This window comes from Prenolepis imparis, unplaced genomic scaffold, assembly GCF_030444845.1.
Source record: "Prenolepis imparis isolate NDT839.2.m4 unplaced genomic scaffold, iyPreImpa1.0 SCAF_5, whole genome shotgun sequence".
In the NCBI taxonomy this organism is placed as follows: Eukaryota; Metazoa; Arthropoda; class Insecta; order Hymenoptera; family Formicidae; genus Prenolepis; species Prenolepis imparis.
In genome coordinates this window covers 10,472,666-11,522,086 of record NW_028141163.1, presented here as the reverse complement: position 1 = coordinate 11,522,086, position 1,049,421 = coordinate 10,472,666, and the positions used below count along the sequence as shown (strand labels likewise).

At 33.4% G+C, this 1,049,421-nt stretch overlaps 25 protein-coding genes, 3 long non-coding RNA genes, 1 other non-coding gene and 1 pseudogene across 112 annotated transcripts; 11 read left to right on the top strand and 19 right to left on the bottom strand.

Moving 5' to 3' along the window:
• Window positions 1-14,796: 14,796 nt before the first annotated feature.
• On the top strand, window positions 14,797-27,223 carry LOC145936395 (uncharacterized). 3 transcript variants are annotated; one of them, XM_083038593.1, is made up of 5 exons: window positions 14,797-15,149; window positions 19,030-19,293; window positions 21,731-21,844; window positions 24,547-24,672; window positions 25,766-27,222. In XM_083038593.1, exons 2-5 carry the CDS (start codon window positions 19,128-19,130, stop codon window positions 25,864-25,866), a joined length of 507 nt encoding a protein of 168 aa, XP_082894719.1. In that variant the 5' UTR covers window positions 14,797-15,149; window positions 19,030-19,127; the 3' UTR covers window positions 25,867-27,222. The 3 variants fall into 3 exon arrangements, with proteins under 3 accessions (XP_082894719.1, XP_082894722.1, XP_082894721.1); XM_083038596.1 differs by having other exon boundaries at window positions 21,731-21,832; window positions 25,766-27,205; XM_083038595.1 differs by lacking the exon at window positions 14,797-15,149 and adding an exon at window positions 15,171-15,326 and having other exon boundaries at window positions 25,766-27,223.
• Window positions 27,224-29,203: 1,980 nt separating this feature from the next.
• On the top strand, window positions 29,204-50,165 carry LOC145936778 (alkylglycerol monooxygenase). 3 transcript variants are annotated; one of them, XM_083039330.1, is made up of 10 exons: window positions 29,209-29,628; window positions 30,436-30,554; window positions 31,038-31,195; window positions 31,297-31,400; window positions 31,637-31,799; window positions 31,892-32,043; window positions 32,324-32,458; window positions 32,637-32,744; window positions 34,077-34,140; window positions 50,078-50,165. In XM_083039330.1, the coding sequence occupies exons 1-10, from the start codon at window positions 29,473-29,475 to the stop codon at window positions 50,095-50,097; spliced, it is 1,179 nt and encodes a 392-aa protein (XP_082895456.1). In that variant the 5' UTR covers window positions 29,209-29,472; the 3' UTR covers window positions 50,098-50,165. The 3 variants fall into 3 exon arrangements, with proteins under 3 accessions (XP_082895454.1, XP_082895455.1, XP_082895456.1); XM_083039328.1 differs by lacking the exon at window positions 50,078-50,165 and having other exon boundaries at window positions 29,204-29,628; window positions 34,077-34,624; XM_083039329.1 differs by lacking the exons at window positions 32,324-32,458; window positions 50,078-50,165 and having other exon boundaries at window positions 29,204-29,628; window positions 34,077-34,625.
• LOC145936789 (uncharacterized) lies at window positions 32,594-34,074 on the bottom strand. Its single transcript, XR_014425441.1, has 2 exons — window positions 33,462-34,074; window positions 32,594-33,146 (listed from the first exon to the last, which is right to left on the bottom strand). It is a non-coding gene; the product is annotated as an uncharacterized LOC145936789 (long non-coding RNA).
• Window positions 34,684-68,325, bottom strand: LOC145936773 (uncharacterized). 6 transcript variants are annotated; one of them, XM_083039308.1, is made up of 28 exons: window positions 68,211-68,325; window positions 62,132-62,233; window positions 61,690-61,822; window positions 61,454-61,617; window positions 61,033-61,188; window positions 60,801-60,929; window positions 60,153-60,350; window positions 59,014-59,310; window positions 58,232-58,429; window positions 57,161-57,307; window positions 55,805-55,954; window positions 55,299-55,439; window positions 54,776-54,931; window positions 54,141-54,437; window positions 53,514-53,697; window positions 53,310-53,429; window positions 52,898-52,982; window positions 52,633-52,650; window positions 52,317-52,541; window positions 52,049-52,194; window positions 50,370-50,578; window positions 50,082-50,286; window positions 49,215-49,404; window positions 48,986-49,124; window positions 48,239-48,518; window positions 47,566-47,715; window positions 36,012-43,524; window positions 34,684-35,530 (listed from the first exon to the last, which is right to left on the bottom strand). In XM_083039308.1, the coding sequence occupies exons 1-27, from the start codon at window positions 68,250-68,252 to the stop codon at window positions 36,026-36,028; spliced, it is 11,760 nt and encodes a 3,919-aa protein (XP_082895434.1). In that variant the 5' UTR covers window positions 68,253-68,325; the 3' UTR covers window positions 34,684-35,530; window positions 36,012-36,025. The 6 variants fall into 6 exon arrangements, with proteins under 6 accessions (XP_082895434.1, XP_082895435.1, XP_082895433.1 ...); XM_083039309.1 differs by lacking the exon at window positions 68,211-68,325 and adding an exon at window positions 63,698-64,162; XM_083039307.1 differs by lacking the exons at window positions 58,232-58,429; window positions 68,211-68,325 and adding an exon at window positions 63,698-64,171.
• Window positions 45,589-47,055, bottom strand: LOC145936780 (uncharacterized). Its single transcript, XM_083039335.1, has 2 exons — window positions 46,941-47,055; window positions 45,589-46,645 (listed from the first exon to the last, which is right to left on the bottom strand). Exon 2 carries the CDS (start codon window positions 46,557-46,559, stop codon window positions 45,657-45,659), a length of 903 nt encoding a protein of 300 aa, XP_082895461.1. The 5' UTR covers window positions 46,560-46,645; window positions 46,941-47,055; the 3' UTR covers window positions 45,589-45,656.
• Window positions 68,326-68,646: 321 nt separating the features above from the next.
• LOC145936779 (bifunctional peptidase and arginyl-hydroxylase JMJD5) lies at window positions 68,647-71,778 on the bottom strand. 3 transcript variants are annotated; one of them, XM_083039333.1, is made up of 8 exons: window positions 71,585-71,778; window positions 70,688-70,821; window positions 70,342-70,483; window positions 70,045-70,228; window positions 69,796-69,945; window positions 69,366-69,583; window positions 69,125-69,289; window positions 68,647-68,948 (listed from the first exon to the last, which is right to left on the bottom strand). In XM_083039333.1, exons 2-8 carry the CDS (start codon window positions 70,816-70,818, stop codon window positions 68,691-68,693), a joined length of 1,248 nt encoding a protein of 415 aa, XP_082895459.1. In that variant the 5' UTR covers window positions 70,819-70,821; window positions 71,585-71,778; the 3' UTR covers window positions 68,647-68,690. The 3 variants fall into 3 exon arrangements, with proteins under 3 accessions (XP_082895459.1, XP_082895458.1, XP_082895460.1); XM_083039332.1 differs by lacking the exon at window positions 71,585-71,778 and adding an exon at window positions 70,902-71,037; XM_083039334.1 differs by lacking the exon at window positions 71,585-71,778 and adding an exon at window positions 70,902-71,037 and having other exon boundaries at window positions 68,725-68,911.
• On the bottom strand, window positions 70,902-71,402 carry Alg14 (ALG14, UDP-N-acetylglucosaminyltransferase subunit). Its single transcript, XM_083037924.1, has one exon. It carries the CDS (start codon window positions 71,400-71,402, stop codon window positions 70,902-70,904), a length of 501 nt encoding a protein of 166 aa, XP_082894050.1.
• Window positions 71,779-71,956: 178 nt separating the features above from the next.
• LOC145936775 (uncharacterized) lies at window positions 71,957-78,165 on the top strand. 3 transcript variants are annotated; one of them, XM_083039318.1, is made up of 8 exons: window positions 71,957-72,220; window positions 72,569-72,814; window positions 73,047-73,173; window positions 73,289-75,296; window positions 75,409-75,467; window positions 75,583-75,651; window positions 75,909-76,027; window positions 76,865-78,165. In XM_083039318.1, exons 1-8 carry the CDS (start codon window positions 72,203-72,205, stop codon window positions 76,868-76,870), a joined length of 2,652 nt encoding a protein of 883 aa, XP_082895444.1. In that variant the 5' UTR covers window positions 71,957-72,202; the 3' UTR covers window positions 76,871-78,165. The 3 variants fall into 3 exon arrangements, with proteins under 3 accessions (XP_082895444.1, XP_082895442.1, XP_082895443.1); XM_083039316.1 differs by having other exon boundaries at window positions 76,112-78,165; XM_083039317.1 differs by having other exon boundaries at window positions 75,909-78,165.
• A 2,997-nt stretch (window positions 78,166-81,162) lies between these two features.
• LOC145936776 (solute carrier family 35 member F3) lies at window positions 81,163-97,293 on the top strand. 6 transcript variants are annotated; one of them, XM_083039319.1, is made up of 12 exons: window positions 81,163-81,639; window positions 83,449-83,598; window positions 85,165-85,421; window positions 86,626-86,778; window positions 87,651-88,001; window positions 88,353-88,481; window positions 88,560-88,749; window positions 88,842-88,931; window positions 89,290-89,419; window positions 91,058-91,087; window positions 92,849-93,189; window positions 95,439-97,293. In XM_083039319.1, exons 2-12 carry the CDS (start codon window positions 83,463-83,465, stop codon window positions 95,489-95,491), a joined length of 1,860 nt encoding a protein of 619 aa, XP_082895445.1. In that variant the 5' UTR covers window positions 81,163-81,639; window positions 83,449-83,462; the 3' UTR covers window positions 95,492-97,293. The 6 variants fall into 6 exon arrangements, with proteins under 6 accessions (XP_082895445.1, XP_082895446.1, XP_082895449.1 ...); XM_083039320.1 differs by having other exon boundaries at window positions 92,849-93,248; window positions 95,439-95,535; XM_083039323.1 differs by lacking the exon at window positions 83,449-83,598.
• Window positions 97,294-101,417: 4,124 nt separating this feature from the next.
• Gfzf (GST-containing FLYWCH zinc-finger protein) lies at window positions 101,418-104,632 on the bottom strand. The gene is made up of 6 exons (XM_083039341.1): window positions 104,514-104,632; window positions 103,855-103,999; window positions 103,714-103,772; window positions 103,076-103,217; window positions 102,886-103,003; window positions 101,418-102,121 (listed from the first exon to the last, which is right to left on the bottom strand). The coding sequence occupies exons 2-6, from the start codon at window positions 103,987-103,989 to the stop codon at window positions 101,883-101,885; spliced, it is 693 nt and encodes a 230-aa protein (XP_082895467.1). The 5' UTR covers window positions 103,990-103,999; window positions 104,514-104,632; the 3' UTR covers window positions 101,418-101,882.
• Window positions 104,633-104,979: 347 nt separating this feature from the next.
• Window positions 104,980-108,569, bottom strand: Tango10 (transport and golgi organization 10). 2 transcript variants are annotated; one of them, XM_083039327.1, is made up of 4 exons: window positions 108,190-108,569; window positions 107,881-108,112; window positions 107,669-107,809; window positions 104,980-107,571 (listed from the first exon to the last, which is right to left on the bottom strand). In XM_083039327.1, exons 2-4 carry the CDS (start codon window positions 108,001-108,003, stop codon window positions 106,315-106,317), a joined length of 1,521 nt encoding a protein of 506 aa, XP_082895453.1. In that variant the 5' UTR covers window positions 108,004-108,112; window positions 108,190-108,569; the 3' UTR covers window positions 104,980-106,314. The 2 variants fall into 2 exon arrangements, with proteins under 2 accessions (XP_082895453.1, XP_082895452.1); XM_083039326.1 differs by having other exon boundaries at window positions 108,257-108,568.
• Window positions 108,570-110,538: 1,969 nt separating this feature from the next.
• On the bottom strand, window positions 110,539-370,667 carry N (neurogenic locus Notch protein). Of its 2 annotated transcripts, XM_083039314.1 has the most exons (14): window positions 370,189-370,667; window positions 327,563-327,641; window positions 270,875-271,146; window positions 267,911-268,106; window positions 249,784-249,917; window positions 210,859-211,215; window positions 208,629-208,784; window positions 184,521-184,703; window positions 119,138-119,681; window positions 118,351-118,881; window positions 117,742-117,974; window positions 115,704-117,534; window positions 113,713-115,535; window positions 110,539-113,629 (listed from the first exon to the last, which is right to left on the bottom strand). In XM_083039314.1, exons 1-14 carry the CDS (start codon window positions 370,280-370,282, stop codon window positions 112,617-112,619), a joined length of 7,446 nt encoding a protein of 2,481 aa, XP_082895440.1. In that variant the 5' UTR covers window positions 370,283-370,667; the 3' UTR covers window positions 110,539-112,616. The 2 variants fall into 2 exon arrangements, with proteins under 2 accessions (XP_082895440.1, XP_082895441.1); XM_083039315.1 differs by lacking the exons at window positions 267,911-268,106; window positions 270,875-271,146; window positions 327,563-327,641; window positions 370,189-370,667 and adding an exon at window positions 251,001-252,150.
• Window positions 186,727-188,865, bottom strand: LOC145936786 (uncharacterized). The gene is made up of 3 exons (XR_014425438.1): window positions 188,436-188,865; window positions 188,266-188,377; window positions 186,727-187,827 (listed from the first exon to the last, which is right to left on the bottom strand). It is a non-coding gene; the product is annotated as an uncharacterized LOC145936786 (long non-coding RNA).
• Window positions 188,974-192,108, bottom strand: LOC145936782 (retinol-binding protein pinta-like). The gene is made up of 5 exons (XM_083039337.1): window positions 191,873-192,108; window positions 190,691-190,850; window positions 190,124-190,226; window positions 189,627-189,999; window positions 188,974-189,362 (listed from the first exon to the last, which is right to left on the bottom strand). Exons 1-5 carry the CDS (start codon window positions 192,033-192,035, stop codon window positions 189,286-189,288), a joined length of 876 nt encoding a protein of 291 aa, XP_082895463.1. The 5' UTR covers window positions 192,036-192,108; the 3' UTR covers window positions 188,974-189,285.
• On the bottom strand, window positions 192,598-195,354 carry LOC145936783 (retinol-binding protein pinta-like). 2 transcript variants are annotated; one of them, XM_083039339.1, is made up of 6 exons: window positions 195,121-195,354; window positions 194,131-194,290; window positions 193,574-193,676; window positions 193,427-193,479; window positions 193,107-193,246; window positions 192,598-192,850 (listed from the first exon to the last, which is right to left on the bottom strand). In XM_083039339.1, the coding sequence occupies exons 1-6, from the start codon at window positions 195,281-195,283 to the stop codon at window positions 192,774-192,776; spliced, it is 696 nt and encodes a 231-aa protein (XP_082895465.1). In that variant the 5' UTR covers window positions 195,284-195,354; the 3' UTR covers window positions 192,598-192,773. The 2 variants fall into 2 exon arrangements, with proteins under 2 accessions (XP_082895465.1, XP_082895464.1); XM_083039338.1 differs by having other exon boundaries at window positions 193,107-193,479.
• Window positions 196,092-199,571, bottom strand: LOC145936781 (retinol-binding protein pinta-like). Its single transcript, XM_083039336.1, has 5 exons — window positions 199,343-199,571; window positions 198,351-198,510; window positions 197,091-197,193; window positions 196,615-196,987; window positions 196,092-196,374 (listed from the first exon to the last, which is right to left on the bottom strand). The coding sequence occupies exons 1-5, from the start codon at window positions 199,503-199,505 to the stop codon at window positions 196,274-196,276; spliced, it is 900 nt and encodes a 299-aa protein (XP_082895462.1). The 5' UTR covers window positions 199,506-199,571; the 3' UTR covers window positions 196,092-196,273.
• On the top strand, window positions 333,012-382,470 carry LOC145936785 (uncharacterized). 2 transcript variants are annotated; one of them, XM_083039343.1, is made up of 3 exons: window positions 333,012-333,050; window positions 381,475-381,627; window positions 382,252-382,470. In XM_083039343.1, exons 2-3 carry the CDS (start codon window positions 381,511-381,513, stop codon window positions 382,468-382,470), a joined length of 336 nt encoding a protein of 111 aa, XP_082895469.1. In that variant the 5' UTR covers window positions 333,012-333,050; window positions 381,475-381,510. The 2 variants fall into 2 exon arrangements, with proteins under 2 accessions (XP_082895469.1, XP_082895468.1); XM_083039342.1 differs by lacking the exon at window positions 333,012-333,050 and adding an exon at window positions 378,988-379,172.
• On the bottom strand, window positions 371,287-384,010 carry LOC145936788 (uncharacterized). 2 transcript variants are annotated; one of them, XR_014425439.1, is made up of 7 exons: window positions 383,979-384,010; window positions 382,193-382,480; window positions 381,522-381,660; window positions 374,514-374,687; window positions 373,870-374,082; window positions 371,921-372,445; window positions 371,287-371,321 (listed from the first exon to the last, which is right to left on the bottom strand). It is a non-coding gene; the product is annotated as an uncharacterized LOC145936788 (long non-coding RNA). The 2 variants fall into 2 exon arrangements; XR_014425440.1 differs by having other exon boundaries at window positions 373,982-374,082.
• LOC145936787 (outer dynein arm-docking complex subunit 3-like) lies at window positions 377,186-378,730 on the top strand. The gene is made up of 5 exons (XM_083039344.1): window positions 377,186-377,525; window positions 377,619-377,720; window positions 377,787-377,972; window positions 378,062-378,177; window positions 378,370-378,730. The coding sequence occupies exons 1-5, from the start codon at window positions 377,385-377,387 to the stop codon at window positions 378,728-378,730; spliced, it is 906 nt and encodes a 301-aa protein (XP_082895470.1). The 5' UTR covers window positions 377,186-377,384.
• Window positions 384,011-384,268: 258 nt separating the features above from the next.
• LOC145936563 (ribosomal RNA small subunit methyltransferase NEP1) lies at window positions 384,269-388,946 on the top strand. Its single transcript, XM_083038819.1, has 4 exons — window positions 384,269-384,467; window positions 384,682-384,925; window positions 385,652-385,860; window positions 385,976-388,946. The coding sequence occupies exons 1-4, from the start codon at window positions 384,321-384,323 to the stop codon at window positions 386,087-386,089; spliced, it is 714 nt and encodes a 237-aa protein (XP_082894945.1). The 5' UTR covers window positions 384,269-384,320; the 3' UTR covers window positions 386,090-388,946.
• LOC145936559 (bromodomain-containing protein 3) lies at window positions 387,615-419,639 on the top strand. 14 transcript variants are annotated; one of them, XM_083038804.1, is made up of 24 exons: window positions 387,615-387,635; window positions 392,125-392,412; window positions 392,891-392,939; window positions 393,439-393,480; window positions 398,404-398,649; window positions 398,827-399,021; window positions 399,211-399,819; window positions 400,337-400,414; window positions 400,762-400,857; window positions 401,017-401,118; window positions 401,417-401,562; window positions 401,650-401,806; window positions 401,907-402,477; window positions 402,877-403,035; window positions 403,338-403,457; window positions 403,599-403,748; window positions 410,411-410,493; window positions 410,673-410,787; window positions 411,122-411,490; window positions 411,693-412,310; window positions 412,847-412,974; window positions 413,518-413,667; window positions 414,316-414,624; window positions 415,097-419,639. In XM_083038804.1, exons 2-24 carry the CDS (start codon window positions 392,402-392,404, stop codon window positions 415,160-415,162), a joined length of 4,569 nt encoding a protein of 1,522 aa, XP_082894930.1. In that variant the 5' UTR covers window positions 387,615-387,635; window positions 392,125-392,401; the 3' UTR covers window positions 415,163-419,639. The 14 variants fall into 14 exon arrangements, with proteins under 14 accessions (XP_082894930.1, XP_082894928.1, XP_082894927.1 ...); XM_083038802.1 differs by lacking the exon at window positions 387,615-387,635 and adding an exon at window positions 387,861-387,993; XM_083038801.1 differs by lacking the exon at window positions 387,615-387,635 and adding an exon at window positions 389,171-390,030.
• Window positions 419,640-420,835: 1,196 nt separating this feature from the next.
• Ass (argininosuccinate synthase) lies at window positions 420,836-424,083 on the bottom strand. The gene is made up of 8 exons (XM_083038818.1): window positions 423,827-424,083; window positions 423,690-423,758; window positions 423,240-423,485; window positions 422,845-422,990; window positions 422,256-422,520; window positions 422,046-422,184; window positions 421,840-421,941; window positions 420,836-421,697 (listed from the first exon to the last, which is right to left on the bottom strand). Exons 1-8 carry the CDS (start codon window positions 423,932-423,934, stop codon window positions 421,534-421,536), a joined length of 1,239 nt encoding a protein of 412 aa, XP_082894944.1. The 5' UTR covers window positions 423,935-424,083; the 3' UTR covers window positions 420,836-421,533.
• Window positions 424,084-424,224: 141 nt separating this feature from the next.
• On the bottom strand, window positions 424,225-431,773 carry Rop (Syntaxin-binding protein Rop). Of its 4 annotated transcripts, XM_083038816.1 has the most exons (12): window positions 431,399-431,669; window positions 430,979-431,262; window positions 429,441-429,737; window positions 428,169-428,272; window positions 427,594-427,742; window positions 427,247-427,462; window positions 427,066-427,164; window positions 426,768-426,975; window positions 426,443-426,691; window positions 426,134-426,321; window positions 425,733-425,887; window positions 424,225-425,628 (listed from the first exon to the last, which is right to left on the bottom strand). In XM_083038816.1, exons 3-12 carry the CDS (start codon window positions 429,730-429,732, stop codon window positions 425,567-425,569), a joined length of 1,722 nt encoding a protein of 573 aa, XP_082894942.1. In that variant the 5' UTR covers window positions 429,733-429,737; window positions 430,979-431,262; window positions 431,399-431,669; the 3' UTR covers window positions 424,225-425,566. The 4 variants fall into 4 exon arrangements, with proteins under 4 accessions (XP_082894942.1, XP_082894941.1, XP_082894940.1 ...); XM_083038815.1 differs by lacking the exons at window positions 428,169-428,272; window positions 430,979-431,262; window positions 431,399-431,669 and adding exons at window positions 428,659-428,762; window positions 431,707-431,773; XM_083038814.1 differs by lacking the exons at window positions 430,979-431,262; window positions 431,399-431,669 and adding an exon at window positions 431,707-431,773.
• Window positions 431,774-432,675: 902 nt separating this feature from the next.
• Raskol (Ras GTPase-activating protein raskol) lies at window positions 432,676-802,946 on the top strand. 20 transcript variants are annotated; one of them, XM_083037551.1, is made up of 16 exons: window positions 594,569-594,841; window positions 607,568-608,074; window positions 627,355-627,467; window positions 641,600-641,641; window positions 647,204-647,390; window positions 673,879-673,950; window positions 717,399-717,458; window positions 784,700-784,794; window positions 793,537-793,820; window positions 794,693-794,979; window positions 795,124-795,456; window positions 795,551-795,955; window positions 796,044-796,210; window positions 796,287-797,915; window positions 798,195-798,331; window positions 799,851-802,946. In XM_083037551.1, exons 2-16 carry the CDS (start codon window positions 607,840-607,842, stop codon window positions 800,134-800,136), a joined length of 4,332 nt encoding a protein of 1,443 aa, XP_082893677.1. In that variant the 5' UTR covers window positions 594,569-594,841; window positions 607,568-607,839; the 3' UTR covers window positions 800,137-802,946. The 20 variants fall into 20 exon arrangements, with proteins under 20 accessions (XP_082893681.1, XP_082893682.1, XP_082893677.1 ...); XM_083037555.1 differs by lacking the exons at window positions 594,569-594,841; window positions 607,568-608,074 and adding an exon at window positions 432,676-433,451; XM_083037557.1 differs by lacking the exon at window positions 607,568-608,074.
• On the bottom strand, window positions 471,800-471,947 carry LOC145936893 (U12 minor spliceosomal RNA). The gene has a single exon (XR_014425447.1). It is a non-coding gene; the product is annotated as a U12 minor spliceosomal RNA (small nuclear RNA).
• LOC145935871 (uncharacterized) lies at window positions 707,820-979,015 on the bottom strand. Of its 4 annotated transcripts, none has more exons than XR_014425293.1 (9): window positions 978,124-979,015; window positions 972,018-972,976; window positions 953,303-953,431; window positions 941,504-941,731; window positions 932,362-932,422; window positions 886,274-886,393; window positions 834,607-834,665; window positions 803,772-803,809; window positions 707,820-707,923 (listed from the first exon to the last, which is right to left on the bottom strand). XR_014425293.1 is itself a non-coding variant. In XM_083037596.1 (9 exons), the coding sequence occupies exons 7-9, from the start codon at window positions 834,647-834,649 to the stop codon at window positions 727,408-727,410; spliced, it is 321 nt and encodes a 106-aa protein (XP_082893722.1). In that variant the 5' UTR covers window positions 834,650-834,665; window positions 886,274-886,393; window positions 932,362-932,422; window positions 941,504-941,731; window positions 953,303-953,431; window positions 972,018-972,976; window positions 978,124-979,015; the 3' UTR covers window positions 727,158-727,407. The 4 variants fall into 4 exon arrangements, 1 of the variants encoding a protein (XP_082893722.1); XR_014425294.1 differs by lacking the exons at window positions 707,820-707,923; window positions 803,772-803,809 and adding exons at window positions 727,158-727,647; window positions 753,972-754,115; XM_083037596.1 differs by lacking the exon at window positions 707,820-707,923 and adding an exon at window positions 727,158-727,647.
• Window positions 728,031-730,317, bottom strand: LOC145935967 (uncharacterized; annotated as a pseudogene).
• Window positions 818,213-993,450, top strand: Hr4 (nuclear hormone receptor 4). 13 transcript variants are annotated; one of them, XM_083037577.1, is made up of 14 exons: window positions 818,213-818,355; window positions 820,111-820,382; window positions 823,453-824,752; window positions 911,490-911,587; window positions 960,740-960,844; window positions 969,117-970,118; window positions 974,357-974,930; window positions 979,363-979,573; window positions 981,125-981,463; window positions 988,547-988,681; window positions 988,996-989,259; window positions 989,716-989,908; window positions 990,372-990,499; window positions 990,815-993,448. In XM_083037577.1, exons 5-14 carry the CDS (start codon window positions 960,745-960,747, stop codon window positions 990,893-990,895), a joined length of 3,027 nt encoding a protein of 1,008 aa, XP_082893703.1. In that variant the 5' UTR covers window positions 818,213-818,355; window positions 820,111-820,382; window positions 823,453-824,752; window positions 911,490-911,587; window positions 960,740-960,744; the 3' UTR covers window positions 990,896-993,448. The 13 variants fall into 13 exon arrangements, with proteins under 13 accessions (XP_082893703.1, XP_082893700.1, XP_082893699.1 ...); XM_083037574.1 differs by lacking the exon at window positions 818,213-818,355 and having other exon boundaries at window positions 818,384-820,232; XM_083037573.1 differs by lacking the exon at window positions 818,213-818,355 and having other exon boundaries at window positions 818,384-820,281.
• A 5,923-nt stretch (window positions 993,451-999,373) lies between these two features.
• Window positions 999,374-1,003,848, bottom strand: Ppv (Protein phosphatase V). The gene is made up of 7 exons (XM_083037595.1): window positions 1,003,604-1,003,848; window positions 1,003,331-1,003,426; window positions 1,002,907-1,003,114; window positions 1,002,735-1,002,814; window positions 1,002,551-1,002,656; window positions 1,002,224-1,002,385; window positions 999,374-1,002,115 (listed from the first exon to the last, which is right to left on the bottom strand). The coding sequence occupies exons 1-7, from the start codon at window positions 1,003,670-1,003,672 to the stop codon at window positions 1,001,925-1,001,927; spliced, it is 912 nt and encodes a 303-aa protein (XP_082893721.1). The 5' UTR covers window positions 1,003,673-1,003,848; the 3' UTR covers window positions 999,374-1,001,924.
• Window positions 1,003,849-1,004,367: 519 nt separating this feature from the next.
• Shi (dynamin-1 shibire) lies at window positions 1,004,368-1,025,657 on the top strand. Of its 11 annotated transcripts, none has more exons than XM_083037590.1 (18): window positions 1,004,368-1,005,084; window positions 1,006,416-1,006,489; window positions 1,007,145-1,007,294; window positions 1,007,381-1,007,584; window positions 1,007,670-1,007,862; window positions 1,007,953-1,008,162; window positions 1,008,882-1,009,081; window positions 1,009,160-1,009,305; window positions 1,009,446-1,009,603; window positions 1,011,455-1,011,481; window positions 1,013,309-1,013,480; window positions 1,013,610-1,013,855; window positions 1,014,095-1,014,127; window positions 1,014,825-1,015,031; window positions 1,015,372-1,015,550; window positions 1,016,167-1,016,295; window positions 1,018,154-1,018,249; window positions 1,024,336-1,025,657. In XM_083037590.1, exons 1-18 carry the CDS (start codon window positions 1,004,921-1,004,923, stop codon window positions 1,024,397-1,024,399), a joined length of 2,652 nt encoding a protein of 883 aa, XP_082893716.1. In that variant the 5' UTR covers window positions 1,004,368-1,004,920; the 3' UTR covers window positions 1,024,400-1,025,657. The 11 variants fall into 11 exon arrangements, 10 of the variants coding, with proteins under 10 accessions (XP_082893716.1, XP_082893710.1, XP_082893712.1 ...); XM_083037584.1 differs by having other exon boundaries at window positions 1,004,369-1,005,084; window positions 1,016,104-1,016,295; window positions 1,024,336-1,025,652; XM_083037585.1 differs by lacking the exon at window positions 1,014,095-1,014,127 and adding an exon at window positions 1,014,526-1,014,537 and having other exon boundaries at window positions 1,004,370-1,005,084; window positions 1,016,104-1,016,295; window positions 1,024,336-1,025,647.
• Window positions 1,025,658-1,049,421: the final 23,764 nt, after the last annotated feature.

The window sequence follows — 1,049,421 nt, the reverse complement described above, 5'->3', positions numbered from 1 at the left end:
CGATTATACATTTTAATAGTACATTGATTACAGAATCTTTTCGTCACATGCAGACACCAGCGTACAAATTTTTTAATACGATAAGCATAAAATAAGGATGCGTCGCACAGGGTCCGCGTCAAAAAAGTATCGATTTCTAATATTTTAAGACGAGCCAAAAATTCATCGATTATACATTTTAATAATACATTTATTACAGAATCATTTGGTACCAAACAGACAACAGCGTACAAATTTTTTATCTTGATATACATAAAATAAGGTTGCGTCGCATAGGGTCAGCGGTAAAAAGTATCGATTTCCAATATTTTAAGACGAGCCAAAAATTCATCGATTATACATTTTAATAGTACATTTATTACAGAATCATTTGCTACCAAACAGACACCAGCGTACAAATTTTTTAACTTGGTATACATAAAATAACGTTGCGTCGCATAGGGTCAGCGGTAAAAAGTATCGATTTCCAATATTTTAAGACGAGCCAAAAATTCATCGATTATACATTTTAATAGTACATTGATTACAGAATATTTTGGTACCATGCAGACACCAGCGTACTAATTTTTTAATACGATAAACATAAAATCAGGAAGCGTCGCACAGGGTCCGCGTCAAAAAAGTATCGATTTCTAATATTTTAAGACGAGCCAAAAATTCATCGATTATACATTTTAATAATACATTTATTACAGAATCATTTGGTACCAAACAGACACCAGCGTACAAATTTTTTAACTTGATATATATAAAATAAGGTTGCGTCGCACAGGGTCCGCGTCAAAAAAGTATCGATTTCTAATATTTTAAGACGAGCCAAAAATTCATCGATTATACATTTTAATAGTACATTGATTACAGAATCTTATGGTACCATGCAGACACCAGCGTACAAATTTTTTAATACGATAATCATAAAATAAGGATGCGTCGCACAGGGTCCGCGTCAAAAAAGTATCGATTTCTAATATTTTAAGACGAGCCAAAAATTCATCGATTATACATTTTAATAGTACATTGATTACAGAATCTTTTCGTACCATGCAGACACCAGCGTACAAATTTTTTAATACGATAAGCATAAAATAAGGATGCGTCGCACAGGGTCCGCGTCAAAAAAGTATCGATTTCTAATATTTTAAGACGAGCCAAAAATTCATCGATTATACATTTTAATAATACATTTATTACAGAATCATTTGGTACCAAACAGACACCAGCGTACAAATTTTTTATCTTGATATACATAAAATAATGTTGCGTCGCATAGGGTCAGCGGTAAAAAGTATCGATTTCCAATATTTTAAGACGAGCCAAAAATTCATCGATTATACATTTTAATAGTACATTGATTACAGAATCATTTGGTACCAAACAGACACCAGCGTACAAATTTTTTAACTTGATATATATAAAATAAGGTTGCGTCGCACAGGGTCCGCGTCAAAAAAGTATCGATTTCTAATATTTTAAGACGAGCCAAAAATTCATCGATTATACATTTTAATAGTACATTGATTACAGAATCTTTTGGTACCATGCAGACACCAGCGTACAAATTTTTTAATACGATAATCATAAAATAAGGATGCGTCGCACAGGGTCCGCGTCAAAAAAGTATCGATTTATAATATTTTAAGACGAGCCAAAAATTCATCGATTATACATTTTAATAGTACATTGATTACAGAATCTTTTCGTACCATGCAGACACCAGCGTACAAATTTTTTAATATGATAAACATAAAATCAGGATGCGTCGCACAGGGTCCGCGTCAAAAAAGTATCGATTTCTAATATTTTAAGACGAGCCAAAAATTCATCGATTATACATTTTAATAATACATTTATTACAGAATCATTTGGTACCAAACAGACAACAGCGTACAAATTTTTTATCTTGATATACATAAAATAAGGTTGCGTCGCATAGGGTCAGCGGTAAAAAGTATCGATTTCCAATATTTTAAGACGAGCCAAAAATTCATCGATTATACGTTTTAATAGTACATTGATTACAGAATCCTTTGGTACCATGCAGACACCAGCGTACAAATTTTTAATACGATAAACATAAAATAAGGATTCGTCGCACAGGGTCCGCGTCAAAAAAGTATCGATTTCTAATATTTTAAGACGAGCCAAAAATTCATCGATTATACATTTTAATAATACATTTATTACAGAATCATTTGGTACCAAACAGACACCAGCGTACAAATTTTTTATCTTGATATACATAAAATAATGTTGCGTCGCATAGGGTCAGCGGTAAAAAGTATCGATTTCCAATATTTTAAGACGAGCCAAAAATTCATCGATTATACATTTTAATAGTACATTGATTACAGAATATTTTGGTACCATGCAGACACCAGCGTACTAATTTTTTAATACGATAAACATAAAATCAGGAAGCGTCGCACAGGGTCCGCGTCAAAAAAGTATCGATTTCTAATATTTTAAGACGAGCCAAAAATTCATCGATTATACATTTTAATAATACATTTATTACAGAATCATTTGGTACCAAACAGACACCAGCGTACAAATTTTTTAACTTGATATATATAAAATAAGGTTGCGTCGCACAGGGTCCGCGTCAAAAAAGTATCGATTTCTAATATTTTAAGACGAGCCAAAAATTCATCGATTATACATTTTAATAGTACATTGATTACAGAATCTTTTCGTCACATGCAGACACCAGCGTACAAATTTTTTAATACGATAAGCATAAAATAAGGATGCGTCGCACAGGGTCCGCGTCAAAAAAGTATCGATTTCTAATATTTTAAGACGAGCCAAAAATTCATCGATTATACATTTTAATAATACATTTATTACAGAATCATTTGGTACCAAACAGACACCAGCGTACAAATTTTTTATCTTGATATACATAAAATAATGTTGCGTCGCATAGGGTCAGCGGTAAAAAGTATCGATTTCCAATATTTTAAGACGAGCCAAAAATTCATCGATTATACATTTTAATAGTACATTGATTACAGAATCATTTGGTACCAAACAGACACCAGCGTACAAATTTTTTAACTTGATATATATAAAATAAGGTTGCGTCGCACAGGGTCCGCGTCAAAAAAGTATCGATTTCTAATATTTTAAGACGAGCCAAAAATTCATCGATTATACATTTTAATAGTACATTGATTACAGAATCTTTTGGTACCATGCAGACACCAGCGTACAAATTTTTTAATACGATAATCATAAAATAAGGATGCGTCGCACAGGGTCCGCGTCAAAAAAGTATCGATTTCTAATATTTTAAGACGAGCCAAAAATTCATCGATTATACATTTTAATAGTACATTGATTACAGAATCTTTTCGTACCATGCAGACACCAGCGTACAAATTTTTTAATATGATAAACATAAAATCAGGATGCGTCGCACAGGGTCCGCGTCAAAAAAGTATCGATTTCTAATATTTTAAGACGAGCCAAAAATTCATCGATTATACATTTTAATAATACATTTATTACAGAATCATTTGGTACCAAACAGACAACAGCGTACAAATTTTTTATCTTGATATACATAAAATAAGGTTGCGTCGCATAGGGTCAGCGGTAAAAAGTATCGATTTCCAATATTTTAAGACGAGCCAAAAATTCATCGATTATACATTTTAATAATACATTTATTACAGAATCATTTGGTACCAAACAGACACCAGCGTACAAATTTTTTAATACGATAATCATAAAATAAGGATGCGTCGCACAGGGTCCGCGTCAAAAAAGTATCGATTTCTAATATTTTAAGACGAGCCAAAAATTCATCGATTATACATTTTAATAATACATTGATTACAGAATCTTTTGGTACCATGCAGACACCAGCGTACAAATTTTTTAATACGATAATCATAAAATAAGGATGCGTCGCACAGGGTCCGCGTCAAAAAAGTATCGATTTCTAATATTTTAAGACGAGCCAAAAATTCATCGATTATACATTTTAATAATACATTTATTACAGAATCATTTGGTACCAAACAGACAACAGCGTACAAATTTTTTATCTTGATATACATAAAATAAGGTTGCGTCGCATAGGGTCAGCGGTAAAAAGTATCGATTTCCAATATTTTAAGACGAGCCAAAAATTCATCGATTATACATTTTAATAGTACATTTATTACAGAATCATTTGCTACCAAACAGACACCAGCGTACAAATTTTTTAACTTGGTATACATAAAATAACGTTGCGTCGCATAGGGTCAGCGGTAAAAAGTATCGATTTCCAATATTTTAAGACGAGCCAAAAATTCATCGATTATACATTTTAATAGTACATTGATTACAGAATCATTTGGTACCAAACAGACACCAGCGTACAAATTTTTTAACTTGATATATATAAAATAAGGTTGCGTCGCACAGGGTCCGCGTCAAAAAAGTATCGATTTCTAATATTTTAAGACGAGCCAAAAATTCATCGATTATACATTTTAATAGTACATTGATTACAGAATCTTATGGTACCATGCAGACACCAGCGTACAAATTTTTTAATACGATAATCATAAAATAAGGATGCGTCGCACAGGGTCCGCGTCAAAAAAGTATCGATTTCTAATATTTTAAGACGAGCCAAAAATTCATCGATTATACATTTTAATAGTACATTGATTACAGAATCTTTTCGTACCATGCAGACACCAGCGTACAAATTTTTTAATACGATAAGCATAAAATAAGGATGCGTCGCACAGGGTCCGCGTCAAAAAAGTATCGATTTCTAATATTTTAAGACGAGCCAAAAATTCATCGATTATACATTTTAATAATACATTTATTACAGAATCATTTGGTACCAAACAGACACCAGCGTACAAATTTTTTATCTTGATATACATAAAATAATGTTGCGTCGCATAGGGTCAGCGGTAAAAAGTATCGATTTCCAATATTTTAAGACGAGCCAAAAATTCATCGATTATACATTTTAATAGTACATTGATTACAGAATCATTTGGTACCAAACAGACACCAGCGTACAAATTTTTTAACTTGATATATATAAAATAAGGTTGCGTCGCACAGGGTCCGCGTCAAAAAAGTATCGATTTCTAATATTTTAAGACGAGCCAAAAATTCATCGATTATACATTTTAATAGTACATTGATTACAGAATCTTTTGGTACCATGCAGACACCAGCGTACAAATTTTTTAATACGATAATCATAAAATAAGGATGCGTCGCACAGGGTCCGCGTCAAAAAAGTATCGATTTCTAATATTTTAAGACGAGCCAAAAATTCATCGATTATACATTTTAATAGTACATTGATTACAGAATCTTTTCGTACCATGCAGACACCAGCGTACAAATTTTTTAATATGATAAACATAAAATCAGGATGCGTCGCACAGGGTCCGCGTCAAAAAAGTATCGATTTCTAATATTTTAAGACGAGCCAAAAATTCATCGATTATACATTTTAATAATACATTTATTACAGAATCATTTGGTACCAAACAGACAACAGCGTACAAATTTTTTATCTTGATATACATAAAATAAGGTTGCGTCGCATAGGGTCAGCGGTAAAAAGTATCGATTTCCAATATTTTAAGACGAGCCAAAAATTCATCGATTATACGTTTTAATAGTACATTGATTACAGAATCCTTTGGTACCATGCAGACACCAGCGTACAAATTTTTAATACGATAAACATAAAATAAGGATTCGTCGCACAGGGTCCGCGTCAAAAAAGTATCGATTTCTAATATTTTAAGACGAGCCAAAAATTCATCGATTATACATTTTAATAATACATTTATTACAGAATCATTTGGTACCAAACAGACACCAGCGTACAAATTTTTTATCTTGATATACATAAAATAATGTTGCGTCGCATAGGGTCAGCGGTAAAAAGTATCGATTTCCAATATTTTAAGACGAGCCAAAAATTCATCGATTATACATTTTAATAGTACATTGATTACAGAATATTTTGGTACCATGCAGACACCAGCGTACTAATTTTTTAATACGATAAACATAAAATCAGGAAGCGTCGCACAGGGTCCGCGTCAAAAAAGTATCGATTTCTAATATTTTAAGACGAGCCAAAAATTCATCGATTATACATTTTAATAATACATTTATTACAGAATCATTTGGTACCAAACAGACACCAGCGTACAAATTTTTTAACTTGATATATATAAAATAAGGTTGCGTCGCACAGGGTCCGCGTCAAAAAAGTATCGATTTCTAATATTTTAAGACGAGCCTAAAATTCATCGATTATACATTTTAATAGTACATTGATTACAGAATCTTTTCGTCACATGCAGACACCAGCGTACAAATTTTTTAATACGATAAGCATAAAATAAGGATGCGTCGCACAGGGTCCGCGTCAAAAAAGTATCGATTTCTAATATTTTAAGACGAGCCAAAAATTCATCGATTATACATTTTAATAATACATTTATTACAGAATCATTTGGTACCAAACAGACACCAGCGTACAAATTTTTTATCTTGATATACATAAAATAATGTTGCGTCGCATAGGGTCAGCGGTAAAAAGTATCGATTTCCAATATTTTAAGACGAGCCAAAAATTCATCGATTATACATTTTAATAGTACATTGATTACAGAATCATTTGGTACCAAACAGACACCAGCGTACAAATTTTTTAACTTGATATATATAAAATAAGGTTGCGTCGCACAGGGTCCGCGTCAAAAAAGTATCGATTTCTAATATTTTAAGACGAGCCAAAAATTCATCGATTATACATTTTAATAGTACATTGATTACAGAATCTTTTGGTACCATGCAGACACCAGCGTACAAATTTTTTAATACGATAATCATAAAATAAGGATGCGTCGCACAGGGTCCGCGTCAAAAAAGTATCGATTTCTAATATTTTAAGACGAGCCAAAAATTCATCGATTATACATTTTAATAGTACATTGATTACAGAATCTTTTCGTACCATGCAGACACCAGCGTACAAATTTTTTAATATGATAAACATAAAATCAGGATGCGTCGCACAGGGTCCGCGTCAAAAAAGTATCGATTTCTAATATTTTAAGACGAGCCAAAAATTCATCGATTATACATTTTAATAATACATTTATTACAGAATCATTTGGTACCAAACAGACAACAGCGTACAAATTTTTTATCTTGATATACATAAAATAAGGTTGCGTCGCATAGGGTCAGCGGTAAAAAGTATCGATTTCCAATATTTTAAGATGAGCCAAAAATTCATCGATTATACATTTTAATAATACATTTATTACAGAATCATTTGGTACCAAACAGACACCAGCGTACAAATTTTTTATCTTGATATACATAAAATAAGGTTGCGTCGCATAGGGTCAGCGGTAAAAAGTATCGATTTCCAATATTTTAAGACGAGCCAAAAATTCATCGATTATACGTTTTAATAGTACATTGATTACAGAATCCTTTGGTACCATGCAGACACCAGCGTACAAATTTTTAATACGATAAACATAAAATAAGGATTCGTCGCACAGGGTCCGCGTCAAAAAAGTATCGATTTCTAATATTTTAAGACGAGCCAAAAATTCATCGATTATACATTTTAATAATACATTTATTACAGAATCATTTGGTACCAAACAGACACCAGCGTACAAATTTTTTATCTTGATATACATAAAATAATGTTGCGTCGCATAGGGTCAGCGGTAAAAAGTATCGATTTCCAATATTTTAAGACGAGCCAAAAATTCATCGATTATACATTTTAATAGTACATTGATTACAGAATCTTTTCGTACCATGCAGACACCAGCGTACAAAATTTTTAATACGATAAACTTAAAATAAGGATGCGTCGCACAGGGTCAGCGTCAAAAAAGTATCGATTTCTAATATTTTAAGACGAGCCAAAAATTCATCGATTATACATTTTAATAATACATTTATTACAGAATCATTTGGTACCAAACAGACACCAGCGTACAAATTTTTTATCTTGATATACATAAAATAAGGTTGCGTCGCATAGGGTCAGCGGTAAAAAGTATCGATTTATAATATTTTAAGACGAGCCAAAAATTCATCGATTATACATTTTAATAGTACATTGATTACAGAATCTTTTGGTACCATGCAGACACCAGCGTACAAATTTTTTAACTTGATATATATAAAATAAGGTTGCGTCGCACAGGGTCCGCGTCAAAAAAGTATCGATTTCTAATATTTTAAGACGAGCCAAAAATTCATCGATTATACATTTTAATAATACATTTATTACAGAATCATTTGGTACCAAACAGACACCAGCGTACAAATTTTTTATCTTGATATACATAAAATAAAGTTGCGTCGCATAGGGTCAGCGGTAAAAAGTATCGATTTCCAATATTTTAAGACGAGCCAAAAATTCATCGATTATACATTTTAATAGTACATTGATTACAGAATCTTTTCGTACCATGCAGACACCAGCGTACAAATTTTTTAATACGATAAACATAAAATCAGGATGCGTCGCACAGGGTCCGCGTCAAAAAAGTATCAATTTCTAATATTTTAAGACGAGCCAAAAATTCATCGATTATACATTTTAATAGTACATTGATTACAGAATCTTTTGGTATCATGCAGACACCAGCGTACAAATTTTTTAATACGATAAACATAAAATAAGTATGCGTCGCACAGGGTCCGCGTCAAAAAAGTATCGATTTCTAATATTTTAAGACGAGCCAAAAATTCATCGATTATACATTTTAATAGTACATTGATTACAGAATCTTTTAGTACCATGAAGACACCAGCGTACAAAATTTTTAATACGATAAACTTAAAATAAGGATGCGTCGCACAGGGTCAGCGTCAAAAAAGTATCGATTTCTAATATTTTAAGACGAGCCAAAAATTCATCGATTATACATTTTAATAATACATTTATTACAGAATCATTTGGTACCAAACAGACACCAGCGTACAAATTTTTTAATATGATAAACATAAAATCAGGATGCATCGCACAGGGTCCGCGTCAAAAAAGTATCTATTTCTAATATTTTAAGGCGAGCCAAAAATTCATCGATTATACATTTTAATAGTACATTGATTACAGAATCTTTTCGTACCATGCAGACACCAGCGTACAAATTTTTTAATATCTTAAACATAAAATAAGGATGCGTCGCACAGGTTCCGCGTCAAAAAAGTATCAATTTCTAATATTTTAAGACGAGCCAAAAATTATTCTTTCATATATTTTAGTAATAGTACATTGTCTACACATAATGATGGTACCATCAGCATACCAGCGTACAAACTTTTTGGTATAATACACGTAATATAATCGTGCGACGTATGGGAATCGTGGCTTAAAAGTTTTAATTTACAATATTTTAAAACGAGCCAAAAATTATTCTTTCATATATTTTAACAGTACATTGTCTACACATAATGATGGTACCATCAGCATACCAGCCTACAAACTTTTTGATATTAAATACGTAATATAATTGTGCGCCGTATGGGATCCGCGGGGACATATTGTCGATTTTTAATATTTAAAGGCGAGCCAAAAATTATTATTTCGTATATTTTAATAGTACATTGTGTACAGAATATTTTGGTACCAAGCAGACAACAGCGTACTCATTTTTTCAGTTGATATACATAATATGAATATGCGCCGCATAGGATCCGCGGCGACATATTGTCGATTTTTAATATTTATAGGCGAGCCAAAAATTTATGTATTGTATATTTTAATAGTACAATGTGTATAGAATATATTGGTACCAAACAAACAACAGCGTACTAATTTTTTTATAAAGTATACATAATATATTTATTCGCCGCATACGATCCGCGGGGACATGTTGTCATTTTTTAATATTTAAAGGCGAGCCAAAAATTATTATTTCGTATCTTTTGATAGTACATTGTGTACAGAATATTTTAGTAGCAAGCAGACAAGAGCGTACTCATTTTTTCATTTGCTATACATAATTAAAGTATGCGCCGCATAGTTTCCGCTGCGACATATTGTCGATTTTTAATATTTGAAGGCGAGCAAAAAATTATTATTTCGTATATTTTAATAGTACATTGTGTACAGAATATTTTGGTATCAAACAGACAACAGCGTACTGATTTTTTTATAAAGTATACATAATTTAAGTATTAGCCGCATAAAATCCGTGGCGACATATTGTCGATTTTTAATATTTAAAGGCGAGCCAAAAATTTATCTATGATATATTTTAATAGTACAATGTGTACAGAATATATTGGTACCAATCAACCAACAGCGTACTAATTTTTTTATAAAGTATACATAATATATATATGCGTCGCATACGATCCGCGGGGACATATAGTCGATTTTTAATATTTAAAGGCGAGCCAAAAATTATTATTTCGTATATTTTAATAGTATATTGTGTACAGAATATTTTGGTACCAAGCAGACAAGAGCGTACTCATTTTTTCATTTGAAATACATAATATAAGTATGCGCCGCATAGGATCCGCGGCGACATATTGTCGATTTTTAATATTTAAAGGCAAGCCAAAAATTTATATTTTGTATATTTTAATAGTACATTGTGTACCGAATATTTTGGTACCAAACAAACAGCGCATTAGTTTTTATATAAAGTATACATAATATATATATGCGCCGCATAGGGTTCGCGGCGACTCAGTGTCGACTTTTAATATTGTAAGGCGAGCCAAAAATTCATCTGCTGTATATTTCGATAGTACATTGTGTGCAGAATATTTTGGTACCAAGTAGACACCAGCGTACAAATTCTTTTATAAAATATACATAATTTATATAATATAAAATATACATAATGTATGCATAATATATATATTAGTAGATAGCAAATGGTGCATTTTATACGTTTGTTGTTAGAGACAATGTACTTATAGGGTGTGTCGGAATAAAAGGTATTCGAAGCGTAGTAGAGTTGGGCTCTCCTTCTCTCGCTTTTTTTCTCTGTCTTTTTCTTTCTTTCTGGCGCACCCAGGATAAATAAAATACAATAGTCGTCATCATACGTTCGATTTACATGCGTGATGACGCGCATCAACGATTTGCAGCTCGTTTGATGGTTAAATGATCGTTGCGTCATGGACTTAATTAATTAAACAGCGTTTAATTACAGTTCAAGAAATTATCAAAGCAAATCTTAATTACAAATTCAGATTAATTTCTTTGGTTTTAAATGTCAGTCTAATTTTGCTCTAATTTGGTTAATCTTAGATTATTTTTGAACACAATAAACAAAATAGATTAGAATCACACAGAATTGTAATGAGAAAAGAATTGTAACATATGTAAAATTTAAATTAGATCATCACATTTAAATATGAAATAATTCGAAGAAAATCAACAGTTGCAATATAATTAGCATTTTTGTAACTGACGATTGTTCGTTATTCGTTGACAGGTGATCGAATCATTATCAAGTGTTTGTCATAAGAGATGCGGGTAACCGAACGATCCACTCTATTGAAAATCCAATTTAATTTAGAAAAGTGGCAAATGAAAATTCGAGTTTAGCTTATAAGATGTGCTCAACATCATTAGCTAAATGATGGGAGGACTTCTGAGATCAATAAAAGGACTTTCGCTCAAAAGTAATACAAACAAAAAAATTTCGAACTTACATTACTTACAAAAATATTTAACTGTGTCTTTTTTATTGTATTTTTGATGATGATACTGATCATTATATATTATAATAATGCATTTCAATCAATGATCTATTAATTATTAACGATACGAAATTTTTGATCGCATTTTGATCATCAATTTTTTCTTCAATAAAATGTCGAAGCTTTGATATTTTTTGATATTATAATAATTTTTATTATAAATATGATTTATCATCACTTTTGATATTTTATAAATTTTATTAGGTTTATTAAATTAGAATTGCAAATTGATTTTTCCAGATTAATTTTATTATAATAGAGGCAAAGAAAATTAGCTCTGGATTGAAATTTTGTGCACGAAATTCGATCTTGACCGAGCAAAATCACAGAATCAATAGACTAGAATAAAACGATATCACGAAACTATCACCGCAACATCAATTTTCTCTTTAACGAATTTCTCTCCATATCAGAACTTATTCTGCTTTGCAAATAAATTTTGAAATTTCATCCAACAAAGTTTAACGAGTATAGTATCACATACGTTATATCGAATTATTCTAAAAATAGAAAGAAGAGAAATTTTTACATATATATTTTAAAAAATAATACTTATTATTAGAGTTTCTTCTGCTGGCTCCATTTTATCTGATTAATTTAAAAGAATCTTTCACATACTTTCACACATAACAGTTAATATAATATTAAAAACTCTCTTTTTTTCTTCATATCATTTTATAAAATTTTCTAAAAATTAAAGAATGTATTTATTTTTAATTTTAAAAACTATATGTTTTTGCAAAAGCATATTCAGAGTCTTATAATTGTACAGTTTGCACAATTACATATCTTTACATGATCTGAAAGAAATATTTATATGCTCGAGCCTAGACATATATCTTTAAATATATATATCATATAATTTAATATACTTGTAATTTTTCTAAAATAATTTTATATAATTTTAAGTAAGTAGAAAAATAAAAACATGCAATATACATTTCTTTAAATATAATTTTGTATACGCATAATATAACATATACTTTATCTCTGTTTAATGAAGCGCACAAAGAAACCACGTCGGCAGGAGCTAACAGGAACGTGTCTTTCCTTAGGATCGAAACGAAATAAGGAGTCTCGTCAGGATCAATAGCGTACGTGAGGGGAACCAAGCCTTCCTCTCTCCACGAGAGAGTTTCGCCACCATAAAGCGATCTATACACACCGCACGTCTCCGATCCCATCGTGGGGCCAGGTGTTCACACCAGCATGCATATATACCTACGTGCATTTTTCTGTGTCTGTTGATCGTCCCCCGTCCAGAGAGACCTACGCTCTGCCTGCTATTCATAGTTTTTTATTCGCAGGTATGTCCTATAGCTCAATGAGAAAGGTATACGCATGCGTGCATATCGTAACAACCCCGTAACATTGACCGTTGACAGTGTACGAGGTGGTCCACACCAACAATTATCGCCAAATTTATTTTTAAAATATGCACCTCACGCAACATACCTAAAGGGAAAATTTTTTTCTGCACTTTTATACAAATGTGCGCGGTTTTTAAAATTTTTAAATAATAATAACTGATTATATATATATATTTTTTTATACATTATGTAAAATAACACAGGCCTGCAAAATTTTAACTCTTTTGTGCATTTTGGGAAACAAAAGTCGTTTCTTACGTAATTTTGCTCGCAGAATCCAAATTTGATCGCAAAGTTCCCGAGATAAATGAACTAAAATAGAAAAAAACAGCGATTTTGTGTCATATTCATCTGTCTTTTGCCTGACGTGATCAAAGTAATTTTGCGACTAGATTCTAATTCTGCGAGCAAAATTATGTAAGAAATGACTTCAGTTTCCCAAAACGTAAAATCATGCAGGCCTGCGTGTAATTAATGAATTTTGCTATCATTTATTCTATCATGTTAGAAATTTAAAAAGATATTTAAGAGTAGAAAAAAAAATTAAATATATAAAAACACTAATGAGTTAAATTAAGTAAATAATTTAATTTAAAAAGTAAATATTATATACACGAATATTAATATTCTTAATAAAATGAAAAAAACCAACATTTTTTGTGTCGAACTGCTATTAAATTCTCGTAAAGTCGAACTTGCAAGAGAACACCAGTGCCTTTTTTGTTTACATTATTTTGCACGTACAATTAGAGAGACGCTATTTTGGTAACACGTGCTCTTTTCTTTCTCTTTCTTTCTTTCGTTGCGATCATCCCAATTTCGCGTTATTATAGAGTTTAATAGATTTTTGTACGGAGATATTAAAGTCAGAATCCATTTGTCAGTTTGCCGAGTATTAATAAAAAAGTCTATTTTCTAAAAAGTTAAATAGCAAAAAATTACAGTTTTATAAACAAAGTATAAAGTTTTAAATTTATTTCTTGAAATAATTGCAATTAAATTATATCGATAATATCAAAATAATTATAAATATTATATAATATTATAAATATATTTTAATTCTCTCTTTTCTGCTTTTATTAATATTACTATTTTTTTCATTTTAGGTATCAGAATAAACGTCTACATAATTTTATTGTAAAATTAAATATATAATATTTTTTTGTGCATAAATATATATCTAAAAATGAAAACAATTGGCAATCATAAAGCTTAAATAATATGAAAGCAAAACTTACGAAACATCGTATTTCAAAGATAAAAATGCAAGTGATCTCGAACAAAGTAGAAAATTCAGAAATGCAATTATTACGAATTACAACAAATTTTTTTGAAAGATTTGAAAAACTTTCTATAGAATAGAAAGAATTTTATTTTATTTTGAGATATATTAATTTTCATTCTATATATTAATTTGCAAATTAAAATTAAAAAATTAAACGTCTCTTTTTTTCAGATTTTTTTTCTTAAAACATACTTTGAATCTTTTTTTACGAAATCGTTTTTTTACACATTAATGTTCATTGACGACTCGTTACTTTATGTTTACAACACATGTGATGTTAGGCAGACACCGGCATTTTGATGTCTGTACAGCGTAACAGAGGCGACACTCGAAGGTGGTGTTGCGGCTATTCGACGCTCCTTTCAGCCCTCCAGCTGCAGTTGAACGCGATCCGCAGTCTTCGACGGTCGTCCGTCCGCCAGCTGCGCGTTTCCGACGTCGCCATTTGTCGTGAATTTTTGCCTTTTATTTCTATTCCGTTATTAATTCGCATTAATATTAATATTCAAAAGAGAATACATTTTCGGAATATAATCCAGACTGCTGCAAATTAATGTAATTGTATTTGTGGGCTAATTGCGTAAGGATATAGTGATTCCGAAAGGGAATTTTATTTTGATGATTATTATGGATATAATTGTTTGATTTTAATTGTGCATATTGTGCAAATTTTTCAAAGTGAGAAATGTTTCGAAGCAATTACGATTGGATATTTTATAACTGAAAGTCAGTGTAAAATACTGGTAAGAATTGCGAAGTTGATATTATTTTATCTGCTTTATTTATGTAATCGCGAGTAACAAAGTATGTATATAAGTCGGCAAAAAAAAATGATATCGTTTGATGTTGTTTTGATGTATCGTATGGTGCAAGAGGAATTCAAATCATATGACTTCTTCTTAAACGTATATCGTTTCCCGGTATGTAAACAAACTCGAAGAAATGATAGTGAGTTGATATGATAATGTATGTATATATTTCATGTTATGATATAATAATCTGTCAATGATAATAATGAAATTCTTAAAATACATTTTATATAATATTATTGAAAATCTATGAGATATTTGATTAATCTTTTCGAATATTTTTAATAATATTTATAGCAATAATATTTTATGTAATTTTCTTTCATTTCTGATTTAAATAAAATTACCTGAGAATAAGGAATATATCGCTCATATTTTAATAGAATTTATTTAAAAACAATATTTACTTATTTATTAACTAATAATTTTTATATAAAGTGCAATGAGATTACAAAATATTGTACAGAGATTAATATTAATTTTTGAACATATGGTATTTTTAGTTTATTTTTAAATTTAATTTACTTTATTATTTCTTTTATTTTTAAGTAACAAATCTAGATTTTTATAATTCTTGATATATGACATATGTGTGTTTTATTAAGATAAATAGGAACATTTTTCATTATTATATATGAAATCAAGCGGAAGCTGTCTTATTATTTTTTACAAAATTATTATATTCAGTCTTGAAATTATTACATACATATACATATATGATTATATACACATTACATAATATACACTCTTGAAAATGTATCACATTTTGTTTCCTACAGTCTTTTTCCTTGAAAAAGTATTCTCAGTTACGCGATGTAATTTTCTAAAGTGGAATAAAACGTATCCTGTTTTTCGTTAAGACGTCAAATGGCCCTTAATTATGTTTCTGGTCGGTACTTCATTACACTTCGTTATACACATCGAAATAAAAGCGGCTTACAAAAGACGATAGCATCGACAGGAAGAGACGCCGGGATGTCACCTTTTTGTCCCAGAGGGCAAGACGTCCACGTTTCGCGCTGGTCGCCCTTAATTGGCTTTAATTAATGACCGGCTGTCATCAGGCCTGTGACTCACGCGTGCAATTCGAGTAGATTTCTAGCGTTATCGCCTTTTTACGCCAGGCTACACATTTGTTGAGATCCTCACGAGAGAGACAAGTTATTTAATGTTTGATAATCGAACGATTTCCGCGAACATTTTAAATAACAATAAGCTCGAGAGAGAAATTATAATATAATTTTTGTAGCTGATTATATCTAAATTTATTAATAAATTAATTGTGTCACGTTTTATTCTGTCTCGCATATAAACTACAGATTCTTTTTCCATTAGAACATACATAGACTAAAAGCCAATTTTATACACAAGGATTTTTTTATTCTGTTTTATAAAAATGTCTTATAAATTTATTTTGATCATTTTAATCTGTTTCGTATGGCTTTATAATTATTATATACTTAGACCTTTTAATCAACTAAAATATTTACACATGCTTCACATTTTTATTTTGCTTTAAAAGTCTTTAATTCTACAGTATATATATGTGTGTATTAAAAATAATTATATATTAGCAATTAAATTTTTCTTAAGAAAAAATATATTTTGGATTTTCAATATAATTTAAAGATGAAAGAAAAATTAGAAGAGTTTTGAAAGATATCTATAATAACAAATATAACAAAAATTACATATTAAATTAATAAAAATTCATTAATTGCAATTCTAAATTCAACACTCGCTTTATCATTCATCTATCAATTAAAAAATTTAAGCATAATATATAAGTATAAATATAATATAACAAAGGAATAAAATGTAACAAAACTTTTTAAATAAAAAGAAGAAAGAGAAATGTCGATTAAAGAAATGAACCTTTAGCTATCTTATTGTTAGTAAGCCTGAAGAAAAGTAATTTTGCTTGAATTTCTGAGAAGTGAAATTCTACAATAGAACAACGCGCCCACATCGTTTTTGCGGTGACGAAATTGTTTGTTTGGACGATTAAATTCGAATTGGAATTGCGTTATAATCTTCTCCGAAACCGCTCGAAATGATCTCTCTTAAGTTAGGAAATATTTGTTTTGTAAAGTAAAACGAAACAATCGAAAAACTCGTCGCCGAAACAAGAGGAAGAGGGAGTTCTGCGGGTGTGTCGAATTAAATCGCAACCAGTGGGGGATGAATCATCTCCCCTTTTCCTCCCCTCGTCACCTTCAGGACGAGACGAATCCAGGCGATCGATATCAAAGGTTTTCCTCGTGTCAGTACCTTGTTCCGTGCGCACTCTTAAATATTAAAACGATATCGATTCTATGTAAAGCGGAAACAAATTACGATTAATTATGGGGTCAATGCGAAACAAGCACGATCGAGTCACATTTTGCATAATGCGATGCCTCGCTAATGATTAAGACAGAATTTTAACTATCAAAATTTAAAAAAAAGTAAGAAAATTTTAATTTTTAATGAAATGTATGTAATTTGTGCGTGGCATAATTAACATCGAAATGGGGTGATCGATAAGATATTTAAAAAAAATTTTTTTAAATAAAGGATTAAAAATAGTAAGAATAATATTTTTAAAATTTAAAATTGTTTTGGAAAAATTTAATAACTTGTGTTTTAATGTGTTTTATATTTAATTAAAAACTATTCAAAAATTTATTTAAATATATAGAAAATTATTTCATAAATTATAATATAAAATTAATAATAATCAAAATTTGACAATAGGAGCCTTTATCCGATTAAATTCATTAGACGCTGGCATATAAAATTAATTATGATAATATTAGTATAATATGAAAGAATAAATTTTAAACTTAAATATACGTAAATAAATATATTTTTTACAGAATTAGGCAATTAAATATATTAAAAATAAAAATAAAAATTTAATTTATTTCATTTTCGTGAGATTGACTTTACAAAACAAATATTTCCTAGCTTAAGAGAGATCATTTCGAGCGGTTTCGGAGAAGATTATAACGCAATTCCAATTTGAATTTAATCGTCCAAACATGATTTTTTACTTATATTTTAAAATTAGTTCTACTATATCTCTATGATTAGATATGAAAATTAAACAGCCGCAATATGTTGCTTGTGCTAAATAGCATAATCAATTTTGTAAACAAAGGCTGAAATGGAGGAATTGATAAAATGGAAAAACTGTATTAAAATGATAAAGTTTAAGTTTTGAGTAAGAATTCTTAAATAAAATTTGGAACACACATAAAGAATTAGAACACAGAATTTAATATAATTTTTAAAATATATGTGAGATTAAAATAAAATTCAAAAGTTATATTTTATTGGGAGAATAATATTGAATTTAAATAAATTTAAAACTCATTTTTTGTGAATTTAAACATTGATTTATGAAAAATTGAATAATTTTTTAAATGGTTATACGGTATAATCTTTATCGCGTGAACAGCATCGTCGCGTTTATTTTCGTATCACGATATCTTTCGTATACTTCCGGTTGCGACAGTCTCTTTATTGTGTTGCCCTGTTGAAATTCCGGATGATAAAAGAGACGAGTGTTGAATTTAAAATTGTAGTTGATTTTTGCTTTTCGTTTCATTTAAGATTGATATATGTGTAAATATTTAATGTTATTATCGATAGAGACATTTATATTTAATCTAGTCATTTAATTGCAAAATAATTCAAATTGTATTAATTTTGCTAAGGAACATTAAATTTATGTTGAACTGACCGGAAGAATTATATCATGATTATAAGATTTGTAAGGTAAATAATTTTTCCTTGATATGTGACACAATCTTTATTCCCATTTCAACAGAAATTATTTCTGCGAAGAAAAATCAAGACGACTGTCATCCATTGTCATTGAAAGGATAGCGATTACTTATGGAAGATGAGAAATAAGGCGATGCTAGCATGATCGACATTGGCGCGATTAGTATCCTGACGATCTTCTTGATCCTCGGCGATCTCCAAGCAATCGTAGTCATAAACCATCATCCTGATGATGAGTACGTCCTTGAACATGAAGTCCTTCGCGAGGAAGCGCTCGCTGAAGCAAAGAAACTGAAGATATATCCCGGTAAGAATTCTTTTTTTAAATAAAATAAAAAGCATAAATTTGAAATAATAAACTATAGCATCTAAATGCTGTGAAACAAGATTTATGAATATGTAGAAAAATTCCTTGATAATAAAAATTTTTCTTTGTATGTGAAGTTATTTTGTTTATATAAAAATGAATCTTGAGAGAGAAAAGTATTTAGAAAGCAAATAAAATAATCAATCAACAATGAGTTCCTTGTGAAAATTAAAGTTTGCAGAGAATATATAGTTTCTTCAACATATATGAATTTTTTAGATATATATTTTAGCAATCCATCATTTTTTGACTAATTTTTTAAAAATCTTTTTTTTTAAATTTGATCAGAGAAGATCTTTTTCATAAAATTTTTTTATTTTTAAATATCTCGATACTTAAGCGTCTTAAATAATAATTTATATAATAGTGTTAAATCATATTTCAAATAATTATAATCATAGTAGGATTAGTTTATATATAATAATAATTATATTTTAAATAATAATCATAGTATAATTAATTTATATATTTAAATGAGAATTACATATAAAATTCTGCTATATATCTATTTGTATTTCTCAAGCTTAATTTGCAAAAAGATATTCATTTTTATAATCGCTTGTACCTTAAAAACATTTTGACTAAGGAAAAAGCCAAAGGTCAAAAAACTATTCTTAAAGTGAATATTTTGATTGACATTTTTGATTGAGGCTTTTTCTCCAATTTAGTCCAGTTACTAAAAACATCGCATTAACGCTTCTGTTTGACTTCCATGATCTATAGAGCTTCCTTAGGCGCGATATACAGAAATGTATTTTTCTTTCCGCCAAGAATAGCCGCTTTGATTCATCTAACTACGTGATTGACGTTTCGAAATTTCTGTTCTGTCAATCACACACACTTTAATTCGCATGGACAAAAAGGATATACGTAAATAATTTTTGCCGACAAAAATGTGCTAATTTTTTAGACGTAACTCTCAAGCATTATTCGCTAATTTATTAATATTATAAACTTTGTTAATATTATTAATATTATTAAATTATATTCTTAATGTTATTAAATTATTAAAATTATTTTTAATATTTTGTTATTAATTATTATTAATATTATTAAATATTATTAAAATATTAATATTATAAATGTATAATAATAATTTAATTTTACTCTTTTAGTTTTTACATGTATAAGACACTCTAAAAGATTTAACATACAGTAATTAGTATTATAGTAATTATAGTAATTAGATAGAATAAATTAAGTAATAATTCGGCAATATATGTGCGATTTAATTTTCTGAAGTAAATTTTTAAATCAAGAAATCGATTTTTTTTAACAAATTGTTACAATTCAACACACTTTAATCGTTATATAAAGATAATTGCATTCATGGTCAGTATTAAACGTTGATTGAAAAAATGACAATGAATGCAAAAGTGTGTCAGATGTTTTTTTATCCTTAGTATAGCATAAAAATTCGATTTTCCGGTTTCGAATTATTATATAAATCGCGTTCTTTTTCAATGTCTACAACACATTGTAGATACATCTAACGATGTAACTCATAACAGAAATCGTCCACGCGACTCTCATTACAATAAATATCAAATATTTAAATGTTCGAGGAAGTCGATGGTTACCATTTAATTTGCGTCAAATAAAATCTACTTGTAAGTAGTCTTGTAAGCAATTTGCGATTTAATTAATTAATCAGCTGACAAATCAAATCTTGTAAGAAATGCGAGATACATCTGTTGCTTATTAAATGTGTAAAGTAAGAACGGATTAATAGGATTAGAGTTGTAATTACATAATTATTTATCAAACTAAGTTAAGGAAGTCAATAATTATCGCTTAGTAATAGTGTCAACATGAATTGAAAATTAATTGTCACTCGACAATGTGTACGCACAAAGTTTTCATCCTTTAACTTAATTAATGACATCTCTTTATCAAATAGTATAAATGCAAAGAGGACACGATCTGTTGATCGTGATACACGTGGCTTCAATCTCTCTCTCATAATCTCAAAAGTTACACAATATATTCGCGATCAATGTCGATACGACACCGGGATTGCTATCATAGGTAATTCGCTTCGCTTATGTCCGCGACACGATTTCAAAAAAAAGATTACGTAAGAAGCCTCTAGAGAGAGAGACGCCAATTATCGTGAATTGCAGATGCGGATCCGACACGATTGTCGTGTATTTTAATCGCAGCGGCCGGCATCGAGGTTAATGAAATATAATTTTTAATTAATAAGCAGCCGAGGAAATATGATGTATCATCCTCTGCTCTTATCCTACCTACATAGATAGTATAACAATATACAAAGCAATCTTTTTTCTGTTTATTAATTAAATTTTTTTTTATAATTTTCATAAATGTCGTCTTGTTTAAAAATTTTCAATTTACGTTATTTATATAATCGCAGGACCTATCCCGGGATGCAAACCCTGCACCAACTCCGAGATGACTTACTGCAAGGATGGAAGTGTCATCAACGATCATTGTTGCTGCGATGGCAACTTCAACAGTAAGTATTCCAGTATGTATATTTTATAAAAATATTTATATATATAATATATTTTATATATTATATATGTGTATATATAATATTTATATATATTATTTATATATTATAATATATTATTTATTATATAATTTAATTATATATAATTTGTTATATTATATTTGTTATATATAATTATATATATTATTATTTGTATATATTATATATAAAATATATTTATTTATTTTATAGTATATATATTTTTGTATAAAATTTTGCTATAATATACAAAAAAATTGCCTTAATAAAATTACGCTTATAATTCGCTCCACACGAGGAGGAACCATCGAAGCGGAACTCGATCTCGGGCGATCTCGAAATCGGCTTTTCTCACGGACGACGGAAGTCGTATTTTCCACTCCCGTCCTTCATTTTTATTTTTTACGCGGCAATGGAAATTGCGAATGAAAAACAACGTGGTTCGGTCCTCGAACGTCAGCGAATTCGTGCGTGAACAATTGTGCTGCAGTTGTGCAACGCGCGCTTCGTGGAGATTTAGAGCAACGGCAATGATAGACAATGGCACACACAATGGCAAATCGCGCCGTTCCGTAATAACAATTTTATTTTTAGTATTCGATGTATTCGCTATACGTGCCGTTACGGTTCGAACTCGTATGTTCGAACTCTCCGAATAACCGTGGAAAATCGACAAAATGCTTTTACATTTCGTCAGATTTTATTCTACCTGCAGGTTCTTCTCGCGAAGGCATGCCTTTGGAAAATGTGGAAATTACCTGGCTTAAATATTTCGTGAAATTTATGCAGTGACACGAAATGCGTTTAACTGTTGCAAAATGTTGTGCCTCTCTGAGTTTTACATGAAAATCCTGTCTATAAAAAGAATTTGTTGAAATTAAAAGATATATATAAGATACGGATTTTAAAATTATTTTTATAATGATTTATAATACTTTACTTTGCAAAGTTGTAATATTTGTCAAAAATTAAAATTAAAGAAGAATATTAAATATAAAATTTTTTTAAATATTAATAAAATATTAATATAAATAATTTAAATTGCTAATAATCATAAACTATTTTAATGATAATCGATATTGTGAAAATAAATATAAATAATATTTGGAAAAGAAACATAAATATTGCCATTTGTACGATTTTTCGCATTTCGTGGTTTTTTTATACGCGAAGAAACCTGATGACGTTTCTTTCCAACTGAACGGAAGTTCAGTCACCTGTTTAAGAAATCATCGCTCGTTGCAATGAGTTATCCTTATCTTCGACACGTGCGTTAATGCGTTAATAGCAGAATCTAGCGGGTGATGCACTCAGCGAATCGCTTGATAGCAGAACTATCGTCCATTGACTGCGGCACCTTTGCTCGAATTTCTAATTATATTTATAGCACGCTACTTGGCATTTGATTTCTATGCAACGGGTATTGCTATAAGTCATTTTTACATTAATGAAGAATTATGTCGATGCGATATTAATTTGTAATATTTGACACAAGTTTCTTAGAAAAAATAAATATGAAAGAATTAAACAAAGTATATAAAAATCGTCTTAAAAATTTTAAAATAATTATTATATATCATATTATATGTTGTACCTTATATTATTTTTAAGAACAAAAAAAAATACAAAGGCATCGTCCTAGGATTAAAAGTTTCTTGAAGAAATACTAGTAAATTATTTACATTTTTGTTTACCCTTTATTCGAGAGACGCTGAATCCACTGTCATTGCGCATGTAGACTCTCGATGGTGCATAGAGTTGCATTGCCACACGTGCATTACGCACATGGAATACCTAATTTCCGAATCACCTTTCGATCACGTCCGTGAAACAGTCGCTCGTTCGTTCTGCACTCTTTTCTAATCACTCGTGATGATTAAGAACCGGTTACACTTCAAAATCATTCTCTAATTCGATCAAAATAAAATATAATGATTGATCGTCATGAGATATTTTTTTTTCTTTGTGTATTCCTTGCATAATTATTGAGTTTTTAAATTAATTAATTTTTTAATTAACATTTAATTTGCTACATGTAAATCCGTAAGTGTGTCGAGATGATACGCGTAAAATTATTTGTATACTTCATCAAAATCATATTTTTTCATCTTTCTTTATTGCAATTTCACAATTCAAGTGATATTAATCAATTATTTATAATAACAGTTTGTTCGCTTCTGTGCTTATTTTGAAAAGTCGAAGTCGAGAATATATTTGAGCTATTCGTCTTATTATCTTCTCCAGAACTGATAGTGCACCGGAAACCTTCGGTATCTCATGGATTAATTCTCATTGCATATCGTACAAAACCGGTTAATTATCACAATGGTGCTTTACATGTATAGATAGATACATAAGCGTGTAAAATTATTTTTTATGCTTTATTAAAATCAAGTTTTTTACCTTTCTCCATCGTAATTCTTCAAGTGATATCAATCAATTATTCATAATAACTTTTATAAATTAATAAAAAAATATATGTATAATAGCAAATTAAATTTTAAATAAATTTAGAAACTTAATAATTCAAGAAATAAAGAAAAAGTAGGTAAATATTTCATGACGATCGATCATTATATTTTATTTTAAAAATAAATATTTAAATTTCAAAAAACTAAGAAAAAGTAAAATATTAAAAGAAAATTGCCGAGTGAAATCCTTCCGTTCACATATTTATTTGTCTTTCTATTGTGTTTCAGAAGTGTTTCCTTTCGTCGAGCACACCTGTCGCGTGGGACCAGAGGAATGCAAAGTGCAGGCTGAGGACTGCGCTGAATATACGAGACTGCGAGAATGTTGTTGCCATTCATACTTGGCCTCCGTCTGTAAGTATTGGTATTTGTCTGAATATATGAAACACATTATTTTTAAATATATACATATATATAACATATTTATATAAATTTTTTAATAAATAGATATGTATAATATTTATTTGTATGAATTTTTAAATATATCCCAGACAGTATCATGTTCAAAATTAGGACATAAGACATCTTTAACAAGTCTTTAAGACATTTTTAAGAAGTCTTATATGATATTTAATAGACGTCTTAAAGACGTCTTATTTGTTACGTTTTATGTTATGATTTTGGATATGTTTCGACTTTGATGTTGCCTGGGATATACATATATATATATAAAAAACTATAAAACGCAGAGAATATTTTATTTTTTTTTGTTGTAAACAGCAAGCAGTTATTAATTATTGTCTAATTTTATAATGATGTAATTATATATATCCTTGAAATATATATGAACCAAGCAGTCTTGACAGATGTAATGCAAATTTTAATAGATCGCATTTCTATTATATATATAAATATCTTTAAAAAAAACTTTTTCAATCAAGTGAACGACTATAAAAGGAAAATATTTTTTTATAGTAATTGACATATTTACATAATATCTATATTTGAAAAATACATTTCCTTCCTTATTTTAAGATAAGATAGTTGTGCTGTTGTCAAACAATTTTTAAAAAATACATATCATCTCTTTATTGTAATATAATGATGTGGTATTATCATCGTTTATTATTTGTCAAAATGCAAAAATATATATTGGTATCACTTATTATTGTTAGATCCGCAAATTATGCTCGAAAGACTATCTCTTATCGCATGTGATCAATTTTCGAAATGAATCAATTTTCATGATATTCTTAAAGTTCGATTATTATTATTATTTTTATCATTATATTTATACAAACGTATAAAAAATATTTTGTCCAATCGCAAAAATCCTTTTAAACAAAAAAATTTCTTCATCAAACACTTTTATCATTAAAAACAGCAGAAAATATTTGATAAGGCTCCTGTATAATTGTTATTATTTTAAAATACTAGTTTATCTGTATTATTTACTTATTGTTATTATTTACTGTAATTGTTAATTAATTATTAATTTTCTTTGCAGGGAAATATCGGGCGACTGGCGCAGCATCGCACACTAGGACGAATCTCACAAAGTTCCTGACGATTTTAACAATACTCAGGTTGCATTTGTTGCTGACTTAAACCTGACTTAAACCGAGTACACCCTCGCAATGCCAAAAAAATATTTTGTAATACTATTATTTTAATAAATTATTTTTGTATCGACCAAAAGAGAAACTGATAATTCTTCACGACAAAAATAATTTTTATTCTAAACTTGATATAAAATTTTGAAAAAAGTGGTATTGAAATTGTACTATAATAAATGTTTGTAAAAAGCGAATACAAATTAATACAATAAAAAATTGTGAAAACTTTTAATTTTTTAAATACACTTGCAATGTTTTTGAAACAGGCGCGAGGCTTAATATGTGATACTAAATTATGACTAATATTAGATGAAATGTAAATATATTTTACGAAAATTTTCAAAATTTGGATTGTAAAAGAGAAATTTTAATTATGCTGATTAATAGTTTTTATAAATAAGGAATTATTATATATTATAATCTGCACGGAACGTTATAGGCCTAAAACAAGAAATGTACTTCATGAAATATTAATGAAAGTATAGAAAAGATTTAATGCGATGTTGAGAAATGTTTTATGATAATATGCCAGAAAAAAGACAAAATTATTATGATATGCTATCTATTGTCACGAATCTAATTGCCATTACAATGCATTTATTGCATTCGCACAAAAATGCGAGTTTAAAGCGTATAAAAATCTCGTCTAAAGAAATACGTCCTTCATCTTACAACACTATTTAGAACATATGATCGCATTATACGAACGCCAATAAAATGGAATTTGATAAAATGTATACTATGCAATGGGTCATGTTAAGAATATTTTTGATATTCTTTCATTTCAGCATTTTGTATCATAAGATGTAAATACACGTCTGACTAAGTTTTAGGACTTAGGACTACTTGTACTAAAAATATATGTAAATAAGTCATTATATTTTCAATATCATTATTTATTTTTCAATATATATATTTCTTCTAACTCTACACAGAGCGTTTCTTCAGCTTGTATAAAGCGTTCTGGAAGATCGGAACTAGGACGCTGTTTAATATGTCTTGTAACATATTGCTTTGAATCTGCTTCACATCAAATCAGTTTCCTTTTAATTTTAATTTACTAATCAAATTTGCGAATTTTGCGATTAAAACGCGTTTTAAACGAAAGTCACACTTTGAGTCGACAAGATACCATATTCGTGTAAACGTATAGCTTACATTCGTGTGAACGTATTTCGAGACCATTAATATATAGGTTTATTTCATTTATACATATATAATATAGTTGGATTTATTTCTTATTTTTATTTATATCAAAAAGAAAACGTTAAGTATTTTTGGAAAGAATACAGAGAGAATTTTAATCATCGTATTATTTTAAATATTCTTGAAAAAAGATAAACGTTATAAAAATGTTGAAAGATATTATAAAAAGAAAACAATGGAGCATGCTTTTGCTCTTAAAAAAATTTAATAAATTAAAAAAAGATATCGAATGTTTCAAATTTTAACACCCTTATCCAGTATTTCAATTGAAAAGTGTTCTTAGCAGTGGAAACATATCGCTAGAATAAGTGCAGAAGAAATTCTTACTTTGAATTAAATAATGTTAATTCGGACAAACAAGATATATGTATATAAGTATATGTAAGTTTCTATTATGCAAATTTCTAGATCATTAGAGCTTCAAAATGTAAAAACTTGTAGTTGGCTCTGTGTTCGTAATAATGACGTTATCTATATGCCATTTGTATAATGTAATGTTTAATAGATTCTAGATATTATTTCTGCAATAAAATTTTATATATATGTATATACGTATATACATACATATGCATATAGGAAATTTCGCGTAATTCTTTGTCTAATCTAAAAATGATTTTTTTTACACAAATATTATACACATATATCTACATATAAATATATTAAAAGCAAATTAAAAAAATATGTTTAATTAAATGCTTAGAGCACGATTAATATTCTTATATACTCTCTATAGTTTTATTTATTCACTTTAGTTGTGTGTTATTGGAAACAATCCCAGCGAGAAATGATTGGTCGAATCGACGTCAATTCGACATTGATTCGACCACCATTTTTCACTGGGATCTAAAAAATTTGAGAAACGTTATATTAAAAATATTTTAAGTATTTTAAAATTAATGTCCAATTTAAAAGAAAGCAGATATTCAGTTTCTTATAAATATTCTCGGTTTAATGCACCTATATATCTCTTTTGTGTGAAGAAAAGTTATCATATATATATTCACGATAAATAACAAATTCTTCACATTCCGATTCACGAAATAATTGTGCAAACGAATCAAGCTTAACACTAACACAATTTGAGCATGCATGAAAACAGACGTTCTGTATATAAAATCTCTTATCACAGAGAGAGGAGAGGGAAACGTGTTGATTGTGCAGCTGTTGCCTTCAATTATAAATCCGTTTGCAGATCTGTCGTGTCTTGTATCTTGCTATCGTGCATCTCAAAATAAGTGTCGTATAATTACGCAATAATTTATTTGATATAAAATATAAAGTAAAGACAATTTCTTTTATTATTAGTGCAATTGTGCGTTATATAATTAAATAATTCATGTTTCTCTTTTCTACTTTGTGTTACCTCTAACAGTTGTATTTTTTTTATTTACATATGCTGCTGTAGTTTACGCGATAATTAGAGTCAGTATGCAATCATTATATTGATGCCGTAAACGCTTGATTAAGAAAAGTGAGAGTTTGCCGAAAAATTTACAATTGTACTAAATCAGTGCGTTTCTGTTTATTATTTATTTTCTATTTATGTAGAGTGTGATTATTTTATTATAAAAATTGCTTTTTGTTTTAATAGACACACTCTGAAAGCATTAGAGATGTTTAAAATAAAAATGCACTTTTTCTTGGATATTTCTATATTTCCTTAAAATTTATTCGTTAAATCTGAAACATTCTCTATTTATAATGACTATCTTCTTAGTGTTAAAATATCTAATTCCGAGCAGATTAGATAATATATCAATAAATAATCTTCTCGAATAGAGATAGTATCTTTGTAAGTATAGGATATATTTTTTCAAGAGAAATGCAATTAAAAATTGCAAATTTTTCTTATAAGTTATTAAATTTTATTATTAAATATTGTATATAATATATAATCAATTTTATATATTTAAGACTTTTTAAAAATAATCTAATGTTTTATATATATAGAAACAGTTTTAAATTAAAGTCAAAGTCTGCAGAGATAACTGTTTAAAATTTAATTTAAAAAACTTTTTTTTAGAGTTTTTTAATTTATAATTTTAAAATATACTAGTACGCTTTCCACCTTTTTTCAGATATATATATTTTTATATATAGCTTTAATTCGCATCGTATTAAATCATAAAGAAAAATTGAGTAGTTAATTCTATTTGGATATGTTGTTAAAGAATTTTAAACTTGCGAGTTTATAATATATACATACATATATTGGTTTTAAGTATACAATCTATTTGTGTGTGTGCTTGTCTAGTGGACTTAGTATATAAACAACACGAGCATGACACGCGCGATTAAACCGGCGCCGTCTATTGTCTGAAACGTTTGCTTTTTACCTAACGTGTGCTTCTGAAAAATCATTAAGATATTTTTTTTTATCGATTTATGATTTATGTATATTTGCAAATCTGACATGAGCGTAATATTAAGTTTGCTCGCTGAGACCGTTAAATCTTTTTCAAAACATGTCGGAAAACTCTGGTATTTTGTCAACCCTAAGGAGACAACCTTCGAATTCCCACATGAAGTACCGGACTATCACCAACAGGTAACGTTATCAATATAAGAGAAATAAAAATAAAAAATAATTTTTATACTCGCAAATTTTTTTCTTAGCCCATTGAAATTTAAAAAAGTATTTCTTTTTATTGAATTAAATCGCATTTCCATTTTTTCATGTTGCATGATGTTGTAATTTGCATAATTCATTTGTTAAGGCATTCTTCCGTTGCCAAGTGTACTTAAAATTTTTATATTCTATCTTATCGAAATAAACGTCTAAAATAAGTGTACTAATAGACGTCTTTTAAACGTTTTTTAAACATCTTATAAATGGTTAATAGACGTTTTCATAAACATCTTAAAAGGTTGAATTTAAAGGACACAAAAACGTCTAATCGACCAAATTTTAGATGTTTACATCAATCGATCTCTTTAATTGAAAAGTCATTGTGATTCGACGTCTTTTTAACTGATTATTTTTCACTGAGTTATATTTATATATATGACACATATTGATGTTTGACAAATAAACTAGACAATTTACACTAGAGAAACGAAAGATTTCAGGAACAGTTTCAACTTTGAATAATTTTATAAAATATTTATTCAATGTTTTTACAAAAGTAGCATTAATTATTTATACAAAAGTAGCATAAACCGTGTCAAATGCATCGGGGAAATCCGTTAATGTAAATGCGCAGCTGGCTATTACTTTACGTGACGAGTTGCTTGAATTGTTAGCATGTGCGCTATTTTTGTCGAGACCTCCTTCGAGAGTAGAACTGGTACATAAAACGACGCGTTAAGTTTGAGAGAGAAAGATTTTTCGTAAACACTTTTCATATATTTATAGATATGGGTGCCGTTTTTTTTTCTGTTAATTTTTGAGCAAATAATATTGAGGGAAAAAGGATTTCGTTTGAATGATCAAATTACATCATTATCTCACTGGATGTTCCACGAAACTGTTCGGTAAGTAACGATTTTTTCCCTTTATTATATATGTAGAAAAATATATAAAAAGATATATTAATTATAAATAATATATCTTTATTGTAAAAAAAATATACTCAAGACAAATAAATTCTTTAATATCTTATTAAATGATTTTTTTCGTAATTGCGTTTTCAAAATAAGAGTCAACTTCTAGTAATTATTATTATTATTAGAAACTGACAAAAATAATTATCACAATATTTAATTTTTTTAATAAGAAAAGTGTCATTTAATTAATAACATTATTATTTTATGGATTATACATATCATTTTATCCATTTTATAAGTATATTTTTTAAAAAAGAAGAAAATTATTCTAAATTTTAAGCAGATGTAATGTAACAAATAAAAAATAGACATAAAGATAATAGATAATAATAAAAATATTATAAAACAAATATAATATACAAAATTTTGTTTGATAAATTTTGAAAAATTGCATTTGTTGACTATTTGTAGAATCTTTTCACGTGGTGCCGAGTACTATGCATACATCGCCATTCATGAGAGATTTGGCAAAGGATGGAATCTGCTAGTCTGGGATTCACCATGGACATGGTATATTTCCTTCATTGCCGTGGACTTTTGTTACTATTGGGCTCATCGCAGTAATCATGGTTAAATTCTTAGCATTAGCCATCGTTGATGTGTCTCTGTATATATTATTTTTCCTCTTTGACAATTTATAATGTATTAATGTGTTTATTTATCTTTGCAGAAGTCCATTTTTTGTGGGCTCACCATCAGGTGCATCACAGCAGCGAGGAGTTTAATCTCGCGGTGGGTCTGCGACAATCCATTCTGCAACATTGGTGTAATTTTGTTAGTATCAAAACTTTGAAAATTTTTTTTATTGAGTTCAAACTTCAATTATGAAAAGAAATGAAAAATTTCTTTTAATGATTGCTATAAGACTAGTCAATATCTATTAAAAATAAGATTTTTTATCCATTAAATTAATTTAATTAATTAATTATTATAAATTTTTTTAATAAAAGAAATATCAATATAAATAATAAAATAAATTAAAATAAATATAATTAAAATATTTTTTGCAGGCAGTCTACTTACCTCTGGCCCTCTTTATATCTCCGTCGCATTTTATAGTACACAATCAATTCAACTTGATATATCAATTGTGGATTCATACGACACTTATTGATAACCTTGGACCACTCGAGTTAATTCTTAATACACCTAAGCATCATCGCGTTCATCACGGTAAATTATAGATACTTAAGTACTTATTAGCAACCATGGTTTTTTGCGTAAATTATCTCATGAAAACATGCATATTATTGTTGCATCTATAGGCTGCAATCTTTACTGTTTGGATAAGAATTATGGTGGTGTGCTTATAATATGGGATCGATTGTTTGGTACGTTTCAAGAGGAAGAGCGTAAAGAAAAAATAATTTATGGCTTGGTGGTTAATGCAGAATCATTCAATTCACTCTATCTTCAGGTAGAAGTTTTTGACAAGCTTTTACATGTATAACCAATTGTACCCAATAGATAATATTTTAAAGAAAATTATTTTTTTTATGTATGCAGTACAAAATGAAATTTACAATTTTAACACGCATTTTTAGATATTTATCGAGATTATTGCAATTTGTTAATAACTAAAAGAACAAAATTAAGAATTATCTAAAAGAGAAAATAATAATAAAAATATATTCATGAAATTTTAATTGAAAAATTAATTATTATTCATAATTACTCTTTTTCTTGAAATACCGTAGATGTTCTATTTGAAGGATTTAATTAAAAAAAGTATAAGTATGGTTACCTGGGCCGACAAACTTGCTGTCTTTTGGAAAGGTCCTAGCTGGTTTCCAGGTGTACCGCGTTTAGGTTTAGATGAATTTAAAATAAAAGTAAGAGATAATATGTGTGTGAGATAATATGTGTATGTATGTGTAAAAAGATAGTTAAGAGATATGAAATAAAATTAAAGTACGTCGCATGTTTTAACGATGCTTAATAATCAATAGAATTTAATTCAACAAAAATTTCAATATAAAAGATACTGCTCCCTTATCTTATATTTTTTAGGTGGAGCCTAGAGCCGTCTACGATCCTCAAATATTAAAATGGCAAAAATTATACATAACAGTGCAATTTTTGACGATTTTTCTTAATCATTTTTATCTATATTACGAGGTGAGTTTTTTGATTTAATTTGCTGTTAAATTTTAGATACAACAAAGAATTTCTGAGCGATATATCGCACTTTTAATTATAAATCTTGAAATCAATTGTCAAATTAACTGGTAATATTGAAAGTTCTTACTCATTATCAGAAGCATATTAATTTAAACGGATAAATAATGTGTATTCGAATTTAATATGCATAATCCCTTTATAAAAAAAAGGCATGTTTTAAGTCGATTCTTGAAAGTTTCGAAGTAATGTTGCATCTTTTCCGCAATGCTAATTGACTGTGTCAATTCGCGTTGTGCGTTATATTCGTAGCATCGAGATTATCAGCTGGCTAACTGTCAAAAATATTAACCGAGTTTAAAGTAACTAATTTCTATCAAGAAATAAATAAATCCTATCGTCCTAAAAATTAACAAATCCTTTCGTCAATATAATCGTAATTAGTCTCGATGTTGTGATTATCTCGATTATCAAAAGATTCTTGTAGAAAATTCTATTTTTTTATTCGCACTTTCCGTTCAAGATATAAATACTAAATTTTTATTGCATTTTATAATTAATTAATAATTAATTAATATATTTTTTTATGCGTTGATTGCAAATACATGCATGAAAATATGTGAATTAATTATGCAATGCATAAAAATTTATTGTGTTAATCTTTAACAGAGAACAAAATTAATAGAATTTTCTGCAAGAATCTTTCGATCAAAATACCTGCGCTTCTATTAGCTTCGCGCGTTTGTACATATCCATCACGCTGCACCTCTTGCGCGAGACTGACCACAAGACTCTGAGCAGCGGTATCGCCAAGCGCAACCCATACGTCCACCACGCTGCGCGTCTCGCGCGAAACTGATTCTCGAGACATTGCGATTGCGAGACTGACCGTCAGTCCGTCAGTCTCGCGCGAGACGCGCAGCGTGGCGGACGTGTAGGCTGCGTTTGGCGATACCGCTGCTCAGAGACTTGCGGTCAGTCTCGCGCGAGACGTCTTTGCATTTTGATTTATTTAGATCAGCTGTTTTGTGTCATTGAAGGATAATTTGATTAGCAGCATGCTATTCTGCGATAATTTAACTATGTATTCTTTTTAAGTCAATATGATAACAATCGGTATTATTTAAAATAATTTTAATAATATATTGGATTTGACACGCATTAAAATTTTCATAAACTTATTTTTAATTAAACATATATCTTATATATATATATATATATATAATTTGAAATATCGTGATTTAAATGCAAATATAGTTGAAAGTAAAAAAGTACTTTCATAAACTTATAAATCCATTCATACTAATTTATGGTTTATTTTTTATTTTTCAGAATTTAAACGATCCTTGGATAAAATATGTATTGGCAAATAACTTAGTCATTCTCATCAGCATCGGTTTGTTATTTGATAAGCGTGCATTTATGTATCCTGGTAGTATTGAATTTGCACGCTGCGTGACTTATGTGTATTTCGCACACAAAAGAAATTCAGATAATTTAATCGATTATTTGATGTATTACGTATACACGTTTCAGCTGTTCCTCATTTGGATACCTTATTTCCTATATCAAATTTACGTATTTGTATATACTCTTATTTATGGTCGCGTTCGTGTTGTCGAAGATTAAAAGGAGAAAATGTTGAAAATTTGCATGATGTAGTACTAAAACGTTGTATATATAAAAATATTTTCGACACAGCAAACGTTTGCTTTTTGCATCGAAATTATGTGAACCTATGAATAAAACTTTATAGATAAATAAATGTTTATCTTCATAGATTTCAGATAATGCACAGATGTATATTTTCATCGTTAAGGAAACAATCTTTTTTTTCAAATGACATTATTAACTCGTAATAATATACAATGCATGTGTAAACATAATTGATAACATTGTAATTCTGCGTTTATATAATAATAAAAAAAAACAGATACAATAACTTATAAAAAACAATTATTATTGAATCATTCAAAGAGAAATGTATATATATCCTTTGCTGCCTTCCATAAATGTTGTGTATGAGTGTGTCCTAAATATTATATTCGTATATAAAATTTTCTATTTTAGATATAATATATGTATCTGTTCTCCCCTTTGTGTAAACATGCGCTACAGCTAGCATTATTATTGTATTTTTGAATTTCGCAAATGTCATCGTTTGAAATCATTACAAAGGGATTCCATCAAATATAATATATTATAAAATTTTACGAAAAAGCGCGCATCCACAAAGACATCTCGTAATCAAAAACACGTTATAAAACACACTACAATAGTACAGTGTCATGTACGCGTTATAATACAGGTAGAACATGTAATAAGTAGCACTTCAAAATATATATGTACGTTCAATAAATGCAACTCAAAATTCTGCACAGTAAAGATTTCGAAAATAGTTAAGCAAGAGATAGTTCGTATTTCTTTCTTTTTTTTATAAACAGCAAGAATCGTTCATAACAAACGTCCGTTCAAAATTTAATAATGAAAAACAAGCAAGCCACTTTCCACTTCGCATTCTTATCCCGCGCAACAATATTATATCTTGAAGAATAGCAACTATATCTTTTATAATTTAAGCATAATATAAATTGTTTTTAGAAGACATCGCGTAAAACAAAGACAAATGTATAATGACATTCTCGTATATCCACAATGCACAAGTTCTTTAGTACATTATACAATATTTAATATCGTGTTTTACATGTAAAGCTTCTCGAGTTATTCGATATAATATATTTTTTATGAAGTCGTGGCAAAAATTCTTCCTGATGATGGTCCGCTATCTATGAAATGCCAAATAAAATATAATTGATTTATTAATAACAAAACAATCTAGAAATTGGTTTTTTTAAATATTGTTGTATATTACAACTTATTAATTATTAATAGTAATAGTGGGTCATTTTCAAGGGTAAGATTAATGTCGACAAAATTTTTTGGTAAAATTTTACAAAAATGAACTCAATTCCAATGACCTTGATTTTGACTTTGACTTTGACTTTGTAAGAATCTCTTTCGAATTCTGACAGTTCTATATCTTCTTTAATACATTACATTAGTTTTCGAAGAAGTCTTCTTGTTTTATTCTTTGTAATAAAATATTTTAAAGACGTTTGAAGTAATCTTTTTTGAACCACCAAATAAATTTCCACAATTCTTTTGTCAAAGTAAAAAGAATCAATCAATGTGTATAATGTAGGAATTTCTTTTATACTAGACACTGTAAAATGACGTAATGTTGAATTTTATTAATTTTTATCTTACCTACGAAAATTATCCTATGTACCGCTACTTGGTGACGTTTTCGTTTTGCCATTTCTCGTGTCGGTCTCCGTCGAAGATGCTTGTCTGATCGCTGATTCTTCTTCACCACGATGGCCATTGCTGTCGCTGCTTCTCTCTCCGACGTCCTGCTGTTCCATCAAAGGCATTTCGAGAGAGTCCGAAGAGATGCGTCTCGCGCTGCCGGCGAATTGTCCGGCGTCCGATGGCGTCTCCTTCGCGTCCTTCACGTTGTTCAACGAGTCCGAGCTCAGAGACGGATAATCCAGAGTCGTCTTCATCTCGAGGGAATCGGAGCTTCGGCACAACGGATGGTACTTCTTCTCCGCGTTCTCCTCCAATTCCAAGGAATCCGTACTGGTCTCCATGATATTGCTCTCTCTCTGGACCGCGCGAGCCTCGCCGGATTCCTGCGTCTCTTCCGGAAGTGTCTCCGGAATCGGTTGAATCGTCGTTCCGAGTCTCTCGGCGTCGGTGCCCTCGATCTGCGAGATGTCCTCCGTGGTGTCGTCCTGCCGATCGAGCTTCTCCACGTTGGACTGCGCGAGCCTTATTATCTCGTCGATCTCCTTTATCCTCTTCTCGTAATCGTCCGATCCGGAAGTGCTGGGGTTGAACGAACCGGTCGCGCTGGTGTCCGTCCTCGAACGCGGCAGATTTTCCATTTTGTACTTGTTCTCCGGACTCTCGTGCTCCAGTAGTTCCTCCTCCTCGCGGGCTCGCAGTTCCATCACATGAGCCTCCCGGCAGGCTTTCTCCAGACCCTCGAAGTCCTTTAACGAGGACAACGAGATGTCGTCGCCGTGGCCCGAGCGTGTCACGTATTTCTTTGGTAGACTGCCGTTGTTAACGGAATCCTGCGAACCGCACTGAACCAATTTTCGCGAGTTCTCGGCCGTCACCGTGCTCTCCAGGTGCTCGAACTCCTGCAGCGAGGTCAAGGACGCGGTGTCGTGATCCGCGGACTTGTTGATGTACTTCTTCCCGAGGACGTCGTAATCCGGGGTGCTGCCGAAACTGCCGCGCATACTTCCCACGCTGCCTATAGACTCTTTGTGACTGCCTAAGCTGCCTAATCTGCTACTGCCGGCCTCGAAATCGGTGACCTCTTCCTCCTTGATGTCCTCGAGCGGTCCGCGATCGTACTCGATGTCGTAGACCCGCGCGTCCGCCTGGAACTGCATCTCTACCCACTTCTTGCCCTCGTATTGCTCGTCGTCGGAGTAAGACTGGGACTGATCGTCGTTCGACGCCTGCGGCGGACTCTCCTCGGTTTCGAACTCGAACAGATCGTTGTTCTTGGAGGTCTGGCTCGTCGACACTTGCCCCTCCTGCTTCTTCGCGATCAGATTTTCCAGATCGCGGTCGTATTGCTTACTGGTAGTCTGAGGAATCGAGCTAATACGAATGCTCTTGCCCTCGGAATCGAATTCCTCTGCCTCCCGTCCGACCTCCTCGATCACCACGAAGTCGTCGATGATATCGGGCTTGTCTACGAGCTCGAACGAATCGCTGTCGGGGGACTGACGCTCGGATCTGTCCTTTTCTATCACCGTGTCGAAGGACATTCCCGATGCCGAAGATAGAGACATGCTGGCCTGCTGCAGCATCGAGTGGACGGATGTTGTCTGTAATGCCGGTTCGAGACCTTCGTCCTCGGCAATATCCAAGTTTGATCTTTGTTCCAGACTTTCCACGTCCGTCGTCTCCACGTCTTCTATTTCCGCCTCTAAATCTTCCTCGTGCTCTTCGCTATCACTGGGCCTGGTGACTTGCGTCGAGATTACTTGCGTCTGAATCCCGTTCTCGTACACCGACTCAGAAACTGCGGGCACTTCCACAAAGGATATAGCCGAATCCGCGACTTTAGCCTGATCTCCCAATACCTCGTCCATAGATTCCGCTTCCAGACTGACGTTATCGTCCATGATTTGTTGAAAAATCATCTCGGACGAGCGCTTCATGCGACAGGGTATATGACTGTCGATCTTGTCCACAGTCTCGTCCATCGGTATTTCCTCGCTACCTGAAGAGTCTGATGCCTCGGGCAGTTCTTGATCCGCATCCAAAGCGCTCTCCAGGTTCTCGTCTATCTCATCCACGTCGTCGTCCGCTTCCTCGGATGGTACCAGCGTCTCCGACAGCTCGCTGGTGCTGTCGATACTGCCGAGATGACCCGAGCTAAGGGAATTTAAGGACTTCATGGACTCGCGAGAGCTCAATGAACTCGCCGCGGTCTGGTATTCTTGCGACGTTGGTAATGTCTTGGAGCCTTCGTGGTCGACCGACATCATTGCAGTCTCGTACTCCGAGGCGGTTCCGGATTGCACGCCACCGATGGCAGATTGCATCGCCTCGACGTCGGACGAACTAGGTCTACTTCCGCTCTCGTACTCGCAGGATTGATAGTTACTGCTCTCGCCGGAGCTCGAACCGATGTCAGCCTCGCTCTCAGAAGTTTTCACTTTCTTCGATAATCTGGCCGGCTTGTGACGTCTTCTGGGCGCCGGCTGAGGCGGCGCCAAGGAATAACTATCATCTCTGTTGTCGATGTCAGAACTAATGTCCGATGATCTACTAATGGGAAGCGGACTGGGACGTCCCTCGTCTTCATCTTCTTGTTCGTATTGAACGGTCTCCTCGTGCTTTTCGATATCGATTTCAGGTGCTTTCATCACAGTGATTGATTTATCCTCGGCAATTGCGGCTGTTTGAACGATGGATTTGTCATCGATAGTGTCTCTTGCTTCTTCCTCCTCGAGTTCTCGAGTTTTTATAACCGGCAATTCGCTCTGCGTAGTAGTTTCAGTCTCGACTTCCGGTTCAATCTCCGCAGGAACGTGTTCAATGGACGGTGGTTTGTACAAAAATGGTAAATCATTCGGAATTGATTCCGGTTGGAGTTTGAACTGAAATTCTGAAGGCGAATCCTTGATCTGAAACACCGTCTGGCTGTTTTCACTCAGCTCCTCTATCAAATCCTGCTTAGCCGCTTCCAAGGACTCCTTTACCTCGGCGATCTCTTTTTTTACCGCTTGATCTAGCACCGTTATCGCGTATCGCGCGCTCAGATCGACGCTCTGTAGATCGTCTTTCTTAATTTTCAAGGCACAAGTATCGGAGGGAGGTGCTGTTGATTTGCTGGGTTTATCGTGCTTATCGGTAGTCTTCTCCATGTGTCGTTTATATTCCTCGCTGGGAGGTTTGATTTTCGTCAGGTAAGTCTCCGTCCATTCTTTCAGCACGTCGTCAATTCTCGCACACTTCGATATTTCCTGTTTCTTGGAATCTTTCTCAGTTCCCACGGTTGTTTTTATTTCTTCTCTTTTAACTTCCGACTCTTCTATTTTTGTATCCGCAGACTCAATATCCTGTTGTTTTCGTGTTTCTTCAGCTTCAAGCCGTGCAGCATCTTCCATTTCTTTCTTTAGCGTAGATACTTCACTAGTGTCTCTCGACTCGGCAGAAACGTCTCGTTGAGAAGCTTCTGAATCTGCCTCTTGAAGTTTGAGCTCCACAATTTTTGCAGATATATACTCAGTTAAGTCTTTCGTTTCTTCTTCTTTCATAGGCATCACTTCCGTGACAGCTTCCGTAATACTCGTTTCCAGGTCAAAATTCTCGCGAGATATCGATTGACGTAGACCGATTGCGTCTTCCTCCGTCGGCGTCTTAGCGTCGTATTCTCGTTGCAGGGTATCGACCAACTCTTGACAAGTGACATCTAATTTATCTTCTATCAGTTCGCTGTCGAAGTCCGGTTCGGTCACCGACTCAATCACCGGCTCGGTCACCGGGACCACGGTGAACTTTGTGACCTTGGTCGTGACAGTCGACGTTACGTTAACATCGCTACTGATAACGGATTCTTTAACAGACTCGATCACACTGATATCCTCTGAAGATTTCGTCACGGATTCTTGCTCCAAATCCATGGACTCGTCCTGAGAGGAAGCGCGAGCACGTTGTATGGACGACTCGTATTCTTCCAGTTCTTGATTAAACACCTGCGAGGGCTCCAAAGTTTCCGATATCTCGATCTTTTCGTCGCCGATCATCCAATTGACAGGCTTGATCTCTAAGTCGTGCACGAGCTTTGTCCTCGGCGAGACCAACGGCGGACTCTCGATCTCGAAACTGTCCGCTCTTCGTCTGTCTCCCGCGTCGTATTCTCTCGACGAAATGGCCGCATGCTCGTGAATCGGAGGATCTTCTACATTAGCGTCTTCGGACACCGTGCTAGAACTAACGGTCGCGTCTCTCTCCTGGCCGATCTTCTCCAAGGAATCTACCGCTGCGCTCTCGTGCAAAGACGCTACGTCTCTGCTAGTTCCTTCGGACACCTTGTGCTCATCCAGCTCCAAAGACGGCACGTCGACCGAATCCTGACGATTGTCTACGCCCGGCTCCAGGATCTCTAACACTCTAGCGCCCGAGATTTCCGACACCATCTTATCTTTCGAGAGAGTAGTATCACTATACACGTCTTTCTGAAGTGGTTCAATATGACCACTCGATCTGTCGGAACGAAGCTTTTCAGATTGCGGACTAGACGTAGGCTTAGATAAGTCTTCAAGATCTCCAGTGTCAACGTCGATCGTCTCTTCAAGATCAATCGGCTCGGATATACTGCTGGGACTCATAGTGATGTCTCTATCTTGAAGTCTAGTTTGCGAAGACGGCAAGCTTTCTTCTCGGTCATGCGATGATTCTTCGTCTTTGGTTATATCCTCGCTGAAGCTTATACTGTCTCTTGTAGATCCTTTCTCAAATGATTCTTCTTGTATATACGTCTTCGACAGCACTGCTTCCGTAATTGGATAATCTGTTTTGCTTTCTGTCAATTGTTCGTCCAAAGATCTTTTCATTATACTTTCAAACTTTTTTGTCAAATCATCGGCCAGTTTCTCGTGATCCGCAACGCTGCTCTCGGAAATCAATTGATCGAGATATTCTTTACTCAACATCTGAGGTTTTAATCCTGATGTGGACGATCTCCTCTCGATCTCGCTCTCAATCGATTGTATCAGATCCTCCGCTATATTTCGCGCTTCCATTTCTTTAGCGATTATTTGCTCTCTTTTCTCTAAAGATTCTGGAACTGTTTTACTCGGAGATTGTTTATCTCTTTCATCTTCTTCAGTCGAATCCGTCTTGTACTTTTGGCTAGGAACAAATTCCTCAACTTTAAAACTCTCTAAATTCTCTTTGTAAGATTGTCCTTGCGCAATCATTTCAACCTTTCCTATTTTTTCGTCTTTAGCAGCTCGAGGTGACTCCTTAATGTCTTCCACTTTCTTCGTATCGTCTTTTTTAATTCTAATAGCCACGTCTACGTCGCTTTCTCTGATCCTACTAGTTCCAGATTTCTCCGTCGCAGTCCCTTCTTTGTCTTCTAATAATTTGAACAATTCTTCCTTTTTACTCTCCGCACTGGACTCGGAAGCGCTGGCATCTATCACTTCCTTACCTTCCATCACGTTCATCGACATTTTTTGCACTGTACTTTTATCCACCTCCTCGCTTTTGCTCTTCTTCTCTTCTATCGTTTCAGCCGGTGACTCCTTAGTCAGCTTAGATTCTGAAGATTTCTTCCTTTCCACTTTCTCTTTCTCTTCGTGAGTTATAAATTTATCCGCTCCGCTGGAGATCTCCGACGAAAGCACTTCCTTCTTCTCCACTTTACTCGTAGCCTTGGTATCGACCTTCGAAGTGACCGTAGCGAAATCCTTGTCCTTCATGGCGCTTAAATCTTCGAACATCTTGAATGCGTCCTCCGCGTCGGTGAAGGTCTTGGAGAACGTTTGCGTCTTGCTCTTCGTGGTCGAGCGTTCCTCGTGTCGCGAGGTGACCTCTTCGCTAGATGTTTTCTCGGTGACTGTGATAGTCTCGCCGTCTTTCCGTCCTGGCAAATCCTTCCTCGCATCCTTCTCCTTCATCGCAGTTCCTTCTACGATGCGTTTGGGTATGCGAGATTCGAATTCCTTCTTCTTGCTGGACGGTGAAGCAACGTCCTTCTCTCTCTCCGGAATCGGACTCTTTATCGATTTCTCCTCGGGTTTGTCCGATAATATTTTACTCTTCGTTTCTTTCTGACTCTTATCCTTCTCAGCCATTGACGTGGAAATCGGAATGCGAGACTCCTTTTTCATCTGTTTGATCTCCGTGTCAACGATGGATTTCATCTCCTTTTCGAGATTAATGTCAGCTGCTTGTTTGGCAATAATCTCTTCCACTTTCTGCAACACTTCCGATGTTTCTTCTTTCAATAATTTATCTTCGAATTTTGTATCCTCTTTTTCTTCGATCTTAGTGTCCGTTCGTAATTTCTCAATGTCATCTGTAGCTGGTAAACTCTTTTCAAACGTCTTCGTTTCCACACTAACTTCCGGAATCTGCGTAACCGGTTCGCCGTTTGCGCCTTCGATTTGTATTGATTTAACGACTTGTTCCTGCACCAGAGTTCCGTCTTTCTGCATTGTGTAGGTGATTGTTGTCTCTTCCGTTATTATTTTTCTTCCAGACATCTTTTCTTTGACGATCTCTCTGCGCAATGTATCTGGTGTTTCTGGTCTTGGTTCTTCTGCAATTTCTTCCTGAAGCGTTTTTATCGGCTTTGTAATTTCTTCCTTAATTTTTTTTTCAATTAGCTGCTGAGTATCTTCTTTCACTTTGTGTTCTCTCTCGGTTTTCTCCGCATATTTCAGCGATTCCGATTCCTCAGCGAGCTCTCTCTCCTTATTCAATAACTCTTTGCAGATTTCCATCACTGGCTGAGCTACTATCTTCTGAACTTCCTCACGTATGTCTTTATCTTCATCCTTATCCTTCTCCCTTTTATCGATATCCTTCGGCTCTTTCCACGTCTCCTTCTTCCACTTGATATCCTCCGTAGCGAGCTTCAAAATTTTTTCAATCTCCCTCGATTCCGCCACGTGCTTCTCCTCGATCTCGATGCTCTTCTCCGCGCCGCGACTCTTCTGATCGTCGGTCGACTTGCCTATGAAGAAGGGCAAACTCTCCTTCTCGGACTTGGCAGAATCTTGCTGCTGCAACCTCGGTGCGCCTCCCTTCGCCTCCTTCATCTCCCTCTGTATCTGCTCTTCGAAGTAGTGCGCCTTCTCCGCCACCGAACACTCCGAGATGTCCGGCAGATTGATGTCCTCGATGGTCTCCGACCTCATGACGTCCGACATACCCTCCGTGGTCCCGTCACCCTCCTCGGACACGATGTTCGGCAGGCATGACTCGCTGTCGCTCTCGTTGATGGTCAACTGGGAGGCCCTGGAAACCTCGGATTCGGAACGCTGATAACTTTCGCGCTTCCTCGAGATATCCTCCCAGAATTTGCGCTTCTCCGAGTACGTTTGCTTCTCGAACTCAGGCGATAGATCCGATTCCGATTGACCGACGCCTACTTTATTGGGATAACTAGCATCTACGGATTCTAGGGGACAAGCCGCTTTTTGTGCAAGGAATTCGTGGATAGCGGCATCTAGAACAACCAAGAATTATGCTCACATTACTTTTTATTAAGCATGTCGTTTATAATAGCTGGGATACATTTGTGTCTCTATCTTTACAATATATTGTTCCTTTTTATATTCATTCACAGCGAGATCTGGCGATCGAGAACTTTCGTATCGCAAACCCCCTTTTCATTTTCATTTTATTTTTCCTCATTTTCTTTTCTTTTCTTTTATACGCAGTCGTCGCAGGTACAAGATGTACTAGAGCCGTAAATTGAAGCCGCAAAATTCAAAACAGGATCAGTCCATTAACTGGAATCTCGAGAAGTCTCGAGAAGTTTCAGACATAAATGTAATTTTTTTTATTTATAATACTTTCATACTGAGACAAGTACAATATAATAGCAATAATTTATATAATGTCGAAAAATAAATTTTTTCTGTTTTATATTCGACGGCTTTAATTCATTGTAAAGTACAGCTTTGCAAGTTTCAATGTTAGATGTAACATGTAATATGTAATATTACCGCGCGCATGTATAATGACTATTATTTTTATTATTATATATTTATTGTATATATTTTTGAGATATAAGAGAATAGAAATTATATTAGATTTATTATATGAACGATATAATTCGAATTTGTTTAATTATATCTAACCAAAGATGTATAATATCCAATTATTAACGAATAAATTTTTCTATTATTCTTGCACATACAACGACTTGATTCTAAACAAAAGAAAAAAATAATACTATTGCAAAGAAAAGAAAACATCGACATAATTATCTATATATGTACGTATTTACATATTATATCATATAATTATAATTATAATTATACGTATATAGATATATATGTATGTATTTATATTTATGTATGTGTGTATTTGTTTATATCGGAAAATTTTTCTAGACTGCGGAGACATACTCTTTTGCATTAATATCCCATACGGTTGTCTATGATAATGTTGAGGACGGCAGTTCGGTCTGCAAGTATAACAAGTACACATATATTGCGTTATTATCGGTTTTACAACGAAAACATAAAAATTAATTTGTCGATAATCGCTGCCGAACGCATCGTATCGTTACTCGATTATTTATAATAAATAAACGAATAATTTATTTTCGATATATTTATAATTGTTATAAGACGGACTTCTTTGGACAACAAACGCTTTTTAAGTTAAAACGCTTTTAAAACGCAATTGATATTTTTTTCCAAAAGTTAATTCTATCGTATTTTTCAAACCTCTTTGCATAAATTATTGCATTTGCCCCATCAAAAATTTAATTAGGCACGGTGCAAAAAGGAAAACGTAAGAATCTGCGACAAACTACATACGGTATTCGCATATAGGAATTGCCCAGAAAATAATATTTTTGTTATTTTTACACGATATACATATTTATACATATTTATTCCGAGAACACACTTAATGAAAAAAAGTATGTTTCTTTTCGTTACATATTCTATTTTTAAAAGGTTTTAAATATTTTTAAACAATTAAGTTAATAAAATGTTTCTTTATTCCTTCCATAAAAGAAAGATATGAGAAATGTGAAAGATATGAGAAGGATAAAGAAAATAAAAAAAAAATATTAACGTAAAACTAATTTAAAAATATGCTAATATAATTTAAAAACAATATATCGATTTTTCGATATGAAAAGCATCACAATATTGAATGCAATTTATCTACAAACTTTGTATCGCCTAGCTCATTACACTTTCTTTATTTCTAAAGCATTTAATAGCTGCTCTTGGATGTTATAGAAACTCTTTTTGTGATGGGAAAGATTTCAATATATTATATTTATCTTCCTATTAAATGGAAAGAAGATTTTTCGCATTTAAATAATGTTATGCAACTTTGCAGTAGTTGTGTAAGTGTGTCAAATCCTATTAGACATCCTTAGTGACTTCATCCAATCACAGTTGTGATCTGTAGCTCCTTAGACAATATTTCATTAATCATTTTTAACGATGATATCTTGATATTCCATTAGCCGCATGTTAGTTCTTGCTATGTATATACATATAATCGTAAAGAGACCGTGGAAATCGCTCGAGGCCTTGATCCCAAGGATTGTATCCATGTAATGTTTTCAAACCTGTTTTTTTTTTTTTTTTCTCAGTAATTCAATTCTGCTTAATCGATGTCCTCAACATCGGTGTGCCAGTCGTTGATAGCCTCTTCCGCAGCGTCCGGCACGTATAGAGTGTTCTCCATTTTATTGCTCATGACAGTTTGAGATGCGGTCAGAATATCCTCATACATGTTGTCGTACAGGTGATTGCAAGCTGCTGCCTCGTCCAGCTTATCCTCGTCTTCGGATGCTTCCATATCTTCGCTATCGGTGTTGGGCATATTCGGCACATTGTCAGTGTCCCCTTTGTCAATGGAGACCTGTTCCCGGGACAGTCGATTTCGCACCTCCACGGAAAAAGGTCCGTTGCCCTCCTTGGTGATGATCATCTCGCCACCGAATTCGCTCAGGATGTCCGATCTCAGGGCGACGTAGATGGTCGGTTGAATATCCTCATCCACGCCCTCCACGTCCTCCAGATCCGTCTCCCCTTCGTAGTCATTGTTGATCAGCTTCAGGTTACTCTTAGTATCGTTTTTCTCATCGCCATTCTCGTCGCTGCAGATCTCATCGACGTCGGTGATATTCTCCGCGAAGCTGCCGCGTCTCGATCGTGATCTGGCCTCACCGTCAGCTATGAGGTAGTCGAGATTGTCGCTGACCTTCGCCTCGGAGGTCTCGGTGTCCTCCGCACCGGTGACAGAGATTAACGGGCTAGGTTGACTGTTCATTTGTAAGGTTTGCGCGTAACTAAGCTTGCCCATCTTGTTGGTGATCGTCGTCAACTCGCCCTCGGAATCCGTATCGGAGAAATGGAACGACGCGTTGCTCATCATCGCGTTCAAGCGTCTTCTGGCGGATTTGGATTTACGTTTGACCTTCGTTCCAGAGGAACAACCTTTCTCGTTCACTTGACTATCCTGTTTCGTTATAGCGCGATCGTGCTCTTCGACTTTCGTCGCCATTTCGTCTGCTCGATTTCTTATTACGATTTTTTATGAACGTGTCGACCGTAAGTACAAATTACTAATGAACTTAAAAATACCTGAAACTGAAAATTGTAAGAAAGGAGAAATTAACATCAACGGAAAATAAAATTTTAATTAACTAAATCAATTTTATTTAATTAAATTATAATCATTTAAGACAAATAATAGAACTGAAAATTATATAAAAAGAAATTAAGAGTTCGTAAATTGTCAAGATCTATTTTAAAAATACGTAAATAAAAATTTTGTAAGTTGCAGATTTAGCTCATAATTTTTCGTCAATTTTAATCAGAAAAATGAAGAGAAAAAGACGAAGAAAAAGAATAATTAACAAGTGTCAAAACTGTAAAGACTCACGTTTTGACAATTGCGTATGTGAATGCTTGAAAGAAAGACAGATATGGAATTTGCACCATTCCCTTCGTCAACACGGATTGAACTAAAGAAGTCCGCCACCGGCTATTTTTCGAGCGCATGATGCTGTTACGTTTTATAATTAAATTAAGGAAACCTCTCATCCAACTCTTAAGCCGTAAGCCGATTACCTTTCTCCCCTTAAATGAAAGTAGAATAACAATCGAATTTCATTTCGTTTTTAGGCCTCGAGACGAAATGATACTCGACGACTATCTTCCTCCGACTTCGTCAAACATTTTTTTTTCTTTCTTTTTTTTCCATCTTGCACACGAACGACCTACGTCGCCAGATCTTTCTCAAGATAAAGCTTTATTCCTTTTGGTGGACATAAACGATATAAATAATCTTGTCGTAACAAAACATTTCTTGACGACATATTAATGTTTCATTACGCAAGTTCTCTTTTTGCACCTTGCATTATAGGCGAAACTGATTTTGAAGTCACACAGGATATTTATATATAATTCAAATAATTCAATTTTCTCGGAATATTTGACATTCGCAAAGATATTTTGTGAAAGAAAGTATTCTATTTTTCCTATTTCCTACGATTTCGATATCATACCTGTTTGTTCCTTTTGTAACGTGTCGGTTATGAATTTCTTTTCTGATGGCGATGTCTCTTTAGGCTTGTCAGTTTTCTCCATTTGTTCCATTTTGTACTTTGATTTATAATAATCTAATTTTTGATTTATGATATTAGAATCTTCGTAACCTATAACAACAATAACAACAACAAAATTATTAGTAACAATCAAGCACCAAGTGTATCATTTAGAAATACTCTTACTTATTTTCGATTACAGATAGATAGATAGATAGAGCAAGAAAGAGAGGGAAGGGGGAAGGAAAGAAGAAATTTTCTTCGATAAATCTTTTTTATTATCAAGAAAAAATTCTTGACTTTCCTATCAAAAATTCGTAATTAGTTTATAAAAAAAACACACATAGAAGAGAGACATTAAAATATTATAAATATTATAAAATATATTTGACATTTTTAAAAATATTATTACTTAAGTAATCATAAATTTAACTACAATTTGTTATTTATTAATTTGTTACAAATTGTTTGATCTTAGAATAAACTAAATAAATAATTAAAGCGGTTATATTCAAATTATTAGGATTATTATTTACAAAATTATTTTGTCATATATTTTTAGGAAAAATAAGTGATTACGGATAAGTTTCGCATATTTTTCTTCTGCATTAGAAAGAATATTCAATGGATATACCTTTTAGCTTCTTCTGTAGCGCATCTTTAACAATAGTTTCGGGAAGAACAATATTTAACACACAAATAGGCTGTTGAGGTGGTTCTCCTTTAGCGACTTTTGGTTCTCTCATGAATAACATCCTCGCTACCGGATCCAATAATGGATCCTTTACTTTAACATGGAACGACAATCGATTCTGTCGGAAAGCCTTAAACGTGAATTTCAGTTGCACTCCGGATTTCGTGACTGGCACTAAATTTCCACTAAATTCGATATAAAGATCTTTTCCGTCCAGTGCCTATTAAATAAATATTACAAGAATAATGACATTGACAATACAATAGATATTTATGATTCTTAATCAGTAATGTTATAATAAAAAAAAAGTATTTTAAAAAAACAGAAAAATATATTATTATAATATATTAATATACTAAAATATAAAAAAAATGTAATCCATACAATTTAAATAGAGAGAATTTTAATTTTAATTTTAAAAAATTTATATATTATATATATTATATAAATTTATATTAATATAATTAAATTATTTATATAAATATATATATTTTTTATAATAAAATAAAATTAATAATAAATTGATAATAAATTTAAATTTAAATTAATGATAAATTAAATTTAATAAAAATTATATATTATTTTTCCTGTACAATAAATTTATTTATATCATTCGAAGACTTTTACCCAAATTTTATATTTTAATCAAAATAATTTAACAATTGCTGTATTATATTATAAAGATACCTCAACGTCACGACTCTTAACGATTTCTGTGAATTCCTCTTGTCTTTCCAAAGTGTGCATGCCTTCCTTGCCATCTGTCATGCATAATATCCTCAATGTAGCTTCCAACACGTCCATCCTCTTCGAATAAATTATGAAACTGTATAGAAAGAGAGAAGCATTTGTTTATTTTACTGAAAATTAAGTGATTGCTATTGCGAATCATATTAGAAATCGAAAAGTTGTTTACTTCGTTATATACGGCACGTGTAAGGATTCCATATACAATTCCGTTGCCATTTTTGGCACCGCGCCAATATTTCTGCAATCCATCAACCAAAACCTGGCTGAAACGGTAGTGGTGAATGACACTCTATCGTTCATGAAAGTTAATGGAGTAGAACCAGTAACGTCTTCCCATTGCGACTCGTTAGTTCCACCTTAGAGTTAACAAATTTTTATTAATTAGAACAACACAAGCGCGCGCTACGCGCGCATCATTCTTTAATTTTATATTAAAAAGAATGATATTTAAAAAAAAATAATATAAAGTTTGTTTGAACTCGATTAATATTTTTTGATAGAGAAATCAGCTGATTAAAGCATTAATTTGCTAATTAAATTTAAAAATATGTTATAAAAATTAATATAGTAATATGTTGTAAATAATATGTTATCATACTTTCCCCGTTAATATTTTTTGACAGAAATCAGCTGATAACTGTCAAAAATATTAGTTGAGTTTAAAGTATTATACATATAACCATAGACATATAATAATATCTATGTATATATAAATCTACATTTCTGAGTATATATACATATGAGTATGTACAATATGAGTCGTTCGTTCGAAAAATGACTTCAGTCGACTTTAAGTTTTTGCATAAAAAATTGAATTAAAGTTTCAACTGTGTGATTCGAATAATTAAATATTATGCTATTCAGCTTTTATATTTTTTAATATACACGTTCCTATTTTGTTGAGTAGCAAAATGTTCAATAACTTGAATTATATAGTTAAATCTTCAATTTTTTTAAATTAAAGATATTAAATTTAAAAGATATATTTCTATTTCCTTTGCTAACTTGTTTAAAATTTTAAATTTATAGATACCTGCAATGCTGCATAAAAGGCGCAACGTAGGAGTTTCTCCACCATACTGATTGATCATCCCTTTGTTTGCGGCTTGTGGCACAGGAATCGTAAGGGTTATCGGTTTGTGAAACTTTCGCCTTCTGGGTTCGATCGTGATCACTGGCGACACGGCGACGCAATTGCCGAGTAATTTGGCTGTGAGTTCGGCTGGAATAACGTGCGCCTGAAAAATAAAGATTGACATTTTTATTATCCTCCTTCTTGCGATCGTAACTAATTGCCGAAAAATCAGAGTTTTTTACTCGCCTGCAAGCCAACTTTGATTTTCTTCGTTAACGCTCCTGCGGGAAAAACGGCTTGCACGTGGTTCGCCACGCTGGATATCAAAATACCACCCTCGGCACCGATAACGTGAACCTCTTGTTTAATTCTGCTCACAATAGCGAAATATTGCGGAAAGTCCGTAGTGATTATGCGAGTAATCCTGCCTGAATATGCGGCACTCATTTGAGGATCTAAAAGCAAATATTATAATTAATTAGTAAATTTTTGCTTTATTAATATTTTTTGACAGAAATCAGCTGATAACTGTCAACAATATTAATCACAAGTTATTATAGTATTATAACATATTATTTAAAACATATTACTATTTTAATATTTTTAACGTAATATTATTTTAAAATTTAATTAGCAAATTAACGCTTTATTAATAATTTTTGATAGAAATCAGCTGATTAAAGCATTAATTTGCTAATTATAATATGTGTTATAATACCTTTTCCGCAATTAATATATTTTGACAGAAATCAACTGTCAAAAATATTAATTGAGTTTATATGTATAGTATTATAACATATTATCTAAAACATATTATTATTTTAATTTTTATAAAATATTTCATAACATATTTTTATAACATATTTAACAGTTGATTTCATTAGTTATCAGTTATCAGTTGATTTCTGTCAAAAAATATTATTCGAGTTTAAAGTATTATAACATAATATTTATAACATATTATTTTAAAAATTAATTATCAAACGAATGCTTTAATCAGCTAATTTTTGTCAAAAAATATTAATAAAGTGTTAATTTGCTAATTAAATTTCATAGTAATGTGTTATAAAAATTAAAACAGTAATATGTTGTAAATAATATGTTATAATACTTTATTCACCACGCTGCACATCTCGCGCGAGACTGACCGCAAGCCTCTGAGCAGCGGTATCGCCAAGCGCAGCCTATACGTCCGTCACGTTGCGCGTCTCGCACGACACTGATTTTCGAGATATCTCGAGACATGCGATTGCGAGATTGGCTGGCGCGCTAGCGCTGGCGGTCAGTCTCGCGCGAAACGCGCAGCGTGGTGGACGTGTGGGGTGTGCTTGGCGACATCGCTGCTTAGAGTCTTGCGGTTGCGGTCAGTGTCGCGCGAGAGGTGCAGCGTAGTGGATGTGTATGTACAGACGCGCGAATCTAATGAAAGCGTAGAAATATTCTTGTAGAAAACGCTACTTCCCCGCACGTGCCATTCTTCTTCTTTGTATTTAAAAAATGATGTTTAAAAAAATAATATAAAGTTTGTTGTTAAACTAGATTATCTAATATTTTTTTAAATCATCTGAATAAAGCGTCAACTTGCTAATTAAATTTTTAATTAATAATATGTTTTAAATAATATGTTATGGTACTTTAAACTCGATTAATATTTTTTGACAGTTATCAGCTGATTCTGTCAAAAAATATTATTTTTTTAAAATATCATTCTTTTTAATATAAAACCGAAGAATAGCGCGCGCTTATGTTGTTCTAGTAAGATTTAAAAAAGAGAAAATAATTAGAAACTTTGAAGAAACACAGAACTAGATAGTATCTATGATATAAAAAATTAAAATATAATTTGTTTTAATTATAAACAATATAATTAATTATATAATTATATAATTTTATAATTAATATATTCATTATTAGAAATTATGTACCATAAGACATATTGAGGAGAGTATCATCATTATCCACAGAATTATCATGCTCTTTCCACGTTTCTCCATTCTCGCTCCTCAGGATAATAATTTCCCTTTCTTTCCCGCGAACGGACGCAAAATTCGGTATGTCGATTAAGACGGGTCTGAAATCGATTTAATAATAGATAAAAAATCCATATACAAAATCAAACATGTTCGAAAAAAAATCTTTCCATTTATTATATCTAATATATATATATTTTATAGTTTAATCTTGAGTTCTTACCCTAAAAATCTCGCCCCTACCGGACCCATCTCGATAATTCGCGCAGCAAGGGCCTCTCCTTCCATCAAAGGAGGCGGATTCGCCACCTTGTTTAGTTTTACCAATCTGCATGTCACGCGGATCGGCATCGTCGCTCTTCGAGGCGGTACAATAATACGCACTCCGCTGTGTCTGCATCCTTTCATGGTACCGCCACGTGCGTCCACCAGAAAGCTTATTAAAAATCTGTAAATGCAGATTTTTTTATGACACTTTTTTATTCGTCTATATTTTTCTTCTATCTTTACATTACATATGCGCATAATTTCATACTTACGATCTGAAATGCAGCTTCCTGTACAAAAAAACATACATTTTTAGATAAAATCTTTTTTAAATAAAAAAGAGAGTACAGATTTCTAAATATAAATTTATTTAATTATTATAAATATATTTAATTAAATTTCTCTTTAATTATTATTAATTAAATAAATTTATTTAACATAATTAACAATTAATTTTTTAAACAAATTTATGTTATACTAAAAATATATAATTGTATATTATTTTTTTTAAATAAAAAGATTAATCAACATTCTTACCCTAGATTGACTCCATCGCTATCAAAATTTTCTGCTAAACAGTAATTATTGCTTTGTGTGAATTGTTGCTTCTCTTCTTTGGTAACTAAAAGAAAAATAATTGTGAGACTCTAATATAGGCATAAATTCTTTGGAGCCTAGTTATTTTAGAAACATCTGTATAATAGTATTTTATTTAAATAAAATTAAAACATGCAAATTGAAAATATTACGAAGATATGAGATGAGAAAATAGAGAGATAAGATGCCGAGCTCCAGAAATTTCAGTCGTTTATCTTGAAAATAATAGTCTTATTTTTGAAAATGTTATTAAAATCGTGAATTAATTTGTGCGGCTATTTAATTGAAATTCATAATATTTTGTTTTCAAAATATAATCAGTTTTTTAATTAAAAATACGCAATTTTTCTACCTGGTCTGTGTACCGGGTCATCTCTAGTAACGTCAATAGGCAACGAATCATCTCTTAGACTCTTCATCAGGTCTGCCGTGAGATATCGATAAGGCTGCTCGCTAATTAGCACGTCGGAATCTGAAAGACAAAAAGATTCTTTTCTACAATTTATTTTATTCATTATTTTGCTTTAGTACTTTATTCGTGCATATATATACGTACTTCCTTCGTCATCCGAATCGGACATAAAACTAGTCTCCTGCAAGCTTTCGGGAGCTATCACTTTGTACTTTTCCTCCCAGTTTTTGTTATCCGGAGTCGCACTATCGTAAGGTAATCCTTTGAGCACTTCCATCACAGAAATATATCCTAATTTTTGTGCTATATTCAGTGCCGTTAAGCCATCCTGCGACGATAAGTTTTATGAATTGATCAAATACTGCAGAGTTATATATCTTTTAAGTTATTTTACGCTAATCTTTCGTTTGTACTTTATTTTTACAACAATTTACGACATTGATATTATCTATACGTCATATCAACATATAATATTTTAAAAAGATGGGATGAGAAATGCTCTGTTAATTATTATAAAAATATAAAGATTTGTAATATTTTAATATAAAAATTAATATTTAAAATTATATTATATAATTTATCAAATTAAAGAATTAATAAATATTATTATAAATATTATAATAATACTTATTAATACTTATTAATGTTTTAATTTAATTTAATATAGATTATATAATATTTAATATTTTAATTATAATATTTTAAATGTAATCTTTTATTAATATAATATGTAATATTTATTATATTGTATAGCAGTGTTGAGGCACTTACGTTAGTGCGCGCTTTATGTGAAGCATTTCCCTCCAATAAAGCGGAGACAATATGAGCGTGACCCTGTTGGGCTGCCTGATGAAGAGAAGTGTAATTCTGATTAGTTCTGACGTCTATCTCGGCATTATGTTTCAGCAGAAAACGTATCATCGATAGATTTCCGAAGTGAGCGGCCACGTGTATCGGTCTGTAGCCAGTCTCTGTCTGGCTCTCGACGTTAGCCCCGTTCTTCACCAGAATAGAAGCTACCCTGATGAAGTCTTCTTGCGCACATAGGTGCAACGCCGTGAGACCGTTCTGATTCAGATATAAAAAAAAATGAAAAGATAATAAGTCTATCATCGTATATGTTACATTTCGCGTTGCACGTGAATTGAATATTTAAAAAATAAACACTCTAGTCTGAACTATCAAAATTGAAAAGTATTTAAAGTATTGTAATAGAATTGGTTAAATATGGTGAAAAAATTTAAAGTAAAAAATAATTTAGAAAGATAGAAAATGCATTCGAAAAAAAATCCAACAAAATTACAAAAGATTTAAATTTCTTGCAACAGTACAACAAATAGTAATTGGATAAAGCAAAATTTCAGATTATATGTGGAAGACTTATTTGTGGAAAAATTGATGATTACCTTGGCTTTGTGATTGGGATCGGCACCATGTTCGATCAGCAAATTCGTCATATCGTAATGGCCCTTCTGCGCACTCAGATGCAACGGGGTGAAACCCGCTTTGGATTCCGCATTCGCGTTAGCTCCATTTTCCAAGAGAGTGGAAGCGATATCCATCTAGTGGCACATGTGAATAACGTCATTTTCGCGAAATAATTACTCGGAAATAATACTACATATTTCCAGCGTTACTTTAACTCTTTTGTCAATGCATATATAATGATTCATCTTTTCATCAATGTATAGGTATTCGGATACCAACTGCGTGTTTTCGACATATTGTACTGTGATAATTTCTTTATAGCAGTTACTGGGCATTAAATATTCTTTCCCATTATATTTCAGAGATTTCCGAATACAAAAGATTCCCTTTATATTTTGTTTCGGCCAGAGAAAAGTTCCGACACATTTTTAATGTTTAAAGTTGCTCTGGGTACTCGTTCATTGACAAAAGTATTAAAATGTTTTTCGTTAATTGATTTACCTGATTTTTACGAGCAGCGATATGTAGCGGAGTGTGTCCATTTTGCGAAGCAAGATGGGAAGATGCTCCCTTTTCTAATAAGAGATTCGCAACGTTAGGATGATCGTAATGGCATGCCAAATGCAAAGGTGTGATATCGTTCTGAAATATTAAACATTCCGCATAATTCGTTCGAAAGCCGGAAGATAATTGACAAGGCATAAAATATCGCGTTGTGTAATATCCTCTTATTGTTAAATTTCTAAATAAAGAGTTAAAAGAAAATAATACACTTATTTTTCATTTTAACTTTTTCGCTCAGAAAATTAGGAAAATCGGAAAAGAATAGCGTTTTTAAAATTATCGATATGTTACGAATATTAGAAGATTTTTTTAAGAAAAAAGAAGTGTAGAAATAGAAGAGAGAAAATGTTATAAAAGAATTTTTTTTTTCGCTCTTATCTAAATATATGATTTTTACTTCTTTTACACAACTCGATATAATTTGCGTACAGACGCGCACAAACCTTTCCTTGGACATCAAGTTTACTTTGTTTTTGCAAAAGTATATTTGCGACGTTCATATTTCCGTATTTGGCCGCGATATGTAAAGGTGTGAAGCCGTTTTTCGTTGTAGCTTTGAGAGAAGCATTATTCTCCACGAGAATCGCCGCCACCTGTTCGTCAGAAAAATTTTATGTTAGAAAAAAAAATTCTTTCGGCCATGTTTTTTACTCTCTCATTTTTTTTGTGTACGAGACAAAGGTATACTTCTCTTCCAGCACAGAGTATACTTTTGAATATTTTTAAGTATATCAGTTATCTCCTCTTAATATTTTTTAAATATGTTATAATAAATATTTTTTCACTAAATTTTTAATAAATATTAATATTTAAATTTAAAATATATAAATTGTAATAAATATTAATATTTTTAATAAGTATTAATCTTTTTATAATAAGTAAATTCTATTGCGTATTAAAATTTACAAAAAAATCGAAATAATGTTACGCATATCTTCAAGTTTAACAAAAATATTACCTTCTGCTAGACAGATGTCCATTAGAAGAGAGAAATTTGAGAAAAATCAATGTATTCGTGTGTCCGAGCGACATGACACAAATGTGAAAATAATGACGAGTCTTACAAATTGGTATTATATTATATCAAAGTTAAGCTAACGCTCGTTTAATGACTTTGATCACGTTTGTAGAGGTATATAACTCTACGAAAGTGTAAATAAATTATTTATGAGACGCGGAGGAATGTACATACATAAGAGAGAACGTGGACACGTTTGGCTTGACGCAGTGCTCGACAATCGATATCGAACCTCGAGGAGGAATAAAACGATTGCCAAATGTCACGGGGTGAAATTACGTTCACAATCCGGCTATACCTTCGCGTGATCACCTGATAAAAGTAAAGAAAGCGCGAAAAGGGGAAACGGGGTGATAAGAGATGAGCGGAGGATGCATGCATTTTTTTTTTAGATTACATATGAAAAATTATTCCAATACATGTGCATAAAAAAACGAAGAAATAAGGTAAAACATAAAGAGAAAATGAAAACAATGTAACGAAAAAGTTTATTAACATAACAAATACATGTGATGCGGAATAACATGATGTGTAACATAAAATATATATATAATCGAACGTAAACAAAAATGTCAACAGAGAAAAAAAAATATGCGAGATAGAGGTGACGAGATATTTTTAAACAATGACGTGTGAACAGGTGAATATAATGAAATAACGTGTCCGCAGCGGCTCGACTCCCATCCTAAATAAAGTATTCGCGTTGCCGGCTCCAAAACAGGTACACCCTGTTTTGCATGGCGATGTGATCCGCTATCTGCGCGAATTCTTTGTACATTACCTCTTCTTGACCCTCCTTTGCCGCGATATGAAGCGCCGTGTACATATCTTTCGTGGCAGTGTCCACAGCAGCCCCGTGTTGCAACAGCAGCATAACAATGTCGATATTTCCTAATCGAGACGCGATATGAAGCGGTGTCTGTTGCTCCTATAAAATAACGACGAAAACGAGATTAAAAAAAAAGGAACAAAATTGATATTTCATTTTTGCGAAGCTGTCAGTTGGAAGCGTGAAGGTGCGATTATATAGAAAATTTGGAATTACAGAGTAGCGACGTGTTAACTGTTCAAGGCACAGACAATTTTTTTAATTTAAACATAAAGTCATAATTAAATAACATATTGAATTTTTCTAAAAAAAAGAACGTATAAAATATGTGTTCTTCTTATTTATCAAATATTATTTTTGAATTTCTTCATTTAACAAAATTTAAATAAAATAAAAATTAATTATATAATTTTAAATAACATTTAAATTAAATTTAAATTAAATTTAAATTAAATTTATAATTTTAAATCAAAATAATGTTTATTTTTATTTCTTTATTTAACAAAATGTATTAAATTTTGCTCAGAGGGATTTTTTTAAATTAAAATAATATAAATTAATTTTTACCATAATATGCAATTTAATTGAATAGCTAAACATGACTTTTCAAACAGAATATTAAAATGTTATTCGTGCCTTAAAGAGTTAAGTGATTTAAAGAAGAAAGCGTGTGAAAAGAAAAATGCTAGATTCGTCTTACTTGTAAGTGGAAAATCACACACTTCGATTGACAAATCGCCAGTAAGAGAGACGTTAAATGTCGATATATGAGACTGGTTAATGGCTCATGCTTTTGTAATTTAAAAAGGGGGTGCGTATGAGTGATCATTTGTATGTATATGAAACTTTCTAGACTCTATAATTTCTTTTCTGTCTTTAAGAAAGGTATTTCGCTGTCGTCAAGCAAGCTCTATTCACTGACTCGAAAAAGCGGCGAAGAAAAGGAAGAGACAGGAAAAAGGGTGAAGAGGGTGGAAGGAAGTAGAGCCGATTTTTTGGGGGAATGCAACACGCTTTACTTACCCTTGCACGAGCATCGACTTTGGCACCATTTCTTAGCAAAATTCGAATAATGTCTGTTTGATTAGCTCTAGCTGCCAGATGCAGGGGTGTTTCGCCCCTAACAGTTGGCACGTCGGGATTGGCTTCATGTTGCAGTAGGAATATCACGATATTCATACACCCCATAAAACTGGCCACATGTAATGGAGTCAGTCCGGACTGCAAAACACATGTATATTTTGTCTGTTAATATTATTTCGACTTCGACGACGACTCCGGAATTAATTCCCGATAATTGATCCTTCACTTTTCGTTTTCGTGATGATCGACAGTGTCTCTCTCTCGGAAACTGCGACAACGAATAAGCAAATACATAAAAATGATCGTGGTACAAAATTACGATTGATTGATCTTCGTCTCAGTTTTGTTCTGGTAAAACGCACGACCCTTTAACCAGTCTTCAAAATTAATCAAATCAAATGTTTACTCTTTCATTAGGGGCGACGGATATATGTATATAGATTTTTCTTAATATCTAACGTCAATTATCATTAATTGTGCAACACATTTTAATTGTACTCCTTTTTAATATATACACCGGAAAACGATCATTTCTGTGCAATTTTTTTTCTTTTGCGATATCGATATTGACGAATGTATCGTTATGTTCCATCGAACGTTGAACTATTGACACTGTGTGAAAACATATCGTGATTTACAGATGTGAGGAGACATTTATGAAGACATGATTCGATTGCGAGATGCTTGATTCGAGCCTGTGCAAGCCGGAAATGACACGTTACCTCGGTCGTCGACTCGATGGACGCCCCGTGCTTCAGCAGGAGCTCCACGACCTTGATGCGATTCTTCTTGCAGGCGATGTGAAGGGGTGTGAAGCCGTTCAGAGCTCTCGCGTTCGGATCGGCTTTTCGATCGAGGAGCAACTTGGCGACCCTGACGTGGCCGCAGTGCGCAGCAACGTGGAGCGAGGTCAGGTAGTCGATGGTCACCTCGTCCACCGGTGCGCGATGGTACAGCAATACTCTCGCAGCATCCACGTGGTCTCCTTGAGAGGCCATGTGCAAAGGTGCGAGCCCATTCTGTGCTCAGAAAGAGCAGTTTGATTGTTCATTTAAAACAAGAGTATAGATAAAATGTAGAATGAAGACTGAAAACAAGCCGATCTTTAAATTGCAGAAAATTAGAGAACGATTATAAAAATATTTAAAAAGTCGCAACTCTCCAAATATAACTTTATATAATTTTATATGTCATTTGATATAATTTTAAACAACATTTTTTAATAATTGATTCAAATGTCAAACGTAAAAATAACGAGAAAAAAGCTACAAAAAAGTTATTTAACATTAAAATAAGAAAAATGCAGAAAATTATATAATTATAAAATATTCAAAATTGTAACTTTCTAAATATAACTTTATATAATTTTAATCTCAACATCTCTCGCTCTTTAAATTTCAAATTTTTCAAACAGCATCTTTTTTTCATAATCTAAATGTCAAACGTAAAAATAACGATATAAAGCTGCAAGAAAAGTTATTTGATAATAAAAATAAAAATGAGGTTCTAATAAATAATATAAATAAACAGGAAGAAAAAACGGACTAATGAGAGCTAGAAAATTAGAAAAATTTTCAAAGTCATAACTTTCTAAATATAATTTTATATAATACAGGAAACAGAAAGCGTGTGAATAAATAATTGTCTTTAAAAAAAATTCTTTAATTAAACATTTTGATTCCTTTTCGGACCATCTTCAGCAACTTAACAAAATTAACAAAATTAATCAAATCAATTAATTTTGTTAGCCCTCTTTATTTCTTGTTTTTTTTAAATAAAATTATTTGAAATATATATTCATTAATCTCAAGATATAAAAAAAAACGGCAGATTCAACGAAGAAGAATATGCTAAAACATACCTTGGTACGAGCACTGATCGGTGCTGAATTCTCAAGTAATGTGCTGACGACCTGCTCATGTCCCGATCGTGCTGCACAATGAAGCGGAGTCAAGCCGTCTCTGGTTTTAGCATCGATTTGCGCCGAATTCTCCAACAAAATCTTAACCATATTGTTCTTGCCCCATTTTGCCGCCACGTGTAGCGGGCTTATATTGTGCTGAAAAAAAAGAATACGCCGATCCGGCCGATTAGAAATATTATCGATAATATAATCAATTAATAATAAAAATAATAAAAATAAAAATAAAATAAAAACTGAAAAAATTATCCATTAATCATAAGATTAAAATGTACTATGTAAAAATACAACTGCGTTGTATCTTTGTTAGATCGAAAACATCATTTAAAACTTTAGAAAATATCTAAAGCGATTATTTCTAAATTATAAAAAAAAGAACAAGTCACTCATTATTAAACGCGATATTAAAGACGCACATATAATCTTACATTTTGCTTTTGCATAGATTATAATTATTATACGTTCTCTCAGAATGTATGCATTATGTGTTAGCTGTCTTTAGTTTCGAAAATTCGAATTTCTCAAGTTATATTTTTAAAGTGACCTATTCAATTATTTTTGCCGTAAAGATCACTGGATGTACCTTACCTTAGCTAAGTAATTTGCATCGGCTCCTCGCTTTATTAATAACCGTGCTATTTCCTCGTTTCCATAATGAGCAGCGATGTGAAGAGGGGTGAAGCCACTCTTCGATGTCACGTCGGGCTTATGATCGTTCTGTTTGACATTTGACCATTATAAAAAATTTAGCCGTATTTTAATTTGCTTAATTATTATATATCGATTAATTTTTATATATAAAGATCCACCGAAAGCTTACCTGCAAAAGCAAGTCAGCGGCTTTGCAATCGTCTTTCTTAGCAGCAATATGAAGAGCCGGAAGTCTGACCTTGCCTTTGGAATCGTTCTCCAAGAGTACACTGACCACCTTGTCGTGACCTTGCTGCATCGCCACGGCAAGTGGTGTAAATCCATCCTATAATATCAGAATTGCAATTCAATGTAAGAATTTAAAGAATTGAAAGTTTTTATATAATTTGTTGTATATAATCACATGTATCATATATACATATAATCATTGTATATATAAATTCTTATAATTTAATAAAGCAGTTGAGGTTTTTTTAAGACACAAAAATTATTTCGAGGTAGAAATAAAATTTGAATTCGAGGATGCGTGATTGAAAAATGTTTAATCAAATTTAAATAATTTTAAGAAAATATAGGGAGCTCCAACTTACCTCTGTCGCGAGACTTTGATTAGCTCCGTTATTGAGCAGGAGCTTAACAACCTGATCGTGATTCTCCTGTGCAGCCATGTACAGAGGAGTGAATCCATTTTGCGACTGGATGTTGACCGCGGCACCGTATTGAATAAGTATATTGACTATTTCGGACTGGCCAGCTGGGTAATATTCGAAATTATATGTGTGAAACTAATTTCACAAAAATGTTTTATGCAGATAGAATTATTTACCTAACGAAGCTATGTGTAGGGCGGTATTTCCTTTCTTCGTCGCCGCGTCCACCTTTGCGCCTCTTTTTAATAGTTCGGTCACTATTTCGACATGGCCATCTTTCGAGGCTAAATGCAAGGCATTTAAACCGTTCTGCAAAAAAAACGCAAGTATTAAACATTATCCCATTATTGTGTAATAAAATAATTTAATTTAAATTATATTAAAAAATTTAATATATTTAATTTAAATTATAATATTTATTTTAATAATAATATTTAAATAAAATTTAATGATTTGTATAAATAAAAGTAAACAAGACATTGAAATAAAAACAAGGGAAAAACTTTTATATATGTATTATGTATATATGTTATGTATATATATTATATACACGTATGTATATATAATTTTATATATGTATATATATATAATATTTTTTAAAAAAATTAAAGTGCTTACCGAGTTGGCTGTATTAATATCTAAGTCGGTATCGAGAAATTCGACTACCCTTTCAAGATTGCCGGATCGGGCAGCGCGAAGAAATGCCGTTGTGTCATCAGCCTAAATGCAAACATGTTTTTTTTTTAATAAACGTCTATCAGAGACAAGGTACACACAATTACCATTTTGTAGAAAATATAATATGACAAAACCGAGAGGTAGCATATAAAGATAATAAAAAGGATAAAGGTGTGTGATATTATTTATATATATGCGATATACATATAAGAGTAACCTAGTTTGTAACGATGATGCAACCCTGTTCTTTCTCCTTTCACCCTTGCGCACTTTATAACACTCGATGTTTATCGTTATTATTTTTATTATTAATCAACGTTACGTGGTGCATTTGCACTCTGAGAAGATTCGTAAGACAATATGTGCTATAGAAAAAATTGCGCGTCTTAAATATATTCAAAAATTTATTTATTTTTTATTTAATCAAAGACAGTCGAGGCTCTTACAAAATGGAATTAAAAAAAAACAAAAACGAAAAATGAGTTATTTAATTTTTTTGTTCTAGTTATTCATCTCTTTCCTTTTTGAGAGCCTCAGCTGTTTTTGATTAAATAAAAAAATAAATGAAGAATATAACGTTGATTAATAATAACGAAATAATAATAAAAAAACAAGAACAAAAAATAATAATGAAAAAAAACCAAAAATGTATTATCTAATTCATTCTTTGTTTTTATTTTTTTTGTTCTATTTTCTGAGAGGTTCAGCTGTCTTTAATTAAATTAAAAAAATTTTAAATATATTTAGAACGCAGATTAATTTTTTCTATAGCACAGTTATAAGAAGGCTTTGGTTAAATAAAAATCATCATCATCATTATTTTTAGATAGAAGTACTTCGCTGTCTGCATCCCTGCAGACTACGATTTATATCACGATAAGAAAGCTATTACTAGGTTGAGATCCGCTATTGTATGACGCTATAACTCCGTTATCGTGACCTTTTTAGCCATCATCTTGCCGGTTTTCATCGCATCTCGATTTTCTATGTCGCCGCATTCCTCCGACATCGATATGCGCCGCATTCGCCGGTTGTGCGCGCCTAAACACCCTTTTCCTCCCCTCGAACAACTGGTGCATTTCGCCCTGATATTCTATAGCTCGATTATCCCATCGCGCTCTAATTAAAACCAGTATAATTTCGAGAGTCAAAATTTCTTAAACGCGGAAGTAATCTCCTAGTACTACGATAAAAACGCAATTGTGCTGCGAGATATATTCAACCACGCCACGCACCCACCGGAAATCGCAGCCCCTTCCATCCCCCGGTCTCGACCTAATCATCTGTCACTTTTGACGCTCGCTCATGAATCATCGCGAATCTCGCGATTGATCCTAGAGCTCGAAATATCCTCTTGTCTCCTTCGATCGGTCAATTCGGAGAGGGCGAAAAAGAGGGTGCGAAAGGCAGGAAGAGAGAAAGAGAGAGAAACCAAGGGGGAAAGAGAAAGAGAGGGAGAGAGAAGGTGAATGCCGGCTTCGAATTCCCTTCTACTCGAGACCATACCTGACTCGTGCTGTCGGTGACCATCGTGATCGACGGCTGCAGCTTCCAGCGGGGAAAAAAAACGGTTCTTCGAGAGACTCTTCGGGAGAGGCTCCTCCGGGACCCGGGCGCACGAGAGCCTCTCTTAAGGGAAGCGCGGCCACGCGCGTCACACCACCATTTGTGACACACACACCGCGTTCGTGCCGGAGGTGCGCACGAACGTAAAACGCCAGGACGAGGGTAGGTATCCGGTGGTAGGAGCCGCCCTGTACGAATACACGAACCGCGCAGAATCGAGCGACAACGATCTCGCATATAGAGGGAACACTCGGGGAACTGTACGGCTTGTATGGGGGTGAAAGTAAGGGTGGAATGGGGGAGGAGATGTGTGGGGGTTGCCGATGTTTCTCTCGCACCCTCTTCCTGTTTCTCCCTTCTTCTACCCACCACATTGCATTTTACCACCGCTTTTTCAGCAGTGAAAATCTTTTTTTGCTCTGCACACTCTTTCCTGCTTACTTTTTTGGAACTTTTGGCGAACCTTGAATTGCCTGACTATACGATGCATTTATTGAGTTCTACAGAGATGTATAATATATTCTGAAAAATATAATATACCGCATTGAAATATAATTATAATTAGAAAGTGGAATGTGCAGTGTAGAGTATACAAAATTTTCAGATTCTTTCCCTTCCTTTCTTTTTCTTAATTACTTTTTTTTTATACAATAGTAATTTATTAATATTATTATGGTAATTTATTATAATATTATAATAATATTAATAAATAATAACAAATATAATAACAAAATAATATAAATACAATAAATTATAATTAACAAATAATCTGTTAATAATATTTATATATATATATTATATATATATAGGGGCAATTTATATATATTAATTTTATTAACAGATTTTTCTCTTTCGACGAATTCAAAATCGATCTTGTTTGACAAAAATTTTATTGAATATTTATTATAATTTTTATACGTAAAGATGTTAAAAACCTTGATCACTAATTAAATGAAATGTCTTTAGAATTAAAGACATATTCTTAAAGATATTGACTTCACATGAAAGTGTGTCAAGGCGAGCAATCAAAAAGAAATTTATCAATATATATATATATATATATATATATATATATATATATATATATTATATATATATATATATATATGTTCGTGCTTTACAAAATAAATTTCGCTTTAATAGAAATCGGAAAGACAGAGAGAGTTTGCGAACATTTCTCGTATATCTCGTTTTTTCAGAGAGTTCCTCTACGATAAGCCTATCCTTTCACATCCCTCCTCGCTCTCTCGCTGCACCAAAATCCTCTCCCTCTGATCTCGCGTATGGGACGGTTTATAGGGATGTCATAAAAAAGATGTAATGCGTATTCGCCCTAAGATCGTTGCCATCGGGGTTGGATTACCAACAGGGTAAAATAGATGGAAAGCATCCCTTACGAGAGAGAAATTATATGTCCGGCGCGCGCAAGACATGAGGGGATTGTAAGGCGACACATTTCGCGCTTTCAATGCAAACAATGTCTATGCCTGGAGCTATCCTCCTTTTTTCTATCAGCAAATGTAAAGACAGCTGACCGCAAATTTATTCTTGCCAAATATTATTTCAAGCCGTACAAGATCGATACAGCTATACATAGCGCGAGAAAAATGTATAAAGTTCTTAAAACACAAAAGTTTTATGTATACATATTTGAAATAGAGATGAGACTAAGTGCTCCTCCACCCTCACGATTTCGAGATAAATAATAGATAATAGATAATGGAACAATAGTATTTGAGATAATTGAGATTTTGTTACACATCTTGGATGTGTGGAGTTTCTTTTTTGTTATCAACTATATCCTTTAATATTTAGCTCTCTTGTCTTCTCTTTTAAAATCTTCAAATCTAATTTAATATTGAAATCCAAAATATCGTATACTGATAGATTTATTTAAAAAAGCTTTATTGATCATAAATTTTTAAAAAATTTCATGACATATCTCAGTTAATATCTCAAAAACTGGTAAATAATAATTAATAAATAATCTGTTAATAAAATTAATTTATTAATATTATTAATAGATTATTTATTAATTTGTATTTATCAGCTTTTGAGATATTAATATGTTATATGAGATTTTTAGAAAATTTATATAATCAATATTATTTATTATTATTTTACGTATTATAATTACGTATTATAATTAATTAGATTTATGCATGGCATATATAATATTTAATTTATTAATTTATTATTAACAGATTTCTTTTTTTTTATAACTTCAAAATCGATCTTATTTGATAAAGATTTTATTGAATATTTATTATAATTAATTCAATTTCAGAGTGATAAATTTGAAAATAGATTTACTCCAGACAGGTTTGTTGTATACTCTAATATAAGCTCTTAACTTTTAATTTTAATTCAAAATTTGCTATGTATTAAATCTAATTAATTATCACGTAAAATAGTATAGAAAATATTTAAGAGCTAGTATAATAATTCTTGTTTTAACATTTAGCTCTCTTGTCTCCTTTTCAAATCTTCAAATTTAATTCAATATTGATCTAATATCATATAGATAGACTTATTTAGAAAAGATCTATTAATCATAAACTTTCTGAAAATTTCATGATATATATATATTAATATCTCGGAAGCTGGTAACTCTAATTCAATTTCAATGATAAATTTCAAGATAGCTTTACTGTAGATTTAATATAAACTTTAATTTAAACTCTTTTAATTTTAATTCAAAATTTGCCATATGCATTAAATCTAATTAATTATTACGTAAAATATAAAAATATTTAAGAATCAATATATGATTTTTTTAAATATTTAGCTCTCTTGTCTCCTTTTCAAATCTTCAAATCTAATTCAATATTGATTCAATATCATATACTGATAGATTTATTTAGAAAAGATCTATTAAACTTTCTGAAAATTTCATGATATATTAATAATATTTCGAAAGTTGATAACTCTAATTCAATTTTAGTGATAAATTTCAAGACAGCTTTACTATAGAGTTTAATATATAAACTTTTAACTCTTTTAATTTTAATTCAAAATTTGCTATGCATTAAATCCATTTAATTTTATATATATATCGCTAAATATTAGAAAAAATATTCAAAAGCCAGTATATATGATATGATATAAAAATGACACAATTTGCTCTCCATGCATTAAGTATGGATCGGCGCAGATCTCGGCCAATCGATCGATTGTGCCAATTAATCTAAGACGATGACGATTATGTTGGCTTTTTTTTTTACTGAATATATATTTGTGCAAAATGTTAATTACCCCTACAGATGACGAGTTCGAAGGAGAAATAATTGCAACTGTCTTAATAATTAATTCTCTTGACGAACTTGGGTCAACATCCCTAAATCGCGTCTCGAGAAAAATAGACAGCCTGCACATTGCGATCAATAAAATCTTTACAGCCCGTATAAGCGAAATGAACGGCGCTTGATGCATGTGTATGCGTGTCACTCCTCGTGTTGCATACATCCCTTACGATACAACCTTGCACTCGCGTGACTTCATCCAAGGTCGCGACCCCTCCGCGACTTTAGCGCGGAGAGCTGCTTGTCGTACCCTTAATTCTCCTGCCATATCAATCGGCTGTAAGAATTCACGGATACGTGTAGAAAAAGCCTCTATATTATTTCACGTCCAATAAATTTATGTTCCACGTGCAACGCTACATCATCGCTTAATCGAGTCGCGCTGTCAAAATTAGATAAAACTTCAAAAATGATTAAAATAAATTAAAATAAATTTATAATAATAACTGTCACACACACACAAACATACCATACATATAATAAAAAATGTATTATTTATAATATATAATATTAATTTTAATGTGACATGTGTGCCGTGATTGAATTTAAAATTGATAAATTATTGTTGATAAAATGTTCTATCTTTAAATTTTTTGTTGATATTTCGGCGAAAAAAATGTCGATACATTATTCGGCAATTATTATAAACTTTATCGAAAAAAATAAGAAACGTTTCCGAATACTGTAACCGATTTTTCTAAAAATAATGTCGAGCTATCGCTCATTGGACCGTGTCCAATAATCACTGTGAGCGTTAGCAAGAAACGAGATATCAGCTGATTCGATATTAAATATATTAACAATTTACGCTTTGTTAATTTATATATAAAATATATGTACGTAAATACATAAATTAAACTATTACTGTTAAAGTGTATGGCTGATAATAATGTTGCATTTGGGCTGCATTTATCCAAATATGTCATTGTAAGGCTCGTATTATTATCAATTGACAATTTGCTAAAGTATTTATTAATATCAACATAATAATGTTCAGAGATCTTGTGGCAGAGAAATGCTCGATTTTAACAGATCGATCTCTGCAGAGAATATAGGTAGGAAAATAGAAGGAAATTCAATATTTTAGGAGTCCCTCACGTTCCGTGAGAACGACCTGAATGTTAGGATGGCACGCGTTTTTTTTCTTTTACCTGGAGCCTAATGATCGGCGGGAATGCGTCTTCTTCCGTCATTACTAAATAATAAACTGTGTACTCTCTTTGACAAGCTCTATATACACGCACGCTCTGTAAGCACCATGCTGAAGACGTAGACCGGCGGATATTAATAGAGGAGTCCTATGTTATTTTTGTTAAACTCCTATATGTATCGTGTCTTTGTTAGCAATTTCGCTAAATTTTATATTGATATTCAATACATAAACGATCGGTCAGATATTTACAAATTTAATTTTTAATTTAGCATATAAAAATATATCTTTTTTTATTGTATATTAATGATTATTTAATATCTAAAATTTTAATAATTTAATAATTATATTTTATCAATTCGGATAATTTTGTCTGGTTCAAATGGTGATTCATTACGATCGGATAGGATTTTAATTTTTATATAGGGCGCTGTAAAGAAAAAATTTTTTAATAAAAAAATTTTATTTGAATTTTTATAAATTAATTCCACCAGAAACTGATCGAAAAACTCGGAGTGAGGGCGGTTACGTGATGCCACCACTTTGGTGGAATATATAACATTTCTCCAGGTTTTAAGTGAAATGTCATGCCATCAGTTTTACGAAAATTTGGCCACTTATCATAATCTGGCCTCACCGGATCTACTTGTGCAGTATTGTTAAGTAACTTAGTATCATAAGGATATAAATTATCTGTCTCGTCTGGAGAGTATAAGATAACTCTTTTGTAACCAAATATCTGAGAGGATGAAAAAAATTTTTTTTTAGGATACATAGGCTGAGTTTCGATATTCACTGCCAGTACTGTAAATCTATAGTTTACATCACGTACATTATAGATTTTCAGTACTGGCAGTGAATATTAAAACTCAGCTATAGTAACTTGAACAATTTTAATCACAAGTATCTTTTTACCTGAGAGAGGAGATTATTTTTCGGATCAAAGTGCAAAGGAGAAACTGTACCACCAGGACCGAACCAAGCATTTATGTCAACTTCTGATGATTCCACATCTTTTTCTTCATTATCCGAAAAACAGCAATATTCCGGCACTTCAAAATCTTCTTTTAATTCTGGTATCTAAAATTGATAGCGAGATTCTGATTTTATGAAGCAAGATTGTGTATTAAATTCATTGTATAAACTACAATACTACCTGTTCAAACAATTGATGTTGCGCTAAATAGCCAACTTTGCTATTATTTGCAATAACGTGCTTTTGCAAAAATTCAGAGAAATTGACAAGATGTTGAGTCCAATCTTCTTCAGTATAACTAGATCCAATTTCGATCGGTACTGTCCGAGATCCCGCGATCTTATTCAGATAATTAGGGTTTTTCCATAATGTTAATGCTTTCCAGTGACTCATACAATCTAATAAAATATATAAGATTAATATTTTTAATATTTTCTTTCTGATATAAACTGTTAAATATCTTATTCGCACAAATATAGACTTCAGACTTTTGTCTTGCGACAAATTACAATATAAAAACAAATATTTCTTATTGTGTGAACCATAGCTAAATTTCTAATTTCTAATATTAATTATTAATTAAATCTATTAATGTTAATTATGAATAAACCTGTTAGTATAGCCGGAAGTTTGGGCACAAAAATTTTATTGTAAAATGTCTCCATCGAAGGTCTCTCAAAATGTCTATCCGGATAATTAGAGATTAAATCAGTCTCCTTGTAATTGATTGAAATTTCTTCCAGATTTATAACACCAGAATCTATTAAAATTTCGAAAAATAAATTAATTTAAAAGTCAATAGATTAATATATGATTTATTATTATATTAGTATAAATTTTCTTATGAAGATATCCTTACCAGCGCAATAGCTATTTAACTTTGTAGCGATAGTTGTCAATAAATTTGGTACATTAGGAAGAGGTGCACCTAGCAGAATGCCTTTATCAATTTGATTAATAATATTTCTTAATGCAGTCTTTTTCTTCTCTTCCTTATCACTGCTTTCGGCATTGATTTCACACCAAAGCTCTAATAATGTTGCCTAAATATATAAATTACCCCCCAAAAAAAAATATTTATAAGTCATTTGTCATTTTATCAATTATAAGTTTTTAAGAAAATATATATAATTGTCTTAAAGTTAATATTTTATACCTTTACAGCACTGCACAGAGAATAACAATATCTATGTTCTATTGGAACATCTTTCCAGTAACCCGAGTTTAATATTTCCCATGTGCGATCTAAACAAGCTTCCACTCTTGTTATTGAATTATTTATCCATGCTTCTGATATTCTTGTAAAGAAGAACATATTTATAAATATTGAATATTTTTGAATATTATATTGTTATATATATTATTTAAAGTGATTAAAATGGAATATACATAATTTATAAAAATAAACTAAATAAGATGTTTATTTTAAATAAATTTATTCGTTAAAATAAAATATTTAAATTTTTATATACAAGATAATATTGCTGAAAAATTTTATTTACAATTGTTTGTTAGATGTACATAGCACATCGATTATGGGCGCCAAGTGTACTTTTATTTCCATAGATATATGTTCCAATTCTTTCGCTAACAAATCCCAGGGTACTGTTACCACAGAAGCATCGTGACTCATTTTCTGTAAATCACACATACATAAAAATTTCAGATGTAATAATGATAAATTACCATAATTTAAAAAATCAAAGAAAGCTTTACTTATATAAGGACACTTTTGCTATATGTAGGTTTACTCAAGTATGCCCACTGCACAATAACATGATCGGCTAAGTAATACAAGATCTTTCCTGTTAATGAGAAACTTTTGACTCTGCAGAAACTTTCTATGAATACGATAACGTTCTGCGTGACGCATAGAGCTTTAAACAAAAATGCTATGATGCACAAAGGGACGCAAGTGCCAGGACCGTTGCATAAAATGAGTTCCGGACTTTCCCTCCATAAGATCGGAAGACAATTTAACGTGGCAAAGGCAGTGGTCCAAATCGAAGTGAGATACGACTGCCGGACCTCCCGGCTTCTGTAAATCTCTACGAATTTGTAATCCTCGTTGCCGTCCTCCAGGTCTCTGACCTTCTTCGCACTCAGCTGATCTGTCTGAGCATGAATGTACACTCTCGGCGAGTAATTCTTAAAGTTCAGATGCTCGACGACCCGTAGCATCTCGGCTGTGTGTCCTCCGGATCCCAATATTATCATCGTTCTAGCCGGACGGGATCTTTCTCTGGGTTCTCGATCCCGTTTGACAAATATCAGATAACATATTCTAGCGAATATGCAGCAGGCAAGAATGAGAAGGAAGAAATATAAATATTGTGCAGTAGACATCTGGCTTTATCACGCGTATCTGAAAAGAGTATTATCAAATAAAATATGTTTACCAAGTTGTTTATATCGTAGTATTAGGTTATGTCCGAAACAATCCTCACTATCTCTCCACTTTTGCAGGAGCCATGAAGTTTATAATATACTGAAGCAAATCTTCTCTATAGAAAATCAGGAATTTTTTTTTTTTTTTTTATTTCATTTATTATTTATTCTAAAGTTAATGATCTATATAGTATATGTGTATCCTTTTCTACGAAGTCACCACCAATAATTTGCTCGGATCTAGCTGATGGTAGCCAATCAGGCTCGAGCGCGTTCGCTTCTTGTCCAGGTGTCAAAAATTCATCTGGAATTTTGTCTGTATGAATTCTCGTAGTTCATGTCCGATGAGCTTCACGAGTGTACGCTCGCCATTTTTATTTATATGTGTGGGGGATCACTGGGGTTGATACGGAGAGTGTGTGGACAAAATAATATACTTATGCGAAACGAAATTTTTCAATAACCCGAGAGTCGACTAGAGAGATGTGTCGTCTCGCGATATTCACATGACCGTGTTACATCGGTTACATCGTTACATTTACATGACCTTTGCGTGAGGACTGTCTCCACGCGAATGGTGATCTTCGTGAACGCAACTTTCTTTCTTTCCCAGCGCTCCTGTTAATAAGATGGATCATCGCCAAAAGGTAACATTACCTGCACCAATAATTCAGACACAAATATTACGCTCCTTAACATATTTTTTACTCCACACGAAAAAAGATGCACTTTTTCTCGTCGACAACCTCAAACAGATTCGATCGACATTTATCGAAATGGAAATTTATTCCTTTCCGCGACAAATAAACAAGCAAACACTATAGCTATTTATATTTTCCAATTATTTATTTTGTGTTCGTGCTTTTCTATAAAAACTGTAGTTGTGTTGCAAAAACTCCGTTCTTCCTTTTTTTATTATCTTCCCCTTCGTCCATTCTGCTGTAAAATGTCAAGTGTTGTATAGAATTTCATCTATTGTTTGTGTCGTTTGTCAGATGGTTGTAGTTCCTCAACAATCAAAAATTAAAATCGAGGACGACGACGATGAGGATGTTGAAGCGCTGAGATTAGCAGCGCTCAAGTCATTGCGAACTAAAGATGCCACGCATAAGAGAACAGCTCTGTCACAGGTGCAGAAAGTTTTTCCGCAAGTGACACAACCGTCTCGTCACCCATATAAAGGTCAACGGCCTATAAAAAGGAATTTCTATCACAACAGATCGCAACAGAGACAAAATGGGGTGAGCTTTTAATTTGTGCGATATTTTTAAGTAACTCTAATAGCTGTCTTACATAGGAATATAAAGATAAAGAGCTATTATGTTTTTTCTTTACAATACTTAAAATATGTTTGAATAAATGATGTACCAAGTGATATTTTTAAAAAATATATGGAGCAAGATTTATATTGTAATTTGTAAATGATATTAATTTGTAAACACATATTTACACATTTGTAATTTATATTTGTAGAATGTGTATTATCAGAGTCCTCGTAATCCAAATCTGATAGCGATAGTTCCTGTAGACGAACCTTCTCCAGTTCAACAGGTCCAGGTAATTCCTGTAGAAAAGACTGAACCATCTGTAGAATCGCAAGGTAGGTTTATCATATTTTTACACATAATTAATATTGATTACGTAAGATTAATATTGATAATCAATCATTTTTTTCTTTAAAAATAAAATAATTAAAAATAATTATATTATTTCAGAAATATCGAAATTCCATCGTTTTAAGGACAGTGGAAGTGCTTCGGAAGATGAAGACGCAAAGGAGCAAAAAAGTCGTATAACTTCTGCGAAGATAGAAATTTTAGCAAAAGAGGAACCGAAGGAGTCTTCGGTAGAAACGGAAAGTCAAAAGGAAGCTGCAGAGAGTTCGCAAAAGAATGGAGATAATCAAGAAGAAGAAGAAGAAAAAGATAATAACGACGACGATGATGATGTACTCTTAATGGCTGATCTCGAGGAAGAAGATAGTTTGGAACGCTTAATGGACGAGATGGAGAGGGAAATGAATGACGGAAATAAACCGTCTGAAAAGAAGGAGAAAAGATTGAATAAAGGCGAAGCTAGGAATATAGCGAAAAGTAATGAAGGAAACAAAAATTCCGATCAAAAGATGAAATCGGACGAAAATTGCGGCAAAAAGGATAGAAGCAACACAATTATCTCGTCTCTGACTGCGATCGTCAAGAACGACAGACGATCAGTTTCTCCGCACATGACGAACCGGGTCGGTCAGAAGCGCAAGTCACTGTCTCCAAGGTCACGATCACGTAAGAAATCGCCAAGAAGATCTCCCAGAAAATCCCCGCTCAGACAGCCGAAAAGATCTCCGAGAGAACCAACGAGATATAATAGATCACCTCGCAGATCGCCGTTGTCGCGTTATTCCCCGAGATCCAGATCACCCAGACTCTCGCCGCGCAGATCCCCGAACAGAACCACCACGAAGAGGTCGCCGCTGAGAAAGTTATCCCCAAGAGGCAGATCGCCTAAGCTGTTGTCGCGCTCCAGATCGCCCCGGCCGCACAGATCACCGAGATCACCCAGACGATCGCCTCGATCGAAGTCTCCGAGGCCGCGTTCACCCAAGATATCGCGCTCCAGATCGCGATCAAGATCACCACGTTACTCGCCGCCGCTTAGATCGTCCAGATCCAAGTCTCCCAGATTATCGCCGAGAAGAGTGTCGCCTCGTCGATTGAGATCCAGATCTAGGTCTCCCGTTCTGTCCCCTCTCAGGAGAGGCTCGCCTCGCTTGCGATCGCCGAAAGTCTCGCCACGTAGAACGCCACCTCGTCTGAGATCACCTCGACTCTCGCCTCGCAGATCACCATGGTCATCCCCAAGACATTCCCCTTCTCGTCACTCACCGCGACGGAGGCGATCACCACCTAAGTGGTCACCTAAAGAATTACCCAGGAAACACGGACCACGTTCTATTACTCCCGACATCGATCGGGAATATGCGAGAGACCCGTCTCCGATTTTCAAGGGTACAGCATCACCGGAAATGTCCAGAGCGAGGACGAAGCAGAAGGACGAAGGGTACGAGAGACCAGCAACGACGATCGAAACAGCTAAGGAGTCCGTTGACACGATCAGCGATCCCGTACTCGAAGCGAGGAGAAAAAAGTTTGAATCCACGCGGCCTATCGATCCTATAAATGCCAACAAGAAGATTAAATTATCCAAGAAACATACCGCTAATACGAAAGTGGAGTCCTCGGAAGGAACAGAGATTCCATTAGGTGGTGGTAGAAAAGCGAACAAAACTGTAGAAGAATTTGAAGTTCAGGAGATGGATCTGACGACAGATTTTGAGTTGGAAGAGTTTGAAGAAGCGGTGGAGAATACATCCCCGACTGTTATTACAAGTTCTGTAAATACGTGCATGGACGTGGAACCGCAGAAAGCGGAGAAAGAGAAATCATTGAAGAAGAAGAAAAAACGCGACAAGGAGTTGTATCAAGTGGGTAAACTGAAGAACGAACTACCGCTTTCTGAACGTATCGGAAAGGATAAAAAGTGTAAAAAACGTAAGGAAATAGTATCTGAGGAGGATGTGGACGTTGTATTTGAAGACATAACAGTAGATGAAGAAGGAGATTTACGAACGGAACTCAGCAGGAGGCGCGCGGAAAGATTGAATAGAACAGTACCAGTCCAATCTGCTAGATTAGTGCAGTCAGCTTTCAAAGGCGTTGTTAATGAGTAAGTATCAGTACGATGTTATGTAATATTATTTTTATTTATTTTTTTATTTATTTTTATTAAAAACATCTTTTTGGCAGTATTACTTATCGTATTTTACGTTTCTTTACAGGGTTGTGAAAAATAATGCAAAAGCTAATCAGAGACATGTCATGAACACTGACGAAAAATGTAAGTAATAATAATATATTTAATTGCTCAATATCTATGCACATATTTTTGTTAACTTTTTTCCCGGTTGTACAAATCGCTTCTAATAACGAATATGTTTCTTTTTTTTTTACAGCTAATCCAAAGGAAGTGAGAAGGGTTACTGTGCTACATAGATCATTAACAGAATTACATGATTCTGAAGGTATTTACATTTCTTTGCACATTAACAATATTTGTAAATTTCAGCTTATAATTTGCTATATTTATTAATATTTATTCATCATTTGTTGGAAAAATTGTAAAATATTTAATTTTTAAAGATGATTATTAGTTCTACTATTATTTTTCTCTTATATGTATAAAGAAGATATTTTATAGTCACGAAACACATTTATAAAAATAAAATTTTTTTTTAAATATCTATCTTTAATCTGGTTATGTTTTTATTTTTATTTACAGATGAAAGTACTCTTGATTCGAAAGTACCTGTGCGTTTCAGGCTGGGGCTCAACAAACAAGTGCAAGAGTCTAGAGAATCCAAGGTTACTCGAAAAGCATCCAAACGACAGGGTCGTAAGGTAAAGCACAAAAATCATTTGTCTTTAAAAGATCCTGAGCATATTTTGTAGTGTATAAAATTTATGCCTTTATATCTAATCTAGATTTGTAAGTCATATGGTAACCTCTTATCAATCCGGTCGATATTTTGTGATACTACCAAAAGTTAAGTATGTAAAAAGATACAATTTATGAAATATTCATACTTCTATCGATCATAATGGAAATGATGGCGGATTTAAAATAGCAAACAACAAAAGCTTTAAATTATTCCATGCACAATATTTCATTATAATTTTGCGAATTAGAATGATACAATCTAATATAATTTGAATAATAGGATCAATCACTACAATTCTGTTAATTTGATAAATAATAATTCTTTGAATAATATTAATTAAAAAATAATTTTAATAGATATCATTTTTTTTTTGTTTATGGATGTTTTTTGTTTTACGAATGCATTTTTTTATTAGAAACTAATTTAAGTAAAAATAGTTATACAAAAATAATTTATTAACTAAGTTATATAAAATTATCTATGAAACACAGTGTGAACCAATATTGTGTGCCTTTCAATAATAGCCAGAAGGAAATATGAATGCCGCGAGATAATTTGCATTATTGAATTTTGTTGAAAAAAAAGGAGAATATTGTTTTCGTGAAAATCAAATATAGACACGAAATAACAATACTAGAAAAAAAAAAAAAAAAAAAAAAAAAAAAAAACAGGAATATGAAAAAAAAGGAAACGAGCAATTGTATAGAACATTTTCCAGAAATTGTTTGCAATTTAGTATTGCGTAAGTCTAGACTCGAATTCAGTAGAAAATAAGAGTGATCTGTTTTTTGTTTAGGAATAAAATAAATCCGCGTTCGTCCGATTGCATATTTGTATGAAGAGAGAAATAGCGGTTCATCTCTTACTGCTCATTATGTTGTCGACACATAGGAAGATGCGCTCATTAATAACGGTTATATTATTATGTCGTATGAAAAGCATCTCTTTTTCTCTTTTCAACTATAAAGTACAATAATAATATTAATAATATTTGAGGATAATATCCAAAATTTCGATACAATTACAATTTAAATGTACTCGACTGTTTATCGTTTGCTTAGGAAAAGTTGATTACGTGTAATTAATATTAAATCATCTGTTGTATTAAAGATTATTGTGTATATAACTTACTTTTGATCGCTCACCTAATAAACAAGAAATCATAAATAATCCCAAAGCTACCTACTGCAAAACCTAAGTATATTTTATATGAGAATTAGTAGAATGTGTAGGGACATATCTTAATTGTACATAGCACTTAAATACTGACGTCAAACTTAATAAGAATGAAGTATAACTTGTAAATTCGGTATTAAAACGACGCGTCACCAAATAATCCTGTACAAATCAATAATAGCGATCAATAATCCAACAAAAAAATACAAAACTTTCATTAAAATTTATTTAACGTTGTTAAGTCGACATATTTTTAAGCGGGATGCAAATCTTCTTTAAGATCTGATAGACGATGTTGTATAAATTTATATATTTTACGCTCATTTTTGCAATTAAGAAAATTAAATACAATAAGTATATGTATATTAAAACTAATGAGATGTAGGAAGAGGAAAGACTAATTGTTCTCTTAATATCTCCACCTTTCTTTTTTAAATACGCTGGTAGAATATATGGCATTTACAAAAAAATGTAGCTTACGATTTTTCAAAATTGTATAAAAAAATTGTATATGTTAATTTTATGTGTTTTTCGACGATAGATATTATTACATATCTATGATCTATTGTTATATATCTTTTTTATTGCACTTTCCAAGGAAGATGCAATTATTTAATGTGTATTTTACATAATTGTATATTTAATTTTAACGAGTAACGTGTATCTCGTTACTTTTTTAATTATACATATATATATTTCCATATTGACAATTAGAATATATAACGTGCATCAGTACAGCGTATGTATAATCAATATGCGTGAACATTTTTAGACTGTTGTGTGTACAGCTATGTATACATAAATTCAATCTCTACTTCGGAAATGATGTTCGTATATATCAAGCTAAATACCTCATAGTATCTATGAAGGTGTAAACGCTTCTTTTACGTCAATAAAAACTAATATTACATTTTATAGAAATTTTCTTCCATAAAATTGTTGTTACGAGCACCACAGTAGGAAATTTTATATATATACAATATGTGTATATACATATATATGTATACAAAATGAAGCATTAAATAATACATATATATGTGTATATATGTGGTATAAAAGCGATGATATTAATAGTTACATGCGTGCCTTTCTTTATGTTTAATTAAAAAACATGGGTGTAAATAGACACATTTTTTTTTCCATTACGCTTAAATAGAGTGAAACGCGTTTACACGTCGGCCAAAACAAAACTTTTTTACCATGCCATTTTATTTACACATGGTACGTGTGTATTTGTGATGTCAACTCTAAGAGTTGCATATAATAGATATCTCTTATAGTTAGAGAAATATATAAACGAGAGACTGAGAAAGAAATTATGAGCCTTAATCAGTGCATAAATAATAATGTGATATTTGGAGAGATTTTTATACTTTACCTTAGATGCGTTTCGATTATCTTAGAATAACACAGATAGTTACACAACACACAATAATAATATTTAAAAAACCTTTGTTGAATAATATATAATATTCTTTAAACGTCTTATTATTGTACGCTGGAAATATTTTATCATTGTATAAATTTTAATTTATGAATAATTTATACAATATAATTATATTTACTATTGTTATTATTATTATATTTATACAATATAATTTCTACACATATAATTATATTTTAAGATATTTTGTTATTTCATTTTTCAATTATTGCAATTTTTTAACACTCAGTAAAATTTGAGAATAATATTCATTACTTATATTAAACGAATCCGAACGAATCTCCGAATTAACTTCTGTGTTATTCTACGATACAATCGCGATTAGATCGCAACTTTCTGTGACTGTTACTGATTATTTAATTTATTAACTTAATTTCTGTCATAGTGGTAAAAATATAGATGGAAGTAATTCGTCGAAAAATCTTTTGACAACAATCTTTCTGTTATATTGTAATTTAATGACGCAACGTATATTTATTATTAAACATCTATTACTTTCTTTATTACATTATGATTACCAATTATAATTATAAATAATGATATTATAAAATTTTTAGAATTGCGTGTGTATGAGAGAGTATTATATAATTGATCTCTTTATATCCGAGAGAGAATATAATTTTGCTTCTCCGGCGGAATAATTTTTTATTTTGCAAATTAATTTTGTATATTGTTTATTTTTGTACACATACAAAAAAAAGTTTGTATATTTATTACTGTAAACTGTAAAACATTCAACCATCTGTAATTTACCACGCGAACACATCACACACAATGTGTATGAATGTATATATCTATTTATATATCTGTATATATTTGTACTTATACCTTCTTACAAAAAAAAAAGAGGAAACACGCGAGAGATTATCGCATATCTTCCTACTTAGATGTGTAGTGATGCTGAAATCAATAGCAAAGTAAGATAAGTAAAACGTACATCGCTTTAGAATTAATTGAATCTTTTATTTCAGAAAAAAAAGATACGGAATAAAAAAATATATTTTTTCAGCTACATATTTGACGATTCTTTTTTCCATACTTTAAGTCCCTTCCAACATTCGAGGCTTACATTCGTAACATTTTCTTCTCTTTTGTTATTTTCGTGAGTCCTTTACAATATCATGCGACATATTAGTGGACGTTGCCGCATTTTATGAATATGTATAAGAAAAAAAAAGCTCTTTCCGTCTGTATCACGCGAAATAGAATTGTAGAAACTATTGAACGACTCACGAGAAGACTTGGAATATTATAATGCGAGCAGAGAGTTAGCTTTGCGTCAATTACGATCGATTATATATGATTATACTGTTCGTGCGCTACTTTAAATCGTTGTAAATATAAGCGTACGAGAAAATAATATAAGACTCTCTCTTTATACATGAAAAGGAGAAAGTGAAAAAATAATATTGTTATATACAGTTTTAATAACTACAATAATATGTGGCACACATATTTTTATTTTATTTAACAATATTTTATTTAATAATATTTTATTTTATTTAACAAAATAACATTGACAGTCAAGTACTTTTTGCAATTAATATCTTATTATTTTGATTAAAAATTTTTACTTGAATTGATTATTTAACGCAGTATTTATCATTATTTTCATATTATTTTAATAAGAGGAAAGAAATTATGAGGAATGTAATTGGACTATTATTTTATTTTATGATGCGTTAAAGATTCGAATATCATTTTATCACGAATCTTTTATGCAAAGTATCAACAGCGTGGCTTGTTCAATATTTTTTGTTAGAATACACAAAGTTATAAAAAATGTTAGAGTGTTGATTTAATTGATATAGAAAGTTTTTATCAAAAATAATTTTTGTATGGCCCCGAATAAAATAATATTTTTTGGCCAGGGTAAAATATCAACTACGTGGCTCGTTCAATAGTTTTTGTTATAGAATTATATGTAAAAAATTATTTAAAAAATGTTGATTTAATTAATACAAAATGTAAGAAATTTTTATTAAAAATCATATTTGTATCGAAACACCGAATAAAATATTTTAAAATATCAATTACGTGGCTCGTTCAACATTTTTTGTTACAGAATTATACAAAAAATTATAAAAAATGTTAGAATGTTGGTATTAATTGATATAAAATATAAGAAATTTTTATCGAAAATTATTTTTGTATCGAAGCATCGGATAAAATAATATTTTTTTGGCTAGGATGGTAAAGTATCAACTACGTGGCTCGTTCACACAATTATCTTTTTTGTTATAGAATTATATATAAAATTATTTAAAAATTAAAGTGTTGATTTAATTAATGATTAAGAAGTTTTGTTTTTTTTGTCACAAATCCTTTTTGTAGGCATTCGATATTTTGAGGCACTGGATCGAATGTTTTTTCGGCTAAGATGGAATTTTGGAACACTGTATATCGCGTTAAACTTCGAGAGGAGGGTTGTAATTGGAACAACGACGATAGGAGGGTAGTTGCGGGTTGAACATCAGGCGCAGACGCGAAAGGCCTGGTGAACGAACGGGCGCTTACGAGGGTTTGCTCGGCAATCAATGGCATAGTAGGGTTGCTTGAGACACCATCTCCGACGACCACATTTATTACGCGTAAAAAATCACCGTTTCTTATTCCTGCGTGATCCGCTTACGAAGATCGCGAATACTTCGAAGTAAGATCGCGTGCAAAATAATTCGTGATCGGTCACAGTAAATGTTGACAGCTGACGGACCGCGCTGTTGATTAATTAAGTACGTCGCGAGTTTCTCGTGATATATAATCAGATAATAATCGCTGGATTGTAACGAGCGAAAAAGTAGGTGATGCCATCGTTGTGACATCAACCTCGTGGTGGATCAAGTTCGTCGAGTTCAACGAAGGAAATCAGTGGGATCAACCGAGTGGACCATGAATCATGGATACGTCACAGGTCGAAAGCGGCGCGACTTCCGAAGAGAGACGTAAGGAAGGTACGTGATCTTATCGAAGAAATTCGATTTATTTTTAAGCTTAATAAAGTTCGGGGGTGAAAAAGGCGCGCGGTTTCTCCAAGTGTTTTATGTAATTTCATTTATTTACACACAGAGAGAATTTTCTCTTAGAATTTACCCTGAAAATCATGGTAATCGTGGGACAATATAGTATAGAAAGAATTTTATGAGAATTTCTCTGATTAATATTTATCACAATAAAAATAATATCTATTACAATAAAATATAAAATATGTTTGATCTATTTTACTATGCAGTTTAGTAAAATTAATCAAATATGTTTTATATTTTATTGTAATAGATATTATTATTTTTACTGTGATAAATATTAATCAGAAAAATTCTCATAAAATTCTTTTCATATCATATTGTTCCACGATTACTATGATTTTCAGGGTAAATTCTAAGAGAAAATTCTCTCAGTATATATAAAAACGGGGAAAAGAGATTTTTTTGGTACAACTATGATTACAATTTTATATTCTATTTGTATTATTATTGTCGCATATAAGATGCGTCAGTTTCTTTAAGATCTTTATCTATGTCTTGATGATAATTTAATTATTTAGTTTTTTACTTTGAAAATAGCCAAATACCGAAGTCTACCAATTTCGAAGTTTCATTAAAATCGTTGAAACGAAATTTGTACCTATATATTTCAAAGCTGATCTTATACATTACTTTCAAAGTGAAGATTTTTACCCGATTAACTTATTAATTTAATTAATTATATAGTATAATTTAATTAGTTTAACGAGGAAAAGTTATCGAAATTTTGATACCTTTTGATATTAGATCTCGAGTTATCGAGATAAACTTTATATGATAATTTTCGAATCTAGAAAAATTTATTCACCGAATTGCATGTCTTTGTTTAATGTCAGCTTTTTTAATTTGGCTAATTTTATGCTTTTGGTTCTAGGGGTAGAGTGCACAGTAAAATTCGCATGCTTATGTAGTTTTTGTTAAATTAATACTTAATGTCGCTAATTAACTGCAATTTGTTCGCGCAATTTCAGAGTTCGAAACTGGATATACATAATTTATATTACAAATATATTCCAACTATTTTAATAACGCGCATCACAAATTTTAAACACAGTGAAATTAATTTAATACAGGAATGAATGCGATTTTATTTTCGCCAGATCAGATATCGGATTCTATAAATAATTTTTGCATTTATTTAATCAAATCAGAAAACAATTAGTATGTATTTTTGAAAGCTTATTTTCTAAATTTATATTTAGATTTATAATATATAAATTCAATAATTTATTCATAAATTTATATTAAATTTATATTTTGAAAATTATATTTTCGAAATTAATACACCAGTTTCAAACTCATTCGTTTCGAGATTTTGCAGAACATTAATTCATCTTCAGCAAACATAAAGCAGAGATTGTATATCATCATTCACCTCCCAGTGCACATCGTTAATTACTATTGATCGTGAGATGCACTTGCTTGTCAATTAACTGCGATAGAGGAGAATGGAATTTGTGAAAGAAAGAAAAAACAATATCCCCGATAGAGTATCTCCCTGAAATGCGGGCGCCGCATGTTGTCAATGAGATATTTATATCGCCCGCGAGCACCTCTCAGGGGATCAACAAGTCATGCATTCGTAGCGAACTCGTCAAGTTGCAAGTTGCACCCAAGTGTCCCCCGCATGATGATGAATCTTTTTCGAAGTAACGTAGCCGGTGTAGCGTGGTGAAAACGCAAAGATCTCTCTATCTGTCTGCCTCTCTCTCTCTTTCACTCTAATGACATGTTTTAAAGAACGCGCTTAAACCATGGGTAGCGGAGGGGTTGATGAGGTACCGACGATATTTCATCCCCGACGATCGCGTACGTCAAATATAACTCTCAGCGATGATCAGCCGACTCATGGTCCCTTCATCACACCTATCCAGGTTGCGCTCCATGCAGGTAAGTCGACAGTTGCGCTTTTATATACGCGGATTGTGTTGATACCTCTACGCCCCGAATGTTTTTCCTTGGAAAAACACAGGCATCCTCCCCCCAAAGAATAGAGTGACAATTACTTAATTATACTGTTGTTTATTCGATGAAAATTAGAAGATTTTAATTTTGTCTCGGTAAAAATTGTGATTTAAAATTCTATTTATATATGTATAAAATAAAACTAATTCGGGGAAGAAAGATTCCATATTTAATCAAATATATATAAATCTTAAATTAAGATTTAAAAATATATATATATGTATAATTAAAAGAATAATTTTTATATTAATTATTTATTAGAAAAAGTAAAATATGAAGAAATGAGAAAAAAATTGCCTATATATATAATTATACATACATATAATTATATATAGAATATATTGTATAATCTAATCGCAATTTTATCTTTTCTTAAAAAATGCAATCATTTCTCTAATTATTTTTCTATTATTCTTCTTCTTATTATTTTTTTTTGAAAGAATAAACAAACAGAGAGTATACATATAAGAGAACATACGTGGACATATTTTATATATATTTATATATTTAATTATTATTGCATATTTGATTATATGGATTTTTTCTGGGATTTTAATTGGATGCCATCATAATTCCAATTTAAAATGATTATAAAATTATTCACATGTTAACAATATTAGAAACAAATGATGATCCGTATTTCATTTCAAGTTTTCTGAAGAGAAACCGGTTTTTTTTAATGCTGGAATCTGTGATTGGAAGGAGATACAATGTCAGTTTGATCTGTATGATCGTCGACTTGTTTCAATATCGATTGGAGAATATAACATATCTAACACCGGTGGATTCATAGCGTTTTGTAGCGTATTTATGAGAAATTTAGAGGCCTATATATATATATTAGCTCTTTATATTAGTTATTAATATTAATATCAGCCTCTTTACATTATCATATAAAGCGCTCGCATAGTATACGCGCGTAATATTTCAGTTTGCTGAAGTTAATTTGCCTCTAGTATATGTAAAGATAAGATTGCAAAAATCTCGAAATTAAGACATGCTTCGACGAAAAGCTCTGCGCACATCATATCATTTGGTTTAAGCTATTAAAAAAAATATGCCTGATGTATACTCACATACACACATACACACCTTTCGTACACGGCTTTATTCGGATAGAGAGCGGATAAAAATAAATTTGATCTCATAGCTTCTTCCACTGGAGCACAAAATCCATGATAATATATATAATATATAAAATTATATATCCTATTATAATGCATATATATATATATATAATATAATATAATATATATGTATATATAATATAATATATAATATATATAAAATAATATATAAAAATTTATATTATTATATACTATATATAAAATTGTGGATGGTAGTCCAGTTAGAGAAAATACACGCTGAGTACACCTATATCTATGTCTAAAATTCCTTTTGCAAATGAATACAACTTCAGACAAAAGTATCTCCACCAAAAGATGAAGATCCCGCGAGATAAAAATTCAGCGGATCATCAATATATTTCAGGATGCGAGCAACAGCAAGGTTGCACCGTCGCCGATGGACGCGGCGATTCTGCATCCAGTTGTCGCACCCTGGAGACCACCGGAAGTGCCGTAACAAGCGGAGGCGGTGGCGATAGCGGAACCGGAAATGTGCAAACTCAACCGACGACCCAACCTCGATCGTCGATTCATGTGACCTCGACTCCGACCCCGGTCGTTCAACGACCGAGCTCGATCTCGGCATGTTTCGCTTCCTGCTGCGCCGAGAGCGCGAAGAAGGTCGGTTACAAGCTTTATCTTGTAGTTAAAAATTATTATTTAGAAGTTTGTTTTACAATGAATAATATTAAGTTGGAACAAAAATGTGTAATTGTAAAAAATAGTGAATAAAGACAAAGTTAAGTTATACTATATTTAGACATATAGTTGAATTATTAGACATAGTTGAATATATTGAAGATCGAGATAATCTTTTAATATCTTAGAATTATTCTATAGCATCCTGTATATTTAAATATAATAGATTGATTACACGATTTAATAAAAAAAAAGAACACAAGAAAGAGAATATCAATTTTGCGATTAAAGTTGCAAAAATAAGAAGTTTTGTTGCAATCAGAACTAAGTATGTTATTATGATATTTAATATTAATTCCTAAAAAAGAAATTTGTTTCGTCAATTATGATTAATAAGATATTCATGATTAAATATGAGATTTATTGCTGAAAAGTTATAAATTAGATTGAGATAGATTAAAGATCTATAATTTTCAATTAGGTATGTTTATTCAAATTTAAATATTTTTAAAGTCGCTGAATATAAATGACCTGACGTCAAAACTGACAAATTTAAAATAATGGATATCAAAATATTTAAAAAATCTTCACATTCAAAAAATTGTATATACATATATAAAAATTCATATTCACTTTGTATATATATATGTAAAAATTACTTATATGTTTTAAATTTAATTTTATATAATTTTATATAAAATTAATTAGTAAGTTTACTTTTATAAATCATTACATAATTTTATATTAATATATTTTAATTCAATTTTGACATTTGATTGAATGATTTAAAAAAATAGTAGCTTTATATAAACATAATTAAAAACTATTTGATAGATCCTCAATAATTTAATTCGCAATTTTTTCGCAATAAATTATATTTAAATCATTAAATATTCTATTCATCATAATCGACACAATTTCTTTTGAGAACTAAAAAAGCTCTAATTACATATATAACTTTATAACAAAATTTCTTTAACGAGTCACGCACATGATAAAATAAAAAAATCCTATAAAATAATTCTTTTTCTTTGCAAACATTTTTTTAGTTACTATATTCTCAACATTGTGACGGAGCAATTTGGAAACCGAAATCGTCAAAAAATTTACGTAAAGAAATAATTGCTCTCTTTCTTGTGTTCGAAAAAAGTTATTTTTTATCGAATCATGTTATTCTTAATTGTAGATATATTTCGGGGTGTGCGTGACGATATGCGTGACAGCGAGTTGGGTCGGGGCGACTCATTGCATTAAGTATTTGTACTTTCATAAGGCCGACAAAATCTCACAGACGTCCGTCACCACAAATTCCTCCGCGGACGACCTGCCTCATCAGCATGTGAGCTTATTTATCTCACAATCTTATTAAGTTCTTTTTCTCTTATTTTTCCTCCTCTTTAACGATTATATTTTATGATAGAAGAAAAAAATTACTTTGGCAGATAAGCATATTAAATTTAGAATTTAATTATGTACAGGAGATATTTTGAAATTAGTATAACAAGTAATAATTAATATTGTTTTTACCAGTAATAAAATAAATAAAATAAAATTTAATATTTTAAGTTCAATAATTTTATTATTAATTTTTTGAGATAGGCGTAGCTTTTTAGACTACACTAGAGTATAAAATTTTAAAGTATATTCAAACACGTAAAGGTCCTAATAAGGTTGATATTATTAGGATTTTACAATCTTTTGAGATGCAATTAAATTGATTAATAAAAAGTTATTTTATGTTTATTAGTCTAATTATAATTTATTTTATGTTTAATCGTTTAATTATAATTTATTTTATTTATGGTCTTTAATTAGATTAATTTTTATACACAGAGAGAATTTTCTCTTAGAATTTACCCTGAACATCATAATCGTGGAACAATATAGTATGGAAAGAATTTTATGAGAATTTCTCTGATTAATATTTATCACACTAAAATCAATATCTATCACAATAAAATATAAAATATGTTTGATTAATTTTATGCAGTTTAGTAAAATTAATAAAACATATTTTATATTTTATTGTGATAGATATTATTTTTATTGTGATAAATATTAATCAGAGAAATTCTTATAAAATTTCTTTTATACTATATTGTTCCACGATTACCATGATTTTCAGGGTAAATTCTAAGAGAAAATTCTTTTTCAGTGTATTAATAATATATTCCTCTTCTATCTAACAATGACATTTTATGATAACTTCAGATCACCCTTGCGTACGACGCACCCTTTTTCACGACGTGGTTCTGTACCAACTGGGAAGTCCTGTACTTCCCGGTGTACTTCATCTGTCGGGCTGTCAGAACCAAATGCGCTACCCCTTCCGAAATAATCGCCGAGAGCCTACGCGGTTTTCGCGATAAGGGCTTCACCGGTGGCCGTTTCTTACTCAGGTGTAGCCTCTTTTGCTGCCTATGGGTCATCATTAATTACCTTTATATACTTTCGTTGCGAATACTGTTAGCTACGGATGTAATGGCATTATTCGCGACCAACGTTTCCTGCGTCTACCTGCTCTCGTGGGTCATTCTTCACGAACAATTTGTGGGTGTAAGGGTTAGTAATTTTTTTTTTAAATTATACCTTTTTTGATCCTTTCGATATAGCAGAAAAAGAGAGAGAGAAAGAGAGTCGAAAATAATTTTGCTAACAACTAATAAAATTTAGTTAGATGTTATTTATGCTATAAGAAAAAAAGAGAGATATTATTTATTAAATATTGTAAAACTCAATATAATAATTAATTTTCTATATATAAAGGATATTAAATTTTTTTATATAAGATAGCACCGCAAATTAAAAATTTAAAAATGTTTCTTGTGTCTGATGTCATAGAATGCATTCTTCTTGAATTTTCATAATAAAAGGCTTTAATTTCGTCATCAAACTCTTGAAATCTTGTTACAGATAGTCGCGGTGATCCTGTGCAATACCGGCATCGCGCTCTTAGCTTATATGGACGGTATAACCGGAAGTCCGACTCTCGGAGGTGTCGTTTTAGCTACAGCAGCGGCAGCTGGCTCTGCCGTTTACAAAGTAAGCAATGTAATACCTATATTATGCAATTGCAAGAGATGTTGATTTTTAATAAATTATTCGACCCCTTTCGTACAGGTTCTCTTTAAGAAAGTAATAGGAGAAACTTCGTTCGGTCAAATGTCTCTATTTTTCTCCCTCATCGGTTTATGCAACGCTGCCTTGTTATGGCCGATTTGTCTGGCTTTGTACTTTTCCGGAGCGGAAACCATGCATTGGGCAACGCTACCATGGACAGCGTTATTCTCCGCTAGTATCCTCCATTTAGGTCCGAACTCACTTTGAGCTAAACTACTTAATTATATGTAAACGTGTGTATTCTAGTGATTAATAAATGCACTTTGCACGATTTGTTTGCAGTTGCGAATATGCTCGGCAATTTCAGCATCGCTCTCACTTACGACCTGTTCATCACTCTTGGATTAATCACAGCTGTACCTGTGTCCGCTGGTACGTGTAAAATTATTAATTCAATCAATTAATATAATTAATTCGTAAATTATTAATTTAATTTAATAAATTTAGTAAACTAATTTAATTAATTTTAAATAAAAGGGATTAATTAAATTTATTAAATTAATTTGTAATTAAGTAAATTAGCAAAATTAATAAAATAGATTAAAATAAATAAATAAATTGTAAATTAAACGGGAAAAACTACTTATAACACGCTTGATAAAAATGAGCACAAAAATAAAAATAGAAATATTCTCTATTCGCCTAAATTTCGAATGCAATAGAGAGTTTTATTTTTTTTCTTCATATATTATTCCATTATCTTACTAATCGTTATATATAATTAATGCAGCACTGGACGTTATTTTCTACGGGGCGCACTTTATGGGTATGAAATTGGCGGGCATGATCTTCATAGCGGTCGGTTTCTTCCTTGTGATGTTTCCGGATAATTGGCCCGATTACATAACGAGGCTCCTCCGGTACGTTTTCTTAACTTGTATCCCATATACAATGCGGTTCTGTGGTATGCACTTTTAATTCGGAGTTTATTTATTTTCTCTCTTTTAGTCTTTAGTTCTTCTAGAGAGTTCTCTATCCTATTTTTGTCTATCTCTCTCTCTCTCTTTCTATTTTCCTCTCTCTTTCTATTTTCTTTACTCTTGTAACGATACGGACTATCGTTTTTTACCTTGTTTGGCATCAGAATAGAGGCAGCGCGTAGTCTCACTCAAGTAGAGTGCTTGACATATATATTTATGTATATATGTATATATATTTATATATAAATAATATATATATATATATACATATATATTTATACCATTTTACGCTGCCTTAGTTCTTTCGATTTTTTGAAAGCGTATAAGATATATTTTACAAATTGCTTTGGTAAAATAACACAGAACGCGTTTCCTAAAAGAGAAAAAACTTTATTAACCCGTCTTTTTTTGCACAGCGTATAATTTCAATGAAAAAAAATCTCCCTTTCGTCGCTAAAAAAGAGTCGCCTGATCAAACGCGATCGTTCAAAAAATACGCAAGAAAATTAAGATTATTTTTTACAATTTCACCATTTTTAGCACTTGCAATCGTTTTTCCTTTTTTTTTTTTGAGAGATCCTAATCGATTTCGATTATAATTTTTGTGTTTCGAAGCGCAAATTCTTTGAATTTATTTTGCGTCTCATCAGCCACCCCTTTGCAGCTTTGCAGCTCCATGCGACAACATATGTCAGATTTCATATACAAAATATTTTATTTCGCTGCATAGATATATCAGCCGAAGCGAATTTGTGCCGTGCATTATGCGATTTTCTTTCGCATTTAGAGGCAAAACTCGTGCACACTCGTCACGCTTAATACAGAAATTAAAGACCAGCACTAATATTGTTTTACAGGATGCCTGGAATATGCGACAGGTTTAAAGTATATAATTAAATGAGCATATTTTATATACATATATAGCAGCGCACATATATACGTGAGATGATAATGTAATCGGGGTAAAAAAAACTTTCGCTTAAATGCCAGTGATATATTTAAATGCAGCGTAAAATATTAATCTATATATGTGAGCCAAACTACCTTATGTTTAGTTTTTCCTCCCCTATTTAATATTTTCTAAACCACATTTCAAAACAGTGTCTTCGAAGCATATATGCTTTCAATTATAATTGAAAAAAAGTTTTGCATTTTTTTGCCATTTTTTTATATAATTCTGCCAACAGTCAGCACAAGATTTAAAAAAATAAATTTTACAAAAAAAGTAAAAGTCCATCAAGAAATTTATTTAGCACGTTGGAATATCTGTAACGTGATACGTAAAATTTTCTAATTTTTTAATACTTTATAGCATATTCGTCATAATTTATCTAAATATTAAGTTTTTATTCTTGTTAAGAAAATCATGCAAAAAAATTATTGCTATTCTCGTGAAACACTTGTTCGTCAGATTTTTAACGTATACATTATTCGGTAAAACTTGAATTGTTTAGATTTAAAAAAATTGAGAAAATAAAAATGATTAAATCGCTTAAGCTGCTTGTTGTCTGTGAAATCAATGTCGACACTTTCATCACTCGCTTCCCAACAATCAGGATCCATTATATGCTGTTACAGAAACGTAGTCCTCATGAGTCACAGTACAAGGTAAGAAAATACATCTCATACGTCTTGCTCTTGCTTTCTACCGAAAATTCATCCTTTTTTCGGATAATTTCATGTGTAAGAAAAAGCCCAAAAATTGAAACATTCAATAAATGTATGAGATGTGTTAATTCTCTAATAAACACTACTTGTTTAAATTTATTTTATCGTTCAAATTTTTTTTATTGTTTAAATTTATTTAATTTGTAAAAATGTTTAAATTTATACGGCAGATTATATATTTCACTGTTTTTTTTTTTTTAACTATACGTATATAACACACAGACTAGCAAAAAAGTTATTTCTGAAAATAAAATAGTCGTGATTTTTCACTCATTATATATCGGATAAACTATTATTTAGCTAAATAGTAAAGAGGATAATAATAATAAAAATAATAAAAATACTTATAAAAATGAGAAACGTATTGAAGAAATTAATTGATTTTCCGATGAATTTTCTGTAAAAGAGCAAGCGGTATAAGTGTCAATAGGCGCATGATTTATAACATTTTTTCGATTTTCTCCATTTTGCATGCACACGTGTGAGCTTGGCTTAATTTTCATCGATTTACTTTTCTCTTAAAAAGCAAAACGGTATGCCTCTTCTTCACGCTTCTTTTTCTGTCCATAACATTTGCTTTTTTGGGACATTTAGTTAATTTTGATGCATTCGATATATTTTTGTATGCCAGCAATCATTCTTATTCATCCAAAAATTTTATTCAAAATTGGATCGATAATAAAACACATGTTAGATTTATGATTTGATTCCGTTATTTTGTCGGAAATCTTAAGAGATTGCTTGCCTTTTGACGATTGTCTCTTCGTAAAGCATCCTGAACGGTGTATCTATTTTATCCCTCAATATATAATTTATTCATGTTTTTGTATGTTTACCCCAATGTCCCGCCTGATTAATTATTAGTGATTCGACCGTCATAGAAATTCTGCGACATTTGTATATCATAAGCTATTTAAATCAAAATTAATTACAATAATTCTTTAGTATTTCAGAATTTGCAATGTACATTTTTTTCCTATAAAGTACAAAGATAAAAAAAGAGATAAAAGTCGCTAAAAATATAGGATCGTTCACGTATTTCTTTATACATAATTATATTTTGGAGTAACAAGCATTTTAGATATTTTTCTTGTTATAAAATTATAAAAGACAGACTGCTACTGTAGAACAGATTTAGATTTTATATAATGTAAGTTATCCTTTTTTATTTTACAAGAAACGAGAAAAATTCAACAAAAAATAGCTTTTTTCATGACATGAAAAAAGAGTAGCCTTAAATTTTTCAAAATTGTAACGCGATGAAGCAAATTGAAAACCGGAGCTGTCGATTATTTTAATTTTTGTGTTTTTTTTTTATTTTATTGAATTCATACCGCTTGCTGTCAAATTCAATTATACAATCGATAGCTTGATAAAAAAACCGTTTAATGACAAATCGCCGAATTTCTACGACGGGGATACATTCGTGCCCTTTACACACTTCGAACCTCGACTTGCCCCGATCGCTGAGACTTAACTTAAGCACGAAGGAACGTAGTAAGAGACGTTTGATCGCCAATCAACGCGCGACCAGTTTCTCTCAATTATATTTTTAAAAAAATCAACGACACCTCGCGCTACAAGACATATCAGTCGAGAGGAGCCATCCCCCATCAGCAAGTGTCCACCCCCGCGCGACGAGATAATCGAGAGATGATAATCGATTGATGAGAGTCTCGGGCTTGATGTATATATATGCAGTATCACGGGGGGCGGCCAGCGGCAGGGCAGCAGGACTTTCCTTAGGGGTCGCGCAGCCTCTCTTCAGCAACGTCAGCAACGTCTGAGGAGCTACGGCGTGATCGCCGCTCACGGAGACGGCCAGACTCTGCTGCCGATCAGTAACAACAACAACAACAACAACACTGGCAGCGGTGGTAGCCAGCCAGCTGCTCATCGTCACGTTAACAACTCCCAACAGTACAGTTCGATCTCCGAAATCCAATCACGCCGTCTCCCTCCCTCGTCCACCTCGACCTCCAACACCACCATCAACGTCGTCAGCAACAGCTACTTGCACGATCCTCGTAATCAGCAGCAAGGTATGAGAACTATCAGGCTGGTGGCGAAGCCACGCGCGATGCGGTAAGAGAGAAATCAGGTAGGAATCAGGTGATTCAGGATGATCGAGATGATCGGATCGAGCGCGATGGCATAGTTTTGGCTGGCGACAAAGTAGAGCGTCGTTATATAGCGGTCTTGTTATTCTGTGTCGCTCGAGATTCTGTGTATAGGGAAATGCTGGGTAATTAATTAAGCAAGGATGATTTTGTTTAGAGCGAGTGTGGCAGTCGAAGGCGCTGAATATATTGAGCTGCATAATGTCATTATTATCGTTCTGATTGACCTCCCAGCTAGGCGGCTAAGTGATTGATGCTATAATGTAGCGTAAAGGCGTTGATAGCGAATATATACAGGGTATATTCACCACTTTCCCTTTTGTTTATAATATTTGATTTAAATATTAATAAGAAGGTAGTAAATTAAAATTAAAATTAAAATTCTGTGAAAGCAGAATCTAATTAAGATTGAAAAATAAGGCTTTATACATCTCTCTTCGTCATTTGTAATTTTAAAAGTATTGCGAAATTCGTATACTTTTGATAAGAGAGGTTTTAATGGATCAAAACTTGGTTAGCATGACGATAATTATTGAGATATCCTGTATATAAAAGCACGATGAGGAATGTCTTTGTTAAAACTGTACTTTAAATCTTTCTTTCTCTCTCTGTATCTTTCTCTTCGCATCTATACTTGTTCGTAGTGGTTCATTTAGTTATTCTGTGTCTCGTGTGGATGTGTTCCAAATAAAAAGTTTATTTTTATTATATATATACATCGTTCTCCGTGTGTGCCATGCAAATTTTCGGAATGAAGCATTGCAACATGTTGTTCATGCTGTTCGATGATACAATTACTTGTTATTATTGTGATTCAGCTCATTAATTGGATATCTTGCAAAAACGGACGGTCCCATCCCATATCGTGACACAATCGGTTATATATCAATGAGAAAATATTTTTCGTTTTATTAAATAAATTGTATAAATTAAAATTTTATACACATTTTCACGTAATAATGGGACATCTGTGACTGTTTGCGATAGATATAAATTTGATATTTTCGCGTGAAGATTTTCTGATATTTTATATAAATATATGAAAATTTTAAAAATATTTAAAATATACAGGTAACATATATAATTTTCACGCATAAGAAACATCACGCATTCTAATTCCGAATTCGAAATACACAACAATAAATTAAATTCATTATCTTTTCTTGTTGACATTGTGTGCTATATTAAATAAAATGCTATACATATACAAGATGTTTCTAAATAAGTGCGAAAAATTTTAGGAGATGATTCTTTGTAAAAAATTAAGGGAGAGTTTTTTCATATAAACATATACTCTTCTTATATCCCTCCCTGAGGAATTACATTTTTCCAAAAAGGGAGGTAACAATTAGATTTTAATTTTTTTTTATTGAAAACTATTGATTTTACGAAAAAAATAAATAAAAAAGTTTCTACAAAAATCAAGTTTTCTAACACATACTTTTAGATGATCACATTCCAATCTGTTAAAAATTTCTAATAAAAAATTGAATAGAACTTGTTAGTTTCATCCTCATATAACGATACGGAAAGATTAAAAGAATATCAATAAATCTTTTTTACTAGTTGAAAATATTCACCAAATTTCATTTTTTAACTTGCCCAAAATTTTAGAAAAAAATTAAAAGCCTAATTTTCATCTTCCTCTTCGGAGGAGTGTAACTCCTCAGGGAAGGATATAGGAGTGTTTATATGTTCATATGAAAAGCCCTCCTTAATTTTCGATAAAGAATCATCTCCTAAAGTTTTTTCGCACTTATTTAGAAACATCCTATATTGCATTTTATTTAATATAGCATCATAAGAATAAATGTACGATAAGTATATTATTGCATTTCAAGTTATTAAATTTAAAAGTTAAAATATTTATATATATGTTATATATTAAATATTTTAATTTTTAATAACTTGAAATACAATAATATATTACATTTATTCTTGTATTTTTAAATGAGAATAAAAATAAAAAACAACAATTATAGAAAAAGAAATTACTTTTAGACTCTTTTCACAATTGTATCTACTTTTCTATAATTAGTGAAGGAAATCAGAGGTCTGAAAGTTTCCACGCGAGATTTTTCCGCCGAAAGTGAATCGCGTTCTGCATGCTAATTGATGACATTACTAGTTGAAGACTGTCAGAATACGAATAACACAATTTTCGTTTGCAGGTGGAGCAGGAGACACAGGCATGGCATGTCAGACAGATCGTCGCGCGACATGATCGATTATCGAACCGGTTATATAAAATCGCATCTACGCTCGCCATCAGGCAGAGTTCGGTGACTAAACTCACTAAGAATGGAAGCAATAATTATGGGGTGTATAGATTTCTTTGGCAGCGGCTCAATTGCCAAATCGTTCAATTATAAGCAAGATTTTTATTCGGCCAGCAAATAATCATTTTACTAGTATCATTTTAGGGTCCTTTTAAAAAGCTCCACTCTAATGCGAGATACGCCGTTTCATCAACAATCATCAGTCATTTTGTAATTTAATTTACTTCTCAGTCCTCTTTTTAATTTTAGTCCTAACAAAGCGAGAAATAATCAAATCAATTAAAGTAGGATTAAGTGAGAATGTGAGAGACAAAAAATCTATTGTAAAACAAATACTTGCTAATATCGAGTATATATATATATACTTCTTTAAATTTTAAAAATTTTTCTTTATTAAAAAAATGAAATAATTTGTTAACACTTTGTTAACAAAATACTTCTTCTCTTAGCGATCGAAACTATTTAAGGCAAAGAAAAAGACTTTATTTCGAAACGCGAATTTATTCAGAATTAATTCTAGGCAGAATTACATTCATGAAAAATAGCTGTGTATCTAACATCCTTCATTATTGATGTTTTCCCCTCTTTTGCTACACAAATTCATCTTTTCTACAATTTAAATATTCACATACAGATCGATTCGATAGATTCTAAAATGCGTCCAATATATATGTATGTATATATTTCTATGGTTTTAACGTGTTGATATATGTGAATGTTTGATAGTTTATAGATCAATGGTTCAGTGTACAGTTTCAGATCGATGACACAATTAGACAAAGTCTATAAGTATAAAACTTCAGTAGACTTATCCCATTGTAAAAAGCGAAAAAGAGAACTTGCTATTTATTATTATTCAATAACAAGAAAAATAGAACAAAATTGAATATCAGTTTCACCGAAAATAGAAACGATTTGCCAATCGCCAAAATATCAATGGGTTCAATTTTCCACGCAATAGAATTGTCAGGAATAATTCATCGGAAAATTGGTGTGTTCAACGAAATTTATCGAGAAATTCGTTTAAAAAAAATCATAGAAAATACATTTTTAGGTGTGATACTTTGAATCAAAATTTTCTTTCGACAGTTTCACGTATTGTATATCGATGCATTTTGATGAAAGTTAGAGACAGATACGTAAAGACAATCAGAAATAGTTATATTATCTTCGATAAATACCTTTTTTTCGTCGTAAAGATATCGATGATCCATATAATAAAGGTGTAGCAAAAATATTTATATTATAGCGAGAATTAATGCGCGTTTCATTAAAAAATGTCGTTGTTACAAAGGTTTAGAGTAAAATCCTTATACCACGGAGTTAGTGTAATATTACAGGATTGATATAGTATTCTATCTCTATAATTCGAATTCGAGTAAATAAATATTAAACCTATTCTACTTACCTACCATAGTGTTCGATGGTATAGAAATTTGTGATGATTGTAATATGTGAAAGAGGAAATTTAAATATGTAAAGATTTTGGAGAAAAAGGGAGAAAGAGAAGGATGTGGCAGCTCAATTTAAAATATATATCTTTCTCACATATTATCTTAAATCTTACTTGAATAAAGTTGACCTAGCGAAATTTGAAGATTATTAAAAGGTTCGTGATTTATATTTTTTCCAGGATCTGATGTGTTTATACGATGAAACTTGAAAAGTTTCATCGAAGAATTCAAATAATAATATCTATGATATATACATATGTAAACTTTTAAATAAATTAAATCTTAAATATTAATTATGAAACTATTTTTGTAGTATCACATAAGAGAGAATTTTTATAAAATTATTTCATTGAGACAAGTATAAATAATCATCTTCATTTATGTTTTATGTACTACGCGATATAACGATACGCGTTTTGTACATAATAATTATGACAGGTATAACTTATAAGTTTCGTGATATAAGGGGCTGCGTACAATAAAAGAAATAAGGAAGAGGAAATAAAGAACAGAAAACAGAAAGAAGGAACAATGAACAGTTCAATATAAAACATGAAATATAATTTAGTAACGCAAAATAGAAGAACAGAGGAATAGCACTAAGGTAAAGTGATGAAATTTCTCTCTTCTGTGTAATTAAATTACATTTCATATGTTTTATATTGAACTGTTTCCTATTTCCTGTTCCTGTTTTCTGCTCTCTATTTCCTGTTTCTTATTCCTTTTATTGTGCGTCCCTAAATTTGTATATCTTTTAATATGTAACACAAAAATAATCGCCAAAAAACGAGAACTTTTAATACTTTTATTTGCTGGCATATATATTTTAGTTTTTTAAAGAAAATTATGTAATTCATATTGTTTTAATGAAAAAGTTAATATATAATTTCTTAAATTTTTTTTATATAAAGTTAACATATCATTTTTAATTCTTTTTTCTGAATTGCTCTTTAGTTAATCTTTGGTGATTAATACATATATAGATAATGTTATGATATATGTATACATACAATAGACTCACCGATACGATGCGCAACAGCTCCATAGTACAAAGCGTTGATCTATATCTATAACATATAAAAAACACAAATTATATGTAAATATAAATAATTTTCAAAATAATTAATATTTGAAAAAATCATAATATAATGCACAATTAAACTTTTATTCGTATCGTAAAATATATTTACTAAAATTACGTCATATAAACAAAAATATAAATATTTGAAGGCCTAAAACAAGCGTTTATTATAAAATAATTACAAACAACAGTAAGATCAAATTACTGTCGAAACGTCTCGCTTTTTGTAAACAATCAAGTAATTTGATGTTTTTTTATAATATGTATGTTAAGTCAATCGTAAATTTTATGTAATTAATTTATAATAAACGCTCGTTTTAGGCCTTCAAATATTTATATTTTTGTCTTATTGTACGAGCTTAAATTTTATTAATTTATTACGTCATATAAATTATTAAAGTTTTTAATGATATTTTTTTAGATCTTTTATACATATAAAATATAATAAAACTTAATTTTTAAAAAGTGAAATAATTATAAATTGTATAAACAAATATTAAAGTTATGTACATATATATATATATATTTTTTTTTTATTATTAATAATCTAATTATAATAAAGTTTAATGTTATTTAATATTTTTTTTATTCTTTGTAAATTTTACTTTAAATATCCAGATTTATTTTCTTTTTGCAAATTATATGTATACATTTTTTTAAAAATTTTATTCCAAATTTCTTTCTAAAATTCTTATATTAACTTATTTTCAACTTTATTTTAATAAAAATTTACATAATAAATTTATATAAATTATATAATATATAATTATATAAATAATATATTTATATAATATTAATTTATATAAATTTGTTTTAATTATAATCTGCTTACCACATGGTTGCTTCGTCGATGCCCGATGCTTCCTCGGGCCTCCTCCTCGAATCCTCTTTTGTTCGTACTTTAGCGTCTTTTTGGCAAAATACGATAACGCGCGCATTAAATTAGCAAAATAAAATAATCGCACGACAATTTGAACGACACTCCCGACGTTAATCATACGCGACTCTATATACGGCACTCCCGATTTTAATCGTATGCATATTTTATGCGCTTTTATTAATTATATGCGACGCAGTGATACTACCTGTAAAAATAATTATAAAGATTATAGTCTTTCGCGAATAATCGAATAAATCATGTAAATTATATATTTCGTTGAATAAATTCGATCTAAAAATATATACATATAAAATATGATAAAATATTTCATATAAAAAGTTGTGTTTATTATTATGAGAATTTTATTATAATTTATTTAAAAAAAAAAAAATTATTAAAAATTAGTGAAAGTTACATTTATGTAAAATAAATCGTTATCGTGGAGATAACGAGCAATAAAAATAATATGTGAAATATAAGTTATAAATCTACTTACGACAAGATTGCTCCCCCGCTCTCTCTCTCTCTCTCTCTCTCTCTCTCTCTCTCTCTCTCTCTCTCTCTCTCTCTCTCTCTCTCTCTCTCTCTGCTTCTCTTTTACTCGTACTCTATATAGAATCTATACGTACTTACACAATAATACGCGCGTCGCGAAAACACGATTAATTACGACAACACACGCGGATTTATCAACAAAATAAAATAATCGCACGACAATTTGAACGACACTCCCGACCGTTAATCGTACGCGACTCTTTATACGGTATTTCCGATCTCTCTTAACCGCGCGACACTTTGTGCGGAACTCCCGATATTCGTACGCGACTTTACATCCGGCACTTCCGCTTTTAATCGTGCGCATATTTTATGCGCTTTTGTTAATTATACGCGACGCATATTTGAGAGAACAGCACGCAACAATTATTAAACGAAGCTACGATCCGTGTGGCACGTCACGAAATTTACGCGGGATGTCGCAGTGATGCCAACTGTCTAATCAGAAATGATCAGTCTCTCGCGATTAATCGATCGTTGAAAAGATCGATTAACATAGAGAGCTTTACTCGATCGACCTAAAGTCACTAGATTTACACTAGTGACTTTAGATGGGCCAATCAGGCGCCAAAGCGCTCTATGTTAATCGATCTTTTCAATGATCGATTAATCGCGAGACTGATAATTAGACAGGTGGCGCCACCGCGGCGACTTGCCGCGTAGTTTGCGACAGTTGGCATCACTTCGGCGACATCCCGCGTAAATTGTGCCTCGCGCCCGCGGATCGTATAGCTTCGTATAATTAATATAATTAATATAATTGTCGCGCGTTGTTCTCTCAAATATGCGTCGCGTATAATTAACAAAAGCGCATAAAATATGCGTACGATCGAAAGCGGGAGTGTCGTATAAACTGTATAAAGTCACGTACGAATGTCGGGAGTTGCGCACGAAGCATCGCGCGATTAAAATCGCAAGTGCCGGGTAGAGTCACGTACGGTTAACGTTCGGGAGTGTCGTTCAAATTGTTGTGCGATTATTTCATTTTGCTAATTAATGCGCGCGCGTTATCGTATTTTCGGGAGCGTGTGCTGTGTAAGTGCCAAAAAGACGCTACAAGTATAGAAAGAGGAAGAAAAGAGGAAGAGGAAGAGGAGACCCGGGGCCCGGGGAGGCATCGGGCAACGGCGGAGCAACCATGTGGTAAAAGCAGATTATAATTAAAACAAATTTATATATAAATTAATTATTATATATAAATAAATAGTTATATATATATAATTTATATGAATTTATTATTTAAACTTCTATTAAAATAAAGTTGAAAATAAATTAATTTATTAGAATAAATTTGGAATAAAATTAAAAAATACATATAATTTGCGAAAAAAATGAATTAATTATTTTGAAAATTATTTTGTATACATATAATTTGTGTTTTTTATATGTTGTAGAATCAACGCTTTGTACTAAGAGCTTCGCTGCTGCGCATCGTATCGGTGAGTGTATACATATATAACATTATCTGTATATGTATATTAATCACCAAAAATTAACTATAGCGCAATTCAGAAAAAAGAATTAAGAAATTATATGTTAACTTTATATAAAAAAAATTTAAGATAAATTATATGTTAACTTTTTCATTAAAACAATTTAATGAATTACATATAATTTTCTTTAAAAAACTAAAATATATATCCCAGCAAATAAAAGTATTAAAGTATTCTCGTTTTTTTGTTCATGTACATTTATATATATATATTCATGAACATGATAAAAATTTTTTAGCGATTACTTTTGTGTTACATATTAAAATATACAAATATATAGGGGCGCACAATAAAAGGAATAAGAAACAGGAAATAGAGAACAGAAAACATGAACAGAAAATAGAGAACAGTTCAATATAAAACATATAAAATGTAATTTAATTACACAGAATAGAGAAATTTCATCACTTTAGCACTATATTACTCTGTTCATCCTTTATTCTGCATTTCTAAATTATATTTCATATGTTTTATATTGAACTGTTCCCTATTTCCAATTCCTGTTTTCTGTTATCTATTTTCTGTTCCTTTTATTTCTTTTATTGTACGCAGCCCCCAAGTTTTAACATTTAGTTATAAAAATCTGCACATCGATTAGTCTCATTTGCACATATTATTATCAATTATACACAAAACAATTAATACAGGACGGTTTTGTAATTGTTGTAACACTAAATATATTGCGATAAAATTCTAATTAATGTTGATGATATATACAAAAGTATCGTGGAAGTATTACAAATGAATATGACGTATATGTCGATAACAAAAATCTTAGTAAAAATCTACTTCGTTCTCATTGTCATTTTCTTCATAATAATATCACATATTAAAAAAACCTGCCGAAATATCTGCAATTGCCACAATATTCCTTCACGCGCTCTTGCGCACCGGATGTATTGGATGGTCCATGCCGGATAAATCGGGCGGATGTTTCTCGAAGTAGCTGATCTCTCGCATTCCACTCGCCGCAATTTCCCAAAGATCGGGGTACTTCCGTTTGAAATTTTCATACCACTTTGTCACGTAAGGCCACGCGTCCAACTTAAAGTCGATGGCCTCCAGACACATCGTAGCGGTTATCAGTGGAAAATCGGCGATTGTTAAGTCATCTATATATAAATAATAATATAAAGACAAGATAAATTTAATCTTTAACTTTTTTAAATTAATTTTTCGCAATGATAAATACATAAAAGAAGAAATAAGAAGAAATATCATAATATGCATTTTAAATCGCGGGTGTCTCTCTCAGGATTTTTTTTTTTTTTTTCAATTGATTATTACTCTTTTTCATTTAAAGTAATTATTATAATTTTCCCAAATATTAACAATTGTGTGAATATTAATTATGCGCTATCAGCTATTTCATTGCAATGTCTAGTAAAAAAGCTTCTTCGCCAAACTTTGAATCTTATCGATTATATTGTTCGCCAAAAAAAAGTTTATACTGACAGAATTTTAGCGAGATAATACGTATATATATTAATTTTTAAATACATTTATATATTAATTTTTCGTCGAAATAGTAAATACTACATTAAAGAAGAAATAAAAAGAAACATCATTATATATACATGCATTTTTAATTTTCTATTATCGCGCGCGCGGATCTTTTTTCAATTCGTTATTAAAAAATATTACGAAAATCTTTTCTTTTTTAAATATTACGATTTTCACAAATATCCCGTGCCATTGTTTCGTGAATGTTAATTATGCCCTGTAAATGCACTATCAGCTGTTTCACTGCAGTGTCATAGTTGTCTAATAAAAAAGCTGTGAATCTTTGAATCTTATCTTATATTGTATTGTTCGCAAAGAAAAAATTTATTGACAGAATTTTAGCGAAATAATACATATACATATATATACTCACTGCCTGCTGCATACATGGAATTTTCGCGTTGCAAATACGTGTTGAAAATATCCAGTGCAATTTTTGTTTTCTTCAGACCCAAGGGCGTGCGTTGATAATCAAAGAATATCGGTGCCATCTACAATATGCGATTGAGAATAAGTATTCTTGACAAAAATATACGAGAAAATTCAATTAAATATGCACTTACAACGTATTCGGAAATATTACGATAATAGAGTGCCAAATTGAAACACAGACGATGATTGACAATTGCTCGCAATTTCGGTTCCTTCGGATACAGTTTTCCACTCGTATCGTATCGATCGGCTAGATATTGCAGAATAGCATTGCTGCAAGCACGATATAAATTAAAGAATTTATAAATAAATAACATACGCGTCTCTTGATTTTATCCTTCACAACGAATTACATCTGCATAAATTTATACGCTTGCGAGAAATAACCATCTATAAATAATAGATCTTTTTCTTATAAGGAAACCTCGCAAATTCAAAAATACTGATTTGGATGAAACTTTACACATATATATTTCATCATTAATAACATTTTGATTTTTGTATAAAACATTTTTTGATATTTCGAATACTTTTCGAGATATATCGAGATTTCATTTCTCAGAATTATTTTTGGGCCGCAACAAAAATTTCTAAATTCATCTATTTATTTTCTCTCCTCCTATATATATGTGTGTAAAATTTTATCAAAATCAGAATTTTTGATTTTGCGAGCTTCTCTTATTGTTAAATGTTTTCTCTTAATATATAGGGAAAAAATAGTCTCTCTTTAATTTTTTAGAATCGATAGTAAATGTTTTTAACTTTTCACCTTTCGCCCATTATAAGATCATCATCTACCAGAGTAGGTATCTCCTTTTGTGGATTCAGCTGCAAAAATCGATGCAGTTTTAACGTTTCCTCTATGCGTTATTTATTTGAATAAAATTTTTTTTTTTTTTTTTTTAAATACCTCCTCGTATTCCTCAGTCATATGTTCGCCTTTTCCAAAATCCACATCTATCAATTCATACTTGACATTCAAAGCCTTCAACAATTGACGACATGCGAGAGATGGTGGACCATCCGAGACGGAATATAGCTTCATGTTATTGTATCTGGGACATGCAAATATTATGAACAAAGATCTTGTTACGCAAGATCTTGTGAACAATACAATAAAAATAAGATTCAAAAGTTCACAACTTTTTTATTAGACGACTATGACACACTGCAGTGAAACAGCTGATCTTATTATGAACAAAGATCTTGTTATGCAAATATACAAAATTTAATGTACTAACAAAGTGTGAATAAATTAATAAACTACGAATAAATTATTTAATGTTAAAAGAAAATGTAATATTTTGAAGCTAAAAATGTTCAGAAAAATTTAAAAATTAGAACTTATTCAGAAATTGTTTTTTTAATGAACAAAACCGAGCGTATTATAAAAAATTTTCTTAAAACTGTATTAAAGAGAGTACAACTACAGGCTTTTAAATGTGTTCTTATATAAGCCCGCGATAGCCTCGATGAATGATATTAAAATTTACTAATATGTTATTCTATATAAATATAAACAAATCATATTATTTAATAATTAAGTAAAATGTTACTTTAGTTACTTACATTTATTTAATAAAGCACAAGACGATATGCGTGATTGCTGTGACTGAAGTAAAAGATACTAACAATAAGACATATGACACCAAGTCTGCCTTTCACTATTTGTTCAAGGCTTATAACACGTATAGTGACATATACATAAGACGTATATATATGTATGTATAACACGTAGAGTGACCTATTTCACAAATTCTACTGTGGTAATGTATGCATATTTATTATCACAGGCACTCGATAAAATTATAATTTAATTTATCATTGCAACTGTTACATTGAAATAATTCGTTATTAATTTTTATAAACATATTTTCAAAAAAATAGCTTATCTTTGATATTAGATTTAATAATTCGAGTCACATTTTGTGATAAGCCAAACGAGCATATTGTTATAAAGAAATATATAATATAATGATTTTAATAGAATATATGTGGGATTTTAGAAATTAAAATACTGCCATATAACGCATTTAAGAATAAAGATTACATGTTTATTTATTTTCTCAGGTCTTAGTCTCGCTACAATATTAATTGATAAATTAAGAAATCCTCAACGCAGGAACACGTAATATCGATGGTAATGAAAAACGATGTCAATTTTGATGTTTCAGTAACTCATCGCAAATCTCTCGTATGCAGAGATAGAGTAAAAAGAAAACAAAATATTATCTAATAAGAAATCCTAAAACTTATATACAGACATTCCATATCTCAAAAGTGTGATAATAATAATAAATATAATAACAATAATAAATGAAGCAGCATTTAAAGCTACGTCTTATCACGCATATCGTCTTGTGCTTTATTAAATAAATGTAACATTTTACTTAATTATTAAATATATAAATATGATTTGTTCATATTTATATAGAGAGTAACATATTAGTAGATTTTAATTATTCGAGGATATCGCGGGCTTATAAGAACACATTTAAAAGCCTGTAGTTGTACTCTCTTTAATACAGGAAATTGTTTTTGCTTCGCCTTTTTAACGAGATACGGAACATCTGTGCAAGTTCTGAATTCTCACAGATGAGATAAGAGGTATCTTTTGTCTCTAGAATTAAAAATTTTTATAGACGCTAAAAATCTTTATAGACATTATATTGGCAACTTTGTTACAAAAATGTAATATCGGTTCGCGAGTCAGAACTCTAATATACAGAAGCCTATATATTATAAATTATAACACGTATATATCTATATATGTTCATAAAGTGTGTTCGCATTCTGCATCGTCACATGTTTTGCACACAATAATCACGTAATTTACTAAACTTAAAATAATATTCGTACCTCAGCTATATATTATAGTATATACAGTACACACACTCACACCTTATACAAGAGATTAGACAAAATCGTAACAGTTTATACGTAAAGAATCACATTGATAGTGTGGCAGCAGGGGCTACTAAACTTTTTTGCCGAAGTACATCGCATTTGATATATCCGTAATTAATGTAATATACCTCGTTAAGATATTATTTTCTTTTTTGTATCATAAATGTGTGTTTCCGTAAGAGAGCGGATTGATATTTAAAATTTCGAAAATAGTATATCCTAATACATAGAGAGGAAGCAATTATACGTGTGTGTACTACATTTTAACATTTTCTACGCTCGTTTTACATTGGAAAAATATTTGCGCGTAAAAACAGAAAAAAGAAAACGAATGCAATTGCATAGTCAAAAAAACAAAATTTGTAATATCTATATAAATTTTGATATAAAAACATAGAATATTATAATAAACATCTTTCTCGCTGTGATTTTTCGCTTCGAACATAACGTCACGTCATAAACGCTAATTGGCTGGCGATATAACAATATGTAATTTGAGCATGTCTTTGTTGGGACCCACCAGAAAAGGAGACACCACGTTCTCCGATACTGAGCCCTGTTGCGGATTGAGTTCCTCGAACGGCAGGAGATCGTCCAGATTCAGGACGCGATCCTTCCTGCTGAATCTGTGAATGATCTCGGTGACTCTCGCGATATGTTCCACCCCGTCCTGCAAACCATAAATCAGGACTCCAATCTTCACGCGCATGTGACTGTTGAACGGTGGCTCCTTGCACGTCAACGACAACCTCACCGATCGCTTCACGTGCTCGGGCATCTCTACCGTGCCTTGCCACACTATGAGGAAAAATTTCTTGAACCATACGCCCTTGGGATATATGTCCACCACCCACTCGCACGTTTTGTCGCCGGCGTATTCCGCTAAATTGGAGTGACTGGAGAATACGAGAGTTCTCGTGTGATACGACGGTAGACCGTGGAAGTTTTCTATGGTCAGTAGCGAGCTACAGGTGTCGACGGTGTACAGTCTAGGCTCGAACAGCAGAGCACCGTCCTCCTCGCTAAGACTCACTTCTCTCACTCTGTCCGTTTGACCCGAATGGAAAGACATGCCGATCGACATACGTTCCACGAAGAATTCCTTGTATTTCTTCGTCAATGGTGATAGCAGCAAGTCCGCCAATTGTCGCGGGGACATCATTGGGAATCGAACGGGCGACATCACCGCTATCACCAGCTGATGCAATGTCGCCTCCAACTCGTCCGGCGATAGCTGCGCTCTCAATCGTTCTGCCTGATGATCCAACCAAAATTCTAGGCACTTGTAGAGCGTCATCTCGTCCTTTATGACTAAACTGCTTTGATGCAACAACGATACTAGAATATCTAAGTCGAAGTTCCCGAAGTCCGCAGTCTTGGCCACTAGCCCCAAGTTCCACTTGATGAAGTTTTGGCACGCTTGGCTGATGTCGTGGTGGCCGCAGTTCAACGTGTATTGCAGCCATGACACCAGAGTGCCGTGTATGGCAGCGAGCGCAATATGATTTCGCATGTAGTCAAGGCACAACAATATCAAATCTTTGACGTTGTACTTATCGGCTAGAGACAGTATTGGTAGAACGACGCTATAGTTAATTCTTATTTGACCGGTGTAAAAGTAACGCAAAAATTCGCTGAATATTGGCGCGCACTGAGGCGTTTCTTGAAGGGTTACCCTGCTTTCTTGAGACTCGCTCCATTGCGGACTCATCAGCATCACCTGAAAACCAGTCAACATTCAGCATCATTCTGTATTAAATCTTAAATATATATATTAATACAATGTTACAATAATACAATATTTTTTTTGCACTTACTTGGAAAACATCGCTAGAAGCACAGAGTATAAGTCGATGTGCCGGATATTCCACACCATCCACAACAAGACAGATGTCATTCATAAGACGTTCCGCATACAGAGTTGCTATCTTTAACAAGACTGTACGCGAATTGTCTACCTGCAATATCAATAAATTAGTAGATTGCATAAAGACAAGTCCTTAGGTTTCTCGAAACACTCAATATGTACCTCAATAGAGTCCGAGCTTTCAGATTGTGCAACTGTGCTCTGACTGTTATTAACAGTCTCTGATTTCTTACTGGGATCCATCCTTGAAGAGCCTGTCATCCACCCGATAGTAGTCCGCAGCATCTGCACATGTTTCCTCGACGTATTTACAATTTAATCGTCGCTTTCCATGATCAACGATGAAATTTTAATCAAGGCGACGAACTATTTCCATGGAGGTTTGCATCATCATCTGGAATAAGGCATATATTAGAAATATCTCGTTGTAGGGTCGACGAGTCCAATTGAATCGAGGTTGAGAGAATTTACAGCATGTAATAGAAGTCTAATTTCGGTTAGCGAGACGGTGTCTCTTCTGGTTATTGCGCGTTATCACCTTTGAACAAGCAGCAGTTTGATTTCTTAGGACACTGTCTGTGTTGTACGAATATTACAAGTCGAAATCGACCGACTTGCGTGTAAACTGTTCGCAAGTAATTTCGAAAAATCCTCTACATATATATATATGTATATATATACTAGTGCAACTCCTGTGTTAGATGTCAGAGGCGAAGAGAAGCTGAAGAGCGATCACGCCGGCGTTCTCGGTGCAAAGTGTAATCAGAGGAGGCCTTTTTCTGATTGTATATATACACACACGAAACTGCTGTGGTATGCAAATTAATCAAATCGTTGTTTCTAGAAGAGTTACGTGAGACGTCATCTACGTCTATTCCTTTCCTCTGGTTACAAAGTTGACATTTCGTATCGATAAAATAGATTGTACGGGTTTGCATCAATGCTAATAGAATATATATATATAAATTTTTTATTTCAAAATCGTAAATTGTCAGGAATAATATATTTAAAATATAATTAAATTTTATTTATAAGATTAAAATTAATAATATTAAAAAATTATATAAAATTATAATACTGTTAATTCTATCAATGAGAATTATCATAATATTAATTTATAATTATAAAAGTTTTGATTATACGAGATGCACAAATATAATATAAAAATATGCAATATATAATATAATACAAATATATAAAATGTAAAACATAAAAAATGCATGTGAGATATAAAAACACAGAAAAAGCAGTTGTATTATATGGATGTTAGATTATCTTTATTTAATTACATCTGTTTAAAAGACATAACTTATTTATAAAAATATGGGAGCGGATAGCGCGGGGCTAGGATATAATAGGACCGAACAAATCCTTATAATTCGCTTATTGTGAATATAGTTAATGCTAATAAAATTCAGTACTTTTTACAGATTATAAGGAATAACAAGATCTATTTATAAAATAATCGGTGTGTTGCTTAACTTACATCGTAAATAATTGTTATTATTATATCATAATGCCTAGAACTATACCGCTTGTTTTAACACAGAATGATATGGTGCAGCAGAGAGCAGTTGAATTTCAAACACATGATAAAATTGCCCAACACTTTACAACGTTACGTATAATGTCTTACGTATTGCTTATCTTTTTTTTTATTTTTACAAACGAGAGAATCGATTACAGATCTTTACTCTTACTTCTGGATTTTATTACGCTTTACAAAGTTGTACTTTTAGTTGCATTTGTGCAATTGGTTTATCTTACTTGTGACACCGTATATTACGACAAAATAGTTAAAAAATATATATAGACTTCTTATAAAACTTCTTATACTTATATACTCCTTTCTCTTGTATGCATACATTTATGCTCTCATTCATTATTATTTAGCAGACTCTGTATGATTTTGACGATATGTATGGGCAGTTCTGAAGAGATATGTATGGGCAGTTCTGAAGAGATATGTATAATAATTTCTTTTAAATATCTCTTAAATATTTCTTTAAATAATATGAGTAAAAAAAAAGACATCCTTTTCTTATGGAAAATACATTCGTAGAAAAAACAGGCACTGAAATTACGTTGGACCTATATGATACGTTTTTCATGATCATAAAAAAGAAAAGCTCCGTCTCACACCGTTATATGTAATCTAAAATTGCATTAAGTATCTCACACATGCGATCCTTGATGCAACAGCAAATTACATACGATATAAAATACAGTTATGTAATAATAATATAATGAAAAGGAGACGTGTGTGATTATCGTACGCGGTATACATCTTACAAAAGTAAGATATAGTACAATACATATAAAATGTAGCAATAATATATATATATAGATAAACTTATGTAATATATATATAAAAAAATATGTAAAAACGGGGATGTATTTGTACAAAAATTCAGGAGAGAAAAGACAATTATATATAAAAAAAAAGTACTTAAACGGTACAAAAGATACGAGCGGATAGAAGATGAAGAGTATTTACATTTTACATTGTCATCTTTCGATACAAGATTAAAACAAAAAGAGGGATTCGACACGATTCTACAAACAAATTATACCGATGATATTATTGCAAAAGCGCGCGCACGAACTTTCTTCATCCCGCAACAATAATTAATTCTTTTCTCTCTCTCTCTCTCTCTCTCTCTCTCACTCATACGTACATATACACACATAAATTCTCTCTCCTTTTCTCACTCACATTCGCAAACAATTTCTACAAGTGATCATTACGTCATTATTTATTACTCATCATTACGCGTACAGTATTATTCTGTACGTATCGTGATCGTTTATTATTACTTAAAAAAAAAAAAAAAAAAAAAGATGTTTTGGCTTTGGCAGAGAAGAGACCAGAGAACTGTCCTACCGCTCCGCGCCGAGTACTTAATTTAAAGGCGATCGATACACACTTAAAGATTAACGTTAACGATTTACTCTACTTTGTTAGTGATAAAATGATTTTCCGACGGACATAATAGCGCGAAAAAAGGGATTTAAGGGGGGGAAGAAGGAAGGAAGAATTGTTGGCGCGCCATGGAATGTCTATGTATGGAACGATGCGAGCTGCGAAGGACGAATTCTCTGAAGCTCCCGTCGACCGTACACATTATTAGATGTCCCGTCGTCGTCTCTTCGCCTTACATTACATTACGCTACATTACATTACATATTACATGCGTGTCGCCGATAATAAAAATAAAGAACTGGCATCTCTAATATATATATATCAACCAGTCATTATAAACATTCGATCCGTTTAGAGGCCATTTGGAAACGCTGCGTTTCTTCTCTAATATAATTTAATAATAGATTCATCTATAAAAAAAAACCCGCGTGTCTTGTACTCTACGGAACTCGAAGGCACAAATTCTTCTCATTTCACATTTACATTATAGTCGGCGATTATCCTACTATTCAGAATCCAAAAGAATTAATCTATCAAAAAATATATACAGGGTGTTTCTAAATAAGTGTGAAAAACTTTAGGAGATGATTCTTTGTCAAAATTAAAAGGTTTTAATTTTTTTTTCTCAAATTTTGAACAAGTTAAAAAAATGAAATTTGGTGGATATTTTCTATTAATAAAAAAGATATTTATTAATATTTTTTAAATCTTTCCATATAAGTTATAAGAGGATGAAACTAACAAGCCCTATTCAATTTTTTATTAGAACTTTTTAACGGATCGGAAGGTGATCATCTAAAAATATGCGTTAGAAAGCTTTCCTTTAAAAACTTTTTTCTTTTATTTTTTTCGTAAAATCAATAGTTTTCAAGAAAAAAAATAAAAACCTAATTTTTACCTCTCCCTTTGGAGGAATGTAATTCCTCAGGGAGGGATATAGTATATGTACGTTTATATGAAAAACTCCTTTTAATTTTCGACATAGAATCATCTCTTAAAATTTTTCGCACTTATTTAGGAACACCCTGTATATAATAACAAAGATCGGTTCAATTCAATTCCTTCGTGTATAAAATGTGCACCGGGTGCATTAGGCACTAAATAGAATATTACATGTCACCTAAATGTCTCCGTGGAATAACAGACACAGCGGCGAACGATAAATCTATTACATAGTATATACAATTATTGTGCGTAGAGTAAGCAAGGTCTCGTTCCTCCCTTATAAATTATTATTGTCCATCGGGGATATGTTCACACTGGCAAGTCGAAGGCACTGTTCATCATTCATTCAGAGCTGTGTATATATGACGCGATGAATATAAAAATCGATAGATATCAAAAATATATCGGCTATTTTTTTTATAAAGTTGCGATCGTAATTTTCCTAAATGTCGCGTCGTATTAGAGAGGCACAATCGGTTTTGTAATTTGAGTATGTCTTATAATATCTTTGATCGTTTAAAATCTTTTTTCCCCTCCTCCTCATATATACATGCATACATTGTATATATTTATTTATCTATATTTATACGCATCAATGTTGAGTAAAAAATATATTCAAGAATCTGATTAATAATCATCAACAAACAATACATAATGACGAATACGTTTCTTCCGTACTCGTAATTATATATCGATATTTTATTATAATCATTCATTCAACCTAACATTGATACGCATTAATATACATATAATAATAATAATAATAATAATCGTGGCGCGAGCGTCGTGGTAGCTCTTCACACAAACACAAACGAACATGAAGAAAAAAAAAAAAAATACCTTCTTGCCACTATAATTTAATTAAAAAAGAGCCCCTTATCAATATATTAGTCGTCCATGTCTCGACACTTGTATATAGAGAGAGACGCTCGAACTCGACGAGCTGATCACAGTTCGTATACCTATTCTCTTCTCATCCCTCTCTCCCACGATTCGCTCGCGCGAGGAGGAGAGCACCGTTGCACCAGTCTCATATGTAGATCGCCTCGGAACCCTTGTTGCTTTGGTGAGCGCCGCCACCGGCGCCGTAGGCGTTCGTGGGCGACGCTATGCACTCGGACCAGTCGCTGTTGGAGTGGGGCGAGCTGGAGGACCAATGACCCGGACTATCCGGCGACGGCGTAGGAAAGCTCTCTGGAGCTTGCATGAGATGCTGGGGCGTGACATCGGGTCCAGAATGATGGGACGGCGGCGTCAAGTAGTACTGTTGCTGAGGCTGCTGCTGGACTTGTTGCGTCTGCTGCATCTGTTGTTGCTGCTGCTGCTGCTGTTGTTGTTGTTGCTGCTGCTGCACCTGACTCGACGTGTAGGGCAGATTGTCGAAGTCGAAGCCCACCGGCGGCATGCTGCCGTGTTTCTGATGCGTCGCCTGCCTCATGGCGGCGATGTGAGTGGGCGAGGTGGGTAACGAAGGCCGGCTCTTCGCCGGCGAGGGCGAACCCATGTAGCTAGCTTGCGGGGAGAGGGTCATGTTGGATTGCACCGAGTGCGGCGGCGATTGGTTGCTGTAAGGGGGCGACAGGGTGTTCACCATACCCTGTTGCTGCCGTTGATGCGGCGCTAGGAGCTGGTCGTGAAACGGCAGTCCGTAATTGAAGGTGTCCAGGCCGAGTTGCTGCAGACCCTGCATCGACTGACCCTTGATGCAGTCCTCGTAAGGCGGAGGTTGCTTCGCCGTAGCAGTATGCGCCACCAAGGGTAACGCGTTACTATATAGGCTCGCGCTGTCGTACGGACTTGTTGGCAGGTTGCCGTCGGCACCCTCCGCTCCTTGCGGGATCTCCTGGTTTGGGGGCTGAGCGCCACGCTTGGCCGGCGGTTTCTTCACCGACGGTTTTCGTCTTATCATCACTACCGCGCCGCCTTCCGATTCCGGGCTGTTCGGGTTTGCGCCTGCCTTTGACCGCTTCTTCGACTTGCTCTGCTTTGGCGCCGAGCCGATTACCGTGGGATGCGTGATTAATTGCGGATGATTCGGGGAGCCTGCGAAGAAAAGTCACGTTACGTTACATATGACGTTATATATACATATATATAAAATAGAGATAAAGAATAAAGACGCTTACCCATGAGAGGACCATTCGGAATGACCGTGACCATCTGCGGCGACCTAGGCACGTGTTCGTCAAGTAGTCTGACGATATCGTGATGCAGTCTCTCGCTGGCGACGTCGCGCGGCAACCGATCCATGTGATCCGTGATCTCCCTGTTGGCAAACGTGTCCAACAGAGCTTTGCACGCCTCGAAGCTACCCTCGCGGGCGGCGAGGAACAACGGGGTCTCATCTTTGTCGTCTTGCGCGTCTCTGTTCGCGCCGTGGACCAACAGTATATTCACGGCATCGACGTTATTCACCGCCGCCGCCCAATGCAACGCGGTCTTGCCGCTATTGTCAGCGGCATTGATATCCGCATCGGCGTTAATGAGATCTTCGACCATGCGCTCGGTAGCCAGACGAGCCGCTAATATCAGCGGTGTCGTCCCGTCGTGCATACGCGCATTCAGATTCGTCGCTCGATTGCGCAACAGAATTTGAAAGACACCCATGGCGTCAGCCGCGACTGAGGAATGCAGCGGAGTACGACCGGTGTTATCCTGGAAATTCGCGTCGGCGCCGGCATCCAGGAGTCTCTTGGTCGCGTCCGACCTGGCGTAACGCGCCGCCAGATGCAGCGACGTCTCGCCGCTCTTGTCCGTGGACTTGGCGTTCAAGTCGGCGCCCTGGGCGACCAGGTCGGCGATCTTCGCCGCGGCGCCGTCGCTCTCGTCCTCTTCCTCGCCAGTGTCCAGGCCACCACCACGCATCGCTGCTACCATCAGTGGCGTCATGCCGCATGGACCGCGAGCGTTCACGTCCTGGCCGTGTTCCAAACTGGGAGGTGTCAGGACACCAGCCGCATCCGGCCGACATATCTCCGCTGCGTCCAGATGCTGTTGCGTCCACATGCGTGGCTCCGTCTCCTCATAATCAGTGATGACAGTATGATCACTGGCGTAACCCGGCTCGATCGCGCGCATTCGCTTCGACGGCGGCAGATCGGACTCGTCGTCGGACCACTGAGACTGAACCCGACCGGTCACCACGTCCAGATCCATGCAGTTCACCGATGGTTGCTTATTGAGATTTCGCATCTCCTGGCCGTCCGGACCGCGTCGACGCGAGCGACGCCGTTGACCGCTGCCGCTGTTGGTTCTCAGGAAGCCCTCGGGGAACCAGGTAACTCCTACAGCGCGTTTCCGTTGCGCGGTCACCAACACGCCCATCAGCAACGCGGCGAGCACCACGATAACCACGCCGATGAAGACATACTTGTAATTGGTCGCACTGTCGGGATACTCTGGACTCTGGGGATCTACGACACCTCGTACTTGCTCGATGGGGAAGTTTCGCAGCAGGGTGTGCTTCGACGCAGTGGCGGCCAGGAAATCGGCCGCTTCGGCGGCCGATGGGAAACATCCCGTGGCATCTCGACGGGAAGCATTGAGCGTGATGGAAATCGGAGTGCACTTGCGGTTATCGATCTCCAGATAGATGATTACGCCGTTTTGATTGTTCGTCTGAATTATCGTCGGCCGGCCGAAGATGCTGGTGTGAATGCTGGTGGGGTCTCTCTCGGATTTCCAAGGGTATATCATATCATTGCCCAGTTCGTCCTGCTTCACGCGTGCCGTCGTTCTCAGTTCGTTGCCGAGTTCGCGCAGGAAGGTCACGACGTTCGAGCGAAAGGTCTGCATGTCCATCCTTAGAACAATGGACATGGCACCTTTGGCCAACGACGGTGGTTCCCTGTCGCAGTCCAGACCGTCCCAGTTGCACTCCTCGTTGTTGCAGCCGTAATCGCAGTGGCCGTTGGCGTAGTGTTTCTTGCAATACGCGTCGTAAACCGGACTGTAAAAAGCAAAGAAAGTAATAAGTAAAAATGCAACAAATATAAGCACACAATTTATTAGAATCTTGATCTATAATCAAATAATTTAAGTTTCGTAAAAGTCTTATAGGAACAGTCAAAATCTATAAAACATGCTAATGAATTAAGAGTCTGTTATTAATACTCACTTGCAAGGGGCGACTTTTCGCTCGCAATCTCTGCCATCGAAGAGACACTGCGGATTGTTGCAAACCTCGTCGCAGACGCCGTTCATAAACACGTCCCAGCATCTGATCGGCGCAGAACAATTGCGCCACGGATTAATGCCGAGCGAGCAATCCTGTCCGTCGAAGTTGCACGCGTGCGTGTTACACTCATCGTCGCAGTGATTATTTCCGGCCTTCTCCTCGCAGCGGTTCTCCATACACTTTCTCCGCTCGCGCTCCATATTATAATCGTAAGCGTTCGCGATCTTCGGCACGTTGGACCTGCCGAACACCCCGCCGGGATAACTCGGATCGTACATGTCACAGTTCTTGCCGATCCACTTGGGTGGACAGTCGCAGGCGTAGTCGTCGATCTTGTTGACGCAAGGAGCGCCCTGTTGACACGGGTTACTCTTGCATTCGTCCCGGGCGTCGTACTCGCAGTGCGCGCCCGTCGTACCTGGTGTACAGTAGCAGCGATAACCGATCCCGGTCACGTGACACGTGCCACCGTTCTGACAAGGCTCGGTGTCGCAGTAGGATCCGGCGAACTCGCAATTGGTACCGTGATAATCGGTGGGACAGATGCACGTGTGTCTGTCCTGCTTAGCTGTGCATACGCCGCCGTTTTGGCACGGCGAGCTGTCGCAGAAGTTCACCTTAATCTCGCAGTGACGACCCATGTAACCAGGCTTGCAGTTGCAGTGATAGTTGTTGATCAGTTGAACGCAGTCCTGAGTACCGGGCGCGATGCAAGGATTCGACAGACACTCGTTGATGTCGCCCTCGCATCTCTTCCCGACGAAACCGTCCGGACACGAGCACGCGAAACCGCCGACCTTGTCGGTGCACGTGCCGTTGTTGTGACAGGCGCCTATCACGCAGTCGTCGACGTTAATTTCGCATATGAAGCCGAGGGTGCCGGGCGGGCAAATGCAGGAGAAGTGGTTGACCATATCGTGACAGGTGCCGCCGTTCTGGCAGGGACTCGGTTGACAGTCGTCGATATTGAGCTCGCAGTTCTGACCTTGGAAGCCCTTGGTGCACTGGCACTGATACGAGCCAACGAGATCCTTGCACGTCGCGCCGTTTTGACAGGGCGCCGAGTCGCATTCGTTGATCTCCTCCTGACAGTAGGAGCCGGTGTAACCCTCCAGGCAATGACAACGATGACTGTTGCCTATGTCCTCGCAGGTGCCGTTGTTGCACAGATTCTTCTCCGGCACGCCCTTCCGTAAGGCCGCGTCCTTGCAGGAAACCATCTCTACGTCGCAAACCTTGCCGGTCCATCCGGGAGGACAGTTGCAGTGATACTTGTTCTTCGTCTGAACGCAGGTCGCCTGATTCTCGCATGGATTGTTGGCGCACCAGTCCACGTAAGTGTCGCAGTGCGTCCCGGTGTAACCGTACGGACAATGACACGTGTAATACTGCACGTGATCGTGACAGGTAGCGCCATTTTGACAGGGCGAGCTGTCGCACTCGTTGATGCGGTACTGACAGTTGAATCCGGTGTAGCCGCTTTTGCAGATGCACGTGTAGTTGTTGATGCCGTCGATGCATTTGCCGCCGTTCATGCAGCTACTGTCGGTGCAATCCTCGTCGTTGGTCTGACAATTGATGCCGGAGAAGCCGCGACGGCATTGGCACGTGTAGGAATTGACGTACTCCTTGCAGATCGCTCCGTTCTGACAGGGCTGCGACAGACATTCGTCGATGTCGACCTCGCAATGCTTGCCGCTGAAACCGTCCACGCAGAGGCACGTGTAATCGCCGATGCCGTCCAAACAGGTGCCGCCGTTTTGACAGGGAACTGTGAACAGACGAGAGAACAATGTCCTTGAATAGCATTTGGATGTTTGAAAAAAAAAAAAAAAAAAAATGCGTTTAATTTAATCTGTCCAGTCGTCGCGGACGATAAGACAGATGACGTTCTGCGGATTCGCATTAAGGCTCTCGAATGGGAGCGCAAAGGCGGATCTGCATCTGTAACGAACTGTAAAGAACAGCCGGTACTCACATGATGCACAGTCATCGGTATTGATGATGCAATCACGGCCCTCGTAGCCCTTCGCGCACACGCAATGGTAAGAGCCGTTGGTGTTCCGGCAAGTGGCACCGTTCCTGCACGGAGATGTCATCACGCATTCGTCCACATCCTCGTCGCAGAGTCTGCCCGTGTAACCGACCGTACATGTGCACGCAAAGTCGAGGAAGTTCGACGATGGCGAGCATTTCGCTCCGTGAAGACATCTGAAAATGACGCAGCAACGCGATTACAAAGTCGTTATTGTATATCTATAGATGGTTTTGTCAAACGAAGCTCTTTAAAAAAAAAAGCGAAAGCTATATTATGTAGTAGAACCACAATACTATACAAATAAGTTGAAGTGTAAGAATGATTTTGCGCAAGTAAGTTGCAGGGTATAATATAATTGCATTTTATATTATATTAAACAAATAAAAAGATGCTTGTTTCTTCTTTTCAGTAATATCGAAATTCTGATTCTGATTAATACAACAGATTGCGCAATCGCAATAATAAACAATAACTTTACAGTTTCACAGTATTACGCAAATCTCTAATTGACGTTTCATGCAAATGAATTTTCGGAATAGAGAATCGTACTTGTTCGGCGAGCAAGGGTCCAGCTTATCCTCGCAATTTCTGCCGGTGTGAGGCAGTTCGCAGACGCATTTGTAATCGTTGACAAGATCGATGCAGGATCCGCCGTTCTGACAGGGGTTGTTGGCGCAATCGTCGATGTTGGTCTCGCAGTTGGTCCCGGCGTAGCCAGGCAGGCACTTGCAGCTGTAGCCATTGAGATGGTCGTTGCACGTGCCACCATGCTGGCAGGGATTCGAGCCACATTCATCGATATCCGCCTCGCACCTCTTGCCGCCGTAACCGGGCAGGCAGTGGCAGAGAAACTGATTCACCCCGTCCTCGCAAGTGCCGCCGTTCAGGCAGGGCGAGCTCGAGCACTCGTCCACGTCGCTCAGACACCTGGCGTCGTAGTAGCCGCGCGGGCATTCGCATCTGAAGCCGTTTATTATGTCGATGCAGCGGCCGCCGTTCGCGCACGGGTTGCTTGCGCATTCATTTATGTCAGTCTCGCAGTGCTGGCCAGTGAAGCCGGGCTCACACTCGCAGGAGTACCTGAAAAACGAGAAATTTTATAGAATTTTTAAATTAAATTCGCCTTATAATTATCAAAGATGCTTCTTTTTACAATAATAATTTTTTCTAGACTTATTCATAGACGTTGATTTAAATTGATATAAATTTGATGATTTTTTTTTAAATAAAATAAAAAATTATATTAATGCGTGCATTATTTATATATTTTTATATACAGGGTGTTTCATATAATTATATCTATTTTTTGACAGAAAAAATATATATAATTACTCACCTGTTGATTCCATCGATGCATCTGGCCCCGTTCCGGCACGGATTGCTGTAGCACTCGTTGACGTTAACTTCGCAATTGATACCGGAAGTACCCGGCCGGCAGATACACTGATAACCGTTGATGCGGTCCTCGCATCTGCCGCCAAACTGGCACGGATTGCTCTCGCACTCGTCTATCTGGGTCTGGCAGAGTTTGCCGGTGAAGCCCGGGAAGCAGTTGCAGACGAAGCTGTTCTCGCCGTCGATGCAGGTTCCGCTGTGACATGGATTTGACGCGCAGTCGTTGATGTTGGTCTCACAGGAGGCACCGGTGAAGCCGGGTGGGCATTCGCATGTGTACCTCGCTATGCCGTCCTGGCACGTACCGCCGTTCTTGCACGGCGAGGAAGCACAGTCGTCGATATTGATTTGGCAGTGGGAACCGGCGAAACCATCGGCGCATCTGCACTTGAAGGAGTTGATAAGGTCGCTGCAGATGCCGCCGTTCAGGCACGGTCTCGCCGCGCATTCGTCTATGTCGATCTCGCATTGGGTGCCGGTGAAGCCTTGAAACAGAAAAATATCATTTATAAGAAAAATATAATATATATGTAGATAGATAAATAAGAAAACATGTAATGTCTATGCAATATGATGTATACACGGGAAAAAAATATTAGCTACCATAGCTGAAGAGTTAGGGGTCCCTATATTACACCTGAAATTTAGTTACCATGTCTAAAGTTTAGCTATGGTAACAACTATAATTTAACACGGGGAATTTTCTACTAAATTATATTATAATATCTTATTCTCGATTAATATTTTTTGACAGAAATCAGCTGATAACTGTCAAAAATATTAATCGAGTTTAAAGTATTATATAACCTATTATTTAATACATATTATCGTATTTAAATTTTTATAACATTATTTTAAAAATTAATTAGTAAATTAACGCTTTAATCAGCTGACGCTTTAGTCATATATGTCATGTAGAGCTTCAATTAATTTTTTTTCAGTAGTAATATACGACATTAATCAGACGTTGTGATTGCTCGGTAGATACACTGACAAATTATCCAAATTAATTATTATACAACAAATTAATTATATAACAAATTAATTATTTTTTACAATAATCAAGCTTCAAATACACAAGACATCTCGAAAATATTTCTATGAATACGAGAGAGAAAATATTATTGCGGAGAAAGAGACATTCTCTCTCTCAATGTCTCTTAATCAGCTGATTTTTCTGTCAAAAAATATTAATAAAATTTGCTAATTAAATATTCTAGCTTATCTATTTATATTTATATTGTGTATGTTATAATTTGCTAATTAAATTTTAAAATAATAATATAGTAAAAGTTAATATCATATATAAAATAGTAATACGTTGTAAATAATATGTTAGAATACCTTATTCTCGATTCATATTTTTTCTTTCTAAAGCTATATCTTTTCGAACGAATCTCCTTCGAGTTTTAATTAATTTTATTAATATTAAGTCATGTATACATATAGTATCGCGCGCGCGCTATTAGAGTGAAGTTGCCGATGTTTGTAGAATAGCGGCCATTACCGAAAAGCCGCGAGTATCAGGCAGTTGGAGCTGCGTCCCGCTGTGATTAATTAGTAAGCATAATCGTTAGAAACGATTTCTAACTTTTGTATTGTAATATTTATCAATCGCATATCATAATTTCAACGTTAATATGTAGTCGTAATTGTTCGAAACGCATATTTCGCGAAAAATTCGATGCAAAATCTCTTGCCAACATAACCCAACATAATCTGTTTTCGCGCGCGCGAATGTGTTGCGATCCGTGGATATATCTATCGTTAATTCTAGCTTACATATTTATATTGTGTATGTTATAATGCGAAATAATAAGATTATTCTAATATATGTATGTATTTTATTTGTTACAGGTAGCATTGCGATACACAGTGCGATTCACGCGTCGTGTCGGGAGTGCCGTGTAAAGTTTCGCGCGTCGGGAGTGCCGTGTAAAGTTTCGTGTGTCGGAAATGCCATGTAAAGGACAATCGTAATTATTTGTATTTTCGTGAGTGCTACGAAGGAGCAATGACGGTCGACCAAGAGAGGAGGAGGAGGCCCGGGGAGGCATCGGGCAACACTGGGGCAACTGTGAGGTATGCAATATGAAAACATTTTTTCTAAACTGCATTGTTTATAATATAAGATATTCGACACACACATATGTATATATATAATTTACATAATTTGAATATTTTGATTTCAGATCAATGTGTGCTGTACTACAACTCAGCTATTGCACGTATCGGTGAGTGAGAAATTGTTTATTTTATAACATTTTTGTATAGCGGTAATATGGAGGTGTATAGAATATGTTGAAAATATTAAAATAGTAACACACACACACATTTTAAATAATATGTTATATATTATCTTCGCGATTAATATTTTTTGACAAAAAATATTATAACATCCCTTTCCAAAAAAGGTATATTTATTAGTCGATTCTCGCAAGTATTGTTGCATCTTTTCCGCGATGTTGATTGACTGTTTCGATTCGCATTGTGCGTTATATTTATAGCATGGAGAGGCTGCCATCGTGAGGGTTAGTAGTTTAACAGTTTGTTGAAAATAAAATAAAATAAAATAATATGTTTTAAATAATATATTATAATAATACTTTTATCCGCGATTAATATTTTTTGACAGAAATCAGCTGATAACTGTCAAAAATATTAATTGAGTTTAAAGTATTATAATATATTATTTAAAACTAATATCATTATTTTATTTAATTTTATTTTGAACAAATTGTCAAACTGCTAACCCTCGCGATGACAGCTTCTCGATGCTACGAATATAACGCACAACGCGAATCTTGACAGCCAATGAGCATCACATAAAAGCACCACAATAAACTTTGATATATGAGAGTATCGACTTTATCTTTTTTAGAAAAGGATTATAATTTTTATATATGTATACTAATAATTATAATAATCATTTTATTTTATAATCATATAAAATAATTATTATAATTATTAATATCACATATAAAATTTAATGTAATCATAAAAACTACAATTATAATAATTTTTAATAAATTTGAATAAGCATTTATTACACACAGATACACATATATAAGTAAATAGTTATCATTTTAACAATTTTATGCATTATTGAGTTTATAATTGAACAATGTTTCCACGTCACGTTTATTTCGGTATTAAAATTTCCGCGACTGACTTCAAATTTATTTCTCAACCATGAAAAAAGCGAATCCACGTGTTTTACCGCGCTTCCGCATGATGATATTTCTGGCGGTCCCTGCACCAGGTGGTCTTAATGGCTAGGTTTCCTCCTCGTTTTTTTTTCCAACATCGTGTAGATATATAATACGTGCTCATTCATATACAAATTGAGCCGGGACAAGTCGTGCAGTCCCGGCTCAATGTTGCATCGTGTACAACGCAAAGTCGCGATGGAGGAAAACGAGGAAAAAAAAACGAATAAGAAGGAATGGAATGTATTACGCACGCGACGTATCTCTCACCGCAGGTGGTTTAATTATGTTGTATTGAGAGAGATAACCCTGAAGAAACGAGGCAACTGTGTGCCAGCATGCAAAAAAAATTGTGTACTTTTGCATTAGAAATTTCCTTAAAAAATTTCATAAAATATTCAGCAGCAGAATACTATTGTTAAATATTGTAAGCGTGGAATTATTGAATATTCGAGAAGAAAAAGCGAGAAAAAATAAATTGCAAAATAATGTCTTACCTTGCAGTGCGAACATTTGACTTTATTTCGATCGGATTTAAATAAGTAATCGCTAAACAAGTTCAGAGCAGTATATTACTAAATTCCTCTTGTCCTCTGTTATATATATTTTTGAATTTTTATTTACTAGACGTTATGTGTTGACGTCTCGTTGTTTTCAATTATCTTTATGTACTCGTATGTACAAGGATTGTTTCACGTGACTTGTCAACAGGCACCATAAACATCGATCAGCTGATCAGCTGATCTTCCTATCATTCTCCTCGAGAGACAATATTATCTAGTCTTCGAGTTCGAATTACAATAATGGAAAAAACACTATCTCATAAACAAATGTTTAAATTGAAAGCTAAATTGTCGATTTCCTAACAACTACTCGTGTATAAAATCCTGCTCGCGCTGTTTATACGAATGACCTCGAAATAGGAAAAAGCCCGAGCAAGAACGACAATTGTTAACGTCGATAAGCAGTTTACGACGCATATCGAAGAATGATTCTGCAAAGTCGCGCATAAGAGAATCGCCTTGAGGAACATTCCTCGTCAACTGGATGACGCGCGGATTTTTATCATATTTACATTCAACCGATTTTTATTTTTTTTCCCCCGTTTGTCCGCGCGGACAATGATGCAGCTAATTCTTGTGAATGCACGTACACAAAGCAGCCGATCTTTCTCGCTTGAATCTTGAAGTCTTTCTTCGTTATTTGAATCCATGCGTGATGATGCATCGAGTGTTGATCGCGTTATATAATAAATGTAAATGTAACTTTTTATCGCCATAAATTAATTTTAAAAATAAATATATAATAAAATAATTTAAGAAAGCACGAAATAGTGTGTAAACGGCCTTTTTGCCTTCAGAAATTCAAAAAGTCTTTGCTTTCTGTATAATTTGAAGATGTCTTTCATAATAAAAATTTTCTTTTTTTTTTAAATCCGTTTTACTTTTTCATTATATTAAAAAATTAGAAAAACTCGATTTTCAGCGGTCAGCTCTTTGTTCGGTTATTCAGCTTTAGGTTGTTAAAAAAACCAGCTCATCTTAAACAAGCTTCCTTGATCGATGTTCGAGAAAGATCGCTCTCGCGTGTATTATTTTTAATTTACATACCAATATGCCTGTAGGAATGTCGGAATTATTAAAACGCGCTTCAAGACGCGAGATCACAAAAACATTTTTCAACGCTATCTTATTGTCTCTCACGGGAATTTTCGACTAAACAATTTCCTTAATAACTGCGTTAATAATAATTCCTTTGAATAAAATATCACTTTTCCTTGAGATATATTAAATTATTTATTTTATTAAATATTATAGTTATAGCTCAAGATTTAAATTTTAGACTATATTTTATCGTGTACTTTCTGTGCTGTTTTTTATTTAAAAGATTAATTTGATGTAATTATAATCAAAAGCAATATAAAAGCATTCTCAGTTGCAAAGTTCCAGCTGTGAAGTTTTTTTGCATAAATAAAAATAATAATTATTATTATTATATACAACACGGTGGATTTTATTCTGAAAAAATACAGATGAACAAAGGGTTGTGATGTAAAATAAACGGCTACAAACTGATACGATAGGCCATATAATTAATCTCAAATAATCTCGATTTTCTCGCGGTGCTATTATTAACAAAAGGAGGCTCTTCGAAGACATTAATTTACTTAAGGATCGCCGCTAAGAGATCCTTACAACAATCCCCACCGAATCTCACAAAGAAGGGAGAAGAGATATTCGCTCTCGCGAGATAAACATCCCCCTTTTTTAGCTTCTCCACCTTTTTACGCATCTCCGTTCGCCACGCGAGTCTGGACTTAGGTTCGGGAGCTGCTATTATCCTTCGTCGAGCGAAAATACGTCTATCCTACGATAGACGCCGCCGATCCACGCCTCTCTACTAATGCTCGCTTGTCAATTCTATCCGTGGACCAAATGAATAGTTGCATCCGATTCATAAATATTGCTGTTGCACCACCTGATTCGGTTGCAACGATTTCGGCTGTCGGATAGAAACTCGAGCAGTATCGACTTTTTGCAATACGATTGGATACTATTTATTAAGTCTGCGTCTCTAGCAATCATCTGCAGGAGCTATTAATTCTGAAGTGATCGCGATGACATTAGTCATCCACGTGCACTTTGCAATGTCTTTAAATTTTAGTTCGTCTTTTAAAAATAAACAGATGTCGAACTTTTAAAAATGACAAATGTCAAACTCGCATCTGTTTGATGTCAAACATCTATTTACATTGATCAATAAAATTATATTTTATGTAGACAATTATCGTTTATATAAAAATATAATTTAAATATAAACTCTTTATATTTTACATAAAATAATAAAAAAGTTACGCAAAAGAGCTCTTTTACTTAATTATATCAATATATTATATTTTAAAAACGTGTATGCAGATCTAATATAAATATACTAATATAGATGACTGTCTAATATAAATGACGCAAAAAAATCGCAGCTTGCAGAATCACGAATTTGATCTCAAAAAGCATCTTTGAATCAATTCAAACGGTACGTACGAACAATGCACTGTGAGAGCAATTTATTTCCGGGGAGGAAATGGGCAAGGAGAGTGTGGGAGAAGCAAAGCGAGATCACGTGTGCGCCGGAATGATAATGAAGATGATGAGACTGAGACTCTTCTGCCGTTCCGCATTTCGAGACTCGTTCGCGGAGACTGCAGAGTCCGTGCCATTCGCTGCAATTTCGACTCGGATCAATTCCGGGTTCGACTAAGCGACCTAGCGGTACCGAGATTGTGGAGCAATGCGAATTTTTATTCCGCTGGATCATTGTCAGAAATCGACTGATCGATATCGGTTTTCGGTAAAGATGAGACCGCAGATTTTTATTAAATTAGGGCGGTCGAATTAAATCGATTCTTTCAACCCTTCTGTCAACAGGTATCCAGGTACTCAAAGTAACTTTAAATGTGTCGGCTTTTTTCTCTATACAAAATAAAATTTAAAAAACCTTTGTATTCAAAAAATCTTCTAAAATATAACGGGAAAGATTGTTCGATGTCCAGCAACTGCTGCTGACAAAGAAATTGTCGCAGTAAAAAAATATAAAATAAAAACAAAAATTATTTAAATCAATAAATTAATTAAATCAATTTTTGAAAAAATTCCCTGAGTATAAAATAATAATATAAAATAAAATTCCATGAGAATTTCCGGATTTTTCAAGGTAAAAAAAAATTCCTAACAATTCAGTTTTGCAGAGAGTATAGACACCCTAATGTCAAAAACACGCACGTTTGTACCTGGGAACCATTCGTTGATGAAAAATTATGCATTGATAAAAGGGTTAAGAGATTCCTTTCTCTCGAAGCACTCGCGGATCTTGCTGTGCAAGATCTCGCCAATCGATCGCGAGATCGATCGATGAGTAAAGCGCGAGCAGCTAAAACGGAATAATGCAACGTGATTACGGCGAGGAACGGTATCGCGCGAAGACAAGGAAGTTCGTATCGCGCCATAATTTCGATCGAGAGAAGCGAAACTCGGCGAATAATAAAGAAGCGGCATCGTCCGTTTCGTTTGATCTCCTCGTGGGATATACACACAGAGTTACTCTCGACGAGAGATGAGAGAGAAACAGCCTCTGTGTGCACTAGCTCGTTTGCTGGACCGCGTTATAATAGGGAGATTATAATCGATCCGATCGATCCATAATAAGCAATTTGCACACGTGCCTCGAAAGCGTCTGATTTTGTTGGAATTTTTATTGCAAAAAAATTCTCGATACCTTTTCATTTTCTCAAAATATAGATTTTTCATAAAATTTTTCTTTCTTTCTTGTGAAATATTTTTTTTTAATAGACAAGATAATATTATTTTGCCCAATTTTATGTCAATATTTTTCATACCATGCTATCATTAATCGTTACATTACCAATATTAAAAATATAATAAAATTAAAAATATATAATTATATTGAATATGACAGCTCCAACTAAAAAGCCAAAATAAATTTGTAAAAAAAGAACGTATTGAAATATGGACATCTAAAAATTCAAGTTTAGTTTCAAATGACGTAATTACACAATAATGACATACTTATGTTTCCGCATAAAAAAAAGATCTAAAATCAAGGTTCAAATTCCCTTGACGTAATGGAAATTAAACCTTGATTTCAGATCTTGTAATTCCAAAGTGTTCGACTCTATAGCACGAGTCTACTTGGCAATCATCGGCACCCGCTAATGAACAGTTAATCCGGCTTCGTCGCTTGTATGCGAGATAGAGAAACGAAAGAAAGAGAAAGAGTAAGAGAGAGAGAGAGAAAGCAAAGAGAAACCGATCTGCCTGTAACAGCCGTTGGTGTTGCACACTCCCACGTTTGGTCAGGCGTGTTGAGATAATTGTAATCTATGGCCTCGCCATGGTGTTCTCGTAGCGAGCCTACGCGCGCATTGATAAACTATGCGAAAACCCAAGTGCGGTTCAACCCATCCCTTCTCCGTCCCGTGTCTCCTCTGCTTCTATATGCTGTGCTGTATCCGTGTATGAATACATCGGGACATACATCGACTATTCGTTCGTTTAAATTAGAAAAGCGATATTTCGTTGGTGAACAGCGTCTTGGAAAAGCGCTTAACGTGGGAGGATACATGAAATATCTCCTTTTGATTTTGGAAAATAAGTTTCCTTAGCAAAAATAACATGGGAGATGATATAACAATTTTGTTTCATATATAAATTTATATTTAATTTATAATATGTAGTTATTAAAAAAATTATGTCACTGAAGAAGCATTTTATATTTACGTCAAAGTGACATTTCAGCAAAGAGCGACACTCTGAAAATTCGATTCTCTGGTCTTCAAACATTTATGGTAATAATTTTCTTCTCCCATGTTCTCTTTTCTTTTATTTATTTTTTTTTACATTTTATTCAGCTCAATGTTATCTCTGGCCCGCCGGGTATTGTTTAATCACTGGTCCAGCGCATGACAGCGCCACTTTCTCGACAATTTTTTCGCCTCCACCTGCGAGAGATTCGTGTTATTATTACTGCGAATGACCCGGAGGAACGTATCTCAAAGAGGCGAGAGGATGTAAATTCAATTCATTCTCTACGCTGCCAGGATTCGTGAGAGGAGTACACAGCGGTTTCCATAAGTGGTCCCTTGATACGTCAGCGAGATCCGCCACTTCTGGCCCGCGGCGGAAACCGGCGCCGATATAATCGCCAAGGGAAGTTCGAGGAGAGTTCTGTGTTTCTCGAATTTTTTTACGGAAATCATGTTTTACTTAAGAGTTTTACGTTGCGTGACGCATCGTGCATTTATTACCTCCCCGAATGTGTCCATCATATTTGATATTTGATAGGAACAATTTGACAAAAACAGTATACTTGCAATTAAACGATAAAAAAAATAGATCGTTTTCATAAAAAGAATTATTAATATCGTATTTTTTCGATAGAAAATAATTAATTTATAGAAAAATTTGATATATATAAAATCTGATTTTAATAATATTATATACAGGATGATTCTAAATAAGTGCGAAAAATTTTAAGAGATGATTTTTTTGTCGAAAATTAAGGGAAGTTCTTCATATATAAACATATAGTCCTATGTAGACTCCCCTTAATTTTTGACAAAGAATTATCTCTTAAAATTTTTCGCACTTATTTAAAATTACTGTATATATGTGACATCATAGAAAATAGATTCCTCAATCTTATCTCTAATTCATAGATTAAAGTAAAAATTCTTCAATTGTTTCACTTTCATTATTGCACTGCAAGATAATTTCGAAATTTATTTTGACACGTTTCTTTTATCTCTTTTTAGCATTTTTCTTTTATATTCTATTCCATATTTAATCTTCTTTCGCGGTTTTATTCCATTTTTTATTCATTCGAGTATCCTCCTAGTAAATTCTCAAATTTGACGAGATATAAAGTCGAAACTTTCTGTTCGAGAGTCTCCGTTGACAGTAAAGAGCTCGGGTCACATTTTCAGTAATAACTGGAGGATGATTTTAAGTTATCGCGAGGCAGAGGTCAAACCCGCGAGAGGAGAAGACGAAGGCGAAAGGTGCTGAGCACCTGCAGGTGCTCAGCTGATTTTCACGATTAACGGGCGCTATCTGAGTAAGCAACATTCGCGACATTGCCCTCCCTCGTTCCTGCCGCAAAAGTCATCGGCTCTTCTTATCCACCGGTATCCTCCTCCTCTTTCTCCCTGTCCTCGTGATGACGTTAATGCGCGACGACATAATGACGAGTCGCGGCGCAGGCCAAGAAGTCGAATTGCTGGCGATGGTGTAGCGGCGGCCTGTGTTATTTACCGAATCGAATGAAAAAGAGGGTCCATCAGGCCCCTCATCAAGGAAATGAGAGGACACCGTAAGATCGAAGTCCTCCTTCTTGCCGCCTCCTCCCTCTCTCTCCTTCTTCTCCTTCTTCCCCCTTCATCTCGTCCTCGTCCTTATTCAGGCTGGTGCTTACTTACGGAACAGCGGACTATACTCCGTTGCGAAGGGGACACAAAAAACAGGATTGCTATATGGCGCGGCGCGTAATGCGCCAAATAAATATCGGAGCTTTACAAATTGTCCACGCTTAATTGCGCCGCCAAATCGGCCGCTTTAATGAGCCCGATAATTACGCCGTATACCCGAGGGGTATCGTTTCTCACACGCACATGCCAAGGTACTCTGTCTCCCCTTAATGCAAAATGCCATCAAGTTCGAACACGCGAGAGCGAGCATATAAACGATATTACGCAAAAATGAGTTAACTCACGTACGGTAATTGTAGTCGCGCGAGTAAATTAAGCTCAAAGTGCGGAGATTTTCCTGCTTGTCGACCTGATTATGCATTTCCGATCTGTATATTATTCTTCGTCTCTTTGAATTTCTTGAAACTTTCGCAATGATTTTATTTTGGTTGATTAATTTTTTTTATTTATTTTTATTCAATAATTTTATTTTATTTATATTTATTATTTTCTTAATATTAAATGTTTTTTTGAAACCTATTGATTTAATCATCACGTTAAAAAAAATAATCCTCCTCGGAATGATGACATTTAGCATTAAATAGGTGAGAATACGAGATGCGATAATCTTGATTGATATCTCGAAATTGTTAGTCTCATTAGTATTTTTCTCGCCCGCGTCTCTCGAAGTGATTAAACCCCGTTATTAAATGAACATTACACCTCTAACACATCCCTGCTTACGGGTCCGGTATAAGAAAGGATAATGATAAAGAAGGTCGCAACAACGCGTAACCCTTACGTTCTCCGAGGTCAGTATTCATAATCGAAAATAATCATGGACATTTCTCCTCCATGGACTTTAATTGAAAGCGTAATTAATTTTAGATTCGTATTCATCAATCTCTCGTGATCGATGCATCATCCATCAATTGTCGATTATCGAAACAGCCTTGGTATGAATCGTTGGCTGAAATTATTTGAGGATTTATAAATTTTCTCGCAAAAAAAAAAAAAAAAATATATAATCGAAACGAAGAGAGAGATACGAAAACCGAAAATAATAGACTCGTAGAACAACGATTCGCCGTGAAATAATAATCGATTACGAGAGCCAATCTCGGTCGCGAGAAAGAGAGGCGATTGGCTATTCGTTGTTCGTTATGGAACCGCGTCGTGCCTATCGGCTTAACAGTAAAATCTTCCCGGGGAGCGAGAATCTCTTCTGGTACACACCGCGATTACTCTAGTCGCGGCTGATGCTGCGCGCTAACGGTAGAGGAGATTCTTAATCGCGGACCCCGAGTGATCGATTCGCGAACCTCGGATTCCGCGCCACGAATTCTCACTCCGGAAGGCCCCGCTGCGTTTTCTACGAGACGTTAAAAAGTTTCACGCATCGACGCGTACGAGAGAGTCCAGGAGAAGCGTGTTGCATCCTGGTGGTATGCGACGTCATCGCGCATGATGTATCGCGTTTCGAATCTCTTGCATGCTTCACCAAAGTGCTTATCTATTGGTGGTTGCATCGAAATTTTGTAGAGAGTGTGTGCACTATTAGGATTTGCTTTTGTGAAAAGCATATGATATGTCAAATGCGTCTAAGATATTGAAAATTGTCCTTTCATTAAAATTTTGCTCCTCGAATAAATAATTATATAATTGTAAAGAAAATTTCTCAAATTCTATGTTCAAAAATTTTCATCAATTTATCTCAATCTCTTCTCCCCTTTCAAATTATTGTATTTAATCACTGAACTCATCTCTTAGAAGCGCGCACGTTTGTCTGATTAACTGTAGCTCTCTGTTAAGAGAGCGAGGTACTTCTTCGTCGGCTCCGGAGGATGATTCGCTTCGCTGGAAGAAATGAAAAATCCGGAAACTTCAACGCGCTCGTAAAACCGCGGCAGAACGCTGGAATTTCCTCGTGGATTCCAGCTCCGCGATGTTCGACGATGCATTACACTGCATCTCAACGACATTAGCCAAGAAACCTGCAGCTAGATTTACATCGTTCTGTCTCCTTTCTAAGAATATATCGTCTTTATATTTGCGTAAATTTGTCAAAAAAATTTTAAAAATTCCAATCTGAAAGTATCCTTTTCATATTTGCTATAATCGCTTTAATTAAATAATTAAACAACAAAATTGTTTAAACTGAATATAAATACAATTCAAATTTCGTTTTCAATCAGCAGAGGTGAAGATTCTCTTTGTTGGCATTTTTAAAATGCACAACGAAAATCATTTCGCTTATTTCCTCTAGGAGCAATTTAACGAATCTGATAATTGATCCCACGCGATTCCGCGAGCTTGACGACGACATTTCCTGAAAGTCTGAATAAGGCGATCGATCGACGTAACAGTGCAGTAGTAAAGACTCTGAGGAAAGATAAGATGACGTATCTCTCGACCAACTAGTCAACGCTATTCCCAAGACGGTTGTTTCGCGCAGGTTTCTACGACGACGACGACTTCCTAGAGTCGTACTTTTTTTCGCTACATCCGATTAATCGATCGTAATTGGCCAGTCCGTTGTACGATGCAGAAAACCGGCGCGGATATGAACGAATCGAGAAACCAAGTCGTTTTTCCAGTCGATCAGCTGATTACTCTCGACCGATAGGAAAGTATCTCAGGACAAGCGAATTTTCATTGTAATCTAATTTCATTTGTGAAAGTATTTTGTGCAAATAAGGGGATGCATTGTTCTGAAGAGAGGATGAGTATTTATGCATTTAAGAAGCTTGGAGTATATTTTTTTTATAATTTTTGATTGCCATAAATCGATTCATATTATAAAAAAATATAAAATAATTTTATATATATATTTCTTATGTTATTATATTCAATATAATTAATTTTATATTAATTTAATATATCGATAAATATATTTTGAAATATATTAAATAAAAATATCGATAAGAAAGCAATCAAAATGATTGCTTTTTACCAAATAAATTTGTGTAATATTGAGTTTTCTATTTCTATACTATAAATTTTTATTTTTATTTCTATTCTATAAAACTATTAAAAAAATATTAAAATATTATTTTATAAAAAATAATAAATTATAATTTTTTATAGAAATAGAAAAATTAATATCAATTTAACTATCATAAAAAAAAATCGTTTAGTCCTGTCAATATTGTACGATACATTAACATCTGAATAATTATCGGCAATCAATATTATAATATTAATATACAATAGAATATATTTCTTATGGCCGGACATTTTGCAAAGTATCGCGATGCTCTGTAGCGAGTCATTCTACAGATTCAACATGTCCAGAGCTGAATGTGAGGGAAGTGTTCAATCTTTCTTGCAGAAAGAAAGGAAAGGAAGTGAATTTCGACGGGAGGACATTCGTCGTCCTGATGTATTCGCGTGCTATGACGGGAGGATTATGCAAATTGCGCGGATTCCTCCTCTTCTGCACGCCATTCAAGTCTCTCTCGCGGAGACTAATTGCGGCGCGCATCTGTCCGTTCGTTCGAAGATCGTTTTTCCCTTCGGCTTGTCAGCGGGTTCTTTTGCGGCCAAGGGCCGGTCGCGAAACTTCCTACGCTCGCGAAACTCTGAGCGAGTATAAAATCAACTGCCCTTTCCCCCTTCCTTCCTCCCCCAACACACACACACACACACACACACACACACACACACACACACACACACACACACATGTCAACAGATACCTGTCAACCGTGAATTCGTCTTCAGCCATTTCCGTGAAATTTATGCTAACGAGCACAAATATAATGACGCGAAAAGCATCCAAGCACACGTATTTAATCTCTTTCAAGTATAAACCTGCATATTATGTTTCATCGATATACATCATTCTAAATTTCATGATGTTATTAATAAATCTTCGTAGAAATTATAGAAATTAAATTTACAGCTAAGAGTAAACATTTCATAATTTATTTTAATGTAAAATTGTTTTTAAATTGTTTTAAAAATTAATTTAAAAAAAGATGTCATAAATATTTGAAGAGGATTTAATAAGGATTGCTGTGAGATAATAATAATGATGACAAATATAAAAAATTATTACATCACATTTAGATATTTGCAGAATAGAATATTTATGACGCGCTAGTTAAGAGAGTCGTAAATTTTAACGACTATTTTATACCAAATGCAAATTAGAACGACTTGAAAAAAAGAATCAAAATTCGAAAAATGGTAGATAGATTATCTCGATCATCGTCTGATCCATTCGTTCTAGAAGAAAGCGGAGAAGATATCAAGGGAGATTCGCACATTATCGAATCGCGAACGCTTAATTAATCGGGTCCCATGAAAAAAAATTCGTCGTCCCGTTCCAGGTTCCGAACTGTTTGTGCACAGTATAGCGTAATCTGATCTGCATTATGCAAATTCGCGGCATTTGGTATTTTTTCACTGGCGTACTAATTACTAATTATCGCGCTACAGGATCAGCTGAAAGAGGAAAGAGCTTTAATCCTCCGCGATCGAGCCGGACTTTTACGTTTTACGACTACAAAGCAGTCTCTCTGCTTCTTCACGCGCAGTCGAGCTTACGATCAGTGGCTGGACAAAGAAAACCCGCACCCAAATAAATCCATTTTATAATGATTTTTAAATATGCGGGAAACTTTTTCGTTCTCCTCTATCCTTTTCTATCGCATAAATTCAGATCTGCCATCGAGTTTCCAACGAAACGTTCGTTCCATCTTCGTCCTAAGCTTCCGCGTCGCATTGTGTTTGTACGCAGGTGTGCGGCCACCCGGTGCTACCTGTCACGTGGGCAAACAACGAGGAGGAAGGATTTATGGCATGCCGCCGGCTAGAGTAGGAAAGAAATCATTCTCTCTCGCGTGGATCTCCCTATCGAACAGGCTTCGCGTAGGTAGGATAAACTACGCGATTGAATTGAGTTGAAGACAGTCAGGTCCGATGATTCGGGCGAAAACGAGTCTCGCAAGGACATACACGTCAGTCGAGTTTTCGATCATTCGGAATATCTTGTAAAATATGTTTGAAAAATATTATTTTATATTTTTTATATTATATAGAAACGTAAAAAATATTTTATTATATTATATATTTTTTTTATGTTATATCGAATCATTAAAAATTCTGAAAAATATATACGAACATTTCATGTCAAGCGAGCCATTTATTGTAAAAATGTCGAGTTAAATATTATATATATATATATATATATATATACAGAATGTAACTGAAGAAACATATATTGAGCACATCAGATTCTCTGGCAAAGGAAACGATTTTTCCTCAACGAAAATGTCGAGGAAGGTCATCATTTTTTGCATGTTCCCAATTTTTGCCATCATGTATCTTTGTAAGTTAAATTAAAATTCTATTGAAGTAAACTCCTGAAATTAATTGAAGAATGTAATTTTGTTAATATTTTAACTCCACAAAGTTTAGTTTGCGAGAAGCCCTTCTTTTTCAATCATTTATAACTTAAAAATTATTAGCGCCTCGATACTTTCACTGAGAAAAAATCGTCTCCAAATTGGCCAGAAAATTAAATCATATATCTTTCTTCAATTACATTTTGTATACTCGGTATTTTTCTATATACTATAAAAAAACAAAATATGTTTTAAAAAATATATATATTTTATATATTTTTTTATATAAATATTCCTGTAATGTCAAACGCCCTGCTCTTCTTTTTTGGTCGCTGTGCGGGGGAATAAGACGATCAAACCGCGCAATACGTCTGCAAGTGACTCAATGCTAGGGATGGTGTATCGATATCTTTTGCAGGAGGGGAATCCCCTCTCTCCTTTCCCCATAAAAAATAAGTTCCAGCGCTGAAATGCTGTGACCTGGGTGTGGCGCGCGCGTTGCATGCCCGACGTGTGGAGACAGGGCCGGCTCTAAGCAAATGCGAGGTAAGCGAGCGCTTAGATCAGCGAATTGCCAAGTCTTTTTCTCACGAGTACCGTTTCCTCGTCATGATTAAGCAAGTATCCCTCCGCCAGGAGATAGTCTCATTTCTCGATATGTAGGTAGCCGCGACGTTTCTTTAACGTGCCTCTTGTGTATTTTTTTTTTGTTCTTTCGGCGGCCTAAATGATCCGCGATTAAGAAATTTCGACACAAAATTCACTCGCATTCGCGTGGATGTCCGGGTCGCGTAGAAAGCACACGTGTATCAACGCCCTGGTGTTGTGCACTATGGGAATTAAGATAAGTTTTACGTAATCGAGGAGCGCTCCGTTTTCATCTTGCAGGTGGGAATCAGCGAGATCTCGCGATTGTTCGTATATTTCTGTCACTCGTTCGCTTTATCTCATGTTTTATTCTCTCTTCACAATTAATAAAATATTACTATTATTATTATTTAATAAGAAAATATAATGGATCATTCTAAATAATTTATGAGTTTCCAGGAAATGATACGCTTCACAGCTCTCCACAGACACATACACAATATAGTTACATAACAAAATGAGATCTCCGGATAGCATTTATATGTATATGTTACTCGGTAAATAAAGATTTCTCGAGAGAAACGACTATGAATATTGCTTTAATATATTATAAGGAATGTGTTTTCGTCGTTAATAATATATGATGTAATAGTATAGTGAGAGAGAAAGAAGAATACGAAGAGAGGATCTCATAAGAGTGGGAGTCTGTCGAAGATGATCGATGTTGAGATTATAGATTCAATGTATTCATTCGTTCGAATATAATGAAGATGTCGAAGATGCATGTCAATTCGATGAACTAATTTTAGTACTCAACGTTAACGCTATCTTATGCCTTTGTACAAGTCCACTGAATATCTACGGACATCATATGGAGCTCATTAAGATACACGATTCGAAATAATCTTTCTTCTCTCTCAAACGAGTATAAGCTTTCTCCCTTCTTTCTTTCGCTGCTCGAGAAAACACAAATCAAAGAGCGAGAAACACGCGACTGCTTTATTAGAATCTTTTCTAATCTAATATATTTTTTAGTATCGAATTCTTATATATAAACCGTGATATCAACTTGAAATGTGAAACAATAAAATTATTGGTATGGAACAATATTAATCGAAGCTGATATAATTTCTGTGTTTGATAAGTCAATTGTTACCGTAAAAATTACTTTTAAATGCTACTAAAAAATTCTTTTTTGGAAAAAAACTTTTAATTTATTTCAATTTTTAAAATTATTACTCTAAATTCTAATTATTAAATTATTTTAAATTATATTCATCACTTTTAATTATTTTAATTTTTAAAATTATCTTTACATTCAATTATATCAGTTTCCATCTTTAGTCCAACATTCCTGCCTTTCTAATCTTGAATAAAGTATTTGCATCGAGAGAGATGAATCGCGGCGTCTGTTGAGGCTGCGTTAGATTTCAGGGAGGGCGAGGGAGGGATTTTGACAGTTCTAAGAGAGACGGTGTCGCGCGAGATTTATCCGCCGATTCCTTCTTACAAGTGCAACGTGTTACTTGGATAAGGGACTCTCGATTTCCCGATGGAATCGACCATTGATCCACACGATGCGTATCCCCCCTCGTATGGCGCTACACGCTTCGCTCGACGGTTTCACAGCTGATTTATCGCCTCGACTACTCGGTAATTGTTTGGGGCGTGGTGGACGGGCGCAGACCGTGTGTTACCGGCAATCTCTCCCACGCGTGAATGTCGGGGACCTATCGATATACATCTCCCGGGCGCTCTTTTTGACGGCCGCGTCTCGTATAGGATCCCGTAACCCGCATCCCGACATCGAGAATTACGAGTCCGGTGAACTAAGTCTCTCGTCTGTTCGTTCGTTGGAAAAGAAAAAAAGGACAATGTACTCTTCGTATTTAAAAAAATTGTATTTTCTTCTGAAAATACGGAAAGTTGAATTTTAAGAAGCAAACATCCGCTGTTATACAGTTGCGTTATGGAAAGAAATGATGATAATACGGTTCCAAAAAGAAACATAGAAAAATGAATAATTTTGAGAAATTTGTGATCAAAGTTAAGTAAAACTTTCAATAAACTTTCAGTCCTCAAAAAGAATTTATTATGTCAATTATAATTAGTAAGATATTTATAATTAAATATAAAGTTTATTACAGAAGAGTTGCAAATTAGATCATTAAGGATCTATCAAATAGAGCTTTCAATTATGTCTATTCAAACTTAAGGCTTTTTTTAAATTACTGAATCTGATGTCAAAATTCAGAATTAATATGACGGATCAAAAAATATTCGGATATTTGCAAAAAAATTTACATATGCATTAAAAACTTTATACATTCGATATACATTTTAAATTCGTCAATTTTGACAGATATACATATATTTGGCGACCTAAATAACTCTTAAGTTTGAATAAACTATAATTGAAAATTATTTGGTAAATTAATAATTAAATTTTCAAATTTTCCGGAATAGATTCTACATTTAATAAGCATCTTATTAACCATAATTGACATAAAAGATTCTTTTTGTGGAACGAAAGTCCTAAGTATTTAATTTTGATTGAAACAAAAAACTTCTTCAACATCTAAATATCGTAATTATAACATAATAAAATATACATTAGTAATAACCTTCTCTTGCAACTATAATCGCAAATTTCTCAAAATTTGGAGCAATTTAGAAGCCGGCATTCAATGTAAAAAAAATGTGTATATAACTCTCTTTGAGGGAGGAAAAAAAAAAAAAGATTTTTGCTAACTGTGTGTAATCAATTAGGATTGTATATACTCAGATACTTCTGACAAGTACATGTATTTTCTTCACGACAGAAACATAGTAAAAGCGATTGCGACATTGGCTGTTGCGACAGCTCCAATGAGATTGGTTAGCATTAAACCAGCTTGTGCTAACAGTATCGAAGAAACCAGTTCACACACAACACACAAGACAACGCTGAATTCATACAGAAAGTTCGCGCCTTCAGATATTCTATATATCTCCCCGCGCGATATATAAAGGAGCGTATCGTATTTACGATGTCTGTCGGACAAGTTAAACTTTAATGCGAACTGTAGGATTTCCACGGTTGATGTTAACATTTCGATCCGGCCATCGTTCTGGTTCACACATATGATGAAGGCACCCAGGCATTGGGTAAAGAGGGCATATCCCAGTTATGCATGAACGTTACGGATAACGCGATTGCGTGTTGTATCCTATATAAGGCGCGACCTTTCCAACGGTTCGCCATCGCGAAGCGTTTTAGAGAGAAGACTCCAATGAAGATGCCAATGCCATGGCATTCGTTATTCACCATAATGTGTGCTCACATAAAAAAAGTAAAATAAGAAATGAGGTTCATATGAAGCTCAAGCCGATCTGACTTTTCGATCAGCTATTTCTAGCTTTAAAATTCTATCTATAATATTAATTAATTTTTATTTTTTTTTATTTTTATATTATATGATAGAATACACACACATATGCTCTCAATTTAATTATTTTAAATCTAAAAGGGGATTTAAATTAGATTAGTTAAGTTAAAAAAATATCTTTCGTAATAATGAGATAAGAGGATGTATCAAATGTCTAATACGTAATGTGATTGAAATGGTGGAGAAGAAAGTATTTGGATCTTTTTAAACCTATGTTAATTCCTGAAAATCAATGGAAATTGTAATCTTTCATGATGAAAAATTAAATTTCGATAAAACGAGATTTTGAAAGAAATCTGATATATAATGTGTATTATTTCTATCAATTTTCCTTCAATTCAAGAACGTTTCAATAATGTCCGCGAGGATGGAAAACGCGTATGATTTTCGCCGGAAGTCGCAAATTTCTCTCTCTCTCTCGCTCTCCTTGCGTTTATTAGCAATATCCGGCCCCGCATTAGACATGAACAGTAATTGCGCGATGTATCGGCGGATGATGAAAGTTTTCAGTATCGGCATTAACAGTCTTCTTGACAACTGAGTGTATCAATTTTTCTTCTCTTCAGTCTTCCGATCAGTGAAACCCGTTCTTTAGAGCGACGCTATTATCGAAGCTTGCATCGAGACTGGTTTGAAAGTTATTTTCCGTTATTTCGAAATGATACCGCGTCATTAAGCGCACTGAACAAGTATTTTGCGTGCCAAGGATCGATAAATCATAATAGCGAGATATATCTTACGCAAGGCTGATTTAGAAAAAAAATTATAAAAAAGGATTTGTAAAAATTACAAAAAAATGATATATAAGAAAGAGAATAAATTACAATATGTATGTAACTTTGTTAGAGAAGAGAGTGGAAACGAGCGTCGTTTAAAATTGGGTCGATCGCACTTTGCATCATATTTATTTTCTTTTATTCCTCAAATTATTTTCTTTAATATTCCTTAATTTCACTTCTAATTCTAATTCATTAAAAAATTTTTCATTTATAAAATAAAAAATTTTTTAATAAATTAAGATTAGAGGTAAAATTAAAGAATATTAAAAAAATAATTTAAATAAAAATTAAAAAAATAATTTAATAATAAATTAAATGATAAATTTAATGTTTTTCTACACATTGAATATTCATATTTCTCTACAACTTCTGTTTGTCTACCCCTGTTTATCTCTCATTATTTAAAAAAATTTTCCAAACTCCCATTTATTTGACACAAGCAAGAATGCATGTCATGAAAAGACGAACGAATCTCGGCTCTCGCAAGTGGAGCAAGCGTGTAGGGATGCAAATGCTCTCTGATCTAGCGCTGCCGAGATGTCTGAGAACGAGTCGTTTCTCTTCTTATCGGCGAGAAAGAGAGGAAAAAAATGAGTAAAAGGATAGAGAGAACGTGGGTGTGGTCGTCGAGGATATCGACAAGATCGTGCAAGCTGCGGGCTTCTCTCCTGCGCTTCGTAACCTCTATAAGGGGCCCGAGGCGTGCTGCGCCACACTTATACGTCCGAAGAGCTCGCGCCGGATCCTTTCGCTTCATCTTAGGTCTTAGACCATCATAACGGTTCGCGTTCTTCGTGCATCCTTTATCCGCTCGCACCTGGAATCTCGCTTACTATAACGTCGCGGGGCGTCGCGAGTCCGCGAGAATCGCGGCTAATAAAACAAGAGAGATCAATAGTAACCAAACAACGCAGAGAATAAGATTCTAAGCAACAGAGAATGATTATAATAGAGAGAGAATGATTGCGTCATTGAATGAACGCATCAGTCACGTGAAAGATACGAATGTTCTATTATCTTTAATAAGATAATGATTAAAAATAATTAAAAATTATAATAAATAATAAATATTATATAATAAATTAAATTAAAAGTTATAATTATTCGAGAAAGACTAGCTGCACAAAAATCAACATTTTACAGCGGCTCGAGCTCTACGAGACCATCGTCATAAGAGAAAGAAAACGAGAGCACATCTCTCTGATGCTCGAAGAGCTTGATGCTCGCCGTCCCTAGGACCCCCCATTAAACCAAGCCTGTCTGCACTCTCAGCAACAAATCATCGGTCAGCCGATTCTTTTGATATCCTTGACACGACGAACCGAGCGAAGGAGCAGATCCTTACACGTCAGGATAGGGGAAGAGAGAGAAAAAGAAGTAAAAACGAGAAGAGCACGGGACGATTCGGGATGATGACGAATGGAAACTAGAGAGGCAAGGCGCGGCCTCTATAATCCAATTAGATCGAAATCTCGTGATTAATCAACACCACAGATTTGCGTACGGATCGCATCTCGACCACGTTCCGGACATATCCGTTCACCAACGCGACTTTTAGACCGTAATTGGCTCTGATCATCAATATTTCATTTTTTTGTTTTTTGATTGAATAAAGATGTAGCAAAATAGCATTATCTTAAACAGAATCAGTAAAAATGTCCGCGATTTAAACAGTGACACGATATTTCACCGAAGATTAGTGAGTATTTCACTGATCTTCAGTTTGCTCTTCCATTTCGTCTTACTGATTATAGTAAAAAATTTCATTGAAAATCAGCAATAATAGTACATATTTGCAAGATGTAATTTTACAAAATTTTTTAAGCTTTACATTACTATCTTTTGGAAAACTTCCATACACACACATATATGGAATAAAATACATATAACTAGTATTCGAAAATTGAGGATTATACATTTTACACTTTTTTATTTTTAAGATGTGATAAATCCACAAAAAAATAAACAAGACTCTTGATGATCAAAAACTCAGATATTTCTTTAACAAAATATATTATAAGATTAATATAATATATAAATCTATATAATAAATTTTAAAAATAAATTATAAATAAATTATAAATTATATCTAATATATAATATAAATACATAATTTATCTCATTATTATAATATAAGATGCATTTTAAAATATCACTGACTAAAGTCATTACCATTAATTATTTCTTTCAATGAGATTTCATGGATTTGTATATTTATAATTAAAATCATCTAGTGACTATTCAATGATATTGCTTTTCAATGATAATACACTGATTCCATTTAAAATGAAGTAAATTGATGACAATTGAACCGTTAAATCGAGGTAAGAGAAAGAGAGAGAAAGATACACCATGACATACAAAATAAGCGACGCAAGACATAAATACAGCGACAAAAGTTCCCATCCTCGTCTCTCTATTACTTTTTTACCACAACCTTGGACGTGATGAAATTCAGTAAATATAAATAACACTTGTTGCAATTATTACGATCTGTTACGAAACTTTTTTTCGTGACTCCGTTATAATCAATACAGCAAAAACGTTATTCGCATAAATAGCAGATTTGTTCTGCACGAAACTTCCAGCTTTAAGAAACATTGCATTCCTCTCTGTTGTTAAATATTACATTTATGTTATTAAATACGTTATTTAATGTATATGTAATTTAATACAGTTCTACGTATTAAAAAAAAATATAATGTAATTAGATTGCTATATATATTATATACAATAATATATAATAATATATAATATAATAATAATATATATTAATATATAATATAATAATATATAATATTATATTATATATTATGTATATGTATATATAAAACTAAAAAATTTTTTAAAAATAGTGAAATTTGAAAAAATAATATATAATTCTGCAACTTATTGTGTATGTAAATAAAATATGGTTTGCAGATCTTCGCAATAAATAAATCAAAAATTATAAATAGAAATTCGTGCAAAAACCAGCCCATATTATGAACATATTTCTGTGTCATTTCGATGAAGTACCGCGCAGCGAATAATAATTGAACGAGTTCTTGATTATCGTTCGTTCTTCATCTTCGTCTCGATCGATTCTAACGGGAATCTTAAAAATTCCAAATTGCACCTGCTTCACGTGCGCACACAGATATACGTTCGATCGATCCGTCACTGCTCGATAGAATGAGACTGAAGCTTTTATCGGATGTAACGGCCGCGTCATTACTCTCCGCTATTAGAAAGACTATGTCACTCTGATAACATCATTGCTACGCTCAAGTTATGATTATCTATCTCTATCTCTCCTGGTTTGATTAACCCGGTATTATTAACCCCTCAACTACGGTACGGTTGAATTTGGGAAGCGTAACTATCGCGATAGGGTCAGTTTGACCTCGATAAGTAAACAATGTAATAGTCATTTATATTAACAAGTGGGAAAGCAAATAATATCACTGTCTTCTCAATTGATTTCGCGCAAAGAAAAAAAAAAAAAAAAAGATAATCTTGAATAAAAGTGCATACTTTATAAAAATAATTCACTTTCAGCTTATCCTTTTTTTCTTATGCTTTATAAAATATTTAAATTCAAGTTAAATCAGGAATTATATACTACTAGAATTTAGTGAGTTTATAATGGGTTTGTGTTTTCCAAACATCATATTTCTACCACTCGTTAAATTATAAGTCTAAATTGTAAGAGATAGAAGAAATGAACTTTCTTCAGCATCGCGATTACATATCCCCACACGTTTTTACCTGGTTATTGACAGAACGGGAATAAGGCTTGGGCGGGTGCACTCGACATGACGTTAACGACGTACGTGCATTACCGAGTACGAAGGAACGAACATTCCTGGCTATACTGTTGGCAGGTGAACGATTTGTTGCCCCGTTGTAATTTAACACAAAACCGAGCGGGATAAATCTCGCGGGAGCGCGAAAGCCCCGTTCGCTCGTAGAATCATTCGCGGTAGAAAGAAAGTTTTACGAGAGGCAACCGACTTTTCTTACTCCTACAAGTAGCAAATTAGAAATATCTGACCTTGACTGGGCATCGCTTTCGATCCGTCAAGCGTTTCCGTGAGACTTACCTGTAACAGAAAAACAAGATGCAATTAGTATTAACCAATAAATACATGAAAATAATTAATTGTATAAAAAGTGTTTAACGATACAAAGTTTTAAAAATCTTGTTCTAAGTCTGGACTCTGTGTATCTTCAGAATCGCACATAAAAGGCTTGTTTTCATCATTTGTAATCTATGTAAGAAGCGACATAACGGAAGTAACTTGCGCTAAAGTATGTATACACACACACACACACATAACTAAAAAATTAATATATAATTTTTCTGTATGTAAATAAAATATAGTTTGAACCACGCAATTGATGAATCAGGATATTATCGAGTAGGGACTCCGATTATGTAAAACCCATACGCGAGTAGACAGGATGGAGTAAACAAAGTAGCCGATCTCTCGGCGACGGATCTGTTGAAGCCAGTGACCTCATGCGCACAGCTGCTAGCTGAACGCTAATCGCCGATTAGAAACGCCGGTTTGCTCGAAGGGAAGGAAAGAATGTCGTACAACTAAGGAGACAGAGGGAGAAAGACGGGGTGATAAACATGTTTATTAGCGTGCGCCTCTATACTCCTTGGTCAATCGACGCAATACGTGACGTATAAATTTCTGCGCGTTCGAAGACGATTAATCAGAATGTGACGTTAAGTCGCGACGGTATAGTGAATTTAGCGCTAAGAGATGATTAAATTACCGGGATGACGATATAAAATTATTCATCGAAAGCAGAGATAGCAATTTCTTTGAAATATTATACGCATATCGTGATATAAAGTAATATCTATTATTATGATAACGTTTGATTTAAACTTATTTAATCTCTGTATTAAGATATGTATTTCTCAAACGTATAAATTATATGTTCAGTTATTTGACAAGTTGTACAAATAATTTGACATTTCGATGGCAGAAAAAATTATAATACAAAATTATGATAAATGATAAGTATTATGATATTAATGTATCGCAGTGATTTACGTATTTTGTGAGGGCTTTAAAGAAGAGAGAAAAAAAAAGAAGTAATCGAATGACACGCGTTTCAAGAACCGCACCTGAAAGGAACACCTGTAAAATTAGGTTCTCGACCTTTGGACCAATCGTGAGGAAACCGGAAAAAAAGAATTACCTTCTCGAAAAAAAGAAAGGATAGCGAACGACAGAGGCCCGGTCTCTCTCGGTTCAGGATTGTAATTTATATCTCGTTATGTGGCAGGACCTGGATAATTACCGTCCAAAATTCTCTGGTCTCTGGTCAGAGAGTTTCTGTCCGTTCCACGTGGATGCTTATCCATCCACGGCAGTACTTATAGACATTTTTATAACCGTGAAATTCTCTGTGAACGCGTATTTACCTACAAACTTGTCCCAATTCTCAATTCTATTTTATTATGTATATTCACGTATATATATTTAGGATGTCATATATAGATAGGATATTATATTAAAAAAATAAGCATTTTTTTCCCTTGGCAAAATTTCCGGAAATGTATCGTTTTCGAGATTTTATTTTTCATCTCTATTGCAAAGATTTCGATAATATTAAATTGTCACTTATTTTCTTTTTATTAAACATTTTGTAATATTGAGTAATTTAATAAAATAGAGAACCATCGTTAGAAATTTTATTAGCAGGAAACACATTTTGCTGCCATAAGAAAATTTCTATGTCAACTCGAATAAATTTCTTCAAGTATTTCTAAAGTAAGACACTTTATAGTCTACTTTTTATTTATCTAAAATGAGATTCAAGTTCAATAGATAGAGAACTAGATAATCGCGTTTTTTTATTAAATGTACGGTGTTTCTCAGGAGTCGCAGGATGTTGTAATAGAGCGATCAATGACCGATGAAAGGAATTTCATTCATAGCATAATGAGCTAACCTGACGGGTGCTTTAATTTATGAAAGAGACACGTGGATCGCGGCGTCCGTGCCTGGGAATCGAAATGACTCTAATTAATGAAAAGCGTCTCTGAATCTACGGGATTGATGCCGATAAAAGGCGATAAAAGCGCAACTTTTATAAGAAGCGATTGCTGCTATTAATTTAATATTCTATATAAAAATTTTTTGTAAATTTCATATAAATTTTTATGTAAAAATTTATTATTCTGTTATTATTAAATTTCCATTTTTACAATAAAAGACTTGAAGAAATTTTATTCTATCATGATACAATTGTTATTTTACTCTTATATTCCATTTGTTGAGAAATTAATACACCGGAGATCTCCGGATTCTTGCAAAGAAGAGATCCCCGAATCACCTTCGTCGGTCGATCGAAAGTCGCTAAAATAATCAGAGATAATCGACGGCGATTTGTGACGAGACTAGCACTCTCTGATGAGATTATTGCGGAATAATCAAAGTGGCTTCGCGTCCTTCTTCGTTCGTTGAGGAATGAATGAACCTTATCGGCGATTATCGCGTGCGTTTTGCATATTTAGCATCGGTAGCTCGCTGATTGAAATTGTCGGCTTTCTTGCTCGCGATACCAGCAAATGAAATTATGCAAACGAGCTTATCGTGCAAATCCTATGCGCGATTGAATTCAAATGTAATATTAAACTGTTGCGGAGCTGACCCTATCCGTAGAGCTAGTTATATACATCTATACGTAAGATTCTCGAGTCAAGTTGGTTGAAAATAACTAGAGAAATTTTTTTATTAACTTGATAGCTGTTTTTTTAAAAGCGTATTGTAAAATCGTAAATATAAAGATATAATTTGATATAAATTGTTAACAATTTCCCCGTAATAGATTATATATAATATCTTAATATGATATTCCATTTATATTTTATTGATAAATTTTATTTTATTATAATTATATATTTTATTTCACTTTTTAAATTCCATTTAACGAAAACTCGCAAGCGAAAAATTATAATTGCAAAATAATTTAGCTTTTTCGAGAAAAAACAAAATGACATTTACCTGAAGATATAAAATGTTTCAAAGTCGTTTTGTCATTCTATTAACTCTTACAAGCGAGAAATATATTGGCGGTGGATTTAGGTAGCAACCGATAATTTAGCGAGGCCGGTTTCGAAGTATCAGCAAAAAGATTCTTCGCAACAGCTCTCGTTAACTTAAAGAGTTGACAAACCTGTTCGCTTTCGATCCTGCGAAATGTTAATTAACCGCGATGTCGCTCACAGTTAATGAGGAATTGGTCGAAAAATTATCCTATCAGAAATATTCTGATTGACACATTGCCAAAAGGATCAAACTTACATCACGACGAGTTAATCTATTAATACACGGTGTCACGAATATAAAAAAGTTATTGCATACATGTTCTTTGAAGCCATAATTTTACAAAAAAGTTTTCCTATTGAATGACATTTTAATCTGAGTTTTAATCTATTTTTTGGAGAGTTCATTAAATATATTATATAAAAAAGATAATTATGTTGCCACTCAATGACATTTCTTCTGTAAAATTATTATAAAAGAGATTAAAAACAAGGACACTATTTTAAATTGCTGTATAATTTAAAATCAAGACGTTCACTTGAAAATTTGCATAATTTAAGAGAATAGATTATTTTATCTCAAGAGAGTGATGATGAGACAATAATCATTCAGAAGATAATATAACTCGTGATGAGTACAAATAATAATAATAAAAATTGTTATTATCCGCCCGTCAAAGAATAATTCTCTAGAGAGCAAATACACTCCCGGGGATATCGCGGGAAATCCAATTAAAGTGGGAGCATCTAACCCGAATACCGATCATGTGAACCCAAAGTCGACCTGCGGCGATCGTATGCGAGAGATGCGCGATTGCAACGGTTTTCCGCGTTCACCATTTTTCACAAATCGCAAGAAAATAATAGAGTCCATTTCTCATTCAAAAATTTCCCTATTTTTACTTAGCCTTAGAATAGATTCTAAATAATATTTTTAATTATTCTCTTTATTTTCCGATCATTTTTAAAATTTTATAAATCAATCAAAATAAACAGGAAAAGGTAAAATCGTTCATTATATAATATTAAAAATATATGCAATAAAGAATTCGCGGAGTCTTCGCGATCCAGTTCGGGGACCATGACGGAAAACTACAAATAATAACCGCGGAGATAACTCTTTAGACTGGCTCTTCGAATATGTAGGGTAGCGATGCCATTTTATGGCATCGCTACCCGCAGAGGAGGGCGGCAGGAGATAGCGGTACCGTAGATTCAATCCGTGCCGGGCAACCACACCGGGCCCACAAGAGAGGCCGAAGGTCGCATCGGACATGAACACGCCCGAGAAAGAGAGAGAAGAGTCGGTGGCGACCTACCTATCTTACTTGAATCGCCGCCGACGCGCGTATCTCTCGTATATACATATATACTTATCCCTATCTCTTTTCTCTCCTCTCCTCTCCACCTTTTACTTTTTCCTTCGACGACCCCATCCCTCATCGCAATGGCGATCGACGGCGAGATATCCATCCCATCTCGTTTTCCGACCTCCGCAACAACGATAATTAAGTTAACTGTCTTGAAATCGGATTCGCGAGACGTGAGGATACGGCACACACCCGGTACACACGCTCGACCGACACTTGCGGAGGCTGACAGATGAGAGATCATCGAACGAAAGTCACGTTGCGCGAGATTTAATTTGCCCGAGACCCTGGTTACTTTTGTAGTTCGGAAGAGGTAAGCTACTTGAAGAGAGAAGATGCATTTCTCTCTCGCATTGAATTACAATTTAATTAAAATTGATAGAATTCAATTTATAAAAATATTAATATTCATTAAGAAAATATTTGATATTAATAAAAAAATATTTAATATTAACCAAAAATGTTAATGAAATAAATATTAATAAAACAAACATTGCACATGCGCGATATTTCTTGTCAAAGTTTCAAAAATTAAATTTTATTGGAAAAAATTGACGCCGGATCAATCGTATCGAGGAGATTATCAGGCTACGCTTTAATTAATCATCGATATCGCGAAGAAATACATCATGCGCGCTTTTCTCTCGTCGAGATTACATGCTGTGAAATATAAATACCGGTTTCTGGTAAAGCGAATCTTTTAGCGAGTCGACGACGACAGACGAAGATACTTGGAATAATTTTGAATAATTTTCTCTTTGCTCTCTCTTTTATATATTGAATAAATTAACGAGAGAGCTTATCGAGCCTATATACATTAATTAAACGACGTCCGAGAAAGAGAAATGCAAATCACACTCGCTCACCAAATATAGATTCTCTCGTTTCGCACTTAATCGTATGAGAAAACCATTCGCCGAAGAAAGGGAGCGAAAAAATAGGCGCGAAAAGAGAGCGGAAGGATGGACAAAAAGTTAGACGGTTCGAGGGAGTCGGCTGAGAAAGAAAGGAGGGAGGAGGAGCAGCAAAGACGCGATTTGGCCTAAACATAAATTAAGGATAACGAGACGATCCCCGCTGCTGGACCGATAGACACCCATTAAGACCGTTAGCCGACATAAGTCGGCATAATGGCGTTCCGTTCTATGGCGGATAATTACAGATGCGAGCGCACTTCCGCCGTGATATATCCCACGTAATACTCTCCTTCTCGCCCTCTTCGTCCCCGAGCCTCGAAATATCATTCGAAATTATATAGCCCGCTTATTATGTAATTGTCATCTTTAAGCGCTACTGAAAGCGCTGCTCGCGATCAAGATGTTAACACGCGTGTATTTGCTGGTTAATTAATTAGCGGTTATTACATCGCAAAGTTTCCATCAAATAAAATCGGGGAAATGTAAGCGCAATTATTTTTGCATAAATGTATGAGATGATTTAAATAAAATAATCCTAGCAAAATGATTATATTGAAGATAAGTTCTTAATCTAGCTACTGTCTAGCTATACTCAATTTATTAAGAATAATAATATTAAAATAGAATTAAATAATATTTGCTTTACCTAATACATATGTTTTATGTCAAACAAGCAAAGTAAACTGGATCATAAAATATTTAAAATTATTAAAATAAAATCAAATATATTTGCTTCATCTAATATATATATATGTTTTATGTCAAACAAAATAAATTATTAAATTGTAGAAAACAAATTAAAAATTTGAAAAATAAATATTTATAAAATGAAAATATTTAAAAAAAGATTTAACAAAAAAAAGGTCGATGTGTTGTTTTGTATGCTTTGATACTTCTCTTTTTCTCTCTTTAGTTTTGTAATCTTTCTCGTCGAATGCGTAAGATATCTTTTCACCAAATTATCTGAAAACTGATATTCTTCCAAGGAGAAGCGTAGGTAGTCTCTCATTAGGTCAGTTACGAGCGTTTGATCATCAGACAGATCCTCGAGTCTAACAGTTTCTATGATGAAGTTTGCGGAGATAAGATAGGGAGAGGGAGAAAGAAGGATACTCTGTTTAGGGACACTATATAATGCCTTCGTTTGGGGCACCGTTCTCCATTAAACTTATCAAAGACTAGTAAAGGTCCTTTATTATTAGCCAATCAGATAGACTGACCATTAGATAGACTGAAGTCCAGCGAGACTGAACCGGTCTCTTTCTCTCTCTCTAGACAGGTTGCGTTTTATAATCTCGGATTCATTCACGGTATCAATCTGTTACTCCAGGAGTTCACGTTGCTCGCAATACCTTTCTTCGAGTAATGAAATCCGACGCAATAACCGTACTTTCGGTTCCCCGCGCAGAGTCAGCTTCGATGATGCTGACAATATGAATCCTGCGTGAGGTCGAAGCGCGGGTCATCGTCGATAATTAAACCGTGACCGCGGGACTCGATCACGAAGGCGTCGACGACTTACAAATCGCGAGGAGATTCTACTTATAACTCGTTAATCAGCGCCGATGACGACCGCCGTAGAGCGATATATCGTCGGCCAGAGGTTCGGGCCAGTTGCATACTCTCAACATGAGACGAATACGAGAAAGAAGGAAAGAGAAAGAGAGAGAGAGAGAGAGAGAGAGAGAGGAGTCACGTAGAACCTGAAGTGACCTGACCCGACCTCCAGGAAGGCGGCGCGACTCCGCCAAAACCAATCAAGTGTGGCTCGGAATGCCGTTTCGCTCCGAGGTCTTCGACTTCCATTCGCGGAATGAACTCGAAGATCCTTTCTCTCACTTCCCTTCTCTTGCACCGGCTCAGTTTCGCTCGCTCCGTCTTATTAGGCACTCGCCACTATGTTCGCACTCCATTTTCTCCCCTGCACATGCAATTTTAGGCCTTAATTGAGATTCTACTAAAGCGCGTCCTTGATGAGTTCATCCCGGTAGATGCTGGTCCAGGCTCAGCTGGATGCTCTACGATTAGACGTGTGGATTACGTTCCTAGCAATTTTCCTACAACTTGCGTACGAAGTCTTCGGACGAGAGAAGTATCTACTCGCAAGAAGAGAGACTCGACTAAAGTCTCAAAAGTCGGCGATTTCGTGACCGAAAAAGACTCGACGAGCAATTAAATAATTGGTTCATTAAAGCGGCGGCTTACTTTACAATCGCGCGATGTAAAGCCACACGTTTTCAAGAGAGTCCCGAAGGAACGGGAGCGACATGATGTCGGCCTATGTATGTATTCTCAGGAGATTGAGAATACGAGATAACGAGGCGAGGCCAGGTCAATTAGGCAGGCGCGACAAGTTTAATTCGCGCGAATAAATCGACTAGTCGCGCGAATTAAACGGAACAAATAAAAAAGAAATATGCTCCAATTCCATAAATTCCCAGATAATCAGATCTCTCAAAGTCCTAAGATGCGGTGCATTTTTGGGAAATATCGCATCAAAGTTGATATTATTAATATGCTTATTATTTTCCAACGTATAGTTTTTGTCATGATATTTTAAGGTTTTTAAATATAAACAGTAGAAAATTAATTATAAAGTAGAAATTGCCAATTATTTTCATAAATTGAAATACATGAAAATAACTCGTTTTTGCAACTTCAACCACAAATTTCTCAAATTTGATTTAGTGTAGCAATTTGAAAGTTAAAAAAAAAGAAACTATAGAAAATATTTGTTCTCTTTCTTGAGTCTTTTTTGTTAAATTGTATAATAAATATTAAAGATTTATAAAGTTAAAAAAAACAGTCTAAATAAAAATTCCGATAAAAGTAAAATCATCTCCAAATATAGATTGCTTTATATGATGTATATATTATAATGAAAATATATGGAAATGTATACTATATTGGTGCAACTAGTGATCCTATACATACACCTTGGTGAAACAACTTCATCTTCATTCCATTATTCCCACCATAATTCTTTGCCGAGTGCGCTCGACCGTATAAATTCTCGTATCGGCCATTAGTTCGACCATATACGCGACCGTTAATTAATCGGCAATCCGGATAATGGAGGTCGGCGATTATATTGCCCGGAGGTAGACACCACGCCCCAAACACCGTTGTGTCTCGGCGGGACACAAATCGGACGAGGGGAAGAAGCGCGCGATGACTCGGGGTCATTATTACGCGGACCGCGATAATAATCGACTATGATTGCGACCCGCGCTAAATATCCTATCGCGCCCTATCGTGGATCGCTATCCTCCGCGGGATAAGACCGTGAACTTTTGCGCGGGGGCGCGCGCGAGCATTATTATAAATCACTGTGATTTCCTTGACAATCGATGCACCGCCGCCGGCGAGGGAGAGAGATTATCGAGGGGACCCCGTGTGCGTCCGCTCCGGGTCGCGATCAGTGACCGATACGTTGGCTTACGTAAGGTTCCTTTAGAACGCTGACGTTAAAGAAGGAATCCTATACAAGCGGAAGAGAGAAACGTAATTTTTTTTCCTTTTAGAAAAATGCTATTAAAATTTTTTCCAAATGAGATAGAGACTAATAATAATCAATCATATCATTAAGCAGTATTAAAAATGAGATTTGTGGAAAATCTTGAATAATTGGAAAGTACTTTTGAAGATAAGAGCAATCAATGATAATATATACAATTAGATGTAATAAAATATTATAAATACTATAAATATTATTATATGTTTTAGTAATTCTCTCTATTATTTAATTAATAATGTAATTTATAAGAAATAATAATAAATTTATATAAAATGATAATATAGAAAATAATTTAACTATTTCTCGAATCAAATCTGCAGTTAATAATTCTGTGTCATATTTTTCAAGATTGATAACAAGATTATTAATTTTATTATTATGGAAAGTTATTATTGCCCGATTTAATATTTTCAATTGTCAAACCTTATAATTCATTTTTTAATTATATTTCTCTGTCGAATTGGACGATAATTGCAATTGTTACAATCTCCTTCATAATTCTTTAAATACCAAGCACATTTCCAATGGTTGTTCCAAAATAAAACTTTTAAATAATTTTAAAAGGTTGTAAGTTCTGCCTCCTCTCGCGGAGGCCTCTCTCTATAGGTGAGAGGATATAAAGTATTTATTTTATGGCAAACGCACTCGAAAAAGAGGGCAATCCGTATACAACCCCCGGAGGGCATGATTTATGACGAGTCCGACTAATTACCATAAGGCCGGTCCGGATGCGCGAGTAGATATCACAGATATTGATTCAATTATCGAGATTAATGGTCGCGAGATTGTGACGACGATGGAGATCCATCGTGATTTATCACGGCGAGGAACAACCGTCATCGGCATCGTCTTCGAGAGTAAAGGGACTCCGGGAACGAAAATATCGCGGCAGCATGTATATCGGACCTGCGAATACTTAGGTATCCTGGAGTATCCGGCTAGATGTGTCAACGGGCGAGGGTCTGATTTACTCTCGTTCGGTTTACTTCTCCCGGGGAGTCGTGACTAATCTCCGCGATCGAGTAACCGTGAGACTCACGACGACGTAGCGATGTCTTTCAGGGAGAGGAAAGCGATAGATAATCGAGATAAAAGATTCTCAGGTAGCGCCTGAGAGTCGTCAATAGCTCGAGAGCTCCTCGGCGAAAGTGAAAAAAATTCGCGTCAAACAACTTATCCTTTCGCGAGAATTAAGATTTTGCGGCTAAAATATTTCTCATAATTGAGTCTGATAGCTATTTGCATTATAATTGCAACGATATTCAAAATAAAATTATTAATTAAATTATTATATAAATAATTTTATTTAAAATCATTAATATTTAGTTTTACTTAAATAAAACTTTAAATTTTTTATTTCAATAAAATTATTTAAAATTTTATTTAAATAAAAAATGTTTAATTTTATTTAATAGAAACTTTAAATTTTATTTAAATAAAATTATTACAAATGCGCAGTAAATTCTCCATATATTTAATTTTATAATTATAATATAAAGTATTATTTTTCATCAACATAATGTAAAAAAAAGAATTAAAAAAGTTATGTGTGTATATACATGATGTGAGGGGGAGAGGGATTTAAGACTGCTCAAAAGAAAGATTATCATCATTACAAAAGTAGCGAATACTTATATAATATTCAAGCGAGAAAAGTTCACCATATCAATTATCCCTCGCGGATTAATTGCTCTTTCATTTCTTGTCGCGGGAGAGGCCTACCTCGTGTTCGTAAAATCCGCGCGATAGATGACGGTATCCGGGATCGAAAAAGTGCGGGAAAATGAAGGAGAAAAGGTTGACGAGGGTTGTGGGAAATGAGGCAGAACTGGACCACCAAACCGTAATTAGAACCGCGCGATAATGAGTATTTAATTTTTTCTCATCGGCGATAGAGTGCTTCTTCTCATTAGCGGACGTATGACCTTCGTTAGTCGGAATGCTTTCTGCAACACGACGTTGTTGCGCCTCAAGTACCGTTTATAATCGTGAGATCGGCTCGCGCCATTTTGATCAGAAAATTCTTGGTTCGAAAATTCCGTTCTCCGATTTATTCGCTCTTTCATAAAGAAAGAAATGAAAAATTGCATTCGAAACAAGAGGTCTTTCTCAAATTCAGAATAAATTTTAAAAATTTTATTAAATGAAATTAAGTATTTTTTATTCAAATAAAATGTTGAAGTAATTTTATTTAATAATTTATATTTTTAATAATATTTAATTCATATTTTTACTAATATTTTTTTGCTAATAAACAATAGACGCTGTTTTACGGGACGATGTCGAGATAGGAACCAAATTGTGAGTATTGAAGTAACGAGTGACTATGGCAGGACTCTCTCTCTCTCTCTCTCTCTCGGGATCCAATTCAAATTTAACTCGTGATCACCGCGATTCAGGCAACGTGTAATAATCTACGATTTCGAAGGGGGCACCGTGCAAGAGGGAGCCCCATTGTCTTTGCAAAATTATCATGACACCCTCGGGGCCCACGATCGTTCGTCTACGAAACGAGCACCTTCGACTTTCGCGATCGACAAGAATGATCGTTCCTATGGTCTCAGAGAGCCATGATTGTCAAGCGATGATAAAGTAATTTTTTATATCTCTTATGATTTCTCATATTGATTTGATTGTCCGTCAAAAAAATTCTGCTCTTCTTGAACAAATATTTCCAGCTCAATATCAGTCAATAACTTGAATATTCGCACTATATACTTTATTATTTATTAAGTAATAATTTATATATATTGCTATATATATTTTTTTTCGAGAGTAGGTCCAGGAGTCTTGATGTATCGAAATAATTGATGAATAACTCTCGCAACAGTAACTGAATGCATTTTTTTCGCTTTTTTTTCTTGCAACTTCACATGTGGTTCACGAAACGAGGAAATTAGCATTGCGCACGCTGCGTATTGTTACGTTAACGGATAATCGAGAGAGAAAAAAATTGTGCCCGTCCCCGAGAGATTCGTGGGATTTTCGACAGTTGGCCATTTGCACGCGTTTTCGTGCGCATATTTCCCTTTATTATTACGCAGTCGTCGTACTCGAGGGCGACTGCATGCGAGGAGAGGATATTTGCCGATCATGTGACAGCTGGAGGATGCGTTGCGTGCGGATATCGCGACATTGCAACAATGTATAAGGCGGGAAAAAAAGGAATCTTTAAAGCCCCTCGGTCCAGATTGTTGCATGCGCAAATGTCAATGATACCTTAACAGGTTTACCGAGTCCGAAATATAATTCGCCCCGTGCCAACATTTTTTTCCTATTTTATTTCAATATAAATACAATGTTTTAACCGATCCATACAAATATATATGTGAGTATGTGTGTGTGTAAAGTTTGAATCGGCACAAAAATATCCGCAAGATATGTCGAGATGCATCTCGAACGTAGCGAACATATTGGAACATTGTAATCTGTACCTGGCTGTCAACCGCGACTTTTGACATCTCCCTCGTTCTCTCCTTCATTTCCCCTTCATCGCAGCACTTCTGAGTCTGCATCAAATCGAAATGCGACCCCCTCGAGGCGCCGAATTAATTCGTCGCGCGCATCGCGTGACAACAAACACGAAGACGATCGCAAAATCAATGACGTTGTCCGACAACTTGATCCGGCGATGTTTTTCTTTTTAACCCCGTCGAGAGATCATCGAGTGTATCGCGAAAGAGAGCGATAACTTTCTGGTCATCTTTCTCTTTCTCGATTTGGCGATCCGAAAAAGAGAGAGGAGAGCGATCGCGATAGTACCTCCAAGTCGGATTCCACGCTGGCAGGAGAAAAAGAGGGATCGAACGAAACTCTTGCAACAAACGGCCAATAATTTTAACGAGCCGGTACAGTCCGCCTTCGTAAACTTTAATTGGTACCCAAATATTTGCATGGCCTTCTTCCCCGGGATCTCCTACCCTTTTTTGTCTTCTTATTACGATAGCGCAAGCGTCTTTTCGTCCCTATACCTTCTCCCCTCATTCTTCACCCTCTAAAAGTTCCATTTCATCGCGAAACAGAGCTATTGCGCGACAAAATATTTATTAATTCTGTGAATTAGAATTAGTAATCTCAAAGGAAGAAAATTAGAAGTGCCTAAAAACCCCCCTCTCCTCCCGCATACTTCGTCAAATAGAAATTTTTATTTTTCGATTCTATATATATATGCTTGCAAAACTCAGAAACTTTATACATTTTTTATGGTCGCTCATTCAGAATACAATACGATATTTTTGACATTTACACGATAATCAATTTTTCCCACCTTTCAATTCGAAGAATCGTAACATACAGAGAGTAACCATTAATATCCGACTCGCTTGTATATGGAATTAATTATATGTAACCAGTATATAATCGTACGTATATTCATGCTCTGACTTCTTGCTATCGGAGTATCAATTTCGTATACGCTCGATGCATTTTGACCGGTACTCCATCTCTTCCTTTCTTTCCTCTCTCCTCGGGGTTTCCTCGGCTAGTTTTCTCGGGGTCACGAGGGAGTAAATAAATTCAGCGAATAATTCTGTCGGGTAGTGCTTCCCTGGTGACCGGTATGGGCGTGTTAGCATCGGGGCTATTCAAGCGAGTCTGCGGTAGCCTCGGGACATCACGAGCAGAAAAGCACGCTCTTTCCCTCTCTCTGGTTCGCCTTTTTTCCCCCTTCACTACCCCACCGTTTCTCACCGTATCTTACCTTCTCATCTTCCTTTTCGTTTTAGTCTCGGATAGATGGTTCTTCTTCATACGTTTCTCATCCTGGCTCTACACCGAGAGAGAGAGAGAAAGAGACCTTCCTTACGCGAATCAAACTTTGTGCGAAACCTTACCAAAGCGATACTTCCGTGTTAAATTTTTATTACAAATCAGAGAAAAATTCTATTTCGCGAAATTAAAGTTTGATCGCACGATATTTTAGCCTTGCAAACGAATTATTTTGTGATCAGATCCGTGACGTATTCAATTAGTAAAGATCGAACAAGTTTTCGTCATTCAGAGACGATGATATTCTGCTATAAAGACCCTGCAAATTCTTGCAAGTTTTAACAATTGTTGACAGGAAGTAAATTGATCAGCAGAGGAATTTAAAAAATCATAATCAAATAATTGATGAAATTCGAAATATATGAAGAATGTCAAAAACATTATTTTTTAAAATATGTATGTTTTAAAAAATTATTACTGCAACTTTAAAGAGCAGCATTGACCACAATCGAATAAGATTGTCAAACTATGAAAGAAAAAAATTAAAAAAAAAAGAGAGATGAAGTTTCAAGGAGAGAAAATCTCGAAACATTCAGAAGAAGAATCTCGCGCTAAGCGTTTTACTTCAAACGCTGTTTTCCTTTTGCTACATCGATCGGCTGATTAAGCCGGTACTAAGTAAGTTGGCCGTTCAAGTCGCTATCTTGTCCGCGGTAATGCCAGAACGTGATACTATTCATATACCTACAAGATAGAGCGCTAAAGCGCGGCCGACCTGAATTTTAAATTACTTTTTGATCGGTGCTTTCGACCGCGTAGCCAATTATTCGAAAATTATTTAATTGAGCGATCTCGAGGGTTAAACGTAATTGGGGAAAGTACCTTCAACGGCTTATGTCGAATGGCAATGAACTCTGCCCGTATCATTCAAATATGCATATATCTATATCCATCGTTAAAGTCGCTCGATTTCATTCAAGTCTCTACGTTTCCTGTGTTGTAATATTTAAATTATACATATAATGTGTAAAAATCTGAAAAAATATTTTTAAGGATTTAATTTACTATATATACTCTTATTATAAATCATTATTTATACATTTAGATTATTATATAAATAATATAATAATTTATAATGAGATATAGTAATAAGTAGGTAAATTAAATCCTTAAAAATATTTTTTTCAAATTAAATTTTTCCATAATATTATATATCATTTAATATTAGTCTATATAATAATCTAAATATATTAAATATATAAATTATATAAAAATATATATATATAATAATGATATATAAAATTTTATTACACATAAATTTGTATTTATTTCAAATTGTTATATCTTTATTCAGTTATAAACTATTAAATTCATTTCATTCTAAATGTTCACGTTGGTCCGCGAGTTTCATCGTGTCTTAGATCCATCAGACATCTCGCTACGTGTCGGACAACACATTAAAAGCAGAAATGATTCGCGCGAAGAGTTTTTCCATGTACGCCCACAAATGAGCAAGAACAAAACAGAGCCTAATAGGATTATAATTCATCGGACCTCTCATACAAGTACGAAGAGTTCCTGCGCGGAAGTGTAAGTGTGTGATGAGAGAGAAAGAGAGAGAGACGTGTGGGACACGCGGGAGATAAAAATTTAACGCCGACAAAAGCGTCCCTTCGTTTTCTCCTCCCCCATCACTCAACCCCATGTGTGCTCCGGGCGGCATCACCATTTTTTTTTCTCTTGCGCGGGTCACGTACCTCCCTTATTGCGGCACGTCCGAAGGAACCGGTGCATAGGTGACTGCTCGATTATATACCGGTTTCCCCGGCACGCCGGAAGGGAGACAAGAGGATCTTTGACTTCGCTTTCCCGCGTATTATCGCGTCAGCATCTCTCCCGCGATTATTATTATACCACTCGCCGTAAAGATCAATTTCTCTTACTGGGAGTATGGAGTTTAGTATAATAAGATGGACATATACAGAACATGTATTGCATAAACAAGTAAAGAAGAACGAGTAACAAAAAATTCTTAAATTTTTGCCAACTCTTTTGCTTTTGTTATTGTTAGTTTTGTAAAAATTTAATGAGAAAGAAAATCTTGCTTTCCTTCGCAATATCTGATATTTTAATAAAAAATATATTTTACGAGAGAAATGTTTTATATTTAATATTATATAATTATAGAATTAGTTTTATCATAATCTATGAAAAGATTCTTAATGATCGTTGTAACAGAATGGCAAGTGACCTATGCAACATTCTAGAATGTGAAACCTTGCACTTTGTTTTTCTGAGAAATAATTCCGCAGATAGAAGAAATGAAATGAGAGACGGAGCGAGACAAGAAGGAGAAAAAATTAACTCAGGTACCATAATAAGATTATTGTACGAATGGTTCGAGAACGAGGGTCATCGGAATCGAAGCGTGATATTTCGCAATTTTTTCCTCGAAAAAGATGCTAACATCTATACTGAATTACGTCATGAGATAGTAGATTCCATAATAAATATATTATATTTATCATACCTGCATCTTAAATGTCATATAATATTAAGCGTCAGATTTTCATCAAGATCTTTGGCATACTTTCTATATTTTTAGCGAAAATTGAACATGTGGGGGATTATATCAGTTTCAATTTCTGTGCAGTAACAACGCAAGAATCGATTTGGTCGAGGTACAACAGATATTATCGAGACCAGGTACACCCCTTATATACGATGTGACCTGTGTTACTGTTGTAGCTCGTTAAAAGTCTTCTCTCGCGGTTTAACAAAGAGGGAAAGAAAGAGAAAGAGAGAGAGTTGCTGCCGACCCGTTTCTTATCTCTCGTGTTTTGCTCTTGTCAGAATAAATTTAGTGTCGTCGACGTATGTCCGGTATATCGCGTAAGTTAATGAGTCGACTCCGACAGAGAAAATCTATTTGGTCTCCTGAATAGATATGAAGTTGTTACAAGTGAATATTGGCAAAAAAAATATCCGCGGAAAATGTTTCAATTAAGAAACCATGATGTTGATAGCAACAAGTTCTTCAAGCTTCAAAAAATAATTACAATCAAGGATTCAATTAAAAAATCCAGTAAAATTGAAGCAAAAATTACTCGTGTCACATTAAATTTACAATATTTTTTACTTATATAATATATTTAATAGATAATAAAATATATATAATTATTTAATTAATTAATTATATTTTTTCTTACGTGCAGAAACTTGAATTTATTTTCTTGTTCGATCCAGAAACGATGTTTCTCTCGAGTAATTATTTTCCATCGCGGGCTTGCGGGTAACAAATCGGTCGTTCGTCGCGGAATTATGGTCCGAAGAAAGCGTAATTGAAGGTGCTAATTCCCGAGCCGCTCGCCCGAGCTACAATAGCTTAAATTACGCGAGGGTTCGCCAGATAAGCGCGCGATGGTAGCTGGTGGTAGCCAGGAGGAGGAGGAAGAGTGGAGGACGATGCCCGACAATATACGTCGGGGAACAGGTGCGCGGGATAATGGGTAATACAGGCGAGGAGCGACGAACTTCCGGTCGGTATCCTCCATTGAAAAACGGGGATGCAATTAAGTGTCTTTTTAAGAGACCTTTAAATCAATGCAACGCGTCTTCGCGATTCGCCTGCGCGCGGAAACAGCTGCGAACACCTTTCTCTCTCTCTCTCTCTCTTTCCGTCTTAATTCCCTCTTCGCTCCCCCTTTAACTCTCCCTCGTATTTATAAGCCGTAATTATTAATACCGTCACGGTAATCTGCTGCCAGTGCGCACTCGGGTCCATTGAAGAGACATTTTACAATCGCATCTCTTGAGAATATTTATCTCTATTCTTACAGTGCGATAAATGTGATCAGTGGATATTATAAATTTTAAATTATTATAATATAAAGATTAAAAGATTATACACATTCATAAAACCGTTATAATAATAATTTTTTTTTTTTTAATATATCTTTTCTCTAGCTTTTTTAAGCGCGTTGAGAGTGAAAAATATTTACAAAATAGTTAGAAAAGAATTCAAAAACAAGTTTGCTGCGCCTGGCTCTTATTAGCCCTTTTCATACCTGATTTTGTATTTAAAAAAATATTTATTTCTAATTGAAACGTCTTGAGAAAAAAAATGAGCGTGTCTCATCCCTATGAAGATAATAAACCAATGACTATGATATACAAAGTGAGAAATAGTGGAACGGAATCTTGTTGCCTGTTTCTTAGGAGGTCTATCTATCTCGGAATACTTAGAAGAGATAGGACAGGAATGTCGCCGTTGGATTCACGTGTCGATTCTGACCCTGTGGTTTCTAGAAAGCTATACTCTCGTTAGGTGGCATCACAAATAAAGATGCAAAAGAGATTTTGTGCTGTATTAAATTTTCGCATATTTTTAATAAAGTACAGAAATTTTATTTTTTAATTCAGAATTGCAAACAATATACTATAATAATAGAAATATGATAGAGTAAAATATATAATAAAAAAAAAATATAATAGAAATAACGAGAATTTAATATATCTAGAAAACCACGCTTTCTCCATATTAATTTTGTCGGAATATCGATAAAATCAATCAGCGGAAACGACCGGGCCGCGATGCGAACGTTGTTCCACGATCGAAAGGATACCTCGATCGAGAGGTCGAAGCACTGGGGCACAAGATTATCAACCACGAAATCTGCATAGGCAAAAGAGGAGTCGTGAACCATTAAAGTCGTCGACTTAAAGGCAAATTTATGGCGCTCGTAAAGCATTACGGGGTCCCGGTCCTGATGACGTTAGTATTACGAAAGAATCAGGATGCTCTCGGGACAGCAGGTGCGAGCCCCGACATTGCGTGAAATAAACGTCATTCGTCTTCTTTTACTTGTCCCTTAGAAGCAAGTATTGTCGCACATATGTAGTGTATACATAAAATTAAATTTATACTGAAAATAAATATAAATTAGATAAAAAGAATTTTTTAGATCTAAATAACTTTATGACGAATAAAATTTAATATTAAAAATATTAAAACTACTTAATATTAAAGATATTAAATAATTTAAGTAAGCCATCAAATCTCTCACAACACGATTTATCAGCTAATCAGGAGTAAATTTTGTATTTAAGATTTTGTCTAAAGAATTTTTAACATGCAATTTTAATAAAAATAAAAAAAAGATAAACTGATTTTACTTTTGATCAAAAAATCTTATATAAACCCTCGTCTTACGAAGTTGACAAAATATTGCTGATATAACAAATGTAAGGTTGAAAAACTCAAGAATTCAATATGAAAAAAATATCCATATAAGAGGAATAATTCAATTATAAATATCGAAGAAGGGTACTGTAGCCACAAACTCCGGAGACAGGAGAGGATGTGCTCTTGCATAAGACTTCATAAGATATTCGCGATACGAGATCCATAATAGAATTCTATCTATCGCGAATTAATGATCCTTCCTCGAATAAAGGTTTTTCTCTATGAAGGCTGCTGCATCCCGCAGCGAAGGATAACGCATTGATATCTGTTTTTTTCAATCTCTGAGAAGAATCTCCGAAGAATTTTACGATCGTGATCGGTCCGTAAACTCGTGTATCAATGAGCGAATAAATAATATCAACGAACGAGAGAGCCACGAGAGTTATAAGAAGAATAGATAATCCCTGCGAAGACTGCGGGTCGTAAAATGTTTCATTAATGGCAATATGTGGTAATAGTCTGCAGAAAGATCCTCCCGATGAGAAACTATTGTGAATTATGGAGAACACGGTATAAATGTTCCGCGGAATCAATTCTATAAGCAATCTTAGAACCTTCATCCGGATCGCGATCATCTCTGTGAAGTAAACGATAAGAGAATGTTGTCTCTGCCTTCGAAATATGATCATCTAGAAATGAAAGGGAGTCTGTGTGGTTCATATCTTAAATTGCCAATGAAATTGCATATGCTAATCAATCGCCATGGAAATATGCCTCGGAATCATTCAACGATATTCGATAAAGAGGCGTATATTTTGTTTTCCCATATAGCTCTAACGAAAATATATATTCAAATTTTATTTTAATTTAATATTTAAATATTGTCTTTTATTCGAATAAATTTAATATTATTTTATTTCGAATAAATTTAAATATTATTTTATACAAATAGATCGCAAATAAATAAATAAATAAAAAGCGATATTTTGTTAACAAAAATTTGATAAGTAGTTCTTTATATAAACTTTCACAATTTTTAAAACCGAAAGAGTCCTGAAACTAAATTTCCATAAAAAATGTACGTAAAAATACGCGCACTAATCGTCGAAAAAAATTAACCGCTTCCAATGCGCCGGAACAAACGCGGATTTATCACACGATTCTGGCGGAAATAATGGCGGCGCCAAAGTGAATCGTTCGTGAGTCGCTCAGTGACTCTGGCAAAACCCTCGGGATAATTTAATAAAGAAATCGATGTCCTCGCGCGGTTTTTTTCCGCGGACGATTTTGGCCGCGAATTTGCGCGCAGTCATCGATGAAAACTATCTGTCCGCAAATTGGATCGGAGAATAAGGAGGAAGAGTTAAAAAAATCCGATGAAAAAACAGGCGTGAAAAAGCTGCGAAGGAAATTTGCGGACAGACGATCTTGACCGCATCTGGTGAAGAAGGGAGGAAGAGAGCGATTCGCGGCGGAAATCGAATATCGTCATCGTCATTCTCGAGCAGAGCCAGAAAAAGATGTGAATATATATGTATATGACTCCGATTTTCTTACTTTAATTCAGTATTTAAAAAAAAATATTGTTTTGTTCAAATAAATTTAATATCATTTTATTTCGAATAAAAATTTTAATATTAATAATAATTTAATATTATTAAATTAAACTTTTATTTCGAATAAATTTAAATATATTAATAAGTTCCATACTCGGTCTCTTTTCACAGATGTATATATATTACATAAAAAGAGAGAAAAAATTTTAATTACTTTAACAGAATTTTCTCCAAACCCCTGTCGATCCGATTTGAGTGGCGATTCTTGGCGGAGGCGATGCTGATTTATGTTTCCAGGAAATAAAGCGCAAAAGGAGGCGATACGGTATTCGCAAGTGTCGGCCTTTCTTGCGAACTTGCAAAGGGGAGAAACGGGGAGAGAGAGAGAGAGGAAGAAGAGAGCAGAGGGAAACCGGTATAATAGGCCGGTCGGTTTTTGCTGCTAAACGGGATTATCGAAATAACGCGAAATCGATTCTCGCACGCTCGCGGGATGCTGGATGCCCCGCATGATTGCAATTGTAAGAAAGGGGGTACGAGAATGATAGTCTGCACGCGAACGGTCGTTTTAATTTTACGTCGCGCCGTTTTTCTGCGATCCGACGATCGCATTTCCTCGCCAAAGTCATCATCGTGTGTGCGACGACGCATCATTAGCCCCTTTTCTTGCGGTCGGAATTGTTTCTGCCTTAGGATACGCGGAAAAATTCTCTCAAGAGAAAAATAGAGTATACTCGAGAACGAGAATTTCGCGCTGTATTAAATATTTTGAAATAATAAATTTATATAATATAATATTTCTCCAGTTATGTTTAACGTATTATAAATAATGTACAGTAAAATCATTTTTTGTTCTAAATATAGTTTTATATTCTGAGAAAAAATATTTTGAGTTTTTTATTGTATAAATAAAATTTAATTTTATAAAATTATAGTCAAATTTTTTAAAAATTTGTCAATTAATAACGAATATTATTGATGATAATATTTGCTAGGATTAACTAGGAGATGCGTGAATAATTATAAATAACTATTGATAATTATTGTTAAATAATTTCTATTACGAATATTAAGAAAATAATGAATATTAAAAAATTTCAAAATATTGTTTTACTATATAGTTTTACATTCCGGGAAAAAAATATTGTGAATTTTCCCTTGTATAAGATAAATAAAACAAAAAAAAAAAATTTATGAAATTATTCATAAAATTGATCAAATTAAAAAAAAATTGTCTATCGGTCGGATGCAGAAACAATTATAACTATTGTGTTAAAATAATTTCTATTAGAGATATACCGTGAACATTAAAGGATTTTACAGCCAGCCTTTGGAATACATTTAATCATGTTAGAGAGCGATTTAACTGCGTCATAATTGCGAAATAAAATCTGAAGTGGCCATAACATTCGAAATCATCCATCGCGAGACGAAAGAATCTCAATTAAGGGTGCGCATAACGCACGCTTAAGAGAGACGCCGTCAAGGACGAGCGTAAGAGAAATAGTGTATATGTGTAGAAATTACCCGGCTATTCGGCTTATTTTCTACGGTTAATAACGATTATCCCTGGCGCAATTTCCGCCGGTTGCGATAATAAAGCAACCAACACTGAAGCTCGAATAAAACCGAGCAAGAATAACGATGACGAGGAACGTGAAATGGTTTATGTCACGCAGATATTGCGCGGTTTCTCTCTCCTTTTCTTTCTCCATCGAATTTAGAATATTACTACGCTAATTAATTTTATTTACTCACATATATTTCTGCGAAAAATCCGCGCATGCAAGCAGAAACGCTGATAAAAGCTGATGACTTACCTGAAACAGAAAGAATAAATGTTACGTTACAGCGAAGTTAAAATTATTTTTTAAATATAATATTATAAAATTCTGGAATATATTATATATCTAATTTCGCCCTCCTCCCTCTCTCTTGCAGGATTAAATATATGATTGCAGTATCGAAACAATCTGCAAGCGAAAAGTGTACACCAGCCTTCGGTGTATCTGCTGTATAAAAAAGTCTAATTAGCATTATTATCGAAAATAACGATAAGGTCGCGCAAAGAACTCGTGCGACCTGAAAAATGGCGTAACCATCGTTTTTACGGAAACGCGACAAATTCGATTAGGCAGATCTTTTAATTGACGTCGAGAGAGAAATATCGAGAAGATAACATTTCGATTTACATTAAAAGGCCGCAAAGAAACGGCGCCGAGCTTAACCCTTAATTAGGTACGGTAATCTGGGGAACCACTCGTAATATAAGAATCGGGACATCGCATAAAAGAATTCCGCATGTGCAAGTTCATATATTTTAATTAGTCCTCTGTACATCTCGTTAAAAATAAATTTCGTAAATGTTTTTTTCCCTCCCGAGTTGCTTCAAAAATGAAATTAAAATTGTATTAAAGAGTTGTTTTATTATATTTAATTCGATATAATTTTAATTGTAATTTAATTAGTCCTTTGTACATCTTGTTAAACATTTTTTTAAATTGTTTTTTTTAAATATTACACAGTTGGAAAATTTGTGTTTTCTTGTTAAAAACGGTCCCCGTTAAAATTTTTGTGTTAAATATTTAACACATTCATGTGTTAAATTAACATATTGCTGTTGTGCTAATTGAACTCAAATGTTAAATTATTAAAATAACTGAAAAAAAGTGTAAAAATAACACAATGTATATTTACTTTTAATTTTACACAATAAATATGTTCGGTATTATTAATGACAAGATTTATCTGTTAAAATTTACAGAAAAAAATGTTAATTACGTAAAATGTATTTTACTTTATAATATAAGTGGGGATGATAAAATATAAAATTAACCATTTTTTTAGTTAATTTTTACATTAAAACTATGTTAATTTAACACAAAATTTATTTTAAGTTTACTTGAAGTTTGCATTTATTTTATGTTAAAATATTAACACAGTATTCGTGTTATCATTTAACATATCCGTATTATGTTAAATTAACACAAAAATTTCTGTGGACCGTTTGGGACATGTGATATTTGTTAAATTTAACACAAATTTTTCAACTGTGTATAAAATTAAAATTTTACTGAAGACGCAAAAATTTTATTGCGTAATCTTTTTTTAGGATTCTTTTTGAGATGACAGATGGATCGCGTTGAAAAATGTCAATCATATTAATATATGTTCACACACATCCTTTATCCTTATACTTTTACGACAGGTCTTCGTGTGTAATCGCTATTGTAAGTTCTCCGATAAAAATCGTATAAAATGTGATTTTTCCGAGGGGAAATGATATGCACGTGGAACGAATCCTGAAAGATGCATCATCGAAAGGTTCGCACAAGGTTTCTTGTGATTTTCAACGGTCTAGTCGAATCAGTGAACGTTAGTGAACTCGGGCTGAACTTGACGGAACGCTAAACCTCTCTTCATCTTTCTCTCTTTTTCTCTCGCGCTCGACGAACGTTTCGTTATAGCTAACTCCACCTCGTTATAGCGTTGCACTGACTGTCTCGTCTATCAATTGCCAGCATCCTAAAGTGAGATCTAGTTACGTTGACCGCACATCCTCCGGCCATGAACTGTTTCTCAAAGCGATATAAAATATATATATCATAAATATCTATGAAGCAAATCGCCAATTGTAGAAAATCACTCGAATAAGAATAACAATAAATTGATTTATTTTCTACATATGATTTATAAATTGATTGAAAATTGATAAATTATTAGAATTAAAGACATTTTATAAATTTTAAATTTCTATTTATTTTTATGAGCATTAAATGTAATAAATAAATATAATTAAATAAAATTAAATATATCATACATAATTCAAATTTAAATTTTAATAGAATAAAACTTTGCTGGTTTTAACGAAAAATTTATTTAATTACTAAGCTTCCTATACCAAGAACCGTGAAATAAATACGCATAAGTACGTGGCGAACATTCGCGATCGAGATGCGCGGTGAGAAAAAACAAGAGAAACCTTTCACACACACAGACACATCGTACTTGCATTTTAAATACATCTCTCTGGAGAGTTTGGGACGAATAAAAATGGACCGCTTACGACGAACGGTCCATTGATTCTCCTGATTTCTTCACCTTGCTTTATCGCGACTTCCTTACCGGCGACGATTAATCTTCCCTCGCTGATTCTCGATACGAGGTTTAACGATCGATGATGATTTTCTTATCATCACGGGTGGTAGTTTCTTTTTAACACGATGAAAATGGGAGACGCGCGAGACGATTCGTTAAATACTTTCGATACTGCATTCGAAATGTAGTATTGAAAAACACAAACGCGATAAGTACAAAGTATTTTAATTTTAATTAAGCTTCGGGGAATCGGGTATATATATCTTGTACATTTATGTAAAAAAATATGTTGAGAGGAAAAAGAATAAAATAAATTTCTTAAAGATTCTAATAAGCAACAATAAATGACTGATAAATTTCAATGCTTTCTTATTACGTAATATTAGAATGAGATTTGATTTAATCATTCAAAAGTATAGATGCCGAAACATGAATAAATAATGACATATTTTCAATTAATTAAAATTAGAACTTAAAAGAACATAAATATAATTAATATGTAAATATATATTATTAAATATATTTTTGATAAATATATTATTAATAATATAATTGATATAATTCAATTTAGAGTCATTTAATGAACAATATTTTAATATTTACAATACAACTTTTCTTTTATTTTAATACTTTGCGCTGGACAAATTTATTTTAATTTTATTTCCGCGATTGCGTAAGACATTAACAAAAGAATTACTTAAACGTATACTAAGAATGTAATGTCAAAAGTAAATCAGAAAATAAATACAATTAAATAAAACGAATAGATGGAAGAAAACGGCGCGATAGTGACAAATGATTTATGGCGAAAAAAGTCCAAAAAATTCTGCCTCTTATCAACGCTAGACTCGACTTTTAATCAATACACACACAAGTCGAGAAAAAAGTTTTATCAATGCCGAGATAACGCAGCAATACGTCATTTTATTGAGAATCGACCTTACGAGCTCAGCGACTAGTACACGTTAATATAGATTAAAAAGAGGGAAAGAAGAGAAAGGGGGAGGGGGATGTTAATTTACCGCGTATTATACGCATTGCTCGCCGAGCTGTGCAAAAACTCAAAAAATCTCAACATTATTGCGTGCATTCTTGCATGCGTCTATCCATAAAACATTAGGAATGCATACTTATTCAAGTACCTCGCGCACGAAATAAAAAAATCCTTTTAAGATCGATGGAACGATCAGTCTTCCGGGTTGTCTCGCGTCTATTTTGCTATTTTTCTCGCATATTGTTCTCTTTTTTGTCCACGAGGCACGTGATGCGAGTAGAATCAAGTAAGGCGCAATAAAAATTCGAACTTTTGCAGTCGGACCCGACTGACTGAGATTACGACCCTCTTTCTGTCTCTCCGGGTTCGACAATTAAGAGAGGCATTAATCACTTTAATTACTTGTCGACCCGGCCGCGAGCGTGCGCGAGGCGTTTGTGGCTTAACGGTAATGAATAATAAATACTACGATACCATCGATCATTCGACATGTGTAGCAACGGGCTCTGCCCCCCGAGTTCGTCTCCGGTTGTAATTTGTTCGCCCATTAATTCACCCGGCGACGTTAATAAAATCCAATAAAATTGCCTCGATCAAAAATTAAGATCTTTCCGCGTTCTCGCTATCCCTGGCATATTATATACGTTTTATCGAGTCCAAATACCACTTGCGAGATTAATTTTTTTTAAATGCTTAATTATTTAAATACTAGAAGATACGAATTTTATCTTTTTAATTTTAATTTAATTTAATTGTAATTCAATTTTAAATATTTTATTTGCAACTGAAAAGAATATTTTTGTGGAAGAAAAAAAATTCGAAAAAAATTTTCGCGATACCTTACCTTATTAAAAAAAGGGTAAAGAGATTACGAAGCAATCGTAATTAGAATTGAAGTCGCTCCACTTGCGATTAAAAATCTATTGTATGAAACGAAATGCTGTCGTACAATAAAAAAAAGGCAATCGCAACTAATTTTTTTTCTTCTTTTTTTCTCCCACCATTTGTCTCAACCAGCTCTATGCTTGTTCTACGGTAACAAGATGAGTAATAAGATATGATCTGCCCTCACACAAAGTCTTCTCGCAGGCGAATCAAAAGTTCGAAGTTGACGAAGTGAGAAGATTTATAACGCGATTCTCCTTTCCTCTCTCTTCTCTCTCCTTTCGCCTCTTTTTCTAAGTTTCACGTTATGTTAAGATGCGCTTTATATTCATCAAATGAATTGGATTTTTCTCGTTGCAAAAAAAAAAGATAAAGATTGATTCAAACAGCTGGAATAATCGACAAAAAAAATGGCTAGAAAAAGATCTCACGGTTAAAAAAATAAAAGAAGACTATTATTTCTAAGTTCTTATTATTCGATATTAAGTTAGAAAAATATATAAATGCATAAAAAAATAAGCGTATATAAATACATAAATAAAATTAATACATTCGTGAATATCGAGTCAATAAATTAAAAAATTTTTTAATATTTTTATTTTTGCAATATTTTATTTTTAAAATTTGAAGTAATAATATTATTAAACATGATCAATCAAGAGACATCACTTTATACGTAACAGCGTATACAAAACTGCTTCGTAAATTAATTGCAGTTTGCAGAAATATAACAGAAGTGTGTTGACAAAGAATCTGAGGAAACATTTGTATAGCTACGAAGATTATTCTTTATCAATCTACGAAATACGAAAGGCGTCGCCTTTAACGAGAAACGAATATCGGAAGACGGAAATTGTAAAAAAATGACAATAAGAGGAAACGGATAAGAGAAGAAAAGAATTGACGAAGAGAGCAGCTTCAAACCGCGGCAATTAACTTCCGCTAATAAAGCGGCGGTTCGTTTTCGGGGTCCAAATTAATTTCTTCGTCGCGATAACGACAGTCGCTCCGCCCTCAAGTTCCTCCCGATTAATCGGATCGATTTTTAACGCGGAGTATAGCGTTAATAAGAAACGATCGAGAGATTGATCTCGGCGGACTCGGTTAATTGCACGAGGATGAGGAATCCCCGTGACTTGCAATGTGTGTTAAACTCAAAGGGGAATTGCGCTGTTATCTTTCACATTTCTTGTTTATTGCAATTATTTATTTTTCAGACACATTGCTGTTTATAATATTTAAGTTAATCGGATCGTTTGTCTTTTATTTCTTTCGTATATATGAACAATAATATAATTCTCTGATTTATAATGTAAATTCACAAAAAAATCATATTATAGTAATAATTATTACATTATAGTAATACATAATAATTACATTATTGTATTAATTTTTAGGTGGATTTATATAATAAATAAAAAATTATATCATTCTTCTGATACAAAAACAATGAAAATAATATATATTTAGAGTGATAATTAATTATCAAATAAAATATGGAGATTTTCCCGTACAAAAGCTAAAATTATGTTTTCATTATAATATAAACATTTCTTCAAAGGAACAAGAATAATTTTAAGACCGCTTTTTTAGCTCTACAAGATGAAATTTCCTTATTGATATTCATTTGATACTTTGCATTTATCTCGTTTTTACATATTTCTCGCGGTTGATACTTTATCAGTTACTTGAAATCGAAAGGATATATTGCTATTCTCAGATTCAAATATAAATTTTGCCCAAGAATGCGAATCGAATACGAGTGGGCTGATCGAATAGGAATGTAAAGGAACGAGACGAAGCCGATATTAATATCGGATTTATCTCCATCTTCTTGCTAGCAGGACGAACTCTCCCCGAACTCTGTATATATATATATGTACAATGTATACACGTGTTTATAGTTTATATACCGGCTTGTCTAATCTGTCAAAAGCCTTCTTCTACCGGATTTCTTCAATCGTCATCCCGCTATTATCCGCAAGGATATCTATCTAGAATTGTCCCCCGCTTCTCTCTCGTGCCTCGTTCGAGGTATAACGGTATAAGCATATAGCTGCGGATCAGACAGTCATACATCGTTCCCCGTGGAAGAAAATTATCGATCCCGGATGGAGATCCCGACCAGAAAGTCGCGATCTCCTCCTTCTCCTCGATCCGGAATATCAATGACTCTGATCTTCACAGATGACAATAAATTGAACGGCATACGCGCTTGACTTGTAGCTGAACTGTATGTCATTACAAGTGTATCAAATGATATATGTGTGTGTGCATTTTGCTTTTATATGAAATCAGAATTGTGTTTGACGATATAATTCGATGTAATATTTTATGATAAATATATAATATAATTTTGAGACGCGTTGAGCTATTCTCCCTTATTCCAATTTTTTATTCCAATTTTATTAGGAATCTTAATTTTCTTATTTATAGTTGCAGTCACAAAAAATGATATTATAGTAATAATAATTATTGTTATTAATTAATAAAAATATAATAATTATATTAATAATTATTATTATTTTATTAATTACTATTGCCTCTGAATTTAATTTAATGACAATAACTAATATAATAATAATAATTACTATTAAATAACAATTATACAATAATTCTTTTATGTCAGAACAAGAGATAATTATTTCTAATAATAATCGCGCGCGATTATCAAATATAAAATACTGTGATTTTTCTGTACAATACAAGCAACATTTTTGCGCGTGAAAGCAAAATGCAACTGTGAGGATGTAGAATCCTAGTCGTTCTGCAACTTTGTTACTTCCTCCTTACGTGTCTCTTTCTTGGTTTTCTTTCTTTTTACATCGTTTTGCGATGCATGCTCGCGATGGTGTAGAACTTAGAGATAGTTCGAGATAAATAACACCGCGGGACAGGATAATGTGTACAGATATAGTGTCGTTGTGCCTTCACCTTCATATTCTACGAATCTAACTTTTAGATAATAAACAAGAAATTTGAGGTGTGCTATGTCATCCTAAATTATTTCAACAAAATTATATTATCAAGAAGATAATTGCGCGAAATTATTGGGTTGATTTATAAATAAGTTTCATTATATAGATAATTATTGAGACAAGTCACTTCTTGTCCCATCAGATTTTCATGTTTTCCATACATTCCAAAATTCATTAAATGGAAAAAATTTTCATAATGATGCTAAGATCGAATTTGTAAAAAACTTTTTAGCATTAAAATCTCTAAAATTCCTCGAGGAAAAATTAATAAATTACTGTCTGAAAATAAGCACTTCATAATGAAAAATATATAACGGATTAAAATGTATTGTAAATAATTTTAAATAAATTTTAAGTATAATTTTAAATAAATCAATTTTAAATAAAAACTCAGTAAAACAGAATTTATTTACGAATCAACCCGATAAATTGAAGTTTCCAGCTAATTCTCGAGTATTTTTATTCGCGACGGAATACTTGGCGACGGCGACATAAATTTTAAAAGACGTCGCGATTTCTGTCAAGTTCTCTCCCGACGTGTTCGAATGCATCCCGGACTAAAGAGTCCTCTCCCCCTTCATCGAAGACATCGGTGTCGAAGGCACTTTCAATTCGTTCTGGATTCGCCGCCGCAGACCCGGTTTACGACCGCGACTCTCCTCCACGAAGGCATTTACCTATACGAGAGGTCGCGACCCGCGCTGAAAGCGAGCGCCAAGAAAACCATCCCCTTCCCTGTTAAGGAATGGTACCATCGGGGCCTAGGGAAGGCGTTTTAAGGCCGCATTTGTATGCGACTCCGCGCACTTTCTTGCGCACGCACGCACGCACGCACGCATGTCTCGATCCCGTTGTACCCTTAAATTGGCTATTTCCACTCGAGAGGAAGAGGGAGAGAGGGGAGGAAAGAACGAAAGACCCGGCGACTTGGGAATTCGTCCCATAGAAATCAGGCTGTCCTTTGTCAGCGTCCGAAGGAACGTAATTCCATTGGTTCCGCGGTTCGTCGACTACTCGCGAAAGACCAATTTCCTCAACGACAACAATGCCAACTTGGGTCTCGAATGCGGTCCGGTGAAAAGCGCGCTTCGTCGAAAAATCAGACGCGACATATTCAAGCAGGTGCTCATAAGTGACAATAGCGTCAAGCAACAATTACAGTTCCTTGAATCTAAACGAGAATACATATTCGAGACTCGTACGGGATATAAGAAGAGTATGAAGAGAAATGAAACACAAAATTTAGGGGGTCATTTCAAGCAAAAAATGTTATATGGAGTACCTATTCAAATCTTGTAAAAAAAAAATCCCTGAAATTCCTTGATCTTTCAGATATTTTTGCTCAAAATTCCAGATAAAGAGAATTTTTTTAGAGATTTTTTGGATGCAACTTTCTAAAATCGTACACAAATTTATTTTATCTACTATTTATTAAAATAAAACTTTGATCTCTTGTAAGTTTATAGGACCTAAGTTTATTTAATATATTTTATTTAAAATGACCTCTCGAACAAGCTGTCCAAGTTATTTACACTCCTTGTGAACAGCATCTTATTCAATATTCTTGAAAAAACTGATTTACATAAAAGTATATATCTAACTCTGAAATAATTTTCAACCACGAATATTTACATCAATGTGGCATATTATGAAAAAATAGGGACATTGTTAACGTAATGTATCTCGTATTAATCAAGCAGTTTGTTTTGTCGTCTGCGCATATAATAACTCTTGAAGACTAATTGCGACCATTTCTACTTGTGTTACTGTCACTTCTTTTCTCTCTCTCAAGACTCGTTTTGAAATTTTCTCTTCGCCAAAGAACTCCTGCCGGTAGTGCGGACTGTCGAGTTGAAAAAAAGGGCAGAAGGAAGTAACGAGCGGAGATAACATGCAGAAGAGACACGTTAACCAGAAGGCGCGGGATGTCCGTCTCGTTCATGGCTGCCATATATCACGAGTGCTCCGAGGCAAAACACAAGGCATCGTCAAGACCACGTGCACGCATACACACACACACGTGATCCTATGACGTTGTCGAGGTCTCTGATGACGATTTCAAGAGTGACTGATGCCTGGACGAGAAAGACGCGCTTAAAGGACGGCGTCTTGCTGAGCAACAATCCGGCTTGTTAGCAACGAGAGATGCTCTTCCTTCGCGATATTTCCCTCTTCTCTCATCATTTACCATGCTTTTGTTTCGTTTCATTGTACGGTAGATTATTGTGCGTGAGAAATTATTTAAATAATTTTAAAATTAATTTCAGATGTGAATCATGAGCGAGAGAGAGCGAGAGAGAGAGAGAGAGAGAGAGAGAGAGAGAGAGAGAGAGAGAGAGAGAGAGAGAGAGAGAGAGAGAGAGAGAGAGAGAGAGAGAGAGAGAGAGAGAGAGATTAATCGTGTCCATTTGTTTGAATATTTTACATAAGAAAATACTGTTATGGTATATTTTACACTTTTGCAATAAAATATGAAAAATTATTTAAATCACAAAACATTACATGATTCTTATATAATTATAAATTTTCTTCTTTTATATAATTATGTAATTTTAAAAATAGTTTTTCTTTTTCTCGCGTAGGCTAAAATCTTTATTTACACACAAAGAGAGAGAGAGAGAAATGTTTTTCAATTAAAATCAACCATAATAATCAGATTTGTAGTAATTGCAAAAAGATAAACATTTCTAAAAATGTTTCTAAAAATTTTTTTAAATTTCTAAATCTATTTTTTTGTCTACTTTATTGGTTTAATCAGCAGCATCAACGTTATCTGAATTAATTTAGATACCGCCTCTCTATATAGAGTTCTTACGTTCTAATTTTGAAGAAGTCGGACGAAGGAGAGATAAAAACGGATATACAGAGAAGTACAATCAAGAAAAAAGATTATATGATGTCGGGAGAATGAGGAGTTGACAGCGAGGATTTGCGAGATCAAACGCTGATAAAAACCGAAGACTTAGCAGACGTGTTGGATAAATTCAGATAAAATCTTGGCAAGAGTCCTCGACGCTTTTACGTAATGCATCATATTTATATACAACTGTCTCTGAAAATATGTCAACTAGAATCCCGAGAAAGTTGCAGGAATCTCTCTCTCCTCTTTAGATTATTGAACTGACGCAGACATACTAATAAGTGCCTATTGGATTTCTCGTGTTTATTTATATATAATTATATAAATTAATTATATATATATATATATATATCACATTCACACATTAATAAATATGTAATATATATAATTAATTTTTTAAAATTATATTTAATATAATGATATAATAAATGTGTGATTAATAATTGATAAATATAATTAATACGATTTTTTCAATTATATTTAATATTAAAGATATTAAATAAAAATATTTAATAGAAATTTATAATTTAAAATATTTAATAAATATCCAATTTGAATATTTTGTTTATATCTAAAATCAGAGTGCAGTATTAATATCGTCGAGCCTCTCAAGTAGAGGTATTGTTATTCGGCAGGGCACCGTCCTGAGATCGTTCGTGTTATTCCTCGGAGTTTCTCGCGATAAAAATGGCATCGACGTTTTTCTGGCGGAATGATAAAGTGATCGAAGAACCGAACACGCATCCGGAGAGCGACGGGGAAGAAAAAGGAAATCGCGCCGAGCGGGATATCCAAGAGAAGAGGCTTCGAAAGGAGCATGGACAATAAATACGCACGTCTTCCTCGCTCGGGAGGGTGCTGTCACACTTTGACAGTCGACGCATTCGCCTCTCAGCTTCGACAGCTAAGTCGCGCTGCCTTTCGAAAAGAAACAAAAGCATGAATAATCTCTTTCGTCTCGCGCAAGCTAAATTATGACTCTCAAAATTAATTCAATCAAACTCCTAATTCAAAAAAAATTTTGCCCGACGAACAAACAAATGTGAAAATGTCAAAAAGCTTCTTTCTTTGCCAAGTCATTTATTTTCAACCTCAATTTTCTTACGTTTAGATAAATTCTAGAGAAATTCGATAGGTTTAATTTGATGTAAGAATTTAGCTTTTATTTTGTATTTTAAATAGACGAATAATTTTTTCTTAGAGGTCCCTTAGAGGTTTAAACGAGAAATTTTTAGCAAAATTAAAGAGGGATTAAATAATTACAAAAAAGTGACTGCTTTCAAAGTATCGAAATAGATATTAGACTGAAAAAAAAAAAAAAAAACTGAAACACTGCAAGTATAAGAACATTTTGCAAATGCGAGATATAATTTAACGCGCGACTATAAAAAAATCTGATTAAACAATTATTTTACGAATCCGCACAATAAATATATTTAAAAATAATTCATAATTCACAGTGCTATATTTTTTATCCAACTACTTAATTAACCTTTTTCTATTGCAAATGACATCTCTCGTTGATAATGTCTGCTGCATTTTGATCATAAACATTGATTTGATTCGCGGAAGCAAAAATTCTAGATTCTTAAAAAGCCGAAAAGAGAAGCAAAATCTTGTCAAGAGAGAACAAGAGAGAGAAATCATAAAGAGAATGCGGCGCAAAATAAGGGTTGAAAAATAACAGAACTTAACAGCCATTGTCTCTCTTTCTCGCGGACAATGCAAGGCTGCTGGATCATACAGAAAGAGAAAGAAAGAGAGAGAAATCTACATCTTTAGTAATGCATCATACAACTTCCCGCGCGTATGTCCGACAACAGAATTCTTGCTTCTTCGAAGTGTAAGTATGTATGTGTGCATATGTGTGTGAGCTGGATGTATCAAGCTGCGAATATTGAGATATCTCCCTTGATCCAGGGGATAACAAACAAATCTTCCGCGATGCGATACGCGTCGTGAAAAAAGGAACGGCACGAGAGACAAGACAGAATCGAGAAAAAAGAAAGAAAACCTAGAGATCGCGCGTGACAGTAAAATATGTCTTGCAATCACTCGGAATTTTTTATATTGTTTTTTGACGCTATCCGTCGTCGATCGATTATCTCAAGCTGACGCGAAGAGTGCAGTCTAAAGAGAAGCTGTTTTAATTTCGTTTCGATGAGAGACTTACTCTTATATATATGATGTGAAACTCCGTTCTTAAGGAAGATCGCGTGGGAGGTAGGCTATACCTAGTTTAATTTATTGTGAGATTTTTACCATTGAAGAAAAGTCTTCTTTTATTGAAAAATTTTTTTCATACTTTTGAAATTATGTCTAAAAATTCATAAAATCAAAATATTAAATTAATTATATTAAGACTCTGATAATGATAATTAAATAGAAAGAAAAAAGGCGATAAGAACCAATGCCATAAATAATGCGCATATAAATTTATTAAAATTAACAATATAAAATTTAAAAAAGCTAAAAAAAATAATTCCTAAAAGTTCATAAAATCGAAGATAAAAGGGAAATTTTTTCCTCATTAACATTTATGAGAAAAATACTCTAAGATATAGCCTACACCCCATGTAATCATTTGTGTTTCAAATGTTGACGTAACCGAGGGTTAAAAGGGTACACGGGGTTTCGAGAGGAACATACAGGAAAGATGAGAAACGGCAAAATTCCTGTTCCGTGTGAACACATGGATGTGTATGCGATGGCGTGTCGGATAACATTGTTTCGCGTTGTGTGTCAGAGTGTTTGTACGGCGATCTTCTCGCGCGACAACCGGCTTCGTGTCATCTTCATCCGCGTTACGGTCCAGGCAGCTAGAAACTATAGTTTCTAGCTATAGAAACACCGCGGGAAGCCCGAGTTACAAGATTAAAAATTGCATATCGCTATTACCTCGAGTTTCAATAATTCATTGATAAAAGAATTTACTTAGAATCACCATAAAAAAATTAAATTTGACTCCAAGTCGAAATTTTCTTTTATTTTCGATCTCAATTTTCAATCTAATATCTATTTTGGTATTTCTGACAGTCAAAACGCCCTTTGTTTTGAAATCATATGTATATATTTATAAATTTAAAATAAATTTTAAATTAATATTTCACAATTAAAATTAATTTTGAACTAATAAATATTGCCTAAATTATTCAGGAACTTTTTACTCGCGTCTTTATCTGGCGTTTGACTGCTAACTCTTTTCATTGCCTATTGATCTGTTTTCATATACATTACCGCATTTTACAAATCTTGAAAAGTTTCGCGGATTCATGCCACTCTATTATGATCGTTACGATTCATTATCAAGCTCGAAGATATACACATCTCGAAAAGAAAATAAGAATCTTGCTCGCAGAAATATCAAGCGACTCTATTCGCGAGATAGAAAAGAACCATGTGTCATTACATACTGATAGATCGACACGGACGATCGTTTGTGTAATTTAACGATCTCTGGGTAGAAAAAAATTGGCTGATTATATCCGCGTGTTGTTTAATAGCGAGTTGATGCAATCCCGCGGCATCTATCTCGCACTCTCGCCGCGCTACCGATTTATTAATCCGTATTTTTCACGACCGCCCGTTCCTCCTCCCGCAACCCACGAGCGAGCATTCATCAGCCCAGGAAGAGAAGCCCGTACTATATCAGATTGCTCGGTAGAAGACGCAATAGCAGCGTAATTGCTCTCGTCCGTCAATGACACTGGGAGATCTCGTGCCGCTCCTCCTCTTCATTATATACGCGGATAATCATAAACTTGCGTACGTGTGAGCACAATACGGCGGACACACCTTCCCTCTTTCCCTCTCCCCTGCGATATTCGCGATATGATAACGATTCCGAGTCGATGCAAGAAAATTATGAGTATATCGATGGTCAAAATATATAATAATTCGAAGATGCAGTACTTATAAATTATAATATACGCAAAGAGCGTATACGCATACAAAAATTATGAAGAATAATATTTAAAAATAAAATGTTAATTTATAATGCCTAATTATCTTAATCAAAATCAAAATTTAATAGAAATTTTAAAACTTATTTATTGAATATGTATATATACGAATATGATATATAATATAATGATATGTCTGAAAAAGAATTATTTTGATATAATAATTTTTTTAGTTATATTAATATTCTCATTATAAAAATAATTAATTTAATTTTATATTTAATAAAATTAATTATTAAACTACTAATTTAATCTTAATTTGTAATTTAATCATCAAATATTGTATTTTACTTCATTTTCTGTGTTCTATATCTTTTTATTTTATTCGCTAAAAAATATATTTCGCATAATTTGCGAACTAACACACAATGACACAAATTTTACTTTTTTTTTTGTTACAAAGAAAATCATAAATATGCTTGATTCGAATAATTGTACGTTTTTCGAAGAAGTATATAACGGTATATTGCAATGATTTAATAACCGAACGAGCAACGTTCCCTTCAAAGAGAAGGGAAAGAAAGCTTCTCTCATTACGCGCAACTCGAAAAAAAAAAGAGAGAGAAATGCGGGAGAGCTGCGTTTAACGACAATTACAAAGCTTGGGGGTATAATACGTGCAAAAACACAGCGATGCCGTGCGGGTCCCGCGTCGTGCAAAATTCTGAATGCCCGAGTATCCTCTTTCCTCGAACCTCTTAGCGCTACTTAGCGGATCCTTTTACGGGACAGCAGGGACCCCAACAACAAGAAAGGAAGGCACAACGAAGCAAGGGAAGAAACGAAGAAAAAAAAGAACGAGAAAGAGCTGGAGAACGACGAGGAACAAGACGCAGAAAGGGGGATGGGGAGATGGGGGTGGAGATGAAGTACCAAAATGGCGGAGAGTAAACCGAGGGAGACAAGATAAGCCTTTGTGCCCGCGCACGGGGGCCCGGGGCAACGTCGTCTCGGTCTCATATTTCGCGAATCCCGCTATCATATTTTATACCGCCGCTTCATCCCCCCCTGATTGCCCCCTCGTCTCGCCAGGTATATTCGAGAGTCCGAGAGAATTTCTCATTTTTTTGTTATCTCACTTTTCGGACCCTCGATTTCCTCCGTCCGGTCTTTTCGGGGCACGGCTACTCTTCAGGGTTAAGAGACTCGATTCGACCGACTCGACCGACTCGACCGACTATTCACTAATACAATGGACGGTATGACTGGTGCATTTCAATTATTTTTTTTCGCGTGAGAATATAAATGTTACACGATAATGCAGTACAAAAGATATAGGTGTGTAATATGTACATATATCGATAATATTTAAAGATTAATTTTTTCTTACTTTTAATCTTAATTTTCAATCTGACATTCATTTTACTTAAGCTTAATCGGATCTTTTTCTTTTGAAACTATTTAATCTTTAATTTTGCCGAAAGATTCTGTTTTAAATTCTAGGTGGAATTCTAAGTGGAAAAAATTATTCGTTTGCTGCTTATTTAAGATAGAAAATAAGAGTTGAATTTCTATATAAAATTAAACCTATCAAAATCTTCTATAAACATGAGAAAATTGTGAAAAACAGGAGCAAAATTTCGACTTGGATTTTAAATTTCGATTATTGATTTTTATCGAAATAAAAAGATATTGAAATAGATACATAAGATACGCCAGAATCATCAACCAGTTGAAAGTAAAAGTCAATCATAAATTAATTATAAAAATACCGAATATCAATTAATTGTCCATCTGATAATCTTACTTAAAGTATTCGACTGTCCATTCGACAGTAATACGACAGAAAATTAAATACAGAAAGGTGAATAAATTGGACATGTCTCGTCAATCTAGCAATCGCAATGCATAAATAATAACTTGATTACGTAATTTTGCATTACCATAAAAAATTGAACACATGTTCATATTTATTTTTATTAATCTATATATAGCAATTAAAAATATTTTTGAATTAATAAAGGTGATTAACCATTAATACTTTGAATTGTGATCAAACAGCAATGGCGACTACATATACCGATTAATAAATATTAATATTACATTTTTAATTGCTATCTAAATTAAAAACATCAAAATCAATATAGAAATTATTTTATTTTTTATATATCCTTTCTGGATATTTTAAGAAACAAATATCAAAACAATTTCCAAGATATATTAATAATTCCGAAAAAAGACTTGCCCGAATCTATTCAACAAAATTAAGATTTTATTATAATATTAAAAAAATCAACCTTGAGAGATATACATAAAATATAATTTGAGAATAATGCACATTCAACGACAAAGGGCGACGAAAAGTTCTGCTTCACCGAAGGTCGCGCGAATTGTAAATCGATATTATGAATCGAGTGCGCTGGGGAGGAAAGGGAGAGAAGAGAGTGTCGGAGAGAAGAAAACGAAAAATCCCGCTCGAGCCTTTGTAATCAATGGCTGCTATTTTCGCGTCTCAACTTTGCGCGTTTATCGCGTTTAATGCTCCATTTGTCGCACCGCGGGAACTCGCGAGGAACTCTCGCGCTGCCACAGTTTTATTACTACGGTCATTGAATCAATAATTAATCAAAAGTAAAATCTTAAAGCAAAAATTTCAAAAATATAATGACGAAAATACATTGCGTCGAGTAATTTTTAGGACACTAACAAAATAAAACTGTTTGCTCCGCAGTTTTTAATTATTTCAATCTTGCTCCAATTATAATGATAAATTTATTTAAAAGTCTTATATTGTATTTCAAATACAGATAATAATTTAATATTTTTATTCTAAAGAATAATTTAATTTTACAATAAACTTTTAATTTGAAAATAATAAATTTATTAATTGAGTTTAATTATTGTATAAAAGAGAGATTATCAATTTTTCTATGTATAGCAAAAAAAAATTTTTGTTTAAAGTTTTCGTCGAGATCGAATTAAATTTCTCAAAATATACATTCTTTCATACTATATCTCCTCTTTTATCACGCGTAAGTACCTTGTATAAAATAACTACAAAGGGGCTCGGTACACAAGTATGCATTAGAAGAACATTAACAACTCCGTTTTAACAGCCGGCGAGAATCACACGGAGCTATAAACAACGACGTTCATCTCCGGCCATTATTTAATCTGCGATCGTTTATCCCCGCTGTAATCATCGCTATCGATTCCACGAAAAGTGAACTCGCGCATATATGTGTGTGTGTATAATATGTTTATCTGTATGTCGATCGTAAATAAAAGCCGAGCCGAGAACACAGAGGTATTCACCGGCATTTGCGAGATTCGTTTGTGATATCGACAGCGACGTGTGCATGCGCTGATTATATCGATATCGATCGCGCGGATCTCTCGAAGGGGCCGTTAAGGGCTTCCCCCCGAGACGGATGGAGGGATAGATCGCGTCAAACAATTAAGGCTGACTTATTCCATGTTGAAGGAGCGAACCGGAGTTGGAGAGCGACCGGTCGCTGCCCTTGCGCGTATCAGATGATGCAGACCGCGCTGTCATCTCGAAAGAATTTACCGGCGACAGGGCAAACCCTGAAGGGAAGAGGGGAGAGGAAGAAAGAGCCTCCGGGCTCCAGGCAGCAGCCTCCTATCGCGCGCGGCGGATCGCCTCTTTTCGCGCGACTCCTCTCATCTCGCGATTTTCCGCGAAAATAACGCATCGCGGGCTCGACTTGGCAGAAACGCATTTTTACGAGATTAATGCAAAGTTCTTAGAATGTCGCATCGTAAAAGGATTTCTTCTCCTAGAGACACGAGATTTAAAATAAAAAGATATAAAAACTAAAGATGTGCCGTTCACAATTGTTTTTCCTTCCTACAGTCTTTTTGCTTTGATTTTTATGAGATTATTGCATCTTAAATTCTTAGAATGTCGCATCGTTAAAAAATTAATTTTTTAGAGACGCGAGATTTTAAATGAAAAAGTATAAAAATTAAGGATGTGCCGCTCTAAAAAAATTTTTTCTTCTCGCTACAGTCTTTTTGTTCTGATGTCAGATTTTTTACCAGATGTTTGCATCATAAAATTCTTAAAATGTCGCTTTATAAAAACAATTTGTTTCTTTAGAGATGTGAGATTTAAAATGAAAAAGTAAAAAAAAACTAAGGATGTGCCGCTCTAAAAAAATTTCTTTTTTTTGCTACGATTTTTTTGCTCTGATTTATTGCATTTTAAAATTCTTAAAATGTCGCATTATAAAAAAATTTGCTTCTTCAGAGATGTGAGGTTTAAAATGAAAAAGTAAAAAAATTAAGAATGTGCCGTTAAAAATTGTTTTTTCTTGCTACAGAGTCTTTTTGCTATAATGTACGATAAATCTTAGCTATAATTTAAATTTGATTGCATTTTAAATACATTTTTTTTGTTGAGATAACGGGTACACCGTCGCCATAAGGAGACGTAACTTTCCAACGGAAGGGACCTTTCTTCGCTCTTATACAAACGACTCACGCGAAGATACAAAAACACATTTCGTCATTTCGGGGACCGCGAAAACGAGCGAGGTAAGCGGGCACTTCCGAAGATAATTGCGACTTTCACGGCACAAACTTTTTTATCCGAAACGTTCGAAAAAGTGGATCGGAAATACGTGCGTCGCGCGATCGATGTACATACATACAGGACTTCTACTTTGCGCGAATATGAACACGACAATTCGAGGGGGCAAAATTGCCACTGTGAAAGCGACCGAGATGCGCCGAAATTTCGATCGCGCGTGGTCACGCAAGGAAGCAGAGGAATTATCCGGTGTGTGTCCCTTTCGCAAACGTGCGAAGAGCTGCTTTCTCTCGCGAGAAAGAGAAAAGGACATGGGGGAGAAGAAGGGGTGGGGCGACATTACAAGGGCACCTTAATGGTTCGCAAGTGCCCCCTTAGTAAGATAAAATGTAAGAGAAAAGAGACGTTTACTTACCAGGCATGCAGACACATCGGAAGGTCCCAGGATCGTCCAAGCAGGAACCGTCGTTTTGGCACGGATGCGACTCGCACTCGTTCACGTTTGTCTCGCATCGCGGACCGGTGAAGCCTTGCGTGCAATTGCACGCGAAGGACCCGGGCGTGTTCACGCAGATACCGTCGTGCTCGCAGGGAGAGCCTGTAAATCAGAAAAAAGATATTGTTATTGAGAGTCGATCAAAAAAGGAATGCTCGGGTGGAGGTCAATATTTTTTCTGTTTTAAATGAACCGGCTAAAAAAAACTTGTGGGCAATCATTTAAATTTTAAATAATGAAAAAATATATTTAAAACATTCTTTTAATTTGAAAAAAAATAAAAATAGGATAAAGTACAAGCATATCAAGAAAAAAAATTTTGCTGAAATCTTCGTCTTATCGACGTCAAAATCCACTAATAGGGGAAGAAGGGAGGCGAATAGTTATTAGAATAAAAATAGATTATTTAGAATTTGGCATGCAAAAAAGCGGAATCTTAAGCAATCATTCCATGCAGTTTAAGCATGCATAAAGCGGATCTCTCTTTGATACATTTCGATTCATCTCTTGTCCTATATGGTCACAAGCATACGTGTCACTCGGTCACATCTTTTGTCGAATATAATTAACGCTACGAAATTCCAGCGGAGCTCCAATTTTGCGCACGAGTTCGCTCTTCGGTGAAAGTTCAGTTCCGGTTTCGGTATTGAAACCATACGCGTTAACCATTTCGAGTGAAACTTTTTTTCCGTTCACATCGAAACGTGAAGAAAGGAAAGACGACCCCGCAAAGAACGACTTTTCGTGCCAATGGTTCTTACCGATGATTTAAACCGTGGCAAAGTGATGGGAGACTCGCATGGCTCGCATAATAATTAATATATCTTAATACGATTTTAAGAATCGACTTTGTATATAAGGCATCTCCAGGCGCTGGACATCAGTGGATGGTGCTCCTTAATTGGAGAACTCGCCGGCACTTTTTAGACATCGCCATTAGGATGGGAGAGAAGAGAAGGGAAAGAAGAAGACTTCCTCTCTCTATAACCGGGGCTGAACTCGACCATAAGAAGGAGTATGCTGGTAGAGAATTCTTGAGGCACCGACGGCGACGGTTCGTTTAAAGGGGATCGCGTTTTGCCCGCGGGACCCCTCTCTTTTTCTGGAGATATGTAGCCTTCTCTAATTGCAATAAGATCATTGTTGCGGACATATAGTTGCCTACTGAGTGTGTTTCGTTAAATAAACGCTTTATTTAAAAACATGTCTCTCTTTCTCTTTCTACGTGTAATGAAATATGCATTTTGATCATAATATTGTTTCATTTATATATATATTATACGAATTAAAATTTTGATCCCATTAAAATCTCAATTTTCTCACATTTATGGATTCCCCTTTAGAAGGCTTTATATAAGAAAAATAATTATACTAATTGTCAGACTATGTGTGAAAATAATATATTATCTTGTATAAAAATTATATATAATACTATCCTACTTAAGATATTTAAATATTCAAAAATATTTACAAATAATATTTATAAAAATTTCTTATTTTATTATTTTATAAAAATTACATATAATATTATCTTACATAAGATATTTAAATATTTATAAAAATTTTTATAAATATATATATTTATAAAAATTATATATATAATATTATAATACCTTGTGTGAAAATAATATATATTATCCTACATAAGATATTTAAATATTTTCATACCCACCCCTATATATTCAAAACGACACGCGCAACTAGTTGCGACATACGCGGTCTTTTCTCTGGTCGTATCCTAAGTAGTTTATAAAGAGAGCGTTTGCTCAGTCGCACATACCGCGCTCGTGTAATTCGCAAATGGTTTTTCCGACCTGACAGCGTAATTGCCATCACTGGCGCGTAACAGGCAAAGGGGATGAAAGAGAAGCCGAGGGAAATGGCACTATGGGAAGAAACGTACCTGTGTCGCGATCGCAAGAAACGCATTGCTGCGCCGTGTTTCGCGATCTGGTGACATGAAAGAAGGAGCGATAACAAATCCCTCTCTCTCCGTACTCGCGAGCGAGCAGTCATCGTTTCTTCCACAAAAAGTTAGGTGTTAATAAAAATAAAAAGCAGTCGTGCATACGCAGCCCATAAAAATTATATATATAATATATTACCTTGTGTAAAAATTATATATAATACCATTAACTCTTTATAATATGGCAGAATTAATGCTTTGGCTTTAAACTTCATAAATATACATGAATAATTTCCAGTCTTTTACAATCCTTGTGGATGTTTCCCATATTCCCCGAGGTAGCAACGCGCGTAATTGGTCCGCGAGGTGCAGTTTGCGAGTGACGTTGCATCGCATTGTGTGCAGCAGGGCACGATTCAGGCTTATCCGAAAGGGGGGGCTCAGCTTGGCTTGCTTCTTCTTGCTTCGCTTGCCGGGAGCTCGCAACTCTCTCTCTATCTCTCTCTCTCTCTCTTTCTTGCTGAAGAAACTTAATCTACCAGAAAATATGCAATCTAGATAATAACAGAGCCCCTGCTCGGGCGCGAGGTCATTATGGTTGTTATTAAACTTAAAATAACAATTTAGCGTTTAATTAGATTCGTTCGTGGGGGCCCGGCGCCGCGCGGGCACCCCTCTGAGAAGACTTGCGCTTCTGTACGGACGGAGAGAGAAACGCCGATCTCGGGTGAGTCGCCCCTCAGCCCTTCTCTCGCTTCACCCATTCTCCCTTCGACGCAACTTCCGGCAAAATCTCATTATACCTGGTGCGCTGTCGTCGCGCGTCAACCAAATCGCTCTGGTGATGCTGCGTTTTTTGCAACGTAAAGTGCAGAGTCGATATAAAGTTAAGTCTTGTTTCTTTTTAATTTTTTAAAATTCAATTTATCATCTTTTTTATTTTCTAAATGTATTGCGATTCAATAGTCGACGCGTGCAAGAGATATTTTGCTTGTCAAAAGCTTTCGGGTACTACTACATCTTGAAATTTTTATCGAACTTTCAACAACATGTATTTTACAATGCTTTTATTTTCTCGCCATGAAATTTTTTTTAAAGCATAAAATTTCTTTTAAAAAAGATAATTAAAGTAATTATATAGTAACTCGCTCTTCTTAGAAGGGACAACTTTAAATTCCCGTATTTAATCGAGGTTCCTTCAGATGATATCAATTCATCATTGTCAGCACAATGTCGCCAAATTTCATAGTGTAATAATGGACCTTTGTTTGGCTGGCAGGTAATAACGCAAAGCCATAATTCCTGAGAAGGAAATGTTCACTTTCGCCACGAAAACGAACAAGGAAAAACAAAAACAATAAGAAGTAATCGAAAAAAGATTTCGATACACGTTACATATTTTACGTATTTGAATGTACGCACAATATACAATCTACAATCCATATATCAATATATTACTATATTTTGCGTCCATATTATGATAAACAAAGGAAACAAATTCTCAATTATTCGTTCGAATATAAACAAAAAAATTTAATAAATAGATATGTAATTTTTAAATAAAAAATATGAATACTACAAAAAGATAAAAAATGGATTAAATAAAATAATATAATAAAATATTTTCCAATATCTCTGCTATAGCATTTTTTCTCTATTCTTATCAGATTCATTTAAAACTTTCGATATAGATACTATTTTTTCGCTTCAATGTCAGCTGATATGTAATATTATCGTAATAACTGACAGTCAACATACCATCCTCGATAATAATCACGGGATTTATCTACTGACACGAAGACACTCGCAACTGTGCATTCATCATCAACTGCGTAACTCGTCAAATGGCCTGGTGCTATTTCGCGCATGCCTAGAAACAGCGACGTATGTACATACATGTACATATATGTTGCAATCTATTAACTTACAAGTGTTTTTCTCTGTGCGACCTTGGAACGCGCTTGCGTTCGTTTGTATCATATTCAATGCTCTATGACAACTTGATTATCTTCGATTGCATTAATGAGTGATTTATATTATCGGCATATTTATCACATGTAACTTGAACTTTAAATTTAAAAAAAATTTATATATTTGTATAAATCTATATTCTATAACATATTTTTATGTACATTTGTAGAAGCGTCATATCCAACTGACTTATATAACAGAAGCCTTCTTGATCTTTTCCTTTAAAATTATTTATGCACTTACGAGATATGGTATATCTAAAACAGAGGAGCCGATGTGTAATATAAATTTTACTTTTTTATGCTACGTATTCTTAATTTAACTAAAAAATAACTAATTTTAAAGAACTAAAAATTAGATTTATAAATATAATTTATAAGCCGAAAAAGAAAATAGTTTTCAGATAGCACTTCTTGTTCTCTGTATAAAATATAAATAAAGATAAAAAAACAAACTTATCAAAAAAAATAAATGCACACAATTGGGTGAAATAAATTACGTTAATTCACAAAATTTTAATATTTTTTTCAAATTATACATATTAAATTTTACTCATATAAAAATAATGCTAAATATATACATAAATATAATTATATAAAATTATATATATATTTATATATAAATAATTAATAAAGTATTATTAATTGGTAAAAATCTTTTTATAAAAAATCTTAATTTATTTCGCGCTAAATAGCAGCGATTTTATTTTATTAATTATTTTTAATCCCTTTCCCTTGCTCCTTTTGCAATTTCACACAATTTTAACTCGATGTTATGTGTGAAGTTAATTCGATCCTATTTTGGCTACTATTTCAAAATTGGTTTATATTTTTCATCATCGATAAACCATTCGCGATTCTCTTCGATCACTTTTTTCCAATATTCTGCAATTATAAGAAATCACAAATTATATAAATATGTATGCGATATACAAGTATATGCATATAAATTCAAAGCTCTCATATCGATATCAGGAGTAGAAAATGTTACGTAAATAATGATTTTAAATTACTGTAAGTATTTCTTGACTCTACCGAGTATAAAAAAATCGTCACGTTTATTTTTCTTTGCAACTGTTATTGAATAACAAAAAATGTCCTTTACTGTTCACGTATATCACAATTAAATTTATTCTTTTGTCTAATTACCTTTTAATTCTTGCATTGTACCATCAGTACCGCCATATTCGACGGGTAAAATATTAGCTGGTATATCTTTGAAACAATCTTGCGCCGTTTTGCGCGAATAGACATGAAATCTTTTCTTCAGTTTATTGTTCAAAAAATACTTGGCAATTGACAAAACAAATTTAGCATATTCTGGCGTGTTAATATAATTAAGCGACTGAAGTCTTATGGGATAGCATCCCTGTATCGTATGGACCGCATTAAATATAATGGTAGGACTCATTTGAGTAACATGACGCAAAGTTACATATTGTAAATCCACAATTATTACTAAACCGTACAAGGATACTTCAACACTGTCTCTTAAGGCCACATCTAGGGTCATTACTAAGGTCTAAAAAATCACATCCAAAAATATGAATAAAGTACCTATCACATCAAAGAACGTATCGCTTTAAATTAATATAATGTTTGTGATATTTATGATATTCGTATGAGTGTCATGCTATTAATAATACCTTAACTGTTTCTGAAATTGTAAATACGTCTGGATCATACGCAATGCGCATGATTAAAATCATTCTTCCTTGACTGTCCAATTTTCGCAAGGGTAAATAAATTCTAAAAATATTTTAAAATTCTTCAAAAATATCTATATTTAGTTTTATGGCAAATATATGGAATGTTTTTATTAAAATTATAAAAGAACTGTTGTCATTAAAATTATTAAGTTTTCTTGTCTTATAATTCGTAAGTTTTCGATACATATATAAAAGTAATTATTATGATAAAGTGATAATATTATATATATTATTATGTAAGTAAAAGTGAAAAAGATATTTTAATAAAAATATGACTTTAAAATAATAAAAAAATTAATCATTAAAATAAAATTGATTATATAAAGCATTCTGTGTCACAAAATAGATAAAAATTTTGAGAATGGGTGTAAGTTGTGACGATTTTATAATTTATGAATTACAAGAATTTAGGAATTATTATTAAAACTGTGATTAAGGCTGAATCGTCAAACTTCATATAAATCTTCATAGAATTCTTATAATAATATTTTAGAATGTTGTTACCCCAAATCGAGCAATTCCTGTAGTTTCGGTTGTAGTGGATCTCGATTCGCATACCATTCCGGTATCTTAATTCGTTGTTTTTGAAAATTTTGTATCTTGGTCTTAGTTTTCTCTATGTTAAATTTGCAGGCTCTCAAAAATCGCAAAATGAAAGATTCATCTACATGTAAATTAACATTTTCCATAAAATAAAAAATCACAATCAAAACAATACTAAACATATATAGAAATACAAATCTAGAGTGATATAATTTTGGAGATGGCAAATTTTGCTAAGATATTTAAATAGAAAGATTAATACATCTCATTCACTATATTATATTTGAGAGAAAGACAGAGGAAGAGTAACATTATTACAATATTTAAATATTTAATGTAAATTTTTATCTCCCTCTGCAATATTATGATATATCAAATATTATACTTATAAACTGCAAATAATTATTATCAATCTTGTTCATTAAGAGATATAAGCAATAGTGTTTTTACACGCTTTTTACTATGTTTTTCATATCATAACTGCTGAATAAGAATTTCATAATTTCCGCAACATATGTATATGCTGTCAGTCGATAAAAGAATGTTGCAAAATCATCTATTATTATATAACACGAAAAAATATATGCACATTATGCAAATTATGGCAAATACTGTTTAAAAGAATGATTAAGAAGCGTGAATGTAAATTCTAACGTAATTTTGCAGTTTTGTCATATTTGTGATAATTTACGAATTCTATTTTAATTGAGATTTTCAAATTATTTTTTTGTAATAATTTAAAATCATGTAAAAATTTGCCACCTATTTCTCAGTAAAAGAAACGAACTCAACGAATTTTACATTATTTCACATTATAATTCATGTTAATGTGTTTATGCTAGTTAAGGATAACTTTGTATGCTCTGGATTAATTTTAATGGTCCCGAATTGATGAACCGTAAATTATTTTTTTGTAATAATTTAAAATCATGTAAAAATTTGCCACCTATTTCTCAGTAAAAGAAACGAACTCAACGAATTTTACATTATTTCACATTATAATTCATGTTAATGTGTTTATGCTAGTTAAGGATAACTTTGTATGCTCTGGATTAATTTTAATGGTCCCGAATTGATGAACCGTATAATTAAACCGTCATTCAAGAATATCTTAAAATCTCTCTGACATTGTGTTATTTTTACCAGTTCGCGCACGCAAATCACTCTCTTGAATCCAGAGTTTAATTTTTGCGATGGCGTTTTCTCTATTTTCGTCCGATTCATTTAAAACCTTCGCTGCGTATTCCTTTTGCTCGATTGTCAATTTATGCAGAAAACTATCGGAACAATTTTGAGAGTCCGTCATCGTAACAACAACCACGAAACTTCTACTGATACGTCATACACTGACAATAAGGAGATACTCGCGTCTGCATGTGATTGGAGCGTGCTGCGCAATTTATTAAGCGAGCTGGCCATTCGCGCATGCGTAACGCTAGCGTACATATATATACACATATATACTCGATTATCTTGTCATGACTCATGACATTTACGCTGCTGGCACTTTTTCATTAAGATATGTTCCTTTTTCCCCAAAAATTTATATATATAAATATCATACAGCGCAGAATTTCTAGATTTGTTCAGAGCCACAAAAGTGGCTTTCCCGGTAGTTTAAAGATTAATTAGAATGTCATTATATTGATATGTTGTGTAATATATGTATTGTTACTCTTCTGATAGACTATATGAATTACGTTAATTCATAAAATTTTAATTATTTTCGAGTTATACATAAATTTTACTCGTATAAAAATAATGTTAAATACGAAATATCTCACATATATATATATATATATATATATATATATGTAATTTTTACAAAATTATGTATATAATTAATAAAATTAGTATAATTAGTAAAATTATTTTGATAAAAAATCTTAATTTATTTCGCGCTAATATATATATACACACACACAAACACACAGACGCAGCGATTTTATTTTAATAACTATTTCTAATCCCTTTCCCTTGCTACTTTTTCAATTTTACACAATTTTAACTTGATGTTTTATGCGTAAAATTCGATTCCATTTTACTATTTCAAAATTGGTTTATATTTTTCATCATCGATAAACCATTCGCGATTCTCTTCGATTACTTTCTTCCAATATTCTGCAATTATGAGGTCACATTATATAAATATGTATGCGATATACAAGTATATGCATATAAATTCAATGCTCATATCGATATCAACAATAGAAAATGTTACGTAAATAATGATTGGAAAAATTACTTAAGTATTTCTTGACTCTACCGAGTATAAAAAAATCGTCGCGTTCATTTTTCTTTGCAACTATTATTGAATAACAAAAAATGTCTTTTACTGTTCACGTATATCACAATTAAGTTTATTCTTTTGTCGTACCTTTTAATTCTAGAATTGTACCATCAGTACCGTCATATTCGACCGGTAAAATATTAGCTGGTATATCTTTAAAACAATCATGCGCCGTCCTGCGCGAATAAACATGAAATCTTTCCTTCAGTTTATTGCTCAAAAAATACCTGGTAATAGACAAAACAAATTTAGCATATTCCGGCGTGTTAATATAATTAAGCAATTGAATTCTTATGGGATAGCAATCCTGCCACGCATGGACAATGTTTATTATAGTGGTAGGTTTCGCTTGAGGAACATGGCGCAAAGTTGCATGTTCTAAATCTATAATTATTACTAAACCATACATAGATGCTTCAACACTGTCTCTTAAGGCCACATCAATGGTCATTAATGAGATCTAAAATCCATCAGAAAATATGAATAAATTCAAAGTATCGCTTTAAATTAATATAATGACATTTGTCGCACGAGTGACAAGCTATTAATAATACCTTAATTGCTTCTGATAATGTAAATACGTTTGGATCATGCACAAGACGCGCGATAAAAACCATTCTTCCTTGACTGTCCAATTTTCGCAAGGGTAAGCAAATTCTAAACGCACAAAGTATTATAAAATTCTTCAAAATTTTTACATTTAGTTTTACGGATATATATAGAATATTTTATTAAAACTATAAAAGAACTATTGTCATTAAAATGAGCTAAATTTTCAAGTCTTATACTTTTTAACTTTTCCTCGTATAAATATAAAAATAATTGTTAATAAAATAATAATATTATCGCATATATAAAAATGAAAAAGATATTTTAATGAAAATTCGACTTTAAAATGATTAAAGGATTAATCATTAGGATAAAACTGTTATAAAAAGTATTCTACGTATCAAAAGATAAAAAAATTCAAGATTGCATATAAGTTCTGGTCTAATAACTTATTAATTACAAGAATTTAATCCGAAATTATTTATATTGTAATTCAAATTTAACAGTAAAACTTCACATAAACCTTAGCACTCTTATAATAATATTTCGGGATACTTGTTACCCTAAACTGAGCAATTCCTGTAGTTTTGGTTGTAGTGGATCTCTATTCGCATACCACTCCGGTAGTTTAGCTCGTTGCTTTTGATAATTTTGCATCTTGGTCTTAGTTTTCTCGATGTTAAATTTGCAGACTCTCAAAAATCGCAAAATGAAAAGTTCATCTGTATAAAATTTTCCGTCAAATAAATAATCATAATCGCGACAATACTGGATAAATTATATAGGAGCATGGGTTTAGAGCAGCATAATTTTGGAGATGGCAAATTTTCTTAACATTTTTTTTTAACAGAAAAAATAATATATTAATACATTTCTTTCACTATACTGTATGTGAGAGAAAGAAAGAAAAATAATCAAAATCATTATTTAAATATTTAATGACTTAATTTTTATCTCCCTGCAATATTACGGTATTAAATATTATATTTATAAATTGCAAATATCAATCTTGAGCATTGAGAGATATTAATATCCTGTATAGTTTCTTTACACGTTTTTTTTTACATCATAATTGCTGAATAAGAATTTCGAAATTTCGAGTATGCTGTTAGTCTCAATATAAAAAAACATTATTTTATCTATTACATAACACGAAAAGATACGCGCACATAATGCATATTACGCCAAATACTGTTTAAAAGAATGATTGAGAAACGTGTACGTTAATTTCTAAGTTTTGCAGTCGTGTTCCGTGTATGATAATTTAAAAGTTCTATTTCAATCAAGATTTTCAAATTACCTTATTGTAATGAAATCATGTAAGAATTTGCCACCTATTTCTCAGTAAAAGAAACGAATTCAATGAATTTTACATAATCTCACAATATGCTCCATTATAATTCATATTAATATATTAATGCTACTTAACGATAACTTTTTTATGCTATGGATTAATTTTAATTTTAATGTTCCGGAGAATTGATGAACCGTAATCCGTAATTAAACCGTCATTCAAAAATATCATAGAACACTATAACACTGTTACTTTTACCAGTTCGTGCGCGCAAATCGCTCTCTTGAATCCAGCGTTTAATCTCCGCGATAGCGTTTTCTCTATTTTCGTCAGATTCATTTAAAACCTTCGCTGCATATTCCTTTTGCTCACTTGTCAACTTATGCGGAAAATTATCGTAACAATTTTGAGAGTCTGCCATCGTAACAATAATCGCGGAACTTTATCTGCTGATACTTCTTTACAAATCGAGGAGACACTCGCATCTGCGATTGTCCGAAGTATACTACGTTGTTTATAAAGCGAGTTTGCTATTCACGCATGCGTAACATATTAATGATAGCGACATGTACATCTGTGTGTCTGCTCGCTGGACGTGTGCATGCATGATTTTCATTAGACAGTGACTGTATTGGAATGCGAATTACCTTCAGCGCTGTATCATCTTTATCATCTTTAAATGAACTGATTATATTTACCATATATATAAAAATATGATTGTAACCGATAAAAAAATCTTTGGACGTGATGTAGAGACATTATTTCTCTAAAAAATATGCATATATTAGGAAAAAGCATTGCCAATCTGATAATTGTAGCAGATACGTTCTCAGCATTCGTCTATATTCTTATTTTAATGTTTAAAATCATGTATATGCTTATGCGAGATATGTATATGAAGAACATAATATTCTATATATGTGTGTAAGATAAATTATACATTCTCATGATAATATTCTTAAAGTATGTACTCTTTATTTAAAAAAAAATTAATTGTTTTTAAAAAACCGAGAGTAAAAGTTTAAAAATATATTTATAAATCGGAGAAGAAAAAAAAAGAGAAAAGGGGGCAGTTTTAAGATGATAGTTCTCGTTGCATAAATCATAAATAAAGATCATAAAGAACAAGATTGTCATGAAAAATAAATTTACACAATTATATGAAATAATTGCATGAATTCACAAAAATTTTATTTCTTTCAAGAGTTATGCATGCATAAATTTTACTCATATAAAATAATGCTAAATATTAAATATTATATATTTATTTATAAAAGATATTAATTTATTTCGAGTGCTAATAGCATCGATTGCATTTTATGTAACTATTTTTTCCGTTACATTGCTGCTTTCGAAAAAATATAAATATATTTTTGCGTATTAAAAAAAATTAATGTATATATATTTCAATTTATTCCGTTCTATTTTGATTACTATAATTCGGAATTGGTTTATATTTTTCATCATCGATAAACCATTCGCGATTCTCTTTGATCACTTTCTTCCAATATTCTGCAAATATAAGAGATCACATTACACAATACAAATGTGTAGGCACTATACAAGTATACGAATTTAATGCTCATGTCGTTAGCTGTAGAAAATGTTACGTAAATAAATGACTTAAAATATTATAATTGTATATACGTATAAAGAAATCGCCGCTTTTGTTTATTTTTGCAACTGTTATTAAATAACAAAAAATATCCTTTATCTATCACAATTAAATTTATTATTCTTTTGTCTAATTACCTTTTAATTCTTGCATTGTACCATCAGTACCGCCATATTCGACAGGTAAAATATTAGCTGGCACATCTTTGAAACAATCATGCACCGTCTTGCGCGAATAGACATGCAATCTTTCCTTCAGTTTATTGCTCAAAAAATACTTAGTAATCGACAAAGCAAATGCAGCATATTCCGGTACATTGATATAGTTAAGTGACTGTATTCTTACGGGGTAGCAACCCTGCCACGCATGAACCATGTTCATCAGAACGGAAGGTGTCACTTGAGCAACATGACGCAAAGTTGCATATCCAAAATCTATAATTAGTACTAAACCGTACAAGGATGTTTCAACGCTGTCTCTCAAAACTACATCTACGGCCATAGTTGAGACCTTAAAAAATCCGCCCAAAAATATAAATAAATTCAAAGTGCCGCTTTAAATTAAAATAATGCTTGTGACATTTGTCGCACGAGTGTTATGCTATTAATAATACCTTAATTGCTTCTGTTAATGTAAATACGTGTGGGTCATACATAAAACGCGCGATGAGAACCAATCTTCCTTGATTGTCCAACTTTCGCAAGGGTAAACAAATTCTAAGCGCAAACAAAGTATTTTAAAATATTTACAATTTTTTTATATTTAGTTTTGCAACTAATATATAAAATGTTTTTGTTGAAACTGTAAAGTGAATTATGTTGTATCATTAAAATAAGCTAAATTTTCAAGAGTTATATTTTTGAAGTTTTCGATATATATATAAATTAATTAATAAAATAATAATATAGAAGTGAAAGACATTTAATGAAAATTCGACTTTGTTGAGTAATGAAAGAATTAATCATTTGGATACAATTATGATTATACAGGATATTTTAAAAAATCAAATTTTAGAAGAACGTAGTACTCGTGAAAAGGAACCAAAAAGTCTTAATAATCTAATAAGAAGTATTTTAAAGCATTTTTCAATTATTAAATAAATTCAATCTACAGCTGCTCTGTCATACATAAATGAGTCTATTATTTCAGAATTTGTGTAAAAATTAGCTACTTTTCAGACAACGCAAAAACTGTCAACAATTATCGTTTCAAAACAAATAATCGGTGACTATACGCGAGCGTTCGTAGATGAACCGACACAAAGAACTTGTCAACAAACTTATCGATTTAAAAGTAACATAGAATTTAAAAAGCTTAAAAGTCGTACGCCGATATAGTGGTGCGTCGTTTTAAAATTAATTATTCGTTGAAATTAAATAATTGTGCACGGGGCACGAATTTTGCTCGGTACACTACCAACAAGATTTATTTACAAGATAATTCTCCAATGATTCCCTGCTCTGACCCCCTCAAAGACGAGCAGTGTAAATATATCATACACGCATGTAAATATATCATACAAAACATATTCGAAATGAGTTTTGTCTATAACAGAAAATGCTTTATAACTCGGAAATAAACGGTTTTTCGAATATTACTTATTAAAACTTTTTGGATTGTTTTTACGAGTACTACATATATTCCTAAAATTTGGTATCACTTTTTTTGTACACCTTGTACAGGACATTCTATGTGTCACAAAATAGATAAAAAATTTCGAGATTGTATATGAATTCTGACGGTCTAATAACTTATTTGTTACAAGAATTTAATCCAGAATTATTATTAAAATTGTGATTCAGACTTTTTTAACCCCGTGAAGTTTCATATAAACGTTAGCACTCTTATAATAATATTTTGGAATACTTGTTACCCCAAATCGAGCAATTCCTGTAGTTTCGGTTGTAGTGGATCTCTATTCGCATACCACTCCGGTAGACTAGCTCGTTGCTTTTGATAATTTTGCATCTTGATTTTAGTTTTCTCGACATTAAATTTGCAAGCTCTCAAAAATCGCAAAATGAAGAAGTCATCTGTATGTAAATTAACATTTTCCCTCAAATAAAAATCATAATCAAAATAATACTGGATAAATTTTATAGGAGCATGAGTCTATAGTGTGGCATAATTTTAGAGACGGATATTTTTCTAAGATATTTTTCTAAATTCTTTTTACTAGAAAGAATAATATATTAATACATCTCTTTCACTGTATTTGAGAAAAAGAAAGAAAAAAAGTAAAAACTATTATTTAAATATTTAATAATTTAATTTTTATCTCTCCGCAATATTACGGTATCAAATATTATATTTATATATTTATATAGTTATATGATATAGTTTTCTTATATATGTTTATCTATTTCAACAACTGCTGATTAAGAATCTCGTAATTTCCGTTACAAATAGATATCAAACAAACAACATTAGAAAATTATTCACATAATTTAATTAATATGAAGAAATAAAAAACTTAATGGATATTATGTGACGTATGCTTAAGAGAATGATTAGGAATTGTGTACATTAAATTCTATCATTATAAACGTAATTTTGGAGTGTCTTGTCCTGTATATATGTAGATAATTTTAAAATTCTATTTTAATCGAGATTTTCGAATTACTTTTTCGTAATAAAATCATGTAAGATTTTGCCACACCTATTTCTCACAATCAGTAAAAGAAACGAATTCAATGAGTTTGACGTAATCTCACATTATATCATTTCATATTAATGTATTAATGTTAGTCAATGATAACTTTTTATACTCTGGATCAATTTTGATACTCTAGAATTATTGAACTGTAATTGAGTCATCATTCAAAAATATCTTAGAATCTCTAATAGTAAAACTGTTATTTTTACCAGTTCGTGCGCACAAATCGCTCTCTTGAATCCAGCGTTTAATCTCCGCGATAGCGTTTTCTCTATTTTCGTCAGATTCATTTAAAACCTTCGCTGCATATTCCTTTTGCTCACTTGTCAACTTATGCGGAAAATTATCGTAACAATTTTGAGAGTCTGCCATCGTAACAAACAATAATAACCACGGAACAAATAATAATAACCACGGAACTTTATCTAGCGAGGAGACACATTCGAATCTGCGGTGCTCCGAAATGTGCCACGGAATTTATTAAGCAACCTTGCTATCTCGCGCATGCTCATCATAGCGACGACGACATATGTACAGTAGCGCTCAAAAGTTTTTGACTATTAGTTTTCATGCGTTTCTTTGTTAACAGTGCTGAGTTATTGTATTTCGTACAATATGGACGTATTTTTCGTTATAACTCGAAAATATCTTCGAAAAAAGTAATATTTGATCGGTAGTTCAAATGTCTTTTGATACGGTTGATTACTATAAATAATTAATTAGTGATAGTAAAAGATAATAATGACACTAATATATAAAGGTGTCATTATTAAACTTTTTTTTAATATAACAGGCTAATTATGGAAAGACATCTAAAAGAATATTCAGTTGATCTTAAGGACGCTGTAATATATCCTTTAAAAGAAGAACGGAGCCAATATAAAATTGTTCGCTGTTTTGGTATATTACTTTTAAATAAAAAGTTTTTTAACAAAAATTTGAAAATATTTTCGAATCATAACGAAAGATACGTTCGTATTGTACAAAGGACAAAATAAATAACTGAGCACTGTTTACAAAGCTAACAGCACTATTAACAAAAAGTAACACATGAAAACTGATCTGACTTATCAAAAGACTTTTGAGTGCTACTGTATATGTGTGTGTCTACGATTTTAGTTAAAAAGTGATTATATTAATATGTATTGGTATCACTTTATCAGCGCTATACCAGCTTAATTAATTTTTAATAAACTGAGTATATATTTATCAAATATATGGATTGTGAAATATATATAATAACCATTAGAAAAAAGAGTCTGTGTATGTAATGTATATTCATTATTTCTTTAAAACATATGTATATGTATATTACGACAAAGCCAATCATGATCTAAGCAAAAGAGTTTCCGACATTTGTCTATTATTATTTTACTATTATTTTATATGCTATACTTCTATTTTGTCTGTTTAGCCTTTTTATTATTTAAAATCGCTTATGCTCTTAAGTGAAATGTATGCAGAATGTCTCATATAAATAGAATATAAATTGATATTATCGTATTTCTCTTGTCAAAAAATAAGCATATTCTCATTTGATAAAATTTTTAAAAGTATCATTTTCGAGATAACTTATTTTTCAATCCTTGCAAAGATTTAATCGAAATATTCAATTTATAATCTATATTCATTTTTTCATATATTTATATAGACATATCTCATCGAAGATAAGATGATTTTATCAGAAGAACTAAACTTGTGTCACGTGATGATCACGAAATAATATTTTCGAAAACATATCGTTACTATTTATGTGAATTAACATAACGTAAATTTTAACTCGTCTAATTGTTCATATATATCAGTTTGACTCGTTCGAAACTTAAGTTATTTTAAAAGATTTTCTAAAATAATTTTTTGAGCACTAATCAATTAATTAAAATTATTAGACTCATAGAATACACGGATGACTTTAGAAGCAAGATAAAGATTGCAATGATTATTCGTCGATTTGAATGGACCTCCTGTTCAAAAACTGAAATAATTAAAGAACGATTGAAAAAGAGAGAAGAAATCTGATTTTCGTGAGTCATCGTGCTGGTTCCTAGCTAAATATGTCGAATTAAGACAGTGCACGGAGAAATATATTAAGGAATTTCTTACAGTCTTACTTCGAGAATCATGAGTGTTAAGAATAAGAAAAAAGTTATATATATATATATGTATATAATTTTTTTTTATTCTCTCTTAAGTCATTATTCCAATTACGAAAAATGCGACCGCGAAAGATGGGTGATAAGTGAAGGTTTTCCGAACTAGGAAAAAAAGAATAAATAAAATGCACAAATCGTGAAAGCATCACTTGAACGGAACGATCGAGCTTGACGCCGAGCAGCCGATAATTATGCCCAGTGGCCATTAATAAACTAATCCTCCGAGAATTGCTTACGGGCCATCCGGAGCAAAGAGCCCTGCCGCTTTATCGGCCTTTAGAATCTCCGAGTGGGCAATCGTCAAAGGAAGAGACGGATGAGACGGAGGCTCGAGGGAAAACGGGGAAGGGGAGGAGGGGAGGAAGAGAGAGGACCGATTTACAAGGTTTAATGACTTGTGGTATCAAACGGCCGGGAGGAGAAAAAAAGGGGGATAAATGAGATGAGGTGGGTCCGAAGTCCCGGCTAATCACTGGCGATATTAATGCGTGGTGTATGAAGAATGCGGCGAAAACCGCGTTTGAGTTCGGTAAATTGCTGACGCTTCCTCGGTGGTTGTAAGAAAAAAAAGAAAAGAAAAAAGAAATGCACGTCAACCGTTAATTGAATCATCCATTTTCGAATATGCCTGCGAAATCTATGTGTAGTCATTACTGAAGAGGAATAAATTTGTTTCATAAATGATTATTAGCTTCACGCGGTTTGGATTAAAAACCTATATGAACGAAATCGTCCGGTTAAATAAACCTATCTCTGAGAATATTCTTTAAATTAATTCCAATTTTTAATTAAAAATTGATACGAATGCAATAATTATATAAATAAACAATAGGTGTGGTAGATGTTAAATCAGAATCACCAGTAATATAAAAACAAATTAATGGACACCTTATCTCTCGACCAAACTGGCAGTATATTTATTAAGAAAATCACAATGTTTCGACCTCTATATTTGGTCCTTATCAAGTGATATAGTTTCTTAAAGTTATACACTTATGTCAAATTGATACGCCGACTGATCGGCAATAAACTGTCTGTCTAGCATGACGCGTATCAATTTGACATAAGTGTATAACTTTAAGAAACTATATCACTTGATAAGGACCAAATATAGAGGTCGAAACGTTGTGATTTTCTTAATAAATATACTGCCAGTTTGGTCGAGAGATAAGGTGTCCATTAATTATATAAATAAAGATAAGAAATTTTTATCAGTTATCAATTATCTTTTTATCAATTTTTTAACCTATTCAAAAATAAATGTGATTTGATCTAAAGAAATTGTAATTTTATCAAAAATTACGTACAATTAAAATTGCCAAAAAAACGTTGACTTTTATTCAAAGCATAATTGAAACAAAATTTAGAAAAAGTTTGCAAAATCAAGTTTAACAAAAGTCGAATGTTACAAACAGAGAGATCAATATATTATTTAATTTAATATTAGACATATTCTTCATCTCGAGAAAATTTTCTCAGAGATATCGTTTTCCGAAGCGATAAATAGATAATAATAATGACACCCGTTTAATCTCAAGTCGATGGATGAAAACTCGTGTGAAAGAATGCGAAAAGAACCTTGGCATTACATGGCCAGAGGGTAGTTCGCCCTTTATCATCGCCAGCGGGGACAGAAAGTCGTGTACGGTAATTTACTGATAATTTCTCAAATCGTTGTCCTTCGCGCACAAGTCTGAATAAATCGTACGCCCCCGAAGCGAGAGAGGCCCTAGAGGCCTATGTAAGAGAGAAATGATCCTGCTCGGGGAAAGAGGAGCTGTCCTTGAGTAATATCTTCCTAATTACGACGCCCTCCCCATCCCCTCGTGCAAACGTCGCCCGACGAAGGGGACGTGGAGGGTCGTTGAAAAACGCGGATCCTCTAATTCATCGCTCGTTCGTTCGGAGGCGTACAAAAAACGCTTAACGGTCTCGAAACGAAGCACCTGGCTATATATATATATTTCTAGTGTAGATCTTGAACCAACAGCCACGAAGAAATAATTCATATAGCGGAGATGATAAATAATACCGACACACGCGATATCGCGTTTTTAGCATTAATATTTATAAATTATATACAGTGTTGATAATTGGAAAGAGCATATGTTGCAACAGCATGTATTTTTTTCTTTTAAAAAATTGTATTAAAAAAAGTACACGTATATAGAGTGAAAAAAATTCAACGTACATAAGTAGCGTGGATTAAAATGTAAATTGATACTTCAAATCGATAAAATGGTTTTTAATAATTTTAAATCAATTGATATTAAAAAAAAAAAAAAAAAAAATAATTACAGATGTAATAACTTTAGATCGCGTTTATGCACTTATACAATTATTATCGAAATTATGATCATCACCTGCATGAAAGACGGTGCGCTTTGAGAGTTGTTTGACAATCAACGCGAGGCAAACGAGCCAATTGTAAACCGCTGAAATCCAATTAATTTCGCGGACAGTTGATTAACGAACAGCTACTAATGCGATGGGCAAATCCACTGTATATGCAACTCGCGCATGCACACGTTTCGACCTGGCGTCGAAGGCCCGCGGACACAAAAGATGTGCTTTCGATTATTAATGAAGTGTCTTTGTCCGTAACGAAACGTATATTAACCGCCATGCACCGCTACGGTTGGCAGTCGCTATATTTATTATGGGGTACCGAGGGAGAGAACGAGGGAGGGATTTTTACCCGAAGTCATCCTTTCCAGATGATGCCCTTTCTAGCTCGCCGTCTTGCTTGCCTTTTAAATGAGTTCGCATTCCTATCATCAGACCAGTTGCAGAGGCGCGATAGTCCATAATGTATTCGCGATCTTAACGATATTCACGCGATATTCCGCGATGCAACTCCCCCCTGCATAATTTTATTTGACCTTCCGCGTTCTTATTCGCGGATACCTCGCGTGCGTTTAATTAGAAAAGAGGATTAATTTTAATAAATGTACAAATATCTTGCGAAGTTATTTTTTAGAAAATCAGTATAAATTAAAATATTACGATAAATTAATGGAAGAATTCGATACGTTTGTTCGAAGGGTTGACTTGATATTATAATTTTGTTTATACACGAATTCCTTAAATGTTGGAATATATTAGTATTAAAATATAATCGCTATTTTCTATATATATTAATTTATCTATTTTCTCAAATAAAATAGTATTCTTTTTGGAAAAAAAATCGAGCAACATCAACTGACTCAATTTATTTGATTGTGATTTCTGATATTTTATGTGATTTCAAAATATACATATATATAAAAGATTTTCGAGACTAATGAGACTGTGAGATTCCGATTCGCGGTATGAATAAAATCAAATCCTCGTAGATGATATCGACAGATAAGCCCTTTTACGCGTGCGCGAACATTAAGGAAACCGACGAGGTGTGTGGCCCCATACCGCGCTTGATCCTCGGTCAGACTATTAATTAAGCTGCGACTACTGCCTGTCCACTGGTTAATTACAAACCCATTACCTACGTTACCCATTACGAACGGTTGCTTAATCTTCCCGGTTTCGGGCTCGCAATGTCATCATCGGGATCCTACCCTGACACGTGACAGATTTATTAACATCGGAACATTATCCGATAATATAAAACAATAGAAAGGAGAGATCGTCAAATAAGAGTAAAATATGTATTATGTTCAAATAAAAGTATTATGTATTATGTTAATATTTATCGAGCTCTTATTTCCTAAAGCTTCCACAGTTTACAAAGCTTTCTTTAGAAAGCTTGGAAAAAAAAAATCCTGAGCTTGTAAACCTGATGTATAAAACATACATACAGATTTTTAGGCTAATATTTTATTTTTTAAAATAGAATGATAGAGAAAACGGATCTTACATTTTATATACTTATATATTTTATAATATTACACATAATTTTTTTTTATTATAAAACAAATTTATATATTAAAAATTAAAACATATGTCGGCAGAATTTTCTTTATTATATTTCTAACAGAACTTTTAACTTTCTATCAATGCAATGTCTGTATCAATAAAATTGCATTACTGATTCAAAATTATATACAATCAAATTATGCATGCATATGCACACATTCAAAAAGTGTTAATTTCATCGACTGTTGCAAAGAAGTCTCGATAAATTCCTGTTTTCAGTCATTAATTATGTCCATTAATTATATAAAATTATTAATAATCATTGTCATTTCCGCAGTGGGACTGCTTTGTAAGCACTGCATCACGCGGGACCCACTAATCATAGGTCACATATCACAGTCCTACGCTAAAGAAAGAGGATCGGAATTCGAATGACAAGTTTTGCCCGCAGCCACAAGATCGAGAGAAAGAGAGAGAGAGAGAGAGAGAGGACAGGGAGAGAAAATTAGGTACATCGCGGCATGCTATTAAGGATCATTGCTCTCCTGCGTACATTCGCGCGTGACGTTATGTGCGTAATCGAATCGATACGTCATCTTGAGAAATGCGCAAATGATAAATGTTGCTCTCGCGCGCACGCGGTTGAAATTTCAGATTTTAAATCGATGAGCCTCGTAAGAGGCAACATCACATTCTACATAGACTCCATCTCACTATAAATATTTTTATGTCAAATATCAAAAAATTTTCGAAAAATATATGGTCTTCACAAATAAATTATATAATTAATTTCTCACAATAGAGTAACAAAATGTCAACACATTAATTTAAATTAAAACTGATGAAACGTAATAACCGATAAAAGTTAAGTTTAATTACACCTACTTTTTCGGGTTGTCATCAAATTTAAATTAATTTAGTTATATAATTAAAATATATATACTTTAAAATATATTTAATTATATGTATATATTTTAAATTAATATAAATAAATATAATTTGAAAAATAAATAATAATATTAAAATTATATAATCAAATAAATAATATTTAAGTAGCAAAGAGACATAGTCTATATATTGCGAATTATATGAATTAAAATAATAATAATTATAATTAAAATCATATATTAATTAAAATTTTCTACATATTCTACGTCTATAACCATTTATGATCGTATAAAGTATCAAGAGCTCTTGGAATAACTGCTTGAAAACTGACCTCATGCACAGAGGTTTATTTTTATTATTACATCGCACTGTTATAAGCTCATAACATGTGTTGATTAAAGCTTCCCGACCAGCGATAGATCGATCACGAAGAGCTCGATGACGAGAACGTCGACGGGACGGCGCGATGAGAGCAAGGATCCGGTACAATAAATAATGCACGGATCCGGCGCCGAATTAATCGATCGTAACCGATCGATCTGCCGTCTACGAATCTCCCCGTGCCCCGTGTGGATTTTCAATTTGCACGGACTATGGGGGACCCCGTACACACGGATCGTGTACATTAATATTGCACTCGCGAATCTTCTCTGCTCGCGGAGCTTGTGTCTCATCTAAAGAACTATTTCGCGCGATATCGATTTAATTTCTTTCGCTTTCTTAACGATACTTTTCTGATTGTGAATTATATTTTCTTGTAACAATGCAGTAAGCTGCCATTTGGATCGTAGTATTGTATATAAATATGTAATATTTTAAATAATTCATATATTATATTTACACAGAATTTATAATTAAATAATTTATACATTTAAATATTATTTTAATCTTTAAATCATGTGTGCGTTCTTTTTTTAAAGTTATTTGTAATATTTGTGTTCCCGTTTACAAAGAACTCTTTTTCGAAAACTATTAATAAATAATGTATATATGTATATATATATATACAAATTATATTTAATTATGTTTTAAATTATATAATTAAATATAATTTAAAAATAAATATTTACATTATAAAATCAAATAAATATTTGAATATCAGTCAAATAAATAATAAATTATATTTTAATTCTACTCAATTTTATACTTAAAATTCCTTTCTCACATGCAGATATACACGCAATACGAAAGTCCTAAAGTCATTTCTTTCCTTTTATTGCGAGAATTTTCCTTTATTCGCGAATTTTATACATATATGATTAATTCGTCATTAAGTAAGTACATATCTAAGCGCACCAGAACACGCTTTGTGTCGGTTCGCTTGGGAGTTGATCGATGATGGACAAAAATCGAAAACGTATGGCTCGTAGAGAGACAACGTAAGATCCGGTTTTTTAGTTACAAAAGCTATTAACGATGCTAACGAAGGATACATCTATAGACTGATCATTCTCTTCCTTTCTCTCTCTTTTTCTCTTTCTTTCCGTGATGAGAGAAAGAAAGAGAGTCGCTTGCGTGTCCTCGATGCCTCACAATTACCATACTGCCCACGCTGATGCAGCGATGTTAACACGCACAGATCGTGCGAAATGGACAAGCAATCGCACAAACATACGTGATCAGAAGGAAATATTACGGAGTGCGATGACCCCCCTTCGATCGGCGAAGAGACTGTCTCGTCGGCGATTCATTCCTTTCCAATGAGAAATTAATTTCGCACGCGAAAGAGAAGCGTCTCGGATTAAAGTTTATCCGAAAATTATCAAAGTATTTTTTATTATTCTCAATTTATTGTTCATAAATTATGCATTTGGAAGAAAATTTATCGTTTTCTAATAAATTATATATATTTACTTAAATCAGCGTTTGATTGAAATAATTCGTATAACGCGATTTCGCTTTATTTTTTTTAGCGAGAATTTCGTTTAATATCGCACTTTTCTTCAACTAAATATATGATACAAGCGATTTACCGCTTCAATGATTCGTGAATTTTTCCCAACTGTCATTCGACAGCGTGCTGCGATTTATTATTTTCCAAGCGACTCCAATGCGAGAAACTGGTCTCGCCAGACGAGATAACATCTATCTGATAGCTATCCTCGCGATTTTTTGTTGTCCGATCGTTGGCCAGTATTTCTTGAATCGAGCTTCGATTCATTAATAACTATACCGACCATCGGGACGCCCATTATTACTCTCGATTTAAACGAAGATTACTTTCGAAACGTGGATTAATAATAGATGGCCGAAAATAAACGCAGATCGATTTTACTAAAGGCAACTGCAGCATTAATCGATCAATATAATCTAGCGACGATCGATTAAAGGATTCATTTTTGCCGAATTTATTCCCGCATAATCGGCAATTATGCAAACTTATAATGAAACGTTTTGTTGCATAAAAACGTCAGTCAACAATTCGCAATTTAGTTGGGATCTGCATAAATATATCTCACGAGAGAGAGAGAGAGAGATCCAATCACAAAATTATAACACACAAATATAAGAAAAAAAGCAATTCATGCAATTGCGGAAAGCAATATAAAGCAAACTGTCAAATGCAAAATGTAAGCGAGCAAAGGAATCAAATTCCTACCTTGTTCGCACTCGTCAATATCCTCGGAGCAATCCAGTCCTTTATAGCCAGTGGCACAGGAACAGGTGAAGGATCCGTTGATAGGGCTGGTGTCGCAGATCGCGCCCTCGTGACACGGATTCGACGTGCAAGCGTCATCGAGATGGCAGAGCAGCCCTGCAAAAGATAAACGAATTCTCCTTCTTACTTTTCTTTTTAAATTATTATTAGACATAAAAATATATTTCTTATTATATTCTTTTACGATACAATTTTATCGTAAAAGCATTTCTCAATACTTATATAATAAAACATTTATATTATATATAATATATATTATACCTATATTTTATAGGTATATTATATTATGTACATATATTTTTGTATTATATATAATAAAATTATTTATATAATATAATTTATATGATACAAAATTATATATTTATATATAATTATATAATAAAAATATTTTATAAAATTATAATAAATCGGATGTAAAAAGTGCATGTGATATATTTTGCCAAATCTTTTCACTCTCATTTATGCACATGATAATAATCATGGATGGTCTATAGTGTATATATTTCCGATTCCTTTCAATTTATAAATTATGCAGCTGTGCAAATTATTACAAAAGGTAATTGAGGAAATTGGCCCCGGCATCGTAAACTTAGGGCGGTGATACAAAATTGAGAAAACTGACCGTGGGATATAATTTTCCTTGGGAAGCGGCTCGCGTGTTTGTCGAACTTTTCTTTATGAGACCCGGTAACGGTACCAAAGTCCCCAGGATATTCATACATATATAAACCAGAGTAAGTGCATGCAGATGCAAGAGCACGCCCGCGACTAACTGTAAGTATATCTCTATACTATGAACTGAAAAGCACGCCTGGAGGCAACAAAGTCTCTGTACATTGCGTGTCCGTTAACTTTTCTGTGAGAATTCCATATTTTTTATAGTAAATATAATCAAATTGCACAAAATCTCTGGTATCATTTATTAAATATAACCACGAATATAGTGTGTTGGCATATTTAATGTTCGATAAAATAGCGAATTATTTATTCTACAAAATTCATGATTAATTTATAACACGAAATATTCCTATATATCAGGGTGTCTGTTCAAATCTCGTAAAAAAAAAATTTCCTGATCCTCCAGATGTTTTTGTTTAAAATTCTAGATAAAAAATAAGAAAATTTGTAGATGCGATAGCTAACCTGACCAATCAGCGGATTATCGACTGCTTGCAATGTAAGAGTAAAATTATCAAAGATACAATTTTTCTGAGTTTCAATAAAATTCCCGAATTTTTCAAGATCCCTGACAATTTCTGATTTTCCTAAGTTTTCCTAGAGTTTTCTAGATACTCTATATAATGCGTTAGTGAACTGCGAAACACCTGCGGTTCGACAAGAATTGTTATCCTGGAAACGTCCAGCTTCCAGGAACGGACGACGAGATGTCTGGCGACGCGCGAAGAGGAATATACCTGTATTTGGCGATCGCCGGTGCGCGGGAATCGATCTGAAAACCCCGGTCTCTTCTATATACTTCGAGACTATTCGCTCAGCCGCGCGCGAAGTAAGGACAGAAACTCGTTTCCAGTCGCCAAGGTCGGATACGAAGCGGCGGAGAAGAAGAAGCCGGCCGGGTTAGGTCGGCCGGGGGCCCCCGGGAGTCTTCGGAATCTCGAGATTCCGAAGGACCCGTTCTACGCAGTAGAGAAAGAGCACATCGTGTGTGCAGATGCACCTGCCGATCGTTGCCGGAGCGTTGCAGTTACAAGTCTTGTTTCCCGACCATACTCGGTATCGAGTTAATCACCCTACTCGTCCACGACCTCGCCAAACTAAGCCTTCCCTCCTTCCTCTATCTTTTATTCCCGGAATTTCTCCGTCATATTTTTCAGATCCCATTAGACGCGAAAATCGATCAAACTCGTTGGAATTGAATGTAACTAGCGGAATTACTCTGCCTTCTTCCCCACTGATATGAAAATATACTATCAAAAATATTTCAGATATGAAATCAGGAAAATGTAAAGATTATACTTTTTTTGTATTCCAAATACGGAGGGTATCTAGGTTCAGGATTAAACGAATACACTCGGATACGCACATTAGAGAAGACATGCCTCCGCTAATAAGTGTATACGCATCAGAAATGATCTCGAGAGAGAGAGGCTGATCCGGGAGAATTCCGCCTAATAACGGATAACACAAATATAATATTAATTCGACTTACCGGTCTTTCCGTAGGTGCACTGGCAGTAGAAGCTGCCGACGCGATCGATGCAGGTAGCGCCGTTGAAGCAGGCTGCACCTGCACAATCGTCGATGTTGACGCTGCAGTCCGGCCCGGTCCAGCCGTTCACGCATATGCACGAATAACTGCCGTGCGAATTCGTACACGTGGCCCCGTTGTGGCACAAGGACGGCCTTACGGAGCACTCGTCCACGTCCAACTCGCATTGCGTGCCCGTGAAGGCCGGAGGACAGAGGCAAGAGTATTCGTTCACCCTGTCCATGCACGTGGCACCATTTTGACAGAGATTACCGGGACAGTCGTCGATATTTTCTTCGCAGTGAACACCTTGGAAGCCTGAAACACGAAAAGATCGCAGTCCATTTTATCCTCTAGTTATACTCAAAATTATCTAAATCTTAAAATAAACTATAATAAGCTATGTAAAATTGAAAAGACTCTGACATATTAAAAATCAGGTATGAAAAAGGCTGATTAGAGTCAGATATTAGGCGCAACAAACTTGTTTTTTACTTCTTTTCTAATTATTCAATTAAATATTATATATTTTTATTTATTATAGATTGTTATTGTTATAGAAATATTATAGATTTAAATATAAATATAAAAATAGAAATAGATAAATATAGATCTAGATTTAATTAAAATTGAAATAATTTTAATTCTTCTTGAATTATTTAATTAGATATTATATAGATTTAATTATACATAGATATAAATTTAGATATAGAAAAAAAATAAGTAAATGGATATATAAAAATATAAAAGCATAATAATAAATATAGGTTTAAATATAAAAATAAAAATAGATAGCTATAGATATAATAATTGGAGAAGAATTAAAAAAACAAACTGATTGTTTTTTCAAACAAATAACAATTAAAATGCGTTTGACAGGTAACGTCACATGGGTACATATGTATGTCAAGCGAATGAGCGTATGAAATAATTATATTATAATTAATACGAATTATAAAGGAAATCGAGATCTCTCGTCAAAGATAATGATGAGGCGACGCACTATTATTTAAATAATTAAACTATCCTTCATCGACGAGACCGGGATCGCATGGGTACCTATAATCGCGCTCTCAATCGCCGTAATTCGCTTCTATTGCTCGGTCGCATCCGCGGTGCTCGAATGCATTTGCATAACTGCGATTCGGAGGTAATCGCGGCGCTATTAATAATCGCAACCGCGCGGCAATAATTTCCAATCCAAACGTTTAACGAGAGGATTGGAACGGTGATAGAAAGAAAGGTATGATTTTTTTTTAAATAAAAGAATTCATCGTCGCAACAAGTTTGTTCGGCGCGAAAAATCGAGACGTCGCGTCGCTTCTTTTATCGCTTCCATTTGAATTTGTGTGCCTCGATCATCTCGATAAAGGCGGCTCGGACAAAAAGAGATCAGCCGAGACGCCGAAAGAGGATGTATAAAGCGATGAGAGCTGACTTTCGATAACCGTGAAAGATCGACGGGGCAGATTTCTTCCGATGGAGTCGCAAGAAATGTAAGCAAATAGAGGCAGAATAGAGGCGCCTGAGAGAGAGAGAGAGAGGGAGGGAGGGAGAGATCGTGTCGTCGCTTTGTATACGTGAATTTCTACTCTGTTAAACTGCAATTTCCTGTCATCTCGTATTTTGCTCATCGGATATATGAGAAAGAAATGCGCGCGATGCAAAATTTATTGACATGCACGTATGCTAGCTAGTTCTCGATATAACTGTATCGTTAAATAAAAATTAGAAAATTCCTATAGGATTTAAAACTGGCTGCGAAAAAATTCTTGAGAGAAAGATCGATGGAGATCGATGGAGATCGATGGTGGATCAGTCAAATCGACTTTGTATGACGCTCGATTATCCGCACATTATGAACCTTTATTCATTCGCCGTACTCCGCTTTCTACTCTCATTCTGCCAGGCAAAACAAACATTTGGACGTGAAGCGGCTAATGGATTCGCGATGGTCCATCGTGATTTCAGTCTTGCACACATTACGTGTATATCATTACGCAAATTTCTTTGCTTACTGAATATATTTTCATAAAAATATAAATTTAATATATTTACGTACACATACTTATACATATAATTAAATATATTTATATATAAGAGAATAAAGAGTTAAATATTAATTATTAATTAAAAAAATAATTAATTTCAAAACACCGCTGATAGAGATAAATAATTTAAAAAATAAGACTTTTTCTCCTTATATATATCACAATAATTCTTTTTCATTTTACTTCAAAACTTGCATTATAGCTTAAAGCAGATTTAATTAGATTTAAGATTAAACTTTTACATATATATCCAAATAAAAATTATTAAAAATTATTAAAGATAAAATTAATTTGTCTAAACGATTATACACAAAACAGAAATGCCGCGTATAAGCAAATCTTGGTATGTCTTGTGCATCTTGTAAGAAATACGATTCTCTCTCTCTCTTACTCTCTTTCTTTCCTGCATCTTTCTCGACACTCGCCCTTATCTAATACCGGTATCAGCTATTGCCCTGTGATACATACGTGATCATGAAGCATAGTTAACATCTAATGGCGCGCATAATTTATACCTCATAGAACATCCGACTATATAGTCGCTTCCCGCGGCTGTATAACACTACGACATGAGTTAGAGCCATAATGGTGGTAAAAATGCAGATATCCCTGTAAACCCTGTTACGTTATTATACTAGAACTTCGCAAAAGATGCCTGTGGCATTAATATTAAAGCTACGCGAAAGTAAATCGATCCGACAGGAAACGATTCACACACACAGCTAATTTTTCGAAATTTTTTTTTCTTCTCGGGACTTTTCAGGACACCCCCTTGTAGACTTAAGATTTTTTTTTCATTTATCACGATGATTGATAAATATTCTTGATTACTATTTCATAATAATATTGATTAATGAATTCATAATTAAACGGATTAATTGTCCCTTGTCAATATAGAAAGATATGAATGATAAAAAATATCTCTCACGATGATCAAACCTATGAGCCTTTTAATTATCGTTTTATTGGCATTTTGTAAGAATTTTACACGATTTCTCACAGAGAAATATTATATCATATAGGAATTTAATGCGATATCGATTTCTTGCAAGGTGTACACAGATGGAAGGTTTCGAGTTGGAATTTTCGTTAAGGTTCAGTCGAGAAACCTTTACGAAGAGCTTCTTCCCGTTCTCGAGTTACCATATAAGAGAAGACACATTATTTTAGACGCTTACGTCCTCTCAAACAAGGTGAAATTTCCGTGATTTTAAAGTAATATTAAAATAATATTATTTTTCGAAGCAGTAGAATTCATCATCAGTAGCTAATATAATAGCGCGAATGTTACAAAAAAAAAAAAATAAATAAATCTCAATATAAATCTGACGTATAAAAATCATTCTAACACAGGTAGGAAAAAAAACATCCTTGCGCCGCAGAATTGTGGGATAACGCGAAAGTATTTTCTCGCGTGCGTAACATACGTTGGCAATTCTTTCCTCTCGTGATAACGCAATTACAATATTTCGTTCGCTCGGGGTCTTTTTCCTCGGGGGGAAAGAAGAGAAGCTTCGTTGCAAGAACAAAATTGCAGTGGCTTGGCGGTTCGCGATGGCACATTCCCTTCCTCGTGACTGCATTTCCCCCTGAGGAGGTGCTCTTTCCTTCTTTTTTCCCCCTCAATCTTCTATATTTCTCCTCTCTCTTTTTCGCTCCGCGCGCATCATCTTCTCTCTCCGCCATGCGAATATTGGCTGCCGAGTTTTTGAGTGAGAGGGCATAATTAAACGGCGGACATCAAAAGCGGCATTCAACGGAATCTCATATTCCGATACAAAGTCGATCGATCCGGCGATCGGTCGCGCTCTCGTGACAGAAAAGGGAGCGCGCGAGCCGGAACGCGAGGACGATGCACCGAAAAACGTCGGGTTGCTCAAGAGGAGCACAGGGGGGGACCGCATTCGAGGACCCCCGAGACCAAATGATTAGGGTAGGTAGCCAGCCGAGCGGGAGATGAGGAGACAAGAGGGAGAAAGGGGGCAACGACGTGACACGGGGGCCCGTCCGGGTCCCCGCGACGAATCGATTCCCGTTAATATCGATACCAGCGGCGCGAACAAAAGCGACGGCGCCTCCTTTACCTAAGGAATCAACCACGCGAGTATTTACACGTCCATTTGTTTCGCACTCGCGCGTTCTTTTTACTTTGTATTCTCTCTCGCTCGTCTTCGTCCCATCCCCCTTTTCGCCCTTTTTTTCCTTTACATGTTAACTGTTGTTCGTCGGACGTCGGCAAGAAATCGATCGGCGCCCCCCTGCAGTCTCTCTGCAGTTTTTCATCGATCGATCGATCGAGCAAACATGTTTTTTTGAGCAGCGCAAACAGGAGAAAGAAGAGAGAAGCGATTAAAATTTATACCTTACTGATATATGGTGTTTCCATTGATTCTTTATGCTACATTTTGTTGTATAATAAACTCTTTAAGGGAAATGTACGTAATACTATAATATAAATATATTCTACATGAAGTCCTTAAAAACTATAAAATTTAAAATTTTTGACAAATATTAATTATAAAAATATATGGAAAAAATAATTGTCATTTATTATACATATATGTGCGAAAAAATTAATATAATATTAATTTCTATAAAATTATACCTGTTTATAAAAGTAGGAGGCTATTAAAATAACGCTTTTATCTCTTTTTAAGCAGGATATAAAAATGTTAGTTATCTCTAATATTTTAATCATGTAGAACTGTTTACACTTTCTTCTCTTGATCAAACTTTTAACCCATTGCTAAAATCTGACAATTCTCGGCGCTTTTCACATATACACACAATATATTTCGCGAGGGTACGAGTATCCAAGAAGGGTGCCCGAGTTAATGACGCGAGAGCTGATTTACATAAGGTATACGACCCTCCTCTTCCTGGAAATCCGCCAACCCCCCGAAGGCAAGACTTATCGTGTACCGCGGACAACATAATGCAAAGGGTCCAGCGGTGTCCGCAGTTAGAGAGAAGCAAGAAGAGAGAGGGAGGCGAAAGGAATACATCGCGTTAGGTTCGCGCGAAGATAAAAAAAAAAAAAAAAGAACAGCACGAGAGAATCATCTACCGTTCGCGACGAGAGAAGCGCGTAGGTGCGTGAGACAAGGACGGAGAAGTCCCCGCCGCTGCTTATAAATCAACCTGGATGAACCCCCATAATTGCAATTGTCCATTGGACCTCACCCTAGATCGGAGCGATCGTTGCATACGTGCAACCGCATGTGCGTATGCGTGTGTCGAGCCGGAACTTATCCGACGAGGATACGTGTATCCGTTACTTCGATACCGAGCAGGGCTGTAGGGAGATTCCCCCGAAAAGCGGCGGCTCTATATAGGATAGGACCAGTTTGTAACTATCATTAGGGGATCCTGACATCGATAATAGAAGTAGGGGATTCGGCAAAATTATTTAGTTTGATATTTTTCAAACTCTTACTCCAGAATCAACATGATAAAACTTTTAATCCCATTTTTACTTAAAAAATATTCTGTTTTTTTATTTTATTTTTTTATGTATATTTTTTAATTTTTTATATACTTTTTTATATATTATATAAATATAATATATATATTTTTTTCTTTATTATTTGGGGACAATTTTCCTCAAGTTCCTTTTAGTCATTTCATCTAACACATCTTCAAAAGACAGTGTTAAATCACGAAATCAGCAAAATTAATTCTTTAGAAGAAAAGGATTTTGAATAAGATCTGCCAACTATAATATTTATATACTTAATATAATATACCTTTTATTTCTAATATATACGATATTTATATATCTTCTATAAAAGTCTATAAAATAAAACTTTCAATTTTGGAAAAACTACGTCGAAATTATCGGTTCCTTTAAAGCAAAATTATCACATAAAATACAAGAGATTATACTTTTATCTTTCAACAGTCTCGACTATCGTCAAACTAGAGAACCGGAATTTCGAGAATCCGGCAAATAAGTCACGGCAATTAGCCGCCCCGAGACAATCGAAATGATTTCGTTCACCTTAAAATATTCCACGTGTGGCGGGAAAAAAAGAGACACAAATCTCGGAGCATTCTCCGAAGGAGAGAAAGAAGTCTAGAGACGCGCGCTTTCATCAGGAGAGTCTGCGAGAGAGTCCGGGGACTAGTTACGGACCTGTCTGCGAATATTTTCGCTGGTATGTCGTCTTTTTTTTTCTTTCCTCCTCTCGCGAAGAGAGAAAAGAACGCGAGAGTTTCACATTTCCGTCGGAAATCGAGTCGCTCTCATGTCGCGCAAAAATGACACAGTCACGATCCGGACGTATCAACTGAAGGCTTCCCCCCATCGCAAGGATATCCCTTTATTTCTGTTCAGCGCTCTCTTCCGACACGTCGTATCGCTCGTCACGACGCGTTTCATATATCCCCTAGATCGCGTTTTCAGCTATTACAAGAGTGTAATAATACCGTTCTGTTTAAAAAAAGTTTAAATATCTGCTCATCGATAGCTCCTACGAAAACCAGAAATGCGTCTCTCAGAAACGTCAGTGTTAAAATTTCTACCATACGGCGCGCACCCCGCGATGGTACAAAAGTAGCAAAAGGGACATCCGTGTCGAATGTCCTTGCCTCTGTAAAACGCCCTATATATTTCCATCTCGCTCCCCATGGTCCCTCACTCTTTCTTTTTCTCTCTCTGTGCCTGTCTCTTTCTTCCTCCATCGCGTTCCCTTCTCTTCTTATGCCAAGCCCCTCTTCTCTCTCTCGTTCTCCCTTCTTCAACACCATGGTACTACCTTCCTCCCTTCAATTGGGATCTTCCGTCTCGCTCTGACTCACCCTCCCTCCCTTTCTGGCCCACAAGGCACAGTGCTTCTCAGCCGAACCCAAGGTGTGGCAACATCGCGACGAGAGAGCGGGTGTGCTTCCCGCTCGCCTAGAGACCCACGTGGTGGAGACTGTGGGAAAATTCTCATGCCGGTCGACGACGGTGCTCAACCGGCGGCGACCGGACCGCGGGAACCAGTTCTCGAACTTCCTGCTTTCACGCTCCAGGAGAGTTTCACCGACTTTGCGCGAAAAACGTATCATTAGGGCGTCGCGAGAAAATCCGTCGACGACGAACGTCTCAGCTGATGAGTTCCAGTCTATGAATTGCGATCTTTGAATGGCGATGTGGAAAAAATCGAGAAGAATCTGGATTGAAGATAATCGAGATAATCTCAGATTTCAACTCTGAAGATAGTGGGAAATGTGTATATGTGCGTTTACTTCGTTAGGCCCTGAGCATTGTCAATTTTATACGCGCGGTTGACCAGTTTGACAGATGAGCGCGTAGCCTCGACTATTGAGACGCACTGACAGCTGACTGGAACTCATGAAGTGAAGAGGAAGGTTAACTGCAGGGGATGCCTCTGGAAATATTATTCGTCCGCTACCGAACAACGAGCGACAAAGTACTATAATTATTTTAAGGCTACGCGAGCAATTAGACGCGACTTCGAAAATCGAGGAAGAACTCAAACTGAAAAGTGCCGATCACATCGTTTGTTACGACTTATGACAAAAAAATTATTCGAGGAATATAAATTTTATTTTTTGGCAACTCGCTAGTTAATTATATGCAAATTAACAATAATAGAAAAAAAACAGAATATTATTACAAAATCATTGTATTTAACATGTGATTAAAAGAATATAATAATTTTATCCATTTTTTTATGTGACAAGATTAAAAAAAATTCTCTCGAGATCAATCTCTCTCTTTATTTCTCTCATCGTTGCGGATGATTTTTTGGAATTAAATTAGCCTCGCAGCAAAATATTTATCGAGATATACAGCTACGTTGATGCAAACTTATGATTAAAAAAGGCACGTTGCTTGGAGGATCCAGAATATATATAAGCATGGATTATTCCTTATTATTTAAATTATATCCTTATTACTTAAATTCAAAGTATCTAGTCATCTTCCTCTCCGCGAAGCGAGACGAGTTTCGGTTGCAGATATCGAATGCGTTAGCACAATCGTAAATCCCTGCCGATTGACGGCTGCGGAGTGCCGCAAAACGATCGATGATTTCCGTGGCTATATATATATATATATATATATATATATATATAAAATATACAATATATATTGGAGAACTTTAAATCGCTCGCATCGGAGCCATACGGTTTCTCCACTCGATCGTATCTGGGCCCCATCGCGCGCGCACGTGAACGCCGCATAATATGGCGACCGAATGGAAAGGAGGGCCGGATGGACGTCGGTATATGGGATTGGGAGTGGTCGAGGGTACTTTGGTGAAGCTGAGAGGGAAAAAGAGAGGATCGATTTATTCGAGAGAGAAAAAGAAAAAAAGAGATCGGTCCGAGCGGAGAGCAAAGGGGAAATTCAAATCGGAATATATGAATTAGACCTGCTTGGGCGATGCATACAAATATATTATTATATATACTAAAATATATATATTTATATCTATTATATGTATATATAATACATATAAATATATATTTTAGTATAATAAAAATATATATATAAATATATATTATATATAAAATATTTTTTAGTATCAGAAAATGAGTGATATTCAGAGTAACATCCAACTTTACATAAGAGACTCGAAATATTTTATCAAATATAATCGATAATTTGAGATAGGAAGAAAAAACACTGGATTTTTTATTCTAGAATGCGTTAAGCTGATTATGCTGCTAAAAAAATGGAAATTCAAATGACGAAAAAGAAAACGAAAGGGTAGCGTTATCTGCTTAAGTCTTACTTTATGACAGCGAGCAATAATGCACCCCCTTATCGCATTTCGCTTCGAGAGATCTTTGCTCGTCTACGCCATTATTCTTCCGTCTTTCCTTCGAAACTCAATTTTTTTTTATTTCAGCTCCCGCTAGCGGAGAGACCCGCCTTCTTCAACTCGCGAGAGAATATGCGTCCTCTCTTCTCTCTCGACGTTTTTCTGGTTAAGAGACGCACGTATATATGAGGGGTAAAACCAGCGATAAGCGTAATTTGAATGGGTAATGGCTTCACCCGAGAGGTGGGTCCCCCGGTTAATGATCGAGAGAGATCCGACCGACAAGATGCTCCCCCCTTCTCCCGAGGCCATTTCGCCACGACCTGATCGCGATTGGAAGATGTTTTCGGTGCAGCCACGAAGTGCCGGATAATACGGAACGTGCTTTTCTTTGAGAAGCAGACTCACTTCTTTCTCTCTTATACCAATTGCTGAATAAGCTATTCTTTAGGATAACAGATCATATTCGAGTCGCGTCGTGATGCATAGAAAATTCACGAGAGAAATATTTAAGTTACTCGTTTTAGTGTGCTATTATTTTCTAACGTCTTGTAAAAAACAAATATATATCATAATTATATAATATATATTCGCAAAATAAGATTTATAAAATAAAATAAAATATATATTCTCTAACTCTGTTTCTTAAGTTTGCTCATGAGTCAATGAAATATTTAATAATAATTGGAAAAAATAAATGCCACAAAAAGTGAGAAATAAGCGAAATAAAATCTTGACATAAATATATAAGTCATAATATAAATAAAAATCATCTCTTTATGAATTCACAATGATGACAAGATTTCAGAACGAGATGTCCGACTTCGCTGGGAAAAATTGTATATACATATCATATCATAAAATACAGACGGTGGAGCCTTTTTGAAAATCCATGAATAATGCATACTGAAAATTCTCGAGGCGAGTAATGTAAAACTAATTCGAAGATACCTGAGAACGAGATCGTCGTCGTTTTATACGTTTCGCGGTCGTATCACTGAATCACTTTTCCAGATACCGACCATTGTGAGAGACTCGGTAAATATGCGAGTATACGACATAATATCATAACATAAGGCGGAGAGAGACGGACGTGAATGGGAGAGAACCTGAAATTCTCCAGACGCGCGCGCTCCATCTAAAGCGGAGCGTCTTTCTGTAAACAAACTTGTGGAACGTTTTACGAGCTAGAGACTCTCGAGACGAACTCATAACCCCGTCTCTTCTCCCGGTGCTCATGAGTCTCAAGATTAAATAAACACATTTGCGCGATTGTGTTGCGCGATCACGTAGGTCTCGAAAGAGAAATATATTGCATATGTACTATGTCATGATAGAGTTTCGAGCGAAATTATTCTGCGATTTCGCTCGGATTGTCATGAAAGAATGATAACAATAAACATGTACAGGAGATATCATTAATATAGAAAGAAATTTTTCCTATGCAATTCAAGCGATTTATTTTCTGGTTTATATTTTCAAATTTTTAATTTTAATTTACGCGATTTATATTTTTTAAATGTCTTTTTTTTCAAATATACGAAAATGAAGGGAACGGAAATTAATGTAGAAAGAAATTACTCCTAAAATTATCGCCAATTATAAATTCAGTAATTTAATAGCATACTATTGTGCATTATTAATAAAAAAAAGGGCTATCAGATGTGCATTCGATTAATTCATACGCTTTTAATTCACATGATTTATTTTTTAAATCTAACAATAAGTTTTTTTCCAAGTACGAAAACGAAGAGAACGAAAAGGAGATAATATTTCATAATTTCGGAATAGAAAGGAATTCGAGTGTAAAGGATTTCGTGTATTTTGGGATACTATAATTCTTTGAAGAATGTATGCATAGATCGTAGCAATGAGATGGACGAGTACAAAACGATCAGCAAATTTTTCCTTTTCAAGAGAGAACTGCTCTCTCTCTTTATTATTCCGCAAAAAATTAAATAGAGCGAAAAATCGCGCGTGCGATTGCACAATTAGTGAATTAGATCGATGCAAGAAAATTTTCACGCGTAATTGTCAGTTGTGCAATGCAGATCAACCGGTGGCACAACGATCAACAGGTGGTTTGACGTTTAACAGGTGGTTCAATGATCAACAGGTGGTTCTATATGTCGCGATTCTGAATAGTGTCTTTAATGTGAGAACAACGGTACACAATTAATATATCAGTAAACATATCACGGGGCAAAAAAACGGGGCAAACAAGATCTCTGTGCATACATAATAATATAATAATAAAATTAATAAAACAATAATAAAATGTAATAATTCTATAATAAAATTGGCAGATTGAAAGAGAAATAAAAATAATCGATATCGCTATCAATATAGCAAAAGAATAATGGTTATTGTGTGAGATATATATTGTAGAAGCAAATTAGTTGCCATAAAAAATATATAATAGTCAGTCATCATAGAAGAAAAAAATATTGATAAAATTATTAAAATTATGATTAAATTCAAATTATAGATAAATTAACAAATTATACGAAAAATTCTGTAACTCAAATAATGATTTCGAAACGTAATGATTCACATGGGCGAAATCATTACGTAATAATAATCAAATATACGAATGTTAAGAGAAACTTCCTAAGCAAGGGGAACTATAGCTGCATATAAGATCGCAGGCCGATACTTTGATACGCAACAGGTATAAAACAATCATCAGATTGTTTTCGCATGCCAATCGTCCCGTAGCTTCCTCCCTCGATCTCTGGTAAGGTATACACATCTCCGAGGAGAAATAGAAGAAAGCGAAAAAGAATATCGAAATAGAAAAAGTGCGAGAAAGATGCAATTCAAAGAGAAGCAAGATATATAATAAGAGAAAGACGAAGAAAAGGAGAGAGAAAGGGAATCCGACCACATGGGCAGAAATACTTAACCCTCGCTATGTTCTTCCTTGTGAAACAGTGTGCGTACTGAATGTCTGAATGTGCACGTGTACTTATCGACGACTTATACACATATACATGATCGCACACGCGTATTCGTGCACACGTGGTACAGGTATGGACAGACACACAGATGCTCGAACAATGGGACCGTCACGCGGCTACCATTCTTTAGGGACAATCAGGAGGGAGGAGGGAGAGAGAGAGAGGACCTTTCTTTCTCGGCGCGTTCCCTGACCACGCGGGGTCCCATGCCGCTTAAAAAGGACAATCGCCTCCTTATTTACGATTTGGGCAGCCTAGTCCCGTCCTCTTCTGCCTTCTCATTTCGTACCTCTTTTTCCTTCGGTTCTCTCTTTTTCTTTCGGTCTATCATCATCTTTTTCTTCCTTCTCACTCTTTCACTTTCCTTTAGATGATCACCTTGCTACGGAGTTTCCTCAAGATACCTGGACACAAGAGTATCATCGAAAATCTCTGGCCCCCTCATATACACAATCTCGTTCCATTAGTCACGAGTTGTTCAGCCACGCAGCACGCCCATCAGAATTTTTCACGGGATTTTCCGACCGTAGTATAAATTTCGAGTCTGCGTAATATGCTATGTCACGTGCTCGGCTTTACAGTTTACCGTCAGCCGTGTCTGTTCTCTCTCTCTCTGTGAAATTGATACAAAGGAAACCAACTTCATCCTTTGTGTTCGAGCGAGCCCACGGGTCCATTCTCTATCCCAGCAGATTAACCGATTTTTAAAGAAGAATTCTTCTAAGTTTAACGCAGTCCATTACTTGTCACCGAGATAAAATAAGATAAATTAAGTGGAGATTACTGAATCTCTCTATATTATCTCTGTGGAATTTTAAATATGTATATATATAAATTATATGTGATTTTAAAGAGAGTATATAATTTATATAAAATATCTTTTCATCTTTTTTATATATCTTTTTAATCACTCTTACTATATTGTATATAATAAGATTTGACACAGATCTTTTCATGTGATTGAAGAATCGAGGCGGACAGAAATAAAATCTTCGACATCATCCGAAATCACGGTCTAACTACGAGTCTAACGACCATAGCGAGGTTCATCATGTACAAGATGAAGTAGGTGGAGAAGAACATGAGACACGGATAGAAAGAAGAGCGGAGGAGAGAGTAGGGGGAAAGGACGCGAAGAAAAGGGTAGAGTGACGAGGGTGTAGACGATAGAGGGAGAAGATGAGGAGAGTGCAGTATCACGGTTGCTTTATCTCGCTGGGCCGAGGAGAGGCCACGAGAAGAAGTTGAAGAGCACTCCGCTTACACGAACGCGAGTGGAGAGTATTGTGCGAGGAACAGAGCCTTCGTACACGCACCGTTGTCCTCCACCTTTTCCCTTCCTCCCTTCCTACCCTGTTCTCCTCTTTTGCCTCTTCTTCCTCGTTTAACCACCATCTCTCTGCTTCGGAAGAAGAGGTTGGTTTATGGGGAGAAGAGGTGATAGAAAGAGAAGGTAGTTAAGGAGGGAAAAGGGAGAGAAGCTCGCTGAGTAAGGGGGCGTGGGTGCGCCCTTCATGATTTACATATGCGTATTCTATACCTTATTTACTGCGTCGATCATCCTCCACTTTATCTCCTCGCGTGTGGGTTGCGCCGAAGAAAGAGTACGGCGAGAAGGAAGATGCAGATGAAGAAGTTGATGAAAAAAAAGAGGAGAGAAAGAAAGAGAGAGAGAAGAGGCAGAATGTGCATCTCTTTGTCTATTAGCCCGGAGCTGCCGCCGCGATATCGTATAAATATTGCATGTAGACAGATAATCTTAACCTCTTAATTGCGAGGATAAACCGCACGCTTGCCATAACGAAGAAAAATGCTCCGATTTTATCAATGTGTAAATAAGATCGTGGAGAAATGCAGAATAGTTTTGTTTATATTTCCCTATTCTGTAGTAAAATAGTTCTGTATATAATTAAATTCACACATAAATAGATACATTCTATATGCTATACATTAAATACAAAAAAAATTGTGTTGTCTCAATTAAAAGCGATTCTAATAACGACATTTAGAGAAATAATTATTTTATAAATAATAATTGTCATTAAAAAAGTATCTTAATTATATATAATATGTATAATAATTTATTATTATGTTTAATTATGCAAATTATTATTCTCAATCTTTTTCTATTGTTATGTAATTTTCGCAGCATTAAGAATCAACTTGATAAAAATAAACCCCGATGAAATCGACATCAAGAATGATAACGAAGACAGGGACACACGCATTTAAGATAGTTTAAGCCGGCACCGATGACTTTTCGTCTGTGGATCAACTTACTTAAAAGGAGAGACACATAAAAAAAATGACGGCGAGATAATTGACGTATGTCAAGTTTCTCTTTTTTATTTTTTGTTTTCATTCTTTTCTAAAGAGCCGACGCGAGTTCCCCACGTGTCTCGCTCACAGTAACCTCGGCATGCCGCGGTTAATTGTCGTAACTGCCTTCGGTCGAGTAACGCGCGAAGGCAGTTTACGAAGCGAACGCGAAAGACAAAGAGTGCCGAAAATGAGAGGAGAGGCCTTCGTGCGTGCGAGCGCGAACGCGGCTTGTAGGTCCCCGATGACAGCCTCTGACGAAGTACTTCTCCCCGATCTCGGACAAACGTCGGCCTGAGAGACCGCGCGCCAGAATCGCGTCCTTAATTGAAAGTATGATTGGCAAGGGTAATTATTAGATACGTGAAGAAAAAATAAATAAATACGAGGGACAAGACGAGATTTGATCCCGCGTCACGATCAAGTTCTATGAGAGATTGAAATTGGAATTGAAAATTTATTATATATGTATATATATAAACTAAGTTCGCCAAAGAAAATTAATTTTTGAAAGTTTACAATTTATCAGTCGCGTCATAGCATTTTGTCAATCATTACGTTTTGACAGATTCTCGCGCTTTATGGTGTTATCAATCTTATAGACTTTGACTTTCGCGAGGATAATTATCACTCTCGTGTTTACTGAAGATCTTCAACATTTTCTCGGTGATGGTGCGCAGGTATAAATCACATGGGACGCACGCATTATCGAGGCGAAGATGGCGACACGCGGTTTTATCGACGTTTTCATCTTCGGCTGCGATCGAAAGTAACGAGAAGGGATTTCGCCGTCAAGATAAACTTGCGGAGGCGAGAGAAAGAACGGAGAGAGAAGCGGACGATAGACTTTTCTCTCTTCCAAGACGGTCGAGTAAATCATGGGAAGAGTATTCGTGAGAGTCTCGCGGGAAAGATGGAAAAAGAACGAGGAGAGAGAGAGAGAGAGAGGAGAACCAGTGAGTTCTCGTAAACGATCAGTGCGAGAGAAAGTGCGAGAGAGATAGAAGAGGGCAGGAAGAGAGGAAACGGAGTGGGAAAGGCGAGAGGGATGTGAGCCAAGAAGAAACGTAGGGTTTCGGTTCGACATATCAGCCCGAGGTGGTCACGAGCGGAGGGTTCGCTAGTGGGTGGGACCCTCCACTTCGTGCCTCTACCAGGCTCTTTCCTTTCTCCTTTCGATGTGCAGTCTCTCTCGCGCGCTTCTCAGCTTCAGCGTGTCTAACGACAACTTCGCCTAAAGCGAGATTGACCAAAGTTGATTGGTTTCACGTCTTTCTCGCGGTTTTACGTTGCGCGAAAGCGACAGTTTGTTGTTGTTCTGCAAGTAGCGCCAAGGGAACGAACGCGAAAAAGAGCAAGGAATGGAAGAAACATTGTAAAACAATATGGCAAGTTGAAACTTTCGATATTACAACAGCGAAAAAAAGAAATTTTACGAATATATTTATATTTATAAAATTAGAAAATGATGAAAACTTCGTTATCTTCTGATTCATTTTCCCCTTAGTAAAAAGTAAGAAATATTCATTGATCTCGCTTTTTCTTGTTACATTCCATGATAGATAAACATCTTAACGAGATAAGATACGCATTTATCGCACGCATTAGAATACTAAAGACATTTCATAGATTCGAAAGATTAAATTATATAGAAAGAAGCAGAACTATATCTGAATAAGGATCGCTGCTTATATGCGCTTTAGGCTATTGATCCTGATCTGTTTCTTGCTGATTTGCATGTTACTGCTTACCCCGGACAAGAAACGGAGCACGGCCGAGATACACGGCGGTATAAAAGCAATTACGCGAGATCCGAGATCGCGGATAAGTAAGGTAAGTCCAGTAAGTCAGCTCTCTCGGCAAGGGAGACAAAAATTAGATAACATTCTCCAGGAAGTATAAAAGGATCGCACGATCAGTGAGCGATTATGATCGGCGACGTAAACGGATGGAAATTTGCCGTGGCATTTTCATTCATCGCGTTAAAGTATAACGGATGTTCCCTCTCTTACGTAATTCATATATTTTAAAATTAAATCATATAAAAGTAGCGATATAAAAGTGTAAAAATTATCTACAATGTTTCAATGAATTTACAATGGAGAGTGAAAAATTATGTATTGACAGAAGGGTTAAGAGAGCATCTGTGCGTAACGATGTCACCGCGTAAGGAGAGCAATAATAAATTCGCACACATTTTCCTCGAGTTATTCGTGCTCGTTCCTAGGTCGGTCGATCGGTCGTACGCATACGCACGCATACACGCGAAGGTCGTGCAGAATGTAGGAGGGAAGAGGTTGAGAAAGGCCAGAAAAGGAGGAGGAGGAGAAGTTCTCCTCCAACGCGTGGCGCGTCTTTGCTCTTGTTGGCCTGTCTCACTATCTTTCCCCAGGCGGCGGCGACGGCAACAAAACCGCCGTGACTCGCACAACTCGCTCGGGGACCGAACAAAAAGCACTTTGTTCTAAGGTAAACCCATCTTAGGTTCGTATATATACGAACTGTCCCGCCGAAGCCGCGAGTGGTCGGACCCGAAGCTGGGCATCTTCTTCTACAGAGCGAAAAAGCAAAGCGAATCGACCGGAAATTGTCTTTGAAAATCCCCTTTTCTCTTTCTTTCTCTCTCGCCTTAATTCCCATTTAATCAATATATCGCATTTCTTGTGCGAATCTCCGCTAATTTAGAATATGTAAATTCTTTATTCATTCAATATACTATCTGTAGACTATTTGAAATAATTATTTATAATCGGCCAATCTCTCCACAACAATATTTTATATCGAATATGCAGGTCGATTTTATAAAATAATTTTACGATTGTTGAAAAATATATATTTATTTTTTTCTATGTTAAAAATAGTATAAATTAAAATGGAAAAATTCTGTCGAGACGATTAAAAAAATTCATATTGTATTTCATTAATCATATAAAATTTGATTAATGCTATTGTCTGCTCGTGGCGAGCTTAGATTAATGCGTTTCGGTCGAATCGGGTATAATCGTGGACATTATGCACGGCTCGATGACGATTATTTATACGAAGGTAAGACTCTCTTGGAGATGTACACCGTACACCGGGGGATCGATGTAGAATCAATGGCCCCTTTGACAGAGACGAACTGCGTGACGCCCTATCGAAAGACACCCACTGCTCTATTCACCTTGCTTTTTCGCTGCTGCGTCACGCAACCTATCTCTGTCGATGCAAAAGTTATTATCGATTCGCGATGCACAAATGCGAGTTTGATTCTCTGCGGAACGCGACTGAATAACGTCAACTTCGTCTATTTTTTCCTTTAAAATTCAAAATTTGCGTAACATTAAATAATTCAATTTATACAGGATTCAACCCGTGATATTAACTAAACATATTAGTGTTTTAATTTTATCTAATTGATATTATTCTGCAAATTTCTTATGACTCATAAAAATATTTTTACATAGAGTTTCCTACACAGAAAAGATCGGGTAATTCCCCCCTTAATATTACGCTATATTACATATAAAAAAATCTTCAAACGATGCAGCGACTGCATGATTATCCCGAGCGCGAGAAGGTTCAGTCCCGATCGGCGATATCAGAGATACAACGAGATACATCGGAGATGCTTTCGATGCGCGATCGATGCGATGTTTCTGGCTGGCCGAATTTGAATTTCAACAGCAGGTCGCGTAAACACACGGGAACCCGGTCGCGCGAGTTCCAGTTTCGACCAACGATTTACCGCTCTCTCTCTCTCTAAGGAAGGAGCCGCTGCCGTGTTCGTGTATCCGATAACCTAATAGCCGGAGCAGCTCCGAATTGTCGTCTGCGCCGCCGAGGGACGCAGGGAGGGCTCGGGATAAATTTGCATAGAACCGCCGCGCCCTTTCTCGATCGAGCGAAGAAGGAGCACGAGGAAGACTCGTGTTACTCGTTTCTTTTTTTTTCGCCACGGCGATTGCGGAGAAAAGAACGTCCCACCCTTAATAAGGTGCGCGAAGGTCTACTCTCGGGCTAAGGCGAGGTAGGCGTGGATTTCGTTTCACGGCTGCGAAAACGAAGGGCAGCCTTGTCTATGCAAAATTCTCGCTCCATCGCGGCCACCGGTTTTTTCAATTTGCAATCTATTATACGTTGACGTGACCGATCTGTATCGAACAGTCCCGAAAGTCAAAGTCATTTTGACTCCTCAACACGAATGATTTATGATTCGCGTAATTAGAAATGAGAAAGCTAATTTTTTTCTTCCTTTCATAGCTACATTACGTGTGATATTTTAACTGAGAAGAATAATAAAATACTTTCCAAACAAAGAATTATCAGGGTGTCTACTCAAATCTTGTAAAAAAATTTCCTGAGAATTCCCTGAGCTTTCAGATATTTTCGTTTACAATTCCAAGTAAAATAAGAAAAATAGATGCAGCTTTTCAAAATAAGTTTCTTTATTATAGGCGCTTTTTAATGTCTTGTATTCATACGATTACAAAGAAAATTAGAATGCAGTTTTTCTAGCATTTAATATTGATTTATTAATTGTAAGATTAATTTAGACAATAACAAAATGCAATATATCATTATATCTAAAGATATGCAAAAATATAAAACAAAAAAATAATTTATTATAAAAAACAAAATAATTTAGCTAAGTAAACATTATAAAATCAAATATTTCAAACACAATTTTTAAAAAAATTCCCTGAGTTTCAACAAAATTCCATGAGAATTCCCAAATTGTTCAAGGTAAAAAAAATCCCTGATAATTCCCGATCTTTCCAAGGAGCCAAAAAATTAAATACGACGAAATAAAAATAGCTTTGTTATCGTTAAAGAACGACATCGTAAAAGGACATCGTCATGTGTCACTAACATTTTATTGGTCTCGCGATGTGGTCAGAAGACGTTTAAGGAAGCATGTCGAGGTACACCCCATCTCTCTCTTTCTCGGGGATCGATTAATGACGGAGCTTTAAGGGAAAAGGGGGTGCCTTTAAAGAACGCGAGAGGAGTGGTTCCACCCACAAAGAGGCCCTAATGGTGCCCGCCCGCGGGCATTTACCAGGTGACTTACGCGTTCGCGCATGATAAATAAATCTACGTGGCGCATTATACGCCGCGGTTCCCGCTGTCGGCCCGGCTGTGATTAATGTCGCTCGTATTGCGCGCGTGTACGTGTGCACACACAAGTCTGCGCCAAGACACGAAAATTTTCGTTGTCTCGAAAGCGCGCGTCTCTTTCAATGCCGACAGCAGCGGTGCTGTCTGTCCTCATATTCGAAGGCCTTCAAATCGCTTTAATTACGAGTTTGAAGTTTAAATATGATAAATGCGTGAAAATCATGTCTAATATTTACTTCATTATTAGTTTATATCTTAACGCTAAGAGCATCAATTATATAATAGTAATAATATTATAATAGATTGGTATTAATATTTGTACGCTTTTTTGGTATTAATTAATAAGAATTAAATATTAAAATATATATTATTAATATTGATACACATTATTCTCGAGACTTCAATAGAAATCGTTACGATCTAATAACATACATAAGTGCTAAAGTGAGACGAGGGCATTCTCTCGCGTGCATCCTCAGAACTGACTTAAAATAACTTCAGTAGTAATAGTAAACAATAAAGGCGACCGGATAGATATTTCCATAATGTTCGCCGAGCTACCATCGGCGAGCTGGAGTAAAAGACAAACACGACCTTTTTCCTACTTATCCTCTCCTCGGTTCCTCGTTTTCCTCGCGATTCGCCCTCCAGAAAGAGAGGCCTTTTCTCGAGGGGGTCGGGGATCGTATAGTACTTCGTCATCGTCAATATTTACGGATCCGTGATCGGTGCTGGTACACGTGATATGGATATATACGAGGGAAGGAATCAAGAGAGAATAACACGTTCGCGTATAGAACGAAAATTTGCTCCAAACGATCGTGCTTACCGTTAGACGCGAAAGTTACTACATCGATTCAACATAATGCTATACGGCAACCGATCGCAAATAGCGGCACGATCTATCTTTTCGCGCCTATTTGTCGACGAATTATTCCATCGTGAAATTCACACGTGAGGGTAAAAGTGCATCGTGCAGTATTGTTTGTACGCGAATCTTGTCACGCAGAATAGCTATGTAAACTGTGTAAATTACATTTACTATGTGTAAACATTTTTTTAAATTTCTGAATATTAATTTAATGCTATATATATATTTAGAAATGAATAAATATGTAATCTATAATCTCTCTCTTATAATATTTCGAAATTAATTTTCTTTAAACAATAAGTAATGAATTAAATAATAAATTAAATTAAATATTAAAGTAAATAATAAATTTGAGATAGTAATAAATTTATACATAATAATATAATAATAAATATAACCATATATAAAATAGAATATTAAATATATTAAATAAATAATAATAAAAAGTTGAATAAATAAAAATATATGTAGATTTAATAAAACTTAATAAAAAATATATATTGATATTTTATAATTAGATTTATTATCTATTTATAAATTTATCTCAAACTTATTATTTTTTAAAAAATTTAATTTGAAATATTGAAAGTAAGATTCGATTATAGATTAAATTTGTGAGAATCAAAACTTTGCATCGAATGGAGACAAGAGAGAATATAATATAAATATTTTGCATATTTCCACAGAGAGAACGCAGATTGCATCTAAAGCGATGCTTGATTTAATCTTGAGATAAATACAGAGGCCGGTGGCAAAATGAGAGCCAATCGAGAGCATGGTATTCCGCGAGTCTTTAAATCCAATATAAAGATCGGGGAACAGAAAAGTATCCGTACACACATATAAGAACCATAAACTCGGTGTTTATCCACCATGAGTCGATCGACCAAGAAGGAGTCCGCGCTCCTGGTTCTTACTTCGTCCGATTTCTATCCTCGCACCGACAAGGAAGGCGGAAAAATAAGACACGGTAATTAAGGAAGATAGAAATCGCTCTTTAAAGCGCTCTTAACCGCGGGAGGTAAACGCACGGTCCGCCACAGAGGTAACCTTCGACGGTTTAATGCGTCTCTCTTTCTTTCCGTTTATGCAACGAACAATATCTGCATCTCGCAAGTGTATGCCATTCACCGGAATAAATCTGATTATCGCGGATATCTCCGCCAATTTAATCATGAGCTATTCAATGAGATAATTTGAATAACAGTGTAATGAAAATAATGTGACCTCAAATATTACTCGATATCAAAATGATTGTCAATGATCAAAGTTTCAAAATGATTGTTAATTAAAAACATTTAAAAAATTATATTATATATTTAAAAAAATAATAGTTTTGCACACGTAGACACTTAATAGAAATTATCAAATTATCAAATGTTCATTATTTTAAAAAATTATCAAATTATCAAAAAATTTGCATTGCTTATTTCTCTCGTTATTATCATTACTGTGATTTATTATCATTACTTTATGGCATGTAGCTAAACAGATTTGCAGCTTGGGGCTGCAATTAATTATTATATATATAATTATTATATATATAAATAAATTATTACACGACCTATTTGACATGAAAAATTATAATCTTGTGAGATTTTTCCCCCTCGTTATTTTTAATAAAAAAAATCAGTCTTAAATTGAAAGAATTTAGAAGAAAAATCTAAAGTGCATTAAAAATGCATTAAAAACGTTGCACATATAATGATTGTGTGTTCATATAATCTGTCCCGTTCCGCCATCTATTCCGGAAACACGCATATATGTATATGTATATACGCGAGTAGTAATTGCCGCACGAGCAGGGATACGCGGATATAAGCGACGTAACTTTATAACCAACGACACCATCCCGCAGGACGCAGCCTCCTCAATTACGTGCGTCCGATCTCCGCCTTGCATCCGACCGCTGCAACGTGCGTGGGTTTGAAGGCACCGTTACTCGCAGGCAGAGAAATTCCATCAACGTGAAAGAGAGAGAGAGGAGGATGCCGCTCGGAGATAGAAATTGGAAGCTTTCACGTTCTCGCGTCGTTCTTCCTCCTTGCCCCTTTTGCCTTACCCTGCTACCGACACCCACGCGTGCTATCTTGGTCTCATCCGACTCTCTAGCACCGATTAAAATTAATAAGTGCATTCTCCCGCGCGCATCTGCATATATTGATCGACCCCTCGAGAGGTGTTAACGAGGCTATTCTTTTTCGCGTTTGGATGCGCCGAACGTATTTTTTTTCCCGCGTCTTTCCTCCGCGAGAAGAGAGAAAGAGAGACTCTCTCGCGAGCTGCCATGACGAGACCTTTGATGAGTTATATTGTGCGAAGGGGACTCCCATGACGAAGTGGCTGTTATCTCTTTTCGCGAATACAATCATAGATTTATTCAGATCATCGCAATAATTTTCTTCTTACGATTTTTGGTTTGTTTATTCGTCAAGAAAAAAAATTAAAAACAATTTTGTGACGCTAAATGTTACATATGAAGCAATTAAAGATATACACATATACAAAATAATTTTTTTATGAAAAATTTTATAAAATAAAAGATTTACTCTGAAATCTGTTGGAATTCGAATTTATTGATTTATTAGAATCATTTTTATTATATATTATCTTAATACAAGATAGAATTTGCGGTCTTTCGAGATGATCAAACGCGTTGCGGGCGTCAAAGAGAATAGAGATGGAAGAAATAAAGATCACGAGAAAGAGAGAGGAAGAAGAATGACCAAGAACACCTACGCGAGGTGACGCGTCAATTACAGGCAATGTTTCAGCTTCGATCGAGTGCGATCAGACCTTCGAAGAATGATTCGCATATGGAAGAACTTATACAGTGCTCTTAACAAGATTCAAACCAGTCTTGACTGATTTGACGGAAATTATGTATAATAATGTATAAAATATATTATGTATAATAAGGCAATATTATAATGCACCTTGTAATAAAACTGTGTGTCTTTATGCCGATTCTTTTCTCTATTTTTGCTAAATTTTCTTAAAATGGACAAAACGCAAGGGTGCAGAGGAACAGGTTCTCGAAGCTGGAATATTCCCTTTATCTTAGGTTTCGGGGTCAGAATCGTGTTCCAATTAGATGGCCAAGACTCCCTGCGTTTTTCTCTTATCTCGCTTCATACACCCTCGTCTACCCTCGTCTACCATCGCCTCCGTTCTGCTTCTAATAAGGAGCCCCGTGCCGGCTTGTAAAGCGAGACACGACGACACGTCTTGCACGTTGTTATGCAATGCATCGCAGGGCGCACGTGAGGATGCATTTTAACGGTAGCCATAATTGCCATTAAGATCGCGGCCAGGGAGGGTCAAATATCTCGGCGACGAGCGCGCTTTAGCAGCATCAGGGAGCAGACAGGTCGTAATAAGGACGGGGAAAATTTGCGACTGAACCGAGTTCCCAGCCGAGCATATTGACTCATTCGCGGTTGAGTCAGAATGATGAAGTGTCCGACCGCGATTTGACCGTATATGAGGTCTTTTTTGTCGCACGAGCACGTTTCCTGGATTCTTAAATACGAGAATAATCATTAAAATGTTGATGCGATGATGAAGTCTCTTGAACGTGAGTAAAATATCTCACTCGACGAGAAAATAAATCGTTCACTTATAAAGGATAAATAATGTGAGAATGAAAACTGGGTATTAATTTAAGAGAAAAATTATACAGATTAAAACGCTGTACGTATAAGTAATTTTTTCTAAAGATAAGAATTTTCACTGTTGTACCATAATCAGCTGGTAGCGAGAGAAAGAATTGAATCGCGCTGCAATGTAAAGAATAAATATAATATTACAATGCGAGAGCTATTGATTATAACGCGATCGTGTGAATTAGCTCGCTCGCAAGCGTAATTGCTGGTAATTATTCTTTAACGCACATCTCTTTGATAGCGGCTTTGTTAATTAGTCGAGTCATACGATGAGTAATTACGATCATTTTCTGACAAACGAGATACGATCTCTATCGGTGTTTTTTTCCCCCGTTTGCGAAAATGTATACATCTAGCGGAATCTAACTGATTTGAATCATGCAATCGTCAATCTTTAAAAATTCGACTAATGACAACTCGATAAGAAAAACAACCATTAAGCATTTATCTTCGCTCACCAACATTTTATTTAATAACATATGTTTAATCATCACTTATATCGTTACGTGAATTAAAAGGAAAACTTTCCAAGAAATTAATCGAAGCAATTAATTGAAATCTACTCATAAGATCTTTTATATTTTTTTAAGGAAAACATTCAGAATAAACATTTTACATTAATAAAAAGAAAACAAATTATAAAAAGAAAACAAAACGTAAATTATCTTCTCGTCATTATATAATAATCAGATCTAATAGTTATATGATCTATAAGTTATTAAAAAAAAATTTGTTTGAAAAAATTAAATTTATCAATATAATGTGTTTATATTTATTGTTAGTTAAAAATTATTTTAAAAAATGGTATATTATATGAGAATAAATTAAAAATTAAAGTTTAAATATTTATTTAAGAAATTAGGCAAATTTATTAAAAATAAAAATAAAATTTAATTCACTTATTTAAAAAAACTATGGGTTTTTTTATTTACATATTTTAAGATTAGTTCAGCTTATATAATGATGTAAATCTGAATGTTATATCTCAAGCGGCGGAAGGTTTGATTAAGAAATTAATTACGACCGTCGTCTAACGCGATATTAATTTTAGCAAGATGAAACTTTCACGTACTATAACGAAAGCTCTTTCCGTTAATCATCCTGGGAACAATCTGTCAGAAATATATTGCATGAGGTTGAAGAAACCATATCGTCCATTCAATGAAGCGCAATTGTTCCACTAGTTCTGAACTTTTTCTACCATTACCGTCGTAACATTTTTCACACTCCGCCAATTAGCGACGGTGCCGAATACTTCTCATGCATTAGGTTTCTGCTCGCCGATTGTAAGAGGATCATCTTCCCACAGACCTCGCGACGCTCGCGTAACTAAGTCACTCTAGATTAAATCGGTAATTAGTTAATTAGCGATTATATACGTTGGCTCTCTCGCGTAGCTAGAAACCACGAGATCGTTCTGTAACAGGAATCGAGTCTGACCAGACTCGACGACTTTTCAGCGTGACAGGAAACAGCTGATCGCCGCGCGATCTAATCCTACCCGCTTGACAGAACAGGTTGACAAGAGGACCGTCGACATATATATCCGCGAGACTTTTATTTAATCGCGTCAAATGAACACACAAGTGCACGCTACTAAATCGATCGCAATAAGTAGAAATTAAAAAACTGCTGCTTGACGCGAATATCTGCAGCGCATATCGTGGCTACTTATACGTGAATGATAATTACCAAGATCTGATCGCGAAATGCGCTTATCGTAACGTCAGATATCCGGGACGTTAAATCTCTGATTGTTTTATAAAAATTCGCGAAATGAAAAAATTTGTTCACGGAACTGATATCTTAATGGAGATTATTTTTAGCTGCCTCCATAATTATTTATTATTGCGCAAACGCAGAAAATAAATTCCAATATTTTATTACTTTCGAAATATTTATATTATTTACTCTCATTGCGACATGCCGATCGATTATTTTGATAGTTAGTCAGTTTGTGCTTTCCTTTATCATAATTATTACTTTCTAGACCTAGACATAAATAAGTGGTATTTATTTTATTTGACTTATATATTAAAACAGTCAATACAATATATTTTGCCCAGATACTTTTTTTTCATATATCTTATATTATTTTACGAAGAGGAAGATGCTAAAAAATAATCGTGCATATAAACTATACTTTGCACAAATTATTCTACCTCTAATTAAGATTCATATGTAGGCAAACTGAAATTTCTCGTTTACGAAATAGATGCTGCGTTAAATCTCTCTTAATTGTCGACTATTAAGCTCTTCTTCCGGAAACTCGCGGATATATGTTAGGTGAAGAGGCATCGCGAATGCGCGGTCACGTTCAGAGGACGATATCGAAATGCCGGATCGTTCGAGATGCACTCGTGCACATGTTCTCGTAATCTTTTGCGCGACTTCCTTCTCCTTCCTCTCTATACACGTATATGTCGAAGGGGATCGGATTCCTCTCTTCCTCCTCAATCCCCTTTTTACGGGGAAGGGGATACCGCTCGCGGTTTTACTCGCTCATACTCTTAACCGGTCTAGCTAACGACTCCTATCTTGTGCATCGCGAAATAATGAAATTACGCGAAAAAGAGACGGGAGTATTACGTTGGACCATGTTTTGTGAGGCAAGTACACGACCGAGGCAATATGCAGAGTGGAAGTTAACTCTGACGGAATCTCGTTTCATATTATTATGGAGATTTAAAGAAATTTAATCCACCGTATGCTTACTTTTTAATTTTCATTGTCAAATTATATAAAAATTTTAAAAACAAATCTGTTGCTAATTTCTAATTTCTACGCTTGGCGTTCTTATTGTGTGTGTGTGTGTAAATTTTATATTAATTATGATATCTATATATATTATATAATTTATTAATATATTATATTAATATATATATGAGCCATTTCGTTTTATTATGTATAATTATGCCTATACATTTTATTTGCAACAATTATAAATTGAAATAGACGTACAATGGAATAAATCAAATTGTTGAATTATACTCGATGCCTGCGATATAATTAAAAAATAAGAATTGCGAATATAATTTTTTATTACACGCATAATAATTTACTTTTCACGCATATGTCTGAAAAGTTATCTCGATCATTAACTTTGCTCGCTTCGTTAAAGATGCAGGCTTCTCGTTAAAGAGCGATGAGTACAACCGATAACGCGGCCAAATATTATAGTTCGGTCATGTTTACACGGTAGCGTATCTATTCCGTTAATTTTTATTCCGCGGGGATTCTTACATTCTCCGCTCCGCGAAACGACGCCGTTGTCGTAAAGAGGAATAATAATCGCATCCTGCGATGAGACGAGGCCGATAGACAAGAAAGGAAAGACGAGCGCAAGAAGGAGGAAGTCACGAGTAATCCTCTTTCAAGAATGATCTCGCGATGGGAGAGAAGCGAGATTGCTCGGCCGCTTTAATAGCATCTTGAACGTTCTCGCCATAGACATAAGGATACCTACAAAGACCCACGATAAGATATAAAAAAATAAGGCAGAAAGAGAAAAAAATGATACAAAAAATTTCGCCCATGTACTTTAATTTTAATATAGATAATTATTTTCGATTGAGATAATAATTTATAGAACACATTAGAATATTATCCATCAGTCTTCTTAAAGATGATTAATATTTATAGAATATGTAGATTAAAATATTATCTGTTGAAAATGGCAAAAATTGCTATAAAATGTGATACTGATAATTAAATTCTCCACATATGACTGACTGTATCTTTCTCTGTCTACTCTTCAAATTTATTCTCTTAAAGTGATGGTTTATATTCCGTCTAGATTTTTTTTTACGTTGTACGATTTTCGTCGAACAATGAAAATCCGTGATTGCAACAAATTGCAAGAAAGTGTTCTTCCCTTTTACCGCAGATTTTATGATTTTTTTACGATTAATGCAACCAAGAGGCCACGATAAAGCGACGCTGTAATTTCTGCAACCGGTATCTTTACAATTTTTCTTCGAAACGGAAGAGATCCGCTAATTAAGAGTAATACTGGTTTGATGTCTCTCGTAAATATTGCGTAATATCTTGCGAAACAAGAATTTCGAATTCTTTCAGCTGAGTGATTCTAAAAGTGGTTCTAAATTCTTACATTGTACGTTTAAGAAAAAGACGCTTTCTTTGCGTCTGCATTTCCTTTTGTATCGCAAGACGGAAAATTAAAGTGCACGAAGAGAATGCAACTCGGATAATTTAATGTTGCTTAAGCAAATCGCTCAACAATCGAGATTTTCATAATCGTAATGGTGACATTACTATGTCCGCGAAAGATAGAGGGTTTGTTCTTTTTATTCATTTAAAAAAAAAATGACAAAGACTGAAAATGGTGATAACTTTGATAGATTTAATGCATAAAAAAATTTACCGTATCTTTATTCTTTTTTTTAAAATATTTCATTAGTTATATTTTAATTATTTAAAATAATTTAAAATTTTATATAATTTGATATATTTTGTTCTTTAATATTTAGAGTATATGTGAAAGTTTTACGAATATTTTTGTTAGTCTTAATTGTTCAATATCATGGTAAAGGACAGAGTAAATAAATTAAAGGCTCCGCGCCGGTAGTTTGTTTTACTGTTAGTCACTCAAGATGGGCTTGCAAACAAAGTGCGTAAAGTCGCAGGGTATCGGAAGGGTGTAGTAACGGGAGGTACACGCTCGGGAAAGACGGAGGCAATCGGCGACGAAGCGAAACCGATGGAAAGGGGAAGGTTTTATCGCGGCAATCAAGGGCAAGGCAACGCACTCCTGCCATTACGCTATGCCATACCACTTCGACAAGTTTATGGCCGCAGGTGTACCGGCTTCTTTACCCCCTTCTCCTTCCTTTTCGAATCCTTTCTACAACGTCCATCTTCCGTCACTTCATCTTATACGACATCTTCTCATAGGAATGATTTTCGGGAACAATGTCTCGATTGACACGTTGAATTTTACTCAAATAATTAAAGACAGTAATGAATGAATGAACCGAATAATGTCTGATTGACAAATATTAATAAATAAAAATAATATAAATAATAACGCAGTTCCCGCTGAATCTCACGATGATATAGCCGAAATTTTCGTGCGGGGTGTACAAAATTCCACGAGGCGAGACATAAAGTAATCCCCTGGTCACATTTATGGAAACACGAAGGCGCTGAGGTCAAGGGTCAAGCGACTTCTACCGGGATGACCTCCCGGAGAAACAACGCGCCTTCTCTTGTGCCCCCGCACATCGCCACGTGAGTACGGTGAACTCTCTCCTGCGTTCGACGCGTGCATACCACGACGTGGACCAAGCATATTCGCCGATGCACACACACACACACACACACACATACATACACGTCAAACGCGCAAACATGTCGATCGTCGCTCGCGGTTTGCGGTTTTGAGATGCAAGAGAAGTTCGGTGAGAATACAAGAGCGATCGAAAAACTACTGTATGTGCAACATTTTACCGTGAAATTTTTATCATAACGGACTTTTTTTTAAAGAAATAGTATATTACTGTATTTTATTTTAAAATTACTCTATTATTGCATACGTTACTTACTCCAAGAAATCATGTTATTTTTTTAGCATAAATTTCCTTATTAAAATTATACAAAATAATAAAATATTGTAACTATAGTAAAAAAATATATGTACTAAATTTAAAATAAATTTTTTTATTAAAAAGTACATTTATAAACACAAGCTATATATTACTGAAAAAAATCAAGAATGCTGTTATATTATTTCATTAATTATTCAATTATAAGATGAAGATAAAAATGATAGAGCAACAAAAGAAATGATAGATCAACAAAATATAACGTAAACAAATTAACGTAAAAAAATTATTTATTATAACATAAAAGAAATAAAATTAAAAATTGCAAATTTTTAAAACAATTATACGCGAAATGATCTTATATTAATTTTTTCATTAAATTATTCGACTGAGATATTGTCCTCTAATATATTTACAAAAGTATCTCGATAATATTATAACTAATATATAAAAAAAATTTCATGATTTCTAGAAGAAGGAATGCAATAATGAGATGCAATAAATGAAGATACAATTTAACGAAAGTACGATTTGTAAGGAAATAAAAAGCTGAAGAAATGAAATCAGAAAGATGCCTCTTTATATATGTATACATGGAAAGCGGAAGAAACTAGAAACTTGCTTTACGAATAGCAATCAACCTGAACAGATCTCGCCTCGTTTCAACATAAATAACACTGAATTATATCATATCAGATCTAATTAAAAACGATTATATACACACACTCGCAAAACTGGTTCCACCTCCGCTTACGATGTCACCGAACTTCCATCATAAGCATTCATAAAATCAATTCTGTATATCTGTAAATTGTGTCACTCCCATCAGAGAAAAATAGTTGACTATTTACAAAAACTCTCAAAATATATTCAAATAAATTATATCATTCTGTAAAACAGAAAAGACGAGTTTTCGAAAGACTTATTGTTAGAAACAGACAGTGACGATCGATAAGACTCGTAGAAAATAGAGCTACTACAAAGGCAATTGTACGAAGTCTTAAGGAAAGTTGTGACCCCACAGGAATGATTCGATCCATCCACGTGATGATCAAACGTGCGTGCATACGCAATCCTCGTAAGGTAGGTATATTTAATAAGGGGCTGAATAGAGAGAGAGAGAGATCGTGCGGCGAGGATAGGAGAATCGAGAAGAACCTGATATGGTAATGGTAAAATATGAAGAGTACGAGAGAGGGTTGCGCTGCGAGAGTAGATGGTATCGAGAATAGAAGAGGAAATATAAGGACCAATGGAAAAAGAAAAGAGAGAGAGATAGAAAGAGAGAGAGTGAATAAGAGGAGGAATATGCTGGCGCGCGACGGTTTTACGAGCGACTCGATGATTCTTCGCGGTCTCGGGGTCTCGACGGGGCCCGGTGGGGCCCAGTCGGGGCCCGCACGAGGCTGCTTCCATCGAGCCACAACGCGGTCGCCTTCTACGGGGTGCGGTCCCTTTCCTATGGAGATCGCTCCCTCCTCTCCATCGCATTATCGATCCGAACCCCATTGTTTTCGAACAGGAATCTTGCGCATCTGCTTTGTCAACCGAACGCCATACGAATTTCAGAACAAATTCAATCGGTCAGCGTGCAGAGTTAAAAAAAATTAAAAACCAAGAGTTTAATTAATCGAAATTCATTTTTAAATAAAAACAATTCCGCGAGTATTTTGAAAAAAAAAATACAGAATGTCTAAATTGCTATCAAAAACGAAATAAATTGGAAAAAATAGCGCGTCGCGTAGTTTGAAAAATATTATATCCGTTTTTTCTTATTATCGAATATTTCTTTTATATCTTATATTCTTTAGGCAATTATAATATGAATATATACATAATGTATAAAACGATATATATAATGCTATGGACTTCATTTAGCACAATCTTCCAATATGCATGCAAATGCAACTCTGCAAATACGATCGATATTGCGATTTAACGAACGATATGAATTAATCCAGATTTATAGCGCAAAATAGCGAACCGCACCCGATTATTTCCAGTGGCAGTTTCCAGCTCGGTTTACATTCGCGTGGGTGTGAATTTATCGTTCCACTGGAGATGCAGACAAAAGGGACTTTAATCCTCTCTTTCTCTCTCTCTCATCTGGGTGAGGAAGAGTTGTCTACTACGACGAAAGTACCTCGTAGAGATCCAGCTCCCGCATGTATATAGAGTTAACGGATTATTTTACTTTATGGTTACGTGCAAGATTTTGTGTTATTATGTGTTATTATCTCGAAAAATAATCTCAAGCTAAATAAAATGATACATATTTATATATTTTTCTTAAACAATTTTTATAAAATCAAATGTTTAGCGACGTATAATATAGTAGAGAGAAATATTCGCTTTTACAAAGAGTCCAAGCTAGAACTGTTCTTTATTCCAGTCTTTAAAGAAAGCAAAATTGCAGCACGTTCTTTCTTACATCAGAGATGATACAGGTGATACAAAACGGTACGAGCGTCGCACAGTTATGCCAACTGTCTCATAATATGGGTATACTAAATGATACATTAAGATAATGCACAACTGATAGAACGTTAATTTGATTTTCTAATATTTAATTTTTTTTTAATTTTTACATTTAACACAATTGCGTCTTATATTTCACAAGTGGTCTCGCATAGGAGGGATATAATACATTATGCAGTCGTGTATATACTCGTCCTGATTTCGGAGCAATTCCCTACAGATTCGTACCGTATCTCTTGCGACAATATCGAGACCCCAATGAGCGAATAACAGAATCGAAAGGGGTTCCGTGGCACATCTGTGCGATTTGACGAAATCGTGGGAAAGTAACTATGTATATGCACGAGAAACAAGTTATGAGATGCAAAATAAATGCTGATAATATATTTTGTTAACTTGTTACTACGTAACTGTGTTCATATACCTCATATATATTCCTGTAACATAATAGCGTATAAATTTCTGCGCAAATAAAGACTCGCAATAATTTCCGAACAATATCCCCTCGAGCGTATGAAAAATAAGTTATACGAATATATGATGTAACATACGCGTTCTTTCAGATTTCTCATTTATGCAAATAGAGACCGATCTTTATTTTGATAAGAAGACATTTCCAGGCAGCAAGAAATCGTTGTTTCATAATTATTACGAAAATTTCGCTAACATTTTCTCAGCAAAAGTTTTATATATAATTCCTGAATATATTCCAAGGTCCGAATGCGATAGAGAGACAATAGCTGCAACTGGAAGTCACGTTTCCGTCTAGAGCGGCGGCTTGGACTCATTATTTATCGTGTCCCTTTTCCAGTCTCGGAGAGCTTATGAGAATGAGACGCCAACGGTATACTTATATCTCTGCGGCTACGAGCAGCCATGAACGCAAAAACGACTGGTATCTGTCACTGTCCCGAGGAATTGTGAGCCGGCCACGTCCAGCTTAAGATCAGTGTCTCCACATTTCTTGGAAGCTCCCGTTTCCCTTCTTTTGTTTAGAAGACCGATTTGTTTCGAGATCAGTGAAGATGTTGTTCTTTTTTTTTTATTTTACATAATTAAAATATTCTATAAGTAGCGAGAATTCGCAAAGAAAATAATCTTGGATTTCGATATATTAATTAAATTAGATAAACTTAATTAAAAATTAATTTGTAATTAATATTTATTTAATTTTTAATCAATCAATAATATTATTATAAGGATCAAGTGGAATATTAATAAAGATTGTTCAGATTTATATTAAATTTTTTATAGCAGAAAATAAATTTAAAAAACCGCAGATAGAAATATATTATTACGAAATTGTGTAATTATTCGGCGGGATCTTTCGTCGATTTAGCGGCCACGAAGGAGACCATAAGTGATGGAAAAAGCTAATTACGATGTCATGCTTTACGTCGCCTTATTAGCTTCGCGCCTAAGTTTCTACGTATCTAAACCACCTACGGAGTCAAGTTGAAGATCCGGAAGAACGATGAGCGAGAGAATGGAGCGACGACACGCCGGATTGTGCGATGAAATAGACCCGGACTTGAGAACCGTGGACAATGCACGAGAATGAAGGTAACACACGAAGAGACGTTACATCGCGAGGACACTTGTTAGACGTCGTCGTACGCGCCTGCTTTGTGCTCGAGCGTTCGCGGACTATTAATTACGCAAACGTCGGCGCCGAAGGAGAGACAGAGATAGATAGAAAGGGAACGCAGTTTTTGTCGGATTAGAAGAGAACACGGAGAAATATATTCAGGAAAGAGATATTAATAATGCTCTCACATAAAGAGCCGCCGAAACGCGTTGAGAAACGCGAACGTCGCGTCGCCTGAATGGCGGACTCGCGAGATTTAATTAAGTGTTAAGCCCTGCTCGAGACTAATAAAGAACAAAGTAACAGAGAAGTCGATAAATCTTCCCTCTTTTCTTCTTCAAGAGTGGGGCGTGTATGGATTTCAATCGTCTCTGAACGTATCTGAGAGACATTTCTACGAATGAAGTAGTGTGGGTGGCAAGAGAGAGGGACGGGAGGGAGAGGAACACGCACGTATCTTGGCGTTAAAATTCGTGTACCGTTGTGCGAATACTAGATACAACCATGACACGTGGGAACGAGAGGCGCGAGTTATCGCGCACCGATGTAATAATTATCAGCGGATCGATCGAGACGCGTGACGGAAAACTCCGATTATATATTCTCGCGTTTCCGGGTGAAGTACCGCTTTCGCGTATTCGGCGAGTACACGAGAAAGAAGAATGTACACACGTTTCATTTATATCGAACATTTTGTCGGTTAATAATGGGGTATTAGAAATTATCGATGAATATGTTGAAGAATTTAATTGGAAGATAATTGTATTGTGTCTTCTGACATTTCAAATATCAATATTTCCATTAATACAATTTTGAAAATCAGAATAAATATATTATAATGCAATTTGTTAGAATTCGCCTACGAAAATAGATTGCTAAAATTTTTTAATTTGAAGAGAAATATTTAGTGAATATTTCCTAGTTTATACCTAATAGATCAATTTTAAAAAATCAACAATTTGTTTTCAAAATTATTTAATGCATACTTTTATGAAATATAAATGAATAAATCTCTTGTGAAATGGAATATTTAGAATATATTAATATTAAAATAAATTAAATAAATTTAAAAAACTAACAATTAAGAATTATATATATTTAATTTTTATATTCATATTTAATTTTAATTAATAAAAAAACTCTAAATGCGCATACAGTTATAAAGTAAATTCGATAATTTTACAATGCTTAACTTTAACATATCCTATCTTCTTTTGACATATACATGTATATGTATATATATATATATATATATATATATATATATATGCGCTTACTGTAAACCAGTTACAGAAATTACACGGGCACCATAATGACGAACGAACGAATGTACTCGATCTTCCGATATTGATCGCGGTAAAATAGATCGGATCGATTCGACTGTGCGCGAGTATAGGATACTTGTTTGATTTTAATTAAGCAGAAGCTCGTATTGGTTCCGTTACAAGTACTAGAAGAAACAAGATGAGTCGTTTAGAAGAAGTAAAATGCTGACTTTTAATTGATAAAGGAAGCTCGTAAACATTTTTCATGCTTATGGCATATGAATAGCCTTTCATGTCAAAGTCATTAACCTGAGATAGTTAAATATCTTCTTATTTGTGTGTTCTATAGGGGGTTGTACTAAAAACATTACATTGCATTTCATGTTTTCGTTTCAAATTATTAAGTTATTCAGACTTTTATTTGTCTATATTATACCTATAATATCGTATAATGATTTTAATAACGTCAAACTTCAAATCTTTTTTTTTTACATAATCATCAAAAATAAAAAAATTAATAAAATAGGAAAATAAGAAAATTAATTTGTAACTATTATTGCACTATTTAATTTATTGGACAAAATATAAAAGCCAATAAACTGAAAATATCCAAACATAAGAATTTACATTATATGCTTCATTTAAAATGAAATATAGAGTATAGAGTATAAACATAGGGATAGGAGTGTAATGTAACGTAAGAGTATAAATATTTGAAGTGCGAAAAAATAAAGTCATCGAATATAATCTTTTGTCGCAAGAAGGCAAGAAGGGGATCAACAAATTAATCGGTGTGAGAGCATCGATGGGGAAACGCGCCGTCTCTCACGAGACTATTCAATCTCTCGCCGACAAAGAGAGTACACAACTTGGACCATAAATTCGAGTTTCTTGCCGATCGTCGCGCAACATAGAGATATAAAACCGACGATTTAATTCCTCCGCAAGAAACTTCACCGAGCGTCGCGGTCGATCAATCGACAAGACTTCTCTCATCTTTCCGATTCGAGCATTCTGTATCTCTGTATGAATGTAACGATGAAACCGAGAAAGATACACGAAGGGAAATGGCAGTTAGTTCGGTCTGGATTTAGAAAACGAATGTTGTAAAAGAGTGAGCCGAGGTATCTCTCCCTTTTACTTAATCTTTCATTCGAATCGTCTTTCCTTCCTCTCTCGATCGATTTAATCTTCGTGTGGTTAATCGTTTAACTGACGCTCGATAGAGCAGTTTCTAATTAGTGGAATCGAAGGGAAGAGGCGTGATCGGATCGTTCGACGCGAGGGAAATTCTTGACTAGTCAGGACTAGATCCTTAGAGAGGAGATGCGCGACCTAAGATGAAGCGAAAGAAGAGAGTGAGCTCGTGCTTGGCACGAAGTGGCAACAGGCAGCCGAGGATGCTGCAAATTGAACCATTACACTTGCACGAGCAAATCATTTCGAACGAGAAAGTTACGATGAATTTTATCTCGATAATATCTGTCTCGCGAAATACACGAGTAAAAAACAAAAGTAAAGACATCCGCACATAGAAATTATGACATCCAAGCACTATTATATCCGTAAGAAAAACAAATGACAGAACATATGATTATATGGATGCATTTAATGTGTATCAATAAAAATAATTTTTCAAAGGAGGGAGAGAGAGATAAGTTTTTAAATATGCAAGATAATTTTATAATTATCTTATATGATTAGATTTCTTTGTACATTTTTGGACATCTTTGTTTTTTTAAAACTTTGTTATTTAACATATTATTTTTATATTAAACATAATATTTATTAAACATATTGTTTATTAGGCTTTGCATATCGCTGTTTTGATTATATAGAAAAAAAATATTTTTTTATCTAAAAAAAAGAAAAATAAGAGAGAGAGAAAGAGAGAGAAAAAAAGAGAGATTTCAGATATGCAAGATAATTATATAATTATCTTATATAATTAGATATAAATATAATTATCTTGCATATCTGAAAACTCATCTCTCTCTTTGTCTCTCTTTTTCTCTTTCATCTTTCTCTTTTTTTTTAAATAAAAAATATTTTTTTAAATATTGGATGATGCAAAAGTTCGTGCCCGATTTGAAGTTATTAATCCATCTATGCAAATCGGGCACGAACTTTTGCAATCATCTAATAATTTTGTAAAAAATAACTAATGTACAAAGCCTAATAAAAAAATCTTTAATAAATTTAATAAATATTATGTTTAATAAATACCATGTTTAAATGTCCAAAGATGTCTACTAAACATTAGTGCGGGTAATTAATCGGGCGCGACTGTGACAAATAAGATCGATATATTGAGAGGAACGCGAGTGGAGGAAAATGAGGAAAATTTACGAGGTAAAATACTGGGACGAGTATCTAGAAGAGACTTTTCGATCGCGAGGAGGTTGAGCGACTGGCAGAATCCGGAATAGTTACGACCGGGAAGGATCTTTGACTAACGATCGTCGACACCGTGAGGGGGGCACGCCTTCTTCGAGTTTCGATCCCGACGCGACTTATTGGAGTGTCATGGAGCAGGAAGAGCGTATGCCTTCTTGCGGAAGGTGTCGGTCGCCTTGAACGGAGAAGGCGATAATGACGGGCGGTTCTATTTACGCCAACCTTGTTCGAGGCCATAGGAAAAAGGATGATCGAAATAAAAGTCACGGTGTGCGTGTTTAGTTATATACGCAGGTCTCTTCGAAGATTACGCCTCTCGGCCGAGGGCTTCTTAAACGCGGATGCCTATGTCGAGACTAGAAGGCATAACGTTAATAATATAATGTAAAATATACACGCGTGAGCAAAGTTATATAAAATAAGTTCAATTTCCTCCCTCCCCCCCCAACTATCTTATTCGCCAAGAATGCTCGATTTATAGATGCTATTTATAAATCAAGAAAGATTCGATTAAACGAACTTTCTGGGAATTTAATATAGACAATATCGATGTCTCTAAATCAGGTGACTTTTTCGTTATTGACTTTTGTAATTGTGCGTTATGTTTTATATTTATATAGAAAAATATTGAATCGTAAGTGCAAATTCTAGATGTGCGTATACGGAGAGAGCAATTTACGAATATTTGATTAAAATATTTATACGTCTACATGAATATAAAAGATCCAAACTGCCAATCTATATACATAGTCGGAAAAAAAATAAAATCAACAACGTATGCAATTTAAAAAAATTACACATTTTATACTCTAACGTAATATCGCATATATGTACCTCTTATAACAACTTTGTAATAGCATAAAATAATACCAGGAAGTGTGTAACGATCAGTAACGAAGAACCACCTGCGAAAAAGGCAGAATTCGCTCGCGTTTCTTTAACGGGAGAAGGTGCGCCAGTAAGGTGGACGGAAGAGAAGAGGGAAAGGGAAAAGACAGGGGGGCAGACGAAGAGTAGAAGGTGGGGTCGCCATGGTCGTGGTCCGCCTGGGAAAAAGAGGACCACGCATTGTGATCCGGGGAGCGAGGCCACGCTAGGCTGACCCTAGGCTTCGCATTAAACCATCCACCGTATATACACACACGTACGTAAATGGCCGGTGCCGGACACCCCTGGCAGAAGTAGGTATTGTATACCTATTGCACCGAATAATCACTGCCCTGCTCGTACGAAGAGGCTCTCTTGTCTTTTTCTCTCTTATTTTTGGAATAAACAGAGTGGAACGCGCGCGACAATTTCCGAAAAGCTTCCGAAATCCCGCGGCGAATTATCAGGATATGTCGTATTTAATTAGCCAGCATGCAAAGAAGATTTTTGTTCCCACCCAAAATGTTGCAGGTCGCGAGAATCAACTTCGTCGCTTCGTGAGAAAGGTTTATCGAAATGATTTTCACGGAAATCGCGAAATTTTGACAGAGAACGATGGTTGTTATTTATCTCGTGCTCCGGAAGCGAGAGACAAAGAAGGGAGGAGAGATCATTAAATTATACTTCTTCATATATGTATAACTGTGTAATTCCACAGAATCGCAATTCTTGAATTCTTTAAACTCCACAATAGTGGAAATCTCCGAGATTCTTTGCTATTTATTTATTTTCGTTAACCTTGACGAGACGACAGTCATGTGACGAAAGAGCGCGATGAGGCCGAAAAAAAAGAGCGAAATATATACGCGAGGAGAGATCGTACGTGTTGATATGAAAAAAAGTTTCATCTTTCACTTGGGATTGGGAGGATACGGCGAAATGATTTTACGGCGCGATAGGAAGAGAAAAAAAAAAGTTTACTCACCTTCGGGACACTGGCACGTGTAGCCGAGCTCGCCCAGCTGATGACACGAGCCTCCGTTTTCACATGGTGACGGATCGCAGGGGATATAGTCGCTCTCGCAATTTTGTCCGGTGTACCCGCTCGAGCACATGCATCTGCAAATAAAAAATTACATATTGAAAATAAAGGGAGTCAATATCATAATTAAATTTAAAAAAATATATTTTTTTAATATTATACATATATATTAAATATTCAAAGTTTTATATAATCTATGAACCCTGAAAATCATGGTAAATTCTAAGAGAAAATTCTCTCAGTGTATTATTTAAATTATAATTTTTATATTATTATATAAAAATTAAATTAGAAACTAGAAGAATTTAAATTAAAAAGTCTGTAAATAAGTAACTATATTTTCTTTATTAAATAATTAATTCCTTATAAATAATTAATGCGTGAATAAGCAATCATGCAATATGTGGGCGGTATCGATTTTTTATATGATACGATAGAAATCTGTAAGGTGATCCACAGCAGCGAAAACATAAAACAATTCCATCGATTTGACGTCGATATCGATGACAATAATCCAAAGAATATGATACCACCTAAGTAATCACGCCATTCATTTCGATCGATACTTATATTTCAAACGAAGCAATATGTAAATTTATAAAGTTACGCAAGAGTTGAATGAAATTTTGTTAAATATATAAAATGCCAAGTAAATATTTCTTTAAGTAAGTTGAAGATTGTCGCGCATCTTTTTGGAGAAATTTTTATTCAAAAAGCTTGATATATAATAATAATCATATAATTAATAATTAATTTTATTCTCAAAATTATTACCCTTTTCAAAAAATTTTTTCACAATTTATAAATGTCATTTATAAACTTTTAACATAACATTTACACGCCACATGTAATACTCGCTCATGTAAAAATCAATATTTCCCGTTCATTAACTATTATTGATAAAACTAATATATTTTGTCTTTAAACTTTATCTTTAAAGAGATTTCTTATCAAGTATTTACTATTTAAATATATTTCAGTCTTCGTTTTTAAAGTTTCTCTTAAAACGGTGATAAATATTACGTTCGACTCAATATTATCAACCTTCTGATCGATCAAAATTACAAAGCATGCTTTTATAATATTTTATCTCGCTTTACACGTGCGAGGACGATGACATAAGAGCGTAAAAATTCTTCTCTACTCTTTCGCAAACGCACCTTGAGCCGGCGACGAATAATAGTAGCAGAAGCAGGCGCGTGAGATTCATTTTTGCTTGTAATCGATGCCCACGAAAGGTCGCAGCAGTGAAACGTAATCCTCATATTTTCACGAAGAGGCCTGATGCGCGAATGTTCACTCCATTTCCCGAGAACAAGAAATTAACCTCTCGCTCCACGAAACGATCGAGCAAATTCGCGGTACAACGACACTTTATATCTTTCCTTTTTACACGATTTTTATACATTAACTCTTCGCACACAGTTCACTATCGCACTGCCTTCGAAGAAAACACACACGAGAGCGTAATCCAACTCGGAGAAATAATTGCAACATGAATAGAAAAAAATCAGAATAAATATTCATAAAATACAATTATTCGATATAAACACGAATATCGATCATCACACTGTGTTAATCACTATAATCCAATTTAGGAGAACCGATACTAATATGTGAGATATCTCACTTCCGATTAATACGCACGTCCTAATTAACCTCGGAGATTATCACCGCGATGACTCGGAGGCGCCAAAACTCTCCCGTTTTTCGCGGCACGACGCCAGAAAATTATTCGCCATTCTTCTTTCCATCGTTCACACGCTTTTTATATTATTTTTCCAGTCCTTGCAACACAACTGTATATAAACGTTTTAATTTTTCCTTTCCAAACGCAGCCCGGGCTTCGTCAAGTATCGACAGGTTAGAGTGAACTCATCCGCTCTGAAGTTGGCTCTTTGCGGATTCTTCGCGAAACACGACCATTTTGCGACGCACGGAATAAACGGTTTTTCTTTTCCGTCCTCGTGAGAATATCCGGCACTTTCCGCACGTTTCCGTTTATTCGCGTTTTCCGTCTTCCTCCAACCGTGTTCGAGTTTTTGCAGGATGCAACGTTTTTGCAGGATGCAACGCCTAGGATATATTGGCCGTCTTTCGCGCGTTTAAACTCGCGGAGCAAATCACCGGTATCGTATTGTCGCAGTTTTCGACAGCCGACGCGCGAGGCGTGTTTATGCCACTTTTAAAAGATATAAAATCACTCTCCACTCGGTTTATCGCGCGATTACTTGCAAACGATGGAAAAATTAAACGCGAAAGAGAGGTCGAAGGCGGAGACGCGCGCGCGAACACGACGTCCTCTCGAGCGGCTGGCGACTGACTAACCTTACCTTCCGCCGTGGACCGCTCAGGGGGCGCCAGTTTTGCGCGCGAGCGAATTCCCCCTTTTCCCGCCCTTGCATACGCGCGCTCGGACTCGCTCCCCCATTGTCGCCGAGTGCTTTCTCTTTCTCATTACCGCTGCATTTTTCCCCCCATTCTTTACCCCTACTCATTCGAAGGTTCCCTTCCCGCCCTAACTCGTTGCTTTCCGATCGAGATGTTATCTTCTCTCTCGCCGCTCTAGGGCAGCATCTTTGCACAAGAGCATCTCTCATCTCTATTGCATTCTGCCACCTGAGAAGACGACCGACTATTCCCTTTGACATAACCTGAGGTTTGTTTACTGTAATTTTTATTTTTATAATTATATATGATGCAATTTGTAATTATATAATGCAATTTTAATTTTTAATTTTCTTTAATTCAAATATTTATAAAAATGTTAATATAATATAATTCTTTTTTCATATATATACAAAATAATTGATCTTTAAATATAAATGTAGAGAAATTTCTATAAAAATTCTCTTTCTAAATAAGTAAATCTGCACTGAGAGAATTTTCTCTTAGAATTTAGCTGAAAATCATGGTAATCGTTTATTTATTAAAATTTAATTTTAAATTTATAATTTATCATAAATAAAGAATGTGTGTAAAATGTGAATTAAATACAAAATGCAATTATTCATTGTAGTATCATAAAAGCCACACAGAGAGAATTTTCTCTTAAAATTTACTCTGAAAATCATGGTAATTGTGGGACAATATGGTATGTGGTATGGAAAGAATTTTATGAGAATTTCTCTGATTAATATTTATCACAATAAAAATAATATTATCTATCACAATAAAATATAAAACATGTTTGATTAATTTTAATTTTAAACTGCATGGTAAAATCGTCCATACCATATTGTCCCACAATTACCATGATTTTTAGAGTAAATTCTAAGAGAAAATTCTCTGTGTGGATTTTATGGTACTACAATGTATAATTGCATTTTGTATTTAATTCACATTCTACACACATTTTTTATTTATGATAAATTATAAATTTAAAATTAAATCAAAATATTTCCATGTTTTTCTTAGCATGAGCAAAATATAATATTTGAATTATTAAATTCCTCGAATATATGTACGTAACTTTGTCGAACAATACTAATCTTAATCCCTTGATCGGACATATTTTACTCGAGTCAATACCTTAATCGCTATTTTCGTGTCCGGAACACGTCCCGTTTGCACGGCGGCAATGTAAATATGTATAAAACCGCGAAATGACGGACCTGTTTGAGACCTAGTGCATATTTGGGGAGGACCAAGTCGCGTCGAAAGTAAAAACAATGACTTGCACGAAAGTATTTACACGGCATGCACCCCCAAAATTTTCGAAATGGTGTCAATAAGACCAGAAAATTTCAAACAAAAACGCACTTTCAGTGATCAGGTTCGATACGAAAGATCTTTCAATTTTTTTTAACAAGCTGTCGCAGACACAAGTATAGCAAGAAAACACAAATATATATTTTATACATGTATACTAAAACAACACAAGCGTGCGCTACGCGCACACCATTCCTTGATTTTATATAAAAAATGATATTTTTGTATGAAGTTTGTTTGACAGAAATCAGCTGATAATGCTTTATTCAGCTGATTTCTGTCAAAAAATGTTAATAAAGCGTTAATTTGCTAATTAAATTTTAAAATAATAATGTTATAAAATTGTAAATAGTAATATGTTGTAAATAATATGATATAATGCATTATCTGCGATTAATATTTTTTGACAGCAATCAGCTGATAACTGTCAAAAATATTAATCGAGTTTAGAGAATTGACATATTATTTAAAACATATTATTTTAATTTTTATAACATATTATTTTAAAAATTAATTAGCAAATTAACTCTTTAACCAGCTGATTTCTGTCAAAAAATATCAATAAGGTATTAATTTGTAAATTAAATTTTAAAATAAAAATATGTTATAAAAACTAAAATAATATGTTATAATTTCTTAAACTTGATTAGTATTTTTGACAGTTATCAGCTGATTTCTGTCAAGAAATATTAATCGCAGATAAAGCATTATATATTATTTACAACATGATACTATTTTAAATTTTATAACCTATTATTATTTTAAAATTTAATTGGCAAATTAATGCTTTATTAATACTTTTTGACAGAAATAATATATTTATATATTAATATTTTTAAAAAGTATTTGAAAAACTACAGATGCAATATTTTTTATATTTTAGAATTAATATTTCATTGTTCAAATCTCGAAATATTCAATCCTTATCGATCGATTATTTAGGATATATTAAATTCGACAAAGATGACCGACTTTAAAGTTTAATTTTCACTTGTTTACCCACATTATGCGGAGGATAATGGTCTATATACGGGCAGAAAGAAGGACGATGCCCAGCGGGACGTGTTTTCCAAGTGCCGGGGGATGATCTACATTTTCCCTGCGGGATACTCGCTCGGTCGTCGATGACCCTACTACCTCTTCTTGATATCCTGAGGTTCGAAGCCGCCCTACACGTTACGGCACCCAATAAATCTCCCTTGCCTAATCCATTATTCCGCGTGACTGACCGCGAATGATTCTCGATACATTCGATTTTCGAAAGGCTCGATCGCACATAGATTATCATTCTCTCGCTCTCTCTTTCTCGCTCGTAGCTATAATGATGATAGAACACTCTCAATGGTTCGGCAACAATGTTAGATTCGTTCTACTTGCATTATAGGAAACAAGATTGCTCGCAAGAACGAACAATGCAGGTACTAGAGTTGTGTACTCGAGAGTACATCTTATTTCGTCATCATGTTCCACATTGAAAAGAGAATCTGAACTTTTCTCCGTGCTTGACTTTGACTTGAATTTTTAATTATCTAATTTTATATTTATAAATAATTTATTCTAAATTATTTATAAATTAGATTTTTATTTTTTTATATCTTATAAAACCTATTTAAAAAAATAATTTTTCGGAAATTATAGAATTTTTAAAAAATATTTACTTAATAAAAAATTTAATTGCTGGAAACATTTAGTTCAAAAATTCAAAACTCTAGTGTGCGTATCTACTATTAAAAATTTCTGAACATTGTTTCTGTGTTTCAAACTGAAAAATGCACAAGTATCATGGCATTCTTTAAAATTCCATGATAGAGAAAAAATAATTTGCCAAATACATAACATCAAAACTCAAAATGGTTTCGTATATTCCAAAATATCACGCTAAAAATTCAAATTTAATTTCGACTATAGCAAGCTTTTCCAGACCTTAAAATCTAGCAAATTATTTTTTTTTTTTATCGTGATGGTATATTTTAAAAAATTTCATAGTACTTGCATTCTTAGCATAAAAGACAAGCACAATTTTTTAAATTTTTAATTTATTAATTTTTGTATATACGGATGAGCGAGATTCTAGAACTGAACAAAGTTCTTCCGATTTTATCGTTTTACATGTATATGTAAATATTGCTGAAAAAAATACTGCTACTTAATATATGTATTAACTTTAAATTTTCTTTCCTTTAAATTTCATCAAGATAGAAAGACGAGATAGAAAGTGTCACGTCGCGTTTCGAGTCAAGCCAGATTTTTCCTCCGCAATTAATTAATGATCAGTCGCCTTAATTAATTAGTCATTCGATAAGCATTGAACCCTTAGCGCCAATTAAGACTTCAATGTTCAGGATCGAACCTAGCCGCGACGCTCAGCGCGTTTATGTCGGCACGAAAAGGTTCCGGCTCACGATCGTGCAAGCTTAATGGAGATAATCGATGGAGAAGCCGGACGTATCTCTCTCGATAACTCTAATCGACAAGTATAAACATCTCACGTGATCGAAATAAAAAATCAAAACTGACGCCGCACAGCTACGACTAAAATAAATTTATAATAAATAAAGTGATCCATTCGCTAGAATCATGATATACATATATATAGTAATATTTATAATTTTTATTAACAAAACAATTAACGTCACAATTATCTCACTTAATCTCTTTGTCAATTTTTTAAAATTCAAATAATCTTTATCTCTTTCTCGCGGATTCGTAACCATTTCTCAAGGGTCCAGAAACCTGCAGAATTCGCGCATCGCGATAAAAAGTCGCGTTATTTCTCTTAATGCGCCTTCTCTCTCTCGGCAGGTAGATGAAAAAATGTGAGGGGGCGGGGAGGGACCGGAATTAATCGAAAGTCTCGACGGCGCGGAAATCGCCGGGGCCTTACTCATAGGGTCTTACCAGGTCTATCCGACCCGGTTGGTCATCCTCGACGTTATGTCATTAGCCGCGCCGAAAATTGATACGGGTCCGCCGCCGATTTAATTGACGTCAAATTGGAGCGCGGACGGAAAGAAGATTGGATTCGCGAGAGCGATTGCACTTGTGATGACGAGGAAAGGAAGCGGGGGGAAAAATGAGAGAAGAATGAAGCCTGAGTATCCCCGACTCGAGAGAGATTTTGCTCGTCTTTTACGACACACCATCAAATTTCACGATGAAAGAGAGTATCCTCCGGAATATTAAGTACCCTTTGGTTAATAACATTCCTCCCTCTATATATAGTCGCGTTTGATATGCGATGTTTGATTATGGCTATCTTCGGGAAAGAATTATGGTGTCGCGCGTAACGCGTCGAGTCGTTATTATTCCGGTGGACACCTGCTTCTTTTGTATCTTTTATTGACATTTATTGAATGATTTAAGAAAATAATGAAATGACGATAAATAAGGGTAAACGTTTTTTTTTCCATATTTATATAGTTTTCTTTCTTTATTATTTTACTTGGCCGAAATATTTCTCACGTGCAAAATATATTCTTTCGCATATCTATATATCTTTTGTATAATTTATATAGCCTAACTCAACATTCTCAAATATCAATACGATTATTTAATGATGTATAAGTAAATCAAGTTTTAATCAACAAATGTGCGATATATCTCGATGATTTATGTAACGCCCTCGCTTTCTCCATTGTGCAGAAAACGTAAGAGGGCAAGCAACGTCTGCTGTGACAGCGTAAACACGTTAATAGATGCATTTCAGTTTCCAGAATGAATGATCGAGTCTGTTATCACGATCTATGATATATCCTCCAACCGACGGTTTTGTTTCGGTTGAAGGATCGCGCGTTATTCGCGGTGAAATATAACGGGAAACGCGTGCGGCTTATAAGCATTACATAAATGTTCATGAATGTTGATGGGAATCACGGGACAATGATTTATGTGTTTGTGGTGTAAAACAACAATCCAGAGAAATTTCCCAAAATTTTTCCAAATACAAGAATAGAGTTCGATTAGAATCTGTCCGATGAGAAAACCCGAATAGATATACTATTAAGAATTTAATTTTTATTTAAATTATGGATTTTCATTTTGAAACCGAAACAAATATAAAAATTCACATTATTTTTTTGTAGATTAAATTAAATAAAATCGTATATTTTTATAGACTTGGATAAGAAATCCCATTTTATCAGCTTTAAATTCTCTCAATAGAATAAAAAAATAAAACTATATTAGTTGACCTTTATGTATTTAAATTTCCGTCATAGATTAGATATAAAGATGCAAAGCGCGGCTATTGGTCATAAAACAAAAAATGTCAGTATTTGTTCTTATCATTTTAAAATACGATTTTACATCTACAAAAGATTCAGAATATTTAATTATTTTTTTTAATCCAAAATGTCAATAAAAATTAAATATCGATCAATTGTTAATTGAGCCATTATAAATTATTTCTTTGCAAAGTGTTTTATATATTCTACTCAATTGCAATTTTTAATTGTAATGTTGAATAGAAATCGGAATAGAATTTTTTTGTGAAAATAGAGAAAACAAATGAAATTTACTTGGGTTAAAATCGCATTTCTAAAACATTATATTTCTGTGATTCGAATTTTTACATTTTTTCCCAAATAAAAATGCACAAAAAATTTATAATGTTGAGAAATCTGACTAGATTCTAATTAGGTCTCAGAAATTTTTCTATGCGAGTTTTACGTAAACCGAGCATATAATATTGCGTCAATCTTTTATGTAACATTTATTATTATTGTGCCTATTACGCATTTATGTGTGCATGTCGTGCGTTTTTATCAAAACTTTTTCATTTAATTTCATACACACATACGCTCGTAAGGGTTTACGATCACAGTTTCGCGTTGTTCGATGCGATTATCGCGCTTAATACCTTTCGCGAACAAATTGCTGCAGCGAACTGTCGTAAGAACCGATGCATAAAACAGCGAACCCCTTGAGATCTCGTCGTGGATCAGTGCATCCGCGGTCTTTCGGCCACGAGAATTCTCAATTTGCGTCGATGAATCGCGCGCGCTCGAGAGCAACAATTATTTGCGTATCGTGTGTCCGGCCGGCGAGTGATGTAAACGGATGCAACGTGTGCAAAAATAAGAAGCATAACGCCGGATTAACGCGGCCTAATGGAACGCACACACTCCGACTGCTTTCCCACTGTTGTAATTGTCTGAATTGGTCGAACTCGATAATCGCCGCCTCGCCGACATCGTATTATTACGGCGACGAAATGAAATTTCGCCTCCGTCGAGATCGAATTAATTACATGCACCTATCCGGCAAACGGCGACATGATTAATTTAAAAAAAAACACGTCGAGAAATTTTAACCTGTTTTCTTTATGATTATTATACAGTGTAAATAATTTATTTTTGCAAAGAAGAAATATATCAAATATATAAATATAAATATTTAATATATATATATATATATATATATATAAAACATTTATTCTTACTAAAAAAAAATCTAATTATCTATTTCCTGTCGTGTTATGTAATGTGACACTTAATTATTATATAATTATGTCAAACTTTCTTCATTAAAATTGTGAGAAAAATATTTTCTATATTTTACAAATATTTTTTTAGACATAATAACTTAGAAAATTAGTATTATGCCTAAAAAAATTGTATAATAAATATTAACATACATAATTACGTGCAATATGAAAAGAGTATAGAGCAAGACTTGTTCCTCGAAAGAATTGAGATATCTTCGCGCAGCAATCTCTCTTTCACACGTCTTGATGAACATACATTAGCAACAGAGTACGCCGTATGACAAGATGCCACATGACGGCTCTTGAATCCCCATGTCTATATCGCGAGATACTTTTACTTCTTGCGCAAGCGTTCCGCGCTATTATATCCCGTCGCGAAATGCAATTTGCATTTTCCATCGCGACGACGCGTGCGTGCTTCCGTTTTCACACACTCGAGGTGGAAGTCGACACGGATTGAGTCAGTCCGGCGATTTTCTCGGACCTCGATCAAGCATGATTATCCTATCGATTATCCTATTCAGTTTGCATTATAAATAGTCAACGCACGCGATCGACATGGTGTAACGATAATAGACTCGCAGCAACAATTATCGCTTCGACAATCTCACTCATGAGTCATGATTGTATAATCAAGAATTATTATGCTTTAATAATTCGCGCAAATATTGAATGATATGCGCATACACTGAGAAAAAAATACTGTTGAATCAACAACATTTTTGTAGTTAAATTTTATTTTATTAATTCAATGATATTATTAATCTAATCAAATACGTCCGTATTCAACAACATTTTTGTAGTTAAATTTTATTTTATTAATTCAATGATATTATTAATCTAATCAAATATGTCCGTATTTGATTAGATTAATAATATCATTGAATTAATAAAATAAAATTTAACTACAAAAATGTTGTTGATTCAACAGTATTTTTTTCTCAGTGTACGTTTACCATATTTAATAAAGAGGAAAAGACATTTTTTCATAGATTTCTTTTTTCACAGATATTCTTCTTATTGTATATATTATATATATACAACAATGTGTGAAGCATATTTAGCATTTTTTATTTTCTGCTAGAAAAATATACGTGTTGAAAATTGATGAAAAATTAAATCAGTTTGAAATATTACTGATGAGATATTAACATGTTTTTCTTATTTAAAAAAAAAAATAAAAACATTTCGAAAATTGTCTTCTCCTTTTCAAAAACAAAAACATTTTTAAAAATATTCTAAAATTCTTATTAAAAATGAAAAACTGTGAGAAACTGATTTTTAACTGATAGATAATACTCGTTACGTATGTTTGGAAAATGTAACGATTAACAATTTTCTCATCGTCTATGAATATACATAGAAGAAAATAGAGCGACAAATGATTACACACACAGATGCGAATATATTATTATCAACTTCGAGAAAAATGAAAGAATTTGCCCTTGAAAGCCTGTTTTCTCTTGTTCGATACACTCGGTTGACGACGTTATTACGGTTAATCGGTCGATTCGCTCTTCAACAATATGTGAAACTTATCCTCGATTATTCTGACGTATTTAACAAACCGTAAATGAAGATTTACGTAATTATGTCGATCGATCTCTCAATTCTTTGTGAGACGCGAGGTCGTGAGCAATAATAATAATTCCTCGAATCATTGATATATGAAAAGATCTCTCGTTCATTCGCGAAAATACAATATAAAATATAAATTTATAGAGAAAATAACTCTTTATATAAATATATGGTGATTGGGGCTGGGTCCGTTATTATGCATATTTACCAAATATAATTAATAATTATATAAATAAGAAATTTTATTAAATATATTTCTTTGTAAATATAAATTTTTATAGAATTTATAAAATATAATTCTTCTCATCAATATTACTGAATTTACAAACATTGAATTTAGCAAATAATATTGGACTAAAATTTTATTTCAATGTTCTTGGAAACGTTTGTCGACAAGTATACAGTCAGAACGGATGATAAATAAGGTTTGACAAGAATTCCATTAATTATTCCCAACTTTCGAATAATTCGCGTTTTTATCGCGTCTTTTTTTTCCCTTATAAAGATATAAAATCACTGAAGAAATGCAGCGTTGAAAACGCTATCTCAAATGGACCATCGATCAGATCTACGAGATTCTTTCGGTTCATATATAAAAATGATGGAAAATTAGTGAACATAAGTAAAAATTAATAGTTAATTATTCGATAAAATTACATAATTTCAGTCCTAATTTTTCTCAAGAATTTAATATATAGTATGAAAATATTTTATTTTAAATTTCTTTGTATTATGCACTTATGTATATTAGTCATCCAAATTTATATATAATATTATAATCGTCTAAATTTATTCTGTTTACTAAAGTAAAAAATATATCCATTTATAACTTATATGATTATTTCTTAAAAAAAAATCCTTTACAAGGATTCTCTTACAAATTTTTACAACGATTATTTTATAAAAAGTAAATATATATATATATATATATATATGAATTTTTTATCAATAGTTAAAAGTTGTTTATATGTACATGACATGAGGTAGAATGTAAATTCAAAACTTGCCTCAAGATGCATAGTGTGTCTCCTAAGCAGAGGCAGATGTTTTGCGCTCATATACGTTGCGCAAATTAATCCGACACGTTCGCTCGCTGAGTTTCCGATTAAAACGAGCGCCGAGAATGACGGCCGTCACGCTAAAGCATATCTCGCGATATATATGCCCTTCGTGCGAGATACGCATAGTTTTTTCGCGAGGCCGCACGCCAGATGCGTGAGGTGGCGCGTTGTAAATTTCCCGTCAGCACCCGTTTGCGCAACTGCATCCGTTCTTATTCTCACATAAATTCATCTAATCCGGATTTCCTTTGCCTTCGCATATCAGTATTCGCTTATTAAAAATGAGATTTGCATTTTCCGTCTATACGATTATAAATTATTTAGAGAAAGTGTTGCGCGATACGATGTGTTTGCAAAGCTTGAATTAAGTATGTATATGAGTTAAGTATATAAAAGATTATATTTTTCTATATTTTTTGTTTAAAAAAAATTCCTTACGGATTTCTTAAGAATTCTTTAACAAGTTTGATTAATGGCGATCTTGCACATTCTTACATTATTTCTATGGAATACGCAATAATGTTGCTGCCAGCCTTTTTCCTGCTTATTATTTAAACCAGTCTTCTGAAGATGTATATCACGAGAAGATAGTAGAATTTTAGATCGCGACGTTTTACAACGCAAGACGAAATTTCTTTCTTCGGGATGGGAATAGTAATATTCTACGAGACAGATATCGGCCTGACAGCTCGTTGACTCTCGCTGTGTAGACAAATCTTCACGGTACTGTCTAACGAGCGGACGCGTTATACGGCAAAATCCGAAAATCTGCCATAACCAGGCTGGTCACGTAGTTATCGGTGGCTATCAGAGAAAAACGGGTTCTTCGAATCGCTCAAGATTTCTCATTTTTTTTCCCCACCGAGAAAACGACTCCTGCTTCGCGACCGTTTAACGACCCGGGCGTGACCCTCGTCTAGGTCTTCAACGCGCGGAAAGCAACCTCGGATAGCACGGCTTCTCTCTACGGAGATGAGACGCGACATATAAAACGCGGTTGACGTTCAGGATCGTACGTGCTGGCGGCGACGAAGTAACAACAAAGTGAGCAAGATTGTGAGAACGGTTGGCTCACAATTTCTTCGTTACTTCTCTTAAGCGTTACGGAGCGAGGGACATGTCTTGGATATGCCTATGTAATTTCGTTTACCGAGAAAACGAGGAGGAATGTCCTACCTTTCTAGGCTTTATTTACATTTTTTTCGACTGCCTAAAAACATATCTATTTTTCTTTAACCTTTCTGTCAACGCACAATTTTTCACCGGCTACTAACTACGTGTTTTCGATACACTGACAATTTCTTTATATCAGCTGATAGACATCAAACATTTTTTTGCGTTATATTTTAGAAGATTTCCGAATACAAAAATTTCTTTTATATTTTATTTCGAGCGGAGAAAAGTTCCGATACATTTTTAAGATTTAAAGTTGCTTTGGGTACCCGATCACTGACAGAAGGGTTAAACGAATTAATAGTTTTTTTTTCTAAAAAAAAATACAAATCATGCAAGAAATGCATACGCAAAAGCCAGAGAAAGAGAGAGTTTTTAAGTAGTATACTTCTTTATAATGTCGATATAAGAAATTGACGCGAATATTCTTGACATTTGGCGAAAAGGCCAGGTGTGAGCTTCAGCTAGGAGCTCCGAGGAATTTGACCTCACGGGGTCAATACGTAATCCGTTGCAGGTCCCGAAAATTGCTGCGGAGGCCGCGCTTGATCAAGATCCGCCGTTAATCCATCCCGGGGTTAAGGAACACCACCGGTCTTCGTTTTGCCTCTCTCGCCTCCGCTCAATTAAATTCTACTTCAGGGAGATTATTTCATAAATCACATCCTGCCTCGCGAGAGAACACACGTGCAGACGGTCCTCCTACCAGCTTTCTCACCCACTTGTTCCTTCGCCACATAACAATTTGCCACTATTATTTGAAGGACGAGAGGCAAAGGCAAGATCATTAGGACACGCTTACTCCTTATAGGTTAATTTAATCACGAGGATACTCATCGCTTGATTAGATACGAACTTTAACCAGTTTCTTATATAATAGAAACTTACATTTTTATTTTTTAACTCCAAATTATCGTTCCATAAAAAAATTTTTTAATAAAATAAAATAAAAAATGATCAAGAGATTTTGAAGGATCACGAGGAGAAACAGCTTTTAATAAAATGCAATATCTTTATTTGAAAAAATTCTGTTTTGCGTTCGCGAAGATGTTCGACGAGATTTCCGGGCTCAATTTCTTTTACGCGTTATTCAATTGTACTTTCACGTCGACATTTTTCGCGATGCACGTTTCGCCCTCACGTCACGGCATTACGGTATCCGGGTACGGTATCTCCTACGTAACAATTTAATAGCACAGCATCTCCCGTCCGACACCACCTGGCGATCAGGTATGCCACATCAAACTCTTTATTAGGCCCCGATTGAACGTTACTGCGGCCCCGCTGCCGTGAAATCGGCCGCAGAGCGTTCGCTTCTCGCCGCATCTTTACGTGTATATATACACCAAAGTCCTGATTGCACTGATCTTGATTAATTCAGCTCGATATGTTCACGTTTCTCTTATAATATCTATATTTGCGCGCGCGCATATATGAATGTGATAATAATTTTTTTTTTATTTTTTAACCATCCACAAATTTAAATTTTTCCTTAAATTGACTAAAAACATTTATTATTATTTTACTTTTTCATATGAATTTTGAATAATCCTTTCTCGTTTTTTAATAACTTGGAATTCTTGATTTAAATTTTCTATGTAAAGAATTTACAATTTTAATTATTTTTCTTCAAACATAATTATTTTCATCAGCTTATTTATATTAATTATTTTTATTTACTATTTCGAGAGAAATAGAGATTCGTAAATCTCTTGATATTTAATCGATATAAAATATATATATATCTGCTAAACTTTAACATGAAAAAAATTAATGTTATTTTTAAATATGCCACTTTTTAGTTTCACGCGTACAAACTCGAGAGATTTATTTTTGTTTTTTAAATAGAAAAAATAGTTTGTTAAAATATGTATTCGCGCTTTCGTCTGTTGTGGTTATAGAGAAATGTGAACGGCGCGTTTCTACGTAATAATGAACGAGACATAAAAGAAAATGGGGAAGAAAAACGTGCTCGTGATAAACGTACACGCTGAGACGAAGAGAAGAGAGCGGATTAACAGGACCCGGGGAATATTATCGGGTAGCGCCGCGATTAACCCCTCTGCGATATTTATTAGACGATCGAACCCCGATTATATATCCTATCTCTCACGCTGTATTTCTCCTTTACTTCATAATTTGAGCGGATAACCAGGCATCCCATGATCAAGAGCGTCACGACGGTCTTTCTTTGTCCTAATTCTTTCTTCAATCTTTGTTATATGTATATGTATATGTGTATGAAAGAGAGAGAGAGAGAGAGAGAGAGTACACGTCTTGCAAGCATATGTGGAACAAGCATAGTTGCGATATTTTTGATTATACTATATTATATCAAATTGTTAACTATTTGAAGTTTTTATTTATTTTTATTATTTATTTATTTATATTGTTCTCTATTTTTATTTTTATCTCTGTCATTAAAAAATACTTGATATATATTTTAAAAAAATATATATATGTATAATTAAAAACTTTAATTAATAAAAATATATTTTATATCTATATATAAATACTTTATATGTATTTAAAAAAATATGTATAGTAATTAAAAAATCTAATTAATAATAATATATCTTTAAAAAATTATCTCCTTATTTAAATTAAAAAATTTTTTCTGAACTCGGGGGAGAGGAAGATATACAGTTACGTATTTCTGTTTTATAAAAAATTGTCGATTAATATATTTATTACATGTCGCTTTATTAGAGTAACTTTTTACTCGCGCAACTTAAAAAATTTGTGATAGAACGAAAATGAATATATCGAGGAGTGCAAGAGTCTCGATGCGCCGACAAAGACGATCGCCATTGACGCCATTGACGATCAGAAGCGACTTAAAAGTACACGAAGAGCGTCTTTATACACATCCTACGTGCGAGCACTGGCGTCGTCGAACCGAGATATAATTCAATATAATGTAGAGACCAGAGCGACATTATCTGGTCCGGTGCAGTCAGCTCGGACTCGGGAGGCTACTCGATTAATCTCGACCCGATCTCAACAAAGCGCGGATTTATGGTCTTCTCGCAAGGGCCCGAGCCTTAAGTCCTCTCCATCCGAAACCTGTTTTTTGGCGAGCTCGTTTCTTTTCCGCGGTAAATTTCTCTTTCTTTTTTCCCTCCTCTTTCCTCTCTCCCTTTCTGAGAGATTCTGTTATATTTTTTTGTTCTTTTTTTATACCGATCCTCTCTCTCTCTCAGACCCCGGAGACCGGAACTCGTGCCACCGCGCGCGGATCAGCGGACGGAATCTTCCACCTTTTGATCTTCCATCGTCTTGATTCCCGTATTTCCATCTTTGGTAGCTTCCGAGAAGCCATCTCATTATTACCTCGTGCCATTATCTCTCGTGTTACCAGAAAGCTTCTCTCTCCCGAAACGCACGCATAAGCCGGAGATATTTCGACTCCCCTCTCTCTCTCTCTTTCTTTCTACCTTTCATATATACCTTCTATATCTTTCCCCTCCCAAAACCGTTCTGGAGGAAATGGATTTTATTAATAAAATTAATATTAACTTTCTCTGATACTTCCTCAATCTTCCTACATCTTTACGATCGCACTTTACGTCGGGGTTTCGGCGAGCGAAACGGAGGCAATTTTTGACGTCGAATTAGGGACAAATCAATAATGGGCCGTGGGATCGAGCCCGATGGATCCTCGTTGAATCTTCGCGTCGCTTCGCGTACCGTGTTCAATTGGTAATTGCGACGAGGAGACCGACACGATGCACCGTCGACACGTCCTCCTACGTCGAGAGATGCGTTTCTCTCTCTTTCTCCGAATGCAGCGACATTTTTTTCGAGAAACCGACCGGTGGCGACGGCGTGTCTTTGTGTTGCCGCAGCCGCACAACCAACCAAGCCTCCCCCTATACTCGTTCTACATATGCAGATCCCGATTGCTCGTAGAATCGATTATCCGCGGCTTCGATCGTGACCGTGCAGCACGTTCACGCGATGCAAGCGCAGCAACAACCCGGACAAATAAGAGATTCTGTGGCCTCGCCTCGATATACGCGATCTCAGAGACTGCCCATTTTTTTTATCTTCGCGAAAAGTGCTTGCACGCTTATCGTTACATTGAAAAAAATTGTATTCTCTATTTTAAGGATTTTTTATTAATTTTTAGAACACCGTGTGCTAAAAGGATTCTTACTTTCAAGATTAGTATCAGATATTCCTAATTTATAAAAATGTAGACAAAATAGAATTTATTTTTATTATATATTTTTGTTTTTTTTTATTTTTATATTTTTTAATTACATATTTATTTCTTCATTTCTCGTTGCTGCAACAATAGGACCATATAATATGGTAAGATAAAAAATACAAATAAAAATAGTAAAAACTACAGTTAATATAAAAATAAATTTTATTTCGTTTACATTTATATAAATCAGAAATATCTAATAATAATCTTTAAAGAATTCCCCTTTTAAAGTAAGACGATCCGCATAAAAAAATTCTGTTATTAACAAAGAATATATTTTTAGTTCTATAATAGAAACACTTAAGATTATCTTTTAAGAGGGATTTTATAGTACACAGTCCTCTCTTACTTTGAGAATATAATTTTTCGGTGTAAGATGTATCAACGGCGAATGTTCTGTTCTCTCAACGAGCGACTTAATAAGACCCTGTTATTCCTCGGCAAAATTTCAAGCTCTATTTGAGAATGGTGTCTCGATTCAAGTCTTACTTATCGAAATACGTTTCGTATTAAAAAGAAAAAAACCCCTGAAAAGCTACTCGATTCGAGTGAATGTCGCATTAATGCCTACAAGTTGAATAATCTTCCCCAAGAGACACTGACGTATGAAGATAATTAGAAAGTCCGGTTTCCCTCGAGGTATACCTCGAAGGCAGCAGCATTCCATTGATAATCATGTAGCAGTATCTTTAATGTTTATGCTTTACAACGCTCGATTTAAAAAAAATGTCCCCGAATTCCGATTGAAATATACTCGCTTCACTGCACACGAGCGTGTAATCGCTTTCGATAAAACGATACGCGATATTCAATGCGGTTGAAACTGTTTTAAGACTGTGTTCGACTTACTTGTAAGATCCGTGGATATTCTTGCAGGTCCCGTGTCTGCACGGGTTCCTGTCGCACTCGTCGATGTCGTCCGTGCAATTCGGACCAGTGAAGCCAGGTGCACACGTGCACTTGTAGCTGTCTTCGAGCGAGCGACACTCTGCCCCGTTTCGACAGGGCGACGAGGCGCAGTAATCTTGTCGCTCGCAGTGCTCGCCTGAAAAAGAAAAAGGGACAATGTTGTTCAATACATCGTACCTCTCTTGTACCGAGGCGCATTATTATGCACGACCGAAAAACGCGCTTGCACAACGACAAGATTAATATCGAGAACTTATATTACGATACAATTTGAAGGAACGAATTCCTCGGTGCTCTCTTCAGATGACTTAATTAATCTCTTCATTCCCTTTTAAAGAAATTTTATTTTAATAAGATTTGAAGCTTTGCGTTCTATAGATACGAAAATATTAATTAAAGAAAGGATAGAAAAAAATTTGTTATTATTATGTTATTAGTTATTATTAAAATGATGTGACTCTAAAATATTGAAAAATTACGTTTTATAGATACAAAAGTATTATTTAAGGAAAGGATAAAAAAATTAGGAAAAATTGTTTGTAATGTTATTATTAAAAAATATATTATTCTAAGATAATTAAAATATCTAAAATATTAAAATATGTAAAGAGATTATATACATTTCCCATTTTTATTTTTTTCATACAATTGACCCCTACACGTTGCTGTATTGTAAACTTGAAAAACTGACTGTTAAAAATTTATATAAGATAACAATAACGTTAATCACAATTTAACTATAATAACAATAAGACGATAGAAAATTAAATACACCAGAATCAATTAAAAATTTTACTTTTTGATTTTCTAAATACGTTAAATATCACATACTTTATAAAACTATAAAAAATAATGGAACTGAATCAGAAACTATGTTACGAATTAATTAGTGTATACACATAATTTGTTTTTAAAAATAAAGCTGCATCACTAAATTCTCGATTCTTTTTTAATCTTTAACAATTGCAATTTATTCTTTCTTACTTTAATAAAGCGTACACTTAAGTATCAATCAAATGTAAGATTGAGAAAACGCAAGCGTAAAAGAAAAGTTAAAACAAAAATTTGTAGACGAAGATTCCAGCGAAGATAAGAATAAATTAGCTCGGCATTTCTTGCCCATCAGCAAGAAGAGACGTCCTTTAAAATGGCAATAATGTCGGACGCATGTATCTAAGGGAGTCGTCTCTCTTTCCCCCTAGGTCTACTCGCGAGCTACTGATTAGCGGAACTAATTACCAGAGTCGCTACTTGTTCCTTCGTGGTCAAGATGTCTTTGCTTCTGCGATCTGTCCACTACAACTCACGCGCGGTGCTCATTTCTCTCGCATATATATTTCGTATAAATTTTGGAGATCAATTATTTCAGCTCTTGATTCGTTTTCTCATTTTATCTTAATCTTTTATCTCTTTCGAAGACAAAACAGGTATATATTTTTTTTTCTAGAGATATACAATATATGTACCTTTAAAAAATTTACAAAACTTTTAATTCAACATTAAACCAAAATTGATTTTATCTATCAATATTAATTATTTTGACTTAATTGACACGTTGGATCAAACTTAAAAATTTTGTATATTTTCTAAATATACGTATATACACCCCTAAAAAATTTACAAAATTTTAAATTTCATCTAACTAAATCAAAATAATTAATAATAAATTTTATGCATCAATACTAATTATTTTGATTTGATTGATACGTTGGATCAAATTAAAAAATTTTGTAAATTTGACATTAACTACTTACTTTCAATTTCGATAAAATTGTTTCTTTTGGATTAGAAAGAGATTATAACTGAAAACGTGCAGGAACTGAGCACCACTCGTGCAAAGATACCGCCGTAGAGAAATACCGCATTCTCCGCCAATTATCCTACGAGTATACACACACTTCAACTTGCCTTCTTTCCTCCTCCTCCTTCTCTTTCTTTCCTTTCCGTTGTTGCTCTTTTCTTTCGAAAGTCCTCTGTGTTTTTTAATTTATTTGTCGAGCACGTGCTTTAGTACTTTAGCACGTAGAAACGATCGTAAAAGATGTAATCGTATAGCTTAGCATAGGTCGACTTCCGCGATTTCATATTGAAATTAATATATATTGATTTTCTGTGTCATAAAAAATTACGCAAATATCTGATACATAAATAGTACCTTTTCATAGCGCGAGAGAATGCAAATTACGGTTATAGCTTGGTGTCGGCATTTCTTTACGACGTGCAACACAATGCAAATTGGGAGGGAGGGGAGAAGGAAAATTGCAACACGTTTTATCGTCTCGTCTATCTATTAACCTTGCTATTCAACCTACGCCAATCGATGGGCATATTTAAGTATTCGATGATTAACGCGCGACCTATTCATTGTCGAGCTTACGCAATTATGCCCGTTAAAGGATCCGCATAGTTTCCCATTCACACCTTTGACAATTACGAGTTGATTTGATTAAACCTTATCGATTCAATCATTTATATGTATATGTATACATGCAAGAGTACTAATTTTGTAAATAATTTAATATTATTTACTATTCTAATAATAGATTTATTTATAATATTTATTTATTTATTTGTAATAGATTTATAATATATTTATTAACAAATTTTATTATATCTTCAAAAAAGTAGAAAAATATCACTTCTTTCTTGTTGCAAGTTAATTTCGTAATACAAGTACTAATTATATTAATATTAATATAAATTATATTATATTAATTGTATTTATATTAATTATTGATTCATTGTTTTATAATAATAGATTTATTAACTAATTTTATTATATCCTCAAAAAAAAAAAATAGAAAAATCATTCTTCTCTTGTTTGTAAAATTCAAAATTTATTTCAAATTATATAGCAAGTCCGATTCGTAGTCATAAGTGCAAAGATGCGAATTGTTTACTCACCTGTATATCCAGTGCTGCACGTGCACACGTACTCGTGCAAAGACTTGAGATTGCATGTGGCCCCGTTGAGGCAGGGCGAGGAGTCGCAGGCATTCTCGATAGGGATTTCGCACAGGCTGGCGGTAAAACCCACGGGACAAGAGCATGCGAAGGACGGGGTACCACCCCCGATGCTCTCGCGCACCCTGCACGAACCGCCGTTTTGGCAGCGTGATCCCGTGTAGCACGGATTCAAGTGCTGACAGTATTCTCCTACATATTTCGACGTGCAACTGAAACAGAATTATGATTATATGATTAATATTGGTAATAGTTTTGCATGGGAGAACGATTAAATAAGATGCGATTGCGTGATTTCATAAATAATTACAGGTATATATATTAGAAAATTCCGGAGAGAATTAATATTTCACTGCTCTTCAATATTTCATAAATTGTATATTAACTTAAAATTTACAGATTTTTCTTATAATATATATAATATTTTTTTTAAATATATATATATGTGTATATATATATATATATATATATATATATACACATATATATATATTTAAAAAAAATATTATATATATTATAAGAAAAATCTGTAAATTTTAAGTTAATATCAAATTTTTAAATGTACTATATATATATATATATATATATATATATATATATAGTACATTTAAAAATTTGATATGCTCCAATAAAATAAATTTTCATCAATTGCAGATTTTGCACATTTGCAATTTTGTCCTAATTGTTAATTTTTAAAATGATATATATTAAATAAAATAAAACAATTTTATATAATATTAAACAAAATAAAATAAAAATAATATTATAATTATTAATAATGATATCTCAGCAAAAAATCTATAAACTATTTGGACTATTTTTCGACATCACTTATTTCACCGATTAAAGAATGCTTTCGAGCAATGAAAAGTTCAAGTTTCTTTATTATATAATATCATTACATTTCATTTTAAATTCTGTATAACAAAAAAAGGGAGAAGAAGGAAAACAGTATCTTGATCGATTCAGATGTCAGATGGGCGGTTCCGAGGGCAACCATAATGCGTTTCTCGCGAAAAAGTACAATCTCTTATTGCGGTCGAGACTTCCACGAACGATCCAGAAAGATGAAAAGCCGGATTGGCCCCGCGTATCATTAAATTCAGCATAAATACTTTGAGTTCGCGCGCGTTGCATCTCTTAGAATCCCTGCGAAATTCATCGCGTGAAGCGGCATGAGAAAAGAGTGGGTTTGTCCTTCCAGAACACGAGAACAAAAAGTCCTTTCGTTACCTCACTTCAAGAAGAGATATCCATTCATATAAATACGTTTCTCGAATATTTCTCAGATCTATCTACCTCGAAATCGAATTTTATTCCCCTGCCCTCTGTAAATTAAGCGAATTATTCATATCTTTATTGCTTCTCGATCAATTATGCTTTTTAAAAATAAAAAGAATCACTCATAGAATCGCTGCAAAATGACAGATGCACAAATATTGCGTTTCAACACGACGAGGTCGACGACCAGCGCTTTCTCAATAAGGAAATTATATTCCCTTCATTCTGTTGGCTTTCGAAACAAAAAAAGGCGATGTTCTAACGGGCCCTAATGATCGCCAGACGAGAGGCACTTCATATATTGTGAGTTGCGATCGATCACAGCGCTTTTACACGAAAGTCCCATCGATACGAGAAGAAGCCTAGGGGAACTAGTACCCTTAAGGTAACTTGTTGTCTCCCCTTATATTTCTTTTTTTTTATGGCCGACCATAAAGACTTTTCTCGACTGCGCGTCCTTTACGGCGATCTCTCGCGTTACCTTGAAAGGATCTTCATATCTTTCTTACGACACGAGACAAATTGCAGCGCGTTTATATGAAACCAGTTCACTCGTTTAACGCTCTCGTGTTTAACACGTGCCATATAACGCACTTTTGTCACACACAATGGAACTGATTCGTTTACTTTGAAAATTACTATACCTATACTTTGAAAAATAATAACAATAATAATTGATTTTCAGAATTATTTCGTATAACGTGATATTAATATTTTAAAAATATAGACGTATGTAAAATCAAACTTGCGCAAACAAATATCTTAAATCGAATTTAAAAAATTTCGAAAATATTAATCCAAATAAATGTTCTACGTAAAGCTCGATTCGTTTGATCGATACAAAAGAATCGAGATTAGCGACTTCCTTGCATTGGAGAACCAGCATATAGAAAAGTATCGAGCGCATTGTCCCCGTCCCCACAGCTGCAGCTGCATCGCGCCGGTCCTCGACTTCTCTCACCGCTTTCCATGCGATCTCCGGCAAGATCTCTATAAACGGAAGTGACGATTCCACGGCTATTACTTATACTCGGCAGTGAGTCTCTTCTTGGCTACCGGTCAGGACCGCGCCGTATTTGAGTTTATTTATTTCTATTCCACGATCATCCGCCCTCGAATTCTATGCAGATATGTAAAACGCGTAACTATACCAATAATTCAAATAAACTAATGTCAGAGATAATAAATCGACGTCTTCTCTCGCATGTGATATACTGAATGTGAGATACTGAATGCCTTCTTTTGAAACGTAAGATTATTTCTTAAGAACGTGGGATCATGGAACTTTGTGACATAATATATGACGGAAAATGCTGAGATACTCTGTTAAAGTAATATGCAAAACATATGTAAAATTATAAAATAAATTAATCAAAGATTTGGTTGTGGAATTAAAACATTTTATGTTTATTTTAATAATAATCAACTTATTCAATTTAATTTATATTAATACATATTATATAATCAAGATAATATTTTCTAAATTTATAATAATTAATATTTCTTTAAATATAATTTTATTTATATTTCAAAAATTCCTTTAATTAATAAGGATGTTTTATTAATTATTTTAATTTAATATTTATTAGATTTTAAGTTAATTAAAAACTTAAAATCTTCAAAGTGCTACAAGTAAAATATTTTTATCTCTTTATATATTTATCTTATTTCTCTATATTTTAAAATTTATTTTTAAAAATTTCTTTACAATTGTTAATATTTTTTTATAAATTATAAAATAAACTATAAAAAAAAAGTTACTATTCATGTATAATAGTTTGTCATTAAAAAGTCAATAAGAACATATGGTTAACACGATGTCTCGCTACCGGTATCTAACGCGATAAGCCGATCGGAGACGTGGCGCAAACGAGATTGTAATTATCGGCACAAATGTTACAACATACGTACGCGTCCTGCTTCTTAAGATAATATTGTAAATACGCAGATATTCTCCCTGTAAGTGCATAGATAGATAAGCGTAAGTAAACGATCGAGAACAGATTCACGGACACGATAGCTTTTCTTTTATCACTAAACTATTCAGCTTCTGGTAGATTCGCGTTATGCAAATTATCGGTTGCTTCTACGTTGCTCTCGATATGCAGTGAGAGATGATCGCGTGATTCCAGGAGCAGAAATTTTATGTTAATTCAATAATTTAAAGACCCGCTTTTTCTGTTTTAAGAACTGTTGATGCGAACCGGCTACTGTAAAAAGTCGTAAATTTGCGCCAAGTCTCCGGTTCAGTCTTTAGCGAGCGAGACGATAAGATTGTGTCGCGCTTAACCAACGAAACGTACGACACTCGCTCGTATGAATGCGAAAACTACTAGCTACACGCTGCTCGCTAATTGCGACGACCATCAATTACGTAGCTATTTAAGCGCCAGCGCGGTCGACGCTTCGAGCATATGCGATTTATAATAGAAACATGTGATGAAAATGATACATGACAGGTGGTCGTCTATGAAAAACATATGTATAAAAAATCGCGAATGCATTACATCGATCATCAAAATAAAAATAGCACATTCTTTAAAAAATAATAAAATATAAAAATAATAAAAAATAATATAAATAATAAAATTTTTTATATTTCTATTGGTTTATTATTTTTATAATTTTTTATAATTTTTAATATAAAAATTTTTATATTTCTGTTTGTTTATTCTTTTCATACGTAACACACATTTATGACATAATATTCATCATATACATATTTGCTTATTAATAATGTTATGTGATTAGGGTAACATTAGGCAAACAAAAAAAAATCCGATATTTGTATTGTGAACTTGGTAATATGTGAGAATATAGCTATTAATTATCATGCATTATAACGTGTTTTATTGAGCGTCCCATATTTTTTTGGACCGACTAGACAACTCTAACAATGCTAACTAATAACTCAAACAAGTCTATAGAATTTCTGAAATATGCCTCATATTCCATCGACAAACATAATATAAAATTAGAATGTATTCTAATTGAGCGAGAAAACATAGAGCTTGGTCAATAATGGCAGATCAGTAAAAATAAAATTATTAAGAATAATAATCTTCATTTTAATTTTATTGTAATTAATTTTAATTCTTTTTTTGTATGTCTGCTAATTATGCGAAAAATATTTATTTCATCATAATTAAAAACTCAAATTCTGTCGGGGAATTTGTTTAACACAAACGGAAGCAAAGAGTATCTTACATCAATTTTAGCCTCGTTTCGCATAATAAAGATTATTGAAATAATCGTACATTGTGCGATCGAGAACGTGGGAGTGTAAAGTTCTACTGGTTCCATGCCTATTTCCGCGGTCTCTTCCTAGTCCGAGAGCAAAATTCTTAATTCGTTCACACGATGAATTAATAGACGCTGTATTCGAGCGAGTCTAAAGAGAGATCACCAAAAAAAATAATTCTCCATTTTTAATAAAGCGTTATCTAATTAGCGTTTTGATCAATTATAAGTATGTATAATTAATATTATATAATTATATATTTATGGTAATATATAATAATATAATTATTAATATATATTATTATATATAATTATAACTATACAATTATAACTAATTAAAGAAATCTTGATTGTCTTCGCAGGGGAAAAATGCTCTTATAAAATAAATTAATTAATTAAATTATCTTAAATTAAATTATTGAAAGTTTTATATTCAATGACATATCTATTATTATTAATTAACGCAACAGCACTTTTGCTGCGAAGGAAATACAACAAGATTTCCCTAATTAGTAAACAGGAAGCTGATTGGATCTGCGAAAGACGAAAATCATCCGAGATGAGAAATTAATAAAGCCGGATTGCCGGGATTCTTGCACGTGGTCGCAGCATCCCAGCGTGGCATGTCCGCGCGAAAGATCGATAGTCAAGATTTCCGCGAAGTTACCGCGCGCTCGAAGTATCATCCGGAAATTAACGGATCGCTCGCCGAATTGCCTCGTAAATCCGTAAGACCTCCGTCCGCCCGGCCTTACTCTTGTCTCCCCTTCTTTCCAGCGGGACATGATAAATGGCCGTTTGCATTCTCCGTGATTTCGCAATCTAAATGAGCATCTGATATTGCGTCGCGTCGCAACACCTCGGTAATAGGTTACTGATCCTTACCGATCTTGGGAGCTTAATTGACGAGTAAACGCGTGCGACCAAGTGACGCGACGTGGCGAGGCAATGACGATAAACGATAAATATTATATAGTATTCACTATATTCATAATATTTATAATATTAATTTATGGTATTGATTTATAATTAATATTATTTATGATTAATTTAAAAATAAAAAAATGGGAAAATAAAATTATACTTTTTAAATGCGCATACAGAATATTTTATTATTGAAAAATAATGAATAATCACTGATGATGTTAATTATAAATGCAGTACTGCAAATCAGTGAAATATAATTATGAATATAATTTTGAATTTTTATTAATATACAAATTTTAAACTTTGAAATATCATTAATATATATATTTTATTCTAAATATGTGGACGGGGGCTTCCTTCAAATAATTGTAAATTCTACATAAATACAAAAAACTTGAAAAGCTACATTTTGCAAATATGTATGATTATTAGTGAAATCTTATTGCTATATAATTAATGAGACATAAGATGAAGAAGCAAAGTATATTTTCTTTCATCAATTCAGTTTAAGAGAGTAAAAAATCGATTTTTCACATATATCAAATAATTTTTGAAAAAAGTAATGATTAGACTTTTTTCAAAAATGTATTTTTCGCGTGAAAAATATTTTTATCAAAAATTGTTGTCATAAATCTTTATAAATTAATGGTTGATGTTAAAAGAAGAAGAAAAAATGTTCTTTTTTGTGCGACATTAAATAATGGTATAAAGTATAAATAATAATTTCTTTCTCTAATTTCTTTCAATCACATTTTGAATAATCTAAAAATATACATAAATATATACATAAAAAATACACTTTTAATTGAAGAATATAAATGTACATTGCTGTCAATATTGACATGTGCAAATTGCCATATATTGTAGGAAGCACGACTTTTTCTTCTAAAATATTCGCGATGCAATTGTGCGAAGGAGAAAAGAAGAGAGGGGCAGAAAGAGAGGGAGAGAAAAAAAATATAAAAGCGACTACCGTCATCCCCCGCCGATAATGCGCGGCACTTAGCACTAAAATGGCAGCCTCCGGTGTCATTACGAATCGTCCACTTAGTCAGTAATAACCCGGCAGTCCCAGACGGAACGGAAAGCCAAGCGTGAGCAAAACGAACTCGAGTATCTCGAATCAAGGATCTCGGGAAGAACCTCTTCCCTCTCTTTCGCGGTATGATTGTATATCGAGAACGGCGCGATAAATTATCGAACAACGAATTCGCCAATTTTACATTTACGGCGAATCATATCTAGAAATTGTGGAGAAAAGTATGAACGAGTAATTATGGATCGAAAGTGTAAATTGCCGACAAGATAATTGTAAAAAAAATCTCTCTATTTTTAATCTATAATATAAATGAAAAATATACAAATCTTACACAGACTTTTTTTGGAAAACTGAGAGATATATGCCATGCAGTATCGAATATTAATATATGAAAAAAATCAAGTATTACTTCACGGTAATATTTTCTACGAGAAATCAACTTCATTAAAAGTATACCGTACGTCATACTTTCCTCTCCGAGATGGATGATTTCCGGATGTCGAGAAATATGAGCCATCGCCGCTCAAGAGGATAATTGCTGTAAACGAATGAGGATCGAGTCGATGTTTCCATAACGAGATTTGGTGAGAGAACGCATCGTTAATTATTACTTTGTCAGCGCTATACAGATATACACCCCATTTAACGTTAGCGTAACCCTTTAATCTCTTCGATATATAACTAAAATCGAAATTAAATATCTGTCAAAAAAAAGGCAAAGTTCGTTCTTTGATAAAATTTCCTTTTCCAGGGTTTCTTTGGTAGAAGATAAATTTATTTCTCGATGATGTAATGATCTTTTATCTCACCCCGATAAACCCCTAGATTTCCGATTGTTGAGAGAAATGACCTATAATTAAGTAAGATAATCGTTATGAATTATGAGATAAGGGTCGCTCATTATATCGGTCATCGTATTTGAGAGCCGCAGCCAACGACTTTTCGAAGGTGAAGGCATTCGGCATTAAATTCCACGGCTTCTTTCGGCACGAGTTCGAATTACTTGGGCGAACGAAAGAATCGGAAGAGGGAAATGGGGGAGGAAGGAAGGACGACGAGGCACGAGTATCCGCGAGAGATGAGAGGAAACAGCGAGAAGAGGAAAAAAAAGAGAGAGAAAGGAAGAGAGGAGTAAAGACAGCTGTTATATTGGTGGCTCTTAGGCGGGCAATACGCTTCGTCGGTCGCATTAACGACTCGACCGGACCGGATCGGCCGTTTTTGCGAAAGATCGGCCACCGCTTTTTCCGGCCACCTCGAAACACGGGCAATTGCACTCGTCGAAAAGCGGACACGCCGTGTCGCGGATCGTCGGCGAGCGTTTTATGTTATAAGGCGAGGAGTGCGAGCGATTTTTCGACGGCGAATGATCGATCACTCAATGTCGCTATGTAATCGCCGCTGAAAGCGCAAGAAAAAAAAAAGAAAAAGAAAAAACTTACACAAGACGATGCACTCTAACGACGGTGGAGGTATCCAATCTGTATGTATTCCTCGATATAGATCGATTGGATCAATAAATTTTGTCAAACGCGGTATTTTTAGTGAACGATTTAAATGTCATGTTCAATTAAAATAAAAAATAAAATAAAAAATAAAAATCGAGTCCCCAAAGTATTAGCTATTAAAGCAAAATTATTTTACAAAGTTGATATTTAACAAAGTTCGCAAAAATATAACAATTTAAAAAAATTTTTTAAATTAATTTGTAAAAATTATGCGTCATAAAAAATGTGTGAAAAAAATAAAATTTTTAATGAATGTGTAACATCTTGGTTAGATTTTCGAATTATAAGTGAGAGAAATATTAATACTTTATATAATATCGAGTTCAGTGTAATTCATATCCCTGTAGGAGAAAACTTTCTAATTAATAATAGTTTAGGATCCTATTGATCTTACGATCCTAGCATTAACGTAGCGATTTATTGAACCCTAAGGCTAGAAGGTAGAAACGATCCTTCATGCACAGGATAGTCCTTCTAGTTTCTAATTTTTATATTTCATCTAGTATTCCAAATGACATGCGAAAGCGAGACCAATTTATATAAAAATAATGGATTTAAAATTAATAATAAGACGGCGTGTAAACAGGGCAATAAAAAATATGGTGATAAATGCAAGAGAGATAGAGATAAAAAATGTTGTGTGCTTCCTTTATTTTTCATCAATGATATTTGAAATTAATAAATTAATTCAGATTTTACAATCGATCAGCAAAGTTTTATATATATATATATATATATATATATATATATATAATTTATCTCTTCTTTCTGTTCTTTTTATAATTTTAGTAATACATATATCATATTTTATGTACATATATGGTCTTTGGAAAAAAATATTTATAAAAATTTATAATATGTATAAAATAAAAATATATTGTTAAATTGAAGGCATTAAAATTTTACGTTAAGCTAATATATTATATGTATAAGCTAATATGAAAGTAATTTGCATTCGTAAAATGCAATCGCGAATAAAAACGATTGTGATAAATAGAAACGGTGTTTTGAAAATTTACAAAATTCTCCATTTGTGTGGCAAACAACAAAGTCTGTGTGACGTGGTGATCACAGATTACGAAACAGTTACGGCGAATGAACGAGTCCCAAAAAAGGCCGACCGCTCCTCTTCGAAGAAGTTTTTCGACGGAATGACGTATCACGAAAACTCATCTGGATCCTCTGCTACGGGATGGCAGACAGAGACAGGGAAGGGAAGGATACGACTCTTTCCTCAGCACCAAGATCACCAGCATCACCACCCACCATCAATGCTCGGTGGACCGCCCAACCACCCGTGTCGGGTCCATTAGTGTCTCGGCTTGTAATTTGCCGCGCCGAATGTTAATGGACTTCGGGAGATCTCCCCCCTTCGTTTCCCTCGCTCGAAAAACTCCTCTTGGTACACCTAACCTTGCGGCCTTGCGCCTTAGGACCGGAAAGGACCGAAGAGTCCAGAAAACTACCGAACCCGAAAAAGTGAGTTAACGAGGATGCTGGTGTAATAGGAAGAAATATTCTCCATTTCTCTCCTTCTCTCTCTCTCTCTCTCGTCTAGAAGCATGTAATTAGTCTCGGACGCTGATCACTCGCTGGCACTCGCGGCGAACCGCTAATTAAGAAACGCCACCGTAATACTGTCGTTGTCGAATTAGCATCCATTAAGGCCTAGAGCGTCTCTCGCCGACAGAAAACCGATCCTGATTGAGTCCGAGAAAGTCGTTGGGTGTCGAGGACGAGCATGGTGGAAGGTCAATTGCGATTCGTCGAATAATTAAGGGTCAATGGACGCGGTCAATTAACGGAAGGGGAGAGATAAGGATCAGAGAACAGGAAGTTGTCGCGATTCAATCGTGTATCGATGCGCGGTCAAAGGTCAAACGTGATTAATTGAAAAGCTTTCGGAGAAAATGTTATTTTTCTAAAAAAAATTCTTTGTAAAAGCAAAAAGTCGGAAATAGCGCGATTTACTGTATGAAATATCGTTTCTTCGAAACTACGATTTTTTTTGAGAAATAAAATAATAAAATAATAAAATATTGATTTTTTAAATTTATATTTTTATTTTGAGAAAATTTAACCGAGCATAGAATATATGACAAACAAAATGTATATTTTATTTTAATTATTTAATTATATACAATAATTGTACTTTTACTTATTTAAACATATATTTTTATATTTAAGCAACAGAAAATCTGATTTCTAAGATATTAATAGCCAGTATATAGTAAAAAGATATAAGTGTGTTTAATTACGTATAGTAGTATGCATAGTAGGTACGCATAATTATGTATGTAAGTAGATAGAGAAGATAGAAGCTACAAGAAAAATCTCGCAGATCAATCGCTACGTCACAAAATCGATATATCCGGTACTTAGAGACAATCAATACGTTTCCGAAGGGTCATGAGGCTAAAGGGTCGCTTTTGTGAAAGTGTAACATCGGGTAAAATTTCCCACATGGATAATATAACTGCGGGTTAACGGGGTCGTCTTACTTCGCGGGGGAGCAGACATTACTTACATATATGAGACGAATAACAACCCCTGTTTACGATCGAATTGCTCGGATTACTGATGATTCCCCATTATACTCTTTAATTAAGCTTAACGAGATTCGCTTAGGTCTAACTAATAGAATTAGTTTGCAAAGAAATATTATAAATAACATTTCTATGTGCTTATATAATATTAGCTTATTATATACATTTTTAATTTTTAAAGATGTTATTTATTATAAAAGAAATTGTTACGCAACAAAACTTCAATCAGCTATTTTATGTTTCTACCGGAAATTGCGAATGATTCCAAGAGAAAGATCGCCTGTAAAATGATATTACGCCTCTTGTTCTATATTTGAAAAAAAAATTTCGATATCGAATCCCCCAAAAACGAAAGCCAAATAAAGAGGAATGGACCGACGTTTTCCCAGGAGAAGAGGACAACGATGTTGTATCCTTGCGGCTTTTGAAACGTAACACTCGGCGGGCTCGTGTGGTCGACACGATCGTAAAATGCGAGCTCGCTGACTATTGCGACAGCGAGCGTGTCTTGAAAGAAGCAGAGAAGACGTGCACGAAGGCGGGTCATCGGCTTTTTTAACACGCGACCTGCGGTAACGCCATAGGTGATCGCGGTCGCGGGCAGTGCTCACACATATGTATGCTGCGCAGGGCGATATTCATACGCACGTGCGTGTATATACCAAGGATGGAAAAGTGTCCTTACTCATGGCACACGCACCGCAAATCGCGATATACTCTCACGACAAACGAGATATATATTCCATTTTTTTTAAAGGATATAAAAAAATATTTCTAGAGGATATAAAAAAAAATATTTCGATGTCTCACCGGGTGTAAGATTCTGTAGAAATTGTTTAATCCTTAGATTGACGATTAAGATATTTTTTTCGTAATTTTATATTATAATATCAATACCATCAATGTTATATTATATTTTATTTTATTGTATTTTATTTTATTTTTATTTTAATTTAATTGATCTAAACTATTGTAATGTATAAAAGTATTATAATGTAAAATGATATAATCTAATAACATAAAAAGGGGTAAAAAAAAAGTGTAAAATATAAAATATAAAATATAAAAATGCAAAGATATCGGAAGCTATCCTAAGCCGCAAAGCAAGGAAATAAATAATAATATTCCTGTGCATGTGTTATAATAAGATTGTTCGCGCAGTCCATGGTCTCTGCATAAATAAATCAATCAGTGTCTTTATATATTTGAATGAGAAAAATTCCCACGCGTTACTGTGTAAGATCTCTATTATGGTATATTACAAAACCACGCTGTTTGTAGTAATAATAAACTTTACTTGTGCTTTTTTCCGCACGTATGTGACACAGTACGTTTAATGCGTGTGCTCTCGAGCATATAAAACAGAGACCCCGTTTTTGTCAGTTCTCCTCGTTGATGACGACGACGACGACGACGACGACGACGACAACGACGACGATTGGTACCATGTGCATCGCAAGCATGCTTTTAAGCTATCGAGTGCAAAGGGGAATGAGAAAGCGAAGAAAGAAAGAAAGAAAGAAAGGAGGAGGCAGAGAGAAAGAGAGCCCGAGAAAAGGTGAGTAGGTTCTCACGAAGGGCAATGGTTTATTTTTGTGCTCCCTCGCACTTCAAGAGAGGGTGGTTCATTGATAAGGTAATGGTCGCATGATACGTCGTTAAGTTTAACGTCCTGAGAACGTAATGCGACGCTCAACAAATATACTATCGCACGCGGCAAGTGTGTGAAAAGGAGAGAGTATTACGAGAAAAATGTCAACGTGTCAATATCTCGAAATAAATAAATACGAGAAACACACGTAATCAATTTTACATCATATTATATACTCTCCTCATTTGTCAATTGATATTTATTTATACATATATAAGGATACCACTGAAAGAAAATTTAACAAGTGAGATGAAAAATGAAGAGAGATAGTCTAAAAATATTTTTGACAAATTAAACTTTAAATTGATATATTTTTTTTTATTAACGCGTAAAAAAAGAAATCAAAAAACCCTATTTAACACGTACAAACTCGACGGGATTCCATCGACTTAAACATTGGTATCACAACCGATGAAATTTGTACAAGCAACATTTTCGTCTAATTTGACACTACAACACGGCATGTCCGAGAGAGTATAATTTAGCTGTCAAACGCGATAATGTTTGTCGAGCCACCGCGAGTGGATCGAAGACTCGTCGAAGAAAACGCGAAGCGTTGAGATGAGAAGGGCCGGCAAGAATTCGATCGATCCGGAGATTCGACAGGCGAACGAACGGCCGGGTGTAATTATCGAAAAATCGTGAGAGGATCTAGGTCGATTGGAAGACGCGAGGAGAGGGAACTTCTCTCGAAGGGACCCCAATTAGATCGGCGACGAGATCTCCTGTGCCTGTGTCTGTCAAGATCGGCCATGCGCGAGCATTCGTCGACAAGAAAAGTGTGCCCGGCACTTTGTCGATCCCTCAGGATCGAGTGTACACGATTCTCTTTCCGGCAACGCAACGCGTGATTGATCCATTCGAAAGAATCAATGACGCCGCTGATTACTCGTGAATCCAATGAGTAATCTCCTTGCAATGGAATAGATAGATAAATAATACATATTTATATCTAATATTATATATATTATATATAGATCATATAAGAGAAAAAAATAAATACATCAATTAACATTGTCCCCCAAAATTTGCTATTAATATTATCATTATTATACAATAATATAATATTTGATATAAAATATATATTTCATCATGAATAAAAATTTATATTAATGTTATATTAATTTGGTATGAAATATAAAATATATATTTTATTAATAAAAAATGTATATACCATTAATATCATACCATTATACTATTAATGATGAAATATATTAATGATATAATTTTTTTATTAATGATGAAATATCTATTTTATATCAAATTAATATGATATTAAAGATATAAATTTTTATTAATGATAAAATATATATTTTATACCAAATATTATATTATTGTATAATAATAGTGTAATATTTTTCTATTGTGAGCAATTGTGTATCTCTCTAACAAAAAATTTCTTGGCAAATTAAATTAACGAGTTTTTAACATAACAATAATTTATACTCTACTTTTCTTAGAACTTGAATAAATTACTTTTAATATAAAATAAATTTTCTCGCGATTTTAATAAGCCGCATTGAAATTACATTTGCAGATCAATATTTGACTAATGAGAATCAGTTCATTTCATTTATATCAATAATACTTTCAATTTCTAGTTCAGAATAATCCTCAATGCATAGTACATTTTTTCAGGCTTTACATGATGTCACACAAAGACGAGAACACGCTTGGTGGCCAGATGGGTTGTCGTGCGAAAGGGTTAGGCGCGAAAAAGTACGAGAAGGAAAAAAACCATAGAAAAAGAAAATAGGGGAGTAGAGAAAGAAAGAGAAGAGAGAGAGCAAGATGCAAGTCGTATCGTCGATAGTTTACGGCGTTTGCACCATGTGTGTCCGTGTTGCGTTCTTTTCTCTCTTCCTCTTTTAATATTTTCTCTCTGCACTCTTCTTCACAACGTATAGAAAAAGTTTCCCTTGGTTCTTTTTTTTTTTTTTACCGGAGCGTGGCAATGATATTTCCGTCTGCTTACTACGAAGCCAGCAAACAGGTCGTTGGAGTATTTTTCTATGGTGTTCCCTTTTTCTTCCCGTGACATGCGTAAGGATCTTACTTCTTTTGCTCCTCTTTGCGACGGTCGCGTTGAAAAATATACACTCCTCTCCAAAGAACCGGAATTCGAGGGATTGTTCATGTAATAGGATCGACGCGTAGATACATAATATATGGTAGGAAATGGTAAAGGACGAGAAGATAATATATATACAATAAAGATTTTGAAACAACCTTTCTATTGGAATAAATTTTAAGAGAATAATTTTCTGATAAAAATAAATTTCAATTCTCGAGATGATAATTTCGAAAAATTAGTCCATAATATCATATTTTAATTTTCCAATTTATTTTACTTTTCACCTCAAATAATTCACAGCTTTCAAGTTTTCTATACTATCCGACTGATCGAAAAAAAAAAAAAACAGAAAAATAAATTCGAAATAGAATATTATGTCGCGATTTGCTCGCGCATTTTGCGGTGATAAATGATTGACATTAGTAGTACAGATCGCGATTGATGTGAACGGTAATTCGGTGCCTGGGAAGAAGATATCTAGAGCCGCCGAAGAAGGGATGAACGATTTGCAAGCCACTTATGAACGCACGTGAGGATCTGATTGTCAGAACCTCGCGACTTACACAGAGAAGATTACGTATCGTAATATATACGTATATGTATATGTGGCCCGCGCATCTCGATCGCTGATCTCGTCAAGGTCGCTCAGGTGTGGTTCTCTATCGCGAGAATAATGCACAGAGAAATTGTCGGCGATCATGATAATCGAGAACATGGTGGTATGTACAAGTTACCATCTCTCCAGCGCAATTGCACATCGATGAATCTTGCGTGCAATTTAATTCTATTGCGATTGATATCTCTTGTTACTCCTTTATAAAAAATACAACGTATCCGGCCAGATCAGATCAATCTTTGATATATAAATATTATATTAATATATGTATATATAAAATATATACATATATATGTACACAAAATATATATTTATACTCAAAATATATTTGATCAATTAAAAATGATAGAGAATCACACCTGAACAACGATGTGTTGGACGAAGGGGATTAAACAAAAGAGCGGCCTTTTCGTGTCTTAATTTTCACGTCTTGCGACCGCTCGTTTCGGAAATCGAGTACGAAAACCCGTTACGAACGCTTTGGTCACGCTTTGGCGGAAAACGGCGCGCAGCGCAAAACCGCAGCGATGAGATTGCGCGCGCGGTGAGGCCGCTTATTCGCGGCGTTTGCGCCGATGTAAAACTACTCCCTCCGGATCGACCGCGGATAGATACCGGAGGTTCGCGTACTCTCGATGTGGATCAAGGTGGGACTCGTTTTCCTACAGAGTTCCCAGAAACCTATCCGTCTCGATGCTACGTAAGCAGACATTCACAGTCATTCTCTTGATCCATCACAATGTATTCATTCCTTGTTATCCCCAGAAGACATTGCGACAAATTATATAGTGGAATCTGGATGTAATCGCGCATATTTATTACTACACATTTAGCACTAAATTTAAATATTAAAAAGTTTTAAATATTTACAAATAAAGATAAAAATTAAATATTTAAAAAATTCAAAATTCTATCATATACTGTACCCATAAATTTTATGTAAAAAAATCAATTGACGTAGAATATTGAGTAAAAAGCACAAATGGCAATACTTGAGATTGAAATGTAATAAAATCATTGCCAGATCCTGCGAATGCGGTTGCTATAAAGGGTGCAGTTCACCCTTCACCAACGTGGGAGAATTTTTCGCAACCGATAATTATAACGAGTATTTAAACTGGATTTATTGTTGGATAAGAATCGCGCGCAGAAATACCGCGAATGCCGCGAATAAATATGTCGAGTTGTGTAAGCGTTATGGAGTGTGTAACTGTACTGTCTTAATCACCTCGGCCGGGATTTTACATATTCGTGTTCGCAATAAAATGATTCTTTATGTACAGTGTTAGTTCAATATCAGAAAAAATAGATATGCATGAATTTTAATGTTGTGCATTATGACGCACCGTAATGACATTACATTTTTTTGCGACTAACATTCAGCAATTATCACACAACAAATATCAATGTTAATAGGCAAAACCGATTTTATCGGTGATTCAACTTCCATATGCATAATGACGCAACAAGTAACAGTCGCCTTTAATACGGAAAAAAATTGAAAAACTATTCATATTTAATTAATTGCATAATCTTGTAGAATTAATTTTTACATATTTATATATATTTATATTTTATATATTTTTAGTTCTGTCGGATTTACTTTTATTTGTGTTGTACTGCGAAATGTTAATATATTTCTTTTAAGTGTATCACTGTTAATTGATTATTCTCATCGCAATTTTGACAGCTGTCAAAAATCGGCAAACGCATGGATGCATATTGTGAAATAAATAAATAATCACTATAATATCGACGACTCTACTCTTAACCTCGATACTCGCGACACACATAAGTCAATACATAACTTCGACACGCCTAAGTATGTACGAAAGCAAGATCGGTGAGAATCGAAGTCTGTCGGGTTAACCTCATAAGCGCGATGTCAACGAGCTTAAACTCCAGCCATCATCGTTCTATTCTCTTGGCGAGCAATAAACGCAGCTTTTAAAAAAAGACTGTCGCATATTATCCAGCCTCGTTAAAGGCGAACGTAATAAACGTGGAAAACAATTGGCACGCAATTGACGGGGAAAAAAAATGAGAAAATCGAAACTTCAAATCTTTCTTCTTCTCTTAGTCGCAACAAAAAGAAACGACAAATGCCGCCGTCTCTCTCTTCCTCTGATCATAGCATTAATAAATGATAAATGACATTCAAATCGACTTCTAAGATAGTTCCATTCTGTGGCTGCTGCAATCAGGATCTGGTCACGATCAGAAGATAGAGAATTGTACGTTGCTAGAGAGGATTCCGTTGATAAGAGGGCTTGGTAGCTTGACGAGAGAGAGAGAGAGAGAGAGAGAGAGAGAGAGAGAAAGAGAAAGAAAAAAAGAAAGGGAGAGAAAAGAGGGAGAAGAGAAGCGACCAAAATTGGTGAGAAGCAAACAAAGGGTTGCGGGGGATCGAGTAAATAAAGGACCGCGGATTCTATTAGCGACGGTCTGCCTCCTCCTACTGGAACAATAAAATGACGAGGCTGAAAAGAGATGAGACGGTGAAAAGAGAGAGAGAGAGAGAGAGAGAGAGAGAAAAAAGACTGAGAAAAAAAGAAGATGGCACCGCTCACAGAGCTGTCCGCTAATCTTCTTTCGTCTCCTCCTCTCTCTGGTTCGACGGAGGCGGATCGCGCTTTGTCTCTGCGGTTTCTGCGAGCTGCTTTTTCTCTCGCCAAAAGATATCTTTCTTCCTTTAGGAAATCCTCCCCAGCTAGGAGAGAATGGATAATCGGAGGGTTCGGTCAAGAGACAATCACGAACGCGGCGATTATTTCCGAGATAAAAATCTTTAATACATTAGGAGAGAATATCGGTTTGCGGTGGACGATGTTGAAAATTTAATAGAAATTTAAAAATATTTAAAATTATAAAAATTCTGAAATGATGTTTGATATATTTAATGCAAATGGAAAATAATAACGTCAAGAGAGGAAGATGTAATATAAAAAAAAAGTCTTGCAACATTCGATGAAATTGTTTGTCGTTTTCAAAGATAATAATTGAACTGCTATATGATTAGATTATTATTGGAAGTGATATAATTAATAGAGACGCGAAGTCGCGACCATATATAAAAACCGTGATATACATGTATATATGCCTGTACGTTATCACACTCTTACATCGCTAGTTAACAACCGTAAACCGGGAACGGACGCGACAATTTGTGTCAATACGTTTCTAACACCATTACGTTATGATACTACTAGCTCATATACATATCAAATGTACCGGCTTGCCCTTGCTACGCGATTGCGATCTATTTCAATTTTAGATTGCGCTAAAAGATAGAAATCAATATATAATTAATGATGTAAAATAGCAATAATAATATAATCAAATTAAATATCAAATAAATATAAAAATTATAAAATTATAGTAATATAGCAATAATATAATAAATCATGAAAATTTAAAAAAAGAGAAAGTCTACAGATTAAAATTATAGTTATAAAATTCCACAGAAAAATATTTTATTTTCTTTCGATTTTCTCTTTAATAATCTGTCTCAAAAAGAAATATATATTATATTTTTTCCGAAACAGGTTTCGAATCAAATATGACCGAGAAACGCGTTGCGCGACATCATTTCAATTACATTAATCTCTTGATTGTAAGCTAATACACGATTCCCCTTCTCTTCGCTTTTCTCCTGACAGATATACAACTGATTTTCTAATTTCCATGAGCTAATGACATTTTGACACACTCTGCAAGCGCGCACACAAACTGTCATGAATGTCGACTCGATTATACCGTTAAAGTAAAGTTCGAAGATACGAAAATGCGAAAGCGAGTGAAATAATTTTTACTATGGATCGAGCACGAGCATTTGACGTTTAGTCGGATCGCGAAATTTTATTGCGACCTGCCCTGGGTTTAACTTCAATAGCAATTAACTTCACGCTGATTAACTTCGCTTTTCTTCTCGAGAATAGAATACCGGAACTCTAGTCGTAACTCTAGCCTTTATATTACCGTTATTTGATCCGTAATTGATTGTTTTGCTGCATGACAAGCCAATAAAGATACTGTGAAAGAATAGATAAATTTACGATCGATTTCACCAATCTTGTTTGAATATTAATCTTAGACGATTTTATGAACGTAAATTTTTTTACCAGGACTTTTAGATCCCAAATATTCATGAATTGTTAATTTATATTTTAAGATAATAATTACGTATTTTAAGATAATAAGATTTTGTGCGTGTAAAATTTTTACAATTTTTAAAAATCTTTATCTCTTGATTTTTAATTATTAACAATAATTATTTTTAATCAAAATGTGTATTATACATATTTGAATTAAAAATAATAATTGAATATCTGATGACGCGCCGAACGCGTCATATGCGCATTCTTATAATAGCATCTGCACGATCGTGAATTACACGCAGTTTTCTACCTGTATCGCGAAAATGTATGTCCTCACCGAACCAGCTTATCATAGGTCACGCGATACATATAATACCGATGATCCAAGAGACGTTCTACAACGCCGTGATCATACGCTGGTGCTAAAAGCGGCACAATTTCAGATTAGCTACACGTCGTTCGTACAATAATCCCCTTGCAAGGCAAAATTTGAAATTTAAATTCAGATTTGATGGGAAAGTAAAAGCTTAGCTTCCTAGCACAAGAAAATAACTTTAAATAAATTTTTTTGCATAGTTTTATAAACTAATGTACTTATTCATATCTTTTAAATCAAAATGACCATATGATCGTTAATATCAGTTTTTCTTTTTTAAGACTTTTTTAACACATTGACTGTCATGATGGTCACTGATGACTGACGCTATCAATTTTTTAAATGCTTGCAATAAATGGATGCCATCGAATAAAATATGAAATAAAATATTATAATCAAATAATAATAATATTAATATAATAAATTAATTAATATTGATAATTAATATAATCAATAAATATTAGTATTAATTAATATTAATATTATAATCAAATATTTTAATACTTTATCATTATATTCTTACGATTTTATAATGCAAAATTCGCTAGGCAGTCAACGTGTTAATATATTTTTTTTATGAAATTTTTTTTAATATAAAATTCTATTTTCTTATATAATAAAATAATTATTTTTTTCCTTCATAATTAAGGCTCCTGGATGCTCACCGCGGCCATATTGGATTGTGACGTCAGAGGCGAGAAAGTACACGCTGAAAATTCTTAGATGCCATTTTTTAATGAAAAGATATTTCGATTAAACAGCACTTCAGATGGCTTTAGCACACTCTTAAAAACCCCCGAAAACTATCATTTTCCCTTTATAATCAATCAACATCTGTAAAATGATCGAGATATCAGACTTTGACATGCGGAATGACTGCGCATGTGCAAAGACCAGACGGACTGGGCTTCATAATATTACATTTTACAGCTGTTGATTGATTATAAAGGGGAAAGCATAGTTTTCGTGATTTTTTAAGAGTGTGCTAAAGCCATCTGAAGTGCTGTTTCATCGAAATATTTTTTTATTTCGAAATGGCATCTAAGAAATTTTAGCGTGTGTTTTCTCGCCTCTGACGTCACGATTTCGACATGGTCGGAAAGGAGCCAGGAGCCTTAAGAGATGTAATAAGAATATCTTAGATATCTTACAATTCTTTCGAAATTACTAATCTTGTGCAATAAAAGATAAGCGCTTGGGAAAAATAAAATTTCCATTTAGCGCAAAAAGTTGTACATCACTGCAGAAAATTCCTTAACAAGTAATCTCGTTGTGTGATATCTCTAATCCTAATTACGAGATTGCGAGTGTATTTCCCGCGGGGAAAATCTTCTCGTAGGAGTTCCGTCCGTAAATCGTTCGTAAAAAGGAGCCGATCCGTCAGGACTTACAGCGAAAAACTCACGTACGCAATTTACTTAATATCATTAGAGCGATAAAAGTGCGCGATCGAATCGCCGACGTGGAATCGCGTCTTCCCCCCGTAATGACAGAGGAGAATTCTATACGCTATGCGGAATCCGGCCGAGTATGCAGTAGAACCGCGCCTTAATGGTTCGAATGGTTTTTCCGATGGCCATTTGGTACACTGAAAGAATTTTCTCTTAGAATTTACCCTGAAAATCATGGTAATCGTGCGGGACAATATGGTATGGAAAGAATTTTATGAGAATCACAATAAAATATAAAATGTTTGATTAATTTTACTAAACTGCATAGTAAAATTAATCAAACATTTTATATTTTATTTATTGTAATAGATATTATTTTTATTGTGATAAATATTAATCAGAGAAATTCTCATAAAATTCTTTCCATACCATATTGTCCCACGATTACCATGATTTTCAAGATAAATTCTAAGAGAAAATTCTTTCTGTGTACAACATCAAGTACTCTCCGAAGAGTCAAGAGAAGGACCCCCGAGGACGAAAGGCTCCCGGAGGAGAGACTGGAGAGTACACACGCGCGCTTCCGGCTCTATAATGCGCGCGAAAATTAACACGTCTCTTAATTAACGCATCATCGCCGCCAGCAAAAGCGCGTTCAAAAGGCCAGGCATCGAACTCTCCGAGCGACTCTCCGTTAAATCGCGCGGTTTGTGTGCGAATCGTACTGGAAAGGGGAAGCACAGTGTAACACAGGTACTTTTATGCTCTAATGACCGAGGAAAACAATAGTTATACGGCCGAGCACCTGCGAACCCTGCCGTGAAACAAGCAGTTCGGACGCGATTCCGCTCCCTGTCATCAGCGATCGATCACAGGAGATGGTTAATGTTTCACTCGACTGTGAAATGTTTGACTTGGAATAGTGAAGGGAAACCGGAAGTGAAAAGTGCGCAGAATTAAAATTTGCATTAATTTCATAATCTTTATCGTCGAAACGTATATTATATATTTATAAACTTATAAAATTATTATATAAAATTACAAAATTATAAAAAAAGAGAGTTTAATTATACAAAAAAGAGAGTGATTATTTCTCGTATTTTTTAATGTTGAATATGTGATTAATTTTGGTTTCCAAATTGCTCTATTATGTCAAAATTTTAATATATTTTACCATGTTGTAACTGCGGCATTTGATCAAAAAGTTTTATTGGAATCAAAGTTAAATATGTTATTAGGACTTTCAGTCCTCAAAAGAAATTTGTTGTATATTATAAATTAATAAAGTTAATAAAATATTATTTAATTTATATTAAAATATTATTATTAAATATATAGAATCTATTATAAAAAAAAATTGCAAACTAAATCATTGACAATCTATCGAATAATTTTCAACTATGTTTATTCAAACTTAAGAATTTTTTAAATCTAAAATATAAATCTGTGTAAAATTCACAAATTTTAAAAAATTATACCGTCATAAAATTTGGAATTCCCAATTATATTTAGTGTCAAAAGAAAATTACGATTATTCTCTTTCTTGTATTTTGTTTTTCTGTTAAACATTATCTTATTACACACTAACGGTAATTTTATTTCGTGGTAACTTTGAACGAATGCATCTAATAAGCGCATTTTAACCACGACTGAATGGCAAGGATATTGATGAAATAATGTTCGAGCTAGAACAGAGACAGAGTGGTCTGTCGACAAATGGCAAATGAAACGAAATTAACAGACACCGACGATAATAATCGCGAGGGCGCGGTCATAAAATTTTTTCCGCCGCGTCACCTTGCTGCACCGACATGTTGCATCAAAATATTTCTATCAAAAAAATCTCAGAACGAAGAAAGATATAGCCTCTCGCCAGGAATTACATAAATGCGCTACGCGCGAAAAGGAGCAAAGATAGATGGATAACCGAGGTTGTACAGGTATCAGCGAGAGAAGAAAGAGAAAGATAGGAAAATGAGAGAAAGAGACACAGAATGATACACGGGACGAGTCGAGGTTGTAGTAAGGAGATGCAAAGGCGCGCTAAATCGTAGATACCCGTCTTCCTCGTCGTTGTTCCTTCCTTACTAACGATCTCGTACGTGGAGGCCTCGTACGAGAGCCATCCTGCATGCACGCACGATGCTCACACTTAGGTCGTGTGCACACCTAATTATGTTATCTTAACAATTGGATCGAATTTCAAATAAGCCGACTACATAGATATCGCATATCAATCCATTGCAAATTAGAAGCAAAATGTATGTAGATTTATTAAGTAATATAAGCTGTAATTCACTAATGCATATATCGATATTTAATTTTTCTGAATAAATTTGAAAGAAATTTTCTACAAAAAGTTGTTTCCTTACTATCATTTATATTTTATATTATAATAAATGAACGATATAGAAGAAGCAAAAATGAATGAGATGAGCTGACATAAAAAATAAATAGGTAAAAATTTACAAAATAAGCGGAGCGATATCGCTCGCCAATTGTGTACAAGGCCTTATTCTCCCTACTTCTTCAGCATGTACACCTCCTCACGATGATTACGACTACGATTGCGATGTAAATCGCGGACCCACGTTCAATCACGCGCTCACGGGTGTAAGTCTTCTTCCACCCGTGGCCTTCAATTGCGCCGACCATGTGTGCTCGTCGCTCTTTTCTCTCCGCTTCCTCGACGGAGATCGAACGCGCCACCGGTGACAGAAACGAAGGGCAGAGCGGATCCGCTATTCTAATGTCCATATCCCGGGGAAAAGAAAGAGCCATTCGAAGGCAAAGGTTTTTTTCGCGAGAAGACATCTTAGAGATGTCTCGTGAAATATTCCCACATCTGCACGCAAAAAAATATTAGCTATCATAGCTAAAGATATTATTTTTAAGTTATAATTTAACAGGAAATTTTCCGTTAAATTATAGTGTAATATAGAGACACCTAAAATTTAGCTATGGTAGCTAATATTTTTTTCTCGTGCAAGAAACATGGAGTATATAGCGTTTGTTTAGGCCCACTTAATTTTGAATAAATTTAATGTTGTCGATTTCTAAATTTCCGGGAAGTAAATTCGGCAGGTACAATTTTTTTGTAAGATACCGAAAGAATTAATCCTATAAAATGCAATCTTAAAAATAGAATTAACTATACATATACTTCTTCCTGATTATAGAGTGGTATTTTGATGGCTTGCCTGTTAGTCGAGATTACGTTGCACGTTCGGCCTGAGATTACGATCCCCTGTGTCCTTCGAACGATCGAACGTGACGAGGTGCTCGCAGCACTTCGATGAATTACCCTTCGCGTAATTATTCGCGATCCGATCAGTATCGAATCCGCATCTTTACGAGCTCCGTCGAAATAACGTCGAGCAACGCTCGGTACAGCTGTTATTCGTAAACGTTCGGTCGTGGAATGTCAGCTGAATATCAAGTCAAGATGCATAGTTTCATTCGAATTGCATCGCCTACTTTTTTTTACCTAATACAACTGAAAGATATCAACGCGAACGTTTTTTTCAGTCCAACCTGCAAACTACACAGCGGTCTTGGGCGATCGACAAAAGCTACGCGATCGTTTTTGCGTCACGCTTTCCAGGTATCTTCCTGAATCAGCCTACATAAGGCTGCTTACTAACTTTGTCTCGGGAGGATTCCACTTTTTGCGCAAGTTTCTCTCTCGTTCACGACGTATCTAGCGATGATGAGACGGTACGTTACTAGTTCCCGGAAAAAACCGCCGATAGAATGTTCTCGTTTATCGCTTCCTGTCGCTTTACTAAGAATTTTTCCTCGCCTACCTACTTAGTTATCTTTTCTTTTCTCTCGCTTGCTGTTCGACTTCGTTATTTTATGAAATATTATCTCTAAGCATGGCGCCAAAAAATAATTTCCTAGGATGATTTCCGAGAGATTCTTAGTTTAAATAATGTTGAAACTTTGTTCTTTTCAATTCTGTCGAAATTTATTCATAGAGAGAAATAAAGAGAGAGAGAGAGAATGCACAGTTATAAAATTTACAAAGCAATAATACCATAAAAATATTTTAAAGACGCAGGCATTAGAAATGATGGATGTTCAGAAAATAATTAACCCACTTTCGGATAAATTTAAAGTCACTATTCCAACATCAGTCAAACAATTTGAAGGAGCGAATTCCTCTTGCAACGATCGCTCAAATCTTTCTCGTGCAAACGATCATTCATGGCGCGATATATAGAGAAACAGTCGAACGCTCAAATTCTCACAGGCATCGTACCCCACTTTGCAAATTTTTCTTACGTGTAGAAAATAGTTTCTTCGCTACATCAACGTAGGTCGATGGCCGTTAAACGCGCCGGAGAAACCGGCGTATGCACGCGATGGGAAAAATAAGAGAAAGAAGAAGAAGAAGAAGTGGGATCATGACGAAAATATGAACTTTCATCGAAATTGCCGCAACCACGCCAGGGTGACACGTCGCTGGCCTGTTGTGTGTAACAGGCCTAGGTAATTTTGTAATTAAAGAAGGCATTACGAGAGGGTACACGATGGTAAAATGGTTAATGATCAGTCGCGTTGTGGTTCCCTCTTCGTCGTTACGCTTGATCGAAGGTGATCACTTTCACATCATATATTCTATACTTCTATATTCTAAATACGGTTCAACGCATTTTCGTGCTTATATTGAGTGAAATCGCGAGGAAAATAAATAAATACCTCTCACGAAGCTAATCATCGTTTAACTTATTCAATTCGGTTGTAAAGAATAACTTTTTGAGATCTAAAACTAATTTTCTTATGTGCATGTATAATAATTTAAAAATTATAAATTAAAGGATATTATACAAAATATTAACATATTATATATATATATATAAAACAAAATTTTGTCTGTAGACTGTCATTGATGTTAACAGTTTAATAAAATATCATCGCATCAAATTACGATCGAAAAATACAAGCAAGATTAAAGAAATGAAATTACATACGATAAAATTCGAGGTAATCATGAATGTTGAACGAAAACCAGCTGTGTCGTAACATTAATAACGTAAGGAGAAACCTCTATTGGCGAACGTGCCGACTATCTCCTAAGACGGATCAGCAAAGATTCTTGTCTAGACGAATCGAGAGACAGAAACAACCGGCATCGTCCGAGATGTCGAAGACATTCAAAAAAACACACATCTACAAAACTATCTTTTATGCTACGCTAAAGGAATAGCGATTTATGCGACATGTATACGAATGGATTATCATTAAAACACGAAGTTACAAATGAACACCGACTGTTTTACATCAACAGTATATAAATATGCTACAATCGGAAGATATTAAATTGTATAAAGTAATTTTGCTCGTGTGCTTCATTAAAATAATAATATCTGTTAATAGTGATTAAAGTAATAATAGCTCGCGCTCAAATGTATCTCCGTATAATATAATTAATCGACAGATGACATCGCAAGCTGATCACCGTGTAATTGTGTCATTAAATACCAAAGAAACTTGAAATGTCAAGTGCTATCGAGGAATCCGGGCGTCTCTAACGTTTTTCTAGAAATCACGTTCCGAATCAGACTAGATTGCAAGACTGAATCGAGCTGAAGAAATAGAAAAATACTGCAATGCAAAAAGCCGAAGCACGCGTGAAAGAATGTATCACAATATAATAAAATATTAATAATTCCCTAATTTAATTAAAACTATCAAACTTTCATTTAAAAATTCACTCTAAATTGAAGAGAATTTTTATCCGAGAAAAAATACATTATTTCGGAGGGCTACTATTATTTTTTTCTACTGTAATATATTTATATTATTTATAAATAAAAAATCTATTTATATCATTTATCAATAAAAGTAAAGTATTACTTATAAATAAAATTCTTACGCGTTAAGGGACACGTTATCTTTAAGAGAGTGTATAAAACGCGATAAATCAGGGCGAGTCTCTATAACTAAGTGCATTATAAAACGGCAGATTTCGCGTTAATAAAAATCTTGAACTGCACATACAAGCGAGGATCGAGACACGACTCGTCGATCAGTCTAGCATTTAAGTCCGCGATCAACTCCCCCGCTTTACATGGCCTATCGACCTCCCAAGGGAATGAGATGTGCGTCGTCATGGCTGCGCGTTGTGTAACTCTAATTAATAGTCAGTTTAAAACCCCGGAGAGCTGTCCGCTCTCGGACGCCGATGTACGCGCCTATTTAATTAATTATGTACCGGCCAATCGGCTGTGGTGTTACGAGCGAGCTTTTTTGCCAGACGACGACGACGGTGTTCGTCAAGGAAGGCGTCGCGTTGCCAAAGCCACCGTCCGACCGAGAGGAAAGACAATGGCTCGTTACGGATTCGCCGGCGATCTTTTCACGTGCGAGAGACACGTGCAATTTGTTCCGTGCCGGCTCGCGATGAAACGCAAGCGACTTGACAAACGAGTTACGAATGCGCAATGAACGAAGATAGCAAACAAACGCCGACTGAATTCGCGCAATAAAATTAATCACTTCTCAATGAAACTTAATTTTCATAGAAATAGCTAATTTTAGATTCTCTTGTGGCCTTTGATAATTAAAAAAGACTATTATTATTTAATTATTAATTAAAAATTCTATTTCAAGTGGCCTTATATGATATAGGATAATTAATATTAATATAAATTAATATTAATATTATAAACATTAAATTTAAATAATTTATTATAATTTTTGTCTCAAAAACTTGATCACGATAAACATTATCTTGTTGCAGGTAAATGCGATAATTAAGAAGCACTTCAGATACTGAGATATTTTTGCGAGCGCAAAATATAAAACAATTTAACAGTCTTGTGAAAATGACGCTTAGGTTTCCACGAATGCAACACGAATTATTCGCGCTTTCGAATGCATCGCGAATGTTTAACGTGCCATGCATAGATACGCCGATATGCCTCGCTCGAGTTCAGGTTTCACATTGACGAGGCGAATTCTGCATGAAGCATGCCGGATGTCGGCAGTGGCGTCTTAATAAGCGGAAATTCCAGCGACCTTGACGCCTTCTTGCCGATAATGACGATGAAGATCGCGATGGTTAGAACGATAATAAAACTATCGCTAATAAGCTCTACCCCTTTTCTCCACGCGGCAAGGGAACGAACCGAGTAAAACCCCCTTCGACGATAAATTAAAATATAATTTCGATTGTGTGAAACGAGCGTTTAGAAATTTAATATATGTAAGAGATAATATTGTACTGAATATTTCATTAATTTTTTATCTATGGATTTGTTAGAATGTTATTGAAATAAATTTGGAATATTTTTCTGACCTGAAATGATGTCATTCATCCACCGTAAATAACTACCGCTATGAATTATCCACTTACCTGTAACAAAAGAAAGACACACATAGTTAATAATTATTATCAATTATATAAAATTATAATATATAATATAATATTTAATACATAATATATATCATATATTATAATGTTATAATATATATTGTTACAAATTTGAAAAATAAATATTCAGCTGTACAAATTGCGGCGACAACTTTAAGAAAGATACCAATAAATTACATATTTCTAATTTAAAAAAAAAAAAAATATTATTTCAGTTTTAATAAAGTCGATCGACTTGCTTGAAATAATAATATCTCGTTATTCGTGCATATGTTGCACGTATCGTAAACTTCACCAAAAGTTTCCATTGGCGAAATTACTCGCTGAAATAAAGGAAGCTGACGAAAAAGGTTTAACAGTCGGTAGCCGAGTTGGATCGCCATTACAATGTTTGCTCACGTTCGTAAGGCACGTACAGCCCACGACGAGACCAAAGTCGTTTTCGTTTGCCCTCCCCTTCTCGCGCGTATTCAATCCTCAAATATATCAATGATCGCCAACCCACGAAGCCTACCCGAAACATGTCAAATATGGACACTGCACTTGAAATGCCGCAGCCAGACGATGAGACACCTTGAGAAGCGTATTGGATCTTAAAAAAGTGTCTGACAAGTATTTTTTCGCGTAAGTCTCCGACATGTACCATATTAGAGTTATATTTATTAATAGTATCCATTTTATATGTCAACAATATATAGAAAAAACAGTAATTTAATTTCTTCAAAAATATATTGTTTAAGATAAACTTTTAGAAGAATATATACAAAAATACTTTAAGTACTTTTATATTATATAGTAATATAAAAATAAAAAAAAATTCAAAGATAATTCCTCTCTTTTGCTTTACAAAAAAATTAAGAATAATATTTTGATTCGAGCATTACAATTTTATTCGATAAAATACAATTTCGATACTCTTACTTATGAACCATTGTGTTATGAAAAATCGTAATTGCAGAGATATGATTGTAAAATGTACAAAAGACTATTCACGCCACCAGATGACAAGCGAGGTACAATAATGCATCCCCTTCTTAGAGATAAGAGGTGTCTCGAGGTGCAGAAGATGTACAGCATCTTCATGAAATTCATAAAAGGCATTAATTCATAAAAGGCCAGTTGTAGAATGCACTGTCCTTTTTCCGGTAAAAGAGAGAATATTCTTGAACGTTTAGATGGATCGAATCTCTGAATAGAGATAAAAGTCTAACAATAAAATAAAAAATAATTTATTATCAACATCTCGAGGAGTACTTTGATTTTTTTAAATATTATTTTAAAAATTGAACAATTTTCTCTATGAAACTTACATAAAATCTTGATACTAAAAAGAGATCATCAATAAAATCACATGAGATTTTAATAACAATTTAAATATTGTAAAGATATCTTAGATATGTTTCTTAAACGTTAAATAAGAGTAAAATTATCAACAAAATATTTTTGAAATAATTCTCTAAGTCTCAATAAAATTCTATAAAAATTCTCAATTTTTTTAAGGTAAAAAATCTCTGGCAATTTGTGACAATCTTTTTTTCAAGGAGTAAACATCCTGTCGTGAGAAACATTTTGGATATTTTCTGTTACGAATAACTCTAATTTAGAGATTCAAAATAAATTCTTGTAATGTATCGTAAGAAAATCTCCGAAGAGTCAATTAATTATATTGTTTTGCTTAAAAGATTTGTAATATACTTTAGAAATTCGGTCGCGCGAAAGAAGCAAAGGAAGAAACGGAAGAGTGACCGCGGGACTTTCCAGGAACCGTCAGAGACACACGAGAATGGCTAGAGGTCATCAACATCGCAACACCATCGTGTTTCTGACCTCGTTGACTGCGCACGCCAGATGACTTGGTAAACATACAGGCGAGCTTCTTCGCGGGTGTAAACCCGCCAAGATTGAGAGTTCGCGCGCGTGCATTTTCGCGCCGAGATTAAACCTTGGAAGGTCGAGCTTCATCTTCCGCGCCAAAGGTGAGATTCGTATCTATATACAATTGCTTAGCTATACCAGTCGTTGCTTTTGGCTCGAGATAAAATAGAGTCTGATATCCTTCTTATAGAACATACATTTAATTTTTCAGAATTTTATACACATATAAAGTAAGAGGGGCAACAGTAAATAAGTAAAAATTCCTATTTTATTAACAAATTTTTTTATACCTTATATGTATATTTCTTATATAGTTCTTTTTTTATTTCAAATATCTCTTTAAATATATTCTTTCAAAATTCAAAATTATATATTATAGATTAAATTCATATCTGACTTTCTAAGCGCTTCAATTATTCATTATATAAGTGATTACAATATATGTTTACACGCTTCAATATATGCCAGTTTCAAGTCGAAAATGCTTGGCAAATCCTTGCGAAAACACTGCTGATCCCAGTCATTAATAATGCGACAAAAAAAGAAAAAAAAAAAAAAAAAAAAAAACGATGAAATATCTTTCGAAATGAGAAGAAACGAAGCGGTGAATATAAAACGACTTTAAGGGCGTCACCCAGGTTTAATCGAGAAAACTTTTTTGACACATTGGCGCGCAAATCGCGAGTCATGCCACTTGCCTCCTAACCGTTAGTTATGTACGTCCTCCCGTGGACGGCGAGTGACTTCAAAGTGACTCTCTCTCCCCCTTCGTCTCACGCACCGCCGCGTGTTCCTTAATCTTTTTTTCGTTGGCATAATTGCATACAATAATAATAGCTTTATTCACGAGCGCGAACGTAATAACGTTTTAATGGTACCACACCGGTTTTTATGATAGCCATTGTGTGTCCACTCTGAACGTGTAATGATCTTCAGATTTCACACGGATTTTATCATTAAGGTCTCTTTTCTCCCGCTACTTTTTCCGCTTAAAAAGTGGAACTTGATTTTTTATAATGTCTTAATGATCCTTGCACATTTTGTGCCTCCCGTTAATTTTTCGAAGGCAAAACTTACACGATTTACGATTTATATTAGATTCTTGCAAAAACGCCGGATTACGTTCTTCTTTTTTTTTTCCTTTTGTTGGATATAATTAACATAAATAATACATAAAAATGCCTGAAATTCCGAACAAACCTCGTTAACCGTATATAGTGTGTATTAGCGATAATCATGTAGCGTGCGTCCACCAGAAAGGATTCGAACGAGATTCGTTCGCTTTGATGATCTCACATTGACGCGTTTTTTCGCCGTCCGAGAAATAGATCAAGCCACTAATTGGCTTGAAAAGCACGGAGGCTACCGTTTGTCGATTGTGAGAGGCTTACTATCGAATCCTAGTGCAACATTCGCACACGTGGACTTCGGAAGATCAGTAACGCGTGTCATTGTTGTCATTATGCTTGAGAAAGCGAACATCATGCCTTATTATATATTATTTCTCAAATATATTATTTATATATGTATATGTATTCAAAAATAATAATGAAATAGATATAATACAAAATCAGAAATAAAAAGGGCCAATAAAAGCCAAGCGCAACAAAAGTGTTTTAAATTCTTCTTTAATTGTTTTTTAACATAATTAGACAAAAAAATTAAAAGGGAATTTAAATTTTTCATATCTGATCTTCTATTAATATGCCAGAGTCTTTTCAATTCATTATTTTAAATAAATATATCGTGCAAGATTTCAAAGAAATTTAATTTTAAAAAAAACAGAAAAAGATCAAAAAAGTAAAATTGAAAAAAAAGGAAAATATATAATAAATCTTCTTAAAAAAGAATATATAATGTTCTCTTGATAATACTATATCGCGCATTTGCAAAAAAAAATTAAATATACTTAAATAAATTTTAATAAAAAAGTCACTTTCTATATGTATATGTATATATATATAATTTTTCTGATTAAAAATAATCTTGACAATATAAGAGAGAGGAGAGTTTTCTTTCAGTTTGCTTGTTATATTTATACAATCGCGTTTTATCGATCGATTTGATCTGAACGAATTACGAGCAGTCAAGAACGCACGTTCGGAACGTTATATCAATTTTGCATTTTATTATCAACAGCGTCTTTCTCAGTCAGCTCGCCTCTTACGTTCGCGGTTCGAAACAACGAACCGCGTTCGTTCGACTAAAGTTTCTCAAACTTTCACCGGGCTCGCCCAGCGCCCGCTTAGTTAGACTATCGATAAGAACACGCAGCCGAGAATATCGTGACTTCGATATCGGTCCAGCATATAACACACAGATGCGGTTCTGCGGAGGCAGCCATGCGCGAAGAGACATCGGCATATGCCAGCATACGATATTTCTCCGCGCGATTACGCTTTTACGCCAAACTCTCGCTCTAACACGATTGCAAATGTCGGGAAAACTAGCGGCGTAAATTAATGACGATTCGTTGCGCCAGTTACTTCCGGACTTGTCGGCGCGCTTAGTGTCTTACGACAGACAAATCTAATTTCCGCTAACAATATCTGCGATAAAACATGTGTGTGTGTGTTACGAAAATAAGATTAATATTGATTATCAATCAAACGATGTAATTTGAATTAAAAAAACATTAGATTTCTAGAAATAATAATAATAATAATAATAATAATAGAAATAATAATATAATATATAAAAATAGAAATAAAATAAAAATAAAATAGAAATAAAAATAGAAATAATAATAATAGAAAAATATAATAAATATAAATATATAATTTAAAATATCAATATACTTTTTTCTAACAATAAAAAATAAATAAAGAGCTAGAAATTTATAATCTTAGAAAGGATAAGATAAAGATAATAACTCTATACAGGAAGCGTTGTATTGACATATATACTTAATTTATTAAAAACAACTTGAATGACCAAGTATGTTATGGGATATGTCCTTTCTTGTAATACAGATCGTAAAGTCGAGCGACGACATTTATGGATAGAGACCGTAATAGCCGCGAGGACTAGTACGCGACGTTAGTTTTTCATGACTTCGTGCGAGAGCCATTATAAAAGCGTGAGAAGGGTGAGTTGGTGCATTGGTAGCCTTTCGACCAAGGGCTCGTGCTAATTACATCATTATGCGGGACAGGGTGGATGGCTCTAACGAACTTGCTGCGCGCTTCGCAACGTGCTCGTCCTATGAATAGTGATGAGTATATAACCAGCAACCAATTACATAGCGCTATAATAGTAAGTTACCTCCTCCGCTCGAGTGTATGTGTATGTGTGTGTGAGATCCACTTTGCATAATTATCAAAAACATTCGAAAATGTGCTTGTTTTGAAAAAGCTTTCAGTTTTTATTTTTATTTTCATTTCGATTTTTTGTTTGTTTTTTATTTTTAAAATTATATATTTATATGTTAAACTATATGTATAATAAATAATTTTATTTCTTCAAATTAATTATTTATCATAGATATTAATATAATTAAACTTTTGATTATTTATTTTATTAAAATTAATATATTATGTTACATATTTTTATAAAAAGATTTAAATTTAAAAATCTAACATTTTACTAAATAAATTTTTTCTCATAATAATTAAAATTTTAATTATTTATTTTATTAAAATAAATACTACAATATTATGTAGTATAATTTTTAATTTACAAGTATCTCATCCTTTGTGTCTTCACTACAAAAGCTACTAAAATTTTATAAAAATAAAATTATAGATAGGTCTGAAAATTACTATAATCGCAAGAAATAAAGTAATACCTAATAAATAATATTAAATTAAAGTTGAAAGTGTAAATAAACAGTTGGATACACATGTCTGGATTTTAAAATGTAGTTTCACACGCATTTATGCAATTTATAAGTATATTTTGTAACTTTCTCCGCAATGAGAAGGATTGCATAAATGCATATATATTTTTTCATTATCATTTCTTCGTATATAATAACAATGAAAAAAAATATAGATATACATATATCCCCATTTATGTCTAGAAATAAAGTTTCTGCAAGAAAGCCGGCCAAAGAGAGATGTCGAAATTTCTCTAATTTTCTTCGCCACGGCAGCGCAAATATTATCTATCGAACCCTGGGAGTGGGTATAAATACTAGGCCGATATCTATATCATTCTTTAGTAAGTTGCGATACGCGCGAACGTATCATTATCATAATGGGCCGCGGATACGGCCGGGGATCTTCGGAAAGGCCCCGCAGTCGGGGGCCTAATCGCGATAATGGCCTGGAATCACCTCGTGACCGCAGAAACGGAAAACATCCAGTTCGATCCGCGATCTCGAGAGACGAGAAAATCGAGCCGAGTTGTCGATTCGTTTAAACTTTTGCGCGTCCATCTCCGACCCGATATCCATTGAATGCCAACCAGGCGCCTTTTATCGTCGTTGCAAAATCTCGATGTGATTATAATGGACAATCGCTGCTCGCGCTTGTGCGAAGGGCATTGAATTGAAGTGATTCCGCATGCACGATAACGACGAAACGAAATTGTTACCGCATTCTAAGCAGCTCGCGAATTTTACGATTTCTACATTTCCATTCGAACAAACGGGGAAAAAAAAACACCTTTGCCACACCCACCCAGGTGCGATTGCGCAACCGACAATTTATGCAACACAACGAGGCTCTCGTTCATCTCATTTCAAGTTCTCCGATAATGTTTGCTTGCGAGAGAAGGGAATAAGTCGAGAATTCTATTCTATTCGTGGACGGAGCGGAGAATCTATGTAGAAGAAACACACGGGATAAATTCCGTAAATAGATGTTAAAGCAACAACGGGGCGAAGCGGATGTGTACCGTAAAGATAAATGCAACGAGATAACAACAAAGTAAAATCGTCCGTGTTGCTGTACATGACACGTAGCAATTACTCCAATCGATCGTTTTGTACTTTTCAGGATTCATCCTTACCCTCCACCTACCTAATTGAAGAAGCTTCTTTTTTTAAAGAACCTCGAAGGAATAATTATGCCTGACGTGACAAGCGCGATGTTTCTTCGCAATAAAGCCAATTCGATTAAGACATGAATAAACAAAAACAAAAGCAGCTGTTAATCAAAATATGTATAATTTTCACTCGCGAAATCAGGAAATCTCTTACTGCTAAGCTGCGTAAATCTATCATTCTCAATTTATGCAAGTTCATATCGATGCTGGTCTTGGACGAGCAAATTTCATTAGAAAAAAAATTTATTCTTTTACATAATAATAATAATGAGATATACATCTGTGGAATATTTAATTTCGTACAATACAAGTACAATAATACAAAAGTCATAATCTGTGATAATTCACGATATAACACTTATCTCTGCTATAAAAATAAAGTTATATTTTCGGACGCTGACACAATTGGTGGATTTTTTTACGCATCGTAAATTATTTTTACAATCTTTTTTCACAATTATTTTTACAATTTTTAACGACTTCTATGACTAGTGTCTTACATTCGCGAAGAGTGAGCACAAAAATGGAGTCAGCAGGTACGAAAAGATGTAAGGTGGAGGAAGAAAAGTAGGCTGGACCCCAAGAAGGTTAGGCTACCCTCCAGATCGTTAATAACACGGCGGGCCTACAAGTTCCTCTTCAGGTATGCGAGTCTCGAAAAGCATCTTCTTTCGCGGAGGAACGCTAGCATCAGCCACGAATCAGCCACTTCCAGCCACCTTAGGCCACTCTATGAGCTTACACGCCTCCGAGCACGAGCGTGTTTAATCATAGTTTCGTACGCGATCCATACGGCACGAATAAACGTGTATAGGACGATCCAAGTATAGAATTCGCGCGAACGAACATCGAGAAGTACAAGAGAAGCGAGGTCGAGACGAATTCGAGACGAGCGAGGTGGTCGGCAGTCTAGTCCGGATTTTTACGCGAATAGAAGAAATACCGGACACACATAAAGAGGTGAGGCGAACGGATGAGGGATTGAAAAGAGGGAGCGAAATGGGCCGAGTTGGTCACGAAAGGTGAATGAAGCGGTCGACTGGACCTACATACTCACATTCTTCTTCTCTCTCCGCAGACTGATATCTTTGGATAGTCGCTAATGAGTCGCGGATCGAACAATTCCGAAAAAAAAAAAAAAAAAAACGAAAATAGCTTAATCCTGAAGTGTCACTCACGTGCACAAATATGCGATTTTAATTAATATGAATTTAAGTTTAATGATTATATTAATCATAATATATACATATTGTATATATTTAAATAAATAATATGCTCATAACATATGTCTTTATATTTTAATTCGTCTTTTAAAAATGAATGACAGATGTCATTCATACGACCTCTATAATATCCTATTTGACAGAGCGACCACTCTAGGATTAAAGGGCAGCAGTTCGATGATTGGAGAGCGGGCGGTTAAAACGAATGTTTTAAAAGATGATCCTTAAGAGCGAGGAGAACGTGTTCCGCGTTTCCGACACGGGGCCACATTTTCGTTCCGCCAACATTTTGTTGGCGCAACAGATGGAACGAATCAATCTAACGTAGGATGTTCATTAAGCGACGACATCAATCCACGGCAGGCTTATAAATTATAAGCTTCGCGAGATTATCCGCTGATTAGCAAATAGAGTTTTAATACCTAGTAATATAAAATCTTTGCGAGTCAACATGACTCGCAATAAATCGTGCCGTTGAATGTATACTTGCAAAACTGTCCGCGGTACATAGTCAAACCTGTATTTTCTACGACATGAGTTTGATCATTTTCTCGAAAAATTATAGACGTCAATAAAATAAGCCTATTTTATGTGTGTAAAAATATTCTAATCTCGAAGAACGTTGTTTTATGTTTTTATATTATCTATTTTATATTATATCCAGTATTAAATTCATAAAATTAATATGGTCTAGAAAATTACAAGCCATGATATTGCTTATTTTAATAAAATAAGCAATATCATGGCTTGTAATTTTCTAGACCATATATGAAAAAAGAAATATGAATATTATACATTCGAAGAAAATCCAAAAATGAATATTTTGAAAAAAAAAAGAAACATTTTAAGTTAACTTAACTTTTTGAAAACTGGGACTGTAAAAAAAAAAGGAAAAAAAACGTTATCGTATCCTAACCGCGCCGAAGGAGAGTATAGCCTGACTTTGCCGGAATAAAATTACAAATGAACGGAGATATCCAGTCGGTCTGCCGCTCCGAAATAGAAGAAAGTAACACTCGAACCGGCTCGTCCGAAGCATACTAATCGTTTTGTGAAGGACGAAGGGAAGACCAGAAACAAAAAAAAAAGGCAACACGAAGAAGGGTGATGCTCTATACAAGGCGGGCAGACAGCAAGACCTTACTGTGTACACACATCCAACAATTTGACAATTAAGAAAAAATGTGTGAAGCGAGACATTTAAATCTAATTTAAATTCCGTTAATCTGTCAATTCTAAAATTAAGACTACAAAACTAAAATTTTATTAAGATTTTATAACAGGGTGTCTACTCAAATCTTGTAAAAAAATTTCCTGAGAATTCTCTGATCAGATGTTTTCGTTTAAAATTAGATTATCAAAAATAAAATAGGAAAATATATGCAGATGCAGCTTTTTAAAATAAGTTTCTTTATTGTATGAACTAAATATTTTCTATTCATACGATTGCAAAAAAATTACCAAGAATGCAGTTTTTGTATAACATTTAATATTGATTTAGTAATCTTAAAATTAATTTAGACAATAACAAAATGCAATATAGCACTATCTAAACGCTAAAGATATATGTAAAAAATATAAAAAATAAAAATATAAAATAAAAAATCATTTATTATAAACGTCTTAAAGAGCACTAATTTATTTAAATATTATTAAAAAATTGAACAATTTTTCATAAAACTTACATTAAACCTTGATACTAAAAAGAATTATTCTCAATAAAATTACATGAGATTTTAATAAAAAATTAAATATTACAAAGATATATTAGACAGATATCTGTTTCTTAAGTACTAAATAAGAATAATCAAATTATCAGACACAATTTTTGGAAAAATTCTCCGAGTCTCAATAAAATTCCATGAGAAATGCCGGATTATTATAAAAGTAAAAAAAAATTCCTGATAATCCTCGGTTTTTCCAAGGAGTAGACACCCCGAATAAGGAGCGAAGTATGCAGAAAAATAATAGCCGCTACCGATTGTCTTCGCAATCGTTAAATTCTCTACCCAAGAAAGATTTACGGATCACCCGTTAGACAATGGAATCTGTTTCTCGTTTCGGCGGCCACACGCCACTTATTACGGTACACTGTATTCGAGGGAGCGCATCCACTTAGTGACCCGTGCAGCCGAAACTTTTCGGGCTTCTCTCCTAGCCCGCTCCGTCTAACCTGATCCTGGCACGCGATGAGACCCAGCCGATAGCTGCTATTATAGGTTTTATCACGTCGAACAGTATATCATCGCAGGCAAATGTAGAAGATAGAAGTCTGAAACGCGAGCGGGATTTCTCTATATAATGATAACTTGGGGAAATTATTCGAATTCTTTCGCGCTAATAATTCGCGAAAACAGGATTGTTCCCGCGACAAGGAAAAATCTCGCGGGCCGAGAAATCCTGAGGAACGTATTCGCGAATGCGAATTATTTGTCAAACGCACAGGTGGATTTTACTGCCTCATGTATCGCGACGAGCCATTAAAAAGTAACGCGGCACGGATTTTTAAACAACCAGTTAAATGAACTGGTTCGTCCGGTGCAAAGCGCGTTCGACTTCGTTCCGATTATAATTCGAGATTTCCAAGTCTCGTCTCTCTGGTCTCTCGAGATTCCGGTTTGACGGTAACATTTAACTTAACTGCAACTGCACATGCTGCGCGTGACGCGATTGCGATTGCGCAGATGCCACTCCGCTTTTCCATTCCGGATCGTATTTCGAAAAATCATCGAGAAACGAGATCTCGTGACAAGAATATTCGCGCACTCGAGCGATCGTATCGAAAGTTGCTCGCGTAGTTGACGAATTTTATTGTAATTCACGGATTACGATAGCGAGGGACTCAATAAAAAAGATATATAAATGTAAATGATTAGTGACCAAAAAAACTTTGATAACTTGAAAATCTTGATTTTAATTAGGAACTTAAATAAACAGCCTCGTCTTTTAATATATTATATTTAATAATTTAAATATAAAACGCGAATATGATAAAAGAAATGTCTTATATAAAAATTAATTTAAATTAACTTTTATGTCACACATTTCTTTTATCATATTCGTTTTATATTTAAATTATATGAAATTAAAAATTTAATTCAATTTTTAATTAAATTTATTTTTTAATTATCAGCTTTTAAATTAATTTAAAAATTAAATTAAATTAAATTTTTAATTGTTTGGGCGGAGGGGTCACTATGAAACGCACGAATAAAAACACATGAAAAAGACAGAAGAACAGGATGCCACCAACAATCCTTTCTAATCACGGAAAATAAAGAGATAGACACGCTCGTAAAATGCAGACCGTGGCTAGAAGCGTGTAATCAGCGTTCCTTCAACTCTTAAACATCATGGTGCTATGCGCGCCAGGATACCATGGGCGCTCATCGACATCAGGTCGAATACCGTGCATAGATACAGGGGGATCGAAAAAGATATAGGAGACTCTGCCGATTCTAAATAAACGCTTTAAGCGGTAGAACCTGTGGCAGATGTATATACATATATACACGACTGGATACGAGGGGGACGCGCGATAGCTTTTCTCCCAGATGTCAGGATATATCGCCTGCGGAGAAAAAGGACGAGCAGGACGAAAGAGGCTCCCGTGCAATTACACCGCAGGTGGTTGAGCGCGATGACTTTAGGACTACCTATCCGGAGCACGGCAACACGTGGTGATTAACGAAGGGCCTCCGGAAGGGTAGCTTTCGATAGATGCCCGGTTCTCGTTCCAAAAAAAAAAGAAGTAGCCAGATTGTTTTACGCCGAGCGCGATTGTAATTATTAATCATCTAACACTTTTATTATCTTTTTGAATAATGCTTAAGATTAAGAATCTCGATTTTCGCTCGATCCTATTTCCCATGTACGAATAAGTGACACACAACGTCATCGTTCGTCATGATTCATGAAAAGGTACAGACGTCGTTCATATGCATATGACATATCAGTCAAAGTGACGTCTGCCGTTGAACTGAACATGTCGGAAATTTATCTCGCGGTTTCTTCGTTCGCGGCTTTCGAAACATGAATAAAGAGAGCAACGGAACAGAGGTTCAAGTACTGCATTTGTTTACGAGCTCTATTTTTTTGCAAAGCTCATACAATGTAAATAGGAGAGAGAGAGAGCAAGGATTTGTTTTAAAAACGCGGATCTCATTGCCTCGGCGCAACACGAGAAACGAGAGCCCCCTCGATTTGAATTCCCCCGGTATAAACGAGAAACGGACGAAAGAAGCGAAAAAGATGAGAGAGAGATAAAGGGCGGGGCGTGGGAGGGCCCCGTTTTGTGACCGGATCGGAATTACCATGCGAAAGGGGCCCGACCCTGCCAAAAGCTTATGTTTATTTCAATTACCGTCCTCTTTCTACCCGAGAGAAGAGCCTCATCCACTCCGGCGTGGATCCTCGAAAATAAAGAAGGAGAAAAGAAAGATCGTAAGAGGGGAAAAGGAACGACGACGATGATGTTTAATATTCCTCCGAGTCCCTCGATCTTTTTCGTCTCTCGAGACGACGACCGGACAAACGCGAGCGATTTTATTAATATTCCGCAGATCGAAACGGCGACATTAAGATGCGCTTCCGCGCCGAAAAACATACGTGACTATCTGAAATCGAGACCGCACAGGTGGTTAGATATCGAGAGCAGAACGAATCTCGTTAACCCTTTTGCCAATGAACGGGTACCCTGGTATACTCAAAATAATTTTATTATTAAATGTCAAAAATGTGTCGGGACTTTTTTCTGTCCGAAACAAAATAGAAAGGAATTTGTATTCGAAAACCTCTTAATATATTATACCTATACCTATATATTAGCTGATAAAATATGCAACCAAGACGTATCAATATTCCATATAAGTAGATTATCTTAAATTTCTTCTTGCGTAAATTAAATTTTATATATAAACTTTCAATATATTAATTTACAAATCAATTTTTTTTTAATGTTTGCTTTCATTAATGCGCAAAAATGCTTCATAAAAAAAATTATCGTAATTGGAAGTTATAAAAATATCGATCGATCTGTTCGATATTATAGCATAATAAATATAAGAGAAAGTGAGTATAATATGTTCTACCAACTCAAACATATAAATGCCACTAATTGAATTTATGTCATTATAGAGCGATTTCTGTGTGCAAAGTCTTAATGAAACATAAAATGGTGGATACATATGTTCATTCGTTACAATGTGGATTTTATCTTTATTGTAGAGTAAAAAAATTATATAATGCAAAAAACACCGCTTTTTAAACGATGCTTTTAAAGACAGAATTTTAAATTGGATTTTAACTTTCATTACATAAAGTCAATCATGCGTAATCTACAACTTCCCCGATCACCTTTTCGCAACAATGCGGTTCAATTAACGCCTATCCTGATACATGCCAGCACTGAATACAGTAATGCGAATGTATCGGGCGCAAGGTCACAGATTTATTCCAAGTACATTCTTGCGTTTTGCATGATCCTGTGATCTAAATGCAAATTGGAGCAAGCAACATCAATTGAAATTATAATACAAATAGGATAAAATAAAAAAAAGAATGAAATGACTCAGAATTTACGTATTTGTTAACTTACTTGAAAAAATAAAAAATATAATTATCAGAAGTCTGTATAAAAGTTAAGTTTGTCATTGTACGAAAATTGCGCAAACACGCTAAAAAAATAAAAATAATTACGAGAGCCAGAAAGTGAGAAAATTATTAAATTTTTAAAATTTAGAAAATTCTACTTATCGTAATCAGCAATATCGCATAAAATAATTGTTAGTTGAAACTTTACAGGCAAATACTTGAATGAAAATTTCCCAGGCTGCCGATCCTGCGAAAGAGACACACTGTGTCCTTATCGTGATATTAATACACGGCGACAGGAATGAAATTCCCTTGGCTTTAGCAAAATGGAGAGGTATTTTTCTCGTTCGGCTCGACTGCACACGCGTTGATCATAATTAAGAGGTGATCTCTCAAGCTAAATCTTTCTCTCTCTCTCTCTTAATCTCTCGTCTACAAACGCATTCAATTTCCGTGCGCTTAAAACATACATATTCGCGTGCAAACATCGAAAAGAATTAGTAGAAAGGATATATAAATACACGCCGAATGATGGTATGCAAGTAGTCAATCTCATAACATATGTTATATAGAAGAACCGCAGTCACTGTGAAAAAAAGGTGAATGGGAGAAGAAAAGTTATTATATAAGTACAATTTCTAATTTGCACCAAGCGGAATGCATGTTTCGAGTTTTCATATTTTTAAACTTATCTTATGTATATATATATATATATATATATGTATATTCAGCTACATTTATACGAAATGTTATAAATAAGAAAAATTATGTGTTGTAACTTTATATGTTATAAAACTTAACTGATTATTCTAAATTTTTTGATATATATATGTATATGTACATATATTGTTTGTTATTTTGTTATTCCATCGATAATAAATTCGAGACTAATTAAAAGCGTTTTTCGGCTCATACAATATTCTTCTATTAATTTAGATTTAATTGAGCCACATTGCGTTACACACAATCTTGTGGAGATTATTATTGCGATCTACGTAACTTCCGCAAAAATTTCAGCTATGGGAGCGCGCTGTTTCTCACATAAGAGCAGAGAATTATTCCTTCATTGGCAAGATGTGCTACGAGGAAAAAAAACAGTGGGACTGATGTCAGATAGAAATTTAAAATATGATGTATATATCGCAACGTTCTCTTATTAACCTACTGAACATTGTATGTACACGCGGGTCCTCCGCTACTACTGTCTGATACGGGGGAAGATTCAATTATGAGAGCCAGAGGGGCAAATAATCTCGGTCAAAAGCTGTCTGCTTGGATATATATGCCGACAGATTATATAGTTTCTAATTAATGATGTTCATGAATATTATCTACACATGGTCCGACATATCTATATTGCTCGCAATATTCATTCATGTTTGTGCTCCGGCTTGGGAACTCTTTTCTAGATCGAACAATATCGCATAAAGAATGTGCGATTAGTCATCATTATTAAAAGATAACATATATAATCCGGATCTCTCTCACGGGTTGTTCGGGGAACGAATTCTCACATGCGAAACGAATCGTAAATGTGAGACATAAACATTCGGCAAAAATAAAGACACTTGCAACAAAAATAAAGTTTTAAATAAATAATTGAATAAAGCTTTTCGCCACGATTTAATTAGCTTATGCTGATTAACGTAGAAGTAATAAATCTAAACAATATGTCATAAATTCTACATTCTATGTATGTTAGTAATTTAAAAAATGTTTTCCTTTTATCGCAGGTTCCATAAACAGGTAGATGCTACAAATTTATTGACGTGATAGAAACGACACGAAAAGCTCGCAAACAAAATATAAGAAAAGAAAAAAAAGAGGCAAGAAGAGAGGAGGAAAAACATTGCACGGACGAAAAGAAGAACCTTTAAATAGCATTCACGGGGGTGAAACGGGCATCGTAAAGAAAGTCGAGAAACGAGTTGTTGGCGACTCGGCATCACGTCGAGCAACGATCATTTTTATTGTGGACGATCTATAAGACACGCAGTCGGTCAAAGGTATCGTCGTATTTTTGTCCGTTCGATGGAACGCCCGGTCAGAAATATTTAATCGAGAGAAGCGTTGACATTCCATAATCATTATTCGTAGTCAGCTTATTTGATCGGAAAGATATGCTAAGCATAGCTGGTTATCGAGTGTTTTGTATTTAATAAACATTATTAAATAGTAACATTTTTAAATATATTATAATTTATAATTCATAATTATAATGTATAATATAATTAAAAATGTTACTATATAATAATATTTATTATAATTTATAATTATGTTTTAATTAAATATTATACTATATTTTTCTGTTAATTTTTGACATATATAAATTTTTAAAAAGTGTATATATTTTAAATGCCTAAAAATTACAAGAATAATATGCTGTTGAGATTTTTTTATATGTATTAAAAAATTGAAAATAAATTAATCAATTAAAATAAATTAATATAAATAATATAATAATGTTTGTTGGTGCGGTAGCAAATAGATTTTCACGTTGATGCTAAAGTAATCATCGTCCCTCACAAAGGGAAGTATTGAAAATGCATGGCGCATTTGACAAGCACGTGCTAACATAGACATCCATCCGTTCGCTCATAATAACGCAAGTCGAACAGAACATATTTCGCCAAGAGTGTTATTTATTTCGCAGAAGCATGTGGAAATCGCGCGATTCGCGCTGAAGAGAGAGAGAGAAAGAGAGACGACGGCGAATATATAAACGTCAACTGCAAAAAGACAAAAAAAAAAAGAAAAAAAAAGAAAAAAGGAAACGAAAGAAGAAAGGAAGAAAAGATCGCGCGAGCCGCGAGCCTCGGGGAATCGTTAGGCGTATGTTTCTAATTGGCGCTAAATAATGTTTTTTTTCTTCCTCCCCTACGGAATCTGCCAATCCTCCTGTCCGGCGCGGGCTTCCTCGAACAGACCTATTACTGTACGACAATATTCGCGCTGGCAATCAGCACGTCGGTGCGAGAGGACAACGGTTACATTCGCGGGCGAGCTTCATTATGCGCGGCATCGACGACGAAGACGTCGCGTCGCGTTGTCGCTGCTCTCGACTCGATACTAACGAGGGGACTATACTCTTTGACCGAGGTACTAACGTCCGCAAAGACATATATTCCAGCCACTGGCCAAATTACTATCAAGCAACTATCGAGTATATAAAAATCGACGCTATTTGAGTCGTTCGCTCGAAGAACGACTAAAGTCGACTTAAGTTTTTGCACAAAAAAATTGAAGATTCAACTAAATGATTCAAGTTATTAAATATTTTGCTACTCAGCAAAATAGGAACGTGTATATTAAAATATATAAAAGCTGAATAACATAATAATTAATAACTCGAATCGCACACAGTTGAATCTTTAATTCAATTTTTTTTGCAAAAACTTAAGTCGACTTAAGTCGTTCTTCGAGCGAACGACTCATTTGCACAAAGGAATAAACCACTAGATGCGTTACGTACTTGTAAAAGTAGTTTCTTTGAAAATTATTGAAAAAAAATATATATTTATAATTATTGGGAAAAAAATATAATTTTGACATTATATACATAATATATATGTATACATATATCTAACTCAATTTTTGAAGTTACATAAATAGAGAGCTCTTAAATAATTTTGCATTATTTACTAAGAATCAATTTTTTTTCTAAATGTTCTTCAAACTAGCTTTGTAAATTATCTTAAATTTGTTGATATAATTTTTCTTGAGTATTTAAATTGCCTAAAAATTGATATCTTGTGTAATTCTGTACTTCAAAAAAATCCAGATTAATCGTTATCATAATACCGTAAAACCAGAGATAAAACGTCCGGGGATTTGCGAAATAATACCGTCAACTACTCGGTGGTCCGTCAGTTTATTGGGCACTTCTCGGCTCCTGTTACCGTCCGGAGCGGAAATACTTTGCGGAACGCTGTAAGTAAGCTCGTCTTCTCTCATGAGAACGATTGAAACCGTCTCGCGTAAGGTAAGGTATTCGCAAATAACACGTTTCCGAAGGGTTCGGAAGGTTCTGCAAACATTTCAGGCACCGCTCTCTTATCCCTACGCGCCTGTAGACTTGCGCGATATTTCCAGGTCTGAAAAATTTCTCAGTCCTTAATCTTCGCATTCTCCGTAGAGTTTTACGTCCATTCACGAGAGAGATAAAAAGAGAGAGATAGGGTTTTAATATCGAAAAAGGATTTTACAAATCAGCACAAGAAGTAGTCCATCTCATTCAAGATAACATATGACAGAAATGTCAAATAATTATACGTGATTATGTGCGGGTTTCTTCTAGTCTGAATAAATTTTCAACATAAATTTAAAGTGTAAATAAATCAATAAAATTAATTTAAACTACAAAAAAATCACATATCAGCTTCCATCGTTTCATCAATTGATTTGACGAGTACGATAAAGCGTGCCCGAGATTCGTAATCGGTGCCCCGAATATTCAACGATCGCGACGTGATATAAATCTTCAAACATAAGCTGCTCCGCGACAGTGCGCCTATGAGTATGATACGATTATCACTTTTGCGGCGGAGAGGAGCATTAATTTTGCAACATTTTGCCACCTTAAAGAAGCGGTTCACCGACGTGCAACCATTCGGAACCAACGTCATCACGCATCGGTGACGAGAGACGGTAGCGATGACGAGTCGAGCGACGATAATTATTCGAACATTCGTTGCGCGAAGGAGGCGAGAAAAGAGAGACCCTGCGTGACACGCGAAGGGAGAGAGAGAGGTAAACCCTCTCTGTAGGACCCCACCGCGCCTGAGAGACAAGTGGTGGAAATGAATATTGTGCGCGGGCGAGACTCGTAGAAGAGAAGAAAGAAAGAACGGCGAACGGGTCCACGGCTTGAGTCTATGCGGATGTTATGGAGGGAACGAGAAGAGACATTAGGAGGAACGAAGAGCGAGAGACCAAAGGATAGAAGAGACAGGGGGCAAAGAGAGAGAAAGAAGGGGGGCTTATGACAGAAGGAACTATTCCCCCCAACGAGAGCGACGAGGATAAACGCGTGCCCTTCCCTTCCCCCCATTTCACGCGAAAGAGAGAAAGAGAGAGAGAAGATAGACAGCAGAGGGGTACCGATTACTGGTGAAGGGGGGCACAACGGGGACCAAAGCCCGGCGCATGCGCGACAGGCGTGGGAACGCGCGTTCATGCCCAGACAATCCCTTGCCCTCTCTTTCTCTCTCGCAGTCGCACTCGCTGTCTCCATCTCGTTCGTGCCCTACCCTTCTTCCCCAACACTTCGTCCCTTTCGCTCGCACCAGAAGGGGTCCCCCCAGGTTCTCTCTCTCTTTCTCTCTCACTCTCGTCCCCCGACGAAGGATGGTGCACGATCCAAGGCCCCGCGGGCGCGCGTTGTTATTCGTTCAGGGGTGCTCAGTATCTGGGTGATCGTCAATGTAAATAAAGATGATATTTGGTACGTACGATAATACCGTACGTAATTACACGGGGTATACCGAATATAATTGCGTCGGCTTTTCTAGCGCTTCAATTATGTCGGCGGCCAGTGCCTCGGTATGTGACTCGCAGATGACAGTAAAATACTGCCGGTGCGCGCACATGTTCCTCCGCTAAAAATATCCGTTTTATCAGGGCGCTAATGAGGGGACATAATTTAATAGAAAATTTTTATCATCTCGGTATGGCACGTATTTGACTTATATATTTAGACTTCATATTGAATTTCCAGATTACACGAAGTAGAAAATAAAATATATTCGAATTAAAGAAAAAAATTTACCGGTGTTTTAAACATTTGAATTATTCTAATCGTGCACAAAGAAAAATTTGTAAAAAATCTTCCTAGGATTTATACGAATAATATGGTTTTATTATCTCGATGTGGCACGTGTTTGACCTATATATATTTAAATTTCATATTGATTTTCCAGATTACACACGATTACACAAATTAAGATATATTAGAAAAAAAATGCATCGATGTTTTAAACATTTGAATTTGAATAATCGTGCAAGGGGAAAAATGTGTAAAAAAGCTTCCTAGAATTTATACAAATATAATAATAAATTTGTATTATTTCGGAGTGGCACGTTTTTTTTTATTTCTATATAGTATTTAAATTTCATACTGAATTTCCGATGAATTTCCAGATTACACAAAGCAGAAAATAAAATATATTAGAAAAATTAAAGAATAAATACCCCTGATATTTTAAACATTTAAACTTGAATAATCGTTGCACGGAATTTATAAAAAAATCTTCCTAAGATTTATACGAATGTAACAATAATAAAAATATAGCATTTCCTATTATTCAATTACACATTTGAGTTACAAGTTTAAAGAAACCGATAATTATCCTCGACATTCTGCCGCACTTTCCTCGAACACGTGTACGAGCGCATTCGCGACTGGATATGCAAACGAATAAGATATATACGCGTGTAGTCGTATGCAAACCGGACCTTTTGAAAATAACAGACGATTCTACAAGTAGACTTGAAATCTCGTAGTCGATCGACACGCGCGTTAGATCACTCGACTCGAGACGCAGCCCCGTATTTATACCGCCGTCGCTCGCGCGAACAAATCGTACAACGCGTGCACACGCGTGCTACACGATGACCGACGACACGCGCATATACACAGACACGCTCGTGCTATACGTCGCGCCGGTGCATGCTAATGCATAACACATAGGCGCTCACAGGGTGCTCGGAGTAAAAGAAAAAAAAGGAACAGGCGTATTTTGACAGGGCACTGTAACCTTCGTTATCCGCCGTCGATTCTTTCTCTTTGGGCCTCTCTTTGCGACCTGAGAGACTCGTAGAACAAAGAATATCGCCCTCTGCCCTTCCGACCGCGCCGGTTCTTCCACCGAAGTTCATGGTCGCGAATGACACGAGCGAGAAACAGCGCATCGCAAGTTTAAATTAAAAGATCACTCAAATTTTAGTCTATTGCAATTTTTCGAAATTGTCTGAAATTAAAATAATTTAAACTTTTGAATATATAAAATATTAACTTCAAAATTTAGTAAAATATAATAGTTGCAAAACATTCTCGCAAATTTAAATATTTAATATATATTTAGACGAATTATATTTTATGCAATTTTATATCGTCCAATTTTAGGTAATAGTTATAAAGATGAATAACTGCACAATATAAAGAAAAGATCTTTTTTGAACAGAAAAATAATTTTTTTAAATGAATAAATAATTTAATAAAATATGAAATATATAATTGCAAAAAATTTTGGAAAATTTAAATATTTATAACGTTTATATATATTTAGACGAATTATATTTTATGCAATTTTATATCGTGCAATTTTAGATTATAGTTATAAAGATGAACACGTCCACACAAACAATGTAAAGAAAAGATCACGTATTCGTGAACCGTAAGATACGAGATGGATTATTCTTCTGATTAGTTCCGCGATTTGCTACTATATGCTGTACCCCATTCAATAGAGCACCCAGGGGGAACGGATTAACTTTTTATCGCTCCGATGTAAGAGTAATCTCTCTCCGGGAGTGCCGCGGTGACTCTTTCATGCATTCCTCTCGGACGGTGAAAAAGTCGATGAGGAATGGCGTTACTGTGTCCGTAATCTACGTAAATCGCACCGACCAACGTGGCAGACCAATAATTTCCCAGCGAACGAACGTAAAGTATCTCTCTCTTTCTCTCTGTCTACGCCGGTAGAACAGATGGCAATGATTACTACTAATGACAGCCATCAATTCACGACGCATTCGTGCGGCTAGAAGCTACCGTGTGTGCGCGATTGTGTTTGCGTGGCTGCGACGAACCAGCTTGGCGACATTAAATTCCGACGGAAGCGACATGCAAAGCGCGATTTCGACGCTTAATAAAAAAAATATCCTGAAAAAATACTAAAAATTGACAGAACTTGGAGCAAACCGCTCCGTCTTCAGATTACACCTGCGACAAAAGAGTATAAATATGTTTGGTTGTCCTGATTATGAATTTAGCTGTATTTTCAATGTAAGAAATAATTCAGGTTCGATCTAATTTAGAAAAAGAATGTAATATTTTTCTTTAATTAAAATATTATTTAATTTCAAAGAAAAATATAAATATCCTATATTCTCGTATTTCTTCTTTACTGTTCAGAATTTTATATTTGCATTAAAATAGTTCAATGTGCGCAAATTATGTTTTGTATTAAAGAAAACTAATTGTTCGCATTCATGTTATATATATTTTTCCTGGAAATTATGATTAATAGCTTTAAGCGATTTGTGAATCGAGGTATAGTAATTAATAACAAGCTTACAGATGCACGAAAACATAAGGGATCACTTGTATAAGGTCTCGGAATAACCACGAGTATCGATGACGGATGCGTGAATATGAAGATTGGGCGATCATCCTTTTACGGTCATGTGGGATATAGGACAGAATACATTTACAACAAGATCGTCAGCGATGTGTGCACGATGTGTGCACGCTCACAATAGCAAGCCGAAGGGTTGCGTGCATATCGCCATCCATCATCGCGCATATGCTGTTCCCTTCGACCAACCCTTAAGGGGCGAAGTAAAAAATTTCGCGGGTTAACGGTGCGTTACAGCTGCGTTCCAACTGGAAACACGTTTTTAATTCCAGAAGAAAAAGTTGAATATTCTTGATACTTCAAACATATTAATATTTAAACTGAAATCTTTTTTTTTTTCTTATGATATTCAATATTACATCAATTGCAAAATTATATTTCCAAAAAATAATAAATAAATAAAGAAATAAATAACAAATGTTTGCGAATAAATAATTTGCGATAAATTTTAAAAAATTATAGTGATAAATTTTATTGAAAAGAAAATTTATTTTGCAAGAATCCAATATATAATTCGCGCAAACAGCGAGTGACGCATCGCGGAAATAGAAAAATAATATTGTTTTTCGCTAGCAATCCATTCGATGAGAGAAAATGTTCGGGTTAGATTCGACAGGCTTGCGGGGGCCACGTGTTTCGCCACGTGACCTGTCCACACTTGATACTTCAGTGTATATACACGCGTGAGCGCGCCCACAAAGAGATGATGCACGTCGCATTTAATGAAATCCGTGTGTAAGATTCAACTGGAGATTTGCACGTGTGAATGTACCTTGCAACGTAAATGCGTTAGTGCACGTGTGTGACAGTTGCGTGTGTGACAAAGGGTTGCCATTATGCAGAAATCCTTCGGGGATAGTTTTAACTAGCTGTATTGTCAAGTGGCGTTGCTCAAATTTGTTATCATATTAGATTATACGTATACTTTATACGGAATTTATATAAAGAGTTTATAACGAGTTATACTGCTTTATAACGAAAACAGAAAAAACAATATCAAGATGCATGATATAAAATTTCTATTCTTTATCAGTTTAGTATTATTTTTTATATCTAATATTTTCAAATTCAAAAAATATAAGTATTTAATTGAACAGGTTCGTTTAACGTGACAAAAATGAGGAGCAATATATGATGAATTTAATATTTTTTTGAATATCTAATATTTTTTCAAATTAAAAAAATATACAAAATTAATTTAATTGAAAAATGTAATAAAAAAGTTTTGTGCTAAATATATATATTTTTTTCTGTCTACCTTACACAACACACACACATACAAATTCCAATTTAAATTTACATACTTCACGTGCTTCACATTAAATATCCAAAGCCCAACAGCTTCATTTAACGTGACGAGAATGAGGATCAATGACCTCTCGCGAATCGCGATGACGGTGTTTTCAGTTTCAACGCACATCAGGAGAGATTTACCTTTAATGCGTTTTTTGCCCGGTCGTCGGCTAATTAAGAATCATTTATATTTATACAGAAGATATCTCCTCCGCGATTGCAGATTGTTCGATGTATAAATCGATGTGTAAATAAATAGAGAGATGAGAGCACGGGATTTCGATGTTAATGACGTACGTTTCACTTGCCTTTTTTACTTCCAGGCTTACACATAGGGTCCTATAATCGAGCCTCAAAGTGTTCACATTACACCGCGACTGCCTCCCTAATTAAATAATTAACATATCCTCTTTCCTTCCTGGTGACAGGCTTAAAATACACTTAATTCACTTCATCATTATAAAAAAAAATCAAATACGCTATAAAGCCATTGCATCTGCGATAAAATTATTTAAGATCGACACCTGCAATTTCCTATTTAGCAAAAAAAAAAAAAATTTTGCAGCGATAGGGAAAACTGCAATAAATAAAGGAGATAGAGTTTCTACGATTAATTTCTACGATTAGTTTCACAATTAATTTAATTACGCGAACGAGTATTTCCCAATAATTAGATAGAACGGGCTCTCGCTCTTGTAATAACATTAATATCGCGCGTTTTCGCATAAATCGCGATGTTAACGCGAATGCGTTATCGAGAGAACGATATCGAACATCGCAAGGAACGAAGATAAAACAAGAAAGTGCAAAATATAACCCGGGAGCGTAAGAGCGCGAAATCTGTCCAGAGGCTGAGGACGCCGTAGGTCGCCGGGGCATATAACGGTATTAATCCGAGGATTGTAATTAATTCTGATACCGCGAACGTTGCAGTAGTGGCGGCACGTCGCGGCTTCGTATCTTAGATTACACCACAAATGAGATAGCCGCGGCGAAACTGCATATAAGACCGACCCGCATATCTATAACAAGTCGAGAAATATCGCGGTGCGCAACGTATACAAAGTGTTATCACGCATTCGCGCGTATAACTCTCTCGTTGACCCTTAATAAGTACGTGTATATACACGAAGCAGCTTGAAAAGTCACTTCAATTTTTATTTTTATAATCATTTTTTTAGCTAACTTAAGAATTGAATTTATCTCAATTAAAATATCAATAGTTTCCGAGCTACAAGTAATTAAAAAAAAATATTAAAAATTAGATTAAATTAAATTAGAATTTACCGAGAACATGCAGTTGAATACTATTGTAATAAAATACATAATAAATATGATCAATAAAATAATTCTTCATTATATTAACACGATAAAAATATTAAAGATTTATGAAAAGCTAATAGATTGATAAAACATTTCTCGTATTTATATCTAATATATAGAAGTAATAACAATGCATATAAATTATTTATTACTTATTCTAAAAATAATCATAAAATATTAAAAATATAAAATTATAAAAATAATCACGCGACGATCATCATCGCGATAGTAAGAAGCGTTTAATAAATTTCTGTTTGGAAAATTTATCAGAGAGCATTTAAAAAAAATCAACATTGCGATCCGCGGCGGCGCCAGGTAATAATAAACGTTCACGGTGTTTTACGCCACTGTTTGCAGAAAGCCTTGTACAAGGGAACTATGGAAGCATAAAGGAAGAACCACACAGAGGCGTCGAGCTGACTGATACAAAAGTGAAACCTACGAGAGGACCCGGGAGAGAGATAAAGATAATTTAGATGCGTCGTCGGGTCACGACTGCCGACTATTACCGCTATTACCGGGATCCCGGACCATCTCGTTCCATCCCATTCCGTACCATCCCACGCCATTCTGTCTGGTATTACGTTCCGTCGATGCGAGCCTAATGTAAGCGTCATTTCGCGCGCGATCGTGGCGGTGGATGCAATTGGAGACACATCGATTTGCATCCGAAAAAAAAAAAACGCTCGAGCGAGACTTGCTCCGACTGACTACGGTGACCATTTAGTCTAAAGTCTAAAGGATAGTCCTTTAGATTTATTCAATTTTTCAAAACTCAATTTTGTTGTTTTTTATTTTTACAATTTTGTCTTTTATAGTACAATTTTGTCCTTTATTTTTTACTTAGCGTTTCAATGTCTTTACGAAAATATTTTTCTAAAAGTTCTCTAAGATTTTCAGGTTTGTCCTTTAGTTTCTTTCAGAAAATATCACCGTATAGATATGACCGATGTCACGATGTTGTGACCATAGACGAAATCTCTCTCTCTCTCTATCTTTCTTCGCGATACGAAGATTTGCAGAAACGCACGGATTCCTTCTCGCGGAACCGAAGACGTCATTATCGCAAACTTGCGCGCGGTTTCTGCCCAAGCGTGCAAAACTCGATTCGCCAAGCCGACCGCTCCGGTAATGTCTTGCGCGACGTGACGACGTCACGCTCGTCACGAGTTAAACGTAGTACTATATAGGAACGGGATATCCGACTGCTAAATCATAGACACACACATCTGCAATCTGTCAGTTAAGATGTCATCCGCAAATCCTTCAAGTGAATTTCAGGGGAAAATTAATGGCAATTTTAGAAATTTTCAAGTTAAAAAAAATTTCCAACTAAATAATGTTGACATTGTACTGATTTTTTCGCCCTCGACGGTTTTCACGTATCGCCCGTAGGAATAATTTCGTACTACGCTAAAGTAATGTTAGCCGTTAGGAAATCATGCTCTCGCCGCGTTCATTACCCCGTATTTCGAGCGGACGATCGATGGAGGAAAGCGGTACGATAATTTTCCAATTATCCATGACGATCGCGAGCCCTTCGGCGTTCACGTAGTATCGACATCGATCGGCTTCGATCCGGCGTGAGAGTGCAACGGTGAAGAGCAATGAGCCGGAATGTCGCGAAGAGACGAAATGTGAACACTATTAGTAACGAAAGCAGTATTGATCATTTGTATAGTAAACATTGAGATTGTAATAAAGAAAAAATTGGTATCTAAATTTTTTTCTATCGAAAAAATTCAATTAAAATACTATTTCATTAATTAAAATTTTAGATAATAAATTATCATAAATATATAATGCACTTTTATATGTTGGAAATAAGGCTAATTATAATAACATATTTTAGAGAAGGTAAAATTTTTTCAAAGATAAATCATGCGTGTAAAATATTTAAATCGTTATTTTTATATCCAGGTAAAAAATAAAATAAAATAAAAATAAATCAAAGAAATTAAATAAGATAAAAATAGATAAATTTATTTTTCAGATAATATTTAAAAAATCGATGATTTAAATATTCTATTAATATTATTGATTTAAAGTAGATGATCAATACTGTGATCAAGGAACAATGAAGAGTAACCTCTATCGGAGTTCTCGAGAGCATAATGCACCTGCGCGCGTGAGTGAATAATTTTATACGTGCATATAAGTGCTACAATGTCAAAAAAGTCGCGCAACGAGTGGTCCCCGTGATTTACTCGCGCATTAAGAATTTTTATTATACCAGTAAATGTTTTATGAGTGTCCCTAACGCGCTTTAAAGCTAGACTATATCAACGTTCTGAGAACTGCGAAACAGTATTATCCCAGGTAGAAGTTGTCGTCTGACAATTACGATCGAGATGCTTGCGCTATTAAATAACGAACGACTTTATTTGCAACATTTACCGATAAATTGCTCTACGTAATAGTATAAAAAAGTATAATTTAAAAAATAATCTAATATAAAAAACAGTATAATTCTTGAAAATGAAATTAATGCGCTTTCGAGCACAGTCTTACATAAAGATTTATATTATATATACTAAAAAAGAATTGATGACTTTATATAATTTCCTAAGACTCAATTTATATTATTTTATACAAATATTTTTTTTATACATCTCATTAAAATAATTGCGCATAAATATACATCTTACCGCTGCAATATTCTTTTTATTATTATGGTTAGGATATATAATTGTTATAAAGTATATAATGCAATAATTAAGACATAAAATGATCTCCTAAGTGCTAAAATATTTAATTTAAAAAAATATCCCAGATCTTATTAATAAATTATTATTTTTCAAACATGCCACGATTTTTTAAGCAACGCGAATTTTTTTGGACTTTGCATGATTTTGCAACGTGGAAGATGAGACTCTTCCAGTCCTCCACGTCCTTCTTCCCTTCATTTCTCTTTGTCTTTTCTATAGTTTCTTATCCTTTTCGCGTGGGAGGCGGCGAAACGTCCGGTTCTCTCGCCTTCTCCTTGTCTCTCCCTCTCGCCACCCCTTCCTACCTTTTCTGCCCACTTCAATATCTCTTTTTATCCCCCTCCGCTAAACCTATCGTGGATCGCCAACTCAAAGTGTAAAGGTGCGTACTATATAATGCTATGTAATGCTATGCGAGCATTAACGAACGAATCGGTTCGTAGTAATCCAAATAATGATAGTGAAAGAGATTATAAATCTAATCTACTATACGAATAAAATCATAATTTTGTAGTATATTTTTTTCTCTAAAATATGCATTTGCATATCGATAGATCCAATATAAATCAAATGTTTTCTTATTAATTTGCACTTTAATATTTACTAATTTAATTCTATAAATTCTCTCTATATACGTTTACTATAAAAAATATTAAATTGCATATTTAATTACCGCCTTTTAATCTCTCTATATATTTGTAACGATCTCTCCAATATTTTGAAATGGCTCATAGATTGATTCAAAGATAAGAAATCATCGTGTGTAAAATATTTAGAAATTATTTTTATATTCAGATGAACAATCAAATAAATCAATACACAAAAATAAATCGAAGAAAATAAGATAAAAATAAATTTTACTAGACTAGCGAGCAACGGGCGAGAACCAATCGAGACGAAGGACTCTTTGTTTATAATCATATAAAAAATTTTGTTACGTGCAGGTGCTCGCGTAGTAAATAAAACGCGCCTCGAAGAACCCGACCGCCTGCGGTCGAGTCGGTTGTTTCGCGCGCAATCACACGACACGCATGCCGAACGATATGTACAAGCCGGCAACGGGGGCAGCAGAAATGCCGATTCGTAATTGCAATAATGGGAGTGATGGGATATATGGTTATAGTGCTGTGTTGCTACTCACTTGCAATGCGACTCGCCGCGCGGCGACGACACGCAGAGTCCTCCGTTCTTACAAGGGCTCGGTGAACACGACACGAAACCTGTAACAGTGACAACAAAAATCTCGGTTATTTTATTTTCTATCATATCAAATATTATAATGTATATTAAATATATTACGCGTGTATAAAATATCATATTACAGTAAATTGAAGCACAAAGTTCCAAATCTTATTAAAGTCAGATATTTCTGTCGCGAACGTAATTTTGATTAATGTGCCTGTTTTGATCATTTTGATCATTTGAGCGTTTTAATCGTTTGGGTTTAGATTATTTTGATTTACGTTACAAAACGAACCATTTTTCTATTATTTTGATCATTATAAATAAACATATGTATATGTATAAACATATGTATATAATAATGATTCGGGACGACAATATTTGACTTTAATAAGATTTGGAAATTTGCTTGAATCCAAAAAATGTCGACAAAAATTTTGTCGTTTTTTATACAATGGATTCGTGAACGCGAAACTTCGCTTATCGCAACTTCGTTACAGTTAAAGTGCATCTTTGGAGCCACCGAGAAAGGGAACGCGGTGAATTCGCAAGAGAATCTTTGACACGCCGTACAAATTGAACTTTCGTGTAGGGTCCGGCAAAGAAGATGGAGATAAAGGGACGAGAAGACGAGGAGGGAGGAAAGGGAAAAGGGCAGAAAGGCGAAACGCATCTCGTGTTACGGGAGAACCCTTAAAGGAAGAGCAAAAATATCGTTGCTTCTCTTGACGTTAGACGCTACCGAGGCAGAAAAGAGGTCGACGAAAACCTTCGACGACTTGAAAGCGGCGCTATTAAATTTCGCGAAATTCCACCCGAAAGTCCGAGAAAAGAGGGGATGCTTCGTGAATGAATTTTATTGAAATTTATTTGACGCGCTTTCGTCGATATTTCGCGCGTAAATCTGTCATCCTTATTATACGATGCGTAGGTTTTGCGCCGAAAATTGGCATCGTAAAAGGGTTTTACGACGCACGATATATAAAAAGAAAGGAAGAGAGAGAAAGATCACACAATACAAACGTGAAATTTTTATCTTTTCCATAAAATTGAATATCGACGTCGGATATTTTCGTGCTTAAAAGAAAGAGTTGAAGTATAGAAAATGCGTTTAAGAGCTCGATTAATGTGTTCGGTGCGGCATATAATGCACTACGAACAGCTGATACAAGCACACCAGCGCCTGCATAATAACAACGTAGCAAATAACCGCTTAGCGTGGACATGGCTTAAAATGGAAGCCTCGTCTACTTATATTTTATCAGTGTACACCGAAGGGCCACGTCGTTTATATACGCGACCTCTCATCGTATATACAAGGAACTCTTTCAACTTCCTACAAAATTCCTTTCCCATAAATTTACAAATTTTCAAAGTCATATCTAACGACGCCTGCAGCTATAAACAAATTCATTCGTGCAATTATTATCGAAAAAAATTAAGTATTATCTATCTGCTATATAAATAATACGTCATTTTTCACTGTCGTAGATATTCACTTAACTTGAGATCTGTGTCTGCACGCATCATTAATGCTAGACTTACAGAGAAGGATGATTATCAATAGAGTAAAGTGTATGATATAATGAGCACGAGGCTTCATGAAGTTGCGTGGGACGCAGAAAAGCCGTCTTAATGTTTGAAAATGTCAGTAATGGCACACATTATTCGGTCGTCATCTCGCTCTCACACGCGACATTATTGCGAGCAACTCTGAGTGACAAAAATATAAGATTCGTCACATATAACAAAAGCAAAACACATCTTCTATTATATTTTTATAGTAAGTTAAATAATTTTATAGTAGTTTTGAAATTATGTATTCTATTTCGTATATTCATAAATAATCTTAAATCTGGTCGGTTCGAAACTAAATAATAAATATCAATTATATTAAAAAAATATGCACATTATAAGCAGATAATATATTTTTTAATTACTTTCGTTCTAATATAAAACAATAGTTTACTATATTATATCTTTAAAAATATATAATTTTAATTTATATGAGGATGTACCGAGACAAAAGAAAAAAATGTATAAGATAGATCGAAAAAAAAAGCTAATACATAAATCTTTCAAGTTCGACTTATAATTCGGCACGCACTCGTCGAAATTACGAGTGATTATTGGCCCGTCAGGGTTAACGGGACGATTCAATCTATTCGGCAGGACACGGCTCGAATGACACACGCGCAATGAAGTCGACCAGCTGTCAACGTCGCGTCTCGACGACAAACAAGAACGAAGACAATCGCAAACGCTCGCGAGCAAGACGGATGAGATCAGTTAAACCAAACTGTCTTCATGACAAATCCTCCGTTTCCTCTGTCGCTTCGCGGCTCCGTTCTCTCTTGTCGTCGTCGACGCACTTGCGTGTACGCACGTTCGCGCTCTCGTTCGCGATTACTCCGTAATTCGTTACGTGGGACGTACAAATCGTCTCTCTTTCGGTGTGATTCGTCGGAACTTCCGGCCGTCGACACGCGCGATTAACCGTCGCGGCGATGTTAATTGAGAGAAGCGTTCGGAGCCGAAGAAATTTAAGCCGGACAGTTACATCATCTATTATCGTGATCGTAAATTCTTCGCACTTGGCTGTTCCTCAGCATTATATATTGATCGAAATGAAAGATATATATTAACCTTGAACACTTTTTTCATCATGTCAAGGTTGTTTAAAAAGCCGATATATAATGAGCGCTATAAAAGTGGATCCTTACACTCTATCATTTTCAATAATAAAAAAATTTCTAATATACATATATCCTTTTTATCAAAAATATATTTCGAAACAATATTTTTTGAAATTTATATATACTTATAATTATTGTTGAGAGAATTTTTATTTTGCAAATTATGCAAGTACGCGACGAGCTTAAATATCGCCGATGTAATGTGTATTTTGCGCTTGAAAGCGGCAGTTGATTGTCTAATGTGTTTCTTCATGCGAAATAAAATGAAATTAGAAACACAAGGGAGTGAGAGAACGAATTATTAAAGAAAGATCGTTGCATAGAACGAATACTTAATTACGGCGGTTGCGTAATCATCATGGTATTTTCACTTTCAACCTCCGGCGAACAGCTGTACCATCATATGTGCTCGCACAATAATCTGCATTATTCTAGGGAAAAATGAGTTTAATTGCTTCAATTCCAGAGTAAATTACCCCCACAGTAGAAAGCCACTGTTGAATTACGCCTTCCTTCCTACTCTCGTCCGTAAAATTAATTTGCACCAGTGCTAATAATGGAACCTCCGTGCAATTTGTCGCGAATGCGGGAGGGAAAGGGGATAGTTGCGTCATTTTATATATACATATATATTTAATAAACTGAAATTATCTATGTGTAAAATCCTAAAAAATTCTTAAAAAGTTATAAGACTAATAAATCGAAAAATATATATAGGATACTTTTCAACATCGTGTAATATTTTTGTTTAAACAAACACAATTTTTGTTGGTTCAAAAAATAGTTTAATAATAAATTATTTTTACTATTTATAAAATATAAAATATACATTTTAATAAATAATTTTATTAATTAAAATATACATTTCTTAACAAAAAATATCTAATTTAAATGAACATTTTGTACAATGTTAAAAAGGATGTGTGAAGTTGGCACCCCTATGTTATACTATCATAATTCTGTTAAGAGTTCTGAGTTATTTAGAACCATAGAAAGAGTTCTTGATAATTTTTAGAAATAGTTCCGGTCATTACGATAACGAAAATCAGTTTCAAAAAATAGGGGTGCCAACTTTACATTTTTTTACACATCGAGTTTCAATAGTTTTGAGCAGAGTTTTAAGGTTCTTTTAAATAGTTATATAATTCCTGATTATTTTTTGAAAGAGTTCTGCAATTTTTAGATAAAAAACGTACCTTTACGTATGTCACACGTCGACTTGACATACGTCACAAAATTTCTACGTTCCGATGAATTAAAAAAATTGATACCTCGGAACAGGTAGAGCTATGCGGTTTTCACTTTTTTTTCTTGTTTTATCGTGTACAATTCAGAACTCTAATGTCTTCTCCCAGAACTTGATATTTTAAAAATATCTTCAATATTGAAAGGATGTTTTTTTATCTCTATAAAAATTGCAAAACTCTTTCAAAAAATAATCAGGAACTATGTAACTATTAAACAATTTAAATTTACTCACCTCACGGTTGCTCCTTTGTTGTCCGATGCCTCCCCGGGCCTCCTTCTCGTAGAAGTTTCGAAACACTTGCACTCGCGTTATTTTTTTTCGTTCGCGACGCGCGGCGACGCCCGGGTTTTAGCTATCACAATCTTCGACGCGTTTCGGTAAAACCCGAGACTCGCGAGAGCTTATTCGCGCGCGAATGAAACCGAAGCTCCATTTTCGCGTCGCCGCTTTTTCCAAGATCCATTTTTCGCAGGCGCTTATCGAACGAAGATGATAAAGAGAGCGACTTCGCCGCGACGCACTCAAGTCGCCGAAGGATGCAGCGAGACGAACATTGAGCGCGATTCACGATCGACGAGATCAATTTCACGTGTGCGATCGCGATTACGATGTCGGTACGTGCGACGCGATCGGATTCATACGATAATTAACCGCCAAAGACGCTAATTAATACAGTCGCCTTTCGCGGACCGGCAAGAAGTGCGACCGTTGATCACAAACAATCGAAGAAGAGCACTGGAGGTGGAGCTAGACTGGCACTGCCAGGTTCGGAACGCGCAACGATACGTCGCGCCGAATCGTAGTGGTGAGGCATTGTAGGGGATGCGACGTGGGAGCTCGGCGAATCACGTCGCGACTACATACCTCCACCACTACGACCTGGTGGGGATATGTAGTCGCGACGTGATTCGCCGAGCTCCCACGTCGTGAGCCCTACAATGCCCCACCACTACGACTTGTCGCGACGTATCGTTGCGCATTCCGAACCTGGCAGTGCCAGTCTAGCTCCACCTCCAGTGCTCTTCTTCGATTGGTCGTGATCAATAGTCGCGCGCTTCTTGCCGGTCCGCGAAAGGACGAGTGTATTAATTAGCGTCTTTGGCGATTAATTATCGTATAAATCCGATCGCGTTGCACGCGCGAGATTGATCTCGTCGGCCGTGAATCTCGCTCAATATTCGTCTCGCTTGCGTCCTTCGGCGACTTGAGTGCGTCGCGGCGAAGTCGCTCTCTTTATCATCTTCGTTCGATAAGTCCCTGCGAAAAATGGGTCTTGGAAAAAGCGACGACACGAAAATGGAACTTCGGTTTTATTCGCACGCGAATAAGCTCTCACGAGTCTCGCGAGTCTCGCGTTTTACCAAAACGCGTCGAAGATTGTGATAGCTCAAACCCGGGCGTCGCCGCGCGTCGCGAACGAAAAAAGATAACGCGAATGCAAGTGTTTCGAAACTTCTACGAGAAGGAGGCCCGGGGAGGCATCGGGCAATAAAGGAGCAACCGTGAGTAAATTTAAATTGTTTAATAGTTACATAGTTTCTGATTATTTTTTAAAAGAGTTTTACAATTTTTATAGAGATAAAAAAACATCCTTTTAATATCGAAGATATATTTTTAAAATATCAAGTTCTGGGAAAAGACGTTAGAGTTCTGAATCGTACTCGATAATACAAGAAAAAACGTGAAAACCGCATGGCTCTATCTATTATAGTTTCGAAGAGATTGATTTTTTAAAATTAATACACTTTTACGAAACATTTAGTAAAAATCACGAACTCTAACGTTTTTCACGAGAACTTGATATTTTAGAAATATCTTTGATATTGAAAAAGTACGTTTTTTTATCTAAAAATTGCAGAACTCTTTCAAAAAATAATCAGGAACTATAATATATAACTACTTAAAACTCTGCTCAAAACTATTAGAACTCGATGTGTAAAAAAATGTGAAGTTGGCACCCCTATTTTTTGGATTTCGTTAAGTAATGACCGGAACTATTTCTAAAAATTATCAAGAACTCTTCCTATGGTTCTAAATAACTCAGAACTCTTAACAGAACTATGATAGCATAACATAGGGGTGCCAACTTCACACACCCTGTTAAAAAGTATTTTCGCTAAACTCTTAAATATCTCTGTGAATTGATAATATCTTAATCATCTCTGAATTTATTTATCTTTTACTTATCTGTGATTGAAATTATTAAAATATAAAATATAATCAGATGGCATCTCTCTCACGCTATATATAAAGCTCATCTTCTCGAGTTCTTCTCTTTATTTACGTTAACATAAAAAAATAATTAAATTGCAATTAAATAATTAAATATTAATTAAATTAAAATTAAATTAAATTAAAATTAATTTTTATATATATAAAAATTCGAATTGCGTTTTAGTTAATTAAATTGTCGTCTCTTTTTATTTCTTTTCCCTTTTAATATTATATAAAATTATGACCGCAATTCTCGATTATCTCAAGAATTCGCGATACGTTTTTATGAAAGCGAACAATAAAGTGAGGAATAATATAGGACAGATTCTTACAGGATCGAGCGACAAAGCGCAATAATGAACGGTGCGGTGCAATTCGAGATTGAAATTGATTACGTGCGGTGCGTGCCAGCACGCGTGTCGTTGGAATTGCGTGTAGTTATGTATGTAGTTATCCACGCACGCGTTTGCGTTGCGGAATCGCCTTAAACCGGCGCGGTACTTTGCATCTTGGAATCGAATGTGCAAATTCGTGCATCGGTTATGTAAAATCTGATATTTTAACATATAGGTATATATAAATTTAATATTAATATTTTAATATAAACATTGAAAACTCATTGCAAATAAAATGTTCAAGGGAGAAAATATCCCGCTAAGCAGCAAATAATTGAAATCCATCATCTAATCTCGTGTACTGTGCGCTCGAAGTAACATGTCAATATAATGTCAATGCCATGGGGATCGATATATAAGCTTTCTTATTCAGATTGCATTAAAGCGGGTGTATATCTCTCCTGCCCTTTACATTCGCACATGTGTCCCCTTTATTTTAAGAGACTATTTTAAGAGACTAAAGAACAGACTTCGAACTTCGAAGCTCGATACTCTCAATCAGCGTGGGCGATGATTTCTCACCCGCTACACGATGATTTCGCCCACGTGAAGATCGAGATTGATGCATGGAGTATTTTCTTTTTTTTTTTTCTTTGCAACCTAGCATGAATGTGCAAAGGCTCAGAAAAGTGCCTATGTATATCCGATGTCGTTGAATCTTTAAAAGAATCTATGCCCAATCGTCCAACAAGTATATTTAAATATATAAGAAAAAAAATATTTTTAATTTCTCGCAAGTTAAGATTATTAGAAAAAATAGACAAGTCGACTTCGAGTCTTATTCAAAAGCCTAACAAATTGCGTTTGTACATTTGCAATGCGCCCTAATACGCGATCGAGATGAGCGAGCCACGATCTCTCGTGGATGACGTAAGCCGGCCACGTGTGTATAACCCGGCTTAATCAACATCGGCGCGATGTGCAACTCTCTCTCCTCTGAGGTCCGCCTAAGTTAGGTGCGCACGTTGGCGCGTTTTTTCGCTGGCAAATTCTCGAAGCGAGCTCGTTTCATCCTCGCGACGAAGAGAGAAGTGGAAGATCCACTTTTACTATTCGCGACTCAATAATATTTCAGAAGGTCGTTGCACCCTCGTGCGGAATTGTTCGAGGTCGAGGGTCACGCGCGTCTCTCTCGTCTCGACGTTGCGCTATCGTTGGCCCGTATTTACGATCCCTCGCGCTAGCATTTAATCTCCCGCCAAATACTTAAAAGCCGCGACACGCTTCCGATATCTCTCTAACGTCTTCCGTTCCTTTCGTTTACGATCCTTCGCTCGATGTTAAACGCATAAAAGTCGAAGCGAATTCGATGGATTTTCTCTCGTCATCAAATTTAGAATTTTCCATTCGAAATATATATTATGCTTATAAATATAATATAAATAATATAATTAATATATAAAATAATAATTTTTAAATGCGACATTATATCTTACGAACGTCAAATGTATGTGATATCATAATGTATTTGAAGAGGAATAAAATTAAGTTCGATTATCTTTTCTCACATATCTGTATACGAAAAATGCTATTATTTCTTAATATAGCAAACAGCGTATGAGACTCGACATATTTAACTATTTGAAGTTAATCTTTAGTTTAAAAAAAAAAACTTGTAAACATTGTTTCTAAATCAACCTCTTCTCTTTTGAGTGCAATGTGAAATATGCCATATCAAATATGACATACATATCGCGAAAACTATCACTTTTATTACTTGTATTTGCTATGCAAAGTATCATTTTACTACGTAATGTTGCAAACGACGAGTGAGTATACAGGCTGATAAAGACTCCTTTCATGTCCTGACACTGCAATTGACCTGCCTCGCGATATTCCCTCTACGAGAAACGCGGCGCGATGCGGAGAGATTGTTTGAACTTTTGCTTCGACAGCACCTGCCATCATATCATATGTAAGCTCGATTCTATAAACTCGTACTTATGAATGAAACTGTAAAGAAAATCCTCAAGGCTTCGGGACGGCCGAGATTGGCGCAGGAAAGTTAATCCATCAAACAAAAGAACTGAAATTGCCGGTAATTTTTAATTATCGAAAAAAATCTAAAGTTATTTAAAATAATAGAACGAAAAAGCGCTATAATATATATGAATGTATTTAAATAAATATATTAATTAAATATATGTATTACATATTATACCTATATTTAAATTTTTATATATATCTCAAAATGTGTGTTTGTGTAATTTATCACAGAATGCACTCACATTGCACACACATATAATAATTGAAAACCTAAAATAATTAATATATATTTATTATGTATTAATATATATATTAAATATAATATAAAAATATACATACATATACTTATATCCTGTAATGAATAAAAAATAAATTTAAATATAGAAATAAAAATATACATATATAAAAATATATAGATTTGGTATTTTTTTTTTACAATTACATGTTACACGTTTCTCTGCACAGTACGATAGCGGAAGTATTTGTAAGGAACTTTTGTGGTTTCATGTACCGCACTTACGGTACACGACTAAGATGACCGCTATACGACGATTTATGATTCTCGAATTGACATAGTCAACGATATATACAGCCTTTAATAGCCCTTAATCAATAGTATAGCAATAAATCATTCACTTATTATGTTACTAATATATAGAAAGCTGTCGCGCAGTTTATCACAATATTTTCAAATTAATATCTGTTAACAATCTGACAAGAGTTAGTCATACTTATAAATTTATATCTATTATTGCATAGCTAATCATGTTTCAGGAAAGCAAGCTAAATCCTCCTCTTCCTGTCTTGTTACCTTCTTGCGTAAAATTGCCCATTTTGTTTAATTGTTCGCAATTATTATTATCAAAATATAATGAAAAATTTGTTTATAATTTTATTTATACTTATAATTATAAAAAGATAAAACCTCAAAATCGCTATTGTACCTACTGTGCAGAGAAATATATAACCGTAAAAAATATTAAATTTAGATATTTTTATATATACTTTTATCTCTGTATTTAAATTTATTTTTTATTTATCACAGAATCTATAATAAATACAAATATCTATTTTTTATAATTTTAATTATTTTTTAATTATTTTACATTATTCCTATTACGATGTAACAAATAATATTTTGATTGTGCTCTTAACTTTTCTCTTTTCTTATACGCACAATCAAACAATTACATAATCCATCCGTCACTTTATGTCTCAAAAGCCGGACGAGGTATCTTCCATTAGATATTTTACAACCGCGTGTTAATTTGTAAGAAAGCATCCGTGAGATTAAAGGCTCAAAAACACAGAAACTCAATTTAGAAAGATTGGGATAAGATGTTATCGAAGAAAAGAATCACAAAAGCACATCACTTTCTACTCAGAACGGATGATGTTTTAATATCTTTTACTAATTTCAAGTTTCTCTCAAAGAATTAACATTGTTTCAAATTAAAAATAAAAGGATTACCAAGAATTCAAATCGCGAATTAACATTGATATAATTTTTTTGCAACAAAAATGCGCAATTTTGAAACATGAGATGAATCATGCAATTCTTAAAAGCCTTAATATAAAATATATATTTATCCTTTTTCGCAAAATCAGTTATCTTCTAATTTCAAAGATAATAACTAAAGGTTGCGTCGCATTGACACTTTAAAGTGCAATCTATTAAGCGGCAGATAGAAACAGGAGCTACTCTTTCCGAGTGGGACACGTCAATAGCACGCGAATAAATCGTCCCTCGGAATTTATCAGTCGGGTCAATCAGCGAACTGCTGATGGTAGACACGTAAATTTTGTCAGTTGTTTGAGAAGAGAACGTAACAACCTTTTTATTGAAGAAAGAAAGAGAGAACCTCGGAAGCTTGATCTTGAGGCGCAATATTAATTAGTCTTAATTCTTTTTTCTGTCCCAAATTAACGAAACAATATGTGATCGATACTGAATATTTATAATAGATATAAAAATATGATGATGATGCTACGCCGCGAGAACGCAACGCTAATTCCTTTCTCACGAAAATCTAAACGAATCTCCTCTTGTTATCCTTGAAAAATCTCGAAAACCATTTTCACTATTGTTCATTCGGACGCGATTGTTACGAATCACGTCTACGCGCGGCTTCGAAATCGTTCGTCGTCATTCCCGGCACGATTCGAGACGGCCGGCTCGCATTAGCGGGCCCATTAATCACAATTACGTGAATTCAGGTCCTGGCACCGCATGCGTGCGTGCCACTCACGTGCGCTAAAAGCGACTGTGTGTGTATACATGCATGCATGCGTGTACGTCTGTGTATGCGCAAGTCTGCATCTCGCGAGAGAGAAGTGCACGCGCGCAGCCACACAAACACTCAATTTACGCGTGTGATAAAAATACTGCCGCCCACTGAAGCCAGCGACGAGGCCTCATCCTCTTGTCGTCGCGTTCGCTACGGGTGGATTAAACCCCTTCGCGTAATCTTAAACGTATATATGTATACAGAAAGCTTCTTGAAAATCATGTGTTGGGATTGTTCGCGGAATTCGCGCGGTCAACGAAATAATTCTCGCGAATGACCGTCTTCTGCAGTTCACTGGAGACCATTCATTCGCATACCAAAAAAGATTCTCATCGATATACCTTACATAAGGCATATTAAAAAAAAAACAATATATGAAAACAATCAAAATTTTTAAATTTAGAATTATTTTTAATAATTTAAAACACAATTGTCAAAAAATTAATGCTATAATTAATAAAATATAAATTATATATACATATATATAATTTTAAATATATAAAAATATATAAAAATATATATAAAATATATGTATATATATATATATTTTTTAAGTTTTAAATATATCTATATATGTATAATTTAAAACATAAATAATAAATTTTATCAATTTTTTTTAAACATACAGTATTGATCTCTTACTTCTTGTCAGTTAAAGATTATTAACTATTGATTTTATTAATTTATATATTTAGCATAAACGACATTTACGGATGCAGGCAAAAAAAGGGTGGACGTTACAACGTCAAACATGAATCATCTGTCTATATGAAAATATATCTGTAGATCAATGACAAGCGTGAATGAAAGTCCTGAATGAAGTTCGACGTTCACTCATACGCGGCAATGCATTGACGTGTATGTAAAGCGTATACTCGTGACCATCGTTAAAGGCACTCGAGTGACCTTTAACGCGGATCATCATCAGCGATGCAATTCGCGCGTGCAGCACTCGTATTTTCTACATCTCGCGAAAGAACAAATTTAAATACTCATACCAGTCTCTCTAACAATAAGGAGAACAAAAATAACAATACTTTCGACTTTATAATTCACCGATTCGTAATTTAATTTAATTTTTTTACCTCCAATATTGCCCAAATTATTTATTAATATAATTTTTTTCGTTTTCTCGCAATCTCACAGAGTACAGGAATTTTATTCTTGGTTTTTACTTATGGATTATTTCCCTTATTCTTTACTTTTAAGCCAGTTTTACTTGATTGATGACGGGCCAGGTCGGCTGAACGCGGCAGATTACTTAGAGACTCTGACTTAAGTATCTCTCTCTCTCTGGAGCTGCTCGCTTGAAAGCGCGAGGCAAAGATCGCTTCGCAAACGGGCGGAAGAAGAATTGCCTGGCGTAATGGACGCGCGCGCGTAATTCACGCTGTAACGCGCGCGTCACGCGCGGTTTTCGCAATCGCAAATGGCAGCGAGACTGCCGGAGAGGAAAAAAAAAGGTCGTTCCGCAGTTTTGTGGACCGCAAGGGGCCCCAGGCAATTCTTTCTCTCTCTGTCTCTCCTTTCATTGGAGCGCGAGATACGGTACGGTCTGAAATGCATCGCGATCCGTATTAGAAACGTGGCTAATGCCAAATAAGGTGCACATAAGTATGTGCAACTTAAGATTACGCAATGCAGTAAGACGATGTCCAGTGGATAATTTCCTGGCTGAACTGAATAAAACCGATCATTATAGGCGGTTTTCACGTTATTGAAGAATTCACGCATTATGGCAGGAAGTAATCATTTGATTGACGGATCTTATGTCAGTACTTTCGATCTAAACATTTGCATATATGAGAGAAAATTGATATATTCGTTACATAAAAAAATTTTTTGGTTATTGATTGTGGATAATTTTTTTTAACTGCCCTTTTATTAAAATAAAAATTAATTGAATTATGTTTTAACTGATGATTTATTTAATGCATAAGATAGCATAGTAAATTGTAAGTTAAAACGTCTTTAAAAAATCTAAAATTGTCTATAAAATTCTTATATATTTATATATCATTGCATAAAATCTATTTAGCAAAATGTATATTACATTTGTTATTCTTATATTCATCGTATTGTATTATTTAACGGGCATTATCTAGTGTCTGTCGTAAAGAAGGAGAAATTCACAAATATCTCAATAACAATTCTAAATATTCTTCAATACAAATTATATTCCACAACGAGCTGCAAGGACTCACATGCCTATACCGATTCCCTTGTTTCGCATCCCTGCATTGTATTTTCAGCAAAACACGGCGGCTCCGACAAACCGATTCGACCTCCAGAAAGCGCAAAACGTATAGAGAAGACGCGTATAAGGTGTGGTCGGACGTCGAGAAGACGCGTGTATAGTATTTGCTTGTCGAGAGACTTTTACGGTGCGGCAGGGACGTACTTATTCACCATCGTCAGTCAAATTTTTCTTAAAAGAGTACATAAACGGCACAGAATTTCTCTTAAATACGTATTGAATATTGCCTTCTGGCTTTATACTATGAAACGCAGCTGCAATTATTCTCCCCCTCCCCCCTCACTGTTGCATTTAATTAAGTTCCTACTCTAAATATTATTATTGTTTTACAAGTTATTATATACATATATATGTATATATGTATATATAATATTTAAACAATTTTAAGAATTTTTAATTAGTGACAATTGATTATTATATTAAATCTAAATTTTTTAAGAAATTATGAATATGAAAAATTTAATTTTATTCTTTTAAATTTAAATAAAAATTAAAAAACTGCAATTATATATACAATATTTGTAGGTTTTGTTTTAAAAGAATAAATTAAATAATAAATAAATAAAAATTTTATATATTCATATATATTTTATTAATTAATATGAATAAATTTTTCGTGTTTATAGTCTCTTAAAAATTTAGATTTAAAGTAAATAATTAATTGTCATATTTTATACGAAGATATAATTAATTCAATTATTTCCTATCTATATATGCTTGAAAACGCGGTATAAATGCGGTGCAGCTTCCTCGCCCTTGTTGCACCTTCGTCGCGACGTTCACGGTCATCGTGTAAGGCACGTAATGTGAATTGCGTTCCATTGTGTGCCCATGGATGCACCGTGTACACACAACGAACCCGCCGTTTTCTTCATTATATATATGTGCGCCTTGCCGCGGTAGTCCGCGGTGTTTACTTTGACGAGCGCGGTTGTAAAGTTCGCGAACAATTATGCTTTTTTTTATACACTCTCCCGAAGCAGCAAGACTCACGAAACGATCCCTACTTGCGAGTTCTGAGAGTTCCAAGTTCCAAGTGTTGGTTGAGAAAAAAGTATCATCGTGCGCAAAATGCCATCGCGCTACCAACGTGCCACATTTTTAACTGTACAATATACATTGTAATTTAATTAACACATTGTGTTATAATTGTTAATATACATATATATAATTCTTCGAACAGATTTTTGTGTGTTTAATCGTCAAAATTCTTTTTGAAATATAGATCTTTAAGAAAGAGAGTCAGAATTCCATCAAAATTTTAAAAATAGGATATGCAAGTTTCATGAGAAGATATGAAAAAATGTATTCTATCTAACATGTAAGGAAATCCATCATCATAATCTAACATATGGCGGAGTGCAATGCGATTCGCTTAATGCGTAACGCAATTTATTGCTGGCGGTGTTTTTCAGATCCGAGTTAATATTTTCGCGTTCGAGAGGGAGACTTCGCGCTCCTTTTTTTTTAAAACTGCCGCTCGATTCCGTTCTCCTTTTTAATCTGTGCTCGCAAATGGGCGGTTCTCGCAGCCGTTCGGTTATTCATCGGGCTTTATAAACCGTTTGTTAAATTATCGCGAAATTCTGCTGACAACCGGCGTGATTGCGATTTATGAAGCGACCTAAAGATATTTTTTATCAGTTCGTTAGCTCTTTCACCTTTATATTATTACCGGTCTTGCTTATGCGCGCTTGGACCCTCTTTCCCTGTGTGTTAATCATATAATTAAGAAATTCATATTTTTTCCTTTTCCTGCTATTTTACCGACGATAAATGTTCGGTAGCAGAATCGTAGCGTTCCCGCAATTAACTGTTATAATTATACCATGTCACCGAGATTAAGTATAATCATATACGATCGTATAACGTATAATTTTTCCAAGGTATAAGCCCGAAATTAATCGCATATTTAAAAAGCTACTTTGATTTAAAAACAAAGTTATTTAACGTAATATAAGTGTGCCGATTAACTACTTATTATATGATATTTATATATTTTTTATATAAAAACAAATATTTTAACAATAAATATAATTAACAATATTTTATAGTTGTTAATGTAATGCTCTATTTTGCAAATGACATTTATTTCATATACCATAATATTATTACTGCATTGTACATCTAATTCAAGACATATAAGAAAGAAAATAATAATATAATTAAATATAATAAATATAATTAAAATATTTCAATATAAAAATTTAAATAGAATTATGCAGTAAACAATTGATAATAATATATATTTCATTCTGAACTATAAAAAGATTTTAACCGATTAGATTTAGTTTTATTTGGAAATTGAAAATTCACAAAAAGCGACATAACGGATAACTAGAATTTCTTTCGCAACAGAAAGGCTCTTTTTCTCTCTCGAAAGATCATCGGGGGCCTCTCGTGGCACGCGGTGTCTCATTATTCGGGAATTCTACCTCCGATGCGCATAATAATATTCGCAAACATTCGCGAAGCTCACTCGTATTCCCGTTTTCCATACGGCGGCGGGCGGACCGGATTCGTCCGGTTCGCAAAAACACGCACGGGTGGGATCCTTTTTTGGTGCTTTTTGCCATGGGGGCCGGCCGTAAAATTAGCATAACTCCAATATATTATCTCCCTGTCCGTAGACGAGTCCCACAAAGTCCCGTGCGCATGATACGCGTCAGAGCCCTTTACGAGCGGCCCGATGCGGATCGAAAAAGCGCAGTTTCATTGAAAATAAACTTGTCGGCCGCGCGGATAATTGCGTGTACGCGGCGACACCTAAACGGCCACGCGACTCTCTGTCTCTCTCTCTCGCCAACGATAAATGCACGCAAGCAATAATCCGCGTGTCCTCTCCCTATTAACAATCGTCATCCGAAAACCTGTCATTTGGAAAATCAACAAATTCCTCGAGAAAGAAATAAGACCGTTTAGACCGCTTCAAGTTTTGCGCAACTGTGTGATCCCATGCGAGAATTTATTTTCTTATAAAAGGCGTCAAGTTTATTTAAAGAAAATATTCTCCGAACTCTATTTATCCTCTCTTTCGCTCGCGCGTCGTAATTTAGAATTTAAAAAAAATACGAAAGATGAGATAGAAGTACATATTTTTTCTCAAAGTTAAAAGTTAAAAATTTTTTTTAAGAAAAAATATTTAATGCTTTTTCATGAAAGTAGAATATCTTAAATATATGTATTGTAATGTGTCTTTTAATATTTTAAATATTCGCCGACTTACTCTTTCTTTCGCGCGTCGTAATTTATAGATTTGAAGAAAAAACGAAAGATGAAGTACCTACGTATTTTCTCAAGTTTTAAAATTTTTTAAAGAAAAATCTTTAATGCTTTTCCATCAAAGTAAAACATAATTAACATATATTAAATATATTAAATAAATATATTGTATAAATATATTGTAAAATATATTCTAGTCTTTTAATTTAAAAAATTAATCTGATCTCTCTCGAAATAATTTAACAGATTGTACGCTATTGTCGAATTTATCTCGTCGAAGGCGCTGAAAGAAAATCCGATAAATTTTGATGGAAGGCTGTGCGACCCAACTTCGACAAGGAATGCCGGTCGCGTATTCTGGAGTAGACATATCCTCCCGATATTCGACACCATTTTTGATACTCGATACCTAACTGGACCAGTCGTCCGCCTCCGGTACGAAGGAGAGAGCATGAGATCGAGTGCAGAGAAGTCTTTTTTTATTTTTCCTACGCATCATTGTCGACCGCTTGTCGTACCTCATCTTTCTCCGCAGGTTGCGTTTATACTATACGCACGGAGACGAAAAAACAAAAAGGACGCGACAAAATATCACGAGAATCACGCACTGGAAAATATATTATTGGACGATCGGTTCGAATTTCCATCGCTGAAAGAATTTCTTTCAGCAAAGTTGCGATAGTAATGCAATATTCCTTATTTTCACTGTTCTGTATCATGCACACAGGTCGTCGTAAACAGATATAACGAAATATATATACATGAAAAGTTAATGCAATATTATAATCATATATTATTCATTAGTATAATATTTTCTAGAACTCTGAAATTTTTAAGTTCAAATAAGAAAGAGAATAATTCTATCAATAAATTTACAATATATGTAGAGTAAAAAAGTCTCATGATGATCGCGCAATATTAATATATTACTTAATTTAAATTGTTACTAAATTTTTATTATCGCAATTATAGAGTATTGTATTCGGATAATTTGGTGCCTTTAACGTTTTTCCGGAGAATCCTCCGATTAACATAAATAATGACGTATGAGCAAAAAAATGTCCATTTTCTTGCGCATGCACGTCGTCGGTGGTTTTCAAAGAGAATGATGTTCGTCAAAGAAGGGTGCCATTACTACTGGCACATAGCACCCGCTGTAATTGTATACTCCCCTCTTATCCGATCGCATCCCCGGACCAGGAGCGGATTTATACGGAAACTAACTGCACGATAAGCAAACAGACTTTAGGATTCCAATTATGTACTTCCAGAAGCACCGCATAATTTTAGAAATATTTATCATACGTAGGAAAGTTTATGTGTTTACGCTGATACCTTCTTGCTTATGATTTTACTCATAGACACCTCAAAAAATGTTTTGTTACAGGCCTCTAAATCTTAAAGATATAGCATGATAATCTCAAAATGTTATTTTTTACAGCGATATATGTTGCATGGAAAAAAAATTCACGTTCCCTATAGAGCCTTTAATATTTTTAACTCGCGATTATATACTTTCGCCGAGGAACTCTTCAAAATGTTCAGCCTCGAGCCTCGAAAAGTCACCATTAGCCGCAGACATCCGGCACATGTTGGCCCCGCGCGCGTTTTACGACGCACCGGAAAGTACTTTCTGTCGCCGATATGTTTACTCGCCCGATGAATCAGGGATAAACAGTGCGGATTATAGATTCGCGACGGTCGTAAGGGAAAGTTTAGATTAACAGAGACACGGCTTTGTTCCGTCGAGTTCCACACGTCGAGAGATAAACGAAACAGTTCGTCGCACTTTTGCATGCGTGAATTCACAAGAGTAAAAACAATTTTAATATGACAATAATTACCTAAAACTATGTCGAGATGTGACAAAATATTGCAATGTAAAAATAGCATGTTTTAATGTCGAATTAAAGTTTTGAACAAATTCAAAAAATCATAAAATAATCAAACAATAATTAAATTTATATTTTATTATAAAGAGCTAAATATATATTTCGTACGTATATACATTTTATATTTTTAAATATATAATAATAAAGAAGAAATGGATTTTCGGGCAAACAAACTTTTGTCGCATACTCTTTATATTACGTCCAGCTGACGCGGTTTAATTTGCTACGGAGTGAATCATAAATTACATTTTATTAAGCGTTTAATATGCGGCAATGCATACTCGCGTTTATTATTACGATATTATCTTGAGAAGCACCGTTTAAAAGACAGAAGATGCTGTTCTCGGACCTGCTAACTGCTAACTGATGGTTGGACAATCCTTAATTAAACCCCGACGCTCCGACGTTAAAATATTAAACTTGGTCAATAAATCGAGTTCCTTGAATCCGAGTTATTAAAATTTGGCTGAACGATTCCGTAAATGAGAGAATTCTCTCCCACGATAATTTTCACACCTGAATAGGGTGACATTATATCCTTTTCTCGATAATAACGAGCGATCTGGGATCTCGAAAGAGCTTCGCAAACGTATACACATCAGGTATGCGAGACCCTAAGTCACGAGCCGTAAATCTGGCTTTTGTTTTGACTGCTCTCATTGGGCGCTCGAGGGTCTCCGTATCGCGTTTCGAACTTCAAGGACCCGAAAAGAACCAAACGAGAACACGGCGCTATTGTTTTCGGGAATCGAGCAGGTCCGACAAAAATGGAAAAAGGTAGAGTAAGATTGGCGGAGTAAATCTGGGGACTCTATTGTATTATAATGAACATTACAGATGTTTGCCTAAGTGGCACGTATCTCGTTTCTATATTGCGCAATTTATGACTCGTTAGTAGCCATATTATTTTTTAAAGATACGTATTAGAATTTACATTTGGGTAGGCACAACACGTTTCCTATCTTCGCGAACTATCCTTAAATTGTATTTCAAATAAGATCAGATTCATAAAAAAAATTCCCGCAGGTTATATTAAAAATTTATAAAAAGCCGCAATCGTAAAGTTATATTTTTATATAGTGCAACGTCGAATTAGAGAAGGTATGACGAAATAAATGGTCGTTGAAAATTTCCTTCGTATATCTATAAAAAATATTTAAGAAACTGTCGTGTGTGTTATATATTATATGTTTTCATGCATTTTGATTATATATATAATAGTTTTTGAAATTTATTTAATACCTACTTTATTTAACACAAAATAATTGCAAACTAAAATTATTGCTATTATATTCATAATATCTTAATTATTTCATGTTAAAATCTTTCATATATCGCGACATCATCAAAAATAATTTTTTATACATATATTAAATTCATATATTAATTTGATTTTATATATCAATATATTAAACAAATCAATTATTTTTTTATAAAAATTTCTGAGATAAATTATTTTTGTTGTAAAACTCTAGATATCACAAAAAATATTGTGTAAAAGAATATTTCGCGTTTTATTTTATTATATATTATACATATATCAAATATCAATATATGTTTTATAGAATAAAACAAACAAAAGTATTATGGAATAAACAAAAATATTGTGCCGTTATCTCAGAAGAGAGATCAATATACGAATATTCAACCGCAGTAAATTTCTGTGATCCGCCGACAAAAAAAATAGAATAAACGTCATTTACGCGGCCTCTCTTGAAGGCTACGATCGAGGAAAATCTTTGGGGAGCATCGGCGGATGCAGCTGTTCGTTCCGATACTATCGATTCCTTAGTATGCGACGACAACCAACGACGACGACGCGTATATCCGTGTAACTGTGTACAGCCCTGCGAGGGCCCTCCATAGCGGACGACAGGACGAATGGAACATCTGCCGGTGGTCCGAGGGCCCTTCTCCAAACACCATCACCTTGCACCATATTACATAGGGGACCGCGGCATATGTACTATCAGTGTCGCTGACATTGACTATGGTACATGTAGCAAAAGTTTGTTACTTTGCGCGTTTTAAATGCAAGAATGTAGATAATTAGAATGAGAATGAGAATTAATTAAGACCATGAATATAGATTATAAACAATTATTTTGACGGCAATAAATCTTTTTTATGATTATTGGAAAACAAAAGATTTCATATTTTGTATTAAACTACAGAAATTATACTATTTAAAAAACATATTAAGAAAGAAATTATATATTAATTTTAATTAAATATGATTCTTTTATATAAAGTAAGCGAGATTATGCTTAGATTAGAAATTTAAAAAACATATATTTGATAAACTTGAAAAAATTGACATAATATATAAAATACTGTGAAATTATTTATATTTAAAAAAATAATTATTTGTTCTTAGGAAATGAAGTGAGAGATAGAGAATAATAATTTAATAATCTATGAAATTAAGAAGTAGATAAATATATTAAAAAGTATTTTAATTTAATAAGTTTTATTCAATTCTTCCCTCCCCTCTAAAAAAAAAAAAAAAAAGCATTGACAACTGACATAATCCTATACTTTTTCCAACAATGTTATAACCAGGTATACGACACATGCGGACATTCAAGTCACCGGCGAATTCAGCAACTACGATATTAAAGTAACGCGTTCTTAAAGACAGTATTACATTTTAAATAGAATTTTTTTTTTTTTTCATAACTTGGGTTAAATTAACTTTTTTTTATACATTTCTAAAAAAAGGAATCTTCAGTTAATTTTTTATTACCTCTTAAAAATATTTAATTTTCTATTTTTTTATGGTTTAAATAAGTTTGCGAGCAATATGGCTTCGTGTTAACTTAACAGGCTTATTTATACTGCAGTAAAAGTATTATCTCTCGCTTAGGGATACGGTATATGTAGGTATATATGTATATAGCGACGGTAATAAATATCTCTTTCGAAATCTCTATCTTTGCCGTATATTATCAAGGGAATACGCACATAAAACCGAAAATTATTCATACTTTTCTCTTATGATGATGAGAGATCGATAGTATAAAACTAGTACAAATCACACCGAGCGAGACGGAAAAGCGTATTAATTTCACAACATGTAGCAAATAAATGTTCCAAATGAGTGAAGCAAATATGTGTCTGCATTTATTCATAAGAAAAATCTACGTTGAAAAAAAAGGGAAATTATGATAACATTACCACAAGTATAAAAGTTTATTCCACTTTCCGATCAAATCCACTAATCTAATAATCATGTTTTGTCCGCGAGTAAATAAAAATATGCCATTATTATAATATCACATCAGCATTATGTGTCTTGTATTTATATTAATATCAAACTGACATATTTATAATGATTATATATTACATTTATCTAATTAATATAAAAAGAAACTAATAGACAAATATATAATCTGAATTATATATTATATTCGATATTATATTTGACAAAGATTTAAAAATATGAAACATTTTATCAAAAAAATTATAATAATCATCAACATGTATATACAAATGTTGGTAAAAGATGTTTTATTATTTTTTCAGCAATATATTATTCCATATATTCTAAGAATATATATGTCTTATTTATATAATAAAACGTAAGTTTATATATGATATGATAATAGCGTGTCTCCTTAATTATCGATTATCAACATATCAAAAAGTCTCGAACCGTAATAAATAACTCGCGCGTATCACGCTCGCGGATTTCCTATTCAATTATAAGACAAGGAAGAAGCAGAAGAAAAGCGAATAATCGTAAATTCAAAAGCCATTTAGATAAAGAGGGCAAATGGAAAATCGAATGTGGAATAAAACATAGACGGAATTTTACCTATCAGCCGCAATAATTATAAATCTCATTTCCTCGCGGAAAAAAGAAGACGAGCGCGAGATAAATAACAGAATTCCAACGGTACATTGATTTGCGAATTGTTAATTATTACGAGGTTAGGTCCCCTAATGAACGCACGGTAATCCTTATGGCGCGCTTATAATGTGATTACGAATCGGTGGAGCGTTAAAAGTATCTTTAGGCTTCTTCAGAGAACGAAGGTACAGTTACGCGCGAGATCTGCGTATATACATGTGGGATGTTTGCACCGCCAGGTGCATTTATATCTTAGCAATTATGTATAGAAAGGAGACACGAGGATTTTTCAATTCCGTTGATGGAAACAATTAAACACCATCGGAGAAGTTTACACATAAGAATTTCAAAAGACATATTGCATATTACGAAAAACTAATTAGAAAATTACAAAGATATAATAACATATAAAAATATATAAAATAATAAAATATATCTGTTTTATTATAATCCTCCTATATTTTCACGTTGATTAATAACGATAATTGCAATATATTATTATTAAAATTGATTAATACGATTTTGCGATCACATCGCGTATAGACAGAGTTGTGGAGAATAGACAGAACGGCCAGGCATTTCGTGGTTAACATAAAAAATGATCCCCGGCTTTTTTAAAACTGTTGTTAGACGATCCCCTCACGAAATTCTGCTCACGTTCTAAAGTGACGTGAGCTCTTTGTGAGGGGACGACGGCGACGCGACTGTTTCGTCTAGCACGCTATTATACAAACGTAACTTCAACTTGTTCATACCAAGATTCGTATAGCAGACATATAAACTGAAAGAAAATATGAAAAAAAATAATCAGAGAATGCCCTATTAATTTTTAAATCCAATTAACAGATTCGATAAATTAAAATAGAAAAAAGAATTTACTTGAAAACATATTTTCGAATATAAAATTCATATAAACATGTCAAAAAGTCCAATATAATATTAATATTATATCCGAAAATTTATTAAATAACATTTAGTATTCCTTTTATATAAACTTATTGATATAATTTATCTATTATTCTATTAAATCTACATATTAATTAAAAAATTCAATATTTATCTCAATTCTGTTATCACATTATACATATAAAATTTTATATTTTATATATTATATTTTATATACATTGCATGTGTATATAATCATCTTTTTCTAATTTATTTTTTTCTAATTTCCTGAAAGCATAACCGGAAACTATTTCACACATCCGGTAAAGAATTTCTTGCTAATCCTGAAACCGGGATTCATAAAAGTACCGTGAATAAATAACGTTCTTTACATAGTGTCAAATATTGTCACATCTTATCTCACACGTGCGTTTCTTACTCTCGGTTATCATGTCAAAAAAGGAATATCAGCTATCTGATACAAAGCAAGCAAAGGCATATAAAGTCTTGCATACATTTTTTTCACGAGAATTGCAAAAAGCTCAAAAAAGAATTAAAATTTATACGTTGCTCTATTTTGTTAAATGATAATACCTATACATATATATATATATATTAAAAATATCAGATAAGCAGAGTTGGACAAATTTATTGCAGTAATAAAATATGTTAAATTCATAATTTTCCTTTGAATATAAATAATAGTAAAACAAATATATAGTAATAAAATATAATAATAAAGAACACACGACTCTCTCTTTATATAGGTATATCTCTTTTCCCTCTTACAGATTCCTCACGAAATTAATTTTGCATTTTACTGTGCATTTTAATATGCATGTTGGGTGAACGCAGTGCATTCAACGTTCTGTAATTTTCAACAATGTGTATTACACGTACCATGCCCCGCCGAAGAAAGAGAAAGTTCATACCTTACGGCAGTTAAGTAACTCGTTGTGCAGCTAATCCCCAATGAAGATCAGCATGAGAGTTTTGATTTATGACAGGTAATTAATAAAGAGGGCAGCAATTCAATATCTCGCGGATTTAAACCCACGTACGGTCAATGCGATATTAATTTAATGAGGGAAAAATTTCTTAAACTGTTCTTCTGCATATTTTCTCTCTATAAAAATATAATAAAAAAATGTATATATATATAAATAAAGGCACAATAAAAAGTCGATAAATGTTCACGATTTATTAATTCTAAATAATTTTTTTTTTTCAAGTAATTGAAGAGATATCTTGAGAAAAATAATTTACAATGCATAGATTTGCTTAACGTAATAAATAAGATTTCTACAGAGCACACTTAGTTCTTAACTAATCTATTAATACTTTCTCCAACATACCGAAAAGGTTAAGACTCTCGCGAACTCGGAGAAACTAACTTACATTAAATATCACAGAGGATATGTCTTAGAATGTATACGTTATATGTTACGAGGAAGGGAAAGAAATTACCGCCCCAACAAATATGGACTTGTTCAAATCTCATTTAGCGTGACTGAATTAATACACGTACGTGAAGTTACTAATAGTCATTGTGATCGATCATTGTTCCAAGACCCGGAATTCGTGAGAACCATTCGTGTTTATTTTATCCGCGCGCACGATAATTACATGAGTAATTTACACATCGTGAATTGGACAATATCGAATATAAATTTCAATCGGCCTCAAAGCCAGCTTATCGTTTTCTGAATGAAACTCCATCGACACGTGATTGCGCATCTCGCCGGAAGCAAATGCACAAAGAGAGAAATGAATTATGTCATTTTCCACTCATCGATTTTCATTCACAATTTCTCACATACTTGCATCAAACAGATATTTTTATTATCGCCCTAATGTCGTCCGATTAAATTTTTACTGAGATAAGAAATCTACTCCAAATTTCTGAATATAGACGAGCAACAGTTTCGAGTTCATTCTGCGCTGCTCAAGAACAAAATATTTCGCGATTTACGACGATCAACCTCTTCTTATAAACGTGAGAGCGAAACAATCTCTCTGAATATGTGCAAAATTGCAAATCATCGTCGCGGTTGACCGTGAATACACCTCGAAAAAGTCCCCGGAGCCCTTCTAGGTCGGTGTAAGGCCTCAGCCTAGGGCCATTATACTTAGTGTATCCCCTGCGTTCTTGTGCCTCACGATAATAAAGTTGATGTCGGCCAGGCATGCCAGTCGCGGCATGTACGTTATGAATAAGTACGCATAACGTAGCGGCATGTGTGTGCAGGAACGTATCTATATTCATGCACGGGTATCGCCGCGGGGCACGGCCGAACAATACTATACGCGAGGGAATATACCGTATGTAAGAGCCGGCCTGCCGGACGCCCTTCCTTCGGTACGAGGAGGCATAAGGCTCTCTCGCAGACGTGGCCATTATGCAAAGAACCGGGCACGTAAGTTAATTAGTTTATACCTACAGCGAAGCATACTCTGAGAGAAACTGTAGTGATAATCGACACGCAAATATACTGAGAAAAAAAAAAGGAAATTATATCATTATATATTCGAAATTATATTATTATATTTATGTAGTAATAATAATCCGACCGTCATTTTTATAGAGTTTATTAAACGAATGTCAATTTTATCAAGTATATTTAATGAAAAGCCTTTAATTAGATACTGCAGCTTTAACTAAGACCTTCGACAAATTTTTTTAATATGATTTTGTAAATTTTTAATACACAATTTTCGAACTTGTTAATAGACTTGGAATTAATTAAATATAATTAAATATTAAACAAAAAATGATGAAGACACACACATACCCATTGTATATTTATAATATACATGGGTTAAGTTTTTTATAAAATCACTTTTTTTACAAAAGAACTTAGATTTTTTATTAAGTGTCGAATCTTTGCAGAACGATTTATAAAAAAATCTAGACTTTGTAAAAATATTGAATTTATAAAAAATCTACAACACAAAAATGTATTATATATAGTTGAATAATTTATATGGTAAATTCTAAATTCCTGCATATGGTATATATAGTAGTATAATAAGCTTTGTTGTATATTTAGCGCATAAGAGATGAAAGAAACTGATTAATCATACAGATTGTAGTACAAAACGCTTCCAATGAAAAGTATATTAAGAATTAATTAAAAGTCCCGCGGATATAATACGCCAAGGTAAATTGACGGTAGGGCGGGCGTGGCAGAGAAGAGAGAAAGAGAGAGATATAATCGATTGCAAGATACCTCTCGATACTCAATCTCGGACGTAACCTGCATAAGGGGAAGTGGCAAGAAGAAAGATCGTGACTTTGGCTATACGCGCGCGAGTCTCGAACGGATAATTATTATCACGGGGAGGCGCGCGCGAAGACGAAGAGGGAAGAGATGGAAGCGAGATGAGGATGAAGAGAGAGAGAGAGAAAGGGAATCTCGGCAAGGGAGGGGCAAGATGAAGCGAGGAGAAAGGTGTTGTATGCGAACACGTTGTGAGGTAGAGAGATGGTTCAAGGATCAATACAGATGCACATTCTCTGTTAGTGCGCGCCATCGAATCTATCTTGCTCTCTCTCTTTTTCTCTCCCAGTATCATCGCCGGATCTTTTTCCTTCATCTCGCTCCTTCTTCTTCTCTCTCTTGCCGTATTGACCCCAAATACCAACGCACTCGTCCGATGATTCTTTCATGACCAACAGGCGCGCGCAATATAAATATTTATATATATGCGCGAATCAAGATAATAGAAGATAATTTCCATATATTAAAAAAAAAAATACATTTCTTCTTATCTATTTTGTCAGATTAGAACAGAAAAACTCAATCTAGATTTTTTTTATATGTAGTTTCTTTTGTGTTCTATTTACAAAATTTATTTATTATAAAAATATATATATATTTTTTTATATTTTATATTATGATATAAATTTTATTATATTTTTTATTATTTTATTTATTATTGCTGCGTGTGTGGATTGAAACTAAAGTGAACCTGAGAATTAACAATCACAATGTTACAAGTGAATTCGGCATTTAAGAGTTCTGCGATCTCTCTCGACTAATATCTTCGCATCTCGCATGAATGTCAAAGCATCTGCCCCAACCCCCGTTGGAGGACTTTGTCAGGGGGCCGTGAGTCACGGTGAAAACGTCGTTGGTTTACCTTCTCGCATCTCGCACCTGCCGCTGACAGGATACGTCGAGGTATTCTCTTCGTGGCTCCGGTGGCGCAGACCACCAGGACAGTTTTTGCGCGCCATCGGCGGCGACAGTCGCCGCCCAAGTGTTGGCGCAATAATTCGTGGCCGATCACCATATAAGTACGTGCGGCCGCGAACGAAAATAACGAGAGCGAGACAAATTATCGGAAATAACGAGCGTAAGAAACGAAGAAAAATACCGCGAGAGTATCAACTAACGAGGGCTAAATTGTACTGATTTCTCTCCGTTAACATTGTCGCACGCACGTCACATTTTTACAGTCGACCATTACATCGTTGTCGCGCCGCGCCTACCGTAAATCGACGATGCAAGAGAAAAAAAAACGTAGGACGCGTCGGAATCGACGACCCGTACATGTAATTACGCATGACACATATCTCTCTCCGCCCATTACACTATTTACTCAACGCTGGATAATGACAGAGACTTTTGCAATGTTACGCGGTAGCCGACCTGTAAAGCTATTTGTTAAAATGTTCCGTCCTATTGTCGCATAGAAATATATATTTCAAGCGCAATAACACATGAATTAAAAATGTGCAATCCCGAAAAATGTCTAAATATAATTCTATTAAATTCTATTTTAATTATATTAAATATAATTATATTTATCTTAAATAAATTTTTAATAATAATACTCTGTTTATCGGAAAATAAAAATGTATTTTTTTTAAGGTTTGCACTTTTGCTTGTATTAATTCAACAAATTTTCGAAAAAAAAATATTACAACACAAAGATTGAGGTTTTTGTATCAAATTATATCGATTTTATGCGATAGTATAAAAATGAGGTATGATGTCTTGTCTTTGAGAATGCTATTTGTAACTTAAGCAGTAAAAAAACGATCAAATTAAGCAGATGTAAAATATATGCAGATGTACATGTATTCCATATTATAACTGTTGTTTATCATATTCGTGTTTCGATTTAAGTTACGGATACCAATTGCTCGTAATTATCTCGGGACGAGCTCTCGTCGTTTAAGCGTAATTATGTCTTGCAAGATTGGCGATTCGAATACAATTCGCCGCATTACATAAATCTAAGGACTCCTGAAGTTCTTTTTTACACGCAGAGATATTTTTTAAAGACACACGCACCCTATATAAAAGAAACCTACATAATGCAGACACACATTTATACACAAACGTAAAATGGAAAATTTTATATCGTCGTTTTGTCATCTCAGAATGTATAATATATATTTTGTAATCTTGCAATCTCGAAAATAATTTCAGATGAATATTTAATAACTTTTAGGTTCTCAAGTAACTAAAGGGACAAACGGAAATGTACTATCCACCCTAAAAACAAAATGCCACCCTTTGCTAACGCGTTCCGTCACGCTCGGGAACTTATCGAAAACGCACCTGGCAATCGATAATCGTACAAAAGTCCTCCACAGCTCAAAACGGTCACAGGGCCAAAGAAAAAAATATTTTATGCATGCACCGTGTGTATATATAATATTGAATAATGACTGCAAATTCATGTGTGCCAATTTCTAATTAATCTTACTTTGAAAAAATATATTTAATTGATAAGTTATTCTCAAAATCTAATTCTCAAATAATACATTATATCATAATAGTTTCACTAGTTAAATTTGTTATCGATCCACTTATTATCAATTCTTTATTACACCTTCTTTTTTTGTGATAAAAAATTTTCCTCGAAAGTAGCATATTCGACAAAATGTTTTCAATACTACGTTAAATAAATTTATTCGAGTCTACTTGAAAATCATCACTGAAATTCGGTGGCATGTGAATTTATTGGAGAGAGAGTACATTGACCGCGAAGAGAAGTTCATAGGAAACTTTATATCATCGAAGTTAAATCGAAAAATTACACAAAGGCGGCGACACGCGAGCATCCTTCATCTCATGGAGATGTTCCAAGATATTCGGTCCCGCAAACAATACGGGTCCATTGTGGCCTGCAATGTTGGATTAGGGGAGAGGGAACTCTCTTAATTTGCTAATAAAAGCACGACACAGGAAGCGAACTTCAAAAGGACGCGCCCCATTCTCTCTTTCTCTATCTCTCTCGGACGAAATATTTATCAAGGGATAGAAGGAACACACATATACACAGCAGCAACATATATGATGAGAAATGGAGAGATTGTCGCGACCGGTTTGTCAGTCAGTTGTATGTACGACATTTTCGATTCGTCAGCAATCTGATTCGCTGCTGCATTAGCTCTAAGCGCCTGCTAATTAACGCAAAGTCCCTTTTCGCGTATATGTTCAGAATAATGCTAATTGAAAGACACGAGTTTGTGCTATACGGTCAATGGACGTCAAGAGTTTCTACAGAACGTCACGAAGAAAGTTGGAACGACTAATCGGAGCGCCGTTATTTCATTGACGTGTGGTTTGCACGATAATGCTAATTTTCAACGTAAGTATAAATGCATAAAAACCATATTTATGGTACAAGATATATAATTATGAAATTAAATGCATAAGATTTAAAAAAAAACAACGGCATTTTAAAAAAAATACTTTTATAAAGTCATAAGTAATATGCAATATTATTGGAATCATAAGTTAGAAATGCAAAACTGATTTTTATACAGGGTGTTAAAATAAAGAATCACATATTTTGAGAACAGGTAGTATTGATCAAAACAAGAAAAAGTCTAATTAACATGGATCCTACAATTAATATATCTTCGAAGATATAGACTATCTTTTTTATTTGAGTTTTTTATCCTCTTCTTATTAGTTATGTCACTTCAGGAAATGACAAATATGATTTTTTGTTACTCTTTTTTGTTTACCGCATTGTAGAGGTGATACAACCAAAAGAAAATGACAAAGAGCTCAAATAGAAAGATAACTTGTATCTTCGAAGATATTAATTGTATGTGAGATCCATGTTAATTAGATTCTTTTTTCTTGTTTTAAACAATACTACTTGCTCTTAAAATATGTAACCCCTTTTTTAAACAGCCTATACCTATAATATCACGCTCACAAATTTCAAATTACAACACTTAGGTTGCCGATATATTATATTTCAACATATTTTACGTTTTACTCATCCAACACGAGAATTGCGTTCAATGTCGGCGCGAGATGAGGATCGGACAGCCTGATTTAACGCTAAATGAGACTACGGGGCGTATGATGCTCGCGCAACAGAGAGTGCGTGTAACGTAAAGTTTACATGGTTCGACGCCCCGACGAGCGCAGTCGCGATCAAACGGCGTGACGTGCTTTCGCATCGACGCGATTACACGTGCGATCGTCGTCGATTCCTCGGCAGATTCCTCGATGTATGTATATATGTAGCCGCGTATACGCCATGTGTGCGATCATTTCGTTGTTAAAGAGGCGCGGATAGAAGAGAAAGAAAGAGGGGAACGAACAAACGGGGAGAGAGATAGGCCCGTTGCAATTCCGTTGTAGCCCGCTCACTTGCTCGACCAGCCAAGCCTGACGGAAATGCACGACCGATGGTGATGATTGACGAGTGTCGCGCGCGATCATCATGGGGAAACAAAACGTTACGGAAAAGGAAACGCTTGGCTGAAACCGTAATTTGTACCGGAATATCTGCGATGTGACATTTGATCGAGGGGCTGAATCGCAAAGAATCATACGGAATCAACTATATAAAGGAGATTGTTTGACCGCAGAGTTGTTTAATTTTAGCATAATCGATTTTCATTTAATTATGCGAGAGAATCGAATTTTCGTAATCTTTTTTCTCCCCCCAAAAAATATTTCGAACATGTATGCGATTATAGATATTATTACAAAAATTAATAAATTAAATATATGAAATATATTAGTAAATTAAGTAATTAAAAATTATTAAATAATTTATGTTTTATGTCAAATATTGATAGAGTAGAGATTATTATTAAATGTACGAATTACGGGATACCTGTAATCAATCTTATGTGATATTAAACCTTACTTCTCAGACATTTGTTCGCATGGCAATGAAAAGAAATCGATGAAAGAATTTAAAAAGTCTTTGTCGTATTGCTCATTATTTTCTTTAAAGTCATGTCGCCGAAAACGCATAATCAACCGACAATTGCACTGCTTTTGTTAAATGAAAATAAAATTAAATTTAAAAAAACCACATAAAATCCTCAAATCCTGGGAATCCAACGAGGACTCGTGCCATTTGGCGACAGGGCGTGGGAGACTGTCGACCAGCTGTTGGTCGATGTTGGTTCAAGGACCATTACACAATGGTACTGTATATGCACGAGAAAGTCACGTTTTCGTAGAGAGTACGGCGATGAAAGATGAGGAAAAGGGAAGGGGAGGAGAGGTCACGTTTTCCGGGAAATCGTGGTTTTTATCCTCATCTGAACGAATTTTGGGGGATGTGACTTTATTATTCACGCAGGAAATGAATTCGCGATAAAATTACCGGGCCGGCCACTTTCTTCCGAGATGCAATATATATTGCATTCGTATTATTATACGTATATATTCGTATTTGCATCGTCAACTGTGTTACATTCGATCGAGTTTTTATACGATTATAGATCAGTTAAATAATCCATCTAATTGCACGTAAATTTTGCTTAAAATTTTATCTTTATAGGCTCCGAAAATTAAAGTTCAAAAATATTTATAATAAATCATACAGATATACATGCAAAGATTTTATTTCGCGATAAAAAAAAAAAAAAAAAAAAAAAAAAAAAAAAAAAAAAAAAAAAGAGCAGCGGACATAATTTACATATCTTTATATTAACGGTAGCGTCTTTATTAACCCGGATAAAAGTTTTACTCCGATCTGCAAGTGGGATATCGCGTACAAATTGAAATTTCTACGATTACGCAATCGCCTTATCGACAAGATTGCTAATTAATGCGAGGGATATCGTCTCTCGAAATCACCGTAAACGCGCCTTATTAACGAATATATCACGACATTTTGATCATAAATTCGTTGACCGGCTAAAACGTAATGTCGGCTCGATGGCGGCGATATAAAGAAACCGAATTGCCTCTGCCGAAGAGACACCGCTTCTTCTCGCTTCTCCCGCGAGATTGAGACGCCCAATTAAAGTCAAGCCAGCCAATCGGCATGGAAGCGCGAGGCAACGCAAACGCAAAGCGTGCGTTATCGTTCGGCAAGATCGCGGGCGACCGCGTTTGTGGGAGCGAAGGCGCGGTTGATAAGTCGACGGGGTGATTCACATGGTTGGAAAACAAGTATAAGAGCATTCGCGTGTATGTATGTGTGCGCGTTCGCAGCATGAGGTTTCAGCTCTTCGATGGGACTCGCTGGAAACGGTGTTTCTCACTTACGTGAGTTGCGAAAGACGTTAACACGCGGATTCTTCCTCGTTATATGTTGAGAAAAGCCGCGCCTGCGCGATGCTGCACGCTCGGAAAGAGGACCTGACGTAACTTCCGGATGATCCTTCCGTCCGCACCTATCGCGATTCCCAGAAATAACGGTGTTCGCGGAGTAAATATAGTTCTCTTTATTATATAGAGAGCTTAGCTATGCAACGCGGAAATAAAAAAAATAAGATAGCGTTGAAAAAATAATTTTGTATCTATATTCCATTTGAATAAATTCCAAGGTATATAATTCATTAATAATATATATATTAATATATATCATTAAGGATTATTTCTATAATGATTTATTCTATAATTAATTAATTAAATATGTAATGATAATTAATTCTATAATAATTTCATATGTAACTTCAAATATATATTTAAATATATCATTAATATATATTTAATATATATATTTGAAGTTATATAAATCATTATAGAAGAACAAAACAAGAAACCAACCAGCAAAAAATGCGAAAAATAATTAGAATAAAATTTATTATAAACGAAATTTCAGTGTGCGATAAGAAATATTTTTTAAATCAATCATTTTCTTAATATCGAACGCTACATAGTTTTCTCGTTCGACTGAGTCTTCCTATTCAATTAAAAATAGTTCTCGGCTACGAGATGATATTTTGATTGCATATACTGGAACAATTAATTAATAAGGCGCGGTTAGCTGGTTACGAGTTTCGATTGTTCCGTCGCGCGAGCATGTAATATGAGCCAACAGGCCGTGTCTACCAAGGGGGGCCTCAGCTTTCAGACATATATAGGCTTCGCTGACCGCGTGAAAAATTAATCAAGGCATCGTTCCACGACGCTGATTGCAAAAGGCTTGTCGCTACGCGTTCGTTATCGGATGCTGCTGTTATGGTGAAAATTAATGGCATAAATTCAACGATTGCTCGCGTTACAGCGCGTAAAGATCGCCGTTTTGTATTTAATTGACGGCGAGAGAACCGACAAGATTTTAACGCACGCTTTATTAATTTTTCTTACGATCGAAATGTCGGCCATAATAATTAGAGAAGGAAGCGTCCTTTAAAATATAGAGACAGTTCAGTTAATGAGATTTTTTATTTTAAATTTTTATATTAAAACGCACCGAATAATGGTAAAATTTATCTGGACAATGTATCCCAAAATGCCATGAACGTATTTAATTATCGTCTCATTAACTAGCGATGTGAATGATTTAGATATCGACATTATACAGAGGAAAAATTATTAGGTATTATTAAATTATATAATTTTGTAAAATTCTTTATACTAATAAATAAATAATAAATATTATAATAATAAGTAAATTAAATTAATTCATATAAAATTGCAACATTTTTAACATTTGTGCAATCATATTAATAATATTAAATATAATATTAAATAATAATATTATTAATGATCGCTATAATATTAAAATGTTACATTGTTAATCAACTATTAATCGTTTTGACAAAATCTCTATATCAATTTATAAATCACGATGTCGAAATTTCTGATCCAGCTATAAGACTTCGAAGATTCAAGTAATACCACATTTTCATCTCGCTTTTGATCAACGAAATTCGCGGATAATGAATGTGGATGCGAAATCGACGAATTTCCCATGATGGTTTCGCGGTTCGAGAAGAATTATATTAATGAATCGACGATTAACCGGCGTGTGTAAAGCAACATTCGCTCTATTCTAGCACGCTTATTGTCATTTATCAAACGAAGGAGCGACCGAAGGAGCCCGCGCTTTCTTTCTTACGTCGACGCTGAGGGAGATGAAACACGATGGTAGCAGAAACCGAGCGTGATTAATAGATACGATTGCATTGACCCGGGTACAACGCGCTTATCCACGTTTGCGTGCTCTTGGGAAAAATCGCTGCCATCGGCACGAACAAGGATGATCCTTGTTTGTGTTCTCTTTCTCGCGCGCCTCGGAAAGTAACCGCTTTAAACCGATACGGATCTGGCGTGCGTTAAATCGCTTCCACGTGCGCTGCGGGAAAACTGCACCGGGTGGTCGTCTTCTCATCGCGCGCGTGGACCAATCTCTCTCGTCCTCCCGATCTCGCCTTTTCTTCGGATCGCCGCCGTTTCTCGCGCTCCTTCCTCGGACCACACCGGACGTTTCGCGAATGAAGAATTCTCTCTCATGTCGCGCGTGCAAAAACTTCCCAGCCGGCATGGGAAAATGCGTCGAAACAGAGATGTAAAAAGTCAGTGTCCCCCCCGAGATAAGAAAAACAGAAATAAATGCAATGTATACATAGGAACTTTAGCCCTATAATCATATCAAAGAGATTGATTGTTCGCATTTCTCTCGAAAAGTGTATTTATTATTATTAAATTTGAATTAAATTAAATTTAATTTAATTTAATTTAATTTAATTTAATTTAAATAATAATCTATTTTTTATGTTCTCTTATCTCTTACATATTCTTTTTCCTCAATTATCTTTTTAATCCGAATTTTTAAGTTATTTAATATTCTGATTCTAAACATTCCAAAAGTTAGCAATATATTATTTTTATATATTTTTAAAAATTTTAAATAGTATTAAATTAAATTTAAATTTAGAATCTTTAGAATCTGAATATTAAATAACTTAAAAATTCGAATTAAAAAAATTATGAAAAATTATTTTACATAAAATTACACATACAATGTATTCTCAAGTATCTAATCAAGTCTATCATCTTTGATCGAAATATCGCTGTAATAGCATTATTAAAGATATGGAATGAGCACGAAATGTTATCGAAATCCTGAAACAATCTATCCAAAAAAAAATAAAAAAAATAAAAAAGAAACGAATAAAAAGAATCGCGCGGAATTCACGTTGATTGATCCGAGAAAAAGTCTAGCAACTAGCTCGACAGAATGAACGCACGTCTAATCGACGTTCTAAGGTCGCAGCTCCCGCGTTACTTGTCTGAAAATCTCCCCTTTCTCGCAGATGTGTGCGAATCGAACTCCTTACGGAATCTGCATAGAGCTCGCGAGGGATAGATCCTAGGCGCGATCCTCCATAAGGACACGTCGCCGTCTCGCGCGTTGACTGACGGCACAATCCTCGATTCTTCTGCGATACCACGAAGCCCCTCTTGGATCTTTCCGGGACGTAACTGGACGGACTGACGGACGAACAGACGGACGTGCGCGGTAGCGAGGGTCCTTAATTATGCGGGATTTAACGCTAGAGGCATCTATCTGTGCGAGAAAGGGACGAATGCAAATACCCCGGAGATCTTGCCCTTTTAGTTAGCAGATGCCGCGAGATACCCAACCGTTTCCTATCCTTTCTTCTTCGAAGGAAAAGAATGACCGACAGGAAAAATACGAGAACTGTTGGATTCGAAGATCACATAGATCTGAGGTCATTCGCTACCCTAAAGATTTTTCCTCTAAACCAAGAAGAACGTTCGACTATACCCTCTCAGCTAGACTATATTTCCTAATAGATATAATCCTAGTTTATTATTTACTCTACATACAATTCTAATTTAATTTATAAAAATTATAAATTTTTTTAGATAATTTTAATTTTAATATAGTTTAAAATTGTTGTAGATAATTTTAATAGACATATTTTTACGATGTTGTAAAAAAGAAAGAGAGAAAATTAGTCTTTAATTCATCTTCAATTGCATATATACAAAATTATTTATATAACAAATAAAATATATCCTATTATTACATCCTTTTAATATCAGGATTTAATATAATAAAGATTTATTAATAAAATTAATATAATAAAGTTTTATTAAATTTTTTAAAATCAAGATTTTGAATCAAGATTAATACATTTAAAATCTAAAAAAAAAAATTATTAAATTCTTTGAATCAAGATTTTAAATCATGATTGATACATTTAGAGATTATCTTTATAATTCAAGTTTCGCGGAATGATTTTTCGCCTAGTTTGTGATAAATGTCACTCGTTTTCAAATTACGTAATATGCTCCGATTGTGAAGAATATAGAGTACTAATAATGACACCAAACTTATGCAGCAACAGCTGATGCGACAGCATTCTCTTTACTTGGAAGCGAGATTAGTGAAAATACCACGCGTGCAAGTCAATGGAAACGAAAGCAGAAGCAGTAATATACATACAGATCGCATTTCGCGTACACGTGTATCTGTGCATGGCCAGTCTGCACACGTGTGCAGAGCCCAGGCTAGCTCGTGTGCCGGCCTGAACCGATGAAAGGGAACGAGAAACCGGTTGCAGGTCGCGCGATAGCAACGACGACGGTTTCTAAGTCGCACGAAGGTTTCGAATGTCCCGGGAGTGGCGTCAAGCCGATTTCCTGCAGTGCTTCTCCGTCGTGTTAAAAAGGAAAAATATGTCGAGCGTATTAGAATCTTTTATGTCTACTGCTTCAAGATGCAAAATCGACCAAATCGATTGCTACTGGCTATGCTAAATGTATACCGGCTTCAATTCACAGTCAGTTTTCAATTAACGCATGCGAAGCTAAAATGCAAATCAAATCTTTATATCTTTTCTATTACGAGAAATCTTTATATAACTGAAAATATTCTTTTTCAATTATAAAAATTGACGTTCGCAATGTAATTCTTATTTTTATGAAAGGTAAACGACTTTAAAATTTATTAATATATAAATATTTATTCGCAATAATATATTTATTTTGAGAATGATGTAAGTGCGACGTTTGAAAAACTTGATTTTACGATACTTAATTTTTTTTAATCCTTTCAAAAATTTATTTACATGATTTTTTCAAAACACTAAATAGATAATATTACGAGAAATCTTTCTAATTGAAAATATTCTTGTTCAATTATAAAAATTGACGTCCAATGTAATTCTGAATTTTATGAAAGATAAACGATTTTAAAATTTAATAAAATTTATCGCGATATATTTGTAATAATACATTTATTTTAAGAATGATATAAGTGATGTTTGAAAAACTTGATTTTACGATAGACTAGTGTTTTAAAACTCTTTCAAAAATTTATTTACATGACTTTTGAAACATTATTATTCACAATTTTAAATAGATGACATTATTAGGTACGAGAAATCTTTCTAATTGAAAATATTCTTTTTCAATTATAAAAATTGACGTCCACGATGTAATTCTAATTTTTAGAAAAGATAAACGACTTTAAAATTTATTCGCAATAAATACATTTATTTTGAAAATGATTAAAGTGACGTTTAAAAAAAACTTGATTTTACTTTTTTAAAAATCTTTCAAAATTTATTTACATTTTCGAAACACTGTTATTCACAATTGCAAGTAGATAATATTTCGCGCTGATATAATGCACGTTTTTTCAAAAGAGCGACTTTCGCAATCAATATTTCACGCAATATGCTTATACGCAACGGTATCCGAGTGATCAATGCCTCGATATCAGCGGTATTCCGATCACGATGGTGCTTTGAATATTCGCGAAATGTAACCCCTGCACCGCGTCTGTCTGTCGCGCGTGTCGCGTGTGAAAGCACGTTAAGTCCGGGCGGATCAGTTTCTACGGAGAGAGAGAAGAGAAAGCCTGAGAACATAAGAGCGGCGAACGTCTGGAACACGCCGCCATCAGGCTGCATCCAGAGTATCGCGTGGTACCTATACAAGGTGTATCATAAATGTGAGCCGCTACTTCAGGAACACATATATCTACTCATCGAAATGAGCAAAAAAGTTCATACAAACATATGTTCAAAAATGCGTTGTTTTCACGTCACAGCCATGTTTGAATTAAAACTTGAGATAATTATAAAGCATATTATTTTATTTCCAACACTACAAAACAGAAAATACTTATTAAAAAAATTAGACGTATACTTTTTTACTCATTTCAATGAATAGAATACGCTCCTAAAATAGTCCACATTTATGATTCACCCTGTATAGTGAGCAAAGACTGCAACAAAATCCTCATCCGATTCTTTGAAACGATTATCAAATAGCAGAATTATTCTCGCGATATTCGTGCAATTCTCGCTATAGAAGATATATGATCGTTACTCAATTTCTAGGGTCAAAATGCAAAGTTTGAAGTAAAAGCAAAATTAAACATTACATTGAGAGAATTTTCTCTTACAATTTACCCTGAAAATCATGATAATCGTGGGATAATATGGTAAAAGTTTTATTGGAAAAAATTTTATGAGAATTTCTCTGATTAATAATTTATCACAATAAAAATAATATATCTATCACAATAAAATATAAAACATGTTTGATTAATTTTACTAAACTGCATAGTAAAATTAATCAAACATTTTATATTTTATTGTAATAGATATTATTTTTATTGTGATAAATATTAATCAGAGAAATTCTCATAAAATTCTTTCCATACCATATTATCCCACGATTACCATGATTTTCAGAGTAAATTCTAAGAGAAAATTCTCTCTGTGTACAATTTAAAAAATATTGATAGCTAAAAATCATGCGCGCGGTTGTGTGAAAAAAAATATCTCAAAATTATTGCTGCGACATCTTATTCATTTGAAATCTTCAAATATAAAGTCAAAGTACAATGGCAAGACAATTTACAGATAAAATTTATAAGAACTTTTATTTTAATTCTCACTTCATCGAGTATTATAAAAAAAATTTTGATATCATTAAATTGTTAAATTGTTAGATTCCATTAAAAATTTATTAAAATATAACTTTAAACACGCACACTTTATGTTAATAACTGTAAATTTGTTTTACTATCAGTTACAGCAATGTCTCAACGTTATAGGATTTAATATCAAATCGTATATATAAAATTTATAAATTATAAACAAAATAAACTTTTATTCTAAATGTTTTATATAAAAAAATAAGAAATATATAACAATCAATAGCATCAAATAAAAAACGACAATTAGAAGACATATATTAGGAGTAAAAGAGATAAACGATTATAAGGAAAAGGCTCTATATATAGTTTAAAATACGAGACAATATGCGGAACCGCGATAATGCAAAAGCATTGTAATTATTTTCCTGTCTTTTCTTTGTTGGACTTCACCGACTTTCCTTATTCGCCATTTTACAACGATATACGCGGCAATTGCACCGATGCAAGTATTACGTCACGTTAAGCCGCGATTTATGTCCTGGCGAAAAGTCAAGATAGAAATTTATCTAGCAAGGCGTCAATAATTATTATCTCCTGTTAACTCTCATGCACACGGTTCGATAGAGAAAATTATTGTCGGATTATAGTACACCTAAATTCATTGAATTTTTCAAGATAGACTAATAAATGCTATTTCTAGAAAAATGATAATTTATTTTTTTTTTAAACATATAAGCAGAGACGATTAAAAGCCGCAAATGTCAAATTTCGTCTGCAAGTAAATATCTGCACACAGGTATATAAAATATATTTATAAAATATATTATTTATACATCACAGAGAGAATTTTCTCTTAAAATTTACTCTGAAAATCATGGTAATCGTAGGGACAATATAGGATAGAAAGAATTTTATGAGAATTTCTCTGATTAATATTTATCACAATAAAAATAATAATATCTATTACAATACAATATAAAACATATGTTTGATTAATTTTATTAAACTGCATAGTAAAATTATTCAAACGTATTTTATATTTTATTGTAATAGCTATTACTATTTTCATTGTGATAAATATTAATCAGAGAATTTCTTATAAAATTCTTTCCATATCATATTGTCTCATGATTACCATGATTTTCAGGGTAAATTCTAAGAGAAAATTCTCTCAGTGTACGATTGCTTGAAATTGATAAATTTTACTAACGACTTCTTATATACGTTTGATCGCAATATATTTCTTTTAATTTATTACAATCTCAAGTATTTCCATTTCGAGAAGAGTCACGTTCTTACAAGTGTCATTTCTGTTTCTGCCAAATCATTGCGATATAAGCTTACGATAAAGCATTTGATTTCGAATGTAAGAAACGTGAAACTCTGAACGAGTTTACGACTTTCAACAGAACGTTGACCATTTAAGCTGTATATACAAACAACTTTTTTTTCGTCAAATGCACGCACGTGGAAAGTAGCAGTTAGCGAGATTTCGCACGCTTTACCTAATTTCCAGAGCGGACATTATATTACATATTATTATCGCGCCCCCAGAGATTACATTACAACGTCTGATTATCAGTAAATGCGGGTATAGTTACCGCATCAATTATATATGCATTTCGTCATCTCTTAATCGAATTCGTAATGAACGAACAAATATACTTGAAATTCCAAATTATCCAACAATTTTTAATAAATCAAACTGTATTTCCAATGAAAAAAAGTCATAACTTTTTTCAAAAATTGCAATTAATGAAAAGAATGATTATCAAGCAACGGTAGAATGTTCAAACTGTGATTGTCGGCAATTAATATTCCGTTAAATTGTGAGTGATTTTTTACTCCCAAAAATGGATTAATAAAAATATTAAAATTAAATATTAAGCGCCTTCTTAATACATACAAATGACAATTTCGCGATTGTAACTATTTCTTTCGTACACAGAGAGAATTTTCTCTTAGAATTTACTTTGAAAATCATGGTAATCTCGTGGGACAATATGGTATGGAAAGAATTTTGAGAATTTCGCTGATTAATATTTATCACAAAAAATAATAATAATTTCTATTACAATAAAATATAAAATGTTTGATTAATTTTACTGTATAGTTTAGTAAAATTAATCAAACATATTTTATATTTTATTGTGACAGATATTATTTTTTATTGTGATAAATATTAATCAGAGAAATTCTCATAAAATTCTTTCCATATTGTCCTACGATTACCATTATTTTCAGAGTATATTCTAAGAGAAAATTCTCTCCGTGTATATTTGAGAATAAAATTAATATGTATATATACTGAGAAAAAAATTGTTAACTTGATTAAATCGTTCAACTAAATTACTATTTTGTTAATTAAACATATATAAGTATTTGAGTCAAATACACATTATGTTAGATTTAATATGTTGTATTTAATTTAAATAATTCTATATGTTCAATTAACAAAATAGTATTTAGTTGAACGATTTAATCAAATTAACTTTTCTCAGTGTATAATTAAAATAATTAGTCAAAAAATTTAATGTAATTCTTAATATAAAAAAGACAATTTACTATAACAATCTGTTATAAAGAGAGAGAAAACTATTAAATTATTTAATTTAATAAACCTTTTACATAATCGTTTAAGAAGTTCAAATCACAGCTGCATTCATCGAGACAAACGTTCCCTGAATACGACTGTGGAGAGAATGAGGGTCGAAATAGGATACGGTCCCCGACACAGGACGCTACGTTCCCTTATTCCGTGACTACACTCGCAAATATCGAAGGAGCAGTGAAATGTCGAGTCGAAGCAACGTGTTAACGCGAAGGAGGGATAGCTCGCTTTCTGGAAAGCGGGGCTGGGCACCTGTCCCTCAGGGTCTGCCAACTTGAATGAAGGAGCACCTCTGTCGTTGCTAAACAGATACTCTACACGTGTATCTATTGGAGCGTTGCCCTAAGTAAAATGATCGCTATCATTCGCGTTCGATTTGTCAAGAAAGGAGAAAGAAAGAAAAAGGATCAGCCAAGTGTATATTCTTTCACACAATTTGCGCCTTCGATGATATAAATATGTCATAAGTAAAAAAAAAAAAGAAAAAAAAATTTAACTGTGATACATACGAAAATTTTCATAAAATATTCGCGGATTATTTGAGAAATTAAATCGGAGATTTCTCGGCAAATGGAGGGTCGATATTTTCGAGACGGGTAGTAAGGCGCGAGAGGAGAGGCGAGCGCAGCAATGTCGACACAAGGGGGGGAGGGGAGAGGGGAAACACAAACGGCTGGGCGATCGCGGGGTACGGGATTGTTGGTAATTCGCCGAAACGCTGCCGCGATAACGCGAATATTTTATTTCGCGATATGACAACCCGATATACGTTACATCGTCCCTTCCCCCCACCAAAAGCGCGCCGGTGCCTCGGCGTCGTTTTGATACTACCTGTTGCTCTTAGCAGCGCTTAGTGGCGCTTGCGCGATTTTCACCCGCCACAAATTGTTGCAAATGATGACTATAATTATGAACAAAGGGTTCTTCCGCACTCACCGGATACCGCGGGCACGCAGATGGACGCCAGCAACGCGAACAGCAACGACTCGATCGTGAACGCGTAATCCAATCTTCGCCGTGTCAGCGACATGATGTTGCCGTTGAAATATATATTTCTCTCGCTGATTTTTTTATGCACACACACTCATCGGGGGGGCGCGGGGGGAAAAAAGGGGGCACACACCGGGGGTGCACACACGCGGGGAAAACGAACGGAATCGACACTGACCGGGCGCGAGCACACTTGTCCGAGGATGAGAGTGATAGAGAACGGCGATATTATTATCCGCGTCTCCGGAATGAAACGGAACGTCACTTGACCGTCGTCGAGCGCATCGTACGCGACGCGCGATACGTCACCACGTCGCCGTCGGGGGTCCCAGGGTGCGTACGTTCGCGCGGTTAAACGAGAAACAATGCATACGGCACGCCGACGTTGTTACACACACGACACGCGACCGCGTCCGAAACACTTCTGGGAACCCTATTGTTCGCTTAACGCGCTGAAAGTAGTTCCCCCCGTGCGCGCGCACACCTGGCGCCGAAGCGGTGGTATTACTGCGCCGCCGCAAAATGGCCGACCGCGCCGGCCAATCGTCGCGCGAGTTACAACGGAATCGTTGACCGCAGCACGCTTCCGCTTCATCCCTCGCTCATCGCGGCGTGCTGCGTGAAGCTATTCGAAAATGCTCGGAGGGGGGGGGGGGAGATAAATTTTAATTCACGCGCGTCGCGCAAAAATTTCAATTAAATTAAACACACATATATATATAATTTATCTTGGTTCGTTTATTTCAAGATAATGAATTTGTGATAATATTCTGATTAATTTGAGACTTCAATTCTTTTAATGTGTAATAAGTATAAAAATAAAAAAAATGGTGAACTTAGATATCAAACAATTTGTAAGAATAAAAATAAGAATAAAAAGAATTTTAGATGCATCTATTATTGCAAATTATATAATAATTATCAGAGAAGAAAGATATTTTCCTAATACTTTTATTTTATATATACGTATTAAAATGTTTCTGATATAATTTTCACAAATACATTATCTTAAAATTTCTTACAATAATTCAACACTCACCAATTTGATGTGCAATAACAGAGTTGTAGACAATGTTGATCTGTAAAATACAAACATATAAATATTATATAAAACATATATCAAAATATTTAAATCATTTATAATATTTCAAATCATTTTTTTAAACATTAAAATTGATATAAGAATTTAAATATTAATTTTAATATTTTCAAAATTATGATATTAACCGCATAATTAACTTTTTTATTTGTACTTTAAGATATTAAAAAGCTATATAATTTGCAAAGAAATATTTTTTAAATAAAGATAGAAATGTTAATAAACATATTTAAATTAAAATATTTTACTATTTACTTTTACTATTAGATATTTTAATTAAAATTTTAATTGAATAGTAAAGGAATCTAGTTACGCATTACATAAATAATTGTATCCACTTATCTCTCAAATATAATACAACGTAGAAATTGTATTTTACACATATACAAATATTTATTATTAAAAATTATTATATTTATTATTAAATATTCCAAGTATTTAAAAATATTAAATCTAGGATATTTTACATTCATTATTATACAATGTAAAATGTGGATCATTACTCGAAAATAAATGGATAATCTCACAAATAACAAATAAAAAGTTAAATTAAATATATAAATTATAAATTCTATTTACCCTATCGTTGCTCCGCTGTTGCCCGATGCCTCCCCGGGCCTCCAAACCTCTCTGGCACTCACTCGCGAATACACGGTTAATTACGATTACACGGCACTCCCGATTTTAATCACACGCGACACGCACTTTATTACATCGCGACGAGACAATACGAAACGCTCGATGATCGAAATTTAAGTACGACGACACTACAAGTAATAAACGATATGTGCTTTCGTTAAGACGTAATTTCGATAAGCTTATAATGAATGAATCGCGCGTCTTACTAGCAATAATAATAAGAAATAATCGCGTGTAAACACTTGCACTCGTGTTACTTTCTTTCGTTCGCGACGAGCGGCGACGCCCGGGTTTTAACTATAACATTTTCGACGCGTTTCGGTAAAACGCGAGACTCGCGAGAGCTTATTCGCGCACGACCGATGCTCCAATGTTTTAGCGTCGCCGCTTTTTTCAAGGCCCACTTATCGGAGGACCTTATCGAACGACGATGATGCGACAGCTTCCCCCGCCACTCAGGAGTCCCTAAAAATAGAAATTTAGAAAATATGAAATTGACAGATTAAACTAAATTGTCTACAAGACAATTTATATTATGTATCTCTATGGAAAAATAACCGATTGCTGAACGGAAATAATGAATGCTTATCCTTAATGCTAACAACGGATCTCATTATATCTCACGTGAGAAATATTTTTGATTAATATCTTTTGATGCTTTCTTTCTACAATATTACCTTAATCGCGTGCGAACAGTCAGCCTTAATTAGAACGCAAACGAAAATAATTCAGAATTTTTATGTTTAGTTTCATATACTTGTGCGAGAATTCTAGAAAAATGAGAATCTGGAAAGCAACGCACTAATTTAAAAACGCAGAAATATTTCTGTGTGTCTTTGGAATTTCTCTGTTTTTTATTAATGTCTTCTCGTTGTAATATTCATTAAAATGCAAACCTCTGTATGTAAAATTTTCTTATATAAATAATTATAAATCTTTCCATTTTTTTTTTTTTTTTTTTTGCAAGACTAATGCAGTTCACAATTATAATACAAATTTGCATATGCGAATAATAAATAATAAATAATGCACCAAGAGATTAAACTTATCAAAATGTTATATTTATATAAAATTATATAGGGTGTAACAAAAATGTGCGTCGCTATTTCAAGAGTATTCTACTCATCGAAATGATCAAAAAAGTTTATATAAATGTGCAAAAATAATTTTTTTAATTGGCTCTTTCGCCGGGACACTTGACAAAAGTGCTTACAGACAATTTTTGGAATATAATTTACTCATTTTGCTTGATAATGAATTATTTTGAGATATGAGAATTATTTTCTACTGTATTTTGTACTGTAGTAGATTAGAAATAAAATACGCTTTATAATAATCTCAAGTTTTAATCCAAACATGACTTTAACGTAAAAATGCACTTTTGAACATATGTTTCATCTAACTTTTTTTATATGTGCTCATGAATAGAATACGAATTTATTTATTGTTAATTTATTATAATATTTTGAAGTAGCGGCCAATATTTTTGTTACACTCTGCATATAATTCCCTTACACTCGACGCATATTAAAGATTGTTAGTGCAGTAGTGAGACAAACACAAACTATGAAGACACAACACACATCAATTTAAGAATTTTAATCGTATCGATAGCGTCCGGTATTAATATCGAATATCTGTCGATATAATGCTGTAGAAAGCAATTTAGAAGAAAGTACTTTGGGCGTCGATATTCAACGAGTCGCGCACCGAGAGAAGCGTAGCGCGTTGATCATTAATTAAGACTCGGCCGCGCTTGATTGCGTGTAACGCGAAATTCATCGCAGCTTCGTAGCCTTAACCACTAAGCGGCTTAACGAATACAAATGCAGAATTATAATTCGGTGAACCCGGTCTTGGGAGACTGTTCCCGAGGAGAGGTGACGGACCTTTTTACGAATCGCCTTCTAGTCCTTTGTATCAGTAGCATGCGAGATGCACGCACGAAGCTGCAAACACGCGGCTTCCTATTAGCCTTATTAATGGTGCCATTAACTTTACCATCGAACTGTAAACATCTGCACCCGGCGACGATGTAGCACGACCACGATATAATTGTCTTGCGGACCACAATAGCTGATTGATGTCCAAGTGATAACATTCTGAAAACGAAATAAATAAAGATATTGAAATACTAACAACTATTAGAATATTATGTCTAAAATGTCTTTATCACAATAATCCAATATGAATTATAAAAAAATCGCTTGTACACATTTTTACATTTTACTTTCTTTTTTTTTTTTTTTACATACCGCGTGTAATTTTAGTGAATATATAAATTTAAGTATAATCTAATTGTCTATCAATATACATATAATAATATTTATGTCCACACACATATATATTTATAATTATTCCATATAGCATAGATTCTGTTTAAAAATTATCATAAAAGTATATTGATAATTCGAGATATATATTGTAATATATTGAAAAAAAAAAAAAAAATGTATATAGACATATATTTTATATATAATTAATAAAATTAAAGATATATCTATGTCTAAATATTCTAGTTTTCAATACATACCGAGAATACTTTCTGGAATATAAAACAAATATATTTTTAAAACATCTTCAGGGCGTCTGTAGTATATATCTCAGGAAACTGCAAACATCTACACCCGGCGACGACGATGTAGCGTGACCAAGATACAATTGTCTTGCGGACCACAATGGCTATTGACGTCCAACTGATAAGATTCTGAAAACGAAATAAATCAAGATATTGAAATAGCAACAACTATTAGAATACTGTGTTTAAAATGTCATTATCGTAATAATCCAAAATAAATTATAGAAAAACCGTTTGTACACATTTACATTTTTTTTTCTTTTTTTTACATACCGCATATAATTTTATGCGAATATATAAATTTGAAATAATCTAATTGTCTATTAATATATAATAATATTTATGTCCACACGTATATATTTATGATTATTCCATATAGTATAAATTCTGTTTGGAAATTGTCATAAAACTATATTGGGAGTTTTCGATAATTCGAGATATGTACTGCAATATACTGAGAGAAAAAAATTATATAAACATATATATTTTATATATAATTAATAAAACTGAATATATTTCTATGTCTAAATTTTCTAATTTTGAATACATTCGGAGAATACTTTCTGAAATATAAAAAAAAATATGTTTTTAAAATATCTTTTTCAGTGTGTCTATATCCTAGGTCCTAGGAAATAGAGATATAATTACATTGTAACGGAATGTAACACACACACACACACACACAGATAATATAATAGCTATATTATTTTATATACAACTTACAAATGTTAGTTGTAATTTTTAACTCATGACATGTAATATAACATGTTATATCGTTGTTACATCATAGTTATATCTCATATAAAGACTATAACAATTGATTCAATTGATAAAATAACAAAATAAATATTTAATTCATAAAATTCTCAGTTTTTTCTTTCTTATATTTTTTTATTAAACTGTATTATATATAAGCACGTTGCATACTGTCCATCTTCTTATACGATATACGACATGAAAACTAAAATCGTGTCGTCCGGACGACGAACATTATTAGGTCGATACAGTGTATGTTGCACGTGGGCACCCTTTTTCATTCGTGAAAACATGTCCAAACCTTTGGCGTCCAACGCCGAAAACAAACTAAATGAGCTTAATAAAAATATTGTCGAGATCAAGAAGAAAATCCAGTTATCAGGTAACAATTTAAAACATTCCTCGCTTATCTATTTCGCTTCTGACAATCCTCCACGAGTCAACACTGCAAGATTGCAACAAAGCTCCAGAGTAAAATCTTACGCTTATAGAGAATATTTCTCTCCCACTTCTACAGTATTTTGTTAATGACAAATACATTTTAATTAATTTAAAGTTAATATTTTTCACAATTTTTTCAAATTTTAAAACAAAAACAAAGAAAATCTACAGATTTTAAATAATTAAAAATTGAAAATAACAAACTTCAAAATAACAAAGATTCTTATTTAATTTTTAATTTTTATTATTAATTTTGAAAAAAGGAAATAAATAAGTAAATCATGCTCTTTAATTTAATAGTTAATTTAAAATAAACTTTAATCAATGTTTTGTGTCATGGATATATATTAATATTATATAACGTTTAAAATTAAAAAGTTACGCAACTGCAAATTGATTTCAAATTAATCAAAAAGTTTGTCATGGAAATTGAAGTTACTTTGTGACATAGCATAAATGACACCATGTAATTTAATATTCAGATATTTGTGACACATGAAGCAAGACGTGCCAAAAAGAGACAGCTCACTGACATTTTGAAGACAGAATCATGATTGTATTATACAATGATAAATATGAACAAGTCGAACTGGAAGAACCAGTATTTGAAGCAACACACAATCTCTCTTATATATAAAAATAACAACAAAAAAGTGAAATAAAAAGGGGAGCAAAATCTAGTAGGGTCAGATCGATTAGGTTGCGTGTTGTAAAATAAAATGGAATGTTTGCATCTTCATTGCATAATTATATATGTATATGTATATATTAGTCGAGGAAAATTTGCGAAAAATGTGCAGCACATGTTCTAATTTCACAGGAAATAATTTATGTCAAGACATTTATATTAATTCTCATTGAAAAAAATAGAATCTTGTATTTATAGATAAAAATTGTCGATGTTGGATTGTGTGTAATTATTTTTTTATGTACGCACAATTGCGCTTATATTGAAACATTTCGTTGAAATGACATTAATAATATTTAATTGAGATAAGTTTCCTTTGTATGGACACACAAAATCTAGATTCTAGATAATTAAGTTAATATATAATAGTAAATTAGTATATAATAATGTAAAAAATAATGAGATTTCTCTTATTTTAATTATTTTACTTATTTTCTTATTAAACATTTCTTATATTTATTATTACACAATTTCGTATATTTGGTATATACATATTCATATATATACATAATCATAAATGTACATACATATTCATATATATGTATACATATTCTGTATGCAGTAACATATAATTATAAAAAAAAATTATTGTACCTTGTCTAAATCCATTTATTAAATAAAAGTTTTTAGACACATATATACCTTTGCACAATCTTTAAATTTTCAATTTTTTTGCACAAAAAGTATAATAAACAACATGATCATAATATTTTTCTTGTTCTCAGAGGGTCAAAGAAAAGCTAACTTTGAAGAATATGATGCAAAGAAACTGGAAAATGCTCAAAAAATTATTGATCTCAAGAAGAAAAACAAGGAACTTTATGTGAAATATGCGGGAACAAAAACTGTAAGATGGATTACAAGAAAAGAAATCAAATAACACTGAGCATATATATTATATTAGCACGAACTAATGTTAAATTTTTCAGAATAAAGAGGCGATGGAACGGGCAGCTCTGCTGAACCGTGATTTTATAGCTTGTATGAAGAAATGCAGTTTGGAGGAGATTATTGCTACTGCATGTGAGAATAATATGCGTCTAAGAAAAAAGCTAGATTTAATTAAGTACGAGAAAGAAAAGGTAAGAGTTTGATCTCAAGAAAAAAATTCAAAATATTGTCGAACGTAGAGCGAAAATGATTATGTTAAATGTCTCAACATCTGCATTCTATAGCAACAACACACCTTAAATGTTTTACAAACAGAAAGCAAGGAATTGGAGCGTAGACGCGGTCATTGCGTGTTGAAGAGGAAGGCTGAAAATTCTATGAAAAGGGTAAAAGTAAATTCAAATTGTCGAAATATACTTGTAATAAATGACTCTTGTAAATGCAATCCGCAGAAAATCGAGAGTTTGGAAGTTAGATTGGAGCATATCCGAATGATGCAAATTAAAGCAAATATCTCGCGCATGAAATATCGCTCTATTTCCTCGGAATTAAAAGAGAAATCGGTCTTTTACGCCTCATCTTTGAAAGACTTAGAAGACGGTATAAGACAGCAAGAGAACGAGATCAAACGTTTACAGGCAAAATCATAAGGAGATTTAGTAGTGATGAGATAAGAATAGTAGAAACCCTTTGATGTTCCGCTTAAATATCACTATTGATATTGCAGGGAGTAAAGGAAGAAGCTATAGAATTAAGAGATACTACTCAAGAAACCCTGGTGAAAGAAGAAATCGAGGAGACAAATTCCAGCAAAAAACGCGATTTCATCATCAAAGAATACAGGTATATAACGGAAGCTTTATATTTCGAAAAGTATCCTTTTCGCCATTATTACAGTTGCATTTTCTAACGATTCTGGTATTAATGATAGGCCTGTTTATTGATAATGTAGCTCTTACAAAATTGTCTAGGACTATCATCGCGAATATAGTTTAATTAAATATAACTTAATGCTTAAAACTTTTGCTCTATCAGACAGCGGGTGTCGGAGAGAAAAATGGAATTGGAACGTTTGGAACGCATGATATTTCATACTCGTCCACGGGATGATTTCGAAACACGTGGGAAAAATCGCATACAGGCACAACAAGACATTATCAAGGACGAGCTGACGCGGCTGGAGGAAACGTTCGCCAAACTGCGGAATGCTACCGGAGTGTCCAGGTCAGAGGAAGTTCTGAACCGGTTTCTGGGTCAGCAGGCGACCAAGGAGAGTCTACAGAAAATGCGAGCGGCAACGGAGCAAGAGAAGGTGATGCTTGAAAAGAAGAGGCAGGAGCTCAGCACCGAGATAGAAACAAGAAAATTTTCGGAAACGAAAAGCGCCGAACAGTGAGTTCAGCTTAGAGCAAAAAAAATAGAGCTCATTAAAAAACTTATTATTATATGCATCATAAGTATATAATATATAATAAACAATTGAAATGCTTAAAATCACATTAAATCAAGTCTACAATTTAAAATCCATTTTAAATTTAAATTCAAGATATTAAGATTGTTTTAAAATCGCTTGTTTTAAAATTCATCAAATTCATTTCTAAATTTTGGCTCCACATTTTATAATGCCAATTGATATAAAATCAATTTTTAAAAATATGAATGCCTCAATTTAAACACATTAAATATTTTATAGAAATGCAGAGATAGTGGCAAAACTCAACTCTCAAATTGACGAACAGCAATGTCGTAGAGAGAGAGCCGAGATTGCAAGTCGACGAGTTCGGGAACTCCTCAACGATATAACTAGTACGCTGTATAAATTGTATGAAAAGTTTCAGGTGAGAAGTATCAATTATAAGCCTACACAGAGAGAATTTTCTCTTAGAATTTACCCTGAAAATCATGGTAATCGTGGGACAATATATTAATCAGAAAAAATATATTAATCAGAAAAATTCTCATAAAATTCTTTCCATACCATATTGTCCCACGATTACTATGATTTTCAGGATAAATTCTAAGAGAAAATTCTCCTCTCTGTGTATGAATGACAAAGTCTCGAACTAATCTGCTGGCTTCAAATGGATTCCAATTATGTGTTTAGAAAAAAGACATTCACCGATGTACAAGTCACAAAAAGTAGACATTCCTAATTTTTCAAGTAAGTTAGTATTATAAATTTTTTAATAATAATTTGTTGTTCATAATAAAATGTAATCAAATAAAATAGAAGTATATAATAATTTCTATATATATATATATATATATATATATATATAAAATTATAATAGAAGAAGTCTCGTCTTTCTCCGATTATCGCATAAAGTTTCGAGCGTTTCTGATATGATCTTGTAAGTTCAAAAATTCGTTCACAGTTCTGAAAGAACAGAGATAAACAAATGGATTGGAACACATTTGAAAATCCACGCGTTAATTGGCTAGTAAAATAAAATAAAAGTAACAAAAAAGAGTGACAAAAAAAAGTATTGATCAAATGGCAGATTGTTAAAACAGAAGGATCTTAATTAGCGCTTTTCCTCTTATGTGATGTATTCGAAACGTGTCGCCGCGAATTATCACGTGCGAAGGAATAAAGCCCCCGTAATGTCGGAATGGAAATACCGTGTAAATGCCTAATTGAATTAGTAAAACCGCCTTTAATGGAACGTCTGCCACGTCATGCAAACAGCTTCGACTATTTTAGCGTTCTTGGAAACTTAACATCCCCCCAGCATCACGTATCGTCGATGAATTTTCCTGAATAGCCCGCGTTTCTATAATTCTCACCTCGAGCGGCAATGCCTTTCCGCGCATTAACACCTCGATATTCGATCGAAAATAAACACTTTCTCGAACGCGAAGGGAACCGCGTGAAAAATCAGTATTGATTCTATCGGGAACTAGATATGTGAAATCTATCATTGTTAATTTCTAAGAAAAATTCTTCGGAATCTTTCGGACACGCTCGTGTTAAGAGTGCCTCTTTAAACATTTTTATGGTGAAAATTCAATTCTATTCAAGAACAGATCTAGTAAAATTTACATATCAATGTATCTTAATTATCTTGTTTTCAAAGAGTAATTCCTTTCAAAAATATATATGGTTTCCATTTACGTATTGCATAAGAAAGATTATTAAATTTAAATTTAATAAATTTTTCATATTAAAAATTAAATTTTTTTTTATTCTATAAAATTTCAAATATTGTTGTTTTGTCAGTGCTTTCATTAATTTTTCTGTGCAATGTAAAAAAAGTATCACATTTAACTTTTAACTATATCTTTAGAAGATATAAATAAAAAAATCTTTATATAGAACAAATAAGTGTTTATATATATCGATTATTTCACAGAAATTAGTATCTTGTAGGGATGCAATTATAATATAACTTACTTGATTATACATATATAAAAGAAGAAAAAAAGAGCATTGATAAAAGACGACTTATAGATGCAAGCTTCATCTTTGCATTTCCATTTTTCACTGTTATAACAGATTCTTTGAAATAGAGCTATTTAATATGGCACACTGAAAAAAAATTGTTAACTTGATTAAATCATTCAACTTAATTACTATTTTGTTAATTGAACATATAAAAATAATTATAAGATATTAAATCTAACAAAACTTGTATTTGACTTAAATACTAATATATGTTCAATTAACAAAATAGTAATTTAGTTGAATGGTTTAATCAGGTTAACAATTTTTTTTTCAGTATGCCATATCAAATAGCTATATTTCAAAGAATCTGTTACAATAGTGGAAAATGGAAACGCAAAGATGAAGCTTGAATCTATAAGTCTATTATCAATGTTCCTTTTTCTTCTTTTATATATAATCAAACAAGTTATATTATAATTGTATCCCTACAAGATACTAATTTCTGTAAAATAATCAATTTATGAAAATATTTTTACTTTTTCTATAAAGATTTTTTTATTTATATCTTCTATAAAGATATAATTAAAAGTTAAATGTGATACTTTTTTTACATTGCATACAAAAATTAATGAAAGCACTGACAAAACAAAAACAATATCTGAAATATTATAGAATAAAGAATAAATATATGAAAAATTGAAAAAAAAATATATATAAATATATATATTAACATTTGTAATAATACTTATTTCTAGCATGCAACAGATACTCCTCTACTTGAAAATATTAAAATGGATGATACCTTGGCAATTATCGAATTATTGAACGATAAGGTCAAACATGGACTTGATGTTTTAAGCGGATCTGACAAATATCTTGAAACGATGGATGATGCGTTACTGGAGAAGGTTAGTTTTAATTATATCCCATTGAAGAAGTTCCTGAAATAAGATCATAAAAGATATAGTTGCTTTAATTTAAAGATAATGTGACAATTATATTAAAAAATACTATATCATATATAATAAAAGAGAAATAATGTTTTATAAAATATTATATTTATAATACTTTATATCTATATCTTATATTTTATTATATCCATATTTTATATTTTATTATATCTAAATTTTATCACATCTTATATTCCTACTCTTTAGGATGAAAAAAGTAACAATTATCTTCATTCTCTACTTAAATGCTTATAAGTTGTCCATTATTGGTATTGTTATTAAATTAATATTTTGCATTTAATGAGACAATCATATTTATTTCTACTAATAACAAGAATCTTCAGATAACTCTTTTGAAACTAACCAAACAAAATTCTAAACAATCTGTTCTCTATTTTCTGTATATTCTGCTATGTTTTCTGATAATGTTTTCTATAAATATTTCATCTGTTATATTGCTCAAAAAAGATTATTTGAACTTGTAGCTGTTTATTTCGATAATTAATAATTTATGTATACGAACATTCACAACGGATTCCTAAATTGACACGATCGGCCATAAATAACGCCTTTGTCTTTTAGTTGGAAACAATGTCGGTGGCTACGACTTCGGCAGAAGGTAGAACAATGCGCGTAAATAGTGGCGGACCATTGTTTCCACAATTTCCATCCTGCGCGATTCCGGCTGTTCCTCTTTCAGAAGACGAAGAGGAAGTCCCATCCCGAAACGTTTTAAAAAGACAAGCGCAATTGCTCGTTGATACAAAGAGTCGTCGCAAAGGATTTGCTTTCAGAAGATAAATTGCTCGAGCTGTAAAAACGATTAAAACTAACAAAATTCTGTTGTTTATATATATAAAATAAAATATATAATAAGATAAATTACAAGATCTAAGATTTAGTTTCCTTTTAGTTTATATTCTGATTTTTTCACATTATTGATAACTGTTCCCTCTATAGTTAATAATGTATAGATTATTTTTTAAATTTATATTTAATGCAATATTGTTGACTAAAACTATGAATATAGTTTTATATATTTAATTTATGCATCTATAAAATATTTTTGTCTCTTTTTACACTCTGTATATCTGTATAACATCGGGCTCGAAACAAACATAAAAAATAATTGTGCACAGAACGTGTTACAAATGAACTTAACCTAATTTGGACATGAACCTAAAAATTGCAAATAGAATATATTAATTAGAATTTAATTATTTTAATAATAAATATAGTTAGTATTAACTTTTATGATAGAGAAATAGAGTAATAGTTTTTATTCAATTAATTTCTAATATGTGCAAAATTAGGAGAGAAATTTAATAATATTAAATATAAAAATTCCTTTGCAAGCTCTCAAAAAACCTCGACAAAAAAACAGTTAATCATTTACCTCAAGATAATTCAGATATAGAATTAATAGTATATCGATTAAATAAAACAAATCAACTATTAATTCATACTAGATTTAGAAAATCTAAGAAGATAAAAGGCCAGATTTACCAACGTCGGTTAATCAACTTGAACCTCCGTTCGGAAACTTCACCCGAGTGCATTCTCTCTCTTTCTATATCACTGAGAGAGAAATGATATAGAAAGAGAGGGAATGCACTCGGGTGACGTTTCCGAACGCAGCCCCGGTTAATATATCTTTCTCTCTTTTTCGAAGAGAGAGAACGTATCTGAAAAGAGACAAAGATATTAACCGGTGATTGAAGTTAGCCGACGTTGGTGAAGCTGGCCCGAAGACTCACTGACTCTTTTAAAATGTTATCAAGAAAAAGAATAACATTCAAAATAAACACTGGAAGAAATAAATACATTAATTAATAAAGATATATATGCGCAGTAACATTGAAAAATATTGTATCTCAATTGTAAATTTCCATTGCAAAATACTATTACAAATTTTATGGCAAAATAATTCTGAAATAATAAAATATAAAAATAAAATGATTAAAGGCCCGATTGCACCAACATTATTTTAGCTTTAAGTGAGACTTAAATATCTATCTTTATCTTTTTTTTCTAAATAAATAAAGACAAACATATATTTAAGTCTCGCTTAAAACCAAATTGACGTTGGTGCAATCGGGCCTAAATAATTCTGAAGATGTAACTGAGAAATTATTCGCGAATTACTTTATTTGGTTAGAATATGCAAATCTCTTGAGTTTAGTAAACATATCTAACAAAATCAATCTCTTATCTTCCGATTGTATTTTGGGCACTAGTTTGATGTATGTATATGTAGAAATAACTTTTTTTTATTGAAATTAAATATAAGAAATCGTTTCTATACTTACTACGCTTACCTACTTTCAGAGCTGGCTTCGCCATCTTGTGAAGACATGACGTAGCATCTGCATCAAAGATGGTGAAGTCTACGGTAATGCCATCATACTTTTAGAATTGAAAAACTTCCAACAGTTGGTAAAATCATTTGCACGTTTATGTCGCGCTAGAGTCCCTAGTCTTCTAGGGACTTTATGTCGCGCTTATTTAGAGTTGAGTCCCTAGAACATAGAGTCCCTAGGGAATCTAGAATTGAGTGAATTGAGGAATCTATGTTTACTCTCTAGTTTACGAAATAATCTATGGTTTTAAAAATCCGATCTATCGCGCGTGCATCATTTGTATATATTTGAATGAAAATGGGGTTCAAAAGAAAGAAACGAGATGAGAATGATTATGAATACGATCCCGCTCCTAAGCATTTACAAATAAGTCATATCAAGAATCAAGAAAAGCGTCTTATTGTAATATTGGAGAATGCTCAATTAGAATCTGTGAAGGTAAGGTTATGGACTTGTCTTTCTTGTATCTATAAATATTTACAACTTCAGAAATAAATATTTCTCTTATTATTATTAGTTATTTCTTTGCATTCATGAATTTAACTTTGTTGCATGCAATTATCGTCAGTTTATTACATTCGTATAAATTTTTATACTTGCAAGCTTATATAAGTAAATGCAAATTAATTTATCATGTTTACGTTTCTTTCAGATTGGAAACAGTTTTGAATTATTAAATTGTGATGATCATATAAGTATTTTAAAGAAACACAATCGTGATCCAGGCACATGCAGACCAGATATTGTTCACCAATGTCTATTAATGTTGATGGACAGTCCATTAAATAGAGCTGGATTATTGCAAGTCTATATTCATACAGAAAAAAATGTACTGATAGAAATTAATCCACAGACCAGGATACCAAGAACATTTAAACGTTTTGCTGGATTGATGGGTAAGGATCGACAATCTGTATTTGTCTCGATTATACACAATGCATCTACAAGGTTTTAGGATTAATTAAACATAATAAATCTCAAAAAAATACTGTAATTGCTGTCTAATCTTGAACATAATCTCCTCCTAGTGCTATATATCTTACAGCTTCTGGATGCCTCTGTGGAATTCTTATGTTGAAATGTTATAATTCACTCATCACTTTAACCGAGTTTTTTTGGCTGAGATGGAATCAAAATGACAACTCTTTAAATTGTGATTTCACTTGCGGGGACAAAAAATAATCGAGTGCTAAATCTAGTAAATAAGGGAAGTGGATAAGAACAATAAAATATGTTTTTTTACAAGAAATTATACAACAACTTGTCACAATTCGACTATTGTCAGGCAGTCCCTTATTTGCCAGATTTGAGCATCAGCTGATTATTTTTTATTTTTCTAAAATGAAATCTGAATGAAAGGGCCATATTGATTTCATCTTAGTCAGAAAAACGTGACAAATGAATTATATAGCATTCCAACTACAAGAATCCTCGGAGGCATTCACAGAAGCTGTACGCTCATGCCAATCAATGTACTAGAAAGAGATTATGTTGAAGATTAGACAAAAATTACGGCACTTTTTTGAGATTTATTATTTTTAATTAACATAATTCTAAAACTTTAGAATATGTTTAATTAGTAAATTCATATTCAAATTAATATAGTAAATATTATATTGCAGTGCAATTATTGCACAAATATGGTGTTAGAGCATCTGATGGACCAATGAAACTCCTTAAAGTAATAAAGAATCCTATATCGGACCACTTGCCAGTAGGTTGCCATAAGATGTTGATGTCATTCAGCGCAAACAAAATATTAAATCCACGGGACTTTGTACCTTCTGAAGATCCAATTGCTATTGTAGTTGGAGCTATGGCACATGGCCAAGTAAATTCTTATATTATATTAAATAATATTGCTATTACATAAAAGCTATTGTGGGTACTTAATATATTTATATATTTACTTTTATTTATTTATATTTTATATATACTTTTTTTAGGTTAAAGCGGATTATACAGAGGATACCATTTCGATCAGCAACTATCCTCTCTCAGGTGCTGTTACGTGTAGCAAATTATGTACAGCATTTGAAGAAGTTTGGGGAATTGTCTAATAAAAACGGATTATACAGAGGATATCATTTCGATCAACAACTATCCTCTCTCAGGTACTGTTATGTAGCAAATTATGTACAGCATTTGAAGAAGTTTGGCGAATTGTTTAATAAAAAGCTCTTTTTCTGTAAAATCAAGTTTTATATAAAACGTTAAAATTTTATAAAATTTATTGGCTTTTTATAAAGGGCTGAGCTTTTTGTAAAAGAAAAAAAAACTGAATTTTCCAAAAATATGACATATATAAATCAGCTATTTCATTTTAACATTTTTAAGATCTTTCTCTAAAAATTAAATCAATGTCATGTTAAACTAGTAAAAATTTATTTAAATATATTTTTATTTATTTTTACTCACGACATTGTTATTCACTTGTGCAATTATTCAGATTAGTTATATATAATCATATATTGATAATCTTATTTCAAAATTTTCTAATGACGTCATTAAAAATCAATTAAAACTTTTAAAATTAATAATAGAAAAAAATTTTTTATTTGTGACAATTTGTCATACATTCTTGTTTTCTTTGAATCTGCTATTTAAATTATTTGAAAAATTTCTTTTATCTGATATTACAAATAAGATAAAAACTTTCACTTTTGTGCTAGTCTTTTCTTGAAAAAAATTCTACAAGTTTTACTTTAGACTTTAGACAGATAGAGTAATGAAAACCGTTATTTCTATTGGCTGCATTGTGAACATGTTTTTTGTTTTCTTTGAATCTGCTGTTTAAATTATTTGAAAAATTTCTTTTACCTGGTACTACAAAGAAAAACTTTACAGTCGTTCCTTTGAAAAAAAGTACAAAGGTTTTAGTTTAAGAGGGCAAGATAATAAAACCGTTTCTACTGGCTGCATTGTGAACACGATGACACTAGAAATTTGCAATTAATATAAAAGAATTTTTTACTTGTAACAATTTATACGTTTTTATTTTCTTTGAATCGGCAATCAAAATTATTTGGATTTTTTTTTTACATAATACTGCAAATAAGATCAAAACTTTTATTCGTAATCATTAATTTTTCCTCGAAAAATCTGAGTTTTATATTACATGTGAGAAAATAATGAAAACCTATTATTTCTACATGAATTCTATATGATTATTATTTCTATCTGACTGTATTATAATATAATTTTTTATTCGTACGACAAATTGGTGAAAATTATTTGGAAAACTTCTTTTAATTTCATAATTTTTTATCTCTTTCTTCTCTGCCATAATACTATACAAATAAAAGATAAGATCGAAACTTTCACTCGTTATCGTGTTGTATGTCGTATTTCTTCGAAAAGTCTCAAGGTTTTACGACCAGACGCAGGTAGGAGAATGAAAACCTATTGTTATACGTCTATTGACGAATCGTAAACGCAGTGACTCATCAATATTTCAAAGCTCTTGGACGATTGGAGAAGACTTCAAGTATAATTGACACAAGCCAATCGTCGTTCAGAACGGACAGGTTAAAATACAGCCGGAAACCGGGAAACGCGCAGAGTTCGACAGAGTTCGACGCTTCCATCGCGTGTGTACGCATCGTAGTACGTATTTCTTTTTTGACTTTCGTATTTCATTGCGTCATCGAAGCGCACGAGTGGATTTTATCAATCATCGAGTATCCGCTGAATTGTACAGAGAGGCGTCCCCCCCCTCTCTCTCTCTCGCGAGAAGCCGCCGTATCCGAGATACGAAACGACCTCGCTGCGTATCGCGATTACGTAGTGCGAATCAAGATCGTCCGAGAGTGTAAGAGATGTGATCGAGAGTACGAGTGAATATCCCAAGCGTGCAAGAGTCGCCATTTTGTGTGCACACGTGAAGAGACGCGACGTCGCGTCCGACACGTGTCAGCTGATTCATCGAAAGATCTGTGAAACGGACTGAAGACCGAAGGATGATGTTAGTGGAAGACTTTCACAGAGCTATTGGCTATTTTTTATTTCTCATTAAGCATGCTTCACAGTTAATATGAGCCACGTTTCGACGTCTCGTTTGACTTTCGTAGTGGCCTGTGTCACGAGTCCACGATATCTGCCGATGCCGATGAGTGACAAGAGACGAGAGTCACGCGTGTGTGACATTTTAGCGAGAGCAAATCCCTAAAACCGCATTCCAAGCGCGATATTAACCGCGACACGAGGTTATGTACGACGTCGACGTTCACCACGTTCCCCCGGCGTCTCTCGACGGCGCGACGGACACGAGGTAAAGGTCAAGCGTCTACGTGTCGCCATATTGATTGTGCGTTCGTTAACGCAACGCGACGTCGCGACAACATCGATGACGACGTACACGTCATTGAATCGCGCGGAAATACAGCCACGTGCTCGTCGACCTTTTTTCTCCCATCGTTTGTATATTTATTTACGACGGGTTTGCCGCGAGCAAGGAAGCTCGTTTATTCGGAAACACGATCGGTGGTACCTTTATTAAGGTCGGTAATTATGGATTTTGCGCCTCGTCGTGCTGCTTTTACCCATCATGCGTCGCGTGGCAACGGCAGAATCGTGGAATCGGACCGTTACTCGAGACGCTGCGATTCATATACATACACATCTGCATATATAAAACTTGCAAGGTTAGATTTCACATTTCAGCAAATTGATGCACCGGGCGCGCGCTCTTTTTCTATGCGTGATAAGAGTATCTCCGATTGATTAGACTAATCACTTGGCATTTTATTGTTGGAAACGATCGATTTTTTTTATATTGTACCCGTCGCGAAAAGTGCATTATGGGTGAACAGGAAACGATGGAAATTAACCATTAATTTTCGGATTGGTTAATGCAAGTGTAAACACATATATATACATACCCTACACTATATTGCAAATAAAGATTTATGAGTAATACATGCATATATTTCTACCGTGTCTGTATATTTACTATATATATCGAATATTATATAATAAGTAATTTATATATTTTTAATTTTCAAGACTGATTTACATCTCTCATAAGATATATTATTTATTACTTGCATCTAGTGTGTGAATAAGTTTCTAGAATATATTGATTACGTTAGACTTATGTAGTCTTGTTAGAAGGAAACTTTCTTTGATGAATTTTATTTTCCTCGATAAATAAGATTAACATTTCGACACCGATAGGATATTTGTGTTCCTTATCGCGTCGAGGGACGATAAATGACAGCGAATCCAGGGTGAGTGTACTTTGTTATCGGATCTCTCGATGACGATCGAGTCCCTCGATAGGTATGGCCCTCGAATTATAAATTATTCCAACGAGGGAAAAGCGTCTCCAGTATCGAACGAGAGCGGGTGCACCTCGGACGTCCTATACGATCATTCGAATCTCGCGCGCTCGGCTTCGGGTGGGTTCGAACGCGCTCGGGAACGCTCGGATTTTCGGCGGCGCGAGACGACGGGGGAGGTGGACGGACGGGTCGCGCGCGCGGAACGACGGAACGGGACCATTTCAGTACGTCGCGGAAGAATGCGTAGCCATTGTTGGTGCTGCGATCGTTGCTTCCTTAGATTCCGAGATCGTCATGGGTACGGATACCGCCGCGCTTAGCTGCGTGAGAACGTCGTCGGGGTTCGGCGCGGGCCACTGATATCGGGGATACCTAGTGGAACGCGACCCCGGTCGCCGCGGAGCCTCTCCGAGAGACTCGTCTTCTCTTCGCCGCGTCTGTCCACTACGGCCGCGCGTCACCGCGTTTCTCGTATACCCGAGCGCTCGCGCCGAGTGAGAGTGAGTGAGTGAGTAATATAACACGGTGGGGCGCGCACTATACTCGCGCTGCTGCTGGCCGCCATAACACCGAGCGACCAACCAAACTAAACCGAAAACGAACACGAGCGAGGGAGAAAGCGGCGACTTAAGCGTGCCGAGGAGTCGGTTCCCCTCGAAGGCGGTATAGTGGTAGTGCGCGATCTTACGATTCGGTTCCCGTGGACTTGCGTTCATCAGGTAAGCGATCCGCTCTCGCACGGGGGTCTCCCTCTCGCGCGAGAGACCCTTCGTAAACGAAAACGCTCTCTCCGAAAAACGGCGGGCGGTGGAGAGGGAGGGGCGGGTGAGGGGGAGAGGTGTATAAAATTCCGGGGTTACGCGGGGGAATAGGTGTGTGTAAGCGCGTGTGACGCGGCGGTGGCGACGGGCCCCTCGGGAGGCTTTCTTTCCCGAAGCAAGCGCGGCCATCGAGAGAATAGACCCGCCATGTTGAGACCTACGCCGCCGAATCGAGGTGTCCGGTAAGTGTCCGGATTTCCGCGCGCGCGGATTGAGAAGGACTCGGTTCTTCGTCTCTCTCTATCTCTCTCTCTTTCTCTCTCGGTCGCGGCGTGAATTCTCACGGCGTCATTTCTGTCTGTCTCTCTCTCTTTCTCTCTCTCTTTCTCTCTCTCTCTCTCTCTCTCTCTCTCTCTCTCTCTCTCTCTTTCTCGCGCGCTAACCCCTCCCTCCCTTCCTCCCTCTCGCCGTGGCGCCAGTCTCCTCGTTCACTCGACTGACTGACTGACTGACTGACTCTGGATGGATGGTTGGTCTGATGAATTGTCTGGACGGTTTGTATTTGTGTTTGCTGTGCATCGACTAGGCGCGGATTCTCTCTCTCTCTCTTTCTCTCTCTGAGTTTTCCACTATTCTCCTCCTGTCGCCGCTGTTTGCCGCCATCGTCGTCGTCCTCCATGCTTTATTTCTCTCGTCCATGGATGATGATTTTCATGGCCTTTCTCTCTCTCTCTTTCCTCTCCTGTCTCGTTCGAGCACCTGTTCGAGCACGAGATCTCTTATCTGTCTGCCCTTGATTTTTACCCTGGCTCGCCCGCGACCTCCTCTCCGCGTGGAGATTGATTCCGGTAGGAATCCTCCTTCTCGTCTATCTCATGGATGGCTGGAGATTTTTTAAATATTGTCGCAATGTGTCAGTGTCTTCCTCTCCCCCGCCCCCTGCGCACTGCCAATTTTGCATTTTAATAGCTATCTCACTTTCTAGACCAACGCGTGTACCACTTATCTGTGCTACTTTTGTCAAACTTTCCATTTGGCTTATCCGAACTTTCCATTTTTGGCCATTGAGGAATTGGCAAGGGATACGACAAGTGTTTTGTGTATCTCTTTTTTGTGGTCCAGTTCCAGATTCTCTCGTGTGTGCGTGTGGGCTTCAGAATTTTTCAATTCTCAAATGTGTAATGTTTGACAAATCTCTATGTTTCCTTGTAAAAAAAAGTCCTAGTTGCTTCATACAAGTATACAAAATTGTTGTCGCTGAAAGTCTTCTGTTGTACAAATTTTATTTGTGATCGTTGAACATTCCTTTTGCGTAGAATTAAGTTATATAGGCATTAGACTGGTATAAATTAATGTCTTTTTTAATTTATTTGTATCTATAGAAATAATCACATTTATTTTTCTCAAAGTATATATAAAGATATGATGTGTATGTATATATATAGTTAGAAAAACATTTTTTAAATCAATTTGCATTTTTTTTTTAATATTATGTAAATATAACCTCAAGGTGTTAATTTTCTATCAATCTTGAATAAAGGACAGAAACTTAAAAAAGAAACAGGCTTATATTGTCATTTTGTTTCTTTTTTATATGAGTAAATATGCAAAGATTATAAATATTACATTCAGAGGTAGCGTAATATATATATAATTATATTAAACTTGAGAATTTTTATCATATAACATTCAGCATATATATATTTAACTTTGCATTAGCAAAACGTATCGTAACAGCACAGTATCAAATATAATATCAAAGACTGTAAATATCAAAAATAATATTCCGATACAATTCTAAAGAGAAAAACAACAAAGAATAATTTGCACATTTCTATTGATAATCTGTTAATATATAGCAATACACAGTAAGAAATAGATTTCGCTTTTCCAGCATGATATCTACTAGATTCAGTTTTGCATGATATGTTAAATAATAAAAATTGCATACAAATTTCTCGAAAATACATCTCAATATACAAATCATGCTAAAGCAATGAAACAATTTTTTGGGGTTGTTACAATATGGGGTCCTATTGTTATGTTATCCAGATGTTGCTAATGTCGCGAGTCTTACCTGGAGGTACGGAGTCTCACAGCAGTATACAGGGCTGACATTCAAAGTCCTACCATTCGGTAGACTTGAGTAGTGTTATGCCTCCTCGGCACCAATCTTCCTGGTCGCAGCGCAATCGTCTTGGCAAGCAATTAATGAGCTGCTATGCTCAGTTAAGAATATATACTTGCCATCTCAATTGTTGATGAAGCCTCATAGCGTCAAGCATCAACGTAAGGCAGTTACCTGCTACGTAGCATTTATGTATCATATATGTCGGAAAGGTAGGTGAAGCTCATTATCGTGAATGAGCATATATTATAAACGATTAATCGAAAAGAGAAAAAAAAATATATATATATATATCTGTATAACAAGACACATTTAATAAGCGTTCAAATGTATCTTTGATACATTTGTTTCACAAAGATGTTACATTACATGCATTATTAAGTTGAGAAAATATAGTCTTCAGAAAGATTCGGTAAATTTCAACTTCAGGAAAAATGAATAAAAAAGATATAGGACTGTATACTAAATGAAGTCAAAGATAAGCATTGGTATTCCTTTAACAAATGATTATGATGCAGCTTATTAGATAGGATTGACTAATTCTGACTCTTAGCCTCATAAAATTAGCATACTATATAAATTGTGCTCCGATACATGAGTGTCATGCAATATAACTAACACGATAGTTTCAATTTTATTTTAATTTCTTATTTTATAAATAAAACTTATGGTATTTTCTTTCTGTTGCAGAAACGAAGTCAAGATGCAGCAGGTGGACACTATCTCGCAGAACAATTCTGTAAGTAATTAATATTTTGCGATAGTGTAGAATATGCAGCTGGCTTACTTACTCACTAACGCAATATTTCAAAGCTGCATTACATTTTGTGATATTCCTACACTATCCACTATATCCCAGTAGTTTTTTGATGCATTCTATATTACACAGCATCATTATTTATAATATAATGTATTAAATTCTGCAAAGACACATTTCTCTCTTACTTATCTTGAAATAATTGTATATAAATTACGTGTTCAATACTTTATTACAAATAGCACCTTTTTTTTACATGTTGCTATCTTATACTTCATGGCTGTGTAATAGATTTTTTACATTCATTTTTATTTTTCCCATATGTCTGGATATATATAATTTTTCATATTCTGTTTGCAAATTTCATTTTTTGCATAACTTCCTATATATATACAAACACACACATATACATGTAAATATTTTTAACATACTAAAAAAGAGCATTGTTTTGACTGAATAGTATGATATATATGAATTACAGTTAGATGTGGAGGAGCGAGAAAGGCTGTGTAATATACCGAAGGTGAGATGCCTTGTTGACTATAGTCTCAACTAGGATAGTTGTTGAAATATGAATTGGCAACTAATAATATATGCTGTTATGAATAATTAGTAATTTCGCTTTATTCTGTCAATAGTAGTAAATAATACACATATAAGCTTATAAATAAATATTAATAAATCTATAAAGTATATATACAGATAATAAATATCTTATAAATATTTTTTCAATATAAATTTTGTTATAGAATTATTAAAATCATTAATATTACTGGAGCAGGATTCTTTCATTTTGCTCACTATATTGTCTATTATTAGTATAACATTAAGCATATATCAATATTTATAGCTTATATGCCAATTTATGTTGTCTGAATGTAATATCTTGTATCTTATAATTATCAATCAAATTATTTCTAATTTAATGAGATATAAAGATATTTCTGTAAACTTTTTGCATGAGCTATATGAAAGTGCCATTATATTTCATTTCTAAATTCTCACCTGATTTTAGATTTTATTATAAGTTTCTAGTAAAGGTTTTCTTATACAAAAATCTAAATTGCTTGCCTGTGGTTATGGAAATTAAATATATAGCAGCCTAATTCGCTCGCTGCATGGATGGGATTATGAGTTACAATGCCTATAATTAATAGAGAAGTTTTATATACATATCCTTTTATTATATTAGAGAGACAGAGAGTTTTTTTTTTTTATTTATTTTATTATCATATATAAAACTTTTTAACAAAAATTATTCCTATCTTTGATTCTATTTTTATTTTATTTTTATTTATTTTTATTTTATTTTTTATTGTTATTTTTATTTATTTTCCTTTTTTAGTATTTTGTTTTATCATACATAATATTACACGCATAATAAATATTCTCAGGCATTGGATTACTGGAGAGATCATTGTGCGTAATAACTTAAGCATTAACAAATATGCTTAAGTTCTGTTCTTTTAAGTTGCATTGTCGACTTAAATATTTTCTACGCTTATCTTACCCTCCGAAGGTTAAATGTATACTCATTTCGTGTTAAGTGCAAAAAATGCAAATTACAACAATGAACATTTCATTATCTTTAATGCAATTATAACAATGAACACTTATTGAACTTTTGATGTTTAACATATCACAGATGATCATGAATGGATCTTGGTGTAAAAATAATTGAGACACACTTTTTAATGATTCGGAATTTGTTATTCAATAAAAAAATTTGTCTTTTAGTTTGTTCCTAGAAAACGAATTTTTCTATCAAATAGATTTTTAAAACTCATTAAAGAAAAATATTTTGATGCTATATAATTATTAATTATATAATAAAGATACACAATATAGAAAAATTCTGTACTGTTATATACTAACAATATTATGCATATACATATATTTTAGTGCAATAAGAAATATTGTTATACAATACAGAAAAAAATAGTAAATGTCACAAGATATGATAAAGTTTGCATCAATTAGTTAAAGCATAACATTTATTGATTCTTTATATTCACAAACGATATATGTATATAAATATGAATATTTTGTTGTATGTTAAATTAAGAAAAATTTTATTACTTAATCTTATTAAACTTATAACTTAATTAATATTTTTATAAATATTATGACTTATTAATTTTTTTCACGAAAAATCTTTAAGAATTAAATAAGTTTTGATTAATGTCTTTACTGTATATGTGCAATCATATATATATTTAATGTACAATTTAATGTTTTACATGTATTAAAAAATATATAAGAAAATTTTATATTGAGATCTCAAAATAAGTATCTTATGTTAAGCATGAATATATATTTACAATAGTGAAGTGATTTCCAAACACTGCACATATATACTACATAATATCAATATATCTTGATTAATGATTTAAAAAAACATGATACTGACATTTATGATTTTAGTATAGTATATTATAGTTAGTATAGTTAGTTGTATACTTACAATTAATATATATAATATGTCAGTATTAAATGAAGTTATAAATTTCATAGTTTGTAAAATGTGTTTTATATATATCAGCTTATATACTAATGTATATAAAATATGTGAATATCCATGCATTGTCAACATTTTTTTAATTTTATTATTTTTTATATATAAAAATTCTTTAACAAAGATTTTTTCTCATTTTGAAAAATCTAATTTTCATTGTTTTGTGTATTTAGCTGTTTTGTATTTTGTAAAATTTGTACAAACGTGACACACATAATAGGAAAATTTATTATCGTTTCATCGATGAAATAATTCCTTGGATTATTTTGAAATTTTCAATATGAAATTGTAACAATGTAATATTTACAAAAAAAATTTTAAGTAAGCGAGAGAATAGTTTTTTATCAATATAATTTATATCATGTGAAATAAGATTGTTCTCCCTATAAACAACAAAATTCAAAGAGTAGATTTTCAAAATTTCTGCTTTAATGCATCACATGTGTGTTGTCTTCCTGATTTTGTTTCATGATTGTTTTTGATTTGTGTTGCCAAAAATGTAGTAAAACTTTTCATATTTATATATACATATTTTTTTGACAGATAAAGTTCTTTATCTATTCAAACGTGAATATTTAAGACTTAAGATATTAAGCTCCAAATTCTATTTCTCTAAAGATTGCATTCCTGATAATGTTATGATTTTATAATAATGTTTGGACTGGAATTCATATTTATATTAATATTCGTACTTATATAAGAATGTCTTCCCTGAGAAAAGAAATTTTAGAACATTTGTTTTTGCCTATAAAAATCAGGCAATTCTCATTGAATTTTATTGAGAGGAAAGCCATTTCTTTTTAGTATATTTTCAAATCTAACACATTTCACTTAAGTAATTTTTTAATTTTTTAATATGAATTTTTTTATTTTTATTTTTAATATGAGTTTTGCTATTTTAGAAAAAAACATTTAACAAAAAAAACTTATCTAAGAGAGTTGTATCTAAAAATATATGTTCTAATTTTATCTTGAAAATATAATATAAATCTATAAATTTTGAACAAAATTATCTGGTAAATCAGGAAATTTTATAAGATGAGACATCTTATATGCTTAGAGATTCTAGGACTCTGTCTCGAGAAACGGTAAAATTTTTTTAGTCAATTCTCAACATTGGGGATTATTCCCTTTCTTTAGAGAGCTGAAACGCTTAGGTAGTAACTTCGAGGTAGTGTCTTCGACATGCGCACAGCGCGTACAAACAACTTTAATATGAGTTTTGCTATTTTAGAGAAAACGCATATACAATAAAAAAAATCTTATTTTAGAAAGTTGCATCTAAAAATTCTCTAATTTTATCTTCTAAATTTCGTACAAAATTATCTGGCACGAGAAAATATTTTCACAAGATTTGAGTAGGCACTCTATTATATCCTATTTTCATGTTCTAGAATTCCGTTTCGAAAAACGGTAAAATTTTGAATTGGTCAGTTCTGAACGTTGAATTGTTAAGTTATCCCATCTCTTCAAAGGGCTGAGGCTTCAGGTAGTCAGTCACTATGCTTTCGACATAGTGAGTAGTCACAAACAATGGAATGTCCGTTTGCTGAAACGTGCTAGGTGTGCATGTACCAGAGTTTAATATATTTATATTTATTTATTGTACTTAATACGTTAAATGAGTGTATATAGAAAATCTTCCGAGGGGAGCAAAGAAAATGCTTCAACCGAGACCAAGAAAATTAATCAAACTTCGACGAATTGTATCAGTTTCGGTATTTCTCTTTCGGACCACGTGTGTGAACAAGATAATTTGTTGTGAGGAAGAAAAATGCTAGATATAATGGTAAATAAAAGTTTTTATTAATTAAAGAGAAGTAATTTTTATTAAGCTTTCATTAATTAATTAAAGGAAAGTAGTAATACATTTTTTTTTAATTTTTTTTAATTTTTTCGCGTGTACGCATGATTCACGTGAATGTATTTCTCACTTTTGCAAAAAATTTTACGAAATCGAATCTAAACTAACTAAAGTTAATTTTAATACAAGAAAAAAAGAGAAAAGTTTAAGAATAAAAATAAATCCTTAATCTTTTTAATGAATAAAGAAATTATATAAATTGTTTTTTAAAATTTTCTCTTTGTTCTCGAAAATTTTTTCAAAATTAAACCGCGCAAATGTGTAGTTTTAACAATTTTTTTAATAGTGTAATTTGTAAAATAGATTGTGTAAAACTAATTTAATCTGTGTGTATAATTTGTTATATATTTTATTTAGCGCGTTTATGAGATACGTGATTATTCTTGTATTTCACTTTCGTGAGGCATATATGTATGTGTTAAAAGTTTTAAAAGAAAATTATATTATGATACAAATAAAATATGGTATATATAAAATAAATATAGTATATAATAAATTATATATTATTATCATCGATAAAATTTGTTTAAATCTTCAATTTTAAATTATTAACTTCTTTTATTACATATGCAAAATACATATAATAATGAAAAATTTAAGATTATATTAAACTATTAATTAATTATATATATATATATTAAACTATTAATAATGGATTATTAATCATGCGTTATTAATAATATAATTTAATATATTTTATTAAAATAATAAAACAAATATATAAAATTTGTATGGAGATTAATACATGTTTTGTATTGCATTTAAGTACACAAGTCTGCTAAGAGTAGCTACATAGTCTATCGGAAAACAATCTACATATTCAATTTACTCTAAAATGCATGATGATACTAACACGAGATTAATTAGAGATATGATTGGGGTCTAATAAATTAGTATTGAATTATTAATTTTGTAGTTTACAAAAAATGTGATGTGCTAAATATTCATAACTTAATTTTGATTAACTATTTAATTGTAAATACTATATATAAATGCATAAGTATACAATTGAAAAGTACACCCTAATTTCTTATATGTATCAATCAATGAAATAATAATGAATACAGACGAGCACACCTGGTAAGGCTTCGACGCCAGCGAGTCCTGCAAAGGAGCCGCCACCACGTGACGAACCACCTCTGGAACCGGTGAATGGCATAGTTCAACCACCGGTTGTTCCACCACCAAATCGTCCAGGACGCATCACGAATCAGTTACAATTTTTGCAAAAGGGTGTCTTAAAACCAGTATGGAAGCATCAGTTTGCGTGGCCCTTCCAGCAACCTGTCGATGCGAAGAAACTCAATTTACCAGTACGTTACAATTCTATTGCAGAACTTTTATAAATAAATGTTACGAAGCACTATACACATATACATATATGTATGCACAAACAGGCATGAAAATTATCAAATATTTATAAAATATTTTTAACGGAGCAATTATATATATATTATTATTTTTGCTAAGAAATTTCTTTGATTTAAAAGGATTATCACAAAATCATCAAAAAACCAATGGATTTGGGCACAATCAAAAAGAGGTTGGAGAATTCATATTATTGGAGTGGGAAAGAATGTATTCAGGATTTCAATACTATGTTCACCAATTGCTATGTCTACAACAAGCCAGGAGAGGATGTTGTAGTCATGGCACAAGCTCTCGAAAAGTTGTTTCTTACGAAGGTATACTTTCTAATATATTTATATTAATATATTTTAATATATTTAATATATTTGTTAATTTTTCTACATTCAATTTCTATTCAATGAAAAATTAACATTAATGAAGAAAAAAATTAAAGAAATTCATATAATATGCACAGGATATTGTTGAGTATATGATTAAACAATGGCATCATGACAATTCTTTAGGTTGCACAAATGCCGAAGGAAGAAGTGGAATTGGACCCACCTGTTCCGAAAGGACCCAAAGGCAAAAAAGCTGGAAGAGTCGGCGGACCAGGAGTAGGTGGCCTAGTAGGAGGTACAGGAGCAGGTAGAGGCAGACCAGCTTCCGGTGCAGCCGCTGTTACTTCCAGTGTACCGAATAATTTAACACCTTCCGCCACGTCGGCTGGGACAACCGGCGTTATACCCATGCCACCTCTCGGTACTCAGGCACCAGCTTCAGTACCTGGAAGCACAAATACAACCACCATCGCCCCACCGTCGAGTATGGGCGTTGCGCCGATAGCTACTCACAATTCTCTGCCTCAGCAAGTTGTCCCTCCGACAACGGGTTATCACGCGCAGCCGGCGATGGATCCCCAAGCAGCTTCTGCTGTGCCTCCACCTCCGCAAGTCCCTACAACGCCTACTGTAATGCCTCCGTCGCAACCTGCGAAGCTTAAAAAAGGAGTGAAAAGAAAAGCTGATACTACAACTCCCACCGCAAATGCTTATGATCCAATGTATGCACCTCTGGATTCTAAGAATGCTAAAATACCTACGAGAAGAGAGTCTGGCCGGCAAATTAAGAAGGTAATGCACATTTTTTATTGTCGTAATTGTTACATTTTATGTTTGAATCAAAAGCATTGAAAATTTTGTGTGGTGTATTCATATCTCTACATAACATACATGATACACAATAGCATCTACAACTTTAAAGTCGAATATCATTTATGATAAGTATTGCTTTTAAAAATTGATTTCTTTTAAATATATGTGTAAATCTTATAAATAATCATGAAAATTTTCACAGTTGCATGAAAAAAAGATCATCGTAATATAACTATATAAAGAATATGTAAATATTCAAATGAAATTCTCGTATGCAAATTTTATTTTTTATTTTTAGATGTAATTCACAAATTATCATTTATGTTATAATAACATTTGTAAACATCTTTGATCCTTGCATGTGTTATCATATCATATTCTTTAAATGATATTAATCATTATGTATTGACCATCCAATTAATAAAATAATTTATATAATGATTAATATTATTAATGGATTATAAACTCTTCATGATATGGCTGTTGGCTGTTTCAGCCAACGAGGCAAGCGGAAGACGGCTTAGTGCCATACCATCAGGCCAATATGCCTCTAATGGGGGCAATGGCCCAACAGGTACATTTATTACTATTCCTTCATTTATTCCTTCCTTTCATTTGTGTTGTCTTATCATCTATCAAACGAAAGTTATTAGAGAGAGATTTCTGTTTAAACGACAATTTTATATATCTAGCATGTCTTGTACTAAGTCTCTTAATGTTTCGTAAGATAAAATTTATAAGATTTGATATATTATTTTTTTTTTATAATATAAATATGTATATTTTATATACTTCAAAAAGAAAACTAAGACATTTTTATAATATTCTATGAATAAATTCCTATTTAAAAAATAAAATAAAATACAGCTTTGATATGTCACAAACATTTGTTTCTCACAATCTTTGTAAATAATTTTTCAGCCTCCGCATACTGGTGTTAAGGGGAAAGAAAAATTGTCTGAAGCACTGAAGTCTTGTAATGACATTTTGAAGGAACTCTTTGCCAAAAAACATTCGGTAATTGTTATACATATGTTTGTTTTTATCAACGTAATACATCATTGTGTCTATGTAACACATCTAAGTATTACGTTACGTTGTAAAACAATGAAGTATTACGATGCATAACGCAGTATTCAGGATTGTAAAATTTGATATTTTTTTCTTGATATAAAGCCATATGCTTGGCCGTTCTACAAACCTGTTGATGCAGAACTTCTAGGCCTTCACGACTATCATGAAATTATCAAGAAACCCATGGATCTTGGTACTGTAAAGGTTTGTATTTTTAATTATATAAATGTAACATCACACACACACAGAGAGAGAGAGAGAGAGAGAGAGAGAGAGAGAGAGAGAGAGAGAGAGAGAGAGAGAGAGAGAGAGAGAGAGAGAGAGAGAGAGAGATACAGTGTGCTATATAAAATATAGTTTATTTGCGCAATTTTTCTAAGAATGTAAAAATTTTAGATTAATGTATTATTTTTGCATTGTTTTTTCCTGCAATGTGATGATACAGATACTTTGATATTAAAATATAATATTTTCTTTTCCTTTTTTTTTTTTTTTTTTACAGACTAAAATGGATAATCGTCAATATAAAACAGCACACGAATTTGCGAGTGATGTACGACTTATATTTACTAATTGTTATAAGTATAATCCTCCTGATCATGACGTTGTTTCAATGGCTCGGAAACTGCAAGATATATTTGAAATGAGGTTAGTGGTTATATTAAGATTTTTGCAAAAATATAAAATCTAAATGCATGACACGAGTTATAATTGTGTAATTAAACATATGATTAGATACGCGAAAGTTCCGGATGAACCGATGGGTAGTAGTATAGTGGCTATGAAAGGAAGCAGCAGTGGCAGTGCTACTAGTTCTGGAGGAGAGAGTTCTTCTGAAAGTGATGATTCGGTTGAGGAACGTACTCAAAAGTTGCTCGCTTTACAGCAAGAGGTATGATACTTTTTTCCTTGAAATTAAGTAAGATCTTTTTATATGCGAGTATAAAACGCGGAAATTTATTCCATTATTCCATCCTTTATTCCATTCATAGCTGAAAGCTATGCAAGAACAAATGAGAAAATTAGTGGAAGAGAGCGGTAAGAAGAAAAATAAGAAGAAGAAACCGGATAAGCCAAAATCAAAGCCAATGAGCAATAAGAATAGTAGCCTTGTTGCCAGTCATACTGGTGCCATGAAGGAACTAATGAAACCCAGTGGTGGTATTCCTAGCTTGTCTGACAGCATTGGTGCTAGTATAGCCAGTGTTGCGATGGGCGCGGGCGACTTGAAAATGCCTGGTGGTATGGGCAGTGATCTCCATCATCAAGCTACAGCGGTAGGACCTAATAAGGCTCATGCTGCAGGAAGTTTAGGACATCATTTGTCGACAGCAGCTAACGCTAAACCGAAAGGTAAAGGTCGTGGACCTGGAAAAGCTGCCACCACTGCGAATACCGCAACCAAGAGGCCGAAAGCTAACAGCAGATCTGCTGGAAATAAGAAAAAGAATACTGGTAGTCAACCACCTCCAATAACGTTCGACTCAGAAGATGAAGATAATGCTAAACCCATGTCTTATGATGAAAAGAGACAACTCAGCTTGGATATTAATAAACTACCAGGTAAGTATATTAAATTAAATTCCTTATTCTATATTAGAATGAAAAATCAAATTAAAGAGGCTGTAATAAGATTGTAATATTAAATGATGTATAAAAATCCCGCTTCAAGATAGAAATCATCTATTGGTTTACATCAATATCATTAACTTAATTAAATATTTAACGAATATATCATTAATTAAATATTTATAAAATAATCGTTATTTGGAAGGTTTATGGAGAAAGGTTATTATATTTGCTTTTGTTTTGCATTTGATTTCAAATTTTTTTGCATATTATATACTTTATAAAAATTTTAAATTGTTTTAATTAGAATTATAAAAACAAAAATTAAAAGTAAAAAATATATATCTACTAATTATTTTATTAATCTTTTTTGGGTTTTGTTTCTTCTTTTAGGTGATAAATTAGGTCGTGTTGTACACATAATACAATCTCGAGAGCCTTCACTGAGGGATTCCAATCCAGATGAAATCGAAATCGATTTCGAGACCTTGAAGCCATCGACGCTTAGAGAACTAGAAAGCTATGTTGCATCATGTCTTAGAAAGAAACCACGTAAGCTTTACTATAAATTTAGCTTTAAGTTGAGCTTATAAAATAATGATTTCTCTTTTGGGGTAGCTAAATATGCATAAATACACAATATTTCAAAATTTTTATTGAAATAAAATATAAATGTCAGTATATATAATACATTTTACAAATATACATACATGCACGCATATCAAGGATATTATATACAATATATATTTTAAACATATCAGTAAACCTAATTAAGATTGTTCAATAATGTGGCAATATTATCGCAATGGACTTTATAAGAGATTGTTTAAACATTACGTCATGTGTGTCTACAGATAAAAAAGTCAGTGGTAAATCTAAAGATGAGCAGATGGCAGAAAAGAAACAAGAATTGGAAAAGAGGTTGCAGGATGTGACGGGGCAATTGGGCAATGTCAAAAAGACCACTAAGAAAGGTATGCGTCTTTGATGTGTAATTTTCTATAAAATAACTTTTATACTTTTATAAAAATTTATCATGGAAAAAAATATTTGAAATGACGAAATTGACAGAGAGATATAATAATGAAATCGTTCGTATCTACTCTTTTTCACAGAGGACAGTAGTAAGTCTGTTGACGTAGTCGGAACTGGTGGTGCCAGTGGACCTTCGCGATTGTCGGCGTCGAGCAGTAGTAGCAGTGATAGTGATTCCAGCAGTAGTTCACTTTCTACAAGCTCCAGTGATTCAAGCGACAGTGAAGCAGGTTAGATATAAATGTAACAGTTGCTATTATATTAGACCCTTACGTGGGAACAAGAAAGGACTACTTGTAACCACAAGTAGTTATTACAAAACTAAAAATATAATTTCTTCGGTGAGATTACGGTGAAAATTACGGGGTTATTTGCGCGCGCGCGACACTATCTGTTGTATACATCTTTTTTGGGGGGGAAATAACATGTATTCGTACTTGTCAAGTTCTTTGCAGGAATTTGTTACTTCCTAGCGATTCCTCTAAAGCACAGATTTCCATACTCACGTTTACGCCCGAAAGTTTTAAAAGACAATACATTTATACAAGCATACAAATGTGAATATTGATTTAGACTGTTAACGCTCTTTCTCATCGCATCACAAAATATGACAGGGTTGTTGTCTTGAGCTTGATGGTATTTCTACATTTCTAAAAAAAGCTCTACTTTCTGTACGCGTTTTTCTCTTTTTTTTTCTTTTGCGTTTTGTGTAATACTATAAATGACATTATCAATTTAGAATAATAAATTCACTTCTGCTACCGAAGAAAAATAGTAGACGGAGTCGTAGACGTGCAATTCAAGCTGTTTAAAAATGACTCACCATTTCATGTGGCATACGCACACATACATAACATCTACATATGCACGCATACATACGTACACATACATACACATTATTTATATTAAATTTTGTACAATAAAATAAAACAATGGAGAAATTATTTTTATCTTGATAATGTAACTTATTAACTATAATACAGAGTACAATACAGAGTAATAATACAGAATATAATATATACTTAACGTACGCACTCTCTCTTATTATAATCATAACATTTCAGTACATAACAGAAAATTATGCAATGCAACTTTAATTACGTTCAAAAATGTCTCTTATATATGAACAAACATTCAACAAATTTTTTTACATCAATAAGTTTGAGAGAAACTAAAAAAATTAATTAAATTTCAATAATATTATTAATATTAACATTAATAATGTTACTGAAATATTAAAAATGTTAATAATATTAATATTACTAATATTATTAATATTATTAATATTAATATTATTAACATTTTAATCATTATTGGAAAACTTCTGCATAGAATTATTATATTATTATAAATAATTATATTATAAATAATATTATATAATATAATAATATATTATTAACAATTCTTAGTGTTTAATATATTATTATATAATATATAAATTATATATATTATATATTATATTTTATTATAAATAATATAATTATATAATTACGTAATTATTATATAATTATTATTATTTAAAATTATATAATCTGCATTTTTCACATAATACATATAATTACAAAAAATTTGAACAATGAACGATTTTTTATAAATCTGTCCATCATATTTCATTTCTATTATTACGCTATCGTTGACTCAATGACACTGTTGGAAAAGAGTAATGCCTCATGACTTGGTGATAGATTTAAGAACTTAAAAAAAAATATTCGTGAACTCTGTGCCTAACCAATTTTCTATTGGCAAATGAAACAATCGAGAAACACCGATGCATCATTAACAGTGTGCATAACATACGCAAGAAGGAAGTTCCAAAGTAGATATAAACGATATTTTCAAATGGGGGTTTGACGTGTATCGCAAATATCTTTATCAGCTGCTGAATCTTGCTTATTAATTACTGTATTTATTAGGACGGCGTTATTTATACACAATTACAGACACACACATACATGTAGTTTAAGTGCTGCGTTATATTAATGCAAGTACGAAAGTGAGTGTCAAGTTTCATCTTGATGAAAAAAACGATTCCAGAATAAGATGATACGTTGGTGAATTTCACACATTTTTTTCACCACGAACGAATCAGGTACGTGCGGTGTATGTCGCATTAAGAATTTGAAACTTGACACACTCTAAAAGAATTTTTATTTAATTTACGAGACATATGCAATAGTAAGAACAAAGGTGAGCTAGTGGAGTGCAGACTGTGTTTAGAGGATACCATATGCCATGCCAGCTTGTTTCACGAATTATATTGATTATGAACAATATGATTATTTTCTCTTGCCCTATCGGTGTTGATACAATACATTCTGTTGCTCGAAAGTCAAGTATAGTTTTTGCTACTCAAGGTTACTGAATTTCTCACTGCAGTCCCGCTTTTGGGTTTGTTAAGAAAATAATTACTTTCTCAAGTCTTAATGTCCCTGGACGGACTTTCAACTCGCAAAGAGCAAAATTGGAAATTTACCGTGTGTGACTGTAGTGTCAAATAACAGTACCTTGTATAAGTTATACAGACGTATTTATCATAGCTTTTCCCCGATTAATTATATCGCCCACATATATATATATATATATAACCCGAAAGATCATTCAGTATATTAACTCTTGCAAACTCTTGCGTTATTTATTTATATTAAAAGAACGATAATTAGAACAACAGTTACTTGTATCACTGTGTTTTCGTCAAAAGAAAAAAAAGAATCATTAAGTTTGATTTCTCACATTGATCCATTTCATGTCGTATCATTTCTCAGAAGTCTAGTACAGTGATTAACAGGCGACGCACTAAACCATAGGAAGTAGGTATAATACGCAATATTTGTCTGGTTGACGTGTAAAACGTACGCGTTTTATGCTCCCCCGGTCATTTTCCACACATTTCAAACTTATGCGGACTATAAATAAAAATATGATATCGGTTATCGTTGATACCGTGAACAAATTAGGCGGTGAGATCATAACGATACACACACGGGAATGCAGACAATGTGTATTGGTGGCTAGATTTGCAAATTAGTGCACTTTAAGGTTTAGCATATAGTTCACAATGTTACGCGTTTGTATTTTTGCCAGTGAGTTTTTACGCCTCCCTTGCGAGAACTTAATCTCCGCAAAACATAAACAAACAAGAGATTCTTCTCAACAATATCGGTCTCCACTGTTACTATTTTTCCACCTCGATCTTAGCTTACTAATAGGCAAAGATGTGCTTCCTTTGACAAATCAATTATTAAAGTGTTTCGTCTTGCAAGCCGAATCTGCGTCACATATCTCGTACGAGATGAGCGAAAAAAAGAAAACGAATACAAATTCTTCCTTCCTGACTCACTCCGAGCATAGATGCATAGATTCGTATAAAGTAATTCTAAAAAAAATCCGCAAAGGATAAATTAGTGCGGAGAAGTACACTTTACATCTGAGTTCTAATTGACAATCTCATTTTTTTTTTTTTTTTTTTTTCCGTCAAATTAATTTGACTTTGAGCATATACAACATATGTGTGCAAAGTTAAAGGAGTAAGAAGGTAAGGTAGGAAAAACGACAGAAAGGGACTTAAAAAGAGGATTGAAAGAGATCACAGTGAAAGCAGGTAGAAAGGAGGAGGAAGAGAGGAGGACTAAGAAGGGAAACAAGTTAAGAGGAAATGGTCTATAATATATACATATTATATATATTTATATACATATATACACAAGGCGCCCTAGCCTCCAGACACATTGTTTGCACTCCGCTAAGCTTTGCAAATCGTCGTTTCATCTTATTTACCACTAGTTCCTCATCGGTTTAACCATTATCAGTTAATCGTTTCTCATCGCTCAAATAATTAGAGGAGAAAAAAATTGGGAAGAGTGTCTTCTTTCTGAAATTGAAATATCACTATACCAATGATAATTATGTGAATTATGAGAATTGGTGTGGTTTTACATGCCTCAATATGTGAGAATAGTAGTTATTCCTGTGTCAAGCGCATCACACACTTTCACATTTCATTGCAATAGTATTTTGAAATATATATTGTAAATACCATTAATAATTTCCGAGTAACGAACATTATTACTGTCATAACTTTTTGAAGCATAATATTACTTTTCTTTTTGTAACCCCGTCCTATTAAAACATCTTTTTAGAAAATTTTTTTTTACGAGTTTAAACAAAATTAATTTTAATGATTTTTTTGTTTATATATTTCTATGTGTAAATGTCTGCTCCATGATAATGTTTTTTGTTGAAGATATCATGTAAATTTAGTTCTTTAGTTCATGTAAATTTAGTTCTATTATTATATAATATATATTATTCATAAGAATTTATTGTGAACATAACCGATAATGACGCTCTAAGCTGCTTCACCTCCAAGGTGAGCATCTTGTAATTAAACATAACGTGAGCATTATAAGAGTAATCGAATTTGCACTCGAGTACAATTAAATAGTATCATGAATCATACACTCAGCAGCGTACTTACTGTCCCGACAGAAAAAAAGAAAGATAGCAAAAGAAAGAAAGAGAAAGATAAGAAGTAGAACAATTAATTACTACGAGAATTACTCTATACAAACAAGCCACAATTGGTTCTGAAAAAAAGTGTTCGTCGATTAAGAGAGTTATTGATTATTATTGGAATTATAAGCATTTAAAAGTAGAAAATATGAGAAATGTCGGACAGATTAATATACATTATCGCCGTTTTATGTTTTTCCAAAATACTGAAAGTGACTAGAGAGAGAGTGAGAGAGAGAGAGAATGAGAGAGAATGAAAGAGAGAGAGAGAGAGAGAGAGAGAAATATCCGAATAATTAGCTAGACTATGGGAGAATAAATTTTTAGCAGCGTGTGCTGAATTAGATAGATCCTACGACGCATCTATTAAGATACAATCACCATTAGCTTGTAACACGAGGTATAGGGCATTTTATAAAATGATATCCGTATTGCCTTCCAAAATTTTTGTAGCATTTACTCTGTATGCAAGCACGCGTCTAAATTTTCTTTTTTCTTCGCATCTTCTTTCATCCAGACTGGAATGTCATCCCTCTTCCTGCTAGTTATATATAACGCGAAAGCAGATTATTTAAGGAATCTAAAATAATATTTTGTTATATATTCGAAAAGTAGAGAGAAACACACACACACACGCATATACAGAGACATCTCTTTTTTTATTTAAATGTCGCCGATTATATTACTATCTTTCTATTTCGGATTTGTATGTATAAGCGTTTCTATCTGTTTCTCTGCGTATCGCGAATTTAATAATAACGGTAAACACGAGCGTACGTGTTTTTTGTACATAGTAAAAACTAATATATCATAAAATATTATTAATAAATAGCTATAAGTTACACTTACGGAGGAGAAAAGCGACAAACACACATACATACACACCCACACACATATATATAAAACACGCGCGAGACTCTTTTTTTAAGTGCATACACACAAAGTTTAAAACGTGAGTGAAGAAGTAGACGTTAATTCTCTCTTCAAGAGTCGCGGTTGGCTCATATAATAGGTGGTCCAGTTAACTATATTATATAAATTAAGATACGCTGGTACTCCTTCTCGTTGTTTTTCGGTTTTTCGGTTTTCTCGTTGCTTTCGTTTAATCGTCGAACGGGTTTTTAGAAGCAAGGTTCGTCCGTTACATTCCATCATATAAAATTTCTGTGATTGTCACGATCACTAATGAAAATTGTTTTTGAGAGCACATACCTGACAAAAATATGACAAAGAATTAAGGTACTATAATGGTACTTTTTCCATATATATATATGAATATATATATATATATATATATATATATATATATATCACTGTCTCGCCGATGATTTTACATAGTAAACACTATGAACATCGAGCAGGAGTCTCTTGCCACCGATCTCAATGTTGCGCTAACTACGACTTTAACAATTAAAATCTGTAAGAGTATGACACTCTCTTGTATCCATTCATCTCTAAGTTGAATTCATAATCACTTTGTCCTGGAAGAGGACAAGAAAATCCATAAAAGAAGAATAAGAGGAAGAGTTTGAACCCGTATATTCGTACCATTTATTTACACATTATCATATATTATATTAATTATATTATATTATATGGAAATATAATGCAAGAAAGACGGCAATTTGATGATGATTTTTGTAGTCAATATTTAATCGTCATTTTCGCCATTGTCACATTATTATTATTATATTGTTATTACAATAAATCATGATTATTATATCGCTACACTTAAAACGAAGAGAGCAGGCGCGTGCTCTCGCATACATATATGTGAAGTATATATATAAATATATATATATATATATATATATATATGTATGTGTGAAAACTCTCTCTCTCTCTCTCTTCGTGATATGTGTGCATATATATGTGGGCGTGCGTGCGATATGTATGTATGTATTTATATGCGGTGTGTATATATATACACATATACATATATATGCACACGCAATCATAAATGAATTGAATACAACTAACTTTATGTAGAGAATGAGGAGGAAGAAGTCGTTCTGCGTATTAAAATTTTTTAATATAAAAAAAAATCACCAAGAGAGATGAAAGTCCACAAAAAAATGGAACATACAATATTGAGATATTTAAATTAACATTGTTGTACACAGTGATACAATTATAATATAAGCATATGAATAAAATCTATTAGAAAATATATGCCCGAAGTTGTTTGATTTTGTTCGTCTTTCTGATGCTTCTACTTCGCAACAACAATTTTACTATTTGCCGTTTTTTTGCAACGTTTTCGATGGCTGGTATCCTCTGTGCACACTGCATTTCACTATCAGTTTCGTATCTCTCGATACGACAGAAAGAATGATAAATTGACTGCACATTACTCACTTGTTAGATGCACATTGAATTTCAGGCAATTCGTCGAATCGTCCACATAGAAAAAAAGCAAAGAAAAACCCGCCAGGACCTTCGACGACGAGCACCACCGTAGCAACGGTAAGATAAAAATATAAGAATGATTATGTAAGGAGTCCCACCAACGAGAGTTTAACATTTTCTTTTTAGACAAAATGAACCATAAGTAAAATGAATAATTATTTTCTAAATAATTCCTCTTATAACACATATTCTTCGTCAATGAATCTCTTGAGATAAAAAAATAATGTACTCTTCAGGCGCCTACGTTAAATCATAGTGGAGCTCTTTTAATTAACAACCAGCCATCGGCTAATTCAGCGGGACCAATAAAGCCACTTGCAACCCAATCAAGCAATATTTCTTCAGAGCAAGGTATGTGGATAACAAAATTATGATATTAATAAAATAACACAATAATAATATGATTAGAAGTCTTGGCGTAAAGCCTTATTTTTTGGAAAATTTTTTACAGGTTCATTTATATCTTTTGGTTATCATATAAACATCATAATATTATATTTTCAAGCTATATAATACTTTGCTTCTATTGAAATTTCATCTATATATTTTATTGCAGAGTTTTTACGACGTATAAGTTACGAAGAATGTGAAGGCACGTCGTGTTATTATAAAAAAAATGATAATTTGACACGTGCGATTAATAAATCACAAATATCCGAAATACGAATTGCAACAATTCTTTTAGGGGGCAATAATAATCAACAGCCGGTCGCGGTGGCTGCTGTTTTAGGGCAAGGCATACCTGTGGCGAGTCATCCATCTATGCCAGCCCAACCATCGCGACCTACAGCTATGGCTCAAGCCGCTCCCGTAAAAAAGCCAACTCCGCCACCACCGACATCTAATCCACCGACCCCATCAGTTTCTGTGCCGACTCCACCGCCAAGCGTAACACCAAATACGAACTCTATGACAGCCTCCCCAGCCGTATCTCAACCGCAGCAACCACCGACGTCCATTAGTTCCTTTCCAAATGCAAATACACCGGTATCCACAGACGGGACAAATTTAAATCGACAGTCTGATCTTTTACAGCCATACAATACTTTATCAGGTATTTATATAAATAAACAATTAATTTTTTTATAGGCGTACAATGTGCTCTACCGAGGTATCTGTGAAAAGAAGATTCACACAATTAGTTATAAATATCATGTATAAATGTATAGATGTATATCGTACGAATAAGTGTATACATATGAAAAGAAAAGAACGCATATATTAAGTAACTTGATTTGTGTATGTATTTTATATAGCTTCGGTACCTACCACACAATCCTCTTTGGAGCAGACGCTCGCGATCAAGAAGGATCCTCCATTTATACAAACACAGCAGCCTTCTTTGGATCAAACACTTACGATCAAGAAAGATCCTCCGTTCATCCAGACATCTCACTCGACCAATAATACCAATACAAATACAAATTTAAATTTAATGCCAGATGTAAAACCAGTGAACATGATGCCGACGAGTATGGCTTCTAATCTGAACTTGGGCAATATTAATATGGCGAGTTTGAATATGAATCTGACACAAGGACTGGCAGCGCATATGTCCATTGGACATCAATTGGAGAATATGATAAATACCACCGCGCCATTGCCAAATATTCAAAACTCTCATAATGTTACAATGTCGCAACAACACGCCAATGGGTTTCCAAATACAAAGCGCGGAAATTCGCCGCCCAATATGCTGAATAACAACGGTATTCCGGGATTGAACATGGGAATGAATATGGGAGGCATGAGTTCGATATTTGATCCTCTTCCTATAGCATCTATGCCAATGCAGATTTCCCAGATTTCTATAAAGAAGGAAGAAAAACCTTTGCCAATCTCTCAACCTCAACTGACGCAAAAGCCTATGGATGGTTTGTGCAATATTTTTGCGCATTTATTTTGCATTCCTTTCTCTAAATTTGCATTTAGGCTGCGCCAGTATCTGTGTTTATTTGGCTTATCTTCCTCATATATATGTCTTCCCTCTTCCTTATATAGTAAATTCATGTTTATTATTACATCTACAATTCTCTCCAGAAATAATTTAAATATTAATGCAACTATTAACATCACAATACAAATATGTTGTATAGAAAATACATACACAATGCAATACTCGCATATTAATGCATTTAATTTTAACCATTTTTAATAATTTTATATTTTTTTATGCTTATTTGCTTTCTGGTCTTTTCTTGCACTCAATCGCGCTTATTTATTGTATTTTTTAAGCATAATCTCCATTGTTAAAAATTATATTATTTTTCGAATTTTAAGTGTGGAATAATTCTTTATCTTCACTAATGCTTTAAATAATGTTGCTTTATGTGTGTTTTAACAGCTATATATTAATTGCTTATTAACCAAACACGTAATATTATTGCTCTAACTGAAGCTCTTTTTACAGAAATGACCAACCTAGGAATGCCACCAATGGGCAATCATGCTAGTTCGCAGATGATGCCTGAAAAGAAAATGACTCCACCCGATTCAAAGAATCCGGCTGCAAATTTTGCCTCAGCCTTCAAAAATAAGGTACAAAAAATCTATATTCTAAATACGTATTTAAATTAAATCGCACATGTAAAGATTATAGAAGTAAGATGTATGTGTATATTTTTTTTCTTCTCTTATAATGTATCATGTGTTTTTGTATTTTATATATATATATATCTATATTTATTGTGATACACACATATCTCGATTTATTTTGCGATGTTATAAAAGAGATCTCTTTAAGATTTTAAGGACCTTACTTTTTTTAATAGAATCACCCTAATATTTTCATATAAAGTGATTCCTCGCAATATTTAGCATAAAAAGTTACAAGAGGCCAAAAATAAATAGAGATATTATACTTTAATTTGACATAATATTTTACATAAACTGTGAAATAAACTAAAAATATTAATTTTTCAATAATCTTATCTCAATACTTTTATATACGCAAAATAACGAGACAAATTAATTGATAAAGAAAACACATAATTGTTGATAAATATATATAAAAAGTAAAATACCTTTTGTGCATGTGTTTGTGCTTTTTATTTATTAAATGTTGTCTTATTAATTTTACAGACGGTGGAGCAGAATGTAAAGAATGCGTCCTCGTGGTCCTCCCTGGCGCAGGCATCAAGTCCTCAATCTGCGGCAGGGAGCAGTATGAAAAGCGCGGCCCGAGACTCATTCCAGGCATTCAAAAAGCAGGCTAAAGAAAAACAAGATAGAGTAAGTAATACTGTTATAATACTGCAATTTCCTTTGAATTTTTAAAATCAATTTATATATTTTTTTATACACAAAATATTAGTTTAAATAGTATTAATACATTATTAATAATATATTTGATATAAATTTAATTAAACGTTTATATACCTAAAGATAGACATAATGAATCAGATGAAGACCACAAGAAACCATTTAAACAGAAACTAAACCAAATTTTGTCGAGTAACTTCTGAAGGTGATCTCTCGTGTGAGTGACACGCCAAAGAAAGACGAAGAAGAAGAAAATAATATTTACCACATATTTATTTCAATTTCGACCTTCGGAAAGTGTACGATAAAATTTTGTTTAGTTTCTATTTAGCTACTTAAGTCTCCTGTAACCTTCTTTATTTTCCATTATGTTTGTTTATTTCGATCTAATTTAAAGTTTCGATAGTAACTAGATGAACTTCGAAAATGCTGCCCAAATAAGATAAAGAAACGTTTAATTGTAAATGTTATTACCAAATATGTTCAAATGTTTAAACATTTATGCTGTATTTGGCTTCTTTATTGAAATTATTTGATAAAACAATGCAAGAATAAGATTTCTATTTTATGTATAATACATTTACCTATTTAATATATCTCATATTAATTGTAAAACAGCAAAGGGCTCTTCTGGAACAGCAAGAGATGCGCAGACAGCAGAAGGAACAAGCGGAGCGAGAGAGAATGCTGCGGCAGGAAAATGAAAGAAGAAGGGAACGAGAGGAAGAGGATGCTCTGGATAAAGTTAGAAAAACTGTCGGAGAACAGCAAGGAAATGTTATGACTGCCACAACCAGAGCAGAAGAGGTGAAAGCCATTGCCGATACGGATAGTAGTAGTCCGAGTCATTCGTCCAGTCAGGATAAATGCGCTGCCGAAAGAGAACGTCAGAGGCAGCGGGAGCAAGAACGTCGACGACGAGAAGCGGTAAGTATTTGACATTTTTCGCATCCACAAAATTTCTATCTATTCATAAAACTTAAAGAAAAAGGATATTGCGTTGAGTCATGATTGCATGTTTAATCGTATGTAAAAAAATTTTAAATAACTTATTGCGTATATGTATGATGGGACTGTAATTCTCAATAATTTTGATATAACTTAATTATTGTTAATTGTTAGGTAATTTAATAATATTCAATATTTATATAGAATTTTAATAATTTTACAGCACACAAGTGCTACATATAAAAAGAGAGTTTACACTATATTATAAAATTTATATCATAATTTATTAGTTATAGAATTTAGCATTTAATGTTAATTAAAATCCATTATTATAATAATTTGCAATTTGTGATAATTCGGAGTAAAATTGATTATTCTACATAGCTATATCTAGATCTGCAACACATAAAGCAAAGGCATTCGCGAAAAATAGTTATATTTATCTTTTCAGATGGCTAACCAGATTGACATGAACATGCAAAGTGATTTGATGGCTGCGTTTGAGGAATCTTTATAATGTTACTATGCGATGTTTATGATAAACCCACTAAAACTTGAACAGAATATGGACATATACTTGACATTTTCTATAATTAGAGGAAAATGTGACATTAATTAATAAGCACAATAATGCTAATTAATGAACTTAAAGAAATGACAATGTTTGACGACACAGACATTTTTGTGCTATTACTATAGTGGTGGTGCAGTTGGGACATTCCAACAGAAAAAACCCCTCTTGATTGACCTCTTGATTGTCTGAAGACTCGAACAATAGAAATGAACAGTTTTATTAGGATAAACTGTGACAAATTGTGTTTGTCATTAAATCGATGGACATACATACATACACACATCGAAGTGTGACAATGTAATTAGATAAATACTTATATAATATTTCGAAAATGCTACACTAGATATTGTGTTACATTTTTCCGGTTTTCATAAGTTTGTACTTTATGTAAATTTGAAAACAAAACACGATATATATTATGTGAATAAGAGGTTTGCATGTGTATCGAATGTATGAAATTAGATTGAATGTTGGCGCAGGACAAAAAGAGTTGTGTACATTTAGTTAAGTTTTATATTTTTCCACGTTGAGTCATTAATCGTTGGTAGGATTATTATAGTACAGCTTGTTGCCAATAAAATATGTATGCAATTGATTAATCAAAGTCAAAGTATTATACTTAATCAATGTATAATATCTTGATTGATTCAGAAGTCATATTGCGAATCAACTGGTCAAATTCAAAGCCATTAATTCATTTTAAAACAACATTGTCAATTATTACAAATAATAAGATAATTCTAGATTTGAAGTAATTTCGATCCTACCAACCACTAAATCAGGTTATATATCTAATCTTTAATATATTTTAAGTGAAAAAATGATATCGCGATGTCGCTATCAAATTGTGAATAATTAATTTTGTTAGGAAAGAAATGTATTTATTCGATCAATAGTATATAGTATCTCAATTTTTAAAAAAATTGTTAAATTGTAAATAAAAAGTTGAAGAAATGTGTATGTGAATAATCTTAAAATATCATCTAAATTCAACGCATCATAATCAAGCAGAGGAAAGGATACGCTGAACAATCGGACTAATTAATAACTAAAAGTCATCCGACCAAAATACGCGAATTAAGTAAATTTTCAATAAGAAAAAGATTTTATCTATAAACGAAAAAATATAAAAAGAGCGATACTGATTAAAGTAATTTTATAATTTTTTTATATTTTTTATATCACTTCATCTTTAGATAGAGAACACGAGAAACTAACTTATCTAAAAGAGTTATAATTCGAGATTTTTTATTTTTATTATTCTTTCACTCTATAAATTAATAAATCGTCAATATATTTCATTATATAAATCATGATTTTTTTTAATTTTTAATCTTTTTGGGACAGTGGTAATTATTTTGGATTACTTCAAACAAATTATGTCATGATAATGATTGCTCATTGCAGACTCCAATATTGCTACATATAATGTATACAAGAAAGATTTTTCTAGAAGCACAAAAACGATAAAATTTTATATAAACGTAATTTATTAATTAACTGGTCTATTAATTAACCTCCATTAGTAATACTCTCATCTCTAATGACATCATTCTGCCTTCCCACCAGATTCTATAATTTTTTTGAAATAATGAAATAAATTTTAAATATTTTTGAAAGTTGAAATTTAATATCAGTACAATGTACAATTCCTTTTTTTCATCCCTAATGCACTCTCCACAGTGAAAATAGGATTGCAAAGGGCAAATATTGAATATTTGAAAGTGGTAGTAGTAATTTTTTATTGTTTATACATCAATATGGAATTTCAATTCAATTAAAAGTAATGTTAATTTCTAGATAATTGTGAAAATTATTTCTAATTTGCTAAAATTAGTGTCAATAATCAACGAGAGCAGAATTAATCATTACTAATATTGAAAACATAAGCAAAATATTTTCTACATTGAATAGGATTAGGAGAAATTTAGATTTTCTTATGAGTTTCTTCTGCTGTCTTATTAGTTTGCAATTATTCGTAAATGTAATTTTATTAATTTGTTTTTTTTTTTTTACGAGTTTCTAGACACTTTAGAAAATCTAGAATTCAGACTTTTTTAAACAAATTAATTCCTTATGCTCTATTTAAAGATTAAATAATGTGAAAAATTGAAAAAAAAAATTGTAGAATTACTTCAATTGCTTTTATCCTTTTTTTATTGATAAAATCTTTTTCTTAATCAAAGTTTATTCAATTCACATTTTATTTGAATGATTTTTATTATTTAGCTCATGTTGGATTATTCAGCGAACAAATTTTGGTCATGATATGTTGAACTTAGATGATATTTTAAAGATTATTTACATACACATATTCTCAATTTTTTTACTTATATCAACGATTTTTCTATTCTATGTCATATTATTGATCAAATAAATATATTTCTTTTCTAATAAAACTCGACATATTAAAACTAAAAAATCCGTTTACATTTAGACAATCAAAGTTTTTGAAATGAAATAGCACATCATTACTTTTTATTGTGCATTTTTCTTTTCTATAAATTAAGAAAGCGTGTGGAAAGAAGAACACAATCGACATATCTGTCGATTTTTATATAAATATGCTCGTGATACTTTATAGGTGAGAAATAAGCAAACAGTGTATAATAGGTGTGTAATAAGCAAACAAACAACCAATGTAAAACATTTGCTGTCAATATTTGAAAGATGTGCACGTTATTCATATTTGTTAGCGTTTGATTCATAATAGATCCGATTTGCATGTCGGATTGTGAATAAAAGAAGTTTATATTTAATTATACGTTAGCTGTTCGTTTGCTCAATGCATATCCATTTTAATGCATAATTCAATTATTCATTGTAATTATCCATTTGTAATATATAAACAATAGAATTTTTTTCTAAACAACTAGCATACATCTACATATATAATTCGTTTTCATAGGATATTGTGAATGAAAGACAATTTGTAGCATAAGCATTTGATAATTTTTCTCAATTGTATCGTGAAATTCAATGCTCATTATTTGATTAAATTCTGTCATTTGTAATTAATATATAAACGATTTGGTAATTTGTCTAATTAAAATTAAAAAAGATTTATAAAATTTTGTTCTATTTGTACGGTGCAATAGTAATGTTTGTCCATTTAGTACAGTGATTTAGTCATCGGTATGTTGTTGATGTACGCACTTAACTAAATGTGGTAGGAGTTCCTTGGATTACAGGATTAATCATTTAGGGATATATAAAAGTTGATAGATATATCGAGTATGCTCTTCTTTCTGCACGTTGTTTAAAGCATTCAATTTACAAAAAAGAAAAATGCACAAATTAAAAATGATGACGTGCCATTTTGGATACTTGGATTGTTCAGATTTAGATATAAATGGATTCTTCGATTTTAATGACATTATCAACAATTTTGCTATTAATGGACACTACATTGTCACGACAGTGTCTAACGTATTAGGAAGATTAAATTATCGACGAAAACAGTTAGAAAATATTAAAGCATTACATATATATATATATATATATATATATATATATATATATATATATAATATATATATATATAATAATTATATTATATATATAATTCTCATTGAGAGTTTAATCAAATAATGAACATTGAATTTTTCACGATACAGCTGAGAAAAATCATCGAATATTTCTGTTACAAATTGTTTTTTGTTTACAATGTCCTATAAAAGTGAATTATATATGTGTATGTGCATTAGTTGTTTAGAAAAAAAAAACTATTGTTTATATATTACAAATGGATTATTAGAATATGTGTGTGCATTAAAATGGATATACATTTAGTAAACAAACAGCGAAATAAACTGGAGTGTTTTTATCATTTAATAAGCGAATTGGACCGAATATGAATCGAACGCTAACAGTTATTGTAAATAACATGCACATCTTTTAAACCTGGAAAGTTTTGCATTAGACGTTCATTTTGCTTAGTGTATGCTTGCCTTTAGAGTATCGTGAAACACTCAGAATGTAAATTGTAAGAAACACAAAGCGATAAAATATATGTATGTCTATCAATGATGGATATTTTTTTTTTTTTTTTTTAATTAAAACATTTTTTCCGTAAAATGTTTTATATGTATATTGAAATTCAATATCGACAGAATCTAAAAAATACAAAATAACGAATTTCATATCCCTTCAAAGTGTTTCGATTATATTTGTTTTGTAGAATACATATTTATATTGATCAATCATGTATCTTTAGACATGATGAAAGTTATCGGAAATCGTAGATGTTGTGTCACACGATAATATGCTCACACGTGTGGCCGAATATATGAATCCTAATTATGTAATAAAAGGAAAGAAGAAAGAAATGAATACATGAATAGAAAGAAAGAGATAATTCGAGAGAGAATGTATAAGGGAAAGAAAAAGGAATGCATGTAATAGATATAAGATTGTATAATACGTGGTTTGTAATTGTACATACAAGGAGAAATCTTCGGTAGTATGTTAAATACGGAAATCTAGAATATCTATGTATAAATATATATTAAGTATCAATAAAAAATATATAATCTTTATATATGTGATAAGGTTTGTAATCGTTAAAGAAGACGGATAGATAAATTGTATAACCCGCTAGATCTCAGCATAAGTTAGGATGTAACAACTATACATACATACACATATTTCTCTAAATAACACCAAAATCACTCAACTGTATCAAAAAGTAATTTTTTATATAAGTTCCCACGGGCGCACATCATCTCCAATGGCACATGAATTTTAGCAGACTTATTATGACTAACAATAGTGAACATTTAAACAGGTTGTACATAAATAATTGCGAGGTGAGAGAAAATAAATGGCTGAAATAAAGAGAAGCTTGATGTTGTTAAATAAGGGAAAGAGAGAAAAAGGAGCGATTGTTTATTGAGAGTTGCGTTGATGTATCTCTGTTTTCTTCATTAAACTAACGACGGCAGCTTCGTAAATTTATGCTCTTTCGTATATTTATGTTAAATATAATTTTTTATAAATAAAAATCGAATTAAAAAAACTGATTCATAAAGCGTTGAGTTTTGATTTTTCCAATATATAATCTTATAATACAAATTTGTTAACGAGATGTTATTAAAGAATTCCCGATATATGAAGGGTTTCATAATCCAATAATAATCTTTATTTTTTAAATAACATTTTAGAGATTTAATAATTGATGTTACATGTATGAAAAAGACATCTTTTAATTCCATTTTTATTTATAACTAAGAATGCATGCGATATTATTTGTGATTATTTATATGTATGTATAAAGATCTCTTCTTATTTAACAACATCAATCTATTATATATATATCGTGTAACACACAAAATGTGAATTGTAAGAAACGAAAAGCGATAAAAGATGTGTCCATCAAAGATGGATACGTCTTCCTTTTTTGGAATAAAGTGTATTCTTCTTGCGTAAAATGTTTTATATGCATATTAAAATTCATTTGACAAACTCTGAATTATATGTGTGTATGTGTATTATATATACATACATATAATCTATATTGTTATTAATCAGCAGAAATAAAAAACATGTTTATTACGATATTTGAACTAATATTAAATTGTGAATACAAGAGACAGACTACTCATTGTACATGCATAGAGAAATTACCTTTCCTAGTTTGTAATATTTTGCATGTTATATAATATTTACAAACACAGAGAATGTGAAAATAACAGAACGCAAGTAAGAGACCTGTATAGAAAAATCGCGGCTAAAAAAGCAACTGTCGGGTGATTTCACAGGTATTTGACAGTTTTTCCTTGAGCTGCGAGAAGTCGAAGTAGAGTGCAAATACGAAAAACAAAATCACTATATATGTATACAATTAATATATCCTCAAAAGTAATATTATAAGCATATATATTATAGCCCTTACAAGTATATGCTTTAACAATCTTAAGATTTAATTATTAATAACTAAAATATGAAAGCAAAAATGTAGTGATAGTATTTTATTGCGAAACCTCTCACCTTCCTCCCACACCGCATGCGTACATATAGATATCCGTAGAGCGCAATCGATTTTTTTTCAAAATGAATTGTGTCTAGAGCTAGTTTGTCCATTATACGTTTAGCCGTATACATATGATGAAATAGGTATTCTTTTCGCTGCGATACTACGCATGTTAATAGACACCTTTTAAGTCGTTTAGAGAGTTGCAGAAAATATTGAATTATGTTTTAACAAAATGCGCGCAGATGTTTATAAAGTAATAAAATAGTACTTAGAATTAAAAGTTACAGTGCGCCTTTTATTGAGAAACATATAAAACTCTCAATAAAGTTGCTTGACGCTGTCAGACATTGTGTTGTTTATTGAAACGATGAAACTCCCGCAGCCTTAGAGCCTGCATGCGAATAAATCCAGTAGCATCCGCGGGCTCGAAATCACCTTGCACGTCCATCGAGACTAGATTCTCGTTGTACAATGAGACTTTACTCGATCTACCGATCGTCATGACTGCGAATAATAGAAAAAAGAATAATATATAATTATTTCTTATTGATATAAACTTAAATCCACAGCTGTATTTATCTATTATATAGCTTGAAGTTTTATAGTATTTATTTAATTTTATGCAAAACATTATTTTTATACCAACCATTTCCTTTGTATAGTTGTAGCCTTACTGTACCATTTACGTATTTTTGGGAATGTTGGATGCTGTTTCGTACAAAATCGCATTCGGGCGAAAACCAGAAACCTGTATAAGATAAACGCGTTTTTAATATAATTTAGCTCGGTAAATTTTAAATACATTTTTAATTTTTTAAATATTGGTATTATATTTTTTCCTATTAATTATACCATTATAAATATAATCCGACATCTTATCCGCCAGATATGATTTGATTCTTAGAACTTCACGGTCCAAGATGAACACTTCCAAATCTTGATGCGCAGTGTGCAAGATTTTAGCACCCGGTGACTCGTAAATTCCTCGTGACTAAAACATTTAGATGAATAATGTATTCGTTTTTTATGTATTAATAATTCATAGATTTATCGTAAATGCACCTTTAATCCAATGAATCGATTTTCCACGATGTCTATCCTCCCGATACCATGCGCACTTCCGATCTTATTAAGGTACTCGATTATCGTTAGAGGAGTATCAAATATTTTTCCATCTTTTAGATTTTTTACATTGATTGGGTAGCCTTCCGCAAAATTAATTTCGATCTCCTGAGCATCTAAAGGGGAATTGATCGGATCAGCCGTCATTTTGTAAAGTCCTTTCGGTGCTGGAGTGGCAGGATTTTCCAACACCCCTGATTCGTAACTATAAAAATATAAAATAAAAATAAAATAAATATGAAATAAAATCATAAATCAAAAAGGCTCTGATATATAAATACCAATTCAGGTATAAAAAGAATGACTAGTAGTAAGAGCCATGTACATAAATATTAAATGCAACAAAATTATTTTTAAATTATTATTATCCTCTACAATCTACAATAAAATATAAGTATAGAAGAATTTAAAAATAATTTTGTTATACCTAATATCTGTACATGACTCTTATTAGTTCTTTTCATACCTGAATTTGTACAAATATAAAAGATAAGATTATTATTAAATATTCCATTTATATGTGTTATACCTAACGTGTACGAGATTAGCATCAGTGCTCCATGGTTCCTTCGGTGTTGCCGAAATCGGTATTCCATTTTGTCGCGCATACTCCAGTAAATCCGATCTTCCTTGAAATCTCGTGTAAAACTCACGTTCCCTCCATGGAGCTAAAATCTGTATTAACATATATATATATTTTTTGTCATATAATTAATTAAATTAATTAATGAATTAGATTTCTCTATGTTTCAGAATATACAATCACATATATAGAATATATTCATTATAAAATATAAAAAGATTAATTTATCCTAACATTATAAAATATAGATTAATTTTTCTTAAATTAATCGATACATTTTTCAAACTTGTGTTGTTTGTCAAGTAATTGTTAGCAAAATAATCATATATTGTAAAACGTACCGTGATATCAGGATAAAGACTGTAGCAGCTCAATTCAAAGCGAACTTGATCATTTCCCTTTCCGGTTGCTCCATGTGCTATGATATTGGCGTCTTCAGCTTTTGCTAATTGGATCAAACCCTCGCTGATACATGGTCGTGCTATGGAAGTGCCTAGAAGATATCTTCCCTCGTAGAGCAAGCCACAGGCTACAGCAGGCCACACATAAGAAGTTACAAATACTTCTTTAAGATCTTCTACTACAACCTTGTGAACAATAGAATTTATCGTTATACAAATTTTTCAACGAGAGAATTGGATTATTTATGATTTTATCACAAATATATTGAACAGATAATTTATGTTAATCAATAATATATTAGCACAATTTACTAATTTATATACAATTTTTAATATTTTATTTTTAACTTAATCAGCATATTATATGCTAAAAAAAAAGAAATATTTTACCTTAGTAGCACCAATTTTTAATGCCTTTTCTCTAACTGCATCGAAGTCTTCATCTTGTCCAATATTCGCCTAAATATATAATCAAGTTTTTGTATCATTTATTTTAGAAATTATATAATTACAAATAAAATTTTTACCATGTAAGCGATAACTTGAAATCCTTTCTCTTTCAACCAAAACAATATACAGGAGGTATCGAGACCACCACTATATGCTAGAATCACTTTTTTCTTCAAATCTGTCATCTTTCACAGCTTCGCAAGCTGTAGAATTTTAAGTAGAAATTAAAAAACAACACTAAAAAATTAAGACTAGAGTTAACAGAACAGCTGTTGAGAGAATACAGTAGAAGTCCGCTTCATTATAACTTTATTAATCGACTTCATGCTTTTTGACCTCGTATTACTGATAACCCTTTGGATAACTTGAGATTGTGAATCGATGTACCTAAAAATTATCTAAATAAGCTATTATCCAAGCGATTCTGTATTCAGTTCATATAAATGTGGTAAAGTGATAATTAAAAAGAGACAAATAGAGCGCATTGTAGGCCTTTATAAGCAGAACATTTTGTTCAAGCTATAATCTACATACATACATACATATATATATTTATATATGTATAACATAACAGGATATACTTTATAAATATTGTTTAACTTTATAATAATCTCTGCGCTAATAGATCGTAACATTTATTGACATTACATTAACGATTATTACCACTGTTATTCATCGACAGGCGCAAGCTTCTTATCGAAAGCGCTTCTTTACCACAATCGCGAAACGATTGCAGTTCGATATTGTAATAAATCTTACGATGCATATGCATATATTAGTACAATATTATAACTGCATCTGTATTACATTCAATAGAAGTAGTCGATTTTGCCAAACAGAGAATGCTGAGAATATTATAGATTGAAACTATTATGTATACTTATGAATTACATTGAATGTAGTAGCATCTGAATCGACAATTGGATAACTCGAAAATTAAAGTATTGCATAGCATTATTAAAAAAGAACTACAAATAAATAAGTTAACAAAAAAATGTAAGTATTAGATTCGTATATCTAGAGATTTTATTTTACATTCAGAGTACCATTAATTAGATTCAAGAAATAATGTCGGATGAATAAACTTGTTATACTGGTACTAGAGTTGAAGAGAATAAAGTGAATTGCAACGTGACATTTAGATTTAAAATTTTTCTATTATGATAAAATTATGATTTTTCTAAAAGTATAGCAAAAGTATATTAAACAAAGACGATCTATACTTTAGATGTCGTCGTGTTTCAACGAGTGGAAGTTAACACAAAATACTAATAATAATGAAAAATGTACAAGAATATCACGGATCCTTCTCTACATAGATAAATCACACACATAGATCTACACAATTTCCTTTTCTTATTACCGACAAAGAGTGACATAATGCGTATGAATATATCTCTAGGGCTTTGCTAAAGGCTCGATTGCCCAAATACCATTATACATCTTGCGATCTACATCAGTATTGCCAACGTGTCTCATACGATCTCTGGTGATTATGTATTCGCGCAGGCACTTGATTTTAAATAACTTGTCTGATCGATCAAGATTCTTCGCGCTTGACTAATACATGAATACTTTCATATATTACTCAACTGACAGCTATATTATAAAATACTTGCATACGCTCAATGTTTTCTGTTCGGAATGAGTTTCGCTCTCTTTTCCTTAAAGAATTGACTCTCTGTTCGTTATTTAATTACATTTTCTAATTTCGTATTTGAGAGATCATTGACTTCATAGCTGGTATTACTGATGGAGTCGAAATTAATGGCAGATTAGGAATGTGTGGTCATTTCTTCTTTTAGCTACGTGATAATTTAGACGTGTACTTTACTCATGTCATTGAAGAATGACTTTGGTGTAATTATATGGGATGAGCCTACAATAATACATAAATAGTTTTTAATTGCAAATAATAAAGTTTTTGTAAACGTATCATGTTTTAATTAGAAATTATTCGGATATAAATTGCATATTTCTTACCAATTATAACTTCCCAATTTTTCAATGCATTTGTGACTTCATACGCACATCGTATTTCAGAGAAACATACTCCACCAACTATGAAAACGATTAAGCGAGGAACGTTTTTGATAGTCTGCTGACCTTTGTCTTTGTGCCAATGTCCATATCGTGCACTACACAAATGTATATTAATGTTTTTAAAAACAAATTAATATTTTTACAACTTAATACATTTTAATTAATATTTTTACAATTTATACATTTAAACAAAACAACAATATTATTATAATTATTAATATAATTAATATAATATTAATATTATTATTATTATTATAAATATATATTAATATTAATATTATATATATAAATATTATATTATTTTAAATATTAATATAATTATTAATATTATTATAACATACCTAGTTGGTGCATGATATCCTGAACTGGCTGCACGTCCGGCGAGAAATGGAAAATGTTTAGAGTCAAGTTTGTCTTCGATGGAATCCTCCATGACGTCCTTAATGATTGGAGTCCAACGGCTCATTTGATACGTTTGTTCCGTGATTCTTTCCTTACGTTGTATCGTGTATAACTTTTTGCGATTACTCTGCAAATGTAAAATAATAGTATTGTAGTATTTATTGCAAGCAATATAAAAATAAACTATTTAAAGAGTTATTAAAAGCTTTTTGATATATAAAGTTCAATCTACAAATTTTTTAGCTTACATCTACAACAACATTGATGCCGAGATTTGCCATATTCACGATAGTCTGCTTATCATCAACAGACACTTGTGCATGGTGGACCAAACGATTAAGATTCTCATCGGTGATGCCATTTTTGCTGATGACATATAAAGCTATGATGCGCAATTTGTCCAAATGATTTACAGTCTGATCCAGTAAAATTGGTGTGATATTCCGCATATGATCTTTGATACGTTCACCCTCAGCATCGGTACCCATGGCTAAGTCCTATAGTAGATTGAAAGAAAAGATATGTAATTAAAAGATCATTTATTAAATGAATTATAAAGTAGCAACTACATACTTGCTCCACTTTACAAAGCTTATCTACGTTTCCTTGATAACGCTTCATGCAGTCTTCGGCTAATTGCAAGTGCGTGGCATATTTGCTCAGTTCTTTTTGATATTGCGGCATCTTTTTGATCATCTGCGATAGATCACGCATACTCTGCTTATCACCCTGTGGCATTCTTTTTGATTCTGTAAACTTTTTCAAATTTTTAGTCACGTTCCTGGAAAACAAATTTTACTGTTAATGTTCTTCAGTTATTAATCAGTTATTAATCTTTCCAAAAATTTGAGACTTGTATTTATATACGTACTGAGACACTACAGCAATATGTTGGTGCCTGAGTTCCACCCACAAATCGTCATTTTCATCCAACAATACTTCTTTTTCCTGACCTGCTGTTGCCTCGAATCTATTCGGAATTATATATATAAGTTTAGAGAGAATGTCGCACTTTTTTAAATTTATAATAAAAATTGTAAGACTTTGCTTACCTGTAAACGTCATTATCAATATCCAGCAAGTCATATGCCATGGCTTGCAGTGTAAGCTCATGTAATAGCGGTGAGACGCAATCGAATCCTCTATCTAGGATCAATAGTTGAGAACGTGCTTTCTCAGGTCCTTCTCCCATTGTCGGTTCATCAGCCTTGTATGCGTCTAGCTTTTGCTGCACCAATTGAGCAAGTTCAACATTGCGATCGAAATCACTGCGCAGTATACATTTATTTAATATTATTAAAGTTGTCTATTTATTTTTATTATATAAAAATTTATACGTCTATTTAAATTATTTGACAGTGTCTTTTATTTTCAAATGGTATTTGAAGATTGGAATTACCTGCGATATCTGACCGATGGATATTCCCCAAGAGTGGCGCAGAGTGTTGCGATTTGTTCGGCGATGCGCTCCATATTAGCCGGTCTTAGATTGGCGAAAGAGGGATTGTAAAAACAAGCGAACGTTTCGCGCGAGTCCAACGAGAAGACCTAAATTTACAGCAGATTTAGTTTTGCGATATCCTTGTCACAATACAATGCGAAACTATTTACAAAGTTTTATATATTTAAAGCAAAATAAATAAGCAAGCCAATCAAAAATTTCTGAAAGTAACAAGAAAGTAACAAGACTGAGCTATAGGACAGCAATCTGATTAGTAATCACGTTACAAGCATGTACGCAGAAACATATTTCATATAACAACTTTCGAGCCGAAAGAAGAGATGGTGAGAAGCTCTTTCTTCGACAGAAAGTCTGTCGCCTAGTCCTTTGCAAAACCGAAAGATAAATCTCGACGATCCGAAGAAGCAGAGAAATCTATAAATTCGTGAATATTTGAAGATTGTGAAGGCAAGTTTTTCGCGCTCTAGAGCTCTACAACTAGCGTCTACTATCTTCGTCTGCTTAATCGTCACCTGCGATTCGTACGGCAGGAATGCGATGTTGATCTCTTTGAGGGTTTTGATCTTTTTAGCGGCGAGAGACTTGCAGATTTCATTGAACAGCTCCTCCGGGCATACTGCCATCGAGTGCAAGCATGAATGCATTCTGATTATTAGTATGTGCTTGTTCGTGAATCACATATGAAAGGCTCAGATTGGACTGGACAGGTCGGATGAGAGGATAACATTGTATTCATATCGTTCCGTTTCATATTCGAAAGATCCGCGTGATTCAAGTTACGTGATTAGAGATCGAAAAGTGAACATAGATCGTCGTGTAATAATGATAAATAATTACATTTTGTATGTGTGTATGTGTGTGTGTATATATATGTATGTATGTGTATATATATATATATATATATATATATATATATATATATATATATATATATAATATGCCCATCACCACGAAGGACGAAACGTTCAAACATTTTCCTTGTCATAGTTTTCATTGCTTTACCTGTTCTTCGTATGGTATAAAAGCGATGTTGATCTCTTTTAGTGTCTTTATGTGCTTAGCTACCAGTGAATGACACAATTCTTTGAACAACTCGTCAGGGCATGCTGCAAAGAAATATACTGAGTATGTCGAGTCACCTCACGGAATAATTGATAAATCGGACCAATTCAATCTGTACGATTATTCTTCTCGAAACGTTAGTCAATTTTTATTAACATGTTCAACGAGCAAATCAATAAACCCGTATTGTTACGTTGAATTTAGACGTTCGATTACATTCGCATGAAGATTTGCTATGAGAATCAGTAAGATATATGTATTTTATTAAATGAATTTCGAATAATAACTTTCGCCAAAAATTAAGATAGATCTTAATTACACAGTTATATTTAAAATTCAATACTAAAAGTAATTTGGCATATTAATATCTTATAAAAAAATCTTATATTCTTATATAATGAATATTAATTAAAATTAAATTTCAGATTTGATTGTTGAGATAATTAGCATGTTACAAATTTGTATTTTTACTACTATTTAATTTAATATTAATTTGAAAATTAAGACAAATAGATGTACTAAAGTCACCGAGAAAGGATCGATTCTAAATAAATATATCTACATTTCTTTCTCAAATTATTTTTACATTTCTTACTTCGATAAACACTTTGAAATCGCGCAATGTCTATCGAAGAAGGAACATTGGATCGTTCGGATTCGTCATTGGAGGAGAGGGATATCATTAGAGCGAGAATAGAGGAATGACAACTGCGATCTGATACCTTCTGTAAAATACACGTGGGCGACCTTGTAAGTAGTTCTTGTTGGATTACTAAAGTCGTCGATCAATTTCTGCACCGATGGATTACAGGGCGTGATGAGGTAAATCGCTTCCATCGTCGACAGGGGCTCGCGTTTCTTATTGATATCCTCTACCAGAGTGATACCCTGAGCGCTGATATCGTGCATCTTGCAGCACGCAGACACCATCCTCATGGCAAGTTGATCCACCACCAAGATTCGCCATTCTACTCCACCTGTTGTCTTCTTCTTCTGCTTGATCACCTCGTTCATAATCTCTGCAATGTGAAAGAATTTATTATAATCACTTATAATAAAAATTAATAATTTATCATATTTATTATTAATTTATTATTATTATATTTATTATATTTATTTATTAAGACAAATTCTCTTCGAGAATAAGTTAACAGTTCTTAAAATATATTCATAATCGAGAATAGAATAATAATATCTTGAATAGAGTAAAATAAATTTTTTTTAATGCTTTTGGAACAATAGAAAATTTCACGATACATTTCTAATAGAATGCAGACAATATAACGTAACATTGTAATATTTATATTATACTGTGAGAAAAAGAGATCAATACTATACTAATTGCTCGAATATTGCGTGTTTCTTTGTCGGAATCAATATATATTTAAAATATATATTTAAAAGAAAAAAATCATGAAGAAAAAATATTGCAACTCTTTCCCTTTCTCGTTCTCTATTGACTTACTACTTGTTATGCAAGATTTTTTAAATTTAAGTAATTACAGATTATGTGTTTGAAATGAAAAATAAGCTTGTAAAATAATCTTTTCTCTAATATTAAATATCTTATTCAAGAATAGGGAGAAATAGTGAATTCGTTTCGTTGATCAAACGAAATGAGGGAAAATTAATGCCAACGATGAGGGGACGTAATTAATTTCGCATGAGTTATTGACAGTGCGATCATTCATAATTAACGATGTTGACACGCAGATTGAGTTGCCAAGAAATCTTTTGAAGCTTTATATGTAACATATATTGATCGTTTCTCTACAGGAAGAGATGACGTCATATTGCGTTCAGGTGTGTATCAAGGAAACTGTGGACCCTATTTTTCGATATCCCCTTCGGTGTATATTTATAGACGTACAAGATGTAAAAAAAAGGCTCCTTAATTCTTTGTATGAAAAAAACAAAATTTGCGTTTAACAAAGTAGAGACTTATTACTTTTTCAGATTATTCTATTTCGAGAAAACCGATAATGAGTTCATAGGAAATTTAAATAATAATTAATTAGTTTCTAAACTAATAAATTAGATAGATGGAAACATTAAATTAGCAATAATAACAATGTTATTTTATGTGAGATTAAAAATGTAGTATGACGTAATAATTATATATGTATGTATATAAATATCTTGTTAATATATGAAGATGCAATGTAGCGAATTTCTTTTGCAAATCAGAAGGCATATCTAATTAAATTTATATTCTTGACAAAATATTTTGAAGTATATATCGATATCGCGTTGAATTTACCTCGAAGGAGCAACAGTTATTTGCGCGAGAAAAGTGCGCCTGAACTGCAAAACACGCAGCTCATTGTTCAATACGTAATTCGTGTTAAATAAAACAAAATTAGCACGCTGTCTTTTTTTCTTTCCTCGACGAGATTGAGCTCTAAACGCCTTTATCACAGATAACCTAGATGCGAAATTATCATGTTTCCCATGTCGCGGTGACCTTTTACTTCTCCCTATGACATTTTCACGATATTCTTCGATCATCCTCATACTGTCGTCGACTTGTCAGAATATAAAACGCTGAAAAATAATAAAAACCGATGCTGTACTAAGGAAAAGCGATGCAGGAATGATTTCTTATTTACGCTCGATAATTAACAGGCGATGAAAATGTATATTTTCCCGTAAATTCGCAGCATTGCAAATTAAAACTCACAGCCAGTTTCGAATTCTGAGTCCCCGAATATTCTCTAGAACGTGAAGAAGAGATCGAACGAATGTTCCTCTCGACAAGTGTTTGACGTTTCGTTCGTCCGATGAAATCATCACATGAGGGGAAGGAGGGGACGCGAGGGGAGCGCAAACGCCTATTTTCTCGAGAGATTTCGACGTGATAGCGATTCGACAGACGCTAGATCGGGATGATGGCGAAACCGCGTGAACCGGTTGACGGATGTTGCGCAACGATGTTTACCAATTGATTCTAATGTTGTACGAAATTAGTGTTTTTTTCACGCTACTCACTCTGCCCGACTTGTGCCTTGAGCGCCATGTTTGCTAGGACTGACTGCCGGCTCGCTCGCCAGATGGCGTCTCGGCGCCGAATTGAGAGCGGCGAAGGTGGCCAAGTTCACTTCGATCGGCACCTGCGCACAGGCGGCGGCGGCGGCGTCCTTTCGCTTCGTAATTATAATATTATTACAACGGTATGTTCTAATCAAATAATTACATAATTATCTTTTCCAACGCGTTTTAGAGTACACTCGCACGCGTGCGATTCCTTTTCTCAACTGCATTTCTAAAATTCTGTAAAATCATGTATAAATATATGTGTGGCCGACTCGCAGACTCTTGACGCGGGCAAAAAAATTCGTTTCTAAATAGAGGATTAATTAATAAAATAATTAAGAAAGCATATAGTCGATACATTATAGTCGTGCAGTAAAGTCATTAGAAAAGAGATAGTGTGGGTAAGATTCAAAGTTGGATTATTATTTGCAATACTTTTTCTTCATGTTACAAAAGGCAATCCGTCCCGAATCTAATCATGCATAATTATTCAGTTATTAATTCGAAACATAACTGAACATTCAATAAAATTTATCTAAACATATCTAAACATCTCCGTTTGATAGTATATTTGATATATATGTTCGATATATATATATAGTTTGTAGTTTCTTAAAAGTTGAAGTAACATTAATTGTCGTTAAAATTTCAGTAGGCGTTAAATATTTTGAATCATTTGATTAACCAATCACGAAAGATTTTTTTATCCTGATCTAGTCTAATCTAGTCTAGTAACAAGTGGATACATAATCCGTGGTATATAGATACAGCAGCGCACGCGCGCGAAGATTGGTATCACATTTTTATCCCCACCGATTCGACTATTTTCCAGAATTTTGAATTAGTAATAAATAGTAACGAATGTGGTATCGAGATGGCGCACGTAAAAAAATATCTAGCATTAACTATCTACCTCATTACTAGTTTCGCGACTCTAAGTAATGGCGGTACATTCGCGGATCGAGTTGCACATATTTCCATACAATTACCGCGAATATTGCATTCTTACAACGAAACAGATATCGGAAACAAAGTGCGGGCTATTCGAGCAATTATTATACGTGCAACCTGCGCGTGAAAGAGACGGGACGGCAAGAGCGAGAGCGGGTCGGCCACCTGACAACGAGAGCGAAAGGAGAGAAGGAGCGAGCGAGAGCGACCGATGGCGCGGGTGGGAAGGAGAGCGAGAGAGACGGAGGGTCTCGGAAGAGCCGGCGACTCGGCGCTCGCTCGTGCCTCAGTTCAGATTTGTTCGTCGTCGCGTGCGCCTCGCTTGTGCGCGCGTAAGCAGTGATCGTATTCCTTCGTCGCTGTGTTATTCACCTTTTCGGTCGCGTGTTTTTTTCTCTCTCCGTGCGGGCATCCCTCTCCCCTCGTCCTCGCGAAATCATTTCGTCGAACTCGGTGTGTCGCTTCCGCGTGTCAACCTCGTGTCGCGCAAAGGTGTGACGAGGGGGAGAGAGAGAGAGAGACCGCGTGGTGTCTTCCGCACGCGCGCGGAAGAATGTGTGCCGCGGCGATCAGCGGTATCGTTTCCCAGTGATAACCGGCGGACAAGGAAGTTTTTGTGTGATCGGTGCGACCTGCTGTGCGCCGAGACGAGGAGGAACCTGTGTGTGTCATCGCGACCTGGATTTCGCGCGATCCAAAGATGAAGCTGGAGTATCCCTGCCGCGTCGAGGGCTGGCTCAACGTTTGTGGTGAGTGCATGCGATGTTTACATATCATTTATCATGTATGGATGCCGGAGGACGATTATCGCTCCGGCAAGAATTGAATTTTACTGCTTCGTGGTTCGCCGACAATTAAAAGTGGTTTCTGCTTCTGAATACGATTATTTGTCTTGTTTTTTTAGTCGTTCTAGTTTCTTTTGGTCGATTTATTTTTCAAATAATATGAATCAATTATCATACAATCTGAACAAAAATACATCTGAATTCTATACTAATACTGAATTTTTCAAATATATATTGACATTTTTGATGGCATTACATATACAATTTCCAAAAATCAATGACAAATTATTATCGAAAAGAGATATTGATTTGATTTGTATTTTCGAGGAATATATGTTAGATTATAGAGATTTAATTAATATAATGAAGATATTGAATTTCACGCTATTAAATAAAAAATAGAATTTCCAAGAGGCGAACGCGAAGAATTACTTATCTACATAAAAATAATTGTTTTGTATTGTCATTTGCATTTAATCTGTCGGATATATGTATGTGTATGTTGGTTTTGATCTCATGGATTGTACACACTTTGTGTTGCACACAAGTCCATTATGCAATTTAATAAGGCTCTCTCAAAATAAATGAGAGAAAATTTAATATGAAATATATTTTAATTAAATTATATGTTTATTACACTAAAATTGAAATATTAATTTTACTGCGAAAGACGAATATATAAATCATGTAATTTATCTATATTTGAAATGTTTTTTTTTAACTTTGCAAATTTGATCTTTTTTTTTCTTACATTTTTGTATTTTTAATTCGAGACATGATTAAAAAAGCATAAATTTTATCTGTCACATTTTTACTTGTGAGTCTCAATATTTTTATAAAAAATCTGCAAGGGAGATATATAATTATAATAAAAATTGGAATTGGATATATAAATATTAAATATATTTATATTTATATTTAATATTTTATATATAATATAGTAATTAAATTTTCATATAAGATATATTAAATATTTTTTTATATTTTACATTGTATGCGATCATTCTGAAAAAAGGATATTTAAACACGATTATATGTTTTCTAAAGATGAATATTCTTCTTACAAATAACAAACTATGAAGCGTTAAAACTTAGAAAATTTCTAATTCTTTATTGTAGAAAAACCTAAAAATACTAAAAAAATTATATCAGAAATAATAGGGCACTTTTGATCGATTTTCGATATTTCTGGATTTTCCTCATTTTATTTATCGTCCTTGTAAATAAAGTCAACCGATTGCTAATTCTTTCAAATATTTTATTTCGAATAATTTAAAGTGAATGTGGGTTTCTCTTTCTTATAATGCTGGCTCGTAAACGCGTTACGCAACCCGGCAACAAAAGATAATAAACAGTAGTAAAGTGTCGGACTTTGCGCGATAGTTTTTGTATGCATCTCGTAAATACATGTTTCCCTCCTCGCGAGATTCGATACATATATCTCTCTTTTTTTTTTTTTTTTTTCGCACATTTCTCTCACTTTTTCGCCGAGACCGTCGCGTCGACGTGTATCAGGCTGTCGCGAGGGAAAAAAAGGAAAATAAGATGAGGGTGAGATTTCTTTCTGCGGCGATTCTTATGTGAGTTCGGTGGGATTTCTTACTTCGTCGGGTTTAACGACCTTGCGCTTTTTTCCGTCGTTCTCACGTCAAAGCAGAAGTTCGATTTTTACGAACGATCTGACGCGGCACCCATCGATTCTTTACCTGACCAGAGAAAAATCCTCGATTCGATCGCCTATGTCGTCTCCATCTTTTTGTTATCGACATCGAACGAATGGCCGGTGTCTGCAAAACCCGACGATATTTTTGCAGATTTGATTCTCTAAAGCTTTTGTAGCTTAGACCTAGGTTAGACGGCGCAACACGATTTTATTTTCAGAAAATACTGACAATTTCATTAGAAAAAATATACAGCAGGACACGTTACGTCACGGTAATATTGATTAAAATTATTTAAAACTTTAGAATGCAGAAAAAGTCCGGAATTTAAAATTTAGAGTTTAATTTTTCTCGATTTTGCTTTCTTATTTTTTTTTTGTATAACATTTTATATACATATAATTACATAATTTTAAATTATAGAAATTGATCCCTCTCTGTGACATATGCCATAAATTCTTAGTAATGTAATTGCATAACACATTTATTTACAAAAATTGGATATATATATTTCCTATATAATTTTTAATACTTGTGCATTTTATTATAATTTTTTTTTGTATTTGTGTGCTGTAATATGCATCTTCTCGCTACTTTCTGGCGATCATTCACGATTATCTGGATCGCATAACTCGGTGGTCGTAGAGAGTATTTTAATTTCCCTCTTCTTTTTGTCTCATGCATATCGTCAAAGTATCAGCAATCTCTCGCATCGATCGCTATATCTTTTTTTCGCTCTCGAAGCATCGCACACACGTATTTGCATCGAAATGAAAACATTCCCATTTGCTCGCCATCTCCATTGCATAGACCTTTTGTCTTCGCTTCTGCCGCCGAATGGACGTTCCCTGTTTCATGAATTTGTACACATCCGCCATTCAGTCTCCATTCGCATATCCTTGTCTTCTCTGAAATAGCTTTCCTCGTTTTATATTATGTCTATTCTCGCGTAAATTCTCAAGATCGCTGAAAAATTTATTAACTATTATCTATACATTGAAAAAAAATTTGTTAACTTGATTAAACCGTTCAACTAAATCACTATTTTGTTAATTGAACATATTAGTATTTAAGTCAAATACACGTTTTGTTAGATTTAATATGTTATATTTAATTTAAATATTTTTATATATTCAATTAACAAAATAATATTTAGTCAAATTAACAAATTTTTTTTTCAGTGTAGCTTGTGTGTACATTCCAATCCAACATTTTTTAATTACATGTAAATTGTATTTTATTGTTTTATTTTATTATTGGAGTTTTAATTAGATATTAGACATTAGTAGATGCATTAGAAAAATTATTTTCAATGACATAATTTTGATACGAGGAATTATAAACATATGTACAATTATTATTACATATACGCGATTATAAAATGACAATAAATAAATTATACCTCTAAAGAACTATTATAATATAATATTTATAAGTTGAAAAAAAGATAATATTTTCAGTGTCCAATCAAGTCAGATTGGTCAGATTAATTTTGTTTAAATTGTTTAAGAAAAATATTGCACGCGCATCTGAAGGTGCAGCGTCATTATTTTCTTATCCTCCATAGATATACGTTTGAAACAATCGGTTTTACTCCGGTCATATTTCATATCTTCCGCGTTTGCGTACCCCTTCCGGAAATAAAGAGAGCATTTCCGTAGCACGTGACGATAGGTAGTGTGTTATGTAAGATACAGGTTCTGTCCGCAAAGACAGGTATATAACCTGCTGCTCTTCTCGCGTGCGATCTGCATAAATCATGCAGAATCGAGAGGGGGAATGGACAGTCGTAACCTATTTTATTTCACTTAAAAAATGGACGCTTCCGTAATGCGTTCTGGAGAACCTTTCGAGATAAATATTTTACAAAAATATTTCTTTTTTTTTATTTCGGTTCAAGATAGTTTTTATTTTTTAAGAGTTTTAATCATCCATATAATGAGAATATACTAACCTACTTTTGTCAACATGTTTACACAGATGTGAAGATTATATATATATATATATATATATATATATATATATATATATATATGTATATGTATATGTACCTATATATGTGTGTATATGTGTGAGGCCGAATCTTAACTTCGATAAAATATTTTTACTGAGGAAGTCGACGACATCAATAAAAAGCAGAATAAATTTGACTCTTTTAAAGAAACTGCTGGCTTGTTAACAAGTATTTGTGTTTGGAGCCAACCTTTTTTGGTCATACACGAAAGACTGTTCTCTTCTTTGATTTATATAAACATTCTTCGTCATCCGAATTACGGGAATTAAATTCTGCTGAGCCAGTTGTTATATACGTGCTTAAATAAGAAAAGTAATCGTACATAGCAGGGTGCTTATAATTCTTATTTGGTGAAGAAACTTGGAAAGAGAATTTCTTGAATGCAGAATGCCAATTAAAATTTTAGTACATTAATTAATTATTGATTATTATAAAACAATTGACTTAAAAACAAATAGCCCCTTGAAATATCCATTTTATATTTTTATTTAAAAAATGACAATTGACATTATATTGTACACGCGCAATTATCTCTCTTGTAAAGGAATACAAAAAAAATAATTTTAATTATATTGTTGATTGATTTATTTTACATAAAGTAATATAATTTATTATCATGCAAATATAATTTTACTCAAATAATTTTACAACAAATTGTCAAGTTATCTTTTTCGTATTATCTAATACTAAATGGTATTAATTTAAAGATGTAGTTGGAAAAATATTACAATTTTTTATCTCCGAGTGACAGATAGAGCAATAATCGTAATAAAATTGCGAGTGTAAGATATATGACGTATTATATTTTCAGACGTGCGTTTTATTTTAGTATGTATCGGCATTTGTGCGTTTCTCGCGGTGGAAATAATTGAGATTTATTGTATGATTCAGACAACGATTTCTCCACGGCTCTCTTGTATGACCGAAGTTCATGTATTCATATCACATATGTACAATATGAGTCTCCGCGTTGCGCGATTAGGTTTATCGGCGATATTACCATTACTATACTACTTCATTGTGTAATTGCACTGTGTTCCCAGTAATCGATATCGCGGCGCGCACCCAGCTGTAAGCTCGCTCGTAAAGCTTGAACCTTAGAGTTCACAGCATTTTGACTGCTAAGATACGTGAATTTTCCTTTCTCCGTGTTCTTTCCTTCTCATTTTCGTCTGTTTTCAATTTTTTACCAGACAATTTCATTCACCGGACATTTATTTCGAAAATGTAATGAACCCAGTTTCAATAAATATTTTTATAAAATATTCTATACATATATATATATATATATATATATATATATATATAGATAAATAATAATAAAATAAAAATAAAATAAGTTACATATAATAATTGATTTTTATTAAAAGATTGATGTCTTTGAGAATGAATCCTACTATCAAGAGCAAGTAAAATAAGAAGTGAAATAACATCGATTACTTATGCGGATAATGGACCGTTAAAGTGAAAGTAAAATTTACACTTCTCATTCGCCCTGGTTTTATGACAGGTTTTATGAAATTTGTATACGACACCGGTTTCGTTTAGTAATTCTATCGATACTTATGAAGGTATATTGGGGGGTGGTACACAATTAAACCATTATACGTGCACAATAGAGAGAGAGAAAGAGAGGAAGGGAGAAAGCGATATAGGTCACTTAATTATTCAACAATGAAAAAAAAAATTATTATGTAGTTCGACATCAAGATGCATGTATGTAAAATATTTTGCAATAATATTTATAATAATTCGGTGTTGCGAGCGTGTGTTGCCAATTTCCCGCACAAGAAATTTATGATATCCGTGTGACATATATGGTAAAATTTTATATTATCTATAATATATTTTATGAGATATATATATTACGTGACCTCGCGTCTAGCACATAAATTAGTATTCGATAACAGGATCATCCCACGAACGGTATCACCGACTCGCAAATATCGATCAATAGAAACTACTTTCTCATTCTGTTAAACTAGTTTTATACCGGTTTAATTAACCCAGAGTGCTAACGGCCGGATTAAATTATGCTGATATATAAAGACTTTATAAACTATGATGAATATGTTCAAGTTGACATAGTTATACCGGGGTAATCGATTCGCTTTTACGCGGTTGGCTTCTGTAAAACTTCGTATTTACGATACGAGAGAACGTACAAATGTTCTCGTTTATAACTCGACCAGTTATTATAGCCAAGTATTGCAAAATAAATTTGTGTGACGACATATTTTATAAAAACATCCGATAAATCAACTATTAATAGTAAAAATACCAAAGTAACATTGAAGACTTATCGCTGAAATTTATTTCATTTTGCTGAATAAATTTAAAAAATCGATAACTAATTTTTTAAATGAAATTATATAAAATATATTTTTTTACATTATACTTGTTTTTATATTCCAATTTAATTATATTTTCTTGCGCATATATATGCTGCCTAACTTTTCTAAGAATATTTTTATAATTTTTAAGATATAAGGGCCAATTTCATCAAAGTTGATTAACTTTAACCTCCGGTTAAATTACATGTCTTTGTCTCTTTTTAAGAACGTATCTGAAAAGAGATAGAGATATAGTTTAACCAGAGGTTTAAGTTAACCGACGTTGGTGAAACTGGCTCTAAGTCAGAATTAGAAAAGAATTATAGTAGATTGTTAAATCACACACCGCGTCTTGTCCCGCATTCTCTCACGCCAGGGTGATGCACAAATAATAAATATTGACGCAGGTTTTCTGGCGCCAAGTCTTCAAACTCTCTTTAGTCTCGCCCTTGCGACAGATGATTGATGCGGAAATTGGCACGTCGTCTTATGTGGCCATCCTACACGCGCAATTTTCGCAGAAAATCTGCATAGTCGACAAAGCTCTTCAATTTTATTCCGTGACGTTTCATAACATTGTACAATGATCGCGTTCTTTATCGTTATTTTATCATAGGCCCGTTTCTACCAACATCGGTTAACTTTAATCTCCGGTTAAACTTTTTAAGAACGTATCTGAAAAAAGACAAAGATATAGTTTAACCGTAGGTTAAAGTTAATCGACGTTGGTAGAAACAGGCCATAGTCATCCTTGAAATGGAACATATCAAGGCAGAAAATGTAGAATCTTTGCAGTAATTATGCAAAAAAAGAAAGAATATATTTTTTTATTATAAAATTCAAATTTTTAATATTGTGAATCGACACAAAATATTTGCGTATTGTTAGTTTTATTATCGTTGAAATTATGCGCTTGGATTTATTTTAGAGCGAGTCACTTTTTAGCATTATTTCTAATGACAAAACTTCGTATAAATGCAAGATCGATAGGGATGCGGTTTCACATGGATAGGTCTCATGTTTGTCGAGCTTCTCCACACTCTCTGTTGGGAAACTTGGAGATCGAATAGCAAATACGAGATATCGAACTCTCCCTTCGATTTCGCCGCAATAGGAGCAAACATAAGACTTAATATCGAATCGTTAGCCCGTAATGAGAGACGTGACCTTCGCAGGCAAATGCATCGATGCATAAATCGGAGCTCGTCTATCTGGATTGATCGTCATTCGCAATGCACTTCAGTTGATTGGTAGTAAATATTTTAGAGATCCAACTGGTGACGCCTCGGTATCCAAAACTAAAGTTAACTGAAATTATAACAGGGTTATGCGTAACGTAAATAAAATATTTACATTATTTTTTTCACGCTCTATCTTAATTGACATCTTTTGATACTTTTGATATATGATAACGAGATTTCGGCATTTAAAAGATTTATTTTATTGGTATTTTAATTTACGAAATATTCAAAGTAAATTTAAATATGTAAAATTACTACAAATGAATAATTTGATGTATTAAAAATATATTCCTCAAGTCTGGATTTCGAACGTAAATATTATTATGCAAACAGCGCGTGCGCGAAAGTTTCGACGAAACTTTGCAAAAATTGTCTTTTCTCTCGAAGAGTCGCTTCAAGGTCGCTGTTTAATTATTCGTCTTGTAGATTTAACGACGGGAGAAAGTTGGGAACAGGAGGGGATCGAATCGAACCAACATTAAGGTACTACTGATGATGATGAGCGTGCAAAAATCCTCGGTAAACGTGAATTTACGATTATTGTCGGAGTACGTTCCTTTAATTTCCAATTAATTCTTCACTCGGTCAAGGTGTGCGAGCATATATTATTCAATCGAATTACTAAAAGCGTGCATGACAAAGTATATATACGATTGCGTAAAACGTCGTATATTTATTAACGTAATTAATGACGGTAATAATAACGCGCGAATCAGAAAATAAGTCTATAATCGCGCGATGACTCATTTTTATTTTTCGATCGAAGTTATAAATACTGTTTATTTAATGACAGAGTTTTTCGAATTATCGCATATCGACTACGCTTGACTTGCGCGGAATCGGAAACAGAACGCGATTAAAATAACAATGCGCCAGATTGTATTCCGGTATTCGCGTGGACCTTGAAGAAGAAGGCGAGAATAAAGTTCGAGAAATTCACGAGTTTCCGTTTATTCAGGCTAGGGAATACGGTCTGGTCTTCTTGACGAAGAATATATAAAGTCCTTGAAAAGTTCTCGGTTTTATTGACATTACCTCATAAATTTTCGTGATAGAGTCGCGCAGAGTCAATTATAGTTGTATTTGAAATAAAAAATTTATTTTGCGCCGATCATCTATTTGTTACGTGCTTCAAAAGTTTCGCATTTAGAATTCATATTAAATAAAATAAAAATCTTAGTCTCTGTGATATATATAACATTGAAACAAAAATTTGTGAAATAAATGAATCTTTCCAAGTAGTTTATTTTTGAGAGCTTAATACAACGGGATTTTATTTTATCTACGAGCTTTATTCTCGCAATTGTTTCGCTGGTTATGGCACGAAATATTTATTGTTTATTTGCTGAAAGCGTTGCAATGTTTCAACGGATATTAGCAGTGTAACTGCACTAGTATCATCTGTCAAATCCGATTTAATTTAGACTATAGCATCACATCCAAGCTCTAGATCAATTTCATCAATTAAGAATATTCTTGCATATTTTGCATTAGTCTTACTTATTTGCTTCGTTAAAATTATTCGCGAACTTTATCTGTAAATTGAAAAAAAGTACTTTACGATACAAACAATTTTCAGTCGTTTATTTAATGCAGATATTTAAGAATTGCGAACTTGTTGCAATTTTTTTATGAGAGCACGTTTGCGTAATAAAAAAATTATATAACCAGCTTATTATCTTTTGCATAAATGTTTTTCAATATTGCTGAGGATAGAAATAGAATGAAAGAATTCGTTAAAGATAAATTTGTATAATTAAATTTTATTTTTGTAATTTTCAGTTATATTTCATACATTTAAAAATATTTTTCTGAATTGTAAATGTAAAATTCTGTTGAAAAATGTAATTTTTCAACAGAAAGAATGTTATTCGTGCGCAAAAAAAAAACCTTAAAACACTGTTCCGTGAAATATTGTTTGAAAAAACGCTGTTCCATATTCCGCTTATCATTAATCTAACGATAGATCTCTAATGTATCCCATCTTTCGGCGCCCACGTGTTTAACGCATCGTTTACACGAGAATGCCAAGGCGTTCGATAATTTACGAGAACGCGTTATGCAAACGACGGCATCTCGGGTGTGCACACATACACACGTGACGTGCGAGAGTTAAACAATATATTCGTTGATCTTGTGTTATATCCGCGCGTAAAAACTATACCCTTCGTAACGAAGAAATGGACGACGCGAGAGAGTACACAAGGTGAATCGGCGGGAAATAGAGCGAGAGAGGGAGAAAAAGAAAAAAAATTCCATAAGAATTGTTTTGATATCACCACTAGCGGATCCTGGGAGGTGGGGTGGGGGTGGGGGGTTAAACCCCCCCTTGGAAATAAAAAAAAACAGTTTTGCTCAATTTGTTTAAAAAATATAAGTAAAGAAAAACAAACATTAAAGAGCTATCGATGTCGTTGATGCTGGAATAAAAGCTAATCATGAAACCAAAAATATTAAATAAAATATTTTTGCAAAACCCCCCCCATTATCGACGTCAGGATCCGCTAGTGGATATCACTAATAACTATGCAGCAGCATCGAGATATCATTAACCTCTGCTCTCATCTTCCTCATGTAGAACGTACGTTAAAGGTGAATTTGCATATTTTACTCGATGATAATCGTCATGGATTAATCGCCCAAGACTGTCGATTCATCATTTAAACCACGTATTTTATCTATTATAATATAAATAATTTTTTTCATATAAATATTTTCATATAAATAATTTTTTTCTACACAATTAATTCTAAATATAATATATCAATCTCTGATGTTTATCTTTTGTCGCGATATATGAAGATATTTTTATAATAGATTAAAACGAATTTAAACAATGCATTTTGAAAAATATATTTTCATATATTTCGCTTCTTTCGTTTTTCAAAATTGTTTAAATTTATTTTAACTTTCCTTTTTCTTGCTGTATATCAGCGTATGACTTACGTGTCTTATCTCGTACTTTGTCTATTAAGAAGTTGCCTCGAGAGCCATGAGATACTGCAAATGGATACAGAGGAATTGACGGTATGAGATCGACGGGTTGATGAGATCCGAGCTCGCGGCGAGATCGCGTTTCACGAGGGAACGATGTCTGTAATCGATCACGTTTCGCGCATTTCGCTGGAGTTAAAACTGATTGTGTATGTGTGCGGCAAATGAGACTGTACGTCCCGTGAGATGCGATTTGAACTTTACGACGATTGACTCTTCGAGAGAGAAGAAACGGTCTTAAGTTGCTACTTGATCCATCAATTTTTCGCGAGAAAAATTACTATGAGAATTATGTAAGGTCGAAAATCAAAATTTGCCGAATCAAGTCTTATAGTCAAAAATAGTAAATAACCAAATATAGTAAATAAAATATAGTAAATATTATTTTTATTTAATCTTCGCCTCGTGGCTTAGGATAACTTCCGATTTACATCTTTGCGTTTTTACGTTTTTTCATTTAATTGTAAAAATATTTTAAAAAATTTTATATTTTACATTTTTATCTTTTTACCTTATTACATTTTACCTTGCATTTTGCATTATAACACTTTTACACATTATAATAAGTTCAGATTAATTAAAATTAAAATTAAATTAAAATAATATTTTAAATTTAAAAAATGAATAAAAATAAAAATAAAATAGAAAATATAGTAAATAATCAAAAAAAGAAGCACATAAATTTTTTTTTTCTACCGAAAGTGTCTTTGTTTTAACAAACATTTCGTTTAGCTATTTGCGATAAATTCTCGTTTTCGGGAAGACAGGATGGCGTGAATTATCGCGATCGGAAAGTACTACGAGATCGTTAAGCAGAGAGAGGGAGAACGCGGAGGGAAGGTGAGGAAAATACGGTCTCAGGGTGAAGAAGACGGCAATTCAATAATTGGTCACGTTCGGTGCATTTACCGTACCGGGGGAAGAAGTTGGGTAAACGTTTAACGCACACATGTGCGGTTCTCTAACACATCGCAATCTCGCGACATCTCGCGAAACGTGTCGGGGCGTTTTTCGAGTCTTCCTGTGCGGCACAATATAAGAGAGAATAAAAAGAGAAAGAAAAAGAGAGCGAGAGAGGTTATACGTAATGGCGATAATTATCCCAGTTTATTGCCTAATGAAGGCGGAGGATAGATCCGACTAATAGCTACTTTGCATCCCGATATAGAAGACGCGCGATGCATCGAGATATAAGGGCGATGTTAAAGTTAATTAACGACTCGGGGATACACGCGTGGATACGCTAAGCACGGCGACAAAAAGTTAATTGAATAGCCTGCGTTTAAGTGTGTGTGTGATACCGGATCGCCACGACGATATTGATCGGCGTATCTGTTCGTTGTTGTATATTGGAGAGGTCAGTTTCCTTGTCTTCAGATGAGCCGCGCGGCTTTTTGCCTTTTATGAACAATGGCTCGATTAGGATAATCTCGTAAAGGTTGCATTTCCATGAATGATGATCGGTTATCTTGTGGCCGATTAAAAATGATACACTTATTTTTGTAATTGTAAATATTTCTTATATAAATGAAAGATATACAACAAATAATATAAGCATATAATATATTTTTAATATAGCTATGCTTATAAGTTTTAATCATTATAATTATGAAGCCTACACAAGGCGATTATTTATTGAAGTTGAAGCTTATATGCATTTCAATTTTTAAATACTATAGTTCTTATTCAAAGATGTAAAAATGTCCGAAAATTTAGTCACACGTAACGTTTACACACCTGAAAGAAAATTATATATGACAAATATATTTTTCATCATTATCATAGTTAAAGTTAAATAAAATAAAATAATCTTTTAGCTTTTATCATGTGAACTATATCATCTCATATGTAAATAGCGGTAAACAGGATATAACACATTGTTTATCTTTCAAACAAGATTATAGTGTGTTTAATGTAGATTTAGTGTGTTTTTCTGTCAGTATATGCAAGCTGAATCCAGTATTTATTGTTTGACCATAAATCAAAGGTTCGTGAAACTATCACTTGTATTTGTGAAGAATAATATCCGTGATTTTTCAATATTTAATCACATTTTTGAACGATTATCAATATATTATCACTTATCAATATTTACAATTATTAATTTAATATTTCTGTAATATACTTGAAAAGAAGGAAATTTTTTATATATGCAATTATGTATTGTATACAGATTAATGCATCTGATTAAAGATTAAAAAATTTTCTCCTAAGTGGTTTTCCTTTTCAAGTACATTACAGAAATATTAATAATTATAAATGTTGATAAGTAGCAATATATTGATAATCGTTTGTAAATCTGATTATTAAAAAATTACTGATATTATCATGCAATTATCTATCTCTGATTACATAATAAAATACAATAGAAATATGTATATAACCGAGAAAAAAATAATTGACAAAAATAATGAAAATGTCGAGGTTACGGCAGCCAGGAAAAACTCAAAAATATTTCTGAAATCTCTGAATAATGTAACACAACCTTTGCAATTTCGTGAATTATGTGGCCGTCTCGCCTCCCTTTTTAATCACTCTTTGCATCTTTCCGCGCCACCGCCTGCTTTATATTTTTAACATCTCGAAGACTCCCACGTTCGTTTGCGTCCCCCTATTCCTCCACTCTCGATGGAATAGGACATCTTATCGTGATTTATCCGCCAACTCTTTACGATCTGTTCGTTCTCGCAGAGCTCCTAGGCATAAATTCATGTTATGATCGCCTATAAAATTGTTGGTCGCGCGTTATTGCGGAGCCACTGGACCCTTTCATTTAATGTCGCTCTCCTTTTTTTTATATTCGTCGGACTTCTATCACAATTTTTCACGCGGACCATTTTGCTTAATCGTTTTCTTTCTTCTATCGCAAGTTTGTACGTCACAGGAAATACGAAACGGCTTAAACAGATGCGATTCGTGAGAGTCGCCTGTACAAAGTCAAGCATGACGCGTGTCGGAGTGATATTGGAACTCTGGTGTATCTAGCACACGTCTCGTGCTGCATTTGCATATCGATTTACGTGGACATACTAGCGGATGCTTATCACGTAGACGCGCTAACTCACGTGATGCGGCGTTTTTATTATGCGAAAAATTCGTTTCATCGATAAGGATCATCTGTTGCTCCAAAAATGTTTTTGGCGACAATTGTTTGAAATGAAAGGATAAGTTGTATTTATGCTCTTCTACTACCACAGCGATAAAATCTATTTTGATTAGTGCCAATCACATTTGTACGCGCGATGATTACTTGATTACAAATGTTTACAAACTTATACGTCATAGAGAGTCTAGAAAGTCAGTTTTTGTTCTTGAATCGATTTGCTTTAAAATTGATAATAATTTTTTTTTCTACACGATAAAATAATATAATTAGTACAAAATTCTGAAATTGAATTTTAAACATTTTGCATTTTTTTCAATTATTTGTGTTTTAACAATCGTCGTCGATGCATTTTCTGTATATTGTATATTTGAAATAATATTTTAAAATATATACTGAGAGAATTTTCTCTTAGAATTTATCCTGAAAATTATGGTAATCGTGGGACAATATAGTATGGAAAGAATTTTATGAGAATTTCTCTGATTAATATTTATTACAATAAAAATAATAATATTTTATTGTGATAGATATTCTTATTTTTATTGTGATAAATATTAATCAGAGAAATTCTCATAAAATTCTTTCCATACTATATTGTCCCATGATTACCATGATTTTCAGGATAAATTCTAAGAGAAAATTTTTTCCGTGTAGTATTTTAATATTTTAATGAATTAATTCTCACATTTTTTACGTCATTAGACTCTCCTTTAAGTAAATACATATTAACTTACTGACAATGAGAGAGGCTTGATCCGTTTGTTGTTATTCGAAATATCCCATATATCCGCGGACAGATAACGGGTATCACATATACACGCCACCCACACAGATTCGTGCGTAAACTGGTTTTTCGGTTTTCTCCGCGGGGGAGAGGATTGCGCGTCCCAGATCGTCCGATACACAAATGTCAATTGTTGCGTATGCCTCTTGGAATGCTGACACAGAAGGAATACACAGTAACAGATACGCGCAAAACAGTAACGGATTCGGTAAAAAAAATAAAAAAACATATATATCGGATATACGGTTCGCGCGTCGCGTTATGATTTTGCAATTTGTTTTGTCTCGCTATATGATTTAACGCATATATCTATACGTACATACGCGCGTTATCCCGCGAGAAGACTATGTTGAAGAAATTATTGGCGCTATAAAGCAATACGACACCGCGACAGGTCTGTGCACCGCATAGGGTTGTAACCTTGTGTGTGACACCCAGTCACACTGAGTGAAATTTATTACTTATAAATTATCATAGCATTGCATCTTAATTGTTGCGTCGGTATAATGGGACGCCGATGCAATTTTCTCTTGTTAATTAGCGGACTCCTTAAATTTCATCAGCTGCGACTAATGACTGATTATCACATATGTTCCATTGATTTTGCTTAATAGCCATTTCTCGCCTCGAATGCTATCGTTTATTAGATAAATGAATATTTTAAATATTCGCGCGATGCTTGCATTAATGACAAGTTTTCTTAGATAATTAATTAGTCCGTGAGAAACATTTGATTTTATTTGTTACTTTTGTCTTTAACTTCATCAAAGTATATATACTCTCAAAGATATAAATTAAATAAGAAAATTATTTCTATGTTCCTTATAAAATATTAGTATGATAAAGATACATGCTATGATTTATTTATATCGCACTAATGACTATGATAAATAAATTTTTATCACAATTTTAGATGCATTTTTATGCCACTTGTTTTGATATATCTACTACTTTCTGTTTGCATACAGATTGAATGTATGGAGATGGGGTGTGTGAAGGGACTGAAGGGGTATCATTATCAAGTTATAGTGTATGGTATATGCACGCTAAACCGGAGGTTACAATATATAACGAAAATTAAATGTCCTAGGCCTGTTTCTACCAACGTCGGTTAACTTTAACCTATGGTTAAACTATATCTTTGTCTTTTTTCAGATACGTTCTTAAAAAGAGACAAAGATATAGTTTAACCGGAGGTTAAAGTTAACCGATGTTGGTAGAAACGGGCCCTAGACGCGCTTAAAGCGTATGTATTTGCACGAAAATGCTCGTTTGTTGGATGCATCGGGCGAGATGAGCGCTTTGAGGACTAGCTATAACGACCCATTTAATTCGGTTGCCTTTGACCCACGCCTACAACCTTTATTCGCTCATTAATCGGAAGGGCGGACTTATCTGCTCTGCTGCGATTATCGTCCTTTGAGGGATCTTTTTCGGTTAATTTTATGCGCCTTCTATCTTACGATATTAGCTCAAAATAGATAAATTATTCTCAGTTTTAAGTGATCTACATAAAAAAAGAAATAATTTTTTAATCGTATCAACTTCTCTCTTATTATATATAAAAAAATATCTTTATACAACTGGTATTGAAAAATGTTTTTTTTAAAGATAATTAACTTTTTTGTTTTAACTTAATTGTCAAAATGTGTGATATCTTGCTATAGTATTTGTTAAATACGTGTACAATTTTCAAATATTTATTTACAGAGATTTTGATTTTTACATTTTATTCTATAATTAATTCTGTAATGAAATAACTAGTTTCATTATAGAATCAACTCTAATATTATCTTTTTTACAACTATGTTATTTACATAATTAAAACTAGATAAGAAAAAAATCCGTTAAAGAGTTGATATGAAAAATATTAAAATTGTTTCTTTTTTTTTTATAATATTAAAATTAACTATAATTTTTTTTACTAAAATGCGAGATATTTTGAATGAAAATGCTGTCAAAAGTTTCGTGCGTGCGATTTAAATCGCGAGAAACGAGGGGCCGGATTGCGTGCAAGAGAGCAAGAGCGGAACAGCAATCGCTAATTGGCAAGCAAATTGCAACGTATTTAATACGCAAACGTCAAGATTATCACGCATCTCTCACGCATCCATATACGCTACATCATAGAAGTCGTGTACGTTTAACTGTCCGTATTATGATGTTGTGTATCGGGTCAGCTTCGTCCCACACTCTCCTCGGTATCGTTATAAAAAAAACAACACGTACATACATACACACCATATATAATGGTGTCGTAGAATAATAATAATTTATGGAACCAGAGTTTTTCTAGTAGTTTTAGAACAATAACTAATTGGCATCGGGATAATAATTAGCTCTACTAGATGTTTGTCGCGCGGTAATTTGATTCCTTTGATTATTTTTCTAATGAGAGAAAATTAATTTTAGTTACGATCAAGAAAGGTAGATTAAAAATGTAAGCAGCATAAATTGCTTCCTGAATAACATTGATAACTTTGAAGATTGTACAAATAATTGAGGACAGTATTTTTCGCCATTGTCGTTTTCTACGTCGTCTATCATCAAACTCAATGTCTCTGTCATCTTAGCGACTATTGTTCTTGCCTCGCCCTTTGTTTGCCAGGACAATGTTGAGATTCTCTTTCCCGAGCAACGAGCCGGATGCGTTAACGGTTTACTTTGTAATCTGAACACTGAACAAATTAACGTGCAAGCGAAAATCGTTTCTGTCAAACTTGCACGAATTCCGATCTATTTTTTCCGCTCTATTTTCAATTCCCTCTTCGCATGTTTATCATAATTCAATAATTAGCAAAATTGTGCAATAGTACACAGAGAGAATTTTCTCTTAGAATTTACCCTGAAAATCATGGTAATCGAGGGACAATATGGTATAGAAAGAATTTTATAAGAATTTCTCTGATTAATATTTATCACAATAAAACTAATAATATCTATTATAATAAAATATAAAATATGTTTGATCAATTTTACTATGCAGTTTAGTAAAATTAATCAAATATGTTTTATATATTGTGATATAATATTTTATATTTTATATATTGTGATAGATATATTATTATTTTTATTGTGATAAATATTAATCAGAGAAATTCTCATAACTATATCGTCCCATGATTACCAGGATGATTTTCAGGATAAATTCGAAGAGGAAATTTTCTCAGCGCATCATTATCTTATATCACATATATATATTTTTCTTTATTGATTATAACTAATAGAAGTTATGATTTTAAAATAATTAGGTTTTTTAAAAGTATGACTATACAATAATTATCTTATCAAATTTTTGTTTAAAAAATATTGGCTTTGAATTTTGTGAAAAAGTCCTGTCCTAATTATCTGTTCTGTTCTAATTTATTCAATAATGATGAGATATCGAATATAGAAAAATTTTAGAAATAGAAAAGTCTTATATTATTACAGAGATATTATAGAAAAATATAGACATAGAAATTTTAAGAAATTAAAAAAATCTAAACTTGATAAATGAATTACTTATTAGTATTCATTATAAATTGTCTTGTTTATACCTTTTTGCTCATATATCTCTGCATTAAAATTGTGTTAATATTTTTTAAATTAAAAATATAGTTATATTGTTTTTCCTTATTTTATCAGAGCACCGCTTTCTCGAGAATTTTCATTTACTTCTCCGATTTCGATGATATCGCGAATAAAATCACCTCACGTTGCCGCATTACGTTTATCCGAGAAATAACCAGGAGGATGCTGCGCTTAAGTAATCTTACCTGCCGCGTCTCTTCTTACCGGGTCAATTTATAATCTCTCTCAAATGGCGTATCACGATGGACTCTTTTCTTCTCGTGAAAGAAAGCGAAGAGACACGAGGAACCCGAGGGAAGGAAAGACGAGATCGCTTGGATAACGTGATTTTTCGTACTTTGCCTCAGCCATGTTGCTGCTTTATTCGCACAATTGCCGTTCGGGCATCGTTACTTCCGTCCATTTCCTAACATCTCGCACCATCGCGAGTCTGGTTGTGTCCAGGGTAACGATTTATCTTTCTCGCGTACATCACATCCCCGTCATACTCGCCGGAGTCTGAGATACGCGGATCTACTGTAATTCGTACCGTCGACGCATAGTTCCAAGTGGAATTCCACCTCTAAAGGTTTATTACGATGATCCTGCTGCATGTAAGGACGGGGTGGATGATTGTCTAAACGTAAGACAAGGGGGATCATAAGCACGTGTGCGCGATGTATCACACCCACGTTCACGTTTCTATTGCTCTATCGGTTATTTACGAGCAGGGTGGTTTTTCCTCAACAATGCATCGTCGCTTTCTCTCCATTTTATCCGCTTGGCATCGAGATGTAACGGGCTCGCCCCATCGTGCCATTATCTTATCGAATTATATTCATCTCTCACCTTTTCCTCGCTCTCCTTCTTCCCAGCCGGATATAAATTATCTCGCGTTTTAATGTTGCAGCAATAGTAAAGTCCGCCTTGAAGGGATATCAATATTTCGCGACGATCATTTAAGTAACAGAGTCATGGACTCGATTCGATTTAGTTTTGTTCTGGCTAGCGTAGGCCGAGATTAGATGTCGCGTAATTAATTTGTTACGTTAATATTCATTGCCGGTATATTAAATGTTCCATCTCACTTTCGTAACTTTTGCGACGAGCAAGTTGACTGTTGCCATTTGGATTCTATTTCGACATCGTTTCTCTCGAAATAGAATTGTGAGATGGTACTCGACGTGAGAGAGACCGATTTAATTTTCTATTTATAAGAATTAAATAGATGTAAGCTAGGACATATTAAATTATTGGATATTAAGCATTCCTTTTCGCTTCGCATGGCAATTATATTTGCATCGTAATGCGAGGAGGAAATTAACGTAGGAAACTAATTGATTCTTACTTTTGTATTTGTGTTTGCTACAAACGTGTTTTCAAAAAATTTTTAACTTTGAATTTATAAAATTCTACTGCACTTTCCGTGATTTATGGCAAGAAATTATGCAAGCGAAATCAAAGTTTGTGATAATAATTATATCATCCATTAGATGTATCATTATTATTTATTAATAATATACATATCGTATAATATATATATATAATATTTCTGTGGTGGATATAATATATTGCAATTTAATATAGATGTTTGTAGTTATTAACGCGGAAATAATATTTAGAAGTGATATTAAATTTATAATAATCAAATTGAACATAATAAAATTATATGAAATAACGTATATCATATCATGCATTTATGTACTAAGTCTTGTAATTCTAAATCAGTAAGGCCAAATAACGTCTGAGAATTTAATGATCGACTATTTGATGCGACTTGGACTTGTTTCACTAATAATGCTCGAGATCTGCTTTAGGATCGAGATAATCTGAAACCGTTTAGCGGTGCTTTGATCAAATAACTTATAAAGCCAGCAATTATCCCATTGTTCTCGATAATTGTCGACGATAATTAATATTAGATAATTAATAGCGTGAGATATTTATCGAACTTTAGCTTTTTGTACATAAGAATTAATCTTACGGTGTGCGATTTATTCTTTTATGCAAATAATGGTATAAAGTCGATGAATATCTCATATCTATTACATTAACAAAGTTACAAACTTGTGATACTATCTCTTATATTTTATATATTAATTAATTAATATGATAAAAATTAAATTAATTATATTAGAAAAATCGAACACCGTGAGATTAATTCTTTTGTGCAAAAAGCTAAAGTTCGATGAATTTCAATCTGTCACATTAACAAAGTTTATCAAACTTGTGATACTATCTCTTTATTTTTGCGTAATAGCACATATACATTACGATTGTATTTTACAATCGACGTACGATAAAAATAGCCTGACTTAATCCAAGCTCGTCTTCAAAAAAATTCCGCAGAGTACGAAGACTAGCCTTTATCTGATTATTATGCATGTAATCAGATTCTACTCTTACCGCAATATTAACGACATTGAGGAGCTCGCGTGACATGTCGCGATTTTATACCCATTCTGGTTTTCGTTGTTCACTGATCTCTCACGATTGCGCATTACTTTGCGTATGTACGATCCGGAGATACCGCGAATATGTAATATTCCGTGAACGCTGGAAATTTCCGAGTGCATACGATTCTCATCGCTTGTACGTGTATATATGTATATCTGTGTGTCTCTCCCTTAACAAGCAGAATTTGTGGTCGGGCGGATCATCTATCTACCGAAGGTTGACATCCGCGATGACGAAGGTCATCGACCTTGTGAGAACCGGCCATATCCTCGGACTTATTTACGAAACAATGATAATTTTCTGCTAATGAGCCGTTATAACTCGACCGTGACGGGCGTCGCAATAATACAGTAGCGTCTCTTAATTGTCTCGTTTCTTCGTTCGGATCAAACTCGGCCGTCACGATTGTACGGGACGATAAAATGCGACGTGTAAGCGCGAAGAAAGCGAGGATTACGTTATCCGCGGCCTTTATATTCTCACGGCGGAATATTGTTAACCGCCGGTTTCTGTCGGCGATCTTAGCGAAAGGATTAAGAAAACAAACGGTTTCCGAACCGGTTGTACGCGACTTTTATACAGCGTTTTGGGAGTGATTCTTTGTTGAAAATTTAGAAGAATCTTTCATATAAACATATACTCCTATCAATCTCTTTCAAAGTGGAAGATAAAAATTTTATTTTTAATTTTTTTCCTCAAATTTTATTTTTGTTTCAACATTTGCCATAATTTTGCTTTTTTTTATTCTACAATTCAACTTCTCGTAACTCCAAATCTATGCCATTTAGCACAGTGCATAATAATAACGTATTTTATTTTTATTTTTTAAATTATTGAGATTCTACGAAAAAATAGAAGAAATAAAAAAGTTTCTAAAAGAATCAAGCTTTCTAACACATATTTTTAGATTATATTCCGACCCGTTAAACAGTTTTAATAAAAAATTGAATAGGGGTTGCTAGTTTTATCCCTATATAACGGGAGGATTAAAAAATATTAATAAGTATGTTTTTTTATTAGTAGAAAATGTCCATCAAAAAAATTTCATTTTTTAACTTGTTCAAAAAATAAAAACCTAGTTTTCACCTCCCCTTTGAAAGAATGTAATTTCTCAAGGAGGGATATAGGAGTATATGTTTATATGAAAGACCTCCCTTAATTTTTGACAAAGAATCATCTAAAATTTTTCGCACTTATTTAGAATCACTCTGTATATACGCGGCCGTAGAGACAAAGCCAAGTTCGACACACGCGGAAGTTGTTTATTTCTGCGACACTCGCGAAGGAGAGGAAGCGATTTCAATCACGGATTCTCGTCATTCATTCTTTCGCCCGCGATAATTACCGCGCTCTCATGGATTATTATCAACGATATCTCGCCATGTGTGAGAAATGGCGTTTCGATCCGGTAATAATAATCCTTCGTTACACCTTTCTCGTGTCTTCCAATTTGTCAAACTGTACGTAAACTCTCGTGACAGTTTCACACACACACATACATACACATACACGTGAGAACGGAATACGTCGATATGTCCCAGTTCTCGTGCATTTCGAGGGAATTTCACGAATCGGGAACGCGGTCGTGAGGAATGACGTTGCATCCGACGACGAGAATAAATAATTCGTGACGGGAGCAGCGACTTAAAGCCTACGCACGCTCTTTGCTTTCCAGGCACTTCCTTTCGGCATATTTTCGGCTCCGGAGTTGCGCCACTTATTTTCTCGAATTAGACTCCCCGTCCTTTTTATTCTTCCCGTCGAATTCGCATGCACGAATATAGCAAGACGCACACGTTCGCGAATTCGAATTATTTAGATAAAGAGGGAATAGCAACTGTTCAAATAAGAGTGAAATTGGCACAGGCCGATGTACATATATGTCGAAGATTATATATCACATAGAATGTTTTATATCAGTATTTGATTGTATTTTAATTTTTAGTACATGATATATTGATTGCATTTCTGAATTTCCGATTAAGTAATATTAATTTTTTTTACAATATTCCAATATTGGACTTTCCTATATCTTCTCGCTATATTTATCAAAAATTAAATATTTTTGATTATTGCAAAAAAAAATGTTTCTATTTTTTTAATTTAAATTTAATTTTTTTTTATTTTTTGGACGCATTCGAAATACCTAAGTCATTTTTTCTTATAATACTTATATATAATAGTATTGAAATAAAATTGTACGACCTATATCAATGAAATCGATTAATTAGCGTAACTGTATATTTTTTCTTTCTCTTAATATGATAATATCTAATTGCCTTCCCTTTCTAAATTTATTTCTGCCATGCTGCATACTTAATTCCGTTTGATTGCATACTTACATAAAGATACGCGCATTCTCGTCGTGACTGTAGATATAGAACCATTTCGTCATGTATTATCGCGCGGGTGTGTCTACACGAAGTTGATGTCCCACGATATTGCCTTTGCCATGGTTTCATAAATAAGTTCCTTTTGTTCTCTTAGCCTAGATCTACATTTTCTTTGTCTCTGATCGAGTTTGTTGATATATATATTTTATCATATTTTTTGTTTTTACGTTATATATTTACTCGATACGTTAAATGTTGTGTAAATATCGGTTAAGTTTGCAAAAAAATTCAATTAAAAATTGTATATTCCATTTTATGATAAAAATAAATACAATTTTTGACAGATGTACTTATTTAATCGATTCTCGATTGATAATCTCATAATCTTTACATCCGACCTTTCGGGACTTTTATTTTTCTCGACGGAGTCTAGCTACGTCAATATAAAATGAAATCTTTAATATCGGGCTGTATCAAATCTCTCTCGGAAAAGTTATTGAGTTCCGTTTTTTTTTTTCAATGAAAATAAAGTAAATTGACCTACGGTACGGAATCACGTATCCTCGGTCTTGATCTGTCCGCGTTTCAATATTGATAAATTGATTAATTTTTAAGACTGGAATGTGAAATACGAAAGGGAACGCCGATAATTGGGGAGCGCCGAGCATGTTCCTTTATTAAAATTCTGTGAAATTTACGAGAATCGATTAATAGGATACTCGTCAGAGTTGTTCACACTCTGCGGCATGATTTTGATTTCAGAAAAAAATACAGTTCTCTATCCTATTATAGAGCTGCTTGCATTTAATCTAGAATTTCTGTTAATTTTTTTAATTTCGAAATAATTCGCGGAAAAGAATCGTTCTTGATGAGAATCAAGCTCGTAAAAATTAGATCTCTTTGGAGACCATGAAGAATTTGAGGAAAGAACGGAATCAAGAAAAATGATCTGACAATAAGCGAAGAAATACGACATTTGAGTACAGTCGGCAATATCGATGAAGAAATCAATTTTTTACGTTCAAAGAAATAAGATTTCCTTCAATTATTGGATTTTTGATTAAGAAATTTTTATATGTCGATTACAAGTTTGATATAATTTTAATGAGATATTAGGTATCTTTAATTGCTTAGTTTCTTTCAATGGATTGAAAGATTGTGATTTAAATTTGTTTTAAATCGATATATGATATTAAAACGATTTAAAAGTTAGAACTATTATTTTCGTGGTATAGTAGAGGAGAGGAGAAGAGAGAACGAGAGGATAAGCTCTCAGACCACCCCTGCTGTTATCTGTTTTACAATAGGGATTTGAAGTTTTCGCGAGAGGTTCGATCGCCGGAAATGAGAAAATCGGACTTCTGCACGAGGGTGATAAGGGTAGCATACACACCATGGTTTCTTATTGCGGATTCGTTGTCTGTGGCTATATAGATTTCGTAAGATAGATCAATGAAACTTTCTCGCCTGACAAGACTCCTCTCTTTTTTTACAATTTATCCTTGTCTATAAGTACTTTGGTGAGCCAATTCTTATAACTTTTAGCTTGTTCAGTAACAATTAATATTATAATCATCAATTAATATTTAAAACATATCCGTTTGTTATTCTGTTTTATAATCGTTAATGGCTTTTATTTCAATTTATCATTTTATTATTTTTTATTCCTTTAATCTTTTGAAGATTTTTACTACTTTTACATTGCAAAGTGAATTTATTAAATTATTATATGTATTTTGTTAAGTTTCAAATTTTGATGCAAACATGGTATGAAAGGTAATCAAGAATTAATGGAATTTCAAACATCTTGGCAAATTCCTTCAGCCAAAATTTCTCTTGTGATAAACTACAGCATAATTATCTTCCTATATAAGATCTAATATCTTCTATATGAAAAAAAATATCTCATATTCTTGCACAATTAGACCCTGCGCACAATAGAAAAAATATTAGGAATAAATATTAAATATTATAGGAATAAGAATTATTTTAAAATATAATAATAAAATCGCCAAAATCGGAAAAACTGATATAAAAATACAAATTCGGGTATAAAGGACTTTTAGTAGTTTATTAGCCTTTATTAATCCTTTATACTCGAATTTGTATTTTTATATCAGAGTTTTTTCGATTTTATTATTTTAAAATAATTCTTATTCTTAATATTTAATATTTATTCTTAATATTTTTCTATTGTGCGCAGGGCCTTAGTCATAGCTCTTTTCTGCAAATTGTAATATCATCGATTTCTGACAATTATTAAGGCATGATAATGAGTTATATGTTGTTAACGTTTCGTGAATGCGCATATAGGTATAAATATATGTGCAAATTGTATATATATATAATAAACATAAAATATTATAATATAATATAATACAAATATTTTATAAATATAATAAGTTGCAAGAAAGAGAAAAAAAACAGGAATTATTTTTATTTGATTTTTCATAAATTTTATCTTAAAAAAATTTTTTTTATTTTACTGTACCGTTCGTAAATTGAAATTTTTAAGAAACTCTGAAGAATATTGCTTTTGACATATGTGACAAATGTGGTCTAAATTATTTTAGGTATTATTTTTAAATTGTTATGGAAAGTATTTTTCTCTCGGTAATAAAAATTTGTAAAGAACATGAAAATTCATAATTGTAGAATATAAAATATAAACGGTTATTAAATACTAGTTGCATAAGTTTTCTTCAAAGTTTATTTACTACTACTACTATATTAAACCGAAATACTGAAGTAATCGATTGAGAAACTACCCGAATAACATCAAATAGATTATGTAAAAAAATCTAAATTTAATATTGCAAATGCAATTTTATTTAGTACTTTAATTTTATGCTATACTTGTTCAAAAAAATTATTTATTACTCTGATATATAGTTCTAGAGTATAGATAATATATATAAGATATATAAGATAATATATAATTTACCTATATTTTATTATTTCTTGAAATTTTTGAAATTTTAGTAATAAAACAATATAATATTGATTTTTAATATTAAAAATAAGAAATTAAAAAAAAATAGAATAATTCAATTTGGCTGCTGAGAGGCTTATATATTTATCGAATTGTACATAATTGTATTGTAATGTATCGGTTGGCTTTCATCGATATTAAGTCTTGAATCGAATTGTCGTTGATCAGTCACATATGCATGTCGCGCTGACATTTTATCGATTGCTGCTGCAATACACGTGGAACAGACATAAATTTTACAGTTATTTTATTTTTTATTCAAACAGTATCAATAATCAAGGAGTATTCAATATCAGGAATATGGTTAATATTCACACGGGTTATTTGATTAATTCTACCTATTGAAGCAATTTGCTCTGTTATTAACACAATGATATCATACACATATTTCGAAGCAAATTCAGAATACTTTTGTGGTTAAATTAAATTATCATAACTTTAATGAATTTAAATCGTGATTATATATATATTATAGTATAGATACGCGAAAATTATCTCTATCTGTTATTGTGAAAATGGAAATGTAATAACTATTATATGGATATACTATATTTTTTTATATTATTTTTTATAAAATTTTGAATACATACACAAGTAAAGATCTATCCTGAAAAATTTATTAAAAAATGAATTTAAAATTTGTATCACAAAATGTATAGTTGTTAAACTCTGGGGGGGGGGGGGGGCGTGTTTCTCGTCGAAACGAGATGACGAGGCCTCGAGCCTCGAAATTCCACGTCAATTAATGGGACACATTGTACTGACCAATTTCTCACTCGTTGCTCGCTTCACTCGCGCTCAATTGTTCCTCTTTTTTTGCACGCTACGGGTAACTCGTCAATTCATTCAATCCTCTTGATTTTTCTTTATTTCACCTCTCATCTTCTTTTTTCATGGACGTATATAAAACTTTTCTTATAAAAGTGTACAGAGTATTGAGAAAATTAACCCGTTATCTGATAAAACATGCAGTTTGTTGCGTTATTAAATTTTTTTTTTTTTAATAAATATTTTAGCATTACAAGTTTATTGTTACGTTAAATTCCATTGACATTTCGATAATGTTAATATCGTTTTTATTTTTTTTAATCATAAAATTATCATACGCAATTGTTTACATTTACTATGCATTCAGATTTATACTCAATATATCGCTTTATAAAATTTTACTCGAAGAAGCTTAATTTAATTTTTCTATTCTTTTGAAAATCCAAGAGAGTATAAGTAACATTTTGTATTTCCTTCGTCTACCTTCTTCCCTTTCCATTTGCAACAGCATCTTCTCTTCGTTTCTGCCTGCATTATTCTCTCTTTCTCTCTTTTTCTCTGTACCATCAGTGTATCTATTGTTCGCCGCTCGGGCAGTCCATTAAAGCCCTAGACGGCAATTTACAATTAAATGTTTCTCTAAATAGATGTAAAGAGGCCGGACTTCCTTTCTTTACTTTTGCATTCGAATCTTTTCGATGTGCAACTTTCTGAGCTTATCTTAGATTGAAACAAAAGCTTGTAAATTTTTGTCACTGACTGAGTCATTCATAAAAAGATTTCATTCACGAAATACAATCAATTTCGAATATCATATAATGACTCGTATAACGAGTTTCATTAAAATTTTATTTACATTCATATAAGCGGATCTTCGACTATATGTAATCGGATTTCGTATAATTAATGCTTATCTTGTAATATTAAATAAATTATTATCACTAATAAACGCACTTTATTTGCATAATAAACTTAAATGAAATTTTAATTATTGAATACGATTTTCCTGTCGTAACATTACAAGCACAATTATGTCATTGTAATTATTGATACTTTTTAATGACAAATGTTCCTATAAATTTAGATATTATTTACTTTATATGTAGGGATGGGGGGGGGTCATTAATATTCATATAAGACGAAAAACGAATAGCATTAACTGAATGTTTGCTCAGAATATTACAGTCTTTGCAAACGTGTATCTTATTATATATGTACACGAGTACCCCTTTCGGGGATCGAGCGGTGATCACGTTTTTCGATCATATCGTGACGTAGGTTCGCAAAGTTCTCTCATCTCTTCTATATATTTCATACATCTCTGTCGTATGACAGCGTGGAATTTCATTTGACGGGAGGGATGTCGCGCACGTCAAAGAGATACCGTCGCGTTGTTTCTATCTGCTTGGAAAGTGCCGCATGCCACGTGTCTGTGTGCACGCGACGCTTTGGATGCGTCGCGAAATTTTTTCGGAAACATATCCGCAAGTAAAGCTTGGAACGCGCGCGTTTGGCCTGGTGCAGCGATATTGCATACGCAGATTTTTGGATTCCCTTGAAAAATTGGAAAAATTCAAAAAGCTCAATTTAAAACTTGCAAAATATCAGCAGCCGAATGAGATTTATTAACTTGGCGTTTTCATCGCGCGTTTAACGCGTTTCTATATGAAATTATCTATATAAAATATTAAATATAAAATTATTTCTAGAATTTTATATTTTTTTAAGTTTAGATTGTGTTTGAAACGAATTTGAACAAAATATATTTGAAAAGTCAGATTTATATTTAATAAAAACCAATCTATGCTCGTATTTTTATTTAACATGGAAAGGATAAAGAGGGAGAGATTTAAGATATATTTCAAACAAACTTGAATGCGATGTTACATTAGGCAAAGTACAGATACGTCCACTTCTACAGCACTAATTGTAAATGTGATATTAACTCGAAGTGTAACACGTTTATTATTCATATATAATTTTGCGAATGTGTGGGCGTGACAACTCGCATAATTTTTCGTTGTCAGATTGAGTGAAATTTTAATGATGCGTGTGATTGCAGAGACAAACATGTATTGCTCCGTAAATTATGTAACGGCGAGGCTTTTTCGATTACGAAGCGCGCGTGCAAGTTTTTAATAGCTCGCGCGAGATGGAATTTATTATTCCGTTTCGATGCTCGTGTTTTGCTACGCAAAGTATTCCACTATATTTCGGATATCGCTCGAGGCGATTTATTTAGCGATTCATTTCAACAATTCGAGCGCAGACTGGCTCGTTCAACAGCGCGAAATGTCGGTCGATGTCGAATGATGTTACTCTGTAACAGCTGTAAAAGTATCAACGAATATTGTATTCGTAGCTATTCAATTATTATTTGTGTTCGCAATGCGTGAGCGTGCTTTAGTACAAATTATTTAATTTAGGATTAATTTGAGCGTATCGACGTTTCATTTCATTCTCGATAAACTACATCGACGTACTGAATAATGTTGAGCTTTCATGAAGTTAGTAGAAACAAATAGCATGATGCATTATAATCGAAAAATTTCTAGAGTATAAAATTTTAAATATTTTTCAAATTGCTACATGTGTATTCTTATTCACTAAACTTAAAAAAATCTATCGTATATACATATATATTAAAATCTATGCATATATTATTTTATACTCAATATTATTATTACTTCATAAAATAATTTCTATACAGATCAATTTTTAATTTTTTTAATTAAATTTTGTTTAAATTTATCTATTTTAACATATGTATTTCTATATCGAAACTACAGATTCGGTTGATTATCTAATACTTGTATATCGTAGAATCAAATGTTAATATCTGTTTTGTGATATATTGTTCTCTTGCTCACGTGACTGACGAATCAGAAATTTATTGCGATAGATTTTATCAATAAATTTGCATCGAAAAAATCGAACAGACGCGAATTATTTGCGGTATAAGTGGACGTAATCTGAAATATATTTTGTCTGCAATGTAATTTTTAACGTGTGCTTGTGTTGACACGTATACGCATCCTTTTTCCGGCAAGAGAGAGAGAGGTACATCAAATAATTTTCCACTCGTGTATAGATGAGTTTACGCCGTGTTTTTGGTGCATGTATATATGCATGTGCACAGACGCGTGCAAAAAGTGAACAAAAAAAAAAAAGATAGTACCTACTCAATGCTCTCGCTCAATATAAAACAAGCCCATTTCATAACTTGAAAAGCGCGCCGGCCGTATAAAATAATTCGACGACTCGTGGCGCGTAAATTTTTGCACCGCGAGAGACGAGACCGTTTGGAATGCGTGAAATGCTTTGCAATTTTCACGATGAGGAGAAGGGGGGAGGGAGGAGAGGAGAAATGGCCCACGTGCTGACACATCTCTCTCTCTGAAATATAAAATAGGGGAAAGAAAAATAACGCGTGAATCCGTGCTACGACATTGACGTAACGCTTCGCTCAGCTGTCGGCGTGTATCGACGCGTGCAAAATATTCACGCCACGCACGCAATACTCTAAACGATTCTCCCTCTCTCTCTCTTTCTTTTCTCTACTAAATTTCGAGCGGTACTATCTACAGTGCCGGGCAGCTTTGAACGGTTTGTGAACGCACGTACACACGCGAATGCGGTGGTGCGTGTCACCTATGCGTGTCACGCACGTCAAGCACGCTTCCGGCACTTTGTGTTCGCAGTTGCACCTACGTATCTGTCTGCGACCGTCATCCGGTGCGCGCTTGCGGTTAAACCGTAAGGCGTGCGCGACGTGCTTTTGTCTACTGGAAAAATAATAAATGTAATTCTGTTAAATCATTAGTGCTCGCTAGCGAAATAGTTGGGAGACACATTCTCTTTTTTTCCCGTTTATAATCACAGGGATTTGCGAACCATGCTCGCTGCAAGCCATATTAGTGTCACGAGACTGGTATTTCACAGAGATATTTCGATCAATTCTCTATATATAGGCACTTTAAAACGAGTCGACATTAGATAATAATTTCTCGAGAACTTGCCAAGTTTTTGCTTGTTGATAATTTTTAAAGCTCAAGATAAAAATCAAAGTTCCGAATAGAATATAGTGGATTCGATCAATATATATTGATATTAAATCTTTAATTATATTTATATATATACATATCTGTATTTTATATTATTCGTTATTAGACACCTAACACGCGGAAATAAAAAAAAAATCTCTTCTCGAAATCTCTTCTCGAATTTTTATATATGAAATTATTTTGTATATTTTTATCCGGATGTATATTTATTTCTGGTGATCGCTGAAAATATATTGACCTGCGATTACTTTCTATGCGCACGTGAATAATTTCGTCTCGGCTGAGCGCCTCCACCTGTAGAAATCCGTGTTAATGAATTCTTGACACATGTACGCACGGCAAAAACTTCTAAATCAGATTTGAAAATTGCCATAAAAGATAAAAAATAATGCATTAAAATATAAGAGAAAGTATCTATGCGTCAGCTTAAGTAGCGATAAAATAGGTTAATTTTTTTATTAATATAAAAATTCTTTTGATTTTTTTATAGGTATTATAGCATTTATTACAGGCTATAAAAATTATATATATTGTTTAGATTTTATACAGTTGAACTTTATAGAATATTGAGAATTTTTTTTATAAAACTAATATTTATATAATTCTAACTGAAAATTCAGACTAAGAGAGTACGTTGATTTTTATAAAAGACTCATCACAAGTGGGAAAAAGTATGCGGTGAGAAAAACACACGTGCTTTCCGGATACCATTTGATCCTCCCTGTTAAGAGATTGCTGTTCTATGGCGGTTCAGCCCTGACCTGAACACAGGCAGCCACCGGTGTTATTTCAGGCGCGTATGCTACTCATTACAGGCAGTATAAAGCATGTGGGGGCTTTGAAGGTTCAATTCAAAAAACGTGATTATTACCACGCCGGTAATGTACTATAACTATGCATTGATTGCGCTCCTGGTTGCCAGCCTCTCATAAAGATCAAAAGATATGTCCGCGTTGATAATGTCGAATCGCGAAAATGGCGAATAAATACAATATAGCTCATCGTTCAAACGTACAATTAGGCATAATTATGAATAAAATTGAGCTATTTTGTAATGACGTATTGACAATAACCTAATTATGTCTTTAATATATGTATACGCAATATCTATATATTATTTTAGAAATTAAAAAGAAATAATAATATTAATTTTTCGATTAATTATTAATATCTTATGAAAATTGTGAGAATATTTAGAATATAAGAGTCTATAGAGAAAATTGTGAGGCTCTTATTGTGCTTTAAAAATTTTTTTTATTATCAGCGAAATAATTCTGTTTTCTTTCTATAGAAAAAAGAAGAGAGCATTTAAACATAAAAAAACATTCTTTCCACTTTAGATTGACATAAGAGAGCGTAAATAAAAGCTATCATTCTAAACACGTCAACGGTGCGACGTATATGTATTTCCTCGTGAAAATGGTACTGTTTGTTGTAACTGCACGGTCATGTTGTCGACGTCGAGCCGCGTTCAGAAGCCAGCAATAACCGGGAATGCACGCACAAACATCCCTTAGGGATACCGCGGTCGGTTGTAACATTCTACCGCCGCCGACTTCTCTCATCGTTTATCGCTCGTCAGGACCGAAAACGATGAGCGACGTCCACGCAAGTACAATTCTGCGGGGGTTGCTATCGCGTTACGGGACACGTTTACACTATACGAAGAGGGCCGGGGAGGAAGGAGGAATAAATGAAAATGACGGTCGCATGGGATCTTTACCGTTACGAATGAAAACGTGGGTGTCGCGTGGGCATTCGCGCCGCAAAGATAATTATTTCCCTGATAACGCACGTCATACGGGAACGTGACTATATGCGGATCGTATATACGGTACAGATTAGGGTGCGATAGAAACATCGGGATATGAATAAAAGGGTTGCGGTGCCCGATACGGCACGTGTCCATTTGTCACGGTTAACATTTGTCCGTCCATTAGGGTCGAGAGCGTCGTTGTAGGTTTATTCGGAGGAATTCGGCCAGATAAATCACCTCTCTTATCGCCAAGGGAGATAACGCTGTCTCTCGAACCCTTCGCGAAAAATTAAACGTGTTATGAAAACGCTTGATTCATCCCTGCGTGGCTTAACACGGTGATTGTCAGTGATGGATTACTTGGCTCGTGTTTCTTTTTCTTTCGTGATATCTTTTCTCCGTTGAACGATCAGTTCCAAGTAATAAATCGTAGGGTGTACTTAATTCGCAGCTACGTTCGCACGTGTTTTTGTGTTCGAGGTGTTCGCACGGCGAGATAAATTGAGAGGGACGGCTTTGAAAAAAAATTATATTCCGGCGAATATATTTCGTGTGAATTTTTTTTATTTTTTTTAAGAAAGTATGTAACGCGTACATCAGCGGGTTATCACATCGCGTTCATCGTACTCACGTAAACGAAAAGTGCAGGCCACGCGTGCGTCACGCCACGGTAGCTCTCTGAATGCAAATTCACATCGGCTTATTTATTATACAGTCGTTTTTATCTCGTTCATGAAATATCTGAAGTTGTTTTTAGCGATCCAATTGGTAGTAAAAATGATCGTGTAGAGATATATACTTCGTATAGAATATCGATATCGGGGGGACACATCTTTTAGATTTACAGACAGTATTGTACACGAATTGTACGGAAAAAAAAAAACTTGACTGTTGAATCACGAATATATCAACTTTTATTCCAATTACGATGTGATTTTCTTGTTGAGAAATTAAACTTACACTTCTTAAAATCATGCAATCTTTTACGTCACTCGATATTAGAGAAAATAATAAAATAAACTTTCAAAGAAATATTTTTTATTTTTTATTCCATCTAAAATTGATGACTTTAAATTTTAATTATTATAATAAATAGGTAACATTCATAGTTTAATTTATTATTTTTTTAAAAATGTTACATATTTATTACAATAATTAAAAAATAATTGATGGAATAAAAAATATTTTTTAATATTAAATGATATTAAATCACATGGTTTGAATAAAGAAATCGATGAATGAAGTATCTCAATGGGAGAAGTAAAGTCATTGATATCTGGATTTTAATGACAACCTCTGGAAAGTTAGCGTGCATTTCTGAGCGCAATCGAGCGGCATGGCATTCGTATGATAAAGTGAAGGTGCTTTACTCTTTATTTACGGGGACAGCGTGCAGGAATGTGTATTTACCCAATTCACGCGAGCGCACGTGTTCGACGACTTTTTCGCTCTCATGTAAGCACGAATAATTTCCCCCTTTCTCCATCGACAAGTCTAATTACCCAGTTTCCTTTGGACAGTCCTAAGTGGCAGCAATATCGATGCAAACATCGGGATAACGCTGACTCTACATGTAATACCACATATCTTTCACAACGATGTTGCAAACAGTGTTGTATCGACACAAAAAGTGAAGAATCGTTTCGTATATAAACGACAAAATAAATGACTTTATTATTTTATATAAATATATATTATTTCTATTATTATACTTTATTAATATATATTAATATATGTATATTATCTTTATTATATATTATTATATATTATATATTGCTATGATAATTCTTTTTATTAGCTTGACAAAGATTTACTCTAATAATATATTAATTAAACTTAAAGAAAAGATATTATATAATTAGAAAATAATAATTTTGAAATTAGTTATATAAAGAATCTTTTAAAATAAAATTTATTGCAATTAAACAAGCGTTAGTAGATGATGTCTCGAAATTCATACATTCTGCAGTGTCATTTTGTGTCATTGACCCATCATTACCGCGAAAGAAGCGGTTTTCTTTAAACGTCATTTAAGCTTGAAATACTCTCTTCGAGCGGAAGCCCAGATAATGTCTTGAATTCATATTCTCGAGAGGCAAACATACATTACCGAGCTAAAGAGCGCGTTTTCTGTCTTAAAAAATATTATTTCTGTCTCATATTATCAATAAAAAATGGAATTTATAATCACCGAGATTCCCAAGAAATATTTCAAAAAATCTATCAGATATCAGATATCTATCTTTCAAGAGAAGAAAAATAGAAATAATAAAAAATTTTTTATTTTATTAGATATTTTAAAATATATACGTGCCGAGATTCTAAAAGTTGATATAAATAAAAATTGATATATAAAAAAATTAAGTATATATGTGTGTATTATAAGAAAGAACGTGAAATAAAAAATTATAGAAAGGAAGAGTTCGTTCTATTTTATCGTTCTAGAAATTTTCTAAGAAAAAAACATAAATCTTCTAAATTTGCATTCGTGACTCGCTCGCGTACACGTTCGTGCATAATTTACGTTTCTCGCGCATGACTGGGGAATACGGTACATTACATATGGGGCTGGTAACTGCGCAAGTGGACTGCAATTGCGGTTGCTGTACTTGCACTTTGGGAATCCGGCGGGGTCATTTGATCGCCGGGTTTAGTTCTCTCTACCTCGGAGTAGCGTGTCCGCGAAATTTCTGACATCCGACCCGTCTGTCCCTTACCGCGAACGAATTTCACAGATGCATCAGTGAAACCAGTTTTCGAGCGCTTATCACTTGCTTAATTCGCTTTAATCTTACTTGCACTCCGCGCTGATGTGCGATCGCACTATCTTTAGAAAAGTCACTCTTCTCTCCGACACGATCGATTACATAATAGCAATGTCATGTGATTTTTTGTTGCAATTTTTTATTTTTTATTTTAGCGCTTTTTTTAAATTCTTGCATATAGTGCAATATTATTGCGTAATATAAGTCATAGTTTTCGAACATATTTGTAAGTTTTGTAAACATCGACTTCAGTACTGACAATGCGTATAAGTTTGAAATATTATTATTTTGACGATTAATATTTATAAAAATTGATATTACTTACAAAATTCGTAATAAATAAATTGTTTATCGATTGCCAAAAATCTTCGTGTCTTTTGAATCTTCGTTTCTTTTGAATTTTTTAAATTTCAATTCACGATTATAAATCGCGATTGTCTTTAGATTCTGCAGCATTAAGATGACGTATTTTATTCTTTCCGACAAATCGATATATTCGTCTAATGTGAAATCCTACACACTATATGTGCAACTATCGTACAAACTTAATAAGCAGACATGATGTTATCTTACACATGACTCCCTCTCTATTATGTAGTGCAGCTCAGACTGTATTACACTCCATTCAATAAATTCATAACCGGCTTGTTGTATTCGGGGACACGAACTCGTTATCCGTACAAAGCGAAGTCTCCTCCCGCTTATACGCGATGACCTCTATGCGACCCCTGATATGACCACACAACCCCCCCGATTTTCGAGGGATGATAGCGGATGATTGCTAATCTCGCGTCGTTCGCATTGCGATAGCACGCAGGTTTCGAGAAGATCGAGATCGCACGTAGATCATGTTCGTTATCGATTGTGCCGGATGTTGGCCGAAATATAGACTAGCATAAATTGCACGAGATATATATATGTGTGAGGATTGATCGTACGTATCGATATAATATATAAAAGATATGGAGCTTCTCTATCGATTGATAAAAACTGAGCCCTTACTTTCGTTTATCTGGAATATTCTCAATAATGCTGCAATAACCAAGTTATTACAAAAAATTTTGTAAATATATTTTATCTGAAAAATTTGTGAAATTATGCAATTAGTTTGTGATATATTTAATTATATATATATCTTTTTATATTATAATATTTGTTTAGAGATATGATTAATATTTAAATTTATTTCTAAGATTTCTCTTTGATTTCAAATATTACTTTTGATATATTATATTGCGTATTTTATTTATACTCCATATAAAACGTATATATAAAGTAAAAATAAATGACGTTAACAATAGAGGCTAGACTGTCTTTATGAGACTTCTTTTTAACAAGTCTGTGCGTAAAATTATATACCAGTCTCTGTCCTTGACTAGAAATATATTCAGCTCAATAAAGTTATGAATAGACCCCGCGAGATATCGGAAGTGTAAAGAATGAATCGGATGACACATACACACACACATACACACAAACAGTTCATATACATGAGTTCACAGATTGCAATTGCGGATTTCAATGGAAAATCGCGAATTTGCGGATGCAAACGTTTTTTCCTGTGGTATGATCGGAATTGCAATCGTGAATCCGACCATCATAACGAAAATATCAAATCCGCCGATGATTGATTCTATTGTTGCGATACCAACCGGCTGCGCGACGATTTTCATCGCTTGATGCCGTTTTAATCGAGTGACTGCACATCATATCGATAAGTGCGATATTAACGGAGCGTCGTCGTCGGCTGTCTGTAATAAACTTTCTCTTTGATCAATGTTGAAAAATACGAAAAGCGGAGAAAATTGGACGCACGCGCGCGATAGGAAAATAGAAAGGAGCGCCCTATGGAATGCACGATGCAGCATTCCGGTTGCTGCTGAAGTGAGAGCAAAGTCTCGATGGGAATCCGCGTCTGGCCTCTTCACGAGCGGATTTTCAAGGAGCACCGTCGGCATATGCACGCGCGTATAATGCAAGGCAGGCGTGCGTAATGGAGCTTACGTTACTGAGTCTTTGCGTGTGTAATGCCCTACTCGGAAAACGCCAGGCGAAGTACCGAACGCATTGAGAGATAAAAGCGCGAGCCTTGAGACGTATTGCGTGCACATACGCGTGTACCACGTGTGCATGTTTATGCATTATGGATGGCTTTAATCGATATCTTAGAACGAGGGCGACCGACGTCGCTTTGCATTTGAGAACTTAAAAATACGAATATTATATATTTATATATTATATATATATATATATATATATATATATAAAGGCGTAATTAAAAATATATATATAGATAGATAGATAGATAGATATATCGAACAATTGCATAATTTCAAAAATTTATCACAAAATATATTTATAAAATTTTCTGTAAACTTGGAAATTTAATTTATTCCAGCATTATTGAAAATATTGCAGATAAACAGAAATCATATTTTTATCGATGAGTACAGAAAAACTCCATATCTTTATTGTATATATTAATATATATATAACGGCATTAAATATATATTGTATATATACACATATAGGTATATACTTTTTTGAGTTACAACAAAGCGAGATATATGGGATATAAATTATATATTAGAATTTTTTTAAACTATGGATAATTCTAATTTATCCAAAGATATAATTTCATTAATTTTTTTACATATTAACTATTAATGAATAATTTTTATATTTAAAATAGAGAAGTGGAAAAAGCTATCGAACATACATTACTCAGTAAATCAATTTTTATTGAGGATCGTTTATTCGCTTCAAAAATTTTCTACGAAGTAAAATTTATTTTGTACCTTATACTTGTTTATTATTCAAAACGTGAGAATAGGTAGGTTCGGAGAAATTAACACTGACGCTTTTTCCCTGCAGATTCTATGAAGGATAGGAAACTATATGTGCAAGGATGTTTTGTTAACATTAGCGAGACGCGTCCGGTGAATAATGTGTGAATCACAACGAGGTATATACACATGGAATTCGAGGCACGGAAATTATCATTCTAAGTATTACGAAAGGCCTATGTCACGCGACAAAAATAGATAGGTTCGCTCGAAAAGAGAAAGGTAGTCTCTGTAAATTGACGATGCAGCTGAAATCGATAAGTCGTTGAATAATCCCAGCAGCGTACGTGTTAATGAACAAACGAGTGACTAATTGTGTACCAAAGATCTCGCTTATCGGAAATAATCGTAGAAATGATAGTTCAACAATTAGACTCATACATAAAATTAGACTCATATATAAAATTGATCGTAAATTTAACGTATCATAAAAATTTAGTAAAATATTTGAGGATTAAAAATACACTATAATTAATTTAATTATATTATAGCTATAAAAATTATGACGCGCGCATGAAATAGGATCATGTAATACTACCATTATTATATTCTACAGATAAAATAATTGAAATATTAACTTTTCGGTAAATAATTTTTGACTTTATTCCTCTAATTTTTTTAATTTTATATTTTGCATTTCGATAACGAGGTAGATCGCTTCACCTAGCCACGCGAAAAAGTAGTTCGCGCAGCCCTGGGACGACCTGAGCCTCTTCAAAAATTGGTTCGCTTAATTGAGCATAGCTAAGCGTTACCAAAGCTCTATATTTTCCTTACTCATTAGTTTAAGGCACGAAATTCTGAGTCTCCCAGCCGTATACTTATATCCTACCGAATGTATTTCTTCTTACGAGATAGTATTTGACCTGTTTGCCATCTGTCGAACACAATAGGTACTAGTAATGTGAATCCAACAAGTTTGATCCGAAAGTATTACAAGTCGTGTTAAAATTATTATTGAAAAAATTATTTACAGTGATTATATCAATTATAGGTATATGCGATATACGAGACGCTTTTTTTCGATATGTATCGTATCAATTAATAGATTTTATGTCATTAACTTTCTGCTTGCATAGTCTATATTTGCGCTCTACTACTCTATTGTACTTTAATTGATTAATACAAGAGTAAATCGAGAAGTCGTTTAAGAATATAATGACAAAAGGAAAAGGAATCTTTCTTTTCTTTGAGAAGAGAGAAAGAATGTTTTAAAAAACTCTCAACGTCTCAGTGCGTCTGATAACATCGAAGCTGCTAAGCGCACTCTTATGCTTTCATTATACCGTAATGAACGTTTCATAATGATATTAGGTTCATTATGCGCGACTCTTATTAAAATTGCGCGGCTGGCCGGGTAAGTTCCGTTTGAACATTTTAGTCAGTAATTTTACTGCGGCTTTATATCCTTATCAATTTGCTCCGGTAACGAATTGATTTAACTGTACATTGAATGGCGCCAAACGGGACAACAAAATATGATCATCGAAGCGATGATAACGAAAGCTCAAAGACGTCTTAAATTCTTCTTCCTTGTTTCACGAGTCGTTTATCCTACGTTACGTTATGCTTCGATACAATTATGTGTCTCGAGATACGTTGCATCCTTATATATATCATTCATATATGTCTTAACTTTTTGATTTATTAATAATTAATTTTTGGTAATCAGTTAATTAATTTATTTGTAATGAATTTAATTTTATAATATATTTTAATTTATTATTTTATATATCATATTTCTTAAATATCAATATAAAAAATATTATACTTTAAGTGTTGATTCTTAAAATCTAAATTAAATGTTTGAATTTAGATTAAAGCTAGAAATCATAAAAAGAATTATTTTTTTCTGAAAACTTTTTAAATGTAAAATATAACCGAAACATAAATTATCTCATAATTAAAAAAAATATTGCTCTATTTTTTTACAACCAAGAGAAAAAAATAATTTAAATAGGAAGTGTGAATAAATCAACGAGATTTCGCGGATATTAATTTATTTATATCATTTAGTGCAGAAACTTTTTAAATCTAACCATTTATAATGGAACATATTTAGCTTATCTTAACTAGAGAGTTTAACATATACATATAATATTTGTGGAAAGCAGGACAAGATTGATTCAATACACATCCTTCTCCTTCTTGCTCTTTGCACTTGATTACTAATTACCTTCCCTTTAACAACGGTCCCGGATATATACACGCGTAGTCATCACTCCCATGAATAGTTCACCTATCCCCGACAACTCCGCCTTCGACATTGTAGACGCCCTACGACATTGTCTCGAACACGTTTGCATTCTCTCTCGGTCAACATCGTACCCTCCTCTCCTCTCATCTCCCTTCTATGTGCGTTATTATGCATGTGCTTTTCGCTTCTCCTCCTTCACCTTCGTGCGGTATTCACCTTCGATTGCGACATCCCTTTGTCGCACATTGCGTATATTATATGCATCGATGTGCGCATTGTTTGAGGTGCATTCTGTAGTTGAGAGCGGTCATCGCTGCATCTTGTCGATATCATGTGTTTTCGCGGACAACCATGCAATGGAATGATTAAAGACTATATAGGGAATATGCATATTGGCGAATAATTTCTTAGAAATTTCTAAACAAAAAATTGAAGATGTGATAGAAATATTATTAAAAATATTAATATTTTATATATATATTTTAGTTATCTCTCTCTTTTTCTTTGATAATAAACTTTTAAACGCCGTTGGAAAATATATTATTAAAGATCGATTTTATTATATTTTTTTCGAATTTGATTTAATTATATATTATTTATTATTTATTATTTATTATTATTTATATGTCTTTTTAAAACAAGTTTTTAGCAATATATAATTTATAGAGACTATTTTTTTAGCAATATTTTTAATTTTATTTTTAATTTTATTTAATTTTTTATTTTTAGTTTAAATTGTTTGCATTATATTTTTCTAGAAAACTCATCAATAGCATCAATTACATACAGACAATAAAAATAATTTTATTATCTTTATTTTGTACTCGTATTAAATTATTGTTGAAAGAACTCAACATATACATTTCTCGCTCTTAACATTCTATGACACATATAAATTAATTATTCTTCAATTATTAAACTGAAAAAACCATAATTAAAATCGATCGAAATGATCAATTATCTATAATTGTATCTTGCTTACAAATGACGACAGAAAGTCGAATTATTTCCGAGAATAAATTACTCGTATGTTTTGTACGCAAAGTTAGTCTGTAGAGTTAACCAAGATAATGCTGTTGAAGTAATAGGATGCGACGTGTCGCGACGAGAAGAGTGTTTTCATCGGGCCTATACGTATGTATGTACACACGCAGTGCGACTTCGTCGTCTAATGCACAGATGTTGGGGAGAAACGCGCTGCCACCCCAAATAACGAGGGGCGCAATTTGTCGTCGCGTGCAAAATTAAAACGTCCTCTCGGCTCTCTCGACGCGCCCCTTCTCACCCTTGATATTGTCGCTACGTGAAGGAAGACTCGGCATACCAACGATTCTTGTTACGAGTCTCGCTTACAAAAACGTTGATTACAAAAGAACGATTAATTTTCAGAAGCATGTTTGTTTTGTTATTTTAAATGCGATTAATTTACATTTTAAAAGGTAATGTAATTTAATGAGACGGAATGAGATAAACGCATTCAGACAATAATTTATATTGTCATGACATAATAGAAAGAATAACTATCCAGATATTAAAGCAAAATCAATCCAGATTTAGATTTAATTTTTTTAAAACAGATGATATTCAGATTTCAATATAACAGATTTTATTAAGTTTTATGTTTTAAATGTCTTTTATTTCTTTTTTTATTTTAACTCATTGTTAGTCAATGATCTTTATTTGTTTTTATATTTTTTTGTTAATATATACATATATGACATATTCTCTTATAATAAAATATTATTTATAATCTAATGACATATGAAGTTAATAATTAAAATTAAAATAAAATATACATATGATACATAAAAATGGATAACATAAAAATAATTTATTTTATATTAATAAAGTTAATAATTAAAATTAAAATTAAAATATGCATTATGATACATAGAAAAGGATGACATAATAAAAAATAATTTGTTTTACTACTCTACTACTCTACTTTTTTTAATGGAATCAGAGTATTATCATTGATAAATAGTGGTTTTGTTTAATATAGCATTGAAAACAGTAAAATTTTACTGTTATAATTAGTGAAAAATAAGCTGTTATAATTAGTGAAATAAACACACAGTGGATATAGTATGAGTATTTTTTTACTGAAAATTTTACTGAAGTAAATTGAAATATACTCACTGATTTTTAATGAGATCTTGTCATTGTTTTAGTGACATTTTTACTGATTTAGTCTAAAAAAAAAAAAAGTAATATCTAAGCGTAAAAAATAAAATGTTGCGTTTATGGCTGTTTCTTTTTAATTCGAGCGAACGCGCTAAATGAAATTCAGTATCATCCGATCAGTATTCCGCGTATATTCGCGTTATCGTTCGTTATTGCGAGATGATGATTCTGGGACCAACAGAGGGGCGGCGTCACACATGTGTCGAGGGTGCTTCGTGGCTTCTCGCGTGTGGAAAAAGAGGGTAGTTAGTAGACGTATCCTGGTAACGCGTGGATGCCAAATGGACCCCCTTCCTCTCCTCCTCCCCTCACGTGATGTGTAGAATATGGGATACATACGCGCGTCGGAGCGTCATAGTCTGAAAACGAAACGCGAGCGAACGAACGGGCGCGTTGTAACTCTCAAGGGGATTGATTTGGTCCAGGTCGGAGGAAGGGTGGCGAGGGGAGGAAGGGCATGGACTGGCGATATCGATTGCTGGCATCCATGCAAGCGCATCTACAGGAGGGAGCCTTCTATCGAGTTTCATCTTCGAGCTGTTTCGAGCTAATTTTCTCTCTTCCTTTCTCTCATGTAAATCTTTCATTTATATTTCTTTCTTTTTATTCTCCGAGAAGCGCTTTCTCCCCGCGATGTACGTATATACTTTCGATTACGGAAGATACTTTCATTGAATAAAATCAGAGTTTGAATAGTCCTATTCATCTGAATCTCATTCGTTCTACTTCTCACAGAAATGCGGGGTAGATTCGCAAACTTTCAACGAGGAATATATAATTCTTCTCGCGCGCGAGTTACAGCTCTCTTTCTCGTCTCGACGTCTTTTGGGAAAAGTTGTTCACTCGAAACGCGGCGTCTCTTACAAATTCAAATGAGAGTTCTTTGAAATCGAATAAAATTCCGGCTACCACCCGGACTGAGAAACCACTTCATCGGCGTCGCCTCGGCTAATCTCGTCGATCTTCCCTGTTTCTCGGGACGACGAACAAGCGATCGTAGGAGAGGAGACCGTTGAAACATTCATCGGTTGTTCGAGAACATTAAGCCGTAAGCGTGTGGCACGTGGGGCCCTCCTTCCATTAACGGAACCGCTTCGCGTAAGCTTCCATTAGCCCATCGCGCGAGTATAATTTCTGCGGAAACGCGCGAGCGTTTCGCGTTAAATGGAAATTGGTTCGTTCTACTCAGTTTTTTATAACGCCCGATATTCATCTAATTATTTATTATAATGAACGAGCGATCGCTCGTCAAGTAACTGTACGATTAAATCTCCGTTGCGCGATTAAATCTCGTTGCGCGATATTGTGTAAAACAAATGCACCGTGAAGTGTTTCGGATGATTGTCGATCGTTTGTCGCTGCCGATCAGCAATGATCGGTCGGGAAAGTACGGGTTTAATAAGAGCGTATATCCTCTCGTATCTTGATAAATAGAGAGAAAATATTTTCGCATCTCTCTACATCTACTTAATCTGATTAATGTGATAACGAAAGAGAAAGCAAGTGCGAAATTTCTTAATCAATCTTTGATAAAATATTCTCTATAAAATATAGATACATATATGATTCACTCCTTCATTGATTATGTTAGTGATTTAAATACTTGCACTTTTAATCGACTAACATTGCTTAAAATTACCATTTGCTTAAGAAACTCTAAAGATATATAATTAATTAAATGAAATAACGGGTATAAAAAGGCTTATTTTTATATAAATTCAATAGTGTGCTTTGCTCTCTTTTTATCCTCATCCGTCATAGTTGCTGGATTTTTGATCTTTGTTCAATTCTTAATTTTCTCGAAAAACTTGGACAAGCCGCTGCCTGTCAAACTTCTTAACTTAGTACCCGTTCCCCATCGCCCTTGATCTCACTCTGTCTTCGAAGACTTCTTGGTTTGGATTAAGCGGGCACGAGGGTGGAAACTGCACCGCAGTTTGTATCGGATTTACATTCTGCCGGGATAATAGTCGCCAAAGTTTTGCCGAAGAGCAATGGGGAACTCTAAGACAATAGATATAAGACTGGAACTTTCCGGAATAATTATTATCCTTCCACTTGGGGAACGTCAATAGATTTCTCGTAATATCTTGGAAAAATGATTACGAAAAGAGGTGACGCGAATTTTAATAGTTCTCGCACTTGCTCGTGGCGAGTTTGACGAGACGTGATTTTAATTGGCGCACCATTCATTAATTCGCGAAAAAATCTGCAAGATAAAAATGTGTATTACAATTATACTAAATCAATTTGAAGTATAATCTTGATTTAGTATAATTGTAATAAATACACATTTTTACCTTGCAGATTTTTTCGCGAATTAATGAATGATGCGCCAATTAAAATCACGTCTCGTCAAAGACGTTTTTTATTAATAAGCAAACTTTATTTTATTAATAATAAGTATTATATATTATATTAATAATAATTAAATCCTTAAAAATACACGATCCTGCACGTACACGAGTCTCTTTTCCCTTGAAATAACACTTTATGATCGCAAGCACTTCCGATTGCGAGTATTATTGCCTCTAAATGCAGCGAAAGCGCGCTACAGCCGCTGATAAGGTTTCCTCAAGTGTTAATTACGTACATGTCAAACGCATCGCGTCTATCCCGTGCGGGCACATATCCTATCTCTCCCAGGACCTTTAGCCATTGCAATTACATTAGAACCACTCGATATTCCAACCCGCATAGCAACGATTCTCCATCTCTCTTTCTCTTCTACTCGCTCTTGTCGCACTTTCTATCTCCCCTTTTTATTTCCTCTCCTGGTCTCTCTCTCTCTCTCTCTCTCTCATTTTCTTTCCGATATTTCGCAACGTCGTTTCCGATTAACATATACGAGCTCGTTGCCTTCCCTTCAGATTTTCTAATCCGGCAACAAAGCGTATGGAGAAGCTCCGGATCGAGAGAGGGATTGTTCGAATCGATATGGTCACGATGTGCGTCCGGCCGATAGACGAAAATCGACTTGGAATAATCGGGCACGATGCGGCGGTACGCAGTTTCACGAACAATGGAGTGGGATTACGCTTAGGATAGAGAGGGACCGAGTGTTGGTGTGCGGTTAGTCGTGGAGTCTGACGATGAATATTACGCGGCTGAATGGGGACGCGCGCGGCTATGGTGAGAGAAATTGCGGGTTTTACATGCTAATTTATTCCCGTCGTTTTTCACACGCGGCGCGCGCGAAAAACGCGGCCCTCGGAGCAATTGTAATTGCGTTATTATCGAGTCTTGGTTAGAAAAGCCACATGATCGATATTTTATTCCGTTTATTTTCCGCGCAAAACAATGCGAAGGACGTAATTGCACTTTCTCGGGGAAATATTATTTTTACTCTTGTCTATCGTTTTATGCAGGGTATTACAAAAATACGGACTGCTATTTCAGGAGCGTATTTTACTTATTTTAATGAGAAAAAAATTTATGTAACATAAAATTAAGATAATTACGAAGCGTAGTATTTTATTTCCAACAATATAAAATAATAAGAAAATAATCTCAATCTCAAACAAAATGGCAAATCGTTTATAAAAAATTGTCTGTAAGCAGCATCTGTCAAACATTTTGGCAGGACAAAAAGGTTAATTAAAAAATCATTTTTGAACATATGTGGACTTTTTTATTCATTTTGATAAGTAGAATACACTCCACATTTTTGTTACGCCCTATATTTCCAATACAGTTTCGGCGAGACGATAATAGGTTCCGATCGAGACGTTCTGTGTCGCGAAAATAGGTATATAGGTATTGAATTTTTATGACGACGTTTACACCCGGTATAAATAGTATTAAATCGCGATGTGTATATACCTACTTCTTAGAAAGGAAGCGGAGAAAACGACGGTATATTTTATTCGATGCCTCTCGGTGCGAAATTTCAATCCGCTAAACTAATCGATGTACCTAGCGGTAGCGAAAGAAGCGTTGTCCGCAAGGAATTCGTAATTTCTTATGCAAATCCACGTCGTAGAAAGTGCGACCACCTTTCCCGCATAGCCCAGTCATATCCGCCACAACTCGCTTCTTCCGCTTAAGAAGTACTTTCCGCGATCGTGTTATCGTCCGCGAAAATTATCACGGAAGTAAATTATTTCCGTAATTATGTCGTTACGAGAAATAAATAGATACCCATAAATACTAAAAAAAAAATAGATATACTTTTTAGAGATTTAAAATACATTTTTTTTTGCATTCTGCAATGTATGATTTCCTCAAAGATCGCCAGATATTCTTTTAACTATAAATTTCTTGGTCTATTTGTGGAATAGACTTTTCCTTGACGATTTTTTCTTCGTCATTCTCCATTAAATTAAATTGGAATTAACTAATGAATATTGTTTTGTAATTAATTTTTTTCTTATGAAATGTAGTTTGATTGCTAAATATCGCTTTTCTGCTATTGAGAAAATCGTCGCTATTATGTTGCTAAATTCTGATTAATATGTTTTATTGGAACTTGTGCCTCGGGATGATGATCAGCATTAATCTGTTTTCTTCTGTTTTTTATTCTCATTTTTCTTTCGTGTTTCTAGACTCTCAGCTTTTTTTACACCTTTCGAAAATTTTTTAGAATATAAATTTTATCGAGTGTAGAATAAAGAGTACTTCGTTCCCGGATGGGCGCGAATCATTTTGCCTCTTCCTGGCTATTAAATTAATAACAGTCTTGAAATTCGTACATCGCGGATTTTTGCAGGAAACTGTCTTATTCGGTTCACGTCATTGTAAGAATTTTCAATTATTATTTAGAATTTTCAATAGGCCTTGAAGTCGCACAGTCACAATTTATGATTACGTCTCGAGAGGAACATTTGTGGGTAACAAAGGAAGTAACCATTACTTGCGAAAAAAGCAGCCGTTTTTGCACTTAAACACTCTCCATTCTCTCGAGATGCGTGGGTGAGATAATATCTTTACAGACAACGCCCAATGTCTGGCGACCTACGTACAGTATTGAGGTGACTCCGCTCTCTGTCTCGTTATGTGGGACGTGTTAATGAACCTGGCCGAGATCGACGCAGGTGTTATTATCGAAACTGTTGGGACGCTGTTCGCTCGTTATTCGACAATAAGAATCGAGAGAGCGTCTCTTATTCCGCGTCGTGTTACACGAGAAAAATTGTAAATGCGAAGAAAGTGTGAGACTTATTAATAAACTTCGCGATTAACTGACCGTGGGATACGAATATTAATTACCTGTCATAATACGCGTGTATTTGAGGTCGAGCGAAATGATTATCTCGCGGCACAATGCGTTTTTTTACGAATTTATTTGAACGAACGAAGAGAGGAGAAGAGAGGCGAAAGAAAAGAATATCTCGTTGATAGGGAGATGTGGACGGTCGAATTTAAAGGGCTTTGAGGGAAATCCGTAATTTTATATACCAAGAGAGCTCGACTCGCGGAGTGAAAGCATTTTTGCCCGTCTCAGCCGAGCGCAGTTATTATCACCCATTTTACCTCGAAACAAAAGCTTCGTGAACTACGGAGATAGAAATAGCGAATGTTGGCGGAGGTCGGTCGGTGACCAGCGCTATTGTCAGGCAAGACGAAGGCAGAGGTTTACTTTGAAAAGCTTTCTTCTAGAATCGGAGGAGATCTGAGAGAAAGAGAGAAGGAAAGAGACTTTCCATAATAATATTCGCTTTCTTTTTTATGAAGCCGCGATATTTCTACGACAGTGATAGCATTTAATTTATTCCCTGAAATTGTACATCCTTGGAATTAACATAATATTTTTTCATGTAATTTTGCAAAATTTTTATTTTATTATTTATTATTTTTCACTGTTTTTTAACATTCTTACAGAAATATAATTTAAAATATACATTGTAGATAAATAATATATGATGACAAATTTAAAGTTGAATATTCAAAATGTATAAGACTAAACTTTCGAGTTAGTTTAATTTATTTAAATATATTCGGGATACAGAGTATAGACGAGAGAACGAAAAGGGTTTAACGACGCGCGTCTTCGTATTTCGCGATTAAGAAATTTACTTTGCCTAATCGAGAAACATTACGCGAGAGGAGCCATAAACCACCCGGCTATCCCGGCATGGTACACCCTTCTTTACTAATTACCAATTAGTCGTCTACTCTTGCAGTTCGAGATTTAGGCGGCTCAAGCGCCCGACGAAAGAGAAATTGGAGAATCTCCCGGTAATTAACTCTTACGAAAGATTAACGAACTACCGTGCGGCTATATGAATCGTTATCTCGCGACCGTGACAGAAGCTAGTTTATGCTCGCTATTATGTGATCGGATATATTAAAGCTTAAACTAAGCGCGAATAAATGTCAAGTTTACTTATGCTCGTCACATTTGTATACACGTTTAGTTTCGCTCTTCAATTTAATTCCCACGGAATATGAGTGTCGTAATTAAGGTTATCAGCTGATCAATCCAAGTGTATAAGAATTGAATGCATGTTTTATTATATTGTCATATAAAACGTGTTTCTTTGTGTAACATAATTTAGCTTGCTTTTATGTTACATTTAAATATTGTCCATTAAAAAAATTAATTAACAAATGGCATTGGCATGATAGAATTTATTATTATTAGAATATATATATATATATATATATATATATATAATTATATATTAGAATATATATATATAATTATTTATATACATATAATTATTATATATGATTATTATTAATAGAATTTATATTATATATAAATATTATTACACTGATAAAGTATAACTGAATCGATACTAGATACATTTTTTTTAAACATGCATATCATATATTAAGGGATATATTAAGGGAAGAAGCATTGAAAAAAATCTTCTTTAAATAATGTGATTGTCTGTCCGTTATCTTATCGAGAAGAGGAACTTTTTATATCAGACAAATTGCAACTTAAGACGAGGCAAGAGTAGATTTAGCGCTAAATGCATTTACATATACAAACCGAGATAACAGTATTATGCTATTCGCTGCGATATTGTATAATAATATCGCGTATTTATATGCAATGTACAATGTCGTTCTTATAATATAGGTATATAGCGCTGATAAACGCTCCATTGGCGACACTTGCAAAATATTATCACCGGTTGTAAAGCTGAGAAGCTGCGTGTAAAATGCGTGCGCGAGTCGTTTCGTGATGCAACATCCAGATGTTGCCTCAAAATTTCCCTCGTTTTCACGATAACGCTACTTTCGGAGCAGTTCCTCGTTTATGAGCAGATCGGTTGTGTTGGGTTCAACAGCTCGGCATCGTTTCCGCCACCGAGCGAGTCGGAATTCTAATCTCGCTGGTGTGAACGGACTGTGTTGTGCACGGTACTGGCTATAGCGATTACGGAAAATATATTGACCGACCGATGTGGAAAAATATAGTTCTTGGTTCTCTGAAACATGTCCGAGATCCGGCTTGAAATCCGGGGAAACGGGCATGAATATTTCGTTCTTCTGTGAAGATATTCGAGGCACGAATATATATATCCCATCCAGTATTGGAAAATGGTATTTTAACGCGCGGTGTAGGTACGTCATTTCTAAAATATTTTTATGGAAAAATCTGATATAATATAATTTCTGTATGCGAATACCGATCTTGATAAATGACGTTAAAATCGAATAATAAACAAATATACATTATATTTTATATAATATTTTTTCACCCAAAGCTCGTCAAATTAGATGAGCGATCGTGTCATCGCGAAATTGTCGCCGTATAAATATACATGCAAATACGGGGATAATTTGCGACAAATTCCTGGGATTTAGGAGGATAGGAGGTTCATTGTATAACCGCAGATAATGCAACGGTGGTTTTACGAGCCGGCGTCACACACGCCGTAGAATTGTCATCCGCTGGATTATCTTCGTTTCCATGGGGGTCTGCCATAAATCGGTCGGCCCTTTTCATCCTGGCTTGATATCATTCTTGGTAGCCAAGCAAGGTGGTCTCCCCCGCGACATGATCGGTGCATGGCTTTTATTTTTTATTATTCCATGTAAAGACCGCGGCTCTCGAAGATACTTAAAGTGTTTTTTCTTTATCGTTAGAGCTTCGTATAGGAAGTGAAACGACATGTACAATAGCTATTCACATTTTTAGATTGTTTGTGTCGCACAGACTCGAAAAAGTTGCATTAATATTAACATAATAAATAAAACTTGTTAAGATTTAAAAAATGCATTATATTATATAACTGCATATTTATTATATTTCAAAATCAAAATATTAAATTTTATTATTAAATACATTAAAAAGTTGAACATACAGACATTACATAAAAATTGCCATTAGTATTTGTTTCTATTCGACAATTATTCGAAATATATTCAAAATAAATCAATATTTAAAATTATAAAAATTTTAATATTATACACTTTATATCGACATTGATAGCAAAATTAATATAATATAGCGATAGCATAATTGTTTTGTTATATTTAGATATATAAATTTGATTTTACATATGTATAAAACTTGGTTTTGTATTTAAAGAAGTAATGAATATTGTACAAGTACTGTTACTTAAAAAGTAATGGTAACGATAATGAGTCGCTGTTTAAAATCATAACGAGTATAACGAATTACATTTCAGAAAAAATAACGGTAACAGCAACAAGTTATTTTTATAAACTTAACTTACTTAAACCTGCTAATAATTTATAAAATTAGTTATTCATTAACATCTCGTAAATACTCTTTCATATACTTGGCTGGAAATGCTGAATTTCCTCTGAAGGATAATCTCATTTTCATTTTAAACGGTTTAACAGAAAACCTTGATAGAAACCGACTCACGCTAAATCAAATACGTTTGATCTATGTAAATGCCCCTAATTATACCACTGCAATAATATTATGAACGTTCGCACATCCATCTCTTTAAACTCTCCATACGTTCTCAGCGAGAATTCATTAACATTGTTCGATTATATCTTTTTTCATTGAGTTATTTTAATGTCACTTTTGTGAAATTGATGTATATAGTTTGTTTAATTTTTTATTATTCTTAAGAATCATAAATTACTAATTTATTAACGTTATATTTTGTATGCGCTATCTGTGTGCGCGTGTTTATGAAATATTATTATATATATAGCAATAAATTTTATTGCTATACATTCTTGGCATTACAAAATTTTTAATTTCAACTCAAGTTATTTTTCTAATTTTCAACTAATATTTTTTGTATCTCTTTTTCTCTGAATTTTAAATAAATTTCAAATAAAAGTCCATTTAAATTTCAGCGTTCAGTCAGGAATTCGTAAGCGGCTAATTCGTTTATGTAGGCGAGCGCGGTTATTGATTGCATCGCGACGCGCCAAGCGTAGTATTTACATCGCTTTCTAATAAATACAGTTGTGTATAGGGGATAAATGATTGAATTTTTCGGCTGATATGCGCACGCATATGCGCGACATGTCTAGCGTCGTCTCTCTTTAATGCGCGAGGTATCGCTTTGCATACGAAATGATTAACGTTACTCTCATCCTCTTGGAATAATCGAGGCTCTCGAAGACGCGCAGCGTTACTTCCACAGGTGCGTAGGAATCATCACCTATCTACCTAAACCGCACTTAACGACGAGTGCCTTCGGTGACATTATCTGTCAGTGACTAATTGCCGGAATCGGTCCTCGACCGCTTTTCTTACATCTAGCGATAATCGTTTCACCATTAGGCAAAGGGCCTGACAAAGGGGCGCTGTTAGAGAATTAAACTTCATTGTGACATAATTTTACCTGAGAGCGCAAAAGTGAAAATTTTTTCACGAATTTCCTTTTATGGAAATTCTTTATCACTCTCTAACTGTTTGCGACATGAAACCGATGAAGTATGATGGGATAAGATCTCGGGAGATTGGCAAAAAGTGAAAAAGTGTGTATAATGGAGATTATTGACAGTTACATGATTGTTCCATCATTGGGTTAAAGGAAAGTCAGATTTTTATCACAAATTCACATTTAGTTATTTTTTAGACTATAATTTTTTATATAAGTTGAATTACGTGCGACGTTTATAAAACTAGATTGAATATCTTTAAAAAATATTGATTATTCTTACGGAGAAAAATTAAAATATATAAAATATACTGAATAGATAGATATAATTATTATATCTATTAAATAATACTAATTTAATTTAACGATAATTAACTTTTAAAGAAGAACTTTTGTTTCTCATATTTAATTTACTATAGCGTAACATTATTTTCTATTTGCTATTTTATAAACGTTTATTTTGGACGTATATAAATATATATCCGCAAAACATTCCTGGTCACAAAATGCACCCTCGAGTCTACGCCAAAAAAAGCTTGGATATGGGAGATATTGACGCATACATTTGGCAGGATTTCAAGTGATGCATTTCGGAAAATCAATCCCATGGTGGTCCTCTGTGGATTTGTTTGCTATGGATAGAGCTCGTTTGTCTGGCTAATAAAATCCTAACAAAAGGGGGGGATGAGTTCCACAATTCGCAACATCGGGAAATGCAAGTTGCAAAGTTTGATGACGTTTTGAGAAATTCATACGTGATATTTCCATTACAAATTTAGATGTATCCACTGACTATCCGCCTTTTTAACTCTTAATAAAGCCTATTTATAAAATAATGAATAAATTGTTAATACCATAGAACTAATTTAATGTCTAATATGTAATTAGCGAAATATAAAGTGTTCTATTTTCTCGCGATAAAAGATAGCTTGCCCTCCTTCTTCTTTTTCTTCTCTTATAATGCCGATCACGCGCTCGTTTCCGTTCCAATTATTTTTAACGACAAATAATGTACAATTTTTTCTCACAATTGCAAAATGAAACATAAATGAAACATGCGTCAGTATTTTCTCTTAGATCTGAGCTATAATCCAAGGATAACGACTTCAAAAGAGCGTCTGGTCGACAGCTCGATTGAAACGGGTCAATTCTATTGACATTACGAGTTGAACAGGAAATTCGACGTAATAAAGAAAATGGCAGTAAATACAACTATCGCGCGAGGTCGATGGACAGACAGTCCTTATCCACTCACAATGATATTACGCAAAACGATCGAGCGATTAGCGAAAAATGTCGTTTGTCATGCTGTTGACAGGACGTGAATGCTCGCCGGATAGTGATGTTTCTGTAGCAGAAAACTTGATAGTACGCTATTCTCGTCTGAATCTCATTTGTATTCAATGCGACCAGCCTGTCTAGTACAAAACTATTAATTTATTTGACAAAATCTTTTTCTCATTCTTGAAAAAAATTTTTTTTTAAATCATGAATTAAAAAAGCGAATAAGTTTTTTTATTAATTTGATAATATTATATCATAAAGATTTATTATATTTATATATTATACTTTAAAAATTAATTTATATATTAAAAAATAAATTTTTTTCAGTATAAAGTCATTGAGAATATTTCATGTACGTAAATTTTTAAGTTATTGACAAGGTTTCTTACTGACTTAACGTTCTCGCCTTTAATATTGACAACATTTGTGAGCGAATCTTTTGAACATGCTTATCTATTATTCACATTTATAACTGTACTTGAAAAGGACCACAACCATATGGTCGAAACGTCGTAACTTTTAATAAAGTAAAAAATTTGTGCTAGTTTGGTCGAATATTTCAATATTGATCCTTTGATTAATTTACTAGCGATATTTAAAGAATTTATTGATAAAACGTATTATAGTGTTACAGAGACACGATCCGATTCATGTAGTCGAATCGAACTTAATCGTGGATAGGGGGAAGGGATGCGAGCAACTCTCGTCGTGCGTAAACTGACCAGAGCGTGGGAAACTGGAGAACTTGGTTCTCGAGCACCTTTCTCTCCTTCTCGCTCGCTCGTCTAATAAACGAGCGAGCGAACAAATGGTTTCACTATTTCCGCGGACGTAATAGCAGATACATATTGCGTAATTCCGTTCTGCCGCACTCGCTTATGCGCGAATTAAGTGCGATTCGCGTTGCACGAATATGCGAGATAATAAGCGGCGATAACTCGGACGCTGCAAATTCACCTGCGCGCGATTAGGACCTTTTTTTCTTTTTCTTCTTGCCCCTAATAGGAAAAGGTGGAAAAGGAAACCGTTATCGCGTTTACGATTTATGTTTCATTTCCTTCCCGGCAAATTATGATGCAATTAATGAGAGAAATATACACGCTAGCGCCACTGTTTGTTAGCTATTTTATACTTGTGTGCTCCGTTATTTAACTCGCTTAATGATTCCGTCGTCTTTATTAATTCACATCCGCATCGTAAATCCGGGAAACTGCAAACATCGCGCAATTAATCCGCGAATTTGCAATATATCGCGTACACAAAAGCGCGTGGCATTAAAATATTACTGAGAGAATTTTTTTCTGAAACAACGCACGAATCGAAAAAAAAATTATAAAATGAAAAAAAAAATAAATAAATAACATCTTCCTGAAAAAAATCATTATCTCGCTTCTTCTTTACAAATATTTAAGAGTCAAAAGTCTTTACATCCGTCTACTTTCTAACGGTGCATCGCTCGTGGATATATTTGCGCTTTCGTCATCGCGAATCGTGGATGAATCACGACGTTTGAATCGCGATCTCGACACGATCCCGTCACGATCTATGAATCATCGCCGTCGCGGGGCCTGATGACGTACAACAGGGCCCCTCGTGAGTGATCATGGAACGGCAGGAAGAGGAGCGGAAAAATGCAAATTCGCTCTTTGCGCACTCGATGAAAGATAGAAGGTGTCTCGATGGCCGCGAGAAATTCTTCCCGTGTCACGGCACACCTCCTCGTGCCGCAAGGTTTTACAAGGTGCACTAGTATAACCGAGAGCGCCTTTTATAGAGGCCAGATGCCGAACAATGCGCGTAGGCGTATAAGCAGGATTTATTTTTCCGAAAACTCTGCCATTCTTTTCGTTTCTGTCAATTCATCTTGCTCCTCTCATATAATTTGCTCCCTTTAACTTGTCTCATTTTTTAAACGCGTATTCGTAAACAATGAAATATTAAATCTTTCATTATATTTCAAAGATTTTTCCAAAATGTTCAAACAAATCGATAAAATATTTGTTTCGTTCTTGTTTGATAGTTTTGAAATATTAACTCTTTATCGTGAAATATAACACGTATTCGTAAACAATAAAATATTAAATCTTTCGTTATATTTCACACAAAGATTTTTTCAAAGTGTTCACTGAAAAAAAAGATTATTTAATTCAACTAATATTTAGTTGAATACGTTCAAATAAATCATTTATTTGAAAGTAAATAATATTGATTTGATATGACAAATATTTATTTGATATAAGAAAATCCTTTTCGAAGCAAATAAATGTTTATTTGTTTCAAATAAATGATTTATTTGAACGTATTCAACTAAATATTAGTTGAATTAAATAATCTTTTTTTTTCAGTGTTCAAGCAAATCGATAAAATAATTTTTTTTCGCTTTTGTTCGACAGTTTTGAAGTATCAACTTGATCGTGAAATATTTATTTTATCGCTCACACAAAGGACGGGTTTAATTGTTTCTCGCAAATATATCCTGCCGTTCTATGAAAATGTCTGCAGGTCGATTCAGTTCAGAAACTGACCAAAGCCAAGCAAACAGGAAAAGAGAATAAAAGTACGATGGTGGAAAAAATGTTTTTAGGTAACACGGTCTACCTGCTACCTTCGATAAGTAAAAGAAGCGTGGCGAAAAATCTTGTTTAAAAGGAATTTTTTCTTTTTTTCAAATACGTAAATCTCTTATTGTTAGTAGCGACATAACCATTATCGAGTTCGGCCAAAATCGGCTGCAGGTTGAAAGAAAATGCACTCCGTAAAATTTGACCACATCGATTTCTAGATTTGTGCATGAATTGACTTTCTAAGGAATGCTTTTGCAGAAAAAATGTTTTGTACTGATCGAATAGAAAACGTTTCTGTTTAGAATTAGAACAGACCGTAAAGTTATTATAGAAGAAAATTATATAACACAAAATATCAAAATTATGGCGCAAAAAATAAAAATGCAATTAAAATTATACTTTCTCTTTTGCGATAGATTCGTTAAAATTTTATTGTTAGTTCAATCAACATGTTTAAGGTAAAAACTAGGTCGGTTTTATAGCATTTTTTAAGACGCAACTGATTTTGAATAACATTGTAATAATGAAAGAATATGTTTATGTAATATTTATTCTCTAATTTTTTCTCCAATAAAATTAGGAGATAAGAATAATTTATCAACTTGAAATTATATTGTTATCGTAAATTTACTCGTTCGATTTTTATATAATTATATTTATATAATTAAATATAATTATATAAAAATTGACCGAGTAAATTATATTTTTATATAATTATATTATTTCTCGCGTTATTATAAGGGTCATATTTTCGCGGAAGTCATTATATGTCAGATCGGTTCTCATTTCGACATATCGTAGCTACTATACAGAGGTAGATCAAGGCTCGTAATTATTGCAGCGTACAATGGAAGATCGTGGGCAATCCAAGATACGAATCAGATGTAACAGAATAATGCGATTAATCTTGATATAACACGGTATAAGTGGCACATGGCGCGCTAGCTATTTCGACGGGTTTGCAGAGACAGAAAGGGAGAAAGACCACCTCGTAGAGGGCATGCATCTTGGTTAACAGTGCTCTGTTGAGATAATAAACGTAATGGTGGCAAAAATGATGAGGCAAGCTCTTACCAGAGTCGCTCGCGTCAGCGTAACGATGCAACGTCCAACGCGAAATCGCGATGCACCACATCAGGTGTCTAGTGAAGCGAGACGGAATCAGTTCTCTGGGAAGTCATAAGTCATAAAATCCCGCCCTTAAAAATCTTCAAAATAATGACGACAGACCGCATCTTTTCCGCCTAATCGATAGCTATCGAGTTATCTTCTTTCGTCTTTAATTAGAAAATTAAATTTAGAAATTAGAAAATTTTAATTAGAAAAGACATTTTTTTATATGCTTTCACTAGCGGATCCTGACGTCGATAATGGGGGGGGTTTTGCAAAATTATTTTATTTAATATTTTTGGTTTCATGATTAGCTTTTATTCCAGGATCAACGACATCGATAGCTCTTTAACGTTTGTTTTTCTTTACTTATTTATTTTATATTTTTATTATATATTTTTTTAAACAAATTCAGCAAAACTGTTTCTTTTAATTTGCAAGGGGGAGGGGGTTTAACCCCAAAACCCTCCCCCCCCCAGGATCCGGTAGTGTATGCTCTTATATACGAAGAACACTTGGCAGTTTTGCCGCTTGACCGATTCTCTCGGATATCTTGCTCGTCCGATAGATTATGACACCACAGAAGACCGTTTACCTCTTCTGACATGTTCGTTCCAGCGTGTATAGCATATTAATAGCCGCGAGATGATTTATAGATCGGATAAACTCATCGTTCAACGGGAAACTGTGCGAGCATTACGTCACAATTGCTCTTCGGTATATTATTAATCTGCAAGGATGTCCATGGGATTATTTTTTGCCGGCAGATACTCAGTATTGTATAGTAAATTTATACGAATCGCCTTGATGTGTCCGATGTAGGAGAAGGAAGGAAGGTAGGCGTAGAAAAACGGGTTTCTCGCGTGCATTATACGCGTTGTTCTCGGGGGGACTCACGCTTCTGCTTTCGAACAACGTGGTGGTTGACATATTGCGGTAGCTACTATTTGATGTATAGCCCACGTATTTCGCGATCTCGACGGTTAGTTACTGGCTAATGTAACCGACCAGTATGCTGGATAACACGAAAATGTTACAGAAACAATCAAAAGTGCCAAGTTGTAATTGTACAATTACTAGAACGACAACTGGTTTCTTTCTTCGACAAATATCTTTTTCTATTAAATTTTATTTTTATTTTATTTTATTTTATTTTTTATTTTATTTTTTTCTATAACATATTGCATTTAATTTTATTTTTTTGTAACCTAAATTTTTATTTTTTTTTGTAACATTGATATGCAATATTGCTGTTAATTACAATTATTTTTGATGAAGATTCGAAAATGTAATAAAGGAAAATTTTTTATTCATTTTTATGAAGCTTGAAAAAAGCTTCTTTCTTCATGACGAAGTAAAAATAAAATGCTATATAAAAATTAAAGTTTTATTAAATTTGTCAATTTTTGACATGAAACAATGAAAAAGATAGATTGTTTTCTAAAAAAGGAATAATTTTTTTGTGTACTATATTCTTCTGACTCATGTTTTCTTGTAAGCAAATAGTAGAATTCTAAGTACTTCATGAAACGAGAGAAGCGTGATTTTGAACGAAATGCGATATGTACCAAGATTTACCTAATAATGTTGAATGTGTATGTTATACACTGCTTTTATACAGACGAAAAGAGTTTTGTGGCAGAAAATTTTATACTCTTTATATTATTATAAATTTCATTATATAATTATAAATATTTTGCTCGAAATTTACTGCAATCGAACGAATTCTCTTTTGATATTTCCCGATGTTCCTTTGTCGAATGTATCTTCTGGAATTTCAATTACTCTCTAAAATGCTTTCTATCTCCCTCTCGTCTATTTCTCTCTTTCTCTCCCTTCCTGAAACCTCATAACACGTTACCAGTTTAATCTCATGACATGCTTTAATGTGATGTAAATTGAAATGAATTTTATTTGGATCGCGCCGTACAGAGCACTTAGTAAAATTTCTTCTTAATAAAATTTATTTCTGCTATTTATTTCAATTTACACTCCTTCACTTTATTTGCGCACTTTTATTCTGTCTTTTATGATGAGTTGCAATAACTAGGCACACTTTATAATGTCATTAAGCATGGATTATTCAAAATGCATATCCAACAGCACTACGATTTGATTAATATTAATATCAATTGTGCATATATATTGAATATGTTTAAAAAATGTGTTTAATAAAAGTACTTCTAAAAAGCATTTATTCGCCAAATAAAAAAATACATGAAATTGTCATTTTCAATTTTGATGATAGTTTCAATATTATTCCCGAATTCTCAAACATATTAGATTCAATATTGATCCAAAAATTGCTTATATTAATCTTCACCATCAATTGTGCTAAATTTTCGACATAAATTTTGTTTATGAGAATAACTCATATATAAAAAATTGGCTCGAATACATCCATCGCGTCTTTTTACTGTAAATAGCGCAAGGATTTTTCAGAACTGGCAAGAACCGGAGTATGCACTCGTTTCTCGCTTCTTTATTCTTCATGGATTTTTATTTGTTCCCACTATCTCGATACCATATATACATTTACGGTTGAATCTCGGAGGAAGTAAAAACGGAATACGTGTCTTCTCGTGGAAGAGAAGTTATCGAGACAAATAGGAAATCAATTCCATACTTACGTCCTGCAAGCGAACGAGCTTATTTACTTTCTTCCTTACTTTCTGTCGAACAATATGTCGCGACAGGAGAGGAGAGGCGAAATTGCACCTGTCGCAAAAGTCAAATTGATTTTCCGTTGGCGGTTATTCGAGATTGCAGTCTCTTAGTCAAATCGAACGGATTGGTTACAGAGTGTCGTTGAATAAGGTAAACTTTAGATCAATTCGTATTTTGATTTATTGGAAGTGAAACTCTTCCATATCATTGCATTTTTTAAGTAAAATTGTTTGGCGAATTAATTAAATAATTATACAATTTGACTATGAACATAAAGTTTGACCAATCACTACTTAATTTCGGATGGATCGTAGATATTAAAAATACAACAATTATAATTTTATTCTTAAATTAACGAAGCTTTAGATCGATTAATTTTCAAGTTATCTATCTTTTATTATTATGAAATCTATAAACAACAAACCCATATTAAGCAGACCCTTCCTATTGTCAAATATAAAATCACATCTATCAATTTATTTGTGCTAATTATATATTAATTTGTTGCTGTAGTAATGTTGCTTGAACCATTTAGGAATTTACATTCAAAGTGGGGAGAGAGTTGTTACCTAGTCTCCCTTCCTAATAAAAAAAATATTGAGTGCTCGAATTAAAAAATCAATGACAGATTTTGCTGCTTGATATTACAGAATTTATTGCTTAATATGGATACAATACGAAGAAGTACTGCATTTGAAACTTTTGAAGCTTCTTTGCAAATAGAAAATTAATAAATGTAGTAGAGTGATAATTTTGTAGAAATGGGAAATTTTGGAGATTGTATTTCGAGCGATAGGTCAGCAGGCAAGAACTTTCGGTGCTGAAATCGATCCGGTGGAACTAGGGCAAATTAAATATTTAAATAGTCGAACGAACGATACGTGGAGCCATGAATAAACGGACGAAAATATAATGATCAGTGTGCGCTCTTATCACCATTAACGATTGGCCTAATTCCGTCGTCGGAATGAACAATGAATAATGTCATGAATAATGAATTTTGACTCGTTCGAAAGTCGCTTATTATAATACACAATTTTCTATAACGAGATGGAATTATTGATCACAGAACCTTACGTTGTAAATGAATTCAATTCTAGACGCAGACTATAAATTCAAAAGAGATAATACGTTAATTTTTACATCTTTTTATATCCTATTTTTCATATTGAATACATATGTTTATTCAATATGTAAATTCTATATCAAAATTCTCACATATATAGTTTTTTATTTAGGAATTTTATATTTTTCTAGGACCCAGAAGTACATGTTTACATTTTTTTTATATTTAATTTTTTTCATATTGAATAAATATTATATATCATATTATATAACTGTATACTATATAAAAACTCTCACATGCATAATTTTGTATTTAGGAATTTTATATTTTTTTAAGATAGGAAGAGAGGTATTTAAAGTCTCGTCACGTGCGATTTTTCGAGTGAAAAAATAAAATAAACCGACGCCTTGCGCGTAAAGTTTGTACGAGATCTCATTAATCCAATTAACTCATTATATGCGTGCAGAGCGTAATTGCAGGCTAATTAGTATTCTTCGTGCGTTTTTATCACTTGCAACTCGTATTGCGGCAGCGAATCGTCTCCGTCATGAAAGCAATATCATTGCCATTACGCTAATGGACTGTGTTACCTCGATCACACCACCGTCGCTTAATAAGAATTATTTTGCGCGCAACCATATACCATCGTGAAGCTGTGAAGTAAAAAACAAACAGTACGAATGGCTTGTTAATTATCGCGTTGTGCGCTTTATAACTATTCCTTATAATAGCCAACAATAGCTGTAGTATTCTTTTTTTTATAAAAGAGAAAAATTTTACTCCTTCAGGGTATGTATACATAATAGGATGTAAAAATATGTCCTCGAAACAACGCAAGTACTTATAAAAGTAAGCTCTTGCAAGAGCATAATAAAATTGAAAAATAAAAGCCAACTGAGCATGAGATGATAGATAAATAATTTTATCCAGAGAATTGTTTGTTATGCTGGCACTTTAATTATTGTACACTTATATTACACTTTAATTAATTGTACATCTACTCTACTCTCTATACATTTTTATATTTATATACCTTGTTATTACGTTACATATACACATTTATTATTTAATTATATTTGTAATATGGTAATTTAATTATGTAACATTGTGCTAATGAGGTTATTTTTTTTTGTATGTTTCAGGTAAGTTTGGTTGCCGAACAAATCAATCGCAATTATTGTTACTCTGATTAGCGGCTGATCGTTGTCGTAACGATAATTAATTACCCGATGGTACCGACGTGTTTTGGGATGCAATTTCCCAATGGACGCTGCTATATTAACACGTATGTATGTACATAACCGCATATATATGTCCGTACGTGCGCGTACATATGTCTTATCCTTGTATGTACATAGATACGTATGTATATACATACGTATATCCCTATATGCGCGCTTGCCCTGTTGCACAATTTACAGATGCAGCGCGAGAATACCACAGATATTCGAATTCCGCGGTGCACCGCTCTCTCGTCTTGCGAGTTCGCAAACGCTTAGCCCGACGTTCGTTATCCTCGATCGCGTTAAACGTTTAATTTACTAATGAACATTGAATTTCACCGCGGAATTGCGAGCTTCGCTCTGCTTTCGCAGAGTTTTATAAGTTAAAAGCTATTTTCGCATTAATTCCAACGTTAATTTCGTGCCGCGAATTGCACCAGAATGATTAGAATAGTTCTGTCATATCGCGTTTAATATTTCAATTTAGATATTTCGTATATTCGTTATATTATAATTGCTTTTGATATCAATTTAAACCTCTATTTCATTATCGTTGTCGAGTATTATTTAGCTATTAAAATTTTGTTATTGTTTCATGAAACATTTTAATGAAATTAACCAATAACGAACATTTGAAAGAAAAATCGCCAAAAATATACTATGCATTTTTGAATTATGTTATAATAATTTATTCGTACAAAGATATAATAAGATTTGTCTTTTATTTTCTAAAATCATAATGTAAATATGTAAATTGTTTTTAGTATCGATATACTTTGAATTTTTGATATATGTTATATATATTTACTTATTTAATTATTCAATAATACGTTTTCCCTATTTTGCAACAGAATATCGCATCAAAGTTATTATTTACAAAGAGATTATTTAATAAATTATGAGAAATAACGTTTGATTGCGCGTATTATATTCATCGAACATCGATGATATTTAATATGTTTATCTCGTTATGTCGTATTATTTAATTTGATGTTAATCCTTATCAGGAAACATTCGCTCATTAAATATATAATAATTCTCATTCATTATTCTTTAATTAAATGTTGTACTGCTCAAGGCAACAATGATACATTGCATTTAGTCGTACTCTCTTCAGCTTATATTATTCCTCCGTACGTAAAATACGACTCTGTATGAAAGTGAAAATTAATGTCTTTCTATGACAAGGATGAACTGCCGAGGTACGTTAACTCGCGAGAAAACGAAGATTTATTTAACTCGATCGCGTTTCTGCTCCAGCATTACTATAGTTTGTCTTTTACAATAGGAAGCGGTAAAGTTTCCATAACGTTGTATTCGCGCCATCGGTTGACAATCGAACGGACGAATCGTCGCAGAATTAAATTCCGTGACGCGGTATACCGTTTTATGGCGGAGATCCATTATAACGCTCGTAAATAAACGACTCATTGTTGCGGCACAGTCGGACACGGATACGATTCGGACAAAAAACGGTGAGCTGCGCGATTTATCGATGTAACGCGACGGGATGGTGCACTCTGACTTATGAGTACGTGCGACTTTATTATTGCTCTTTGAGTTCTTTAGATGACTGTATAAATCGAAAATGAATTCCGGTGTGTTGTTCTGGCAAGCGAGATATATGTATATACGGAAATATATGAATTAAATTTTTATTAAGCGAAGAGTAAGGGGGAGAGGCGAAACTCGACAAAATATTTTATCGATGAATTAATCTTATTATTCGTTATATGCAAAATTGTGGTATAGAAATCGTTATAGTTAATTTAAGATTGAATCCCAGAATAAATAAGAACATTTTCAGATATTATAATAAATCAAATTATAAGTTTTAAGATCCTAAAATCGAGTATAACATACACACACACACACACACATATATATATATATATATATATATATATATATATGCATATATGTAAAATTGAAAATTTGAAAATTTGAAAAAATTGAATTATAATATTTTTTTTAATAAACTTTATCCAAAAAATTAAATTTATAATGCATCCTAAAATATTTATATATAATTTTCAGCGCTTCTATAGATCAAGATGTTGCAAAGAATTAACTCATTAAAGTTCAAAATTATTTTTAGATTTCAGAACTCGAATTTGAATTTATGTATATGTATATAAGTATATTTTAGAATTGTGTGTGTGAATCTTAGTTTGATATAAATATTGATAACTGCACTAATACAGTGCGATATAGGTATTATGTGATAGATTTTAATGACTTATCTTAAAATAACAACAAAATTAATTTTTCGCCAAATTAATTTTGCTATTTCTTTACGTTTATCGTTTAGCATCGATGCATTTCTCTGTCAATTGCCAAATAAATTGTTTTTGATTCATCAAAATTTGTAACTATGTAATTCGCGGAGCTCTGTTACATTGTTGCAAACTGCTCGTGGATGCAAGAATGCACTTTTTTGTCCACTGCACTTGTACGTCGATACGATCAACATCTTTACCCACGATCTTTTGTTTTGCTCTTCCTTTGTACTTCGTGATTCGATACTTCATGGGAATAAAGACCGGGCATTTAACCGTTCGACACTCATGTTGTAGATCCCGCAAGAATAAGACTAGTATATTACATGTAGACATTAAAAGCGAACCGGTTGATCCGATTGTTTCCGGAAATCGCGTCGTTGCCGTTCATTTGAATGGAAATAGCATGGAAACTTGTCTAATGTCGCTTGTTACATGCAAATGTGATTGCGACAGATGAGATTTATCAATTAAGAGGATTTCCTCTTAATATTTATTAATTAAAACACCCTCGCGATGATCGATATTAGTATGAATATTGAAAATATTACTGGCTATGTTAAAATCTACTAATATATTAATGATAACAAATATACATATTTGTTTAATGAGTGATAGATGCTTGAAGTATATTATATAAATATAATATGAAAAGAATATTACACACAATTTTTTTCAAAAAGAATTATTAACATCATAAAATGATGAAAATTACATTTTTTATATTTAATAAAATTGTATAGTTGGAAGGAATAAGAATTAGATTTTTTGACAGATGTTATCATGAATGGAATAATTAATTTTGCATGGATACGCGTGTGTTATCAATTCCGATATACTCCGATAAATGTATCAATCAGTTGTGATACGACTCGCAAAAGATTTTATGTATTTCCGCGCGTCGCTGAACAACGAGATAAACATCGATAATAGGCATCGAGATGAGTATTGACAAAAATATTACGAGCAATTTGTCGTATATAAATACGAGCCGTTGAAATAAAAGGCCGTCTCGTCGCTGCGTCCGCGGATTCGGTTTTTGCAAATTGGTTTCGTTTGGTTGTCCACTGTTCACCGCACTGCGAATAAATGAACGAAATCAGTTCGTCAGTCCGTGAATAAAAAATTTAATTTTTTTTTTTTTTGCGACCATATAACATCGCCCTCGGTAACATTTGTAATTAAATAACGCTACCGCGTGAATTTTACAGGAGAGTAATTTATTAGTAACATATGTGCATGAAACGCTAACAAGAGAATTAATAATTTCGAAAAAGTACACATTAGCGAAATCATTCGACAATTTTTTTTCCGTTTCATTTCATTAACTGTTTTATATTATTTAATAAACATAACTTCCGAGTTTATTTCGAGACACGTTGTGAGTTTATTTCGAGACAAATAATAATGAATAAATAATAAATAATTTATTAATATTTAAATTATTTTATTCGATTATTATTTTATTAAATTATTTAAATTATTTAAATTATTTTATTTATTTTTTAATATTATTTTATTTTATTTTTTTATTATTTTATTTTATTTTATTTTATTATTTCATTATAAATAACTTTTATAACGAATAAAAATTGCGTCAGCAAATAAATTCTTCAGAGATCATAGATGTATATTCTAAAACAATATTGTACATACATTTTGTTCTAAAAATAATGTATAATTATGCAATCGTAAAGCGATTTTAATACAGTGTGAACGAATAAACGGCGTGATATAATCGTGAGGTATCACAAGCTGTAAATGACATTAATATGATGTCGAGATACCGGATGCATTGATCTTTACGATGCAATCAAACAGTCGTGAAATCCGTAACGCGAATAATCCGACAGTATATTCGCGCGGAGTATTTGGCCGTGTATGATCCTCGATAACGAGCGTTTAACGACTGTTTCGCAGACACGAATAAAAATAAAAATTACAAAAAAAAAAAGATAAAAGGGAGATTCTTTAATCACCTCTTCTGCGGGGCTTCTAATGAAAACTTGCGTCCTTAATTTCACGGTTTTATTCGCGGAGAGGAGGATGAGAAGAGACGGCGGAGAGAGAGCGTCGATCTCGACACGACTTTACGAAAGAGTAGAAAACCCTTGTGACGAGTACACGAACGGGAGAAAAGGGAGGGAGGGAGGGGAGATGTAATTAAATAAAATCTAACCGAGCGTTTCTGATACTGGGGGAAAAATTAATCGTACTGCGTCGAAAGAGGTTGAGATTTCTAACTTTAATTGCGATCCCTCGATGAGACTCGCACGACTCGAACAGGTTGACAAGATTCCTACAGCATTTTTTTTTGTTTTTTGTTTTTACCTCTCTCATTTGCTTATCATTCTTATTCTATTTCTTCTTACGCACTAATTGGAATTGCGTAATATAGATGTAAACGTGTCAGTTAACTGGATTGCAGCTCGTTATTAAATAATCCTTTGTTTCGAGTATATAGAGATATGCGTGCCATAATTAGAACATTAATTTCCATAATCGAGTGCGCATAATCGGAAACGAGTATTTATCGTGATTTGTATACGAATTAACTATGCACAATCGGCCGCTTTGCCGAGCATTGTTGCGCGTTTAAATATTGCGATAACCTAGCGGATCGTTAAGCGGAAGGTTTTGGAGCTGTAATTCGAAAGGTTCGTTATTTTCCACAATATCCCATAGATATTTTGTCATTAGCTAATTAGATCATTTACGGTAAGTGCGTTCAAGTTTCGTTTAAATCACGCTTTGCCTTAAATACGATACAAATCATAAAAGTTAGAGTGAATTTGTTTATTGATACGCATATTATACCTGCAAAATAATAATAATAATAAATATATTTTGTATTTCTTGGTATATTATTAGTCATTAATTTATTTTCGTAAAAGTTATCTCTAAAGTTTATCTCTAATATTTGCAAAGAATTTTTAAATTAATAATAATTACAGATATAATAAAATTTTAAAAAATTCTAATAAATAAATAAAAAGTAGAAAAAATAATTCTAGATTTAATTTGACAGTTAAATTTTCTGTATACCTATATAAATACACGTGACAAAAAAGTATTCGAATGTAAAAAATGTTAAATGTTGGTGCGAATCTGATTTACGAGGATTATAGCGAAATCATTCTCTCTCCCACGAGAGCTTACGCTTGGAATGACCTGTCGATGCGAATATTGTACTTTACGAGTGGGTGGCAGAGAGAGCTGTTACATACCGCGTGTGTCCCTCTTGAAATGCTGTGGTGCTTCGGCTCTCGTTTGTGCACGCGCGTGCATATTCGTGCAACCAGCAATATCCCTATCCCAGCAAGTCCGCGCCTACACGCGGAGCGTGTTTGGCGAGCTTACGTTTCCCACGGTAGACATTACGGATTTGTTTGCTCTTTCGAGCAATGCGCGAATGATCTCTTCGCGCGACGACACATATACGGATACTTGATATCTATTATATTGCCGCAAAATAAACCCGTCGAAAAAGATTGCCTTGCCGAAAGTAATTCTCGTCAATTATGTCATCGGTTCTAGTTTGACGGTTCTTGTTTATTTTATAACTGTATTATATTTTACATCTATCGATTTTTTAAATTTCGATATAAATTAAAGATGTACTCAAAAACTCACACATATTTACTTTAATCAATAAGATTCTAAATTATACATATATAAGATCTCTACATTATATATTACATTTTTAATTTTTTTATGCATATTAGGTATTATGCATATATATTTTATGCATATACATATATAATATATAAATATGCATAAAATAAATTAAATAAATTAGGAAATTAAATATGCATGAAATAAATTAATTAAATTAATTAATCTGCATATACATATATACATATATAGGGGGAAGGAAACATTCGCGAAATATAAATATATATTCACGATTTAGATTTAAATCGAATATTATGATGACAAATTTGTATTTGATGAACAAATGTCCGAAATACTTCTCGATAATAGAGACATTAATTATCGCGTATGGGAAGTTTTTCATTGTCACGCAAGATTATTGCGTATAACGCATTAGTTATAACCGAACCAATCTAAGGGTACCAAACATTTCGTGTCGTATTCTCAATCCGGCTTATTAGATTTGCCGTAATAATAGGTATTAGAGCCGGTACGGTTGGAATTTAATGATGAAAGCTGGATGGAGAAGTGAGTCGTGTGTATGCGCGGCATACGGTGTTTCCGTTCAGTTCTACGATATTAATTGGAACGTAGTTAATTAATTTAATAACTCGTCGCGCAATTTGCACACTATCTGTGCCGTCCGCGAAATCCGCGGATCCGTCTTTATGCGATCACACATTTTACGCGGCAACGTTTAAGAATTTTCTGTTACGCTGGCGGATTTCAACGGAAGTCATTGGTAAAAGGAATCCATAAAACAAAGCCGCATTGTTTTAATCAACTGCCGCAGAAAAAGGTTTCTCGAACTCTCGTTTATTATGGCACAGAACTGAATCTATCTCTTATAACGGTAACATGTAAGCGAGAAAAATAATCTGGAATAACTTCGATTATGTTACGTTGGGTAACATGTGATCGTATTTCGATATCTGCCAATACTTTTGATACCCGATAGGAATATGCAATCATATCTCGTTTGCAATCGATATTTTATATACCTCAGCATATATGCACCATGGAGAAAATATTGTAATAATAATATTACAATAGAATTTTTGTGGAACATACTAACATTATAAGAGCAATATTTTTACTCAATAACATTGTTTTACAAAATTTTACAAAATATTTTTTACAAAGACTATATTGTAATTACTCAAGTATTTAAAAGTATTTAAAAATTATTCAAATATTTTGATACATAAATTGCATAATCAATTTTATGATAATAAATACCTTAATATTTTTATATTCTAATTTTACAATAAAATGTAAAAGGAACGTGTATTTTTTATAATTTATACTGTAAAATTTTCTCCGTGTGTACACATGCGTCTGTTAAAGATATATCACTGTATGTAAGTTTATATAACTACATAAAATTTTAACAGCTGTCAAATTGGCTTGTCATTTTCATTATCATCGTTATTTATTTTCCTTGTTATAGTCATGATGTGTATCTGTCAAGAAATAGACATGATACGTTGACTTAATAAATATTCATCTAACGGCAAAGGTTAAACGTTAATTAGTTTGATAATTTTTTTATATAATTGAGTTGCATATTTAGAATGAAAATGTAAAAACTTGTAGGAGGGAAAATATGTCGATAATGTATTAGTCGGTTAGGTTCCCCTACAAGAAGCAAAAGGGACTTAAATCTAACGATATCTCGGGTTTGAGTGTTTACTTGATTGCTAAATTATGTAACGCCCCAGGCACTCGAGGAGAATTTAATAAATGTTTCAAGATAGGGTGCTTTATAGTTGGAAATAGATTAATAAAACTGAGATTTGAAAACGGATTTTATTCGTTTATTCGAAACTGACATAAAAGTTGAAAATGTTTAAAAAATAATGCAACTTTTTTTATTAATGACATTTTTTAAGACGAATATTTTTAACACAAATATACACACACGTGTATATATTATATGTATATCGACTGTAATTCTTTCAGTAGATCTTGATTTTTAGCAAATAATTATATTAATTATTATATTTTTTATTTCATGAGAGGAAATATTGTTGACAATACTTGTTTGTTAACAATAAAATTAAAATACCCAATATATTGCATTTTATTGAATATAATTGGATTTTTAATATCTTATCTTGAAATAATACATTTAATTAAAAAACTAAATTTTTTTGACAAAATTTTTTTCAAACAAGAATTCTATTTAAACATAAAAGATATTAAAAATTTTATAAAATATAAATAAAGATAAAATTCTTGTATAAGAAATCAAAATAAATCTCTTCAACAATGTAATGTATTATACATATTTTTTTATTTATATAAAAATTACAAATATTTTAAAAATTTTGAAATAAAATCCAGAATATTTTTTACATATATATTATATTACACAATAATATGAATAAGAGTGAATTATTATCACGAAAATTAAAATTAATTTATTTCAGTAATAAATATAATATATTTTGAGTAATAAATATAAGTTATAAATTTTTTCACAGTTCCACCATTCGCGCCTGACATCTTCCTCTTTTTGAGGTTTCTCTCTCGTGCTTTGATGTTTCTTCAGTACTCACAAGACATTCACTCACGATAATACAATTAATTACGATCACGCGGCAGTGCACTCCCGATATCTTATGTGACATGTACTTCATTAATGTATATTACGCGACGAGAAAAAATGCAAAATTAATAAAAAAAATATGATTGCACAAAATTACAATCCGCTCGATACTCGAAAAATGGCAATATTACCTCTGTTATTAACGAATATACTATACGTTTTTTGTTTAGAACGATTGTTATCTCATATCATAACATAAATATGAATAAATATTTGCGTTAAAATAAAAATATAAGTTAAAATTAAAAATAAATATTCGCGAAATATTACAACCAAAAACACATCGTTGCTTTGCTGATTTTTCACCATTCGCTCAAAAATAAATGACGTAAAATAACGTTTTAAAAAATCACAATCATGCAAAAAAAAATATATATATATACATATATCACAATCATTTATATATATATATACATTTATGTATACATTTATATATAATATACATTTTGTATAATTATGTTGACCTATACTACTTACATTTACTACATTATTTTATGTCACCATTTTGCATTTAACTATTTAATTCATAATGTTTAAATTAATTAATATTGCTTATTATTTATTATTATATTTATTGATTGATAGTATTTTTATTAATTTATATTATTTTCATTGATCTATACTACTTTCATTGACCTATACTACTTACATTTACTACATTATTTTATGTCACCATTTTGCATTTAACTTTTTAATTCATAATGTTTAAATTAATTAATATTGCTTATTATTTATTATTATATTTATTGATTGATAGTATTTTTATTGACTTATATCACTTTCATCGATCTACACTACTTTCATTGACCTATACTACTTACATTTACTACATTATTTTATGTCACCATTTTGCATTTAACTTTTTAATTTATGATGTCCAAATTAATTAATATTGCTTATTATTTATTATTATATGTATTGATTGACAGTATTTTTATTAATTTAAATCACTTTCATTGATCTACACTACTTTCATTGACTATACTACTTACATTTACTACATTATTTTATGTCACCATTTTGCATTTAACTTTTTAATTCATAATGTTTAAATTAATTAATATTGCTTATTATTTATTATTATATTTATTGATTGATAGTATTTTTATTGACTTATATCACTTTCATCGATCTACACTACTTTCATTGACCTATACTACTTACATTTACTACATTATTTTATGTCACCATTTTGCATTTAACTTTTTAATTCATAATGTTCAAATTAATTAATATTGCTTATTATTTATTATTATATGTATTGATTGATAGTATTTTTATTAATTTAAATTACTTTTATTGATTTATACTACTTTTATTGACCTATACTACTTACATTTGCTATATTACTTTATATCACCATTTTGCATTTAACTTTTTAATTCATGATGTTCAATTTAATTAATATTGCTTATTATTTATTGTTATATGTATTGATTGATAGTATTTTTATTAACTTATGTACACATTTATATATTATATATATGTATATATGTATATATATACATTTATGTACACATTTATATATATATATATATATATATATATATATATTGTATATATATACATTTCTGTACACATTTATATATTACATTATGTATATATATATGAATATGTATATATATGAATATTTCTTAGCAATTAAATCGATTCGCGATATTGCATTTAATCAGCAAAATTATATCGTATTTAAACATATGCATTTTAATACTTACTAATGCGTAGTAAAAATTCGGCGCTCATATGTATATTAATGGTTTATTAAACTCGTCATAATGTCGCTCGACTCGGAATTAATCCCTGTTGCACTTGCGACTTTTGTTAATGAAAAGTTTGAAAATAAAGTCGATAACTTTATTCTGATATCACATGCAATTATATATGAATCAATTTAATTGTTGATTAAGAGACGATAATTATGAGAATTAATTAATCATGTGGATTAGTGTTATATATATATACACACACATACACACATACGCACACACGAACAATTGTGTATTATAATGTAATTGAGCGGATCATAGCTTTGTGTATTATATCTTTTTTTTGTATTGTTCTCTCGTCTCGTAATATAATGAGGCGTATGTCACGTGTGATATTGGGAGTGCCATAAGTATCGCGCGATTATCATACTTTGAATTAACCGTGGAATTGTTAATGAATAATAAGTATCTTGTAATTGCTGAAGAAACAACAAAGGAAGGAAAGACCTTCAGAGACATCAGGCGAAAATAGAACAATTGTGAAGTAAGCAAAATTTTTAATTTTTTTTATTTGTTACTTGTGAAATTAATTAGCACTCGTTCATCTCCGCGCTAATAATTTACTTTATATTATTATGTAATGTGACAGAGGTATATAGGTATACATCCATATATATGTGTGTACTTAATTTCTTTAAATTTTTGAATTACACAATTTATTATATTATATAATATAAATAATGATGTCTCGAACTTTTTATCACAAATTATAGATTGTAAAAATTATAGATTCTAAAAAAGATTTTATTTAAATATGAAACATGTTTTGTGAATTTATTTATGTGTACAAGAAAGCAAAGAAAACTTGAATGGTGTAAGAAAATGATATTTGATCGATTTCACTTGATATCGAACGATAGATTGCGTGATATGTTTGCAAAAGATTGTGTGTATGAAATATATATTTACCTTGATCTACTGTTTGTGCTTGGTGAACGCGCAGGTATATTGCTAGTATCAAACTCGCTTGCATTTATAATCTGGTTATCATTGCGTTTGATCACATAAAAATATATCTAAAGCATGTTTGATGAATAAAAAGTTACGATTGTGATTGTCGATTTCGATTTGATCTACATAAGTTATTCGATCATGCAAAAATATTGATTTATAGGCTTGATATTTTCAATAAGGATTGCATTTTTTCTGCTATTATTTACGACGTTTCATTTTAATTTATTGCTTTTATGTTGATAAATAATATTGTTCGCGATCTAAAACGCGGACAATTCGAATTTATTACACTTAATTTACATATAATAGATTCTAGATTTTATTATAAAAATCTCATTTTATGCTGGATAGATTTACCGAATTAAAAATTAGTACATATTATAAAAAACATATTGAGTGTAATGTGTTTATTAGTTAATTAATATATACTAAAGAACAAACCAATTTTATATTATATATACATATATATATTTTAAATATACATAGATACTACGTAAAGATATAAACTGACAATTATAATAATATAAATTATTTAGAAAAAAGCTTTCATTTTCTAAATGAATGATTTTTCTGATAAAATATTTTTTATTATATTAGTTTACATTCTTGACTGCATATTACAAATAACTTTAATATAATATCTGTCATTTATTTTAAATTTAGACAATTTTACATTCAATGAGAAGATGCATTTATTCGTCGCGCTTACGATTGTTATCTGATTTTTATATTTTATATTATATAAGCTTGATTTTTATTTTGGATTTGAGTCTAACACAAGGCAATCTATAAATTCATGTAGTTTCTTTCCTTACAGTTTTTCAATATTTTTCATTTCCTAAATAGATTTTGATTCGCTATTCATATTATCTCATATGCAAAGTGCTCTTGTATATAAAGTGTTCCAGAATTTTCGAACGTAATTTTAGCGACATATTTTTCAACAAATATAAAATTTAATTTCTTTAGTATAAGAATTAAATTTTTTTAAATTTATTATAATTTTTTTATTTTGATATTAGATATAATATTTTGTTAGATTAATCTCGAATTTTAAAATTTGATGCTCTGACATTTTAATTTGAAAAAAATAAAAAATCTCCGAAATGATCTGTCAGTAGATTGAGATTTCCAGAATATTATGTATATCTAGAAATGTGTTAATAAATTTGCCATAAATACTGGCAAGATTTATAACGCGATAGGAAGAGATGATAGACAAACTAGTCATTATGACTGTGTCATTATTGGATTTGTCGTGCGACATTTAAATGTGCATGCACTATGTTGCACCCAGACCCAGACTTGCTCCAGTAACCTTTCTCCGGTGTCGGCAGTTGAACAGCGAACCGATTATCGATGGACATAATTCGATTGTGTAATGGCCGAATAAACGCGTCGGATCACGATGATTAAATTACAATGCGACTTGATGTAAATGTTTGCGTTTGCATAAACACACGAACTTATGCACATATGTATTATATATGTGACGGTTAAATATTGTACGTGAAACGACAATTTTAGCACAATTAAAACTAGTAGCAAGATTAATATTTATAATTATTATAATGATATAGAGCAAATATAAATAAAATTTTTTTTATATTTTTCATTCGATAAAGAATATGAGATGATCAAATTAAATCTGCGACAGCTATATGTGATGTAACATGTAACATAAGTGTCATTGTAAAAAACATATTTTCATATTTGCAAAATAAATTTTGATATTTATATATCGATTTAAACGCGCATGCGAAAGTTATATAAAAATTAAAAAATTAATTATAAATTAATCTTTTTTACGATTTATATTCTCGAATTTTTATTACATTTTTTTATTCACTTGAGACATAGGCATATACAATTTTCAAAGCATTCGTTGATTCGTCAAATCAACATGTTTTTTTAAGTAACAGCGTTATCTAACCGAATAATTCGAAAGTTTCGCATCGAAGCGCTTCTCCTTTTTAATTATTCCGACCTCGTAGTAGACTGACGTTGCGAAGGCGCAGACACCCGCGAATCCGGGGTCTAGCCCTTTGGAGAAACGCTTTCGGTCGCAGTTCTTATAAATTTCCACGTGTTCACAGCTTGACTTTTTATCGTCCGTACTTCCGCTGTTTTAGGCTAGCTGCACACTAGCGATGGAAAGAAGCTCGATTTGAGCAGTGGATCCAGATAATAATAAAACAATGCACAGGTACAGATATGTGATGATATTACACCAGACAATTGTGTACTTATACGTGTACGTGGCTTTATTATCATCTGGATTTTGCTTAAACACGCGTCAAATCAACACAGCATGTGTGCATTTTTTGTCGTTCGTGTTTAGCCGGCTTTAAAAGAACGCGTTAGTCGATTCTGAATCCAGATGTGGAATAGGGACGATGGGTTAAGGGAGACAGACTCGGCGAACATTAAAGGAGTTAAAAGAGATCAAACTCTCCTCAGTTTCCGAGCGAGCGTGCAAAGACTAAATCTGTGCTGAATCCTCGGGCAAAATGGAACAAGTCTGTGGCCCTAATCAAACGACGAACATGAGGGACTTTTCTCCAACTTCAGCGCGATATTCTCTTCTGAATTCGCAATTATCATTTCCGGTGCACATACATATCGTTGATAAAATCGCTGCGATGACATTTTTCACGAATGGGATTATTTTTTATTTTTACAAGTAGATCTGTACGAAAAATTCTTACTAAAGTATCGAGATAAAATTTTAAATTCTAGCGCATATGTAATATTCTGAGGTAATTATCTTTGAAACTTTTTAATTAGTATGAAAATTCTGGTAGAATATTAATGACAGAGTTTCGTTTATGTAAAATTACTATATGCAAATAATTGTGTAACCTGTGCTGTAGCTTGTTTGCTCATATTTTGCAAAAAATCGAGATGCGATATTATATCCCGATAATACTTGTGATATGGAGTTCTTTTTTCGACGCGATACCCCATGAAAAGGTAATCGGAAAGAATCAAAATAGGGAAGAGGAGACATTGCTGAACGTAGCATAGGAGAAGGATCCGTTTAGTATTCACAATGTTTTTTCTGTTGTTCTTTTTTTCTTATCTTTACTTTCAACGTTTCTCGATTTTCCGCGAGAATAGTTCTCGTTTTCGCTCTTTCTGCCATTTTTCTTCTTTTCTTCACTCTGCACTTTCTCTCCATTATCCCTCGTAAAGTTTGATAGCAATAAAGAACATAAAAAGGATTACTGTTCACAAAACAACTACTTGCCACGACCTTACGTTTACAGCTTAGAGAACTGTACTTTGTTTTATTGCTTCCTCATTATATTTTGTATGGCAAGTTGAAATCACAGTGCGATATAAACTGCGCTTAATGGCTTGTAACTTATATAAAAGCCACATTGACTTTGTTTTAATTCCCAGATGATTTTTTTATGTATACTTATCGTTTTAATTAAGTTTTATTAAATAACATTTTTTTATAAAATTTATATTATAAGAATATCGCGTGCAATAATTAAAAGTTTGATTAAACAAATACATATTTGAATTAACTACGGAAAATTTAACTTTCTTTTAGTAAATTTTTCGAGTTCCATATATTTTGAAATTTTTTTATATTTTTAAATTTTATTTGTGAAAATAATGTTTATTTTTATCGCGAAATATAAAAACGTATACGCATTTATAAAAATAGAATTTCGTATACCGCTATGTAGTGAAAAATATTCATTAATTTAAAAATCTTGTAATGTAAAAATCATGTAATATAACTTGGCAATTTTTCAGAATGTAAAATTTAATTGCAACGAAAATTTAATTGCAAAAAAATGCCAACCGTTACATGCAGATAAAACTTATATCACTGTTTGTTATCGGAGCATATAGTATTAGCGAACAACTATGTGTTTTTGTTGCTTATTGTTAATACGAAAAAAAATTACGAAAAATTAGTGGCCCTCGGCTAGTGATTCTCGAAATGCGATTATTGATATTAAATGGTTTACGATCCAATTTATGGATCACCGGACAATATATAGGATGCAATGTTACATCGAAAACGAATAAATCTTCACTTTATGGCGAGCAGAACGTTCCGACAGGATATTTACACACATCTGCACCCCAGCACAACCGTTTACCAAATAACTGGCGGGTATCATCGCTCGTCGATCACCGATATCATCTCCTATTTTTTATACCCGCGACAAAAATCTAATAAACATTTAAAAATTCAACATTGATTGAAAAAAAACCTACAAGTCGTTGCCGCTTTTTCGCGTCGTTTCGACGAAATAAGATGAATTTTTCATATTTTTTTTCGATACACAAAGGCATATGCTTTCACAATGATTAGGTCGACTCGCGGTCGAGAGAGTGCGATTTGCGACATTAACTCCTCACGCACTTTGCATAATGACGATAACGACGTGGTCGTCCGCGATTATCCTCCTCAATCGATTTCTGAACACTCGGCAACTTTCTTTTTCCCGCCTGTCTCTCATGTTAGGTAGCTTTTCTCTACCTTTCTACCGCGATAAATTAGATCGACCGTGTTGAAAGTCCGTGAGAATAAGATTTAATTTCCGCGGTCACTCTTGAAACGTGTAATTCCGCTCTTCGAGACTTTTCGTAGAATCGAACTTCTACTCGAACCGATAAACGTAATTTGTCAGAAACATTTCTCTGGAATTAACGTCTATTCGAATGAGAAGGGGAACGAATTATTAATGCTACTCCGATGTTGTCTTGATCCCATATTTCGTTTTTCCTTTTTTCTCGCATGTTTATCTTTCGCATTTTTATCCAGGATATTTTCACGTATAGAAGGTGGGTCGCATTACGCAGTACGACACGATGTGCGATGTGTCATTTGCTAGCAATGTTTCGTTTTGAAATTTTGGGAATAACACTCCTACATTACGTCAACAGGGAAGCAATGAATATGAATCTCGTAGAATTGTTTGGAAAATGAAAAATAGAAATTGTTTGTCATATAAATTTGATCATTACATCTTATGAATTAATATTAAATTTTAATTTAATTATTATTAATACGTTTGTCATTCTCTCTCTTGTATTATATTGTCTATTATATTTTTAATTTCTCTTACATCGATTTTTGGAACGGAATAAGATTTTTATAGAAAATCGAGCTTTTTCTTCGTTATTATATATGGAAGAAAAGTATTTCAGCGAACTTCTTATTCTTCTTTCTCTTAGACATTTTGTTTCTTGCAATTTTTCCGAAATTTTTACCAGAAAGTATTTCTGCTTTATTATGTTCCCGGTTGCAAATAGGACGTCGAGATTACAGAGAAAGAGACGGAAGTTCTAACAAGCTGGGTACGCAATGCATCATATGCCAGTCGGAATGCGTTTTGTGTGACCCCGCTGTCGGTTTTCTCTCTCTTTCTCCCTCTTTCTCACTCTCTCACCGCTATTACGAGAGTTTTGGCATACCCATTCCCGAAACCTCTGTCTGCAGTTTGTTACGAAATTGTTTCGCCATTGTTTGCGACTATGGTTCCCTTCAAATTTACGGTCACCCCGATCGCTAATGCGTCCACTAACGATCCTTCTATTGCAGAACATACCTACATGAGATTTAATGATTATCGAAACTTGAGTTTTGAATGCGTTTTCAGTCAGGACATTTATATAAGATACACATTTCTCGAGTCAATTTAACAAGTTTGAAAATAATATTTTTTTTAATCTTTAAAAAGCATAAATATTTTTGTAAAACATAGACGAATAAGAAAATTTGCGATTTAAATATCTTCATTTTGAATATCGAGAGATTCACTTTTAAACATCATATTAGGTACATCTAGAAGAGAGAGAGAAAGAATCGAAAATGTGAGTGTTGAACAATATGCCACGCTTGGTTGCGCGAAATCAATTGCCCTTCCGAGGAAGGTCATTAACCTTTCATCATCCGCATACATTGCAGCGTGTGCGATTTCATTTTTTTTTATCCGAGTTTACGCAAGAAAAAGAGAGAGAGAGGCTTCGCGCGTCGCTCAGCTTCTTCGCGCTTCTGGACGTGTTTCTCTCGTTTTCCTCTCGCTTTTTTTTTCTCTCCCTCGTCTCTCTCGCGGTACAACGAGAGCGGCTCGATCGATGGATGGGGGATGATTCTGTGCAACGAGGGGTGCGGAATTTTCATGCCCGAACGAGCAGGCGCGTCCCCCCGCGGCGCATACAGGCGAGACACACGAGTCGGGGGGTCGTTGCTTGTCGCTACCACCGGGGGTATAGTTTATGTATAGCCGGCGGCTAAGACTAAAAGGGACGCCGAGATGCGGAAGAAGAGGGGGGAGGGTGGAAAGGGTGGCGAAGAGGGTGGCTGCGACCGATGTGAGCGCCGCGGCGGCAACGAGGCCGCCGCAGTAGCGTTTGTTCATCGTCCCGTCACATCCGGGAACGCTGGCACCGATTAAGACGGATCACCGAATCTGGGCCTTTTCAGCGCCGTCAGTCGACGGAAGGCGCGTCAGGTGTGCGCCGCTGTCGCGTATACTATATATTGACGCCTGGCGCGGAAAATGTATCGCGACACCAACTGGGGCGAAACGAAAAACCCTTTCGGAGTTGCGCCAGAGATGTATATCGCTCTCGGGGGTTCGCCGCCGACCGCTTAAATCACTTTTGCATACAAATTTCGAGTAAAAACGGTTTTGTATCTAGTCACCGCTAGAGTATACATATTTGAAAGTCGGAAACTTTGATAGAATGTTTTTGATATTATATTTATAAGATAGAGAGAAAAAAAAGACAGATAAAATGTGTATAGAGTTTCACTTTAAATGATACATTCGATTATAAATAAATCGTTTTTGGGAAAAATGTTTTATATAAAAATTTTAGGGTTTCGACAGGGGACATAAGCTACAAAATGCTCTGTAAACTATTTTTTTTTATCTCGTTTGATGCATTATGTTAAGTTGAGTAGCAACATCGATCTTGTTGCTACTGTCGTGTCTGAAGTAAGAACGCGCCCGTCATACCTAAAAACGTTGACCCCGAAGACTGATGTAGACGGATTGCAAATTTTTCTTAATCTCATGACTAGAATTCCAGAGATAGCATTAAAAATATCCAAATAATTTTAAAAAATATTGTGAATATTTGTTCATGTTCTTATGAAATTTTTAAGTTTATGTATAAGAAAGTATATAAATTAATACATGTTGAAAAGGAAAGACAATTCTTAAAAAAAAAAAGAAAGAATTATCTCAAATTTGTATATGATAGGATAGATATATTTATTAGACGACAGAAATTTCTGTCAACCTCGGGCTATCATAATCTTGGGAATTGGATTATGGCTGAAAATGTGACTCTATGTTTAATTTAACCAATCTGGGGCATTTAGCATTCAAAATCATCACTGTTAACTGTAATTCGGTTCAACATTTGGTAATTAAAACGACATTATTCATGATGTTATTTCAAAGTCCATCGCGATGTTATTTTAGGACGATCATTAATTTATCGGGGCTTAGAATGATAATACAAACCGAACCGTTGTCGAATTAATTGCTCGCCATAATTTCACGCTAAACTTTGACGTACCATTTAAGCTGCCTTTCACAAACTTTATTTTCGTTCCTCAAACGTGGTTTCGTTAGGTATACACAATTCCCCTGTTACTAAGTAAACATCAATTAATGACAGCTGATACCACGGCAGGCGAATCTGCAAAATTTCCGCAAAATTCCTCGCCGATATAAGGTGAAGACGTGCGGGCTGAAGAAGTTTGTAAGCAAACGTCTCGATATTATAAATGAGCTTGCGCACACAGAAAAACTGTTTCCGGTTTAAAATTAAAATATTGTTGCAAGATTAAAAGTTTAGTTTGGATTTCACCAGAAAGTTATTTTTTGATTTTTAAAATTCTCATTTAAATCATTCTATAACGATACAACCTTACATGATATGTTCTTAAAAAGATTTTCCTCTTATAAATTTTATTTGCATCTTGTCATGTAATTCAATATATGATCATAGATGGAGATGAAAAAGTTAGCATTAGAATAATTATTACAAAAATTATAGAAGATTTGCCAATTGAATTATATATAATAATAATTATGCAAATTACATAATTTTTAAAGACGAAAAAATAATACTAATATTCTTTAACTTTATTATCTAAAATAAAAATTCAGTGATTAATCTATCGTGCAATTTTGCATTTTTAAAAAGATTGTCTATTTTCACTTGAATATATATATATCTCTTAAGATGTCATTCATAAATCTTCAATATTTATTACCGTCGCGACGACGAGAGGCAACGAAATAATTTTTATAAATTTTATTCCAAACGAAAAACACGTGTCGTTTGACAAAATACATTTGACAAGAGTAGAGTGCAGATCGCGTCGAAACTTGAGAGCGAAATTTCCTCGGTTTTCCATGCGCATATATTCCCGAAACAATGCCGGCGCGAAGGTATCCGGCGTGAGAGAGAGATTGGAGAGGGACAAGCTGGTTAGGCCTTACATTATCACATGCGATACACGTATGACAGGTTAAGCCCTGGCAAGTGCGTGCTGACATTTTAATACGTCGGTCGATTCCCCGCACGCATTCTCCATCAGAATTGTCACTTCGCTTACCCCCGTCATCGCAATCACCTTCGTAACCACCGGAGCACGAATCCCCCACGAAGCGACCTGGATTTTTCATTGTCCCTCCCGTTGATTAAAATAAGGGGGCCAGACGCCACGCGTGACAATTCTTTCGCTGCGCTTTTGCATTGTCGCGGCAGCCTTTCCATTAACTTCGATTTTCATCCAAGCGAATATCGAACGCGAAAAAAGAGGGTATGCCGATGTAAAGCGCACGATTCCATAAAGCGTTTCACGTCGCTTTCTTTCCCCTATGCCCGGCTTTCCGAACTGTACTTAGGCGCACACTCCATTTCCTTATGTAATCACTAGATGAAGGATCGAGTTCGACAAAGTTGACATGGTAAATAAATGATGGGCATTCTCCACTTTGACTTTGACTTTGACTTTTATCAAACATATGTAATAGCGTCGAATTTTTACTGAAATACATATATTTAACAGAGGATTTATTTTTTCGCTAAACTTGCAAAAATATATTTTTATGAATCATTATTAAAATATAATATGCATTATAAAATTTGTACTGTTTTAGAAATACATGATATATTTATACATAATTTATTACATTGCTGTATAAAAAAGATTACATTTATTTGCCACTGTTTTCTTTAAAAATATATATATACAGTGATGGCAAATATATTAAACAGTTGCGATTTTTTATTAAATACAAATTGATAAAAGGTGTATCACACGTATCTAATGTACACTCCAGATGATCTTAGAGTCTACGTCGACACATGTGTGCGTTTAGGGATTGGATAGATCTAATAAAATAAATTTTGTGAGCGAAGGAGATATGGAGGCTTGATATATGGTACAGAATATTCTGTGCATATTCAGATGTACCCTATGTACATTTACGAAAGACCTGAACTGTTTTTAGCGATTCCTCTTTCGCACTCAAAGCTTGCTTTTATGAACGAAAAAGTTATTCACGTGAAACTTGAAAATCTACGCGAAGTAAAATTACCACGTTTGCCTTATTTCCAAAAAAAAAAAGTTTGCGTATATATGCAGCATTTGATATTTTTAATAATCTGAAATTTATTCGACGTAATTTATTATTGTGTTTGCTGTGGGTTGCTTGGGGATTAACTTTATATTTTTTTGTAATTTTCTTTGTTTAATTTTATAATTTCTGATTGAGTTCTTCGCAAAAAGAATATTAAAGTTTTAAAAATTATATTTGAACTTAAACATTATTAAATTAAATAATATTTAAAAAAATTATTTTATTTTAATATTAAATATAAATAAGATTTAAATTTAAATTTAAATTAAAGAGGCGAAGATATATATGAAAGGATTATATTTTGCAAAAAAAGAGGAGAATATAATATTGCATCTATTATATATCTATACATTATATATATATCAGATATATTTGTATGTAGACATGTAATTATTTTATGAAATTGCTAGCGTATATATATTTATATATTGCTAGCGTATATACACAAATTTGAATGCAATCGCGTATTCGAAATGTATTGCATTATCGTCGATTAGTCGCGAAAGTTGCGTTACAAGATATATATAAATTCTTGCGATATTAGTTTGGAAATAAGGCGAATGTGGTAGCTGGAAATGTCAGAATTGTAACCATCGCAAGGAAAGTTTCAGCTGTTAGTTGAATGTTAGTTCAATGATCGATAAAGATAGAGCGTTCTTAAACAAGCTACCTGGGAATAGTTGATCTTTCTTTCCTACCCTTTAGCGTGATTCTTTTCACTCCTCGTATTTGCTGTCAGTCGAGGATACTTCCGCCGTCACTCAATCTCACTACTTTGCTACGCGAAAATTGGACGGCTGGCATAAACATATTTCGAGAGAGAAAAAGGGAGAGAAACTAAAACAGATTTAAAGATTCTCTTTCATCTTTTCAACAGTAGGATGAGATCAATTCTCATCTTTCGAAAAAAATAATGAAAATTGACATACGCGGAATATGAAAGACACGATTCAAAAAGAGAGTTCGCGATTGTAACGTCACATTTATTTGCATTCACATTTATATTCTGTAAAATAAATCATATGCAAAGGTGAAAAGAGGATTGTTGAAATAACTTTAATTTAATTGAAATTCTATTAGCTCGTGTACGAAACACAGCAAAGTGTGAAAATAATTATAAAGCAGATCAGCTGTTTTATATATAGATATGTCTATATGTATGTAGAAAAATATATAGAAAAGAATGAATAGAGATAAATAAATGTAAAGAAAATATAGATTTTGTATAAAAGATTAAACAATAATTATTTTTTTAAATATATATTTTCGATTCATACACTCTAGAAATACTGAAAGGACGGGAAAAATCCAACCAAATAAGTCGAAATAGTTCAATTATTCATTCGGTGGACCTACGATAATTACACTATAGTGTTTGTATAACGGTATGTGATTCTGACAATGAAAATAATGGTTGCTTTGACGGCGGTTTATTGTTTCTCTCGAATGACCATTTCTTCCGCTGCACTTCCTCTCGCCATTTTTTGTTCATCAACTTCTCCTGGTAACGTAGTTTGATTTTTTTATTAATCTATCGATCGGTTTCGAGTGCGAGGCTCTCTTTGGCCACCGTAAAATCCCATTGAAATCCATTGAAAATGTGGATTGGATGACCAGTCGGTGGTGGCCGTGGAAAATAACGGGGAAAAAAAATATCTGTATCCTACCATCATGCGCAAATTGTACGATACGATAGGTGGGCTTAATCGAGTCGAAAAATATTTTTGTGCGCGCGATAATCGTAAAATTCGATCAATTAATTTTGGAGAAATAAAGGGTCTTGTTTTTATGTATTAAAGAAACGATTTTTCTATCGACGTTGATTTAATTTAATTGAAATTTAGTTGTTTCTCTAGTTTTTCTTCACATTTTATTCCTAAAAAGAGAGACATTTGGACAATAATTATATAAATTATATATAGACTAAAGACATGCGTTCCTAATGTAATTATGCATAGAATTTATCAAAGATTCATCTTTTTTTCAATCAGGATATATTCTAGAAATGAAGCACAATGTGTTATTGAAAAAAATCTCTAAATATATTTGTTTTAGATTATAATATTTTTATATCTATATGTATGTGTAGCAAAATCTTTTTTTTTTCTTTTTTTCTCTTTCTAAAAAATTATTTAATATAATTTAATATTTAATTATTAAATAACGGTGGGTAATAATATCTTCTTGGTAATATGCGACACCTAGAATAACTCTGATGAAGCTACCTGATCTCTGGGAAAGTTATCGCCAATGGGATAGAAAACATTTCTTACCGACTATCATGGTTGATAAAATTAGTAGGTAGATTATCTTGTATTAAAAACAATTATTAAATTAACAACAATATAATCCGCATTTTTTCTAATATTTTTCAGTATTGTATTGATTTTATGTATGATTTCTTTCTTACATTATGCCATAAAAGTATAAAATTACATCTGCAGTTTGTATAATGAAAACAATGAAAATGTGATATAAAAGGATCATTTCTATCTCTCATTGCAATTCTTCATGAATAGGATGAAACAATATTACTTATTATCGAAGTGCGAAATCTATTTCCCATTTCTGCCATTGATAAAAATTTTTTTTATCCAATTTTGAATGTATAACTTTTGCATCTGATCTTTTTCCTACACAATAGATAGTCACAAATGAAATGAGAGCGGGCTAATTAAAAGCCGAGCGCCGCAAACAGTGCGCGAATTTTCCTCTTTCTTGTTAAAGAATTATTTATTTTGAACTCGTACGTTGAAACTTGATTAAAATCGTGAATATATTTCATTTGCTGATGACGGTCCGAAATCAGGATCGAACCGTACGGGTTCAAAATAAATAATTTTTTAACAAAAAGGAAGAAAACTCGCGGGCTCTGTTTACAACGCTTGACTCTTAATTAGCCCGCTCGCATTTCATTTGCGAATATTTTATACTAGAGCCTCCTATTTTAAAATTTTGCACAATAGTATATATATATAAAAAATAATAACTCACGAGGAGAAGTTGTATGATGGCATGCAACTATGTTATGATTTGCGCTCGCGATATCAGTTGCATCCGAAAAGTACTGAACAGTAGCGGGACACTCGCACATGTACGATCGTTTGCTAGTTCCGTGAGAGCCTGGAGATCGGTCTCGATACTCGAGGACGATCGGTATGTGTTTGTGTGTGTGTGTGTAATTTCTTTATTTTTTTCCGTTATCCTTTTTATCCCCGCACGATGTTATCGCGCATCGGATCTTGCGGATGCGTACGTGGCTCGCCACCCACGCGAGGGACTTTAATGCCAATTAAATCGGTTGGCGAAAGCGCTTATACACACGCCAAACTGACTTGATCTACGGCGCCTGTTGACATCCGTTTCTCTTCTCGACATTCTTTTCTCCCATTCGTTTTATCGTGCGTCTATATGTACTATCGTAATAATACATTGATTACAGAATTATTTGGTACTAAGCAGACACCAGCATACAAATTTTTTAACTTGATATACATAAAATAAGCTTGCGTCGCATGGGGTCAGCGGCAAAAAGTATTGATTATTAATATTTAAAGACGAGCCAAAAATTCATCGATTATACATTCTAATAGTACATTGATTACAGAATCTTTTGGTACCACGCAGACACCAGCGTACAAATTTTTTAATATGATATACATAAAATAAGAATGCGTCGCATAGGGTTAGGGGCAAAAAAGTATCAATTTCTAATATTTCAAAACGAGCCAAAAATTCATCGATTATACATTTTAATAGTACATTGATCACAGAATTATTTGGTACCAAGCAGACAACAGCGTACAAACTCTTATATTTGATAAACATAAAATAAGGATGCGTCGCACAGGGTCCGCGTCAAAAAAGTATCGATTTCTAATATTTTAAGACGAGCCAAAAATTCATCGATTATACATTTTAATAGTACATCGATTACAGAATCTTTTGGTACCACGCAGACACCAGCGTACAAATTTTTTAATATGATATACATAAAATAAGGATGCGTCGCATAGTGTTAGCGGCAATAAAGTATCAATTTCTAATATTTTAAGACGAGCCAAAAATTCATCGATTATACATTTTAATAGTACATTAATTACAGAATCATTTGGTACCAAACAGACACCAGCGTACAAATTTTTTAACTTGATATACATAAAATAAGGTTGCGTCGCATAGGGTCAGCGGTAAAAAGTATCGATTTCCAATATTTTAAGACGAGCCAAAAATTCATCCATTATACATTTTAATAGTACATTGATTACAGAATCTTTTGGTACCAAGCAGACAACAGCGTACAAACTTTTTCATTTGCTATACATAAATTAAGGATGCGTCGCATAGATTCAGCGGCAAAAGAGTATCGATTTCTAATATTTAAAGACGAGCCAAAAATTCATCGATTATACATTTTAATAGTACATTGATTACAGAATCTTTTGGTACCAAGCAGACACCAGCGTACAAATTTTTTAATGTTATATACATAAAATAAGGATGCGTCGCATAGTGTTAGCGGCAATAAAGTATCAATTTCTAATATTTTAAGACGAGCCAAAAATTCATCGATTATACATTTTAATAGTACATTGATTAAAGAATCTTTTGGTACCATGTAGACACCAGCGTACAAATTTTTTAATACGATAAACATAAAATAAGGATGCGTCGCACAGGGTCCGCGTCAAAAAAGTATCGATTTCTAATATTTTAAGACGAGCCAAAAATTCATCGATTATACATTTTAATAGTACATTGATTACAGAATCTTTTGGTACCAAGCAGACAACAGCGTACAAACTTTTTCATTTGCTATACATAAATTAAGGATGCGTCGCATAGATTCAGCGGCAAAAAAGTATCGATTTCTAATATTTAAAGACGAGCCAAAAATTCATCGATTATACATTTTAATAGTACATTGATTACAGAATTATTTGGTACTAAGCAGACACCAGCGTACAAATTTTTTAACTTGATATACATAAAATAAGCTTGCGTCGCATGGGGTCAGCGGTAAAGGAGTATCGATTTCTAATATTTAAAGACGAGCCAAAAATTCATCGATTATACATTTTAATAGTACATTGATTACAGAATCTTTTGGTACCAAGCAGACACAAGCGTACAAGTTTTTTAATTTGATATTCATAAAATAAGGATGCGTTGCATAGGGTCAGCGGCAAAAAGTATTGATTTCTAATATTTAAAGACGAGCCAAAAATTCATCGATTATACATTTTAATAGTACATCGATTACAGAATCTTTTGGTACCACGCAGACACCAGCGTACAATTTTTTTAATATGATATACATAAAATAAAATGCGTCGCATAGGGTCAGCGGCAATAAAGTATGAATTTCTGATATTTTAAGACGAGCCAAAAATTCATCGATTATACATTTTAATAGTATATTGATTACAGAATCTTTTGGTACCACGTAGACACCAGCGTACAAATTTTTTAATGTTATATACATAAAATAAGGATGCGTCGCATAGTGTTAGCGGCAATAAAGTATCAATTTCTAATATTTTAAGACGAGCCAAAAATTCATCGATTATACATTTTAATAGTACATTAATTACAGAATCATTTGGTACCAAACAGACACCAGCGTACAAATTTTTTAACTTGATATACATAAAATAAGGTTGCGTCGCATAGGGTCAGCGGTAAAAAGTATCGATTTCCAATATTTTAAGACGAGCCAAAAATTCATCCATTATACATTTTAATAGTACATTGATTACAGAATCTTTTGGTACCATGCAGACACCAGCGTACAAATTTTTTAATACGATAAACATAAAATAAGTATGCGTCGCACAGGGTCCGCGTCAAAAAACTATCGATTTCTAATATTTAAAGACGAGCCAAAAATTCATCGATTATACATTTTAATAGTACATTGATTACAGAATTATTTGGTACTAAGCAGACACCAGCGTACAAATTTTTTAACTTGATATACATAAAATAAGCTTGCGTCGCATGGGGTCAGCGGTCAAAGAGTATCGATTTCTAATATTTAAAGACGAGCCAAAAATTCATCGATTATACATTTTAATAGTACACTGATTACAGAATCTTTTGGTACCAAGCAGACACCAGCGTACAAGTTTTTTAATTTGATATTCATAAAATAAGGATGCTTTGCATAGGGTCCGCGTCAAAAAAGTATCGATTTCTAATATTTTTAGACGAGCCAAAAATTCATAGATTATACATTTTAATAGCACATTGATTACAGAATCTTTTGGTACCATGTAGACACCAGCGTACAAATTTTTTAATACGATAAACATAAAATAAGGATGCGTCGCACAGGGTCCGCGTCAAAAAACTATCAATTTCTAATATTTTAAGACGAGCCAAAAATTCATCGATTATACATTTTAATAGTACATTGATTACAGAATCATTTGGTACCACACAGACACCAGCGTACAAATTTTTTAACTTGATATACATAAAATAAGGTTGCGTCGCATAGGGTCAGCGGTAAAAAGTATCGATTTCCAATATTTTAAGACGAGCCAAAAATTCATCGATTATACATTTTAATAGTACATTGATTACAGAATCTTTTGGTACCATGCAGACACCAGCGTACAAATTTTTTAATAAGGTAAACATAAAATAAGTATGCGTCGCACAGGGTCCGCGGCAATAAAGTATGTATTTCTAATATTTTAAGACGAGCCAAAAATTCATCGATTATACATTTTAATAGTACATTGATTACAGAATCATTTGGTACCAAACAGATACCAGCGTACAAATTTTTTAACTTGATATACATAAAATAAGGTTGCGTCGCATATGGTCAGCGGTAAAAAGTATCGATTTCCAATATTTTAAGACGAGCCAAAAATTCATCGATTATACATTTTAATAGTACATTGATTACAGAATCATTTGGTACCAAACAGATACCAGCGTACAAATTTTTTAACTTGATATACATAAAATAAGGTTGCGTCGCATATGGTCAGCGGTAAAAAGTATCGATTTCCAATATTTTAAGACGAGCCAAAAATTCATCGATTATACATTTTAATAGCACATTGATTACAGAATCTTTTGGTACCATGTAGACACCAGCGTACAAATTTTTTAATACGATAAACCTAAAATAAGTATGCGTCGCACAGGGTCCGCGTCAAAAAAGTTTCGATTTCTAATATTTTAAGACGAGCCAAAAATTCATCGATTATACATTTTAATAGTACATTGATTACAGAATTATTTGGTACTAAGCAGACACCAGCGTACAAATTTTTTAACTTGATATACATAAAATAAGCTTGCGTCGCATGGGGTCAGCGGTAAAAGAGTATCGATTTCTAATATTTAAAGACGAGCCAAAAATTCATCGATTATACATTTTAATAGTACATTGATTACAGAATCTTTTGGTACCAAGCAGACAACAGCGTACAAACTTTTTCATTTGCTATACATAAATTAAGGATGCGTCGCATAGATTCAGCGGCAAAAAAGTATCGATTTCTAATATTTAAAAACGAGCCAAAAATTCATCGATTATACATTTTAATAGTACATTGATTACAGAATTATTTGGTACTAAGCAGACACCAGCGTACAAATTTTTTAACTTGATATACATAAAATAAGCTTGCGTCGCATGGGGTCAGCGGTAAAGGAGTATCGATTTCTAATATTTAAAGACGAGCCAAAAATTCATCGATTATACATTTTAATAGTACATTGATTACAGAATCTTTTGGTACCAAGCAGACACCAGCGTACAAGTTTTTTAATTTGATATTCATAAAATAAGGATGCGTTGCATAGGGTCAGCGGCAAAAAGTATTGATTTCTAATATTTAAAGACGAGCCAAAAATTCATCGATTATACATTTTAATAGTACATCGATTACAGAATCTTTTGGTACCACGCAGACACCAGCGTACAATTTTTTTAATATGATATACATAAAATAATATGCGTCGCATAGGGTCAGCGGCAATAAAGTATCAATTTCTAATATTTTAAGACGAGCCAAAAATTCATCGATTATACATTTTAATAGTACATTAATTACAGAATCATTTGGTACCAAACAGACACCAGCGTACAAATTTTTTAACTTGATATACATAAAATAAGGTTGCGTCGCATAGGGTCAGCGGTAAAAAGTATCGATTTCCAATATTTTAAGACGAGCCAAAAATTCATCCATTATACATTTTAATAGTACATTGATTACAAAATCTTTTGGTACCATGCAGACACCAGCGTACAAATTTTTTAATACGATAAACATAAAATAAGTATGCGTCGCACAGGGTCCGCGTCAAAAAACTATCGATTTCTAATATTTAAAGACGAGCCAAAAATTCATCGATTATACATTTTAATAGTACATTGATTACAGAATTATTTGGTACTAAGCAGACACCAGCGTACAAATTTTTTAACTTGATATACATAAAATAAGCTTGCGTCGCATGGGGTCAGCGGTCAAAGAGTATCGATTTCTAATATTTAAAGACGAGCCAAAAATTCATCGATTATACATTTTAATAGTACACTGATTACAGAATCTTTTGGTACTAAGCAGACACCAGCGTACAAATTTTTTAACTTGATATACATAAAATAAGCTTGCGTCGCATGGGGTCAGCGGTAAAAGAGTATCGATTTCTAATATTTAAAGACGAGCCAAAAATTCATCGATTATACATTTTAATAGTACATTGATTACAGAATCTTTTGGTACCAAGCAGACAACAGCGTACAAACTTTTTCATTTGCTATACATAAATTAAGGATGCGTCGCACAGGGTCCGCGGCAATAAAGTATGTATTTCTAATATTTTAAGACGAGCCAAAAATTCATCGATTATACATTTTAATAGTACATTGATTACAGAATCATTTGGTACCAAACAGATACCAGCGTACAAATTTTTTAACTTGATATACATAAAATAAGGTTGCGTCGCATATGGTCAGCGGTAAAAAGTATCGATTTCCAATATTTTAAGACGAGCTAAAAATTCATCGATTATACATTTTAATAGTACATTAATTACAGAATCATTTGGTACCAAACAGACACCAGCGTACAAATTTTTTAACTTGATGTACATAAAATAAGGTTGCGTCGCATAGGGTCAGCGGTAAAAAGTATCGATTTCCAATATTTTAAGACGAGCCAAAAATTCATCCATTATACATTTTAATAGTACATTGATTACAGAATCTTTTGGTACCATGCAGACACCAGCGTACAAATTTTTTAATACAATAAACATAAAATAAGTATGCGTCGCACAGGGTCCGCGTCAAAAAACTATCGATTTCTAATATTTAAAGACGAGCCAAAAATTCATCGATTATACATTTTAATAGTACATTAATTACAGAATCATTTGGTACCAAACAGACACCAGCGTACAAATTTTTTAACTTGATATACATAAAATAAGGTTGCGTCGCATATGGTCAGCGGTAAAAAGTATCGATTTCCAATATTTTAAGACGAGCCAAAAATTCATCGATTATACATTTTAATAGCACATTGATTACAGAATCTTTTGGTACCATGTAGACACCAGCGTACAAATTTTTTAATACGATAAACCTAAAATAAGTATGCGTCGCACAGGGTCCGCGTCAAAAAAGTTTCGATTTCTAATATTTTAAGACGAGCCAAAAATTCATCGATTATACATTTTAATAGTACATTGATTACAGAATTATTTGGTACTAAGCAGACACCAGCGTACAAATTTTTTAACTTGATATACATAAAATAAGCTTGCGTCGCATGGGGTCAGCGGTAAAAGAGTATCGATTTCTAATATTTAAAGACGAGCCAAAAATTCATCGATTATACATTTTAATAGTACATTGATTACAGAATCTTTTGGTACCAAGCAGACAACAGCGTACAAACTTTTTCATTTGCTATACATAAATTAAGGATGCGTCGCATAGATTCAGCGGCAAAAAAGTATCGATTTCTAATATTTAAAGACGAGCCAAAAATTCATCGATTATACATTTTAATAGTACATTGATTACAGAATTATTTGGTACTAAGCAGACACCAGCGTACAAATTTTTTAACTTGATATACATAAAATAAGCTTGCGTCGCATGGGGTCAGCGGTAAAAGAGTATCGATTTCTAATATTTAAAGACGAGCCAAAAATTCATCGATTATACATTTTAATAGTACATTGATTACAGAATCTTTTGGTACCAAGCAGACAACAGCGTACAAACTTTTTCATTTGCTATACATAAATTAAGGATGCGTCGCACAGGGTCCGCGGCAATAAAGTATGTATTTCTAATATTTTAAGACGAGCCAAAAATTCATCGATTATACATTTTAATAGTACATTGATTACAGAATCATTTGGTACCAAACAGATACCAGCGTACAAATTTTTTAACTTGATATACATAAAATAAGGTTGCGTCGCATATGGTCAGCGGTAAAAAGTATCGATTTCCAATATTTTAAGACGAGCTAAAAATTCATCGATTATACATTTTAATAGTACATTAATTACAGAATCATTTGGTACCAAACAGACACCAGCGTACAAATTTTTTAACTTGATGTACATAAAATAAGGTTGCGTCGCATAGGGTCAGCGGTAAAAAGTATCGATTTCCAATATTTTAAGACGAGCCAAAAATTCATCCATTATACATTTTAATAGTACATTGATTACAGAATCTTTTGGTACCATGCAGACACCAGCGTACAAATTTTTTAATACAATAAACATAAAATAAGTATGCGTCGCACAGGGTCCGCGTCAAAAAACTATCGATTTCTAATATTTAAAGACGAGCCAAAAATTCATCGATTATACATTTTAATAGTACATTAATTACAGAATCATTTGGTACCAAACAGACACCAGCGTACAAATTTTTTAACTTGATATACATAAAATAAGGTTGCGTCGCATATGGTCAGCGGTAAAAAGTATCGATTTCCAATATTTTAAGACGAGCCAAAAATTCATCGATTATACATTTTAATAGCACATTGATTACAGAATCTTTTGGTACCATGTAGACACCAGCGTACAAATTTTTTAACTTGATATACATAAAATAAGCTTGCGTCGCATGGGGTCAGCGGTAAAAGAGTATCGATTTCTAATATTTAAAGACGAGCCAAAAATTCATCGATTATACATTTTAATAGTACATTGATTACAGAATCTTTTGGTAACAAGCAGACAACAGCGTACAAACTTTTTCATTTGCTATACATAAATTAAGGATGCGTCGCATAGATTCAGCGGCAAAAAAGTATCGATTTCTAATATTTAAAGACGAGCCAAAAATTCATCGATTATACATTTTAATAGTACATTGATTACAGAATTATTTGGTACTAAGCAGACACCAGCGTACAAATTTTTTAACTTGATATACATAAAATAAGCTTGCGTCGCATGGGGTCAGCGGTAAAGGAGTATCGATTTCTAATATTTAAAGACGAGCCAAAAATTCATCGATTATACATTTTAATAGTACATTGATTACAGAATCTTTTGGTACCAAGCAGACACCAGCGTACAAGTTTTTTAATTTGATATTCATAAAATAAGGATGCGTTGCATAGGGTCAGCGGCAAAAAGTATTGATTTCTAATATTTAAAGACGAGCCAAAAATTCATCGATTATACATTTTAATAGTACATCGATTACAGAATCTTTTGGTACCACGCAGACACCAGCGTACAATTTTTTTAATATGATATACATAAAATAATATGCGTCGCATAGGGTCAGCGGCAATAAAGTATCAATTTCTAATATTTTAAGACGAGCCAAAAATTCATCGATTATACATTTTAATAGTACATTAATTACAGAATCATTTGGTACCAAACAGACACCAGCGTACAAATTTTTTAACTTGATATACATAAAATAAGGTTGCGTCGCATAGGGTCAGCGGTAAAAAGTATCGATTTCCAATATTTTAAGACGAGCCAAAAATTCATCCATTATACATTTTAATAGTACATTGATTACAAAATCTTTTGGTACCATGCAGACACCAGCGTACAAATTTTTTAATACGATAAACATAAAATAAGTATGCGTCGCACAGGGTCCGCGTCAAAAAACTATCGATTTCTAATATTTAAAGACGAGCCAAAAATTCATCGATTATACATTTTAATAGTACATTGATTACAGAATTATTTGGTACTAAGCAGACACCAGCGTACAAATTTTTTAACTTGATATACATAAAATAAGCTTGCGTCGCATGGGGTCAGCGGTCAAAGAGTATCGATTTCTAATATTTAAAGACGAGCCAAAAATTCATCGATTATACATTTTAATAGTACACTGATTACAGAATCTTTTGGTACCAAGCAGACACCAGCGTACAAATTTTTTAATAAGGTAAACATAAAATAAGTATGCGTCGCACAGGGTCCGCGGCAATAAAGTATGTATTTCTAATATTTTAAGACGAGCCAAAAATTCATCGATTATACATTTTAATAGTACATCGATTACAGAATCATTTGGTACCAAACAGATACCAGCGTACAAATTTTTTAACTTGATATACATAAAATAAGGTTGCGTCGCATATGGTCAGCGGTAAAAAGTATCGATTTCCAATATTTTAAGACGAGCCAAAAATTCATCGATTATACATTTTAATAGTACATTAATTACAGAATCATTTGGTACCAAACAGACACCAGCGTACAAATTTTTTAACTTGATATACATAAAATAAGGTTGCGTCGCATAGGGTCAGCGGTAAAAAGTATCGGTTTCCAATATTTTAAGACGAGCCAAAAATTCATCCATTATACATTTTAATAGTACATTGATTACAGAATCTTTTGGTACCATGCAGACACCAGCGTACAAATTTTTTAATACGATAAACATAAAATAAGTATGCGTCGCACAGGGTCCGCGTCAAAAAACTATCGATTTCTAATATTTAAAGACGAGCCAAAAATTCATCGATTATACATTTTAATAGTACATTGATTACAGAATTATTTGGTACTAAGCAGACACCAGCGTACAAATTTTTTAACTTGATATACATAAAATAAGCTTGCGTCGCATGGGGTCAGCGGTCAAAGAGTATCGATTTCTAATATTTAAAGACGAGCCAAAAATTCATCGATTATACATTTTAATAGTACATTAATTACAGAATCATTTGGTACCAAACAGACACCAGCGTACAAATTTTTTAACTTGATATACATAAAATAAGGTTGCGTCGCATATGGTCAGCGGTAAAAAGTTTCGATTTCCAATATTTTAAGACGAGCCAAAAATTCATCGATTATACATTTTAATAGTACATTGATTACAGAATCTTTTGGTACCAAGCAGACAACAGCGTACAAACTTTTTCATTTGCTATACATAAATTAAGGATGCGTCGCATAGATTCAGCGGCAAAAAAGTATCGATTTCTAATATTTAAAAACGAGCCAAAAATTCATCGATTATACATTTTAATAGTACATTGATTACAGAATTATTTGGTACTAAGCAGACACCAGCGTACAAATTTTTTAACTTGATATACATAAAATAAGCTTGCGTCGCATGGGGTCAGCGGTAAAGGAGTATCGATTTCTAATATTTAAAGACGAGCCAAAAATTCATCGATTATACATTTTAATAGTACATTGATTACAGAATCTTTTGGTACCAAGCAGACACCAGCGTACAAGTTTTTTAATTTGATATTCATAAAATAAGGATGCGTTGCATAGGGTCAGCGGCAAAAAGTATTGATTTCTAATATTTAAAGACGAGCCAAAAATTCATCGATTATACATTTTAATAGTACATCGATTACAGAATCTTTTGGTACCACGCAGACACCAGCGTACAATTTTTTTAATATGATATACATAAAATAATATGCGTCGCATAGGGTCAGCGGCAATAAAGTATCAATTTCTAATATTTTAAGACGAGCCAAAAATTCATCGATTATACATTTTAATAGTACATTAATTACAGAATCATTTGGTACCAAACAGACACCAGCGTACAAATTTTTTAACTTGATATACATAAAATAAGGTTGCGTCGCATAGGGTCAGCGGTAAAAAGTATCGATTTCCAATATTTTAAGACGAGCCAAAAATTCATCCATTATACATTTTAATAGTACATTGATTACAAAATCTTTTGGTACCATGCAGACACCAGCGTACAAATTTTTTAATACGATAAACATAAAATAAGTATGCGTCGCACAGGGTCCGCGTCAAAAAACTATCGATTTCTAATATTTAAAGACGAGCCAAAAATTCATCGATTATACATTTTAATAGTACATTGATTACAGAATTATTTGGTACTAAGCAGACACCAGCGTACAAATTTTTTAACTTGATATACATAAAATAAGCTTTCGTCGCATGGGGTCAGCGGTCAAAGAGTATCGATTTCTAATATTTAAAGACGAGCCAAAAATTCATCGATTATACATTTTAATAGTACACTGATTACAGAATCTTTTGGTACCAAGCAGACACCAGCGTACAAATTTTTTAATAAGGTAAACATAAAATAAGTATGCGTCGCACAGGGTCCGCGGCAATAAAGTATCAATTTCTAATATTTTAAGACGAGCCAAAAATTCATCGATTATACATTTTAATAGTACATTGATTACAGAATTATTTGGTACTAAGCAGACACCAGCGTACAAATTTTTTAACTTGATATACATAAAATAAGCTTGCGTCGCATGGGGTCAGCGGTAAAAGAGTATCGATTTCTAATATTTAAAGACGAGCCAAAAATTCATCGATTATACATTTTAATAGTACATTGATTACAGAATCTTTTGGTACCAAGCAGACAACAGCGTACAAACTTTTTCATTTGCTATACATAAATTAAGGATGCGTCGCACAGGGTCCGCGGCAATAAAGTATGTATTTCTAATATTTTAAGACGAGCCAAAAATTCATCGATTATACATTTTAATAGTACATTGATTACAGAATCATTTGGTACCAAACAGATACCAGCGTACAAATTTTTTAACTTGATATACATAAAATAAGGTTGCGTCGCATATGGTCAGCGGTAAAAAGTATCGATTTCCAATATTTTAAGACGAGCTAAAAATTCATCGATTATACATTTTAATAGTACATTAATTACAGAATCATTTGGTACCAAACAGACACCAGCGTACAAATTTTTTAACTTGATGTACATAAAATAAGGTTGCGTCGCATAGGGTCAGCGGTAAAAAGTATCGATTTCCAATATTTTAAGACGAGCCAAAAATTCATCCATTATACATTTTAATAGTACATTGATTACAGAATCTTTTGGTACCATGCAGACACCAGCGTACAAATTTTTTAATACAATAAACATAAAATAAGTATGCGTCGCACAGGGTCCGCGTCAAAAAACTATCGATTTCTAATATTTAAAGACGAGCCAAAAATTCATCGATTATACATTTTAATAGTACATTAATTACAGAATCATTTGGTACCAAACAGACACCAGCGTACAAATTTTTTAACTTGATATACATAAAATAAGGTTGCGTCGCATATGGTCAGCGGTAAAAAGTATCGATTTCCAATATTTTAAGACGAGCCAAAAATTCATCGATTATACATTTTAATAGCACATTGATTACAGAATCTTTTGGTACCATGTAGACACCAGCGTACAAATTTTTTAATACGATAAACCTAAAATAAGTATGCGTCGCACAGGGTCCGCGTCAAAAAAGTTTCGATTTCTAATATTTTAAGACGAGCCAAAAATTCATCGATTATACATTTTAATAGTACATTGATTACAGAATTATTTGGTACTAAGCAGACACCAGCGTACAAATTTTTTAACTTGATATACATAAAATAAGCTTGCGTCGCATGGGGTCAGCGGTAAAAGAGTATCGATTTCTAATATTTAAAGACGAGCCAAAAATTCATCGATTATACATTTTAATAGTACATTGATTACAGAATCTTTTGGTACCAAGCAGACAACAGCGTACAAACTTTTTCATTTGCTATACATAAATTAAGGATGCGTCGCATAGATTCAGCGGCAAAAAAGTATCGATTTCTAATATTTAAAGACGAGCCAAAAATTCATCGATTATACATTTTAATAGTACATTGATTACAGAATTATTTGGTACTAAGCAGACACCAGCGTACAAATTTTTTAACTTGATATACATAAAATAAGCTTGCGTCGCATGGGGTCAGCGGTAAAAGAGTATCGATTTCTAATATTTAAAGACGAGCCAAAAATTCATCGATTATACATTTTAATAGTACATTGATTACAGAATCTTTTGGTACCAAGCAGACAACAGCGTACAAACTTTTTCATTTGCTATACATAAATTAAGGATGCGTCGCACAGGGTCCGCGGCAATAAAGTATGTATTTCTAATATTTTAAGACGAGCCAAAAATTCATCGATTATACATTTTAATAGTACATTGATTACAGAATCATTTGGTACCAAACAGATACCAGCGTACAAATTTTTTAACTTGATATACATAAAATAAGGTTGCGTCGCATATGGTCAGCGGTAAAAAGTATCGATTTCCAATATTTTAAGACGAGCTAAAAATTCATCGATTATACATTTTAATAGTACATTAATTACAGAATCATTTGGTACCAAACAGACACCAGCGTACAACTTTTTTAACTTGATGTACATAAAATAAGGTTGCGTCGCATAGGGTCAGCGGTAAAAAGTATCGATTTCCAATATTTTAAGACGAGCCAAAAATTCATCCATTATACATTTTAATAGTACATTGATTACAGAATCTTTTGGTACCATGCAGACACCAGCGTACAAATTTTTTAATACAATAAACATAAAATAAGTATGCGTCGCACAGGGTCCGCGTCAAAAAACTATCGATTTCTAATATTTAAAGACGAGCCAAAAATTCATCGATTATACATTTTAATAGTACATTAATTACAGAATCATTTGGTACCAAACAGACACCAGCGTACAAATTTTTTAACTTGATATACATAAAATAAGGTTGCGTCGCATATGGTCAGCGGTAAAAAGTATCGATTTCCAATATTTTAAGACGAGCCAAAAATTCATCGATTATACATTTTAATAGCACATTGATTACAGAATCTTTTGGTACCATGTAGACACCAGCGTACAAATTTTTTAATACGATAAACCTAAAATAAGTATGCGTCGCACAGGGTCCGCGTCAAAAAAGTTTCGATTTCTAATATTTTAAGACGAGCCAAAAATTCATCGATTATACATTTTAATAGTACATTGATTACAGAATTATTTGGTACTAAGCAGACACCAGCGTACAAATTTTTTAACTTGATATACATAAAATAAGCTTGCGTCGCATGGGGTCAGCGGTAAAAGAGTATCGATTTCTAATATTTAAAGACGAGCCAAAAATTCATCGATTATACATTTTAATAGTACATTGATTACAGAATCTTTTGGTACCAAGCAGACAACAGCGTACAAACTTTTTCATTTGCTATACATAAATTAAGGATGCGTCGCATAGATTCAGCGGCAAAAAAGTATCGATTTCTAATATTTAAAGACGAGCCAAAAATTCATCGATTATACATTTTAATAGTACATTGATTACAGAATTATTTGGTACTAAGCAGACACCAGCGTACAAATTTTTTAACTTGATATACATAAAATAAGCTTGCGTCGCATGGGGTCAGCGGTAAAGGAGTATCGATTTCTAATATTTAAAGACGAGCCAAAAATTCATCGATTATACATTTTAATAGTACATTGATTACAGAATCTTTTGGTACCAAGCAGACACCAGCGTACAAGTTTTTTAATTTGATATTCATAAAATAAGGATGCGTTGCATAGGGTCAGCGGCAAAAAGTATTGATTTCTAATATTTAAAGACGAGCCAAAAATTCATCGATTATACATTTTAATAGTACATCGATTACAGAATCTTTTGGTACCACGCAGACACCAGCGTACAATTTTTTTAATATGATATACATAAAATAATATGCGTCGCATAGGGTCAGCGGCAATAAAGTATCAATTTCTAATATTTTAAGACGAGCCAAAAATTCATCGATTATACATTTTAATAGTACATTAATTACAGAATCATTTGGTACCAAACAGACACCAGCGTACAAATTTTTTAACTTGATATACATAAAATAAGGTTGCGTCGCATAGGGTCAGCGGTAAAAAGTATCGATTTCCAATATTTTAAGACGAGCCAAAAATTCATCCATTATACATTTTAATAGTACATTGATTACAAAATCTTTTGGTACCATGCAGACACCAGCGTACAAATTTTTTAATACGATAAACATAAAATAAGTATGCGTCGCACAGGGTCCGCGTCAAAAAACTATCGATTTCTAATATTTAAAGACGAGCCAAAAATTCATCGATTATACATTTTAATAGTACATTGATTACAGAATTATTTGGTACTAAGCAGACACCAGCGTACAAATTTTTTAACTTGATATACATAAAATAAGCTTGCGTCGCATGGGGTCAGCGGTCAAAGAGTATCGATTTCTAATATTTAAAGACGAGCCAAAAATTCATCGATTATACATTTTAATAGTACATTAATTACAGAATCATTTGGTACCAAACAGACACCAGCGTACAAATTTTTTAACTTGATATACATAAAATAAGGTTGCGTCGCATATGGTCAGCGGTAAAAAGTTTCGATTTCCAATATTTTAAGACGAGCCAAAAATTCATCGATTATACATTTTAATAGTACATTGATTACAGAATCTTTTGATACCAAGCAGACACCAGCGTACAAGTTTTTTAATTTGATATTCATAAAATAAGGATGCGTTGCATAGGGTCAGCGGCAAAAAGTATTGATTTCTAATATTTAAAGACGAGCCAAAAATTCATCGATTATACATTTTAATAGTACATCGATTACAGAATCTTTTGGTACCACGCAGACACCAGCGTACAAATTTTTTAATGTTATATACATAAAATAAGGATGCGTCGCATAGTGTTAGCGGCAATAAAGTATCAATTTCTAATTTTTTAAGACGATCCAAAAATTCATCGATTATACATTTTAATAGTACATTAATTACAGAATCATTTGGTACCAAACAGATACCAGCGTACAAATTTTTTAACTTGATATACATAAAATAAGGTTGCGTCGCATATGGTCAGCGGTAAAAAGTATCGATTTCCAATATTTTAAGACGAGCCAAAAATTCATCGATTATACATTTTAATAGCACATTGGTTACAGAATCTTTTGGTACCATGTAGACACCAGCGTACAAATTTTTTAATACGATAAACCTAAAATAAGTATGCGTCGCACAGGGTCCGCGTCAAAAATGTTTCGATTTCTAATATTTTAAGCCGAGCCAAAAATTCATCGATTATACATTTTAATAGTACATTGATTACAGAATTATTTGGTACTAAGCAGACACCAGCGTACAAATTTTTTAACTTGATATACATAAAATAAGCTTGCGTCGCATGGGGTCAGCGGTAAAAGAGTATCGATTTCTAATATTTAAAGACGAGCCAAAAATTCATCGATTATACATTTTAATAGTACATTGATTACAGAATCTTTTGGTACCATGTAGACACCAGCGTACAAACTTTTTAATACGATAAACATAAAATAAGGTTGCGTCGCACAGGGTCCGCGTCAAAAAACTATCAATTTCTAATATTTTAAGACGAGCCAAAAATTCATCGATTATACATTTTAATAGTACGTTGATTACAGAATTATTTGGTACCTAGCAGACACCAGCGTACAAATTTTTAACTTGATATACATAAAATAAGCTTGCGTTGCATAGGGTCAGCGGCAAAAAGTATTGATTTCTAATATTTAAAGACGAGCCAAAAATTCATCGATTATACATTTTAATAGTACATTGATCACAGAATTATTTGGTACCAAGCAGACAACAGCGTACAAGCTCTTATATTTGATAAACATAAAATAAGGATGCGTCGCATAGGGTCAGCGGCAAAAAAGTATCGATTTCTAATATTTTAAGACGAGCCAAAAATGCATCGATTATACATTTTAATAGTACATTGAATACAGAATCTTTTGGTACCAAGCAGACATTAGCGTATAAGTTTTTTAATTTGATATCCATAAAATAAGGATGCGTTGCATAGGGTCAGCGGCAAAAAGTTTTGATTTCTAATATTTAAAGACGAGCCAAAAATACATCGATTATACATTTTAATAGTACATTGATTACAGAATCTTTTGGTACCATGCAGACACCAGCGTACAAATTTTTTAATACGATAAACATAAAATAAGTATGCGTCGCACAGGGTCCGCGTCAAAAAACTATCGATTTCTAATATTTAAAGACGAGCCAAAAATTCATCGATTATACATTTTAATAGTACATTGATTACAGAATTATTTGGTACTAAGCAGACACCAGCGTACAAATTTTTTAACTTGATATACATAAAATAAGGTTGCGTCGCATAGGGTCAGCGGTAAAAAGTATCGAATTCCAATATTTTAAGACGAGCCAAAAATTCATCGATTATATATTTTAATAGTACATTGATTACAGAATCTTTTGGTACCACACAGACACCAGCGTACAAATTTTTTAATTTGATATACATAAAATAAGGTTGCGTCGCATAGGGTCAGCGGTAAAAAGTATCGAATTCCAATATTTTAAGACGAGCCAAAAATTCATCGATTATACATTTTAATAGTACATTGATTACAGAATCTTTTGGTACCATGCAGACACCAGCGTACAAATTTTTTAATAAGGTAAACATAAAATAAGTATGCGTCGCACAGGGTCCGCGGCAATAAAGTATGTATTTCTAATATTTTAAGACGAGCCAAAAATTCATCGATTATACATTTTAATAGTACATTGATTACAGAATCTTTTGGTACCAAGCAGACACCAGCGTACAAGTTTTTTAATTTGATATTTATAAAATAAGGATGCGTTGCATAGGGTCAGCGGCAAAAAGTATTGATTTCTAATATTTAAAGACGAGCCAAAAATTCATCGATTATACATTTTAATAGTACATCGATTACAGAATCTTTTGGTACCACGCAGACACCAGCGTACAAATTTTTTAATGTTATATACATAAAATAAGGATGCGTCGCATATTGTTAGCGGCAATAAAGTATCAATTTCTAATATTTTAAGACGAGCCAAAAATTCATCGATTATACATTTTAATAGTACATTAATTACAGAATCATTTGGTACCAAACAGACACCAGCGTACAAATTTTTTAACTTGATATACATAAAATAAGGTTGCGTCGCATATGGTCAGCGGTAAAAAGTTTCGATTTCCAATATTTTAAGACGAGCCAAAAATTCATCGATTATACATTTTAATAGCACATTGATTACAGAATCTTTTGGTACCATGTAGACACCAGCGTACAAATTTTTTAATACGATAAACCTAAAATAAGTATGCGTCGCACAGGGTCCGCGTCAAAAAAGTTTCGATTTCTAATATTTTAAGACGAGCCAAAAATTCATCGATTATACATTTTAATAGTACATTGATTACAGAATTATTTGGTACTAAGCAGACACCAGCGTACAAATTTTTTAACTTGATATACATAATATAAGCTTGCGTCGCATGGGGTCAGTGGCAAAAAGTATTGATTATTAATATTTATGGACGAGCCAAAAATTCATCGATTATACATTTTAATAGTACACTGATTACAGAATCTTTTGGTACCATGTAGACACCAGCGTACAAATTTTTTAATACGATAAACATAAAATAAGGATGCGTCGCACAGGGTCCGCGTCAAAAAACTATCAATTTCTAATATTTTAAGACGAGCCAAAAATTCATCGATTATACATTTTAATAGTACATTGATTACAGAATCATTTGGTACCACACAGACACCAGCGTACAAATTTTTTAACTTGATATACATAAAATAAGGTTGCGTCGCATAGGGTCAGCGGTAAAAAGTATCGAATTCCAATATTTTAAGACGAGCCAAAAATTCATCGATTATACATTTTAATAGTACATTGATTACAGAATCTTTTGGTACCATGCAGACACCAGCGTACAAATTTTTTAATAAGGTAAACATAAAATAAGTATGCGTCGCACAGGGTCCGCGGCAATAAAGTATGTATTTCTAATATTTTAAGACGAGCCAAAAATTCATCGATTATACATTTTAATAGTACATTGATTACAGAATCTTTTGGTACCAAGCAGACACCAGCGTACAAGTTTTTTAATTTGATATTTATAAAATAAGGATGCGTTGCATAGGGTCAGCGGCAAAAAGTATTGATTTCTAATATTTAAAGACGAGCCAAAAATTCATCGATTATACATTTTAATAGTACATCGATTACAGAATCTTTTGGTACCACGCAGACACCAGCGTACAAATTTTTTAATGTTATATACATAAAATAAGGATGCGTCGCATATTGTTAGCGGCAATAAAGTATCAATTTCTAATATTTTAAGACGAGCCAAAAATTCATCGATTATACATTTTAATAGTACATTAATTACAGAATCATTTGGTACCAAACAGACACCAGCGTACAAATTTTTTAACTTGATATACATAAAATAAGGTTGCGTCGCATATGGTCAGCGGTAAAAAGTTTCGATTTCCAATATTTTAAGACGAGCCAAAAATTCATCGATTATACATTTTAATAGCACATTGATTACAGAATCTTTTGGTACCATGTAGACACCAGCGTACAAATTTTTTAATACGATAAACCTAAAATAAGTATGCGTCGCACAGGGTCCGCGTCAAAAAAGTTTCGATTTCTAATATTTTAAGACGAGCCAAAAATTCATCGATTATACATTTTAATAGTACATTGATTACAGAATTATTTGGTACTAAGCAGACACCAGCGTACAAATTTTTTAACTTGTTATACATAATATAAGCTTGCGTCGCATGGGGTCAGCGGCAAAAAGTATTGATTATTAATATTTATGGACGAGCCAAATATTCATCGATTATATATTTTAATAGTACATTGATTACAGAATTATTTGGTACTAAGCAGACACCAGCGTACAAATTTTTTAACTTGATATACATAAAATAAGCTTGCGTCGCATGGGGTCAGCGGTAAAAGAGGATCGATTTCTAATATTTAAAGACGAGCCAAAAATTCATCGATTATACATTTTAATAGTACATTGATTACAGAATCTTTTGATACCAAGCAGACACCAGCGTACAAGTTTTTTAATTTGATATTCATAAAATAAGGATGCGTTGCATAGGGTCAGCGGCAAAAAGTATTGATTTCTAATATTTAAAGACGAGCCAAAAATTCATCGATTATACATTTTAATAGTACATCGATTACAGAATCTTTTGGTACCACGCAGACACCAGCGTACAAATTTTTTAATGTTATATACATAAAATAAGGATGCGTCGCATAGTGTTAGCGGCAATAAAGTATCAATTTCTAATATTTTAAGACGATCCAAAAATTCATCGATTATACATTTTAATAGTACATTAATTACAGAATCATTTGGTACCAAACAGATACCAGCGTACAAATTTTTTAACTTGATATACATAAAATAAGGTTGCGTCGCATATGGTCAGCGGTAAAAAGTATCGATTTCCAATATTTTAAGACGAGCCAAAAATTCATCGATTATACATTTTAATAGCACATTGGTTACAGAATCTTTTGGTACCATGTAGACACCAGCGTACAAATTTTTTAATACGATAAACCTAAAATAAGTATGCGTCGCACAGGGTCCGCGTCAAAAAAGTTTCGATTTCTAATATTTTAAGACGAGCCAAAAATTCATCGATTATACATTTTAATAGTACATTAATTACAGAATCATTTGGTACCAAACAGACACCAGCGTACAAATTTTTTAACTTGATATACATAAAATAAGTTTGCGTCGCATATGGTCAGCGGTAAAAAGTATCGATTTCCAATATTTTAAGACGAGCCAAAAATTCATCGATTTTACATTTTAATAGCACATTGATTACAGAATCTTTTGGTACCATGTAGACACCAGCGTACAAATTTTTTAATACGATAAACCTAAAATAAGTATGCGTCGCACAGGATCCGCGTCAAAAAAGTTTCGATTTCTAATATTTTAAGACGAGCCAAAAATTCATCGATTATACATTTTAATAGTACATTGATTACAGAATTATTTGGTACTAAGCAGACACCAGCGTACAAATTTTTTAACTTGATATACTTAAAATAAGCTTGCGTCGCATGGGGTCAGCGGTAAAAGAGTATCGATTTCTAATATTTAAAGACGAGCCAAAAATTCATCGATTATACATTTTAATAGTACATTGATTACAGAATCTTTTGGTACCAAGCAGACAACAGCGTACAAACTTTTTCATTTGCTATACATAAATTAAGGATGCGTCGCATAGATTCAGCGGCAAAAAAGTATCGATTTCTAATATTTAAAGACGAGCCAAAAATTCATCGATTATACATTTTAATAGTACATTGATTACAGAATTATTTGGTACTAAGCAGACACCAGCGTACAAATTTTTTAACTTGATATACATAAAATAAGCTTGCGTCGCATGGGGTCAGCGGTAAAAGAGTATCGATTTCTAATATTTAAAGACGAGCCAAAAATTCATCGATTATACATTTTAATAGTACATTGATTACAGAATCTTTTGGTACCAAGCAGACAACAGCGTACAAACTTTTTCATTTGCTATACATAAATTAAGGATGCGTCGCACAGGGTCCGCGGCAATAAAGTATGTATTTCTAATATTTTAAGACGAGCCAAAAATTCATCGATTATACATTTTAATAGTACATTGATTACAGAATCATTTGGTACCAAACAGATACCAGCGTACAAATTTTTTAACTTGATATACATAAAATAAGGTTGCGTCGCATATGGTCAGCGGTAAAAAGTATCGATTTCCAATATTTTAAGACGAGCTAAAAATTCATCGATTATACATTTTAATAGTACATTAATTACAGAATCATTTGGTACCAAACAGACACCAGCGTACAAATTTTTTAACTTGATGTACATAAAATAAGGTTGCGTCGCATAGGGTCAGCGGTAAAAAGTATCGATTTCCAATATTTTAAGACGAGCCAAAAATTCATCCATTATACATTTTAATAGTACATTGATTACAGAATCTTTTGGTACCATGCAGACACCAGCGTACAAATTTTTTAATACAATAAACATAAAATAAGTATGCGTCGCACAGGGTCCGCGTCAAAAAACTATCGATTTCTAATATTTAAAGACGAGCCAAAAATTCATCGATTATACATTTTAATAGTACATTAATTACAGAATCATTTGGTACCAAACAGACACCAGCGTACAAATTTTTTAACTTGATATACATAAAATAAGGTTGCGTCGCATATGGTCAGCGGTAAAAAGTATCGATTTCCAATATTTTAAGACGAGCCAAAAATTCATCGATTATACATTTTAATAGCACATTGATTACAGAATCTTTTGGTACCATGTAGACACCAGCGTACAAATTTTTTAATACGATAAACCTAAAATAAGTATGCGTCGCACAGGGTCCGCGTCAAAAAAGTTTCGATTTCTAATATTTTAAGACGAGCCAAAAATTCATCGATTATACATTTTAATAGTACATTGATTACAGAATTATTTGGTACTAAGCAGACACCAGCGTACAAATTTTTTAACTTGATATACATAAAATAAGCTTGCGTCGCATGGGGTCAGCGGTAAAAGAGTATCGATTTCTAATATTTAAAGACGAGCCAAAAATTCATCGATTATACATTTTAATAGTACATTGATTACAGAATCTTTTGGTACCAAGCAGACAACAGCGTACAAACTTTTTCATTTGCTATACATAAATTAAGGATGCGTCGCATAGATTCAGCGGCAAAAAAGTATCGATTTCTAATATTTAAAGACGAGCCAAAAATTCATCGATTATACATTTTAATAGTACATTGATTACAGAATTATTTGGTACTAAGCAGACACCAGCGTACAAATTTTTTAACTTGATATACATAAAATAAGCTTGCGTCGCATGGGGTCAGCGGTAAAGGAGTATCGATTTCTAATATTTAAAGACGAGCCAAAAATTCATCGATTATACATTTTAATAGTACATTGATTACAGAATCTTTTGGTACCAAGCAGACACCAGCGTACAAGTTTTTTAATTTGATATTCATAAAATAAGGATGCGTTGCATAGGGTCAGCGGCAAAAAGTATTGATTTCTAATATTTAAAGACGAGCCAAAAATTCATCGATTATACATTTTAATAGTACATCGATTACAGAATCTTTTGGTACCACGCAGACACCAGCGTACAATTTTTTTAATATGATATACATAAAATAATATGCGTCGCATAGGGTCAGCGGCAATAAAGTATCAATTTCTAATATTTTAAGACGAGCCAAAAATTCATCGATTATACATTTTAATAGTACATTAATTACAGAATCATTTGGTACCAAACAGACACCAGCGTACAAATTTTTTAACTTGATATACATAAAATAAGGTTGCGTCGCATAGGGTCAGCGGTAAAAAGTATCGATTTCCAATATTTTAAGACGAGCCAAAAATTCATCCATTATACATTTTAATAGTACATTGATTACAAAATCTTTTGGTACCATGCAGACACCAGCGTACAAATTTTTTAATACGATAAACATAAAATAAGTATGCGTCGCACAGGGTCCGCGTCAAAAAACTATCGATTTCTAATATTTAAAGACGAGCCAAAAATTCATCGATTATACATTTTAATAGTACATTGATTACAGAATTATTTGGTACTAAGCAGACACCAGCGTACAAATTTTTTAACTTGATATACATAAAATAAGCTTGCGTCGCATGGGGTCAGCGGTCAAAGAGTATCGATTTCTAATATTTAAAGACGAGCCAAAAATTCATCGATTATACATTTTAATAGTACACTGATTACAGAATCTTTTGGTACCAAGCAGACACCAGCGTACAAATTTTTTAATAAGGTAAACATAAAATAAGTATGCGTCGCACAGGGTCCGCGGCAATAAAGTATGTATTTCTAATATTTTAAGACGAGCCAAAAATTCATCGATTATACATTTTAATAGTACATCGATTACAGAATCATTTGGTACCAAACAGATACCAGCGTACAAATTTTTTAACTTGATATACATAAAATAAGGTTGCGTCGCATATGGTCAGCGGTAAAAAGTATCGATTTCCAATATTTTAAGACGAGCCAAAAATTCATCGATTATACATTTTAATAGTACATTAATTACAGAATCATTTGGTACCAAACAGACACCAGCGTACAAATTTTTTAACTTGATATACATAAAATAAGCTTGCGTCGCATGGGGTCAGCGGCAAAAAGTATTGATTATTAATATTTAAAGACGAGCCAAAAATTCATCGATTATACATTCTAATAGTACATTGATTACAGAATCTTTTGGTACCACGCAGACACCAGCGTACAAATTTTTTAATATGATATACATAAAATAAGAATGCGTCGCATAGGGTTAGGGGCAAAAAAGTATCAATTTCTAATATTTCAAAACGAGCCAAAAATTCATCGATTATACATTTTAATAGTACATTGATCACAGAATTATTTGGTACCAAGCAGACAACAGCGTACAAACTCTTATATTTGATAAACATAAAATAAGGATGCGTCGCACAGGGTCCGCGTCAAAAAAGTATCGATTTCTAATATTTTAAGACGAGCCAAAAATTCATCGATTATACATTTTAATAGTACATCGATTACAGAATCTTTTGGTACCACGCAGACACCAGCGTACAAATTTTTTAATATGATATACATAAAATAAGGATGCGTCGCATAGTGTTAGCGGCAATAAAGTATCAATTTCTAATATTTTAAGACGAGCCAAAAATTCATCGATTATACATTTTAATAGTACATTAATTACAGAATCATTTGGTACCAAACAGACACCAGCGTACAAATTTTTTAACTTGATATACATAAAATAAGGTTGCGTCGCATAGGGTCAGCGGTAAAAAGTATCGATTTCCAATATTTTAAGACGAGCCAAAAATTCATCCATTATACATTTTAATAGTACATTGATTACAGAATCTTTTGGTACCAAGCAGACAACAGCGTACAAACTTTTTCATTTGCTATACATAAATTAAGGATGCGTCGCATAGATTCAGCGGCAAAAGAGTATCGATTTCTAATATTTAAAGACGAGCCAAAAATTCATCGATTATACATTTTAATAGTACATTGATTACAGAATCTTTTGGTACCAAGCAGACACCAGCGTACAAATTTTTTAATGTTATATACATAAAATAAGGATGCGTCGCATAGTGTTAGCGGCAATAAAGTATCAATTTCTAATATTTTAAGACGAGCCAAAAATTCATCGATTATACATTTTAATAGTACATTGATTAAAGAATCTTTTGGTACCATGTAGACACCAGCGTACAAATTTTTTAATACGATAAACATAAAATAAGGATGCGTCGCACAGGGTCCGCGTCAAAAAAGTATCGATTTCTAATATTTTAAGACGAGCCAAAAATTCATCGATTATACATTTTAATAGTACATTGATTACAGAATCTTTTGGTACCAAGCAGACAACAGCGTACAAACTTTTTCATTTGCTATACATAAATTAAGGATGCGTCGCATAGATTCAGCGGCAAAAAAGTATCGATTTCTAATATTTAAAGACGAGCCAAAAATTCATCGATTATACATTTTAATAGTACATTGATTACAGAATTATTTGGTACTAAGCAGACACCAGCGTACAAATTTTTTAACTTGATATACATAAAATAAGCTTGCGTCGCATGGGGTCAGCGGTAAAGGAGTATCGATTTCTAATATTTAAAGACGAGCCAAAAATTCATCGATTATACATTTTAATAGTACATTGATTACAGAATCTTTTGGTACCAAGCAGACACAAGCGTACAAGTTTTTTAATTTGATATTCATAAAATAAGGATGCGTTGCATAGGGTCAGCGGCAAAAAGTATTGATTTCTAATATTTAAAGACGAGCCAAAAATTCATCGATTATACATTTTAATAGTACATCGATTACAGAATCTTTTGGTACCACGCAGACACCAGCGTACAATTTTTTTAATATGATATACATAAAATAAAATGCGTCGCATAGGGTCAGCGGCAATAAAGTATGAATTTCTGATATTTTAAGACGAGCCAAAAATTCATCGATTATACATTTTAATAGTATATTGATTACAGAATCTTTTGGTACCACGTAGACACCAGCGTACAAATTTTTTAATGTTATATACATAAAATAAGGATGCGTCGCATAGTGTTAGCGGCAATAAAGTATCAATTTCTAATATTTTAAGACGAGCCAAAAATTCATCGATTATACATTTTAATAGTACATTAATTACAGAATCATTTGGTACCAAACAGACACCAGCGTACAAATTTTTTAACTTGATATACATAAAATAAGGTTGCGTCGCATAGGGTCAGCGGTAAAAAGTATCGATTTCCAATATTTTAAGACGAGCCAAAAATTCATCCATTATACATTTTAATAGTACATTGATTACAGAATCTTTTGGTACCATGCAGACACCAGCGTACAAATTTTTTAATACGATAAACATAAAATAAGTATGCGTCGCACAGGGTCCGCGTCAAAAAACTATCGATTTCTAATATTTAAAGACGAGCCAAAAATTCATCGATTATACATTTTAATAGTACATTGATTACAGAATTATTTGGTACTAAGCAGACACCAGCGTACAAATTTTTTAACTTGATATACATAAAATAAGCTTGCGTCGCATGGGGTCAGCGGTCAAAGAGTATCGATTTCTAATATTTAAAGACGAGCCAAAAATTCATCGATTATACATTTTAATAGTACACTGATTACAGAATCTTTTGGTACCAAGCAGACACCAGCGTACAAGTTTTTTAATTTGATATTCATAAAATAAGGATGCTTTGCATAGGGTCCGCGTCAAAAAAGTATCGATTTCTAATATTTTTAGACGAGCCAAAAATTCATAGATTATACATTTTAATAGCACATTGATTACAGAATCTTTTGGTACCATGTAGACACCAGCGTACAAATTTTTTAATACGATAAACATAAAATAAGGATGCGTCGCACAGGGTCCGCGTCAAAAAACTATCAATTTCTAATATTTTAAGACGAGCCAAAAATTCATCGATTATACATTTTAATAGTACATTGATTACAGAATCATTTGGTACCACACAGACACCAGCGTACAAATTTTTTAACTTGATATACATAAAATAAGGTTGCGTCGCATAGGGTCAGCGGTAAAAAGTATCGATTTCCAATATTTTAAGACGAGCCAAAAATTCATCGATTATACATTTTAATAGTACATTGATTACAGAATCTTTTGGTACCATGCAGACACCAGCGTACAAATTTTTTAATAAGGTAAACATAAAATAAGTATGCGTCGCACAGGGTCCGCGGCAATAAAGTATGTATTTCTAATATTTTAAGACGAGCCAAAAATTCATCGATTATACATTTTAATAGTACATTGATTACAGAATCATTTGGTACCAAACAGATACCAGCGTACAAATTTTTTAACTTGATATACATAAAATAAGGTTGCGTCGCATATGGTCAGCGGTAAAAAGTATCGATTTCCAATATTTTAAGACGAGCCAAAAATTCATCGATTATACATTTTAATAGTACATTGATTACAGAATCATTTGGTACCAAACAGATACCAGCGTACAAATTTTTTAACTTGATATACATAAAATAAGGTTGCGTCGCATATGGTCAGCGGTAAAAAGTATCGATTTCCAATATTTTAAGACGAGCCAAAAATTCATCGATTATACATTTTAATAGCACATTGATTACAGAATCTTTTGGTACCATGTAGACACCAGCGTACAAATTTTTTAATACGATAAACCTAAAATAAGTATGCGTCGCACAGGGTCCGCGTCAAAAAAGTTTCGATTTCTAATATTTTAAGACGAGCCAAAAATTCATCGATTATACATTTTAATAGTACATTGATTACAGAATTATTTGGTACTAAGCAGACACCAGCGTACAAATTTTTTAACTTGATATACATAAAATAAGCTTGCGTCGCATGGGGTCAGCGGTAAAAGAGTATCGATTTCTAATATTTAAAGACGAGCCAAAAATTCATCGATTATACATTTTAATAGTACATTGATTACAGAATCTTTTGGTACCAAGCAGACAACAGCGTACAAACTTTTTCATTTGCTATACATAAATTAAGGATGCGTCGCATAGATTCAGCGGCAAAAAAGTATCGATTTCTAATATTTAAAAACGAGCCAAAAATTCATCGATTATACATTTTAATAGTACATTGATTACAGAATTATTTGGTACTAAGCAGACACCAGCGTACAAATTTTTTAACTTGATATACATAAAATAAGCTTGCGTCGCATGGGGTCAGCGGTAAAGGAGTATCGATTTCTAATATTTAAAGACGAGCCAAAAATTCATCGATTATACATTTTAATAGTACATTGATTACAGAATCTTTTGGTACCAAGCAGACACCAGCGTACAAGTTTTTTAATTTGATATTCATAAAATAAGGATGCGTTGCATAGGGTCAGCGGCAAAAAGTATTGATTTCTAATATTTAAAGACGAGCCAAAAATTCATCGATTATACATTTTAATAGTACATCGATTACAGAATCTTTTGGTACCACGCAGACACCAGCGTACAATTTTTTTAATATGATATACATAAAATAATATGCGTCGCATAGGGTCAGCGGCAATAAAGTATCAATTTCTAATATTTTAAGACGAGCCAAAAATTCATCGATTATACATTTTAATAGTACATTAATTACAGAATCATTTGGTACCAAACAGACACCAGCGTACAAATTTTTTAACTTGATATACATAAAATAAGGTTGCGTCGCATAGGGTCAGCGGTAAAAAGTATCGATTTCCAATATTTTAAGACGAGCCAAAAATTCATCCATTATACATTTTAATAGTACATTGATTACAAAATCTTTTGGTACCATGCAGACACCAGCGTACAAATTTTTTAATACGATAAACATAAAATAAGTATGCGTCGCACAGGGTCCGCGTCAAAAAACTATCGATTTCTAATATTTAAAGACGAGCCAAAAATTCATCGATTATACATTTTAATAGTACATTGATTACAGAATTATTTGGTACTAAGCAGACACCAGCGTACAAATTTTTTAACTTGATATACATAAAATAAGCTTGCGTCGCATGGGGTCAGCGGTCAAAGAGTATCGATTTCTAATATTTAAAGACGAGCCAAAAATTCATCGATTATACATTTTAATAGTACACTGATTACAGAATCTTTTGGTACTAAGCAGACACCAGCGTACAAATTTTTTAACTTGATATACATAAAATAAGCTTGCGTCGCATGGGGTCAGCGGTAAAAGAGTATCGATTTCTAATATTTAAAGACGAGCCAAAAATTCATCGATTATACATTTTAATAGTACATTGATTACAGAATCTTTTGGTACCAAGCAGACAACAGCGTACAAACTTTTTCATTTGCTATACATAAATTAAGGATGCGTCGCACAGGGTCCGCGGCAATAAAGTATGTATTTCTAATATTTTAAGACGAGCCAAAAATTCATCGATTATACATTTTAATAGTACATTGATTACAGAATCATTTGGTACCAAACAGATACCAGCGTACAAATTTTTTAACTTGATATACATAAAATAAGGTTGCGTCGCATATGGTCAGCGGTAAAAAGTATCGATTTCCAATATTTTAAGACGAGCTAAAAATTCATCGATTATACATTTTAATAGTACATTAATTACAGAATCATTTGGTACCAAACAGACACCAGCGTACAAATTTTTTAACTTGATGTACATAAAATAAGGTTGCGTCGCATAGGGTCAGCGGTAAAAAGTATCGATTTCCAATATTTTAAGACGAGCCAAAAATTCATCCATTATACATTTTAATAGTACATTGATTACAGAATCTTTTGGTACCATGCAGACACCAGCGTACAAATTTTTTAATACAATAAACATAAAATAAGTATGCGTCGCACAGGGTCCGCGTCAAAAAACTATCGATTTCTAATATTTAAAGACGAGCCAAAAATTCATCGATTATACATTTTAATAGTACATTAATTACAGAATCATTTGGTACCAAACAGACACCAGCGTACAAATTTTTTAACTTGATATACATAAAATAAGGTTGCGTCGCATATGGTCAGCGGTAAAAAGTATCGATTTCCAATATTTTAAGACGAGCCAAAAATTCATCGATTATACATTTTAATAGCACATTGATTACAGAATCTTTTGGTACCATGTAGACACCAGCGTACAAATTTTTTAATACGATAAACCTAAAATAAGTATGCGTCGCACAGGGTCCGCGTCAAAAAAGTTTCGATTTCTAATATTTTAAGACGAGCCAAAAATTCATCGATTATACATTTTAATAGTACATTGATTACAGAATTATTTGGTACTAAGCAGACACCAGCGTACAAATTTTTTAACTTGATATACATAAAATAAGCTTGCGTCGCATGGGGTCAGCGGTAAAAGAGTATCGATTTCTAATATTTAAAGACGAGCCAAAAATTCATCGATTATACATTTTAATAGTACATTGATTACAGAATCTTTTGGTACCAAGCAGACAACAGCGTACAAACTTTTTCATTTGCTATACATAAATTAAGGATGCGTCGCATAGATTCAGCGGCAAAAAAGTATCGATTTCTAATATTTAAAGACGAGCCAAAAATTCATCGATTATACATTTTAATAGTACATTGATTACAGAATTATTTGGTACTAAGCAGACACCAGCGTACAAATTTTTTAACTTGATATACATAAAATAAGCTTGCGTCGCATGGGGTCAGCGGTAAAAGAGTATCGATTTCTAATATTTAAAGACGAGCCAAAAATTCATCGATTATACATTTTAATAGTACATTGATTACAGAATCTTTTGGTACCAAGCAGACAACAGCGTACAAACTTTTTCATTTGCTATACATAAATTAAGGATGCGTCGCACAGGGTCCGCGGCAATAAAGTATGTATTTCTAATATTTTAAGACGAGCCAAAAATTCATCGATTATACATTTTAATAGTACATTGATTACAGAATCATTTGGTACCAAACAGATACCAGCGTACAAATTTTTTAACTTGATATACATAAAATAAGGTTGCGTCGCATATGGTCAGCGGTAAAAAGTATCGATTTCCAATATTTTAAGACGAGCTAAAAATTCATCGATTATACATTTTAATAGTACATTAATTACAGAATCATTTGGTACCAAACAGACACCAGCGTACAAATTTTTTAACTTGATGTACATAAAATAAGGTTGCGTCGCATAGGGTCAGCGGTAAAAAGTATCGATTTCCAATATTTTAAGACGAGCCAAAAATTCATCCATTATACATTTTAATAGTACATTGATTACAGAATCTTTTGGTACCATGCAGACACCAGCGTACAAATTTTTTAATACAATAAACATAAAATAAGTATGCGTCGCACAGGGTCCGCGTCAAAAAACTATCGATTTCTAATATTTAAAGACGAGCCAAAAATTCATCGATTATACATTTTAATAGTACATTAATTACAGAATCATTTGGTACCAAACAGACACCAGCGTACAAATTTTTTAACTTGATATACATAAAATAAGGTTGCGTCGCATATGGTCAGCGGTAAAAAGTATCGATTTCCAATATTTTAAGACGAGCCAAAAATTCATCGATTATACATTTTAATAGCACATTGATTACAGAATCTTTTGGTACCATGTAGACACCAGCGTACAAATTTTTTAACTTGATATACATAAAATAAGCTTGCGTCGCATGGGGTCAGCGGTAAAAGAGTATCGATTTCTAATATTTAAAGACGAGCCAAAAATTCATCGATTATACATTTTAATAGTACATTGATTACAGAATCTTTTGGTAACAAGCAGACAACAGCGTACAAACTTTTTCATTTGCTATACATAAATTAAGGATGCGTCGCATAGATTCAGCGGCAAAAAAGTATCGATTTCTAATATTTAAAGACGAGCCAAAAATTCATCGATTATACATTTTAATAGTACATTGATTACAGAATTATTTGGTACTAAGCAGACACCAGCGTACAAATTTTTTAACTTGATATACATAAAATAAGCTTGCGTCGCATGGGGTCAGCGGTAAAGGAGTATCGATTTCTAATATTTAAAGACGAGCCAAAAATTCATCGATTATACATTTTAATAGTACATTGATTACAGAATCTTTTGGTACCAAGCAGACACCAGCGTACAAGTTTTTTAATTTGATATTCATAAAATAAGGATGCGTTGCATAGGGTCAGCGGCAAAAAGTATTGATTTCTAATATTTAAAGACGAGCCAAAAATTCATCGATTATACATTTTAATAGTACATCGATTACAGAATCTTTTGGTACCACGCAGACACCAGCGTACAATTTTTTTAATATGATATACATAAAATAATATGCGTCGCATAGGGTCAGCGGCAATAAAGTATCAATTTCTAATATTTTAAGACGAGCCAAAAATTCATCGATTATACATTTTAATAGTACATTAATTACAGAATCATTTGGTACCAAACAGACACCAGCGTACAAATTTTTTAACTTGATATACATAAAATAAGGTTGCGTCGCATAGGGTCAGCGGTAAAAAGTATCGATTTCCAATATTTTAAGACGAGCCAAAAATTCATCCATTATACATTTTAATAGTACATTGATTACAAAATCTTTTGGTACCATGCAGACACCAGCGTACAAATTTTTTAATACGATAAACATAAAATAAGTATGCGTCGCACAGGGTCCGCGTCAAAAAACTATCGATTTCTAATATTTAAAGACGAGCCAAAAATTCATCGATTATACATTTTAATAGTACATTGATTACAGAATTATTTGGTACTAAGCAGACACCAGCGTACAAATTTTTTAACTTGATATACATAAAATAAGCTTGCGTCGCATGGGGTCAGCGGTCAAAGAGTATCGATTTCTAATATTTAAAGACGAGCCAAAAATTCATCGATTATACATTTTAATAGTACACTGATTACAGAATCTTTTGGTACCAAGCAGACACCAGCGTACAAATTTTTTAATAAGGTAAACATAAAATAAGTATGCGTCGCACAGGGTCCGCGGCAATAAAGTATGTATTTCTAATATTTTAAGACGAGCCAAAAATTCATCGATTATACATTTTAATAGTACATCGATTACAGAATCATTTGGTACCAAACAGATACCAGCGTACAAATTTTTTAACTTGATATACATAAAATAAGGTTGCGTCGCATATGGTCAGCGGTAAAAAGTATCGATTTCCAATATTTTAAGACGAGCCAAAAATTCATCGATTATACATTTTAATAGTACATTAATTACAGAATCATTTGGTACCAAACAGACACCAGCGTACAAATTTTTTAACTTGATATACATAAAATAAGGTTGCGTCGCATAGGGTCAGCGGTAAAAAGTATCGGTTTCCAATATTTTAAGACGAGCCAAAAATTCATCCATTATACATTTTAATAGTACATTGATTACAGAATCTTTTGGTACCATGCAGACACCAGCGTACAAATTTTTTAATACGATAAACATAAAATAAGTATGCGTCGCACAGGGTCCGCGTCAAAAAACTATCGATTTCTAATATTTAAAGACGAGCCAAAAATTCATCGATTATACATTTTAATAGTACATTGATTACAGAATTATTTGGTACTAAGCAGACACCAGCGTACAAATTTTTTAACTTGATATACATAAAATAAGCTTGCGTCGCATGGGGTCAGCGGTCAAAGAGTATCGATTTCTAATATTTAAAGACGAGCCAAAAATTCATCGATTATACATTTTAATAGTACATTAATTACAGAATCATTTGGTACCAAACAGACACCAGCGTACAAATTTTTTAACTTGATATACATAAAATAAGGTTGCGTCGCATATGGTCAGCGGTAAAAAGTTTCGATTTCCAATATTTTAAGACGAGCCAAAAATTCATCGATTATACATTTTAATAGTACATTGATTACAGAATCTTTTGGTACCAAGCAGACAACAGCGTACAAACTTTTTCATTTGCTATACATAAATTAAGGATGCGTCGCATAGATTCAGCGGCAAAAAAGTATCGATTTCTAATATTTAAAAACGAGCCAAAAATTCATCGATTATACATTTTAATAGTACATTGATTACAGAATTATTTGGTACTAAGCAGACACCAGCGTACAAATTTTTTAACTTGATATACATAAAATAAGCTTGCGTCGCATGGGGTCAGCGGTAAAGGAGTATCGATTTCTAATATTTAAAGACGAGCCAAAAATTCATCGATTATACATTTTAATAGTACATTGATTACAGAATCTTTTGGTACCAAGCAGACACCAGCGTACAAGTTTTTTAATTTGATATTCATAAAATAAGGATGCGTTGCATAGGGTCAGCGGCAAAAAGTATTGATTTCTAATATTTAAAGACGAGCCAAAAATTCATCGATTATACATTTTAATAGTACATCGATTACAGAATCTTTTGGTACCACGCAGACACCAGCGTACAATTTTTTTAATATGATATACATAAAATAATATGCGTCGCATAGGGTCAGCGGCAATAAAGTATCAATTTCTAATATTTTAAGACGAGCCAAAAATTCATCGATTATACATTTTAATAGTACATTAATTACAGAATCATTTGGTACCAAACAGACACCAGCGTACAAATTTTTTAACTTGATATACATAAAATAAGGTTGCGTCGCATAGGGTCAGCGGTAAAAAGTATCGATTTCCAATATTTTAAGACGAGCCAAAAATTCATCCATTATACATTTTAATAGTACATTGATTACAAAATCTTTTGGTACCATGCAGACACCAGCGTACAAATTTTTTAATACGATAAACATAAAATAAGTATGCGTCGCACAGGGTCCGCGTCAAAAAACTATCGATTTCTAATATTTAAAGACGAGCCAAAAATTCATCGATTATACATTTTAATAGTACATTGATTACAGAATTATTTGGTACTAAGCAGACACCAGCGTACAAATTTTTTAACTTGATATACATAAAATAAGCTTTCGTCGCATGGGGTCAGCGGTCAAAGAGTATCGATTTCTAATATTTAAAGACGAGCCAAAAATTCATCGATTATACATTTTAATAGTACACTGATTACAGAATCTTTTGGTACCAAGCAGACACCAGCGTACAAATTTTTTAATAAGGTAAACATAAAATAAGTATGCGTCGCACAGGGTCCGCGGCAATAAAGTATCAATTTCTAATATTTTAAGACGAGCCAAAAATTCATCGATTATACATTTTAATAGTACATTGATTACAGAATTATTTGGTACTAAGCAGACACCAGCGTACAAATTTTTTAACTTGATATACATAAAATAAGCTTGCGTCGCATGGGGTCAGCGGTAAAAGAGTATCGATTTCTAATATTTAAAGACGAGCCAAAAATTCATCGATTATACATTTTAATAGTACATTGATTACAGAATCTTTTGGTACCAAGCAGACAACAGCGTACAAACTTTTTCATTTGCTATACATAAATTAAGGATGCGTCGCACAGGGTCCGCGGCAATAAAGTATGTATTTCTAATATTTTAAGACGAGCCAAAAATTCATCGATTATACATTTTAATAGTACATTGATTACAGAATCATTTGGTACCAAACAGATACCAGCGTACAAATTTTTTAACTTGATATACATAAAATAAGGTTGCGTCGCATATGGTCAGCGGTAAAAAGTATCGATTTCCAATATTTTAAGACGAGCTAAAAATTCATCGATTATACATTTTAATAGTACATTAATTACAGAATCATTTGGTACCAAACAGACACCAGCGTACAAATTTTTTAACTTGATGTACATAAAATAAGGTTGCGTCGCATAGGGTCAGCGGTAAAAAGTATCGATTTCCAATATTTTAAGACGAGCCAAAAATTCATCCATTATACATTTTAATAGTACATTGATTACAGAATCTTTTGGTACCATGCAGACACCAGCGTACAAATTTTTTAATACAATAAACATAAAATAAGTATGCGTCGCACAGGGTCCGCGTCAAAAAACTATCGATTTCTAATATTTAAAGACGAGCCAAAAATTCATCGATTATACATTTTAATAGTACATTAATTACAGAATCATTTGGTACCAAACAGACACCAGCGTACAAATTTTTTAACTTGATATACATAAAATAAGGTTGCGTCGCATATGGTCAGCGGTAAAAAGTATCGATTTCCAATATTTTAAGACGAGCCAAAAATTCATCGATTATACATTTTAATAGCACATTGATTACAGAATCTTTTGGTACCATGTAGACACCAGCGTACAAATTTTTTAATACGATAAACCTAAAATAAGTATGCGTCGCACAGGGTCCGCGTCAAAAAAGTTTCGATTTCTAATATTTTAAGACGAGCCAAAAATTCATCGATTATACATTTTAATAGTACATTGATTACAGAATTATTTGGTACTAAGCAGACACCAGCGTACAAATTTTTTAACTTGATATACATAAAATAAGCTTGCGTCGCATGGGGTCAGCGGTAAAAGAGTATCGATTTCTAATATTTAAAGACGAGCCAAAAATTCATCGATTATACATTTTAATAGTACATTGATTACAGAATCTTTTGGTACCAAGCAGACAACAGCGTACAAACTTTTTCATTTGCTATACATAAATTAAGGATGCGTCGCATAGATTCAGCGGCAAAAAAGTATCGATTTCTAATATTTAAAGACGAGCCAAAAATTCATCGATTATACATTTTAATAGTACATTGATTACAGAATTATTTGGTACTAAGCAGACACCAGCGTACAAATTTTTTAACTTGATATACATAAAATAAGCTTGCGTCGCATGGGGTCAGCGGTAAAAGAGTATCGATTTCTAATATTTAAAGACGAGCCAAAAATTCATCGATTATACATTTTAATAGTACATTGATTACAGAATCTTTTGGTACCAAGCAGACAACAGCGTACAAACTTTTTCATTTGCTATACATAAATTAAGGATGCGTCGCACAGGGTCCGCGGCAATAAAGTATGTATTTCTAATATTTTAAGACGAGCCAAAAATTCATCGATTATACATTTTAATAGTACATTGATTACAGAATCATTTGGTACCAAACAGATACCAGCGTACAAATTTTTTAACTTGATATACATAAAATAAGGTTGCGTCGCATATGGTCAGCGGTAAAAAGTATCGATTTCCAATATTTTAAGACGAGCTAAAAATTCATCGATTATACATTTTAATAGTACATTAATTACAGAATCATTTGGTACCAAACAGACACCAGCGTACAACTTTTTTAACTTGATGTACATAAAATAAGGTTGCGTCGCATAGGGTCAGCGGTAAAAAGTATCGATTTCCAATATTTTAAGACGAGCCAAAAATTCATCCATTATACATTTTAATAGTACATTGATTACAGAATCTTTTGGTACCATGCAGACACCAGCGTACAAATTTTTTAATACAATAAACATAAAATAAGTATGCGTCGCACAGGGTCCGCGTCAAAAAACTATCGATTTCTAATATTTAAAGACGAGCCAAAAATTCATCGATTATACATTTTAATAGTACATTAATTACAGAATCATTTGGTACCAAACAGACACCAGCGTACAAATTTTTTAACTTGATATACATAAAATAAGGTTGCGTCGCATATGGTCAGCGGTAAAAAGTATCGATTTCCAATATTTTAAGACGAGCCAAAAATTCATCGATTATACATTTTAATAGCACATTGATTACAGAATCTTTTGGTACCATGTAGACACCAGCGTACAAATTTTTTAATACGATAAACCTAAAATAAGTATGCGTCGCACAGGGTCCGCGTCAAAAAAGTTTCGATTTCTAATATTTTAAGACGAGCCAAAAATTCATCGATTATACATTTTAATAGTACATTGATTACAGAATTATTTGGTACTAAGCAGACACCAGCGTACAAATTTTTTAACTTGATATACATAAAATAAGCTTGCGTCGCATGGGGTCAGCGGTAAAAGAGTATCGATTTCTAATATTTAAAGACGAGCCAAAAATTCATCGATTATACATTTTAATAGTACATTGATTACAGAATCTTTTGGTACCAAGCAGACAACAGCGTACAAACTTTTTCATTTGCTATACATAAATTAAGGATGCGTCGCATAGATTCAGCGGCAAAAAAGTATCGATTTCTAATATTTAAAGACGAGCCAAAAATTCATCGATTATACATTTTAATAGTACATTGATTACAGAATTATTTGGTACTAAGCAGACACCAGCGTACAAATTTTTTAACTTGATATACATAAAATAAGCTTGCGTCGCATGGGGTCAGCGGTAAAGGAGTATCGATTTCTAATATTTAAAGACGAGCCAAAAATTCATCGATTATACATTTTAATAGTACATTGATTACAGAATCTTTTGGTACCAAGCAGACACCAGCGTACAAGTTTTTTAATTTGATATTCATAAAATAAGGATGCGTTGCATAGGGTCAGCGGCAAAAAGTATTGATTTCTAATATTTAAAGACGAGCCAAAAATTCATCGATTATACATTTTAATAGTACATCGATTACAGAATCTTTTGGTACCACGCAGACACCAGCGTACAATTTTTTTAATATGATATACATAAAATAATATGCGTCGCATAGGGTCAGCGGCAATAAAGTATCAATTTCTAATATTTTAAGACGAGCCAAAAATTCATCGATTATACATTTTAATAGTACATTAATTACAGAATCATTTGGTACCAAACAGACACCAGCGTACAAATTTTTTAACTTGATATACATAAAATAAGGTTGCGTCGCATAGGGTCAGCGGTAAAAAGTATCGATTTCCAATATTTTAAGACGAGCCAAAAATTCATCCATTATACATTTTAATAGTACATTGATTACAAAATCTTTTGGTACCATGCAGACACCAGCGTACAAATTTTTTAATACGATAAACATAAAATAAGTATGCGTCGCACAGGGTCCGCGTCAAAAAACTATCGATTTCTAATATTTAAAGACGAGCCAAAAATTCATCGATTATACATTTTAATAGTACATTGATTACAGAATTATTTGGTACTAAGCAGACACCAGCGTACAAATTTTTTAACTTGATATACATAAAATAAGCTTGCGTCGCATGGGGTCAGCGGTCAAAGAGTATCGATTTCTAATATTTAAAGACGAGCCAAAAATTCATCGATTATACATTTTAATAGTACATTAATTACAGAATCATTTGGTACCAAACAGACACCAGCGTACAAATTTTTTAACTTGATATACATAAAATAAGGTTGCGTCGCATATGGTCAGCGGTAAAAAGTTTCGATTTCCAATATTTTAAGACGAGCCAAAAATTCATCGATTATACATTTTAATAGTACATTGATTACAGAATCTTTTGATACCAAGCAGACACCAGCGTACAAGTTTTTTAATTTGATATTCATAAAATAAGGATGCGTTGCATAGGGTCAGCGGCAAAAAGTATTGATTTCTAATATTTAAAGACGAGCCAAAAATTCATCGATTATACATTTTAATAGTACATCGATTACAGAATCTTTTGGTACCACGCAGACACCAGCGTACAAATTTTTTAATGTTATATACATAAAATAAGGATGCGTCGCATAGTGTTAGCGGCAATAAAGTATCAATTTCTAATTTTTTAAGACGATCCAAAAATTCATCGATTATACATTTTAATAGTACATTAATTACAGAATCATTTGGTACCAAACAGATACCAGCGTACAAATTTTTTAACTTGATATACATAAAATAAGGTTGCGTCGCATATGGTCAGCGGTAAAAAGTATCGATTTCCAATATTTTAAGACGAGCCAAAAATTCATCGATTATACATTTTAATAGCACATTGGTTACAGAATCTTTTGGTACCATGTAGACACCAGCGTACAAATTTTTTAATACGATAAACCTAAAATAAGTATGCGTCGCACAGGGTCCGCGTCAAAAATGTTTCGATTTCTAATATTTTAAGCCGAGCCAAAAATTCATCGATTATACATTTTAATAGTACATTGATTACAGAATTATTTGGTACTAAGCAGACACCAGCGTACAAATTTTTTAACTTGATATACATAAAATAAGCTTGCGTCGCATGGGGTCAGCGGTAAAAGAGTATCGATTTCTAATATTTAAAGACGAGCCAAAAATTCATCGATTATACATTTTAATAGTACATTGATTACAGAATCTTTTGGTACCATGTAGACACCAGCGTACAAACTTTTTAATACGATAAACATAAAATAAGGTTGCGTCGCACAGGGTCCGCGTCAAAAAACTATCAATTTCTAATATTTTAAGACGAGCCAAAAATTCATCGATTATACATTTTAATAGTACGTTGATTACAGAATTATTTGGTACCTAGCAGACACCAGCGTACAAATTTTTAACTTGATATACATAAAATAAGCTTGCGTTGCATAGGGTCAGCGGCAAAAAGTATTGATTTCTAATATTTAAAGACGAGCCAAAAATTCATCGATTATACATTTTAATAGTACATTGATCACAGAATTATTTGGTACCAAGCAGACAACAGCGTACAAGCTCTTATATTTGATAAACATAAAATAAGGATGCGTCGCATAGGGTCAGCGGCAAAAAAGTATCGATTTCTAATATTTTAAGACGAGCCAAAAATGCATCGATTATACATTTTAATAGTACATTGAATACAGAATCTTTTGGTACCAAGCAGACATTAGCGTATAAGTTTTTTAATTTGATATCCATAAAATAAGGATGCGTTGCATAGGGTCAGCGGCAAAAAGTTTTGATTTCTAATATTTAAAGACGAGCCAAAAATACATCGATTATACATTTTAATAGTACATTGATTACAGAATCTTTTGGTACCATGCAGACACCAGCGTACAAATTTTTTAATACGATAAACATAAAATAAGTATGCGTCGCACAGGGTCCGCGTCAAAAAACTATCGATTTCTAATATTTAAAGACGAGCCAAAAATTCATCGATTATACATTTTAATAGTACATTGATTACAGAATTATTTGGTACTAAGCAGACACCAGCGTACAAATTTTTTAACTTGATATACATAAAATAAGGTTGCGTCGCATAGGGTCAGCGGTAAAAAGTATCGAATTCCAATATTTTAAGACGAGCCAAAAATTCATCGATTATATATTTTAATAGTACATTGATTACAGAATCTTTTGGTACCACACAGACACCAGCGTACAAATTTTTTAATTTGATATACATAAAATAAGGTTGCGTCGCATAGGGTCAGCGGTAAAAAGTATCGAATTCCAATATTTTAAGACGAGCCAAAAATTCATCGATTATACATTTTAATAGTACATTGATTACAGAATCTTTTGGTACCATGCAGACACCAGCGTACAAATTTTTTAATAAGGTAAACATAAAATAAGTATGCGTCGCACAGGGTCCGCGGCAATAAAGTATGTATTTCTAATATTTTAAGACGAGCCAAAAATTCATCGATTATACATTTTAATAGTACATTGATTACAGAATCTTTTGGTACCAAGCAGACACCAGCGTACAAGTTTTTTAATTTGATATTTATAAAATAAGGATGCGTTGCATAGGGTCAGCGGCAAAAAGTATTGATTTCTAATATTTAAAGACGAGCCAAAAATTCATCGATTATACATTTTAATAGTACATCGATTACAGAATCTTTTGGTACCACGCAGACACCAGCGTACAAATTTTTTAATGTTATATACATAAAATAAGGATGCGTCGCATATTGTTAGCGGCAATAAAGTATCAATTTCTAATATTTTAAGACGAGCCAAAAATTCATCGATTATACATTTTAATAGTACATTAATTACAGAATCATTTGGTACCAAACAGACACCAGCGTACAAATTTTTTAACTTGATATACATAAAATAAGGTTGCGTCGCATATGGTCAGCGGTAAAAAGTTTCGATTTCCAATATTTTAAGACGAGCCAAAAATTCATCGATTATACATTTTAATAGCACATTGATTACAGAATCTTTTGGTACCATGTAGACACCAGCGTACAAATTTTTTAATACGATAAACCTAAAATAAGTATGCGTCGCACAGGGTCCGCGTCAAAAAAGTTTCGATTTCTAATATTTTAAGACGAGCCAAAAATTCATCGATTATACATTTTAATAGTACATTGATTACAGAATTATTTGGTACTAAGCAGACACCAGCGTACAAATTTTTTAACTTGATATACATAATATAAGCTTGCGTCGCATGGGGTCAGTGGCAAAAAGTATTGATTATTAATATTTATGGACGAGCCAAAAATTCATCGATTATACATTTTAATAGTACACTGATTACAGAATCTTTTGGTACCATGTAGACACCAGCGTACAAATTTTTTAATACGATAAACATAAAATAAGGATGCGTCGCACAGGGTCCGCGTCAAAAAACTATCAATTTCTAATATTTTAAGACGAGCCAAAAATTCATCGATTATACATTTTAATAGTACATTGATTACAGAATCATTTGGTACCACACAGACACCAGCGTACAAATTTTTTAACTTGATATACATAAAATAAGGTTGCGTCGCATAGGGTCAGCGGTAAAAAGTATCGAATTCCAATATTTTAAGACGAGCCAAAAATTCATCGATTATACATTTTAATAGTACATTGATTACAGAATCTTTTGGTACCATGCAGACACCAGCGTACAAATTTTTTAATAAGGTAAACATAAAATAAGTATGCGTCGCACAGGGTCCGCGGCAATAAAGTATGTATTTCTAATATTTTAAGACGAGCCAAAAATTCATCGATTATACATTTTAATAGTACATTGATTACAGAATCTTTTGGTACCAAGCAGACACCAGCGTACAAGTTTTTTAATTTGATATTTATAAAATAAGGATGCGTTGCATAGGGTCAGCGGCAAAAAGTATTGATTTCTAATATTTAAAGACGAGCCAAAAATTCATCGATTATACATTTTAATAGTACATCGATTACAGAATCTTTTGGTACCACGCAGACACCAGCGTACAAATTTTTTAATGTTATATACATAAAATAAGGATGCGTCGCATATTGTTAGCGGCAATAAAGTATCAATTTCTAATATTTTAAGACGAGCCAAAAATTCATCGATTATACATTTTAATAGTACATTAATTACAGAATCATTTGGTACCAAACAGACACCAGCGTACAAATTTTTTAACTTGATATACATAAAATAAGGTTGCGTCGCATATGGTCAGCGGTAAAAAGTTTCGATTTCCAATATTTTAAGACGAGCCAAAAATTCATCGATTATACATTTTAATAGCACATTGATTACAGAATCTTTTGGTACCATGTAGACACCAGCGTACAAATTTTTTAATACGATAAACCTAAAATAAGTATGCGTCGCACAGGGTCCGCGTCAAAAAAGTTTCGATTTCTAATATTTTAAGACGAGCCAAAAATTCATCGATTATACATTTTAATAGTACATTGATTACAGAATTATTTGGTACTAAGCAGACACCAGCGTACAAATTTTTTAACTTGTTATACATAATATAAGCTTGCGTCGCATGGGGTCAGCGGCAAAAAGTATTGATTATTAATATTTATGGACGAGCCAAATATTCATCGATTATATATTTTAATAGTACATTGATTACAGAATTATTTGGTACTAAGCAGACACCAGCGTACAAATTTTTTAACTTGATATACATAAAATAAGCTTGCGTCGCATGGGGTCAGCGGTAAAAGAGGATCGATTTCTAATATTTAAAGACGAGCCAAAAATTCATCGATTATACATTTTAATAGTACATTGATTACAGAATCTTTTGATACCAAGCAGACACCAGCGTACAAGTTTTTTAATTTGATATTCATAAAATAAGGATGCGTTGCATAGGGTCAGCGGCAAAAAGTATTGATTTCTAATATTTAAAGACGAGCCAAAAATTCATCGATTATACATTTTAATAGTACATCGATTACAGAATCTTTTGGTACCACGCAGACACCAGCGTACAAATTTTTTAATGTTATATACATAAAATAAGGATGCGTCGCATAGTGTTAGCGGCAATAAAGTATCAATTTCTAATATTTTAAGACGATCCAAAAATTCATCGATTATACATTTTAATAGTACATTAATTACAGAATCATTTGGTACCAAACAGATACCAGCGTACAAATTTTTTAACTTGATATACATAAAATAAGGTTGCGTCGCATATGGTCAGCGGTAAAAAGTATCGATTTCCAATATTTTAAGACGAGCCAAAAATTCATCGATTATACATTTTAATAGCACATTGGTTACAGAATCTTTTGGTACCATGTAGACACCAGCGTACAAATTTTTTAATACGATAAACCTAAAATAAGTATGCGTCGCACAGGGTCCGCGTCAAAAAAGTTTCGATTTCTAATATTTTAAGACGAGCCAAAAATTCATCGATTATACATTTTAATAGTACATTAATTACAGAATCATTTGGTACCAAACAGACACCAGCGTACAAATTTTTTAACTTGATATACATAAAATAAGTTTGCGTCGCATATGGTCAGCGGTAAAAAGTATCGATTTCCAATATTTTAAGACGAGCCAAAAATTCATCGATTTTACATTTTAATAGCACATTGATTACAGAATCTTTTGGTACCATGTAGACACCAGCGTACAAATTTTTTAATACGATAAACCTAAAATAAGTATGCGTCGCACAGGATCCGCGTCAAAAAAGTTTCGATTTCTAATATTTTAAGACGAGCCAAAAATTCATCGATTATACATTTTAATAGTACATTGATTACAGAATTATTTGGTACTAAGCAGACACCAGCGTACAAATTTTTTAACTTGATATACTTAAAATAAGCTTGCGTCGCATGGGGTCAGCGGTAAAAGAGTATCGATTTCTAATATTTAAAGACGAGCCAAAAATTCATCGATTATACATTTTAATAGTACATTGATTACAGAATCTTTTGGTACCAAGCAGACAACAGCGTACAAACTTTTTCATTTGCTATACATAAATTAAGGATGCGTCGCATAGATTCAGCGGCAAAAAAGTATCGATTTCTAATATTTAAAGACGAGCCAAAAATTCATCGATTATACATTTTAATAGTACATTGATTACAGAATTATTTGGTACTAAGCAGACACCAGCGTACAAATTTTTTAACTTGATATACATAAAATAAGCTTGCGTCGCATGGGGTCAGCGGTAAAAGAGTATCGATTTCTAATATTTAAAGACGAGCCAAAAATTCATCGATTATACATTTTAATAGTACATTGATTACAGAATCTTTTGGTACCAAGCAGACAACAGCGTACAAACTTTTTCATTTGCTATACATAAATTAAGGATGCGTCGCACAGGGTCCGCGGCAATAAAGTATGTATTTCTAATATTTTAAGACGAGCCAAAAATTCATCGATTATACATTTTAATAGTACATTGATTACAGAATCATTTGGTACCAAACAGATACCAGCGTACAAATTTTTTAACTTGATATACATAAAATAAGGTTGCGTCGCATATGGTCAGCGGTAAAAAGTATCGATTTCCAATATTTTAAGACGAGCTAAAAATTCATCGATTATACATTTTAATAGTACATTAATTACAGAATCATTTGGTACCAAACAGACACCAGCGTACAAATTTTTTAACTTGATGTACATAAAATAAGGTTGCGTCGCATAGGGTCAGCGGTAAAAAGTATCGATTTCCAATATTTTAAGACGAGCCAAAAATTCATCCATTATACATTTTAATAGTACATTGATTACAGAATCTTTTGGTACCATGCAGACACCAGCGTACAAATTTTTTAATACAATAAACATAAAATAAGTATGCGTCGCACAGGGTCCGCGTCAAAAAACTATCGATTTCTAATATTTAAAGACGAGCCAAAAATTCATCGATTATACATTTTAATAGTACATTAATTACAGAATCATTTGGTACCAAACAGACACCAGCGTACAAATTTTTTAACTTGATATACATAAAATAAGGTTGCGTCGCATATGGTCAGCGGTAAAAAGTATCGATTTCCAATATTTTAAGACGAGCCAAAAATTCATCGATTATACATTTTAATAGCACATTGATTACAGAATCTTTTGGTACCATGTAGACACCAGCGTACAAATTTTTTAATACGATAAACCTAAAATAAGTATGCGTCGCACAGGGTCCGCGTCAAAAAAGTTTCGATTTCTAATATTTTAAGACGAGCCAAAAATTCATCGATTATACATTTTAATAGTACATTGATTACAGAATTATTTGGTACTAAGCAGACACCAGCGTACAAATTTTTTAACTTGATATACATAAAATAAGCTTGCGTCGCATGGGGTCAGCGGTAAAAGAGTATCGATTTCTAATATTTAAAGACGAGCCAAAAATTCATCGATTATACATTTTAATAGTACATTGATTACAGAATCTTTTGGTACCAAGCAGACAACAGCGTACAAACTTTTTCATTTGCTATACATAAATTAAGGATGCGTCGCATAGATTCAGCGGCAAAAAAGTATCGATTTCTAATATTTAAAGACGAGCCAAAAATTCATCGATTATACATTTTAATAGTACATTGATTACAGAATTATTTGGTACTAAGCAGACACCAGCGTACAAATTTTTTAACTTGATATACATAAAATAAGCTTGCGTCGCATGGGGTCAGCGGTAAAGGAGTATCGATTTCTAATATTTAAAGACGAGCCAAAAATTCATCGATTATACATTTTAATAGTACATTGATTACAGAATCTTTTGGTACCAAGCAGACACCAGCGTACAAGTTTTTTAATTTGATATTCATAAAATAAGGATGCGTTGCATAGGGTCAGCGGCAAAAAGTATTGATTTCTAATATTTAAAGACGAGCCAAAAATTCATCGATTATACATTTTAATAGTACATCGATTACAGAATCTTTTGGTACCACGCAGACACCAGCGTACAATTTTTTTAATATGATATACATAAAATAATATGCGTCGCATAGGGTCAGCGGCAATAAAGTATCAATTTCTAATATTTTAAGACGAGCCAAAAATTCATCGATTATACATTTTAATAGTACATTAATTACAGAATCATTTGGTACCAAACAGACACCAGCGTACAAATTTTTTAACTTGATATACATAAAATAAGGTTGCGTCGCATAGGGTCAGCGGTAAAAAGTATCGATTTCCAATATTTTAAGACGAGCCAAAAATTCATCCATTATACATTTTAATAGTACATTGATTACAAAATCTTTTGGTACCATGCAGACACCAGCGTACAAATTTTTTAATACGATAAACATAAAATAAGTATGCGTCGCACAGGGTCCGCGTCAAAAAACTATCGATTTCTAATATTTAAAGACGAGCCAAAAATTCATCGATTATACATTTTAATAGTACATTGATTACAGAATTATTTGGTACTAAGCAGACACCAGCGTACAAATTTTTTAACTTGATATACATAAAATAAGCTTGCGTCGCATGGGGTCAGCGGTCAAAGAGTATCGATTTCTAATATTTAAAGACGAGCCAAAAATTCATCGATTATACATTTTAATAGTACACTGATTACAGAATCTTTTGGTACCAAGCAGACACCAGCGTACAAATTTTTTAATAAGGTAAACATAAAATAAGTATGCGTCGCACAGGGTCCGCGGCAATAAAGTATGTATTTCTAATATTTTAAGACGAGCCAAAAATTCATCGATTATACATTTTAATAGTACATCGATTACAGAATCATTTGGTACCAAACAGATACCAGCGTACAAATTTTTTAACTTGATATACATAAAATAAGGTTGCGTCGCATATGGTCAGCGGTAAAAAGTATCGATTTCCAATATTTTAAGACGAGCCAAAAATTCATCGATTATACATTTTAATAGTACATTAATTACAGAATCATTTGGTACCAAACAGACACCAGCGTACAAATTTTTTAACTTGATATACATAAAATAAGGTTGCGTCGCATAGGGTCAGCGGTAAAAAGTATCGATTTCCAATATTTTAAGACGAGCCAAAAATTCATCCATTATACATTTTAATAGTACATTGATTACAGAATCTTTTGGTACCATGCAGACACCAGCGTACAAATTTTTTAATACGATAAACATAAAATAAGTATGCGTCGCACAGGGTCCGCGTCAAAAAACTATCGATTTCTAATATTTAAAGACGAGCCAAAAATTCATCGATTATACATTTTAATAGTACATTGATTACAGAATTATTTGGTACTAAGCAGACACCAGCATACAAATTTTTTAACTTGATATACATAAAATAAGCTTGCGTCGCATGGGGTCAGCGGTCAAAGAGTATCGATTTCTAATATTTAAAGACGAGCCAAAAATTCATCGATTATACATTTTAATAGTACATTAATTACAGAATCATTTGGTACCAAACAGACACCAGCGTACAAATTTTTTAACTTGATATACATAAAATAAGGTTGCGTCGCATATGGTCAGCGGTAAAAAGTTTCGATTTCCAATATTTTAAGACGAGCCAAAAATTCATCGATTATACATTTTAATAGTACATTGATTACAGAATCTTTTGATACCAAGCAGACACCAGCGTACAAGTTTTTTAATTTGATATTCATAAAATAAGGATGCGTTGCATAGGGTCAGCGGCAAAAAGTATTGATTTCTAATATTTAAAGACGAGCCAAAAATTCATCGATTATACATTTTAATAGTACATCGATTACAGAATCTTTTGGTACCACGCAGACACCAGCGTACAAATTTTTTAATGTTATATACATAAAATAAGGATGCGTCGCATAGTGTTAGCGGCAATAAAGTATCAATTTCTAATATTTTAAGACGATCCAAAAATTCATCGATTATACATTTTAATAGTACATTAATTACAGAATCATTTGGTACCAAACAGATACCAGCGTACAAATTTTTTAACTTGATATACATAAAATAAGGTTGCGTCGCATATGGTCAGCGGTAAAAAGTATCGATTTCCAATATTTTAAGACGAGCCAAAAATTCATCGATTATACATTTTAATAGCACATTGGTTACAGAATCTTTTGGTACCATGTAGACACCAGCGTACAAATTTTTTAATACGATAAACCTAAAATAAGTATGCGTCGCACAGGGTCCGCGTCAAAAATGTTTCGATTTCTAATATTTTAAGACGAGCCAAAAATTCATCGATTATACATTTTAATAGTACATTGATTACAGAATTATTTGGTACTAAGCAGACACCAGCGTACAAATTTTTTAACTTGATATACATAAAATAAGCTTGCGTCGCATGGGGTCAGCGGTAAAAGAGTATCGATTTCTAATATTTAAAGACGAGCCAAAAATTCATCGATTATACATTTTAATAGTACATTGATTACAGAATCTTTTGGTACCATGTAGACACCAGCGTACAAACTTTTTAATACGATAAACATAAAATAAGGTTGCGTCGCACAGGGTCCGCGTCAAAAAACTATCAATTTCTAATATTTTAAGACGAGCCAAAAATTCATCGATTATACATTTTAATAGTACGTTGATTACAGAATTATTTGGTACCTAGCAGACACCAGCGTACAAATTTTTTAACTTGATATACATAAAATAAGCTTGCGTTGCATAGGGTCAGCGGCAAAAAGTATTGATTTCTAATATTTAAAGACGAGCCAAAAATTCATCGATTATACATTTTAATAGTACATTGATCACAGAATTATTTGGTACCAAGCAGACAACAGCGTACAAGCTCTTATATTTGATAAACATAAAATAAGGATGCGTCGCATAGGGTCAGCGGCAAAAAAGTATCGATTTCTAATATTTTAAGACGAGCCAAAAATGCATCGATTATACATTTTAATAGTACATTGAATACAGAATCTTTTGGTACCAAGCAGACATTAGCGTATAAGTTTTTTAATTTGATATCCATAAAATAAGGATGCGTTGCATAGGGTCAGCGGCAAAAAGTTTTGATTTCTAATATTTAAAGACGAGCCAAAAATTCATCGATTATACATTTTAATAGTACATTGATTACAGAATCTTTTGGTACCATGCAGACACCAGCGTACAAATTTTTTAATACGATAAACATAAAATAAGTATGCGTCGCACAGGGTCCGCGTCAAAAAACTATCGATTTCTAATATTTAAAGACGAGCCAAAAATTCATCGATTATACATTTTAATAGTACATTGATTACAGAATTATTTGGTACTAAGCAGACACCAGCGTACAAATTTTTTAACTTGATATACATAAAATAAGGTTGCGTCGCATAGGGTCAGCGGTAAAAAGTATCGAATTCCAATATTTTAAGACGAGCCAAAAATTCATCGATTATACATTTTAATAGTACATTGATTACAGAATCTTTTGGTACCACACAGACACCAGCGTACAAATTTTTTAACTTGATATACATAAAATAAGGTTGCGTCGCATAGGGTCAGCGGTAAAAAGTATCGAATTCCAATATTTTAAGACGAGCCAAAAATTCATCGATTATACATTTTAATAGTACATTGATTACAGAATCTTTTGGTACCATGCAGACACCAGCGTACAAATTTTTTAATAAGGTAAACATAAAATAAGTATGCGTCGCACAGGGTCCGCGGCAATAAAGTATGTATTTCTAATATTTTAAGACGAGCCAAAAATTCATCGATTATACATTTTAATAGTACATTGATTACAGAATCTTTTGGTACCAAGCAGACACCAGCGTACAAGTTTTTTAATTTGATATTTATAAAATAAGGATGCGTTGCATAGGGTCAGCGGCAAAAAGTATTGATTTCTAATATTTAAAGACGAGCCAAAAATTCATCGATTATACATTTTAATAGTACATCGATTACAGAATCTTTTGGTACCACGCAGACACCAGCGTACAAATTTTTTAATGTTATATACATAAAATAAGGATGCGTCGCATATTGTTAGCGGCAATAAAGTATCAATTTCTAATATTTTAAGACGAGCCAAAAATTCATCGATTATACATTTTAATAGTACATTAATTACAGAATCATTTGGTACCAAACAGACACCAGCGTACAAATTTTTTAACTTGATATACATAAAATAAGGTTGCGTCGCATATGGTCAGCGGTAAAAAGTTTCGATTTCCAATATTTTAAGACGAGCCAAAAATTCATCGATTATACATTTTAATAGCACATTGATTACAGAATCTTTTGGTACCATGTAGACACCAGCGTACAAATTTTTTAATACGATAAACCTAAAATAAGTATGCGTCGCACAGGGTCCGCGTCAAAAAAGTTTCGATTTCTAATATTTTAAGACCAGCCAAAAATTCATCGATTATACATTTTAATAGTACATTGATTACAGAATTATTTGGTACTAAGCAGACACCAGCGTACAAATTTTTTAACTTGATATACATAATATAAGCTTGCGTCGCATGGGGTCAGCGGCAAAAAGTATTGATTATTAATATTTATGGACGAGCCAAAAATTCATCGATTATACATTTTAATAGTACACTGATTACAGAATCTTTTGGTACCATGTAGACACCAGCGTACAAATTTTTTAATACGATAAACATAAAATAAGGATGCGTCGCACAGGGTCCGCGTCAAAAAACTATCAATTTCTAATATTTTAAGACGAGCCAAAAATTCATCGATTATACATTTTAATAGTACATTGATTACAGAATCATTTGGTACCACACAGACACCAGCGTACAAATTTTTTAACTTGATATACATAAAATAAGGTTGCGTCGCATAGGGTCAGCGGTAAAAAGTATCGTTTTCCAATATTTTAAGACGAGCCAAAAATTCATCGATTATACATTTTAATAGTACATTGATTACAGAATCTTTTGGTACCATGCAGACACCAGCGTACAAATTTTTTAATAAGGTAAACATAAAATAAGTATGCGTCGCACAGGGTCCGCGGCAATAAAGTATGTATTTCTAATATTTTAAGACGAGCCAAAAATTCATCGATTATACATTTTAATAGTACATTGATTACAGAATCTTTTGGTACCAAGCAGACACCAGCGTACAAGTTTTTTAATTTGATATTTATAAAATAAGGATGCGTTGCATAGGGTCAGCGGCAAAAAGTATTGATTTCTAATATTTAAAGACGAGCCAAAAATTCATCGATTATACATTTTAATAGTACATCGATTACAGAATCTTTTGGTACCACGCAGACACCAGCGTACAAATTTTTTAATGTTATATACATAAAATAAGGATGCGTCGCATATTGTTAGCGGCAATAAAGTATCAATTTCTAATATTTTAAGACGAGCCAAAAATTCATCGATTATACATTTTAATAGTACATTAATTACAGAATCATTTGGTACCAAACAGACACCAGCGTACAAATTTTTTAACTTGATATACATAAAATAAGGTTGCGTCGCATATGGTCAGCGGTAAAAAGTTTCGATTTCCAATATTTTAAGACGAGCCAAAAATTCATCGATTATACATTTTAATAGCACATTGATTACAGAATCTTTTGGTACCATGTAGACACCAGCGTACAAATTTTTTAATACGATAAACCTAAAATAAGTATGCGTCGCACAGGGTCCGCGTCAAAAAAGTTTCGATTTCTAATATTTTAAGACGAGCCAAAAATTCATCGATTATACATTTTAATAGTACATTGATTACAGAATTATTTGGTACTAAGCAGACACCAGCGTACAAATTTTTTAACTTGATATACATAATATAAGCTTGCGTCGCATGGGGTCAGCGGCAAAAAGTATTGATTATTAATATTTATGGACGAGCCAAATATTCATCGATTATATATTTTAATAGTACATTGATTACAGAATTATTTGGTACTAAGCAGACACCAGCGTACAAATTTTTTAACTTGATATACATAAAATAAGCTTGCGTCGCATGGGGTCAGCGGTAAAAGAGGATCGATTTCTAATATTTAAAGACGAGCCAAAAATTCATCGATTATACATTTTAATAGTACATTGATTACAGAATCTTTTGATACCAAGCAGACACCAGCGTACAAGTTTTTTAATTTGATATTCATAAAATAAGGATGCGTTGCATAGGGTCAGCGGCAAAAAGTATTGATTTCTAATATTTAAAGACGAGCCAAAAATTCATCGATTATACATTTTAATAGTACATCGATTACAGAATCTTTTGGTACCACGCAGACACCAGCGTACAAATTTTTTAATGTTATATACATAAAATAAGGATGCGTCGCATAGTGTTAGCGGCAATAAAGTATCAATTTCTAATATTTTAAGACGATCCAAAAATTCATCGATTATACATTTTAATAGTACATTAATTACAGAATCATTTGGTACCAAACAGATACCAGCGTACAAATTTTTTAACTTGATATACATAAAATAAGGTTGCGTCGCATATGGTCAGCGGTAAAAAGTATCGATTTCCAATATTTTAAGACGAGCCAAAAATTCATCGATTATACATTTTAATAGCACATTGGTTACAGAATCTTTTGGTACCATGTAGACACCAGCGTACAAATTTTTTAATACGATAAACCTAAAATAAGTATGCGTCGCACAGGGTCCGCGTCAAAAAAGTTTCGATTTCTAATATTTTAAGACGAGCCAAAAATTCATCGATTATACATTTTAATAGTACATTGATTACAGAATTATTTGGTACTAAGCAGACACCAGCGTACAAATTTTTTAACTTGATATACATAAAATAAGCTTGCGTCGCATGGGGTCAGCGGTAAAAGAGTATCGATTTCTAATATTTAAAGACGAGCCAAAAATTCATCGATTATACATTTTAATAGTACACTGATTACAGAATCTTTTGGTACCAAGCAGACACCAGCGTACAAGTTTTTTAATTTGATATTCATAAAATAAGGATGCTTTGCATAGGGTCCGCGGCAATAAAGTATGTATTTCTAATATTTTAAGACGAGCCAAAAATTCATCGATTATACATTTTAATAGTACATTGATTACAGAATCTTTTGGTATCATGCAGACACCAGCGTACAAATTTTTTAATACGATAAACATAAAATAAAGATGCGTCGCACAGGGTCCGCGTCAAAAAAGTACCAATTTCTAATATTTTAAGACGAGCTTAAAATTCATCGATTATACATTTTAATAGTACATTGATTACAGAATCTTTTGGTACCACGCAGACACCAGCGTACAAATTTTTTAATACGATAAACATAAAATAAGGATGCGTCGCACAGGGTCCGCGTCAAAAAACTATCAATTTCTAATATTTTAAGACGAGCCAAAAATTCATCGATTATACATTTTAATGGTACATTGATTACAGAATCTTTTGGTACCATGCAGACACCAGCGTACAAATTTTTTAATACGATAAACATAAAATAAGGATGCGTCGCACAGGGTCCGCGTCAAAAAACTATCAATTTCTAATATTTTAAGACGAGCCAAAAATTCATCGATTATACATTTTAATGGTACATTGATTACAGAATCTTTTGGTACCATGCAGACACCAGCGTACAAATTTTTTAATACGATAAACATAAAATAAGGATGCGTCGCACAGGGTCCGCGTCAAAAAAGTATCGATTTCTAATATTTTAAGACGAGCCAAAAATTCATCGATTATACATTTTAATAGTACATTGATTACAGAATCTTTTGGTACCAAGCAGACAACAGCGTACAAACTTTTTCATTTGCTATACATAAATTAAGGATGCGTCGCATAGATTCAGCGGCAAAAAAGTATCGATTTCTAATATTTTAAGACGAGCCAAAAATTCATCGATTATATATTTTAATAGTACATTAATTACAGAATCATTTGGTACCAAACAGACACCAGCGTACAAATTTTTTAACTTGATATACATAAAATAAGGTTGCGTCGCATATGGTCAGCGGTAAAAAGTATCGATTTCCAATATTTTAAGACGAGCCAAAAATTCATTGATTATACATTTTAATAGCACATTGATTACAGAATCTTTTGGTACCATGTAGACACCAGCGTACAAATTTTTTAATACGATAAACCTAAAATAAGGATGCGTCGCACAGGGTCCGCGTCAAAAAAGTTTCGATTTCTAATATTTTAAGACGAGCTAAAAATTTTTCGATTATACATTTTAATAGTACATTGATTACAGAATCTTTTGGTACCATGCAGACACCAGCGTACAAATTTTTTAATAAGGTAGACATAAAATAAGTATGCGTCGCACAGGGTCCGTATCAAAAAAGTATCGATTTCTAATATTTTTAGACGAGCCAAAAATTCATCGATTATACATTTTAATAGCACATTGATTACAGAATCTTTTGGTACCATGTAGACACCAGCGTACAAATTTTTTAATACGATAAACATAAAATAAGGATGCGTCGCACAGGGTCCGCGTCAAAAATGTATCGATTTCTAATATTTTAAGACGAGCCAAAAATTCATCGATTATACATTTTAATAGTACATTGATTACAGAATCTTTTGGTACCATGTAGACACCAGCGTACAAACTTTTTAATACGATAAACATAATATAAGGATGCGTCGCACAGGGTCCGCGTCAAAAAACTATCAATTTCTAATATTTTAAGACGAGCCAAAAATTCATCGATTATACATTTTAATAGTACGTTGATTACAGAATCATTTGGTACCAAACAGACACCAGCGTACAAATTTTTTAACTTGATATACATAAAATAAGGTTGCGTCGCATATGGTCAGCGGTAAAAAGTATCGATTTCCAATATTTTAAGACGAGCCAAAAATTCATCGATTATACATTTTAATAGCACATTGATTACAGAATCTTTTGGTACCATGTAGACACCAGCGTACAAACTTTTTAATACGATAAACATAATATAAGGATGCGTCGCACAGGGTCCGCGTCAAAAAACTATCAATTTCTAATATTTTAAGACTAGCCAAAAATTCATCGATTATACATTTTAATAGTACGTTGATTACAGAATTATTTGGTACCTAGCAGACACCAGCGTACAAATTTTTTAACTTGATATACATAAAATAAGCTTGCGTTGCATAGGGTCAGCGGCAAAAAGTATTGATTTCTAATATTTAAAGACGAGCCAAAAATTCATCGATTATACATTTTAATAGTACATTGATCACAGAATTATTTGGTACCAAGCAGACAACAGCGTACAAGCTCTTATATTTGATAAACCTAAAATAAGTATGCGTCGCACAGGGTCCGCGTCAAAAAAGTTTCGATTTCTAATATTTTAAGACGAGCCAAAAATTCATCGATTATACATTTTAATAGTACATTGATTACAGAATTATTTGGTACTAAGCAGATACCAGCGTACAAATTTTTTAACTTGATATACATAAAATAAGCTTGCGTCGCATGGGGTCAGCGGTAAAAGAGTATCGATTTCTAATATTTAAAGACGAGCCAAAAATTCATCGATTATACATTTTAATAGTACATTGATTACAGAATCTTTTGGTACCATGCAGACACCAGCGTACAAATTTTTTAATAAGGTAAACATAAAATAAGTATGCGTCGCACAGGGTCCGCGGCAATAAAGTATGTATTTCTAATATTTTAAGACGAGCCAAAAATTCATCGATTATACATTTTAATAGTACATTGATTACAGAATCTTTTGGTACCAAGCAGACACCAGCGTACAAGTTTTTTAATTTGATATTTATAAAATAAGGATGCGTTGCATAGGGTCAGCGGCAAAAAGTATTGATTTCTAATATTTAAAGACGAGCCAAAAATTCATCGATTATACATTTTAATAGTACATCGATTACAGAATCTTTTGGTACCACGCAGACACCAGCGTACAAATTTTTTAATGTTATATACATAAAATAAGGATGCGTCGCATATTGTTAGCGGCAATAAAGTATCAATTTCTAATATTTTAAGACGAGCCAAAAATTCATCGATTATACATTTTAATAGTACATTAATTACAGAATCATTTGGTACCAAACAGACACCAGCGTACAAATTTTTTAACTTGATATACATAAAATAAGGTTGCGTCGCATATGGTCAGCGGTAAAAAGTTTCGATTTCCAATATTTTAAGACGAGCCAAAAATTCATCGATTATACATTTTAATAGCACATTGATTACAGAATCTTTTGGTACCATGTAGACACCAGCGTACAAATTTTTTAATACGATAAACCTAAAATAAGTATGCGTCGCACAGGGTCCGCGTCAAAAAAGTTTCGATTTCTAATATTTTAAGACGAGCCAAAAATTCATCGATTATACATTTTAATAGTACATTGATTACAGAATTATTTGGTACTAAGCAGACACCAGCGTACAAATTTTTTAACTTGATATACATAATATAAGCTTGCGTCGCATGGGGTCAGCGGCAAAAAGTATTGATTATTAATATTTATGGACGAGCCAAATATTCATCGATTATATATTTTAATAGTACATTGATTACAGAATTATTTGGTACTAAGCAGACACCAGCGTACAAATTTTTTAACTTGATATACATAAAATAAGCTTGCGTCGCATGGGGTCAGCGGTAAAAGAGGATCGATTTCTAATATTTAAAGACGAGCCAAAAATTCATCGATTATACATTTTAATAGTACATTGATTACAGAATCTTTTGATACCAAGCAGACACCAGCGTACAAGTTTTTTAATTTGATATTCATAAAATAAGGATGCGTTGCATAGGGTCAGCGGCAAAAAGTATTGATTTCTAATATTTAAAGACGAGCCAAAAATTCATCGATTATACATTTTAATAGTACATCGATTACAGAATCTTTTGGTACCACGCAGACACCAGCGTACAAATTTTTTAATGTTATATACATAAAATAAGGATGCGTCGCATAGTGTTAGCGGCAATAAAGTATCAATTTCTAATATTTTAAGACGATCCAAAAATTCATCGATTATACATTTTAATAGTACATTAATTACAGAATCATTTGGTACCAAACAGATACCAGCGTACAAATTTTTTAACTTGATATACATAAAATAAGGTTGCGTCGCATATGGTCAGCGGTAAAAAGTATCGATTTCCAATATTTTAAGACGAGCCAAAAATTCATCGATTATACATTTTAATAGCACATTGGTTACAGAATCTTTTGGTACCATGTAGACACCAGCGTACAAATTTTTTAATACGATAAACCTAAAATAAGTATGCGTCGCACAGGGTCCGCGTCAAAAAAGTTTCGATTTCTAATATTTTAAGACGAGCCAAAAATTCATCGATTATACATTTTAATAGTACATTGATTACAGAATTATTTGGTACTAAGCAGACACCAGCGTACAAATTTTTTAACTTGATATACATAAAATAAGCTTGCGTCGCATGGGGTCAGCGGTAAAAGAGTATCGATTTCTAATATTTAAAGACGAGCCAAAAATTCATCGATTATACATTTTAATAGTACACTGATTACAGAATCTTTTGGTACCAAGCAGACACCAGCGTACAAGTTTTTTAATTTGATATTCATAAAATAAGGATGCTTTGCATAGGGTCCGCGGCAATAAAGTATGTATTTCTAATATTTTAAGACGAGCCAAAAATTCATCGATTATACATTTTAATAGTACATTGATTACAGAATCTTTTGGTATCATGCAGACACCAGCGTACAAATTTTTTAATACGATAAACATAAAATAAAGATGCGTCGCACAGGGTCCGCGTCAAAAAAGTACCAATTTCTAATATTTTAAGACGAGCTTAAAATTCATCGATTATACATTTTAATAGTACATTGATTACAGAATCTTTTGGTACCACGCAGACACCAGCGTACAAATTTTTTAATACGATAAACATAAAATAAGGATGCGTCGCACAGGGTCCGCGTCAAAAAACTATCAATTTCTAATATTTTAAGACGAGCCAAAAATTCATCGATTATACATTTTAATGGTACATTGATTACAGAATCTTTTGGTACCATGCAGACACCAGCGTACAAATTTTTTAATACGATAAACATAAAATAAGGATGCGTCGCACAGGGTCCGCGTCAAAAAACTATCAATTTCTAATATTTTAAGACGAGCCAAAAATTCATCGATTATACATTTTAATGGTACATTGATTACAGAATCTTTTGGTACCATGCAGACACCAGCGTACAAATTTTTTAATACGATAAACATAAAATAAGGATGCGTCGCACAGGGTCCGCGTCAAAAAAGTATCGATTTCTAATATTTTAAGACGAGCCAAAAATTCATCGATTATACATTTTAATAGTACATTGATTACAGAATCTTTTGGTACCAAGCAGACAACAGCGTACAAACTTTTTCATTTGCTATACATAAATTAAGGATGCGTCGCATAGATTCAGCGGCAAAAAAGTATCGATTTCTAATATTTTAAGACGAGCCAAAAATTCATCGATTATATATTTTAATAGTACATTAATTACAGAATCATTTGGTACCAAACAGACACCAGCGTACAAATTTTTTAACTTGATATACATAAAATAAGGTTGCGTCGCATATGGTCAGCGGTAAAAAGTATCGATTTCCAATATTTTAAGACGAGCCAAAAATTCATTGATTATACATTTTAATAGCACATTGATTACAGAATCTTTTGGTACCATGTAGACACCAGCGTACAAATTTTTTAATACGATAAACCTAAAATAAGGATGCGTCGCACAGGGTCCGCGTCAAAAAAGTTTCGATTTCTAATATTTTAAGACGAGCTAAAAATTTTTCGATTATACATTTTAATAGTACATTGATTACAGAATCTTTTGGTACCATGCAGACACCAGCGTACAAATTTTTTAATAAGGTAGACATAAAATAAGTATGCGTCGCACAGGGTCCGTATCAAAAAAGTATCGATTTCTAATATTTTTAGACGAGCCAAAAATTCATCGATTATACATTTTAATAGCACATTGATTACAGAATCTTTTGGTACCATGTAGACACCAGCGTACAAATTTTTTAATACGATAAACATAAAATAAGGATGCGTCGCACAGGGTCCGCGTCAAAAATGTATCGATTTCTAATATTTTAAGACGAGCCAAAAATTCATCGATTATACATTTTAATAGTACATTGATTACAGAATCTTTTGGTACCATGTAGACACCAGCGTACAAACTTTTTAATACGATAAACATAATATAAGGATGCGTCGCACAGGGTCCGCGTCAAAAAACTATCAATTTCTAATATTTTAAGACGAGCCAAAAATTCATCGATTATACATTTTAATAGTACGTTGATTACAGAATCATTTGGTACCAAACAGACACCAGCGTACAAATTTTTTAACTTGATATACATAAAATAAGGTTGCGTCGCATATGGTCAGCGGTAAAAAGTATCGATTTCCAATATTTTAAGACGAGCCAAAAATTCATCGATTATACATTTTAATAGCACATTGATTACAGAATCTTTTGGTACCATGTAGACACCAGCGTACAAACTTTTTAATACGATAAACATAATATAAGGATGCGTCGCACAGGGTCCGCGTCAAAAAACTATCAATTTCTAATATTTTAAGACTAGCCAAAAATTCATCGATTATACATTTTAATAGTACGTTGATTACAGAATTATTTGGTACCTAGCAGACACCAGCGTACAAATTTTTTAACTTGATATACATAAAATAAGCTTGCGTTGCATAGGGTCAGCGGCAAAAAGTATTGATTTCTAATATTTAAAGACGAGCCAAAAATTCATCGATTATACATTTTAATAGTACATTGATCACAGAATTATTTGGTACCAAGCAGACAACAGCGTACAAGCTCTTATATTTGATAAACCTAAAATAAGTATGCGTCGCACAGGGTCCGCGTCAAAAAAGTTTCGATTTCTAATATTTTAAGACGAGCCAAAAATTCATCGATTATACATTTTAATAGTACATTGATTACAGAATTATTTGGTACTAAGCAGATACCAGCGTACAAATTTTTTAACTTGATATACATAAAATAAGCTTGCGTCGCATGGGGTCAGCGGTAAAAGAGTATCGATTTCTAATATTTAAAGACGAGCCAAAAATTCATCGATTATACATTTTAATAGTACATTGATTACAGAATCTTTTGGTACCATGCAGACACCAGCGTACAAATTTTTTAATAAGGTAGACATAAAATAAGTATGCGTCGCACAGGGTCCGCGTAAAAAAAGTATCGATTTCTAATATTTTTTGACGAGCCAAAAATTCATCGATTATACATTTTAATAGCACATTGATTACAGAATCTTTTGTTACCATGTAGACACCAGCGTACAAATTTTTTAATACTATAAACATAAAATAAGGATGCGTCGCATATTGTTAGCGGCAATAAAGTATCAATTTCTAATATTTTAAGACGAGCCAGAAATTCATCGATTATACATTTTAATAGTACATTAATTACAGAATCATTTGGTACCAAACAGACACCAGCGTACAAATTTTTTAACTTGATATACATAAAATAAGGTTGCGTCGCATATGGTCAGCGGTAAAAAGTATCGATTTCCAATATTTTAAGACGAGCCAAAAATTCATCGATTATACATTTTAATAGCACATTGATTACAGAATCTTTTGGTACCATGTAGACACCAGCGTACAAATTTTTTAATACGATAAACCTAAAATAAGTATGCGTCGCACCGGGTCCGCGTCAAAAAAGTTTCGATTTCTAATATTTTAAGACGAGCCAAAAATTCATCGATTATACATTTTAATAGTACATTGATTACAGAATTATTTGGTACTAAGCAGACACCAGCGTACAAATTTTTTAACTTGATATACATAAAATAAGCTTGCGTCGCATGGGGTCAGCGGCAAAGAGTATTGATTATTAATATTTAAGGACGAGCCAAAAATTCATCGATTATATATTTTAATAGTACATTGATTACAGAATTATTTGGTACTAAGCAGACACCAGCGTACAAATTTTTTAACTTGATATACATAAAATAAGCTTGCGTCGCATGGGGTCAGCGGTTAAAGAGTATCGATTTCTAATATTTAAAGACGAGCCAAAAATTCATCGATTATACATTTTAATAGTACATTGATTACAGAATCTTTTGATACCAAGCAGACACCAGCGTACAAGTTTTTTAATTTGATATTCATAAAATAAGGATGCGTTGCATAGGATCAGCGGCAAAAAGTATTGATTTCTAATATTTAAAGACGAGCCAAAAATTCATCGATTATACATTTTAATAGTACATCGATTACAGAATCTTTTGGTACCACGCAGACACCAGCGTACAAATTTTTTAATGTTATATACATAAAATAAGGATGCGTCGCATAGTGTTAGCGGCAATAAAGTATCAATTTCTAATATTTTAAGACGATCCAAAAATTCATCGATTATACATTTTAATAGTACATTAATTACAGAATCATTTGGTACCAAACAGATACCAGCGTACAAATTTTTTAACTTGATATACATAAAATAAGGTTGCGTCGCATATGGTCAGCGGTAAAAAGTATCGATTTCCAATATTTTAAGACGAGCCAAAAATTCATCGATTATACATTTTAATAGCACATTGGTTACAGAATCTTTTGGTACCATGTAGACACCAGCGTACAAATTTTTTAATACGATAAACCTAAAATAAGTATGCGTCGCACAGGGTCCGCGTCAAAAATGTTTCGATTTCTAATATTTTAAGACGAGCCAAAAATTCATCGATTATACATTTTAATAGTACATTGATTACAGAATTATTTGGTACTAAGCAGACACCAGCGTACAAATTTTTTAACTTGATATACATAAAATAAGCTTGCGTCGCATGGGGTTAGCGGTAAAAGAGTATCGATTTCTAATATTTAAAGACGAGCCAAAAATTCATCGATTATACATTTTAATAGTACATTGATTACAGAATCTTTTGGTACCATGTAGACACCAGCGTACAAACTTTTTAATACGATAAACCTAAAATAAGTATGCGTCGCACAGGGTCCGCGTCAAAAAAGTTTCGATTTCTAATATTTTAAGACGAGCCAAAAATTCATCGATTATACATTTTAATAGTACATTGATTACAGAATTATTTGGTACTAAGCAGACACCAGCGTACAAATTTTTTAACTTGATATACATAAAATAAGCTTGCGTCGCATGGGGTCAGCGGTAAAAGAGTATCGATTTCTAATGTTTAAAGACGAGCCAAAAATTCATCGATTATACATTTTAATAGTACATTGATTACAGAATCTTTTGGTACCATGCAGACACCAGCGTACAAATTTTTTAATAAGGTAGACATAAAATAAGTATGCGTCGCACAGGGTCCGCGTAAAAAAAGTATGGATTTCTAATATTTTTTGACGAGCCAAAAATTCATCGATTATACATTTTAATAGCACATTGATTACAGAATCTTTTGTTACCATGTAGACACCAGCGTACAAATTTTTTAATACGATAAACATAAAATAAGGATGCGTCGCATATTGTTAGCGGCAATAAAGTATCAATTTCTAATATTTTAAGACGAGCCAGAAATTCATCGATTATACATTTTAATAGTACATTAATTACAGAATCATTTGGTACCAAACAGACACCAGCGTACAAATTTTTTAACTTGATATACATAAAATAAGGTTGCGTCGCATATGGTCAGCTGTAAAAAGTATCGATTTCCAATATTTTAAGACGAGCCAAAAATTCATCGATTATACATTTTAATAGCACATTGATTACAGAATCTTTTGGTACCATGTAGACACCAGCGTACAAACTTTTTAATACGATAAACATAAAATAAGGTTGCGTCGCACAGGGTCCGCGTCAAAAAACTATCAATTTCTAATATTTTAAGACGAGCCAAAAATTCATCGATTATACATTTTAATAGTACGTTGATTACAGAATTATTTGGTACCTAGCAGACACCAGCGTACAAATTTTTTAACTTGATATACATAAAATAAGCTTGCGTTGCATAGGGTCAGCGGCAAAAAGTATTGATTTCTAATATTTAAAGACGAGCCAAAAATTCATCGATTATACATTTTAATAGTACATTGATCACAGAATTATTTGGTACCAAGCAGACAACAGCGTACAAGCTCTTATATTTGATAAACATAAAATAAGGATGCGTCGCATAGGGTCAGCGGCAAAAAAGTATCGATTTCTAATATTTTAAGACGAGCCAAAAATGCATCGATTATACATTTTAATAGTACATTGAATACAGAATCTTTTGGTACCAAGCAGACATTAGCGTATAAGTTTTTTAATTTGATATCCATAAAATAAGGATGCGTTGCATAGGGTCAGCGGCAAAAAGTTTTGATTTCTAATATTTAAAGACGAGCCAAAAATACATCGATTATACATTTTAATAGTACATTGATTACAGAATCTTTTGGTACCACGCAGACACCAGCGTACAAATTTTTTAATATGATATACATAAAATAAAATGCGTCGCATAGGGTCAGCGGCAATAAAGTATGAATTTCTGATATTTTAAGACGAGCCAAAAATTCATCGATTATACATTTTAATAGTATATTGATTACAGAATCTTTACGCTTTTTATGGGAAACTTTTTGAAATAACTGTGCTTTGCACGTGTTTATCTTTCCCTTCAATTTTTTCAAACTTTATCGAAATTTTTATCTTCTCTTTCTATTTCCAATTCTATGGGTTAGCTTTTTCAAAAATTGTTTTCGAACGCGGAATACAAATGCGGAATGTACAATATGAAGAAGCTACAGGATAGCTGCTCGCTGTGCTCGGAATTTTTTAAAAGATAAGAAAATGCATTGTAAAGATATACGAGATAAAAAGTATCTGGTTCATATATGACTTACAATACATGACTTTATAAAGTGTTGATAATATCGAAATAAAAAATTCAAAAATCGAGAAAGTAACTGATCCGATGTATGACTACGTGAACAGTTTTATGTTTGTATCACTGAATATTCATTCGCTTAAATTTCGTCGACTCCCTCCCTGGAATATTCGTGCATATTCAGCGAAAGGGAAATCGTGTCGGAGATATTCAACAAGAAAAAAAAGATACGACGACATTATATTTTTTAAAAGCACAAGTTAATCATAATTTAATCGACATGATATAAGAATTGACACGAGGTAAAAATTACTGGACTTAACACACGATTTAACATTTAATAAATATCTATCTCTTGTTACTACAGTTTGAATATTAATGCTCAGATATCAAAAATATTGATTTCCATGAATGACAACATAGTGAAAAATGTTCAATTGTAGAGCCACAGTTTTCGCTTTGCTTTTACGATACTTCTCGCGACTAATGCTTGCAAAAGCGAGAGCACAAGGGGAAACATGCTATATAGTCGAGATACGCGCGACACTCGCAGGTGCGGACGTCTTTTTATTTGTCTACGGAGTAACGGATGACGGGAATAATAACGGCATGCGTAGAGGTTTTCGAGGCCGACCGGATTAGAGGAGCCTGTTCCATCAAGAGATACGCGGCATCCCGCCGTTATACTTGTCGCACTTACGCCAAGAATCTGTCATGTCGACGCAAGTGCGTCTGCAACTCTCGACACGCACCTGTAACGTTTAGAAGTTTCCAAGATTACATGATGCTATGCGATTATCGCGATATACGTACATGCTGAATAATATAAATGCCTCCGAGATGCTTCAGAAGCATCCTGCAAGAAAATCCATCATATCTAGAGACATATTCATAAATCATTATTTGCCAAAATAAATAGATAACGCAGCGAAAATAATTAATTAAAATTGTTTAATTTAGGAGAGATAAAATTGCGCATTATAACTATTTCATCTCTCAATTTTATGTGTGTTTACTTGTTGATCATCCAAGATAATGCATTTTCCTCGGAAACCGAGAGCCTCTAGTAGCATTTTTCAAAAAAATCCATTATATCCAGAAATGTTCAGAAATCATTATTTGCTAAAAGAAATAGATAACGTGGCGGCTAAATAAATAATTAATATAGTTTAATTCAGAAGAGATAAAATTGTGCATTATAATCATTTTCATCTCTTAATTTTATATGTCTTTATTTGATGATCTTATATTTAAGACAGCACAGTTCTTTGCTACAGACAATTCTGATGCACAAATATTTAGACATAATATTTTCTTCCAATACTGGATCTCTAGTAGTGCTGTAGCATATTCCTAGAAAATCTATCATATCTAGAAATGTTCAGAAATCATTATTTACTAAAAGAAATAGATAACGCGGCGGATAAATAAATAATTAATATAGTTTAACTCAGGAGAGAAAATTGTGCAACTATTTTATCTGTTTTTACTTGTTGATCTTAAATTTAAGATAGCACGATTCTTTGCTACAGACAATTCTGATGCATAAATATTTCGATATAATGCGTTTTCTTCGGAAGTCGGCCCTCTAGTAGTGCTGCAGGCATTTCTTATGCTTTTAGTTTACCGCTACAGATGCAACACAGAGATCTGTGGAAGCGTGTGATAGATGCTCCTCGGTTTGCAATCAGACTGCTAATAAGAAATTACGGTAGCACATCGGTGCTTGCGAGATAACGCAAGAAAAGCAGCGCTAACTAGGAAGTACTAGGGAGTGATTGTGGACTATGTGCAGCGCGTATCTGTGTGTGTGGATCTTGAGAAATGTTATTTAGCTCAACGAAGTCGCGGTTGAAATTAATAACCATGCGGTAACGCCGTCGAGAATCGCGACGGAGTCCATTCTTGATTACAGGTCTGCGGAAATGGAAAGGAATTCACCCATTATAATCCAAGTTCTCCTCGCATGCGGATGATATTGTCTCTGTGAAACTTGTTGAGAGAATGAAATGTGTGTGTATGTATGTGTATGATTCCAGCCGATTCTTTTATATATATATATATATATTATATAATAATTAATTTACTTTTTTTTAAATCTAAATGTTAGGTGTTTAGGTTTTTTTAATCGTCATATAATTTATTAATGACCCTATAATTTTAACATTCTTGTCGCTTTTCTAATTTTAAGGAAATATATTCTTTGCGTCGAGAGAAAATTTAAATATAAATAAAAAATATTCAAGAGATATATATAGAGATATCATTTATCATAGATTGAAATTTTCTAACGGGAAATAATATATAACGAGAAAATTGCTTAATTGCCTATTGCAATGTTGCGATAGTTTTATCGTGCTTCAACTGAAGTATTGTTCGGCGATGTTATAGCGAAATATTTGTCCAGGGAAATCAGGCGCGATCTAGGGTATTGGTTGTTTTTTTTGTTGTACCTATCCAACGATTCCCGCGGGGTCCATACGCGCATATATGCGTGTGTGTTTTCAACACGATAGGAAAAGTTCCAAAGCACACGAAACGAAAAGGCGGAAGGAACGCAACGTTTGTGTTTACTCGCTCCGCTGCGCGTGTAAATGCGGTTAATGGGAAAACCGTAACGTGGTTTACATGCATCGGCCACAACAGGTACGCGCGTAAACACGAAATAACGCCTGTGCATTCAACGTCACAGCTCGCCGTTTCCGTTCCTTCGGACATCGGCCGCGTTTTAGGCAGTAAAAGGACATATTGCATTTTTGCGTCGACGCTTGATCTCGATCCCGGTCGTTTCATATCGAGAAATTTAAAGTTTTACGACGTTGTCTGTATTTTCTAATTTTCTCCAAGTTTCAAGTCATATCAGAAATATACTGCGAGAGCTCTGTACATTCTGTACAAAGTTAACGAGACATTCAAATATAAAATAATTCTTTTTTTTTATAAAATAATGTCCATTAATTTTATTCGAGAATCGTGAAATCAAAAAGAGAACAAACGATTCTAGACGGTGAAAGTAAATAAGATTACTAATTAGACATTCACTCGGGCGGGAAGATTTGCATATGTCAAGTGGACTTGCTTTTGTACGTTATGCTAAACGTGTATGCTAAACGAATAGATTTTTTTTTCAGCAGTTTTATTTGTTAAACATGTATCCTGTGCTGCACCCAGGATTATAAGATATATCTCATTTTTATTGGAATATTTAAAACGATTGGAATATTTAAATTTATTATAAACTTATTGTCTTTATGAAATTAACTATCTTATTATATTCACACATATATAGACAGGTATTAATTTTTAATTGATTAATATATAAATACAGATAACAGATTTTATTTCAGATTAAAAATGTTAATTTTTCATCACGGGAAGAAAATATTAACTATTATTGCAAAATTTTAGGTATCTCTATACATATTACACCTGAAATTTAGTTAGTTATTATGCCTAAATTTTACTATGGTAACTAATATTTTTAAGCTATAGTTTAACAAAGAATTTCCCGTTAAATTATGGTATATCGTGTAGCTAAAATTTAAACATGGTAACTAAATTTCAGGTATAATATAGGGATATCTAAAATTTAGCTATGATAGCTAATACTTTTTTCCGTAACGATGAGTTGAGAGAGAATTTTTTTCCATTTTTATTTAACTTTTCTGTTATACAAAAATCAGATTCCTGTATATATAGGATAGGTTGCTCTTCGCGAGGATTTAACGTGTATTTCACAATGAACTACATGCGGGAGGAAAAGATCGATATCGACGTGTGTTGTCGCGCGATTTTTCTCGTACCGCAGATAGAAAGGAGTACGTTTACAAGCGATCTACGAGGAAGGTCGCGATAAATTCTGATTCTCTCTCGCTGCCGGTGTCTTCTCTCGAGAAAGGCACGTATATAGCTACGATTCCGAATGCCAGGGCCAGTGAGAGGATCGACGTCGTCCCTCCTTCCTCCCGCTTCTTCCTGTGTTGTCCGCCTTCCATCTTTCTTCGATCTCTCCTCGTATATCTTCTTTTCCTCTCGACACGCGGATGTACACCGTTAGATTTATTCAAACGCGCGAATCTGTCGGGCGATTTAAAATGCCAGTCGTTCCGTGACCCATATTAAACTGGCTCTCCGCACCATTGCCAAATAAAGTCGCAACTATTAATTAATTTAATGCTAATTACGTGCTAATTTTTTACTGTAGTCCGGACTTTTTGCTCGAATTATTTAGCAGGAATTTACGTTTACGGGAGAGAGATTGGTTTGATATTAAGCTAGTCTTCTCATAAAAAATATATAGAAAGCTCGAATAAAAAATTACACTAGAATTTATTCTTATTTTGTTGCTTTAAGATAATGTCAAAACATTTTGAAATTTTTTAAAATATATTATTTAATAAATATTACTATACACTAAGTAAAAAACTAAATTTGTTGTTTTAATAAAGTATTAAAAATCAACAAGTTATCATTGCGAAATCTAATTAGATTTTAATCGACTTTTCTGAGTCTTAGATTTTCATTTCTGAATTCTTTTTGAAATGTAAATCTTCATAATTATTTATAAAAATTGGCGCTTATATTTCTTTTTTAGTTAATTTTATGAAGTTATTAAGAGAATAGCGCATCTCTTATGTACAAATTGATATCTCAAGCTAAACAAGATAGTTTTTTTAATTTTAAAGTAATGATCAACCAGCTACATATAACTCTTATAACAATGCGAAATGCTCTTTTAATAATTTTTAATTATCTAATTTCGGCTTTTCATTATTTGTCTTCTTATTACTTGTATTTATTACTTTTATTTTATTTTATAAAAAATTGTGTAACTTATTTGCCCTTTTAGAGGATTCGTTGCCAGAGTAATAAATGACATTTTTCCTCCGTATTTCTTTTTGCTTTGTCTCTTATATACGTACCGGGGATGAAATACGATGGCATACACACCAAATGAAACTCGTATGAGCGATTGCAAGGATAAATTGTAGAGAGCCAATGAGAAGCCATACTTTAGTTTGATTTCCTTCCTTGATTCTCATCTTTACTAGTATTGTATTGATAAATATAAGAGCAACACAAGAAAGCGTCTTATCAAAGTTTCGGCATTGTTCTGTCAGCTGGCGTTCTTTCTTCGATGCAATATATCCGGTATTAATTCTACTGATCAAGGAATCTTCATAAGCTGAATTTTTAGCTTAGGCATTCGGAATAATCCCAATCAGCTGGTGCTTCGAAAGCTTGACTTTGAAGCATTATCTTATCTTTTGAAACGACGTTTTTCAAAATTGAAGCCGAAAAGAGATTTATATATTTAAATATATTTCCATTATTTCGCATAGATTTTAAATTGATGGAATTTAATTAATAAAAGAATTAAATAATAAATATAATTTATAATTATATAATTATATAAATAATAAATATATTTACATTATTTTTAATTTTATAAGTTGATGGAATTTAATTTGCAACTTATAACAAAACATGAATAATTGCGATAAATCTTTGAATAGACAATACATCTTTTTTCAATATATTTTAAGAAGTATCTCAAGTGACTTACACATTTCTTTGACAAGATTCTTATACACTTGAAAAGCTCTCGACGATTCACTTACATTGTTCTTGATAGTATGTCGAAATAAAGCGTTGATGAGTCGTGTCAAATCGCGTGTTCATCTTCACACTTTAGGTAGGATTAAAAAAAGGATAATTTGAACGAGATTAGAAGGCGGCGACATTCGCAGGAAAGATTAATCGCGTCGTTTGTGTCGAACGAGTTTGGAGAGCGTGAAATCCTTCAGGTCAGTAGTGGTCAACCTTTCCCTAATGCGTGCCAATCACAATTTGAACGTCGTATTCGCTTGTGTTATCTAATGTCTTTATAGGATCATTCGAGAGTGTGAAGCTATTCATTTGTGTACCTGTAATTAGGTAATTAAGCGTCATTAAAAGGACATTTTGTTATCATTAGAGACACGTGTCGCTGGTTGGCCACCTATGCTTTAAAATTTAGACTGATATATATATATTCCGCTTAGCTCAGCTTTGCGTCTCGGATTCCTACACGCGATTTTCTCAGCGATTTCGACCGGGAAACATATTGTCTCTATTGCAGATCCTTACCAAGGTCGGCGCTAAATGGCTCGAAAGTTCTCGCCACGTTTGCTAATGAAAAGGGCCATTATAGGAATCTAACAGGTCGGATCGTAATTATTTTCCGCAATCCCTATCGCCGCGGTTATTCAATATGTTCGCGAACGAGCAAACTCCAAATGGCAGCAATACGTAACAGCTAGCCTTAATAGGTATTATTATGTGGAAAATCTGTTCCGGGCTGTCGTACACTTGAGGCAATCGCAGTCATCTATTTCGTTAAGCCACCCTTTGACTCCCTGAAATGAATTTTACGAGATTATACGTTGCATCAGGTCGCGCCTGATACGGCACATTATTGCGAACGACGTGCAAGTTTATCCGCCTTGATGCGGATAGTTACTTTTCTTTCTCTATTTTCTAGCTTGGTCATGATCTGTGCGACGCGAGAAAAACTTTTATTTTAAAAAGCGCTGACGCTTATTACATTTGCAAGCGAAAATTCAATAAAGTACAAAGTGGATTTGTGTCAATCATAATTACAAAATAATAAGAATAAAGATACTTGTTTAATCATAAAATTAAATATTCTTACATGTCGCGTAGTATAACAAGTTACACAATTTTGCTGTTATAATAATGATTATTCTTTATTTTTTTATTCATATTATTTGCATTACAGAAACATTAACGCGATCTGTTAAAGGAATTATCTCGAATTTTCTTATCACAATTAGATCCGCGAATTTCCAGTCACGCGCCAGATGTGTACGACGTTTTTTTTTTTATCGTGATGATTCCTTCTGTTCTGTATATCGTGGAAAATCTCTCTTATAAATAAAAATCGGAGCAACTATATACGCGCGGAGGTAAGGCTGATTTGTCCGCGTGGATTTTACATTTACTACAATAATTCTCTCCATGTCTCTTATCGGATCGTTACAAGGCCAGGGATATAGCCTCGGGTATATTCTTGGACTGATTCCTCTTTCCCGCGACAATGAATCCTCCTTAGTCTTTCCTTTTTCCTCGGGTTCTGTTAATGGCACCGGCGACATCATGCACCAGGTTCAACGATCCGGGACCGTTACTTTTCTAGAGAGCGAGAGAAGACGCTCAGTGCTCTCAGGATGGCAAGAATTTTTGGCTATTTTTGACATCAAAGTTCCTCATGCCCCCCTCCTCTCTCTCTGTTCTTTCTTTCGTGACTTGGTTCTCGTTCGGCTCTCCAGTTCGTCTGGCAAACTTCAAATGTTTTATTTTCGCGAACGAAAGTCTAACGGGTTGTTCAAACCAATAAAATTTCTGTCGTTTCAATTTTTGATATTATAAAGATGCGGGAAAATCTCTCTTCCTCTCTCTCATGATGCGTTTATTACTGTATATTAATGTGACGGTTCAATTCTGAGTTTTATTTGTTTAATGTGACTTACTGAGAGGAAAATTAGGCAATCACGTTTAGTATCAAATACACGATGACGATGTGACAATCTATGGCAATCTATAGCCTTTGATTAACACGGACCGTATATAAAGACCTTCTTTGTGCTCATGGAATCGAATATGAAGTGAACGATACTCTAGCTTTAGCAATTCGGATCGATAAACTCTCTGTGTCAATCACGCTAACTGTAAGGAGAATTTAGAAGAGCCCGATAAATTGGATAGGGAACAGAGATAATTTTATCGTCTCTGTGCTGAAAGTACAGATAAAATTGTGTATCTGGCGTTGAAAAGCTTCATAATGGAAAGCTGAAATCGTGGACCAGTCGTACTGGAATTTTTTTTCTGTCTTACTCATTGCCTTTCCTTGCAACATTTTCATTATCCGTCTTTCTCGGGTGAGGAAAGTTTGTCATTAACTTTCAGTATACCTTCTGCTATTTGTCACGGTGACATCTACCGAGGAGAAGAAGATAGAAGTATATTTTAAGCAAACAAAGATAGAGATAATGCGAGAAAGATACGATGTAAATTTAATGATTGAATAGATAACTCGAAGAAAACTTAAAAATTTTATTGAGAACGAATGCTAAAGATTAATTTCTTTTATTTATAAATATGATTGAAACAAATGATAATTTTGTATATAATAAAATGTAATAAGACAATATTTTTCTAATAGTATCGCAAACATTCTCAAAATTAATTTTTTTTTATATATTATATTTCATTAATAATATATACTTTGTTCTTTTATTAATTACATATGTTCTGAAATAATTTCAAAAAATTTCTACTATCTTAAGGCTTGATTGTATGTGAAAAAATTTTAGTAGGGCCGTAAGTTAATCAACCAATCATAGTCAAGCATTTTTACAGTGCAGTAAGAATGTTTGGCTGTGATTTGTTTACAATCTTACGGTTACGACTAAAACTTTTTCACTTGCAACGGCCTTTAACGTCACTTTTGCGCGACTTGAATTTGTCTTGTTCCGCCGACGACTATGATAAAGCACGATCTTTATTTAATAAATTGCATCTCTGATACGATATGCGACGAACATAGCACGTGAGAGTGCGATACAACATTTATGACTGGAACATGATACACGCTTCATTAATATCGTTCGAAAGTAAAGGAAATCGGCGAATACTCGATTGCTAATGATTTCGCTTTCACACTTAAGCAAATAACAAACTATTATATTTTACATATGCAATTTCCAAGTTGTGCTTTATTGTTTTTTTTCGTTTTTTTATTTGCTTCATCTTTGTGATTGCTGAGATTGAATGTGGCTGGTAAAAATGGAAAATGTTTATCATTTCGATTTTATTTTTATAATAAAAATAGAATGTACACTTTAGTCGCATCCATTACTTATGTAACAGAATAACTGTGAAAATAACGCACGAGTGTTTAAATGGTATAAGTTAAAAATATAGTTATATATAAAATAATTTTGCTATTTTACGTATATATATAAAATTAAATCTTTAAATCTTTGTAGTTAAAACTGCAATTACTCGACATAAAAATGTTTTCTAAGCTAATAAAGATTTTCGCGTGTTATCAATAGATAAACAGCATATAAAATAATATGTAGATACACTAGAAAAAGTTGTTTTATCAATATATATACAGTGAATATCAATATATTATAAGTCGTTGCAAAATCTGTGTGAATTTTAAAATATTAATAATAACAATAATTAATATTTTTTTTTGTGAATGATGATTTATCGAAACTAGCATATTTTGAAAATTTTAACAATTTCATCATTATTATTCAATTTATTGGATAAACAAGCTCATTCACTAGATTTATCCTTATTAGAATTTTTCTTACGGAAATATATTAAAATTATTTTTGCTTCTTAAAATTTCAAATAAGTAATTTTCCAATCGAATTTATTAACTATATTAATATTTTAAAATTTAAAATACGAAAAGGACTTGAACTTTTATATTGTCACAGCCACATAGATAACTATTAGATTTAATTAGATAATTTGACAAATGTGATGACAGATCTTCGATCGAGGTTCGTACAAACGAGAAAGGAATTAAATTTTTAAATTTATAAATTAAATTAAATAAATAAATTTCTTTATAATAGCGGCTCAGACAAAATCTTAAACTTTAAACTCTTTATTGACACGATGCAAACCGCATCCGATTGCCGAGATCTTTAGAATTCAGTGAAATAAGAGGATGGCGAATTTTGCAGATATTCTGTTTCCCTAACCGGGAAATATACTTACTTTAATCATCGACAGAATTGACAGAAAGAGCATCAAAAAAACATCGAATATTGACATTGACAGTACGCACGTGATACACTCTTGCGCGGCTCGGGCGGCTTCGAGCGTTTCCGGCCGCGCTCGGCCGGCTTCGGGCGCCAGCGTCGTCCCGCGTTGTCAGTCCGCGACAGACTATCGTGTCGGGTGTTTGTCGCGTGCGTGCTCGTGGATGTTCATACGCTTAGCGGGGAAAATGTGATAGTTTCGAATAGTCCGGTGATCCGTATCTGGAAAACAAACACCAAGTGTGATGTGCGTTGCTCATCTTTCGTGAAAAGGGGGGTAAGAGAGTGTTTTTTTCCGAGTGAAGAACGCCGCTTCGTTTCGCGAGTGTCGCGACGCTCACTTCATGGCACGGACTTTTGGTATATCACGCGATTGATTTTGAATCTGCGAAAGTGAAGGTAAGAATTATTATTGAATCAAGTAACGAGAGACACTGTGTCGTGTGAGATAATTTGTCATCGATTCCGTTCGATTCCGCGAATACGAAAGTTGATCGAGTAATTTACAAATCGACAGCGTTCATTCGTTACGAGCGAACTGCAATTTTGTAGGTGCGTTGGAGATGTATGGTGCATTCGGAATAATTAGTTTTTAAGTATATTTTGAATGTTTAATTGATATGCAGGCCGTGCTTCGTTATAACATAACTTTGAGAATAAATTCACGCCATGCGGAAGTTGGTTAAAAAGCTTAAATATAACATAAATCTGCCACGTGAAAACGTATCATAAAATACAACGAGAAGGAAATGCGAAGCAATGGCGGTGATGACGTCGTTCGTATCAGAATTTCGGCGAATGTCACGCGATACTGCCTGACGAAAAATATGAAATTAAGTATCCGTTATGATAGTAAAATAGCGATATTCGAATCGTTCATTATATTATACATAATTATTTCTCTATTTATATATGTTATATATAATATAGAATAATATTGTATATATATAATGAATGATTCAAATATCGCTATTTTCCTTGATATCAGAGCGGATAATATATATTTCTTTTTAAATATATATTTTACGATAAAACTGTGTTTAAAAATTGAGGGTACATAAAATTATATTCCTTAATTTTTATCTGCTTGAAATCTCAAGATTATTAATTATTTGCATTATATATTATAATGTTTATTAGTATTTGTCAGTATTTTTTTTGACTATGAGATGACGGGCTTTTACTTCGAAAGGAGTGTCCTCGACGACGATTCCGGTGAACGTTTCGATGCAAGATTTGATTCGCGGGCCGCAAAACGTGACGGTATGCCTCGAGCTGGAGCTCGAGTGCCCTCGAGTAGCCCAAGTTTTTTTTCGGGCACGTTTATCTTGATCGCGCGACAGCGCTGGAGAAGAAAAGAGGCGAGAGAGAGAGAAAGGAGAGAGAGAAAGAGCATCGTGGTACAGCGAAAGAGAAAGTCGGCAGAAATATATATTCCGTGATCGTCGTCGAAAAGGGCGCCTCGCGATTTTTATCCTTTCATCCTTATGTTTTGAAACGCACGATCAGGGTAAACGGTCCGTGGAAACGTGACACGTTTCGCCTCCATGCGTCAATGAATCATCTTGCGTGTATCGAGTTTCATCTCGCGGATCGGGGTCGCCAGCGACTGGTTTTTCGCGATCGAGGCTTCTAGGATTCGAGTACGGAGTACTGGAACTAGGATACGATCGTGACCTTTGATTTATTCATTGCTTTAAATAAAAATTTATCGACTTAAGTTGATTAAATAATTGAAATCATTCACTCTTGCTATTTTACATCGCAATTAGGATTTAAAAATTCTAATAATGATCAAAAGAATAAAAGAAAGAATAATAATCTGTAAAATCTAGATTAGATTTAATATACTTTTGTTTATGCGCATCTGTCTACGTACATATATTAATATTATAACTGTGTGTACGTATATTAATATTATAACTGTACATCGGCCATGGGTATGACGGAGAATGTCATCATTTTTCTCGTTGACTTATTACTTCATTCACTCTTTATATTAATGGAGATAAAAATCCGAAGATGGGTTAATAACGATCGGTAGAGACGTGAACTCGGATTATGCGTATGAAGCGGTTAATAATCGAGAAATGATTTAGTGTTTGATCGTTTGCTAACGGAATCTTTTCTCTCTTTCTCTTGTTATGATAAATACGGCAAATAAAAGGGTAAATGGTAATCAGCAAAATATATTGTCTCGGGATTAGTTACGCAGACTGTTAGCAGTGAATACTGTAACTCTGTCTGTACGTTTCCAGAATCAATAATGAATTCTAAACTGTTGGACCATGTTGCAGCAGCAGTTGCAGAAGCTAATTCCAACTTGACGATTCACAGCTCCTCGTTTGATTGTAGTAAATTATAAAAGCGAGAGAAAGAGAAAGAGAGAGAGATAGAGAGCGCTAATTTAATTAATCAAACGCTAATTGATGTTGGCTTAAAAAGTCTTTCTTTTCACACTTTTCTATCTCTCTTCTTTCCCTTATATAGTTTCACATATTTTAATTAATTTAATAATTTTTTATTAACAATTTTATTAATAATTTTTATTAATAAATTATTAATAATTTTCACAACTCATATATATCTGCAAACATTTGAACATTAGAAATTTGACGGGGGAAGGGAGTGAATTTAATTATATCAATTTAATATAACGATTCATAGCAATGTTTGCTAATTTATATATACATACATATATATATATATATTGCTGTACTATTATTGCACACAGTTGGAAAATTTGTGTTTTCTTGTTAAAAACGATCCCCGTTAAAATTTTTGTGTTAAATATTTAACACATTCATGTGTTAATTTAACATATTGCTGTTATGTTAATTGGACTCAAATGTTAAATTATTAAAACAACTAAAAAAAAGTGTAAAAATAACACAATGTATATCTATTTTTAATTTTACACAATAAATATGTTCCGTATTATTAGTGACAAGATTTATCTGTTAAAATTTACAGAAAAAAAATGTTAATTTTACTTTATAATATAAGTGGGGGTGATAAAATGTAAAATTAACAATTTTTTTAGTTAATTTTTACATTAAAACTATGTTAATTTTACACAAAATTTATTTTAAGTTTATTTGAAGTTTGCATTTATTTTATGTTAAAATATTAACACAATATTCGTGTCACCATTTAACATATCCGTATTATGTTAAATTAACACAAAAATTTCTGTGGACCGTTTGGGACAGGTGATATTTGTTAAATTTAACACAAATTTTTCAACTGTGCACGATCGGTTTTACACACATTACATCAGCGAATACGCAATAACAGCGTTGAAATTATTAATTAAGAATCGCTATTATAATCGCGCGTTTCACGAATATACAAGAAGGGCGCCATTAATAACTCTTAACGAGATGCGTACTTCTTTAGAGTATCTTTTTTTTTTTATCGCGAAACGAGCATTCACTCTTTTCGACGCAACATCGTTCGCGCAGCTCTTGAAATAAAAAATCCGTTTGCACGGTAAAACGGCCTTTGCGAGATTTTGCATAATTAAATGTAGATAGCCGACCGGTCGGCAGGTAAAACTAGACACGCGCGGACCTTCGCGGCTTTGTCTTATATAGTATATGCACGCCTGTTTGCTGACGGTCTCCAGATTTGAAATTCTCGCCATGTCACGGCGGAAAGCTGATGCTATTATCTTCGAGAAAGGTAATTGCGAACGAAATGAAATTTCTGCCGTAGGATTTTTGCAAGCAGTCATCCATCCCCATACAACTGTGCGACATTACACTGCTTAATACATTTTATTTCGTTATCCCACGAGCAATTTTTTTTTAATTCGTATTTTTCATTTTTTTATATCGATTTTATATATTTCGGTTTTATAAAATTAGGTTTCTTCTAAATATAAAAAAATTTTGCAATTTTATTCTAAAGTGAATTTTTATAATATATTTTATAATATATTTTATAGTAGTATAATATAATGAATATTTATAAAAGTTGAATATATTTATATTAATTGTCAAATTGTTGAAATTTTAAATTGCAAGTAAATTAGAGATATTCCAGATTTATTTAGCTGAGCAACATGATAGAGACCTAAATGGGAATTGTGCAGTTACGATGCACTTTTTATGGTTTACGGACGACAAATGAGTATAAACTCTCTCTGTGTAAAGTCTTTTTGTAAGAGTTCGACGTGTTTTATCATCATATAGCAGAACTTTTTACTGTTAGATAGGTATATATCGACCTAACTGATGTTTCAGACATCACGCGATATTGTGTGCCGGTTTTCGAATCAACACGCTGTTATTAAGCCTCGGAATTTTTGAATTAGATGTTTAGTTGCAGTTTTGTTACTCATTTCACATAAATTAGCATATTGTTCGAAAACATGGATACAACATGAATACAACATTCATAGCAATTTTAATGAAAGGATATATTTAGTGTGTAGCAATATTTTGAATGTTTTACAATTTTACATTATTCGTAATGCTTAATATTATGTAATATTACGATTTTTATATATATATTGCATCTTATAATATATTACATCAATAATAACTTCATAAATAGCATAGTTCTTCGTGAATGTAATTTAGTTAACTTTTTAAATGCAATATTAATAAATCGAATCACACATTAAGAATCAGAATAATAAAAAATTATAGAAATAATATAATAATAATAATAATAATTAAAAATTAATATCAAAGATAATAATTATATTACTCTATATAATTACAAAAATATATATATATAAATTTCGTTGCAATATTTTTTTCGTATTTATGTAGTAATTTTATAAATAGTATTCGTAATTTTGTTGCCGATTGTTTTTCGATACGTTACGGAGACAAAAGGGAGAAGTAATTTCATTATTGCATTCGAGTATCTGGGAAGATTGTTATCGTGAAAAAACGAGACACAATCTCGAGACTTTAGGGCCGCGCGGAGAAAAGTTCAATCGTCCGCGCCGTGGGTTCCCAAGGTAAGATGGACCGTAATAAGCCCTTGAACCCCCGGGCACGAGGGACTTTAAGATCGATGTTTGCGCGTCTGTTTCTCGGCGATTGCTAGGATTCTTTTTTTGTATTGCATCACAGTCTTTAGAAACAATGTTCGCGGTGCAATCTCGACTTAAATACAAAGTGCACGATTCGGAAAAATAAAAGAGTTCTCCGCGAACGCGCGGTTACTAAAAGTACCTTTCCTGAAAAAAGAGCGAAAAATGTCTGTCATTTGTACCTCGATTTTTCTTTATTGCAGTCGTGTACAAATACAAATTGCGCAAATACGTATAATTCAATATGTCGACTATGTTTAGGATTTATTTAACTCTTTTCAAGACTGTACACAGCTAGTTCTGTTCTAATAATTTTTTTACTCCCTCTCCTTCTTTGTCTCGATCAATTTTTTATTAAAAAATGCAGCTTGTCAGAAATACAGAAATTTGACATTCGCTAAACGTGTATGCAAATTTTAACATATACAAAGTATGGACTATGCTTCAAATATAGGATACGCGTAAATTTCTAAAGCCGACAGAAAAGATCCGATTCCGTTTCTTATCTTTTGCCTGAGCGAGATTTAACGAACGGAACGATAAGTATGGTCTCCGCGAATCTCTGCTTTGACTGTATAATGTTACCGCTGTGTGCCTCTCCATCAGATTCGTATAGGAGTTGGTGAATTCCCGGTAAAGTCCGACGTGATCGTGAATAGGGGAAGGACTTGGCGCTAGTCCTAGGAGAACTTGCGAGAGATTAAGTTCGCGTCGTGCAAACGCGAGAGCTACCAACGCCGACCATCAGAGGACAAATTACTCGGTTGGTGGTCGGCGCCGCTGCTGGTCGTAGCTTTTGATCAATTCGACCTTCTTGTTCCGGTAAACCCGTATCGCGAAATCTCGCGACGAAAATCTCGCCTTTAAAATCCTCGCGACGAGATTACAGAGAGATTCGGTCGTTTCTTAATTACTCTCTTCGCGCCCGGAATTATCCTCCTTCGTCGCCGAAAATCGAAAATCGATTGTTTTAATTCGAATAAATTAAAATTAACGAAAAATTAAAAAAATTACGAATTATTTTATTTATGTAATTACTACATAGATACGAAAAAAGAGTTAACTAAATAAAAGTTACGATACATAGAGATTTATGCTATTTATGGAGTTATTATTGTGTGAGATGTAATATATAAAAGTTGTAAAGATATTACATATTTTGCATAATATTAAACATTATATATAATCATTAAAAAAAATATTAAATTTTATATCTGTTTAAATAATATATTTTAAATGATTAAATGATTATATTATATAATTATTATAAATTATAAAATAAATATTACACACTAAATGTATCTTATTAAAATTACTGTGAATGTGTTGTATTCATGTTATATACGCTTTGCATTTAACTGTTGGTTTAAATGTCATAAATATTTATTTAGCATATAATGTGTGTTATATTTTGCATTATTTGCTCACAGATATTTTTCTTATCGTCTTCAGAATATTTTACTGACATTTACTTGATTTCAGAATTGTTTTATCTCAAACTTTTTAAAAGAAATCAAATTCACATATCTATTATATCTGCATATATATATTTATTGCATATTTATGGATATTTATTTATGAAATTACTTTTCCTTAATTAAACTAGAAAGTAAAGATTCTCTGATATTACGAGTCTCGTCGATTTTTCCAATTTCCTATTACGGGGCAATCGTTTGAGCGATGTCCGAGTAACAAATTGTGCGGCGTCGTCGGCGTCGTCGGCCTCGTCTTCGACAAATCTCCCTCGTATCCTTGATTTAAGAAAGCTGTTGAACTCGCCAGAAGGCGGCTTTCCTCTCAGCTGATTCGATCCAGTCTGCTCGTTTCTCTCCTCTTTGTTTCACCCTTTAACTTCTCTTTCTCTCTCTTCTCGCGTGTTCGTTATACATATACAACATAACAACCAGCGCTGTTACTCGCATTTTCCCCCGGAGCGTACACCGCATAACCGACTTACTATTCAGACGTAACACATTTTGTAGAAAGCGCTTTTGCGAATTTAAATTAGTATTACCTACGTGGCCGCGTGCATGAGCGAATCCATCATCCTTTCAAATTATATTATGCGTCTAAGACACTTAGCTTTATTTATGCGCGAACGTTGAATTAGTCACGTTGTTTCTAGTAAAATTTCACGCGCGACGCGCAGATTCACAATTCATATATTGCAATGCATTATTCATAACAATTTTAATAAAAGATGCATTTAGTGTAATATAGCAATTTTTTAAAATAATTTATAATTATAATTTAATAATTTAATTAATTTTTTTCGTTATAACATTATAGTGAACCGAATCATTAAGAATCAAGATAATAAAAAAAAATCCTAGAAATGTAGTAATTAAGAAAAAATAATAATGCAATTATGTCACTCTATATAATCACAAAAATATAAATATAATTTTGTTACAATTATTCTGTTTCTATCAACGACTCTCGATTCTCCCACAGACAAGGAATACGATAAAAGAGTGTTGGCTTTTCAAAGGCTGCCGTATAATATAAAAATCATCGTAGCTCACCAATCAACGTCCGTTATTTCTCAAGGGTTTTAATTTCATCCGCAGTCGTCGGCATCATTAGCAGAGCGAGCACACACGGGTGTACTACGATCGCCGCGATCGCGCGTCCGTAATTAATAACGCGTGTCTCGACGCGCGTCCGTTCGTTCAATTATCCGTAAAGTTTGAGGCAATTATGCCCCGGGTTTGCGATCCGCGGCGGTGACGTCCGCGGCGGCAAAAATGACGAGAATGCTTGAAGATATCCTCCTTCTCTCTAAGGTAACCTTCTCGTTACAATGTAAGGCGGCGTTACACGGCTGCCTCCCGCGGTCGATCGGAGACCTGGTCGTTATCGGTGCCTCTGCACCTGGGTATCCTTGTTCTCGCCGCGCGGATTCCCAGGAGCCGTCCGATGTTTACGAGGGGGATCGCGGTTGTCGTAAGTAGGCATTTCGCTTCTGCCTTTGGCCGCCTTCATCTCCTCCTCCTCCTACTTCTTCGGTTCCGCTCTTCGGCTCTCTTCTCTTCTCTTCGGGCTTTTCGCCGAGTGAGTAGGCAACTATGAGGTTCTCATGGTAACCGGAACCACCAAGGATCTCTCTTCCCTCGGATGCTCTCGCGGCCGAGACGGCTTTAAGGTCGCTCTCGTGGCCGCTTTCTTCTTCTTCGTGACCTCCGCGTGAGAAATGTCAAGGTTCGCTTGTGTTTCTCGCGCGGTCCAAGTTGAGAGAACACGTCAATGTGACCAGCTGGATGTATCCCAGCGGCGTCTCGTTCTCTCCTTCCTCTGTCGCACGTTTTACGAGACGGTCTTTTTACGACATGGCTCGCGTCCGAATCGATTCGCTCGCGATGCAACGACACCTGCGACCGACGATATGATGATTCTCTCGTAAAAAGTACCGGTCGCATGCGCATTTATTATTATTTTTTTTAATTCAGAAGGGAAAGATTAAAAATGGGCTTAAGAGATATCGGGAAAGTCAGGAGAGATTAATTTTTTTAAAGATTTCTGTGGAAATGAATGATTGAATCATGATTCTTTATTTATAAAAAGTATAAAGAAAAAAGGGGACAAAATTATATTTTATTAACATTCATGAATAAATTAATATAGAAAAACGGTCACTTTACTAGCTGCATCGGCATTTTTTGAGCAACAACTCTCTGTAACGAGTTAATTTCAAGATGCATCACACCTAAAATTACGGGAGTAATATACTTGATCCCGGGTTCATTCGCACGTTATATAAGATACGGAGATACGATACGATAATGATCTCAATCCGATGTTTTGAAAAGATGTTAATGTCGGACGATGATCGTCAATCTTGTAGGGAACATTTCAGGGATGGGGCTTCCTTTTATGACTTCGCAATTGTCTCTATCGTTATAGGTAAACAGCTGCGCTACCGTGCAAGATCGCACGATGAATCATGGATGGATTAATTTATCGGAGAAATTACGAGACAAGAGTGAAAATATATCTCGAGCGTTATTTTCCGCGATCTGCTTCTGCACATGTGCTTATCAGCCGCAACAATTTATGGAAGATCTGCCCGTAATTGAAGCTTTGAAAACTTGAAGACAATTCTATCGTGATAGGCGCGTACGTGTTTCTTGACGCGATAGCATCCATCTCGCCGTTTGTATAATATATATCAGAGTATCTATTCTTTAGAAAAACCGAGGATTGTTAGGGATATTTTTTTCTCATGGAATTTTATTGACTGAGACTAAGGGAATTTTTTCAAAGATTATGTCTGATAATTTCGCTCTTATATGCAAACAGATTTATTTTAAAATTTTCTTATTTTACCTGGAATTTTTTTAAATGAAAATATTTGGAAGATTAGGGAATTTTTTTACAAGATTTGAGTAGATATCCTGATATATATATTCGGCACGTCCAATGAATATAATAAAAGAAAAATAGGAACAATTAATTATACGATCTTGTTTCTTTCTGCGATTAATTACGCCAAGTTAGGGATTTTCTTCCATTGCACGCTATCCATAATTTTTCTCCTCTTCCACTCCGGCCCCTTCGCACGAGAAATCTCGTGCGCGAGTGATTCTATAATTTTTCTCCGTCTCGTATCACGCCGTATTCTTTTTTCCTTCGTCTATGGTACAGAACGAGAGGGCGGGAAGAAGGACAGAGGGCAACGAATTCTACGCCGTAGTCACGAAACGCGATTACACGTTCACCCGCCAACTTCGAACTCTGCGGATGCGAACGACCTCTCGGTCCGCGATTTCCTTTTCTTCTCATCCCTTCTTTCTCTTTCTCTCTCTCTCTCTTCGTGCACGCGTTCACCAAGCGTATTCTCGTGCGCGAAACCAGTTCACGCGCCGTGATCTTCGGCGCGATCGCCGCAGAACGAACCGTGATCTTGATCATCGTCGCACGCACACACGCGATAAATTTCGGGGCACGCACCGCCGCGGAAACGCGCCGCTCGTTCCCCCTAATTACGATTGATGATCGACCACGATCGGAGAACGCTCGATCGCCAGAAGCAAATTCAATCCAAAAGTACTAGGGGCAATATAGAGAATCCTTCTTTTTTTATTATTTAAAAAAATTTTTTTATCCATATTAGTATTATCTTTTTATATAAGTATCACGAGTTACTTATTGTCAGTTAATGATTGAACAAGCAAAGCTTGGATTTATGGAATATGCTTGAATATCGAATTTGTTGAAGTATCTTTTGGATTGGAAACTTTTTTTACTGATCTCTTTTATTTAGGGATAATTTCTGAGAAATTAATTCTCAACATTGATTTTTATTAATCAAGATGGAAGTGTTATACATAATTTTGTGAATATCTCAATGATAGATATTTTTTGATATATAAAATATATAATAATAAATAATAAAAAATTTGTGATTTTGTGAATCTCGATTCTATGTTGCTGATAAATATTTCTCACACTAAAAGCAATTTCTAAACGAAAATATAAAACTCATGTGAAATAAATTTATTAAAAAATAAAAAAAATATAAGATTAGAGGATACAAATAAAAAAATAAAATATAAAAAGAATACTATATGTCCTCTTCATCAAAGAACTCTACATGGCGTAATAATTTAATGATTTTTTTTATAACAGATCAACGATTTTGTATAAAAAAATTGTAGATTGGATCGAGCATTTTTCGTATACGTATGACTAACGGTTGCGTATTAGGTGTTTGTCGGGTATAAATACATCGCATATTTGGCTGGTTGGTATGCGAATTCTTTATCAGAGTCGCCAAAACATTTTCCTCTTTTTTTTATTATGGTAACTGGTTTTTTCGCTTTTATCTCCGCGAGAGTCCTCCCTCGGGAAGTCTCTTTCTCTCTCGCGTCGCGTAAATACGCGTAAATAATTTATCGGTACAGAGCGGAGGTAGCAAACCACCGGTGTATAATAATTTATATCTGGCTCGCGCACGAGAAGCACGCGCGAGATAATTAATGTCTCATTCCCGCTTAACCCTTTCGCTCTCAGTCCATTTCCACATTTTGCTCTGCACCAAAAACATTCACTTTGCTCGTACCTACAATTTAATATCGTTAAGAAGCATCAGCTGAAAAATCGTATTCGTGAATATTTTGGACGAGAAAAAATATATATTAATGTTAAATCGAATTTTTTAATCAATTCAAACAATCGAGAAATAAAATAAAAAGTTATTTGGTTAAAATTGCGCCTGTAAAACACAAAGGCACATTTTCTTGTCCTACATACGCTGTGATCTCGCGATCGGCGGGTAAGAGTGAGAAAGCGAGTTCTTTCATCGTGATCTTGAACTTGAAGGATTCGTAATGACAGGTTGGCACGAGCTGGCCACTTGCCCGAGAAAGCGAGAGAATGCGCGACACAATCTCCGCTTTCCTTCTCGCGCGTGTCGCGCGAGTTTGACACGGTATAGGCTCTTTACGAACGTCTGTCATGCTCAATGAATTCGTATAAGTAGATCAGATCGAAGATTATGGCCTCGAGCTGTCATGTCTGTCACTCTTAATTACATTCGTACGCATACTACATCTTAATTCGACACCACGTGTGTTAATTATCACATTTAACAGAGAATACCTTCCTTTTTACTTGTATTTTTTTATCATTTTATGTAGAATTATTTTATATTTTATATTTTATATTTTTTATCATTTTATATAGAATTATATCAATTGCACACACTCGAAATTTACATTTAAAATTGAAATAAATTTGGTACTTTTTGTGAAAAAGGTTTTAATTTTCGTTTTATCTCATTCGATCGTGATAGATTCTATCGTAAATTTGAAATCGACTTTTTTATAATAAATAAATTAATCTTTTGTTTGATCAAATAAAATATTTTTAATTTTTAATTTTTTATTTAATTTTATTAATTTATTAACTTATGCCTTTTTGAGATCAAATGTTATTTTTTTTCCTATTTTATTAATGATACATTTTTTTCATGAAATTATATATTTTATATAAAAAAGTTATATTATTGAAAGATATTTTATTAATGAAATTGACTTGCTTTAATGCGTTAACGAATAATTAGGAAAATTTTTTAGATTTTAATCATAATATTTGATTTTAAAGTATGATGACAATTGATATCATACGAAAAAGAGATTGACTACCATGTTTGAATTTATTTGAGCAACATGATAACCATCGCATTAAACGTACCACGTCGACAGTTTAATATACTGAATCGATCAATTTAAATCTGGTTCCTGTTCCGTCTTCTTGCTTTCAGTCGGCAAGTAATTAGAAGTTGAAGCCAATTAGGATGATAGAACGCGTAACTTATGGAAAAAATAGGCAGCGCGCGTCGGTGGGAGTTATTATGACCGTTATTAGTCTGGCGCGTGAGGTTAATTTATGAAAGCTATTAGAAGCGAATGCCTGATTAAAAACTGCGCCGATACTTATAGCACGTCGGGAAAAAATCGTCGTATACTTTATATTGCGCAAACTTATAAAATATATTTTCCAACTCTCAAAGAAGCGTAACTAATTCTGATTAAATCTGGTGAAACGCGGATTAGCGCTAATAAAAAGATGAACGCGATGCGAGAAACTTTAACTTTAACCAACACTTGATATTCTTATTCTGAAGAAATTTTTTGCACATGCCCCACCTTTTTTAACGCGTCTGACTTTTGATACGATTCTTTGATGAATTTGATTTTTTTTGCATGTGAAATCATTTAACATCAATTATTTTTGGAATCAGATCTTTCACATTAAATATTTCTTAAAGAGAGAGAAGTTGAACTCAAGAATTTGTCGAAGAAATTGTCATTAAGATTTTTTACGCGAGAAACGCGAGACAACTCAACAGTAGATATTTTTATTTTGAAGAAATTTTTTACACATGTTGGCCCACCTTTTTTAAATTTAATTAAATATTTCACAAAGTGACAGAAGTCGATTTCAAGAACTGTCGAAGAATCCATTAAGATTTCGCGCGAGAAAAACGTGGGACGTGTTCTATATATCTCACATCTCACAGTGGAGAATATCGTTTTCAACACACGCGAAAGATTCAAACCGATTCTCCGCAGACGAGCGAACGCGAGTTACCGTGAAATGAAAAGGTGAGACTCACAGAAGAAGTGCGCGAAGGTGCGGATGCGAGGACGCGCGAGTTCGAGACGATAAAAGGGTGCGAGAAATCCGTGGAGGAATTGATGCTGCGCACGTGAGATATATCTTCGTGAGAAAAGTTCGGCGCTCCGCCGAGTGCATGCATCGCGAGACTTATTAAGGAGGGCAGCGAGGGGGGTGGAGGAGGAGAAAAAGATTTTGCGGTTTTCGCGAGAGTGTTGGTCTGAAAATGGCATTGACGCCCCGATGCCGCCGCGGAGGCGGTTGCGAGAACCTCTCCGAGGAGCTGGCGAATGAGGACGAGGGAACCAACGGGAGCAATTTCGAACCCTTGAGCGATTCCTGCGGCGAGAGCGACATGGAGGGCCTCGACCTCTCTCTCTTCGAGCCGCAGGTCGACACCGCTTCCTGGTGCGACAGCCGCATCCACGCTGGAACTCTTCACATTTTGGTCCATTACTGCGGTAAGATGTGCCTGCACGATATATATATCCTCCCTTTCTTCCTCCTTCGGAAATCTCCCCAAGTCTCTCGAGTGATTACGAGTCTCGATGCGTAAAATGATGTCAAGAAATTTCAGATGACTCTATCTTCCTTTTTTTTGCTCTTTGTACTGTCAAAAAATTGCCACAATTTATATATATTTTATTCTATTATTATTTTATTAATATTATATATTTTATTACACGAAAGAAAAGAATAATTTTTGTGATCTTAAAATATTTGCCTTATTCTTGGAAAAAGAAGTGATAGAGTTAGATTAGAAAGGTAACTCGAATTTTCCTCCATGAATGTCTTTTTCTTTTTCAACCGATCCGGATCGGTAACTTGTAACACAGAATTCAGAGATCGAGATTGAAAAACGAAAGATACAGGCGCAGAAATATCGTGCATCACATTCGTTCCGGCTGAGGTAACAAATGCGTGCGATTTTTTAGGATTTACGTCGTTGCTCGGCGCCGTGAACTCGTATATCGTCTTGCGTAGGATGAAAAGATGGCCGTCATTTAAACGTGTACTTAACACGTGTCCGTGTTTTCTCTCTCTCCCTCTCTCTTTCTCTTTTCTTTGCTCAGATAAGGTACTAAATTAAAGCAATAGTTTGGCGCCACTACAAGTTGGCTCGAGTTAGGATCTTGCATGTGACTAGTATGTGTGATGCACTTGCGTCATTATTTCATGGTCCATAAGCCAATTGCTATCTTTCGCATAATTGCCATTAACATACAATGCATGCTCACGCATGCGTTGAAAGGAGATATCCTCGTCCGTGATTTACCATCGCGAATGCATTTCTGCGGCGAGAAAATTAAAATTGAATTATAAAAAGTGAATCTACACCGTTCACTTTTCATGATCATTCTGGATTGCTGACGCGAAAGAAAGTAAATTGTTTCTACAAAGGCAGTAAATTCATCTCGTGCTCCGAAAGAAAAGATTTTATTTCGTTCGATTTGTACAAGCAAATAGAGTAATTTATAATTAAAATAATTTTACACATTAATATATGGAAATTATTTTTTTTTTTTCGTCAGCATCTATATAATTAAATTTTTATCTCACACTTTTTGCAAAATTACTGGGAAATCGCATTAAATTACGTAAAATTTTGTCGGGCGATGCACTTTTTACAATGCATTAGAAAGAGAGCTCGTTTATCCTACGCATTCATTTCGCATCACCCGGAGAATGAGGCGTATAAATTCACCTTAACCGCGCAATTGCGCGTGTGGGCGCAGACCGCGAAGTTAAACGGCCGTCAAGCTTTTTTGCGGATTCACTCGGTAGGCGACTTTACCTTGACGCCGGATATGTATCTTAACGCCATGCCAGGGTGGGCGATTGGGTTATTTAATCGAGACAGATCGCGGCAAATCGGGTAGTCTGTGTATGCATTTTATACAGGATTATTATTAAACCACAATACTATTAACTCGTTTATGTGAAGAGACAATCGTCTTCTTCTCTTTTGATTTTTTTTTAACTCTGGCAAAACGTGAAGCATATTTTACTTTTGTCGAGTTATTTGTAATTTTTAAATGTATAAAGTATAAAGATAAAATTTTATTTAAAATTTTATTTTATATTTAATGTATTTGATTATTTATATTTATATATCCGCATCTTTCATATATTTTGTAATTTAAAAGCATATATACTATGAATAATATATATTCTGGATATGTATATATGTGCAGACACAATGGTTTACTATTATTGAAATATGTATTTTGATGATTTCTTCTCTCGAAGATAGTTTGCGGTTATTTTCTTAGTGAAAATTTTAGAAAACAATTATATTTATCACACGCGCACAATACATTATTATCTTCTACAGCAATATCTTGATAATAAAACTTCAAATTCAATAATTCAAAAAATCAATTTTTGTAAAATCTCGTATAAAATTTAATTATAATAAGTATAATTACACGCGAAATGATGATAAATTGCAGTACTAAAATTATATCGTTATTTAATACGAAAAAATTGTATCCCATGTATTGGCTATTTTATATTTTAACGTGGATGTGTGTAACACTTTTCACTTTTTGCGTGGGTGAGAACGACGGAATGAAACGCCCATCAAGATTTTCTTCTCGTTAAAATATTTACCTTGACATGTGTCGGATATATAAGTGATTTAATCAGATAAGATAATCGTACATAGTGGGCAGTGGATGCATTAATTGAGTATAATATTATTGAGATGATAATATTCACTCTCTCTATGGAAAAATAAAGATTACCATGCAACATTCTTTGTCTATAATAAATTACGATTTTACTTGTATATATTTTTATAACGAAATTTTTACACGCATTTGAATATCTTTATAATTTTAATATTTAATTGCATATAACTTAAAATGATTATGTTTGATCAGCGAGTCTCATAAAAGATTTGCAATTTATATAAATATGATTTCTCTCTGACATGTATAGGATAGCTAACAGGTCTCAGGATAGAAATTTGCATTACTTGGAATTTTTATTGATATACATATAGTACATATACCTACATATACGCGTTTAACGTGGGATTAAGTTTGATGACCGTGACATTGTTACGTTGACATTTTAATATTTACAATTCTTCATTTCTTTTACTACTTCGCTTTTTCCTTGCGATATATTTATGCACGTACTCAGTCAAGTATGTATAATGCATTTCATTCGCCGCGTGTGCGAACGCTTTTCACTCGGATTAGACGACCGCTGGGTGAAACCGCCTGTCAAGATTTTCTGGGGATTTTGCCCGGTTGGGAATTTTACTATGATGTCCCGGATGACACGCACCTTGACGTCATGTCATAAAGATAATTGGGTGCATAGCATTATTAACTGATATGCCGGATGAACGCGCCTGTCGTGCGTCAACGTGAATGGGTGCTAAATGTTAACTCGCAGTTCGTGAAACCTATATCGAAGCTAAAGATGAAAATAAGCGTTGCATATGTAGAATATGTATTTCTCTTTATATATATATATATATATATATATATGATAATGTTCTTCTTTCTTTTAATTATTATTTCTAAAAAAGTAATTGTCAATTTTTTCTCTATTGAAGATATCATAGTGCTTCGAAATTAATTGAATTAATTTATTAATAATCTAACATTGGAAAGTTGTAAATCCTTTTTTATTTGAATATTTTATATACCTATATATATTCCGAATTTTAGATTATTAAGAAATTAATTTATTTAAAAAAAGTATATATAATATTCAAATAAAAAAGAGCCTATATGATATTCCGATGTTAGATTATTAATAAATTAATTTAATTAATTTCGCAGCACTATATATCTTCAATAGAGAAAAAATTGACAATTACTGACAATTACTTTTTTAGAAAATAACAATTAAAAAAAATAAGGATACCTCTAGTCCTTTCTCTCAAGATGTAATAGTAGATAACGGCCGCGCTTTATCATTATTCGATCCATCACACTTAACAGCTGATTCACAAGCAGAGAGCGACGCGACCGTTCTTTCTGACGTGTGCAAATTGCTGATTATTAATCTAACAACGCGCCATCTTTTCCCGAGAGCAAAGTTGCCCTATGTGCGTGTTCGCCGCGCTTAAACAGAAAATCGTCGCCCTGGGCGGCGTGACGTGGGTATAGACGCAACTTAGACGAGAGCAGAAGAGGATCCGAACTCTTCTGCTCCGCCGTGGGCGACCGGGGACCGGGTAGAAAGAGCGGCAAGGGGTAAGGAAACTGTTACGAGAGATCGATTCGCGGCGTAGACCAATTAAATCGTGATCCACCGGGCGCGGATATAATGCCGGCAGAGATCCCGCTCGCAGATGTAATCTCCATCCTCGTCGCAATAAATCGATGTAGGTAAATGAGTCGCAACGCAACGCGGTGGTTTCCACCGCGGGCTGTCTTCTGTCCTGCTTTCTTTTTTCTTTGCCTCTCTCTCTTTCTCTCTCTCTCTCTATGCGTTCCATTACCCACTTACACTAACTGACTGCGTGAGAAGGAGAGTCCACTATCGCGCGTTTTGCCGCTGCTCGTCGACGTAAACACACGTTGCGGACGCACGTCGTGCTCCGGGTAGCCTCCTCATCGTAGCATCTCGAACGAGAGCGGAAAGGAAGACGACGAGGAGATAGAGCTCGCTCGCAAGCTGACTCCGGGCTGATTCTCACGTGGGAAGAACTCGCGCCGATCTTGCTCTGTCACGTATTGATGCGAGGCAATCGTTAGGCGGTCGCTTCCTACGATTTGTTCCTCGATCCTGTCCGGTTTATATATTCCCAGCATGACGGATGCTGGATTTATGGGGCTTTTGTTAAGGATAAGGGGACGGTCGACATCGCGTTTCGCGAAAACGTTACGGAAGAAAGGAGATGATGAATATGTATGTATCTTCGATACGCGCGGAAATCCGTTGCGCGTGAATGCATATCGAAAAAGTGAAGTGCAACTGGTACAAGGGAACACGGATAATTATTTAAAAGACCTAAAAGTTGATAGATCTAGCCCGGAAATAAAGACTTTGAGATTTCTCTCTGATTATAATTTTTCAAATGGAATAATGTTTATTTAAAATTTCAAATGGTTATTAATATAAATGTTAGATCTAGGACTTCAGAAATCTCTCGATAAAGGAATAAATTAATAAAAAAATATTTATTGTATCTATATATTTTCTAGAACTTTGAGAGCTATTTAACTTCGGAGAAGTATTTTCCATCTCGTTTTAAACCCCGATGTACCATTTTATATCCATTTGCGTTTAATTTTTGCCTCGTTTTTGCGACTTTTCGTGTCCTTTTACATAATCTTTTATATAGTTTGATGAAATTGTTTCATTCTTCCTTTGTTATAATTCAATGCATTGTTCGAAAATTGAGAGGAAAGTTGAGAAAAAGGTCGTTTTGCGTGGCTGCCCGGATAAATGAGAGAACGTCGCGCCGTCCGATTGACTGCACCAATTCCATTAGTCCAGCTTGGAGTAGGCTGTTTCCGCATGATGCGCGTGTATTGAGTTATTGTGAGAGAGCCACATCTCTGTGTGGAATATCCGCGCCCGAGAGAGCACTTCTTGTTATAAGTCGGATCGGTATCCCCGATGAGGAGATCATCAGTGGAATCACTCATGCAGACAATTAAAAAATATCGATACGATGCTTATCGCGGTGCAATCAATCGATGTATCTTGACCAATCGACCGTGGCGTTGCGATAGATATCTATTATTTCGCGAAAAATTTTTTATCGTCGAAGAAAAAAACTAAATCTGTTTTGATCGGTTGCCAACAGCAGCGAGAATTTTGTACATTACACAAGTAATTTACTTCTTTTTTGTACATTACACGCGCGCGCGTGTCGGAAATATAATCTGAAATTATCACACTTTGAGAAAAGCACTTTTAGTATACATCATATATATAAAATGTAAATTATATATTATTGAAAGAAAAAGAGAGGATCATGATATGCCATGGTAACCTAGAATATTTCTCCTTCGTCGAATCGATCTCGTTTACGGTCTACTAAAGATCGTGAATAACGTTATGCTCTTTCTCTTTTGCAACTGTAGAGAGTTTAAACGGAAATTGAACTGCGAACAGATAGATATTATTGAAAAATTTATGAATCAACACGACTTTTTGCTCTTATATCTAACAATATATTTGAATACAGCTGAATTAATAGTGTGACCTGGATTTTTCAGATTTTTAAATATTTATGATAAATCAGTTCTATTTTTATTACATATATTTGTCAATATTTATTTATATATATATTTATAAATTTATAAGCATATTTACATGGATTTAAAAAATGAATTTTTCAAAAAATCTTTGATTGAAAAATCTAATTAAATATTTTATTAAAATACAAGAATTTTTTACAATACAATTTTTTACAATATGAAACAAATCAATATAGAAATATTAAATTACTATTGTCACGTTGGTGAGTTTACAAGTAAAGATTGGCCATGTATGTTCAATAAATCAGCTGACAGCAAGAAATTTCCGCGTTCTATTATATACGTGATTGACTTAACTACTCATTGCTACCGCGGTGCAGCAAAGTTTGTTCGTCTGTTCTGTCATTGCAGATGCAACGAATTCTCTCTTTTAATGGAAGTGTCAGCCGCAGTCGCACGGATCGCACGGTTAGAAAATCCGCAGTCTTTTATTTATTTATTTAAATGCGCTGTCTGTTCGAACAAACATCTCCGTCGTGCTATAAGAAAATTCTCAAAGAATATTTTAACGATCTAAAATTTATTGTCTCGTATAATTTTTTTTCACGAATAATTACAAAATGATACGATACGATTTCTTACATTGTATTTTAAAGGAATCTCAATTTAGAACTCAATTTTTTAACTGCTAAGATAAAAAAAACATTCAAAATTTTAAATTTTAAAAATAAGAAGCAACACATAAATAGAATTATTAAAAATAATTTAGTTGTTAAATTTACTGAATATGCTCTCTCTTTAGAAGTTTATTACTCTAATTTAACGAACGAATAATTTCTCTCTATCTGGGAATTCTCGTTTCTATTTCTTAAATACAAATACAAGTGCGAGTTTCGAGCAAAATATAGGATAGCTTGAAGAAGAAGCTTATAGAGCGATGTCACGCCAGAAATTAATTATACGAAATGAACGCATCGCATTCGTCGATGTCGGTTTCATTAAAACCAGGAAATTGTTCGGGTTCGACGTTCCGATTATACCAGATGTTTTGACTGGCTGCTGGCAACACGAGAGTAAATCTCGTCTGTAGTCGATATCCTCTTCCTTGTTTCTGCTGCTAATCAATAAGTACGCTCAATTGATGGAAATAATTATTCTTGAATATCCATATAAATATCGGAATACATTTCGATCTTTATTAGCGCGTTAATTTATCCTTCTCGTTAAACTTTTTCTTTTAATTTGTAAATCCTATACAATAATATCAGTGAACTCTGCCCTCGAATCGTAATTTTTATATATTCCTTTTTAATTTTTTTCTTTTTCGTTGTTTCTAGATATAATTTATATTATTTTTTTCTAGATATGATATTATTTGTATATTATCTTATTGTATGCGCATATTTAAACGATTTGATATAAATTCAGAGTTTTTTTTTTACATAATTCATGATTTTCCTACATATTTTAGAGCCTTTTTAGGTGAAAAACGACAGCGCAATTTTCTCGAACACTTTACATCAAATCGTTTCTCCGATAGAAATCGTGGTCGAGAGTCGATTAAATTAACCGATCGCCAGATGTTATACGACAACGATACCGTTTCCCATTGATACCGCTCGCACACGCGTACGATCAATTTGCAAATGATAGTGATAGACGATGCTGCTTGCCTGCATTCAGCATGGTTTGTCACTGTGTAAACGAAATCCCGTTCATTGCAAACTATCGTTCACAAATTGACGCACTCGTGACCGCGTTGATGTAGATGTTTTTGACCCAGAGCCACTTCGTTCGCTCTACATTTCAATTTTCCATAAGAGTTAATAAACGATCCGCTAACCTAATTGGATTTGATCAATTTGATTCGTATGCACTCTCGAGACGGCAGGATATATAGAATAGTTTTCCGAGTATTCGCAACAATTGGGACTGACAATTAAAGGAATTGTGCCAGCTTGTGTCGGCTCGAGATGGCAAGAGAGAGAGAGGCGAAGTCATTCGAAGTTTACTAACGGAATTAGTATTCCTCGATTTGTGCCCCTCTAGCGAATTCCGAGGCGAGGCGTAGTCAGCGTGGAATTAAGTTTCTCGATAAGGGATCGGATAGAAAGGGAGCACTGTATGTCGAGTCAATTCCGGCTTTACTTTCATTTTTACGCGAGATAAGGAAGTTATGGAAGTTATGGAAGTTAAGGAAAACTCAAAGAGAGCTCGAGAAAGTACGACTAATATTGTTAGAGATGATTAAAAGAGACAATTAAAAGATAAAGACAAAGTTCAAACGCTCTTCATGCTGCAAATTCTTTTGATTCATAAAAGAATCACATTTAGTAAATGGATTATTCGTAACTCGATTACTTCGAGACATTTTTGTCAATATTATTAATTACTTATGATAACTGTATATTTTAAGATAAAGAATATCGAAAAGCTTTTGGAATTTTGATTTGCAAGAAGATTTCGCGGAAGAACTTATAATAAATATATAAATTAAAACAAATTAATAGATATATGTATATATATTTTTTATATGGTGCATTGCATATCACATGGTCTTTTTTTATTTTTTTTCTCTATTTTTGCACCTCATACGTGATATGCTGATAAAACGGGGATCTCATTCTTTTACTCTTTCGACTCTGCTATTGTAACGACGAGCGATTTAATATCGAATCGTTCGGAGAAGCGGATCGAAAAAAACGCAGATGATCGGAGAAAAGGTAGCCTTTTGAGAGCGATAGATACCTTTGTGAACGACTCAGAAGACCTTTTATTGGAAGCGACTTCTGTGGTACGAGGCGACAGATGAAATCTATCTGCTTGGCTCGCCTCTGTCTGGCATAGACACAGTTTACAGACTGATGAACCGATAATTCATCTGAAAGGTCTTAAGGAAATATAAAGTCAAGAAGCCAATTCATTCATAAAGACCGTGTTGCACGTTATTGAAAAATATCACGTTGCTCATTATTGAGTCATTATTTCTATGGAAAAATTTTTCAACTGTCGATTTATCATATTTAAGCTATAATTTTAATTTTATAGAATTGTAATTTATTTTTTTCATTATTATTAAGATTGTGTACTACAAAGTATTAAAATCAAATTTAATTCAAATTTTATTTGTGGGAATTAATTAAAAATCATATTTAATTAAAATAAAAAGATTTCTAATACTTTCATTTATTTTGAAATAAGGAATTCGGAAAAAAAATTTTAAAGATGTTCCTTTTTAGAAAAAATAAATTTTATTTTATTACAATTTTTAAATAAAATTTTATATAGCTCTCGCTTTAACAATAATAATTTTCGATGATGTAGTAAATTGTGTAACCACAAAATTATTTTTAAAAAACGTGGATTATTATTTCGAACAATATATACTATTAAAAATTTTAACAGTAACAATATCAATTTGCGGATAAAAATGATAAGATTGACAAATCGGTTTGTAAGTTGCAAAACAATTCATGGTCGGTTTTCATAGAGTTTGGTACGTTAGGATCGATTGCACTCTATGTAAATAAGATTGCATCGATTTCTGGAACGACATGCACGTCGTAACCTCATTCTCATGTAACATATAACAATTTACACGTTATGTGCTTTCGGCGTCTATTCAATAACGTAATGACTGTAATATAGTCTTGCATATAGGTCTCACAATCCGCCGTTGGCATCTGCCGTTATTGCTAATGTAACAGTTTGACGGCGGGTATATCGTACTTGTCAATTAATGATGAAAGGACAGTATATCGCATTATATACACGTAATATATATATCTTCTTGCAAGAGAAGTGTAGAAAATCGGGATGCGAGCACATAGAGGATGTATAGGATACGATTGCGAAAAGAAATTAGGAAAGAGAGAGAGGGGGGAGGGAAAACTTCTCTTGCGAAAAAACGGGTCATAGATAAGATCGCCAGTAATGAACTATCCGAGTCCGACCTGAGCCTAATGAGAACCGCAGAAATAATCTCGACTCGACATAGAAGTTCACAAAGACAGACTTCATCCCTCTTCGTCTTGGCTATTTTCTCGCGACGGAGAGAGAACGCGTTCTGTTTCTGGTGATTGGAAAAGCTGGAGGACTTCTCACCTGTCATCTCTTTGTCTTCCCTTAACATTCTCGCGTCGCAAGGGTTACTGTTTGTGCTGTGGAAGTTAAGTTTTATTAGATATTAGTAAATGAGGATTTTTTTTATTTGCGGAGATGACATTTTCGACAATTATTGTGACAAATTTTTAAACACAATCTGCAAGTTATACAAATTGTAAAAGTATATAATGCATTTTTTAGTATTTCAGTTATAATTAATAAATAATTATGTATAAAATAATTATATATTATTATAATATATTATAATGATATTAAAATAATATATTATATAATTATATATAAAATCTATATATATTATTATAAATAATATTATAGTATATTATTATTGTATAATTATAACTATAATTATAATAATTATATATTATTTAATATTGTTTTGTATTTCAATCTCGCACTTTCATATAGTTATTTATGCTACTCGCGACATCCACTCGACATTCCTCGTTTTTTCTTCGAGATTTTCATGTACGGTCTCGCAACATGGTTTCGAGTGTTCAAAGCGCTCTCTCTTTCTGATGTCTTTCTCTTTTGACACTTGACTCGCTTCTCTCTTCCCGCATTTTTGCGCTCTTGTCATATCACGCAAATACGATTAGCGAGACCGCATGTCGCCAAAAAATAAAAAAGAACGCATCTGATCTGTCTTTGATTGAATCCGACCTTGTTAATCGGGCGATAAAGGCGCGCTCTGAGACGTTCTCTTAATTTACTCGACGGATTTAATTGGTCCGATACAAGTACTTCCCAGTCGCAACATAGCTCTGCATGTCATGTCTTTTCTGTAACTCTTGCACGTGAAGACGCGGTTTTATCTCGAGAGAGAAAGAGAGAGAGAGGACGGCCTCTTCCCGCCCCTCCGTCTAAGTATCATCCCTCATCTGTCTTTACGTTCCCCGTGCAAATACGCTCTCGAGACGCCCGCAGCGGACTTTTAGCCGGATATGGAATATTAAGTGAACGAGCGAGAGGGTCAAAATTAAGCGATTTACACTTTTCGCGTCGGGTAGACACGCGGCTGCGTAGACGGGGATATTTGTTCTGCTCTCTCGGAAATAAAACGCTTCCAAGGATAATGAGATGTACAAATAGGTAGAGAAGGTAAAAGAAGGTGAAAACTAAGAATTACATAGTAACGAAATCGATTCGTCGTAATAATTAACATGACAGATTGTAAATTATTTTTTATCATGAGATTTTATTTAAAGTTTCAAGATTTTATAATAAGATGTCTGTGGAGAAATAGTTTAAAAATTTATTATTTTTATAAAATATATATATAATAGTTTTGACAGAGAGAAAATATGCATTGTAGTTACTGATAAATCTAATTTTACTAATAAATTGAAAAGGTTTTGATATATAAATACAAAATCAGTGAAAAGGATTAATAAGAGCCAGGCGCGACAAACTTGTTTTTAAATTCTTCTCTAATTATTTTGAACATTTTGGTCCTTTGGATTCAGAGTGCTGTTTTCTGAGTCAACCTGTTGAAGATGGGCCGAAGGAAGGACTGAAACGTTCAAAATAATTAGAGAAGAATTTAAAAACAAGTTGTTACGTTAACATCTGCGCCAGCTCTTATATTAACGCTTTTTCATACCTGATTTTGTATTAATATAATTTTTATTTTATATTTGCAAAAATTTGGTCTGCTTGTGCTGCTTTGGTATGTCTTTTGGTATGAATTTTTTGACGCGGGAGACGTAATCTCTTTGCCAAAAAGAGCGGAGGCGACGTCGAAGGTGACGGGACCGCATTCAAAATAGAAGGATCGGAATAGAATACGCAGAAATTGGAATTTATTGCGAGGAGTCCCGCGGGAATGCCGTTCACACATATATGTGTATGTGTGATTCGGCATATACAGGTGAAGAAAAATGCAAAGAAACGGGGCACAGATTCAGCACGCGCTGCGAAAAGAAAGAATGGAAACTCGAGGATAGACGGATGGGCGCGGAATATTTTCAATTTTATTACGACGTCCTATTTTTTTTGCCCGTTCGCGGAAAGAATGGTTGACTCCGTCTCGCTCTGGGTGCGCGCATATCTATTATATTTCGTTCCCGATTTCTCTCGGGAGCCCCCATTCGACTATTTGACGTGACTGGCTGGTTATGTAGATGCGAAGACCTTGCGAGATTGACGCGGAAATAGTACTTTACTGAGGGAACAACAACTACGCCATGACAAAGCAACGAAATAACATTCGTAAATCAGGCGCTCACATGCGGAAGGTAACTGTAAAACGTTGAGATTCGCTAGTGAAGTGTGATTTATGATGTTGATGTATGAGATTTATGTTACGAGACATGAATAATCGGATGTATTTATGTAAAGAAACGTTCAGCTTTTTTTTGTTAGAAAAATAATGTAGAGATTAAAATTATGCCATGCGGAATTAAAATTTAATATTAAATATTAAATTTAATATTAAATTAAATTTTACATATATATATATATATATATATAAATAAATTATATATATATATATATAAAATAGTTTTTAAAAAATTGTGGTATGATATGACACTTTACTAGAATTTTAGACCGTAAAAAGTTTGCAAAAAATCTCGATTATTGCATTGTAACCTCGATATAAAAGCCGCATGAAACTCGTGTCTTCCGATTACACTGAAGACATAAAAGACAGAAGCGACGTCGTCATATTGATTTTACGAGGCCAGTTTTCCCGAATAAAAAGATGAAGAGCTGTGCTACGTAATGTTGTATCGATCTTACGACGATGCCATTACCATTTATCGATAGAAAAATGAATAAAAGATACATCCCGGATACAAAGTCGTATCGCCGAGTTCGATTCGGCAACCACCCTTCACATGTATCAGTGTATAAATATTATTTTGTGATGTTCGCATTTATGGCTGCCATAAATATATTTGAATACATTATAACGTTACGACGAGACATTATAACGTTATTCTGTGTAAAGAACTTCGATCAGAAAACTTTGTAGAGAATGTCTTGCCATATGTCGAATCGAGAAAATCACTCTTCGTCTCGCGACGTTGCCTTAATATATATTTTATATATATATATAATGTACGTGTGTGTGTGAGAATTAATAATTTAAAAAAAAGAATATACATATTTCTAGAAAATTAATTCTATTTAGAGAAAAACATATAAAAATAAATATTGAAGTTTTTATCATAAGAAAATGTACTTTCTAAATATAATAGATTGAGTTTTAATTATATTACTTGCTTAAGAATTCCAATTTATTTGCATACATATACGAGGATAAGATTTTTTTTTATATTATTAACACAAAATAATACTATAAGAAAAGTCTTCCCAGAAAATCTATATAGAAGAAAACTGTTTAGGGTTAGTACATTAAAGCGGTAGATGTTTCTCATTGCCAATTATTTCTTTTGTTTCTTCATTTTTGATTCTATTTTTAGATGTGTAGATCTCTTCATTAGTTTTTTTTTGTCGCTCGGTTACCTGGTGTCTCGTGAATTTTGTATCTTCGTCTACTTCTTCTTTCTTGGATATACATATATAGTTTGCTTCACGAGACTACTTCAAAGTTCACGAAAGTTCTACAGCATCCGTAGTCGCCGTCGTCATTGTTGACGACGTCATCATTTCCGTGAGAAACTTGCGTACAATGCGATTTCATGTCGTATAGTTATAAAATCGAACTTTCGTGTTGGACAAATGCTATGAAATACCGACGCAGGTTATCGAAAATTTTCTTGAGAATCATTTTTCTCATCAATCAACTTTGTCAAAAGTTATGCTATAATTTAGATGTCTAAAGTTTGGATATAAAATAATGTGCTATAATTTTGCAAATTTAATAATAATGATGGTTAATAATTCATCGTTAATTAATATCTTAATCAACATACAACATTATACAATGTTACATAATTATATATTTTGGATTACGATATTGAATCATTTAGCAAATCATTAACCACTATTACTATTTCTATCAATTTGCATAGATTTCAATTAATATACTTCAATTCAATTAATTCGTTAATTCTAGCTAGCAAATATTATTATATTTAAAGAATAATGTAATTAAAATTCGAGAGTCTAAACAATATTTTGCAAAATCTTTTTTTCACTTTTTAAAAAATATGTCTGTCTGCTTCTTATGTTTAAAATTAATTTTATAAATCTTATATGTCTTTAAAAAAAATGTTTTGAACTAAATTATCTTTATATCTTAATTTTATTTTTTTACTTATATATTTTGCAGTTTAAATGCTGCTAATAAAATTAACAATACATTAATACGACTGCTCTTTCATACATGCCTCGCATGAAAATTTTAATTGTTACAAAATTGTTGATTTGTTTTGCATATGAAATTTGATGGATATCGATTCATATCGTTGCGATATGAAAAATTGATTCAATAAATTGGGGGTTATTTAAAAAGAAAAAAATCCATTTAGCGAAATCTCGAAATCACGCGATTAAAAAGCTATTCGTTGCGTTCCATTCACTGTCTCGTTGAATCGGTGCATCGATTGTTCAAGTTTCAAGGGCGCGTGGGGCGGGTGTATAGGATCGATTGACCGCCGATAAGCTTTCGCCGCCGGACTTTAAATTCTAATCGTCATCGTAATCGCTTGAATCGTCTCTTATCGCTGTAACATTGTTCATTGTGAGCCATATATGCGCCGGAGGCTTTTAGCATGCGTGCATTCATAAGAATGTCGAGGACACGCAGTGAAAAAATACGTCTAGACGCGCACATTTTGTTTTTTTGCATATACTATATATATATAGACAAGAGCGTTTGCAGGATTTTTTCCAAGGGGGAGGGGGCATGATTAAAAAAAAGTTACTTTCAAAATTAGAGTGTCGAGATTTTCTTTGCGTTTTTTAGTTTAAAAATTTTTTGTTTTTTATTTTTTCTTTTTTTTTAATTAAAATTTTTTTTTGTTATTTTATTATTTTTATTTTTTTATATTAAATGTGCAAGTAAATTCTAACGTTATTCAAAGGGAGAACGAATACTTCATTTTTTATTGATGTCCCCTTTTTGCTTCCTCTGTGGATGCCTATATAGATAAGAAAATTAAAGAAATTTTTATTACGATATAATTTCACGATATTCAATTTTCGACGCTATAAATTCGGAAAGATGCATCTTACGTGTGTAATTGCGCGTTTTTATTGTCATAAATAATTATTTTTTTGTGTATAAAAACATCTGTAAAATCTTGGACGTATAAATATATAACGCGTTGGCGAATAAAAATGTAATGTCGTTTTCTAGTTCGTTGCCTTTCTTCGCCAGCGGAAAGTTTGAAATGTTCTGATAACAGAAATATCGAAGAATTGATATATTTGAAACTCGACGTTGGACATTTTCTACTTTCCGAGAGCAAGCAGGAATATCAAGCGAAGTGACAAGATGTTTTTCTTTTAACTTTATGAAAAAGCAAAGAAAAGAAGTGCATTTTGATCAATACTTTTATCTTGAAAAGTCAACAATGTTTTGAATGATTTACAGAGATCAATATTAAATTATAGACTTGTAGAGATAAATGCAAAGAAAAGAATGTATATAAGTGAATTATACATTTTAGGTAGAACATTTCATTTTGACGTCAAATTTAGATGTGTAAAAAAAATTGATAATTATAACTTTAATAAAATTTATTAAAGGGATATATTTTTACATATATTTATTTATGTATAACTTCAAAAATTATTTCGGAATAGCCTGATATTGCATACATAAGTACAGATGTTGATTACAGCGTTTCGTTGCGAAACTTTTTTTCCAAGAGAGATTCGTCGAAAAAAAATAATGCATACTATGGATAAAAAACGAACTGTGCAGAGCTTTACCGAGGAATGTATTCGGTGAAAAAAGGAGAAGGCGATACTACGTACGAAAGTTTCGTGAGAACCGTAAAGTGCCGCGAGTGCTCGGAGGCAGGGCGAACAATTTCGTCGGTTATAAAAGTAATGCGATATCTCGTGCGGAATATGGAGCGTCCATTATGGAAAAAATGCGGCGGCGGGAAGTAACGAAAAATTTAGTGCCAAGCGAGACTAATCATTTAGGAACTTTTTGCGATGGTACGCGCGGGAATAGGGGCAGCTTTTTCGCCGCAAAATATATTTTTCAATATTCGGGTGGAATCACAGATTCGGAGTGGTAAAGTAAGATGACAATGCTATTGAGAAAGAGGGAGGAGAAGGGAGAAAGAGATAGTATATATGTCACTGTTATTTGATTTATGCACCAATAGGTTTTTAAGGCTTCACAATTCGAAAAAAAAACGTATTGGAAAATTTTGCAACGATATTTGAAAGCACAACTTGTTGAGAGTATTCAAGACTATTATAATAAATTATGATTTTTTTTAAACAAAAATTAAAACGAGTAATGGAAATTATAAATTACTTGATAATTGTTCCTTAAGTATGATTGAATATATTTTTTCTCTTGTGCTGTGCTTCGAATTTTTCCATCTAATTAATCCATCATCTTCGAATCGAAAACATGAAGTAATACACAAATCATCGAATAATTCAAATAACGGAAAGCTGTAATATATATATCCCCTTTGAATCCTCAAATATATTTTTTTATTTATTAAACGGTGTATATATGTATAAATATAATAATTATTATCCTTGTCGCTTGATAAATAAAAATATATATTTGAGGATTCAAATATGCATGTATGTGCATGCGTGTGTGTATATGTATATAAATATATATCTCTTTGAATTCTCGAATATATTTTTATTTATCAAACGGCAAGAATAATAATCTAGAATTATTTATAACGTATCTTGCGGCTGGTTGCAATTAACACCTACATCCGTCTAAACGAGAGTGTACCGCAGTATTCAACGGTATTAACAGCGGCACTCCTCGTCAGCCACATGAGCTTCTCTCTCGGCCACAGACATCTATACTTACGCCAGACCGCTAATACCGTTGGCCGACGTGATACGGAATGAGGTATACAACGTGGCACAGGAAATGCCAATCATCGAATAGCAATCATATGTCGGTATGACTTGCGCGTATGTCATTAAAAATGATCAGAAATAAAACGCAACGAAGAATGCGTGCCAACGCGTAATAGTAATAAAATAAAATCATAAAGTCATAAAATTGTCAACACGATGATACATACATATACCATCTTACTCTTGCTATAAGAAAACACATACTCCCTGCCCCCCTTGACTACTTTGCGCACATGACTGCTATCGTCGTCATGTCAGATTTTCATCCTTCATCTCTGTTCATTGTGTTTACCGCTATTAGCGGTCTGGTCTAATGTAAGTATAAGCCGGCCTTCTCCTCGTATTATTTCTGCGAACCGTTCGTTTGCACGTTTGCTGTTTAAATGTACTCTCGCGGTTGTAATGTTCGCAGTTCGCGTAAGCACCGTGATTCTGCTAGATGAACAATTTCACTTCACTTCACTCGATGGCCAACAAATCGACATTCGTTATCGGCAACACGTTGTTGCGGCATTCAATAGTCGTTAAACACTTTTTTTTAGTTGTGTCTAATTGAGATACGAGAAATTGCATGACGTTTGAGTAACCTGTGCAATTTTGTGTGCTAATAAAAATAAAACTCTATATAAAATTGGTTGAAGTGGATAAGAAATTTTATAATTATAAAAACAATCTAAAGTAAATTTTTTTTAAATTTTATTGTTATAAATATTGAATATTACATAAACTGTATTTAGATTATAGGATATGTTTTTAGAATTCTTTTGTAGAAATGGAAAAATATATTTGTTTTATTTCAGACATTTGTCTCATTTTAAGAATCATGTACTGCAAGCACAAGTGCTTAATAATGGATGATGTAATCGCTTGCGCCAAATTACATTTCCAGGGTTAAAAGTGCAGGAAGACTGAGAAAATATAGGCTCCATAGAGTGCCCTGTAATTTTATATCGATCATGTTCGCACGGTTTCTCTCGTAATACGACAGGATGGGATCATTTAATACTGTGTTGTTAAAGGTGTTTTCAAGTTACCATCTCAGAATATTATCAAAAATTTGTTCCATACAGATATTTATAGATATAAATAATCTCATTTTCTTTTCTTTTATTAATATTTTATCAATATTAAATTATTCTAGCTACATATTGAGTAAAACTTTATCTGCTTTCGGTAGCACACAGCTGTTTTCATGGAATTAAAAAACTTTGTTAAGTCCATCGTTTTGTACTCCAGTCTCTCTTCGCGCTTTTTTACCCTTCGTTTGCTTCCTGTATTTTCGGAGGAAAAAAAAAGGCAGTCAGGCAATATATCGATTGAAATCAATACATCCCGACTTACGCTTTATCTGCGATGATATTTCTGATTGCAGTCACGTTTTTGTAATAAATATACACTTTTCGAATCATCGTAACGAAAAAAATTGTGAAAACATATTTCCTGTGCAATTATTTCATAGTCATGCATCTATGTATTTGTGTGTTAACATATCACTTTCATCGATAATCATGACTTATTAGAAAGTCTCTTAAATAATGTGCGCGCATAAGTATCGGCTATCGTATCGCGTGTACATAAATGATAGCGTGTACATAAATGATTTTTCTAATGACACGTTTCACTTATTACTTCTAATCCCAATTAGAATGCGTTGTTAGCGTAGAAATGTGTTCCGCGATAATGTTGTTACGCATAAATCTTGGACGGTTATTGCGTTCGTCATAAATCACATAGCCAGGATGTAGTAAAACTATTACTCAAATATAGATACCGCGAAGATAAACTTGGCGAAATGGTAGTTGCTTCAATCTCTTGAGTCATCAATCATTTCTGATTTGTATACAATTGAAAATGAGACTGAAGGATGAGACTCGAGTTTCAAGCGAGTAAATAAGAGGAAAATAATTTATTTCGCAACACAAATTTTTCTATCGAACTTTTTATTTAAATGTTTAAATTGCGTTATTAATTTCAAAGATAATTAATTGAAGTGTTGAAGATTTTAAACTAAAGTAACTTTTTTACTTGTTTTCTACATTTTTAAATTATATTAATTAATCTCATGTTCTTCCTTCTGTTTCGACATAAAAATTATGCATTTATAGATTATTATGCTATTCCGTGATTACGTTCTTTCAATTTGCAACGCGCGAAATGGCTATATTATTACGTCTTTTCTAATGCATGTTATTTTGTAATTGCAACGCGATGCAATTATGGAATAGCAATCGATAAAATCTGTTCGTGGGAGGATACAATTATTACGGACTCTTTTATGTGCTTTATGTCTCTCGCAAGGATAATAATTGACACCTGGTCTATTATCCTTACAAGCTCTCTTGACCGGTGACTTTACTCTCTCTCTCGTAGAGGACGACGATACGCACAATGGGTGTCGTCGGTGCAGTCTGTGTTTGCCGGGGTTATTCATAAGGGATCATCTTTCTCTTTTACAGAGGCCGAATGCTGCGTCGGCGAAGCCGCCAGCGAGGCATGCTGGGAACCTTGTTACTGCGTCCTCCTGCAGGACGAGCAGACCCTCACGGCTTACAGGAGCGAGGACATGGCGGTGAGTACGTTTTACCGTAAAAGCCTTTCCGATTCCCCTGGATTTTATCTGTCTTGTTTTCCCTTTCTCTCTTCTACATGCGATATTCTCGTAAGACGCGAGACGGATTTACATACATCATCTAGATTTACTTTGCTTCTTGTCATATTTTCCTATCATATTTTTTTTAATAACGCATTTTGTTGGCGTGATTCTTTTAAATACTGTAAAATATCAGTGACTCTCGGACAACTATTGGGTTGAGATAGTCATAAATAAGTTTTACTTAACAAATTGGAATTTTATATTTAAAATTATTTACAATAAATTTTAATATATTATATATATTCTCTCTATTATTAAATACAACTGTCCATTAGAAGGTAATTTATTAATTCTTTCTTTGAAAAATTTTGGAAAAGTTTTGAAAATAAACAGAAATCTGGTGAGATAAGATCCAGAAAATAAGAAAGATGAAATAGAACTGATCACAAAAGCTGCTCCAGATTTTTTTCCTAGATCATTTTAGCACTAAAATTTTTGCGATTGATAAGGGCTGATTGCTTTTCTTTTTTTGCAATTTTTCTTGTACTCGTAGTTGCTGCATATATACATCTGCTGTATTTCGTTTCGATTTAAAAACCCATGATTTCTCAGAAGAAGTGATTCAATAATAATCTATAGCGGAACTTATTTACGAATCGACTCGATATATTGAAACGCGATAAATTGAGAATCGATGAAATTGGATACTCTCATGCTTTTGCGAATTTTATCACTTGCAGAATTTGCAACTAAGAGCATAATTTCAATTCCAAGAGTTTCCCAGTGTTACATTGTGAACCGCTTCGCTTGTTTACGTACACAATATCTTGAAATTGGCACACCAGAGAATCTGTTTGATCGGGTCGGGTAAAATGCCGTGCGGCAAAGGGACGTTGACCCCTAATTCGATTAGAAAGTTTATACTCCATTGACTGACATGAACCGAACACATGAAACGCTTTGAAGACTTCGGACTTCTACCCGTAATCGCCTCTAGTGTGCGTGCTATTGAATCCATCGATTCGATTCTCAAAGTCTCTCTCCCCCCAAGTTCAGGAAGAACGACTTCTATCAATATATGTTGTAGCAGAACGATTTGTGCTGCTTCGCGACGCTCGATGTTCCGTTCGGTTAAATTTATAGGCGTAATTAATACAATGTGTGGCTCACGTATTATTTTTTGTCAAGAGCATCGTGAGTTGCACGAATTCGGTCCCGTAATCCTACTGTGGACGCATACCGATATATTTTTAGATTATTTCACTCCGATGGCTCTGTAACTCTTAAATTCTGTCCGCACAATTCTCTGTCCTCCGTTACTAAAATACAGGGGAGAGATTTGCTTTAGGTACGTTGAATTGTCCAATGATACTTAAAGGTATTGCAAATATCACTGGGTATTTACATAAATATTAAGAAGATATTTTCACCCTGCGGTTTGCTCTTCACAAATATAGAGAGCAAATATATGAAGACATGTAAGAGTGGTTTCTCTGACTCCTAGAAACGCAAACGTGTAAAACTACCTTAGATCTCACGAGAGAGCACGTTAAACGTGCAAAAACTACATAATTTACATAATATACAATTGACTAAAAACTTTCCTCTACAAGGGTAAAGATTCAAATAAAATTTCTCGATACTATCGTATATAATAAAATATTGTACCTTACTGAAAACTTATTTACTAACTATTATTTATAATGATACGCGTGATTGATATTTGTGATTCCATATTTTATATATTTGACTAACAATTTTTAGTTATTCAATCTCATTTTTGTTTGCTAATTCGTATTTTGTGAAATCGTGAGACTCGAAGAAAAATAAATGACATATAAAAAGAACAGAGATGTAAATAAGAAACGCGAAATGATGAAAATTGCATGTTTCGAAATTATTTCGCTTTTTTCTCTCTGTATCTCTAGGGTGTGTTTCTCAATTTCTTTCTTTCCATCTCTAGCCCCGTCGAAGTGTAAACTCCGATTGTTATTTGAAGGAGCATATTATCTTCGGTTACACACAGCGAAAGCTACTTTCCTTCGATCCGAGACTTTCCCATGCCGATACAATTTACAGAGCTCTCGTACGATCGATATTATAAATATTGATAGATAAATATTTCAATAATAAATAATTATTTCAAATATTGCCAGCTATATTAGCATTTTTAATTTTATAACAATGATTGATACAATAACTCAATAATGTACATTATTGATAGCGGTTGCATTGATAATAATATCGATTATTTGGAATTTGTATAAATAATACGTATAATAAATATTATAATAGTATAATAAAATATTTAATATAAAATATTAAAATATATTAAAAATATTAAAACATTAAATTCCTATGAAACAGTACTTTTGAAAATTAATAATATAATAATATTGCTTGTGTGTGATTTACTTTTTTCTATTCAGTTATAAAAATATACCTATTCTTATAATCTTATTTATTTTTTAAATTCTCATATTACAGACTAAAAGGCAAAAATATTGGTAGAATTTTATTCTTTCATGTCATTTCTTAAAGTATTAATACGCGAATTGTGCAATGATGTTCCAAGATACTTCCACGTAGTGATGAAATCTTAAGATGCCTAAGTTGTGGGAATATTTATTTCGATTTCGCGACGGTGTATTTTAGCCGACATAAGTGGTAGCTATTATGTATTTAAAGTCGTTTGAGGCTTTTGCAAAATTTACTCTACAAAGAGCGCTACTTTTTCTACTCGTATTTCGCATGAGAGAGTTTCACGAATTTATTTCTATATACCTTTCTCGTATTCAACAATCGCGGTCGTGAGTGGTTCCTCCTTTGTGACAAAGAATATTTTTTGATAACAACGCCAACATAGTTCCTTATACGAGCATCAGTCGTTTTATCCTTCGAGCTTTAATTTATGATATTAAATTTGTCATTATATTAAATTAATATATTCTATTTTAAAAGAATATAAGATCTATATTATATTTGTGCCTCAGGTTCTCTACATTTTGTATGTGATTTATTTTTGTTGAACATTCTTTTCTTATGATATTAGATATTGCATATATTTACATTAATATATTTTAAAATTAAATTTATGAGTTATTTTGCATATATGCTGTAAATTAATATATATATTATTTGTGTATTTTAATTTATTAATATTTTAATAGAACATTTAATAAAAAATTAAAAAGAAGATTTAACATTTTAAGTACATTTAAAATTTTATTTAATCGACTTTTTGTTAAGGATTTGCTTCGTATTGTGTATAATTGTTTCAAAATGTTTTTTATTTTTTTCTATTTTAACAAAATTTTTTTGCAATTAGCAGTCCGCATGAATTTTTGAAGATTAACGCAGAGGAAATAAATTCGCGACTACAATGAATGATCGGTTTTCAATCGCAGCTTTTCTTGTTGCCTTCGACAATATACTTTGAAATCGGCAATAATTGATATACAATTCCGGTTTGGTAATCAAAGATCGAACTGAGACGCGATTGTAAGAGCAATGCGACATTGTACGAAACTGTGTGGTACTTTGTCGTCACTATATAACGAGGAACCGGAACTTGTCGTCTAAATCCATTCAATCGACCGTTCTCTCAAGCACTGCCTTCTCGTACAGTCAGAAGTCCTTGTAAATCCAGTTGGCCTTTAACTCGAGAAACTCTCGCGATATCGGATTATAGTTAATTCTAATTATGTTGCCGAATGAACTTACTTTCACAAATATTGTATTTTCATAATCTAAACTATCATGCTTTTTAATCTTATGCTATCAGTATTATTTACGATTCTACTCATAAATTTTTCCATACAACATTCATTTTTTAAAATAAATATATCGATATAGATTCTATACAGTCTATCTTCTCAGAGTTGCCATACAAATTTACTTCATTCGCGAGATTTGTTTTAAAAATCTTAGTTAAATATTTTTAATATATTTTAAAAATATTTTTAAAATTATCAGCGTTATCTTAAAGATTTTTTTTTTAACTTAGCTATTTTGCATCTGCGTCGCAAAATTTTTGAATCTGTTGAACAAAAATTTTTCTTTGTTAAATCGAACATTTAATGTGAAATAATTATTTATTTGTAATTATTTTTAAGTTTATTTTATTTATTTTTAATTATAGAAGCCCTAGAAGATTAGTTTGCATATTTTACCCGTATTTCTCACTTTGTGAGCGATTATCTACGAAATATATATAAAATCTCTATTACGATACACAACGGATGAGAGAATGGATACGAACTTGAAGCTAGCGAACTGACTAAATTATCATTCAAATGCGCGACTTGACTCGTGAAGATTTCGGTAGATTTGGCGTAGCAGTTTGTCGCAGGAATAGCTCTCCCGACATTTCTCGCATTGCGAAACAGACGCGAGACCCTGATTAGTACCTTCATCGTGTACTCAGTTCCTTACTTTGAGAACTTGCTTTCTCATCTCGCGTCGCGTCTCGTCTCCCTTCCGTCTGTTGCTGTCTTTGTCGGCGAACTTCATCTAGTGAGTCGCACATCTCCACTACCGTGCCTTGTTATTACTAAATCAAGACAAGCGCCCAGCCCTCCTCCCTTTTCCCTCCCACCCTCTCTCTCTCTGTCTTGTCCCTTCCTTCCTTCAACGTGTAATCACATTCAAGGGATCCAGGACCCTGCTTCGTTATTTGTCGCTAAGGCCAGCTCAGAGGAACAGGGTTAACGGCCATTGAAGGTGTTTTTTTAAGTCTGTGACCCGAGTCTTCCGGAAGATAGAGAGACGTCACAGTGACGAAATTATTGAAAGCTAATATTTTTGTAGCTATAAGTATCGAGATGAGACGCGATTTTATCATGAAAAGATATTAAGATGAAAAATGAAATTCACTTGACAAGTGTCGAGATCAATTGTAACAAGTATTGTAATTCTAATAATCAGGATAATTTTTATCTTTAATATTACATTAACGGAAGCACAAAATGAGATGAGAAATAATTACTCTTTCTACAGAATTTGGATATTTGATTTTTATGGTAACCATAAAATAAAATATAAGTAGAATAAAAATTTGGTTACGAAACCGGTCTTCTCCGCCTTTTGACATGTCGACTGAATTTCGAAATACTTTTGGAGCCTCGTCGCGATTCTTGCGCTTTTGTTACGGTGTTTTATTACGATCCTCGCTGCCCGTTCCGGAAACACGGCTGCTCATATAAAAAGCAAAGAATTTCGTCGCTTTGGTCGGGGTCCATTAGCACCGACTCTACGGTCATAAGTTGCGTAGGTACCGCGCTCCTCGTGTAACACGAAACAACGGAGATGTAAGTAACGCAGATTAGGGTAAGCGAACGCGAACGGGAGTATTAACTACGGTAACGTGAGCGGGGAGGCTATATGTATGCTTAATCTACCGAGTGCTTTAAGTCGATGCATATATTGCGAACACTTTCTGTTAATTAATTATTTTCTTAATACAATTCAAACTTTAATTACGTTAATGTAGTTCGACTGAATTTTAATGTAATTTATTCTTTCTACATCGAAATATATATTTTATAGGAAGCACTTTTTTTAAGCTCGTCTATAGAAGACTGACAGAGACCCTTCTTTTGCCGATTATTTTAATTCCGCCACCTTTTACCGCGGTGCTACTTGAATATTTTCCCGGTAATGCATTTACATCTTTTCTCTTACCGTAGATTCGACGATGGCATATTATTATTATCGTTCATATTTGCCTCGATTTATGCATCGCAGTTAAACTCGATACGCACGACCAAACCTGATTCATTCTGGCGATAAATTATGCACAGGGTGTCTCGAAAGATAGCGCGCACCCTCACGATGCTTTCATCCCTCGATAATGGCTCCCTTGATGCATCCAAGGATATCTTCCTTGCCTCTCATCTACGCAAACCAATCGCGTCTCTCTGTCTTTGAGCCCCTAAAGTGCTTGTTTTACATTACATCATCTTTTATCTTGCAAATACATTTTTTTTTAAACAATCGGTGATTAACTATATGTGTAACAAGAAATTTCTTCAAAAAAATTCCGTACTCTGCTGATACGAGAAAGTTAGTATTTTCTTTTGCTATGATATTAATTTTTTGTTCTTTAAAATACTCCAATTCCTGCAAATCACAAGTTTTGTAGATGTAGTAAATATATTGTTTAATTTAATTTTTTAATAAATAATCTCTTGATAATTTGACATAATATGATTTTTTCATTAATTCGTCCCTTTAAGATATTTGACGAGCATAATATATCGTTTTTGTTTTCGAGCGTGCAGGCTTCTTCTAATCATTACGTAACGTTTCGTTAATTAATTAATCGACGATGCTATCCAAATCAACAAAATCGCGATATTCCTGCGTGAAAATACATTTCGATTCATCTTTCTCGCCGCAATTTCCACTTGGAAAATCCTGCAAATTTTGCGCGTTCTTGCATTCGTCACGTACAATATACGCGAGAAAGAAAACGCAACCCCATCTATATAGAATCATTCCCCGGAGGTCAACCGGAGCGCTTTTGTGTATTAAGTCGCCGCCTTTCTTCCCCTTTCGCTCTCTTTTACTTTCCGTTCTTCCACTTCTCGTTTTCCTTTCGTCTCGTTTATGAGATCTCGTTTAAACGTGAGAGGAATGAAATATTCGCGATTAAAGGCGTCTCTGTTCCTGTCTCTTTGAAGTTGGCAGGACTAAATAGGCAGAATCACAAATCGGAGTCCATTGGGACATTTAGTACTCATTTTATACTAATTTGTATTAGCAAAAATAATTTTGTACTTTGTATCATTCCAAAAAGAACCGTGTCGCTGCTACTTTTATATTAAGCTAACAGGCTCACATCAAAACAAAAGGAAAAAAAAAAAATGAAATGGCTATATATCGACATTGATGGTATTTATATATAAAAAGATTTCATGCCGAAAAAAGGAAAGGTTCGTTAAAGTATTATCTCATGTTAAGGGTTTCCTAAGGAGATTTTTGGATTAGAATCAAAAGAGGAGATTTACTAAATTAAGCTACAAAATCCTCATATTATATACGTAAGTATTACGTATATAATGACTAACAATGAAAAGGATTGAATTTGTATTAATTTGTACCACTAAACATAATTTCGTATTTTTCGTGCGGGAGGAGAAATTGTAAATAGTTTCTTTATTAACCATTCTGTAAATAGTTTCTTTATTAATCATTTATAGAAACAATTAATACTTGTAGAACTTTTTGACTTGACTAGAAATAATGTTATGTGATTAATGGATGCTCTTAATTTTGTGATTATTTTATTGAAAAAATTTTTTTATGTCCTTTTTTATATCAGTTTGATGCCAGTGTATCTGTGCATTTTTTTTCCTTTTTTTTTCGCACAAAATACGAAATTATTTTTAGCTGTAATTAGTGCAAATTCAGTTCTTTCCATCTCTAATCTTGTTTCTTTTTCTTTTTGTTTTATTTTGATTTTATCTGGCCAGCTTAATAAAGTTAGTAGCGCCATCGTTTTTTTTAAATGACACAAAATACAAAATTATTTTTATTAGTTACTATTTTTATAAATTATCACCAAATGAATATTAAATATTTAAATGTGATTTAATTCTATCCATTTGGTCCTGCCAATTTTAAAGAGATTCTGTTCCTTTGACGTGGTCGAAGTAATTTTCAAGCTTATCTATTTTTCTTTTTATTATTCGCGATTTACGTCTTTTCTTATTTATATACCATCGCATTTGATTTCTTTCTGATGTTTTTTTATTTTTAAAAATATATAATTAGATCTTTTGGGAGAGAAATTAATTGACGAAAATTGACTGCTCTAAATTGATATTTGTAAATGATTTTTTATGATATTTAATTTGTTACATATCGATTAAAAATATGTTAGTATAATTAATATCGAAGATTATTTCGTACAGATGTTGCATAATTATTTTGTTGTTAACGGTATATATGTATATTTAACATTATATATGTTACGAGTTTTATGCAAGTACGACTCTTTCTCAATTTTTTTAAGTTGCATCTACTGTAATGAACCGCCTCTTAATATTTTATAATAATATCTCAAGTTTGTGTTATATGATGGGGTGCATATATTTCATTATAAGCAAGATAATTATGAAAATTATTCTCTCTTTGTGTTATCAATAAAATCTTGAATTTTTAATTCTCTTAATGAAAGTCACGAAGAAAATTATTCACACGCACGCAGATATGTATATTCCTTTCTTTATTTTGCTCTCCAAATTGTTTGCCTCTTGTGTCCGTTTGCCGTGTTATTGAATTTTTCCTTCGGGAGCTGTTCTTATAACCCGGATGTGATACCGAGCATCGTCTGCGACACTTTTTGATCTTCGTTTCTTCGAGGCATCTTATTTTCTTACACGCACGAACTGATCAATGAGGTATCAGAATCGTTTCAGCCCGATCGTCTGTCTCTTTCTCCGCGAAAGAATGATCTCGTCGACTCATGGAGTCGGTAGAATCGGTGGAGTCGGAAAAAAACGTTTGTTCGTCCTGTCATCCCTTATCGACCGTTTGCGCTCCCCTTTTTTCCGAAGCGAAGGTTTATAGGATCGCGGAGAAAGTACGGGGACGTATTTTCAGCGGAGGGGATTTTTCTCGGGCTTCCTCGGCGTAGACTATCCGAGACTACGTGCCTTATACGTATCTTGTACCTCGTGAAAGGGATCCTAGGAGGATTCGGGACTAAGGACCTCCTCGACTCCCCGCTAGATAAATCGACTTCGCCCTTTCGTATCGCCTCCGAGCTTCTCTTACTGCCAGAATTACCCCTGAGAGAGGGCGGAGCCCAGAAATTCGTCGGACCTCGATAGTAAGAGAGAAAGAGAGAGAAGAGAAAGAGAGAGAGGCAGATAACTGTCAGAGGAAAGGCTTGTAAATCTGGAAAGCTTGTTTAACTTCGGCCTCCAAGTAATTTTCGGATGAGGATGTCGTCTGTAATTAAGGGGGACGAAAACTCATTATAAATTGTAATTGAGGCATTGCGCGATAGTGTGAAATATTGACCACCCCCCCTCCTCCGTCTACTGCCATATTCTGCCTTATAGTTTTCATGCGACGAGAATAATGGTTTCTTCATTGCTCTGCTTGCCTTGGCGTAATATTGCCGAAAGATGGTGTCTGTCATAGCGGTTTATTGTTAAGAAGTAAAGTAAGTTTTCACTACACTTTAGTCTTCACTTGTACGCAAGGTTGTACATGTATATGTGTGTGTAATTAAAATAAGGTATTAAATAATATATTAAATAATTTATTATATATTAAATACTATATTAAATAATATATTAAATAATATATTATATATTAAATACTATATTAAATAATATATTAAATAATATATATTAAATACTATATTAAATAATATATTGTATTATATATTTATAAATATTATTATATATTATTTTATACATTATTTTAATATTTACTCAATTTTTATTTTATTTTTTAATTATTTTTTAACGTAAAATAAATATAAAACATAGACATCAATTATATGGTATACTATATTTGTGAAAGCGTTAATTTGAGAAATGTAGAAGAGAATGAACCTATATATGCGTTTTTTTTTTTCATCATAAAGAAGATACTTTTATATATTTTTCTATGATTTATATTTCAAGATATATTAGATGTATTGTACATATATAATCTTTTTATATAAAATCTCTTTTGTCATAATTTCTACAAAGCTATTTTATATCGTGAGAACGAAAGAAGTGTAAGTGGAATTTCTGCATAAAGGTAGATTCACAGATTTTATAGCACACACCGGGAAAAGGGAAAAGATTCGTTAAAGTATTATCTCGTATTAAGGGTTTTCCTAAGGAGATTTGGATTAGAATCAAAAGAGAGAGAATTTTCTTGCGAGAGCAAATACAAGGCACAAAAGCCTTTACTAAATTAAGCTACAAAATCCCCCGCGTTCCGCAAGTAGCTATGCGTACTTAAAAAATCAACCGACTCCCGAGGACCTGTATAATCTGCGAAAATCACAGATGTGCAATTTGCATGTCGTACGGGATAATTTTAGGACACACGGAAACGTAACACACACGTTGCATACATTATTCATGGACGAGCGGAACTTGGCTTGGCTTTTAACCAGGCAAATTTTTCAAAATATTATCTGTCTCGCAACGCAAAATTATTAAACATTATCGCATAATTAATTTTTGCGATTAAACCGTGTGTTTCAAAGGATCATTTAATCATCGCGCGATCATTCGTCGAATTACGCCGGAGCAATGTAATTAAAATTTATCCGCAATATTATTTCGCACTATTTTATCGTTCGTAATATTATTATAATGCTTCAGATTTGTATGCGCGTGTGTCTGCCATCCGTTGCTGATTAAACGATTCAGCCTCGTAATCTCATTGCTATATTATTCACCGGCGGAATGTATTATTAAGAACATTAAATCCACCGATCTCTCTGAAAGAGCGAACCTCGAATGGGATAGAACGCTGCCTCCGCACGCAATAATCTATTCGGCTTAATGCCGGCAATGTGTACCAAAGAGAATATACAGTCGAAACGAAGCTTAAACCAGACGCGGGCGCGAGAGACCGCCGGAGATCAGAAGGTCACGATATTTCGTGGCTCGAGGATCGAGGGGGCGCTTATATAGAGAGAAGGAACGGTAGCGCGCAATGGGGTGCATTTATATAAGGCCTGCCTCGAGCATCGAGAGGGGTAAAAATAAGCCGGATGGGATATTATCGGGCTGATAGGAAGGTCGGTATTCTATTCGCGGTGAAAGAGTATTTTTTCCCTCTCTGTTTGACGTTGTAACGTCATCGCAAAAGTCGCCTATAGCAGCATTTGACACATTTATTTTGCCGAAGGTATAATATATTGAATGGATAAAGTAATTTTCGTTATATTTTTTTGGAATGCTATTATTGCGTCCGGAACTTTTGACAAGAGAAATGTCAAATTAGCTGCGAGATCTTACAGTGCTTTATTGTAGCTAAATTTTTATTTTTTATTTTTATTTTTTTTAGTAATAAAATTTTGAACATTTTTCTCGTTTTTCTTTTCTAAGTTTCTGCTAAAAAAAGAATGGATCTGTTTTAAACATGCAGACGCACTAGGAAAAATGATGAGGCCGACAACCTCTCGACTCTTGTTCCATTTTTTGATACTTGAAGCAGCTCTTTAGAAATTCGTAGTAGCTCGCAGCACTTTTTAATGAGACTTGCCCTCAGCAGGCGTGGATTTTGGTAAACGACCATCGCATCGGATAAAAAACCTCGTCAGCTCGACTGTTATCTCGAGCTAGCAAAGATGACACGAATATATTATCAATTCACAAAAGAGTACTAATTTAATTTTTTATCCCATGCGAATTAATTTTTAGGTATCGATATTTATGTATAATTCAATATATACGCATATATAAATGATATTTTAGTGGCATTTTTTAAATTGACAAAAAGTCTAAGATTTTAATTTAGATATTTTAAAGTTAAAGTAATTAATATATAAAATAAGAAACTAGCTAAAATAACTAAAGAAAATATAAATAACGAAAAAGTTAATAATCTGTAAAAAATGTATTTGTAATGTAATGTAATATTTGTTGCTTAGAGAGGTCTCTCAGTTATACTCCGCTCATAAAGAGAATATGTATATTGTATAAAGAGACGTGTCCTTGTGTTATCGTTCGATACTGTACTTGTTTATTGGCTTTATTTAGAAAGTCGCACAAGCTCGAGATATTCACTAGTTGCTCCACATCTCCGAGCAGTTGAAAGTGGCTCCTCGTTAGGAATTTCTACATCCCTCTTTTTTTCTCTCTTTGTCGCGCTTTGTGTCTATTCCTCTCAAAAGCTCTCTTTTCACTGGGTTCGTCATATGGTGTACATGAAAGCTCTCGGTAAATACATAAACAGCGAACTTTTCACTTCGTTTCGAGTTGGAAAGTCGTTGTTTTCTCTCCCCCCTCTCTGTTTCTCAAACTTATATTTTTTTTTTATTTTAATGACATAAATTACGCAAGAAAAAGTTTATTATTATCAGATCCTTTTACTTTAATCTCGTTTAGTAAACATTATTCTGTTAAGTGCTGAGCATTATTCTGTCAAGTGGCTCGCATCAAAATTTTGCAAAACATTTTTCTTCCAATTGCCTTCTTGTCGTCATGAGATTCGTTACTTGAGGAAACTTTTTCAATTAGTCAACGTCAGAAATGACGGCGAAGAAGTAGACAGTAGACCGGCAAGAAAGCCTAAAACGACATAAGGACGCATGTCTGCATTATTATCTAGACTGATTGTGAGAGACACTTCTGGGACGTGAATCGATTTCAATAATATTACCGCTAGATCGATAACCAAGGAAAAGAGGTCATACGTGACACGCTCATAATCGAGTCTAGACTGGTCAATCATATGGATCAAAGACGATTTAAAAGCACGCCTCTACGAAGATCACTTTGTATCAAATCTTTGAGACTCATACTGAGTCGGTTCTCGTTTCGAAAATCAATCAAGTTTCGTAATCCAAGACAAGGCTGTCGTTTTCTATAAATGCGAATAGTTGCACAAAATTATACAAGAGATAATTCCAAGGTTATTGACTTTACAATAATGCATAATAAAATTGATAATACATAATACATAATTAATTGTATACCAACATTTCATTATATTAACTGATAATTAAATTTATATCATTACTTATTTTTTTAAGTAAATATAAAGAATATTAAAATATTTAAAAAATACTACACATTTTTTTGGATAGTAAGAATAAAAAGAATATTTTTTATATTGTGTGGGCACTCTTTACAGAAATGAATCAGACTCGTCGTATAAAAGCAGATTTTTCTTCTAAGGTCTGTAGAAGAATGTAGGCAGAGGGACAATGACTTTGCGAACTATAAATTACGAGATACGGGTGGGCGGTTAATTATAATGATTCTTAAAGCTTTCATTGCTAAGAGCGCACTGTACTAACGCCGACGGTAGATGCGCTTAAGATGTAGTAATACTTTTTCGCCTTTGGCGCGTCGCCGGCGATGCATTAAATCGCGCGCTTCAATGTGTTTTATTGCGTCGAATTAAAGGTTAGCGATTAATGTCGGACTGCGCGTGTACCCCGCGTTTTCATAGCGTAGCAGAGAATATGCGCATTCATAGCACACACGTCAAATGAATTTCGCTGGACGTACGTGTGTCTGCGCGCAAGAACGAAAGGGTTAATGAAGGCGTGAAAGAGGAATTTCGCAAGGCGGTTATAATTCATTTTCGAGGCAACGGGGCGCATATTTTTTTTTTTTATTCATGATCCCTCTTCTCATTTATAACAGTCTTGGCGCTCAGTTATCGTTGTACCAAGGTTTCTTGTCGTCACCCGCGCTTTTTCACAAAACGTTCGCGATGCAGCATCCGATGCACTTTTCAAACGTTTCTCTGAGACAATTTTCTTTCTCCGGAAAAAAATTAATTTATAATTCTAATTATTGAAGCATAAATTAGTTTAAAATATATGATATTTAAATAATATTTTGATTGCGGGACTAATACGTGTGTATAGATATTGTATGAATAAAATCTTGTAGTAATAAGGTTTATTTATTTGATAATTATTGATGTATGTGTATATTGAACGCGGCAAAATTTTTTCATTAATTTATATACCTATATATATAAATTTATACACATAATTATATGTTTCTTATATCATAGCGTCCTTATTATATCGAGGACAGAAATCGATAATTTCGCAAATATAATGCGCAATTAATATTTGCGAATAATTCAATTACAAATTAGATATTTGGCGTAATTTATATAAAACTATACAGAATTATAATTTGCAATTCATCACAACACTATAACAATTCTGCGTTTTTAATTATCTCGAATATAAAAATATTTTTTTTATTTCTTTCATTAATATATTTAATAACTTTCCAATGATTATATTGATTCTAATAAAATATAGTTTTTCTTAAAATATATACAAAAATCAATTCAGAAAGATCTGGCGATATAAATTGATCTCTCTGGATTTTTTGACGAGACAAAAAGGGGATGCGATTAGTAATCGATTTGTATCTTTCCTTTGGATGCAGCTATTCGCCGGGACCGCCTGTATGTTCAAGTCGCACAACAAGGTTTGTTTCTTTTTTCTTTTCTATCTTCTGCTAATGCCTTGGTGTCTGGTGTCATTCCCTAATACATCGATGTTCCGTCTCGTTCGTGTGTCATAGCTGTTTTTGCTCTGCCTTTTTTATCTCTTCATACTCTTAAATTTTTCCATATCTTGCAAAGGGTTTGATTAGTCTATGTCTGATGTTTGCACACAAAGGAACGTGCACGCGTTGGATTTGTGCTTCGCAGTGTAATACGAAGATTAATTCGAGCCTCCTTGCTTTCATATTTTCGCTTTGATTCCTTTGCGAATTAAAGGACAAAATTAATTGTTTGTTGCTTTTAAATTCACGATAAGACGACGCGAAAAGAACAGGACGGTGAAAGAAGAAAGAGACGGGGCAAACAAAAGATGTTTGAATCGGATTGAATTAAATCAGCAGATTTGTCTTGCGACATGAATAACAACAATGATTTTATGCTCTTCAGTGTCTTATAGAGCGTAGCAGCTATAGTTTGTTTTGCTGTCAGCATTTCTTGATTTAAAAAAAATATAAGATACATATTGTAACATTTATTTATTATTTGTGTACATTATACATTATTATATTTATAATTGTATTTATAATTATTTATAATTATATATAATATTATATATGTATATTATTATACATATATAATAATATTATATATTATAGTAAATATAATTGGCATGATCTGCATATGTTTATTGAAATTTCTTTGTTAAGAATCGAAGAATCGAATTTCCCGTTCGATTAATGTTCCGTTCAGATCCATGGTATACTGTTGCGTGTTTTCGTCGCGCATCGTCGTTTCCTAGGACTCGCGTGTCTCAATAATACAATTGCATTTTATCCCAGATGACCGGTTTGTCTTCCGTCTTGTCTTCGTCCTTCGTGTATGTGTTTAGTTTCGTCGTAGAATCAGTCGCAATTTCCTTTCCACGCACGTAGCCCTTTTCTTTGTCTGTGCATTTCGCCGTCGAGCGACGATTCGATCGTGAGAGGTTTAATGGCCAACTCTGTTTATCTCTCTAGGAATTGCATTACTATTGTTGTCGTCAATAAATGGGACGTGAACGAACGATAAATAAGCGCGAGCACGGCATTCGCACACATAATCACACAAAACATTTTGATATCTATGTCACGTGTAGGCCAATATTAAATATGATATCGAATAGCCGCTCTGGATATTGATATAATGCAATAATAATATTGTATAAGTCAATAATAATATTGATGTAATTCAATAATAATATTAATATAATAAGATTTCTGACATATTATAAATAGTTTTTATTTGTAATTAGCGAATTTAATTTAATTTTTTTTACGAAAGTTAACACGAGAATTTGGCAACTTTCTTTTGCTTCTTAAAAACAAAAAAAAATCATTAGTTCGCTCACATTTTTTCTTCTCCAGAAATTTTATTTGGTTAACTTTATTTTCAAATATGCAAATAAATCTCTTCTCTGTAATTTTATTATACTTATACAAAAACTTAATCCGGATATCTCGTGTGAGATGTTATTTCTCGCTAATAAAGATCTTTGAAAACGCAAGAATTCATAGCTCAATTATGTTTGCGTTTGACAAGTAGGCTCAATTATGTTACCTGAAGTGCAATTCGAGCGATGAAACGGGAATCACGTGCGAATGGTTCGAAAAAAAAAAAAAAGCGATTACTAATTGGCGCTGTCGTGGATTGTTGATTGGTCGACGACGCTCTTTGAGATTGATCGTTCCTCGCGCTTAATTGGACACATTCATTCGCGCCGACCTGGTAATTGCACCTAACGCACCTAACTGCAATTGCAGTTGCGCGGTTCGATCGCGAGCGCTTCCCCTCTTCTTTAATTGGTCGGCCCGAAAATGAAATTTCGCCATTGAATTTGTTCACATTAGCCGACACGTGTCCGCGTCGGCGAAGTGAGCAGCAGCCGGTTAACGACATCGAATGCGATAGTTTTAATGAATTCTGATGTGATTGAAGTAAATGGCAGCTCGTCTGGTTTTTATTTCGGATTTAATATTAATGATGTAATGTGAGATGTAACGTTTGCTGACGTTGGAATTTATCGGTATTTATTAGCAATGTTGCGTTGATCCGATGATCAAAGCAGTTAAATGTATCCTTTCTTTATTTAATATTCTTATAGGAAATGTATATATATTTTTTTTTCTAGAAAAAATAATGTAGTGTTTTTTAAATATTTTTTTATAGTTTATATTTTTATCTTTTTTTAATCTCGATATTTTTAAAGGCGTACGCTTTTTTATTTTGATGATTTAATATTCTTCACGCAGCAACAAGAATCTGCTGTCATTAATCTTTAATCAATTGTTTATTCTCGAATAATAATTCATGTATAAGTAGAATTGATAATTCAATTGTAATAGAATATGCTTAGTACTTTTCATAGAAAGTTATCGAAGGGAACAGGAATAAGGAAGAGCATAATAATCGCGAAACCTGGAAGGAAAGTTTCGTTACAGTTATCAGATATAAATTAATTAACTGACCGATGCACAATAATTCATTTAATCAGTTCCTTGTCATATGCACTACGTATATGCAAGATAAGTGTTTTATTTTGATAGAAATTTCATAAATTAGAAAGTATAATTCAACTTAATAAATTCTTCAAAAAATTTCAACGATTCGAGAATTAGCAGCATGAATGCTGGATATTTCGGTCAAACAAGTCTAAATTAACAATAATATGCGTATGGGAAAACGAAGAAGGGATAGGAATTACTGGCGGAGAAAAACAAAAAAGGAATGATCTACTGACTCTCGGATTTCGTTCTCCCCGTTTAACGAGCTTTAATTAGTGACGTCAGCCTGTCGTCAGGTCAATCGACGATATTCCAAGATAAAACCACCAGACACGCTCCAGTCATCATCCGGCTCCGTTCCAAATAACTCCGACCTCTGTCTCGCGAGTCTCGCCTTTTCGCGAAAGCTAGTGCTAGTAGTAAGATCCAATAAGCATCGTTCAGAAACGATTCGCGCGCGTCTCGGTTACAATAGTCGGGATATAATCTCATAGGCAGTTTATCAATGCAACTGATGATAAATGACGTTTGCAAGTGTGCGCTAGGTTATCGTACGATGACATCATGGGTGACGCGTTTAATTGGATGATGCGAATTTGTTAAGATATGGATGTCATCCGCGGTTACGTGAGTGTCTAGTTTTAGATTCGAACGAATATGCATACGCATATTGTACGAAGAAACTTTCGCTATATATTTTCGTTTTCTATTCCCTGAGGGATCGGGTAATTCAAGGAGGGGTGGGAGGGAAGCAAAGTGAGAGATTTGAAATAATAAAATTGAAAAACTTTAACTGAAAAATTCCTCATCGGAAAGTTCAAGAATTTTAATATTTCAAGATGCAGTATTTGACAGTTTTTACGGATTCGAAGATTTAAAAGAGATATGAGGAGTACGAAATGTAAAAATATAATTCATAATCGAAAGAATTATCTCCGAAGGGAGAGGAATAAAAATTTGAATTAAAAAAGATAAAATCTCGAGAATTTTAAATGATATATAGAAATTGAAACACCGACGAATAAATATAAACATATATTATCTTTTAATCTCTGCTTTTTTTCTGACATATTAAAAACTCTCCGTTATGGAATTTTTCACGATATTTAGTTGGAGTTCACTGTACTATATAAAAGATTATATTAAAATAAAGTTAGGATAATTATATTTTATAATTATACTTTATATAACAAGCATTAAAATGAGGGAGATCGTTTACGAAATGTCTGACAGAGCACGCTTGTTCAATGTATCGTTGCTCGTTTGGATGAGATGATCGTTCGTAAATACAAGTGCCTTCAATTAAGAAGACGATTTAATGAAATTTCGACCGTACCGTTTTCATTGCTCCTTAAAAGAGCTTCGCGCTCCAGATGTTTATGCAGTAGAGCTCGTTTCATTGGCATTATAATCACTTCTGTGAAGTTGGCAGTTAACTTTCAGAATTTCTGACGCTTCTCCATAAAGTTTTTAAAGTTTAAAGTTTTTAGGAAAAGTTTCGGCGATTAAATGTAAAATACATAAAGATATGAAGTAACTTTACACTTCCTTCACATGAAAATTGATAACGTTTTTTTATTTTAATCAGGATTGTCTTGATGAGTCACATTTTTCTATAAAAATCTAAATTCTATTCATAGAATTTTAACAAAATATAAAAAAATTTCGAAGAAAAGTTTTACCCCGTTTTAACTCAAGCATAACTCCTATCTGAAAACTGAAAAATTATCAAAATATTTTTCTTTATTTCTGGATAATTTTTTCGCCTGAGTGTTAATTTTATAAATTATATTTTGAAAGTGAGATTTAAACTTCACGAAAGTGTTACAATGATCTTTGCTCACACAAAAATATGCACATATCATTTATTTTATCACGTATACTAATTAGTAGTTTCATAAGCAAACGAATCAGGAAAAATTTATAATGTAAATATATTTAAAGGATCAGTATTAAAAATAATCGACCAAACTAGCACAAACTTTTACACTTTATTAAAATTGGACAAACTACAAGACATTTACGGACTCGTACGAATGAACATTTTAAAAATATTAAATTACATGAAACAAATCACTCTGTTATAAGTAGACATAAAATAAAATATGGACATGAATTCGATTGGACAAAACTCAACATATTACATAATGAGAAACATGTGCGAAAGAGAGAAATTGCGGAAATGTTTTACATTAAAAAATTTAAGAATACAATTAATCTTCAAAAGGACACGGAGAGCTTAAATAATATTTATGATAAAATAATAAAGGTCGTGTAACACATTTCCTAAGTTAATATAGTTAGTTATTGACAAAGTTTCATACTGACTTAACGTTCTCTCCTTTTAATGTTGACAACATGTGAGCGAATTTTTATTTGAACATGCTTATCTAAGATTTACATTTTATAACGTATATACTCTTTTTATATCCAATTTAATCTATGCATATTACTATCTTTATTCAAACCGTTTAGAAATATAAGTTTATTAATTGTATTATTTTAGTGTATACTTGGAAAGGACCATAACCATATGGTCGAAACGTCGTAACTTTTGATAAAGTGTAAAAGTTTGTGCTAGTTTGGTCGATTATTTTTAATACTGATCCTTTGATTAACTAGCGATATTAAAATAATTTATCGGTAAATATATTTATATCATGGAAAAATTGAAATCATTGAGTAATCGTATCAATTCATCACAGTTACATCATTTTACAATCAGCTGAAATAATGATACCTTGCTACGTTTTAGTCGTATAAAAAATTCGTAATTAACCGTGTTTAAATTCTTGCAGTGTGTTTGTACTTAGCTAAGCGTATCTCCACGCATTTCTTTTATCAGAATGACTCTGTTTGTTCTCATTAATGAGACGAAACGGCGTATTCTCGAAATAAATCCTTTGGAACGTAATCACTCTGGCACGGTTATTATTGTTCATTAAAACTTGTTCTTCGCGACGACTCCGAATTTAACGGCGGCGGGCGGCCTTTTACTTTCAGTTGGGCGACGCGATGTTCGTCGAGCTGCCACGCGTTCGTCTGGACGGCGGAGCACGTGCTTTTCGGCAATACTGGGGATACGAGACGCGTCCATTGGCACCGCCGCCGCCGCTGATCGAAGAGGACGAGGCGGCCATCGAACCGGAAACTGTCAGCCTTCGGGAGGCCAACACCGCTTCTCCAATAGGTAAGTACAAATCAATCACAAGATGATCAAAATGTGTCCCATTTCCACGCGAACAGCTCTGTATTTTTCATCCTCGTCTGTTATCCGATCGAAATTGCATCTTACGCTGTCAGAGATATCTACAATATGAAATTTGACGTCGACTTTTCTCTCATAAGTTTCTAATATTTATGTAGTAATTGTATAAATTTTCTAATCGTTTCGCTAACACATTTTTGAAAAGAGCCTGATTTTATATAATATATTTTATATAATTATTAGGTATCACACTTCTATAAACATTTTGTATCTAAATATATCTTTTAGAATATTTTCTTAAAGAATGATTTAAATAAAAAGTCTGCACTTGGCATTTTTATTGTATGAATATACAATAATATAATATTCTTAAAAAATTTATAAAAATAAATTTAAAGAAGATATAAAATACAAGATACAGAAAATGAATTTTTTTAATGACAAATGAGAGAAATATATTTATAATAATAATAGGTGTATATAAATATTAGTATGTGGATGTGTGTTTCGAGATTAGAAGCACTTAACTAGTAAAAATGATATAATATTCTTTGTGTGTGTGATATTTTTTATTTCTAACAAAATTTCCATTTCTGGATACACATCCAAATTATTATACAGAAATATTAATATACTATATGTGTATAATACATGCGCATTTATTGAAAATCGAATTTAATTTCTCTAATTTAATTACATTAAAAGTGCAACTTTTTTTTCAATAATAACTCCAACAAAAATGTTATAAAGGTAGGTATATGTCAAACATGTTTTTGATAAAACATGACGAATGTTGCCATTACACATGAATAACAAACAGGAATAATTATATGTGGATAACTATTTGGAAAACAAGAGGCAATTTCATTTATTTTAATTACAATGAATTGTTAGTCTTTGAATTCATCTCGTATACGAGCTGTCATGATTTTACCGTAATATCGCGATCATAACTATTTCGCTTTGTATCAGCAGAATCGCGTTAGATGCGGTATTTAACATCGGTTAACATTTTGTCTTCGTATAATAGCGAGAGAGGGACCAATCGACATTAATTGCGCTTTGTTGAAATTGTTGGTGGCATCGCTGCGACTGACAGACACCGCTCGACGGTATGTCCTTAACGAGTCGACATTGTTCAAAAGGAATCAAGTGCACTTTTCCCCATTTCCCTCCGGGAAGCCGATTCACTTCGTTTTTACAGCAACGCGAAAGGGCGATGGGGAGAAAAACGCTATTACGCGGGAAAATAAAACACAAAACGTTTCTCGCACACAGCGTAATAAAGCGGCATGAAAAACGGGCTTCGTTTTTTATACTTCTAAAGTACTTTGACGTTTAAACTATCTATATTAATTCAGTAGCTTGTAACCAGAAGAAAGGGAATATATATGTATATGAATAAAATCTTGAGATTGTGAGTTGTCAGATAATTCTAGATAACTTCGTATTTTGTAATGGCAAATTATAAAAATTTTAATTGCATTTTTACAGATAAAAAATTAATTTTTTCGATAGGTAGCATCTCTTTCTACCTGTTTTTTTCTTGATGCAAGCAGACAAAGCAGTTTCCTGCAACAATCTGCCATTTTATTGATTTCTATCACGTTATAAAATAATTTTTTGTAAGCAAATTTTTTTATCTCTACGCGTTATTCTATCATATTAATTTTAGTAAATTAATGTTAATTTTCGTCGTCTGTGTCTAACTTTATTATGTTTTAATTGCAATTTCTGCCTTACCGATATATTTGGTAGCATCTGCGAGAAAGTGCGGAGTTTGTAGGAGTTTCTCTATGACCAGCTCTCGATACTTTACTTTTTCTCATAGCATCTAGATGGCAGAGGTAGTAAGCAATTTGTTAGCTGATAAAAATATTTGTGGAATTTTATAACAAAATATAAAGATAATATTAATAAATTATATTAGATATATTAGCATGATATTAGATTTTTTATTTAGTTTTAGCATTTCAACTCAGCAAAAAGAATTGTTCTTTGAAAGATTTACATTTTTCTTATAACTAAATTATTCTGAAAATTTAATTTTATATTATATATTGTATACATATGCGTATGTTTTTTGATATGTAAAATGTATTTAGCATAGAGAAAACATAACTTAAATTTTCTTGGCATTATATTGCGAAAAGTTACACAATTTTTATATTTTGAAAGCAAAGTATAACAAAAGCTTCGAATATCTTGAATTCCAAGGATGCAACATATTTTATGAATCACATACACATATGTAACATTTGTATTTAACTCTCCGCAATTCAACTTTTGGTTGAAAGAGCAAAGAAAGAAAAGTGCCTCTCGAGCGTTTCTTGCGGATAGATATAGCTGTGACCTAATTTCGGCAAGACTTCTGAACTAGAAAATTCTGTTTCTTTGTAACATTTTCTAAAGCCATGGAACAGTCCTCTCAACTATTGCGCGTGGGAGTTGGATGATCTAGAAAATGTCGAGTCACGATAAAACGACGCTCTTTTCCAGCAGAAATGATTAGAAAGATATTGTTTTATAAATAATATTAAACTCGCTGTACGGTTGAATGTATTATTTAAAAGAAAACTGGCTCTCATTTCTACATCGGTTATATTAACTTGATCGAGTTTATTCGATCTTTTTTTTTTAAACAATTTTTTTCACAATCTCATGCATTATCCTTTTTCTTTTATAACATGCTTGCGTGGAAAAACGAGTTCGCACGAATGCACAATGACGATGCAAGGATAGTGCGCGCAATGTATATTTTAATATACTCTCGATGGCCTTCGATACCTTTGTCACGTGCACACGTTGTCTGTGATGCAAAAACTTGGGAATTTTTAAAGAAACGTAATGTCCAATTTGGAAGAAAATTGCGTGAAAATCGAAGGGCAAAATTTTCTCCGTAAATAAATGCAATTTTAGAAGAACTTTTGTACATGCAAACGATACGTTTTATTAAATTAAAATTATACATTTTTATGTGACAGTAAAAATATTGAAATGTTAAATGTATTTAATTATAAATATCAATTGTAATATTTTAATACAAATATGTCTCGCCCTGTGACACGCCTTTTGCCATTTTGTGTGTGTCATATAAAATTAATATATGTCGCTGAAACATGAATCGAACGATTTCACGACAACAATTTATTTTTCCGCGAGCACAGAGAGATCGCGGAAGTATAGAAAGCGAAGCCTTATAGTTCGCGGTCGAGAGAGTTGAGAGCCGCTCGTTGAAAGCCATCGCGATCATCATCGCCGTAGTATTGTCTGAAGCACCGGAAATGCCCTCGCCGGAAGAACCATTCTGGTAGTTTGAACCACGCGCGATGTCGCACGCTCGGTCCCCTCCTGTCACCACGTGGTTCTTGGGCGCGTCCGCGCGCACGCATGAATGCCCGCGCGTTTTCACCCACGTACAAATACGCGTTCACGACACCTAGAACGCAATCCCGACATTACCGTTGCTGTCACGTTCGGCACACGCAATGCATCGCGTAAGATTAAATAGGGAGCAGGCTCGAAAGAGCTGAATGCTAAATGCGAAGGATCAAGGGAACGATAAGCATGAGGATGATTGGGGTATATTTGTTCAATAGGCGATTTCTATAAATCCTTAAATTTGATAATTAAGCTTCGATTTCTAAGGAGTTACGTTTATTGTCTTTTAAATTTTATGTATATTTTAGTGCAAATTATATGGATCACACATATACATTTTACTTTGCAAAAAATGAAAACTGTATTTATATCTCTGAAATTTTTATTTTATTTTATTTCTCTACATTTTTTATGTAACTTTTATAATAGAATCAAATATAAATAAGATATAAGCATAGATATATCAATGCAATATTGATCTAAAGTCTATTTTCTTACGAGTAAAAAAAATAATTTAAACTAAAATTTTATCAATTTTTAAAAAATTAATTTTAATTCTAGAAAAGACAGATATAAAAATTGAAAATGTTTCAGTTTTTATGAAAGATTTCTTTCATTCTGTTCTTTGTAGGGTCGATTATTCAACTCGCTGAAATTATAGTGCGATTTCGATATCCGATATAAAGGTATTCATCTCGACTAATTATAGAATCGAACATAGCGATGCGGTTTATCTCGCGTTTCAACTTGACAGTGAAGATGGAAGATAGACGATCGTTTCCACGCGATTCATGATATTCTCGAGAAAAATCACGCCCGTGTCTGATGAACACGAACCGTTAGTTGCCATGGAGCTGCCATTAAAGTGTCTTCTCGTGAGTTAAGCTTGCGATTCGCATGCACGAAGTGTACCGAACGTGACACATTCGATCGCGATTCTCATCGCGACACCGATGAGAACAAATAGATAGAAGCCTCTCCTCTGAAGCATAATGATATGAATTGTCGAGACAAAAGATATAATAGCGATGACCAATAATATTGAACGTGATAATTTTAACGTTCTTGGCAAATTGTAAAAAATAAGGAGAACAGAAATTCTGACTTCTATATTTTATGTCAAATCTCTATATGCTTTTGTGGATTGATCTTGCTTTTGTCGACAAAATTTATTCTTATAATATAAATTCATAATTGTGACATTTCTTGAAAAATATCATAGATATTGTAAAATTCTTAATTTTGATATCCAGATTTTATAATCTTTAAATTTGATTTTATAGTATCTGAATTTTGTGTCTCACTGGCAAAGAAAGCAGGAAGTCATCGCGTTATCTTTCGATGTATACCATAAATAATCGTAAAAAATAACGAGTAGAAATTCTGTTTGGCTTCTGTATTTTTTATGTTAAATCTCTATGCTTTTGTGGGATCGATTTTGTGTTTATCGATCGAATTTATTCTTATAATATAGATTAAAAAATGAAAAATTTCTTGAAAAATATTACACGAACCATTTAGAATGATATTGCAAAATTATCTTAATTTTGATATCCTGAACGCGAATTTTATTATCTCTAAATCTGATTTTTAATCTTTTGAATTCTATATCTCATTGACGATGAAAGTAGGAAGTCATCGCGTTATCTGTCAATGTGCGATGCCATAAATAATTTATATAATTAGAACTCTGTTGACAAATCTAGTCTAGTGGAAACATATGCTTGTTAACACACACACACAAAATATTTTGCTTCTGATTGCAATGCGGAATTGAGATCGTAGCATCGTTTGCGTCGCCTAGTTTACGCCTGCGACCCTAATTTCGCCATTGTTTCGCGAGGATTATTTCGCGCTCACGGCAGAGGTGGTTAATTGGTTGGTCGACGTGTATGGGAAAGCGCTAACAATTTCCACGCGTGTTTCCTCTTTCGTGTCATTATCGAGTTGTTTTCTTTCACGTTATTTCGCAATTCAGAGTTATTTTTCTTCAGAGTTACTCATCCTCAGAATAAATGTTTGACTCATGTTCATAAATATTCATTAAAATTAGAATACTTTTCTGTGCGAATGTTTGTAGAGTCGAGAAAAATCAAACGAAAATTGAATGAATAAAATTTTTTATGAATATTGGGTTAAACTCGAGTACTTCATAAAAATATTTTTTCTCGAATTTTATAAGAAAATGCAAAGAAGGTATTTTGTTTTGTAGAGTTTATTAAATAAATATTTGAAAATCTACTTAAATATTGAGTGCCTGAAAATTATCTCTTCATCTCTATTTGGATGAATCTAATATTAAAAATTTTTTAAATAAATATCACACATAGTGTCGTGACACTTTATTATGAAGTATGTTTATTATTTCGCTGATTGTTTGATTAAAATATAAGGAAGAAGAAATATCGAATTTTTCGTAAATTTGTCGCGATTATTTAACGACGCGCAGTCAATCCAGTCGTTGATTTTAAAAAGACGCAATTTCCGTGATGACCCAATGCCTATCGTCACCGGCGACCGCACATCCTCCGGCGATTACAAACCAAAGATCCATCAGGGACAGGCAGTCTACCTTGGACAGTTCGCGTGTTGTCTTCGCATCGTCAACGATTGCACGCGCGTAGTATGTGCAATCTATTGTCGAGACAAATTGAACGGCATCCGGAAGTCTCTCTCTATATTGTTTTATTTTACATCGTGTGTAACGTCGCGGAAGTTTCCATTCGATCAATTTGCATCGTCTAATTACTTATCATCATATTTAACTGCTTTTTTATTTATTAGAGAAAATATACACAGGAAGTATTAATTCTTTTGCGACAATAATTAATATTAATTATTGCCGGTTGCTCGTTAGTTGCGAGAATTACGTATAAATCGTGCGTTATATTGATCAAATATACATTCAATATAATTTCACATGTTTTCGAAATTCTGCAAACTTAAAGCCAGAATTTTTTTTTAATCTCGCCGCTTTCCAACTGAATAGAAATTTATATTTTACGCTGACAATTTGTAATTGTCGTTCGTTACGGAAATAAAATTCTATTTTTGGGAGATCTCTCCAAATCTGTCGTATTTATAATAAATAATAATATCGGATCGTCTTCGAAAAAATTTTTATTTTTTTTAAAGAGATGTTTTGTAAAATAAAAAAAATATAACGAATTAGGGAAACTTTTCAAACAATCCGATAATTGACAGATTGTATTCGGAAGAATCTTTCGAATTTTTTTCTTTCACGCAATAGTATGGAATTGATTTAGAATGTCACGCTCGCGAATGCTAAAAATGCGAAAAATAGAATCTTGATCTTCGTAATCTCTCGACCCCGGCGTGGATCTTTTCCTCATTGTCACAGATCGTCGCCCCTCCTTGAAACGTACCCGATGACTTGACACAAGTCAATTGGTGCGACGGACTAATGCATGTCGGAATCCTCCTCATCGAAAGAGTCCTCGGCGCCGGATGCGATAAAACGGCTCGTCGTCGTACTCGTCGTCGTCCCGACACGGCACCGATATAAGTGCGTTCACGCCGCGTTCGTCGTCGGACGGACGTTGCGAGAGCGGATAAAAGTCGGTGAAGTGTGCTAGGTCATTGCTTTTCAACGAGCGATCCGTCGCAGTCGTTGTGGTACACGCATCCCAGGCGGGCGACTTCTTTTTGCATTGTTCACCGATCTGCTATTTCTCTCTCTCGGCATTCGCTCTTCTGAAAATTATTTTCGCTAGATGACTCACTCGATAAATCGTCATTCGATGAAATATTCATCACAAGACAATAAACGCAACAAGATGTAAAAAACTGATTCCGTCTGATACCGCACCAACTGACTTATGTCAAACACAATGTTTTTCTCCCGGCACTCGCTCGTCTGAAAATTATTTTCGCTAGATGACTCAATCGATGAATGGCAAAGTATCACGAGGCGATACTTTGCCATTCATCGATTGAGTCATCTAGCGAAAATAATTTTCAGACGAGCGAGTGCCGGGAGAAAAACATTGTGTTTGACATAAGTCAGTTGGTGCGGTATCAGACGGAATCAGTTTTTTACATCTTGTTGCGTTTATTGTCTTGTGATGAATATTTCATCGAATGACGATTTATCGAGTGAGTCATCTAGCAAAAATAATTTTCAGAAGAGCGAATGCCGAGAGAGAGAAATATCGTGTTTGACAGAAGTCAGCTGATGCGGTGCGAGATAGGATCAGTTTTATATCTTGTCGGATTGAGTGAATATTTCATCGGAGAGGAAAGCGTGCGTGCTTAGGTGCTGGCGAGTATTTTTTTTAGACTCGACTGTTGTGAGTGGAAAGCATGAAAATATCACCACAAATTCATTGGAATTGACTGATAATTTGTGTATATCCCGAGGGAGTGGTCGCGTTGTTTGCTGTTCGACGTTGACGTGTCGATAAGAGGCGTGTTTAATTGAGGGAAAAGAGGTCGGGTGACCCACTTGTTGGACCATTACTCGTGTGTACAGTACGGGAGTGCGATCATAAACGGGACGAAGGCGTTTGGTGCGCGATTATTATCTCATCGATCGCGAATTTAAGATGAGTCGTAAGAAGGTGTGGAATTCTATTATGCGACGGAAAAAGAAGAATCATTTGGATTTAAGTCCCAAAGATGACAGTCTTCCTAATTCAGGCAACGTTTGTAAGTCAAAGAAAATTGCATGTGTTTCTCTCTAGAAAAAAAAAATCTTCGTGTTTGATTCCATGTTTCGATAATGAGCGCGATTTAAATTGATAGATATTTGATTGTAACTTAATTTAGATAAAAATTTATTAGATTAATTATGCTCAAATATTTTTCCTTCTTAATGTCAAATTTATTATTAATAATTATTATTTTTAATACTATTTTATTATATCATATATATATATATTTCTATTTTAAGTATATTTTAATAATATATTTTAAATAAATTTTTAATAATACAATTAATGATAATAATAATAATAATATATTGCAAATTATAGTGTATTCGGCAAGTTAAATTAAATGGTATATATGTTTGAAGAACCAATATCGAAACATTATTTTAAATACGAAGGTTTAAAAAAAAAAATCCTGTTAACCACAGGCTTCTTTTTTGCTTTGTATGGATTCTTTGCTAGCTTCAACCGCTGCGACAAACGCTTTGTTAGTATCATTCGCGATTAACTCACTTCTCGCACATTGTTTCAATAATAGCAGCGTCGGTAGGAGCTCAGGGTCTTTTTGCGGAAATGAAAACCGCAACTTCACGTTTGCTTCACGTCATTAAATACCCCGAATGCCCGACTGTATGTACATGTACACATTGTGTGCTTCACGTGACGTTACATTGTCCGTAAAACCATGTCGTATATTGTCGAGATTTTACCACGACCGCGTTATCGCGTAAGATATATTATTCATCATCCGTAATAAATATGCGTAAACGCTTCTGCGCAACATATGGAAAATTTTTTTTCTTTCTCGTCATCTTATCTCGTATTTTTGTCGCCCTGTACAAATATTGTAAGCGCGATTTCTCATACATTCTCCCATTTCTCTCTCTCGTTTAGATTTATTTTATATGCAACTTTGCTTCATCTTTTTTTCTCCGCTTTACGTCGCGAAATTTTAGATAATTTTCGAGTTAAAGGAATTTCTCTGCGATTTTTTAATCGATGATCCCGCGGGGAAAAGCCCAATCGGATATATTACGTACGTTATACGCACTCATTTTTTTTTATTTCCCATAAAAATTTCATTTTTCATCCCTCGACATCAACCTGACGCCTTTCGCATTCGAGACTCTACGATTGGTAGAGAAGTCGGGACTGGCAGCATCTGTTGAAACATCGAACGAAAGCGAGACCGTACATATCGAAGGAAAAATATGACTCGAAGCAGCAGCTCGTGAAATGGAAAATAAGAAAATTAAAAAAAATATTCCTAATGTAAAATACGCTCTTAGGCAATTCGATAATTCGTTGAAACTATAAAATCGCAGTCGGAGCGATTCGGGAAAAAACGTTATTGTATTTCCAGCCATAAATGTTTAGAAAAAGAACGAGAAAGAGAAAAAGAAGGGAAAGAGAAACTGATATATTATTTCAATAATTGATTTCAATAATTGGAAAGAAAAAAATACGAATAAAGAAATAGAGAAGCCAGCGGTGCGAATGTGCAAGCGTTCTAATTGTATTCCATCGATTGGATTGACATCCGTTATCGCCTTTTTTTATCCGGAATCACTGCTAATGCCGCCAAATCCCCTTCGAGTTCTCTCACGATCGTAAGTAAGGCATGAATTATTTACGGCATTTCCGAAGCGGATTTAAAATTCGTATCATCCATGTTTCCATCATCCCCATCGCGAATGGGAAAAGGGAGGAGGACGAACGAATGAAGGGGAAGAAAAGAGGCGCGACTGTGCGTTGCCTCTCCGCTCGACGATTTTAATTGAAACGTCCGCACATTTAATTAAAAATCACTGTCCGCTATGATTCCGACATGAAGTTGGCTATCCAGCGAGACAGTTCTTCACACGCGTGAAATTGCGTTTTTGTGATTCCGCTTTCACAACAAAAAAAGAAAAAGAAGAAAAAAATAATTACGATAAAGTAATGAGGATTATATTATAAATTGTTAGATCGCGGACTCGCCTGTTGCGCAAAAAAAAAAGGATAATGCACATAATGAAGTTAATTAAAATACGAATGTATCATGTAGGATCCAATTTAATTTTAAATTTTTAATGAAAATGTTATACAGATTGTTCTATTTTTAATATTTTTTAATTTGATGAAATATAATCAGATATTTGTATGTGTGTGGTGTGTGTATGTGTATATTTTTATCTCAGGTTGCAGCATATTTCAAAGTTATCAGATATCTTCATAAAATAGAAATTCGATATAGTTGCATGTTGAAAAATCATTACATAAAATAGTAATATCTATAAATATATATAAATGTATTTTTATTTTTAAATTATGAGAATGAATAATAATATAGTCAATATTAGATAAAAATATATACAATGTGTATTAATTTATTGATATAAGTGAATTTTCTAAGATTTAAAAAATGTTAGATTTATACGGATTTATATCTTTATATATATAAAGATATAAATGTATTTTTTTTAATCTTAGAAAATAATTATAGTCATTTAAATCAATAAGTTAATTGTATATTTTTTTTCTAATATATAGAATATAATTTTATATATATTTATATATATATAAATAATATGAATAATTTTGACGTACCGACATTTCGCAGTGTTTAATAACATAGCGAAAAGGAAACTGTTATATGGATTAATTGGCGGAACGAATCACTGTGAGAAGGCGCGGCCTTATGTACAGATCGTTCTAAATATGAAACCACATCGAATGTTTATTTCAGCCTCTTCCTTTCTTACGCGGAGTACGAAATTAAGACGGGTTGTCAGAATCATCGCTGTAAGAATTTAGCGTAATATCCGAAACGATGACCGAGTAATTCGCGTAGAATCGTCTCTTTCTGACGAGAAATCGCGAGTCTTGCAATTTTTTTCGAGTTAATCGCCGTCATCGCGAGATCGAGTTGCTTCGGATTGTTCCGGATAAGGTTGACGTTGTGTAAAGCCTAGTCTACAATAGAGTCGTAAGGTCGTAAACGTAAGAAATTGACCAATCACAGTCGATTATTCTCCTCGAATTCAACTGTGATTGGTCAATTTCTTACGTTTACAACCTTACGACTCTATTGTAGACTAGCCCTAAAGGAGAGGAAGCAAGCCCGCGTATGCTTTGTACGCAACCTGGTAACGCAAGCGAATTAATGATGTAAGACGACTCCGCACTCCCGTATTTTGGTTTCATGCGGTATAAACCATCTCTAATTGCAACTATCGTTGTCTCGTTATTTAAGAGAAATATTCTCTCGAACATGATTTAATACAATGATTCCATCCTACGCGAGGGTAGTCGATCGTAGATTCGAAATTCGTTATTATATTTATTTTTTACATCACATCTGATTTATAAAGGCCTTTGTGCGATAGTAGATAGATTGGAGGATTTTATGCATGATGAATTTTCTTCATGATCGTTAATTTATGGCTAATTGCCAATATTATAACGTAAGTTAATAATTTCTGCGTATAACGGTATTGTAACCTGGATTTTCTAATTAACTCTTAATTAAGATTTTTTCCCATATATCTCTATTCATAATTTGTACTAATACTAAAATAATAACAAGTTTGAATTTTGCAATGTGTAATTTCTGATAAAAATATTACGGTAAAAACTACAAAATTTTATGGTTGAATATAATTTAAACATAAATAAACGTTTTTATTTAATTGGATTTTTTAAATACAAAATTTAAAGTATACAGTTTTCTTAAAATTATCTTCTAAAATTGTATTAAGGCTCCTATAGAACTGTGACGTTAGAAGTGAGAAAACACACGCTGAAAATTCTTGCGTGCTATTTTTAGATAAAAAGATATTCGATAAAATATTATTTTAGATGGCTTTAGTACACTTTTAAAATATTCTCCGAAAACTATCCTTTTCCCTTTATAATCAATCAACAGCTGTAAAGTGACTGTGATATGAGGCCTAATTAATCTAGTCTTGCACATGCACAGTCATTCCGCATGACAAAGTCTGATATCACAATTATTTTACGGTTATTGATCGACCGTCAAAGGAAAAATATAGTTTTCGGAGTATTTTAAAAGTGTACTAAAGCCATCTGAAGTTGTATTTCATCAAAATATCTTTTTATCTAAAAGTAGCACGCAAGAATTTTCAGTGTGTGCTTTTTTGCCTCTTTCTCTCACAATTCCAACATGTCTGGCGAGAGCCTAGAAACCTAGAGCCTTAAGCGAAATTTACCGCTTTATATGTTTCGAATAGAGATTCTGTATTTTGTCGAACCCCGCGTATAACAAAAGCTTCAAGAGGCTTTAAACCGATTCGCAACGCGAGAATTTAACGGGGAAAGAGAATTCAACTGTATAACAAACCCTGGATAAATTGCAAAATACGAGCAGCATGCAAAATGAGCGTGTGCAACAAAGAGTACAGAGCAATAATCATCATCCGACTTGTTTCGATTGTTTTCTTTCATTCTGCGGGATTATATTCTACCAGATACATTAATAATTAGAAGCTTTACGAGACGCGCACCGTCAGCTGGAGAACGAGAGTAATGGTAGCTTTGTTTCGTCTTCTCTCGAGGGTTCTTTCCTCTTTCGTTACCTCGCCCCTTTTGCTATCGTGAGAGATGCCTGCCTACCTAGTCCCACCTCCGCATCTTTTGCAATACCACGCATCTTGCAGCCTCCTCTCTTCGCGAGGTGGAATCTCGAGAGACGAGGTGGGCGCGCAAACGCCAAAGGGCGAGAAAATGAGCGAAGGACGACAGGCGTATCTTCTTACGTGTTTCTTCGAATTTCTCTTTGAGACAATACCCAGCGTATGCCTTTCGGTATTAGGTTTTACGTAAAAGGAGACGACAGTTATTGCGATATTTTTTATGAAGAGTTATGAAAAGAGTTATGAAGAATTAATAAAAAGAGTTACCTGAGACTCCAAATATTCTTATTGCATTTAATGAATTAAAAACATATTAATATTTCGATAGTTTTGCTTATAAGTCATTATTTATTTGTTTGATTATTTTGTACTAAAATCGCTCAAATTAAATTAAACGTATGTCAATTTATAAATAACATAATCTCAAATATATGTTAATTTTTAAAGCTACAAAACTTATTTTTTTTATTATCATCTACATACTTCCGATCATAATTAGAATAGATGATAATAAAAAAAAAAAAAATTTTACATATACATCTTTATTATTTATATGTATTTTTTTATTGGAAATAATTTGAATTTGTCTACCAATTCGCTGAGTCAGCTTTGTTTTTGCTAGAGAAGCCGAATCGCCATAATGTTTTATGGTCCGTAGAAGATACTTTCTTTTCCTTTGAACTGACACGCAATTAGAGTGCGGTATATATATAATTATGAGTGCCACTTATCTCTTAAAAATTGAGACAATTGTACCCCTGCATACGCGTTTTTTGCAACAGTTCGTAAAAGCAGCACTGTAATTATGCGATGTAAATATGTGTCTGTGAAGTTGGCACATTTTACGAATTAAAAAAAAATAGTAAGAGTTTTTAATTTTTATCAGGAACTGTAGAACTATGAAAAGTGCTATAAGAACTCTTACTATTTTTTTTTAATTCGTAAAATGTCGTGCCAACTTCACAGACACATATAATACATATATATTACAATAAAAAATAATTTATATTTGAAAGAAATATATCTTATTTCGTAAATTTTTTATAAAATATCTGTTTTTTAAGAATAAATAAAAAATGTAGTTGAACGCAAAAATTATTTTTTGCAGTATTCATTATTTTGAAAACTCTTTTAATGTGTGTTGGTATATTTGTTATTATACAAATCAAATATTGTGTACTACAACTTTTCTGTTGCGTATCGTATCGAGAAGTATTAAATTATTTTTTATTTTAATGTTGAAATTGAATTTGGGTGAAAATATATATTATCTAGGGAAAATAAGTATATATATATATATATATATATATATATATATATATATATATGAAAATAAGACTCATTATATATTTTCTCGATTGCATAGCGATTCCAAAATTCGCTAGTGAAATATTCAGTTATTGCGATCGCAAGAGTGAATGAAGTATAAACAGATTTCATAATAAGCTTCATATATAACGATTATCAATACTTTGGCGCATATATTTTTCTATAATCAATAAATAATGATATAAATAATTCGACTAACATTTCGCCGGCAGCATTTTTGCTGTAGGAAACCAACCTCTACGTCGGGGGGAACTGTCCTCGTAGAAGCTCAGCTTCGAAACACTTTACACTCGCGTTACTTTATTTCGTTGGCGACGAGCGGCGACGCCCGGGTTTCAACTATCACAATCTTCGAGGCGTTTCGGCAAAACGCGAGAAACGCGAGAGCTTATTCGCGCACGACCGATGCTCCATTTTCGCATCGCCGCTTTTTTCAAGGCCAACTCATCGCAGGGCCTTATCGAACGAGAAGATGGCGACTTTCCCGCGACGCACTCAGAAGTCGCCGATATTCCTGAATTAGCGAATTAAAATTAGATTTCCGGCCGACGAGATCAATTTCGCGCGGATCAATGCGGTCGCGATCACGATGTCGATACACGCGACGCGATCGAGTACGATAATTAACGGCGTAAAGACACTAATTAATACTCGTACTTTCGTGGCCCGGCAATTAGCGCGCGACCATTGATCACAAACAATGCGGAAATGCATTAGAGGGCGGCAGCATTCTAGATTGTGTTCGGAAATTTATTCGCCAAAATGCAGCATTTGACCGACCAATCAGAGAGCGAGGATCTCTTTGTCATGATTGGTCAATCGAGCTCTTCACTCTAGGTGAATATACTTCCGAACACAATCTAGAATGCTGCCCTCTAATGCATTTCCGCATTGTTTGTGATCAATGGTCGCGCGCTCATCGCCGGTCCACGAAAGTACAGGTATTAATTAGTGTCTTTACGTTAATTATCATATAAATCTGATCGCGTCGCGTGTATCGACATCGTGATCGCGATCGCACGCGCGAAATTGATCTCGTCGATCGGAAATCTCGCGTAACGTGTTCGTTTATTAGTAGCAGTTTCGGGACGCGCAATACGCCAAGGTTGAAGTCTGGAAGAGGAGGGGTGGGGGGAGGGTCGCGGCCCGGGCGACCCCCTCCACTACACTTGGCCACCTCTCGCGACGTGTTGCGCGGTTGCGCGTCCCGGAACTGGCACCGACCGGCGTCAGTAATAAACGAACCGTTACGCGAGACACCCGGCCGACGAGATTAATTTCGCGTATGCAATCGTGGTCGCGATGTCGGTACACGCGTTCGGATTTATACGATAATTAACGGCGTGAAGGCACTAATTAATACTCATACTTTCGTGGCCCGGCGATGAAACGCGCGACCATTGATCATGAACAGTTCAAAAGTGCGCTAGGAGTCGGCATTCTAGATTGTGTTCGAAAATATATTCACCTAGAGTGAGAGCTCGATTGATCAATCAGGACAAAGAGATCCTCGGTCTCTCATTGGTCGGTTAAATGCTGCATTTTGGTGAATACATTTCCGAACACAATCTAGAATGCTGCACGCCCTCTAATGCATTTCCGCATTGTTCGTGATCAACGGTCGCACGCTCATCGCCGGTCCACGAAAGTACGCGTATTAATTAGTGTCTTTACGTCGTTAATTATCGTATAAATCTCGCGTACGTTTATTCGTGGCAGTCTGTGGCAGTTACGAAACGCGCAACACGTCGCCACAATATCGCCAAGTTGGAGTGGTGGGGGTCGCCGAGCTCGCACGTACTCGGCCGCCCCCCTTCCATTCCAACTCGGCCATTTTGTCGCGACGTGGCACGTTCCGTAACTGGCACTGACCAGCAGTAATAAACGAACCGTTACGCGATATTCTCGGCCGACGGGATCAATTTCGCGTGCGCAATCGAGATCGTGATGTTGGTACACGCGACGCGATCGGATTTATACGATAATTAACGGTGTAAAGACACTAATTAATACTCGTCGTGGCCCGGCGAGGAGTGTGCGACCGTTGATAACGAACAATTCAAAAGTGCAGTAGAAGGCAGCATTCTAGATTGCGTTCGCAAGTATTGTATATATAAAATATAGCGCAAATTCGGGAATATCGGCGACTCTTGAGTGCGTCGCGAGGAAGTCGCCATCGTCGTTCGATAAGGCCCTGTGATAATTTGGCCTTGAGAAAAGCGGCGATGCGAAAATGGAGCATCGGTCGTGCGCGAATAAGCTCTCGCGTTTCTTGCGTTTTACCGAAACGCGTCGAAGATTGTGATAGTTGAAACCCGGGCGTCGCCGCTCGTCGCCAACGAAATAAAGTAACGCGAGTGTAAAGTGTTTCGAAGCTGAGCTTCTACGAGGACATTTCCCGACGCAGAGGTTGGTTTCCTACAGGAAAACTGCTGCCGGCGAAAGGTGAGTCGAATTATTTATATCATTATTTATTGATTATAGAAAAATATATGCGCCAAAGTATTGATAATCGTAATGTATGAAGCTTGTGAAATCTGAGAAATTATCGCTTGCCAATAATCATAATCAATAGTTTAATTGAAAAATCGTGGTTTGGGAGATGTATTGTGATCTGCATCTCACGATTTATCGACGGAATATTCCGACTTAAATGCTAAATAATACACGCGGAATCGCGACCTAAATAATCCGCGCGGAGTCATCGAGCGATGACCAATGTCCAAAGTCGTTCGATTCTCAATCCAATAGAAAAATCGAAATTTATTTCACTCGCAAAACATCTCGTTTTATTGGCGAAACCTCGCGTCTTATTGGCGTTTCGAATTTTCTTCTAGCATCCTTTTTCGTTCCTCGTCGTGTCTCGTTCTTTTTCATTCGAGTCCACGCGGACTCGTGCCTCGAGCGTCGAGCGACTTTTTCTTTCTCTATTCCCTTTCTTCCGTCTCTCTCGCGCTTAGCTTATCTCTTATTCCTTATATGGCACGCTCGGCCTCGGTTCTTCAATAGGTAAACAAAAAACTGAAACTAGATATGCCGACTACTTTTTTCACAATTTTCAATGGTTTTAAGTGTTGCACATCGCACCTCGAAATTTGAAATTACATGTCGAGCTGTCATCGAGTTTCTTATCGCGGAGATTTTTATCTTTTAATACTCGTACATATTTCTTTCGTACATGTATGCTTATACACGTGAATATATAATATATCGTCGGTGTAGTTTCGAGCATTTTCTACGAGTGTAGGAAATAAATGTATACACATCTTTTAATGTATCAAATCTTTTACTAAATCATCTCTCCAAAATGTTACTCTTTTTTATAATATTAAATTTATAAACATAATTGCTCAATCTCGGAGCGAAAAAAGAGTATTTTCGATTTTTCGTCACTAAACTATTGAAACTATTGAACATACAATTCATTATTTTAATTCATACTTTTACGATTTTATATTACGAATGTTTTATAAATTATAATGATTATTCGATCAATTTCTATGTCAATATGAAATTGTTATTGATAGCTTGATCGCAGACAGTTAGTTAACAAAAAGTTGATTTTAGAAACAAGATAAAAAATAAAAGTGAAATATGATATTCTTAAGTGAAAATTTAACTTGTATACAAAACTGAACTATTTCGCATTATATTATCGCATTATATAGAATTATAGAAGTTTGCGCATTAATTTTTTTAATTATGCGGACAAAAAAAGTATTTAAACAATTAAGCAATTATAGAAATAACTCAATATGTGCAATCTCGAAATTCATCTATTAAGAAACAAACATTTTGTCGCTTTGTGACAAAACTTCAGCAGATATTCTTCTTCATGTATATATCCGAAATTTATATGTATATTCTGAAATGAAAAACAAATAGAAGCGAAGGAATTTACTATAATGCAGCAGACTAATACAGCGTCGTATACATTGATGTTTTGTGGGAAATTTTACTCTTTTTTTGCATAAAATTTTAAACATTTTTATACATTAATTCTTATTCTGCAGATATTGATATACAGTAAAACAAATGAATAAATTACTCAGAATTTTTTTTATGTTGCAAATTACGAAAAACAAACGAAATATGAAAGCATTTGAGACCTTAGTATTGTTATATTAACATTGTTACGTTACTGCATTCCGTATAGTAAACATCCTAAAAATATCGCTTTTATCAAGCTCATCTTCAAAGTTTTGTATCATAGTCTCGAACGAAATATTATCCTAAGAAGCAATTAGCGGAAGCGAGATTTTATTTCACAGGAAATTTAGAACAGGTATATTGTTTTTATTGCGACTTATGTTTGATAGATTTGGACGACAGCGATAATCTCTGCGAAAATCATTATTTTTGGAATCGTAAATGTTTTTATATACTCGAAAGATAAATTTCTATATTAATGTCATCACCTCCGATTTGCTTCAAAATTAACATGAAGCTTCTTTTTAGTCTACAATAAAGATATATGATGTTTTCAAGCCGGGTTCAAACAATATGTTGTGTTCTATTTTTAAACAATTTTTCGTAATTACGTTCAGCACGACACTTAGGGAAAATGTGTCGTGCTGATAATTTTCCACAGTTTTAATGGTAGTTCTCTACAGTTCTATAAGAGTTCTATACTTTAGAAACATTTTTTCATAGAATTCCGACTGTTTACTATTTTTTAAACAATTTTTTACAATTACGTTCAGCACGACACTTAGTGAAAATGTTTGTTAAGTGTCGTGCTGAACGTAATTATGAAAAATTGTTTAAAAAATAGTAAACAGTCGGAACTATATGAAAAAATGTTTCTAAAGTATAGAACTCTTATAGAACTGTAGAGAACTACCGTTAAACTTACGGAAAATCATCAGCACGACACATTTTCACTAAATGTCGTGCTGGACGTAATTGTGAAAAATTGTTTAAAAAATAGTAAACAGTCGGAACTCTTTGAAAAAATGTTTCTAAAGTATAGAACTCTTATAGAATTGTAGAGAATTACCGTTAAAACTACGGAAAATCATCAGCACGACACATTTTCACTAAATGTGCTGGACGTAGATATTAAAAATCGATTAAAAATTATTAATTGATGAATATCGATCTGAAATTGCATATATATGCTAATCTTGCGTAGAACTATCGGGAACTCTTTCCAAAAATGATATTATTCAACGCGTTTTAGTACTTTAGAGGGAAGGTGTCGTGCTAGATTCGCGAAGTTAGCACATTTTTTCAATTTTGATTTTTTAATATAAAAAATGCGGAACTCTTTTTAATTTTTATCAGGAACTGTAGAACTATGAAAAGTGCTATAAGAACTCTTACTATTTTTTTTAAATTCATAAAATGTCGTGCCAACTTCAGACACTGTAAATATGCCCGATTCGTCAAAAATCACTCGACTTGGCAAATTTTCTCGAACACTGGGTATAAGTTAATAATATGATCTCGATGACAAACCAAACATAACATTGTAAAATCGTTGTAAAATCGTAATGCAGCTATAATATCGATAAACTCATTCTTTTTCGTATCAAATTGAAATTTCTTCTTTCATCAAATAATCAGCAATAAATTTGAAACATGAATTTATTAAAGTTCTCTCTATCAAAGAACTCTATATAAAATGGATGTATTATTTTTGAAAGTGGAGTGTAGGAATAATTGTTTTGATATCAAAAATTATACAAAATTACCATTAAATAAGATGGTCGGAGAAATCAGTTGGGAATCCAATTTTCAATCATCATATCGAGTAATAGGCTAGATCTATCTCCTCCCACGTTGTCGTATGAGTCAATCCTCTCCTTGTACGGCGAGGAGAGGTGCGTCCGCTTATTCCACGCCGGAAATGCAGCGTGGTTAGTGAGTCGATGGTCTTTCCTTATTGCGAGCCGCGCCTTACCGCCTTTCTTTCGCGATTTGAATATCTCGCGAACGCGCTGTTAATTGTAGATATATATTCATGAAATTAAAAGATATTTAGTTTAATAAAATTAATTTTTTGAATTAATTAGATTCATAATTTTATTTTACAAGATATAGAAATCTATTTTTTTTTAAATTGTTTCGAAAGAAAAAGCTAAAATAGAATATATATTATCGGCTTTAAAATTTTAACCGCACTGAAAAATTTTTAAAAATATATCCGAGAAGCTGACAATAAATTTTTGCATATATTATACAAGTGTTGCATCGCGCGATAATTCTTTCAAAGTCACTTTCCTGAATGAGACTGCGCGACGCCACAATGCATTACGAAATCGCGGATACGACTAGGAGCAAAAATACGGTAAAATAAATCGTAGGAATTACCGAGTTCTGAAAGCAAATTTCTTGCGCATTTGTTGACGTTTAAACGTGATTGTGATTTGGAAATTGACTGCGCTTTCTCTTGTCTGTTTGCTGACTAATGAAACGGCACTCGTTATATGACAATAATAACCGGTATATCGCGCAATCCACAATCGGCGACAATGCGTGTAAATTTAACAGTATGTCACAATGTATCAGTATATTGATATGCAGTTCGATTAACTGCACATGGATAGATGAAGTAACATGATCTGGCCGTTTTGTCTATATAGCTTGTTTTAATGTATTTGTATATGAAACATTATTTAAAAATATTTTCCAGATATAAAATCCATGATGTATATAAGAAGATATTTTTTTACATACCTATTATTGAAATTATTATTAGGATAAAATATAAGAGACATGATTTTGCTTCACACATAATATTTATAATTTCCAAAAAATTCGATTTACTACTACGTACAATTTTGCTTCCGCACTTTTGAGAGAAAGAAAGAGAGAAAAAAGTTAAGAGAGAGATAAATTGAAAAAGATAACGCCGGATAAATATGAATATAGAGGTGTATACATAATATATCTATATTAAATAGAGATATACAGTCGCTAAAGTAATAACATATGATAATTTCAAGCAAATATGTGGGGGCGCAATCCCCATTTCATCCCGGGGAAAATACTGCAGCGATGCGCCAAAATTTATTTTCATCAACTTTTTTAAGAGAAAAGTAGGTTACAAAAACAGTCTATCCATAATTCATCGAACGTGTGCAATAGTGCGGTGTGTATGCGGGTATGCATGTGTGTATGTGCGTATGCCAATTTCAGTAGATTACGCGCAGTCCACCATTCTCGGAGATGAATGGACCGGCATGCGCGCACATGTCTGTATTAAATATCCGTTTCAATGTACGTCGATGCACATCCCGTTCGCTACGCAGATATGTGTGTGAAGCGATAGAATTACGGAAGCGTTTCCGTATTTCGTCGTCGGTCTTATCTGGCCCTCTGATTGCAACAGTGGCTCTCAATTGATCGATACTTGGGCTTGAAAGATCCTTTTTGTCTTATTAACGGGGCTTGCGATTCTATCAATTCTATGCACGGCTATTGTTGATGCACTGGACATTAAAAGTCTCTTTTTGTATTGAGCAATAATCTAAAATTTATATTATAGAAACTCTATTTGCTTTCAAAAAATAATATGCAATATTCATATTATTTTTATATATTATATTAATTTTTATATACATATTTATATACATTTTATATATATTTTTGTATATATTTATATTTCAATATATGTATATTCTTTCTTGGAGCAATATTTTATTTATTAATAAATAAATCTTTTTACTATTTTAATATAACACAATTAAGTTTTGCATATATGTATAACAAAGTTCTCTCTTATCTGCTTATGCTTGACATTATATAGCTTACTGAACGAGCTCACGCTTCTTTATGCATTCGCGTACTTAGCTTTTTTATATTCTTATAAGTCTGGATTTGTCAATCCAAATAATGCCCCCATATAGCGCCGTTATTGCGACGAGTCTCCACGTTGCCAAGAAAGGGATTTCAACACAGGCATACTTTGGATCCGCAGTTGTCGACGTTGCGCGAGCATGATAGTAATCATCTTTTAGAGTGTAAGTTTCCTCTTGGCATAAACGTATTTTTATCAGTACTATTTTATCAATTATGTTTACACGAGGTTGAAGCGCGTGTAATTATATAATAAGCAAAAAGTTTCCAGAATATATTTAATTTAATTTTTGAGCGATTATTTTTATAATATTTCATTAGTTTCACAAACTATCGGCCTATTTTGTTGTACTAGAACTAGATTTTATTTTTTCATTCGCACGACTTTACATTGTCTTAAAAAAAAAGTTCTTCATCTCGGTCACGTCGAAGGATGGTGGAATGATTTTCGTGATGTTTACGCGAGATCAGCCGCCTGGAATCGGGCCAGCGATATTTTTACGCGTTTCGTCGGTCGAATGGGACGGAAACTGCAGCAATGAAGGCCACAATATAGGACGATCTATGATCGCCGTTTTACGCGAGACGACCGAAATTTCGGGTCTGGGACAAAGAGAGTTTTTCCATGAAAACTATGACCTATATTCGCGGGGATTATTCGTGAAATTGAAAATTTCGAAAAAAAAAAAATCGTATATGGAATGAATGTTGACCATTGCTCGCTTATTTATTTTGCGCGCAACGCTGTATCAAAAATTACATTCGATTGAATGATGGATTATTGAGTCTAGATATAAAACTTTAATTAATAACGAGAGACATGAAGTTTATGGAACATATATACGTATCGAACAGAATAATAGAATGAGAATAATAGAACAAAACAATTGATTGAAATGCAAAGTCAAACAAGAGAATTAAATATTCAGTCTAATAAAGAAAAATTTAACTATCGATTAATTAATTTTATATACATATAGGTATGTCATAAATTTCCAGCTTCTCCTATCTTTTATAAATGCCAATTTGATCATTTTTTGATCATTTTCTTTTATAAATGCCAATTTGCCATTATTTGATCATTTTCTCTATTCACGTACAATTCAGTTTTTCTCGTGACAGCGAAAAGTTTTGAATTGTTCTGCGAAATATATATACATATACATGAAACACAATTGAAAACGGGCGCAATTTGCAAAACACATTGCTTGTTTCACACCGTTAAATCGTTCCTGTCGCCGTTTGCTTGGATCCTTAGGCTTGCTAAGTATGCGAGACTTGAAGATTTCGCGCATTAGATTAGGACGGCGGAAGTAGACCGAGCGCGTGGAAATTGGCAGAGGCGCGCACTGAATGCGGCTTTCACCGGATTACGCAAAGCGGTGAGGCGGCGAGAATGTTTCAAAGTGCAGTCGAAATCGCGAAACAATGAATCAAGAGACTCGAAAAAAAAAATACTCAATTTACAAAGCGAGAGGAGAAAAAAAATGTGCCCCGGTTTCCCAACCAGAAAAAGGCAACCGGTGTGCAATTACAGCAGCAGGGAGGATATCCTTGATGCCTTTCCTCTCGTTCCTCTCGGCCCTGTTAATCATACGAGTTAAACGTATAAGCTTTGGATATAAATGAATCAATTTGTTAACGGACCATGTATTACAAACGGCTGTACTTGATTGTATTGAAATACAATTGCGTACAGATTACATTATACGAATAGGTTACTGATAAAGATCAAAGTAACGGAAATTAATTTGATTGCTATTGTAATTTTAATTATTAAATCAATGAGTTGTTAATTCGCTGCATACAATTTCTAAATAAAAAGCAATTTATTTGCACTTGAAGATAAAAGATTAATAATAAAAATTGACTATATTATGATCAATATTATAAATGTATGTGTATAAAATATATACGTACACAATAATTTTATTTTAAATAAAATTAACAACTAAGAAACTTACTAACTCGTTGAAATTTAAATTTGTATTTAAAATAAAATTAATTTGTTTTTTATATGCATACTTTCTTGATGGTGACAATTAATTTTGTCCTCATATAACTAATTTTATACTGTATTATGTTTGCTGATACATATATAATTTAGAATTATCGAGCATATTCATATAAAATTTTCGAATTTAAACTCGATTTAGTGTGCCATAAAAATTAATAATATTCTTAATTCCATCTTGTAGAGCAAAAAAGATGACCTAATATTATGACCTAGTTCCGCTCTATGACAATTTTATTCGTGACAAAAGCGATTTTGTACAAGATTGTATATGTAGAAGTCGCGACAAATTCACAAGCAAACAAACGATAGTCTTTTCGGTCTCAAGCGACTTGCGGGAGTAATAATGTGAATAGGGTGACGCAATAAATATAAAGGAAGGCAATAAATTTTGTAAGAGACGCGGACGATCTAGCGTCGCTCTTCTCATTTGATCTTTTTTATTTCGAATCCTCGTCTGTATTTTCTCACCGTATTCTATTCGTTGCACAACATGAGAAATGTTACCGATTTCTAGAATAGATTTTAGATAACATAGAATCGTGCGAAATGCATAGAAAAGCGCAGAAACATGGAATTAACGGTCTGTAACGGTTATAGTTATTCCATTCTGCAACATAATGACAAAAAATTCAATGACACATTTCACGTCATACATAATTTTCTTTTGCAGAAATAATTCTAGGAAACTTACGAAAAAAAAAAACCAGTAAAATTTTTATTATTTTTGATATTTTATTATTATATTATAGAACTCGGTATTTTATTATTATTTATTTGACAATTCTAAAGAATCATACTTCGCAATTTAGAGTATTATATATGTTTATATTCGAGCATAGTTAAATTTATTGTATATATTGATAATAATGATTATATCATATTACATACAATTATATATACTATGATATAATTAGAATATTGTATACTAAATTTTACAATTTAAATTGAAAATTAATTTCTCTACAATAAAATATTTCCGTTGACATATAACTTTATTTTCTATTAATTCAGCATAAAATTAAAGTACAATGAAATGTATGCACAATTTAAGAAGCAAGTGTATATAAAATATTTTTTCTAATTTAATAAGCGATCTTTTTTTAGAAAAAGACATTAATATTAGAAGATTATTTGCAAATAATTCATAAATTGTGCGCGCTGGCCGATCGGCAAACCACTTTCTATAACTTTAATAAAAAGCAGCTTCACGCGAGATGAATCGCCGGTTTACGTGCGCAATGAGCAAAAGTCAAAGGTGATTTAATTAACAGCGACCTTATTTATTACCGCAACTGTTGGAAAATGGGAGTTTGAATTTCGCGTGGGAGATATTGTTGTTGTTCTTAACGAAGCTCAAACAACTGTCCGTTGATTATTCGCGATAAATACAATATATGGCATCGGCTTTTGTTTCGTATAAATTAATATAGCTTCAATGAATCGTCAACCATACTTACGAAATTAATCTCACTGACAAATGCGAAAGCGGGCATGAATGAAATAAATTTAATTACAGAGAGAATAATGTGCAAATAAACGGTAATGGCATGACTGCGGCTTTATTCGCCGCTAAACTAATTCGTAACATTATTTGACTCTGTACATGTCACTTAATTAATTTACATAATTGTCACGCTATGATAATTATGTAAACGAGGAGCCGTATTTATTGGGAAATACACATATACGTACATCAATAAGTATGTATATCTGCAAACATTGATCCGAATTTCCTATATCGATATAAAATAAGTATCAATTGTATCCCGAGAATATCTGACGCATAATTGCGGGGTTTTTTCACGGCGATCTTCGTTAGTGCGATCTTCTCTGAACTGTATAAAGTGTCGCAAACGAACGCGAGATTGACCCGACAGATCAACAGATAGCGAGAAGACCTTAATTGGTTCACGTAATTCCACATGTACACGTAAACGTTCGCACGACTGCATCGTGTTTCGCCATCCGAACGAACGAATGTATATATGTGTCTGTGCACCCTGCGTTGCGAAAGGACGCCCGAGAAAATCGCCGACAGTTTTCGACAGACCGAAGGGTCGCCGAAATTGGTTTAATTGATCGGATTAGGCTCAGTCAATAGGACATCCAATCGTGCGTCACGCTTGACCCGAGTCGAGTTTAATGAAAATGCTTTCATTAATTTTTCCGTGAGACATGTACGGAGTGTACATAAACTCGAAGAAGGTTCCATCCCTATCGGACTAGTGGAGGTAATCCGTTCCGACTGTCGAGAAGTGTGTAAATATTAGTACGGTGGATATCGAGGGTGGAAACTGCTGTCTTTGATTCAGCATGATTTAACAAATTAATTGTTCTCGAAAAAGAAATCGAATAAATGTCACATATAATATATGTATATATATACATATATTTATATTAAATACTTTCCTAGATTTACATTATATAATAATTTATCACATTGATATCTTGCTCAAATCTACACGAATAATTTTGGAACAGAATCTTATATCTTAACAAAAGAAATGAAAAATGTAGTCGCGAGATATACATATATAGTTGTGTAATTTCGATCGTGATTTAGTCTGTGCGATGAAAAATCATTAATTATTGTAAAAAATTAACGTTTCTGATAATACCTTTTTTTTATGTTGCAGGTGAGTTAAAGTCACAATCATTGCCAAGAGGTTTTCCACCGCAAATAATAGTGCAGCAGATTGATGATGAAGGTAAAGTCTTAGTTAATCAGTCTGCGAAGTTAATTAGTCGCTAATATCAATTTTACAATCAAGCGTGCTGCGAGGCCGCTTCGTGAGAATGTTAATTACATTACGATTGTTCCGCGAGAAATAACGTTATCGCGTTCGTGGAAAAGATCCGAAGGCTTCAATATATATACCGGCGCGATTCAATGCGTATTTATATATAGTTATTCGTTGCTTGAAGAGTATTGAAATTTTTTAATATTTTAATATTCAATACTTGAGCGTTGATTCTATATTCGCATTAATTTAATGCAAATATAACAACATAACAGTATATCATTTATGTGGCTCTCATATAAATAAACATACTAGTAGTCCAAGTTCTGTGTAACTTGGTATAATTCTGGTACAATTTACATTTAATTTTTTTTGCGGTATTTTAATGCAAATATATAAAAATATCGATAAAGATTTATTTCATTTTTATATATTAAACTCTTAATATATTATTTTAAACATATTTTCTATATTTATATAGTCATATTTATATATTATATTTATTATTTATTATTTTACATATATATATATATATAAAATAATAAATAATAAGTTTCTAAATACTATAAAAGTTTTTCCGCGAATTATGCTGTAGCTTCACTGACCTAGCAGTAAAATTACGCTTTCAATTTTATATTTTCAATTTTAATTCCGATAAAATTAAAATAATTTTTTTAGTGGTCTTCAGCAATATATACTATTTTTTGTAACCTTGAGTCTGTTTTATACATTGTCCATGAACGTAACACGACTTTATGTAACAAACCCGGTTAAACTCGTTCATTTTGCGGCACTGTGTGAACCCCGCAGTGCAGTAAAAAAAAACGCTGTTAATTTTTCTCTTCTCCGCGAGTTGCGAAGTCGATTGTTAAAAAGATCAGGGGAGCTTTTATTTTCCCCGACGTAATTTGGTCATATAAACTTGGTTTTTATCGGCCGACTGACCCTTATTTCTCGGTTCGTCGGCGAGTCTGAAACGCATTCGTCCGCGGAGATACATACATATATCTGCTATGCGTTCTGGACACACCGTGCGTTTGTTAATTATTCAAATTGCGGCATACGTTCGCCGCTCATGGGGACATGGCTTGCTTGTTGCAGCTTTGGCCAACAGATACATACGGCCGTGCGTGTTTCCGGTCGTTCCTTGCGTTACGTATGTACGCGTTGACACGCACGAGCCGCAAACACGCAACGAATGCAGCATGCGTTCCTCCGTCTTTGTCTCGTTATCCTTTCGGATGCATTGCCGGTGCATCTTGTCCTTCGGCGTTTATTCGTATATATTATTGGTTATTCTTTCGTTATAAATTAATTTTGTCTCCCGTATACATCATAATTCGATGATTTAAAAAATCTAGAATCGTCATGTTTTGTCAAGAATCATTGCAAGTATAATATATTTATATATATATATATATATATATATATATATATATATATAATTAAATTTTATCCTGTTAATTTCTGGAAATTTTTTATTATTATGATATAAATGATTGATTTAAAAATTAGCATTATAGTATCACCAATATCGATGCGGGTTGTTTCCGGTAACGTGTGAAAATGTTGCACATAGTTCCAATATCATGTACCGGAACCGGAAGGACAATGTTGTGTCAGGTAAACAGCCACCTAGCAGGTGGTCTTTTCTCGGCTCCTTTGAGAAAAGACTCGCCGCTTTCTCGTCGTTGACTTTATTGAGCTGTGTCATTTTTTTTACTTCTTCATCAGCATGCAAAGAAAGGTTCGATTTCCTGTCTTCTCTTTTCCGGCATTATTCTTCTTCATAGGTTTGCATCAAAAATTTTTTCTTTGTTAAATCGATATATTTTGAGATTACATATACAATTTAGTGATATGTCATTTAACTTTCATCACCAATAATGAAAGTTAACGGACACTACGTTGATAAAAAATTATATTTGCGTTATATTATTGATTTTGATACATCAAAATATTATTCTGAAACGAATCTGTATTTATTCGCGAATTGTAAATGAAAAGGTGTATCAATTATTTATTTATTTTGTGTTATCACGCCGAAACGATGCGTGTATATTATCGATCTAATAAGAAATTAAGAAAGATTGTATCGTTGCCAGAGTTTCTTCAATGATTTTCTTGCAGCATTATCATTATCTTACTCGTCTAATATATCACGAAATAGGTCGCGTGGCCAACTTCCACAACGCGTTATGTTTCGTGTATAACTTCTGCTTGCACAAGAATTAGTTTCCTGGCAAGCGGCCCGAGGAAAATGCGGACACCATTTCATTGATATAAGTTTCGGGACCAAACTTTTGAATTTCGGTTCTCTCTTTCGTTTTATACAGAAAATGCTCTGTCTGCCAGCAATCGTGATGCGATAATGTATATTTAAAAAACTTATTTGTTTTATTAAAATTACATATTTATCAATGTAATAACTCTGTCAAGTTTAAAACTTAAATGTATTTTACAAGCATCAAGTTTTTAAAAAATTCCCATTAATCGTGAAAATTGATTTTGAAATCAGTGTCAGATTTGCAAGACCCTGACATATTATGAGATAGTTTAGTACTCGAGAAGAGAAAAGACAAAAGTCTTCTCCAAATATGACCTTAATCCAAATAATTCTCCCATTTGCCTTCTCAGCCGGAACTTGGATTAAAAAAACCAGATCAAATGAGAGGTGCAAACGATATACGAGGAGAATTATTGGCTAATGTTTGAATAGGTTTCGTCTTCGACGTGGCTTATTATCAGCGAGGCGAAAGCATTGTTAGCGCGTATTTACGATGCAACATGGCTGAATGCCAGGTTAATGCGCCAGTGATACGCGATGTGTTTCGCGTTTATACGGGCGCCTGGAAATTGTGTATGCGTAGCATAATATATGTAATATGTGTTTGCTCGTGTATATGTATATATGTAGGTCGCCGTGCGCGAATGGGGAATTTTGGAAATCGTTATGCTCTGCGGGACGTCGTGCATATTTCATCGCGCGCCCATTAGAGGCGATCCACATGCTTTCCTGCTGGAATTTCGCCCTGGTCGGGAAGGTCTGCTCGCGTCGTATCTCCCGAAGAATTTATCTTCCCGACGATACGGGTTCGCAGGAAGCTCTCTCGCGCGTCCAACAACTATTAATCGCACGTATGATAGAACGCGACCTGGAAATACTGATCGATACATCACCTCGCTCCCTTCGCGCAATTTTTACCTCCGTTAACGATACACGTGTATACAAGCTACAATAAATCGCGTGCGTTCTGCTAAAATGTCATAAGATCGGTGTCAGAGATAGAGAATCATGCAATGTATAGGTATTTATATTAGCAGCGCTGAACCTGAACAAAGGTAATAAAAAGAAGATAACGAAAATAATATAACAACGGTAATACCAATAATGTAAAAAAATAACGGTAACAATAATATAAAAATAATATAAGTTTCTTATTTAAGTAACATTACGTGTTTAGTCATGTTCTTGGTGTGTTTTCTATGTAGTTGTTTTTTTATTCGTGGCGCGTGTAAAAATTGAAAAACTTAACATTATCCGAATGATGTTTCTTTCGTTATTAAAATATTAAATGCAAAATAAAGGAAAATAACTTTGCTGGTAACGAGTTTGAACTCGCTGTTGAAAGAGCGCTTCATTTGGAAAAAAAAGTAAAAAGTTTGCCCAGGTTAAAGTAATAAAGTATTATAACGATGGATCGTAAAATTTCTAGAACATATCCTTTAGCAAAAAATAGGAGAATCTTGTCTGAATAATTTCAATTTTGCTTCTCTTAAAGTACCATATTTTTTATTATCTTCATCGCAAATTCAAATATTTACACAGAAATAACGATAATATAAAACACGTACTAAATTTGTAGGTATTTAAATGTTTTTAATATTTTGATTTAACTTTGAATTAATTTTTTATATAATTTATACATATAATTCAAGCCCCCCCCCCCATTTAAAAATGACATTTATAATATGCATTGAAATTGTATAAATATTATTCGCACATTTAGAAACATAGTAAATATATTTTCCTAACAAAGATAAAAGAGAGCGAAAGTTACGTGTAAAATGCGCATATAAAAAGAGATTTGAATTTTTTCGACCCTTTATTTTTGGCGTATTTCGTCTCAAACTCTTATAATAGGAAAGACGTTCCGTAGAAAACTCTTATCAAGTGAGAAGCGAACCGTGCACTTTCTGTGAGCAAGTGCAAAGCGATAGTGGCATCACAATGCACAATGTATTTTCGTGTTTGGAGTGCCATTCTAACTGACGCTCGCTGCATTAGGACGATAAAAAGGTCGGAAAAGTAATCTTCGGAAATTGGCAAAGTTACGCGAATGGGGATTCTTTCACTCCCGACCTCATTTATCAAGGAGTATCGCAACGATTCGTGGAGAGGGAACTCTGCTCCATTTACGAATCGATCTTTCGCTTTCAAATTACACGAAACTTTGTGGACAAATAGATAATTAGTACAATTCTTTATATCGCGTTTCAGTTTGATCAGCGGAGAAAAATGTTCTTCAAACTAATTTCCCGTACATCTCTCATTCCATTAATTTTTCTATATTTCGTCCAGTTTTGTGTCGATTTTTGACACTTCATAAGACTTTTTTTTTACAAATAATTGAGCGTATTATAATTATAATATCGATGGAGATAATTTTCGAAAATATTTGTTTATAGTTTGAGTAAACAATTCTTTTCAAATTCCACGAAAACTGAAGATGAAAATAACCCCGGAAAATTGACTTTGCAAGAATTTTACCGCATTATGTAAACGATTTTTATGTTCCGGGAAAAATATTATTTACATGATAGCAGACGGGATAGCGAAAATTCTTGCTCGAGCTGATCTCCAAGCCTCTTTTCATATATCCAACAACGGGAGTCTTTGCGACACACGCGACGACGTAGCATCCGTAGCGCTAAAAATAATTCGTTCTGTAACCGTGGCACCGGTTCGCTCACGTGTTTGCCGGTTCTGCTTACATCGTGAACGAAGAGATGCGCGAAAGACGAGAAAAAGAAGCAGCGTAAGTAATACAGGGGAACGTCAAGTAGGTAAAGTGCACGCTGCTCCGATCCGATGCGGGTTCGTTGATAAACTGCGCTCGGATGAGCGGATGCTTAAGCCGGTGAACATTTGCGTCGACGAAATATGCGTTGCTTTAAAAAAATAAAGACGTGCTTTTAGTTGTCAATATGTATTTTCATACATATTTACCCATTTGTAAAAAAACCATATGCTGTTAAATTTAACTCAGAAATCAAAAACAAAATATAATATATAATTAATATATAATATTATATATTAATTAATTAATGATATAATTATTTTTTTATATAAAAATATATTATGAAAATTGAAGAGTAATTATTTTGTTAAATTCTTGAATTAAGAGAGAGAGAGAGAGAAAAAAAAGAGATAGTAAAAGATTCCTTCATGATTTTTCTGTATCTTTTGTTTCTGATTTCTGAATTAAAAACGGTATCAATTTTTCACACAAATACGTGAATTTTTAAGTGAAGAGTCATCTCTCTCATGGTTCTGTTGAATAAAGCAAATTATCTAGTTTTTCAGTTTTGTGTTACGGAACGCGCAGAATTTTAACAAAGTAAATAATAGAGAATAAATCTATATGATGAAATAAATCTTTGTTATTTTCTTCTCTTTTATAGTTCTATCTACTATAATTCAAAAGAAATTGTTTGTTACTTTTATACGAATTAAAGATGACAAAACAGATATGGAATTAAAAGTAGAGATATCTCTCAGGTGCTATAGAAATTTTCGACATCCAGGTGCATTCGTGGTTAAAAGTGACGATAGGCGACAATCGGATAATCTTAATTATATCTCGCATGCAGCTGCCGTGCGCATATACATGTATGAGAAATTTGTTGTGTCGAGAGTGGAGAAATTGTCGTGATCGCTATCGGCTGATTCTGGAGATTGGCTAAAGTGGCTCGATCGATTAAAGGTCAACCTAGCAGCACCGGTCAAAAGGGTGCGAAAAAGTGGAGGAGAAATTGTGTTGGAAATAAATCAGATTTTCTCCTTCGATGCAAATGGCACGCTGTCCTCGATGCATTTTAATTGATGTGTCGTCGCTGTTACACTATGAAGCGAACTGAGTGCTCGCTAATTTATGCGTTTACGCTGAACGAGGATCTAAAATTGAGATTGAAATGACGATACGCGTTCGCCTATTTGCGAAAATATATTACTTTTATTTTACAAAAATTCTCTTTATTTCATGATATAATATAAAAATAAAATAAAATACAAACATTCGTAAAATACAAGATGCTCTTCAAGTGTTACGTTTCGAATTTATTAATATTGCATTAGGAAACTTCAAATTGGTTTAAATTTTCTCTGCTTTTCGCTATGTCGTTATCAGTAGCTACGTAGTAATACGTTGTAATCAAGCGTGTCGTATTTTTGTACATCGTCTAACGACATTGAACCGCTTTCGCTGTCGTTAGCGCATCTTGAAATTCGTTTCGGTAGAAACCGGTTGTGCCTCGCCATCACGTTTGGCTTGCACTTTCGCACGATGCCACCTTCTCGTGCTGTCAGTGAAATTACACCGATCAGATCTATACATGTTGCTGATGTAGACTCCTCGCTGCGAGGAGATCGGACGCGAAGATACGATAAAGAAGATTAATTCTAAAGAAACGCATGGCGTATAAATAAATTTTATAAAAGATATGTTGAATCTTTTATATATATATGAATGAGATTATAAATAACGAGCATATTGTATTATTTTTCCCCAGAAATATAGCTGATTATGTTATATATACGTTTTACATAAATAAGAAATACTATGACGAATTATAAGTATATTTAGATATTTCAAATTAAAAAAAAAATAAATTTGCTTTTGTTGGATTTTTTAAATGATACCTATAAAGATTAAATTATATTTTTGATAATCTTGTGCTTTATACGATTGCATATTTCTCGCGAGGAAAGTTGACACTTGCTGTATGTAATATATATTTTTGTGTGAATATCTCATCGAACACCACAAAATCTAGTTGAGAAAAAGGAATATATAATATATATCAACGAAACTGTGTCATCTGTTCTTTCTGAATTGTCGTTTTTCAATTTTTATTCCTTTTCTTCAATCTGTGTCTTGTGCTGTTTATTTTTCTGCCTCTTTATCGATATCTCCGTATTTCTTATTTTTCGACGACCTGGCATGTGCTAGTTTCATGAAATATTCTAGAGGTTCGAAACTTCTTAAACACCAATTTAAATCAATCTTCCCCTATTTGTGAAATATTTGGATAATATACGTGATATTTACGTGATTTATTATATGTACACAGAGAGAATTTTCTCTTAGAATTTACCCTGAAAATCATGGTAATCGTGGGACAATATAGTATGGAAAGAATTTTATGAGAATTTCTCCGATTAATATTTATCACAATAAAAATAATATCTATTACAATAAAATATAAAATGTGTTTGATTAATTTTACTATACAGTTTAGTAAAATTAATCAAAGCCGTTTTATATTTTATTGTGATAGATATTATTTTTATTGTGATAAATATTAATCAGAGAAATTCTCATAAAATTCTTTCCATACCATATTGTCCCACGATTTACATTACCATGATTTTCAGGGTAAATTCTAAGAGAAAATTCTCTCAGTGTATACTCATGTTATTATATCTTAATACGTGAGTGTAACAATTCTTTCTTATTTAATGAATAATATTACATAATTATTTTAATTGCAACAGTTTAATTATGCAGCAATCGCGTACACAAATTGACAAGCTCTCTCTCATGCTATCTGAATTTATTAAAATTTATTTATTAAAATTTATTTATTAAAATAATTTTATAACTTATCATAAATATTATGTAATGCGTGCATTTTTTTATTTATAAAGGAAACAAGTTTAGGGAAATCTTGGTTTTTTTTTCTTAAATAAATACTGAAACATTTATAATAAAATTTTAGGCATTAAAATAATAACATAATTAAAAGAAAAAGACATTTTTTGTTTTGTTAATATAAGCTCTATAAATTTATTTCTAACAATTTAAAAATAACACAATAATAGCTTTAAAGAAATATTAGATGTCCCAAATATATATTTAAGAAAGTAGATTTATTATAATGTTTTAATAAATATTATCATTTCCATCTTATTTAGAAATAAAAGATAAATTATTATCTTATTATTATATATTATTTTATTATTTTATAAATCTATAATATAGTATAGAGTCTATATTATCTTATTTAGAGATAAAGTCTCTTTTCTACGAAACGAAAAGTGTCGCAGCTATTTTTACATCAGCTGTTCGAGCGCTTTATAGGAATCAGCTGATCCGTCCTGTCAAGACAACATATGTCATTCGCGCGCGACGTCAGCGCCGTGAATGTAGCCGCTAGTGGAAGCGCGCGCGCGCTCCCCCCTTCTTCTTGCTCGCGCGAGGCGCGGAACCTGCCGAAGAGCGGCAGTTCAGTTCCAATGTTCCCGCGCGGTGGTACAGCGATCTCGAGTGCGTGTGCGAATCGTGTTTTCGTTATCGTCGTTAACCGCAATCCGGTCGAAATGTAAGTCTGGCTTTCACGTGATAATCCATGATCGCGCATGCATCGACGAAATACGTCCGATGCTCGTGTTTTGATCCGAAACTTCGGCCCTCGCTTCTCTATTATTCGAGGTTATATACGACGAAGTGAGCCGACGAGAGGATCTTGTGCACGCGTAACGGACGCTCGAATGTAAAGCGTTTTTTTTTTGTGTATAATAAATTGAGATGCGCGTGATTTAAAATCGATATTTTCGTATCGTGATGTATCGATTGGAGTTTGTAAACAAGTGCACCGATGTACTTCTGATCTGATCTTCGTCCGTCGTTGATATTCGAAGGTATATTGATAGTCGCGTTTTATCTGAATATAGTCCAAAGAGACGCCCAAACTGAGACAGTGTTATGGATGGAATGTTTATGGAAGAAGGGATAGATAAAAGAATTTAACTATTAATCCATTGACTTGAAAACGTGTCTATATTATACGATCATCTATATATTACGAGAACACTTATATGTTTATTTATATATTCCTCTTATATATATTTTAACCTAACTTTATTTCTAACCTAATTTTTTATCTGTTCTATTACTGGTACATCTTTTGTTTGATTGATAACATTTGTTATCTTATTGTATATTGTTTACAATAATGTGTACAATAATGTTATGTTTGTCTTTATTTCTTATATACATTGCAATATTTCATTGTCTCAGTTTTTCTCCTCCATATATTGTTGGTGCAGTTTGGAGCTTTTTTCTCGCGATTAGTAAATATTTCCTTATATTGATATCTCTTACATATTATAGGTATATTCTACACAGAGAGAATTTTCTCTTAGAATTTACTCTGAAAATCATAGTAATCGCGGGATATGGTATGGAAAGAATTTTATGAAAATTTCTCTGATTAATATTTATCATAGTAAAAATAATAATATCTATTACAATAAAATATAAAACATATTTGATTAATTTTACTGAACTGCATAGTAAAATTAATCAAACATCTTTTATATTTTATTGTGATAGATATATTATTATTTTTATTATAATAAATATTAATCAGAGAAATTTATTTCATAAAATTCTTTCCATACCATATTATCCCACGATTACCATGATTTTCATGGTAAATTCTAAGAGAAAATTCTCTCAGTGTATATAATATATAGGATATCGAGAATATATTATATTGAATATTATATATTATAAGATATATTCTATAGAATATCTCTTATGTATTCTATATTCTCTCATATCTAAACTTTTTCTCTAACAAGTACTGTTGTAGTTGTAAGTACTGTTGATGTTGAATATTATTATTTCCTTTATATTGACAAATATTATATTATACTCTCTCTTCATAATCGTAAAATATTTCGTACCGGTAGATTTTCTTGTCAATACATCGTTGATCGGAGCACACAAACAAAATGAAATTTGCCTGAAGGCTCTTCCTAGATATGCACGTGCGAGAGATGAGGAAGAGAGAGAAAGAGAGAGAGAGAGAGAGAGATAAAGAAAAAGAGATACATTTGCAGATAGTCACGCGCCTAGATTAGACCGATTAGGTTTCGCCGGCTGTGCATTCGGCAGAGAATCCTCTCTCGTTCGCTTGTTTACGTACAGTTTGCTTCGCCGCAGCTGTCAGTGAAAGAGTAACGATGCACTCGACTCTCCTCCGCACGAAGGAGTGGTGTAGGTGCTTTATTGCGAATTTTTTCAACAACTTTGCGTGTAGCGAATCTGTCTCTACGGGGTGAGCGAAATAAATCATGGTTCTATCAAATTTAGAACTTGTAGGTGGGCGAGGAAGAGAGGACAGTTCGAATATTTTTATTCTTTCGTTATCTGTCTTTCGCGATTATTTTGAAACAATTCACGTACTATTTTCCGCACGCATAATGGAGACGTGATATTTTCTGGCATTTTCCTAAAATTATTACGTGTTGGAGAATCGCGAGAAAGGCAATTGCAGGATCGACACGATAACTAGATAGTAATTTAGCTCGCGGGATCTCTTTCTATACGGACGAACGATCTTGTGCACCGCAAACGAGCGACTCGATTTTTTTTTTTTTTTTTTTTTGGTTGCGAACCGATCCTTCTACCGACCGTCCGATCGAAATGGCTGTCTTTTGTGTCCCGGCCTGTGTATATCTCTTGTATATCGGTGTATGAAAACCTGTTACTCTCCCTATCACGAGACTTCCACTCTTCACGTCCCTTCCTGTATTTGGTCATACGACATGAGTGTCAACCCTTTGCGACGTGTATTCGCCCTGCGACATAAGAAAAAAAATACCATAAGAAAAAAAAGTATTGTCGAATCTCCGTAATTATACCATAATATTATATCAATGTTTGTCAACTTGGGGGATTTTACTTTGTTAGAATTTTTATTTGAAGTTTATAATCATTAATTTAATTTCAATGAAAATATAGAAAATATAGAAAAGGTTAACTCTTAAAATTTACCGCAAATTGTGTTATTAAAATTATGTGCAAAGATTTTGAGATAATATGTATTCTTCGATAATCAGTCATTTATCGTTAATTAATGCTTTTATAAATTATTCTCGTGACACATATATATAAATAACATTACGCGTAAATAATGATTGATTAGCATTTCTAAAATTAAATTGGACAAGATCCTGTTATTTTCTATATCCGAGCGTTACCTTCCATTCGAGCAGCTATGTTTGCAATATGGAATCCTCATATATGCTTTCATGCTTGATCTTGTATGTAATTCCGCTTAATAATTAGCAATTATTCCTTACACCTGCAATAACTTGAAGAGAATAGAGAAATGAGAAAAGTGTAATATAAGAGAATGAAACACACATAACTTTACGTGGTATTATTATTACATACTGTTGTGCGGCATGAATTACAGATATTAAAGTACTCGTTTTATAGCCGTTTCACATACGCATTAGCGTAAAAAACATAACAATAACTGACCACACCTAAGTGACCCTGACAAAGCATTCGACAATTCTGTTTACGCAAAGTGTGATGATGTACACTCCCCCCCCCCCCCACACACACACATACTCTTTTCTCCATTATTTAACGCCAGGCTTTCTTCATTTCCTCGGAAATTAAAGAAATTTCTTTTCATGTCATCTTATAAAATATGCTCTCCCGAGTGAAAATATATTTTAGAGAAAATTTTATTAAAAAGAATTTTATTAAACAAGTTAATATTTTATATTAATTAAATAATATAATCCTTGTTGTAATAAAATATTAGCAAATATCTATACAATAGTTTTCTTTCATATCGCGAAATTTTTTAAAACAGATATATGTGTCTCATTCTGATTATATTAAATTTTAATGACAAATTTTTGATCACACTCTAAGGAAATTAACTTACTTGAATCATTGAATAATGAGAACCGATAAGATAAGCAATTTTTTTCTCACGGTTATTCTCCCTATCAGTTATAGCATTGTGACTCGATTAAGAAAGGCGGCACTGATACACGCAAATTGTTTTCAAATTTGACGTCCTTCAGAAAGAGATCTCTGATCATAAGCAAAGATATTTTTAATTAATTAAAGAAGAGGGAAGAATTTTTTTATTGCCTTTTAAAAGATATCATTCTGTCACAAATTCGCATTTGTTTATGATACGACAATTATCAGCTTATCCTTCAAACTGCTTCTCGTTTGATTCAAGAGGACGATTATGTTGTTACACGTGTGTCTGAAGAATAGTCGTTTTTTTCGATGGTATACTTTCGAGCTTAATGGCGAAGTAGCGATTAATCATCGCGTCGTGTTATTCTATCTAGCGATCTTTTTTTAACCTCTTCACGTTGATACGATCATGCGTGTGTCGCGATTACAAATGAGGAATTTGACACTCAAAAAATATAGAGCCACCCAGGAACCGGTCAATGAACTTCGGCGCATAAAAAGCATTAAAAAATTAACAAAATGTTTAATTAATGTCTAGATTAATTAACTCTAATATAGATAAAAGTAGTATATCAAAGGAAATATAAAATTAAAAAATTTGTTATTAAATTTGACAAAAAATTTCGGAAAATTGTAGTTTTCATTATTTAAATTTAATCACATAAAAAAATTTTTATTTTTATTATATATTATTACAATATTTTTGAAAAATTGCGGGTATAGGAACTGTTTGCATGAAAATTAATAAATAGCTTTAATATCGATTTAATATTGATCAAGCATGAAAGCATTGTGTTACTCGCCCAGATGAGTCATGATTACAGGCGTAACGTCATTCTTGTTGTCAAACGTCTCAAGGGATTGATTACAGTATGGAGTTCGCGGAATTGTTTTATACTCGGTCAAGCGTAGGTGAACACGTTAGCACAATATACTCTTGCATATGCTATCGAGTAAAGTATGCCGGAGTCCCCATGGCGACACAAAGTATATTTCTATGAGATAAAGTTCAATCTAAATTTTTTTTATAAATCTCTTCTGAAAATTCGATCGAAATACTCTTTGAGTTTCTCTCTCTTCTCTTTCTCAAAAAAATATTTTATTAAACGTTAAATATTTTATAAAATTTTGCGTTCGTATCGAATATTATATAGATACCTATTTTTATAATTAAACTAATTGTTGTTAATTAAAATTGATCGTAAAATATATATATCGATCATACATATCGATCATATTAAAAAACTCATTCTGTAATACGAGTGTCTCTGTTTTTGGATATTTTCATTATAGGCTTTATTTTATTATTTACAGAATATTATTACTCGTTAATAATCGTGCGGCACGTTTATTCGCAATTCGCTTCGATATGTACGATAAATGTAATTATAATCATTACGTTAACGCGCGTCGCGCCGCGGGATATACATATAAATTCTGTCACAAGTTTATTTCGTCGGGATTTCGCCGATAAACAGCGGGGGTAATTTTTACGTTTGACGCGAAATCGTCGTAATAACTCGAGTCAGCTGCTACCCTACGTTCGATAATAATTAAACAAACGCTTTAAAATGATAGCTTCCACCGGAAACGAAGGCATGCACATGTCATGATACACTCGAGAGGGTCCCTGTCCGTTACGAAAGTTAATACCCTTCTCCCAGAAGGGGGATGGGGGCATTGAATCCGCATTACAGCGAATTATCCTATCAAACTGCTCTGCTCTCCGGATTCGTTCTCAATTGCTTTTATTTTTATTTTTTTTTTTATTTTTATTGCGATTACTCGATTGGCGGAATTTATCACGATCGTTTCGAAGCCGATTCAGCGAAACCTCATCTTCATTCAACGTCAGCTCTCATTCTTTTATCGCGGTGAAAAATAGATTTATTTGACAGCGCCTTTATTGACAGCTACGAAAAAAAAATATAATGTGAACCTTGCCGGGGTCTGCTATTATCGTACGTTCCTGCACACAATTTTTCTTTAACCATTCAGTTTGCTCTTTCTCTATCCTTCCTGTTCCTGAAAAAGAGCAAAATAGATTCAAAGCGTCACTATTTTCACATTTTCTTTTTTAATTAATCAAAATCAATAATGAATTAATCGCGCATTTTTGTTCTTTTATTTTTTGTTGAGGATGTGGTTTTAATTTTAATTGTTTTTAAAGTGAAGTTTGAAGGATTTAGTGCAAGGATGGAATAAAAATTTATAATTTATAAAATATCTATTTTAAGTATTTTTTATGTTTGAAATACAGTTTATAAACTATAGATATATTTCATTCTTGCATTATTCCATTTCATTTTTTTTTTGTTTGTTTGTTAATGAAGATGTAATTTTTAATTTTAATTGTTTCTAAAGTGAAGTTGTTTTAGAGTGAAGTTTGAAGGATTTAATGCGAGGCTGGAATACAAATTTATAATTGATAAAACCTATTTTGAGTATTTTTTTATGTTTGAAATATACTTTGTAAATTATAGATACATTTCACTCTTGCATTGAGCCTTTCATCTTTTAGCAATAAATGGGTCTTCTCTTTCACGTTCGTTCTTCTGCAATTCGTTCGCCGATATCGTTGCTGTTTGCACAGACGGCAGGTGCGAGTCTCTCAACGACAAAATTCGAGTCACGTTTCAGCAGGTGCTTTTAGCGATTCGTCCGTATTTCGTTCATCGAGGATTGCATACTGGACCTTATCGGAATGGTCCCGAAACTGCTCTCGGTAGAGATTACGTTGCGAGATAGCCAAGAAATGTTCGGTAACGTCGAGAGGCGGACGAGATAAGTCGCGCGTTGAAATTATTTCTTTCTCTCTCTCTTTTTTTTTGTCATGTTCACGTGACACCCCAGATAACGACGAACGAAACCGGACGCTACGTTCTCCATGCTTACGTTTCTTTGTCCTAATCACCGAGAGCATCGTCTTCAGTCGGCAAAAATGTGCAATCGTATGCCTGAGAAAATCATCATCTTACATGGATTTAGACATAGAAATCGAGATAGGGAAATTATAATGGATTTAGACATAGAAATCGAGATAGGGAAATTATAAAGTAAAAGTTAATATTCAAACTAGATCCTCGCATTTCTCGAAAGCGATATCTTATCATATATGCTCCATTCGCATCCTTCCTCTTGAAAATCTCGCGGCGAAATGATAGAGAGTATAGTAACGATAATGTAACCTACTGTAACTGTATTTCCGATAATCACTTTAAAAGGCTAGAACTTTTACTTACGAGGAGGACGAACGATGTCACGTATTCTCCTCTTATTTCTCCATGAACGTATGCTTAGAATAAAATTCGCTTCAAGTCTTCCAACTGCACCAACTTGCACCGATATCTATTTCAGTTTTGTGATCGTACACGGAGAGAATTTTTCGTCATATTTTACTACAAATTTTATCATGTTTGGTAAGCCAAAAATTACCATGCTGTATGTTAAAATTGTCATGAGCGAGATTAAGCCAGATTGAAAATATGCTGCATTATAAAATTTATATAAAATATTTTATATATTTATATCACTTTTTTGGTATTTATTCTATTTTTAAGAATCACATCAAGTTTTTAATATTTTAAAATTATTGAAATTTTACTAAGCATTTTAGTAAAATTAATCAAACATATTTTATATTTTATTGTGGTAGATATTAATCAGAGAAACTTATAAAATTCTTTCTAATACCACGTTGTTCCGCGACTATCATGATTTTCAGAATAAATTCTAAGAGAAAATTCTCTGTGTGTAAGGGTAAAAACTCTTTTTGGCAGCGTGAGCTCGTCGTCGAGGGGGCGTCCTTTGGACTACGTGTAACGCATATCAAAATTAACTCTGTGTACAAAATCCCTTATGGCATGCTTGTTCCATTCAGAGAGACGTGCATGTGAGAAAGTTCTCAGACGCGAATGTGACCACGCGTGTGCCGATAAAATTGTGTCCGGCGACACAAGGCATCGCTGAATCAAGAGAGATTCTTCGGACACTTGTGGTCTTTCAAGTTTGTACTGGGAGGAGGTAAGTTCGAGAAATTAATAACGGAATTAATGGCAAACATTCTCCGATGCGCGTCGTCTCTCTTCACTCGTCCCTTGAATGTGGATGAAAGAGGGCGAGAAATATTGTTGTATAAATTGTTACTGGAAATCGAGAATGTCATTTTTATATTTCACATTAATTTATTTTAAAATAGCATGTCATATTTATCTAAGTTCAAAATTATTATAAATCATATGTAAAGAAAATCTCTGAAAATCTTTACTAATTATTGGAACTGTTATGTTGTCATATATTTAATTTTTAAATATTAAATAAATAACATTAAAATATTAAATAAATATTTTAAATATTGTTAGATATACATATAAATTATGTCACTGAAATTTGAAATTGAGAATGTTATTTTTATATTTCACATTAATTTACTTCAAAATAACTCGTTATATTTATTTAATAATAAGTTTCAAAAATTATTACAAATCGCGTAAAGAAAATCTCTGCATTGTTAATAGAACTGTTATCTTGTTATATTTTTAATTTTTAAATATTGAAGAAATATTTTGAATATTTTTAAATATTGATTAAATATTCTTTTAATAATTTGTATAAATTAAATTAATTGAAAAGGCAAACACAAAATATTTTCGCAATTAATACTTTAATGTTAGAGACATGTTAAGAGACATTTCTGAAAGACGTTTAATTTTTTTTACCTGCATAATAATAGCGTATCATCGATTTATCAATAATTTTAGCACCTCGGATCGCGAAAAGGGCTTTTGTGCTGTAACTGGAATTTGGATAATTATGTTCTAGTGTCTCTCTAACGGGAGAATGTCGAGTGAAGAGATGACGCGCGCGCGTTAATTATAATGACACTAGCGACACAGTTAATTGTTAATGGTTCTATCCACGGGACCCATGATCCACTTACCCGGTTAAAACTCGCTCTCTCGCATTATCGTCCTGACAAGCCCGACCAATTACGTGCAAGTCGTTAACCGCGTCAGGCCGCGCTATCGCGTTAGCATATATGTGTAATCGCGAATCCGGAAATTGCATCTCCCAGGTACTACATGTAAACGACGACCACGACGACGATTACGATAATGACGATAATGATAAATGAAATAAAAAAGGGTCTCTGTACATAATTATTTCACGCGAGCACGCGAAATATTGCCGCGTCAGTCACTCGTTGCTTCCACGTGGCCATAATCCGTGTTTTCGCTCGAAGTTTATGATTGATTATGCTCCCAATTAACGTAGATAACGAGCCACGGAATGAAATGTATACACTGAGTGTGCGTTTGCGCATTCCGTGGAATTTAGCTCGTCAACGGTAGATAAAAAACGAATCAAAAAAATGTTAGGATAATTCTCTGGAAATTCGTGTTTTACATAAAATTATTAGGGATATTATAGAAACCTGTCAATTTGTTATCAGTTCCACTTTTGGTTACCGATGATAAATAATAATTTATGCATTATTCGTAAATCATAATTTAACGTAGAAAATTATGCACTATATACGCAATAGAATGCATAGAGTGTTTTGCGGAAGGCTTTCCGTCTATTTTAACAGAAAAATGGAAGTTACGTGCGCAATGCGCGCATTTAACAGATACCATCGTCGTTTTACTTGTCGCGTTTCCTGTTAGTGTAGATTTTATTTACGATTACCGTTTGCCATACGCCGATAAAATGATGATGATAAAACACACCAATAACAAAGAGAACTTTATAAAAAAATACGCAAGTTGTAGATGACAATATATAATCAGATCTTATAATAATTTTATGTGTCAATTTTGCTCGATAACAGTAGGCATTTTTTATACTGTCTTATTGGAATTTTTTATATCGTGAAATACATATGAAAATGTTACATATGTAAAATATGTCAAATGTTTTTTGCTAAGAATTTATTTTTTAAATTATATAATAAGAAATGTGATAAAGTGAGTATTATTGGTATATTGAAAATAATGATAAATTAAAATAAAGTCGTGCAAGTTTTAAAAATTAAAATTACTTTAGAAAAGGGAGAGAAAAGGAAGAGAGAGGAAGAGAGAAATAAAAAAATTGCATTTAATTTACTACTTGAACGTTTGTTCCATGTTATTAGCCACTTGGCAGTCTCATTTTCGCGGGATTTCGGAGACTATGTATGTATTTTAGTTGCAATGAATTTACATGACAAAATAATACCACCGCGTGGAGTACTTTCGTGCGAAAATAGAGAGAAAGAACACGAGGGAGACTTTAAAACGCTCCTGTTTTGCGAAAGTACTCGGTTTAAGCAGCTTACGAATGCTACGTTCTTCAACCAACCAAAGAACTGTAAATTTTCATATATATTATATGTATATATTTCTTATATATTATATTATAATTTAACGCTATAACTTCGAAACATTATTTTCTTCTGGATATTAAAAGTGAAGACCGTAAAAAAATATAACTGCGATATTATATCTTATATTCTTTTTTTATTTACAATTACATACAATTACATATCACTTTTAACAGAAATTCCCTTGTTTTTCTTTTATTTGGAAAAGTTTTATACACGCAAAATTTATTTTTAAAATTTTGCGTGATCGCAGACGAAACTTTACTGTCGGTTAATCGAGTAACTGACAATTAGTATAGACTCATTGAAATTGAGTTGGAATCGAATCTAGTTCTGCACAGCGGAACAAATGGCCCAATAAGCGAATGAGAATGCTTTCCTCGGGGGCAACATTGTAACTTTGTGACAATGCGCTTTGTTCACTTTGGATAGGTTATTTGCCATTATACTCTACGTACAGTAATTTATTGTTTACAAATATATTGTATAAGCCAAACTTAAAAAATATTAATCAAATTTTAACAAAAATTTTTTTCAAAAATCTTTGAAAATTCGGAAATACGATCGACACAAACCCCCCAAAAATCGAAATTTTAAAAAGTATTATAATATCGAAATATCGAAAATTTTAATAAATATTAATATAATATTATAATATTATATAATCTATTAAATATTATATAATATATTAAAATAAGATTAATAAAAATAATTCTGTTTGATATTTGAGTCAATGTAATTAATATGAAATATTTTTTAAGAATATGAGCGATATATTTTTTGGCTTAAATTCTCTAAAATTGAAAGTATAATCAAACAAGTTTAAATTTTTATACTTATCATCTCATGTTGGAATTATTTACAATTTTCCAAGGGTTTTTCTCGCATTCGCGTAAAACATCCTTATCGCGTATCGCATTACAGTGTTATACATGTCCACCGTATGCTTCTTCATGATCTCGCATCCGCTATTTCACGCTGCATTTTTCTTTCACTGTAAGAGTGTGTCGACAGTTATAAACTCTCTTAGCTGGAATATCCACTGGAAGAAACTTTGTAATTTTTCTTCGTCGTGATATGTCCGAGCGTTTCTTTACGTGTGCACGAATTTATTAGAAAGTTTATCTCGCACGAAGATCGCTTTAGCGAATAGTTGCGGCTTACGAATATATGTATGTGTGTGAATATATCCTTTTTTTTTTAAATTTTTCTACAGAAAAAAGGCACAGCACGAATGATCGATCGATCGCGGTTCCGCACTATTCTCGTCCGGGACGAAGTACTTTTAATATAAAAGATAAAGCGCAGTTATAGAAGAGAAAGAGAGAGAGAGAGAGAGAAGAGAGAGATTGTTACATGCAACGTCCAACAAAGGGGCATCGTGTAGGTCCTTTGACGTCTGCATTTTTTTCGCGTCTCTTTTATATATGCATAGAATGTAGTCGGGCGAATTATCTTACACGGGAATTTTTTAAAGAATAAACTGTGTAGTTTATTTCAAGCCATATCAAATCTGATATATATTAATATAGAAGAATTTATTTTTGTTATTGTATATGATACACTTTATAATGACAAAGCAAAATATAATAGTTTTTTAAATATTTTTATATTTTTTAACTTTCTGCACTATAAAGAAGAGATTATTATGGAGCACGTAATTATTCGACGAAAAAATATCTTTTTCCTGTTTAATTGTGTGTGAAATTACAAGATAAAGAGACGTTCCAGGAAGTTTAGAATTATATTGTGACATATGTGAAACTATACACACTTTTCTAAATTTATTTGAACAAAGTAAAATATATTATTTTTACGATTAACTAAAAGATTGCAAATTTTAAGCGAATAATAACGATTTAATCGATACTGCTTTCTATTCATTACTAATTATTTTTATTTTTATTTACGTTTTTATATTAAAATATTTGTTATATTTTATTTGCATTAATCAATATCTGGATCATAAATCGAATATATAAATAAAGATATTGATCGAGGACTAATTTTCTTCTCATAAACGTGAGAAAATCTTGTACATTTGCACGAGGGATAAAATAAAAAAAATAAAATGGAAAAGTATATTTAATTTTTTGAATCCGGGAAAAAAAAGGGAGAAAATTATTTTAAATATGCTGCGACGGCGCATAAAATATGCAAAATTATTATGGCGGAACATTTTTTCACGCGTCGAGTTAAGAATTTCATATGGAATGGCGTAAGAAGGATGAAATGAAGCAGGATGCGACGAAATATCGTGCGACACAGGAAGCACTGTGCGGGCAGGTAGTCGCATCGCAACTTCCGGTGTGGATAACACCTAAATAAGTGCTCCTTCCGTTTGTGTCGACGACATAGATACCGTTTTTACGGTATATTAGAAATCAGATTTTTTTCAGTATACACAAATTTTTTTTTACCGAAAGAGTGCACTTTTATCTTTCTTTTTTATTATTAGAATGTTATATATATAACTCTTTAATGTTTAAAAGTTTTAACGCGCGGGAGTAAAATGAGTTAATAGGAAATCTATAATCTTCTGTTATGCTTTTTCCCTGAGAAAACTTTGTTTCGCTTCATTCCCAGTTATCGAATATACATGTCATATTATCAACCCTCGTGCTGTCAATTGGAGTAGAAATGTGTCGTCAACGAAGGGAGTATTTTTGCAGTAGAGGGGGGGGGGAGGAACTTCACCTTGCGCGGTTTTATTTAACGCAGTGCGATTTTATTAATAGGACATGCAAATATAGCTCTTGCAAGACGTGCAGCAAGGTTGATTTAACAAAATTAAATCCGTTTATCTAATCAATTTATTAAATGTTATATTATATGTATGTTATTTTAGTGTGCTAAAATTAAATATTCTGATAATTAAAATCGCTTAGTTACAGTAAAAATGAGCGAAATATGATTTTCTATGTTTCACACATGATAATATTGTGCTAACGAAAAAATAATTTTATCCATATACGCAAAGTATAGAAATGAAAGTTATTAATTTTTTTTATGAAAATTTATACACTTTTCTGTTGGAGGAGAGTGATCTAATTATTTATATCATTTTACAATTTTTTTACGCATATCTTTATTATTCAATGCCGTGATTCTTTCGTAGACAATTCTCTTTTTATCTTCTTGTAAAAATTTTCGCAGTCTTAAAATCTTTTACTCGACTCGGATGGCTCAATTCGATCGTTAACTCTCGGAGATCCGTCTTTGTTCCTCGATTTTCCGCTCTTCTCGTCTTGGCGGATAGTGCCGGACAAATGGAAATGAATGGAAATGAATGCGCGAGAGAAAGAGAGGAGGAAGAGCTTTGTACACGTCGCACGTAAATGCGCGGGGGTGGTGCACACCAAAGTTCTCGGTCTTCAGGGCGTGCATAAGAGACCAAGAAGTCTGTCTCCATCTCGTGCCGGCGCTGTCCTTTTGCATTCGATGACGTAAAAGCACTGCCGTAGGTACTCGGTGGCCCGACATTTTTCCTCCGACTTGTCAGACATATAGCACACAGCGTCTACTTACCTATCCACCGTGCATCGCGAGGAAACGGGTCGACCTAACGGATTATTCGTTGAATTTGTCGTGCCGCAGTTTTTTATTATGACGAACTCTTTCCGAGAAGGCTCGAATTATCATCTCATATCTCGTGTGTGTATTTATATGCTCCCCTAAACTTTCGCGTAAAGATAGAAGCGCGAAAAAGTAGTATCGACACGCTAGCTAACATGTTTATCTTGCTGCAAAATTAAATCGGCAATTAATTAGAAACGTGCCGCGATGCGAGTCGCGCGAGTCGTAAAGTAAATAGAAGTGTATTGAGGTCGAGAGAGAGAGCTTTCTTTTTTTTAGTTACAAATTCAGATCTGCGTCTTTTATTTTATCAGTTTCCATCGTGCAAAAGACTAAGCGATTTTAATTAAGCAGCTTTAATTTAGCGAGAAAATTAATCGGCGTAACAAGAAAAAAATAAGTAATAATATAAAATTTGTAATTCAATCTTGCAAAAGTGTGGCCTTTTACGATTGTTACAGTTGGATAAAGAGAAATGACGTCAACACCGTTTTAAATTGCTTTGACGTGATGAGATAATTAGAAGATTAAGTTACTCGCGCTTATAGTCATGAATTTTCATGAGTTTCCCTTGGCCGACCTGCGTTTTAACATAATAATAAATTTTCTGTTCGCGGTGGCCCTGAATCATCCGACCTATATTCAATAGCATTTCCAATTCTTCAAGATTTTTGACTTTTGGATGTTTGACTCACGACACGTAAAATTATTGAGATGTCATGTGTTCGATAAGTGTGTTAAGCAAATATTTTTTTTACGTATTTAAAGTGCTAAAAAAACTAGAAAAACGAGCTGTTTATTTTCTGATAGGATTATTTAAATAAACTATATATTTTAATCGTAATATATATATATATATAATAATTATATTATTTTTATGTACATATATATGTAACATATATTAGAAAAATAATCAAGGGACTTTGTTTATTCGAATTATGATCCCATTCGATAATACATTGCTAGTTTTAAATATAGGAAACATTATGGCTTTTGTTATTAAAATTTCGATGAACTTCTGATTGTAGATTTTTACATATATAATCATTATTTCTAGAAATGTTTGTCTTGCTAAGACTTAATATTTTTGCCTCACGCATTTAGTTATCGAGAACTTGACGAAGTATGTCAAATGATAAACGACTACAAATGTCTAAGAAAGTTTATAGAAAATGATGAAGCGTCGTTTTCAAACGGGAGATCAGTAAATACAGGAGGAAAGGGGGCGGAAGTTTGTTACGAACTTACTTACAGACGTACAATGTTGTTTATCATCTACGCTGTGACGCGAGATTAACTTCCGCAATAACAACCAGAAGTTTTCAGGAAGTTGGAGTGTTTAGTCCCGGGACAAGCGCCCACACGGATGCTCTTTCACATTTAATCTTAAGCTATAAATTTCGCGCACAAGTATATAAAAGTGATAATTATTTGTAATATAACAATGTTATTCTTTAGATACGAAAGTTATTATTAAAAGTGCATTAACACATTATTTCATCTATATTAGGTATTATCTTTAATAATTATGTAATAATATAATAATATAATATATCATATGATTGTATTATATAATTTAATGTATTATATGTATATTATATATTTAATATATACTATATAATATTAATATTATTTAATATATATTATATGTTATATAATATATCATATAATCTCTAATAGCATATCATACATTTACTTTCTTTAAGACAAAATTTATTTATTAATATTTTTTTTTACATTTTTTATATCATTTTCTCTTGGCAGAATCATTTTTTTTTCCGCTGCAAAATTATAAATAAAATGTAACTCATTTTATTGATTATTTACAATGCAAATTTGCTGTTTACCAGCTGACTTGCATTTCACGACGTAAAATATCGAATCTCGCTTTCTCTGCATCCTTTCTTTGTTCGACCATAATATAATACGCTACGTGCTACGTGATCGAGTCCATACGACTGAGATTTTATGTACGACAATGAGCTAGGCTAGGCCATTGAACTTTTGCTGCTACTATCTTTTCGATTCACGACCCCTATAATCTCTGAAACATCAAAACGTGCCTTGTATTTTGTCTCTAATCTCTAATGAGTGAAAGCAAGATAGAACATTACAATAGAGAATATACTATACAGTTATAAAGATACTATAGTTTATTTGATTCAAATATATAATCGAAGATAAGTTTGATAATGTCAATGCTTTTTTAATAATTGATTTCATATCTACATAATAATTGTTTTATTGTAAGTAATGATCTTTAAATGCATTTAGAGTTTGTCATTTAATTAAATTCAACTTGTACAGACGGACTTAAAAATATGATTAATGAGAAATGAGAATATGAAAAGTATTTTTATCTTTACGAAAAATATATTAAAATATCTAAACGGCAAGAGAATTTTTATTTTAAACTTTTTATATAAATATTGCAAAGTTTCTACGAGAGAGATCACGTTGAAATTCGAGCCAGCTTATTACTAAAGAGAATGCCTTTTTAGCTTAATAGATGAGAGTAGCGAGTATAGCAATAAATCCAATTGCGTGAACGTAAAAGGCGGCAAGTGCAGGCGGTTCATTAACCAAATATGTACAGCGAATGAGTTTCATGAGCGAAAACGCTGCCGATGCCATCGAACTTTGTTACATATATCTTTTCTTTAATTCTGACACAAGCACACGATTTTGTCGACACCTAACTTTTTCCGCCTGTATCGACTAAACGTTTCTCGCACGAAACTGTAGCAATTCTTATACAATTGGACACCAATTATTAGTATCTGATGAGAAAAAAGAAATTTTTCCCGGATATAGCAGTGTTTTAATTAATAAAAATAATAGAAATTCGTTTTAAATAATCATATATCTATAAGTGAAAAATTATTACCACATTTTTAAAACAACGGAAGCTATTTTAGAAGATTAGGTCGGAGGATCAAAATTGCTATTATTGTCATATATCGGCTCTTATCATGGCTGCGTAATTTAGAAACAGCATTTTCTATTTTTATAGCACAATACATTTGTTTTCCACACAAATTTCACGAGTGGAGACGAAATTTCTGAAAACGTCTCTTCTTGCACAGAATGATTTATAGCATAAACTTTTCTCTTTGCTGAAGAAAATATCTTGTGCGATGTTGTATATATATATGTGTGTGTGTGTGTTTCTCTCGTATGTCACCACTATATAAGCTCGTAAATCCGCGGAACGGCTATGCTCGAGGAGGAACATAAATCGCGATCGTAATTTTTCAAAGGCGGAAAAAAGGCCTCTTGGCCCTTATTCGGTTCAACTGATAAATTCGGTTGCAGGCCGCGCAGTAAATCACGTTCGCGGCCGAGTTTTCACCGGAAGTATATACATATCTCTAAGCATTCGGTGAGATTACGTAAAAGAATTCGTTTTGCGGCACGCTATGTCAAAATGATCCGATCACCGTTAGTTATATCACGTCGAGAAGGAATGTATCGGTGAAACGTTCCTTTCGCGAGAGCGCGAATAAATTTCTTCCAGATGTAGCGGATCGCGCATATTTCTTTATCGTTGTAAATTTCAGATTCTTCAGTATTGCTTTAAGCAAAATTTTTATCTTTGGATTTTCGCGATTTTTTTATTCGCCTTCATGGTCTTCAAATATGTTCTAGGTTTTATTTTTTTTTAAATTTGTTATTTGATATTTTTTTATGGCAGTTTTTGGAGTGTCATGCAAAATTTAAGAGTTACTTAACATGATCATGAAGTTTCTGCTATATAATTTATTTCTATTAATAAATAAAAATCAATACTCTGTGTGTTTTGATATAATAAATTAATATAATAAATTAATGTATTAATTTTTAATTTTTAAATTGCTATGCAAAAAATAAATTAATCTATTGAGTAACAGAATTAAACTATATAGCAGAAACCCCATATCATACATGATCGTGTTATATAATTCTTTTAAATTTTGCATGACATTTTAAAAACTGTCATAAAAAATAACAAATAAAAAAATAAAATTGATCATATATTATGCATATATACTTATCAATAAAGTATACTTTACATATTGATATAATAAACCATTTATTAATTTGCTATGCAAAAAATAAGTTAATTTATTGAGTAACATAAATAAATTATGCATAACACTTGACGATACTATTTTCAAATATTATGCTATATATTTAGTTTATCTTGAATTGCATTTATATAAATATCTTACGATATATCTTCATTCTAGCGATAGAATATGAAAAGTTATTTATTCGCATGGTTCTTCATGGAAACGACTGATGGCTCGAGTTTTATTGCCTTGTCTGCGCCAGCAATCTGCGACAATTCTCTCACACATACCGAAGTTTTACCGACGTAATAACGAGTTAAATCCACGCAGACATTGTTCAATAGCGAAATGCATTTCGAGAAACTTTTCCGGTCATAAATGTGATTGCTTCGGAGGATAACATTTTCCATGACGTGGGTTTTATCGAAAGCATCCCAGAAAAATCGTTGAAATTTTTCCGCCTTTTACGTATGTAGATATTGTACGATTGAAAAAGAGAGAGAGACATCGATAATACTTATCTTGTGAAATGTTTTTCGGTGAAAATTTTTGCTCCACTTTCATACGTTTCTTTGTGAGAACTACTAATCTCTTCAACGTTACAATCTGCAAGTTGTCGACTCTTTGTTGGCTCCCCAGAATTAGCCATTCACGGTTATAACGGCGAATTTAATTGAATGAACTCATCCCCAGTTTCAATTTAGGCAAACTAACAACGCATAAAGCGTTTCTCTTAGCATCCGCTTCAACGTCAGTCTCAAAATGCTCGCTGCATTCTAGTAGCGAATTTCCAGCAAACATTTTCTCTCACAATATTTTTTCTTTCTGTAGCAGCTGCGAATTATAAACCGTGAAATCTTTCACACGATGCATTTTGTAAAAAATTAAAAATATATCATCACGCAATGTGAAACACTGGTTGGGCAGGAGTTTTCATGCTGATAATTTTTCGATTATGATCGCTTGTATATATAATTCTTTTTTTAGGAAAGTTTTAAAAGAAATCATTTTTTATATTGTTTATTATTTATTAGGATTATTTAAAATGACACAAAATTATCTATCGAAATACAATACCAATTTGCTAAGCGGTTGTTAACAATAGTCGCGAATATAGGTATTTTAATTGTAAGAATTTTGTAATAATTCAATAATTTTATCGTTCTGTTTATTTATGGAAAATATATTTGGTAGATATTTCAAAAACATTTTAATTCAAAGAAAGATGTATAAATTACATTTTAAAAATAGAGAATAAAATAAATATTTTATATACATTATTTATTATATATATATATATATATATATATATATATATAAATATTTTATTTTTAGTATAATTTTCGTGCATTTTGAAGAGTAATATCGAATAATCTCTTTTTTTTCTCTACACATATCATGATGATCTTACGTAATAAATATTGCATTCGCGGATTTGAAATTCACGGAGCCTATACGATTCGTTTTTTAATTGCACGCAACTATCAGCAGTCTGGTATGCTCTTTAGAAACTCGAGAGTTTGTCAAGTAATCCTTGAAATATTCAAACTAGACTTCGATCGACGAAGGCGAGGCGACGAGAAACGCGCAGTAAAAGATCCACCTCTAGCTCCTCGTAAAGTTTACGGGCGCGGCTTTTTTTACGTTTATATTATATGTATATGTATATGTATCATCTTTGCGCATTATACGGCTTTCACGGATCATTATCATTTCCGTGAGTTTACGGACGAATAACGGATCATACTCTTTCGATGAACGCTCTAAGCGCTGTTATATTATCGAGACTTAGTATAACAGCTTATCAGATCGCATTTCTCTATTCAGTCCAGCGAGCAAGAAAGAAAAAATTCTTTAGCATGTCAATCGGTGAGATCGACGTAATCCGATTAAATGGATTTGGATCAATAGAATCCGGCATATTTAGCGCTACCGTGAAACTGAATTTCGAGGTTGCTTACGAGAGAAGATTCTTAAACGCGGGAACAGAGTACTTGCCGACGTTTCGTTAGGTTAAAGATATAACGAGGCTTAAAATAGAGGAGATCCGAGACGCGTTGACCAACGAGAGGCTTTTGACAGAGTAACCAACGAGACTGAAAAGAGATATCGCGCACGTTCACTTTTTGAGCAAAGCGCGGAAATTTCGCAATATTGTATTGTAAATCACATTGACGATTTGTCGAGTTCAGATTAGAATATTCTTAGTTTCTTCTTTTTCTTGAAAACCGAAAGAAAATATTTGTTTTTATATATGTGTGCCAAAATTTCAATATATTTCTGAATGCACAGCTGATGTGATTTTTTAAAGATATTTAAATTGACAACTGTAGGACACAAATAAAAAAATATTTTTGTTTTATGTTATAAAATATATGCATTATAAATAATTATTTGTGGAATTTAGATTAGAATATTTTTAGTTTCTTCTTTTTCTTGAAAAGCGAAAAAAATATTCGTTTTTATATACATGTGCCAAAATTTGGAAATATTTCTGAACAGCTGATATGATTTATTGATGGTATTTAAATTGATAATTGTTTCACAAATAATATATTCTTGTTTCATGCTATAAAATATATTTGCATTATAAATAATTATTGAGATATTTCAGTATTTACAATTAAAATATTTTAATAAGTAATTAAATATCAAAAAATCTTGTTAATAATTAATTACTGATATTGACAAGATTGATAATAATACATATTGAATCTTGCGACATAATTATATCGTATAAAAATTTATATAGGTAGTCATCGTTGCATCTTAAATTTCGTTAATTAACACGATGTTACATTATATGTTTGGATCTGAAATCACGGAATGACACAAGTCTTTTACGTAACAATTTTATGATGATTCTACCACTACTCTAAAGGCAAAAATAATACTATGCGAAAGTCCCATCGCGATAAAATTCTCGACTATTGTAGAATAGATAATAAAATTGTATCGAGGAACATCATTCACGGTTGACAACCATTTCGCGAGAAAAAGATCCGCGCGATTGTAAAATATTTCAGTCAACAATATCCATCGACAGTTTATGCATCGAGATAGATACAAAAAATACGCACAAATCTCGTCTCTCTTTTCTCATATCTCTATACATAAGGTGCAATTCGAGAACCTGTTTCGATCGATCATTCGTTCGTGACAATATGTATATCGTGATTTATTTCTACACATTGTTGCGAGAAATAAAAGCGATTTATCAGCTTTATTTGAGGTAAAAATCAATTAAAATGATATTAAGTTTTTATCTGATATCAGAATTTTATCGGTGGCGATTAGAGCAACCTATATCTTTAGTCGGACGGCGTAAAAAGAAAGTATGTTTGCGCATCTTAATTTTCTTCTAACTAATTTATCAAAATATTTTCGCGCGATTCGAGAATGATGTCGCACTTCTCGCAAGCACTAACTATAATTAAATTTGTTACGCGTTTCCAATAATTAAATTTAATTTCCTGAAGCGCGTGGGGCAACATGTAATTTGAAAACTGTACACTTGTGTAGCCGCTCTTGCGACCTCATTTTATTTTAATTATAAATATTCTGATAAACTTTGCCTCTAGTATTTTCTAATCGTACGAGAAGCACATATTAAGTTTCAAATGCATGAATAAAATCGTAATTACCTTGTATTTGATTTATCTCTCTCTTCGCGACTCTTCTTTAATATGGTCTATAAATTTAAATAGAAATTTAAATTAAATTATTATTAAGTTTTCAATAATATTTAACACAAAAAAACTCGATTTTTTTATATTAAATATATTTCTCGCATTTTACTTCTCGATTGCACTCGTTCTTCGTCGCAAACGCGGAAAACGCAGCTTCTGTCTCGAGAATATAATTGCATTTACATCACGCCGTAAATCGTTGTAAGCCTATGCGATTAGTGCAATTAGCTCTCACATCGATCCGCTCTGAATTACTAGGCTAACGAACGCGGATGGGGAGCGCGTTAATTAGTTCCACGAAATTTATTCCGCGCTCCGTCGACGGCTCGAACAAACGAAATCTATCGACGAAAATGAAAGCTCACGGACAAATGCTCTCGCGCTCGGAACTCTGATGTTATTTACGGAGACACCGAATCGCGCGCGGTCTGTTCGTAATTGACATTCCTCGGCCAAAATCTCTCTGTATCTCCGACTAAAGAGCGATCGCCGTGTTCTAATGAGTCACGCTAATGGTCATTTACGCATGGCTAGGGATAATTAATGAGCTTTTTACAAAGCTCGCGCGAACATGTGTTTTAGAATTATTAATAGGCACAGCATCTTTTCAATTAATCATATTTTTTTCACCATCAAAATATTTTTTAATATTATGTATTATATTATATTATATATTATTATATTAATATTAATATTATTAATATTATTAATGTGTAGTATTATTTAGATGAGATTATACTTTTTTTTATACTTATTAACACGTAATACAAAACTGTAAAAATTTTATAATTACATAAAAACGTATGTAGGTAATATATTTTCATTTATGATCAGAAATTTATGTTGTATCACTTATACGGTTGCACTTAATCTAGGAATGTGGAGGAGAGGAAATCACTTTTAACACGGTCCATTTGGCCCGATATTCTTTCCGCATTGATACATCATAAATCGGGGCATATACATTTTTTTCACGATTATGATTATTTTCCCGGCGCGCAAACAGTTTTACATATATATTTGCGTGATACCGTTTATTATTATTATTATTACGACGCTTCTCGAGACATCGCGTCTGATTAATATTTAATTCACCGTGGACCACTCGTTTCGCTAATTAACTCTGCGAAATGAACGAATGCCGATCCATTCAAACGGATTCGTATCTTTAGGCGTCCGTTTCTAACTGCAGTTTACGAGCAACAGGTGGTTATAACGAATATCATATTCGCGATGTTACGTCGAGACCTCGTAATCGAGATCCTTCACGCTTCACAACCAAATTTATTAAAGTTTAACAACCTGCGCGATATGATAAATTAATTGATTCACGGTCAGATCCTTGAAATTCGCTCTTCCTCCCTTTTCGCAGGGTTGGTTCTACGATCGGGGGAAAAAACAGAAACTGTGTGTGTTACAATTAGATAAATATACCAAGATATTATGTCCTTTCTATTTTATTCTATATTCCGAAATGTAGACATTATGCAAACGAGGGCTTTGCAGTTTAATCGCAATCTATGTAAATTACACGCGGACCCCGCTTCATAATTCTCGAATGCATTAATTGAGATATATAAAGATATATAAACGATTGAGTATATATTAATCAAATAAATAACTACATATACGCTTTGTACATAATGACGCAATCAAATTTTAAATATAATGATAAAAATTAATTTTACAATTAATAAATTAAATGCTAGAAAATTGCACTCTTGATAACTTTGCAACCATATAAATCGAAAACATTATAAATCGCATACAATAAAATAACTTCTTTAAAAAGCTGCATTTACAAATTTTCTTATTTTACTTGGAATTTTTAACGAAAATACCTGGAAGATAAGAGAATTCTCATAGAATTTTTTTACAAAATTTGAGTATAGACTCTGTAAAATACACTTAACGGTGATGTTCTTGTACACTAATTAGATCTCTGTTAATTTTTGTTACTGATTTTTTAAATCGATATATCGTCAATTATACCTGATCGATTAAGTGTCAACCACGTGGATCGCGTTTAAGCGGAATTTGATCGAAATATTTTTTCATACATACATAAGTGCATATTTTTAATTACGTGTCTGTGTCAATCTACTTAAAAATCGCACTATACCTACGCGTGCATATGCAACTCTACCTACGCGATGTAAATTATGCATCGACCAATCGCATGCGTTAACACTTGCAAAATAATATTGAGTGAACAGGATACGGAGAATACAATTCCTTGTTTCCTTAATTGGGAACTGTACGAATTTTACGAATTAGTTAATTTGTATTAGCAGAAATTCGGCAATATTTTAGCATCGAATCTGAAATCAAAAGAGATATGAAGTTAAACTTAACACCTATTTGAAAATAAATAATAATTTTATATTCAGTCGAAAACATAGAGATTTGTATATTTATCAAACTTTATTATAGATCAATTATAGAGATATGTATAGTTATCAAATATCTATAAATCTGATTTGTCCCGTGTAATTGAGAGATGTTGCTTCTTTTAAAATTCAGAATTGTATTAATATCGCGAATAATTGAGTTTCGCGGATATTCGCGTTTACGGAGGAATGCATTGAAGTCGTCGCGCGTGTCTATCGCGAATAACTTTGAACTCGGATCCATAAATCGTTTCGACATAACACGAGTCCGACATTACGTGACTATAACTTACGCAATTATCTGTATTTCGTGCGAAACGTAAATTTCTTCCGGAAAATGAGACCTTTAAATCGCGTTTGTGATCACATGTTACAGTGCAAAAGTGCTCGCGTGAATCTACAATTTTGTTGCGCAATATCATTATACCAGATGGATTGCAAATTGTATGCGAAAAGTGATTTAAAGTGTCGTCGTCGCGAAGATATTTTCAGAAGATATTTTCCCGGAGCGCATGATACGAGAGAAATCTCATTTTAGACTTTCGCCATCTTATACTCTATCTATCGATTCGCGCGAGACGTAGATTAGGGATTAATGAAAATGTTCGGTTGACATGGTAGGTTGCGTAATATTTTTTACATCGATTAACTCGGTGTAAAGAGAGATTGAATATAACGAATAGTCCGTTTATTTTTGCCTCGAGAATGAACTGAAACGAAATAAATAACCCGCGATGTGTAGTCAAAATCTGTGATATAAAAGTGTGTTAGAAAACTATACGCATAATTATAAAAATTGTTTATATTTATTTTTTGTGTGTTCTAACATTTTATATAAATGTTACAATAACAATATTTGACCCTGATTTGTAATGAATCTTGGAGCATAATATAATTCTTGATTATTAGAATGTTTATTGCAAATATAAATTTAAAATATATTAAAAATATATTAAAAATATATATTAAAATATAATTAAATATATAAAAATATATTAAATATATAAAAATGTATAAAAATTTTGTTGCACCTAATCTGTGCCTGGCTCTTACTAACCCTTTTGATACCTGAATTTGCATAAAAATATAAAAAATATATATTAAATATATAAATATAAGATATCGGATGAGATTTAATATATTGCGTCCGTGACTCACACTATATCATAAACATAAAAGCGTGATTCATATAGCCGGAATTTATGCTTATAATTTTGAATATTATAGAACTCATGACCTTTGATACTGTGTTAGGATGTATTATGATTGAACATACATACATACATATATATATAATGACATGATATATTGATTCACGATTTATTATTACTTTGATCATTCGATTGCCCGTGCTTCGATTGCCATCTGTTGTCAATTTCATCTCGGATCATGGGTCACGTACATATATATTTCGGAGAATGTTTGCCACGTGTGCATCGACATGCGTGTGTGTCGTATTAGCGACGAATCGCTGGATTATATCTTTCCAGGTGAACTAGAGCGAGGAGGAGGAGCGCGTAGCGCAAAAACAGGTTGACCTCACACGCATTAGCGAATTAATTAGCGCTTAATTATTCGGTTCCTGGTTGCGCGCTCGGTTCGTGTCGAGTATTAGAGGAAGAGAGAAAAAAAAAACAGAACATAATGACACTATTCCGCTCGTCTCGCCTCGGTCCTACTTGAACTTGAGAAGAAGGAGAGATATCTTCGCCGCTGAACTCACGCGCAGTTGTCAAGGATGCTGCAGAGCATCTCGACGGAGGGTGCCTCGCCCGGCGGTCGTCGGTTGTCCCGCAGTTTTCACTCCTGTCTTCGTGGGGCCGACCAGGACGACCTCGAATCAGGTATACTAGAACACAAAGTTGCATGTTTGCGGTAAGCGAGAGATAAATCGTGGATGTTGTAATTACGATATCTCGGGATTTCAGCAGAAATTTAATGGTGGCTGTTTACCGAAAATTTATTGATTTATTTTTAAATCTTGCGAATTTTTACGTAGAGATTTTGAAATATGGTGTTTGAGACGTGGAATGCGAATTTTTTTCAGCGCGCTTTTATATATTTGAACAATTCTTTTTACGGCGCTGAATGAACGATCTGGGCCGTGTGTAGGATAATTAGTAAGTATGTAGGTGAACCCTACGCAATATCGCGTGCCTACGCTCGTTAGTCGCGCTTGCCTTTTCCGATAGTCTCGACGCCTCGCGATATGAACAATCGCCGAACATTTTTAATTGCTAATCGTCCATGTTTTATTTTAAATTTATATATATATAACAATTATAATATTTTAAATAAATTTTATATTTATTAAATTTATTTAAAATATTATTTAAAATAATAAAGATAAATTTAAAATATTTATTTTATTTTAAATTTTATATTTTTATATACACGGAGAGAATATTTTTCGTTATATTTTACCGTAAAATTCACTACAAATTTTTTTATGTTTGGCAATAAATTTTTCCATGTTGCATGTTAAAATTATCATGAGCGATTAAGTCAGATTGAAAATATTATGTTGTATTGTAAAATTCATATAAAATATTTTATACGTTTATCATTTTTTGGCATCTATTCTATTTAAAACACTTAAAGAATTATAAGTTTTTAACACATTTTAAAATTATTGAAATTTTACTATATATTTTAGTAAAATTAATCATTTAGTAAAAACATATTTTATTGTAATAGATATTAATATTTTTTATTGTAGTTTAGATATTAATCAGAGGAACTCATAAACAAAACATAAAATTTTTACGACTATCATGATTTTCAGGATAAGTCTCTAAGAGAAAATTCTCTCCGTTTTTATATATAAAATATAATTTTTTGTGTTGTGGAAGAAGTGCGAATAAATATTGCTGAATATATTAATAAATCGGCGAAAATTAATAAATTTTTATTAATAATTAAACATAAATTAATACATAATATTTATACATTAAATTTAAATATATTTTTCTCTCACGCAACAAATAGACGAATATTACTTATTAAATTCACGAAAATCTAGACTGTATTTTTGGCGAAGGGACCTGTACTATTTTGGACGAGACAAAGGAGGATGGTTACTGTCGTAAAAGTCGCGTATGGAAATATATACGCACAAAATACCGCGTTTGATACTAAACAGATGACACGCACTGATCCCTCGTGTTCGCGCGCGCATGAGCCGTGATGTTCACCCACGTGACGTGCTATATTTACGAGAAAGGCACGCTCGTATTGATACTCACGATCACACACTGTCGACCGGCCCGACCGAGTAAGTGTGTAAGCGAGGGAGACCACGTTAATATTTACTTTCATACACAGCCTCCGTTCCCGGCAGTCCATTCCCGGACTGTATCGTGTTCACTGAGTCTGAGAGGGACTCTTGGTGAATCGATCCGGTGTCTCGGCCCCGTCGATCCTCCACGCGATACTTCGGTCGCCAATAATTACCGTCGAAGATGCCCGTCGTATCTATGTGAGACGAATAAATTAACTGTGAAGACGGACATACGTGAATAAACAGTGAAATAAAGCGACGCGCTAATTTTTCCTCAATTGCCGATTCTTGAAAATAATAATAGTCAAATGACCGGTATGTGAGTGTTGTGTTTTTTCTTTGTGCTTTGTATATTATATACGATCGAAAAAGAAAATAAAATACGAAGCGACTCTGGATATGATATCGGAATTATTTTTCTACAGTGTTTTTTTATGATATTTATATAATTATTTATAAATATCGTATACGGAGAATTTTATAGCAGAAGTTTTTAGAAGATTATCGCTCTTGAAAGATCGATCTCAAGATTTACAAAAAATTATACGACTATTTCTTGCAGTTAGTACATTATAGTGAAGTCTGATCGAAACTGGAAGCTGATAACGGTATAACTCAATGTAGTATACATATTTGATATAATGATACCTTAACTGGGTCGACAGTGACAACTTGCCGAAGATACGAGCGACTGATTACCAATCAAGATATTAGTGCTGTTTAACGTGGCTTAAATGATTTATATTAATACACATATGTCGTGATTCATGGATGTTTATGATGCATATTCATCATATATTATTTCTACAAGATGTACAAAGTGCTTTGTACATCGCAAATTTTGTTTCGCCACCGGATTGTTACAATATGATATAATAGACATCGCTATACTTTACGTGGCAAATCAGCCGAAGAATTGCAAGATAACCGGATGCCTTGTCGCAAATGGGCATCGGTATCGACGTTCTGACGAACAGGAAGACTTTTTTCATAAAGTTCGTTATTATCCGCGAAGACCATAACCGACACTTGCATGATCGTTAATGTCAAGATAGAATATATCCCGCCAAGTCAAAAGAGTCGATAGAAAATCAAGGGATCGTAAAGCGAAAGTTCGTCGATTGTCGTGTAATTTGCAGGCCAGACGTTGTCGGAAATTGCGAAAAGTTCCGAGACACACACACTGTGTGTTGATATTCTTCTTGTCGACCTTCGGTTACCGATCTTTCTCCTCGGCATGATTGATGCTTCACGGAATGACATCAATGGAGATGCGATGAGCTACCGTGAGCAATAGTTAAGGATGACACATGAATGTGACGCTCCTCGATCGCGCGATTCTTATTATACAAAGATAGATGATCTAACAATCGCTCAAGGACGATTCTCGACGTTGTCGTGAGATAACCTACATCATCGTCAGCATGAGGATCCGCTACGTACCGCAAGATACCGGGAACGGCCACAGACGTATGCTATTTTTATTATTTGATGATTAGAAAATACATTGTGTGCGATTTATTTTGTATCTTATAAATAATATAAATCTAAAAAAAAATTCTTGCGTAAATTTCATCGCTAAAAATTATTTGCAATTAGAAGGTAATTATTTACAGTTGGTTCACATAAAAACAGCTAAACTATAAAATTATTTGAAATGTATTTATATTAAAAAAATACAAAATTGGCGAAATTATTTTTCATATTTCTCATATTTGAATTTAAAAATTACAAGTGTTTGTATGAATTTTTTCTACTTTAATATTTTATTTTCTATCTTCCTTGATATCCGTATCGACCTTAACTTGGTCAGTCTGATGCTGAACGTCGCGCAAAGGAAAAAGTTGATCCGTTATACGCGTGATATGTGTGTTTTGCGCTGTATACCTCTTCTGAAGTATCAAACTCGATTCTGGCGCGTTGTCTTTCTCAGAGCAAACCGACAAAAGCGTTTTAAACGTGCGCCCAATTTCGGCAAACCTCACATCGAAACGTTGCTTCCATCGATTTGAAGGAGAGATGACGAATTTTCCTCGATTCTCTCGCAGCGAACGCAATTCAATCGTTATCGCTCTGATATAAATCAGAAAGCAACTTGCATTCAGCAACATGTATGTGTGCAAGTTAGAATAAAAATACATATCAAATTTTATTTCGCGTCGCAAAATTGAGGTGAAAATCCCGTTAATTTTCTCTATCGGGTGATTTATATCGCGGATTGTTTTTTTTTCTCGCTAAATGCGAGTATTATCTCGTTCGTGTGCCAGTTATTTTACGTGCAATTTAGTAGAAAGTTAGATAACGCATTTTGATGTATGTACTTTGCTGTGTAACTTGCAAAAGCACTCTCTTCACTATATAGGGTATATTCATTAAAAATATTATTAACAGGATGAGATTCGTGTTTGTGTTAGTATCAATAAATAGGTATAAAACGAAGTACCAAAGTACATGCTTTTAAATTAACCATAATTCTGCCTCTATATAACTGCATTAAAATATAAACGACTGGACTGAGGGAATATTCCAAGCGTATGTATGCAACGTAACGCAATTACATGATTTTCGAGATGTTGTGTTTTAATAACCCCAGGTACCATTAAAATATAATTTTCGCGAAAATATTGCCTCGCGAAACAATTATGTGAAAAATAAGTGAGCTTAACGTCGTTTACAGCATTTTCCGCATTTTCCAGTTTGTTTCATTCTGATTTTACGGCTAGAATTACCGTGTTGTCACTGCAAATTTAGGCATATAAAGAGGGAATTTCATATTTCAGTATTTTAATCAGTACACAATTCTTTTTTACAGAAATAAAATTTTTAATACAGGAGTTTCTCCTATCAACAATGTTGATGCAAGATAATTTTTTTCTGGTGAATTTATATTTTTTTAAATAAATTGGCATACACACATATACATCAACATATATACATATACACATGAATAAACAATTCTGAGAAACTTTTTAAAAATGTGAAGATTATAATCATTTAAAAGTTATATTTTTTATTTTAATCTTTGCTTCTTTATTGTATATTATATCTCGAATGCTGTTTTAGATAACAGGATATTGTAAAAACGACTACCTTACGTAGAATAACACGTGATTGGTTGAAAAAATACTTGCCAATTTTCATGTTTATTTTTTATTAGAGATAGGAATTAAAATTGTATGTATAGGAGACAAGAGCGAATCTTACTCGCGCGTATCCTTTCGGTATAAATACAAAGTGTATACTTTACGGCGTAGTAATTGGATAAGCATACAGAGAGCCAATTTTAATAACTCATCATATATCTCCCATTTTTTTCTTCCTCTTTTAGCACTCTTGTTAATTCGTTATACAGACAGCCCTGAATAACTGCCATCTCGCAATTAAGCCATACGAATAAAAATTTATCTTTTATGAAGAATATATGATCGATAAAATTTTTATTTGTTTTATTAATTTAATATATTAATAATTTTTTCACATTTATTCTTTATTTCTGGAGAAAATTAAGGAGGAGAGTGCAATTTGCGAAATTATATGACAAAATTAGCTACGTATTTTTATTTTATTCTCTTAATATTAGATTAACATGTGCGAATAATTTTATTTTTTGCTCATGCATTGATACTTCTTATTAATTGTAAGTAAACTCTGAATTTTTTTTATAATTTTAATAAAATCAATTTTTTAGACGACTTTGATTGTTTCTAACTTTTGATAAAACTAGAATTGTTTTAAGTTGAATAATCAAAACATAATTTATTATGAACAAAATAAGAAAATGATAATGATTGGACCAATGTTTTTCAGAAAAAAGTACATAAAGATAGAAAACAAGACAAAAGAGCGTTTTAAAAATTTTGATATTTTTACATGTTCAACATTTGCAACATTTCAACATTTTTTAATTTAAATCTTAAAAATCATTATATATAGAGCTCATAATCTTTAGAAAATTCTACTTTTTTAAATGAAAGAAAATTTATAATTTTTTTGGTGCACTTCTTCCTTAAAGCATAGCAAAAACATCAAATATCTTTCAAAAATAGATTCAAATGTTTAAAATTTTTCATAAAACTTCTCATATAATTTTATCTTTATTTCCTATAAATTTTGTATAAATATATATGCGCAAAAATAGTGTTAAATATATAAACTCTAGAAAAATTATAAGAGACGTATATAGATAATGATTAAACCCTGAACGTTAATTATCTAGAGAACGGCAATTATTTGTAAGAGTATAAAGTGTGCTCTACGAAGTTCACATTTTCACTTCTCTTGGCGTGAACGATTACGTGAGTAAGTACCGTAAAAGAAGTTGCACAAGCGCCTTCGCGTTTCGCTTTTACGCGCGCACAAACACCTTACGATGATTGTCAGGACGATCATAAAATGGTATTCGAATTCACGCTGAAGAGAAATCGAAACTACAGATACCAGGTCGATCAATCTTCTCGATCGTATTTCGCGGCTTGTGCGTAACGTGTAACTCTTTATCGGCTGCACTTTTAAAATTACAACATCCAATTCTAATCGAAAGAATGAGAAATTTTAGAAGCAGTCCGGCTTCTCACTTCGCTTCGGCATTTCACTTTTGATTTCACATCGAGAGAAAAAAAATATCGTGATCATTGTGCGGAAGATGATTATTGCTGACTCACAGATGATTGCCATCGTAATTATTATACCAATGATTATAAACGTGAATAACTCGTGTAATAGTTTATGTAATATAAATTGTGGCAATACTTCACACCGCGTTTGCTTTCAGAAACGAAAACGTGAATATTTATCTTTTTGTGGCTACTCAGTTATATATTATTGTGAAATATTTATTGGATTATTAATTAGACATCATCAACACAAACCACTGGGTCGATAAAATTAAATTCGCATGACTTAATCTCTCGTTTGTAGCATATAATATTTTATTTGCATATTTTTAAACATATATATATATGTATATACACACATAATTTTACAAGATGGTTAACAACTTATACTCTAGCATTAACATTTTTTATTAATTTCCGGTTTTTGCACATTTTTTGTATAAATTTCCTTAAGAAAGTCTATACTTTCACATAGTACTTTGACATTTTCCTGCAAATCCAGAATTTAATTGGATATCAAATCGTATATATAATTAGTATTGGGACTAAGAAACAGATTAACGTAAGTAGAAAGATGATCGAGGCTATATATGTGTGAGCTTGTCTATACTTTCCCCGCAAAAGGAACTTATTACGAGAGATCGAGACGACTAAACAGTCGGCTGAAAAGTCCCAAGAGTAAATTTTATTTTTGCGTTGACGCAAATAAACTGACGACTTATTCCGGGACTTAGATGCATTTAATGACTATTAGCAACCGCGGTCGGAATTAAAATCCTCTCACATGTTACGAACAACGTTGTAAATCTGGTTTCGATGACGAAACCAGATTTATCGAATATTTAGCGATAGCGATCAATCATCTGATGCAGAGTTTGAAAAAGCAAAAGAAACATTATTCTATCTTCCTTCGTTTCCCCTTTTACGATAAACGAGATTGATACTTTCGAAGATATTATTAGCAAAAACGGAATATAAGTATACGATTAAATCTGAACAGAGTTGGCACTTTTTCGATTCATATTTTTAGATAAGCCAGTTCTTAATTTTTTTTTTTTTTTAAGAAAGGATTATAAAAATTATAAATATATTATAAAATTAATAAATCATTATTAACACGATTATTACATAATTTGTCCTTTTTAAAAAACGAATTACAAAAATTATACATAAAATTAATAAATTATTATTAACATATCGCGATGCTTAATACTTATTGTCGTAGTGATAAAATTATAGCAATTATGAAAGATTATTGGGATCAGTCGCGAAATATACTGTCTTGTTCTAAACTTTTAGTTTTAAACATATTTTAAAATCTATTCTATGTTCCGTTAGAACTATTTTCCTTATATTTTTTTATGACTTTCTTCAACGATCGATAGTGCCTTTTCATATACTATCCTATCGGAATTGGAACAAGTGTAGCTGTATCTCGATAATAAACACATGTTTATTTCATTCGAGGAGACATAACTCGATCGAGCAATTCGCGATTTTATTAGACATTCTCGCGTACCGCTAATATTTGCGCGTATTTCAATGTCACATGAGATCCACCGCAACCGTTCTCGGAGACGTGCAATTAGTTGAAAGATCTCCTCTGGCAGGCTCTGTGGGGAAGAACGGTTAGACTAAACTGCCGCTTGTCTCTTCATGGTCGAAATGCTCGCGGTCTTACGGTGCTTGGCGCCCGTAATAACGCGTCGATGCACATACACGGTATGATAATAATTTCGCAATAGGCGTCATTTTGTAGAAAGTCTCCTCAGGAATTCCGCCCGTATTGACTCAAAATTCTCTCTTGCAATGTCCTTCCTTAATTTTAAAATAATTCGAACGTAGCTACTACGCGAGATATAAAAAAATTTTTTACATCTTTCTTTCCTATAATACAATATGAATAATAATATATTTGTAGTATTTAAGTTTAAGAAAGATTTCGCCGCATCTCGATTGAAATAAATCGAGAACTCCAGTCGGATCTCCTTTCGTATATGTATATAATTTCTAGTCGCGCATTCAGTCGAAGAAGAAACGAAAGAAAAAGAACGCGGTCTGTAATTAGCACGACCGCTTGGCGCGCGCAATTAGACGAAAGTGTCCACGTGCGACGAGCGGATGCAACGTCTTACCTGCCAGCTAACCGTAGTTCTACTTGGCGCAGTCTCGAGACTTGGAGCGAGAATTGGAGCGTGCTCTCTCTCTATTTTTCTCTCTCCCTCTCGGATACGGTCGGAGAACATCCATTATAGCCGTGCGACGCGCTGTGAAAAAGCTGTCCCCGCGAAAGAGCCGCGAAACGGAGCCGCATAACAGAACCAGCGCGGCAGAACTTCTGGTTCTGTGACCGCGGATGCGTGCAGTTGATGCTTCTGTCACGGCGATTAGGGTCGCCATGCCGATACTTCTCGCATAGATGTTGGTATGCGAAAAATCGATGCTGTATAGTATCGTTAAGGCACTTTAAAATATTTTATAGATATCATTAACAGGGTATATACTCCTGGGAAAAACCTTGAAAACCTATTTTTAAGAAATTTTGTTGTATCTTGAAAAATTGGAATTTTCATGGAATTTGACTGGAATTGGGAAATGGGAAAGGGAATTTAAAAAGAAATTTCCTCTTGATAAATTTTATATACTCTTATATTATATTAGCTTAAGAAACATATATATGTCTAACATATCTTTCCAATATTTAAGTTTTTATTAAACATGTGATTTTTTATTGATTTATTTTTAGTATCAAGATCTTATGTAAGTTTTATAGAAAATTGTTCAATCTTTTAATAGGTAATATTTAAATAAATATACTACTTGAATAAATAATCAAATAAATAATAATTTAATAATAAACGAATAAATAATAATTTTAATAAATTAATATTCCTTAAGATGTTTATAAATTATTTTTTGTTTCATTTTTGCATATATTTTTAGCGTTTAGATATAGTGATATATCGCACTTTGTTATTGTCCAAATTAATTTTACAATTAATAAATCAATATTAAATGTTAGAAAAATTGCACTCTTGATAACATTGCAATCGTATGAATAGAAAACATTAGAAAGCTCGTACAATAAAGAAATTTATTTTTAAAAACTGCTTCTACAAATTTTCTTATTTTATCTGGAATTTTAAACGAAAATACCTGGAAAATCAAAGAATTATCAGGAAAGTTTTTACAAGATTTGAGTAGACACCTTGATTATAATTAATGAAAAATAAAATCTTTCAGAGATTTTAAAACAATGGAAGAAGTAAAATTTTTGTACGAAAAGCGTACAAAATGATATATTAAAATCTTATTTTTTTGAAAATAATGTAGTCAAATTATTTTCGACAACTGACTAAATTAATATTGTTTCGAGTTTAAGAATTTTATAACATCTCGAATAATTTGAATGTAATTCTTTTTTGTTACAGGTGAGTCTAAAAGCAGATCCTTACCTAGAACTCGACTAGAACGAGACCATAATGCTAGAGGTGAGTGTTAAGCGATAACACGTTTTTTTGTAGTAGATTTTTTCGCAATTATTTTTCTTTTTTATTTTACATACAACAAAGTATGTGAGGCTAGTTAAAAAATCAATTGAAAAATTATATATATCAAAATCGGGAATTAAAACCTTGTATTATGTAAGCACGAGGGATGCACTTTTTATTAACGCCTTGATTATAATTGAGCAAGTCAATCTATATTATTCAAGCTTTTAACATCCCGCCTGCTCACGCTAAACTCATCATTAGCATGTGGCCTACACTTATCGCCTCTGTAATTTTAAACAGAGTACAGTACCATTCGTTGAATAAGATGACAATGATCATTTAGCGATTTCATATACATATATTGCTGCATCAGTAAAAAATTTGTGTCTTTGTCTTCGTAAACTTTACCTTGACGCTTCGGCTTGAAAGAAGGCTAGTGTTCTAAATATAAACACTTGAATGCGCGATAATATGTTAATTGAAGTAAATGTCACAATAATATATCTTTACTGAAGTAATACTTTGCTAAGTTTGCGATCAGTAACAAAAACTATAGTTTAGTAATATAAGTAACTATAGTAATAGCAAAATTTACGACGTGATAATCAATGTTCTTTTTATATTTTTAATGCATCTTCGTACCTAAAGATATGTAATATAAATATATATATTACGAATATTAGTCTTAATTAGCAAAATTTTTTCACATACAGAAAATAATTATTTTCTTAATAATATTTAATAATTATCTTCTATAAAATCAGTATTTTCTTAAATTTTATTTTATGCATGTAATTAGTTTCCTAAATATCATCTTTTTTGATTGAAGATGGATTAAAATCGCATATTAAACAAAGTTTTTCATACTTTTGCAATAGCATTATTAATCGTGATTCGTATTTGATTAATCAAATCATCAAAATATGATAATCCTTGCAAGATTCCGTATAAAGTATTAATTAGCAAATTAATTATATATATAGGAAAAAAAGAAGGAATTTTTATTTAATCATACTTTGTGAATGACATCAGAGTTTGAGTTACATTATGCAACTAGGATTTAATAGATGACGTCAATTGCAATGGTAATGGAGAGAAAGTGTAATACTAATGCACATTGTCCACCTCTGATTCCTCGCTGCCATGTATCTTTAATGCGCATTGTTAAGTATGTATATACTATCATACCGAAGATTAATCGATTGCAAGGCCGGAATCTCGTAGGCGTGAGGATAATAACTGGATTAATTCATTAGACAATCAATTAAGCGCACAAACACCTTGACATTCTTGGTTTAATAAAGAATAATAATCATCTTGCTAATCAAATACGAATCACGAATAATAATGCTATTGCAAAAGTATGAAAAAATTTGTTCAACGTGCGATTTTAATCCATCTTCAAAAAAGATGATATTTAGGAAACTAATTATATGCATAAAATAAAATTTAAGAAAATACTGATTTTATAGGAGATAATTATTAAATATTATTAAGAAAATAATTCTTTTCTGTATGTGAAAAAATTTTGCTAATTAAGATTAATATTTGTAATATGTAATATTTATATTACATATCTTTACGTAAGAAGATGCATTAAAAATACAAAAAGAACATTGGTCCGATTTTTTCTCTCTCGCTTATGCTGCCAAAATGAAACTGATTTTTTTCATTTCGAGAGTTCTCTCGCACTTTTTATTTCCCACATTTGCAATTGCGTTGCCCGAATCAGCGACACGAAAATGGAATTTACGATGGGTAGGAACGTGCTGACGTATTTTTACATACTTTTCTGGCATTTTCTTCCTAACACATTCGTACCGCAAAAATTTAATTATTCTCTAGGCGGCTAAATTAGATTTTTTCCATTTGCTGCACCTTGCTGGGGTGTCTCTCGGTCTGGAAGAATTGGCATTTCTCTGCTAGTAATATTATATTCATATTATTCATAACATTCTCGCAGCTAATTAATCATGAAATTAATATAAACATTCCGTGAACACTTGAGATCGGCAACGAATCAACTAATTAATTCTAAGTAATAGCATTTGACAAAAGAAATATACATTCTTACATATATATGCATGCAAACCCTAATAAAAGATATTCTTTTTTATTTTTCGAATTGATTCTTAAACACTTCATAAAATATTTATTTGTTATATATATACAATATTTATACAATATAATATTTTGTGAAGTGTTTAAGAAAACACGTGTTCGTGTTCAAAAAGTGTTTAAAAAATAAAAAGAATATCCTTTTATTAGGATTTTATTATGATTAAATTCAATACTCATGTTTTGATACTTTTGTTTGGATTTAAAATATTGTTTTATGAGGGGGGGAGAAGATATATTAGGAGATTTATATTATCAAACGTGGATTTATATTATCAAACGTGGATTTATATTATCAAACGTTCTGGATACGTCAGAAATTATATTTAACACAGAATGTAACTTTATCGACATTATGCTCGATACAAGAGAGAGTCTGCAGAGAAAGGCTAGCTAGTTTGTAGCGTCAGAGACGGCTTATATTGGAAACGTTGTAGCAGTAAATGCTGGTGTTGGATAAAACAGAAATCTTCTACAATTAGTAACTCTAAAGCCCCTTGCACAATGCTAGGCGATAGCGATAAGAATAGCGATAGCGATAGAATAGTACCTTTTCTCTATTCCTATTGGTGAATATTTTTTATTCCACCAATAGGAACAGAGAATAGATGCTATTCTATCGCTATCGCTATTCCTATCGCTATCGCCTAGCATTGTGCAAGGGCCTTAATATATGGCATGACATTAAAATTAATTACATATAATTAATATTTTTCTTAAAATTTAAAACTAGATATACTGTTTCGACATAATATCTTCTTAAATTAATTTTTTTTTATACATATATACATACAGGTATATACACTTGAAATTGAGAAAACTGGAATCAACTAAACAATAAAAATAAAAAATTTACTTATCGTATAAAAAGTCAGGAATAAAAGGCTTCAATAAAATATAAAAATAAATATAATTTTTAAACTTAAGATATTTTAGTAAACTTATTAATCTTTATAACAACTTATTAAACTATTATATTTGAAATTATTTATAATACGATAATTATACATTAATTCTACATTTCTCGCAGGAACTGAATTTTTTCCTCGCAACACTCTCATTAATAAAGTTTCATAAAAATCTATCTCTCTATCTCTTCAATTAACAGAAGGAATAGGCTTGACGATCAAAGTATGCAAGACGTCTCGTTAATTATGAGTAATAATAATTACTACGTATCGCGACTCTACGAAGCTATCATTTCGAGAACTCGACATGCTTGAACTATCATGTCGAGCTTTTAGATTCTTTCGACGCGTATGCTCGTCGTGTATGTCGTACATGAAGAGCTCATTTAACGGTCGTACATCCCCTACAAGGCAAACGATGAAGATCACGGTCGGATCTTCGTATATGGCCGTCCATTCGGATCATTGACCGAGGTGCGAGGTGATACTGTATTCTTCAGCTTGACGCTCGCGCACGCAGGCAAATCAATTTCCACTTAAAATCCGCTTAAAGCTGCTTCCTACTTGTTCCGTCCCGTAAATGCGTTATGCCTCTCTTCTCCATCTTTGCGAGATCTATCCTTGCTTATGCCCGCACTACGACGGCCGGTTAGCGAGATCGCGTGACTTTTACGGAAATTGCTTCTCGCATTCGGCTAACGATCTCTCGAGAGAGGTTCTCGCTATTCATTAAGGGCACCCCCGCGGAAATTAAGCGCTCGCTTCTTACGATGATCTCCATCCGAGAGAGCCACGCTGGTGGTCCGTATCATTCATGTCCGCGGTTTACCTCTGTTTCATCGCGAATCTAATTGCGAAAGTCTAAGGGGGATCAGACGAGACTATACGTAATATTGTTCCTTACCTTGATTGAAATGCTTGCCAGGTCAATGTTCTGTTATAATTGTTCTCAGAATATTAAAATTGTTAATTGTTTTGCTAAATAGATTTTTTGAATCCTTGCATTTTCTTGAATTTACTTTATTCTGATTAATTATTAATTAATTATTATTCTGACGATTAATTGGAATAACTTGATAAAAAGAATCAAAATTCGAAGAATTATATTTTTTCGCGTAAAAAAATTAAATTTTATCTAGAAAAATTATTTGTATATTTCTCCAAGATTTTATTTTTGAGTCTTATAAAATTTTTTAGACGTATCGTTTTCACTTTTCTGATGTCCTAATTAGTGATTTTTAAATATTACGAGATGTAAACGATATTTTTCAAAAATTAATTGACAGCAGTCGAGTGAGCAAATGTGACAGTTTGCTTGGCAAGACAAATTATAGACAGACAACGTAACAGGAATAATATCGGCCAACTTTTGTTCTTGTTCTCGGTGCTGTAACATCGCATTAACACACCATTTTACGATTATACCTTCCTCTCTTAAATCCCACTTCTTTCCCACGTCTCGTCTACCAACCTTCATCTATCTTTCAGCAAAGTAACGCGCTTATTCAACGCGCCGTAACATTATCCCACCTAAATGCCCTTAGATCTTCCACTTCGCGCTAAGTGGCTTTTGCTGCGCGGTAGTCACAGTCTAGAAAAATTTATCCGCTTGCGGTTAACTTACGAGTGCGGTAGTGGCCGCAATTTCATAGAGCTTCGTTTATATAAATAGCCCGTTGTATACTTAACGAGAAACAAGAAATGCAACGGTCCTCCGGGAGAATAATATTACCGTTTGTTATTAAAAAAGAAAAAAAACGTGCACATTTGATGTTTACGCAGTGTATCTTAATGATAGCTCATTATTTATTATCAATAATTAATAGTAATGTGTTGCGAGAAAGAGGAAGAGAGATAAGTTTTTGATTAGTCTCATAATAATCTCTGTCGTGTTTTCAATTCGTTTCAATTGATCGACAGCAGAAAGGAAAATTTATTGCAGTAACGTAGAAGAGGGCAATATCTAGAGAAGTTGTCTGCACGTCTGACAATGAGATTCTGCAATGTCACGAACAACATGGCGCATATAAATGTACTCTACGCCGCGAAAGGGAGAGAGAAAGTGTTGTAACAGGAATTACACAACGATTGAATGACCGTTGCCAACACCGATTTCACACTCACAAATTAATCTTCTCCCCTTTCAATTTGTAAGGATAATTACCAGCGCGCGCGATAAACGATTTTTCCGCTATCAGTTTGCATTTTCTTTTGTAGTTGAGATGCATAGAGCGACGACGACGATTGCTGCATCGCTTTGCTGCATCCTATATTATCCCCCTTTCTTCCCCCTGCTCGCTAAAACCCCACAGCATCCTCTGCGGTTGCATAGTCACGTACTTTCTGTCTCTTTCTTTCACTATTTTCTGCGATTACCATTTCTCCATATCATTGTCCCAGGAATGTGGTAGCACATTTCGGTTCCTCTTTACGTTGACAGGAAAATCATCGCGAATAAATTGCAACACTGGAAATTTATATGGAAAAATAAAAAATTTATAAATTTAAAATATATAAATTTGTAATACTAATTAAATTAAATTTTTAATTATGATATTTCCAATTAAAAGTTTTTTACATTTTTGTTGCTTCTGTAATTATTGCGTATATTCTATTTTCATTCAACTGTACATTATTTAATTTTACAATATATTTTTCTGTAAATCACAAATATATTTATTTATATTTTTATTTATATTTATTTTTCTTGTGATGATGATTTAAAATTATATGTTGCATATTAAAGTCTAATATTAAAAAAAAAAGATGGGAATGTAAGATTAGAACATCATGTGACACATATGTGAAGATTCTTTTATAGAGATAATATATCCGTTACTTATATGTTCAGTGACCTTTCTCTATTTTCATTAGGTCTTCTTTTTTTTTCGACTTTAGGTCTTCGCGCATATTAGATATCGTGTCTGTCCAGCTGACGCTTATGTTTGGCTGACATAGTATATCTCTGTTTTTCTTATAGGTTTCTTATTATTAAGAATATTCCAGTGCTCTTCGTTTACACGTGATATGTGTATTCCATCACGCCTTGTCTTTCATTTTTTTGGGGGTTTCGTTAAGTACCTCTTATCCTATTTCTCCATCATCTGTTCTTCTCTGACTTACTGATATCAAAAAAAATTTGGATTTTTCCAATATAGACTAAAGACTCATTCTTTTCTTCAATCTTCCCGATTAAGAACTTGATATATCGTAAAACTTTCTTTTTTCTCTTGTGTGATTAAAATGAAACTTATAATAAAAGAAATTTTTATTTTAAACTAATAATGATAATTTTTGTTTTAAATTAAATTTATAGATATCGTTTATATAGAATCACGATAAATATCTATTTATAAATGAAACGCAAATATTTTTTTTATTAAACTATACTATTAATTACATATTTTATATAAATAAGAATAAAGGTGAGAAAGACGGTATGATTATTTGCTGCTGTTTTCTCATCACTGTTATAATTAAACTAAAATACAAATTAAAATATATTCGATGAGGAATGAAGCAAATTAAAGACACTCGTTTATGCGATTCGCGCGTACCTCTTTGATATGCTCTGACAAAAAACGATTTACCGCTCGTCACAATTATCGCTCATAAATTGCAGTGCAATTGCCTTACGCTATGCATCAATACGAGCTTGTGCATGCGCGCGGTAGTGAATTAATACCTGTCGACGATACCGGAGATACAACCGTTTGCAGGACACATCCTGCATCTCTCCGGAGTGCGATAGGAAGTAATAAAAAAAAGTTCACCAAGCGCAATGAACCTAATCTCGGCCAAAATTTATGTTTCAAACGATATACATAACTGTTAACTGCTGACACTGCTCCTCCGCTAATTACTCCGCGTTAAATCATTCTCGTACCGTGAGCAGAGTATCGATCCGAACACGGATGCTGAAGATAAAATACGAGGGGTGTAAAAAAGTAATAGTCAAAAAGCGGTTTTACAGCTATTATTACTAATCAATTTTTGATTATTTACTCGATTAAAAGAGAAAATAGGAAGAATATTTCTTTATTGATAAAAATTTTATTTATTATCAGATACAATATATTTTTTTTTATTTGGAGAGAATTTAAATTAATATTTATATCTTTTGTGATTTAAGTAGAATAATCATTTTACAATTATAAGCGATTCTAATTTCTTAATAAAACAAATATTTCCGCCGTATAATATACAAATACAACTTGCAACAGTAATGACAATTACGGGGTTTTATATTTTTTCATCTGCTCTTACATTTCACATATCTCTCTCTTCTCACAGAAAACCTGTGTAATACAAATTTTAAATTAATTTTTATTGAGAATAAAATTTTCTATCAATTCTTTTTATATTTTTTACATACAAAATTATTATTATGCGTAATAATAGTATTAATATTAATAATGGTTATTGCATATAAACTTTTAATGAATATGATTTGTTTTATAATTCTAAGGGAAATATATTTAAGAAGCGCCTTAGACCTAATTTTTAAAAAATATTACTTAAGAAAGGGGAACTCTTTGAAGATAACAGTTACCTCTTCAAATATTTTGAGCCTTGCGTTTCAATATCGCGTCCGTTATTTTATCAGTTGCAGAATGCCGAAAGAGATTGTTAAACGCTCGAACGGTATATCTGTAAATTTATTCCTAAGCGTCGATAAGAGCATTCCGACGCGAAGAGGAACGTGGAATTTCTATCTCGTGAACGAACACGCGCAAGATACGACAGATAAAGGGAGGAAGTCCGCCCGAGAAACGCCCGGCGCACGGCTTCTTTAGACAGACACATATATATATATATATATTTTTTTTTTAATTCACGACCCGTTGTCGCGACGCAAATGCTCGCCTTTGGAGGTAAAACGGAAGTCGCGAGCGTGTGCGCGGAGGATCTCCGTTATATTTCCTGCCCGACGTCGAGCGTTCCGGCGCCTCTGCCACGTGCGTCCGTATTAATTCACGCGAGCGTTCCCCATGTAAATCCCCGTCACCCCGGGGCCGTGTGCCGCTTTCAAGCCCGGAATAAAGTGCACTTCTGGGAATGCGAGCTTCACTCCGAGGCGAGCTTCTTGCTGAAACTGGCTCTCAGTGACCGTTAAACGGCACAAGAATCATCCTTCTCTAGTGATACGTTTCTGAGTATATTTATAATATAAAAAAGATTGGCCATTAAATTTTTTTAACGTTCCTTGTGTATGGAATTTTTTTAAATTGATGCTTAAAATCTGTCATTTCTTGCGGAGAAAAATTTCTATGTATAAATGACGTAATTGAATTTACATCAATTATATAACGTTAAATTGAATTAAATTACGAGGAATCTTTTTCGTGGAAAAGAATTTATAAAAGAAGTTAATTTTATATTCTCTTTTTTTATTTTTTATTGATCGAAAAATTATTTTATGTATCTTTATATTGTATACAAATTATTTCAGAAATGTAGATTAAAAGTTTTTAATTCATTTTTTATTTAGAATAAAATAAAAAGTTTCTGTCAATTCTTTTTACATATATAAAATTACTATGCATAATAATAGTATTAATATTAATAATAGCATAGTAATAGTTGTATAATATAGGTATTCCATATAAACTTTTTTTTAAAGAGTTTATGTATCTTTATATATACAAATTAGTTTAGAAATGTAGAATAAAAATTAAAAAATTTTTTATTTAAAATAAAAAATTCATCAATTCTTTTTACATACAAAATCACTATGTATATAATAATAGTATTAGCATAGCAATAGGTGTAATATATTGCATATAAACTTTTCGTATTTAACCACAACAAAGGGACAGTACGGTTTACACAAATTATTTCATGTGGTAACGTATGTAAATAGATATGTTGAATATAGGATCCAGCAATCTCTGCTGGAAATGCAGAAGCGGCCGGGTATTTCGCTCTAATTTTAGATTCTGTTACCGAGCACAGACGTACCCTCGGTGTATATTTCGGCATATTATGTTCGACGTTCCGGAAATAAAGCCGCCTTCCAACATCGAGCGCGAGCGAGCAAGCATTTACATGCAATGACTTCCGGCTGGCTCGCCGACATTTTGTTTATTTCTCTGTTATACCCGCCCGTCGTTGCATGCAAGAGAATCACAAAGCCAAGAGGTGCATTTCACGACGACTTGATGTGCGAAAAGGAAATATTGATATCCGCTACGTGACACATTCGTATCGTACATTCGACGAAACAAACTTTCAAACAGGAAAATGTCATTTTCGTGTTACAGTTAATTAACACGACGCGTTTTCTCGGTTTCTTACGTTTTTATTTTTTAAACATATGTATTCGTGTGTACATTGATCATTATTTTTTTCTCGTAGTCGCTTGCGCTTTTAATCTTCTTTTAGAAAGTTCGGCTATCCAGTCCTCCTTCGTTCCATAAAACGTGGACGGCGGTATTTCATCTAATTTTTCATTATACTTTTCCAATTTCTTCATAAAATGTATTCCCAAATCACACTTAGGCCATGGTTTAGCTCTACAGAGTTCCTCTATTGTGAAATACGTATAGATAAAAAAAGAATGCATTAGCTAAAAATTCAGATTATTATCTTATATAAAAACTGTATTAGTATGTGAGATATTATATATTATATATTATCGCTATAATCTCATATGTTAGATATTAAATACAACACGTTATCATGATTTTATGAATTATTATAATCTCTGGTACATGTTTTTTAAATATTTGACTTATTTGTCAAATCGTAAAAAAAGAATTAAATAAATTAAGTAAAATTAAATAAAAATTAAAAAGAATTAAATTAAATTAAAATTAAATAGTAAAGGTTAAATTAATTAGAGAAACTATGTTTTGTATAATCGAATTTTTTCGAGCAACATCTGTTTGGAAAGTTGCAGTTGTTTGACTATTTCGATATTAGACCGTATTCGTTCTGTTATTAGACGTTTCATGCATACTGCCACATAAAGTGCGCGGGCAATCATGTTGAAGGCCATTCCGGCGATAACAGTCGCAATCGGTATAAAGTATGCCCCCAAGCAGCTCTCTCGATTTGATTTTTTTGCATCTCTTTTTGCGACTCGAAGATTTTTGCGATTTAATACTAGACGCTGCTAATTTCGACGTTTGTTTTTCTCTCTCAGAATCATCCGTTTCCTGAAAGCACAATATTTCGTTATCATTTACTATTAAATATAATCTCGAATATACTTACAATTATTTGCAAACTTATTTTATTTTTGTATAAACTTAATCGCGATAATTATAGACATATTAACTATGGGAGTTTTAAGTACAGAAAATAGTATGTTTTAATTATTTTTAAATAATGTAATAATATAATAATCTTTTATTTTCAACATTTTTGTGATTACATTTATTATACGTAAAGATACAAAGAAAATATATTTTACATTAAATATATTAAATACATCAACAATTTAATAAAATCTGATATACCTTTGTGCATAATTATTCTTAATTAAAGATAGGTATAATTATTTTTCTTTGCTCACATTAATTTCTCAATATTTTTAATATTATCCCAAATATAATAAAACTTCAGTTTGATCGTGATTTATCGATTCGTTTGTTCTATCTCGATCTTCGTCTAATCGATCTATACTCTGTTTACGTTCGATGCAGTTGTCCAAAGTTCGTCGTCGCTTTTCTTTTAAGACTGTTTGCAAGAATGGTGACAGAACACATTCGTCCTGCAGACCGTTTCTTTTAGACCGACAGCTCTCGTATCTCTCTAGTTGGTGAACAGGCATGTGTTCTCTGTAGCGAGCCAACAACTCCTGCGAGTCAGACAGGCGCGACGTATCCCCGGGAATTCTTCCGGGAGTTAAGCAAGCTTGTCTAAAAGCTGTCGCTGATCTTTGACACGCGGCTGCTTCATTCGATTTCGCGGATTCTGCTCGCAGCATCCATTCCGAAGCCTCAGGACGCTGAAGTTGTTCCTCGTCGAGACTTTGTTGATCGTCCGTGCCGACAAAAGTCGACGAAGACGTCGCGATTGATGCCGAAGAAGATTTCGCGCGAAGGAAATCTTTGCAAAGACTCTCCTTGATTGTCGATTGTCGTTCTGGCTGGCAGCAACTGGTTGGACAAATCCGTGTCTTGGATTTCTTCGAGAATTTCTTCGAGAAACTTGATATCTCGGAAGAATCGAGATAGTTTCTACATGTCATTTGAGAAAATGGAACTTTTATCTCTGAGGAAATATCGGTTTTCTGCTCTGGACATGTGAATTCGCATTCTGAAGGAGAATTTGTCACTTCCGATTTTTGACGTAAAACAGCTGTTTTTGATGAACATCGAATAACGTTCGCCGAAGGTTTTTGGCAGGGTGTTACAGCGCACTCAATTAAAATCACTGGCTGATTACGCGATCTATCGTCGCAGTAGGATATCTCCAACATTTTTTTTGATGTCGACAATATATTATTTTTGTATCTTCAGGTTGTTTCTTGTTTCTGTCGATCTCTAGATCTAATCTCGCAGTAGAAACAGCTTCTACTGATATTTTATCAGTCAGAGCTACTGAATCATCGGTACAGTTTTGAGATTTTAGAATGTAGGATGTTGGATGTAAGATAAATTTATTGGCTATTTGATTCTGAGAACAAATATCAATCGAGCTAGTCCGCTGCTTTATGTCTTCACGTCGCGATATCACCCTGAAGATAAAAGAAATCGATTTCGAAAAAACTGTCTAGCCGTTCAAAGTAGTCACAGATAAAAATAATATATAAAATATATATACATAATATATTTTATGATTTTTGCTATGATTCGTTAACGCATCTTGCGGATCACTGCCAATTACATATGCAATCTAAATTAATATTCATATTTTCTTATGAATTATATCTTTCTCTTTTGTATATTTTTTATTTTTTTGACATCTTATATCACAAAAATTTTTAAAAATATAAAATTTTATTTTTTAATTAAAATTAAAATTAATTATTTTAAAAACTAAAATTATAAAATTTTTTATTTAATTAAATAATTAGATAAAAAAATTATACATATATATAGATACATTTTTTTTTAATATCTCAGCGATTCCTCAAGATGTCAAGTAATTTTCTATTCAAATATTGTGCATCAATTTAAATCCTACGGTCTCGTACCTCGAAGACGAGTTAAATGTTGATCTCGCTTTCTTAGACAAATATGAATTCCGAGTGGTCGCTTCGGCGGGCACCTGGACTACCCGGACCACCGGTCGATCAGCCTTCAACCGACACTTTAGCACGGTGCATCCCGGCATATACCGCGAACACTGATGGCAGGTGGGCAACGTGGTCGGCGGGCATTCAAGGTCGCGAGACTATCGGGGATCGAATTACTACATACAGGTCGTATCGCGTGTACTCGAGCTTATGACGCGACTTTATCCCGCGCTAGCTCGGGGGGCGAAAGGGAGGGATCGCCCTTTAAGATCTCCCTATTCGAAAATTTCCACGGACGCGCCTTTGCCGATAAAATCCAATGTTAAATGTCGCGGTCTCCGATCGCGAGAGGGAAAAAAATCCGCGGGACCTTTGCGGAGTAGGTTTTCAAGGTCGCGATATTGTGCTACGCTCAAGCTCGAATTACACTCGCGTCTTGTATCGCTCGACCACTTATAAGACCAATGACTACACACTGTTACTGGCTTGTTATCCGATGGAGAGATATTTTTTTTCCAAATAACACATCTGCTTGCGATTACACAAATTCTGACTCTTTACGACATCTCAGTACACATGTTGGTTGTGCTTTTATTTCACATTTAACGGCTACATAGTTAAATAACGTATGATCTTTTTTCATTATGGATAACGTTTGACAAGAAATTTTTTTAGAAACTTCGTCTTATATATTTATTACTGAATCTTTGTGATGGTTTAAGCAGAGAGTGATATAACTGACTCGTTTTAAAAGAAAACTGTTATTCGAATATTATTAATGTTTGACAAATGCAATTGCAATTTATTTGCGATTGTGTGACAAATTGATATTTTAATTATCGGCTGGAAAATACCGCGTGACGAAGTGACGACTTCACGGTATTTATTCATGGACGTGCGTTAATGAACGGAGAAAAGACAGATAAGAAAGCGAGAAGAGAGAAACACGGAACGGGACAGACACAAAAAAAAGACAATCGCGCGGGAGTTATTTGTAGAGAAAAAATTCGCGGAGGAGACGTGCGAAAAACACAGGAAAGAGAGGAATCTCCCTCTCGTGATGACTCATTTACGGCTACGTCTGTCATCGCGAATTAAAGGAGGCGAGATTTTTTTCTTCGCGAGTGATGCACGAAGGCGCCGTTTATCTTTTTTGTCTTATTGGTGAGAACGAAAAGAATCTCGCTATTTATTAAACTGTTTCCGCCATTCAGCATTCGCTATTCGAATTTTTATAAGACTCTTAAGCCCCTTGCACAATGCTAAGCGATAGCGATAGGAATAGTGATAACGATAGAAAAATATCTATTCTCTGTTCTTATTGGTGGAATAAAAAATATTTACCAATAGGAACAGAGGTTAGATATTATTCTATCGCTATCGCTATTCCTATCGCTATCGCTTAGCATTGTGCAAGAGGCTTTAAGTCTTTATTTAGCATTAATACTTTATAAGGTAATGATACATAAATATATGTATACACGTCAGTCGTCAGTCATATTTTCTAAGGTAATTGGAAGAGAGAAAGATAATTCTGCACGCTTAAATATATTGCAATTAAATAAAAATTAAACTATCGTGAAACAATTTACAAATCAATTTTCTTACTCGAGATCGCAAAGCTTTCGACTTGCCAATTTTATCGCAAAAGCTGGATATAACTTCAATTTTCGGATTTTGCCTAAAAAATATGTATCATCATAAATATATATGCATATAAAAACTGAAAAAATATGATATATAAAATTTATATATAAAATTTCAAGCTACACTCTCGAAAGATGCAAAAAATTCTATTTTATTTCTATATAAATGACTGGAAGTGGTATGTGTAATCATTATGCTAATCGGTACATTAAGGTGTAAGGCCGGAATAATTGGCAACAATGCCGGTCGCAAAAGTTGCTTCGCGGTACGTGATCACGAATGCGATTCTCATTGTCGAATTTTGCACTGGTCAGTAAACTGGTCCGTCTGTCTGTCCGTCCATCCGTTCGTTCATCGATTCAATCCCGAAATAAGTATGGTACCCAATGTCCGGCAAACATATGCAAATCGCTTTATCGCTCCCCTACGGTAAAAAGGAGGTACCGACGTTACGTTACAGCTGCCCTGTGTATGATTCGGCTTCGTATAAATTCTTTCGCTCGATTTCGTACGACTGCGCGCCCCTAATACATTTTACTTTGAGGCCCGGTAATGAATAATCATTTGTATATAACGAGGGGGATGACGATGATGATGTGCGATTTTTCGGCAGGACATTAATGGATCATTTATGATCTGTACGCACCGTGCAAAAAAATTCATTATCTTTAAAGACATTATTTTTTAACGATATATAATTTTTTACGTGACCTGTCATCCCCCCAAGGCGCTTTTATGACAATTTGCATAGATTAAACCTTGGGAAAATTCGTCGCCGAGTAAAGATTTAATTTTGTGTTCCGATTTAATTTCTAGACTCGAGGAAAGACGGATTTCTAGACAAAAGTTATCGTAAGTGCTAAACGTACAGGTTAATAATGGTGGTAACTTGGTCGGTCTTTTCAGGAACTTTTGTCATCTCGTATAAATCTGCCGTTTCCACTTTTGTGCACTCCTTCGTTAACTCCCAGAGATCACTTTAAACTGTTGATTTTTCTACTTTATAATAGTCCAAAACTTTGTGCATTGTAACTGAAATTTTGACACTTGGTGACCACCTGAAGTTGATCGAAAGTGGTAAAACGATGCCTTTCTGAAATGAGTTTGCGCAAATAAGTTTTTAATTTTAAATTTATTTAGTCTCGTCAATTTTATTTATTTTTATATAATTAAATAATTGTATCGACCTTTACAATTAATCTCGATTTATGTGTAAATTCTTTCTGAGAATGAGCAGGTCTTTTATATTTGACTACAAATTGATCGAGTAACACAGTTATATATATATATATATATATATATATATATATATATATATAAATATTGCTGTGCTGTTCAAACAGCGCAACATACAGCATTTATGCGGTTACGCATGAGCGATAGAACAGGGATAAAAATGACTTCGCACATTTGAAGCATAGAAAGAAAAATCTTTTGTAAAAAACGGGAGCGACAGTCGTAAACAAGTTTATCTATAGTGTTATGTATCAAAAGATCATCCAGTATTGATTTTGAATAAGTTATAAAATTAATAAATTTTCTAAATATTTTTATCATATTAATAAATTAATAATTAACAAAAATTAAATTTAAGTTAAAATGCAGAATTTTATATTACTGTAATTGAGCTATAACTTTTTCTTGATTTTCTAGATACGTTCAGTTATTTTAAAAGCCATATTAGACATAAAAATGTTAATAATATTTAAGTTAGAGGATATTCATCAATTATGATAATAAATAACCTATATATAAAATTTAAATTATATATGTATATATAATATTTAAAAAATTATATATAATATAAATTATATATTTAAAGTATATATAATATAAATTATATATATATATACATATACATATATAATATTATAAAATATAATATTAAAATTTTTATCAAAACTTTTTTTATGAAGGTTCCATAAACTATCTCAATCTTACTGTATCAAATATTACAATAAATTATTTATATCTCGAGATCGGAGTTAAATACGACACTTTTGAGTGAAACAAATCGGCTTTGTCGCTTTTTTCTTATACTGCTATCATTACTACAGTCTGTCGTCGGACCGTCTTCGTCGTCATCGTTCTTTCGTCCGCTGTCAAGACATAAAGAGATGACTGTAAAAAGAGTGAAAGATAAAGGAAAAAAAAAAAGACGAAAAGAGACGCACGTCGAGATCTCTCGCCTACACGCACTCTGCGTTGAGGCAATCGCTCGTCTTCCCACACGTAATTCTTGTTCCTTAAATGCTCATCTCTCGCGCCCCTTTAATCTCTCTCTCTCCCTTTTTTTTCGTCGTTTAATCTCGCCATAAATCCGACATTTATTCCCCGCGTGCAGTAAGGAACCGGAATTAAGATAGCGCCACGTTAATTGCCGCCGTTAATAGGATGTTTAGTGGTATGTATCCAGTCAGTCGAGCCGCATCTTTGTATAATGCCGCGGGTAATTACGTTGCATAGATCATGAGTGTATATATATATATTTTTTTTTTTATTAATTGGAATAGATATGATCCCCTAATATGCGTTCACCAAAAGTTATAAATTTAATTAATCGAAAATTTCGAAATTTGAATACGCATAATTTTATTGATGACAGGTTCTTAGGGTTCTTAGGTGTAAATAGTAAAAAGCGATGTCTATGTTTACTCGCAAAAATATTTGGAAAATTATCTTCTTCTCATCATTAAATATGATTCATTATATGAGCATCGAAAGAGCATCTCTCGTACGATTACACACATATGTTTAATATTAAGCAACAAGTTTCTATCTTTTACTTATTTCCTAATCATTCTTGATGTGTTACTAAACTAATTGATAATTACAATTGTAGTCTAATGTGTATTTAAATGTCAAGTCATATTCGTGGATAATACTCAATACTTGCATCGAATCTCGCGTTTCATAAGGATTAACATACGAAAAGTTATATTTAATATTTAATCGTTTCGTTCTACAGGCTTGCATGCGATCTTGTAATCTGCTGCAGCCAATTACAAATTTTTATATCCGTCGTGTGTAACCATAAGTTTATTCTAATTCAAATTGTATAAGAAATTTGTAAATTCATGCAAATCAATGAGCGCATCAACGAGCTATTTTAATATAAAAACAAGCATTTTCTCTCTGCGCTGTTTCTTCGATTTTATTTATTATTTATTTATTCACTTGAACATAGTTTCACTTAAATTTTATATCCTTAATTTAATATTTTTTTTAAATTCGACTTTGAATATATACTTAAAAATATCAAATCTTTAACAAATAAAATTCCGCAACGACTAATTATAGATTGAATAACACACGATGACATCGTGACTTATCTTTTCATTAGATGAAGAGAAAGATATCTTTAAAGTACTATATATTTACTGCAAAATGTTATATGGTGCTTCTTAGACGAGCACGAAAATAGATAAAAATATTTTTCTATTTTTATTAATTATATTTATAATTGCTTTAAAAAAATTCTATATACATATATTTGAGTAAAGGATTGTGTCTCACATAAATATTTGACTGCAATTACTTGTTTAAATTTAGTTTCTGTATTTACATTATTTTTATTATAATGTATTATACAATACATTATTTTTTTATTATAATCTTTCGCAATTCTTCAGATTGTGTGTCACGTAATAGGAATTTAAACTCGATTACAACAAATGAATTAAATTGCAAACATTCCTTGTATTATTTTACGGTTTTCTAGCTATTTTCTCTAAGCATTCTATACGTTTCGTGGAAAAAAAATGTTTTCAATTGCAACACTGTATTATGATCGGCGCTAACTCATTTAAGAGTGCAGATTCCTTGAAATTCCTCATGATTCCTTGCGCGGCGGATGCTGACGAACGTCGTCTTTAAAAACGTGCTTAGACGTCTATTTTCGATGCTTGGGAGAAAAGCAGTAACGTTAAAAACGTGCTTTTAACTGCGTTTCCCCGGCACCGTCATAAAAATGCTAATTATATGCTGCGCTCAACAAAAAATCCGTAGTGGAACAAACGATTCGATATCCTTCCATCGTGCTCTTTTCTAAGTTTCTCACATTTTGGAGCGAAGCGACACACGGAGGAATCGTGGACGGGAAATTTGTTTTCTCTCGTCGAAAATAAAATACGCATTCCTCGCCTGTCAAACGTAAAAATGTTCAATAGCATCGGCGCCAGAAGTGCAGGAACTCTATAGCAAAATCAATCTTCTCTCTCGCTAAAGGAATTTTCTGAGCAAACGCGCCGCCATATTCACTACAATAAATCTGTGAGAGACTATACGAATCTGATCGTATACCACGCAAAATGAAATTTCTCTCTCTCGTCTCCGTGTGCGTAGGCGCACGCAAAGAGAATCCTCGAGATTATTGTTCGCTTTGCCGTTGCAATTGCATCCGTATAAACGCTCTCTCCGGGTCATTATTCATTTTAGGCGGCGGCGTCGCACGTGTCAATCAATCAAAGAAGAAAGCGCCAGCGCCGGATCCCGCGAATTATTACAATTAACGATGTCGCAAACGATCGCGTCTCACGACACGCGGAAATTACATAATATAAATCTCTATAGAGATTTATAATTTGGATAAAAGTGAATACACTTTCTCGTTAAATCAAAGGTGAATAATAGAAATAGAAAAGTAACTCTTTTTCACATACACACATAATTTTTATATTTTTATTTTTTATATTTTTATAATTTTTATGTTTTTATATCTTTATATTTTTATATTTGTTATATTTTTACATTTTTGAATTTCTACGAAAAGTTATGTAGGTCCTCGAATGAGAATAAATTGACATTTTTTTACAATATATTATTTTTTAAAATATACTTAATATATTATTTTTTAATGCTTTGTTACAGATAAACATTCAAACTTTCTTTTAAATTAGTTGAATGCTTCAGAGTTACGTTTTGTAAAACACGTATCGTGAAAGATATGCCACCGCGTTAAATGCCAAGGGTAACTTACAGCTTATTTCTTTCTAATTCACTTAACCAATTGTGAACATGCGTCATTGATTATGCATGCGAACATATTCTAATCAATACGATTGTACGCGACATCAATAAATCTAATTTGCTATAAAAATCAAACTGGCTCTAGTTATCGCAAGAGTGAAAGGAATCGCCCTACACCATTGCTTTAAAACACGCTACGAGGAACAATAAATATTCCAGTTCTATATCTATGACTTGATATAAAATAATTTATATAATACTATACGCTTACTCCCATTTTTCTCCCCTTAAATGTTTTTAATTTTATATTTTGCGCGCGATTTATATTTATGATTTATGACATGTGTAAGATTTTTAGATTCCTTTTGTTTTACGAGAATATTAAAAGGTTAAAAGTATTTTAATTGTTTTGTAGAAATTCTAAAACATTGTATAATTAGTGTTAAAATCTAAACATCTTACACATAAAATGTTTAAATTATTTTCTTGTACATTTTTTATCCTTATTTATTATTTTTATGATCCTTATAAAAAAGATCTTAATCGCTCAATAAAAATGAAAAGAAAAAGAGATCGAAAGAAAATTGTGCACGAACCGACAAGTAAAAGTGAAATTTTCACACAAATTTACTTTTGACGCAGATTTTGAAGTGCGTTTTGGCATACACACGTTTTCTCCAATTGTAATTGGAATAAATTAATTACGGAAACTTTATGTGGATACATATATATAAAAAGATTTATATTGTCCATCGAAACGCTATACGAATAGGATCGAAAAAGATGTTGTTTTTCCAACAGAGTTTCGAGCAAAAAAGAAACATGAGATAGAAATTCCATGCACATCTCTGTAAATCAAAATGAGTTTACTGAAGTTCGAACAAATCGCGAAATATTTTTAATTTAAATTCGTGAAGGATTGTAACACAACGCATACACATAGTTCAAGCGCACTCTTGTTTTAATGAAACTTGCGTTTCAATCGACGAAGATATCCGAAATTGGAAAGAGCTTTTTGTCATTAGAAAAGAGCTGGTCCCGGCGTCGTCGCATAAATCGCCTTAAGCCATCTTAGGCTTTCAAGGGACGACGCAAGCGTCGTTTTCAGATCCGAACGTTTCACGCTGAGCCGACGTTATTTATTGGGCCGCATCCTTTCTCACTCCTTTTCACTTGGTGGATTTGAACGCATTTTTCTTACATTTGCATACAAGAATTTTATGATGTAAATTTTTATGCTAGTAAAAAGTAGCTTTGTTATATAATTTTTCAACGAAATAATATTTCGTAAAACTTCGTTCACTATAATAACAAGTTACTACGATAGAAAATAATTAGTGAAAATGGAATTAGAATCTAAGAAGATATAAATCATGAGAAGATATAAAATACATAAATTATAGAAAATATATAAAAAATATATATAGGATATAAAATAATAAATATCTATATATGATAAATATATTTAAGTAAATATATAATAAAAATAAAAAATATAAAATGATAATACAATATTATTGTACACATACACACACATACACACACACACACAAAACTTTTTTTCCATAATTAGAATCGTTAAAACAAATTGTGCAATATTAATTAGAGAAATTAAAGAAAAGTTAGTAATTATTTAACTTTGTAACATTTTATTATATCGGTCGTTGGCATCTATCTCCTTCCGCTTTCATTCGCGGCGGCCCTGCGGTTTTCGTGGAATGAAAATTGTAATCATAAACTATCGGTTTTATGCTATAGAGTTTCGAAATGGAGCGGCGCGAAACAAGCAGGAAGATGGTGAAGAAACAGTTACAGACGGTGATCCGGTTGAGTCATAGATTTTCTCGGGCATGCATAATTTGCCGGAGAAAATCGTTGCCACTTTTTTTTATTAAGGATCACGAAATTCACACCACATCGATACAGACAGTGAGAAATAATCGCCGCGTTATAAAATCGCGATCTATCGGAAATAACACCGTAGTCAATATCGTAAATTAAAAAAAAGGATTGTCGCGTTGACAAGATTGCAGTTTGTTCTCGTGCAACCTTCTCTCTTTTTAGATTATTTTTAAAATTGATTTTTTCTTATTTACGCCCAATCGGATATTATCATGCTTACGTATAATATGGCGGAAATTGTGCATAGTTTCTTGATGCATATAATCTCCGGAGGCGTAAATCGAAACTTCCAAATGATGGAAACGTTTTACATCGCATGTCCATAATAATTAGTGTGATTACGATTAAGATATCTTGCAGCTGAAGTTATCTCTCCGGGTTTATCATTGTGCCTTAATTACTATATACAAACACCAATCTTAATATGCTTTCACATTGCTGTAATATTTTTTTTTTAAATAGTATATTGTAACTTGTGCAAAAGATGATAAATAGAGAAAGATTCGAATTCGATTCGCGATAATAGAACTTATTACAACTTTCGCGGCAATTAATTTGCTCTTAAGCTTTAGACTCTTGACAGCATCTCTTGCATTTTTCTCACGGGTTTCAAGAGCCATTTTCAACTCGAGTTTTGTTCCGAATTGTCTCGTCCAAAAATTACAATATATATATATATATGATAGATAGAACTATAGGAAATTTTTGTAAATTAAGAAGTTATCACAATTTTTATTTTTTGTAAAAAATGTTTTTTTCTTTATTTCCGCGAGTAAAACAAAAGTTTTATATATATATATAACCATAGGTATATTATTTATTAAAATACAATGTATGTATTTATAAGACTCTTGTATTTTGCTCGCGGAAATATAGGCACATTTTTTACAAAAAATAAAAAAATAAATAATTATTCCTTATTTTTTTTAGCTCTATATATCACATATTTCTCATATTTGTTCTCGTCTTTAAAATAATAATAAAAAGGCATAAGTTTTCGATATCTCGCTCTCATGATTTAAACCATCGTTCGATGTTTTCCTTCTTCAGGCACATTCTCGTATGTATAGAAGAGTGTATCTCTACATTCCACCATGGAGACCAAGCACTTCCAAAGTCTGGAAGTCTGGTCGAACGTAGCATGCACTCATCGTCGATCCTCTGTCTCTCTTTCTCTTTCTCTGTCCCTCCTTTTCAAGCATGCCGAGAAGACCGTCGTCGATAGAGCGCGCTGGTTGCGCACGCTTGGATCAAGTCCGGCTGGTTGGATCCAGATAGTCGTGTATCAGTCCGCGGTGCGGTCGATCGTGTTCGTTCTTCGCGCAGGAAAGCGAGCGCGCTCCTTGAGAATAAACGCGGTGCGAGCAAAAAACGCGCTTCATCTCGCTCGCGCGGGTGGACCAAGTCGCGGCGCGATCGGTGAAAGACAGAGAGAAACAGAAACAATCATCACGCGCGAGTCTGAACGATCGTGAGAGAAAAGAGTGATCTCGAGAGCCGGATCGCCGTGACTCACGAGAAAACACCTCTTACTTTTCTCGACAGTCTCTCGGGGACTCGCGATCGCGTCGGAGTTCCGTGTGTGCGGTTATAATTTGAGTTTCCGAGTTAAAAAGTTTCGAGAGAAGTGTATCTGGGTGAGAGAGAAGAGAGTTTCTTCCCCGCCATCTCGCGAGATGTGCTAGGTGATTCGCGGCTAGGTGATCATCAGCTCCTCTTCTCCCTCGTTCACAATCGGTGAAAAAAAATTGTTACTACGTGTTCGGAATACGCAAACTCACAACCTTTTCTCGAAGAGGCATCACAACTGTCGAAGAGAGAATCTGCGGACAGGATGGAGTCTGCGACGCCGCGTGAATGATCGATGACAGTGATTGCTCGCGCTATTCTGGTGTTTCGAGAGTGTATCCACGCGATTGCGTGTATTCTGTTTTTTTTTGGTCCCGCGAATTTATAATCCCACTCCCATAAATCCCCTGGACCGATCCGGAACAATCGTAAATTTCGACTGGCTTTGCCAACAATTTAAACGCGCGGATTCTTCAACCAATTGCACCTGTAATCTTCATCTGCATCTACTGTTTCATCGATATTTTTTACAGCGGAAAAAATTCATGTAATAACAATATTGAAAATAATATTGAATGGCTAAGAACACGTAGAAAATATCTTTTTTTTGCACGTGAAACAAGCTTAAATAAAACATAGCTAGGAAAAAGAGCTAGAGAGAGTTGTTCAGGGAAGAGTCGACTTTGCCGAGGAGGATACGATGAAGAGTGGTCGCGCGTTCACGGTTCAACGCCTCGCGATATCCGCGAGTATCAGTCAGCTGATATTCGTCTAGTACATCATAAAACGACGCGCGAGCTCTCTCTCTTCAGCCTAGGTTGCGCTGTTCGATAGGCCGCCTATATTTAGCGCGGGCGCCGGGAGGGAGAAAAGGGACAGAAGAGGATTCCGAAGAGGCGAGTCGGTGCACGACGACCTCTCGAAAGGGTCGTCACGGAAAACTGATCCGATCGAAAAAGAAGAGAGAGAGAGAGTGAGAGATATGTAATCATTGTCATTATACCGCGGCCTCGAAGATTGTATGCACCCGATTCTCCCGATTAATCGCGCCTCCGGAGGCGGGATCCTGTATCTCTCTGTTGCTACGAGATCTTGAAGGCAGTTGATAGCAGGGACATCCGATACGCAAAAATTCGATGAGAGAATGAATCGAAGGGGGGAATTGTTCGTGTCAAGTGATCGAAACGTAGTATCACATGTGTGTGATATAGCCAATGCGAGTACAGTGTTATTATCAGTATTATTATCAGCATATTTGAGTTTACCGTGATATCAACGTGGTATTCGATAAAAATCGCTCGACGAAAATTCGACGTTGAAAAGAGAAAAAGGAGTATTATTTATTTTATTATCACCTTCAATAAATCGATCGCGCTATAAATGTCACGATAGATTTGATGACAGTCGAACTTTTGACAGTTGGTTTCGATCGGATAACAAATCGCGACATTATTCGAGAGATGTGAAGACATGCTGACGGCTGAAGATCCCGAAGAGTCGCCCAAGAGGCGGTCCACGTTCTACGTGTCATTGGATGGTGGCGAGCCTCCTGTCACTCGACAATCGGTCGCTAAACTGACCAAGGGTCACTCGGCGGACGAGAAGTTCGTTTGCAACACCTTCCCCATCGGCAGCACGTCCAAGACTTCCACGAACGGTCCGTTGACACGTACCCTGAGCAACAACGATGGCTTCTCGTCGACCGCGAGAAGAAACGCGGACGAGACCACCGGGTTACCCGAAGTGAGGGGCAAAGTTCAGTCGTTGACGAGGATTTTCGAGGCGTCCAAGTGCGACCGGATGCCCCCCGGGGGTCAGATGGGAGAGCAGAGAAAAAAGGTGGAAAGGACGAGGTCCTTCAAGACAATCGAACGATTTCAGAGTCGGTTCACCGGCAGGAAAGAATCCGGCAGCAGGTCCAAGGACAGTCGTCTGAATAATACCATCTCCTGCTTCGAGGTGGAAGACGATGCCGGATGCGGGAAGAAGCCGTCGAATGCTGAAGAGAAACCCGCCGCGACGAGGATCGTCATCGAAGCTCCAAAGACCTCGTCCTCCCGCGGTCATCAGGAATCGAGAGGCAAGCAGGGCACGACTTTCACGAACCTGCTGATTCGTAGGACTCACAGCACGAAGCTGTCGAGGAGCAACAGCACGCTGGTGCGTATCGGAAGACAGACGTCCGTCGATAGTCCCTGCAACGCGGTTGCAAAGACGACGGACCTTCGTGCTAGTATAGATAGATTCAAAGACGAGGAGACCACCGAGGATCCTGCCGATGACGAATGCGTCGAAGCGTCCGTCTTTGAAGACGTCGACATCGACGGCGGAGTACATTCAGGTAAACGAGTCTTTCCGGTTTATCACAACGCTTAGATGGCTTCTCGATCTTTGAGATTGTCGATCGGATACATTAAACACGCGATAAAGATACGTATGATTGTTTAGCGTAATTATAATTGATCGCGCAGGTTATCGCAATTATATGACACTGAAATTGATATTAATCTATACATAAAAAAATAAATTAATAATTCACGCGATTCATTGAATCACTGTGTACATAAATTTATTTTCTTTTATATTTAGATCTGATTAATATTTATTATCTAAGAAGAAAAATTGAAATTTTTTCAATTTTAAAATGATAAGAAAGTTGTAATATAAATTTTTATGTGTGGTCTTATTTATATAAATTTTTGTGTTTTATATATATTAACATTTTAAAATTATATTTTATAATTGTATATAAATTTATTTTCTTTTATCAGATTAATATAGATCTGATTAATATTTGTTATCTAATTAAAAAGTTAAATTTTTTTTCAAGATAATCTCAAAATAATAAGAAAGTTAATATAAATTTTTATAGTCTTATTTATATAAATTTTTACGTTTGATATCATACGAACTTTCTTATCATGAAGATTAATATAATCTACTAAAGTTATTTAGATTCAACATGAATCATCCTCGCGTTGTTTTGATAGATCAAAACGTTCGCAAAAGTAGTGCGAGATGTGTATAGTAATATTAAATACGAAATCAACTCGCGAGATAAATTAAGTCGCGAGATCGTCAGAACGTTTTTGAAATAATCATGCCGGTTTGCCCAAGCAAGTAACGAGTGTTAATTACCCGCTTCCGCAGGATCTCTCTCACACCAGCCTTTAAAATGATTTTTGTTTTCGGCTTGATAATTACCTACGGAATAATTATACATCGCGCCGTTCCACAAAGCTGCGTTTAGAGAACGCAAGCGAGATTTATGAGACGCTCAAGATTTGAAAGTTTTATCAGTGGGATTCTGAAGATTTACTTAATAAGATCTCGGGTAAACACAGGTCGTGCTGCTACCTGCTACTGAGAATGCTTTATGGCTGTCTGTAGGATGTTTATTACACTTAATTATTTTCAGAGAAATCTATGTGCAATCGAAGATTTTTTATAAAAAATGATTACGAGCAATTTGAAGACTATTACATATACATTAATTAATATAATTTAATTAATTATTGAAAATAATTTAATTATTTGATTGTGATAAAATATCACATACTTATTGTTAGTTATGAACTTAATTTGAAGATTCGAGGAAAAATTATACGCGTGACAAAAAAATGTTGTTTTTTTTTCTGCATTATACTTGATACATAATCGATATTTGATATAGAAAAGAAAGAGAGCAGATTAATTATCTTATTTCGGAGATTGTATGAAGAATTGTTATACTCATACAGAGCATTTTGCTTCAAGAGGGCAACTAGGTACGGCTGTTGAAAGCATAAAACTTTTACGAACTACGGTATAATCGTAATTACAAAGTGCAAAATTACAGAGTGCATTCATGGCCAGAAGGTTCCGGCGACTTTTAAGGGGTACATAATCATTATAAGGTTATACGCTTATAATGATTATGCGCACGAGTTGAAATGACGTTACGCACTATCGCATCTTTTTCGATAATGTATAAATGTATATTAGTGTGAATGTGGAATTTTTGCGGATGAGATGATGTTCTTTACGCGGAAATATTATTAGTAATTTCGTCGATTACGTATGAAATTTTCGAATATTCTTTATTGCGTTCGAAATGAAAAAATAAAATTTCTTTATTTTATCTATTTCATCTATTATATTTATTATTATTATTTTTTTTTTTCCAAAGAGATCTCGAAAGAGAATCAATATCTTTTTTATCTTATTTTTTGAAAAATCGAAATTTCGCATGATTTGATAGATTAATAAGAGTCTCGAGCTTCCGAGAACAGAGATAGAAATCATCTTGTAGAGGTAGGAAACTTTCTAGGAATTTTTGTCAAGAAAGACAGTAAAGAGGGGTGGGAGAGAGTCGCATGAAAAAAATTATATTAAACAATTATATTTTATTAAAATATAATTCGTTTCGTTTATTCACTCTGCATTGTCTTAAGTAGCGTAAATAAGATGTAAGACGTTTTGCATAAAAAACTTCGTAATCCTTATGTTGTTTAAATCTACGATCTATTTCGCGAGGGCTCACACATTTCTAGATTACATCGAACTATTCTGATGTGTCGATAAAACGAAACCGAGCAAAATCTTGCGTCTTTCTGTCGAAAGCGACACGCAATTCGCTCGATAGTGATAACTTTGATATTTGCGACCGTTTGATTGCCTTTTTTAGCGTGCAATCTTTCGCATGCTAATTTTGTCAGGAAAAACATGATGCTGCGCAATAAAGATCTTCCGTGAAAAAAATGACAAAGTAGTGAATTATGTTTACATTACTGAGGACGGTCAGAGGTTGAGATGTATTCAATGGATCTTTTAGAGATCTGGTCGCTTTTCTAGCTATAAACTATCATTGGAGCAAATGCTTCTTTTTAATGGATTTAATGGATGACATTTTTTTAATCTAAACTTTATCTTATAGAATAAAATAAATAATATTACTAGAAAATATAATTTGAAATACGCAGCTGTAATTTTTTATAAAAATAGTTTGACAGAATTGTCAAGTGCAAAGATAATTTATAGAAATGCCAGAGAATTTTCAAGTTAAAATATTCAATCAATGTAAAAAGGATCAGGCTAATATTTATCAAACAATGTGTTGTCAAGCTTTACTTTCTAATGAAATGGTAAAAGCTAGGAGAAATGCCCAAGTGTCTTCCTCTTATTCTTTTCACTATCAGTCAACAAGTAGCGCGTTAAGTCATCAATTTTCAGTAAACTTTCATCGGTCGATTTATATTTAGAATCGGGTTCGTGCAATGTTTTCGAAAATATAATGCATCGCTTTAAAATCAGAAGATTTTTAAGCGCGAGTTTTTTAAAATAATTAAGCATTCGAAATTAGAATTTTTCTCCACGACAACATAACAATAAAATTTTGATGTCAAACATGAGCTTTACAAGAACTGGGAGGAGGAGAATAAAAAACATCGGTCTCTATATTGTGGATCTACTTGCACTAACCATGCTGTTGTGTCGAAAATCGTGCGGTAAATTGGACAGGCTGAGTGACAGAAATAAACGAGGGGAATTTTACGGCGGCCTCGTAAATCAGACCGATACAACAGGGAGGGAATGGGAGATCGAATTTCGCGATTCCGCCGACGAATTCATTGGTACCGTTAGGGCGACAGAAGTTGCACAGAATGAACGAACGCTGCGTCGGCAGCCGCAAACCATCTTAAATTAAAGAACCGGAAAAATATACATGCGTTGACTCGTAGGTTCTTTAAACGCGTTATTTACATCCGCCGAAAATCGTAATTAGAGTAAAGTTTCTCTGAATTCCTAAAAATATAAGCTTATCTTTTTAGGAACAGGACATGTATATGCAAAATTGTAGAATATATTTTATATATATATAATGGAATATATAATATAAATATATATTATATTTAATATTTAATTAAATTTTTAATATATAATATTTAATATATGATATTGTATTTATACATATAATATATAATATTAAAATTTCTTTGAAAAAATAAAGAAATTAATATCTTAAAATTAATTTATTATTACTAATTATAACGTCGACAAGATAATTTTTTTAAATTAGACAGATTATTCGAATTCGTTCTTCTTCTTTCAACTTGTACAATAAATCGTGAATTTTATCATTATGATATCGCACCTGTAGGAGATATGCATATTATTTTTGGCGAAGATTGACGAGATTAATAAGTCCGAGAAGAATGCGATTCCCGAGACATTTGTGTGACTAACTAGTTTGTGTCAAAACACGTGATACCGTAAACCACCGAACGATGTCCCACCATTCACAAATCGCGGCCAGAAACCTGCATCGACATTTTGGGAACCTACTTATGCAGGTCCATTCGTTCAGCCACCTGCCCACCTCGGGTCCAAGTCGAGAGAAAAAGTCGTCACGATTATAGTTCCCTCGACTAAACTTCCCTGACATCGTCTTTTTTCTACACACACACACATACACTTACTTGGTATTCTTTTCTAATTTTTATTCATTCTTAACAATTCTTAAAAACTCATACAATATGTCGTTAAACACTTTCGAAAATTTAATTCTAACATTAAGTAAATTAAATTTGAATTATCCATACATATTGCGATATAAATAAAAATATCAAATAAAAAAATCATTTAAAATCAAATTATTTTGCACAGATGCAATAATAATAAAGAGAATAAGTAATTTGATTTGTAAATAAATATCTTTCATAGTTTGCGTAGTTTATATAATCTATAACGTATGCACAAGCTCTTCTGCAAGAGCACCATAAGGTCGATATCGCACGATATCACTGTTTGGATCATATTGCGATAGTGTTTATAAAAAAAAGAGATATCGCACAATCATCGTCATTTAGTCATCAAACTTTTAGGATTTTATTGTTCCACATGATAATGATATGAATGCTTTTTTCACGTTTATCCTGATATTTGTCGGATTTTTACGTAAAGAAAAATATTTATCCCCTGGATTGATTCCTCACGAATACTTGAAAGATTCGATCGAATTTTTGTCGTTGTCTCTGTAAAAAATCACGATGACATGATAGATTGCAACCTTATCTTGGCAGTCTCGAGATATAAGAGAACATGTGTGTCGCTTTGATTTCTATTCCTCCATTAACTCTTTGCATAAATTATATGGAGATATTTGCTAGATCACTCAATCGAAAGAGATATGAGATTAAAAATAAAAGTAGAAATAGGGCCGAAGGGCAAGAGATAGTCATTCGAATAGATTTTTCTTGTCGCAAAAAAACAACTAATTTAGAAATACGAGACGCAGTATTCGTACAAATTAATGACAAATTAACAGATGATTTCAACTGAAAAAAACATACAAAACAAACAAAATTATATGTATTTGTATATGATAAATTTTTTTGATATTATAAAAAAATATCTTGGCAAAATAAAAATTCAAATAAAAATTAAATAAACAATCTAGATTTATGTTTAAATAGATTTCATTCGAAAAACATTTTTATATTTGATTTTAATCACCTAATTAGCGATTTGATTTTTTTCGAATGAATTTTTCGCATCTCATCTAGAGATCAATCTTTATACTTCACGGTATAGTTTAGCGATAACGGTCAGCGATATCAATAGACGTTAATGTATAAGATAACGACACGGTCCATTATTGCGACCTCGTGAAACGCCATCGCGCTGACTTAATCGCAGATACTATAACGACGTCTCGTTGACGGAGTCCTTCGCGCGCGAGAATGAATGGGATTTCAAGGCGCGTTGCACAATGTAGATCTCGTTATGAAACGATTTCAACATGGCGTTACTTAATTATGACCGATCGTGCCATTGTCGATTTAACTCGTGGCCTTACGTTTCGTGCTGCTGATGCAATTTACATATTTACCAATTAAATCTTTCATCGAATGCAATTTGTTTGATGGTATTCCACTTGAGACTGATTATAACATTTATTATATTCAATGGGATTAGTGTATGGTAATTAAATTATAAATGTTGTATTAAAACTCACGAAAAAAGTCATCTATATAAAAAAAAAAATAGAATTATATTTAGAAGTATACATATATGTGAATTATTCTATTAAATATTAATTTGATCAAATATTGCATATTGAGAGAGAAAATTAGATTTTTTTGTGAATTGTCAAATGTGAGAATGTGAGAATCTTTTCTCATTTCGGATTTATCACTAAGGCAAGTGATTCTTCGATTCATTTTTCGTTTTTCTATAGAAACAATGATTTCATGATTTCATCGACTTGTTCCCATTTTATTTGTGAATGTGCTGACAGATAAAGACATTTATATGAATTTTTTCATTAGCTCAACTCAAAATTCTTCAAAATATTTTATTCTTTTATAATAATTTTTTAATACATATTGCAAAAGTAGAAAAATGTTAATGGGGCAAAAATAACAATATCCAAAAATAATTTCAATAGTTTCATATTTTAAGTTTTAAAGAATTTGTGATTTTTTCATTGTAAAAATGCAGTCAAACATTTCTTAAAGTGCTTCTTGATAACCCGAAATACAGGAGAGATACGTCAGAATTTATTTTTTATTGCTTATATATAGTTGACCCACGCGTCACAATATGTCAGAGTGAAATTCTGTTAGTCAAGGTAGACTAACAGTCGACAGAGCGCAATTACACAAAGTGAGCGGATTTCTTCCCTTTCGCCCCACGGCGGCAATTGGTGCGTGAGAAAAGCGAATGATTACAGAATGTTGCATGTCAGAAGGTGGTAACAAAACCTGTTTTTTTTTTTTTTTTTTTTTAAGCACGTAATCATTTACGAATTTTTTTTGCAGTTTATTGTCCAGAAAACTGAACTTTCTTAGGATTATCTTGAGATTCTTAGAGAACAAAAGCCTAGCATTTTTCTCTTTTCGTTAAAAGTTTAAGCTTAGACGATAGCGATGGATATTTATCAATCTTAATGTTAATTAATTATTATATTAATTTCATTCATTGACATTATAAACATTTTATCTATGCGACTACTCTTATTTCTTGCGGAGAACCGTATCAACAATTATTTATTTCGTAATAATTGCATAATTATAATATAAAAAGGAGAATTCTAGAAATAAAATCGTGACCAGATGATCTTGCTCGCTGACATATAGAGCGCATTATTTAAATAAAATTAGCCGGAAATACCTCATTCAACTTAATTCAATTTACCGAACAGATAAACATAAATCAAGGAATATACAAAAGGATTTCGCTATCGTCGAGGAAGTAGGGCGTGGTTGAAAAAGAAAACAGCTGTGGAAAGGTCACGGATTAAAATTGTCCGATTAATCTCAGGTGAAAAAACGATAGGCATCATAAGCGTACAGATAGACTCGTAAATTATAGACATGTATATATATTAACTACAGGGATATTCTTCTACATTCTATGCTTTGCAATGCGAATCAATCCTTATAACGGATTGAATTCTACCTAACGGAATATTGCTCGAGTTAATCATTAACAGCCCATAATTAACAGCCACCGATTTTATTTTGTTTCTCTTATTAGAAAATTAATTTAAAATTAATCTATATACCTAGATATCTAGATATCTTCGAAGATTAGTATTTTGATTGGTAGAAAATTAAACGCACATAAGTAGCGCAAGATAAATCTTATCTAGATCTTCTCGCACGCGCATTGAAGGCCAAAATCAGCCTAATGTTTATGCAAGTTGGCCGTTAATAACATGCGTCACCTGGTATAGGCGGGTCCGAGCATTTTGTGTGTTTAGGACTGTGGAGAATTCAATGGGAAATAAGTGATGGAGATGCGAAAGCGATGCGCAGACGACGTTGACGTATGCAAATGCGTCCATTTCTTTTTCTCTCGAAGATAAAAATCGCGTGACACATTTATGAGATCCCTCGTCTACAGTTGTATCGGCAAACCGTAGTACATTTCGACAATAAGTATGCTAATTTCCCGGTTGCTGCACTCTAGTTTTCCGATAGGTACATTACAACGTATGCAGATGTATAAATTGATTCAAATAAATTGAAAGATCTTGCTTATTTAGCAAAAAAAAATTTTCTTTAATTCTAAATTATTTTAAAATTGTTAATATAATTTTTTAAATAAATGTGTGTACGGCTTAGATTTATAGAGTTATTATTTATGTATATTATTTATAAAATTTATAGTTTATTATTTTCACATAGTATTTTATTAATACGTTAAACTCGCGAAAAAATTTATTACATGCTTTTCCAATTTAATAATATTAATTTAATAACATTTATAGATGATTTATAGATAATCCAAAAATTGGAAGTATCGCTTATTTCGAAAAAAAAATTTTTTTCTTTAACTCTAAATTATTTAAAAATTGTTAATATAATTTTCTTAATAAATGTATATATAATTTATAGATTTTTGCTGCTACAAAATTAATATATAGTATTAATTCTCTTTGATAAAACTTTATTTATTCTTATACAGTAGAATTTATAGTTTGACACACGGTATTTTATCAATGCGTTAAATTTGACAAAAAAAAAAAAAAATGTTACACGCAGGTCCAATTTAATTAACGTTAATTTAATAGCACTTATTTGCTGCGTGCCAATGAAATTAACTTGTTTGCATAGGAAAAAGTATTCGTAGAACTAGCCGGCGATACTGCGACTGTATCTCGCGACACATTTTTTCATCTCGTTTCTTGATGATCCACTTTATGTTTCGCGGAACAGCAGCTGACTTTATCAAGTTCAAAACGACTCACCGGACATGATGCAAGGGTCTCAGTGCGATTAATTTACTACACTAAAAATGAGCTTGTTGTCTGTATGAAATAATATGAAAAGTACGAAACTAAAAAGAACAGTGATTTTTAAGAAAAATTCGTAAAATGATATATAATATAATAAGATTTTAAGTAGAAATTTTTACTGAATCATCAAACATATATTGTTTTAAAGATTTTTTTAAAGATTTTTATTCGTGATTTACCGTATACATTAAAAAAAAAAGATTTCTTTAAAGATAATTTCTGATTTTGTGAGCCATCAATTCTTATTGATCCAAAATATTGAAAAGTCTCTTCTAACCATAGTAATCAAAATAATTGGCATAATTTGGGTATGAAACTTCCTCATTTTTCGTGTCTGAATGTAGCCACCGGAAGTGACATCAGGCGGACGCGTGACAGACGAGCGGATCGGAATGAGTTCGGCGGAAAAAGTGTACGATACACGTGTCCTACAATGCACCCGTTGAGTAACGGTTGGCACAAATGCATTGTCGAGGACACGATCAATTGAGATAGCAATTTGCTGCGAGGTTAGCGACAGAATTGAGCGTTAAATTGCACGGGGGTGAAAACGTAAAAATTAAACGGTAAAATTTGTGTCACCTTAATTGAAAAGGAAGCACGATTCGCAAAAAAAAAAAAAAAAAAAGAATATTTCGCATGCATTATGAAATCTGACACATCAGGGATGACGATGCGGCATTACGTAATTAACTTCAGTGATCCGTCAAGTTTGTATAAGCAATAATTATTATTATTCGCGTTATGTAAGTAATTCTATATTCGATATTAAAAAGATTAAGAATGATATAAAAATCTTAAAGAAAAAGCTATTTTCTTTGATAATTGTAGGTATATAGGACAAAAATTCTTTTTATATTATTTTTTCTACTTAAGAAATGTGTATTCATATAAAAATTATAGATGCTTTTTATCTTAAATTATGCCATTTTTTTTTAATAAAAAATAACTAAAATTTTTTGGGAACGTTATAAAATATTTTTTTCTAAATCAAATTTTTAATTATTATATAGCGAATATTTTGAATTACGTTAGACGTATAAAATTATATGAAGTACTTCCGTTAACACGCTGAAAGCACTACGAATCTGTTTGTGGGGAGCAACGAACTCGGACGATTAATTACAACAGCTGATTAGCGACGCGCGCGAGCGCGGTAACGTAATAACGCAATTAATCTCGCGATTGTGATTAATCGACGCGTCATACTTTCTACTTTCGAGACCACCGCATTACACAATATACGCTGTTGTAATTTTTTTTGCATGAATCATCGTAACCTTCTGCATTCATACGCATATATCATATTAAGAATCACAATTTGTCATTTTTTTTTGCACAGAATACATTAACCTAATTAAGCAGATAGTATCATTATTTTGCCATTGACACTTTTTTTGTTAAGGATTCATAAACGGAAAGTCACTCTCGTGTCTTTACTAATTTAAGTTTGCTAATTAAACAAATTATAAAGTGACGTATATCATAATTTCTTAATGAAAGACAGGCACACACAGAATTATTATTGCTCATCCAATGTAAATTTCGTACTTACGTGTCCTATATGTTTAACCACCGTCAATAATTGGAATCCACAATTTTCACGATGGTATTTGCGGACGCGCGCTGCCGTTATCGATATTAGTTAATTAAGGTTGCGGTTGAATTTGCTAATGCTGTTCGCGGTTTGCTCTTCCACATTCGAGAGTTTATTCGCGTCGCGACGTTTCGTTCCGTCGCGAAAATTGCAAACCGCAGAAGGCAGTTCTCTGAACGGGACGAGCGTTTCCGCCTTGGCGAAATTGTGGAATTTTCAACCGAATATGATTGAGATAATATTAGTCGTTTGCCTATTACGCTTTCAAGTTAATTGATCGTCTTCCTGCTTGAGGGCATTGCATTTTTCATTATTAGAAATTATTCTGATCCATAAATGTTTAATTGAATTAACGAATGCACTATATCGTTTTAAAACCAGAGTCTTCGAAAATTAATAAAATATTTCTCGAAAGAATAATCGTATCATTGATTTTAATAAATCAAAAAATTTTATGCGAGTAAATTAACATATCTTGTCTTTAATCAGGGTGTATACTCCCGGGAAAAAAATCTTGAAAATTTAGTATTAGGAAATTTTGTTCTACCTTGAAAAATCAGGGAGTTCTTATGGAATTTGATTGGGATTTAGGAAATTTTTAAAAATGGAATTTTAAACGAAAATATCTGGAAAATCGGGAAATTATCAGGGAATTTTTTTTACAAGATTTTAGTTTAGACATCCCGTGTGTTAATCTTTTTTTACTTAATTTGACTTTAAAAACTTTTAAATTGAAAGTGAGTTTTAAAAAAATTTAATTCTCATTAAAGAAAGATTTAATTCAAATTTTTCTTTCGCAAGTACAATTCTTCTGGATAACTTTTTGTTTCAAGTTACCGTCTGACTTGTTTAAAAATACGCGTCACGCGAACCTTCGCATTAATCTGCATAATTACGCTAGTTGATGAGGCTCATCCTTCATTGTTAGCATAAGACAGAGTTGCATTCGTCACCTATGTACACGCATAGAGATAGTTGGGTCTGATTCGCGAACAAAGTATGTGCACAAAGAGCGTTCTTAATCCGCAAAAATGCGTCCCTTTGTAAACGTGCGTTCGCCCTTTCCATCTCCTTTCTGATACCTTTAAAAGCTAGTTTATGGCGGGGTCCCCGACTCTCTCTCTCTATATATAGGTAGGCTGCCCTGACATCCCTTGACAGAGAGATCCTGCGGCCTATACGGTCCGCCGCCGTTAAAGTTACTTTTTTCGAGCTCTTGTTGCAGCTTGTTTGCGAACGTGCGAGCGCCATCGATGCTGCATTTTATCAGCCGCCCCTCTTCCCTTTCCCGTTGCGTCTGCATAATTTACAGAATTGATCCGATGAACTCCCCTCTTTGATAGTTTATTTACAAAGATGACACTATTAAATTTCCGGAGATGTTACGCCTGAATTGATTTATACATTGCGCTGTCGCTTTGATGTGAATTCACTGATTTTTCGCGACTCGACGAACGAATAATATTGTAAAGATTAAAAATCAATTATTTAAAATATGTATTTAAAATCTATTTAAAAATTAAAACTAAATAGAAAATTTTTATGTTTGGCTAATTAGTTTTATATCGCGAATTTGATAAAATATGCATAACAATACGTAAAAAAAATAAAAGAAAAAACATATAATTGAAATACAGTCGCAGGAAGTCGAGAACACCTGGTATTTTGTTTGTAATAATTATCGCGATATCAGTACTACATAAAACGAAGAGCACTCGATTTGCTATGATCGTGTTCTTACTAACTAACAGTTCGAGAGCATGAATCGACTTTGCGTGCGAATGGATTCTCGAATCGGTCCCGACATAGAGATCATCGTTTTCTTCCTTACACTACGTGTTCTTAAGAGTTTGCGGATGAGTCACGCTTCCTCCGGCGGAGACTCGTGAACTCCTGCCTCGTCATCCGCCGAGAGATTAACGACCCTGGATGTTCCTCTTTCTTCGAACCAGGAACTCCGCGTCTTCTATGTCACCTAATTAGAAAAGAGGCTGCTTGAAGATTTTAAGTAAAAATTTTTACTGGATAATCAAACATATGGAAAATATTTATTGCGGCCTCATTACGAATGTAAATCTATTTTATGAGATATTTAAGAATTATTGTCATTTTTCTCTATTTATTAATATTAAAAACACTTTTATTTATAGTTATATCTTAGTTATTATAATGGATCACAATTTTCATCTCGCAAACTCGAAAGCGATTCTCTTTTTATCTATTATTTATTGTCTTAAAAATGATATATTTTTTTTTAGAATCGATTACGTCGATTTTGCAATATTATTTTCATATGCATATTTTTATAAGCAATAGAGATTGTTTTAACATATGTGTTATTCGAACTATTTGATATTTTTAAACAATGCCAATTCTTCAATTTCGCTAATTGCTCTAATCGATAGTATTAATCTATCCTATACATCAATGTAGACTTATATAAGTCGATCACAATTTCCGCTGTTATTAATGAAAATTGACATAATATTTGAGAAGAAAATTGAAAGAGATAAAAGAGAAAACACGCATTTGCGATAATTGCGTTTTGGTCTCAGCACACATTTTACTGCTCAAGTCATATTATATTCGCGTGAATAAACTTTCTTCGGTTAATACTCGTTATTCTTTTCCATAGCAGTTATGTAGCTCTCAGAGAGTTATTTAAAGTACTTCCTGTAATGCTTTCGTCCCAAAGCCAATATTTTTTCTCCGTATTCTCGCGAGAAGACGTCTCCTTCGAAGCAGTTTTATCGTCGATTGGCATTTCTCTCGGAAAAATGTTTCGTTTTCTCTGCCTTCTTATGATAACCAATAAGAAAAATTCGTAAATATACATATACATAATTTTCTTTATAGTTAAAAAATTTTTTTTAATTATTTGACATCGTATGTCAATAACATGCAGCCTTATACTCATTGTCAAATATTTTTCATGAAATATTAGTAATATATGTTAGAGAATATACTTTAATAAATAAATATATATTTTTTAATTAATAAAACATTAATTAAATTTATTCTATTTTAGTTTTATATAACATTCTTTTGAATTAACATTTTATTTAAACGCATATTATTAAATTTAAAAAAAATTATATATTTATACTCAGAAGTAGAAGGGAGATGATATAAGTATATTTGGAGGATATTATTCTTGACAGAAGTAACGCACGATTGTCCTTCTATCTTCAAGCTACAAAACAGTGTTGTTTACTCCCAAGCTATGTAATTTTGATGTAATCTCGATGTAATCTCGATGTTTCCGATCGGAAGAAACACATTACGAATGCGATACAAATTATGCATGACTCGCAGGAATAAAACGCGTCCGTGAATGAAGCCGCAAACGAACGCAAAAGCGATGGACAACGCATTTGTATAGAACTGGGACATCCGGCGCGGTAAAAGCAACGTACGACCGCGATGATAAATAATACACGCAAATGTAAGATTAGCGTTGCTAGATTATACCAGTTTTCTCTCTCGAATGTGAAACGTACGCCGAGGCGTTCAGCCGAGAAAGTAGATCGACGCACAAAATTATGCTTACCGATTTTCACAAGCCTTCGTTCGTTTGTTTATTCGTCGAGCGTGCTTCTATTAATTACGAAGCTAATTAACCGACCGTTTATTTAGCCTTCTTCACGGTCGCGTAACGGCAGCCTCGCCAGCCGCGATATCTCGCTGCATTTAAGTGGCTTGACGGCAGAAGTGCAGCGAAAAATAAATCGCAGATTTAATTCGTCCTGACAAAAATTTATTCCAGATACAAGCGATATCTGATTTAACGTCGTTCTTGCTATTTATGAGATTTTATCTTGATATATTTTTAAAAAATCACTTGTTAATAATTATACATTTTTGAAAAATTATTGCGAAATTATAGTAATATTTTTTCATGAAATATATGTTACTAATATTAGAGAATGTTATTAATGTTAAAGAATATACTTTAATAACTATATATATTTTTTTTTAATTAATAAAACGTTAATGATATGTATTAATTAAATGTATTCTCTATTTTAGTTTAATTTAGCATTCTTTCAAAATAACTCTTTATTCAAGCATATTATTAAAATTAAATAAGATAATTTTTTTTTAATAGTTAATATGTTAATAATAGTTAATGATTTTAAAATTAATTCTTGAAAAAATATTTATAAAAGAAGTCATTAAATTTAAAAATATCCATTGAAAAGAAGCAAAGTAAATAAAAAAAAAAAAATGATTAAATTAATGTTGCGGAAATATATTTAATAAAATAAAAATGAGAAATAAATAAGAGAAAAATTAAAAGTTCTATATTCAGAATATACATATGAACCTAAAGGAGTTATTAGTTCATTTATTTGGAAAAGAAAGAAATAGATAAAGAAGAGACAATAAGAAGAATAAGAAGATACGAATAGATTATTGACTATATACATATATGATCATAATATTAATAATTTTACGCTAAACTAAATATTCGTGTAAGTGGACATTCATCATGTATAATAAGATCGGAAATAAAAATGAAAAGATGACAATATAAAATATAAAGTGTCTTATATCGATATTATCTGGCTGCGTCAAAGAATTTACGCTCTCAAACGCCTTTCTCCTTACTAAATATCCGTTCTGCCTCTTCGAAGGCAAGCGTAGCTCTTGCATGCGTGCGTCATGCGATAGAAAACGAGATGATAAGAAATAGAGCATGCACTTGCACGTATTACTCTGCCCGCAACGAATAAACTGCGGCGTATATGGTGGATAAAATGCACGGTGAATCACACACATGGTGCAGCCATAATTCTCGAAATATGCCATGTTCCCCCCTTTGCCCGCTAAAATGCATAATTAAGGCGGTGTCGGGGCAAAAGCGGTCCTTCTGAATCAACTCGTGAATAAGGGCCACCATTCTCTCTGCCTTTTTCAGTCCTCTCTTAGTCATGTGCATTGTAAGATCAATGTGCACATCAGGCCATTTAAATATTTAAAATAAATGCAGGGATAGCAAGTCAAATTTTATAATAGCTGAATAAAAATTACATGAATTATCTATTACAAAAAATAGATAATACATCTAATTTTATATTATATTATTATATATAATATAATATAATTAAGTTAATATATCATTATATTATATATATAATAATATAAAAAAATGTATATAGGTATTATATTATTATACTATAATTTTATATTATTAGGTAATATATATATGTGTAATCAAATATTCGAGAATTATTTGTTTATTTGCCAGCCAAGAGAGATACAGAACAATACAGACAATAGAAGAGATTTTATTTTACAAATTCGGAATCGAGAAAAATAGTAAGCAATAATTATGTACTTATGTATATCGTGAACCGGATTATTGATTGATATGTTGTATTTAATTTATCATAATTTATACTTAAATATTACACTATACAAACATTTCCGTGTTTCTTGTATTTTAATGTAACGCGTAAAGCGTTGATCGAGGTTATAATTTAAGAGCTTACAGAAAGGGGAACGCATTTTTACGCATATGAATTATGGCGGATAATAATTATCGCACATATAGAGAGCTACTTTCCCTGGTAGAACTCGATCCGGATACGGTTACTAATCCGGTATATCCCGTAACACGTAAGCCTTCTCTTGCATGCTCCAACGAGCGCGATATCTGCGTTTCATACGTCGATATCCGATAAACAGTGAAGTCCCTAAAGGAAAACGAATGACTGAGAGAGTCGTGAATACGAAAGAGGAGCTCGCTGCTCTTTCTTAAGAGCTGCATGTATATCAGCAGACTAAACACACTCACTCTTATATTTCCTTCTTTCGTATACCATTGTCGCCTCCCCGGGAGAGTCGCTATTGCTTTTTTTTTGACATGTGCGCGTTTCTTGTCAGTCCCTCTCATTTATCACTGTCTCTCGGTCTAACACTCGGCTCGATCACGGCTGAGTGACTTTTTTTTGTCCGCGAAACGGCACGGCATTACCACAGGATCCGCTTTAAGAACGAGCTAATAAACAGGGTGATAAGGATAAGAAATGATGAGACATTACATCTGTGTTTAATTAGTAATTGATGTACCCTCACCGAGCTGCGACTCGATATATGTCAGTAAAACGTTATTGATATCCTTCTCCGAGATGAACGATTGCATTTGAGTAAATCATTAAGAAAGCATGTAAAGAACATTATTTTTAAATATGTGACTCAATATTCTTCGTATAAAATCTCATTTAATAATCATGTGTATCTATAGGTAATAAGGAATATAATTATACATATATTATTTAAATTAAAAATATTTCTTAATTTATATATTATTTATATAATAAAATTTATTATATAAATAATATAATAATATATAATACATACATACATACATATTATATAATATATAATAAGAAATATCATTTATTTGAAATTGTTCAAATCGCCACAATACACACGCGTGTGTAATGAAAATATAAAATACAGGCAAAAATAAAATATAAATTTATATAAAATATAAAGGCAAAATCTATTCAATAAAAAATTAAATTTTATAATAAAAAATATAATTTCATAAAAAATAACTATCAATATGGTTTTGTAATTCTTGGCCACGTAATTTTGCGTGATCCCCTAATTAATTTAAAAAAAGTGACATTTATCCTAGACAATAATCTCACAATTTGATTCACGTTGAAATACAATGCTGATCCTCCTTTTTCTTTTCTGTTTCAGGTAAGTGCAAAGAGAAGATTTCTTATGAAACAAACGACAATGTCCACACTACAACGAGCATTCTAGAGAAGTATACGGCTTTGTTTTTTTTGTCCTTCATCTCTTTTTTTCATTTTGCTCGAAACAAGCGCATCCATGGTGAACAATAGAACATGGAAATGCGCTTCCACCAATTGTTTGCTTTATATCTCCGTAGAAGAGAGGGAATATTATTTGTTGCGTGTTTCCTTGCGAAACCGAATATGCATTACTATTCGCGATAACGTAGACAGAAAATCGATTAAATCCACACAGTTCTATTTTCGCGCTTTCTATTGTATGTGGCAACAGAATGCCAAGAATAACGATATAACGATCCGTGCAGTCTATTTCGAAGAGGGTAACGCACTCCCTACAGCCAGTTTAACAACCTTAGTTAAATTGTTATTAAAATTGTATATGATCGATACGCGTAAAATCCGTTTAAAAAAATGAAGTTTGATCGTTCCTATCATTTCTCTCTTTAATTTTGTAAAAAGATAAAAACCATCATCATTAATGACACAATGACATACGTATATTTAATTACGATAAGATTAACACTTTCCTTTAGATGCTGATAAATGCTTTGTTGTGAGATTCATAGATTTCATGATACTTTCTACATTTGAGATTTAATAAAACGTCGATGTGGTTTTTCGCGACAGTCTTATTACGGCTTTAATCCAACGCGAAGAATTCGCTTTGCGAAATGGACGCGTGTTTAGAACGAGTTCGAAGATCCTGTTCCTACAGCTGCTCCTCTGTCATCTCGCAACGTATCTCGAAATGCGTCGTCTTATTGGAGAGATCCGGTATTTTTATATCTCGCGAGAGAGAGACAGAAAGAAAGATAGAGTATATACACGTGCGTACATAAGTAAGTATATCTGATGCACGCCTCTTCTCGCGCTAGAAAGCAGATGCACAAATAATTAATCGAGTCTGTCCCAATAATCTCTGCTCTCGCTTCACGGACTTTTTTTTTTATAAAATATATCAATGCGAGGTAATAATTAGATATTGTAATTAAAACTAACACATTTTATATTGATAATTTTTAATTATTTAATTATATTTTATTATTAATATTTCTAATTATTAATAATAATTATTAATTATCGGATTCTTACTGTCCTTTACACTCGAATCTTAAAAAATAACAAACTCTGTATAATTAAAGTGTGTGATGCTTGTGACAATTTAAAAAAGTGTACTAATAAATAAGCATATCAGCATTGAATTAATTATACAGAGTTTGTTATTTTTTAAGATTCGAGTGTAAAGGACAGTAAGAATCCGATATTTTGTTATAATTGCTACGACACATATATGAGTATATGTGTCGGGAATTGTTATTAAAATTTAGTAGGAGATGTGGATGAGCAAATCGATTCCGTTCAAAAAAAAAAAAATTTTTGACTCAATATACTTTCTACCTGTTTTTACGCGTTACACTTCACGCAACCGTGATTTACGATGTCTTGGACTTATTTAGGACACGATGCATTTTCTTTGTACAGCGCGTTCTTTGTAGCGAGTTCGAGTAATTGGCGAGAACGGGACGTTACACATTGCTGCTCGAGATTGTGAGCGTATAGGTATATTATTCTCTCGACGTGCAAGAAAAATAATGCGAAAAATATGTAGGGGAAGGGAAAGGGAAGGACTTTTTTTCTTCGAAGAAGTAGCTGACGAGACGAGGGAGATAAGGCATGGGGGAAGGGCATTATGACCATAAGTGTCGATGATCTCAGCTTCCCATGTGGGACTCGAGCGGAGAGCAACCGATGACTTATCGTTTAGACATTTAGGGGGGAAGTTAATGCGTAAAAAAAATAAGAGGCGAGAGAGAAGGAAAATTTGACTGGGAGAAAGGGAGATAGAAAATGAGCGCTCTCTTTTTAAAAGTGTGTGGTCGCTATCGCATTTTCAGACAATTAATTTAGATCGAGATAGACTCGTGAGAAATTAATTATCTGTGTCTTATAATTAACATCTTTCTAGGGAGTGCGTAAACATAATTAATGACTATTAAAACTGCGAAAGAAATTGATTTACATAAAAGAAAATAAATATACTCTCTTTGCAGTACGCAAAATAAAAATTTATTCTATAGGTATTATGGGCGATTAAAATTGACGAGAGATTTATTACAATTTTTTAAGCGGTATTTAATCGGACGATTTAATAATTCTCTAGCTTGATTTTATTAATAAATATCAATATATTAATAAATTATTAATAAATAAAAAAAAATAATTGCTTTACAAATGATCGAGAATTTAAAAGTCACTGCAAACGCTTTTGTATTATTTGAATTGAATTTAGAAGTTTTGTAATTCGCTCTTGTATGTAATGTGTAATGCACCCCTTTTGCATGCATATATCTTCATTCAAATGCACTTCGCGCCGTGGTTCTAATGACGTGCACGCGTGTCTATAATTATACTCGGTATGGACATATGTAAGACCACATCCACAACTGTTACACCTGCATACTAACGTTGCTGTTTCCAACGGGAAAAAAAATTTTAATATGTATGTTTGTAGAAGCAGATAATACTTTGACGTACAAATTTTTTTTACCTTTAAATATATATTTCGTATAAAAATTAAGATTTTTATAAATAGAAAAAAATGTGTTCAATATATAATAACGTAATAAATGCATTTATAATAAATTTCTTTTACATCGTTTCCCGCGCACGCGATTTTAATAAATTGTTAAAACACGAAACGGACATTTAAATTACTTCAAATTACTTCCGGAGCGATCGCTGTTGTGCATCGCGGCACTTTTCGCATTTCGTATGCATGTCGCGGTGAATTGAATTGAGAAGCCGCGAGCGGAATCACGTGCGCTCGATGCATTTTCTAGAATACGTGCGAGTGCTCTTCATGCTCTTCTCGTCGAACTGCGCCACCAGACTTTACCAACACATAGCATTGCGATCGACTGTATGTATGTGAGCGCGATTTTTCTCCAATCTTCCAATTTCTTTCTATCCTATGGCAAAGGAGCGCAACGCGTGCTTGCGATGAAAAATTCGCTGATCGAGACATTCGATCGATTGTTCCAATATAAAAAAAATATTCCCATAATTATCGTCTTTTGCGATGATCACCAGCGAATCTAAGCGTGTCGACATATCGAAGTTCCATAATACTAATTTACAGACAAAAATTATTTTAAATTAGACAAAATTTTCTTATAGATTTTTAAGTGCTGAACATTTCATCAGCACGTCAGATTTTTAAAATAATTGAGGTTTAATATGCAAAAAATTAAATTACAAAAATTTTTTTGTAAAAAAACCTCAACGTTATTTTGAAATTCTGATCAGAAGTCATGAATGTATTGTTTATCTATAAAATGCATTCTTTTTTATTTTGATATCATACTTTTTAGCCATGTTATGAAAGCTTAAAGCTGGAAACTACTTCCTGAGATAACGTTCCTATGAGAAAGTTCTTAGTTTTAATCTTTCATAATATGGTTAAAAAGTAAGATACTGAAATAAAAAAATTCATTTTATAGGAGGTGAACAATACATTCATGATTTCTGATCAGAATTTCAAAACAACGTTGAGTTTTTTTCACAAGAAAAATTAAAATATCGCAAAAGAAGCCATTTTTTGCATATTAAACCTCAATTATTTCGAAACTAGTGTAATTTATCTCCACAAATACCTCTGTCGTGAGTCCAGCACCCAATTGGTGTTCTCTCTCTTCGTGACAGACAGTCATTTTTTTTTTTAATTACTTTTTGCGCTCGTTCAAGATCGACATGTGCTCGCGCGCAGGTGCAGGGTCTCTCCTTTCCGGAGGAGAATACAAGGACGATGAAAACGTTTACGATTAAATGTCTTGGTATATCTCTCTTCCTCTCTTTCTCGAGAAAGGCGAAACGCATCTGCTTGAAGAGGACGAGGGTCGCGTGCCCGGCTGCGTTCCAATTACGCTTAATTATAATCGCGATAATCAGCATTACCGAAGCGGAATGTGATCGGCGATACAGATAACGATAGCGGCTCGAAGCGTGCTGCTCATCTCGTTTCCCCTATTTCCTAGTCGTGCTTAGCCTTTTCACCCGTTGGCAGGAAGATTCGTGACACGAGATAATCCGCGAAATGGCAAGCAGAGTGAAAGAATATGCAAATGCTTAGCAGCATTCGCGTATGTATACCTTTTAGCTCGCAAGAAAAGATGACACTCGGGTCATAATTATCATTTACGTCACTTGGCTCGTATATTTATTGAATTAGGGTTACTTAGAATTTTAGCGAAGTTGTTCTTCCTGTAGATAAGATGAGAAGTATGAAGTAAAATATGAAGTAGCAGTGAAGCAGCATTTACTTAAGAACTTAACGGTTTTAGCCTTTTTAATAGATCTTAGAAAGTGAGTATTATTGCAAAGCAAGTTTTATCAAAATGTATGACACATCATCGATTTTTTCGAATATGCAAATTGATTAAAAAATTTTTAAAAAGTTTTAAAACATTAAAATGCTTAAGTGTTTGTTGAGAATCTTCGTAATATTAACGACAACGATTCATCGAGAGCTGTGAACGATCTTAAGGCTCAGTATGCGTCGAGCGAACAACGAGAGCGGTTGTATACAGAGGGCTAGAGAGGATACAGAGATTCATGATTAAAGGTGATCTCATATTATGACGACGAATGTCGTTTCGTGGAACACGATTTAAGCGGAAATAAAATATTGATTCTATAGAGAGAATTTCGATGCGACCCCAAATTAGTATATGAAAAGAATTATCGATATTTTAATCGGTCCTCAATTAAAGAAAGAAAGTATCATTTATATGTCGAAGAAAAAGTATAAAAAATTAGCAATATTCACATATCTGGATTTTTCTCTGTAAAGAAAATGTCAACTTTTTAATATATAACATTATAAACAAAAATGTTAATTTAGATTTTTTTAATTTAGATGTTGAGAAAATAAGATATTTCTTGAATCTCGATTAAATAATACATATATTCATCTAATTTTGTTATTCATTTAATAATCCAGAAACTTAGATCGACACGAAAATTATTTTTAATTCGCTCATTCATAATTCAAAAATTATTCGCTTAAATATTAAATTTTAAGAATAAAAATTTTATCGCACATCCGATTAATTGGGGAGTGTATTCTTGAAACTAATTGTAAATTGAAATTCTTTGATCATTTGACCTCTCATAAGCCCTCAAATATAAAACGTTTAAATTAAAATTGCTAACTAAAATATTCTTTTATCCTAATTAATTATCTTCATTATCAAAGGAAAAAACGCTGAGACCGCGCACTGTATTTATCTTCTCCGATTCCAATGCGTTGAATCGCTGCGCTTTCGGCGATGGGGAATTTATTAATCCATTAAACGCACGCCCTCTTATGACAAACATCGTTAGAGGCGTCGGTTGGCACGTTCGCTCTATTTGCAACAAGAAAGGGCTTACATGGAGCCTAATTCGTTCGCGTATCTCGATTCGAGCTTAATAGCCCGAATGGCAAATGTGCGGTGTCCCCGAAATGCACAACGGCACTCGTACGAGGGCTCTCGCTTTCTTCCGCTTCATTCACACACGGACACCGGCCCTAAATCGCCCACAAAAGCCCTTTCGAGTGGCCTGGACTCTGGATCGGTTGAATGAAGGGAGAAGGAACGAGAGAGAGCCCTCAAATCGGCTCTATCAATCGGGAATACTACAGCACAGACATGCTTCGGGCAGCACAGACATGCTTCGGGCTTTACTTAATCGAGGGCATGAACGAGAGAGACCATGTGGCTCTTTGATTCACCAATGCTCGATTAATGATCGGCGTGGAATCCTCATGTGACATGTGTCAAAATTTTATACGTTCATCAAATTCCTTAACAATGACCGAAACATTCAAATAATTTTTTTTTAAATACAAAATGATACAAGAGAGAATTCTGCATAATATTTCTTCAGAAGAGTATACCAATTTTTAATTTATTATTTTAATTTATATTATGTTATTATATTATTAGTATATTATTATTTTAATTATTATGTATGATGTATATTATGTATAGATATTTAAATATCTCTTATTTAAATTATTATTAATTTTAATTGTCCTATGTATAATTATTTTTTTTATTCTTATTTATTATTATTTTATTATTTTATTATTTTTATTATCAATGCGCTATTAAGCAAATCGATATGAACACTTTGATATAATAATGAAAACGATTTTTACATATAGGATTTTTGGTTCATTTTTTTTCAAATTCAATATTTTTATTAATTCAGATAAAAACGGCTGTAGAAGAAAATCCCAACTTTTCTGTCAGATCTTATTATTGCATTGGAAATACGTATAATAGTCACAGGGTGTATAGCCGCGAATCGGAGATGCAGCTTGCTCGCGTAGCGAGATAAAGCCTGTTTACCTGGAAGGGAATAATTATTCGGCGCAAACCAGTTTCGCGGACACGAAATGCGCATATACAAAGGAGAGGATGAAGCTCTCTCTCCGGCTCTTCGTCGAAAATATCGTCGGGCCGTGTCCGGGACACGGCATTTTCTCTGTCGGGCGGCGGAGGGCTGCGCGATTCCGTTTTAATTAAACGTCGGCTCGCATCGCGGGCTGTAAATCGCCAGGTTCATCCTCTCTCGTCGCGCGATCGAATTAATCTCGATTTTCGCCCGGAGACGCGCACCTCGTGAAAAGTGATTTCGCGCTCTCGAGAAACGTAAGCCTGTCTCCCTCTCGTTCGCGACGGAAACGATAAATTCTCCCGAGGCTGTAATGATCCGCGAGATTGTAATAATTCTCCCTTCGTACGTTTTTCTATGGAATTTTCAAGTATGTATCAGGCAATACACTCGTAAATCTCGCAGTCTCCTCTTTGGGGATTCAAAAGAAACTAAAGTAAAATATAAATATAAATTTTATTAGAAATTGTTATATGTAGGATCATTTATAATTTTTCTGTTTCAAATGTTAGTTTTATTAATGTTCTGTGCAAAATGTTGATTTTATTAGTATTTATATACATTTATTTTTTTTATAAGAATTTTTTTTTAAATTAAAATTTTTAAAAATACTGTTCAAGATTGATTAATGTAAAAGAAAAATATGACTCATAAAATATGTTAATAATATAAGATGTTATCGACGTTAATGTATGTTCATTTAAATACATTATTAGCATTTGTTTTTGTAAATAGTGCGCGATTACATATACATATATGTATATACATTTTAAGGAACTCGAAAATATGCATCAAGAATTCGTTATATGCGCATTTATGTATGATTCTCTTCTCTTGTGCCTAATGAAATTCCTTGTCTATCTAATTAAGACATCGAAAAACGTGTAGCACGAGTTCGTGGGTTAATAACTAGTTACGATGGATTTATTCGTGAACTACTGTTCTAATAACTAGCCATTATGTAATCAAGTCACGTAAGGAGAGAGATGATATGCCGACTTTTAATTCTCGTGTTTATAAAATAGACGTATCGAGTCGCATAATATCGCAAGTGCCAAGCTCGAGAGTATAGTTGTCTAAAATTTCTCTCATAACTATAATTGCATTGGTTTCTTATTAAATCGGATTAAAATCGATTTTTCCACAATTCAGATCTAACTACGGATGAGTGATCATAAAATACACAGAAATATTTCCCTTTACAAAGATTACCTATTTATTTGTGACACTTGAATATTCTTATCTTGGATTCTTATATAAATTATTATTTATTATTTTTAATACATATTTGTGTTTTTTTATTTTTTAATCTTATTATCTCTTTATTTCTTATTTTATTGTATATTTTTATTTTGTTATATACATATATAATAGGTACCGAAATAAATAGAGAAAAAATATTGAATATAAATTATATTATACTGTCAAAGAGACTTTGCAAAAATGTACATGATTTCGTAAGGAAATAGAATGAAGAATTAATAAAAAATAATAAAAATTTTTTATATTATATATTAATCCTAAATTTTTAATATTATTTCGTCCTCTTTTATGGTTGGAATTTTATATTACGATTCTTTAATTACATTCCTGCATACTTTTTTCAATTTTTATATGTATTTCCATATTGTAAATTCCTCTCCGTTTAAAAGAATTGAAACTTTTTACACGTATTCGTTACTTTAACTTTAAAAAAAGAAAAAAAACAAAGAATTAAAATTATCTTACATCGCGAAAGTAGTTTATTCGACGCGTGTGACGTTTTTGTCTCCCGCTCTATAACGGGACTATTGCATAAGAGAAAAAATATACAATAACTACAGACGTAACAAAAAATAATATGAGAGATGAATCACTCTGTTCAGTGATTATATAATTCTCTTAAAATGTGTTATTTAGCTTAGCCAACAAAAAAAAAAAAAAAACAAAACAAACAAAGGATAAATATAAATTATCTGAAACTTTCGCACAGAGAAATTAAAGTTTTGAATAAAATTTATTTTTCGATGGAACAAAGAATTTTGAGATTGAGTTCTAGTCGACTTATCGCTTGACTAATAATTTCCATATCGCCGACCGTGATATCGAAAGCGACATATTAAATGACATAACATTGATATGTGTAGAGAAAGTTTCTTATCCACTCTCCGATTTCAACTGACTCTTAGTTTTGTTTTATTTAATTTATCTAGTTAATGATAATACACACACATATATATATGTATATAGCAGTCACGATGCTTTCACTATAAATTCTTTTCTCAGGACAATTATACATTTCAAGTAAGCATATGTAATGTATAAAGTGCATTCATAATTCTGCAATCTTATTTGTAACATTGTTACATAAGCAAATATTCCGCGCTACATAATTTATAAAAAATTTTTATATTACATCAATTTTATAATCGTAAATATATATCAAAAATATAATAATATATTTCATATGGAGAGAGAGTTTTATCTTCTCTCCTTTAAACATTTTTTTATATATTTTAAATTAGAGAAGATAGCACGTGATAAATCAATATTTATATAACAACTTATTTATTATTTACACATATATGACGATGTTTGACATATTTGTAACGAGAAATTATTTTTTAACATAAGTATCACTTGTACGGATTATAATTATAGGTATGTGCAGTTACCTGACTGCGAGACAACTTAGGTAAGTTTCCCAGTATCCCTGCGTAACCAGTGAAATCTCGTACCACTTCTCACACGACACGAAAGTATCCCATGCAATTCAACGTTGTCGGCAACGCTTCAGAATTTGTCGTGCATTTCCTGGGCGTTACATGCGATTCTGCAATCGTATTGTACAAAATGTCCCACAGACGTAGAGGGCCCTCTTTATCTTTCGAATTTATCGACCATTCATCAGCATCGAGATTTTTTCTCTTTACTATTAATCATCTTTTATTATATTTTATATTTTTTTATTAATCTCAAAATATTTTAAATTAAATATTAAATTTTATATCTTTTATATTAAACTTAAAATATTATAAACATATCTTATTTAAAATTAAATAAGAAATATATAGTTTTGTTTTCCTATTATATTTCCATTTCTGGAGAAGCTTAATTAAAAAAAATAATTTATTCTTAATCGTTCGCAACTTCGGGGTTCGCTTATAAAAGTCCTGGTTTCTGTTAAGGGGAAAAATTGCATCGACCTCAAATTATAAAAAAACCCATGAATAGAAAAAAATGATACGCACAATTCCAGGGAATTTGAAGTGCATCTTACGTATGTCGTTGCGATATAAACACGTGGCGTGCTGAGTTGGTGCATGACGGGCTCCCGTAACGGCGCCGGGCGATCCCACGCTCCTTACATAACGTCACTGACCCACCGTAGACTACCGTCGGTAGTACAACACGTAGGATCTAATATCTGACCGGAGCTGATACACGTGAAGCTGAGGAGAACCGAAAGGAAATTCGCGGTGGCGCGCGCGGAAAAGGAACTTATGGTGTGCACGACACTTTGACCCTCTGTGGGCGTCTAAATAATTTTCATCAGAAGCGAATACAGTTAGCACGCGTCCTAACGGCGCTTCCTGCCAGAAAAGGAATCAAATAAATTGTTGAATAAATATTATTTCTAAGCACACGCGTGTATATGCTAAAGAGACTTAATGGAATACAATATTTCTATAGAAAACCCTGTCATTTCGTAAAATAAAAATTGATCGTTTTAGAAAGTAAATGCGATAATAAATCTTTCATAAAGAGAAGTGATTTTTTGAATCTATATAAAAATGTATTTGATATGCAATCAATTTTTATTTTCATATAATATTACAATACAAATTAATACTATGCTGACTTTAATGATGTGCACTTAGCGTAAACATGAATGCAAGTGCCGTTAATAGATTAATGACCTTGCGTGCTCGTATGATGACACAATACACTTTCCATAAAGCAGTTTCACTAAACGTATTATATTCGATATCTCTGATTAAAATCACTGAAGCTGATAAAATCGCGGTATTTGAATATAGTTTTTATTTTGGTATTTATTATTTTTTGTTTAATTATTAACAATTTATAAAATAACATAATGAACGTTACATATTTGCTGTTTATTTTAAATAGCTATCGCTGTCCATTTGTTGAAATCCTAAAATCGGAAATTAGTGGGAGAAACTTCAGTGTATTTATGATCAGACATAGCGAGCGAAAGAACCTTGAAGAGAAATACCGAAGGAAGTCGTCGAACAGGAAATTGCGTCGCTAGAAAGAGATAGGTGTCATTAGAAGGAGGAAGAAGCCGCGATTCCTCAGTTCTTTCTTTTTTTTTTTTTTTTTTTTTCGTAGAAAGAAAACTCGTGTGTGGTGCGAAGATTTAGAGCTTTTTTTTTCAACATTGTATAATCTCTCACAATATTCAACAATTAATTTCACGTCTCGGACTGATGGCTAATTAATTTTGTAGTAACACAATACGAGCAGATATCCAGAAGCCATTTAAGGAATTGTTTCGTTTCATGATAATTCTCGAGAAAACAGAGATCGAAATAAGCAGTATCACAATTTACAATAAATTTAATTGAAAAATTTGCGGTCAATGATTTAATTCATTTTTAATTAAAATATGTGAAATAATTGTTTTGAGTATTGTGCTATTTTTTCAGCTCTAAAATCGAGATTTTTTTAAGGAAGTTAGAAATTCTGGGAATAAAATTATTGCTTTTTAAATATAAAGATTATTTTTATGGTGTCTGTGGAAATCAGGATATTAAAATTATACTGTAGTTTTGGAAATTACTATCGGTTTCAATCTCCGCAGGAAATGTTTCAACTCACATCCGTGGCGCGGGTCTCAATCCGGAAATGAGGTACGAGAGGATAAAACGGAAATGTCGGAGCTTATGTAACCGCGTATTGCGATTTCCTGTAAACGCTGTAATTAATTATTTATGCATGCTCGCCTCAATCGAAAATTGTTGCATTCTAGAAATCGTCATTGTATCGACATCGCAATCGCGATCGCACACGTGAAATTGATCTCGTCGATCGTGATGAATCGCGCTCAATGTTCGTCTCGCTGCATCCTTCGGCGACTTAAGTGCGTCGCGGCGAAGTCGCTCTCTTGATCATCTTCGTTCGATAAGCGGCGACGCGAAAATGGAGCTTCGGTTTTATTCGCGCGCGAATAAGCTCTCGCGAGTCTCGCGTTTTACCGAAACACGCGTCGAAGATATTGTGATAATTAATTTTTAAAAATTATCAAGAACTCTTCCTATGGTTCTAAATAACTCAGAACTCTTAACAAAACTATGATAGCATAACATAGGGGTGTCAACTTCACACACCCCATTAAGTGCATTTCCAGTGGATTGAATGCGGACTAAAAGCCTTGCTAGTATTTGTACACGCTAATCCGCGATTCCCTTGATGCCGAAGCTCACCATTAATATCCTTACTATTTAATAGGTAGACTTAGGTATCAGCGTTCTATTCAAAATTGACTCTTTCGGCTTCCGTAAGTCCTCAATTATTCATAAGAAATTGCATTTGACGATAATACGATGCTTTTGCCTGAATAAATCACGGAAAATCCAACCGCGAGCGTCTAGCAGAATCTCATAGATCATTCATCTCTTCACTGCCTTTTTAAAATTACTATTTGCTCTCAATAATGTTGTACTATTCGAATCGTCTACAATTACATTTGTGATCATGTAAAAAATTATTTCATACTATGATTTAAAATTTGTATATATGAAAATTATATGTAACGTTATAATTATACATATGACGGTTCTTGAAATGTTATATTTATAAATCATAAATTTTATTTTTAGTTTATTCACTATTTGAAAACATGAATATTTGATAGGCAACATATAAAAAATACTAAGTAATTGCAAGCTATTATTTTTATAAGACGATGCATTTCTATAATTTGCCTCGTAATCGTTTGAATATTTTCAAGTTAGTATTATACGATATCTTTTCATATATTGCGCTTGTAAGAAAAGGTATGGGTTTTAGGTCCATGCACCTTCATTCTTATCCGATAAATTCTTCTGACTTATGCGCATGAGACTAGCGTGTCAGATCAATTTTACTTGATTTATCTCGCGCGACGTGGTCATTAATCTGCGATTATAATGGACCGATGACAAGGTTATCAAAATGCAGACAAGAAAAATGAGGGGAGATTTGGGACACAATTAACCCTTGGAATATCGATGGAGACACATGGAGATGTTTTCATCTTCTGGGTTTATTACGAGATCGCAGAATCTGTCATGTTTTTTTTTTCTTAATTAAAAGCTGAAGAAAATATAAATATATAAAATATTATGCCATGAATATATAACGCAGCTTTGTGCCATTGCAATTGTATTCTTCTTTAATTCCAAAATAATATTATTTATTAAAATACATTTTTACGAAAAAAATATATAATAATAAATATAGTAAAATTTTTTAAATTATTAAAAGTTTTAAATATAGAAAAATATTACATATTACTGTTGCATATATCTTATTGTCTTCTCAAATATATTGTATGGAAAGACTTTTTCATTTATATGTATTTTTTATTTCATAAATTTTTATAGGAAATCAAACTAGAAAAAAATAAACTTTCCGAATAAAATCCAATATACATTTTATATATATTTGTATATCTTGGTCTCATCTTATTTTATTAACAATATAAATGTCACTTTTATTGTTAGAACGGCGCGATGAATTTATTTAAAGTAAAGCGCATCAGAGTTTAAGCTTTTTGGCATTTTATTTTACGCGCAGCGGAACGGAAACTACTGTCGCGGTCCACCAGAAAAAAAAACGTAACGGCTTTATTAAAATAGAAATGGGGCTTCGGGCACGCGGAAATTATACGGCGAAGCTATTCGAAGTGGAAGAGATTCGTGCGGAGAAATCGGCGATATTTCCCTATTCTCTGCTGTCCGTATGTCGACACTTGGAAGACCCCCGCCTCATTTGTATACCGTCCGCAGTGACTGCACGCTCGTGTTTATGCGCTTCGCATAATGCATCGAATTCCATTCGTCGACAGTCGGTGACGATTTTGTTCTGAAAAAGCTTTGTCCGGCATAACAGTTTTTCTACTGCAAGCAATGTAAAAAATATATAACTAATTTGAGGAAATTTTATTATTATTATATAAATAATATATATTATATAAGTTTATTTAATATTTTTTAAATTATTAATTTATTATATTATATAATTTATTAATTTATTAATTTATTATATTATATAAATATTATATTATATATACTGTATAAATTTTATTTTACTTGCCGTGCTATTTAGTACTAAAGATCAATAGCAATGAATTAAAAAGTACTGAGGAGTATACATCTTTGTATATTATGGTAAACTGCAGGTGCAACGGGGTCATAAGCGACGCTTGAGAACCGAAGTCTTATTTGAATCACATATTGCAAAGTTTCCATGGAATATATGATGAACGTGACACTTTTGCTTAGAAACTGGTGCGATTGATCGGTAAACTAGGACGGTGAAATATTTATGAAGTATTGCCTCAGTTAAAAAACGTACATACATCGCGAGTACTATATTTGAACTTTGCTAGATACTTTTCCTAGTGCAGATCACTAAACGTGAGACTAGCAGAGGGATCGATTCGACGCTGTTCCATTTAGGGCGACTGTGAATAATTTAATGCAAGTTGACTTGTCTCATCAAGAGACCTGTCACAAATTCCTAATATAATATATTATTTTAGGTTTTTTTTTGTAATTAGATGGACATTCAGAGAAAATCGTATATCTATTATTTATATAAAAAAATATTCTCTTGATATACAAAAACTGAAGAATCCATTTCATTAATATCTCTGATATAAATTAATTTACATCAATTTATGTAACTTGTATTTTTAACCGCGTTCATTTATTTTCTACATTATCTCCAGCAATTCATTATAAAAGCTCTTTCTGATTTATGAGATGAAATATAACAATTACGTTACAATGTGCGTTCTATATACGTACATACATGTCGGAATAAATTTAAGCATTTTTGAGAGGAAGTGTTGTCCTTGGGATCAACGTCGAAAAAATATAAATATAGAGGAGAAAATACATTTGTTTAGAGAATTTCACGTGACAAATGACACTTCCGAATTTATACGCTATCGTGTGCAGAGCCTCGTAGGCACGTATGTACCACGATGCCCCAAATGTGCAACTCTGTGGAGAGAGAGAGATTGGTTGCGAAAATACGCGTGAATTTATGATCGCACGAACAATAGTCGCGTCCAAGCGATTTGACTCGCGTCCTGAATGTCGATATTTAGGAATCCATTTATACGAATTACAATGTGTATGTTCTCACCGGCTTTTGCAGACGAAGCTGCTATCGAACGTGAACCAACTGCGGCATACGCGGAATTGAATACGTCTTTGTTGAGTTTACAAATAAACGACGTCTGTTACATGAGAATTTTAGCTTCAATTTCTGTATGCATTTATGATGCGCATAGTTTATTCGTCCTGATTTATATTAAATATTCGTTATAAACTGAATTAAATTGATGATAAAATATGACACATCAAACAATCCAATGTATGTAATAATTCAATTCGTCGAATATATAGAATTAATTTTATGTTTCAGTTAATTTTGACAATTTGACTTAGATTTAATTATCGATTTAATTATCAAAATGTCAAAAGACACAACTAACAGCCTTTCACAAAATTTTCACTAGCCAAAAATATTTGCTTATTGCAAAAACACAGTTATATAATATTAATATACATTTCAAATAGAAATGCAAGAGCGAGAATGTGAGAAAATCGACATTTACAACTAATAAAAAAAATCTGCGTTGTCACGATCTACTTTTCACGCCTCGGTAATCAGAGTCTCGGACATAACTATGTATGCCTTGCGTATGTACATATATGTATACAAGAGAAACGCAATGAAATTGCATACGTAGAGATATACGCACGGACGAGAAGCAATGTTTACGATGAAGCGTACAATGGACCACACCATCGCTTATTTTGCGACGCGTAACTGCCGATGTAAATTGTGTTTGGTCATTCTTCGTCTATAAATAATTCCCCGCGGTGGACAGGTGAAAACGCGCTCGAAATCACGCCGATGTTCGCTTCGCCATCGGCTTTTCGATGAAACGGCGCGATAATGAAAAATTGGAGGAACAAGGACCGAAAAAAATCCTCCCCCCTCCCTGCAAGGCGTGAAAGGAAAATCGGTTTTTCCGGGGATGCACATGTTATATCCGAAGCAATCGATGGCAGCGCTGAAAAAATTTAGTCGCAATGACTGGAGAATTTAAAAATATTAATTATATATATTTAAAAGTACACGCGAATATTTACTAAAGTGTCTTCAAGAAAGAGAATAATTATTTATTTTTCATAGTCTCTTCGACTTATCTTTTGTCTAATCAATATCATAGAATGCATTTTAAAAAATCTACACTTATATAGACATACATATTTTACTTGATTTATGCAAATTATTTGAGCTAGTAAATATGGAGATGAAACATCGATGAAAAATTTCCAAGTTCAAACAGGAAGTATACTTAACATAATTGAACCAATTTCCAGTCTAAGCTATCTAAGGTGCGATATATCAAGCGTGAGCCCTAAGACGTAACTGACGTTTACTCGCAATCGTGGGAAGTTATTGCTTAGCGATACTCATAAACATGCCGCGTTATGCTTCTAATGCCATCCGCGAATGACGATATATATTTGCATATAAGAGTCGTGCGCGCGATTTCTCACCAACTGGTGGACCTTGCGCTAAATCACGCTTAATGGCATTGCATTGTATTAATGAGCGTGTATTAATGACTGAGACATAATATATAGTAAAACGATAAATTTAAAGTGCCAATTTCACACGTGCTTTTTGTTCGTCCGATTTGGCAATCATCCTAGACTTAATGGCGTGTAACTCTAATTAATTGTGTTGATTAACAGCAGTGGGTCTCGCTAACCCTTTCGTTCATAATTCGATCGATTAAACCCAAGTCACACCTTTTATTTGGCTTCTGAAGAGTGACTTTAATTCCATATATCAACTTCGACTATTTCAGACACTTGCACAATCGAGTTTAAAATTTCAATAAAATTTGTTATCGGCAATTTAATCAAAATATTTTATTTATATATAATTAAATATTAATATAATTATAATATAATTAAATATAATTAAAAGGAAATTAGGAATCTAATCTCCCTTGAAATTTTCTTTAATCTTTTTGACCTTTTGTGCCATTAGTCAATTTATAATTATTTATAATTATTTCTATACACATCAGACTTTAAATATCAAATATCGAGAGCAATGGAATTTACCATTACGCAAGTCGACTCAACTCGATCTTGGATGTAATCGGCCGAAATACGGCACTGAGCCCCCCGTCACGGAGCTCCCTGATCATTCAGCCTCCGACTATCACGGGGGACTCCGCTATAGCCGCGGGGCCTTTACGCACGACGAGGTACAGCACATCCTGTTTCGAAACGGCCAGTGCCCCATCTCCCGTGTCGCTCATTCTCCGCATTTTTTTTCTTTCTCTCCCTTTTCATCTGTCTTTCTCACTCCGCGCATTTAGTCACGGAACTTCGTTTCGTCTCGTTCTCTCGACCCCGCGACGATCCACGTCTACAGTGCGTGATGCTCTGGATACGTCTGATATGCCTCGTAGAAATGCCCCCTTTTCCCCCGGGGGCCCTTTTCCCGAACAATCTAGCGCATCTCGTGTAAAAGTTTCGTTAGTGTGAGAGAGAATAGCGAAACGTGCTATGCACGTGCTATGTCTGTCACATCGGAAAATATTTATGCCTACGAGAAAAAAACACATCGGCGTTTTTTTTAAGCCAACGACTGCATCGTTACTCTGTGCAGTCGCTGTTAGAATTTAATTGAGATTTTTTCCACAGATACAATTTCTGTGAATTTTTATATTTTTTTTGTTCCTAGTTCCATAACGATAAATCGAAAAATATCACTCTCATCTCTTTATGGTAATTAGTTTTCTTGACTTTATTTATATTATAAAGAGTTGTGTTTTCTACATATGTATATTCGGGACATATTATTTAAATTATTTATATAATTAATATTTAGTTTACACACAATTAATATAAAATGTTCAGTCTTTTGACAAAAAAAGATTTTAATATATCAATGAAAGATACATGGAAGCTTAAATTTTTTTATTGTTTTGATTGATTAGACATTGATTTTTAGGTAGAATTCCTTGATTCATAAAAATACAATGAGAAAGATGAGAAACTGAATAAAAGCATTGCCGAATTGTTCTTAGGCGGGGTGCATTGTCCTCCGAATAGCTCTCTCATCTATTGAGGAAACATTTTTGACCAAGTGCCAAGCGTCGATCGGAACGTGGAAGCAACTGGAGAAGGTCGAGATTCTTCCATTTAAGTTTCGAATATAAATTGAATTATTTTTATCAACGTCATATAAACTACCGCATATTTTGGGGCATTGTTTTATATCCTAAGAAAATGAAAAATGCATTTATGGTGCACTAATAAGATAGATAGTTTATATAACAATATATTATATATGTATATATTTATATAACAATGTTTATGAAAAGAGAGCTCTGATAATAATTAATAATTACAAAACTCTCCCGCTGAAAGATTTACCCTTTACAAGACTCTAACGAGAGACTGATTCAATTATCTCTATAAGAGTAATGAATTAACACGGCGGACTTTCTACGGCGCGCTTCTCAATTAGAAAAGATTAGCGTGGAGATTATTCCCACAGAGCACCTAAGTAGCTCTCGCGCAAATCTCGCGACTTGGAGGTGCGCCGTTCGTTATCTAACCAGCCGAGTATAATCAGTCGCCATCGTGTCGGTATGCGTACTCATATTCTAAGGCGCGCGTATCTCGCGCCTATAATAAACTCGGGATAACGATAGAGCGTCGATTTAGCAACTCCGTTAATCCGTCGTTGCAATCTTGCGATCGACCGGAAAATCTCGATCGTCGATCCCGTTTTGTCCCCGTGCGACAAAGCATGAACATTTTACTTATGCTGCGCAGGAGAACGTGTGCATGTCAAACGGGCGCGTGTTGCATCGACGTTCCTCGATCAGATCGGGTGCAAAATACGATACCTACGCATAAGATTTCTCTCGAGAAAGGATAGTCCTAATAAGCTTCAATGACGAAGCAGGAAACACTCTCGTCTCGTTACTCGTGCATGCATTGAATTGAAAAGCACGTTTTCGAGAGCTCGAACACGTGTCTCTCTCTTTCGAGTATATTAATTGCGAGGATTGAAAATAAGAGGATTATGATCAAAAGCACTCGCGCTTTTAAAATATTATATTTTATAATATATATTTTTTTACGTAATCTCTCTCTCTCTACAAAATATCTGTCAAGAGAAATATTTTTAAATTATAATATATACATATATATTATAATTTTAAATTTAATTTAATATATTTTTTTATAACATCTATTGCTATAACAGAAAATAACGAATATTAATAACTGTTCGTTAGAAGATTTATTTAGCGAAGTGACGCATCGACCCGCTATCTAACTATTTGACATTTCTCTTACGAGACAACCCTTCGGCGAGCTTATAGAACAGTAATGGCAAGGAGCAGCAACGGCTCGTAAATTCACGGCTGCTTCTTCACGCGGTCGATCTTAGAGAACTTAGCATCGCGATCTTATCTGTAGGCGTATATACAGCGACCGTACGTTGGTGTGCATAGATGTGATACGCACACATGAAGGAACATTTACGACGGATCGCTTTATCGAGCGACAATGCTGCCGTAAATAGCAGATGCATCCGCATCGCCGCGGACGAGTCGCGATGTGCGATGGAGTTGCCAGGATTAATTTCTAAGATCATAGATATGTATAAAAAAAGAGTGAAAGAGGAATATTTTTAATGTATAAAAAATATATTATAAATATTCAAAATATTAATTATATTATTATTAAATATTGAAAATATAAAAAATTATATATAAAAAATATATACAAAATTAATAAAAATATATTATTAAAATCAAGATAAATTATAATACTTAAATAAGATTTAAAAATTTATTGTTCTCTGCGTGTTGTGTTTTTCGTTTTAAAAAGTAGATATAAAAATTATTTTGATAAATTTATATTATTTACATGTTTGAGAAGACTGCCATCATAATATTTAAAATTAGTCGAAGTAGTTTATACCTCAATTCTTGAATATATCCGGAAAAAAATCATGCCGCTATCTGCGATAAATCTATATTACAACGTAGATGTGGATATAAAAACATCTTCTTGTTGACATGGTATCACAAATAAATAATCCGATCGTCGAGCATCGGCTCAATAAAGTCTTTCGAAAAACCAATCAGCAATAGTGGTTTATAGCTTGCGATTATGTTCACGCTATGAAATTGAAGAGACTATTTTGCGAGCATTATAATCACGCGTTGTCGCGACTTCTGACTAATATTTATTTCTTTGCAAAGTTCGCATTTTTTAAAATTAAATATATATCTAAATATACATCTAATTTTTTTATTAATAAAGTTTATAGAGTACATATGAAGAAAATATTAAAATCACAAAATTAGCAGATTTTTATTTATTATTATCAGATTTATATACTATATTATCATTATTATTATATAATATCTATAACAATATGCAATTTTATTTAAAATTATATTTAAAATTTATTTAAAAGGACTATAGATGAAGTGTTTAAAACTAAATAAAAGGAAAAACATAGAATTATAGAATATAGAATTTTTTCTGAGATTGCTATATCGAGATAATTATAAAAAAAATTATATTTAAAAATATGTATATTACTATTCAAATATTAAATATAAAATGTATGTATGTATTTGTTGTAAAAAAGTCGATTAAATTCTGCGAAAGCTCATTTGTCGCGCAATAAGATCCAGACACGGTATTTCACTTGTAACAATTACACCGACCCCATTTACGCGATTTATCTGACCCCCGCGATAAACACCGCGTCGTATCAATTCATAAATTTCCGCGGGCGGCTGCCATTGTTACGGCTCCGTATACGTCTCGCTAATGAACCAGGAGGATTCAAAGCTATGAAAAATCACAGTCGCACCCTTTTGGTCGTCGATAGCGGACTAATGAGTCTCTCTTTTTGTACGTATAAAGCATAATGCCTAAAATAGAAACGGACGAACGTAGATCGCAAAACTCTTTCCTGGGCGTGTCTGTGCCAGATGCACGTAATTGATCCTGATCGACGAATTTATACGATTATTTCTTCCATTGTATTCTTTTCAATTATTTCTATTATAAGTTCTCAATTATTTGTATTATACAATTCAAAAAACTTAGTGGTATCTGTACATCTCAAAATTAGAATTTTATTTCAAATTTAGTATTTATTTCTATTAAATTTTTATTATGTTATCTGCCAATTAAACTAATGCTAATATAGTTAATGCCAGTTAATGCTAATATATCATATTGTATTATGAAAACTATAATATTATTACATATTTTTTATGTGTCTTAATCTCATTGAATCTGTTTAATAATATTAAAACGTTACAATAGTATAAATATACCGATGTAATAGTAATCATACTACGCTTCAAATAATAAAGCAATTATTATCAATAGCAGCTATTAATTCCTTGAATTACTATCGAGCGTAGGCACCCTAATCATAGTGATTAAGTCTTCACCCTAAGCTTTATTAACTACATCTATTTAGTATGAAAATATCGTCGAGCAGAAGAATATTGATTAATATGCCGAGGTTTTTTCTTACTACAATTTACATTATAAAGTCATTATTGTGATATCCTGCCATTGAAAATTAATCCCTTCGTCCATCAATTGTTGATAATGACTATAGTCCAAGGTATCAGTGATCGAAAAGGCATCGGAGATCAATCTCTTTCGGGATATATGTCTTATAGATCTCGATCGAGAGTTCCCTTTCGCTCTCGACCGATTCGCTCGCCTCTCGGCTATCATTAGTAACCGCCGACTTACCGTCGCGATTGTTGGCGCCAAATGACTGGCGAAAGGGTTGACGAGGAGGGTGAATTTGTTCCTGCCATTACGCTCGATTTCATTCCGTCATCGCGTTTCGATTTCGATTCTGGCTCTCTCTTTGTGTCGCCTCCTCCTTCGGGCCACTCGACCGCGCACAAAGGATGCGTTTCTCCCCAGGCTGCACCAGGCTGTCGCAACCGGTGCAGCTGCAAGGCCACGAGGTAGGAAGAGTAAAAAATTGCGAGAAAAAGAGAGAGAAAGAGAGGGAGAGAGATACTTTATCGCGGTGTTAATTAACAGCCTTCGCCAACGAATAAAGCGATTTCTGCTATGCTCTTAATTATAAATTAATTTTAATAAGATTTTAACAAAATTATTATTCTACAATCTTTTTAATAGTTCAATATTACATGTATTTTTATGCTATTTATTATTTTGTATTATACATATATGAGAAAGAGAAATAGAGTGAGAGTATCTCATCAAAAGAAAAATTATTCTGAAAATAGTACTCTTCATTTTCTTGATACTTTTTGCGATTATAAATAATCTTTAAAAGCTCTCTATATTAACAATTTTGTCTGATTGAATTTAATAAAATAGATTAATATTAAATAATGAAATAAAACTGATATTAATAAAATATCAGTTGACGTAAAATAGAAAGAGTATTAAAAAATAAAGTAATTATATTTTCATCTTTTCTTTACTATTTTTATATTCCTTATTTATTTTTTTAATTTTCTCATAAAAAAACAACTATACGCGATTTCATATATTTTGGTAGTTTATGGATAATCATCTGTAAGTATAACAAACTTTAAGATTTATAGAGACCCCGGAAATATTTTAGATAGCAGTAACCGGTAATCGTGAGTTTCTACGACACTTCTTGCCGATGAATCGTAAACTAAGAATTAATTAGTAAGTAGCACGCAGATACAGAGAGCACTAGCCTTTTATGAGGCTCGTAAAAAGTTGATTTGGCAATCACCTTGCACGATCGCGATTTTGCGTTTCGTTTCGCCAATATTTCGCGGTCACGAGATCATAGATGCAATTTGCCCGTCTTAATAAAGATTAATCAAGCTAAAACTAATTAATAAAAATTATATCTCTATTCTTTCCCTAGAAAAAAAATCTTACATCTATATATTATAAATACATGTATCATCGGGAAGTGTCACTAATAATGTTACAACTATAGAATTTATATAATATAAAAATAATGCACACATACAAATATGACAGATATATCAAAAGAATAAATGGCAACGATTATTATAAAAAATTTTTTTAAATGTTAATTAATTTTACTCTAATATTTTTTCTCATAATATTTTTGACTTGCGATTAATTTTACGTATGACGTCGTGCAAAATAATAATTCATCCGCAAAGATAATTGATCTGGAAGATATACGTAGGCTTTGTTCACTCTTCCTTAAGTAATTTCCATCTTTAGCAGAGCATATACAAGCGCACGGAACATTCACGCATACATCTATTTAGCTTTTACACGCCTTTTATACGTTCCGGCCGGAACCGCTCCAATTGGCCGGGCAATTTATTTTCGAACATCTTTATTTACCGTGCGACGCATCGTAAAAAGAGCGAAACACGTTCGCATTAAGATTTTACAGCTGAATCCAATGTGTAACCGCGATGAGAGAGCGCAAACTTATCGTCATCATAACCAGTATAAAGTATATATCGCTACCATTCACGGCTTATTCAATCTCTGTTTGTTTATCGGCAGAAAAGTTTCAAGGTTGTTGAATAAATATCCAATAAAGTTTGCATTATTCTAATAGTTTCCATTATTCCAATTTGATAATTTTTTTCATTTTTTTTAATAATTATATTTCATTTTCTAATATTCGACAAAAAAATTGCATTTTTACTTAATTATAAATAAAAAATACATAGATTATAAAAGATATCTTTATGTAATTTTTATTTTTTACCTATAAAATTCTTTCAAGGAACAATAGAAATAGAATATTTACTAGACATTTAATAATTATGGTTGCGTGATGATGTTTCGTAATCATATTCACGTAATAACTGCAAGATGTTTTGAATGCACATCTTCCCATTGCGAAAATATTACGTTACATATTTTGACAATGGAAACTTACAACCGCATATCTGGTTTCACTTCACACGAATCTTCCATAAGAGATCCTGTTTCTACATACATGTGACACGAGACATATTATCAAATATTCCTAAATCTTTGCAATTTTAAAGCATGTTAATTTAATTTTCAATTATGTTAATTTATTATATTAATTTATATTATATTATTGTTAAGTTATTAAATTAATTAATTATATTATTTTTATTTTATTATTTTTCATTATTTTAGATTAGATGTAAATCTCACAAATTTCGCGCATGAAAGACTCTTTATCGTAGTTCAAAATTACATAACTGTTTAAGCATACATTCGAGACTATGTTGTGCTTTTGTGCACGCGCATACAATTGTATCTCTCACTTATTATGGTTACTGTAATAACGTAAACAGAGAAGTATGCGTATACAAGGTGTTTCGAAACATGAAACGTAATTTTAAAAACATTTTTATAATCAATTTATAATTTGAAACTGATCAAACATTAAATATTTTATCAATTGTGTCTTAATATTTTATACATTTATTTGAATTTAAGTGAACATTAATTTTTTTAAATTTCTATTAGATATTTAATTACACTTCAAATACTCAGTTATCAAAAGATCTTTGAACTTCAATGGCTAATAACTCGAAATAACTATCAACACTCCAATCTTTCATCACGTGACCGACTGTAAATTAATCGAGAAATCTGTTACGAGATTATGAATTCAGAAACACTCTGTATGTGTATGCAAGCCTTTACACAGGAGCGCGAGAATAACTTGAGATCCTTGTACGAGGCAAGCATTTAAACCGCTGACCGTAAACAGAGAAGCCCGGGAGAGAAAGGCTTGGGAGGCACCCTAGGTTCTTGTAAGGGCGTTAATTACGGGGCTTGCGCGGGCTTTTGGTTTTTTTTCTCTCGGTCGATTTCCGTTGCCGGAAACGGAGTGCCTCTTGCCGGGTAAAAAGATGCAATAAACGTCGAGTGCGCGCGACCATTTACTCTTGGTACACTTACTCGGTACATTTACCTAGTACACTTTGAAGTGATAAATGTGCGAGTAAAATATAACTTTTGTTTTTCTTAAAAGAAAAAAAGAACTGTCGGCCTTTACTTAATCTCTCTGTGCGCACATTTTTAGATACGCTAATTCAACATTTCTGTCTCTCATTTGATGATATTGTGACGGTAACACTGATGATAAAATAGCATATACGACAATTTTAAATATAATTGAAGAGAATTTTGAACAATCATTTTTTAAGAATTTTAAATATAAGAAAATTTAAATTTGACTTTTTTTAAACATTAAATTTAATTAGATTCTTTTATTATATTATACTATTTAATCGTAGCGAAAAATATGTTACGTCTCTTCAACAGAGGAAGAGAGTTAAAAGTTAAAGAAAAGAAATAGAATTTTTTTAAATTATTTTAAATCTCATGCAAATTGTGCTCAGTTCAGAAGTAGAAACAAAAATATATGACATATGAACTTTCAGAGATAAATTTAAATTGTCGAGAAGTGATAAATGAAAGATTTTATTGAAAATACTTTTCCTCGATCGCGATTTTATTTTCTACTAAATTTATCTCACAATCAGAGTACTTCTATCTAGATTGATTATTAATCTTTTGTCAGCAATCTTTTAAGACACATAAATTTCCATTTTTTCCAAATTGCTGTTCCAATTTCGCTTTGTATAAACAATTGGGTTCAATATTTGACTTTGAAATCTATTGGATATTGTAATAGAGATATTAACAAATAATCCAGAATTTTTTTGGATTTTTTGAAAGTCTAGAACATAAAAAATAATATGGAGTAAACTTAAAAGACCCAGTTTGCTGGCGGCGTTAATAAAAAAAAATGATTGCTGACGAAGGGTTAATTATTCGAGACTTATTTATATTCATCTTTGTAAAATAACTGACTTTGTACAATAAGACGTGCTTCGGTTAATCGAAAGAACGTATCGTATTACACGTTTAATGACAAAAGTCAGTAGAATCGACCACTATGCACTATGCAATCATCGTTTCGGCTTACTCTGGCCGAATTACCGGGCGTATTTGAAACATGACACGACAGTTGCCATTACCGAGTCTCAGCATACACTCATGCGAATTATTCGGTTCTGTTTCAGACACATCGTACGAGAAGGCTTGTCGAAGGGGTAGTGCGCCCGCCACTCCTGTACTTGGGGCGCGACCCTTGGATGTCACTCCGAACAGGATCGTTGTAAGTAAATTTGATTACTTGTGTAATAATTCGTTAATACATAATCGAACGCCTTGTTCCTGCCGCACCGATAATTTACGATTCCATTTTCCCGATATATGTATAGCATACAGCATTTATTAATATTCTAAATAACTATCTATACACAAAATAAGTGAAAAGTAATGCCTTGTAAAAATTATTTATGATTAAAAAATATTTTGTTATGGAAATTCGGCCATATTGCGCCCTCGTTTTAACTAATCTAAAAAAAGTTGTCGTTAATAATATGAAATATATTTTTCCTCATCAATTTTTAGACAAAAGATTTATAAATTATATATCACAAAATTTTTTCTATATATAAAGAGAATGTTTTCACATGAAAATCAAATATTTCCAAAAATTCCAAGGAAATGAAATATTAATATAATAAATCAAAAAGAAAAGGTTTTGATATATAAATATAAATTCCGTTGTAAAAAGGAGGCTAATCAACGAAATTATTTTTAATCTCCACTATACTTATTTTGTAAAATAATTTGTGAAAATGTTTTCAAAATAAGTATAAAAAAATGTTTAAATAATTTTGTTGCACATAATATTTCTGTCTAGTTCTTACTAGTCCTTTTTATATCCGAAAAGAAATATATAAGAATATTTTCATTCATAAAAACATGAATTCGATCATACAAATTTTTCTTTTTGTTTTTTATTTTTTTTCTGTACATTACATGTTTGACACCTACTTTATCTCTCTCGTAACTCGAGATGAACCGTCGCGTGTAACACGGTTTGGCGGGGCTCATGAATGAGAATTGATTTCCCGGGATGAAAGACTTCCCCTTCGGATAGCTGAGAATCTACATAGTTTACGTCGGCTCGTCGGTCAACTTAATGCCCGGCGCGTTGAATATTCACGAGATTTCACCGAAACGCCCGCGTGTCCGCGCGTATACATATATATACGATACGTGTAATTAGTTCGTTACATCCCGTACATAAACCGCCCCGCCGAGACGACGATGACAACGACGGGTTCAGTAATCTCATTTTCCATAGCGCCTGGCGTTAAGCTATCTCGGCTATATTTAACGTCACCCCCTTCCTCCCCATCGCGCGACAGGCAGCGCTTTCGTCTGACAATTTCACGTTAATTTAATTTAATTGAGTGGAAAATGTGTGTATATGTGTGTGGAATCATTTACCCCGTCACGGGATATGTCTACTCTTCTCTCACTGTCGATATTATCGAGTCTGACAATCGACATAATAACGTAGAGAGATGGATCGAATTTTCTCTAATGAGAAAACGTGAGATTAGCAAATCGCGTTTTTTCGATCGTTATATTTAGCAAAAATGAAGATTATATATTAATTTATACTTTTCGCAGCTCATTTAGCGCTAAATGTAGCATCCAAATTTTTATTTGATTAACGTGAAAGTGGTAATCGACATCCATTCGTGATCGTTAGACTAACTATGTCCGTTTAATTTCTATCTTATTAACGCGAAAGTAGCAGTTATGGTATTACAGGGTGTATATTCCCGAGAGAAACTTTGAAAACCTGGTAGCGAATTTTATTCTACCTTGAAAAATCAAGGAATTCTCATGAAATATGATTGGGATTCAGAGAATTTTTAAAAAAATTGCTCCTTTGATAATTTCACTCTTATTCAGCACTTAAGAAACATATCCTATTTGTTAGATATGTTTTAAATGCTAAATAAGAGTAAAATCTTTATATTAAAACTTCATGATTTTTTTATTGATGATTTCATAATCTTTTTATTAAAATTTTATGATTTTTTATTGACGATCTATTTTTAATGTCAAGATCTTATGTTTCATAGAAAATTGTTCCATTTTTTAATAGATAATATTTAAATAAATTAAACTTATACTTCTTATTTATTTAATAAATAATTTTTTTTTATAAGATTTGTGAGTAGACACCCTGGTATTATAAAGCGCAATCAATCATCGTTGAATAAACACCTTTTAGCACTAAATAGGATGAAAATATCCAGCAACACATTTTTGGCTTTAATCAGGCCGAATTATTTTTCCATATATCGGTCGTTTAATATAGGATAATTAGCTGCAACTTATAAGCTTTCGTAGCATCTCGAATTTGCATTGAATCGAGTGTTTGTCGTGACAGCCAGGTTTTACTGTTATAAGATACCTAGCTTGTTCGCCTTCGGCGAATACCAAAGAACCGCGTGATGCAATTTTTTTTTTAACCAGAAGAGACGTAGATTGTGCTATCGCGCATGCATATTTTTTGGTTGAGCAGCATCTTGGCGAATGCATTAACCTCGCGGATTAGATCTCTCTTACGAGCACAAATAAGGAATCGCGCGCGAATTTTCTTGCGGAACTTTATCATCATTTTTATTTCCTAGCAGCAAATTGGACGCTTGAAGGTTTACTTTGTAACTAGTTCGAGAGATATATATTGGGAGATTAATTTTTCAATAAGAAAACAATTTCTATACCGATCAAAGATTTCCTGATAACAAATATTGTCGCATAATTTTACTTATATTATATTGAAACTTCGCTGTTTCTCTCTGCTCTTTCGGGTAGATGCCAGAAATATTCCATCTCGCTTTTCTGTTCATCCAAACTTTGTTCGCCGATCACGAAATCGGGATTTTAATCTTCCGATCACGTACCACCGATCTCACGAATCTTCCGACGCCGGGTGGCTAACTAACTGATATCTTCTTTCGGGAGGCGAATAACACCTTCCGGTTATCTTCGTATTTCCGAAATGTCGCGTCTTCTCCAATCACGATAAAATTCGTCGAATTTTTCGTTGATAGAATTCGTCGATTCTTCATAAATATATTGTATTTCGAAACTATGTTTTTCGAGAAACACACATACATATGTTTATACTAAATATTGTCGAAAATTATTGTATATATACTATATTTTTTTTATTGAATTGAAATCCCGATTTCGTGATATATATTATATATATATTATATATATATATATTATATATATTATATATTAAAATAAATATTATTGAGAATTATTATTCCGCAAAATTCTTTCTATATAAAATTTTTTGATTTATGCGATTTATTCGATTTGTCGCTTGATTATTACACTATAATATTTACATTTAATTTAAATGTGAAAAGAAACACAATATAGGAACTATCGATCCAAGTTTCGCGAACACGAGCAGGTGTTCTCAATTCCTATGTGTTAGATTAAGTCATCGAATGTTTCCCGCCAAATTTTTCTACGAACGAAAATTACAAGCTAAAAAAATATTTTTTTACTTCTTTAAGACTACGCAAAGTAACTTTATATTATCAAACCTCCCCACCCATTTTATTAAAACTTATAAATATATAAATTTTATTTTATTTTCTATATCTTTTCTATCAAAAATGAGAAATAAATTATCAATATAAAAATGAAAGATCGGCATATTACGTTATTTTATTATAAATCGGCGATATGCATCAAGATAATAGACTACAATTTTTTCGCTAATTATTATAATAATTTTTCGAAATATCTATTATTTAGATATAAATATATAAAATTAGTAAGCATTAATTCGTGTTATTATAAAAATTTTTCACATAAATTGCAATATCTTAAGCATTTATATTATTGATTGAACAAATTAATATATTGAAATTATATTTGATTAATCTTTAAACACGATATTTAAAGATCTTTACATATATGAGAATAAGAGGACTGTCTTAAGAATAATTTTGTGAAAAGATGCTATGTTTACGACGCTCGTTGTACATTGACAGTTTACGCAACGATCGTAGCTCGTTGGTAAAGGGTTTTAAAGGAACAAAGGGACGAACGGAGACTGGTTTCGGGACAAGACGCGACAACTAACGCCGTTTCCGGTTGAAGAACGTCGCAGGCAGAGGCTAACTGAATTATTTACTGGTCGTCTTGTGCGCAGCTTAATAATCCGATTGCATTTATCTTGGATACCAAGATAATCTGATATGAGATATATAATTTAAAAAAATTAATTGAACAAAATAAAAAATTTAATCAATAGAGAGACTTTTTTAATGAATCGCGAAACTATCTTCGTTAATATTTATTTTAAATAGGCGTTAACTTTGTGACCTACTACATTTAAATTAAACATTAAGAGAACACAACAAAAATAATGAATAAGTTAACGCGTATTACAAGTGCAACTTAAAGGAAATATTCGATCGATCCTTTATTTCGCATGTGGAGCACGTTCTTCTACAGGATACTGAGCAAAGTCGATTGCAGATGCAATCAGCGAACGCTTCATGTCGCAGCCTCCAATTTGAGAACCCCTCGAAGACGTTTTTGTCCTTACTAGTGTCGCGGGAACAGAGAAACGCGTCCGTAGAGAGGGGAACCGAGGAGGTTGACCCGTTTTGCCTTACCTGAATGCAGGGGCAGAGTTTTCGGTCGCGATACAAAGGTGCGCGCCCCAAGGATCCCTTGACTTCGGCTACCCGGATGAGCCAACATCTGCGTCAGTCGTTGACGAGATTTCGCCACGAAATCGCGCGCGGCCTCCTCGAGAGATCTCGCGAAACAAAATTGATACATTCACGTGCGACGAATAATAAACTCTTGCCAGGATTGTATAAATCAGGTGTCACTGAGATAAATGAGAAATCTCATGAGTGTTGTTGTTACATTGAAAATATTCGAATATATGATTGTGTGAGCATATTTGATTTGGATTTACTTCTATATCATCTTTTTATTATTAAAATATTTAAAAAATAATTTTTAGAAAGAAATAATTTGTTATCATATATAAAAGTTTGATATACACATATATATAGCTGACTGTGCAACTAGTGTCAAGAAAATTGTGGGAAAACAGAATTGTGTCTTTAAATCCCGAAATTTATTCTGCTGTCATTTAATGGAATTAGAGAAAAATTATTTGGAATAGAAAATACTGTTGAAATCTCAGAAGACTTTGTTGTAAATTATTGTTATAATAATTTTTCATAAAAATTATATTTGAAAAAATATTTAATTTTATATTCATATTAATTATCGTGATCATGATGTTCCACCGTTTTTCAAAAACAAATTAGGCATACAAAATCGTAATATTTTAATTAAATTTAGAGTCATTAAAATCTAAGATAAACGATATGTTATTATTGTCATTTGTTGTTAAACCTTTTCGAGAAACTGGGTCCACTTTTTTCGAGAGAATTTAAATTTCTTCTTCTTTGCGTCTTCGAGAAAGGAAAATTTGCAAGTTTGTAAAAGTTTTTAAATAATAATATATAGTTTTTCAGTTGAAAACATATAAGAGAAAAATTAAAATTGCATTTCTGAATTTTGTAGGAATGTTACCTTTAATTAAAAATAAATTTTACATTTTGTATATAATATTCCATTTAATGGAATTAGAGAAAAATACATTTGAAATATAGAAATATTGTTGCAGATATTGTTATAATAATTTTTCATAAAAAGTGACATTTGGAAAGAAATTTTAAAATAGTCACAGCAAATATTTTTTTATATGTACATTAATTATCGCGATTACGATGTTTCATCGCTTTTTAAAAACAAATGAGACATATAAAATGGTAATATTTCAACTAAATCTAAAATTGTCAAAATCTATAAACTATAATATCTGTCACTTGTTAAATCTTTTCGAGATAACTTAAATTTTTTCTAATACATAAGGAAAATTAAAATTGTATTTCTGCATCGTGTAGGAATGTTGTTTTTAATTTAATAAAAATATTACATTTTGTGACGATAAAAATCTGTTCTCAAATTAAATCAAAGCTCATCGCACGATTTCGTGGCGAGAATGATAATAGGGATGCATTCACGCGTCCGACCGCTCATTATCCTCGCATCGATGCATGACGATGATGCTCGTCAGCTCTAGTCGTGAAATCCGATACGATGCATCGCGGGCAAAAAACATACGATCGGGCACCGTAAGCCCCGGAAGTATTCGTGTACGATCGTGAAAGCGAGGTAAAGCCGCGTGTAACTATTTAAAGGGCTTCCCGATTTAAATCACCGGTCGGGATAAGGCAAGGCTCGCCGTATAAATCCGAGAGGCGTATCCCGGGGACCCCGGGTCTACTACATTCGAGTTTTCGCTTTCAAAACTCCGTGGGGCTACCTGAATACGGAGATCCGAGAAATATTTGGTTCGTGATAGTTCATCTTAACGGTTAGCAGCTGGCGAGCGAGCAGAGAGCATCTCTCGAAAATACGGAGTGTTGTATAATATGTATAATAGGGAGACAGAGAGCCTCGTATCAAGCGAAATTCAAATCTTTTTTTTTTTTTAACTTGTTTGTCTACATTCTGAGTTTCAGCGAAATTCATTGAAGATACAAAGAAGAAAAATTTTGGTCTATTTCGCAGGCACTGACAGGTCAATTTGTGGTCAGATTTCGAACTTATTGTCTGATATAAATTCGCGAGAAATTTTTGAAAAATCTAGCGAATAATGAGAGAGAGAGACACATAATGAAATTCTGCAAAATTAATTCTTGCAACAGAGTATATATTAATTACATGAAAGTCTTTTTTTTCACTAAGACAATCAGCAAACTGGGTCTTCTAAGTTCACTCTATATTATTTTTATGTTCTAGACTTTCAAAAAAATCTAAAAATTCTGGATTATTTGTTAATATCTCTATTACAATATCCAATAAATTTTTAAGCCATATATTAAACCCAATTGTTTATACAAAGCGAAATTTGAACAGCAATTTGGAAAAAATGGAAATTTGCTTGTGTCTTAAAAGACCCATTTTGCTGACGGGTAAATAATAAAATAATATTTTTCAACAAGAAATATCTCGAAAAGAGCACCTGAGAATTTCCGCTGAATAATTTCCAGTCCTGATTAGAACTGCGTTTATCCTAACATTGGGTCGACCTTATTTCGCATGCACATGCACGATAATGCGAAATTTTACTATCACGATAATATATTCGATGATGACGGTCACTTTCGTCCACACAGCGGACAAAGTGCAAAAGTTTACAACAACGCATCTTGATAAACATTGCAGTCGATTTCAAATGACAATTAGAGAGAAATTTAATTATTTGACCAATGCGTTGTTACGGAAAAATTTTTTTGCATTTAAAATTGTGAAGATTATTAAGCAAATATTTGCGTGGGAGATATTCAATTGAATATAAGTTTTACGAGTCATCTGAAATAAACAATATTTACACGCACTCGAACGCGAACGTCATGTTTTACATATTTCAGGTTATTTTATCAGCAGTGAAACTGCTTCCGTTGTAAAAAAAAACTTACCATGAGATATACTAATAATAAAAAAAATATTAGATAATACTTTATTGTATAAATAAATTTTCAGGTTATTAAAATAAATATTAATTATTATATGATAGATTATTTAAAAAAATATTTATACAAAAATGTGAGTGATGAATTATTTAAATATCCTCCTGGCAAGCACGCTGTGCGATTTTGTGATGTAAAGGAAATGCACAGTATGTGATTCCACACACATATATACGCGAATCGAAAACATCTGCCCGGTTTTTCTCACGCCGCCGAATTTGTTTGGGATCGCGTGAATGGTAAGAAGAAAAATGTGCGTCAAACCGATGGAGGAAAACGAAGACGATAAGGTTGTCAGCATGATCATCAACTATTTTAGCGCGAGGGTAAATATCGCGAAAAGCTGATCGAGACTTCTATAAGTGCATGTAAAAAATCTGTTTAAAAAATTTCTTAATTTTAATGATAAATCGTTATTTCTCTTAGGAATTATAATGGCTCACGTTGCCTTTAAAATACTCTCGTAGTTTTTTTTTAATATAACAGCACATATTCTGTATATATTCCTTTCAATTTTTTAGAATCAATTCTGTGACGTTTCTTCAGAAATTGTGTAATTTTAATCAATTAATTTTCTCGGATTGATTTGAATCTTTATCTTTTTATTGTGAAGAAAAGATCTGCTGATCGTGATAATTTGGAAGATGTAAAATCGTTTATTTTTAATTGATATCATTAATTTGGTGTTTCTTGCAGTTTATTAAGATATTATTAAATAATATGCGAAATGGTTTTTTTTTTTTTTTTTTTTTTTTGCTTTTTTTGTGTCCATAAATATTTTTTATACCCATCGAATTTATTTATACCTTTTATATACATTTAAAAATATATGGTTTTTTTTCCTCCCAAAATAACAATCAGCCAAATCTGTTTTTTCTTGTTTTTTCTGCAGCTTAAAAAAAATACATATAGTGAATTTGTAAAACCAGAAAGTATAATAAAATGACGTGTTTTTTCTAGTAATAAACAACCATCCAAAAAACAAAAAATACAAGTATCACATTTAAAGGGTATAAATGTATATTATTTTATTAATTATTTTTATTAATATTTTTATATTTATGCGTAGAAAAAAAATCTATAAAACTGTATAAAAAGTGTTTTTCGTTTTAAACAAAATAAGTCTATTCTTATGCCTCGTTATCGCGATTTAATATTTTATAAAAAAAATAATGAAAATCTGTTTTTGAGATTATTAAAAAAATTATTACACCTAAGTGTACGGACGTTACATAAGCTAATAAAAATAATATTTTGTAACTATGATTTTAACCGTGTACCCAAAACGTATATAAACGTATGTATTTTTTTCGTCATATTTTTTTCATAATAAAGAATGTTCGCGAGTTGAACCTCGACCTTTAACCGAGATTATCTCTTCTCATTTACAGAATTTCTTCTCGAAACGGTCATTCCGGTCAAACCCTCTGAAGAGAACGAAGAGCGTAACGAAGCTCGAACGACAGAAGCAACGGGGCGCCGGTCTTCGGGGTTGCCGTTCGCACGAATCTCTCTTGTGCGGACAGGCGGTGACCTCGATGGACCTCGCAGCGGTGACGCCGCTGCATCCCAGTCTCCTCGGCAGGCCCCATTGCTTCCAGGTCACGCCGAGCACTGGCGGGCCCAAGTATTTCAGCTGCAGAACCGCTCACGAACGGGACCAGTGGTTGCACAGGTCGGTATATATGTATATATTGTTTTTTATTTATCGCCCCGTCGAAACTTGATCGTTTCGCCCGGCGATTCGTTTTTTTATCGTGCGAGAAACGAGACACGCCGCCGATTATCTCGAGTATTCGCCCGCGGTACAAACTGTCCTAGATTCGCCATTTCTCAATCGCACAGACGTTGACGAATATGATATTTGACTTTGATGGAGTGCAAAGTTCAATCTATCTTGATAGTATTGCAAGTAAATTGACAGTCGGTTAAATATAAATATCCAAATAGGCTGTTATAAGAAATAAGTGATCTTGCAATAGTCATCTTATTATAGAAATCTTCTCACTTCAAATAAGTTAAAGATATACTTATCCTGACAGTATTGCAAATAGTTTGAGAGTCGAAAATAAATATAAATACTTATAAATATAAGTGATAGGCCTTAAGAGCCGAACGCGGATGTTGATGCGTATTCCAACGAAATTTAATTTTTCGCTGGAATTAAATTAATTGTGCACAGGGCACGAATTTTACTGCTTGGTATACTGCGAAAAATTAAATTTCGTAAATACGCATCAACATCCGCGTTCGGCTCTTAAGGCCTATCACTTATATTTGTATTTAATACGGAAGAGCCTTAATAGTAATTCATATTATAAATACTTCTGTTAAACTAGATTACACATTATCAGAAATAAATGGTCTTGCAAACCCGAGTGCAAACCATGTTATTATAATTAATTTTAAAATATATATAAATCTTCTCGCTTCAAGAAAATTAAATCATCCTTTTTTAATTATGCAATCAAATTATTTGTAATTTATGAATCAATATCATATAGAAGGAAATGTGAGAATGAGTTTGTTTTGTTATTGTTTGCAAAGCTTAAGGAAATCCGTTCAGCCGGATGCGGAACAAACACGCCGAACGGACAATTCCCTACAGATCTGGTTATTGGAGGCGAAGGGCGTACCTGCAAAGAAGCGATACTTTTGCGAGGTCTGCCTAGACAGCACTTTATATGCGCGAACGACTGCCAAGCTAAAGGCTGACTTGTGCTTCTGGGGCGAGCATTTCGATTTTCACCACTTGCCCTCTGTCAACACGATCCAGGTTAATCTGTACAGGGAGGCGGATAGGAAGAAAAAAAGGGACAAAAATGTTTTAATCGGTAAGCATCCAATTACGAAGAATCTCGATATTTTTTCCAGATTGTTTTAAAATTAAATTGATTTATACGAGCTAATTATTTTAATTAATTGCAATACAATATCGTGCCTAGGTGTATGTTTTTATATACGATTCTCCTTTCTAGGTTCTGTCAGTATACCGGTGCACAATGTGACCTCGCGTTATCTGACGGAGAAATGGTATACTGTAGTAGGTGACAAAGGACCTCTCAAGGAGCCACCCGCATTAAGAGTAAAATGCCGTTTTCAATCGGTTGACATATTGCCAGTTCAGGTCTATCAAGAGTTTCTGGAATATCTAAAGACCGACTACGCGGCGCTATGCGAAAAACTGGAACCCGTCATAGGTGTCAAGGCGAAGGAAGACATCGCGACTGCCTTAGTGGCAGTCATGCAACGGGAGAAAAAGGCGCCGCAATTCCTCGCAGATCTTGTCATGATGGACATTCATCGAATAGGTCGGTCTTCATTAAGATTAATTAATTTTTTTATATTATTCAATCTCTTCAGCTTGTTAATTTATAAATTGCTATTTGTTCGTCGATATTTCAGATGATGAAAGACTCACGTTTCGAGGGAATTCGTTAGCTACAAAGGCGATGGAAGCCTACTTGAAACTGACCGGGGACAGATATCTACAGGAGACTCTGGGAGCAGTTGTGAGAGGTGCGGTCGAAGGCGGCGATTGCGAAGTGGATCCACTCAAGGTCGCTTCCGTCGCCGCGTTGCACAAACAACAGCAGAACCTTCGCAACGCCGTAGAGCTAGCCTGGAGCAGAATATTATCGAGCCACTCTCATTTTCCGCTGGAATTGCGCGAGTGCTTCCGCATCTTCCGCGAACGTCTGGCCGACTTGGGCCGGGAAGACATTGCAGACAATCTCATTTCCGCGTCAATCTTTCTGAGATTCCTCTGTCCCGCCATTCTCAGTCCATCTCTCTTTAATATTACGCACGGTGAGTCGAAACATCATAAGTGACACTTCGATCGCGTTATTAATTAACGCGTATCGTTTTTACGAATAACAAATAATTTTCGCTTTAGAATATCCGAACGAGAAAGCAGCGAGAAATCTCACTCTGGTCGCAAAAACACTCCAGACGCTCGCAAATTTCACGAGATTCCAGGGCAAGGAAAACTTTATGGAATTCATGAACGATTTACTCGAGCGTGAAGCTCCGTCTATGAAGAATTTCTTGCAGTTAATTAGCGTAAGTATTTCTCTTTCTCTCTCTCTTTTTTTTATCGGTACATATTTTAACATATTTTTCTACTTAACACACACAGAGCCCACTGCCAAAGGACGCGCCAGCCAATACTTCGCTCGAATTTGACGGCTACATAGATTTGGGTAAGCAGTTGTCTCTGCTGCACGCTCTCTTGCGAGAAAGTATGGCAGCGATAGCACCGTCCTCGCCGTCGATGCCGCCGTCACGACTGCCCGAGATCCTCGACAGAATCTCCTTGGCTTTAGACCAGCCGGGTCCGAGTCCAGTACCTACCGCTCATCGTTACCCGAACCTACAGAATAATATCTTCCGCTACAACGACCCGACAATCGCCAACAGTAACACGAACCTCTCCATCTCGGCCACGTCGACGCTGAGCAATCATAGCACGATAAACGGCACGATCAGGGACAGCAACGAGGTGCTGCAAACCAACACCCTTGGTCACAACAGCTCGCGCAGTCCGAATGTCGCTAGGGCGGCGACTCTGCCGCGAAACGCTTATCTGCCGACGAACGGCAAGTTGCAACTGCAAATCAGCTCCGACGATTATCCTCTGGAGCCGCCGGCGTTCGTTTCGCGCTCGCCAACGCCAATCACACGGCAGCACAGGCCGCTCGGGTCCAATCGTTCCGGACCTGGTTACAGACTGACAGCCAGTGCGAGCTTGGCGAACGTCAATCACTGCCAGACTCATCCGACGAGTCCCACGCGTTCCGAGAGTCACAACAATCTGAAAGACTCCAATTATAATATCACCTCGTCGCAAAACAATCAGTCGAGCAACGGAAGCATCGTCTTGCAGCAGCAGCAGCAACAACAACAGCATCGACACAACATCGCGCGTCTGCAGAATCTCGATATTCACGATCGCGAGGACAATTACAATCACAACAATTACAATGTCTCGAGGTCGGCTAGCCGGAATCATTGTCACAAGGAGGAGAACGCCAATCAAATGCAGCAGCGCAACTACAATGTCTCGAAGACCACGGTGAACGCGAACGTGGTCGTCAATCCACCCACGAATCTCACGTTATCCATCAATCATCAGCCCAACAACAATTACAATCCTCCTAAAACGAACAATCACGCCACGTCCGCCAACGGTAACCTCGACGAGCTGTCCGATTTACTAAGATACGCGGATGATGAAGTATCGGAATCCAAATCACAGAAAGGCTCGCAGATCTCCATCTCACAATTGAGCAACGTGGCTTCTTCCGGTTACCAGAGTTTCGCCGCTTATAGCCAGAGCTCCAGTCCGGTAGATCTCAGCAGCAACAACGCGAACGCGCATATCCTCGGCGCGGCACCGCTGGCATTCGCCAATCCCGTTTATCACATGGAGTCCAATCACGCGAGAACTGGTAGACGAGACAGCAGCAGTTCCGAGGAGAGAGAAGGCAGCGGTGGCGGCGGCGTCGACAGTGTGAGAGGTGTCGACCTGAGTCCCTCCCCACCACCGAAGAACAACGTGCGAAATCACCAAAGGAATAATCAGAACCAGTGGCGACAGGGTAATCAAACCCACAGAAACAACTCGGAACACGCACAGGACGTCTGCTGTACAAAGCTGCGAAGAAGGCTTTCCTTGGATTCTACGCGAGACCTATCAGACACTAGTGAGGAGGAGAATTGTACTACCAGGCGGAGCAAGTCTCGCAGTCATCGAAGCATCGATCAGGTAATTCAACGAAAGATATACTTGCAATTTATTTTACGCATTATTTTAACCATTAACTGATCGAACGAATTAACTGTTATTTATACTTTGTAATTCTTCAAATGTTCTTCTGTATTAAACCAAATCGTAAATAACAGATTCTTTACTTGTCTTAAGATATCCACTGATGACGTACGAACGACTAATGATAGTAATTTTCTGTAATCTATCGTCTACTTATACGAATATCCTTTCTATCTTTCTTGTAACTAATACGCCATGTGTTTTCTTCCTTTCCAGTACGAAGTGGATATGTATGAAGTGGAGAGGTTGCAAAATAGCGTAGATCGGCTGCGATTACGCGCGCGATTAGGTGCTACCGACGATGCCGATTTAGACCTCGCGCCCGACAACAACATGAAGAGCATCATTTCCAGGTACTTCATCTTCATTTCCGTCCTAGTATCGCTAACCCACTACCGGTTCTTTGCCTGAGTGTGAACCCTGATACCATCGTGGATCATTATCATTTCTTATGCGTCTTTCACTTGGACATCTCGTCATGTTCAGCCGCTCTCGATCTTCCATATCCTCATTTTTCGACTCGTTCATTTCATTTGAAAGCTTCGTAAAGAAATTCTACAGAAGTGTCGTAAAATGACACATTTAAATTGACAACATTCAAATTTGATATTCTACTTTCATAAGAAATATATGATTTAATAAAGAATTTGCGATTCATGTCAAATTTTTTGATCAATTGTCTATAGATTTTAATTTTATGAGCGATAAATAACGCGGTTACAGAGATTCTGTTTAATTGAAAAAAGAACTGTTGTTTATTTTATTTCGCGTACTATATACTATAGAGAATGAACTTGGTCTAATCGCGGATCCAACTTTTTCTATGTCTAACGGAACTAATGGGGAAACACTCATCCGTATATATGAACGGCTACTTTATCGAAATGATGTATGTTTAACTGATTGTGTGTTCCTGTGCATTCTATCCGCTGCATTTGGTATACTCTGGCTTGATCTGGATCTTTGGTGTAAGAGTCAATTATATTTCTTACAAGCTTTTTTCTTACATTTTTTATATCTATTACATGTATATCAGATATCTTCGTATACTTCGAAAACACCGCGAAGTCGCGTTTCGCCGCTCGAAATTGAAGTGAATGAAAATCTACGTTCACCAATCAATCTTATTCAATCTTTCACCGATTGTCGATTCATCGTACACCGTCACACCTTCACGACACACGTTTCAACACGTTTCGTGCTGCTCATGTGCACGGATATTCGTGATTCCTAGCAGTTATTTGCGTGTCATAAAAAAAAGAAATGTCACATGATTTCATTGCGAATTTATTCAGACTCTTCAACATTTGTGTGGACATTTCTTTTTTCTCCTTTTCGTTTACATATGCATTTGCTCGCTCCGTGACTGTATTACAGAACAGACACACGTTACCTAATTAATTATAGAAAGGCTTCTTATATATCTTATACTTCAATTATACTTTTTTGAAAAATCTATTAAACTCTGCACCAAACACTCTATTGCTTTTTGCAGCTTTGTTTTTATCTATCGATGTTGTTTCATTAACTATGCATCGTGATGAGCTTGATTCTTTTTCAACTTTGCTGTAATGTCTCTCAGAGTTTCTAATTTAAAAAAATTTCATTAATAAACTGAATATCAATCTAAAATAAGTAGCAGCTCAAGAGAGAGAAAGAGAGTTCATAGGCGAAGCTTAATTCTACGTGTGCTTAACTCCTCGACGTTCTTTATTCTTTAGTATAATGCAACCGTTCCAGGATCCTTAAACAGCCTTTCGAAAGAATAAAGATCGTTTCGAGGAAACATACTTCCGAAGAGACGCGCTGTAGTTTTTTCTGTCGGTTCATCTTTCTCTCTATTTTTTACTGCACAATCACGTTTAATCGCAGTACAACGTTCTTGTTTTGTAGATTAATCTCCGTGGAGGAGGAGCTACGTCGCGAGCAGCAGAAGATGTCGGCGGCGTTGTCGTACAAGCAGCGCGTGATCGACGCGCAGGAGCAACAAATAGCCGCGCTGGGTGCCGCGAATTCGCGTCTCATGTCGACCAATGCAAGCCTGCTGTCGGCCTTGAGCAAACAACGCTATAACGTCAAGTCCCAAGCGAGCAACGAGGCTGCGCCCCTGCTGCAGAACATCGCCGACATCGGCGAACTCAAGAGCTCGTCGTGCTAAGCGTCTGTTTGGTGTCCTCACGACCGGAAATTGTCAAGAAGGAAGAATTTTTCAACCCTGATTAATTGTTCTTTGAAGAGTGCGGCTCTGCAACGTGTAGACAGATGACGCTCATCTCTCCCTTAAATGATGATCTTGTAGCAATTTCTACCAAGCGATTAGATTTGTTGCAGGATAGGATTCTGACAGAGTTGAATTAATCTTGCGAATTAACGTGGGAGTTTTTATTATTCGAGAAAGGGAAGCTTATTCGGAGAGATGTGCGAGGAATGTATGAGTCTTCCTTGTTGTGCAATTCGCTGCACGCATTCTCTTCGAGTAATTAACACACCTAATAACAAGATTTTGCGTTTGAAAACTGTAAACATGAATATAAAGAGAGAGAGTAGTCCCGGATATTGGCTTGCGAAAATTCGAGAATGCGTGAAGCATCATGCCGAGAAACGCAACACGGAATAGATCACAATCATAAGAAAAAGAGAATGGCGCGCGAAAAAAATAGAGGCTACTTAGTGAATAGGCAGACCAAGTAAGTAGAAAATTTTCGTCGAGTTTATATAATGTGACATAGCGTTAGGCTAGGTTTATTTGTAAAACGCGAGTAAAAGAAAAACCCGCGACTCGTCCGAGAATCCGAGATTATCACCGGAAATTGCCCTGAAAACGACGATGGACGCGTCAGCGCTGACCAGTGAAAAAAAAAACTATTGTCGCGTTCGCGAGTCTCCCCTTCGACCTAGGCGACTTTGCTTCGTTCGGCAAGAACGAAACGAAAGTGGCAACGAGACCAATTTTCAATTTTAAATCTCAATTCGACAATCTTCGAATACGAATTATTTATACGAACCATGTTTGTTTTTAATTAACAAGCGCGCACGAATAGAAGTTGACAAGAATAAACTTCGTTGAAGAAAATATTTGATATGAATATAAAGTCAAAAGACATTTAAGTATAGAAGTGAAGCTTCTAGCTTACTACTTATCAGAGATATATAATAAAAGATTAAAATTTTTACTCTGCTTTGCAAATTGCATGATAACAGTTTGTACTGGTTACGCAAACGAAAGATCGAAAGGTCCAATTTCCAATTGGGTCATCCAATTAAGGATTATTTCGTCCAGCAGCATCCGGGCACTCGGATGACACGGCATACCCCGAAGAAGCCCCGATCGACGACTTGCGTACATTCGTTTTCCCTTGTTTTTAGAGTATCGTATTTATCTATTACGCACAGTCACACATATGCACCGTAATACTTATATAGCATGATTATACGCGAGGATTATAATACCGACATATTCGCGCCACACTACGACATAAAAGCAGCATCCTCGAGCACCGGATTCGTATACCGCAGGTATAGGTGTGTATATTTTTCTAGTTTGTTCCCCTCCGAGTGTGCGTAGTCTCTCACGATCAGAAAAAAAAACGCGATTCTCAAATTCTTTCGCGCGATTTTCGATTATTGAAGCCTGCGTTACGGCTCACGACGAATACCTTATATTAGCCGGAAAATATTATATATAGTTCGCGCGATTCATTTTTTAAACCCTCGAGAAACAGAAGAAGCTTCTTCCGCGACCAAAAAAGAAGACGAGAGTCCGTCAAGCGAGAAAAGCTCTCGACGAATTGACTCTTCTCCAAAGCGACGTTCTTCGAATTTTTCTATCTCGACGAGCCGCGTGCAAACTTTTACCTTTGCATTCAGCACGTGACCCTTTACTCTAAGCGACGATATTTATTTAGTAACGTCTACCAAAGATGAAGAATTTCACATTGTAAAGAGAGAATAATTGAGAGAGATTTATGTAAGATATTTGGTTTTTTTACCGTTTCCGGTGATGGAATAATTAATTAATTATTAATTAATCGCTACCCGCGAAAACACGAACGCGGCCGGAAAGTGGATACTCGAGCGAGAAAAGCGATGTGCATGTGAAAATTCGAAAACCATTTTTCTTCTTGCTCCGCTCGAGATTGATCTGTAAAAATCTGTCTTCGCACACCCGAGATTTCCGAGCCGCGTAAAATTGCAGATCGCCCTATAATTCTGCACACAAGCAGCGTAAAACGCATGACATTTAATTAATTGATTAATTAGATTTTTAAGGATTTTCTCGCTCGTTCGCAAAGCGTTAATGTGTTACGTTTTACATCACAATATCAATTATTATTATTGTAGCCATTGTCGTACAACATGATGTGCGTAAAAGATTTGAGTGAGAGAGCGAGCGGGAGAGAATGAGAGATTGTAAGAGTAATTCCATGATGAGAGAAGTGAGAGAAGATTATAATTAGTCTAATCTCGTTAAGGAAAAAAAGTATTATCTCGTCGACTTTGTATCATAGCGTTATTTCTCGCGTTTACCCGAGCGTTTGAGTTTCTTGCTTCACGCCGATTATTTTTGTATAGAGATTGTCCTCCCCCTTTTCTATCTTCTTCTATATTCTTTTATTTTATTTCTTTTTTTGTATTTTTTACTTTACCTTCTTTCTATTTCCTATGTAAAACTACCAAATCAATGCTATATTCCTGCGAAAACCGCCCTTTTAGAAGCTTTTCTACCAACTTTACTTTCCTCGACTCGTCGAGTTTTTGCATCTTATGAAATTAATATATTAACACTATTTCCCTTTTCCCTTCTTGTTGGACGATGTAATCGATAAATATCTATTTAAAGAATCACTTAAATAGCGTGTACATTATTAAGTTTTGGTATATTCGTTTCTGCAATAGACCACCTGTATTTAAACATATAGCGACTATTACACTACATGAACAAATAAATACGATTAGACATATTATAAACGTCTGCTCCCTTCATTTACCTAGACTCAATTTGATTTAGTCATCAATTTTATTTTGTGGCAGTGACAAGTTAACTTCGTTAATTGGTATCGAAAAAATAAAAGTTTGCAAAACGTACAGCATATTACAATTTATATCTTATGATCATCTGCAATAACATCACCTTTTACTTTGCGGACAAAAGTCGGTCAGTATTCTAAAAATGTATTACTTTTTACAGTAACAATATAAAAAAATTTAATACCGATAAATTTTAAATAAATATATTTGTATCTCTCATTTAATAATATCTTTAATATGGTTTAATGAGGTATTATGATTAAGGATATGAGGTATTTGATACTATTGCATTCGCATTTGCAATAGTTTGCATTAATGAATATTAGTATACTGTTTATGCATTCTCAGTCAATTGGAGATATCGAATAATCACATTCATGATTTAACATTCAGTGTAATACATCTCTGATCTGGATGTAGTAATAGTAATAGGACATTAGAATTGCGAATAAAATTGTCTTGTGTTATATTTACGATTATATATTTGTATATTTTAATATATAACACAAAAATAATTGCCAAAAAGTTTTTATCATGTTCATGAATAAATGTACATGAACAAAAAAAACGAGAATTTTTAATACTTTTATTTGCTAGCATATATCTTTCAGTTTTTTAAAGAAAATTATATAATTCATTGTTTTAATGGAAAAGTTAACATATAATTTCTTAACCCTTTCTTCTGAATTGCGCACAAGTAAATTTTTTGTAATTAAATACATATATATAAATAATGTTATATATGTATACATGCAATACACTCACCAATACGGTGCGGAGCTCTAACAATACAAAGCGTTGATCTATAACATATAAAAAACACAAATTATTATATGTATACAAAATAGTTTTTAAAATAATTAATATTTGAAAAAGTCAATAATGCGCAATTAAACTTTTATTTATATTGTAGAATATATTTAATAAAATTACGTCATATAAATTATTAGACTTTTTAATTATTTTTTTAGATCTAAATTTATATAAAATTTCATTTTTAAAAAGTTAAATAATTATAAATTGTATAAACAAATATTAAAATTATATACATATTTATACTATGTATATTATACATATAATATTTTTTATTAGTAATAATCTAATTATAATAAAGTTTAATGTAATATTTGCTTATTTTTTTTATAAATTACCTTAAATATCCAGATTTATTTTTTTTTGCAAGTTATATATATACATTTTTCTAATTTTATTCCAAATTTCTTTCCAAAATTCTTATATTAACTTACTTTCAACTTTATTTTAATAAAAATTTAAATAATATATTTATATAATATTAATTTATATAAATTTGTTTTAATTATAATCTGCTTACCGCATGGTTGCTTCGTCGTTGCCCGATGCCTCCCCGGGCCTCCTCCTCCTCTTTCGTTCGTACTTTAGCGTCTTTTTGGCACTTACACAGCACACGCTCGCGAAAATACGATAACACGCGCGCATTAATTAACAAAATAAAATAATCATACAACAATTTGAACGACATTCCCGAACGTTAATCGTACGCGACTCTATACGGTACTTGCGATTTTAATCACGCGATACTTTGTGCGCAACTCCCGACATTCGTACGTCACTTTATACGGCACTCCCGCTTTTAATCGTATCCATATTGCATGCGCTTTTGTTAATTACACGCGACACATATTTGAGAGAACAGCACGCGACAATTATAATTAAACAAAGCTACGATCCGCGAGGCGCGACGCAAAATTTACGCGGGATGTCGCTCAAGTGATGCCAACTGTCACAAACTACGCGGCAAGTCGTCGTAGTGATGCCAACTGTCTTTCGCGATTAATCGATCATTGAAAAGATCGATTAACATAGAGCGCCTTACTCGATGCGACAAGTGCATCGAACAATATTTTCATCGACCAATCAGAAGAGAGAAATATTTTCCTCTTACTTGAGAAGAATTTTTTTTTAATCGGGACGATTAAAGTGAGTTGGCATCATTGCACTGCGGTGAATTTGCCACATAAATTTTGCGCATCGCACCAACGGATATCGGTAGGTTCGAATATTATTAATATATAATTGACGATAAAGATTTATCATCACAATACAATTTCGTGTCTATTATCACTAATTTAATAATCGATGAATGTAATAATCAATGCGAATTATATCTCGATACTAGTCGCGATCGCGTTTAGAAAAGGAATTCGACAAGTTCATACATGCCACGGCAGTGCAAAATCTCAATATTTATTAATTACGTAGCATAAAATTCCGCGTTTATTTAATCTGAGGATCTGTTTAAACATATATATATTTTAATTAAATATGATGTTTTTTAAAGTCGACCAATAGAGCCAAGCGCGAAAATTAATTTTAATTTTTCGGAACTGTATCTATTGATTTGAGATTCGGACCAATATTTTTCTCGCCTATTTTTCCGTTGTAAGTTCGAGGTTAATTAATCAATGGAACTTAGTAATCTCAAACCAAGAGATACAGTTCCGAAAAATTAAAATTAATTTTCGCGCTTGGCTCTATTGGCCGACTTTAAAAAACATCATATTTATTTATTAATATTGAGAGCCGATAAAAATATTTCTTAATTTATATATATTTTATATAATTTATTCGACGAAATGATTAATCGCGAAAGACTATAAAAAAAAAACCGCTCTCAAGTAAGAGGAAAATATTTCTTTCTTCTGATTGGTCGATCAAAATATTGTTCGACGCGCTTGTCACGCCGAGTAAAGCGCTCTATGTTAATCGATTTTTTCAATGATCGAAAGAGTGATAATTTCTAATTAGACAGTTGGCATCACTGCGACTTCCCGCGTGTGAATTTCGCACGTCGCGTCCGCGGATCGTAGTTTCGTATAATCATAGTTATTGCGTGCTGCTCTCAAATATACGTGGCATGTAATTAACAAAAAGAGTATCGCGCCCAAAATACGCGTACGATTAAAATCGCGAATGGCATATAAAAAGTTACGATTAATGTCGGGAGTTGCGCATAAATAAGTATCGCATGCGAGCGATGAACAGGTGAGGTTGAACACGTCTAATGGTGCGATATCTCAATATGTTTTAATTACGTAGCATAATTTCGGCGTTTATTTAATCTGGATCTGATTTAAACATGTATTTTATATCATTTATTCGATCAAATGATGAATCGCGAAAAAGACTTATAATCTCTAATTATTTTCACAGGCATCACGGCGGCGACTTCCCGCGTATTTTGTCAGTTGGCATCACTGCGGCGACTTCCCGCTTCCCGCGTATTTTGTCAGTTGGCATCACTGCGGCGACTCCGCGTAAATATCTTGCGTCGCGCCCCGCGGATCGTAGCTTTGTTTAATTATAACTGTCGCGTGCTGTTCTCTCAAATAGGCGTCGTATATAATTAACAAAAGCGCATAAAACATGCGTACGATTAAAAGCGGGAGTGCCGTATAAAGTCATGTATGAATGTCGGGAGTTCCGCATAAAGTATCGCGCGATTAAAATCGGAAGTGCCGTATAGAGTCGCGTACGATTAACGTTCGGGAATGTCGTTCAAATTGTCGTACGATTATTTTATTTTGCTAATTAATGCGCGCGCGTTATCGTATTTTCGCGAGCGTGTGCTGTGTAAGTGCCAAAAAGACGCTAAAGTACGAACAAAAGAGGAGGAGGAGGCCCGGGGAGGCATCGGGTATCGACGAAGCATCCATGCGGTAAGCACGCACACACACACACACAGAATTTTCTCTTAGAATTTACCCTGAAAATTATGGTAATCATGGGACAATATGGTATGAAAGAATTTTATGAAAATTTCTCTGATTAATATTTATTACAATAAACATAATAATATCTACACGTTAAAATATAAAACATGTTTGAATAACTTTACCATGCAGTTTAGTAAAATTAATCAAACATGTTTTATATTTTATTGTGATAGATATTATTATTTTTATTGTGATAAATATTAATCAGAGAAATTCTCATAAAATTCTTTCCATACTATATTGTCCCATTATTACCATGATTTTCAGAGTAAATTCTAAGAGAAAATTCTCTCCGTGCAGATTATAATTAAAACAAATTTATATATAAATTAATATTATATAATATATAATTTATATAATTATATTTTATTTATATTATTTATATAATTATAAATTTATATATAAATTAATATTATATAATATATAATTTATATAATTATATATTTATATATATATATATATATATAATTTATAAATTTATTATTTAAATTTTTATTAAAATAAAGTTGAAAATAAGTTAATATAAATATATAAAAATATAAGAATTTTGGAAAAAAATTTGGAATAAAATAAAAAAATGTATATATGTATATAATTTGCAAAAAAAAAAAATAAATAAATAAATCTGAATATTTAAGATAATTTACAAAAAAATAAAAAAAAATTACATTAAACTTTATTATAATTAGATTATTAATAATAAAAAATATTATATATATATATATATGTATGTAATTTTAATATTTGTTTATACAATTTATAATTATTTAACTTTTTAAAAATGAAATTTTATATAAATTTAGATCTAAAAAAATAATTAAAAAGTTTAATAATTTATATGACGTAATTTTATTAAATATATTTTACGATACGAGAATAAAAGTTTAATTGCGCATTATTGACTTTTTCAAATATTAATTATTTTAAAAATATTTTGTATACATATAATAATTTGTGTTTTTTATATGTTATAGATCAACGCTTTGTACCATAGAGCTCTGCTGTTGCGCATCGTATCGGTGAGTGTATTGCATGTATATACATATAACATTATTTGTATATGTATTAATTACCAAAAATTAACAAGTGCGCAATTCAGAAAAAGAGTTAAGAAATTATATGTTAACTTTTCCATTAAAACGAATTACATAACTTTCTTTAAAAAGTATATGCCAGCAAATAAAAGTATTAAAAATTCTCATTTTTTTTATTCATGTACATTTACATATTCATGAACATGATGAAAACTTTTCAACGATTATTTTTGTGTTATACATATATTAAAATATACAAATATAGTGGCTGCGTACAATAAAAGGAATAAGAAAAGGAATATAGAGGACAAAAAACAAGAACAAGAAATAAGGAACAATTTAATATAAAACATATGAAATGTAATTTAATAACGCAAAATACAGAAATTTCATCACTTCACCTTAGTACTATTTCTCTGTTCTTCTATTTAGCGTTACTAAATTATATTTCATGTGTTTTATATTAAACTGTTCCCTATTTCCTGTTCTTATTTTCTGTTCCTTATTTCTTTTATTGTGTGCAGCCCCTTACGATTATATGAGATAGCTTGATCACTTTGAAGATATATACATATATCATAAGTTTTACATTAATTTAGTAGAAAATAAAATTTATTATATACAATCTTTTTCATGGCACATTTATTATAAATTTCATTTGCCTTCCTACGAGAAGTATAGTTCTATATAAAGATTAACTCATGATAAACCATCTAGAAAATAAATAATCTAACCAGATTTGAATTTAAAAACATTTTGATTTTATGTAATTTCAAGATTGGGGAGAGATAAACATATATACAATAAGATATATTAAAATATATTTTTTTTAATTTTCTTAAATTCTATTAGCTGACTTTTTTAACAGTCACAACAGATGGAGCCATAAGTCCGTTCAAATCACGTTAAAATAAAGAATTTAGCATATTTTATTAAAAATATAGTTCGTTAATTAAATTTACCCTATGTAATTTATGCTATAGAATGTTTCATAGATTAGCTAATTTTTTATCAACAATTAATTGTCAATTTTTCCGTCTGAAAATCAACCTGTCATCTAATTGAGCAAAATATTGTACACACGTTGTGCAATAAAAAGTCAATTATTATATTTAATATTATATTTAATTATAATCAGAAAAATTATTGCAAATTGCTCGAGCAATCGCCAAGAAAACAGATCAAAGTTTCCTCCCCACCGTTGCCCTGATTTTTAACAGTTTCCGCGGAAAGAATCATGAATGAGCTAATCGCATTAGTCGTATAATCCTCGGATGTTTATCGCCGCGCAATCAACGCCGGTATGGGAGTGTAAACAGGCGGTCAGCAAGCGATCATTACCAATCAATCTAATCGAGATGAGCCTCGATTACGGCGGCGACCCTCGAAAAATCAATAATACGTACCCCTCTCTATACCAACGTCGACGGTGTGCACGTGCGGTATTTCTAACGTAGCGTGTGAACGAACGGGATATTATTTCTCTAAAACATGCATTTTTAAGTCGTTTCGTTAAACACGATCGTCTGGCGCTAAATTTTACAATCCATTCTTAACGCATATTTAATGACTAAATGGCGAAAATGTCTCTGGTTCTTCGTAAGATTCTCGTCTCACCTTCACATTAGCATTTTCGATATTATATCTTAAATAAAGAAGAATTTGAATGCAAAAAGCAGGCGTGTAAATTCATTGCCGAATGTGTCGAGTAAAAATATTCGATATATCGTATATTATACACATGATAAGTTGCAACATTATCTTTTGAATCCCGAGATAATAGTTTACTGTTTTAAAATGAAGCTATATCTACCTTTTTCTGCGAGACAATCTGATTTTAAGAGTCTGACGAGTACTTAATTATCCGTACTGTGCTTTCGATGAAAGATTGCATTGTAAAGATTTTTATCTGGTCGTATAAAGTTCGTAAAAACACACATTGTGATGACGTTTACATCATTGAGCGCCATAAACACAAGTTATTTTCATTGGCTCATTTACATGTACGCCATATAATTGGTTTTATGAAACGTAAATTGTAAACAAAAATCAGAAAAAAGGCAAAGTACTTACGTATTTAGTACATACGTATTTATGTGCAAGGCAGCTCATAAATTTAAGAGAATCCCAAACAGAAATACTTACCGATGATATTCGCAGAAAATGGAGCTGCAAAATCGATGAAATGATGATGGTGATTAACGCATGCAACATTAATTGTAAAATTGTAACGCAGCATTCTAATTCTAAGATAGACGAGATCTTTACTCAATGATATCAAGGACTTTTATGAGCAGCGTAAGTCGCAGTACTACATATTAATGCTCGCGCATTTAATTTTAGATACACGCAACACTGATTGTGAGAGTAACAATCGCCATAATAATCTCATGCAATTTTATCAGAGAGCGATTACAAAGTAGAAAATTCACTCATTTTCTTCGTTCTTTTTGACAAATAAGTTTTTCTTCTTCCTGACTTTCGCAAAGTAAAGGGAAAGAAATAATTTCAACTGCATGTATATATTTTTTCAACAATAGATATAATTATGTAAAAGAAAATATACATAAATTGATTTGAATTTATTGTATATAATATTATATATTATATATATTATATTACATTATATATTATATAATATATATATTATATATTTAATTATATATTATATTATATATATCTATAGATATTTTCTTATATAAATCATATGATAATATTAAATAAAATATTTCAGGGGGAAAAATATTATTAATTAAATGATTCTTTATGAGTCACAATAATTTTACAATTGTATACAATTCTTATACATATATACATTCAAAAACTTTTCGCGATTTTATCTAAATTTTCCTAAAATTGTATCAATTTCGATCGATTTTTGGCTTAATTTTTCGCTTTAAATTTAATAATTTATTTTTGCAATTCGTATCGAGAGTGTTGTCTTTCTAGTTTCGTAAATAATTGAGAGAGATTTAAGGGAGTGCCACTGAGTGTTGCGAACGATTTTATCGCTCTCCGGCGGGAGCTCGCGTACGAGGAATAATTTCTGCTCCATTTATGAAACATAAGCGCAGGGACTCGAGAGCGATTTCTACTATGGGGATTCTTGCTACGCGCCTCGTTGTAAACCTGTTGAATAAGCACGTTGTAACGGAACACGCGCACGCGCGCATAACAATACATGTAAAAATAAATGTCTGGAAATAAAAGGCGGTTTACAAGATAATAGAGAGACGCGTTACAGGTATAGCGAACAATAGCTTCAACGTAGCGATGTTCCTATATTTTGTAATAATAAATAAAACAGAATTTAAAAAGCAAATTTTCAATTCTTGTTTGAAAGAAATATAGCGACAGTTAAAATTAGATAAAATAAAAACATTTCGATTCGTAATTTGTAAAAATTATTCTACATTCCAAAATTTTTAAATGAATAATTGAACAAAGTTTCTAGATGAAAGAAAACTATAGAGAGAAATATATAGCTTCTAAAACAATTTAAAACAAATCCAGAATTTTTTGCCAGAAAATTTCGATTTCATCATTCGCGAGTCCGTGAGAAAAACGCGCACCCTCGTTCACAGTTACGTATAGCATGTCGAATGTAAACAAAAGTGAACTTGGCAGTGCCGATAATGTAATTCCAAGCGGGGGTCGTTGCAGTTCAAACGGCTCCAAGAAGAAAAAGTATGCCGCGCAAGGGGATATACAAAAAGAGAGAGAGAGAAAGAGAAATCGAATGCAGAAAACAAAAAGGATGGCAACTCCACTATCGCAATTATTAGTTAAACAGTATTCATTGATTTATGACTCAATTGACGGTGTTTTTTCGCTATCGGTCTTCTCTATTTTTTTCATGAAGAGATTAATTCAGAAGGTTAAAAAATATACGAAAATGGATGTAAAAATTAAATGATATACATCATAGTTGCACAATTTTATTTCTTCATTTTTTTCCTTCTTCAAATTATTCTCAAAGAGAATTATTTTTTAAAATTATATTCCTGTATATATGACGTTTATTTTTTAAATAATGTAATGTTTCTAATTTTTCAATATTTTTTTCTTAAAGTATTAAATAATTACTAACACGCGTAATATTTTAATACCATTAATGTTTCTGTTTCTTTATTATTAAATCATCATTCATTTTAGACTTTCAATGCAATTTTGCATATGAAGAAAAATCAATTCTCTAGGTAATATTAAATAAATGTCTATCTCTATCTATATCTCTTTTCGATTGTTATTCTTTGACTATACGTCATCGCACGCACAATCCACATGGAATTAATCTTCGCAGAGAGAGAAGTGAGAAAGGGTGTGAGGATCTTTTTTAATTTTTTTCTTTTTCCCCTTTCATCCCTGTGACTCTCCACTACTTGCTCATATTCTACGTCGACACCGTACAATCGCACGTGCTCGTTAGTATCACCGGCGGATTTACATATTTTCCCATAGTGAATCGATATCTCGAATAGCAATTCTTATTCGCACACGGTAAACGGTGATGATAGGAAAATATAGTATCGATGAATATTCCGTATAACGTCGTTTAAATCTATAGATGTCGAGGCTGCGTATACTATATAACTCGATTTTTGTTCCTTTTGCAATTTTCGAATCAACTGTAAATTAAGAGCGGGTGGATCGATGGCTCTCAGGAACACGCACAGGATTTCACGAGTTTTTATATTATAACAATTGCTATATTAAAAATTTATAAATATTCTTCTCGCCTTTCTAAAGTAATGTAATCGTTCGCTCCTCCAACAAAATCCTAAATACGTCTGATTGTAGAAGAAAACTAATTTAATGTCAAAATATAAAAATGAATTTAAAATTTTCGATAAAATTATGCAAATGCTTTAAAAATTCTGCAAATTTAAAAATTCAATATAATTCGTCGCGTTTTTTTAATATTCTTTATTTTTATTTTATATCAAATTTATATGACGATCATTATTATTCAATTCTTTCTACTCTACCGTAAACTAAAATTCTGTGATGGAATGAGCGATGAGCCGCCTTCAAATCTCCGACGAGTTTTGTAAATAATGCAATCTCGCTTTATTACGCAATGTTTTATTCTGCGTTAAAAATCGAACTGCGTCACAATCGCCGCACGATTATTATTATCCTCGGCTCTTTCTCTCTCTCTCGTAGATAAATACTATACTTGCAATTATGCAAATTGCTACTCCACATTGCGGTCAGTTGTAATATGTATATGTGTACACTCTCGCTTGTTTTTGCGAATTCTCGCTAATAGCGCGATGGAATATCCGTTCTCAATATACTGATTTTTTATTATTATTCGCAATCGCTACTATTATATACCATACTATAAATACACTTCATACATAATACTAGTAATAGCGCATTGTACCGCATAATATTATCATTTTTCATGATGATTTGACTAATTGAAAAGTCCTTGTCAACGTGTATAAAGATCGGTGACAAGAATCTTCAATCAATGATTATAATAATAAAAGAAATTTTTTTCAATTTATCGCCATATATGCGCTATATTCTTAACGTCATTGTAAAGTATTATTTTGAAAAATAATAAAAAAATAAATCGACAAGGATTAAGTCTCGCATCGACAAATGCGACTTTCTACATTTTTGTAAGCCTGTCGTTCTTTCACTAATCAGTGTCAAGGTTTTACGTAGCACTTTTATCGCAATTTCGAACTTTAGACTTTGAAAATCAAAGCAGGAAAATGCAACATAAAGATAGTGTGTGGATTTAGATTATTTAAAAAATGTTTTACACATACTAAAAAATTATTTTTTTTTCTTTTTCAGAATTTTAACGTTACAATAAAAAATAGCTATAAATTTTAATCATTTCTCGTCAATTATCACTAGAAAAAAATTTGTTTAAAATTTATTTGAATATTTGTCAATTTATTATTAAAATTTTTATCGGAAAGCACATAGGAGTAAAAAAAAGATATAAATCGCATGTAAAAACCTTATGTATCAAGTGGCAAGAAAAGTCGAAAGTCTGCGAAGAAAAAGTGTTTCATAGTAACGATAGCTAATTAAATTTGACTCGTTAATAAAGGCAAATGTACGCTAGCTAGCTAAGCGACCATTTCATGAATCATAGAAATGGAGCGTGTATGAGCCATGAGCGGCGGTGACTTAAGAAGATACAGAGCGCGGGGAGATAAGATATAGAGCGAAACAAGTGTGATAAGCCGAAATGAGATAGCGCCGTCGCAGCCAGTCGTCGTCGACGACGATATCTCAAAGTCAATGTCCTATGAAGGACTGGTTGCGAGCACCCGAGTGTTCGCATACTTTTCTGATCGTGCGAGTGTTTCTCTCTCTCTTTCTCAATACGTGGGTGGGCACAAGTTTGCACGACACACTCACATAATCGTTAAGAAACGACCGTCGATAAGAGCACTCGGCTGGGAGAACAGAGGCCAAATATATACGGCTGACCTTAAACTTCAAGCAATGTGTGAAGTTCCCTCCCTTCCCTTAAATGGGGACAAACACGGTGCGATTATATAGCTTAAAAAGTTTGCCGAGAGGCAGTCGTGCAATAAATAATGATTTTTATCGCGAAGAAACCCGGTAGCCAACTTTATAACATCTTTGATATTCTTTATGAATAATAATGTAACGTGAATAAATAAATGAATAAACGTTAAGACAGTATAGGAACGACATGGTTGTATATATCTCCCTAGAAGTATATTTATTATATAATAAAAAGAGAACGCTTTGCACATTCTCATATTCCTCTCTTTTGTAAATTGCGATATTTATTAACAATAAATGCTGTTTATGTGGAAGAAAAGAGGGAAAAAGCATACACAACCTATATTTAAAATAAAGATTAATATGTCAACAGTGTGCAAAATGTGCGATATTAAATATTTCACAATAATTCGCGATCGGAATTATTTCCGATTATTTGCGATATTAAATTTGAATAAAAATATACACAAATTATATTAAAAACTTATTTATCGATTTTATCATCCAAGTGGCTCATACGAACCATTGCTTATTAAATTTACGTTTGGGGAGGGGCAGGGGGCATTTGTTTTCGCGATACTTCGTATACATATTTCGTAATGCAATATACGATAGAGAGAGAATATTACACAATTGTGCAACAATAACTTATATCAATTTGATAAAGTAACTTTACGCATTCGGCACAATTCGATATTTTCTCATGATATTATCAATATTCATTCTACATTGTATTGACAGAAGGTTGAGATACCAAGTGCAAAGGGTTAATATTTGGAACTTCTGTTAATATTTGAAGCTCGTTCTTCCATGTTTCTCGCAATTAAACTTTATACACTCAGGCTGCTATATTCATCAAAAAATATTTACACGTGCATTTTTTTTAAATAAAGAATAATATCACACAAACATAACACACGTACCCAAAATATTTATTTTATTCATAAGTATCATTAACACATAGATATAAACTATATAAAAAATTAAATTAATAAACACATATGCAGCACATATATTTCCAATTTTCTAGTATTGCCATTAAAATTATTAAAAAGTTACAATAAAAATAATTTGATTTTTAATATTTTAATATTTCGTATCACACACATACACACACACACACACACACACACACCAATATAAATATAACAAGTTTATTCATTTTTTTTAAATTGCACTTTTTTAAATCGGCATGTAAAATCGACGCATAAATTACATATAGTTGAATAAAAAAAAGATTAGTCGCGCGACATCAGGTTTAATTACTGAAGAAAGCTTGTATTAAATTTTAGAAAATGTTAAAAATCGCGAGTATATTTATCGCGGTTATACATATAATGAGCGCTCCCAATCAATAAGTCGTTAAATGTGGATCATCTCATGAAAAACACGGAGGCGTTCGTTGAGTAGTATCGACCATGGGCGACTTGATCAAGAAGAGAAGTTACTGAAAGGAAATCTTAAGTATTCGCGGCGGTCGGGATCAATGATTAATTACCTTCCACGATTTCTCGCATCGTATATTTGCGCTTGTACTATAACTCGAATAAATATCACGAGGTATTCACGCCTGTCCAGATATATCAATGCCGAATCACTTTAATGATTGATCTCTTTTAACCGATTTCGAGTAAATAAATCAATTTTTCAATCGAAATAGGCAAAAATAATTTTGCAAATAGAATATAAACGATTCAAGGTATAAAAAGATTCTCATAAATTAATTATTTTTGAGAGATCAATCAAATAATAAATCTTATTAATAACTTTGAGTCGTGCAAGGTTTTACGGAATATTCAAAGATCGCAATAAATAATGAGTTTCCTCGATATTTATATTTAAAATAAGTCAATTCTGAATTTATTAAGATTTCATTAAAATTGAAGATTAAAGATTAATGTTTCACAATTATATATATAGGATACTTATATATTCTATGAATTTTTTCTCCTCTTTCTCTCTTTCTCTCGCAAAACACACCTAATTTATTAAATTAAATATCTAATCTTTGAACTCTAATCTTTTGGTTTTTGATCGCAAACATAGTTAATTGCGATAAAGGGACATTGAACGTCTAAAAGAGATGAGTTGTAAATATGCGTATGTGCTTTATATGTGTTCAAAGGTTGAAAAAAATCCGCTCTTTCGATAACAAAATTATCGCATTAATCTATCAAGGACACATGACAATGAAAACTTGACCCTGAAGAGAGAACACTATACATATATATGTAGTACACAAATTTAAATTTTCACAGGCTAAAAAGTATAATATGTAGTATATTAATCAAGTGGCTCATTAGATATCCATTATTTTCTTTATATTATTATATATATTATCATTGATTTATGATATTATATATCATTTATTTTCTTTATCTTTTCTCGGATTATAACAATTAAAATCAGAAAAAATATATGTTTTACACACTTTCTACAACGTGAGAAAGATGATAGGATGCAACTATTTCCTAAGTCGAGGAAATAAAGAATATCGAAAGTTTTGACACTTGATTAATTTTTTTTTCAATTCAGAACAGTCATACTGATTTGAAAAATCGAAATATTGAAGATCGTTTTCGTAATCCAGAAAATTCTTAGAAGTGCCAATTCGATACGTCCCTTTTTTTCAATAAAATGAATAACTCGAAACTATTCGGCCCCCTCTAAACTTCTGTGACAATTTACAAATCCTTGTTGCGCTAATAAAGTATCTACAGCCGGATTCTAATCGCTCGCTTAAGCTGACCCTCGTGGCGAGTCCCAAGATCGCTGCTTTTCACCTCTAAGATCGAAATTCCAACGTATACACAAGACCGAGTTTCGTACGAAGGCATTCTACCCCTTCCCTCCCCAACCCCCGGCATCGGGGGCATCGAATTTGACCCTGGCTCGCACCCCCTGTTATCGCCGGAATCGGTCATCACTGACCCTCCGCTTGCCTCCGCGTAACATCCCCTTCCTCCCCCTTTCGTCGAAGGGAAGCCCACCGCGCCGAGGCGGAATCAGGAAGAGAGGAGAGAGCGTTGCATCGGAGGGTACACTGTTCCAGTGAACCCGGCGGCGTGCGCGCCTCCGGAACGCGTCCCCCCACTCGCGAATCACCTCACCCAGGCCGCGATCCAAGTGCTAGAGAGAGAAAGAGAACGAGTCACGTCGAGGAAGAGAGAAGACGGGGGTCGGCGACGACAGCGGCGGCTTTCCAGGCACCCCTTCCTTCATCCCCCTCCCATTTTCTCCTCCCCTCCGACATCTAGGATATCGAAGGGGGTGCATGCGCGCACGTCCCCTCACCGTTGCGCCATCACGGTCTATCCCTTTCGTACCCCTTCTACGGTTCGGCGCGAATCCACCCCTCGCCGGAACCGACGAGGTTCGCGTGCGATGTCGACTCGGCGAGTTCGAGAGAGCGTCACGACGCCGCTAGTGGGGAAGCACAACCGAGAGAAGATTGGTCCCGGTGGTAGGAATATATACATACACGCGAGACGATAGTGGGGACGAGGGGCGGGATGGGGGGGAAAGGGGTCCGGGGGCGCGAGGAGGAGAGCTCGACGACGGCGAGGAGAGGTCATTGACCCGAGCGGCAGGCTGCCGGCTGCTAGAACCGCGCGCGCGCCTGCCTCCACGTCTCTCTGTTCCGCGTTTGTCCGCCGCGTAATCTCGTGTGTGCACTTTCTGCGCGCGCGATCTCTCTCTCTCTCTCTCTCTCTCTCCTCCTCCACGAGCGCAAGAACTCGTCCGTTTTATATTTATTTTATTTATAAAATTTTTTTTGTTGCAAACATATTTGTATAGATATAATTGCACATGTGCGTACGCCAGCGCGAGAAAAAGAGAGAGGGAGAGTACGAGAGGGAGGGAGGGAGGGGGAGGGAGGAGGATAGAAAAAGAGAGGCGGAAGGCCGGCGAGAGAAAGAGAGAGAAAGAGAAAGAGCGCGCGCAGCGTGTTTCCCTACGACGTGCGTTACACCGAGAGATCGCGCGGACCGCGAAGCGCGTGTTTCGCGTACACTTGGCGTTTCTACCGGCTACTCCACTTCTTCCCGTTCATACGTACGTAACAACGTCGTCGCGTCGTCGTATAGTACCCCTCTCTCTTTTTCTCTTTGTCACTGTCACTCACTCTCTCTCTCTCTCTCTCTCGTCTTTCTCATCTTCGTCCAGCGAGTGATCATCCTCATCCCGAGCGAATACCTCGTCGTCAACGTCACCAGAGTGTTGATGTCGTCGAAACGTGAACCGTGAATGTCATCGTCGACGATTATTAAAGTCTCTCTTCCACCTCTCCCAGTCCAGCATTCTGCTCTCTCTCGAGGAAGTGAAAAGTCACCGGTGTACTACTACTAGTACTACTATCACGCCCCACGCGTTATTAGTCTTCGCTTTTCGGTGCGCTGGACGGAAGTCTGGATTCTTCTTAGTCTTTCTATACTTTGGTCTCTCGACTCAACAGAGTTCCTCGTCGACGACGTCGTCCACGTGTGAGCGGCCACTCTCGCTGATACCGTGAAACCGCGTTTCTCTCTCTCGTGGAGGACGTGGCGCGCGCCAGTTCTTCCCCGGCGTGGTGTGCGACAGGAGGGATTATTTAGTGGCGAAGAGAGGCGGCGCGCGCGCGTGGAGAGGAAGAGGAAGCCGAGGTGGAGAGCCGCGAGAGTGCGACGACCGAACTCAACCGTCCGGCAGTCAACGGCAGTGTATATACGACGTTTGTTGTTTCGAACTGTCGGCCGGCATCTGACAGCTCGCGACGAGACGACGACGAGAGAGAGTCCCGGTGTTCGAGAAGAAGAGAGAGAGAAAGATAGAGGGAGATTAATATAATATAAAATACGCGAGTGTTTTTGTGCACCGCGGATGACACATGTGCGTCAGTGTGTGACCAAGTTTTTTTTTCCCCTCTCTCTCGTCAACGACGTCCTCCTCCTCCTCTATCACGTCCAGGAGATTCCACAGGGTCCCCGGACCCCCGGGGGTGTCGCGGGTGACCTTACGGATCGGTGTGGATCGGACCGGGCCATCGCGATACGATTCCGCAGAGGAGAGAATAAGCAAGACGAAAAAGAGAGAAAAAGAGAGCGAGGACTTTCAGAATATATTCATCTCTCTCACGCGAATACCTACATATGTATAAATATAGACGACACGTACACAGGCGCGGACGACGAGCCTCTTTCCTCCCTCTGGCCCCCCTTTGCCCCCCTCGCGATTGCTCTCTGAATTTGCGTGCGATTTTTTCCCGTCGCGATTTCGCGCCTTTCTAGGTTTTTTATATATATTTTTTTTCCTCCGAGTCAATTTATTTATTTATTTTTTTTTTTTTATTTCCGCATCTTCCGCAAGAGACGACAGATCCTATCCTCCCCTCGCGATCTTTCCTTCGCGCCTTTTCGCGAGTTTCTCTCGAGGTGTCCCTCTCTCTCTGCCTTTCTCTCTCATTACTCTCTTACATTTCTTCTCTTCCTCGGCACCGCCTCTCTCTCGCGGTCACTCTCTCTTTCGTTCGCGTTCCTCGCTCGCTCTCTCGCCTCTTGGACCTCCGCCGAACAAAACACGCGGTTTCTAAACTCGCGCGTTCCTCTCTCTCTCGTTTCCGCTTTACCTTTTACCCGTGAAGGCTCGTAGACTCTCCGCGCGACTTTCCCCAGTCTCGATTCACTCCTGAATCTCGCGCATAAATTATACAACAACATTGATAATCGCCCTCTTTTTATGCGCGTTACGCATCTCTTCTGTCTCTCTTTTTCTTTCTTTATTTTTATCTTTTTTATTTTTTTATCTCTTTGCCCGTCTGATTTCCCGATCCAGTCGACGTCGCATAAACTACTCGCCGATCGTAGATCGTCATCGTCTTCTACTTCATCGTCATCGTCGTCAGCGTCATCGTCGCAGCCAGCGCACGCAGTGATACTTAAATAAGCGAAATTTAAGTATACAAATTTTTTTTAAATTCTGTGCGTCGAAAAAAATGCATGCGAGGTGACGTGATACTCGAGATTTTTATCCCTCCCTCTCCCTCCGCCCCTTTGTATCACCCTCACGCATTTCGCACGTGAGTACGTACGTTTGCGTTTAAGACGGTAAAAATAATTTTTATTATGATTTTTTTCGAATTCCGAAGAGCGGAATTAAATTTCTCGTATCGAGAAAATCGAAACTTTCCATTCCTCGAGCGGAATCTCTATGCGCGTAACGAGATCGTGATATAGAAAAAAAATAAATGACTAGTCACTCGGAAAATGTGGTAGATAGCTGGATAATATATAGTTATCAGTTAAGAGCACTTAACAAGAGAGTGAGTGAACTCTAACATGTGTATTATAATTACGAAATTGCTGCTTCTGATGGGTGACGTCATTCATAAACCGGACACTAGAGAGGTTCTTTTCGGTAATCGGAGATTTTTCAATCAGTTGAAAAAATTAATGACGCCTAGGTATGTTAATTAACCGCCGGTTATTATATTAATAACGATAGGGGGGGATAGATTCTGTTTCCGAGCTCTCGGTCGAAAAGTACGTCGTATCGGTTTTCCGCTCACCAAACTACTCTTCCGGGTTAATCATCGTGACATAATCACTCGAACGAAGAAATTTATCGCGTTCCGCTAACGACGAGAGTTTTGCGGAAGCTCACTTTGCTAGCTCGATATTCTCGCTTTTCAATTATTTCAAAAAGAAATCTGCTTTTAAAGTTTGAAAAAATATATACCGCTATATCTGCTAGCTAGAGAAAAATATCGTTTCGTATGCACCTGTTAATAGAGGAAATGGACTACGTATATGCGATTACGCAAGACCCAGACGTAATTCTAATTAAAAAAACGAGAAACTAAATTCTATTCTTATTAGCTAACCACGTTACTATGCTTCCTGTTTTCATGCATCATTAGCTGCGCATTTATTCCCTCTTTACGTAATAATAATTCCAATTTATAATGTTGCATGCATTTAGCGCGTATAGAGCCTCTCTTAGCCGTTCGATTAATTTTCATTACGTGTGAAATATTTGGAATGAAACTAACAATGTAAACAAATTGCAAAAACTTTTACATGTTACTTATTTCAACGAGATACAAGAAGATTAAAGCGCAGATGATCATGTCGCTATATTTATAAGTGCATCCTGTGTGAATATGAAATTAATTTAAAAAAAAATTGTAAAAAAGAGAAACCCCGGCTTCTTTGGCAGATTTAATCATCATCGAGTTTAATCAATTGCGATAAGAGATAAAAGACGCGGGATTCTAATTTTTTATCACCAATTTTTGTCGAACGGCTTCGTCGATCGCGGGGATGACTTTTCAATGAATCGCCGCGCGATAGCGCAGACGTGCGTAATATTCGACAAAAGCGCGTCACACGCGTCGTGCATTTTGCGCGTAGACGCCACAGTGGTTATAAATAAAACGTGCGTCGCAGCATTTCTTCGTCGCTTCGTGTAACAACGTGTCAATGAAAATAGACGAGTGTCGCGATTACGCGAAATTCCAAAAATTCTGGACGCTTCCTGTGTTCTCCTCTTTCACCCTCTCTCTCTCTCTGGCTAATAAAAAGCATACGATTTATATAAAATATTATAATATTATATATTAATATATACAACAAATATTAATATTATACATATATATATAATATTTCTCAATATGAAACTCTTCTCAAAGGATGTAATTCTTTAAGTTTTTATTACCGCATTTTTGTAAGTATAAACCTATTAGTAATTTTTTTTTTTAATTTCCTATATAACTTCTGTCTAATTATTGCAACGGGAAATATTCTAGAAACTGCGTTTTCCTCTCTTTTTCTCTGATTAATAAAAAGCACATAATACTTATATAATATAATATTATATATATTAATGCATATAAATATTTCTTGATATAAAACTCTTGTCAGAGAATGTAATTTTCTTTAATGCCTTTTATTACTATATTTTCTATAAATATAACGCTTATTAATTTTTTTTTTAATTTGATTTTTGTATATATATAATTTCTGTCTGATTATTGCAAAAATATTCTGGAAACTGCTTCTTTTTCGAGATTTTCACATTCTGTTGGTTCTCGTTAATAGCGCTCGCATTCAACTTCCGGTCTGCGATGGCGATCGCGGAAAACATAAATATATATCCAGGTGTCGTGCATACTACTGCATCCGCGGACGACTATGCGCTGCGCTAGGCGCGACTATTTTTGCGCCGTTGAAAATAGGCGAGACTGCCCGTCTGTCGTGCAAGACCGCGATCTCCGATATTGGATTTAGCCGGGATCGTCTAGCGAAAAGCTGCACACAATCTCTGCGACAATCTTAATAAAAGACACGTCGCGATTCTTTCGCGGATATATTTTTGCGCGAGTCTTCTCGCGATATGATAATCTAATCGCTTCTTAATATGCTTTGTCATTTTTTTATTTCCATTTCTTTCATATATAAAACGTCTCAATGAAGGATTCGTAAGAGGTATATCGCGATTTATTCGTAAATTATCGGAGATATTCGAGATGTATACATGGTAATTATATGCATTACTGAATATTTTCGAAATTCTGGAATTATGAGAATTAATTAGATATTAATTAGGATTAATTCTCTAGGATTAAGCGTGAAGCGTCTCGCGAATTTAATCAGCTGGATCTGAATATGCACTTTGAGTATCAATTTCAATTAAAGCGATCTCATTATCCGACTTTGCAAGTTATAAGTCACCACATCGTTATGTCATAAAGAGTATATATGTATATTGAATTAAATAATCATCTATGCACCGAATTTTTTCTATGTGTCAGTCTAGCTAGCTTAACTGCAACTATTTAATTAATAATATTTAATTAATACACATCGACTTATCGAGCGAGATCGAAATCATGTAAAATAGCTACTTAATATTTCGAATCACTTCAAGAACTTATAAACGTAACGTGTCAGACGTCACCTGTCGTTTGCGCTGAAAAATTCATCACGCGAGCGCGCACAGAGATTCGCGGCTTTGGCCGGTTAATTGACATCTTCAATTTTCGCAATCTCGTGTATCCTCTCGACCTCTCCCCTTTTTATCGCGCGTTTAGCCAAACGCCCACTTGGGCGATGGTTTCGCGTGATTCGCGAGTTCCTTCTCGAGGATCACGTACCATGAATTGTCTCCCTCGTTTAGCGGATACAGCGTCAAGATAGTCTCCGGACTTGACGAAGAGACGAGACCGGTGCTGATACGCGAATGCATTATCGTCAGGGACTATATACGAGATGAACAGTGACAATCGCGAGGAGCGAAATCGCAGACGGATCCTGCTGTCGAATTCTTGCAACGAGTTCTCATCGTATTGCAACGGGAAACTGCGCACTCGCAGTTTTCTCTGCTGAAAATTACTCGGACTCGGTTGTGAGTAGTAAGTGTGAACCGCGCTGTCGAGGAACATGAGACACAAAGGCAGAAAGGGCAGTTAGTTTAGTGTAAAAGCAGCAGCCGAGAGGGGAAGGGGGCATCCATCATGTCTGCCGTGGATTCGCAGCGCAGGATTCCCCGCTTTCCATGAGGCACAAAGTTCAATTTTCGGATTACGACCGGAAGAAATCTTTCCCGGAAGGTACTATCCAGGTGCTAACTTGGCAGTTCGTATCTGGTCGATCGAGAAGATCACTGAGAGAACGATAGAGACTGCTCTCGTCAATCATCGATCTCCAGTCAGCATCCAAGAGAGAGAGAGAGAAAAGATCCATCTCTCTAGGATCTTAGAGATCTGACAGGTCTGAAGAACCGACCACCTGTGCTGACAGATCCTGCTGCTCGGCAAGATCCTGCTCTCGTCGTCGAAGACGGTGGTGGTCTGGCGTCGTAACACTGTTGATGACGTTATCGTTGTTACATCACGATAACGGTAACCCTCGTACGAGCAGCGCGACCTAGTCGACGCAGCGGAGCGCGGAGTCTTCAGCCTTCATCGTCGGCATTCGGAGTAGCGTTTTCTCTTTCGCGCGCTTCGAGGGATTTAAAAGTGAAACTGTGACACACGATATCCGGCATTTTTCTCACCCCCCTTCTTTCTTCTCTCTCTTCTATCTCCTTCCATGCTCCTCATCACACTTGTATGATCGCCGCGATTCTCGTTTCTTTCTCCTCTTCCGCGAGCCCGAGGTGAAGCGCGAAAGAGGAAAGAAGAGCGCGAGTGAAAGTGAATCTCGTTACGATCTTCTCACGAAAGATCCTCATCGATCGCTCATTGTATTGTGATTATACGTTGGTGAAGCGTTCAGATTAGATCGGAAACGATGATTCGAGTGTACGGTACCATCGATAGCAGCAACAGCAGCTGAATTCATCGATAGCCCAGGCATCAAACAGGCGGAACTTCCGCGACCACTAGATTCAAAGGGGAGAGGAGGAGGAGAAGAAGAAGAAGAAGAGCTACCAGCTGGCGTTCGCGTTGATGGCCGATCATCGACGAATCAAAAATGTAAGTTATCGAAATATGTATATTACCTTTATATTATGGCCTAGCGGATGAATGACTCTTGCGAAGATGCGACACATCAATCACGTGAGAGATGAGGATTTTTTATAGATCTTGTTCTCGTGAGAGATTACTTCTTACTATGCATATATATGAACAACTTGACAACCAGCTTAGTCATTGTTATTAATAATATATCTAATGATTTTTTTTTGCTTTGGCTATCTTGGCTTAAAGCAACTTGCGAAATGATTGTAGCAAATTCTCTCCTTTATTTTAATCACCTTTTTTAAGTTTATAATCAGTTATAATTCAGTTCTTTAAATGGAACTAAACAATGCAATCAAGTTCTGATACAGAAATATGATATAAAAATATTATTCAAATTTATATCTCGTATTTCATTCCCTTTATTCGTGCATTAAAAAGGAAAATTATATATATATATATATATATATATATATATATTATGTTTAATTGTGTGATTTCCGATAGATCGTATCAATCACTTTTTGACAATCAATTGTTTTTTTTACAACTGCAATCCGTTAGATAACATCTCACAGATTCATCCCTATCGTTGGTGTTTCATCATCGAAATTGCATTATATATCGTGACGCTAATACATCGTAATTTACATATAAATTAGTTGCCGCGAATTTGCGACAGATTACAAATTACGCATAGAGCACGCATATGAGTTTTGATTTGTATCCGCGATTCGTGGTTGGTCACATATATCCCTGAACACTTGTTCAACATCGAATAAATCGTCATAATTGTCGAGGCGAGATTTTGTTAACGATATCAAAAACCCTCTATCTAACAATCCTAGATCATGATTATTGGAATCGGATAAATGCGGACCCGCTACTTCAGAAATTTTTATAAAAAGTTACATAAACATATGTCAAAAAAAGAAAGATTTTTTTAATTAGAACCTTCGTTCTGTCAGGACGCTTACAATTTCTGGAAAGCATGTGCTGCTTACAATTTCTAAAAAACAATTTGCTTGAGAATAAATTATTTTGAGATATGAAAATTATTCTCTATCTTTTATTATTGAAAATAAAATAATATATCCTATAATAATTAACTTAAGATTTAAGCATTTAACTTTAACGTGAAAACGACGCATTTTTAGACATGTTTCTTCTACTTCGATAAGTAGAATACACTTCTCAAGTAGCAGTCCACATTTATGATATACTCTGTATAGACGATTTACGGGCTTGTTCCGCGAACGCGAGATAAAAAAAGGAAGAGAGCGACAGATTTTCGACAACTAGAAGACACTTGGACCGAGTTTCGTTCGATTCTAGACGGAAGAGCGTTTCCCTCGTCGTGAAAACGGGAATTTGCCGCTTCGTCACCGCGGGATTGTTCAAGGCCCGCGAAGGGTGTCGCAGCGCGGAAATCGTTTTCCCGGCGTTTGACGCGTATCATCGAGTCTGATCTCGCCCTTGCAGCTCGTAATAATAACGGATTACGATCTACCAGTTAATTGCGAGCCTGGAAAATAGCCTAGCCCTCGTCAGATAGGTGACAATTCGCGACTTGTAATTATATACTGTGCTCTATATAGTCTCGGAAATTCGTCTCTCTTTCTCAAACTCAAACCCAAAAATAAATTAATTATTCGTCACATACAAAGTAGTTCTTTACCTCGTCTCAATATGTATATAGCTAAATTAGGAATTTGCAAGAAAGAATTTAGATTTGAAAAAATATTTGGAAAAAAAAAACGAATGGAAATATATAGTCAGATTAAGGACAAATTAATTCGAAGGCTATGACTCATAGTATCATAAACTATACATGTACATTTGATATCGAAGATTCTTTTACGAGAATATTCATAATGTGCAATAAACAATCAACTGCAATGAACTGTAGTGAAGCGAAGTGTGAGAAGGGTGTATGTACAGGCGATCCTGGTAATCACGAGGAAAGGGTGAAAAAGGGAGCGAAGAAAGGGAACGAGGGAGAGCGAAGGAGAAGACAGGTTAATTTTGCACCGATGATCGTCCCCGACGTATGCGACTCTCCGCGAATGTCGACGTGTATATAGGTTAATCCGTGCTTTGAAGCGAATCGATCCGCGCGCGGGGAGAATCGGTCAGGTTAACGAATGGGGTAGGTTAGCGTCGAGCCGATCTCTCGCTGCACACGTTACACGCAATTATTATTCTCGCGTGCGGGATTTAATTATGCTTGAACGGGCAACAATTCTTGGGCAATTCGGTTAGATAATACTAATAATTTAGAGAATTTTTTTATCTTTAATTTCTTCGTGTGTGTTTTCTTTCTTTTTTTCCCCCATCGCAAATCTTTAATGATTGCGTCTATATATATCGCGGATAAAACAATTAATGTCTCTTATCTATCTCGCGAAACCTTTAAATCTCTTGCGAAAAGTGTCGTACTTTGAAAAAAAAAATCGAGTAGCTATCAGCTGTAATTAGATGTCGCGGAATCATTTTAAAATTACAATTGTAATAAAAATTTGATAATTAAATATGGAAACTGATGAATGACAGATGGATAGGCTTTCGCAATTATAAGACAATTTCGCCTGCAATAATGTTCTTGTAAGCTGAATTTCTAATTACTTCGAAACATTATCCGCTGCATTTCTAATGTTGAACAATGCCCATTTATCTCATTTCCGCCCTCGGTAAACATATATATTCTACACAATTTGTCATAATTTTCCAGCTAATTGTTGGAAAAGACAAACCGCTTCTGCACATCGTTGATATGTAATAACTAATAAGTATTTAAATAGATGAAATTGCGCCTTCTCTTTTTTTCGCGAACCTGCATTCTTGCTTATTTTCAAAGATTGACATTTTCCTGATCCAATATAAAAAATGCAAGGTATCGCTAATTGGATCTTTTGACATAAAATTAAATGTTGGTAAAAAAATGAAGGTATTTCTCAGAATCTTAGAAGCATCTGTGCATCGAGCGCATCTTTATTATTATCGATTTATCAAATAGTCAAAAGAAAAAAACTCTATCAAAGTATTATCAAAACGATTTTAAGCAAAAAGTGTCATATTATTATAGATTGCATCTTGAAATAATTATTATAAACATAACGTATGATGTTTTAAAAAAAGAGAAGTATGTAAATAATTAAATAAAAGATATATCCCTCAGTATGCAACAGGAATTACAGCATTCAGTATTATTATATTATTCAGTATGTTATTCTGACTGTATTGAACACAAAAGTGTATCCATATAACTGTTTGCACTTAAAAAAATTGCTGATATAATATATTCGCAAAGTCTGACAGATTTTCTTCGGAATACTCTATGAAATATCTTGCAATTCATAAGCCTTTCGTGCAAGACAGAATTACATCATAAGAATTATTCAGGTACAAAACGGTCTGTTATATATCGCATCGTCAGTAAGAATCTCGTTTGATTAACCCACATTCTACTTAAAAAACAGCATGTGTCTGAGACGATGCAAAGATAAACTTATCAATGATTCACTCGATAAGTGCTCATCGACATTTTCTCTTTGCTAGAGAGTTTGCCAGTAGAGTTATACTGTCAATTTTTCGCGTGTCTCTATTTAGGCTCTAATTATTTGCCTTAATACGCCTATAAAAATAAAATTCATACATCTGTTCTGAATCATCTGTTATGAATCATACAGCTGTTTAAATAGCAACATTTGTTATTAACAATTTTATCGCTCGTTTCTTTCTAATTGATATAATGTCAATGGAGAATCTTTTCTGCTTCTTTCAAATATAAATGTAAAGAGCATGTGACTGAAGAGTCTGGATGGATTAATTATTTGTTTCAAATAAAAAGCGTACAAAAATAAAATCCGTACATCTATCATGTTTAATTAGCGAGACATTTGTTATCAGTCATTTTATCGTTTATTTCTTTCTAAATGGATGGATTGTCAATGGAAAATTTTTTACGCTTCTTTTAAATATAAGAATACAGACAGCCCGGATATATATCGCATAAATCCGCTCTAACATTAGATGTGTCGATAGTGAATTCTAAATAAACTGACTTTATGCGACGATATTGTCCACGTGATCGTAAAAAAAAAAAAAAAAAACTAGCTAAAGGACAACGTTTCAAAATCTTCGAACAGCAGCATTATCGGCGTGAGAACAGACGAATCTCTTCTTCGGATTGTCGGCTTTCTGATTGACGTATTAATTAAAGGCCCGGCCGATTCAACCGCCATTATTACACAAGAGCGTGCGCACGCAGAAGAAACCAATTCTCTTGCAATTAACGCATTGCCAACGAACATTGATTAAAGCACGCAAAATGCGCGAATACCTGTCTGCTATTTAACCCAGAATCGAATGTAAGGCATGCGGGAACGATGAAAAATGAGCCCGTTGTTCGCTTTAGATGTAGACCGGGGTCAAAGGCAAAGAAAAGGACGGCGAGAGAGGGATCGAAGGCGCGATCCCACTTTCCTATAGCGGAAGAAGAAAGCGATCGTTCGTTCCTCCAGACCAGCACACGCGAGAGGATTCTTCAACGAGGGAAAAGTGCGTACAGAGAGTGAGAGGAGCGAACGGTGTAACTCCTTTCCCCTGTCTCTCTTTCTCTTCTCGCGATCGAGACGTTTCCTCGCGGAGTCAGTGATTTTCGCAACCGCAGAGAGATCGAGCTTCTTCTCTCTCTCTCGAGGAAGAGAGCATGTATATTGTACAGCATCCGAGACGCATCTCCGAGAAACAGCGAGGAGAGAAATAACGAAGAAGGGACGACAGAGAAGACGAAGCGAGAGACGGAAGAAAAGAGAGAGAGAGAGAGAGAGGCAGAACGTAGAACGACACCGCGCAATGTGTACGACAGCAGCGGAGAGCGCTGCTACTCCGCTGCACGATGTGTGTGTCGCGCTGGAGGCCGGCCGAGGTCGATGGCCTCGCGTTCGAGCGGCACCGACGGCGCTCGGCCGTGCTCGGCACTAGGTCAGTGATGGAGTCACTGGCCGCCCCGAGCGTCGAGGCAATGACACCGAGCACGCCGTTGCTGCCACCGAACCGCCCGGTGTTCCCCTCTGTTATCCCCCTTTCTCCCCCCGCGGTGCCTTTCCCATCTCGACCGCCCCTACCCGATTATCCCACCACGACGACTTCGCTACCATCCCTCCGAGTTGGATCCCCTACCTTGGTGGTTCGATTTCCCCTCGAGTCTCCTCGACCTCGTCGTCATCCCCGCACTTGTCAGAGAGAGAGAGAGAAGGGAGAGAGAAAGAGAGAGAGAGAAAGAGAGAGGGATGGTGAATCCCGGCAATGCCGCCGGTACCAACATCGCGCCAAGCTCGGAGCATGTATGAGACCGCTGTAATGTTACCGGCTTTACCTCGCGAGATGCGAGAGACCAGGGGCCTGATTCTTGGTTTTTTTTTTTTTTTTTTTTTTTTTTTTAGCGCGCCGATATGCTGCAATCGCGAGACTTGAGATATAATTATGTATCACGCGAAATTATGGAGCATATTTGATAATATCCTTCTCTTTCTCTCTCGTTATTTTTATATAGGCGAAAAATCAACTCGTTATTTCTATGTACTGATCATTGACCGTCAATTGATTTTTTATAATCACATCTGCATTTTTTGGATTCTTTAATAACGTACATGTAATGGTTATTTATGGTTGCTTATCAGTTTTAAGTTGAGATTTATGTTTCTCATTACAAGTCTTTTTTTATATTTTATGGATCTCATACTTTATGTTCTCATTCATACTTCTTTACAAGTAGCGTTAGTGTCATCAAACATTATTTCTTTTTTCATCGAGAGAAAGAGAAAAGAGAGAGATATCAATATATTTATTCTAAAGTCTAAATTGCAATACTCCTTGTGTGTTAAGTATTGCATTTTTATTACGCTTAGAATATATTTTTGATAATTGTAAAACTGATGAAAGATTGATATGATGTAATTCAGTTACTCTTTCATTGCTGCATTTATACAAATAGAGATAAACTTTATAAGTTTGACAATATATTTCATTGATAATAATATTATCAAGAATTTTTAACACTTATCCAATGTGAACCAATGAAATAATTTTTAAATCATCGTTTTTATTTTCGTAATATATCGGTGTCTATTATATATTTTCATAAGCCTCATATCAAGAATTAAATATCAGCATCGTTAATATGCACGGAAAAAAATATTAGCTACCATATTAGCTAAATTTTAGATACCCTTGTATTAAACCTGAAATTTAGTTACCATACTTAACTTTTAGCTATGGTAACTAATATCTCTAAGCTATAGTTTAACAGGGAATTCTCCGTTAAATTATAATTAAAAATATTAGTTACCGCAGAGCTAAAATTTAGACAAAGTAACTAAATTTCAGATGTAATATAGAGACACCTAAAATTTACCTGTGGCAACTAAATTTTTGTTTCGTATGTACAAACTCATTGCGCGAAATCAGAAAGCAATCTCTCTCGCATTTCGATTTCCTTAATATTTCCCGAACGTATATTCGTCGAATTGTTCCCAATTTCCCCGAAGCTCTCCCAGGATCCTCCAATCGTGCCCACCCCGGAGGGCTACGATAATTCGTCGATCCGGAAAACCGAGACGAATCCGCGCATTCGCGGTACGCTTTCAAGGTGAAGGAGAGAGATCCGGAGGCTCCCTTATTTATTCTGTTCTCTTATTTATCTTCTGCCGACCGTGCGCGATTGTCCTCTCCATCGCGGGCGCCATTCGTTCGCTCTATTATAAGCTTCTTGCCCGTTATTTTTAATCGCTATTTATCTGCTGACGAACGCACGGAATGAAGCCGTTCGCGCTGGGATGCCAGAAGGGGAAATGACTCGCGACGAGCTGAAACGCTACTCGAATGTCGCAACGCTGGTGCGGATGGTGTCATTTCGAGACGTTTGTCGCGAGTGTAGCAATCGAACACGCTCTGGTCGGGTCTTATCGTTTCGTAGGTGGCAGAGAGAGAAAGAGAGAGAGATAATAAGGTCACGCAGTCGTGCCAATTAACAGCCACTTTGTGGACATAAGTGTTACTAGCGCAAAAGAACAGCGATCTGACATCTCCTTGTCGGATCTTTGCACGTGATTTGTATCGAGAAAAATTATAATTATTTTTTATTTATTCTGTAATTTATATATGCCTACGCGTTTTTGCATTAAAATAAGATCGCGCTTTTATCTGCTTGTTATCGATAGAGCCTTAATGACCAAGCTGTGGGCGAGTGTGTGGGCGTGAATGAAATATAAATAGCGATATATGTCCACTTGTGGCTTTCGCGTAGCTATTTATGCATGTAACATCCCTCTTCAAAAAGCATATTCCATAGAGTTGGATTCCTGTTCTACAATGTCGTTGACAATTTTTTTCCGTTCACTTGCCATCATCAAGAAGAAAATATCTAGTCGCTTATATAATAAGATAAAATTATAGGTGAAATATAATTAAATAAAATTTAGATGAAAATTTAGATGAGCTCGAAATAATAAAAATCTTACTGTAAAAAATGGAGCAGCGATAATAAATGTACCGAATTCAGTCTTTAGGAGAGTTTCATATTAGAAACAGTCTATCTAGAAAATTTATTATCAATTTTATATGGAAAATATAATATTTAAAATTCACTGTAACATATATGAAGCAACATTTTTGTATTTTTCTATTATGTGGAAAAAGAAATTTATAAAAGAGCAATGAATTTATATTAACGTGAAAAGTCTACAAAGTTAAAAATTATAAAGTTATCAGCGGATAATGAAATTCTGAAATTATTGCTAGCGGAAAGAAATTATTAATTTAATTTTTCATCTATTCCTAATAAATAATTATAAAATGTTTTAATGCTAAAAAAATATATATATCTCATGATGATTATCGGTTGTCTATTAGTGCACACATTCTGACTCACGATAAAATCTTAATCTTCTATTATATTTGACTTAGAAACCTAATAGTATCGAATCGCGTAAAGTACCGCGATTAGAATCAGTTTCCCCCCGGAGGGATATTTAAATCCAGCTGCTATGGACCCCTACTCTAAATTCATTCGATCGCGGTTTCTCTTGCGGTTAACGCGATTTCTCGTAAAGAGGAAGAGATTTGAACGATTCGTCGCGGGACGCACGCAAACGTGTCTTCGGATTAACGTTGATTCACGATAGAGAGTCTAGAGCACACACGTTAATCTTATATTGTCTACCGTTATCGTGATCGCGGCACTGGAATCATAATAGGCGATTTGCGCTGCTCGTTATCGACAACCGACAATCGTGAGAAAGTCATTTTGCATCAAACGCAATTCTCGCAGTGATTATTATGCTACTTGCAATTATTATGTTTGTTCGATTCGCGATACGCGTCGTGGTCTTGTTAATCGTTAAACAGAATCAAAATTGAATAAGATCTTAGCACGAATGACTGTCAACTTGAAATAAAATCAAATTAATTGTATTAAATTAATTGTATTAAAGCCAAGCGCGATAAATCTAATAATTGACAATATTATAATTACTAATTAACAGAAAATCTGACATTTATGCAGAGTTTCTACTGCATGATCATTAAAAAAAATTTGGTAGTTATAATTAATTAAATTAATCAATTTAATTTATAAAAATATCTTAATATTTGTTTGTGTTAATGATTTATAAATTAAAAATCATAGACTTATGTAACACATGATTTCACTATTTCCTTCGATCGTTCGATGGTAGTAGGTACCTAGAGAACTCAATTTCCTGTCTCAATAATTCCCGCACCTATATAGCGTGTACACACGTCGCTTTGCATCGTAAATCGCTCTATAATATCACCTTTATTTCTAAACCCAAGGAGCTATTGCCCGCGTATTTAGAGTGCGTCAGAGAGTCTTAAGCGGCGCATTATAAGAGTGAGATCGTGTAAAAGCCCTCGAAGACGGATACGAACGACGGTTTTATCATGCATTGCTGCGGGCAATCCGGTGCGAGAGCGAAAGACACGAGGGGGAAAAAAGCCGGGGCACGAATAAACGCCGCGGGGTGGAACGCCGGACCGAAAGTGTTTTTACACGCGGGAGGTCCTGAAAGCTCAAAAAGGAAAAAAAAAGGGCCAGCTTCAGAGGCGGCAAAAGAGAAGCAGACACGTTGTGTTAATTCTCGCCGCAGAGTGCATTGACGTCGATAATTATTTTTTCCGTGTATTTAAGAAATTATTTCAAATTATATAAAACTTTGTTCAAGCAAAGTCCGTTTAAAATTAAATGGAAAATTTAACGCTGTGCCATCTAATTGTAATCTTCAAATTTAATTTGCTTATTTTTGAAAACTTGCTTATTACTGAAAATTCGCCTTTTTAGGGTCATTTGGAAATAATGATCGCAAAATTAAGCCAAATTATATAATGATGAAATTGAAACAATGATATCAGAATTAAATAAAGCCTAGTAAAATAATAAAAAAATAATATACACATTATAATGAAAGCTATCGTACAAGTTATGCTTGTAAAAAATTTTAAAAATATATGTGTATATATATATATTTAATCGCATTTATTATATAATACTTTATGAATATCTTGATTCTTTCGCCGATGTTTCTTAAAAAAATTATTAAAAAAGATTATTTTTAAATAAATTAAATAAGTGTAAAGTAATATAAAATGATTTATCATTTGAGATCACACACGTGTCGGCAAATTTACTACCATTTTACTACGTCGAATGTATATATGTATAAATTTACAATTTTACTTTTTATTTATCTTACGATTTTGTTTACGGAGAAAAAGGGGAGAGGATAAATAATCCTTCTGAGGGGGATGCATTAACTTAAATCTATTCGAAGAAACATTATTCAGTTTACCAGTTTCGATGATATCCCGATGCTTTTCCTCTTTCGTTTTCATGGTGATCGAGGGAAACCTGAAAAAAAGAGAAAGAGAAAGTATAAGCGATTGTAATATAATAAAGTAATAAAGAGAATTATTTTCGCATCTTAAATTATGCATTGCTTAGTAATTTAGAACATTAGATAAAAAAGACTATTTTTCACATTTAGATGTTCATCGATTCATAATTAATATAAAAAAACGCACAATATACACATATATTTAATTTTGAAACAATCTAAAAAAGAATTTTCGACTGTAATTTAAAAAAATGTTTATATTAATTTTGTATTTTTTATAATATAATTCTTTTTATAATAAAAACATAAATAATATAAATACAAATAATAGTGATATATACATATATAAAGAGGAAGAGACACTTAAGGCCAGTTGTCTAAATGATTCCTTCACAACTATATATATCTCATTAATCAATATATCAATATTATTAATTTAAAAATAATATTGATATATTAAATTAGAAATAATTCTAATGGAATTTCCTTCCGCCTGTCGGTTTTTTCTGAGAAAACAGTTGAATTAGACGCGGTCGCTTCCTCTTGCGCGCCTCTTCTCGTGCTTTCCTTCGTGAGTCACGAGACGGAAAGGGAAACCCCGGAAGCGCGCAGGCATGGCGGTCTAGACGCACACACCATGCGCCGGCTCGGAATAGCCGCTAGAAGCTAGCGGTATCGTGAGTACAAGTTAGCGGGTCTTTCTCGGCTCATCTAGGTTACGCGAGTCGACGATGCGCCGCGCGGGACCAAACCGGACCCCCAGACCCACGTCATTCCCGGGCCCGTGTCGGGCTCGACAGACTTCATGATTCTGAGATGACCATGGTGGTGATGGTGGTGGTAACCACTAGGCGGTTATGGCGCTTGGCGGACTTTCACCTCTTTTCAACGAGTCGAGAGTGCAATCGCTCTCACTAGCGTTTGACGCGCGTTCACGCGCGGTCGAATTGCAACTACATGTCCCGTCCGATGTGCATTGACGCGAAATATAGATAGAAATATAGATAGAAATGACGAGGAGTTTTCTCAGATGATGTAAGTTTCAGGCTTGAAAGAAGGATGTTAATTTTGTTACCATTTTTTTTACATATTAAATACATATTTTTAAATGTCACAGATTCCAGCAAAAGTATCATTGTAATAATTTGTTAAATTATTATAATATTATTTAATAATAATTATAATAAAGCTTGTAATTATATATAATTATATATAATTATATATAAATATATATAAATATAAAAATTATATATATAAATGAATACATATCCAACAAATTTTATCGCAGTATTGGAAAATATTAATAATAGTACATATTTTCAAAAATATTTTAAAGTAAGATTTTAATAATTTATATTTTAAGAACTTATAATAATTTTGATTCATTCTATTTAATTTGGTATAAATTAATTTATTTAATAAATATTTTATTTTCATAATAAGAAAAATCCTTCATTTATCTATTATTTAAATGATGAATCTTAGTGTATGCCGAAACGTAGTATTGCGGAAAAAATAACAGAGGAAAAAAATTAATATATACTCTGGTAACTTCTGTCCTCGTATTAGAAATGCACGATAGCCTTTAATAAAAGTGAAAACCTTCTCTGACACGATTACGCGCGTGTTCGGTACCAATAAAAGTTAGCACCACGTCTAGCCACTCTTACTTTCTAAATGCCAATTTCGACCTATCACTCCGGCGGCGCATCCTTACAAGATCCGAAAGCGCACCGTAAATCACTCGTCGCTGTCGGTGAAGTGCACGAAGTGTCGGCCAAGATTTTTCTCTTCCGCGTCGTCTTTATCGTCGTTTCATTTAAACGGATTCTTTATCGCCTTCGCTTGTTTGGACGATTTTTATCGTCACTGGCGATTATTCATTCGGGGATACTACTTTGATAATATTTCCTGGATAATATATTTCGCGTCGCTCGAAAGCGCGTTTGACTTATGTAGCCAGGATGAGCTGGATGGCATTTTGTATCCAGGACATTACCTAACATTTCCGCGATACGTAACTACGTACGGGAATGTGTATAGAATTTGATGGATGATCTCTGATTTTTCTCGCCGATAAAACTGGGTATAATAAAATTAATTTGCCATTATTTACATCGAAACATTGCGATTCGCAAAGTCATCGCGTGAAAATATTAAAAATTATTATATATTCCTAGAAATTCTTTGATAAAGTTCCCATTTTTTTTATTACCAAATCGATCGTAAATTGACACATCTAAGTTTTATTTATAACTTATTTATGACTTGCTCAATCCTTTGGGAAAACATATATAGCGAGAAATCATTACCGTATGTCCACGATAAAATCCATCCAGCGCAAAAGTTTCTCATTAAGGAAAGTTTGTGTATAAAGGAGAGATCAATATTCAATATAAGAGAATCGTGATAAATGTACCGAGTTGAAAAGTAGCAGTAGAAGATTCACGGAAGCGGACGAGATCGGAACAGGAAGCTTCTATCTCTAATATATTGAGAAACAATACTAGAGCGACATAAAGAAATTGCGGCAGTGAAGAAGAAAGTTACGGTAAAACATTGTGTTCGTTGATGCGTGTCCGAAACGCGCACGCTTTTAATGACGGACTTTATTCTGTGTTTTCTCATAGAAACGATTTGCCCTTCACCTCGCGCGTACCACAAATACTCGACAAAGGATCGCGCAATCTTCCCGGGATATGATGGCAGGAATCCGCTTGTTTGCACGTGCGTCGCGTTTTTTACGGTCAATTCGAATAAGAGAAAGTTCTCCTCGAAGGAAGATGTGCACGGACTTGCGCAAGCGCCCGCAAACTGCATATTATTTAAGGACTCTTAATTGATATTCGTGAAACGATCTGTGCGAGAAAGAGGGGGATTTCAGATATAATGCTTCAGAAAGAATCTCTCTCTTCTGTATTTAAAATCCTACGTCAGTTTAGTCTTCTCGATAAATTAATATAAGCTTTTATCCTTTATTCACTATTATTCATTTATAAACTTTTTGTTAATCGATGAATAATTGCAAGTGTAAATTGTATCTACTCTCTCTGAAAAGTATGACATTTCTTGAAGCAAAGTCAAAGCTGCTACATTTTTTTTTATTTAAAATATTTCTTATATAAAAAAATTTGTGTAAAAAAATTTTTGCTGTAAAATCTAGGAAGTTAAAAATATATGCAAATATTAGGACCCGAAACTTTCTACACATTATCGGCTCGCGAAAATTTTAATTGAACTATTTTCTCTAACAATAAGACAGGTACTTTTTCGTCAGTCCTGCTAGTAAACTGTGCAATCTTTAACGGAAGGTTCTTATCGGCCATGACATTAATCACACGATTGGCATATAAGTATACGTTGAGATCCTTGTCTGGATTTATCGGTGATTTTAATCAACGGCTGCGTTTGAGGGTATAATTGACAGTCTTGGTCGGATCCCCTCCCCCTTTACCCCGCCGCAATTCCGCGTGTTATGAAAACGGTAGATTTATCGGAACAATGCTCGAGTCGGGGTTTTTACGAGGTATTAAAATTAACTGGGTTACAGGTGCGATAGTGCGCGACCAGTAAGTCCTTACGTTTCTACTTCTTCGCTTTCATCATTCCCACACGCAAAACACATGATAATAAATCATTTACATGGTGCAATGATATAAAATATCTGCAATCAAGTGTATCGTGCGCGTAAAGGTAATTTTTAAATTTATATTTAATTAAAATTTTTTAATTTATTTTATTTAAAAATTTTTTTTATATATTCAATATCTCTGAAATAAATTAAATTAAACATTTTGGAAAAGTTTAATAGTTCTCAAATTAATTGTATATGAATAAGATATATTTTTTATATATGTGTATCCTATATATTTTATATATTTTATATATCTTTTGAATAAAATTTAATATTTCAGATATCTCGATAATTACATTAATGATTTGTAATTAAAATCATAAAAGCTTAGAAGTCGAATTTAAAAAATATAGCTCAATTCTTTAACCGCAGAATTTTAATTCGTCAGACATCTTTCGTGATAATTTATGTGTATATATGATATGTAATTCCATTTAATAAAATAATCGATCAGAGAAAATCTGTCGTTAAAGTTAAAATCGGCTGGTTTGGGGCATCTTGTACACGGCCAAAGCGACTTTACAGGAAGAGCGCTTGGTAGGTCCATGCAACATCCGATATACAGCGCTCATTCTTTTCCCATGATCGGCGTGTTGCGCCCGTGGCAAAATGCCAGCCGATCGTGGAATACATTATCGCTCGTGAAATAGAAAAATCCGCGATCGGCGTCGGGATGGGGTCTCCCATTTCACTTTTTTCGTGTGCTTCGGGAAACGAGCGAGAGAGCGCTTGGGTTCGCCAAGTTTACAGACACAGAGTTGCACAACCTCTCAATCGTTTTCCGTTCCCGCGACTCTCGGTCGACAGTAGGTTAAGCGGGATCTCTATTCCTATAGTCAATCTTATGATCCCCGGGCCTAGATCCACGCCACCGCTATCATCCGTCTCGGTTAGGTTGGGCTAGATCACGTATTACGCCGCCGCTGCAACAGACTTTCTCCCCGAGGACGATGCACCCGACGCCTCCCCTCCATCTCTCTATCTCTATCTCTTTCTCTCGTTCACTCTCGTCCTGCATCCGCTGCAATCCGGCACCGCGAATCTATCGTCGATTGCGGATCGGAAAGCGGGATGCGGAATGGGGGGAGGAAAGGGGATAGGGTAGCCGGTCAATCGCAGAAAATACCGGAGGTCGCGATACGGATAAGCACCGAATTTATGTCCCGGTTCACGTGCGACATCTTCGATGTCGACTGTGACCTCTATCACGATTCGATAATCTCCAGATTGAAATATTAGTCTCATTTGGAAAGACAAATCTGTTGTAAATGTAAATATTCAAGAAGAAAATTCTAATAACATCAATATATAATAAAGAAGAAAGAAGAGTCCTCTCAAGAGATCTAACTGTGAGATATTGAATTTGTCCTTGAATCTCTGTGCATAATCTATATATTGTCGAATTATCCGTGATCTATATTTTACTCCTCGCTACTAATTAAATCTGAGAGATCTGTAACATAAAGGAGAGACCTGATCTCGAAAGAGAGAGGAATTGAATATTTCCGAGAAAATTTTCCAAGATTCCAATTAAACGATGCGCTTACTCTATTAAATTTGTGAATTATCATTGAAGAAGCAGTGAATAGTCATTGATAGAGTCTCAGTTATAAATATAACAAATCAATGAAACTGTTTTAATCAGTGATATTTTAAAATGCATCTTATGTTATAATAAGATAATATATGAGATATAAAATTTATAGCAATATATTTTTAGATATAAAGAAATACGCAAGTTTTATTAATTTTTTATTTATCACATCTTAGGAATAAAAAAATGTAACGTGTATCTAATTTTGAACTTTTGAGTACTGCTATAGTTATATGTGTTTCATTCCAAATATTTATGTATAAAAGTTTCTCTCAAAAAATAACAATTTAAAGAAAAATAAAAAAAAGCTTTAAAAGTTATATCCTGCTATATATAATTATTATTATTAATAATTTTTTATAATTATTACTAATTATTACTAATTTTTAGTAAAATCTTACTGTCATAATCAGTAGGATATAAAATGGAAAAATCGAAGTATGTACATTTTCACTGAAGATTAATGAAATATTCACTGATACAGTTTAAGGGAATATATATATAGAAAAAAAGCAAGTATCGAGAAATTTAAAGATTCGTATGTAGATACGCAAAGAGAATTTTTCAGGAAATAAAATAAAATTTAAAAAACATCTCATCAAACATATAATCTCCAGGTATTCGATCTAATACATTTCGTGCAAATTGTTTCGCGCTTTACGCGCGTTTAGTGGTCAATGTCTTCCGAGGAATGAATCACAGAAGCCTGCGTGGGATGTGCGCGATTTTCTCTCTCGCTATCTTCCTCACTCCGCGGTTATTTTTCCTTTTCTATTTTTTTTTCTTGCCTTTTCTCTTCATCCCCGCGGAACTAATTTAGCCTCGGCGATTGCGCGCGAAAAAAGCAGTTGCGACAAATCTTTAGGCTCGCATCGTCGGAACGTCGCGTTCGTCCGCGTAAACCGCCGAATTTAATGCGTCAGCGTGTATCGAATTTTAATCAAGCTCGCATGGACGCTTTCGAATTTTCGCATCTGGCCGAACCCGTTAACTTCGTTAAATGCATCTGGCCGTGATGCGTCTGAAATGCGTCGCGATGGTTCGATGCCTTTTATCATTCCGCAAATATATATACGTATATGATCCGATACAAAAGTTCTTTGCGAGTTTTTGCGAAAAGATATTTAATAATCCTCCATCAATAAAATCATAGATAAAATACATCCTTTGTAACGTACGAGAAAAAAAATGATGAATACTAATAATCCTATTCGTATATTAGATTTCGTTAGCACTTTTCGGCGCACAGTTATAATTTAATTGTCAAATAAACTTATTGTATTAAATATAAAAATACCATTAATTTTAGTCAAGTTTCACTATATCGAAAATGAAAATAGAAATTCTTATCAAAGTCTGATTTTTATTATTAACTAAATAGATATATACGACTACAGAATTCTGATCACACATATACATTTCTCTTATAATCCTCAAACATAAATGCATTTACATAATTACTCTGGGATTGTCATCGCGATTTTAATTATGCCTTAACGCATTATCTGCATCTGAAATATTGATTACTAATTATAATTGCAGTAATTTCACGGAATTATGTAATGTCTCAGAGGTCATCGACATGAAAACATTTTCTGTTGAAAAAAGTTATCTCGGGTGCTGATAAAAGCGTTGATTCTTTAGTACGACATTACACCATTCAAACATTTCGTTGTAGCAATCTTTCGTTTACTTTCTTATTTTATCAATTTTAATATAAATTTTACTAAATTATCAGATAAGAAATAACTCCTACGATTATGCTTATAATAGTTTTTGTCTAATATATAAGAATCTGGCAGAATAAAATTGGTAAAAATTCAGATTGATGAATTAATTAATTAATATATTTAATTTATAATTTATTACTTATATTTCTTTAGGATCTTTCAGATCCTCATTAAGCCTTCTCATCTGGTTTAAAAATATAATATCGCGACTATTGAAAGGGAAAAGGAAACGTTTCGCTCGCTTTTATATAATCGGCAAAACTGGTCAGCATGTTACATTCGAAGCTCGTATAAAAGGAAAGTTCGACAGCTTGCAAATCACGCGTACGCGGCGTTTTCCATAACCATGCTATATGTAACCATCACGGTGGACGACATGTATATATATACTAACGGAAAGGATCGTTATGTATCCTCGAAGGAGGTGCATCGTACACGCGAGGATAAGGATTTCCTGCGAGGTGAACGAGGAGGAAACGCGCGTGTTCTCTCCTCTGCTTGCATAACCCATCTCGTATATTCATAATCTCTTTATCTAACTATACACAATAACCGTGTTGACTTGACAGAATCGTGGGGTTAATAAACTTTATCTCTCTAATGAATCAGCGAATTCAAATACACAAATATATAATGGAGAATATTCTGAATAAAAAAGACGACATACTAATTACTTGAAAATAATTAATAATCAAGCTTCTCTCTCTGTCGTTCATATAATTGCATCACATATTATCTGAGAGTAATTACTGAAAAATAATTTTGCTCAAATAATCGTAACATCTTGTAATATACGTTTCTATTACATCGAATATCGAGGGGGATGAATTTCTAGGAAGATGCTGCGAGTATATCTCGCATGTTGCACATCTCGAAGTATAACGATCTAACGATTCTCGAATCGAGCAGCCTTTTTCCCTCCGATGCCGATGGTGGTGTCCCCTCCTCCCGTTATCCGTTTGGATCGGAGGGAGGCCCGTTACATATCACTCGCGTCGGATAAAAATACACCGTGGGAGCGATGACTCGGGCGTAAAAATACATCGAAATGCAACCACGAGCGGCGCGTGTACATTTACGCGTGTGTCTCGAACGGCGAACTCGAACGCTTCGACGAGCGCGCGATGTTCCGGCGCGTGTGGGTGGACCGACTAGATAGAGAAAGAGACGAATCGAAGAGAATAAGAAAGAAAAAAAAAAAAGAGAGAGATGGCCGTAAACGGAAGCGCGTCGAGTGAATGGAACGTAAGAGAATTTACGGATAGGAGACGCGTAGAGAACCGCGAAAAGAACCGTAAAGAGACGGGGCCGATCGGGAAAAGCGGAAATTTCCATGGGGACATTCGCGTGAGTTCCCCCGCGAAATGGGTTCTGAAGTGCTGAAATACAATATGACTTTCGGAAGGACACGTTAGAGAGTCTCTTCGGGTGTAGGCTCCTTCGATTCTCAGAGCGGCTCTTCTCTCTTTTTGTCTATTTTGTTCTTTGGATTTTTTGAAATCGTATTATATAATCGTTAAAATATAAATATATTAAGTTCCTCTATCATATACATATCCGTACATAATTTTATTTTTATCTCAGGAAATGTTTCACATTCTTTGCAGAATTAGTGCTGCGTCATCTCTTTTACAGAAAATAATAAAACGTTATATTTATCGAAATTGTTTGAAGTACCTACTATAAAAAAAGAATTCACAGTAATATCTATATAATAGAAAAATAGATAACATTTCAAAAGATTAAACATTATTCTTGATTAACTCTGTAAGAATTTATTTGTATGTCTACAGTAAAAGTATAATTTTTTTGAAAAATACAATTTCTTTTCTATTAGTTCCTTAATGTACCTAAATCACGGTCTCATATTTTATAATATCCCAGATTTACATCAAGCTTCTTTTTAATATACAAATTGCTCTCACTAGTTTTAGACTGCACTTTTTATATATCGCGAAACATGTGTCATAATGTCATCGATGACTGTCACGATAAGGTAAAAGTTCATCAACTTCTATATAGAATTATTTCTTATTCCCGAAAGAAATGCATTTCGCATGCACTGCAGCGATGTCGGGGAAAGGATGGGGGGGGGGAGAATGGGGGGAATTTTCGTCAGGAATTGCACGAGAGGAAACGCGAATTCGCGGTAATAAGTACAGTAACTGGCCGCGTTCGTTCTGGCATTAAAGCTCCCAGGGTCATTGACTGGTGCAGTGGTGGTTACACACCAGCGTCACGTACCAACCGTGGCGTCCACGGGATGTGGCCGTCTTTGCGCGTGGGAGTTATTAAAAGCCGAACGAATCCGGCGAGAAAAAGCACGCAGTCGCGGTTAAAAAAGGAACCGAACGCGCGACGGCCACATCGTTCAGTTCTGTCGGGTGTCATCGGACATTTCTTTCTCGCGAAGAGAACGCGAGAGACGTTCTTCGTCTAAGGAAGAAGACGAAGGGGAAGAACTCCAGACTTTCCAGACCCCCGATACGACAACGCTTTCGTCTGAAACAGGATAATTGAGACGTCGTCTTCGCGAAAACGTCTTCCGAGACACATCTTTGCTGCGTCCGATATTTCGACATTTTAAAGACGTTTCACAGACGAGCCTTTAGGCCTTTTAAAAGATCCATCTTTGATACTAAATTTTAGTAAAAAGATTTATAATTTTTTATATATAATTATAATTATAAATTATATAAATATAAATTATAATTATAAATATATAATTATTTTATATGCGTGAAAATATATAAATTTTATATAGAGAAAAATTGTTGAAAAACATGTACGTATCGTTGACTATTCACAAGCGACTTTGATGACTGCTCACAATGTAGTATATCAAAGCGATAACGCGGCGAATGATTTGTGGCGCACTAACCTAAACCTTGCAAAAGAAGAGGAATTTAATCTCGACCACGCTTTCCTTCCTGTCGGATAATATAAGTACGAGAATTGACAATGGGCCTTGCCGCTACGCGCGGTCAGCTGATTGATTGATAAAGACAAAAGAAGACAGTCCCCATCAACGGACCGTGATAACGAGGCCTTTGAGTCCTTGTCCGATATCAAAGTATCTTATCAAAGTTAACTTTAGCTCTCAGTTGTTGATCATTCATTTTCAACTTTTGACTTTGAAAATTACACACACATTCTTTTTTTTAAATTATTTTAATTATTTAAATGTATTTTTATATGTGAAACATCAAATTAATAACTTCTATTGAAAGTAATCATGTAACAACAAATACTACAAGCTATATTACATAAGGTATTTCAAAAGAAATAATATTTTTGGGAATGTATTATCAATTAATTAATTCAAACTAAAGATTATAAGAGATATCAGTATGTTTCCACTATAATAATTATTATCAATGTGCAATTAAAAAGCAATAAAAAAACACTCGAAGAGAAAAGACTCGTAAAGAAAACGATAGACAAAAATAAAAAGAAAAGAGAACGCATTCTTATTTATATATATAAAATCTCAATGAAATTATCTAAAAGTACACAAATTCTATAAAAAAGTTTCAATACAGTGTATGCAAATAAATTGATTTAAATTGGTTGAAAAATAACATGCTTAAAAAGATATAGCATAGACGATAATTTTAATATAAAACAGTCAAAGTGTTATTAAATTAAAATAAGAAGCGGAACGCGAAACAGTTAAAATACTGCAGTGAAATACAAAGCACAAATGAATAGAGGTAAAAGGGATAAAGTTAAAACTAATGAGTAAGTATTTTACAAAGCTTGCAGTCCCAAGCGCAATTAGTACAATATAATACAACGCAATGTAGTTTATTTTTAAAAGTCCAGTTATATACAAATGTCAATGAGAAGAGAAATTGTTGCAATCGAATAAAGAGAAGGAGACAGAAAAATGGACAAAAAGACTATATGTATGAAAAAAGATTTATGTTCATAGAAAACGATTTAACAAAAAATATAATAGATAAATATTATATATGTATATCTCATATTATATATAAATATTATTATATATCTATAAATATATACATATATGTCATATAACAATTTAATATAAAATATATAATATTAAATATCTCTCTCTTTCAACATAATTATTAATATCCTTTATTATTGTCACTTTTTATTATTATTATCATTTCAACCGATAGGTATATTTCAATATCATATTTTTTATCACACATTATATTTTAAATATCATTATGTGTTTCAACATATATTGCGTTTTTCTGCCAAAATCATGGAAACGTAACATCGTTTCTCGTATGTAAATATTTACAAACGTAAGTGCGAAAATAATGGGCATGATTCCCAAGGCAAGGCGCGTTTCGAAGGGCCAGAAGCGTAAGCAGTAGTGAAAGGAAAGGGATACATCGAGCGTGCGAGATACACGTGCGTGTCACCGCGATCGTGCGTATGTATGTACAACAGAGGCGCGTTGTGCGCTCCATAAGTTGACCTCGGGCAACTTTCATCGCTGCGCCGGAACGCACCGGGAGATACGCCGTTACCCCGTTCGCTCTCTGCCCATGCACGCTCGTTGAACGTAATTTATGCACGTTGCGTGCGATCATGGTCTCTCGCCGAGACTCGTGCGCTCGCATGGTCAGGTACACAGCGGGAGGAGGTTGGGTCCAGGATCGGATCGCGTAATGACGCTGGCAATTAAAGAAAACAAAACACAAAGGAGCGCGGATCTGAATTATTATTTGTTACTGCATTTTTTCCATATACGAAAAACACGACTTCTGTCAAGTGATTATTAATTCGATAATAATCTATAATAATGCAAATTTCTTAATCCGACTACTAATCGACTCAGGCCTTTCGATTTCTTATAGCTATTTTTCTCGTAGTTTTTCTCATAGTTTTTCTCATAGCTATGTTTTTATATATTCAATGTCGCAGGTTATTATATAGCATATATGTATATCTTAAAAATATTATCGTATTGTTTATGAATAGAATAGCTATTACTATGAATGCTATATATATACAATATATAGATATAAAATTTTATTAATAATATTAATTTAAAATTAAATATTTAATTAAAAAATTAAATTATATAATAATATTAATTTAAAAATTAAATAATATTAATTTTATGAAAAAGTTAATTGTTTTAGAAGCGCAGAATTGTAAAAGACGATCTGAAAAATTATGACTTTACTTTTGCGTGCGTATTTATGATCATTCTAATCAGAATGCGCCACGATAACTTGGCCGGCCCTGATTAAATCTTGCACGAACACCCACGTTTAAGTGCACCTTGCCCTTTCACAAGCGCGAGCTTGAGTGCGTTAACGCGGATTTTTCGCGATTTATATAGAATCTTACGAGAGCAGCGAGTGCGTCTTTAGCAGAGAGAAATTTGATGGACGTTTTAATATGTGCACAGATAACATTTATGACACGTTCCGTAAAGTTCTCTCGTAACTCGACAAATTGCGATGTACTTCTAGAAACAGCACATTTCATTTGTCAAGCTTGTCAACGCGTAGTATTATTCGTACTTCCAAGACCAACATGAGAATAAAAGTCCATTGTGAATCAAGTAGAATTGATAAGAAGATAAAAGAAGCTATAAAATTTTACCGAAATTTAAATGAGTTTAAAAATCTTATAAAAATAAAATTGATTTTGAAATATCCTTTATATTTTTCTGTAGAAATTTTTTTTAAAAAGATCTGTTAAAGAAGAAAAATGTTTGTAAAATATTGCATGTATTAATTTAAAAGACTAGTATGTCTATATTATGGTTAATCCACATGTTCGATTAAATTATTTTACTAATTTTATTAATTTATTTGGTACTAAATATTTCATACTATTATTATAATTATAAAATACATTAAAATTAAATAAGCAAAACAATCCTCTTGTCAATATTAACATATTTTTCATTATACAAAGTCGAGACAACAACAGAAAGCTTGATATCTTCATTAAAAATTAATTAAATAATTGCAGATATAATTGAAGCAAGAAACGACTAATATATTTATCAATTACGGCGATTCAAAACACTTGATGCAAGCGTGTATTACATGATAACTAAACATATTTCTTAGGTAGCGAAGGCTAAGATTAGACACGCGAAGTCAATACCTAGCATAATAATCCTTGGTTGAGAGTCTTGACCTTTTAACGGAAGTAAGCTGTATCTTCGAATGAAATTACAAAGATAGAATTGCTAAGATAAGGCAAATTATTTCCCGCGTCTTATCCGCCATTAATTATCATAGATCAATAAATTTGACTCGGGAAACCAAATAGACACGGCGTACATAAGACTTTGCGAAACTTCCTTCGATATCGATCGTCAATCCTCTTTCACGAAAATTTCTAAAGTAAAAGGTTATAGCTTCGTAAGTAAAGAAATCGCATTGACATTGCAATCTTACATCTCGGACGCGAAATATCTTTTACAAATTTGTATATAATTTGCATTCTCATTTTTTAATTAAAAGAATTATTTTTTAATTCAATTCTTTTATATAGTAAATAGAATAGAAATTAGAAATTATATAAAATAAAAAACATTTTAATTTAATTTTGAATGCAGAAAGGTTGTCATTAATTTCTTTATTAATGGTTTCCCGAAACTTGTAGGAGACTGTCAAACACGTGATTGATTGATTCAGAATAAAACCAGCGGATGAAGAAATTAATTCGCTAAGAGAACCAACTCCAATTCAATGCAATTATCAAATACAACTAAAATGTCATAACAAAGTTAAACATCATTTTGCAAACTATTTGCGCGAGAGAACAGTATAAATACATATTTAACGTTTTAAATATATATTTAAGAGTGAATAATACTGCAATCACGTATCCATGTCCTATCTTGATATCATTTTAATATTATTAGCAAGATATTCTTAGCTTAGGGGCTACAATAATTGATGCCAGATGCCATTAGTTCGATGTATAGAGTTAAGTATGTATAGAGATATGTATATCTTATCGTAATATGTCGTTGCAATAAATAGAAATTTTAGTATCTCTATTATAAATTTTAAATACGCGTAAATATGAAATAAATTTAAGGTATAGTTTGTAATTTCTCTAGATTTCTCTAATCCAGATCTAATTATATTAAAACATGTGCAAACAAATATGTAAATGATTAGAAACCAAGGACATGAGATTGTAAGATTCCAAACTTGGAGAAACTCCGCTAGTTCTACGCTTTATCGTAACCCGATTCATTTCTATCAAAAGAACCATCGCCGTGGAGTCTGAATTTATATCGAGAAATTCAGTATGCGCAAAATAAATCTCTCTTCGTCTCTCTTTCTCTCTCTCGCTTCTCACGATACTTTCTTTTTCTCGTTTCGTCAAAAAGTTCACGAGATCTTTCTCTCTCTCTCTTTTTCTCTCCTTATTTTCCAATATATATATCCGATCTTAACCATCGACGTTTCTTCTCTCGCTTTGCCAAAACATTGCTATGTCGAAGTTCGACGGTTCCGCGACGGTTCCGCGATTCGTGATCCAGCATCCGCGACGAGGATCATGACTCTCGTGACGCGGAAGTCGAGCTAGCCGAAAAGAAGCGAGGAGCTTGTGCTGGCTCGTTCTTCTATCTTTTCGACTTCTTCAGCATTATTCTCTTTGTCGCTCAATATCTGACAACTCTATCTTCTTTTTTCCTTTTCTTTTAAGTTTCATATTAAAAATTTTCTTCATATATTGAACAGAATCATTTCTATATATTAAATATCAAAATATGAAATATAAAAATCCAAAATCTAAAAATAAAAAACAATTATAATAAAGAGATCGATAGAAAATATTTTCTTATTGACACGTGTTATGTCTAATTACTTGAATTTAAGAAATAATCATTCAATTGTCATCTTAGTACACATTTACGTATTTTTCTATTTTTTTTTTTAGAAAGTATGTATAATCTTATTTTATTTCCGACATTTCTTTTAGAATTATCTTTTACAATTTCAGATTTAAATTTGAATACGCACGCTATAGACGCGCGAAAATAATAAATTTCTATGGTTTCGCGACAATTGGCGTAAGGTATCTATTCATCTTTCATCTCACACTTGCCTCCATTTGTCTATTGTTTTACTTATATCTGCAACGCGATTTTTCTTTAACTCGATACACAGTGTATTCTGCAAAGCGTCCTCCCTGAGATAGATGAGACGCGATAAAAAACTTTCCGTCTTATTTCACTCTTCCTCATTTCTTGTCACGGCGCGTCAATCAACATGTACATGCTCCGCTCGTGCGAGTGAGCTGTCACGTGTGTGTATCATGAATAAACCCCGTGTGTACTCGCGCAAATACACACACACACACGGAGGAGGCGGACTCGCGGCTCGTCAACGACGAGCCAGGACGTCGTGTAACAGTAGGTCACTAGTGAAAGTGCCTAGGCGGTGAGATGATTGCAGTTGCACCGCGTCGCTGCACACCCGGGCGGTTTAGCCGGGGTTGGCTACGCTTCCTGGTGAGACGTGGGACGGCATAGCACGGCACCGTTTCCTCGCCGAATCTAATGACAGCCTCTAAATGCCCGCGATATTACCCCGGCCATCGGCCCGGAGGATACTCTTCCTTAGATATCGCCGAGCGGTCACGACGAACGTATTCATTACGGCCGTTTCTCTCGCTGTAATAGGCCGCCTGGCGAATAATTGCATGAGCAGGAAGTTGTTTTCGCGCTGTTGGGCCCTCTTCATTGGCTAACGCTCCCTCCGAATCCCGTTTCTTCGTCTTTTTCGATACAGGAGAGAGAGAGAGAGAGAGAGAGAGAAAGAGAGATACGTACGATCTGTAATTTGGAATTACTATCTTCACCGCGAACGACTTCGCCAGAATTTCTTATGAAAACGTTCTGCGGAGTAAACGTTGATAAACTCCATAATTATTTTTGTAGCACAGTACTGTCTGTGTATCGGTTATATTTTTAGCGGAATGAAATGTTTGCTTAGTGGTAATTAGCATATAAATGCTTTTGCGAATTATACGTGAAAAGTGACATATAATTCCGTGAAATATTTGTGTGTTACATATGCAGCTCATTTCCTTCTTTTTCAATAAATGCAAAGGACGGGAGATAATTGTAATATGTTTTCGTGTTATTATATTATAAAAGAATTATTATTATTATTATTATTATCATCATTATCAAGTAATACTTAAAAAAAGTTCACAGAATATATATAATAATTATATATAAAAATACATACTATATGACGTGAAAATATATTTTTCACAGAAGTATGTTATACGCATATTAAATTTAATTACTGTGACTGGCATTACAGTATATCGCACACAATCGATTTTCATTCTCTGTAATCAGTGACAACTATCTATTTTTTATCTAGAATAAAAGCTATCGAAGCGTTGAAAAAGAAAGTTTAAAATTATAAAACTATGACTTTTCACGTTTACTCTTTTCATTGATTAATTTTACAAACATGCATATTGAATATATTCCAAAGTATTTATTGTTACCTTTCAAAAATTGCAAAATCCCAGTAGGAGATTGTTTGTGTATCAATTTTTTTGTAACAAGAAATATATAAAAATTAAATGTACAAATAAATACAAAAATGAGAAAACGTAATACATGTAATGGAATTTGTTTTCATCGTTTAATCGCATATTTATTTTCACTTTTCAGTATATTTTTCATTGCTAAAACTTGAAAATTCTCATCAATGTCATTCGCTGAAAATAATTTTTTATATTTGTAAATTTTATTAATTGTTAAAAAATAAAACTCGCTTTAGGAAATTTAACGTTTTCCTTATCTTTTTATTAAAAATTTTAGAAAGAATTTGGATCAACTTGAATTTGAAGTATCTATAAATCGTAATCTCTCGCTATATTTATTGATACATTTAGTGTGATATACTGTAAACTAATAGATACGTAATACAAAAAAAATCAATAATTTTTTTATTGCTTAAACTGGAAAACTCGCAGTGTCATTGGCTGGAAAGAACAGAAAATGCCTTTGACATTGGGAGAAAGATGCGAGAACGGTTGAACTTGCGAAGTTTTTCACATGCGGCCGGACCCTCGTGGAAAATTTAATGACTCTCTCTATTCTCAGCAGCATTTCGTACAAATTTGCGGGAACCTTCGGAGAGAAATAAGAGACGATTTTCTCATGCCTGAGACTCTGTCTTCGTATGCCTGCTGTCGGACGACGCGCAACGCGAAACTATTTTCGAACTAGTTCCCTGCGGGAGCAAGGATTAGGAAGCCTTAGACGAGGATGAATTATGAAGCCAAGCTCTCTCGGAACGAGGAAACGCGCGTGGTGAAATCTCTGCGCTTGCTCTCGCAACGTTCTTCCTCGTTACAAGCGGATTTTCGCGTAACGCGACGCGTCTCGATGCGCATCAGAATCTTTCATCATCGCCAATTTTGTCTCTTTCGTACCTATTTATGTATTAATTTACAGTATCGCACTAAATGTATCCGTAAATAGCAAAAGAAATAATCTAAAGGAGAGCGTTAAATTTTTTAAAGCCAGTTTTATTTTTTTTACAATTAGTAAAATTTACAAATGTAAAAAAATTCTTTCCAGTTAATGACACTGAAAGTTTTCAAGTTTAAGCAATACAAAAATATACAATATTGAAAAGTGAAAATAAATGTGCAAGCAGACGAAGAAAAGAAAAATCCAATTGTGTGTTGGTTTTTAATTTTTTTTAAATTTATTTATACATTTAGTTTTTATATATTTCTCATTACTAAAGGATTGACACAAACTGTCCTCTGTTAGACGAGATTTCCTCGTTTCACAGATCTATCGTAAACTTAAACGATTATACCCGATTGTGTTGTGATAACGCGGCAATATCGATAATGGATTTTCAAATCGTAGTTATCTCAGAATCGAGACAGCTGTATATCGAGTAAACATTATGTGGAAATGGAAATTATGATAGTAATAAAGAGATGAAATTTGTTTATATTGTTGTTTACGTTGATGATGATTAAGTTTCTTGCTTTATCAATGTGCAACAGCGTAATTTATCTCATAACGCGCGCGCTTCTGTTTTCCTGAGGAAAATTGCAATAACTTTTCAGAAACAAGAAATTTTATAACAAGAAATTTTATAACAAGAAAACGAGGTCGGAATTGACATAAAAAAATTGGCACGTGAATGTTTCACATGGAGCAGTATATTTAAAATTTTCATTGAGAAAATGCGATTATAATATACATATCTATTATTACATGGACGTGCATTACAGAAAATTGGAATGCAAGCGGGTGACGAGGTCGCATCAAAGGATGCAAACGAAAAATAAGCGAAAGAAAGAAGGAGGGACACTTTGTTTCACCATATCAGTGGGTTAATGGCGACGATAAATGAGAACGAAGGCAATAGGGCGTATCTGTCCTTAGAGAGGGGTTGTAATCGCTTATATAATGTCTTTCGTTTTCAATCGCGTACATACCATTGCACGCGCGATATTTCCCGTTTCTTTTTAATCCGATGCTTCAATATAACGCGCCCAAGATGTTTTTCTCCCTTTTACTCCACCCGCCGCTTTTTTCTTACATTCGTACGTTTGTTGTGTAAACACGTGCAAATGAGAGCGACGAGGTGCATCGTAACGCATGCGCAAAAAAGAACGATGAAATATATCGTTATTCTTCCATTTACATTAAATGTCCTTTGTAGGTTGTGTTACACAGATTACGTCGCCTCATAAGAGCGCATTGCTTTTACACCCCGCTTTACGCAGCTTTTACGCGACGCTATACAAAATGTCGTAATATGCCTGATTGTTATTTTAATAATGGATGTTATAACAAATTCGATCTTTTGAGAAAAAATTTTTTACGTTATATTATATAAGGTCTAAGTTAGTTTCTCTATAAAAAAGAGATGAGCTACTAATTAACATAAAAAAACTCGGAATGAGCAAACAAAAAAAATTAAAATTATAAAACTGAAATATTTAATGATGTTTAATATATCACTTTTCTCTTTTTCTTCGTCTGACAAGAGAATAATTAATACTATACCCCCGAAACTAATGTTTAATATATATCAATTTAATATATCCAAAAATAATATTGATTTAATATATCATAAAAAATAATAATGTTTAATATATCACTTTTTTCTGTCTTTTCGTCTGAGAATGATTAATGCCATTCCCGAAACTAAAAAATAGATAAACGCCGGCTGACATCAGGAGTGAAAATGCCGCCTCACGGCGATACGGCTTTTACAAGCGCGCGCAGACATACGTGCATCTACAGGGCATAAAATGATATGACACGTGCGGAGTGCGCACCTTTAGAGTGTCGGTAATCGTACATTTCCCTCCTCCAACTCCCGTCCCTCCGAACGACGCCGCTCGTAATGTCTGATTAATGTTGCATGAGCAACCAGTCTGCTACGTGTTCACTGTATCCTTTGGTCCGAGGATCAAGGATCATTCGACCGCATTCTAACGTCTCTTTCTTGAAATTTTATCAACGAATAATATCGGGAAAGCGCGCTTACCTTGACAGGAATCGCACTGCGATTTATATATCAATGCATCAACGAATTGACCTACTCAATCTAAGTCTATATTTCTGTCATTATACATTATTATATCTTCTATAAAAAATTCTTTTTTAAGAAAGAAAAAATGGTCGAAGATTCGTGATAAGATTTTTTTTATAAAACGGCATGTCTTGTACGACTATAAGAAATAGTCGTATCATTATCGCGTTATCTTGCGTTGTCCATTCAAGTGGCTGTAAAATTTTCCAATAACGGAAATGATATATAATATATAGATCTAATTATGGATAGAACGTAAGATACGTTTTTTCATCAGATCGTACAGATATATAAAACAGATACAAACGTTTTACGTACAGATATAGGGGCTCGATTGTACGTAACAAAACGTTGTCAACGTGGCACGTACAGATATAAAACCTCAATTGTGCGTAATTTATAATTATCGGACTTTTAAATATGTACCTCGCGCGCGCACGAGCGAGCAATATATGAAAAGTTGACGAAAAGCGAGAATCAGGAGATTCGCTCAGGAGAGAACCTTGAAAACGGAGCAAGGTCCTATGAATCCGCGACATAATAAGTGCAACGTAAGATATTACACGGTCTTGAGAGACGCGTCGATAATTCTCCAATGAATCACAATACGATGCAATACGATTGACAATCTGTCAAAAGTTTACATAATGAGAAATAAAAATAAATGTACGGTAAACGCGAAACGCGCCTAGTGTGAATATCCGGATGCGGAAGCACATGTGTGCATCGAAATTAGCGCATCGATCTCAAAGAACCCTTATTATAGACGTGCGTGTTCTCGAAATAAGTCTCAAGCAGTCCAAAAGAGAGAGGGAGATAGATAGAGAAATAAAGAGAGATAGAGATAAAAAGACAGGAAGAGGAAGTGAACGAAAGACTTCTCTCGCGGTCGGTCGAGCTTCGAGTTTTGACGTTAAGGAAATCGCTCGGGGAGTAAGAAACCCGCCGGTGCAGTCGGCAGTGCATCGTAAAGCGAAGCCGAGGGATAGTTAAGAAAGAGTGACAATCAGAGAGAGAGAGAGAGAGGAGAGTGCGAAAAAGAGAGGAGGGAAAGGGGGCAATGCGCACCGGGGCGCTTCTCGGTCTCGCCCTGCTTCCCTTTACCCCCCTCTTCATCTCTCTCGCTGGATGCGTTTGTTCATTTTTTTTTCCACTCCGCGCTTGTGTGTGCCCTCCGCCCTGCCATCCCCCTGCCCACCCCTCTTCATCCCTCTCCTCTTTCCCGACCGTGGAACGCTCTCCCCTCCTGTTCCCGTCAACCCTCCCGCCCTTCAGCTCCTTCCTTGGGCCGGAGTAAGGACGGGCATTGACCTCCACGCGGTGTATGGAGCGCGCTGCACCGAAATACATCGTTGTTGCTCGCACATGCATCTCCCCTCCTTCTCTCCCTACCTCTCTGTCGCTCTCCTTCCGCCCTCGTCTCTCTTTCTCTCGCTCTCTCCTCATCTTCGGAGCGCGTGGAAAAACCACACGAAGGGCGTGAACGCGCCGAAAAGGAGTCTCTCTCGTAATATAGCGTTCCTCCGACCGGGAAGATTGGAGTGCTCGTATTCTGTTGATGACTCTCTCTTTTTCTCTTCCACTAAGGTCACTCGTCGGAATATCATATGCACGTGTCACGGCCATTCCTCTCGCCGCGTGATTAATTAACACTTGTTAAACGCTCGGTGTCTGTCCGCGAAAGTGTATTAGATCTTTGTTTACTTAATTAATCGCCCTTCATACCTTCTCTCTCTATTTTTTCTTTTTTTCTTCAAAATATGAATATATATATTTCGCTCTATTTTAAGTTTGAACGCAAAAGGTGTGCGAGAAATTACGCGATTGAAATAAACAATATTATCGTGTACCCTTTATGCCATATATCGACGACGAGGAAATGTGCGCATATCCCTGTAATAATCGATTCGCTTGAATCAGGAAGCGAAAATTGTGAACTCGAATCATTTATGCATGCATCCCGTAAACGATGATTTACGATGATTACAAGAAATCGCGCCGATGTTTCGCGATACGCAAAGTCCGAATCAGACACGGCTACCGAAAGTCGTTAAGATGCATCCCAAGGGCTTCGTTTCGGGAAGCATGATCCTTAAGAGATATGACGCAAAACCGGTTTCGTATACGGAATAATTCGTAACACTTTTGCAGTCACAGCGCAAACATAAGCGAACCGCATTTGTATCTCCTTGGAAATCATCAATCAGCCTTTAATACAGTCTTATTTTTTTGCGTATATATATATATTTATGCATGAATGATAAAAACATTGAACAAACTGATAAAATCATTTACATTTGCGAATGTTGTAATTTCCAAAAAATACAGATGATATCCACATATAAAAAGTAATTAAAATATAGTCTCAATTCCTAACTTGTCATATGCTACCGATATTATATCGTTATTTTAATTGTTGTTCAAATATCTGAAATAATTGTTCTCCATCAGATTTAAACAATATTTGTTAGAGTATGGGAAAAAAATATTAGCCACCGTAGCTAAATTTTAACTGACCCTATATTACAGAGAATTCTCCGTTAATTAGCTACCATAACTGAAATTTAGGCATGGTAACTAAATTTCAGGTGTAATATAGGGACAGCTAAAATTTAGCTATGGTGGCTAATATTTTTTCCCGTGAGATTACACATTTTATCAATAGTGTCAATGATTCGAGTATAATATAATTCTCGTTCTCGAATTATACCCTTATTCCGACTCTGCACGAGACATCGTCGTTATACCTCGCTTGCGAATTCGCACTCGAATCGGTGACCTACGTCAACAGAGAGTCGCGCGCGAGGTGCAGGCGACGAGGATGACGACGACAACGACATCGACGACGACAAATTCGCCAGGGCGAAAGCGACGAGAAGAAGAGAGGGAGAAAGAGAAGGATGCTCGTTAAGTCGCACATGTATCGCGAAATAAAAAATTCAACCGTCCGATCCGCTGTCCGGAGAGAGGCCCGTCAAAATTGCGCTGGCTGCGAGACCGGCCATAGCGGGGACCACAAAGGGGAGACGAGAAGGGGAGGAAGAGGAGGAGGAGGGAGAGAGGGGTGGCGAACGCGCGCGACACAATCGCTGCATTATGGGCGCCGCGGCTGCCAAAAGGCTGGCCGGGGGTTCAACGACCTTCCGATGCACTCCGAAACTCCTTTCCTTCCGCTCCTTCGCTCCTACCCTCTCTCCCACTCTCTCTCCCTGCGGCCGCCGATCGATAAAGCCTGACCGTGAAAACGCGACGAATGTGCACGCGGCGACGTCCAGTCGATTTTCAGGGCCTCCCTCTCTCTGGCCCTATTCTATCCTTCTCGGTCTCTCTATGTCTCTCTATATACCGTATATACTCCTGCGCCGCTTGAACCGACAGTGGTGATCCTCGTCCTGCGCATGGGTTCACCAGGGTCCTCTCTCTGTCCTATCATGGGATTTTGCCCCCTCTCGTGCGCGCACGTGCGCTCTGGGCGCTCTCCGGAAGCGAGAGAACGACTCTCTCGTGCATCCCCGCTGCATCTCGTAAATCTTCGGGGGCCCCGAAGACGTAATATGACGATGACGCGACGCTGATCGCGGGACACGCCGAAATCTCGTTGCGCCGTAGACTGACAGCCACTCATCTCTTTGCGGATAAGAGAAATCTCGCCGATATATGGGAACCGGTAAGATTGTGACGACAATTCCCGGAGGGAAGAATGCGCGAAAAGCGAGAATCAGGTAGATTGGAGAGAGAGAAAGAGAGAGGGAGAGAGACAAGACAGGTCGAGGACCTGAATGATTATGAGATGGGCGGATAGTACGTTCCTGATGGACCGACACACAGCATCTGACACGTACGCTGCCATCGATATACGTATTTAATAGTCAATAGCTGCATCAGTGAATAACAAATTTCGGAATATTAAATATGTAATTCAGCTTCTTCTTTAGATGAAAATATTGTTACATATCTCTTTCAAGTGATAATATTTTTTCTGAATATTCTGTTCACGTTTTAACTAAAAAGCTAAAAAGCTAAAAAGAAAAATATACAATGCGAATAATAAAAAAAAATTGTTCTCGAATAATTAATGAATTATGACAAATAAAAATAATCGCGAGTTTTTACTAACTATACCAGCAATCAATTAAGTAAAATAATAATAAAATAATAAATCTGATACATGCAGATTTGTGCAATATTGTAATATTCGCCACTCTTGATAAAGTTGTCAGGAAATAAAGTTATTTCTAGAATCTCATAGAAAATTCGTATCTTATTTAATTTCATACAAATTATACGCGAGAAGTAATTTAGCATGCTCGCGGAGAAAACAATTTTAAAATTAGTAACACATTACTTAATAGATTGGGAGAATTACATTAACGCGTATTACACCGTGCTCTAAAGGATAATTGAATTGTGCGGTTTGAGCGAAATGTGTCAGTCGGATCGCGTATCATGACGGTTCGTATAGAATGTTTGATTATTTTCGGAGTAATACGAGGATCTCTCTCTCTCTCTTATGTAAAGCGAACGCTCTCTTTTCATACGCCGTATTTCGAGTTCGATGCCTCCGACGGCGCACTTTATTGATCTTGATAACGCGTATACAATGGCTCAAAGTATACGCACGTGCGTTTCGTGCGGCCGATAGAGGGAAAGAGGTGTAGAATAAAGTGAAAACACACACCTCGCTTTCATAGTAGAAAAGTACAAGACAGAGCTTTATACGCGACAGGTGGCACGTGGAATTATGTATGAATGGGAGCGTAAGATCGATTTTTTTGACAATCACGCAGGGGAACCGGAAAGCCAGGCTTCATAGAATTTTAAACGTCTACCATCGAATACGTTGATTAAACCAAAAAACGCGATATTGCATTAGATTGTGTTAAAAACTTGTTCGTTTTCTTCTTACGATTTCTTAATTAAAGAAAAAAGTTTTCGGTTCAATCCGATATGTCATTTTCGTTATTTTACATGTTAATGGATGTATTGAAAAAGAAACACACGTGTTTTCATAGCTTTGCGGTTATATATTATGTAATAATGCGGTAATAAACTATATGTATGATAATACTTTCCATTGATAAAATTGATATTCATCATTTTTCATCGCTTTTACAAAGGCCTTTCGTAATAACTGTTAATTTTATTGACGGCGTCATATTTATCCCATAATTAGTTACTAACGAATGTAATAATTTGTACAATCTTGCTCTCATTAAATCTAAACTCTTCTTATTCTCGTTATTTAATTCTTGATGCGTTCCTACCTCAAACCAGCAGAATGTACGGAATATTTTCATCCCTCCCAGCGATAAAAGCAGATTAACGCTCTCTTTCTCTCCCCCTACCCTCGACTTCATCCTTCTTCTTCCTCGTTAGATCCATACAATACAGAATAAACGCCAAACAATCGCTCAGTCGTGCAGATTGCTCTTGATGCACGGTTAAAGCTCGCTGCTTTAAGCCACCGTGCAAGGAACGACGAGGGATGAAGAAGAGAAAAAGAGTAGCCTTCTACGGGGGGATAGAGAGAACCTCGCCTCCATTTTTCCCGACACCCGCTGACAAACGGAAATAAGACTCGTCGTCGCGCGTATTGCGCTATTTAACTCCTTTCCGCTCGAAATTCTCCTCTCGATTTCGCTCTCGTTTGTCCGCGATATCCTCCCGAGATATGCGTCACGCGGAACACGTGTAATATACCCTATTGTTGCGTCCTGAAACGCAATCTCGGTCGATCCAACATGCGGCACGCAGGAACCATCTTGCATACCGATCGGCCGGATCGAAGTGGTCACGATGAAGGACGAGAGGGACATGATCGCGCCTTGTCCTTATCGCATCCTTGTCACGTGTACATATATACACACGTGGTAACGCATTACATGACGCATCTCATTTAGAATTCGTTAGGAATATTGTTCTAGCCGGTCTGCCGGTATCCCCGGTGCGCTGATCTATGCGATGTAGTCTAGGATAGGTTTACCAGCGCGTGGAGGAGACAAGAAAAGGAAGGTTGGAGGAAGGAAAGAGAGCAAGAGAGAATGGAAGAGAGGAAAGGAGAGCGAGAGCAAGAGAAAAGGGGGAGAGGGAGAGAGAGAGATTCAGCTCCATCTGTCGGAGGTGCATAGTTGTATTGGCACTCCGTGTGCGTGTGTTTGTGTGTATTCACAGCGTAGACAGGTCGTTGACCTCGCAACGTGCAGCACTCTGCGCTACACGTATTCCAAACTATACAAAACACACGACGCCTGACGCTTTACAGGCCGTTTCGAATTTAATCTGACGAGTCCGCGCGGGGGGTGCAATCAGCGACCGATGAAGAAACAGTGGCAGCAAACTGATGACTGCGAGAGAGAGAGAAAGGACGAAGGAAAAAAAGGGATTTAAGACGATGTACTAACGGCCGACGACAACAGGGACGAGAATGGGCGAGATAGAAAGAGAGAGAGAGAGAGAGAGAGAGAGAGAGAGAGAGAGAAAGGAAGCGAGACGATCGATCGGTTACAAAGCGAGCGTAAGATAGCGGGATTGGCTCTCGAGAGAAGAAGGAACAGTTCTCTCCTTGGCTGCTTCCGGTGCGACCTCGTGGTACTGATCGTGACACTTCTTTTTCTCTCTCCACATGTGGGAGTTACGTAATGTCTGTTCTTGCCCTAGCCCGTATCTCGATTTGGAATTGCGAGCTCGTAAACTCCCGACAGTCCCGAATTTCGAGAGTCGCGATCGATAATATTTTTTCTACCACACGCGAATCAACTTCATTACCCGAGCACGCAATTTGTAAAATTTCGTAATAAATGATGACGGGTTATTCTTTTATTTTTTCTCGAATTGAGCCGTCTCTTCCTTTAACATGCAATTTAATAATAATTTAATATATAAGTGTAATCTAAAAAGAGACAAGCAACACGGCTAATTAATCATGATTGCAAAATATCGCGACGTAATGCAGTTTAAATTGAAATTCCATGCATGCCATTAGATATTGAATACAGTCGCGATGAACGGAGATTTCTTATATGGTTCTGAAGGATGCAGAGATACTTTTCCGACAACTCCTGTGTTATAATCGCGAGCACGTGACTGTTTCTCGTGACTATATCCATGACAATGACGACGGCGGTATAACACATAATGCATAGAATACTCTGACGCTTACTTTCTATAATTAAACCAAAAACCGCGTATGCGCGCGGTTATAGAAACGGCGTTGTTTCTAATTTTACATTTGATTAAACATTTGCATCACAGCGAAACGTTCTCGAGAATGTTCCGGCCAAAGCTTGCATTAATTTTCTGAATTGCATACACTGATTGTGAGTGAAACATCTTTCATAAATTTACGTAAATAAATTTTAAATTCATCATATCATCAATATATCTTTAATAACAGAGAAAGAAAGAGAGAGAGAGATGATACATGGCTTTTATACATGAATTTTATCATATATGTATAGATACATCTTTTACAAAAAAAGAGTTTTACCCTCTTTGCCCCCCTTTCATATTACATCAATTATTATCATTCACATATCAATGATTGTATTTTACCTATGTAAAATATTAAGCCTTATTTGACGAGAGAAATACGGTACGCGCTGATAAAATAATTTATGAAGCTTGACGCGTAAATGTATTTAGATTCTCACTATAAAAGCAAATAATTTTCTAAACAGCATTGTAAACGACGAGACGAAGAGGAATAAATCTCTTTTACGATAACATATATCTGGAGATGCGCGTGAAAATATAGGGCCCGCCTGCTTCGTTAACCCGTCGAAACAGGAAATTTCGACGAAACGGTTTTATCGCGATCTTGGTTAATAATAGACCTTTGTCACCGATACAGAGTCGTAAGTTTCACACAAGAAGAAGAAACGACGACGAGGATACACCAGGCCAGCTGTTTCATCGCTGATCAGCGCGATAGGATATTGTGTGTATAACGCGAACGGGCAAACACGTGGAAACAGATGTACGCGTAATCATGCGTGCGTGTTTTAGAAATTTATCATACCCTCGACGAGCAACCGGACGAGCGCGGATGTAATGATCTCATAAGTTTCGTTTGACCGCTCTTGCTGACGGCAAAGGCGTTTCATTCAATTATCTACCCTGTCTCGGCAAATCTGATAAAACTATTCGAATTAATATATTGAAATTTATTCATGCCATATGCCATCGATATATCTTGATGAAATGAGAGAGAATATATTCTGTGACTAACATTATTCTTAATAAAAATAATACTTTTACAAAGAAAAGAACTTTGCGATAGCAATATTACCAAATAATATGTATAATAGATATTAAGTAATATTATGATTTAGTTACTAGAATTATATTTTTATATATATTTAATTTTATATATATATAAATATAATTATATTTATACATAAATTAAGCGTAATTTATATAAAAAAATAATCGTCAATTCTATCAATTTAATAATATTACGATAGCGATAAATAATAGATACTATAAATAATTAAAATAGATAGCAAGAATAATAGATGCTAAACGTACTTTACAATTACATGTCTAAAACGATGGCAATCTATTTAACAAAACCCGCGCGCGAAAGCCTTATCGATCGAATAGAATTTTTAAAATTTGCCAACAAAGTGCGCGCGCGAGATAGGAAATACGTGTCAAAGGCCGTCCCTGACCGCTCGACGCTGGCACACAGTGGCGTGTGGATAGCCGTTGGCGTGCATAGCACATAGAAATTGACGGTTAAGAAAGCTGGGCTAAATCATATCCTGTCATAATTGCTCGCAGTTTAACCTAATTCCTGCTTACGGCCCACGCGGCCACCTACCAGGCAGCTTTTGTTGCTCAGATTTAGATTCAAGAATATCGCGAGCTAAAAAATCGTCATTAGTGAATGGTATACATGTCTAGTGAGCTGTGCACACCATTGAAGACATTTATATATCACAGATTATAATTAAAAAAAAAAAGATTAGCATGGTGAGAATTTTCACGTATGACTATCGTTCTAAGAATTATCTTATTTTACAAAAAAAAAAAAAATATAATAAGATAAGAAGTTTTGTCTAATTGCGAAGATCGTTCTACGTCTAATTTTGTAAATCTCGATTCAGGAAATAAAATGTATTCCCGATATCGTGTGAAAGCTAAGGCGCGACTTCTATATAAGGGAGTGACGCTTCGGGAGGGCAAAGGACTGCTAGTCCATCAAATCCCCTTGTTCTGGTTACGTTCTCGCGAGTTCTCCTTGAACCCAGACAATCGGACGGCAGGACAAAGGCGCTGATTAAAAAAAAAGAAGGGTTTAGTCCTTGGACGCAGTTGGGGTAGGTAGGTAGGTAGGTTGTTAGGTTGCCAAGCGACAAACCGTGCGTTGACCTACCCCATCGTTCGTCACAAGTACAACGTGTACATCAACCAGTGTACGTTGTCATGGATACTGCGTATCCCTGCAGCTGGCAAATGATCATCTTCGAGATGCTACGCATACTGTTATCAATCTTTTCATATTGGCGCGACACCGTCTGAATATCTTTTCGTTGTTTTAGGCGGATAAATAGCACGCAGACTTATAAAATTTCTTCACGCGGGGCTACACATTTATTTTATAAATATTAATATTAATTTTTAATGCGTTGCATATATACTTCGCGTATGTAATATACTTTTTACCGTACAATTAATAAAGCAAAAAAAATTAATTTAGTAATAATTTATAATTTAATATAAGTATAATAAAAATTTAATGTATATAAGTTATATAAATTAATATAATTATAAGTAATATAAATTATTATAATTTTTTCACGCGAAAGGTTCGCGATCAATATTTTTAAAAATATTTAAAAAAATGACACACGCATAAAAAATATTCTCGTTTCGTACGATAAAAGTTAATTTTTATTTTTTCAATTGTAATACGAATATTAATCCGCCACTTCGCAACTTAACTTTCTTGATAAAACGAAACGAGTGTCTATTCCGCGAGGAACGATTCCGTAGTTACACCGCGAGTTTTCATTATGAGCGCTTGTCTTCATTATGAATCTATCCTCCCCCTTCTGCACTATCAACAGCACTATCGGCTTTTACATTCGCTTCATCACAGCTTCTCGTCGACATTCGAGGCTTCGCGGTCCTTAACGCGGTCCTTAACATACAACGTCGTCCCAGCGAGACATATTCTCTCGCGAAATTCCGTTGCACTTGATGCAATTACGTGCCGAGGGGGATGCAATAAGAGAAGAAGGGATGCCCGCCTGCAGCGGAGACCGCAGAGATCTCGTATGTACGAACCCGAATGGTCAATTCGCTCGTCGAAAATCGTTTCTGGCCCTTTCCCCCTTTCCCTCCCCCCAGTTTCGAAGTCTTGCCGATGCACTCGTCTTCACCCCCGCCATGCACTCGCCGATGCAGTGCCACTCTCCTCCCCCGCCTTTCCTTGCCCTCTCTCCCTCCAAACCCTGTTTCTCTCAGCCAGACACGTGGATATAGCCACGGTCGTATATCGTATAATGCAGCAGACTACCGGTCCGCCGGTCGTAAACCGGGTGCAACGGCACTCTGAGTACCGCGTCGCGATGCTCTCTCTCTTTCTCTTTCTGTCTCTCCTACCGCGATTCTCTCGGCTACCTCGCAGCACGTCAATGATGATTATCGGCACTAGATTATCCACCGTCTATCCTGGCCCAGAAATTCTTAGAGTCTATGAAAATAATTGAAAGTGTGTCCCGCGAGTGATTTAAACGTAAGATGAAATGATTTCGACCTCGGCATTCCGGAGGAGACGGAGAGATTATTTTCAAGAAAGAGATAGAACGGTGGAAGTTTTCGTTAAACTGTGCTTGATTCTCAAGCGCCAGAAGAGAATTTATATGTATATAGGAAACAAGAATAACTTTCATATTGTGTTCTGCATCGATCTATTTTTAAAAATAAAATATCCTATTATGTAATTAATTATTATTATATATTAACTTAAATATTATATAAATTATATCCTATATATCTTTAACTATACATGTTTTTTCTCTCTGTCCAGTTTACGAAAGAATTAGTTTTAGAAAACGTTCATATAATAAATATAATTCTTAATTCTTATATAATGATTGTAGTGCATAACTTTTCTTTCGTTCCCCGAAATAAGAATATCTAGATATGGAGTTGCGTGAGAATATCATAAATCACGTACAATATATCTGTAATATTTTTGTTACGAAATGTCGGCGAAATAGGGAGAAAATATAATACTGATTAATCCATACGCTGCGGAATAATTAACAGGGCGTGTTTTTATATCTTTCGACTTGTTGCGTGTACCGTATATACCGTTTTCTGTCTATCTACGAATTAGCATATAGCAATCGCGGCTTCAGGGGTGAAGGAGTAACTATTAAAATCTATTACTCGGGACATATCGTATATAAATGTATATTTTAAAAATTACAAATATTTGTTATATACTTATTATTTTAATTTAAAGCGACGAGTATTTTATAGTAAAAAACATTCAGCGCATCGCGTTTAAAATCAAATATCGAGTCGAAACCCCGATTTCGTCGATCGTTTGTTATCAATCGATAACATGTTATTCTTTTATGCTTCGTAATGAAACAGAAATGCATTTAGATAAATTTACACAGTTACAGTTGTGATAAAAGAACGAGTTCTGTAATCAGTACTTCAGTTGATATTATGTCCAAAGAATCTCTCTATGACTGCGTTCAATATATTCTGTCCAAAATACATTTAAAGAAAGTATTACGATATAGATGTGACATATAGTCATGTATTGATTGTTTTATAATTTAAATATATAATATTTTATAATAATATTTTTTAAATATTTTCTATACAGAATAAAATTAGAGAAAAGTTGTTCAGATTATAAAGAATCTTAAAATTATATATAATCTTTATAAAATTTTTTATTCTATCACAGAATTATTTTGTGAACAGAGCGCAAAGAAATTTTTTTTATTCTCTTATATTGCGTTTAATATAATTATCAGAGAGTTCATTGTCTAATTTTTGTCCAACCTTACAAAAATGTCAACGATCTGTTGCATCATGAGACGATAGAGCAGAGTGAGACACAATAAGATACGGAACACAATCAGACATTCCTTTGTTTACATAGTTTACATAGAATAGTTATCTTTTCAGTGTAAATGAAAAAAACGTGAATTTTCACTAATTCCACTATTAACACAAAATCCAAGATTTGTTACAAATAATTATGTTAATAAGAAAAAAAATAAAAGGTTTTAGCCAGATTAAAAGTAATATTTCGACATGTATTTTTGTTTGTGTGACATTTTGCAAGTAACATATCAAATTTCGATGTTTTCTCTATCATATTGAACTTACTCAGATACTTGAAAAAATTTAGTCTTTTGCATGAAAATCAAATAATTAAAGATTCATCTATGGGATACAACGAAATATTGTACACGGAGGTACCGTTTGCCAATTTGTGTGCAATAATTAGGAAAATACTTTAAACACAATGTAAATGCTTCACATACACACAAAAATATAAACAACAGATAATAGCTGAAAAAATAAATATTTTCGAAGAGAATATGCGAATTGGATGAAATGAGAGATACTTTTGTTCGACTGTGCGCCCTCTGTTTTTCCCCTACGACGAATCCCGACAATGCTTAACACCTCGTAGCAAGAGAGGATATCCCGCGCGCGTTCGGGATCCTAATTAATTAGCGTCCATCGCTCTCACACGTATTACCTACGATACAGCGGGTACGCGCGGGTGCTTGCGCGGCTCCCGCATAGCACAACGAAGGTTGACTGTGTACGTACATGCACGCTCAGTTTTGAGGGTCACGTTCACAGGCGCGGCGCGCAGCATCCCCCTGTCCCCTCTCTCCCCGTCGCCGTCGATTCGGTGGTTGCGCGAGGTCCGGGCAGCGAGGGACGCGAGATTCAGGCTTTCGTGGGAAAGGGGTGAAAGAGCGAGGCAAGGGGGTTGAAGAGGAAAACGAGAAGGGGACAGGAGAGCGCGAAAGCGGAAGGGAGAAGGACTGGAGGACTGAGGGGGTTCGCCGGGGGCGGAGTGCCAAGTGGTGGAGGGATGCAAGGGATGCACAGCTGAGCCGTCGTGTCGGTCGATGCAACTGCAAGCGTACCCCTCCAAACGCTTGCATTCGCATCCCCCTTCCTTTCTCTCTCTCTCTTTCTCTCTCGTTCTTTCCTCGCGCCCCTACCGATCTTCGATCATCTCTCTCTATCCATCTTCTCTTCCTCGCTCCGCAACCCCGCCCGTCTTGTTACCCCTCCATTCTCGTTACCCCCGGTCAATGACCTCCGCGTGAGGTAACGCATCGCAACGTCGACTACTCTCTTTCTCCATCTCCCGTTCCCTCGATCTCCCACCTTGCGTCTCTCTCTTTCTCTCTCGCTCGCTCCCTTATGCACCCGCTCCGCTTCCTCCCCCAGCAATGCAGTTTGTTTACATCGGTGCGGGACTTTTAATCGCGATCGATTCGTCATAGGCCCCGACTCGCGCGAGCGCTCGAACGGCGCGTTCAGTTAATTAACGTATAGTCGCGAATTTCCCGAAAAAAATAAAGAAAAATATAGTAGAGGAGAGGAAACGGGAGAGGGGCGCGTTCTGAGAAATTTAACGGAGGACCGAGAAGGAGAGGACGGCCGCTGAAGCTGTCGCCAGGGTCGCGGCTAGGGTTGTCGAAGTTCTAGTTCGTGACCTGGGAGCAGGTGCTGGTGGTGCGCCCGCGTATACCCGGGCTGCCCCCGTCCTCTCCTCCGACCTCGTCCAAGTTTCGACAGCCGCTTAAATTCTCTGTCAGTGCGGCTAACAAGATTAGGCGAATTAATTTGGGATGATTAATTGGTCCGCGCACACATGATATCGGACCTACATCACCGCTGTATAATCGCAAGAGAAACTCGCATGCATTTTAACGCAGTGGCTTAGCGAACTGACCATGTTGATGGACTCTGTATTATGGTGAGTCTGTGCTGCATCATTAATGATATCTTAACGTCGCGTCGCAAAGGTAAGAAAAAAGAAAAATTTTAATAAAAAAAAAATATATATATGTATATTATATACCGATATATTTTATATATATATAAATTATAATTATAAAATTATAAATTATAAAAAAATATATATATAAAGACATATATATAAGAAGTGTGGAAAATGGGATAATATTTTATAAATATTATTTAGACAGACATTTTAAAATACTTGAAATTATACGCTGATACGGGACAGATGAAAAAAATGTGAAGCCTCAAGGCTGACGTATAGAAAAGTATCGTAAATAAGGTATTCATCAAAATAGTGTCGTCGAATTCTCAACCTCGCCTTTGTGCTCCCTCTCCCCTCTCCTGCGCGATCTCTTCCTTTTTCCTTCGGGATTCAAATAGTGGCTGAAGTCGCCGACTGAGGAAGAGGAGAAGCGCAATTGATGTCGGTGGAAGTATTCTCTTGGGACACGTCAATTTGGACGCCTTTCTCAGTTCCTTGCCCTTCTCTTTCTCTCTCTTTCTCTCTCGTCTTCACACTTCTTTCTGGACTCTCACAGTCGAAATAATGCAATGGTGTTTTGTTTCATTCCGCATGCCATTTTTCTCCGCGCGAGAGAGGGAAAGAATTGCGTAAAGAAGAAAAAGAATATAGATGAAGACTATCCCAAAGTTTCAAGTATATTGAAATAAGATATCTGATGCATTATACAGGATTGCTAAGTAATTCTTTTTTGCTTGAATCTAATTTTTTTATGGAGAAAAAGACTATTAAAAAATTTTAAAAATATCTATAAATATCTGTAAACAGCTGTTCAATTTTTTTGAAATTTAAAAATATGATTATTTTATTTCTGAGAGAAAGAGAGAGAGATTGTTTGACTATGTCTATCAGATACGCAACTTCCAAGTCTTGGCGCGCCAAAAGGCATTCGAAAAATTCCCTTATAATGCGGGGTATCTCGTAAAATAGTCACGTTTATATACAAACACTGAAATGACGACGGATCGAATAAGACCGCGTTTACGTCGAACGATAAGGCAGCGAATAGAACCGTTCGATTACGTATCAGCCTGAAGCGATAACAGACGAAGGCAAACGATTATGCTACGTATTGGATTACGTTACGATTTAATATGGAGAGAAAGCAAATAACTGGCCGCGAGCGACCGCGTATCGCAAATCATGGCGACCAACCAGATGGGAGGCAAAGATCAGTCTTAGGAGATGTTGAGAGGTCTCTTGCCGTGAGGTCTAATCTCCCGACAATACAAATACACGCAACGCTGGGAGAACCCTTAAGTTTTTTCTACATTTTTCCCCCATAAATATCGTAAAAGAAATAAGGAGCTTTGCTCGGGGATTTATTCGATTTTCGATGTATCGTTATATCTAATTATATGCCGAGAGAAAAAAAAGAAAGCGACTCTATAGTATTATAATAACTCTACGAATCAAATGTCAAAGCATTGAGCATTGAATAATTATTGATCATATATATTAATCTAAATAAGATATATGCAATTAAAATTAATAAAACTTCCTTTGACTGACTTGAATACGCAAAGATTTCTTGCTTTAAACTTGCCTTCATAATGATGAAAATTTATTTTATATTTCTATTCAAGCGACTTTATTATAGAATGAAAAAAATACACTAGTTAAGTAAAGCTCTTTTTCGCGGTTTGTGTATATAAGTTTTACGCGTACGGAAAATTTCTATGTGAGAAAAATATATATCTGACATCTTTCTCAAAACCGCAGTCGTAGCGCAAGTAATATAATTTTGAACAAAGACCATATATGCAGTTATGCAAACGTCACTTTCTAGAATAGCGCCGGAAAATTTATTTGAGCAAAGAAAATACTAGATTTATATCAAGAATTATATCGTGAATTGCGTGCGCGCTCTGTCGTGTCAATGTACTATATTTATATTTTAAGCACAACACAGTTTAAAAAGAATTAGATATGTTATTGAATGTGTGGTCGGTGCAATAAAATGATTATTGGAGACATCGTACGATTAAATTGATATCCTAGTCACATAATAATGGATCATAAATGATGCAATTCAAAATTGTTATAACAATAATTCTTTTTACATTTACATTTTTTGTACTTGCCCATCAGTAAGCAATCTCCCTCGAAAAAATAACGGAGGAGAAAATATAACTATTATTTATTTTTTATTTCGCTGCAATAATGCGACAAAATGCCATTTACTCGTCCTATGAATACTTCTCGACTTATTTCCTTCGTCAGTTATACAATCGTCGCTAAGTTATTCTTTCTAATGACTAAAGGAGAATGTAAGTAACGGGATGATATCCGTATTCCCCAAATCCGTTACTAAAATACATGACTATCTGATAAAAAACTTATATACAAAAAAATATCATAATTGTGTAATCATTCTATTTTTTTCTTCTATTAATCTTCCACTTGAGATTATTGAATTATCATTTAATGATATGGGAAAAAAGAATATCGATATTACAAGATATATAATTAATATCCGAGATCTGAAAATCTCGTTTCAGTTTATTTTTCTATCGCAAATATGTATGATGTCATAAATCAATATTAAGGAAAACGAGATCAACAAATGTCACTTCATGACTTGAAGATAATGAGACGAATGTCCTAGCTTCCGAATATACATACATATATATTTTTTTTTCACGCAGCATCGGTTGTTCGAATATGATAAAATTTCTGTTTATTTATGTTATATCAATTTCGCACGGTCAGGTACAAATATTTTTGATTATTATATGAGTTTATAACGAGAAATACTTGCAGTTCACGGGAAATCTCGGTAGATACCAAGAGAGAACGTTAAGTTTCCTGAACGTTGCCCTTGGGTGGCATTCTTTCCAAGAGCACGAAGAGGAAGCTTGTGCTAGGCGGTTTAAGTTTCTCTCCCTTTTTGCGCTTTTTCATAAATAATTTTATATAGCCGGAGCCGGCGATTAACTTGGTGAAATCTCACTTTATGGAATTTCTTGGATTTTAGTCGGAAATTGAAATTGTCTGTAAATAATCCGTTTCAATTCTCATGGTTTACTGTGCGAAGAATATTGTTTTACGTAATTTTCACAAATTAGTACAGATGTATTGTAGAATAATCAATTGTTTTTAAATACGTTATTTTTTAGTTGTGTAATTAAATTACCTAAAACACATTTCTCACCGTTGTAATTATTTTATTCGCGAATTATCAGAAATGATACGACGAATAAGAACGATCGAAATAGATATTGATCGATCTCTTAATTTCACACGAGCATTCGCGAGTGTCGGCGGGCTGCATAAACTTTCAGTTGATCCGCGAGAAGTTCCGAAACCTTGTGAGTCTACTCGTCGAATCGACAAGGCGACGAAAGAGAAAAAAAAAAACGAGGAGAGATTTCTGTTATCTGAAGCTGACGATTGCTGCTGGTCCTCGTCGGCGAAAAAACGAGAAAAAAACAGACCGCCACCCCTTCCTTTCCCCTCCCTCTCTAAGCGCATACCTCTCACGTACATCCTATCCAGATCTCCTCCGCACCATGACCATCCGCAAGCTGTCCTCTTTTCTCGTTCGCAATCTCGTTCACCCTTCTTTCTTTTCGTCCCGCGGGGCTCGTCGATTGACGAGCTCCGACGAAGAGAGAGAAGACCAAGGACCGGGGGCAAGGACAAACAGAAGAATACGGTTGTTCGGAGGAAGATGGGGGGTGCAGAAGGGGGGCGAGAGGTGGCGCCGGAAAGAAAGTCCGAGAGAGAGATAGATAGTTAAACGGGAACGACAAAGTCGACGGGGGTGAAGGGGTTGCAAGACGAAGAACGTGTGAGAGAGAAATGAACGGTGGTGCAGGGAGAAGGAGGGGGCCCGGCCTCGCGGTGTGCATTGAACCCAAGCCGGTATCGAGCCAAACGACCCACCCACCCACCCACCCGACAGCCTCCCCTATCTCGCTGTTCCGCATATTCCCCGTATATATGTAGGTAGATGCACGGTGCACATCGAGGTGCTGCTGCTGCTCCACTCCGTGGCACCATCGCGGAGCCTGCGATGTGTCGCTGCCACCGTCGTTGTACGAGAGTCCGGACCTGCCACAAGCGAAGTCGCAGTGCGCAGTCGGGGAGTGTTTACTATCGGAGCGCATGCGCGACTGGCAACCCCCTGAGCCGGCGATTCATGTTCGTTCTCGAGGACATAGTGGGGAGGGTTAACATTGGAGGTGGTGATCGTGGCAGAGACCGTGGGGAAAGGGACGACGGGTACAAAAGGGGGAGGGAGGGCGAGAACGAGAGGGAGAGAGAAGAGAGGAAAGCGGAAAATGCTAGTGGCCGTTATATCGGATATAAAGTAGAGAGGAGAAGAAGGCAGAGAGAGAAGGGCGGAGGTGCAACCACCGTGTCGGAGGCGAATAGTAGGGGTGGGAAGGGGGGGAGAGAGGGCGAGGGAAACAGAGTGCGCTAATCCACGTGGTGGGACCCGGGCGGGCGAGTGCATTCTCCAGGTGGGGAATTCTCCTCGCGCCGACGTTTTATAATGCGTAACCTACACCCTGCATCGCCCGTCGACCGACCACTGCACACTGCACACGGCCGCCCGCGGCGGGAGAGAAAGTGCAGCGGATGCGGCGACACTGGAGCCGAGCCGGAGAGCGAGGCTCGAGCGATTAATGATCGTTCCACGGCCGCTCTCTGCGTACACGAATGCAGCGGCACGAGTCACGAAGATCTCGAGAGATTTCTCCGTATTTCGCGATATCTCCTTGCGCTTTGTACGATCAAACCTAAAGCGATTCCGACTATTTCCGAGCAAATCGACAATAAGAATACACAACTAGAAGTAATCGAAAATGAAGAAGAAGGAATAATTTAATTCTCCATCTCTCTAATAATAATAATAAAATTATTCTTATTTGCAATACATTCAAGAAATTATATTAATATATTTGAATTTTAATGTCACATATTTTGTCTCAATAATTTACGAAACAAATCTTATCCATGTATAATAATTTGTCCATAAGATGGATTAGATTAGGTTTGATTCCTTTTTTTCTCTTCAAAATTTCTAATGTATGAAGAAAACAATATATTCACAAATAAAATTACAATAATACTAGAGAAATTCCCTCGAAAAAAAATTGTCGTGGGCGAAAGAGACGTAAAAAAATACTGCGATTGATTACGTAATCAGTATTTCGCGCTGGCATTCGAGATAACGTATCAAACGCGGTGATAAATCCGCGATACGTGTTTGTAAACGAGATATGTAAGCAAGAGAATTTGCGTTGTCACGGTGCAACAAGCGAGAGAACGATGTTAAATACGATTTATAAAAATCCCGATTACGGAAATAATGCGACGATTTAAACGACGCCTTTTCAAAATTTAACGCGGTGTTTAATAACGCGCGCTACGTATTATAACACAAGTGAATCGCAATTCGATATACACATGTCAAACAAGTTCTCCTTAGATTATGGTCTTTAAGGCCTACGTTCAAGGTAAAACTAGCCTGACTGCGTCTTATCGTTTCTGCACATCGTTTCTGCATAATGCACGGTTCGCTTGTGCGACAGAGCGTGAAATTATTGACGAAAGCGCGTGATCGAATGCCGATCGATATTACTTGGACCTGTATATATACAATTAAATAGATTATTAGACGATTAGACATTGTGCTCTGATGCATGATATATCAAACTAGACTTTGCTGTAATAATTAAAAATATTTATGTACTTATTATTTTTCTCGGAAACGTCATTTAATCTGTACGTATATATATAAATTATTTCTACATTATTTGATAAATTATCTTTAAGTTAATTATTTTTAAAGATAATAGTTGCTTTTGCCATCCCGATTAACTGATTTATATTGTAAGTTTTAAAAATTGTCGAACGAAACTGCGATCACACGCATATGTGAAGTTCATAACGAAAATCAGTAGTAAAATGTAGGAATGGTCAGACGGCGAGTTTACGATACAAAAATCCTATCGGAATGATTACAATTTTACATTACTATGTCCTATTATAATTTAAAGATATTTGCTTTGTAAATATTGATTATTTCAGCAGGGGAGAGGGGTGTAGTATAGAATATTCCTATAAAATATTTTAAATAAAGAAATTGTAAAAATATAGTCGCGATGATATATTCGCAAATAATGATTAACGATTCGTGTGTGTCCGTCACGCGGTGTAATTAATTATAATAAAATTCAATTATCAAACAAATTATTCGGAGAAATCGTAGCCTCAGAATGACACTTTCAAAATTTCATCACGGAATGCGATTCAAATATGAAATATCCTACGTTTTGAAACTATCGAATGTGTTTAATTTTGCATACTTTTTAGCCAAAATTTGGAATCAAATTTTTTAAATAAAAATGTGGAAGCATTTTGATAAAAAACGAGGAGCTTTTGTTGTATTAAACTTCACGGAAGAGCAAACATATATAGATAACAAAATCATATTTTTCAATTAATTTCAAGCAAACTTGATTTTAGATAGAATTTTAATTTAAAGTCTAGTTATCAAAAAGATAAGACGCAATCTTAATTTAGAAAAGAGATCCAACAAAACGACGAGTTAATTTCATTTACAAAAAAATAAATCTCTAAATCGAACAAAAACTTGTTTGTTAGAGCCGAGGCAGAGCCTATATGTAACGTGCTATTCTCCAATCGTAAGCGAGCGAAAAATCGAGAAAGAGCAGCGCGGCCGCTAAAAACAAGGCGCGGTTACGTAACTTCGCCGCGCGCGCAGTCCGACGACCTTCCTCTATGGAAAGGATGGATCTGAAATAGCAACGACCCGAATATGGGTCAGCATGCATTGTGGCGCGACTCTCCTCGCACGCAGAGCGCCGCCGCGCCGCGCCGCATCGGTGTATGGAGAGGCGGCTTTTACGCTCACGAAAATAGACACTTTATCAGAGAGACCGGCTTTTCTCTCTAGCCAACTCCACTCGCAGGATTATAACCGTGCCATTTGAATTGCCCCTCGTTACCGCAATGCCACTCCCTCTCTAAACGCCCGATGATATCTCGCATGAATCGTTATAGAAATGGAATCTCTCGTCGAATTGAGCAACTATATAGAATCGATCCTCGCACGCGGTTAATTTTGATGTATTTTTTTTTTGTTTTTTTTTTGTTTTTATCGAGAAAAATCAGTTTTGACGTATCGATAAAATTCATATTTTTGAAATGCTTATAACATTTTGTTGTATTTTTTTCGAACATTTATCCACGATAATATGACAAAATGTCAAATACATTTACTATTTTAAGTTTGAGATTTGAAATTGACACATTCCACTTTTTTCACACTAGTATATCTTGATAAAAATACATATTAAATAAATATAATACTTTATTCTGAGCATTGTTGCACGTTTCTATAATTTCGAATGTGTATTTTAAAAGTAATTTTTCTAAATATATTGTTACTTTTAATCTTTCAATTAAAAAATTCTATTTTTTTTTTAATTTACTCTGACAAAATTAGAGATACAGTTTCTTATTTATAAATAAGTGAATTTAAGGGCTGGCACAAAACTTTATGAATACCACTTTCGAGATTGAGAAGTATCATAGATATTTATTCATCTTGCATCTCTTTTTCGACCTTTAAGATTATTTGTATGAGAAGCTCATTTATAGGCACAGTCCGCGGATAGAAAGGTTCTTAAAAGAAGTCCAGTACTCGGTGAAATGCAAGAGAAAGAAAGAATAAAAAAAAGTTACAAGAAGGAAAAAATGCAAAGATAGGAGAGAGAGAGAGAAACAGAAAAAAAGATAAAATATACAATATACGATAACTAAAGTAGGTCATAAAACCTTTTTTATGTTTATCGCATTTATTCGAGTTGCATTGATTTGCATTAATAGATACATATCTTTATGCATTATTTAAAACAGCATTTCATTGAGCATAAAATCTGCTTTATTCTTTTAGGTAAAGGAGATAAAGGATAAATATGCCATCAGTATAATATAGCATTATATTTCAGTCGTAATTAGGATATAATTCGCCTTGTAAAAAAATTATATTAATTTTTTTATGTCAAAATTTAAATAAAAATTAATTTAAATAAAAAATTAAGTTTTTTTTTAAATATAGAAACGTATTCAGAGATGCAAGTGACATTTAAAAAATCTTATAATTATTGTATTCGATATAAGAGCGTATATACGCCCAATTTTAATTGGCAAATGTCTTGATTAATTATTTGCCTACGAAATTTTGCTTAAATAACGTTGATACTCCATTAAACGTTTTCACCAACCGGACAACTTTCGCGAGCATTAGTCACGTATTATTCGCAAAGCCAGGATTTAGACGGCACTAAAAGCGCACAGTGCGGGCGTAGCAGCTCGCCTGATGTTTAACAAGTTCACCGCCGGTATTACAAGTAAGCGCGGTAAGTTCCGTCTACGTCAAGGAAAACGCGAAAACAAGTAAATGGGAAACGCGACGGAATTATCCAAACGCCATACTTGGCTTCCTCTCTTTCTCACCTTCTTACTTCTCGCTGAGGACGATCTATGACCTCTTTCCTTCTTCCTTTAATTGTCTCGGCAATGTCTCATTCGAGAAAGACACTCGCGAGAACGGCTCATAAATTATTGATGCACGACCTTTTCATCTGTCACCTGCTTCATTGTTCGAAAAGGGACACTCCGTACTTCTACGTCCGGTTCGTTTTGATTCTACTCCGACCTACATACTTCCTTTTCTCGAGAAAATTCCCATCCTATAGGTAGAAGTTCCCGAGCGGTCGGCGATGACTCGGGGGCCGGATATCGCGGATAGCACGGCTGAGCTGTCGGGTACAAAGTATTCGCGAAGTAGTACTTTCGCAGAGTAAATAGGCGAAAGTAAAAGGGAGATGAGAGAGAACCGATGAGGAGAAGAACGGGAGAGAAAAAAAAATACGAGATGAGAGATAGTAGAGCGATGGTGACGAGATGGTGCGGTTGCTTGGGGTAGTTCGGATCTATTTTTACGCGTACGCGGCTTATTGCGTTTACCTCGATTATAACGCATTAACTATTACGTCGATCATCCGTGACCGGAACGATGTCGTCAACATTGCGTCGTGTATATATATACAATGTCCTAGAACCCTCGATCTCGTGTTTACCGACAGATTCTTCGCAGCGAATCGCAATTTAATTGATTTAATCGAAGGTATAAATAAAGTTACAATCTCATCGCAGAAAAAAATGTATAGAATACTGTGGCAAATTATGCAATCAATAATTATCAAAAAGTTAAAGCTTGTCAATTTAATTGAATGAAAATTTGCATTTAGAGATAATAGATGCAAGATTAGAGTAATTCTAAATTTATATTATTCCATTAAAGAAAATCGCCATCTTACAGCTTAGGAAAGTTCTCACTTATCGTTTCCATTTAAAATAGCCTACTGATTCTATCAAAATCATTGATCGCGCGTATTATATGCGCATTGTCAGAGACGGTTCACCAACAACAATCGGCTACGAGTGACGAAGAGAAAATAGCGTTGCGGCACGAATAGATAGAGAGCGAAGAAGACAGAAATAAAAAAAGAGGATAGAGTGCTGTATGAATGTCGACGTGAGGGACGCCAAGGCGGAGGACAGAGTATCGGGATGTCGCGAAGGAGAGGAAGAGAAAAACGGGTGGAGAATGGCGAGAAGAGGGAGGAAAGTGAAGAGGGAAGAAGGGAAGAGGGATATTGGGGTAGGTCGGACGAAAGCACGAAGAGAGAGCACCGTGCCTGACGTACGTACGTAAGCGAAAGGGAGGGAGGAGGGGAGGAAGGGTGAAGAGGAGAAGGAGGTTGTAGGATGAGAGGGAGGAAACTCGCGGTGAAAAGAGAGAGAAAAAAACGGGGAGTACGTAAGACCAAGGAGGAAGGAGAGTACGCATGAGGAAGGGGGGAGAGAGGGGGAGAGAGAGAGAGAGAGAGATGCAAAGGGTGATGGGTGAAGGAGATGAAGAGAAGAACGGCCCTCCGGTAGAGGGTTGCGGCTTTCGCTTTGCCGTGCGAGGCCGGCGTTCCTCAACCTTTGCCCTAGAATGCCCCTAGTAATGCCGATATGCGACGCTTTCGAACCCGTTAATCGCACTGTTCGCAATTTCGACATGGCCGTACATCACAACACGCCCGAGAACTCGACAACGTCGGGCGATTTAGGACCCCTCGCGGATATTTATGTTATGAATCTAGAATGCAAATTCGTTTCGATGACGTTTCCGGGGTCACGTTCCCATTTCGACTCGCTTTTAAAAGATATGTGTCTCACACACATAAAAATCGATTTTTACATATGCGAATTTTTATCGATAACTTGTGCATTGTTATATATCCTGTGCATTTTGTTAATTTTGTGCACATATATAAGCAAATTTAATCCGAGAAAAATATTCTTTTTTGCGCATGTATCTTGTGTTTATGATATAGATATATGTAATACGAGAGGTAAAATTAATTTTTTTTCAGGCATATAATGTCCCTTTAGAATCTTTCGCAAATATTTATATTATTATATATTAAATATTATACATATATATATAAAGTATATAACATATCGTTTTATTTTTTTAATTACAATAATTGCTAAATTAAAATTTTATACAGTTCTTGTTTAAAAAATTTCGAGTAATTAATTTTATACCAATATATATATAGATATGAAATACGATTAATTAAATATCGCAATTAATTGAAGATTAAAATGTAACTGCGTTATCCGTGCAACAAAATGTGGGCAAAATATCATGAGATAAAATTTTGGTTACACAATATTCACGATTTTAAACTCTCGAGATTTATTTTTCGCGCTTTTATTCGACGCGCATGTAAATCGTATTTTATTAATTATTTTTCTTTGGAGTATTATTTATTTGGTAGCGTTTATATATACGCCACAAATTTTTAATTGAAACGTTATATTTGACGCGACATTATACACTTTGTGTTAATCAGTCCATGAATTTGAAGTGATTCACTCGCGAGCACTTATGGTCGCGACAAACATAAAACTTTCAATATAGCTTCAATATACACTTCCGGTGTTCGTTCGTCCGATTGTTTTAATGATGTATGAATCAACCTCTTAATTCGCGCGCCGAGATAATTTATTAATTAAAAACGTGTTTATATAATGACAGTTCGATTGCGAGAAATAATTTTTGAGAAAAAGAGAAATATCTTTTGAGACATTTAAGCTTTTTTATTTGTCCGTAATATTCGGCAGAATTTCATAAATATTTTGAATCGCATAAATCTTCGTTCCGAAGACATAAATATAAATAATGTGACGATAGTCGATCGTTAAAATTTGCCTATCGACGACGCGTGAAAGCTTTAAAAGCTTCATGCCTGCTCGATCCTAGTAGGAGTTTCAAGACTTTGTTACTAGTACGATAAGGTCGCAAAGTCGATTAATTACGTTTGCCAATTATAAGCCATTTACGTTGTAAATACCGAGATCGCGAATTTACGCGTTTAATTATAATTTCCGCGCTAAGTTTCTTTCCCCACGATGAAATTCTCTCAACGATTCCTTAACACACTGGAATATTGCTTTAATTACGTACGAACAAAGTTTAGAAAAGTTTAGAAAAGTAATGTAGGTATATATTGCGCTTAATTGTGATACAATTTCTATTCGTTGCAATTCTTTTTTTTTTTCAAGATGCATATTCTTATCGAATGAATAACTGTGAAAAAAAAATCGAACGTAAATATCGACATTTTATTGAAGGATATAGACGATCGTCCAAATTCTCATACAGTAATTCACTCTCGTAAAACATTCTTCAAAAGTTTTTGGGTTACTCTCGATCGAAGATTCGTAACTGTATCGATGTATTCATTTTATCTTTGTCTCGCGAACTTATTTGGCACGAACGTCGTGTATAGAAAATTCATGTCTTTCCAAAGATCGCATGTGCGCGACTCGCGTTCGAAAACTTCCTCTCTGTCACATCGAAATAATCTCATTAATGTATTTCGCACGCGTATGAAAGTCTTATGAATTCCGCTGCTTACAAAAAGGATGAAAACGGAAAAATAATAAAAATGTAAAATATAAAGAAAATTTTGGCGTGAAAAATAATTCTGCGGATTCTCTCGATAGGGATCCAATTATCTTCGCGGGTCCGTCAATCGTACAGGCGCCATGTCGTTACTATTATTATCGTTACCGGTACCGATTCGTACGACAAATGCTAATGCCACCGCGAATTAGTTCACGGTGCTCCTCCCATTCTGCCCCCCTAGCCGGCGGCGGCAGTGCATATACCCTCTTTTCCCCTTCCACCCCCCGATCTGTCAGCGATCCGCTCTTCCGCTTGTGGAGCATAATTGCTATCGCAAACTGTGCATCGGGTTGTCCTTCGACCGGCTGGTTGCATAACGAAACGCGCCGAGAGCGCATGTTTCTTGGCGAACGAACCTATCCGCGAATACGTGTCATGTGGACCATCGGTTTCACGTGCAATGCGTGCGTGGTGCATTTAAACTTTAATCATCGATCGGCGAGTCTTGATCCTTCACGCAGCGATCCATCAGCTATCGCGCGCGATTCGTTTTTTGCTCTCGAAATTTTCATGGACAATATTTAAGGAATATTTTAAGGATAGCCTAAATGTCAAATTGCAGCTCTCAGTGGATTTTTATAAGAATTTATAATAATTGAAAATAATTAAATATATATAAATTATGATAACATAATGTCAATATTTTATTACCCTACATATTCACATTATATTTATGTATATAGATATTATTATTATTATTGTTAGTGATTCAATGGATAGTAAATCATGCGAAGGAGTGTTAAATCGAACACGTCACGTGGATTATGCAAGATGACGGCGCTATTTCTTCATAAACTACGCATATTTACGACACAAGAAATTGCAACGTATTTAATGATAGAAGCAAAAATGCAGCTATAGATCTTGTCAAAGTTTGAAGTGTTCTTGAAGCGAAAAATAGAAATTTAATAATACCAAGCAGACCTACAGAAATTGTCATAAATGGTAATTTATGTATACATCAAATTATTAAATTGTTACAGAGTGTTAACCGATACGATACGCAACGGCAGATATGTAATACACAAAAATGATCCATAAAATGCAAATATGTTCAAATTATGTATATATAAAACAAAGTGCTCAAAATAATCAATATTACAAGAAAATTGTGTGTAATGGAATTTGTCGTCCTTTAAACAAATCTTAAAACAATTGCATAATTTCTGAAAAACAATTTTTATATAATAGTAATCTAAATATATTCTAAATTTCTTAATTATAATTATAATAATTATAATATAATAATTATTATAAATATATTTATTGTAAATATTATTAGAAATATTTAAAAAATTTTGAAATAAAAGCTCTATACTTTATATGCATTATATTTGCACAATAATATAAAATCTCCATTACAAAGATAAACGAGCAAATAATAAATAAATTATAAATTCTGCTCACTCTATGGTTGCGTCGTCTGAAATCTACTCCTCTTCTCTTGTTCGTCCCTTGCTTCTTTGTGATTTTCACGAGATATTTTCGAAAATACTAATATTAATAGTTATTTGCGATTGCGCGCGCACTAATCAAAATACACGACTTTTTGTACGGCATTCTCGACGTTAATCGCACGTGCTTATTATAACGTGCTTATTATAAATGTGACAAGAGAAAAATGCGAAAATTACGATATCGATAACTCAAGAATTATGCGACGAAATTCACGCACCACTAATCGCAATACTAACTTTGTTTACTACAAATAGTATAAGCATGCATTTAAATGCAACTTTACTATCTTGCATTATATCAATAAATAAATATAAGAGCTAAGATTGAAGATAAATATCGAATGTAAAGAATGTGATATCAAAAATATATAATTATTTTGTCATTGATGATCACTCGCATGATTTTAATCACACAAATCACGTAAAAATTACCCGTTTTAACAAACTAACGTTAAATAATAAGCATCGATTTTTTTCCTATAATTGACAAGTATTAAAATGATTGTGGTCAAATACGACTGTATACTTACTATTTAAGTACGTCGCAAAGATCGAAAAATTCGGAAGTGAAATCAACAACTTAACATCAATATCACGCGATCCTGCAGCGATTGATTGAATTGCCGGTCAAAGAGACGATAATGGCGCAAATTGATCTATTCACGCGAGTTGGTAATCGCTAATTATATATTTAATCGTAGGAAATGATACGTCTCTTAGCACTTGCCGTGACTATATTTTAAGGGATACTACGACGATGCACGGAGACGCTAATGACAACAAAGCGAGCACCAAATTTTGCTGTACGTAGCACCGTAGTGCGCTGTCTTGTTTACACGCGGCCGTCTTGTTGTCATTCGCGCGATGAGACTCAAGCAAGCGAGGAGTCGTTCTCTGTGCATCTATTACGATGTTATCTCTCGAAATACGAAATCGTAGTAAGTAAAATATCGAAACGCGATTATTCGTACATAATTCTCTCACCAGATTATGCGCGTATTTGCGATTCGTTTATAATTCGCGAATAGTGTAGGTGTAGAAAATTCGTCGATTGATCAGATTTCTTTATATTATTCGCGAATCGCGAAATGCGAGTACGCGTGCAGTCTAATGCGCTAATACGATAATTAGCGATTACTGACCTATATGATTAATTTTCGCAATTATCATCTCTTAATCAGCAATTAACTCGATTCGCGAGGTATCAAGATAATGCGTATTTTATTTTCAAATTTATCGATTATTAACAAAAATACGAAATAGATCGACTCTAAATCATACGGCGCATTTAATTAGTGCAGTCGTGTTATTTTAATACTTGTTTGCGTAGTAAGAATTCGGCATCAGAGTCTGTTAAAACCTGTATTTTACGTGTGGTTTGTTGTACCAAGATCTTTTGCGCGAATAGTCAACACAAAACGGTGACATATATTTTTGGATATCATATTCAGATATTTATTATTCTTTAATTTTAACTTTTATATTTATTCGCTTACATTACATGATATACCGCGAGATAGAAAAGACGTCTTAAAATGCGAGTATAGACTATCTGTTAGCGACAAAGATAGCATCGCGGCGGCTACATAATTTTTTCACGTTGTTCTCTCGTCACAATATAATAAAATACGTATCGCGATTAACATCGAGAATGTCATATAAAATGTCGTGCAATTATCGTTATTCTGACGATTAGTGTGCGCACGATCATAATTAAACATATTTTAGTGTTTCGTAAATAAAGAAGCAGGAGGAGACGAACAAGAAAGAAATGGGAGGTCCGAAAATGCGTCAAGCGATGATGAAGCAACTATGGGATAAGCAGAATTTATAACTTATTTATTATATATTACTTATAAAATTAATTGCTCGTTTAGCTCTACAATTAGTGATTTATTTTATTAAAAAATTGGATTCTTATTTATCATATTTGATAAAAGTTTATATCTAAAATTTTGTCTCGGAAATTCTTGTAATTCTTTTTTATTAAATATCTTTAAAAATTTAAATAAAAAATTCTATTTCGCGCAATAATTATTTTTTCAAATATTAATTACTTTGGGCACTGTTTTATATACATAATTTGGATATATTTGTATCTTTACAGATCAACGCTGTATACTATTACACTCCGTCGCTGCGCGCCTTATTGGTGAGTCTTCATTTTTATATATACATATATTATATATATACAAATATTTCAAATTTTGTCTTCAAACTTCAACGAGTTAACTACTGATCGTTACTTATTTGGAACACATATCAGTGTAGGTCATGGTCTCAGTGAAAGGGAATATTTTAATTTTTACTATTGTGATTATAGTACATTTCACATCTATTACGATAATTATTTTACGAAAAATGTATTAATTTTGTTTTATATAATGAAATTTTGCGTTTGTTCAACAAACTGTAAAATTGCGAAATTGAAATCGATTCTATTTTAGACAACTATATGTGTCAAGCAATTGAAATGTGAGAAATATTTTCCAGTGAGATGTTTCTAAGAGCCGCAAAACGTGCACTTTTAGCCAAACGTCGAACACAGACGCTTTTAAAACTTTTGCACACCCGTCTTGTCTCGAATTCATTGTTAAAAATCCTCGAAAAATGCGTTAATAATAATATAAACAAAAACACTTCAAAAATATTAATAAATTTCTAAGTCAGAATGATACTGCTTATAAGTAAACACAATTTTATGTATTAAATAATCTTTCAAAAGCTCTTTTAAATATTATTTATTATCTATTATTTTATTTTAAATATATTATTTATTATTTATCATTATTAAAAATAAACTGTAATGTAACTATCACATAAGCACAATAAAAAGTATGTACTTTTTATACCTGTGCATATAAAATAATTGCATTCTAGTTTACAAAAATACACGCGCACAAAAATGTGTTAATAAATCAAATGGAAAAACTAGACTTTATATAAATATATGTATATATAAATTTTTATTTATACTTATTCAAAACAATATGTCGCGAAAGATCGATTCTTTAATTCTTCGTTATGATTGTAGTCTAGCAAAAATAGTTTTTGTATGTCAGACTTGCGGGATAAAAAAATGTGTAAAATATATATGACGGAAGGCTTATGGTAAAATAAACTAATGAAACTCACCAATGACTCCGTCCTTCTTCTTGTACATGACAGTAAATTTACCGGCATAACACCTGCGCGTTTTTCATAAAAATGCTAACGCCAGCTAGGTAGTCATAATTTTTAATAAAATCTGACAGAATTCCAAATAATTTGTTTTGAAGAAAGATCATGAAATACCTTATATATATATATGTATACATAGCGTTGATAAATATAAATAGTGGTCAAACTAAAATTAATTTACTTTGTATAATATGACATGAAACATAAAACAAGAGCAAATAAGCGGGTTTATCTTTCAAATTATTACAGATGTAAACAATACAAAACGTTATGAAAAATGCATTTAGAAAAACGTTTAATTTACGTTTAAATAAATTAAATAAATTAAAATATTTATATATATTTTTAGGTCATCGTTGCTATGACATTAGAGTTGCCTAAGAAGCACAACAAAAATAATATCTATATATTTTTTTATTTATTATAACATTAATGTAAAATGATATTCATAACACAAAGAATTTTGTCGGGACTCTCTTGTTAAACCTCTTGCATAACACGAACGTCACGTGCTCGTTATTGACAGCTGACTAATCCTATGCAATAATCTCGACGCGGAGATTAACTCTCATTAATTTATCCCGCGTTATCACACAATCCACGATTCGAATCGCCTCTTGGACTCAAAAGTCCTTCAAAAGATTACGAGAATCTCTTCCTTTCCTAGCAAAACGAGAGTATAATCGCAAAACTGCATCTTTCAACGACAGAGATCGGAGAACACCGAGTTGTTGCAAGGGAAGACGGATATTTTTTTCGCACAGCCGGTGCTTCCCTCGGATCCAAGGTCTGACCTCCCTTGCTAGGCCGCTTCGAGAATCGCGCGGAAGGTTTCGATGAGGGTGTTGGGGGTGCCAGGGGCAGAAGAAAAGGGAAACGCGCGTGAAGGAACGTGCATTGCGTGGGTGTGCTAAAACGAGAGGTGCGGTGAAGGCGAGCAAGTGAGGGAGGAAGGGAGGATGGGAAGAGAGAGAGAGAGAGAGAGAGAGAGAGAGAGTGCTGCAAAATGTGCAGCCGGTGTGAGCGAACCGAGAGGCGCTATGTGACGACTGACCCAGTTACGCGATGAAGGTAATGACCGATACTACACTACCTAACCCTCCTCTTCCTCCTTTTCTTTCTCTTCTCCTACTCTCTTCCACCACCAAGCGGTAGTTCCGATCCCTCTTTACGCCGCGGTGCTCACGACTACAGGCTACGTGCGTGCATTACGTGGATATACATATATGTGTACGCATACACGATGAGAGGAGAAAGACGGACGTTGCAGGCGTGCCACGCACATGCGTGCACACGCATACGCTCTCTCGAAGCGATAGGAATATGATAGAGACTCACCAGAGGCGAAATAGGTTGTGCGTCCGCGCTCCACGGTGGTTAAATCCTTTCTAAGGATCAAACAAAAGGGTCGTTGGCGAATGATGTGGTCGGAGCTGCGAATATCCGGGTTAAGGCCATCTGAAATAAAAAAATAAGAATATCTATAAGTTATAAGTTAAATAATATTACAAGCTTAAATATTTTTTATCTTGTACAGATATTTTACTTCGTTATGTCATTAGAAATATTAACATATATTATCATAAAACCATCCAAGACTAGACAATAAACAGTAAATAAAGTCTTTGATGGCCAAGAGAATTCTGTTTCTATCTTTAATGTAATTTATAATATTATTCTACCATAATATTTCTCTAGGTATATAAATAATATTTAAAATTAATATTTCTACCATCATGTTTTCTATAATATAAATAATATTTTGTTTAATGTTCTGCTAAAAAATATCGGGAGAGTGTTTTATCATCTTTGAGATTTATATATGAGAATATAAATCATTGTATACATACATAAAAATTATTTATAAAAAAAAAAATCTTTTAACTATTCTGAGGTTGATTATACACTCTGAGTTTCTATTATTAAAGGCATAAAAAGCCGATATATTCTCTGTCGGGACACATAATGAGTGCAAAGCTCGGAGCTTTTAACGAGTTCACATGAAGGGATCCTTGGTCAACGTGAACCAAAGGGTCCTCTTCTCGTGCACGATGTGCACGCTCTACTTGCGATCCGATTGACGGAGAGAGCTTCTTCGTGCGAAACCCATAGCGAAGAGTGACGATGCGGACGACGAAGATTGTCGATGGCCGCTTGATAGAGAGTGGAGTCCTTCTTCACGATCATCTCACGGCGCATCAGAGATTTTTTCCCCTTGATCCGTACGCGAGTTTATAATTGGCATTGCGCAACGTGAGATCGTATTAACTATCAATTGCGCAGTCTCGTGACTGTTAATGTAGTCATAAACGTATCGAAAATGAGTATTTGCCACATTGTTCGAGGAATGACTATTGAATATGCATGAGCACATTATTGCATTGCGACGTCTAGTTATTAGCTACCGAGTTTTATTCGCGTCTGAGCCTGCAGTTTCTCTAAAATTGTTGTCTAAATGAGAATTTCGCATAACTACGGATCCAATGTTGTGTGTGTGTACAGTTTACAAGAGTTTATCATTGTATGCAAAGAGATATTTATAAACTTTTCTGTTGTATACATATTTTAAAAACATTATTAAAATATTTATTTATTATATATATTGTATATAATTTATTAATGTATTATTTAATATTTTATTTAATATATTAATTTATTAGCAATTATATATATAAGATATTAGAATAAATATTTAAAAATGCATATATACTTTTTAAACAAATATTAAAATATTTTTATACATCTAAACATCTATGTAAAATCTTTAGTTATCGCCTAGCAAGATGGTTCGTTTTCCTCCCATAGAGTAAGGTCGTAGGACATTACACGATGATTCACAATTGCGCACAAGGCAAGGAGTCATTGCTCGTGCGCAAGGTGGACTCGTAAGAAGTCGAGAGAAAAAAAATTACAACCTTGTTGCTGCTGATTTACAACGTGTGACGGACTAGGAACTTGTGCTATGCGCGCACACATACAAAGCCCTCGCGCAAAGCAACTCGAAGAATAGAGTTTGCATTGGTAGAGTTGCATTGGTATGTAGGCATCCCGTTTGCGAAATATCCTACACGACACAAACGGCAGCGCATTTTAAAACCTAGAACTCGTATGTGAATATAAAGATGTTTATTACATACATGAGATATTGTGTATAAAAAGTCATGAAGTAAACAATCTTTAACTACTCTGATAGCTAATTAATAACTCTGAATTTTTATTATTAAGAAATATATAAGAAGTAAATATATATCATTGTTTTGCATATGTGTGAATATTTTTTATTTTTTTATTACTTTATTATTTTACTATTATATATATATTTTAAATATACTTTTGATAATAATTATATAAATAATTATATAGCCAGAAATATATGATTATCACCGTAGAAATTTACATTGAAAATTTAAATTTATTTTATTTTATAAATAAAATAAATATAAAGATATTCTAAAAAAAGAATTTGCGACAATTTATAAACGGATTATCGAAGAATGAAATCTAGAGAGATGATGGCGATCAAGAAGTTGCGCGAGTTTTGCAATTTTACGATTATATATATATAATATATTTTTCTCACTTTACTCGGAGTAATGACAAATCGTCGTGCTAGAACCGACCTGTTTACGTGGCTGCGACTGCATGGTCGAAGTTTAATGAAGATCTGGGTCACAGACGGCGTTTGGAATCCTTGAATCGTACGCTCGCGCGCGCATACTCCCGCGATAGAAGAAAAAAAAAACGTTCACCTATAGCGAATAGAAGTCTCGTTCCAGAAGTCGTTGCCGGGGATAGCCTCGATGTATATGCATGCCATACCCCTGGCACTGAGGTCGGCGCCGTTTCTCGGCGACTTAAAGAAGGCAGACAAGGATTCCGCGCGTACTTGCCACTCGCTGTAGGTCACAGTCAAGTTGCGCTTTTCTTTACATTAAATGTTACGTAATTTCGTGGAATAAGTTTCACGCCCCAAGTCGGAAATTCCGGCCGACGCACATCCGCGAATTCCGGAATCGAACAAAATGAACGTCGTGAATTGACGCAAGGTATTATTTGAATAATGACGGAGTTTTAGAATGCGGAATAGCTAGAAGAAATTTACATCTTTCTGAATGTCATTTGAAATAGGATGTATTCTACAATTGGAATATACATCAAGTAATATCTGTTTAATATTTAATATTTTAATTTAAAAAAAATGTTTTTCCTTTTTTATATATGTCAATTATTTTCTATGTTTTTTGTAATAATCTAAAGTAAAATATAATAAAAATATTAATAATAAAGAAAATTTTTAGCTATTATCTGTAAATCAATTCTAAAAGTAAAATATGAGAAATGTAAATCCCTTTTAATTACATGTGTTTTAGATATATTATAGGTTCGAAGCAAGATATTTCTAATTTCGCAATAATGTGAAATAATAATTATATCTGTCCACCATACATGCTTATCTCCTCTTTATATGTATAAATGTAGTAAAAAAATGATTAAGTAATTTGTTCAGCAAATTCTTTATAGAAATGCTTCTTCTTATAATATATGTGTCACCGTACTTGTGCTATCGTAGAAAAAATTCTTGCTAGATATTTGCAAGAATAATATTCTCGATTGTCAACGACGACGAAAATGATAAAGTATCAGCAACTTCATCTTCATTTTCGTTTCGTGACACGTAGCGATTTTCTAGTTTCTCCTATAACTTTGAAAAAAATCGCGCACGGAAAGACATCATTACATAACAATCGACTATAAGGTTTCTAGCATGAAACCCGAGATTTTATCACCCGCCTGTTCTACATTTTGCAAGGAACATAATTTGGTACGGCGTATTACCCATTACAACATTCAGGCCGAATATTCTACGACAATTTCAAGCGAAGCGGCAACGCAATTCTATCTATTTGCGTTTATATTCGCTTTTATCTTTCGAGAAACTATGGAAAATAATTTTTTACGTATTTTTATATTTAAATACATATAGATGCACGATGTGAACGTTGAGAGAAATAGTACGTAATTATTTTATCATGTGAAAGATGAAATTATTAAATGTAACAATCATCGCGATCTCGACAAATTCACATGTTCTTCGACATTGCGAAAGTGTTTGCCTTATCCAACTGTAAAAAAATCCAGACTTTCAATCGCAATCCTTGACTAAAGGCGCAAAGGGCAATTGAGCCACGGTACTGAATAATGATCTCGTGGGAGACGTTTTGCGTGGCGTGTGCAACCAGCAGCAGCAGCATAATATGCAGCTGCGTTCTGCACTAGATCTTGAACACTTTCAATGACAAGGCGTAGACGACGAGATGGCGGCGGTCGCGAGAGAGAGAGAGCGCAGGGACACAAATTATCCGACCGAGCCCGACATAGTCCTCCTACTAGTAGTGCGCGATAAGACGAAGTAGGCCAAGCAAAAATTCGTCGATACCTCGCAAAAGTAGGCGGAAAAATGGACGCGCGAGCGCGATAGCGAAGTTTAATGCCAACGACGCTTTCTACATCCGAGCAGCGAGAGCATAGCTTATTTATTTTTTTTTTAATTTGCGGGGAAAAAACAAGTATTCATTTTTTCGCATTTCAACAAATTAATGATACCACTGTTAATTTTTTATTATTTATACGAATGAAATAAACGTACATAAGTCTTTATTATGTTATATTTCGAATTTGATCACAATAGAGAAACAAGAAATATATTTAGCTTTATATACATATATGTATATTGAGATATTAGTCATTCATTGTAATATTATCTTTGGCATTAATTTTTTTATTATAATAATATTCTAGGAAAATCACATTTTCAATATTACGTTATATAAATAGTTTGAATTTTTATATATTATTTGAATAATTCTAACGATAAATTTTAATGTAAAACATCTAATGTTTTTTTTATAAACTTTTATTAATTTAAGTTGAACGCTCTTGTGTGTACACGTTAATATTTAATATAAAAATATCAGTGAAGTTTCATTGGGTAGTTACCCAATATGCGTGGTGCTCGCATGCATATTCATGTCAAAGTTTCCCTAACGCTGTTATCTCTCCTGCTTCGTGTACAGATAACGTTTTACTTATAGCCGTTCTACGCAAATGGTACAATGACGTCAATTTAAATCACACAGAAGATATATTTCATAATAATTAAATAATTAAATAATTATCTGTATTCCCCAAAAGTAGTCTTTAATTTAATATTGCAGCATTTTGTAAGGATTAAGCTCGGATTATAAAATTGGTATAATCAACGATTGATTTTTTCCGAAAAATCGCAAAAGAATATATCTCGTGTCACAAACAATTAGCGTTTATCAATTTAGCACGTTTGTGTATCTATGACAGAGCATCTCGGAGAATTCAAGTGAAATTACATCGAATTCGATCTTTGCCGGAAATATAATTTGCACGACTCTCATCGTGTCGGATTCATCCGGCCGTCGACTATAATACCGTCGACGTGTTGCTATACATTGCTCCATCGGGCACGACGATGCGACAGCATCGAATCTGTCCATCGTCGTGTCCGTCGTCGTATTAGCACGCGCAGTCGACGACGGGGTTCCGACCGAAGCGGCGGCTACTAGGCTTGCGTTCGGGTCGATGTATTCTCGGTTGTTTATTTAGGCCACGGGAGGTGAATCATTTTCGCTCTCTTAACGCTGGCAAGCGGAACGCACGACCGTGCGCGCACATCTATTGCAAAAAAACGCGTGCACGCGACGGCGCGTGCATGGGAAAGAGTTGTCACGTACCGTCGAGCATCGTCCCGATATCCGTAGAAAGATCAAAGAAAAGTTTGCACAAAGCGCGGAAAAAATATATCTGTTTATAATTATTAACTTTAGGAATTATTTTCCTATATATTTTTTTTTATTTTATGAGTTATATTGTGTATGATATTACACAGATGACTGTTCTGAGCCACTAATCTGGATTCTTTTAGAATCATTTTCGGTTTTTCCTCGATGAAAATATCGGAGAACAATAACTTGTAAGTAATTGCAATATTAAAAAGTTCTTTTGCAAATTAAAAATTTGAAAGCATTTCGCAAATAACCGCAACAGATAACAAATAGTAATAAAAGAGATGTATGACAATAAATTGGGTAATTTCATGATCTAATTTTCACGAATATAAAATTTTAAAAAATATCGAAAATTTAAAGTTTTATTATTGTAATACAATGATTACAATATTTTCCCGCATTAATCTAACATGTCCTCTCGAAAAATTGGTTTTTAATAATTTATAAACGAAAAATAATTCATTAAATCTAAGATATTGTGCGTTTAGAATAATCCTTATTACATCAAGCTCAAGTAAATCGTCTTGCACTTGCACTATTTGATTTGTGATTCAACGTAAATTCTTTTAATACAAGCTGCAGATAAATCTTCTGATTGTACGTCTACTTATTTGTTTTCAATGTCCGCAATGATTTTCGATTATAAATTGTGTAAGACTTATGTGCGCAAAACGATTTATTGTCTTTTTATATCAATATTATATCAAGTAGAGTCTGGGGAATGTCGTTGTCTTCGTACTGCACCAAGGTAAAGCGAGATCAAGACATCACGCGAAGTACACATCTCATGTTTATTCCACTCCTGCGATACAAAATATAAGAAATGCGTAACTGATTGCAACATCTCGATGATGCAAGTCAGACAAAGTATGACAGCACCAGTGAATGGGTTCGGTCATATGCGTTATGTGCATATGTACCATATAATAGCAAATATAGTATATGTAAAAAAAAACATTAAATATATATAGGTATATATGTTTATATATTATATAATATTTATGCAAAAATAGAAAAAGAGGAGAAAGGGAGAGAGACAGATATTAATAGCTTCTAATATTTTCCTAATAGAAACAATTATTTAATAATTTTTTAGTAAGAAAAACCGTAAAAAAGTTGCAGATATTTGTTGTATTTATAAAAATTATGTTAAAATATTTTTGTCAATATGCGCACAATTGTAATATAAATATAATTATAACCATCACATTTTATCAAGCTATATTGAGAACAAATTCTTATAAAGAACGATCTGTACTTATTCGATCATTATTTTTTCGTAAAATATAAAAAATTCACAATTAAAAGAAAAATTACACTATTTATTTATTCGTTATATTTACAAAGAACTTCCACATTGTTTCATTGAAACGGATATAATCTCCCACCATATTGGAATGCAATTGCGATTTGCGATGAATCGAGATACCTAGCTCCTGCGACCTTGTTCGAGATGAATTTATACAGATATACAATATACGTGTGCGATAAAAGATATCCGTTTAATTGTCACGATGCGGATACAATGAAATACACTAAGCATAATTATCATATCGGCAATTTTTTTAGATTTAAGGAAAGATTTTATATTTTTAAAATATAATACAACGCTGTAAATTTTAATAAAAATACATGCTTATTTGTACTCTAATATAACAAAAATATGAGTGTTATATGTATATTTTAATAACATATAATGACATAAAATATGTATAATATGCAAATTTGTAAACGTTTATGCTTTAAACGGTTATGCTATAAAATATTTATTTTAATGATACAACAAAATATAGCTATTTTTATAATTACTTCCACAAATAAGCGCTTTTAATTTATACAGCGAAAAACCAATATCAAAAAAGTAATATATAATATTTAAATATGACAGATTAAAATGGGAAAAAGAAATAACGAATTATTTTTAAATATTTTCCGTAAGAATTTTTCGCAGTAGTTCATAGTTTAAATGCGGACGAAAAGTTCCAACTAATAAAAGTTCGCCGCCAAGTTTGTTAAGGCATCCTTGCCGAAATTCTATTTATAATTAATAAGAATTGAGAGAGAGAGAAAGAGAGAATCCAATATCTGATTAAATTTAAAAATATTTAAAAAATTTATTGTGATATAGTTAAATTGAACGATAACTACTACTTCGTGCAAGTCTCCGCAAATAAAATGCAAAATATGTAAAAATATTAAATTACAAACAGATGTAACTACATTGGTAATTGAAATTGATTTTTCAAATTAAAAGATAATATCTAACATCTCTTTTATTGCAATAAATGATAAGCTTTATTAAATTATATAAAGCTTTGTAAATCAGCTATGCTAAACGAAACGTAAGCTTTTTCAAACGTTGATTGAAGAATCCATTGTTAAATGTATAAATTTGCAGCATCCCGCAAAAGCAATCGTGTGCAAAATAAAAAAAAAAAAAAAAAACAATTCAATAATTGACAATTCCTGAAAATAAGCTGTGCCTGATATGAAGAGCTATTCAAATAATCCGATCGAAATGTTGAACTCGACAAAATGACGACTTTATGAAACAACAAAACCTACGATTTATTATTCCGATCGAATCGATCGCACAATGAATCTTTCAACCGATTTATTTAAATATTCGCCAAATGTATCCCCTATATTAGCACAAAATTCTATAAACTAAATTAGAACAATAGAAAGATTTCATGAGAACTTTTGACAAATTTGTTTTGTTTATATTTAAACTTAAATATTCGAGTTAAAATCGAGGCCGATTTTAATTCTTTTAATCGCCAAGATTAAATTCTTTAGCGAAAAAATGTCAGTTTGGAATTTCCTGGTTAAATTTCAAGTCACACACAGTTATTCCAAGTTAAGAGTCATCGGTCGAGGGTCATCGCAATTACTAATTAGCGGAGCCTCGCGGCCACGGGCGTGCGACAGATGCAAATGAGAGTGGGCGTCATGTCGAGAAAAGGCCGCTTGTAACGGGGCGGCACGGCGCGTCGAGAGATCGCGCTCGTCCTTATTATTATTACCGGTGTGTTCGAATTGGCATTAACATTCACCGATACGCTCGCCCGTGCACTCTCGCTCTCGCGCACGGCCATCGACGTACGTACAACACAGCGCGATTCGCGCCGCGTCGCGCCATTTTCGTAACGTGACTTTGTATCATGAACTTTTCGATGACGTTTGCGCAATCCTATCAGTCAGCTAATGTACGACATGTACGAGAATGTGAACGTGTCGATAGATGCGTGAGCGTTCTCGTCTGAGAGTGAGACTGTCATTAGCAGCTGTTAATGGGAATTGAAAATCTATACGATGACACTTGACATATGTATAGAATATTTAAGCCACAGTTTTCAAGATAAACTGGATACATTAATTTATTTCTTTTTACCTAAATTATATATAATAGTATACGTATATACGCATATTAAAATATATAAATTTAAATACAAAATATATTAACTTGTTATTAATTATTCATTGACGAAAATAATAGCCCAATTATTAATAATAATTTTTGCTCATATTATATGTCAATAAAAATTACTAAGAAAAAGAGACTGTTATAGATTAAAATAAATTTTTTTAATACATGTATTTTATATAATTTTTTCTCGTCTAATTTATATAAAACAATCAATTTATATAAATTGAAGGATGATTTCGATATTGTGTCTTTTCTCGAGAAACCCAATTGCTATCTCTGCTTGGTGACTCAAATTCCGATCGTACCAACTACTTTGTTGTTGTATTGCAAAATTATCACCTCGTACACGATGGTAGCTGGCATGAAATTGATTACGCAATTGGTGAAACCATCAGCTACCTATCAATCATAGATGCGCGCGAGAGACTTCGGTCGATCACCCTTGGTCTGCGGAACTGCAGTGATATCCCCGCTTTACAATAAAGACGGAACGCAGAAGGTTCGGCAGGTAGAAAAAAAATATTGATTGTACTGCATTAAATCCAAGTTAACATGAAAACGATAAAAATGACGATAGATTCCATTCAGAGTTTTTTGAGCGAGACAGAATTTAAAAATTATTTAAAAAATATAACATATGTTTTTGCATGACAAGAGAGGAATGTCACAATTAGGCGTCTTATTGAATCGGATACACGATAAGTTTGCAGGTCCGAAATTAATTTCTTACTTTCTCGCGATGCGTCGAAATCGTCGTCTCGAAGTTGACGAAATAAATAATTCAGAAATTTATTAACGATTGAAAAAAAAAAAAAAAAAACATTCTTCCCGACTAACTGAATGGTTACGTGATAGGTTCGCGAATTCTCTCTCCTCTCTTGCACGGCGGACGGCATAGTAGTAGCGACCGGCAATGGCCAGCCTATTAGAGTTATGTAACTAGTGAAACTATCCTGGCAGCGGCGCGCGCCGCCATCGCATCGGCCAGGTCGCCGTGCGCTCACGCTCGCTCTCGAGGCCCCCGCGTAAGTTTATTGCCAAAGTTTTCGGACACAACGACCGCAGGTAACCCTGGACAAATATGGGGAACGGACTAATGCGCATTCGCGTTGCCGAGCCCGCTGAGAGCGCGCGCGCTTAGGTAAGGTATAAGATGCAATATATGTACGAGGACATGCACAGGCATACTCAACGTAATCTCATCGGCGGATTGCCGACCCTCCTCCTTCTCTCCCCTCTGCTGTCTTAGATTTGTATTCTCATTCTCTGGGTGGTTGCCGCTCGTTTTTATTGTGGAGACATATAGAATGTTCCAGAGCACCGATCAATCTTTGCAAGTATCAAGAAAACAGCGACATTGCGATTAACATTTTTTTGCACGCTTGAAATAAATAAACATGTGAAAATTGTATTAAATACTCTGAATTGATAAAAAAGCTTACACTCGGTTTTTCTTATATATAATTATTATATTAAAAAAAAAAAGAAAAAAGGTTAATCCAATATCATTATCAACTATATAGTTACACATTTTACGTGCAAAATTCTATAGCTTGACAATAATCGCAAGATCTCTCAGATCGCGTGGTCTCGGATACCTAGATACAGAAATAGGCTTTTACCTAGATACAGAAATCAGCTTTTACCGACACCCACTATAAGTATCGTGGTACCTGTTTCATCGTGTCTTTTCCACCCTCACCCTTCCCTTTGCAAAACTATCTCTCGCCTTCTAAGTTTGCACCGTGAAAATAGGTAGGAAAGTGGTATCAAGAGAAGGAGGAAGAAACGAAGGAGGAAGAGTAGAATCGCGACTAGAGGCGTTAAATAATCGCTCTAATTGGGTTATCCACAAGGAAATGGCCTACGAAGAGATACAACCTCGGAACCTTCTGCCTCGTCTTCGTGCCTCTCCGTCACGGATGCCCCACCTATTATCTAGCAAATCTGTTTGTTCACCCCCTCCCTCCCCCATCTCTTGCATCTCCACTTTATCCCTCACGCATTCTCCCGGCCACGTAACTCTGCCAGATCGGTCGATCTACCGTAATGACGTAGAGAAGAGTTTATTTGTACCGGACAGTGAAGCTCAACCGCCATCGGCGAAACTGTATTTTAATCCTTTCCATTTAAATATTTTTTAAACATGAATTATAATCGCACTCAAGGTTTTTTTTATAACTTTCGTAAATATATTCGTGAAACTTTTCCTCGGAAAATATTTGTCGGTTTATTTTTCTGAAGAAAAATTTCACTCATCTAATGTGGATAAAAATTATGACAGTTCAGACCTCGTTTTTTTCCAAAATAGTGAAAAAAATATAATAATTATGCTGAGTGAGGTGGCACACACATAACTACTTTCTGACATTTGCGCGAAACCCTATAAACAGACTAGACAAACCTTGCAAATTAGAATATGCTATATATTTTGTTATTTTTTTGTGTATGTTAAATTTTTATTATGCGATTTTATTTGATATTTTTAGCGACTGACAGATCGTTAATGGCAAAGTTAAGATCGCTGATATAAGATTCAATTTAGATATTATAATTTGCAGAGACGTTTTGTATTAAATAATTTTATAAACTCCTGTGAAATTGGCACATTGTACTTAAAAATCATGCCATACTTAAAAATTTTATGATGCGACATTTTGGTGATTTAAATGTTATCAAGAAAACATTGGTCAAATATTTCTTATTTTCGCTTTTCTCGATTTATCATTTTTCTACATATCTTTTATAATACATCAATCTTGATTCTTTCTTGCATGTATCTGAAAAAGTACAATCGTACTTTTCTCTTCTATATTTTCTGAATAAAATATAATTAAATATATTAATTATAGGTGAAATTAAATGTATAGAAGCACAATAAAAGCATAATAATAAATAAAAAATGAGCCGAGAGATAATCTCATCTCGCTATCGCGATAATATTCCGATTATTAATTATGCAAATAAAGATTAATAAAGCAAATTCAATGTTTTACAAATAACGGCATACACTGGCTTCTTTCGATCAATCGTTCAACAGCTTTCGTTATATAATCTGTATTCAGTTGAACGTTACGTTACGTAAAACGATATTAGGAGAGTCGCAATTTTACCGATTACCGTCAATTTTATTAATTACGATAAACTAACCGAGGAAAAAAAAAGCAGAATCGCGGAATAACGCATTTCCGGTTCATTACTCCAGTGAACTATAAAGTACTATTACTCTCATTTTTCCCACCCTTCGGTCGGTCGCGTTATTATACCACTCGCCGCGTTAAATAATCGCGTTTAATTGCGTTGTTTTATGCAACGGGAAGTGAAATGACCCGGCTTTTAGCCCTCACTGTTTCGCGAATTCCACAGACAAGCCGCACTATGAATAAGCGAATCATGGATCAGGTACGGTCGCGCGGAGCGAAAAAGAATTATTTCCGATAAGCACCACTCTCGTTTTCATTCAGTCGAGAAGTCGGTGATAGTCTATAAACTTCGTGCCTCTCACACTCCTACGGCTACGCCTACTCTATTCTGCTTGAATCATCGGTCATGGAACAACGTTACATAAGAACGAACGATACTACCAAAATAAGCTAAAGGCAAAGCTTTATGTCATCGATAATTGCACTGCCGGTGAATTTATTGCATCTGCTTATTGTATTGTTTCAATTATATTTGTGTCTGGTCGATAATTTTCATTAATGTTTCAAAGTACTAAAAATGCAAAAAAATAATTTATACGACTATAAATATTGTTGAACTTAGAGTTTTTTAGATCTTCGAAAATAAATTGACAAAAATGAAATGATAATGACATGTAAATAGATTTTTCCTGACATTTTTCTATTATTTTTCTATATTACACTTTTCTATATGATTATATATTACATCTTTCTCAAAAGCGTACTTCCTATGCTATTACTATTAAAACTCGTCCTTATTTGTTTTTTCTTTTTTTTTATTATCCGTATTATATATTCGCACTTGTTACTCTGTTTGCATTTTATATCGACTTATTTATATAATAATCCGCACAGTTGGAGTTTCACATAATATTTTATACCCAGGAACAACTATTATGTATGAGTCTTCAAAGATAAATATCTACATAGAAATAACATGCTGCAAAGTATGCCGAGAACGAGATTAATGACGAGATTAATGGTAGACCAATATTCGCGAAATGATAGAGATTTTCATTTTTTCATTATATGACCCGATCGCGTAACGGCGTCTGATTGACTTGCATGTTCAGGAAGTGAGTCTGCTACTAAGTGAAAGTCGTTAGTCCGGAATATTAAACCGGGTAAAGATAGTCGTCATGAGCAAACGGTACGGATGTACGAGGACGAAACAGCGCATTTATAAATAAAATTTTCATTTTTATTTTCTGAATATCACATGCATCTGCTTAAAAGTTTTTTTCTTATAAATTAACAGTTTTTTTTCTTCGCAAATTGCTCGTAATCCAACAATAACATGAACTGTTTCGTAATCATCGCCGCGTAATCGGTCTCTTTAGCGAATTAATTATAATCGCTCGTTATTAATATGTTAATGATGAATGTGAAAGAGATATCAAAGTGCGCTAAAACGTTGCAATTATGTGCATATTATTGATGTTTTTGAGAAAAGCTGTCGCTCGTTCTAAATCAGATACACAATTGAAACTGCACACATCAATTATCAATTATTCGTAATCGACGCGTATAATTGTCCATTACAAAATGATACACATTGTTAATTGATGCTAATTAATTTGCTCACACTAGGATAATATTTACGAACAAGAGCTTAAATGCTGCTTTTATTTTATACTGATTATATAAAAGATGAAAAAAAATTGACTTTTAAATCCCATATTTTACGATATACCTTGTGTATATTTTATAAAATTTATTCTCTTCCTATAAATATATACTATTTCTTCGGAAATATGGAAATTGGAAAACTATCTGGAAATTGGAAAACTATCTGCATTGCAAATATCGGTCACGTTTCAAAAACTCGGCTAATAGACATGGGAGACACGAATCTTTGGCGTTTTAGGAAAGTATCGATTTTTCCGATTACGAAACCGGTGCGCGACGATGAGAACCTTCGCGGAAGAGAGAGCGATCGGTCGCTGGCCTGCATGATACTTTCGTGCGAACGTGGACCCGCAGATACACCGACAGTGATCGATTGCGTAAGCGCTAAGAAGAGATAGGTAATAATGCGTATCGCATTATTTCGCCCATTTAAAAGCACCTAGCGATTTCCATTGTCAAGTTTGAACGTCGAATTATTCGGATCTAGATCGGCTTCGTAGGTCCATATCCAATCGTTGCACAAATCTGTCATTCGCTTAATTCTTTTTCTTTTCTTTTTATGTAAATCCCAAATTAATTTTTTTATTGTTCATTCGGTGAAATAAAAAGTAAAATACATAGAAATTAAAAAAAAAATTAATGGCGACAATTATGTTATATTTGAAGCAATCTATATTTTGAGGGACATTTCTTTAATTGGAAATTAATTAATCGCGAGATACATAAAACTAGTATATTTTTGATTCCTGAAAATGCAGACGCATATAAATAATTGTCAGGAGTTAACAGAATTAATTTTTTTCTGTTATTAAGCTCGAATAATATTATTAATAAAAATCTATTAATAAAATTATTAATAAAAATCTTAATCTTAAAAATGTATATAAAACGTCGTACACAATTCAAATTATTTATCACTGTTAGTATTAATCTAGTCTTTTTTTATTTAGAATAATTTAGTTCAAAGAAATTTATATGAAAATAATTATAGTACGTCTGTTAAGATTTTATCGAGTCTATCTTTAATTTTTTTTTAATGTAGCGATGTGACCAGTTTGTAGCTCATATTGTACAATATCTGGTGAGACGAGGAAATACATGTAAGAAGAATGAGATGGGATAAGAAAATGAGGAATCCAGAATCTTTTGTGGATTCGAATGACTAATCTCGAGGCCGCAATTACATCTTTTCGGCCACCAATCACGGCCAAAATCCGGCCGAAATAACATTTCGTGGAAACAGAAATATCAAAGTCGCCTCTATTTCGAGTCTCCGTGCGCTCTTTATAAGACGAAGACATCGCTACATAAAAGAACGACCGGCGTTGGAATGACGACTAACTGAGAGAAAGTAAGAGAGCGCCGGAAGAGTACGACAAGGATAGAGAAAGAGAACTAGAAAGAGAATGCGGACAGAAGTATAGCGGGGCAGAGTAGAGTATAAGTTCTGTGTCCTGTAGATGGTGTAGGTATAGTAGAGAGTTCAACGAGTGTGGGAGGGTTGGGACAGGGAGACGGGACGTGAAAGAAGCAAAGCGAGAGAAAGAGAGAGACAGAAAGAGAGAGGCGCGGGGGCTGAAGCTCGTACAGGGGTTTATAGATAGCAGCGCATGGCCTAGAAACTGTGCCGCTCGGTGTTTTTGACCCTTCGCCTAGCTACCGCTTCTGGGCCATTGCAACACGACGTCGTGTTCGTGCCGCGTTAAGCCGTATTCACATCATACGAAAACACGAGCAGCCGATATTCTCACTTCGCACTTTATTTCAATATATTACAAGTTTTATTTTTTATTTTTATTTTTTATTTTTTATTTTTTATGAAAAATATTGTGTTCTCGTAATTATATATAACTTGAAAATATTTTGATAATATATATTCTGCTGTGAAAACCATTTTTATTTGCGGACTATCTAATCAGAAACGAGACTCTAAAATTTTTTAATCTCTATAAAACAGATCAGAAATAAATATAAAAAAATCGTGTAACAAATCGTTTAAAGTCAGCTACAGTTTCTAAACTATTGCGACATGAGTATATTGTGTCGTGAGTACTTGTTAAACGATATTCTTGACTAAATGCAGTCTTGAATTTTCTAAAGGACTGCGCGCATCACAAAACAAGACAAATAAGCTTTAAAACATTGTGCTTTTTTCGAATGAGGAAAATTCTCGCGCGAAGAAATTTTTCTCCAAAACATTAGTGGAGCTTGTTACATAAACGAGCCACCCTGTACATGGCAAACCTCTGGCCGCTTCTCATTGTATCGCACGTGAAATAATAATGCATCAGATTTCGTGCGGCTTATCATGCCATCGCGGTACGTCAGAAACGCATCGCCGTTGTCTGAGATTGTTTCGATTACGCGACACACACATATACATATACATACGTACGGACACACACAAATGGTCTAACACTAACATGAATATATCAACCTGGAAAACTCGCCGCTGCTATGTATACGCCCGACCTCCTTATCGACCATGGGTTCGACCTCGCGCGCAGTTATCGCTTCCGGGTCGTTGCTTCGTAACGGGTCATTTTAAGTATCGTTCACAATGAATTGAGAATAATTTATCGCAACTATGTATTGCAATCGCATTAAAAATGACGAATTGTTTAATTGACTGAGCAACTTTTGATCGAAGACTAGCGCTGACACCTTTTAATCGAACGAAATTGAGAAAAATTGCATGCAATTAAAGTTTTTTTGATATTTACTTATTATTTAATATATATAATTATATTTTATATTATAAATATATATATTATAAATGTTATATATATATATTTTTTTAAATATATATTAAAATATATATATCTATATTTTATATTATTCACTAAACGAAATAATAAACTGCGCACATGAAGATTCTAATAAAGTAACATTTCTATCAGGATAATTATAAATGATTCCCTTCTTAATTCGAACTTCGCGATTAAATGCAAAACGTAGTTTCTAGATCTCTATTTTTAGTTCGTTTCGTACGCGGTACAGCGGCATCCTTCTCGATCGGGCAAGATACGAAACCCTCTCCGGAGGCGGCACTTCCTCGACAAGCGATCTCTCACTTCATTACGCCGCCTGTAAAACTACTGGCGGTAAGAGCAAACGGCGGCATTGAGATAAGCGAAAGCCATTTATATAGTTTGAGCGTAGTTCTTGAGACCGTACTTCCTCATCGCCGGCTGATTTTCCACGCGGATGCTGATCGCATCGAATGCCCGGCTCTGTGTATCGTCTCTAAAATGCAAGATAAGACGCTACGACGTATGTATATACGAAAATGGCTCATCCAAAAGCGCTTACGTGAAAAACAAGCACCGTCGAGATTGACAAGATATACACATATCCGCCGAACGCGATGATGACGGTTCGTTTATGCGCCTGCCTTGACTGACGTAAGAAACTTTCGCTCACCTCTCCACTGACTCCCCGTTACACTACCTTGCACTTGCATTTGTGCCTGGGTGCAATGCATTGCCCTGACGTGCGAAAGCGACAAACGATTTGTATAAGTTTGCCAATTCAATTTCGATCGGCAGGTGTACATTTGATGCAAAATTACTATTTTAAATTACGCACAAAATTCGAATCATATGAAATTACATAAGTAATCGTAAAATTGTTTTTAGAAAATATTCTCTAATAAAGATCGTTAAATTCTATTAATCTGAAAAATTTTTAAATAATCATAGAGTATAGTTATGTTTAATATATAGAAGAATTTATAATATTTAATATAAATATTTTATATAGAAGAAATATATAAAAATTATTATATTATTAATATAATATATTTAAAGTAATTATTTTATTATTAAAATCAAAATAATTATAATTTAATTATAATTTATATACAGCTCTAATAAAAAAGATTGATTATATATGGATAATATTGCTAAAATACTAATGACACGTAAATACAATTGTTATCTTCTCGAAAGAGTGTCCCATTAAGCTCCAGCTTGCTTTCGTTTTTTTTTCCTACAATCCTATTACGCGCATAACATACGTTCCACATATGTGCAATGCAGATTATTCCTTCAATGACAACCCCGTATGCGCATCACGCGTTCAGACATGCACGCGTGACCGACGAGCGGGAATAGCGTACCTATTCTCTGAAGCGCAGCGAAAGTGACGGTGAACGAAGGGTATATTGTTTCGCTCGAATGCTAGACGGCAATTCGCTTCGCAAATTTCTCATCCGGGACATAACGCTATCTCGTAGAATTTATTCGACGTGCACGAATGAATTTATAATCAGTCTACACGTTGCTTTGCACAGGAAGTACAAAAAGAAATCTATCTTTTTCCGCTATAGATTCTTTGGAATCAAGAAGATCACAAAACTATTAGCAATTTACTTAATCGAAAAAGGCAAAGAAAGTTTGAAGTTTTATTGGAATTCTTGAAAAAAAAAAGAAATGCATCGTACAAGTCACATAAAAAAAAAATATTTTTGATTTGACGTTTATCCATCCGTTATCGAATCTATCTCTAAAAATCCATTTATGAGATCGTTGAATGAGAATGACGAGGCGAAAAGGAGCGAGGCGCAGCGAAAGTGACGGCATAAACCGCTACACTACTACGACGCATCCTCTGCTCGAGACTGACGTGTTTACTTCTATATACAGTGTATCAAAACTATTGGTCGCGGTCTGTCTTCTTTTTTGTCCAATTTGGGATAAGAATTTTCCTTGGTAAAAAATCGAATTGTCTATAATTTTTTAGTAATTTAACATTGAATACAAAAAAGACCTCTGGCGAAATTAAATTTTAAAAGAGAAAATTGATGAATTTTAATAAAAAATTTTAATTTGACATTTTTTGCAAAAAAAGAATCATCTTGAAATTCGTTGAAGTTGTGAGTTGAAAGGCTAATTTGATTATAATAGATTAAGTTATATTTTTTAAATTAAAATATTGCTTTGTGTCTTAACGATTTTAATTACAAGTAATTAAAAGATCATTAAATATACAAGAGTATATTTCTGCTTCAACAGAAAGTATTTTGCGAATTAAAACTTCGAAGGAATATAAATAGATAAAATTTTGTCCGCTTATAAACTCATTGTCAGATAAATTTGACATTTTCGCGGGATTTAATATTAAAGTTCAGTTATTTAAAAGCAAATGGATTTTTTTTTCAATACAATTCTTTTTCATCAAAAATTAAATGAAATCGAAATCGAAAGCCTTTTGCGAAAAAATTTACCACGAATGGTGATCCACTGCAGTAACACTTTAATTGATGCCCAACAGAGTCGGTTCTTTTGCCAGAGAGCGAATGAAGTCATTAGCACCTCCTCGCTTTTTTTTTTCTTTTTTTAACGCGCTCGCCTTCTTTGCCCTCCTTCGCGTCATGTGTCTTCTAGGCTTTGCACGAGCAATACAGATACACGTCGTACGGTTGCGCGAACGCGAAATATGTCGGTCGCAGCTTTCTCTTGGCCCAGCGGTTCTCAAACTCATTTCCTGCTTTTGTGTCCGCTGCGAACGAACGACGGCCTTCCCAGAGATAGAAACGACTGATTCGCCGAATCGTCCACGAATAATAATTTCCACGAATAATAATTCAATAAATCAATTAAAATGATAATTTCTGTAGAGTTGATGTAAGATATGCTTCTTAATGACTTCGTATTTAATGGCTTCCCGTACAAAATCGTAAGTTCTTATAACATATTCAATATTGATTAGGTTCGATAGCAATAATTTAAAAAAAAGATTAATATCTGACATTATAAAAACTTGAATAAATCCTTTAAATTATATCACTGTTAAAATTATAATTTTACTTATAATTAAATGCAGAGGACATTTTTTTATTTATTATTTTAAGAATTTAATTTGTCAAGACATACTTGGGAAGATGTTCAAATTTCCATTAAACACAAGGAAAATATAGCCTCAAAAGTTGATATGAATAGTAAAAGTTAGATGTTGCATAACTCTGTATAGTCCTAAAATAAATATAGAAGCATGCGGGCACAAAAAAATTGGAAAGAAGCGGTCAAGAGTTAATAACGAGTTATTTTCTTATTAATCACAACGTTTAGAAGTTACTATATCAAAGAGACACGATATCAATCTGAATGCAGCACGATTCAATACAGTACCATTAATCATTACTGCAGCAGTCAAACATACAGCTACAATATATACACACGATATCCTCGGCTAGTCTAATCATGCCATAATTTATGCACGTCCTTTTCGCTTGCTGCTCGTCTTCAAGCAACAGACTAGGATCGCAACACAGAGTAACATGTCTCATTTGGCAGTTCTTAGTCAAAATCTTGCTATCTAGGCTCTATTAATAACAGTCTATGGCAATTAACAGGTATTGCTATCTGCGAATAGCAATCGTTTTGAAGAAGCAACGTATATACAGCTTCCGGTCCGGATTGCTGTAGCATCAGAAATGCGATCACATAGGCATAAAACATCGTTTATGTTACACGTCGTCTATCTATCAAACAGACCTACTATAAAATCTAATTTTTTCACGTGTATTAGCCGTCTGAATTTTTATCGCGAGAGAAACTTGAAATCGAATGAAATCTGCCTCGTTTGCAATGTCTTTTCTTATTAGCTTTTGGCTTACGCTTCGTTAAGTTTATTAATTTTTAATATGATTTAATGTGTACGTTCGCTTTCTATATATTGTGTATAATATATTTCACACGCATACACGTATTAAATATGCATACGATATATATTAAAAAGTTTCGAATTATATACACATTGAGTTTAATCTCATCCCTAAACAGCTAGACAAACAGATCGTATTCTTGATCGTTTTAGCATAACGCTAAACTTGCGTTGCAAAATAGTGGGGGTTTCCAGTCCTAGCAAAATGCAGAACGGCGGTCGCTTCGGCTGCTGCTGCGTTTACGTAACGATAGAGAAACATCATCGTTAGTCGCGATATAACGTCGGGAGTGCGTTAACCCCGCGAGGCCAAACGCGGCTTTCTCCGCTGCGCCTCCCTCTCTCTCTTTTTCTCTCTCTCTCTCTCTCTCGTCCCTTTCTTCCTCACCTCCGACAAACTCTTTCCTCATCGTTATACTCGATTAAATTCACCTTCTCTCTTACCGTGTCCTGTCACTGTCACACAGTGCCCGTTCTCTCGCTGATTTTTTCGCCATCCCTTGGCTCGAAAATTTTTACGAGTTATAGAAGAGCATTATCTAGATGCTAAATTGTCATCTTGCACTTCGAAAGCAATTACATAAAATGATCATTTGTGCAATTATATGCACAATATAAAATTAATCATTAATTTATCAAATGTTAATTTTAAATGCATATTTGATATTTTATTTATGCATATTTGATATTTTTAATTTTTAATAAAGTGTAAAATCGTCCTTGACTTGATAATTGATTAAATATATTCAGAATATACTAACAAACTCGTATATTTTACCACAATTTCCGGCTTTCTCTAAACCTCCATAGATTTTTCAGAAATATTCCGGCGTTAAATTCCCGGTTTTCTCTCGAAAGATTTTTTTGAAAAAATTGTCGGAAATTTTTAAAAATAATTTTCGCATACGCGTCCCTTTCGCGCGTGCACAGCTCGTAAGTTTGTGCACGTGTATGCGTGCGTATCCGACGGAAGAGGAAGAGAACGAGCAGAGGCAAAGGGGGTGTCGACACAGGGTCGTCGGAAGGGTGGGGGAAGGACGCCCTTGCCCTTGGCATTGCCGCTCGATACGAATAGTCAGGGCTGTCCAAAATGGTGCCGAGCCAATTTAAACGTGTACGCGCGTAAGCCTCTCACGGACTTGCGGACGCCCTCCGCCGGAAATGAGGGGAGACATCAATTTCCGTGTTCACAACCGACTCGCGACGCACGATTTTCTGAAAATGTCATAATCACTTCCGTTTCTACGTCACTTCCTTGAAAAAAGCTGTACATTTGTTCCAAAATCACCGAAGATTCTTTTTCCATTTAAGATTTTTTGATTAATTTTTCCTCGGCGAAAATATCAGAAGAGGTGACAGTTTTGGGGAGATTACAGTTTTGGAGTAATTAACGTTACAAAGTGAAGAACTATATGAAAATTAAATCTTAAGAGAAGAAAAGATAATACAATTATATTTTTCAATTAATTTCAAGTAAATTTTAACAGAATTTTAGTATATCATACAGATATTTTGATACACAAGTGACAATTTGCATCGATATTTTTTTAAAGGAGAAATTATCTTATTGTGTCAAAGATAAAAACTGGCTTAACAGAGTTGACACATTTTGTATGAAATAATATTGTTAACGAAAATAAAAAAAAGTTCAAAAGAAATTCTCGGAGAAAGAAAGGGAAAGAAAAAGAAAGATCAGAGCTGAATTAAAATAATTTTCATATCAGAATGCAATTAAACTCGGATTCATAAAAAAAAACATGCAAATCTGTTCTAGTCAATAATTTTGAGCGCTAGAATTATATATTTAAATTATAATAATGAGAATTGTTCTAGAGAAAAAGCATATCGCATATTTTTTTAATAAAATTTATATATTAAAAGTAGCTTTTTATTTTCGTTTATCTTGTACAACATACTCAAAATTCGATGCATACATGAACAGAAGTGCAAAACTAAAGCGACTTTAAATTGTTACATCATTATTATATCAGAAAACACGATGCAAACAAGATATTTTTCCCTTTCTTTTTCTCTTTCTAGAATTCTTACTAATTCGAAAACATAATCACTCAAGATTTATCATTAATCAGGATAGACTTGTATAATGTCTTTTCTAGACGATTTTTTTATTCGTGTTGACGAGCAACAAGAGAAGGCAAAATTAAAGAAGGGATGAAGTAATTTCGATAGGCTTATCTTTCCGAAATTCTGTCGTATACGCATGCCCTCGCCCTTGCCCTTGGTCGATATTCAACGATCTCCTCGACCAGGACCCTTTTTCCGGTGCGACCACCACCCTCGTCGGCTACATTCGAGTACTTGTTGTTGGTGCCGCTTCTCCTTCGCGACCACCACGTGGCACGCCGCCACGTGGTGCGTTTCGCGCGGCGCGCAGGTGCGGACCTGGCCTGACGGAAGGCAAGCGAGCACGCCAGATGGCGAGAATACACCCTCTCAGCTCGGGTGAACGACCTCCGCGCGGAAAGTAGGCTAGGCGTGGCCTAATTGCAGAGCCCCTCTTAATATCCAGCGAGATCGCAGCGAAGTATTTTAACGATTTCACGAGGTGGTTAAAGATGCTATCGCTAGAAACCGAGTCACAGTTGAAGAATCGAAAATTTTGTATTTTGAAGACTAAAGATTCATCATACATAGGATATGTATATCATGAAATGCGAGACTCTAATAATAGTATTAATAATATTTATATATGTAACAAATACGTAAATATAACGTGACTCTAAATATATTATGTGCTTACTTATGTTAAACTCGACTTATATTATGCGAAAAGAAATAATTCAACCGCTGATAATATCGATTGCTTATGCAGACTTCCGTGTTCATAATAAAATTACAGAAAATTATATGGTTATTTTTACGCGATTAATCATGTTAATCATGTTATTCAAAAACGGATAATTATTTTATTAAATTCATATTTAGTAATGCCTTTAGAATTTGGCCCTTTTTTTTGATCAATCACTCAATTAGAAAAAATTGAAGGGCAGTTCTCTCTATTCGGTTCAATACATTCTCGATAAAATGGACTCTAATCAGAAACACAAAATCGTAAACCGCAATCAATCTTTCGTATCGCTTGCGTTTTATCTTCATCATGTATAGGCCCATAGCGACAAGAACTTATCCCCTTCGGAGACCAATGACCTTGATTGTTTCATCGGAAAAAGGGACGAGGAGACCTATGAATCAGAGCGTTCTTTAGGGTCGACATCTGGTATCGTTCACCGGCATCAAATTAATCGTCCATGCAATTGATCATCAAATTACTCTGATTGTATAAAGACTTCTGGCAATGTGTCGAATTCGATCGAAAATTACGGTGGTGTGTGTGTTGCTCGCGAATTATGTGTATATCTCTCTTAACGCGATGTTATATTAATGTTTCTCATCAATCGCGCGTTAATAATAATTTAAATTATAATTAATTTTTCGTGTTTTTTTTTCTAAATGCTAAAACTGCGTCGAGAAAAAAAATAAAGTTTCAATGCATATAATTTTTGGAAATGGGGAAGTGCAGAGTTTTTTTAACGTGACACATTTACGTTGATTTTTTTTTCGCTTCGTTAAATATTCATAATAACGTTGTTTAGACAGCCTTTCGCACTTACGACCTTTTCTCTATTGTTTTCGCATTTCTCTGTAGATTTACAATATGTCACTGTGGAGGAGAGGGTGCTACGAAACGTTTTAACCTCTGGCTCTCCCTGGGGCGACTGTCCTTTTAAGTAGCGACGAATGGAGAACGGTTCAATTTCACCGATACGACATTGCATCGAATGCACTTAAGGCAGCACTCACGCCGGCTGATAAGGGAAAACAGTGACCGAAGTAACGACGACGTAAATGCGACCTAGTCGACTACAATTTCGCAAATACATTTGGTGCCACAAAAGACAAAATGCTCTCGAATTTTGTTAAACATTTGCCTAACGATATTTCCTATATATTCTATAAAGTAAATCTGAAACTTTAAAAAACAAATTCTAATTCAATTTTTTCGTCTCACGCTAATTTTGACAAATAAATATTTGATTTATTAATCATTATTTGATATTTGTTCTCTCATATTAACTTTTAATACCTCTATATAATTCTCGTTATTTAAAGCATTTTATATTTTATTTAAAGAGTTATAATGTTTTATAAATATCTAAAGTAAGCTATATTCTAACAATAAGTTTTCATTATCTCAATATATCTCAATATAATCTCTATAATATATCTAAAACAAGATATAACATTTCTTTTATATTTTTTATTATTCCATTGTCTATGCTTCATATTAATTTAAAATAAAAATAGCATCATGTAAAGTATTATATTATTTTAACTTTAATAATTTTTAACATAGATTAAAAATTATGAAAATTACTAAAAGATAATTTTAATAATTTTTACCTTTAATATTTTAATAATATTTTAATAATACGCGTGTTAGATATATATCGGACTGCTTTCGCAATTAAAATTTTGTTAAAAAGGGATAATAAGCGCCCGAATATGTGTCGCCAGGACAAGGCCGACGATTTGGACGGTGTTTGAGATTAAAGCCGCCACGAATTACGGTATTTTCTGACGACACGCGTATACCGAACGAAGACACGCGTGCATGCGCGTGCGTATACCTGTCGCAACATTTTGACGGCTCCTTGATGACCTTAACCTTTCGCAGAGGGCGAGGTCGTATGAAAAAGCAAATGAAAAAGTTACTTTCTAATTTCGTCGCGCGCGCACACTCTCTAAGATCTAAGAAATAATCCTCCTTTCCCTACTCACTTTGACATTTTTTTCCCTTTATGTTGCAGGTAAGCTTATACTCTACGTGATCTATGAGATCTGCGTTTCTCGGTCCGCGCGAGTTGAGATTTATGATCTCTGCACTGTCAATGCTGTCGAAGCGATCGTAAGTAAAACAAGATCAAGTTTCTTCGCAAATGTAAGTGTGTAAGTGTGTGTAAGTGTATGTATGTGTGCAATACCAATCGTTCCAGACGAGTTTTTGGTCTGAAATGATAACTATAAATTCCACTAATAAATACTTGAATTATTCATCGATAATTGTATTTAAAAAATGCGAAAATCACATTTTTGAATTAATTTTCTTAATAAAAAAATCTAGTGAATGTAATTTCTTTTTTCAATTTTCGATTATTATTGAAGTTAATCATTTAATAATAATAAGCCTGCAGAGTAAAATTTTTGTTCTAAAATTTATATATAAATAGTTATAGAAAAAAACAAGCATTTCTCTATTATTTTTAAAACTTAATAACGCTAGATTTTTCAATTTTCTCATTATTCATACATTTTACAATTGCTAATATTTTTATATAAAGATAGCTGTTAAATTGCATGAATAGCAGAGGAATATATCACACACACATACATACACTTCGATATTCTATTTAAACAATTTTTTGTTACATGATACGTTAAAAATCTGAAATTCTTTTAATCGTGGGACTAGTTTCCTTCGAAATCATTAAATTTTAATTGCATCTTGTTTCATAATTTGTTATGCACAATTCACAAGCTCGTACTCGCAAAAATCAGTGGATTTGCAATCGAAAAGTAAGGGAAAAAAAAAGAATTTCTAAATTTCGAGAGAAAGAGAAAGAGAGAAATTCCTGCAAGATGAGCGAATGAAAGAAGATAGCGAGAATTAGAATCGAGTGTATACGAAGGGTGAACGACCGAAGGCAGGGGCACTAGGCTGCTACCCTCTGCGACGAGAGAGATATATATAGGGCGGTCGAGAAAGAGAGGGCGTTAGAAAGAGGAGAGGGGAACACACAGAGGGAGGAGAACGACAGAGGGAGGCTTCGATAGAGGGAACACATTGAGCAACCCCTAGTTCCCCTTTCTCCCCATTCCCTTTTCCCTCCTTCCGTCGTGTTCGCCGAAGAAGATCAATACAAGCCACGTGGTGTGGCAGTAACGCCACGGAGAATAGTCTAACCCTCGTGCATGCAACAAACCTAAACCATCAACCATAAGGCGGGAATTCTCTCTCCATCGGGAATAAATTCGTCGATAGTTTATCACCGGCGCGAGAACTTTTTTTTTTCGCGGAAATCTCTCTTGAATTTTTCGCTCCACAAATTAATAATTTTTATACGCGAAAAATTAGGAGAACCATCTATGTCTTAATTCTACTTTTAAGAGATTCTTCGTATCGTTAAGTGGAAACAATTATTATATAAATATTTGTAGGAATTTTGTAACAGGTATAATTACTGAAAATATACAAATTTAAAATTTTTTAAATTCTAAACAGTTATAAAAAATGTTTATTCATATCAATAACGCGAAAATTATAAAAGAATTTACAAAAATTGTATTGGTCTTCCTTATTTAAAGAAATAGAAGAAAAGAAGAAGAAAGAGAATATGTGATAATTTCGTGATAAAATAATTGTAATAATAAAATCCCTCCGGAGAAATGTCTGCGATATAAATTTCTCAATTTAATCTTCCGATTTGTATTCTAGACGCGTATCTATTCACCATTACAAAATTAAAATAAATAGCTCAAAATCAATTCGTGTCAAGTTAACAGCGGCGCGAAGAAATTGAATTTGTCGACGCGGAGCGAGTATTTAAAAGATTTCTCGGAGCGAGAACTGCTATCATGAAGAACTTGGTTGGATGTGGATCCTATTTTCGGTCATCTATCGATCGTGTTACCTCGTACCGTACACTCGAGAGACTCACCCCGAGTTTAAATCTACCGACGGCTAGGGTACGGCCTTTATCTTTTTAGGACACCAAGTCATTGGCATAATCGGAAAAGCAGATCTGCATCGATGATCTTTTGACCCTCGAGATTCTAAGGCTTGTCAATTAAATTTAGACATTACCGAATGAGATGTGTCCACGCAACCGAAAATATGACCGAATCATAGGGAAGAATTATATAATTATATACGTTTTCAAGTATAATAATAAACTTGTATATACTATAAATTGTTTAATATAATTTATCTAGTTTTTTATATTATTAAATATCGAGAAGAAAAATCATATTGCTAAAAAATTGATGTTACTCAACGATAATATTGAATTATGAAATTAAGAGTTAGTTAGGGAGGCTAAATTTTTCACAAGATAGTAAGAATTTACCTAGAATATCCTCGAATTTCCTAAGTCTCGATTTACATTGTAGATGAAGTTTTCACGCGCGTCTTCGTTCGTTCGCTCTTTAACGTCAGTGACTTCGACGTGTGTTCAATGTTACGAAAAAAAGAAACGTGTTTTTAGCACACTCTCTTTCTCTCTCTCTCTCTTTCTCGCGCGCTCTCGTGAAGCCGCAACCCTCACGAATTACGCGTTCGATATTTCCCACACGACGAATACGTATACACACAGAGACATAATGCTGAGAAGAGCACAGGACGAAGCGAAGGAAGAGAGAGTGTAAAGCCTACCCTTGTAGATCGCTTTGAAGGAGGGTTGCTATTACGGGTGGTTTCATACATTGTACACCCCTGACTTCGAGTCTAGGTCGGTCATTCACCCCATTGCTATCACCCGACATTACCCGGCAACCCCTACCGACCGTCCCACGATCTTCCACCACTCTTCGTCTCTCGTTCCACTACCTTCTCCATCCCTACTTCATTCAATGACGTCACTGAATCATCCCTTCGCAAGGGGCGAGTTCTCCCTCTTCTATCGCGTGAGAGAAGTGGGATGGGACCGAGTGGGGGGAGAAAAGACCGAGAACAGTGGCGTAGAATACGAGGGCCATAGCGATTTTAAAGTTCACAAACATGAGATAAGTGATAAAGCCACGATTTCCGCAATTATTTTTCAGATATCATTAAATGATAAGTAAGAATGTTAATCCGCGAATTATGCGCGGCGTAAATAATTCGCGAGATTGATCAATATTATTTTGTGACTTGGAAATTGAACGGAGTAAAGAAATTTTCAATGTGCAATAATGAGTATCAAGGCGTAAACTAAAAAAAACTTAAAAACTTTTTGGACAATTTTATTTAAACCGTTTCAACAATAATCTATCTAAATATTTGTTATAAAATTTTAATAAAAAGTTTCAATTCAATGCAATTATATATACAATAAATAAAAGTAATTCTTTAATAATATCTACAAATAAAATAGAATTCAATTTTTGTTTTTAAAAAACCACAACTTGAAATTAAAGACAACTTAAAGTAAAAGTAAAGTCGAAATTCTCGGGTAAAATTCGAAAATATAATAATGCTGCGTTTAAACACACTCCGAGAAATACTTGATTCAAGTATGAAAATGTTAGTAGCTAGTAGATTCATTAAATCTCATATAATAGAGGATATATTAATAGAATTATCATTTTTATATTAATAGATAGATAATATTATTTATTAGCTATTATATATTTAATTATTGATTAAATATTATTATATTACTTGTATATATCTGCTGGAGATTTGCACAAGATAAAAATATCAAAGAAACGATTCTAATCGTTTCATTATGGCTGCATTTTCTATAACTACACATATAATCTACCGAGCTAAGATGACGTAGCGCCGATGCTCGTCTCATCATTAGCGCATTGACGATGGTTGACTCATAAACGGTGGGCAGCATGATTATTATCTGCAAGATATCCATGATACGCGATATATCGGCCGACAACGAAGACACGAAGAGAAAGTTACTGGCCTCGCGGCCGGAGGCAAGAAGTTCTCAACGATTTTCGTTTTCTTATATCTTTCATCTAAACATAGGATTAGTCGATGTTCTACGATAAGTTTAAAATATTAATATCTTCAGCATTCTATAAATCTATCTTGAATTTTATATTCGATCTAATATTTAATCTATTTTATTGATTAGAAAAATATAAAACTTATTTAACAGAAATTTCTCATATATATTAGACGTTTTATCAGAATGTATTATAATATATTGGCTAAAACTTTTTTTAGATCTCTATCTATTCGATTTTCGAAAGGACAAAAAATATATATGACAAAATATCATAATCTTTGACTAACTTAATTCTCAAATTATTAAATAAAATTTTAATCGAGAACTTCTTTACAGAAATATAAAACATTAAAAATTGAAAAGATGCGATACTTTTCTCTGATTTTCGCTGAGGAAAAAGAATTTCTTATTGCACACTATGTTTGATTAAAAAAATATCTAATTTTCTCTCAGACACACATAAACACTCGTATCCGTATATAGAGACAGGCAGACCGATTGAGAGCCACTGCTGGAGCAAGGCTGCATCGCGTAAAAGGTGAATGCATCGGCGCTTCCTACATTTACGCAATCGATCCTACGAGCGTAGTTCGCACGTAGGAATCAACACGCTCGTTCGACTCGTATCTACGCGCGTGTATGCGTGAATCGCACACGCGTGCGTTATATGTACACGCGACGGATATATCGTGCGAACCAACGAACGAATGTGGAAATAATCGTTTCTCATGGATGCGCCGGCCCACTCTCTCATTCAAAGAAACAGAGACAATATAAGCGTGAATGAAGAGGTCTCGGTCGTACTAACGTAAGATGTGCGAGCCATTGGCAGAAAAAAAGAAAAGCGAAAAACTGCGTATTGAAAAAAAACGTAAATTGAATCGCGCGAATACGCGGTCAAGACTTTCACTCTCTTCTTCACCTCTCTGTGTTTAACTCTGAATGGCGCGAAATATAATACACACTCAAATTATTATGCTCTCTATTATAAACTCAATGTTATTATAGGTTTCCCTCTTTTTTTAATTTTCAACCGAGATCGTAATTTTCATTCAATGTACCTTAACATGCGCGCATATTTTGCATAGTATTATTGAATCGGTGAAAAAAGAGGAAGTTATCTGTAATTGCGTCATATCGAGAGCCTTCTAAACACACATAGCTTTTTTTTTTTTTTTTACACCACTGATCCTAGAATTTTTTGCACGATATTATTAATACTACTTCATTCAAGCCAATATGACCTATTTTCATTTTTAAAACGCGGTAGCTTTGTAGATATATTGACTCTTAACATTTTTATATTTCATGATTTTATACCTACTTTCAGAATTAAAACCGTGAGACATGTAATTTTTGAGATAATACAGAACTTGTTATCGTAAATCACTATGAACATTATAGATTAACTTATAATTAGAATAGGGAAGAAAAGAATCAAATAAAATTGATTAAATAAGAATAGATTATGTTGATTCTAGAAATGTGAAATCTCTCTCGGTATCAACCAATGCAAGAATATAGAATTGAGTGTGATAAAATAAGTATATATCTGTATACTTTTTTTCATCTTGTCCAAAAATAAAGTATTACTTGGCCAATAAGAAAGAATGAGAAAAGAAGAATCATTATCAAGAATAAACATCCACTTTTTATATATTTGTTATGAAAATTATTAGATATTATATAAAGCTACTATATAGTCATCTAGAAACCATTAATTTTTATCGATTATAGGCAAGAAATAAAAAAAAATTGTATAGTCTCTCTTTCTCGCACTTATTAGAGCGCGTAATTAAGCGTGTAAAAATGACATCTCTATTTTCGTTGATACGCTAATTATACATTTTATCGGCTCATCTACATAGTTTAATTCAAAGACCAGACAAATTTTCACAAATTAACGATCGATTCTTGCACATACATATGTTTAGAACTACACAGTATCAGAAGAAGTCCAGCTTCAGATAAAAAGAGATAATCTCTAGTTATTTGTATTTACATGACTCAACGACATGAGCAATCTTATTTATTTTCAGAAAGTGAATGAAACTATAATAGAGCGAATAGATGAGAAAACGTTTTGTTTAGAAATTAAAATACTCGATTGTTAATGGTTCACCCATGTGCGGGATTGAAAGTTTCTGGTGAAAGCTGTTTATATACCGGGCAGCCGGTCGGCCAGTATAGTCAGCCCTTGACCTTCCCTCGGCCGAATTCCGGCCGAAGGCGTCGAGGACTTGGGTTTCGTAATGCGACAACGCACGGTCCATTAAGGCGCGCAATTTTGTGGCAAGCGGTGAAAGGCGTCGTCTCGTTAATATTCGTACGCGAAAAATATATACATACATACGTATATGTATACATGTGTATATACAACAAGTCACGGGGGGTAAACTTATGGCGACCCACACTCGCGGCGAAAACGAAAGGATTCTCCTTCTTCAGTTCTCTGTCCTCAGTTCTGTGCGCGCGCGATTCACTTCCGTCACGATTACTCGCCTTAGGTTGCTTTCGCGAGAGACTTTCCCCATTGTTTAAAAAATCAAGCCGCAAGTCGCGGGGCAAGCCGCCGTCATCGCCGCCGCCGAGGCCATTCAACCGTGCTAAACACTTAAAGAGGTCGTTCAACCCCGTCGCGTCGTACAGCATGAAATTTGCTCGCTATATACGGAAGTGGAAAAAATATTTTCAATCTAATTGCGTATAGAAATTTCTGTCTCTTCATTTTAGAAGTATTTATTTTATCGCATAGTGCGATCAAAAATTTATATCGGGAGAAAGTATATGAGATCATGTTAAATGTCAAAAATGAAAGTAAATTATTTTCTATGATGTAAGAACATAAATATAAATTTATCGTTTTGAGTTAATAGCATATTTAAAATTATTTTTATAAAATTTGCTCTTATATTAACTTTTAATAGATCGTAGAATAATTAAAACCTATGCTTTTTACAACAACGTTGATTATATTTTTTTTTTCTTTATTTTTAGATACCTCAATCGAGATACTCTAATACGAGTGTATAATTCATGATGAACAAAACAAATCGAGCAACAACCAAATAAAAAATATAACAGAGATTAAGTATTCGCGATATTAATGACCATCTAGTCTAGAATATCGTGCAGTATGCATTTCCATTGATGAAGTGCTTCCCTATTCGATACCGAAAATAAATTGTGCTGCGATTAAGAACGCAGCTTAACACAGCTAAAGACTTCCCTCTCTTTTTGCTTATGCTCAACTCAAAAAAAGAAGAATAACAGCGAAGAGAAAGGTCAGGTCGACACGGAAATCCTCGGTTTCTTGCCATAATAAGCAAAAGCGATACATTTCCTAAAAGCATCTTTGCCAATAAATCGACGTCACTATGCAGATCATTATCTCTCATCTACAATAATATATTATTTTCATTTTCCTTTTTTAGACATAGATAGCTTATCTAGTTTCTATTGCTCTCTCGAATCAATAAGAAATAGTAATAACATATTTAAGACATATTGTCATATTATTTTGAATAATAATAGGGGAAAAACATAAATAATCTTTTTTTTTAATAATACGTAAATCTGCAAACATAAATATTTTTAAGCTTTTATTTATGTCTAATAATAATAGAATAAGTTTAAAGCATATAAAGAGTTTAATAGAATATAAAAATTTAAATGTAACAAATAATTAAGATTTAATTTAACTAGTAAAAGATCAAAAAAATATGTTTTTTATATTTCATAAATGCAATATTTTATTTGCAATGATCGATTGTATTTGTAATATTATAGTTTATTTTTAGAAATCTCTCTTATTATTTTACATTGTTTTTCAAGTAGCTCGAAACTGCATTTTTGAGAACTTGTTGCGAACTTAGATTTCTCGGAAAATATAGTCTCGTGATCTAGGACAAGATTAATGAATCTCTGCGATTCATTCGTTTCCTTAAACTCTGAGAGACACAATTTGTTTGTCCATTTCTTTGTCCTTCACATTCATTCTCTCGTATCTCTCCCTTGACGTATTTTTTTTTCTTATATCTAAACTCAAGTTGATCTAGGCAGGTTTCCCCAACATGCAATGTACAATAGCAGCGATAAATAACCTACGTTTATTGTTGCCTAAAAGGGAACTGCGTTCGTACTATTTGCGTGCACACACATGTGCCTTTACATACACAATTTCATACTTCATCTTAGAATGTCTCTGAGGATATATTTGTAACAGAGAGATAGACATAATATTATCTATACAATCGGTAACAATTAATTTGTTTATTCGTAATTGGCGAACAATTTTTGTTAGAAGAATTTATCTGTGTAATTATTGATCAATGTATAATCTGTGTATAATTGATCAAATAACTTTTGTATTTTGATAATTCTTTAAATTTTTCGAGATTTTAATTATTTATATTATTTTTATTTCGCGTAATTCGAGAATATAATAATTTTCAAGCAAATATTCGGAATAGTGACGAAATATTTTTCGAATATTCTAATTTTCTTTATACGATCCCAGAACAAATCCCTTTCTAAACAGTGCATGCAAAGTCGATTCTCGCATGTATTGTTGTCGCTTTTCCGCAATGTTGATTGGTTGTCTCGATTCGCGTTATGCGTTATATTCGTAGCATCGAGAGGCTGTAATCGCGAGGGTTAGCAGTTTGACAGTTTGTTCAAAATAAAATAAAATAAAATAATATAATATGTTTTAAATAATATTTTATAAAACTTTAAATTCAATTAATATTTTTGACAGTTATCAGCTGATTTCTGTCAAAAAATATTAATCGAGCGGCTGTCATCGCGAAGGTTAACAGTTTTGACAGTTGTTTAAAATAAAATTAAATTAAATAAAATTAAATTAAATCTTTGAATAAAATAGCGCGCGCGCCTGCGCGCACTTGTTCTGTCTAGTAAATAAATAAATAAGAGATTAATTGCATTATAAACAATATTCGTTGGTTCCCATGGAACAAACGCATCATTACGTTCTCCTCGAACATAGGTTCTCACGGTGAACAATAATATATGAATCGTTGCGATTCTAAGATAGTCCTTGATCGACTTGTCACTTTGTACACCGAGTGAACCGATTGAAAACTTTATTTGTACATTATTAAGGAACAGCATTCACTGATTGCAAAATGTTAACTTTTATATCAAACGACATCGATGTGTTGCATTAAAGTCAAAGATATTTCTGATTTAATATTTCTAATGCGAAAACGACAGCGCGTCTATGAATATAATTAATTGGCTGAAATTAATACTATTATCAATTCTGTGTCGATATTTCATGTCGGTTCATTACTAATTGGAATGTAAACTATATTTGCCTAAACATAATTATATTAATAATCGAAATTGCGGTAACAAGTATTACTAACTATATAAATAATTGATGAAATTTTAGGATTGTATAAACATTGAACAGATGTTATATAAAATAAAGCTTTGTTATTAGAATAAGTAGTTTAGTGTATTTATTTTACGCAGTAAAAAATATAGTGATATATAATTATTTCAAATATATTTCGATTTTATGTAAAAATTCCTTTATATAAAATTTCCCTTTTATTATAAATTAATTTTATCTTTGAATCCTACACAGAGATAAGAGACATTTCCTTTCTTTATATAATATCGAAATTTATTTTTCTTCAAATTTTAATTTTATTTCCTATAATTACAATAATTGCAATAGACTTGTAATAGCTCACACATTAATGATCTCACGTAATGCATACATATTCACATTTCTGTTATACTGAATTTAGAAATCGTTGGGTTAAAAAAGTGCCGCAACATGATGGAAGAATGAAACAATTTAAACGATCACTATCAAAGAACTTGATTCTTGTCCCAGAAAATCTTTATACCGAACAACCAGACGTAAAGATAACTTTTTGTTGCGCGTACAGTCATGTTTTATTTATATTAGTATTGACCATATAAAATCAACATATATTGTATATGTGTGCGAAAATTTCTAAGACATTATAGTCACGTTTCTTGATTAGAAAATAGAAAAATCAAATTGGTTTATGATAATAAAGTGATATTGATTTAATGATAAAAATAAATTAATATTAACATTTTAACAATTTTATATAAAATATTTAAGCAACATTTACATTATATTTTATCAAAATAAAAACTTACTAATATATATATATATGTATATACGAAGAATATTAAATTATACAAGTATTTTAAAATACAGAGATTAATTATTTATTAGACGGTTAATGTATCAGCTTATCCCTTTTACTCGATTTTGCGATTCAATTATTTCATTGCGCGTTCTCAATCGGAATTATATTTAAATCGTCGAAAAAAGTCGAATGATAAGTAATCAGATGAAATATATTTGACTCTAAGAATCTTTAAAAAAATAATTGTCCGTAAAATTTGCAACGAAACGATAATTTATCATTTTTTATATTTTTGGATTCCTGTGTATAGCTGCGATGGTGGGATATATAATATATCATTCTGCATAATTATTATAATTAGCAGTTATCAGCCGGGCAATTGATTATTTTAAAATGCTTGTACAATTTAATATTTCGCGTATGTATATAGTAGTACTAGGTCAAATATTTTTCGGCAATAAATACAAAGAATCATATATTATATTTCGTTCGATTCTTTATCGTTCGACTTTTCGACAATCTAAATTATATAATTCGGATTGAGAACGCGCGGTAAAACAATCGAATCACTAGATCAAATATTTAACATAACAGTAAGCTCCGCGATATATCAATCGTCTAATAAAGAATTGTAATTTTTATAAATATATAATCTCTATAAATATCTATATCTCTATAAATATTAAAAATACCTATGTATAATTTATTATTCCGATATATATATATGTAAATATATATCTGAAAAAAGAAGCATTTACTTCTTCTACTTTTCTCTGGTTTAAAATGCCAAGTTATATAGGTATGTATATGTAGGTACAATACATATATGTATTATTTATCTCAACGTATTTTGCAATCACGCGAATGTATAACGTTAACTATTACGAGATGTACGTATAAACAGGTTTTAACTCGGCGTTAATAATTTCTAATTCGATATGTCGCCGACGTCACGACATGAGTTACGACGATGTCTGATAATCTCAGAATAATTGTCGCTCTGTCCGGCAGTGTGAAAGGCGGAATCAGTTTCGCTGGAAAAAATTACTAACATTGAAAGCACCGATTTCTCCGACTTCACATGTACAGACGACGTACAGTTTTGTTTTTTCTCCCGTTCAATGAGTTACAATAATTATTTTGTATTTCTAATATCACGCGTAACGCGATCTCGTAAACGTCGCTCGTTATATAACAAATGTTATCCTTCCCCCCTTTCCTATTACATATTACCAATATCTTCGTCTAATCACTCCGACATTAATTACACGAAACAGTACGCCGCCCCCTGATATCTCCGATAATCGGCCTTATAATCGAGTGAATCCGTAATCGAGAAAGACAAATTAATTATTACGAGCATTCTTCTCGTCACAAATATCAAGTTTTCATTGTCGCTCGATACATCTGATTTATGTATTGTCTCGCGTCGATGTATCATAAAAAAAAAAAAAATGTTACATTTCTGCAAAATTGATTTAAGTATTTTAATAATGATGATCACTTTGTGCGCGAATCATTCCGCTTACACGATTAGAAAACTTGTCTTCGCATAAATGCATATGCGTCGATATGTATTTTCTCGCGCATTCCAATTGCATTATAAATGCCCTGCGATATCTGATTATCTAACTACATATGCGCATAATCCGCGAGCACGGATATGTAGTTCATAAGCGGACAAACAAGTTGACCCAAAGCCAATTTTAAATAATATATTTTTATGCAGATAGCAATAAATATTTTAAAAACAACCATCACAAGAGAATCAAGATTGTATCAGAATTTTTATATATGAAATATGGGCTCGCAAATATTTTTATTCTGTAAATTTTTAAATAGTTATATATATAAGAAAAACAAGAGTTTTTATAATTTCTGAAGTGAAAATAATTTCATCTAAAAATTCTATCCACTCATCAGTTTGATTATAATAGGATTTTTAATGCTCATTAAAAATACCACATGAGAAGAAATTAATTGAAAAATGTTGCTCCTAAAATGCATATTAAAAAAGAAATAGAACTTGCAACACGCTGCATGTATGAAACTTCCAATATAGCTTTTCAAAAAATATATAATCTAATAATAGTTCAATATTTTTTAGAATGCAGTTTGTATTTATAATCTCTATTTTTTCCAAGTATGGATTTAAGGCAACTTGCGCAAAAGAGAAGGCTCTCAATTGTTCAAAAACGTATATTCGGACAAAAAGCGCGATTGATTTGAATTACCATTACACGATGAAGGATCGATCGATCGATCGCGGCGGATCCCGGAGAGTCCGCCGCTTTAACAACCGTTGGACGTCCGTATGCGGGGTACCGCAAGCCCCACTGACTCACAGAACTACTTTCCCTTCTTTCTCGCCTGCTTCGGCCGCCGTCGTCGCCGCGAGCGGAGACCCGTTATCCAAGCAACTCGTCGAGAGTGAAATGTCCGTATATACCGGAGAGCTCTGCCTTCCCACGATACGGCCGCCGCACGGTCTGATCGGACGAACTTTCTTCCACTTCCGCCGTCATCAACAGACTCGCGGTGATATAATCCCGCGGGTCCAAATATATACACTCGAAATTTTTCGTCAAGAGCGTTTGTTGAATATTTAATCCACGTGTCATATTAATTTCAAACTTTTTGAATAATTTAAATTTATATTATAATCAATTCATTCGTTTAACTAAAATTTATTTGACTTAAGATAGTAATCCAATATAGTAACGCGAATAATAAAATATGCCTTTCTGTAAATTCTTTTTGTTGCTCTGTTAATTTTTTTAAGATTATGTCTGCAATTATATGTAAGTGATCCTTCTTTTTGCGTAATTATAAACAAGTTCTTTCTCTTCCCGATACTTTATGATATATTTAGACTATGATCATACTTGATGCACTAGCTGACGATTAAAAAAAGAAAGTTGTATAATCCTGAATATATAATTCCGTTGAGAGATAACGTCTGCGATTGTGCGCCATCGTGGTTGTTTAACGAGGGCGAAAAAGAGGTTGGTTAAGAATTTTAAGAGCACATAATTATGCTTTCTCCCGCCTAATAGAGACGCTATCGCTAATTGTGGAATAGACTGACATACTTCCTATACGACGAAAATGATGACGACAGAAACTAACGCGTTATTAGACACAATAACGAAAGTGTATATCCAACAGAGGAAATAGATTGTTCGTCGCGAGGAACAATGGTCGATCCGAATATGTGTCGAAATGACAAAAGAGACCGAAACGATTGTGTGTCGAAAGGTCATCTGGGCAAGATCGCGACCAGAAACACTCCTCGTCCATTCGGCCACGCGAAATTCCGTCGTGATCATGATTAACATCGCGAGCACGAGAATCGGCCTCTCTCGGACTTGCCGTCTGACGAGAGAGTTGTTTCGATGAACCATAAGAAAATAATTTTCAATGCAACACTTTAGACGTAAAAACGCTTGTAAATGAGAAAAAAAGAAAATTATAACTAAATTTAATTATCAAAACGTGTAATATGTCAAAAATCTAATGCTTGAATATAAAATGTTAAATAATAATATATTATATATTATACATATATATAATAATTTTTATTTTAAATATTGATAATATATAACATATATTTATTATATATATTAACTAAAACAAACTAAATGCAAAAAAATATTAAATCTAAAAATAAAAATTATTAGATAATATATATTATTAGATAAAGCAAACTATATATAAATCCAAAAATCATATTAAATATAATTTAAAGACTCGATTAAATCGTGCTTACTGTCTGAAAATAAATTATTGTTGCAAATATTTATTTACTTTGTTAGAACATATAGAAAAAAAATTTCTCTTAATTTGTGCTTAGATTATATATAATTCACGGTTTATCTTTACGCGAAAATTTCAAGAAGAGATGAGATATACGCAGTAGCGCAACGCGCTAAAAGAAAAGTGTAAAGGTGTAATAAATTCTCGCCTATGTTTCATCGTTTTGAAATAAAAAAATCAGGTTTATCTACGAGCGAATATAATTACAACTATAATAGAGCGAGGAAAACGAAAGAACGAGAAAAAAAGCACTTATTATTTTTTGAGGTCATGGTAAACATCGCGAAAAATCTTTGCGACTTTATGGTGCTCCGAGAAGTCACCCTATGGTAGCCGACCTTCGTCGGTTCTCTTTCGTGGCATAGGACCATTCTTTCTACCGACAGGACTATCTTCCGCGGAAGACGCGAGAACGAGGACTTCGATTTCATTCCGGAGGAGACTATAAATACGGCATTCGCGTGAATCCTTGAGAAAAGTCTTTGAGAAAAAAAAAAAAAAAAAAGATCGATCGTAAATCTTGCGCCGATCGATGACGACATTTCACCATGTGTCGCGCGCGGACTATTTCTTTCTTTACGACGATATATATTATATCCGTAACCGAGTTTGTAAAATTACACATTCGATCGTTAATAAAGCCTTTCTTTGGTCATTAACGCCTGATTTATTGTCAGATGACCTTCGCGGGAGAACTTCTTGCTCGCCACATCTTTTGCCATCTCTTCTCCATTTAATATTAAACTTAAGCAGTCGCGTTGAGATTTACCTTACAATTAGTATAAACATTGTTTACCTCGTCGCAATGTTAACGCTAGGTGAACCATATTATAAAATTTTATTATTATAAAATCAAATATATATAAGGTCAATCCGATACTATTTGTATAAAATATAAATTTTAGATAGAAATAGTATTAATTTTTATTAACTTTTAAATAATTAGTATTTCAGTAAATTAGTATTAATATGTCCATTATTATATTTAAGAAAATTAAAATTCAATTTATTTGTAAAATATTATCTATAATATTTATCTAATATTTATAATATTTATCTAGATTTTTATATTTTGGGTTATAAGAGATTAATACAGGTAGAATACTAAATAGTAGAGAAATACTAAATTCAATTAGAAGACATCTACTCACACATTAATTTGATGCACTGCAACCTTTTGTTAATTTGATTTCTATAATTGAGGTCGGGAAGCTTTCTCTCTTTCTCTCTTTTTTGAATTACATTATTTAAATATATCAGATTAACGAGAAATTTCGCGGTTTAAATTTCACATTGTTGCGAATATTTCGACGCGGAGTTACTTGAACGCAAGCTGTATATCATCATTCATGTCATCAAATTTCGATGCAACGCACATTTTAGACGTTGCTCAAATTACTTTGGGTCCAAATAAATTTCACAGATTTATCGAAAGAATCCATTCCTAAAATATAGATTTTATATACGCTACGATACGTGTTTCAGATGTACTAACGTATCTCAAATACGTTATTTCTGAGAAACTTTGAAATGTTTTTATTGTCAGGGAAATATGTCCACGAAACGAGAGATATAATACTATTATATTACTACATAATGTCTCTGCGCATCCACCTCGTGCTATTCTGGCTCGTACTATTCTAGAATACGGCATCATTCCGTAAAGACGGCAGCGAACAAATCACTGCATCAGGCGTTGAACGTCGAAATGCCCGTATAATATATATATACACATATATACGTATATCGAGGTATGAAATTTTGACGGATTATTTCGAGAGCAAACAATGCGCGAATATAATTTCAATGACATTCTTGCGCAATTTAGATTGATCGAAAGATCGGAGGATCGAAAGACGTCGTGACACGGCAGGACACGTGCCCCACATGAGAGAAAAATACGCGAAGATCACGGACGGAGCGAAGTGAAAGTTTTTTTTCGGTTATCGAACATCGTGTCCTAGACCGTAAAAGAATAACAAGAATGCGTGTGGAGTCAGAAGAGTTGTCACGGGTGTATCGTTCGTAAACGCGTAGCTTTCTCTTTTGATTTCAAACACACAACGACTGATTCTTGTTTTCTCTGGAGGAACCAGCTTTTGTACCGCACAAGTAGACAAATGATAATTTTTTTATATCCATATAATGAAGGGGATGCAAAGAGAATATTTATATTTTCCGAATGTCTGGAATTTTATATTCCATTCTTAATATATAAATAAATTGTATATGAAGTACGAGATTAATTTTAATAATCATACAATGAAATAAATTAGAGAATTGTTGGTTATAATAATCGATTTTTTCCTCTTTGAAATATTTTTGTCACAAAAAAATACGTTGAAACTACAGTTCGACTAACAATATAAATTTGTAAAAATAAGAAAAATCGATAATTCAATCCGATTTAGATAGTCGTGTTTATCATGAAAACTGATACCAATCGCAATATCGACAAGTTTCAGAGATAAATGCCGTGTGGTAAAATAATTTTTTACATATAAAATTAGAATGTATAATATACTATATAACCGCACGTTCTCTAGTGGAACATTTAGAGATACAAAACAAAGGCAATATGCAAAGTTTTATTGACGATAAATGTGATAAGGAGATGATGCATATTCATGCACGTAATTGCTGTTACCATCGAAATATCGGATGAAATATTAGCATCATAAATTGCTAGCGTATCGAGAGAGAAATACTGTGAATAAAATGATGTCCTCTGATTGCAGTAACGATGTCAACCGCGTAACCATTTTTCAGATTATCCGTGAATGTAAAGATATCTCATGTTATTATTTTAAAACTTGTTTAAAAATAATTTGCCAAAATTTATCGAAGAGGATCGATATAAATTAGAAAAAAATGCATACATAAAAATAATATAAAATTATTTAAAAAATCATATTGAAATAACCGTTACTATCATTATCAAATAAATAAACAAACACGACATTATTAAATAAACAAGAATATATTAGTGTTAACTCTATGTGACAAGACATCTTTTCGCGATTGATACGAGAAGAAATGTTCAAAGCTCATGGGAATTTTTCACAGTTAAATAAAGGCTTCAATTCGATAATCGAGCAAACGTCGGTCAGCTGATCGCGAAAATGGAGCATCATCCGCACTCGAAGGGAGAAGGTCGCGACATAGAAATGCGATATTTTATAAACTAGAGTTTAAATTGTAGGTTTTTCGATAAAAAAATATCTTCAGAAAAAAAATCTCATACTTCAAGATACATATATGCAACCAAACTTCGCTAGATCAAAATTGATTTACAGATTCGAGATTTGTAGAACGGGTAATTATAAATAATTATCCAAAAATAATTCATTATTAATTAAACTAAAATCTTTCAATTCATTTAAAATAAAGCGTTATAATTTTACCTAATTCTGAGACTGAATATCGCATGAAATATTGATTTAAGAAATCGTAGAAATTGTCCAGTATATTTAATTATCATCAAGTCATTTATTACATAATCTTGAATAAAATGCATATAGAAGGATCCTAAAGCACATCCTAAATACCTAACTTTTGTGATTATTTTTATAAAGTGTTATAATTTTTCCATTTCTGAGACTGAATATCGTATGAAGTATTGATTTAAGAAGAAATCATAGAGATTGTTCGGCATATTTTATTATCATTAAATACCACATATCACCAATATCAATTCACCATTCAATCTTGGAATAAAATGCGTGTAAAGAGGGTCCTATTTTTTCATGTCATAATTATTTTTGTAAAGCGTTATAATTTCTCATAATTATTTTAACAAAGTTATAACTTTTCCCCAAATTTTAAGACTAAATATCGTATAAAATATTGCTTGAAGAAATCTAGAGATTGTCCAGTGCATTTTATCACTCTTGTAAACTTTTTATCATCATTCAATTCATATCATTCATCAAGCAGTCTTGGAATAAAATACGTGTCGAGAGGAGGAGGAAGAAGGGACTCCTAAAGCACACCCTAAATACCTGACTTTTACGTCATGATTATTTTTCATCTAAACGCGCCGTGTTCCGTTTCGCGCGCGCAAATAGTGAATAGCGAATAGCACGATAGAGAGAATCGCGATGCGAGAGCTTGGTTTTCGGTGTGCATGGACGAACGGCGGTGCGGTGGCTTGTTGCAGCGGCGCAACGCGGCGTCAGAAGTTCCCCTACTGGAGAACGTAGAGCGCGGTCGCTGCCGTTTTACGCGCGCGAGGAGGGTTTTCTCTCTCTTCCACTTCCACGACTCCTCCGCTGCACGGCGCGCCACGGGTTCTCTCGCCTCGTCGTCGGTGAGCGCGAGAGCGAGGCAGCGTCGGTGCCCGTGGCCGCTGTCCCAGTCGTCGCCCTACTTTGTCGAAGCCAACTCGAGAAGCTTGACACAACACTCTCGTCGGTTTTGCACCTCCACTCGGCACGACGGCGGTGACACACGTTACATGCCCGCGCGCGTACACACGCACACGTGTACGGACGACGCATCCCTGCGACGACGACGAAGAAGAGGACGAAGGAGAGACGCGACGCGCGATCGTCGGCTCGGACCGAAGAACCGCGTATCCCGGATCCGAGACGGATTTCGGTGGTGAACCCGGTGGTGAACCCGGTGGTGAACCCGCTGGTGAACCCGCTGGCGACGATAATCGGTATCGATCGGCCGGAATTTCGATCCGCGAACCCCTCGTCGCGCCCCTTCCTCTCCCGCTCCAAGGATTACGCGCGTTCGATCCCCACGTGTTGGTGCATCGAGAGGAAAAGGGAGAGAGAGGGAGAGGGAGAGAGGAACCGGAAGTAGGCCGGTCTCGCGACAGGCCGAGCAATTCGCGTGTGCCTGTGTATGTACGTACGTACGTGTGTATGTGTATGTGTGTGACCTACGACAACCTGCCACTCGGTTTCGGCGCCGCCACCCGAGTGTGTGACGTCCGCACACTCGACCCGGCCGAATCCCTCGCTCTACTTTTTCCGCAGAGGTCACGGAGTGTGCCCGCGCGTCAATTCGGAAGGTCGGCGTGGCGAGAAGGCGAAGGGAAATCGTCGAACCATCGCCGAGGAGGTGGAGAAGGTGGTTGGTTGCGCGAGAGAAATCGAAGCGCGCTCGGACAATTCTAGAATTATTGGCTGCGGACGTTGCCCTCGACACGCGACCGTCGTCCGTGTGGCATTCTAACGAGGCCGATCATTAAATTTGTATCCATCCCGCGCGAGAGCGCGACGTAATCCGCGCTGGTCCACGAAGGTCGATTACCCGGTCGAGACGCGGCGAAGGAAATCATCTTCAGATCATTTGCAGCTTTGATTTAAAATTCTCGATCGATCGAATATCTGTATAAATACAATCGCCAGGTCGGAAAAACGCTCGCCGAGGAGAGAGAGATAGAGTACTCGAACCGGAAGTGCCATCGAGCGAGAATATTTCTCTTCTCCTCTCTTTCCCTTTCGCTACCGTTTACGTAAACCTCTTTAGAACGCTACGCCATGTGCATTTGGAGCATCGCGAACTAGCTACCCAGCTAATTTCCTCTGCACGTCGTTAAACCCCGACGGCGACGTCCAATGATAATGATGATGATGACGACGTCCAGACGCGCGCCAGCAACGTGAAAACCCGACCCACCGCCACTCTGATCTCGAAACGAAAACACTGCCAATTGTAAAATAAAATCGAAGACGGGGGATTTTGAGCACGAAAGTCGATCGAGAAGCCTCTCTTTTGCCTCGCCCGCCGCCGTCGATTCCTTCCTCCAAGCTCGACACGAACCACGGCCAAAGTCACACGCGGATCCTTTCCGGGTCGGGCATGCGCGTTTCCGAAACAACGCGCGGGATCAACGAAAAGAAGAGACCGAAAGGGAAACCCTCGAACGAACGACACAAAACACTGCCGCTTTAATTTAACGAGACACTGCCATTTTTGGAAGAGAGAAGAACTGAATTTAATGAAATCGCGGCCGGAAATTCGCACTTGTGAGAGAGAGAGAATTAGACTATTTCGCGGAGTCAAAATTGGTGATTAAAATTATTCAAATTGCGAAAACAAGTTATGATCGACGATAAGCGTCGAGACTTGGGTTATTTTCCTCCGACGTTCAAGAAAGATTTTGGAATCTCTCTCTTTCTCTCTTCTATCAAGAAGAATCCCGGTGGTTCAGTAACCGCGCAATTTCTTATTAAACGAGCCGCGAAATAAGAGGAAAAATAAAGGATGTTATCTAACCGTCGCCCGACTGACTGCCATTTTAATCCATGTACACATACACGCACATAAAGGAAGACAAATAAACGCGTGCAGTGAACTCAATCGCAAGAGATCTCTCGTGAGAGAAAAAAAAGAACTCGTCGGTATATAATAATCGATCTGACAATTGGAAATTTCATCGTCCCTACGAAGTGATCGGAGGAATTAATTTGTTAATATATTTCGTTGCGTCAAATGTGGACGATTCTCGAAAAGTACTTGAAAGCGGAAGAGTTTTTTGAATGATTCAAAAATCAGACCGAAAAATCGACGATCGCGTAGAATCGAGCAAGTGATCGCGTAACGTTAATTAATTTACGTAGTAGTCGGGAATAACATTGTTGCAATGAATTAAGAGTTATCTACACGATTGGTTTTTGATTTAATGGAGAACTATTGACAGCTCCACGTCGATCGATTGGAAATATACTCGCGTATATATTTCGACATTTTATGACGACGAGCTTCAATTTTGTCGAAAAATTGATTTCGAGCGAGTCGCTATTCGATATATTGAGAAAAAATAGCGAGTGGATAAGAAAGTTAATGGAGAGTAAAAGTGATATCGTGGAAAATCATTGACGGATAAAATCGGTATCGATCACGTGATTATTCTCGAATCGCGAAGAGTAATGCGAAGGAACTGGAAAACCCAGGAAAGGGAGAAGAAGCATAATAAACAAGCTATTGTTTGTTGCTATTGGGACAAAAGATAACAACACACTTACCGATAGGCGATAGCTCGAGCACTGTTCGTTCCACCGTCTTTCCATTCTAGACGAGATCCGTCTGCAAAAAAAGAAAATTATTTATAGATCTCACGCATAAAAAGCACACAAAGCCTATACACGTCCGACGCAATTACTGTCTAAGCTTCGATAATTATATATTCATGTATATATATTTGTTTTAAATATTATAAAATATCGCGGTAGTGTGTGTCGCAAACAAAACATTCTTGGGGTGTCTCGGTAAGAGTTCCGCGGTCACCGGGAAGTGTTCCCAGCGAAAAAAAATCAGAAAAAACCGACGACGAGACGGCGAGGGTGGTACCGGAAGTGTCGGACAAATGAGGAACAACAAGTGCGCGTGCAAGTGCCTGAGAAAACGGACCAGGCGGCGGAGACGTGTCTCCGATTAAGAAAACGCCTAGTGTGATCCGGGGGAGGTGAAAACCTGTGTGTTGGTGCGTGGTGACGAGAGGGAACCATCGGTGATAATCAGCCAATAATCGCTGACAACCACATGGTTACATCCCGACGATCCTTTCTCGGTGCGAAATTTGGAGAGGATCGCAAGCAAGCAGGCTACGCTTTTCATACCTCGGATGTCTTTTGCGGAAAAAGATGTAAGTCGTAAGATGCGCTTAGACAAGCACAGTCTACATGAAATAATTGAAATAGTTGATAACAATATTTTCTGCGTTGAGAATACTGAGAATATTTCATTTATCGAATTTAATATTATTAATATTTTGAATGCTATATAGGATGCACACATTACCTTATACGCGCAACATATAACCAACATATACAAAACATACACAGTATTTACGAAATTATATAAATTATCATTAGAGAGTCAATTGAAAGGAGGGAATAAATGCTTTGTAAAATAGCTTCGCTCTCTTCTCCTTGTATCGGGATAAATCGAGATAAATTTTGTAAAGTTAATCGGAACTCGTATTTAATGTGTTAATAACATTGCAATTATCATTACATAAAATGACTAATGAGTATTTTATTTTGTTTCATAATTTACAATGAAGTATATTATACAAAGTAGTATAGTATTTCACTTTATATTTTCAATATCGCGTTATAAAATTAATAAAATTAAGTATTTTATTATATTCGGAAGAAAATTGATAAATAAATTTATGTAATCTATGAATTGTAAATATATTATATTAAAGTAGAAAGGATAAAGTGATATACATATACGCAAGATGTCCTAGAAATTTATAATTACAATAACACAGCCTTTCGACGAGTTTCGCATCTTCTAAGAAAAAACAACATTCAATTTATTAACGAATTATCATCTGCATAATTTTTCCGCGAATTATACGATTAGGAACCTTGTTCGCTGTTCGTCACACGCCGCGAGATACACATCGACACCCATCTACCTACCTACCTACCGCGTAAACAAGCCGCGTGTCATTGATGGAACGAGAGAGCGCGCGCGTAAAAAAAAAACAAGAAGAAAAAATACACATTAATGCGATGCAAATTGCGGGTGGCGTACGCATTCAACGTCGAAAGGTCTAGGTCGCCACCGATCGTAATTTCCTCCGGCAGACCGAATTTTGTGTGAATTAGTTTGACAAACTGTTATGAAGGACGAGGCCCACCTAAATATACCTCGCCTCGTCATGATCAGGAAGAGAAAAACGGCGTTCGTAGGTATGTGCACAAGGATGCTGATGCAAGCGTTGAAGACACGCAATAAATAGATCAAGAGAGAAGAAGAGGGAGAGGGAGAGAAAAAGAGATCATTTTTTTAATGAATTCTATCAACCTTGGCTATTAAGAGAACTTCTATAATGTAGACGGCCATGCAATATATGTCGTCCGACTATAAACATCCGATTGTATACATTTTCCGTAGCGATGTTTATTCGTTTTTATTGTAATTATTGTTTAACTTTTACCTTTCGTACCAGAACTTATCGGGAAAAAAGGATTTAATGAAATTTTTCTATTTAAAAATATAAAACAGTGACATTACTTAAGTCCTATAGAAACTAAAAAATAAAAGAAATCATACATATATTATAAAAAATATATATATGATAAAAAATGATGAATACTGCATATTGAAAAGTTAGAAGTAATTGACAGTGACTTTGAAGTCAGCGTACATAGATATTTTTATAAAAGCATTGATATTTGTACACCTTGATACATTTATTAAAATGCATTTCTTAACGTTGCTTTTGCACTTCTCTATATTTGCTAAACGCGAAGAAGATAATATTAGGAGCATGAATAGCATTGAAATTGAAGCAGATTTCAAGATATAAATCAGTATAATTCATATTGATATGTTGTATTCTTGATATTTTTTGTCATTACATTCAAAAGAATAATTCGTTAATATGTGAATATTTTTTGCAAAATGCGAATGCTTTTTTTAACATACGTTCTTTTTTTAACACACATAGATCACTATTAATTTTAAATATAATACAATAACTGATACATTTAATCATATTGCTAATCATGAATAATATTATCTTATATAACAAATGCGTCGACAATTCTGAACAAGAGTAAGAATTAATATCAAGAGTACAAAAAGAATTTACCTAATAAATTTCTTTATTTTGCGAAAATCAAAATTATAACATATTCGTATAACATATATAAACCTTTTTTTCTATTTTAACTTTTTTTTTATTCACTAGACTGTTTTCTTGACACGACTATAAATAGATGTCAAAGCACTTGAAATAACTCGTGCTTTTAACTACGTTTTTAAATCTGATTTTTAGATCACACATATAGATTGAGAAACTCTATAATTATGATAAGTATACGATTGCAACATAATATAATATATTTACGGTGTTAATCAGAATGCTGAAACCACCGGTTTTAATACTGTCGCATTAAATTGCACGGATTGCGAGTGACGCGATAAGAATGTTGCGCCGAAACACGAGAGCTATGTATTATGCAAACTCGAAGTTATTCTGGCGGATGAGCGCGCAGTAGTCCATGGTGGGTTCTAATCCAGACCGACTTTACTCGCGAGGTTTGTAATTTCTCGGTGACCATGATACGCGTGCATATCACACATGAATCGCATATATTGCGGCGACGCGTCTCTCTCTTTCTCTCTCTCTCTGATGCAAACGTGTAATATTTGTCGTTAAAGACTCTACTGGCGGCCTTAATGCGAGATATACATATATTGCGTAAAATTGCAGCAAATTAAAGGATACGAAAATCTAACATAAAAAACCTGATTAAAATTGCATTGAATTCAACAAAAGTATCATAATAACAAGTTAGATGTAATATATGTGTTTTTGATGATCAATTTTTCGGGACAAAAAAAATAAAACAAATTATACCTCTGTAAAAAAAATGTCTTTAAAAATTTTTTTATCTCTTCTCGGGATTAGTCGCATAATTTAAAATAATTTCAAATATAATTATCAGTTTTGTGCTGTAAAATGCGGTATATATATTTTATTTTTTCCCTAAATTGGTAAAAAAGAATATTTATATATTCAACGTATATAATATTTAATGATTAACATACACACAATGTATAATACGTTCATTGAACTACTTATTCACCAAGACTGTCATTTGCAGATTATTGAAGTTATGTTTACGATAGTATCGATGAGAGGTTGGATCAAACTAAATTATGTTTGGCACCAACCTCAGGGTGCTTACACACACACACACACACACACACACACACACACACACACACACACACACACACAACTGATTGTTGAGTTAAGGTCTACATACCTAATTAAAGTACACAAATAGTCTCGCTGACTGCTGCGACACGTATGATTAGCACATCGAAACGTATCCCAAATTTGATACTTTACAAACATATTATATTTTTATATTAATGAGAATGTATTGCATATTTCATGCACAAATATTAATTAATAATTAATTTCGTTTCGCGTATTATACGACAACATATATTAATTTCATTATTGAAAATTAAATAATCTTTAATAGAATCGTCATTTTTATATTATCGCAAGAAATAACAAGTAAATCATCCTAACACATTTATATTTTCTGTTGTTATTTCCATTATTTAGGCATTAGGCAATTTTTATTATTTAAAAATTGAACGCGAGAGACCAAATTTATTCAGCAAATAATATCGAGAAAGTTAAAAGACTAAAAACGTAGAAAAAACATTTCTCATTTTTAAATAAATATATAAAGAAAATATACATTTATATATATATGTATATATATTCTTCTTAAAATCACTCTCTCAGTTGCTGCTTATAGTAGCTGCTCTATATTATTCCAAACATCAATACATTTTTTAGACCCCAAATATCATCATCAGCATAAAATGCATTCTCAAACTAATTGCTATATGCAATTGATAAAATAAATCCAAAATTAATTTACAAAGAATATATAGTCTCGCGACATGAGACTCGCGCAAAAGCAGCCAGTTATTCTGGCGGATGAGCGCAGACCGTTAGTGACGTTCCCGTACCTAGTCTAACCTTCTCTTGTTCATGCTGGGCATTCGCCCTCTCGCGATGACGAAGGTTGAGATAGGTCGGGTGCAAACGCGTACGCGAGTGCATGGCGTTCTATGTATGTACGAGCACGCACTACTACAAACTGTTCTCCGCGTGGACTACTACTCACGTAACATACGATACCGCACACGAGGGCAATTATTAACCGCGGCCAATTCCCGTCGAGGACCTCGACGTGGATCGTCATCGGCGCCGCCACGAGAGTGGCTCGTATCGCTTAGAAAATCTATTGTAGCCGTTTAATTGGCGATCGGTGAGACGTGGCGACTACAATAGATTTCTACAATTCAATGTTCTCTACGCGTTCAATGAACAATACGAAATAAACATGGAAATAATACAATTAAAAAATTGGAACTTAAGACAATGGAATTGGGTGGAGTTATAAGTGGCAAACTTATTTAAACTAATTCTCTGAAATGTGATATAATTAATTAATTATCATTTTTTTTTCAATTGCATATAGCAATCAATTTTGAAAGTGCATTTTATAGAGGCCAATGATGACTCTTGAGATCTAAAAATATATTGATTTTTGGAATAGTACAGAGCAGTACAATGAGAAGAGTGATTTTAAAAGAAGAATATGTATGTATATTTTCTTCACATAATTTATTTAAAAAATAGTAAATGTTCTTTTATGTTTTTCTTAGACTTTCAATTTTTTAAATATTATTTGCTGAATAAACTTTGTGTCACACATTGAATTTTCAAATGATAAAAAATGCCAAAATAATGTGTGTGTGCCTTAATAACTAATTAATAAATTATTAATTTATGGCATACCGGAAAATATCATAACCGATGTAAATCAAAATTATGAAATTATACAATTTTGGTAAAATTTATTGATGTGTTCTGTCATCGATTTATTATTCTAATCTCGCATATTTCCGCTTTTTGTTTCATACCATAGAAAGACATTAAAATAAGCTGTATACTTTTACTTCTTTACTCTTTTTAGACGTGTCATATAGGTTCGGGAGAAACTAAAATTTTACTTATGAATTGTCTGATCTTTAATCTACTTAACGAACTAGAATTTTAACCCAATTAGCTAATATACCTCATAATTTGCCAAAAAGAAAGTTTTCAAAAATAATAATATGCTGTAAAACATATTATTCATAATTAAGTACCGTCTTTATGATATATTTCAAAACGTGATTTTTGCAAGAAAATAAAAAAAATTATATATAAATATCACTGGCATAATAATTAAATTGTACATTAATATATATATGTAATATTATTCTCTATATACATATAGTATTATCATATTATCATACGATTATTAAATACTAATCAATATAATAAATTCTAATAAAAATTCAATCATCGTTAAAATTATATATTTCATAAAGAGAGGCAGTTAGCTTTCATTCATAATATTAACGTTTCACAAATAGACAGAAATGATGACGTAACGAAAGTACAGTTTAATCTGTCTACAGCGGAAAAGAACGAAACTAACAATAAGTAAGGCAACCAAAGTATGTACTCGTCGTTTTGCTGCAGATAAAATAAACGGCCTGTTGCGTTTATAAACTCCGGAAAAACTCGTCATCCGCGCGTGCAACAATGTGGATGCTGACGATGCGCGTCTTCGAAGCGCGAAAAGAGATCCGATCTCGGAAACCGACGTGACGACGTCGTCACCGCGACTTTTGTTAGCCTTAGTAATAATCGCGTCGCCGATTATAACCGGCTAGATCCCGACCTATGGAGGCCACGTGCGTAGAAAACAGATAACGGCCCAGCAAACTCTTCTCCTCGTGCCTCGACCTATGCCAATCTAAAACTAAATATACACTCGCCAGTAATCGCGACATGCAGCAAGTGCATACGCGAACGCATAACGACTCTCGCACAAGTTTTTACGATTTCTTGGAACAGTTAGTCTAGCATGTAACGTTCTTTGTTTTTCTTAATCTAGGTACTGTATTTTTAATAAAAGGATGTAGCTCCAATATTAAGTCCTTCAATATAAAGTTGATTTTTTATCAAACATCGAGTATCTAATTCGGGATTTCGAAATTTAATTAACGCTTATTTCGTATTTTATTTTGCAATAGATTAGAATTTGTTTTGATAGAAACTTAATAGAAATTTCAATATTGATCTATTCGAAATTTTTTCGTAATTACATTTCCAATTTATATAACCACAATATAATCAAACAAATGGATCAAATGCAATAAAAACTTTCTTTTTTATAATCTTATATTTAATTAAAAATTTAATGACAAATGTAAAAAATGTTTAATGTTAGCATTAGAAGCAAAACTATTAAATTAATAAAGATGACATTAACAAAAATTTATACAGATTACAAATAGCCTTGTTTATCAGAAGTGGTATTGATGGCCATCTCATTTAATTTCGAAAGTTTCCGTTTTGAAACGAGATATGGACTATATCGTGCCATCTTGTTGCAAAAATATCATGATATAACTGACAGTGTTTGCCATTGATACATCGCGTATACATTGATGTTTCAAGAATGCGTTACGATATCAAGAAAATAGCACAAATAATTCTAACCAGAAAATTGACACGTAAGGAACAGTTTTATACATAAAGCACAACAATTATATTATACATTCTTTGACAATTAATTTCAAATAATTTTTTTAAATTTATATTTAGAAATGTATTTCTAAATATATTATAAATGTATTTTTAAATATATTAATATATTTCTAAATATTTTTTCTAATTATATTGTAAACATATTTCTAAATATATATTGTATTTCTAAATATTTTAGAAATGAATTATATTTCCGGTAAGTTTAGTCAATAACTTAATAAAATGTCAGAAACTGACATAAATTATTTTTAAAAATAATGTAAAAATAAAGCACCGGAGACAATTGTAACTAAGATTTCACGAGCTTCTTTAGCAAGAAGATATGTGCAATTCTTTGCACAGTTATTTACAAAAATGCAAATTAGCCAAATTAACGCTATTTTTAGAAGAAAATTCTATCTCGTATTTTATTTAAGTCTTCCATATTTAATTAAACATAAACGTAAAAAGATGATTCAATTATCCTTCAATCAATTTTTTAACGACGCGACATTCCTCTTTTTGAACCAGCAGAATCGTAAATAATCGGCAAGATCGTGACTTACGACAAATGCCATCTCATGAGAATTCTTATGTCCCAATGACATCATTTGACCCTGACACGTGCAACGACGAGTACCGGTATCCGAATGCGAATACATATTCGTCGCAAAAAAGGAAAAAGAGAGTACGAGAGAGAGAGAGAGAGAGAGAGAGAGAGAGAGAGAGAGAGAGAGAGAGAGAGAGAGAGCGAGAGAAACGCACTCTTGTAAGGTGCATGACACTGCTGGTTCGTGACTCGTGCGTTGGCGTATCAAAAAGATTTAATGACTCACGAGAAATGCATCACACGATAATCGCATTATCGACGAACGCACCACTATAACCAGCTACATAAAGAGCAGCTCACAAGAGTATTTCAAGAGCAACTGCCTGACCTGTTATCGGATTGTGAGAATTTATCATTTATACAGACGGCATTTAAATTGAGAAATCATTACCCAATACGGTCAACGTTAACTTTCCTTACGATCATTGGTCTCTTTCTTAAGCAAGATTCTAAAAAAAAGGAAAAAAAAACAAAGAAACTTGCAAATTATAATTGATAAATTGATGGGGTAAAATCGTCAACTCGGGCAGTAAAATGTAAATTTTTAATTTTGTCTCAATTCTCGGTTTCGTTAATTGATAATTGTTTAAGTTATTTTAAACATTCTCCAAATCTTTTCTTATGTACACATTTTTGGATATCGGTTTAAAATCAAATTTCCTTCGACTAAATTTAGCTAAAAATCACCTTAGGCACAATTTGGTATTTAAAATTCTATGCAGGATAAAGCAAAAAATATAATTTTGTTATTTATTCATAGGATTAAAATTTATTTATAAAAATTGCTAAATTTTCAATTACATGAAAATTCTAAAAATATTAATGCAGATGATCAATGTATTGTCTAAAGAGAATACGAAGAGTTTTTAAACTCAATACATTTAAAATACATAAAATTATTATTATTAACAATATCCTGAAAAAAAAAGCATCGTTTTGATCGAGCACTATGATCGACCGAATCATAAGACAGTTTTTACTGTAAAATGATTTAAAGCAGATAATGTATAGCAAACGTTCAATGTAATTTGCAATGGCGACAATTCTTTAAGGTCGATTCTCATGGACATATTGTGACCTTACAGTTTCAAAGTGCTCTCGCGAGAAATCATCCCAGTGATATCAGCAACAATCTTTCTCTCTCTTTCTTTCATACTCAATCAAAATAGACTGTGAAAATCACGGTCTAAAGAAGATATAAATAAATAAATCTCAAAACGTCTTATTATAATTCCTAAAATATCAAGAATAATCTTGATGTATCAAGATTTCTTAATCTATCTATAAAACTTAATAATTTTTTTGTTTTTTATTTAAAAACAAAAATTTTTTTAAACAAGTGTTTTGAAAGTTTGGAAACCAAGTTGAATATCTCATAAACAATGAAATTTAGGAAAAATGTTTTTATTTTACATACCTCACAGTTGTCCCGCTGTCGCCCGATGCCTCCCTGGGCATCCTCCTCCTCTCTTGGTCCTTCGTAGCACTCACGACACTCCCGACGCGCGATACTTTACACGGCACTCCCGACGCGACGCGTGAATCGCACGCGTATTTCGCGTACATTGTACATATACAATGAGAAAAAACGATCTATTCGGCACTCGAGAATTTCGCAGCTCGCACAGCTTATCAATAATGCTACCTGTAATAACAAATCAAATACATACATATATTAGAACAATCTTATTATTTTTTGCATTATAACATACATAATATAAATATGTAAATTAGAATTAAAAATGGATATATCCTTTATTCTAATAGCGCGCGCGACACTATACATGACTTTTAATATTATAACTAATTAAAACTCGAAGGAGATTCGTTCGAAAAAATATAGTAGCTTTAGAATAAGTCTCATCTCAATATCTGTAGATAAGTATCCGGTTGTCTTTATTTTAGCTAATTAATATTTTTTTGCTTTTAAAGGCAGAACTCTTTTTAGAACTGATGTAGAACTATAAATTTTTTTAATCCTGATAATTAAATTTTTAATCCTGATAAGGAAAATGCCGTAGGACAAAGTTAGACGCTGCGTGAAGTTGGCGTCTCATTTTGTCCCAAGGCATTTTCGTTGCTTTAATGGCCAGAACTATTTGTAAAATATCAAAAACTTTAGAACTATTGAAAATAAAGCCAGAACTCTTAATTATTTATGAGTTTCCACAAAATCAGACGCCAGCTTCACACACACAGCTGCGTATGTGCTGTTTATAGAATAAACGCGGATTCATTTAGATTATATATACAAAGATGAGTCATATCTTGTGTTCATGATTGTGCGTGTAAATCATGAGCAAAGATGTGCATAAGATTCAATGCGATTAATATCGCTGGTGCACGCAACAAGACTTGTTGCGTCAGTCTTTTTCGAATAAATATGTTATTTTCCAATTCTAATTATTTAATAACACGTACAAAAAAGGAATATTTAATATTGAATACAATATATTTTAGAATAAAATGTTATTAGGCAATAAATTTTATGGGACTGTAGTGCGTGTATTTGTATTTTCGTTCAAGAATACAATATTGGCAATACTGTTTAGGCAACGTTCTGGAGAACGTGTCTAGAGACTAAGCAAACGAATTTTTCTCCGCGAGATCGATATATTATGTGACCGCGGTTTGCTTGACCGAACAAGACGAGTAAAAATAGCGCGCCATTGGTGAAACAACGCGGAAAACGTTATTGGCTTGAGCTTTGTCCGCGAAAACGAAGATTGCAGCATCCTATCCGCACGCCAGCCTATCGATGGTTGTTTTTCGAGGCTGACCGCTTTGTTGACACACTGTTCTTCTGGCAATCGTGCCACCGAATGTCAACGAGGTTCGATATATTAGCCGTGCTCTTCTGTAAAGCAGCGGATTCTACATTCGCACACCTATTTGCGTTACGCAGGTTATAATTTATATTCAAGCTATATACAGTAGGCCTGTTTGTGTGAATTTTACGCGTTCAGAATTATTACCAAAACTCGCACGCATTAAGACGTCCCTAAATAATGTGATTATTAAAAATTGCTGCATTCTACGTAATAAATTTCATACTTGCAATGATATATGAAATCATATAAGAGCACTGTTTTATGCGGGAATCATTTTAATCATGCAATATTTGTGTCCATTTGACGAATATGTATAAAATGATGAATATAGATTGTAAAATTCTATATCACATCGTCTCTAGAATTTTTTTATGTTAGTAATTTGTAGATATTCTAACAATAAGTGCAATAATTATTTTTATCAGAATAAAATGTTTGCATGTTTCTTTTTTAGCTCTACCGCATCGATCATAATATTTCTTAGTGAATAATGTTTAAGAAATATAAAGTCGATACGCACATTCACACTATACGATACAATTTAAGTTTTTATCGTGGATCGCAATCGAGAACATTCTCGGAAAGCGCGGAGGAGATAATAATCGGCGATTTTTCAATGATTTCGTAGCCGATGGCATTCATCGACAATAAGTCCGACACCGTGAAACGCCTTTCAATTTCTCGCGCGCGAACCGCGAATGCCGTCATAAGAGAACTCAAGTTCAGAGCTACACTGACGCAATTGCCCCTCGAGATATCGATGGTCGAGGAAATTACGAGAATCAAAGGCTAAAAAGTTTCATTTTCCTTTCTTACGCGTTATTCAGAATGTCTGGCATAGATTTTTCTATTTATTTCCGATATGTCTTTAATATCGGAATGTCAATAAATCCTTAATTACAAATTATTGAGCCGGATTTGGGGAATTAAAACTTTAAGGACGCGGATAGAAAAATTCATTTTTTCCTAAAATTTTCCTGATTATATTCGAATAGAATTTCGATTCGAGACTCTTTGCATTTAATCTTAAAAAAATGAGGAAGATACAAGAAATTTTACATATTTATTTCTCGCAACTATCAAAATATATATTAAAGAGAAACAAGCTATATTGCTTATCTTCCTCCATGTATGTACAACTAGTCAAAAAATTTGCGGATAATGTCTGCCGCGGAACACTCTGTATACGCACATGCACACGTACAAACATATACGTTGATACACGGTGCATGCCTGCCGGTGTGATTGACATTACTAAGTATGCCATGGCCAACCGCTCACAGCGTGTGCTGGTACGAACGACTGCAGCGACTACCCACACTGCCACGAATACAGCTCCATCCTTCTAGGACGCTTAGAAAAATTCTCGGAAAATCCCGTCCGCGAGTTTCCGCCAGTCGATGGAAAATCAATTCCTCACCGTTATGTCGATATCAACAATGACAACTGTTTCGCGAAATCTCGAAATTTTGCGCAGTTTTCCCCATTCATTCCCTCATAAATTTCAATGCTCGGAGATCGCAATTGTCATAACTTTAATGATTTGACGATGTGGACACGTAATAATGACTCTCGTATGTTTATTTGTGACAATAAAAAAAAATCGGTGGGAGATAATTATGATATAATTATAATATAATAATTATAATATTCAATATCAATCAAATGTTCCAATTTCTTTCTCTCTTTAATATAATTCTTTAAAATATTATAAAATATTAATTCTAAAAAAAATTAAATATTAATTCTCTCTCTCTTTCTCTTTCTCTCTCTCTCTCTCTCTCTCTCTCTCTCTTCTCTCCACAGATTTGAACAAAAAGATATGACAAATAGCTAAGATAATGAATAAAATCTCTACTTAACGCAGCGAAAAAAATTAATGTTATATTTGTGACAAGACAGCCTAAGGACAAATAAAGAAATAGTATCGTTCATATATACATACGTTCAGGAAATATTCTAACAAAAATTAGACTAAAAATGGCGCGAGAAATAAAATCTAACTTATATTGACTAAAGCCAGCGGCCACTTGGATCAAAATGAGATATGATTGCTCAATCTTGTATATATCAAGAGGATAATTTTTTGAAGAATCTTTTCGAAATATTGTAACAATAGATGGCGAAAAATATTCAACAGATTCTGCACATTTGCGCGTTAAAGTTTCATAATATCACGCTGAAAACAGGTTTCGGCGAAAGTCCTTGAAAAAGTCCTTGAAAAATAATTATCTCCTTGAATAATTATTAGTTTTTCTTATTTATGTAACAGATAGCGTACATAGGACATGTGCAGTACTCATTGAAATGATGCTTATGCATGATTTTGCGCTTCTGTCTTGTGCATTTTAAATTATCAACTGAATTAATTAATTAAATTTTAATAAAAAATTTTAATAATGCATTTTTATCAATAATAACGAAAAAATATATACTCGATATCAAAGTAAAATTAATCGATTTAAAATTTTACGGGCATCTTCTATTTTGATAATCACCAGTTTCGCTCGTGTTATAAAAAATTGAAACGAGTCACTTGTTTTTTAAAAGAATTAAATATATTTTAATTTCTCTCTTAATTTTTATTTCTTTGAATTTTTATTTTCCCCAAAAAGGAAATATAGTTGCTATCTGATCGGTTCGCATAATATAAAGATCCCCTTAGAGAATTTGGTTGGCCCATCACATGATACCGAAGCCGGCATGTTCACACGAATTGCACAGCAATAAAGACCCGCGTGCGTGTGACGTAATGTAACCCTGTTCCTCGAAGGACACGGTTTTCACCGAGTTCGATCTTCCTGTATGATGGTATCGTTTCGCCAAAAACCGGTATCTGCACAGTCGATGCAGCGCGAGGAAGAGCAACCGAAACGAAGGGAGAAAAAAAGATAATATTTATTATACTCTCTCTAAACTTATACATAAATCTTTGGTGTAATAATAATTATGAATTGAATTATATGTCAAAAACCATGTTAAAAACCATGTTTTCTTATAGATAACTTCATAAATATAACAAAAAAATATAAGGGAAAAAGATTTGAAAAATATAGGAAGAGATGAAAGATAAAACATAGATTGACATTTTTTTTTAATTTTCACGATATGCATTTAATATTTACATATATTTATAAAATTTAAAAAAATGCAAAACATGCATTTTGAAAATCATACAAATTTTTAATTTGATTGACCGTTTATATTATCAGTTTTGCAATTTAATAAATGACTCAAAATATATTAGAAAGATAATTTTAATATATAAAGTCCGATAATAAAAATTTAATAATAATTATCAATATGTAAGGAACGATTTCTCGGTGCTGGCGATAACGAGATAGCGCAAGGTCCTGCTCTTTTACTTTTACTTTCAAAAAAGTATCCGTCTGTCCATTCATTTAGGTCGCCACCGCCGGCTCCTGTCTCCCGCTTTTGCCGAGGGCAAGCCCGAAACTTTCATCGGAGACTTTCGTTACTTTCTTATCGGATAAAAGTGAAACACCCGACCGGTCCGGCTACACGTGTCTTCTCTTTCACTCCGTCTCGGAGTCGCAATAAACCCATCTTCCGCGAGGATGAGGACACGCACTGCACGGTCGATTATCGCGTAAAAATCGCGCCATCGAGAGTGAAATCGCAATACGAAAAAAATTGATTCGAAAGTCGCGAACTCGTTATCCCCATATTTGGAATTTAATTCTTTATGCCCAGGATTTGGCTTGTGTAATTATGAGAAAAAAATAGTTGTAGTTACCATAATTTAGAACTATTTTTCGAGTCTATTATTACTAACATTATAATAATAATAACTATAAAAATAGTAATTTCAACTATTTTTTACTATATAATTATAGTAGCAAATATTGCACATTCTTAGTTTATGAATATAATATATGAAATATTAGATATTCAGATAATATATTCGAGTATCATATGATTTAAATAATTGGATTAAATTAAAAAAATAAAACGTTGATTGCCGACTCAAAATATTGAAATTCTATGACTTTTTTACCTAAATTTTAATTATTTAAATTTTCGAATAGGTGTATGCGGATTCTGGATTCATTTTATAGGGCATGCATTCTGCATACTAAAAGATCGTGATGAAATGAAAAGGGTGTAAGGATATAAGTATCTATATCGATCGATGATTTCACATAGAGTCATGATTGTAAAATTACCGGTTTCTCGGCATAATTTCATCTTCGCGGAAATTTTTTTCTCGTTCTAGCATCCTTGACCTTCGTTCTTTTCAGATATTTTTAATAACGTATAAATTTGTCGTCGGACTATGTTCTTTTCATTCATCATTTGACATAAAAAAGCAATGATCGCTGTCGTATAGAAAACATCATTTACTGTTTTCGTACAATTTTCGTTAACATCAGCATTTAATTAGAAATAAAAAACAAAATATTTTGTCTGGCCTGCAGGAACTATTTCTACTTTGCTATTCATATATTTATATATCACATATGATATTCTAATATACTACACTATTAAAAAATATTATCGTAATATATAAAGTCATATACAAATAATTTCAATATCCCATATATTCAAATATGTCTTTTTAATTAATAACATATTTGAAATCCGATAATGGGGGGGGGGCATAATTTTTCGAATGCATCTTATCACTGCAATTGTATATCTTTCTCAATATTTAATTGACCGATTTATATCGCGTCCTCTTAAACATCTTTTTAAACGCTCGGCATGATTCATTGAACATTCCGAAAGAAGAGAAAGTCTCGCGTAGGAGTCCATGTTTTTATTCCGCGCTTAAATCCCGTTAACGTCACATCGTAATTTTATCGAAAATTAATCTAACTGTGTCGATCTTACAATCAAAATTTTGATTCTCTTCATTGTTACTGGTGAAAATCGCAAAAAACTTTCCCGAGATCATCTCTCCCGAAGGATAGTACGGCTGGTCATACGTTTCTCGTTATCGCGAGGAGAACGCTCGAGAGAGTGAAAGTTCCTGATGTACACACACACGCACGCACGCACGCACGCACGCGTGTCGATTTTTTGGCATTGGGCGTTGGGATTGGAGGGCCTCGGCTGGTATCGAGGTCACCGGTGCCACCACTACCGAACCACGGCGGCGGATCCACGACTTTGGCGGATCGCATGGCCCGCGCGCTCTCGCGACCAGCTGCCCCAAAAAGTTTGGGCCACGCGACGCGTTCACATCGCGCTCCTTCGCGCGCGCGCCATCCTCTTCCGGGTCTGCGAGACCCCTCTACCGCGCGACCGCGTTGTTCTTCGTGATCGGAATCGGTAAACGGTCGACCACGAAGTGACCATCACCATCGCGTCTCGGTTGATTCGATAAATCGATTGTTACAGTGCGCTGTCTAGGTTTCGTTTCTAACGAGGGATCGTTAACTCCGTCACGTTGGCTTGGAGTGTGTAAAAGAAAAAAAATTCGACAAACATGCGTAGAATATTACGATTGATTGTTTTGTTGACGAGTTCTCTCTGTGTAAATCCTTGAACAAGGAAGTTGAGAATGCCGCGTGGATCGTAGATTGGTGCGTGACCGTGGTCGGAGAGTTGGCACGAGGCATCGTCTGTGCCTAGGGAATTCCTACAGTTTGCTCGACTTTACTCTGAATCACCCGCTACGCGACAATATCATGTGCGCGAAGATGAGCGTCCTTCAAGGTCGACACTCTTCCATGTGCGCGAAGATGAGTGTTCTCCAAGGTAGGATTAGTTATTGCAATGTTCTTGCAATTTGTGAGTCTGACTTATAAGAATGATTCAAATACTGTTTCGTGAAGCATTATTGCTCGAGTTTCGCAAAATAAAAATAATTTTAAAAAATCGAAAACTGAAATTACTCTAAATATTTGATACGTTACAGCGCGTTAAACTGTAGTTAAACACAAGAAATGAATTTTTTCAAAGGAAATTTTACCGTGTTTGTTTTATAAAAAGATATGTTGTTTACAGTTTACATATATACGAGAAATTTATACATAACTGACGTATTTAATATACTTCATGAGAACGTTGAAGTGTGTAAATATTTCCAGTAGCCATTAGCTGCATATATGTATATCAGATTACGTCATAAAACACATCAGTAAAACAAAACTAACTTTCTACAATGAAATTTGAATCACCGAACAAATTTGATCGATATAACAAAATTAATCGCAACTTTGAATGTCTGACATTTGTTAAAATGCGATTTTATCGTATTATATTCACCGTATTATATTTTTTATTCGGATAGAATTTTGTATTGCAATACACATATGTATAACTAAACATCGAATATTTATAGTTTTATATTTACACATTCAATAAATACTACGACTGGTAAGATAATCGTGGTGAAATTTATCGTAAAAAAAAACCAAATAAAAAATATAGAATAAATTTTTTCATTAATTGTTTGATTGCTTCACAAAAAATAATTTTTAATGTGAAAATAACTGTGTATCTGAAATGGCAGCGAGTTGAATTTGTGTGCCGATTGGAATACAGTTTTTTGAAACAATTATCAGTAGTTAATGCCACAAATTTCTAACAATATGAATTACTGACAATTAATGTAGATAGGTATGTATCTTACTCATGACACATGTCTTATTCATGACAAATGCGTACAGATACATATAGAATAAAATAGATTCATATTATTTTCATACTCAAAATTGCTTGTCTCAAAAACATTACGCAATCAATTTAAAAAATTAATTGCAATTTTTTTCACGAAATTATCTGACCAGTTGTAATCACTGATTTACTGAACATTCTGTGCAGAATAATTAGTATTATATAGTGTCTATTTCAATCAATAGTGTAAAATAAATATTGCCTCCGATTTTTGAAATTCGCAAAAACGCATTTCAAAAAATACATTTAAATAAAATGTAGTAGGTTACGGTCTTTTCCTATTCATATACGATATATAAAATAATATGATAAATTTATATATAATTTATATAAATTTTTTTATATTATATATACACTTTTTATATTATATATAACATTTTTATAAAAAGGAATAATCGCGTCTCTTGTGCTTGAATCGCTTAAGTATATTCTTCACTCTCCGTTTTCAAAAGAAGAATCTCATTACATATAGATGATTGCGATGATGATTCTCATCAGCAATCTTATAATAGTTATCTGTTATTTGCGCGCGCGAAACTGTTTAAGTATGAGTAGAAATCAGCGACCCCAGGTAACGAGACAAGTTCTATCGGACTGGAATTGATTTTCGAGGTGCAACGAGGTGTCAGTTCGTCGGGTCAATAACATCGCGACACGATTTCACAATTGCACGCTTCGCTAATTGCAAATCACAATTGCATCGGTCCGCGCCATTTGTGGTGTCGACGCAAAATGTGCGAAAAAAGGCGTTCCAACGCTGCCTTTGACAACAAAAGACACCGAAAACGTAACCGATACTTGATTCACGACATCGACGAAATATATCGGGGTGCATATTAATCGCGCGAATCCACATCGGCATGAAAATCTCATTTGTCTCTCGTCCCGCGTCTCGTCTCTCTCGCGTTTCGCGCTAAATCGAGAGTGTCCTCACGCGCGCCGCGAAAATATCTCGCGGTTATTCCGCAACGGAGAGGACGGGACGCAACAGTGGTGTGTGCGACTGATTTTCTCCCCTGCATAGTATATACCGCGCGAGAAACGATATCCAATAAATATTAATTCCTGCATCCGTTCGGCCATGAGGACCGATACGATTTTATTCCATCAGCGGCGAGATCCGCGCGACATATTCCGAATCCGAAGGAAACAAGAGAAATCAATCTGTTCTACCTCAAAGCGTACCCATCTTCGCCGCGATTTCTCCGATAGATTACACGCGATCGCTATCGCCAATATGTTGCGCAAGCGATTTCGCTGAGGTTGGTGGGAAACGTTGCGCGGATTTTTGTTCCAGATTGCGACAGAGCGCGACTACGAGGAGCGGATTTGGCTGAGAAGGAAAAATTGTTGAAATTCATGCATGGCTTTTTTCGTATTTTGAAGAGAGAGGGAGAGATAAAATTGAGAAACATGAGAGGATATTTAATTGTTCTAAACATAAAGAGAGAGATAAATTATTTCTTTTTTATCGAACCGTGCAAGACTATGCAGCTTTCGCCAAAAATTTAAGGCAAAGGATCATGATTTCTCATTATAAATTTAACTTAAAACCTATCATTTAACATTATTGAATAATCTTATATTATATATTATATTTTAATATTCGAAATTAATAATTTAATATTTTAATATTTTATTTTATATAAAAAAGTATGATTTTGTCATCTATTTAATATGCAAAGAATAAAACGTCGCGAAAGGAAGATTCGGCAATTTTTTTAGATATTCGATATATGTAAAAGAGGAATGTTATTTTTTCTACACCGATCACTCTCGATTATCGACAATCTTTCTTCGTTTTACCGAAACCAATAAGTCTCGCGAGCAAAATCCGACCCTGGGAGACTCCATTCTGTATTGTGTCGTAACGTGCGTGGCATCGCGGACTTCGCGTGCACTTTCGCGCACGGCAGAAAACCGCGATTTTTCACGAACGCCAACGAGGCTGTTTGTTGCCGTCGTTGTCGTTTCCTGCTTTGTCGTAACTGCCGCCATTGACAGATGCGCTTTGCAGCGTGTTGCAATCCGTACATCGCGTCGATCCGACAAAATTGCGCTTTGTTCGCATGCCGCGAGTACGCTCGGCCATCGTTATCGATATAGAAATAATAAATCACGACTTGATAGGAATGCATCAAGAAGTTCTCGTATAAGCTAGCGACTTATGTTTTGTTTTTTCTAAAGCTTCATACTTGATGAAAAATTCATCCTGCTTGATATTTTATAAGTATCAAGTTAAATAAACGCAGGAACGCGTTAGAAAAATTTATGTTAAACGCAATTTTATTAAATCAGTTTCATATTCGAGTATATTATATGCTGAATCGAAAAAAATCTTTGCATACGTATGTGTATATTTGTATATGATACTATATGTATCTAATATACTTTAAAATGTTGGAACATAAACCGTGTGTTTCCCATGACAAAACAAAGATCGAATTGCGCTGCAGAAATAAAAATCTTCTCTACAATAAATTTAAACATATTTATCATAAAAAGATATTTTAAACTGTATATTAAAAATGACATTATATATTTTTTCTACATTAATTAATTTGAAAAAGATACAGTTATATTTATTGAGCAATAGAATTATTATATTAACATCATTATATTGAATATTGCGAAATTTCAATAATTTATTCAGTTTAATTTAATTCAATCATAAATTAATTTTAATAATATCAATTTCCTAATTTTCGGTGAGTAAAAATTTCATAGTAGATTATCATCGCACTGCTCTTTAAACCTTAAATTCTTTATGCTTTAAAAAGGCTAGCACAGCATAAAATTCGAAGAAAGTCGGAAAGTGACTAAGCGAGTAAAAGAGAGGCAAATAAAATCGTGCTGCTTCCGCGACTTCCGCAATGTCGAATCGGCGAACCGTATCGCGTTCTAATCTATTCGATCGACATTGATCTCTGTAGGATTCTCGATCTGTTATATCTGTTAAACGTTGAAGAAAAATTGTCCAAAATATTAGTGTTTAAAGTTATAAATAATTTAAATATGAAAGACATTAAATTAAAATTTGGAAATTGATATTATTATCAAAATTAAGTTAAATTGAGAAAATTTTTAAAGTTTTGCAACATTTAATACATAATAATGTCAATATAATAATAATTTTATTACTAAATAAATATAACTGTATCTCTTTCAAACTAATTAGTATATAGAGCTTAAAAAAATGTAAATGTAATAATATGGTACTATTTAATTTTTTATTGCGTTCTTGTTATAAGGATGCATATATTACGAAAAAGTAACAAAAATTGTAATTTATATATATATTATATATGTACATGTATATAAACTTATAGTTTTTTTTCCTGTTTATTTTTACTCTATTGCAAAGAACAGCGATATTGTAAACAATCGATTATTATCGAGTTTTATGTATTATGTAAAAATGTGTAAATTTTCGTTACGTCATCTAACTCGCGAGAGAAAATTTACATAAAAAAAAATGCTCTATCGCGATCGCGAAGTTGCGAACGGCGTGATTTCCGTTCGTTGCCGAAAAAAAGGAGGAAACACTTTCCAGCGATGTTCCGTTAAATCACGCGCCGACGACGACGTCGTAAAGGAACGAGCGGAACGGATTTTGATCTTTTACCACGGCGCTCACTCGCTCGTCGCGCTTATGACACAACACGGTAGAGCTTGCCGTAGGAAAAGTAAGGTAAGGCCAGTGTTATAATAGAAACTTTCACTACGAAGGTTCAACGTACCGAGTCGCCGACTCTCACTGGCCGTTCTCACTCCTTGCCCGAGCATCCGACACACCGACATATACCGGGTGTCTCTGCCTCTCTTTCTTTCTTTCACATGCGCGCCGTTGTTCTCTTTGCTCTCTCCCTCTGAAACAAATTAAGAGACAATATCTGTAGTCTGTTGTTTCGCAGATGACGCTCTATTGTCGCGTAAACGTAAAGGAGAAATCGACGGACGATTCCCGCGAAACGCGTGTACGTTTAACATGGTCATGTTTGACTAGAATTCTTTCTTCCGCGGAGGAAGTCAACGGAAACAAAACGTCATTGCCGCATTCGTCTTTGTCTCTAACAACTTTCTTGCAAGGATAGTATTTTAATCGAATAATTGGAATAATTGGAGCCAACTGACAATGAGATAACATGATACAGGGAATAGATACATTCCAGTGAATGACCATTCTCTCTATGTTATTATATATATACATATATATTGTATATACACACACACACATATAGTATAAACTTTGTTGCATCTATTTTATGATGCACGTTCGCGGAAGCGCAGACACTTGCTCGCTCACTTATCTATCGAGAGAAAGAAAGCTAGATGAACAAAATTGGATTCTGACAGACCAAACAGCTGGCTCTACTTTGTGACAACGACACGAAATGATCAAGAATCTGACCCTTTAAGTCGATGGGGATTAAGTCGATATACATATCGACAGCATGTGACTAAGCATAGTGAAGGAAAATATTTTCTAATTTTCAAATAATATAAAGTTTGTAAGATATTCGCTCAAATAAATTATCTCGCATTTCCTTAATATTATCGCTTTACAAGTAAATATAAAAAATAATAGTGTTCAAAAAATTCAAACAATCTTATATACTTATGCTGACATATATACCCTTTTTTCTCTCTGTGCCTATTTTATTATATTTAAATTTATTTCAATCAGCACACACAAGTTACTGATTATACAAATTATAGATGTTGTAAATCGATAAAATCATTTAATTACTTAAAAGATATGATTGCATCAATTAAAAAAAATATAGTCCAAAGCATCTATCATAATAAGTCAATGTTTTATCTTAAATATCGTTTTAATCTGTTAACATATGTGCCAATGTTGATATCGCATATTAGGTTGTATCATCGCTAGGTGTGTTCATCGTCTGAATTATCATTGGCGTTTTAACTTAATTCAAAAACGACACGCAATGTATAACTCTTTTCCGCCGATAAGCCATTTTAAGGTATGCTAAAAGACAAGACATTGTCGTATATCCATATAGTCTGCTTAGATAAGTATTAATTTATCTTTTCACATAACGGTGCTGTACGAGAATAGATAAGATTATATTCACTTGACTAGACTATATATTTACCTTCCATGGTAACTCGAATATTTTTAGATACGGTACAATATAAAAATAAGTAAGTGAGAAATACAAAAAATAAATTAATAAATAAATAAAATATATGCTAAAAGGAATATAACTCTTAATTAAAAAATAAAATACGAAATAAAATTATCAATATTTTAATAAAAGACAACATTACACAAAAAATGTATAATATTAATTCTTTTAGCCATTTTTAAAAATATTTTTCTCTATAAAACGTATTGCTATATGTATAATATGATAATATGATAAAATAAAATAAAGCTCTAAAATATTTTATTTTATATAAAGTGTAAATCTTTTAAGTTTATAATTAATAATTAAATTAATGATTAATAATGATTAAATTAATGATTTTTTTAAATGTATCACACATATGGAGCAACAGAATTATTTAGTGATTAAGGTAATACTTATTAAAATTAATAATACTTGTGCAGAGATAAAAGATATCTTTCATGTAACGTTTTTACTTGTCTGTGATTCATCGTAAAATTTCTCGTCTGTATAAATCGCTTTTTAATATTCTCTTCCTGAACCGAGACTTTTATATGTGTATATGCGACTATTGCAACCAGGAATTCGAATTATACAGAATGCCGTGTAGAAACTATTAGCGACTCTCCGATGAAAACCGCGATAGAAGGACGAAACAGAGAGAGGAAGAGAAAGAGAGATTACTGTTAAGAGATGTGGAGAAGTGAATACGTGGATGAAAGTAGGAGAGTTATAGACCTAGGATGTGTCATGGCGTGGGAGAGTCACTTTCACCGTCCGCAGTCCCCATAACGGTAAAATCTATGCGGTATAGAAAATCAGATGTTCCATTCCACGAACAAAGTTGGCACAAATTCTTTAACAATTCTAGATCAACACGAGATTTTTTTAATCGAGTATTCGTCTTAGAAAATGTAGTCTTTATACTGACCGCATGTCTTTTTGGACTTGCATAATATTTTCATAAGAATGATCGATTCGCGTATCAAATAATTCAAATGTAATTTTTGTAAATAACATATAATCTTAATGATTTCTTCTTTGTATTGTTATATAAAAATTCATATAATATAGGTATATATTATTCATATAATGCAGTGATGGATTTTCATAAATATAAGGGAATTTTCTGATATATTAAAAATTTTAAGAAAATGTAAAAAGTAATTTGATTACATATTGGCACGTATGGTTATTTGAGACTTTTATAAGATAAACGGTATACTTTGTATGTCATTAACATAATTATGTAATTTTATAATCATATAAGTTTATTTTCAATAAATTAGTTGGATTATCACTACATGACGTTCTTGACAATTTATGCAAAATAGAAAGTTGTAATCTTTCGATTGAGGAATATATAAGCATAGAATGAACTAGCACGACGTGAAAGGTGTTAATAAACATAAGCTTCCTATAAAACACAAACGTTAGCTTCATGTTTTTTTCCCATTTATGGTCGCACCATCGCGAATATTTCAAAAATTATGTATAATTTCTTCTTATGAAAAGTATTTAAGAATAGAAATTTATTGAAAAGTATGTGTTTATCTTAGAAAAACTTATATATAAATCTTAGAAAATCTTATATATAAATGATTTGACATTCTTAAGCATGGAATGTAATCGTTTTTCAAGTGCTATACTCCTTGTATCCCCACCCAAAAAAATCCATTAGAATGACTAGATCCACAACTTTGCAGATTGACGCAAGAAAGCGATCGTATAGATATATGTATGTATACTCTCGCACAATATGTAGTACCTACATAGAAATCCTACGATGTGTGATACTACTAGCAGCATGAAACTTGAAAAAGCTCGCCCGAGAGCGTTTGCGTTTGCTTTTTTGAGTCCGAACTCTTGCACTCGCAGCAATCGCGCGAGTGCGCGAGCGCACATACATACATTGCACACACGAAAGCCGAGTGTCACGCCGGCCGACCTCTCTCAAGAGGAGACCGTCGTAGGTTAATGCATTGGCTGCACTTTCCATCTCGGTGTATGCATGCATGTACTTATAGTCACGACACGGCGACGGACGATTCCCTTGCGTGCGCGCGCGCGAGCGCCCGCGGCGGTCGTATGCATGCATTGGTTACGCAAGAATAGCGGCGTGTGTGAGACTGCTGACCCACATACGGCAGAGAGCAAGGACCCCTCACTACTACGACGACTCGACCGAGCGATTCTGTGTGCGCGCGCGAATGTGCACATGCGTGCCTCGCAGCAACGTGGAGATGCGCTTTGCTTTAACGTGTGCCATCTAGTATCGCGCATATGTACCGATGCACACATTCGTCCGGCTGATTAAGCGCCGTTCACACCACTTGCGATTGATCGTTTCTTGATACCGAGATGAGAAATTCATAATTATCTCTTTTATTGATTTTGCCACTTATCTTTACTTCTAAAATAGAGATTACTGTATTAAATAAGACACTATATTTTCAATATGTTTCAATTTCGTCACTTTATTTGTTTTTTTATTTTTAGATAAGTGCTTGTGTAATACAAGGAAAAAGATATATTTAATTAAAATCGTTTGATAAGGTTTAAATACAAAAATAAATAATTCATTTAAGTTTGAATGCTTTATAAATATTTGCGGAAATAAAATAATTAATTAAAAGTTAAAAAGACAAAAAGAGTATGTTGGTTCGCCAGCCTCAAATATTTTTATCATAAAACTGCATTTACATTTATATTTAGACTGTAAGTCTTTTTTTCATTTATTTAATATTAGAGAGCTTATATTTTATTTTCTTTTAAAAAAATGTCTGAATTTCTTGTAACTTTAATTATCTTGTAATTTTTTATTTATAACATTTTTTATCTGTAAATATAGTCAAACTAATTATTATGGTCCTTCAAATAATCACAATAATTATCATACTTTTTAATGACACATGACAAAATTAATATGTCAAATTATTGCATAAATTATTACACGTAGAAAAAAAAGCAAAAGAACCTTCTTATACGCAAAAGAATAACCTATGAATAATAATAGCAAGCAGGTGATTTTCTGGACGGTATTAATTAAACATGGAGCTTGCTTATAAGTATAGCTACGTACTTCTTGTAGCTAAACTATCGCTAGCTGAAGGCGCGTAGGAGTAAGTACAAGAACTTCTACGGCACGCTAGAATAAATAACTTTCGAAATGGAGATAGACAATGTTGCAGAATATTAATGTCGCTCGGATTAGTTGAAGTTTTCATGCTGAAAACAAACAGAAAGCCTCGCGCGGAGTATATCTGCTTTGATGAACTTCTCTTCCTTGCATCTTCATCGTAACAAATAACTGTTCCGCAATGTAAATATTTTATGATATTATAGAATTATCAGACTATAAGCATTATCAAAAATGCGATTAAGATTTATGATTTACTACAAAAATTTTCCTATTAAATAAAAAATTTGTTTTACCTACGCATATATCAAGTATATTATTACTATAAGTAACAGCAATATCATAAATGTAAAAAATTACAAAGAAATTTCTGCATATATAAAGTCCGAACACGAAATAAATTTTAAATGATATAAATTTCGATTATAATGCATAATTATAATGCATAATTATAAAATTTTACATGAATCTCTACTTATAAAATTCCTCGGTTAATTAATGTCGACTCTTAATTAACACGAGATGTTCGCGTTTACTTCTAAATTACTTCTACTTCAATGAGATTGTTAGTAGATATATCGCGTTCAACTTTCGTCCGAGTAAATTCCGGAACTGTTTAAATCTAGAACTTGGAATCTTGGATCAGAGACAACTTGTGCTAAGTAATGCGTAAATGTTATATCTCGCGATCGTAAAACTGTTTTAATAGAAAATAGCATACATGTTATATTACAGGAACATCGTTTAAACGCCTCAGTGTAAAATGTTAATATAAAAATGTGTTACGAATAATAAATCGCATAAAGCACGATACGAATAAAAAAACGTAATGTATACTGTGAATTTTATTTTATTATAAAACGTAAATAGCTTTTTAAAAAATTACGTAAATGTAATTTATTTATAATTTTAAATGTTAATATTTTCTATAAAAGTAAATTGCTACTTTCATGGATCAAAAGTTTTATTATGAATTAAAAATATAATTATATTTTACAGTTTTCATTTATGATATTGCTTTTGTTTGAAAGATTGAAATTTTTTTTATTTAAAATTAGCTCTCAAATACAATAATTTTTTATTTATTATTTTTTACTCATTTGACTGCGTTGCAAACATTTATTTATGTAATCTATGTTTATAATTATTTTTTAACTGAAGGTGGCCCCAAAAAACCTTAAATTCACGCTATTTATACTTATGTGATGCATATTTTAAATTTACAATAAAACATGTGCCCTATTTATTGCGCTTGGTTATCATTATCATTTTTTACTTCGATTTAATTAGTCCCAGAAAAGATTATCCAAATGTTATCTAAAATTATACTTTATGTTGTAAACTATTTCTCTCTCTGACGTCGCTTCTTTTTTAGAGAAATTAAAACATCTAACCATAGAAACGTGTGTCATGTCTGTTTTAACAGCACTATGTCACACTTGTTGCATTCAAACAAAATGTATATGCAGACATTAGAGAACGAGAACAAAGAGGACAAAATTAAAAAGAAACAAATGTAAAAAGTACAGAGAGACAAGAATAAATGTCCCGTCATACGAGATGCAAATATTGTTGCAACAACATGAGTAGCAACAAGTATTTCTCAGAACGAAAACACAGCGCATAAAAATTCACACGATTGATGTGCATCATCGCCCTTATTAAAACGACCCGCGGCGGTTAGGTCGGACACTGTCGTAAAATCGCTTAGACATCCGATCTTTCTGACCGTACGACCGACTGAGCGACAAACGCAATTGTTCGTCCCCGTCCGTCTCCGCGATAAGGCTCGCGATTTGTTATTATCGTCGGCTTCGCATTATTAAAATGACCCCCGTTGCACCCGCCATCGTCTCTCATAGACCTAGTCTCGTCTAGCGCTAGACTAGAGAAAAGAGCGGATGAATGCGCTCGTAAAACTCGGTATAGCCGACATCTCGGGGATGTCAGAGAGCGGAGTCGACCCACACACACATACGGTACACATCAAGACATCAGTCTTTAATTATTCCATTACGGTTACAATGTATGATGAGATGGTACATCGTATCTCGCGACCGCGAGAACCCTATAAAATAAAAACGTCTCGTTTCGCATCGCGGTAAACGATACATTGGATCGCCACGCAACTGGCGATCCAATTGTACGTTATTGCCGACTAAAGCGGGGTTAATGGTGAACTATGCGTTCGCCGTAATCGCCCGCGTGCGTCCGCACACGCGTACTTTCACGTCGCTAACCGATCTCCTCGCAATAGACACTATTTTTCGCTCGTATGCGCGCGAGACGACTTCGAGAAGAGGTGCATCGATAGAAACGCGAAACAGACATTTTTTCGCAAAATGCAATTTTTGTATTTAAATATTCATCGGAACGAAAAATCAATGAAATTGACTTTCGACTGACGAAATCGAGCATTCATATTCTTCATTACATTATATGATGATTGTTTAAAAATGCATTTACGAGATAAGATAGATTAAGAAAATATAAGAAAATAACAAAAATATTAAAAATTAAAAAAAATATAAGAAAACTACATTTTCTAAATCAATCATTTATCTGTGATAAAGAATTTAGTTGTTAATTTAAGATTTATAAACAACATTATGTTTATTCAATTATAAGTATATGAAAAATAAAATTATGTTTGTCTCCTAAATGCATATGCGCGATCAATAGAAATTGATAATGTAATTTTGATAAGAATAAACATAAAAACATTTAATAATTTCGATAATTTTTATCGAAATATTAATTTACTCAAATTCATTGCTGAGTTTAATATCTCTAAAGGCATTGCAGGATCACTCATAAATATATAATGCAACTCATTAGTCGTTATGAGTAATATTCACTTAGCAGAGACGCTAATATTAATCCTTGCCATTTTCTGCTTTCAGGAATTATGACCCTTCCGAGCAGCCCGTGTGAGATAGACAACATGAGCTTGTTTCAAGATCTCAAGTTGAAAAGGAGAAAGGTCGACTCCCGATGTAGTAGCGACGGTAAGAATATCTCGGCGATATATCGCAGCAATGGATCACACAAAAAAAGTCCAATGCATGCAGAATTAACGATTATAGCGTGTTTATCACGGAAAGTCTGGATTTGAAAAACTTTTCCCCATTAGACGGCTCGTTTTTTTTTTTAGCGATTTGTTTTACACATTTGCAATCGTATATCGCAACATACTCTTATTACATATTAACGTATTATTAATATTTTATTTAAAGTTATTCTACCGTGTTCTATTCCTTGTAAAACCAAGTATCTCGATAGCAACCGCTTGAAAGAATATAAAAAATACGCAAAGACGTAGAAGATAAATACGTAGAAATATCGAGATTGTCTAGAGATGAGATATAATGCCTTAGAATCTAGATTCGATTCTAATGGTTGACGTAATCGCGCCACGAAGAATCATATATCACTGTCGAGCGAATTATGATGCACTGACTGATCTTTTCATATTAAGATTACTCGGAACAAGTTGTAAAACTGACCGATGTTCAAGCTTAACGATTATTTACCACCCGATAATGGAGAAACAAGATTCGATGCACGCGTAACAATGATAATTTTTATAACCCATAACGAATGAGAATTCTAACTACAAACGAGGCAATTAATCTTTTTTCACTTTAAGTATGTAAAAGTATGTAAAAAGTATAATTTCACTATTATTGAGAAAAGAATATATGCAAACATAAAAAGACTGTTAATTTTTAACGATATATTTTTATGTATTACAAGCAATTATTTTATTTTTTCCACATTTTTCTGTTATTTTTTGTATATATATATATATATATATATATATATATATATATATAAATTAGATTTATTAGAATTTAAATTATAATTTAAATTATTATATTTAAGAATTAATAATTTCATTTTTGACAAAAATGTACCTGATATATTTTTTTAAAGAAAAAATCAACTTTATATGCGATTCACGTAAAATATCGATCGATTGAACGATTCATCTTTTACAAAATAATTTCTCAACAGTTTGTATTTTTCTTATTAGCTGAGATGCATTTATTCTTATAAATGATTTTTTACATTTCTCATTATTTTACGTTCTACGCATTAATATTATGCGATTACGTCATAATGTGAAATTGACATTTTACTATATCGAGTTTGAAACTAACTGTGATGCACGGGAAATTAATATTACGTTCATACAACATATATCTCATTTCGTCAGAATGAAATATCTTGAAAATGATAACTGTGCAAAAGCGCTTCGGTATCATAAATATGAGCCTAGTAATAAGAACACCTTAAATAATCACTCTATAATTTAATTCATTTAAATGTAATTTAAATATAATTTAAAATATTTAAAAAAATATAATTTGATTCATTTAAAATGATCGTTAAATAAAAAAAATCTAAATTTTTAATGAATTTTGGAATATGATATTTTTTTAAAAGCAAAGATTCCTCAACCTCCGTTTATAGCAAAAAAAAAGATTTATAAGATTACCATATGTATACCTTTGTCTAGCACTTGCATACAAAATATAATCATGACGTATTTGTATCGCGTTGCCTCCTACCATAATGCATAATTTTCCTCGAGAATGACAGTATAGTATATATATCTCCAATGACTCAATCTTTAACCCTTCGTTCGCACATCTATCTCGGCTACCATTCAACATTCATTTCATTCAGTCTTTCGATTTTCCGTGCTGCGCGCGCGCTTATCCCGCGTGTTATTTCCTTCTTTCTCTCTCTTTTTTTCTGCATATTTTTTTATTCCCACTCGTTATACAACAACGCGAGTTACGTCGCGTTGTAGCAGGCGGTATTACACGCTCGTCTTCTTAGCTTGGGAATTCAAGGCAGGTTTCGCGAATGATCGACGGGAAATGGAAACGGGAGGGTTGTCGACGCAAGTTGAGGGCAGAGGTTGAGACGTGGGTGGCGCGGCAACGGAATCGCCTAGCTAGCTCGGGGAAGTTAAGTCCGAAGCGAGGCAGAGAGAGAGAGAGAGAGAGAGAGGAGAGGGGGACCAAAAGGGAGAAGGGAGCTCGGAATGGTTGCTGCCGGCGGTGCAGGGTTGAATATCAACCCACGCGATCGTCCCGGACGTGCACCGGTGCTAGTTCGGTTTCGCCTGAACTCGCGTAACCACGCGGCCTGGTGTCGCGCGCTCGGTGACCGCGAAAAACGCGCGAAAAACGGACGCTTTCCGTTCTTGGACACGCGGGTGAACGAACAGAAAGGCCGAAACTGAGGAGGAAAAGGAAAAGAAAGAGGAATGTGACAGAACCGGAAGACGCGAGCGAGTTTGTCCGCATGCGGACGACGATCGACGGATGTCGTCGTCGACGTTGACGTCGCATTCGCGGTAAAAATCGCGCGCACATCACGTCACGACGTGTTGCCGCGGCCACTGCACACAGGGCTGCATCGATTTTTCGACGCGTTCGCACAAACACCGACCGATACCAATGACCCTCGACCTACGGCCGGTTTAAAGGTCAGAGACTGCCGTTGGCCGCGAATCGAGAGAGAGTCTGCGTCGACGATCCATAGTGTTGTCGAACCGACAAGAGATGAGCTGGCGAGAGCGCGAGTAGAGAGAGAGAGAGAGAGAGAGAAAGACTGGAGCATTATTTTTTTTTTTTCAACGTGAATTCTCGTGGTGAATCGAGAGAGAGATAGAGAGAAATGTGCATCGCGCCGACAGCACGCGCTCCAATTTTTCGAGGAGAACGTACCTTCCGGCACACTTTGATGCCGTGACCCGGAGTCTCGCGGAATCATTGATCTTTCTTGGCTGCCGCCGCCACACGTGTAACGTCATACACACAGTTCAACGAATATACGACGCAATTATCTAGACGATGTCGACGTCGATGCCACCTCGAGCGGCGCTCGTGGATGTCGAAAGATGATCAAAACTGACAGAAACGTGAATTTATCGTTTTCTAATGCGATCGATATACTTGATCGATATCCCTTGAGATTCATCGGCGTGGCAGATTGGAATTATATATTTTTTCACGCGATTATTAATCGTATGACACCATATCAAAAACCGCTCATAAAAATATATATATGTATTTGTTGTAATAGAACAACGAATAAATTTATAGCAAGAAAAAATATAATTTAATATCTTCTCGCATGGATGAGATAAATTGACGTAAATTAACAACGAGATAGTTAAATATATTATGTAAGACACTTGGCGATTCATAGAAAGATGATATTCGCATATAGTAGAGAGACGAGATTTGGAGAAGAGAGATGACCGATCAAAGCAACGTTATATCACTTAATCCGCAACGTGCGCTTTTTGGCATCGTGAACGAAAAGTAGTGACGTTCTTGTTTTAGTCAGACGGCCTGTCCACGCTTCAAGAACGAATTTCAAATTTTCGACGGAAAAAAACTGGCGTGTTACTAAAATTATTTTAAAAAATATAAATATAAAAAATATACGTCGTGTATATAATTACATTATTGTGATTTAAGTTTACACGATCAGTCAATCGAGACTTCTCACTCGATAATTTTGACATCAATTTACCGAATGTACAATTTCGGTTAGACATTTCAAGAGAGAGTGACATATTTTTCCGAATATTCATATTATATTCTAAATAAACAAGAAAGGAGAAAGAGAAACATATCATCTGAAAATCAGATTCTATTGTATTTTTATGTGCCAACTTTGATCGACAATTAAAAAATGATAAAAGAAAATCATTTCACACGAATTTAATATGATCTACACAATATATATTTATTTGTGTAATAACAAAGATAAAACAGCAAATGCTTCGAATTACACAAATACATAAACGAGAAATGCAACAATTTCTAAATATCGAAGACAATCCGATATCGAAAGCAATCCGTAAGAAGAATAAAATTATACAGTCGAGGAGAGAGAGAGAGAGAGAGAGAGAGAGAGAGAGAGAGAGAGAGAGAGATATAAAAGTGAAAAAGAGACAATACAATGTTTAAAAAATTCTTGCTATAAAAATATTTCTTATAAACATCAAATTTAATTGTATTAGTCACCGATCTGTAAAAAATTATTAGAAAAATGTTTCCGTTGGGAAGTAACGTTTCCATCGCCACTAATCTTGATTGGAACCGACAAGATTGGAATTCACCAAGTATGGATCTAACAGCTTTCTACGGGATGCAGAGAAACAGCTTTTTGCCCTACTTATCTGCGTATAATCCCTACAATAACTTTTCGATAGCATCTTATCAGAGTTACTTCCGCTTCGAACACTACTTCAGATCGCAACTCACGGCCGATCCCTATTCTACCTTCAATTATTACAAGTGTTTACAAGACGCCAAGAATTTGTACACGTCACTCTTCGGTAAATATTACATTTACTATATCAAGTTATATTACATTTATTTATTTAAACGATATCTTGTAAACTCTTGTAATGCTATACTTGTTAATAATTTATATAGAGTATCTGTTTGTATATATTTTCTCCTTGTTTTTTTTGTTTCATCTACAAAATTCGATCTTAATTTTTTCTTAACAAAGATATCGCGCGAAAAATTTTATAATTAATTTATTATAATATAATTTATATTGTAATTTTTTAAATTTTAAAAAATTTTTATTTTATATATTCTTATAGTTGAATTTTTTGAAAATTTTATTAAAATCCATTTAAAATTTATTTGCTTGAATTTTTTAATAAATATATATAGTCTGTATTTATCTTTAAGGAAAATATATTTTTAAAATATTATATGATAAGCTGTAATTCTTTAACATATCTTGATATGTTATGATATGTGATACTTAAAATAAAACATAAAAAATTTTTAGAAATAAATTTTAAACAAAATTTAGAATAAACAATTTCTGTTAAAGAGTCAATTAATTAGAAGATATTCTCTTCTCTATTTGCATCATGCACAGTTCTTTATCTTTTATTGCTTATAATTTAGAGAGTCTATTTATTTTAATTTTCATCGAAGAAGACTGATTCCAAGTTGGTTAAGGAACCTAAGAAACTAAGAAAAGAGTAAGTGAAAGAAACGGTGAAAGTGATGGCATGTCTTATGTAACTCTATGATATGTAATTGTGCATTATTACATTGCTAGGAACACTTTCTTGAACATTTTGAAAAATTCGACTATCGATACAAAGGATCAATATCTTCATTACATCTCGCAATAGATAATCTTTGTTATTTTTAGCCATCATTGTAGACTCACTACTACGTCACTCATGCATCATCTGAGAGCATTGATATTTAACAGTCAATCAGTACGATAAATAAATGCCATATGCAAATAATATAATTGTTCCACGAGAGTGATGGACGTTAGACTTTTTTGATGATTTACAAAAATAGACATCTGACTCTTCGATTTAGTAACTATACGAGATAATTCGCGATATCGGAACACTACGAGTCCAGAAATGAATAATTCGCTCGACCAATGTCCAAGACGATCGACTATTAATAGCTCGGAAACTGCTACCTAAGTATTTGCAATCATAGTCTGGCCTTGTCAACTGCATTCTTTCCTTGACCTACACGAGTAGCCATAACTTTCCACATCCTTTTCGCAACAAGCAAAAGAACAATTCAAATAGTTATATTTTGTATCATTCTATGGTGTATAATTTTTTCCGATTTAAAGAAACAAAAGTAAATATATTTCATTAGTATATTCTACTAATATCTAAATATATTTTGTTTTTTTCCCGCTTAAAAATTTTTTTCACTAAAGATACAGATTAACCTAAAAATTATGAATGAAGATTTATGAATGAAACGTTTCGAGAAAATACACGCACGCATACGAGATAATTATATTTTAAACTTTTATATACGTATTTTTCGAGAAAACTCGTATAATATATGAATTACATAATAATGATATAATAAAATTAATACTCTCATCCAGAATAAAACTTTATATATATTCGTGTCTATACTTGCAGTCGTAGAATATTTTTTATTGGATTTATTTCACACTATGCATGAATGTATGTGTGTGTGTATGTGTGTGTGTGTGTGTTACGTGCCCTCGATACAAGATTACCCCACGTTGCACGTACCATCTCGGTTTACCTTTCCACACCACACGGGGTACGATGCAACGTTAAGAACGTCGAAAGCATACGGGCGCTTTAATGGTTTTCGCTCGACCCTCTCTTCTAACGCAATTACAACCTACCAACGTAATTTCCCCATTATCAAAGACACAATGCTTTTCACAATAAAACTTGTTCTGACTCGAAAATCTCTCGAGGGACATGACAGATATGGAAATCTAAATTTTTGGAATTATCTTCTACACTAATATGCATAATTTTCGACTATTATTTTTTCAAAGAATATATGTAAAATATAGATTTTTGATATTTTGATATTTTATTATAAAGTATATAAAAACTTTTTTCCCCGAATAAGATCTGAAAACTGTCTAGTATTTTCATCCCAGTTAAAATAAAAATAAAAATAATAATAAAATACACATAAATGAATAAAAAACAAAATACAATAAATACTTATTATTTCTCACATTCTTTTTTATATGTCTGAAAAATAATCTTTGAAAAATGAAATTATCTCATAATTATATGTATATTAAACTTTTGTTGTCATCCTATATATTAAATTCAAGTCATTCAGACTTTGTTATCGGACGTTATTCATGTATCCATTCAAAAAAAAATAATCAACATTTCGAACTCACTAAAAGACTGCGAGTGAAATAATTAAGTCGTAAATAAATGAGCAAAACAATGAGCGAACATTTAAATTTATTGAAGTCGCGGTGATTGTTCAAAGGAGATTACGATATGCCTTTAAAAGCCTGCCGAACTTGACGGAGTTTAGAGGAACTTGCGAAGAGAGACGAGAGATCGACTGTATCCCGAGATAAGCATTAATCCTTTCACTTTCCTTCAATATATTCTTGTGAGATATCTATATACATATACATATATTTTGTTAAATTATAATAATTATACTAAAATCATATTACGAAATTTGCACATTAGAAAAAATTGTAATATAATGTTATAAGATTACAAATATTAAAAAATATTAAAATTACTTTAAACATGTATTAACATATTTTTAAATTTTAATATTTAATATTTATAATATTTATATATTTTAACGTTATTTAATATTTAATATTTTAATATTTTAAAATAATTAAAAATTTTTATATTTTTTGATGCAATCATTCTTTGTACTTTCTCTTTAATACTCAAAGTTTAAATGTTCGAAACGATTGTTTCCCAGCTGAGGTCGATCGTGCGCCCTCCGAATACTCTGTTATATCGCTTAAAAAAGATAAAATATGCTGAAGTGGCCAAACAACGTGTTTATCGCACGAATATACTTTGAAGTATCTTTCACGAAAAGAAGGCAATTATGGGCGCGGCAAACTCGAGGAAAACACGTCGGATTTATCACGTTTCGCGTGCATCGGAATCTATTGTGAGAGGCGTTATTTTTATTGGAGAAATCTATCGTATTTCTTGCATACAAGATGCCATATTATTGATATGACTCGGGATTGCGTAACGAGCAGTTGCTTCGAGACCAGTATAATCAAACGTATATACATATGTTCTGAGTTCGTCACTGCCGTCTCTAATTTTAATGGTGGTTCTACCATTAAAGTGTAGTTTTCCATCAAATTACACTTTGTAAAAAAAAGATGATAAGATAGTATACATTAATATATTTCTTTTTAGCTACTCTTTTATATTTTTTGGAATTTTTTCTTTGCTTTCCTTTTATTTATTTATTTATTTTTTTAAATGTATATTTAGTCTATTTTATATAGAAAATATAATGCAGCTAAAAAGAAACTTATTATCACTTTTAATTGTTCGAATAATTGAGAGAATTATATAGGTTTATAGTATAGCAGTACAGTGCCGCATTTAAAATATTAGAATTCGAATAAAATACAAACTAGAAAAAAAAAAGATTTTAAAGTCATAATTTGAATTTCCGAGCATTCAAAAGGAAAGTATTAGTTTTCACGCAGTTTTCAAAATATAAATTGTCTACAAAACAATGCAAGTTAATTTTCATGTCATCTCTCACTTTAGTATATTATTTCAGATTTGTCGAGATTTTTATATTTAGACTGAACAGAATCAACGCGAATAACGATCATATATTCCATCTTCGAACATCCGAGAATAAAGAAAAAAACGTCCCTACGCTACGTTGCAGACTCTCTGCAGTCCAAGTATAAATGTAAAATCAACGCCTTATTTCTCAGACTCCCCGGTATCCCTCGGATCAGCAAGCTCGCCGCAGGGAAACCAGCCGGGGGACGCACCTTCACCCATAAACTTTCCTGCTCCAGGGGAGAGCATGGCCGACACCTCGACCCTGTCGCCGGAGGCAAACATGCCGGGCTCGCCGGGCTGCCCCGTGGTCAGAGTGACGAGCGAGTACCTGCTGGGCAGCCCGAGTCCAGGAACACCGCGAGATTCTCTTCGTGGTACCGGTGGAGGCGGCAGCAGCGGCGGTGGCGATGGCGGAAATGGAAGAGGAAATGGACTGGAGGGTCGCGACGCGACGTGCACGGACCGTGCGTCGCCCGACTCGGTCTTCCCGGATGCAAGTCCAATGGTGAACTTCAGGGTCGCCGACGAACAGCAGCATCATCAGCAACCGCAACAGCAGCATCAACAACAACGCTCCGCTACACCCGCGCCGACCAGATCGTCGTCCTATTCGCCGGTTCAGACGGTCTCGTCGACCCCCATTGCCCAGGAGGCCTCCTCGAGGAGCGACACCCCGGACAAGGGCGATCTGTCTTCCGTCCAGACCAAGGAAGAGTCCGACAACTCGGTCTTTGACGGAGGCGGAGGTAGTAGTGGCGGCGGGGGTGGTCGCTCGGAAGCTTCCAGTCAGCCAAGTCACCGGAACAGCCCGTCGTCTCAGTTCAATCCAAACCAGAGTATCAGTCCTGGCATCGGATCCGCCGGGTCCCACGGGCCCACGCAACAGCAACAACAATCGCCGCAGACTCCGCCGACGCCACCGAGGCCGCGCCCCCCCTCGGTGCCGCCGCATTTATTGGCGGCTCATCATCAATTTTGGTCGCAAAATACCACCGGCGTACAAGGATTCGCCACGCAGAGGCTACTCAACGGTGTCATTAGCAGCGCCGTGAGCTACGGCGGACAGAACGCCACTACCATCTCCACAAGTTCCGGTGGCGGCACCAGCACTAGCTGCGTCACCACCGGCGCGACTACTACAGCGACTTCGTGTAAGTGTTGTGATTTATGTATTTGTATTTTTTATTAAGTCGTATCAAAATTAAAAAATCATTTTCTCGATTTATTATTCAGACCCCATAATAAACAACTGACAACTGTTATATTATCACTTATAAAAAGCACACAAAAAATATTTTTAAAATTTTAATAGAAAATAATAGTCAACAAACATTTTGTAAAAAATATTTGTATAATGATAAGAAGTCTTTCAAGTATGTCATGTCTAAAAATAATTTTGATAAATTTCTATAAGAAAGATTTGAATTAATAATTTTCTATAAAAAAAAATTAAAATTTATAATTTTGATAAACTATAATTTTCGATAAAAAAAATTAAAATTAATAATTTTTATAAATTTTCTATAAATAAAAAATTGAAATTAATAATTGATAAATTTGATTAATTATAATTTTCTATAAAAAAGATTAAAAACAAAATTTTTATAAATTTTCTATAAAAAAATTGAAATTAATAATTTTGATAAACTATAATTTTCTATTAAATATTGAGATTAATAATTGGTCAATTTGATAAATTATAATGCCTTCCTAAAAAAAGGCATGTTACTGACATTGTTGCTTTTCCACGATGCTGATTGGCTATCTCGATTCGCGTTATGCGTTATATTCATAGCATCGAGCAGCTATCATCGCGAGGGTTAGCAGTTTGACAGTTTGTCCAAAATAAAATTAAATAAAATAATATTCTGTTTTAAATAATATGTTATAATACTTTAAACTCGTTAAATATCTTTGATAGTTATCAGCTGATTTCTGTCAAAAAGTATTAATCAAATTTAAAATATTATAACATATTATTTACAACTTATTACTATTTTAATATTTTTAACATATTATTATTTTAAAATTTAATTAACAAATCAACGCTTTATTAAGATTTTTTACAGAAATCAGCTAATTAAAGCGTTAATTTGCTAATTCAATTTTAAAATAATAATATGTAAAAAATATTAAAATAGTAATATGTTTTGTAAATAATATATTATAATACCTTATCCGCGATTAATATTTCTTGACAGAAATCAGCTGATAACTATCAAAAATATTAATTGAGATTAAAGTATTATTATAACATATTATTTAAAACATTATTTTTATTTAATTTTATTTTGAATAAAATTAAAATACTAACTGTCAAACTACTAACCCTCGCGATGATAGCCTCTCGATGCTACGAATATAATGCACAATGCGAATCGAGACAGTCAATAAGCATCGCGGAAAAGATGCAACAATACTTACGAGAATCGACTTAATGGTTTTTTTTTGTTAGAAAAGGGATATTATAATACTTTCAATTCAATTAATATTTTTGACAATTATCAGCTGATTTCTGTCAAAAGTATTAAGCGCGGATAAGTATTATAACATATTATTTAAAACATATTACGATTTTAATATTTTCAACATATTATTATTTTAAAATTTAATTAGCAAATAACACTTTATTATTAGTTAATTTCTATCAAAAAATATTAATAAAGCGTTAATTTGCTATTTAAATTGTAAGATAATAATATGTGTGAAGCTGGCGTATAATTTCGTGAAAATTCGTAAATAATTAAAAGTTCTGGCTTTATCTTCAATAGTAGAACGTATAACTATTGAAAATAACGAATCATATATATTTTTATTAAGTTTAGATAAATTATTAAATTTAAATATATTATATATTAGAGATTATATCCGTTATATATTCGCGCGATTTTAAAAGACATTTGAGATATTTAATTACGAAAAGATTTATGATTTATGCCTATATGCTTATTTAATTTTCACAATATTAGTTATTCGCAATATTAGTTATTCGCATATTTACTTAGATATGTAAATATTAAATTAATAAAATAAATAATTAATAGACTCACCGGTCGATGCATCGCCGCGTCGCCATCCATCCCGCGATGTTAGAAGATATCCGCAACATTTATCACAAACTGCGCGAAATACGTGTTTGGAGAAACGTCTCACGACAAATACTCGAACTCGCGAAGCGACGAACGTCGATTTTAAATAATCGCGGATGCCCGACCGCGTAATCCAATGGGTAGATCGAAACGTTCGTTCGTCGCTAAATTCGACACTCGCGGTTCGTCACACGCGGCAGGTACCTGCGACATTTATGATAAATTGCGTGAAATATGTGTTTGGAGAAACGTCTCACGACAAACACTCGAATTCGCGAAGCGACGAACGTCGATTTTAAATAATCGCGGATGCCCGACCGCGTAATCCAATGGGTAGATCGAAACGTTCGTTCGTCGCTAAATTCGACACTCGCGGTTCGTCACACGCGGCAGGTACCTGCGACATTTATGATAAATTGCGCGAAATATGTGTTTGGAGAAACGTCTCACGACAAACACTCGAATTCGCGAAGCGACGAACGCCGATTTTAAATAATCGCGGATGCCCGACCGCGTAATCCAATGGGTAGATCGAAACGTTCGTTCGTCGCTAAATTCGACACTCGCGGTTCGTCGCACGCGGCAGGTACCTGCGACATTTATGATAAATTGCGCGAAATATGTGTTTGGAGAAACGTCTCACGACAAACACTCGAATTCGCGAAGCGACGAACGCCGATTTTAAATAATCGCGGATGCCCGACCGCGTAATCCAATGAGTAGATCGAGACGTCCGTTCGTCGCTAAATTCGACATTCGCGGTTCGTCACACGCGGCAGGTACCCGCGACATTTATCATAAATTACGCGAAATACTTGTTTGGAGAAACGTCTCACTATTCTATTTTGCGCTACGAAAAGAGATTACGTGTGTCCATAATCGGCGAAATCGGTAGGACGAAATGTTTCTTCTAAGATTTTCTGAAACAAAGTACAAATGCAAATATTAAAAATGAATAATTCATTACTTCATATAATTCTACAAATGTTATATGCAAATATTATCTATTAAAATGCTTTCTTACATTTCTATCGTGCGAATTTACGTGATTTATTTACAACATAATCTATTTTAATTTTTATAATATATTATTATTTTAATATTTAGTTTAGCAAATTTTTGCTTTATTAATATTTTTTGACAGATATCAGTTGATTAAAGCGTCAATTTGCTAATTAATTTTTATAATAATAATTTGGTATAAAAATGAAAGTAATAATGTAATAATATGTTATAATTCTTTAAATTCGATTAATATTTTTCACAGAAATCAGCTGAAAGCGTTAATTTGCTAATTAAATTTTAAAATGTTTTAAAAATTAAAATAATATGTTTTAAAACATTATTATTTTAATTTCTATAACATATTTTTATTTTAAAATTTAATTAGCTAATTAACAGAAATCAGCTGATTAGAGTTAATTTGGTAATTAATTTTTAAAATAATGTTATAAAAATAAAAATAATGTTTTAAATAATGTCATAATTCTTTAAACTCGATTAATATTTTTAACAGTTATTAGCTGATTTCTGTCAAAAAATATTAATCGCAGATAAGATATTAAAACATGTTATTTATAACATATTACTATTTTACATTTTATAACATATTAGAACAACACAAGCGCGCGCCATTCTTTGGTTTCATATTAAGAATGATATTTTCAAAAAAATAATATAAAGTTTATTTAAACTCGATTAATATTTTTTGACAGAAATCAGCTGATTAAAGCGTTAATTGCTAATTAAATTTTAAAATAATAATATGTTATAAAAATTAAAATAGTAATGTGTTGTAAATAATATGTTTTAATGCCTTATCTGCGATTAATATTTTTGACAGTCATCAGCTGATTTCTGTCAAATTAAGGAATCATTCCAAATTAAGGAATTATAACATATTATTTGAAACATATTATTATTTTAAATTTCATACTATTACTTTAATAGCTGATTTCTGTAAAAAAATTATTATCAAGTTTAAACAAACTTTATATAAAAATATTCTTTTTTATATAAAATCGAAGAATGGCGCGCGCTTGTGTTGTTCTAGTTTTCTATAAAAAAAGATTGAATAATTATAAATAATTTTGATAAATTATAATTTTTTATAAGAAAAATATTAAAATTAATAATTTTGATAATTTTTCTATAAAAAAGATTAAAATTTGTCGCGCAATAAAATCTATCGTAAAAAATGCAGTCGAGTAGTTAAATGCTATTTGTTGTGTTATGATACACATCTAAATGCCATTATCTAACGCCATTATCTAACGCCGAAAAAAAAAAACGCATTTCAGGTGAAGTTATGAAACCACCGGCGCAGAGGACAGCGCCGGCACCACCGCGTCCCCCGCCTACGGTTTTAATGGGCGAAATCGGCGGCGTCCGTACGATGATATGGTCGGCGCCGCCGTTGGATCCGGTACCGCCGCCGGCGGCATCCTGGACGGCCACCGCGGCGGCGGTCGCCTCGTGCTCCTCGTCGGAGGAGTCGGCCGCTCAGCTGTTGCTGAATCTCGGCCAGGAGTCTAGGGGTAAGCCACCCTCCTCCACCTCGGTGTCGTATTCGTCCGCCGCCGCCGGGCCAGCCCTTAACATGGAGAGGCTATGGGCCGGCGATTTGACGCAACTACCGGCCGCGCAACAGATGCAGGCGTTAAATCTCACGGCTTCCGGTTCCGCCGCGCAACCGTGGGTGAGCAACGGCGGTACGATTGTAAAGTCTGAAGCAGCCTCGCAGTCTATATCGTTTGCGCCGCCAGCACCCCCCTTACCACCCCAGGAACACGAAGAAGACGAGACGCCCATGATATGCATGATCTGCGAGGACAAGGCAACCGGCCTGCACTACGGCATCATCACGTGCGAAGGGTGAGTATCGCTCGCTTTTATTATTGTACACGTGGGTATGAGATTAAAATATTATTAACCTTTTCCGCGATACACGAATCAAAGCATGATAAGAACATTCGCATATTTCGCTATCTTGTATGTATTATTTGTATTCAAATTTTTTTTAATTTTACAAAATTTTATTTTTATTAATCTTCTCATTCACGCGAAGTTATTACAATCTTTTTTTTATTACGATCATTGAATTCGACTGATAATTTTTAATGAATTTTAACTGATAATTTTATATGAATTTGAATTTATATACAAACATTTTCAAAAGTATTAAATAATTAATTTATTTTACCTATTTTATATTGGGAAGAAGCATTACACATATTTTTGCAACTTCGACGTTTTATATGTTGAATATATGTACATATATTGAATACAAAATGATTCGAATTCATTATTAATTTAACGCAACTAATCAAAAATAAAATAATAAAAATAAATATCGAATTTAATGATCAATAATATCTGATAAATTTTAGCTAATATCTTAAATTTTCCAAATTATAGTTATTTTTCTTGAAATGTTTTTATTACATACAATAAAAATTGGTACGAAATATTTTGCAATTATTTTCACTGCACAAGCAGAAAATGTCTTCGATTAAATTCGCATTGGAAGAAATCTACGCGAATTTGAAAAGCAGTAATAATGAATTTACGATAAACACATTTTATTCGCAATAATTTCATCCCTGCAACAACAGCGATAAATTCGCAAGTGAATTCAAATCACGCTAATAACATGGGTTAATTGAAATTCGAATTTACATGTGTCTATTCGACAAACGGGCTTTTAGTAGTGAAATGCAGCTCAAGAATCAACCGATTCGCTTTAATTAGATTTAATTATATTGAACTATCTATAGTGCATAGTCGAAATCGTGTAGTTGGTTGATCGCAAACACGTGTGACTCTGCTGCGACCTTCGACCTTTACCAACATTCGAGCAAATGCATCTAATTGCACTTTGCAGACAAGAAATGTCAAGTTTTGAGTAAACTAATCTCAGAGTGGATATATCAGTTCGTTTGAAAGTTCGTAGAGACATGACGGTTTGTTTGCGTGTGATTTATCAGTATTATTTATCTCATACTTTAATTTTATCCATTTTGTATCTTAAATCACCCTCGAGAAGAAAACACAAGTTGAAAAGCACTTTTCTTACATCGTAAAGAATTCCTACATGTATATATTAAACGATGCTTTATAATACGAGATTTGTGTATTTGATAAATAAATCAGATTTATAATATCGATATTTCAAAGTTAACTCTTTAAATAAAACAAAATTAAATTAAATTCAAATTAATTTTTTAAAATATACTTTGCATAATTTTTAACAAATTAAAGAAATATTCAAAATGCGTAATGTCTTGATAACAAAAAAAATTTTAGAGTTCAAACATTTTTTAGAGTTTAAAAAATTTTTCAGAGTTCAATAATTTATTCTACATTTCTTCATATTCGATATATCGATATTATTTTATTATTTTACGGTCTAACTTTAATAAAAATATTAACATGTGATTAAGAAACATTCCTGTAAATTTTAAAATTTATATTCTAAGTTTCAGATTTTTATTTATTTAATATAAATTTTTATCAATTAATAATTACTTACATCTATGTATATTATTCATATTTTTATGTTTTATCGCCCACGTGCGAAATATATTAGTTTTTGGGTATACGAATATTTCATAGTATATATAAAAACAATTGAATATTAACTGATAATCCCATAATGTTCGGTTTGTTCTCCTAGCACATACATATTAGCACAAAGTGCAAAAGATACTTGTTGCATCTATTCCGGATATACTCCAAAGACTTCTCTCTCTTGAACAATACTTTTGATTAGTCCGTGAAATTACCACGAAGTATCATTACTCTCTCTCTCCCGTCCTTGTCTAACTTTATTGTCTCGAGCGTGCAAGTAGATTAGACGAGAGAAGTCTGCGTCAAGTTTTTCCTTCGCACCCACAATACTCGTAACTTAGTGTGGATGAATCCCTAATTCAGCCTCGCTATTTTCGCTACGCGTGAAAGTGCTTCTTAGCATAAACAATCCATACTACAATCTATTCTATTTAAAGAAACCGAAAAATCTTAAAAACAGATTCTCAATGAAATTTAAAAATAGATTTTTAAGACGAACGAGAAGTACAAGATAAATTATTTTTTGTTTGTCAGATTTTTTTTAAACATCAAACTTTTTAATCGGTTATTTTTTATTTTTAAAAATATTTAAAGTTCGTATAATTTTATTATAAATTATATTTCGCCACATTTCTACTAATAGCGAAAGATAATTTAATTTTTGCATTTTTAATCGAATCTTACAATTAGTCAAATGATTAAACATTTTCCCGAATGCATTTTACAATTTATTGATTTATCAGTTATATTAATTGAATAATTATTTAATCAATTACTTTCTGATGTACATAATAATATATGACCTATTTTAATTCTGTTTGAAAATATGTTTATATATGTTCAAATATAAATTATATAATATATAGATGCTACGTATAATATAATTAGATATAATATATAAAAATAAAATATAACGTATCCTATCGTTTGAAAATATAATCTAAATTTTAAATTAAAGAATTATCCTTTTATCGATAACTTGTGTAATATTAATACAATATATTCTATTAATATATACATATTAACGAAATATAACTGATGTAAGAAAAAAGATAAATTTATCGAAATAGATAAAAAGATAATAAATTTATCAAATACACGATAACGAATAACGAAGGATAAGAGATTTATGAGTCAAAAATAAGATTCGATTTCTTTTATTTAATTTTGTTGGATTTTTAAAAATATTCAATAAAGAGAGAGCGCACATTTCGCAAATCTATGATAATTTTTTATTGTCTTTCATGTCATAATTTTGTAAATAAATATTGTCTATTTCACGTCTAAATTTTTCTCTGCTCTTCATATATATTTCAGAAAATAATTTTTTTTTAAATTTTGTATATTTTATTTACATTAACTAAGAAAGAGAGACAAGACGAAAGAAAGAGAATTTGCGAAGTCTAAGGAAGGATATTTTTGTCACATTATATTAGTCATATGACGCTCCGAAAAATGTATAAAATAATTTTTAAAAAATTGAGACACTCAATCCTACCTGATCGTAGACATCTCAATAGACTCTGAACAGCAATAATCTCTTTCAATTAATCCATTATGACGTGCGATCTGCGATATTCCTCGATGTTCTCGATGATTTTTTATCCACTCACACACTTCAATGTTTCGAGAGGGAGAGAGAGATCCAAAACAATATCAATGTCCATCGGTATAAAGAACCGCATCGTAATCGCGACCGAGTATCATTACTTGACATACGATTATCTGATATATAAATCATTCGACACTCTCGACACTCGCGAAAATCCCGCAACATGTAGGTTATATTGGCGAACCTCCTTCGAAGGGCGCGAACGATGATTGCTGTGACGTTTCATGGTCGATATCGATCATAGCGTGTCCACTAGCGCGATCTAGTAGGTTAATTGGAAACGATTGCACCGAAAAATAAGTGCACCCATGTTCGTTTCATCACTTTTGCCGCGCAATGCATTCTGGGCTGATAGAAGATTTCCGAGATGAAGAAGACGCCGTTATCAATCATGGCGGACGCAAAGGCGTTATGCAAATTTTAGCACGAGATCGATCGATCCCGCTCGATCGATCCCTCCCGGCGATCCCGAAATACGCTCCCCGGCAACCCGGATGCCGAATATCACTCGCGACGTGCCTCGGGGGAGCGAACGATGCGAGATATGTACGCGCTGGCTCCTTCGAAACAATGGAGCGTAGGCGTCGATTCGACCGAAATGCGAGCGACTCGAATACTTGTACTTAACGTGTCGATCGCCGGTCAAATTGACACGCGACCGGTCGCCCGTCGTCGGGTTCGATATCCTCGACGATCTTTGTACGCGGATCCGCCCAGGATACGCGAAAAGACGCGGAAACGATGAGCAGCAACGGACCCCGACTGTCCCCCGGCGACTCGCTGCCGAACTGACCGGTACTAAGCAATTTTGATCACGTGATCGCGACTCGCGGTTCACTTCACGCGTTTACGCGCGACACGGGAAGAAGGCGTTAGCTCCCGAAATGACGCTTTCACGCTCATTTTCAGCGTCTAGAAATAAGATATTAAAGGTAACGTGATAGAAAATAATGAATTGATATAATTAATATTTGTACCTTTAATCGCGTGATGCTCTCTGCCGCTGAATCTTTTATCGAACGTCAAACGTTGATATCTTTATTATGTACAACGAATTCGAACGAATTAAAATGCGATAAAATTTTAATAAAATTAAAGAGTTTGATGAATTTATTCGATTGGCAGGTGCAAAGGCTTCTTCAAGAGAACGGTACAAAATAGGCGAGTGTATACGTGTGTGGCGGAGGGAGGCTGCGAAATTACGAAAGCACAGAGGAACAGATGTCAATACTGCCGATTCAAAAAGTGCATCGAACAGGGTATGGTTTTGCAAGCGGTTCGAGAAGACCGGATGCCTGGAGGAAGGAATTCCGGTGCTGTATACAATCTTTACAAGGTATGCACTAAACTAAGATTTTAACAATAAAAAGGTTTTAGATTAGGTTACTACGTGAACTGCTCAATTTCTGTTTTATATATTCTATGAATAATGCTATATTTGTAAATTTTTTTAAATAAAAATTGTCATTTAATTATTCATTAATTTTTTCGCCATTAATTTTCATGTTCTCTTTTGCTAACATTTCTCTTTACTCAAATGCAGAAAATTATTATTAATGCAAGTAGTCCGTATGGATTTTCTTGATCACTTTACAATAATTACAAATAATCATTTACACGGATATATTTAAGCATCATTTTTTTAAAGAGAATATAAGAATGGAAAAATAATTTCTAATTAAGCAATAGAAACTAAAATCTATATAAAAAAGAAATAAATATATAGAGAAAAGAAATAAATATAATAAGAAAATATTAATATATTTCTGTGAGAATTTTTATATTATTTTAATTGTTTCAATTTTCTATCTTAATTATTATTCATATAAGAATGGAAAAATAATTTCTAATTAAGCAATAGAAACTAAAATCTATATAAAAAAGAAATAAATATATAGAGAAAAGAAATAAATATAATAAGAAAATATTAATATATTTCTGTGAGAATTTTTATATTATTTTAATTGTTTCAATTTTCTATCTTAATTATTAAATGTATAACAATATTATGTAATAAAGAAATCTGAGATTATACAATCACTTTTCTGCAAAAATATTCGTCAGTAGTGAATAATTCGCAAATTTATCAGATACTTATTATCTTAATTATCTTAATTATATTTACACGGACTTTTGTGTAGTCATAAATTTTGCAGCATAAAATAATAAATATTAACACAATGACAAACAATGTAAAAATAAATCGACAAAATAAGAAAAGATGAAATAGATAATATTTTATTCATTTTCCCGTACGAAGAAAAACTACAAGAATATACGAAAAACCTATTGATATAATAATAGTTCTTCAATAATATATTATTCCCTCAAAGTTATAGTCCCAAATTATAGTCATTGTATTAATATTTATTATTTTATACTGCAAAATTTATGACTACACAAAAATCCGTGTAAATATAATTAAGATAATTAAGATAAGTATCTAATAAATTTACGAGTTATTCATTCTTGACGAGTATTTTTGCAAAAAAGTGATTGTATAATCTCAGATTTCTTTATTACATAATATTGTTATACTTTTAATAATAATATTAAGAATAAATTATAGAAAATTGAAATAATTAAAAAATAATATAAAAATTCTCACAGAAATACATTAATATTTATTTATTTTCTATAGATTGTAGTTTCTATTACTTAATTAGAAATTATTTTTCCATTCTTATATTCTCTTTAAAAAAATGATGCTTAAATATATTCGTGTAAATGGTTATTTGTAATTAATCATAAAGTGATCAAGAAAATCCGCAAATTAAAAACTCCCATATAATTCGAGATTTCCTTATAAAGAGCATAATAAATTGGGCGATAATTAAGTCAAGAATAAATGTAAATCCATCAATAAAAAAGATTGTTGGTGAAATAGGTGAAATACAAGAAGCACAAGAAGAGCAGCAAAGCTGGTGGCGGCATGAGCGGCGGTAATGTTGGTGGTGTAAACGGCTCGGGATCCCTGGTGGGCACCAAGGGTGCCATGGGTACGACGATGTTGGATAAGCACATGGCCGCAGCAGCAGCCGCTCATCACAGCCAGCAGCAGCAGCAGCATGCTCAGTTGGCTGGTAGCTTTCTTCATCATCACAAAATCTCGTCAGGTGATCCTCTCAATTCGCCGCCGACCCCAAGTCATCCGAGCCATCCTGCGCACTCGGGCCACCTCGTCAACGGGACGATCCTGAAGACGGCACTCACCAATCCCTCCGAAGTGAGTATTCTTCGACTTTATCATTCTAAAGTTAATTTTAAAGTTTATTAAAATATATGCGGGATTGTGTGTGCATTTTAATGCATAGATGCATTTTTGATGATCATCGATCATCAGAAGTAGAAGAAAAATTATAATCATACGATGAATATATAATTGGCTTTTCCACTGTATAAAGATTTTATATAGAAAATTTCTTTTAATATTTGTGATGAAATATCTGTCAACAATTTTTTAAAACTCGAAGTATCTAAAGAAATTGAGAGAGATCCATTTGGTTTTAAATATACAATAAGGCTTTATTATTAAATTGCTCGTTAAAATCTTATTTTGTGAAATATTGTTAATTCCAAATCGCATATATATGATGTCGACATGTCAACATTTTAATTTAAAAGAGAAAAATCAGATTAATCTATCATTAGAATTGGAGCTATAAATGTTCTCACGATTTTACGCAGAATTGCTAAACATTTCCCATAGTATATTTAAATAAAAATTCACCCAACGCATTCATTATTCCGAATGATTTATCGTTGATCATCGAGGCTGAACCGTGCAAATTCGCCTTCGGTGAGAGAGAAAGATTCGCCGAAGCGAATTTGTCGTCTCATCTGCTTCCGCATATCTCGCGAAACAGAGAATTAGTTGCATTGCGACATGATGTGCATCGCGGATGTCATAACTTTTACCCATTTCCCCTAATTATTCGAGCATTACGCAAGAACATATTCGTCGTCAGCGACGTAATGCAGATTAATCTCGGTCGCGCCAGATGCTTATCACTTATTATTATTAGTGATGTGCGTAAAATACGCGCGAAAACTTTCTAAAAATTACTCCGATCGCACGATTATCGCACGATAGATATACAAAATAGATTAACGTTCGCGCGAAACGAGCTTGTTGCTTGTCGTCTAATTTACGTGATTTATACGGCATCGGTCTAGTTAGAAATCGAGCATGGGTCAACAAAAGTCGACTTCTCGACCGCCAACAAGGGAATCCGGTGCTTTGAGATGAGAATTGAGGCGCCGCAGGCGTCTTCGCTTTCACTTTCGAAGCAGCTGCGATGCAAGATCGGTTGAAAATCTTCGTCGTGATGATGATGATCTTTCGTTCCACTTTCGATCTAATAATGTCTTCAATTATTCTCCACTATTTTTTTTTTAACAGTTTAACGTCTCTTTTTCATAATTTTTTTCTGAATATTCAGAATTCAAAAAAATATTTTTGTTAATTGTGTTTTAAATCCTGTATTAAGGTAAAGTCCGCTTGAAATCAAATTAAAAATGAGTCTTTTACTTATGTATTTTGGCTATGTTTTTCTTTGTCTATTTGTAAAAATTGTTAATTATTTCTAGAGATATTTTATTACTTATGAATTATATAAACTTACTATGATCGAAATATGCATTGTGATACTTGCAATCCGCATTCGGAATCGATATGCTTAGGTCAGAAAATAGAGATCGAACCACTTTGATGAAATCAGAGTTGCATCATCGATATCTACGAATCTATATGACGATAAAGAACCTGTTACTATCACTAGAAATCTTAGATCTTATAGATCAAACATCGCGGAATGTGTCGTACTTCGCTCTCTACATAGTGCACTTTGGGAACAAAATAATGATATATTGTACGCGGTACTCGCCAATTAAATTAGTACGAACTCACTGGTCTTACACTTAATATCGCATAAGAAAATATGCAGATAACATTACAGAGATAAATCGCAAATAAATTGAAGTAGGTAGTTTTAATAAATAAAGAAAAAAAAGAAATATACATATACATTTATTACCGAGAGAAAGATAATTTTATTAAACGGAATATTAATTTATATATCTCAAAATCATATATTGCAGAATATTTTGGTACCATGCAAACACCAGTGTTTAAACAAATTATTTTATTAAATATACATAATATAAGAATGCGCCGCATAGGGTCCGCGGCGACATAGGCCCATATTCTGGATATTCTTTCATCGATAAAAGAAGATCCAGAATGTGGGCCTTTGTGTCAACATTTAATATGTTAAAACGAGCCAAGAATCCATCAAAATATAGGAGCGATGAATTTTTGGATTGCCTTTAAATATTAAAAATCAACACTGGGTCGCCACGGAAACTATGCGGCGCATATTTATAAAATGTATATTAAATGAAAAAATTAGAACACTGGTGTCTCCTTGCTACCAAAATATTCTGCAAACAATGTAGTATCAAAATATATAATCGATTAATTTTTGGCGCGCTTTAAATTATTAAAAATCGAAATTTTGTCACCGCGGACCCAATACGTCGCATATTAATTTTACGTACTTTATATCAAAAAGTTTGTAGGCTCTTGTGCTCTTGGTACCATAATTATCTGCTAACCATGTACTTTTGAAATGTATATATGATTAATTTTTGGCGCGCTTTAAATATATTAAAAATCGAAATTTTGTCACCGCGGACCCCATACGTCGTATATTAATTATACGCATTTTATATCAAAAAGTTTGTAGGCTATTGTGCTCTTGGTACCAGAATTGTCTGTTAATTATGTACTGTTGAAATATATATACGATTAATTTTTTGCGCGCTTTAAATATATTAAAAATCAAAATTTTGTCACCGCGGACCCCATACGTCGCATATTAATTTTACGCATTTTATATCAAAAAAGTTGTAGGCTCTTGTGCTCTTGGTACCAGAATTGTCTGTTAATTATGTACTGTTGAAATATATATACGATTAATTTTTTGCGCGCTTTAAATATATTAAAAATCGAAATTTGGTCACCGCGGAAATCATAAGTCGCATATTAATTTTACGTAACTAATATCAAAAAGTTTGTAGCTTCCTGTGCTCTCGGTACCATAATAATCTGCTAACTATGTGCTGTTGAAATATATATACGATTAATTTTTGGCTCGTTTTAAAATATTGAAAATTAAAATTTTTTAACCGCGGACCCCATACGGCGCGGATTCATTTTACATATATTATACCAAAAAGTTTGTAGGCTGGTATGCTTACGGTACCATCATAATGTGCATATAATGTACTGTTGAAATATATAAAAGATTAATTTTTGGCTCGTTTCTAAATATTGAAAATTAAAATTTTTAGCCGCGGATCCCATACGGCGCACAATTATATTACGTGAATTATACCAAAAAGTTTGTAGGCTGGTATGCTTATGGTACCATCATAATGTGCATATAATGTACTGTTGAAATATATAAAAGATTAATTTTTGGCTCGTTTCTAAATATTAAAAATAAAAATTTTTAAGCCGCTGACCCCATACGGCGCACAATTATATTACGTGTATTATACCAAAAAGATTGTACGCTGGTATGCTGATGGTACCATCATAATGTGCAGACAATATACTGTTAAAATATATGAAAGATTAATTTTTGGCTCGTTTTAAAATATTGAAAATTAAAATTTTTTAACCGCGGACCCTATACGGCGCGGATTCATTTTACATATATTAGATCAAAAAGTTTGTACGCTGGTATGCTTTTGGTACCAAAATAATCTGTAAACAATACACTATTGAAATATATATACGATTAATTTTTGGCTCGTTTTAAAATATTGAAAATTAAAATTTTTTAACCGCGGACCCCATACGGCGCGGATTCATTTTACGTATATTAGATCAAAAAGTTCGTACGCTGGTATGCTTATGGTACCCAAATAATCTGTAAATAATACACTATTGAAATATATATACGATTAATTTTTGGCTCGCTTTGAATATATTAAAAATCGAAATTTTGTCATCGCGGAACCCATACGTCGCATATTAGTTTTACGTATCTTATATCAAAAAGTTTGTACGTCCGTTTGTATTTGGTACCAAAATATTCTGCAGATAATGTACTGTTGAAATATGTAAACGATTAATTTTTAGCTTGCCTTAAAATATTAAAAATCGATACTTTGTTGCCGCGGACCCTGTACTGCGCATACATAAATTATATGTATTAAATAAAACAAATTTGTACGCTGTGGTCTACTTGGTACCAAACATTTCTGCGAACAATTTACTGTCGAAAAATATAAGATATGAATTTTGACTTAACGTAACGTTATGATTTCTAAATAGCGACCCTAATTATGAAAAGATTAGTTATTGTTATTAATGATTTAAACTTTTTAAAAAATAAACTGACGTGTTTAAAAATATAGGTAAATGTTGATGAAATGTTTTTTCATTCCATAATAAAAAATATTTAAAAAATACGTGATATGACATAACGATATATTCGACTTAAAATTATGAAGTACATAATTATCGCCGCTATTGCTTTAAATTATGCGGAAAAAATGAAGTCGACACGATACGAACTGTCATTATTATGTCCATAGATTTATTTTACTGGTATCGATTAATCACATACGGAAAGAGTTAATTTACGCAATACATATCGACTCCAAACGCGCATTTCTCGCGTTTACATCACTTTGTTCATAAGGGATTTTAATGCGATAGTCGAACAATAGTAAAATTACGCGGAGACAAATAGCAAATTCGGCTTGTGTGTTGATCGGTTTCTTTCACACCGATTCTGGAATGAATGAACTCCCCGTCACAATTTCACTTTCTTACGACTCGGTTTGCGCAAGCCTCAAGGTTTCCCACATTACGAAAGCCGATAGATAGAACGTGCGAAAATCGACCGATTGTCGTCGATGTCATTATGCCACACAATTTTTTGTGTTTGTCTGTATTTCTTGACATAATACGAAACTTCTATTTTGCAAAATTATATGCATTTTTGCAAAATAATGTTTCTATATATTTTTATATTATATTAATTTTAGATAAATGTGTGACATTTACAAAAATTTTTCAAAAAAAATGTTTGATATAAGAACATGATAAAAAATCATTAACATTATATGAAAACCAGATATATAAACTGGAAATATGTACGAGGATAATTTTCAGAAAATGAAATTGTTTACAAAGGATTGAATAATTTTTTTATATTGTACTTAATATACCAGAATTTGTATGCATTGAATGATTCGTATCTCGATTTTTTCAAGTGGAACGATCGTGAAACAAATTGAAAAATTATGCGCATATTACATCTGATCAGATGAGTAAACGAAAGTATTGCCACGATCACTCAAATAGCCCGGTAGAGGCCATTGCCAAAAGTGAAATTGATGCCACCAAAACTGGATAAATGTTGATTATTACGGTGCTCCATTAAAAAGAGGTCACTTTCGAGCCGCGGTCGAATCATCATATGTGAAATGCACAGCAAGACAACTACATACATCTTCGAAGTGGAAATTTTGTGAAAGATAAAAAGTTGTAAAGTCAACGCGTTTGCTTTCATCGAGAAGAGAGATATATTTGATTTTTTCGCCCATAAAAATAACGTGAAAATAAATTATTTGATCAGTCAATTAACTTCAATATAAATTATAATATCGTTGAGAGATTTTTGACATTTATATTTTTATCGTCAGAAAACAAATTCTGTAAATAAATGCTCTATAAAATTATTTTTATTTATATGTAAATTTGTACATTTGCGAAAGCATATTTTATATAAATCTACTTTTTAGACAGAATTATTTTCTTTAAATTTTTCTTATTGATATTTCCTCATTATATTTAAAGTATATTTGAATTACTCTCTTTAGACAGAATATTTTAACATTTAAATGTCACAATATTTACGTGTGTATGTATATATATATATATATATATATATATATATATAAATATAAATTAACAAACAAAAACACATTAAAAAGTACTTATATTAATTGTATATGTATTGTAGTTTCTATAGTTTCTAGCTTAACACAGAAATATAAATAATCTTTTCATAATTATTATACCTATATATTTACAAGATATGTGATGCAATTTATACATTGAGAGTGAAATATATATAATGACATTAAAATTGATCATATTACATATCTGTTGAACATCTTGCAAAAATGTCAACGTTTATAGATATGTTATAGATATCAAATTATAGATATGTCAAGCATTAAATCTTAAGAAATTTTTTTGATACAATTATTAGATACGGAAGTAGAATCTTTTACGAAAAAATATTTTACTATTACAATTTTATTAACGTCCTACTATGGAAATAATCATAAACAGAATTATAATTTGCACACAGCATATTCCTACATAATTGCTGCATCTAGTAGAGATACATCAATAAGCTACAGTTGCAGTGGACATTAGCAGATACTAACAGCGTCAGCTATACCCCTTCATTATAATCGCACGAAGTATCGTTACGCGTTAAACGTCGTTCGTCGCTGCGAACGATACATCGGCGACGAAGACAGGGACAATAGAAAATCAGCGGCAGCCGGTGCCAAGGACGGGCAGTTCTCTGACGGTTTCGTAACTCGTGAAAGTCTGCATGGGGGACAGTGACCTCACTCTTCCTTCGTCTCTCGAGCTTCCTCTCCTCCAACACCTTCTGGATATCTCCTCTCTCATCTTCGCCGCATCACTCTCGTTTCTTCCTCATATTGAGCCTTCAACTGCGAATGCATCCCACGGTTCTCCACGATGGTTGCTTATACATGAATCTTCGAGACATCCGACAAAGCGACCAGCTTTCCCCGAAGTCAACCGAGTTGCTGGGCCTTTTCTCTTTCTCTTTATCTCGTTCTCTCTCCCGACCCCGAGGAAGTGTTTCGAGGTCCGAAAGGTCAGTGAAAGGCTGAATCTTTACCGGCTGGATTAACGCGCGCGGCCGCCGAACTCGGATTGCGACAAGAAAAATGCTTTAAGAATCGTAATTATTGTTTGAGTCTTCTTGGGATAACTTTTTCGCACCGCGAAAAATCTTCAGGGTCGCGTAGACGCGACCAAAAGCTCTGATGTTACATAATAATATGATTGATAAATATAAAAAGCAATGAGTTACATTAATATATATGGAATATCTAAAAATTATTTAATCAACAATCCAGATAATCAGTACTGAAAAACGTATAGAATAAAAATATAGAATAATTTGAAAGTTATAATGTATTTTATGTATTAATGATGCGAACGATATATGTATTTAAGGTGGTGCATTTACGGCAAAGGCTAGATAATACAGTAAGCAGTTCGAGGGATAGAGTCTTTCCTCTGGATGCAACCCTAACTATGATCCAAACCCTTATAGACTGCGACGAGTTTCAAGATATCGCCACATTGAGAGTATGTGAACATTATTACTTTCTTTAATAAAAATATACATAATTTTTCATTTTTAAAACGATAACGTATAAACATCAATATATATTTTTCTACAAAAGAATATTTTTCATATATATAATTTACAAATGTAATTAATAAATGCTATTTAGTTAGCTTAATCTATTTCTTCAAACAATAACAACTAATGAGAATAATTCTTTTGAACCAATTTATTATTTAAAAATTTTTTAATTAAAAAAAAGGTATACAAAATATTATGCATATAAACAAAAACTTCGCGCTTCAAGATTATACATGAATCTTTCGCGTTACAGAACTTGGACGAGCTGCTGGACCATAATTCAGATTTAAGTGAGAAGCTGTGTCAGATAGGAGACAGCATAGTGTACAAGTTGGTGCAGTGGACCAAAAGGTTACCGTTTTACCTTGAGCTACCAGTCGAAGTTCATACGAGGTTGCTCACTCACAAGTGGCATGAACTTCTTGTATTGACCACCTCTGCCTATCAAGCGATGCACGGTCAGCATGGGTTAACTAATGTTGGTACTGATGGGACGAATGCAGATTTTATGCAAGAAGTAATTACTTTTGCAGTAATTTATGTGTATTATGAGCATAATATAAATATTTTTATTTTGTAACACACACACATATTTTGTAGAAGTTATAACAATAGTTTCATAATCTTACATGTAGACATTTGCAAAACAAACTTAAAATTTTCCTCATACATATTAAGAGTTTCTACTTAATTTTTAATAAGATAATCTCAGCCACATTTATTTCTACACAATAATAAATTTAGTTTTATTGAGTAATGTAATACAATTACAAATATTTTGACGATTAAATACTCCTTAACATCGTAAATTTAATTTATCGTAACAATAAATATAATTTTTAATTTCATTATTAATTCATTAATGTGTTTCAATTTTACATATATTTTTGATAACGCACAAATATATATTTTACTTATTTGTGAAATAAATGACGAATATATTTAAATTCGTTTTTGCATTCTTCACAATCAGGTAACGAACAACATGTATACGTTGCAAACGTGCCTAACCAGCATGATGGGTCGACCGATAACCATGGACCAATTGCGACAAGACGTAGGGCTCATGGTAGAAAAAATCACGTACGTCACGCTAATGTTCAGGCGAGTGAGGCTACGGATGGAGGAATATGTCTGTCTAAAAGTAATCACTATGCTCTCACAAGGTAGGTACTTTCACTGACGTCGTCGGTTTGCAGTTTTTCATTGATTATTATCCTATTGTTTAACTTTTTTGATTATGTAACATAAGCGTTATATAATAATACAAATGTACCTTCTTCCCGATGCTACAATTGGAGATGCGAAATGTAAGTTTAAAATATTTTCCTAAAGTACCTTCGCATACGCATGCATAAAATGTGTAATTTTTAATTTAAATTGTTTTGATTATATAAAAAAATCTAAGTTTTATATATGTATATATATTCTTTTAAATAAATTATCATTATTCAATATATTAAATCTAATCTAATTTAATTTAATCTAATAAAGAAATGAAAATCAAGTCAAAATAAAAAAATTCCATAAATTATATTTATAATAATTTAATGCCCCCCTCAAATTTTTTAAATATATCGGATGGCGGAATCTTTGCATATTTTATCTGATTTTGTTTGTCTCCCTTAGCACGAGGAGGTACACTGGAGTTAGAACAGATACAAGAACGATACATGAGTTGTTTGCGAAGTTTTGTCGAACACAGTGCGCCCCAGCAGCCAAGTCGATTTCATGATCTTCTCATTAGATTGCCTGAAGTAAGTTTAAAAGAAGTATGTCGTAGACGTACGTAGGACAAATTTCTAAAGCAAACGATAAGATTTTTTAGTTAATTATATAATAAATTAATATCAAATATTCCTTTATACAGAGATTTATAAGTAAAAATTGGACAAAATAAGATTAGTTTAAATTATTCAATTTTTAATTAGGTCTAAAAAAATATTTATTATTCAAGGTTAATTCTCATCATAATAATCATCCTGATTTGAATTATTTTTGCTCCATGCACAAAACATAATATCATAAAATGAATTCGTTTAAGTAGAATTCGTCTGTTTCCTAAATTACAGGTACAATCGGCGGCGGCTTTACTACTTGAGAGTAAAATGTTTTACGTTCCTTTCCTATTGAATTCAGCAATTCAAAGATAGTAAATAAACAAAGTGACGCTAAACGAAGCTGAATACCTATATACATACTATACATATGTTATAAATATATACACACAAAAAGGTAAAAAAACCGAACAAACAGATTACAAGCAACAAACGAATAGAAAAAAAAACAGAAAGAAAAGAGCCCAACGAGAAAAAAGAGAACTCGAATACCGAATGGGGAAAGGCTTTGTTTGTGTATGTATAATAAATATATATATATAAAAGTATATATATACATATAAATAATATAAATGTGTGTTCGTTGCGTTGTACAAACGAAGGAGGACGAATAAGGAGGAGAAATCGTTCAAACGAAATGGAACGAAATGGAACATTGGACGATATAGAAAGTAATTACGTCGGGAGCGAAAAGAGAGAGGGAGGATTTAAATAAAAAATATTAAAGAAAAAAATATAAGAGTTAGATAGAGAGTGAGAGAGGGAGAGAAAGGGAGGGAGAGAAAGAAAGCGCGCCACCTCGAGATGGGTAAATCAATCGAGGAGGGAACTGAACTTTTTTATCGAAACTAAAAGACTATAATATAATATATTTCTATACGCAAACACGTACCGCGCAACTACGTCATTGTGTGTTCACATTGCATAATCCGATCGAGTAAAAATAAGACTCTCGTTACGCTCACCGTAGACCACCTACTATCATTAACTATTGCTACTATTACCGTCACTTTCTACTACTACCGCTCTCGAAGTTAAAAGAAAAAAAATATAACAGCAGCAGACATACCACGAAATGACTGAATGAAGGATCAATCGTTTGGATCGATCGACTGGCCGATGACGACACGTTATTGTCATCCCAGCTCGACGTGGAATCATCGAGCTACAATCGAAACGTATTAACGTTTGCATACATACATACATATACACATACACACATATACATTTTCTAAATACCTCGCCACGACGTATCGATGTGATCTTCTCCTCGCAATTATCGCTCGCCATCAACGTGCGTAAAGGGTGTGATATTATACAGTTTCTTCTCCCGTTATCATTCTTTCTTCACCTGCACATCGTCGACAGGAATACGTTATGAGTATCTTCAGGATACGGGGATCACGATAATTCTATCCATCAAAAGTAAAAAAAATAAGAAGTGTAACTTTTCACATTCATCGAAAATGGAATTGTTTTTGGCGCGAAATAACCTGAAATAACACACAAAGATCAAGAGCGAAAGGTGGAAAAATTCATAACATGACAGCGAGAAGAGAAGCCACAAAAGAAATGAAAATATACGTAAAAACCTCGTATACTCAGTGTTTCACGTCTGTACTACACATGCATCCGGATGCGAGTATTTATTACGTATGTATTCCACAACTATCAACATCGAGTCATCATCATCTTCGTCGTTGTCGTCGTCGTCGTCATCGTTACTGTCCTCGTCGTCGTCGCCACCAATTCAACACTCCGAAGCATAGTCCAAACGCGCAACGCAAAAGACTCTCTTTACTTTATTATAGCATATCGGTTCATTCGTTTATACATTTTTGATGCGACTTTTATATCGCGTCATTACAAAAGGCATTAATCGTTAATCGTATAGGGTTTTTCACTTGCGTCGCGCGTTCTTCGGACGATCTCCGAACTTCCATTTATAATTTTTAAAGACCGTTTACGCTAACTTTCTATTTGTATTATCACTTGTAAGATAAAGCGATTTCCATAATTAAAGTTTAAGTCTTTTAATTAAGGTTTGTAAAAGCAATCCATAAATTGACGAAATTATTTACTTAATTTGGAACATTGGTTGACTAGTATTATTAATTAATAAGAATATATAATTTAAAGAAAGTAAAAACATGATAAATATATCGTTATTAAATTATAAAAATGTTTATAAAGACAATTTGTTATTTTTCAGCTATTACATTTGATTATAATAATCAACGTAAAAGTGGAGTTTTTAAATTATTTAATGGTTAAATTTTTTCTAGTCGATTTTACTTAGTAATTTTATATTTTTTTTTATTTACAAATATTTTGGCATCCCTGATGGAAATAATTTTGCAGAAATTATAATGAAATCATACTGAAATAGTACTGAAATCTCAATAAATTTATCTATTTTTATTGCGATTTCATTAAAATTTCAATAAAAACTCAGAAAAATTAATTTAAAATTGAATTTATTTATAGTAAATTTCAATAAAATTGTATTTAGGTATTCAGTAAATTACGTGAAAACCCATACACACCTATAGAGAAATTGCAGACACTTAATTCAATATCATTAAATAAATAATAAAATAATTATAAATTTTTTAGTTTATAAAATTTTAAATTTTATTTATATGAAAATTAGATTCTACTTTACATCTTAAATAGACAATAAATAATTATAGTAGATAATTTTTATTCATTCATTCGGTCATTTATCTGTCCAATTTCTGAACAATTAATTCAATATCTCTATTTGAATAATATATTACAAATTCATTATAATTCAAAATGTTCCATATATTTTTGCACTTTTTAATTTTAGAAGATTATTTAATAATTTTATCAACAGCTTTTATCAATATTTCAATAAACTTTAGTTAAATGTTTAATGTTAGATAATGTTTAGAAATAACACAATTTTTAGTAAAATTCTGCAAAGAATGGTGTTTATTTAAGGCAAAAAAAAGAAAAAAAAAATATTTTATAGTAAGTTTATCACACATTAGTTTCCGAAAATATTTACTAATTTTTCTCAAAACTTATAGCATATATATTTTATTATGAAAATTCTGATCTATATTGAAATAGATTCAGTAATTATTCAGTCATGTTTATTTTTATTTTCAATAAATTTATTATAATTTTAACGAAATATTTCTATTGAGGATATTTATTAATAATCTGTCTCAATATAACGAAATTAAGCAAAATTAATATTAAGAATATTACATAGACATATACATATAATATTTTTGCAAAAAATAATTTTTTTTTGTATAATAAGATATATTATAAGGTAAACTTTTTATTTAAATTATTTTGATAATTTTCTTTATTTAAACTATTTCAATAATTTTTTTGTTTGAGAGATCTTTTATTCTCAATGATAAGTTTTCTATTTTCCAATTTTTACGCGATAGATAGAACACTGTATGGCATTTCTCCTTTGCATTTCCATTCTTACTAGATTACTATAAAAGTGTAAAAAAAAAATGGAGAATTGAATCGTTCGCAGTACGCGCGTCGTTCGTTTCTTCGATAATCACGACTAAAGTACGAAGAGCAAAGAGCTCTCTTATATTATTCCTCGCTGAAATGATATTTTCATAGTATTACGACGAGAAAGAAGTAAAGAAGCGCAACATGTACATATAGAAACATTTACATGAGCACATGTATCTCTTTGTCGCGAGAAAATTTCACATTGTTTTCAAAATCATTACTTAAATAGCTATAAAAGATTATTAAAAAATTACTTCTTATATATTGTTTTTTATGATATAAAAATGACACACACACACATATATGTATATATATGCATGTCAGACGGACTAATTGTGATAATTGATCTCCTGAAACTGAGATACCAGTCGCTCCGAAATTGTTTCATTCATTTGTGAAAACTCGTAAAATCGTAGAAAAAAGAAAACCGGTGGCTGACGCCGTTCGAAACGTCGTTCGTCTTGAAAGATATTGCTCCTTGTATACGCATATAACGATTAATTCCGCACGTTCTGTCGACGTGATTGTTTCATCTTGCCTCTCCATAGAAGATATCGTAAATATGCGCTAATCGCCTGTCAAGTTTGTGGCCACGAGGATGTTATAGAAGGCATTATTTTTCGTCTTTTATAAATGTATTAATTGCATCCTCTTTTTTCACGATCCTTGCATGAATACTAGAATACTTGCCAAAATCAATTTATTCAGTTGATTAATTTTAATTATAATTTAATTGAAAATTTTTTTAAAAGATAGAACGACAGTAAAAAACTGGTATTCAAATAAGAAAAACTAAATGAAATAACAAAATAATATAACTAAATAAAATAAATTGACAACAACTGAAATTTGATACATTTGGAAACATTTTTTTCTATATAATCAGAAGAGAGAGAGAGAGAGAGAGAGAGAGAGTTATATAAAAAACTTGACTTATTAAACTATAACTTATTAATCAGAATATACAGTGTAATATAAACTTACGATTAACTATATTTAACTATATTTAAGTTTTATTCGAAACTATGTTCAGGATTAATATATGTATATAGTCTTTTACATTAGTGATATCAAATCAATGTGAAATTATACGGTTTTACAATCATTGCAAATTATGAAAATAACATTATGACATTACATTTATTTCGACTAATAAGCCAACTTTGCAGATCTCGATTCATAATAATTTCTATATCAGACATGTTAATTTTAATAATTGATATTAATAATTTTTTAATTTTTCAACTTTTTCCTATTTTATATTATTTTATCGTCGAACCTTCAGTTGCATCCGTGGCCACAAATCGCACGTTCCAGAGATCAACATGAATTATAACACGGACCTTGGGCCTACTAGCCTAAGGATACTTGTCCATACTATAAGACTTAACTAAATGATGAAATACTTCATACAGTAAATGTTGTACATTATTTGATGTTAAGAAACATTAGGGGTAACAGTTTTTGTATTCCGTAGACATCGTATACTTTAATTCGATGATATTGCAAACGCGTGATTAACCTTATCAAAAAAAAAATGGAAGAAGTTTTATTGATCATTGGCGAATAGGATAGAATATATATCTCATTTTAATTATTGTGTCAGGTAGTTTAAATCGGATAAAAAAATTGAGAATTATCTAATTGAGTGACCATAACTCATTAGAGCTAATACTTTATTTCCCTTTGAAAATTCTTTAAATCCGTATAGATTTCTAATCTCCTAGCAATAAAAGAAAATAGATCTGTTTTTAGTTATTTTTTGCATTTTAAGAGAAATGCATATTTGTATACATTCATATTTTGGAAAAAGAAAGAGAAAAAGGAAATAAAAAAACTATATATGTTATATATGTAGGAAGTAAAAAAGCGCAGCTGAAAAGATTAACATATAATATCCTATATAGTGTTAACATTTGTCAGTATCTTCATCATTAAAAAATGTCGCGTTGAAATATTAATATGATTTGTTTTGATATTTATTAATAATGATTTAATATATTTGTCAACGATATTTTGTTAATATAATCAGCAGATTGTATCGATTGTATCAGCAGTTATTGTCGATTACGAAAAACAGAGTTTCGAAAAAACATCAATTATACATACACATATACATATCGATTTTTCAATTATTTTTTAATAATTAAGCTTGTGCAATATTTTAGGCGAATAAACATCAAGAGAATTTAGCAAATAAGATTTTCAAAATAAAAAAAGAGACAAAATGAGCTTATTCTTTAGACAATCAAATAACTTTTACTTGTATTTCAAAAGAACTTAATTTAATTGCTTAGTTAAAAAATAATTTAATTTTGAAAATTTAGATTTGAAGGAATATAATTCTGAAAATTAAATAATAGTAGTAGTTGTAAATGCAAGAAAAATATTATAATATTAGATCCAATTAAAGTTATTTCTTTTCAAAAAAACCAAGTTTTAGTCAAAAGTTCGGAAGCTGAAAGGAGCGATAATCAGTATGTATGTGTGTATGTGAATGTTCATATATACTGTTTAGATATTTTATAAAAAAAATGTGTCGATGTCTGGGAATACAGCAACTGCTTACGGGAAAGCTAAAGCGTTGGATCAGCAAGACTTAGGGCATTATATTACAAAGAGTATTATCATGCCCAACCCTTTAATATTTAAGTGCGAGTGAGAGTCTATCGAGCAAAAGAATGATAGAAAAAAAAAGAAATCTAATGAAAAAGAACAAAAAAATGAAAAAAAAAAAAAACGCAAAAACCAGCACGCGCCTCTCGTTTGTGGGTTCAACTTTGTGTACATATTGTACGAAAAGTTTAATAATAATTATGTTGAAAGTACTAGTCCTGTCTTTGTATAATTCCGTGTTATATACTCGTGCTCGCGAAAGCCGCAAGCAATGCCGCCGCCTTGTTTTGTCAAATTACGGGGAAGTGAACGAAATTTTTTTTTCGCATTTTTTCTCTTTTATTATTTCTCGCATTTATCGGCAATTTTAAATATGAACAGATATATTTTAAACTGTGATTGTCTCTTTAAAAACGAGAATATATACATTGTTTAATGTTTAAAAACTAAAACTTTGTACAAGTTTTAAGACCATCTTTATTAGAAAAATCTCTGAGTAAAATTTAATAAAATTTCGAAAAACTATCGTAATTTTTATACGCAGAAAAGAGAAATTTTATATATTTTTTTAAATTATACACAAAGAGAATTTTCTCTTAGAGTTTACCTTGAAAATCATGGTAATCGTGAGACAATATATGGTATGGAAAGAATTTTATGAGAATTTCTCTGATTAATATTTATCACAATAAAAAATAATAATATCTATCACAATAAAGTATAAAATATGTTTGATTAATTTTACTAAACTGTATAGTTCTTTCTAAGAGAAATTCTAAGAGAAAATTCTTTCCGTGTAGAATTTCTTTTTTAATAATATTTCGAAATTTTAATTGCACATTTTCATTCAAATATTACTTTTTTTAAACATTGATTTCTTTCGATTTCAAACATAACACACACTGTAAGAACAGTGTGATGTTGTGGAAATGATTTATCAATCGCATTAGTCATGATATATATACGTAATCTTAGAATTTTAATTGCATTTAATTAATTAACCAGTACTGAATTTATTACAACTACATTAAATTTGATTTTATTTAAATTACATCTATTAATGTAACTTTTTTTCACTTTTTCTTCGCATTTTTTAAATAAGAAATTTGCATGTATTGGATATATATATCTTTCACTTCCTCTTAATCGAGATGAACGAATTGGTGCGCAACCCTTGTTGCAATTATATCGAAAGAGGCACGAGAAGAAATGCAAATGTTTAACCCAGAAACGACGGTCGAGAAGAGAAGTAAAAAAAAGCCGGATTGGCTAGAGAAAGAAAAAGATACTTTTTCAATGAGTGAGTCAAAAGTTACCAATTTCTACCTACGTTTAGGGAAGAAGTATGTTTTATTATCTCGTTTATCTTCGATTATATTCCTTTTGTAATTGAGATTTCGGCACCATTGCGTGAATCGCCGTTCTGTCGGGAACCGAGTGTCGCCCTTTCACGATGTCGAAAACGTCTTGTCCATCACAATAATTTTGTGATAAATTTCTTCTGATATAGCGCTGCCGAGACATGTATAATGTGCTTTTCATCGTGAACCCTTTTTCTACCGCACAGCGAGGAGCACATTGATAAAAGTCAATTATGCTGTTATATGCATTACGTTTGATAATAGAAATTATATAATATAATGTCTCTTTCCTCTCTCTGTTTTCTGACGAATGAAAAATTTCGTACAACTTTCTAGATTATAGAGCAAGTACTTTTCAATATTTTGTATATATAGATTTAATGATAGATACGCGGAGTACGAATAATCATAAGACTGATAAAGATTGTAAATTTCGATACGTTGATAAAATCATGTTACTTGTTGGACTTAGAATATTAATCAAATTCTACACAATTTCTTTTTACAAGGTATTTAAATTATTGACATTTTAAATATCATTTTTTCTCGATATGTTAGAAAACTTCGCGCGTACCAACAATGAAATTCGCTCATTGCATTCTGTTGCTTGCATTTGTTGCTATTCAAATTCCATTATAAAATTATTACGAAATTCTCATATATATGTAATGATGTAATGTAATGTGTGAGTTACATAATAAGTGCAATTCTACTAAATTGATCAAAATTATTACGAATGAATAGAAGCGCAGTGTAGAGACGAAAAGAAAGTAATTAATTTCGCTAGAATGAACAAGAGCATGTAGCGTAATTCCACCAATTTAATCATGGGCTTTCGGTTTCAGGCGAAACAGGCCAAATTTCACGCATGGCGCATGCGAACCCCCCCTGTATTTTTATGAATAAATAAGATATTTAAAGAAGAAAAAAAGAGAGAAGTAAATCTGAAGTCTGTTTGGAGATGCCTTTCATAGGGATTATAAATGTAGATAATATATTATACATAATGAACATAAATACGCTATATTATTATATATAAATATATATATATATATATATAAATATAGGAGTAAATAGAATTATTATATATATATATGATGAAAATAATATTATTACGAGTAAATATATATATATATATAAACTGATTAAAGATTAATAAAAAAAAAACTCGTCCGCCGTTTAATCACGTTCTTATACCACTCTCCTATTATATTGCTCCTTATTTCATTTGTACTTATTTTCTCTATTATAATCACTTACATCTTACATATATCAGGAATATTACTGGCAATGCAGTCAAGTGCAATTTTTCACGCATTTTTATTACAGACGTTCTTCATTACATTAACATAACAAAGTCTATACTTTCAAGGTACATGATGATCGTTTTAAAATGATGTCTACCTGTGAGATCTTTAAGGATTATGCGCAGTGTTCAAGCTCCCGCACGGAGCACATTAAGCTAAATTAGTCTTCGTTATTTTATTTATCTTGCAAATTGTCTTTATTTGTTCTCTCTCTCTCTCTCGCGAGTTTGCCGATTTTATTATAATTATCGAGTCGTCGCAAGCGCTTGGACACTTCGATAAGATTAAAGCGATCACAGACAGAGGCATTTCGGAAGAGGAAACGCCGCGAACACCCCGATAATTGATACAGAGACTAATACTTTTTCAGGATTTCTATGATACCCGTATCGCACATAGGGCATTCCCGTCGTTACGACTCCATTTCACGACTCGGAGGCTGCAAATGTAGCGAGTCGAGTTTGTAACGCAAGCTCCGTGTCTCGTTTCGTTCTTTCGGGAATACGCTCTTTTACCTAATGTAATATATTATTCGTGTAAAATATTGCGTAATTGTACGTACGTTGCAATAAATGTATTAGACAAATAGATAATATCTTGCGCGCGTGATGTAAAATATAAGACCTAATAAAAGGAGTAGAGGGGTATAGTAAAATTGTAAAACGTAAACATCGTAGAAAAGTTTCACGAAAAAAAACAAAAAAAAACAAAAAACATTTGTTCCAAATATACATCATAGCAGGAAGTTTGCGGAATAGAGTATTAAAAGAGAAATGGTAAAAAGAAATTTTTTTAGTACGTTCTCGTTAAGCTCTGATATTTGTATGACTCTTCGTCCTTATGTTAGTTCGTCTATGATTATCTGTCAATAAGAAAGCATTTATACTTCTAGTAGACCGTCATGTTATAGTTCTGAAGGCACTGTTCAAAAGTTTATTATATTTCTTAAAATAACGGGTCTTCACAAAACCACCATAATGTGACAAGGAGAGTCGTTATAAACATCGACATGACCATTGCACACGCCTCCTTCGATCTATATCACAAAATTCAAAATAGAGTAGTCTCAACTTGACAGCCAGTGCCACAATGCCAATGCCGTATTTGTCGGGTCTGTGATCGGTTAGGAATTATCGTGAGCTAGCAAAAATCGATGGTCAGAATTCAGGCTTATATGATACGCAATGGCCGGTGCATTCCATTAATTATGTCATATCAATATCGTTATTATTATATTACACAAACGCTTATTAATTTAGAGGCACATTGCAAGGGTCTCGGTTTTTTTTTTTTTCCTTTTAAAGTTGCTCCCTACATTAATGAACTTATGACAATTAGCTAATTACGATTATTTAGTACGACAGCGATTTGGCATACAATATTGGAAACTCTGTACAAAGATTCGGAGAATACAATAGTATTTGAAAATATTGCTTTGTACATATATATATATATATTATATATAGAGAGAAGTGCGGCGAAAACAAACGGTGGATACTTTTTTGAAAAGAAATATCAATATGTATCTAGAAATGTGCTTTACAAGTAATATTGAGCTCAGAATTTCTTAAAATTAAGCGTAAAAAATGTCATGTGCATAAAAATAATAAGGAAAACTTCTATAGATGGATTAACGATCCGGATTTCCTTATCTAGGCAGGAAATTTTGGCTCTACCGCTACACGCTATTTGTACCTCGGCGAAAAAGAGCCGAATTTACGATTTTGCTACTAAGAACACTGATTGCGCGTCTAGAAGAAAAAAAGAACTGCACGCAGCACACACAGTACTTAAATCAGAAACAGATCATTTACATGTTCAGGAAGACCTTAACAGTACTATATATGCTCACGCTTTAATAAACCTGAATTCTACGCACGATTGCAATCAAAGAAGCATTCACTGTACTCAGAGAGTGTACTTTGCCGGAATGTTTTTGAATGTGGTATATTTCCTCTTTTTTTTCTTTTTTTATTTAATCGTTTGCACACAGCACTGGACTATTTGTGTTATTCACGTTCATAAATTATTTAAAAGCTCTTAGTCTTTTGAACATTAAAGTCCAGGATGCTGCTCTGAGATATGAATGCTCTATAGGATGTACACAGTAGACAGCAAAAGCGTCTAGACCACAGAATGTTCACATTTACTCTGGTGCAAAATATTGTTTTTTTTTCCTCGAACTACAAAAATCAGGCTGATACAATGGCAGATAATATTTATATATTATAAAAGTTAGCTTTATAACATGTAAAACCTGATAAAGTTCTTAAAAAATCTAGAGAACATTCCCTGAACAAGAGCAATCACACGACAATTCAGTCCTCGAAGTATCGCATTTCGATCATATAATGCATCAAACAATTTTTTGTTCTTTTTTATCTTTTTTAAAGAAATCAAAATTCTAGAGCATTACCGGCCTGTGATATATTTGATCATTCCGTCATAGTACCAGCCTGGGTCCGATCAATCTAGTCATGTGATTCCGTAAAGTCTAGACACAGACACTTCTCTCCTGCGTCCGTACAAATGAGCCACTAAGTTAGATCACAAAAAGTACGGTGTGGGCGTTAGAGGTGGGATTACTCTCTCGGAATCAGGCACTGCCTGGAACAGCACGGGTGTTCTCTGATCCACTGTTGTAAACTGCATGATACTAGCTACGTTACCGCACCGGTAACAATAATTTGGGGCTGACCACACTGTGACGAGTTTGTCATTAAACATGTACCTATAACCTGTCAAAAAATAAGAAGTACATATTATCTGTATATATTTTCCATGTCCAAAGAGAGTACAATGGAAATTGTTATATTATTGGAATATTTATAAACGAAAAAACATACCTTCTTGAACTAGTTGATGTGCCCTACAGATGAGTTTAAGATCGTTTACTTCCATGAACATGTAAGTCACTTTACTGCCAAACAACCAACCTGCACCACGCGGGCTTACTGTCCATGTTTCTACATCCTCTGGATCAGACCAGACCAAATCACAGAAAGCACCTATAATACAGTAATTAAGCAAAAAAAATTCAATATTGTTTTGTAAGAATAATTTGCCTAATTATGTAATATTTATAAAAATGCAGAATGTCTCTCAAATATTATTTTATATAAATAATATATTTTAATTATATCATTATATTGTATATTAATTATATTATATACCTTTGTGTGGAATCTCTTGATTCCTTTCAATCGTTCTAATTTGATCTAGTGTTCTAATCGCTGGAGATAATCCACCATGTACACAAAGAACCTGTTCATCAATTAACTGTAACAAAACATTTCATTCAAGTTGTGTAGAGAAAAATTGTAAAATTTGGAGAAAATCTTTTATAAGAATACTTACGGCAGCAACTGTGAGCAAATCAAATACCCTACAACAGTACTTCCATGCATTAGCATTACCATACTTGTTTTGGCATTCATCTATAACAGATGATAAAAGGAGCAATAAAATCAGAGAGCTCTTGGTATGTAAGTAAACATAGAATAATAGAAAAAAATTGAGCTACACTCACCGTAAAATCCATAAACATGAGTGATTTGTCTAGATTCGTGATTACCGCGAAGTAGTGTTATCCTATCGGACCATTTAGCTTTGAGTGTAAGCAGCCGAGTAAACGTTTCTAAACTGTAGTAGCCTCGATCGACAAAGTCTCCCAGAAATATGTAATTCGTATCTGGTACAGGGCCACCGTTGCGAAACAGTTCCTCTAAATCGTAAAACTGCAACAACGCAAGAGATATGAGATACATAATTGAGCCATGACTGTGTACATAAATGTGCAGAATTATAAAATCGGGGGAAATTGCAAGAGAAATGAGAAGATAACTGGATTTTAACGCGATTCCTTAGGCTTTGAACCAAGATACAATCCTACGAATTGCGACGAACTGGTGACACTCCAATCTTAAGGTTAGGGAGTACGACCATTATATTACCTGACCGTGGATGTCCCCGCATACTGTCACCGGGGTGGACACAGGCTGGATGTTGGACTCCTCCAGCAACAGGTCACATACCATGTCACAGAGTTTCTGTCGGCAAAAATCGCAAGAATTAACATGATCGTCACATTGGGAGGGGAAAGGCAAGAAGATATGAACGCGCAGGACGCAGGGAAACGGGCGAGTAACCTTATCGCGCGTTATTATCACCGTTCAATCGCACGGGGAGACGGATCCGCCGTGGTAGGCGCGCGCGTGTATTTTTACCTTGAGGTCATACTCGGGCAGGTATTTGCACTCTTTCGCGATCTCTATCCATTTATCGATGTCTGACATTTTGGATTCACACTGTAAGAAAATACTAATCGCGCCCCCATAGAGTTATATACATGTACGTCGTCCGTACGCGCCCAACGTTGCTGGTTGCTGGAACTCGCACGGGGAGATGATGGAAGCGCTCTCGACGGTTAAAAAATCGAGCGGACGCGCATTGAAGCTCTCGCCTCATGAAGACGCGCTCCAAGGTTTGTTCCTTTTTAGGGACGCTCTCTCGCATTAACGTAGCGAATATATATTTTTATTTATTACACATATTTATATTATATTTATATATATATTTTATTTATACATTTATGTACATATTTATATTAATATATTTTTATTTTAAATACTTTATTTATATATAATATAAAGAGAGAAAGAAAAAAAGATTAAAAGAAGCCGTAGAGTCCGCAATAAATAGGCGAAAAATCGATCGCGTACTATAATAAGTAAGAAGCCCAGCTGATATCGCGACGCATCGATTATTGCTTCGTCCGCTTCGTCGGAAACGAGTGTCGCTCGTCGAATTTCCGTCACGCGCGCGAATATAATACACATACGAAGGGAGACGCGCGGAGTAAAAATGTCAGCGTCGACGGAGACGATATGGATTTTATCTCGTGGCCGCCAAAAGTGGGTCACGACAGCGACGACTTGTGCGCACGCTTCGATTATCGATTGAACCGCCTCTCTCTCTCTCTCTCTCTCTCGATAGACGCCGCAAGTCAATCGTCGTCGCACTCGATCGCTTCGATCTCGCTTATGCCCGCTCGCGAGCTTTAAATCGTCCTCCGCTGCCCTAAGTCATCATCGCGCGAAACGTCAAACGTCAAACGTCAAACGTCAAAAACGCGCGCGCTCGCGACGAGAGCGAGATCGCACGATTCTCGCAGTCGCTCTCGCGGGGAGGATGCGGTGTGAAGTGAGCGAGTGAGCAAGCGTGCGCGAGCGAGTCTTTGCGGAAATCGGCCATCTTGCTTAGTGTACGGTTAGACCTCGTAACGGACGGCCACTCGCCTCCGTCAGCCACCCTCCTCAGGGCGGTCGTACGTGCGCAGGCGGTGGCGGAGAAGAAGAAGTAGAAGCAGCATCCAGTAGCAGCTCTAGATGTTGGTGCGGTCGCAGCGGAATCACGCCTAACCGCGGAGAGAGAAGGAAGAAAGAGTGCGCGCCCCCCTCTGTGAATGTGTTGATGTGTCGGGGCGCCCTAGCGTGCGTGGAAAATTCTCTCGTTCGGTGTTAATAATATAACGCGACGACAGGATGGCGGGCAACACGGGTATGGAACAATTGATCCCGATCGTGAACAAGCTCCAGGATGCCTTCACGCAGCTCGGCGTTCATATGCAGCTCGATCTGCCGCAGATCGCAGTGGTGGGCGGCCAAAGCGCGGGCAAGAGCTCCGTGCTCGAGAACTTCGTCGGCAAGTGAGTATCCCTGAAGCTAACGTTTCCCCCAGGTGTCTTCCTCCCTTCGTAGACTCGAATGGAGGTCGAACTCGCGACGAGAATAAACGTGCGCACGAAATCTTTCATACGAAATCGATGAAAGAGATCGGAGCATCATCTCTCTCTTTCTCTCTCGTCCTTATCTCTTCATCTGGTAGATAAAAAACGCGATCGAACGCGATCGATGAACATCGTTGCCACCGGTGCTTTCCCATCCTCCAAGTCTATTTCCTTTATACATTGTTTTCTCTCTAAATTTTCAATGCACCTAGTTTCATTTCAAGAGTGTAAAAAGAAGACAGACCAGAGGACAGACGTCTTCGTCGATACTAAGTCCTAGGCGTGGCGAAACACGCGGAACTCTTCGTCGTCGTGGTCGTTGGATTAATATTAAAGTTTGACGACGACGATGACGACGGTGAGAAGAGGACTGTTTGACAGTTGACCGTCTCATGCGTCACTCTCTCCGTGCGAAGCATGCACGAACACGATCGGGGCGAGTGTGAATTTGCGACGTCAAAACGCCCACAGGACGACCTGTCAAATGTCTTCCAGTCACTGGGGCACTTTACAAGAGCGTCCGTTCATGCGCAAAACCGGCGAGACGGTTTTACACTCTTATAGTCTCTCTCGTCATTCACGCTCCACATTCTAATGCCTCGTGAAAACGAAGAATTTGCAATTATCGTACACATAAAACATGTTAATTTGGAGACAAAACTTAGTGTTAGTAGAAACTTCAAAACAGAATTAAGTAATTAAAATAAACATTGCAATAGAATTAAGTCATTTAAAAACTTTTAATCTGGTAAAATTATTCATTTGTTATATTTAATTTTATTTTACACATCTATATTTACCACAAAAAGTGTCAAACATCTCTATATAAAAATTATAATAATGACTACTTTTTAAATAATTCTTGAGATACTTTTATGCAAAATTAATTTGTTCATGTATTATCTTCTCAGTATTGTCTTTCTAAAGAATCTTGATATGCAATTTGTTAATATCAATTTATAATAAAAAAGCTTATTGAAAGAAGAGAGACTGCGTTACAAATAATTTTTGAGCTAACAATAAGATAGATAAGACAAATATTTTTATCAGAGAGAATGAAAATATTATGAAATAAATTATTATCATCTGTATTTTAGCCTTATGTATATCATTCTACACTTTAAAATAATTAATTGCGACTAATTCATTGTTGTTTTCGAACAGTATTCAAGCACATATATATATATTTTCTTGTAAAAAAATATGGATGCTAATTATGACCAATTAAAACAATAAAATTTCTCTCCCAGGGACTTCTTGCCCAGAGGTTCCGGCATTGTGACAAGGAGACCACTCATCCTTCAGTTGATTAACTGTCTGACTGGTGAGTCGTAATAAATAAGACTGATTATGTCATTTCTCTTGTGTCTCCTGATAAATACAAAAATTATGTTACATATGTATGACATAGTACATGATAATATCTTTGGAATATCTTGATTACTTTTAAGAATATATATAAGAGAGAATTTAAAAAGTGTAGAGTGTCTTTATGAGCTCATAATATCTTGTTAACCTATTGACTCGTATACTTGCGACAAATATTTTTCTTTTAAGCAAGGTGATGCTTAATGCATTTATACTATTTATATGTCATTTTCTGCTTGATTTTCATTGAAAACTTTTAATGCACCATATGTGACATATTTATTATATTTTATAGATAAATAAAATAAATTATAGATTTTATTATTTTGTTGCAGAGAAAGAATTAATAAAAGTTACTTTATCTTTCTCTCTTGAACTTTGTCATTAAATTATCACACTTTCTTTATCATACTTCCTGAGCCTAAAATTATGATAAGTCATAAATTGAATATATCTCCAAACAGAATGTAACAAATATATACATACGTTAAAGGATACACAATGTTATAATTTTTTCAACATTTATATTTTTTTAAAATTATTCTTTTTGATATATAATAAGAATAATTAATTCTAAATTCTTAACTAATAGACTTTTTTTTATATTGTAGAATATGCTGAATTTTTGCATTGCAAAGGAAAGAAGTTTATAGATTTTGAAGAAGTGCGAAAAGAAATTGAAGTTGAAACAGACAGAGTGACTGGCGGTAATAAGGGCATCTCTAATATACCAATTAATCTTAGAGTATATTCACCCAATGGTAAGCACATAAAAGATGCTATTTTAAATAAAAAAATAATTGTTAATCAATGTTATTTATAATGGCAAATTTTTATCTTTTTACAGTCTTGAATTTGACATTAATTGATTTACCTGGACTTACAAAAGTACCGATCGGAGATCAGCCAGTAGATATAGAGGCCCAAATTAAAGGCATGATATTTCAGTTTATTAAACGTGATAATTGTCTTATATTGGCAGTAACACCAGCCAACACTGATTTGGCTAACAGCGATGCTCTTAAACTCGCTAAGGAGGTGGATCCACAAGGTATTTAATCTATAACAGTGTTGTTATTAAAATCTCTTTGAACTATTAATATTAAGAATATTAATTTAATGTATAATATTCTAAGGTGTACGTACAATTGGTGTCATTACTAAGTTGGATCTCATGGACGATGGCACCGATGCAAGAGATATTTTGGAAAATAAATTATTACCATTGAGAAGGGGTTACATTGGTGTGGTCAACAGAAGTCAGAAGGATATAGAAGGACGAAAGGATATAAAAAATGCTTTAGCTGCTGAGCGAAAGTTCTTCCTCAGGTACACGAATAGCTGTGAAAATAATTTCTAGGAATGATTATTCTTTTTTCTTTTTTTTTGACAATACATAACGTTTGTTTTATTTTTTAGTCATCCGTCTTATCGTCATCTAGCAGACAGATTGGGTACACCATATTTGCAGAGGGTTTTGAATCAGCAGTTAACAAACCATATCAGGGATACCTTGCCAGCTCTAAGAGATAGATTACAAAAGCAGCAGTTAGCTTTAGAGAAAGATGTCGAGCAGTATAAACATTTCAGACCTGATGATCCTGCAATCAAAACAAAGGCTATGTTACAGTGAGTGAATTTAGAATTTTACAGTGTGTTGGTTTACAGTTATCCGATACTCATCTTCCATTCATAAAATATGTGTTGCAAAAATCATAGATATCTTATACATAGCTGAATATATCACATATACATCTACACGTTCATATAAGATTAAAATTCTTTTAATGAATATGCACATTCTATTTCATATTTTTATCATAACATAACAATTATGTAAATGAAACTATAGTTTCTGTTTTTATTTTTTTCTCATTTCCTATACTTTCTATATTTTGTGGGTGGAGTGTCTTGAAGTTTTAGATCATTTGCCTTTTGTTTTTCAGATCAATTCAAATGTATATGTAGGTATCCTTGTTTCCTCTTTTAGTTTCCTTTAACAAGAATAGTGTGCCACACATTTGCATGAAACTTTAGTTAATTAAAAGAGTTGATTGTTATGCTTAGTTTAAAAATTAAGAGACAATTTCGCATTAAATTATTTTGCTACAGGAAGATTAACAAATAAAAATGCTAACATATATCTTTTTTTTAACACATGTGATATGTGTATCTTTTTTGGAAATATATGACAACTTTACTATAAATTTGCAGATTATGACACACAATAACAAATATTTCAAACATGTTTTGTGAATGGTAGATAACATCGAGACTCTCTACCCATGTAATTAATATTATTTTATGACAGCTTATAATACACAAATTAATAGAAAAATATTTTTAAGGATGATACAGCAACTTCAGTCAGATTTCGAGAGAACTATAGAAGGTTCAGGTTCTGCACAAATTAATACTATGGAACTCAGTGGCGGCGCGAAAATTAATAGACTTTTCCACGAGCGTTTCCCGTTCGAAATTGTTAAAATGGAATTTGATGAGAAAGAATTAAGGAGAGAAATTGCTTTTGCCATCAGAAATATACATGGTGAGTTTTTTTAGCTTCATTTAAAATTTCATAGAAAATTTTACAAATATAAAATTACTAACAAAATTTTAATAATAGGTATCAGGGTAGGCTTATTCACCCCAGATATGGCTTTTGAGGCAATAGTCAAAAAGCAAATAAATAGACTTAAAGAACCAAGTCTCAAATGTGTAGACTTAGTTGTGCAAGAACTTAGTAATGTTGTACGCATTTGTACAGATAGGGTAAGTCAAAATACAATAATAACATGAATAAAGATGAATATGAAAGATAACAATGTTATATCATTAAACTCAAATGGAAAAACATGAGCGAATCGTCAATTATACAGTTTTTATATGTTGCGGTTTTTGTAAAATTACAGATGTCCCGTTATCCTAGACTAAGGGAGGAGACAGAACGTATCATAACAACATACGTCAGGCAGCGCGAACAAATGTGTAAAGAGCAGTTGATTTTATTGGTTGATTGCGAGCTTGCATACATGAACACTAATCACGAAGATTTCATCGGTTTTGCAAAGTAAGTAATCATTAAACATTTCAATGTTTCTTTTATGTGTTATATCTTTTAGATTTAACTATTATTTTCAGAGATAAAAATAGTCAGAAACTTTCATTTTATTTAAGTTAGTACATCTAGTTCCTACATGTCATTTTTGTTACACTTATGTGTGCTTGCTGCTATATTTTTTTATTTTATATTAAGTTATATTTATTTTAATATAGCCACTAAATAGCAAGAGATTTTATGTATAATGTTGTTATAGTATTTAGGCGAACTTGTGTATGTTTTAAAAGACTGCTTTAGTTGAAAAGATATTAGCAATATATGAATTCACGTGTACTGCATATTCTAAAGTTTTACAAAAAATTTTTAATATTCTGCATATCTTATATAGTGTATTTTTCTCTATATTTCATTTTATACAATAGATATAGATATTTATATCCCTTCTTAGAAGATACATTTACTTTTTATAAAGTTTGAAAATGCATTTGAAAATCCTATATACTGAAAAGTCATTCAATAATTGTGCAGTAAAAATTTGTAATAAAAATAATTTAAAAATATATATGTTAAAGTAGTTTTAGACTCGAGGCGATAAATCTAATGCAGAGCCTGCTTAATGCTTATTAAAGAGTATAGATAATTTGTTTGTAAGAAATCTAAAGAAAATCAAGACTTTAAACATTATTGCAAAATAGAATAGAAAGACGTGCTACACGTGATTGTCAAATAGTTTGCTTGTCATTATTTTTTTATTCAAGATATCAGCGCATATACTTTCACAGTCAGTGCATGTTTTGCTAAAATCAACTCACATAGCAATCTTTGATCACGTCAACATTCTTAATTCGTCCTCCTTTTAAGACTAAAATCTGATCACTCTAGAATTTGATAAGCAATAATTTACTAGTGTTATTCTTATTCAATCTACACTTGTATGACACTATGCTAAAATCATACATAAGTATGTGCTAAACTAATCTCTCCTTCATACATTTGTTTTTGTAATATGTTTAATTAATTTCTGTTACTTATCTGTAACTAACACAAATGAATCCGTTTTATTTATCCTGCTTACAGATAAAAATTTTAATAGAGTACTATTACTTTCAATGTTACCTCTAAATATCTTGAATAGAATTAAAGCTATTTGAAATTTACGTAAAACAGTTGATTATTAAACTACAAAAATGCAAATAATTTATGTTAAAGAAGTAATTTCTCTCACACATTATCAAGAATAAGGAATTGCATTTGCACACATTACATTCTTCTTAGCTATCAATTGGTTTTTATTGTTGTGGCTATATAGCAGTATTTTTCTCTATATATTTAATTTTTTCTGATTTTTATTTTTTATTTGAAAATAATATCTCTGGAAAAGATAAGAATTGAGAATAGTTATTGGATATTTATATATAATGTATACAGCGTATATTAATTATATAAATATAAATATAATAGAGAAATAAATAGACTTTTTTTATATATAGAATCGATAATGATGTTGCAGAAAAAGATTATATAAATGTCATTGTAAATTTTCTTAATTTTATTTATAATGTCATTAAGGGGTCAAGGCACATACAAATTTTGTATGCAGAAATATAGCTTTTCAATTCTTATTTTCTCATATATATATATATATATATATATATATATATATAACCTTACATATAAATTAATAAAAAAATTATAATTAAATGTGACCAAAATATGTGACATATACTTTATAATCTGTAAACTTATTTATTATATGTGCCTTACCCTAATCAAAGTAATGACCATGTATTTTTCTTTTCTCATTATTAACTCTCTTCTTCGAACTTCACAATTAAAAAAATGATTTAATTATATCGGCAGCGCTGCAGCCAGTTACCATAATGCAAGGTAAGAATATTATAGTACATTCCAACAAAGATTTACACTACATTTTTATCCCTCTTTATTTTCACGCTCTTTCTTTCTTTCTTATGCTTATTCTATTAATATCTTGTTGCTTCCACGTTAAGTTGAAATATTAACATATTATAAGCCAAATTTTAGTGGTCTTTAGCCTGATATTGTGTTTATCTAATTTATTTTAAAAATATTAAATATATATATATAATATCTATATTTTTTCTATGCATATTTTATAATTTTTATAATTTTAATTTTTAAATGCCGTAGTTAATTAGCATTTAAAATAAAAAACTTATGTAAATTGCTATATATTGCAAAACTAATCTTTAGTTGATTTCTTTTGAAATTTCTTAGAATGTTTTTACACCATTTTTTTTTTTGAATATTTTGAATTTTAGATTTACGTTCTTACGACAATCTCGACGCAGTTAGATACAAGAAATTCTTATGCTGCAATTTGTAGATATACTATTGAATTCAGCGTATTAATGTAAATTTTGCATATTAGTACTGTGAGATGTCATTGTATATTGATTATCTATTTCTCTTAATTTTTAATTGAATCTATTAATGGATTTATTTATCTATTCCAAATTGTAACTTTGCTCTATTTCCAATCAAGAAAAATACGTCTCGTTTTATGTTGCGCGTCAGCAAATTAGGATTCTTACAAACAAAAGTAATTTTCAAATCACACTTATATGTCATCCACGAAACTTTTAAACTGTATTTCATATAGCAACATCAAGCTTGAGTTTTATCACGTTAAAATCTATTGTTTTGCGATGGATGTAATATGCGCTTATGCAATTTTTTTGCACAGTATCAGAAATTATTGCAATGTTGCTTAAATGATAGCTATATTGCATGTGTTTGTGATATACTAATGTTGTTTATGCAGTTATACAGGGTGTCCGGTGGTTCGCGTTTCACCTGTCGGGCAGATTTCTGGGATCATTTAGAGACGATTTTTCCTCAGCGAAAATGTCGAGGCACCAATAATTTTCGAGTTATAAGCGATTGAAAATAAAGGATTTTTCACAAACTAAGCCTTGTGGAAATAAAATATTAACAAAATCACATTCTTCAGTTAATTTCAGATAGAGTTTACTTTAATAGAATTTTAATTTAAGGCTTAGTTACAAAGATACACGATGACAAAAATTGGGAACATGCAAAAAATGATGACCTTCCTCGACATTTTCGCTGAGAAAAAATCGTCTCCAAATGATCCCAGGAATCTGCCCACGACAGGTGAAACGCGAACCACCGGACACCCTGTATAACAAATATGTGCTTAGAAATTTTTTGAACCTATGTATATGAGGCATAAGATATGCATGAAACAAATGTGGCAAAACAAATACACGATAATTCTGTGATATGTCATATTAAAAGCCTAAGGTAAATTATTTTTTTGGATTTTTTTTTCTCGAAATAGTTGTATAAAAGTACCTTAGTTTTTGTAGATAAAGGCACAAAGTACTGCCCATCTTTATTTTGTACATTATTGTTTCTTTATTGTAAAATAAAAATAATTATCGAATTTAATAGTACATATATGTATATAAGCGAAAGTTTGTGTAATACATATATAAGCTATTTTATGAGCAAACATTATTTTCTTTTTGCGACATAATATGCGATATACATATTTATTTGAAACATGGATGCTAGGATACCTACTCGCTGTTTTCTTTTACTTATTACATATAACCGACTAATGTAAGATTTGATAGCAACAATTCTTGCAGTTGGGTATATAAAACCTCTTATCTGGCATTTCATTATACACTGTTATTTATGTTACAGTGCACAGCAATCCTCGGAAAATGCCGTTAAATCTGGACGGCATACACTAGGCAATCAAGTAATTCGCAAAGGTTACATGTGCATACATAATCTGGGTATTATGAAAGGCGGTTCGAGAGATTACTGGTTTGTTTTAACATCGGAGAGTATCTCCTGGTTCAAGGATGAAGAGGTAAATATCAATTATAATTATTTCTATAATTGGATAATAAAAAAATTGTATATAATATCGTATACTATAGAAAAGAGAATTATTGATACAAAAAATGATATCTAACTCGTGATATTTTTATGTATAAAGGAACGTGAAAAGAAGTATATGTTGCCTTTGGATGGACTGAAACTGCGTGATCTAGAACAAGGTTTCATGTCGCGACGTCATTTGTTTGCATTATTCAATCCGGAAGGGAGAAACGTATACAAGGATTACAAGCAACTGGAGTTGAGTTGCGAAACTCAAGATGATGTTGATTCTTGGAAGGCCTCTTTCCTGAGGGCTGGTGTGTATCCCGAAAAATCAACAGAACAAGCAAATGGCGAAGGAGAGGTGAGCTTATTATTAGTCAGGATACGATTAAATAATTATATATATGTGCCTTCCTAAAAGACGATTTATATTACTCTTATATTGGTTTACTTACTACTAAGAGAAAAGATAGAGATGGAGATATTTATCCGAATCAATTTTATGCACAAATTTTCATATATTTCATATATTTTTAATATGAGAAGAACAATGTAATCTATTTTATATGTGTGATGATAATTTATTATATTATTTATTAGAATCAATTTAATTTATTTTCGGATAAGCAGAGGGTGAGTTAATAAAAGAAATGTAGACAAGTTTTGTTTTCAAATTATTAACTGTGTGGTGATCTGAATTATATTGTTGAAAACAACTGACAAAAAGATAATTGCTTTGTGAAAATAATTTTGATCATTTTTCTTGAACTTTTTAAAATTTTATATGCGAATATTATATTTTATATATTGAATACAATTTCCCTCATTGCTTCCTGAGCATTGTTAATTATATTTGACACTTTGTATAAAGAAGGAAAATGTTTCAGTTTATCTACAATCTTTTTCAAGATAAAATACTAATCATTTAATTATAGCTCGTTTATTTCAAATAAATACTAATAACTTTTTTGATATTGAGTGCACAATAGTAATCGTGTTCTTTTTGTCTCATATTTGAATCAACTAAAAAGGAAGGATATGAGGTTCGTACAATCGTGTTTTCAAGAATTATATAGCACATGACACTTACATGAGCATCGGACACCTCCTCAATCAAGCACATATTATTGCAGAAAATACTAACAATATTATAAAACAAAACATGTTATTTTGCATTTTAATAACATTTTCAGATTGATCAATATTTTTTATTTTAGTGTAATGTTTTGCAGTACTGCGAGTGCTATCTTGTATATATGCCTTTAATCATTGGATATTTAGCAACTTAATCGAAATGAAGATCTAAACAATCTTATTTTTGTTTATTCAGGGTGGAACAGAGGGTCAATCATCAATGGATCCCCAATTGGAGCGTCAAGTGGAAACTATCAGGAATTTAGTAGATTCTTACATGAAGATTGTTACGAAAACTACCCGTGATCTGGTTCCAAAGACAATTATGCACCTTATTATTAACAACGCTAAGGACTTCATTAATGGGGAATTGTTGGCACATCTTTATGCGAGTGGTGATCAGGTAAAATATTGATACAGTACATATTGAGCTTATGCTATAATTTTGCAGAATGGTTCTTTTGTTTTAAAAATTTTACAGATTAATCCTTTCTCCATTAATCCTTTCTCTTAGTCAATCAAAGATGAAATAAATAGTCTGAAGATATTCATTGACCCTGTAATCGTAAGTCCTTATCCTATTCCTCTCCTTTATTCTAGCACTAGCAGAAAATCCATGTTTTCTATATTTCAAACAAGTATACGTATATTGTAGTCTTATGTATTGTATATTTTTAATTTTTTAATTCTTTTTATATATTTTTATGTATTTTTACTAATTTTGATATATGTATCAATTACAGGCTTCCATGATGGAAGAATCTCCCGAAGAGGCACAAAAACGGGAAGAAATGTTACGCATGTATCATGCATGCAAAGAGGCTCTTCGTATCATCGGAGATGTCTCCATGGCTACAGTTTCAACTCCAGTACCACCACCTGTAAAGAATGATTGGCTAGCAAATCCTGGGGAAAATCCAAGGTAACCTTTATGTTATTCCTAGCACTGTTTCGCGCATTTTACTAATTTTTCATCCTTATATTTTGTACCGTCTGCTTTGCCATACATTTGAACACCATTGAAACAGTCTTGGGTAAGATTCTTTACATATGTGTGATGTATTTATCTTTATTTTTTTTTCTTAATTAATGTCAAGAAGAACATCACATTATGCATGCTTTTCTTAAGTATTTAAATTTTATAAATATTTATTTATTAAAATATTTTCTGTAAAATACTTTCTATAAAAATATTAGCTAGAGAAAAAGATTATAAAATATTGTTGGAATTTAATTAGTTTTTATTGATATTTTAATTTAATATATTTTCCAATTGTTTCTTGTATCTTGGTTAGTGATATAAAAATATTATCTAGACTCTATGTTACATACATACATTCAGATAAGATTTTATAATAATCTTTTTTTGATACATATTATTTGTAATTTTATTTTCGTTTAATTAACGTCTTTTAAAAAAAATTTAAAGCACCTGAGTAATGTAAAAGCCTTATAAGGTGTATTATACATTCTAGATTATCGCCACCATCCCCTGGTGGTCCAAGACGCGGAGTGACACAGCCACCACCTCTTTCTAGCTCACGAGCACCACCACCAGTACCTGCAGGCGGTCGACCAGCACCAGCCATTCCTAATAGACCTGGTGGCCCGGGTGGAGCACCACCAGCACGAGGCAACCCTGGCCTACCTCCACCTATGATACCATCGTGAGTACTCATTATATAATTCATATAAAAAAACTAATTTAAAATTCTTCATGTGTTAATATTGCCAAAATGATCTTGATTAAATCTTATATCGCGATTTTATTATCTTATCGATCACAATATCTAATGCTAAGCTACGCGCACATCAAAATTTCAACCGCACAATAATATCGTTTGCTGTGGTTTTGTGTTCAAATTTATAACTGCAATATAATGCGACATGAAAATGGTACCATTTTACACAACCGTGACAATCAATACAATTTGCTTTCTCGAACATTTCTCGCCCGTCTTTATTAAACAGTAGCTTGTGTGTTTGGGGCTTGGGTGCTAACTTCACTTTCTATTGCAGGCGCCGACAATAAGTCTTCGCACTAACTCACCTATTCGCTACTAATCAATACCCCGTATCCGTATTGCATTATATATAGTCAGTGTATATTTTACACAAGACACTTATTTCCTAATGTTACTGTCTGTCTGCATATACTACAGAGATTATAAGGTCGATGTTGTAATTAAGTAGGGGTGTGAAAGTTACACAAGGATTATTATTCCATCCGTACAAATCCCACGTCATTTACGTTTTCAGAATTTAATTGAGCTTCCAAGTGCCGAACATTTCTTCTAGTACGTTTCATTTGTGTTTTATATATATACATATATATATATATATATATATATGACACTTTTATTCAATCGTAGTAGTTGAGTGATAGATGAAGAATATAGAAAAAGAAGATATATATATATATATATAGAATAACTCTCTGTTCTTATTCTTTATAATATTGTGTCCCTATTTATTTAATACTCATATTTCGTGTAAACAGTGTAATAATTTAATGTATAATTCATGTATATATACATATTATTCTATATATACATATATAATATCTCGCGCGAAGATCAACACACACCCCTAATTGTAGTTTTATTTTAGCGTCAATAATACGTGAAACTTGTGCAATACTAAATATTTCCGAAGGTACAATTTTCTTGTTCGTAGAAAATGGAAATATAATATATATATATAGTCGAGTCACACATGTTTAATTGTAAATTACTTCAATGAAGCTGTATATCATACATGTATATATCGTTGAAAATATTATCAAATAAAGGACTTTGTGTTCTTACGGCAGATAGATAACCGTTTATTTTACTTATACTAACAGCATGACATTTCGATAAAATAATGCAATTGAATATAAAAAAAGAATGTCGGTTACGTGTTTTTGGAATCTAAATTAGTTATCTACCAATTATCGCATTTATCCTATTGATACATATATATTTCGTGTAATATATTAAAGATTACGATATATATCCTATTTATACGATATATATCCTATTTAATACAAGTTTAAAGCTTCTCAATCGCACTTCTTACTTCATATACGTCCTTTATCACTTAAATGTTTTATATGAAGCATAACACCAATTCGAAACTTGTCAATTACTATTTATGGACGAATATGTCGGTGCCTGCATTACAATTTATCAAAAGAAAGGAGAAAAAAATAGTGGTATATATATATAATTGTAAACGTATTTATATAAACGGGAGCTAAGGCGAATTTTAGTCTGACAGTTTGAAAGCTGTTTTCGAATATTGAACGAATATCGTGTTGCTATTATAAAACGTTTTTATAATTACTGTTACAAAACTACATATATATTCCCCTTTCCCGTTGATGTTACTTCATCTCGTATTTAAAAAGACATTATGCACCTTTCCTATAGGAAACACACATTATAAGTTAATATTTTTAGCAGTATAATGTATGAAATTATAAAAACAAACTGTGTAAGAGTGAGATCTATAGTCAAAGCTGGGTATCCGTGGTGTGTTTAGTCGAGGGGGTGGTCTACAGCAGAGGATGACGCAAGCTGCGACACAGGCTGCGACGCAGGCCGCCGTGCATGAGCTGATGGATGCGTTCAAGATCAAGTAAATAGATATCCACCAATTGAATTGCGAGTTGTATCCCTCTAACGATATAATATATATATGATATATATAATATGAGTATTCATTTAAATTGTGTGCGCAGTAGATGGTAGACTATTCAGGGTTGAGAATGAACTAATTCCAGTGTTTTCTCTATACTTTTAAGTAGATCTTTATTAACGAAACTTCTCGCAGAAAATAATTTACTAATTTGGCCCCTTTTCGTCTCCTACATCTTTCTTTCTGTCTGCATGACATTTCATGAATTTCATTAACAGTTATGCCTTTGGTATTAATTTGTACACAACATGTATGTGTGTGTACATATTTATTTATATGCATACTTGTATAGGAAATAATCCTATAATCTGTATATTATAGGACAAAATATATATCTTTATTATAGGAAACGAATATATATTTAAACACTCTATACTCCTATCTAGCAATATTCTATATTACCTTGAATGTTCTTAGAAGATTTAATTATGGTAATTTTCAAAGTCATTAATCGAGCAATAAAAAAATACATTTAACGCTTCAGAACTGGAATCAATGTGTAACGTTCACGAAACGTTACGAATTAAAATATATATATATATATATACATATATATGTGTAAAAAAAATTGGACCCTAATGTAGAGATTAGTACAATATTAACCCGATTTCATTGTTATTTTCACACCATGTAAAAGTGTAGAAACTTGCACGTAGTCTCGTCAATGAACCTAGAGCAGAATATTATCAATTTTCTTCTAAACCAATGTATTTGCATCCAGTGAATCTATCCTGGAAAGTCTACCAGAACCCGATAATGTGATCGATAGTAGCTTCGCATTGATTGTAAAGAACATTTCCATCGTTGAAGAGCGAGTCTGATATAAATGTTGTGGTATGATTATTACGTCTGAATTGCATCTCTGATATATTTGAATTATGAATATTGAGGGAAATGTCGAACGTGCGTCGTCGGCGATAATGAGATAGATGAGAAAATGTCATGCTGTTGGGAAAGTAGCTAAAACTCACGCGCGAATATATATCCAGCTTGTTTTTTTAAGCTTTTTTTTTAACGACAAAAGTATTGTACACACAGAATATATATCGCGTAAAGAGTCTCTCTATTTCTCTTTACTTCCTATAAAAGTTTGTTACTTTTTTTTTATAGCCATTAAAAAATATATATATGCGCTATATATAAGAGAACTATATAAGAGGAAAGAAAAAATATTACGTAATCCTTATGATATATATAAACAAGGAAAAAAAAATGTGCTCAGACATAGGATGTGATATAGCATAGAATGCTTCGAGGATTTTGCATGAAAATCCGGAATCACGAAATTCTCTCTATCTTTCCCCTCTCTCCTCCCCCTCTTCTCTCCTTGTTCCCCTGTTTCTGCCTTTCTTCTTTCCACTCTTCTTTATCCCATCTCTTCTCTCTTTTTCAATAGTTTAAACTAATGATAACTGCACTTATCGAAAATAATAATAATCATAATATCACATATAGTGTGTATAATGAATATACATCACATTCGGTAGGCACATTCAGGAGCGACGTTATATTTTGTATAATTTATAGTTATTTCCTCCCTGATCATGCTTGCGATTCAACTATGTATGTATATAAGATGAATTTTTCTTAAATAGGAATACTTTTTGGCGTATTCGCAAAGCAACGACGTGCTTCAAAATTTGTATAGTACGCATAATTCTTGCACGAAATTGTTATGTGTGAAAAAAAATCATTAAATAATATGACATGCAACTCATATTAAAATTTGCAATATATTTGGAAATTTTTGTCAAACTGGATTGTACTATACAAGGGCGATATGTTCTCTCATTTCAAGTATGTTTGCGCAATGATTCGGAAGAGACTCAAGGGCGATAATCGAAGTGCAATTAATAAAAAAAGAAGATATTTTTCGTTACAATATATAAAACGTCTCCTTGGATAGATAAATTTAGAAGAACAATGTTGGCAGAAGACTCGTATTTTCCGTGTCATTGCGCTGTATTCTAACTGATAGTCACAGAATCTAATAACGATTCAAAAAAGGCAGAGAATTCCATAAATCTAGCCACAGATAATATACTATTGTAATATAAGACATATATTCTCCATTCAAAATTGTGTCAATCAAGAAGGCCTAATAACATTTTTTTGCAGTCGACTTGCATCTATTTCAAATTTATTTTAACTCGCGGCAAAATATATATTTTTTCAATTATATGCATTTTTATTGTAGCGATTGTATGCTCAATCGTCTCCCTGTTAACTTATTCTTAGTTCGAAAGTTTATCGCTCTTTCTTCGAAGCACGTCGGATTAATCATATCTTGTTTTATATACCGTGGACAAGAATATTATTATCACTAGCTCATGGCTTACTTAGACGATTAATAAAGTCCCGAGAGACTAATCAATATCAGGTGTTTGCTCACTGCATTTGACGCAAGAAAGAATAAAGAGATATTAAAGGGAAAATTCCGCATGCAGCCACAACAAATGGTATGCTATTGTAATGTTATTGTACAGTATAACTTGTATACAGAGAGACCTGCGTGTATACTGATCTTTTGAAGCAATGTGAAAATTAATCTAATCCCCAGTGAGGAATATTATAGAGGATAATGAACCTTGATGGTTATGAAAATATTATTAAAAATCACCGCTATATTATATTGTAAGATATATTATATCCGTAGATTTGTTTAGCGATGCATCGTGTTTCCGATACTCGGTAGATTTATGAGAGATTTTGTTCTAATTATTACAATAGTAATTTTTGCGTTAGTGAGTTGTTAAGACGTAATCATGAAAAACAAAAACAAATAGGAGCCTTTTTACAAGCTTGTCGATCAGGCATATCACGTGTTGCACTTGTTGCACCGAATATTATTAACCAAAATTATTCAAAGCTCTCTCGATTTACGAATGAATATTCCACCTTCTGATAGAGTGCATTCTATCTATATTTATTTTTAAAAGAAAAAAATAAACAGGCTCTGGATCACACACTTACACGCAACACACACATCAGATCCTTGAAAGCTATAGATTCTCTATGTTATCTGTTAGTCTAGAATAAATATATTTAAAAAAATCTACGTTCTCTTTGTGTGGCCAGAGCGAGAAGAGGAACGCTTGTTTCACGTCCGTGTTTGCACCTGTAGTAAATTCTCGTTAAATCTCGTATATAATATTGTGAAAATTAAATATATTAAATGCACCTGGGGAAAGAGAAGATTTGGTGGAATATCGACCTCGAGTCTTACAACGAAGGATAATAATATATAATAATTTTGTTTAGCGAATTTATCTAATTAATAAATATAGTTTAAAAAAAATATATATAATCAATTAAAATTAAATAGTTTAACATATTTTTAAATACATTCGTTTCCCGTTTGCTTTACGTTATATGATGAAATCGTGAAAATGTTAAGGCCTGACGTTAATTGTAGACAAATTGCGTCGAGTCGGCGAATATCAATCTCTATCTGTTTATAAAATGGAAGAATGTTACACAACAATATATATATATATATATATATATATATTTTATATATATATATATATATATATATATATATTAATCTTACTCAATTAAAGCATTATATACATGCTTCCATTTAAAGCCTTATATGTCACTATAGTTACGCTTAATCTCATGTAAAGCTAATACCGAGTAAGTATATAATTCTATTGTACACTACGGGCTGAGAATCTCCAAATCGCCGCGCTTATATGATATTATAAAGAAAAAATATTTAAAAAAAGCAGAGAGCACACAGACGATAATATTTCAGTCGAATAGTGAATCGTGGGTTTGCTGTCGATGTTTTGATATTTCGAAGGATTTTGGCACAAGAAGATGGATGATTGATTTCACACGATAAAAAAGGGAAGGATCGATAAGATGGATGATTTTTGAACAAATCTATCTATGTGCCACAAATAACAATTAAATGTCTTCACTGGAATATATAATTAACGATTCGAAATTACATCAAAGACACGCGCGCGTATCTTTCTATCTATTGTGCCAAAATCTTTTGATTGTACGCGGGCAAAGTATCCTCCAATTATATACAATTATATAACATTAAGCCCTTGATAAGCAAAACTTCGCGATGGAAACCCATACAGCAAAATCACTATGTACTTCTAATTCCAGATTGATATTGAACATCATATAGTTCTCGTCCATTAAAACACTATGTACATCGCCCTTGTTAATTTTTATACCATATTGATTTTTATAGCAATTTTTATTCAAACCGCTAAATCCGACCAAGAAAAAATCATAATTATATTCTGGGATAAATTTCTCCTTGAGATATTGTTACAAAATTATTATAATAATATTGGAGGGTTACTTGTGGTTAAGTTATTTCTGCGGTACACATCCCAAAAGATACGTTGTAATATTGCGCCACGTGCGTGTAAGAGAGGAACACACACTGTTTTATTGCAATATAAATGTGTATATAGGAAGTAACATGTTATAGAATATATCTCTACATGTATATATGTATACATATGCGTATACACACGCGGACATATATATGTATATATACATGCGTACGTACGTGAAAAATAAGATTACAATGAAAAAAAAAAAAAACATTCTCACGAACGGTCGAAGACGCATTTCCGTCGAATTTTTATCGCGAAGTAAATAATCTATTTCTTCTCTCTTTAAAAATATATGCATTTAATCAGTCTTCTACATATATTGAACAATAGAATTGAAATCATCAAAATTGGTCAGAACTAGTGAATGTGTTCTCCCCGTGCACGGGGATGCGTATTCGCGTTCTGCGTATCTTTTTCAGTAAATATTGAACCTTGTATTTGTATGACTCTAATATGACGCTTTCTCCTGTGCATTCAGAATTACATTGCCAAAAAAAAAAAAACTAATAATAATTACCATTGTGTTCGTACAAGATTTTGTCAAAATTGACTTTTTATTTAAGCTGTATAGTTTTAATTTTTAATGTGAAGAATATTATTTAAATTTACAATTGTTTTTTAAAGGTCTTAGATTACAATATTATTGGCACGTATACACAGTCTTCCTGAAATTTTGCATATATTTACAAATTGGAAATTTAAAAAAGAAATTGAGAAGTTTAACAGAATGTTATTTGTTATTAAAATTATTTTATTCGTATGAAAAATAAAATGTCATTGGCCATTAATGGGTACAAAACCATGAAAAATGAATTTCTTATATTTTAACATTAATTTTTCCTTCAAATATTCAACGTCGTTGTTGGTGTTGAAAATATGAGATGTATTTTATTTATACATTTTTATTTATTTTAATTATTTTATTTCTCGTACAAGATGGTAATAATGCAATTGAATGTTTCTTTACTATATTTATTTTTGCATGTGTTATCGCTAAGCTTAAGCATGTATGTTGTGTAAATCACTTATATTTCTTTTTAATCTAAACTATTATTGAGATTTATGCTATTTTAATATTTTATAAATTTATATTATACATTATTATACGTTATTATACATATTTTTACCCTTATTTCTCCATTCATATTTTACAGTACATTCATGATATTTCTCTTTTAAATTAGATGTGATTATTTCTGTCTGACTTCGTTTTGTAATGCTGTGTCGATAAAATTTTAATATTTGATTAAGTCAAGAAGGATGATATTTTAATATTCTATACTTAAATAATGTTCAATGTCTGTTCTACAATTAAATAATATTTAATTTTATTTCCTGACATCTATTAAAAAAATTGTATTATTATAAAATTAAATTATTTTTTCTCATTATATCATGTATGCCAGAATTTATTATAATATACATTTTATGCATGTGTTCAAACATTGTATACATATCTCTTTTAATATTTAATTGAAACATATAAATTTCAATATATTTTGTTGAAGAGAGATAGAACATATAGTCAGACATTGAATTTTTTAAAGCTTTTTTTACGTTTGCGTTTTTTCTATTCAATGATCGTTTTCCCGTGTGTTTCCGTTTTGAATTTGAAGTGAGCACACATCCAACATTTAATATCTGTCTATGTTGTAGGCGTCCCGTACCCAATATTCCTCCCCGAATTCCCGACAGACCATTCTCCGGCCGACTAAACTGAGCTAGTCCGACAGCAGCGGCATACGAGACAATACCTCTTGTGCCTATGACAGTCCAAGACAGCATCAACAGGGGAGATCTTGTTCGAATGACCGATGACAGGCCACGATGAGAGCGAAAGCTTCGCAGGAAGCTGGCAGGAGAAGTCTCCATTTTTCGTGATGAGGACAAGAAGTTTTCCTAAAATTGATGTTCTGTCCTATGTAATCCTCTGATCTCAACGGTCTCTCGACATCAAGTTGTTGACGACAGAGACAAGGATCAGAATTGAAGAGGAACCATTAAAAAGGCAGAGAGAAGGAGGAAGCAAGGCTGTGTTATATGAATATTAAAGAAGAAAGAGGGACCAAGAAACGAACCAGAGGCAAGAAAACGGCTCGTCTGTTTTTCGATGGTCAGGACAGCCAGAGGGATCCCATCAGTCAACTTCTTCAATCGTTTTCTCTCATATATACTTTGTTTTTTTTACCTTTATTTATATACAACTAGATTCGCGATAGATTACGTTTAATTCTAAGTTTAAGTATTAACACCGCGTGCTCGATATGCGCCAGGTGTCTTTTTTTTTTTAAAGGAAGTAACTTTGTTCGAAACGGCAGTAGAGATCTTACGACAAGAAGGACAAATCCAGATGCGTTCTTATCAATTTTGTTCAACGATTTAAAAAATTATTTTAAATTACGATATCATGCAGTATCACGATTATCAGTATTAAAACGAGTTTATTAGCTATTAATTGCTCATAATGAAAGTATAATAATGCGAGTCCAGTTTCTTAAGAAATATCGAAGTTGCAGTATTACTATATAACTTAATTTTGATTAATAATCTGTAATCACGAAATTGCCAAATGGATAATATAATCCTAGATTCGTATAGATATTTTTCATTTTTTATGTCTGTGATGTATTCGATGTATATCATATCCTTCTTCTCGTAAGTTTTGCGGTGGAAGTGTTGTAAAAATATGATTTTTTCTTATACAAAATATAGGCAACTCGATTACCTCGATTGTAAAAGAACTAATTAGAACCGAAGAACTAAGTCATGTTTTGCAGAAAAAAACGGAGAATTTTCTATCAAACAGCATTCCAGAGAACGTCGAGATTTTGCAATTGTACAAAATAACACAGAAATATAAATTATTGTGATCAATGCATTATTATCGTGATAACATCTCCTTGTCTTTTTATACAATAATAATGTTACCTAGGGTCGTCTGCAACGAACAACGAAGTATAGACGATACGGCTATCGATGGTATGTAAAAGAGAAAAAAAATTAATATTTATTTCGATTATAGAGAATTTTTTTTCTTATCGATTCATGTGCAGTTATATTCTAACATATTTTTTAATAAATTGTATTATGAAAAATTTATGTGCGTATATATTATACACACATAAAACATTTTCTCTATCTAGATAAGAGAGAGCCCTCTTTTATATTAATATACGAAATTATTAAGATATTAATTTATCGCGATATGCAAAGTCGCCAACACGGTAATATAAAAATAACATTTGTAACATAATTTTATATGATATTTGTTTAATCAAAATTAATATTGTGTCTATTTCGCACTAACTGCAATATAGAAATATAGCATGTCTAAACTCAAATTTTGAAGACGCTTTCCCTAAATTTCTATCTATTATAGCACTCTGTCGCGTTGTCCTCCCAAAGTATGGCTCCATCGATTATGCACGCCCGAAACATTTATTTGACATGTCATCGCGTCCCTATGGATCTGCCATTCAATTCCAACTTACATATACTCGTGACAGGTATGTTATTTAAAATAATTCTTATACATTTTATATATAAAGCGAATCAAACGAGACAGTGTTGCATTAAAATTTCAACAATTTTACTTCATATAATTAAATAAAATTTTTCAAAATTAAATTAGATTGAGATTACATGTACAAAGTACATAAAATTATAATTGATATAATTAAAGAATTCATGAAGAGCTTGGTTTATCCATCTTTTATAGAGCTTTCATTTGCCTTGCTATTTTTCTTCATACCACTTTGTCATCTTTCTGAGAAATTGTTAAGAAAACTAACTTGTCTCAAATGATGTATGGAAATCATGTTTTAAAATATATTACAATATTACAATAATTACATATAGCTTCATGAATTAATTTATACCAAGAGTGAGAAATCTATTATTATTTAGAAAGAATTTAAAAGAACAAAGACAATATATGCATATAGAACATTTTAAAATAATTATTGATTATGAAGCATAGTATGAAAAAGAATTATTCTAACTGAAAAAAGTTATTTAAGATCACATAATGGATTATTATGATATTCAATCGAAAGGATACTGTCAGTTTTTCGAAACAAAAGATTGTCAATCGATTAGACAGAACTATTAGACGTTTACGAATATATTGGGAAAAATGTAATGTACAAAATTTGCAAGTCTAACTCGACATAATTTTATGTGCTGGAAATTTCTTCTATTTTATCTGTTTTTTGGAAAAGAGAGAAATGTTTTGTCGCAAAGAGAAGAAGCAATCGAGTTCTTTGCCTCCACCATGTTATCATCGTAAACCAAAATTATTTCGTTGTCCAAGCTATGGCTGTTTGCCTCCCGAATCAACACTTCCTAGACCTAGACGTTGTTCACCTTCATATTCGCTAATGGTATAAATAGTACAAAACATCTGTATAAACAAGTATTTAAAAAAATTTTCATTGACATGCAAACGAAATAAATCAAAATAAACTGTAAAATCTGACGCGAACCATTTTATGTTCTACAATTCTAATTACAACGATGATATGTTTTATTTGAATGCTTATTCCTGCATTTATTCGAAGGACAGAGAAACATATATTATATACATAGACGTAGAAATTGTAGCGGTATTTTTTGCAATATTAAAATATTTATCTAATTTTGTAGATGTGCAAATCAAGACCAAAGATCCCGTCACCATCACCTACTATATGTATCGCTGGACCCTGTCCACAAATATCAGATTCAAAATCATATTGTCCTTCATTAGTACCAAAAATAATGCCACCATCCTCCAGCGTTCGATTTTGCATTCGTTTCACGAAGGAAGGATCCACGTATTATCCTTGCTACTATTCCAATTTACCAAAATGTCCTAGCAGCCTTTGTTAAAATTATTTGCGGCAGCACATTTAATAAAACAAAGAATACAAAATATAATAAGAAAGCAAACTTTATCACCATGGATTTGTTGCAACTTTTTGTGTCCAATGATTTTTTATTTTGCGATTAACACATCGTTAATTATGTCGCTGTGACAAAATATTAAATATTTTTAGCATAAACACAAACAGTTATATTCTTTGATTTATAAACATAGATCGGTGATGATACAAACATAAAAACATAATAATATAGAAAATATATAATAATCTGTTTTCCAGAAATTATTCGGGACAGTTACTCGATTAAAACACAAATTTTAAGAAATATATCAAATTAATGATGCAAAATTAAATTAAAATCGAAATTTATTTAATCAGCTGTTATTTTTGTTTCTTCATAATTTTTGTTTTAATATTTATTGAAATGAAAGACATCTAATCGAGTATATAGTTTGATATAAATCGTTTGACACAAACCGTAGGTGTCGTTTAGTAAATCGCTTAACAAGAAATTCTATCGAAATTAGTTTGTATCCGGCGCTAATGAGTTTTACAACTAATACTCCAAGTTTCACACTGTTCCAATTACGTAAACGTTACTCCCTTATATATATATATATATATATATATATATATATATATACATAAATTAGTTAATATAACTTCCTATACGTTGCGGCATAGTACAGGCTTCATTTCCCTTAACTTCGTACAATCACAAAAATATTTTTATGTTTTTTCCACGTAACAAAGCATACTGACAATTAATCTATTATTTTTATAATACTAATATTTGATACAAAAGAATTAGGTACATTTGGAAAATTTGACAATTAATCTAATATTTTTATGATACTAATATTTGATACAAAAGAATTAGGTACATTTGGAAAATTTTACGCAGCAGCATTTTGTACAAACTTTTGTGCAACATTGTATGCAAATCTTGATTGACTTCGTAACTCTATGATGCGCGTATTTTAATATTCTAATGCACTTTATTGTAAATTAATATAAACAAACATTAATTTCAGTCGTATAGAAAGATACAAAACAAACTGAATCTTTTCTTATATCTTAATGTACACAAATGTAAAATTATTTTTTTATATTAGAGAAAAAGATTAAGAAATTATTGTATATACGCAACACTACTATCCCTTTCTAAAAAAGGTATGTTAAGTCGATTCTCGCGAGTATTGTTGCCTCTTTTCCGCGATGCTGATTGGTTGTCTCGATTCGCGTTGTGCGTTATATTCCTAGCATCGAGAAGCTGTCATTGGGAGAGTTAGCAGTTTGACAGTTTAAACAAAATTAAATTAAATTAAATAATATGTTTAAAAAAATATATTTTAATACTTTAAATTCGATTAATATTTTTGACAGTTATCAGCTGATGTTTGTCAAAAATATTAATCGCAGATAAAGTATTATAACATATTATATTACTTACAAAATATTATTATTTTAATTATAATATGTTGTAAATAATATAATATGTTATAATATGTACTTATAATATATACTTTTTCCGCGATTAATAATTTTTGACAGTTATCAGCTGATAACTGTCAAGAATATTAATCAAGTTTAAAGTAGGTATTATAACAAATTAAAAACATATTAATATTATTTTATTTAATTTTATTGTGGACTAACTGTTAAACTGCTAACCCTCGCGATGAGCGATGACAGTCTCTTGATACTATGAATATAATGCATAACACGTATCGAGATAGTTGATCAGCATCGCGGAAAAGAGGCAACAATATTTCGAGACTTTCGAGAATCGACTGAACATGCCTTTATTTTAGAAAAAAATGTATTTAAATAGATATTTAGATATAAATTTGTTTTAATTCTCAAGAATGTAAAATTATTTTTAATTTTTAATACTTGAATATTTAAGATTGAGATTAACAATATAAAAAAAAATCGTTATTTTTATAGTAATATCTTATTTTATCAACTGTAGTAATAAACATGTAGGTAGATAATTCCATTAAAAAGTAACTCAATAAGCTTCTTAGAATTATATTCATGACATAATATATTTGAATAAATTATTTAAATAAATTATTTGAATAAATTATATCATGAAAATAATTCTAAGAAGCTTATTGAGTTACTTTTTAATGGAATTATCTACCTACATATTTATTACTACAGTTGCTACACATAAAATAAGATATTACTATAAAAATAAAGATTTTTTTTTATATTATTAATAAATGACTTCTTAAATATTTAAGTATTAAAACTTAAAGATAATTTTACATTATAAAAAATAACAAATTATAATTGTGAGCTAATTGACAGTCGCTTAATTTGTAAGCTATTGTGCTAAGTATAGAAAATGCACTCGAATAGACAATGTAAGATATATTGTTCACCATCAAAAATATATATGTTTGTATCTTTTGATACGCTTGAAAATTTGTCTAAGTTAGTAAGAGAGACTCTCGGCAACATTCATAGATATTAACCGCAATAATAATAAAATTTTTTAAAATAATTCAACACTCACCAATTTGATGTGCGGAGTTGTAGACAATGTTAATCTGTAAAATATAAACGTATAAATATTATATAAAACAATTATTAAAATATTTAAATTATTTATAATATTTTAAATCATTTTTTGAAATATTAAAATTAATTTGAAAATTTAAATATTAATTTCAATGTTTCAAAAAATGATTATATTATGCGCATAGTTAACTTTTGTTATTTGCTTTAAGATATTAAAAAACTACATAATTTGCAAAGAAATATTTTTTAAAGAAAGATAGAAATAATTATAAAAAATATTTAAATTAAAATATTTAATAGTGAAAGAATCTAGGTACGCATTACATATAAATAATTATATCTACATATCTCTTAAATATAATACAATGTAGAAATTGTATTTTATACATATACAAATATTTATTATTATTAAATTATTAAAAATTATTATATTTATTATTATTATTAAATATTCTAAGTATTTCAAAATATAAAATCCAGGATATTTTATATTCATTATTATACAACAATGTAAAATTTGAATCATTATCGCGAAGATAAATAGATACTTAATCTCACAAATAAAAAATGAAAAGTTAAATAAATTATAAATTATATTTACCCTATAGTTGCTCCGCCGTTGCACGATGCCTCCCCGGGCCACCACTCTCTCTCTCTCTCTCTCTCTCTCTCTCCGCACCTTTCCTTTATGGCACTCACTCTAAACACTTGGACTCGCGTTATTTTTTTCGTTCGCGACGCGTTTCGGTAAAACGCGAGAATCGCGAGAGCTTATTCGCGCGCGAATAGAACCGATGCTCTGTTTTCGTGTCACCGCTTTTTTCTAGGCCCACTTATCGGAGGGCCTCATCGAACGACGATGATGCGGCGACTTCCTCGCGACGCACTTAGGTTAGATTAGGTTAGGTCAGGAGTCGTCGATATTCCAAGAGTTTTATATTTCACAATTCAACGACGTAGAAATCGCGGATCGCCAACGCCGAAAAACTCGGGAAATTTGCGTCGAAAGCGTCGCAGCAGATAATTCGATCCGCCCGTGTAGTAAACTCGCCCATGTAATAGACTCGCTCGTGCGATCGCGACCACGATGTTGGTACACGATTTCGCGATGCGATCGGATTTATATGATAATTAAGCACTTAAAAACACTAAATTCACGCTCGTACTGTCGCGGATCGGCGATGAGCGCGCAAACGTCGATCGCGCGCGCGAACAATCGAAAGTGTACCTAGCAACAGCAATACTGACGTCGAGTGTCGGACTGCCGGACTGGCACTGCCAGTTACGGGACGCGCAACGCGCACACGTCACACGTTGCGACAAGATGGCCGAGTCGTAGTGGTGGGGGTCCAGCGTAAGTATGGCGCGCAACACGTGACACGTGCGACAAGATGGCCGAGTCCCAAATCGTAGTGGTGGGGGTCCACCGTAAGTATGGCGCGCAACACGTGACACGTGCGACAAGATGGCCGAGTCCCAAATCGTAGTGGTGGGGGTCCACCGTAAGTATGGCGCGCAACACGTGACACGTGCGACAAGATGGCCGAGTCCCAAATCGTAGTGGTGGGGGTCCAGCGTAAGAATGGCGTGCGCGCTCGGAGCTCGGCTCGGCTCGGCGTTCGGCGGTATATTATTATTTTAAAATTTATTTAGCAAATTAACGCTTTAATCAGCTAATTTCTTGTGAGAAAATATTAATCGTATTTAAACAAACTTTACAATTATTATTTTAATATACCATTTTTTTTAAACATAAAACCGAAGAATGGCAAGCGCGAGTTGTGTTGTTCTAATATACATATAATAAATATCTCGATATATTAAAAAATAGAAAAGAGAAATATAAATAAGAGTAAATTACTAATTTATTATTTTTTTATTACCCGTTCAAGAGCGGGTAAATTAAAATATTATTTTTTAAATAAATTTAGAATTTTTCTCAATACAAGTATCATTCGAGCGTTTTATCATAGTTTTCGCCATTTTATTGCATTCTGCAAAAATAATGAAATGTCATTAATAAAATTAAAACGTTGATCACGAACAACCGAAAATGCATCTAACAACAAACAGGCTTGTGCCAGTTACGAAACGCGCAGCACGCCAAGGCCAAGGTCGTAGTGGTAGAAATCTCGGCGTACGTGCGAACTTTTTCGGCATAACATATTATTATTTTAATTTTTATAACATATATATATATATATATATATATATATTATAATTTAAAAATGTAATTAGCAGATTGACGCTTTAATCAGCTGATTTCTGTATAAAATATTACTAAAGCGTTAATTTGCTAATTAAATTTCAAAGTAATAATATATGTTATAAAAATTAAAATAATAATAAAATGGTGTAAATAATATGTTATAATGCATTATCTGCAATTAATGTTTTTTGACAGATATCAGCTGATAACTGTCAAAGATATTTTAATCGAGTTTAACATATTAAAATATATAATTTAAAACAACACAAGTGCGCGATATGCGCGCGCCATTTCCTAGATTTTATATAAAAAGAATGATATTTTTATATAAAGTTTGTTTAACATTTTTTGTCATAAATCAGCAAATTAAAGCGTTAAAGGCGCAGACTTTTATTATGTCTATTAAATAAAAATATTTGCACGCTTGTATATGATTGGTATTAAAATAATCTGCGAACAATGTACTATCGAAAAAAACAAGCGATGAATTATTGGTTCTTTATATTAAATAAATATGAGCCAGCAAATTCCTTCATATCATATACATAATATAAGTCTGCGCCGTGTGGGGTTTGCGGCTACAAACTATCGATTTTTAATATATGTAACTGAGCTAAAAATTTATCGTCCGTTTTTTTTTAATACTACATTGTATGCAGATTACTTTTATACACCAAACAAATTCGAACCTACAAATTTTTTCGTTTAATACACATAATAAAAGTCTGCGTTATACATATAGCGTCCACGGCAATAAAGTATCGATTTTAAATATTATAAACTAAGCCAAAAATTAATCGTGTGTTTTTTTAAATAATATGTTATATACAGATTACTTTCATATATAACAGATTCCAGCGTACACATTTTTTCGTTTAATACACATAATATAAGTCTGCGTTATATAGCGTCCGCGGCAATAAAGTATCGATTTTATATATTATAAACAGAGCCAAAAATTAATCGTGTGTTTTTTTTAATAGTATATTATATACAGATTACTTTCGTATCAAACAGATTACAGCGTACAAATTTTTTCGTTTAATACACATAATAAAAGTCTGCGTTATATAGCGTCCGCGGCAATAAAGTATCGATTTTATATATTATAAACAGAGCCAAAAATTAATCGTGTGTTTTTTTAATTAATATATTATATACAGATTACTTTTATATCTAATAGATTTGAGCCTACAAATTTTTTTGTTTAATATACATAATGAAAGTCTGCGTTATATAGCGTCCGCGGCAATAAAGTATCGATTTTATATATTATAAACAGAGCCAAAAATTAATCGTGTGTTTTTTTTAATAGTATATTATATACAGATTACTTTCGTATCAAACAGATTACAGCGTACAAATTTTTTCGTTTAATACACATAATAAAAGTCTGCGTTATATAGCGTCCGCGGCAATAAAGTATCGATTTTATATATTATAAACAGAGCCAAAAATTAATCGTGTGTTTTTTTAATTAATATATTATATACAGATTACTTTTATATCTAATAGATTTGAGCCTACAAATTTTTTTGTTTAATACACATAATGAAAGTCTGCGTTATATAGCGTCCGCGGCAATAAAGTATGGATTTTAAATCCCCTTTCTAAAAAAGGCATGTTATTGACATTGTTGTCGCTTTTCCGCGATGCTGATTGGCTCTCTGTCGATTCGCGTTGTGTTATATTCGTAGCATCGAAAGGCTGTCATCACGAGGGTTAGCAGTTAGCAGTTTGACAGTTAGTCCAAAATAAAATAAAATAAAATAATAATATGTTCTAAATAATATGTTATAATACTTTAAACTTGATTAATATTTTTGACATTCGCCTTATGTCTTATATTTGTAGCATGAAGAGGCTGTCATCGTGAGGGTTAGCAGTTAGCAGTTTGACAGTTAGTCCAAAATAAAATTAAATAAAATAATGACATGTTTTAAATAATATGTTATAATACTTTAAATTTTGATTAATATTTTTGCGGGAAAGAGGCAACAATACTTGCGAGAATCGAATTAATATGTCTTTTTTAGAAAAAGACTAGAATAACACAAGCGCGCGTTATGCCATTCCTTGATTTTATTAAAAAAAGTATGATGTATTTATATAAAGTTTGTTTAAACTTCATTAATATTTTTTTACAGAAATCAGATGATTAAAGCATTACATTGCCAATTAAATTTTAAAATAAAAATATGTTATAAAAATTAAAATAATATATAATTCCTTAAACTCGATTAATATTTTTTGACAGAAATCAGCTGATAATTGTTATAAATATTAATTGAGTTTAAGGAATTATATATTACATTATTTAAAACATTATTTTAAATGTTATAACATATTATTATTTTAAAAATTAATTAGCAAATTAACATTTTAATCAGCTGATTTCTGTAACAAAAATATTAATCGAGGATAAGATATTACAACATATTATTTACAATATACTGCTATTTTAATTTTTATAACATATTACTATTTTAAAATTTAATTACCTTACTATATTAATATTTTTTAATATATTTATTTAATTAAGAAGTAGTATATTTATTAAGTTAAGAATAGAAGTGAGACATGAATACAAATTTACAATTAAGGTTTCGTAAATATAATTTTTAAAACACAAATTATTTTCTTAATTAGAGTCACAAATATATTTCGTCCGACACTTTTCGATAATCTTGATATAATTCGAATTCCGAATGCGCAGTAGAAATGAGTTTCGACATATATTACCGCGATATATGCATGCAGTCACGCATAATTCGTAATAATGTGCAGACAATGTACTTAAAATGTATATAAGATTAATTTTTTGCACGTTTTGAAATATCGAAAATTAAAATTTTTAAGCCGCAAATCCCATACCGGCAGCGCAGATTTATATAACGTATATTAGACTAAAAAGGTAGTACGCTGGTATGCTTATGGTACAAAGATAATCTGCAAACAATACACTATTGAAATATATATATGATGAATTTTTGGCTCGCCTTAAAATATTAGAAATCGATACTTTTTTTACGCGGACCCTGTGCGACGCATCCTTATTTTATGTTTATCATATTAAAAAATTTGTACGCTGGTGTCTGCATGGTACGAAAAGATTCTGTAATCAATGTACTATTAAAATGTATAATCGATGAATTTTTGGCTCGTCTTAAAATATTGGAAATCGATACTTTTTACCGCTGATCCTATGCGACGCAACCTTATTTTATGTATATCAAGTTAAAAAATTTGTACGCTGGTGTCTGTTTGGTACCAAATGATTCTGTAATCAATGTATTATTAAAATGTATAATCGATGAATTTTTGGCTCGACTTAAAATATTGGAAATCGATACTTTTTACCGCTGATCCTATGCGACGCAACCTTATTTTATGTATATCAAGTTAAAAAATTTGTACGCTGGTGTCTGTTTGGTACCAAATGATTCTGTAATCAATGTATTATTAAAATGTATAATCGATGAATTTTTGGCTCGTCTTAAAATATTGGAAATCGATACTTTTAACCGCTGATCCTATGCGACGCAAACTTATTTTATGTATATCATATTAAAAAATTTGTACGCTGGTGTCTGCATGGTACGAAAAGATTCTGTAATCAATGTACTTTTAAAATGTATAATCGATGAATTTTTGGCTCGTCTTAAAATATTAGAAATTGATACTTTTTTGACGCGAAACCTGTGCGACGCATCCTTATTTTATGTTATCGTATTAAAAAATTTGTGCGCTGGTGTCTGCATGGTACCAAAAGATTCTGTAATCAATGTATTATTAAAATGTATAATCGATGAATTTTTGGCTCGTCTTAAAATATTGGAAATCGATACTTTTTACCGCTGATCCTATGCGACGCAACCTTATTTTATGTATATCAAGTTAAAAAATTTGTACGCTGGTGTCTGTTTGGTACCAAATGATTCTGTAATCAATGTATTATTAAAATGTATAATCGATGAATTTTTGGCTCGACTTAAAATATTGGAAATCGATACTTTTTACCGCTGATCCTATGCGACGCAACCTTATTTTATGTATATCAAGTTAAAAAATTTGTACGCTGGTGTCTGTTTGGTACCAAATGATACTGTAATCAATGTATTATTAAAATGTATAATCGATGAATTTTTGGCTCGTCTTAAAATATTGGAAATCGATACTTTTTACCGCTGATCCTATGCGACGCAAAATTATTTTATGTATATCATATTAAAAAATTTGTACGCTGGTGTCTGCATGGTACGAAAAGATTCTGTAATCAATGTACTTTTAAAATGTATAATCGATGAATTTTTGGCTCGTCTTAATATATTAGAAATCGATACTTTTTTACCGCTGACCCTGTGCGACGCAACCTTATTTTATGTATATCAAGTTAAAAAATTTGTACGCTGGTGTCTGTTTGGTACCAAATAATTCTGTAATCAATATATTATTAAAATGTATAATCGATAAATTTTTGGCTCGTCTTAAAATATTAGAAATTGATACTTTTTTGACGCGAACCCTGTGCGACGCATTCTTATTTTATGTTATCGTATTAAAAAATTTGTACGCTGGTGTCTGCATGGTACCAAAAGATTCTGTAATCAATGTATTATTAAAATGTATAATCGATGAATTTTTGGCTCGTCTTAAAATATTAGAAATCCATACTTTTTTGACGCGGACCCTGTGCGACGCATACTTATTTTATGTTTATCGTATTAAAAAATTTGTACGCTGGTGTCTGCATGGTACCAAAAGATTCTGTAATCAATGTGCTATTAAAATGTATAATCGATGAATTTTTGGCTCGTCTTAAAATATTAGAAATCGATACTTTTTTGACGCGGACCCTGTGCGACGCATTCTTATTTTATGTTTATCGTATTAAAAAATTTGTACGCTGGTGTCTGCATGGTACCAAAAGATTCTGTAATCAATGTGCTATTAAAATGTATAATCGATGAATTTTTGGCTCGTCTTAAAATATTAGAAATCGATACTTTTTTGACGCGGACCCTGTGCGACGCATCCTTAATTTATGTATAGCAAATGAAAAAGTTTGTACGCTGTTGTCTGCTTGGTACCAAAAGATTCTGTAATCAATGTACTATTAAAATGTATAATCGATGAATTTTTGGCTCGTCTTAAAATATTAGAAATCGATACTTTTTACCGCTGACCCTATGCGACGCAACCTTATTTTATGTATATCAAGTTAAAAAATTTGTACGCTGTGTCCGTTTGGTACCAAATGATTCTGTAATCAATGTACTATTAAAATGTGTAATCGATGAATTTTTGGCTCGTCTTTAAATATGAGAAATCGATACTTTTTTACCGCTGACCTTAAGCGACGCATCCTTAATTTATGTATAGCAAATGAAAAAGTTTGTACGCTGTTGTCTGCTTGGTACCAAAAGATTCTGTAATCAATGTACTATTAAAATGTATAATCGATGAATTTTTGGCTCGTCTTAAAATATTAGAAATCGATACTTTTTACCGCTGACCCTATGCGACGCAATCTTATTTTATGTATATCAAGTTAAAAAATTTGTACGCTGGTGTCTGTTTGGTACCAAATGATTCTGTAATCAATGTATTATTAAAATGTATAATCGATGAATTTTTGGCTCGACATAAAATATTGGAAATCGATACTTTTTACCGCTGATCCTATGCGACGCAACCTTATTTTATGTATATCAAGTTAAAAAATTTGTACGCTGGTGTCTGTTTGGTACCAAATGATTCTGTAATCAATGTATTATTAAAATGTATAATCGATGAATTTTTGGCTCGTCTTAAAATATTGGAAATCGATACTTTTAACCGCTGATCCTATGCGACGCAAACTTATTTTATGTATATCATATTAAAAAATTTGTACGCTGGTGTCTGCATGGTACGAAAAGATTCTGTAATCAATGTACTTTTAAAATGTATAATCGATGAATTTTTGGCTCGTCTTAAAATATTAGAAATTGATACTTTTTTGACGCGAACCCTGTGCGACGCATCCTTATTTTATGTTATCGTATTAAAAAATTTGTACGCTGGTGTCTGTTTGGTACCAAATGATTCTGTAATCAATGTATTATTAAAATGTATAATCGATGAATTTTTGGCTCGACTTAAAATATTGGAAATCGATACTTTTTGCCGCTGATCCTATGCGACGCAAACTTATTTTATGTATATCATATTAAAAAATTTGTACGCTGGTGTCTGCATGGTACGAAAAGATTCTGTAATCAATGTACTTTTAAAATGTATAATCGATGAATTTTTGGCTCGTCTTAAAATATTAGAAATCGATACTTTTTTACCGCTGACCCTGTGCGACGCAACCTTATTTTATGTATATCAAGTTAAAAAATTTGTACGCTGGTGTCTGTTTGGTACCAAATGATTCTGTAATCAATATATTATTAAAATGTATAATCGATGAATTTTTGGCTCGTCTTAAAATATTAGAAATTGATACTTTTTTGACGCGAACCCTGTGCGACGCATCCTTATTTTATGTTATCGTATTAAAAAATTTGTACGCTGGTGTCTGCATGGTACCAAAAGATTCTGTAATCAATGTATTATTAAAATGTATAATCGATGAATTTTTGGCTCGTCTTAAAATATTGGAAATCGATACTTTTTACCGCTGATCCTATGCGACGCAACCTTATTTTATGTATATCAAGTTAAAAAATTTGTACGCTGGTGTCTGTTTGGTACCAAATGATTCTGTAATCAATGTATTATTAAAATGTATAATCGATGAATTTTTGGCTCGACTTAAAATATTGGAAATCGATACTTTTTACCGCTGATCCTATGCGACGCAACCTTATTTTATGTATATCAAGTTAAAAAATTTGTACGCTGGTGTCTGTTTGGTACCAAATGATACTGTAATCAATGTATTATTAAAATGTATAATCGATGAATTTTTGGCTCGTCTTAAAATATTGGAAATCGATACTTTTTACCGCTGATCCTATGCGACGCAAAATTATTTTATGTATATCATATTAAAAAATTTGTACGCTGGTGTCTGCATGGTACGAAAAGATTCTGTAATCAATGTACTTTTAAAATGTATAATCGATGAATTTTTGGCTCGTCTTAAAATATTAGAAATTGATACTTTTTTGACGCGAACCCTGTGCGACGCATCCTTATTTTATGTTATCGTATTAAAAAATTTGTGCGCTGGTGTCTGCATGGTACCAAAAGATTCTGTAATCAATGTATTATTAAAATGTATAATCGATGAATTTTTGGCTCGTCTTAAAATATTGGAAATCGATACTTTTTACCGCTGATCCTATGCGACGCAACCTTATTTTATGTATATCATATTAAAAAATTTGTACGCTGGTGTCTGCATGGTACGAAAAGATTCTGTAATCAATGTACTTTTAAAATGTATAATCGATGAATTTTTGGCTCGTCTTAAAATATTAGAAATCGATACTTTTTTACCGCTGACCCTGTGCGACGCAACCTTATTTTATGTATATCAAGTTAAAAAATTTGTACGCTGGTGTCTGTTTGGTACCAAATGATTCTGTAATCAATATATTATTAAAATGTATAATCGATGAATTTTTGGCTCGTCTTAAAATATTAGAAATTGATACTTTTTTGACGCGAACCCTGTGCGACGCATCCTTATTTTATGTTATCGTATTAAAAAATTTGTACGCTGGTGTCTGCATGGTACCAAAAGATTCTGTAATCAATGTATTATTAAAATGTATAATCGATGAATTTTTGGCTCGTCTTAAAATATTGGAAATCGATACTTTTTACCGCTGATCCTATGCGACGCAACCTTATTTTAGGTATATCAAGTTAAAAAATTTGTACGCTGGTGTCTGTTTGGTACCAAATGATTCTGTAATCAATGTATTATTAAAATGTATAATCGATGAATTTTTGGCTCGACTTAAAATATTGGAAATCGATACTTTTTACCGCTGATCCTATGCGACGCAACCTTATTTTATGTATATCAAGTTAAAAAATTTGTACGCTGGTGTCTGTTTGGTACCAAATGATACTGTAATCAATGTATTATTAAAATGTATAATCGATGAATTTTTGGCTCGTCTTAAAATATTGGAAATCGATACTTTTTACCGCTGATCCTATGCGACGCAAACTTATTTTATGTATATCATATTAAAAAATTTGTACGCTGGTGTCTGCATGGTACGAAAAGATTCTGTAATCAATGTACTTTTAAAATGTATAATCGATGAATTTTTGGCTCGTGTTAAAATATTAGAAATTGATACTTTTTTGACGCGAACCCTGTGCGACGCATCCTTATTTTATGTTTATCATATTAAAAAATTTGTACGCTGGTGTCTGCATGGTACGAAAAGATTCTGTAATCAATGTACTATTAAAATGTATAATCGATGAATTTTTGGCTCGTCTTAAAATATTGGAAATCGATACTTTTTACCGCTGATCCTATGCGACGCAACCTTATTTTAAGTATATCAAGTTAAAAAATTTGTACGCTGGTGTCTGTTTGGTACCAAATGATTCTGTAATCAATGTATTATTAAAATGTATAATCGATGAATTTTTGGCTCGAATTAAAATATTGGAAATCGATACTTTTTACCGCTGATCCTATGCGACGCAACCTTATTTTATGTATATCAAGTTAAAAAATTTGTACGCTGGTGTCTGTTTGGTACCAAATGATACTGTAATCAATGTATTATTAAAATGTATAATCGATGAATTTTTGGCTCGTCTTAAAATATTGGAAATCGATACTTTTTACCGCTGATCCTATGCGACGCAAAATTATTTTATGTATATCATATTAAAAAATTTGTACGCTGGTGTCTGCATGGTACGAAAAGATTCTGTAATCAATGTACTTTTAAAATGTATAATCGATGAATTTTTGGCTCGTCTTAATATATTAGAAATCGATACTTTTTTACCGCTGACCCTGTGCGACGCAACCTTATTTTATGTATATCAAGTTAAAAAATTTGTACGCTGGTGTCTGTTTGGTACCAAATAATTCTGTAATCAATATATTATTAAAATGTATAATCGATAAATTTTTGGCTCGTCTTAAAATATTAGAAATTGATATTTTTTTGACGCGGACCCTGTGCGACGCATACTTATTTTATGTTTATCGTATTAAAAAATTTGTACGCTGGTGTCTGCATGGTACCAAAAGATTCTGTAATCAATGTGCTATTAAAATGTATAATCGATGAATTTTTGGCTCGTCTTAAAATATTAGAAATCGATACTTTTTTGACGCGGACCCTGTGCGACGCATTCTTATTTTATGTTTATCGTATTAAAAAATTTGTACGCTGGTGTCTGCATGGTACCAAAAGATTCTGTAATCAATGTGCTATTAAAATGTATAATCGATGAATTTTTGGCTCGTCTTAAAATATTAGAAATCGATACTTTTTTGACGCGGACCCTGTGCGACGCATCCTTAATTTATGTATAGCAAATGAAAAAGTTTGTACGCTGTTGTCTGCTTGGTACCAAAAGATTCTGTAATCAATGTACTATTAAAATGTATAATCGATGAATTTTTGGCTCGTCTTAAAATATTAGAAATCGATACTTTTTACCGCTGACCCTATGCGACGCAACCTTATTTTATGTATATCAAGTTAAAAAATTTGTACGCTGTGTCCGTTTGGTACCAAATGATTCTGTAATCAATGTACTATTAAAATGTGTAATCGATGAATTTTTGGCTCGTCTTTAAATATGAGAAATCGATACTTTTTTACCGCTGACCTTAAGCGACGCATCCTTAATTTATGTATAGCAAATGAAAAAGTTTGTACGCTGTTGTCTGCTTGGTACCAAAAGATTCTGTAATCAATGTACTATTAAAATGTATAATCGATGAATTTTTGGCTCGTCTTAAAATATTAGAAATCGATACTTTTTACCGCTGACCCTATGCGACGCAATCTTATTTTATGTATATCAAGTTAAAAAATTTGTACGCTGGTGTCTGTTTGGTACCAAATGATTCTGTAATCAATGTATTATTAAAATGTATAATCGATGAATTTTTGGCTCGACATAAAATATTGGAAATCGATACTTTTTACCGCTGATCCTATGCGACGCAACCTTATTTTATGTATATCAAGTTAAAAAATTTGTACGCTGGTGTCTGTTTGGTACCAAATGATTCTGTAATCAATGTATTATTAAAATGTATAATCGATGAATTTTTGGCTCGTCTTAAAATATTGGAAATCGATACTTTTAACCGCTGATCCTATGCGACGCAAACTTATTTTATGTATATCATATTAAAAAATTTGTACGCTGGTGTCTGCATGGTACGAAAAGATTCTGTAATCAATGTACTTTTAAAATGTATAATCGATGAATTTTTGGCTCGTCTTAAAATATTAGAAATTGATACTTTTTTGACGCGAACCCTGTGCGACGCATCCTTATTTTATGTTATCGTATTAAAAAATTTGTACGCTGGTGTCTGTTTGGTACCAAATGATTCTGTAATCAATGTATTATTAAAATGTATAATCGATGAATTTTTGGCTCGACTTAAAATATTGGAAATCGATACTTTTTGCCGCTGATCCTATGCGACGCAAACTTATTTTATGTATATCATATTAAAAAATTTGTACGCTGGTGTCTGCATGGTACGAAAAGATTCTGTAATCAATGTACTTTTAAAATGTATAATCGATGAATTTTTGGCTCGTCTTAAAATATTAGAAATCGATACTTTTTTACCGCTGACCCTGTGCGACGCAACCTTATTTTATGTATATCAAGTTAAAAAATTTGTACGCTGGTGTCTGTTTGGTACCAAATGATTCTGTAATCAATATATTATTAAAATGTATAATCGATGAATTTTTGGCTCGTCTTAAAATATTAGAAATTGATACTTTTTTGACGCGAACCCTGTGCGACGCATCCTTATTTTATGTTATCGTATTAAAAAATTTGTACGCTGGTGTCTGCATGGTACCAAAAGATTCTGTAATCAATGTATTATTAAAATGTATAATCGATGAATTTTTGGCTCGTCTTAAAATATTGGAAATCGATACTTTTTACCGCTGATCCTATGCGACGCAACCTTATTTTATGTATATCAAGTTAAAAAATTTGTACGCTGGTGTCTGTTTGGTACCAAATGATTCTGTAATCAATGTATTATTAAAATGTATAATCGATGAATTTTTGGCTCGACTTAAAATATTGGAAATCGATACTTTTTACCGCTGATCCTATGCGACGCAACCTTATTTTATGTATATCAAGTTAAAAAATTTGTACGCTGGTGTCTGTTTGGTACCAAATGATTCTGTAATCAATGTATTATTAAAATGTATAATCGATGAATTTTTGGCTCGACTTAAAATATTGGAAATCGATACTTTTTACCGCTGATCCTATGCGACGCAACCTTATTTTATGTATATCAAGTTAAAAAATTTGTACGCTGGTGTCTGTTTGGTACCAAATGATTCTGTAATCAATGTATTATTAAAATGTATAATCGATGAATTTTTGGCTCGACTTAAAATATTGGAAATCGATACTTTTTACCGCTGATCCTATGCGACGCAACCTTATTTTATGTATATCAAGTTAAAAAATTTGTACGCTGGTGTCTGTTTGGTACCAAATGATACTGTAATCAATGTATTATTAAAATGTATAATCGATGAATTTTTGGCTCGTCTTAAAATATTGGAAATCGATACTTTTTACCGCTGATCCTATGCGACGCAAAATTATTTTATGTATATCATATTAAAAAATTTGTACGCTGGTGTCTGCATGGTACGAAAAGATTCTGTAATCAATGTACTTTTAAAATGTATAATCGATGAATTTTTGGCTCGTCTTAATATATTAGAAATCGATACTTTTTTACCGCTGACCCTGTGCGACGCAACCTTATTTTATGTATATCAAGTTAAAAAATTTGTACGCTGGTGTCTGTTTGGTACCAAATAATTCTGTAATCAATATATTATTAAAATGTATAATCGATAAATTTTTGGCTCGTCTTAAAATATTAGAAATTGATACTTTTTTGACGCGAACCCTGTGCGACGCATTCTTATTTTATGTTATCGTATTAAAAAATTTGTACGCTGGTGTCTGCATGGTACCAAAAGATTCTGTAATCAATGTATTATTAAAATGTATAATCGATGAATTTTTGGCTCGTCTTAAAATATTAGAAATCCATACTTTTTTGACGCGGACCCTGTGCGACGCATACTTATTTTATGTTTATCGTATTAAAAAATTTGTACGCTGGTGTCTGCATGGTACCAAAAGATTCTGTAATCAATGTGCTATTAAAATGTATAATCGATGAATTTTTGGCTCGTCTTAAAATATTAGAAATCGATACTTTTTTGACGCGGACCCTGTGCGACGCATTCTTATTTTATGTTTATCGTATTAAAAAATTTGTACGCTGGTGTCTGCATGGTACCAAAAGATTCTGTAATCAATGTGCTATTAAAATGTATAATCGATGAATTTTTGGCTCGTCTTAAAATATTAGAAATCGATACTTTTTTGACGCGGACCCTGTGCGACGCATCCTTAATTTATGTATAGCAAATGAAAAAGTTTGTACGCTGTTGTCTGCTTGGTACCAAAAGATTCTGTAATCAATGTACTATTAAAATGTATAATCGATGAATTTTTGGCTCGTCTTAAAATATTAGAAATCGATACTTTTTACAGCTGACCCTATGCGACGCAACCTTATTTTATGTATATCAAGTTAAAAAATTTGTACGCTGTGTCCGTTTGGTACCAAATGATTCTGTAATCAATGTACTATTAAAATGTGTAATCGATGAATTTTTGGCTCGTCTTTAAATATGAGAAATCGATACTTTTTTACCGCTGACCTTAAGCGACGCATCCTTAATTTATGTATAGCAAATGAAAAAGTTTGTACGCTGTTGTCTGCTTGGTACCAAAAGATTCTGTAATCAATGTACTATTAAAATGTATAATCGATGAATTTTTGGCTCGTCTTAAAATATTAGAAATCGATACTTTTTACCGCTGACCCTATGCGACGCAATCTTATTTTATGTATATCAAGTTAAAAAATTTGTACGCTGGTGTCTGTTTGGTACCAAATGATTCTGTAATCAATGTATTATTAAAATGTATAATCGATGAATTTTTGGCTCGACATAAAATATTGGAAATCGATACTTTTTACCGCTGATCCTATGCGACGCAACCTTATTTTATGTATATCAAGTTAAAAAATTTGTACGCTGGTGTCTGTTTGGTACCAAATGATTCTGTAATCAATGTATTATTAAAATGTATAATCGATGAATTTTTGGCTCGTCTTAAAATATTGGAAATCGATACTTTTAACCGCTGATCCTATGCGACGCAAACTTATTTTATGTATATCATATTAAAAAATTTGTACGCTGGTGTCTGCATGGTACGAAAAGATTCTGTAATCAATGTACTTTTAAAATGTATAATCGATGAATTTTTGGCTCGTCTTAAAATATTAGAAATTGATACTTTTTTGACGCGAACCCTGTGCGACGCATCCTTATTTTATGTTATCGTATTAAAAAATTTGTACGCTGGTGTCTGTTTGGTACCAAATGATTCTGTAATCAATGTATTATTAAAATGTATAATCGATGAATTTTTGGCTCGACTTAAAATATTGGAAATCGATACTTTTTGCCGCTGATCCTATGCGACGCAAACTTATTTTATGTATATCATATTAAAAAATTTGTACGCTGGTGTCTGCATGGTACGAAAAGATTCTGTAATCAATGTACTTTTAAAATGTATAATCGATGAATTTTTGGCTCGTCTTAAAATATTAGAAATCGATACTTTTTTACCGCTGACCCTGTGCGACGCAACCTTATTTTATGTATATCAAGTTAAAAAATTTGTACGCTGGTGTCTGTTTGGTACCAAATGATTCTGTAATCAATATATTATTAAAATGTATAATCGATGAATTTTTGGCTCGTCTTAAAATATTAGAAATTGATACTTTTTTGACGCGAACCCTGTGCGACGCATCCTTATTTTATGTTATCGTATTAAAAAATTTGTACGCTGGTGTCTGCATGGTACCAAAAGATTCTGTAATCAATGTATTATTAAAATGTATAATCGATGAATTTTTGGCTCGTCTTAAAATATTGGAAATCGATACTTTTTACCGCTGATCCTATGCGACGCAACCTTATTTTATGTATATCAAGTTAAAAAATTTGTACGCTGGTGTCTGTTTGGTACCAAATGATTCTGTAATCAATGTATTATTAAAATGTATAATCGATGAATTTTTGGCTCGACTTAAAATATTGGAAATCGATACTTTTTACCGCTGATCCTATGCGACGCAACCTTATTTTATGTATATCAAGTTAAAAAATTTGTACGCTGGTGTCTGTTTGGTACCAAATGATACTGTAATCAATGTATTATTAAAATGTATAATCGATGAATTTTTGGCTCGTCTTAAAATATTGGAAATCGATACTTTTTACCGCTGATCCTATGCGACGCAAAATTATTTTATGTATATCATATTAAAAAATTTGTACGCTGGTGTCTGCATGGTACGAAAAGATTCTGTAATCAATGTACTTTTAAAATGTATAATCGATGAATTTTTGGCTCGTCTTAAAATATTAGAAATTGATACTTTTTTGACGCGAACCCTGTGCGACGCATCCTTATTTTATGTTATCGTATTAAAAAATTTGTGCGCTGGTGTCTGCATGGTACCAAAAGATTCTGTAATCAATGTATTATTAAAATGTATAATCGATGAATTTTTGGCTCGTCTTAAAATATTGGAAATCGATACTTTTTACCGCTGATCCTATGCGACGCAACCTTATTTTATGTATATCAAGTTAAAAAATTTGTACGCTGGTGTCTGTTTGGTACCAAATGATTCTGTAATCAATGTATTATTAAAATGTATAATCGATGAATTTTTGGCTCGACTTAAAATATTGGAAATCGATACTTTTTACCGCTGATCCTATGCGACGCAAACTTATTTTATGTATATCATATTAAAAAATTTGTACGCTGGTGTCTGCATGGTACGAAAAGATTCTGTAATCAATGTACTTTTAAAATGTATAATCGATGAATTTTTGGCTCGTCTTAAAATATTAGAAATCGATACTTTTTTACCGCTGACCCTGTGCGACGCAACCTTATTTTATGTATATCAAGTTAAAAAATTTGTACGCTGGTGTCTGTTTGGTACCAAATGATACTGTAATCAATGTATTATTAAAATGTATAATCGATGAATTTTTGGCTCGTCTTAAAATATTGGAAATCGATACTTTTTACCGCTGATCCTATGCGACGCAAACTTATTTTATGTATATCATATTAAAAAATTTGTACGCTGGTGTCTGCATGGTACGAAAAGATTCTGTAATCAATGTACTTTTAAAATGTATAATCGATGAATTTTTGGCTCGTGTTAAAATATTAGAAATTGATACTTTTTTGACGCGAACCCTGTGCGACGCATCCTTATTTTATGTTTATCATATTAAAAAATTTGTACGCTGGTGTCTGCATGGTACGAAAAGATTCTGTAATCAATGTACTATTAAAATGTATAATCGATGAATTTTTGGCTCGTCTTAAAATATTGGAAATCGATACTTTTTACCGCTGATCCTATGCGACGCAACCTTATTTTAAGTATATCAAGTTAAAAAATTTGTACGCTGGTGTCTGTTTGGTACCAAATGATTCTGTAATCAATGTATTATTAAAATGTATAATCGATGAATTTTTGGCTCGACATAAAATATTGGAAATCGATACTTTTTACCGCTGATCCTATGCGACGCAACCTTATTTTATGTATATCAAGTTAAAAAATTTGTACGCTGGTGTCTGTTTGGTACCAAATGATTCTGTAATCAATGTATTATTAAAATGTATAATCGATGAATTTTTGGCTCGTCTTAAAATATTGGAAATCGATACTTTTAACCGCTGATCCTATGCGACGCAAACTTATTTTATGTATATCATATTAAAAAATTTGTACGCTGGTATCTGCATGGTACGAAAAGATTCTGTAATCAATGTACTTTTAAAATGTATAATCGATGAATTTTTGGCTCGTCTTAAAATATTAGAAATTGATACTTTTTTGACGCGAACCCTGTGCGACGCATCCTTATTTTATGTTATCGTATTAAAAAATTTGTACGCTGGTGTCTGTTTGGTACCAAATGATTCTGTAATCAATGTATTATTAAAATGTATAATCGATGAATTTTTGGCTCGACTTAAAATATTGGAAATCGATACTTTTTGCCGCTGATCCTATGCGACGCAAACTTATTTTATGTATATCATATTAAAAAATTTGTACGCTGGTGTCTGCATGGTACGAAAAGATTCTGTAATCAATGTACTTTTAAAATGTATAATCGATGAATTTTTGGCTCGTCTTAAAATATTAGAAATCGATACTTTTTTACCGCTGACCCTGTGCGACGCAACCTTATTTTATGTATATCAAGTTAAAAAATTTGTACGCTGGTGTCTGTTTGGTACCAAATGATTCTGTAATCAATATATTATTAAAATGTATAATCGATGAATTTTTGGCTCGTCTTAAAATATTAGAAATTGATACTTTTTTGACGCGAACCCTGTGCGACGCATCCTTATTTTATGTTATCGTATTAAAAAATTTGTACGCTGGTGTCTGCATGGTACCAAAAGATTCTGTAATCAATGTATTATTAAAATGTATAATCGATGAATTTTTGGCTCGTCTTAAAATATTGGAAATCGATACTTTTTACCGCTGATCCTATGCGACGCAACCTTATTTTATGTATATCAAGTTAAAAAATTTGTACGCTGGTGTCTGTTTGGTACCAAATGATTCTGTAATCAATGTATTATTAAAATGTATAATCGATGAATTTTTGGCTCGACTTAAAATATTGGAAATCGATACTTTTTACCGCTGATCCTATGCGACGCAACCTTATTTTATGTATATCAAGTTAAAAAATTTGTACGCTGGTG

Excerpts from the sequence above, each read along its gene's own strand:
- Alg14 (XM_083037924.1), bottom strand. The coding sequence starts at position 71,402 with ATGATAATATTGGGATCCGGAGGACACACAGCCGAGATGCTACGGGTC.
- LOC145936773 (XM_083039309.1), bottom strand. The coding sequence starts at position 63,994 with ATGCGAGATCGTTGTCGCTCGATTCTGCGCGGTTCGTGTATTCGTACA. Across the intron at positions 57,308-58,231 it reads AAGTCGATGCTCGTGCAAGG|GAGCAACAGACACCGCTTCA; the intron begins GTAAGTAAAGCG and ends GTTATTTTATAG. Across the intron at positions 50,579-52,048 it reads TCTCCTCAATATGTCTTATG|ATCCTCAAATGAGTGCCGCA; the intron begins GTACATAATTTC and ends ATTTGCTTTTAG.
- LOC145936782 (XM_083039337.1), bottom strand. The coding sequence starts at position 192,035 with ATGACGGACTCTCAAAATTGTTCCGATAGTTTTCTGCATAAATTGACA. Across the intron at positions 190,227-190,690 it reads CAGGAATTGCTCGATTTGGG|AATTTATTTACCCTTGCGAA; the intron begins GTAACAACATTC and ends AAATATTTTTAG. Across the intron at positions 189,363-189,626 it reads TACAATGCAAGAATTAAAAG|AATATTGGAAAAAAGTGATC; the intron begins GTAATTAGACAA and ends TTATAATTGCAG.
- LOC145936778 (XM_083039328.1), top strand. The coding sequence starts at position 29,473 with ATGTATATTTGCAAATCTGACATGAGCGTAATATTAAGTTTGCTCGCT. Across the intron at positions 29,629-30,435 it reads TACCGGACTATCACCAACAG|ATATGGGTGCCGTTTTTTTT; the intron begins GTAACGTTATCA and ends ATATATTTATAG. Across the intron at positions 31,401-31,636 it reads TGCAACATTGGTGTAATTTT|GCAGTCTACTTACCTCTGGC; the intron begins GTTAGTATCAAA and ends TATTTTTTGCAG.
- LOC145936781 (XM_083039336.1), bottom strand. The coding sequence starts at position 199,505 with ATGGCAGACTCTCAAAATTGTTACGATAATTTTCCGCATAAGTTGACA. Across the intron at positions 197,194-198,350 it reads CAGGAATTGCTCGATTTGGG|AATTTGTTTACCCTTGCGAA; the intron begins GTAACAAGTATT and ends GTTTGCGCTTAG. Across the intron at positions 196,988-197,090 it reads CATTAACAGAAGCAATTAAG|GTCTCAACTATGGCCGTAGA; the intron begins GTATTATTAATA and ends GGATTTTTTAAG.
- LOC145935871 (XM_083037596.1), bottom strand. The coding sequence starts at position 834,649 with ATGAAAACGAAAGAGGAAAAGCATCGGGATATCATCGAAACTG. Across the intron at positions 803,810-834,606 it reads TCGGGATATCATCGAAACTG|ATCAACGCTTTGTATTGTTA; the intron begins GTAAACTGAATA and ends TATATGTTATAG. Across the intron at positions 727,648-803,771 it reads TAGAGCTCCGCACCGTATTG|GAAACGGATGATTCTGAGAG; the intron begins GTGAGTGTATTG and ends TTGTGCTTTCAG.
- LOC145936783 (XM_083039338.1), bottom strand. The coding sequence starts at position 195,283 with ATGGCAGACTCTCAAAATTGTTACGATAATTTTCCGCATAAGTTGACA. Across the intron at positions 193,677-194,130 it reads CAGGAATTGCTCAGTTTAGG|AATTTGCTTACCCTTGCGAA; the intron begins GTAACAAGTATC and ends TTGTGCGTTTAG. Across the intron at positions 193,480-193,573 it reads CATTATCAGAAGCAATTAAG|ATCTCATTAATGACCATTGA; the intron begins GTATTATTAATA and ends GATGGATTTTAG.
- Ass (XM_083038818.1), bottom strand. The coding sequence starts at position 423,934 with ATGACAGATTTGAAGAAAAAAGTGATTCTAGCATATAGTGGTGGTCTC. Across the intron at positions 423,759-423,826 it reads TTCAAGTTATCGCTTACATG|GCGAATATTGGACAAGATGA; the intron begins GTAAAAATTTTA and ends TTATATATTTAG. Across the intron at positions 421,698-421,839 it reads ACAACTATACAAAGGAAATG|TCATGACGATCGGTAGATCG; the intron begins GTTGGTATAAAA and ends TATTATTCGCAG.
- LOC145936775 (XM_083039316.1), top strand. Across the intron at positions 73,174-73,288 it reads ACCATCTGTAGAATCGCAAG|AAATATCGAAATTCCATCGT; the intron begins GTAGGTTTATCA and ends ATATTATTTCAG. Across the intron at positions 75,297-75,408 it reads TTCAAAGGCGTTGTTAATGA|GGTTGTGAAAAATAATGCAA; the intron begins GTAAGTATCAGT and ends GTTTCTTTACAG.
- Ppv (XM_083037595.1), bottom strand. The coding sequence starts at position 1,003,672 with ATGTCAGACATCGATAAATGGATAGAGATCGCGAAAGAGTGCAAATAC. Across the intron at positions 1,003,427-1,003,603 it reads TGCCCGAGTATGACCTCAAG|AAACTCTGTGACATGGTATG; the intron begins GTAAAAATACAC and ends TTTTGCCGACAG. Across the intron at positions 1,002,657-1,002,734 it reads ATTTGCTCACAGTTGCTGCC|TTAATTGATGAACAGGTTCT; the intron begins GTAAGTATTCTT and ends GTTTTGTTACAG.
- Raskol (XM_083037549.1), top strand. The coding sequence starts at position 741,231 with ATGCTGACGGCTGAAGATCCCGAAGAGTCGCCCAAGAGGCGGTCCACG. Across the intron at positions 793,821-794,692 it reads CGGGACCAGTGGTTGCACAG|CTTAAGGAAATCCGTTCAGC; the intron begins GTCGGTATATAT and ends TTGTTTGCAAAG. Across the intron at positions 795,457-795,550 it reads GATGGACATTCATCGAATAG|ATGATGAAAGACTCACGTTT; the intron begins GTCGGTCTTCAT and ends TCGATATTTCAG.
- Tango10 (XM_083039327.1), bottom strand. The coding sequence starts at position 108,003 with ATGCTGCGGACTACTATCGGGTGGATGACAGGCTCTTCAAGGATGGAT. Across the intron at positions 107,810-107,880 it reads AAAGCTCGGACTCTATTGAG|GTAGACAATTCGCGTACAGT; the intron begins GTACATATTGAG and ends TTGATATTGCAG. Across the intron at positions 107,572-107,668 it reads CTTCTAGCGATGTTTTCCAA|GTGATGCTGATGAGTCCGCA; the intron begins GTAAGTGCAAAA and ends ACTGGTTTTCAG.
- Rop (XM_083038815.1), bottom strand. The coding sequence starts at position 431,734 with ATGGCGCTCAAGGCACAAGTCGGGCAGA. Across the intron at positions 427,743-428,658 it reads TTATACCATACGAAGAACAG|GTCTTCTCGTTGGACTCGCG; the intron begins GTAAAGCAATGA and ends CTGTAAATTTAG. Across the intron at positions 426,322-426,442 it reads GCATCAATGTTGTTGTAGAT|AGTAATCGCAAAAAGTTATA; the intron begins GTAAGCTAAAAA and ends TTACATTTGCAG.
- Hr4 (XM_083037570.1), top strand. The coding sequence starts at position 964,917 with ATGTTTCCGTTGGGAAGTAACGTTTCCATCGCCACTAATCTTGATTGG. Across the intron at positions 965,206-969,116 it reads TTTGTACACGTCACTCTTCG|ACTCCCCGGTATCCCTCGGA; the intron begins GTAAATATTACA and ends CTTATTTCTCAG. Across the intron at positions 990,500-990,814 it reads TTCTCATTAGATTGCCTGAA|GTACAATCGGCGGCGGCTTT; the intron begins GTAAGTTTAAAA and ends CCTAAATTACAG.
- N (XM_083039314.1), bottom strand. The coding sequence starts at position 370,282 with ATGTCGCTGACACGGCGAAGATTGGATTACGCGTTCACGATCGAGTCG. Across the intron at positions 211,216-249,783 it reads CACGTGCCAGTGTCCCGAAG|GCTTCCAAGGTGTTCACTGC; the intron begins GTGAGTAAACTT and ends TTCGTGTTTCAG. Across the intron at positions 119,682-184,520 it reads CCGATGTGTCTGCATGCCTG|GCTTCACCGGCACCCAATGC; the intron begins GTAAGTAAACGT and ends TTCTGTTTCAAG.
- LOC145936779 (XM_083039333.1), bottom strand. The coding sequence starts at position 70,818 with ATGAGTCACGATGCTTCTGTGGTAACAGTACCCTGGGATTTGTTAGCG. Across the intron at positions 70,229-70,341 it reads CTCTGTGCAGTGCTGTAAAG|GCAACATTATTAGAGCTTTG; the intron begins GTATAAAATATT and ends TTATATATTTAG. Across the intron at positions 68,949-69,124 it reads AAAATAATCTCCTCTCTCAG|ATATTTGGTTACAAAAGAGT; the intron begins GTAAAAAGATAC and ends TCATCCTCTCAG.
- Gfzf (XM_083039341.1), bottom strand. The coding sequence starts at position 103,989 with ATGAAGCTATATTCCGTCTCGGATGGTCCACCATCTCTCGCATGTCGT. Across the intron at positions 103,773-103,854 it reads TGACTGAGGAATACGAGGAG|CTGAATCCACAAAAGGAGAT; the intron begins GTATTTAAAAAA and ends CGATTTTTGCAG. Across the intron at positions 103,218-103,713 it reads GATCTTATAATGGGCGAAAG|CAATGCTATTCTGCAATATC; the intron begins GTGAAAAGTTAA and ends TCGTGCTTGCAG.
- LOC145936559 (XM_083038799.1), top strand. The coding sequence starts at position 390,280 with ATGTTGAGACCTACGCCGCCGAATCGAGGTGTCCG. Across the intron at positions 401,119-401,416 it reads TGGATCTTGGTACTGTAAAG|ACTAAAATGGATAATCGTCA; the intron begins GTTTGTATTTTT and ends TTTTTTTTACAG. Across the intron at positions 411,491-411,692 it reads GCCATACAATACTTTATCAG|CTTCGGTACCTACCACACAA; the intron begins GTATTTATATAA and ends TATTTTATATAG.
- LOC145936780 (XM_083039335.1), bottom strand. The coding sequence starts at position 46,559 with ATGGCGACGAAAGTCGAAGAGCACGATCGCGCTATAACGAAACAGGAT.
- LOC145936787 (XM_083039344.1), top strand. The coding sequence starts at position 377,385 with ATGGAACGGGCAGCTCTGCTGAACCGTGATTTTATAGCTTGTATGAAG. Across the intron at positions 377,526-377,618 it reads TTAAGTACGAGAAAGAAAAG|CAACAACACACCTTAAATGT; the intron begins GTAAGAGTTTGA and ends TGCATTCTATAG. Across the intron at positions 377,973-378,061 it reads ACGAGATCAAACGTTTACAG|GGAGTAAAGGAAGAAGCTAT; the intron begins GCAAAATCATAA and ends TTGATATTGCAG.
- LOC145936785 (XM_083039343.1), top strand. The coding sequence starts at position 381,511 with ATGGATGATACCTTGGCAATTATCGAATTATTGAACGATAAGGTCAAA. Across the intron at positions 381,628-382,251 it reads ATGATGCGTTACTGGAGAAG|TTGGAAACAATGTCGGTGGC; the intron begins GTTAGTTTTAAT and ends TTTGTCTTTTAG.
- LOC145936563 (XM_083038819.1), top strand. The coding sequence starts at position 384,321 with ATGAAAATGGGGTTCAAAAGAAAGAAACGAGATGAGAATGATTATGAA. Across the intron at positions 384,468-384,681 it reads CTCAATTAGAATCTGTGAAG|ATTGGAAACAGTTTTGAATT; the intron begins GTAAGGTTATGG and ends CGTTTCTTTCAG. Across the intron at positions 384,926-385,651 it reads ACGTTTTGCTGGATTGATGG|TGCAATTATTGCACAAATAT; the intron begins GTAAGGATCGAC and ends ATTATATTGCAG.
- LOC145936776 (XM_083039319.1), top strand. The coding sequence starts at position 83,463 with ATGGGTAGCGGAGGGGTTGATGAGGTACCGACGATATTTCATCCCCGA. Across the intron at positions 83,599-85,164 it reads CCAGGTTGCGCTCCATGCAG|GATGCGAGCAACAGCAAGGT; the intron begins GTAAGTCGACAG and ends AATATATTTCAG. Across the intron at positions 91,088-92,848 it reads CTCATGAGTCACAGTACAAG|TATCACGGGGGGCGGCCAGC; the intron begins GTAAGAAAATAC and ends ATATATATGCAG.
- Shi (XM_083037584.1), top strand. The coding sequence starts at position 1,004,921 with ATGGCGGGCAACACGGGTATGGAACAATTGATCCCGATCGTGAACAAG. Across the intron at positions 1,009,082-1,009,159 it reads TGCCATCAGAAATATACATG|GTATCAGGGTAGGCTTATTC; the intron begins GTGAGTTTTTTT and ends TTTTAATAATAG. Across the intron at positions 1,014,128-1,014,824 it reads TATTTTCGGATAAGCAGAGG|GGTGGAACAGAGGGTCAATC; the intron begins GTGAGTTAATAA and ends TTGTTTATTCAG.
- LOC145936395 (XM_083038595.1), top strand. The coding sequence starts at position 19,128 with ATGATCGACATTGGCGCGATTAGTATCCTGACGATCTTCTTGATCCTC. Across the intron at positions 19,294-21,730 it reads GAAACTGAAGATATATCCCG|GACCTATCCCGGGATGCAAA; the intron begins GTAAGAATTCTT and ends ATATAATCGCAG. Across the intron at positions 21,845-24,546 it reads CTTCAACAGTAAGTATTCCA|AAGTGTTTCCTTTCGTCGAG; the intron begins GTATGTATATTT and ends ATTGTGTTTCAG.